The 1,019,656-nt window shown below is 38.3% G+C and overlaps 6 protein-coding genes and 1 long non-coding RNA gene across 13 annotated transcripts; 4 read left to right on the top strand and 3 right to left on the bottom strand.

Annotated features, from left to right (window-relative positions):
- Positions 1-28,227: 28,227 nt before the first annotated feature.
- Positions 28,228-62,937, top strand: GLI4 (GLI family zinc finger 4). Its single transcript, XM_031947311.1, has 4 exons — positions 28,228-28,363; positions 30,511-30,679; positions 53,251-53,364; positions 55,921-62,937. Exons 2-4 carry the CDS (start codon positions 30,553-30,555, stop codon positions 56,847-56,849), a joined length of 1,170 nt encoding a protein of 389 aa, XP_031803171.1. The 5' UTR covers positions 28,228-28,363; positions 30,511-30,552; the 3' UTR covers positions 56,850-62,937.
- A 40,939-nt stretch (positions 62,938-103,876) lies between these two features.
- Positions 103,877-107,657, top strand: LOC116420710. The gene is made up of 3 exons (XR_004231120.1): positions 103,877-104,209; positions 105,114-105,246; positions 106,455-107,657. It is a non-coding gene; the product is annotated as an uncharacterized LOC116420710 (long non-coding RNA).
- Positions 107,658-111,907: 4,250 nt separating this feature from the next.
- On the top strand, positions 111,908-133,071 carry LOC100913220 (zinc finger protein OZF). 2 transcript variants are annotated; one of them, XM_031947313.1, is made up of 3 exons: positions 111,908-112,012; positions 117,622-118,602; positions 131,995-133,071. In XM_031947313.1, the coding sequence occupies exons 2-3, from the start codon at positions 117,651-117,653 to the stop codon at positions 132,747-132,749; spliced, it is 1,707 nt and encodes a 568-aa protein (XP_031803173.1). In that variant the 5' UTR covers positions 111,908-112,012; positions 117,622-117,650; the 3' UTR covers positions 132,750-133,071. The 2 variants fall into 2 exon arrangements, with proteins under 2 accessions (XP_031803173.1, XP_031803172.1); XM_031947312.1 differs by lacking the exons at positions 111,908-112,012; positions 117,622-118,602 and adding an exon at positions 127,083-127,589 and having other exon boundaries at positions 131,650-133,071.
- A 1,414-nt stretch (positions 133,072-134,485) lies between these two features.
- Positions 134,486-213,850, bottom strand: TOP1MT (DNA topoisomerase I mitochondrial). 3 transcript variants are annotated; one of them, XM_012542004.2, is made up of 21 exons: positions 213,742-213,850; positions 212,035-212,142; positions 210,505-210,604; positions 209,498-209,571; positions 208,393-208,507; positions 204,763-204,818; positions 197,838-197,907; positions 177,782-179,049; positions 169,797-169,912; positions 167,467-167,588; positions 160,280-160,402; positions 159,126-159,313; positions 153,183-153,327; positions 149,913-150,056; positions 149,074-149,259; positions 141,251-141,319; positions 140,536-140,650; positions 138,467-138,594; positions 136,949-137,043; positions 135,274-135,423; positions 134,486-134,700 (listed from the first exon to the last, which is right to left on the bottom strand). In XM_012542004.2, the coding sequence occupies exons 2-21, from the start codon at positions 212,097-212,099 to the stop codon at positions 134,598-134,600; spliced, it is 3,432 nt and encodes a 1,143-aa protein (XP_012397458.1). In that variant the 5' UTR covers positions 212,100-212,142; positions 213,742-213,850; the 3' UTR covers positions 134,486-134,597. The 3 variants fall into 3 exon arrangements, with proteins under 3 accessions (XP_012397458.1, XP_012397459.1, XP_012397461.1); XM_012542005.3 differs by having other exon boundaries at positions 213,737-213,850; XM_012542007.2 differs by lacking the exons at positions 177,782-179,049; positions 197,838-197,907; positions 204,763-204,818; ... (3 more) ...; positions 212,035-212,142; positions 213,742-213,850 and adding an exon at positions 172,753-173,008.
- A 28,970-nt stretch (positions 213,851-242,820) lies between these two features.
- On the top strand, positions 242,821-291,508 carry RHPN1 (rhophilin Rho GTPase binding protein 1). Of its 2 annotated transcripts, none has more exons than XM_023496674.2 (15): positions 242,821-243,181; positions 261,416-261,531; positions 262,850-262,978; positions 265,657-265,732; positions 268,225-268,302; positions 271,122-271,246; positions 272,269-272,435; positions 272,528-272,715; positions 281,729-281,885; positions 282,225-282,344; positions 284,799-284,993; positions 286,101-286,177; positions 287,022-287,168; positions 288,825-288,983; positions 289,886-291,508. In XM_023496674.2, exons 1-15 carry the CDS (start codon positions 243,068-243,070, stop codon positions 290,066-290,068), a joined length of 2,031 nt encoding a protein of 676 aa, XP_023352442.2. In that variant the 5' UTR covers positions 242,821-243,067; the 3' UTR covers positions 290,069-291,508. The 2 variants fall into 2 exon arrangements, with proteins under 2 accessions (XP_023352442.2, XP_031803174.1); XM_031947314.1 differs by having other exon boundaries at positions 242,822-243,154.
- Positions 291,509-432,618: 141,110 nt separating this feature from the next.
- Positions 432,619-436,022, bottom strand: MAFA (MAF bZIP transcription factor A). Its single transcript, XM_031947315.1, has one exon. It carries the CDS (start codon positions 435,370-435,372, stop codon positions 434,305-434,307), a length of 1,068 nt encoding a protein of 355 aa, XP_031803175.1. The 5' UTR covers positions 435,373-436,022; the 3' UTR covers positions 432,619-434,304.
- A 27,875-nt stretch (positions 436,023-463,897) lies between these two features.
- ZC3H3 (zinc finger CCCH-type containing 3) lies at positions 463,898-952,328 on the bottom strand. Of its 3 annotated transcripts, none has more exons than XM_031947316.1 (13): positions 952,008-952,328; positions 948,837-950,160; positions 945,891-946,087; positions 730,261-730,414; positions 597,871-598,046; positions 564,292-564,379; positions 564,035-564,193; positions 562,683-562,752; positions 543,500-543,631; positions 497,976-498,160; positions 493,995-494,248; positions 488,871-489,004; positions 463,898-464,956 (listed from the first exon to the last, which is right to left on the bottom strand). In XM_031947316.1, the coding sequence occupies exons 1-13, from the start codon at positions 952,051-952,053 to the stop codon at positions 464,696-464,698; spliced, it is 3,180 nt and encodes a 1,059-aa protein (XP_031803176.1). In that variant the 5' UTR covers positions 952,054-952,328; the 3' UTR covers positions 463,898-464,695. The 3 variants fall into 3 exon arrangements, with proteins under 3 accessions (XP_031803176.1, XP_031803177.1, XP_031803178.1); XM_031947317.1 differs by lacking the exon at positions 952,008-952,328 and adding an exon at positions 950,869-951,413; XM_031947318.1 differs by lacking the exon at positions 488,871-489,004 and having other exon boundaries at positions 464,673-464,956.
- Between the last annotated feature and the right edge of the window lie 67,328 nt (positions 952,329-1,019,656).

Below are 1,019,656 nucleotides of genomic sequence, written 5' to 3' on the forward strand. Positions count from 1 at the left end.
CTCTTAGAGCTTTCCCGAAATATAGCTCCTGAGGAATGGCAGTGAACTTCCTGTCATGAGTGGAATTTTTGGTCACAGGGAGTATTCAGCATCCAACCAGTGAGCAGGCTTCCGCTCTTGGGCTCTCGGGTTCCCGAAGTTCACTCGAGGGTGGGTGAGGGTGGGATGCTGGCATGGGACTAAGGAATGAATGATTTCTCCAGCTGGGCCCCTCCCTCTACCAAGAAGGAAGAGAGGATCCTGGGCTGGTGGCCTAGGGTGGTATTGGGGTAGTCCCCTGATCCCTGTCTGGTTTCTGTGCAAAGTTCTTGTCAGACCCATTGGACTTTGTGATGTGGACGGAGCGGTGTTCTAGGTGTCCCTCGACCTGTGTAATAGTCTCTGACGCCAAATAAAATGTATGATTCTTGCACAAGTCACATTCTTTTCCGGGGGGAAGGTATGAAAGAGACACAGAGTGGCCATCTATGGCACCCGTCCATTCTTGAAGAATTGATCATGAAACCCGAAGGGCAGATGGTCTGATTAAGTCAAAACTACTTTATTTGGATTTTTTTTTTCAGAGCAAGAAAAGAGCAAATTATATATGACATTAAATCCCTCCCTTTCATGCATCTTACCCATGTGACCAAACACGTCACAACCACTCATTGCCCCCAGCAACCCTTTCAAACTTTTGTTGCAGATGAGTTGGTGTAATGAAATCACATGTATGGACAAAAACACAGCAGTCAAAACCCTCAGAAGACATGGGTTTGGTGGATGCTATTGAGGTCTAAGCAGAAACTAAAAGCAATTGAAAGGATGAACAGGAAAAGTTTTATTTATGATTCTGTCAACCAAATTGAACTGACCCCTGATATATGTTTGGCTGGAGTCTGAACAGAACAGGCCAGGGACAGAAGAGACAGGAATCAAGAATTTAATTTCAAAGTGAGGGAATAGGCTTGCAAGCAAGGAGGCATATTAAACACATGTATTGGAGCAATCCTCCCCCCCCTCCCCCCCAACCCGTTTTAGAATAGGTAGATCTCAATACTTAAGTTTAGTGGCTATACTGTGAACTGTGGCCCAGACAGTGAGGGCTAAGGTCGACAATATGACAAGTTTGATTTATAGCAGGACTTCATGACCACAACTTGTCTCCTGCTTGTTGAACCCTGGTTCAGAGATACAAAGTTTAGATGAGAAAAATATACTTTTGGTACTAGCAGTCTAATAGATGTGGAAGATAGTTCACTGAACCTGTAGTATGTTCATTCGTGTATAGATATACACATACACATATATAAACGAAGTGAGTCAGTTAACCTCATTTGGAATTTATTGTCTTCATCTGCAAAGTAAAAATCTGAGTGAGTTTGGGGTGAAGCTACAGATGTATGATTTTGTGATAAATATACCAAAATCTTTGATAAGCTCAATTAGCAGAGGAAAGTTAGGATTGAGAAGGGGGAATAAATCAAGGAAGACTTTGTTAAAGAAGTGGCAAATTGTCCTTTAACAGACAACTTTGAATGCAAGTCAATAAAGGGATGGAGGATATTTCCAGCAAAAGGAACCATAAAGGCAAAGACGTTGGAAAACACAGGGAATATTCTTGGGTTAGCAGAAAATCTGGTTTGGCTGAAGCCCAGTCTGTATCGAAGGAGGTAGTATGAATTAAGCCGGAAAAGGAAAGCAGTGCTAAGGTCTGGTGTTAGAAATAAAAACTTCAGACCCAACTTCTTGGAGTGAGTAGAGGAAGGCTTTATTATGTCTTTTGCAAGAAGGAAGCAATGATGTCCTTTTAAGAAAACATATGCATACACACAGAGTTTAGCTAGAACAAGCAGTTATATTCCATAATCTCACCCCACCTCTGCATCCTCTCCTCAGAATTTCCATTGAAGAATACCTTTCCAAAAATCTAATATTTCATGACACTCTCACTACATGCAGTCCTTGATGTGTTTCCATGTTCTCCTCTCCCGTTGCCATGTTATCATGTTCAAAAATGGTGGATGCCAAGGTCATATGGCACTCAGGAATTTTTTTTATTTGGCTGAGGCAATTGGGGATAAGTGACTTGCCCAGGGTCACACAGCTAAGCAGTGTTAAATGTCTGAGCCCAGATTTGAACTCAGGTCCTCCTGACTTCAGGGTTGGTGCTCTATCCACTGCACCAACTAGCTGCCCCGTACCTAGGTCTTTTACACTCAATCAGTACCTGCTGTTACTTCTATTAAAACATTCTTTAATTCTCTTCAGCCAGGATGTACTGACCCTAAAATTTATATCACATTTTTTTTTTCCACCATGGCAACAAAAGGGGAGGTTAGGAGACTGAAACTTTTCAAATGTGGAAATAAAACTTTATAATTTTACTTCTCACACTGGGATCCTTCAGTACCATGCTGTGAGACTTTAGGGAAACATTGTTTTTAGTAGTCACTTTAAATATATAAGGAAGAGAAAACTGACAGTGAGATTAGGATGATTTGGGAATGGAAAATAAGTGCAAAGCCAAGATGTGTTAAAACTTTGTTTCAAGAGTCTAGGAGGTAATGAGGGCTTGTACTAGGATGATTGTGGTAGGCATGATGGGCAGTGGGGGAATGTGAAAGAGAAATATGGACATAGAATCAATAGAACTTGGATTTGAGAGGTGAGGAAGAATCACAATTTCTTTGAACAACATCAAGAACACATAATGTCAAATTAACCTGATTTCTTTTTCCTTATTTTAGTAGATGATAAGATGATGGGAATGCCATAGACACAATTTCCCTGTATTACAGTAATGCATTTGATAAAATCTCCAAACTATCCCTATGGACATGGTAAATATGGGTCCTCCACATTAAATATATGCTAAGGTATTTGTTTATGTTGTGACTTCATTGCAAAGGTGAGTATAATGACCAAATATATGCTAGAAATACAGTTTAAGTTTAAGAATCAAGGAACCCAAGTCTATTTAGCAATCTCATTCTTATAGTACTACTTTGTTCCAGAAAAGACTCAGAAGTTAGTAGAGTTAACAAGAACTAAGCAATATCACAAAAATTAAGTCTCTTTATAAACAAGGAATGGCAGATTACTCATATATAAATTATCAGAAGCAGCTGTCTTTGTGTAATCAATTCAATGACTACTCAGATCAAAAGTTCTTAACATTTTCTAAACTATGAACCATTTTGGCAGCATAGTAAAAATTGTGCATCTCTTCCCAGAACAATGTGTTTAAATGCATAAAATATAATATACAGAATTATTTTTAAAAAAACAGTTTTATTAAAATAAAATTATCACTTTTCTTTAAAGTTCATGGAGGCCAGTTTAAAGATATCTGAATTAGTTCAAAGGTCTAATAGCATCAAATACAAAGAGAAACTTAAGATGAGAATATATTACAAGTTCAAACAGACCTCCAACTTCAAATGAACCACTGATAAAACAATGTAACCAAAATGGGGCATATATTGACTACAATTATTTTTATAATAGCTTTTTATTTTTCAAAATGCATGCAAAGATAATTTTCAACATTCATCCTTGCAAAACCTTGTGTTCCAAATTTTTCTCCTTCCCTCCATTCCTTTCCCCTCTTCTAGACAGCAAGTAATCCAATATAGGTTGAACATGTGCAATTCTTCTAACGTATTTCCATATTTATAGTGCTATATAAGAAAAATTTAATAAAAAAGAAAAAAGAGAAAGAAAAAACAAGCAAGCAAACAACCATAATAAAAATGTGAAAATACTGTTTTGATCCACATTCAGTCCCCGTAGTCCTGTCTCTGCATTCAGATGACTCTCTCCATCACAAGTTTATTGGAATTGATCTGAAACGCCTCATTGTTGGAAAAAGCCAAGTCCATCACAATTGTTTGGCATATAATCTTGTTGCTGTGTGCAATGTTCTCTTGGTTCTACTCACTTCACTTAGCATCAGTACATGTAAATCTCTTCAGGTCTTTCTGAAATCATCCTGCTGATTGTTTCTTATAGAACAATAACATTCCATAACCTATTCAGCCATTCCCGAACTGATGAGCATCCACTCATTTTCCAATTCACTGTCACCACAAAAAAGGCTGCCACAAATATTTTTGCCCATGTGGGTCCTTTTCCCTTTTTATGATCTTTTTGGGATACAGATCCAGGAGAGACATTGCTGGATCAAAGGGTATGCACAGTTTGATAGCCCTTTGGGCACAGTTCCAAATTGCTCTCCAGAATGATTGGATCAGTTCCCAACTCCATCAACAATATATTAATGTCGTTCTGTAAGAAATGACAAGCAGAATGAATACAGAGTGGACTGGTGAGACTTACATGAACTGATGCTGAGCGAAATGAGCAGAACCAGGAGATCATTATATACCTCAACAATGATACTGTATGAGGATGTATTCTGATAGAAGTAGATTTCTTCGACAAAGAGAAGATTTAACTCAGTGTCAATTGATCAAGGATGGACAGAAGCAGCTACACCCAAAGAAAGAACATTAGGAAATGAATGTAAATTGCTTGCATTTTTGTTTTTCCTCCTGGGTTATTTATACCTTCTAAATCCAATTCTCCTTGAGCAACAAAGAGAACTGTTCGGTTCTGCACACATATATTGTATCTAAGATATACTGTAACCTCTTTAACATGTATAGGACTGCTTGCCATCTGGGGGAGGGGGTGGAGGGCGGGAAGGGAAAAATCGGAACAGAAGTGAGTGCAAGGGATAATGTTGTAAAAAAAAATTACCCTAGCATGGGTTCTGGCAATAAAAAGTTATTAAAAAAATAATAAAATAAAAAAACAACAATATATTAATGTCCCAGTTTTTTCACATCCCCTCCAACATTATCTTTATCTTTTCCAGTTATCTTAGTCAGTCTGAGAGGTGTGATATGGTACTTCAGAGTTTTGACCATTATTATTGCAAAAATAAAAAATTTAATTGATAAAAATAGTCTCAATGAAAAGACCAAGAAAGTCTGGGAATTGGAAATTAAATGAGTTAAATTACTGCTCTCCTTGTCAACAGACTTTGTGTCCAAGATTAATATTGGAAATTAAATGAGTTAAATTACTGCTCTCCTTGTCAACAGACTTTGTGTCCAAGATTAATATAGTACTGTTTTTTTTAAATATACACTTACACATACACATGATACTGCAGAGAAAAATGATGAAACATTTTTAAAATAAACATCAAAAGGGAGTAGAAGAAAAAGCTATAGAAAAATCGGTTTTGAGACTCAGATGAATCACATCATCTTAATAACATAAGTGAAGTTAGCATGAAAACAATTAGTCATAAAATAGAACAGATTTGTCAACATTTTTGAGATTATTTTTTACAATCATTGATGACAGAGGACAGTAGTATGTTTGGATCCTAACAACTTGGGGCTTATTATGCTATCAGAAAAAAGCAGAGATGGTGGTTGCAAAGATAATCAGAAAGGAGCTATAGTAAACCAAATACACACTAAGAAAATCTGTACTGAAGATAATGCTACTGAAAACATTAGTGATTTGTTTTACTGAAATATCTTCAAATGTTAACTGAAGTTTACAGAGTCACAGAATTTCATGGTTTTTTGGTCATTCCTTTTTCTAACCAGTTACAAATCATTCCCTTAATAAGACATTCTAGAAATTAATAGAAATCAAGGCCTCATTGACTATATAAAGAAAATTCCATTCTTTTACCTTTTTGGAAAATCTGGACTTTCCCCAATGGTTAAGGGGTCAAAGAAATAACTTTCAAAAGAAAAACTGCAATTATTAATGACCATATCAAATATTCCAAATCACTATTAAGAAAAATCAAATATGCTAAGTGAAATGAGCAGGACCAGGAGATCATTATATACTTCAACAACAATACTAGATGATGACCAGTCCTGATGGATCAGGCCATCCTCAGCAACGAGATCAACCAAATCATTTCTAATGGAGCAGTAATGAACTGAACTAGCTATACCCAGAAAAAGAACTCTGGGAGATGACTAAAAACCATTACATTGAATTCCCAGTCCCTATATTTATGCACACCTGCATTTTTGATTTCCTTCACAAGCTAATTGTACAATAATTCAGAGTCTGATTCTTTTTGTACAGCAAAATAATGTTTTGGTCATGTATACTTATTGTGTATCTAAGTTATATTTTAATATATTTAACATCTACTGGTCATCCTGCCATTTAGGGGAGGGGGTGGGGGGGGTAAGAGGTGAAAAATTGGAACAAGAGGTTTGGCAATTGTTAATGCTGTAAAGTTACCCAAGTATATATCCTGTAAATTAAAGGCTATTAAATTAAAAAAAAAAAATCAAATAGGAACAACTCCAGGATTTCACCTCATGCCTAGAAAATTAGTAAAGATAACAAAAGATGTAAATAATTACTGTTAGAGGGACTATGGGAGTATAGATACAGTGATATGTAGCTAGTGGAGCAGAAGAATTCATTCAGTCATTCTGAATAGCAATTTAAAATTACCACAAAAAGTGATAGAAATGCTTGTACCTCTTTAACCTGTAGGTATCAGTGCTAGACATAAATCCCAAGGAAATCAAAAACAGAAAAAGAGTAACAAAAGTCAGAGCAAAGAACTGATGAGAAAAATAAATGTCAATCAATTGGGGGAAACAATTTACTAGTGAGATAAAATATTACTGCATTATGAGAAATGTTAAAATATTTTTTAAAACACATAGAAGCAATGAAAGACTTAAACTGATGCAGAATGAAATAAATGGAAATATAAAAACTATTTTCAGAATGAGCATATTCAGAATGTAAATGAATAAACAACAAAAGGCAACTGAATATTATATAATTATGATGATTGTGCTTGGCCATTAAAAAAAGCAATTTCCCTTCATTGAAGAGATAAACTATGATCATGCATTATTTTATGTATAAGATTGAATCAAGGAGATTGATAGAAATAAATAGGTCGATTTTGGCAAATGCTCTCCCTTTAAAATTTTTGTTATAAGGGATTTTTCTGAGGAGAGAGATAGGATTATATTCTGAAATGGAGCTGATGCAAAAACAAACGCAAAAAGCGTGAACAAAAATAAAAGTTAAATGAAATCAGAACAGCACTTTGTCTTTTATAGTCCTAAAGTGCTTTTTTAAAAAAAATAATCTTTCAAGAGGCTAAGCCACTGTCACTAAGCCACAATGATACTTTCATGCCTTGAGGATCCAGATCAAATGATTTTATTTCATCAAGGGTACCTAGTTATAACTTTACTATCTAATTATTGTCTTGTGGGAATAGGAAAAAGATCTCCCTTATAAAAACGGAAAAAATCATGACTCAGTATTACCACAAAAAAAGCAATTCAGAAGAAATGAGTACTTGCTAACCTAGGGACAGCTAAGTAACTCAGTGCATAGATTGCTAGCTCTGCTTTCAGGGAGACCTAAGTTCAAATCCTACCTCAGATATTAGCTATGTGACTCTGAGCAAGTTGCTTAACCCTGTTTACCTCAGTTTCCTCATCTATAAAATAAGCTGGGAAAGGAAATGGAAGAAATATAGATGTGTGTGTGTGTGTGTGTGTGTGTGTGTACACACACATATATATAGGTAAAATTTATAATAGGTACTGAAGCTGGACAATGATTTGACTGCAGAATTGAATGGAAAGAAGACAGTAGGCTGCCCCAGATGTTTCATGATTCTCAAGCTAATGCTGGGTGTAAAGACCCACCTTCTAATATTTAAAACTTTTGTTGATATCTTTTGTTTTTATGTAGCAGTTATTTTTGCATATAGCTTTCCTTCCCAACTGGTGAACTTTTCCTTGTGAAGAAAAAAAAGAAGAAGCAATTAAGTAAAACTAACCAATGTAGAGACTGCTAGGCAAGTCTACATCCATAATGCTTGTCCTCTCCAAAAAAAAAAAAAAAAAAAAAAAGGAAGGAAATTAATTTCTTCCTCTCTTCTTTAAGGTAAAGCTTTGTCATTATAAATTCATGGAATTCAGTACTTTTTTTTTATATTATTGTATTTATATATTTTGTGTCCCTGGTTTTGTTAACTCTATTCTTGACTAATTCATTTAAATCTTTCATTTCTCTTAATTCCTCATATGCATTATTTTTTAAGTTCCAATAATCACTATCTTCACATACCATGATTTGTTTAGCCATTTTCAGTTGATGGGTAACTCACTTCATTTCCAGTTTTGGTGCTCATGATATATGTGGGACCTTTCCTATTGTCTTTGCATTCATGGGGTTTGGGTATATATGCCTAACAGTGGTATGTTTGAAGAAATAGCCTTTTAATACAAGCATTCTACTTGCCATTCTGTGTGCTTACAAGTCCTAGAACATCACAGTCATTGAGGAAAGCTATAGGTGATCTAAAGAGCAGTAGAAATGGTAGTAAATATGTTGTAATTTATTTCTAATCATGGCCTACATACAGAATTGGTGTAAGTGATTTATAATCAAAGAAATATATGATTTAAAAAGGACATGAACTGATCATTTAGTGGAAATGAAGAATAATGAATGGAAAGCTCAAGTTTCTCCATTAGTCTGCCTTCCCTAGTTTTAAAACCAGGGTAAGGACTCTATTTCTCTGAATGAAGACAAGAATCCCCCATCATAAGAAAATTGAATCATTCAATAAGGATTTAAATAATACCAATTATTTGCAGGAACCATGTTAAGGTATACAAAGACAAAAATGAAATAAGCCCCACCTTAGAAGAGTTTGCATCAAGGAAAACAATAGGTATGAATAAAAGATATACAAAATACAAAGTGATTTCATGTGAAATATTTGGGCTTGATCTGTGGCAGAGTATTCTGAGCCTGTATTGTTCTGATAAGTCATAGCCAGATACACAGATCAGATACATAGTCAGACACAATTTACTGATATCATTTTGATCCTTTTCAAGAATGAAGGACAACTGAGAAAGAGAAAATACTATCAGCTGGGGACAGAGATAGGCATTAGGAAAGGTTTTATACAGCAAGTGTTTTGTGAACCAAGATTTAAAGACAATTAGGAATTCCAAGATTGAAAGGAAAAAATTTCATTTGTGATTGACAAGCAAAGTAATAAATACAATTGATCAAAGTAAGTTTGAAAATTACAAGCAGAGTATTTAGGTCTTGAAAAAAGGAAATGTCTAAACTGAATGCATTTACTTTTATATATCCATAGAGGTGACTTAATGTTTCTGTCTCTAGAAATTGGGAATACAAACAAGAAAGCAAAAATCATTAGTATCTATGATTAATTAAAACCAAATAGATGTTCTACTCATATCTCAGGAATCAAATTCATCTGCTTACATGTATCTATAAATTTCAGTCAGCTCTGTTTATCATTATCTCTGTATATACTGCTTCTTTGCATCGTGTAGAATCACTAAGTCTATTCATTCCCTCTGTTCTCTGTGTCTGTATGATAATTAGATTATTTGAAGTTTGGCTGAATAATCTTACCTCTGCTAACATGATCTCAGCTTGCTGTGATTTTTAATAATCTCAAGGTTCCTCTTAGCATATTGAATCAGGAAGACAAAGATCTTGCAGATACCATAGGAGTCAATTCCAGATCTATTTCCTATTAAATGTCCCTTCACCTCAGACACCTATTGAGCTTTATCATGTATTTTTACCTCTAAAATCTCCAAAATCATATTCACAATCTTCATTTTTATGAACTTATATAGTCTCTGATTTTCACATTACCTTTTATCCTTAATAGAACCCATTTTAGTCCCCAGTCCCATACAGCTTGTATGAAATAATGCAGTAGGTGGCATAATACACTATATAAAAACAGGCTAAAAGTCAATAAGTACTGATATAAGGCAAGTTGTTTAAGGATTTGAGATAAAATCTGGGCAAGAATCCATAGAATTATTACAATTCAAAGTTGAAAGAAACTTTAGAAATTCTCCATTATAATCCCTACCTGAAGAGGAATTTTTTCTACAATATTCCAACAACTGGCTATCCATCTTCTGCTTGAATACCTCTAGTAATTGAAGAATTAACCATCTCAGGAAAAAGATCATTTCATATTCATACAGCTCTAGTTAAAATTTTTTTCCAATATCAAATACAAATTTGTTTCTGTAACAACTACTTATTATTTCTACTCTTACTTTCTGGGGATGAGTAAGACAAATTTTTTTTTTCCTGTTTACATTGCAAAAATTTGAGGACAACTAGTTCATGTTTCCTAAGTCATCTATTTTCCAAGCTAAATGTCCCTTATTCTGCAATTCAAATCTCATATGGGTGTGATTTTTAATCTTCTAATGATCCTGGTCACTTTCCACTGGATGGAAACCCGTTTTTTATTATATTTACCAAAATGTTATGGCTACAACTAAGCCCAATACTTCAAATATGATCTGAGCACAGAAGACACACTTCTGTGTTTCTGGACACCATTTCATACTTTTGATTCATGCTGAACTCTCAGTCTACTAAAGTATTTGTAGAGTTTTTTGAACCCAAATGTAGAACTCTATATTTATCCCTGTTACATTTCAACCTATTTTTATTTTTGTCTTCTTTATCGATTAACCTGAGTTTTAATTTGCATTTTTCTTTTAGTGATTCTTTTCATATGTCTGTTGACAGTTCTTTTGAAAAGTGTCCCTATCCTTTGATCACTTATTGGTTAAAGATGATTCTTAGATACTTGAATCTATTCCCTGTATTACTTGTATTTCAAATATCAGACATATTTGATGCAAAGATTCTTTCCTAATCATGTTTCTCTTTTTATTTGTTATATTGATTTTATCTATAAAAACTTTTTTTCATTTTATATAATTAAAATTATCTTATTTTTTGCCTCTGCTATGTCTTGTTTCATTACAAATTTTCTCCCAACTCATTAATCTGAAAGGAACCCCTTTCTATTCTTCTCCATGATTTTTTTGGTATTTTTTTTGTAACGATTTGACCTTTTACATTAAAGTTTACTTATGGCTTATTTTAGTATATAGTATAAAGTGTTATGCTTAATTTGATTTCTGCCCAAGTGCTTTCATTTTTTTCCTAACTTCTTTTCAGATAGATGTCTTCCACAGAAGCTAGTAGTTTTGTGTTTATAAAACACTAAGATAATGTTTTTATTAAATGAGTCTTGCTTATGTAATTAATTCTTCTGATCTACTATTTAATTTTTGTTAATAGAACTTAGCCAGGATGATGAAGACTCCTAATAAGAACTAATTAACACCCACAATTTGTTTATTTAATTATTTTTACAGATATGGCTTGAGTAAAAAGGTTTTTTGTTGTTGTTCAATCGTTTCTAAGTGAAGGAGAGAATGCTGAGAATATGAATATGGTGAACTGGAACAGGGTTTGTGACACTGGGGATCACTCAAAGGATTTCTCCTATCTTTGTTTTAAAGCAACCCCACTTTCAAGATGTCATGTTTTAAAATCAAAGGAGCAACACAGTCCAATGACTATGACATTCATAAGTTTTTAGGGGAGCCACCTGCTAATGACTGCTGGATATCTAATTCTGACCAGCAGAATAAATCATGTCATGTGAGAGGATGATAATGAGAAGAGGAGACTGAGAGACAGTTACAGTCTCTTCTTTAATTCTGAACCTCTCTCTTTTTTAATTTCCAATACAGAATATATATAAAAGTTTTTTTTTAAGTACAGCAAGGTTATTAAAAGCATACATTTTTTCGCAAACATCTGCAAGTAAATTTATTTTATGACCTCCAGATAGATATCTGTGACTTTTCTGGGTTGCCCAGAGTAAGATAACAGTAAATACTGATTAGCAATTCCTTAACTTGTATAAACAAAACATTCCCTTAGCTTCTCTAGTATGCTATGATTCACAGCTGTGGGGGCTTCCCAGAATGGATCTGCCCTTTAAAGGTGCAGTCCCCTTGGACCTTTTTATAGGTAAGCAGAATCCTCAACAATAAGTGAACTTGGTGTAACAGATACTTTGTAGCACCTCCTTAGTTTTGCCACATTCTATGTTATAAGGAAAACTATTCTCTGGGGTGTTGGGGGAAGAAGAACAGTTAGTACTTTTGTTCTTGCTATATCTTCTAAATTAATATCTCTTTGTAGAAGCTAATTGATATGAATTTATGTTAATATTAATTAAATGGTATTAATATTAATCTTTTAATGATATTGGGACTTTGATCATTGGCAATTGATGTTAGGGAGAAACACACCAGAGCTTGAGACAGTAACAAGAAAGGAAACTCCATAGGACCCAGAAGGTAAAATGTAGCCAACTCTGTAGAACCTACCTCCCAATACCCATGGGAGTTAGGTTAAGGACACTCAACAGGGGTCCTCAAACTACGGCCTGCAGGCCAAATGCGGCAGCTGAGGACGATTATCCCCCTCACCCAGGGCTACGAAGTTTCTTTATTTAAAGGCCCACAAAGTTTTTGTTTTTACTATAGTCCCGCCCTCCAACAGTCTGAGGGACAGTGAACTGGTCTCCTATTTAACAAGTTTGAGGACCCCATGCCAGAGTTTATAAAGACTACAGAGAAGTTTACATTTTATCCTGAAGACAATAAGAAGCTATTAGATGAGAAGTGACATAGGGTTATATTCGAAGCTGTAGCTAAGCCAACCCTTATAATTTTATAAATAAACTGAAGTAGTAGGAAGTGAAATGACTTGCCTTATATAAGGATCGCACAGGAAGTAAATATTGGAGACGGGTTTTCAATCCAGTACTTCTAAATATGACCACAGCTATGTTTTAGGAGTAATCATTTGGATTATATAAGAGAAGGATTAGAAGCAGGAAGAAAAATTAGGGGGCAACTACAGAATCCTGACAAATGAAGAACTATATAGATAATCGTGAGGAAAGAAAAGGGGATAAATGTTAGATATGTGGAGGGAGAATGAGCAAGACTTGACAGCTGATGTGAATAGAGGGTGAGAGAAAATGAAGCATTGAGCATAATACAATGGTTCTTAAGATTTTTGGTCTCAGGACTCATTTATTATACTTTTTTTAAAAAGATCTTTTGTTTGCATTTTATTTGATATTTTCTATATTAGAAATTAAAACTAGTGAAATGTTTAAATGAATTAGTAAATATTTCAGCTTCTTAGTATTATGAAAATAATTTTGACTTTGTTGACTTCCTGAAAGATTCTCTGGGACCCTCAGGTCCTTGGATAATACAACACTTTGAGATTTGGAACTCTTAAGTGAAGCAGGTTGTGGTCCCTTTAAGAAACTGTATTTCCTTTTGATCTGTGATCTCTTTCAGATTCTCAGCTCCTCCTGGGGAAGGTATATTCCCTTAGATAAGTTATCTTTCCAGGATGCCAGGGCCTTTATTTAATTAGAAATCCCGGTCAAAAAGTACCCCTTTAAAGTGTTGTTAATTCCAATAGGAGATTCAGGCTGTCTCAGGTACCCCCCCCTCCCACCTGCTCTGACCTGCTTGGGCTGTCCCAGCCCCCAACAAGACACCTAATATAATAGCTTTCCTCAACCAAAGTCTTTGTAGATAGGCCTAGGTAGCACACTCACCTGCCAGGACTTTCTGTCCACTGAGAACTGCATTCTCGGTGCAAAACTCCACTTTCCAATAGATCTGCCACTATAGAAGTCAGTCTTTTGGTAAACTGACTTCTAACAATAAACTTTCATTTGGCAACTAATAATTTGGGAATGAATGAATTCTTTCACTCCTAAAATCAGCCCCCTATTTAAAGGGGATTCTTAACAACTCTTATAGCCACTAACCTCTAGACCACCAGGAATCTAGACCAAACTGCATCATAAAGTTATCAGTCTGGGTTCTTGGAGAGAGAGTAATACTCTCAACAGAAATAGGGATATTAGGAAGAGGGAGATGTGTAGAGGAAATATGAGTTCTGTTTTGAAAATATAAGTTTAAGATACTTTTTAAAATGCTGATTACCTCCAGAGAGAAATGATAAACTGAATGCAGATTGAATAACGTTGTTTTTTTACTTTATTTTTCTGGCTTTTTGATTTGGGGGATGGGGAGGCAGCGTGTCTATTAAGTGTTTGTATGACTTGACAGATATAACATGTTTGGGTTGTATTGTCCTCATTGTGTAGACAGGAAAACCAAGGCTTGCAGAGTGCAGGGGAAAGCCGGCTCAGTGAGCCCCGGCGCCTCGCAAAGTCACTTTTCCAGCTTCAGCTCGTTCCGACAGGAGACGGGCATTTATTAAGCACCTACTACGTTCCGGGTCCTGTCCTACAGCGCTACCAACACCCCTTTTTTACAGATGCAGACACCGAAGTCGCTGGAGACTTCCCCAATGAGACACCCTCACTAAGGCTCTAACGGCAAAACCGGGGCCAGGCCCGGCGCGCTGCCCGCCGCAGCGTCTCCAGTCTAAGCCTGGATGGAGCTCTGCTATCGCGAGGCCCAGCCCTCGGGCATTCCGAGGGACCCAGGGAGACGTGTTTCTCCGGGCACGCCCGAGGCCGGGGTGGCGCTGCCAGTCACCGGAAGTTCCGGGTTGCGGGGCTACCACAGAGAAAGGAGACCCTCGGGGACGGGCCGCCCAAGCCGCCTGGCTTCCACCAACCGCCTCGAGCTTTCCCGCCAGGCCGACTGCCGAGACGCGCTCCCGGCCTTCCCCGGAAATGCGTGCGGCCCGCCGCGGGCACTTCCGCTCCGGGCCCAGGCTCGGCGTCCGGCAGGCGCGCAGAATCTGACCCGGCGCCCCGGGGGTCCGCAGGGACGCCTCTGACGGGGGTGCGCCTCGTACGGCGCTGGCGTGGGTCTCTGAGGCAGCCTCGCTTTTGGCGACCCCAGCCGCGTGGCCTGGGCTTCCGCTCGGGCCTTCCTGCTGCGCCCTTCTGCGCGCCCGGGCCGGCTGGAGGCGTCCCGCCCTGGTGCGTCTCGCGCGGGTCCCCGCCTCGGACTCCCTGAGCTCCTCCGCAGGGCTGCCCGAAGTGGGGGCCGTGTCCCCCTGACCCGGCTTTTCGAGGGAAACCCTCCCCTGGTACTGAGCCAGCTCTCGCCCCTCCCCCCCCTTTTTTACTTCATATTAGGATTCATCTCCCCGGGGAAACACTAGTTGGCAGTGCAGAAGTGGCTCGTCTCCGCCCCCGTTCGGGACCGTCTGGGAGCCTTGGTTATCAGTCTGCCCTCCAAAGTCTGGTCTTTGGTACTCTTCGTCCTCCCATCGGCCCCCGTGAGGGCGGGGCTCGTGGCTCCAGCCTTTATGGATCTGCCCAATAAAAAGAACCGTTGCTTTGTTCAGAATGACCATGCATTTGTTTTTTTTATGGATGTTGTCTTGGATTGCTCTGAAAAAAAATTTTTTTTGCAAAGAAAATTATGTTTTTATGTAGCAGAGGCTTACTTGCATTCAAGAAAGCAAGTGCATTTATCAGTCATGATTTAGTACTACACGTTTCTAGGTTTTAAAAGTTATACACAGAGCTCTTGCTATGTCTTCCGTGCTGGGCTGAGAAAGATCCACGCCGATGTCTTAGATCCGCACCCCTGCACTTTAAGAAGTTGTGGACTTTTTTTTTTTTTTTTTTTTTTTTTTAATAAAGCTTTCTATTTTCAAAACATACGCACGGATAATTTGACATTGACCCTCTCATAGCCTTGTGTTTCAGATTTTCTCCTTCCCACAACCCCTCCCCTAGATGGCAAGCAATTTAATATAAGTTAAATATGTTTAAATATATTAGAGCTTTTTTTAAGAAGATGAGAACATGATATGATTATTTGGTTAGAGGCAGGTACAGTTGTTCATCAAGACAGCAGAAGCAACAATGAGCAGAAAGACAAAGTACTTCTTGAGGGGGGAAAGGAATATTTCAAAGGTCACTAACATTATTGGAGGATTAATAGAAGTGCAAAATAAGGAATCATTACCCCACAGATCTTTCACCTTTCTTCATCTCAGAGATGAAGATATCAGATGAGATGTTTTCTAAGACCAGAGGTCTTAGAAAGTACCATCTTGGTGATTATGGAGTAGCAGACTCCTGAGGATGAAGCCCAAGAGGTGTAGAGGAGGTGTAGAGAAGCTGATGGCAAAAAGAGCAGGTATGGACCTCTGAGCAGTCTCCAATCCCTGAGTCCTTAAGGCTTCCTGTTCTCATGAACAGGTGGGAACCTGAGGATGAAGAAAACCCAAGTCAAGAATGGAGTAGAAAAGATCATTTAGCAAAAGCTCAAATGCTGAATTATCTCTCAGCAATAAAAGACAAGAAAAGTTGGAGTCTCACTCCCCAGTAGGATGGGAGCAAGGAGTGTGTGGATGGGGTAGATGGTAGTATAGGAGTACTGGATTTAGAAGTAAAAGACTGGTTGATACTGCCTAACTGTAATCATGGGCAAGTCAATTTCTACAAACCTTAGTTCCTCATCTGTAAAATGGGTGTAATACTCAAAATATCTACTTCACAAAGTTGTTGTGGTGCTTAGAGTATATATTCAAAAACCTTAAAAGCTTATTAAACTCCTATAAACTCTGACTTTGGTTCACTTTTATCTAATGAGAATAAAGAGTTATTAATTTGCTATCTCCATTTTTGCAGGAGGGAGGTAATTCATAAGTGTGGATGAAAGTAATCTACATTTTGGATAGAAATAAAACCTCTAACTAGGCAATTTTACAATCTCTGAAGCAAATAAATTGAAAAGGAACTGAAATAGACTAAATCTAAGTAAAACAAAAAAGCAATTGCAAAATTAAGCTGAACATCCTGACAAAAACTCAAAAGACCTGGGTGCCTAATCCTGACTTTGCCCTAAATCACTGCACATCTGGGCTATTTATTTGTAGTGAATTTAGGATTATTATCTCTCAGTAAACTGGTACACTAAGGCAATCCTTTAATACTTCCCTAATTGATTCACTGTTACTCACCACAGGGCTACCTTTTCATCCATCTTTAAGCCTCTCATGTCACTCACTGCCTCAAATATCTTCCATTCTAGTCTATCCCCTTATCAGCTGCCAAAATATTCTTCCCAAAGCATAGATTTTGTCAAATCAGCCCCTTCTTAATTCAGAAAAAGTAAACAGAGTTGCAATGTTTGGGTGGCAGATAGAAGGCATAGCTTAGTGCTAGGAAATAGGACTGAGAAAGGAAGAGAACTAACAAGAAAATAAGTCTTTTCTACAGAGCAAATCCACCACAGAGCACAGTGTAAAGGGCAGGTAGATCCAGATTGGTACATTTGTTTAGTAGTATTACACAGCATAGGAGTAAGAGAGAAAGTAAGTGGGTAAAGGAATAGGACTTGTCTTCAGCAGCTTGGGAATTATAAGCAGCAGAAAGAGAAGAGTCTGAGCAAGCAATATAGTAACCATTGAGGACCGAGTCAAGGCAGAGTATCAGTGATTAGAGATAGGGCCATTGAGAAAGGAAGGATATTGGGCTTTTGGGGGCCATACTTGTCAGAGGCTGATATTGTCCAGATGTCCAGCAGACAGGAGCAGATCCTGGTGTGGCCTGGGAGAAATCATTCAGGAGTCAGATCATTAGGTCTATCCTAAGCTCACTACAAAAGGGCAATTCCTACCTAAAGCTTTTTCTTATCTTTCCAGTTAGTGCTCCTCCAACCCCAAAAAGAAAATAGGAAGAGAGAAATTAGAGAGGGACGGATGATAAAAGAACAATGGGGTACAGAGAAGTGAGGAATCAGAATCTCTTTTCATTCAGGGAAGAAGACAGGATGGCTTTTAGCAAGGTATTGCCGGTCATACAGGATGGGATTTTTGAAAGGTCCTATCAACAAATAGGATTTTATTGCTCTACATTCCATAGGTAGATATGCAGTTTTGAGTAGACTGAATTCTGAGCCATAACTTCTGTCATATCTGTATTTGGGGAGAAAAAGGTTCTGGGGACATAGGCCGGGTACCTATCAGTACTTATCCATGAATTCTTGACTGTTTTTATATGAGTAGACCAGCCACAATGTGATGATTTAAGCTAGCTGGCTTTGCAGATAAAGTACTGGGCATGTAATTAGGAAGATCTGAGTTCAAAGCCAGCCTCAGAAACTAGTTATGTCAGTCTGGGCAAATCACTTAAACTCTATTTCCTTAATGCACTGGAAAAGGAAATGGCAAATTACTCTTTGTTCCCCAAAGAAATCGTGAAGAGTCACATATGATTAAATTTTCTGGCTCCTCACTTCTCTGTACCTTTCAATCTGCAAATAGGTTGTTTTGCCTGCTGACTAAAGCCCCAAATTTCAAAATATAAAAGCTCTCCCAAACTTTTTCTAATCTCAAAATCTCTGAGTTAAAAATTATACTCAGTCAAACACATTAATGGGAATTTCTTAGAAAAATGGAGCATACAAAAAGTTATCAAACTGTGCATACCCTTTGATCCAGCTGTGTTACTACCGGGCTTATATCCCAAAAAGATTTTAAAGAAGGGAAAGGGATCCGTATGTGTAAGAATATTTGCGGCAGCCCTCTTTGTAGTGGCCAGAAACTGGAAACTGAGTAGATGCCCATCAATTGGAGAATGGCTGAATAAATTTTGTTCGTTTGTTTGTGCCTACAAACTGTTAAAAGTAATTACTAAAATGTGTTGATTTATGTAGTCATTTAACTTTAGTAGAAGGGGGAAAGCTACCCATTCACTGGGAAAAGCCCATACCAGAACTAGTGGCTAATGGCAAATATTAGAAGGAAGTCTTTAGCACAGTGTTCTAGAGATCACTCTTTGAACCTAAAACTACTTAATGCTTTTACCTATAGCAGATGAAGCATAGATCGTATTCAATTCAAATCAAATATATCTACTTATTTTGCAGATGAAAAACTGAGAAGAGTAGTTAACTTAGATGATAATCATTATCTAAAAGATCTTTACAGCCTAGAACATTAAATCAAATCTTACAAGATAAAATTTGGTAAAAATACAAGTCCTCTTTCTGTTTCCAGAAGTTACTTTAAGAGAAGTCCCCAGCTGCCATGTTGGCTTATCTTCAGTGGATAGATTCTATACAACTGCTTCTACTTCCTCATCTACCACAACAAGCAGACATCCAGCACTAACGGAGATCCAAAACTCATGTCATTACAACGGGCTGATCCACAAGAAGAAGGTGAATATCGAACCAGTTGATGATGGTAAGGGCATCATGGGGGTTGGTCAGAAGAGATTTGTTATATCCTATCTGAAGGAGAACCATTATGACAAAATACTTGGCCCATGTTGAACAGCATCAATCACATCATCCTCAAGAACAAATTCTACAAAGATCTCCATATGATTGCCTTCCATAGGTCAATGCCATCTCCTGGGCTAGAAGCTATTTGGGGGGAAGAAATGAAGAGGACCAAAGAACTGTCCCCTAGTTTTGACAAGTAAAGTAAAACTGCCTAATGTGTTTTAAAAATATACACTAAAGTCTTACATTTGAGCCAAAAAAATCTATTTCTCAAGTAAAGAATAAGGAAGGCACAATTAGATATCAGTTCTTATTTTTTTAAAAAAAAGTAGGTCTTTCTATAAATTCTCTTTTTCTGGTTATATTATATTCATCTTTTCTTCAATTCAAGCCTTGTCTTCATCCTACTTGACTTCAATATAGGAATTGACATCCCTTCAGATATCTTCCAGAACATGAGTCTACTTGACTTTCACAACTTTCAGCTTCATTCTACTTCAATGGAGGCATTGTGTCTTGATCAAGAGAGGTGATAATTATTCTGTACTTTGCACCAGTCGAACCATATATGGAATATGGTATTCAGTTCTGGGCACCACATTTTTAGGAAGAACACTGACAAATGAAACAAGACCAGGATGATGAAAGGAATGAAAATCTAGTCATATTAAAATTAGTTGAAAGAATAAAAAAAAGTTTATCCTGTAAAAAAGGAAGACTATAGTGGTAATTGTCATATATACTTAAAGAATTGTCTTGTAAAAGAGACAGTAGACTTCTTCTGTTGGGTCAACCAGGTTCTCAACACCTTCTAATACCAGAAAAACCCCAATCCTCCACATCCACATCCACAATCAACTATGGATGGTTATATCCTAGATATCACTATCACCAAGAATAATGTTATCTCTTAGATTCTGAACTTATAAATTCTCCATCTCTAATCAAAATCTCCTATCCTTTTTCCTCTAATTTATTCATTTTCATCTCAGTTTCCAATGCCTTCATCCCTCCCTGTTTTAATCTATTACATCTGTTAAGGCACAACTTTCCTTTTTTCACAATCTTAACCTTATAGTAGAGTGCCTGCATATAGTTAAGTGCCTAATAAATGCTTCTGTAGTAACTGACTAGATCCTGTCCTAAACTTTTGATTTCCTTGTTTCCTTGCACCAATCATAGCTTTTCAATATAAGTTGAATGGAAAGAGGTACCTTGAATAACTATGACTAAAGAATTCTTAAATAAACAAGGGAAAGAAGTGATCATGGAACATAAGATAGACAATTTTGATTATGTAAATTTGAAAAGGTTTTAAATGAACAAAACGAATGCAGCTAGAATTAGAAGAGAAATAATCAATTAGAGGAAAAATATCTTTGTAGCAAATATTCTGGATAAAGATCTGATATACATGGAATATAGTGAATTGATAAAACTATATGAGTCATTCTCCAATAGATAAATAGGTAAAAGATATAAAAAGATGTTTGGGTTTTTTCCCCAAAAGGACCATCTCTTTCTCTTTTTTTTTTTTTTTTTTTTTATTTAATAGTCTTTAATTTGCAGGATATATACATGGGTAACTTTACAGCATTAACAATTGCCAAACCTCTTGTTCCAATTTTTCACCTCTTACCCCCCCCACCCCCTCCCCTAAATGGCAGGATGACCATTAGATGTTAAATATATTAAAATATAACTTAGATACACAATAAGTATACATGACCAAAACATTATTTTGCTGTACAAAAAGAATCAGACTCTGAATTATTGTACAATTAGCTTGTGAAGGAAATCAAAAATGCAGGTGTGCATAAATATAGGGATTGTGAATTCAATGTAATGGTTTTTAGTCATCTCCCAGAGTTCTTTTTCTGGGTATAGCTAGTTCAGTTCATTACTGGCTCCATTAGAAATGATTTGGTTGATCTCGTTGCTGAGGATGGCCTGATCCATCAGGACTGGTCATCATCTAGTATTGTTGTTGAAGTATATAATGATCTCCTGAGGACCATCTCTTTCTCAGGGACAGGTAAAAATATGAAAATATGTAAAGATATTAAAGGGTTTTGGGAAATGGTATAGAGAAAAAAACAGCTCACTGAAGATGGCTTCTGTTTTCTAAGCAGGAGTCAAATATGTTGCCATCATAGACTGCATCGAGAGAAAGAGTATCTAAGAATAAGGAGATGAAAATCCCACTGTAGTACTCTACCCTAATCTGATCACATCTGAAATATTGTGTTCAATTTTAGGAAGGACATTGAGAAGTTGAGAGTGCTCAAAGGAAGGCAATGATGAAGAGCCTTCAATTCATGCCATGTGATGCTCATGTGGAAAGAACTTGAGATGTTCAACCTGGAGAAAATAAAAATTAAAAAATAGATTTCTTTGGTGCTTTTAAGATTTGCAAATCACTTTATAAATTCATTTGAGCTTCCCAACAACCCATGAGATAGGTTCTACACCTATTTTCCCTACTTGATGGAATGGTTTTGTAATTTGCCCCTGGGGACATGAAGCTGTCTCAAAGTATGTAAAAAGCTATAACCTGAAAAATTTGGACTTAATAAAACTACCTTGGGTTTCTCCTCCCTGGAGTTCTTAAACATAAGAAAATTGTTTTATGAAATTTTAGATCAAACAATGGTTAGACTAGATAGCATCAGAGATCCCTTCCAACTCTTGAAATTCTTATTCTATATTCTCTCTCTTGTCTTTCTCGTCTTCCATTCTTCTCTCCTTCCTCTCCATCTTCCTCATGTTATGAGGTTCAGTTGAAGGAACTTCAGATGTTTAGTATAAAGGAGAAAATAATGAGATAGTCCTACAATGTTCTAGGTTTTACAAAACTCTTTATATGCTTTAATTCATTTGAGCCTCACAACAACCCATAAGATACTGCAAATGTTTCTATCCTCATTTTACAGATGCCAATTTTAAGGTTCAGAATGCTTACATATAAGCAGGCTTGGATAGTCCCTTGATACACTCTTATAAACCTATGTAAGAAGATAGGACTCCTAATTGATTAAGGAAGGGGGTAGAGAGAGACAAGAGACAATACTAAGAGAGAAGTTAAGGAGAGGTCAAGGTAAAGAAGCAAATCACAGACTTTGAATAGCTAATGGAAGTCCTTGGAGCCATGGGCATCTAAGGAAATCTAATACCCCAATGTCTTTTAGTATCACAATCCTACAGACTGCTAAAACTAGACTTTTTCAGTGAGATCATTCTTTTTGGTTGATCATAGATCTCCTCTAATTCTTGAGTTGAAAGCCACTTTATTCTTGTTATCAACTTATCTGTGCGACTTTCCTTACAACTATTTTATGATTTGCTCAATATCTATGATTGTTTTGTGTAAAAAATGTTGGGAGGGAACTAAAATGGTTGAGATTAAGCTGTTACTTACCCTCCTGGCCTATGCTGGGACTAGTTCTCACTCTTAGCAAGCAAGGAAAATTACTTTTATTCTGAACTCTAAGAAAGCACCATATCTCTAAACTGCAACTATCTAATGTATAATAGAGAATTTTGTGTATATCTATTGGTATTGACCACCCTAAGGTATTGACTAATACTCTTGAAGATAGAAAAGCAAAAGAATGATTATCAGTCATGATTGTCCCACTGTTCTCCAAAATTATGGAAATCAAAGTCTTCCTTGGAGAAGTAAAATAGAGCATTTCAGATCATATCTATTTATGTACAGTCTCTTGAAAACCCTTTGCATATATTAGTTCAGTAATAAAAAGGATTGAAAATTTTTTTTGAAGAGATCTACATTATCAAAGAATATAAGATATTGCTACTGTTATAGATGAATATTGTGTTATCTAATAGGAATAGGAAATAATTTTGTTTTAATAATACACTGCTTGGGGCAGCGAGGTGGTACAGTGGTCCTCCTGAAATCAGGAGGACCTGAGTTCAAAACTGGTCCCAGACACTTAATACTTCCTAGCTGTGTGACCCTGGGCAAGTCACTTAACCCCAAATGCCTCAGCAAAAAAAAAAAAAAAAACCCACACATATATACATATATATTATTACATAACTAACAGTTGTTCCTGAAGAAACAAGGCTTTTCTTTTCTATGTCCAAAGACAGGTTTTGGACAATTTGGACAATGGACTATGATATAAAAGATAAAGATTAAAATTCCTTTGTGAAGAATACATGATGTACTTTGCTTATGTTTTATGTTACAGAGTTAAAGAAAGCTCTTTTATTTATCAAAAGCTAGGGAAATATAAGGGGAAAAAAACAGTTACAAGAGCATAAGACAACTGTTAAAAGCATCAGTGCTTCCAAGGGTCATGAATACCTTAGAGAATTTGCATGAAACTTTTGTTATTAAAGGAAGTAAAACTGAAAAACTGAAAATAATATAGATATTTTGTGACTGTAGTAATGATTTTAAAAGAACTATTGTATTTGGTAAGGGAAATATGGGGAGTTGTAACTTTTTCAGTGAAAAGTGAGTCACTAAGTGGCAGAAAACTCTCTCAGTTAAAATGCTGATTGATCCAGGAATTGGGTATAAGAATATAAGAATAATCTGAAATAGGAAAACTGAGAAGAATTAAAAGACCCAATAAAGGAAGCTTAAATGCTGCTCTGTTGAAGTGAGGCATTTAAAAGTCCTCAGCTGACCCCTGACTTCAGCTGAGTGATTCCTGATTGGCCAGAGAGAGAATCGACTTCATTAGCCAGAACTCCAGTGACCGCTATTGTCCTGCATCGCCACCTAGAGTTGGAGAGAGCTGACACTTGCATAAGCGCTTGCTCTCAGCTGCAACCTCCAGTTAAGAAAGGCTTTGCAGCAGCTTTAGAATTCTGGTGAGCTCACAACCTGAGCCGTGTTGCTGTGAACTTCATTCTTATTGAACAAAGCAATATCCAAGTGAAAGAATAAATGGCAACAGTTACATGATGAAGTGGAGAGAACACAAGCCCCGGAGTCATTTTCCAGGCATGCCTGACTCTTTTGTGATTCTTTTTGGGGTCAGGAAGATAAGAGTTCAATTCCAGCCTCAGACACTAATTAGCTATGTATCCCTGAATCAGTCATTTAACCCCTTTTTGCCTTAGACCCTCATTAGTAAAATGGGGACACACTGGAAAAGAAAATGGCAAACCTCCCGAGTATCTTTTCCTTCTTCCATGGGGTCACAGAGTTGGACATGACTGAACAAGAACAATGATGGTCTGTATGAGTCCAGAGATAACCAATTTGATATACTTGTAATTCTCTACTTTAAAAAAAATTACAATTTCCACTAAGAACTAACACTTTCTAAGCCTCCTTTAAAGGGCAATAGTTAATTGAAAGACCTTGTAAATGCTACATTTAAGGAGAACAGAGAAATTTTCCTAACTGAAAAGTAATGAAGATCAATAGTCAAATATTTAGTAGAAAAGCAGTTTTTATGTGGTAAAAATAGTTCTGAATGGATCCAAAACATTGAAGCCTGCAGTCCAGAGGTCCAATTTACCCCAAACCCATGAGTGATTTCCTTATAACTTCCTGTAAATGAGTGCCCAATTTTCATCATGGTGAAGTGAATTAGTAGGAAAATGTGATCCTGGTTTATGTTAGATATTTTTTTAAACTTATTTGATGAAATACATTAGTATCTATATGTAGACAATTCATCCTAAAGGAAAGACAAGAGGCAATATATACCAGCCAAGTCAAGCCATTGCCATTACTTTGACCATCATCTCTCCCCAGACCCCCGTTGCAGACAGCTCATGATCTAAGTCCAAAGCTCCTCAAACTACGGCCCTCGGGCTAGATGCGGCAGCTGAGGACGATTATCCCCCTCACCCAGAGCTATGAAGTTTCTTTATTTAAAGGCCCACAAAACAAAGTTTTTGTTTTTACTATAGTCTGGCCCTCCAACAGTCTGAGGGACAGTGAACTGGTCCCCTCTTTAAAAAGTTTGAGGACCTCTGAAATCAAAGGGCCTTTGGAATAGCAATGCCTAGTGTCTGCAACCCTCATCTTAAGAAACATTTCTTGTGAAGCTACAACCTGGGAATTGTTCCCGCAGCAATATCTAGTAGATAGTAATATCTATTGATCTATTGAAGACTCAGAAAAGTGACACTATCAGGTGATTTAACATTGGAAAGTGATATGATTGGCACAATGCACAATGCCATTTAAAAAAAGACATCATTTTCTGCTTTGCCACTGCATCTTAAGGATCATGGAACCTTTCTAAATGAAAACATAGATAAAATAGCAGAAAATTTCCAAATCTTTTGTCTTTATCATTAGAGTGAACATCTCGAGAGGAGGAACTGTTTTTTCTTTTTGCATTTCCAGTGCTTTGGACATAGTAAGTGCTTAATAAATGCTTCATTCTAAATGCTGGAGAATATGTGGAAAAAATGGGGATACTGTTGGTGAGTTATGAACTAATCCAATCATTCTGGAGAGCAATTTGAAATTATACCCAAAGGGCTATAAAACTGTGCATACTCTTTGACCCAGCAATACCACTACTAGGTCTGTACCTCACAGAGACCAAAGTAAACGGAAAAGAAATTATATTTACAAAAATAATAATAACAGCTCTTTTGTGTTGGCAAAGAAATAGATATTGAAGGGATGCTCATCATTTGGAGAATAGCTGAACAAGTTGTGATTATATGATTGTGATGGAATACTATTGTGCTGTAAGAAACAAGCAGGATGCCTTCAGAAAAACCTGAACTTACATGAACTGATGCAAAGTAAAATGAGTAGAACCAAAACATTGTACACAGTAATAGCATTATTGCACAATGATCATGTGAATGACTTAGCTGTTCTCAGCAATACAATGATCCAAGACAATTCCAAAGCACGAATGATGAAAAATGCTATCTACCTCCAGAGAAAGAACTGATGGTCTTTTTTTTTAAAATTATTATTATTATAGTAACTTTTTATTGACAGAATCCACCCCAGGGTAATTTTTTTACAACATTATCCCTTGCACTCACTTCTGTTCCGATTTTTCCCTCCCACCCTCCACCCCCTCCTCTAGATGGCAAGCAGTTCTATATATGTTGAATATGTCCTAGTATATCCTAGATACAATGTATGTGTGCAGATCCAAACAGTTTTCTTGTTGCACAGGGAGAATTGGATTCAGAAGGTAGAAATAACCCGGGAAGAAAAACAAAAATGCAAACAGTTTACATTCATTTCCCAGTGTTTTTTTCTTTGGGTGTAGCTGCTTCTGTCCATCATTGATCAACTGAAACTGAATTAGGTCTCTTTATCAAAGAAATCCACTTCCATCAGATTACATCTTCATACATTATCGTTGTTGACGTATATAATGATCTCTTGGTTCTGCTCATTTCACTCAGCATCAAGAACTGATGGTCTTGATGCAGATTTAAGCATACTTTTTTTTTTTTTTTAAACTTTATAATTCTGGGGAAAAGAAGGATGGGTCTGTATTTTCTTTCGCAGCATGGATTGCACATTTGTAATCTATATCCAATTGCCTGCCTTCTCAAGGAGGGGAAAAGTAAAGGAGAGAGAGAAAATCCAGAACTCAGTTTTTAAAAAATGAATGTTAAAAAAATTTTAACTTAGAAAAAAAATTAATCAGAAAAAAACAAACATTTGTTAATATTATCTGAAGGTGGTGATGCTTAAGATTGAAAAGTACCTTTATTGTGAGTGATGGTGCTGTACATAGAAAATTCATTGGTTGAGGTTAGAGTGGTGAATGATGAGTGAATAAAGTCTATTTTCCATATTCATGGAGTCTCACTTTGCCCTCCCCTTTTCTTTTCTCTTTTCCCCTTCTCTTTTCTTTTCCCTGCCTTCTCATCTTTGCTTTCTTTTGTACTTTTTTTTTTCTGTTTCTTTCTGCCCAGGGCTGTTCTGGTAAATATTTAACAACTGGCTGTCTAAGGAAAAAAATGTACACATGACACAGTTTTAAGCTTAATCTGTTATTAATATTTTCTCCATCACTTAAGTCTATAAATTCTCAAAATAATAAATCATACCCTCATTTGTAGCTTTTGCTGATTTCCAGGGTGTAAATTATGCACTCACAATCCAGCATGAACTGGTCCAACATATCTCTGCCTCTGCCCCATGTCTATATTCTGTCTTCTTTGTCTCCTACCTTCTCTTCTCTTTCCCTTTTTGTCTTTTTTCTCTTTCTTTTTATTTTCCTCTCATATCTCTCGATATTCTTCTCCCTTCTCTTGATTCCCTTTCCTTCCTCTCCCTTCTTTCCTTTCCTTGTCTCAGCCTTCCCCATCTCTCCTTTTCTCAGCTTTCCCCACTCCCCTCTCCTCCCTTACCACTTCCCTTCCTCTTTCCCTACCTTCCTTTCTCTTTCATTCAGTTCTCTTTCTCTCCCTTCCTTCCCTTCTTTCTTCCTCTTTCCTCTTTCTCATCACCCTCTCAATCCACCCTTCTCCCCTTTCTTTCATTTTTGTGCTTTTCACCCTCTCCCATCTCCTTTCTTATGTGAGTCTCTCCCCCTTTCTACCTCTGTCCCCACTTTCCCTTTCTTCCATTTTTCAACCTTCCAGTCGTCTTCTTACTCCTTCCCCCATCTCTCTTTCCTCCACTTCAATCCCTTCTCTCCCTTCTTCTACTCCTCTTTCTCTTCCCTATACCTTTACTCTCTCTTCTCCTTCACCTCTTCTCCCTTTCACGCTTTTCCCACCTCCTTTCTCCTCCTCTTCTCCTTTCCTCTCTTCTTCTCTTCTTTCTTTTCTTTGCCCTTCCTTCTTCTCTCTCTCCTTTTCTCCTCTCTCTCCTCTTCTCTTCCCCGCCCCCGCCTTCTTCCCTCTCTTCCCCTCTGCTCCTCTATCCTTTCCTCCTTTCTTTCCCCTCCTCCTCCTCTCCTCTCCCCATTTTCTTCCTTTTTCTCTCCTTTCCTCCTCTCCTCACTTTGCCCTCTCCTCTCCCCATCTCCTCCTGCCCTCATCAGCCGCCCAACGGAGACCTACTCCCGGAGTCAGCGCCAGGCCCACCTAAGCCGGTCCACCGAGGCGCGAGGCAAGGAGTCGTCCAAGCTTCCTAGAGCGTCCTAGAGGAAGCGCCGCGGGGGCGGGGCGTCCACGGGCTGGGGGCGGGGCTGGAGAACGGGGGACACTTCCTGTCCGGGGCCGCGGCTCAGAGTCCGGCAGGTGAGCGGCGGAGTCCCGGACGAGGGGACGGGGTAGGTGCGGCGCGCGAGCTGCCCCGGCTCGGCAGGGGCTCGGGCTCCTGGAGCTTTCGCAGTGGGGCCGGGTGGAGGGGTCGCCTTGGGGTCGTGGCTGGGGAGAAAAGGGCGGCCCCGCCTCGCCCGTCCTGTCCCGTCCTTCCCTTCTTAGGGTGGGGGTTGAGGGATCGCCGGGCGCGCGGGCTGAAATCCGCTGAGCCCCACCCCCGCGCGCACCCCCTGCCGGGACCCTGTTCGCGCGCCCGAGGTGGGGAGCGCTCGGAGCCGCCCTCCCGTCCCAGCCTCCTGCACGTCCGCCCCCTGCCCAGGCGGGCCAAATCCCCGTCCGTGCAGCGCCCCGGGGGCCACCGAGGGCTTCCCCCGCGAGCACCCCCAAAAGTAGGCTGAGCTGCTGTTGTGCCCCGTGTACCCAACGAGGGAACTGAGGCTCTGAGAGCAGAACGGACTTGCTGACAGCTCGTGCTTGGAGCCGGAATGCCAAGCCCAGGTCTCCTGACTCTGAGGCCAGTGCTTTTTTTCCACTGCTCCAAGCCAAGGCTGAAATGCTATTCTAAATTGGCCCTGCCTTGAGGATCCGTCTGCCAGACCCATTAATCCAGAGAAAACCGTGTGTGTGTGTGTGTGTGTGTGTAGGAAAAAACTGTACTGAAATTTCATATATTTTTACTTATTATCTTGCCACTTGCCGAACCACTGAATGTTCTGATATTATTTTGGCATTTTTATTTCTTTTTTGAGGTTCAGTGTAATTAACCAGATTGTGCAAGTAATTAACCAGATGACCGCTATCAATTTCTTAATTTGTAAAATGAGAGAGTTGAATTAAATCGGATGATCCGTAAAGTTTATTCCAGCTCTGCTGTTGCAGGATTCGAATGCTGAAAGCTTGATTCTGTGACTCGAGCTTTATTAATATATCAACACTTTCATCTTCAACAAACATTGTATCCATTGTGTGAAAAGCATTATGCTAGGTACTGAACAATATCTAAAATTTAGATGCAATACTTTTTGCCTTGGAGTTTAGAATGGCATTGTGACACACTAACAAAAGAATGTGTATGAGTGCTCAAAAGACAGTATCAGTGAATAGAGGAATCATCTTGGGAGTTAGGAAAACAAGGATTCAAGCACTGCCTCTGACACATTTTGGCTTTGTGGTTATTGACAAAGTTAAGTGTCCTATAAAAGTTTCTACAACTACAGGTTCTAAAACTTAATGATCTGCAAATGCGTTAGTGAAGCAAGTTTCCACAACCACACCTTTAGAAAAAGATGCATTGTTCAGTTATGTCCAATTGTTCCTGACCCCATTTGGGATTTTCTTGACAAAGGTACTGGAATACTTTGCCATTTCCATCTCCAGCTCATTTTACAGATGAGGAAACTGAGACACAGGGTTAAGAGACAGCCCCAGGTCACACATTGTAGGAAGTATCTGAGGTGAGCTTGTACTCAATTCTTCTTGACTCCAGGCCCAGAGAGAGAGCTCTGCTGTACCACCTAGCTAGCTAACACATGGAGAGGTATGAACCAAATGCTAGGCAAAGTAAAGAGGGAAAGGAATGAGTATTACCAACTTTGGGTGGAGAACAATTAGGGAAATGCTATTTAAATTGCACCTTCCTCTTAGTATTCTCATCTGTTGCCTTAGAGAAATGAACAGCAGCCTGTTTCAGATACCTTCCCCCCATACAATTTGCTGTGTAAATGAATGATTTAATCTCAGTTATAAAATGTAGATAGGTAATAACAATAGTACCTTAGAGTGAATGAAAAGTATTACATAAATGTTAAATTAGTAGCAATATGAATGATTCGGTGGGTGAACTATTGACCACTATCATGAAAACAGTTTTTTCTGGTCTGCCTTTGACTCATATTGACAGTGTTACACTGGAAAATTGATTTAACCTCTCAGTGCCCTGGGAAACTCTTTTTGACCATCAATTTCAGAGTAGTTGTCTGATCTAGTAGAGAGAGCTCCTTCCCTCAGAGTACTCTAAAGCAATAAAATCACAGATCTAGGGGGGTGAAATGAGTCCCTTAAGCCACTTTTTCCTTCTTGGGTAAGTTTCTGAACCTTGATGTGTTAGCCTTTCATAATGCCATCCTCATTCTGCCACAATTTTCATTTTTCCCAGGTCTCAGTTGTGCTACATCTTCAAGAAAGCTTCTTTAAGAAGATGGCAGACCTGGGGGGAGAACAGGAATCACCTCCTGTTCCATCCCCCATCAGTTTTTCATCACCTGGGATAACTCCTGGATCTCATCGCCACAAGGCACAGCTCCACCTCCATGATCATCAACATGGTACTCCCTTCAACTATATTCTTTCCTACTCAGATCACCTATATTGTACTTTCCTTCGTAGATCTACTTAATTACCATCCTTATGCATGTTACTAATTTTTCCTTTCAGTTCAGAAATTAGCTAGTGCTTAGCACATAGTAAGCCCTTTAAAATAAATGCTTTTTTATTCATTCAGAGTTCTCCTCAATTGTTCCTGATTAGCTGGATGAAATTCAACAATTATAGGGACAAATTGGTATATTTATGGAATTTGGTGCCAGCAAATCAAATCTAGGATGAAAATGGGCTGGATAGGCACAGAAAAAAAGAGATAATCTGGGGTCACTGTTGACCACAAGCTTAGTAAGAGTCTGCCCTGAAATGCCATTGTGAAAAAAAGCAGTGGAATGCTGGGGTGTGTTAGAAGCAAATTCCTTGGCAGAGCCAAGAAGAAGATGTGGATTTTTATCTCCCTCCTTCCTTAGTGGTGTAGTAAAAAGAAGACTGGACTAGAAATCAAAAGATCCCACTTGCATCTTTTATTCTCTGTATGTTCTCACACGTGTCCACCTCTCTTAGTATCAATTTTCTCCTCAGTGCAAAAAGAGAGAAACTTTAACTAGCTAATCATAAGGCACTTTGCAGCACTGATGTTCTTGGATTTCTGAATATAACACATACAAGACAGAAAGTCATCCTTCCATTAGACTGCATGCATTTACTTACATTCAAGATACTTCTCATTTTAGTTAACAAACTTCAAAAGGGATATGGAGGAAATTGATAGATATCCATAGAAGAGGTCAAAAATAGTTCTAGAAGGTGGAAAATATTTGTGTGTGTGTGTGTGTGTGTGTGTGTGTGTATACACACAATTACATATATAATTTTTATGCACTTTTCTTTGGCTTCATTGCTAAATATCCCACAAATGCTAATTGTTTCTGTATTTTGTCATTTATGTAAATTTGGTGGATGAAATCTCAGAATTTTAATTTTTTTAAACATTTCTCTTATTATTAGTGATTTCAAACAAGTTTTTTCACTTGATTTTAATAATTTGTAGTTCTTCTTTTGAAAACTTATTGTTCATATCTTTTGACCACTATCTATTGAGAAATGCCTCCTGTTCGTGTGTGTATGTGTGTGTATGTATGTATGTATTAATCAATCTCATTGTAGCTTAGTTATCAAATCTTAACAATTTCATGTAAAAATTTATTCCCAATCATAGTTTCCCTTCTTACATTGACTGTGTTGATATTGTTCATGCAAGAATTTTTCAGTTTTGTGATCGGTTTCCCAGTTTTTGATGAGGAATTCTTCCCATAGTTATAGTTGTTAAAGATAGCTTCAACCTTTTTCCTTCCAGGTTTTTATGTGACCTTTTATACTTGACATCACTTTCCATTTGGAATTTATGGTGCAAAATGCTTGTATTTTTTTACTTTAAAATTTAATTGCTATGTACAACCTGCCCGTAACAACCTGTTTATTTATTTATATATCACACATTCTCTCTCTCTCTCTCTCTCTCTCTCTGCACATATATATATATATATATATATATATATATATATATGTGTGTATGTATGTATTTGTGTATTTTTACTTTTAGATACTTTTAGTTAGGAATTCATAGCATTATGGTGAAGGTATTTTTATAATGTTCTGGTTCTTTATGATTTGATCTCTTTGTGGATTGCTTATATTCTTCATATGACCAAATTGTATATTCCTAATAATTAGAATCTTCCAAAGTCAAGAAATGTATTGGCAACCTTAGAGAAATAGTACTTTCACTTCCCTGGAAGTCTTCAAACAAATACTAGACAGCTTTTTGTTAGGGGCTTTTGTCAGTGGTAAAGAAAAAGCTTGTTCAGATGGAAGTAGATGACCTTTTAGGGTCTCTTCTAATTCTGAGATTTTGTGATTCATATTATATTGATATACCATCCTAACTATTTACAAGTTGTTGGATATTTACTTTGTTTCTGGTTTCTTTGGTTATAAGGCTATGTGTATAGTTTTGAACAGGTAGCTTTTTTCTCTACATCTTGAACTTTATGATAATATGATTTCCTAATTGCCAAATCTAATGTCCTTCTTTCAGTTCTCATGCTTCTTCATCTCTTTGTAGTGTTTGATGCTATTGATTTTTCTTTTCTGTCAAGGTTTTCCTGATACTCTGGTTTCCTCCTACATGTCTGATCACTCCTCAGTTTCCTTTGCTAGATCTTCATTTAGGTCGTTCCTAAACCTCTGTCTAGAGCCCTCTTCTTCTATACTATTTTTCTAAGTGATCTTATCAACTTTTATGTATTCCAGTTACTATCTTTATGAAGATGATTCTTAGATCAGTTTGTCTGGAGTTAGCCTCTCTTCTGACTTCTACTGTCATAATTCCCACTGCCTATGAGATATCTTGAACTGGTTGACCCATATACATTGTAAACTTTTAATATCTGAAACTGAGCTTGTTACTTTTATCCCCAAACCCTTACTTCTTCCAAACTTAACTATTATTATTATGGAGGTTACCACTATCTTCTCAGTCACTCAGGCTATTAATCTAGATATAATCCTTGACTCCTCACTATTATATATTCTATGTATCTAATCTATTGCCAAATCCTCTTGATACTACCCTCAGTCCTATTCTCCCCCTGTCACTGCCACCACCCTTGTGTAGGCCCTGCTGGTCAGTCTCCCTAGGTCAAGTCTTTTCCTACTATATCCATCGTCTACTCAGTTTTTTAAATTATATTTTGTTTCAATCAACAAAAATACATCTCACATTTCCATCCTAACTCCCCCAAGTGAGAACAACAGAAAAATTTCATTGCAGACATCTAGTCACTAAGGCAATTGATAAACATTTATTAAGTATATATTACATGCCAGGTACTGTGCTAAGGAAATTTAAAAAAAAAAAAAAAAAAAAAGATAATTTTGCCTTCAAAGAGCTCACACTCTTCTGGGGGAAACAATGTGCAAACAAATATATACAAAGCATGTGACGTACATGATAAAATACAAAGGAAAGGCTCTAGAATGAAGAGAGATTGGGGAAGTTTTTACTAGAAAGGAAAAGATTGGAATTTTGTTGGGATATAAAGGGAGCCAAGGAAATCAGTAGATGGAACTGAAGAGGAAGACCATTCTGGGCATGAGAGATAACTGGAGAAAAATGTATTGAGCCAAGAGATGGAGTGTCTTGTTTGTGGAGCAGTCAGGAGGCCAGTATTTTAGGATCAAAGAATATGAGTCCAGAGTAAGGGTTAGAAGACTGGAAAGATAGGAAGAGACTACTTTTTTTGAAAGGCTTTATTTGCCAAAAAGAGGAACCTTTTGTATTTGATCCTGGAGGCAATAGGGAGCCATCAAAGTATATTGAATAGGAGGTGACATGATTGGACCTATGAGTTACAAAAATCACTTTTGTGGCTAAATGAAGGATGAATTAAAGTGAGAAAAATGTTGAAGCAGGCTATTAGAATTGTCTGGACATGTGGTGATGAGGGCCTGAACCAATGTCAGAAGAAAGAAAGGAACATATTAGAAAGATGCAAAGGTGAAATTGACCAGCCTTATCAACAATTTGGATATGAGAGATAGTGAGGGGTTTGGGATGGTTCTTCAGTTGCAAGCCCTGGGGACTAGGAGGATAGTGTTTCCCTTTACAGTAAAAGGGAAAGAAGGTGGGGAGGAAGCTTATGGGAAGAAGGCAATAGGTTCCATTTTGGAAGTATTTAGGTTCCATTTTGGAAGTATTGAGTTTAAGATGTCTGATGGATATTCAGTTCAAGGTGTCTAGGAAGTATCTTTCAAAAGAGATGTTAGATTGGAGATTAGCAGAGAATTTTGGATAATTAGATTTGAGAATCATCAGCATGGAAATGGTAATTGAATACATGGTTGCTGATGAATTCACCAAATGAAGTAGTTTAGGAGAAGATTCTGAAATGGAACTCAGTCTGCCCACAATTACAGGGCATGACCTGAAAGAAGATCTCACAAAGGAGATAAAAAAAAAAAAAAACAGGTAGATAGAGAAAGAGGTCCTGAAAACCTAGAGAAAAGAGAGTATTAAGGAAGAGAGAGACTTTAACAGTTAAAAGCTGCAGATAGGTCAAAGAGAATGAGGATTGAAAAAAAGGCCACTGTGGCATTTAAGACATTAGTAACTATGAAGAGTTCAATCAAAACAAACTTGCACATTGGCCATGTTCAAAAATAATTTGTCTCGTTTTGCCTTCTAAGTCTTTCACCTCTGTCAGGACGTGAGTAGCATATTTCATCATCAATCCTCTGGAATTGTGTTTGGTAGTTACACCAATGAGAGTTCCTAATTCTTTTATAGTTGTTTGCTTTTACCATATTATTGTCGTTGTACAAAATATTCTCCTGCTTCTGTTCCCTTCACTCTATATATTAGTATGAAAGGATTTCCAGATTTCTCTGAAACCCTCTCCTTCAACGTTTCTTATAGCACAACAGTATTCCAACACATTTCTATTCCATAATTTCTTCATCCATTTCCCAGCTTATGGGTTACCTCTTTATATTTCTATTTTTTGCCACTTCAAAAATATTTTTGTGCATTCTAAGAGTCTGTTTTCTTTCTAGTCTTAGGACTAATCCTAATCTATCCTCTCTAATTCTTCTTCCCCTTCTTCTCTCTCCATTTCCCTATTGAGTGAAGGGTATTTTTGTACCCAACTCTGTGTGGTTTTGTGTGTGTTTCTTCCTTTGACTAGTTAAGATGATAGTGAAGTTCAAGTCTCAGTCACTCCTCCTCACTCTCTCTGTTTATGTAGATGTCTGTTTGTGCACTCTGATTGTATAAGATAATTTTCCCTAACCTCCTTTCCCTTCTCCCTCCCCCAGTGTATTCCTTTTCCTCCTTCCTTCTGTCTCTTCAGATCAAGACATAACAGAACCACTCCCAGATCTTGTCTACTTAAACTCCTTCTATGACTCCTGATGATATTAGAGTTCAAAGGAGACAAATATGTCTTCTCCCCATATTAAAATGTAAGTAGTTTATTCCTATTTAGTCCCTTATGTATTTATCTGTCTGTTTTCTTCACTCAGACACAGCACTTGAACCTCATATTTCCTCTATAGCTTTGTCTTTTTATCAGAAAATCTTGAAAATCATTTATTTCCTTAAAGGTCTGTTTTTTTCTCCTATAGCATTATATACTCAGTTTTGCTGGATAAGTCATTTTGGCATGCAAGTCTGTGTCTTTTGCCTTTTGAAATATTCCAAGATCTCTGTTATTTTATTGTAGTAGCTACTAAATCATATGTGATCTTGACTGTGACTCATTTCTTTTTGAGTGTTTGCAGTATTTTTTTTCCTTAGAAATTGGATTTGTGCTATGATATTCTTGGAAGTTTTCATTCTTTCCAGAGCCTACTTTGATTTCTGATTCTAAGAAACCTGGGCAGTTTTCTTTTAAGATTTTTTTCAAGTATCATGTGTAGGCTTTTTTGTTTTTGTCATGTCATGCAGATTGTCCAGTGAATCTTAAATTTTTTTCCAATCTGTTTTCCAGGTCAGGTTTTGTTTTTGCTTTTGTTTTCTACCTTCCATTTTCTTTATTACCAGTCTTTTGACTTTCTCTTTATATTTTTCTTGCCTTACAAAATCATTGACTTCTATTTGGTTTATTCTAATTTTTAGGAAGCTTGATATTTGGACAAAGTTTTATATGTCTTATGCCAAACTGTTAATTCATTTTCTAATGCTTCTTCCATAGCTTCTATTTCTTTTCATTTTTTTCCCCTCTGTTACTCTAATTCCATTATAAAAGTATTTTTCAACTTTTTTTTAAACTTCATCTCTTCCAGGAATTAGAATTCCTCAACTAGAGTTGAGTTTCTGTCTAAAATGTTTTCCTTTGAGGCTTTGTTTGAAGATGTTTTGGGGTCATTCTCTTCTAAGTATGTCTTGAGCTTCTCTGCCACTGTATTAAATCTTTACAATAGGATTCTTTGCTTGTTTGTATATTTTTTCAACTCATTTCCTGGCTTTGGACTTGATGTTGTCTGCCACATTTCTGGAGAAAAAATCTGGGCAAGATGTTTTCTTGGTGACTGAATATTGTTCTGGTCCAGAATCTCAAAGAAATGCTAAGGACCTGCAAACCTCCAGTGTTCCCAAAATGATCTTAATCCAGGACAAAATCTGATTGCTATTCTCCATGTCTGATCTTTGCAAATTTCTTACCTGGATTTGAGACTGAGTCACAGTAAACTGTTGCTAGACTCAGGTTCTGCCAGCCAACTAGAATTCTGTCAAAGTGATAGAATTTCAGGCTCCCCTTTGATCTGGAATTCCTGCCCTGCTTATTCCTCTCTAGTCTGGGCTAGGCAGGGAACTGAGACTCTTCTTTTTTCTAGAGATCTGCTGACGGAACACAATCCCTATACTCAGGTACCCTTCCCTACCTTGTACATGTGATGCAGAACTGATAGTAACAAAGCTTCCACTTGGCACCTATTTTCTTTTCTTTTCTTTTTATTATAGCTTTTTATTTACATATCTCTGGTTTATTAGTAGTAATTTAGAAGATATATGCATAGGTAATTTTTCAGCATTGACCCTTGCAAAATCATCTGTTCCAGCTTTTCCCCTCCTTCCCCCCACTCCTCTAGATGGCAGGTAGACCAATACATGTTAAATATGTTAAAGTATATGTTAAATACTATATATGTATGCATATCCATACAGTTATTTTGCTGCACAAGAAAAATCGGACTTAGAAATAAGGTAAAATTAACCTGAGAAGGAAATCAAAAATGCAAGCAGACAAAAACAGAGGGAGTGGAAATGCTATGTTGTGGTTTATAGAATTCTTTCCCTGGGTATAGCTGGTTCTCTTCATTATTGAACAAATGGAACTGATTTGGTTCATCTCATTGGTGAAGAGAGCCACTTCCATCAGAATTGATCATCATGTCTGATTCTTTTTGTACAGCAAAATAACGTTTTGGTCATGTATACTTATTGTGTATCTAATTTATATTTTAATGTATTTAACATCTACTGGTCATCCTGCCATCTAGGGGAGGGGGTGGAGGGTAAGAGGTGAAAAATTGAAACAAGAGGTTTGGCAATTGTTAATGCTGTAAAGTTACCAATGCATATAACCTGTAAATAAAAGGCTATTAAATAAATAAAAAAAATTAAAAAAAAGAATTGATCATCATATAGTATTGTTGTTGAAGTATATAATGATCTCCTGGTCCTGCTCATTTCACTCAGCATCAGTTCGTGTAAGTCTCTCCAGGCCTCTCTGAAATCATCCTGCTGATCATTTCTTGAAGAACAATAATATTCCATAACATTCATATACCACAATTTATTCAGCCATTCTCCCACTGATGGGCATCTACTCAGTTTCCATTTTCTTGCCACTACAAAGAGACCTGCCACAAACATGCACATACAGGTCCCTTTCCCTTCTTTAGTATCTCTTTGGGGTATAAACCCAGTAGTAACACTGCTGGGTCAAAGGATATGCACAGTTTGATAACTTTTTGGGCATAATTCCAGATTGCTCTCCACAATGGTTGGATTCATTCACAACTCCACCAACAATGTATCAGTGTCCCAGTTTTCCCGCATCCCCTCCAACAATCATTATTTTTTCCTGTCATCTTAGCCAATCTGACAGGTGTGTAGTGGTATCTCAGAGTTGTCTTAATTTGCATTTCTCTGATTAATAATGATTTGGAACACTCATATGAGTGGTAATAACTTATTCCACCAATAATGCATCGTCCCAATTGTCCCAATTCCCCTTCAATATTCAGCATTATCTTTTCCTATCATCATAGCCAGTCTGAGAAGTGTAGAGTGGTATCTCAGAGTTGTTTTAATTTTGGCACCTATTTTCATCTTAGTGCCTTGGTATGAATCTGGTAGTGACCTAGTATGCATTTAGGACCTCCTCTTACCCTAGTGCACCTAGCATCTTCCTAGGCACTAGTGTGCTCCTTGCCCTACCTGTTCCCAGTGTCTGAAGACTTCTTTGGCTCCTTCTGCTGATCTGTTTTAGAGAAATGATTTGTGACTTTTTTCCTAGATTTCTCCATCAGGATTTAATCTGATTTTTTAGCTCTGTTTGAAGGAATTTTATGAAGAGGAACTTGGCTATACTGCTTCCTACTACTCTGCCATCTTGGCTCTCCTCCATTGAGTTCAGATTAATTTTCCTAAAGGCTATTCTGATCATGTCACATGCTCCTAATTTAATAAATTCTTGTATTTTTCTATTGCCTCCAAGATAAAATATAAAATCCTGTTCAGTTTTCAAAGCTCTTCATAACCTATTGCCTTTCTACCTTTCCAGTCATCTTATGTTTTCCTCCTCCCTTCCACATACTCTGATATCCAGTGACACTGGCTTCTTTGCTGTATCTTTAATGAAATACTCCATGTCTTGACGTCCCCCATGCCTGATATTTTCTTCCTCCTCATCTCCAACTCTTTGAATTCCTGTCTTCTCAACTAAAGTCTAACCTTCAAGTAAACCTTTCAGTTAGTCAATCAACAAGCATTTTTCGTAATCACTATATTTAAGTCAGTGTCTTCTCTGAATCAAGCTTTTTGCTAAATACTGGGGATACAAAGAAAGGAAAAACACAGTCTCTGCTCTCAAGGAGTGCACAGTCTAATGTGGGAGATAATATTCAAACAATTATGTGTAAACAAGATATATGCAGTATAAATTGTAGATAATTAACAGAGAGAAAGCACTAGTATTGGGAGAGGTTTAAAAAAGCTGCTAAAAAGGAAGAACTTTAACTGAGACTTGAAGGAAGGAAACCAGAGAAGCCAAGAGAGTGAAGATGAAGAGGAAGAAAGTGCCTGGTCTAGGAGACAGTCACTGAAAATTCACACACAAAAAAAGTGTTTTTTTGTGCGAGGAATAGCAGAATCCAGTGTTACTATATCAGAATGATGTGGTGCAGCCCAACATTCATTGTAGTAATAGCCCTCAAGCTAGCTATTGGGAGTGATGTGGCACAGGCTTGGAGAATGTGTGTGAAGTAAAGGGAGGTGGGCCCAACATCTTTATTCCACTAAGCTATCCTTCAAGGATGTCTGGTTTGTCAACCAAAATTCTGGGCTGCTCTTTTTGCACCTGGACTCAAACACTGAGCACTTCTTAGTTTCATGAAAGAAGAAAAAGGTCATTGTTAAGTCTCCATTACCAAATTTCTCACTAATCATATGAACCCCAATCTCATGATGTCATTTTCCTTGCTCTGTTTTTTGTTCTTTACTCTCCCAACTTCACCTCAAACAGTTTTTCCCTATAAATTTATCTGTTTGCTTCTTGCTATCTCCCTTTCATGGAATTTAGCTTGCTTTAATTGGCATACAATTATAATAAAACTTTACCTTGATTTAGAAATTAGAAAGGTTCTAAATTCCTGTGGGATGCCTGTGATACTATCCCAGAACTCCAGTATATTTTAGGGATCCCTTGAACTCTAACAAGGAGTAGAAGACTGGAAAAGTTTGAAGGTTTTTGAACACCAGGCCATATTTTATATTTAATCCTGGAGGGAATAGGAAGACACTGGAGTTTGCTGAATATGGTATAGTGACATGGTCAGACTTATCTTTTGAGAAGAGCAACTTGGCAGCTTAGCAGAGAGGATGGTGTGGTGAAAAGTAGTGACAGACTTGAGACAGGAATACCCACTCAAAGACTGTGGCAGTAGTTCAAGTGTGAAATTCTGAGGGCCTGCACCAGAGTAGTAGCAGTATCAAAGGAAATAAGAAATTATATCAGGGATGTCAACAAATGACCTTTCACAAGAAGCCTTTCCTGTTGCCTACTGTAGGACTCAGTTACTATCAGCTCCCTGAGAAGCTCTGATGATTCAGAGTCTCTGAACTGCAGACTCCCCATTGGTATATGATTCCTGCCCTGGTTATTCCACAGTAGGCTTTAGCTTGGGATGGAAACTAGCAGGCAGGTCCTGCTCTCCTCCTGGGGTCAGAGCCACATGGCTACTATTTATTTCTATATTTGTTTCTCGATCACTACACAGCTAAGGTTTACAAGTGCTCCTCTCTGTCCCACTTAGATGCAGGTTGCCTTCTGAGTCCGTCCTAGATCTGTGTAGAGAGCAACAGAACTGCCAGACAATACTTATTCCCATGATATCCCAGTGTTTTCCTGCCCTGGTGCACAGCTACAGTTCCCTTTTGGTTCCATTAACACTAGAATATTCCCCATGGCTCACTTTTGTCCATACCCATTTCCCAGTGTCTGTAGACTTCTTCTGTTTGTTTCCCTTTGCTGACCCACACTGGAAAAGATGACTCACCATTTTTTTTCCTCAGATTAAACTAACAGGAATTACATCTGGTGGATTTTCTAAATGTTTGCGGAGGGGAATTTAATACAGATGGGCTGTACTTCTTCTGGCCATCTTAACTCTGCCTCCTTGTTAAACCCTAGAGGACAGATTTAGAAGTACTAGGCAGATATTATAAAGAAGCAAAATTTAGCTTGACTTAATGGAGAAATTCCTGACAATTAGTCTTGTCCACAAGTGAAATAAACTCCTTTAGGAAGTAATAAGAATTCTTCTCTGGTTCCTTAACAGGGATATTATAGAGCAGAGGATTATAGCCTAGGATTCACTGACCCCCAAGAGTCTATGACTTTGGGGGATCTCTAAACTTGAATGAAATAAAATATAGATCCTTTTTTTAATATACTTGTTTTCTTTTCTAACATATTTTATGCATTTTAAAACATTATTCAGAGAATACGTGCTGGGAGCAGAGGAACAGGATGTCCATAACATAGAACCCCTGTTGTGAGGAATTCCCTGTTTAGACAGTGGTTATACTGGGTGTCTTCTTAAGTCTATTTCACCTTGGAAAGTTCATGAAACAGAGATAAGTTTCCTCTCAGGATCACAATACATAATATGTAGTGAATTCATTCACTAGATAGATTTGCTGTGTCTTGGGCCCTATGTTCTATGCTAAGGATTATGTGAAGAGAATTGGATGCAGTCCTAATCTCATAAAACAGTATGAGAGGAGCTCTAGGAGTATGGGAATTTAGGGAAGAAAGGTTATATCTGCTGAGGATGAGGGACATTTCAGCAGATTATGGGTGGAAGACAGGGTTTAGCACTGGGGAGAAGGTAGTTCAGGAGTCTCTGGGTAGGGACAGCTAGGTGGTGCAGTGGGTGAGTACCAGGCCTGAAGTCAGGAGGACCTGAGTGTAAATCTGGCCTCAGACATTTAACACTTCCTAGCTGTGTGACCCTGGGCAAGTCACTTAACCCTGATTGCCTCAGCAAAAAAAAAAAAAAAAAGAGTCTCTGGGTGTAGAGAGATGGGAATCTTGCAGGTCTACTTTCTGCAGTCCCTGGATTCCGGTTGCCAGGACCTATGGCTTCCTGTGAGTAGCCTGACAGAGGAAGCCCTTGATTGAAGGGAGGTAGGAAGAGTTCTGCTTTTGCAGCTTGTTATATAGACTTGAAATGGTCACTTCACCTTTGAGCGGTTCCTTTTTCTTTTCTTTTTTTTTTTTTTATTTTTAGCCCTTGTCTTCTCACTTGGGTTGATGATGAGCAGATGAGGTTGATAAAACTCTGAAATGGGTCATAGACAAAGTTTGAAGATTTTCTTCCCTCAGAGATTCTCAAGTAGACAATGGCTAACCTTTCTGAAGCATCAGAAAAACCTTGTGCAAAAGCTAAAACCTGGGCCAGATGAATTTTCTAGCCAAACCCCACTATCTTCTGCAAACTGCCACTTAGTAAATATGGCCTTTTTGAAGTTCAAGGTTACCAGGGTTCCAGACCAGTGTCACAGTGTCCCCAAAGAATTTGGAAGGTTAATTTCTAAGTCAAGGCAAAGTTTTATTATAATTTTAATGCCACTTAAAGCAAGATAAATTTCAAGAGAAGAAGATAACAAAGAGCAGGGAGCAAACAGGTAAATTTATAGAGCAAAAAATAGAGAAGGGTAAATGATGACATGAGATTGAGAACAATATGATTTGGTGGGAAGCTTGGTAATAGGACCTAACAGCAATCCCCTTTCTTCTCTTAGGAAACTCCGAAGTGCTCATTGTTTGAGTCCAGGTGCAGGATAGCAGCCCAGACCTTTTGATGACAACTAGACATCCTTGAAGTAGCTTAGTGGAATAAAGATATCAGGCCCAGCTTCCTTTCTTTCACACACATTCTCCAAGGCAGTGCCACATCATTCCAAGAAGATACATTCCTAAGATGACTACGTCATTCCCAAGGCTGGGTAGTTTGGGGTTTCTTGCAAAGTATTGGGGTCTTTGCTGCTATTGAAGTTTCTACTTTGTCCCTGTTTGCAAATTCTATATCATCAGGCTTAATTTTTATCTCCCTTCCTCTTTCTCTTCAGTTTGTCTCACCTCCCCAAAACCTTTTTATTTCTTTTCTCCTTTTCTCTCTGCATATTGTGCTTATCTCAGGCTGGCACATAGCTCTAGCAGCTCCTCCCACCAGCACTTCTCACCACCACCCCCTGCATTCCAAATCATGAGAGATTTGTCTTTGAATGCACAAAGACTGAGTGGGTGCAATTTTCTGCCACATTTTTGGAGAATTTAATTCCATATTCTCTGTGTCTCTTGCCCCAGTGATGCAATTCCAATCTTAGAATATGAGAGCTGGAAGTAACCTTTGAGAGCATTTAATGATGCTAATTAAAAAAACACAAAACATTTCAGAGGTTCCTACATGCTTTCCACAAAATAATTCCATGAGATCAGAAGTATACATATCATCATTGTTTTGGGGGAAGGCTGTCTTTGAGAGATTATCGCCTCATGGCCTGGTGGTATCTAACCTAGGGTTCTACTGGAAGTCTCATTTCATCTCCAGTGATAGGACCTTGGCCTGCCTCTCTAATCCTGCCTCAGCTCCCTTCCCCTTGTGTGGTCACTTTAGGAGGCCAGGTTTAGAATTGAAAGGCATTGCAGAAACCATCTGGATCAAGGTTAAGAGACTTGCTAAAGTCTCTTACACACAGTAAGTGGCAAAACTGGGATTCAGTCCTCAGATTTTAAGTCCAGAGATCTTTCCACAGCAACTTAATAGTTCTCATGAAATCATGGTCTCATGGTTAATCACAATCTTCAAGTTGGAAGGAAATGTGTAGAGCTCATATAAACTGGTCACTGCCTGCTTGAGTGGCTCAAACAAGATCCTTATGAACCCCAAATCTTGAGTCTCAGGCCAGGACTCTTTCTATTGTTTGTCTTTAGACCCAGTAATAGAAGTCTAATAGCTAATTGTGGGTGAGCTCAACAAGAAAGGCAACATTCCAACCCTAGTCAGTCACCTTTGAAAAGAACTGAAGCCTCACTTATGACCCAGAACTTCTCCAGACACGCACCTTCAGGGTGTGAGAAAATAATTATGGCAATAGTTCAACACATTTGTCAGCTATCTATTTCTGATAGACCCCTTTGCCCGGCCCTAGTACTTGTAAAGTATAAAAATGATCCAAGGGAGGTTTCTTGGAGGTGGTAACATTTAAGTTGGCAACAGGCATTCTAGGGAGTTGAGGTTGAATCCTGACAGTACAGTGGGTACAGAGAGACCACATGTGAGGAGAGGATTGCAGAAGCCATCCAAAACTGAGGTTAAAGGGACTTGCTGAGGCCTCTTACACACAGCATGTGGCAAAACTGGGATTCAAATCCCGGTCCTTGGTCTTTTTAAGGCAACATAGTACTTTCCATGAAAATATGGTCTCATGGTTAATCACAGTCTTCAAGTTGGAAAGAAATATGTAGAGCTCCTAGGGTTTAGTCTTAGGTTTTAGAGCTGGAAGTTTCAGTGGAGATTATCTAGCCTCACCCCTTTGTTTTACAAATGAAATACATGTAGAAAGATTAAGCGACAATTCCAGAACCCTGTGGAGAATCAGGAGGACACAGTTTTCCAGCACTTCTGTGGGTCCTCTGAGGCAGGGCTGGAATCTTCAAGGAATTACTTCTTTTATCCTGGTCCTACACTATGGGATGAGGAAATGCTGTCAACATATTTACACACATGTGCATGTTATTTCCCTTGTATTTACTAATCCGGATCTTAATATTTCAGTGTTTACTAAGTCCATGCTTTCATCATCATGTCCTAGATGTACCACTAGTACAAATTCTTGTCCAGTCTTTCCTTAGATCTTTTCCTCCATAAAGGATCTATCTAATTAGTTACAGGCCTTCTCTGTTGTTTTTTAAAAAGTGTTTTTGCTCATTTCAGTACAATTATCCCTTGCTCTCTAGAAATGACTGGCCCATTTTTGTTCCTGACCATATGTGTCCTTGATGTTCTCTTTTTTGGCAAGTCTGGAACATAAGCCGTCTTTGGAAACACCACAGCCTCTTTGTACCCACACATTTGACTGTTGTTTTTTTTTCCCCATGTGTTTTTCCATTTTCATTTGGATAATTAGCAGTTTTTATCTGAGATTATATATTCCATGATTAATAGCTGTATAAGTATCAGTTGAAGAATGGGGATGTTTTTGTTCCATACCTGTGATTTCATCAGTGTAGGGAATTCCTCATCCAAAACTGTCCATTTATGCATATTAGAAAATTGTCTGAAATGAAATTTTTCAACGAGTTTCATAAAACTCTAAGAATTTAAATAACATTGAGTAGGTCTTCTATTGCTCCTGAAAGAATGCTTGCATTTTAAAACTGAGTGTTTATGACAGGAAGTAGCTCTGAGCTACTGAAAGTCCTGTGTCTGTTTCTCATGTGTGATCCAACTCCTTATTTTCACTCCTGGGGCCAAGGCCATTGCTAATCTATGTCAAATATAGCTATTTATAGAGTAATTCATTGGGGCTCCCCATCAGAGTGAATATTATAAGCTGGATTATATACATTCTCCACTTTGTCTTTCCTGTATGGAATGTCTCTTGATGACTGTGGAAGTCTTAAGAGTGTTCCAAGTCTCTGTGCAATTAGTATAGTAGGTTCAAATAGGAACATCTAGATGATATCTGCTTATATTTTCCACAGCACATCTTCCATTACAGTGACAAAGCACCTTTTTCAAACATATATTTCCCTTTTCTATGTCTCACTTGATTTTAATTCTAAACATATCATTGAACAAAGTTGTCTCTATGGTTGAATCTGTTGTGGAAACTTATTATTTTAATATATACATGAAAAATGTATCATTGGATACAGCCTTTAAAACTCTTTTGCTTTTTACAAATCAAATACTTTTTGTAAACAATAAACAATATAGAATGATCTTACAGTAGTCTTACAGTACACTTTTTAACAAGACCTGTTTAGTGTGACAGCGTAGTCTACTTTACAAAATTGTCTATAGAACACTACCTGTTGTCTTCTTAACTTTTCATCCAAGATTCATTTGAAATAGAAACTGTATTCAATACTTTTTGCTGCATTCTTTTAAAACCCCACTATTTGTGAAACATCTTGAAAAATCAATCCTTGAGTGCCTTTTAAACTCAAGAATCAAAAATATTACTTAAGCCATCTGTTTATCTAGTAATGAAGTAAGATTCATGTCCTATGGAGAAGCTTGGGTTCCCTGTACTTAATTAAATATCTATTATGTTCCATACACTCTGCTGGAGATACAAATGCAGTGAAGTGAAACAACTTATATTCTAATGAAGGAAAACAACATCTAAGAGGGATTTAGAAATGCATTTAGATTTAGAGAGGCATTCATTTGATTTCATAGTTTGATAATGGCTGGGGTGAAATGGGAAGACTTGATTCCAAGCAAGATAATGAGGAAGTTCATTTATCTGGACTGGGGAGGAAGGAGGTAAATTGGCTGAGTCCAGGTGTGTCTGGTAAGAAAGGATTGAGGCCAAAAAATGATACATTCTCTGAACATACCAAGAGTTTTAGAAAAAGGAAGCTTTTTACTTTATTGGGAAAAAATGAGTTAATTCAATTTGAGTCTTTTTCTTTTCAATTCAAAGCCCCTTGACATCATTTCTTCCTCTCTTTTACCTTTCTCAGTCTCTGACAAGAGTTGGTCATTTTCTTCTCCATGGTCAGCCCCTTTTCATGTGCACTTGGTCCCATTCCTTTATATCTTCTTCAGCAAATTGTATCTTCAGTCAAATCTTCAACTTCAATTAACTAATTCTTTTCTACTGCCTTTCTACATACCCAAGACTCTTCCTTACTTAAAAAATCGTCACTATACCTTAGCATCCCCATTAGCCATTGTCCTTAATTCACTTCCCTTTTGTGAGCCAAACTATGGAAAAATTATTTAAATTTACTTGCCTTCACTTTTTTTAAAAATTAAAACTTTTTATTTCCAAAACATATGTGTAGATAATTTTCAACATTTACCCTTGCAAACTTTTGTGTTCCAAACTTTTCCCTCCCTTCCCCCACTCTCTTCCAATCCAATCTTTCTAATCCAATTCTCGTTAAACTTGTGCAATTCTTCTATGTTTTTCTCTACAATTATGCTGCACAAGAAAAATCAGATCAAAAAGGAAAAAATGAGAAAGAAAACAAAATACAAGCAAACAATAACAAAAAAATTGAAAATACCATATTGTTATCCACACTCAGTCCCCACAGTCCTCTCTGAGTGCAGATGGCTCTCTCCATCACAAGACCATTGGAACTTTGTCTTTACTTTCTCTCCTCTTGTAAAATCTGTAGTCCTGCTTCCAACCTGACTCAATTGAAACTGCTCTCTCCAAAGTTATTAATGGTCTTTGCCATTATTACTAATGATCATTGACAAATCAGGCGATTTTTTCTTATTCCCAATCTTTCCCACATTACTGACCACCTTCTCCTCCTGGAAATTACCTGCTCTGGGTTTTCACAACTTTACTCTCTCCAGGTTTACATCCTACCTATCTGGCTGCTCCTTCTCAATCGCTTTTGCTGGTTTATCATCTGCTTCGCACTCCTTACTGTGGTTTTATCCTGGCTCCTCCACATGTCTTTCTATATACCTTTTTCTGGTAACTTCATCAGTTCCCAATGGTTAACTATTGCAAATATGTGCAGATCATCATAGATCTACATATCCAGCTCCAGTTGCATGTGACTTACTGATTCTTAGACGTTTCAAACTGGTTAAGCAGAGACATTTTAAACTTGACATGGCTAAAACTGAACTTTCCTCCTAAACTCCCCCTTTTCTGAACTTTCCTTTTTCTCTCCAAGCTACAAACCACTCTTAGAGAGTCTCAGATTTGAATTTCAGCATTATTCCTAACAACTCAAGTCTTTCATCCAGTCAGTTGCCAAATCTTACTATTTCTACTTTCATAACATATCCCACATCTCATATCCATCTCTTCCTCACAGTTAACAACCTTAATTTAAGCCCTAGTCTCTTTTGGCCTAGATTAATGCAACAATTTACTAATTGATTCCCCCTGCCCCAAGTCTCATCATTCCTATGCCCTGTTGCCAAAGTAATTCTCCTTAAGTGACTTCCCTATTCAGCAGTTCCAGTGACTTCCTATTTCCCCAGCATAAAATATAAATTCATCTATTTAGCTTTTAAAACCCTACAAAATCTGTTTGCAACTTATCTAACCTTGTTGAACATTACTCCTCCCTTAGACCAAATCAAACCAAACTGCTTTTTTCTGTTCATCAAATAGTATACCATATCTCCCATATTAGTGGCAACTTTCATGCCTGGAAAGCATACTCTCTCTTCCTTTAAGATGTAGGTCAGGTACTATTCCAGGAAACTGCTAGTGCCCTTTCTCCCAGATTACCTTGCATATAACTACATTGTGTATATTCATATTTATTCATCTTTATCTTTGTGTTGTACATATTTTTCTAAATAATTGTTATCTCCCTCATTAGAATATAAACTCCTTGACTATAGGGATTTTTTAATTCTTTGTACTAGTATTCCCAGTCCCTGGCATAATAGGTGTTTAATAAATGTTTGTTGATTGATGAAATCAGTAAACATTTAAGTGCCTAAGCCCTGGAGATACTAGAAAAATAAAATAGTCCCTGCTCTTAGGGGATAGTATGGAAGTATATAGTATATATACAGTATAATGGGAGAGGCAGCATGCAAATAACTACATACAAATAAGCTAAAAATCGGATAAATTCGAGATAAGAGGGAAAAAACCACTATTATTATTGAAGGGGTGGAGAAATAAGAATTTTAAAACTATAAACTGTATCCCTATATTTATGACATCCAGATGTGTGCCTGGGCTATATATATCTCTGCTATGTCTGCCCTTTAATGAATGTTCCTTAGTTAGAGGACTTCCTTGTGGTTGCCCCCTTTCTATGTCAGGCATATTCACTGCATAGGTACTTCCTTTTACTAGTGGGGTTGTAACTTATAATAGAGGATATCCAAGATGTGTATGAGGGAAATTTCTCTTGTAATTTTTCTTTTATGCTCTTTAAGTAATATCATTAAAATAAATTTTAAAAGCATATAGTCATTCCCTAACTTTAGAGACTTTTGTCTTATATAAGTTAGAGTTCTGTCCCAAATGGGAACAACTGCCCTTTGTCCCCTTATCCAGAAAATCTGAATAATAGCTTGTCTAAAGAACTGCTATTCTCTTATACAGAAGCATAAAATCATAGACCAAGTTGGAAGAGGCATTAGAAATCAGCATGGTGTAGTAGAAGGAAGGAGCACTGGATTTGAAATCAGAATTTGTGTTACAGCTCTGTTCCTCGCTATGTGACTTTAGGTCATTTCCCTGCCCTCTCTGGGTTTCATTTTCCTCAGTTGTAAAATGAGAAGGCTTGCACTCTGATTTCTTAAGGACCTTTTGACTCAGACTTTATTAATCCTGCCCACCTATTTGACCTATAAATTCCTTAGTCTTCACTGTTTAACAGTTTCAGGCTCAGAGTCTACAAGCTGTTTGTTTATTTTATGTCCTGCAACTTACCCACTGAAGTTTAATAGTTCAAAATGTCATGACTGGATCATTGTATCATGGTGTTTGCACCACTGGGTGCAGATTATTATCCTTTTACACATACTCATGAGTTGTTGGAGTAAAAAAAAAATAATCACATAATGACCAACATTTGGGGATGAGCTTCTCCTGACCCTTTTGACTGTTCCTACAACGTATAGTCTATTCTTGTTCTTATATGGAGCTTGAAACCCTGCTGGCTTGGAGGAAGTGATGGTAGACATCAGTTTGTCTGGAAAAGATTTGAGGGTTTCAGTGAACTGTAAGCCCAAAATGAAACCTGATATGTTAACCAAAAAAGTCAGTTTAATCTGTGTTTATTTAATCTCCAAAACAACATTTGGGGAAGTTTAATGCCCAAGAAAATATAAGGTATAAAAGTATATGTCTAGAAAAGTAATAGTCAAATAATACTTTGCCTTGATAAGAAACTTTCTGTAAAAGTGTATTCAAACCTGGATAGCACATTTTAGGGTGAATATTCAGCTAAGGTACATATAGAAGGAGGTAACTAGGATAGTGGGGGATGTCATATCACATATGTCAGCTAATTAAAGGAACTGTTTAGCATTAAAAAACCTGGGGGACTAGATAGATAGATAGATAGATAGATATAGCAGTTAATAAGTACTTACTATGTGTCAGGCACTGGACAGCATACAGGAATTGCAGATATAAAGAAGACAGTTTCTACCTTTAAGGACCTTGCATTCTAACTGAGAAAATAATGCCTAAAAGGGAGCTGAAAAGTTGGGGAAGAGGGAAGGGAGATACCTGCATGAGACAGAGATGGAAAAATCTGGAGAGTCAGAAGCCAGATTAGAAGTAAGCACAGCTAATTTCTTCAAATGCAGGTTCCTGTAAGGAACTCATCAGTTAAAGGAATGCATCATAGGAGGCCTCTTTTGAGAATGCAGAGATGGAAAAATTTGAGCCAATGTCAGGCTAGAGCCTGATAAGTGATAAGTTCTTTCAAGTATTTGAAAAGATATAGAAGAGGCATTGTATTTGTTCTGTTTGCCCCAAAAGACAGAAGTGGGAGCAATGAGTAAATTGTAGAGTGAGAGATTTTGACGCGATTTAAAAAAAAAAAAAAAAAAAAAAAAACTTAGAACTGTTTTCCAAAAGTAAAGTAAGCTCCCCAGAGAAATAATTCTCTCACCAGAGTTAGTTTGAATATTTTCTTTCTTTTCTATTGATGGCTATTGTTTTATTCCTTCTTCCACTTCCTTCCCTCCTCAAGTGAGCCAGCCATTCTTTGTAACAAAGATTAAAGAGAAAAAAAATCAATCTAGCAAAACCAATCAATACATCTACTGTGTCTGACAACATATCCAGTATACTGACATTCTAGAAAAATAACAATAATAGCTAATGTTTATTTAGCATTTTATCATTATAGTGTACTTTAAAGACATTATCTCAGTTGATTATTATAAAACCCCTGGGATAAAGTACAAGTATATGATTTGGACTTATACTGAAATTTAGACAGATTGAGTAACTTGTCAAATAATTTTGGGATTCTTAAATGTTTATAAGCTGGGCAAATGCACAGGAAATTCTGCAAAAGTTTAGACTTTAAAAAGTTATCATTCCAACATGTGTAGGAAGTTAATTATGAACAAGACTAAGAACAGTTCTCTAATGGATAAGTAGTCAAAGAATATGAATAATCTTCATAAGTATGTACACTGTAAATAACTATATGAAAAATTTTTCCATATAACTAACAAGTCCTTAGTACAGTGCCTAAAGCAGCACAAAATAGATACTTAATAAATGTTTCTTGACAGTTAGTTAACCAATAACAAGAAAAATGATCAAAATAACTCTTGAGATTTTTCTTTATACCCAACTAATTAGCAAATATGTTAAAAGATAGAAATAGTTAGTATTGGAGGGATTTTGTCACAAGAGACACTGTTATAATGTGGGCAGTGCTATGACTTGATCCAAACATTCTGGAAAGCAATTTGGAATTATTTTGGGGTAAGGGGGAACTTTAACCCAGAAATCCTATTACTATTATTAGTTTTAGTTCAGAAGTTCAGGGACTAGAACCAAGGTCATTGGCAGTAAGTGAGGTAAGATGTCTAGTCCAGTAAGTGGATCAAAAATTAATTGTGGACCAAAAATTAATTGTGGACTAGGATTAAAATTTTTAAATATTTATTTACAGCTTGGATATGACAAAAGCCCTACTCTTAGAAATTTAGAGTCTCATGAGGAAGACAAGTATATAAGTAACTGTCGTATAAGGAAGAATGAAATGAGTTCAATAGAGAGGTCAAAGTAAAGGACTTTGAAAAAATTAGAACTCATTTGTACCTCAGTGAAGAAGGGAGGCAAAAGGAGTAAAATCAACAAATGGATATAATGGGGTATGTCTATTCTATGGCTTGAGCCACAAAAGTAAGAGAAGGAAGATCAAGAATGAGGAATGCAGAATAGTCCAGTTTGGCTGGAATGCAGAATATGTGGAGAGTAAAATGAGATAAGGTCGAAGATAGGTTGGAGCCAGATGGTGGAAGGCCTTGATCAACAGGTTGTATATCCCTGGATTAGAAATTCCTAATCCTATTTAGGCCTAGGCAGCTGTGCCAAAGAGGGCTGTTCTTGGCAGAGTTGAAAATAGAGTTGCTCCCCTGAACTCTTCTGAAATTGCACCTCCCTCCATCTTCTTTTCTTAATTCATGTAGGGAAATCTCATTTTTGTTTAAGTGCAGCCAAATCCCCGAGCATATTCAGGGCTTTTTTGCTTCTTTGCTTTTTCACTATTTTCTTCAGCTGGAATGCCTTCTACCCAGTATGAATCAGTCAGTTGAGCATTGATCAAGCTTCTGTTGAGTGCTAGGTCCTGGAAATAAAAAATAATCCTGAAACAACCCTGGCCCTTAAACAGCTAATATTCTGTAATTTGTAATCTTATACGTGATATACATAAAATACTGTATGTGTCTGCTCTTATTTTTAAAAGATAGTATTAATACAGAGAACATGTTCTCTGTACTAAATGAGTAGTTCAGAAATAAGGTATATATTTACTGTTTGTCAGAGGGAGTTAACCTTCCTGGAGAATAAGAGATTTTAGCTGGACCTTGAAGGGTAAGTTTTACATAGGCTGAGTGGAGGGGGATGCTTCAAGATTCAGCTCAATATATATTGAGTATATATAAATGGAATGGAGGAAGAAGGGTCTTCCAGGCAAGGGGAATAACATAATCAAAGATCCCCAAGTGGGAATGATTGTGGTATATTTGGGAGTAAATGAACAGACTATTTTGACCATACTGATAGGCTCCTATAGTGGGAGATTTCAAAGGTCATTTTGTGGGAAATCTTGAATGCTAGTTTAAGTAATTTAGACTTTTTTTTTTCTGTAGGAATCTGGAAACTATTAAAAGTTTTTGAGCTGGGGGAGGTCATGCCTGGAACATTGTTTCCAGAAGATTTATCTGACAGCAAGAGCAGGATGGATTGGAAGGGGAGAAACTGGGTAGCGAGAATTTAAAGGAGACTTGAATTAATTCGGATGTAAGTGATGAGCATGTCATCATTTGCCATTTTTTTTCTTTCCAAAAATAGGATTTACAGTTTCCAAACCTGATGTAATTTCCTTGCTGCAGGAAGAGGAAGAACTATCTGGCTCTGATTTTCAAGGAATTCAAGAAACAGAGATCTCAAGAGATAACTACACAGGTAAGTGAGGATAACTTCCTAGGGACAAAGGGGAATAACAGCCTAGCTAATTAATGGGGTATTTGAAGTTTTCAGCTTAATTCAGTCTGTATTTCTGGAGTATATTTCTTTCTATATTTCCATATACTTATGAATCTCTGTTCTATGGGCTGCATGTCTTCCCAGCACATGGAGCATTGAAATAAGACTGAGGCAGGCAGATAGGCAATAAGCATTTATTATTAAATTAAATGCTATGTGGTAAACATTGTGCTAAATGCTGGGGACACAAATATAAACAGAAAGACTGTCTTTGTCCCCAAGGAGTTTACATTCTACTGAGGAAAGAGAACACAAAAAAGGGAACTGAAAAGGTGGAGTGGGATAGCAAAGATACCTATCTTCAAAGTGGAAGTCTAAGAAAATTAGAAGCACAACTGAGAAAGTAAAGAAGCATGGCTGCCTTGGGCCTATTTCCAAAATTTAGGCCCTATGTTGTTAATGGGAGGGCAAGGGAGCTAGTGTGATAGAGAGAAGTTCTAAGGTAAGTCCACAGGTGCTGAGGGAAGTTCCCCTGTGAGAGCATAATTGTCATGGTAATATAGTCTAAGAAATACAGCAGGGATGGGTCTGAGGCTGTGCCTTTTTTCTTCTTCCTTCTGTCTGGCCATCTCTTTCCTAAGCACAACCTTACCCATGATCAGAAAGAACTCTAAATTAGGTGTCTCAGATCATTTGAGTCCTAAATCCAGCTTGACTGCCACTCCATGATCTTGGCTAAATCCAGAATTTCTTTTGTCAAAAGGGTTTTGGACTCAATGATTTCTCATGTCCCCTTCCAGTTTCAACATTCCATAGTTTTGTCACATAATAAAATGTAAGGTCCTGAAGAGGAACACTGTTTTGTTTTGGTTTTGTCTTGGTAACTTCAGCACTAGAATGTAGTGCTTTGCACATGAGTAAAATGGGAATTGAATTTAATTGGATTAGCTTAGCTTCCCAAGTTCAACTATTCCTCCCCTAAATTCTTAGTCACTCCTGGGAATTTCAATCTGTTACATATGCTCCTCTTTGCCTCCCTGTAACTTGTGTTCGGTCTGCTCACCCTAAGATCTTCCTGTTCATGCCTTCTAGCCTATGCCACTAGTTAAAGTTCCCAACTATCTTAATGGGCAAGTAGAGGATTCTAGGATCCTAGAATCCTAAAGCCATAGGCTTTAGATTCCCTGACCCAGAGGTCGGTCATCTTCTAAGGTGTCTTTGCCTTTGGCCTTCTGCCTTTCACTTTTTGAACCTAACTAAATTTCTCTAACTATTAAATTTCATTTTGAGGCACTGAGCCTATCTGGTACCGGATCTAAACACTAATTTTTTGACACCCTGACATTCCCATTGTTGAATGCCCTTTTCTATTGCCCTTTTCCCTCTTTATCTTTTTGCCCATTTTCATATAATCCAGACTATAAGAGGATATTTTCTAGGGCTTGTTTTTTAAGATAAAGAGAACATGCAAATTCAAAAAATCTAAGAAAGTAGTATAGTAGTATACAGAAAAAAATTCCATAGAGATTCAGACTGAGCAATGTCTATGGACTTCATCCATAACTAAAGTGCTTAAGGATTAATGTGAGGTATCTTTAGGCTTGGAATTTGATACCTATTTTACCTCCAGATAAGAATGTTTTCTTCAAAACACATCTAAGCTAAATTTGAGATTCAGTCACCTAGGCTCTGTTGATCAAAGTCATTTGTGTATTTTTCCTATCCTATATTCATTCTTAGCTACTTGGGAAACCTCCTGATAACATGGTAGTCTTTTGGTATTTCACTCCGAGTATGGTTACCCTTGGTTAGCTTTATCTTGGTTCACTCCCAAACTATAAGGCCCAAACAAAAGAAATAAAAACAAGTAAATAAAGCAATTCTCAATTTAAAAAATTTTAAAAATTCAATAAGAAACATAGATCATTCCTAAAATTTACATTAGACACCCTATTCTTTATAAGGCATTCATTATTTTCTTTACTCAATTTGCCTTCCCTACCTGGTCATCCTCTTACAACTTTGGCTACCTATCAATTTTCCAATCCTATAGACCAGGGGTCCTCAAACTACAGCCTGCGGGCCAGATGCGGCAGCTGAGAACGATTGTCCTCCTCACCCAGGACTATGAAGTTTCTTTATTTAAAGGCCCACAAAACAAAGGTTTTGTTTTTACTATAGTCCAGCCCTCCAACAGTCTGAGGGACAGTGAACTGGCCCCCTATTTAAAAAGTTTGAGGACCCCTGCTATAGACTGATCAGGCTCTCTTCATCATACTCAGGAAAATTGTCAAAACCCAGGAGGACGAACACCAGCATCACAGGTTGATCACAGGTTGATATCAGCAAGTAAAAATTCTTGCCTATGCCCCTTTTCCCTTTTCTTCAATTAGTGAGGTCCTTTTGGAGAGCCATCAAAGCTTTGGGCATCTAGTAGAAATTAATTTTAAAGATGATTATCTTCCTTTTTTACCTGTTTCCTTTTTCCCAGCACAGGGAAAAGATGACATTTGGATTTTCATTTCCTCATTTCAGATTCTGAGTCTGAGATTGAATTGTTAACACCAAAGCAAGAAGTATCTGAAGAAGCAGAAGAACATGGAGGGATGTTGAAAAGTCTCCTCAGGAATGTTCCTCGAGGACCCAAATTCGCAGAACCCTGTGAACGAGAGGACAGTTTAGAAAGGCAAATGGGAAACTCTGCTGGGGGCAGAGAGAGGATATCCCTCTCCCAGAAGCGAGGTTCCTGGCATATGACAGTCCTTCACCAGGAGGCTCCCCCAGTAGAAGGGAGCCCAGGATGTAATGAATTTGGGGGAAGCTTTAGTCTAAGCTCAAGCTTTATGACACGTCAGGGAGGCTCCCTAGGAGGGAAACCCCATAAATGTGACACCTGTGGTAAATGCTTCAAATATAATTCATTACTTATTAAACACCAGAGAATTCACACTGGAGAGAAACCCTATGAATGCAGTGATTGTGGGAAATGTTTCAGAGGGTGGTCAGGCTTTATTCAACATCACAGAATTCACACTGGAGAGAAGCCTTATGAATGTAATGAATGTGGGAAAGCCTTCAGTCACAGTTCACATTTTACTCAACACCTGAGAATTCATAATGGAGAGAAGCCCTATAAATGTAATGAATGTGGGCAAGCTTTCAGCCAGAGCTCAAATCTCATTCGACACCAGAGACTTCACACTGGAGAGAAACCCTATGAGTGTAGTGAATGTGGGAAAGCTTTCATTTGGAGCTCAGTGCTCATTGAGCACCAGAGAATTCACACTGGGGAGAAACCCTATGAATGCAATGAGTGTGGGAAAGCCTTCAGAGGGAGGTCACACTTTTTTCGACACCTGAGAACTCACACTGGAGAAAAGCCTTTTGAATGCAATGAATGCGGGAAAGCCTTCGGTCAGAGCTCACAACTTATACAGCATCAGAGAATCCACTACAGAGAATAACCCCAGGAATATAATGTGTAATGAATGTGGGGAACGGATACCTTGATAGAGCAGAAAATCTACTTTGGGGCATGAGCCCATTAAAAAAAAAATTAAGATCCTAATGGAAAGAGTTCTTGTCTAATTCTCTTTGTGCAGCAACCTAGCCCAGCATCGCATGCAGTGAGGTAACTAATAAATACTTGGTGATTGGTGATAATAAATTTTTGTTCATAACTGTGTAAACTACTTCAGTGAGTGCTCCCCAACCTGTTTACTGAAGGGTCACAAGAAGAGGAAAAAAATAGGGGAGCATATTGTTAAGGTGAAAAATCAAAATTTGGGAAATAGGTGAGTGGCAGCCAATTCTGTGAAGATCTCAAAGATTAGAGAGCATTAGATGGAGATCACTGGATTTGGCTGAGAAGAGAAATAAGGAACAAGTAATTCAATTACTACCAGCATTTCTGAGCTCCCCCTTTGGGGGGATATTCAGAAGACAGGCTATGATATTTATGTCCTTGAGATTATCAGGGTGGAAGAGAATGAAAATCTTAGCGTCCTTGCCTCCCCTGCAGATAAAAGGGACCTTGAAGAGTGGAAAGAGCAGTTGTCTTCACTTCTCCTAAGTTCATAAAGCCCCTTGTATCCATTTCCTCCCTATCATTTCTTGCCCTTCCCTTTTTTACCCTTCCCATGTTTATTCCCTCATTGTCTTTCTACTTGCTGTGAGGGGCAGGGTTTGGTAGAACAAGATTCAAAATAGGGGGCCTAACTTATCTTTGTGTGGAACTCTGGTGGCCAAAGCAAAATCACTCCCTGCCTCTTAAAAGTACAAGTAAGGAACTAGGTTATAAAGTATCTTGATAGAGAACACATTGTAAGGGACACCACGGTATAAATAATAAATTATTTTTAAAGTTCATTCAAGGTAGGATTCCACTTATAGCTTTAATGAAGTAACTTGATAGTGCAAAAGACCTATTGAACGATAAAAGAGAATGGGAATTCTAGTAGTTACCTGGTTCAACCTTATAGCTTTCCTGATAAATGGTTATCTTCTTGTTGCTTGAATACTTCTGATGATAGGGTACTCACTAACTACATGGAGAGAAGTTTGGATCTGATTTTTAGGAGTCCAATTCTTAAAATGAGCTAGAATTTGTTTTTCTATAACACCTATTCAGTACATACACTGAAGTAATGTGAAGACATACTATGTTCTTCCTCAGTCTTCTCTAGTTCCTTCAACTAATGCTCATGAGCTAATCACTTTCATCCTGATTGTCTTGTAAATGTGGTCCAGTTAACCATGACATAAAAAGAAATCCTCATTTTAAAATTTCCTTCCCGAGAAAGGTGTTAAGAGAATTTATCTGATACTGTCTTTTGAAGCGAACACATTAGATCAGAGAATTCCCACACTGGATTATCCTCACAATAGCCATCTGATCCTGTGCCATATCTAATAGAACCTCCAAGGGATATGTGGTGGTAAGTCAGGGTTGTCCCTGATAGGGTTCTTAGAAGTTAATTCAGAGAACTCCAAAACATCTTGGCTCATCTTAGTTATCTGTTAAATGTGTCACCAAAGAGATCACACAATACTATTTTGAAACAGTTCTTAGGTTCAGCCTTACATCCCCTATCAGGAAATACCCAGCTACCATAGATTGTATGGCAAAACACTATTGGCTTACCTCTTAAATTTTAAGGGTTGTTTCTTTGTTTAATCTAGCATTAATGAATATAGCCCTCTTCACTCCACACCTACCATTCATTATTATAAGTTCTTAGAATATAAAGTGACCTCCTTCATTTCTCTAGAATTCCTTAGGATTTAGAAACCTTAGAGATGGGGAAGTCCAAGTAAATTTTACAAATAAAGAAACTGGGCATGGAGAGAAGGGACCAGTAAATCACACTGGGAGGAAATATCAGAGCCTATGTCATTTAAATAGGTTTTTTTATTCCTGAGATCTTGTGTCCAGAAATTTATTTATTTGGTACCCTATGGTTTTATACATGCTTCTTAGGTTAATATCTGTTGCTTTGCATATCATATTCTTGATAGCACATTTAGCCCACCAACACCCCCATCTCATTTTTACTTATTCTTGATTCAACAACTAGTTCATCTGATAAATTATATCTCATCAGTGAGAAAAGAGTATAAGGAATAGGAGCCCTTACCACTGCTACCACCACTACTCTTCCCCCCAGTTCTCCCTCTCAAAGTAATGTGCTTATTTTTAACAACTTTCTAAAGTTCAGGCTTTACCTACCTGATCCAATATTTGGGGCCAGAGGTGTGGGGCAAGAGAAAGGCACACAAGTGTGCATGTGCTCAGGAAAAATGGAATACTAGAGCTAGAAGAGATCTTATAGGGCACATAGTTCAAACCTTGGAGCATAGATTCTCTTAACAATAGTCCCAGCAGCTTTTAGACTATGTTTAAAATCCTCCAGTGATGGGTAACATAATAAAGTACAAAGGCAGCAAATTCCATTTTTAAACAATTCTAATTCCTTTCTGAATGTGACAAGATCACTGTATTTAATGTCCAGCAAACCGACTCAGTTGTGATCTCACCTCTTCAATTATTGAGAACTAGTATTAGCCTCCTCTCCACTCCCCCCCCACCAAAAAAAAAAATAATACTTCATCTTTGTTGCTTGGTCCCTCTGCCCCCAGGTATCATTCTAGGCCATAAGCTTTCCAAGGCATGAGTTAAAATATAAATTATAAGGCCCACTTTAAGCATTTACTATATGAAATGCCTTAAGTTCCCAAATTCTTCAGTAGATTAGTCATCCAATTCTAAAGATGAAAAATTTGCAGATGAGAAAACAGCTCAGAAAAGTTAAGTGACTTGACTAAAGTCATATAGGTAGTATCGACTATAGTCTATTATTAAGGCAATGCACTATGCTACCTCTATTTGTTAGGAAGTTCTTATATTGAATGAAAATCTGATGTCCTATGACTTCCTGCCTTTAATCCTATTCCTTCTTGGGTCAAGAGGAGCAAGTCTTACTTATCTCCCATGTAGACTCATAGACTCATTATAGGGAGATATCTCAGAAATCACCTTAGCCAAACCATACCCAAGCATAAATCCATTTAACAGGATGATCATTTAGTTGAAATATTTTCATTGAATCTCCCTTTAAGTCCTCTCTTGTTTGAGTTTAACATTACCATTTCTGTCACACTTCCTATTTAAATCTATACTGAATGCCCTTCTCCAGGTAGCAATATCCATTGGCAGGCTATAAACCACACAATAGAAAGGTCTATACCAATGTGGCTTCAGAGTAACAGTGGGATTATGGGTCATGTATTTAGAGCTAGAAGGGAATTAGAGATTATCTACTCTTTCAATAATAGATTTAGAGCTGGAAGGAAGAGGATATAAAGTCAACTCCTTCATTTTTCAGATAATGAAATTGAAGCCCTTGAAAGTCCAGTTAGCCAGTCTCCTCCAATCTCTGCCCCATGTTACAGGTGCCTAAAGTTGCATAACTAACGAGTAGCAAAAATGGGATTTGAATGAAAATCCTTTTTCTCCAAATTGGTCTTGGAGCAGCAACATGGTGCAGTGGATAGAGCACCAGCCCTAAAATCAAGAGGACCCAAATTCAAATTCAGCTTCAGTGACTTGACACTAACTGTGACCCTGGGCAAGTCACTTAATCCCAATTGCCTCAAAAAGAAAAAAACACCACAAAATGAATGGTCTTTCCACAATACCATGATATCTCTTGGGGGACAATTTAACAGGAGGGGTTTTGACAATGCCAGAAAGTTGGCAGTTCTTAAACTCTGCAAGGAAACCTTGTATATACAATCTTCTGGAGTCCCAGAATCACTTGATGCTGCACCTGAAAAGGCAGAATAACAAAAGCTCCCGTTTCCATGGTGTTTTACGGTTTACAGAACATGTTCTTCAAAATAGTTCTATAAAGTAGGCAATGTTGTCCATCCTCATTTTACAATTAATAGAGGTTAACTAAGTCCAAGTACTTTGGAAGTTGTAAGAGATGAGTATCTCAAATCAGTCTCATTGTTTCCAAAGACTATTAGAATTTTGTCACTGCATGATAATAGTCACAGAGGATAATCTCATACTGTGAGAGGGAGTTTCAGACTCCCTTGCCCCCTTCCCATTTTGATCTTTCAACTGACTTTTAGAATTTCCCTTCCATTGCTTCCTTCTTTCTTTTCTCTCTTATCCCTATGTTTATTTATGTTCATTCGTGTGTGCCTTTTACAAATTTTTATTAGACACTTGCTGCCAGGCTCTGATGTGGACACCATGGTTGCTAATGGGAGTAGGAAAAAAAAAAAAAAAAAAGAACATTTGTTTAAGAAAAACTGATAAAAATTAACTTGAAAAGAAACACAGTTTCTCAGATAAAATGTTGAGGAGAAACACAGACTATTCTGAAGATCTCTTCATTTCCCACCTGGCTGCATTCCTTTGGACTTCATCATTCTGTAGGAACCTCTTTATCCTGCCAGACCACATAAGTCCTGATATTCACAATTATCAGTATTCTTTTCGACTCAGATCCCTGAAATCAGAAGGCTGAGCAAAAGGCTCTTTCCAGTATATCTGTTTAAGGACAGTGCCCCATTCCTTCATTTCCTGGATGCTCTCTTTTGGACTTCATCCATGTTCCTGTATCAGGTATCTTTCTTCTACACCCCACCTCACTCTTTTCAGCTTCCTTTACTGTGTTGTCTTGCCCTATTAGTATGCAGCTCCTTGAAAACAGGGATTTTTCTTTTTCATATTTGTATCCCCAGCACTTTTAGTACTGTGACTGACCCATAGAAAGTGTTTAATATATGTGTATTGACCAAACAGAGAATTGCCCTTCAGAAGAATGTGCTGAAAGAGCCTATTTAAAGGGAGCACAATGATTAAGATGATGATAGCTGTAGACCATTGTGATCCATCAATTCAATTGCATGTGACTGTTTTAAAAGTCACAACTGAGAAATAGCCAATCAATAACTGTTTGGGGACTGACTATAAGAAAATTATGTAAGGATTATTGGGATAAACTTGACAGAAAGGTGAATCTTTTGAATTTTGCAATATAAATTAGAAAGAGTCCACGGGGTATGAGAAGATACTGATGTGACTCTTGGAATGTATATGGGAACAGGAGAAAAAGCTATAGACAAAAAGAGGTGGCCAACTGAGAGAATAGAAAAAGCTGAGCACAAGAGGAATTGAAGATAGACACAAAAAGTGAGAAGAGGAGCTATTTACAGAAGGCAGAAGAATATAGCAGACAAACAGGTGCTCAGCTGCCTGGTAGGCTCTGCAGCTGTTTCAAGTTCAGTATGGAGACCTGTCTGAGTTTATATTGTCTAGTGTTAACTATAAGGTTAAGTCTCTTAATTCTGCGAGAATAATTCTCTTAAATGATTTTTTGTTGACTTTTTTTCTCTCTCTGGTTTAAGAAAAAGAAATAGAAGAAGGGAGAGACAGGTTTTACATCTGCTTTGCTGTGAGAAAAGACATGGCTTTCCTGAGAGGTGATTGTACATAATCTTCTATTTTTTGGTGAAAAAATGGCTGGGGAAATATTCTTGCCCTTAATTGATACATACAGCTTGGTAAGGAGAAAATTATCAGAGCCCCAGAGCAAATATGAGAAGAGTTTTTAGTCACTGAGCATATTTTCTCAGCATCTTCCCAAGAATGGATGTGTGCTGAGTTTGTCACTATTTCAGTAGCCCAAGATTAATAGCCGAGAAGCAGTTTTGCCTAGCAGGTGGCTCATTATGCCAGTCATCTAGCCTTGTAAGGTGGCTCTGGCACATATTTCCCTACTCATGTGCTCCCCTGCTAGGTTTCTGTAAAGGTCTCCACATTAATACTGTGGGTATTGGTTAAAAAGTGTAGCCTTGGTTTATGGTTAAATTTATATTTTGATTATTCTTGCTCTCACTTTCTATTAAGTAAATATTATAATTATCTTGTCTTTTGTTGAGAAAAGATTATTATTCCTGTTTTTACCTTCTAATGAGTAAATGTTACACTTATTCTTGCTTTTGCTTTATTAAGTAAATGTTTCATGTTTAAGAGTTCATAGTTTCACTGTGACTGATTTTATGTAAATGGGTGGCTCACAGGTTGGGGCTCAGGAGCTACAATGGTGTGCAGGAGAAATGTATCTACTATTCTTTCACCCCACTTCACCCCATACAAACACAATAGGATTACCTCTAGAATCCTGAGAATTAGAGAGTTAAGAGTTGTTATCTCCTGGTTGTGACTATGGTCAGCCTTCATTTTTGGAGAAAACAAATAAATGAAACTTACTTGGAACAGGCAAGTTAGAAAAGTCTGGGATGAATCACCTAGATCTGAAAAAGAAAAGTGTCTATAGGACACACTAGTAAGGGGCATTAGCCATATATGCACGTGTATGGTATGTCCTTTGGGGGTAGAAGATAGACATTCAAAGGCAGGACTTTGTCATTTCATTGAGCAGGCAACACATGTACACATAACTGATGAAACAATAAGTGTCAAGAGATCACCTCTTATCCCTCAAGAAAGGCAGCACAAAATTTGGAACTTTGCCTAAAGAGCTATAAAACTGTGCATATCTTTTGATCAAGCAATAGCACTACGAGGTCTGTATTCCAAAGAAATTATAAAAGAGGGAAAAGGACTCACGTGTACAAAAATGTTTATAGCTGCTCCTTTTGTGGTGTCAAAGAACTGGAAATTGAGAGAATACCCATCAATGGCTGAACAAATTGTAGAATATATATGTAATGGAATACTGTTGTTCTATTACAAATGATGAGTAGGTGAATGTCATAACAAACCAACCCTGGACTTACATGAACTGATGCTTAGTGAACTGAGCAAAACCAAGAGAACATTGTTCATAGTAACAGCAACATTATGGGATGATCAACTTTGGTAAATTTAGCTCTCCTCTTAATACAGTAGTGATCTAAGACAGTCCCAAAAGACTCAGGATAGAAAATACTATCCACATCCAGAAAAAGAATTATAGAGTCTGAATGCAAATTGAAACACACTATTTTCACTTTTTTTGTTGTTGGTTTTTTCTTTCTCGTGATTTTACCCTTTTCTGATCCTTTTATCACAACATGACAATGTAGAAATATTTTGAATATGATTGTACATATATAATCTAGATCAGATTGCTTGTCATTTTGGGGAGGGGGAAGAAAGGGAGAAAAAATTGAAAAGAAAAAAGTAAACATTTTAAAAAGAAAAAAGAGAAATAGAAAGGAAGAGGAAATAAAGGAGAGAGAGAAGGGAGGGAGGGAGGGAGGAAGGAAGGAAGGAAAGAGAAAGGAAGGAAGGAAGGAAGGAAGGAAGGAAGGAAGGAAGGAAGGAAGGAAGGAAGGAAGGAAGGAAGGAAGAAAGGAAGAAAGGAAGAAAGGAAGAAAGGAAGAAAGGAAGAAAGGAAGAAAGAAAGGAAGAAAGAAAGGAAGAAAGAAAGAAAGAAAGAAAGAAAGAAAGAAAGAAAGAAAGAAAGAAAGAAAGAAAGAAAGAAAGAAAGAAAGAGAAAGAAAAGAAACTATAAGAATTTCCCCTGTTCTTTTTCTACGTTGTCCAGGGAGAACATCTATCCAAAAAGAACTTATCCCAGATGGACTGGAGTGTCAGGCTTTACAATTGGTAATCCAGAGAGTCATCATAATTATATCTTCCTCTTATTCTTTCACAGCAACAATTAAACATTTATTAAACATCTATTATGTCTAATCATAGGGGATACAAAAAGAGGCAAAAGTTGTCCTTGTCCTCAAGGAGCTTACAGTTTAATGGGGGAGACTACATGTAAACAATATATACAAAACAAGCTTTATACTAAATAAATAGGACATAAGTAACAGGGAAAGCACTAAAGAAAGGAAAAGTTTGTTACTTTATTACAGATGATTCTAAATTTATGTATATATCCATTTTATATAATGAGAGAAGTAATTGATATTGAGCTCCCCATTACTGGAAATCTGTATGGAAAGAGTATATAACTATTTCGAGGGAATATTGCATAAGGTATTCCTATAGTTATCAAGGGTTTGTTCTTCAGTGTATCAGTTCCAAAAACACTTCCAATTTTGTGATATTAGTTCTATTCCAATAAGAATCTAATTTCATTAAATACTATCTGTAGGCTAACCTCTAAATTGTCGAGTGTTACTAATCTGAAGTGATAAACTTCCATCAGTATTCCCTCCATCAATGAAATCACAGTTACAGATAAAAATTCTATTTGGATTCATACTTCCAATGTAAGATTGGTTAAAGGCCTAAACCCCCAGTTAGCTTATTCAATACAATGACTTTTTGAAGAGTCAATATGCTATAATAGACAAAATTCTGCCTTTGTCATTCTATGGCAAAATAGAAATTTCTCTGGTATTTAAAACCCTTTAAAATCTATCTCTGGCCTACATACAGGTTTTGTATTACTCCACTAACCCACACTTCATTTAAGACAAGCCAACATACTTGTTCGCAATACACCACATTCCATCTCCTGTTTTGGTTCCTTTATAGTTGCTATCCCCATGCTTTAAATTCTTTTCAGCTCAAACCATCTCCCTCCTCTTTTAATCTCCAGTTTCATTCAAAATCCAGCTCAGGTGCCATCTCCTCCAAACAGACTTTCCTAATCCCCTCCCCACCCCTTCCCTTGCCCAGTTGTTAGCATTCTTCTACCCTCCTCCCACCCCCAGAAATTACTTTGGATTTATTCATCTGGATACATGTGTCTCTTCAATGGATTCTAAACTTCTCAAGAGCAAGGACAGTTTCATGTTTCTCTTTGTTTCCCCAGTATCTAGCACAGTATCTTGTAATATATAGAAGGTGCTATTATATGCTTGTTGAATTGTTCTTGGGCAAGTCATTTGGCTTGTGTAAGTAATCATTTCTTCATTTGCAAAACATTTCCAAATACCTATAATATATACTTGATAGATGGTTTGGAGACTTAAATGAGACAACATATAAAGATGAAACAATATATAAAAATGAAAATATATAAATCTTAAAATGCTAGTATTATTATTGGGTCAGTTGGATCATATCTTCAGCAACTACATTCCTCCGGCTAGAAGTAGGGGTGATTTGCTCTGTACACACTATGTTCTTAAGACATGTTTGTTATTTTTGAATTTGAAATTCTTCACATTCTTAAGCTCTTTAAGAAAGGGTATTTACTCTATTGTCTGAGAGTAACCAAGAAGATTCAGAGACTGAAAACTATTGTATGAGGACATTTAAAAGATGGGTTTAGGAATGGGAGAGAAAAGGAGAAATAATACTGAACTTCGTGTATTTGAAGAACTGTCTGTATGGAAGAAGCACCAAAACTTGCTTGGGAGTAGATGAAAGGATAACGAGAGAAAACAAAGAGAAAACAATTATTGTTTGGCTTCTGTTTTCACTCTAAGGAAAATGACCTCTGTACTGGGAATAAGAAAACAAAATAGCCAATGTAGTGGATAAGTAAGGAGATACTAAGAGAGCACTTAGTTACCTTTGATGAGTTGACCCAAATTGTGAGTGTGTGTGTGTGTGTGTGTGTGTCCACTTGAGTGCGTGTGAATGTGTGTGGCTGAGCCTCTGTCCATATTTGAAAGATTGTGGACAGCAGGACAAGTACCTTAAGGTTGGGGAAGAGCAAATACCCTCGCTTTCAGAAAGGGAAGACTTCAATTCTTGGGAAAACTCTAGAACAGATCATTAAAGAGACAATTACTGAATATCACAAAAGGAAAAAGTGATTATAAAGAGTCAGCATGACTTCATCATTCATACAGTAAGAATTAAGTGCCTACTATGTGCCAGGCTAGGCACCTGGGATACAGATACAAAGAATGATAGTGATTGTCAGGAATTTATAGAGACAGCCAGGTGGCAGAGTGCTGGACTATCAAAGAGTCCCGAGTTAAAATCCAGACTCAGACATTTATATGATTCTAGCCAAGTCATTTAACCTGTGCCTCAATTTCCTTTTTTTTTTTTTTTTAATAAAATTGGGCTATTGATAGCATCTCCCTTACGGGGTGGTTGTGAGAATGAATTGAGAATATTTATAAAATGCTCTGCGAACCTTAAAATGTTCATATAAATGCTCACAGCTGGTTTTCTTGCTTAGTATTGTTGTGAGTATTTTTTTTGGTCTTTCTTTTTACATTCTAACTGGGGATACAAGAATATTTTATAGATGTGTCAGCAAAGGCTTCATGTAGAAAATGATGCTTGAGCTGTGTCTTAAAGAAAGGACATCAAACTGACAAATTAAGGGAATGTTGTAGTCATAATTTACCTAGATTTTAGCAAAGTGTTTGAGATAGCGCTATTCTTATGGGGAAAAAAGGAAGGCTGTGGATTAAAATGTTGGTCCGAGACTCGGGATCCCCAAAATATATTAAGGGCTACAGACTGATGTTGCAGGTATCCCAAAAATATTTGAAAGGTTAAATAATTTCTAAGTCAAAAGCAAAGTTTTATTATATTTGTAACACTAATTAAAGTGGAATTAAATTCCAAGAGAAGAAGATAGCAAAGTACAGGGAGCAAACAAATAAATTTATAGGGATTTGGGAAGTACAGAATAAAAAACAGAACAGGGTAAATAGCATCATGGGATTTCATTCTTTAGGGTCAACATGATTAGTTAAAAATTTGGTAATGGAGGGGGCGGCTAACAACATCCCCACTTCTCTTATGAAACTAAGAAGTGCTCATTGTTTCTGAGTCCGAGTACAAGAGAGCAGCCTAGACTTTTAGATGACAAACCAGGCATCCTTGAAGAATAACTTGATAGAATAAAGATATCAGACCCAACTCCTTTTCTTTCACACATATTCTCCAAAGTTATGCCCATCATTCCCATTGTACATGCCCAAGGTGAGATAGCTGAGGACTGAACTACCTCATTCCCAAGACCAGATGGCCTGGGGATCAAGATGCTAATACAATTAAATGGAACTGATTGCCTGGATAAATTTAAAGAATAACAATTAATGGTTCAATGTCAGCTAACCAGAAGGTATGTAGTAGAATGCCCCAAGGATCTGTGCTCAACACTGAACTAGTGAACATTTTTTTGTCAGTGACTTAGATAAAGGCATAGATGTCATGCTCATTAAATCTGCAAATGACTCAAAGCCAAGCAGGCTAGCTAACACACTGGGTGACAGAATCAAGATCCAGTATGATCTTGATAGGCAAGTGCAGAGATGACATCCATGTTGCCTGAGCCTGTGGCACTCTGCTACACTTGAATCTGAACCAGATTAAAATGTAATTAAGAAATATTTAATAAAATAAATAAAAATAGCATACAACACAGATAATGCTAATATGTACCTTTCTAAATAAAAATGGACCTTCAGGGATCATTATGTGTGAGCCTTAATGACCCTGTTTCGAGATGAGTTTGACACCACTGGGTTAGAAATTAGTTGGGCTGAAATTAATAAGATAAAAATTAGTAGGGATATATTTAAGTTTCAGACTTAGGTTTAAAAAAATCAGCTCTACAGGTAGGGTGAGAAAGCAGTTCACGTAAAAAAGACCGCAATGGATTTTAATGGAATGGACACTCATGAATCAACAATGTATGTGGTAGTCAGAAAAGCTATGTGCTCTTGAGCTGCATTAAGTAAGACAAGTAGAGAACCAAGCATTAGGAGGTGGATAGTTCCTCTGCTCTCTGCCCTCATCAGACCTTCTGTAGAATATTGTGTTCTTTTGTGAGCACCATACTTCTGGGCAATATGAGCAGTTAATAGTTTGTTATATGAGGTAAAGTTAAAAGAAATGGGAATGTTTATCCTGGATAAGACTCTCTTCATGGAACATGAAAGCATCTTTAAGAACTTGAAGGGATATGATTAAGAGTGATTAATTAAATTTGTTCTGTTTGTCTCCAGAAGACAAAAGCAGGGGCGATGGATAGAAATTGAAAAAAAGACAAAATGAGGTTTGAAGTCAGGAAAAAACTTAATAACTCTGCAATAAATCCAGTGTCTATTTTGTTTTTACATAGTTGTTTGCATGTTGCCTTCCCCAATTGGAATGTGAGCTCCTAGCAAGCACAATTCATCTTTTGCCTTTCTTTATATTCCTAACCCTTAGCACAGTTCCTAGCAAGTAGTAATAAAAAACAAAAAAGTAATAAATAATAAATAAATAAATAAATGTGTGGATGGATGAATAAATAAATAAAATAAGTAATAAAAAAGCTTAGTAAGTGTTTATTGACTGATTAACTAAACAATTAAAACTGTCTAAACGAGAAATTTATTGCTTCCTGAATAGTCACCCTCATTGAAAGTTTTCAAGGTGAGGACACATATTCATTTGTCAAGTATGTTATCATGGGAAATGTTGATGAGAGAAGACCAGATAATGTTCTAATGGGTATTCTTTTTGGACATGGGATGGGCTAATAGCAAGTCAACAAGTCATTTGATCTCTGTGAGCCTGAGTTTTCTTAGCTACAGAATGCTTGCTGAGGAACAAACATTGAACTCTATCATTGAAATTCTGTGTAATTCTGGGAAATTGCAAAAAGGGAGATTTTTAGCTCAATATCACCAAAAATTTCCTACCTTTTACAATTGTCTAAAAGTTGACTAGTCTACTTCACTGATTAAGTAGTAAATTCCACTGCATTGAAGATCTTCAAGTGAAAAATGAATATTTGTTGAGGATATTATAGAAGGAATTGATTGAACTAGATGGTTTCTGAGGTCCCTTTCATCTTAAATATGTTATCTTGTTCAGATATAGCTTACGTTAGGTTTAAGGTTTTTAATCTAAGTCTGAGCTTGGTGTTTGGGGGTTTGAGGTTTTCTTATATTTTGATAGCTGCATTTTAATATAATTGGTTACCTTTGTAATACTATGTATTTCATTTTTGTGCATTAAAATATTATTTTGAGAATAGTATGATAGACTTCATCAGACTGCCCAAGGAGTTTGTAATGCCAAAAAAAATGTTAAGAACTTCAAAGACTAGATAGATTCTTTCCAAACCTGAGATTCAAGGTTTTTCATAACATAATGACTATCTGTATTTGTATAGCATCCCTTGTAAGATTATAAGCTTCTTGAGAATGGTTTTTTTATCTTATCTAAATTTTCTATTTTTCTTAGTATACATTAGGTACTTTTTGCTGCTGTAATTTGATTAAAATATTAGGTGGAGGTGTGGCACACTGCCTATGATCAGGAGACATGGTCCCTGGCACTAAATTAACTGCACACCTTAGGCAAGTCTCTACTTGGGCTCGAGTTAATCTATAAAATGGAGTTGGTTTAGATTATTTCTCAAGTTCCTTCAACTTCTTAAGATTCTTTAATATTTTTGAAAGCCTTCTTTGTGCCAAGCCTGAGATTACAAGTCTTAAGAAAACTTATCTATATTTTTTCCTATGCCCTATTAAGTCTTGGTTTATTAGCTTCATGTTAGTTTTTCTTAGTTAAACATGAATGTAGATTTGTAACTGCTTTAGTCAGATTGGTCCCTCAACTTGCTTTTTGTTCTTTTTGTTAAATTCTGCTGCACTAATCCCAGTTGCTCTTGGATTGAAGGAACATGTATGTCTAGGTCATTCTTCCCTTTGAGAATGTTTCTGGGTACTGACATTCTGAACTCTAAATCCCAAGGTCTTCCTTATCTTGATGTGAGTTTCATTTAACCAGGTGTCTGCTGTGAATCCTGATAGATTGCCTTGGGAAGACAGAAATCCTGGAGCCAACTGAGGAATCGTGCCCCATTGTCCTTTCTATTAGCTGCTGGGCACTTGGGTTACATGTTTAAATTCAGCATCAAGAAGTTGCTGTTCTGATCTTCACTGGGGTCCTCCACCCTTTCAGTTCCTGTACATTCATTTCTTCATCCCAAAAGTCAGCTTTGACTATTGTCACTTACTTTCCTCATCAACATTTTTCCTCTGATCCTTTAATGACCTTTCATCTTCCCCATCATTCTCACTCTGGAGACTTAATTTACTACAAGTAACTAGGGGGCACCATTGTATAAAAATGCAGGTGACTTTTACTGGCTGCAGATATAAAATGGAACATTAGTATTTACTGCCCGCAGCCCAAATATAGAATGACTCAAGAAATTATCAAATCAAGAAGGCAGCCTTGATAAATACTAATAAAAACAATAACAGTTCTTCTTTAAACTGTGTTTTAAGATTTTCCAAGTTCTTTCCTCACAATAAACCTAAAATTGGTTATATCAGTTACCCCAGAGACAGGAAACATGATGTACTAGATAAGAGATGGTCCCAAAGGTAGGAAGATTTCTGAATTCAAATCTCTCCTTTGATACATATCAATTGTATCCTCTTGGGCAAGTGACAACTTCTCAGTGATTTTAGCAGCTCTCTAAAACTATTAAGTTACAGAGAAAATACCAACTTATACTGGAGAGAGGGAATTTCCTCACCCAGAAGTTCACTTCTGTAGCAGGTTCAGTTTAAGAGGCATAAGGGATGGAGCTCTGAGTCCAAAGTAAAGAGACCAGCTTCAGACCCTTATTTACTGCGGGACCCTGGACAAGACACTTAATGTCTGTCTGCCTCAGTTTCCTTAGTTGTAAAATGAGTATTACAATAGCACCTACTTCCCAAGGCAGTTATGAGGATCAAATGAAATAATATTTGTAAAGTGCTTTGTAAACTTTGAAGTGCTTCATTAACATTAATTATTATTATCGCTATAATTTCATGGATGCAGAAACTGAAGTTTGAGGGACTGTCTGCAGTCACCTAACTAGTAAATTTCAGAACCTGGATTATAACCAACCCCTTACTTCCAAATCTGATGCTTCTTTCCCCATTCCACACTGGTTGCCAGATGTAAGTTTGATCTAATTGTCTTAAATGGAACAATAATATTACAATAAGGACAGTATGAAAGTTTTTCATGCCTTCACTCTCACCCCTCCAATAATTCTTACATATTACAGCAATGCTAATTAAGCTCCTTTAGGGCACAGACTGATTCATTTTGGGTATTGTGTTTTCAGCTCCTAACACAGCCCTAGACACATAGTAGGTGCTTCTAAAAAGTGTTTGTTGAGGGGAAGCTAGGACCAGCCCTGAAGTCAGGAGGACCTGAATTCAAATCTGGCCTTAAATACTTAACACTTCTTGCTGTGTGATCCTGGGCAAGTCACTTAACCCCAATTGCTCAGGGGGGAAAAATGTATATACATACATTGTACATGGCAACAGTAAGATTACAGTACGATCAATTCTAGGCTAATTCTAAAGATCTTATGATGAAGAAAGCCATCTACATTCAGAAAGAGGACTGAAGGGGACTGAGTACGAATCATAATGTAGCATTTTCACTTCTTTTGTTGTTTGTTTTAATTTTATTTTCTGTTAGAATTTTGTTTTTTTCTCATTTTCCTTCCTTTTTGATCTGATTTTTTCTTGTGCAGCAAGATAACTGTATAAATATGTATGCCTATATTCAATTTACATATATTTTTTACCATGTTTAACATATATTGGATTACTTGCCATTTAAGGGAGGGGGTGAGGAGAATGGGGGAAATTTTTGGAGTATAAGGTTTTGCAAGAGTCAATGTTAGAAAAATTATCCTTGCATATGTTTCGAAAATAAAAAGCTTCAATTAAAAAAAAAAAAGTCAGATTTTAAAAAATGTTTGTTGATTGGTTACATATAAATTCTGGTCATGGAATTCTTCTGTTCAAAAATCTTCAGCGACTCCCTAGTGGAATAAAGTTTTATTTGCTTAGCAGAGATAAACTTAGAATCAGGTTGGTGACACAGTGGATAGACCTCTGCATTTGGAGTCAGGAAAATCTAAGTTCGAGTCCAACCTCAGATATTCATGATGTGTGGCATATGTCTGACTTTAAGGGAGCTGATCTGTCTCTGCTCCTCTGTGCCAGTTGTAGGAACACGGAATCTCCAAGACAATACTGAGATCCCAAAGAAAGAGGGACTGTGCCGGCTCTAGTATATAAGGAGATCCGTCAGGATTGGCTAGATTAATTAGGTTGTTTAGAGGGGCTTATTCACAAGACCCAATCCTTGGTAGCAGGAGGACAGAATGGCCAGGTGAGGGGTGATAGAGAAACAAAACAGAGAGGACATGTTGTCAGGATGGCCCAGAGCCATGTGCAAGCCAAATTTTCATGGGATAGTTGGAACTGTTTTTGTTGTTTTCATTTACTAATAGCTCCTGTTCCCACCCTGGCTACACCCCATCCTTTATGATCTGCTCATGCAAACCTTCTGATTAACTACCTTCCACAAAGTTCCCCGAGTGGTACAAGAGTGGTTTCATTAACATGGAGGAAGCAGAGGAGTCGTCTTTGTTAGTCGTCTACTATCTCATCCCTAGGATGGTGAAAGAAGAATCAATGACATTTAGTTTGGGATACAGGAACACTCCACATTCAGGGAAAACAGCAAGACTTTATATAATTGCATTGGGTTCATGTCTTCTATGATCACTTGTTCTGATTATAGAAATTTGCTATAAAAGGAAAAACCAAGGACATGATTATAACAGCATCAAAACTTTCAGGCCTATGTCTAAGGACACAGAATGACTTAATACATGCATTCCAGGATAAAGCATCCTAAATTCTGTTTCATTCCAAGTAAGTGTCACAGTTGATGATCTAGCATGCAGTAACAATTCTGCCTTACAGCAGACTCAGGAATAGCAGTTGGGAAGCATTTCTGTTCAAAAGGAAGTAATACAATTAGGAAATTCAGTCAATATAATCCTATCTCTGGGAATCCAAGGTTCCCCTCCCCCCAGATAATAAAGCTTTGCCTGTAATAATTCAGGACCTCTTTGTAGTTTGTGGCATTTCTCTTGAATGGCAGATTACTGACTTAATGATCCATCAGACAACTATATCTGAGTTCAGAACTTAGAGCAATATCAAAGTCCCAACACAAGCTAAAATATTTCAACATTTTAAAAAGCATTCAAGCCTTTACCTTCAAACCAGCTCTTCACTCTGTTAATGCAAACAGATTATTACCTTTTTTTCTGACCATTCTCCTCTCATTACCATTTGCCTAAACTTTATATATACATGTCCTTCAAGTGAACTTTGATTAAAGCTCCAGTAAAATCGCACATCTTGTTTCTTTCATGTTCTGATCTGACACTTCTCTTACTTTCTTCTACTTCCTTTTGCCAGCCATATCTCAAACAATCTTGTCTTCTCACACCTTACTTACTGATGAGTAAGTAATACTCATATTTTAGATCTGATCATTTTCTCCGTCTATCCCCTTTCATGGAATGTTCTCTTTCTTAACCTCAGTCTCCTGGCTTCCTTTTAAATCCCAATTAAAATTTCATCTTCTACAGGAAACCTCTATTTCCCTTCTTAATTCTAGTGTCTTCCCTCAGTTAAGCATTTCTTATTCATCCTCTATTTACCTTGTTTGTATGTATTTGTTTGTTTTTCCTCCATTAGATTGTGAGCTCCTTGAGGATGTAACTATTTTTCACCTCTTTTTGCATCCGTTGCACTTAGTATAGTGTGACCCAGAAGGCACTTGATAAATGCTAATTGTTGATTGATTGAAATGATTGAAATGGCATCTTTCAGAGTTTAGATTTTATCCTGGAGAAAGCACAGAAAGCAGGCTTTTAATCAAACTTGGGCTTTAGGAAGATTAATCTGGCAATGGCCATAATAAGCATTAATTAAGCATCTAATATATGTCATATATTACCTGTTTAAGTTATCAGACCAGAGCTCTGGCAAAATGATTTTTGGGATGATTGACTCAATTGATCCCTACCCTGACATTTTTATTGCTATCTTATTCTACTCATTTTTTTGATGGAGTTCTTATAGAAACAATCTAGTCACTATCTTTTTTTTTTTTTTATTTAATAGCCTTTAATTTACAGGATATATACATGGGTAACTTTACAGCATTAACAATTGCCAAACCTCTTGTTCCAATTTTTCACCTCTTACCCCCACCCCTCCCTAAATGGCAGGATGACCAGTAGATGTTAAATATATTAAAATATAACTTAGATACACAATAAGTATACATGACCAAAACATTATTTTGCTGTACAAAAAGAATCAGACTCTGAATTATTGTACAATTAGCTTGTGAAGGAAATCAAAGATGCAGGTGTGCATAAATATAGGGACTGGGAATTCAATGTAATGGTTTTTAGTCATCTCCCAGAGTTCTTTTTCTGGGTATAGTTAGTTCAGTTCATTACTGCTCCATTAGAAATGATTTGGTTGATCTTGTTGCTGAGGATGGCCTGATCCATCAGGACTAGTCATCACCTAGTATTGTTGTTGAAGTATATAATGATCTCCTGGTCCTGCTCATTTCACTCAGCATCAGTTCGTGTAAGTCTCTCCAGGCCTTTCTGAAATCATCCTGTTGGTCATTTCTTACAGAACAGTAATATTCCATAATTTTCATATACCACAATTTGTTCAGCCATTCTCCAACTGATGGACATCCATTCAGTTTCCAGTTTCTAGCCACTACAAAAAGGGCTGCCACAAACATTCGTGCACATACTGGTCCCTTTCCCTTGTTTATAATCTCTTTGGGATATAATCCCAGTAGTAACACTGCTGGATCAAAGGGTATGCACAGTTTGATAACTTTTTGAGCATAGTTCCAAACTACTCTCCAAAATGGTTGGATTCGTTCACAACTCCACCAACAATGAATCAATGTCCAGTTTTCCCACATCCCCTCCAACAATCATCATTATTTTTTCCTGTCATCTTAGCCAATCTGACAGGTGTGTAGTGGTATCTTAGAGTTGTCTTAATTTGCATTTCTCTGATTAATAATGACTTGGAGCATCTTTTCATATGACTAGAAATAGTTTCAATTTCTTCATCTGAGAATTGTCTGTTCATATCCTTTGACCATTTTTCAATTGGAGAATGGCTTGATTTTTTATAAATTAGAGTTAATTCTCTATATATTTTGGAAATGAGGCCTTTATCAGAACCTTTGTCTAGTCACTATCTTGATGTTCTTTTATATTTAATACTTGGTATACTCCCACACAAGTGGATAAAATGACGACTTTTTGTAATTGCATAAGAATATTGGCAATGTCTAGGTAATTTCTGCTCTTAGAGCATCACTTGTTTACTGAGTAGTTAAGATACTTATCTAGGGTTATATGTAGCCAGTTTATGTTAGAGGTAAGGCTTGAATCTATATCATCCTGAGTCCAAGGCCAGCTTTCTAGTCTCTTGTTCTATACTGCCTTTTCCTTCATGATTTTAATTTCTTCTTCTAGATCTCTGTATTTTGAAAGCTTTTCATTTTGTATAGTCTCGATATTACAAATATTCAACATGGTGACATCTATTAAAAAGTTGTTTTAAAATATCATGGCTTAATGTTGTCTAGGCATTATAGGGCAATAGTTTTGTTTGTAAGAATGTAATAATACTAGTACAATATACTTATTGAATTAAGGATAATTTGGAGTTTGATTCAAAGTGAGAAACTCAAATTGATATTGTCTCTATTTTGTAATTAATTTTATTCATATTTAATTTTATTCTGCATTTTGTAATACTACTTAAGACCCTTTATATCTCAGTTAAGAAATTTTTAAGTTCAGCCTTTCTCTCTGAGCTAAGTTGTCTCATAAATTACCTTAATTCAAAGAAATATATTATTTTTATATATTGTTTCTACACATCTTACTGTTAAAGCACAACTAAGGCAGACCTGCTGTTACTCATGAGCCATGCATTACCCTCATATACTTAAGGAAGATCTATGATCTCTATAAAAAGCCTTGCAAAATGAAGGTGTGTTCTAAGAAGTGAATGTTCTTGCAGGTGGACTTCATAAATTAATCAGCATTCCTTTAAGACATAGAGAGGTTGTTATTAGCCTCAAATTCCTGAGGGGCAGCCAGATTGTGCAGTGGATAGAACTCTGGGCCTGGAATCAGGAAAACCCAAATTCAAAATCTGTCCTCAAACACTTACTACCTATGTGATGCAGAGAAAGTTACCTTTTTTAAAAAATATTTTTATAGCTTTTAATTTACAAGTTATATGCATAGGTAATTTTTCAGCATTGACCCTTGCAAAACCTTCTGTTCCAACTTTTCCCCTCCTTCCCCCACTCCCTCCCTCAGATGGAGGCAGACACATACATATTAAATATGTTAATGTTAAATACAATATATGTATACATATCCATATAGTTATTTTGCTGCACAAGAAAAATCAGACTTAGAAATAAGGTAAAAATAACCTGAGAAGGAAATCAAAAATGCAAGCGGACAAAAACGGAGGGAGTGGAAATGCTATGTCGTGGTTCACACTCATTTCCCAGAGTTCTTTCGCTGTGTATAGCTGGTTCTATTCGTTATTGAACAAATGGAACTGATTTGGTTCATCTCATTGCTGAAGAGAGCCAGGTCCATCAGAATTGATTCTCATATAGTATTGTTGTTGAAGTATATAATGATCTCCTTGTTCTGCTCATTTCACTTAGCAGCAGTTCATGTAAGTCTCTCCAGGCCTTTCTGAAATTATCCTGCTGGTTGTTTCATATAAAACAATAATATCCCATAACATTCATATACCACAATTTACCCAACCATTCTCCAAGTGATGGGCATCCATTCAATTTCCAGTTTCTGGCCACTACAAACAGGGCTGCCACAAACATTCTTGCACATACAGGTCCCTTTCCCTTCTTTGAAATCTCTTTGGGATATAATCCCTGTAGTAACACTGCTATCAAAGTTTGATAGCACAGATATGCACAGTTTAATAACTAAAAAATATTTTTAATATACATTGTTTTATGAATCATATTGAGAGAGAAAAATCAGAGCAAAAGGAAAAAAACCATGGAAAATAATAAAAAAAAAAAAAGTGAACATAGCATGTGTTGATTTACACGCAGTCTCCATAGTTCTTTTTCCAGATGCAGATGGTATTTTCTGTCCAATGTCTATTGGGATTGCTTTGGATCATTGAACCACTGAAAAAAAACAAGTCTTTCATAGTTGGTCATTGCACGTTCTTGCTGTTATTTTGCACAATGTATTCCTGGTTCTGCTTGTTTCACTCAGTATCAGTTCTTGTAAATCTTTCCAGGCCTTTCTAAATAAGTTTGTTCATCATTTTTTATAGAACAATAATATTCTATTATCTTCATATACCACAACTTCTCCAGTCATTTCCAGTTGATGGGCACTCACTCATTTTTCAATTCTTTATTATCACAAAAAAAGCTACTATAAACATTTTTGCTCATGTGGGTCCTTTTCCCTCCTTTATGATTTCCCTGGCATACAAACCCAGTAATGGCACTGCTGAGTCAAACTTTTATAGCTCTTTGGATATAGTTCCGGATTGCTCTCCAGAAGTTATGATGAGGTTCGGCTCCCATCAACTCCCCATCAGGGAGCCAAATGATGCGATTCAGTGCAGGGCAGGGAGTTGTGGGAACCCCCTTCTGGTTGGCGCAGGTTCTTCATAAATGAATTTACAAACCTGAAGTTAAACTGGCAAAAGAAGTTTATTATTAAAGATCTAGGAGAGAAAACCTCTAGCAAAGAAGATTTCTAGCAGAGAAATCCTGACAGAGAAGTGAATAAGGTCTTGTTACAGAAATAGGTGAGAAAGGTAAAGAGGAAGTAACACTGAAAGAGAATGTCTTTTCAGTGGGCTGAGGGTTGCAGTTATGCTAAGGGGAGAGAGGTTCCTTGACATGATTAGGTCCTCTGCAAGGGACTGAGCTGAAGGAACCTTGTTTTATGGAACACTCTTGGTGGGGGCTGGGAGCAGTTTGAGCTGGAATCAGAATAGAGCATCTTGGAATTGAATGAGTGTCTCTGGATTAATCTCCAACTCAATAGAGTTGAATAGAAATCTCAATCTCCAGCTCAGACTAAAAAGACTATGAATGTGGGAAAATCTTCAATGTTCATTGCTCAACAAATGAACATAAGAGAATTTATTCCAGAAAAAAAGTCTGAAGAAAATAATGAATGTGGAAAAGCCTTCAGAGTATTTTCAGGCTTGTTTCAGCATCAAGGAATCTACACTAGGAAAAAATACCTTTTGAATGCCCTGAATATGGGGAAAGCCTTAATGGCAGCTAACATCTTATACTGGACAAGAATTCATGACAGAAAGTAGCTTGTTACAGTAATAGGACAGTATGGTTAAAATGAAAGAGCAGTGAACTGCATATCTGGAGATCTGGCTTTTAGTTCTGACTTTGCCTCCTGAATCATTTTGCAATCGTGAGTCATATAATCTCATTGATTCTGTTTCTTTACATATCAGTTGAAGGAGTTAGAACTGTTGCTAATGGAAATCCCTTCTAATTTTAAAAATCTATAGTCCTTTGGATAGAAGGAGCATTTATCCTTCTTTATCTCTATATCACTTTCCCAGTTCTGTAAAATCTTGCAAAGATCAAAGACGTGGCCTCTTCTTTCTGCAAGTGATTGGAAAGGCAATAAGTCTGTGCACTGAACAGAGAAACAAAGATCTGCAATATCTTCAAATTTTTTTCATTTATTCTAAGACTTGAAAAAGATCTAATAATGGGTTTATAAGTTAATAAGTTACAGTTTTATAAATAACTCATTGAGCATATTTCCAGGTTGCTTTGCAAAATGGTTGAATCAATTCATAGTTTTGCCAATAGTGTGTTAGTGTCTCAATTTTTCCACATCTCCAATATTTGTCATTTTCCTCTTCTATAATTTTAGCCAATCTGATAGGTATGAGATGGTACCACAAAGTTGTTTTAATATGGATTCCTTTAATCAATAATGATTTTGAATATTTTATATGACTATAGATTTGATTCCTTCTTTTTAACTTATTTCAAAATAGAAAAACAAATAACATAGAAAAAAATCAGAAAAAAAATCACCATGTATGCAGAAAAACATAAGAATTCAAAATATGAGACAATAAATTTCCATGTCAAGAAAGCTTATATACTATGCATTGTGTTCAGAGCTATCCATCTTTTTTTTTTCTTTGCTTCCTTGTAGATTTTCTTTTTTCTCTGCTGTGTACTTTTTACTTTATTCTCTTTTCCCTCTTCCCGACTCTCCCCAAGAAGGCTACAATTAAGCACAAATATATGCATTTATATATATATATATATACACATATACATATATGTCTATAATCATATACATATGCACATATATATTCATATGCATCTATGTAAGACCACATTGTGCTTGTTTTTCCTGTTTCTCTGAAAGTAGATATCATCTTTCATAAGTTTAAATTTTTCATATTTTTCTAAATTCACCAATTCATCATTTCCTACACCACAGCAATATTTCAATCCTATACTATCTAATTATATTAAATAGTCTAAAACAATATTGATTAATATGACTGCAATATAATGTGGTTTCTCTATTTTTCTTTTTTGATTGAATCTATTTTAGCTTTAACTTTGTGATCAATGATTACTAACTCTGATTTTTTTCTAATAAGTTCTACTGATTATTGTTATATTTATGTATATCTCTTATTTCCTATCCCTACTGCTTTACTTCTACCCACTACTTTGCCTTGCTATTACTTAACCTCCCCACCCTATGGATTCCTCCCTTATCCTCTTCCTTTACCTTTTCCCTCCCTCTTTATCCTATTCCTTATATGCTACACACCATATCCCATTCCTCTTAATCTATACACCCTTTTTTACCTCCCCACCTTTCCTATTCCCTGTCCCTCTCTTTCTTTATAAATTTAGAAGATTTTTGTTCCCTTCTGGATATATAGATAGATAGATAGATAGATATAGATATAGATATAGATATACATATCATTCCTTCTTTAACTCATCTCCAATGTGAGTAGGATTCCCAAACTACCAGTTCTCCTTCCCCATCTAATTCCTCTGTGTCAATTCTTGTTTTTCTTGTATTCTTGTATTTCATTCATATAACATAATTACTCTTTTTACCTTTTACCTTTACAGTTTTGATTTTTAGAATTGCATGATACTCAGCTCTACCTAAATCTTTCTTTTGAACTACCCAATTGCTAATGACAACCTTAGACATATAGTTTACATTTCCAAAAATAAAATGACATTATTGAATCCATTGAAATTAGTATTTGATGTTTACTTTATAGTTCTCTTGGATCTTATGTGTCAAATTTTCTATTAAGTTCAGGTTTTTTGTAACACAATCCTGAAAGTCTGGCAATATATTTTTTTTCTTTTAGCTTTATGGTTTTCTGGAAATGATATTTTTGGCTGCAACCCTAGTTTTTGCTCTATATCTGTGGCCTTTTAATGTAGCTGCTGCTATGTCTTGTGTGATTCTAATTGCAGCTCCACCATACTTGGATTCTTTTTTCTTATTGCTCATAAAGTTTTCTTCTTGATCTGGGGCTTTCAGAATTTGGCAATGGTGTTCCTGAAGGTTCTCTTCTTGATCTATTGTCCAATTTATTTTTTCTTTTTTTTTTTTATTGTCTCTTTTATTTTTTCATTCTTTATATTTTGTTTTTATTTTTTTGATTTCTTATAACTTTGCTGACTTCCCCTTGCCCAATTCTGGTTTTCAAGGAGTTATTTTCTTCCTTAAGATTCTGGAGCTCCCAATTTGGAACTATGCCCAAAAAGTTATCAAACTGTGCATACCCTTTGATCCAGCGGTGTTTCTACTGGGCTTATACCCCAAAGAGATACTAAAGAAGGGAAAGGGACCTGTATGTGCCAAAATGTTTGTGGCAGCCCTGTTTGCAGTAGCCAGAAGCTGGAAAATGAATGGATGCCCATCAATTGGAGAATGGTTGAGTAAATTGTGGTATATGAATGCTATGGAATATTATTGTTCTATAAGAATTGACCAGCAGGAGGAATACAGAGGATTGGCGAGATTTACATGAACTGATGCTGAGTGAAATGAGCAGAACCAGGAGATCATTATATACCTCAACAAATGGAAGTGGATTTCTTCAACAAAGAGAAAATCTAACTTAGTTTCTATTGATTCAAGGATGGACAGAAGCAGCTACACCCAAAGAAAGAACACTAGGAAATGAATGTAAACTGCTTGCACTTTTGTTGTTCTTCCTGGGTTATTTATACCTTCTAAATCCTATTCTCCCTGAGCAACAAGAGAACTGTTCGTTTCTGCACACATATATTGTATACAAGATCTACTGTAACCTATTTAACATGTATAGGACTGCTTGCCATCTGGGGTAGAGGGTGGAGGGAGGGAGGGGAAAAATCGGAACAGAAGTGAGTGCAAGGGATAATTTTGTAAAAAATTACCCTGGCATGGGTTCTGTCAATAAAAAAGTTATTAAAAAAAAAAAAGATTCTGGAGCTCCCTTTCTAGTTTTCTGACTTTCTTTTCATAATCTTGTTTTTCTTAGATTTTAAAAAAGTTTTTCCTGAATCTCGTTTCACTTTTAAAAGTCTATGAGTTCTTTTATGAATTCTTTTTGAGCAGGTGACCATTTAATATTACTCTTTGGGATAGGAGAGGTTCTTTTACTTCAGCATTGTCTTTTGAAGATGAACCCTGAACTTCTATTCCCATAGTAACTTTCTCCTTTGTCTGCTGACTTGAAAAAAAAAAAAAAAGGAGCTTGTTAGTGTAATTACCTCAATTTTCAGGAGTAGGGGGTGGGAGAGGAGGTGAGGAAATGGTGCCATTGGCCTCAGTTCTACCCACTGTCCAGGAACCTAAAGCCAAGAACTCCATCCTCCAGGGAGTAGAATGTCTCAGTCCCACTGCTTCTGCACTCACCAGCATGTGCTGGTTCCTTTTTGCCCAGAGTTGATTCTTGGCAGCACAAGTAGACTTGGCATTCCTTATTAGTTGAGGTTCCCTTAATCTTCCCTAACTTTTCACATGGTCTGGGAGGTCAAAATTCCTGTGGCCAGGGCTGAGGTTATCTGCCAACCCAGTTAGCCCCTGAGCTCCTTGCTTGCTATTTCAGCAGAATTTTCAGCCTGGCAGTGTTCACACTTCACAACCTCCATTCTGGTATCATTCTTTATGATCTCTAAATGTCCCAGGAAGATCACTGTTCTGACCAAACTCTTGTTTTTAACTGCTGTATATTAGCCGTGAGGCACAATTTTGTCTTGTTTGTGAGGGAAATCTGGAGAGCCTAGAATTTTCTGATCTATTTTACCATCTTACCATCTTCTTGATTCCTTCTTCCAAAAAACTGCCTGTTCATATCTATTGACCATTTATCAACTGAGGAATAACCTATATTCTTATAAATTTGGCTTAATTCTCTATTTGATATATGAGACCTTTATCTAAGAAACTATAAAAATTTTCCCTAAAATCTTCTTTCCTTCTAATCTTGGCTACATTTGGTTTTATTTGCACAAAACTTTTTAAACTTGAATAATAAAATTTTTGCATCCCACAATGCTGTATATCTTTTATTTTTCTCTTATCGTTTACATTTTTCTAAAGGTACTTTCATTACAAATCATTCCAACTAACTATGCTCAAAAAGTTGTCAAACTGTGCATACCCTTTGATCCAGCAGTGTTTCTACTGGGCTTATATCCCAAAGAGATCATAAAGAAGGGAAAGGCACCTATATGTGCACAAATGTTTGTGGCAGCCCTCTTTGTAGTGGACAGAAACTAGAAACTGAGTGGATGCCCATCAATTGGAAAATGGCTGAATAAATTGTGGTATATGAATATTATGGAATATTATTGTTCTGTAAGAAATAACCAACCGGATGATTTCAGAAAGGCCTGGAGAGACTTACACGAACTGATGCTGAATGAAACGAGCAGGCCCAGGAGATCATTATAAACTTCAACAACACTATATGATGACCAATTCTGATGGACCTGGCCATCCTCATCAATGAACCAAATCAGTTCCAATAGAGCAGTAATGAATTGAACCAGCTACACCCAGTGATAGAACTCAGGGAAATGAGTGTGAACCACTACATAGAATTCCCAATCCCTTTTTGTCCACCTGCATTTTTTATTTTTTTCACCAGTTAATTGTACACTATTTCTAAGTCCAGTTCTTTTTGTACAGCAAAATAACTATATGACATGTATACATACATTGTATTTAACATATACTTTAACATATTTAACATGTATTGGTCTACCTGCCATCTGGGGGAGGGGGTGGGAGGAAGCAGGGGAAAAATTGAAACAAAAGGTTTTGCCCCTGTCAATGCTGAAAAATTACCCATGCATATAACTTGTAAATAAAAAGCTATAATAAATAAATTTAAAAAAAAACAAATCATTCCAACTAGGTGGTTTTTTTTTTTTTTTTTTTTTTTTTTTTTTTTTACTATTTCTCAACTTATTTTGCTTTTGAACTACATATCAGCAATTTTTGTTCTTTTCTGTCCAAAGGTTACTCTCTTTGTACTAAAAAAAAAAAAAAAGAAATCTAAGTCAAATAGTTCTGTCTTCAGTCATCAATTGTTTGTCCAGCTACCAAAAAGCACTAGTTTTATCTATTCTTTCCTGTCTTCTATTATAGTTTTTAAAAACAAACTCTTTTGGTTCTCCTTAGCATTTATCATTACTCTCAGCTCATTTTGAATTTTGGTGTGCTTGGTCCCTTTATAAGATCATGCCATGTATTTTGTCCTCCACTACCTACACTTCCATCCTCTAGTCATGGGCTGCATTTTTTGTTTTTGTTTTTGTTTTTAATGTTAATGTAACATGAGCTAATATACTCAGGGTACTTTTAATAGAAGCATATTGTCTAGAGCAATGGAAGTAATAGTGCTTCTTGTTCAGACCCAATCTGGTATGTTGTATCCAATTAACTTATGTGTTATGTGGGATGTATGGGGTATTAAAGGACATCTCTAATGTGGGGGCTTGCTAAGCCCTATTTAGCACAGCTTACCCACTTTTGATTTCCCTCTTTCCCCCAATCTCACCTGTGGTTCCAAGAATCTGTAGCATGCACAGCAGCCACTCTCCAGGAAAACCATATCAGCAGAAGAGCTAAACCAGGCTGAGGGTAGCTGAGGAACCTCAAACCATTCTTGAGTTAGTGGGCATCTACCCACTAGAAGATATGGGCAGATAAGAATAATTTTTTTTAATGACCTTGAAGATGATTGAAGCAGGCACTGGGGAGTGTTTAAAACTTGGTCAAATACTGAAGAGACCAAGGTCATCCACTGCATCCCTGACCATTGCCAGTCTTCCTTTTATCTTCCACTGAACTTGGATGACTTTGGGGAAGAGGCTGATGACCGTGCAACTCGACTTCACTTAAATCTAATTTATGTGCAAGTCAAAATGTCACCCTGTAATGTTATTGTTCCTCTTGAAAAGGGATGGAAAACATCCATTGCATTGACTCTTGTATACAGCTATATTTCCCATCTCCTCCATTAGAATGTATGCTTCCTGATAGCAATCCTTGGCACAGTGCCTGTCACATGATAATGGTAGGGTACAGAGCCAACCCTCTAAAACATCGAGGTTCCAGGCTGTGTCACAAAGTGTCTCAAAAGAATTTGTAGGCTTAGATCATCTCCAAATCAAGAGACAAAGAGACAAAGATTTTATTATGCTTCCAACAGCAGCCTAGAGGGGTTTTAGCAACTGAGAAGAAGAAAGAGAAGAGCAAAGTTCCCCAGCAGATCCACAATTTACCAGGGCAAAGAAGCCATGAAGGAAGATGTCACTAGGATGTGGCCATGAAGGATAGATGTCACTATTGCTTCCATTGTTCTAGACAATATGCTTCTTTTTTTTTTTTTTTTTGGACAATATGCTTCTATTAAAAGTACCCTGAGTATATTAGCTCATGTTATATTAACATTAAAAACAAAAGTTCCTAATGAATCTTTGATATCATAAGGCAGGGTAAACTCGTTTAAAAAAAAAAAAGGTAGTTTATCATGGGATTACATTACAAGTAGGCTCTTTTGTAAGGGCAAAATAACCTAGTTGGTTGATATCATAACTTAGCTTTCTGATTGGATATGGTAACAGTAGACTTATGATGATGATTTTGTCAGTACATATAATTCAGCTAGAAATTCAACCAGGGATGGGACTGTAATACATGTCCACTTAAAAATAATAAAAGACCCAATTAAAATCAAGAGGTCAGTTATTCTCAGTGCTCCTTTCTGCTTGCCTCAGGAAGTTGCCTGGGCTATAAAATTCAGGCTTTCTCCAGATAAGGCCACTGCATATTATCAAGAGCTTGCTCAGACAGAGATTTGGGGGTCTTTCTCCACTCTTATCATTTCCCCTCTCAAACAAACAGGACCCAAAATGTTCTGGGGTATGAGGACTGAGATCTCTTGTTCTGAACCTGCTTCCTGCTGAGATTAGGCTTACATTTGTCCCTGACTCACAGATCCTGCCCAAGGAGGTTAGGTCCTTAGTGAATGGTAAGAACCTGGCTAATGCCAGATCCAGTGGGTGGTGGATCTTCACCTTGAGCAAAGGCTGACAAAACATCTGGAGAGACAGATCCTGAAGCCTAGAGAATACAAACCTAGGAAGGAACATGGGCCAAAAGGGAATAGGAGAAAGATCATTATAAATGGGGTGAGTATAGAAGTCAACAGACAGTAGTCAGGATTTCACATATACTCTCTATCCTGGTTGTATAGGAGGAGAGTTTTCCTTTTTCTTGTCAAAAGATTTTGGGAGATACCGTTTTGCATATTCTGCTAAGGCATTCCTGACTTCTCCAAAGTGAACTGCAAACTAAATGGTGTTCTGGGTCTACAAGGATATCACATGTTAGAAAAGGCCTCCCAGGAGCTCAAATGGGCTAAGCATATGTGGACTGCAGTCCAATTGGGAGATTTTTCATCATTTCTTGCGAGTTCTTGGGTACATCTTATTAAAGACTCCAAATTGGGCATGGTTAATGTTGGGCAGAAATTTTCAAAGTTTTCAAGGTTTTCAAAGTCTCAAAAGACTTATCCTGGTCAAGTCCCTGGTCTAAGGGGAGTGTGTCGGGGCCTTGAATAGAATCATAAAGAGGTTTTACAGTAACCCCCACAATATCCAGACCCTATAAAATCCAGCCCTGCCTAGAAACATATACAATTGTTTCTTTGTGGCTAATTTGGGAAGTAACAAGATAACCTGTTTCATCTCTGGAGTGTGTGAGCAGAGGGTGAGATTAATTCACGTCCCAGACACTTAACAGACTGATAGGCAATGATAGATAATCATACCTGATAACCCTTACAGCCTAGAAATTAAGAGCTTGTACAGTAGCAGCCAGAGAAGCCACCGGGGCTGGACTGCAGATAAGAATGTTATCTACGTACTAGGTTAGATGCTGTTGGTTTATTCCAAATCTCTTAAATCCTTTCCCAGTGCTTGGCCAAGTAAGTAGAGGCTGTCCCAGAAGTCCTGTGGTAGAACTGTCCATGTCAGCTGGTGGAGGTTGGGTCCTTTCAGAGCTGCCCACTCAAAAGCAAAAAGAAATTGTGAGTCTTTAAGAAACAGGGTAAGTCTTTATGGTGTAGTATGTAAAGAAAGACATCTTTAAAATCTAAGCTGGAAAACCACCGTGTATCTCCTGGAATCTGAATAAAAATGTCATAAGGTTAGGAACTATTGGATGAATAGTAACAATGGACTCATTAACAGTCAGGTTTTGCCAGATGTGAACTCTCCATTTGGCTCTTTAACCAGAAAGATGGGAGTGTTCAAGGAGACTGGCATAGAATCAGAAGTTTATACTTTAGAAATTTTTAATCAAGGCTTGTAATCCTTGCTAGCTTCAGCCTTTACTGGGTACTGGTGCCAGTGGGAACATATTAGGATCTGGGAGGCGGGCACATCATGGCTGGATCACGTGAGTAGCTCACCCTGAGATTCCCTGGACCCAGACAGAGAAGTCCACTTCTTCCCAGATTTCAGGTGGAATATAGGAGGACTTCAAGAAAAGTACAAAAAAAGTACAAATCCTGGAGATCTGAAGAGAGCTAGGTCTCCAATTTTGCCATCAGGTCATATCCCAATAAGGGAAGAGGGTAAGAAAAGAGTATTTAAACAACAGGTCCACAAACTGACAGGGTAGAGGGAAGGTCTCAAAACATTCCCTAAGTTTTTCATTAATCCCTACTATTCTATGAGATGCAGGGCCGATGGGGGAGTGTTGGGGTGAGACAGATTCCCTTGAGGACAGTTTCAAGATCAGTAGACTTGTTCATGGCATCAAAAGCACAAACCTCCATGGGTGGGGTCCCTCTGAGCCTGTTCTGTTCCCACCCCTCCATTCCCCCTCCCCCCCCCCCAATCAGGGGGCAGCACAGTCATTTCAGAGAGAAGACATCAGACTGAGGATAAACAGAACTTAGGCTGGAGCTATTGGGAAGTGAGTCTACCCCAGACCCAGTCTCTCCAATCATAGACCACTCAAATTAAAAAAGAAAGATGGCACGATTTTCCTTGGCTCCTTTAATAACTTCCTTAAGCTTCTTATAATTAATCTGCTTCTTAATTCCCTTCTTCATAGATCAGTGAGACAGGTCAACATGTGGCCCCTTCTTTCCCTGTCTCTGCTTCCCTCTTCATAATCCCACCTGGGGTCTGCAACTTGGACAACAATAGCTTCTGGGGGGTATCTTTTTGAGGAGGGGGACTCAACCATATCATCACCAAACTTCTGGGCTCAATTCCAAATGCTTCTTTTGTTCTCTATTGTGTGGCAGGAGGAAATATTAACATCTCCCCAGCTAAGATCAAATTGGAGGGAGATGGCTTTAAAACCTTCAGTAAACTTGGTGTAGTTGTAAGAGTAACAACCAAATTTTTCCTTAATTTGGGAAAGAACTGACATTGAAAAAGGGACATGTACCCTGAGTGTTTCACTCCAAGAATCTGCTACTTCTCTCAATTGGCAGAGTGTAGGAGAGGTGACTGAATCAGGGTCCTGAGATGGATGAAAAGGGGTTCTGCTTTTTGTATGGGAGGGCCTGAGAAAAGAAGAACAGGAGGTTGTAGAATCTGTCTCAGGGTACAAAGGTCTGAAAGACCCAGGAAAAAGGGACCTGGGGAGCTGGAGAAATATTGTTAGACATAAGAGTTTGGATTCTGATATCAGGGTGGTCTCAGGAGGTGTCCTCAGGCCTCCTAGTAGGAGCTACATAAAGGAATGGAGGGGGAAGTTTGTGGTCCTAAAGGTGAAGAGTAAAGAATCATCTAGGAGGTCAGTTTCAGTCTCTAACTTCAATTCCTATTAGCTAAATTTAATCATGAGCATCCTACGTTTCAAGCTAGGATCGTGAGATAAAGCCATGAAGGCTTGGATATATGGAACTTCAGTCCATTTGCCCTCTTGCAGCAGAACAGCTCAAGCTGTAAGATAGTATTATAGTTTAAAGATCCATTTCTCCTGATCCTCTAGGATGTATTGAGGGCAGGTGGTATTACAAAAGAAAATAAGCTTCTCCTTTGTGAGAGTTTGTAGACTGAATTTGTTTCTGTTAGAGGTCCAATGTGAAAAGAATTCATGAACCTGAAAAGTTTGAATGGCAAAAGGGAAGTTTATTGGCACTGAGAAGTCAGCTTTGCTAGGAAGGCAGACCTCTCAGTGGCAAAGTCCTGTTAGAGAAATAAAGGTTAACACTGAGAAGAGAATGTCTTCACAGCGGGCAAGAGTCCTGGTAGGCAGCTGTGCCAAGAGGAGAGGTCCCTTGGCAAAAGCATAATTCCTAAAAAAAAATTGTTATATCACTAACATGAAGCACCTGGTTTCTCAAAGGTTTCTCTATAAATTTACCTTTTTGCTCCAGGTTCTTTCTAACTTCTTTTGAAAGTTTGCCTGATTTAACTGGTATTACAATTTTAATAAATTTTGCTCCTTGACTTGGAGATGGGTCTGAGCCTACAAATTCTTTTGAGACATCTTTCCACACTGGTCTGGAATCCCAGCTTGAAGTCTTTCAGTTCTGTAAAATTTGTGCTTCAAATACCTAACTCATTGTTGTGATTAAATTATTTTATGAATCTTAAAACAACATACAAATATGAATTATCTTGTTCAAGTCAGCAAATATGTATTAAGCAATTAGAATGCATCATTTACTATGCTAGTCATCATGGTTTTAAAGACAAAAACTAATGGTTCTTGTCCTCCACAAAATTGCTTTCTGTTGGGGCGACAAGGGGTGTGTGTGAACATGGAAACAGAAAATCAAGAATGGCGGCAGGATGGTGTGCATCTGCATAGATTTCTGGAATTTGGGATTTTTTTGTTCTCCTGAGGTAAATCAATATCACTTTGTTTGGGCCTGAGGTGGAAGTAAAGAGAAGTCCCTCCCATCCCTGACCTCCAGTGATTGTCCAGTCACTCCCTGGTCATTTGGTCAATAAGCTGTTATTAGAGACTCTCTACAAGCTAAGCACTGGGCACACAATCCCCCTCCCCCCCAAAAAAAAATTACAGTTCCTGCCCTCCAGGAGCTCCCAGTCTAGTACTGTGGTCTAGCATAATGTTGGCATGTCAGGTGGGAGGGGAAGGTACCTGCCGCAGTGGGAGGGGCAAGGGAAAGACCTTTAGAGTAAGCAGACTGCATCAGTGACTCTAACTTCCATTCCATTCCTCCTTCCTCCCTGTTACTTTTCCTCTCTTTCCATCTTCCTCTCCAGTAACAGTAACAGACCTGAGCCTGACCAACCTGGAGGCCCAATCCCTTCGCAGTTCCTAGAACTTCCCCAGAAGCAGGAACTGCAGCATCACTATGGGCAACTCTGACCCCTCGGAGAGGGGAAATAAGGCACTCACAGGCACATAAGGAAGCTTGCTCCGTGTCTGCTACCTGCTCCAGTGCTGAGGCATGACTGGGCAGGACGCATGTGCAACCCTCTGTCCAGGTCCTCACCTTCCCCTTCCCATCCCTTTCTCCCTCTTCACTTGCTGCAGGTAGAGTTAATTCTGGTGTGGAGCCATAAATTCATCCTCATTCCTTCCCCTTTCTTCCCTTCATCCTTTTATCCCCTCCCCCAAAGGTCCTCCATGGAAACAGAAAAGCAAGAATGGCAGCAGGATGGTGTGCATCTGCATAGATTTCTGGAATTTGGGATTTTTTTTTGTTCTCCCGAGGTAAATCACCAGATTTGGAATAAGAAAACCTGGAATAAGATTTTGGTTCTAACCTTGTCCAACATATGTAATCCTGGGCATGTTACTTAACTTTCCTACGCCTCAATTTATTCATTTTAAATCAAGGGCACTGAACTGTATATATGACCTCCAAAGTGCCCCTGGTAGTTCCAAGACTGTGATAACTTTTCCCTGGTTTCCTCCGCTCACTTCCCTCCATTCCCTTTGTTCTCCTCCCTTCCATTATCTCCTTTTTTATATTTTAAAGTTTGTGGTTATTCTCTTTAGTTATTAGATCCATTTGTGGAAGCATTATTTAATGTGATCCTGGGCTAGATGAAATTCTCAGAATTCAACTCCTCTTAATTTCTTTCCATGCAAGAATAATTTTTTTAATATAGTTTCACTAAAAGGTGTCAAGTGAAAGGGAAATACACTTTAGGATCTCATTTTTCTTTTAGGTAGAAGTGATTTTAGGAATCAGAAGGGGAGGAAAGGAAGCAACTTGGTATTCAGTGGAAAGAATCTTGCTTCTAAAGTCAAAATGGTTTAGTTGTGCCCAATTCTTTGTGACCCCATGGACCACAGCACGCCAGTGCTGGCCATTGGATTTTCTAGGCACTGGAGTGCTTTACAGTATTCTCAAGGGAATGAGAAATGGAAGTTAAGTGTTGTGCTGAATTTGAACTCATCTTCCTGATGCAGACCCAGTACTCTATCCACTGAGCCACCAGCCACCTCCAGAATATCTGTATTTAAATTCCACCTTTGATGCTTCTTGTGTGTGACTGTGGGCAAATCACTTAACCAGTATAAGTCTCAGTTTCCTCATCTGTAAAGTGGAGAACCTGGTTTAGATGACTTGAGGCAGCAAGGTAATGCATTAATTAAGTTCTGTGCCTAGAGTCAGGACCTGATTTCAAATTCTGTCTCAGAGACATTTACTGTCTTGGGCAAGCCACATAGCAGAAAGAATTGGACAGCTGTAATAGAGTGTGAGTCCTGGAGTCAGGAAGACCTGATGCTTACAAGCTGTGTGACTCTGGGCAAGTTCACCCTGTTTGCTTCATTTTCTCACCTGTAAAATGAGCTGGAGAAGGAAATGGCAAACTATTGCAGTGTCTTTGCCAAGAAAACTCCAAATAGGGTCGTATAGATGTAGAGGGCCAGCAGTAAGTAACAACCTAGAGCTTCACAAGGGCTAATTTGTGAGTCTGGGCTTGTTCAAAGATGCAAGCTCACCACTCCCTCCATAACCAAGATTGAGAATAGGGTGTGTTGACCTATTACTGACTAATGGGATCAAGGAAGTGCTGCTGGCTCAAGGATGTAATTAACCTGGAAGCCACCTATGTGAACATGTAGACATAGGAAAACATGTTTGATATAAATTGGTGATAAATGGATGTAACAGGAACAAGGCATTACAAACTGGACAATTTGACTGTTACCATAAACAGATTGTACTGTTAGTTACTGTTTAATGTTAACGTCTAACTAGAATGTAACCATGGAATGTACACTAACTTAGAGATAACTGGTGTTATTTCAGTGCTAGCTTAAAGCTAGCATAAACCCTGGCTCTCAAAAAAATAAATGGACTTCTTTGTTAAAACATCCGCCTGTTCTGTATCATACTTTCTCCTCGATGAGACCCTTGAGCTACTCTCATGCAGAGTCAGACATGATAATAAAATAATAAAAATAACAATTAATTGAATTTAATAATAATAATTTTAAATATTATGGGGAGGTTAATTTATGGAATAAACCAAGCATTTCCATAACTGTACAATAAAAAAAAAAGATTGTATATGAAACTGCAAATCTGCCATGCACAACTTAATTTTTCTTCAAACATACACCAAAATTATTGTGCAAATTTATCTGTTTTCCCTCTCCTCCCCAGATGGCCACTATTAGATGCAAAAAGCTATATACCTGTAAAACTATTCTTTACATAATTCTATTTATTATTTCTTTTTCTGGATTCAGATAGCATCTTCACATATCCTATTTTAATTATTGGGTATTCACCACAAACAAAATAACTCAGCAACTCAAAGTCATTCCCAAAACAATATTGCTGTTACTGCACACAATGTTCTCTCAGTTCTGCTCATTTCATTTTACATAATTTCATACCATAATCACATGCCACAAACTGTTCAGTCATTCCCCATTTATTGGCATTCCCACAATTTCTAATTTTCTGTCTCCCACAAAGAGATCTGCCATAAATGTTTTAGGACAATAGGCTCCCCCTTTATTTTTTCCTAATCATTTTTGGAAATGGACTAAGTAATGGTATTGCTGGACAAAGGGAACAGATAATCCAATAACTCCTTAGATGTAATTCCATATTGCTCGGCAAAATGGTTGGATCATCAGTAGAATGATTTCAGAAAGACCTGGAAAGACTTACATGAATTGTAAATGAAATGAGAAGAATCAAAAGAACATTGTACACAGCAACAAGAAGATTATATGATGATTAAAAACCAATGGACATGGTCTTTTCCAATGATATATTTCACATTTTTTCCTATTTTTTGGTTTTGGTTTTGCTTTATCATATCTGATGTCAAATGAAGTGTCCATTTGTTCAATTCTATTTATTAAGGAATTATTTTCCTTGGAGACTTTTTATACCTCTTTCCCCAATTGGCCAATTTTGCTTTTAAAAACATCCTTTTGTATTTCCTTTTTTGCACCATTCCCAACTCTTTTCCTAATTTGTCTTCTATCTCTCTTACTTGATTATCAAAAGCTCTTTTGAACTCTTCATGGAATGAGCCTAATTTTTATTCTTCTTGGAGGCTATGGATGTAGGAGCTATGACTTTGTTATCATCTTCTGAATGTGGGTTTTGATCCTTCTTGTCACCATAATAACTTTCAGTGGTCAAAAATTTTTTCTGTTGTTTGCTAATTTTCCTAGCCTATTACTCAGTTTTTAATACTTTGTTAAAGTAGGCTCTGTTTCCAGGGTGAAGAATGCACTGTCCTAAGTTTCAGGGGTTTTGTGAAGCTGTTTTCAGCGATCCTTCCAGGAATCTGACCACAAGCACTCTTTTCTGTTAGAAGTATTCCTGCCCCACTGTAGTTTTAAGATCCAATGTGCTGAAGCAACTGAGCCTGCTTTGCTGACACTCCAGGCCTGGAATTGGGACTGGGGCTACACTGGCATGGACTGCACTTCCACCCTGTTGCCACAGACCCTTCTCCATTGACCTTCTGAGTCCTCCTGGTATTCCCAGGGCAGAGATGTCCAGAAGCCTTTACTACTACTGCTGATTCAGAGGTCCTGCTTCACTGATTCTGGGTCCAGCTAAGGCTGGGGCCAGGGCAAGTCGGGGTCAGGGTTGGAGTCAGATGTGGGGCAGGGGCTGGGGCTGGGGCTGTGCTGGTGCAGGCTGTATTGGGATTGCATGCTGGGCTCCCACCCTGGTTCCGCAAACCTTTTCCACTGATTTTCCAGTTCCTTGTGTTCCTGGGCTGAGAGATATGGAAGCCACCAGCACTGCCATTGATTCAGGGGTCAGTCCTGGATTGGGGCTGGGGCTAGGGCTGGATCCAGGGCTGCACCAGAGAGGTCTACACCACGACTTCATGCTGGGCACCACCCTGATGTCACAGAGCTTTCCTGCTGACCTACATTTTTTTTGGCTGGAAAATGTTGTAGTCCATCTTGCTGGGGTGTTCTGACTCTAAAATTTGTGTAGAGTCATTATTTAAAGGAATTTGGAGCAGTTTGGAGAGAGTTTGGCTGAGTTCCTGACTTTACTCTGCCATCTTCTCTCTGCCTCCCCCCGTCTCATTTCAACAATGAAGTGATTCAGGCCAATTCCAATAGAATGATGATGGAGAGAGCCATCTGCATCTAGGGAGAGGACTGTAGGAACTGAGTGTGGAACACAACATAGTATTTTCACCTTGTTTATTGTTTTGTTGTGTTTTTTTATCTGATTTTTCTTGTGTAGCATGAAGAATTGAACATGTTTAACAAATGGATTGGATTACTTGCTATCTGGAGGGAGAAAAATTCGGAACACAAGATTTTATAAGGGTGAATGTTGAAAACTATCCTTGCAGGTTTTTCAAAAATAAAAGGTTTATTATTAAACAAAAATGGTTGGATCATTTTACAATTCCACCAACAAAGAATTTGTAACACTATCCTGATTTTTCCACATGTCTCACATTTGTCACCTATCTCTTTTATCATTTTAGCCATCTGATAGGTGTAGTATGATATCTCAAGATTGTTTCAATATGCATTTCTCTAATCAATAATGATTTAAAGCATTTTTTATATGACCATAAACTGCTGATTTCTTTACTGCAAATCTGCCTGTTCTCATCTTTTGACCATTTATCAATTGGGGAATGACTTGTAGTCTTAGAGATTTGATAAAGTTCTTTAGATGTTTTAGATATGACAGCTTTATTAGATAAACTACATATTAAAATTCACAATTATCTGGTTTTCTTCTAATCTTGACTACATTTGTTTTATTTGTACAAAATCTTTCTAATTTAATGCAATCAAAATTATTTTACACCTAATTTTATTCTCTATCTCTTGGTTATTAACAAATTGTTTACATATCTGTAAGACTTATGAGTGATATGTTCCATATTCTTTCAATTTTCTTGTAAACTCTCTTTTTTATTATAGCTTTTTATTTACAAGATATATGCATGAGTAATTTTCCAGCATTGACCCTTGCAAAATCTTATGTTCCAATTTTCCCCCTCCGTCCCCCCATCCCCTTCCTAGATGGAAATCTCTCTTTTTTTTTTATTATCTAGATCATGTATCCATTTTGACCCCATCTTGGCAAATAGTTTGAGATATTGGTCCATGCCCAGTTCCTGTCATACTGCTTGTTCTGCAATTTTCCCCACAATTTCTACCAAATAATGAGTTCTCATCCCAAAATCTTGTATATTTGTCAAATGCAAGGTTGTTATGTTTATTTGCTGCTGTAAATTGTATGTCTACTCTATTCCATTGATCAGTCTCTTTAGTTCTTAGCCTGAACTAGATTATCTTGATAATTACTGCCCTATAATACAGTTTAAGATCTGGTACAACTAAACTTCTTTTCTTTATACCTTTTTCCATTATTTCCTTTGATTTTCTTTACTTTTTAATTTCTCCAAATGAATTTTGTCATCAGTCTCTCCAATTCAACAAAAAATAACTTTGTGGTAATTCAACTGAGATGGTGTTGAACACAAAAATTAGCCTGAGTAAAACAGTCATTTCTACCATGTTGCTCTGTCCACCTACACATAACCAATCTATTCCTCCAACTAGCCAAACCTGATTCCACTTATATAAAATGTTCTCCTCAATTTTGTTCATATAATTCCCAAGTTTGTCCTGGCAGGTGCACTTCCAAGTATTTTACATTACTTGGCATCATTTCAAATGGGATATTTAAAAAAAAAAACTGTCTCTTCTTGCAGAGGTCTGTCTGTGATACATAGAAATGCTGATGATCTATATGGATCTACATTATATTCTGCTATTTTGCCAAAATCACCAATTGTCTCAGCCTACTTCCCAATTTGGGATTTTCCAAGAATATCCTCATATCATTTGCATAAAGAGATAGTTTTGTCATTTTATTCCCTATTCTGATTTCTTCGATTTATTTTTCTTTTTTAGAGTTATTGCTAGGATTTCTTACAAAATATCATCATGTTCTACAAGAAAAAAAAAAATCAGACCAAAAGGAAAAAGAAGGAAAAAAACATGAGACATCAAAAACAAACAAAACAGTGAAAATACTATGTTTCAATCCATATTCAGTCTCCATCGTTCTCTCTCTAGATGTGATTGGAATTTTCTATCCCAGGTCTATTGAAATTGCCTTAAATCACCACATCGCTGAGAAGAACCAAATCCATCACAATTAATCATCACATAATTTTCTTGTTACAATATTCTCCTAGTTCTTCTCACTTCAGCATCAGTTCATGTAAGTCCCTCCAGATTTTCTGAAGTCATCCTCCTGATCATTTCTTATAGAACAATAATATCCCATAGCATTCATATACCATAATTAATTCAGCCATTCCCCAACTGAGGAGCATCCATTCCATTTCCATTTCCTTGTCACTGCTATGAACAATTTTATACTTGTGGCTGTGCTGGTACCTGTCTGCGTGGGACTGCATCCCAGACTCACATCCCCATTGCCACTGCTCTGCTGACCTTCCAAATCCTTCCTGGTGTCCCTGGATTGAGAGGTCCAGAAGCTTCCAGCACTGCCGTTGATTCAGAGGTCCTGATTCTGGGGTCCAATTGGGACTGGGGCTGGGTTGGAGCTGGCCAGGGCTGTGCTAGCATGGCCTGTACTGGGATTGTGCACTGGGCTCCCATCCTGGTTCCACAGACCTTCTCTGCTGACCTTCCAGGTCTTTGGTGTCTCTGGGCTGAGAGGTCTGGAAGCTACCAGTACTCTTGCTGATTCAGAGGTCCAGCTGGGGCTGGGGCTGGGGCTGTACATTAGACTCCCACCCTGATGTCACAGACCTTTTTGCTGACCTTTTATGTTGCCTTCAGCTGGAAAGTGTTCTACTTCATCTTCTGGGGTATTCTGATGCTCTGAAATTTGTTTAGCATCATTATTTAAAGGAATTTGCAAAAGTTTGGGGAAGAGATTGGGTGAATTTCTCCATCTAACAACATCTGTTTTCCAACATTTTTCTTTTCTTCTTTTGTGAACTTTGCCATTCTGATGGATATTAGATATAACATAATAATTGATTAATTTGTTTGTCTCTATTAGTGATCTAGAACATTTTTTCTATTTGTCTATTGTTAACTTACAGTTCTTCCTTAGAAAACTGAGTATTTATAACCTTCAACCATTTATCAATTGGGGAAAGGCTCTTATGCTTATAGATTTGGAACAATTGCTTGTACATCTTGAAAATGTATTCTTATCAGTGAAACTTGCTACAGATTTTTTTTTTCCCATTTAGGAGATAGAAAAGTTAAGAAAGCCCAGTGCTACTGAAGCCAGAGAGGGGAGAGTTTCAAGAAACTAGTTGTTGGATCATGGAAGTCAAGAAGCTTGAGAATGAAATAATTTTAGATTGGTAAGGAACCTGTTGGTTATATATAACTCTGAATAGATTTATTTGTTCAATAAGTTATTTAACTGAATACACAGTGCAAAACTCTGTATTATATGTTATAATGTTATAAAAGAACTACTATCCAAAAACTTATGACATTTCCCATCTAATTTATATTTTAATGTACTTAACATCTACTGGTCATCCTGCCATCTGGGGGAGGGGGTGGGGGGTAAGAGGTGAAAAAATGGAACAAGAGGTTTGGCAATTGTTAATGCTGTAAAGTTACCCATGTATATATATCCTGTAAATTAAAGGCTATTAAATAAAAATAAAAAAAAAAAAAGAAAATATAAATATACTCCTCTTATGCCTCTTATAGAGTAGATATGTCCCTGGATTCTCAAAGGCAATTTTACTGGAGTACAAACACTGGAAGTTTCTTCCAAGCTGGAACATAGCTCAATGTCTTGTCCAAAGACCAAATTTTTACAACTTTATAAAACTTGTATGTATATAAATACTTGTTTATATATATATATATATATGTAAATGTGTGTTATATGTGTGTTTGTATGCATATAAATTTGTATGTATATGTATAAAACTTGTATGAATTCTCCAACTGTAACAATTCTCAAAGTCTGTTCACTAACTTGTAAAGAAAGTGCCCATGTCTCTGTTCAACTCTGAGATGATTCAAACCAATTCCATTTGTTCAGTGATGAAGAGAGCCATCTACACCCAGAGAGAGAACATGGAAACAGAGTGTGGAATACAACATAGCATTGTCACTTTGTTATTTGCTTGCATTTTGTTTTCTTTTTTAGTTTTTTTCTTCCTTCTTGATCTGATTTTTCTTGTTCAACAAGATAACTGTGTAAATATGTATACATATATTGGATCTAACATATATTTCAACATATTTAACATGTATTGGACTACCTGCCAGCTAGGGGAGGGGATAGGGAGAAGGAGGGGAAAATTTGGAACAAAAGGTTTTGCAAGGGTCAATGTTGGAAAAATTACCCATGCATATGCTTTGTAAATAAAAAGCTTTAATAAAAGAAAAAAGAAAAAAAAGTGCCCATGTGAATCAAATTACAAACTAGAAATATTGATTATAGAAACAGTGTAAAAGGCACTGTGCTAGATCTTTGGTGGCCAAACATAAATTTGCAACACTTCCTGTCAGTGTGTCTTTATTTAAAAAAATAAAAAGGATTTTTAAATCCTTCTTGGAATGCTTTTCCCCACTCTTTTACATTTTACTGGACCCTGCTTGTCCTTCAGAGCAGAGGTTCTTAATCATTTTGGGGCATGTTATGGACTCCTATAACAATCTGGTAAAGCTTATGGAACCCATTCTCAGAATAATGTTTTTTGTAGAGGGAGGAGGAGGAGTGTGAATTCTAGTCCAGGCCAGAACTTCAGGGAACCCTGTATCAAGGAGAACATGCTCATTCATCACCTAAACACAGCTCTCCATGACCCTAAGGATTTGATGTATGTGCAGACCTCATGACTGAGAAAAACAAGAAATTGGCTAAAAGTATGTGTTCAGCCAGAAGGAACAAGGAACGTAACTTCCATAGCTGTGGAAAATGGAAAATCACTCTTGTGATTTTGCTCTATAAAAATCATGTCCCTCCAATAAATAAATAGATTACTCGCTTGCATCCTGCCTGACCCATGTCTTTCTTATCAGTGCACCACCAAGCCAGGGTTGGGTCTGCTGGGAAGACTGACAGTTTTTCAATATATAAAATAAGAGACAAAGGAAACAAGTTGCATGAAATATATTTGTCAAAATTTTTTTTTGAGTGTTCTCAGACAAATCATTTAACTTTTCTAGATCTCAATTTCCTCATCTCACTTCTGAAGCCTGAGAACTTCTATAATATGTGTAATTATATATTTTGGCTGTTTAAAATTTTATTGTATTGTTTGAATTTAGCCCTGCATAGCTTAGAAACCAGACTTATTTGTCGCTTAGGTACCAGATGTTTAGCTTAACCCAGGATATGGACACCTTAAACTTTCCAAGTGAGTTGTAGATTGCTGCAAGAAACGTAAGGGATTTTTTCCGAATGCGACCTCTGTGTTTTACTTGGAAACTGTAGCTGATGACCAATCGGTTGTATCTTTGTTCTTTTGTAATCTCCCTTTGATCCCAACCCAGAGAACAGGATGTACATTACAGCTGTCTAGTACAGTGATGTAGGTATAGCTTCAGGAAATCAGGATGAGCGTTACCAGCCTGACCCAATCCTCTAGTACATTGTTCAAAGTAAGTATCCCGAGCTTTCACGTCTTGGCACTAGCTACCAGGGGTAGGATTCGAAGGAAATTTACTCACCAACCCCAATATCAGGTTTGAGAATGTTGCCATTGAGAGGAGCAATTAAAAAAAAAAAAAAAAAAAAGATGATCTGAGGGAGTCAGTCCTAGTTCAGAATGGATTGTGTAACATGGGAGACCCTGGCCCAGGACTGCCCAGCACGGCGGGACCTCCTACAGAGGGTGCTGCGGTTTATCAATAAAGCGGAATTTAATTAGCTCAGAGGAAACTTGAGTTGTGCAAAATTAGAGCATCAGCTCCAAGTGTTCCTGAGAAGTGTATCCAGCCTGGGCGGAGCAGCCCCGTCAGACACATTCACCCGGCTGGGAGAATGACATCATTTTGGTGCTCTTCAAGAACGAGAGGGAGCTATAGAACCCTTGTTTGTAAGGGAGAATTTTTCCTTTTTATTTACTTGGCTCTTTTGTTTTATTCCCTTTACTGATAGATTCACGTAACAAATCAGGTTTTGCCTGTAAAGTAAGAGGGGGGACGTCGACTTCCCAGCTCTGCAGCTTTGGAACTCGGCGCAGGACAGCGCGCAGGATGGAACCCGCGTTGGAAGGGACCCAGGAGTCACCTGCCCTTTACAACACTCCCATGCAGCCTCCATTTGAAGGTGCACCTTCTATTTAATGGGAGCCCAGCACTTCTAAGCTACTCCGCTCTCTCTCTTACATAGTGCTGGGTCTACATGATGCACACGCGTAATGTCTGCTCTGAGACACGCCTACGGATGTGTGCGACTACAGGGAACATACAGCATACATGGGACGCACGCGCATAACGTGGGCGCTAAGACACATGTGTAACCACGTGTAGCATGCGTGTCACGTGTGGTCATGTAGGGGGTGTGCGTGTGATGGGCATGCACGGCTGCGCTCTAAGACATACAACCTCCATGTGACATACCTGTGCCCAGATCACACACATCTCGGATATATATATGTCCGGAGCCGCTAGGCGGCGCCATAGTGCTGAGAGTGCTGGCTTGGAATCGGGCAGACTGATCTTGAGTTAAATCTGGCCTCAGCCACTGTTCGCCTCGGTTTCCTCATCTGTCAAATGAGCTGAGAAAGAAATGGCGAATTACTACAGTGTCTTTGCCAAGAAGCCAAATAGTGTCATGAAGACCGGAAAGCTGACATGACCGAAAAACAAAACATATATGAATGTGAACATAAAATTATACAAATGAAATAAAAATGTACAAATATACAGACACACAAATGACAAGTAACAGCAAAGAACCAAAATGAACTTCTAAAACCGCGCGGGGAAGTACTGGATGAATTCCCGCCCCCTCCCCCCCCCCCCCCCCCCCCCCCCCCCCCCCCCCCCCCCAGCCTAGGGAATTGATTCTCAAATCTCTATCTCCTACCAAAAAGACCAGGGAGGATTTTTTTTTTAAGTGGGAAGGAATGTTCAGGGGGGAGAAGAGTTAGTTTTTGTTCAACTTTACTTGTTACATTCTTCCCAAGAAATCCGCCCCTTCCGGCAGGACCAGCCAGGCGCTTTGGCCCTCGGGGCCTTGGGGAGAGAGGCCAGGTCTCAGGCCCCGCCTGCGCGGTTTTCCGTGTCTCTCCTCCCGCCGCTGGGGGCGGGGCCTGTAGGGGGCAGAGCTGCCGGGCTGCCAGTAGCGCTTCCCTGGTTCGCGCTCCGCCCTCTAGGTGCTCCTGCCCTCCGGTAGGACCCTGGCCTGTGCCTCCAGGCCTGGGAAACCTGCCTCCGGTAACACTGGCTCAGGGCGTCAGGCCCCGGAAGGAGGCATGTTTGCCTTTCTCTGGCGTCTCCGCGCGGGGCACTGTGGGTGCCCACCTGTGCAGGTGGATGGGCTGATTGACAGTGAGGAATTTCCCATACCTAAGAAATCACAGATTCTGGAAGTCTGGGCGGCTTGCTTGAATTTGCAGGCAGTCCGAAACTCCTGGCTTTAGAAATAGACATTTAAAGCTAGAAGGAGCTGCCTTTTTTCCACATGTCTCCAGCCCTCTTTTTGCAAGTGAGGAAACTGAGGCACAGAGCATTGAAGTCCGTTGTCTCATATTATATAGTCACAAGAATTTGAACCCAAGGCTTTTGGCTCCAGTTCTCTTCTCTGCATCCCACTTTGCCTTTTAGATAAAAAAGAGAAGGGAAAGGGATTTAGCAAGTATATAGTGCCACTATATACTCAGTTCTTTGCAAACAATAATCTCACTTGGTCTTCTCATCAACCCTGGGAGATAGTGCCATTATTATATTAATTTTATGACTACAGGCCAAATAGAGAGTAGTAACCCTTGCTTTGCTTCCTCTGTGGTGGTTCTAAGAATCATTGGATGGTAGATACAAAACTGTCTGCAAAGGAATTATTTCAGTCATTCATCTAACGAATGTTAAATGGTCACGTTTTTATTAGTTGCCATCTATGTGACATGGCTTTATACATGGCAAAATGGAAACAATGCTTGATTGAGATCATAGTCTCATAGAAAGGATTTAAGAGCCATGTTAATTGTTTTGAAATATTTGAAGGACCATCCGTAATGGAGAGAAAACATCAGCTTAGTAAGTTTGATTCCAGGAAGAAGAATTAGGAGCAAGGAGTAAAAGTCATAGGGAGGCAGGAGAGGAAATCTTGGGATCTTGAGGCTATAAACTAATGAAGTACAAACTCCCGCAGTTCCCTTCTCGCTGGAAGGCTGGACCAGTTGGTCACAATTCATGAATTATCTGCTGAGGCTCTGAGGCAGGAGCATACACCTATGAATTTTTATTTATTAAATATCCATATTTGTAAATTAATTTTAATGCAAGTTGTTAAATAGAATAAATTTAATAGATTTTGATCTGTATTTTATCAGTAATGGGCCCTTTCTCCGTACTAATTCTTTCTACCTCCAAGGATTGAATGAAAGATTGTCCCCGTTTTTACTGGGTCTGGGTTGTTGGAGCTATTTCTGAGATTTGAGGTTGTTGGGAAGCATTTGAGGGCATTACTCTTAATCAGAATAATCCTTAGAATTTCCTCCTCACCATACTATCGTTTTCATTTTCTTTAGGTCCCCTTTGTGTCCAGCAACAGGAACATTCATCATATGAGATGGCAGCCACAGGGATAGGATATATGTCATCTCCTATTATACCTCTTCCCAGCTTTTCATCTGGGACACAGTCTGAACTTCAACACCACCAGGCTTTACTTCACCTCTATGATCATGATTAATCATAGATTCTCATAGATTCTATACTTAGGTATTTTGCTCATTCCCCTATTCCCAATGAGTCCTCATGACCTACCAATCTTTTAGTTTTCCTATTCCCAGCTGTAATCTCTGTCCCACTATTATAGTTTGGGGCTGACTATATGGGAGATCCCACCATGTAGAAAAGGAAATGTTCTTCACAAAGAGCCATTGTGACTTCATCAGGGACAGATCTTCTCTAGCTTTGTCAGTTCCTTTTGTAACATGGTTATTTGGCAAATAGATCAGAAGAATGCTCCAGATGTAGTTCAACCAGACGAGCTGAACAATTGACAGCTCTATCTTATTTTCATAGATAAGATGAAAAGATAGAAAATGATGTTTAGATAAGTTTGAAATGACTAAGCCTCCCTCCCCACCTCCAAATAGTTTGATGTCAGTCAATTTGGAAGGAGATCGCTAGAGGGATGCTCAAGATAAATTTAACAGGATTAAATAGAAAGTTTTAAAATTGAATTTAAGAAATAAATTTCACTGGCACAAAGTAGGGAAGAATATGACTAAAACTGAGGGAAGTTGACATACTGTGAGGTAAGAGGTTAGGAAAGTGAAAAGAATGGTTCTCTAGATGAGGAGAAATCCTTTTATAATTTAATAGGGTTTCAGAGGGCATAATGAGGGGAGGGAGGAAGTACCTGCTATGTACTAGGAACTGTGCTAAGTGCTATATAAGTATTATCTCCTTTGATGTTCAGAACAATACTGAGAGGTAGGCTGATATTATCCTCATTTGCTTCAGTTTAGGAAACTTAGGCTAGGACAGCTTAAGTGGCTAGGCCAGGATCACACAGCTAGTAAGTGTCTGAAGTCACATTTAAATTCATGTTTTCAGAAGAATTGGAATCCATATCCACATCCAGGAAGCCCTGGAGTGGAGGACTTTATCTGCTGTGCCATCTAGATGCAAGGGAAAGGAAGGACAGAGGAGAAAAATCAAAGTAGTCATTGGTGAAACTGGATTGGTGATAGAGAAAAAGTAGTAAAAAAGGCTTCTGCTCCAGAGCCTGAATCACTGGGGTTAGAGGGGCAAATGTGTGTGTGTGTATTTGTGTGTCTATTTGTATGTGTGTATGTCTGTGTGTCTATGTGTGTCTCTGTGTCTAATTGATGCTGTAGGTACACAGGGAGTAGCTGAAGGTGGAAAAGTAATCGATATTCTTCACTTCAGCCAACTCAGTCTCTTACACTAGTTCTTTGAAAAGTCAGAACTAGGCATTTTTTCTTCCCCTAGTCCAATGTGACTTCTGAGTACCTCCTACCTAAGCCCAGTCTGGAGGGTATAAAGGGATAGGGCTGGTGGATGGCTCTTAATCTTTAAAGTCTGGGGACAAAGAGTATGCTGAGAAACAGAGTAGGAGTGGACATTCTGGTGGCTTCAGAGAGACCCATGCCAGAAGTTCCCCACTTTAAGAAGGTCTGGGATTTTCCCCCATAGCTGTGCCTCAAAAACAGGAGGAAGAGCTGTAGCTCAGAACAGAATGTGGAGATTGGATGTGTTTGTAATAGTGTCGCACCTCTTTTTACCTCCTATCCACACATGTCATAGTAGGTCATCTGTTTGGCTGGAGGTAAGTAAGCTCCGGATTCCCAATATATGGCCTTTTCATGGAGCAAGTTCACTTCCTTTGACTGCGGGTCTGATCTCACCATTTTCTATCTGTTATCTATCTATCTATCTGTCTATCTATATCATCTCTCTCTTAGATTAGCCTATATAGCCCTAGTCTGGAGAGTTCTAGTCCCATATTATCTAGTCCAAATAACCTATTGGCTATTTCCAGTAAGATATTTCATAGTTAACTTAAATTCAAGATGACCAAAGAAGAATTCATCATTTTCTTGAAGCTCATCCCCCTTCCCCAATTTTCTTATTTCTGTGGAGGGCACCACTATCTTTTTAATCACCCAGATTTGAGAGTTATCCTTAGCACAAAGTTAGCCCATATTAAGTGCCTAATAAATGAATTTTTCATTCATCATTCTCAACTCCTCATTTCCCTTAACTTTCATGTTCAAATGTTTGGCAGTTCGTGTCAGTTGTGTATCCTATGTGTTCATTTTGCACTCCATTCTAGAATTCTTCCCAACAACTTCATTCATAATATTATAGAACTTAAGAGTGGTCTAGTCCAACCCAGTGAATCAATCAATAAACATATATTATATGCTTACTTGCAAAGCCCTGTTAGACAATGGAAGAGATAGAGAGTTTAGATAAAATACTATCACTTAACTCAAGGAATTTACAGAGTAGAAGGATAAGAGACCCTCACATAACTATGATATATATTGTTATGAGATTAGTGCTACACAGACACCCCCAAAAAGTGCTTTGTGAGGCCCATAAGGAAAGCCTGTTTTCAAGAAGGAATACTTTCTTGGAAAGGTACCATTTTAAAACTGGGCTTTCAAGGATGAGTAGGGATTCAGCCAGGGCAGAGAGATGAGAGAGGACATAATACCTAGAACTTTTCATTCTGGCTACATTATGGAGGGTGCAGAGGATAATAAAACAAGAATGGAAAAGCTTCAAATGTTCTTCAAATACCAGACAAAGGAATTTAAACTTTACTTAAGAGGCAGAAAGGAGTCACTAAAGGTTTTTAGTAGAAAAATTATATGATCATATCTATTTCTGTGAATGATTATTCTGGCAATGTAAGAGACAAAGAGGGAAAATGTGTGAGAGATAAGGACTTCCTTTAAAATGAGTTTCAATTTGATGATACTATTTCTGTCCTCCAGCAGTCTGATTCTATTTTGTTTCTCATTTCAGATTGTAAAAAACTTTTAATAAGAGGAAGCTATATCAAAGCAAGAAATTACTAAAGGAGGAAAGTCAAATGACACAATATGGAAAAAATTCCTAAGTGAAGCTTCCTAGGGACTGAAGTTTATAGAAATCTCTGAAATGCAGGACAGTTTATCAAGGCAGACAGAGGCCCTTCATAGATAACTTCTGGAGGAAAAATAAACCAAGAACTTAAAAACTATAAAAGAAGTTTCTGTCTGAGTTCAAATGTTGAACTTCAGGGAAGTCATAAAGGAAAGAGACCTCGCAAATGTCAAGCATGTGGGAAAAATTTTAAATATCAATCTGATATTATTAAACACTTGAGAATTCACCCTGGAGAGAAACCTTATGAATGTAAGCAATGTGGAAAATTCTTTAACCAAAGTTCAGATGTTATCAAATATCAGTGAATACATACTGGGAAAAACCCTATGAATGTAATGATTGTGGGAAAACTTTCATTCATAGTTCACATGTTACTGGACACCAAAGAATTCATAATGGAGAGAAGCCATTACATTTAATGTAATGAGTGTGGAAAAACCTTCAGTCGGAGCTCAAACCTTATTCAGCATCAGATAATTCATACTGGAGAAAAACCATATGAATGTAATCATTATGGCAGATCTTTTAATCAGTTTTCATTACTTATTGAACATGAGAGAATTCATACGGGACAGAAACCGTATCAGTGTAAGAAATGTGGAAAAACATTTAGTCATAGCTCAGATGTTACTAAACATCAGAGAATTCATACTGGAGAGAAGCCCTATGCATGTCATGAGTGTGGAAAAACCTTTAGTCATAGCTCAGGTGTTATTAATCACCAGAGAATTCATACAGGAGAAAAATCCTATGTATGCAATTAATGTGGAAAAGCCTTTAGAAGATGGTCAGGTTTTGTTCAACATCAGAGAACTCACTCTGGAGAAAAGCCTTAGAAATGCAGTGAATGTGGAAAAGCTTTTATTCGGAGCACACAGCTTAGCAAGCACTAGAGAATTCATACTAAAGAGCACATTCCAGAATAAACCAGTTAGTGTAATGAAAAAAGAAAAAGGAGAATCTGTGAGAGCAGAGAATTCAGTCTAAAGCATCTTTTCAAGAGTTTGTAAGATTTTGGAGATCAGGCATTTAACCTGCATTATGCAACTCCTAAGCCTTCATCTCATAAGATTTGCTAAATAAATGCTTATTGCTTCATTGTTTTGACAGCTTGTGCGGCTGTTTCACCCCCTACCTCACTCCCACTGTCAGATCTGAGGAATACTAAGAGAATTTGGGATGATGTAGGTGCCAGAGACAGAATATTTGAAGAGGAAGTAAGTGTTGAATGTCAGAGCGGGAGGTAAAGATGGATGAGAATTGAGTAAATTAGCATGGCATTTGTCCAGGAGAAAGACGGAAACATTTATTAAATACCTGCTAGTTGCCAGGCACTCTGTGCCATCCCATTTGATCCTCACAATAGTCCTGGGAGGGATAATAGTAGTAGTAGTATCCAGTATTATTTTACAGTTGAGGAACTCCAGGAAGAACACTAATTACCAAGGTACCACAGGACAATTTTTAATTAGTCTTCTATTTATCTATTGAATGCAGAGGTCTGTTCTCACTTCTCTGGGAGGCAATTTATGCTGTTAGCTTCTTAACACTATTGGAGGAAGACAGTCATGATAGCTTTAGATGTAACTAAAGGACAGAGACTGAAATCTCATTTTAATGGTGTTGTTGAGGTTAGGAACCGAATGTTGAGGTGTAGACCACATGTTGAGGTCTACATTTGGGGTACCTAAATGAAATTAGGGTTTAGTTAAGGTCTAGTGGCAGGTTTGGGGCACAGGGAGTCAAACAGAGTTCCCCTGCAACCCCCTTAGATTCGGCGCAAGGATAGGGCGGTATATGAGGTCTAGAAGCGGCGCAGATTCCCAATAAAAGCATTTATTGGCCCAGAGCGCTAGATTAATAAAAGAGGTTTATTATTGAGTTTAGAAGTAGGAGATAGGTGAAGGTAGAGATAAGGAGGGCACTGGACAGAGGGTCCTCACATGGCGACCATGTTTGGAATCTCTGCAAAGAGGGGTTCCCAGTGTGGTCCTTTTAAGTTGGAGACTTAGCTCGAGGGGCTTTGGAGTGTAGCCCCAAAGTTGGCTCAGATTCGGGTGGGGCTGGGACAGGTCGGGACCTTCTATTGGAATTCAAAGGGACCAGGATTTGTGAGTCAAAGGGTAATTTACATTAGCTAAGGGGGTTGGGAATCAAAGATTGGAATCTTTCCCGCATCAGTGTCACCTCAAATGCACAGAAGCACATTTTGGCGTAGTATAAAAAAAAGTTTCTGAACAATTATAATTTAGGCTTAGAGTTGTTATTGTCTGGAAATGGAATGATTGCCTATAGAAAGCAAGTTTCTAATCACTGTAGGATTTCTTCCCCTTCCCCCTCCCCCCCAGTAGTAAGCATTTCTCTATCTCCCATTAAGCCTTCCTCATAGAGAAAAAGAAGAGAAGCAAAACCTTTATAGAAAATGTACATCAGTCAAGCAAAATAAATTTTCGCATAACTATGTCCAAAAAATCACTGTTTTCAATAGGAAGTTAACCAGATACTTGTCAGAAATGTTATTATAGAAGCAATACCTCCTCAGATAAACAGAGGATCTTTCAGGTTCTTCCCATTCAGATTCTCTTATTTTAAAAAATCAGTGCTGGAGAAGAAGCAGGAAGAAGCTATCTACTTGGTTTTAGCAATGTCTTGTCTTCAGAGTTGGGCATGATTGAATATATCTTCTATCTGTGCAGCAAATTGTTTTTTCTTTATTGACAAATTTTTCTCACTTCTGTTTTCCCATCAATTTCTGAACACCTTTGCTCCTCCCTTACCCAATGAGCCACTCCTGTAACAAAGAATTTTTTAAAAGGAAAAACTATTAAGCAAACCTAACCAATATATTGGTTGGGTCTACCCATCATTCCATCCTTATAGTCTCCCATCTTTACAAATTGAGGAAAGATGTATTTCTTCATTTCTCCTCTGGGGCAAAACTTGGTCATTATACAGAATAAATTTTTTTTTTTTTTTGTCATTGTGTACATTGTTTTCTTGCTTTTACTTTTTTATGTATCAGTTCATACAAGTTTTCCCATGCCTTTCTGAATTCTTCATATTCATTTCTTATGATGCATTATGTTCCTTTCTCAGTGAATATCTACTTGTTTCCAATTCTTTGATTCCATAAAATGTGCAACTATGAATATTTTGTGTGAGGTATGTATGTATATATTTATGCATATAAGTGAAACATATTTATTTATGCATCTATAGTTACACACACACACTGAAACCTTTCTTAAACTTGTCTGGATCAGCAGTAAGATCTTTGTTCCAAAAGGTTTGGATGCTTTCATAACCTTTTTTGGTGCATAATTTCAAATTGCTTTCCAGGTTGTTTATACCAATTCATAGGCCTATCATCAGTGTCTTAATGTGCTTGTCTTTCCACAAACCTGCCAACAATGACTTTTCATTTTTTGACATCTTTGTAAATTAGCTGAGTTTGCTTTAGTGAAAAGTTCTGATTTGTTTTATTAGAGACTTAGCAACATATTCCTTATGGCTTGTAGCTCTTTTAAGAACTATCTTGTCATCTTTTTTTTGATCATTTATCCATTTAGGGAATGATTCTTGTTTGTACTATTTTGTCTTGAATGTTGGCTCTTGAGTGAATGGATTTAGCTGATTACCTGTGATTCTGATAGATTTCACCTATAAATGCCCATAGAGCAAGTTTTTTTTTTCTTTGCTATCTTCTTTGCAGCTGTTTCAACTAACATTTATTTATTAAGTGCCTACTATGTGCCAGACATTGTGCTTAGTGTTTGGGGAACAGAAAGAAAACAATTTCTGCTCTCAAGGAACTCATTTAATGGGGGGAGACTATATACAAATATTTTATATTTACATATGTATATAAATATATACACATTTATCTGTATCTATCAATACACACACACATATGTCTGATTATTTGGGAAATTAAAGGCAGAAATGAGGAGAGAACACTCCAGGCATGTAGAAAAAAAAGCTAATAAAAATGGTAAGGAAACTTTATTATGAGGAACTGCAAGAAGATGAATATTACTAGATCAAAATAGGGGAATAAGAGGGAAAAATAATAAAAAATAATAAAAAGGGAAAAAGAGGGGAATAAGGTGTAAGAAGACTGGAACAATAGAAAGGGGCCAGACTATGAAGGACTTTGGTTTTTTGTTTGTTTAATTGTTTGGTTTTGGCTAATATCATTGTGATCTATTTTTCCTTAGTAACAGGATTTGGTATATGAATTCATAGACAGCAACATCTCCAAAAATCTTGATGGAATAACAAAATCATGAAACTCCACATATCCTAAACTCACTTACACTTAGAATATTAGAGAAGTAAAATGTTCCCAGTCTCCAAAGCATTGATTTAAGAAGAACTTTGAAAGCTAAAGAGAGGGTTTTATGTTTGATGCAGTAGGTTAGGGGAAGCCAATGGAGTTTATTAAAGGGGAGGATGGAATGTGACATGATTGGATCTGGATTTCACAGCTAGTGGAGAATGGATGAGAAGGGGAAAAGAGGGAGCAAGGAAACCAAACAGCCGGCTTGTTCAGTTTCATTTTCCCAGACTGAATTAATCTCTACTTTATGTCATCATATTTTTAAGGCTCTTCAGTGTGCAATATTCACTTAATTCACACTTCCCCAGCTTTTTAAGGTTTATTAAAAAATCATTTGCTCATCACAACTGTCCGGTAGGTCATCTTAAGTCTTTAGGCCCGTTCTTTGAAACAGGATCTGGCTGAGTTGAAGGGACTGGCCGATGATAAATCTTGGCGCTACTGAAGGAGATTGCAATTGCAAGATCCAGCCCCGTGCCTTCTCACTTAACAGGTAAACAAGACAGAGACGGGGAACGATGAGCAAATAGAAAAAGTCTGCTAAAAGACTCACAACCCTCTAAAGGAAGAAGTGGAAAATTAGAAACATTTTTACTTTTAAGGAACTTTTAATGGAGGCGGGGCAGAATTCCCCACAAGCAGGGCGATGGGTAACAGAGCTGACAGTTTGGGGACAAGGGCGAAATCAGCAAAGAGGGAGGCAAGGGGACCAGGTAGTATTTAGGTGCCGGGGGCGGAGCCCGGGAGGTCGGAGTTCCCACTGATCCGGAGCAGCCCTCAGAGTTCCCTTCGCCTCTGCCCGCCTCAGTTTCCTCTTGTGTCGGACTGAAATCCGAGGCGAAGCCTGAATGAGCGCATGTCTGCATAGCCCCGTAGCATAGGATTCCTCCTTCCCCGTGCCTTTCCTCTTCCAGCGGACACAAAGCGCTAGCCCTCCCGAGCGCCTAGAGCGTCACCGGAAGTGCCGAGGGACACCATCGGACCAGAGGTCGGGGAGCACTTCCTGCCCGGAACGCGGCTCGGGCTGTGTGTGATGTGTGCACCGCTCGGGGCTGAGAACACGTAGGGAATCTGCGCGTGTCGCTCGGAGCTTCGGGTAAGCCCGCGCGGTGGCCACCGCCCCGGGCTCTGGGGGTCGCGCGCGCTGCTGCAGCTGCGTCAGCCAGAGACGGAGGGCGCTCTTCCCGGCTCGGGCCTCCGCCTGGCCGCCGTGCGCGTGCTCGTAGGGGAGGGGCTGGGGGGCGGAGCGGGTCTCGGCTCTGGGAGCGCGTTCGCGTCCCGGGAGGGCTGGCGGGGCAGTCTACGCGCGCTTGCGCATTACAGGCGGCATGGGCTGTCCCGCGCTGCGCGTGCGCGTGCGCGCCACGACGGAGTCCCAAGCTTTGTGTCTCCGGCGCAGACTGAGCGCTTGGTGCTCGGAAGGGGCCCGATGAAAGCGCGCCGCCCGACTGCTCTGTGTGTGCCACGGGGCGCCGGGAAGGGCTGCTTTGGCTAGGAACGCCCGGGAATAGCAAAAGTTAATGCTAGCTTCCGGACCGGCGACAGCTCCCGCCCGTGCCTGCAGTTACGCAAGCGCCTCGTGCAGTTTCCCAGGCCTCAAGGAGATAAAGGCCACGCCCCCGGCTGGCGTCCGGGGCTGCCCTCGTCATCTTCGTCATCCTGGAGGCTGCCGCCGCCTGATCCCCGGGCGGCCCGCAGCTTTCCTGTCTCGTGAGGGGCTGCACGATGATGTCTCCCCCGGCCCCTTCCGCCTCTCGGACTGGGATCCCAGGCTGCAGGAGGCGAAGACTCCGACCCGAAGTCTTGGCGGTTCTGGGACCTGGGCAGCGTCACGCAGAATCGCCCTCCCCCCTCCGAGGAGCGCTTTTGGAAGCATGAATAAAAGACATGGGATTGCAAAGGGAAGCAAGCTCGTGTGGCCATTAAAAACCCCTCATCCTGGGGCGGCCGAAGCGGGCCTGGGCTAGCCCCTCCTACCGCCAGGGCTCTAGCCCCGGGCTTAGGCCCTCACTGGGCAGCAGGGACATCAGAGAATTCACACTGGCCAGAAGCCCTTTGAGCGCACAGAATTTGGGAATGCCTTCAGATTGAGTTCTCATCCCATTCAACATCAGAAAATGCATACCATGGAGTTAACTTAAGGAAAGCGGAAAAAAAATCCCTGCGGGATGGAAATCACTTTAGGGCCAGACTCTCCCCAGACTGCCAGCTTCTGCAGAGTTGGGACTCTCCCATCTACCCCTGTAGCCCACCCCGCATCCACTACTCAGAGGCACTGGTCAGTTGAGGGGGAGGTAGCTGTTCTGTTATGTTTCTTTAATACTAATTGTATTAAAGCTTCTGCTCAGATCAGATGAAAACATCATGGAAGCCAGAGTTTGAAGAGAGCAATATTTGATAGTTCAAATGATGCAGAAATATCAAAAAGGATGAAAAGTACAGGCATCCCTGAAAGAAGGGATAAGGACCCAGAAAAATGTTATCAAAGATATTCAGCTATCATTTATCTTGGGATCAGTCAAATATTCTAGTGTTTTCTACGTCCAAGCCCTCAGACAGTTCCCACTTTTGTTTGACAGAGCAGAAGAATATGAAAATGGGAGTCGGAGGATCTGGGTTCAAACCCTGACTCTGGTTGGGCAAGTCACTCATCCTTTCTGGATCTGCTGCCTTATCTATAAAATGAATCTATTTCTCTATGCAGGCCCATCCTATTTGGCAGAAAGCTAAGACCCATTTTCTCTCTATTAATGTTTTAGTTATATTGAGAGCTCCCTGTCCTATTGTCTATGACTGTGATACAGAATCTGTCTTTTTTTACCCTGTACTTCCCATAAAGTACTGAGACTGAGTTTTCTTTTGTTATAAATCTATACTCAACAGAGTAACTTAACCCCAGGACATCAAACAGCAAACCATTCTTGAGCCTGTTCTGGAATCCTGTGGGACTGCTTTCCTAATTGTCGAATTTTGGAATATCTTAATGTGGCTTAAGGTTATTTTTAGGGCAGATTAGGAAATTGAGAGAATGCCATATTTCTCTCGAATTTCATCTCAAATTCCAGAAAGATGGGCTTCCAGCATTGTGATGACCGCGCTAGCACCCCAGACACCCCAGAATTATCCAGAGTCAGGATAAGCAAAAGTCCTTAGTCTTTATTCTTGGTCTTTAGGGGTAGACGTGAACAGGATGGAAATAGAATCTCTGCTATTGCCTTCTTCCTCGTCTATCGCAAAAAATGACTCTGGCTCATCTTATTCCATCCCCTAGTCCCTCCTACAGTCCTCTGTATACACCAATCATTGAGCCAGCACAGGATAGTGGGAAGGACCATTTTCCAAGCATATGCTTATAAAGTATTGTCCAATCAGTAATTAGCCCAGAAGTGCTTGAACCGACCTCAGTGCAACATTTCAGCCCTCTACAAAGCATCCTCAGAAGCAATCTGCTCTAGCTCCCTCATAGAGTCTGGGATACTGAAACCCAGAAGACACCAGTCAAGATTCAGAAGGGACTTCAGACACCATCTGGTATAACTCCTTGATTTTGTAGATTAGGAAACTAAAGCCTATGGAAGTTAAATGGCTTGTCCAAATTCTGGTAGTCAACTAGTATTTATTAAACCTCTCCTATATGTCACTGTCTTATGTGCTGGATATACAAAAAGACAGAAGGCAATGCCCACCCTGGTGGAGTTTACAATCTCAAGGGAAAGGCAATAAGCAAACATTTAATATTTGTCAAAAAACTAAATGCCAAATTCATGCCCTTTCTCAATTATCATTCTTAATCTTTCTGCAGCTTTTGGCACTGGTAGATCATTTTCTTTTATCTAGATTTTTAGAATACTATTCTTAGTTCTTGTCCTACCTATTAGACCACTCCTTCTCAGTCTTCTTTACTGTATCAAGCTTTCTGATCATGAGAGTACTACAATATTTTGCCTCTTTTCTATTTATATTTCACATGGTGATCTCATCTACCTCCTATGAATTTAATTATCACTGTGATGATGAGTCTCAAAACTAATTATTCTATGTTATCATCTCTGTTGACTTCTAGTCTCATATATTTAATTGCTTTACAACCATCTCACACTGGATGTCCAGTAGATCTCTTAAACTCAACATGTCCAGAATGGACAGAACATGTCCATTTCTTTCTCCTTAAATGCTTCTCTCTTATAAACTTCCCTGTTACTGGGTCAGCAACTGAAATCTTTGAGAAGGAGTAACCTGGAGATCTCTAAACATTAGCTACCAGAATTTTGATTGGATGGAAGATGTGGGTTGTATGCAACTCAAAGAAGAAATTTTGAGTGGTAGAGGTAGGGGGAGAACTTGGAAGAGGCAGTGGGAGGCAAAGAATTCCAATTCCTTTTCTCAGTCAGTGAGCTGAGGGGAATTAGGGTGCAAAGGATGTCCAGGGAAGCAATATCATCAGTCATTTAATGTTATTAAATGCCTACAATGTGCCAGGTACTGTACTAAGTTCTGAAGCTATAAAAAAGAAGCAAAAGACAGTCTGCTTCTCAGGGAACTCATAAACTAAAGAGTGAAATAAGTAAACTATATACAAACAAGTTAGAAATAAGTAGACAGCTATGTACAAACAAGCTATGTATGATAAATAGAAAAAAAATTAAAAGAGGAAAGGCATTGTAAAGAGAGATTGGGAAAGGCTTTTGTAAAAGATGAGATTCTAGTTGGGACTTAAAGGAAGCTAGAGAAACTATTAGTTGAAGATAAAGAGGGAGAGTGTTCCAAGCATGGAGGAATGACTAAAGAAAATGCCGGGAGCCAAGAGATGGAGTGTCTTGTTTTTGCAGTAGTCAAGAAGCCAGTGTCACTGAATCAGTGAATACATGAAGTGTGAGAAGACTGGAAAGATAAGAAAAGGCTAGATTATGAAAGGCTTTGAATGCTGGAATTTTGTATTTGAGTTTAGAGGTGATAGGGAGCCAGTAGAGTTTATTGCAGGTGGTGTGGAGGAGGAGAGTCAGGATTTTGTGGGCGTTTGGGTGATTTCTAGAAGATTAAAGGAATGAGGGAGGAAAAGATTTAAGATGAAAACATTTGTTACCAATGGAACAGACATTCCAAAGGACACATTGAAAGGGTTAAGTAAGAAGCATTTGGTTGGGACTTTTGGATGGCAAGGTTGAATAAAATGGGCAAAGGATTGTCTGCTTTTGGAGAAAGAACATGAGAAAGATGCATAAAGTACTGTTTAATTTGAGGAAGGAAAGATTGTTAGTTGTGTAATGCCTGAGAAAGTGAGGCAAAATAGAGATTAGAGAGTATTTAATAATTTATTTGAAAGGGAGAGATTTACTGGGACCAAATGGATCCATGGTTTGGTCCCAGGGCTGAATGAGACTATCGTCTCCAAGAATCCAGCAAACAATGTGAGTTCTCAATGACATACACACACATGGCTCAGACTCGGGGTAGACTGAGGCAGGGGCAGAGTCAGGGTGCTGAGAGCAGGACTCTGACAGGGTGGGGTGAGCTTCCGGAGAGGGGGATGACATAATAGAGGCAGGCACCTGGGAGATGGAGAGAGGCATCTTGATAAGACGGTACCTGATATTCTGATAGCTTGGGATGGGGAAGAGGCATTCTGATATTCTAAAATATGAGATTTTTTTTATCCTCATCTAATATTCTGATGATTAAGAGGGAGGTGAGGTTTTGTAGGATTGAGCAAAACAATTATAAACTGAGGCAGAACAATTAGGGAAACTGAGGCAGGACAATTTAGGGAAACTGAGTCAGGATAATTAGGGAAACTGAGCCAGGACAATAAAAGAGAACTGTGGCATAACAGTTGGAGCAGGAGCGGTGTTACACGTCAAAGAAGATTTTATGAAGGAGAGATAGCACCTGACTCATCTATTCTATTTTGATTTTTGCTAAGATCAGTTTAAGAGGATTTAATTTTAATTTAATTTCTTGACTTTGTCCCCAAATTCATAGTTCATTCTTTTTGGGGATATGGAGCTTTGTCTTCCCTGATTACAATGGATTCTACTTTAATAATAACATTATCTTCATTTGTATAGTGCCTTGCATGGTATAGTAGGAGGAATGTTATGCTTCAAATAAGGAGATATAGATTGTGTTCCAAATCTGGTGAATGGCCATGGGCAAGTCATTATATATTTTTAAATTTGTGTTATCTTTAGTTATTTTAACCATCATTTTTACTTTCAAAACTTTCCCTTCTCCTTCCTCTACCTAAGGGGCTGTTTATCCCTCATAACAATGAAAGGGGGAGGGAAAATCAGTGTAGCAAAAATAATTCACTTCATTGAGTCTGACAACATATTCCATATCCATAGTCCCTTCCTCAAAGAAAGGAGGGAGGGAGGGAAGGAGGGAGGTACATTTTTGTATCTTTGTTTCAACTCAGAAAAGCCACTTTTTTTGTTGTTGTTCTTTTTTTGTTCTTTCCTTTTACATTGTTTTATACATTTTATCTGGCTTATTTCACTAAGGTAAATTACTCTTTATGCTTTATACACAAAGTAGGAATAAGTATATGCATTCTGGCTACACAAAAAATCATTTTGTAAATATGAGTTATCTTCAATGTTGTATCCAGTGGCCTTTGCCAAGCCTATTTTTTTCTCTGCAGAAATCTCATGCCATTTGTGGTAATTTTTTTTTTTTTTTTTTTTTTTTTTTGCTTCTTTCTTTCAGATTGTACTGAGAAGAGTGGATTCCATACTATGACAATTCCTGAAAGAGAATCCTATCCAGTGATGACCAGATTCCTTAAAGATATCCCCCAAGGACTGGAATGTTATGAATCTTGCAGAAGTGAGGAGAGTAGAGAGATACAAAAAGATTCCTTGATTGAAACAGTTTTTGACAAGAAAGCTCCTAAGGGGGAGAAAGACTTCGATGTCATCTCAAATCCGGAAACATATCCACAAAGCACTGCAAGGCAACTTCATAAATGTAATATCTGTCATAAAAGCTTCAAATGTTATTCGGATGTTATTAAACATCAAAGATTTCATACTGTAGAAAAACCCTATGAATGTGGGGAATGTGGGAAAACCTTCAGCCAGAGTTCAGATGTTATTAAACATCATAGGATTCATTCTGGAGAGAAACCTTATGAATGTAGTGATTGTGGGAAAGCTTTTATTCACAGCTCACATGTAGTTAGACATCAGAGAATTCATAGTGGAGAGAAACCCTATAAATGCAATGACTGTGGCAAAGCCTTCAGCCAGGGTTCAAATCTTATACGTCATAAAAGAATTCATACTGGAGAGAAGCCTTATGAATGTAGTGAATGTGGCAAAGCTTTTAATCAATTTTCGTTACTTGTTGAACATGAGAGAATTCACACTGGAGAAAAACCATATGAATGTAAGGTATGTGGTAAAACATTCAGTCGATGTTCAGGTTTTATAACTCATCAGAGGATTCATACTGGTGAGAAACCTTATGAATGTAATGAATGTGGGAAAACTTTTGGTCGAAGTTCAGACATTATTAATCATCAGAGAATTCACACTGGAGAGAAGCCCTATGTATGTAAAGAATGCGGAAAAGCCTTCCGAGGTTGGTCAAGCTTTATTCAACATCAAAAAATTCATACAGGAGAAAAGCCCTATAAATGCAATGAATGTGGGAAAACATTTCTTCGGAGAACCCAGCTTACCAAACATCAGAGAATTCATACCAGAGATACCCCTCTTAATAACCCTCCCTATTTATTAAATAAGGAGGAAAGAGAGCTTTGTATAATAGATTATCCACTTTAGAGAAATCTTTGTATATTAAAAATTGCTAGCAAGCAGGTAATTCCTATTGCACTGTTTCTGTCGTAGCATCCCACATAAGTTGCTAGTATTTTTTCCCTGATGAAATGTTTGTACGTTAATTGTTTTGAAATGTGTGGCTGTTCCCCTTTACTTGGCACTCTTCTAAGAAGAACTTGGAGTTCTTGGATATGTAGAGAAGAAAAATTTTCAAGAAAGAGATGTTTTTTGGACGTTGTAAGGAGCATTACAAGAATTGAGAAGGATGAGAACTGGAAGAAGTTATTAAGCAATCAAGTAGTCTTAATTAGGCCTCTTTTATTTACCACAACTCAGGAACTCTGGAAAGCAAAACAAAGAAAAACAAGATGGGAGTGAAGCTAAGAATCCAATCTAAAACATTAGAATCTGAAAAATTCTCAGAGATTGCGTCCAATATCCTTATTTAACAGATGGGAGACTTCTCCCTTGTTCTCCTCTCCAGGAGCAGGTAAAGTTCCTTTGTGAAGAAGCTTATAGTGACCTGAATGTGCTTGATGAATCCAAGTGACCCAATTTGAGAGTTTGGGGATCTCAGGCACTACCTGACGATTCCTGTCTCATCCCAAGAAGTGGCAGCTTCCCAGTTCAGTGGACGTCCAAAGGCTGAGGAATCGGAGGGATAACAAGATTTCCTCTAGAAACACACAACAGAAGCAGACATGTGTTTGCCCCCATGACCCGAGAGGCAAATTCACAGGCAATGTTTCTGAAGTCCAATCTTTGTGGAAGGATGATCTACATTTTTCTAGCCAGTATGATCACAGAAACTAGGTTTTGAGATGAGGGAAGAATTATGGGTCATTTCCAGCTTTGGAGGTTGCCTCCTGAGTAGTTCAAGTTCAAGAGTTTAGTAATCTGACATTTTAGGGAAGGGGAGTTTCTGAATATTGTACTTCCTGTAGATAGAAAAGGATGAGCCATATAATAAAATTAAAAGATCAGTAACTAATCAGAAAACCATCATAAAGTAGAACTGAAAGCCTGGATTTTGCTTCCTATTATTACTGTGAATCATTAGGACAATAATAGTTGAGTGAAAGTGTGTTTTTACCTTCCACAGGGGAAATCTAAACAGATTGCGTCTACAAATATGAGGGGTATTGTGTAAGATGTGAGAAAACAGGGATTCCATTAGAATGTCAAGTTTATTAACTTTTAAGGGAAGCTAAGAAAAGTTATTATCTGTATACATTGTTGATGGCTTCTAAATTTTTGTACCACTTGCATTTTCTGTCAGATAAATACACTGTCTTTTACCCAGTATGAATTTTATTTCCTTTACTGCTTATGGAGACCTAGGGACCTTGTTGTTCACATCTGCAAAAACCCAGACTTAAAACATATTTGGAGATTTCCTAGAGTAATTCTGTGTGGAGATGATGAGGGTATTAATGAAGAGGTTAGGCAGGCTTGGATAGTGTTCCTCCAAAGGCTATGGTAAAAAGCTTTATTGTTAAAGAGACACCAAGAGTAATTCTCTTGGCAGCATATCATTCTCAAGAAAGAAGTGATCTGCAAAAAGCCATTTTTTGAAGACCTATTTTATGTATTCCTCTAAGGGAAGTTTCAAGGAAATGTGAAATCTTGCCTGGGATTGTGACTTCCCTCAAGAAAGCTTATCTTGCTCTGAGAGGATGCAAAACTATTTGTGTTTGTAGCTCAAAGGAGCTTTTTTTTGTGATTTTACATAATTTTACAAGGCTCACTCAGGTCATACAGAATTCATTCTCTTCAGGGACATGATGAATCAAAGAAAATACTACCATTCTCCCTGCCTTTGTGTTTGGAGGGTCCAAGCTATGAGTGAGTTAAAAGTATAGGGAAAGAAAGAACTTTAAAAGGCTGCTGAGCAATCAATCATTCTTTGTCTTTAAAGACAAATAATGAATCTTTATTTCCTTCTCTAGTGGAGAGGGAGCTTTATAGTTTTGTCAGGCCCAGGAACTATTTCAGTAGATTTTTGCCTATTCTTCTTTGTCACAAGGGAGATTTTAGTGGAAAAAGGGAGGTTGAAATGAGAGTGAATGAATAAAGCATTAAGTGCTTACAAAACACTGCTGAGAACTGTGGAGACAAAAGAATAGTTCCTGTTCTCAAGGAGCCCCTACTGTGATGGAAAAGACAATATGTGGAAGATTTAAGTTGAAAGTCTAATGGAAAAGGCCCTGGAGCCTTAGGGTGTACCCAGCAGGAATGACTGGAAATGACTTTATGGATTACATTTTTAAATAGGGGGAAGGGGAATGTCATCAAGACAATTGTCTAATCAATCTGAGCTTTTGGGGAGAAGAGGTTTTATAATCTTTAAAAAAATATTTCTATATTCTCTTCACTTCTGAATACAATTTCTCCCCTTCATTGAGTCATCCTATGTAACTAATCAGAAAAAAAAAAAGCATAAAATAGTTCCCAAATGAATAAGCATGTGAGATTGTACCCAAATCAATAATAAAGGAAATGCAAGTCAAAACAACAGTGAGGATTCTTACACTTAGCAAATTGGTGATGAGGTTAAAAGATGGGAATAATCGATGTCGATTGAACTATTATATAATTCAATCAATTGTAGAAAGCAGTTTGGAATTATGCTTAGAAAGTGACTAAAATGTTTATAACCTTTGAATTGGAGATCCCACTACTAAGTTAGTGACAGTCAACTAGCCTGTAGATAGCACCTCCTGTGTGCTGGGCACTATGCTAAGCACTTTATAAATGTTATCTCACTTGATCCTCCCAACCACCCTGAGTTGGCAACTGAATCTGAATTTTACAACTAAGGAAATTAAGGCAAACAACTGACTTTCCTGTGATCACATGGCTAGGAATGTCCAAACCTGCTTCCAGGTCCAACTCCGTTCACTCCATCACCAAATTAAAAAGGGCCTTAAAAGTCAGACAGAAGATGTTATATTTGATCCTAGAAACTAAAGGGAGCCACCAACATTAATTGAAAATGGGGATGTCACAGCAGTCATATTTCTTACTTTTGACAGTTGAAAGGAAGCTGGGAGACCAGTCAATAGATTTGCAGTTGTCCAGGCAGGAGGTGATGAGGGCCCACCTGGGTAGTAGTCAGAGAAGAGATGAAGCCCTGTGAGAAGGCTCAAAGGTATAACTGACTATATGTGAGAGAGCTCAAGGAATCAAGCATGACACTTAAGTTGCAAATGAGGTGACTGGGAGGATGATAGTGCCCTCAACAGTCACAGGAAAGTTAGGAACAGGGAAGAGTTGGGAGGGGGCCAGGGAATTGATTTCAGTTTGATGAGGTCAGAGAACTAATTGATGAAGTGGGAGATCCCCTCTGGTTGGAGGCATAGGTCCTATGTGAAAGAATTCACAAACCCAAAATCTGTGTGGCAAAAGGGATTTTTTGGCACTGAGAAGCCAGCTTGCTAGGAAGACAGACTCTTAGTGGGCAAGGAACATAGTAAAGGTGGATTACACTGAAAAGAGAATTTCTTTACCCATCACCATCGTCTGTTAGGATGTCTGAGAAGATTCGGGGTTCAGAGTTGTCTTATTAGTCTCCTGAGGCTTGGATACCACTTAACTTGGGGAGGGTGTTGTCTGTAAAGGTATGCTTTTCCCAGGGGAGAGCTTGAGACCCCCAATCACCCTTCTTTTATAGATTAAAAGGGACAGTTTCAGGGCCCCCAAAGGTTAAAGGGAACACAATTTACATCAAGTTTGGAGTACTTTAACTTAAAGATGTTTATGAAACAGTTCAAGATGCCCAGCAGACATATGGTGAGATTCAAGTGAAATACAGTAAAGGGGGAAGAGCCTTGTGGGACACAAGTTAATGTTCACACTTTGGAGGAAGTTCTAGCAAAGTAGATTGGGAAGGAGCAGTCAGAAGGAAAACAATGAGAGCAGTGACAAAAACCTGGAAATGGTAGGTCATATTCACAAAGTAGGTGAATATATGCATATATTGGCTTGCATGTCATCTAGAGGAGGGGTGGGGGGAAGGAAGGAAAATGGGAACACAAGGGTTTTCAAGGGTCAATGTTGAAAAATTATCCTTGCATGTTTTAAAGGTAAAAAAAACTTCAATAAAAAAGAAGTGAGTTATGGAGGCTGCAGAGAGGTAAGAAGAGAATCAAGAATGGCCATTTGATTTGGTGATTAAGTGACCATTAATAATTGTGGAGAGAACAGTTTCAGTTGAAGGATAAGGTGAGAGCCAGATAACAGAGTTTAAAAGAAAGGAAAGTAGTGGAAGTGTCCGTAGTATTCAGCCTTCTCAAGGAGGACGTGAAAAACAAAAAAGGATCCCATATACACCAAAATAATGACAGCCACAGGCTTACTTTGTTTCTAGTTCTTTGCTACTACAAAAAAAAAAAAAAAAAAAAAAAAATGCTGCTGTGACTATTTCTCTATGTGACCGTGCCAGATGGCCTCTCCTTTAGTGGATGGAGGATATAGCTTTTGATTAATTTTCAACAACTTTTTCCCATAGTAGATTAGTTGGTTCAAATTCCAGTATTTGTGCTTGGCCTGTAAAGGGATCAGCCTTAGGAAGAAGGGGAAGTTGATCCCTTTCTACCCCTTTGACCTTTTCTGTGATACTTTTGAGAATGCAAGAAAGCTGGAAGCAAATCTAAGCTCTGGGAGGTGGGAGATGAAGGTGTGGAAAGCTTTGCCTCCATTAATGACTTTCTTGGGACAAGCACCCATGAGTGTCATGGACATGATCATCCAAATCCCTTCAGAATTCCTGGTATCAGTATTGGAGAGGCAAGTCCATAAGCTATCAACCATGTGGCAGTTGTGGCAACGAAAACCTCACAATCCAAGTGGAGGAAGTGTCTCCTATGGAAAGAAGGGAGAGAATTTTGGACAGTTGTTGAGTTCCTGAGTCCTAGCCTCCTAGACGTGAGAAGAAATTTCCTGGTAATGCCGGCCTTGGAGGTGCCCCTCTGGTAACCCCAAGTGTGAGATTCTAGACTTGTAGAGAGAGAACCAAAGTCTCCAGGCAGTACCAGTTTCTCAGAGAAAAGAGGGTCATGTATGTGGCTGCACAGCTAAAGGGACCTGGCGCAGGGACGGCAGCTGGGGAAGGATTGCTCCCAACCCATCCCAAGTTTGTTTTCCTTGAGAGAAGTCCAAACCAGCTATGATTTGGTGGAGAATCAGGGGAAGGCTGGACTCGCCAGAATAAGATAGAACTGCTTTGCTTATGGCTTCCAGAGCACTTTTATATATTTTCTGCCTTGTTTATGGGCTCCAAAGGGTCCAGATCTTCTGTGAAATGGAATATGGCTGTCAGACCCCTCTCCCCCACAGCAGTCATAGTATATATGAACTGTTTTACTTGTTACACAGGAGGATACTTGATATGCACTGTCAGATATGTGAATGGAATTTGAGACAAACTATATTTGAGTAATAGGCAAAATTATATTTTGAAATTTTTCAGTGTAAAGATTTATATGGATTAAATAAAGAGCCAAAGAGAGGGACATTGGGGGGATTGGACCCAGAGCAAGGTTACAGAAATAACAAGGGTCGCACTACATCCTGGGACAAGTACAGAGGAGTCTGTTGCAGGTCTTCGGCCTCCAATAATTTTGCATCAAAAGCCATGCTTACAGAAATGATGTAAAGGAAAACTGAGCTTTCTCCCCCTGGGAGCCAGACTTTGTCCCAGAGTCTAGTTGTGTGATTTCGGGCACATCCTTTCCCTGACCTCAGTTTCCTTTTCTGTAAAATGTAAACAGTAATTGTGGCGTTTCCTGCCTCCTCCAAAGCGTCTCCCGTCCCTCGTCCTTCCCTCGGAACCCTGCGGGTCTCTTCTCCATCTCCTTCCCCTCCAAGGCTTTCGGCCAGGACGACCCGCCTTCTCGGTCCTCTCTCCTCGGCCATAGTTCTTTGTTCCTTCCCAAGGACCTCCCTCTCCGCCCCTCCCCTTTCTTCCCCAGGCTGAAACCTAACAAAAGAGCCTCCCGCCGTTCCTGGGAAGCCCCCGGAAGTGTTGAGGGGAGAAAGGGGGACCCTGGGCTTGGCGGGTCCCCCGAGGGGGGTGGGCCTGCTTCCGGCCGGGGGTTCGGCTCAGGCGCGGGGCCTGTGGATGCTCGGTCAGTGTGCGGCCCCTCGGGATCCGCGGCCCGGCCGGAGAGCCCCTGATCTGGTGTGGGGGAGCCCCTGCCCACGGCAGCCCGGTGCGTGTCCCCAGAGTCCGCCTCCGGCTGTGTCCCGGGGCCCTTTGAGGCGGGGAGCTGCCCGTCACGCAGCGGGGGAAGGGAGCCGGACAGAACGCTGGAGCCTCCTTCCCTCGGGAGACCAGGCGGCCCCGCCTCCCTCCTCACCTAGGAACCGGGAGCGGGGGGCCTCCCTCATCTGGGGTCGGGACAAGAGGCGGGCAGCGCCGGCCCGACCCGGAGGCAGGTGGCAGGGGCTTCCTTCGGCCCTGGGGACCGCCCCTCACCTGGCGGCGGGATGGGTGCAGCTCCGGGACCTTCCTGAACAGCGGCGGCCCGAGCTTGGGCATCCCAGCGATCTGGGGATGGGGCCCGAGAGATGCAGGGACCTCCTTCCTCGGGAGGGGCGGGGGCCGGTGGTGTCCGCGCCGGGGTAGGGGGAGGAGGGAGCCGAGGGACCGCCCCCTCGCCTGGCGGCGGGATGGATGGAGCTCCGGGACCTTCCTGAACAGCGGCGGCCCGAGCTTGGGCATCCCAGCGATCTGGGGATGGGGCCCGAGAGATGCAGGGACCTCCTTCCTCGGGAGGGGCGGGGGCCGGTGGTGTCCGCGCCGGGGCAGGGGCGGGGGGAGGAGGGAGCCGGGGGGCGCTGCCACGGACACACCTCCTCTCACCCGCAGACGCGGCAGAATTCGGGATGGTTCGGGCCCCTCACGGAGCTGCGGAGCGCGGGGTCCTCCCTCACCTGGGACGGCCTCACCTGGCGGGGAGCAAACCAGGGCTGGGCTCCCGAGTTAGAGTCGCCTCTGGGCCAGACCTGGGGGATGGTTTTCAGATCTCTCCCAGTTCCTTGTCCCAGGAAGTCCGGGTGTCCCGACAGCTTTCAAAAGCGGTCTAGAGGTAGTTTTCCCGGGCGCTCTGCCAGGCTGGGAGGAGAGGGACGCCCCGCGCCCCGGCGCGCAGCCTGAACTGGGCTTCCGTGGCGGCTTAGCTGGTAACAGATAACCTTGTAGTCCCTTCTGGTCGTGTCTCTGCCCCTAAATAGGGCGATGCTCGGGAAAGACCTGAGGCGGACTCACCAAAAAGGGACCACGGAGAGCTCTTTTCAGTTTTCTTTATTCCCAGGGCTGATTATTCAGCAGAGTAGAAACTTAGAATGTGTGTGGGGCATCTATTCCATTTACACCAAGAAGATACTTGTCATTGAGAAAGGGACTGTTAACTCCATTGGTCACCCTTTGATTTCCCAGGTCTCAATGCCCTTGACCACCACCACCTTCCTCTAGGTATAGTTTTCCATTGGAATATAAACTCAAGGACAGAGACCATCTCCATTAAATTATATGTGTGTGTATATCCAGGTGGGCTGTCCAGCCCAGGGGTTGCTGAAAAGAAAAATTGATTAGTCACAAGAAAAAAACAAGTGAAAACTGGAAGATTCTCTGTTAGGGAAGCCGGAAGGGCATTCCTCTTAAGTCCCTTCCAGCTTTGATTCTTTAAAATCTATTTATTCCTTTTGTATTTATTTTCAAGAGGGCTGAGTATCCTAGTTTGAGCTCCTTGGCTTCTTACTGCTAGGCCCAGAGTGGCCCCAAACTCCCCCAAAAAGCAAAGCAAATGAGTGCAGTACAAAATGTTTCCCTCTGTCTACTGTTGGTTAAGTAGAGAACTTACGAAGTTAACTAGTGTCTGCCTTTAAATGCTACCATCCCTATTTACATGTATTTGCAGTATCCGCTAGTCCAACAAACTGACTCCAAGCTATTTCCCTGTGAATCCCATTGTGTCTTGGTGATGAGATCTATGAAGTGCTGTGAAGACAGGTTTTAAGCCTTAAAGGTTTAATCACTGGAGAGAGAAATGGGTCTAAGGGCCATTTCCCAAAGACAAACCAACTGAGGGTCTTATTGGTATGGGAAAGACCAAAACCCCAAAAAAACCCAAGCCAGGTTTTGGTACACCTGGAATTCCCAGAGGGTCCCACGTGTGCAACTGGACTTAAGTGCCTGTCTATCTCTTAGCAGAACAGACTGATTCTAACTCCCAGGGATAGAGTTCAACTGTCCTTGAACCCTGAAATGTGGGAAAGGCCAGTGAGTGTTCTTCCTGTGCCCAAGCTGAAGGGAAGCTATTAATACAAAACCATTGAATCAATGCTGATAATTTCCTAAACGAGTTATGGTATCAGATTTGCGCTGGAAATTTCAACACTGGTGCTAAAATCTGATAGTTCAGCCAAGTATCTAGTTCTTAGGCTATATTGATTTCCTTTTTTCTTAAGCTTTTAACTCCATGAAATAGATGAGACTGTGTTCATATATGGGGTCTTTGGGGATGTTTCCAAGCTTCCTACCATAGGATTTCAAGCTAAAGGGATCTCCATGATCATTTGGTGCATCTCAAAGTTGTTCAGAATTGGGATTCAAACCATAGGATTTTTTTTTGGGGGGGGAACACTTCCTTGGAGCTTAAACTTCCATCATTATGTCCTTATGTTCTCCCTTTATCATTTTACCAGAACAATCTTTCTTTTTGTCTAGTCCTATCTGTGCACGGCAACAAGAAGTTTCCTTGGAGATGGCAGCGCTGCGTCCACCAAGCAAGTCACCTCCTGTTCCACCTGCCATCTCCTCCTCGCCTGGAGAACAATCAGGACCCCCAAACTGCCAGGCTCATCTTCACTTCCATCATCATCAACATGGTACTCACTAGTTTGTTAGAATGATAGTCAGTGTCCTCTCAGAATGAATGAAAAAGCATTTATGCTTGTTTTCTCTGTGTCAGACAATGTACTAAGATTGGAATACAAATCTAAATGCAGAGTCCCCGCCAGCAAAGATGGGAAACTAACACACTAAGGGAGTAGTGGCTAGGGAGGGGTACTTTGGTCCAGAAAGTTAGAGGGGTTACTGGGGGAAAGACTGACAGCTCCCTTTCAAGAGCCATGACAGTGACAAGATGTGTGAGGTTCTAAGAAGGTTTAATCACTGGCAGGGAGAAGTGCTGACCTTAGAGCCCTCTCCACAACAAGCCAACTAAGGGTCTCACTGGTTTGAAATGGAAGACAAAAAAATCAGACATGATTTCACAGGTCCAGCTTTCTACTTCTCTGCCATTGCTGGACTTTTCTCTGCCTCACTTCAGGTTGTGAAGGACTTGGAAGATGCTGATAGATTATCCCATAAAGATGAGGTTCTAAGTACAAACCATTGATCTTTCTCTAAAACGAGGGGTTGGCTAGATGATTTCTAAGATATTTGTTAAAAGTCTATATGCTCCCCTCAAAAGGAAGCTATTTAGTCTCTGAAGACTTTTTCAAGGCAGACAATTCCACTTTTTGACTGATGTTATCTTTAAGAAACTTAAGCTGAAATCTATTCCCTTTAGTCATGTCCACCTCCAATAACTCCCCATCAGTCCATCAGATATTTTAAGAACCAAGCTTGTATCATACTACATTCTTTTATACCCGTTCACTTCTAATTCTCCCTCAGGGCTACTCCAACCTGATTCTTCTTCTTCCTCCTTCTCCTCCTTCTCCTCTTTTTTTTCTCTCTCTCCTTCTCCCCTTCCTCTATCTTTCTCAAGTTTTTAAGGAGAGGCTGGATGGTTACTTATCAGGAATATTAGAGGGTCTTCTTATTTAGGTGGTGGCCTTTTTGGCCCCTCACAAATCTGAAGACCTTGCCACTTCTTCCCATGTAGCCCCTCCTCACAATTCTAATGGGACCAACATGAGAGATGCTAATTCCTCAGTGACCTTTGTTCTTTTGAGGTCTATTTAGTGAGTTGGGACCACCTTCCCTATAGTTTCACTGGTACCATCTATCATCTTTTCTCCTGTTTTTGCCTTGTTATCATCCTTGAAAATTTCTAGTCATGTTGACTTAGACTTCAGATTCCTCCAGTACCTTATTTCAGCCACATTCTTTGCTTGTTTTCACTGCCAAAGAGAGTAACTTTTGTTCTGGAAGCAGCTGAACAAAAATGGTTGATACTCAGAATAAGTCACTTGACCCAAATGTACTTTATGTCACTAAGAAAAGAAATGGTGGATGTGACTGTGGTCAGTGATATCTGAAAGTTATCAGACTACAGGCAATACCTCTCTGAAGAGAGATGGGAAAATGTTCTTCAGATTTTCAAAAAAAAGAGAAGAGTGAGAGAATTTGTAAATTATAGGTGAGTGAACTAGCTCAACGTTAATTCTTGGTAAAATTTTAAAAGGTATTATTTTGTGCCCATCTTAAAAAATGAAGAAAGAGAGGCAGCTAGTTGGTTTGGTGGATAGAGCACCAGTCCTGAAATCAGGAGGACTTGAGTTCAAATCTGGCCTCAGACACTTGACACTTCTTAGCTGCGTGACCCTGGGCAAGTCACTTAATCCCAATTGCCCCAGCCCCCCCCCCAAAAAAAAAGGTAGTTACAAGGAACAGGCTTGATTCCAACTAACTTTGAACTAGTGACTTGTTCATGTCACACTATTCCTTTTTTTGGATAGGATTACCAAATGGAAAACCAGAGGAATGCTGGTTGTTACTGTTATCTCATGTTAGGATAGGAAAAAAAAATATTTCCAAAGGCAAAAGCTCTCCCATGTTTCTAGGCTCTAAGCCTGAAATGATCTACCCGGACTGGGCTGTGGAAGAACTTCTTCCTCTCTTTGGCACTTCTATTTGGACTTCAGATCACCATACCTCCCACGAGGTGATAATCCCTTCCTAGACTTGGGGCAGATTCTCAGAGGCTTTTCTGTAGCTACTAGGCTTTCTGTCCAGGCCACTTCACTCCTTCTCATCCCCTAGATTATTTCTAAAAAGGGATCCTGTTAAAAAACAACAAAAACCAAACAACACGGTTCTCTGCTGGAACCCCTGGTTCTGTTCAAGGCTCAGCTCAAGTGCCTTCCACAGGAAACTTTCTGATTCCTCTGATTGTTAGCAATCCTGTCCCCAAATGGCTTGGTATTTGTAAGACCATAGATTTAGAGCAAGCAGGAACAATAAGTTATCTAGTCCAGCCCTCATTCTACAGCTGAAGAATTCAGCTTAGAAAGATTAGGCAACTTAAAAGTAGTAGCAGAAATCATTTACTTTCTATACATTTTGTATGTTATCTATGTACAGTTGTCTCCCTGTAGTAAAATATGGCTCTTTGAAATAGGAATTATTTCTTTGTTTTTTTTTCCTTAGTGTCTTCTACTAATTCCTGGCACACAGGTACTTACTTGAGTTGAATTAAATTGCTATTTAATGTTACATGATTGTAGTCAGTGTGTCCCCCAAAGTGTTAGCTCAGTCTTAACATTAAAAGCTTAAAACTGTACTTGTGGGACTTTCTGGGCAGTTTTATTCCTTCACATCTTACCTCGTGTGGTTCCTTCTGTATTTCTTTGAATGCTTTATAGTTGTAATTTCTCTCAGTACAAGTCTTATCAATTATATATGCCATATTTTCCCAAGCATTTCTCAAATCTCTGGACTTAGCAATTTTAATTTTTTGCTATTGCAGTCGTTTGAGGAATATTTTTGTACAGATAGGTCTTTTCTCCTCCCAGAAATGTCCTTAAAGTATTAAAGCGTACTAGTGGAGGTTGCAGGGTCAAAAAATCCAACATTATGAAAATGGTTGACCACCATTCCTTTTTAGTGATTCATGTGCATGTGAATGATAGTGCCAAAAGGAACATTGAAAATACTGCAAATGTTTCTAAAATCTATAAGCTCTGAGGATCATAAGGTTGTACTTTCTTCATTTTTGCTAACTGAAAGCAAGAGATACAGAAGAAATAAATCTGAATAGGGAATAGCTGGCTAAGAAAATGGTATTTGAGACTGAAATTTGGACATCTGGATCATGTCTTAAAACACAAAGATGCCAGATTCCTGGACAAGAATGAAGTACAACTAACAAAGGCTGACAAATATGGGTTTATTTAGTATCTTGTAAATAGAATTAAAAGAACTATAAATTTAAAAAAGAGAAAGGAGAATATCTGCTCCCCAAATTAGTAATAGAAAATAGCTACAAAAATGAATTAGAATTGCAACTGAGATACTCGGAAGTTGATAGAAATAAAACCAAGAAAATGAGTGAGTAAAAACCCTAGCCTCCAAGGTCTTTATTCACAGACACCCAAAGTTTAGGGGGGGGAAATAAAAGGAATTAGAAGTCTTAATTAAAGGAGGCAAAATTGACCCCGCAGATGATCACTGAAATTTGGGATAAGGTTCATGTTTGGATCGTGGCTCTGCACAGGATTATTTTACAAAACTAAATGGAATTGGTTGTTGGGGGTGGAAATGACTAGAACTCTGGAGGTTCTACCTCCAGATAAGATAACTTATTGTTCCTGTTGCTCTAAATCTATGGTCTAGTTTTACCCCATTAACCTAAAGTTGTGATAGAAAAACTGGCATGGTTTGGTATATAATCCAATTTTGGGAAAAGATTTTTGAAGATTTCGGAGGAAAGAGTGATGGAATCAAGAGAGCCAAGAAATCTGGTTACAAATTCAGATTCTTCTTTTTTTTTTAAATCAGTCTCTACTTTTATTTAATCAATCAGCTAAGTAAAAGGCAAAAAGATGGTGTTTTGCCATTGGGAGTTAATATTTTAATAGGAGAAAAACTTAGTAGTAATGCTGACACCTTTAGGGCTTTATATATTTTAAAACTTTTAACCTTCATGGTATCTTTTCTAATAGTGTTATTTTTACCTTCAGAAATTAGATGGCATATTTGTGTCTTGTTTTGTTTTAGGCTATGAGGTCAATGCTGAGAGGGAAAAATGGACCCCAAAGCAAGAGTTTCCCAAGGAAGTAGTATTTTATCACACAGAACTGCCATCTTCAGGATTCTTGGATGTCCTTCAGGGACCAGAATTGCAGGAATCTTGTAAGACTGAGGACAATTCAGAGAGGCAGAAAGATTCCTTGCCTAGGAAAACCCCCAGAGGGAAGGGAGACCATGAACAGAATATATCTGGAAAGAACTTCACTCAGAATTCAAATTTTGTTAAACAAAAGAGAAGTGCCAAAGAAACAAGGCCCCATAAATGTGAGCTGTGTGGGAAAAGCTTCAAATGCCATTCAGATGTTATTAAACACCAGAGAATTCATACTGGAGAAAAACCGTATGAATGTGAGGAATGTGGGAAGACCTTCAGCCAGAGCTCAGATGTTATCAAACATCATAGAATCCATTCTGGAGAGAAACCCTACGAATGTAGTGACTGTGGGAAGACTTTTATTCACAGCTCACATGTAGTTAGACATCAAAGAATTCATAATGGAGAGAAACCTTATGAATGTAAAGAATGTGGCAAAGCTTTCAGCCAGAGTTCTAACCTTATACGTCACCAGAGAATTCACACCGGAGAAAAACCTTATGAGTGTAACGAATGTGGAAAAACATTCAGTCAGAGCTCTGATGCTATTAAGCACCAGAGAATTCATACTGGAGAGAAACCTTATGAATGTAATGAATGTGGGAAAACTTTCATCCATAGCTCAAATGTTGTTAGACATCAAAGAATACATCATGGAGAGAATCCTTATGAATGTAGAGAATGTGGCAAAGCCTTCAGTCAGAGCTCCAATCTCATTCGGCATCAGAGAATTCACACAGGAGAAAGATCCTATGAATGTAATACATGTGGAAAAGCTTTCAATCAATCTGTGTTACTTACTGAACATCAGAGAACCCATACAGAAATGAAACCAAAAAAGCTTAAAAGATGTGAGAAAATGCTTAAGCTTAACTCGGATGTCACTGAACACCAGAGAATTCAGAGTGGAGAGAGGCCTTTTGAGTACAACAGTGAGAAAGTCTTTAGTCAGACTTCACATACTCCTCAGTAAAACTTGTCACATGAATATGTAAAAGAAAATTCTTAATTGGATTTTCTGCCTCTTAAAGCCTTCAAGACCTTCTCAAATTATAACGGCCTTAAGGACAGAGACGCTATTCAATTGGTTTTATGTTGGAAAAAAATCACCTGTGAAGAGGCAATTAATGAGTGCCAAATCAATTGATGAAATTGATAGCTGCATGCAGGTCTTCAGGCAAAAAGACTTACTCAGGATACTTACTCAGGATGGACTGAAGGGAAAAAGAATCAGTAGAGCATGTTTTCTTGGAAGCATGGGTAATTGAGAAATAATTACCAAATTTTAATTCTTCTGTTTGTACTTCTGTCATTTTCTTCTGGTTTTTTCATCTTTGGATGAAGTCAATTTCCCTAGTTTCAGTCACTCCCTAAATCTCACACCCAATCATCATATTAATTTAACCCCTTTGACATGATTCTGCTGAGAATCTTGCTTCTCACTCTCTAGAGGACATAAACTAAACTACTTTGATTATCTTGAAAGGCCTATGATTCTTGTAGTCCACCATAGTTATAGCTGTGATTCATTAATACATATTTGTTTTTGCTTCTGGGCCTTCATTTTTGCAATTTGGAACCACTTTTCTCCTCCTGTCTTATCCTACAAGGCGCAGCTGAAATCCCGTGTCTTCCAAAAAATTCTATTTCAGTACTTTGCAATCTTTAATGTTTCTATTTAGTGTCACTACCATGCATATTAGCATGAAAATATCTTCCTATTTGTGTACCTGTCTTGTCACCTATTGTTAAGACTGTAGGCTTGTTGAGGGGAGGGACCAGGTTTTATGCGTGTACTGTATCCCTTCTAAAGAACCTGGTTAAGAGCCAGTTGTTCAAGAAATATCTGCTGGTTAACTGTTTCATCAAGTATCTTGCCAGGTGAGCAATGTGGACACCATGGAGCTGAGTCTTCTGGGGCTAAGGCAACCCTGCAGGTGAGGAGACTGAGAACATGTTTTCTCATCTGGGCCCCACCTGAGATCTGAGCCCTGAAGGGGGTATAGAGCACCCAGGGGATAAATGGAATCCCAGCCTTAAGAGAATGGAGATGCGGGGTATGTCTTATTTAAGAAGCTGAAATGATGGAGACTCAAGTGTGCAGTCAGGCTCATCGTAAGCCTGGAAATGGAAGCAGCAGGAAATGGCCTTGCAGAGGCATGGACAAAATCAGCAACTTTCACTGCCTTCTACTGAAGGGAGTATTACAACAGAAAGCTCTAGACCGGGGATTAGGAGACCCAAGTTCTAGTCCCAGCTGACTCATTGATGCCAACTATTTATTTCCTTAGCAACAAAGCTGCCCATATTTCTGACTAAGGATAATTAAAATATGAAACCTCTTCTTGTAGACAAAAAAAAAAACAAAAAAACAAAAAAAAAACTAGCCCTCTGAAAACCTACTAAATTTTAGTAATTTTAGAAAACCTACTAAAATTTCTCCTGAGTAAAAAGGAAACTCACCTCCTTCACACATCATACCTATTCTTTTACCCCAACCCATACATATTATTTGGTTTTAGATTTTTCCCTTAATAAATTCAAGGGACAAAATGTACAATAGAGATGAACTGCTGTCATCAAACTTAATAGTATCCCAGAAGATAGAGTAGTCAAAAAGCTGATAACCTCAACACTCACATCAGAAAGGAAATCCCAGTTATATTTCTGACCAAGACCAAGACCTAGGAAGCAGTATCAGCACTCAGATTGCAGAACCAAATATATCTTTAGTAAAATACTTCATTGTACAAAATTCCTCCCAATGTTGTTTAATAATCGAAAACCTCAACGATTCAAAAATAGATACAGAAATACTAGTTTAGAACTCAAACTCTTCATCTGCCATATCGATTGCCCAGGCAAACTTCTCCCTCTGTGTTTTATTATAAATCTTCTCCACTGGCACTCCAAACTTCTTACACCTGTGGAAGAGTCCAACATATTGCATGATAAAAGTTACAAGAAAAAATGCTAAATGAATTTAAGAGTTAAATCATAACAAAAGGGGAAATGAAAAGAGAAAGGAAGAGGATGGGGAGATTAGAAAGATTCCATGGAGGTATGCTTTCCATTTGGTTTTAGAGAGGGAAGGAAACCATTCTGGTTGTAGGACAGATACTCAACAACTGATTAAGATTTTGCAAATACTTGTGTGAAGAGGAAAAATTGGGGATCAGAAGAGGAATATCAATGTGTGACATCATCCTGTGAACTGAAGGTCAGAATAAGCTAAGGGGTTGTGGGTAAAATAAGTACCACAAATAAGGATTTCGGTTATTTTTAAAAATCTACACTGGGAAAAAAAAAAAGGATCAAGCAAAGAAAGATCAAGATTATTGTTGGGAAGAAATGGGTCAAGATTGGATGACAAAAAGTTTCAGGAAAACAATCATTTGCTTCTGTCTTTTTCAACTAGCAGGTCCTCTCCCCACCCCCACCCCCACTTTTGGACACAACCCAAGACCCTTAAAAAGCAAACATTTAGCTCCTTATACCAGGCGATGCTGATCCTGGGGTCTAAGTAGTTGAGTTTGGATGTGCCCAGGGCGACCTGCTTGTTTTCCTCTTTGTCTGTGGCTTGGGTGCACAGCCTCATGAGCTGCTCTTCTAACTTGGCCAGCAGTTTTTTCTTCTTGTCTACATTACTAGGAGAAAAAAAGAATGAACTAAATTACCTTCTCATCTGAACATCTGATTGCTTCTAAGCAGCCCAACTCAATAAATGGGAACAGAAAAAGCAATGTCCCCTCTGATCTTCTGGAGGGGAAGCTGAAAGTGTTATGGCCAGCAGAGAGCTTGGCTGGTGCCCATCTGACAAGAAAAAAGGGACAGGAGACCCAAGTGTCCACCTGCAGAACAGAGGCCAAGGCACAGCTCTCCTATACCCAAGGAGCTTTCCAACATACTACAGGTAGAAAGAGTTGGGCTCCCTGCCTCAATCTTCTCAATAAAACAATGTTAACAGGAGATCTAAAGAAATTTCTTTTCCTTCTTAATTGCCAAACACTGATGAGATGAGGCAGGCATCTCTCAACCCAGTGGGAAGGCAACAGAACAAATGGGTTTTCTTTCTCTTCCTCCACATATGACTGGTAAATAATGAAACTCATCAAAGCTGGGAATCCAAACTTATTAGCCCAATATGGACTATGGAGCCCAAGACTACCCTAGCACACATGAGATATCTAGCACACATGTCTAAAATGTCCAGGGTGGACCTATGACTTTCCACAAAACAAGACTAAATCTTCCCCTTTCTCTATTGAAAGTAAAGAAACTACAGGTCAGGAATAAGACCTTAAGGAAAAAGGACTCTGTTCACCCCCTGATCCTATAATTCTCAATCATGGAGAGAAAAAAATCTTATTGAGATCTACACTGTCCCATTCTGGCAGGCAGCTGGCTAAGCCCCGACTATCTTAATTTTACCCAATGTGTTCCCATCTTTAAATTTTTTTAAATTTTGTCCACCCTAGTTGTCTGGATGTGTTAAAAAAAAAAATGTATAACCAGTAGAGCCTGGTTATAAAAAAATTATTCCTTTTCTCACCCATTATCACAAACTATTGGGGCTTCTGATATAAAGACATAATTTCAGTATCTATCTTGTAATTATTGTGTATCAGTTACATCCTCTTGCTATTTCTACCCCACAGTCTCTTGATTTCTCCCCAGTGTCGATGATTCTCTGCCTCTCTGCCTGACTCTGGGCAAGTTTTTCATGAAGGTCCTAAAACCATATGGAGGAAGATGCCATGCATGCCTTTATGGATTTTTCAGTCTATAAATCAAAAGTCTAGTGGAACCTCTCCCTGGAAGGTTCCTTTATAGAACTCCAGCTGACCCTCTTATTTTACAAAAAAGGACACAGACTTTAAAGGGGACGGCTAAAGTCCAGGTGTGTCCTCTGTCTTCAAAATCTGGTGCTCTTCCCATCAAACCACTACATGCCCCAAACTATCACCTGCTGGTCTTGGGTTAATTGTTAATTAGGATAACAAATATAAACTAGCTAAAACTTAACCATTTTTAATATATATCTGACTAAATTTGGTATCAATAGTCAGAAAACTATTCCAGGAAACATTTCAATTGCAACAGATAATCCATCAATTCTGATGAATGCTGGACCACAACGGCCCCTGTCAGATGCATCCGTGAAGACCTTACCTCTTGGACTTGACGCTCTTTCTCACTTTGGCATCAGCCTTGGCTCTCTTCAGCTCCTGCTTCGCCACGGCTAGCTGCTCCTTTTTAGCATCAATCTTCAAAAGAAGATTCCATTAGACAAGCCCTTCCTCAGAGAGTCTTTAGGGTTGGATGGTATCTCAAAGAGATCCCGGTCTAAGTGGAATGTCAACAGGAATCCCTTCTATGGGATTCCCCAGAGTCACTCAGCCTTCATTTCCAGAACCACCTTCTGCAGCAGCTCAAGATTTTCTTCATAAGGAATCAAAACCTGTGTCTCTGCTACCTCTCTCCTGTCCTTTCTCCATGACAGCTCTTTGAACAACTTATCAGTTCAGAGTGGGCTTTTACCCACTGCATTCAAGTCCTCTCTAGTGTGAAAATGATCACCTCCTTATGAGGGCACCCAGTGGAAAAACATCTATGCCAGATGTACCTTTCTCTACAAAGATGCCACTGACTATCTTGAATAAATCTAGAATCCTAAAACACTAAAAATGGAACTAGCAAATCTTAAAAATGAAGTGGGGTATTATACACTCAATTATAAACACATTATCATAAGATAAAAGCCTCACACTATCTGCTTTTAATAACCACTCAAGAGTATTTTACATTTATAAAGAAAATATTTCATCTGATTCTCTTCATTGGGCCAGTTACTAAGAGCTGAATTAGTTCCAATTTTAAAAAAGAAACTGAGTCAGAGAGGTTAAGTAATTTGCAATGTCACAATGCTAGAAAGAACCCTGATGTAGGATTCAGACTGAGCTCCCAAGTTTAGCCCTCTTCCCACTCCTTAATAGGAGTTTCTCCACTTAGAATTCACATTTACAAAGACAATGTGCTTAGTTGGGGAAAAAAAAAAAGGCAGGGATGGGCTGGGAAGGGAGGGAATCATGAAGCAGCAAAGAGAAGAAGGCACTGAGGCTGGGAGCCAACAACCTGGGTTGAAATCCCAGTTTGGCCACTCTCCCTTTGGTTCCCTGAGCGTCAGTTTCTTTGTTTGTAAAATGAGGGGGAATGGATTTGATGACCTCTAATCCCCTGGCATAATATGTCTAAATAGACTACTACTACTTCCAAAAAAGTATGCTTTGATTATAAATCAGACTCCAAAGCTCTAAGTCACATCATGATCAGGAATAAATGTCAGTTCACTTTCAAGAGATTAAACTTAGCTCAATGTACAAGAACCTGGACAAAGTCACCTCCCCTCAGTTACCTGAGGAAGCAGCTTGTCTTGAAAACAGGGTAACAACATAAGTAATGGATAAGAAAACTCAGAAAAAGAAACTTTCCTTGAAAAATAGCTTTATGACTTCTAGAAAACTGGCTTAGAGATGAGGGGAGGGATATCAGTTACTCCCCAGGGATTCTCTCTGTCTCTCTCTATATAGGGTCAAATCTCTAGAAGACAAATGGATGGATTGTATGGATCTATGACATTAAAAAAACTACCACATTCACAATAATTATTAGTAATATTTACTAATTTACCTTAGTCTGGAGATTTTGCATGGACTTCTCAAAAGTCTTAGGAGTTGCTCGCTGATGATTACATAAAATAGCTACTGCGCGGTTTGCTCGGTTGTAGGACAAAATTTTAGCTGCTACATTGTCTTCAGCTAGAAGATGGAGAAACACATTTGTAAGAGAACCAATATACAAGAACTAAATGTGAAGAAAGTGCTCGTGGTCACATATATTGCCACCCTTCTCACTCCAGCAATCTAATTGAGCACTTGAATTTTGATTCCTAGTTTGTTTTTTTTCCTTTTTTTTTTTTTTTTTAACTGAGGCAATTGTGTTAAGTGACTTGCCCAGGGTCACACAACCAGTAAGTGTTAAATTCAGCCTCAGCTGAATTTGAACTCAGGTCCTCCCGACTCTAGAACTGATGCTCTATACACTTAACTGTCTAGTTCTTAACCAAACTTTCATAATGATTCAGAGTCATTTGATTTTTCCCAAATGAAGGAATGAGCTCTAGCATTATGCTTCTGACAGGTAACCTCATTTCTCTGGGATTTCCTTATCTTTAAAGGAAGGTGGATAGACTGAGACAGATCCTGAAATTCTAAGAACTTATGAAAGAAAAAATGAAGTTAGAAGGTGCAGTGGATGAAGTACAGAGCTTGGAGTCAGGAAATCCCAAGTTCAAATTCGGCCTCAGACACTTACTATGTTATTATCCTGGACAAGTCACTCACCCCACCTGCCTCAGTTTCCTCATCTATAAAATAAGATGGAGACAGAAATGGGAAACCACTCCAATAGCTTTTTTCAAGAAAACCCCAAATGGGGTCATAAGAAATTGGAAGACCAAAAAATAAACAATAATAAATGAATGGGAAAAAATGGGTCACTTACATAAATATATGTAAGGGGTGGAGAATAGCTAACCTCAACCCTTTCTTTGGGATTGGATTCAGAAGTAGCCTCACCACAGGTCCCACATGGGAAGGTAGTATCTACATTGCTCACGAGTTCACCAACTTGGTGAGAAAACAACAGCGTCTCAGGTCCCAGACACCAGGCTTTTCATGGCCAGGACTACGTCCAGGACACGGAATTTTAACTCAATCAAGAGCATCTGAGTGCTGCAGAGGTAGGTTCTCTTCTAGGTATACATTAGTATCTCTCCCTGTCCCCATGCAAAAGAAATACAAGTATTTACTGACCTATGATTTTGGAATCAGAACCATTTATTTGTTTCATAAAAATACTTTGAACACCTTCTTTATTTAAAAAGAGATTATATAACCTAGGGATTATTTCCTTAAGTATCTGAGAGAAATCACTTGTAAATCTATCTAGACCCAGATCTGTTCCTACAGGAATTCTTTTGTGGTTTGCTTAATTTCTTCTTCAGAGATGGGAATAGTAAGTTTACAGTTTCCTTTTTTGTTTAACATTTTATATTTTTGCAATTTCTCATTTTATTATATTACTGTTTTTCTTTTAACCAAAGTAAGCTAAGTTACCACATTGCTTGTTTATAACAGCCCAATCTAGTTCACTAAGATTACACATTTTTCCAGATGTAATCCTTGACTCTTCACTTACTCTTGCTCACTACTTTGAATCAAGTGTCAATTACTGTTCTTTCTACCTTTGTAAGTAACATTCGTCTCTCCTCTGATATCACTCCAGTATGGCCTTCGTTATCTCATACCTGTTATGCTACATCAATAACCTTTTGATTGGGCTGTCTGCCTCAAGTTTCTCTCCCCCTCCAATTTATTCTCCTCTCAGCTATCAAAATCTTCCTTAAACATAAGTCCAACCATGTCACTTTCCTGTTTAAAAAATTTCAGGTTGTACATATTTAGCCTATATCAGATTTCTTTGCTGTCTTGGGGAAGGAAGAAGCAAAAGAGGGAGAGAGCAGTCATTCAAATGATTAACAGGCACTGATGGAAGAACCAACATCCAAGCCCAAGTCCTGCTAGTTCTGCCACACTGCCCGTGGCAATAGTTTAAAAAAAAAAAAAGGCTGATCAACAACATTGTTTTTTCTCTCTGAGTATTAAAAATTTAAACCACACCATGGTGGATCTTATTACCATTGGTCAGCACTTTCAGTTGTTCCTGCAGTGTGATGGATGCATTATAAGTCCTGAATACCTTGGCGGTCAATCCATCCATCAGGTCCTGAAGATGCTTGTTCAGGGTTGATGTCTAAAAACATAAAGGATTTTCAGGAATTCCATGATTGCTTACTGTCTGTTTTCAATTTCTAGCAAAGCAAGGCTTTAATAGGGAAAAAGAAGACGTGTAGAACACAAAAGAACTAAGAAAGCCTTCCTAATCTGGGCAAGCTGCATATAACTGATTGTATGTATGAAGATCTTCTACAAGTCCTTGCCAAGAATCAGCCTCCAACAACAGTCATAGGGAGAGAATTCAACCTAACTTGTCCCTTGACAGATTCATTTATTCTCCACCTCCTATTGACATATTATTACAGTATGGACATTTAAGATAAGATTTTTTGTATCATCCACCAAGATTTAACACAATAACAAAGAAACATTTGAATGATGAATCAATACATTATTTTTTGTCAAAAGACTTTTTAAAAAAGTTATATTTAACGGACATGAATGCAATAGTCACGTCAGCTTTGAAATGCTGTGTTCTATTTGCTGTTCTATAACCTTCAGTCTAACCAATGTTACACAAAAAGTATACTGCAGAAATCACAATGACATTTTATGCAATCAATTGGAAGTAGCAAAGTTAATAGAAACCATTAAAAAAAAAAAAAAAAAAACTCACAGTAAGTCTGTCAAACAGCTCATCCCCCGGGTCCTTATTCTCCATGAAAAGCTGCAAATTCTTAAATACCTGTAATGAAGGGAAAAACCCAAAGCATGCATGAATACTATGGAGAGTTTCAAAACAGATTCACAATGAAAGGACATGATGGCAGTTGGGAGAAGACGGGTGAGGCCCAGGAATCAAATTGGTGACCAAAAAGTACAACATTTATTTCAATAATTCAGGGATCAATGGCTTAGAAAGGTACATTAACTGCTGATTCTGATCACAATAATTCAAGGAAGCCTGAGAGGAGTGAATGAATTGTTATGGCAAAAATAATTCTAACTCCCGGTGTCTGACTGGTAATGAGTCTCTCACATTACCTTATCTAGATTGGTTCTTGGATGACAGCTACAGTGGTTGCTGCCAGGCCAATATCAAAAGACATTCCAACTCAGCAGGACCTGCTGGAACCTATGTTCTGCTAGCACAGTTTTCAAAAACCAAGGGTTACTGCCAAAGCACAGGGAAACAGAAAAAGTATTACATAGGCAAAAACTTGAAAGCCTTACATGGTTTAGTTAATATTTAATAAAGAAAAGGGAAGAAATTCACAACAGAAAGGAAGATTGTTGAAATGAACAGGTGCTGAGCATTGGATTTAGATTCTGTACCATGGTGTCAAATACAGGAATCATAGGATCCTTAGCAAGGATGAAATGTGCTTTAGCAAGTATGGATAAGAGTGTCCTTTTTTCAGAAACCTAAATCCAATCAAAAAAGGAAGGTGATGATTAGAAGGGGAAAAAGGAGAAGGGATGGGAGAACTCCTTATTTATGTCAAGTACCATGAAATACAGCTATAAAACAGGAAGAAGAAAATTCATAGGTAAAAATTCAAGAAAAGGGCAGTAATGGATTCCATGATCATCAGATTTCTATACAGAAATGCACAATAAAAAGGTAATAAACAAAATGAACTCTCTCACAAGGAGGTGAAAATGTGAACTGAGTAATACTTGATAGTACTTGGTCCTTTGACTAAAATACCAATTTGGAAGAGGATATGTCATAAAAAAAAAAAAAAAAAAAAGACACTGCCTATTAATATGTTATAATCACATGGGGAAATTTAAGAACTTGAGCACGCAAGCTTGGTAAAAAAAAACATTTGTTTGAAGATCAATGGAGGCAGAAATAATCTAATAGTTAATGCTTAGTAAGCACCTACTATATACAAGGCATCGTGTTAGGATATAAAAAAGAGGAAAAGCAATCCCTAAACTCAAGGAGGGTATAGGTTGTAATCTAATGAGGGAGACAATATGCAAATAAATACATATAAAGCAAACTTTAAACAAGATAAATAGGAATTCATAGCAGGAATGCACTGGAATTAAAGCGTAGGGGAAAGCTTCATGTAAAAGGCAGAATTTTAATTGAGACTTAAAGAAAGCCAGGAAGGTCAGTAGTTGAAACAGAAGAGGAAGAACATTCAGGGCATAAGGAATACCCAAAGAAAATGCTGGAGCCAAAAGATGGAATATCTTGTTTATGGAACAGCCAAGAGGTCAGTTTCCCTGATTCAAAGAATACCTATTGGGAAGTAAATTGTAGAAAGACTAGAAAAACAGAGAGGGGAATAGGTTATGAAGGGTTTTGAAAAAGAATATTTTGTATTTAATCCTAGAGATAACAGAGAGACCATTGGAATTTTAATGTATGTGTGTATGTGTGTGTGTGTGTGGGGGGGGAGCGTGCATGTGACATGACTAGCCCTGTGTTTTAGGAAAATCGAGGTAAGAGTGGGCAGAAACTTGAAGCAAGTTATTGCAATAATTCATGCATGAGGAGCTGAGGGCCTGCACCAGGATGATAGTCTAGAGTTAAACTGGTTTAACAAGGGAGCAAGATAGCAAGAAGAGAGAATGGCTAATGCAGAGGTGACAGCCATTGAATGAGAAGTCAAGAGTGGAGTTTTATAAGAGAGAGGAAATGCCAGTAGATTATGGTCAGATAAGGGGATTTCAGAATTCTTGAACATAGAGGTAGTACATTTGTAAGTGATAGTAAAAATAAGGGTATGAGCACTGTTGTGTGTGTATGTATCTGCAACATAATCAGATGGGGCAGACATGGCTAGAAAATAGTTGAAAAAGAGCAACCATTTTAAAGAATTTGAAAGCTCAGTGAATTATTGCAAACATCAGGGTAATGCAGCAAAGAAACAAATCAATGCATTTGAATCATGAAAAAAGAAAGAGAATCATGAAAGAGATTCATGAAAAGAGAACCATGAAAAAAAGAATCAATAGCTTGAAAAAAAGAAAACTCCTTAAAAACTTGTCTAAATGGAAAAGGAGGTACAAAAAGCTAACTGAAAAAAATAATTCCTAAAATATTAGAATTGAAAAAGTAGAAGCTGATAACTCTATGAGAATCAAAACTCAAAATCAAAAGAAGAAAAAAAATAGAAGAAAATATAAAATACCTCACTGGAAAAAACAATTTGCCTAGAAAATAAATCTAGGAGAGATAATTTAAGAATTACTGGTCTACCTATAAATCATCTTCTAAAAAAGAATCTGGACAGCATCTTTCAAGAAATTATCAAGGAAAACTGTTGTGATGTCTTAGAACCAAAGAATAAAATAGAAAAAAAAAAATAATCTACTGATCACCTCCTAAAAGAGCTCCAAGAATGAAAACTCCAAGGACTATCTAGCCAAATCCCAGAATTCTCAAATCAAGGAGAAAATATTGTAAGCAGCCTGAAAGAAAAAATTCAAATTATCAAGGAGCCATAGTCAGAATTACACAGGACTTAGCATTTTTTACAATAAAGGAACAGAGGGCCTGGAATAAGATATTCTGATTTACAACCAAGAATCAGTGACTCAGCAAAACTGAGCATACTCTGTTAGGGGAAAAAACAGATATTTGCTTTTGGTCTAAAATAGTGGTGGTCAAAAGAAGAACTAGACAACATCATGAAATACAAAATGGATAATTTTGATTATATTAAATGAAAAAGGTTTTGGACAAACAAAGCAAATGTAGCTAAGATTAGAAAGGAAACAAAACTGGAGAAAAATTTTTACACTCAAAAGATTCTGATAAATTGACTCAAATTTATAATAATACAAGACATTCCCCAACTGATAAATGGTTAACGGATATGAATAGATAAATTTCAAAGAAATTAAAGCCATTTCTAACCATATTTAAAAAATGCTCTAAATCACTATTGATTAGAGAAATGCAAATTAAGACAACTCTGAGGTACACTTCACACCTCTTAGATTCCAACCATTAAGACAACAGGAAAAGACAATGATAAATGTTGGCGGGGATGTGGGAAAACTGAGATACTAATACATTGTTGGTGGAACTATGAACGGATACAACCATTCTGGAGAGCAATTTGGAACTATGTTGAAAAAGTTATCAAAAGGGTACATACTCTTTGACCCAGCAGTGTGTCTACTGGCCTTATATCCCAAAGAGATCTTAAAGGAAGGAAAGGGACCTACATGTGCAAAAATATTTGTGGCAGCCCTCTTTGTAGTGGCAAGAAACTGGAAACTGAATGGATGCCTATCAGTTGGAGAATGGCTGAATAAATTGTGGTATATGAATGTTATGGAATATTATTGTTCTATAAGAAATGATCAGCAGGATGATTTCAGAGAGGCCTGGAGAGACTTACATGAACTGATGCTAAGTGATTTTCTATTTCTAAAAAAGTGAGCAGGACCAAGAGAACATTATACACAGCAACAACAAGATTATGTGATCAACTTGATGGAATTTTCTATACTGAGGTGATTCACCTCAATTCCAATAGACTGTGATGGAGAGAGCCATCTGCAACCAGAGAGAGGACTGTGTGGACTTAATGTGGATTCCAATATAGTATTTTCACCTTTTTGGTTGGTTGTTTGCTTGTTCTTTTTTCATTTTTTTCCTTTTTGATCTAATTTTTCTTCTGCAGTAAGATAAATGTGGGAATATGTTTAGAAGAATTGCACATGATAACCTATATTGGATTACTTGTTTTTTGAGGGAGGGGGGAGATGGAGGAGGGATAAAAATTTAAAACAGAAGATTTTGCAAAGGTGAATGTTGAAAACTATCTTTGCATATATTCTGAAAAAAAAAAGCTATTATAAAATTTTTTAAAGTAATAAAAATAAAGAGAAGTGGTCAGATGCTCATCCTTTTATTAGTAAGCATGCTGGCATTTTTAATAAAAGGATTAAATTATCTAGAAATTATGTCTCTTGAACATTTTTCATTGCCACAGTTATAAAGAACCATAAAGAGGTATTAGAACCTTACACACTAGATTCTTTTTTTTTTTTTTTTTTAATTTAATAGCCTTTAATTTACAGGATATATACATGGGTAACTTTACAGCATTAACAATTGCCAAACCTCTTGTTCCAATTTTTCACCTCTTACCCCCCCCACCCCCTCCCCTAAATGGCAGGATGACCAGTAGATGTTAAATATATTAAAATATAACTTTACACACTAGATTCTTAACAAAAAACTCCCCTATATATCTTGGGCCCGGAGAATTCTCCACAAGAAGAGTTCTTTGTTAGGACTGTGGCTGTGATCTGATTCTCCCTTTTACCAGTAATAAATTTTATCTGGCTAAGTTTATATGTTCTGTGTCTATCTGTTTTTAAAGTTGTAGCTCCCTAATTTTCACTTTCACTTACAGAGGGTTCACTATAACAGGCTACTTGAAACAGAATTTGAGTGCAAATGAAAGAAGATGTAAATTGAGTTTTCAGGATGCCAGCAGATATGTGAGGAGCTGCTTGAAGAAATTTGGGGTCCATTTTAGGCTCAAGAGTCTGGACATTTCAATCTTTTTTTTTTTTTAAAGGAGCTAATAAGTAGGTGTGGCCTATAATTTCTTATAGGTAGTTTCATTAAGAGCTCTGGTTTTAGAGGGCTCAATGAAAAGTGAGACAAAGTGAGGGTACCAACTCTTGTAAAAACTACAAATCTTGGGAACAAGTCAGAATTAAGTATAGTTAAAACTCTGTCCAAGTGGACTTTGAAAGAAGACCTTTTAAGGTTTTTTGGAAGAGGAATTAGGGTAAACTGATCATGGCACTGAAAAAACAAATTGCTCTGATCAAAGCATGAAGCATTCAGATAAGTAAAAAAGCATAGTTAAAAAGTTTTCCCAAGCGAGTAGTTTTTAAACTCAAGTTTGATTTCTGAATGTTTTAGTTTGTTTTGTCTTTATCTTTAGGATAAAATATAAAGTATAAAGATATTTATACATTTGCTAGGTGGGGAGAACTGAAAAAGCAGATAAGACTCTACTCGGTTATATTGTTTAAAAGGGGCCATTTTAAAGAATTTCTTTCTGTCTTTAATTGTAAGTTTATAGTTGTGAAGGTGGAATCAAAGAAAGGATTTCTCTCAGTTAAAAACACCAACTTTAATAAATGAAACTAATTAAATATCTAAATAAAAGCCACTTGATAAAAGGGTTTTTTTGGTTATTCCACTGTTATATGAATTCAATTGGATCCCAAAACGGATCCCAAAACTAAAGTTTGTAGACTATATTTAAATTAAATCTAGAGTTATTTTATTCCTCCCTATCTTTGCCCTGAATATAGCTGACATAAGAGCAATATGTTTTAAAATTGCAAAAATAGTCTGTTTGTTTTAAAATCTTTTAAGAATTTTCTGATCAGGCCTTTTCTTTTACAACCTTAAATGCAACCACTTTAGGATTTCAGTAATTTATTTAAATATATATATATATTACTTTTATAAAAGCTATTTTTATAAGTATATTAGTGAAAATAAGTAAAATTGATGAAAAATCTCATGATCTGTAAATTATTAAATGTTAACTCTCCAGATTCTGAAAAGCCTGCGATAAAATGAAAACCAGGAAAATTCATAGCTTGAAGGAAAGAGGGGTATCTTGTAAGCAGAAAAAAAGGCTGAGCTCTGAAGATGAAGAAAACATCTCATGTTTAAGATGAAGAAACAAAGAATCATGGCTTTTTGCTCAGAGCTGATTTAAGATCTTCAGAAAGAGCTTATCTGTTCCATCTACAGCAATACTTCACAAACTCATTATCAACTGAGTGTGGCCTCCTCAAGAACTGGCAGAAAGCCTCTATTCCCTTCTCTTGTCTAAAGTGCAGGAGTGCCTATTTCAGCTGAAGAATTTCAAAGCCAATATACAACTTGAGAAACTGGCAACCACTACCAAAAAACTAAGATCCATTGTTTGCAGTTTGAAATACCCTGAAACCCTTTAGTCAAGTATCAAGTTAGGTACATCAGAAAATGGAAAAGGGTCTGTGAGAAGGCCAATTCTGCATGTCCTTTTCTCAATCCTAGGAGCATGAAGCTTACTGGCTGTTGCACAGATGAGGCTGATGAAAACTTCAAGGGGAAGCATAAAGAAAGAGACTGGTTTGTGGAGAGAAACTGAGAATGTTGTTTGACAAATGGCCAACAAGAAGATTAAATGTGCACTGGTGGAGGAGACAATACAAAAGAAGAGTATTTTGTACAAATTCCAGAAAATGAAGTAATTCCTAAATGAGGAGAAGGATGCAAAACTATCATATCAAAAAAAATGAGGGATACTCAATTTAATAGGCTTGAGAAATAAAAATAAGTGGTTGATCAGATTCAAGAATTAAAGAAGATCATAGAGTTAGAGAAGTGCCAGAAACTAAATCTGGATTTGATTCAGGATGTGAAAGGAATGTTAAATTTAGAAGTGAATTTGTGTTGCAAAAGTAAATAGAAATCTTTCATATAAACATAACTAGTTGTCCTATCCCTGGAGTTATAGAACAGATTTTCAATGTGAAAGTGAACATCATTCTTGACTGCAACATCTCTGAGAATTTAAATATGGAGGTGTCCAGGGCAAAGGATCCAACAACAGTTGGAGATTAAGAGATTTTGCCCAAGTTCTTGGGACTCAGTCCTTCATTTGAGAAAGGTGGAGGTACTAAATAATACTGTTTTGTTGGCATCTGCAAAAGACCTAAAAAATCTCAAGACTTCTTTATGCTTAGGACTATACACAGTCCTTATTATCCCTATAAAATATTGCCAAGTCATTGTGACCAACTTAGAGGTAGGCATTTTCTTCAACTATGAACATGAGAGATCATTTTATCATATGAATGTTTTTTTATATTTTTCCTATCACTTCATTCTCAGAATCTCTCATGTTTTTCTTCTGTCTTTCTAATAAAGTTTTGACAAAGGATTGCTTTCTCACAATCTGCCCCCAATTGAGAGAGATCAAAAAATATATACCTATTGGCCAAATGAATTTCAGGTACTATATTACCCCAATTCCTGAGTATTCTGCTGTATGAAAATAATTGTCTTTACCTCTCCTTGCTCTAACCAATAACTTGTCCTATTTCATCTGGGTATGTTTTCTCGACTCCAGTTCAATATAAGCTATGTTATATCAGGAATTGTTCCATTTTTTCTTTTTTCTGTATACCTGGTGCCTACATTGTCACTGAGGTTTAATAAATGCTTGTTGAATTGTATTAAATGTTATTAGTTACTTATAGATACATAGGATGATAGGTATTAAGCTAGGAGGGTACTTGAAGTTAAGGAAATTCAATGTGCCCCATTTAGATTTAGAAAAATCTAAAAGAATAGTTAGAAATTAAGAACTTAAAAAGAAATTTTATGGAAAAAATAATATGTATGTAATTGATATCTCGATTCTTAAATAGAACTCTCAAAAAGTCTAATGGCTAAAAGCTACAATTTGAAAGAACAACATGATAAAACAAAATACTCACTGGCTTTTCAACAGGTACTTTGTTATAGTACCGGATGGAATCCTTTCCCAGAAAGTCAAATTCAACAATATGTTCTTGACCATCCAACTCACGGTGTAACTGTATGTGTTCCACACGAAGAGAACAGCAGCCAACAGTATCTGCCGTTTCTCCTTCTTCTTTCTCATTACCAGCTCTCAGGGCCAGCTAGCCATGGAAAAGAAAAGATGATGGAGATGGAATCATTAAAATACATCTTGTACCACTGTCAACAGGTTCCAATTTTAGACATAACTTTGGTCCAAGTATTAGCAACATTTGTCAAACTTGCTCTTCCTCTATTCTAATAGTTAAATAATAATAGTTAATACTTAACACAAAACTTTATGATTACAAAGAAATTCATCATAATATTGTCACCTTTGACCCTTACAACCACTAAAGAAGGTTAATTTAATTTAATTTTTTTTTAAATTGAAGTGTAAGATCTGGGAATCAGAAGACCTGAGTTTGAATTCTCCTACCCCTCATAAATACTGGCTATAGGGTCTTGGGTAATGTAATTATTTTAATTCACAGTTTCCTCATCTGGAAAGTAAGGATAATTATACTCATACTACTTTCTTTACAAAGTTATGGTAAGGAAAGTATATTTTAATCCTTCAAATACTGTAATAATGGGAAATGTTATTATTCTCACTTTGCTGATGGGAAAATAGCCTCAGAAATTTATATGAATTGTGTAAAGCTGTAAGATAAGTATAACTATTTAAGTCTAGTCAATTTCAGAATTTGGTGCTAATAATGAAAAATAAGCACTTTTGCCTAACAGTAAATTCTAAACACTATAAAAAACTTACTTTATCAATGAAATAAAGAGCTACAGCTCTTTGCCTTTTTTTCATTTCCCTTGATTTCCAGTCAAAACGGTACTGAAAACGGATTTTGTCTACTACCTCCTTTAGACGCCGAGCAACTTCATATTTCTGCCAGTCCTTCTCCCCCTGGATAAATAAAATAATAAAAATATTCTGTATTTTCCTTCAGTCTTTACTTCAGGTTATGCTTTGTGGTAGAAGAAGATAAGGTCGCCTCCAATCACATTAACTCTATAATTTTTGCATTAGATCAATGATTTTATTGGTATAGAGAACACCTGGTGAGGAAACTCCCTCTATCACTGTAGATGGGCATTTGCCCTGTTCCTCACAGTCTGAAAAAGTGGCCTACTGGAACCAAGAAAACCCGAGTTAAAATCTGACTTCAGACTTAATAGTTACATGACCCTGGGACAGTCACTTTAACCAGACCACCTCCTCTTGAAAAAAACGAAAGAAGCCTGGGCAGTTTTCAAAGGAAGAAAGCCAACATACTTCATCAACAGCCATATAAAAAAATACTTTAGATAACTAATAATTAAAAGAAACAAAAATTTAAGCAGTTCTGAAGTTCCATCTCATTTCCATCAGACTGATAAAATTAACAAAAAACAAAAACAAACAAACAAAAAGGATAATAAATAAATACTAGAGGAGCTATGGGAAAACTTTAATACACTATTGGTGGAGCTTGCGAATTGACTCACCCATTCTAGAAAGAAATTTAAAACTATTCCTCAAAAGTAACTAAACTGCATACCTTTTGGCTTAGTTATATTATGTTAAGGCTTCTATCTCAAAGAGACAGAGGAAAAGGACTCATATATACAAAAATTTTTAGAGTATCTCTGGATACTCTAACTGGACAAAATGGAAATGCCCATTAACTGGGAAATGGATGACCAATGTATGGCATATGAATGTAATGTAATATAACTATGTTATAAAAATCATGAAAGAAATAGTTTGAGTTAAACTTAGGAAGAAGTACGAACTGACGAACTGAAATGAGCAGAACAAGGAAAAAATTTATACAGTAATATTGCTGCAAAAACATCTTTGAAATCAATACATCAATTGAAATCAATATGACCAGCCATATAATTCCAGAGGACTCAGGATGAATTGTTTCCTGGTAGAGGGATAACAGACTAGGACACAAGAGATAATATATTTTTTAGGCATGGTAAATGAGATTATTTATTTTGCTTGACTATGCCTCTTTGTTACAAGTTTGGTTTTTCTTTTTCTTTTTTTCCTTTTCAATAGCAGAGATGGGAGGGAGAGAAAACTGGTATTTGTTTATTAACAAAAATAAAATTTAAAAATTTCTATAGTGAATGACTGTAATTCATCATGTCCCAGTCTCCCCTTAAAAAAACAAAAAGAAATAAACCAACCAAGAGATGACAGAAGTGTCAAGCAAGGATAAGAATTATGGCTTTTGTTTTTCAGGCATTTCTAATCTATATTAGTACACAATCTATCTCAGACACTGAAGTGGAGAAGGAAAGGCTCTTGCTGTAAGATGAGTCACTCTAAATTAGGTAAGCATTGCATTTAGGAACAAGGGATAGAAAAGGGTAGTTAAAAAGAGGCTGAGCTCATAGTTATTAACATGGAAGCAATTTTGGAAATATTATTAATAATTTGCTTTAGACCTAACAACCAATTTTGAGGACAATTTCTTGAGGTAATTTTATACTACACTATTAAGTCCTTGTAAACCATACAATCTAAAAACAGTAGGATGGACCTAAGGGTGCCGAATGGAAACTGAAATACCAAACTGTGAGACCAACAGATTTCAAGAATAGGAATACAGTGGAACTTAAAGATGAATTTTTAAATTCTGCTGCCCTCATGCAAATATGTGCCCAAGTCTTATTTTTACATTCCCCACTTCTGAAGTTTTATAACAATGTTCAACTCTGCAAGTCTTCCATAAATTCTCTAACAACTTGATATATGCATAAAAGTGGTGACATGCATGAACTACAGAATTAAAGCATTCATTCATGTCATTACTTAAGTATCACATGTCTGAAAAGATACCACTAATAATTCTCATATTCTCTGATGGGGAGGGACCATGGGGTAGGTATGACCAAAATAGTGTTGAACACTGAACCAAGAGACTGCAATTCAAAAATCTAGTTCACTTACCAACAAACTGTGTTAACTTCCCCATGCCTCCTTTTTCTCATCTATAAAATGGGGAAGAAGATACTGATACTTGTACAGCCAATCCCACATGGTTGTTGTGGGTAAAATATTATGTAAAGGTGATTTTTTAATTTTCTTTTTGAAAAATTTATTATTCATTGCCCTAAGATACCAAGTGATTTGTTGAAGGTCATACAGCATGCATATGTCAGAAGTGCAAATCCCAAGATCAAGTCATTATGCCACATTGTCTCAATACTATATTATCAAAAATATTTTAATAAATGATGATAAATGGCATCTGATATGAGTTACAAACTCAACTTTTTTTTGATGGGGAGCAGGACATTGGGCATAAATGAGGAATTTTAACTGACTGGAGGTCAAAGAATACTTATAAAGTGGCAGGTAATTTCAATGTGCTGCCAAAATTAGCCTCCTAAAACTTCAATGGATTTTCACCATCTCATTATTGAATTCATAATTTTGTTGGTCCTAATTGTGCTGGCTTCCCCAAGCATATCACAACCCTTCTAGGAATATGGTTGAGCTTGAGCCCCTGGAGCTGAAAAGTTCATCACCTAGCAGTCAACCTAGTGATAAGCATGCTGGAGAGGTTGGTTCTTAGATAAAATGTCTCCTGGTTATATTTCATTTTTTTTTTTGGGGGGGGGGCGAATTTGGAAAGGTTTAACCCATGCTATTTTCTTTTCTTTTTTTTTATTTATTTAATAGCCTTTTATTTACAGGTTATATGTATGAGTAACTTTACAGCATTAACAATTGCCAAACCTCTTGTTCCAATTTTTCACCTCTTACTCCCCCCACCCCCTCTCCCCTGGCTATATTTCAAAGAAAACTTAAACAAAAAATAGGAAAAAATTTTGAATCTGTTTACTCGGGCACAAGGTCTACTAGCCTAGTTCTATCCAAAACAGAAACATCTAGACAGGTACTTGTCCATCAAATGAATAGGTATAATTTCTTGTTTACTAGCCTCAGGCTATATCCTTGGATTCCTAAAAAGACTGGCTTATAAAAAGAAAAGCTACTTCAAAAATACCCTCAACATACTCACATACAAACCTTAAGCTTTGAACTGGGATTCAACATGATGTACTTAATGGAATTCTGGATATTCTCAGTCCAGGATGCCAGCCAAGTGACTGTGTTGTCAAAACGTACTTCTTTCCACTTGTGACCTGGAGGTGGCTCTGGTATTTTAGAATCCCTAAAAGGAAAAAGCCACATCAATCAGGTTAATTATTTTACAGGTTCTTTTTCTTTAAGTCATAAGAAAATAACTCTTCAAATCCCAAAGTATGTCATGTATTCCAGACTTTGATCATATTCTCTTTGGTATCATTTTCTAATTATTTCACATGTACTACTGATCTTGTCTATTTTATTTCTAAAGTCTCTAAACTTCTTAAGGATAGTGTTAAAATTTCTCATGGTTCTTGCAATGTCTAGCAATGTTAGTTCACAATAAATACTTGAACTGAATGCTGTCCTTTCCAAAAAGAGTTTACGTTGCCTCTGGAAAAAATATTTGATCCTTATTGTGCTACAGTAAAGCAACATCCAAATATATTCCACTAACTTTAAATTTACTCTATTTAAATAAAGTATGTCTAAAGTTTCCTTTTGCAATGATAAATGTTTAAAAGGAATTAGCTAACAAAATGATGTCAGTAATGTGAAGGGAAAGTTTAAACAGACAGTTATTGTTTAACTCTTCTTATCTAATTATAAGAGCTAGATTTCCACTCAGCAATACAGAAATATAGTAAAGCATTTAAAGTAATGTCAATAAAGAAAAATAAATGACTCGCTTTCCCAACAATATACTGAAAATAGTAAGGTTGCCTGGGAAAGTTGAGACAATAAGATGGAGGGTTACTTCACAGAAAAATATATATTTTTTTAAAATCCAAGTCATGCTAAAAGTTGTGCCTGACATGTCAAGTTTTGATAGCATTTTTAGACAATACTACATAAAATGATAAAAATCATAAGAGATAATTTCTTTAACATTTTTGGCATATGATATTTTAATATTTATGCATCTCCTTTGTCCTCTTCTAAATACTCAATATTTTCAAAGATCTAAGTCAAGAAGAGAACGACATAATTTCTCTGATCCTTACAATCTCTTCAATTATCAAAACAGAAATTATGCAGCTAAGATGAAATTTTGGTTGTTTCCCTCGTCTAGGAAAAGAGGTATCACACACAAAAGAAAGCATGAAACCACAACACACAGTTAGTGAGAATTGAGAGCAAAATTTATGGCCTACCCAGGGAAAATAATTGGCAGAACTGAAAAATATAAATCTATCATGGCAAGTCTCAATGAAGAAACAAAATAGAAGACAACTAATTGAGAATGGAAATACACAAAAGTGAAAGACAATCTGCAAGGAGAAGCAAAATATTTTATCTGATAAAGGCCTTATTTTTCAAACATAGAGAACCTAGTCAAACTTATAAATAAATAAGAGCCATTTCCCAATTGATAAATGATCAAAATATATGAAAAGTTCTCAAAGCTATGGGTATGGCTATCTATACTCATATGAAAAAATACTCAATTCACTATTGTTTGGAGAAATGCAAATTAAAACTGTTTTGAAGTACTACTGCATATCTATTAGATTAGCTAATAGTATAGCAAAGGAAAATGACAAATGCTAGATCCAAACATTCTATAGAACATTTTGGAACTATACCCAAAGGACTATACATATCTTATCTTGATCTAGCCTTATCACTACTAGGACTTTTCCCCAAAAAAAGATAAAAAACCAAAATAGGATATATACATATAAAAATTATTTATAGTGTCTCTGTTCTAGAGACAAAGAATTAAAAATTAAATTGTGGTATGTGATTTTTATGGAATACTATTGTACTTTAGGAAAGAATGAGCAATTTTTTGTAGTAACAAGAAATTGGAAATTGGGTGGATGCTTATCAATTGGGGAATGGCTGAATGAGCTGTAGCATATGAATGTTTTCATATTCAGTTACTATCTATAAGAAATGATGAGCAGGCTAATTTCAGAAAAGCCTGAAAACACATGAACTGAAGCTGAGTGAAGGGAATAGAACGAGAACATTGTACACAATAATCATAAAATTATGTGATGTGATGATCAACTATGATAGACTTAACTCTTCTCAGCAATGTGGTGATCCAAGACAATTCCAATAGACTTGGGATAGAAAATGCCATCCACATCCAAAGAGAGAACTATGGAGTTTGAATTTGGATTGAAGCACAGTATTTTCTCCTCTTTGTTTGCTTGCTTGCTTTTTCTTTCTTATGGTTTTTTCTCTTTTAGTCTGACTTTCCTTGCATAACATGACAGCTATGGAAATATATTTTAAAGGATTGTATATGTATAACCTATCCCAGATCGCTTGCTGTTTTGGGGATGAGGGAGGGAAGGGAAAGAGGGAGAAAAAATTTAGAACATAAAATCTGACAAAAATGAAAGCTGAAAACTATTTTTTACATGTATTTAGAAAAATAAAATATAGAAAAAAAGATGAGTAGGATGCTCTCAGTAAAACCTGGGAAGATGTCTATGAACTGAGGCAAAGAGAAATGTACTCTGTACAAAAAGCAATATTATAAGATGATCAGCTATAAATGGCATAACTATTCTCAGCAATATGATGATCCAAGACAATTGTGAAGAACTCATGATGAAAAATGCTATGCATACCTACAAAAAGAACTGATAGTGTCTGAATACATTTTGAAGTATACTTTTTTAAAACTTTTTTTTGAGGGTTTTTTTTTTCTTGGTCTATGTTTTCTTTCACAACATGACTATTATGAAAATGTTTTGCTTGGCTACCCATTTGTAACCCATATGAGATTGCTTGCATTCTTAATGGGGATGGGAGTCAGAGTGGGTAGGAAAAAAGAGAGAGAATCTGGAACACAAAGTTTTAAAAACAAATGTTCAAAATTGCTTTACATTATTGTTTACATATAACTGGAGGGAAATTAAAAGCTAAATCAAAAGAAAGAGAAAATAAATCCAATAAATAACATTAAAAGAAAATATGCTCAAACTAGGAGAAACACTGTACATAGTAACAGCAATACTGTAAGAAGATCAACTGTGAATGATTTAGCAATTTAAAACAATACAAAATGATTCAAGATAATTTTGAAGGATTTATGATGAAAAATGCTATCCACTTCCAGAGAAAGAACTGATGGAGACTGAAGGCAGTCTAAAAAATTAAACTCTATTTTTCTTGGGTTTGTGTGGAGTAAGGGAGTGGGGGAGAGAACTCTGTAGTTACTTTTTCTTTCTTTTCTTTTCTTTTTTTTTTTTTTTTTTTAAAGCAAACTGGTTAACATGGACTGCATGTTATGCATGCATGCATGCATAGTTTGCATGACTGCATTTGTATAACTTCTCTATCAAATTGTTTGCCTTCTTGAGAGGGGGAAAAGGAGAAAGGGAGGGAATCTGGAACTCAAAATTTCAAAAGGCTAATGTTAAAATTTGTTTTAATGTGTAATTAAAAAAAATCATACGTGTGTGTATACATACACACACATGTATATATGTAAACATGCTTTCCATATAAGTAAAATATACTGATCTCCAGGATTCTTTGAGACAATCTAAGGACTATAGTTCTCCTCAGAAGATCACAAGCTAAAAAACCTAAACGAAATAATTCAAGAGAACTGCCTAGAAATTCTGAAGACAGAAAACAAATTGCCAACTGGAAAAATCCATAAATCACCTGAAAAAAAATCAAGGCTATGAACAGCAAGACAGATAGTGCTTAAATAAAACAATTATATTGAGAAAATAAACTTTTCAAGTGACTAAGAGAAACCCCTTCAAATACACAAGACAAGAAATTCAAGTAACATGAAGACTACTGAGACTACTCCATACCCACAAGAAAACACAGGAGGAAATAAAACAATGTGTTTTGAAGAAAAAAATGGAGCTTTATATGCAGCCCAGCATTAACTACTTTACAATTCAAAGTTTAACCATAAATCAAAAAACACGGTTGTTAAATAATAAAGAGCTGTTTGGAACATACTTAATAAAGCACTGGGCAGGAAGACTCGAGTTCAAATCCAGATAACAGACAAAAAAAATAACAGTACCATGTTTACAGCAAAATGGGGGGAAAATTCTAATTTGAACAACAAAAAGAGTATTAGAGACAATGAAAAAAAATATAAACCTAACTCTCATAACTTTAAATGGGAATAGATTACACAATACAGTAAGAGAAAAAAGAATAGATAAGAAAACAAAAGTTGGTTGCTTACAAGAAACACATTTAAAAAAACAAAAACATAGAGTAAAACTGAAAATTGGAAATTTTTAAAAATCCATCAAGAAAATAAATTAAAAAAGCAGAAGCTGAAATCATGTTATATAAAAAACAAGAATATTCAAATAAATTATTCGCTCCTGAGTTTATTCATCTGCAAAATGAAGAGGTTGTAGTGAATTGCTTCTAAAGTCTTCTAATTTTAAATCTATGGTTTTAGGAAACAAATTTCTTTCTTTTACTGGCAAGCAAAAATAAGTTGAGGAACTGCTTTAACTTAAAATTTTAAGAGATTAGAAAGTACAATGACATGAAGGAAATTATTATTAAATAACTGTTAATATTGGGGAGATTTACCCTTTTCTGAAACTTTATTCTCTACCAGGCCAAAACATCTGAAAGACGGTGTTCATAATGAGACTGGATTAACTTTTTGCTTAATGTAGTTCAGATCCTACTCAGTGTTCTATTCAGGTTTGGGTGGGGATACAGTCTTTGATTACATTGCCCTAGACTGGGGGAAGGAGAGGAGATTTGGAAATAAAACTTAACCCCAATTGCCTCAGGGGAAAAAAAAAGATCTTTATTTACTAAATCAGAAATGCTAATCTTTTTTTTCATAATTATAACTTTTTATTGACAGAACCCATACCTGGGTAATTTTTTACAACATTATCCCTTGCATTCACTTCTATTTTGACTTTTCCCCTCCCTCCCTTCACCCCCTCCCCTAGATGACAAGCAGTCCTATAGATGTGTTAAAGATGTCATGGTATATCCTAGATACAATATATGTGTGCAGAACCGAACAGTTCTCTTATTGCACAGGAAGAATTGGATTCAGAAGGTAAAAATAACCTGGGAAGAAAAACAAAAATGCAAACAGTTTACATTCGTTTCCCAGTGTTCTTTCTTTAGGTGTAGCTGCTTCTGTTCATCATTGATCAACTGAAACTGAATTAGATCTCTTTGTCGAAGAAATCCATTTCCGTCAGAATATATGCTCATACAGTATCGTTGTTGAAGTATATAATGATCTCCTGGTTCTGCTCATTTCACTCAGCATCAGTTCATATAAGTCTCTCCAAGCCTCTCTGTGTTCATCCTGCTGGTCATTTCTTACAGAACAATAATATTCCATAACATTCATATACCACAATTTACCCAACCATTCTCCAATTGATGGGCATCCATTCATTTTCCAGTTTCTAGCCACTACAAACAGGGCTGCCACAAACATTCTTGCACATACAGGTCCCTTTCCCTTCTTTAGTATCTTTTTGGGGTATAAGCCCAGTAGAAAACATTTGCTGGATCAAAGGGTACACACAGTTTGATAACTTTTTGAGCATAGTTCCAAATTGTTCTCCAGAATGGCTGGATATATTCTCAATTCCACCAACAATGTATCAGTGTCCCTGTTTTCCCACATCCCCTCCAACATTCCACATTATCTTTCCCTGTCATTCTATCCAATCTGACAGGTGTGTAGTGGCATCTTAGAGTTGTCTTAATTTGCATCAAAAATGCTAATCTTAACTAAGATCAATTTAATTTCTAAGACTTAAATCTTATCAAGTACTCTTAACCTAAGGAAGTACTCCTTTGAGATTTCTACTCCCCTCCCCCATCTTTATCTCAAAACATGTTCTTTTTTGGTAATCTTAATAGTTAAGTTCTACTAAACCAAAAGTGTACCTGCTGCAGTTTATGATTACATCTTCTGGCATTATTCTTTTCTTCAACATCCCCATTTTAGGATGGTCCCCACGACCACGAAACAACCCAGGTGGCTCAGTCTTGAAATTGCCTATTTTCTCTCTGTGGCCATCTAATATACAGTAGCCAAATGCTTCCTGAAGTCTTTCTGCCTCTTCTTTTAGCTTCTGAGTTCATAAAACATCATATACATTAGCAACAAGCAGAAAAGGATAAATTTAAGTTTCTTAAATTGGATTAAGAGTTCACCTCTTAAATAGTCCAAAATGAAAATCTATATTTATACTTATTTTCCATAGAAAGGGTCTCAAGAAATCAAAAGTTTAAGGGAACTAATGTATAATTATTGGGGGATATAAAAACTAAGATAGAATCCTCCAATCATGTTAGGTTACTAATGACAACAGATTTTTTCAAACTAAATTTAATTAAGTTAAAAATGAAAAAAAAAAAAAAAAAAAGCCCAGTTTTTTTGTAACCTTTAACTATCAATGCAACTATTGTTAAAAAAAAACAAACAAACAAACAAACCTGCTTTACACCTCTATTTAAAACTATTTTTGTTTCTTGTAAGGAAAAGGGTTATCATTTCTTAGGGATTTCAATGAATTTCAAGCTAAAAAAAAAAAAAATGAAGTTATGGTAGATTTTTTTTTTAAAGGTTTGGAAGAATATTTACCTAAAACAAATGAAAAAAAATCAAAGCCATACTTTACAGTAGACCAAATTATATACCATATTAATATTACTTTTTGTTCATTTATAAAATTCATCAGAGGGAAATACCAACCATATTCCTTCCATTAAAGGTGGATTTAGTTTTATGCAGTATATATGTTTCTCCAAGTATGTAAATGAAGTATTTTAAACATTCTAGGAGAGTTTACTATTTAAAAGAATTTTATCCTATTATAAAATGACAGTCAATAAAATAATCATCTCCTGATTTCATCTTTAACATAAAGAACTTCATTTGCTTAAAGCATATCTGCATGAAATTATACTAGGAAATATTTAAAGTATCCAAAATATTTATGTCTCTGGTAAGCAACCTCCCATTAATGGTCTAGCTGAATTCTCCTAAGATGAATATTAATAAATGAACAACTCTGACATTTAGAATGAATTCTGACCTGTTTCTCCTCTTTGGGCAAAGCTTTTCTGGCTTCATTCTTATCAACAAAGTACTTGTGGATCTCCGTGAAGTCACACTTGTTCAGGTGCTTGATTATCTTTTTCTCTTCCACAGTCATTTCCTGCATCAAAAGCCAAAAATCAATACAAAATCTTGCTCATAAACTTCAAGCTCCATTATTTTATCATATGGGTGCATCAATAACTGATGCAGAGACTTTAGCAGACAGTATTCATCAAACTCATTTTTCTTGTAGCCAGCTTCTAGTGAAGAGGTCTTCCCAATAAGCTTAAAAAGAAACGAAGTCTAACCCCACGTATTACTGACACTTTTCCAGTTTGTTAGAACCTGCTAAAAAACTTGCACTCCAATGCCATGGAACAAATATATAACACAACGAATCATCAGAATACATCATCTCTTTTCTACAGCTAAAAGGGTCCAGTGAGCAGAACACAAAACTTGTTATTGAGAGAGATGAATTGATTTCCTTTTCTAAAAATTAATGGATCAGTATTCATGAGAAACAGACTAAAAGCAAAGGGCTTAACAGGTGACATCAAGGACTAATAATATATTATAAGTATTTACTAGTGATAACCCAGTACCTAAAAATATTAATGTCATCTACATTTCATAACAATGAATTTAGGTGAAAAAATCAAGGCTCCTTTTTTTTTTAGGAGTTTTCACTCTAGGACTCTTTGCCTAGTACTTTAAATATATCTCATAAGTAAGACAGCATAGTGTATTTGATGCCTACTGAAAAATTCAATTAAAAACTTTTAAATGAAAAAGCTTCCATATTAATTATAATCAAAGAAAAAGCAATTGTCAGTAGGTTTGCGTCAATGCACCCATGACAGATTATATATATTCATTTATAACTTAGGTCTTTGAACAAGAAAGGTCAATAAAAGACAGAAATGGGATCTGAACCTAAACCTTGCTGAGTTCCAACTTTAGCATTATACCCATTAGATCATGCTGACTCTTAAATTTACTGTTTAAAAAAATTAAAAAAAAAAAAAAGCTTTACTTATGTCTTCACAATAACTCTATAGGATATCTATAATAGGGACCTACACTTTCTCATCTTTCTTAAAGGAATAAAGAGACCCACATGTACAAAAATGTTTGTGGCAACCCTTTTTGTATTGGTAAAAAAAATGGAAACTGAGTGGATGCCCATTAAATTGAGAATGGCTGAATAAAATATTATTGTTCTATAAGAAATGATCAGCAGGATGATGAGAGGTTTGGAGAGACCTACATGAACTGATGCTGAGTGAAATGAGAAAAACAAGGAGATCATTATATATGGCAACAACAAGACTATACAATGATCAATCCTGATGGATGTGGCTCTTCAACAATGAGATGATTCAAACCAGTTCCATTGTTCAGTGATGAAGAGAATCAGCTACACCCAGAGAGAGGACAGTGGGAACAAAGTGTGGACCACAACATAGCATTTTCTTTTTTTTTTATTTTTTATTATAGCTTTTTATTTACAAGATATATGCATGGGTAATTTTTCAGCATTGACAATTGCAAGACTTTTGTTCCAACTTTTCCCCTCCTTCCCTCCACCCCTTCCCCCATCCCCAGATGGCAGGTTGACCAATACATGTTAAATATGTTAAAACATAAGTTAAATACTATTTATGTATGCATGTCCATACAGTTATTTTGCTGTACAAAAAGAATCGGACTTTGAAATAGTGCACAATTAACCTGTGAAGGAAATCAAAAATGCAAGCAGACAAAAACAGAGGGATTGGGAATTCTATGTAGTGGTTCATAGTCATCTCCCAGAGTTCTTTCACTGGGTGTAGCTGGTTCAATTTATTACTACTCTATTGGAACTGATTTGGTTCATCTCATTGTTGAAGAGAGCCACGTCCATCAGAATTGATCATCATATAGTATACAACATAGCATTTTCATGCTTTCTGTTGATGTTTGCTTGCATTGTTTTCCTTCTCAGGTTTTTTTTCTTTCTATATCCGATTTTTTTTTGGTGCTAACTGTTGGATTTAACATATATTTTGAAATAGTTAACATGTATTGAACTACCTGCCGTCTAGGGGAGGGGGTTTGGGGAAGGAGGGAAAAATTTGGGAACAGAAAGTTTTGTAAGGGTCAATGTTGAAAAATTACCCATGCACATATTTTGTAAATAAAAATTTTAATTTAAAAATAACCCATTTACACTGATCCAACCATCCTAGAGAACAATTTGGGACTATACCCAAAGGGCTATCAAATTGTGCATATCCTTTGATCCAGCAGTGTTTCTACTGGACTTATGTCCTAAAGAGATTATAAAGGAGTCAAAGAGGCCTATATGTGCAAAAATGTTTGTAGCAGCCCTTTTGAAGTGGTAAGAAACTAGAAACTGAGTGGAAGCCCATGAGTTTGGAGAATGGCTGAATAAATTGTGGTATATGAATGTTATTGTTCTGTAAGAAACGATCAGTAGGATGATTTCAGAGAGGTCTGGACTTACAGGAACTGAGACTAAATGGAGTGAGTAGAACCAAGAGAACACTGTACATAGTAACAACAAGATTATGTTATGATCAATTCTGATGGACTTGGCTCTTTTTAACAATGAGGTGATTCAGGCCAGTTCCAATGGTCTTATGATAGAGAGAGCCATCTGCACCCAAGAGAGAGACTGTGAAGGCTGAGTGTGGATCACAACATAGTATTTTCACCTTTTGTTATTGTTGTTTGCTTGCTTTTTTTCCCTCCCTCATTTTTTCTCTTTTGATCTGATTTTTTCTTGTGCAGCATGATAAATGTGGAAATAAGTTTAGAAGAATTGTACATGTTTAACCTACATTGGATTACTTAGTGTCTAGGGAAGGGGACAGGTGGAAAGGGAGGGAGAAAAATTTGGAACATAAGGCTTTGCAAGGGTAAATGTTGAAAACTATCTTTGCATCTATTTTGAAAAATAAAAAGCTATTAGTATAAAAAAGAAAAAAAAAAGAATTATTTTTCAAAATAGCTGTAACAATTTTCATATATGACAGTGCATTAATGTGTCAATTTTCCTACAGCTCTCTAATTCACAATTTTTTTTTTTGGCCAATTTCAATAATTTTAATATTTATTTTTCTAATTATTGTTTGGGGACACGTTTAATATGCTTGCTGGTAGCCTGTATTCTTCTATTGCAAACTGCCTGCACATATCTTTTGACCTTTTTTATGAATTGGGAAATGGCATTTATTCTTGTAAATTTGAAATATGAGTATCTTAGAAACCTTTTGTCAGAGAAACTTGCTGCAAAAGATTATTTCCCCCCCCAATTAGCTGTTTCACTTGTAATCTTGGTTGGATTGATTCTTTTTTTTTTAAATGCAAAAACGTTAGAATTTTTATATAATAAAAATTCTTCATTTTATTTTGATTCCCTTTATTCCTTTCTTGGCTGTGAATTTCTCCCCTATCCTCAGGGGTTCTGAAATACAGCTTCTTCCTTACTCCTCTAATTTATGATGTGACCTTTTTTATATTAAATCAAGTACTTGGAACTTATCTTTGTATGTAGTATGAGGTATTGGTCTACAATTAATTTCTGTTAAACTGCTTTCAGTTTTCAAAATTTTTTATTGAAATGAAAGCATACCCCAGTAGCTGGAGTCCTTTCTATATGATGCATAGAAAATCTTTTCCACTTTCTATTTTTAAACTATTACCATACTGTTTGTGATCAAGGCACTGTTGTGCCTTGTCTTATATTATTAAGATTTCATATTGCTAGTAACCCTTGCTTCCTTTTTATTTACTGACCTACTATTAAAAACTAAACATGTAGAAGGAGACAGAATATAAAAGAATTTATTTTCTTTGACTATGCATACTGATTAAAAGGATAGTTTTTTTTTTTCCAGTGGGGGGAAAAAAGTAAACACTTAACTAAACAATTTTTTTCTAAAAAAAAAAAAAGAAAAATTAGTGTTTGACTTCCCATAGATCTTCCATATTTATTGTTCTCATTTTTTTCAAGTTTGAGATAATTCTCAGGTATGATGTAGAAACCAAATTATTTTTATTTATATTTTTTATTAAGGTTTCGAATCATTTTTTGATATAGTCACTTACAATATGTAATTCTTTTGAAAACTGTTCAGTCACGTCCATTTTTGAAGCTTATAGTAAATATGTAAAGATGTCAATCTAAATCTATTTTCAGTCAAAGTGCTTCACAGTTTTTCCTGCAATTTTGTTTTCCCCTATCTCTTCATCTGAATAATTTATGTTTTGGGGTTTTTTTTAAAATCTAAATTACTATTTTTGCTTCTACTTTTTTGCTTATCTATCATATTCTACTAAACTATTTCCTACTTTTCACCAATACCAGTAGTTTTAATGTTTATTGCTTTAGAATATAGTTTGAGATGAGGGCAGCTAGGTGGCACAGTGGATAGAGCACCAGCCCTGAAGTCAGGAGGATCTTAGTTCAAATATGACCTCAGACACTTGACACTTTCTAGCTGTGTGACCCTCAGCAAGTCACTTAATCCCAATTGCCTCAAAAAAAAAGAAAAAAAAGAAAAGAAAAAGAAAAAGAATATAGTTTGAGGACTGGTAGTGCTATATTGTCCCTATTCATTCTTACTTTTTATCATTTTCTTTAGATGTCTTGACCTTCCTTTAAGAAGGCTTTTTCCTCCAAATGAATTTTGTCATTATTTTGTCTGCTTATATTAAGCATCTCCAATTGGTAGAACACTAAAGCTAAATCAATTTAGATTCTCTAAACTCTGACTTTGCAATCTTATGGTATAATAAAAGTCCAAAGCATTTGGACCTATGTCACTTTGGGAAAAGCACCAATTCTCAAGGGGGCTCATCTATAAAATGCTATTGTAATAAATGATTTGTTAAGGTTCCTTCTAGATTAAAAGTCTATGATCTTTGACTAAGAATGTAATTTTTTTTTGTTGTTTTCATCTGCACCTTGATTTCATCAATACTCAGTTTCCTTTCACCAACATTGATAAGCAACTCAATCTTGGAGTCATCTGGGGCACTGCTTCATTCCAGTCCTTCCTAATTTCAAGACCAGTCATCGATCTATCATACCTTATATAAAATATTTATAGCTATCTCATTCATAATAGTAAAAATCCCAAAATGGCCTATATATAGCCAAGTGTTGAATAAGCTATGATATAATTTCAACTTAATTCAAGAAATATTTATTAAACGCCTACTATGTGCAAGGCACTATACTAAAGAATATAAAAAGAGGCAAAAGATAATTCCTGCTCTTGAGACCTTACAATACAATAGGAGGAGACAATATACAAACACACACACACAGCAAGCTATATACAGAATAAAGAGGAAATAATTAGCAAAGGGAAATCACTAGAAGTAAGAGTACTTGGGGAAAACTTCTTAGAGTAAGTGGAATTTTAAGTGGGACTTAGAAGCCAGGGAGGTGAGTTGTTAATAGTAGAGAAGAGACTCTAGGGATAGGAATAATTAGAAAGAATACCCAGATTGGAGAAATGAATGACTTATTTGTGCAACTCCAAGGTCAGTTCACTAAATCAAAGAGTATGTATTGGGGAATAAGGTGTAAGAATATGGAAAGATAGAAGGGAGCTAGATTAAAAAGAGCTTTGAATTCCCAAAAGGAATGTTTTGTATTTGATCCTAGAAGCAATAGGAAGCCATTGGAATTTACTGAATATGGAAGTAACATGATCAAATTAGCATTTTAGAAAAATCACTTTAGTGACTTAATGGAGAATGGATTAGAATGGGAAGAGATTTGAATCAGAAAACGTACCAGTAGGCTAATGCAATAGTTTAGATGTAAGTTATAATGAGGGCCTACATCACAGTGGTAGCAGAATCAGAGAAGAGGACATTCGGGAAATATCACAAAAATGAAACTGACAGGCTGAGACAGAAAGATAGTGAAAACTCCAAGATAACTCCTTGGTTGTGGCCAGAGAAACTGAGATGATGGGGATGCTCTGGATAGCCGTGCAGACAGAGGATCTGGGGGAAGGACAGGAAGTTTTGTTTTGGACGTAATAAGTTCAAGATGTCTACTGAACATCCAGTTAAAAATGTCTGAACGACAGCTGGAGATGTGAGAAGACTATGGTCAGCAGAGAAAGGTAGAGTTGAGAATCATAAGCATAGAGATGATAATTAAATTCATCAGAGCTGATGAGATCACCAAGTGAAGCTGTATGTATAGAGAGAAAAGGCTCAAGACAGAATCTCAAGGTTCTAGGCCAGCAAAGGAAATAAAGGAGTAGCAGTCAGGAGGGAAGGAAAACCAAGAGAGAAAAGTGAACCAAAAATCTAGAGAGAAGAGAGAATCAAGAAGGAGAGGATGATTACTAGTGTCAAAGGCTGAAGAGAAGTCAAAGAGAATAAGGACTGAAAAAAGGTCACTGAATTTAACAGACAAGATATTATTAGTTAAACTTTAGATGTCAATATAATACAACATTAGCATGGTATTTTGTTTGATTTTTTGTGATCAATTTAAGGAGAGGGGAAAAAATTTAAGATATAAAGAAACAGGCGTTTAAAAACAGTAATTTTATGACTCTCAAATGACTACCTATATTTAACACTTTTAATTCAGTGTCCTTATAGTGAAAATAAATCATTGGGTTAGATGTAAAAGATATTTTAAGGTTGAAGTAGCTAAATAGAAATTTAATTTCATTTAAGATGACAATTTTTAAGAATACAAAGAAATATGCCAAGATATCCAAAATAATTCAAAGTGAAAAAAACTGGAGTGAGAAGAAGAAAAATAATAAAATCACAAAAACATTTAAATAATGTCAAAGGCCAAAGTTTGAGAAGGAACATAGAAGATGAATCTTATCATTCATCTATTGAAAGTATTTTAAACAGTTCTGATTATGATTCTTTTCAGTCATTTAATCTTTCTAGGACTAATATTCCCCAAGTGAAACAGGAGAAATGAACCAAATAACCTGTAAATTTCCTTACATCTAATGATCAAAGTTGGGTATAGCATATTAGAATTTGTTTCTGTTTTGGCTCTTTATGAGGTTATTTATAATGAAAATTTAATAAAAAAGGGGAAAGAGACAATTCAATTCAAGATTAAAAAAAAACAACAACAATTCATTCAATCACATATATATGTGCAAGATAAAATACCTTCCGCCAGTCATTGAAGAAGTTATTTTGAAAAACTTCTTTAGTTGTATATTCATGATCCAACATTTTCCCATAAAAGGTAGCAATCTCTTCAGTTGCTAAACTCAACTTCATAGCTTTTCCTGTGGAAATTAAAAGGCCAGGTTCACTTGGTGTGTATGCTGTTTATTCAATGGTCCTACTACTTCCAATGTTAATATCTTAACATTGCTCCTTGTCATTTGTGTTCGTTTTTTCCTTAGCACCAAGAGGTCTGTTTTGTGTATAAATTGAAGGGGAAGATGTGATGAAAATCTACAAAGATTATTTTTATTCTTCGAAATGCTTAGTCTTAACAAATATCAAATGTTCAATAAATGTTTAACTGACAAAACCATTAACCCTGATTTAGGAATATCTGAAATTTCAAAATTTACTGATTTTATTCGTTATTTTAACACAGCTAGATTTAACACTTCAGAATTGGAAAAATATGCACAGCTAAGGCCAACCAAAAGTTCTCTGAAAATGTGCGTACAACATGAAACAGTAGATGAGATAAAAGAAATAATACTTCTGAAATAATTGCATTTTTAGAAGTTTAAAAATACAAAAGATATTCCTAGTACTAAGAAATAACATGGCTCAATGGACAAGTAATGTTACTACTATGGGTAATGAACTCAAACCACTCAACATTTTGATGCTTTAGTTTCTTTCTCTTGAAAACAGGTGTTCTATTTTCTCTCAAAAGAAAATGTCAGTTTATTGAAGACAGAAACCATGTTTTATTCATTTTTTAAAAATCCATCGTTGTTGCTCATCATACTAAGCTTCTATACATGAAAAGCACTAAATAACTAACTGTTGAATCAACATTGCTGAGTTATCGATCAAAAAAGTATTTACTATCTGTGCTAAAAGAGGAAAGGGAAGAAACAACAATAATTACCTAAAATAATTTATAACTCACAATTAGCAATAAAAAATAAAAACCAAAGGCAGCTAGATAGCTCAATAGACAGAGCAACAGCTCTGAAATCAGGAGAATCTGAGTTCAATTTGACCCTAGACACTTAATACTTATTGGCTGTATGACCTTGGGCAAGTCACTTAATCCCCAAATGCCTCAAAAAACAAAATAAAGTATTTAAGATAAAAAGCAAACCTCTCCTCCACTCCCCACATTTGGTATTCAGTGAAGACAATAAAAGATTTCAGGACTTAAAGAAAGAAAAGCATAAGGACCTTATGCACCATAGAAGAGAAGTTTCCCTTAGATGCTTCAGCTTCAACAAAGTAGAGTAGATCAGATAAATGCAAACTGATCCTATCAGTGTGTATTTAGGGATGCCAGAAAGTAGAAAGAATGCTCATATAGAGGAATTAAAAGGAAGCATGAATCAGTCATTATTTGCTGGTGTGTAAGTTGGTTCAAATGTGTAAAAAGAGAATGACCTTCAGAACCAAAGAGATGATGGCGGAACCTAAAGATTTTCTGCATTTTCTCAACTTGTGACATCTTTGGAGGTTCACAGATATTTGTCATTTATACTTGTGTTGTGTACAGCTTCTAAGCACATACATACAGTATCCTCCATAATGGGAAGTATTTAATGATGAAAATGTAAAATGAGATCGGGCTAGTGATATTTATGTGAATGGCTCTTTCAAGCAGGAAGCTATCATCAACTTGGGTTTCCACAAATAAAACCAAATCCAGGTAGCCTATTTTTGTAAAATCAATATGTTTTGGAGTTATTTACAAAGAAAATCTGAGATATATAGGAGGGAGACAAATAAATACTAGGACCATTACTAATTTGATATCTTAATTGCTGATATTCAAATACACATGAATAGAGAATATTAACTTGAGAAATCCATTTTTCCCCATTTTGAAATCAGATGGTAATGAAAAAGATTAAGATTTTGTTCATATGGAACACAACCTGAAATAAACATTATCTGTTATGGCTAAGGAAACACAAAAACTAGACTTGGGGAGTCAGAAAGCCTGAGTTTCAGCATAGTCTTTGTAACCTAACTACTAGCTTTGTGTCTTGGAGAAAATGGCTTCACTTCTGTTTAGATTTTTCATCTGTAAAGAGAAGATAATGCTAAGTTATATTGTAACACTCCTGTTGGGATCTAATGGTTGACACACATGAAGTACTTTATAATAGTACTACATAAATATTGTTATTTTGGAAGAAAGGAAACATGCTAGAGAAGAACATTGAGCTTGGGAGTCAGAAGAATTGAGTCTGAGTTCAAGCTATTTACAAGATTATAAAGGATAGTATTTGAAACATTATATAAATGGAGGCTATTATTGTTCAGTATCTTACCATCATAATAGAAGTGAACTTCATCTGGAAGTGGTTCATATAAAGGTGCAAAGTATGGTCCTTTATGTTCTAATTGTTTCCATTTCACACCATCTTCACTTTTTTCCTCTTGCCACCTAAAGACAAATCACACAAATAAATTCACTCCTTCATGGAAAAATATCTTTGTAGTCAAAAGCATACAGCTTATCTCAGATTTCAACCTGGCGCATCTCCAAGTACGGAGAGCTAATTTTATATCTTTCTCTCAGTTTCATTATCTGTTAAATTAGAAAGTTGACATAATTAAAAGGAAGTTTGTACAGAAACAGTCATGGCTGCTTCATTTTTAAATGGTGAAAACTAGAAATAACGTATTGTCCACACATATGCAGAATTAGGGAATATTTAAACAAGTGGATTATCTATACGATCAACTACCATCCATTAAAAATGACAAATATGGGGCAGCTAGTTGGTGTTGTAGATGGAGCACCAGCCCTGAAATCAGAATGACCTAAATTCAAATCTGACCTCAGTCACTTTACACTTCCTGGTTGTGTTACCCTGGGTAACCTCAATTACCCTAGCTTCCCCCCCCCCCCCCGCCCAAAAGACAAATATACAGAATGAAAAGAAATAATAAAAGTATAACTCAAAGCATATCATGCATCATGAGCACTATTTAAATCTCATTTCTGTTTTGGTCAGAAACCCTGAAGGTCTTCCCCTCCCAACTTTATTCATTTATTTATTTAGAAATAATATATATATATTTTTTAACTAAGTGAAAGAGGTCATTCTTTGCCTCAATTGTTACCTGGCCTTAATCACAGATGGATGTGGCTTCAGACCAACTGAAGACCTTAATATAAAAAGGCCAAGGTCTCTCATCGCACCCATTGCTCCCACTAGACCCAGATGGCTCTGGAGGAGAAAGTAGAGCAGGTGATCTTGCACAGCACCCCCTCACTTAAATCCAATTCACTTGAATGTCATGATGTCACCTCCCTGATGTCATGGTCTTTTCAGTGTGAAGGGCAAACAGCAGCAGCAGCAGCAGCAACAACCACCACCACAACAGCAGCAGCAACAATCACTACTACCACCAATGAGGAGGACCACCTTGGCTAAATTGGTTCTGGTATAAGAAAATCCAATGAAATAATGCTGGTGATTAGGTATTTACTTTGAAATCACCACATTCAAAAACAAGAACATTTTTTACAAAACATTTTTCCATTCTGCTGCCATGTCCCACTCTACAACCAGATTTCCAAACCAAACTTCTTACCACTTCCCTCTACCTCTAGGCACAAAAGAACCATAATCCTATAAATTCTATCACAGCCTCTGGAAAGGTTATGTCAATCAACTGTCTTATTATTTCATTCACAAGCTTGGAGATGCTTCAAACCAAAATATCCCTCCTTGTCCCCGATTACCCATTACCCATGAGTTGTTCATTCATTTTAGTCACGTCCAACTCTTCATGATCCCATCTGGAATTTTCTTGGCCAATATGGAGCAGGCTTACCATTTTCTTCTCTAGCTCATTTTACATATGAGGAAACTGAGGCAGAGTTTGGTGACTTAGGTCATATAATTTAAGTGTTTGAGGCTGGATTTTAACTCAAGTCTTCCCGAGTTATCCACTGTGCCCTAGCTGCCCCTTATATAAGGAGCTTCACCATTAGCATGCAAACTTCTCAAAGGGAGGAACTGTGTTTGATTTATATTTCTATCTTCATACATACTTTTTCACTCACCTGCTTTCATCAAAAGCTAGAAAAAAGTCTATACTTACGACTGCTAAAACCCTGGGGTTGGCTCAAATTATATTTATCAAATCCTCCCCTCCCCCTAATATAAGAACCTAGAGTTAGCCAGAAAGGGTTTTCACTTTTATCTTAAGGCATTTAAAGAATAATTATTATGAAATTTAGAAAGATTCTCCTCCGTTTAGGTAAGTAATAGACAAGCTGACCTAGGATTTTTCTGAATTTTCATTGTGATCTAAAGGGCCTAAAGCTAATTTACAAATTCTTCATAATATTTATACCTTACTACAATACTTCAGAGGTATAAGTGACCTTTTTAATTAAAATGGCAAATGGATAGAGCAGAGAGACAGGATCTGAGTTCAAATCCAGTTCACTATAAGTCAGACATAATCGAACAGCATAAGTAACCTTAATTATGATTTAGTTAAACTCCATTTTACAAAGGACAATGAGGAGGAGGGAAAATGACTTGCCCAGAGTCATAACAAAACCCATAGATCCCACTTCTAGTGCTTTTATCATCATAACCACACTATCTCCTAAAGAACCTGCAAGGTCTCTCATACTTCTTGATTCTATGAATTCTCAAGAATCACTGGAATTATTATAAATATGAAAACTGTAAAGGACCCTATAGATCAATGAATCCAACTTACTCATTTGACAACTGAAACAATGAGAGCACAGAGCAATAAAGAACCTTAAGCAAGGTTATTAGGTTCCTTAAGAGCAGCATCAAAACAAGAAATCAAGTGTCTACTGAATCCTTAATAACTTTTACTACATTAAAGTAGGGGCAACTAGGTCGGATAGAGCATTGGGCTTGGAGTCAGGAAGATGACTTTCTGAGTTCAAATCTGATCTTAAACACTTCCGGCTATGTGACCCAAAGGAAAGTATCTTAACCTTGATTTGTCTCAGCTTCCTCATCTGTGAAATGAGCTGGGGAAGGAAATGCAAACTATACTTATATCTTTGCCTAGATAACCCCAAGTGGAGTTATGAAGAGTCAGATACAACAGAAAAATTACTCGGTAACAAATTTAATTATGTCCTGAGACTCACTGTCAAAGGTGCTGAGACTTGAGAGTGAGGTGGGTGGACATCCAGCAAACAGTCTCAAAATGAGAAAGAGTACTTTCTTCTGCCTCAAAGGGAAAAAAAGGAGCAGAAAAATCTCAATCAACACTTACCTAGACCCTGCAGATCCCTTTCTTCTCTGTGCTGTCACCAGCCAGAAGCACTGTCTTCTCCAGGTGTTCAGGAGGTGACTAGATTTGGTATCATACCACATGCCAGAGACTACTTTTTTAAGCCATAATCTGTTTCCAATATTAATCCTCATCCCAAAGAATCACAACAGAAACCATGTTTGTTTAACCAGAGACCAAGTGGAAAAATTAAGATACTTGCATAAGCTGGTTTGTTGACCTTTTACCCGGAAATAATCTGTATTTACATACACTTGTTATCCACTGTGCTTTTAGAATGCAGCATTCTGGGAAGTGTAGTTCTAAGCCTGAAAGTCACACAGCATATCTATATACCTACACAGCCACACCACAGTCCTTCCTGATTCTAACATTGTAGGTGCTCGGTTTTTCTGTATTAAGAGGTTTAGATTTAAAACTGACAGAGTCTCTAAAGGCCAATTACAATTCCTTAATAATAGATGAAGAGACTGAGATCAATCCAGGGTAAGTGACTTGTCTAATGACACACAAATAACAAATTTGACAAGGGAGACAGGATTTGAACTCAGGTCCTGATTCCAAAACCAGCGCTCTATTTTTATCTGTAGTCTCTCCTAATGTTATGTTCCATCTGATTCTTAAAAGAATATATCAAGTACTGATGCGAAAGGGGTATGATGCTACCTTGAAGAAGGCAGTATGTGTAATAGATCAGCATTAGAGTAGGAATGCTATAACCTGGTTCTCCCAGTTATTTCTATGATGTTGAATCAAGTTTCTTACTTACTCTGACCTCAGTTTCTTCACCTGTAAAATGTGACTGCTGCTTAGGTGTACCATTCCATGATTCCTTTTGGTACTAAAAGTCCATAATAGAAAGTACTTTTTACTACTTATTTAAAATGAGAACTGAAAGGTAGAGAAAGCTTACCTTGGCTGTGGCTAGGTTTCCTCATACACCCAGAAAAAAAATCAATTAAATGTGAAGTTGAAAGAGAAACCAATAAGGGCTGTGGATATTTGATACCAACTATCTGAAGATTTGATGCCTTTCCCTCTTTATGTTCATTTCTTAAAATACTAATAGAATTTAGATATTCAGAATTTAAATCATGAATCCATATGAACTGAAGAATTGTACAACTAAAAGGCACCTGAAATTACATAGTTCCCCTTGTTTTATAAAAAGTTTCAATTCTGCTTCAGTTATCTCTTAATTGTGCAATCATGGATAAATTTGAGTCTTTTTTTTTTTTTTAAACTTTAAAAAGGAACAAATATACTTACCCAACCAGCACAGGGCTACTTTGAAGAACACACTTTATAAACTTTAAAGAAATTAGCATTACGTAAAATATCTTGTAGGGCTGGATCATCTGGCTAACAAAATAGACTTTAAAGTCACTGTTCTAATTTATTCAATGAACAAGGACCACATTTAAAAGATATCTATCTAGAAGTTACTCATTCAGTTTATTCTTGGTTTATCCTGACACCTAGTGGCTCTAAAATACCAGTACACTGTCAACAAAACTTCAGAATTCATTTTCCCCCTCAGGCCTTTCTTGACAATTTTTGGCATTCACCATCATTTTTGAAAAGCATACACCAGAGCCAACTTTTAAAATCCAGGTAATGTATCTGATTCTGTGTCTATTGGTTAATTTGAGAAATTTTAACCATCAAATAATAGTTTGATTCCAAATTTCAAAGGATCTCGAAGATTTTTCTAGACTCTTTGCAACCCCATTTGGGATTTTCATAGCAAAGATACTTGTAAGGTTTATCACTTTCTTCTCCAGCTTATTTTACAAGTGAAGAAACTGAGGAAATAAAGTGAGTTGCCCAAGGTCACACAACCAACATCTAAAGTTTTTCTGACTCCAGGCCCAGCACTCTAAATTACTGTACCATCAAACTTCTTTAATTATATCTAGAAATATAGGTCTATATCTGACACAAATCTTTTTTTTTTTTTTTTTTTACAAAATTTTTTGCCCCTTGTATTTAGAAATCATTCCATATCAACAAGCAAACATACAACAATAACAAAGTATCTGACACAAATCTTATCCACTTCTGACATCCTATCATCTATTCCGCTACAATATGCTTCTTCTTTTGAGATATCCCCATTCTACTGGGATCAGTAATCAAATAAATACTATCCCTGCTTTTGGAAAGAACAGTGACAATCAGTTGCCCTATAGCTCAAAATTCCCCATACAAACTCTGTACCCCTTTTAGAATGTCAGCTTTCTGACAACAAAGATTGTCTCACATTATTTTGTGTCCTCGGGACCTGGCTAAAGAATAGGTGCTTAATGTTTTTTCATTCAATCACTCATTATTAAGTCATTTAAATGTTCTTTTTTATAGATAAGGAACCTACTCTCACCTACATCATCATTCCTTCCACTCTCAATTCTGCTTAGGCCTTTCTTGGCTACACTTTCTCCTTCCCTGTCTTATCTTACATCACTGAGATCTTTCCCAATTGTCTTGTCTCTTTCACTTGGTTCATTCTTGATTCCTCACTCTCACTCCCCCATAAGTCCAATTTATTGCCAATTCTTGTCATTTCTACATTTATACTTATTTCTCAAATAGATGCCCATAGCTCTACTCAACATAAAAAACACTTTAGTTCAGACCTCTCATCGCTTCTTGCCTACAATATTACAAAGGTCTTCTAATTTATCTCTTTCTTAAGTCTTTCCACATTTTAATCTACCATCTGCTCATTTGCCAACAGTACAGGTCTGGCCATGTTATACTGCCCTTCTCTCTTTCATCAATAAACTCTAGTGGGAAAGAGAACAAATATTTATTAAAGACCTATGATATGCCAGGTACTATGCTAAGTGTTTTACAAACATTATCTCATCTGATACTCTTAATAGCTTTGAAGAGTTATAGCTATTATCTTTATTTTGCATAAGAGGAAACTGAAACAGACAAAGGTGAAGTGACAAGTCCAGAATCATACCGTTGTCTCTAAGGCTGGATTTGAACTTGGGTCTTCCTAAATCCAGGTTCAATACTCTATCCATAGATGTTCACTATCTCCAAAATTAAATATAAAATCCTCTGGCTTTTAAAGCTCTTCCTAACTTGGCTCCTCCCTATCTTTCTAATATTCTACAGTAGGTTAACCTCCACACATTCTGAGAAAAATCTCCCACAACGCTGCCTCAGTGAAAGACCTCACCAAAGGGAAACAAGATAAACAGCTTCATTCTGTTATCTAGGTAGGGTTGGTTCAGTCCTGAGCTGAAGATTCCAACCCTATTGAATTAAAGAGACTCATTCAATTCTATTCAAATTCCAGCCCAAGCTGAAACCCAGCTTGTAGATAAAAAGAGCCAACTTGGAACAACTCCTTGCAGAGGACCTGACATGCTTGTGACCATGTTATGCCATGCTAGGCTATGCCAAGGAAACCTCTGCCCGCTGAGATTCTCTTCCAGCACTAACCTCTCTTTATCCTCACCTATTTCCCTACTGAGACTTTATGCCTCTCTGTCAGGATTTCTCTAAACTTTACTTCTCTGCCAGAACTCCTCCATTGAGGAATTCAGCCTTTTTATTCTTGCATAGTTTATTCTTGGCTGACTTCCCAATGCCAATAATAAACCTCTTTTATCAGTCTAGCCTTTTTGGGTCTGTAAATTCCTTTACAGAGAATCTCTGTGCTGCCAGAAGGGGGTTCCCCAAAACTCCCTACCCTTATGCTAAATCCCAAGGGGGTGTAGGGGAGCCAAACCTCTCCATTTGGTTCCCTGAATCTGCCAAACAGACCTCATCATTTAATTCCCTGACCACCAGGAACCCTAATCTCATTTTGGTTCCCTAAATCTAGACCTCATCATTTTACTCCCTGACAAAAGGGAACCCCCAAACCTAAACCTCATCAATTCTACATTCCAGCAACATGGCCTACTTGTAATTCCTTGAACACAACTCCATTTCTCCCCCCATTCCTTATGTTTCTTTAACCTGTAAGGCTCAGCTCAAATCCTATTTTCTGCAGTCTCCCTATTGCTGAGTTCCTATTTGTGACAATAAATGAAACCACTAGAAGGGTTGTAGTATTTGAATTTTTTTTTTTTTTTTTTTTTTTTTTTGCTGAGGCAATTGGGGTTAAGTGACTTGCCCAATGTATTTGAATTCTTAATGTACATTTTCACTGGGCTAGAATCAATCTCTTATTTAAGTATAATTTCTAATAGTATGAGTCAAAGTCTTCAGGGATTACATTTTTCATATTAATTGGGACTAACCATGTTACCTACCCTCTGAGATGACCTTTCATCTACTCTATACATATTTTGCATGAATCTAGGTATTTACATATCTGCTCCATTATAATGTAATCTCCTTCAGGGAGTGCTTTTGTTTTTCTTTGTATATGCCCCATTGCTTAGCTCAATTTCTGGGTCATAGTAAATACTTAATAAATGATTGTTGATTTAACTGACCATTTCTAGATGATCTCTAAAGTTCTGCCCAGCTCTAAATCCTATAATTCTTCAAATTTTCTAAAACTTCCACAAAATTTTTACTTACAATATGAAAATTTTAGATCTTTCTTAGAAACCAGATATTATATATCATTTTGTATATGTATAATAGACTTAATGATAACTCTTAGGCGATCAATATTCTAAAGTTTATGTTTAAAACTAGACTACATTCTGTTCTACATAGTATTAGTATTAAGTGATTTTGTTATATGCCCCATATAGCCAGCCACAGATAGTAATGGCCAGTCTATTCAATCAGGCTAGTAGAATAACCAAACACCCCAATTCTCAGCAAAGGTGAGAAATTATAAGTTACCTTTTTCCTTAAAGCATGCATTAATATGAACTTTCTAGAAAAAATTTACATTAGCTTTATGTAATGTTTTCTTCTAAAAGACTTAAAGCAGAAGTTAGCTATACTTTCATTTTCAAACACAAAAACAATGCACTTGTTTGAAATCTGTTCAAAGGAAAGGTCAGACCTACAGTCTAGTAAAACATACCATTTCCATTTGTTTTCTTCCTCCTGTCTTTTCTTTTTTCCTTTTTCATTTTCCTCCTTAGGGATTTTCTTCATTTCTTTATCTTTTTTCTTTTCCTTTTTCTTGGTACATTGTTCATTAACTAACAGCTTTTCCTTTTTCACTTTATCTTTTGCTCCACTTTTCTTTACCAGGAATTGATTTTTTGCTTCTTTCTTGTCTTTTAGATCTTTTTCTTGTATGGCTTCATTCTTTTCTCTTGATTTTTCCTGTCTTTTCTTTTTTTTCCCTCCTTCATGGCTGCTTCTAGGTTTTTCTTCCTGAGTCTGTCCACTTTCCTCTTTTTCAGTTTTTATCTCTCTTTTTTTCTCTCTTTGTCCTTCTTCCGTTAGGCCCCAATATTCTATCTTTCTTTCTTTTAACTTGTGCACACCTTCCTCTTCTTCCTTGCTTTTCTTCCTTTTCTTTTCTTTTTTATAAACCACTGTTTCTGATTTAGTTTTATTCTCTTGTAGCTTCCTCTCCTTTGCTTTCACGGTATCATCTTGTTTTTCAACTTCATTTTCTTCTTTAATTTTTTCAACCCTCAGTTCTTTTTCCCCTTTATTTTCATTATTTTGTATATGTTTCCCTTCAAATGACTTTTGTCCTTTGGGGGTTTTTAGTGTCTGATTTTTCTTTTCAGTGCCCATTTCCACAGGAACCATTTTGTTATCATCTTTTTTGCTCTCCAGCCATTTCTCATGATCTCCTCCCATTCTGCTGATACAATCATATTCTACTTTATCTGCATTTTCTTTTTTTTCAGATTCTTTTATATTCTCTTTTGTATTGTTGTTTTCCTTTTCAGCCTTTTCTTTCAAGACATCTTGAGTGTCACCATGGCTCCTCTCAATCATTTCAATTCTTCCTATCTTCTCTTTTGTTTTCTTGTGCTCACTACCACTCTCCTTTATTGACTTCCCTGCCTTTTGAGACTTCTCGGTATGTTTTTGTTTATGATGTTTTTCTTGTCTTTTCTTTGAGTCCTTTTCTTTAAGAACTTCCTGCTTATTTTTGCCAATTACATCTTTTGTCCGGTTGCTTACTACTGTTTTGTTGTTTGATTCTTCCATGGTGCTCCAATCTAGAATGCTTACATACTTCCTCATTCCCTTTTTTCCCCCAATGATGACTTTATTTAAGGGATCTTCTTTATTTGCTGAACGCTTCCCATCTTCACAGATTCCTTGATTTCCACAACAAGGAGCTTCTGGCTTGCTTTCATGAACTTCTTGTAGTTTTGTAATCTTACCCAAAGGGAGAGAACACAAAAAAAAAAAAAAAAAAAAAAATCAAAAGTAAAAGTTAGATAGCACTGGTATCATTTCATAAACTTAGACAATTGTAAGTGTTCAATTCAAATCTACACTCATTTATGAAGTACTTAATGTGGGCAACACACTGGACTTGATTCAAAGGGCAAAAAAGACAACACTTTTCCTCATGGAGCTTATAGCTCAGTTCATGTACTGTAAGTACATGAAAATGGTGCAAAACAAAATAGAATATAAGATCCAAAGAAGGGTACTATTTGAGAAAGGAAAGAATTTGAGTTATGCTTTAAAGCATTGGTAACTTTCCAGGGACAAGGAATCAAGAGTAAAGCACAAAGTTCTTTTGAAAGGTATGCTTATGTGCACGGTTCAGGTTAGAAATTAAGACTGGAAAAGCAGGACAGTAACAATTATATAGGATCTTAAAATACCAAAGTAAGTAATTTAAGTTTTATTCAGCAGGCAATAATGAGCCACTGAAGATTCTGAATATTAGCATTACATAACTGGACCTATACAGAAAAGAAATTAGTTTGGAACTAACATTAAGGATGATTTGCAGATGAAGGAATGCAATAGGAGAGAGGATGCAAGAAGATAAGATGATGTGCTGAGACTATTTTAACGCTTCAGGATGATAGGAAATTAGCTGTACTAAGTAAATGGGCAGTGAAATAAAGAAAAGGGGTGAGACAAGAGAAATATAAGAGAAATTCAACTACCAGAACTTGATAACTAACTGTACACAAGATGGGAAAGGAAGAAACAAAAGAATGATATAATCACAGAATCTGATCTGGAAGAAATTTCAATAGTCATCTACCAATCCAAACTCCTAAAAGAAGCCTTCCTACAATATACTCAAATGGTCATTCAGGGTTTGTTTGAAGACCTGCAGTGAAGTGGAACACATCACCTTTTCAGGCAGTCACTTCCTATATAACTCTAAATCTTAGATAAATCTCCCTGACATGAAACATAACTTTGTCTCTTAGAAATTTCTATACTTTGCTGCTAATTCTACCCTCTGGGACAAAGAGAATAAATGAAGTCCTTTTCCTACATTACAACCCTTCGAATACTGGAATATTCCTTCTCTACACAAAACATTCTTAATTCTTTCAGGTGATCTTCACTGGACATGAATTTAAGGTCCTTCACCATTCTCATCTTCCTTTGGATACCATTCAGCTTATCAATACTCTTCCTAAAACATGATTCACAGAACAAAACATAGCCCTTATATGTAGTCTGGCCAGGGCAGAGAAAAGACCACCAATTCTTTATTCTCAAAAGCTCTACCTCTGGAAATTCTGCATGGAAGGTGATTTTTTTCACTGTTGCCAAATAGGGGAAAGGAAATTAACATCTAGCTAAGGCAATACCTAGTAACTGGAAGGATGGGTTCTTGGTTATGCAATCAATCAATTTACAAGCAATTATTATATGTGATAAGAGCTGGTAAAAATAATACAATTGCCTATGATTTTACAAATATGATGATTTTTAAACTGAAGATAGAAGGATTAGAACAAACTACTATTAAAAATATGTCTGTCATACACAGAATAGCAAATACAATATAGGAGAGCATCATTAATTCAAGTAGAGATTACACAAGAAGAAAGACAACAATAAAATCCATTGCCTCATATACCACTATGCTAATATATCAAATATGCATAATAAGCAATGAGGAAAATAGGATCTCATAAAATATACAAGAGCTGTTGAGATATTGGAATATGCATCCAGAAAGTTAGCCCTCTTCAAAACAGAGGAGGGAAAAAGAGGTAGGACAGAACTACATTAAAAAGACATCCGGGAAAGTGGCAAGATGGATATTTTTTTTCCCTCCTCAAGCCTTCATCAACATTATATCCCCCCCCCCCCACAAACCCCAACTTTCCCATCAGTTAAAGATATTGCCTCCTGTTTTACTCAGAAAAGAGTCCTTAGTCTTTATTTTGGTCTTTAGGAGTAGGATTGAATTGGATGGATGCAGAATCTCCACGATCTCTCCTCTTCGTCTCCTGCTCAGAAGTGACCCTGGCTAGTCTTACTTGACCCCCTAGTCCCTCCTACAATTCTCTGTATACACCAATTATCAAGCCAGCACAGGATAATGGGAAGGGCCATTCCCCAAGCACATGTCCATAGAGTATTGTCCAATCAGTAATTAGCCTTAAGTGCTTGAATCAACCTCAGTGCATCTACTCAAGAGTTTCAGTCCTCTACAAAATCTAAATAACCCAATCTCAAAAAAAGAAACAAGACATAAATGAATTCCCAAAGAAAAAGAATACAATTTTCAGATGGATTTTCAAGTGAATTATATCAACCATTTAATAAACAAGTAACTCCCATCAAGGAAGAATATATCAGAAAAAAAAAAAAAAACCAATTAGAGTCTAATGGATATTATGGCAGGGGAGGCAGAGACATGATTGTGGGGAGTAGAAAAGACATTGCCTGAGCTCTCTTCAGCTCTCTACAGAATCAAAACTAGATAAAGCTTCTGAACAGATTTTGCAGTTACAGAACCCACAAACATTTGGAGAGTAATAACTTTTTCTAGCTTAAGATATCTTGGAAGGACTTCAGGAAAGATCTAGCTCAACTGGGCAGAGGACAATTTGGTCCAGCACAGGTGTGGAGCAGAGAGGCCCAACATGAGGAATCTAACTGAAGTACAACAGCTTTGGCTACTCTGTCTTGGTTCATAAGGCCATAGATCAACAGACCAGCTGTGAGAACTCTAACATAACTACAAAAGGCAAAATGTGAGCCCCTGAACCCCAGCATTAACAGGTTTGGACTTCGCCAGGCCCACCCCAGTGCAGTGGGAAACCCTGCAGCACCACTGGTCCCAGCAGAGTAAGTGAGAAGCCATTGTCCCCTTGCAGAGGAAGCTTGGGACAATCTCCCCTATGCCCTAGGAGCAGATCTCAACCTTTTAAATGAGCAAAAAAGCAAAAAGTGCTATGACCACAGAGAGCTACTATGGAAACAGGGAAAATGAGAACACAAACCCAGAAGAGGACAGAAAAAGTAAAATGCCTTCAGGTAAAACCTCAAAAGAGGCTATTAACTGGTCTCAAGTTCAAAAGGCTCTCTTGGAAAATTCAAAAAAGATCTTAAAAGAGAGAGAAAAAAATTGGAAAAAAGAAATGAGAGCTTTGCAGGAGAGTTATCAAAGTTTGGGGCAAAAAGCCAATAGTTTGGAAAAGGAAGCACAGAAATTCCCTGAAGAAAACAATTCCTTAAAAAATAAATTTGGCAAAATGGAAAAAGAAAACTTGTTAAAGACTAAATTTGACTAAATGGAAAAAAATATATACAGAAAACAACTCCTTTGTACTCCCAAAGTACAACTGTCCAAATGCAAAAAGAGGTTAAAAAAAGCTAACTAAAAACAGTAATTTGGGAAAGATTCTGGGAAGATTGTGAAGTATGTTGGTAAATTTCAAGCTCTCCAGATTTCTCCACAAATATAACAAATTTATGCCCCAGGGCAAACACAGACTGGTGAAAAATAAAGACTTGAAACAGAAGAGGAATGATTCTGATATAACCTGGCTGGCTGTGAAATGCAAACAGCTCCCGGCTAGCTGGGTATGGCTAGAGCCTTCAGCAAGAACCATAGAAACTTTCACCTCCTGGACTACTTGAGGAGTTGGGGGTCTGAGTCCTGGAAGACTGAGGAAACCTTGGCTTATGTGGAACACCAGGCCCAGCTGTGCTGCTGAGACACAACCCTAGAGAAGAAGGTACAAGCACATGGCAGTGTAGAAGCAGTGGGGCAGACACTGCTGGCTATGGGCACTTGCTAGAGGGAGGAGCTCTTGGTTTGGGGTTCCAGGTCAGAGAGGGAGAACTTAAGTTAAGCCAGAGGCGTCATCCCCCACCTACCTCAGGATTAGAGATGCTTACACTAATGATTTCTTATTAAAAAAAAAAAAAATGAACCAGCAAAGAATGAACCCAACTACAGAAACTTACTATGGGAACAGGGAAGACTTAGGGTCATCTTCAGAGGAGGACATGGAAGTATAAAAATCTTCTAGCCCAAAGAGTAACACAAATTGACTCCCTGCCCAGAGAGAATTTATAGAACTCAAAAAAGAATTTAAAAATCAAATGAAGGACACCGAGGAAAAACTAAAGAATAATAATAATAAAACCATCCAAAAAATCCAAGAAGATTATGGAAAAAAAGTTAAACTAGAAAAGTACAAAAATAACTCTTTGAAAATTAGAATTGGGCAAAGGGAAGCCAGTGAAGCTATGAGAGACCAAGAAATAACAAAACAGAATATAAAACATCTTATAAGAAAAATGACATATCTAGAGAACAGATCCAGAAGAGAAAAAATATATAAGAATAACTGGACTGCCTAAAAGCTGTGACCAAAAAAGGAATCTTGACATAATAATGCAAGAAATAACACAAGAAATTATCCTGAAGTAACAAAACATGAAGGGAGAGTAGATATAGAAAAACTCCACCAAATCACTATCTCAATGAGATTCTTTGTGGAAAATACATAGAAACATAATTGCCAAATTTTAAAACCCCTAGATCAAAGAGAAACTTTTACAAAGAACAACAACAAAAAAATTCAATTATATTGGAGTTGCAATTAGAATTGTACAGGACTTAGAAGCAGCCAGGATAATAGATCACAGATTCTAGAATCGTATTTACCAACAATCAAAAAAATTAGACCTGTGACAAAAATATCATATCCAACAAAATTATTTACATAATACTGAGTAAGAAAAAAATGGACATTCAATGAACTTGCAGATTTTCAGGCCTTTGTATCAACCAAACCTGAAATTAATAGAAAATTTAACATATAAGAGGCAATATCAAAGATCAATGTCAAGAAATTCAACACGGACAAATTATGTTTTTTTTTTTAAATATGGGAAATGTATGTCATATGTTAAAGATTGACATCTATAATATGACAGCGCAAAAGAAATACTGGGGAGGAATTAAAGTGAAAATATTAATTATGTTATACAAATGAGGTACAGAGGAAGAATACACACCGAAGCCATTAGAGGAGGAAGCTCATAGTTCTGAAAACCTATAAATTTGCAAAACTACATAGATATATCATGAAGGGTACAATACCTTTCAAAATGTATACAGAAACAAGGGGGAAGGGATGGGTATATGGGGAAGCAAAGGCTGAGGGAAGAAGGGGAATCCATGGGTAGGGAGATTAAGTAAAGCAAGTTAGAAGCAGAATTAAAGCAAAGGGTCAGCAGGAATAGGAAAGAAATGTGTGTGTATGTATGTGGGGGAGGGTGGAGTGGAATATGTGTGTATGTATGTATATGTTTATATCTACATATAAGGATATAGGTATAAGTTGGATTTTATTGTGCAAAAAAAATTAGGGGTGGAAAGGAGATTGTATTGGGAGAAGAAAGAGGAGATACAAAATAGGGTAAATTACAAAACATGAATTAGTACAAAAGACCTATTACAGTTGAGGGAAAAAAGGAAGGAAGATAGCATTGTTTGAACCTCAACCTTGTTGGATTTGGCTCAAAGAGGGAATGACATTCATAGTGTGTTTGATAGAAATTTGTCTCACCCTATAGGGAAGTAGTGGGGAAAGGGGAAAGAAAAGAGAGAGGCTAACAGAAAGGGGGGCAGAAATAGAAGGAGGAAAAGGGAAGGCAAATTGAGGGAGGTGTTAGAAGCAAAACAGTGGTAAGGAGGGAAAGAGAAAAAAGAGAAAGAAAAGAATAAATTGGGAAAAATAGGATGACAGGAAATTCAGAGTAGTACTTAAGTGTGAATGTGAATGAAATGAACTCTTCCATAAAACAGAAGCAGAAATCAGAATGGATTAAAAGCCAGAATCCTACAATGTTATTTATAAAAAACACATTTGAAACAGAAAAAGATATACAGAGTAAAAGTAAAAGGCTGGAGCAGAATATTTTATGCTTCAGCTAGAGCAAAAAAAAAAAAAAGTAGGGGCAGTGATCCTGATATCACATCAAGCAAATGTAAAAATAGATCTAATTAAAAGAGACAAGAATCTACATCTTATGAAAGGGTACCATATATAATGAAGTAATATCAACAGTGGTATAGCGCTCAAATTCCTAAAGAAGTGCAAGAAGTAGACAGCAAAATTATACTGGTGGGGGATCTCAACCTCTTTCTGTAAGAACTAAATAAATCTAATCTAATCACAAAATAAACATGAAAGGAGCTAATAGAATTTTAGAAAAGTTAGGTATGATAGGCCTTTGGAGAAATTTGAATGGGGATAATAGAAAGGAATGTATATTTTCCTAAGTGGTACATGGCACCTATATAAAAACTGGCCATATAATAGGGATTAATCACATACAGAAAGGCAAAAAATAGTAAATGCATCCTTTTTATATGAAGATGAAATAAAAATCATCTCTAATAAAGGACTATGGAAAAATAGACCAAAAACTAATTGGAATGAAATAATCTAATCCTAAAAAAGGTGCGAGTCCAACAAAAAAATCACAGAAACAATTTCATCCAAGAGAATGACAATAATGAGATAACACACCAAAATTTATGGGATGCAGTCAAAGGAATTCTTAGGGGAAATTTTATATCTTTAGATGCTTACATGAATACAGAGTATTATGAAATACAAATCAATAATTTTAATTACATTAAATTAAAAAAGTTTTGCACAAACAAAACCAATTCAGTCAAGATCAGAAGGAAAGCAGAAAGCTGGTGAAAATTTTTTACAACCATTGTTTCTGATAAAGGCCTCATTTCTAAAACATATAGAGAAATGATTCAAATTTATAAGAATACGAGTCATTCCCCAACTGATAAATGGTCAAAAGATATGGACAATTTTCAAAGAAATTAAAACCATTTCTAATCATATGAAAAAATACACTAAATCACTACTAGAGAAATACAAATTAAGACAACTCTGAGGCACCATTTCACATCTCTCAGATTGGGTAAGATGACAGTAAAGTTAATGATGAATGTTGGAGGGGAAGTGGGAAAATTGGGATACTAATACATTGTTGGTGGAATTGTTAATTGATCTGTTCTTTTTTGGAGACCAATTTGGAACTAGGCTCAAAGAACTATCAATCTATGCACATCCTTTGATCCAGCAATGTTTCTACTGGGTCTGTATCCCAAAGAGATCATAAAAGAGGGAAAAGGACCCACATGTGCAAAAAATACTTATAGCGGCTCTTTCTGTAGTGGCAAGAAACTGGGAACTGAGTAGATGCCCATCATTTGGAGAATGTTGAGTAACTTATGGTATATGAATATTATTGTTCTATAAGAAATGATCTACAGGATGATTTCAGAAAAATCTGGAGAGACATGAACTGATGCTGAGTGAAATGAGCACAACCAGGAGAACATTGTACATAGTAACAAGATTATATGATGATCAATTCTGATGCACGTGTCTCTTTTCAACAATGCACTGATTCAAAGCAATTTTAATGATTTGTGATGGAAAATGCCACCCATAATTGTGAATGAATCCAACCTTTCCTTTCTCAAGTTTTTTTCTCTTTTGAACTGATTTTTCCTAGAGCATGACAAATATAGAGCTATGTTTAGAAGAATTGCACATGTTTAACCTATATCAGATTGCTTGCTGTCTTGGAAAGGAAAGGGGAGGAGAAGAAAGGGAGAAAAATTTGGAACACAAGTTTTACAAATGTGAATGTTGAAAACTATCTTTGCATGTATTTGGAAAAATAAAATACTATTAAAATTTTTAAAAATAAAGAAAAAAAGTATTGCCAAGCTAAAAAAAAAAAAAAAAGACTGGATTCATTGGTCAATCTCTTATCACATATTTTTGTACATATTTCTAAATACTCATGTGTACATATGTATATATGTGTAGTGTGTAGCCAAACCAGAGGAGAGGGGGAATCTCTCCTAATTATCTCCATTACAAAGAGAATAATAAATATGTCAGTTTGACTGGAACATAGAACTTGTGAAGGTCAGTAATGTGTAGTCAATGTGGAAAGATAAGCTGAAACCATAAATATATCTTTACACGTCATGTATATGTGTGTATATGTGTACATGTTCCTTGAGTAAAGGAATTATTTCATTTCTGTATAATCAGCAGGGTACATTATACATTATAGACTCTCACTCTCTCTTTTTTTTATATGCTGAAGCAATTGGGATCAAGTGATTGCCCAGGGTCACACAGCTTAGACATGTTAAGTGTCTGAGGCCACATTTGAACTCAGGTCCTCCTGACTTCAGGGCTGATGCTCTCTCCACTGCGTCACTTAGCTGCCCCACATCGTAGACTCTTAAAAAAATGCCTGTTGATGAGTGGATGCCCATCAACTGGAGAATGGCTGAATAAATTGTGGTTTATGAACATCATGGAATATTACTGTTCTGTAAGAAATGACCAGAGGGATGATTTCAGAAAGGCCTGGAGAGACTTACACAAACTGATGCTGAGTGAAATGAGCAGGACCAGGAGATCAATGTATATTTCAACAACAATACTATATGATGATCAATTCTGATGGACCTGGCCATCTTCAACAATGAGATGAACCAAATTAGTTCCAATAGAGCAGTAATGAATTGAACCAGCTACACCCAGTGAAAGACTCTGGGAGATGACTATGAACCACTACATAGAATTCCCAATCCCTCTATTTTTGTCCACCTGCACTTTTGATTTCCTTCACAGGCTAATTATACACTATTTCAAAGTCCGATTCTTTTTGTACAGCAAAATAACTGTTTGGACATGTATACATATATTGTATTTAACTTATACTTTAACATATTTAACATGTATTAGTCTACCTGCCATCGGGGGAGAGAGTGGGGGGAAAGGAGGGGAAAAGTTGGAACAAAAGGTTTTGCAATTGTCGATGTTGAAAAAATACCCATACATATATCTTGTAAATAAAAAGTTATAATATAATTTTGAAAATTCCTGTTGAGTCAAAAAAAATACTGTTGCAAATATATATATGTATATGTGTGTGTACATATATTTACATATATTAACCAAAGAACAAAGTCTAAATATACTAAAAAATATTCAAAATGGTTAATATACAATTTGTATCAGGGTGCAAGAATGTTTCAACTATGAGAATACTTGAAATATAATAAATTATACAAATAACCAAAAAAATAATTCCGGTTATTTTAGCAGTTATAGAAAAAGACTAATAAAAGACTGCATTTACTTGTATTAAAATTATGAAAAAGGACAGGAACAAAAAGATTTTTTAAAAAATAAAAATACAAAGTATAAATCTAAAATACAAGAGCTAGCATTACTTGTAAATAATAATATTAGCTTCCCCAATAAGTGACTGCTATATCCTTTTTTTTTTTAATTGAGGTAATGTTAGAAACACTAGCTATAGTAATTTTTTTTTTAAGTTAGTAAGTCAAAGGGAAGAAAAATTATTCCTCTTTATAGAAAATAAGATGGTTTACTGAAAGAATACTAGATAACCAATTAAACACTTGTCCACTGTAAGCAATGACTATTTTATAACCACTTAGTCAGCAGAGATGACATTTGTCTTGTCCATCTTGTGACAACCCATTCTTATACATTATTTCTGGCCCTCCTGAAGAATCAAAATTAAGACATCCAACAGAGATATTTTGTATTTTACCAAGCTTCTTTTGCATGGTTTGAGAAAACTCTCTAAAAGCAAGTCCCTGGGAAAAGAAGGCATTTTAGGAGAAGATGATCTCCTGTCCACTTCAATAACATTTCCTCAGTGGCTTTTCTTGCAGATTGTATTCTATTAAAATTCCCAAATCTTTTCTAGCACAACTATTGTCTAGCTGTTCTTTCCCCATCTTGTACTTGTAAAGCTTTTTTTTTTTTTATACCAAAGTGTATCTATCTGGAATTTGATCTTGTAAGACCCAGCCCAATGCTCTAGTCTGATAAGATCTTTTTGGACCCTGTTTTTTTGTTGTTTTTTTTTCAAATCATTCATTGTTAGCTATCCTCTTCCAATTCTATATCATTTGCAAATCTGATGCCCATAACACCTTTACCTTTATGCAAGTCACTGATAAAAATAGCACATAGCCTGCACAGATGTCCATAGTAGTCCACTGGAGACATTCTGCCAAGCTGACATGAAACCACTGATTATTTTCCTATCTAATCAGTTCTGAATCTGTCTAAATGTATTAACTGCCAGTTCTTAACATCTTCTCCACAAGAACAGTATGAGACACTTGACAAAAGCTTTGTTAAAATAAATCTACATACAGGCAGGTTCATGATGGCAATTTTAAGGGTATTAAAGGACTGATTTTCAAGGTGTTTGAAAATAGGATACCAAGTATCAGCAAAAATGTCACACATATTGTTACAACCCCCCTCCCCAAAAGATCAATGAAACTTTTTATCCATATACCTATTTCTTCAGTTCATCAAAATGTTATAGAGGACAATCTATAAACATATAAAAAATTTCCTTGATTAAAGCAAGAGAAAGAAACATGTCTATGACTAAGTGGTTTGCTACAGCAGTCATTTTTGCAGCTGTACAAATGATTAAATCAAGCCCACTGGGTCTACTGTCTATTGATTATAAGAAAGCATTTCATTTGGTAAAAATAATTAATAATAAAATGTAAATAGCACTTTTATATTTTCAAAGAATTTTATATGTATTATTTCATCTGATTTTCCTAACAATCCTATAATACAGACACATTACCCCTATTTTTATTTATTTTTATTTTTAATACATATTGCTTTAGTTATCATGTTGGGTATCCCTATTTTTACATGGAAGGAAAGCAAGACAGAGAGTTTAAGGGATTCGTTTGGTCATACAGCTTAGTTGATATCTGAGAAAGCATCCAAATACAGGTTTTACAGATTCCAAATCCACTGTTATAACCCCATGAGACAGAACACAGAGAGATATATACTTGTCAAAGGTCTTTGCCACTGTCATAGGGAAGATAGCCAGAATACAGTTCAAATGGAATTAAGATGGTTTGGATCTCCAAATTTTCTTGTTTGTAGGTCACACTATATCAATCCCTGGAATACTGCACAGCCTTCTAAATGATATCCACAATCATTCAAAAGAGTTTGGCTTAAGTATCCACACAGAAAAAAACAATTATGATGTGAAATTGGATGAACAGTTCATTGTAACAAACCTTCACTAAATGAAATCTGCACAGATGCTATGGACAGGAAGTCAACTCATCTAGAGCTAAATAAAAAGGAGAGCTCAGGATGAAATGAATGTGGGAAATTATGCAGTGCTATTAATGTCTCCAAGTTTCTCTCAAATTAAAATCCACTTTTTTATACTATGTTGTATTCCACACTCTGTTCCCATGGTTCTCTCTGTGGGTATAGATGGCTTTCTTTGTCACTGCACAAGTGGAACTGGTTTGAATCATCTCACTGTTGAAGAGAGCCATATCCATCAGAACTGATCTTCTTATAGTCTTCTTGTTGCTATTCCTTAAGCAATAATATATGATAAAGACTACAATCTCTAAAACTATCAAGACAAGTCACCAAATCTTTATTAAGTGTTGACACCATGCCAGGCACTGTGCTAAGTGCTTGGATATCAAGAAAGACCAAAATAGTGTTGCTTGTTGTCATGGAGCTCGCAATCTAATGGGGGGGACAACAAACAACTATGTACAAAACAACATATGCAGGATAAGCTTGCAGGTAATTTCAGAGAAAAAGCACTAAAATTAGGGAACGACTATTTGTAGAAAGTAGGATTTTAATTGAGATTTGAAGGAATCTTGGGAAGCTAGGACAGAAATTTCAGGCATGGAGACAGCCCCTGAAAATGCCCAGAGTCAGGAGATGAAATGTATAGTTCAAGGAATAACAAAGAAGTTCATGTCAGTGCATTGTAGAATCTGTGAAGGGATTACTGTCCAGTCATCTCAGTTGTATCCAACTCTTCATGACCTCATTTTGAGGTTTTCTGGGAATAGATACTAAAGTATCTTTTTTCCATTTCCAGCTCATTTTACACATAGGAAAGCTGGTACAAATAGGATCAAGTTGACGTACCCAAGATCACACAACTAACAAGTGTCTGAGGTTGGATTTAAACCCCAAAAGACGAGTCTTTCTAACTCCAACACTAGCATTCTATCCATTGAAATATGAGAAGGAAAGGGGAGAAAGGTCTAAAAGACTGGAAAGAAGGAGGTGGCCAGATTATGAAGAGTTTTAAATGCCAAAAGATTTTATATAATGTTCCTGGAGGTAACAAAATAAAATTATAGGTTCCTACAGACAAAAGAGAAATGCAAGAAAGACAAGTAGATTTCACCATATTAACAATAAAAAACACAATGCTTTTTGTTTGTACCACACATAATGTTTGTACCAAAAAGCTCAATACAGACAATTCAAGAGTTCTGATAAAGGCTTCCTTTCTAAAATGTATAAAGAATTGACTCAAATTTATAAGAATTCAATATATTCTCTAATTGATAAATGGCCAAAGGATATGAACAATTTTCAGATGACCAAATGATTACATCTGTCGTCATAGTGGTGCTCTAAATCACTATTAATTAGAGCAATGCAAATTAAGACAACTCTGAGGTACCACTATCCTCCTCTCAGATTGGCTAAATGACAGGAAAAGATAATGAGTAACGAGGGGATGTGGGAAAACTGGGACACTAATAAATTGTTGGTGGAATTGTGAAATGATCCAATCATTCTGGAAAGCAATGAGGGGGAAGGAAAAAAGTTAGAATACAAGGTTTTGCAAGGATGAATGTTGAAAATTATCCATACATATGTTTTGAAAATAAAAAACTAATAAATACATACACACACACACATACATATATAAAGAAACTATTAAAAAAACACAATTAAAAACCACTCATAAAATATACCACTGAAATGGGATATGATCAGAAAACAGACTATTTCTCCCAAATAAACTACCTACTCCAATATCTTAAAAGATAAACTCATGATAGTATGAAACACACACAGAAGGAATACCTATATTCATCCCCACTTTTTTTATCCTCATTTTAAAAATTAATTAATTGCAATTAATTGCCATGCTTAATAAAGCTTAATTAATTGCCAATGCTTAATAAATTAAATTCCATAAGATCTTTCAAATACATTTTTACTCACTCAGGATCATCTCTTACAACAACTATCACAACAACCAAACTTACTTGATTCTTTCAGTCTAGCTACTCTTTCATCTTCCACATGGCTGCTTACCATTAGGTTCTCCCTGTCTCAGACTATACTGTATTTAAGAACTGTTTCTATTTTTATTCTCTTCACATTACATTTAATTATATTGTCTTCATATTTATTCTGTATATATTTACATATGTAGTTGAGTCTCCCCATTATAATGCAAGCATCTTTCAAATGGAGATTATTTTATTCAATGTTTTTATGTCCCCTAGCACAATCTTACATAGCAAACGATATTTTTGATTGAGATGAACTCAAAACTATTAGGGGTAGAATTCATGATCTCAAACAAGATACTAATAAAAATAAACATGATTAAAGGAGATAAATAGAAAAACTGCATTATATTTAAAGATACCATAGATAACATATTAATACACACATATTTACACACATACACCAAATGACAGAATTTTAAGTACTTAGAGGAAAAAGTTGATAGATTTACAGGGAAAAATAGAAAATAAAACTATAATAATTGAGAATTTACATCCATCTCTTTCAGACCTAGAAACATTTAACAAAAAGGAGAAGAAAGAAGATAAGGATCTAAATAGAACTTTATAAAAGTTAGAAATACTTGCTCCTTTGTGATTATTGAATTTAAGTATAAGGAAAAATACATAATTCTTAGCTATGTGCAGCAACTTTATCAAAAATGGGCATGTATTAGAGCAAAAAAAAAAAAAAAAAAAACCTTCCAAGAAAGAGAAGCAAAAGTCAAAAAAAAAAAAAAAAAAATGTACTGACCACAATGCAATAGAATTATATTCAATAAAGGACCTTTAAAAGAAAGGAATAACTGGAAGTTAATTCTAAATAATTGGTAGATTAAAGAACAGATCAAAGAAACAATAGATAATTTCATCAAGAAAAATGACAGCAATGAAATAATATACCCAAACGTTTGGGATGCACCCAGATTAATATTAAAGGGAAATTTTTTAAATCTAAAAAGGTTTCTTAATAAAAGAATGGATCAATGAAAATGGGCATTTAACTAAAAAACAAACAAAAAAGCAACAACAAAAACCTCAACTATCACCAAAACAGAACTCAAAATTAAAGACAACATCGATGAAACTGAGAAGAAATCTACCACTTAATTTCTAAATAAAACTAGTGATCTGGTTTTTTTTCTGTAACAGCTAATCTGATTTCTGAAAAAGAAAAATGAAAATAAATTCCCAGCCTCAAAAGCAAAAAAAAAAATTCAAACAAATAAAATTTTCTGAAACTATTTTGCCCAAATTCATTTTGCCAACAAAATTAATAACTTTTATTTAATAAATGCTCATAAAAAACCTAATTTAACAAAATGAGAAAAAGAATTTAAATAATTAAATTTCAGACTAAAAAAGTGCAAATAAAAAAATAAATTCCCTCTTCCAGAACCGAATGATTTCACAAATAAATTCCAAGAAAAAAAAATTAATTTGAATTGTATAAACTACAAAAACAGAAAAGAGATCCTGCCAATTTTTTTCAGTGATACAAATAATTGTAATAACCTAACTTGGGGGATAGAAATCAGAGAAAAAAAACAACTCTCCAGTATCCTGAATATATACTGACACAAAAGTTTTAATTCAAATATTAGCACAGATAAAAACAACTACTATACATATGACTAGGTCTAGATTTATACCAGGAATTCATATAAGGAAAACTATAAAATTAGATAATTTTTAAAAACAATTTCAAAAACCAGAAGATCATAGTAGATGCAGGAAAATTTTTGGAGGAAATGCAATGTCTATATTTTGCTTAAAAGTATATGGGAGGGGGAGGGGAAAGGACAAGGGAAGCTAAGTGGAGCAGTGGATAGAGCACCAGCCCTGAAGGTAAGAGGACCCAAGTTCAAAATTGGTCTCAGACACTTAACACTTCCTAGCTGTGTGACCCTGGGCAAGTCACTTAACCCCAATTGCCTCAGCTTTAAAAAAAAAAAAAAAAAAAGAAAGAAAAAAAAAAAAGGAGGGGCAGCTAGGTGGTACAGTAGATAGAGCACCAGCCCTGAAGTCAGGAGGACCCAAGTTCAAATATGGTTTAATCCATTTAATCCTTCTTAGTTGTGCAATGATGGACAAGTCACTTAACCCCAATTATATATATATATATATAAAATGAAGAACTTTTAGAAGCCTTTTCAGTAAGAAATACGAAAAGAATGTCCATTATAACCACTATTATATGCTATGTATTAGAAATGAAAAATGAGAAATAAGAAAAAAAGAAATAAAGATAAGCAAAGAAGCAATAAAATTGTCAAACTTTGTAGACTACATAGAGAACCTAAAGAATTAATGAAAACTTAATAGAAATAATAATTTTAGCAATTAGCACGATATTAAAACCTACACAAATTATTTGCTTTTTACATTTTATCAACAAAACTTAACAAGATGAGAGGCAAAGAAACATTTCACTTAAAACAACTATATTTGGTAATCTGCTTATCAAGACTGACACAGAAACGAAACAAATATAACCACAAAATACTCCACAAAAACAGAGATCCACCTTAATAACTGAATACTAATTATTCATAGCTAAACAATACAACTAACTTCATTTATTTATTCAGAACCAAATTAATTTAATTACCAAAGGATTAAAGGTAGGAAAAATAATAATTCATCTGAAGTAATAAAAAGATCTAGAATCTCAAGGGAAATAATGAAAAGAAATGAGAAAGATAGTGGACCAAGTAGGTATCAAACATAATACTAAAACCAGTTATCATCACATCATTACTTGGTACTAGTTAAAAAATGGAAAAGTTGATCAGTGTAACAGATTAGGTATACAAGATATAGAATAAACAAAGTAACAGTAACTGACAAACAACAAGATCCCAACTACTAGGGAAAGGATTCAATAAAACTGTTAGGAAAACTGCAAAGCAGTATGACACAAATTAGGTTTAGACCAACATCTTATACCACAAGAAACTCAAATGGATACTGGGAAGAAAAGGCAATACTATAGTCAAATCAGAATAGCAGGGGTGATAAAGCTTTCCAAACTATCACTATGAGAAGACTCATTTACCAAAAACAGATAAATCACATGTTAAAAAAAAAAAAAAAAAGACAGTTTTGTTTACATAACAAAAAGTTTCTGCACAAACAAAATCAATGCTGATAAACTTAGAAGAGAAACAAGTTAATGCAGGAAAAAAAATCTTTACAGTAAATTTCTCTGGTAAAGATTTGCTATCCAAATGATATAGAGAATTCATTTAAATATATATAAACAATGACTATTGCCTAAAAGACAAACGGTCAAAGGACAAGAAAAAGTAGATCTCAAAAGAAGATGCATATTATTAATAATTTAAGAAATAACATTCCGGGGGGGGGGGGGGCAGCTAGATGACATAGTGCTTAGAACACTGGCTCTAGAGTCAGGAAAGACCTGAATTTAAATCTGATCTCAGATTTTTTTTTTTTTTGCTGAGGGTTTAAGTAACTTGCCCAGGGTCACACAGCTAGGTACACTTCCTAGCTGTGTCTGAGGCCAGATTTGAACTTGGTTCCTACTGACTTTAGGGCTAATGCTCTATCCACTGCGCCACCTAACTGCCCCAATGAACATTTTTACTAGTTTTATGATCTTGGACAATTAACCCCAATCATCTCACAAAAACAAAACAAAAAGAAACAATATTCCAATTCATTAATAACCAAAATGCAAATGAATACAACTCTGAGGTTCCACTACATACCTATCAGATAGGCAAAAGATAAAAAAAAAAGGAAAAATTACAATTGGTGTAGGGTTTATGGGAGAAAAGGCACATTAATAGGCTTGTTGGTAGATTTGTGACATATTTTAGCCATTGTAGAGGCCAAAGATCACTAAATTAAATGTATTCTTTGACTCAGTGAGAGTACTACCTGGCTTATACCCCCTAAAAAAATCAAAGGACAAAGATACATGTTACAAAAATATTTAAAACAACATATTTTGCTCTAGCAAGGAACTGAAAAAATAAAGGGGTTTTAATCAATTGAGGAATGATAGAAAAAAAGATATATGAAAGTAATAGAATATTATTGTGACATAAGAAATTATTAAAGTGATAGATCCAGAGAATACTGGAAGACTTGTATGGACTGATGCACTGATTGTTAAACAAGCAGAACTAAAAGAACAATTTATACAATGTCTATACCAGGGGTCCTCAAACAATGATCCACAGGCCAGATTCAGCAGCTAAGGACGTTTATCCCCCTCACCCAGGGCTATGAAGTTTTTTTATTTAAAGGCCCACAAAACAAAGTTTTTGTTTTTACTATAGTATGGCCCACCAATAGTCTGAGGGACAGTGAACTAGCCCCTTATTTAAAGTTTGAGGACCCCTGGCCTACACTATTGTAAAAGAAAAAAGCAATTTTAAAAGATTTTAAAATAGAAATAAATGCAATGACTAATCACATCTTCTGAGAATCAATGATTAAATAAGCTATTTGCTTCCTAAAAGAGAGGTTATGGATATGAAATACAGAATGATACACATTTTCACACATAGAAAAATGTACAAATCTGTTCTGCTTTAATAAGCTTATTTAACACAAAGGACCCAAAGGAGGGTGTTTTTTTTTTAAATTGGAAGAAATTGGAGGAAGGAGACAGGAATGAGTGATACTGTTCTTTAAGGACAGAAATAATATTCTATGAAGTATAGAAGAAAAAATTATGTTAAAAATGCTAACAAAGAGGAGAATGACAGCTCCAAATCTGGAACCACAGGCAGCTTGTCAATATCAGTTGTCCAGGAAACTATTAAAGTTCTCACTTTCAGAAAATAATGAGTAAAGAGGGAATACTGCAACAACCAGACCTATGTGATAGTCATATTTCTGCCTTAACAAAATGACTTTCTATCTTTGATTAACGTACGGAGTTTTAGAAAAGAAGTGTAACAGGGTTTGAAGAATATTTGTCTATCCTCTTAAGTTTTCAGTGAAAATGAAGTGTTTTTAAATGCAATGTAAAAACAAAGAAGAAAACGGCTATCAATGAACAAAGAAAAATCTGACCTTATTGAAAACTGAAGGATAGAAGAATGTCACACAGAGAAATGAAAGAAGGATCACTGACTATTTGAAGCCTAAGTAACAGATGAGACTATTTCAGAACAGGAATGAACCAACTCCATTGAAGATGAAGTAGTTGCACATGCTCCAGGAATGATATGTATCCAAAGGTGTCCTTAGGTGAGTAATTTGGCAGTAATGTAGGAAGTTCCTGGCTTCTCTGATTACTTTCAATTCTATGAGCTTGTGAATCGAAGATTTTAAGCTATTAAAAGATATTAAAGCTTAAAATTCCATTAAAGCTTTTGGCTACCCTATCTAAACCATTTCCCAAAAATATATTACTAAACAAATAACAAGTTATATTATCTTCTAAGAATTAAAGTTATGTCTGATAGATTGTAAGTTGTAAAAAAAAAATCTATAATTTAAAAATACTTACTTTGTCACCTTTTTTCTTCGACAGCTTCTCGTTATTTCCAGGCTTCACCTCCAGAGTTATCTGTTCTGACCTAGAATACAAATTTTATAAATTTCTATTTAACTCTACCCACAGGAATACACTGAATTTTATTGACAGGCAAAACTGGCTACCACATAAAAAAGGGAGGGGGGAGAATAAGGGGAACAAAGATATAAAAACTCAGAAAAGGGTTCCCTCCTTACCTATGTGTAGAGAAGAGCTATATTTACTTACCAAAAGCCTCTTTTATCAACTAAATGCCAGGTGCCTGATAGTGGAGTAAGAGGAAGAAGTCCTAAAGGAAGTACTTGCTCAGATAGCATCAGGAGATATTCTCACCTTTCTATCCTGAACGATTAGATAGGAGGAAAGATTCAACACTGGGAGTGAAGAGAAAAGCTAGTTGTTGCCCTGTAAATAACCAGCTTGTGAAGCTCTGCCCCTTAATCTCAAGCACAAGGTTGAAAAGATCACATTAAGAGAATTAGTCTTCCTAAAGAAGACAAATCAGAAGATTCAAGAAAATCCAAAGTGAAAAAGGAAGACTGAAAGAATGCCAAAATTGTATGAGAGCAGCAATCCTCTTCCAACCCCAACCCACAGCATCCCAACAAACTATGAACTTCTACTCAAAGGATTCCAAGGATAACTCACTATATGTGGACAGAAATAAGAGACATATATAAAGGGATATAAAACTCTGCATATTCTTTGACCCAGCAAACCACTAGGTTTGCATTATGAAGAGAACAAAAAAAGGAAAAGGACCTGTATGTACAAAAATATTTATAGTAACTTTTTTGTGATGCAAAAAACTGGAAATCAAGGAAATGCCCATCAAGTGGGGAATGGCTGACCAAGATATGGTTTATGATTGTGATGGAATACTACTGTATAAGAGAAGATAAATACAGTGCTTTCAGAAAAACCTGTTAAGACTTACATGAGCTAATGAAGTAAGTGACAATCATTTTCAGCAAAATAATGATCCAAGACAATTCTGAAGAATATATGATGAAAAATGCTTTCCACCTCTATTGAAAGAACAGGAGTCTGACTGAAGATAGAAGCATACTTTTTTTTTTAACTTTGATTCTTGAAGGATTTTGGTTTATGTTCTCTTTTGCAACATGGCTAATATAAAAATGTTTTGCAGGACTGAAATCCAAATAACATATCAAATTGCTTGTCTTAAGGAAGGAGAGGGAAAAAGAAGGAAAGAATATGAAACCCCAACATTTTTAAAATGGTAAAAAACATTGGTGTATCTGTAATTGAAAAATGAATGTCAAAAATGTTTTTAAAAAGAAAAGTATTTGGTTAGAATGGACTAAAGAAAGGATAATAGTTTAGATATCTCTACTCGAGTCTATTCCTCATTCAGCAGTCACTCATTTTCCTAAAATGGGTCAACTGTGTCAATCTTCCCCCACTCAATAAATTCCAAAGAGATCACATAAAAGAGGGGAAAGAATCCACATGTTGAAAATTTGCAGCAACTTTTTTTTGTTGTGTCAAGGAATTGGAAATTGAATGGATGCCCATCAATTGGGAAATGGCTGAATAAACTATGCCATATGATTATAACAATGTAATTGTTCTACAAGACATGATGAACAAGCTGATTTCAGTAAAGCCTACAAAGACTTATATGAATTGATGCTGAGTGAAGTGAGCAGAACTAGGAGAACATTGTACACAGTATTAGCAAGAGTATGTGGTTATCAACTATGATAGATTTAGCTCTTTTCAGCAATACAGTGAACCAACATAATTCCAATAGATTTGGAATGAAAAATGCTATCTGTATCGAGAGAAATATGGATATTGAATGCACATCGAAGAATACTATTTTCACCTTTTTTTTGGTTTGTTTTTTCTTTCTCATGGTTTTTTGTTGTTGTTGTTCTGATTTTTCTTTCACAACATAACTCCTATGAAAATATTTACAATGATTGTACTTGTATAACCTATATCAGATTGTTTGATGTCTTAGGGAGAAAAAAATCGAACTCAAAATCTTAACAAAATGAATGCTAAAAACTATCTTACATGTAATTGGGGAAATAAGACACTACTGAGAAAAAAAAAAAAGAATGAAGCCAATTTTTCCTTGATGTCAATACTTATTCAATAAACCTTTACTAAACTCCTACTATATGCCAAACACTATAAATGAAAGGATGCAAGAAAGAAAAAAGGTAGCCCATGTTCTCAAGGAGTTCACATCTGAAAGAGGAGTCAACAGTTATGTACAAACTACATACAGGATAACTTGGAAATAATCAAGAGTAAGGGAAATTAAATTATGGAGATTAGAGAAAGGCTTCCTAAAGAAGGTGAGGTTTTAGTTGGATCTAGAAAGAAGCTAAGAGACAGAGATGAGGAAAGAGAATTCCAAGTATTGGGCCCAGCCACAGAAAATCTTGAGATGGAGTGTAATATTCAAGGAATGGCAAGGAGACCAGTGTTACTGGATCTAAAAACATATAAGGGATGTAAGACAACTGGAAAGAGGGAGGGTGGAAGACTAAGAAGGACTTTGAATGCTAAAGGATTTATATTTGATCCTACAGGTAACAGGGAACCACCAGGACTTACTAAAAAGAAGTCACATAGTCAGGTCTACTCTTTTGACGTAAGGAAAAACTTCCTAACAGTGAGAACTATACAAAAGTGGGACAGGTTACCTCAGAGGATAATGAGTTCTATCTCATTGGAAGTCTTAAAACAAAAACAATTAACAATTTTGTCAAAGAGAGGATCCATGATAGATATAGGTTGGACTATATGGTTTTTAAGATTCTATGATACAAATATTTTCATGTTAAAACAGGGAAGATGGCTCTAAAAAACTTGAGAATCATAGAAAATTATCCTTACTCTGCTTATAAAATGAAACTGATGAGAAAAATAAGAGTACCCCAAGAAGGGAAAAAATCCTCTTGACTCATTCCAAACTTGCAGAAAATAATGGAGAGACTCTGAATGAAGGGTTTCTGTTAAAGAAACCCTCCTATAACAAAGAGTAACTTACTTTGTTCAGTGAATTATACTAAACAGTTTCTATCATCATTATTCAACTGGAACTGCTTCTCCAAAACTATAAACAATTTCTTAATTGTCAAATCTAATGGCCTTTTATCAATTAATGATTAAGAAAACATATATGTAAAACACTGGGGTACTAATAGAAAAACAAAGCAGTCTGTCTTCTCTAGGAGTTGCCATTCTAACTTCGGGTCTCTGAATTTGATGTTATTTTAAAAGTAATTTATTGACTAAGATTTCAATTTTCCCACTAATCTTCCATATTCCATTTTATACATTTATAAATTTATAAATCTTCATCAAACTGCCCAGGGGTCTATGAGACAAAAAAGATTAAGAATGCCTGTGACGGGGAAGATGGCACACATAGGAGGTTTCTATTACAAGTCAGATGGAAAAAACATCTAATAGTTTTTAGCTAGCAACAAAGATATTAATGCCTGTAAAGTCCCCAATAAAACTACATCTATTTCAGATGTTGGGTCATTTGGCAGCCTAAGTATCTTCTTTCGTGATCTTTTGCAACTGGCACTAAGGTACTAAGGAAACTGGGGCTGCCTCAAACTGCAGATAGTGGCTATCACATCTTCACAAGGTCTGCATCCCTGTACAGTGATTGCAGGGCCCAGGCTAGAAGCTAGCAAGGCCAGAGGTCTGGAGAGAGTATGTACAGCTATTCCCAGATCTGTGGGCTCACAGTCCTGGGCTGTCTCCCCCAGGTTCTGAGAGAAGGTGGGAGAGGCAAGGCAGTGGCAATGATTTGATCTGGCCGATCTTGTTGCCTTCCATCTCTCTTTCTCTAGAGCTCTGTTGGCTTACCTGACCAGTCAATGCCAAGTTGTCAGCAATGATACTGGTGGTGGCAGTCTGGTAGGTCTCTTTTTTCACCAAGGTTATTTCCTTCTCAACTGGCTAGAGAGACTAGGCTTATAGCAGACCTGGTGATCTGAGAGGAGATGCTCTATCTCAATCTTTCTCCTTATTTGAGCTTTCTGGAGTATAAGATACCTTTTATTTCTAATTTTTTTTTTAAACTGAGTATCCTCATCTTTCCATTGGTATTACCAATTGGTAAATATTGGTTAATTGTTATTCCTTCTGAATTTTGTTTTCTTCTCAGTAAAACAGGGATTCTGTGCACTACCTATCTTACAAAATTATTTTGTTGTTATGAAGAAAATCGTTACAAATCTTAAAGTGCTGCAAATACATAGGCTATGGTAGTGACTAATGGCATAAAGATGCTCATCAAATTTAATCCTAGTTAGTTCTCTATAAGATTAATTTTTAAATTTTTGATAAAGATGCACTGGCTCCAGCAGACAAGTTTTATAACCCACCAGAAGGGCAGTGTCCAATGCGAGCAACTCCACTATCTTTAGATAATCGCCAGGTGATGTGGAGAAATCCAGAAAGTGGTGAATGGAAGGGACCAGATAGGTTAACTGCTTAGTTCCAAGAGCTCTTGCTGCTAATCTTTTGCCTTCGTCAGCTTCGGCTTCTCTTCTTCCAAAGGTCTCCAGCCAGCACCAAGGTGAAAGTTGGAATAAATCTGTCTTACCTCCAAGAGAGGGGTTCTGGCTCTCAATCTCCCAGAGTGCCTCTGTGTCTGTCCCAGAGTGCCCTTTGACCCTGGGAGCTTCTTGCTTATATGCGCTCTCTAAAGGTGTGAACACAAGCATTGTTTCTATCAGTTCCACTTAGTACCTTGTTTCAATTTCTGGCCCATAACATCTCCTTGTAAGATCAGATCAATCAAAGTGAACCATGCTAAATTAGATAATTATTGTATCTATTAATTCTAATGACTTAACAGCTTGTAAGGATTCTAACAACAAAGCATGCCTGAGGCACCAGAAAAATTACATCATTCATTCTACCTGTAATTCATAGTTCTCTATGGCACTTTAAAGTTCAAGAAGTACCTTCTCATAAATTCAACAAGAAAAAGATGCAGATCAGGGATTCATGCTAAAAAAAAAATTTTTTTTTAAATGACTTTAACTTTGGAGAATGGATCCTGATGGAAATTAAAAAGAAAAAGATAATGAAAAGATGATCCAGCTCTGAGGTAAAAAAGAAGAGAGCTATAAAATGAAAGCACATTGTTTCAGTTATAAACCATTGGTAGCATTGGGAAAAAGATGCTAAAACAGGAAAAAGCAACTGGGGGGAAAATTTTTGCAGCAAGTTCTCTGAAGCAGCAAATTTTTATAAGTCTGGCATTTAAAGACCCTTAGGGAGATAATCTGAATACATAAAAAACAATAGAAGAACTGCAATATGTTTAATTTATATTGGATTATGTGCTGTCTAGGGGAGAGAGGTGGGGGGAAAGAAGGGAGAAAAATTTACAACACAAGGTTTTGCAAGGGTCAATGATGAAAACTATATTTGTACATATTTTTAAAAATGTTTTAAAACTTATTTTAAAACAAAACCAAAAAAAATCTATAAAAACAAGAGCCATTCCCCAAAAGATAAATAGTCAAAATATCTGGATAATGCTCAAAGGACAAAATTCAAGCTATCAAAAATTATATGAAAAAGTGTTCTAAATTACTATTACTAACAGGCAAATTAAAACCACTCTGAGGTTCTACCTCAAAAGCATCAGATTAGCAAAGATGAAAAAAAGAAAAATGGCAATTATTGGAAAGAATATAGAAGGAAGACAACCACACTGATCAGTTTTGGTGGAGTTGCAAATTAGTTCAGCCATTCTAGAAAACAATTTGAAACTAAACTCAAAAAGTTACTAAATAGTATATATCCTGTTAGCCAGAAATATCATTACTATACTTATCCCCCCCCTAAAAAAGAGATCAAAGACAAAGGACAATAATCTGTATATACAAAAATATTTTATACCAGTACTTTTTGATGTAGCAAAGAATTTTAAAATATTATAACAAAGAACTAGATTAGAGTCCATTAATTAGGGTTGCCTAAACAAATCACAGTAAATGACTGTAATGGAATATTTTTTAAGCCCTAGGAAATTATGCCAGGTAATTTAAGAGAATCCTGGACAGATGTATGAACTGTATGCAGGGAGAGAATAATTTATACAATGAATAGAAAATACTGTCAAGGAAAACAACTTTGAAAGATTTAAGGACCAAACACAATACTAGAAGAACGATATTGAATTTTGTTGCCCTCCACCCCTACTGACAGAAATGCAAATGGACAAGAAGTACAGAATAAAACACAGATTTTCAGACACAGTCAATTTGTGGTAATCATAGAGAGAGCTACGGAAGCAAGAACCTGAAAGAGGTGGGAAAGAATGGGTTCAGTGGTGCTATTGGGGGATCAGACTTTAAATAGAGAGTTGGGATTTTTTTTCTTCTCTTGCTAGAGGAGAGAGAAAAGGAAAAAAAAAACAACAAAGTACTGAGAAGTGAAAGAGGGGAACAAAAGTGGCATATATCAGATCATTTCAATCATTTTGATGAAGTACATTATGCTCCCAAATAGGGACATAAGGAGTGAAGTGAAAGGAGAGAAGAAAAGTGAGGCAGAAAGCTGATAAAAATTACTCTATACTGAAACACATACTGTTTATGCTCAATCCTACCCCCACAGAGAATAAACTATATAGCCTCTCACTATGATAAACACTTGATGACTAATGAAGCAGAGAAGATTTTTTTTTTTTTTACAGTATCCTCTTGCTGTTCTCTTAGCCTTGTGTGTTCAAATATTCTTTTCCTATGAAAACCCAGGACTAGTTTAAAGGGATTTAGCCACATTTTTACAAAATGAGGCCTGGGGTCCAAAACGAGTTAAAATGAAAAATATAATTATAATTCATCACTTAATGCTGAAGAATGCTCAAATATCTCACCTCAAAGGGAATGTTTGTTCCATCGGTGTAGTTTTGAATATTACAGATTCATTATCCTGAAAGAAAATGGTATTAATGTCATTAATATCTATTATTATTATCATTACATATTCTTATCCAATTAATTAAATCTTTTGATTTTATAGCCTTTCACACTACTGAAAGGGCTATGACAGGCAAATTCTATTTTGTTACATTTGCTTCAAGTCTCACACAAAAACTGCTGCATTCTCTCTAAAATCTTGCCTCAAAAATAAAGCAATAACATGTCTGATACTGTACTTAAAACCAAGTATCCTATAATGACTAAAATATGAAAAAGCTATTGAGTAGGATTATTATAGCTGTCAAGAACACCAAGTGGGAATACTAATATATTCATTCTAAACAATTACAGTCCTGACTATGATAGTTTCTTGGTTAAATACTATTAATACTATATATTAGACCATTCTGTCTATACCAGTGCCATCCTTGATATTCATTGTTTGTTAAGCTGAACTTAACTAAAAGAAAATATACTAGGAAATCCACCAACGTCAAATAAGTCATGTGGAGGGCTATAGCTTCTACCCAAGGTTCTCCTACAAGGTTTGGAGACTCAGGCAAAGAACAGTTAGTAGGATGGGCATTTCTAGAAGCAATGATCTTATAAATAAGGGGAAATTCCAATATTCTAAATACACAGATTAAGTCATCATATGAAGACTAATGATAGTCTAACTTTTGCTTTGGCTTAGTCTAAAGTTTAAGGCTAAATAAAACTAGTCAATTGAATTACTCATTTTCTCCATGGTCCTGATTCTAGACTACTAGCAAATAAATATGTATATTTGAACTGACACATAAAATAAAAAGCAGAAACATTTACTACATTTATTATTCAATCCAAAACATGAATTGCTAACTCAGCTTTCTTATTTCTACACCATTCTATGTATCTTTAATGTACATGAGTACTATGCAGAGCAATTTTAAGTAATTATTTAATGTTTATACTTTTGAGTTGCAAATTCAAGCTCCCAGTGAATTCAAAGTTCCTGAAACCAGTGCTATTCTTGGTCTATGCAATTATCTTTTAATTCTACACCTTCCTTATGACAAATAATCATCCAGTCCTTTCTATAAACCTTAAAATGAGTTTTTTCCCCTCCAGTTTCTCATCCCAAAATGAAGCCCTTGTGACTCCTTAGTTTTGTATATTTAATCTTACTATCATGCTGTATATTTTAAATTACACCTAAAGTGAATAAAGTAGATTGGCAACTGAAAAAAAAAAAATAACACACTCACTGTTCCTGTTATCTCTCACTTCATACATAACCAGCACACAACTTTTTTTTAGTCATCTATGTTGATGTTTTTAATGCAGGTTTTCTCATGCTGCAGGCTCCTCACACTCACTGTGCAAATTTTCATTGCTTCTTGGGAATTTTGTTTCTTGTGAAATCCTGGTGTTCCATGAATCGATGGCATTTATACTCAGCAAGTATATATGGTTATTTTTTAAATAAAATTTGAGCTTCTGCAGCAGTAAGCAACCTACAATTGCTGAAAACACACTTTCCCAAGAATGATCTAGAGCAATTGCCTCCTCTTATTCAAATTTGGAGCCAATTCACCATCTACTTGTACAAGATACCTATAAATTGATACATGTGCTCAATAGGTTATCCATACAGCTTCAGGTCATAAGTTTAGCCAAATTAGACACCTATTTTATCCTTCACTTCATCTTTTCAGCATGCATTATATCATAAACCAATCTCTTTTCTATAACTATGATTCTCAATGAGTAGCTCCTATAATTCAGTACAATCAGCATAATGTTATATGCAACCAAGACTATTTGGAGAAACATTAACAGGGAATCCCTTGTCTACTTATTTGACTTTGTACAGCTCATCTTCCAAGACAATGATGAACACCCCAATAAGCAAGTTTTATACCTCAACAGATGTTGATACAAAGGTATACAATTACATTGATCACAGAGAATCATATAATTTTAACAGATGCATGGAAATTACCTCATCCAAAACAATCTTTGAGGCTTTTTCATTTTTCTCTATTAAATGCTTTTTCATTCATTAAAAAGATACCAGGAACTTGTGATCTTAGTTGATCTTAGTCAACTCTGTAACTCAAAAAATATAATTTATTATAGAAAATTGTCTATGAAAGACTTCTCTTCTTCATCAGAATCTTAAATCATCAATTTATACATTCTTAAAGATTTCAGGAGCAGTTAGGTGGAGCAGTGGATAGAGTACCAGGCCTGAAGTAAGGAAGATCTGAGTTCAAATCTAGTCTCAGACACTTAACACTTCCTAGCTGTGTGACCCTGAGCAAGTCACTTAACCCCAATTGCCTCAGCAAAAAATAAATAAATGAAAATTTATGAAACTATTTCATAGTGAAAATAGGCAAAAGAGTTAGCATCTAGATTAATTTACTAAATAACAGTACATCTTTTTTATTTCTTAAGATTCTTCTCTCTTTTTGGATATCTTATTCAATGGACAATGAAAAACCTGCATGTCACAATCTAAATCACATTCATTTTTTATCCCTATATGTAAAACATTTTGGCACTTCCAATAACCCTACTAGAGTGAACTTGAAAAGCAGTTCAAGGATATTATACACACTTGACAGAACTTTGCCTGGGATTAAAATGAACAAGAAAAAAAAAATTCTATTATTGAATCCTATGCCAGCTTCATTTTCATAGATTTGATAGGGCAAGGAATACCTCTCCCCCTTCCACAGTAGATTCTGGTACTTGACCAGATACATACACAACAATCATCGTGCAAACAGTTAACCTGTTTACATAGGAAAGAGTTGAATTACAGTTCATAACAATATGTTTTGTAAATGAAATAATAGTCAAAATAACAATGAACAGGGAACTTTTTGAGTAAAATACAAATAGATTTATTTTTTACACAAATTAGGCAGAAACAGAAAGAAACATCCAACATTAGAAGGATGAGCTAAAATTAAAAAAAAAAAAAAGCAGTTGTGTACTCTTGCCATTAGAAAGCAGAAGAGTCAAAGTCATGCCATGACTACATAAATCATAATTTAGCAGAGGTGTAAAAGCTGCTTGTAGTCTTTAACCTTGACTCACTCAGACACATGCACTTGAGAAAGGAAGACTGCTAGGAAAGAGAAGTATTCTAGATTATGGTGGATTGAATTTATTGCACCACTCTTTATCCAAGCAAAAGAAGTGAAGAAAAATGTACTGTAAATCTCTATCCTTCATGCACAAACCTTCAAGACTTAAAAGATTTGTACCTGAAAACTTACAAAGACCACCTCCTTACTCTCTAGCCCTATGGTAATTTGATAACTAAAAGGTTTTCTATGGGATCATCCAACCCACCTTGCTTATACAGAACAAATTTGAAGAATGCTATGTTCAATACTTTCTCCTTTCTGGGGACAAAGAAGTAACTGATAACTCATTTCCAGACCAGTCCAACCTCTCTAGCCTAAAAGAAATATTTTTAAAGTATTCATATATGGCAATAAAAATTTTCTGGCTGAAGATCTTTTAATATCTTAGAAAAAAATTGACAATAAGAGCTATGTGGTTGGTCCAAGTAATTGGAGACTTACCTTCCTGACAGGGACCTTGCCAACCACAAAAGAAGGGGTCTGCCAAAATCCCTCATTTGCAATGTCTTGACCAGTACTCTTTTCTTCAAGTACTTCTTTCTGGTTCAGAGAATTTCTGAGCAAAACAAAACAGAATAGAAAGTATGGGGTAATCCTGAAAAGATGCTGGTATCTAAACAGAAAGACCAAGAAGCAAGGGAAGCTCTTGTTAGTGGGAAGGATGAGCTCACAGCAAAGTCAACGAAGGAACTCCATGATATGGCCCACTTTAAGATTCTCAATTTCAAAGATTGGGAGAATTAGAGTAATTATATAAATACAATGTTGTCTTCAACTATTTACTTTTCTTTACCCCCACATCTACATACTTAACTGCCAAAACTTACTGGTCCTTCCTCCACATGTCTCACATTTGTCACCCTCCTCTTTTCACACAGCTAATTCAGGCATTTATCATCTCTGGATCAAATAATTTCAATAGTATTCTAACTGGTCTTCCTGACTTAAGTCACTCACACTCCAATACAACCTCCATGTAGGGATCAAACTCTTCTCAATAAATGCTAGTGGCTCCCTATTGACCTAGAATCAAATAGTTTACATTTATCATATCATTTTAAAATATCTACCTTTCATAAAAGTTATATAAGTAATTATTAACATGGTAGTACATGTCCATAAATACACACATATTAAGGATGCAGGCTCAAAAAATTTTTAATGATGCAGACATATGATTTTAAAAAGTTCAATGATTACTAGTCTGTGGAAAGTGCTTTTAACTAGAAGGAATTTGGATTTTAGTTCTATTTTTCTGATATCATCAGGCAGTCCTGAAGAGCTAATATATTTCACTGATCCAGTTTCAAAAACCAGACATTCTGCTTAAAAATTAATTATATGAGCTCAGGATTAGGAATAAGAAAAAAGTGAAATTAATATCTTCTCTAAAAATGACAGGAAAGATAGAAGAGAAAGACCCATGCTCCTTTGTGAGAACGTAAAAGAGTTAAAATATATAGTTAAATATAATATTCTAAGCTTTGTATTTATTTGGTTTTTAAAAAAAGGAATACTGTTTATAACAAAATAAAAGAAAAATTACCTAGTAATGGCATGTTCTTGTATTGGCTTCTCTCTGGACCTAGAGTATTTCTTTCCTTCTTTCAACAAGTATTGCTATAATTTACAAGATTATAAAAAAGAAAATGATTTTATTTACTACAGCTTCTTACAATATTTTACAATCTGAATCACAATAAACAACTATGCTAATGCTCTAAGACTTAAAAGAATCCTATAATTAAGAGTTCAAGCACCTCAGAATTACAGAATGTTAACAATGGTCAGAAATGTTTATCTAGTTCAATTCCACAGATGAAGTAACAAGTCTAGAACAATGTTCTAGACTTTTTTACATATACCCAAGGGCAGAAATAGGACTACAATAATGTCTCAACTCCTAGTCCAGAGCTCACTTTGCTAACCTATATCTTTAACCTCAATGAAAACAGCTCACATTCTATAGTACTTTAAATTTTACAAAAGCTTTCTTCGTAAAAGCCCTGCTAAGTACAAGTGATAACATTCCCATTTTTACAGATAAAGAAACTGAAGCTCAGAGTGGTTTTTATCTCACCTGGGGTTATATAACTAGGAGGATTTCAAAGCTGTGATTTGAACCCTAATCTCCTGATTCCAAGTTCACTGCTCTTTCTTATTAGAATGACTATTTATAGGAAAGTAATTTGTTACTTAAATAAAAAAAAAAATCTAACTAGGCAATAGTGTGTAATAGGAGGCAGCTTCAAACAACTAACTAAAAATAAGTTCCTTCTAGTTTAAGTATTAAAATCACCTAAATGCAATCTTAAAAATTTTAATTCATTTTATAAAGAACACAAAATTCCCTGTAGGAAGAGAAGCTAATTTCCAAATTCCAAATTATATTTGTTTTTAAAATAAATATGAAAATCTAGCAAAATACAAATATACATCTACGGGAGGACTGATGGGCAAAAAATATCATAATATTAGGAATAATGCAATACCTAGAAATTGTGAACCTTCAAGTTAAAATGAAATGTTACTATAAAATTAAAAGATTCATACCTGGTCCTCTCCCCATAGTTCCTGATTCTCTGTGTTAGGCTCCTTCATTCTTGGTTTTTTTGGGTTCTCTAGCTCCATCTCCTGAGGATTCCCTCTTTTTCTATAAAGAAAAATTAAATGTGATCTGAAAGGAAGAAACTGCAGATACAATGCTAAAATGGTTCCCTTGGCTGGAAGCCACACACACATACTTACGGGGAAAGGGATAATTATTTTTTCCTATTTTGTTCTCACTTAATTACTATGATTAATATTAGATTCTAGAAATTACCATGCACTGATACATATAACAGAAAGTCTATAAAGTTTCCTAACTTTTAAATCTATTGTTATATATAACAAGGATGAAATCAATTATATCAATGACTACAATCATCTTAAATATCTTAAACTGATCATGTGTAAAACTTAAACCAAAATTTCTCTCCTCCCCCAAACCATCCCCTCTTCCTAATTTCATTACAGTTGAGGGTGTCATCACTCTCCCAGTCATCTAGGATCAAAATTTCCTTTCTCTCTCACCCATCTTCAATCTGTTATCAAGTTTTTAACCTTCATATAGCTCTCTTACATGCCTCATGCCCTTCTCCGACACGGCTACCATCTTAGTGCAGGCCTACATCACCTGGACTATAGCAAAAGTCTGCTAGTCTACCAAAAGTCTCTTTTCACATACCTTCTATTTGGCTGTCAAAGTGATTTTCCTAAAATTCATGTCAACCATACCTCCCACTCACTCCCTACCTCAACAGACTCCAATGGCTTCCCATTACCTCTAGGATCAAATACAAAATCCTATGTGGCATTCAAAGTCCCTTTATAATCTGTCACCCCGACCTTTCCACCTTACTTATGTCCACTCACTCTGTAAACCAATGACAATGCCCTCCTTGCTGTTCCTTAAGCAAGACACTCCATCTCCCAACTCTGAACGTTTTCACTGGCTGTCTCCCGTGACTGGAATTCCCTCCCTCCTAGCTTTCAATCTCAAATAAAATTCCACTGTCTAGAAGCAGTCTTTTTAAACTCACTTAATGCAAGTGCGTTCATTCTAATGTTTATCTACAATTTATTAACATGTGTATGTGTATAAAAATTTGTTTGTCACAACTATCTTTTGGCCCTTCTTCGCCTATCCCCAGCATCTATTCATTCATTTACTTATTCATTCTCCCATTTGAGCTTTACAACAATCCTGTTAGGTAAGTACTACGGATATCATTATCCCTATTTTATAAATAAGGAAACTAAAGCTCAGAAATTGAAAAGACATATTTATGGTTAAAGAGTATGTTTCAGAGCCAGGATTCTTCCTTACTCCAAGTCTAGCACTTACTCTAACATCTAAATCACATAATCATTTCCTAAAGACAAAAATTGTCATTTCTTTCATTTTTTTTTATCCCCAACACCCAGTTCAACATCTTTCATAGTAGATATCCTTCACATTTACTGAAATGTAATAAAAACCAAAACAATTTACATAACTAGGCTGTTTGCTTAAAAAAAAAATACACCAAAAACTAATACCTTATGCAAAAATCCTTGTGATTTACTGAAGCCTCTTTCAAATCGGGGTTTTTATAGTCTTCCATGATTTTTACAACTTGTTTCTTCTTTACCCTTAATTATTCACAACTGTAAAAAATTGATTATATGATATGAAATTATATTCTTATATGAAATTCAACTCATGACTAGCTCAAACTGTTTCAAAGTTCATTCCTTGTAAAAACACAGTGCAGCTCATGTTGTCTAAATGGAGTAGCTAATTTGACAAGACATTAAGAATCCATCAACAGAAAACCTACCAAGATAACAGGAAAGGAATTAACCTTAACTATCTCCCTAAATTACTAATGGCCTAATGCTCCATTCCTCCTGAATTTTTGGTCCTGATAATTTGTTAATTTCATTTTTACCTCATTCCCATTACCATATAATTACTGTTTCTTTAAAAAAAAAAAAAAAAAAAAGGACTAGTTTCAAGAACAAATCACTAAGTATTCTCCAAAGATTTATAGGTTGGCACCACCAGATGATTCACTACTGTGAGTAAGTGAATTTTATTTCAGATGTAGACTCTAGAAAAAAAAATCCATTTGCTAGAGCTCCTTTAATGAAATACTTGTCTTAACTTCAGCTGAGAGGAGAATAAAGGTTTTCAGTGATGAAGCCATGGCTCTATCAATACTAGATAAAAGTGAGAGAATATCCCAAACAAACTTTTAGTCTAGGGAAGCAAGGGAGAGGTCACTAATAGCATGTTTTCAAGGAAGTGGCCAGAAAAACTGGAGTCAGGGAAAAGCAAAAGGTCAGAGAGTCCCTTTTAAGGCAGGTATTGTGGATTGGCACTAAGTGGGGAAAGGCCCAAAACGACATAATTTCCGAGTATTCCATGAAAAAGGAAGCAAAAACAACTGATGCAGCACCACAGAGAAATTTGATGGCTGAACCAGAGGTTTAAAGAGTCAATAAATAAATTGGGAGAGAAAAAGGCTGAGTTAGGGCAACAACAACAACAACAACAACAACAACAGAAAAGAAAAAAAAAAAAAAAAAGAAGTTCAAGCCTAAAAGCAAATCTTTGGGGGAAAAAATGGGAGCAGAAAAAAAGACATTCTGAAGCAATGAGATGATCAGTTAGCTGCAAAGGCCAGACCGTCAGAAAAAGATGAACAAGTGAGAGAATAGGAAAGGGGAGCTGAAGCAGAAGGTGGGTGAGAGGTGCGGGGGAAGGGAGAGGCGAGAGAGGGAAAACAAAGCGGGATATTATAGGGAGGATGGGACAACAGGGAGCTGGGAAGGGAGAGAATCAAGGGAAGGAGGTAGGCACGGAGAAAGGGAAAGAGGACGGGAGAAGAGAAAGAAGGGAAGAGCAAGGGGGAAACACGTGGGGGAGACGGGGGGAGGGGAGAAGCGCATGAAGAAAGAAGGGCCATTAGAGGGGGATACAGGTGAGAAGGTGGGTGAGTTAGGAGGCTACAAGACAAAGTTCAGAGGCGGGAGAACGGGGAGGGAAAGGGCGGACCAGAAGCGGCAGAGCTAAGGAGGAGAGCACGGAGGAACGGGAGAGAGAAGGGCATGGTAAGACACCATGCAAAAAGGGGCCAGGCCCGGTCCGGAAGGGAGGCCGGGGGCTCCGGCGAGGGAGCGGAGCGTCAGGGCCGCACACGTCACGCTCTCCCTCTCCCTCCCGCCTCTTCCCCTGCAGGCTGGCGAGGAGCTGTACCTCACCCGGTCCGCCGCGGCCCAGGTCTGAAGTGAGGAAAGCGGCGTCCTGGGTCACTCACAACCTACGACTGAAAGGACGACAATGGCGACGACAACGATCCCGCCTCGTCCCTTCGGAAAGCGGTCCGCCAGGCGTCCGCGGGACTGCCCGCTGAGCATGCGCCTGGAGCTGCTTCCGGCCGGGCCGGGCCTTCCGGAAAGCCACGTGCACGGCCACGTGGTCCCTTTGTAGGCCCCGGGGCGGGCTGCCCGAGGGGCGATGGGGGTGGGGCTGGGAGAGGGAGTATTGGCGGTGTCGGGCTCTCCGGGAGAGTCCTGGGCGAGCTGCCGGGCAGGGGTCTGCAGGGTGTCTCTGCTGCTGGGCTTGGGGGCAGGGAGCTTGGATTTAAAGTCTGCCTCTGCGCCTCCCTGGCTGCGCCCACCGGCCGCGTCAGCTTCTTCGTCCGTGAAACGGGGGATGGGGTGGGAAAGGATTCGCCGGTCCCTTCCTGCGCTAAATCTCTGCCCATATTTGGCCTGGAGAAGGAAAGAATAACTCTCACCCCCGCCCCCATTAAATATAACAGCTGTATTGAAGTATTTGAAATTCCGTTAAGGCCCCAGTGAACTTTGGGTGGGAAACACCATTAGTATCCAGAAAAAGAACTATGGAGGTTGAATGTTATCGCATGCTATGTTCACTTCATTTTTCTGGTTTTTTCCTCTCATGATTTTTCCCTTTTGTTCTGGTTTTTCTCTCCCAATATGTTCATTAAAAAGTCTGTTAAACAAGTTAATATAGATGTATAACCCCCCTCCCCCCCAAAAAAAGAGGAAAAAAAAGTCTGTTAAACAAGTTAATATAGATGTATAACCCCCTCCCCCCAAAAAAAGAGGAAAAAAGTCTGTCAAACAAGTTAATATAGATGTATAACCCCTCCCCCCCAAAAAAAGAGGAAAAAAAAGTCTGTTAAACAAGTTAATATAGATGTATAACCCCCTCCCCCCCAAAAAAAGAGGAAAAAAAAGTCTGTTAAACAAGTTAATATAGATGTATAACCCCCCCCCCCAAAAAAAGGAAAAAAAAGTCTGTTAAACAAGTTAATATAGATGTATAACCCCCCCCCCCAAAAAAGAGGAAAAAAAAAGAAAGTGTCAAACAAGTTTATAGATGTATAACCCCCCCCCAAAAAAGAGGAAAAAAAAGTCTGTTAAACAAGTTAATATAGATGTATAACCCTCCCCCAAAAAAGAGGAAAAAAAAAGAAAGTGTCAAACAAGTTTATAGATGTATAACCCCCCCCCAAAAAAAGAGGGAAATAAAGTCTGTTAAACAAGTTAATATAGATGTATAACCCCCCCTCCCCCCCAAAAAAGAGGAAAAAAAAAGTCTGTTAAACAAGTTAATATAGATGTATAACCCTCCTCCCCCCCAAAAAGAGGAAAAAAAAGAAAGTGTTAAACAAGTTAATATAGATGTATAACCCCCCTCCCCCCAAAAAAAGAGGAAAAAAAAAGAGTGTTAAACAAGTTAATATAGATGTATAACCCCCCTCCCCCCAAAAAAAGGAAAAAAAAGAAAGTCTGTTAAACAAGTTAATATAGATGTATAACCCTCCCTCCCCCCCAAAAAAAAGAGGAAAAAAAAAGAAAAGTCTGTTAAACAAGTTAATATAGATGTATAACCAAAAAAAAAAAAAAAAAAAAAAAAAAAAGAAAGAAAGAAAGTCTGTTAAGGAAAAGGTTCAGATTTGGTCTGTTTGGCTTCAAAGGACAGTAGAAAGAACAAAAGAAAAAGGCAGGTTTAGTTTTGCTAAATGTAAAGCAAGAGAATGGTCCTTACCTTGGGAAATGGTGCATTTCCTTTCTCTGGAGATTCCGCGATGAAGACGGAATGATTCTCTGTTGACTATGTTTTAGGGAAACTTTAGTCAACTACAGATTGGACTAAATGGGTGCTGAGAGGTACCTTCTGGGACTCCATTGTTTGGGGAAGTGGGGGATTTGAAAGGAAGGTGGAGGCTCAAGTAAATAGGCTAAATGTAGGGGTGAATAATAATAATAATAAGTAACATTGACATAATGCTTTTATCCTCATAACAATCCTGAGAGGTAGATATTATTACTCCTACTTTACAAATGAGGAAGTAGACAGACAGAGGTGCCCAGGTCATATAGTTAGTATTTGCGACCACATTTCAACTCACGTTTTCCTGATTCCAGGTCCCAACATCCCCAAATCCCAAAGATTCTGGAATCTCTCTACTCTGCCCTATTCAGACATATCTGGAATAATGGGGTACTTTGTTTAATTCTGGTTACTCTGTGTTAAGAACACTATAGATAATAAGCTGGTGGAATTTAGGGAGGGAAAGAGAAAAAGATAGGAGGTGGAAGAAAAAGAGAGGGAGAGACAGACACACAGAGAGACTAGCAGCAGCTGTTTCATATCTCCACCCAGGGTACTCTATGGCTGAGAAGGCATGGTTGACCCTGTTCCTTCTGTCTCTTTTATGTTTCTTCTTTCCTCATTTTAGGTGCATGAATATAAAAAATAAAACAGGTGAAGTCACTGGCTTGTGAGCTTTGAAAAGTCAAAAGATCCATTAAAGAGATTGAATAGCTGGAGCTCAAAAGTAGGGTCTACCAAAGCTTCAGCAGTCAAGCAGGTCTGAAGAGTGTTGTTTGACCAAGCCCAGCCGTGACTGACCAGGGCACAGAGACTCTGTCCTACAAGCAAGAGGGTAACTCATCCATCAGATATGCCATATTCCCTTCTTTTCCTCCACCTTAGTTTCCTGGACTCATCCCAATCTCCCACCTCTTTGAGAGGGACTGCTAGTGCCTTCCCTCTGAAATTACCTTGCATCTACATGCTTATAAGTACAATTTTTATTTTATATGTTGTCTCCCCCATTAAAATGAGAATTCCTTGAAGGCAAGGTCTTTGTTCTTACCTTTCTTTAGATCCCCAGTATTTAACACCTGCCTGGCACATTGTAAATGCGTATTGACTGACATAGTGGATGGTTAATAAACACCCAGAGTAGCTAGGTGGCACAGTGGAGAGAGTGCCAGGCTTGGAATCAGAAAGACTTGTCTTCCTCAATTGAAATCTAGTCTCAGATACTTACGAGCTGGGCAAGTCCCTTAAACCTCTTTGCCTTAATTCTTCTGTCAAATGAATTGGAGAAGGAAACGACAAACCATTCCAGTATCTTTGCCAAAAAAACAAACAAAAAACCAAAAAACAAATGTGATTCCAAATGGGGTCACAAAGAGACATTACTGAAACAACTTAACAAGAACAAAATATAAATACTTGCTTACTGATTAATGAACTCTTCTCCCTATTCTTACCTTTTTTTAAAATTAATATCTTGTTCCGGATTATCATTATTTTTGGGTGTCACCTTTCTGCTGAAGTTCTGTGAAATGATTCATCATAGGATAAAAAGAATCCCATGGCTTGAACTGTGTGTTTACCATTCAAGTGACAACTAAGCCAAGGATGGAGAAAGCTTAACAAAAGGCAAGCTAGTAGAGGATAAATTTTTCAGATATAATAATACACAGAGATCATCTACTACATTGTTGCTTATCTTTATTGGTAGAAACAATACCTATCCTAAAATATATGAGCTATTTTGAGCTATATCATAGCATCGTATTCATGATGATAATGATAACTCACATTTAGGTAGAATTTAAGCATTTTAAATATATTATCTAATTTGATCCTCACAGCAATCTGTGAAGCAGGTATTATTATCCTTATTTTAAAGATGTAGAAACATAGGCTCAGAGTGTAAGAGATTTACAAAGATGAGGGAAAGACACTGATAATAAATGTCTAGATGTTTTATCTAAATTTTGTTTTTTGCTTAGTGTCCATGAGTCACTGAACATAAAGGACTTATTGGATATTTACATTGAGTTCCACTATATATAATTTGAATGTCCTCCACAGCCCATCCCATTATTCTACAGGTAGTAGGTACTTACCAGTTTCTGTATCCTCAAGTAGCTCACAGTCTCCTTGGGGAGTTGATAAACTTGAAAAATGACCAGTACTAGAGGTAGCCTGTAAATCAATGACCAATGAGAAATGGTCATAGTAGATGCCAAAAAGTCCAATATAAGGGGAAGGGGAGGTAGGTAGTATGGTCAGGGAGAGCTTCCTGAATCAAATCTGACCTGAAGTGAGCTTTGAAATATGATTAGATATGTAAAGGCAGAGAGCACTGCAGTGAGGGGGTCATCCTAGCTGAAGCATTGTTTTTTGGGGAAGCATGGGGTAAATAAACCTAGAAAAGCAGTTTAAAATTGGATTGTGGAGGCTATTCATCTCTTTAGGCCTCTGCTTCTTCACTTGCCAAATGAGGGTTTGGAACTTAAAGTGGTATAGTGGAAAGAGTGCTGGATTTGTGGACAGAAGCTTTCAGTTTAGATCCTAACTTGGACTTTTACTACCTGACTGGGCAAATCCCTTAACTTGGGGCTTAATTTCCTCAATTATTAAAAGGTCATGATTAGATAACCTTTAAGATTTCTTCCATCTACGACTTTATAACTAAATGATGTGTATGTAAGATCTTTTCTAGCTCCCATCTCCAGAATCCTATTATTTCTCCAAGTTCTGGGCTCTGTATTTGAGATAATTAAACGAGTCATCCCCTTGCCTCCCTACCCCAGGGCCCATAAATCACTTGCTGTTTTTGTGACTAATGGTCAGAGAAAAGCCTTTTTATCTTTAGCTGGGCCCCACACTCTGTGCTGGGTATGTGCACAGCACAGCCTGTGCATAAAGACAGGCGTTTAATCTCCGATTTTCCTTGCGTCTGCTCGAGCCCCGCATCGATGTCGAAGTCATTTCCTTCAGAGCGCCTCGGGAGCGGTAAGCAAAAACACACACCCACGAAGGTGGCATCTATCATGTGCTACTTAAAAAGCACCATTGTCAGCAGCTGAGACACTAGCACATGGCTCAGTTGTGCTGAGATTAAAAATTAGTCATACGTGGAAAATAGAAACGGGTTTTAGTGGAAGAGAAGGTTTTGCCATCCCTGAATAATGGTCCTTCCTTGGCTTGGTAAATAAATGATATCTATTTGCTGGTGATGGGATATGTCTAAGTAGCACTCGGATTTGGAGCAATAACCCTTATTGTGGCTGACAGTTTGACCAGGCAGGTGTGGAAAAATAAAAGCCCCTGGAAACACTGACAGAGGGAATCTGGTCCTAGTTGAGAAAAGATGGCCTGGAGGGATGGGGCTTTGTGTGAATCCCAATGGGAACCTTGTGATCACTCCAATTCTTTTTTATAACCCAGTAAGGCAGCAGCATGGCAGAATGAATGGACTTGGATTCAGATGCCATCTTAGATACTTTCTAGCTGCTTGATTCCTTGCTCAGCCCCAGCTTCCTCATCTGCAAAATGGGGGTAATAGTGACACTGACCTCCTCAGGATGTCACAAGGATCAGCTGAGATGGATAATGCATGTAAAAGCTTCACAAATCTTAGCCTATATACATATCAGCTGATAGTATTTAGAGAGCACTTCTCCCTTCTCTATTAACTTCTGATCCAAAAGTAGAATCAGCTGCTCCAGGAGAAGGCCGGTTTCTTCCCTCTCATGAGAGACCTTCAAACAAATGCTAAGGGACCATTAGGTTTCAAGTCAGGGTGCTTCTCCAGGCCTGAGTCAGACCAGATGGATCTTTTCACCTCTGAGAGTCCAGGATCTTAGTTTGCCATGGAACAGAGAAAATCCTGGCTTCTGGATAAGGAAGCCCATTGTGGAGCACAGTTCCAGGCATTGTTCTTGAATATGGGCCCAGTGATAGGCTCTGCCTGTTGTTCCAAGACCAGCCCTGCCAAGCTCAAAGACCTGAAGGCCGGCCACCAGGAGATCAATTCCCCTGGCCCACAACATTGGTTCACAGATATCCCCAGCTGATATCAAGAGCACCTAGGAGGACCTTCTCAGCATCAGTGGAAGGGCTATGTGGTCTTTATTGTGTTTGTTGTCGGCACGGAGATTGGAGTCAGAGGCAGTGGGCAGTGTGGTACCCTGGAAGGGATGCTGGCTCTGGAGGACCCAGGTCACCTCTGATCTTACCTAAGTGACCTGGGACAAGCCATTTAACCTCATGGGCCTCTATTTCTTTATCTGTAAAATGAGGAGGGACTCAAAGGCCCCCAGGATCTTTTCTAGCTCCAGATCCGAAGGGCAGTGATCCAAATCTGGATCCTGACTCTGCTATTTACTTGAATGACCTTAGGCAAGTTGCTTAATTAGCCTCAACTTTCTCATTTGTTTAGTGTACCAATATCCTCTATCTCTTTCTAATATCCTTAAATAATAATAAATAAAGCCACTGCTAACCTTGGTTACTTAAGTGACTTTAGGCAAGTCAATTAACCTCAGCAGCAATTAACCCAGGCACAGAACCCCAATCCAGAAGACCTTAGTTCCTGTTTCTGCCCTTTCCTCTGTGTAACCTTGGGAAAAATGATTAACCTCTCTGAGAATCAGTTTCCTCATCTGCCAAATGAGGGCATTGACCTGGGTCATATCTTCCAGTTCTAACATGCAGTGATTCAGACCTAGGCCAGCATCTGTCTCTTATTGACTCCAACATCCCTCTCTCCATTTCTATCACTTTTCATTAATCTGGGCTACCACCTACCTACTGCTATTGCTAGATGTTCACATATACACGTATTTAATAGTGTTATACACCTATGTATGGGGCAGTGAGGTGGGGTACTAGATAGTGAGCTGAGCCTGAAGTTAGAAAGACCCATTTTCCCAAGTTCAAATGTGATCTCATATATGTCTTAGCTGTGTGACCCTGGGCAAGTCATTTAACCTTGTATGCCTCAGTTTCCCCATGGAGTAAAATGAGCTGGAGAAAGAAAAGGCAAACTACCCATGGCTTTGCCAAATGACCTAATGGGGATGAGGACTTGGACACAACTGATGAATGTCTGAGCAGCAACGACACATAGGGAGACATGTATGTTATATATGTTGTTCAGTATACCCTCTACATCCACCCTCTCCAGGAATGCTCCCGGCTGTCTTCCATCACTTAACCAGGATTGATGATGTAGTCTTTCAGCAAAAGCTAGGCAGATCTTTTACTAAGGTGCCTTCCAAATGATGAATAGCTTTCTTACAGACGCAAAATTGTTGATTGTCTTTACAAACAATTCATTTTTCACATCTCATTGAAACTACCAGCCTTTCTTTTCTGGGCAGTTTCCACTGATGATGCATCTACACTTATTACCACCATTGATGAAAGTTTCCTTTAAGTCTTATGGTGTCTGTAACTTCATTCATCACGGTCAGACAGCTCCACCACTGCAGTAGATTATGGTTTTTCTTCCTGCTTTGTAGTTGGTTTTTTTCTTATTTTTAATCTGTGCGAAGCTATAGAATTTTGAAACCCAGTCACAAAACCCCAAGTCAGAATCAGATTTGTACAGACTCTGGGGTCAAACAGAACTGCCTATCAAATTTCCTAGCCCGGCCAATTAAGTCATTGACATATGGCTCCCTTCGCAGCTCCCCATTGCTTAAGAAAGCAGTGTCAGTGGATGGTGTCCTTAAAGTCACCTGACAATTCAAAGAATCCTTTGCACTAAAGGGGGTCAGGAGACATTGATTTTAGGTCAGAATCTGCCACTTTCTTATTTGTGATCTTTGTGACACAAATGTGACCCATTTCTCTGTGGGACCTAGTTTCCTTCTCTGTTAAATAAAGGGATTAAAAAATGTCCTGGAGCATAAATATATATCTATATATGTATACCTAACAATGGACTGAATATGCAGAGGTAAGAGTAAGGAGTGGAGGATGGCACCAGGGTTTTGAGGTTGGGTGACTAGTGATGCCCTCTGTACAATGGAGCACCAGCATCCTCCTCAACCCACTCCAGCCAAAATCTCTTCCTCAGTGTCCACTCATGTCTCTTTCTCTGGGAACCAGAGCTCTGAGAGTTAAACTTTTGCCTTATGGTGCTCAAAACTATATCTCTAATGTATTTCTGGTACATTTCCAATTTCCCTCTTCCCCTAGCTCCCAGTTCCCCTTTCTGCCTTGTCTTTTCCCATGGGAATGTAAGCTCCTTGAGAGTAGACTGCCTTGTTTGAATTTGCATTAGCATTTAGAACACAGCGCCTAGCAAATAGCAAGCACTTAATGTTAGTTTTTCATTCATTCCATTCATACCTTCTTCCTCATAGTAGAAAGATGGTATTTGTGGGAAGAGAAGGAATAAACATTTATAGAATGTCTTCTATGCTAAGTTCTATGCTAAGCTTTTTTTATGATCCTCACAACAACATATAATATAACATTATGCCCTGTTGTTATTCTTATTTTACAATCGAAAAAAGAGAGGCAAACAGAGTTAAAGTGATTTGGTCAAGGTCATATAGCTATCAAGTATCTGGGGCTGGATTTGAACTCGTTTTCCAAACTCTAATGCTCTACCCATGGTTCTACCAGACACCTAACTGCTGCCCCTGTTAACCTTAAAGTCCTGAATAACAGGAATGTAACCCGTTATTTGAAACTCATTTGCATAAGACTGTCTCCTTTGGGGAAAGGGACCCACATGTGCAAAAAATTGTTCAAAATATTACTTTGGTTTATTTCAGTATGTTGCATACTTTGTATTAAAATGTTGTTTTACTGTGTATACCCTTTGACCCAGCAGTGTTTCTACTGGGTTTATATCCCAAAGAGATCTTAAAGGAGGGAAAGGGACCAGTATGTGCAAGAATGTTTGTGGCAGACCTGTTTGTAGTGGCCAGAAACTGGAAACTGAATGGATGCCCATCAATTGGAGAATGGTTGGGTAAATTGTGGTTTATGAATGTTATGGAATTTATTGTTCTGTAAGAAATGACCAGCAGGATGATTTTAGAGAGGCTTGGAGAGACTTACATGAACTGATGTTAAGTGAAGTGAGCAGAACCAGGACATCATTGTACATGGCAACAAGATTATATGGATGATCAATTCTGATATTCCAGGCTCTTTTCAACAATGAGATGATTCAGGTCAGTTCCAATGGTCTTGAGATGAAGAGAGCTGTCTACACCAAGAGAGAGACTGTGGGAACTGAGTGTGGTTCACAACATAGCATTTTCATTCTTTTTATTGTTGTTTGCTTGCATTTTATTTTCTCACTTTTTTCTCCTTTTTGATCTGATTTTTCTTGTGCAGCAAGATAATTGTATAAATATGTATGCCTATATTGGATTTAATATATATTTCTACCACATTTATCATATATTGGAGTACTTGCCATCTAGGGGAGAGGGTGGGGGAAAGGGAGAAAATTGGGACACAAGGTTTTGCAAGGCTTAATGTTGAAAAATTATCCATGCATATGTTTTGAAAATAAAAACCTTTAATAACAAAAAAAGTACTGAAACTACAAAAATTAAAAAATATATATATATTGTCTCCTTTGGTGGAGATTGACTGTTCAGGATTCCCCTGCCCCAACTCTAGCTTATTAAGAGCAAATGGTTTTAAAACAGAGAGCAGCTGCAGTGGATTGAGTGCTGGGCCAGGAGCTTAAATCTAACCTCAGAACCGTGCTAGCTGTGTGACCCTGAACAAGTCACCTAATCCTATTCGCTTCAGGCTCATCTGTAAAATGAGCTGGAAGAAGAAATGACAAATTCAATATCTTTGCCAAGAAAATCCCAAATGAGATCACATAGAGTCAGACATGAATGAAAATGATCAAACAGTAAAGGATTTCATTAATGGAAAGGTTTCCTCAACCAATGAGAACAAAAGTCCTTCTATGACAATGGGCAGAAGACTTTTTGCTTTCGTTCAAATCACAAGATCCACTCACTTTCTTTTTTGTTACAGGTGTCCTTGATGTTTTACATAAATACTCCTCCCATGCAAGCTGTTATTGGTGCAAACTTTGTGTCCTAGACTCTCTTCTGCCACAAAAGACCTGGATATAAGTTAGAGGCTTCTCACTCTCTGGCTTATTGACCCTACCCAAATGGAACCTGGAAGCCTCAGTAACAGGCAATCGATCAATTCAAAATAATTTATTAGGTGCCTACCACATGCCAGGAACTGTGCTGGAAATTTATTTTTTTATTGAAATTTTTTATTTTCAAAACATATGCAAGGATAGATATTTCAACATTGACCCTTGAAAAACCTTGTGTTCTAAATTTTTCCCCCCTTTTCCTCTCTTCCTCCCCTAGATGGCATGTAATCCAATATATGTTAAACATGGTAAAAATATATATTAAATCCAATACAGGCATACATATTTATACAATTATCTTGCTGCACAAGAAAAATCAGATCAAAACATTTTTAAAATGAGAAAAAATAAAATTCAATCAAACCACAACAAAAAGAGTGAAAATACAATGTTGTGATTCACACTCAGTTGCCACAGTCTTCTCTCTGGGTGAAGATGGCTGTCTTCATCTCAAGAACATTGAACCCGATCTGAATCACCTCATTGGAAAGAACCACGTCCATCAGAATTGATCATAGTCTTACTGCTGCTGTGAATAATGATCTGCTGGTTCTGCTCATTTCACTTAGCATCAGTTTATGTAAGTCTCTCCAAGCCTCTCTAAAATCCTGATTATTTCTTACAGAACAACAATATTCTAAACACTCATATACCATAACTTATTCAGCCTCTCCAACTGATGGGCAACCATTTAGTTTCCAGTTTCTTGCCACTACAAAGAGGGCTGACACAAGCATGTTTGCACATTTGGGCCCCTTTCCCTCCTTTAAGATCTCTAAGATCTCTATAATGTAGGATCTATACAAAATAAATGCAAACAAATTTTGAGATGAGGGACACTCCTCCAGTGCAGGATGCCAGAATCCCTTACTAGCAGATTTTCAAGGCTCCAATCGTGGAGCATTTTTAGCTACTAGTTAATGGATACAGAATTTACATCCAAGCATCTAGGAAGTCAGATGTATTTTCCCATTTCCCATGACCACTGTCCCCAATAGTTCTGCTTCTGCAGCTTTCTTCCTTTGCTGGCTCTTGCAGATCTGCCATTCTTTAATAGATAGAGCCCATTACTTTCCCAAAGGATTAACTTTCTAGCAGCTGGCCCCTACCAAGCATCCAGTCCACCTTAGTTGTCAGTAAAATATGTCTAGAGCTATTATACACAGCTCCAGGCAGAATGCATCCATTCTCATGGAATCTCCTTTTGTACCTGGGGTCCCTTAGCCTATGCCCTCCTACTCCAAGGATCTCTCAAAATATTTTGGAAATTCTCTGTGTAGTAGAAATCACTGATTCCAAATTTAATCCGGTTTATAATGAATCAGTCCTGTCTGCCTCCTCTCTCCCAGTGCTGGGTAATGAGTAAACCTCCTCTAGCTGCATCTTAGAATTGGGAGGAGGAACACCTGTGCTGTTTCCCTGCTTGTCTTTTTCTTCCTTTCCTTCCTTTGGGCCATCTGGGCTGTGTTTTTAAAATTGCCCAGAGGATGCTTTGAGAAAGATCTGTAAAAGGGCTAGAAAGGAGTGGAAGCAGCTGTTTTTAGTAAGGTATGCCACTTTTCTGAGGGAGAGGGAGATTTCTTAGTCTCTGCTACATAGTCTAGGAGGTACCCAAATCATTATTATATATGACAGTACAGCAGATAAATTCAAAGCTCTTTGTGAAATAAATCCAAACACGGCTTGATATTCAGTCCCTTGTTCTTGTCCCCTGTCCATTAGGCTATGACCTCCTTGAGAGCAAGGAGTATGTTTTGCCTTTCTTCACATTCCCAGAACTTATTATGGTTGTTATTCAGTCATCTGAGTCTGTCTGACTCTTTGTGACTTGCTTTGGGATTTTCTCAGCAAAGAAAATTTGTTTTACAATAGTAGAGTAGTTTGTCATGTTCTTCTCCAGCTTATTTTATATATGAGGAAAGTAAGACAAGCAGGGATAAATGGCTTGTCCAGGGATATACAGCTAGAGTCTAGGCCAGATTTAAAACCACAAAGATGAGTTTCCTGACTCTGGGCTCTGGCATTCTGTCCATTGAGCTACCTAAAGCATGCTTGTTGACTCGACTGACTGAGCCACACTCCTCTGGGCAAACTCCTCAGTGCTTTAATATTCCCAAAGGTCTATGGTCTTATCAACTTAATACTCACAATGTGATTGGCAGTTGGATTTGCCTTTTTTCTCCCCTGTAACTGGAGCTATATGTGTCCCATCAGAAACAGCATCTCTTAATTCAAAGCAATTTTAAAAGATTTGTGATGAAAAGAGCCTCCCGTATGAGAACTATGGAGACTGTGGATCAAAGAACAGTATTTTCACTTCATTGTTGTTATTTGTTTGCTGAGGCTTTTTTTCTTGTACTTTTTTTCTTTCACCTTTTGATTTGTTTTTTTCTTGAATAGTATGATGAATATGGGAATATGTTTATTAGAAGAATTCCACATTTAACCTATATTGAATTGCTTGCTATCTATGGGAGGAGATGAGGGGCAGGCAGGGAGACAAATTTGGAACACAAGGTTTTGCAAAAGTGAGTGCTGAAAACTGTCTTTGCATGTATTTGGAAAAATAAAAAACTACTAAATAAAAAAAAGAAACAGCACCTCTCATTGAGGATTAAAGTTGGATGTCTACACTCCTCTGTTCACATTGCTCTTTCCTTTCTCCTGTCTTTCCCTGGAGCAACTAAATCAGATTATTTTTTAATGGTCCTGAAGAGGCAGCTTGGTATAATGGATAGAAAGCTGACCTTGGAAACCAGATGACCTGGATTTAAGTCAGGTTTCTGTCACATTCTGGCTAAGCAACCCAGAGCAAATCACCTCATTTCTCAGTGGCCCAGGCAATTCTCTAAGGCCTAAGTTGAAGAAAAGGTGCTAATTGGCATTGGTAGAGAGAGTTCTTGACCCAGGGACCTAGACTAATAAAATCACAGGTTTTTTTTCTTTCTTTAAATTACCCAAAAGGAGAGGTAGGCAAGGAAGAAGGAAATGACAATTTTTGTAAACCTTTGGGTCATGAAGTAAAAAATCAAGAAACCTGCATTCTGAGTAATACTAACCAGGTGAGCATGGACAAATCACTTACCTCTTGTGGCCTCAGTTTCCTTATGTGTAAAATGGGATAATAATATTTATACTACATTAACTCCCTCACAAGGATGTAATGAGGAAAGCACTTTATGAACCACAAAACCTTATAGAAATAGGACATTACTTTAAAATAAATTTTATTTTTTCAAGATCAAATGTCCCATAATCTGAATTCCTAGAACAGTGTTTAGAGAATATGGGTGTTAAAAGGTAGGCTTAATTCAAGAATCTCCTTTGCCTCATTATACATGTTTACAAGAGGCTTTAGTTTCTTGCTTTCTCACTGGAGGTGGGGATGGGTGAGAATGTGGAAAAATAAAATAAAAATAAATTTAAGGTGGCGGGCTTTGGTAGCAACAAGTATTTGGAATTGTTAAAGTTCTATCCAGTTTCCCAGATTTCATGACAGTTGGTCTCTTTCTCACATTCAGTTCTAAGCCCATCCCTTTATACAGCCACAGTATTTGTCCAAGATAACAATAGCATCAACAATGAGAATAATGATTAATTATTAATAACTATAATAATTATTGATAAATATAACAAAAATCTATCTTTGTAATTTATATACATGCCTGTTGTTTGTCCAGCAGCAATGTTTGGCGCAATTGAAGACCTTTGCCTTAACTTTGAAGGCATGGGTAACACTAATTCCTTTATCAAAACAGTCCTCCTCCCAACACAGACACACAGACTCACACACGCACTATCCCCACTGTTGTTCAGTTTTGCCTGACTTTGTGACCCCATTTTGGGGTTTTCTTGGCAAAAATATTGGAGTAACTTCTCATTTCCTTCTCCAGCTCATTTTATAGATGAGGAAGCTAAGGTAGAATTAAGTGACTTGCTCAGACCTGTATGTGCCAAAATGTTTGTGGCAGCCCTGTTTGTAGTGGCTAGAAGCTGGAAACTGAGTGGCTGCCCATCAATTGGAGAATGGTTGGGTAAATTGTGGTATATGAATGTTATGGAATATTATTGTTCTGTAAGAAATGACCAGCAAGATGAATACAGAGAACCTTGGAGAGAATTACATGAACTGATGCTAAATGAAATGAGCAGAACCAAGAGATCATTATATACGTCAACAACGATACTGTATGAAGATGCAATTTGATGGAAGCGGATTTCTTTGACAAAGAGACCTAATTCAGTTTCAATTGATCAATGATGGACAGAAGCAGCTACACCCAAAGAAAAAAAAACACTGGGAAATGAATGTAAACTGTTTGCATTTTTGTTTTTCTTCCCGGGTTACTTCTACCTTCTGAATCCAATTCTCCCTGTGCAACAAGAAAACTGTTTGGATCTGCACACATACATTGTATCTAGGATATACTAGGACATATTCAACATATATAGGACTGCTTGCCATCTAGGGGAGGGGGTGGAGGGTGGGAGGGAAAAATCGGAACAGAAGTGAGTGCAAGGGATAATGTTGTAAAAAAAAATTACCCAGGCATGGATTCTGTCAATAAAAAGTTACTATAATTTAAAAAAAAAGTGACTTGCCCAGGGTCACACAGCTAAGAAATATAAGGCCAGATTTTAACTCATATCTTGCTGATTCTGGTCCTGGTGCTCTATCCACTGCACCACTTCGATGCACTAGCTATTCCAATTCCTCCTTTACTCAGCTGCCTAAAGCTTAGTTATGATCATGTCTTCCCCTGCTCAGTGAACTCCACTGGCTCTCTATTACCTCTACAATCAAATACAAAGTCCTCTGTTTAGCATTTAAAACCTCTCATGATGTGTCTCCCTACCTTTCCATTATCTTAAAAAAACTTTACTACTATATTCTCTATAATATGAGCTAAATTATTCTAGTTGTAGTTTGCTCATTTTTCTTTCTAGTTTTTTTGCACTAGCTGTCCCTCATGCCAGGAATGACCTTTCACTATTGTTTCTTAGTATTCCTGGCTTCCTTCAAGACCCAGCTCAAAGCCCATCTTTTGTGGAGGTCTTTCCTAACCCCCAGCTGTTTTTGTCTTCTTCTCTCAGATTTTCTTCCATCTATTACTCTGTTTCTGTCTTGTGTGCATCTATTTATCAATGCATTGTCTCCCTATTAGAATGCAAACTCCTTATGACTGTACATATATAACTTATATATTTATTGCTATCTTGGGGAGGGGGTGACAGAGAAACAATTGGAACTCAAAATCTTATAAAAGTGAATGTTGAAAACTCTCTTTACGTGTAATTGGAAAAAATAAAATACCATTAAGTGGTGGGGAAAGAATGTTAACTCCTTGAGGGCAGGGACTGTTCTTGCCTTTCTTTGTAACCCTGGAGCCTGACATATAAAAAGGGCTTGATCAATACTAGCTGGATAATTTGCTGAGGATTCATAGTACATCTCCTACCATTTTTATCCCAGATATATATTGTTCTATTTGCTTCAGTCACAAACATTGCAATCTGCCAAGCAAAGACTGGATAACTGGCATTTTAAAGAATTGACATTGAGTGTAAGTAGAAGGTAGTCTCAGAAGGCAGACTGGGAGACTGCAGTCCTTTCTATAGAAAAGCTTTCTGCAGAAGGTGGTGTTGTATCTGAGTCTTAAGGGAAGTCAGGAGGGAGAGTAGAAGAAGAAGGGCAGTTTAGGCGTGGGAGATACAGTCAGTGAAAAAGTTACCATCTCTGTTATATGCTTAAATATCTAAATTAATTAAATAAATAAATATGGGGTTTCCTTGGGCATTTGAGGTCAGAGCATATTAGAACTCAGCTGGATCAGACAAGGAAGTCTGCTATTAGAAAGCCAGGTGGAGTTCACAAAAGAAACGAATTCAGAGCGATGGGGAGAAAGTTGTGAACTAAACGTGAGAGCAAAACTAGTGGGTGGGATGTGGGAAGACAGCGTCAGTACAGGGTGGAGGGAGCACGGAAAGGGGTGATTGTCTTCCCCTTGGAATCAGGCTCAGACTGGATTCTTTTTAGGCAAGGCCACGCCCCCACTCCCCTCTGTCAGCCGCATCCCCATCTGTGGGCCCCAGTGGGGCAGCCCAAACGAGAGGCGCTTTGTGGGAACAGAGGACAAGTCATCACTTTTCATTAAGTCATTATGTCTGAATCAAAGCACCTCAAATTCCTCAGCAGCATCTCAGGAAACGGGCGGTCTCTAAAGTCTGGCCGTGGCCTTTGTCTTTCCCTACAGCGTTCCCTCCCAACATAAAGGGGTCATTTTGGGGCTTTATGATGAAACTATAGATCCCTGGAGCAGAAAAGGCTTATGAAAGCCCCCCAGGCCCAGCCTCTTGCTTTTTGGAGGAGGAGAAGGAAGTTCATGGACAGAGCTGGAGCTAGGAATTCTTTCACCCTGTACCATATTCGGCAGTGTGTGTGTGTGTGTGTGTGTGTGTGTGTGTGTGTGTGTGTGTGTTCTGGGGGAAAAGGTATTGTGTATATCTGGGAAAGAGAGTGGTCTGCTCCAGGGCAGTTACCCATAGGAAAGCCTATATACCAAGGAGTCCATTCTGTTCACCATTCCCCCTCTCCCCTACATGAGATATAGCTGATGGTTCCAGCTCTAGCTCATAGGAGACCCACAGATTTAGAGCTAAAAGTGACTTCAGAAGTCATTTAGTCCAGGAGGTAAATGGTGAAGCTATGGGGGAGGATGAACCTCAGGAAAGTGGTAGGGTGAGGAATCCAGGAGGGATTTGCTTGGTCTTTTGCACTAAGTGACACCAGTAATGGTGAACAGGGAATAACAGGGAATTTATATCCAGGGATAAGTGTGGAGATGATAAGAGAGCACCATGTTGCGCCTGAAAACAAGTGACTTTGACCAGATGTACCATAAACTCAGGTACTAATAGAATTGACATATGTTATTACTACTGAGTCAAAAGCAACAATCATTGAAATGCTGTGGAACGTGAGAGGGAACCACAAGCTGGGAGAAGTCAAATAAAGGCAAAAAAATGATTTTCTTTTCAAAGGAAGAGAGTCCAATCTGCCAAATATGGGCCAGGAAGCATGTTAGATTTCTGGGAGAATTTTATTTTTTTATTAAATAGCTTTTTATTTACAGGTTATAAGCATGGTAATTTTACAGCAGTGACAACTGCCAAACCTTTTGTTCCAATTTTTCCCCTCCTTCCCCCCACCCCTCCCCTAGATGGCAGGATGACCAGTAGATGTTAAACATATTAAAGTATAAATTAGATACACAATAAGTATACATGACCAAAACGTTATTTTGCTGTACAAAAAGAATCAGACTCTGAAATATTGTACAATTAGCCTGTGAAGGAAATAAAAAATGCAGGTGGGCGAAAATATAGGGATTGGGAGTTCAATGTAATGGTTCTTAGTCATTTCCCAGAGTTCTTTCACTGGGCGTAGCTGGTTCAGTTCATTACTGCTCCATTGGAACTGATTTGATTCATCTCATTGCTGAAGAGGGCCAGGTCCATCAGAATTGATCATTATATAGTATTGTTGTTGAAGTATATAATGATCTCCTGGTCCTGCTCATTTCACTCAGCATCAGTTCGTGTAAGTCTCTCCAGGCCTTTCTGAAATCCTCCTGTTGGTCATTTCTTATCTGGGAGAATTTTAGAATGAACCATTAAAGAGATGACTGGCAAACATCTAGCAAGAGAAGCAGTGTTTACAACGAGCTTGGCTTTATCCGGAATAGGTCAAGCTGAACTAATCTCTTTTCCTTTTTGGACAAGGATTTTAAAATAGTAGGTGAAGGAAACACTGTCAATATAGTTTATCCTGATTTTAGCAAAACTTTAGGTAAAATATAAAGAAGATGGATTAGGTAGTAGTATAGATTCTGAATTGGTTGGATGGCTGAACTTAAAAAGTAGTTTATGCTGGACAGACTTATATAAAATGCAAAATAAAATGGATAGAACCAGGAAAACATTATGCACAATAACAGAAATAGTGAGATGATCAACTATGACTGATTTAGTTCCTCTTAGCAATATAATGATCCAAGACAGTTCCAAAGAACTCGCGATGGAAAATGTTATCCCCAGTCAGAGAAAGAATTGATAGAGTCCAAATACAGATTGAACCATATCATTTTCACTTTTTTGTGTGTGATTTTTTCTTTAGTAAATTGTAACTTTTTATGTTTATTCTTTCAATGCTTTCAAACAAAGAATTGTTTATTCTTTTACAATATGACTAATTTGGAAATAGGTTTTATATGATTGTATATATATATATATATATATATATATATATATATATATAACCTGTATTGAATCACTCACTTAGGGAGGGGGGATGAAAAGTGGGAAGGAAAAAATTTGGAACTCAAAATTTTATAAAAGATGAATGTTTAAAATTGTCTATACATGTAATTGAAAAAAATACTATAAAAAAGTAGTTCATGGTTGTTTAATAATTCAATGTTAATGTAGCAAGAGGTCTCCAGTGAAAGGCCCCAGAGATGTGTACTGTTGACATTTTTATCAATGATTTGGATAGAGACACAGATTTCTCATTCAACAAATTAACTGAGGATATAGTTTTGAGAGGGATAGCTAACACATAGTGGTTGACACATAGTAAGTATTTAATAAATGCCTTTGTATTGTTGACTATTAGATAACTGAACTTAAAACCCCAAAAGATCCTAGCAGGGTAGATAGAACACAGGGCTGAATCTAATAAGATGGAATTCAGTAGAGATAAATGTAGAATTTTACATTTGGGTTTAGAAAATCAATTTCATAAGTACAAATTGGAGAAGCCATGAATAAGTAGCAGTTTGTCTGAAAAAAGATCTGGGTATTTTAGTGGGTTGTAAACTTATATGAATCAGCAGTGTGATGATATAGCCAACTGAGCTATCATGATCTGGACTGCATTTAAAGGGATGTATCTTCTAGGAATGAGGACTCAATAATCCCACTATAACTCTATCATGTACTAGTCAGTTCTTTGGTCAATTCTGGATGCTACAGTTTAAAAGAGGAATTGATAATCTGGAGAGCATTCCAAAGAGGCACAATTAGGACAACAAAGGACCTCCAGCTCATGTCATATGAGGATTTGTTGAAGAATTGAGGATGTTTATATTGGAGAAGAGAAGACTCAAGAGACACACAGAAGTTGTCTTCAAGATTTGGAAGAGCTATCTCACAGAAAGGAAATTGATTGGCTTTTTTGGCCCCAAAGGATAGATGGGCAATAGGTGGAAATGGCAAAGAAGCAAAATTAAGCTCCCTGGCAGACAAAAACTATCTAATAATGAAAAGTATGCAAGACAAGATTGGGTCAAGAGGTGATGGTTTCTTCTTCCTTGAAGGTCTTCAAACAGGGACTGGATAATCACTTGTGAAGTTTGTTATAATCAAGCTTCTTTTCAAGATCCAATATCTAATTGGATATCCCTTTTTAATTCCCAGATACTGTGATTCTGTGGAATTGTGGGAGAAAAACTAAATGTCAGAGTAAGGGATTCCTACAAACACACACACACACACACACACACACCCCCAATATACTTGGCCAAAGCCCCTAGTGTTGTGCTCTAGCTCTACCTACAGAGGCCAAGTATTCACCCAAGTCATACAGTTAACAAGGAGCAGAACTACTATTCAAGTTAAAGTCTTATCCTAACAGCAACAAAAACAACACTAATAGCAGACATTTGCACAGTGTTTTAATGTTATTGTTGTTTTAATTAACAAGCATTTATTTTCTTTCTTTCCTGTGGTTCCCTCCCTATTGAGATAGAAGAAATAAAAGGAAAACTCATGTAACAAATACTTATTGTCAAGTAAAGCAAATTTCCCCATTGGTCATGAACAAAGACGTATGTCTCATTCTTACATAACACTTTTCCTACAACAGTGCTGGGGGTAGAGAGTACAAGTAATATATGCTTCTTTTTGCAGATGAGCAAATAAACTTTCCCAAGATCACGCAGCTAGTAAATATTTAATCTTGGATTTGTACCCATTTCTCCTGACTGGAACTCCTTGAGACCAGGAACCATTTGTTTTTTGGTTTTGCCTTTCTTTGTTTCCCCAGCATTTAGCACAATGCCTGGAACATTTGTAGTAAGCACTTAATGCTTGTTGACTTGATTCCAAATCCAGTGCTCTAACACATGCTATTTCATTTCTTTTCTTTATTCTTCTGTCCCTCTACCCTCCTTTTATTCATTGCTTCTTTCCTCTTTCCTTTCACAGACATCTATTAAGCATCTCTGAGTTGCAAAGTGATGCATTTGACATGAGAGATATATTCAAAGTGAGAATATTAAATAATAGTTGGAGGAATCCAAGAAGTCTTAATAGAGGAGATAACGGCAAGTAAATACGTTTTGTTGACAGTAACAAATTTTTCAAAACATTGTTTTTGTTTATTTGAAGAGTTTAAAATTGTTCAAAATATTACTTTGGTTTATTTCGGTATATGTCGCATACTTTTTATTAAGATGTTGTTTTATTGTGCCTTTGATCCAGCAGTGTTTCTACTGGGCTTATCTCCCAAAGAGATCTTAAAGGAGGGAAAGGGACCTACATGTGCAAGAATGTTTGTGGCAGCCCTCTTTGTAGTGGCTAGGAAACTGAATGGATGCCCATCAATTGGAGAATGGCTGAATAAGTTAAGGAATATGAATGTTATGGAATATTATTGTTCTATAAGAAACGATCAGCAGGATGATTCCAGAGGCTAGGAGAGACTTACATGAACTGATGCTAAGTGAAATGAGCAGAACCAGCAGATCATTATTCATAGCAGCAATAAGACTATACAATGATCAATTCTGATGAATGTGGTTCTTTCCAATGAGGTGATTCAGACCAGGTCCAATGACTTTGTGATGAAGAGAGCCATCTATACCCAGAGAGAGAACTGTGGGAACTGACTGTGATTTTTTCTCCTTTTTGATTTGATTTTTCTTGTGCAGCAAGATAATCATATAAATATTATGCATACAATGATTGGATTTAACACATATTTTTACTATCTATAACATATTGGATAACTTGCTATCTAGAGGAGGGGGTGGGGGAAAAGTGGGAAATTGGAAAGGGGGAATTGCACAAAGTTTTGCAAGGATTAATGTTGAAAAATTATTAATGCATATGTTTTGAAAATAAAAAAACTTTAAGAATAAAAAAAATGTTGTTTTAGTTTGGTTGATTTTGTACTCTCCACAGCCAAAATGTTATTCATTCATGAAGGAAAATAAGAATTTTGAAAAATATTGATCAGGTTAGACTGTGAGTCCACAGTCAATAAGCATTTATTAAATGCTTACTGTGTGCTATAGTGTAAAGGAATCAAAAGTCAAAAATAGTCCCCGTCCTCAAAGAACTCACACTAATGGGTGAGATACCATGAGAGGAATTAATTTCTCTAGCACTTGCTGTGTGTCAGGCACATATACAAAGTGTATCCAGGCACTCTGTAGGGGACAGCTTGTGCATCAGGTTGGAAAAAGGCATGTCAAATTTGAGGATAAGCTACAAGTCTAGAGTGAAGCACAGAATTTGAGAGTTGGAATGGGTCTTAGCATCTAATTTATGCTCCCTACGGCATACTGGACAACTCTCCCCTTGAAGACTTAGAAGGTGGGGAAACACTATCTCTGGGAGCAGCCTCTTCTACTTTGGGTTACCTTTAATTTGAGGCTGTGATAGGTGAGTTTTCTCTTTGATTTGTTTGGAGCCAGATCTTCATGGCTGCCTTCTTCATGCTGTCCTCCCATTGGAGTATCAGGAAAACTGTTTTCTGTCTTACATGCCTAATTTGTGTTTCCACTTAGCATGGTGCAGGGCACATAGTAAGAGCTTAATAAAGGGCAGCTAGGTGGTATAGTGGATAGAACACCACATCTGGAGTCAGGAGGACTTATGTTCAAATCTGGCCTTAGAGAGCTGTGTGACCCTGGGCAAATCCCTTAAATTTGTTTAACTCAGTTTCCTCATCTGAAAATTGATCTAGAAAAGGAAATGGCAAAAAAACTCTAGATCTTTGCCAAGAAAAGTCCAAATGGGATTGTGAAGAGTCAGAGTGACTCGGATGACTGAGTAACAATAACGTGCCAAGCACAATGATAAATGTTGAGAATGTGAAGAAAGGCAAAAGATAATCTGCTTTTAAGGATATTACAACCTAATGGATGGGGAAGAAGGGCCAAGGACTGGATATCATGCTATATCTGGATTTGTCTCACAAAAGGACTGGACAAAACTGAAACAACTAAACAAGAAGAGTTTAAGGAATTTTTTAATCTCAATTTATCATCTAGTTACAATCTATCTAGTAACAATCTAATTGTTAGGAACTTTTTCTTTTCTAACATCAAGTATAAATTGGTCTCTTTTTAGTGTTCATCCATTGCCCCTAATTTGATCCGTTGGGGCCAAATAAAACTCTAATCCTTTCTCACATGACAAGCCTTAGAATACTTGAAGAAAGTTATATACTTCTCCAAAAAATAATGTGGCTAGAGAACTGGTCTTAAAAACCTCATCACTAGCATGTAGGTTTTTAGATTTAGAAGTTTCTTAAGATGCAAGTAAATACTTTTTTTTCTCAAACCATTGTTTTTCTTTATTTGAAGATCTTAAAAGTTGTTCAAAATATTCTCATGTTGCATGCTTGGTATTAAGATGTTATTTTAGTTTGGTTGATTTTGTACTCTCCACAGTCAAAATTTCATTACAAATTAAGCAAAGAAATTTTTTGCATACTATCATCATTGTTAGAAGTAAATCCATATTACAAAAATGATTTGACATTTTTTTTTCTTGTCAGTTTAGGTGTACTTGGTAGTGAAAAGTCAGCCACATTATTATCAGCATTTTTACCTCTTCTGTCTAATTTTAGCCATTTATCCATAACTGAAAAAAATTTTATTTTAAAATATAAATATTGCTAATAATTTCTCACACAAGTACTAGCTTTAGTTTATGAAATTACATTTATGCTTAATTAAAAATTGATGTTCACATATAACACATATAGTGGTAATGGTGGAGAAATATTATTAAAAGTCTTTACTTGCTACAATTAAATTTACATTTCTGCAAAAGAAGGAGATAGCAGTTTTTAAAACCAAACATTCTAACACAATACAATCCAAAGATATACTAATTTGAAATTTACATGTTAAAGAATGATAGTAGGAAAATACTTCAAAGTCTTTATTTTCTTTAATTAAACTATTATGTTTCTTAAGAGCAGAAAACTTTGTATGTATAGTAAAAACTGCAATTCATAGCATACAGTAGTCTCTGATCTGAGACAAGGTGTTTCTGGAGGTGTCCATTGGTATTGTGTGACATGATAATATGCATAATGCATAATGTACATGTTGTATGTTCAGAACCACTTCATGAAGTGAAGTGCTCCATGTATGGGGATTAAAATTATCCCACCTACAATAAAAGAGACTTAGGCAGAATTCTGAGCCAAAGGCACTTATTAAAGGGTCCATGGTCATTTCTAATGAAGTGGACCTCAGATCTTCCTCACAATCTGGGATGCCTCCTCCTTCCAGGACCCTATTTTTATAGGACTCTATGTGTCCAGTCATTCTGGAACAGCTCTCTCAAATACAGAATAATGACACTGAATAAGCAAATTAATATGTTGGCTGGGTCACAAATTGAGTGACTTAAGGAATATAAGATGAACAGGCTTCTCCTTAGATTAGGCATCAGGAAATGGTACAAACCATCAGTGACTTAAGTGTTTATAAACTCCTAATGGACAAGTGATTGATCCAAAAGTACAAAAATTTTTTGGGGGGGACTTTCCATGTAATTGTCATTTTTGCCTGGACTTAATCAACAAGGCAAAACAGAGTGGAGGGCCTTTAGTTGACTTCCTATAGCTAAGCAAGTGAATTTATAATCTGCAGCTCACAGTTTTGGAGCCTTATAAATAGAACTTTGATATGATTCTAATAAATTGGTTAAATCTGATTGGAATAGAGTAGGGGTTCAAATGAATTATTTCTCACAAATGCAACAAGGGCAAATACTACCAGAAAAATCTCAGATTCATTATGCATTTGATTTTGAATTAATTTTTGGTCATTGCATGTTCAGAAACCTTTTATTGCTGTCAATTTTTTTAAATTATAGCTTTTTATTTACAAGATATATGCAGAGGTAATTTTTCAGCATTGACAGTTGCAAATCCTTTTGTTCCAACTTTTTCCCTCCTTCCCCCCCACCCTCTCCCCCAGATGGCAGGTAGTCCCATACATGTTAAATATGTTAATGTATAAGTTAAATACAATATATGTATACATGCCCAAAACAGTTATTTTGCTGTACAAAAAGAGTTGGACTTTAAAATAGTGTACAATTAGCCTGACAAAATTAGCAGACAAAAATAGAGGGATTGGAAATTCTATATAGTGGTTCATAGTCATCTCCCAGAGTTCTTTCCCTGGGCATACCTGGTTCAGTTCATTACTGCTCTATTGGAACTGATTTGGTTCATCTCATTGTTAAAGAAGGCCAGGTCCATCAGAAATGAGCATCATATAGTATTGTTGTTGACGTATATAATGATCTCCTGGTCCTGCTCATTTCACTCAGCATCAGTTCATGTAAGTCTTTCCAGGCTTTTCTGAAATCATCCTGGTGATCATTTCTTACAGAACAATAATATTCCATAATATTCATATACCACAATTTATTCAGCCATTCTCCAACTGATAGGTATCCACTCAGTTTCCAGTTTCTGGCCACTGCAAAGAGGGCTGCCATAAACATTCGTGCACATACAGGTCCCTTTCCCTTCTTTAAAATCTCTTTGGGATATAAGCCCAGTAGTAACACTGCTGGGTCAAAGGGAATTATTGCTGTCAAATTTTTCAGGATCCCCACATTCAGTTACCTATTATTACCCACAGTTTTTTTGTAGCTTCTTATTTTATTTTATTAATAATTTATTTATTTATTTGCAAAGCATATGCATGCGTAATTTTTCCAACATTGACATTACCCACAATTTTAAAAAGCTTTGCTCTATAGTACTAAAATCTGTAGCTAAGTTCTCCTAGTAGTTTCTGCAACTCTTTCCCTCTCCAGTAGATGGCAATCATTACCCTCTCCAGAGGACTGGTTCCTTAGTCATCATAAAGCTGTTTCCCAGCAGTCCTTATAAAACAATGACTGAAGATTTGTATTCTTGGTCATATATGTCTATTGCTCAGAACACAATTGTGGATCAGAATTTCCCTATTCTTTTGAAGCTATGGGTCCCATAGTCAACACCTTCCTAATCTAGTTCTCTGAGGGTGCTAGAGGAATGTTCCTTTTTTTTTTTTTTTTTTTTTGCACAGTTCAAACATATTTCTTTTTCCCAACTTCATTTAAACTTAGGTGAATCACCATCCACGCTATCTCCTTCATGACTGACTGCATCAGTACTTTCTGAAGTGTTTTGTTTTTTAAAAAGACTTCTTTCTTCTTAATTGTCTTTTCTTCTTACCTCTTTTACCAAAGTAGCTGGGCCACATTTCAAAATACTTTATGGCAAATTTGAGAAAAATCTTCAAAAGTGGAAAAGTAGAGTCAGCTGCTTCTGGGAGAGAAGATAAGGGGATGGTTTTGTAGTTTCTACTATACAGCCATGGGTGTGTGTGTGTGTGTAGGCATTTATAACATTTACACATATAATTATAATACATAGTAATACTTTATAATGCATTCAACAGACAAAATGCTATGTGAGACAAATGCTCACATGGCACAGTAGCCAATCCCCTGCACAGACTGTGCCATCCTCTTCTGGATATGTTGTAGCTCTATATCTCAATATATCTATGATTTCATCACTCCCTTAAGTGGTGCACATCACAACATATACATACTTTGCATTCCAATACTATTCTCATTTATGTCATTTCTAAAACATATTGCCTCAGTTTTTTCCTCTGTATATGGGTTTAATAGTACCTCCCTTGTATATTTCACAGGGATATTGTAAGACTCAAATGAAACAATGGAGATGAAAGCACTACATATAGTTTTTTATTTAATTTCTTATTGTCAAAGGAATTCTGAATACAACTGAATACAACATTTTAAAAAAAGACATTGGAAACCTGGAAAGCATCCAGACAAGGGCCATACCAGACATATTCCCTTCTAAAATTCAGTACTAAGAACTGAACATAATATTCCATATGGCCTGAGCAGATCACAAGATATGTCATCCATAAGGAAACCTCCACATTGCTTCAAACTTACAAGAGACAGCATTCACGCAGATAGGGATGTAGAAGAGGATTCTTGTTTAGACTGGCCTAGATTGTCTCAGAGTTTCTTTCATGGTCTTACCTTCAAGGAGTTGCAATCTAATGGGAGAGAGAGCAAACTAATATATACAAAGTGAGTTACATACAAAATAAATAGGAAATAATTAAAAGAGATAAGGTACTGAAATTGGGAGAGGTTGAGGTGTGATTCCCTGAAAAAGTGGGATTTTTAGATGGGACTTCAACTAAGGTCTGAGGTTCCATGGTTCTATGAAATTGGAACCATCTCCTTACATAACTCCTTCTAACTTTTATAACTCCTTTCCAGCTCTTAGATTCTATGATTCAGGCAGGATGAGTTTCCATAGTTCCTCTCATAATAGTTCACACTTTTTTTTCTTGGAGATTATAAAGGTCTCTCAATATACTTTAAAATATATTTTATTGATATCATTTGTCTCATGTCACTACTTCCCTTTCCCTTCCTCTCCCTGAGAGACATTTCAAATAAGAAACTTTTTTTTTTTTTTTTTTTGCTGAAGCATTTGGGGTTGTGACTTGCCCAGGGTCACACAGCTAGGAAGTATTAAGTGTCTGAGATCAGATTTGAACACAGGTCCTCCTGACTTCAGGGCTGGTGCTCTATCCACTTCGACATCTAGCTGCCCCTCAACATTTTTAAAGAAAAAAAAATGAAGAGGGAAAAAATTGTCAAAACCAATCAATAAATAGAAAAAGGTTGAAAATATATGCAGTGTTCCGCATCCATGGACCTCCCACTTTTGCAAATGGGCCAATGTCTTCTCACAGCTTGATGATTTTGCTAGTACTAAATTTTGTAATATTCGCTTTTATGGCTTTTCTTTCCATTTACATTGTTGTCATTGTGTATATTCAACTCAAATAAACATTTATTAAGCACCTACTTTGTGACAAGCACTATAATAAGTACTAGGGGTACAAAAAAGAAAAATAACAGTTCCTGCCCTCAAAGAGCTTATAATTTCATGGGGAAGACAACACAAAGAGAATGTTTGAAAGGAAGTAGGCGTGTGTGTGTGTGTGTGTGTGTGTGTGTAGTACGGGAGTGTATGTGCACCACGTGTTGGTTTTTTTTTTTTTTTTTTTGAGGGCAGGAGGCTCTGCTTATTTCACTATGAATCAATTGATACTTTCCATGAATTTTTCTTCATGCTTCATTTTTCATTCATATTGGTAATTTCTTTCAGTTCAATAATATTGTATTACATTCGCATACCACTAATTGCTTAGCCATCCCCAATTGATGGGTATCTACTATATTTCCAATTCTTTGGTTTCATTAAAAAAAATGGTGCTAAAGCTGTGTTGGTGTATATGAAAATTTTTTTCTTATCATTGAGTTCCTTACAGTATATGTATACCAAATAGTTGTATCCCTGGTCAATATCCAGGTTGTATCCCTGAACATTTTATTTGCATCATTCCAAATTGAATAGCTATTTCTATAGCCCTTTAGGATTTAGAAAGCACATTCCACACAAGGAAGGCTATAGAGGCAGGGTTGGGGGTGGTGGTGGTGAAGAAGGAGCAGTATTATTACCTACATTTTTTATTATTTTTAAAAACATTTTAATTATAGCTTTTTATATACAAAACATATGCATGGGTAATTTTTCAATAGTGACCCTTGCAAACACTTGTTTCAACTTTTCCCCTCCTTCTCCCCACCCTCTCTCCTAGATTGCAGGTAGTCCCATACATGTTAAATAGATTAAAGCATATGTTAAATACAATATATGCGTACATATTTATACAGTTACCTTGTTGCACAAGAAAGATCGGATTTAGAAAGAAGATTAAAAATAATCTGCGAAGAAAAAACACAAAGCAAAAAAAAAAAAAAAAACCTGAGGGAAAAAAAACAAGCAAACAATAATAGAAAGAGTGGCAGTGTTATGTTGTGGTCCATACTCATTTCCCAGTGTTCTTTCTCTGATTACTCTCATTTTTTACGTAGAACACCAAAGCTTCTTTAGGGAAAGGATTCACAGACCTTGTAAATGTCAGCGCTCAAACTTGCACATAGGTCTTTATATATCGGGGGAATGGCTTCCGTAAGCTACCCCGCAAAGCGAGGTGATTAGGAAAGGCAAACTACCAAGTGGTGCAAAGAGCATTAATAAGAACTAGATGACCTGAGTTCAAGTCCATTATCTGCCTCTTATTTCCTCCGATGTAAAATCAGAGTGCAGGACTACGGAGATCTCAAGGGTTCCTTTCTCTGCAAAATTCTGTGGTCCCATCATAAGATGATACAAAGTAATTGCAAAGACTGAGGAATTGCATTAGTTACTTTTCTCCCAAAGCGGGGGAGGAGGGGCTCGGGGCAACGCTGGGCCACCCAACTCAGTTGCAGCCCGGCTCTCAGACTTTGTGAAAGGGGCGGTATGGGGGAGAGGAAGGGGGAGGGAGAGCAGAGCGACCTGGGCGGCGCAGGCGCGCATCGCTCTCAGCCCCCAGGAGGCTCCTCCCGGCTCACAGCGTTCTAATTCCCACGGTTGCCAGGGGAGACAGAATTCCCCCGGGACTCTAAGGGGCAGACCTGCAGAGACCGCTCCGCCCCCATGGAAACTGCCTCCTCCCACTCCCATTGGCTCGAGCCACTTCCATCCGAGCCATTGCCGCTGGCGATTGGATGAGGTCGCATTCTGCCCGCCCCCCCAGAGCTCTTTCCAGCGGTCACCTCCGAATCGTGCCCCCCCATACTCCGCCCCAGCTCCCTCTCCGCCTAGAGGGAATCAAGTGGGAGTGGAGGGGCGGGAAGCAGGCGGGAGTCTCTGGAGGGGGAGGGAAGGAGGAGGGACCGCGCCGCCCGCACTGCCCGGCCCTGTGGGCTCCGGAGCTGCCCCCGGACTGTGCACTTGCTTGCACTTGGCCGCGGCTCCTGGAGGGGGGCTGCAGGTTGTGCTCCGCGGACCCAGGCTGCTGGATGTCCGAGCCGCGTGGGCCGAGATGATCCTCGAGGAGAGTCCGGACGGCGAGGGAGGCGGCGATGGTGGCCTCTTGGGGCAGCCGGCCGACAGGGATAGCGTCCGAAAGGTGAGGCGGGCGTCCGGAGCTCCGCAGGTAACCGCTCTGAGGAAGCGAAGTGCAAGTGCAGGATTGCTACGCCTCTCCTCAACCTCGGTGGAGAAGGGAGGGGCGGCCCAGGGAACTGGAAGGGGCCAGGGTCCCCGGCTTTACATCCCCTCCCTCCTCCTGTACACACCCGGGCTGGGACGGAGAGGGGGCACCAGAAGGAAAGGTGTGATCGCCAGTGACAGGCCTGATAGAACCAACACCTGTTGCTTGAGACCTGTTGGCTGGGTGAAGAGATGGAGGAAAAGGAGGTAGAGCTGGGTGTCCTCTAAAGCCTGAGGACAGACCTATTAGGGACGCTTCTTCCAGCCCCTTGTCTCCCCCTCCAGCCCCAAGTCAATTATAAAATGCCTCAGAATTGCAACCCCCACCCAATCTCTCCCACCCACCCAAATGCATCTTTACCCTGTCCTACTTCCAGGATTATTTGAGAATCTCCAGGGGGTGTTGGGACCACCAAGTCCCTAGCCCCAGGTCAAGGCTGTGAGGGTGTTACTGACTAGTTTTCAAAGGAAGCCTCCAAGTGTTTAGGGTTTAGTAGGAGATCAAAGAATCCCTCCAGGGGGAGCTGGTCAGGATCCTAGAATAACCAATCCAGCCAGAAGGTACCTTATAATTTAGAGGGACAGAGCTGGAGATGCTTTAGAACTGGGGAATGTGTTTGGGATGGATGGGAGCCTGGCTGGTTTGGAAACAGCCTTGAAAACCATTTAGCCCATTGCTTAACAGATGAGAAAACTGAGGCTCAAAGAAAAAAGAAAAATTGGATCATGTTCACACACTTCTAAAGCTGACTGGGACTTAGAACTCCTAGTTCCATTAAATTATGAGAGAACTTTTGTGGGAACTTTGGTACTTGTTAATGTGTTAGGACCAGAAATTTCTCTATTGTCTGGCACTGCTACCAAATATATTGCGGCTGGGAAGTATTCTGGGACTGCTCTATCCTGAAGTCATAACTTTTTGACCTTTCCCACAGGATGCTTGGGACATAGTTGTTATGATGATGGTTGTCCTGAATTACTATTTAAAGCTATATTTTTTAACTTTTGAAAAATTTCCTTGTTCTCATCCCTCTCTCTGGCTTCCCATAACCAATCAATTATCTTATCTTGTGGATTCCACTTTCCCTAAATCTCTCACATTTCCCCCACCATTCCTGTTCCCACTCTCTTAGAGGCCTTCATTGCTACCATTGCTTGGACCATCTCTCCCATGTCCTCCTTCCAATGCATCCTGTTCCCACTCTCTTAGAGGCCTTCATTGCTACCATTGCTTAGACCATCTCTCCCATATCCTCCTTCCAATGCATCCTTCATACTGTTGCCACAATACAATTCCTAATTAATCTCACTTCCAGAAGAATGGCATTCAAAGCCCTAGATAATCTGGCAACTCCTTAATTCCTAGCCTTATTTCTGATGAGTCTTGCAAAGGAGGTTGCTCCAGCTGAAACAGACAACTATTTTCCCCTTAAACATGCCAAACTCTCTCTTACTGCCACATCTTTGCTCATAATGGGCTGGTTTTGTTAAATCCTTTCCTTTCTTTTAAAGCTCAGTTCAAAAAGCATTTCCTCCAGGAAGTCTTTTCCTGATTTTCTTTACAGGTGATAATGAACTTTCCCTTCTAACTTCACACATCCCATTGTGTGCTCCTCTTTTATGTATTTATGTACGATATTAGTGTCTTACTAGACTGTGAGCTCCATGAGAACTGGGACCTATTTTATCTAAATTTTCTGACATTTCTATAGCAGTTTAAGATTCACAAAATATTTTCCTGTTCTGAAAAGAAAGTAGTTATGAGTGTTATCTCCATTTTATAGACAAGGAACTTTGTCTATAAAAGTCAAGAAGCATGAAGTGCTTTGCCCAAGTTCATACAGCTCGTCAGTTCATGAGAATTTATTAAGTCCTTACTATGTGAAGTCACTGTGTAAGCATAGGGGATACAAACTCACACTTGAGGAAAGTGATTGTAGAATTTTAAATCTCCAAGCATGAATTCACTGATTGATCATTTATTTAGCAGATATTTGGTCAGTCATTTACTGTGTACAAAGCACTCTGCTAGGCTCTGGAAGAGGTAGTATGACTTAGTAAAAAAATTAGGAATTAGGGCAAAAAGTAGTTTTGAATCTCATCCTAGATATTTGCTATCTGTAGTCTAAGCAAGTTAATTTCTCAGACATTCATAGTTTTCATCAACAGTCTTTTTCCAGTTTGAAGAACAAACAAGAAGTTTCCTCAATGAGGATATATATATATATATATATATAAATATAAATAATATGATATTAAACTCCACAACTATATATATATATATGATATTAAAATCCACAAATATATATAAAACTAAATTCCACAACAACATAGGGAAATTTCAAGTGAGATAACAAAGTGAGTTCCTTCAAGGAACTTATGTGCAGTTCTGTTTGAGGGAAATGGCACATATGTGTCTAGGTGTATAAAATGTATACAAAGGTAATACAGGTATGTGTATGTGTGTGTAATTTTGGAGGGGGGGTTTGGGGAAGGAGTCATTAGTAGTTTGGTGGATCTGGAAGAGGTTGCTGTAGAAGGTGGCATTTGAACTTGAGCTGACATTTGAAGGAGGCTAAGAATTCTAAGAGGCAGAGCTGAGGATCTGGAGCCTACTGGGGATGGAGAGTTTATATGAGGTGTGACCCTAAGAAAGCCTATTCAACTGACTTGTAGAGTGGATGAAGGAGGAGTAATGAGAACACAATGAGACTGGAAAGGTAGACTGGAAACAGATGGGGAATTATAGATTCTTATAATGCTTGCAGTGTGATTAAATAGATGGACAGTAGCTGTTTGTCGATTTGACTTTTAAGTTTTCAGGGGTTGTTTTAAGCCTAAGAGCATAGGAAAAGTTGCAGATAGCTTTTCTGTATTGATGTTTTGGGTTGGTCCCAGCCTTTGATTTATTGGAATAAGAAAGATTTAGCCCTAGTATCAGGGGAATGAGTTCTAGTCCTAACTCTACCATTAATTTGCCACATTAATGATCTTGATTTTCTCTTTTTTTTCCCAGGATCTTTATTTTCAGCTAGCAAAAATACTTTTCATTACCACCCTATGATATAAATAAAGCATATATTTGTGTTGTGCTTTTTACAGACAAGGAAGCTGAGGTTCAGAGAGGAGAAGGGCCATTCCTAGAGCATTCTAAGTCCAGATCACCCTTTTGGCACTGTTCCTTTTAAAATGGCTTTAAAGAGAAGAGCAAGCAGCTGAGAGCTCTGAGTGTTCCCAGGAGCTCAGTAGAGCCATCTCCAGTTTCTACTCCCAGACTGGCTGGGGGCCCTGGGTATTGTTTGAATCAGGGGCTGCTAACTTGGATGGGCCACCTGCAGCACTGTTCTGAGGGGATCTTGTAACACAGGGAAGCTATTTTCCCCATCTCTAGTGACAGGGCATAAATTCTCTTCCCAGATGCCATACTTTGTTAATCTTCTCAAGATTCATTGAGTCAGAGAATGTTGGCACAGGAAAGCCTTTGGAGACAGAAAAGCATTTGACCAGTACTTGGCCAAAGGGTAATGGGGAATAATAACCATAATATTACCTCCAAATTCTATAGTATTTCATAGTTGACACTAATTACCTTTTAGCAATCTAGTGAGAGATAGGTGGGACAAATAGTGTTTCTGAGAAGGCATTGACATGCTTCTGATCACCCAGCTAATAAATGCTGGATAAATCTAGGACGAGTATCCTGCTTCTCAATGAGAAGGTACTAGATTGCATATGGATTAAAAAGTGCTTGATTTGATGTCAGAGGCCCTATATTCAAATCCTTTGCCTCTAACACTAACTACATAGTCAGGAAGTCTCTTAAGCTCTCTGGGAGGTTCCTTATCTGCATTGGATGAGATGGCCATTGATACTCTTTGTAGTTACAAATCTATGATCCCATGGCATAAGGCTGAGGGCTGGGTGCTTTGGGCCAAATGAGCAATATAGACAATTGAGTGTTGAAAAAAAATTCAAAGGAAACAGGTGATTGAAGACTTCCTTGGAAAGGAAAGATGTTAGCTCGGTATAGAATTTATTTTGTAGGCACTGAGGAGCCATAGGAAGCTTATAAGCTGGGAGGGGTACTGACAATCTGGTATTTCATGAGTATTGCTTGTATAGAGCACTGGAGTGAATAAATATGAATGAGGCATTTATTTAGTGCTTACTGTATATGAGGCACTGTGTAATCTTTGCTCTCAGGGGGCTCAGTCTAATAGGGAAGACAAGAGTGAGAAGATTTAAACTACAGATCAAATGGAAAAGTTAGAGTGTAGGGGGAAAGCAGATATTTAGGCCTCTTCTTTAATTGTCATTTCCACTGAGAAAATATCAGTTTCTGAACCATTTGACAGCACCAGGAACTTGGGTGACAAGAACTTTCTTTTGGGGATCTTTAGTAGCTGTGACTGTAGCATCCACAGGAGCAGTTGCTAGGCTATTGGCAGCATCTCCCAGTTGCTTTTCAGGGCATTGGGTAGGCAGGCTTTTGGGTTCAGGGTCTTGGACTGCCTCCATCAGGATCTCCATGGTGGTCACAGTGGCTGCCCATGCTCCCTCCTGTCTCCCTCTGGCTGCCTTTTAGCTTCAGCTGGGTCCATGCTGATGCCATCTCAACACAGGAGTTGCTTTGGATGATGGCAGTGGAGCTGGTGGTCCTGAATGACTTCTAGGGTTTTTAACAAATGTCTCTTCTCAGATCCTCAGTTTCCTTATCTGTAAAAAAAGAGGGAATGGGCTCCTCTAGCTCTGTGCTTCTGTGATCCTGTGATCTAGTGACTTTGGAGCCAACCAGCTTCCCCTTGAACCCAAATTCCTTGCTTTCTGGCCCGGGGACCTGTTTCTTCTGCCACATCCCAATCTTTAGTGTTCTGAGGATGGAACTAAATTGAACTCCTATGATTTTTAATGAGAATAATAATAGCTTTCATTCTAGTATATTTTAAGTCTTTTAAGATGTATTACCCACAGCAATCCAGTAAAGTAGGTGGTACTGGTATTACCTCCATTAGAAAGATAGACTCCAGATTCCTGGATTGGAGAACTGATTCTGACCATTTACTACTGGACCTCTGTTACTGTTTCTGAGAAATGGAGATAAGGATATTTGCATGAATTTTTACTCTCTGGGATAGTTATGAAGAAAGTGCTTTAAAGCCTTCAAGGGCTAATAAATTTTATCTCCCTCCTAAGATGGCTGGAGATTTTCCTGGGGCAGGGCCCTGCCTTTTTTCCCTTTCCTCTAAAGTTCCCAGTACTGAAGAACCTAGGATAGGGTTGGAGTTGGGGGCTAAGATGGAGAGATCAATTTAAAAAAAAAAAAGACTTTGCTGGATTGAACTACCCAGCAAATGTCACTAAGAATTAATAGCTTGACTAAGTAAGAAGTGACCCACAGAATGCTTACCTCAGAGCAACATTTTTTTTTATCACAGGAAAATTAGAATTCCCCTCTCCTCCCCCCCTAACACATAACTGATATAAAATGGAAATAAATGCATGAACTGGGGTGGGGAGAGCAGGATTGGTATGAGGTAGAAAAAGAGGGTAGAGACAAAGCATTTCCATACCAAAGTTTCCACAGCTGTCAAATGATGACATTAGGTTAGGCTAAGTATTTTGTCCTTTAAAAAACAAAAACAAAACAGTTTTATTTTCAGCTACAGATTCTCTCCCTCCTACTTCTTTCTCCTCATTAAGAAAGTAGGAAAAACAAAATCTGTTAACAAATACGAATAGTCAAGCAAAATAAATTTCCACATTATTACTCATGTTCAAAAAATGTGCCTTAATCTGCACTTCTTCATCTGGCCAGATGGGTGGAATTGTGTGGTTGGTCATTGTGTTGATTAGAGTTCCTAAGTCTTTCCAAGTTGTTTGTCTAGCATAATTATTATTTTAGAAATTGTTCTTTGGGTTCTGCACACTTCTTTTTGAATTTGTTCTTATAAGTTTTTCTAGATTTCTCTGAAACCACCCTCTTCTTCATTTCTTTTTTTTTTTTTTTAATTTTTTTATTTAATAGCTTTTTATTTACAGGATATATACATGGGTAACTTTACAGGATTAACAATTGCCAAACCTCTTGTTCCAATTTTTCACCTCTTACCCCCCCCCTCCCCTAGATGGCAGGATGACCAGTAGATGTTAAATATATTAAAATATAACTTAGATACACAATAAGTATACATGACCAAAACATTATTTTGCTGTACAAAAAGAATCAGACTCTGAATTATTGTACAATTAGCTTGTGAAGGAAATAAAAAATGTATGTGTGCATAAATATAGGGATTGGGAATTCAATGTAATGGTTTTTAGTCATCTCCCAGAGTTCTTTTTCTGGGCATAGCTAGTTCAGTTCATTACTGCTCCATTAGAAATGATTTGGTTGATCTCGTTGCTGAGGATGGCCTGATCCATCAGAACTGGTCATCATCTAGTATTGTTGTTGAAGTATATAATGATCTCCTGGTCCTTCTCATTTCACTCAGCATCAGTTCGTGTAAGTCTCTCCAGGCCTTTCTGAAATCATCCTGTTGGTCATTTCTTACAGAACAGTAATATTCCATAATTTTCATATACCACAATTTATTCAGCCATTCTCCAACTGATGGACATCCATTCAGTTTCCAGTTTCTAGCCACTACAAAAAGGGCTGCCACAAACATTCGTGCACATACAGGTCCCTTTCCCTTCTTTATAATCTCTTTGGGATATAAGCCCAGTAGTAACACTGCTGGATCAAAGGGTATGCACAGTTTGATAACTTTTTGAGCATAGTTCCAAACTACTCTCCAAAATGGTTGGATTCGTTCACAACTCCACCAACAATGCATCAATGTCCCAGTTTTCCCGCATCCCCTCCAACAATCATCATTATTTTTTCCTGTCATCTTAGCCAATCTGACAGGTGTGTAGTGGTATCTTAGAGTTGTGTTAATTTGCATTTCTCTGATTAATAATGACTTGGAGCATCTTTTTCATATGACTAGAAACAGTTTCAATTTCTTCATCTGAGAATTGTCTGTTCATATCCTTTGACCATTTTTCAATTGGAGAATGGCTTGATTTTTTATAAATTAGAGTTAATTCTCTATATATTTTGAAATGAGGCCTTTATCAGAACCTTTGACTGTAAAAATATTTTCCCAGTTTATTGCTTCCTTCTAATCTTGTCTGCATTAGTTTTGTTTGTGCAAAAACTTTTCAGTTTGGTATAATCGAAATTTTCTATTTTGTGATCAGTAATGATCTCTAGTTCTGCTTTTGGTCATAAAGACCTTCCCTTCCACAGGTCTGAGAGGTAAACTATCCTATGTTCCTCTAATTTATTAATAATTTCATTCTTTATGCCTAGGTCATGAATCCATTTTGACCTTATCTTGGTGTACGGCGTTAGTATGGATCAATGCCTAGTTTCTGCCATATTAGTTTCCAATTTTCCCAGCAATTTTTATCAAACAGTAAGTTCTTATCCCAAAAGCTGGGATCTTTGGGTTTGTCAAAGACTAGGTTGCTATATTTGTTGACTGTTTTATCCCTTGAAGCTAATCTATTCCACTGATCAACTAATCTATTCCTTAGCCAATACCAAATAGTTTTGGTAACTGCTGCTCTATAATATAATTTTAGATCTGGTACAGCTAAGCCACCATCATTTGATTTTTTTTCATTAATTCCCTTGAAATTCTTGACCTTTTGTTTTTCCATATGAACTTTGTTGTTATTTTTCTAGGTCATTAAAATAGTTTTTGGGGAGTCTGATTGGTATAGCTAAATAAATAGATTAGTTTAGGTAATATTGTCATCTTTATTATATTTGCTCACCCTATCCAAGAGCATTTAATATTTTTCCAATTGGTTAGATCAGACTTAATTTGTGTGAAAAGTGGTCTGTAATTTTGCTCATAAAGTTTCTGATTTTCCCTTGGCAGATAGATTCCTAAATATTTTATATTATCAGTAGTTACTTTAAATGGAATTTCTCTTTGTAACTCTGACTGTTGGATTTTGTTAGTGTTATATAAGAATGCTGATGACTTATGTGGGTTTATTTTATAACCAGCAACTTTGCTAAAGTTGTGGATTATTTCTAATAACTTTTTAGCAGAATCTCTGGGGTTCTCTAAGTATACCATCCTGTCATCGGCAAATAGTGATAATTTGGCTTCCTCATTGCCTATTCTTATTCCTTTAATCTCTTTCTCAGCTCTTATTGCTATAGCTAGCGTTTCTAATACAATATTAAATAGTAACGGTGATAGTGGGCAACCTTGTTTCACTCCATCTTCTTCATTTCTTACATCACAGTTGTATTATGTTGCATTTATATTCTATAACTTGATCTATTCCCCAATAGATTAGCATTCCTTCAGTTTCCAATTTTTCCATCCCAAAACGCTGCTATGAATATTTTTGTATCTCATGGACCCTTTTGGCACTTCTTTTAAGTCTATGAACTCCTTAGAATAATATTTTTATATAACTAAAGGGAATGCTTAAATTTAAATTACAAGCTATTGAAAAAATGCATTTTTTTCTCAATCAAGCTCCCTCTCCTCCCCACAAATCTAGGCCAGGAATTAAGATCTCTGGAGTCTCTGTTAGCTCTAAAATTTTTAAATTATGTAATTGTCATAAGAAATTGGGAATGTTTAGTTTAGAAAAGATGGATGACTTCACATGTATAATATCGAATTATCATATTGCTTGACTTCTTAAGGAGGGAGGGAAAGATGGAGGGAGCGAGTTTAGAACTCAAACATTTTTTAAAAGGTTGTTAAAATTATTTATATGTAATTAGAAATTACTTAACAAAATAAATTAAAAAAAAAAAAGGAAAAAGTGGACAACAAGAAAGCTGTCTTCAAATATTTGAAGGGCAAAATGTGGGAGAGATTAGATTTGTTCTGCTTGGCCCCAAAGGGCAGAACTAGAGGCATAAATTGTAAGCTGTGCAGAGGCATATTTTGACTTGAAGGAAAAATTTTGATATTAATTAGAACTAAAGAAAAGAGAAATGGACAGCACTGGGAAGTAGTGAGTTCTTCCTTACCAGAGGTCTTTAAGCAGAGGCTAAATGAATCCTTGTTGGGGCTATTCAACCATTCCCTTTACAACGGGGAGGAAGGAGATGGACTAGGTGATCCCTGAAGTGCCTTCCAGTTGAGATATATGGATAGGTGACCAAGTGTAAGGAGGAATGAGGAGAGGGCCCAACTTCAATAGTTGCAACAGCTTCAGAACCTTGGGAGATAAAGCTGCCAAATTATGGTGAGTCTAGGTGATGAAAATCCTTGAATGATGACTTATAGGAAATTAGGCTGAGGAATCCTGATGCTACTGTGAGAGTAAATGTTCTGTAATACACACATGCTCACTATCACCTTTGACTACACCAGGGGGTATTAGTTCCTAAAGGAATAGGAATCTTCTGTAAAACACCCCTAACTGAAAAAATAGAATACTAAATGATAAGTTAAAAAACCCTAACAAAATAAATAGTAATCTAGCTTTTGTTGGAATACCTCCAATAATGGTAAGTTCACTACTTAACAGGGTAATTTGGTTTAGCAGCTGGTTCCATTATTGGGCAGCTCCTTCCTGTCCCAGTCAGCAAACCCCACCCAATTAACCAATAAAGCATGGCAGCTGAGCAGGGGAAACTTGACAATGCTTTTGTACATTGAGGCTGAGTTCAAACTTTCCAGCCAATGCAAACACTCAATGAAATCTTAGGGTTTAAAAAACCTGGGTCTTAATTTCCTCATCTGTAAAACAAGGGAGTTGGATTAGATTATTTTTGAGGTCCCTTCCAGCTGTTAGACCTGTGACTGTGAAACAGATCTGCTGCCATTGGAACCCAGACCTCCCCTTCCCAGGAACTTGTTTTTCTGCTACACCCTGTCCTGTGTTCAGTGTTCTGAAACAGGAACTAAGATGAACTCCTAGGGTTTTAATGAATAATAGTAGTTTAATGAATAATAGTAGTTTGGTGATTCTTTAAACCCTATAAAATATTTACCCCATAATCAATTATGTAAGTGGGTGATGCTAGTATTATCTCCATTGGACAGATGTGAAAGCTGAGGCTTGCAAACTTAAAGGATTTTTTCTGATTGCTTAAGGTCACTTTTTATTTGAATCTTTTATTTATACCTCTTTCCCAGGGAACATCATATTTGGAGCCAGAGTAAGTGGCTTAGAACCCAAGCTTTTCTTACTATCTGTAAGTGTGGATGAGTTTTTCCTGGATGACCCTTCAATTCTTCATCTATAAAAAGTTTTTTTTTTTAATTTTAATGGGAGGAGTTAGGTACCCATAGAAATGGATTAATTGACCTCTCAGGTTGTTTCAGTTTTACTGAATAGAGTTATCCTTTCCTAAGGAGAGGTATTGAATGGACCCAAGCAGTCCTCAAAAACCTTAGAAGGCAGCTAGAACCAGATTAAAAGATAAATGAGAGATTTTTAAAAAATAAAAATACAATACAATGTAGATAATGTTAATTGTTTTTTAAATCAGTGTTACTAGCTGATTTCTGTCAAACTTCTGCTCTGTTCTCATATGATTTACTGCACCTTCAGGAACCCTCTTCTCATCTCTTTGGCCAGGTTCTTCTTACTTCAGTCTGAGCTTACCTGAATTCAGAGTTAGCAAGGATCAGAATGGATTTGAACCCCAGGACACCTGATTTCAAGTCTGTCACTCTTGTCTTTCACACAACTGCTGCCTCGGATAATAACTCATACTTCTAGAGTACTTCGGGGTTTACCTATTGTTCTCCTTACTGTGAGAGATTGAAAAAAAAAAGACCCTTTGAAGTGGAGGATGCCTAGATTAGAGAAACTAGGTCAAGGCATGATTATCTTGCCCAGTGAAAAGTCAGAGAGAGAGGCACAGGGGTTTAATCTGACAGGGCTATAAGTCTGGATCTCCCTCCTCCCCAGGCATTCCCTAAGTCTTTAAAAACATCCTCCCAGAGAGAGATCCTTCTGCTTTACACTTCTGTTCAGCCTCCTCTTCATTCCACTTCTAAAGGGCAGCCTTCTTTTTCTGCCATTTTCTACCTGTCTCTCCCCTGCTTGGGATAGGGGAAGGAGGGAATCCCTGACTCTTTAGGCAAAGTCTGTATTCAGCTTGGCATTCAAGGCCCTCTGCAGTCAGATCCCCTTCCACAGTCAGCTCCCCTTCTACCAAAATAAACCATGTTGCTTCCCCTTGAATCTCTCCCGCAGCCTGATTCCGGTTGTTTTCCCACCACACCCTCTCCCCTACTCCCCTCTTTCTGTAGTTGGATAATCCCTTGGTCACAAAGCCAGAAATCCCGGCTCCCTTTCTTTGCTTTGCCATTTACTGTTTCTGTCACCTAGACAAAGACATTTCCTTCCTGTTTGCCCCTAATTAAAATGGTAATAGTAATTTCTTGCCATACCTGTTTTACAGGGGTTCTTGTGAGGACCTGGTATGGAAATAAAGTTCACTCCAAATTCTGAAATTAAAATTTGACCAAATGCTTTCCTCTTAACAGCCTAACACCCTTATGAGTCAGAAAGCCCCAAAATAATTATTCCCATTTTGCAGGTAAAGAAACTGAGGCTGAAATAGGTGAGAAGACTTTCTCAAGATTTCACAGCTAGGACATTTTAGAGCAGGAATTAGAATTAATGGAGCCCAGGGATTGTGATCCACAAAGGTTTTGTGGAAGAGGTTGGTGTTTGAGTTGGACCTTTAGGGATAGTATTATTTAAATAGAAGGAGGGTTAGAGAGAGTATCCTTTGGTGGCAGGATGCTTTATATATGTGTGTGTGTGTGTGTGTGTGTGTGTGTGTGTGTGTATGTTAACTTAGCAGCTTGCCAGTATATCTTTATGGGTGGAGGTGGATCAGGAGAGATCTTCAGTATTTGAGCTTTGAAAGAACTAGGAGCTTAGAGTGATGAGGAGAAGGGGGTGGGGGATAGTCTGTGCAAAGGCATGAGATGGGGGGCTGCAACGTTCTAGGTAAGAAACAGCCCCTAGACCAATATAGCTGTAGCCCAAAGTGCACTAATGCATGAAGAGCAATAACATGTAATTAGCTTGGAAAGATAGACTTGAAACAGATGGTGAAAGTCTCTAATTGCCAAAGGATGTTTGTTTTAACATAGATGCAGTTTTTGAGCAGGGAAGTGACATGGTTCAGATGGAAAAATGTGGAAATAGAAACAATTTGGCAACTGATTAGATAGGTGATGACAAGGAAAGAGCAGAATGTTACTGTGGAATAAAGATACAAAGTAGTCTCATCCAGATGAAAATCTGGAAGATCTGTTTAGCAATGCATGGAGCTGCAGAAACAGATTGGGTCCAAGACTCTTGGTAGCCAAGGATATTGGCTATTAGTTTCTACACAGGAAAAATATTATTGGGAAGAAGTTGAAAATAAGAAAAACAGGATGTAGAGATTGGGACATCTAATGTCTTATTGGTGGAGGGGATCAGGTGACACTGAGGGAAGTTGAGGCTTAAATTCACCAAATGGTGAATAAAAGGCTAAATGGAGTTTTAAAAAAATGTAACAGGAATTGAAAATGATACCCAGGATGTGAGCCTGAGTTATTAAAAAGGTGGTGATACCTTGATAAAATTAAAGAAATTGGGAAGAGCTTACTTACAATTAGGGGACATTATAATAGATGGTGATCCAGCAAAACAGACTGAGGTTTAGCAGTCAGACAGGGACTAAGGGAACCAAGAGAGTGCAGTGTCATGGAAACCCAGGGAACAAAGAGTACCCAAAAAGAGAGTGTGGGGAAATGTTTCACAGAGGTAAAAAAGGATAAAGATCGAGTGAAGTGCATTGGATTTGGTAACTAAGAGATTACTCATAACTTGGAGGAAATTTTTGTTGATGAGGTTGGAACACAGATTGTGAGGGGTGGAGACATGAGTGAAAAGTTAGTGAAGGCAGAGTATAGACAGCTTTTCCTAAGAGTTTGGACATGAAAAGAAAATGATGACTTGATAGGATAGGCTTAAGGAACAGTTTTTTTCAGTATGGGAAGTCCTGGGCATATTTATAGGTATTCTTTCAAACTTCAGCCCAAATCCCACTTTTTTACAGGAAGTCATTTTCTTAAAATTTGTGCCTTCCATTTGTTGGTTTGTGAGTAATTATATTTGTTTCCCTAATAGTATTTGTTTCCCCCATTAGATTGTGAATTCCTTGAGGGCTGACTTTTTTTTTTTTTTTTTTTTTGCCTTTCTTTGTTCTCTAGCACTTAACAGAGTGCTTGATACATAGCAGATGTTTAATAAATGTTTATTAACTGGCAGGGAAGGCCTTAGGTACCCCATTTTGTTCCTGACTTCACAGCTTCAGACTGTAGCAAGGGAGCCAGGAACCTGGAATTCTAATCTTTGCCCTTTGGATCTACTGTGGACAGCTTGCTTTGGACAACTTGCTTTCCCTTTTTCTAATCAAAATGAGTCATTTTATTTCCTGTGATCCTCTCTGTTTCTTGATTATGAACTCTTCCTCTATCCCTGCATCCAATAGGTAATTTCTTCCTTGCATGTATTTGTTTATGATGACGTTGTTTTACCCCCTTTAGAGTTATGTTTGAGAGTAATCCCTCCCTTAACTTACCCTTTTTTTTATTACACTTTCTCTCTTCTCCCATTTTCATGCTGTTTCCCTTTTAGTGAAATGTATTTCCATACCTAACTCCCTCACTTCCTCCCTCCTTTTCTGCCCCCCCCTCCTCTCTCCCGATGTCTTTCTCTCTGTCTCTCTCTCTCTCCTTTACTTGACTAGTTTTGATGAGACTTGTTTATAGAGACTTTTACTTGCTCATCTCAATTTTGGGATATAATTTTTTCTTTCTCTTTGTTCCCCCTAGTACATTCCTTCCCTCAGCCTTCTTTCCATCCTTCTTTTAAGATTATCAAAACATAACAGAATCAGTCCTAGGAGCTTTGTCTTATTACACTCCCTCTATGACTTCTGAAAGAGTTCTGAGGGCTTGATACAAGTTTAGAAATAAACAGCAGTTGTATGACTGACCCCAGAAGCAAAGCAAAGTTGAGGTCTAAGTTCCAGCCTATAGCCTATAGCTTCAGGGTTCAGACTTGGCTATATAACTATAGCCTATAGACTGCAGCCTATAGCTTCAGGATTCAGACTTGGCTATAGGCTGGAACTTAGACCTCAACTTTGCTTTGTTTCTGGGGTCAGTCATACAACTGCTGTTTATTTCTAAACTTGTATCAAGGCTTATTTATGTTTTCCTTTTCATGTCTCTCTTCAATCCTCTAGTTTTAAGAAATCTGGGAATTTTTATTTGTAAGATTTTTTGAAATATGTGAAGAACTTTTTATGGTAATTTTTTGGTAGTCCAATAATTACATTATTTCTCTTCAATCTGTTTTGCAGATGAGTTGTTTTTGCTATGAAATGCCCTATATTTTCTTTTCTTTTTTAGTTTTTTAATTTTATTTTAATTTTTTGTTGCATGATATCATTAGTTTTTATGTAGTCCATTCTAATTTTCAGGAATTTTCTTGCTTGGGGAAAATTTTTGTACATCTTTTTCTAAGCTGTTGAGTCCCTTTCTAATTATTTCTTCATAACCTTCTTGTTTCTTTATCATTTTTTCCTGTAGAACATTCATTTCTTTATTAAAAAAATTTAACTCATTAAAAAAACACCTTTTACTTCTTCTCTCCTAGAAATTCTAGTTAAACTTATGTCCAGGCTATGTTTTCCTTTGAGGTTTTCTTTGTAGATGCTTGGGAGTTAGTCTTTTTTTCATGTATTATATTTTGATTATCTCTGCACCATAATAGCTTTTTATGATGGAATTTTTTTTTTTTGTCTGCTTATTTTTCCAAGCCTATTTCCTGACTTTAAATTTTATGTTAGAGCCAGCCTCTGCATACTTCTGGAGAGGATGTCTGAGCTGGATTTGCTGTTCCTTTCCGAAGATCATTGAATGCTGTGTTATTCCAGAATCCTGGGGACAGCTCAAGAGGGAGAATACTTACGCGTTCCTTACCTGGGTTTGGCTATGAGCAAGAGGCTTGTAGTCTTGCCACGTTTAGAATTCCCCGTAGACTGCTGTTGGACTCAGTCACTAGCTGATTGGAGAGCTCTGCTGGTTCACAGTGACTGAACTGCAGGTTTCCCTTTAGTTTGAGATCTCTTTGTTGTTTATTTTGCTTCAGGGTTCAGACTTGGCTATAGGCTGGTACTTAGACCTCAACTTTGCTTTGCTTCTGGGGTCAGTCATACAACTGCTGTTTATTTCTAAACTTTTTTCTTGCTTGGTACATAGCCTGTGGCCTGCAACACCCTGAAAAGCCACCCCAAGCTTGCCCAAGATCTGTGTCCCGGAACTGGGTAGTAAGTAATTGAATTGCCAGTTGGCACCTGCTCCTATGCCCTTCAGAAGGTCAAGCCTGTCTTTAATGGATCTGAGGCCTCATCTTCTCTTTCAACCGAGCCTCCCCTTCTGCTAGAATGGTCTATATGTGGTTGTATCTGATTCCCATCCCCTTTGTCCAAAGACTTCCCTGTCTGTCTCCTTATGCCTTCTTGGGCTGGAAAATGACTTGTGACTTTTTTTCTTGGATTTCCTGATCAGGATATAGTCATCTTGACTACAGATTTAGTGTTCTACCAGCTTTGCTACCAACTTTCCCTAGAATCTACCCCCAATCTTTTAACATTCTCTAGGTACCAGTGTGGGACTCCATTGTCCATTTCAATGTTTCATTCTTGACACCTGACCAGCCTACATCCTTTTCTAAATATACATCTCCTAGAGAATGTCATTTACTCCTGTAATTGCACTGGCTATATATTGTAGCTTTGTCATTGGAAAAAAAAGAAAGAAACAGAGAGAGGAAAGAAGAGAAGAAAGAAAGAAAGGATAGAGAGTGGAAAGAAGGAAAGAAGGAAGGGAAAAAGGGAGGAAAGAAGGAAAAAAGGAAGGAGTGAAAGAAGGAAGAAATGGAAGAAGGAGGGAGAGCATATAGTGTGCACTCTCTGTGCTAAGCACTTTACAAATCTTTATCTCATTTGATCTACCATATATATTACTTTATCTTCTGCATCAGTTATGCTTATGGTGTTCTACAAAACCTGGCCATATAACATAAGAAAAATATTGTTGTTAAAATGATGGATTTTTTGTGTTAGGGTAAAGTATAGGATCATTGAAAACCCTACATCATTTACCAGACATAATCCAGATAGCCACATCTTCTTATTTTATCTGTAGTACCTATCTTAGGCATCTTTTCTAACAGACTAACTCAGTAGATTGCTTGCTTACCTGCACAACATTGTTTGGACAGAAGAGATTCTCTTTGTTCTTATTCTTCCTTGCATGTATTTGTTTATGATGACACTGTTTTACCCCATTTAGAGTTATGTTTGAGAGTAATCCCTCCCTTAACCTACCTTTTCTTTTATTACACCTTCTCTCTTCTCCCATTTTCATGCTGTTTCCCTGTTTAGTGTATTTGATTTGTTCTTGGTCTCAGAGTGCAGAATTAGGAGTAGTTAGTGGGAGATTCAGAGAGACCGACTTCAATTTGACATGAGTGCAGAGCAGAGTGGTTCCTGGGGAAGTATTGGACTTTCCTACATTGGAGTCCTCCAACAGAGGAGGGTGATCATTTATTGGAAATGTCATAATAAGGCAGAGATTGAACTATGAGGCTTCCACGGTCTCTTCCAGCTCTTAAATTCTAAGATTCTGTGCGAGGAGATTTGTATAATAGGGAGCAGTTCGGAATGATGGCAGAGTCCTTTTTATTTTCTGAAATGTGTTCCAGGACAGTTTTGGCCTTTAGATATCACAGGGACAGTGACAGTTCTGTGAGCTTGTCCCTGGTGATGTAGGACATAGAGGAAAGGGTCCTGTTTTTGCGGAATGGACAGAGTAAGGACTCCCTAAGGAGAGAGATGAAGGGAACAAAATGAAGTTCTTATGAGCAAGCTTCTTGTGGAGGCTAGAAGGAGACACAGGTAGAGGAGACCCGAGGTCCAGCTGGACAAGCCACCTGTCCTATTGTGAACCCTCTCCAATTACTTTTTTATTTTTATTTTTTTATTTAATAGCCTTTTATTTACAGGTTATATGCATGGGTAACTTTATAGCATTAACAATTGCCAAACCTCTTGTTCCAATTTTTCACCTCTTACCCCCCACCCCCTCCCCCAGATGGCAGGATGACCAGTAGATGTTAAATATATTAAAATATAAATTAGATACACAATAAGTATACATGACCAAACCGTTATTTTGCTGTACAAAAAGAACCAGACTCTGAAATATTGTACAATTAGCTTGTGAAGGAAATAAAAAATGCAGGTGGGCATAAATATAGGGATTGGGAGTTCAATGTAATGGTTTTTAGTCATCACCCAGAGTTCTTTCTCTGGGCGTAGCTGGTTCAGTTCATTACTGCTCCATTGGAAATGATTTGGTTGATCTGGTTGCTGAGGATGGCCAGGTCGATCAGAACTGGTCATCATATAATATTGTTATTGAAGTATATAATGATCTCCTGGTCCTGCTCATTTCACTCAGCATCAGTTCGTGTAAGTCTCTCCAGGACTTTCTGAAATCATCCTGTTGGTCATTTCTTACAGAATAATAATATTCCATAATATTCATATACCACAATTTATTCAGCCATTCTCCAACTGATGGACATCCATTCAATTTCCAGTTTCTAGCCACTACAAAAAGGCCTGCCACAAACATTCTTGCACATACAGGTCCCTTTCCCTTCTTTAGGATCTCTTTGGGATATAAGCCCAGTAGTAACACTGCTGGATCAAAGGGTATGCACAGTTTGATAACTTTTTGAGCATAGTTCCAAACTACTCTCCAGAATGGTTGGATTCGTTCACAACTCCACCAACAGTGCATCAATGTCCCAGTTTTCCCGCATCCCCTCCAACAATCATCATTATTTTTTCCTGTCATCTTAGCCAATCTGACAGGTGTGTAGTGGTATCTTAAAGTTGTCTTAATTTGCATTTCTTTGATTAATAATGACTTGGAGAATCTTTTCATATGACTAGAAATAGTTTCACTTTCTTCATCTGAGAATTGTCTGTTCATATCCTTTGACCATTTTTCAATTGGAGAATGGCTCTTCAATTACTTTCACACAGGGCTGCAACCCCTTGGTCCAGACTCAGAGGAGCCGCTTACAGAACCACCGGGCCAGGATCAACCAGCAGATCAACAAGGAAATGAGGATGCGCACGGGGGCAGAGAACCTATTCAAGTGAGTGCCCTGGACTAGCCCTGGGAAACTCATGGTGGAAATCAGTTCTAACCCACTTCCCTGTGTGGGCCATGAGTCTCCCCCCAGGCTTGGAGGCCTTCTAACGGCAGAAGCTGTCTCCTCTCCTTTCCCCCTGCCAATTCAGGGGTTCTCTGAGGGTTGGGTCTGGGTCTCCTTACCATTTGGAGTATTTCCTAAGGCCAGGGTCTTTGTCCTTCCCCTCTCATCCTGAAGGCACTGGTTGTCTCCTACCAATTCTAAGGGTTACTTGAAAGCAAGATCTGTGTCCTTTATTCCATTTGGGGGCTCTGTCATTCCCTTTTGGGCATTTTAACCGACTTTTCTATAGGCATAGGTTCCCTGAGGGCAGGGCTTTATTATATTTCAGAGTCTTATCTGGGACAGGGGCCAAGGTGAGAGAAAGAGTAAACATGGGGACCAGGAAACAATTTCTGGCTTCCTAGTCTAACTCTTGCACCCATCAGCTCCTCCTTTCTCTTTCACTCAGGACCTCTTCCTTCTCCACAAGAGCACCTCCCCTCAGGCTCCCAGTGTGTGGGTCCAGGTGTCCTTCCTCTCCCTCATGTTCCCGGCTCACGCTGTGCTCATTTTAGCTCCCACAGTGCTTTGGCTAAGCCCCAGTCACCGCAGGACATTTGGAGGATGGTGTAAATCCTAATTGGGATTATTTTGTCCTAGGGCAGCTCCCTCCTTGCCCATCCCTGCCCAGGCCTTCACGGAGTGTGCCTCCCTTGATCCTTCAGACCCACTCCATCCAGGAATACAGTGTCTCAGTGCATGTTGACTCTTGGCCCATCAAGGAAGATCTGAGAGCTGGGTTAAGATTTATGGGTTCACAGGTCACAGAATTAGAGAAGAAAGAGAACTTTGAGATCATCTAGTCCAAGTCTGGGAAATAAGTTCCCAGAAAGATTAAGTGTATGAGTACTAAGTAACAGGGCCAAGGTATGAATCCAAGTAAAATGGGTGTGACGATCACATCTTCCTTTCAGGGTTGTTGTGAGGATCAAATTAAATGATATTGATAAAACACTTAGTGCCTGGGCATAGTAGGTATTTAATAAATACGTATTTCCTCCCTCAGAAAAACATATGGCAGAGCTCTGCCTTCTTGACTTTGGGCCCAGTTAGTCTTCTCCAATTTGAATCTTGGGAAACTTTCCCCATCTGTGAAATGGGGCTAATAATTATACTTGTTTCCCCCTCCCCCACCTCTTTCAACAGACTGTCTTGAAAGAACCACTTTAGACTCCCTAAATTAAGACATCTTTAAAAAACATTGTGTTTCTTTCCCCAGAGCTACTACCAACCATCGGGTCAAGGAGACGGTCGCCCTGGAACTGAGCTATGTGAATTCTAACCTGCAGCTGCTGAAAGAGGAGCTGGAGGAACTGAACAGTAGTGTGGATGTGTACCAGAACGAGAGGTGCCCCTGGTGGGAGGGGAGGGGGCCCCAGCTTGTGACCCCCCCCAACAGGCTTCTTATTTTTAAGAAGGGGAAACTGAGGTCCCAAGATCTGTGTCTCATCAGTGTCAGAGCAGGGCTAACAAACATTTACATTTCTGTGGCACTTTGATGGTCTACAAGGACTTTATATTTAACTTACAGTGTAGAGATGACTAGCTCCATGTTGCAGATGAGAGTACCAGGCACTGGGAAAGGCCACACAACTGATAAGCAGCAGGGCCAGAATCTCAACCCGTGTTTTCCTGCCAGAAAGCCAGGGTTCTTTCTTCTTTCTCTACTCCTTCTCTGTGATTTCATCAGCTCTCATGGCTGTCGTTATCATCTCTGCTCAGATGATTCCTGGTCTTTATATCCAGATCTGAGACTCTCTGAGCCCTGCAATCTCCCATTACCAAAACAACCCCAAACAACATTTTCCACCATCTGTTCTATAGGCATCTCACACCTAACAGGTCCAATGCAAAACGCCTTCTCTTTCTCTTGGTCTTTCAGTCCCTTAGATTTGCAATCTTGAAGTCATCCTCAGCCCTTCACTTTCCCTCATAAGTATCCAATTAATTGTCAATGATAGTTGTATTGCACAATATCACAATATCTCTTGAATCTGTTATTTTTCCTTCAACTCATTTAACCTAGTCCAGGCTCTTTTTGCCTCTGTACTGTTGAAGTAATCTCCCACATGGTGTCTCCAGGCTCTTCCTCTTCCAGTCCAGCTTCCAAACAGCTGCCAAATTGATATTTGTAAAACACAGATCTCATTTTGCTCAATAAAATCTGTGGTTTTCTGTTATCTCTAGATCAAACACTCACTTCTTAGTTGATTATTTAAAGGCCTTCACAGCCCAACTCTAAACAGCCCTCAAAGTTTTTTATGTACTGTTCCCCTTCTCAAATTCTATAATCCAGCTAAGTGTGCTTTCCTACTTTTCTCCACGAGTAAAAATTCCACCTCCTGTCCACTTGCTTGCACAAGCTGTCCCTCAGACCTATATAATGCCCTCTTTCATCATCTACCTTTCAGAGTCCATAGTCCATTCAGAGCTCAGCTTAAATGCTATTTCCTAATTCCTCTCCTGATTGCTTCCTACTAATAGCCCGTCTTCCTTGAAATCACGAAGTATTTTTTATGTACATACTTATATATATACTTCTTTTCCCTAAAATGTAAGTTTTTGAGGGCAGAGCTTATTTCTTTTTCCCTCCTCTGTATCTACATTGGCACATGGCAGGTATAATTGATTCTTATTTTGTACTACCCCACAGTTATCCCTATTCAGGGTCTCCATGACCCTTTCTTTCAGAGACTACTTTCCTTGCCCTCCCACCCACAAAAGGGTCTTAATTCACTCTCATCTAGAAATGAAAGCTCTTATTATCTGAGAAGTCAAGCCAAGCTTTGGGTGAAAAAGACCAGTAATCAAGGGGTCAAAGTTAGAAGGGGCCATAGACATCCTCTAATACCATCCTTCCATCTTACAGAGGAGGATAATGAAGATTCACAGAAGGAAGTGACTTGTCCACGTTTATACACAGCTGAAAACTAGCAGAGCCAAAATTCAAATCCTGGTCTCCTGGACCCAATCAGTGTTTTTCACACCATATCACCAAGTGTTTTACTTCAGCACCCTAGCTTACTAGCTGCAGACCTTGGGCAAGTTAATCCCTTCCTTCTTACTAAACCTCAGTTTCTCCATCTGGAAGATGGTGACAATGGTATTTGCTTTTCTTCCTGTACAAGGTTATCATGGGGGAAATGCTCTAAGGTTTATAAAGTGTTATAGAAATGTGAATGGTTATTATAACTGCCTTTCCTTACCCGATTCCTAATGCCTCATTTTAAATGAGGGTTCCCTGAATTTAGGTTATGGGGGAAGCTCTGGTTCATCAGATCTCAGAATTAGAAGGGATTTAAGAAGTTGTTGGAATGAAAGAATATAGGAAAAAGCATTTATCAGGCACTGTGCTAAGCACTGGAGATATAAGCATAGAACAAAGTAGTTTCTGCCTGCAAAGGGCATATTTTGTTTTTTATTTTTATCTTTATCTTTCTTTTTATTTATTTTTTATTTTTAATATTATTTAGTTTATTTACTTTTGAATATTTTTTATTTTTCCTTTTTTTAACAAGCTACTTTCTAATAGGGTGGACAACACACTTAGAAGAATGGGAAGGGAGTGAGGCATTTTATTCTAGGAAGTCCTGAAAGCTGTGAATAGAACAGGAGGCCAATCCATTGGCGCATCTTTTCTAGAGGATATGGTAGTATTGATTTGAATATAGCTCTTCAGGCCTATAGGAGGGTCCATCTGGGCTTATGTGAGGCAGCAGAGCAGATAAAATCGTCTGGAAGCATGGTCTCTGAGGGTGGGTACTGGAGTTTGCTCCTCTTAAGCACGGTCTCTGGAGATCTGGTTTGAAGGGTAGAGGAGCAGGACCAAAAATGGGAAGGGAGGAAACAAGCATTTATTAAATACCTACTGTGTACTTACCTAATGTAAATGCCTTACAAATATTATCTGGCCTTGGTGAAAAGCATGGGTCCAGTCCCCTTCCTTCTTTAGGCTAGCTGCTAGCCTGAAGTGAGTGAGGGGGATCCCTGGAGGAACCTCAGAACTCAGAGTCCCTTTTGTTTCAGCGAAGGCATCAGTGTCCCCATGATCCCACTGGGGCTGAAGGAGACCAAAGACTTGGATCTGGCCACACCCCTGAGGGTAAGTCCTTGCCCCAATCAGAGAGAAGCCCTTAGTTTGAATGGAAAATGACATTTTCCCAAAGGCAGCATACAGTCTGGTGATCTGAATTCCAGTTTCCACTCTGACATCTCTTAGCTGCCTAACCAGGGGCAAGGCATTTCTCCTGCCTCAGTTTCTTCATCTGTAAAATGGGGATAATACTCATGCTGCTGTTTTGTTTCAAAGAAAGTGTTTTATAAGTTTTAAAGGAACATAGAAATATGAGCAGTTGCTATTTGTATAATATGGCCTCTACTTGATAACTGCTAATTCCTCATCTTAGCGTTCTTAGCGTTCTGGGTCCTCCACAGTTTGTCTTTACCTAATCTTCCCTATTTTGTCTTCTAGTTACCTGCTCTTAATCTCTCTATTCTATCAGCCAGATGGGGTATCTATCCCCTGGACATAGCTTGACTTTTTTTTTTTTTACATTTAAATCTTTGTTACCTTCGTTTTCTAAGGTTGAAATGCTCTTCCTTCATCTCTGCTTTTTGAAATTCTATCCATCTTTTTAGACCCAGTATGGCAGCCATCTTTCCAAGAAAACCTGATTCTTGCCCCACTTCCCAAAGATAAGAATGATCTCTTCTTCTATGAGTCCTCACAAACCTAAGAGAGACTTTATCTTTCACTCAAAAAAAGAGGGAGATGCACAAATTTAGAGACTTTTCCACTCCAAATATCCATACAGACTATTTTTGCTCAACTTGTGATAGGGCCTTCCGAGCTTGCAATAGAATGATCAGAAAGTTGGACACGCTCTACAGTGACCCTGACATAGTGATGCCATTTTGGTTCTTCTCTAGAAAGAAAGACATCTGGGTATGGATGCTAAGATCCAAATCTGGGCTTAAGGCTTCACTGATCCTTTGACATCTCCCTGGGGCTCTCACAACTGATCCCTGGAACCTGCCTTTAACTCTTGGGCAACTTCACCTTTTACACTAAAATTCTCTGATTCATAAACTCCTAGCTAAAGGGTCCAAGCTTCCTGAGCTTTCTTGATTCCTAAGATCTCCAGATTTGTTGCCCCCAATCCTTGCTGTCTTGCCTTGTCCAGTCTCACCTATCACATTGTCCACATTCCTGTTCCTCATTTGGTATAATGGATTAAAAATAAAACCCCAAATTTAACAAAAACAGTCGGGAAGTGGGGCAAGAATCAAATCCTTCAGTGCCCGAAAGTCCCTAAAGGATGCCTTTATATGTGGGGCACTTTATTTGTGGGGCAAGAATCAAATACTGAAATCATTCTGCTGAACTTAGGGTAAAAATCATTCTCTGGGCATTTCAAAAAGCATTTTGGTGAGATTAAAAACAAAAACCACTCACCAGAAAGTTGAAAACAGCAGTCAGGGAGCTCCTTAGGGTATCATGGACTCCTGATCAAAATCTAAAAACTATCTTTTATTCTTTTTTGCCCTTCAGCTCGGTCCCAGATCAGGCCACCCTGGGCACATTTGCCTAAATTGCCTCAGGTCCACACTCACTGACTTCCTTACTTCCGAGGGCCAGCTGATAATTATAGGAGTCTAAGGTTTAGCTCCCATCTCCCTAGTTCTACCTGGATGACAGCAGACTTTCTCTACCAGGGCTGACATTGTCAGATGTTGTTTCCTAGTCCATTTTCTTCCTTTCCAGCAATAGCAATAATAACGGCAGCTCCTATTTGTGCACTTAAAAATTCCATAAAATTTGTTCCTCCAACAGCTCAGTAAGTAAGGTTGATGCCGTGATTGTGATTCCTTGTGACCCCTTTTTGCCTGAGAAGTTTTTATGGGACTCTGGATATATATAGGCATCTAAAATATGTATACAAATCAATCATTTACTGATAATAAATCATAATTTCATGACCCACATGACTCACAGTTTAAGAAGCTTTGATCTAATTATTCCTTGAAAACCTTAGTGAGTTCCTTTTGATGGCAGACCATTCTACTTTTGGATAACTAATTTTTTAAAGTATTTTCTGTGTACTAAACCTAAATCTATACCTTTCATTCATTGTTCCTGTTTCTATTCTCTGTAGTCAATTCAAATCCCTCTTCTCTGTGATAGCCTTTCAAACCATAGGAATGTAGATTTAAAAGCTAGAAAAGTGTTAGATACCGATGAGTCTGTTTTTATATATGAAGAAACTGAGGTCAGAAGTTAGGCGACTTATTCAGGATTGAACAACTATTTAGTGTCTGAGGGGAAATTGAAACTCAGGTCTTCCTGCAAGTCTATTGCTCTATTCATGCTGCCATTTTTGAGTCAAATACTTGAATTCAGCTGCTGTGCCCCTGCTAAGTTTTCATTCTCCAGGATAAGCATCCCTAGTCCCATTAGCTGATCCTGTTATGGTGTGCCTTCAGTCCCTTTCATCATTCTGACTGCCTTCCTTTGGCCTCTTCCCTGTGTATCCATGGACTTCCTAGAATGGGACGTTTAGAAGTAAATCCATCCTTCTCCCTTTCTTTCCTTAGGAAATGATTTCAGAACACTATGGCGAGGACAGCACCTCCTATGAAGTGGAGATCAAAAAGCTCATGGACCTGAGGCAGGTATGTGGCAGGTTGGCCAGTTCTTGGCGGACTAGCATGGATAGAACATGAGCTTTATGCATACCTGTGAGGGTGAGGGGCTTGGGGAAAGAACCCAAGGGGAAGTGGGGATGGCTGGAAGGAGTTGACTTGGAATCTGAAATATAGTTATCCCTGCTCCATTGCAGGGGTTAGGGGATTGGTGCCCTTGTGAACTAGAAAATCTGTGTAAATGTTTTTGGCCTTCTCTTTGTACTAGAGAAGAAGTTTAAAGTTTTCCTTTTTTCTTTTACATAGTATTTACAGTTCCTTTTTCTAAAATTTGAGTTAAGTATTTGGTCATAGGCTTTGTCATCTGCTGATCTTTATGGATTTTCCAAAACTCCTCCCCACATCCTAAAATTTCATTTCTTATGTCATCCTATAATTTATTGAAACCAGAATAGGGAAAGTAATGATGTGGAAGGGATAACTGTACCTGCCTTCCAATCTTGGCTTTGCCACTTATTGGCTGATTAGCTTGGGCAGCTCACCTTGCCTCTATTTTTTTTTTTTTTTTGCTGAGAAAATTGGGGTTAAGTGACTTGCCCCAACACAACTAGGGAGTGTTAAGGGTCTGAGGCCAGATTTGAACTCGGGTCCTCCCTGATTTTAGGGTTGGTGCTCTATCCACTGCACCACCTAGCCATTGATCACATTTTCCTGTGATCCTGGGCAAGTCTCTTAATTCCAGATGCCTCAAAAAAAAAAAAAAAAAAAAAAAAAAAGGAAGAAGGCAGATCTGGCCATCAGATGGAACTTGGAGATGAGAGGGGAGTGGGTGAGTAAGAGCTGTTCCCAGAGGACTATTTCCTGCTGGTTTATCGTTCCCTCTCTCCTTCCTGACATAATATTAGGCAAGAAGTGACATTCCAAGCTCTTCATTGTACCGATGGGTAAATAGAGGGCTTGAAGGGAGAGATGATTTTCCCAGTCTCAGAACAAGTGAGTGTCAGAGGCACAGTTAGAACTAACTTACTCTCAGTCCAGGTCTTTTTCCACTACTTGATGTTAGCTAGAGAGAAGAGGTGAGTAGAATGAGGAACTCCAGGATTTGGGAAATATCCAGGCCTTGAATCCAGCCTCAGATATTTATTAGTTGTGTGACATGGGTCAAGTCCCATAAGTTTCTGCTTACCTCAGTTTCCCCAACTGTAAATTAGGGATAATAATAGCACCTACTTCCCAGGGCTATTTTGAGGATCAAATAAGAGAAAGTCAAATAAGATCCTAGTCAGTCCTGGCTTCTTTCCTCCTAACATTTCCCACTTCCTGTCAATTGTAAAGCACTTAGTATTGTGCCTAGCATATAATAAATACTCTATAAATGTTAATTGTTTTTGTTATTGTTATTATTATCATCATCTCCCTGTCAGTGTGGAGACTCCCTGGGGACAAATAAGGGCTACGTGTTCTTCTCTAGGGATTTCTTGGTGTGGTTGTTTTAGAATAATGAGGTCCATGTTCTAATCTCTGCCATTGCCTCAGTTCCCTCAGTTTCCTAGTCTTAAATTGGGACCATAACTCTGGCTCTGAAGAGTTCTTGTGAGTTGCTGTGAAACTTAGGGGATAGAATAAATAGGAAATAATAGGTGATAGGAAAAATTAGGTGATAGAATAAATAGGAAAGGACCCTGAAAATAACAAAACATGAAAAACACATGCAGGCTTGTTGTTGCATAAATGAAAAACCTATTCCTTGCCAAATGAGATTAGGTACTAATGTTTATCAGTCTGTAACAGGATTGTCCCCTTCTCGGAATAACCCATGTTTTGATAGATAATCTTTGGTCTGGTTTTTAAACAATGGAAAGCATGATTAATTTGAAGTCAGTTTTACAGGAGAGTTCTACATTTGAGCTAGTGATGAATATTGTCCATTGACTTCAGTGAATATGATCAGATCCTAGTCCACCCTGATCTCTTTTTTCCTAACTTTTCCCTCTTACTGTCAACAGCATCCTCATTCTCCTGTTCATCCATAATTTCATCTTCAACTTCTCACTCTTTCACAACCCCACCACCATATCCAGTCCCTTTCCAAGTCCAATCAATTGTGTTTCCCACTGTCTTGTCCCCTTCTCTCCTCAGACACTTCTCCATCCTAGTTCAGGCTCTCAACACCTTACTGGACTATCAGGGTGAGCTGCTAGTTGATCTCTGTGCCTCAGGTATCTTCCCATTCCAGTCCACTCTCTGAGCTGCCAAAGTGACCTTCCTAAAGCTCAGGTCTGACCAGGTCACACACCACCCCAATTCAGTCAACTCCTTTTGCCTCCAGGATCAAAGGATCAAATATGAAATCCTGTGTTCGACTTTTAAAGCCTTCCATTAGCTGGCCCCTTCTAATTTTTCCAGTCTTTTTATGCTTTATCCTTCCTTCTTTTTTATGATCCAGTGATGCTGGATTTTATCTCCCGACTTATTCCATGCCTAGACTCTTCCTTCTCCTTACCTTCACTGCTTTCCATATCTAAAACATTCTCCTTCCTTACTTCCTCTCCTGTCTTCCCTGACTTCCTTGAGTCTTAGTTAAAAATCTCACTTTTTGCAAGAGCCTTTCCTGATCCCCCTTAATACTAGTGCCTTCCTTCTGAGATTATCTCCAATTGATCTTACCTATCTAACTTCTTTGTGGATAATTATTTACATGTTGCCTCCATAAGACATGTAAGCTTTATTAGGGCAGAGACTGGTTTCACTTTTATTTTTTTGCTCAATACTTAGTCCCATTTTCTGTCACTTAGTAAGCACTGAATAAATGTTTGTTGAATTAACTGTCTTGCTTCTCTCTACTACAGGCCATTCGAACTCCTAGCAGAAACGAGGCCGGTTTGGAGCTCCTCATGGAATACTATAACCAGCTCTATTTCCTGGACATTCGCTTCTTTTCTCCCAGTAGAAACCTTGGGGTCTTTTTCCACTGGTGAGAGAAGGATGGGCTAGTGTTTTCTTCCTCAGAGATTTAGAAAATGATTTGGGACACAGGCCATGGCCGCTGCCCTTAATTCTGTTGTGCAAGTCTGAAAAACCTTCCTAAATGTAACCATGGTCCCCTTTACCCTCTTCCTGACATCTGGCCACATGGGCAATTACCATCTTAGGTGGAAAGCAATGCTCAGACCTGTGGAATAGGCCACCTTGCCATGCAATGATGAGCAGCTCCCCCGCCCCTTTTTTAGAGGCAGTCAGAGGTAAGTGACTTGCCCAGGACCTCACAGCTTAGATGTGTCTCGAGTCCTCTTGATTCCAGGGCCAGGGTTTTATCTCTGCCAGCTGACCCTTCAGTTCCATGTCACTAGAGTCATTTGATCAGAGATTTGGCAGTAAAAAATAGTTGTGTTGGGGTTGTTGCTGTAGAGAGCTGTTCACATGGGATTTGGGTAGATTTGTTCCAAAGTGGAATGGGTGGAGGGTATGTTCTGCATCTGTTGAGGAAATGAAAAAATCGTGGGTCGGGGGGAAGCTTGAAGTAAAATATTTCATAGAATCACAGAATTATAGGGCTTTAGACTCACAGAACATTCATGTCTTAGAAGGATTCTGAGAATTTAGACTCATTGAACCTTGAATTATAGAATCTTAAACTATTGAAATCCCAGAATGGAAAGAAACCTCACAGGGCATCTGTTTTTCTTCTCCCCCTGGAGCAGTGATCCCTTCTAAAGCATCTCCTAGAGATGGATGAGAAAATCACTTATCTTTTCTTCTATGTGAATCTTATCTTCCCAACCAGACTAGGGCCCTCTGAGGGCAGGGATTATGCTTTATCTCCTTCCTCCTGCCTTCTTCATCCACTGTGTACTCTGGTTTGGTCTGGTCCACATGGTTGGACCTGATGGAAGCATAAAGGGATGGCTGAACTAGTGGTTCTGTGAATGGGGCATATGCATTGAGTGGAAAACTTCCCAGATGGGCTCAGACTTCCATTTTTCTTTCTTTCTGCAGGTATGACTCCCTCACTGGAGTCCCCTCCCACCAGAGGACCCTGGCCTTTGAGAAGGGGAGTGTCCTTTTTAACATTGGTGCCCTTTATACCCAGATTGGGGCCCGGCAGGACCGGGGCACCAGGAAGGGCATTGATTGTGCCATTGAGGCCTTTCAGCGAGCAGCAGGTATGTCTCCTGACCCTTGTTTCCCTGTGGGGAATCGAGAAGGAATTTTGTGGAACTGAGAAGGGACTGGACGATGTTCTCTGATCCCACAGGTGCCTTTAACTACCTGAAGGAAAACTTCTCTAATGCTCCGAGCTTGGACATGAGTATAGCCTCTCTCTCCATGCTGGTTCGGCTCATGACTGCCCAGGTCCAGGAGTGCGTCTTTGAGCAGCTTACCCTGTCTGGGACCCCTCGAGAACCTCTCTCCCAGATGAGACTTGCCCAGGAAGCAGCCAGGGTATGTCCTTCACTTGAGGCTGAATCTAAATTTGGATCCCAGCATGGCCACTTCTTTTTTTTTTCTTCTTCTCAACAGTATTTTATTTTTCCAAACATTTGTGCAGATAGTTTTAGTATTCATTTCTGTAAGATTTTGTGTTCCAAATTTTTCTTCCTCTCTCCCCTATCTATCCCCTACCTTAGACAGTAAGCAATCCAATATAGGTTAAACATGTACAATTCTAAATATATTTCCATATTTGTCATGTTAGCACTGCCTTTTCTTTTTTTCTCAACAGTATTTTATTTTTCTAAATATTTGTAAAGATAGTTTTCAGCATTTATTTCTGTAAGATTTTGTATTCCAAATTTTTCTCCCTCTCTTCCCCCTGTCTTCCCCCTACTCTAGATGGCAAGCAATCGAATATAGGTTAGACAAGTACAATTCTAAACATATTTCCATATTTGTCATGTTAGCACTGCCTTTTCTCTTTTTCTCAACAGTATTTTATTTTCCCAAACATTTGTGAAGATAGTTTTTTTAACATTCATTTCTGTAAGATTTTATGTTCCAATTTTTTTCTTCCTATCTCCTTCTATCTTCCCCTTATCCTAGAGAGCAAGCAATCCATTTTAAGTTAAACAGGTACAGTTCTTCTAAGCATATTAACATATTTGTTATGTTATCACTGCCATTTCTTTTTTTCTCAACAGTATTTTATTTTTCCAAATATTTGTAAAGATAGTTTTCAGCATTTATTTCTGTAAGATTTTGTTCCAAATTTTCTCTCTCTTCTCCCTATCTTCCCCCTCCTCTAAACAGCAAGCATTCCAATATAGGTTAAACATGTACAGTTCTTCTAAGCATATTTCCATATTTGTCCTGTTAACACTGCCATTTCTTATCCATTTGGACAAGTTCATTCTCTACTATAATCCTCAATTTCCTCGTCTGTAAAGTGAAATTGAGTGTTGGAAGGAAGGTTACATTTCTGAGAGTCAGAACTAAGGAAGAAGTGTATTTTAGGCCTGGAGGAAATTGTGCATTGATGCATAAGAGCAAGAGATGGAATGGCAAGTGTGGGAACAGTTAGTGAGCATTTATTAAGTACCTACTACATGCTAGACACTATATTAGCTAAGTCCAGGAGATACCAAAAAAAAAAAAAAAAAAAAAAGACAAAACACAGCTGCTGCCCTCAGAAGCTCCTAGTCTAAAAGAGGAATACTTATAATCAAACAAGCCATAGATAAGTTAAATTAGAGATAATCAATGGAACAAGGTCCTAGAATTCAGGGAGATTGGGAAAGCCTTCTGACCTGTGGGATTCTAGCTGGGACTTAAAGGAAGCATGAGGAGCCAGAATATTTCAGGCATGGGGAAGAGTCAGTGAGCATGCCCAGAGTCAAGACATGGAGCATTCTGTGCAAGGAAAAGTCAGGAGATCAGTGTTACTGAGTCACAGATTATGTGGTTCATATAAGGAGTAAAAAAAAAAAAAAAAAAAAGCTAGGAGGAGGCTGGGGAATGAAGAGCTTTGAATGCCAAAAAGAAGGTTTTGTGTTTGATCCTGGAGGTGATAGGGAGCCCCCAGAGGTTACTGAGTAGGAGAAATAAAAACTTACTTTAAAACGATCCCTTTGGGAGCTGAATGGAGGATAGATTGGAGTAGGGAAATTGTGGCTATTGCAGTGGCTTAGGTATGAAATGATGAGCACCTGCACCAGCGGGCTGGCAGTGCCACAGGAAGAATGGGGCACAGCTGGGAGATATCATGAAGGTACCTTTGATAAGACTTGGCAACAGATTGAATATTGGAGTAGAGTAAGAGAGAGAGAAAAACTGAAAAAGACATCCAAGTTATGAGGCTGGGGGACCTGAAGGATGGTGGTGTCCTTGACAATTATAGGAAATTTTGGAGGGAAGCAGAATTTGGTGGGAAAAGATAATGAGATCAGTTTGGGCATATTGAATTTAAAATGCCCATGGGACATCCAATTTGAGATGTCTAACTAGCAGCAGATTTGAGTCTGGAGGCTAAGAGCTCTCTGAGAATCATTAGCATAGAAATGACAATTGAAAACCTTGGGAACAAATGAGATCACTAAGTGAAACGCTGTAGGAGGAGGAGAGAAGAGAGTCCAGGACTCAGCCCTGGGGGATCCCCAGGTGGGTGCTTGAAGATACGGCAAAGGAGATTGAAAAGGAACAGTCAGATGGGTAGGAAGACAGCCAGGAAACCTAGAAAGAAGCAAAATTGAGATAGAGGAAGCTATCAAGGAGAATGGGTTGATCAATAGAATTCAATACTGAAGAGGTAAGAAGGTATGGGGACTGAGAGAAGGTCATCGGACTTGGGAATTCATTTTGTCAGTAATTTGAGTAGAACATAAAAGTCAATTAAAAAAAAAGGTGATGTGAGATAATGCTGGGAAGGTCAGTGGGAGCCTGATTGTGGAGGACCTTAAAGACCACAGTGAGGAATAATTTAATTCTAGAGATAGTCAGGAGACATTTAAGGTTTTTCAGCAGGAACATGGAGTCAGAATTGTGCCTTAGGAAGATTCTTCTGACAAGTATGTCGTAGACAGACTGAGGACTGTAGATAGGGAAGCCAGTTGGGGAGCTGTTATGGTAGTTTGGAAAAGCGATGAGGAGGACCTGATGGTGTCTCAATGAAAGGGAGACAAAGGAATGGATGTGAGAGAGATTATGGAGGTAACATCCATTAGACTCAGCAACTCATCGAATGGGAGACGGAACGCAGGTAGGGGTGGAGGAAGAAAGACTCAAAGATGATTGATATTAGGAACTTGGGTGATTGGGAGGGTGGTTGTATCCTGGTCACAAATAAGGAGGTTTGGAGGAAGGGCAACTTTAATGGGAAAAATGGGGATTTGTATTTTGGGACATGGAGTAGAGATGTCCAGGAGGAAATTGATGATATGCAATTGGAGTTGAAAATAGAAATAGGATAGGCTATATAGATTTGGAAACCATTTGTAGAAATAATAATGGAGCTCATGGAAATTGATGAAATCTCCAAGGAGGAAGAGAATAGAGAGAGAAGAGTGTACAGGGATACATTTTTGTATCCCTTTTTTGTACATATAAATTTAGGAGTAATGAACCAGCAAAGGAGACTGGGAAGAAGCCATCAGGCAAGTGGGAGAAGAACCAGGAGAAAAGGGTGTTCTGGGAGCCAAGAGAAGAAAGGTGGTCAGCAGTGTCAAATGTTACAAAGAGGTCAAGATGGATGAGAATCCAAAAAAAAAAAAAAAGCCCACCCGATTTAGTAATAAACAGATTAAGAGTAAGCTTGGGAAGTACTTCTTTAGTTAAGTGCTAACACTGGAAGTTGGATTGCAAAGGATTAAGAAGTGAGGGGAAAGTGAGGACATCGAGGAACAAATATAGATGATTCTAAATATTTGCCAGTAAAAAGGAAGAGAGAAATAGAAAGATAACTTGAGTGGGTGGGCTGGTGGAGGGTGGATTTTCTGAGGATAGAGGACACCTTGAGTATATTTGTTGACCTAAGGGAAGGAGCCAATACAAATTCACAAAGAAGGTGAAAGGGAATGGTTGGAGGGACAAGTTCTTGGAAGACACAGGAGGGGATGGGATAAAAAGCACAAATAGAAAGAACACCTTTTTGTCAGAGATTAGAGAGGGAAAAATGCCTGAAGGTACAGAGGGATTTTGAGTTGTAAAATAGGAAAGTTGAGGAAGCTCACAACAGATGGCCTTGATTTTCTCAGTAGACATGGTGGCAATCATCTGTAGTGAGAGAATCAGAGAGTTGTAAAACTGAGAAAAAGGTTTAGAATAGCCAGTGTGGGGAATGTGATCTAATGTCACTCGGGCAAAGCCAATGTCCTACTGTTCTTACTGTAATTTTATTATCTAGAAGACATTCTTAGTCTTAAATCTGTTTGCTAATTGTTCCTCCTGGACCCTGATCATCACCACTGCCATTATTATTGATCAAGACCCACCCCAACTAATGAACCAATTTTCAAGTTGTTCTTCCCAATCATGAGTTATGCATTACATTACAAGTTACAGGTGTTACGGTGTCAAACATGGCTAAACTGCTCCCAGTATTCTTAATGGAAGAAGCAGATTAAAATGTAATTAACAAGATAAATAAAAATGTAGAATTTAGATAATCTTAAAATTAACATGTGGTTTCTAAACATCCTAGAGGGATTTTTATTTAAGTTTAGCAGTCCTATTTCTATTTGAATTTGACCCCACCGAGGTAGGTTACAGCTATCCTCTGATAAGTGAATTCTCAGATTGTCTCTGTATGGATACCCTTCTGGCCCTGGTGTTTTCTTAATTTATGGTTCCTGTCCTCATTAGGGACTATTGGCAAATCAAGATTATCTGAAGGATTTTTAATTTTGTCAGCATAGGGAGCTCTTTTCTTGGGAATCTCTGCATTAAATCAAATTACAATTGTTGACTCAATAAGTCAAGTCTACAAAGTTGTTTGAGGTCACAAAGCCAGTAAGTTTCAAACCTGAGATTTGAATCCAGGTCTTTCCTGACCCCCAAGCACAGTATTCTACTTGTTCTGTTTCTTGGTGAATCAAAGGGAATTTAATCTAAGCCATTGGCTTTGAGTACAAAAAGGGCACAAAAGTGCAAAAAAAATACAATCTTCCCAAGAGTTAACCTCAGTCTTGGTATGTCAACAGACCCTAATACGGACAATTAAATAATTATGAATGGAGAATCATATGGTGTTAAGAGTAATTGCCCTTGGAGTCAGGAGGCTCTGGGACCCTCAAGAATGGAGAGATGTGTTGCAATCTGCTCTGTATTCACTGTTCAGAGTGAATCATCCCTGGAAGTCTTTAGCAAAGGCTCCATGACTACTTGTTGCAGTGTAGGGATTATTATTTAGCTAGGGATTGGACTAGATGGCCTCTGAGAAGCTTTGCTACTCTCTTGTAGGGGCTTATGTGACCTGGGTTCACATTCTACTGTGCTGTTACTTAATCCCCATGTGATGCTAGTTAAGTCAATTTTTTTGACTGTAAGATGAAAGGGCTTGAACTAGTTCATAGGTTTAAAGATTTAGGGCTAGAAAGGGTGTTAGAGATTATCCAGCCTAACTATCTCATTTTATAGATGGGAAAATATGGAGGCTTAGAGAACTGATTTGTTTACTGTGGTCATACAGGAGAGAATTGGGATTTGAAGCCAGGTTATCTCACTCCAACCAAAGTAATCTTTTTCAATGTGTGATACTGCCTTTGACTTTGAAAGTCCCTGTTTTAAAATTAAAACTTTTTATTTACAAAGCATATGCATGGGTAATTTTCCAACATTGAACCTTGCAAACCTTTTATTCTAAATTTTCCCCTCCTTCCCCCTACTTCCTCCCCTAGCTGGCAGGTAGTCCAGTACATGTTAAATATATTAAAATATATGTTAAATCCAATATATGTATATATATTTATACAATTATCTTGCTGTACAAGAAAAATCAGATCAAGAAGGAAGAAAAAAACTTAGAAAGAAAACAAAATACAAGCAAACAACAAAAGAGAGAGTGAGAATGCTGTGTTGTAGACAACACAGCATTGTGGTCCACACTCGATCCCTACGGTCCTCTCTCTGGGTGTAGATGGCTCTCTTCATCACTGAACAATTGGAACTGGCCTCAATTATCTCATCATATAGTATTGTTGTTGAAGTATATAATTATCTCCTGGTCCTGCTCTTTTTACTCAGCATCAGTTCATGTAAGTCTCTCCAGGCCTTTCTGAAATCATCCTGCTGGTCATTTCTTACAGAGCAATAATATTCCATAACATTCATATACCACAATTTATTTAGCCATTCTCCAGCTGATGGACATCCATTCAGTTTCCAGTTTCTGGCCACTACAAAAAGGGCTGCCACAAACATTCATGCACATACAGGTCCCTTTCCCTTCTTTAAGATCTCTTTCGGATATAAGCCCAGTAGTAACACTTCTGGGTCAAAGAGTATGCACAGTTTGATAACTTTTTGGAGCATAGTTCCAAATTGCTCTCCAGAATGGTTGGATTCGTTCACAACTCCACCAACAATATATCAGTGTCCCAGTTTTTCCGCATCCCCTCCAACATTCAGCATTATCTTTTCCTGTCATCTTAGCCATTCTGAGAGCTGTGTAGTAGTATCTCAGAGTTTCTTAATTTGCATTTCTCTGATCAATAGTGATTTGGAGCACCTTTTAATATGACTATAAATAGTTTCATTTTCTTCATCTGAGAATTGTCTGTTCATATCCTTTGACCATTTATCAATTGGAGAATGGCTTGATTTCTTATAAATTTGAGTTAATTCTCTATATATTTTAGAAATGAGGCCTTTATCAGAACCTTTGAATGTAAAAATGTTTTCCCAGTTTATTGCTTCCCTTCTAATCTTGTCTATCTTACTTTTGTTTGTACAAACACTTTTTAACTTAATATAATCAAAATTATCTATTTTGTGATCAGTAATGAGCTCTAGTTCTTTTCTGATCACAAATTCCTTCCTCCTCATAGGTCTGAGAAGTAAACTATCATATGTTCTTCTACTTTGCTTATAATATCATCCTTTATGTATAAATCATGAACCCATTTTGACCTTATCTTAGTATATGGTGTTAAGTGGGTCAATGCCTACTTTCTGTCATAGTAGTTTCCAATTTTTCCAGCAGTTTTTGTCAAAGAGTGAATTCTTTTCCCAAAAGCTGAGGTCTTTGGGTTTGTTAAATACTAGATTGTTATAGTCATTGACTATTTTGGCCTGTGAACCCAACCTATTCCACTGATCAACTAGTCTATTTCTTAGCCAATAGCAAATGGTTTTGATGACCGCTGCTTTATAATATAGCTTTAGATCAGGTACAGCTAGGCCACCTTCATTTGCTTTTCTTTTCATTAATTCCCTTTAAAGTCTTAACTTATTCTTCCAGATGAATTTTGTTGTTATTTTTTTCTAGGTCATTACAATAGTTTCTTGGGAGTCTGATTGGTATAGCACTAAATAAATAGATTCATTTAGGGAGTATTGTCATCTTTATTATATTTGCTCAACTTGATATTTTCCAGTTGTTTAGATCTGACTTTATTTGTGTGGACAGTGTTTGTAGTTTTGCTCATATAGTTCCTGACCTTCTCCTGGCAGATAGATTCCCAAATATTTTATCCTTTTGACAGTTATTTTAAATAGAATTTCTCTTTGTATCTCTTGCTGTTGGATTTTGTTAGTGATGTATAAAAATGCTGATGATTTATGTGGATTTATTTTGTATCTTGCAATTTTGCTAAAGTTGTGGATTATTTCTAATATTTTTTTAGTTGATTCTCGAGGGTTCTCTAAGTATACCATCATTTTATCTGCAAAGAGCGATAATTTGGTTTCCTTATTACCTACTCTAATTCCCTTATTAGTTCCTTTTAACTGTAACAGTGGTGCCTTAATGGGTGTTGTCCATTCATAGATATGTCTTTATTTATATCTAGTCAGCAGTCTTAGTTTTAAATACAGACCTGGGGGATTAACTTCTAATTATTTCAAGAAGACTATCCAGGGTGAGGGCTCATTGAGGGTTTCAGGAGACTTGAATGATGGGAAGAGATGATGACTAGTATCCCAATAATAGCTTGTATTCATATAGCTCTTTAATGTTTACAAAGTACTTTGCAAAATATTATCTCATTTTGTCCTCATTACAACTCTGTGGAGTTGACACTATTATTTTCTTCATTTTTGAAGATGAGAAACTGAGGTAAAGAAAGATTTGCCCTCTTTCTAAAGAAAGACTTGCTCAGAGTTATCTGACTCCAGGTCCAACACTATGTTCATTGTGCTATCTCCAAACTTGAGCAGATGACGGAAAGACTCATGGTGTAGTTAGCCCTTTGGAGTGGGATGAGATCAGGAAAGACCTTTTCCCCTCATCCCATATAACTTGTGCTTTCCATCCTTTTGCAGAAATGATGATGGTCAGGAATGGGCCAAGAAATAGCTATAATATAGGGGGCTTTTCACAGCCAGGTTTCTACATCATAACTGTTTCTCACTCCATCTTTCTCATCCTGTCTTTTTATCCATCTGTATCTTTACCTCATTCTCTGTTTCCATGTCTTCTTGTCTCTCCATTGCACAAAAACATAGTTGTAGTTTTTCATAGCTCTGGTTTCTTTGCCTCCACAGCTGAACCCTAGGATTGAGATCAGGATTGTGAGTGTGTGTGTGTGTGTGTGTGTGTGCATGTATGTGCACATGCCTCTAGCTTGTGAGGATTTCAGGCTTTTATTCTCATTACAGGAAAGGCCTTTGGATAGAGAAGGAGGAATAGATGTTAGAAGTTAGAGACAGAAAAGTATAGATGGCAGATGGAAGAAGTGGAGGGATGAAGGAAGGAGCAGGTATTGTAAATGGCGGGTGGGATAGAGAAATGGGTGAGAGGATAGTCAGGATGATAGATCCAAGGAGACAGGAAGAAATGGAGAATAAGACAGGAGCAAAGATTCAGAAGGTGGTGGATAGAGAGTGGAAGAACGTCGAGGAAAGTTTACAGCTATGGAAGAGCCTGGGCTATATGGAAGAAGAGAAAGAGAGTGTGAAGGGATGGAAGTGATGGGAGTAAATGAAAAGGAAGAGGCAGAAAAGACAGAAGAGTAGATGGAGCAGAGGAAAAAAAAGAGAAGAAATGATGGAGCAATGGAAGAGGAAGTGGGTAAATTTAGAGAGAGGAGAGTGGAGAAGGTGAAGGGATTCAGGAGGGCATGGGCAGGTGAAGGGAGAAGATTGAAGGGTATAACTAGAGTAGAAGGAGCTGATGGGAGAGAAAGGTGAAGAGAGAGGTGGGGATGAAGGTATGTCAGCAGGAGTTGAATGGGGATGGGGAGGAGAAGGAGGGGGCAGGCCCCGGAGGAAGCCCAGGGCAGTGAGAGGGCTGGAGGCTGGGAGGTGCAGGGACTGCGGGTGGTTCCACGTGCTTTGGTGGGCCACACTCAAGCTACCGCTCTGGCAGGTGGAGGACGTGTACTCCCTCGTGTACCAGACCATGGTTCAGCCTCCCGTCAGAGACTACGTGCCCTTCTCCTGGACCACCATGGTGAATGTCAAGGCCAAACACTTCCGAGGCCTGTCCCACTACTATGCTGCCATTGCCCTCTGTGATGGGCCCGGTGAGTAAGCGCTTGCCCCATCTGGCCCCTTCCCTTCCCTTCCCACACTGCTCCCAGGCCCACAGGGTGAGCTGGCTGGCCTGGACACCTGACACTTGTCCCTTTGCCTTTGTTGCCCCTTGGCACTTGCCAAGTGCCCCTTGCTTGGGGCTGAATGTGGGCACTAACGCCGCCCTGCAGCCCCCCTGCGGCCCCTCGGCCCAGCCCCAGAGTAAACAGGGAGAGCTTCTTGGAGGAGGTGACTCTGAATCAGAGGAGACTCATGTTCCTGACTTTTGGGCAGAGTGATGTTCAAGTCACTGATGGCACAACCATCTTTCCCTGTTCTTCTCTTGGCAGTTGTAGCAGACTCTGAGATTCCCAAATACGAGAAAGCTTTTCTCCAGTTCCACGTCACAGTGCCAGAGGGTCCTCCGCTGCCCGTTCTCCTTCAGGACTCAGAGGAGCGGAGAAAGCTCGGTAAAGGATCCAGCAGCGGGGAGGAAAGGGTCCCAGGGGCCCCAGCCTGGGGTGGCCGGGGATGCTCCATCTGTCTTCCCAGTCCCCTTTCCTAAGTGTGCATAAGCAGGCATGTCATAGAGCCTGGTTCTCTCTATCTGAAGAGAGAAGGAAGCTTTTTATAACTCACAGACTCTCAGGGTGCAAATCTCAAAAGTGGGAAAATTCTAAGGACATAGCGTGGTGACAGTCCCACCTGGCCCAGTTATGGTGGGAGAGGGGGGTTGTCAAAGGCTCTGGGTTTAAGTGCTGACTTGGACCCTTACTGGATGTGTAACTTTGGGCAAACGAATCAGGGGTTTGGATTAGATAATCTCTAGTCATTACAGCTAGGTGGCTCAGTGGATAGAATGCTGGGCTTGGACTCAGGGGGACGACTTCATTTCTGGCCTCTGACACTTAGTGGCTGGACAGAGGTTTACAGTTTACTCAACTATAAAATGGGAATAATACCATTTACCTCCCAGTGTGGTTGTGAGAATTAAATGAAATAATATTTGTAATAAATAATATCATAAAGTCTAGCATATCATTAGCATGGTTTATTATTATTATTATCCTTTTTAGCTCAAAATATTATCACCCTAACACTAGTTCCTCCTGACTGGCTCTTGCAGACCTGGATATCTGGATCCTGTCTTTGGTTCTTCTCCCCAGTCCAGTTAGATCCTTCACCCAGCTCAACCTCCAAGACACTGAAAGTGTTATCTGGCTGTTTCTGAGGGAGTAATATGACCCTGACTCACCGAGTGGATAGTTCTTGTCCGGGCCCCTTTCTCACCAGCCCTCTCCTTCCTAGAAATTTTCCAGCCTGAACTCGGCAATCTTTACTCAATCCCTACTTTGTGCATAGACTCAGCTCAGCCCTAGCCCTTTGCTCACAAGGTCACCACTCCCCAGCTCGAGTCCTCCTTTGCCTAATTAATGCCATTGTTGACCCAGCAGAGATTAGAGCCGGCTGCCTGGCCCAGCTGGGTAGAAGCCTCCCACACAGGGGAAGATTTCCCTCCTCCCCTCAGTCACTGCCCTCCCATATATGCACAAGGCAGGATATGTGATCAATGCAGAGATTTGAGGAGAAGGAAAGTGATCCTGACAAAGGGAGGGATCTAGAGGGGCTTCCCTGAGGATGGGGGGCTAGAGCTGGGCTTTGAAGAGATGGGAATTGGAGAAGGGGAAGAGAGACGCCATTCACACCTGGAATTAGCATTGGCTGGAGAAGAAGGAACTGAGACAAATTAGATCGAGTGACTTGTCCAGGCACACAGTAGTCAGTGGCAGAGGCCAGATTTGAACTCGGAGAGGAGTTTCCTGACTCCAGACCTGCCGCTCCATCTGTTGTGTATTAGAGCTGTCCAAATGCTGAATAGGTTGTTTTAGAAGGTAGTGAGTTTCCCGATTCCTAGAGATCTTCAAGAAACTGGATGACTAACTGGAATGTTTTAATAGTAGGCTCTTGCTCAGGTACAAATGGACAAGAGACCCTTTGTAGTCACTTCTAATTCAGATATTCTGTGATCTGGAAAATGAACGGGTTGGATAGATCTCTTAGGCGTTCCAGTTCAGAGAATATATGGCTTGAATGATGAAAAAAGTCCTCGACTTAGATTTTAGAGGCCTAGGTTTGAAATCTGCCTTAAATACTTACCTCTAAGAACCTCAATTTCTTCAACTGTAGAATAGGGATATTAATACCAAACCATTTACCTCAAAGGGCAAGCACTTTGTAATCCTTAAAGTGCCATAGAAATGGGAGCTATTATCATTTCATTAGAGTCTCATAATTGCCTTAAAAATAAGCAGGGGTAATTTTTTTTGCATTACAATTATCCTGGCATGTATCATATCTCCCCTATGAAAGAACAAATGAATAAACATTTATTAAGTGCTTATAACAATAATAAATAATGATGATAGCAGTTAGCATTTATGTAGCACTTTGAGGTTAGCAGTGTGTTTTTACAAATAGCTCTTTTTGTCCTCACAAAAACCTGGAGAGTAGGTGCCCATTTTATCCCCATTTTGCATATGGGGAAACTGAGGCAGACAGTGGGGAAGTATTTTGCTCAGAGTCACACAGCTAGGAAGTGTCTGGGACTGGATTAAGCCCAGTGGATCCACTGAGCCACCTAGCTGCCTACTTCATGCCAGCCCTTATTCAAAGAACTGGGGAAACTAACCAGATTCCAAGTCCCATGAAGACAGGCTTATGGCTTATTTATATTTCCCATCTCCCTAGTTCTGAGCAAAGTGCTCTGTAAACAGTAGGCGCTTAATTAAAAATTTTGAATCGACTTTGATTAGCAAACTCAGGTTTCATTTTGCTCGTTCTGTGGCGGGGTGAGAGCCCCCAACCTTCAGTAATTCTGTAGCTTGAGGGGGTTGGTTTTTTCTAACTCCTCTGGGCCTCCCCAGCGAAGGCGCACCTGCGGAAGGCCATGATGAATCATGAAGAAGCCCTGCGTCTCCACGCGGTCTGCCGCATCCTCCGGAAGATGGACCTGCTTCAGGAGGTCGTGTCCCTGGCTCACAGACGCTCCCTGGCCAAGTACTCGGAGATTGACCATGAGGATGACTTCTTTGAGACTGCCGAAGCCCCTGAGGTCCACCGTGAGTGGGGAGTCTGGGTGGGAGCTCCCTTGGATGATGGGTGGTGGGGGAAAGGGGAGAACGGTACCTGGACGGAGGGAGTGACCAAGGAGGAGAGAGGCAGTGACCGCCTTGTTGACCATTTCCCTCCTAGTACAGATAAGGAGAGTGACTTGTTAATTATTCATCTTTGTCTTGTGATTTGAAGTTGGGAACCTGGGTGCAGCTACTTACCTCTGTAATTATGAGTTGGGTCTCTTAAAACAAGGAGCTTAGACTGGGGATTGTCCAAAGTCCTTTCTAGCTCCGAATCTTGGATTCTTTTCACATTTTTCTTGATGCCTGATCCTCACAGTATAGAGGATGAGCAGAGGAGAAAAGGTCCAACAAGGGTAAGGAACCACTTGCTAATATCACAGTAATCCCAGAGCCTAGACAGCCTCATTTTCAGGAGGTTTGCTCTTCACTTTCACCTTATTTTCACATGGAAGCAAAATAGAATTGCAGAGTATTTTTGCGTGTCCTGTATTAGCTCATTTACAACAGAGAATGCCATATTTTGTGATTTTTTTTAGAATATAGACTATTATTAGCTTATAAAATATTTAGCCCTAGAGGGACTATAGATCTACTTTATAGATGGGGAAACTGAGGTCCAGAAAAAGCAGGATTTTAATTGGTCCGTTAATTCTCTATTTAGTTGGGTAGAGTACTCAACAAGAGTCTCCCGTTTCTTTCTGTTTGTTAATTGGGGAATGGGATGCTTTTCTTCCCATTGGGTGTATGGGTTTTAATTGGAGAAAAGAGAATCAGTGTGACCTAGAGAATCCAGGAGATGAGTAAAAGTAGATGATAGGCTAAAGAAAAGCCTTTTTCCTATTTCCTCTGGAGTGGTATTTCTGTCTGTGTATTTCTTGGGGGGAGATTGTTGGTTAAGTGACAGATGGTGTGAAAAATCTTGGGGGCGAGGCCAGAAGGGAGTGTTTAATCTGTGAAGACTTCCTGTGGGAGGTAAAAAAAAAATGTGTTTCTCTTTATGTCACTTGAGAGGAAAATGATGGATTAGGCCAGTCCTGGCTTTTCTCTTCCATCGTCAGTCTGACTTATGTTTGATTTTTATATTTTCAGCCAAGACTCACCAGAAGCCAGAGATAAAGACGCCCAACTTCTCCCAGGTGAAGGTGACGGACATCTTCCATCGCTTGGTACGTCCTCAAGGCTCTCGTGGGCACCTGTACTTTTTGGCCAGAGAACCCAAATCCATTCCTTTCTTAGAAATAATAACTAATGTTTATATGATGCTTATAAATGTGCCTGAGCTCTTCACAAATATGATCTCACTGAATCCTCACAGCATTCTTAGAGGTGGATGCCATTATCTCCATTTTGCAGAAGCAGGGCAGAAATAAATGGAATGAGTTTATCTGGATCACACACACAGCTAGTAATGTCTGAGACTGAATTTGAACTCAGGCCCAGTGCTCTATCCACTGTACCAACCAACTAGCTGCCCTTTTTTCCTGGTGGTCTTGCTGCTACTAGAAGTGGATGGAACTTTCTCCCTGTTTCATATCCCGAGGGGCACAGAGGGCACAGAACAAGCTGATGGCCAATTCTAGAATCCAAGACTCTCCCTCCAGTACATTTCCATCCTTTTCTCTCTGACAATGGGGTTAAAAAGCCCTTCAACATTTCTAAACCCTTTCTTTCTCCATCTATGCTCTCGTTTCCCCTTTAACCCTGTCTCTGAAGAGAGTAACCCTGTTTTATTCCATCAAAATAATTTTTATAAAAGAAAATTAGGAAACTGAAGCCCAGGAAAAGGAAGGAGGTCACATGGTAAGTCACAGCTTCTGGGGAGATGAGAAAGGGGCAGGATTTGAGGTAGTAAGGAACAATCTAAGCCAGGATTTCTAACTTTGAGTCTCCTGGGGCTCCTGTACAATATGCTGCTGTTGAATGCAAGGAATTCAACCCCAACAAAGCCTTGGTTGAGTGATGGGGGAGCAGATGCACATGGCTGAGCCTCAGGCTGCTGTCTCCCAATAGGGGCCCCTGTCCGTGTTCTCTGCCAAGAACCAGTGGCGACTGAAGGGGCCCATACTCCTGACTCGAGGTGAAGGTGGCTTCGGATTCACTCTCAGGGGAGATTCTCCTGTTCTCATTGCAGCTGTAATCCCTGGGGGCCGGGCTGAGGTAAGTGAACCCCAAATTTCCAGGGGTCTGGCCCTGGTCTCAAAAAACCCCAGGGCTTAGAGGGAGATGGGAAGGGAAGGTACTTCAGGGCTGTTCAGTCAGAGACCAAAGGGGTAAATATCCTGCCCTCTGGGGCTGTACTCCGAGAGACCCTTGAGGGATGATGGGGAAAATATGGCACCTGCCCTCAGGGTCTTGGCAGGAACATTGACGCCAGTGGCAACCTGTCCAGCTCAGCATCCCTTTATACACAGAGATACTGGAATGTGCTGAGGAGGCTTCCTGGAGAAGACCAATTTGGAGCCAGGTCTGGCAGAAGGAGAGGGGGCAGGGAGTCTCTGACTTCTCAGGCCATTCCTAGCTAGAGGAAAGTGTCTGTATCATCCACCTGTCTGTATTATCCACCTGCCTTCTACTGATTATATATCCTCAGGATTTTCCTGTTGGATTGTCCAACCTGGAGCCTGAATTTTTACCCGTGTCCTGGCTCTTCACCTCCCCCAAGTATGTTTGTCTGACCTCAGCCCTGATCTGGACCTGGCCCAGAGGAGGAGAGAGGCTCTAGGATCACGTAGTGAAAGCCGGAGGGGACTTTTTAGAGGACCATTATTCCAGCCCTCTCATTTTACAGAAGAGACCCATGGAGAGGAGGGGCTGCCTGGTGGTCACACAGAGAGCATGAGACAGAGGCAGGCTCGGAACCCGGGCTTTCACTGTTTTTCATTACTGATCTGGAGCCATACCTCCTCCAGGAAGCCTTGACTGACCTCCTTCGTGTACAGTGATTTCTCCATCCTCCTAACCTGTAACCTCATTTTTAACAAATTAGAGCGGCTTTTGTGTAGATGGAAAGGAATGGATGAACGAGCCTTTATTTACTTTTGGTGGAGAGACAATCAGAGTTGCTCACTTACCCAGGGACTAAATATCTGAAGCTAGATTTAAACTCAGGTTCTCCTGAGGCCCTGTACCACCTAGCTGTTGTGTGCAGGTTTAGCTTGGGTTTAACTGTTCAAGAAAAGGGCCTTGTGGCTAATACAGAAATATTTTACATGATTTGATAGGTATAATGGGTATTATTGCCTTCTCATTGGATAGGGGACAACAAAGGGAGAGAATTTGGAATTGAAAATTAAATTAAATTTCTAAAAAGGGAAGGACCATAGATTTCATCTGATGGAAAGATCCGATGTTAAGCTTAATGAACCTAGCCAGAAAGTCTCAGTTGGTGTCCTGGCTCTGACTTCTTCTGAGAGTGTTGTGGGAGAAAGTGCTTTGTAAACCTGTAAGTATTGTAGACCTAGGAGTTATTCATGGTAGTCTATTGAAGGTTGATGTGGCGAGTCAGTGGGAGAGAGCTGGAGTTAGTCCCCAGGTCTCTTGACTCCCAAGCCAGAGCTTTTTCTGTCCCGCCACAGGGAATCTGAAGGGCTGAGGCTGTGGCCAGTCACTGCCTGGCCAGCAGAGCCAGGGCCACATGCCACGTTTGGATCTGCTGTTCCCAAGTAGACTGAGATGTTCCAGCCCCACATAGGCTGGTGCTCTGTCTGAGCTTGGGAAACATCACTGCCCTTTTGCAGAGCGCTCCCCCAGAAGCCAGCCCCCTCAGGCCAGGGCTTACTTTCCTAGCTCACCCCCTTGGCCCACTCTCTGCAGGCAGCTGGACTGAAGGAAGGGGATTACATTGTCTCCGTGAATGGGGAGCCCTGCAAATGGGGGAAGCACTCGGAGGTGGTGGCCCTGCTGACGGGTGTGGGAGAGGAAGGTGTGGCCCTCCAGGTGGTCACACCCCAGCGGGAGGAGCCGCTTGGTCTGGTAATTATAACCCCAGGAAGGGAAGGGGGTTGGGGGACCCAGAAGTCAGCGAGTTCTGCTCTGTGAGGGGAGCTGTAGCCAGTGACACTTTCTAGCAATCAGAGGTAGAGGAGAGCCTCGGGACCTCTCGGTTCTGACCCCTCCCCTTATTTAACGGGAGTAAACTGAGTTCCAGAGGGAAGATGGGATTTTGTTTCTCCTTTTTTGTGGCTAGGTATTCAGAGTTAGGTGACTTGCCCAGAGTCACCCAGCTAATAAATGTCTGAGGGTGGTTTGAACTCGGATCTTTGTGACTCTAGAGTGTTTGCTCTATCCACTGAGTCACCTAGCTTCCCCAGGGATGCTTTCTTTAATAACAGAATCACAAGTCAGCCTGTACCCAAACACTTTACTCCATCCATACCCACAAGTAGCCTTTGTTTGGTGGAGAACTCACTGTGTCCCAAAGTAGCCCATTCTGGTTTGGGATAAGCTCTAGTTGTTGGAAGTTGTCAAATTAAATCAAGCCAAAAACCGTCTCTATAATTTTCACCCATTGCTCCTGGTTTTGACTTCTTCAATTAAACAGAATTCTTAAATGGAAGACAAAAAATTTACCCAGAACTATTCTTTTTTTAAGCCCATTAACTTTTTTATTTATTATTTAGCATTTTCTAATAATTCTGGGTAAATTTTTTTTGTCTTAAGGATTATCTGTTGGTTTTAGATGATCAATATGGGTATCTTCTGCTATTTGGGTTTTTTTTAATTTTTAAAATGGTTTCTTTTGAAAAATTATCTTTTCTAGATCCTTATCTCTGCACATAAAGATTTGAGTGTGAGCTTGGGGATGATAGGTGGGAGATGGAGATGATAATGGGGATGACTGTCTCACATCCATTCCATTCTCTGTCTGTGAGCAGGTGGAGAAGAAGGCAACCAGCTTGTCCTCAGTTGGGCTCTTACGCAGTGACAAGGAAAATGGTGGACAAGCTACCCTACCTGGGCCCCTCCTTGGCTGGAACAAGAAGGCTAAGCGGGGTCAGGGCCTGAGGTGGCTCCAGCCTTTCTCCCCATCAGCAGACAACACACCGGCTTCCCGCTGAGCACCTGCCCTGGGACATCTCCCTTGGCCCTCCCTAAGGGGCTGGTGACCAGAGGCCAGAAGTATCCCCTTTCCTGGCTTGGGAATGTCAGAGAGACAGCTAACTTCTGGCTAGAAATGGGAATGGGGCCTGAGGATTTATTTCCCTAATAAGGCTCAGGCAGCCCCTATAGAACCTCAGGGCTGTTGGTGAATGACCCAGGCTTCTTTTCCAGCTCCATCCCCCCCTAGGGGTGTTGGATATGGGAAGAGGTCCCAGAATCTCTTCCTCTAAATCTTGTAAACTTTAAAGCACTAGAGAAATGAGCCCTGTTCTTACTATTCTCCTGAGACTTGGTGATATAGTAGAGCTAAAACTCGCACTTGTAGCCAACAGACTGGGACTCACATCCTGGCTATGGCACTTGAGTAAGTCATTTCCTCTGTTCAGCCTCAGTGTCCTTAAGTGCTATAGAAATGGAAAGGGCTGATCCCATTGGCCTGGATTAGTGAAAGCTCTTATTTCTGTAGCATGTTAGAATATATAAAGCACTTTCCTGATAAGGGAGTCCTAGAATTATTTTCTGTTTCTACAAAGAACAAAAACTGGGGTCAAGAAAGAAGTTACTTGATCAGTTATCTATTCAGTAACAAAAACTGAGACTTAAAAACTTTGGTCTTTAATTCCAAGTTCAGGGTCTGTGCTTCTGCCCTGAGATGCTCATCTCTGGGATGAGACAAGCCACAGTTGTGGGGACTGCTCCCCCCCCCCCCAAGCTGCCATCCTCCTAAGGAGGAGTAGGATTCCTCCTCCTCCTCCTCCTCCTCCCACAGGTTCAGCCTCACAGACCCTACCAAGATAAGAGATGGCAGGTCCCTTGTCCTTCTGGGTGTTTATTGAAGACCCAAAGGAAGGGTTTTTAGTGAACCTGGAGTTCTGTTCTACAGTTTTGCAGGAGAGGAAACAGATCCAAGACAGGTGACATGATGAATCAGAGGTGGATGTAGAAGTGGGACCCAGGTCTCCTGGTGTTCTGCAACTACTTACATTAACAGAAAATTGTGCCCAGTAAACTAGAAGAAGGGCAGGACAGTGAGATGGGCCCTGATTCTGGGCGAGTCAGCTCTCTTGGCTTCAGTTTCCCTCTTTGAGAAATGAGATTAGAATTCTTCATTTCTGAGGACCCAAGGAGTCTTGAGTTCTCAGGGGTAGAGTCTTCTCCCCTCAATCCATACTCTGCTCTGTCCTGCAAAACTTAGGTCAGGTATCTCCTCTAAGAAGCCTTCCATAATCACCCGTTTGAAGTGACATTCCCTCCTCAGATTTCAGTCCTTGACCTGGTCTCCATTACATGTCATTGTCTCACTCTTATTTCTGTAGCAGCAGTGTCCTTTCAGCTGAACTCCTGGAAGGCAGAGACCTGAGTAGTAGGCACTTAATAAATGTTTGAGTCAAATGGAATTTTTCTCTGTGGTTGTGGGGGAGGGCAGGATTGTGATTCTTTTCATCTTTTTTTTTAATTAAAATTTTTTTCTCAATGGTATTTTATTTTTTCAAATACATGTAAAGACAGTTTTACACAGTAATATTTGTAAGATTTTTGTATTCCAAATTTTTTTTTTTCCTCTCTTACCTCCCTCTCCCCAAGACAGCAAGCAATTCAATATAGGTTTTACATAGATAATCCTTTTAAACATATTTCCATATTTGCCATGTTATACAAGAAAAATCAGACCAAAAGGTAAAAAACTGTAAGAAAAAGCAAACGAACCAACAAACAAACAAAAGTGAAAATGGTGTGCTTCAAGCCATTTTCAGTCTTCATAGTTCTCTCTCTGGGTGTGGATGGCATTTTCCATCCCAGTCTATTGGAATTGTCTTGGACAGGATTCTTCTTCTTAATGTCCAATAAGACAGGCCTGAATAGGATGAGAAGTGAGAAAAGATATAAGACACAGCTCAGAGAATCCAGGGACAAATCGGGGTGGAGGGAGACAGGGAAAGCTGGTCCTTATCCCTGGGCCCACCTCAGAGGAGGAGCTTGGGACATCAATCTTTTCCTCCAGGTTTTCTGCACATCTCAAAGCACCTAAATTTATTAAGTAGGGATAATGTAGAAGAGATTCCATTTCAAGTATGGTTTGGAGTAGAAGGTCTTTGAGGCGCCTTCCACTAGTGTCTAAGATTCTGTGACTCTCAGCAGAGAGGGCTGGGTACCAGCCATCTCTGAATGCAGCCATTTTCAAGTTAGCTACTTGGTTCAAGTTCATGTCTGAGTTAGGGGAAGATGGAATAGGAAGCTCTAAGAAGAATCCCTCTGGCCCGCTATGACGTCTTTCTCTTCCAACTCCAAATCCAAATTTTCCTATCTTTCTCCCATTCCCAGTAAATTCTGGGTTGTTATTGGCAAGAATGGTCCTTATATTTTAAGTTGGGATTGTCCAGATATTAGAAAAATGTTCTGAGATAAAATAAAAATGAAATTTGAGATCCTGATTTTCTCAGGTAATATATTATTCCCTTTGATGTAGAATGTTAAAGATTTCTCAAAGGAAGAATTAAAAACTAAAGTATGTGAAAAATTAATTCAAACATAATCAATAAGAGATAAAACTTAAAACAACTTTGAGGTTTTAATTTATATACAATAAATTGGCAAAGATGACAAAAGGTGAAAATGTTCATGTTGAAGGAGTTGTGGAAAGAGGCACACTATTGAGAGAATTGTGAACTTGTCAGCATTCTGAACAGCAATTTGGAATTATACTAAAGCAACTAAAATGGCTATATTTTTTAACCTAGAGATCTCACTGCTAGTCATATATCTTAAGGAAATATATAATTAAATTTGATATACATCAAAATATTTGTAGCAACTCATTTTGTAAAGTAAGGAATTGGCCAAAGCAGATAGTCACAAATTGGGAGAAGTTTAAATTAATTGTAATGGGCAAATGGGAATATAGCAGCTCTAAGAAATGATGGCTGTGATTACATCAGAGAAGCATCCAGTGTCTTATTTGAACTGATGGAAAGGTGAAGCAAACAGAACCAAGAAAACACTATGTGAAATGATTCCAACAATGCAAGTGGAAACGTGACCAAAAAGTCATAATGACCAAGCCTGGCCCCAGTGAGGTAAAGAAGAATGAACCTCCATCCCTTCTGTGCAGAAGTGAGAGAGCATGGGTATGAAACACTGCATATGAGGGTGGACTCGATTTATGTGTTGATAGTGAACACTTTTTCCTCTTTTTATGGATGCTTTCTGGAAAGGGAGGGAGGAATATTTTTGGAAATATTAATAAAAATTGTGTAAAAAATACTATTGGTATCTTAAAATTTACAAAGAATCTTCCTGAAAAACAATTTTGAATTGTAGGAGAGCAAGTATTTTCATCCTTGTTTAACAATTAAATACACTTAGGCTTAACAAAGTAAGGGTATAACCAAGTTCTCATAGCTAGTAAATACTTAAGGCAAGCATTTTCAATTGCTTTTCAATTAAATTAAACATTTATTGTACTTCTATTTTGTATATTGTGCTTTGCTATAGAAATACAAAGACTAAATTATCTCTTTACTGAGGAAGTTTACAAATGAATATATGGGTAGTTACAAGAGTTTCATTGAGTTTTTAAATTCCCAATGGGTAGGGAATGGGAAGAAAAAAATCAATTTTTGTTCAATAAAAATATAATTTAATATTTTTTAAAGTAACCTTGTTTCTCCTGATCTTATTGGGAATGATTCTAGTTTATTCTCATTACATATGATGCTTGCTGATGGGTTTTACATAGATGTTACTGATCATTTTAAGGAAAATTCCATTTATTCTTTTACTCTAGTGTTTTTAATAGGAATGGATGTTTAATTTTGTCGAATGCTTTTTCTGCAACTGTTGAGATAATTATATGACTTGTTAGTTTGGTTATTGATATATGCTAATAGATTTCCTAATATTGAACCAGCCCTGCATTCCTGGTATAACTTCTTCTTGATCATGGTGTATTATCCTGGTGATAACTTGCAATAATCTCTTTGCTAATATTTTATTTAAGATTTTTCATCAGTATTCATTAGGGAAATTGTCTATAATTTTCTTTCTCTGTTTTGACCCTACCTAGTTTAGGTATTACCATCATATGTGTTATTTATCTTTATATTCATAAAGGGAATTTGGTAGGACTCCTTCTTTCCCTATTTTTTCAAAAAGTTTGCATAGTATTAAAATCTATTGTTCTTTAAGTATTTGATAGATTTCGCATGTCAATTCATTTTACCCTGGAGATTTTTTTCTTAGGGGATTGATTATAGCTTTTTCAATTTCTTTTTTTAAAAATGTTACTATTTAAGTAATTTATTTCCTCTTTTGTCAATCTGGGCAGTCTATTTTTGTAAGCATTCATTTCACTTACATTATCAGATTTATTGGCCAAGATACACTTGGGCAAAAAAGCTCCTAATTATTGCTCTAATTTTCTCTTCCATTGGTGGAAATTTGACCTTTTAAATTTTTGATACTAACAATTTTATTTTTTTCTTTCCTTTTTCTAATCAAATTAACTAAAGTGTTATTTTGCTGTTATTTTTTTCATAAAACCAACTTTTAGTTTTGTTAATTAGTTCAACAGTTTTCTTACTTTCAGTTTTATTAATCTCCCCTTTTATTTTCAGAATTTCAAATTTTATATTTAATTGGGGGTTTTAAGTTTGTTCCTTTTCTTGTTTTTTTTTTTTTAAGTTGCATGGCCAATTCATTTATCTTCTCTGTCTCTATTTTATGCAAATAAGCATCTAGAAATATGAAATTTCTCCTAAGAACTGCTTTGACTGTGTCCCACAAATTTTGGTATGTTGTCTCATTATACAATTTAATATTTTGAATCAATTGTCTCAATATACAATTTAATATTTTGAATCAATTTTCATTAAAAATACAATTTAATTTTTCAAAAATAGATTATTAAGTGGGAAAATAAGTATAATTCTTTGGTTTCAAAGATGAAGAAAGTGAGTTCCAGAATGGAAAAGTCATTTGCCTGAGATCCCATGGTATCCCATTCCACTGTAGTATTTTCCTTTTCCATCTCTCTCTCTCTCTTTCTCTCTCTCTCAAAGTAACAGGAGCGAAATGACTTATCCAAAGTCACACAACTAGTAAATGTCTAATTTCTAAGGCTGCATTTGAACTCAGGTCCTCCTGTATCCAGGGCTGCTGCTCTATCAGCTGCTCCATCACGTTTCCATCTCTTCTTTAGTGGTCAGGGCGTCCCCCCTTCTTTTCACTGAGGAGCAAAAAGAGAAAAACAGGATAACTGGGAGAAGCTCCTGGAACCCACCAGAGGATGATCAAATCAATGTAATCACAGCATTCTGCTCTTGCCCAGGGCTGAAAGCAGTCCCTTTGAGAGAAAAGGACTTGTTTAGCAAGAGAAGGCTCCTTGGAAGAGGGGAAAGGGAGAAAGAGAAGGAATGGAGCCTTTGTGATTAGGGTTCTTAGAGAAGAAAAACTCAAGCTGAATTCAGAGTCCTTAGGGCAGGGGCAGAGAGAGGTCTTGGTCTCCACCCAAGCTTATATTGACCCTCTGCAGCCTCCTCCCACATTCCCTTTGAACCTTTTGCTCCCAGAATGGGAAGTCTTGAAACTTTTGTCCCTTATATTGAAAAATGAGGAGGGTCAGGTGGTAGGTCCTGTCCTAAAAATGTGTGTGCCCAAAGAGCAATTCACTCTACAATTATGAGATGAATGATAATAGCTAGCATTCAGACAGTGCTTTAAGGTGGTTTTTAAAAATTTATTTTATCTTTAAGTTCTGAAATTAAACAAGCATTTCTAGAATATAGTATAATAAAAAAGATGATTGCACATGAAACTACAAATTTACATATAGCTTGCTATTCCTTTTAAATACACAACAAAGTTATTGTGTAAATTTCTCATTTCTTTTTTATTCCCTCCTCTTCCACAAATATGATTTCATTTTATTTTGACAGCGTCTTGAGAGGTTGGTACTATTATCTGAAGTTAGGTGACTCCCCTAGGGTCATACAGCTAGAAAGAGTATGAGGCTGCATCTGTTCACCAGCAAGGGATACCATGTGCAACTCAGGCAGCCTAGTAGTTACTGAGAGGAACCCAGCCTGTCTGCAGTCAGAACGCTGGAAGTTACTGAGAGAGAAGCTCCCGCTGACCCTGGATGCAAGCAGCAGGCAGTGAGTGCCACAGGTCCCACAGCTTCCAGGACATCTTTCCCTCAGTCACCACAAATTTCCTTCAACTTCTGGTGACCCAGGCTGGGTTCAGGCAGGATAAAGAGAGAGAGAGAAAGGTACAGCTGGACTAGCAGCTTTTCTTGCCAAACAACTTCAATGGACTGCATTAATGTCAGATCTGAATATCCACAATTCCTCTATTTTTCTTCCTCCTCTCTTGACAACTGCTTGACCTGGTTTGGTCTCTCCTAAAGAATAATAATTAGCTTAGGTTTTAAATTTGCAGAGAGCTTGACATAATGTCATCTCATTTACTCCTCAAGTAGATGCTATTGTTATTTCCATTTTACACTTGGGGAAACTGAGGCAGCAAACGGTTATGAGATTTGGCCAGGATCACACAGCTGTTGTCTGATAGAATGTCTTCCTGACTTTGACTCGAGCACTCTCAGCTTGTGTACCACCTGAGCACCCAGTCCTTGCTCCCATGGTCACTCTCATAGTTTCCATCCCAGGGACTGGCTTTCCTTCTGCCTAGTACTGTGAAAGAGATGAACCTTGGGAAGAAAAAAGGCTTGTTGGGTTAGAGCCCTGGCTGGGAAATAAGCTCAACCAATTAGTCAGTTACTCTATCATTTCTGTTTTCAAATCCCTAGTAATTGGCAGGCAGGTTTGGCTCCTTGCTCACACAGATCCAGAAAAACTATCTGGGACACGGGAAATATGTTATCTTGCTAAAAGGCTTCTTGGAAATGCTAGAGCTGAATGACTCTTCCTTTCTACCTGCTAAGATTCTTATGTTTCCTTTCCACTCCCATCCTATTACGGGTGAACTACTTTCTAAATAAAGATAAAAGCCACATTGGGAGAGAAAGAGACAGAAGAAAGAACTTCCTTTTTGCTCTGAGGAGGTAAGCTCTGACCTAGATTTGGTATTAGGGAAAGGCAGTTAGGTATAGTATACCCAGGATCATTGGTTTGAATTTTGGCTCTGCTGCTAATTTGATGTACAATCTTTAGCAAGTATTTATTATCTATGGATTTGAGTTTTTACTTTTTAAAAAGGAGGGCTGAACTCCTTGATCTCAAAAGATCTCATTTGAGTCTTTTTTTTTCAATAACGCTCCCCCCCCCCACCTTTTCCTCCTCTCTCCACTTCTCTTCCCCATTGAAAAAGGAAGGAAAATAAAACCCTTGTAACAAATATGTGTAAATGAAATAATTCCTGCATTGGCCATGTCTATGTATATGAAAGTCACAATTTGAACCCTGGGTCCATTAGTTTTCTATCTGTTTACCGGCAACAGGTTTCACTGTAAGTCCAACAGAATCAGGGTTGGTCACTGTGTTGCTCAGAGTTTCTAGTCTTTCTCAGTTTGTTTTTACAATACTGTTGCTATTATATAAATTGTTTTTCTGGTTCTGCTCATTTTGCTCTGTTTCAGTTCAAAGACTTCTCAGGTTTCTCTGAATCTATCCCTTTCTTCATTTTTTATAGCATGGTGCCATTCTATCATATTCACATCCTATAATTTTTGTCTCATCCAGTTCCTAAATTTTGTCTGTATGTCCTGACATGTAGGAGTTTATTTCACCTCTCTCTAAGACTTATCAATTTCTTAATTATAGTCTTCTTAAAGCTACTTTGGTGAAGAGAATTTCCTCATAGAAAGTTCCTTACACCAATGAAATCACAGATTCCATATCTCTCCCAAGTGGAGATAATAATTTCTTCAGTATCTGCCCCACAGGATCACGGCAATGTTTAGATGATGAAAGTTTTTTTGGTTTTGGTTTTGTTTTTTTGCAAATCTTAAATCATATTAGAAATACAAGCTCATTACTTTATAACATTTTATGTTCTAAGATTGAGGCAACATGGTCCAATACACAAAATGCTGTTGATTGAGGTCAGAAGAATTGGATTCAAATTCTACCTTTGTTAGTGGCTATTGGGTGTCTTTGGACAAATTAATTTACCTGTCTAGGCCTCATTTTCCCTGCCTGTAAAATGGGTTTCTTTCTAGTGATAGTGTCACCACTCTGGTTCAGACCTTCATCACCTCTCCTCTGGGCAATTGTAGTAGCCTCCTCATTGGTCTCTCTGCCTCCACTGTGTTGCCAATATCACCCACCTCCCAACCCCCTGCTATTCAATAAACTCTTATGGCTTCTTCAAATACAAATACTTCTTTTTGTCATTAAAGCCGTTCACAAACTGGCCTCTTACTCCTAGGAGTATTGGGAGTTTGTGAGATGTGCAAATCTCCTAAAATGGAGATATCCATGAGTTTGATGCTAAATGTTTGGATGTTTGCTTTGGCTCTATTTCTGAAGTAAATATTCCTTTGTATAGAGCCAACCCGACTATTGAATGGTTAAAAAGAATCAAGATACTTGGACTTCTAAAACCAGGAGGAAAAACAATCATCAGAAGGGGCTTGAGTCAATGGTTAAGATAAAAAAATCTCTCCCTCAAATTTCTAAAGAGTAAATCCTTGGGGCACGGGCTGTGTTAATAAATGTTTAACAACCAACTGGGGGGGGGGAATGGCTTTACAACACACTTTTTACATTTAAGCTACATTATTAATCTACAATTTTTTTAAACCATGTTCCTAAATCTGAACAATCAGGATGGGTGGAAGGAGGGAGAGAATTTGGAACTGAAAAATAACTAAAATTAAAAAAAAACTTTCAATGTATTTGAGTGGCCCTTCCAAAAATCAGGATAATCAATGATACAATAAATAAAACCCTGATTTGTAATATCTGCAGGTTTCTGAGATGTAAATAATTGTCCTGAAAATTTAACAATCAGCTTTCTAGAGGCTGATTGAGCCAGCTCCAGTATACCAGTTGTCTGAGGAGAGCCTATGTACAAACAGTGGAGCCAGAGAATCACTCTTATATGGCCTCTTACCCTTGATTCACTTCTTAGAATATCACAATGCTTTCTTGCTCTTACTGGACTGTTAACAATCCATCTTCTGACTGTATCTTTTTATTGCTTATTTCCCATGCATGGAATGAATGTTCTCCCTTCTCACCTTCTTTTCCTTTATCTCCCTAGTTTCCTTAAAAAATTTAATTCATGTACAATAATTCAGAGTCTGATTCTTTTTGTACAGCAAAATAATGTTTTGGTCATGTATACTTATTGTGTATCTAAGTTATATTTTAATATATTTAACATCTACTGGTCATCCTGCCATTTAGGGGAGGGGGTGGGGGGGTAAGAGGTGAAAAATTGGAACAAGAGGTTTGGCAATTGTTAATGCTGTAAAGTTACCCATGTATATATCCTGTAAATAAAAGGCTATTAAATAAAAAAAAATTAATTCAAACCTTAATTTTTTCAAGAGGCCTCTCTTCGATTCTTGCCAACTGCTTAATAGCCTTCCCTCTTAGAATGCCTTCCATTTTCATTGCATATATCTTACAGTTGTTTGCTGCTGTCTTCCCTGTTAGACTTGAAGCCAGATTCTGTATTTTTGTTACTATTTATTTAGCAGATTGTCCAGAATGTAATAAGCAGCTTTTTGACTGACTGGATTAGATTATTCCAAGATCCCTTCTGAACCCAAAGTCCTTTTCATCCCTCACATTCTATGTCCTGTTTTTTTGCAAGGCTCTAGATTTAAAAGTTAGGGCTCCCAGTGTACAACCCCCTCCTCCAATTGTGGTATAGCTGAGAAGAGGATGGATAGATGAGGGAAGAGAAGTCATCCATGTGCAGGGTGGGACAGAAGATGGAGAATGAAGGACCGCATCTTTATGGGGGGCAAGGACACCAGTCAATTGGAGTTGGGGATTTGATGATTTGGAGACAGCTGCTGTTGTTCCACACATAGCCACCAGAGGACAGCAGGTGCACATCCAAGTAGCAGGAGAGCTCATGGTCCGGAGGAGGACCTAGCTGGACTCTGGGCAGAGCCAAGACAGAAGGACCTGAGATTACAGGGACTTCTGTCAAGCTCTCTTTTTGTCCCCTCATCTTTGTCCCTATTACTCTCTATGCCTCAGCTTGCATATCCATCCATTCATCCATCTCTCTTTGTCTCTGTCTCTGTCTCTCTGTCTCTGTCTCTCTCTCTCTCCGTCTCTGTCTCTCTGTGTGTCTCTCTGTCTCTCTCTCTCTGTCTCTCTCTCTCTGTCTCTCTCTCTCTGTCTCTCTCTCTCTCTCTCACTCCGTCTCTCTCTGTCTCTGTCTCTCTCTTTTCCTGGCTCTATTTCTCCCAATCTCCCCTCTTTCTCTGTCTCCATGTCTCCGTGTCTCTCTCTCTCCTTCTTCTGTCCCTCCTACTTCTCTCAGGCTCTCCCTAATTTTTTTCCTCTGTCTCCCTTAGTCCCTTCTGATCTCTTACTACTTCTTTTTATCTGTCTCTATCCCTTCTTACCTCTCTCTGTTTCTCTTTCTCTAGACCTCTCTTAATTTCTGACTCTGTCATTCTGTCTCTTTCCCTCTTAATCAATCTCCTGTATCTCTAGGTCTTTTATTCTATTTGTGACTCTCTCCCTCCAGACATCTCTCTTGGCTTTAATATTCTATTTTCTAAGGTCTCTATCTCTCAGAGCTCTCCCTTCCTCTTTCTCCATTCTTTTTGTTTCCTTTTTCATTCTTTCTTTTTCTTTGGATCTCTATATGCTTCTTGTAGATATAAGATTTAGAAAAGGAAGCTTAGAGATCCTCTCTTATTTTGCTGATCTAACTCCTTCATTTTGTTAGTTTGAAACTGTAGGTGACTTGTCCAGGGACACTCAGTTAATAAATAGAACCAGTATTACCCAATGTCTCCATTTTTTTTTGACCTGTATCTTCCTCTTGATACAATGAAAACAACAAACCCTGAGGATTCAGGATTTCTGGCATCTAACCTGAGCTCCATCACCAACTCACTTTCTGGGTTTCAATATCTTAAAGTAGGAAGAAAATAAAGGACTAAAATTGGGGCGGGGGGTTGGGCTAGATTTCTGAAGTCCTTTTTAAGCACTAAATCTTAGATTCCTGCTTTTGTTTCCATATTTCTTCCTTTTTCTTTTTATCTCTTTCTTGCTTCTGTCATTTTCTTCTTTTAATCATTCTTTCTGTCTCTGTCCCCCTCACCTCTTTGGTTCCTGGAGGAAGGAGGCAGGTGTATGGTAGAGTGGAATCCTGCCTCTAATACTAACTTTGTGACCCTCAGCAAGTTCTTCAGCCTCAATTTCCTCATCTGTAAAATCTGAATAATAATAGCATCTACCTTAGAGGTATGTTGACAAGAGTTAGCTGAGAGGGCTACTGGGATCCCTTCCAACTCTGAGATTCTCTGAGAGGGATGTTAACAATGGTGATGATGATGTACAAAAATAACAATAGGTATAACACATTTGTTTTATTTAAAGTGATTTAAAGTTTGAAAAGCAGTTTACACTCACTATTACATGGCCAATAGTGGTGATATTAGCATGTTAGTGGTTCTCTTCCAGACTCATCTTTCTTTACTAGTCCATGGTTGTGAGGGTCAGATAAGATAACATATGTAAAGTACTTAGCAAGCCTCAAACATACCAGTTCTTCTTCTTCTTCTTCTTCTTCTTCTTCTTCTTCTTCTTCTTCTTCTTCTTCTTCTTCTTCTTCTTCTTCTTCTTCTTCTTCTTCTTCTTCTTCTTTCTTCTTCTTTTCTTCCTTCTTCTTTCTTCCTTCTTTCTTTCTTTCTTTCTTTCTTTCTTTCTTTCTTTCTTTCTTTCTTTCTTTCTTTCTTTCTTTCTTTCTTTTTTCTTTCTTTCTTTTTCTTTTTCTTCTTCTTCTTCTTCTTCTTCTTCTTCTTCTTCTTCTTATTATTATTATTATTATTATTATTAACAAAGAACTCCTTGTTTCTGGGGCTCCGGGAATGAAGGACTGAGGTGATGCTCCTGCTTCTCTCCTCTCTTGATGTGTCATCCTGCGGCAGGTATTATTTTACTCTGGACTTTCTGTTTCCCTTCTATAGTAGGGGAATACTCCTCTCTGCCTGCCCTCTGCCCAAAGCGCTTTGAGAACTCTGAATAAAATGGATTAAAGTGGAATCTCAAAGGATGGACTAACTCTCCCAAGTCCAATTCTGGTTAATTTACAGAAAGGGAAACTGAGGACCAGAAATGGGACTATCACAAAGAAATTCAGGATCAGAGCCAAACTAGAATTTGGGTTTCCTGCTCCATTGCCTGGAGTTCCACCCTCTGCATAAGCCTTCTTTTTAACTAGAATTCCAGTTTACTAGATTTCTCATCCTGTGGTCTTTCAAAGCTCTGCCCTGAGCCCTTGTGTTGCTGGGGGGCGGGTTCCCCCCAAAGGTGATGGACCGGAAACCTGGAGAAATGAGATGAAGGCGCTGAAGGGGGAGGGGTGGAGTCTAGGTGAGGGGAGAGACAAGGAAATGTCCCCTTGCAGCCACCCCCGAGTGTTCTGGGGATATACACAGACACGCGATGACTATCTGACAAGAGGCTAGACTCCCCCCCTTCCCAGGAGAATCCTCAGCTCAGCAAAACCGCCAAGGTCAGCCCTCCCCTTCTCCCACCTCCCCGGGGTGCATTAATTTGATTAATAAACACGCGTGTCAGGGAGGTAATTACTCGCTAATTGGGGATGACAAGGTTGGCAGGGCCTGTCCCCTGGAGGAAACATCAACTCTCCCCCTGCCTACGCCCCCCACCTCTAGTGCCTCCAGAATCTCTTGGGCTGTAGGGATCAGTCTGAAGTGGAGAAGAGAGAGCCCTGGGCTGGGAGGGAAGAGACTTGGGTTCAAGTCTTAGCTGCTCCCTCAACTTGCTGTGTGCCTTTTAGCAGATGACTTCCTCTCTCTGAGCCTGCTTCCCCTGTAAAATGAGGGGGTTGAACAAGATGTCTTCCAGCTCAGACATTTTATATTCCATATTTTAAGTTGGACAGAGCTCTGGACTTGGAGTTAGGAAGATCTGAATTCAAATCCTTTATTAAACACTTTCTAGCTGTGTGCAGACAATGGGAAAGTCAATTAATCTGTTTGCCTCAGTTTCTTCAACTGTAAAATAGGAATAATAATGACCCTTACCTCAGATAGTTGTTAAGAAATAATATATATAAAGTGCTTTGTAATCCTTGAAGCACTATATGAATACTTACTGCTTATTACTAGCTGTGGGATTGTAACTGTCACCTCCCACCTCTGAATCTCTGATTTTCTGTTTCCCATCTGTAAAATGAGGCAATAATACTTTCAGAGGGTATTTTGGGGAAAGCAATTTATAAACATGGAAATGCCATAGAAATGGGATGATATTGATGTTGGTACTCATTCTAGCTTTGACGTTTTCTGTTCTAAATTCTAAGGTCCCCAGAAGAGCTAACTTCTGACCCCATTGCCTGTTAATCATCTTGAGTGAGTCACTTCATTTTTTGAGACATGCTTCCTCATTAGTAAAACAGAGAAAAGAATTGCTGTGAGAAAGTGCTTTATAAGCATGAAAATATTAGAAAAAGTAAATAGGAATGACCAATAAGGAGACAGTAATGGTGTGGAGAGGTCCCCCTCAGCTCTACTATACGTATTGCTGGAATAAATGAGGTTTAGCAGGTTCCTCTTTTCAATTTCCTTCTTCCTTTCTCTTCCTCAACCCCAGACTAGCCCGGCTTGGGTCAAGAGTTAAAGACTATTATAGGAAGTAACAAGTCATATAACATTAGGAGCCTGAGGTTTTCCTTTGATCTCTCCTGGTCTCTGAAAAAGGCTTCATTCAGATCAATTCACCTTCTGTCCCCATTCCTTGTTGGGATAGGGAGGAGGGGACAGAGATGGACCTTGATAAAGGATGGAGTGGGCATGTAAGGACAAGGAGAATGGGATGCTAAGCACCTGCCAGAAGGAGGCTTCACTTCTGCATCCCCTACTTCCCTGTGCTTGACTTCTTCTGGCTTAGACTGGGGCTGGGGGACACTTTGATACCGTCACAGGCAGGTAGAGAAGAAGTGGTGATTCCAGGTCTTGCTTTGAATCTATCTTCCAGGTCTTACTGAATCTATCTTCTACCATGGACTAGTAAGGAAGGATGAGTCTGGAGGGGAGCCCCCATGATGCTAACAAATATTGGCTGTGCAATAGTGAGTTTAAACTACTTTTCAAACTTTAAATCACTGTGCACAAGTATGTTATACTTATTGTTACTTTTGTCCATCATCATCACCATTGATATCATCCCTCACAGAGAATCTCAGAGTTGGAAGGGACCCCAGTAGCCCTCTCAGCCAACTCTTATCAAATAAGGAACCCCCAGGATGCCATCTCTGACAGGTGGTCATTCAGCCTCAGCTTGGAGACCTCAGATGAGGGGGGGCCAATTACTTCCAGAGCTAGCTCACTTTTGGGGGGGCATAGCTCTAATTGTTAGCACTTCTTTTGTGACAGCCACTTCAAACCTGCTTCTTTGCAACTTCTCATTTCACCTGTGTGGGCCAAGCAGAATAAATCCCTCATTTCTATGACAAATTCTCAGATTTAGAGCTGGGAAGGACTTAGAGGTCACTGAGTCTAACCCCTTCATTTTATGGATGAGGAAGCAGACACAGAATGTTAAGCAATTTACCCCGGATCACACAGCATGGAAGGAGTTAAGCTCCCGTCTTTGTGACTAGGACTGGAAGGAGAAAACAAGAAAGAGAGTGCTGGGGAAAGAATTGAGTCAGCCAGGCTAGCAGATGCAAAGCTGGGAATTAGACTGTGGAGGCAAAGCTGCCTCTTTTAGGGAGGGGATGGAGGAGGCTTGGGGGTGGAAGAGGCTATTCCCCATCTAGGAGATTAATATTGTATTATTGATGATGGAACTCTTAGATTGTAAACAGAGGCTAAGAGTTGTGGCTAGAGGGAGCTATAGACAAGCTTGTCTGGAAAGGATGGACCTGAGTGTTGTCAATCAGAGAGGGCTTCCTGGGGAGGTCATGCTAATTAGTTAAAATCCCAGTCTTGGGAAGGAATGACAGTTGTCATCATGAACTTCTTCCTCCCTTCTTCAGTACAAATATCCCCATGTGACTCAGGTGACAGCCCCTAGACCCCAAGTTAGAGGGAAAGCTGGAGGGGATTCTGCCCTTTTCTGGGTGACAGAAGCTGGGGCCTGAATCCTTGAATGTCTTTGTCTCCTAAGATCAAGAAATAAGTAGGTATCATCAATGTCAATTTGGCAGGAAGATCCAAGGATCTGCGCTTGACTGTGTGCTATTGGACATTTTTATCAATGACTCAGATTGGATTGGCAGATGAAACAAAACAGGGAGGAATAAATAGCTAGCTAATACGATGGATGATAAAGGTCAGGGTTCAAAAAAATCTCAATGGACCAAATCTGACAAGATAAAATATAATAGGGATAAATGTAAAGACTCATACTTCAGCCACACAAGTACAAAATAAAAGAGATGGTTAGACAGTGGTTTGTGTCAAAAAAAAAATTGAGGGCTTTAGCAGACCACAAGCCAATAATGTCATAGGGAAGAGAAAAAAAAGCTACTGTGATCCTGAGTTATATTATAAGAAACATTTGTTCAGTCATTTCTGACTCTTCATGACTCCTTTTGGGGGTTTTCTTGGCAGAAATACTGGAGTGGTTGCTGTTACCTTCTCTGGCTCATTTTATAGATGAGGAAACTGAGACAGAGTTGAATCACATGTCCAGAGTTTCAGAGTGAGTAAGTGTCTGGGGCTGGATTTGAACTTTTCTTATTTCCAGGCCTGGTTTTCTATCCATTGTGCCACCTAATTGCCTATTAAAAACTTTTATTGTTAAATTTATTATTTTATTATAATTATATCATATTCTTTTTATATTATATATAATAATTTTATATTTATCATACATAATAATAAAGTTATTATTATTATTAAATAAATAAATTAAACCTACCTATTAAAAAACTTCTAGGAATAAACAATCTCTCTGGCTTGACTTGAATGTAGGTCTATTCCCTCTAAAACCACTTCCTTTTCTATTTTACCACAGTGAAGTAGTAAGAATAGTCTATATTGCCAGAGAGAGATTGAACAGCCCTTGATATAATGTATTATTAGTCATCAGTGAATGTAGAAGAATATGGGCTCCATGAAGATGAAGGAACTATGCTTTCTTCAAACTTTCTATCTCTGCCTGAACCCCCAAAATGCTACTGCACAACGACTTTATAAACTCTTGTTGAATTGAATTGAATCCTAAAGTTCCTTTGACTTCTGCCATTCCATAATAATGCTGTGTTTCTTTAATTTTTTAGAATTGGCAAACAACACAGTATAAACTTTACTATCCCCATTTTTAACAGGTAAAGAAATTGAGGTTCAAAAGGTAAAATAGCCTGCCCAAGCCCCCTAGCTGGTAAGTGTCAGAACTGGCACTTTCACCCACTTCTTCTGATTTGAGGTTCAAATTCCTTTTCTCCAAGATGCTGCAGAGAGACCCTCCAGCTCTGCCATTCTGGGTTTCATGGGCTCTGACAGCGTGTGATTCTCCAGGTGAATGAGCTCACCGGTTCCCAACTTCCTCACAAAAGTTAGAAGAAGGAGTGGGCTCTGAGCCCTGAGACGGAGGGGGGCTAAGGAGAGGAGGGAGTCCTGGTCAATAGGGACCCAAGGAGACACCTGGGAAATGCTCCAATCCAGGACACAGGGAGGGAGAGAGGGAACGGACAGAGGAAAAATTCCACTGACTTTACATTTTAAGTGAGGGAGCAATTTATTGCCATGTTATATTTGGGGAAAATGAGGTCCAGAAAGGGGAGGGGTTTGCTCCGTATTCTTACGGGGAAGTCAAGAGCAAGAACTAGGGCGGAGGGCTGCTGCCTCCCGGCCTCTTCCTGATGACCTCAGGTCTCTACTTTGTGAACCCCGTCTCCCGGGAGAGCTGTAGCCTCCTTGTCCCATCCATCCATCAACTGACCCTTGTGGCGTCTGTCTCCCGGACCCCCTCCTGTCTCAGCATCTGAGATGCTCCATCCCTTCCATCCTCCTTGGCCCATCCCCGCCCAGGACTGGGATGAGATGATGCGGCTGATTCAGCAGCACTAAGATCAGGTGTCCTGGGGCCCTGGGCAGCTTCAGAAGGATCCAGCGGAGACACATACCTGAATATCGATCCCCTTGGGTGCCGGCTGCCGAGTAAGCCCCTGGAGTTACAGATGGCAAAGAGCCTCATTGGGGAGGGACCCTGGAGGCCACCCGAGGCCTCCCTGCCCCTGGCAGCACTCTTTCCAGTGGGCTTTTTGCTTGAAGATTTCCAGGGAGGAGGGAGAGCCCAAGACCCCTGCATCGGATGTATCCCAAACTCCAGAGTTTTGTACAACTCTGCCAGGAAATGTTGCTCACACCAAGTCTGAATCTGACTCTTGACAATTTCAGATCATTGCTCCCACTTCTGTGCTTTGAAGACAAATGATGATGATGATGATGATGATGATGATGATGAAGATAACAGCAATTGATATTGTGCTATAAAGTTTGCAAATAATCTAGCATAATAGCTGGCATTCCTATGGTGCTTTGGGGTTTACAAATCACTTCACAAATATCATCTCCTTTTATCTCCATAACAACCTGGGCAGCACATGTTATTATTACCTTTATCTAACTGAGGCAGTCAGAGTTTAGGAGATTTTCCAAGGGTCACACAACTAGTAAGGATTAGAGCTCAGGACTTCCTGAGTCCACACCCGGTGCTCCATCACTTTATACCATGACTTGTCTGCTCCTCATTAGCCCGTTAGGTAAATAATACAGGTTTTATTCACTACTTTTTACAGCTTACATAGAGGGAGGTTAAATGACACATGCAAGGTCACACACTCTGGAAGTCCTGGAAACAGAATTTTAACCCAAGGCTCCTTTTGGAGCTGGTCCAGCTCTGGTCGTATGATGGAAGGGAACCATCACGTCCCCCCAAGTCTGCTCTTCCCCAGGCTAACATGCTTTGTCCTTTCAACTAGCCAGGGGCAGCTTCTGCTCCGGGGCCTTCAGCATCCTGGATTCTCTCTTCTTGTCATGTCCTGCAACCCATGTGGCCCCCAAGACTGACCCCCCATCCTCCAGCTCTTTTCTCTCAGTCCTTCCCTCGGTCTTGCTTCAGACGAAGGCAGACCTCCTCCAAAGGCCAACGTCGCCCATGGCATGGGCTCCCTCCAGGTGTTGTAACTTGTTTTGCCCCGGACTTTGGTGATTCGGGAGGAGAGGGCTGGGCTGGTGGCTTTGGGCAGTTCTGCTCGCCCAAATCCAATTTATGATGAGTCAAGACATCACCCTTGTGATGTCATCAGTCCTTTTTGAGAATGAAGAATGCACAAATCCAAGATTAAATAATGCCCCAAATGTGGCCCAGGCAAGACACAAGAAATGACATCTCCTTGGTCCTGGACACCAAGCTCCTCTTCTTGCAATCACAGACTGCAGTAACTCCTTTGGTGGCTAGTGAACAAGTTTAATCTACATTGAACTTGCAGGCCCCTAACACCCCCAGATCTTTTTCACAAGGTGATAGGGTCAAATCCTGCCTCTCTAATCCTGTATTAGGGAAGCTGACTTTTGGGGGGCAGTTGGATGGTGCAATGGTTGGAGTGCTAGACCTCATGTTAGGAAGACTCATCTCTCTTGTTTGTACATAGTTGTTTGTATGTGGTCTCCCTTGTCAGGACGGTGAGCACCTTCACAACAGCGACTATCTTTTGCCTTTTTTTGTATCCTAGGTGTCTGGCGCAGAGTAGGCACTTAATTAAGCTTTGATTGAGCACAAACTCCCTGTGTAGCACGATGTTAACAAAAAAAAAGAAGCTATTAGTTGGGTCAAATCCAGAATGAGGGAGATGAGAATCTCATTGTCCTGGTCGGAACCCACAACAATTGGGGGGTTCAGTGTATCTAGCATAGGAACTGGAGTCAGGAAAACATGAGTCTGAATCCTTGCTCAGACACTAGCTCTCTGACCCTCTTTCTCAACTTCAGACTTTCCATTTGTAAGATGGATAATAATAGTCTCTTCCCAGCATTGTTGTGAGGTTGTCTCATTTGATCCTCACAAGAGCCCTGGGAGATGGGTGCTGTTATTATCCTCATTTTACAGATGAGGAAACTGAGGCAAACAGATTACCCAAATTTTGCCCAATATCTGAAGTTAGATTTGAATTCAGGTCCTCATGATTTCAGGTCCAGAACTCTAACGTATGACCTTGGAGGTATCTTCTTAGGACGCTGATTCCCAAATTATGGTTCTAATATAACTATCAGCAAAAATGGATGACTCTCAATCTTTGTAAAGCTAACCTAATTTCCTCCTGGCTCTTCCTTGGTCTGGTCTGAAGTCTCATGTCGTTCAATATTTCCAAACTCAGACTAAGAACTCACTTCCAGAGTACATCTTCTTCCTCAAAGGCACTTTTCCATTTTTAGCACCCTGATAGGTCCGTGCTCTTGGACCCTCCCAGCTTCTGACTTCTTAGATTTTGCCTATTGATTCATTAAAAAAAAAAAACATGCATCCAACCAACCCAAGCTTTACTCATCCAGATCTGCATCCACAGCAGTCAGGACTCCCTCCATTCCTGACCAATGATCATGTTCCCCCAACACACACCTATGTGACTCCTACTTTGATAGCTATGATATCTCTTTATCTTGACTTAGGGAGACATTATAAAATGCACAAACTTCAGGAACATGTAAGTAATAGCCTATGCATTTCCTGAAGACCTCAAAAATTATCTTTTTTTTTTTGGAGGCAATCGGAGCCAAAGGACTTGCCTGGGATCACCCACAAATGTTATGTGTCTGAGGCTGGACATGAACTTGGGTCCTCCTGACCACAGAGTTGGTACTCTGTCCACTGTGCCATCTAACTGTCCTCAACAATCTCTCCATTAATGGCAGTGGTGTTTGGGAGATCATAATCATAATGATGGGGACGATAATGATAATCTTAGTTTTGGTGACGGTGATGGTATAGCCAAAGGAAGAGTGATGATTGTGAGGGCTTGATTGCTACCTATTCCAAAAATTCTGCTCTGATCCCTGAGCTGAAAGTAATCTCTTCCTTCCTGAATTTCTTAAAAACACTCTTTCCAGACACCTCACTTGACCTACATCACATTCTGCCTGGTGTCATACTTAATATATTTCTGCTTTTAGACTGTAAGTTCTTTGAGGGTAGGAACTGGGTCATTTTTCATCTATGTATTCCTAGCACTGAGCACGGAATCTCAAATATAATAGACACTTTAAAAATATCTGTTGAATTGAATGATTGAATGATGGGCCATTGGTAGGGATGACAATAATCACCAACATTTTATAATTGATTAAATTGCATTTTGTTTTCTTTCTCGGTCTTTTTTTCTTCCTTCTTGATCTGATTTTTTTTTGTCCAGCAAGATAACTGTATAAATATGGATACATATATTGGATTTAACATGTATTTTAACATATTTAACATGTATTGGACTACTTGCCAGCTAGGGAAGGGGGTGAGGGGAAGGAGGGGAAAATTTGGAACAAAAGATTTTGCCAGGGTCAATTTTGGAAAAATTACCCATGTATATGCTTTGTAAATAAAAAGCTTTAATAAAAAATAATAACAACAATTAGCATTAGAATTTATAAAGCATCTTACCTTATGAGCATTTAGAAAGGGAAATAGAGACCACTGGGAATCAGCATGAGTTTTCCCTAACAAGTCATTCCATACTAGTATTAATTTTTTTTGATAGTACTGCTACATCCAAGGAATGACAAGGAAATGGACCTTTGAATCCTCGGAGCTGGAGGAGATCTCAGGAAGTGCGCCTGTTCAGAAATCCCCCACTTATATATTCTGACAAGTAGAGATCATTTCCGCTGGATAAGTTCTAATAGTGACAGAGGTCTTTAAGGATACCTGGATTTCATTGAGGTGAACATGGTGTCTCAAAATATTGGAACAGTTGTTAGAATAAAAAGGTAGATTCGGAACTGGTTAAAGCACCAAATGCTGAATGGCGATTCAATGGACCAATATCAGTACGGTAGCGAAGTCCCTAATGAAGTTCTGTAGGGCTCTGTCCTTTGTTCTCTAAGGTTAATGTTTTCATCAATGATTCAAATCAAAGAAATGAATGATTTTCATACTTTCCTGTGACATAAAGCTAGACAAGATAGCTAATATGTCAGAAGATAGATTGATACATCAGTGACCTCTGTTCTCATTGATAAGGATACTCTTTCCAGTGGGATAGATTACAGTACATTCATGTTTTCTCATCTTTGGACTTCTGCTCATGGTCTCCCATAAATCCTCCAGAATACCTGGGGCAGGAGGGTAGTTTTCTCTAAGTCTCAATACTCTATGACCATTAGTGAGGGATCAAGGCTGTACATCTCAGCCCTGCACTCCTACAATATGACCAACCCACTTCCTTTTCTGATTATACATCTCTCTGATATCTTTTTACACAGCTTCTTGTGTGCAGTTCATCACTGATATATGCTGAAGCCTATTTACACCCACCATACATCTCTCTATTGCCCTTTAAGTGACCTGCAATTTTGATTCTTCAGAGATTATGGTGCTTCTTGATTCATAGCCTTGATATACCATTGCTAGATGAATATTGGTGTTAGAAAGAAGGGTTTTTGTTTTCAAGGAGAAGACATTGAGAGCACTGTATGATCTCCAAAATGCAAACCACCTCCCTTTCTTCCTCTTCCTCTTTCTACATTGTCTTCCATACTATCTGTCCTAGATTTATGTAATCAATCTATCATCAAGCATTTTAAAATCATCTACTATGTTCCAGGTACTGTGTTAAACACTGGGGATAAAAGACAAAAATAAAATAATTCCTGCTCTCAGGAAGCTTATATTCTAATTGGGGAAATAATATTTACATATATAGGTGCATATATGCTATATGCAAATAAAATTCAAAGTAACTTGGAGGGCAGTTGCTTAAAATAATTGGTGTCCCTTTTGTGTAGTGTTAGGCTGAACACCTCTGAGTGATTGTAAATCTCATCAGGATCCTCTACAAAAAACAATAGACATCCAAAAAGAACTCTTTAGGGTAGAAAGAATAGAGCAATTCTAATAAGATGAAATTTAATAGGAATAAGGGCAAAGATGTGACGGGGTTTTTTTTGTTTTGTTTTTTTGGAAAAAAATTAGTTGTTAGGGAGAGACAGATCTATTTAACAATTTGTGTGAAAAAGATCTGAGGAGCTTAGTGGATTCCAAATTCCATATGAAAAAAGAGTGCCATAGTAGCCCTAAAATCTTAAGATCTTAGGTTATATTAAGAGAAATATATATCCATAAGGAAAAAGTTACACTGTCCTCTGTCTAGTTCAGACACATCTGAGAGTATTGTGTCGAAATTAAAGTACCACATTTTAGGGATGAACACGTGTGTCCACAAAAGAGCAACTCGGTTGAGGAAAGTCTGGAAACGGTGCCATATGAGTCTGAAGTATAAGAAAATCATAGATTTAGGTCTGGGAGGGAGCTCAGAAGCCTTTTGAGTCTTCAAGCTTCAGATCTACAAAATAAATCCTCATTTTACAGCTGAGGAAACTGAGTCTGGGATTACTTAGACTAGAGAAAAGAAGATTTTTGCCTGGATAGAATCACTGGCTTCTCAAATTTGCCAGGCTATCCTGGGGCAGAAGGAGCTGATTTGCATTAATCTTTAGCAGGGAGTGAGGGAGCAGAACCAGGACTTTTTCGGGGGAGGGGAGGGGTTGGGAGTGGGAAGGGGGTCAGTTCAAAGCCTAGTTCTTATACTCCTTGTGTGAACTTCAGTAAGTCACTTCGATTTCCTCATTTGGAAAATAAGGGTGGGTTGAATGGAGAGGGATGGGAATCGTTTTCTAGTGTTAGATCCTATGATTGTGTGAGAAATCACAAAGGCAGTTTTAGGCTCAATATAAGAAAAAAACACCTCCTAAAAACTGGAGCTGTCCAAAAGTGGAATGGATTGCCTTTGGAGGAGGGAGATGGGTTCTTCCATCACTGGCAATCTTTAAGCAGAAAGCGTTGGAATTTTAGGAGAGGGTGTTGGAGAGATGATTTTAATTCAGGTATAGATGAGGTTTGAGACTTCTAAGGTCTCTTCTAGTTGTAAGATTCTAGGATTCTGTGTGTTTGTTGTGTGTGTGTTCCTGCGCATGCACACATGCACGGGCAGAACTCAGGGGGCTCTGGGAAACAATATTTCATGTGTCCAAGTGTTCATGTCCCCTGAGCGCGAGGTCAGAGTTGAGATCAGCACAGAATTCTTTTTGCTTTGCCAACAGAAACCTACGGGGCTGGGAGGGAGGAGGCAAAATCCATTTCAGCTTCGGTCAGCAGGAGCCAGAGCCCGAGCCTGCTTAGGAGTTGGAGCCAGCACGGGAGAGAGCCAGGGAGCCGGGAGGGTGAGGGGGAGAGGGAGGGAGATTAATGCAGCTGGAGGGGAGGCCACTCGGGAACCAGGGGACGAGGGAGGGGGTGAGGGAAACAGAGACTGATTTGGAGAGACAGGGGAGAACCAGAGAGAGACAGGGAGATCTGGGGAGATAGAGACTTAAACACAGAGGGAGATGGAGAAAGAGCAAAAGACAGGGATGAGACAGAGAAAAGAGACAGAGGTAGAGGCAAAGCCAAACATCTAGCTAGAAAGAAGGAGAGACAGAGAAATAGAAGGAGGCAGAAGCAGATAGAGGTAGATGTAGGTGCAGAGGTACAGAGGTATAGAGAGAGATATGTAGAGATAGATGGAGAGATGCAAGAGAGACAGAGAGAAGCAAAAGCCTTAGGACGGAGAGAGAAATACAAAGAGGAAGATATAACAGAAACAGGAAGAGGTAAAGATGTAGACAGAAGAGGTAAAGAAAAAGATGGAAACAGAGAAATATATATAGAGAGAGACAAAGATAAGATCTACAAGACAAGGAAAGGCAGATTTATAGACAAAGTAAGGCAAAGATATAGACAGAGAGAGAGAAGAGGAGATTTAGTTAGAAGAGAGACAGGGAAGAGAGGAACAAAGATAAAAGACAGGCAGAGAGAGAAGCAGAGATTGGAAGAAATGGAGATGTAGAAAGAGATAGAGAGAGGCGGATATGGACAAAGAGATAGACCATGGCAGAGATTTAGATAGAGAGGTGAAGATAAAGATGCACAGTAAGAAAGAGTTATAGACCCATAGAAAAGCACAGGTATTGACACAGAGGGATAGAGGTAGCGATATAGCTAGAGGATATGAGAGGAAGAGAGAAAATAATGATGAAGACAGGGAGGGAATCAGAAAGATACAGACATAGACACAGAGAGATTGGGGGGGGGGGGAGGGGGCAGATATAGACCAAGACAATAATAAAGACAGAACTAGAGATACAAAGAACATCAAAGATAAAGACAGAAAGATGTACAGACACGTGCTGTTCAGATTAGGAAGAGATAAAAAGACATGAAAAGATCAAGAGAAATACAGAACGTGATATGGAGAAAAGGGAGGGGGAGCCAAGGAGAGGGGAAGAGAGATGGAGAGAGGGAGGAAGAGAAAAAAGAGAGAGACAGTCAGAGACACATACACACACACAGTCAGAGACAGACAGAAAGAGAGACAGAGGAGGGAGACAGAGACAGAGAGAGGGAGAAGGGAGAGAGAGAGAGAGAGATAGAGAGAGGGAGAAGGAGGGAGAGAGACAGAAAGAGAAACAGATACTTTAAGTCCAAGAGAGACAAATTGAAGAGATAAGTATAGAGACAGAGATGTAGAAAGATATACAGATGGTGGGGAAGAGAGCCAAGCTGAGTCCTGCTTCAGGGTTCTTCAGATTATGGTGGGGAGAAGGGAGTTTATTGATCACTCTGAGTCACATGTTTTTGAAACCAGGATAAGTTAAATCTTCCTGAGTTTCTTGTTACCTCCCGGGGAGTCCCAGCTCTGATAACCCAGTGTTCCTCCAATCCCCAGCTTCTTAAAACTGTGAGTCACCATCCCATAGGGGTTTGTATACTTGAATGTGTGAGTTGTGAAATTATCTATTTATTATTACTACATGTATTAATTATCAGTACATTTGCTATCAGTAAAATCAATTTGATTTGTATGCCTGTTTTACATACCCATATACTCAAGATTGCATAAAAATTTCTCGGGTGAAAAGCGTTCTCCAGGAGAAAAAGTTTTAGCAGCCCTGATCTAGTCCCCTTTGAGGGGACAGATAGAGAAATAGTTTTCTGTTCTCCAAAAATCAATTCCCCCACCTCAGTTCCCAAGGAACAAATGTTTCCTTGGTGGTGACCTGTTTCCTGCCATCCCTCATGCTTTATCCGGAGTTGGGGTTGCAGAAAAATAAGACCCTGAGGCTTTCCTTTCCTAGGAAGGGTGTGGAGACCCCGATAGAGGTTCTTTGAAGAAATAGGGGAACAGCCATTCAGTTTAAGCCCAAAAGCCATTGGACTGTTTGTTGACTTTCTCACTGGGGGACTGGCTGAGTTGAGTTAGTGTGGAGGGGCAGGTAGAACATTGTTCTTTCCAAACATTTCAGAGTACCATGCACACCCTCCCATGTGTCCGTCTCAATAACCTGCTGGTAAGAGGGGGTAGAACCAAAACCCCCATTTTACAAATGAGGAGATTAAGGTCCAGGGAGATAAAAAATCACTTATCCAAGGTCACAAAGGCAGTTAGTGGTGAATCAGGTCACACTCCATACTACATGGATATGGAGTCTCAAAAGATCAAGAATGATGCTGTAGAAAGTCTAGTGATCTCAACAAGGGAGGAAGACACCCTGGAGTGAAATAGTCTGGGGTCCTGTCCTCCATCAGAGGACCTGGGTTCCATTCTCAGTTCTCAACGGGCACAGTAGTGTGGGTTTGTAGTCCTTGGTGCTGGGAAGCTGAGGCTGGTGGGTCTAGAGTTCTGAGCCTGACTAAAGCTAAATCTGATCAGATTATCTCCATAAAGTTCAGAGCCAATAGGATAGTTCCTAGGATTAGAAAGCCCAGGCTGCCTAAGGAAAAGTGAATTAGTTCAGGTTGGAAAGATGGAGCAGGTCAATCACTATTGGAGTTGCCCTTTATACTTCCAGACTGGCTAAATAGAAAGACCTAGTCTTAAAAACAACAATAATCAGGCACCTCATTTTTGCTACTGCCTTTGAATAAATTCCTCAAATCTACAGTATCTGCCTGCCATTTTGTAAAAAAAAAAAAAAAAAAATAGACCCTTCCAATGGTGACATTCCATGGCTCTAGGATAAGGCCATCTGGAATCCCACCTCCTCCAGGAAGCTTTCCTTGATTAAAGGGAGGGGCAGTATTGTCTAGTGGATAGCATGTTGGATCAGGGAGACAGAAAACCTGTGTTTGAATCTTCTATCAAACGTTTACAAGCTGTCACTCATAGATCCAGGTTAGAACCTCAGATTCCTAATCTGTAGAGTGAGGATAATATTATTTATGTTTTGTAATTATATTATATATTATACTACCTACATTATATTTTGTAAAGAAAACCTTAAGGTGCTATGTATAGTTTTATTTTCCTCTCTGATTTTCCTTCACCTCCATCACAACATTCCTAACACAAAACTAGGTACATGTGAGGAGATCAATGAAGCTGGGATCAATTGGTCTTCCTTACTATCCTTTCCCTTTTGTGGAAATTCAGGGAAATGAGAGAAGAGTGGGTTTGGGTTCTGATTCTGCCGCGAGAACTCAATCATTCCTTCATTCATCAGAAACTTATCAAGTCTAACCAGCTCGCAGAGGCCCTCATTAGGCTCTGGGGATACACAATGGTAAATAAAACATGCCCTTTGCCCCCACTAGCCCTTGTGGAATTCCCAGTCCAGTTGGGGGATAAATAAGGGGCAAAGATAACTCTAAGTGAGTCAGAAAGTTAGAAAATTAAGCGTTACATGGAATCCCAGGAGAAGAATTGTAACCGACAGGCAGGTTTCCTGGAGGAAATGTCAGAAGAAGTGGTCTTCAAAACGGGCTGTTTGAGAAGGTCCATGAAGGTTCCAAAAGAAACAACTGGAAAACCAAGACCAGACCAGCTGTTTGGGCCTCTGAGGCTCTCCTCTGAAAAGCACTCCCCCTCCCCGTCTCCCATCCCTGTGTCTGTTACAGGATGGTCAACCTCAAGCACTCCTCCCTGGGCAGACTGGGGCAGGGGTCATTTCTCCTCTACTGTCTCCTCCAACAGCGACAGGCCCCCCCAGATGCCCCCTGGCCAGGGCTCCTCCCCTCTGCCTGCCCGAGGTAGGCTTGGTCCCCTGGGAGCAGGGACACCTGAAGAAGAAGAAGGAGGAGGAGGAGGAGGAGGAGAGAGAGAGAGAGAGAGAGAGAGAGAGAGAGAGAGAGAGACAGAGACAGAGAGACAGAGAAGAGGAGGAAGAGGAGAAGAAGAAGAAGGAGGAGGAAGAGAAGGAAGAGGAAGAGGAGGAGGAGAAAGAGGAGGAGGAGGAGAGAGAGAGAAGAAGAAGAAGAAGAAGAAGAAGAAGAAGAAGAAGAAGAAAAGAAAGAAGAAGAAGAAGAAGAAGAAGAAGAAGAGAGAGAGAGTGTGTGTATGTGTGTGTGCAAGCCCATGTGCACAATTTGACAAAGCCCAGCAGTGGATCTTGAATCAGCCCTGGCTTGGGAGGGCTGTTATATTTCCTTAGGACTGAGCTGCTCGCTGGCAGCCCAAACTCTCCTTACGAGCATCCTTCTGCATCAAGGAGGCTCCTGCTGACCCAGGAGGAGCCACAGGGAAGATAGTCCAGAAGGACCGGCGTCTTCACAGCATCTGGAAAGGGAGAAAACAGCAATAAAAGCAAGGCAGCCGGCGTCAGTGACCCCTGCTGCTGCCAGTGGGCTTGGGGCTGCGGTAGTCTTGCACAGAACTGCCCAGGTCTGCAACCTGCTTCCTAGGCTCCCTCTGGCACTGAACAAAAGTGAAAATAAATCACTGGACAGTTTGGAAGCAAATGAAGGTCATTCACCACCAGGAAACCAGGGACTAGCTGGGCATCTTGCTGAATGCCCTGCCAACATTTCCTTCTCTCCACCAGGGACAACTCCCTTCCACCCCTGGGGACTGATCTCCAGAGGCTATGTCCCTCTCCCTGCATCAGAGAATATCTAAATTTACCCGCCAGATTTCAGAAAATACTTTTGCATAATTGGTGGACTGACTATTAACTGACTAACCTTCAGATCTTTTTCAGCCAGGATAGCCATTAACATGAAATATAGAGACAAAATCTGCTTAGAAGGAGACTTTCAAATCACTGTATTACAAAGTGTTAAACCAAGATTTTAAAAAATAATGAAGCATATTAAATCACAATGCTAAAACTAAAAATAGAACTTTCAAATGACAGCAAAAAGGGTTTTTGTAGTGTTAATGAATAGGGGGATAGTGAGCTAGAGAAGCTACCAGTCCCACACTTGAAATGAGCCTCCCCCTCATCTCTGATTATTGAGAAATCCTCCTCCTTCCAATTGAGACCCAGTCAGCTAAAAGTGGATTTGTTGTTGTTGTTCAACAGTATCCAATTTTCTGTGACCCCATTTGGGATTTTCTTAGCAAATACATTGAAGCGGTTTGCTATTTCCTTCTCCAGCTCATTTTATAGATGTGGAAACTGAGGCAAACAACATTAGTGACTTGCCCAGGTTCACAGGGATAGGAAGAGTCTGAAGTAAAATTAAACTCAAGTCTTCTTCATTCCAGGTCTGATGCTGCATCCACTTTGCCACCTAGCTTTCCTAGAAAGTGAGCAGTCCGTCTTCAAATATCCCAGGAGAACTTTACCCATTACTCCCTTATTTTATGCTATATTTTTTCATGAATGTCACATCTCTCCCCTTCCCCATTAGAGTCTAAGCTTTGTGAGACCCCATGTCATTATTCATGTCCAGAGCCCAGGACCGAGGTCCTCACCACCCTAGGACCTTTCCTAAGACCCCTTCCAGGTTTAAATTCTATGATCTGGATTACAATTTTTAGTCCCTCCAATTAGGCTTCATGTTCACATTGCTTTGAGCCTCAGTTCTTCATCTGTAAAATAGGGATCACAATAGGTAAAGTGCTAGGTAAAAGTCAGCTGTCATTATCGCTGATACAAAAGATGACGATGAGAACTGGACCCATGGTTTAACTGGTGTAAAGTCATCCCAAGGGAGGAAGCTACACAAGCTATGTGTGTATAATAGAGATAATATATTATTTTATATTTTATAATTATTAATATATTCTAATACAGTGGCTTTCTAACTAAATCCAGTGGAGTGCAGCAGAAGGAAGCAGGAGTGTTTAATGATGGAATGACAAAGGATGGGAATCATGAAGGTTTGTGACTCCGGGTGGAAAAGCAGGAAAACAAAAGGTGGTTTAGATGGTTTACCTTCAAGAAATGGAGGACAGTCATTTGGAGTGGCAGGTGCCCAGAGCTGGATGGCCTTGTGTGTAGGAATCTATGTATTGTATTCACAACGTGTGTCCAATAATGTAAGGCCCCGAGCTTTCACCTTCTTGGGGGTGTCCTCATGCTATTTTCCTCTTGGCCAAGTTTTCTCTACTGAGCCTGCTCTTCTTTCCAGCTCAACTTCTAAATGCTACGTTTTCCTTCCATAATTCTCTCCTATGCTTAAAAGGGTCACACTCCTTGAAGATGCTTCTGGTCACTTAGTTCTAGCTGTTTTCTCTCCCTCTCTCTCCCTCTCCTTCCTCTCTCCTGCTCCCTCTCTCCCTCCCTACTTGTCTCCTTCCCTCCCTCCTTCCCTCTCCCTCTCCCTCTCTTTCTTCCCCCTCTTCCTTTCCCTCTCCCTCTCCCCCCTCTCTCTTTCTCTCTCCCTCTCTCCTTTTCTCTCTCTGTCTCTTTTTCTCTTTCTTTCTCTCTTTCTCCCTCTCCTCTCTCTTTCTCTGTCTCTCTGTATCTCATTCTCTTTCTTTCTCTCTCTCTCTCTCCTTTTTCCTCTGTCTCTCCATTTCTCCCTCTCCCTTCCTTCCCTCTCTGTCTCTCTCTATCTTTGTCTCTCCCTGTCTCTTTTTGTCTGTCTGTCTCTCCTCTCTCCCTTTTTCTTCTCTCTCTCTCCTCTTCTTCTTTCTCTTCTCTCTTCTCTTCCTTTCTCTCCTCCTCTTTCTCTCTCTCTTCTTTCTCTCTCTCCCCCCCATCCTTCCCTTTCTCCCTCCTTTCCCCTTGTCTACAATCGGAAGGACATTAACCACCTGGAAACCACCCAGAGCAGGTAACTAGGATGGAGTAGGACCTTGAGATCCTGCCCAGATAAGGACTGCTTGAAGGAATCAAAAACGCTTAGTCTAAAGAAGACCAGACCTGTAAGGCATGTAATAGCTATGTTCATGTATCTGAAGGGCTACCATGTGCTTAGTCTTGTTTTGCTTGAGTCCATGGGATAGAACTAGGAAAAATGAATGTAAGTTGCTAAGAGGAAGGTTTAGTCTTGATACAAGTATAACCTACAGTCCAGTGCCCTCATACCAGATTCATATGCATTGAGTTCAAACTTAGAAATGACCCCCAAAGATCACTCAGTCTTTGACATATTGTGCACCTACCGTTGAGAAATCTCGATGTGGGTAACTGAATTCCCAGTAATCATATAGGCGTTCAAAAGTAACAAATGCATTTATTAGATACAGGTTAGTTGTTATTTCACTCCAAAAATAATGGAAAAAAACCCAAAGGACTTGCTGGAATCCATAAACAAAACAAGGAAATATAGAAAAGAATTCATAAAAGCCCAGAAATATCATTACAATTTTCTTTCTTTTTGTTGAGTCCCCCTTTCCCACAAGGTCCTCACTTTTACCTTCAGAATTCTCTGCTTTCTCACTAATCAATTTCTTGTGGTAAAAATTTCTCCCAGAGGTTTTCTTTCCTGATAGGTTATTCTCTTGTGGAGATCACTATTTCAGGAAGGGCCCCAGATATGCTTCACCTCTTTCCTATCTTGACTCTCTCTCTAGAGAAGTTTAAAGATTTCTCCCTTTTATCACCAGTCACCTTAGCCCTTTGTGGGTATCCTTCCTCCCCACACTTGGCTGTTCAAATCTCTTTTATGTATTGCTTTCTCTCATCATAATGTAAACTTCTTGAGTGGAAGAACTGTCTTACTCGCTTGAATTTGTATCCCCCACATTTAGCACAGTGTTTAGTACATGATATATGTTCTCTCTCTATCATATTCAAAGTCAACACCACTTTCCATTTGGCTCCACCAAGGGAAATACATTTGGGGTCTCTAATCTCTAATGGGTCTTTCATTTATTCCGCAGAGATCCTTTGAGGGCTTGGAACCCCTAGAAGGGAAACACATTTGACGATACTAATCTGGCCACGTCTTTCCATTGGATCTGTACTATTAAATAGTACTTTAATAAAGGAATGAAAAATTCAGGTTTTATGTTCCTTCATACAATAGATTTTAGTCCCTTGCCATCCAGCTCTAGCAACCATATGGGAAGGTGCAATTCTGTTCTCTCTCCAAGAGGTAGAATACCCAGGAAATCTCTTTTTCTCATGAAAAGGCCCCAAATCATACTGCCAGGAAATCCTTCCTCCCCTGTCTAGGAGGTTAAGGGTCAGGAATTAGGGGGGAGGGCTTTTTGGTGAGGGCTAACTCCTCTACTAAATCTATCATGATTCCAATGGTGATTGATGACTTTCTCCCAGAAATTATTGTGCATTTACTTTGTATGTACTGTAATTTGCTTATTTCAGTCAACTCACACATATTTATTAGGTGTTCACTAAATGCTGGGGTATGCTGACAAATGTTTAATAGTCACTGGAGGGGAGAGGGGAAGAATGTATGTATGACATGCTTTTAAGTTTAATCTTCATTGTTATCTTTTTCTCCATCACATTAAATCTACAAATCAAAAAAAAAAAAAAAACAATAAACCACACCCTGATTTATATCATTTGCCGATTTCTGAGTTGTAAATGCTTACATTGAAAATTTAAGAATAAGCATTTCTTTTTCAAGCTGGCTCTGTTGTACCTTTACTGTGTATATCAGGTACCCCACTAACTAATGGGAGCTGATGCAGAGGTGATTTGAAATGCTAAATTGAGGGAAAGGGAGCTAGAAGCAGACAGCCTCAATTTTTCCAGTGACGAATCAAGCAAGATTTTCTTCTGAGAGAAAGGGAAGACAGAACAGAGTATATTTGAGAATACAAGGTTTGGACCAGCCCTAGTTGGGTGTAGGGGTATTTACCCAAGAAGACTTACAGCATTTAGGGCAAGAATGAGATTAGAAACTCAGCCCAAAGATGGCAGGAAAAGATAGTGATGAATGTTGGAGGGGATGCGGGAAAACTGGGACAGTGATGCATTGTTGGTGGAGTTGTGAATGAATCTAACCATTCTGGAGAGCAATTTGGAATTATGCCCAAAAAGTTATCAAATTGTGATCCAGCAGTGTTACTATTGGGCTTATATCCCAAAGAGATCATAAAGAAGGGAAAGGGATCTGTATGCGCACGAATGTTTGTGGCAGCCCTCTTTGTAGTGTCCAGAAACTGGAAACTGAATGAATGCCCATCAGTTGGAGAATGGCTGAATAAATTGTGGTATATGAATATTATGGAATATTTATTGTTCTGTAAGAAATGACCAGCAGGATGATTTCAGAAAGGCCTGGAGAGACTTACATGAACTGATGCTGAGTGAAATGAGCAGGACCAGAAGATCATTATATACTTCAACAACAATACTATATGATGATCAATTCTGATGGACGTGGTTCTCTTCAACAATGAGATGATTCAAATCAGTTCCACTTGTTCAGTGATGAAGAGAACCATATACACCCAGAGAGAGAATTGTGGGAACTGAGTGTGGACCACAACATAGCACTTTCACTCTTTCTGTTATTGTTTGAATTTTATTTTCTTTCTCAGTTTTTTTCCTTCTTGATCCTATTTTTCTCGTGCAGCAAGGTAACTGTTGGACTTAACATATATTTTAACATATTTAACATATATTGGACTACCTGCCATCTAGGGGAGGGGATGGGGGAAGGAGAGGAAAATTTGGAACAGAAAGTTTTGCAAGGATCAATGTTGGAGAATTGCCCATGTATGTGTTTTGTAAATAAAAAGCTTTAATAAAATAAAAAAAAAAGAAACTCAGCCCAGCTGTGAGATATCTGAGTTTCTGGAGCAGCACATGATGAGGAATAGAGGTGGATAGTGGAAGTCACCCAGAGTGAGACTCTGAAGGAAAGAAGCATTTATCAAGGATCTACTATGTGCCAGGCATTGTAACACACTATTTACACATTGTGTAAATATAATCTCACTGGAGTCTCGCTACCATCCAAGAAGGAGGCACTCTTATTATCCCCTTTTTACATTTAAGGAAATTGAAGCAGGCAAGGGTTAAGTAAGTGATTTACTTAAAGTCACAAGCCAGTAATGTTTGAATCTGGATTCAAACTCCAGGCTCAGAACTCTGTGTACTGTGTCACCTCACTACCTAAAGGCCTAAAATGGTGCCAGGAATTCAAAATTTAAGGAAAAATTAAACAAAGGATTGAGATTCTGAAGTGGGGAGAGGTCTGTGCAAAGGCAATAGACTGGAAATGTGGGGAATAGAGTCACTGGAGATTTCAGGGAGGAATGGGAATAGGGTTAAGAGGGGTAAGTCCTAGAGGAGATGGAAGGGCAGGAAGGGAGGGAGGAAATAAACATTTATGTTGCACTTAGCATGTGCCAGAAACTCTACTAAGTGCTCTTTTACAAGTATGATCTCACTCGATGCTTACAACAACCCTTGGAAATAGGGGCTATTTTTCATCCCCTTTTTACATTTGAGGAAACTGAGGTAGGCACAGGGTAAGTGATTTGCTCGGAGGCACACAGCTAGTAAATGTCTGAAGCTGAATTTGAACTCACGGCTTCCTGACACCAGATATAGTGCCCAACCAGTTGACTTTGTAGGAAATTATGATCGGACAGAAGAAATCCAAAATCATGGACTCTGGAGATGGAAATTATGGGTGATGATGACGATCTGAGGGTGAAGTGAAGATGCTGATCATGGAGGTTAATAACCTGGGAAGTGAGGGCATTTAAAGGGATATTCTGTCTAAATTGAAGGTATCAAGTATAAGGGTAAGATTGAAGTAGGGATGAAAACTATGATCCATGTAGTTAGTGAATACTTTGAGAAAGAAAGAATGATGACCTAAAGATCATTATTGCCACTAGGCTGCTAGGTGGTGTAGTAGATAGAACACTGACTTATAGTCATGAGGATATGAGTTCAAATCCAGCTGTGTGATCCTGGATAAGTCATTTAATTGCTGCCTGCCTTAGTTTCCTCATCTATAAAATGGGGATAATAATAGCACTTACCTCTCAGGATTGTTGTGAGGATTAAAATGAATTTTGCTTTGCAGACTTTAGAATGCTATTTAAATCTTAGTTGTCATTATAATCTGGAAGCTAGATAGAATAAACCTCAGAGGAGAGATAGCTGATTAGAGATGGTCGGGGAGGGGGGACTTGGAAGTAAATGTGAGGAGAATAGTGGGTTGGAGGGAGATACAAACTCATACCAGAGACAGATAGAAAGGGTGGCCAGGTATGGAGAGTCTTCAGGGAACTGTGCCTGAAAGGAGAGGCAAGGACTGAGGGAGGATGAAGTCTAATAGTGCAGATTCTTAAAAACAGAACGAGTATCCCCAAGAACACAGTGGAATGGGAGGTTACTGTTGAAAGAACAGTGATTCCCCCCTCATTTGTTAAGTACCTTCTAGGTACAGGACTCTGTGCTGGTGGACAGAGGAAAAACAAAATATAGATAAGTTGCAATCTATTCCTCTCTTTATGGGGCTCAAAGACTGGCCTGGGAATAAGGCATCTATCCACTCAGACAAGACTAATACAAAATATTATACAATAAGTGGCAAGCAAATAGCATCCTCTGAGACACTTGCAGGGGCAAGATCATTAACCGATGGGGAGGATCTCTGAAGTAACCATTCTGCCTTTCTGGATTCCTTTACCCCAGGTATATATCATCCCTGACTGGCCTCAGCTTTCTGTTGGTGTGAGAGCTGGCAGTATGATCCAAGCAGGAGGAAGAGAAACCCACCCCTAATCCCTCATCTGCCCCATCTCCCTGGGGGCCTGAGGATGACACTTCTGCTACTGATTGAGTGCACCCGAGTCCCAGATCAGAGTGAGGGGAGATGGAGGAGTCCCAGTCTGGCTACATTAGAAACAAGCTCTCAAGCCGGGCTTGGAAGATCCTGTGGGCTCACCATCATCATCTTGTTGTGAACAAGGATAGGTATTGCATAAGCTGGGGGGCAATGAAGGTAAAGGAGAGATCCAGGGAAAATGCTCTAGGAATATTGAGGAGGAATGAAAGGACTTTGGAGTCAAGGGAGGGTTAACAACCAGGTAAGATCCTTAAGAACAGGAGGGAAGAAGGATTTCTGGAAGGTCAATCTATGTAAAAGCAAAAAGGTTGATGAAGGTTGGACAGACTTGTACATGGATGCACACACAAGATATTTCTGTCCTGTTTGTACGAAGAGAGACTGCCTGCAGACAAGGCAGGTTTTGATAAAATCTCTGCTGCCCAACCTGGACTATCCATCTAAGAGAGTTTCCCAGAAGGGAGGATGCAGGGCAACTAAAGAGGTGTATCATTAAGTGATGATCTCTGTACCTAAGGTGACTTCTGCTCGAAGGTCTTGCACTTGCAGTCATTGTAGGATGGGTGAGAAAAGATCTGTGTATGTGTATCTCTGTCTCTGGGGAGAAGTCAGTGTGTATGAGGGCTGGTACTGCAGAAGGAAGGAACTTACCAGAGCCCCCAAGGTTCCAACTACATGGGCAGGGATCTCTGAATCATTTGTTCCTGGACAAAAGATGATTGGAAAGAAACTTTTCTGGGAGGAGCAGAGCCCCAAAGTATGGCTAACCTCATCCCAGAGGGAGGGAAAGAACCAAAGGGTGAATACAGTTAGGAAGGGATTTCGCCCCTTCCCTCGGAAAGCCCTATATCTGAAGGAGGAGTCCCTATAGACTGAAGGAATCCAGGAAAATCAATGTTCAGAGTTGGGGTGAGGGATAATCAGGGAAGACCTTCTGAGGGAGGATCTGTAGAAACTGGGGAACAGTGTGAATGAAGAATAAGAAAGGAGGACTTCATAAGTGTAGCCCCCTGAGAGACAGACAAGGTCTGTAAGATTGATGAAATCCCAGGATCTGTCATAGTGGGAGAGAGCACAGGGAGTTATTGCTGGCTTCCATCCCCGGGAAAATTTTAGAATCAGATTCTTAGGCTGGTAGAATTTGTTCTCCTGCTTCCAAGACTGGAGATCCCTGAGGTATCTATCTCCACTTCCCATCTCTTTGTGACAGAACATCTGTCTCTGTCCTTGTCTCTGTGTCTGCCTTTGAAGTTCCCTCTCTCTGTTTTTCTCTTGTATCTCTGAAGTTGATTCTTGTCTTGCTTCTTTCTTTTCTACCTTAAGTCTCTCTCTTTCCTTCTCAATTTTTGTAATTCTGCCTCAGCATCTTTCTGTTTCTCTGTCTGTTCCCTCTGTTCTTTTGAACGATGTTTCCAACCTTCACCTTTTGCCAACTCTCACAATCTAGGAGGGACTTTCCCACATCTAACCTGCATCCTTCTTGCTGTAGCCCAAGTGTTAAGGGAGATAGATGAGGTCAGTGGCTCCATCTGGCCTCCAACCAATTGTTAGGTAGAGATTTGGGGACCCCTGAAGCCTGAATGTATGTCATCCAGGGTAAGGAAATCAGAGATTCTGCTTGGGCTAGTAGATCTTTCCTGGGAGGTTAGAAAGGGTCCAGCTAAGGGTCGCAGGATAAGGTAGGGCACTTATCTCTCTGGACCTGAGCCTTCCCCCCAGTCTTCCATGAATAATTCAATGTTTACCTTCTCCCAGGCCCAGGCCCAGCCTGGGCAGAGCTGGAGTGGGGAGAGGGGGGAGGATATGATTGACAGGTCGAACCCATCTCCCCCAGGCCCAGGCCGGGGCCCCTCCCCAGCAGCCCCCAGACGACAGATGAGCCAGACGTGCATTAAGGGAGGAGTGAGTTATCGAGCTGTCAGGGGGAGCGTTTTAAGACAGAATTATAGGGGAGAAGAAAAAGATTTTTACCAAATTAATGAAAAATCAATGGGGCCTCAGGACTCCATTAACGCTCGTAATGCACTGGTCACAGGCGGGGCCGGCACAATCCGATATCGGCTGTTAAATACCATGGCCAGCTCAGGTCCAGCCGGGCCCGGCCAGGGCCATTCATCACTCCACTGTGCTTACCTTTGAGAGTGACAGCGAGAATGTAGCCGGGCCAGCTACTGGTCCAGCTCCTATTTCTTGCCTGGCCTGGCCCTGAGCTTCTCCCAGCCAGGTCTGGAGCTCAGAGGGACTTCCTCAGAAAAATGAAGAGATTTCCTCACAATCAAACTATGTCCCTAAGACTGAGTTATTCCCCCAACCCACCTGGAAATAATGAAGAGAAAGCATGAAAAACCCGTGGAGAGAGGAAGCTGACCCCAGGGGTGGATTCATGAGTTGGGTGACAAATGTGGGTGATGGTGAAGTTCTGTGTCCAGTGCCTTGAATATGCTTGTCACCTCCTCCTCTTAGACTTTCCTTCAAGATTCAGCTCAGGGGCCGCCTACACTTGATCCCCTGAATTATTGACATCCTCTTCTTCTGCAGATGATCAGATATTTGCTTGTCTTTTTACATGTTGCATCCTCTCAATAGTGAGTGTAATCTCTTTGAGGACAGACGATGTTCTTTATTTTGAAGCCACGAGATAGGCTGTTGTGGAAAAAGTGCTTTGCAGACTTTAAAGTGTAATAGAAATACATACTCTTGGGTTGATGATGTGGGAATCAGATATAGTCAAAAATCTAGTACTGAAAGGGACTTTCAGGCCATTAACTCTAACATCCCTCATTTTACAGATGGGGAAACTGAGGCTCAAGTAGAGAAAGTGACTCATCTAAGGTAGTAAGTGGCCAGGTCTTCTGATGCCAAATTCAGTGCTATTTCTCTCCGCATAGTGGCAGGAAGGAGGGAGAATGGATAGACGGGGGAAGTTGGAGACATTCTGGTTTTGAGTTAATGGGACACAATACTACCGGTATCCATGACTTTGTCTTTTTTCTTTACCTTTCCCCCATGCCAGATTTTAAGGAACATTGGAGAAGGGAAAGTCATTTAATCCAACCCTTCAATTTATACATAAGGAAATTGAGGTCCTGAGTCTATCAAGATTTGTCCAAGGTCAATAATAACTTATACAAGGTCCTATCTAGGTTATCAATGACAGAGCCTAATTTGACTTTGGGTACTATGGTTCCAAGGCTAACAGTCTTTCCAGTGTTCCACACTAGAGATTAAAGAATCAATTTATCAGCCAATTTGACTTTGAGTACTGTGGTTCCAAGGCTAACACTCTAGTGTTTCACACTTAGAGGTCAAGGAACTAATTTATTAGCCAATTTGATTTTGGGTACTATGGTTCCAAGGTTAACACTCTTTCCAGTGCTCCATGCTAGAGGTTAAGGTATCAATTAATTAGCTGACGGATTTTCCAAGTCTGGAAACTGAAATCCCCAGAAAGACCAGTGGACTCACCGTCTACCTTGCAGACCACTGTTTCTGTCTCTTTTTCCTCCTCTGTGTGTCCCAGGGCTCCATTCTGGACTCTCTGCTCTCCACTCTCTCCCTTCTCCCCCTTGGCCATCTCTATGCAGGGAACTCTCAAATTGCTTTCACTGACCTCCAGACCTCCAGATGTTTCTTATTGCAGCTGGACATAGCCAAACCTCCTGCTGACTTTGCTTGCCCCTAGTTGGCCAGCTTTGGGGCTTAGTTGTAAGAGGAAAATGATTTTTCATTTTTACCCATTCCCCGGTAGAATGCAATTAACACTGTGATGTAGTGGAATGAGTTCTGGATCTGGATTCAAATACTTTTTCAAATTCAAATACAAATACTGGATTCTGAAGTCTGGTACCAGGTGAAACTACTTGCTTTTCTAGGGCCTCATCTATAAAGTGAGGGGTCAGGCTAGATGATTTCTGAAGTTCCTTTTAGCTCTAAATCTCTGATCTTAAAGGTAGATAATTATATTTCACATTTGTCTTTTCATTCCTAGCACTGGGTATAGGGCCTTACAGAGTAGTTTATATTTTTTCTATAGGTAATAGAGAGCCACTGAAGTTGATTGAGTAGGGTAGTTACATGTTTAGATCAGTCCCTTAGGAAAATTGGGCAGTAATGTGTAGAATAAAGTGGTGAGAGGTTTGAGGGAGGGAGACTAGTTAAAGATGTTATCTCAATAATCCAAGTGAGAGATGAAGGAATCCTAAACTAAGGTGGGATTGTTGTGATTGAAGAGGACTGAAGAGCCCGATGTGAGAGATATTGTGGAGACTGGCAACTGACTGGATATGTGGAATGATGGAGAGGGAGGCTTTCGGGATGATGCTGAGGCAATGAATCTGGGGTACTGGAAGGTTTATGCTTCCCTTGACAGAAATAAAGATATTTAGAAGAAGGGAGGATTGGTGGAGGAAAGATAATGAGTTTAGTTTTGGATATGTCTATGAGAAATCAAGGAGCTTGGGATCTTGCCAGGCTCTGCTATGTGGCTGCTGGGGAATGATTACCCCTACTTCCTATTCCTTTCCCTGTTCCCCACAGAGTTCCTTTAGTCCTTTCCACTCACTCAGGGTAGGTAGAGGCAGGAGGCTGCAGTAGAAAGAACATTATATTTGGAAGTAGAATCCTGCTTTGTTGCTGTGTGGCTTTAGGCAAGACCATTCCTAAGTAGCTAAGTGGTATAGGTAGAGTACTGGGATTGGAGTCGAATTTGAATCCAGCCTCAGATATTTATTAGCTGTTATGACTCAGGGAAAGTCATTAATCTCTAATCTGCCTAATTTTGAACTGTAAAATAGGGATTAGGTAGTTTTTAATTTCATAATAGCATCTACCTCTCAAGGGTGTTGTGAAAATCAAATGAGATATTTATAAAGCACTTAATCCAGTTCCTGGCATATAGTAGGTGCTTAATAAATGCTTGTTTCCTTCCTTCTTTCCCCCTCTCTAAGCTATAATTTTCTTCTCTAAAAATAAGGGCACTGGACAAGATGATCTCTATGGTTTATTCTAGCTCTAAATAGTATGATGTTTTAGTCCTTTTTATTAGGAAGAACTGGCTCCCAGCCCTTAAGAAGGGTTTCTTTACAAGGGCTATTTCCATTTTTTTTTCTAGGAGATTAGGGCACTCCCTTCTCTGCCTCTCAGCTTTCCCAACCTTACTCCTAGGTGCCCCTGCCAAGACCAGGCCTCTTTCCATTTACCAGATTGGATTTTCATGCTATCTTTCCATCCAGAGCCCATTGCACATTAGTGTCTCTGGGAGACTAGATTGATTTTTCATTAATTTGGCAAAAATCTTTTTCTTCCCCTCCCCCTATAATTCTGTCTTCAAGAGCTGTTGTTCCCTAAGCCCCAGTTTCTTAAGAATGAAACCATAGGGAAAGCCATCAGTCAGTTACCTTGTTAAGAGAGATTGGCCTGATTGTTCCCACTCAGGAAACTCTGACTTCTCTCAGTACCCCTTCCCAGAGCTGATTTGGTGAGTCTTAAGATTCTGAAAGTCTAATCATTTATGTTTCAAACATTCAAAGATTCTAAGATTTCAAGATTCTTTAATTCTGAGATTTTTAATATTCTATGATTATAAGTTTTCCTCCTAAACCCCTAACCTCACTAAAAATTATTTGTATTTTAAGCTTAGCAGTTAATAAGCCCAGGAGTCAAACTTGTTTCCATAAATTTCTATCAATCTTCCTCTTACTTCATTAGAAATATCCAGAAACATACCCCCAAAACAGATCTGTTGTCTCTCAGAGGCTCCTATGATGTCATTCTTGTGTTCCTGAAGGAAGATTGCTATCTCCTTTTGCTTTCACCTATTGGCAAATTTAGTTTTAGGAGAAATAAGTTGCCATGGAATAGGCAACCAAGATTATAGAGGTTGAAAGAAAGGATAGAAAGTTTTCATGGAATTGGGGAAGTAGGGGAGGAGACTAGGAAGGAAAGAAATACTGAGGATACTGAGTGAGAGAATGGGGTTTAGGCCAGGACAATAGCTGGACAGGGTAAAAGATGATCTTATATTCATGTTCTTTATAGTATAGATGTACAATGGGAAGAAGTCTTGGCAGAGTGCTGTGCAAGGTTGTATTTTTAAATTTTATTTTCAGATATGAATCCTCTTCATCCCATCTTCCCACCTTCTCCACTGAGCATGAAAAACAAAACCTCTTTTATAAACATGTACCACAAAGCAAAGAAATCCCTATATTTAATTGTGGAAATATATAGAGAAGAATTGCACACGATTAACGTATATTGGATTACTTGCCATCTAAAGTAGAGGATAGGGGGAAGGAAGGGAGAAAAAAGTTTGGAACACAAGTTTTTACAAGGGTGAATGTTGAAAACTATCTATGTATGTGTTTTGAAAATAAAAAGCTTTACAAGTATATAAAAAAAGAAAAACAGGGTCAGCTAGATGACACAGTGGATAGAGTGCCAGCCCTGAAATCAGGAGGACCTCAGTTCAAATCTGGCCTCAGACACTTAATATTTCCTAGCTGTGTGACCCTGGGCAAGTCACTTAACCCCAATTGTCTCAGCAAAAATAAATAAATAAGTAAATAAATGGAAAGTAATATCTGTTGTCAGTTTTCCCTTTAAACTTAAATAAATAAATAAACATCAACTTTCCAAAGTTAAAAAAAAAAGAAATCCCCATATTTGCCATTCTATCTCCTCCCTCCCAACACCATTCCTCAAATATGTCTCAGTCTATATTCTGAGTTCACTTCTATATCGGGAGGTGGGTATATCTTAAGTCCTCTGTAATTATGACAATGAATTATATTGATCAGAGTTCCAAAGTTTTTCAAAATTGTTTGACTTTACAATATTGTCTGTGTACATAAATTGTTCTCCTAGTTTTCCTCACCTTACTCTGCATCAGTTCATACAAGTCTTCCTATATTTCTCTGAAACCATTCCTTTCATCATTTCTTATAATACAAGTGTTTCCCCATCACATATATATACTGTAAGCTATTCAGTCATTCTCCAATTGATGGGCATCCCCTCAGTTTCCAATTCTTGCAAAATTTTTATTAACAGGTTTCATGTGGTTCAAGCAGATGAGATGATTCTTATCTCTTCCAAATCTCTGATCCCATGATTCTAAGATTCTGTGACTAGAACTGAAACTAGTCCTACATAAGCACGTTAGAGGTGCTCATCTAAGAGAACATTTCTGTCCTTTTTTTATTAAAGCTTTTTATTGACAAAACATACGCATGGGTAATTTTTCAACATCAATCCTTGCAAAACCTTGTATTCTAAATTTTCCCTTCCTTCCCCCCACTCTCTCCCCTAGATGGCAAGTAGTCCAATACATGATAAATATGTTAAAATATATGTTAAATCTAATATATGTATACATATTTATACAGCTACCTTGCTATACAAGAAAAATCAAATCAAAAAGGAGAAAAAAATGAGAAAGAAAACAACATAAAGAGTGAAAAATAAATGCTATGTTGGACATAATTCTTTTGGGGGGAAGTTGCACCCTAAGTGAACAGTGTCCTCCTGTCCTTCACCAGCTCTTGCCACTATGTGGTACAACCATTAGCACCCACCCATCCATTCACTTCTCTGGCATGAGATTACCTTGGTGGTCCTCTTAAAAAGCTTTCTTCTGCTTCAACTTTAACTAAGGATGGTACCCATTGTCTTAATCCCTCACTCCTCTATTGAGATAAAACTAGAAGCTGGACTGACTCTGCTCCTGCAGTCTTCCACCTAGCTTGGTTTGACTTTTTGGATACAAATAAAACAAATCTAATCCCCAATCCACATGACAATCCTTTAATCACTGAAGATAACTATTATTCTGATTCTATTCCTTAGTAGCAATAAGGCTCTGGCTAAGTCACCTCTAGCTGAGAAACAAGGCAATGTAGCTACAGTAGGATAGCATCTCTCCAGGCTACTCCCCAAACTGGTGCTTGATTTTAAAGGATCCATCCCCAGGGATCATCTCCTCTGTAACTCTAGGTCTGTATTCCTAATTCTGTACCCCACGAGTCCCTGTCAGTGGTTTTCTCATCAATAATTATTCAATAGATATAACTAGCTCTCAGCAATAGCTAAGGTAGCATAGTAAAAACAGCAGCTACAAAATATTCTCCACTCTTCCACAAATACATAGTATCAGTTCTGTGGGTAGACATACATAAGAATAAACTGGAAGTGAAACACATTATGAGGAAGACATGAAATCCAGGCAATTCAGAAGATTTGGATTTAAATCATATTCAGTTTAAAAATAATTCAATTGAATAAACATTTATTAATCACCTATTATATACTAGGTGCTGTGCCAAGTATCCAACTGTTTCCATCTTAGTTGAAAATAATCCTATTTATGGCTTTTCTAAAGTTCTTGTATCTTAAATCCTATGATGTTACGATTCTAAGATTCTGTGACTCCAAGAATTGATGGCTCTCACATCCTAGTTCCTGGCTGGCAATCCTAGGCTGACTTTCTGGAATGAGTCCTGTGTCTTGTGTGATCAGAGTTTATATTTATGAATAATCTCCCCCTTCCCCAAGAGAAGATATTGAAGGAAAACTAAATCAACTGGAAACAATAAATTATTTTATTCAAGGTCACACATTAAAATGCGTTATTTATAGGGTCAGAACCCAAGGCTTCCAATTCTTAAACTTGAACTTCTTTTTTTCTGTTTCTTTCCCTAGCAGGCTGGGGGTACAGCTAGGCTAATGCCTGCTTGCCCCTCCATATTTGTGGTTAGATGGATCAAATCCCAATTCATTAGTCCAGGGAAGGGAAAGGAGAGGCCTCCCATTCTGCGGTTTCCTGGCCAGGCTCGGCCTGCCCCGGAGGCTACCAAGCAGGTCTGAAGGAATCGGTTTCCAATAATTAATCAATTTGGATGGGCTGGCCAGACTGTGAATCACTCCTGGGGTATGGCCAGGCAGGATGAGTGTGGGGAGTGAAGGGGAGGGGAAGGAAGGAGAGAGCTAGGCAGGATGAGGACTGGGTCCAGCTAGGATGGGGGAGTCAGGCCAGCTAGACTGACCTATGTAGGAGCTCCTTGATTCAGAGTAAGCTAGAGTCACTAATTTAGCATCAGAAGGCAAAATTTGGAGACCTCAATGATCCTTTCTCACCTCTTTTCATTCCCAGTTCTTTAGTCTTTTTATTTTTTCTTTGAATGTTCCTCTTTTTATCTTTCCTTATATCTCTCACTTCTATTTATTTATGCCTCTTTCTAACTTTCAGTCACTAACAATAAATGCCTCTCAGACTCCAGATCTGAAAGGGGAACAAAAGCTGTCCTCCTAACTCTTACCCCATCATATCTCCACTCTTTTCCTCTGTCCTGAGACTTCAAAAAAGTGTGTGTTTTCCTCATCATGTATCTCACTAATTGAGTAAATTAGTCCTGTACTTCAAGCCCTGGACTCACACCACCCACGGAGAGGAACAGATCTGAGAGCCTTGCCCTCTGGGAGTTCTGGGATGGGGACAATACTTGCTTTGAGGATGCAGAAGAGAATACTGGCCAGGAAAGACTCACAGATTAGATGGTGCAGTTGGGAAGGCTATGAAAGTTCAGGGAAGGGAGGCTGAAGTAAAAAGTGGGAGATAACTAAACCTTGAAAGACAGAAAGGAAAATTCCCTATTCACTTTCCTTTTGCTCTTTTCCTGGCTAAATAAAGGTTTTATTTCTCCTTCTTTTTAATTTATTTTCTCATTCCTACCTCTCAAAAAAGTACCTACCACATTTGCATATCTGTCTTCTATCTGCATCTGAGCCTTCCTTTCATTTAGGTGGTTCATGAAATCTCTGATTTAAGAGAGATTTAATCTCTCTGTTTGTGTCTTGATCTCTCTAACTTTGTCTCTCAGTGTTTGTGTCTATGTCTCTGTCTGCCTCTGTGTTTGTGTCTCTCTGTATGTTTGTGTCTCTATCTCTCTGTCTCTGTTTCTATCTCTGTATCTCTGTCTCTCTCTTTATGCCTTCTTTCTTATCTCCAAACACCTTCCTTTGACTAGGGAGGAATTTAAATCTTAGGATTTCAAGGGCTTGAGGTAGTAGCTAAACAAAGAATGTCAGGGAGGGAACTTTAAAACTCTTTTCCTCAAACTTCTGTTGTTGCTAGTCCTTTATTTTGAAAAGGACTAATGACATCACTGGGAAAATGTCTTCACTTGCAAGTAAACTGGATTTTAAGTGAGGCAGGGCTGCACAAAGTCTTTGATGGTCTCACTTTCTCTTCCAGATTCATTGAAGTTTAGTGACAAGACAAAAGCCCAACCCATGTTTGAGCAGGGATGCAATGGATGACCTTGGAGTCTATGATACCTGAACATCCATCTTCAAGGCTATTGGAACAAATTGTTTTCATATGCCCATCCTTCCAGGAGGAAGTCTTTTCATGAGTGAGGTAGACCCCCAAACTCACTGATGGGTTTGAGGGCTATTGGTTACCCCATCTGCTGAGATAGTGTGAGCATTGCCCATGCTACATGTGCCATAAGTAAGCCATAAGTGAGAGTTGGGTGAAAAGTGGACACTAAAGGTAGATGAACAGCCCTGAAAAGGGTATGGCAGGTCCCCTCACACACCAAAGCTGCTAGTTCTCCTTCAAAACTCCATACACCTCTTCATGCTCACTTTGGCAGCAATATAATAAAAGTATTATGATCCAGAGATTTGCATGGTACAACAATGTACAATGATGACAGGGAATTCATGGAGTGTTCCATATTTTTCACGCTTTTACTGGACCATGGAATTGCAGGGGAGTAAGAATCACAGAAGAGTAGGTAGTCCTGTCAAAGGGATTGTAAATGCCATTAATTGTACTTCACATTTGACTGGCACTTTTATACTTTTCTCAGTGCTTTTCAACCCATTTTCTTTCTGATTTTGCCAAGCTCATAAATAATTAGCATTTATACATCAATTTAAAGTTGTAAAATGTTTTATTTATATTACTTTAATCATCTTATTCAGACAAATATTATCCTATCTTATTTTTACAATGTCCCTGGGATTTCACTATCTCCCATTTTATAAAGTGGAAAATTGAGGTGAACAGAGATTAAGTGACCTGGCTAGGATCACACAGCTAGAAACTTTATGAGGCAAGATATGAATTCAGATCTTCTTGATCCAACTCCAGAGTTCTAACTTAGTGCAGAAATTACTACTACCATTTTAGAGATTGAAAAAAAATAGGCCCAGGGAGGAAATTGATTTGTCAATTGTCACATAGTGACCAGTCAGTGATAGGGTCAAGAATAGAGCCCAACTGTTTTAGATTCCCATCCCAGAGATCACTTCACTAAATTGCTCCATGGGGAAGATGTAATAGCATCAATTAATAAAATGGAATAGGCAGCTGTGTCAGCAAAATAATTAAATAGAGGGAGATGGCATATCAGTGTACGAGAATTAGTATAACCAGATTTTAGTCCTGATTTTGTCACTGACTTTTTCTGTCAGTGACCTTGGTCAAGACAATGACCCCCACTATCTGGAAATATTCTTTTCTGTAGGATGAATGAGAATCTTGAATGGGATGATGATCTCTGAGGTCTCTTCCAGCCTCAAATCCAGGATTCTGTGACACTATGATTCTTTTCTGATTGGTAGGTCAGGGAAATGCCATGGTAGTCATAGATTTCAGTAGGATCTTTGACAAAGTCTCACGGTGAACAAGACAGAAGAAATTGGAAAGATAAAGGTACAATTAGGAAGATTCTAAACTTACTAAATAATCAAACCCAAAGATTAGTGTTGAAGGGATGGATATAAACCCAGGGGGTAGGTCTTTAGTGAAGAACCCCAGGGACCTGTTTTTGAACCTGTGTTGTTCAGTTGCTTAAATGATGGTATAAATGGTTTATCAAATTGACCGATAATGTGAAACTAGAAAGATGATTTGTTATTTATCAATATTGTATGGTAGGACCTCAAAAAATCCAAACAGGTTAGAAAAATTATTTTAATTTGATGAGAATAAATTTGACAGGGAGAAATTGAATTAAAAAATCAGCAGCATAACTACAAGAGAGAGGATTTAGGGATATGCAATAGTTTGTGTAAAAAAAAACAAAAGGTTTGTGAAGATTTAGCAGACTGCAAGTCAATTGTTTGATATGAGAGTACTTAAATGTGATACTTTGTATTAGGAGAAACATAGTATTAAGGATTATGAAGCCAGTGAGAAAGTATTGAGCTTAGAGTCAGGGAAACTTAAGAGTCAAATCCTGCTTCTGACAACTATTAGCTGTGTAGCTCTAAATAAGTCACTTAACCTCTACCAATATAGTTTTAACCTCAGGCATTTCCCTGTGACAATCTGCTAAATCACAGATAGTAGTCATTTGCTTGGGGCAGCTAGGTATCCTAGTGAAAAGAGTGCAGTCTTCCTGTGTTCAATTCTGGCTTCGGACACTTGCTAACTGTGTGAGCTTGGGCAAGTCACTTTTCCCTGTTTGCCTCAGTTTTCTCATCTGTAAAATGAGTTATAGAAGGAAATGATGAACCACTCCAGTATCTTTGCCAAGAAATCCCCAAATGGGCTCACGAAGAGTTCTGAAATGACTCAACAACAATAACACAAGGAAGCTAAGCTTTGTTCTACTTGGTTACAGAGGGCAGAACCAGAAACAGTGGGTAGTTGTAAGGAGACAGATATAAGTTATGAGAAAATAGTATGTAATAAATGGAGACTCAATATAAAGAAAATCTATGTAATAATTAGAGTAGAATGGACATTACTGAAAATCTTCAAGTAAAAGTAATCACTCATCATATAATATAATGCCCACTGGGAATATTATAGAGCAGACTACTCTATCTGCATGGTATGATCAGCAAAGTGTATCTATAATTGTAAACAATCTGCATGTGGAATTAACAAAGAAACTGGTCAGATCAACAAAGATATTCAGTAATGCTACACCTAATAATGGAAAGGATTGGATTTTTACTGGAAAGAACACTCAATTTTGGAGGCAAGATCCCTGAATTCTATTCCTTACTTACCACTACTATGACTTTGGACAAGTCCCTTCTTAATATTCTACTTTCCTTGTTTGTAAAAATAAAGTCCCTTTTTATCTTCAGTCCTATAATTCCATGTGTCCAAAAAAAAAAAAAAGAAAAGAAAAAGAAAAAGAAAAGATAAAGATAAAGAGAATAAAGGAAGTGACCAGTGAGTGAAGTTGCAGAATGCTGGATCCATTGCCCTGTGTTGGGCATGGGTGAGGAGTTTCTGAAATAATCCCCTACTAGCTAGTTGAGACTGAGTGGCATAGTGGATAGAATGCATGACTTAAGAGTTAGAAAAACTTGAATTTAAATCTGGCCTTAGACACTTACTAGCTGTGTCACCCTGAGCAGAGGATCAGTTTCCTCATCTGTAAAATGAATTGGAGAAGGAAATGGAAAACCACTCCAGTATCTTTGCCAAGAAAACTCTAAATGGGGTCACAAAGAGTTGGACAAGACTGAAAAGACGAAGCACCTAGCTAGTTGAGAGCTACCTATACCACAGTGGGAGAGAAGTCTTCCTGATCCTTCAAGATTCTGCCTTGGAGGTACCTTCCTCCAGACCTGAAGGGAAATAGGCCTGTGGCTGGCCAGCACTCGCATTTTTGAGTCCCTTTGCCTGAACTGGCCCCCTCTCTCGGTCCCCTAATAGTCATCACTACAATCAATTATCTTAGCTCACATCCTGAACCGGATGAGTGCCGGATCTGCTGAGCCATGTTCCTTCCCAGGTCCCCAGCTCTTAGATCTAGCCCTGCCCCTCTATCAATACCTCATCATCCGCCTCCTTCCATATCTTGAGAGTCCTCCGGGATTCTGCCTTGCTTTCCCCAGCACAGGAGGACCTGAAATAAGGTCACCAAATACTCCCTCTTCTCTCCCTATCAGGTCTGGGGAGATAAAATGGAGCTGGCTTATTATCAATTCAGGACAAAATCAGTTTCTGAGAATCTCTTAGTTTATCATATATTCAAAGAGCTAAAATAATAAGAATGACCCAATAGTTGCAATATTAGAGCTGAAAGAGATCTTCAAACATAAAATGTCTGAATTGGAAGAAGCCTTAGAACAAAGAGTATAGGATGTCAAGACTGGAATTTAAAAAAAAACACTTTTTCATATCAATCTTTCATCATTTTCATATTTCCAACCCTGTAATTTTTTTGCATGTAACAATAATTTTAAAGCAACTTTCTATAATATTTTGTTTTTCCAAATACATCTAAAAATTATTTTCAACGTTCATTTTTGTAAGGCTTTGTGTTCCAACTTTTTCTCCCTCTCTCCCCCTTCTTCAAGACAGCAAGCAATCTGATATAGGTTAAATATGTGTAATTATTACAAATATATTTCCATGTTTCTCGCAGTATGCAAGAAAACCCTACCCAAAAGGAAAAAAGAAAACGTGAGAAAGAAAAAGCAAATGAATAAACAACAAAAAGTTAAAATACTATGCTTCAATCTACATTCAGTTTTCATAGCTCTCTCTCTCTCTAGATGCAGATGGCATTTTCCATCCCTAGTCTATTAGAATTGTCTTGGATCACTGTATTGCTGAGAAGAGCCAAGTCCATCATGGTTGACCATCACATAGCCTTGCTGTAACTGTATACTGTATACTCTTGTCCCACCCCACAATGTCACAATCCTGTAGATACTTTAAATATTAAGATCTCCACTTTGCATATGAAGAAACTTGAGGTTCTGACAAATTGATTGACTTGCCTATGTTTATACATTTAATAAATGCTGGAGACAGGATTTCAATCTAGATTTTTCTTGACTAGAAGTGCAGTATTCCTACAAAGGGATCCTAGAAGGTCAGAGCTATTAGGAAAAAATAGGACATTAGGACAATGTCTTGAAGTTATTTCAAAATCACCTCATCTTACCAATAAGGAAGGCCAGGCCATACCAGGGAAAAAGTCTTGTATACTGTCCCTCAGATAATAAATATGATTAGAATCCAGCTCTTTGTACTTCGAATCTACTGCTCTTGCACTGTCCCACGCTGCCTTTCTATGACTCCAGGTCCTGTGCTCTTTTTACTATACTATAACTGAATTTGAATCTAGGGTTCTTGATCCCTAGTTCAATGCAGCTACATTGAATCTGAGATGCTAAGCAGCCCATCCAAATGAAAATAATCTTGTGTGCATATATTTTTTCTGTGTGTATGCACATGCACACATACAATATACACTCCTAGAAATTCTCACAAAGCAACTTAAAAATCAGTGCTAAATACCAGTGAATTCTAAATTATGCAGGCTAATTAGGTGGGAAGGGTGATGTGGAGAATATAAAACTCATGGATAAAAAAGAATTCATTGGATTTGGGTTCAACTATTTATTTTAGTTTAAGCAAACATTTACTAAGTTACTGGTGTATACAAAGGCTAGATTCTAGGGCTACAAAGACAAAAATGAAAACTAGTGCCTGTCTTAAGGACCTCATGTTCTAGTAGGGAAAATGAGTCTTTTTTTTTTTTAAACTAATTTTAGTGGTGAGAAAATTTACCCTTCTCATTAGATTCAGCTGAGGATGCTCTAAGTGAGACTCATTGTCTAAGCCCATTGTCATGTGTGATGGAAGGAAGAAGTCTCCTCTTGAGTATGTATGACTCCAGCTCCTTAAACTGTGGTACATCACTCCAAATGAAGTCTCGTAACTGGATGTGGAGGTTACAACATTATGATTTATTACAAGCAAGTGTTTGATTTGCATACTTATCTTTATATACCTATCTACCCAGAGTCACATAAAAATTTCTGGGGCAAAAAGGTAGAAAGTGGGAAAAGTTTAAGAACTTCTGTGTATAATTGCCATCATTGGCACTTTCATAAGCACCAAAATGATCCTTGACTATCATCACCATCACCATCTCTATCATGCTCACCTCTACTATCATTAACACCATCATCTTTACCAGGGACTCCCTTTGGGGTCAGGTGGAGAAATGAATCCTTTATCTGTCTATAGATTCTCAGCCCCAGCCCAGTGGCATTGGGACACATAGAGGAAAGAGATTTGGAGGAGAGTGGGCAAATCTGTAGAATGGAAAAAGGAAGAGAAAGCTATTTTTTGTGACATTTGCCCAAAGGTCACAGAACCAGTAAATGTTAAGTGTTGGAGGCCAAAATCTAGAAGCCCCTCTGCCTACCTCAGTCTCCTACTGCCCTCTGTTTCCCCTTTCTGAATCTCTCTCCTCCCTTAGGTTCTGGGTCCCTAAGGAAGAATTTTTGGGGAAAAGATAGAGATTTCTCTATCTTTGGCTCCTACTGAATATAAGGGATCCTTTTTATTGTTGTTGAGCCATTTCATTCATGTCCAACTCTACATGACCCCATTTTGGGGTTTTTCTGGCAAAGGTACTGAAGTAATTTGCCATTTCCTTCTCCAGGTCATTTTACAGATGAGGAAACTGAGGCAAGCAGGGTAAAATAACTTGCCCAGTTGACACTGAGCATAGCTAGTGAGTGTCTGAGACTGGATTTGAACTCAGATGTTACTGACTTTGGGGCTGGTACTCTATCCCCTACAGCTCCTAATTGCCCATAAGGGACCCTAAGTCACAGAATCTCAGACTTTTATAGATCTCTAAGGTGATCTGGTTAAGCTCCTTAGCTGACAAGAATTATATCATAATATGCTCCTTCAATGGGGATTTTGCATCTCCTTGAAGACAGGAAGCTCATTTTCTCCCAGTGCAACCATTTCACTTTGGGACAGCTTTAATCGTAGGGAAGCTTTTCAATTACACGAAACCAAAAGCTAACTTTCTGCAACCCTCCCCCTTTCTGCAACTCTGCCCTCCAGAACCAAGAATACATTTATTCTCTCTTCCATGTTTCAGCCTTTCAGATCCTTGAAGATAATTACCTTAAGTCTTGTCTAAACTTTACAACCCCAGCTGATCCTTGTAGGAATAGTAGTTTCTGGTCCTTTTCCGATAGTGGTCCCTGGCTGCTGGGTAAACTTCAGTGGGTTAGGGTCTTTCCTTCCTGAAATGTAATGCCCAGAATGGAATAGATGTGGGGGGACAGTGTTCACCAGCCTCATTCTGAACACTATCTTTCATTGATGCAGCTTAAGCACCTCTCTCCCTCTTTCTCAGAGGTGTGGGGCTATGGGTATGCTACACTGTATATCCCATCAGACTTGGCTAAAGTGTTCCTTAGTTTTGCTGAACTGTTTTGTTCTTTCTCTCTGTCTATTTTCTTCTTTGTTATGAGGGATAGCTCTCTGGGGAAGGAATAGGGGAGGGATATATTTAGAAATGAAGGTGATGCAAAAAATATCAATAAACATTTTTTAAAAATTATTGCATAGTCAAGCAAAACACATTCTGGCATTGGTCATGTTCAAAAAGGTATATGTCTCATTCTGCACCCTGAGTCCATCACCTCTTTGTCAGGAGGTAGGTAAAATGTTCTGGAATTAGAGCTTGGAGGAGGCAGCAAGAACATAAATTAGATTTTTGTTCATTGAAGCCGCTGAACATGGCACAGTGGGTAGAATGTTGGATCTAAGTTCAAATTCAGCTTTCAACACTCAATAGCTGCATAATTCAGAGCAAGTCACTTAACCCCACTCCAATGCCTCAATTTCCTCAATTATTATAGCACCTACCTCCCAGAGAACACCTCCTTACCTGATAGCATAATAGAATAGCATCTAGTCCCCAGGGTTGTTGTGAGGATCAAATGAGATAAAATTTGTAAAGTGTTTTAGAAAGTGCCTGGTACATTGTAGGTTTTAACAAATGCACAATTTCCTGTTCTTCCCCATCTTGGAAAAAACAACTTTTTAAAAGAGGAAAAACCAAAATTTTCACAATCAAAAAGAAGAGAATTCATAGTAAATACATAGAAAATAAAGAAAATTATTAGAAAAAATTTAACAGTGCAGCTTAAGGTCAAATGAGCTTCTATGTCATGGTATTGATTTGGACTAGGCTTATAAGACACTTTAATAGCAACGTTGTCTAGGTTTCCATTTGTATTTGTATGGTTGATTTTTTGAAATAGGACTCACATTCATTCCTATTCATTTTCATGTTATTAGATTCAGATTTGTCTTTTTAATTCCCAGTACCTCGCACATTGCTTAATAGTAGGTTCTTAATAAAAGCTTGCTGATTAATTGATTCCCTTATTCTAACATATAGATAATTTTTAGAATCCTGAATCTATCTTCCAAATATTGGAGGACAGATTAGTTAGACTGGTGACAAAGAATAAATACTGGATTGAAGATATGAATTTGAGTCCCAACTGTGATACTCCTTGTATGACCTTGTATGACCTTGTGTGACTTAATCTCTCCAGGTCTCAGTTTCCTCCTTGGCAAAATAAGTTTAGAATGTGTGACCTCTTCTTTTCTCACTTGAAATTGTGCATTTTTATCCCTCTAAGCTTCATATTATTTATAAGTCTGATAAATAATGCCATATATGCCTTCATTCAAATTGTTGATAAAAATGTTCAACAGCTCAGGTTCAAGGGCAGATCCATGGGGTATTCCACTAGACACCTCCCTCCAGGTTCATATAATTCCATAATGATTCATTGGGTTCTGTAATTCAACCAGGTCTGAATTCACTTAATAATACTTAATCTAGACCACATCTCTCCAAGTTATAGGACCATAGAATTTAGAACTGGCATTCATCTAATTTAATCAAATTTTACAATTTACAAATCTAATTTAACAAAGGAGAAAATTGAGACCCAGAAAGGTTAACCCACCCATCGTCACCCTGCTACCCACTAGCAGCAGCAGCATTTATAGAGAGCACTTCAGGTTGTGCCAAGAATTTTACAATAACCATGAGAGGTAGGTGTTATTGTTATACCCATTTTATGGATGAGGAAATGAAGCTTAAGCGGCTTGTCTAGGGTCTCACAGTTAACATAAACTGAGACACTCAGAGGTTGGGTAATTTGCCTAGGACCACAGAGTTAGGAAGTACCCGAGGCTGAACAGAACTCAGTTCTTGAAGATTCCAGCTTCAGCACTGGCCAGGGTTTTACCCACTGAGCTGTCCAGCTGCCTCTGACTACCAAGTCCGTGTCAGTCCTACTCCAACCACACGGCTACACTTGGACAACCACATGCATATCAGGATAGAATTTGTCAAATGCTTTGCTGAAATACAAGTATATTATGTCTATGGCATGCTACCGATCTTCCCACATAATAACCCTATCCGAAAAGAAAATGAGATTAGTAAGCCATGACATTTTTTGTGAAATCATGCAGACTCTTAGCAATCACCACTTCCCTTCTCACAAATGCAGCCCAAGCCCAGATGGGATGGGAAGGGGGGAAAGTGAAAATGGAGGGGTTGGCCCTGGATCTAGTAGAGAAGGCCTGGCTGCAAATTGATTTTTTGTGAAAACGAAACAAAGCAAAAACAACAACAACAAAAAAAAAAACTTGGGGGTTCTAGCGGACTTCAAAGTCAACGTGAATCAACAAAGTGATCTTGGACTATGTTGAAAAAGAGTCTTAGTATTTGGAATGATGGAAGGAGCAGCTCCACTTGGTTCTGTCCCAATAGGGCCACACCTGGATACTACATTTTAGAGGGACATTGACAAGCTGAGGAGAGTGTCCAGAGGAGGAATACCAAGGCATTGAGAGGATTTAGGACTGGGTGAAAGAGATAGGGAAATTTAACCTAAAGAAGGTGTGTGTGTGTGTGTGTGTGTGTGTGTGTGTGTGTGTGTGAGAGAGAGAGAGAGAGAGAGAGAGAGAGAGAGAGAGAGGAGAGAACAGAGAGAGAGAACAAAGAAAGAGTCAGAGACAGAGAGACAGAGAGAGAGAGAGAGAAATAGAGAGAAAGAGAGATGGAAATAAAGAGAGGGAGAGGAAGAGGAAGAAGGAAAGGGAGAGGTAGAGGAAGGGAAACAGGGAGATGGAGACAGATTCACAGATAGACAAAGACAAACAGAGAGATAGATAGAGAGAGAGAGAGAGAGACAGACAGAAATAGAAAAAAAGACAGACACATAGAGAAAAAGACAGAGAGACAGAGACAGAGAGAGGCAGAAAGACAAAAATGTTTGAATGGACAACAAAGGTTGGGGGAATCCAGAGGACCTTTCAGCACTAAGACACTTTAATTCTTTGAAATCCCAAAACATTGTACATTTCCCTAATATACCAGTCTAGCAACCCTATGAGAAAAAAAATCATTCTACTGAACACATGCATTCTGCATGCACCCATACTGGCTCATAGGACTGAGAACTTCTCTTTCCAAGCATAGACTAAATCATGAGGTTGCTGAGGGGCAAATGGGAAGGATTTAATCTTGAGTCAAATTCTGTCCCTTTTTCTTTCCCTCTGCTTGATTGCACTCATCTTTACCTGTCTCTTCCTTGGTTATCTCTCTCTTTTTCTAGATACAATCTCACTCTCCCCTTCTTTCTTTGCCTCTCTAATCTCTCCTTGTAGAGATCCTCTCTCCTTATTTCAGTCTCTCTCTGATCTCTCAGTCTGTGTCTCTGTCTTGTGTCCTGTGTTTCTTGTTCTCTTTTCGTGTTTCTTTCTCTATATGTCTTTCTTGTCTTCTCTCCTCTAGGTCAGGCCCATGGGATGGCAGACTTGGCTCTAAGGCCTGGAGACTTATCCCTTCTTGGAACTAGCCAGTAGGACTCTCCCTAAAAGAGGAAACAATCAATTATCCTAGGAGGCCTGGTCTCCAAATGACAGAACCAGCAATTTTATGGGTTTTGGAAAATCCTGCCTGGGATCGATGAGGAAAGAGAGCTACCCTCTCAATCCTTGGCCCAGCTAGGAGCCCAGACCAGGAAAGCTCCATCACTGTCTCATCATCTACAGAGCTCTAGACTCTGGGCAAGTTGCAGAGCCACGTCATGTCCCTTTGCTCCTCCTCCTCCTCCTCCTCCTCCTCCTCCATTTCCTCTTCTTCTTCCTCCTCCTCTTCTTCCACTTCCTCCTCTTCCTCCTTCAGAAAGTTTTCCTTAAATAAACCCACTCAATTAGAAACAATCCTTTGATCAGCAACCTATCCACTCTTAGTCTGCCTAGGACAACTGCCTCCCTACTAAGAATCACAAACTCAGAATCATAGGCACCTCAGAGGTCACTAGTCCAGCCTCCACCCAGGACATGAATCCTCCAGAGTTACCCTGACACGAGGCTGTTCAGATTCTGATTGAATACCTATCACTAGCTCATTACCTATCAAGGCAGTTCATTTCTTTGTGGGATAGTTCTGATTATTAGGATGCTCTTTATAAATACTCAAAACCTTTTGGAATGAAGTAGAAACAGTCTAATTGCTCTTTAGCTAGGAGAAAGTATCATCTCCTTGTGGTCTTATTTCTTTGACAATATCTGTCAGGTTGTTTCTCAGGGTGTGTGATTGCATCTGTGTATGTGTGTGTGTGTGTGTGTGTGTGAGAGAGAGAGAGAGAGAGAGACAGACAGAAACAGAGACATGGATGGTTCTGGGGTTGTATGTTTATGTATGCACATGTTAGTATGGGGATCTATATACCTTATGTATAAGCTCACATATATGTTCACATTGAGGCATATATTCTAGGGGACCTCAGGTGCTCCCTAGGTCAAGCAGAGCTGTGCTGTGATCCATTCCCCAGCTTGAGTGACCAGGACTTTTTTTTAAGAGAGGTTGGGAGGAAACCATATCTGAGGCTGGGATCTGTCTAACAGCCATTGCTGTCTTCCTTCCTTTCCTAGGGATTTGCTTCACATAGGAAGGGGAAAATGGCAATTAAGAGAAAGATGGATATACAGAGGATCAAAGATTTCCACAGTTGGTGTGAGGACTTGAGCTATTAATTTAGCCCCATCCACTGGCTAATAGAGACTGGGGTGGGGGGAGAGAGACCAAGTGAGACAGAAACAGAGACAGAGACAGACAGAGAGAAAAACAGAGAATGAGGGAGAGGGACAGAGACAGAGACAGAGACAGACAGAGAGACAGAGACAGAGAGAAAAAGGAAGAGGAGGAAAGGAGGAGGTCTGAGAAGAAGCCTAGGAGCCAGAGGCAGGAGGATTGATTTCTGAGTTGGGGTGTGGGGCAGTTTGTGTTTCTAATGGTCCCTAAAGCCCTGTGATCCACAGTGCTGAGCTCAGCACCTAGGTGGGGGAAGGAAGAAAGAGAGCCAGGACTGAGTAACAAACCAGCCTCTCCACAGGGGCAAAGGCAGTGTGGTCTATTGGGAAGAGCCTTGGATTTGGAGTCAAAGCACCTACTTTGTTCCTTTCTACCTATATAACTTTGCAGAAATCATTTCTCTTCTCTGTACCTCAGTTTCCACATCTGTAAAATGGGGGATCAGATTATATCAAGAGTTCTTAACTTGAGGTTCATATATTCCCCTCTAAGAGGAAGATGGATAGATTTCAGGGAGCTTATGAACATGGATGGGAAAATTTTAGATCTTTATTTCCACTAACCTTCAATAATTCTGTGTGTTTTATTTTATGCATAAAAACATTAATTAAGTTTCCCCAGACCACTTAAGGAGACTATGACACAAAAATTGTTGAGAGAGCTGAGTTAGAAGATTTCAAGTTTTCAAACCTGTGTTCCTCCCATCAGGATTCCCTGTGGGCTGAAGTCACATCTTGTCCGGACCTCGAACAATCCAGGCAAATCTCTCCCTAGCAGAAAGCAGGAACTAGAATTCTGGGCCAGATAGCTCTGAGCAGCCCTGATATACCTCATCCTTGGGGAATGCTCCTCTTAGACACTTCCATGAAACAATAATGGGGAAAAGCCTGAGCTAGGAAAGTGGAGGTAGAAGAAGAAAATGGCTTGGATTCAAAATCAGTTAGCCCAAGTTTTCTAATTGTACTTTTCTGCCCTTAATTTACTATGTAACCTTGTACAAAATATTTCCCTTTTTTGAACCTTAATTTTCTCTCTGTCATATGAAGAGGTTGGACATTCTAAAGTCCCTTCTAAGTCTAAGGATCTATGATTCCATCTTCTTCATTTTCCTTCCCCCTTTCCTCCAATTATAAAACTATCACAGTCAATCAGAGTCATAATTCACCCTGACTTCCCTCAGTTCCCAATTCATATCTCTCCCCATCCCTAATCCCATCCCCATGCCCTAACTACCATTAAACTGTCTTAGGCAACTTTTAAAGGCTGGGGAAGCTAGCCGGGCTGAATTTGAATTCTCCCTCCTAGGCTGGGTAGAGGAGAAGTTGCTCTCGGATTAGTCATTAAAACTGACATTACATGAGAAATTTCTGTAGCCACCTCACCCCAAGAACTGGGGGTGAGGGTGAGAATATGAGAAATCTAAAATCTTAATTTATACAGTTGTTTTCCTTTAGAATCCCAGAATTCTCAGTTGAAAGATCTCTGGAATTTGAGAATTATTCACTTTTATCCTCTATTAGAAACTAGTATAGTAGATAGAGCTCCAGGACTAAAGTCAGGAAGATTCCTCTTCCTGAGTTCAAATTTGACCTCAGACATCTACTAGCTGTGTGATCCTGGGCAAGTCAATTAATCCTGTTTGCCTCAATTTCCTCATCTGTAAAAAGAGCTGGAAAAGAAAATGGCAAACCATTATAGAATCTGTACCAAGAGAACCCCAAATGAGGTCATGAAGAGTCATAAACAACTGAACAACAACAAAATCATCCCCTATTGGATTATAAACTTGTTGAGGACAGGGATTTTTTTCATCTTTCCTATGTCTGTCCAGCCTCTAGCATAGTTCCTTGCACTTAATAATTATTAGGACCTTAGATTCTCAGTAATACCAATAACTGTCACTTGAGGGTTTTACAGATTGATTTACAGACATTCCCTCCTTGATGCTTCACTTGTGGTCATTACCTCAAAGCCCTGAGATTTCATTGGTGTGGGAAATATTGCTACCAGTTTGCTGATTTGCACGCCATCTATAATTTATGTAGAGTCTTAGAGAGCTTCCTGAGATTCCGAGGGGTTAAACGATTTGCCCCTTAGTCTCACGGCTTGTAAGTACCAGATCGGGGATTTGAACCTCGCTGTCTTTTGGTCTCCAGGTTACCAGCCCTCAATCTGCTACTTGTCTGAATTGCCTTCCCCAGGAAGGAGTCGATGTATTATTAACCTCATCAGGCAGCCGGAGATCAGAGACATTCAGTGGCTTGCCTAATCACACAGTAAGTCAGTGTTAGATTCAAGACTTGAATCCAGATTTTCTGATTCCCATGAGCTGCCTCTCCCTTTTACCCACTCTCAGAGACCTAGAATCATGAAATGTCAAAAGTTGGAAGGGGCCGGATCCATGATTTTCTCCAGCAAATTTCTTCCAGAATTGGAGGAAGAGAGGATGGGAGGTACCCTGAGCTGGAGCTGAGGTTTGTCCTTCCTCCCCAACTCCATCCTTTTCCTGTGAGGATGAGAGGAAAGGAAGGAAGAGGAAGAGGAGAGAGAAGGCACCACAGAGGGGAAGGGGAGGAGGGAGAGGAGGAGAGTGCTCCTATTTCCCCTCCACCAGCCTCTCTCTGGGGCTTCCTTCCAAGTGATTTCAGAGACAGCTCATTAATCAAGAGGAAGGTCCTGAGGTCTTAGAGATGTGAACCATCATTTCCTGATCCTCAGGATGAGTGGGTGAGGATGGGGAGACCTGAGGAGAGGGATGGAATAGGAGCAGCTCAAAACTGGCTAGGCATTTAGAATTAGAGATTTAGAGCTGGAAAGAACCTGGTTCAGTCACCTTATTTGATAGGTGAGGAAACTGTGGTTCAGAAGGGGAAGGGGCTTGACCAAGGTCGTACAGGGAGTAAGTTATAGGTCCAGAACTCAAAACAAGGTCTGCCAACTTTTTTTTTTTTTCTCTTGAGACTGGATCTCCCTCTCCCCTGTAATACAACAAACACATCCTGATCCCATTTCCAATCATCATGGAAGCTTTGACTCACCTGGGAGATTTCACCCTCCCCTTCCTGGTACACCCCAACCCCTATCCCCAGGGGATATTGTACCATATTGGTGCTGCCCTGGGTGTGAAATTCAGTTGGCTTAGTCCATTGCAACTCAAACAATTCACCAGTGTCAGCCTTACCAGTAACTGGTGACCCACACTCTTGTAAGCCTATCTTGGGTTCTTTCACCAATACTACCTAGGAAAAGCTAATTACCAGCAGAATATCACGGTTAGTAACTCTGGGCTGGTGCAGATTGATATTATAGACCTCACTTCAGGGCAACCATGAACGCAAGGTTATATCACTCACTCTGTTTCTCCCCAGCGCTCTAGACATAGGATCAGAACTTTAGAACAATTTCCTCATTTACAGATGAGGAAACTGAGACATAGAAGTTAAACTTACTCAGAATGATGCAGATGGTAATGTCTGAGGTACAATTTGAACTCTGATCTTTCTGACTCCAAGTCCAGTGTTCTCTATACTAAACCTTGATAGCTATCAGTCCATAACCAGGTACAGATGCTCTTCCAGGACAAAGGCTTATATTATTATTATTATTACTTAATAGTATCTTATTTTCTCCAATTACATCTAAAAATAGTCTTCAACATTCATTTTTGTAAGATTTTAAATTCCAATTTCTCCTTCCCTTATCAAACAATCTGATTTAGATTATACATGTACAACCATTTTAAACATATTTCCATATTAATCATGTTATGAAAAAAAATCAGAACAAAAGGGAAAAATTGGATGAAATTCTATAATGGGGGTGAGGTTCCCATGGCCTAGGAGTCGTCAGTAATAGTCCCCTTTTGAATCTGATTCCCAAAGACCTGCCCTAGTACACAGTTGTTGTTTGTCCTAGTAAATGATTAATGAATGTTTTTTGACTGACTAACTGCCTACTCTCACCCGGATACCCTTGCTCCTTTGGCTCTCAAATCTCGCAGGACCGCGAAGATTTGAGGCTCACTCTGGCTGCAGTTTGAACCCCAAATCCATCTCTGGAGGGCAGCACAGAGAACTCCACAGAGTCAGGAGGGGATCAGAGGCTCAGATGCAAACAGAGGCAGAGGGATTGCAACACAGATGCAGAGAAACATACAGGGAGCCAGCGGAAAACAGAGTCGGGCATGCAGAGACAGACAGATAAAAAGGAAGAGATAAAGAGGTAGATTAATGGGGAGAAAAAAAAAAAAAAAAAAAAAAAGCAGAGAAAGTGTGAGAGAGATGGGGACCAAAACGTCGAGGAGACAGAGAGATGAGAGCAGACTCGCTCAAGGTCTATAACCCTAAGTCTTGACCGAGGAGGGGGCGCTGGGAGACTTGGGACGGGCTCCCTCCCCCCTCCAGCCCAGCGTCTTTGCTCGGTCTCTCCGGACACCCGCAAGCCTGCCGGCAGCCGCTAGAAGGCGATCGGACACCAGCCAACGATGTGACATGGGCCGAGCGCTTGGCCGGCCAGTAAGAAGGGGGGGAGGAGGGAGAGGAGGGAGGGAGGAGAGGCCGGCCGGGCTTGGGGATGAAGGAGGGGAGGGATGCTGTGGGCCTCCTCATCAGTCCCAAGGCTGTCGATGGGCCTGATTAAGATGCCACACTTGAGTTAGAGCCTCCCAGAGACGGATGAGCCATTGATCAGCCTGTCAGAGGGCGGAGGATCTGGCGCGGGCAGGGGCTGGGGCAGGGGGAGAAGGACGTGGGGGTGGGGGACCACTCAGGGACGTCGGGACCTTTCTCCCGACTCGCAGCTAGGAGATTCAAGCTCCCATGCCTCCGGGTCCCACCATGAGCTTTGAATGACTCCTCAGAGAGGAGGAGGTAGGAATTTTACCATCAAGAAGTCCCTAGTCAAGGAGCTAAGCAGAGCCCCCCATCTGTTGGTCTTGGGGGCACCAGAGGGGCGCAGGCAGGCACCCCTCCCTCTTCCTCTTCGCCCTTCTCTTCCCTTCTCCTTGTCCAGGAAGCATAGGGATTGTGAGAGCTGCCCCTGACCTTAGAGAGGGGGAAGTCCAATTTACATTTAAGGACACTGAGGCACAGAATTCTCTTGCCTACCCCACTGGGACCTAGGTACCTGCCTAGAGTTTTGATTCCTCCATATACTCCCACCCAGAGGAGGCAGGGGCAGTTTAGAGAGGGAGGCCAGGTGGAGTTTGGAAGATGGAGGAGTTTGGAGGCCCCCAAACCACTCTGCAGGCATGGCTTAGGCCCAGGAGGTGACTGAAGCAGTCCAGATTTGGATAGTACCTCAGGAAAAATGGGGAAATCCAGGGGGAAGCCCATGTGAAACCCAGGGATGGAGGTATCCGAACCCAGGAGAGACCAAGAACCCCGGTCCTGAACGATGAGGACTTGAGCATCTGGCAGTGACAGAGGGGTTCCCTCCCAAGGCAACTGGGGATGTAAGGGGACTCCAGGCACCCCTGCCCACAGGTAACACTTAGTAGGCACTGGCCCGGGCCAGATCTGGTTTCTCTCTTGGGCCAAGCAGAGGCTCCATGGCCCTTCTCTGGCATCAGACCAGTGATGGCAGTAATAGAGACCTTTGGGAAGGTCATCTGATCACTGTTTCTGGTCCCCAAAGTTTGGGCAACCTTCATGTCCTCTCTGAGCCTCAGCTTCTCAAGGTATACAGTGAAGAACTGCGACAAGTGCATAGATTAAGAACTAGGAGGGAACTTGGCTCTGATCTAATCCTTTTATTGTACAGCTGAAGAAACTGAGGCAGAGAGAGGGGGAGAGAGAAAGAGACAGAGATAGAGAGACAGAAAGAGAAACACAGAGACAAAGATAAAAAGAGAAACAAAGAGATAGAAAGAGGCAGAGACAGAAAGAGACAGAGACACAGTGATAGAGAAAGAGAAAGAGGCAAAGAAAAAGAAACAGGCAGACAGAGAGATAGAGACAGAGATAGAGAAAGAGAGACAAAAATAGAAAGACAGAGACAGAGACAAAGATAGAGACATACAGAGACAGAGAGAAACAAGACAGAGATAGAAAGAGGCAGATAGAGATAGACACACACACACACACACACACACACACACACACACACAAAGAAAGAGAGAGAGAGAGAGAGAGAGAGAGAGAGAGAGAGAGAGTCAGAGACAGAGAGAGAAAAATAAGTGATTTGTCCAAAATCTCATAGGTAGTAAGTAGTAGAATTGAGATTGTAACCCAGATGCTTTGACTATAAAATTCAACACTCTTTGTAGTGTATCACAATATCTAAGATCATTTCCTCTTCTAAACCTATAATTCGATGATTCAATATTCCTCATAACCCTTCTCCAGGACCTTCAGGGCAACCTCAGGCCATCATTGGGAGATTCCAATCTCCCCGTTGGTTCTCAAACCTACCACTATCAGTTCCAAAATGCCTGGGGGGCGTTGTAAGATGAGGTCTATGGCTTCAAACTCCATCCGGAGGTTGGGATGAGGGGATGACTTGCAACAGCAATAGTGGATAATGTGTTGGCTTCTGGAACACTGTGATTTGACATGAAACCCTGGGAGCCCAGTTCAGAACCCGCTCAACCCTTCCCAGACCCTGCTCTGGAACCTTTTTCAACAAACACAACAGACAGATTCCACAGACTTGCAGCCTCAGGTTTTATTCTAGTCAGCCCTCCCTCTTCTTTCAATGGTTAGAAAATGGGGTTCAAAGATAATATGGAAGGAATGAGGAGAATCCATACTTCTGTGTTGTGTCAAAGCTCGGACTTCATATAACATCGGTTTGGGGTTCCCAAAATGTGCCACCAGTGGTTAAGGACAGGAGGGTTCCTGAGTTGTACATAGGAGAAACTTGGGGAAACTGTCACCCCAAGTTATGACCAGTAGGTCCAAGGGAGTTGGGCAGACTACCGGGTATGCATGGTGTCTTGAACAACTTGATCTATCATCTGATAGGGGTGTGATAGGAGGGGGACCTCAAATATGACCCAAAGTGCCCTGTGTTATGGCCAATGAGATATAGATAGACAAAGATAGTGATGGGGAGAGAGTTCTACCTTGGCTTATATGCTCTGAATTCCATGGTGATTGTTCTGGAACCCTGAGTAAGCCTTCAAAGGCCCTTTGCCTGTACCTAGTACAGTACCAGTTACAAAGGTGTGCTTAATAAATGGTTACTGGATCAATAAATCAAGCAACAAACATTTATTAGGTACCTATTGTGTACCAAGAACCATATTAGGCTTTGAGGCTGTAAAGACAGAAATGAAACAAAATGAAACAGCTGGATCTCACCCTGACTCCTTTAGCCAATATTCACAATTCAAGACCTTGAATTTGAAGACCTAGTCTTCCCTTGATCCCTAAACTGTTTTCACTTTCAGAACATTCTTATGGCCATTAAGGAAACAGGCTGAGCCCCTAAGAAGATTCCTGGACTGGGAGAGCTGGGTTTGAGTCCTGGTTCCACCATGTATGAGCCTGGGAAAATCTTTTAGTTTCTCTGCCTCAGTTTTCACTTCTGCCTCTTGGGAATTATGATCTCTGCCCTGGCTTCCTCATGGGGTATTTATGATATTCCCTCCCACAGGAAGGTCAAATGAGGTTAATGGGAAAGAGCTCAGTAAATGACTGAACTATCTTTGTGACTCTAAGCAAGATACAATCTTTGGGTGCCCAGAAAACTCTCTAGAGCTAAATGACAGGAGTTATCGATCTGCTTCAGGGGAGGAAATTTCCACACTGGGAAGTTCCCACACAAATGAAATCATAGCTCTGGGCCCCCTCCCCACCCCCAAAAATAGTTAAAATGAACTGCAAAGCTATCTATGATCTGGAAAGTCCTTCGTAAACTATTAAGCCCATTGAGAAATGTTAAATTGTTTGTGAGGTTAAAGCTCCTCTAATCACATTTCTATGGTCAAATAACAGATCTCCTCTAACTATTATCACCATCACCAACAGGCAGGCACTGTGCCTCCTATCTACCAGTCTGCTTTGGGAGGTTGACTGGAGGAGGAAGAAAGGAAGAGAAGAAAGAGGAGGAAGAGCAGAAGGAGGAGGAGGAGGAAGAAGAGGAAGAAAAGGAGGAGGAGACCTGGATGAAAGATTGTATTTCCATTCTAATAGGGAGATCAGACTCATTTCTCTCTCTCTCTCTCTCTCTCTCTCTCTCTCTCTCTCTCTCTCTCTCATATATATGAATAAAAACCCAGTGCCCATAAAAAAGCATCATCCCTAACAAAAGGCTAGTCTCCACTTGAAGATATCTAGCGATGAAGGAACTCACTGTTTGCATAGTTTCTTACTGGCAACTCTTCCTTTACACCCAATCTAATGATGGTTTTCTGTAATCCTTCCACCCCCAACACACACACACACACACACACACACACACACACACTACACCCTCTGGTGTCAAATGGAACATCCTTCTTCCACATGATTGCCTTTCAAAGAAGGCTTGAAGAAAGCTATCATGTTACCTGTAGGTCCTCACCAAGCATCGTGCGTTCTGGATTTAGGACCAGAAAAATGTGGACTCATCCCCTACTGCTGAGTCCTAGTCATGTGACCATGGGCAAGTCATCCAATTCTTCTGTGCCTCAGTTTCCTGACTAGTCTATTAGGAAAATTATATCTTTGTCAACTTAAAGTAATATAAAAATGTTAGTCATTAGTGCTCTCAAGTGTGTGTAGTGATGAGAACTGTGACAAAAAAGAGGATTGAATTTTTGGTGAGAGGATCTGGGATTGAATCTTGGCCCCTTGCTCCATCAGATTGTAAGCTCCTTGAGGGCAGGGACTGTCTCTTTTTGTTTCCCTAAGATTTATCACAGTGCAGGCACATAGGAGGTGTTTAAATATTTGTTTGATTGATAGTTGTAGGACCTTGGGCAAGTCATTTCTATAAAGTTCACAGAATGAAATCAGAAGGAACCTTACTTAGAAGCCATGTGTAAACTAAAATCCCTTCTAAATAACATGCTCTATAAATGGTCATCCAGCTTTTGTGCAAAGACCCATAAAATGGGAGAGAATCTATTGCTTCCTACCTTCCCAGACATCCCTTTCCAGATTTGGATAATTACAGTTAGGAGGTTTTTCTTTAAATCTACCCTAAACCTGTCTCTCTGTAGCTTTCACAACTTCTTTCTAGTTCTGCTATTTAGGAGCTCCGCAAAGCAAATTTACCTTCCTTCCATCTGAAAGCCATTCAGTTTTTCCCATTAGAGATCCAAGAAGCCATGGCATGTATCCCCACCACACCTCCAGAAACAGACCAGCTAAACCAGGTTGAGAGTAACTGACCCGCCATCACTCTGTCAGTGAATGAAGGAATGTCTACCCCATATGTGTAAGCTTTTCCTATAGGAATGGGCGGATGAGAACAGTTTATTCCAAGGGCCCTGAAGGCACTGAAGAAGTGCTTAGAACTTGGTCAGCCATCAAGGATATCAAGATCATCCATCTAGGGACATTACTGGTCACCCCGACTTTTGTCTTACCACAAGACTTAAATGATTCTGGAAGAGAGAGTCTGATGACTTTGTGTAGCTCTGTCTCACTTAAATCTAATTCACCCTGTGTTGTCATTGGTCCTCATTGAGAATGAAAGACAAAATAACAATAATTTAATTCTTTGAAGATAGCCTGGTGGCCCAGCTAAGTGTCACAGTAGATATAGACCATTGGTCCTGAAGTGAGGAAGACCCAAGTTCAAATTACCCTTCACACACCTTCTGTGTGATCTTGAGCAAGATAGGAAACTGAGACAGATCACTTAATTTATAAAATTTAATATAGTGCCTAGCTCTCAGGGCTTCGATAAGAACCAAATGAGAACAATAAATAATAACATAATAACAATAATAAATAACAGTACCTAACTTGCAGAGTTGTGGTGAGAACTAAATGAGACATTTATAACCCTTTGCAAGTATACAATATTGTTATTATTAGTTTTCATGGATTACTGTAAGACTTCTCTGCTCCTTCACCTGATATTCATATACCATGACCTTAGGAGCTTTTAGTATTGTGGCTGTCTTCCTCTGGACATTTTCCAGTTTATCATCATTCTTCCTAAAACCTGCCATCCCAAACAAAATGCATTATTCCAGATGTGGTCCGATCAGGGAAGAATACAAGAAGACTAGATCTTTGCTGTCCTGGAAATTATACCTCTCTTAAAAATGAATCAATTTTTTCTTGGCTGTCATATTTAATTGTTAACGCAAATGGAATCTGTGGTCTACTGAAAGCCCTAGATTTTTTTCAATTTTTATATAAATATCCATATATATGCACATATATATATACAGTATTTAGTATGTGCATACATGTATATGTATAGAGTATTCTAAGGTTAACAAAGGTCTGCAATATGTAAACTCATTTAATTTACTCCTCACTATAACCCTGTGTAGTAGGTGTTATTATTATTCTTATTTTACAGAGGCACAGAAAAGTTAGATGAACTACTTAAGATCACACAGCTGATAAGTGTCTGAATCCTGGAACAAACTCAAGTCTATCCTATCTCCAAATCCTACCCTCTATTCCCTGTGTGTATAGTCCTAGCTGCCTATGACTAGTAATACTTCCCTAACTTGTGTCTATATTTATTTTTTTTAACTTAAATATAAGACTTTACATAGAATGACCCTAAAATTTCACTAAGATTTTTGGGGAACTCTGTAGTTATTCCTATTAAATCTTATCTTGCCCAACCATTCTGGAAAACAATGTGGAACTATCTCAAAAGTCACTAAATTTGGGTTTGTCTTTGAGGCAGTCTTTGTCCTTCAAAGAAATTAGAGAAAAGGATCCATAAGGGCAGCAGATTTAATAACACCATTTTTGTTGTTGTCGCAGCAAAGATCTGGAAACAAAGTGAGGGTTCATCAAGAGGAGAATGGCTGAACAAATTGTGTCGCAGGAATATAATGGGGATATGATTCTACCCTAGGAAAAGATGAAAAGAATGGAAACCTGGGAAGGTCTGTATGAAATGTCACATCCTACAATTTGTATAATCATTACGACATTGAAAAGAAAAACACCTTGGAAAGATTTAAAGGTTCTGATTGACATGCTGACCAATGATAATTCCAACAGGTGATGGTGAATTGTAGGTGATGAAAGAGACATAAAGGAGGAGAGAATGGAAGGAAGGATAAAAAGGGATATGGACAAGCAAGGCAGAATTGGCAAACCAGATTAATGCAGTAGATATTTTTTAAAAAACACACACACAATAAGCTGTATGTAATAGAGATTCATGATTTCCTATACATAGAAACCTTAATCTGTACCAAATTTTTGGGACATGCTGAGTTTGTGTGTGTGTGTGTGTGTGTGTGTGTGTATGTGTGTACAGTTTTTAATCTACTTTATTTGACCCAACAATCTCTTTGGATCCTGACTCTGTCATCCACTACATTAGCTGCCCCTCCTACTTTGTTGCCACTTGCAAATCGATAAAATATTTCTTCTATTCCTTTTTCGAAGTTGTTGATTTTAAAAAAATATGTCAAATGACATAGGACCAAGCACTGAGCCTTGGGGCATTGTACCAATGGCTACTGTTTGAGTCTGACCATTAAACCAATCCTGAATGTAGCAAATAGACTTATCTTCCAGCTTGATGTCTGGTCCAAAATAACATGGGAGTCTTTATCAAGCTAGTGATCTCTGAACCTCTATTTCTTCTTCTGTAAAAGAAGGCCCTGGATTTGTCGTTGATGTCCAATCATTCAGTCATGAGGGACTCTACATGACCCCATGGACAAAGTCAGGACAAAAATATTGGAGTGGTCTGGCATTTCCTTCTCAGAATGTCCCCATTTTACAGATGAGGAACTAAAGCAAATAGGTACTACGTGTCACACAGCTATTAAGTGTCTGAGGCCAGATTTGAACTCAGACTTTCCTACCTTCAGCCTGGGACTCTACTGCACTACCTAGCTGCCCCTAGGAGCTGAACTCAATGATCCCTGAAGTTTCTTCCATCTTATGATTCTTATGGCCCAGGGGACATCACAGTCACTGTCTCAGCAGAGTTGTGGGGAACTACTCCGGGGGTACCCACTCCCCCCCCATCAGAAGAGCATCAAGGTCAAGAAGCCGGGGGCTCAGGCTCCTCCTCTTTGGAACAGAATGGAACTCTCTTCCTTCCCTGGCACATGGTCAAGTGCCCTGGGGAGGTGGGGCGTGCTGGTGAGTTCCCAGAATGTGAGGAAGGGGCATCTGGGATGTCCAGAATCGGCAGGAAGCTCCCTATGAGTCCGGCAGAGAGGGATTTGACCCCAAATCTCTTACCCCCCACTCAGGGCAGCCCCCTGCATAAAGGAGATGTGTGTAGGGGTGGGCACGGGGCCTGCACTGGCGAAGGAGGGAGAGCCAAGCCAGGGCAAGAGGTGGAGTAGGAGGAGTGGGGTGGGGCTGGGCTGAGGCTGGGGGGAAGGGGAGCGGGGCAGCCGGGCTGGGGTGAGGTCACTTTCCAATCACGGCTCAGGCTACATTATTCATGGCTACAAGAGAACAGCAGATAATCCAACCTCAAAGCTCTAGTTCCCCAGGCAGCTCTGACTAGGGACTGTGGTTTGGGGGAGACTGTGGGGAGAGAGGGGAGACATCTTTCCCAAAACCTTTCTTTGTGGGGGGGGGGAAGGTAACCTGGAGCCACTGCTGGGGGTGGGGGAGAGCGAGGCTGACAGGGGCTACTAATGTCTTGATTCTCAGAGCTGGCAAGGGACATTATTGAGTCTAATTCCTTTATTGGATAGAAAAAGGAATGAAAGAGGAAGTGCTTATTCCAGATCGCACAGTGAGGCTGGGGCTCAGCAGCTGGACTTCCTGACTATGAGGTTTTGGGGTATTTTTCTGGGGATCCTGTTTCCACTTTGGATTCATCCACTTTCATAGAATCTACAAGTCCTATTGCTAAGCAAATAGGAACACCCCAACATTTACCTTTCATTTGCAGACTTTCAGGAGTTCAATCCCCTCTCCAAGTAGCTCATCCCAGATGTAGATAGCTTGGGCTGTTAGGGAGTCATTTTTAAAATTCAAAGTCTGCCTCTCTGTCTTCCTGCAAACCCCGTTGTTCCTAGAAGTAGAATAAGTCTTATCCCTTTTTCCCTGACAGCCAATTATGTCCCTCCTCTCTCTGCAGCCTGGAGTGGTAGAAAGAGAATAGGAAATCAGAAGAGCTTTGGGTTTGATTCTCACTTCTCTTTTCCTTCCTAGCTATATGACTTTAGGTTAGTCACTCAATACCTCTGAGCTTCAGAGGTAAAGTGAGGATGAGGGCGAGAGTGAGAAGGCTGAAAAGCACAAAAAAGAATCTGGCTTGGAATCAGGAAAACCTGGATTCCAATCTAGGGAAAGCCACTTAATCCGGTTTGCCTCAGTTTCCCTATCTGTTAAATGAGCTGGGGGAAAAAGTGAACCATTTTTATATCTTTGCTCACAAAATGAGATCATGAAGAGTCAGAAATGATCGAACAACAACAAACCTCTCCTCCCCCACATAAATATATGAATAAATAATACTGTTGTAAGAGTCAAATGAGAGAACATATTGTAAAATTGAAAGTCCCATCCAGATGTCACCTAGTATTGTCTGAATCACTAGATGTTTTATGTCTCCCCTTTTCTGGGAAGCCCTCCTTGACTAGCCCAGGCCTTCTCTAAACTCTTAAGTTCAGCCCCAAATCCTGCATTTGCTGTTTTCTGGCTGAATTTGTTCCCCAGAGTCAGGGAGCCCCTCAATGGTTTCTTCCTCTGTAGATTTGCTAGCCTTCTGTATCAGAGCTCCAGACAAAGGTTTGAGTCTCAATGGATTTTAATAACACTTATTAACAGCCTACCATGAAGAAAGGTTTGTAATTAGCTCTGAGGGAATTCCAAGGTGAAAAACAGTGGAATCTCTGCCTGCCCTCAAGGAAGGGCCTTTTCCCAGGGAACCTTCCCAGCTATCTCCAGCAGAAAGTGATCTCTCCCTCCTCCTGCTTTAAGAGGGTAAGTGACTTGTCCAGAGTTACAGAGATTGTATTTGGCAAAGGCAATACTTAGAGGGAAGACTTTCTGAATCTGAGGCTCTCTCTCCATTCCCTGGACCATTGTACTTCCCTTGTTTTAATACAAAGAAGTAGTAAGGAATAGACTTAGCTACATCTTCATCACTGGAAGTCTTCAAGCATAGACTTCCCTCTTAAGTCTGAGATGTGGATTTTGGCCCATAACTTTCCTTGTGATTCTGGGGGGGGGCATTTTTCCTCTTTTGTTACTAGTTGGACTCTGGTCTCTTGGGGCCCTCCTAGTTTTGGATTCTGGGTTCTAGGAACCTTTGGTTCTGATTGGACACAAAGTAGGAGGGAAGAAGCTGGGACTGGGGAGGGAATGAGCATGGTCAAAGGAGAAGATGAAAGGATACTTGTATAATATTTATTGTGCTTCTGGATGGCATCGATACATAAGATCTAAGGCCTGGATCTCTCATCAGAGAGGTGGGGAAGTTCCATGACTTCATCCCTAAAAACTTAACGAGTGAGACATTGACCCAGTGCCTGCCTTTCCTTAAGGAGATAATGACTGAATGGATGAAAAAGCATTTCTTAAGTGCCAGGAGGAATTGGGATCTGCATCTGTGGGGAGACCATCCATGTGGGGAAATCACAGATCTTTTGAGGACTGAAGAAGGATCACGTAATCTCAAAGCTAAAAGGGACATCAGAAATCACATCTAGCTCAACTGACCTGTAATTCCACACTGCAACATATCTTAACAGTGGTCAGTCAGTCAATCAATAAGGATTTATTAAGTACTTTCTATGCATAAAACTTTTCTTGGTGATTTTCAGTGATGGGAAACTTACCACCCACTACTACTGTGAGACAATTCTGATTGTTATTTCCTTATATTGATCTGGAATCTGTCTCCTTGTTATTCTGTGGGTTAGTGGGAGGAGGGGGTGAAGGGCGGCTTAAGGCCAAGCTTTTGTTTGAAAATAACAAAAATGTCCAGTGATAGCCACTCATTGTTTTCTGAGGTAAACAATCTTCATGGGAGACAGAAAAAAACACAGAGAGGGAAGGAGTGAGAGAGGAAGGTGGAGACAGAAAGACAAAGACAGAGAGAAATAGAGACTCAGAGAGAAGGAAAGAGAGGAAGAGACAGACAGTCAGGGAGACAGAGTAACACAGACACAGAGAGAGGATAGAAAGAAACAGAGACAGAAAGGGAAGAAGAGGGGGAGAGAGAGAGACAGAGAAAGGAAAGAGAGGGACACACACAGAGACATAGATAGACAGGGATAGAGAGAAGGAGAGGAAGAGAGAGAGAAAGAGAGAGAGAGAGAGAGAGAGAGATATGAAAGGGAGAACTGGAGAGAAAATCAGAGATGAGAACAGAAAAGCAGTGACTGAAAAAGAGACACATAGAGGGGGTGCATGCAGAGACAGAACACAAGTGTGATAAGAGAGGGAAAAAAAAAAAACCCAAGACTCAGAGAGAAATAGAGGGAATGAGATGCAGACAGAGATAGAACTGGAGACAGAGATGGGGAGGGGAAGCATGGAGAGAGGGAGACAGAACTGGTAGGGGAGACTGAGAAAGATGGAGAGGGTCAGAGAAATAGACCAGACGTGGGGGAATAGGTGGAGGCTCCATGGAGAAGCGTAGGAGAGACGCCTCTTACAAGGAAATGGGAGAGTCCCTGAGGCTCAGAGCCAGGAAGCAGAAGGCCGAAGTAGAGGCTGATAGTCTGGAGAAAGGGCAGAAGAAGCCAGGACAGGTAGAAGTGGGGAGGACTTGGGGGAAGGGGAGGAGAGTGTGAGACAGTTTGAGGAAGGGGGAAGTAGAAGCAGATCTAGGGGCATTTGGACCGGAGTGTAGTCCAGGGATGGGGCAGTCTGGGGAAGACAAGGGGAGCAGAGGAATTCGGGGAGGGAGAGGCAAGATTCAGATTTCAGGTCAGAGCTGGAAAAGCCTTTTCCTAATGGCTCCTAATAGAGTTGCTGGGAGGGAGCCCTCTGCGGATTCCAGGGCTCTTGGGATGGAATGGGCTGCCACTCTCCGGAACTTCCTCCAGCATGTGCTCCGGGTCCTGTCCCTGTGGAGTGGACTCAATTATTTAGGATCTTCCGGAGCCGGTGGGGTCTGTCTCCCCCTTCCCGGAAACCCTTTTGTCCCCTCGAGAGCAATTGTGGAGAGGGAGGAAGTTCTCTGACTCCTACTCATTTTTTTCCTTCCCAGCAATCCCACAGTCACCGCAGAGTTCCTCACCGACTGTCTGGGGTGGAAGATTCGGACCTCGGAGAACACGAGTTCAGCAGGACCCCGACGCTGGTCAGCCTACTTCTATCTGAAAACCCAAGTGAGGGGGAACTTCGCCAGTCTTCCCTTCTCACCTTTGTGGACAAAAGCAAACACTTGGATGATTAGAACATTTTCCCTTGCAAATAGTCCAGATCTGCCTCTCTGCCTCTTTCACACATTTCTCCAACTTGCCGATGTCCTTCCTAAAACATAGTACCCAGAACCAGACACAATCTGGCGGATGTGGACTGATAACAGGACTATCCATCCCCTTGCTCTGGATGTGATGCTTTTCTTATTGAAGTCTAAGATCAAAGATGCCCAGCTCCAATCACATCACTGTCCTCCTCAAATATCTTCCATTTCTCCTTATTGCCTCCAGGGTAGGGAATATGTGCCCCATAGGCCATATAAAGCCCTCCATATATCATTTGGTCTGGCCCTGCCAAGGCAACCGCAGGTGATGATGAACTAAAAACTAGGTACAGCAATCTCCCACTGTTTGAATTCTGTAAGTTGATAATTTTGTATGGCCCCAAAATGATGTTATAAATAGCCAAATGGCCCTTGACAGGAAAATAGAAAGTTCCCCACTTCTGCTCCAGGGGAAAGTTTGAACCATCCAACCTGGAATTCAAGGACCTTTGGGAAAAGAATGAACAAGAATCTGTCCCTTGCTAACTGCGTGACCCTGGACAATTCGCTTCACTTCTGTCTCAGTTTCCTCAACTGTAAAATGAGAATAATAATAATAGTAGTAGTTGCGAGGATTGAATGAAATAAGACTTGTAAAACATTTAGCATGGAATCTGGCACAGGGTATGAGCTTAATAAATGCATATTCTCTTTCCTGCCCCATGGATCAGAAAGCAAATTTCAGGTCAATAGAAGGAAAAACTTACTAACCACTAGAAAGTTCTTTAAAAAAGGAAAGTCAGTGTGGGGTACAGGGAAGAGACTATAATTCAAGCCTGAAATTCTGATCATTTACAAGCTGTGTGAATCAAGGCATGTCATATGGCCTTTCCATGCTTCAGTTTTTATTTTTTGAAAATGGAGATTATGCTGCCTAACCCAGAACTATTGTTTTTTAAAAACCTTATGCATTACCTAAGGGTGAGATAACAGCATGGATTATTTTAAGAGGCAGTAAGTTTCCCAATATTGGAGGTCCCCCTGAATGACCTCTTGCTGGGGACAAGCTGGGAATGTGGTTCCTGCTTGTCTTCAGAGTGGACTGTGAGTACTTAGGTACATTACAACTCTGATTCCATACAGAAGAGGAAACAGCATTCTGGTACCCAGCTTTATTCAGTAAAGGGAAAGAAAATTGAAAAGAGGCTCTTCTGACCCCCAAGATGCTGCCTTGCCTCTAGAACACTCGGACTCTACCTGGTTCTGTTGTGGATAAAAACTTTTTTTTTAAATAAAGAACTTTTACAAGAACTAAGGGAAAGAAGGTAAGACCTAGAAAGTGTTAAAGTTTACAAACCATATTCCTTATATTAGCCCCTTGAGGTAGGTTAGCATTTCTATTTATTCTTTTATGTGAATTTACTTGTTTTATATAAATTTATGTTCTGTCCTTCCCAAATGAATAACAATAAAACAAATAAATACATGGATACATACATAAAATCCTTATCATAAACATGTCTGTCAAAATAAATTCTTACATTGCCTATGTCTGAAAATGTATGTTTCCTCACATTTATCACTTCTTTGTCAGGAGGTGAATTACATATTTTATCTTCAGTTTCCCAGATTCCTGATTTATCATTGCAGTTATTGAATTTGTTTTTCTCATTTTACTCACTTTGTTCTGCACCAGTATGTAGAAATCTTCCAAGTTTTTTCTGAAACCTTTTGTTTTGTAATTTCTTATAGCACAGTAAAATTCCATTACATTCATATACCACATTTTGTCTAGCCATTCCCTGATAGGACATTCCTTTATTTTTCAATGTGAGGCTGGCCACTGCTAAGGGAAAAAAAAACTGATATAAATGTTTTCAAAGAAATAGGTCCTTACTCTCTTTTTAAAAAATTCTTTGATGTATAGACCAACTAGCAGCATATCTGGGGCAAAGGTTTGCAGAATTTGATAATTTGGGGGAAACCAAATTGTTTTCCAGAATGACTGAATAATTCCCAGCTACACCAATAGGGGACTAGGTTTAATATCTCTACTTAATAGGGGAGGTAGTTGAAACTCTCACTCAGGGGAACACATATATCTCAGAGCCCAAGTCCAAGTCCAGTCCTCTTTCTAATACATTGTGTTGGATTATTGTTGTTGTTGAAGTTAATCCTTCATTCTCAAAGGGGACCGATGACATCATGAGGGTGATGTCTGGACTTGCTGTGAATTGGATTTAAGTGGGGCAGGGCCATGCAAAGTCATCAGCCTCAGTTTCTCCTCCAAAGTCATCAGAGTCCAAAAACAAAAAAGTTTTGACTTGTTCTGTATTGGAAAGTCTCCTGGGAAAGATTTAAAGATCCCATCCTAAAACAAAGCATCTTGAAAGATTCAGGACAAGTGCCTTCCCCTTTCTGATTCTTAGTTTAGTTATGAGCTTATAGACTCTCTCATTTCAAAAGGAAGGGGAACTTAGAGGGCATTTATCAGAATCACAGAATCCTAGAGCTGAAAGGTCACCCAGTCCTAGCATCACTGACCGGTGGGCACCCACCTCTATCTGAAAACCTCCAGGGAAGGGAAAACCCTCCACCTCTTCTACTAGCCCCCTCCTCTTGAATATCTCTAATTGTTAGGAATTTTTTCCTAACACCAATCCCAAATTTGGCTCTTTGCAACTTCTGCCCATTGCTTCTAATTCTGCTCTTCAGAGTCAAACAGAATGAGTCATCCTTTCCATGTGACAGCTTTCAAATACGCTAAGACAGCTCTCATGTCTCTCCCTAAGGCTTCCTTTCTTCACGTCATCTCTCCATTTACATATGCTGAGATTGAGAACCAAAGAGGGGGAGGAGTTTACCCAGAGTTACACAGTTAGAAAAAGAGCAGAGCTGGGAGCATACCTGAGCCATAACTAAGGTAGGGCAACTGGAGCTTTTTCCGAAGATGCTGAAATTTACATGGCATTGATCAAATTATTTCAGGTTATCCTTTTCCCCTACCTTTCTGATGCCTCAGCTTCCTTGGCTTCCTTCAAGACCCAGTCAAATTCTACCCTATGCAGCACTTTCCTAGTGACTTCCTTCCTCTCCCATTCACCCCATTGTTGCCTCCCTCTTTCAGGTTACCTTCCATATAATCTATATATGGAGCAGATTATCTAGTTTTTGTCTCTCGTGCGATGGGAGACCTCCTGAGAAAGTACTTGCTACTTTGTGTAGTTCTTAATGCTTAGGATTTATTTTTCTTACATTAATTCATCAGAGTACGACTCAAAATCCTTTGTTCTTTCCACTGTAAAATGTGGGGAAAGAAATAAATGATATCTAAATCTTTGTAATTGTTTAATGACAATAAGAAAATATTTCTATAGCTGATGTAGGTTAGTTGTCATGTCTGATTTCTAGAGACCCTGTGGACCATATCACGTTAATATTTTTCACGGAATTTTCTTGGCAAGGATATTGGAGTAACTTGACATTTTCTCCACAGAAATTCAGTGACTTGTCCAGTGTCACACAGTGAGTAAAGTGGCTGAGGCTGGATTTGAATTCAGATCTTCCTGGTTCTCTATGCTCTAAACCATTCAATCTGGGACACTACCAATAGGTGGTGACTCAAGTTGAGTAAACTTTATCTGCCTCAAATTCCTATCTGAAAAATGAGGTTAATAACTGTATCTCTTTCCCAGGATTATTGAAAGGAGAACATGAGATATTTTTAAAGCACTTTGTAAACTTTAAAGCTAGTATTATATTATTATTATGTATATAACAGTTTTATGTTATATCATAATATGTTATTATACTTGTTAGATATTGTTATTATCATTATAATAGCTTTACAAAGTGCTTTTCTTATAACTCTGTGATGTGGGTGGCAACAGGATTATGAACATCCCCATTTAGTAGATTCTCAAGTGGTTTTGGTCCACATATGTAAGTAGACCCATCCAGTAAAATGACTTTCATTGACAACTAGAAGAGCTGAGATTTCAATCCAGGTTTTCTGTTTCTAGATCTAGCATTCATTCTGTTACTCTGATTTTCTTTCCAGTTAAGTTAAACCCTATCCCTTATTCTTCTAGCAGAGAAAAGTAGATTTCAAACTTTCTAAAGCATGGAGCTCTTTCAAAATAGAAAGGGCTACCTTGGGAAGTAGGATGCTTTCCTCCTCTCTGGAAGTCTCCAAGCTGGATAGCCATTCATTCATTCATTATTTATTTATCAAGCACTTACTATGTTCCAGGTACTGTCTTGAGCCTGTTAAAGGTTGCTAAGTGGAACAGTAGAAAGAATGTTGTTTTTAGGACTGGGAAGACTTGAATTCAAATCCTACCTCAAGCACTTAACTAGCAACATGATCCTGATCAAGTTACTTAGAAAAATGAGGAATAATTACAGCATTTATTTCTCAAAGCTGTTGATTAAATGAATTAATATTTGTTAAGCATTTAGCACAGTACTTGACCTATTTCAGGTACATAATAAATGTTTCTTTCTTTCCTTCCTTCCTCGTGAAAATCAAAACACTATAGATGCTAGCTATTTTGTTGTAGAGAATACGCCCAGATTATGAGATAATGGGTTGGACTGGAAATCCTTTCCCTCAGCTCCCCTCCAGTTAGAAGGCTCTAGCTATGATAGGGAAAGACCCTGGAAGGCTAGTTCTGGCCTTTGCACACACTGGTTATCCTGGCTACATACAGCCTGGTCCCAGGACTTCCATTGCCCAGCTGGCCCCCTTCTCAAGCTTTTTTCCTTTTCCCTAGCTGTCTGTCCCTTTTTCCTAGCTTCAAACCTCGGTGGTCCTGACCCAGGGCCCTCATGTTCTGGGATGTGTCCAAACAGGGAGAAATCTTCCCAGATTGGTATTGCTTGCTCCACCCCAAGCTGTGTCTGCCTTTCAGAATTCACATCCTCCAGGAAGACCGCCCCTGTAACTCCTAATTTCACCCTTAGGGACTCTGAATATTGAATACCTGCTCTCTCTAAGATGATGGTTAATGGGTATTTCTCTGAGTCCCAATTCAGCTTCCTCTGTTCCTCCCAGGGAATCCCCTTCATCACTGGCGTCTGAGCTTTCCAGCGGACACCCCCTTTCCCAGCCCCTCCCCTGCTCAGGGCCAGGGGGCATTTCTCTTCCCTGTGCAGGTGAGCCCGGGGCTGACATTGTCCCTGCTCAGACCAAGCTGTTCACGGTTTCTGAGGGTTGATGCCCACCTGTGTCTGACCTCGTCTCTGTGACCCATCCCACTGGCTTTGTGTGACTGTGTGTGTGATACCTGGAGCACATGCTCTCGCACCTGGGGATCGTGTGCAGGCGTTGGGGGCGGACTGATGCTGTGTGCTTGCATGTGTGTGTACAGTTCAGGACCATTACCCTCCTCCCTAAAGAAGAAAGAAGTAAAATAAATGGGAAAAAAGGAAAGGAAGGAAGATTTCTCAAAAGAAAAGAAAGCTCCGACCTTACAGCAGACATATTCACAGCTGTAGCCTGAATCTTCGCACCTCGTCTTCCACCTCCCTCCCCCCGCCCAGGAAAGCCCCCGGCAGGTGGGGGTGGGGAGCCTGCCACAGTAACTGGGAGCTGAGTAGGGTGTCACCTCCCTTGCCAGCCCCCACCCCTACACACACACACACACACACACACACACACACACACACACACAAGCTCCCCCAGGCCTCTGGCTCCAGCTCAGGCAAGCAGATGTGGTGGGCTTGGGTGGGGAAAGCAGGGAGTGGGGCGAGATCTCCCCATGGGGGGTCGAGAGAGGGAAAGGTGTGGAGCCAGGAGTGCAGGGCTCCATCCTCAGGCTCTGGTGCCATCTGACAGGAGTGGGAGACGCCAAGCTGCCTCCCCCACCCCCACCTGCCAGAGCCTGCCTGACATCTGCCGGGTCTAGTCCTGGCCTGTCTGAATTCACTCTGGTCCCCTCTCCGATCCCCTCCCCCCAGTTCTTTTTCTCTCCCCCATCCCCTACTTCCTTATGCTCTAAAGACACAGACGACCTTGATAGATTCACAGACTGAGAAAATTGGAGATCTCAAATGTCAGAGGTTAATCCCCTCATTTTACAGTTGGGGAAACTGAGTCCTAGAGAAGCTGAGTGACAAACCCAAGAGGACACAGTGAGTTAGTGGTAAAGACAGGATTCTGGATATAAACCCCACAAATTTAGACATATAAGGAAACAGAGATTAAGACCCTTATTTTATAGGAGAGGCAATTGAGACATAAGAGATAGGAAGAATTTACCCCAAATCACAGTCTGCTGAAGAGCCAAGAAGAGAATTTATGATCCCCATATCCAAATAAAGACTCTTTCTGCTAATCTACCAATCAGGCCAGATATATAGGGAAAGTTCCTAGCAGTCAGACCAAGTAGTGAAGTAACCAGACTATCCAGGTAACTGCCCAGGGACCTCTGCTGCTCTGCTTACAGCTCAGGCTGGGAGCAGTGGAAGGGTAGTGTGGAGATGACAGGGGCTATCTCTGCTCCCCACCCACTTCTGAGTACCAACAATCCCAGACAGACTTCTTGCCTTGGCCCCAAAATGTACTTTAATGATAATTGTAACAAAAATATGGTGCTTTCTATGTACATAATAGGTATATGTATTATACATAATGTTATATGATATTTACATGTATATATAATATGTTTTAAGGTTTTCATGTTTTGTGTCTCCCATGTTTGTAACCTTGTAGGTCCAAAAACATTTCCCATTCCCCAGCCCCGTCACCATTCCTTATTCCCAGCCCCTTCAACGCTCCTCCCCTAAAGTCCCAACTAAATGCTACCATCCCTTCCATTATGCCCCCTGAAATGCCTATTCCTTAAGCAATAAGCTTTCTTCCATGCTAAGTCCTTTCCTCTCCCTGTTTGTCCATCTACTAGCGAACACTTAAAGCTGGACTTCCCCTGATGATGGCCACCCTGTCCAGTACTGGCTGCACTTTCACTCACTCCCCTTGGCTCACTGGTCAGAGAGGGGGAGTGGAATAGTCTTTGTTCCCTATTGCTAATTTCAAGGTTTCCCCTATCTCCATCACTCAATAATCTCTTTTCCTTTGAGGTCCACACTATTCAGATGCATCTCCCAATCAAAATTCTGGTAGTTATTGTCTACAGACTTCCAAGTCACTCCTCTTCCTTCCTCCATGAGTTCAGTGCCTGGATCACCATTTTTATTTTATTTTATTTTTTTTATTTAATAGCCTTTAATTTACAGGATATATACATGGGTAACTTTACAGCATTAACAATTGCCAAACCTCTTGTTCCAATTTTTCACCTTACCCCCCCACCCCCTCCCCTAGATGGCAGGATGACCAGTAGATGTTAAATATATTAAAATATAAATTAGATACACAATAAGTATACATGACCAAAACGTTATTTTGCTGTACAAAAAGAATCAGACTCTGAAATATTGTACAATTAGCTTGTGAAGGAAATCAAAAATGCAGGTGTGCATAAATATAGGGATTGGGAATTCAATGTAATGGTTTTTAGTCATCTCCCAGAGTTCTTTTTCTGGGTATAGCTAGTTCAGTTCATTACTGCTCCATTAGAAATGATTTGGTTGATCTCGTTGCTGAGGATGGCCTGATCCATCAGAACTGGTCATCATCTAGTATTGTTGTTGAAGTATATAATGATCTCCTGGTCCTGCTCATTTCACTCAGCATCAGTTCGTGTAAGTCTCTCCAGGCCTTTCTGAAATCATCCTGTTGGTCATTTCTTACAGAACAGTAATATTCCATAATTTTCATATACCACAATTTATTCAGCCATTCTCCAACTGATGGACATCCATTCAGTTTCCAGTTTCTAGCCACTACAAAAAGGGCTGCCACAAACATTCGTGCACATACAGGTCCCTTTCCCTTCTTTATAATCTCTTTGGGATATAATCCCAGTAGTAACACTGCTGGATCAAAGGGTATGCACAGTTTGATAACTTTTTGAGCATAGTTCCAAACTACTCTCCAAAATGGTTGGATTCGTTCACAACTCCACCAACAATGAATCAATGTCCCAGTTTTCCCACATCCCCTCCAACAATCATCATTATTTTTTCCTGTCATCCTAGCCAATCTGACAGGTGTGTAGTGGTATCTTAGAGTTGTCTTAATTTGCATTTCTCTGATTAATAATGACTTGGAGCATCTTTTCATATGACTAGAAATAGTTTCAATTTCTTCATCTGAGAATTGTCTGTTCATATCCTTTGACCATTTTTCAATTGGAGAATGGCTTGATTTTTTATAAATTAGAGTTAATTCTCTATATATTTTGGAAATGAGGCCTTTATCAGAACCTTTGACTGTAAAAATATTTTCCCAGTTTATTGCTTCCCTTCTATGGATCACCATTTTTATCTTCTCCCTAGCTCCTTACCTCATATTAAGAGACTTCAACATACATTTCCTTCAAACAGCTTAACGACTATGTTACTCAATCTACTAATTTCCCAAGACTTACTCCTTCACAGAACCTCACTGTATTTTTCCATTTTTCCAAGGCTTTTCCTTTGGCCTTTCATTACCAAAGCCTACTCCTCATCCTCACCACAACCTCTAGTTCCTGTCTCCCAGGTTATTACTCCTGTACTAGTCACTCCTCCATCTTTCCCTCATCTTGGCCCTTTGGAGAACCAGTTTATTCCTCTACTGTCCCCTTCTATTGAGTCTACTTCAGTATCTCCTAAATCCTCTCCCTTATCATATCATGAATTGTGCCCTGCCAAGTCTCAGCTTTATGCCACTTCCACCATCAGCCATCTTCACTCCTATTCATGTGCTGCTGAATCTAGGTGAAGGAAAATCATGCAATCAATCTGACAGGGTGTACTACAAGTTTGTATTTCTCAACCTCAACTGGATCTTTACTGCTCCTAGGCAATCCTTCGATGCCTCCTTATCAATCCACTCTCCCAATTCTCCAAATGGATCTTCCTAACCTTTTTGTCCGTCCTTCTTCATGGCTTCCCTTCCTCTAATTCTCTCAGTTGAGAAACTTACTTCATATTTTACAGACAAAATGGAGACCATTCACCATGAACTCTTTCTTCTCTCCTTTTCCTCATCTCATATTACTCAAGTTTCTTTGGCCACTTTCACCTTCATCTCTGTTGAAATAGCCTTACTCTTTACTAATCCCTTTGCCTGCTCAAATGGTCCCATTCCATCTCTTATCCTCTAAACCAATCATTCCCTTTGCAATCCCACTTCCTTCAATCTTATCTTCCATCTCTCTATGTCCACCATCTCTTTCCTTCCTACCTAAATGTCAATATCTCCCCTATCCTCAAAAAAAATTTTTTTTTGTACTTCCCATCCCTATTAACTATCATCCAACATCTCCTCTGCCCTTTGCTGCCAAATCTGTGAAAAGGTCATGGATGCCTTCACTTTCTCTCATCTCACTCTCTTCTTAATCCCTTTTAATCCACCTTCTGACCTCATCATTCCACCAGAACTGTTCTCTCCACAGTTACTGATGATGTTTAATTACAAATCCAAAAGCCTTTTTCTCAATCATCCTTCTTTTTACCTCCTCTTCAGTCTATGACTTTGTTGAGCATCGTTTTCTTAACATTCTCTTCTCTCTAGGTTTTCAGGACACCAGTCTCTCCTGGTTCTTCTACATAGGTGATCTTTTCTCAATTCCTTCTGCTGATTCCTCTTCCAGGTCATAATTTCAGGGTTCTCTTCTGGGTCCTCTTCTCTTCTCCCTCTATACTACTTCATCTGGTGATCTCATGAGTTGCCATGGATTTAATCACCATCTCTATTCTGATGATTCTGAAATCTACCTGTCTACCCTAAGCTCTCTTCTGACCTTAAATATCACATGTATAATTACTTTTCAGGCATCTCAGACTGATTGTCCAATAAATGGCTTAAACTCAACATGGCATTATCTTTTCCCCCTAAACTCTCCCCTTGCCTAATTTCCCTATTACTCTCTAGGACAACACCATCCCTCCCAATCCCTCAGACTCAAAATCTAGGTATTATTCTCTACTGCTCAGCATCTCCCTTCCTACTCCCATATCCAATATGTTGCCAAGGTCTGTCAACTTCATCTTTGAAACATCTTTCAAATATGTCTCTTTCTCTCCTCTGTTATCACCCGTTAGGCTATAAGTCCCTTGAGGACAGGGACTATCTTTTACCTCTTTCTGTATCCCCAGCACTGTGCCTAGAACATAGTAGATGTTTTGTAAATGTTTATTAACTGATTGATTAGCATTAACTCTTTCCTGTCTCTCAACTCACATAAATAAAATAGTTTTGGGGACAGCTAAATGGCACACTGAATAGAGCATCAACCCCAAAGCCAGGAAAACCTGAGTTCAAATTCGGCTTCAGATTACTTAACACTGGGCAAATCACTTATCCCAATTAACTTGAAAAAAACCCCAAACCTCCCAAAATAAAATTGAGCAAAATATAAGCCCCTTGAGGGCAAATACTGTTTCACTTCTGCATTAATATCTCAAGCAAAGCGCCTGGCACATGGAAGACACTACATGTATATTTGTGTTCATTAATTATTGATTGATTAATTACCCTAGTCCTGATGATTCTACTTCCACAACATGCCTTGCATCCTTTCCCTCTGGTTTTTCCCATGGTCACTACTAGTTTGGACTAATGCAGTAGCCTCCTAACAAGCCTTCTAACCTTCATCTTCTGCCTCCTTGATCCATGCTGATGTCAGAATAATCTTTCTTATGTATAGATATGAAGAAAGAGACAAAGAAAGAGACACTAGACAGACAGACAAGTTACTTTGGATTAGATGTAATTGGTTACAGATTTCTTCTAGCAGGCTCTTCAACATTTCAGGGTTTGATGCAACACAACACATTTGGAGAACCTAATCATCCTCAGAGAATCTTTCCTTCAAATTGGACTCTATTCTGGACCTCTTCCTTCAATGATGTTATATACCTTTGAACATTTTTTTCTATACCTTGCCTGCCACTTATGATCAAACAGCCTTGAAATAAAGTTAACTTCATTGTCATATCTTACAAGGTATCTTGAATAATTTTAACATGAGTTTGGAAGTTACCTTGTTGGAAGAAAGACATTATTTTGAGCTATTGAAACAGATGCTTTTTAAAATCAACAACACATAATATATTCTTATAAATTCTCTGTATATATTCTTATATATAGTTCTTACATTCTTTTTCCCCCCCTGAGGCAATTGGGGTTAAGTGACTTACCCAGGGTCACACAGCTAGGAAGTATTAAATGTCTGAGGTCAAATTTGAACTCAGATCCTCCTGACTTCAGGGCTGATGCGTTAGTCACTGCGCCACCTAGCTGCCCCTAGTTCTTACATTCTCTACATCTTTCAATCAAATGAATGATACTAATGATGTGATCAATTGATGACTACCTCTTGCAAAAGTCTAACTGTTCCCAATTAATACACTCATTAAGAATGTCCTTAATATACATACAGGTGATTCTCATAAAAATCATATATGGATAGGAAAACAGGCATATGGGTTTTCAGTAAGATGACCAAATATTTCATAAATGGCCATTTTGGTATTAAAATAGGAGATCTTTTTTCACACTTCTCCTTCAGACAAGTTGGGAATAAATCCCTCAATATCCCTTTGTGTCACTTCTATCACAGATCACCTCTTACGTACATTTTGGTTTAATCCCGATAGTTTTCCCATCTTTGTGTTCTTATGTGTCTGTTCTGTTACATCAATAAGCATACATGGAACTGAATATAGAATCCAAGTGTGGAAATTCTATTATCCTTGTTGATAAACCAAAGTTTGTTATAAAGAACTTTGCCTATATTTTCTATTTTTCTTTTTTGTTGTTCTTCCTCCTTTTTCATCCTTAAATGCCCTCAGAATGACTTTGGTTATTTGGATTTCTTGGCACACTTATTTTAAAATGGGCCTTAAACATCCAAAAAGAAACAATTAAAATATCATGAATCTGCAGTCAGAATCACACAAGATTTAGCAGCTTCTACATTAAAGGATTGGAGGACTTGTATTGTGATATTCTGAAGGGCAAAGAAACTAGGATTACAACCAAGAATCATCTACCCTTCAGAGGGGGAAATGGACATTTAGTGAAACAGTATTTTCAAGCATTCCTGATGAAAAGACTAGAACTAAATAGAAAATCTGACTTTCAAATACAAAATAAAGAGAATCATTAAAAGATAAATAGGAAAAGGAAATCATAAGGGATTCAATAAGGCTAAACTCTTTACATTCTTACATGGAAAGATGGTACTTGCAAGCTCTTAAGGACTGTTAGAATTCTTACAAGGTGCTAAGTCAGTGGAATTGATAGAAACAATGGTTCTTTAGCAGGATGCTTAACAGTTTTCTAGATGTACTTAGTACTTATTAGAGTTCACACCTTTAAGAGAACATATATAAGCTAGGAACCTCAACCAGGATGCACTCAGGGAGATTCAGAACCAGGATTCAGTCGAGGAGATTCGCAAGTCAGGCAGAACAAAGAAAGAGAAGTAGTGGTAGGCTGTTCTGTGGAGAACACTGAAACCAAGATCCAGAAGGTCTCCAGAAAACTAGCCGAGCCCCAAGTGAAAGAGATAAGATTTTGGAAGAGACAGTAAAGGATTTGAACAGCTAGCTGCATTTGGGGTGATTATTACTTTGAACTGTAACAAAGACTGCTCCCAGAAACCCCCCAAGAAACCTGCTCCCAGAGAACTTAATATTTTAGAGGAGAACATTACAAAGGACTGTCATTATTAGGAAGTTAGAAGGAGTATATAGACAGAGGGCAGGGGCAAATCCAAGATGGCAGAGAGTAGACAGGTCTTTGCATGAGCTCTTCCTGGCTTTCCTCAAATCAACACGAGAACAAGCCTCTGAATGGGTTTTGAAATAACAGAATCTATAAATATTTGAAGTGTAATAAATTTCCAGCAGAAGATATTTTGGAAGAACTTCACGGAAGGTCTGTCTCAGTCAGTGTGTGTATATGGGGGTGTTGCAATCCAGCAGACACAGCACAGTGTAGGGAGACCCAAGGTGAAGAGGTTTCCACTTATTGGGGGACTCTAGTGAGAGGCTCTTACCCATAGCCACATTATAGCAGCTTTGGCTACTATGTTCTAGTTCAGAAGACAGTGGATCAACAGACTAGTTGTGAGCCCTCCAACCACTACAGAAGACAAATAGTGAGCCCCTGAGCAACACAAGTGGGACTTGGCCAGGTGCAACCAGCACAAGAAGGAAGTTGGCAGCACCAGCCCCAGGCCAATGGGAAGCCACTGTCACCTTTAGGGGAAGCTAGGGACAATCTCCTCTTTGCCCCAGGAGCAGACAACCTTTAAAAATGAGCAAAAAAGCAATAAGATCTCTGATCACAGATAGCTTTTATGAAGACAGAGAAGAACAGATCTCAAACCCTGAGGACACTAAAGGTAAAACTAGATGAAGTCTCAAAGAAGACCAACTTATAAGTTGGTCTCCATCTCACAAGGCTCTCTTGGAAGAATTCAAAAGGGATCTTTAAAAAGAGTTAGAAGAAATATAGGGAAAGAAAACAAGAGCTCTGGAAAAGGAAACACAGAAATTGTCTGAAGAAAATCACTCCTTAAAAATAGTTTTGATGAAATGGAAAAAGAAAATAACTCCTTGAAAAACAGAATTTGTGAAATGGAAGAAAACAATGAACAAAGCAACTCATTTAAAAGTTCAGTTGGCCAAATGCAAACGGAGGTTAAAAAAACTAAGTGAAAAAAATAATTTATTAAAAATTAGAATTGAACAAATGGAAGTGAATGACTCAATGAGACATCAAGAATCAATCAAACAAAACTAAAAACTGAAAAATAAAAGAAAATGTAAAATACCTCATCAGGAAGAAAGAAGGCACAGTTGACTATGTTGGGATGAAATCCAAAAATTTTAAATTAAGGGAAGAGAAAGAGAAATGCACTGGGAAAGGGGGGAGGGGGAGAGGTAATGGGGGTAAATTATCTCATATAAAAGAAGCACAAAAAAGCTTTCAGAGTGGAAGGGAATATGGAAGGGAAATAGACAATGCTTAAATCTTACTTTCATCAGAATTGTCTCAAAATGGGGATAACATACACTCAGGTAAAAAGCATCTATCTTACACTACAAGGAAGTAGGAATGGAAGAAGATAAGAGAATGAAGTGGGTGATGATGAAAATGAGGTGGATTGAGGGAGGTGGTCATCCCAGAAAAAGCATTTTGAGGACAAGATGAAAGGAGAAAGAGAGAAGGATTAACAGGGAAAATAAAATAGAGAAGTAATCATAATTGTGGGGAAAAATTTTACAGCCTTTCTCTAATAAAGGCCTCATTTCTCAACTATATAATGAACTGAATCATATTTATAAGAACACAAGTCATTCCCCAATTGGTAATGGCCAAAAGATATAAAAAAACAATTTTCAGTCAAAGAAACCAAAGCTATATCTAGTTATTTGAAAGCATGTTCAAAATCTTTAATAATTGTTGTTTGTGTTCAATCATTTTTAGTTGTATCTAACTCTTTATGATCCCATTTGGAGTTTTCTTAGCAAAGATACTGGAGTAGTCTTGTTATTTACTTCTCCAGTTCATTTTACAGATGAGAAACTGAAGCAAATAGGGTTAAGTGACTTGCCAAGGGTCACAAAACTAATAAATATCTGAAGTCAGATGTAAACTCAGTATGATGAATCTTCCTGATTCTAAGCCTGGCACTCTCCACTTTGTAACCTTAGCTGTCTTCAGTTCACTGATTAGAAAAAATGCAAATTAAAACAAATTTGAGGTACTACCTATCAGATTGGCTGATATGACAGAAAAGGAAAATGTTAAATGTTGAAGGGGATGTGGGAAAATTGGGACACTAAAGCACTGTTGGAAGAGTTGTGAACTGGTCCAACCATTTTGGAGAACAATGTAGAACTATGTCCAAAGGGTTAAAAACTGTGCATACCTTTTGATCCAGCAGTGCCGTTAGGTTTGTATCCTAGAGATTGTTTTAAAAGGAGAAAAGACCTATATGTTCAAAAATATTTGTAGCAGCTTTTTTATGATGACAATGAATTGGAAATTGAGGGGATGCCCATTAATTGGGGAATGGATGAACAAGTCGTGATATATGATTATGATGGATTACTATTGTGTTATAAGAAATAATGAGGAGGACGCTTTCAGATAAACTCTGGAAATACTTACATGAATTGATTCAGAGGGAAGTGAACAGAACCAGAAGAATATTGTACATAGTAACAATGATATCATAAAATAATCAGATATGAATGACTTAGCTATTCTCAGTGACACAAAAATTTCAGACAACTCCAAAGGACTTGTGATGAAAAATTCTATTCACTTCAAAGAAAGAACTGATTAAATCTGAATGAAAATAGCATACTATTTTTAAACTTTATTTTTCTTGTTGTGTTTTTGTCTGTGTTTTCTTTCATAACAGAACTAATATGGAAATATGTTTTGCATGACTGCACATGTATAACCTATATAAAATTGCTTGCTTTCTCAAGGAGAAGAGAGGAGGGAAAGGAAAGGAATTTGGAACTCAAAATTAAAAAAAAAAACAAATGTTAAAATTGTTTTAACATGGAAAAAATGTATGAAGATAAAAATAGACCTTATCTCCCACTATTTCTCTCTCTCTTATGAGATGATAGCTGCACAGATCTTCCATGAGCTATCTTCCCATGATTTCACAAACACTGTTATATTCTAAATTGGTGCTACTTTTGGTGGTCTATCTCCTGGCTTGGCAAATAAGTCAAACATTTTCTGACCAAAAATTTTAAAGCCATTTTTAAGCTCTTTTGCTCTCCTAATTAGCAATTGGCTTACATCAGTTAAGCTTTGGTATGAAATTATTATGGTATATATCTATAGCCTTTCTTTTATCAATTGCTCATACTTCATTATTAATAGCATCGTGGAAAAGGTCAAGATTTAGTTGTTTCAATAAAGGTGTCATATCTAGTTCTCATTTTATTCTTTCTTCTAGTTTATTACTAATTTTATTTTTTATCATAACAAATCAGTGATTTCAATATACACAGATAGCTAGTTCAAGAACAACTTCCACATCAGTAAAGAGCCATCTTCAGTCTGTTAAAATGTAATCAATTTTATTTTTTGTGTTATGATTTGGAGCTTTTCATATTGATGCTTACTGATTATTTTCTTTAAGAAAATATTTATGATATAGATGTGTGAGGTTTTCATGTAGTCTAACAGTCTTTGGCCTCTCTCATTCCCATTTCTGATAAATGGTTTCCAATATATTTCTTGACATCCTCATGTACTCCCACCTTTTCACTGAGTCACTGAGTATTAGGATGTATGCTGATTTAATTTGGAGGGCCCTATCAAGTTCTTCATAGAATTTCTCTCCCCTTTCATCCTCTATAGTAGGTGGTGGTAGATAAGTTTCAATTATGTTCATGGCAGACTTTTGGCAAATATTTGTCATGAACATTTCAATTTAAGATAATGAAATATCCCATAAAATGATATCATTTATTTTCTTTGGGAGTAAAGTAAAACAAATGATGCCAATTCTTTTATTTGCTCCATAAAAAAGAACTACCTTCCATTTAGCTGTAATTTCCTTCTTTTTTTCTGGCTTCATTTGAACTGAGGCTATCACATGGATATTGAAACAATTCAGGTTTTCTAATACCATATCTCTTCATTGGTCATTGGACAAGGGTCTCTCAATAGACAAGTCAAAAAAAGTTTTTAAATAGTTTAAAACTGTGATTATCAGCACTCCTTATAGTCTCTTCCATCATTCCGCCAACATTGCAGGAGCAAAATGGCACTATGAAAGTCTGGATTTGGATTTTTTTTTTCATGGATTGTTATGACCAAAGAATTTATCCTCAGTAAGCTGGTCTACTGGGGCAGAGCCTCTCCAGATTTGGGTAGCTAGAGGCTGAGAAAATAGTTTCTCAGCTTGTTACTACAAGTAACTACTGTTACTACTACTTTATACTTGTTACTATATCCCAAAATTATTATAAAGCCTTTTTAGTGTAACAGAACCTGCCAGAGAGTGAACCTTGCTGCCTTTGCCTTTGAAAGCCAAAGATCAATTTGATAGGACAATCAGAGTAGAGCTGCAAAGAGGAGAAAACTAAGAGCTGACCAGCTCTGTCTTCTTTCTGCCTTTTTTATTTTTACTCACTCCACCCTAGCCATAGTCCTATCTCTACTTTGAACCTCCTTTTCCCCTCTAGCCAAGGTCTACCTCACTTTAAATCCAATTCACTTGCAAGTTAAGACATCACTCTCCTGATATTATTAGTCCTCTTGGAGAATGAAGGGTGAACAATAACAATCTCCCCAATATAGCTCAAAACAAACAAAAAACCCCCATAAAAAATAAATGAAGCTTTTCATGACCCTGCAATCTATTATAGCCTCAGCCCTTTCTGAACTTTAGGACATGAGACACTTCTCATAGACCTGTTCTATGCTTTTGAGGAGCAGCTAGTTGAGGTAGTGAAGAGAATGCAATGTAAAGTCAGGAAGACTGAGTTCAAATTCAGTCTCAGACATTTACTAACTATGGACCCTGGGCAAGTCATTTAATCCTGTCTGCCTCAGTTTCCTTATTTGTAAAATGAGCTCAAGAAGAAAACAGCAAACCACTTCTGTATCTTTGCCAAGAAAATCCCAAATAGAGTCACAAACAGTCAGACTTGACTGAACAAAGAATTCATACTTTTGTAGTCATTCTCTGTCACTTGCTTTTTATTTGTTTTCTACATGTATTTTTTAAAAATGTAAGTAAATTTAACTTAAACCTTTTAACCAACTACTCCCTTCTTCTTCATCAAATTTGCTTCTCTTTGTGCTTTCAAAGCTCCATTCTTTATTTTCATTTTATAATATTTTATTTTTCCAATTATATGTAAAGATAGTTTTCAACATTAATTTTTGTAAGATTTTGAATTTCAAGTTATTTTTTCTCCCTTCCTGCCTTACCTCCTTCCTCTCCAAGACAGCAAGCAATCTGATATAGATTATACATGTACAATCATTTTAAACATATTTCCATATTGGTTATGTTTTGAAAAAAATCAAAGCAAAAAAGAAAAGCCACAAGATGAAAATAGTTGCTTCAATTGGCATTCAGTTTCCATAATTCTCTCTGGATGCAGATGACATTTTCCATTCTAAGTTTATTGGAATTGTCTTGGATCACTATATTGCTGAAAAGAGCCAAATCCATCACATTTAATCATCACATAATCTTCTTGTTACTGTGTACATTGTTCTATTGGTTCTGCTTCCTTCACTCAGCATCAGTTCATGTGAATCTTTCCAGGCTTTTCTAAAATCATTCTGCTGATCGTTTTTTATAGAATAATAATATTCCATAACATTCACATACCATAACTTATTCAACCATTCCCCAACTGATGGATATCACTCAATTTTCAATACTTTGCCACTACAAAAGGGGCTGCTACAAAAATTTTCGCACATGTGGGTCCTTTTCCCTTTTTTATGATCTCTTTAGGATACAGACCCAGTAAAGACACTGCTGGATCAAAGGGCATGTCCATTTTTATAGCCCTTTGGGCATAGTTCTAAACTACTCTCCAGAATGGCTGAAACAGTTCACAAAGAATTTATTTTCTTTTTTCAATTAATTAATTAATTAATTGAAGCTTTTTATTTTCAAAACACATACATGGATAATTTTTCAACATTGACCCTTGCAAGACCTTGTGTTCCACATTTTCCCTCCTTCCCTCCACTTTCTCCCCTAGTTGGCAAGTAATCCTATACATGTTAAACATGTTAAAATATATATTAACTCCAATATATGTATTTTTATATATACAATTATCTTGCTGCACAAGTAAAGTCAGATCAAAAAGAAAAAAAAATTGAGAAAGAAAACAAAATGCAAGCAAACAACAACAAAGTGAAAGTGCTGTCACACAGACTTTCAATCTTGAGAGCCTGTTATATATCCATGTCTTTATTTGTGCTGTCTCCCACATCTGGAATATTCTCCCTTCTCTACCTAATAACTTTCCTATTTTCCTTCAAGTCTCAGCTCAAAGCTTTCGACAGGAGCTTTTCTATGTCTCCCCAGATGCTAATGCTTTTCCTTCTAAGATTATCTTCCATCTGTTCTTTATATATCTTGTTCATCCCTAGTTATTTCTATCTTTGCCATCCCCTATTGGACTGTGAGCTCCTTGAGGGTATGGACTATTTTTGCCTTTTTTGTATCGCCAGCACTTGGCACAGTGCCTGGCACATGGTAAGCATTTAATATGTGCTTGTTGACTGACATTGAATGGCTGGGCTGCTTTAGGTAACGGGATCTGACCTTTCCTTTTTCGAGACTCTTTGGAATCTGCTTTTCCAAAATTTCAGATGTACGCTGGACTCTTTCCGGCTTCCCTTTCCTTTCCTATCACAAAGTCTAGGGTGAAGGAGTAACTCTATCTTATTTCCCAGGCTCCCATCATTTCCAACCCAGCAGCCAGTTCTTCCTTGTCAGTGAGAATCAGATTCAGAACAGTTCATTACCATAATCAACTTCACTGACATAAAGCTTTAAAGTGTGCTAAGTGTGCAGCATCTATTATCCCAGCTGAGCTTCATGATGATATTTTGAGGTAGATATTTCAGTTATTATTATCTCCTTTTTACAGAAGAAAAAAATAGAGGCTAAGGGAACAGAGATAAATAAAATATCCATGTAACAGGTATTAGAAGCAGAAGCAGAATATAGATCTTCCTGATCCCACATCCAGACTTTGACCTAATATGTTGCTTCTCAGCAAGTTGTCGGGAAGCCACTTTGCAAACTCCTAAAAGCTCCAAATAATGGCTAGCATTTATATAGCTTTGCAAAGCAATTTATATATGTCAGATGAGAAAATTGAGACCTAGAAAGACTGTGACTTCTCCAGAATCACATAGTTAATATCTAAAGCAAGATTTGAACCCAAGTTTTCCTGAGTTGCTAATAGAGAAATGGAAATGATTTTGAGAGGCTTGTGCCATGGTAATCATTGGGTTTTTTTCCCAATGAACTCCCTGATGACAGATGCTGGATTTTATTTCCCCTGAGCACATTACAGGCTCTAAAATAATGTTTTTTTCACTGAATTGGTAAAGACCAGAAGGAGAAAGGAACAAAGACACGGAGAGAGACAGAGATGGAAATAGTGAGTAGGAAGACAAAATGTTCTCCACATCACCTTCTCCTGTGTCTCATCCCAAGTTGTGCAACCACAACTTAGTGCTCTTAAGACAAACATACTAACCTCTAGCAGCAGGATACTTGAGCTACTGTGGTATGATAGGGAGGCAATGTGATGCTACAGTAAAAGATTTACCTTAGTCTGAATCCTAATCCTTTGATATTCTATTTGTGTGATGGAGGTCACTTCCTTCTATGAGCCTCAGTTTCCTTTTCTGTTAAATGGAGATATTGGGTTCAGTGATCACTGGTGTGAAGCCTTCTAGCTCTATCACCCATTGAAATAAAGTTCCTTGAGTGTGGGAACATTTTTCAGCTTCTGGGGAAGGAGAAAAAAGATTTTTCTGCAGGTAGGAGTAGGTGAGAAAAGGTAGCGTTTGTAGGCAAGTATGTAGGAGAATTCACGTGCCCTGATCAATTCTGCAAAATTTCCTTAAAGTATCTGTATTGAATAATCCCCAGGTTTGGAGGAAGGAGTGGATGTTCTAGTTCCACAGCGTCAGGAAGATCAGAGACAAGAGGAGTAGGTCAAAATGTTTTGGAACATCCCTTTCCAGTAAAGACTTCACTGACTCATAGAGAGAGGCAGAGAGGATCACATAATTATCCCTATACCCAGCTGAAGTCCCTCTTGAGCACCATTGCCATCTCAAAGAAGACGTCCAATAGGCAGCTTCAATTGAACATGTCTAAAATAGAACTCATTACTTTTTCCTTCAAAGCTACTCCTCTTCCAAACTTTGTTATTTCTGACAAGGATATTACTATTCTTCCTGATAGCCCACTTCAAAACTTCAGTCACACTCAACTTCTTACTCTTCCTTACTCCCTGTATACAATCAGTTGCTAAATTTTGTCATCTCTGACTCCATAATATCTCTTGCACCTGTCCCCTTTTTTCCACTCACAAGGTCCTCACCTCTGGCCTAGATTAGTGCTGCATCTTCCTAATTGGTCCCTGGGCCTTAAGTCTCTCCTCATTCCAACCCATTCTCCACACAACTGCCAAAGTGATTTGGGTCATGGCACTCCTCTGATGATAAACTCTCCTGGTTCCCAAGGTTCAAATACAAATACTTCTGTTTTGCATGAATCTGTCAATCAGGCTTTTAATCAATCAGGCACTGATCAATAAGCAGTTTTTGAGCACTTGCTAGGCTCTGGATTAGGTACTGACAATCCAAAAACAAAAAAGGAAATAGTCTTTATCCTCAAGGAGCTTACATTCTACTGGGGAAGACAACAGGCACATGTATAAATATAAAATCAATTAAAAAAAAACCGAGAGATAGAGCTTCCAGATCCAGACTCAAGAAGTTCAGAATTCAAATCTGTCCTCAGATATTTACTAATTGTGTGATCTTGGGCAAGTCATTTAACTCTGTTTGCCTCAGTGTCCTTATCAGTAAAATGGGAACTGTGGAGAAGGAAATGGCAAGCCACTCCAGTATCTTTGCCAAGAAAACCTTATGAATACAGAAGGAATGTGAGCTCCTTGGGGGCAAGAACTAGCTATGTGAGAAGAAAAGGGGGTTCCCTTATTAGACAAGGAAGGATTGGAAGACTGGAGACTTGGCCAACAGCAGGAGCTCAAAGAATTACTCTGGTCACATTTTGCTTAAAGGGTATATTACGCATTTTATAAAGGAGAATGGTAACCTGGAAAGGATCCTGATTGGTAGAAATCTAGAAGTAAGAAATAGGGCTAACTAAACCCCGTTAAAAGGTTTGACCTGGCTTCTGTAGGTATGTCCCCATCCTGTGAAATTGGGGTATATCCATTCTTATAAGAATGTAGAATAAATCTTTCCTGCATTCAAAACAAAACAAAACAAAAATTTTATGGACAAAGTCCAATGGGTTTGCATAGAGACAACTGAATGACTGAACAACAGCAAAGTTTTGGGGGCGATCAGAAAAGGCTTTGTGTGCTAGATGTTTTTTGAGCTGTGTCCTGAAGGATTCTGAGAAGGAGAGATGAGCAGGGAGTAATTATAAGTGTTAATCATGGCCAGGACAAAGGCAGGGAGGTGGAAGATGAAGTGCCATGTACAGCTGGACCATAGAGTGTAGGCCAGGCTTTCCCTTCATGATGCTTCAGTTCAGCCAGACTTTCCTCCTTGCTGTTCCTCATTCACAATATTCTACTTTGCATCTCTTGCTTTGAACAAATTATCTCCATTTCATTTCATTTTCTTTCTCTTCATCTCTGCCTGTAAGAATCTCTAATTTCCTTCCAATCTCAGCTCAAACACCGCATCTCGTCTATTAAACCTTAACTGATGACTCCAGCTGTGAGCATCCCCCAAATTACTTTGTACTTATTGATATTTTCTTAGGTGTATGCATATTATATTTCTCCATAGCATATAACCTTCTTGGAGACGGATAGGAATGTCTAGGGAATCACCTAAATTAGTGCCTGCTGTGTGGTGGACTCTTAAATGCTTGCTGACTGACTGATGGATTTCTCCCAACCCTCATAATTAAGGCAATTGAGGTTTAGAGATAGGAAGGGATCTTTGCCAGCTCTCACAGCAAGGCAGAGCTGGGCCTAGATCCTGACATTCCCAACTCCCAGTCCAAGATATTTGAATTATAGTCGGCAGATGTGGCCTTGGTGTTTGTACCCCGACCTCAGTGTTAAGCCTGATACAGGTGAAAATGAGGAAGTCCCTTCACAGAACCTTCCCCCCCCCTCCACACACACATATCATCATCATCATCATCAACAACAACTCCCTTTTCTTATTTTGTATTCCTCTTCTCTCCTCTTTCATGATCTCCTTCTTTTCTCTTCTTCCAACTTTTTGTCTCCTCCCTCTTCTTACCCTCCTCCTTTTTCCTCCAGCCCCTTTCTCCTCTTTTCCTCCTTTACCTCTTTCTTCCTCTTTTTTTCCTTTCCCTTTCTTCTCCATCCCCTGAGGAGTTAGGATTTGGTCAGACTCTCCTTCCATTCTTTGCTCTCTGGGTAACATCATTCTCTCCCCACTCCCCCATCAGCCCCATAGCACATTGTTAAAGATAAGGCTCATGGAAGGCAGCTCTCCAAACCTCTCTGGCATTGTACAGTCAAAATATTCCCAGATTTGGAGATGTATGGTTCTTGTCCCTTCAGAGACCTTCATCTGAGTTCCTGAGTCCCCCTATCATAAGCACAAGGCTCTCTTCCCCTATTGTCCCTAATCTCTGATACCCCATACTCCTTCTTTCCTTCCTCTTGGGAGACAGTGGCTATGAAGGATTTAATAGTCACGACATAGGCTAGAAGCCAAAAAACTTGGGTTCTAGTCATTGGCTCTGATAAATCATAGTTGGGTCTCCATGGTCAGTCATTTTTCTCTTAACCTCTGTTTCCTTTTCTGTGAAATGAAGGGCATTAGATAAAGTGCTTTCAAAAGTCTCTCCTAGCTCTAAAGGAATCACAAAAAAATCTAAGCTGGAAGGATTCTTAGAGATTATTCAGTCTAAAACCTTCATATTATGGAGAAGGGATAAGAGGCTCAGAATGGAGAAGGGACTAACTTCAAAATCCAGCAAAATTATGGTAAATTTGGAACTTTATTCACCGTCCACTTTTCTGTGACACTGAGCCATTCTAAGGGTATAACTATGACAGGCAAATTTCTTCTCTCTGAGCCTCAGTTTCTCCCTCTGCAAAATGAAGAAATGGGCACCATGACTTCCAAGGTTTCTGGTGTCACTCTTGGTCTGAGTTTCCTTGGTCCTTAGGCAGACTTGGCTCAGAAAAATCATCTTTGTCCTCTCTGGCCTTCTCTCACTGTTGCAGTCTCCCCATCCATCTTTGGCTCTGTCCACCTTTCCCTCCCTGTAACCAGACACAGGGATGAATCTGTAACTTGAGACGGCTGTGTTAGGAGAGGCTGGTGCTGGGAACTTCCCATAAGAGAGCAAGTCCTGGCCTGACCCAGGCTGAGCAGGGGGTTATATCCTCTGGCTGGGCAGCAGGAACAGGCCCCATAGGGAGGGGAACTGCCTTCGAGTTCCTGGAATCTCTCTGTCTCAGTATCTCTGACTCAGCCTACAACTGGGCTGCTCAAACACTCTCCTCAATGTACAAAGGAGGGCTTGTGGAAGGGAGAGAGGACCTCAGACAGGACAATCCAGCAGTCCTGCTGTCCCGATGGCCAAAGGGCCAAAGCTGCAGGCCTCTCCTCTCCTTGTCCAGCTCTCCCCACTAGCCACAAACCCTGCCCTCCAATGGCAGCGCCCAAATAAAGCTTGGGGACACAGAGACATTAACTTGATGTGTGACTTTGGGTAGGTCCCTTCCTCTCTGAGACACTCATTTGTAAAATGATTGGGCAAAAATGATAGATAGTCTTACTCTTCCAACTCTGATATCCTATTATTAGAAAGTAACAGACAAATTGAAGAAACGAGAGGGAGAAAAGCAATCTTAGAGAGTGAGAAACAAGACAAAAGAGAAATGTGGAGGGTGGTGGGGCTGTGGGAGGAGACAGATATTCAGACAGAGGTGGAGAACAGACAGATAAAAACAGAGACAGAAACAGAAAGAGAAAGACAGAGAGACACAGAGGAACAGAAAGGCAGGGACAGAGATAAAGAGAGAGACAGAGACACAGAGAAAAAGACAGAGAAGAGAAACAGAGAGAGAGTCAGAGAGAGAGAGAAGAGAGAGACAGAGACAAAGGGACACAGAGACACAGAGAGACAGTAACAGAGAGAGAAAGAGACACAGAGACAGTGACACATAAAGACAGAGAGATTGTGAGAGAAAAAGAGACAGAGATGCAGAGAGAGGTAGACATATAGAGACAGAGAGAGTGATACACAGAGAGATAAAGACAGAGAATGACAGAAAGAGATGGAGAAAAAGACAATGACAGAGAAATAGATAGAGACAGAGAGAAAAAAGAGAGAAAGAGACAAAGACAGACAGAAAGAGAAAGAGAGATAGAGGAGAGAAACAGAGAGACAAAGACAGACAGAGGCAAACAGAGACAGAGAGATAGAAAGAGGAGAGAGAGAGACAAAAAGAGAAAACAGAGATAAAGGAGAGAAACAGAGAGACAGAGAGAAAGAGAAAGAGACAAAGAGAGACAAAGAGAGAGATAGAGAGAGATGAGAGACAGAGACAGAGAGACAGACAAAGAGAAAGACAGAGATAGAGGAGAGAGACAGACAAAGAGAAAGACAGAGATAGAGGAGAGAAACAGACAGAGAGAGAGACAGAGAGACAGAGACAGAGTCAAAGTGGAGAGAAACAGACAGAGACAGAGAAAGAGACGGAGAGAGAGACTGAGACAGAGACAGAAAGACAGATACAGAGAGATTGAGAGAGGAGAGAAACAGAGAGAGACAGAGACAGAGACAGAGCGCAAGCAAGAAAGAGTGAAAGTGAATGACTGAGGAGGAGAGGAGGAGGAGGCAGCCTCTGATGAGCGTTCATATTGCCCTTCACCCTCCTCCAGTCCCAATAAAGGCACTAATTAGCATCCTGACCACTCAATTAATTAGACTGCGCACTTAATTATGACAAACTACATTAGCTGGGCTGCCGGCCTCCTTCCGGCAGCTCTCAGAGCCACTGACTCCATTAGACACGGGGTTTATTGAGCAGAAAAGACATATGAGGAGATTAAAGTCATCAGCGGAGGCCGCGCCACGCACTCCCACCCTTCGCCCGGGCGCTGCAGGCCTGGGAGCAGGAGGGGGAGGGGGGCGGCAGGCTGGGCCTTCCCCCCTTCCCCCCCTCCCCAGTCCCAAGGCATTCAGAACGCAGGGAGGCGCTGCGGCCCCGTGCTACCTGCCGCCTCCCATCTCTCCGTCTCTTCCTGGGTCCCTGTGTCCTCCTGTCATCCTGCTGGGGGTAGGATGGTGCAGAAGGCGGCCCTGGCAGGTCTAAGCGGCAGGTGTCGGCCGCGTGGCTCGAGGAAGCTTTGGAGCAGAAGAAGCTGTTCCTGGTCAGAGTGGTTGTTAGAAAAAGCCGGGGATGTCTCCGCCGCTCCCCACTCCTGGCAGGTCCAGTCACGGTGGCCGGAATATTTAAGGCCCAGGAAGGGCTGTTACTTGTGGCCGCAAATGATCAGAATAGCCGCACCTTGGGCCCCTTCCGGCATCTGGGGGTTAGGAGCCTCTGGTGGCTCTGAGGCAATGATTGTATTGACTGAGTCCCGAAAGAGACAGGTCTCTGAGCAGGTGTATCTCTCTGTGTTGACCGGCAGAGAGGCACACGGGGACAGTGACGTGCCTAAGTGTCCGTGTTTTCCCTTCTCTTGTTGCCGGGAATCTTCTGGTAGCGTTTGGGCTCCACATGGCAGAGGTGCATTTCAGTTAGGACCAATGCTGAGGTCTTTCAGAGAGCACTGGCCGTATTTGTGATACCTCTGCCCCCCCCCCCAGTAATACAATAGTATTATTTACTATTGTATAACTAGCTATACTATACCATATACTATATAGAGTGTATATATTATAGCATATTGTACATACTAATATATATAGCATATATAGTGTAAATGCAATAGCATATTATATATACTGATTTATAGTATATAGCATATATACTATATACAGTGTATATAATATAGCACATAGTATATACTAATATATATAGTATATATACTATATAGTGTATATATTATAGTATAGTATAGCATACTATGTTATAGCATATAGTACATATTAATATATAGTACATATAGTGTATATGCTATAGCATATATTATATACTAATATAGATAGTATATAGTATATATACTATATATAGTGTATGTGTTATAGCATATAGTATATACTAATATATACAGTATATACAATGTATACATATACCATATAGCATATATGCTATAGTATATACCTATATATATATATACATATACACATATATACATATTATATATATCTAGTATATATACTTACTATGGTATAGCTAGCATTTATATAGCATCTACCATGTACCGGGCACAATTACTAAGCACTTTACAAAAATTATAAATATTAAATAAATGCATTCAGAGCACAGCCTTGTCCCTATCTATCATCCTAATTTAGGTCCATATCACCTCTTGCCTGAACTACTGAAGTTGTCTTCTAAAACTCCCTTCCCATTGTAATACATCCTCCTTTCTGTTACCAAAGTGGTTTTCCTAAAGCACAAGACTGACCATATTACTCTCCTGAGAAATAAAATCCTATTATCTCCAGTATAGAATAGTTAAGTATTCTGTTTGGCATTTAAAGCCAAGCAAAGTTCCTTTTCTACAACCTAGCAGTTAGGTGGTTAAAGCACTGGGCTTAGAATCAGGAAGACCCATCTTCCTGAGTTTAAATCAGGCTCCAAACATTTAGTAGCTATGGGACTGGGAAAGTCACTTAACTCTATTTGCCTCGGTTTCTTCATCTGGAAAACGAAGTGGAGAAGGAAATGGCAAACCAGTCCAGTGTCTCTGCCAAGAAAATCCTGAATGGGGTCATGGAGAGTTGGACATGACTGAACAACTATTCTTATATCATAATCCCCTTTAAGTGTGCTACAATCCAACAACACTCATGACCTTCCATCAGCCATATCTGCTTTTGTGCTGGCTGACCCCCAGACATGATGTGCTCTCTCTCTTCTTATCTAGAACTCTTAGCTTTCTTGACTTCTTTCAAAACTCAGCTGAAAATTCATGTTCTTCAGGAGGCCTTTCCCTGTCCCCTATCTTCCATTTACTTCATCTACTCTTGAGTCTATCTAGTTATGTACATCTTATCTCCTGTATTAGCAGGATTGTGCTGGAGTCAACTCAAAGGGAATGTGTGGATTATTAAATGCAGTACAAACATTTACACCTCAGAAATCCATCATCGCTACAAATCAGGACGTGATTTATTGTTTTGTTGATTACCTAGACTTAAGAAAGTAATTATATACAGTATTAATATAATACAGTATTACAGTAATAATAAAAGAAAGTATTAATATACAGACTAAACTTAAAAGTGCATCATGAAGCCAAGTTTTACACATTGACTGTCGCATTGCTGCCCATTAAAATCTATTCCCCATGAGGGTAGGTGAAAAGAGGGGAAGATCATTTTTGCTTTTCTTTGTACCCCCAGCATTTAGCACAGTGTCTGCTACATAGAACATACAAAATTTTGTTGACTGGGATCAGACATGAGTAGCCTTTGTAAGAGGGAAATTAAGAGAGGTGCTTGGGGAGTGGGCAGTTACTCTGACATGCCCATTTGGGAAGAAGTTCAAAGCAGGGTCATTGGGACTGCACTAGGGAACTACTTGCTAATATATATATATATATATATATATATATACACACTATTATATTAATCTAAACCAACAAATTTTACCACAAGAGCCATCCCTGGCCAAGAAGAGTCAATACTAATGAAATGCTTTGTCAGGCTGCTTGTGTAGACTTAAAAGAACAACTGAAAACAAAGTAGAAAGAATGGATAAAGGAATTGTGATACATGAAGGCAATGGCATACTAATATATCATTAGAAATGAAAAATTAAGAAAAGTATGGGAAGACTTCCATGAACTAATCCTAAATGAATTGAACAGAATCAGGAAAAATTAATATACTCAATGATGATAGCAATATAAATAGAAAGAACAGCAGCAACAAAACAAAACAAAATCCCTAATGTTGTAAAATTATAATGAACAAGTTTGGCCTTGGAGAGGACATGAGAAAACAAACCTCCCTCTCTTCTACGTAGAGAAAGAGAATAATGGGTTTAAGGTATTACATATATACACTCAGAATGGGTGAATACGTTGGTTAGTTTTGCTGGATTATTTTTCTTTCCTTTCTTGAATAATATTTATTATAAAGTATAGCTTGATAAGTAGGGAAGGGGCAAGGATATATTCAGAAATGAAAATAGTGTAAAGTGAGATTGCTCTCTGGAAAGAGAGAAAGGGAGAGATACAGAGAGCTAGAACAAATAATATTAATCCAATTAAAAAATAAAAAGGACTACTTACTAAGGCCTTCCTTACCTGGAGGTTTGATGACCATGCTTGATGTTATAGTGTGAGAAAAAGAATAGGTTGAAGAACAATAAAAGATATATTGAGCCATTAGGGTAGCAAAAAGCCATTGGAAAGTAAGCTAAAGTGTTTCTACTGGGCTTATACCCCAAAGAGATACTAAAGAAGGGAAAGGGACCTGTATGTGCCAAAATGTTTGTGGCAGCCCTGTTTGTAGTGGCTAGAAGCTGGAAAATGAATGGATGCCCATCAATTGGAGAATGGTTGGTTAAATTGTGGTATATGAATGTTATGGAATATTATTGTTCTGTAAGAAACGACCAGCAGGATGAATACAGAGAGGACTGGTGAGACTTACATGAACTGATGCTGAGTGAAATGAGCAGAACCAGGAGATCATTATATACCTCAACAACGATACTGTATGAGGATATATTCTGATGGAAGTGGATTTCTTCAACAAAGAGAAGATCTAACGCAGTTTCAATTGATCAAGGATGGACAGAAGCAGCTACACCCAAAGAAAGAACACTAGGAAATAAATGGAAACTGCTTGCATTTTTGTTCTTCTTCCCAGGTAATTTATACCTTCTAAATCCAATTCTCCCTGAGCAACAAGAGAACTGTTCGGTTCTGCACACATATATTGTATCTAAGATCTACTGTAACCTATTTAACATGTATAGGACTGCTTGCCATCTGGGGGAGGGGGTGGAGGGAGGGAGGGGGAAAATCGGAACAGAAGTGAGTGCAAGGGATAATGTTGTAAAAAATTACCCTGGCATGGGTTCTGTCAATAAAAAGTTATTTTAAAAAAACGGAAAGTAAGCTAAAAATGGCATTCAGCTGAGTGATACAGTAGGTACCACTGGATCTAGAGTCAGGAAGATCTGAGTTCAAATTTAGCTTCAGATACATACTAAATGTGTGACTGAGCAAATCATTTCTGTTTGCCTCAAGTTTCTCAACTATAAACATTGAAGGGTTGTTATAAGGATCAAAGGAGAAAATATATGCAACTCATGTATGTGTCAAATATTATTTGTTATGTCAAAGAATGGATCCCAATTTGGGTATAGATTAGACTAGATTGCCTCTGAGGTCTTTTACAACTCAGAAATTCTGAGATTCTGATTCGTTTGTGAGAGCCTTAGTTCTCCTGAGTTCTATTAGCAAGTTATCTGGGAATTGGGCCCACTAATGACAGAAAAAAAAAGATTAAAGTCCTGGGGATTTGACAAAGACAGTTCCCTTGATTATATATGAGAAAGTATGTGCCAAAGGTCAGGGCCTGATTGATTTTTAGGGACATTAGGAAATTATTTGTACCATAGTAGTAAATAGGCAATATCTAAAGCAAGATCTTCTCAGAGCCAGTCATTAGAGCTAAAGAGAGTCACTTGGGAAAATGGTCAAAGGGTAGGAAACCATAGAAGGATGGAAACAAGCATTTATTAATCACTTATTATGTGCCAAGCACTAACTAAATACTTTGCTAATATTATCTCTAATAATATTTCAAATATTATCAGGTAGGTATATTATTATCCCCACTTTATAGTTGAACTAAGGACAAACAGAGCTTAAGTGACTTGCCTAGAATCACATAACCAGAAAGTGTGTGGGGCTTGATTTAAGCTCAGTTTTTTCTGACTCCAGGTCCAGTGCTCCATCCATTGTGTTGCCTAACTGCCTTCTCTCTCTTCCTCATATATAACATTCCCATTTCCTTGTCTTTGTACTGGCAAGACTTGTTCCTCTATTTCTTTTTAGTTATAGTATTTTATTTTTTCCAAATACACATATACTCAACATTCGTTTTTGTAAAACTTTGTGTTTTTTCCAAAAATTTCTCCCTCTCTCCTTTACCTCCCTGCTTCCCCAAGACAACAAGCTAATATAGGTTTAATATATGCAATTCTTTTAAACTTGTTTCTTCATTTATCATCTTGTAGAAGAAAAATCAGATCAAAAGGGGGAAAAACTACAAGAAAGAGAAAAAAACAGCAAACAATGACAAAAGGTCAAAATACTATGCTTTGATCTACATTCAATATCTATGGTTCTCTTTCTGGATATAGATGGTATTTTCCATCTCGAGCCTTTTAGAATTACCCTGAATTACCTCATTGTTGAAAAGAGCCAAGTCCATCACAATTGATTATCCCATAATCTTGTTACTATGTACAATGTTCTCTTGGTTCTGTTCATTTCACTTAACACCAGTTCATGTAAGTCTCTCCAGGCTTTTCTGAAATCAGCCTGCTCATCATTTCTTAAAGAACAGTAATATTCCATTACATTCATATTACCATTCTTCAACTGATGGGCATCTGGCATCCCCTCAGTTTCCAGTTCCTTGCCACTACAAACAGGGCTGACACAAACACTTTTGCAATGTGGATCCTTTCCCCTCTTTTAAGATCTCTTTGGGATATAACCCCAGTAGAAACACTGCTGGATCAAAGGGTATGCACAGTTTCATAGCTCTTTGGGCTTAGTTCCATATTATTCTTCAGAATGGCTAAATAGTCCACAGCTCCACCAACAATGTATTAATGTCTCAATTTCCCACATCCTCTTCAACATTTATCATTATCTTTCCCTGTCATTTAGCCAATTTAAGAGGCATGAAGAATTACCTCCATTTCACAAAATCTTTCTCTTTTTTCAAGATGCAGTAGAAGCATACCTGCATGAAGCCTGTTCTGATCCCCTCAGTTGCTAGTATCCTCCCTCTCAAACTATCCCATAATTATTCTTTTTATACTTATATTGTATATACACATCTTTGTATTTGCTAATTCCTCTTTAGAATGTAAGCTCCTTGAGATCTAGGGTTGTTTCATTTATTGTATTGTTCCTAGCACAATGCCTGGCACGTAGTAGGTGTTTAATATTAATCAATTGATTCCTTTAATGCAAGCATAAATCAGATTACTAAGCAGTACAGAAAATACAGCACTTAATTTGAAGTCATAAAGATCTGAGTTCAAATGAGAAAGTCACTTTACCTCGCTCTGCTTCAGTTTCCTCATCTATAAAATGGCACAATAATAGTACCTCCTAGGATTGTTGTCAGGATCAAATGGGATAATACTTGTAAAATGCTTTGCAAACTTTAAAGTGCTATAAAATGCTATTATTATTATTATTCAGCCTAGGTTCTTTGGGCAACAGTCTACATGACAGTCATTTGTCATCATGTTTAAGCTACAGTGGTTCGGGTGTCACTATGCCTGTCCCTACTGTCAGGATTTCTAAACTCATCCAGGCAAAACTTCAGACCTTTCCATATAGCATCAGGAATCATAAAAAAGCTAATTTGAGGAGCTCACAACAGGTGTGAGCTTTGAGGAAGAACTGTACAGGATACATTGTTTACAAGGGTTAGAAACTGTTGGGTAGAAAGATCTTTTTAAAAAATTAATTTATATTCATATCATTTTATATCACCAAAATTGTATCTTCCTTCCTCCTATTCCCTCTTTATAAAAAATAATCATTATAAAAATATTGGTAAACAAAAAAAAGAAAGAAAAAAATCAGCAAAATTCATCACAATGGTAGCCTTTATTATAGTACTTTAGGTTTGCAAGTTGCTATATATATATTCTCATTTGTTTCTCACAACAACCCTGAAAGGTTGGTGGTCTTATTATCCTCATTTATAGACTAGATTTATAGATATATCCTCATATATAGGAAACTCTGGCAAAGAGAGGTTGTTAAGTTAAGTCCAGGTTCACACAGCTAATAAGTGGCTAAGGAAGTATCTGAACTCAGATCTTCTTGACTTACATCCAATATTATTGTACTATGCCTTCTAGACTCTAAACATCTGAAATAATGCACAATGCACTACATATGTAGGTAGATCTTCCACCTTAGCAGAGAAGAAAGATGAAGATGCCTTTTCATATCTCTTCTTTGGGACCAATCTTAGCCTTTGTAATTTTGCAACATTCACTTGCATAATTCCAAATTGATTTCCAAGATGATTGTATTGATTTACAATGCCTACCTTCCCACAAACATTCACTAATTGTGGTTCTTGCCTTTTATCATATTTGACAATTTGCAAGATGTGAGATGAAAACTCGGGGTTGTTTTGATTTGTATTTCTCTTATGATTAGTAATTTACATGTATATGTAAATATACATGTAAATTACTATCTATCTATCTATATCTATATATACATTGTATATGTATACAGAGAGAGAAACCGAGAGACAGAGAGTCCATTTTGGATAATTTTGCAACTGATTTACTGTCTGGGTCCAGAGTATAGTCAATTATGGCTCACTGTCACCTTGGAAGGAGTATCTATTGAAGGACCCCAGGGATCTGTGTTTTTTAACTTTTTTTTAATCATTTACTTAAAATCATATATAACATATTTGACAATTTGTATATAACACAAAGGTAAGAGTAAAAAAGGAAACATGCTAGATGACAGAATAGCCAAAAATGATTCTGATAGGCCAAATATTTTAAAAATATTTTTGTTAAATATTTCCAAATTACGTTTAATATTTTTAAAAATTCATTTAACAATTTGAAACTCCAAATTTTTTCCCTTCCTCTTATCCCTTGAGAAGGCAAGCAATATGATATCTATTAAATATGTGGATTTATACAAAACATATTTCCATTATTAACCATGTTGCAAAAGAAAACCCACTCCAAAATGAGAAAAATAAAGTGAAAATAGTATGCTTCAATCTGTACTCATGGTTCCTCAGTTCCCTCTCTGGAAGCAGATAGCATTTTTCACCATAGGTCCTTCAGCACTGTCTTGGATCATAGTCTTGATCAGAGTAACTAAGTCTTTCACAGTTTATCATTGTTATAATGTTGTTGTAAATATGTACAATGTTCTCCTTGTTCTGCTTCTTTCACTTTGTATAAGTTCATGTAAGACTTCCCAGGCTTTCCTTACCAGGTCAAATCTAGTAAGATGATATTTAATAGGAACAAATGTAAAATCTAACCTTTGGATTTAAAAAATAACATAGTGGGTCATATAAAAAAATCTATGGGTTTTATTGGGTTATAAGCTCAAGATCTTTGCATATTTCTTCAAACCTTCTACACCATCCTACCCATCCACTCACCAGAGGACCTCGCCTCCTGCTTTGTTGGAAAAATAAGAAGTTATCTCTTTTCTTCCCTCTGCTCCTTAACTCTATATCTTCAACCTCTTCTTTGTAATCCCTTCAATGCCATGTAGTAGTGGTTAGCACTACTGTTAGGAAAAGTGACCCAGCTACACGAGTGAGGTGGGAAGACGTCATTAGCTATCTTATTTAAGGTGGAAGGATGATGCAGGTGAATACTCATGCCATTGGTTGATATTTTGGTGCCTTTATAGATTAAAAAGCAATCTATAAACTATAGATAGTGGCTACATAAAAGCAAGTTTCACCCCCAGGCAAGCTTCTGGGGCTTAGGAAGGTCATGGTTACATTGTCTCAATTTCCTAAGAAGTTTTCTGCTACTTTTCCTGTTTGTTTTTTTTCCCTAGTAGGAAGTCCACAGCATAAGCAGTGTATCTATCTATGTGTTCTCAGGTTATCTTGTGTCCTGAGGGAGCTCTTGGTCCCTTCCCCCAGTGGCAGGGATTTTAGTATCTCTGTAAGGAACATCAAAGGCAATTCTGAAATTGCTCTGTATGGATCCCTAAGCGGGATTTTTCTGAGACTCTGTACAGTATGTATTGGGATCCATTGCTGAGCTTTAAAAATGTTTTTTTTTTTTCCCAGAAGAATCAGACAAGTTAGTCAATGCTGAAAGCAATTTACTCTGCATATGCCTTTAGGTACATGATTATTTGAATATTTGCATATTATTTGTCTCCCTTGTTAGAATGTGAGTTCCATGAACATCAGGATGATGTTTTCACCTTTTAAAAAAAATCTTGTATCTAGCAAAGTGCAGCTCACAGCAGATCCTTAATAAAAGATTTGTTGATTTACTGATTGATAAATCCAATCCTCTCATTTTACAACAAACTGAAGTTGAGAAAGGTTAAGTAACTTAGCCAGAATCACACAGCTAGTAAATGTCTGAAGAAAATTTGAACCCAGATCTTAACTGAAGATATCTAAAGACACACAGTTGGGGAATACAGGAAGGATATTAGGACATAATTCATCTCCCAGATAGGGATGGCAGATGACACTGAATGGGGAAGGCAGTTTGCTCATTTTCCTGGGCCCCTTCAATATTTCATCCAGATCCAAGAACTCTAAAGTGGGTCAGGAGAATGAAAGAGAAAATACCCACAACTGTCATCAAAGACCCCCAGGCACGGTAAACTTGGGGCCTCAGAAATGAGAGGGAGTCCCAGATCATCTTCAGAGAAGTGACTCTCAATTCTTGGTGCCATGTTACATCAAGCTTTTACAGATTTAATGGATCATTCTATGCACCAGGACAGTCAAGGGAGGCTGAAGAGAGTCAGATGTTTTAGAGGCAGGCATGGGTTCCCTGGGCAGGTGAGTGGCTTTCCACTTCTGTCATAGACAAGGAAACACCAGTTATCTAAGATACTGAAATCTTCCAAGGTGACACACTCCAGGCACAGAAGACTTCAACTATGAGAGTTTCTTTAAAAAAGAGGAAAATTATGAAAAATGGGAGGAGAGAGCATGGCTAGGACAGAAGGAAGAAAAAAATGCATTTATTAAGCATCTATTATGGGTCATACACTGCGTGAAGAACTTTACAAATACCTCAGTTTTTTCTCATAGAAACTCTGTGGTGTAGTTGTTATTATCCCTATTTTAAAGCTGAAGAAATGGAGTCAGAGAGCTGTTAAGTGACTTGCTCAGAATTTGAACTCACATCTTTCTAACTCCAAGCCCAGAGCTTTATTTTACTCCTAGCTTTCCTTGATAGAGATAGATTTAGCCTGGGCCCAGAAAGATTATTCTGGAAAGAAGGAGGAGGAAGATCAGGAGAAGGAAAAGGAGGAGAAGGAAAAGGAGGAAAAGAAGAAAGAGAAGAGAAGAAGGAGAAGAAGAAGAAGGGGAAGGAGAAGAAGAGGAGGAGAAGGAGGAGGAAGAGGGGAGAGAAGATGGGAGGAGGGAGGAGAAAGGACAAAGACAAGGAGAAGAAAAAGGAGGAGAAGGAGAAAGAGGAGGAGGAGGAGGCAGTAACTGGAGTTTTCAATAAGAAGAAAAGTTCATCCAAGTCTGACATTCATCAGAGATTTTAGGAACAGGGATTTCAAAAGATTCTCAGAAAGTATAGGTAGGTTTCTATAGCCTAAAATGCCCCATAGAAAGCTCAAGTGCGATGGGGCTCTCCTAAGAACAAAACTTTGATGACACAAACAGAAACAAATCCAAAAAGAAAGAAAAAGAGGAGCTGTCTGCAACATCTGAATTCATAGGAACTTTATTGACCAACTTAGATCTTAAAACAATATGTACAAAATGCAGAAGGAAGCCTGGATAACCAAAAAGTAATGCAAAGGAGTTTCATAATCCTTTAAGAATGGGATATTATATTCTAAACTTCAAAAAGGAGCAGCAGCTGGCATGAATGTGAAGAACTACAAAAAGGACTTTTTTCTGCCAGAAACAATTTTATTTAAATTATCATTCAATATCAAAGCTCCTTCTACAGTGGAGCTTTTAAAAAACTAATTGGGAGCAAGAAAAAGACCAAAGAAAGGACAGAACCATTATGCAAGATGGAAAAAAAAGATGAGAGTAATGAATGAGAGAGAAGACAAAATTACTCAACTCATGCTTTACTTCAGTTTTAGTTATCAAGAAGAAATAGTTTCTGAGTGAGGGGATGCTCTTAGGGCTTAGCTGCCATCAAGAAGTTCAATTAACTGGGTGATTTAACAAAAAAAGGATATTGACAGAAATGATGATGGCCGAGTTCCTATTGGTAGCCTCGAAAATTATGGAGCTTGGGAATGGTGCTATAGGACTGAAGGCAGGAAAACAATGTTCCAATTTTCCAAAAAGAGAAAAAAATAAATTCTTCACTCTATAGGTTAGTTCACTATATAGTTAGACTGGCCAATTGGACTTGAATTTCTGGCAAAATTCTAGAACAGATTTCTGAAGGGATGATTTGTGAGCATATAAAAAGGGAAGGAGTGATCATAAAGAGCCAGCATGTTTTTATCAAGAACAAGTCATCCCAGATCAACCTCATTTCCTTTTTAGCTGGGTTACCAAACTGGAGAACAGGGGCATGAAAAGGCTATCTTAGTAGCCTTCATTTTTCTAGCTCTTAAAGGTTACAAAGTAAATATTTTTCCCATGGCACCCTTGTTGTTTAGATAGTATCAGTAGTATTATTTCCATTTTATAGATAAGGAAACTGAGACTTACTGAGGTTAAGTAACTTGTATACGATTACACAACTGTTTAGTGGTAGAGCCAAGCCATGAGACTGAATCATTCTATTACTTCATACTGCGTAGCTGGATTTCACACCTATCCCTGATCTATGGTAGAGCCTTCCCCACTTATCTTGGTCTAATCAGGCACAGGTGGACACACTATGCATGGAATCCAACATCATGGGGTCATTTTGGTCCTCTTTGAGCATGAAGGACAAACAGCAACTTCATGCCTAGATTTCAAACAAAATAAAGTATTCCATTATATTCTTGAGGACAAGAAGGTGGGCTGTGAATTAGATGAGAAAGAGCATTGATAGCTAAATTGAGTCAGGAAGACCTGAGTTCAAATCTAGCCTCATATATTTTGTAACGATATGATTCTGGGCAAGCCACTAAACCTACCTGCCTTGGTTCCCTCATCTGTAAAATGAGGATGACATTGGACCCTAATTCTTAAGTTTGTTGTGAGGATCAAATGAGGTTCTGTGTAGAGTATTTTGTAAACTTTAAAGTACCATTTAAGTATTATTTGTTATTAATTGTCATGATGTATACTTTAACATATTTAACATGTATTGGACTACCTGCTATCTAGGGGAGGAGGTAAGGGAAAAGAGGGGGAAAGTTGAAACGCAAGGTTTTGCAAGGGTCAGTGTTGAATAATTACCTATGCATATGTTTCGTAAATAAAAAGCTATAGTAAAAATTGTTATGATGATGACGATTTAAGGTTTGCAAAGCATCGATAAGAGATCTCATTTGATTTTCAGAACTCAATAAGTTGGTGTTATTAGATCCATTTACAGATGAAGAAACTAAGACACAGAGATTAATTTACTTGCCTAGGATCATATAACTAGTAAGTATCTGAGGCAGAATTGGAATTCAAGTCTTCCTGTCTCTTAGTCTCTTAGCCTTGTATTCACTATGTCATCTAGCTGTCCCCTAGATAATTGTACAGATAGGTAGATTTGGAAGTAGTACAATTACTAGATCTCTTGTATAGTGCTTGATATCTCCCCAGAGGGACTTCTACAGTACAGTCTCAATGGGATGTGTCCTTAGCATTGTGTCATTCAAGATTTTCATCAGTGACTTAGATTAAGGCATTGGCAGATGACAGGCTGCTGGTAGACAGAGCTAACATAGTATAAGATAGTGTCAAGACTTAATAAAAAGGTGGTGTATATCATGAGGATGAAGACAGTTTCTGGTTTGCGGCAGGTGCTAGTTGATTGAATCACAGTTTTAAAAAAAGGTAATAATGATTTAAAAGGGTCAATCTTGAGGTTTGGGTTTTTCCTTACTCTCCTATTGCTGCTGCCCACTGAGTCCATCAGAAGTCATGCTCAGTTATCTAAATATACCCAAAGGTTTAAAACAAAGTTTATAAGGAATGTACAAGAGGAGGAAAATAAACCATAAAAGTAATAGGGAATTCCCTAGTGAATTGGTCAGAAGACTGGAAAACCTCATGCTATGCTCCTCTTGATTCTGATCATAAACAACTTAATGGACTTTAAATTGATGATGGGCAGGGGTGTTATATATCCCCTATATCCTACAGGTGCAACATAGGAAGATCATTGAAAACGATTCTCAAGAGATCAAATCTAAGAAGAGAGGTGGAGACAAAATCGATGATCTCAAGAAGTCTAAAATATGCAGGGATGAAATTAATAAATAAGGTGAGTTTAGTATCCTAAGCTAGATGTCAAAATGATAGACTTCTAGGTTGGAATCAGAAAGACTCATCTTCCTAAATTCAAATCTGGCCTCAGACATTTATCACCTTGTGACCCTGGGCAAGTCACTTAATCCAATTTGTTTCAGTTTCCTTAACTGTAAAATGATATGGAAAAAGAAATGGCAAAGCACTTTGGGTATCTCTGCCAAGAAAACCCTAAATGGAGTCACAAAAAGTTGGACAAGACTGAAACAATTCACCAATAAACGGGGTGAGTCACCTAAATCTGTTTGCCTCCATTTCCTTGATTATAAAATGGGGATAATAATTAAACTTTCTTCAGAGGATAATTTTTATAAAAGCCCTTAATGTAGTGCCTACCAGATAGTAGGTGCTATATAAATGCCAGCTATTATTACTATTGTGTATTTTACTGGTATCTGATTCCCTGTCTAAACTATGAGTCCCACGAGAGCAGGGACCATGCTTTAGTTAAATTTTATATCTGTATATCAATCAGTATAGAGAGTCCTGCTGATTCTTGAGAAGGTTGCCAAGGAGGGTGATGCTTTGAGTGTCCAAAGGCTGATTTCCATGCCAGTGCATGTACCAAGGGCTTGTGATTCCCTGGGATGACAAAACAATCATGGAATCTCAGAATTATAGAAAGAACAGCAGAAGGCATTTATTTCAATTCATCCCTCAGCAGGAATCCCTCCTAACAACATCTGCTGCTTACAATCGTACCCACCTCTTCCCTTGCTTTTAAATCCTTGACTACACTTTTACATCCCATTGAAAGTTACTGTTCTAACCCTTTGGGGGTAGCAGCACAGCCCCCTTCAGAATTCTGGTTCTGTTTCCAATCCAGCCCTACAGTCATCATCTTGAGAAGAAATAAATGTAAAAAAAGGGCTAATCATCTCAACCATCAATCAATTACCACTAACAGGACAGGTAAGCTAACCTAGCTAAAGAACCAAAAGGCAGCATGTCAGACCTGGATGCTACTTTGATCCCCAGCTGCTTTTTATACCCAAATGGAGACAGTTCAGAATCCTAAAGTCAAGAACCTTCAAAATAACAACATTTCCAGCTCTGTGTCTATAGTCATTGTCCCGGAAAGCAACTCCTGTGGAGATGTAGCCTGGCAACTGCCTCTGCAGGTGCTACAGCAATGGCCCCAGCTCTTGAAGACCCCCCAAATGAAAGTCCTTGCCACCAAAGTGCTTGGCACTGTCAAATGGTTCACCATCAGAAACTAATATGATTTTATCAGTGGAAATAGTATTTTTAAAAGGCATTACCATCTGCTTTGCTGCCACACCCAACACACCGTTGGACCCTTCCATCTGACAGCTGAAACATTCTCCATAGAATGTGAGTTCATTGAAAATATTGTCTTGTGTTTGTTTTTTATTTGCCCCCTCAGTACTTAGTACTATGCTTAATACATAATAATAATAATGTATATTAATATTAATTAATTATATGTATTACACACATATAATTATATGTATATATACATTGTATATATGTATACAATATACACACATATGTATATATAATAATATGCACATATTATTGTATAATATGTAATATGTACATATATTGTATAATAATATGTATACATATATGTACATATAACAACACATATACATGTATACATATGTATACTATATATACATTATGTGTATATATGATAATATGTATTAATATTAATAATACAATAATTATAATAAATGCTTTATTAATTCATTATCGAACTCCCAAGTTATATGCATTGGTGCCTCCACTTATCACTCACTCATATCTCAAATCCAGGTTTCTAACCCCAAAACATGACTGAAGCTACTCTCTCTAAGGATCATCAGCCCTAGGGTTATGATTCTGAAAAGAACAGGTTACTGACCGGCTCAGTTTGCAACAGCTAGCTAACTAGCGTTTACAAAACACTTAACACAGGTTATCTCATTTGATTCTCACAACTCATTGAAATTGTTGCTATTATTATCATCATTGTATACATGAGGAAACTGAGGCTGAAAAGGAGGCAGGGTGAAGTGACTTATCCAAAGCCACACAAGTAGTTAGTGACTGAGGCAAGATTTTAACTCAAGCCTTCCTGATCCAGTTCTAGTACTCTAATATTGCCTGACCTTGGTGTCTATAAATGTCTGACAGCATTCCACTGGGTACAAAAAACAGAGGGCAAACTGTGCCTTTTTTCCTTGACCTTTAAGTGAATCCTCATAAATAGAGCCTAATAAAAACTGATGCAGCCAATTGATCATGAAGTGTCGGTATCCTCTCCCAGATCTTACCATCCTTCCCAATGACATCTCCTGGTGTCTCTATTTCTGCAGAGTGACTTATTCAGAGAATAAGGGAAGAAAATTTACTGTCAGTTCTTATATTCAAATCAGATGTATCAGGCATAGAGACAAGGCCTTGAGGCAACCTAGCACTCCTATCATTCTTCACACCAACCATAAAAACCTGGACCACCTTCAGATGGATGGACCATCCAATGTCAGATCTACTTTGGTGCTATTCTTTAAACAATATGCTTTTACTATTTCCTAGATCTATGATAAAGTGAGAGAGCAAGTTTTTTGCAGGGTTGAGGTGGGGGGGGGAATTCAAACAGATACTGGATAACTATTTGTTGAAAATTCAATTTAACAAATGTTTTAACTACCTAGGCAAGTGGCATGGAGGATACTAAGATGAAACATAGAGGTGATTTTCCTAAGGGAGGGTCTGACTTTATCACTCTCCTACTCAGTAAACTAAAGGTAGCCTTTGAGATCAAAAAGAAGTTTCTGCTTTTAAAGCCCTTTACAACTTTGCTCCAATATACCTTTCCAGTTTATTATATCTTACTCCCTTTCTAAAATCTGCAGAACAGTCCACCTGACGTTTTAGCTTTTCCTCATCTATGGCCCTCCATTTCCTATTTCCATCCTCAACGCCTCTATATATCCTTTCCACTATCCTGAATCTTGGAATCTCTTGTTACCCTCAAAACTTTGCTCAGGTTGGAATGCTTTCAGAAAAACCTGAAAAGACTCACATGAACTGATGCAGAATGAAGTGAGCAGAACCAGGAAAATATTGTACACAGTAACAGTAATATATTATTACTGTTACTGTGTACAATGTACACAGTACATTGTATCTTGATAATGTATCATGATCAGTTGTGAATGACTTAGCTACTATCAGCAATGCAATATTTTTGACAATGCTATTTGCTTCCAGAAAAAGAATTGGTGGAGTCTGAATGCAGGTTGAACCATACTAGTTTTTACTTTATTTTTTCATGGTTTTTTTGTCTATGTTTTCTTTCATAATATGACTAATATAGAACTATATTTTATATAACTGCATATATATATATACCTATAACTGATTGCTTTCTCAATGATGAGAGGGAGGAAGGAAGGGAGACAGGCAGAAAATTTGGAACTCAAGATTTTTTAGAAAAATGAACATTAAAATTATTTTTACATGTAACTGAAAAAAATAAAATATTTAAAATTTTTAAAAGAAGAGGATACTGCCACTTTATGATCAATTGGCTGCATCATGTTAAAAGGTTTGTCAGATTTAACTTAATGCCAAACTAAAAACAGAACAAAACAAAAAACAACTCTGTTCAAGCACCAACTTTAAAAGGAAGCATTTGTTGAGCCCCTCAATTGCTAGTGCCTCCCTTACCAAGTTAATTTCTATTTATTTTGCAAATACTTGCAAATGCACATCTCTCTTGAGAATGTAACCTCTTTCCTCTTGAAGACTGTTTAATTTTTAATAATTCTCAGTGTTTAGATCAGTGCCTGTCACATAGTAGACACCTAATAAATGCTTGTTGATTGATTGAGCTAGAATTTGTAATGGAAAATAATACTGGGGGGGGGGTAACCTGATATACATTCTAGATTTAAGCAGAGCAGATTTTGATAGGTTCAAAAACTTGATAGATAGTATCTCATGGAATACAATTCTACAGAAGGTATGGATAACATTCAAGAATAAAATTCTGGAGAATTTAGAAACAATTCTTTAAAAAATAATTACATGTAAAAAATTTTATTTTATTTTATGGCTATACATGTGCATTCCCTTTTTAATACATTTCTTTACGATTTATATTAGGAGAGAAAAATCAGAACAAAGGGGAAAAGCCATGACAGAAAAAAATAGAAGAAAAATTTTTAAAAATGAACATAACATGTATTGATTTACATTCAGTCTCTATAATTCTCTCTCTGGATGTATATGGCATTTTCTATCCAAAGTTTATTGGGATTGCTTTTGATCACTGAACTGCTAAGTAGAACCATGTCTCATAGTTGATCATCACACAACTTTGTTGTTACTGTGTACAATGTATTCCTAGTTCTACTTGTTTTACTCAGCAGCAGTTTATGTAAATCTTTCCAGGACTTTTAAAAATCAGCTTGTTCATCATTTTTATAGAATAATAATATTCCATTACTTTCATATACCATAACTTATTCATCTATTCCCCAATTGATGGGTATCTATTCATTTTCCAATTCTTTGCTACCACAAAAAGAGCTACTACAAATATTTTTGCACATGTAGGTTCCTTTTCCCTCCTTTATGATTTCCTTGGGATATAAGCCCACTAGGGGATATAAGCCCACTTGGGATATAAGCCCATTATCTTTTCCTATCATTTTAGGCAATTTGAGAGGTATGAAGTGGTACCTGAGAGTTGTTTTAATTTGAATTTTTCTAATCAATAGTGATTTAGAGCATTTTTTCATATGACTATAGATGTCTTAAATTTCATCATCTGAAAATTGTCTGTTCATATCCTTTCATCATTTATCAATTGGAGAATGAGTTGTTATTCTTATGAATTTAAGACAGTTCTTTATATGTTTTAGAAATGAGGCTTTTTTTAGAAACAAATTTTTCCCAGCTTTGTACTTCCCTTTTAATCTTGATTATGTTGGTTGTACTTCTGCAAAACCCTTTTAATTTAAAGTAATCAAAGTTGTCTGTTTTGCATTTCATAATGTTCTCTATTTTTCTTTGGTCGTAAGCTTCTCCTTTCTCCAAAGATCTGATAGGCAAACTAACCCTTGCTCTCCTAATTTGCTTATGATATCACTGTTTATATTCAAATCATACCCATTGTAAAAACAATTTTTTACCTTTTTTTTTAAACTTTGAGTTCCAAATTCTCTCTTTCCTCCCTTCTTTCCTTCCTTCTTGAGAAGACAAGCAATTTGATATAGATTGTACTTAGATAATCATTCAAAACATATTTCCAAATTGATGTTCTGGTTCTACTCACTTCACTTTGCATCAGTTCATTTAAGTCTTTCCAACTTTCCCCCCAAATCATCCTTATAGCACAATAGAATTGCATCACAATCCTATATCCCCAACTTATTCAGTCATCCCCTAACTCATGAGTATCCCCTCAATTCTTTGCCACCACAAAGAGAGCTGCTATTAATATTGTGTGTGTGTGTGTGTATGTGTGTGTGTGTGTGTGTGTGGTTACGTCCTTTTCCTTTTTTAAAAAAAAAATCTCTTTGGGATACAAATATAGAGGTGATATTGCTGGATCAAAGGTTATATGCAATTTTATAGTTCTTAGGGCTTAATTGTAAGTTGCTCTCCAGGATTGTTAGATCAGTCCACACAAGAGAAACAATTCTAATGAGGAAGAAGGGTGGAACCCTGTCTAAGGAAATGGATGTAGCTCTATAGGAGATTCTTAAAGCAATTTAGTTTTTTTGTTTTGTTCGTCTGTTTTTGATTTAGACATGTAGAGAATATGGAAACAAAGAAAGGTAATGGGGGAATGAATACAAAAGCATAGCATGATCTTATGTTCAGAATGAACTGAGGCTTGCAAAGAAAGATAATTATAACCAAAAAGATTTATTAAAGCTATATTAGTATTGTTCTGTAAGAAATGACCAACAGGATGATTTCAGAAAGGCCTGGAGAGACTTAAATGAACTGATGCTAAGTGAAATGAGCAAAACCAGGAGATCATTATACATGGCAACAAGAGTATAAGATGATCAATTCTGATGGACGTGGCTCTTTTCAACAATGAGATGATTCAAACCAGTTCAGTTATGACAGAGCCACCTACACCCAGAGAGAGAACCATGGGAACAGAGTGTGAACCACAACATGGCATTTTCAATCTTTTTGTTGATGTTCACTTGCATTTTGTTTTGCTTCACTTTTTCTCTTGGACAGCATGATAATTGTGTAAATATGTATGCATATATTGGAACATATATTTCTACCATGTTTGACATATATTGGACTACTTGTCATCTAGGGAAGGGCATGGGGAAAAGGGGGGAAAATTGGAACCCGCTTTTTCAAGGGCTAATGTTGAAGAATTGTCCATGTATATGTTTTGAAAACTAAAAAGTTTTAATAAAAAAATTAAAAAGCTATATTGGGGTTGGATAGGGAAAGAAGCATTCAAGAAAGTATAGGATTGCTGTTTGGGTGGATCATTTAATCCACTTCAAAATGTCCAATAGACTGCTGTTGATAGTGGGGTTGGAGTTCAAGAGGTAGATGGAGGCTGACAGAGAGATCTGTGCATCACCTGCATAGAGAAGATAAACCTGAGGGAGTTGATAAAGTCATCATGTAAAAAGGTAGAAAGAGAAGGGGAGAGGCCAGGACAGAGAATGTAATTAGGAATTATCATAATTCATCTCAGAATCACAGAAATATAGCTGTCACCTAAAAACACTGCTGAGCACATCTTTTATTTTTTGTCCTCAGTTCACTTTTAGATATTCTTCCTTCTATCTCCTCTTGGCAACATCTCTTACCTTACCCACCTCTTCCCCGGCCCCCAGGTGACTCTTTTCTTAAAGATTTCTCTGTCTGACTGATAAGCTATGGCTCCATTCCAAATCCAGCCTTTTTATTTGGGAGATTTTCACTTAACTTTTGATGTCCTCTCAAATACCCTTTCTCCCAAGTCGTCCATCTCCTGTTCTCTTGTGATATGCACCTTTACTTCACCTCAGCCACACGCAGGGATGATCCTACCTTTGATTTTATGGTTACCCATAAGTATCACTTTCATTCTCCAGAATTCTGAAATTCCTCTATCAGACCTTAACCTTCTGTCCTTCCAGATTTCCCTGTGCTTTCTTCCTCCTAAACAGGAATTTACTGGAACCAGCTCACCCCAGCTGAGATAGTCAATTGTGAAATTTTCAATGTGACAGTAATAGCAATATTGTAATGATGATTGACTGTGAAAGACTTAGCTACTCCAATCAAGACAATGATCCAAGACAATTCCAAAGGACTCAAGATGAAAAATGCTATCCATCTCCAGATAGAGAATTGAGGAACTCTGATTGCAAATTGAAGTATACTTTTTCCACTTTATTTTTCTTGCAACATGGCTTATGTATGTCACAGGTAGAATTGATACCATATTGTATGTCTTCTTATTGGGTGGGGGGATGAAGAAAGGAATAAAATTTGGAACTCAAAAATTTTTTTAAATGAATGCTAATCAAGCAATCAATAAATTAGTTGATTTTTAAAAAGATAAATTGAATTGTAGATAAAACTGGAAGCCAAAAAAAATTTTTAAGGGAGAACATGTATGTTTCAGAAGTTGACAATCCTTACAAATCAAGGCTTGATTGATTTTACTGTTGTGTTAATTGTTTAGGCTTTAGAAAGTGATGAAGAAAATATTAATAATATAAAATAAATTTAAAAGTGTTTCTAGGGGCCTTTTCAAACCTCATTCTTAACTAATCCCACTCTGATCATTTTCTTCTTTAGCTCCAGGGCTGTTGAACAATGCTAGAGGCAGTCTGATTGTGAGGTCTGAGTCTCCACAGGACCTTTATTGCTACAGAATGAACCCTCTTTCTTTTTGCTGATTGATTAACTCTCTGCCCACAACAACTGATCAAAACTTCTCTTCTCAAGCCTTCCACATCATCCCTCTCCTTTCTCCATCAGGCAAAGAAAAACCTTGCCTCATGTTTCACTTTAAATGAATAAATGAATGAATGAAGACAGTTTGCAGTGGAGAACTCCCTCTCCTCCTTAGTTCCAAACTTAAAATCATTTCAGAATCACCCCCCATTCTCTCTACTTCTATCTCAGAGAATGAGACAGAAAACGCCACGCTGGTACCACTGGCTCTGGTCTCATCCATGACCATACATCTATTTTGTTCCCTAATTTTTTATTTCTTCTCTATTGGCTCCTTTCCTGCTGCCTTCAAACACGCCCAGTTCTTTCTCATTCTTAAACAAACAAAAATCCCTTGATTCGACCATACATATAACATATTCATATTATAGAGAATGCAAATCCAAACTTGGGGCCAGGAAGACTTGAATGTGAGGACTGTTCCCAGCTACTGACCGGATGAGTGACACTTAACCTCTGTCAACCTCAGTTTCCTCAATTCATAAATGGAAATAATAATAGCACCTATTTCATAGGATTGTTGTAAGGATGAGAGAATATAGTTCAAATGTTTTGCAAATCTTAAAGTGCTATAGAAACGGTAGTTGCTCTTATTATTATTAGTCCTGCATTTCTCCTCCCTTTTATAGTCAAATTCCTAGAAATAGCTGCCAATATTCATAGCCTCTGAATCCTTAACCTTCACTCAGTTCTCACTACCTTTGAACTAGGCTTCTGTCTTCATTGTTAAATCCAATGGCCTTTCCTTGGCCCTCTTCCATCTTGACTTCCATGTTGCATTTGACACAGTTAAGGACAATTAAGTGTTCTCCTGGATACTCTCTCCTTCTTGGGTTTTGGTGAGTCTATCCTGTTTCTCTTTCTACATGTTCATCCAAGCCTTTCCATTCTCTCTGGTAGAATCATCATCCTGTATATGTCCCTTAGGCCTAGCTATACACCATAGCTAGTTCTGTGATGGGCTCTCCTTACTTCCCTGCCGCCCCTCCTCTCTCTCTCTCTCTCTCTCTCCTCCTTCTTTCCATTCCTTCCCCCTCCTCTTCCCTATTCTCTCCCTCTCCTTCCCATCTCCTCTTCTTCCTACTATTTTTCCTTTCCTTCTTCCTCTTTCTCTTCCTCTTCCCCCTCCTCCTCTTCTTTTCTTTCTGTCTCACTCCTTCTTCCTTTCTTTGTCTCTATCATGCAGCTGCTGGCTGAAGACCTTCAAAGAGGAGGTGCTCCTCCCCTTAAAGTCCATCCCATTTTTGTACACTTTGAATTGTTGAAAAATTTTTCATGACATCTAGCCTAAATTGGTTTCTTTGTAGCATTTAAGTGTTGCTCCTCTAGGGTCACATAGAACCAGTTTAATCCCTCTTTCACATGACAACCTCTCCCCCTCCAATGTGGTGGTAAATATTTAACAATCAGCCTTCAAACCAAAAAAGTCAGTTTAATTTAGGTTTTCTTCATTGCAATAAACAATAAATGGAGCCTGGTTTGTAGCAGGTAAGATTTCCAAAACACAGCCATTTACACTGATAATATAACAATTTGCTTTCAGAGCAGGTAGGAACAGGCTTGAACACTGCCCTCTGAGTCTATACATCCTCCAAAGTGATTCTAACTGCCCTATTTTTTGTGCTCCCCTCTGTCAACTAATCCCTAGCCTTTGTTCTTTGCTTTCAAGACACTGCCTTCAATGAATCTTACCTTCTCCGTGAAGTTTTCCCCTGGTCTTCTTGATGACTTCTTCCTCAAATATCTTATAGCACTTTACTTGAACCTTGCCTTTGTATTTGTCTTCTTTCTATTTGTGTATGTGAGTGCATTTGTGTGTGTGTGTGTGTGTGTGTGTATGAGAGAGAAAGAGAGAGAGAGAGAGAGAGAGAGAGAGAGAGAGAGAGAGAGAAGAGAGAGAAAGTAGAGAAAGAAGGAAAGATAAGAAGAGAGAGAGAGAGAAGGAGAAAGAAAGAAGAAAGAGAGAGAAATTCTCTTACTGGAACCAGATAGACTCAAGTTGAGTATAGCAAGGACAGTTTTGAGAAGTCTAATGGGATAACCAAGGTTTAGGGCATACCCTGTGGCTAAAGTCAAGATCACAGGAAAATTCATAAGAGTACTTCAGTGGAGAACCGTCAATGAAATCACCTTCTATTCTGCTTTATCCAGGGAAATATGTTTTTATGCTAAACATTTTTTGTTCAGGATCATACTAGTAAGTATCTGAGGCTGGATTTGAATTCATGTTCTCCTGACTCCAGGACTATTGCTCTGCCCCAAAGCTTCTTAAATTGTGGGTCAAACAGAACTGAATGTGGAGGTGGTGAAAAATTTGGCAACAGTCAAAGATATCAAATATTCCACCAAGACTGAATCTTTTTTTTTTTTTTAATTTAATAGCCTTTTATTTACAGGATTTATACATGGGTAACTTTACAGCATTAACAATTGCCAAACCTCTTGTTCCAATTTTTCACCTCTTACCCCGCCCCCTCCCCTAGATGGCAGGATGACCAGTAGATGTTAAAGATATTAAAATATAAATTAGATACACAATAAGTATACATGACCAAAACGTTATTTTGCTGTACAAAAAGAATCAGACTCTGAAATATTGTACAATTAGCTTGTGAAGGAAATCAAAAATGCAGGTGTGCATAAATATAGGGATTGGGAATTCAATGTAATGGTTTTTAGTCATCTCCCAGAGTTCTTTTTCTGGGTATAGCTAGTTCAGTTCATTACTGCTCCATTAGAAATGATTTGGTTGATCTCGTTGCTGAGGATGGCCTGATCCATCAGAACTGGTCATCATCTAGTATTGTTGTTGAAGTATATAATGATCTCCTGGTTCCTGCTCATTTCACTCAGCATCAGTTCGTGTAAGTCTCTCCAGGCCTTTCTGAAATCATCCTGTTGGTCATTTCTTACAGAACAGTAATATTCCATAATTTTCATATACCACAATTTATTCAGCCATTCTCCAACTGATGGACATCCATTCAGTTTCCAGTTTCTAGCCACTACAAAAAGGGCTGCCACAAACATTCGTGCACATACAGGTCCCTTTCCCTTCTTTATAATCTCTTTGGGATATAATCCCAGTAGTAACACTGCTGGATCAAAGGGTATGCACAGTTTGATAACTTTTTGAGCATAGTTCCAAACTACTCTCCAAAATGTTTGGACCCGTTCACAACTCCACCAACAATGCATCAATGTCCCAGTTTTCCCGCATCCCCTCCAACAATCATCATTATTTTTTCCTGTCATCTTAGCCAATCTGACAGGTGTGTAGTGGTATCTTAGAGTTGCAAGACTGAATCTTTTATGTAAACTAAATAAGCATATCCATCTTCATTAACATGCAATTTTTTCTTAAGAAATTTGTTTTTAACAAATGATAAAATTGTATACCAAAGAATTGTTCTAAAATAAATTTCTTTATCATTTATTAACAGCAAATGTTTGATTTGTATGCCTTTTTTATATAGCTATATAAATGGGGTAGAGTAAAATTTTCTTGGGTGAAAAGGAGTTGCAACTAAAAAGAGTTTAAAAAGCATTACCCTATCCAATGTGCTGCCTAGCTGTGCATGAAATAAAATGTTTTGTGTGGGGGCAGGAACCAACTCTAAATCATGGCTCCATGAGGCTTTCAGGATGAAGGAGAGTAGCGGGAACATTTGGGCAGATCCCTGTACAGTAGGAGGTGGGCAGAAACATCACTCCTAATACTTCATCTCATAATTCTGAGATTGATACTGAACCCTGGCAACTGATAATCTACAGGATGCTAAATTTGGAGACCTGAGTTCAAATCCTGTATCAGACACTTACTATGTGACTCTGGACAGGTCACTTAAGCCAATCCCTTTAGCCTCAGGTTCTTAATTTATAAAATATGGAGAATAACATTACCTAATTCCCAGGGTTGCTATGAGAATCAAATGACATGATATATGTAAAACCTTTTTAAAGCAAAAAAATAAATATTGGTTATTATTCTGGAAGGAGCAAATGACATAGACAAAGATCCATCTCATTTGGAGAGATGGACCCCTTGGGTCCAGCAAAAGAGTAAATGGATCATCAGTGTGCAGTGGGGTTAATCAAAAAAACCTTCTTGGAGAGGGTGAATTTTGGGCAAGGTTAGTAAGAAGAGAGAAGACAGAAAGAGAGAAAGGTAAGAACCGTCTGTGAAAAAGAAATAGGAATGAACAGTCACTTTGATTAAAGGAGCCTAGTTCGGCCCAAACATGTTGAAGATTTTGAATGCTAGGACCAAAAACTGAACTTTAAATACAGTAGGGAGTCATGGTAAGTACTTCAGCATAGTGTGGAAGGGGAGGGGCAAGTGGGGAATCCAGATCTCCATAAGGAATATGTCATATTTAACCTACGTCAGATTACTTGCTGTTTTAGGGATGGGGGAAGTAAGAGAGGGAGAGAGGGAGAAAAATTTGGAACAAAAGGCTTACAAAAATGAATGTGGAAAACTATGTTTACATGTATTTGGAAAGATAAAATATTACTGAATTTTTTTTTAAAGGGAGTATGTCAGATCTAGTCCACAATGGAACACAAAGTCTTGAAAAAGAGAGGAGTGACATTGATGTATACAAGCAGAAGCTATAAAGAGAATTAATGCAGAAGGTAGAAGGCCCTCTTAAATCTTCTCCAAATCTAAAATCTCATCGATCTCAAATGTTGTAATTTCAGTATGCTGTGTTTCTAAGATTCCAACTCCAATATTCTATTATGCTAACATTCCCAAGGCTGCAATCCTGAGATTCTGATCCCAATGTTCGTCCCAATAGAATGTAAGTTCTTTGAAGGCAATTAATTTTTCTTTGTTTATTCATCAACTAAACCAGCGCCTGGAATTTAGTAGACATTTGATAAATGATTGATGATTTTATTGACTTCGATAATTCTAAAATTTGGTTATTCTGCAATTTTAATATCTATCCACAGGCCATGATAAAAGGTATACTGTGTGTCTGAGAGACAGAAGAAGGGGTACAGAGCAAGGGGTAGGGGATAGAATGGTCCTGGGGGAGGACTGCGTAGAGCAAAATGGGGATTCAGCTTGGGGCCACTGAAGGAATCTGGTTTTGTTGAGGTTAGAGGTTTGTGGTCAAGGCAGTGCTGGAAGTCAGAAACAATTACTCAATCTCTGCATCATAATTACAGCAAATGGTCCATTAAAGGGAAATTATCATCAATATGATATTAGCCGACAGTGGGAAATGAAGAAGGAAAAGTGCTTATTCTCCTATTGTCCCCTTAATGGAGACATCTTTGAGACAGAGGGGTCTCTGGAGTTGTCAATCCCACCCCCTGCCCCCAGCCCTTCCCCCACCAGCAGAGCCTGAGACTGAGTGGGAATGGCCAGATCAGAGTATTCCCGATTCTGCCAGTGTTTGTCCTAGAGCCTCCTGCCTCCCTTTCTTGGGGCTCACTTCCTAATCCTAGAGACTGTCAGTAGTTCACTGTGGGCGAATCGCTTTCCCTTTCTTTTCCATGTTTGTCCCTAAAATGAGGGTGGATGGGGATTATATTTGATGATCTCTAAAAATTCTGTCCAGTGATTCTAAGTAGCACTGATCGAGGATACTAGTCACCTTTCTCCCACCCCAAATTCTGCTGCTTCTTCAGCTTGTGACTTCACAGTTTTTTCCTTGTCCCATAAACCAAAGAACCGCAGAAGCTTAGAGATCCGTTAATCTGACTACCATTGAACAGGAATCACCTTTAAATCATCCCAAACAAGACTCCCAGATATGGGGTTTTCATTGCTTGATGAGCTGATACATTTCTCTTTTGGCCAGCTCATATTTTAGGGAGTTTTTCCTTAAATTATGCCAAAATCTGTCTCCCTGTATGTTAATTTCTTCTAGTTATGCTCTTCCATAGTCCAAGTGGAATAAAATTAACCCCTCTTCTAGTGATAGTTTTTCAAATATTGCAAGATCGGTTATCATCTCTCCCCCTTCCTGACCCTCACTTCCCGCCCCAGTCTTCTCTTCAGTCTTCTTTCTGGACTAAACATCTGAGTTCCTTTGATCCTTAAATGCTATGACTTACTATCTCCTCTTTGTCCTGATTTTTCTACATTGGGCAAACTACTTCATCTCAGTCTACCTCAATTTCTGCAGCTGCAAAATAGGGATAATAATAGCGCCTAAATTGCAGGTGTTTTTTGACTTCCAATGCCCCTTGTCCCAGTTGCCTTACTCTGGATGTACGACAGCTTGTTTATATTTTTTCTTAAAATGAAGACCCCAAACTGAATAGAATGCTTGAGATGATCTTCCTTGTTTATGTAGACTGCTATTTGTTCCCCCAATTATATGAAATAAGTTTCTCCCATTCCTCCCCTTTCTTTTTTTAGTGTATCCTTTCCTCTCTCCCTTTCCTTTATTCTTTCTTTTTACTCATCCAAACATAATAAAAATCACTTCCAGTCTCTCCATCTTAATTGACTTTTTTGTGACTCCCTCTAATATTACAATTTTCAGGATACACTTGTATCACTCCCTTACACTTCATCTGTATAAAATCTTTTCCAATTGCTCACTTGTATTTTCCTTTTTGTATTTCTCTTTGCGCTATACTACACTCCAAAATTTCTACTCATCTCTTGCCTTTTCATCAGTGATTTTTTTATATTCATTATTTTATTAATGGTTCATTTCCCCCTTTTTGGATTATATTCAGTTTTTCTGCATTGGGCAAGCTACTTAATCTCTGTTTACCTCAGCTTCCTAACTGTAAAATAGGGATAATAATGGCACCTATGTTGCAGGGGTTTTTTGAGATTTAAATGACATATTTATAACATATTTTGCACAGTGCGAGGTACATAATAGACACTTAATAAATTCTCATCTCCTTCCTTTCTCCCCTTGCTAAATTCTACTCCTCTATTTTAGAATTCTGCCTCATACATTCTCCCTTCCAGATAAGCTGGATATTCTCCATTCTATACAAACTGGGCGCTCTGAGACACTTCCTTTCCCTAGACATGGGGGCTCAGTGCTGAAGGACAGAGCATATTGCTTTAGGATGAAAATGCAGTCACTTGAAGGCACCAAGGGAGAATGGAGCAAGGAAGAAATTTGTCAAAGAGGACTAGATTCTTAGCCAGAAAAAACTTCCTACTCAATAAACCTGGGGGCAGCAAAAAGCCTCATTCCCTTTTTGCTAAGAGGTCAGGGTCCCCCAGGACTAAATCTATCTGTGAGTGCCAGTCCAGAGTTAAGAGTTCTTTGGGGGAAAAGCCCCCTATTCCAAGCACATCAGCATAGGGATTGTTATAACTCTTGTATTCCCAGCAAGTAACTATATATAGTAGCTAGGTGATAAATGGAGATGGCAACTAAGACCAGGCTTTAAAGGAAAAGAAAGACTTTAGAAGGTAAATAAATAGAGGAAACTGCCTCTAGAGTGAGAGCTAGATGGGTGTAGTTATGAGATTTCACTGAGGCAGAAGAAGGCAGGCTATAGAGAGCAGTAGTCTAAATAGGCTAGATTCCAGAGAGCAGAAAAAGGGTATGGTGAAAAGAGTAATGAAATTAGAGTCAAAAGATTCCACTTTTGCTATAGTGTGATATTGGGCAAGTTATTGTTCCATCTAACTTCATTTTTCTTTTTTATTCTTTTTTTAAAAATGGCTTTTTATTTTTCAAAATACATGCAAAATAGTTTTCAACATTCACTCTTGCAAAACCTTGTGTTCCAAATTTTTCTCCCTCCCTCCTCCTCCCCTTCCCTGGACAGCAAGTAATCCAATGCAGGTTAAACATGTGCAATTTTTCTAAACATGTTTCTACATTTCTCATGCTATGCCAAAAAAATCAGATCAAAAGGGAAAAAATGAGAAAGAAAACAAAAGTGGTTTCATTCTTCCACTCCATAAAATGGAGGTGGGGTGGAATAAATCATCCCCAAGGTCTCTTCCATCCCTAAATCCTCTGATTAAGCATTAGACTACTCTTTAAAAGATGAACCTTTTAAATTCCAAAATTAATAGTCTCTCTAGGAATAGAAAGGATTCAAGGAGATGGAGGGTTGGAGCATGCAGCCATATATAGGTCTCACCTCCCTCTTGACTCAGTGAGAAGCCCCTTCCCCTCCTCTCTCTTCCTTTCTTTTTCCTCTTTGGAACAGAGTATCCAGTGGAAAGAAGATCTGGATCTAAGTAATAGGGAAATCCTAGTTATTCTTAGAAACTGTGATCCTGGAGCTCTTGGAGAAGAGAGAGTAGAAGAACAGCCTTCTAATCAGGAAGGATCACAGAAATTCTGTGGTCTAATTCTCTTATTTTGCAGAGAAAAATGAGCGAGGGTGTAAGGGAGAGTCTTGACTCAGATCCTCACAGAGTCATAAGCAGAGCACTGTGGGAAGGAGAGGGGGGAAACCCAGTACGGGGTGTCAGATGTTGGCCATGCTTCTCACAGAAGCTGGCTCCACTCTTGGACTACTTCAGCTTCTTACAACGGAAGGACCCTTTGCCCCTTGTGGTCTCTCCCTCTAATTGACTGATTCCTTCCGGAATCTGCAGTTAAAGAAGATATCTCTTGGCTTTCTCACTATGCCTCCAAGTGTTTAACTCCCTTTTATATATTGTCTTCCCACTAAAATGCAAGCTTCTTGAGGGCAAGAACTTTCTTTCAGTTGTGTTTTTATTCTCAGTACTTGGTACAGTATCAAGCACATGATGATAACTAAGTAAATTTTTCTGTCCCAATATAATTAATAAAAATATGTATTAAAAATAAATAAACTAAAACCAAAAAAGTACAAATGCTGTTGACTGTGGATATGCTGTGTGACTGGACAAGTCACTTGTTCTCCCTGAATCTTGTCAGATTTAGATTTAATATTCACAGTATAAAGGTGTGCAAAGCATATTACATTTGAGCCTCACTACAACCTGGGAGGTAGGAGCTATTATTATCACTATTTTATAGATTCTGACATTGATTAGGTGACTTGCCCAGGATTAACCAGTTAGGGAGTGAGTTGTATATGAACTCACATGTTCTTAATCCCAGATCCAAGGTTTTTATCCACTGCACCAGCTAGCTGTCTTTAAAAAAAAATCAAGTAGACAAGAATAGAATGGTTGAGATTTGACCATAGGACAGTTTGTATGAAAAAGCCATAGGAATTCTAGCAGCCATCTTTAAGATCATCTACCAAGGGCTCTTAACCTAGCATCTATAAACTTATTTTTTAATTGAACAATTAGGTTTTTAATAAGTTTTTTATTTTCAAAATATATACATAGACAACTTTCAACACTGAATAATTATTTCAATATAATTCTTTTCCTTTGTAATACTAGGTATTTATTTGCTAAATTTAAAAATATTCTTCTGGAAGTGGGGGGGGGGGAATTGATTTCACCAGAATGCCGACAGGCTTTATCATACAAAAAGGCTTTAGATACATGCTACAAAAGCTCCCTCTCTAGTCCAGCTCCCTTATTTGAAAGATGAGGAAATGGGGCTAGGAGAGAGGAAATTCCTTTCCAAGGTCTTACTGGTAGTAAATGCATCAAAGGATTCAGTCTATCCTTGGTAGTGTGTTGTGCAGCAGACACTAGGCCATCCAACTGGGATTTCATTTCTCAGAAACTAGCACCTGGGCAAGAGCAATATTTCAACCTGGGGAGGAGATGGAAATCCTGGGGGAAGTCAGGAAGTAGAGAGAACCCAAGGGATTGGGGACAAAGGATCATGCAAGAGTGAGGTGGAAGGGGAGAGGGGGAATGAAGGGCTGAAGAAACTTAGAGCCCAAAGAATCTTGAGCTGTTGAGAAGAAATGGAAGTTTGAAGCAGGCTGTTTGCCATGAGAAGGGAAGACTATAGAATATCAGAGATTACAAACAAGGCTTAAATGGCAGCCAGGGGCTGTAGGAGGCAAGGCTCACACCTGTTTAGAATTTGCATTGTTCTCCTCAATTTTTAGGTAGAAACCTGGATAAAGGGGAGCTTAATTTTTGGACAAGATTGGGAATGAGGAGGGATTCATTTGGAGAGGGATAGCTAATATTTCTCATATTTATTTTATTGTCCTTTGCAACTAAATACTCTTGCTGATTCTATGCCAAGATTTCCCAAGTTTTTTTTAAAATTGTGCTATAATTTTCACTTTCTTGTTTTTTTTCTCGTAGTTTTTCTCTTTTATTCTGAAATTTATTTCATAACGTGACTTCTACAACATGGAAGGATATGTATTTTGTACATGTATTGTACATGTATGGTTGTACATGTATAACCTATATGATTGCTTGCTGTCTTGGGGAGGGAGGGAGAGAAATTCAGGACTCAAAATCTTACAAAAATGAATGTTGAAAACTATCTTTACATGTAATTGGAAAAAATAAAATACTATTATTAAGTAGAAAAAAATTATTCCAATAATCAGACATGGATTGACTTCAGAGTCCCAATTTCACATGAGGATAGGGATTATAGTCATGAATGAGGTGCATTTATTTCCAAAATACATTACCTTCAATCCAGTAATAGGCAAAAACAGCAGGAATGTGAATCTTCTCCAAGATCACTGTAATTTCCACTATACTGTGCTAAGTGAATGGATAAACATGTTTAGAACTGGAAGATTTTTTTTTAGTGGCCATCAACTCCAGTTATTGCACTTTGTAGATGAAGAAACTAAAACCAAAAGAAGTTGTGACATGCTTAAGCTAAGAAGTATTTGAGGCAGGATTGGAACTTTGCACCCTATTCATTGCACTACCTAAATGCCCTTTCCAGAGTCAATGGGCTGCCCCCAGAACCAGAATCCCAGGAAACTGGGTCATGCTGGCTTCTTCTTCCCTAGGGAAATACCTACAGCAGCTTTACTGTAGAGGGCATCTTTACTCATTTTTTCTTTCCAGGCCTTCGATATGTCTCAGTTCTGTCCTCTCTGGCTCCCTACTTCCCTTTTTCATCCTGGCCTTAGACAACAAGGTAATCCATCCTCAAAGAGGTAATGGATTCACGACACAGAATGAGACATACATTTTTGGACATGAACGATATGGAAATATTTTCCTTGACAATCAACCGATAATATAGTAAATTTAATAATGATATATATCAACACCTTAGCAATAAATTCATTTATTAATAATAATAGCTTGCGTTATTATATTAGTAACATTAATATATGATAGAATAACATTAATAACAATAGCTAATCCTTTAAGTCTTGGGAAGTGCTTTATATATGTTGATTCATTTAATGCTCACAAAAATCCTAGGAGATAGGTACTCTTATCATTTTTATTATAAATAATTTTATTATTATTTATTTTTATTATCCTCATTTTATATTAAGAAACAACCATTAGGAAACTAAGGCCCAGAGAGTTAAGTGACTATGTATGTTACCTAACTTTTGTTTGCCCTAGGTAGTTTTCTCATCTGCAAAATGGACATAATATTTACCTCCCAAAATTGTGTGACAAAGAAATTTTTGCAAAGCACTTAGCACAGCGTTTGGCACATAGTAAGTGTTACATAAATGTGGGCTGTTTTTATCATTGTTATTTTTATTTTTATCATTGTTATTATTGTTGTTGTTATTAGCCCCATCTTTGCTCCTCCCTGATCTACAATATTCATCTTCTTTGGAGGAGGGAGAAAAAGGAGTAACCAGGGTCTTGGGAGCAGTTCACCCCTGAAGAGATCCATCTGGAAGAGCTAGGGGCTCTTTGAGATGTTAAATGGCCCTCTTGCCTCAGAAACTTAGGCTCTCAGACCTGGGAGGACCTAACAGATCATGTATTCCCATCTCCTGCCAGAATCAGAAGCCTTTCTGCAGTCTCCAGGCGGGGAACCATCTAGTTTTGACTCTGCTACTAGCTTTGGGTCACTGGGGGAAAACATATTTAACCTCTCTGGGGTTCAGTTTCCTTATCAGTAAAATGTAGAGGTCAAGTCATAACCAAAATGTCAGAAATGGAAAGAAATTTAGAAACCATGGAATCCAAGCCTCACATTTTACAAGTGGGGAAACAGAGGCCCAGAGAAAGGTCCGATGCTCTTAGCACTCCATCATATCAAAGTTACCTCCAGTTCTGAAATCTGAAATCTCCATTACTGGCAGTCTCACTACCATCCCCTTCTGATTATCAGGAGGCTTTTCCTTTTAGTGAAATTTGCCTTTCCAGATTTCCTCCCGTTGCTCCTTCTTCAGCCCTGAAATTTCAGGCAGAATAAGGGTAATTTCCCTGCCTCTTCAGCTTAGGTGAAATGGCAACAGTGTGCCCCCAGGGCCTGCTGTGAGGTTCTGTAGCTCAGAAAATGGCAGGGTCCAGCTTAGCCCAGAATGGGGTAGCAGGAAGGGCTATGGGCCAGGCGCTGCTGCTGGGGAAGAGGCTATTCCTGGAGTCCTGGTGGCTGTTTTAGGGGAGTCTGGGGCTTCATAGAGCACCAGGAAGGGCCACGGGAATGTCTGGGAGGGGACCAGCCCTGACCTGGGCCTTGCCCTCCCCACCCCCACCCCTCTTCCAGGAATTGATCTGGCTGGATGCCTGCAGTCAGATAGCAGCAGCTGCTGACGGAGCCCAAATAGTACATAAGGGAGAGCTCCTGCCCAGGCCCTGTGTCCCACAAGGTGAGACTGGGGAAGGTAGGGCTGGAAAGCCCCTTTGGGATGAGGATGGTTCAGCTCCTTCATCCCCATCATCGGGGAAAGAGAGAGGACAGAGTGGGGAAGGAACCCCTGGAGAATCAGGGCAGAGGGCAGGAAAGCTTCAGAGAGATCAGGAGCCTGGGGGGCACCAGAAAGAGTTCCATAATATCTTCCATAAAGTGTCATTAGTAGGCTAGATTGTGAGTATTTGGTAAAAAAAAAAAAAGTGAGCGTGGAGGTATGGAAAGGAGTGAGAAGCAAGGGGAATAGTAGAGATGTTTTCAGCGCTGGCAGGAGTTCCTGTTCCTTTCTCTGAATCCTGAGCCTTTAACTCTGGGCCTTGCTTAACAAACGTTTGCTGAATTCAGTTGATATAGCTAATTTGGATTTCAGCAGAGCCAGTGACAAAGTGTCCAGTGCTGTCCTTGGGGACAAAGTGGGGAGATAGATGTGCGATAGACCTTGGGACAGTTGGGTGGATTTGGAACTGATTAAATAATAATAGTTGCTCACACACTTAGAGTGGTGTACCCACAACAAGCCTGTAGGGTAGAATGTACACGGACCAGAACCAAGGAAAAATCATCCATGGAGTGGGAAGTCAGTCAGTCAGTCGGTAAATATTTATTAAGCGCCTACAATGTGTCAGGGATTATGCTGTGTTGAAAGGCAAACAATAAGCAAAGGGGGGGGGGGGGAAGTCTCTAGTGCAGGGCTCCAAGGATCTGTCCTTGGTTCTGCACTGCTCTGCAATTTATCCACCACCCGAATGCAGGTAGAGGTAACATATTTATCTGATTTACAGATAGCCATGAAAACAGTAGGAAGTGATGATATGTCGAATGACAAGATCAGAATCCCCCCAAATCACTCCAACTCTGGAAGTCCTACTCGGTCCCCTCAGCCTCTCCTTCCGATTGGCTGGCTCCTCCCAGAACCTGCATTTAAGGTCAGCCATGTCTTCATTCCTCTCCAGGTTGTACTTCAGATTTTTGATCCATCTCCCATTAGATTGTAAACTCCTTGAGGATAGGTACTGTCTTTGTGTTTGTATTCCTAGCCTGCCCCATAGTAAGCCCTTAAGAAATATTTGTTGACTGAACAAATGCAGAATAAAGCTTGAGTTTGCCCTGCTTGGTTCTGGATGGCAGAATTAGGAGCAATAGAGTTGATGAGGTCGGGTGATGAGGGCAAGGAGTGGTAGGGAAGAGTTTCAGAAAGGCAGAGTTGGGCTCCATCCAAAGAAAAACTTTCTAATGATCAGAGCTATCCAACCATGGAATGGGCCATTTTAGTAGTATCTTTCCCAAAACTGGAAGTGTTCAGACAAAGCAGGATGACCGTTCTTTGGGAATATCATAGATATTTTGCTCAGGTATAGGCTGGATCAAATGTCCTGTGAGGGCTCTTCTAACTACAGACTTTTAGAGTTATTTCCCAGGGCAAGGACAACTAGAATGTATACCTACATTCTCCTATACACACTGACAGGGTCATCTCTTGTCTTGGGGCTTGAAATGTGATGGGCACCCATGGCTACATTAGACTCACTCCCAGAACTGGAGATAGGCTTGTGTACCTACAAGAAGACCACCAGCAGAGGTTTTAGGCTTGGCCCGGGCTATCCCAAACTGAACAAAAAGGAGTAAAATGAATCCAAGGACAGGTGGATGGGTGAAGGAGCCAAGGTACTATAAGATATAAGAAACTGGGGAAATAGTACCCAGGAATGCAGAATGGAGCTAAATGTTAAGGGGACAGCTTAGACCTAAGAGGATGGCCAGGGCATCAAGGATGAGAGAATAGGATACTGCTCTTTAGGCCACATGACAGAAAGGAAAGGGAAGAAAGAATGGATCCCAGGCAAGCCCCATGTCCTGAAGCTCCCCTTCAGAATTCTTGGATGTCTGAGGTCCCCAGGAGTGGGCTCCCTATCTTAGGCAAGACTTAAGGGTTTAGTCAGAAGATACCCCCGTGACTTCCCACCCCAACAACTGAATCCTTAGACTAGAAATTGGCAGCAGCTTAGAATTTGAGACATCAGTTGCTTCTTGTCCATATATTCATGTAATACGTGAGCAGTGTACCGGCCTCTGGTTGTGATGGAGACAGAGGGTGGGGGGAGTGTGTGGTTTTCTTCCTATATCACCTACTCAATCTGTTCCAATACGGCAACAACACTTTCATCCTCACACCCCCAGTATCTGTTCTACTCCATCCCCAAACACACTGAGAAACACCAAAAGGAAAAAAAAAAAACTACTGGGTTTCCTGTCCCTCTTCTAGAACCATAAAATCGCACAGTTCAGTCCTGCATTCAATAGAAAGAAACCCATCCCAAGAATCCCCACCCAGATCCAACCTCTAAAATATTCCCCCCTTAGCTCCAATCCTGTTCTATAAACACATCCCACACAGACATCCTGCCAAAACATACCACACAGACCTTATAGAATTCCCACATTATATCTTCTTAGACACATACTCCCACTCTGTTCCAACGTAGTTTCCCTCAGTCACCCAAATAGTCCCCAAGGGAAAAGCATGCATGCACACATACACATATGTAGACCATATCAAATTCCTCGAACAGGAAGGCAAATTAGAAGAAAACACATACAACGTAGACATACACGGTGATGGAACTGTGAAGCTGTCCAACTGCTCTGGAAAATAATTTGGAATTACAGTAGAAAAGTTACTAATTTTTATCTTTGAGCCAGCATTGCTAATATTGGGCACACACCCAAAGGGTAACAGAGGAAACAGTATATATACCAAAATATTCATAGCAGCCTTTTTTGTGGTTGCCCCCTCAAAAAAAAGGAAATTATGCCCAATGATTGAGGAATGAATATAAGGGAACAAAAGGGTAGGTGCATTGCACACTGGTTTGAGTGCTGGATCTGGAAAAAGAGCTGAGTTTAAATCTGATTTGACATTTACTAGCTGTGTGACCCTGATCTCTGTTTATCTCAATTTCCTTATCTATAAAATTGTATATATATATATATATATATATATATATATATATATATATATATATATATATATTACAGCACCTATCTCTCAGATTTGCTGTAACAAATGATATAACAATGGCAAAATGCTTTGCATTGTACCAGGTATGTAATAAGCATTACACAAATGTTCACTATTATTTTAATGGAATGTTAATGTATTATAAGAAATGGCAAAAATCAGATATTCAGAGAAACTAGGGAAGATTTGTTTGAATTGATGCAAGATTCAGATCAATAACCAAGCAGGGCTCCAGAGGACCAAGCTTGGAATAGATCTGGTTAGATACAGTCAATATGGTGCTTGTTTTAATTGTACTTTATGGTTTCAAAGGAAGTGTTTTGTGTGGAGGTGGCTCTTGGGAAGTAATATTGATTTTTAAAAGTCAGTAAGACATGAAAAAAAAAGATCCAAAGAGAACTCCAGAGACATAAGCACACACATCTCGTGCCCCAAGCCCACTAGGACAGGCCTCTACTCTCTCCCAGCTCCAGGGGAGGTTATAGTGACTTTATAAGAGATTTTAAGAAACTTTATTTGAGTCAAAGAACCACGCTTCAAATCCCAGCATTGCTACTTCCTAGGTATATGACTTTGTACAAGTCCTTTCCCTTCCTCAGGACTAAATTTTCTCATCTGTAAAATGATGGGGTGGCCTGCAATTTCTCTAAGATCTCTTCCAGCTCCAAGCATTATCCTTTGAAGCTGTATATGAGTTTTACTGGAATTCTTTCCTTCCCTTCTTCAGCACTCCTTCAGTCCAGCATGGTTGAACTTGCTTGAGTACTGAGGGTAATTTATCTGTCTTTTGATTTCCCGGCTGGGGATTCTCTACACTGTGGCTTCTACTGCACTTAAATTCTTCCTTCATTAGGGTGGATAACTAATTTCCCAGTGTGCCAGTGATTCCCAAAGTTTACCCCTACCCTAGCTGACTCACTTTGGGATGGTACTTTGAGAATCTAGGATCCTAGCTGGCCATAGACACGTACAGAAATATTCAGCCTGGCTCTGATTAGTCCCATCTTATCCACCACTACCAACACACACACACACACACACACACACACAACCTAAGGATCTCAGCCCCTTGGCTATGCTCAATATTGGGACTCTCAAGGGAATGTGGACACAGTAGGAAGGCAGATAGTAAGATGAGGAGCTACCCAAGGAGAGGGGAAAGATTGAGTCTGGAAGCTTATAGCCAAAAGGAGTTTGTAAGTGCTCCTAAGCAATACCTAAGGGCTTCGAGCCATATGTAGATGATCAGAAATCAGCAAGGTGCTCTCTTCAAGTTTTTCCTTTTAAGCTGACTTGCCTTCATCTGTGAGGGGGGTAGGAGGTAGGAAACTCCGTTTACTCATCTGTTAAATGTGGAGTTTGGTCTATATTATTTAATATCCATTCCAGGTTTAAGTTCTGAGAACCTTGGCTATCAACTCTGTAATGGAGAGAATTTAAACTCCAAAAAAAGCACACTTGGATCTTAATGGCTCGGTTTTCTTATTTGTACTAGGGGAGAAATAATATCTACTCTACTTAGCTCACAGGGCTACTAGGAGGACCAAATGTAATCTATAAATCATTGTAGAAATGCCAGCTATTAGTATTATCTATTAAGAAATAGAGTTGGATATCATTTGGCATGAGGGTAGGTGGGTACAGACAGTGCTTACTGGGAAGTACCATCAGATTGAGAACCAGAAGGAGATGGAGAGCTCATCTAGTCTAACACCTTTATTAGTAACATGAATAAATATCACTAATTTTAATTTGTATAGAGGTATCAAAGAGAGAGAGAACTGGACAAAGAAGGCTTGAACTTAGAGCCTGCCTCTTATCCTTCCAAGATATCTGACCATCAACGAGCACGTAATTAATCTTTCGGAACTGAGGGCAGCTCTCTAAGAACATGAAGTTCCAAAGGGTTCTTGGCATCCTAAAGTCATAATAACTGGCATTTATATTGTCTTTTGAGGTTTCCAGAGTGCTTTATGCCCTTTCTTTTTGTTTTGCCGATCCTCATTTTGCAGATGAAGGAGTTCACTGAAGCCGATAGGTGAGATATTTTGCCCACGGTCAGCCAAGTAGAAGGGATGAAAGCCAGGGCTCTTGGCTCTAAACCTGTGCTCTTTCCATCACATGACATGGGTCACCAGATGGTGATTTCCTCTTTGCTCCAGGTTTAAAACTCATGGACTCAGGAGACCTGAATTCAAATCCTCATTTTGGCATTTGGCAATGACCCTGATTCAGGGCTTCTTAGGGCCTGTATCCTAAGAAGCATTCCTTTTTCTCTTTTGTACTTTATAGGAGTGGTGCTTGGAAAACACCTCAGGAACCTTAAAAACACAGAAATGGAAAAATTTCCCTCCTCAGAGCTGTCATCTAGAACAAAAAGGGAAGGACCAGCTCTCCCTTCTATTCTGATTTACATTTTTCTTTTGCCCTCATTATCAGGTTCATTCCAAAGCCAATGGCCTAGGATAAGATTTCAGATTATCCAGGTTTCTCACTGGGTAAAGAGGCTGAGGGAGAAAATGGGTAAGAGACAACTAGATTCGGATTTCTTATTTCAGATGACATCCTTGATGAGATGGTAAAAAGTCATCCCTCCATTACTTCTATCATCTCAGCGCTCAATTAGCTGCAGAGCAGAAGAATGAACCCTCCTTCCCCTTCTACCAATTAAAATGCTAGGACAGGTGCCCACTTCATTCTCGATTTGATGGGGAAGGAATCTGGAGACTGTGGAAAAAGAAGCTTCCCAAACCCCAGGTCTGTCAGATCTATACACCTCCCTCAGGAAAAGGCAATGACCCCAGGTAAGAAAGGACTCACCTCCAGATCCAGTTCCATCTGAGATCTTCCTTTGTTCCCAAACAAGTTGCTGTATGATAATAGGCAAATTGCTTAATTTCTCAAAGTTTCAGTTTCCTCATCTGTAAAACCATGTTAATAAATACTAATCGAAAAATATAGCTTGAAAGTTTGCTACAGATATTTTCCACATTTTATAGACAAGGAAACTGAGGCTCAAAGTCTCTCTGGGCTGAGTAAACCTTAAAAGTTTTACATAAATGTGACAATTCTTTTCTTCCTTTCTGAAGGGGAAAAACTGGAGCTGGAGGATAAAATGATCTGGAGGAATAAGATTTGAATCACATCCCACTGTGTCGGTGAGTTTGCAGGAAAAAGGGCTGTGTCAGCCATGGACCCTCCACTACAAAGAAAATAAATACTTCTAAAGTTGTGATAATAGTCCCTACACCAGGTCCCTTTCTTTCCTTCAAGAAAACAAGAGGAGTAGCTCACTGAGCCGCAGCCTCCCACCCCCAACATCTTTTCCAGTTATTCTGACGCAAGTCCCCCATTTTCCAGCCTAGCCAAGGCTGATCCTTCCAATTTTTCTGCAGAAAGAAAACGCTGCCTTCGACTCCTGCTTCAGAGCAGCTGTGCCAGCAGAAATCACGGTGTCTGATGTTTTCTGCTTCTAGTTCTGGGCTCCGGGCTGCTGGAGCGGTTGGGGGGAGAGGCAAGCTTCGCACCAGCAAAGGCTGAGACTAAGAAATCAGACAAATAGAGATCCTCTGGGCTGCCTCACTACTAGCTCTTGCTTCAGAACTGGTGTCTTTGAACTAGTCATTCTACAACAAAAAGGGTTTAAATTCTGGGGAGGGAATAGCCTTCCTAGCCCTCCTTATCTCTGTCTTGCTTCTTTCTCACCATTGCACCGATCCCAAAGTCTACTTTCCAACCCTACCCCCATCCCCTAGCTCTGGCAAATTCCCCTTTGGTCCCCTCAGTCTTCTGCTGCTGCAGGGAGGGACTAACACTCTCTGATCATGTGTCAGAGTCCTCTGGACTGCAGCCGATGATAGCCACGTTTAGGATTGGAAAAAAAAAATTTCCCCCATCACCCCCAACTAAGGATGAAAAAAACTAATGTTGAAGCATCTTTAAATCAATTCACAAAATCCTATTGAGTACCTAGTACATATAAAGGGGCTGGGATGAGCACGGAATAGCAGGGTCAATGAGGCAGAAGATATCAGGAAGCAGAAAGGAAAGGCCTTTTTTTTGTTTGTTTGTTTTCCCCTCTGGGTCCCTCTGGTTTTAAAAATACATAATAAGCAAAATAACATTTTTTTAAGTCACATTTCCAAAGTCACAATTCAGAGCACAAAGGGAAGTCACCGACCCGAAATTTTGGCTTTCTTCTGTGAAAGATTGAATGGAATGGGGGACCAAGTCGATCAAGAGGTAAATACCCCGAAGGAGGGAATCCCTCACATCCAGAGGTCCCAGAAAGTGCCCATCATTCTAATCGTTGGGGCTGGACTCCAAGTGCTCCAGCTACATAGCCCCAGTACAGAAACAGAACACACAAGGAAGATAAAACACCACCTTAGATCCCCATCACTTTATACAAAGGGGCCCGTTTGAACTAGCCCGGGAATGGCGCCTCCCACTGTGTCCTAGTCTCATTGGGGCCCAACATTCCCTCCTTTAGTCACCGTACCACCCCCCCCCCCTTTCCGGTCGGAGATCCTCAGTGTCCTCACCTGGGCCTCGGGAAAACCCGGACCGAATTTGGACACTTTCCATAGGGAAGGCGGTTCCCACACAAGCTATAGTTTCATCGGAAGAAGCGGGAGACAGACCGATTCCAATTACCCATCTAATTACTGTTTGATTTTTGACTTCGTTTTAAGACTGGGAAAAACAAAAACAAACAAAAAGCGCACCTCCTCCCGCCTGCAAACTCCCGACAGCCATCCATGCAAAGCGACCAAAAGGCAGCGGGGCTGACCCGGCGTGGGCTGGGCAGCCCGGACCGCTTGTCTTCTCACCAAAGCTGGCCACCCCGGCCCTGCCCGGCCCCGCCCCTCCTCAGGGCCTCTTGCCCAGGTCATGACTACGTCTCTTTCTCGCTGGGTTTCTCTCAGTGACCTTGGACCCTTCCGGGCCTCCGCGACTCCCCCCACTTCCCTTCCATCTTCCACACCCTTTCCCCCAAGCTAGACCCAGAAACAAGACTCAGACTCGGTTCCCTGCCCCCCAAACAGATCAACGGAGGCGACAGCGGCGCTTCCATCTCAACAGGTTTATTCGTTTTTCTCTTTCCTCAGTTTTCGTAGCAAATGGAAAAATAAAATAAAGAAAAGGAAAGGAAAAAATCAGCCCCACGCTTGGGGAGGAGGGGTCACTCCCCGGGCCTTAGAAGCTGGATGAAGCCGAGGGACTCGAATTAAAGGACAAAAGGGCCAGGGGCCCGGCCAGACCTGGAGGCAGCCAGGAACCGGGGATATCTTGGGCCAGACCCTTCAGGCTGGGACCATCTTCTCTTGCACTCGGCCCCCTGGCCCTTCCCACCTCACCTCCCAAAGGCCATCACGCTTTAAAACAACAACAACAAAAACAAAATAAAAATAAACAAAAAACGCAAACGAAACACAAAGCAGTTTAAATTAAAAGGTACAAAAAAAAAAAAAAATTTCCTCGCGGCCTGGGCCTCATTTCCTTCACGGCTTGTCAATTCTGGGTTTGCTAGAAACCCTGTGCGTTCTCTACTTTCACTCCTCTTCCAGGGCAAAAAAAGGATTCGTTTCCCAGGGAATAATAAATACAATCTGGTGCATAGAGAAATTACAGCCCGCGGCCTAAGTCCGCCTGCTCCGGCCACCGCCGCAGGCCGCCAGCTGGAGTGTGTCTCCATTCCACCTGCACGGGCTTCCTTTGCCCCCCCCCCCCCCCCCTCGACCCCCCCCTACCCCCCCAGAATAGCAGTAATAGTAGTAGTATGATTAAACAGCATAGATACTTTCTCTTGGTTTAAATCTCTAAAAAACAAAACAAAACAAAACAAAACAAAAAAACGCCAATAGCTGTGGGCGGGCAGCCGGCAGCTCTGGGACCCGCGTGGGGGACCGGCTGGCAGGGTAGCCGCCCTAAGACGAGCGGCCTAGAGGGAGGGCCAGCAGGCATCCCGCGGTTCGGGGGCAGACGGCAGGCAGCTGCTCACTCAGTGGTCTCGCACATGCTGGGACAGAAACTTTGGGGTTAAGACTCAGAGCTTGGGGAGGATACTTTTTTCCCCTCCAGTTTTTGTTTTTAAAATCATCAAGCAAAACAGAAGAAATAGGAGAAAGAAGGAGAGAGAGCGAAATTGAATTTAATTGGGGGGGAAAGAGACGAAGGAACGGAGAAAAAACAAGTAGAAGAAAAAAGGACAGGCGGAGAGAGAGAGGTTTAAAAAGTAGACACCGAGATAAACAAGGGGAAGAAAGAGAGAGAAAGGAAGAGCGATAGAGATAGTGACAAAAACAGAGAGAGACAGAGGCAGAGAGACCAGAGACAGAGGCAGACGGAGAGAAACAGCCGGAGAAAGAGCAAGAGCAAAGGACGAGAGCTGAGCCCTCCAAACCTAAATTCTACATATGTACAAGTGGCCTCCTTTAAATAAGTTAAATCTGGCTCAAGTTTCCTGTTTAAAATAACCATTCTCCATCATCATAGCAATAAGATTAATAATAATAATAATAATGATAGTAGTAGCAATAATAACGAACATTATCCCCGTGGTCAGCACCATCTTAGCCGAAGGGACCGGAGGGAACAGAGTCCGAGCAGGCAAAGTCCCCTTCCTCCCATACTTTCAGCTCCGAGCCTGGAGGGAATCCTGGACCGGACTCGGGGGAAGAGGGGCACTCTCCTGGGGCAGCTAAGCAGGGTGCCCGCCGGCCCTGGAGTTGGAGACTGCAGTTAACCGCCCGGGGCGAGGAGCCTGGGGACGCTCAGGCCTCCGGAACCTGTGCCCTGGCCCGTCCCTTTAAGACTTTTCTGTGCGCAGAGTTGGGTTCGGGAGATTGGGACAGAATTAAAAGGATGCAAACCCTAAAGACGCCAAAGTGCTGGAGAGGGAAACGCGCCTCAGGCCCGAGCAAGGAGCCCCCCGAGTCCATACATGGCCCGCATGCAGGGAGGCCCGGCAGGGTGGAAGGTGACAAGGGAGCAGCAGTTCAGAGCCGCCAGGAGAGCCGCTGGGGCTAGTGCTTTACCAAGTCTTAAGAAAAGTTTAGCGGAGGCGACCTTAGCAGGACTGCTTCTTCCCTCGTTACCTCCGCCGCCCTCGATCTCTCCCAGTCCAGCCCTAGGTTAAGACTCCGGAGTGTGAAGTAGCCCCCAGAGTTCGGGGGCTGTCGCCATTCTACCCCGCCTCCCCAAGGAAATCCCCTTCCTAGGTGACTTCTGGAAATTTACAAAGTTCACAGCGCCTCTGGCCCGGGCCGGGGCTCAGGGCCCCGATTTTCGGGCAGAACCGGCAACGCCTTGACCGAGGCCGAAGGAGGGCACGGAGGGCGCTGGTTAGAGAGGAGAGGGGCCGAATCCGCGCTTCGGCCGCTCTTCGGCTCACTCCCCGAGGCCTACCCCGAGCCCCAGCCGCGGCCCGGACAAGGGGCAAAGCTCACAGGAAGTAATCGGCCGCCCCTTTGGCTGCCCCGGGGGCGGCCTGGGGCGGGGAGGGCTCTCTGGGGAAGCCTGCGTTGGCGCTGCCAGCTCCCGCGGCCGCTGCCCCGGGGCCCCCGGCTCCGGCCCCTGCCCCGGGGCCTCCTCGGCCCGCCAGCTTCTCGTATTTCTCCCGGTACAGGTCCCGCTCTTTGGCCAGCCGGCCCACCTCCAGCTTCAGCTGCTCCACCTGGCTCTGCAGCTGGCACTTCTCGCTCTCCAGGATGTGCCGCTGCTGCACCCGCTTGTAGCGGCAGGACTGCGCGTAGCCACGGTTCTTCAGGGTCCGCCGCTTCTGTTTCAGGCGGATCACCTCCTCCTTGCTGAAGCCCCGCAGCTGTCGGTTCAGCTCGCGCACAGACATGGACACCAGCTGGTCGTCGGAGAAGCGCTCCTCCAGGCGCACGTGGTGGCCGTGGCTGTGGCCCGCGCCGTGGTGGTGGTGGTGGCCCGGGTGGTGGTGATGGTGGTGGGCCGCGTGGTGGCCGCCGTGGTGGTGGCCCGGCCCCAGCTCCTCCCCGGCGCCGCCGCCGCCGCCCGGAAAACCCTGAGCCCGGAAGGTCTCGTAGGCTGAGGCCGAGTGGTGGCCGCCGTGGTGGCCGCTGCCGATGAGCGCCTCCACCGCGTCCTCCGGGGTCAGGTTGAGCGCCTCGGGGTTGAGGTGATGCTGGTAGCCGCTCATCCAGTACAGGTCCTCCAGCTGGGGCTTGCCAGTCACAGCCCCGACAGTCGTGGGGCCCCCGCTCGGCGGCCCCGGGGGCCCCCCTGTGGGTGCTCCTCCTCCGCCGCCGCCGCCGCCGCCGGTGCCCGGGCTTGGGGCACAGAAGCTGGGCGAAGAAGGGACCGAGGAGCAGGGGGTGCTGAGAGGCGTGGAGGAGAGCGAACCGGGGGGAAGCCGGTGGCAGAAGCGCTCCGCTTCGGGGGGCTCCTTCTTTACTTCGAACTTCATCAGGTCGAAGTCGTTCACGTATTCGATGGCCAGGGGACTGCTGGGCAGCTCGCCGCCCATCGCCAGCTCCGAGGCCATCTCAGGAAGGCCCTGCCCCGGCCCGCCCCCCGCGCCCTGACAGCTCAAGGGCGGCGGGGAGGAGGATGTCACCCCCGACGGGGCGGGCAGGCTGGGGTCAAGGGCGAGGACTGGGGGTGGGGACGATGGGGGGGGGGCCTCTGGCCCTCCCCCCCCCCCACTACTCTAGTTAAGTCGGGGGTCTGGGCACGCCCCCACCTCCTGCAGGCTTCCCCCGAGGGGGCGCGAGGTGTATAAGTCCCGGACTTGCCTGCGGTGGGTAGCTGAGGTTAGGGCGGCGGCGGCGGCGGCGGCGAGAGGGGGAGCAGAGCGGAACACTTTCCCGCGAGGGAGGAGGGGGAGGCAGAAAAGTTTGGCGGAGAGAACTCACTGAAGTGCTGGGAGGCCCCCACTTGCCTCGCCTTCGCCAGGAAACTCTTAGGCGGTCCTGGGCGCTCCTGCTTCTAGTGCGTCTTCGCGGAGAAAGTCACCGGGTCCCGGCACGCTGGGGGCTCCCCGGAGCGAGAGCCCTCCCGCGGCCCCAGCGCCGTTCCGTCCCCGCTCGATTGCGAGCGCTGTTCTTTTGCTCTCGCAGAGACTGCTGCCGCCGCCGCGGCTCCCACCTCCTCCTCTTCCCACGGTTTCCTTAGCCGCGCTGCGCGGCCCGGCCCGGCCCGCCCCAGCGCCCCCCCCCCCCCCCCCCCTCAACAAGATTGAAACGCTGAAGACAGCACTCAGCCCTTTTATAGAGCGCAGTGCCCAAGCCCGCCTCCTCGGGCGTGGGTAACAGCCCCCAGGCCAATCGGAACCCCAGCCCGTCCGACCTCATTTGCCTATCCCCATGGCAACCCGGGAGCCCAGCTGTCAATCTCCTGCGGGAAACAGCTGTGGGTAAGCGGAAGGGAAGAAAAGCTGGGAGCGGGAGAGAGGGGCACGGCCCCCTAGTGGCAGATGCCTGGGATTGCACTCCGAGGGAGGGAGGGAGGGAGGTTCCAGAGTGGGATGTGCGGCGGGACTGCTGGAGTCCAGGGCCAGTCCCCTCCGGGGGCGCCTGGGGCTAGCCAGAGGTCCTCCAGTTCTTCCCTGCATTTTCAGCCGGACCAGTGGGGTGAGCGAGCTCCCCTGGGTCTGAATGCCAATTCCGCCGGTTCTCTCTGTGCAGGAATCAGCTTCTCGGAGCCTCGGACCCCTCGGGGTCCAGCGGGCCCCGGGGCGACGCTCCTTGACTGGCCGCGGCCCAGTTCCCAGCGCTTCTGGGAGCAGGAGCCTGGGAGTTAGGCCTGGGAGGAATCTCGGAGACCGCTGTCCAATTCGCCTTCTCGTTTCACAGACGGGGAAACGGAGGCTCAGAAGGAGGCGCTCACGCGCGCGCAGCTTGTCAGCGGCGGGAGCGGCTCTGGCTGTTCCGATTCGGGACGTCGCCCGTCCCCACCGCTCTCTCTCCGTGGGTGACAGCACCGCCCCCTCCCAAACCGCGGGCCAGCGCGCAGGGAGGGGCCCCGCGGGCCGGGGAGGGGCCCCGCGGGCCGGGGAGGGGCCCCGCGGGCCCGGGAGCATCCGACGGCTTCGGCGGAGGCTGGCCCAGAAAGGCGGGATGACGGGCTGGAGAGGCGGCGGGCCGGCGGAGCCGCAGCCCTTAGAGATGGGGATGAGTTTGGGAAGAGCCGCCGACAGAAGCAGTCGCTGCAGATGTGGGAGTGAAACGGGGAAAGACCTTCTCTTCCCACTGTAGTGTTTGCTGGTGGGGAGTCCGGATGGAGCTGTCCAGCTCCAGGAGCGGAACTGTGGGTCGGATGGTAAAAAACTGTGAGAGAGGGGTTTGGGAAACGGATAAGGTAGGGGAACATCAGAGGGCTGAGGAAATGGGTCCCCAGTGCCGTTCCGCGTCTCTCTTCTGCACCGTCAGACTCCCCAGAGCTTTCTCTGCAGCCAACTATTGCAAACCTTTCTGATTCCCCGTGCCGTGGCTATCAGTGACTTACGGCTTCAGTGTGAGTTCCTTCAGGCCTCCTCCGTTCATTCTTTTCTCTTTTTATGTATTTTGTATTTTAAGCAATTAAAGCAAATTCCTTATTTTAAGCAATAAACAATATTCAAAATACTGAGGGTTTTTTAAAAAAAAATTTGAGAGTGGGACTCTCTGCCTTACCCAAGGCTAGAAGTATTGATCAGTACAGAAGCTTGGGCCTGTTCTGTTTTTCTAACTTCCTCCTCAGGCATCCTGGTAGCTCTCTGCTCCCAGGGCTCACCCATATTGGTACTGTTCTTTGTATAGTCACTCAGATAGCTTTCACCTCACTGTAGCTAAGAACCCCTCAGCTAGCCTCAGCCTCCCTGCCAACAAGAACCATAGGTGTACACCCACAAGCCAGATGTCTTAAAAAATAAGTTTTATTGATTCTTCAAAGCATATCTATTTATCTACCTACCTATCTATATACTTACATACCTCGATGACCATCTATTTCACAGTCATTTCTAAACACCTCTCCCAATCCCTGTTGAACAATTAAGTAAAAACACTATAGTAGGTACAGAGACAAGAACTATACATGATAATGTATACAAGGTAGTCCTCCACTTCTCTGCCATGAGGAAGCATGTTTAATTGTCTTTTTTCCTGATCCCTGATCAATCAATAAAAATTTATTAATAATTTATAATATACCAGACATTGTGCTAAGCATTGGAGATACAAAGATAAAGTAAAAACAATCCCAACATTCATAGAACTTATATTCTAATGGGAAAGACTTATAAGACACATGAAGTAGGTGGAAGGTAACCTGAGAGAGGAAACTGGAGGGACTGAAAAAGATAGCCTGTAGAAGGTTGCATTTGAGATGAATCTTGAAGGAAGTTGGAGCTTCTGAGAAGTGGGAGTGAATAGAGACCAAGGTAGAAGTAGGGAGCAAACAGCTCAAAGGCATGCAGATAAGAGACAAGGTGTTATATACAATGACCAGTAAGTAGGTTAGTACTTAGGCTGGATTTTAAGTGTTTGTAGAGGGAGTAATTGTGATAAGAAGTTTGTGTAAGTAAAGACAGAAAACAGCCAGATGATGAAAAAGGCTTAAGTGGGAGGAGAAATGAACTCTCTTTGAAACATGTTGAATTTATAATGTCTTCCTTTTTGTGACATTTCGGTTTACACAGTTGTAATTATTGTGTATGGGGGGGGGGGGTTTACTTTACATCCATTTATACAAATATCTCCATGTTTCTCTGAACTTTTTCTTTTTTACCATGAAAACTTTTTTTTTTTTTACTACATCCACAATTTTTTTCATGTTTTGCAACTTTTCTTTCTATTTTCTTTTTGGTGCTACCACAAGGAATGTTGCTACTAATATTTTGCTATGTGTTGAGTTCTTGTTTCTGTCTTTCACTTGCTCACAAAGAGCATGAACTGTTGATTCATTTGTTTTTGTGTAATTATTCCAAATTGACATCCAAATTTTTGGACCAATCCACAGATTGATCAACATTGTATTAATATGTCTACCTTCCTATAGCTCCTCCGACACTGACTATTCTCTTTAGGGGCCATTTTTGCCAATGTCAGAGTAAAACATCACATATGAAATTTTGATTTGCATTTCTCTAGCTCTTTGAGGTCAGGAGCTGTTTCAGTTCATCTTTGCAACACAGCTTCTACCTATCACAGTCCCTGGGATATAAATACATGATACAGGTAGTCAAATGCACATTCATAATTTGCACATCTGTTCTGCAGGCATCTCCAACTTAACATATTCAAAGGGTAACATATCCAGAACAGAACCCACCTTTCCTCAAACCCTTTTCCCTGACTTCCCTATTTCTGTTGAAAGGACAACCATCATTCTACTCATTCAAGTTCAAAGCCTCAAGAATCATTCTTAACTTTTCTTTACTTTACAGGACAGTATTCTGGGCGTGGAGGAGAGTTAATGGAAAGATACTGGGAACTGGAAGATAGAGTGTTATATATGAGGAGAAAATAGGCCAGTGTACCTGGAACCTAGAGTGTATGGGATGCTGTAGTTAAAAGATAAGAAGACTGAAAAGGAAAAGAGGGATGTAGCTGTAAAAAAAAACTTTAAATGCCAAAGAAAGGGTTTTGTACTGATCTTGAAAGAAAGAGGAACTCACTAGAGTTTATTGACTTTTCTGTGGTCAGACCTACACTTTAGGAAGATGATTTTGGCTGTTGGAAGTGGAGACTCACAAACTAATGGGGATGGGTGAGAGGAGGGGGATGAAGTGAGTTGTACAAAGATAGAGACTGAGTTAATGGAAGATATTTGTATGAAGACCATCCTAGTGCTTTCCTTTTTCACCAAATTCATTTTAGTAGTGTGATCTACAATGGAATTGGTTTGTTGAAGATAACAAAGTGAGCCTTGAAGAGAACAGAAAAGATATGGAACAGCTACTGAGAAGAAGTAGGCCATCAACTGGAGAGGGATATGAGGTCTGAGAAATAGCATTGAGGGATCAGCCAAGGTTACATCGTGTAAATATGTAGTGGAACTGATTGGCGTGGTAATATGACTTCCTCTAGCAAAGCTCAGTGGCCAGGAATAGGAGAGATTCGGCAGTCAAGTTTTTGCCTGGAGTTAGGGAATGGAGAGGAAGAAATATGTGAAGGTCAAGAAAGCTGAAGGATTTTAGGGCAACTGGGTTCTAGGCAGAGTAAGAAACACGTCTTTGTTCAATTTAATTCACCAATTCCCTAGGTTATCAATTTTCAAACATTTTAGTCTCAGGACTCTTTTACATTTTTGAAAATTGAGACTTTCCCCAAGAGCTTCTGTTTATGTGGGTCATATCCATCAATACTTATCACATTTGAAATGAAAACATTTTAGGATTATTATCAAAATTGTGTTTACCTCAAGGACCGCCTCTGCCCTGAAAAGATCTTAAGGGCTCCTGGGACCACACATCGAGGACTGCAGCCATAGATTTTCCTCAGCAGGTCAGGTTTCAGGTGTACCCCAGGAAGTGATCATTCAGAGTCACTTAATTGCAGCATTGGAAGGAATTTTGAGGTCATTTAGTCCAGCCTCTAACAGAAGCAGGAATCTTTGTTTCATCCCAGCACTTAGCACAGTTCCTGACACATAGTAGGTGCTTAATATTTGTTGACTGTCCGTAGATTTCCAATAATCAGGAATTCACCAGCTCCTGAGGCAACCCATTCCACTTTTAGATAGTTCTAATTCTTAGACTGCTTTTCCTTATAATTTAGTGAAATCTGTCTCCTTTTAACACCCATTAGTCTTAATGCTGCCCTTTGGGACCAAGCAAAACAAGCCTAATTCTTCTTCAAATACTGGAAGATAGCTCTCATCTCTCCCCTAAGTCCTTTCTTTTCCACAATAAACATCATCTGTTTCTTCAACTAATTATAACTCTGCTATTTATTGTCTGCCCTGTGTGAGAATGAGCAAATGCCTTGACCTTTCAATCCTCAGTTCCTCTATGTGTAAAATGAGGGTTGGACTAGATAGTCTAGGGAGTTCTGTGTAGCTCTAAAACGATATTCTTCTACTCTTGTCTCTTGTTTTCTACCCATCTTGGTGATGTTCTCTGAACACAGCACAGCCTGACAGTGTCCTTCCTGCCCAGAAATAAACATGGAATTTGAGAAGGGGTCTGGCTAGGGCAGAGGTAGGGGAGACCACATCCCCTTGTTCTGCTCACTACAATAATGTAGCCCCAAGATTCATTTTTTTGGATGTCACATCACATTGCTTACTCACACAACCTTATAGCCCTTTAAAATCCCCACATCCTCTTTCACAAAAATTGTTCTATGACTAAATCTACCAGATTCTGGATTCGTCCCACTGAATTTTTTTTCTTCTTCAAATTGGTGGCTAGGTGATGCAGTGGTCAAAGCTCTGGGCCTGTACTTAGAAGAATCTAAGTTCAAATCCAAACTTTCAAGCTGTGGAATCCTGAGCAAATCACTTAATCTTTGCCTCAGTTTTTTTATCTATAAAATAAGACCAATAATAGACCAATCTCACACAGTTGTTGAGGATTAAATGAATTAATATTTACGAAGCACTTTGTAAATCTTAAAACACTATAAAAATGCTAGCTAATATTTCAAAATGTACCCTTTTATATTAATCTTCACATTTTATCTTATTGGCATCAAACAATAGAATATGCTGGATTTGGAAACAGAAAATCTGAGTCTAAATTCCAGCTCTGCCAATTAATTACTTACTGTGTGAAAAAGGGAAAGTCTTAGTTTCCACATCTGAAAAACAGAAATAATATTATTTGTCATACTTATCTCACAGAGCTGCTATGAGACTCAAAGGAGATAATATATGCAAAGGACTTTGTAGATCATAAATCAATAATATAAATGAGAATTATTATCAGATTCAGCTCATCATTCCAATGTATTGAAACCCTGGACACCAAAATATTTTAATATTTTCAATAAAGTTCCTTAATTTGCATTTTTATTAATTCCCTTGAAATTCTTGACTTTTGTTCTTCCAGATGAACTTTGTTATTATTTTTTTCTTGTTCCGTAAAGTAATTTCTTAGCAGTTTGATTGGTATAACCCTGAATAACTAGATTAATTTAGGTAGAATTGTCATTTTTGTTATATTAGCTCGGCCTACCCATGAGCACCTGATATTCTTCCAGGTGTTTAGATCTGTCTTTTTTTATGTGGAAAGTGTTTTGTAATTGTGTTCACATAGTTCCTGACTTTTGATAAAGTTCCAGAGAAAATACTGGAATTATTAATACTTAATACAATTTTTATGGTGAAAAAGAAAGAAATTTGTTTTTTTTCTTTACAAGGTACTGAAGGATATTGCTTCAGTTGTACAAAGGAAAAATGAATTTGAAGAAGAAGACCTCTCTCCCAAATTTTGGGGAGCAGTTTTGGGAGTATCAGTTTTCTTATCTGTAAAATGAGACCAGATACATCTTTAAATCCAGGACTCTGGGGTGATTTTTCTGGGTCTCAATTCTATCATCCAGTATACTAACTAGAGTCTTGATTTTTTTGGTCATTCTTTGATAACATGCCAACTAATCCTTCAAGTTGTTAAAAATATCACATAAAAAAGATGTGCTTTTTACCAGACCTTCTGACATTGAATAATTAATCAATACACTTCTGAGTTGTTAGTTCTAAATCCAGCCAGCTACATTACCATTGGTTTACATTTCCCATCTTGGCCACGAGGATCCCATCTCACCAAGCATTTGCTAAGCATTTATTAAGTAGCAGACTGTACTAAGCACTAGGAATAAAAATACAAGTAAAAAAAAAAAAGACAGTTCCTGCCCTCGAGGAACTTATTTTCAAATTAAGAAAGATGGAGAAATAACTACAAAGAGACATGGTGGCAAAGTTCCAAGAATGAAGGATGGATGACTGGTCTCATGAAAGATTTAGTCAAATGCAATGTTTAAATCCAGGCAAAATACCTTTCGTTGGGGGGGAAAAAACCTGTCCAGACTGAATTAAAAGTAAAGCTTGAATTTAAAAAAAAAAAAAAAACCCTGAGTATCTGAATACAGAATGAAGCATACTTTTTATAATCTTTTATTATTATTATTATTATAGCTTTTTATTTACAAGATATATGCATAGCTAATTTTTCAGCACTGACCCTTGGGAAACTTTCTGTTCCAATTTTTCCCCTCCTTCCCCCAACCCCTCCCCCAGATGCCAGGTTGAGCAATACATGTTAAATAAATTAAAGTATAAGTTAAATACAATATATGTATACATGTCCATACAGTTATTTTGCTGTACAAAAAGAATCAGACTCTGAAATAGTGTACAATTAACCTGTGAAGAAAATTAAAAAATGCAGGCGGACAAAAATAGGGGGTTGGGGAATTCTATGTAGTGGTTCATAGTCATCTCCCAGAGTTCTTTCGCAGGGTGTAGTTGGTTCTCTTCTTTATTAAACAAATGGAACTGATTTGGCTCATCTTATTGTTGAAGAGAGCCGCGTCCATCAGAACTGATCATCCTATAGTATTGTTGTTGAAGTATATAATGCTCTCCTGGTCCTGCTCATTTCACTCAGCATCAGTTCATGCAAGTCTCCACAGGCTTTTCTGAAATCATTCTGCTGGTCATATGAAGTATACTTTTAAAAAACTTTTTATTTTCAAAACATATGCAAGAATAATTTTTCAATATTGATTCTTGCAAAACCTTGTGTTCCAATTCCCGCCTCCCCCGTTCTCCCCATTCCCTCCCCTTGGTGACAAGTAATCAAATATATGTTAAACATGGTAAAAGATATGTTAAATCCAATATATGCATACATATTTATACAATTATCATACTGCACAAGAAAAATCAAATCAAAAAGGAGAAAAATAAGAAAGAAAATAAACTGCAAGCCTACAGCAACATAAAGAGTGAAAATGCTATGTTGTGATCCATATTCAGTTCCCACAGTCCTCTCTGGGTATAGATGGCTCTATGACTCTCTTTATCACAAGATCATTAAAATTGGCCTGGATCTTCTCATTGTTGAAGAGAGCCAAGTCCATCAGAATCGATCATCGTATAATTTTCTTGTTGCTGTGTACGATGATCTCTTGGTTCATGTCAGTCTCTCCAAGCCTCTCTCTATTCGTCCTGATGATCATTTCTTACAGAACAATAATATTCCATAACATTCATATGCCACAATTTATTCAGCCATTCTCCAGTTGATGAGCATCCATTCCAGTTTCTGGCCACTACAAACAGGGCTGCCACAAACATTTTGGCACATATGGGTCCCTTTCCCTCTTTTAAGATCTCCTTGGGGTATAAGCCCAATAGTAGCACTGCTGGATCAAAGGGTATGCAAAGTTTGATAACTTTTGGGGCATAGTTCCAAACTACTCTCCAGAATGGTTGGATTCGTTCACAACTCCATCAACAATGCATCAATGTCCCAGTTTTCCCGCATCCCCTCCAACATTTGTCATTATCTTTTCCTGTCATTTTAGCCAATCTGAGAGGTGTGTAGTGGTATCTCAGAGTTGTCTTAATTTGCATTTCTCCGATCAATAGTGATTTAGAGCATGTTTTCATATGACTAGAAACGGTTTTAGTTTCTTCATCTGAAAATTGTCTATTTATATCCTTTGACTATCATTTGGAGAATGGCTGAAGCATACTTTAAAAAAAAAACAAACTTTTTTCTTGTTTTTTTTTTTTTTGAGGGGAGATATATGTTTTTTTTCACATAACTTTTATGGAAATGTTTTGCATAATTTCACATATACCTTCTCAATGGGAGGAGAGTGGGAAGAAAGAGAGAAAATCTGGAACTTAAAGGTTTTTTTTTCTGTTTTTTATTATAGCTTTTTATTTACAAGATATATGCATAAGTAATTTTTCAGCAACTTTTTCAACTTTTCCTCTCCTTCCCCCCCCCCCACCCCCTTCCCTAGATGTCAGGCAGACCCATATATGTTAAAGTATATGTTAAATACAATATATGTATACATATCCATACAGTTATTTTGCTGCACAAAAAAAATCAGACTTAGACATAAGGTAAAAATAACCTGAGAAGGAAATAAAAAATACAAGCGGGCAAAAACAGAGGGAGTGGAAATGTTATGTGGAATTTAAAGTTTTAAAAACAAATATAAAAATTTGTTTTCCATGTAACTGAGAAAATAACAACTGGGGAAAATAAAAAATATTAAAACAACAACAATAAAAAAGAAAGAAAAAAATCCTGAACAAAAAAAAAATTGGTTTAATTTGGTATGATTTATTCTTAACAAATCCATGAAAGCACACAGTGATTGCATCTCCATTAGATGCTCACAAAAGTTTCAATGTAGAACTTTGCTATGATTTGTGGGCTGAAAGTTTGAAGAATTTACTATTTTAAGAATGGAGAAATTTGCTCACTTTTAAGTTTGACTGCCTCTTTCTTATTCTGCTGAGGCAGTTAGGAAGCACAGTGTATTGAACATTGGCCTGGAGACAGGAAGACTTGAGTTTGAATACAGTTTGATACTTATTAGCAGCGTGGCCCTGGGCAAGTCACTTAATCTTTGTTTACCTCAGTTTCCTTACCTGTAAAATGGGGATAGTAACAGCACCTATCTCCCAGAGTTGTTTTGAGGCTCAAATGAGATATTTGCAAAGCTCTTAAAACAGTGTCTGGCACAGAATGAAAGCCTAATAAATGCTTGTTTTCTTCCCCTTCCTTTGTTTGCTACCCTATCTTCAAGGTCATTGACCATTACTTGTGTCCACTACTTCTTTCAGGACTATAAAAGTTGTTTGCCGGAGTCTGAGGATCTGAACTCATTGATCACACCCAAGCAGATGCTCTCTTACTGTTTCCTCATTTACTGTGTTGCACCTACCTTCCTCTAACCCTTTTAAATCTATTTTGCCCACTCTCCAAGCTATTTACCTTGATAGAGAAAGTGAATCAATGAATGGAGAAATAGCTTCAAGACCCAAAGAAAATAAATCATAATGGAAACTGAGGGGCTGATTCTTTGGGTCAGGGAGCCAGCTACGCAAATTATTTGTAAGATGGATCCAAAGCAAAGCAAGAAGTATAAATGTGTGTGTAAGTGGAATCCAGACACAGAATTTGTTTCCATGCTCATTTCTTTACTCTCATGTTAAAACTCCTTTGGGCTCTTGGAGGATGTGGAGGTTGTAATCCTAAAGAATCCCTAACTAGGTTTCCACCAGGAGACTCAAATGAGCTACCTTATAGCACTCAATATTTTCAGGGAGCCTTGGGAAGAGTGATCTTTATTTGGCCAAAATTCCCCTAGCTTGTGAAAGAGTGAGTCAAATCAAAACTCAGTTTAAGACCTCTGAAACGTCAACACCATCTGCAGGTGACTGGACCAAATCTGAGTTAACCTTGAGACTTAGAAACTTTTATTTGTTGCACATTTTTAATTGAAGCCTCTTTTGCTAGAATTTACCTTTTCCCTCCTAAAATGCAAATTAATAAAAAAATTCATTTTAATTTAGGGGGTCCTAATCTATGAAAGGCATGTTGGTCCAGGGAAAGGCTTAGAAGGCCTGAAGTTTTATCAGAGATAGAGATTGGCAAGGAAGAAGGTGATCAGTTCTAGGATTTCGTTGGGACTATATCTTTCATTATATATCATATTTTGGGATCTAAACTGAGCAGGAAACAGTTTAGTACATAGCCCTGTCCAATCTAATTCACTAGTTCCATAGATTTTCCCAGTCGGCAATGGATTGGGTGTCCCTCAGAGACTGGTCTCTCAGAGTAACTTCATTAGTCTCTCATTAAGTGCATGACATGAGACCTTGGACAAGTGGTCAAGTACCTTTGCTGAGTCTCATTTCCCTCTTCTATGTAAAAAGATTAGATTCTGAAGATCCCTTCTAACTGAGTGACTTTTTTTGGAAGCCAAAAAATCTAGTGACATCCTTAGGCTGCATTAAGAGAAACTGTACAGGATGAGAACACTTAACCTGAAGAATAAAAGTGAAGGAACATATAATATTTGTCCTAAAATATTTGAAGGATTGTCAGGTAGAAGGGAGATTATCCTTTTTGTTTGATCTCAGAGGGCAGAATTGACCTCCTGGTTTAATGAGAAAATTAAGTTCATCCCACTTTCTCTTTTCTTACCCCATATGTCAAAATATGGAAGAATCACAAATTTTTATAGTTAGAAGGGACCTTAATGGCAATTTTAGCTCATTGAGTTGATGATTCCACTTTGAGACAGCTCTAATTGTTAGGTGCTCCTTTCTCTCTCCATCTCTCTCCTCCCCCCCCCCTCTGTCTTTCTCTCTTCCAAAATCTACCCTTCGTTCTCTATCAGTATCTCTGTCTCTATCTGTCTATTTCTCCCCCTTCCTCTTTTCTCATATGCATATGATTCCCAAATTTATTCTCTTGGCCCTAACTACTCTTCTCCACTTTAGTATCAAGGCAGTAGCTGCCTGCTGGAATAATCTGTCTTTGGAATACAAACCCAGTGGAAACACCGCTACATCAAAGGGTATGAACAGTTTGATAGCCCTTTGGGCATAGTTCTAAATTGTTCTCCAGAATGGTTGTCCATTAGCACTTCAAATTCAACCTATCCAAAATAGAAATCCCCAACTCTCTCTAAACCTATATCTTCTCTACAACTTCCAGATTCATCTTCAGGATCTTGCCATCCTTCTAGCTTCCCAGGTTTCAATCCTTGAAGTCATCCTTTATTTTTTCTCTCACACCTTCACTTCCAATAGCCAACCTGTCACCAAGTCTAATTCATTCTTTCTCCATAATATGTCACATCCATTCCCTTTTCTCCATTCAACACAGACCCTATCTAGGTCTTGTTACCTCTCATTACTCGAATTATTATAATAGCCTGTTTTATTGACTTCTTTGTTTCTGGTCTTTCTCTTTTTGATTTATCCTCTGAATAGATGCCATGTTAGAGACATAAATACAAGTATAAAAACAGTCCTTGCTCTCAAGGAGCTTACATTCTTTTTATTTTAAATTATTTTTAATGAGCAAAAGTTAATTTTCTCTTTTCATGGCTTTCCTCTCAAGAAAAATAAAATCCTTTTAAAGAAATATGCATATATGATTGTAGAAAAGCCTGGAAAGACTAACATGAACTGATGCTGAGTGAAGTGAGCAGAATCAGGAGCAGAAAGTGAGCAGAATTACTGTACACAGTAATAGCAAGATTATGTGATGGACAACTGTGATGGACTTGACTCTTCTCATTAATGCAGTGATTCAAGACAATTCCAATAGATTTGGGATGGAAAATGACATCTGCATCCAGAGAAAAGACTATGGGGACTGAATATGGATAACACATTATTTTTATCTTTTTGTTTGCTTTTTCTTATGTTTTTTCCCTTTTGTGCTGATTTTTCTTGCACAACATGAAAAAATATGGAAATATGTTTGAAAAGGATTGAACATATTTAACCTATATCAGGTTGCTTGCTGTCTTGGGGAGAGGGAGGTAAGAGAGGGAAGTAGAAAATTTTGAAACATAAAGTCTCACAAAAATGAATGTTGAAAATATCTTTACATATATTTAGAAAAGTAAAATACGATTGAGAAAAAAAATAAAGAAATATGCATAGTCAAAGAAAACAAATTCCCATATTGACCACATCCAAAAATGTGATTTGTTCTTCATATTTAGTCTCTGTCAGGAGGTGGATATCCTTTATCAGGAACCCCCTTGGTATCATATCTGTTAATAGCATTGATTGTTGTTCTGGTGGCTTTCAGAGTTATTTGTTTTTATGGTATTGTTGTCCCCCTGTAAATTATTCTCCTAGTTCTATTCACTACCTTCTGCATCAGTTCATACAAATCTTTCCAGGTTTCACTGAAACTGCCCCTTTTGTAATTTTTTTTTTTTTTTTTTTGCTGAGGCAATTAGGGATAAGTGACTTGCCCAGGATCACACATCTAGGAAGTGTCAAAGTGTCTGAGACCAGATTTGAACTCAGGTCCTTCTGAATCCAGGGCTGGTGCTCTATCCACTGCTCCATCTAGCTTCCCCCGCTTTTGTCATTTCTTACTGCTTAATGGTACTCTGTTACATTCATATATTACAGTATGTTCAGTTACTTTACACTTAATAGAAGAAGACAATAGATATAGAGAAGCTAGAGTTGGAAAGCATCAATCAACTGAGAGTAGAATGCTTATAGGGGTACAATTTAGAACAAGATAGCAAGTAGAATGATGGATGGCCTGGTTCTGGGGGGAAAGCTATATTTATAGCTATACCCCCCCTCACTCTCCTCGCTCTCTCTTTCTCTCTCTCTCTCTGTCTCTGTCTGTCTGTCTCCCCCACCCTGTCTGTCTGTCTGTCTGTCTGTCTCTGTCTATCTTTCTGTCTGTCTATCTCTCTCCTCCCCCTCTGGTCTATCTATGTCTTTTCTCAGTCTCTGTCTCTGTCTGTCTCTCTCTCTGTCTCTCTGTCTTTCTCTGTCTCTGGTCTATCTATGTCTCTTTCTCAGTCTCTGTCTCTGTGTGTCTCTGTGTCTCTCTGTTTCTGTCTGTGTCTCTGTGTCTCTCTGTGTGTCTCTGTATCTCTCTCTGTCTCTCCTTTTCTCTCTCCCCCATCATAAATCACAAAGTGCCCCGTCTGGCATTTGTAACACTCCCCAGTACAGCTCCAACTTCTCTACCCAGACTTATTTCATGACTCTACAACATGAACTCCCAGTTCCAGTCAAATGAAACTCCTCATTCTCCCCCAGACTCGGTGTGCTACTTCCTGTCTGAGCCCTCACCCAGACTGTGTCCCTCGTGCGGGAATGTTCCCTTTCCCTATCGCTGCTTCTCAGAAACCTTATCTTTATTCATGTCTAACCTCAGGTGCTCTGTTCTCCACGAAGCCTGGCTCTGACACGTACAACCTTATCATCCCTACTCTTCTCTCCCTCCTCAAATTACTTTTTATACTTACCCCTGCTTTCCCCTCCAACTCCCCATTTGATCCCCACCATATTACATAAGCTCCTGGAGGGCAGGGGCTGTTTTATTTGGGAGTTAATATCCCATCCCAATACCTGCAAATGGAACTTAGGGCTCTCCTAGCGATGGTGTAAAAGGAGAGCTGACTAAATATTTTTCATAATTTCTAAAACTGTATAGTTCTGTGCCTTTAGAACCTTTTCCTCAAGTCTTGAGGTACACCCACCATTCCCAGTCCAATCCATAGTTCCTACACCCGGTCTCTGCTTACAAGCCCATCAACCTCTCCTGAACCAGGCCAGGCTAGAAGTCTACAGCATCCCCTGCATATTTCTCCTGACCTGGGTCGATGTTCAGGGAGGAAACAAGTCCACAAGCACTATTAAGCACCTACCACGTGCCATTCCAGGTAGTGAACTAATAAGCCCCGGGGATACAAATACAAGAAAAAAAAAAAAAAAGAAAAGAAAAGACAATCTTTGCCCTGAAGGATTCTCCCATTGAGGGAGACAATGCATAAAAAGGAGCTGAAAAGAAGGAGGAGGGAAAGTTTTCCCTGGGGGAATAATGGGGAAAATCTGGATCTTCTCCAAAAATGGAAGTTCCAGGAAGACCACCAAGAGAAGAGAGCAGAAGGGAAGGGCACCTGAGTCATGGTGTCACAGTCCAGAGAATGGCAAAGCAGAGGCTGGGATTTGGGATGAATCATCGGAGCAGATGGCCTCCAGATGGACAGCTTCAAGTTCTCCACGGACTGCAAGTTACCCCTTGTCATAATCTTATTAACCCTTACCTGGCAGACATCCTATTTCCCAAACTCTAATATTCAGTCCACCCCTAACCAATCCCCAACAATCCTAGGGGTATGAAAAAATCCGCAAAAACAAAACAAACAAAACGCAGCATTTTAAACTCTCTTCCCGTTGTGTGCCCCAATTGAAACAGCTGCCCATGGACCTCTGCTTCTGTCCTTCTACTCCCACCCCCTTCAAAATTTTTCTTTACTAAAATTAATTGTTCATTTCTCCTTCCACCTTCTATTCCTATCCTTACCATCCCTGGGAATGCTCAGTGAGTTTTATTGAGTGGAATATCTTAAATTTCTAGCTATTTTAGCAGTTCTTCTCTGGATCCAAAATTCCCTCAATCTCATTTATTTCACATGTGGGTCCCAAACTAAATAAATACAATGCTGCAAAACTTCAGTCAGCCAAAACCCATTTATTCCATGGAGCACATTCACAGCAATCATTGTTTCCCGGACCACCAGACACCCCGTTGTTCTTTAATTAAATATCGGATAATTCAAATGTGCTCCATTCAGAGCTTGCTTTTCTCATCCCTTGTGTTTCAGATTAATGAAGTTGAACTGAAATCTCCTCAAGACCTGAGCAGTGCTGACTCTAGACCCCCATGATCCTTAGGTCTTTCTATCTAACTAGTGGAAGACCATGTGACCCTGGTTCTCCCACCCCACCTCAAACCTGTCATTAAGATCATATTGAAAGTATCGATATCAAAGGGCCTTTGGGGATGTTTAAGTTTCTAAATCATCACCTCTTGGGAATATTTCCTTCTGGTGGGTTCCCCAAGTTTGAGAAACATTGAGGGAAGATCAGTTCCTGGTTCCCATATGCCTACAACCTGACTTTTTGGTGTTCAAAGCAAAGAATATTTATTAAGATGTCAGTATTCTGACATCTCAAAAATGTAACACCACATGGCAGGTGCAGGGGACTTATTCATTGTCAGCAACATACCATACTCATTCCCATGGTATGATCCTGGCTTTTCTTCTGGGCTGGAATGACCTTGCCCTATTCCACCCTCTTTTCCCAATTCTACCCAGCCTTCAAAGCCCTCTTCTTCCCCAAAGCCCTTCTTAACAACTCTATTCTCTCTTCCTTCTGCACTTATAATCTTGATTACACAATTTAGTACTTAATTATACACACCATTTGTACTCTTCCTTAATTGTTTCATGCAGTTGAGTCTTATCTTTCCAACTAGATCATTAGTTTCTAAATTAGGGTTGCTGAGGGTCTTACCAGGTAATAACAAGAAGACTTCCTGGTGGGAGACAATAGGAATTTAGGTAGGGATGACCAGTCACCACTTCAGGCCTGGTCTCATGAGAAGGAGGATAAGAGTGGAATCCGAGGGGAAAGAGGAAGAGGAGGGAGAAGACATGGAAGTCACCGTAGATTAAGAGGGCCATTTCTGGACTGGCTAGGCCTAAATTTCAGTGACCACCTAGTTCAGTTCTCTTTTAAATCTCAAGGCCACAAAGTCTCATCCTGTTAGAGATGGAGAGTATGATACAATGGGAAGCATATTGGACTTGAAGTCTGAAGTAATCCCTGTCCCGTGGGAGTTTGAGGAATGGTGAGCAAATCACCCCTTTCTTTGAGTCTTTCTTTGTGTCTTTCTCTTTAAAATGAAACCCTCCCTTCTCTCTTCTAATAAAATCATTTGCTTAGTCTTGCCAGTTCTTGCTTCAACTTCCCTAGTATCTACCCTATTCTCTCTAATCAAACAGTCACTACCTTCTTGTCACCCCTCCTTTGAAATATTAAAATAGTTTTCTATTTGGTTTCCGTATTTCCTGTCCCTTTCCTCACTAATCCAGCTTTTTTTAAAAGATTTTTTTATTAAAGTTTTTAAATTTTATATATATATATATATATATATATATAAGTTTTGACATTCACCCTCTACAAAACCTTGTGTTCTAGTTTTTTCCCTCCCTTCCCCAGTCAGCAAGTGATCCAAAATATGTTAAGCACGTGCAATTCCTCTCTCTATATTTCCACTATTATCATGCTGCACAAGAAAAATAAGATCAAAAAGGAAAAAAAGAGAAAGAAAACAACAAAAAGAGTGAAAATACTATGTTGTGGTTCACATTCAGTTCCCGCTGTCCTCTCTCTTCAACAATCCATCTTCCAAACTAATATTCCTAAGAAAAGAATCTGATCATATTATTCCAAGCTCCAAAGCTTTGGTTGTACCCTATGTTTTAGTTTTTTAAAAAAATCTTCAGCCTGGCATTTAAAGCCTTCTATAATCTGGCTCTCACCTACTTTCAGTCTTATTTCCTATTAATCCTCTTCATGAATGAATGAATGAACAAATGAATGAATGAATGAAAGGGTATTTATTAAGCGCTTAATATGGGGATACCACACAAAAGAAGGGGGTGGGGAAGGGTTGTAGTGACCAAGGAGAGTCACTGTGGTTGGTCATGGTTCCAGTCCTGGAGGGGAGGTTGAAAGGATGCTGAGCAAGAATGAAGTACATTCTTGCTGAGGTTTTTCTGAAATAGTCTGAGAGAGGCCATCATCAGTGAGCTGAGGGTAGGGATAAGGGGAAGAAGTCAGGGCAGCAGTTCTGGACATGGAAAGATTAAAATCTCCAGGACATGTCCTTGCCACTCCGGTCAAAGTGGACTCTGCCCAGTTATCCCTACACACCCTAAGCCTTTGTACCTCCTAGTGGAAATGTGTTCCCTGCTCCCCTCTGCTTCTGAGAATTTCTGTTTTCCTTCAAACTCAGGGGCCAGCTCCCTCAGGATTCCTTTTCCAATCCTCCTACTTGTTACTCTTACTGATCTTCGGCCCTTTTGTAATTATTCAGTGTAAGCCATTTAACTTCTGTTTGCCTTAATCATCTGCAGAAAGAAGGAAAAGGAAAACCCCTTCAGTGTCTTTGCCAAGAAAACACCACGGACAGTATGGTCCATGGATTGGGAATCTAGAGAAATGGCCCAAAGAAAGCAGAAGACCCTTCCATACAGGGTGATCTGGAGCCCATCCTTCTCCTTCTCTGGGTCCTTTGGTACCTTTCTTCTCAGTGCAGACCCAGGGAAGGGTTTTTTGTTTGTCTGTTTGTTTGTTTTCTGAGCATGTGAAATGTGAACAGAGGAGAAAAAGGAAAAAAGAAGTGTCCATGGGAATAGAAGGGAGGAGGAAAGGGAGAGAAGTAAAGGAAGGAAGGGAGAGGAGCAAAGGAAGGAAGGGAGAGGAGCAAAGGAAGGAAGGGAGAGTTCTATTGGTTTAGGGACGGCTGCTCTGGGATCCTAACTTTAGAGATGGCTTTAGATATCATCAAGTTCAGCCTCCTCACTTTATAATTTGTATGAAGAGGGGGCATTTTGGGAGACCCCGTGCCTTGCCCAAGTCAGATGTCATCAGCTTAAGCCGTTTCTGAAAGGTTGTTCTGTGCTGCTCAATGTATAGTTTCATGAGAAATTTGCCTTTCCCCCCAGAATAAAGCCCTAGAAGATAATCTGCCTGGACAGCCCCGAGCAGGGCTTGGTAAGACTCTTAATAACAATGCTTTCACACCGTGAGGATGTTTTCCTTAGAAATGGTGCGTTGAGCCATGTGGCCGGCCCCGCATGGCATTGCCCCCTTTCCGGATCCAGGGCTGACCCAGAACGTGACTGCCTAGAACGCCTTAGTTTACCAATCGGGTCTCCCCAAAAAACTCACAGTGAGGAAGACCTGGTTTTGAATCCCTGCGGCCCAGAGAGCTCCATAAATGACTGGCCCACAGCTTTCCCGTGGCCGAGAAGGCGGGGGCCCCTCCTGGAGCATGGGTTTGTCCTTTGGGGAAAGGCTAACCATTCCTCGTGTGGATATAATGGAATATTATTGTGCCATAAAAATAATGAACACAAAGATTTCGGAGAAACTGGGGGAGACTTTTATGAACTGGAGAGGAGCAAAGAACATTTTACACAATGACCACAATGAGATAAGGACAATAACAGAGAAAGATTTCCGAACTCTGGCCAATGTGGCAACTAATGATGATTTCGGGTTACTGATAGTGAAATCCGCCCCTCAGCAGAAGAAGCAGATGACAGATAAGCCCAGAACGAGGCACGTGTTTTCAGACGAGGCCAATGCATTCATTTGTTTGGTTGGGCAGTACTTATTTCTTACTAGGGAGGCCACTGATGAGGTCGGAGCCATGGCAAGGAACAGTGATGTAAAAGCAAAAAAGAAAAAACCCACCGACACATTCAAAACAAAATCCTTCTGAAATCTCTTTACAACTTTTAAAATAAGGGACTCTCCAGGACTGGCCGTCCAGGATTCTGTTTAAGGGAAACAAAAATGCCAGGTGAGTGAGGCAAGGCCAACTTTACAGGCTAGAAAGAGCTCCCAAACATCTCTTAAAAACACATTAGGGTTATAAGGTAAGGTACATGATTTATAAATAAGCAAATTAGGACATGGAATAGTTCACCTGTCAGAGCTGTGAGTGAGGAAAGAATACAGGATGAAATAAGATTTTTAGAGAGGATTATGAATGTAAAATAGATAACTTTGATTATATAAAATGAAAATGTTTTTGTACAAACAAAACCAATGAAACCAAAATTCTAGGAAAGGAGAAAACTGGGAAAATAATTTTTCATTAGCTCTCTGTTAAACACGTTATTTCTCAAAAAAAAAAAAGTAAGAGAACTAAATCAAATTTATAAGAATACAAGTCATTCCCCAATTGATAGATGGTCAAAGGATATGAACGGGTAGCTTTCAAAGAAATCAAAGCTATCTATAGTCTAAAGAAAAATTGTTCTAAATCACTATTAACTAGACATATGCAAATTAAAACAATTAACTCTGAGGTACTACCTCACACCTCTGAGACCAGCTACTATGACAAAAAAAGGAAAATGATAAATATTATAGAGTAGATGAGAAAACTGGGATACTAGTGCATTATTGATAGAGTTGTGAACTAATCCAACCATTCTGGGGAGCAATTTGGAACTATGTCCAAGAGGCTATAAAAATGTACATACTCTTTGATCCAGCAATACCACCGGTGGGTCTATATCCCAGAGAGATTTTTAAAAGGTGAGGGGAGGGGAAGAGAAGGCCCTACTTATACAAAAATACTTATAACAGCTGTTTTTGTGGAGGCAAAGAATTGAAAATTCAGAGAATACCCATCAAGAGAGGAATGGCTGAACAAGTTGTAGTATATGATTATGATGGAATAATGTGTTATAAGAAATGAAAAATAGGCTAATTTAGAAAAACTTGGAAAGAATTACATGAACTGATGCAAAATGTAGTGAGCAAAATTAGGAGAATGTTGTACACAGTTAAAAGCTTTATGATGACAAACTGTGAATGATTTAGCAATATAATAATCCAAGAAAATCCCAAAGGACTCATGACGAAACATGCAATCCATCTCTTTCTCCAGTATCAGAATTAATATTATCAGAATAGATTTACTCTCTCTCTCTCCCTTTTTTCTTCCTCCCTCCTTCCTTCCCTTTCCTTCTTTCCTTCCTTCCTTTCTCCTTTCCTGCCTTCCTTCCTTCCCTTTCCTTCTTTCTTTCTTTCTTTCTTTCTTTCTTTCTTTCTTTCTTTCTTTCTTTCTTTCTTTCTTTCTTTCTTTCTTTCTTTCTTTCTTTCTTTCTTTCTTTTTCTTTCTTTGTTTCTTTCTTTCCTTCCTTCCTTCCTTCTTTTCTTCCTTGATTCTCTCTTTTTCTTTTTTTCATCTTCTTAAATAAAATGACTGATATGGAAATGTTTTACATGATTGTACATGTACAACATATCAAATTGCTTACCATTTCGGGGGGGGGGAAGGGAGAGAGAGAGGTAGAATTTAAAACTCAAAACTTTGTTATTTTTATAATTTTTTATTATAGCTTTTTATTTATAAGATATATGCATGGGTAAATTTTCAGCATGGACAATTGCAAAACCTTCTGCTCCAAATTTTCCCCTCCTGTCCCCCACCCCCCCCAGATGGCAGGTAGACCAATACATGTTAAATATGTTAAAGCATATATTAAATACAATATATGTATACATGTCCATACAGTTATTTTGCTGCACAAGAAGAATCCGACTTTGAAATAGTGTACAATTAACCTGTGAAGGAAATCAAAAATGCAGGCAGACAAAAATAGAGAGATTGGGAATTCTATGTAGTGGTTCATATTCATTTCCCTGAAACTCAAAACTTTAAAGAAAATGTTAAAAATTGTTTTTAACATGTAATTGAGGAACAACAAAATATCATTAAATATAAAAAAGGAAAAAGAAAAAAATCTGGGATCACAGATTTTAGATTTAAAAGGCCAACTAGTGGTCAATTAGTCCAACCTATACCTGAAAGGAATTCTGTTTTGCAGGTAAGGATAATTTTTTCTTTAAATGTATCAAAATCATTTTTGAGACTTATTTGGCTCAAAAATTGATAGAGCTTGCTGCAGATATAGGCCATGAGTAATCTGTCTTCTCCCTCAGGCTTCTGACCAGTAAGCCGGTATGACTAACACAGATACAGGGCAACTGCACTCAGCTGAATCAATGTTCTCCCTGGAATAGGCTTTCCCTGCTATGGCTTAGGAAATTATCCAATCGCCGTGTGATGGGACTATAAGTATCTCATTTTGTTCTAATCTTGAACCTGAGCTTGTAGACTGGTCTGCATCAGACTCTGTCTGTAACACATCCCCACCATAATATAGCCAATACACTGACACACCCCTAACACTCTATACTAAGATAAGGCAGAAATGGGTTCATGATTTAGACAAGAAGGTTGATACTATAAGCAAATGAAAAGAACAAAGGATAGTCTACCTCTGAGATCTGTGGAGAAAGTAGGAATCTGTGCCCAAAAAAGAACTAGAGTATACTATGGAATGCAAAATAAATAATTTTGATTTTATTAAGTAAAAAGTTTTTGTACACACTAGACACCTCTCAGATTGGCTAGAATGACAGGAAAAGATAATGACAAATGTTGGAGGGGATGTGGGAAAACTGGGACACTGATACATTATTGGTGGAACTGTGAACAGCTCCAACCATTCTGGAGAGTGATTTGGAACTATGCTCAAACTGTGCATACCCTTTGATCCAGCAGTGTTTCCAAGATAAATGTCCTCAGTTCCTATTATCATTTTATGGTTATCAGCTTTAGTCTTTTCAACATCCTTCTAGTCTTCTGCCTTCCAGCCTATTGACATTCTTTTTAAAATGCGATGCCCCAAACTTCACATAAAACTATAAATATACTATTACACATAGGGCAGGATGTAGCAAGACCTCCACCTCATTAGGGACATTCAAGACATAATTAAGGCACCCTAGGATTACACTGAAAAGTAGTTTGATCAACTCTCCACACCTTTTGACCCAGTAGTGTTTCTACTGGGCTTGTATCCCAAAGAGATCTTGAGGGAAAGGGACTCACATGTACAAAAATGTTTGTGGCAGCCTTCTTTGTAGTGGCCAGAAACTGGAAATTGAGTGGATGCCCATCAGTTGGAGAATGGCTGAATAGATTATGGTATATGAATATTATGGAATATTACTGTTCTGTAAGAAACGACCAGCAGAATGATTTCAGAAAGGCCTGCAGAGACTTACCTGAACTGGTGCTAAGTGAAATGAGCAGGGCCAGGAGATCATTAGATACAGCAACAGCAAGATTATATCATCATCAATTCTGATGGACGTGGCTCTTTCCAACAATGAGATGATTGAGGCTAGTTCCAATGGTCTTGTGATGAAGAGAGCCAGAGAGAGCACTGTGGGAACTAAGTGTGGATCACAACATAGTATTTTCACTTTTTTTTTACTTGCATGCATTTTGTTTTCGTTCTCATTTTCCCCCCTGTTGAACTGATTTCTTATGCAGCATGATAATTGTGGAAATATGTATAGAAGAATTGCACATGTTTAATATATATTGAATTACTTGCCATCCAGGGGAGGGAGGGTGAGGGGAAGAGAGGGAAAAAATTTGGAACACCAGGTTATGCAAGGGTGAATCTATGATTCACTCTAAAATTTAAAAGATTTCGGATTAATTTGCTGGCTCCATATGACAAAGATTGATTTATATGGAGCCCATAATCTCTGAAAACTGTTTTTGTTCTTCTTCAAACTTCCATCTAGGCACTTGGTTTTCTTTCTTTTAAAAATTTTATTATTTTTTGATTCATTAAAATTTTTTTTGAGTCCCAAATTCTCTCCCTTCTACTCACCTCTGCCTAACCCACTGAGAAGGCAAAAAATGTGCTAACAATTACACATGGCACTTGATTTTCTAAAATTCACTTTTAAGACTTTACATTTACCCCTTAGTCTATATTATGTTGTATTAAAACTGATGAGAGTCATTTCAATCTCAGTAATATTGTTCTTGTTCAGTTGTTTTTGACCATGTCCAATTCTTTGTGACCCCATCTGGGGTTTTCTTGGCAAAGATACTGGAGGAGTTTGCCATTTCCTTCTCCAGATCGTTCTACAGATGAGGAGACTGAGGCAGACAAGGTCAAGTGACTTGCCCAAGTTCACAGCTAGTGTCTGAGGCTAGATTGGGATTCGGAAGCTGAGTCTTCCTGACTCTAGGCCTGGTGCTTTCTCCACTGCACCACCTAGCTGTCCTAATAATATTGACCAGTAGTAACTGAAAATTTGATGTTTTCATTCTAACAAAAAAGTTGGAAACTCCCCCCCCCCCGAACCAAGGACAGATTATTAGAGCCCCCTCTATTATTCAAATAAGGCTAGCAAATTATTAATTAACAACTACCAATTAACTATTAATTATTCTTTAGGTCTAGACAATCCATCCATGTTATCCTACAGCCCACATCTCCATCTTTCCCAAAACTTCGTCCAACGGTCTGCTGAAATCAGATCATGAAGTGATTGATTATGAGATTGTTTTATAGAAACAAGTCCAAGGAAGGAGACTTTTCTAAGGCAACAAAGCCAATTGGTGGCAGTCAGAATTAGAGAATTGGTGGCAAGGATCTCGTTGCACTATCTGGGGGCCTGATGTCTAGGGGTTCCCTTTAGGGTGGCAGTGATTTTGGATCACAGTTAGAGGTGGAAGAGACCACCCCATCTTTTTTCTTTTACACCTTTTCCTTCTACAAGGGAGGAACCAGAGTCACAGAGAAACCGATTCTCCCCAATGTCAGTGGCAGGGTGCCCAGCTGTATCCAGCTTTCCCGCATCAGGATTCCCGTTTGCTATCAGAGGTTCATTGGAAATCATTTCAGCCCAAATCTGTTTTTGTGAATGAAGAAGATGCATTTTAGCTTAATTATATGACTTGACTAAGGCCATGTAGCTAAGGAGTCAGTGGTTAACTCTCTCCTGACTAAGCCAGTGCTGCCATCAGCCCCACAAGAGTCTCCTGAGGATGAGGTCTTCCTTCACCTTCCATCAGCAGGACGGCTGCTCAGAGACAGATGGGGTACACTGGGCAGCACTGCGGGGGGTCCGGCCCAGCAAGTGCCTCACTTCCCAGAGGATTTCCAGCCCCAAATACCCTAGGGTCTAAGTCCACAGGGTCAGAACTTAATAAGAGGGAAATTTCCTTGGAAGGACTGAATGTTTTAAGTGGAAGAAATGGGTAGAGGGAAGGCAGGACGGGTGCAAGAAAGGAGGGAAGGAGGTAGGGAAGGGAGAAAAGGGTGTGTGTGTGTTGGGGCAATATGGAGGAGCAGGAAGGGAAGGATTAGGGAGGGGAGAAGGAAAATATGAAGAAAAAAGAAGTGTGTGTACCTATGTATTCTGGTGGGAGTTTTCCTCTAAGTGGGAGAGATTGCCCCTTTCAGCTAAAATTTAGAGCCACTAAATTGGAGGGGACAAAGCATTAACTTCTGCCTAGCCACACAAACCCCTCCTTGTGCAAAATTTTTGAGAGATTTCAACTTGCTTTAGTAGATTCCTCTTCTTTCCCCCTGCCCCACCTCTTAGGGCCCGAGAGCTCTCTCCTGCAGGAATCCTTCCTGGGCTGGTATGGACATATGGGGCAGGACCACTCACACTGGGACACCGGGGCACCTACAAGAACAAGGAGTGACAGTCCCAGCAGGCACCCCTGCCAGCCTGGCTGGTCCAATTTCAAGGCAGTCCTTGGGTTTGCATCCCTGAAACTATAGCTCATGAATGTAGAAAACAACTCGGGCAATATCCTTGCCACTGGTCTTTAATTTCTCCTGGATGGGTCTGCTGTGGTCTGCGCTGCGCTGTACTCTGCTAGATAAAAAGACTCTACGAAGTGCTTTGCTTTGCTCTGCATTAGTTGGGGTTTGCTTCTATGTTCCTTCTTTTAGAAGAGGCAGAAAAACTCCTGCCCCAGACCTAGGATAAAGCCCCACCTGTTTTGTTTCCTCAGTTTGATCCCTGAAGTCCCTTATCCCAAAAAGGAGTTTCTGAGCTCTTAGCAACAAGCACATTACAAGAAGAATATGATCCCATTTTTCAGTCATGTCTAACTCTTCATAAGCTTCTTTGGAGTTTCCTTTTTTTTATTAAAGCTTTTTATTTTCACAACATATGCATGGGTAATTTTTCAACCTTGACCTTTGCAAAACCTGGTGTTCCAATTTCCCCCCTTCTTCCCACCCCATCCCCTAGATGGAAAATAATTCAATATATGTTAAACATGGTAAAAATATGTTAAATCCTATATGTGTATGCATATTTATACAATTATTGTGCTGCACAAGAAAAATCAGATCAAAAAGGAAAAAAATGAGAAAGAAAACAAAATGCAAGCAAACAACAATAAAGAGTGAGAATGCTATGTTGTGATCCGAGTCCCCACAGTGTCTCTGGGTGTGGATGGCTCCCTCCATCACAAGACCACTGGAACTGAATCATCTCATTGTAGAACAGAGCCATGTCCATCAGAATTGATCTTTGGAGTTTTCTTGACAGATACCAGAGGGGTTGGCCATTTCCTGCCCCAGGGCAAACAGGGTGAAGTGACTGCCGATGTCCTAGGCCAGATTTGGCCGGGGAGATGTCTTCCTCCAGGCGCGCTGCTCGGTCCACTGGGCCAGCCGGAGGCTCTTTGGTCATCTCTTTGAATCCTCCCTCTGAAAAGGGAGGAGCTGGGTCAGCCACCTCCCACTAGCTTAAGGTAAACTTCAATATTCCCCAAGTCTGTATCTTCGAAGGTGGTGCTGCAAAATGATTTATCTGATCCAACAGATTTGGAGGTTTGGGGGTTCCCAGTATTTGTTTCCTGAGAGGGAAGCCGTAGCTGGAGGGTAATCTCTGTGACCTGCTTGTTCTGCTGCCAACTTCTCCTAAGCAGATATATCAGATCTGAAAAGGGCTTTGCCCTGAATCTTTATAGGACTTTTGTCTGGGTTAATTCATCATGCAAATAAATCATAAATATGATTATGTTTTTAACAATATATTGGATTACTTGCATGTAGGAGAGGGGGCGGGGAAGGCAGGGAAAAATCTGGAACACAAGATTTTGCAAGGATCAATGTTGAACAATTATCCATAATTATTCGAAAATAAAAATATTTAATAAATAGAAAAAATATGATTATGTGTTAGCAGGCCCTGTTGGAAGTCTTAAAGAAAGCTGGTGATCCTAAGGGGTGGGCAGGAGGAGAATGCTCCTGGGGACAGACTGGTATGAAGATGGAGGCAGAAATCCAAGGTTGGAGAGCAGTGGCGTCAGACAGAAATGGGGCTTGAAACTGGATCCTGGCAGGTCCGATTGCCCTGGAAGATCACATTAACATTACCAGTTTTATTCTATTTGGGTGTTTCCCAATTATATTTTAACCTGGTTTGATTGGACTGTTTGACATCTGACAACTCTTGTGTACTTAAAATTCCAAAGTAATTAGACTATGACAATAGTCACTGATATTTCTTGAGTGATGGAGGAAGGGGCAAGGTCTGAGCTTTCAGATTATTAATAGATTTCTGGAGAATGTGTTGTATAAAGGAGTGCAATTAAAAAACTTTTATTGTCCAATGAAGGGCTATGAGGGCTTGAGTTAGGGTTATAGGCATGTGAGTAGTAGAAGTGGCGGAATCCACAAGTCTTGGAGTACAAAGGAAAAGTGTGCAAAGAATGGGATAAGATTCAGATATTTTGAACTTGTATCTGGTTGAGGCAAGATCCAAAAGGGTTGTGAGTTACTGAATTGGTCATTTTAGATGCCTAAAATGATTTAGATGAGGCAGACCCTCAGGACATTGGAGCCCCCAGTTAGTTACTCTCCATTTATAGGGCAAACTGACTTCCTTTAGATTCAGGGCACAAGCAAAGTTCTCGAGGGTCCGTGTAGCCTTTTGAGTCGGGAAGACCTCGGGGATTCTCTGGGTAGTCTAGACCATTCATTTTATAGGTGGGGAAACACGTCTCAAGCAGGAGCCACACTAGTGATGAGCGGGAGGCAATGCCTTTTCCTCCACGTGACGATTCGGCCCCTTAGACAAGGGCTCCTCAGTCACCCTGCTGGCTGTTCCTGGAGGAGGGACTGGGGACATTAGGCATGGAGGACGAGTACAGGGAGAGCTGCTCCTGGGAAGGGCCACTTGTGTCCTGGCACTGGTGAGGGGGCTCCTCATACCACCCAGGCCCAGGTTCTGGGATTCCTGCCCATTCTCCTGAGATGACTCCTTGGAGGGGGCTGGGGTAGGATTCCCCAGGAGATCTCTGGCTCCTGGAATCAGGCTCTGGCAGGGAGCTGACGTCCAATGTGCCCCCAGAGGCAGCTGGGCCAGGGGCCCTGCCAGCCTCTCCCCACCAACGTCTTCATGGCCAAGGGTTTAGGAGGGAGCTGGTGTTCTATGTGGGAGACTACACTTCTTTCCACCTCCTCCAAGGAGTCTTTCTGGGGGGAAGGTGTGGATCTCTGAAGGGATTGTGGCCCTTCTTCCATCCCCAGTGACATTTAACTTTGGGACTAAACCTACAAATTCTCTTCTCCCAAGTCTGGTCATGGTCAGAGTCCACAGGGAGGGAGAAGAGTCAGCAGCCCCAGAAGCTGATGGTCCCTGGGCCATGTTCACAGAGAAGTGGGGTCATAGTGAGAGGGAGCCTGGGTGGCCTGTATTCCGCCCGGCTGCTGGCCCAGAGCAGCTCTTGTGGCAGAAAAGGCTTGTCTGCATAGGCCTGACTGTGTGCCCTTCTTGACTCTCCCTAAACACGGAGTTGGCGCGTGCTGCCCCTGCCCCTCTGGCGTGTGGGCTCTTGCGAGCTTCAGAGGCCCCGGGGCCGCCCCAACATGCTGAGATCTGAGGCCAGCAGGTAAGACACAGGAACTTTTATTGCTGAACATAAAATGCCAAAAAGAGGCCAGGGCGGCCGGGCCAGCAGTGGGCCCACAGGGGTGATGGGCAGGGGCGAGACACACCGGGGCCCCCTCTCTGGGGGCTGTCCTCAGTGAAGCCACTGGGAGGGGATCAGGGTGTCTTGGCTACCGCTTTCAGAGCCACAAAGCAGATCACGTTCCCACATGCACAAGCAGGTGAGGGCGAGGAAGGGGGTCAGAGAAAAGGCGGGGGGGGGGGGGGAAGAGCTGGGAACTTAAGGAGAGGAGAAATGTTGGGCCCCGAGCCCCTGAGAGGGGAAAGGGACACTCCATGTTGCTGCTGCGTGCGTAACCCAGGGCTGCTGGTCTTGTGGCGGGAGTCAGGGGAAGGAGCCCCTGCACCTTCTCTGCGGCTACGTGATCTGATACACTAGGAAAGCGTCCCTTCTCCAGAAAGCTCCATGTCCACCTTCTCCTTATCCTGCACCAAGTGTGAGGAAGGCCCGTCTTGAGCACTCCGCCTATAAGGAACTGGGTCCCCAAACTCTATTCACAGCTGATGGGCTGGAGAGAACTGGGGCTCTGGGGATGGGGGAGGAGCCTCGGAACGGGGGGAGGAGGAGGTATGCTGTGGCCTTGATTCCTGCTTCAGGGGCATGGCTATGCTGACCTGTGCCCTGAGACCCGGCTTGGGGTAGGGAAGGGGAGGAGGATAACGTATGGTGAAGAAAAAGTATGGTGAGAAAGGGAAGTGGGAGAAGAGCAGGCCCTGGTTACTCTTTAAATAAGAAAAGGCTAAAAGTCAAGGGGGGAAAAGGCCCGCCAACTCCTTGAAGGGATCGGGGAGATGGTGGCTCGGCGAGCGCTGGCAGGGCGAGGGCCCCGGCCCCGGCCCCGACCTCTCTTTTGGCAGTGGCAGCGGTTTCGACAAGCCTTTGGGGCCTTGAGGTAGGCGCCATTCTGGGGCCGGGCTGCTGGGCTTCCTGAGGGGCGCTGCCGTCTTGTGGGCCGGGCCCTGGGCAACTCAGAGTCGAGGCTTGATCTGCAGCGGCTTCCCTGAAGGAAGAAGGCAAGAGAGGAGAAGGTCTGGGTGAGCACAGGGGTAGATTCTTGCAGGTTCTCCGGATGTCCCCACTCAGTCCCTCCAGCCTTGCCTGCCAGCTCCCAGTCCAGCCATTCCCTAACATCCCTTTTCAAGCTGCCAGACCCACTTAACTACCCACACGTTCTCCACTGGAAGTCCTCTCCATTTCCACTATGGCTCTGGATGGACGGGACTTCCTGTATTTTGTGAAAAGTATCATATACAACTATTTCTTGTTGGCTACTGCTACTACCCTAGAATATAGGCTCTTGGGGGGAGGGAAGAGGGGGTGGGGATCACGTCCCCTCCCTCAGACCAGAGGCATCACAAGTACCACATACCCATCACCAGGACAGCAACAGTAGAATGGAAGCACTGTGAAGGATCTATCTAACTGCAATTAAAGAACTGGAAGAAACTTTCAGAAGTCCTGTATCTCTACACCATTCTGAGCAAAGAAATGCTCTATCTTGTCTGGAGAGTTTTTAGATGGTCGGTATTTGGCAACTTGGTCCTAGTAATCATCATGATCTTGATGTCTAACCTAAATTCTTGGTCTTATCATTTGCCCCAACTATTGGGAGAATCTCCATGTTCAAAGGTTCTAAAAGGAGAAAGAGCTGTGAAATGCTGAGACACTGGAAGGGGTATCTGAAAGATCATGGAAAATGGGAGACATTGTAAGACTGAAGAAGGAAAAACATGGTCCAGATTAAAGAAAAAAAAAAAAAAAAAAAAAAGAAACCCAAACACAACTGGGTAGAAGATGACAATGGAATGTGCAGTAGGCCGGAAAGTTTGACCCTTAGTTCTGGGCCAAATTCCAAACTTATTATTTCTAAACTTATTATTTATATTATTACTAATAATTTCTTATTATTTAAAATTCTAAATATATTATAAAAAAGATGGTGAGTGAGCATTTAGAAAAGGAAACAATTATCACAAAGAAGCATCATGGCTTTAGTAAGAACCAGTTATCCTTTCCTTTTTGAGAAGGTTACTAGGCAGAGCAGGGAAAAGTTTGGGGACACAGATAGGTCCACACAGATTGTGGACTGAGATTTGTGCAAAGCATCTGATAAAGTATTTCGTGACAATATTGTGCAGAAGATGTAGGATAGAGTACAACTGGGCAGATTTGGAATGGGTTGGATGGCTGGACTCCAATGCCAATCATTCAGAGCCCAATGCCAGCTACAGAGGTGGTCTCTGCCCTGGGGGTTTGTGGCTAGTCCTGTTTTCCTAATTCACACTGGATTGTAGAACTGCAGCTTTGGAGCCAAGAGGTTCCTTGCAGTCAATTACTTCTCCTCATTTTAGATGAGGAAACCAAAAAAGGCTGTGACTTTTTTTTTTGTAAATGACTTGGGCAAAGACATGATCCTCATCAAATCTATAAATGTTAATAACATGGGGAGAAGGGTCAGCTAGTGACAATCAGGAGGCAAAAAGATCATGAAAGTTTAGCACAAAAAAAGCCTAGAACACTGGGCAGAATCAAAGCAGATTACATTTATTTTCCACTAAATTTTAAGTCTTACACTTGGGTTAAAAAAAATTATCTTCATAAATACAGGATGAGATAGGCAGCTGTTTTGAAAAAGACTTGGGGGTTTTAGTATATGTAAGCTCAAAAATGAGTTACACAGCAGGGTAAAAAACCTAACAAGATCATAGGCTTTGATTGAGGAAGGACAGACACATGAATACATTATTGGGGAATCTATGGACAGATCTATTCACTTGGAAAAGCTGAGAAAACTGGTTAAAATGGCCATATCTTTTAGGACAAAAATTCTACTATTAGGTCAGAGATCAAACACAGAAAAAGAGGTTCCATATTAAATCAAAATATTCATAACAGAAGTGGAATTAAAAACCTGAAAACAAACTAAATGCCCATCGACTGGAAAATTGGATGTAACTGAATATTGTTGTATTCTGAGAACTGATGATTATGAAGAATTAAGAAAAGCAAATAAGTGAGGTTGAGTAAAAATAAATGGGCCCAGAAAAACAATTTATGCAATGGCTCCAATGGTGTAAATGGGAAGAATGTAATGATATGTGATGAGGCTCACCAAGATCAGATCTGGAGAAGAGTTGAGAAAATGTACTTTCCTCTCCTTTTTGCTGAGGTGGGGTGACTGTGGGTATGTGGATCATTGCATATGTTACCAGATTCAGTCAGTGTGTTGGCTGGCTTTGCTGAACTGATTTCTTTCTTCTTTACTTTTTGTTACAAAGCATGGTTTGCTAGGTGGAGGTAAGGAGGGAGGGAAGATATACTTGGAAATGGAAGTGATATAAAAACAAAGAAGTTTAAATTTCTTAAGCATTAAAAAAAAAAAAGCATAATTTCCAAGATGAAGATGAGTTCCACCACTATACTCTGCTCAGTTATAGCACTGTGGCAATTCTGATCCCTGTAAGTTAGGAAAGTCATTAAGGAAAACCTAGAATAAGGAAGCCCAGCTCATAGGAGGTTTTCCTAAAAGACAATGGAAACAGGATAGATTAAGACTTGTTCTGTGTGGTTCCAGGATTCTGAATTAGGAACAATGAGTAGAAATGGCAGAGAAATAGCATCCCAAAGTAGAAGGGCTGCCACTGGAGAAGTGTCTGACTCTCACTGGAAATCTTTAGGCAAAGGCCAGATAACATTTGTTAGGTGTGTCATAGAAGGAATTCTTTTGCTGGGGAGGCCTGTTGTTTGCACTGAACTAAGCTGCCATTGAGAGATCTTTTAGCTCTGAAATCCTGTGACTGTACATACAGTCTGCTGGGAATGGAAGATCTAGAGGAGGTTAACTGGGATAGGAAGAAGAGTGGAAATTATTATATGAGGGCTGGTTGAAGGAACTGGTATATTTAACTTGGAGGAGTAAAGACTCAGGGAATAAGAGAAAGGACAGCACATGATAGATTCTCTTTAATCATTTAAAGGAACTGTCATATGGAAGAGGAATTAGACTCGTTCTACTTGGCCCTAGAAGGCAAAACTAGAACAACTAGAGAAAGTTGCAGGAAAGTACATTTCACCTTGCTAGATGAAAAAACATTCAAATAATTAGAATGGATCCCAAAGTAGATTTCCCTGTCACCGAACATCCTATAAGCAGCAGTTAAGGTACGGTTTGTTGGAGGTCCTTTCTGAGGTCCCTGATGGCTAAGATTCTAGGAGGGAAGTGGGTTTCCGGGCCATCTTTTTCCTAGGAGAGCAGGCCCCTTCCCCACCCTCTGTAATGCTTGCTCCCTTGCTCGGCATCCTTGGAATCCTGTGGATGACGCTCTCCTCCCTGCCCCTCTGCCTGCTGGGATCGTGTTACCCTGTTCCCAAGCTGGCCTGGCCTGGGACTTCCAGCTGTACATTCTTGTCCTCCACCCCCACCCCCCCCCCCCCCCCCCAGCTGAAGTCGGGGAGATCAGGGGTGTGGCTGTAAACAAGCCCTGGTCCAGGTCAGGCTCCAGAAGCAGAGGGAAGGGAGGGCAGCAAACAGGCAGGGCGGTCCCTACGCTGGCTCTCTGGGGCACTGCGGGGCTGCAACTTGATGGGAGAAGATGCTCCAACACACAAAGCAGTGCTGACAACCTACTGTCCTCTCCTGTGGGCTCCAGGAGCCCCTCATTCAGTCATTCAACGAGTTGCTCAATGAAACAGCCCCAGAGTGCTAGATGAAATTAGAGCTTGGAGGAGATGGCCGGGGGAGGATCAGACGGGGCTCTGGCCTGTGAAGCTCCCCACTGTAGCTGTACTCCAAACTCGAAATACCTCCCCCCCAGCCTGGGGCAGGTTTGCACCTCAGGCCTAGAATGCTCCCCCCTCCTCTTTTTAAGGATTTGCAGTTTTCTTCAAGGCTCCTACTATCTAAATTCCTTATTATTTTCCCTTTTTCACTCTGGGATTGACTTTTTTGCTTTTCTGCACACATGTTGTATTCACTAGTGGAATATAAGCTATCTTCAAACAAAAATGACTTCATTTTTGTCTGTCTCCAGCATAGAGCACAGGTAATTTAATCAATGCTTGTCAGACTGGACTGGAGAGGCAAGCAACAATTTTGACAAATTACTCTGGTGAGGTCAGGGGTCAGGTCAAGTCCTAATCTCTTCCTCCAGACACTAGTTCATAAATGCTGGCCAAAAAAAAAGGGTGGTAATGGAGCTTTTTGAGGAAACAGAAATTCAGAAATGCAAGAGACCAGGCAGAGTCCATTCTGCCTTCCTTGACCCTCTAAGCTCTTGGTAGATGACTCTCTCTGTCTCTCCCAACACTGGTTTGGGCTGGGTTTCTAGGGGATCATGGCTCTCTGTCAAGTTTTCTTGTCCTTTTCCTTCTCCTTCCTTCTTTTAGACAGAGATCACATTTTTCAAAAGGGCTTTTTCTAGTAATTAAGGGAAAGAGTGTGAACTATATTAATATACATACACAGGAGAGAGCTGTTACCCATCCTGGCATCTTCTCTAAAGAGCTCTCCAGAAGCAGGACCCCCATAATAGGATGCAGCTGGCTCCTCTCAAACCAATCCTACCTTCCTACCTCCTTCCAGCCCAAACCACTGACACTAGTGGGCTGTCTGCCCCTTCAGGTCTCCCCCAATCCTCTGAAATCCAGCTCTGGAGCAGCAACAGCTACTTCCATTTCTGTAGGGCTTTAGTGCTCACAAGATGTTTCTCTCATTACAACTTAACAGGACTGGAAGGAGGAGGATCATTCTCCCCTAAGGCCGGGAGAGGTGGCTGCTCATCCCTCAACAACTGTGGCTCTGGTGACGATCCTCGGCATCCTTAGGCAAGCCCCTCCACAGCAGCATGGCTGGCCCCTCCAACTCCAGGTGGCCTGGGAGGTCTGTGGCAAAGTCTTCAAACGTTTGGGGTCTTCTCTACGCCATAAAGAGGCATTTTAGTGCATTCACAGACACCATCACAACCGGTAACAGAAAGGCTCAACTTCCTCGAGCCCATGGGGAAGACAATGTAATAAGGCCAGGGAGGAGAGGGAGAGAAGACTGGAAAATGGCTGAGCTGGGTTGGGAAATATTTCTCAAGAAGAGATGAAAACAGAACCACTTTTGTAAAGAGGAAAGGGGGAATGTGAGGGGGAAACTCGGGGATGGCTGTTGAAATCCTGGAGGACAGCAAATCTTTGACTCCCACCTTACTTCAGAAATTCATTAGCTTCTCCAAACCACTAAAACAGCCCCCTGATACATCAGGACCCTTTTCTAAATCCTTCATTTTGCAGATAAACAGGCCCAGAGAGGTTACATAACTTAACAATATCACACAGCTACTGAGTGTCAGGGCTAAGCCTCGAAGCTCTGTTGCCAAATTTAAAGCTCTTTCCTACTGCATCAGCCTGCCATGCTCAATCACAATTCCTGGAGCTGGTTTTCTAGTTCACTCCCCATCCAGGTTGTCTTTCTCTGAATCTACTCATTTTGTTAGTGCCCTTTTTAAAAACGTGACACTTAAAACTTGACAGGACACTCTGGGTCCATCTGATCACAGCTGAGTCAATAGGAGTTATATCCTGGATACTACCTTTATGAATACACTCTAAGGGAGCATCTTAAGGCTGACAGGGAAATAAGACACTTTTTCATGTTTTACCTCCCAAAACAGATTACAGATTCTTGAGGACAGAGACCATGTCTTATATTCTCAGAGCTACTATGAGAGGCAGCATAGTGTAACAGAGTGAGAACTGGCCTCAGAGTCAGGAAGATTTGGTTTTAAGTATACCCCCCGCCCCCTCTATTCCTTCCCTCCTCAACAGATTCTTCTTTCTCTGTGTGTCTCTCTGTGTCTGTCTTTGTGTCTGTCTCTGATGAGCAAGACACTTAGGTCTCTCATTCCCCCAGGAAATTCTCAGACTATGTAAAGACTTTCTTGCTAGAAAGAGATTCATCATCAGTTCTTTATACTGGTATCACAGATACAGACCCAAAGAAAACAGAACAAAACAAAACAATACCAAACAAGACCATGTTAGTGAAATGCTTTCTAAGTCCAAAAAGAGATAGAAATATCAGCTATTGTTATTATAAAGACCAGGCTATTAGCCTGGCATTCAAAGACCTTACAAATGGGTCCCAATTTCCTTTTCTAGCCTTGGCTTTAAACTTCTTATTCCCATAGACTCCAGCTTCTAGCCTTTCTACAACTAACCAAGGACCATGTACATCTCATGCTCACCCTTCCACTGTGCACCTGCTCTTCACTAGGTTTAGAACATCTCTACTGCCAGCTCCTTAATTCCTTTATACCTGCCCCATAAAGCACGACTCCACTACTGCTTCTTGTCTAGGAAGCCTTCCCTGATCCCCCCTGGCAGATGTTATCTTTCCTTTTTTCGACTTCTTTGCGTCTTATCTAAGAAGAAAATGGACCTGTAGGAGCAGAGGGGAATTTTGTCTTGTTTCAAGAGGGTGCAGTATGAAGAATGTCAAGGAGAGGAGAAAGAGAGGAAGGATCACTGAACACAAGGGAGTGTTTTTTCTTTGTCTTTTCCTTTTCTTTTTTGTGTGAGAGGCAATTGGGGTTAAGTGACTGGCCCAGGGTCACACAGCCAGGAAATGTTTGTTTAGCATCTGAGGCTGGATTTGAGCTTAGGTCTTCCTGACTCCAGGGCTGCTGTTCTATCCAATGTGCCATCTATCTGCCCCCTGTTTTTTCTTTTAAAAGCAGGCACAGAAAATTCTTCTTGTAGAGGAGACTCTGAAGAGGAAGCTCTTGATTGCTTGCCAAGATAATATGTTGTAGCAATACCCATACTGTCAGGTGAGAAGGGTTAGAAGGGACAAGTAATGGCATTTGGTGACTTCTTGCTGAGGAACTGAGGAAGCTCTTGTTCACAAGAAAACCTCATTAGGGTGATGGTCTTTCCAGGGCATGTACAGAAAATGTTCTAAGTCTTGTCACTCCAGATTAGTAGTGCTTAGTAAAGGCCATTCAATTGGATATATATATATACATACATATATATATATATATATATATATATATATATGTATATATATATATATTACTGTAAAAGAGAATCTAAAAAGCATTCTACTTATTACAAAGATGTGGGCAAGAAACTTGAGACTTTAAGAGGTTCATTAAGGGTTATCATTAGTGACTATTGAAGACAAGAGCTCCAGAGGAGAAAGTCAGATTTGAGAAAAGAATGGCTGGTTAAGAAGGTAGTGTCTAAGAATGGAATTTGGAATTTGGGACAATGGTTTAAGATATAGGCAGGAATTAATACACTCTGGTACTGGCTAAGAAACATACAATACACAACAATAAATAACTATAGTAATCTAGTATATGAGAAAAAGAAGCAATACCGTGATTTGAGTATAATACAAATTACCTGATTAGAAAGAAGAAAAAGATGAAGAGTTAAGGAAATAGATCATAAACCTAGCAGAGAAACATGACAGGAGAGTGAGGGGGGACTTGAATTATTCAGAAATCTCCGGTTTCTTTCTGCCCAAAGCAGAGACCAGCTAGCTAAATTCCCAGAAAAAAAACTGTCCTTGTTCTCTCTACTTCTTCTCTCAAAAATTTCGTTAAGAACTTTTACTCTGGCTTCCAATCTCATCATGTAATTGAAACTTCAAAGTTACCAATGATCTTTTAAATGTCAAAATCCCATGGCCTTTTCTCAATCTTCATCTTTCTTGACCTCAGTGTGGCATTTGTCAGTGCTGCTCAAACTCATTTTCCTGGATACTTTCTCCAATCTGGATTTTCGTGATATAGTTATCTACATCTTTGAACACTCCTTAGTCTTGTTTGCTGGAACATAATTTGTGATTTATCCCTTAACTGTGGATGTAATCCCAAGCTCTGTCTTGGGTCTTTTCTCTTTATATTCACTCTCTTGACAATCTTATCAACTATCATGAATTTAGTTACTATCTTCACAGTGGCCTCTACAGTTTCTTTTAGCTTCAAATCTATGGTCCTATATATCTCAGATCTACTTATCTATTCAGTGCTTTTCTTTCTGCTGAGCCCCAGGATTTTACCTCATCAACTGCCTATTGAATATTTCAAACTGGATGCCCTGTAGACATCATAAACTCAACATGTCCAAAAGAAATTTTGTTATTCTGCGACCCCCTCCCCAACAAACTAACCTCCTCCTAATTTTTGCCATTTTTGTTGATGTCATCATCATTCTTATGGTCACCCAGTTTAGCAATTCTGGAGTTATGCTTAATTCTTGATTCTCTCTTATTTTTCCTTTTCCCATATCTAGTCAGTTTCTATGTTTTATTCAATTAAATCCTATACTTTAATTTTGAATTCCTTGTCAAATCTTGCCAAAACCAGTCCTGGTTTAGTCTCACCAACAACATTTCCTACTTCTACTTATGAGCTGCTGAAGAAAAGTAAAGTAATAGTGTTGATTGGGACCACAATAAATTTATGCTATCTAATCTCAATTAGAACCATGCTTCTCTGTAAGAAAATTAAGTCCTTTTATTTTTTATTGATTGACTCCTCCTACCCAACCTTCTCATCTTTTTAGCATGAAACCTTGCTTCCCATTTTACTCAGAAAAACAGGGACATCTGTCATAAAATCTATTTTCTTTTCTATTTCACATCTCAAAACCCCTCTATCACCTCCTCTACCCCTTTCTTGCCTCTTTTGCTTAAACCTTTAGGCAAGAAGTGGCCTTTCTTGCCAATGCCAACCTTTCTGACTTGCATTTTAATCCCATCTGAGAGCTTGTTCCCTTGATTATTCCCTCTTCACCCTTTTTGTCAATCTCTCCTATCCTTGGCACCTACAAACATTGTTAGATCTCTCTCATCTTTAAAAAAACTTTCACCTAACTCCTTCAATCCTCTATGCTATCAACCTATTTCTCTGTTCCCTTTAATAGCAAACTTTTAGAAAGGATCACCTATATACTAAATAACCCAACTTACAGAACTATTTACAAAAAAAGCTTAATTTCACCTAGAGAGAGGATCAAATTTGTGTTTGGCTTCAGAGAGCTAGGATCAATGAACAGAAGCACAAATAGATAAATTTAAGATTGAGATGAGGTCAACTTCATTACCATTTGAAATGTAAAATGAGATGGTAGAGGATTCCTTGGAAGTCTTCAAGAAAAGCTGGAATGATGTGTCAGGAACACCTGAGCAGAGAGATTTTGCTTCAGGTCTATTTTGGACCTTTGGGTGGCTACAGTAGCTGCTTTTTATTCAGAATTCCCATGAGTTTTTCCAAGGACACCAATGGGTTGATAACTGACAATCTTTTCTCAATCTACATTCTTTTGACATTTTTGTCACTTTTAATGCTCATGACCACTCCCTGCCTTCTCTCAGCTTTCTCTCCTAGGTCTTCCCTCTTATCACTCCTATTAGTACTTATTAAGTGCTGCTTTGTACAAAATAATGTACTAAGGGAATGGGGATATAAATAGAAGAGTAAGACAGTTTCTGCTGTCAAGAAGTTCGCATTCTAAGAGAGGAGGCATCTGAGTTTCAGCTACAAGTCAGAAGGAAAGGTTCTATGGTTCTTATAGCAGCAAATCAAGTGATATTTCTTCTCTGATGTCACGTTCACTTACAGAATCACATCAGTTTCTGATGTTGAGTCACCTGACAGTGCCAAGGTCTTTGGTGACAAGAAATTTCATTTTTGGGTCTTCAGAATATGTTGCTACAGCACTGGCAAAAGCAGTTGCCAGGCTACATCTCCACAGGGGATGCTTCTCAGGATGATGGCTGCAAACACTGGGATGGAGAACTGCTATTTCAAAGGCTCTTGGGTGCAGGGTCCTGGGCTGTCTCTGTCAGGACAGGAGGGGGGTAGGGCGGGGGTGCCGCCTTCTGTACTTCCCTCATTGTGCCCTGCTGCTGTAACTAGGCTGGCTTGGCTGCTTTGGGGCTGGTAGTTGGTGGGCACCTAGTGGGGATGGCTGGCAGCAAGGTTGGTGCTCTAAGGGAGGCCTGATGCTGCTTCTCCTAGGGCACTCTTCTCAGGTTCCTTTGCCTGGTCACCAATCATATCCTACTCCATTACTCTGAGTGTCCCCCCAAATCTTGTTGTTCACTTCATCAATTCCCACTGGCTCAACTATCATCTTTATGTAGATAACTCTGAGATCTACTTCTCCAGCCTTAATCTCTCTTCAGAACTCCGGACCTTCATTCTTAACTGATTACTGGGAATTTGAATTGACGGGCATCTCAAATTTAATTCAAGTAGAGTACATTATCTTTCCCTCCAAATCCATTTTTTATCCCTGAACTGAGCATTTCTGTGAAGGCCACACCATTGTTTCAATTACTCAGGTTTCCACTTGGGTTTATCTTTATCTAATCAGTTCCCAATCTTGTTTCTACCGCCACAATATCTTTCACATCCACTTCTTGTCTTTAATCCTACAGCTACCATTCTGGCTCAGCTCCTCTCACCGCCTACCTGGATTATTACAAGAACTTTCTAACGAATTTTCCTGTCTCCAACTGATCTCTTCTTCAATCCAGCCAACACATAACTCTTAAAATGATTTTCCTAAAGTGAGGGAAAATTACGTGAGTGAGCATATCATCCCTGTGTTCAATAAACTTTAGTGGGTCCAGGTCAAAACTAATTCTTCTGTTTGCCATTTAAAAGCCCCTCAAAAATTTGGTTTCCTAGTTACCTTTCCAAGTTTATGACAAATCACTCCTATTCCTGCATTTTATGGTTCAGCCATATAAATAAAATTTTGTAATTTGTCAGACACATCTCCCCTCCCAACCTTTTCCTTCCCAATGTCCCCATCTTAAAATGGCTACTTTTCTCCAAAGCTCAGTCCAAAAGTCACTTTCTATATGAAAGCTGTTCTGATCCTTCCACTAGTATGGAAAATTACCAAAATTACCTTAACATATTTTGTATATGTACATACACACATCTCTCTCTACCTATCAATCTACACATACAAATGTACAGATATACATATCTATACATGTGCATGCACACACACATTTATATGTACATATCTCCTCTGACAGAATGTAAGCTTCCTGAGGTCAAGGACTCTAATTTTTATTTTGATATTCCCAGTGTCTAGCAGAATGTCAGGCATATAGGAGATAATATAATAAATACTTGCTGACTAAAGTATTCTTGGGATCTATGCTTGGCCCTGAGCTGTTTATTCTTTTTGTCAGTTTTTGGATAAAAGCTTAAATAGCATGTTTATCAAATTTGCATGTGGCATAAAATTGGGAGGAATAACTACTATAATGGGTGACAGTTACCACTCAAAATGATCTTCCATGGCTGGAATTTTAAGTATATCTAGTAAAATCAGAAATTCTTTGGGCAGAAGGACTCTTTCATTTGGCTTTATATCCCCACACAATTTGTTGTTGCTGTTTAAGTTGTTTTTTAGTCACGGCTAACTCTTTGTGACTCCATTTGGGATTTTCTTGGCAGAGATAGTGGAGTAATTTGCCCTTTCTTTCTCCAGCACATTTTACAGATGATGAGGAGACTAAAGCAAATGGAATGAAGTGACTTGCCCACGGTCACACAGCTATCAAGTGTCCCAGGCCTAATTTGAATTCAGGAAGAGGAGTCTTTCTGACTTCAGACTGGATACTATCACTGTGCCATCTAGTAAATCACATGAAAGGCGCTTAAAGATGTTTGTTGAACAGAACTGGATTCAAATGTGTAAGTCTTAATCAGGGTTCAAAAAATTGAGTTCCTAAATTTGACTTGGTAAAAATGTGAGTTATATATCAGTTCAAGGGAGAAAGATCTGGGTTTTGGGGTATATTGTAAGATGGATGAGTCAACAATATGCTTTGGCAGCCAAGAAAATGAATGTAGTCTTCACTTAGATCTAGTAGCAGGACTAGAGAAGGCAGTACTGCTATGCTTTTCACAAGACCACATTTTATTTTTTTAATCTAGAAACATATTATCTTAAATAAAATATAAACATATAACTCACAGGAATAATTTCTAGAAGTTGCAGAAACTTAGAATTATAACTGAGAGCAAGATTTCAAAGTAAGACAGCAACAAAGTGATACAGACATCACATTTTAGTGATGATAAACCAGAGAATAGTGTCCAAAGGAAAGCTGAGATGGTGAAGGGCCTTGAGTTCATGCTAAATGATTGGCTGAAAGACAGGTGGATATTTATCCTCAAGAGAAGACTTGGGGGACATGATACATAACTTCAAATTTTTGAAGGACTATCATGTCAAAGGAGGACCCTGCTTGGTCCCAAAGGGAAGAATCAGAAGAGGCAAATATAGGCTTACTCTAAGTAACAACTTCCCTTGCTTAGAGCTGTGAGTATAATGACCTTCTTTGGGAAGTCTCATTGAAGGCCAGATAGTCACTGTAGCTCATAGAGGGGATTCTTGTACAGGTTTTGGTCTGGCCTTGGGGTGGCCTCTAAGATTCCCTTTAACCCAGAGATTTTATATTATGTTGGATTAACATTTACAAACATTCATACGCTACTATCAGGTTATAAATTCCCTGGCTGGGACATTGCAGAATTCTTTTGTTCACAAAATAGGCACTTACACCTTTTCACTGAATTGCTGACTCCTCCTGGTCCTTCTCCACAGCCCAGGGTTGGTTTTCCCTCTGTTATTTGCATGCATGTAAGTGTGCACCAGGAATGATGTAGTTTTGTATATCTATTTTATTTATCTGTCTCCCCTACATCATACCCAGCCAGGCACAAGAACCCAGGAAATATGGAAGTAAAGCAAGGTGGAAATCAGGGAACTGTTCTTCCCCACAGCAGAAGCACATGCGTGTGTGTCTCTCTGTGTGTAAATGGGGATCTGGGGAAAAGACAAAAGGTTTGCAGGGCGATCAGGCTGAGATTAGAGAGAGGATATAGAGGAATCAGCTTTGAAATCCAGGTCTTCCATCCCTCAGACCTGGGTAGTAAGAGCCAAAGCAATCCAAGGATTATCTCTTCTCACTCCCTCATTTTACAGACAAGTAAATTGAGATTTAGAGGTGTAAAGTGAGTGGCACGCAGCTATAAAGCCGCAGGTCACAGCATGTAGACCTGGGTCCTTGGATGCCTTCTTTCTACTACATCACAGATCCCACCAAAAGGAATTTTCTGGAACTAGGGAGTGGAGTAGGAGCAGAGGCCTATAGTAGTCAACTGTGACGTTGTCCAGGTTCTGCAGTTTATCCATCCCTGGGTTTTAGTTTTGGGTATAATCTGTTCTGGTGGGGGAGGAGAAAGCTCCTGGAAATTAACCGGCAATTAATGAATCACTGTCAACTAAGTCTCATCTGTCCCAGGAAAGTAAAGTAAAGGAGGATTCCAGGACAAAGTCAAAGCACAGAGTTTGGGTGGGAGTGATAAATATCAACGTGTGCACACATACACAAAGTCACATCTGGGAACACAGTTGCCAGACGAGGCACGGTGACGCCAGACTGTTTCTAGATGTTTTCAAAATCAAGTTTCCTACCCAGGAGGTAAGTTCAATTCCTAAAGGAAGTGTTAGTTTAGGGAAAAGGATGGAGATTGTGGAGAGGAGGCCGCCAAAATGTGTGCACGCGTGCTCTGCTGTGGTTGGAAACTGTTCAGAGGACGGGAGTTGGGGAGAAGGCGTGATCCTTGCATATGCCTCCTCTTGCTGCCAACATCTGAAGGTCCCCGACTACTTGGGCAGATGCATTTAAAAAGCTTAGAATAATGCGGGGCAGGAATAACAAATCATTTATAACTTAATAGTGCTTTAAGGTTTTGTAAGGCATTTTATGTGTATTATCTCATTTGATGCTCACAACAACCTTGGGAAGTAGGGACTATTTGTTTCCTCACTTTATGGATGAGGAAACTGAGGCAAGCAAAGGTTAAGGGACCAGCTCAGGATCACAGAACTGAAAGTAGCTGAGGTGGGATCTGAACTCGGATCTTCCTGACTCCAAGTCTGGGACAATACTGAACCACTGAGATGTTTAGAATTCAAAGGCCTTTGTAACCTACCCATCTGGGCCACCTTCCCCCCACCCTTAGCCCTTCATCTCTGCCCTCCATGCCTTCTTCCCCATGGACATGGGCATCTCCTCTGGCTGCCTGTCTGTCTGGAATGCTTGCCCTCCAAAGTTCTACTTCCTGGTTCCCCTGGATTTCCTCAAGTCCCATTTAAAATTTCACACTCTATAGGAAGGTCTTTGCCAATCCTCTTACTTCCAGTGCTTTCCCTTTGGTGATTACTTCTTTTTTCTGGTATATTTTCTGGTATATAGCCTATCTGCTGTTTACATGTTATTACCCCCAATTAGATCACGAGTTCCTCTAGGGCAGGGATTATCTTTTACCTTTCTAAGTGTCTTCAGCACACAGAACAGTATATGGCACATAGCAGGTAATTAAGTGCCTGCTATATGCTATTAGTGTTTACTGACTGGCTGACTGACCTGCTGCCCAGGTAGTTTCAGGTCTGACACTAAATGTGGTGACAAGGTATATGACAGAGATTTCAAAGCATGTAGTTTGTCATTCAAAGCCCTTGATAACCTAGACTTATTTTCCCTCCTTCCCCACACATGTTCGATTTTCAGGCAAAATCAGTTCTCCAATTATCCCTCAAACAAGCTCTTTGAACTGGCATGTAGTATCTATAAAGAAAAACACTGGATTTGGATTCCAAAGACTGGGGTTCACATCTAACATCTGCCACTTACTAGCCCTGTGCTATTGGACAAATCACCTCCTCTGAGAAGGCAGACAGTTCTTTCATTTATAAAATGAGAGGTTAGTCCTCTAGATTTAGTTTTTGTTAACTATAAAATCCTCTGATTCTAGTTCCCACCTTTCAGCTCTTCCCATGAGGTTCCCTCTTCCTGTAATCTCTGACCGCCTCTAACTTCTTCCTATCCCATTTCTCCCTCTTCATGCCATTCAAGACCTAGAATTCTGAATTCCTTCTTTCCCCCTCATGTGGAAGGAATCTCTATTTTCTGCTCTCACAGTACAATGTACTTTTTATTCAATGACAGAGCTTAAAAAGTGACAATTAACGAATCAGTCAACCAAGTCTCATCTGCCCCAGGAACCTGTCCTTGGTCTTGTTCTGTTCAATATTTTTATCACTTAAAAGCACGGATAGCATGCTTTTCAAATGGGAGATAGCTATTCCCCTTCAAGCTTTATGAGTTAATACATTGGATAACATGGTATTTAAAAAAAAAAAAAGATTTCCACAGTTTAGAACAACCAATTGAATAACTCTCAATAGTTTGTGAAGTGAATGTAAAGTCTTAGCTTTGGGCACACAGAATCACAAAATTTGAGAGTGGCCAACCCAAACAAGACATGAATTCTCAGGAGGAGCCAAGAAGTCAATTCCATCAAAGATGCTTGACATAAGGAAAGGCTTTATAAGCATTAGAGCTATCCAAAAAGTATGTCAGGGGATACAGGGGATCCATGTTACTGGAAATCTTCCTACAGAGCTTAGATAACAACTTGCTTGATGTTGTAGAAGAGGCTCAGATACAGGTTAGACTAGATGAAGTGTTTTCTAATGATGTGATTTCATGAATCACCCTTAAGAGTATTGTGTTCATTTTGAGAAGCTATATCCTAAGAGAAACGTGGACAAGATGTATCAAAAGGAAGGTATTTCAGATAGTGAGGGAATTGTAAACCAGAGAATAAAATGGTTGGTTGAAGAAAGGCTACTAAACTTGGAAAAGAAAAAAACCTTAGAAAATGTTATAGGTAGGAGAGTAATTAAGCTTGTTTTATTTGGTCAAAGATTAAAACTAGTAACAATAACTTGCATTTAAGGTCTGCAAAGTACTTTATACATATCAGTTCACTGGATCTCACAACAAGCCTATGACACAGGGCTACTATTATTCTTATTTTTACAGGAGAGGAAACTGAGACACAGAGAAGTTGTCTCACTCAGGGTCAAGCTGATAGAAGTATTTAAGCCTGGATCTGAACCCAGATCTTCTGGACTTTAAGTACCTTGCTCTATTTACTGTGTCACCTAGTTGCCCGCAATGCCAAAGTTAAGTTGCAAAGGCCAAGCTGTTCCTGCAGTGGGAGTCTCTAAGAGGATCTTCCCAGAGATCGTCACAGAGATCGGATTCCCAAAACTGAACTTTATCCCAACTCTGAGAATCTGTGACTTTATAAAGAAAGTCTGAAGCAGCAATGGCTGAGTGAGAGCCAGGATGGAGGGTAGTGGCGACTACAACCAAATATGGATGTGGATCTCAAAGACGATCACTACCCAGGGACACGAACTCCAAGTACTCCTGGACTGGCAAGCTAGGCGAGCTTAACCTTTCCTCTATTAACATAGCCTAAAATCTGCCTTATTTTTTTTTGGCAAGCCACTTAGACTAATGCATAGGGATACCTAAAGACAATCTTCCAAAAGCACTCAGTGGCTGTCTGAATGAGTTAGTTGCTCTTTTGCTCAAGTGGCTCTCGTGGCTTCCTGACACCTCCTCCATCTGTCACAGCTGACCCTTCACACAGCTTACATTCTATAATCTATAGATAAACTGGCCGATTTGCTAAACTCCAGAGATCTCCAGGCTATTGTGCAAACCACCAAATCTAACATGCTCTCCCTTCTCCACAGACTCTCAGAATTCAGCCATTCTGGTCTCCTCATTATTCTCCATGCTCTGGATGCCCTCCCCTTCCCCTCCCCCCCACTTCCATCTCTTCGAATTCCTGGCTTCCTTATAGATGCAGTTCACATGCCACCTTCTCCAGGAGGCCCTTCCTGGTTACCCCCGGCTGCTAAGAGACAATTCTCACCAATGTTACTTTCTATCAGCTCTGGACTTATTTTGTATGTTCTGATTATTTCATAAAACAAATGTAGGCTCCTAAAGAGCAGGGACTGTTTTTGCTTTGTGTGTGTGTGTGTGTGTATGGGGGGGGGGGGGAGAGACAGAAGAGGCACATAGTAAGCATTTAAGAAATTTTTTTTGATTGATGCATATATTAATGCCTCAGTTTCTAATCTATAAAATGAAGATAACACTTGCTCTTGTCTGTTCCACAGCTGTTGTTTCAAAGAAGATAATGTACAAAAGTGTCTCGAAAACTTTAAAGTGCCATATGAGCAAGCTATTTAATTACACTTCTCCCTGTACTTGTAACAGTTGATTTTCTTTACTTCCTCTATCCTGGCTATGTACATTTTATTTTTTTTTCTTTTTGGGGATGAAGGGGCCTAGAATACTGGGCAAAATTTAATAAAATGTAATTTAGTATGAAAAAGGTAAAATCATACTTAAAGATCCATGTCACAATTATAAAGTTAGGGAGGGAATGGTGACTGAAGTTTGTCTGAAAAAGATCTAGGAGTTTTAGGTGTCTACAAGCTCCATGTGAGTTAGGGGCTAAGTATAGTAATTGCCCAAATAAGCTAGAAGCAGAGTTTCTTTGAATGCATCTGTTCACTGTGAGCTTGCCTACCTGACATTGTTCTCATCACTCTTAATGCCTTTAGTTACCTGTGCTGGCTTTCATCTACTGTAAATGCTTTTTTAAAATCTGGGCTTATCAGAGTACTCAGCATGCAGCCACACGAGCTACTTTTGTTTGGCACAGGAATCATTTATCACTGCATTAGCAGAATTTTATTCTCAAGTGCTTTTGTTCCCTTATGAGCTGACTTTCTTTTTTGCATCTCAAGTCATAGGATCATCTTGATATTTTTTTCAAACTTTCTGAAATTTAAAATATACTGTATATCTCAGATCACACCAAATGTTACTTTTATAGTTACAAACAGCAGGATAACATAATCACTTTCTCCCAATGTTTCTGTCCTTTCTAATTCATCACCTTGGTGAACACATTAAAGTACAGAAGAGCAGTGTTCTTGGATGATTCCTCTGCCTTTTGAAAGATTAATGTTCTGAGTACCTCTTCCCTGCCAAACTACCCAGTCTTCTAAATATTTTTCTTGTCTTCTGAGGGCCGAGGATATCAAGACATTCCCATTCCCTTTCTCTTTTAGTATAGCTAAAAATCACATGAACTTTTGGGACATCCACCTCATGCTGTTAACTGATGAACTTTTAGTCCAATAAAATCCCCAGATTTTAGCTGTTCTATTATTCAGCTATTCAAATTCATGTTTAAGTGGCAGCAATTCATGAAAAGCAGAACTTTTGGATGGAATATTGGACTTGAGGTCAGGAAGAGCCAAATTCAATCTTGTCTCTAATACTATCTGTAAAGTACTTAATCACTCTGGATCATGATTTCTGGCTTCTGACCTCTTCATCCCCTTGAAACTGTCCTCTCCAAAGTTACCAGAGATTTCTTAACTGCAAAACTGGTAGCCACATTTTAACCCTCATCCATCTTGGCCTCTGCAGCAAGTGAAAGCTTACTACTACTCCTTCCAGTTCCTCTCACCCAGGTCCTGGGTGACTCTGCTCTCCCTTGTGTCTCTGTTCCTTCTCTTTTGCTGGCTTCATCCATGTGTCTCCACAAAACTTTGACATAATAAGCCCTTTTCTTTCTCTCTTCTCTTCTCTTCTCTTCTCTTCTCTTCTCTTCTCTTCTCTTCTCTTCTCTTCTCTTCTCTTCTCTTCTCTTCTCTTCTCTTCTCTTCTTCTCTTCTGTTCCCGCCCCCCCCCCCCCCCCCAAACACTCTTTGCTTCAGGACTTCTCTATTACTATTGATACCACCACTATCTTTTTGGCGCTCATTTGCCCCATATATCCAAATGACTGCCAAATCTTGTCATTTCTTTCTATACACCTCTTGCAGGCATCTCCCCTTCTCTCCATTTACACAGTCACCTAGCTCAGATCCTCAATTGGACTATTACAATAGCTTTCTAATAACGTTATCTCTGCCTCAAATCTTTCTTCACTCATCTTTCAGTTGCCAAAGTGATTTTCCTGAAGTATAGGGATGACCACATAAGCTTTGCTCAATAAAATTCAATGGCTCCCTGTTACCCAGGATCAAATATCAAGTCTTTTGGCATTTAAAGCTCTTTACAACCTGGTTGCATTCTTATATTCTTTTCCTGTATATGACTATACCCCTTACTCAGAGATACAACAATTAAGGGTCAAAGAAGACAGGAAAGAAAATCCAAGTTACTTTCGCTTCTTTTTATCTGTTATTTGGCTATTTTCCCCATTGCACTGTGGTTTTAAAAAGTGAAGGGTTGGTCTGACAATGATATTCCATCACTCCAGTGCAGAGCTGACTAAAACACCTATTCCTTCCCTATTACATGTAGATGGAAGGTGTGATAGTCATCTCTGGTGAATCAGCCTCAAGATCAACCCCAGTAGAGATTCTCCTTCCCTTTACCTGCAAAATCAACCCCAAAATCACTGAATGAAGTAAGCATGATAGAAATGGTCATATTTGTAGCTCTGTCAAGAATTTCTTTTATTCTCCTACTATTCTGAAACTTATCTTGGAACCTTAGGGGCAGGAGGAGAGCTATAATAAAATATTTCTTCTTCCCAGCTTTCCCAATAACTCCTTGTTAGCCAGCAGTCCCATTTCTCAGCTTCTATGTGAGATCTCAGAATTCAGACTGGCCCCAAATGAGGTTATAAAAGTCACAAATAACTGCCTGTGCCTTTTCCTTCATCTAGAAGGCTCTTTTTTTTGTTGTTGTTCTGAACTGTGAGGGAAATCCCAGGCAGAAAAGAAAAGAGATCAGTAATAACTATGAAGAAATGCTGTAGAAATGACTTAATATATGAAGTTATGCTCCCTAACAGTCTCAGTTCTGTCCCAGAAAAGGACCTAGAGATCCTTAGCTCTCTTGTTTAAAGCAAAACCAAATTTCTCTGCCCCTTCAATAATGATTTATATTTCTACAGTGCTTTAAGGTTTATAAATTGCTTTTTCTATACTACTTCACAATTCTCACAAGACTCCTAGGAATCAAGAAGTGCAAAAATTATGATCCCCATTTTATTGATAAGTAACCTGATTTGCTCAAGGTCAGATAGCACTAAGTGATACAGAGAAGATTCAGGCCTGGTCTTCTGACCGTACTCATTAGTATGAAGACAGAAGACTCTTTCCACTGTATTAGGCTGCCTTCTATTCTCCAGAGGTCAGCTGAGATAAACTCTGGGCTAGGAAATGGTAGGAAAAGGAGCCAAACATCAAAGTTCACAGGAGTTCTTGGAGCATGGTTAGAGTCTTCTTCCTATGGTTCCTCCAGCTGGGGCACAATGATCCAGCTTGGGGCCAATCTCATTTACACTGCAACTAGCACTTCTGAAATGGTTTCCACTTTGCAATGAAGCTTGGTTCCTTTGTCTGTGGTTCTGAAATCATTTTAGGCTTGGTCCCTTCTTGACTGGGGGTACCCATTCCCTGTGGAACCAGTCTAGTCATCTCCAATCAGTCGTCTTCTGGCAGTCAGCAACAAATTACCCATTTTCCAGCTATCAATTAATTTCTCCCTTTCTATCATATGGAAGATAAAAATTGCCATTCTGGGGCAAATGAATGGAATCTATGAATCCTGTTTTAAAGCTTATACTCACTGCAATTAGCAATACTGAAATGACTGATAGGTTCTAGGCTCAATGGTTCTACCAGTTTGCCCTAGCTTAGATGCTAAACTCTTCTTCCTTAGGTTCTGGACCCTAGTCAGTAAAAATTTACAATAGAAAAATAATTTATCTTTATATTAACACCCTAAATAATTTCCACCAAAAGAGCCTCTAAACTCAAGTTAATTGATTCTTAGACCACACACAATTTATGAGTGGTCTGAAGCACTGATCTGGAGTAACAGGACTGGGGTTTGTCTCTTAGTACCTGTGCTACCTTGAACAAATTCTTTCTTTTTTGTGGGCAATGGTTTCCTTCCCTACAGTTCATATTTGAGAATTCTAACAATTAGAGCTAGAAAGGACTTTACAGAAAATCTAGTCCAACCTTTTCTCATAGAAACTGAGGGTCAAGGCGAATCAATGACTTGTTCAAGATCCTACAGTCTCTTGGAGTCCTTCCAGTTCCAAATCCTATCATCTGGTTTCCGAGCTTGCGGCAAGAAAGAAACTGAAAAGTGCAAGGGGAAAGGCTGCTCAAGGAAGGCACACAGAAAATAAAAACTAGACAATGGACAGAGAGGAGACAGAAAATCTAACAGAAACAGACATAAGAGATCACTGAAAACCACAGCTTGGAGCCATCCATAATAGAATTAATAGTCTCAAGGACTTCAATAGTTTCTGAGGGCCTCACTATATTAGGAGAAGAAAAATTTGGTATTCTTAGTAATCATCTTGGGTAACTAAGAAAAAATTAAGTTAATTCAAACCTGTGGTTTCCATCATTAGTAATAGACTAAATCAAATTTATGCTTAACCAATATACTTCAGTTATCAATAGTGTAGTCAAAGGAACACTTGTCTGAAAATGTGGAGTGAGTGTCACAGTGGAAAATCATGGCCAGATAAAACGGCTATCAGTAACTTACAAACACTAAGGGTGTGTGTATGAAAGGGAAAAAGTTTTGAGTTTGAGTTTAAGAGAAGGGTTGGGAAAGAATAATGGCACAGGACCTGAAGGGTGCTATCTGGGTAGGACCAATAGAGACCAAAGTGTTTTCTTCTTGATGGCAGGACCAAATGTGGGGTGCAGGCTGGAAAGATGTACAGGGACAAAGAAAGAAAGGTGTGTGTGTGTGTGTGTGTGTGTGTGTGTGTGTGTGTGTGTATGTGCGGGGGATGGGAAGAGGTCCTGTTTCATTAGCAATTATCCAAATTATCTAAAATAAGAAGATAAAAAATGAAGAAGCTCTTTATTGCAAATGTAGTTTACAGAGTCAGGAGAGCTCAGAATTCAAAGGAAACTCACATCATTTAATCTAACTTGTGCCTGAAGAGGAATTCTGGACAAGCTATCAACTAGCTTCTCCTTGGAGACCTTTAATGATGTCTGTTTGGTGATGTTAAATTTTTTCTGTTGAAATGATGGGGTAACTACCATTCCCAAGATAGTCAGCCCATCTTCTTTCAGAAAAGCTCTCTTTTTCTTATATCAAGTCCAAATGTACTCCTCCACAACTTACTCCTCTTGCTTCTAGAAGCTCTAAATAAAGGAAATGAGCCCCTCCTGCCAACCAAAGGTTCAGAGGCCTTCTACTACCTAATACCTTTTGTCCCTCCAAATACTTCTTGTTGAAGTCAGAGAATGCTTCCCACCTAAAAGACAGTCAGTTTCTCCCTCCCAGAATCAGAAACTCATCTATCTGTCAGAGAAATGAATACCCAGTAATCACTGTCATCCAGCACTAGAAAAAAGCAGTAAATAGGACAGTGCTCTATAGAAATGCCTGTTAGGAGGAAATCCTTTTCACCTTTATCAGATAAATCACCATTAATATCACAGATGATATGTTCTACACTCACACTTTTCATTTTTCTCTGTTCCAACTTGGACCTCAGAATTTCAGAGTTGAAAGGCCCTGGAGAGGTTATCTAATTGAGTTAATAAACAAGAACTCCCTCAATGATATACCCACAACCTTGGTAAGACTAGTATATAGGACAACAGCCCATATACTAGGAGTTTTTTATTTATTGGATTCCTCATAATAGCCCTTTGCACTCTGCTAAGAGGCGCCAATGAGAATAGGAAGGATCCTTGGGAACCATCAAATATAATTTCTTCATTCTAGAGATGGGGAACTGAGGCCTACACAATATTTGCCTGAGGTCACAATGAGAGTCAGGGACAATGAGAACAAGGCTCTATTTTCTGTTTCTCTAAATTCAGGGCATTTTTTTCAGCATACACAGCTGCCTCTCTGACAACACCAGACCTTTCATGAAGTCATGACCTTTTATGGGGGTCCAGGCAGAAGACAAAAGGGGCGAATTTTGTTTTCTTCATCCAAATCCCAGAACACTTCATGGTTATGATGATGCTTATTTAAGTTATCTGAAGAGTTGGAAGGTCACTAGGGACAGAGACAGTGACCACAAGATGTCTATTCCATCACTGGGCAAGTATTATTGGGCTGGCTTTAAGTGTGAGTTGGATATAGGAAGACTGGCCATTCTATTGGTGGAGGGGATCAGGGCATATGTTCTCCAGCAACCTTGACTTGGCTGGTTGCTATGAGGGTAGAGTAATTTTCAAGAATTCTACAAGTTCACCTACTTTAGGTAAAAATTGGAAGGGTAGTTCTTATAGATTTTAACATTTTTTAAATTTAAAATTAAAAAGTTAAAAATTTTAAAGCTTAAAAAAAATTACTTCTATTACGTATGGGAATGGAGTATGACTAAAGTCTTGATGATGTGATTTTGTGACTTCCCCTTCCTTATTCTGGGACCCTTCTCTTTAGCCCCTAATCAATGTATATCTAGCTCATGGAGCTAACCCTGAGATTCCTGTGTCCTAGACCCAAGCTTAGAGTAATAGATACTTTCTATCCAGGGTATAGAAGATGGTACAGTAGAAAAGAGAGGAGGCTGCATGCCCCTGATGATACCTCTCTGTGTCTCTTTTGAATTCTTCTTTACTCTTCCTTCATATTTTCCCTTTATTTCCCTAAAACCAATTTCTTTTTCTTGTAAGGGTCAGGGGACAAGGAAAATGGGACGTCATGCTGATCTCATGGGGAAGTCATGCTGATCTCATGGGGAAGATGAGAGTGGGGAAAAAGACAAAGAAACAAGATAATTCTTGAACTAATGATCTCTACCTGGTAGAGTCACTGAGTATTTTTGAAGGCTATGCCTCTATTATTCAAGGAAAGGGATGCTGCAGATAATTCAAACCAGCACATGATCTATTCCAAAATCATTCCCATGGGATTCTGGAGTGCAACCCAGGGCAACATTTTTTTTTTTTTTTTTTTAAAGCAGCAGATTTACCCTCCTAATACTGCGTGGCTCAGGCTGGGGTTCCATTGAGTCTGCCTCCCTCAGGCCCACTTGGGCTGGGTGGCGAGAGTGCGCGGAACGGAGGCGGGGAGGCAACTTGGGCTCAAATGTTCGCCATGGATAACCTGCGAAGCAGATAACTGAGAGTCAACGGCCTCCTTGGCCCGTCCGCCTTTCGAGGCCCACGGGCCAGCTGGCTCCTGCTCCAGTCTGCTGGGGCACTCACCGCGCCCCTTCCGGCTCTCTGCACCTCATTCTGCCCCACCCACAGTGACATAGATCCCTGTGACAGCATCTCACCTATGGGGTGACTTACTGCAAAGGCTTCCCTTTATCCCCTGTGGTCAAAAAGGCTCCCTCCCAAAACCTTCTGAGCTGTTCATCCACCTAGTGCACTGGAAGCCATCTCTGGAGAGAAGCCCTACCTTCTTCCTGAATCTCTGTTAGCATGGAAACTAGACCATACCGAGTCCCAAGGCACAGTGTGGTTGGTAATGGTCAAATTTTAGGCATCCTGAAGGAAATCTTTTGGGACAATCTCATTATTACACACATTTCCCAAGAACACTGCCTCTCCTATACCCCCACCTTCTTATGTTTTCTCTGGTCTTGGATCATGGGTTATTGGATTTTCCCCATTAAAAAGAAGAAAGTACCCTGGGAGCCAAATGATCAAGACTTGACTATCTCCTCTTGGCTTCTTATTGAGGATGAGGGCACCTGAAGAGGGCCATGAGGGATTCAAGTAAAGGCCTCTGGGTTTGTGTGGACACTCCTTAGGGTAGGAGATAGATGAGATAGCAAGTAGTCCAATAGAGAGAAGCCTGACCTTTGTAGGCAGGTCCCGTGGGACTCAGTTTCCCCATTTACCAGATCTCAGTGTTCTTTTATCTTCCTAAGATGAGAGCTCAAAGTCCTCCATGGTACTATAACTCATGGTTCACACAATTTTGGAGCTGAAGTGGACTGCAGAAACCATTTAGTTTAACCCCTTCAGGTAAGAAGAGGAAACTGATGTCCATAAAGGGCAAGTAATTCATCTGAGGTCCCATAGATGTCTAAATCTAGTGCTCTTTTTACTGTATTGCACTGCTGAGGCTCTGATTACAGCAGCTCTGTCCCCCTCTCTCTAAAGGGAATGGGGGGACAACCAGAAGGTAGGGTATCTCGAGATCCACACCCCATCTCTCCTGCAGAGAAATAAAGAGACAGAGAAAGAGCTTGAGAGACAGAAGGGGGGGAAGAAGGAGAAGGTTAGGGAGAAGAAGAGGGAGAAGGAGAGAGAGGAAGGAGAGAGAGAAAAAGAGAGAGAGAGCAAGAGAGAGACAGAGACACACAGAGAGACAGAGGGAGAATGAAAGGATTTAACACTGGATGAAGCCTCAGAGATCATCTGGCTGAACTTCTTCATTTTACATGAGGAAATTGAAGCCCAAAGAGGCGACAGGATACACCCAAGGTCAGATGGGACAAGCGGCAAAAGCAGGGTTTTAACCCAAGCCTGCTGGCTTTCAATGCTGTGTTCTTACTCTTGTACTGCACTGCCAAGGCTTTCATGACAGTGGTTTCCTTCCTTCCTCCTGGGAAAAGATCCTTGGGAAGGAGTCCCCTTCATATTCATACCAAGAGTGCCCCCCTACATACAAACAAGGGTTTAAACACTGTGAAGGGAAGAAAGAGGTCCCTGAAGGCAAGGGCTGGGCACCTTTTAGAATTAAGACTTGGGGGCTCCAGCCTCATCTGGACAGAGGTACCTCGGGGTAATGGCCCTTGGGTCCCACGAACAGACAGCACTGACTCCTTGGCAGGCCAAAAAGTGCTCTAGGATCATAGGCTTTATTGTTGGAAGAGGCTTTAGAGAAAATCAAGTCTAACCTTTTCATTTTACACAGTGGGAAACTGAGGCTCAGAAAGTGAAAGTAATCTGGCCATGGTTATAAGTGAATACTTGACAGGTTTTCCGACCTTCAATTCTCTGGGCTGGGGACAGGGGGAAGAGGAGAGGGGTGTGGTGAAATGGAGGACAAGAAAATGAGTGGCAGAACCTCCAAAAAGTTTGTTCTCCAGAAGCAGAGGCTGTAAACAAACTAGAGGCAGCCGCCCCTCTGCCTGAATTTGCCAAAGCGAGTGTTTGAGCGTGCTCAGCGGAGCTGTTAAAAAAGGCTGTAGCGAGCATCTTCCATTAACGTTACGACCGTGAAATATGACAATAAAATGATAGCCGTATGGTCGCAAATTTGCAGCCCGCCGAGTTGCTCGGGGTTTATCGTCACTCAAACGTGCAGAGAGCTGTAAAATGTTTACAGAAAGGGTCGTTTGCGGCCATAAAATCCTCCTTTCTCTCCTAAACAAGGCTGAGTGGAGCCATTTACCAAGCCCCAAATGTTCATCGGGGGAGAGGGAAACATCTGTTCTCTCCAGGAGTTTTCAGTGATCTTCTCGAACAAATTAACTAAAATGGGTGCTTTCTAATTAAATTAGCCCTCGCCTGGAATGGCTGGCGTTGGTGCGGCTGGGTACGATTAGCGCATGGAGCACATGGGCGGCTTAATGGGAAGGTGAAATATGGAAACACTTGGTACCTGCTGTGCATGGCCCACCCATGCCCCTGCTGCCTGGTCTGGGGACCCATGCAAAGAGGGAGAATACCCAAGCCCTTCTAATCATTCTAGCGCCCTTTCACTCATGATGGAAGTCCTGCTTTCCTCCCAACCTGCTGCCTATAATCAGTCATACCAATCCAGGCCTCTCAGCGGCCATCAGAGAAGACGCCCGTCTCTTGCTCAGCTCTACTATTCAGGTGAATGAATGCACATACATCCTGGGCATACCCAGGATGAGACATACGATGCCTGCAGATACACCCACATACACGGTCATATCCAAAGTCCACTCTGATGTGTTTCAGCCCCCCAGGCTTGAAACAGTCTCCTCTCTCCTCAATCTCCATCTTAAAGTTAGGTCCCTGCCATCCTTCAAGGCCCTACCCAGGTGCCACATCTTCCATGAAGCCTTTCCTTATCTCCCAGGTGGATATGAGCGCTCCCTCCTCGACTTGTTCGTGGCACTGTGCCTGGACCCCCTTTGCCCCTACCTTGTATTATACTTACTTGCACACATGTCATATCCTCCCTATAAGTCTGTACACTCCTGCAGGGCAGTGGCTGGGTCATTCTTCATCTTTCATAGGATTTAGGCCTGCATAGGACCTCAGAAATCATCTAGTCCAACCTCCTCCTTTTACAGATGACTGTGGATCACTGCACACCAGGACTGCAGCAGCAGTGGTGCTGGGGCTCTGGGACCCCACATTCACCTTCCCCTACCTCGGGCTGGCCACAGGACAACGCACAAACCACACAGCAGGCACCTGACCGATAGGTGCTGACTCTAGGGGAGAAGCCCGGCAGGGCCATAAGGCTGGGAATCCCGGGGCATTCTGGCAGGCCCAGGCCAGGGGGTGGGCAGGCTGAGTAGCATCGGAGGTCCTGCAACGCCGACTTGTGGCTCCTTGAGAACAGCCTTCCCCAGCCCTGGGACACCCAGCCAGCCTTCTGGGGCCCTCCATGGACCCAGGCCTGGGTACACATGTCCTGCTACCCAGCTCTACTGCCCTCCAGAGGGCTTAGTCTGAAGCCAGGCCTGAAGTCTCTGGGTATCAGCACAAGGTCCCTGGCCTTCCTCCCGACCCGCACAGCTATCCAATCCAAACCCTAGAAACGAGGACCCGCCTTCTCCGGGGGAGACACAGCCCCTGCCCTCATGGAGCCCCTATCTAGCAGGTGTTTTCCTTTGTGGCTCTCCCTTTGTGTATCCTGCCTTGTCCTGCTGCTGCTCAGCTACTCGGTTGTGCCCAGCTCTTCGCAACTGTGGATCACTGCACACCAGAACTGCCCAGGGGTTTCTTTTGGCAAAAATACTGAGTCCCCGTGTCTTTCCCCAGTGGGTTGACACAAAGAGGGGTCACATGGCTACTAAGCACCTGAGGCTCCAGCTCTGGCCACCCAGCTGCCTGCAGCTCTGAACTATAGTTCATATTTAAATGTCTTCTCCCTTTACTCTAAGCTCCTTGAGGGCAGAGCCTTTACCATATTAATTTTTGCTTCTCTTTCACAGTTTGGTATAAGGCCTGACACACAGCAAGTGTTACTAACTGTTGAATGTCTGAATGAATGATCAAAAGGACTTTCTAACAGTTAGGTATCTTTCTTTACTTCCTTCTCCCAACAGTTCTACCTTAGGCAGAGATTACTTACCTAATAACCTGGCTTTTCCAGCCTTTTCAACCTCCCCACCTATTCCGAACCATTTTCCACACAAAGGACTAAGAGAGAGTCTGCTTAACTGAATGAAGAAGTACCTGGTCTTCTATTTTCAATTCTGAGAAAAAGAAGCCAAAGATCCCATGGATCACAGGGAATGGGTGTGTGTGTGTGTCCAATATCTTCCCCCTTGTAAGGACTCACAGGACAGTTTCTTTCCCTCTTCCTCCACCCTTGAGATCCCTAAGAACAGGACTAAAAGACCTGGAATAGAGGAAGTAATTTACATTAGGCAGGTAGGTCCTGCAAAGTATGAGAGGGAAGATATTGTCCCTACCTTTGCTTGGCCTAAAGGGAAAACACAGACCTTCCCTGCCACCAGGGAGCTCATGCTCTGAGGAGACAATACTTATTTTGAGGGCGTTCCTAATCAGAAGCATTCTCCTTCCTTTGAATACCTAAAGTCCTGTGATAATTCCTGTCTATGACTCACATCACAGCCTATCTTATGCTATAATTATGTCAGTTATCTCTCCCAGTACTAGACTGTAAGCTCCATGAGGACAGGACCATGACTTGTCTAAACTTCCTGTCTTGATAAACATTAGGCACAGTATTCAATTCTTGGAGTTGAAATCTTAGCCCCATACTCCAGCTCTCTCACTCACCACATCCCTGCTTGTGGATACAAGGCAGGGGAATATCCCCCAGTCTTCAGTTAGGCAAACTCTTTCTTAAAGACTTAGGAGAAGGATGGAAGTTGTGTTGAGGATAAAGTCAGAAAGGGGAGATGGAGGAAGGAGGGACACTATAGCTCAGGGAGGAGGAAATTCATGGGTACCCCCAGTCCTACCCGTCTCCTCTTTGGCTGGGCTCTTCCTACGTGTTCGGGAAGCCGAGTGGCCCCGAGGGCTAGACGAAGATTGCAAAGAGATGTAGGAGGGTAGCTTGGAGAGGTTCCTGGAACCTGGTGCCTCCATGTTCCCTTCCTGTGGCTCCTCAGCATCTGAGGATGCTGAAGAGGAAGATGCTGATGCTGATGACAGGAAAGAAGAGGAGGAGGAGCTGGAGGCGTTCTTGGTCTGTGATTTCGGAGATGTGTACTTCCTGTGAGGGAAAAAAGTGCAGTCAGCATGAGGGCAGGCCTGGGAAGGAGGGGAGCCAAGAGAAAGTGAGTGGGATATCCACATTGTTCCTTCCCCTCTTCTGTACAACCCCCTAACCACCTGCTGGCTGCTAATCCCTTCTTTTCTTGCCTTTTAAATGGATCTGGGAAATCTCCTCATCCTTTTTCTTTCAAAATTTGGAAGGACCCATAATCCAACACCTCTCATTTTATAGAGACAAGGTCCCAAAGTCAATAAGTGACAGAGTTAGGAATTGAATCAGATCTTCTTGATATGATAATTCTGTATGTCCTACTTGTTGTTCACTTGTGTCTGACTCTTTGTGGTCCCATTTGGTTTGATTTCCTTAATCTAGTTTTTTTTAATTTAAGAAGAATTTTCATGAAGACTAAAATCTTTGTGATATGTTGTGGATGAAAAACTCATTAGTCCAGTGGTCAACATAGTTGACAAACCTTTCTGTTTTGCTAGGAAATGGCAGACATACAGTTCCATCATCAAGCCCATTTCTGTAAGCCTTTATAGTTTACAAGACCCTGCTAGAGCTTTTGCTTTTGATGGCATAGTCTTTGAAGCTAGGCTCCCTCATCTATTGGAGGAGGATTTTAGTGGAGGTGCTCAATACATACCTATTAAGTAAACTGAATGAAGAAAATGGCAACTGAGCTAGAATTTGAAGGATAAACAGATGGGGAGAAGACCCTGTAGGCTAGCAGAGGAATGTGGACATTGGTTTGAAGATGAGAAAGCCCAATGCACCTTTGGGAAATGAAAAGAGATTCATTTTGCCTGGAGACAAAATAGGTCTAATGGAACAATAGGTCTTAAAGTTGGAATGATATTCTAGTTTAGTACCAGACTCCTGAGGACTTGAAATAACAGAATAGCAAAGTAGGTTTCACATCCTTGTAATTTGAGGTCATGACTATAAACACCTTCTACCACATACATGATTCAGACACATTTCCTTCCTCTAAATATATTTACTCATCTATATAAGGTGAGAGCAATAGTTACCTTGCCCCCTTTCCAAGGCTGTCGTAAAAATGGATGTGAAAATACTTTGGCAATTATAGTATGGAATATACATGTGAAGACAGTAAAAGTGCTAGTTGTCATGGTGAGTGGTAGTAGTGGTATTGGTGGTGGGGATAGACCTTATCTAAAAAAGGCCTGAAAAATAAAATTCAAATGCATTAGTCTATTATTTCACTGTTTTTGCTTTGGCCTGTAATAACAGGTCTGATTTGGAAACTGGAAAGTACTAGATTTTGGAACCAATTCCCCTCCCTATTAAATGTGCCAGGCCAAAGCAAAAACAGTAGTAAACGCTAGGGATAGAGGCAGTGAGGGCTCAAGAGTGAATGGCATAATTTTTGTGACTGGGCATTCACCAATAAGGTCTCTTGGAGGAACAGTGCATAATATAATGAAAAGAGTCTTGGACCGGCTTTGTCTTAGTTATAGCTTCCTCTTCTTATCAAATGTGAACAGCCATCCTTGCCCTCTGCTTCCCTGGTAGTAGTAGTATCTAAAATGTCATCTATATATGAGGCAGTGTGGGAAAGTGGACACATGACTAATCTCGGAGAGTCCAGCTCAAGTCTGAGTTTCAGTTCAAGGTCACTTGTCCTCTCTGAACTTCAGGCTCCTGAATGACAAACTGGGGATACTGTTTATACTATTTCAGCTCTTCCAGTGGATGTAAGGCAGGCATATTGTAGTTCTTAATGAGTATTACTATTATTATTTCTTCCATGTGGAGTCAGTACTGCTAAGGAAGGAGAAAGTGGAGGGGGTCCATCTCTAGCTGGAAGGGACCTGACAGGCCAATATTTTCAAGGAAAACTGAGGTCCAGAGAGGTAAAGTGACTTGCTCAAGTCAATACAAGTAGTAAGTGACAAAGCTAAATCTGAGCCCAAGTCTTTGGATTCCTAATCTGGCCCCTTTCCACTGGTTCCAGGTTCTTCAAGTCCATTACCTGTAAGTGAAGGCTCAAAAGGGCTCTTAAGGACAGGGAATGGCAAGGAAGGTAATCTCAGGGACAAAGGAGGAAAGCAGCAGCTACAGGGAGAAAGCCAGGGAAACTCCCTTGGACTGCTTGGAATACCCTGCCCCAGATACTTCCTCCCTTGATTACTAGGCTAGAGTTCAGGCCAAAGCCAAGTCCTCACATCTGGATTGCTCTCTTTTATATATACAAGGCTCAGAAAATGTTTTGGGAATGGGATGTAGGTCAAAGTAGTTCCTGTCAGTCTAATCATAGGGAAAAGGCTAGGGCAGGTCTCCAAAGGTCAGAGAATCAGAGAATTATTAGAAATAAGTTAGTCTAACATACAAATTTAAAAATGGAGATTTGAGGCCCAATGTGGGGAAAAATTTACCCAGTGTGGAACCCTGTATATATCTGATTTTTCTGATTTATCAGTTTTGCTAATTCCCCCGGGGGACCTCCTTCTTCCTCTCTTTATTCACCTTCCCTCTCATTTCTTTTAAAAATTCTGTTATAAGGGATGCTCTCTAGAAAAAGGAAGAGAGGATTACAGGGGAAAATTCAGGTGACACAAAAGATTTTGTATAAAAATATATATTTCAGGTTCATATAATAATAGCAGTATACTATTGACTAGAATTTGTATAGTGCTTTGTTTGCAAAGCACCATACATATGACCTCATCTAGTAAATGTTGAAATTGGAATTTGGACCCTGACAGGTTGTTTTTGTTTAGTTTGATTTAAATTTTTTTTTTTTTTTAACCATTTTCTAACTGAGAGGTGTCAAATTCAGGTTCCCAAACTAAGGGCTGAACCAGATTAAAATATAATTGGGAAATGTTTGACAAATAAAATAAAAGTGCTATTGTTGTTCAGTCATTCAGTTGTGTCTGACTCTGTGACCCTGTGGACCATATTATCCATTGGGTTTTCTTAGCAAAGATATAGGAGTGGTTGGTCATTTCCTTCTCCAGTGGATTAAAGCAAACAGATCATGTGACTTGCCCAGGGCCACACAGCTATTATGATAGAGCTGAACTCAGGTCATACTGACTCCAGGTCCAGAGCTCTTATTAAACTACTTAGCTGCATCTTGGAGTGTTCAGATAAATAAATGTACAGTGCAAATAGATGATGCTCACTTGTGGTTTTCTAAGTCAGACTGCAGCTTTCAGGGATCCATTCCTGTTTCAGTTGGACCACTGCTTTAGCCTACCCTTAGTCTAGGAAATCCTCTAAATATCCAGAGGATGAATAATATCTTCGACTAATGTAATACTGAGCTCTGCCAGGAAGTTCTTCCAGATGTCCAACCCAGGGTATGTGATTTTGCTAATGACTTACTAAGTGATTCTATCTGTCTCATAAAAATGAGGGGATTGTACTAGATAATATTTCAATTTCCGAAGTGACTTTAAACTTTACTAATTTTTTAAAAACAAAAATCCTGTATGCAGGGAATGTACAGATTATTCTCTTACTTTTACAGCTGAGACTGTGTTTCAGAGGAAATATCTTACTTAGGGTCTTATTACAAGAAAAGTGACAGATCCAAGATGCCCTTAAAAGCTCCTGGTTTTCAGTATTCAGACCTATGAGCTACAATCCCCCAAGAAGATCTGGGTCCTAATTCTTCTACTTGTAGAAGGGGCTGGTCATGGGGCTTAAGTAGGGGGAGTGGGTTGAATCCCTGCTTTCCTTACTTCCTTACCTGGGGCAGGCACTCCGCAATCTCCTCCACTTGGTGGGTGAGTCACTGTTCTCAGGGGCCTGTGGAGGAGCAGATCGCCTATTGTGGCGCTTCCTGGGCCGGTGGAGCAGCTGGCACTGCAGGCCTCTGGGGCAACTCCCTTTCCGGGAGAAGTCTGGGCACAGGAGCATATGCTTTTTCTTGCACTGTGGAAAAAGACAGCAGAGACTGAGTTAGGGCAATGAGGGAGGCAAAGTGGTGAGAAAAGACAATGATGAGGAAGCAGGAGGAAGTGGCCAGAGATAGAGTTCATATGTTTGAAGTACTCATAGACAAAGACTTATTAGCTCTTGATCCTACCTGTCTCTTCCATTTGCCCCATTCTTCTCAGCATTCAGATACTTCCCCTGGGAAAAGTCACTCTCATCTCCCTGGGTTATTATTAGACTTTCTTCCTCAGACCTTCAGACCACACAAAATTCTTTTCGGTGCTTAATGTATTTTTCACATAATATTTAATATTTTTATAGTTTATCTGTGCATCTTAACCCCCTAACAGATTGTGAACTCCACATGGGTAAGGACCATGTGTTAATTAAACTTTGTAACTTCCTCTGTGCCCTATACATACTAGGTAGATCCTAGTAAATGTTTATTGAATTAATGAATCTCCATTCTAGAACTGTAAGCTCCACAAGGGGCTAGTCTAGGTCTCACTTTGCTTAGTCCCCACTGGTCAGCATAAGTATTAAGTGACTTCCTTATGTAGTCACTTAATACATGTCTGTGGAAGGAAAAAGTCTCTCCACTTGATAATGTACTCCATGAAGGCAAGAAGCCTTACCTAAAAACAAACAAACAAAAAACCCCCCCAAAAATCTAATAAAACTTTATCTAAGTTTTGTGGCTATCCCATCATCTGATATGGGATTCTCTCTAGAGAAATATCTGTTGAATGAATGATTGAGCTTTTAAGATCCTCCATTCTTGGGGAACATTAGAGTATTCTGCCCCAAGGCTCGGCTCCATTATGAGGAAGGCAGCAGGACAGAACTGTGGTCTACAATGCTCAGGAAACATTTTCTAGCAGAGGTGGAGAAGAAAGATGGGTAAGGATTTATCAGGACAAGATGCCTAATATTTGTCCAAGGCTTCTCCTCTCCTTTCCACCTTTCACCAGGTCGTACCAAATTCTGGCCTGTGGCCCTCTTTGTTAGAGACCCTGAGGAAACCCAGCAAAGGCAGCATGAGGAAACCAAGCACTGAGAAGGTGGCAAGAGAATTGTCCAAATCCATGTTCTCTGATGGCAAAGCCACGGCGCCTCAACTGGAGTCTGAATCCACAGCTCCCTCCTGCTGGGTGTGCCAGCTCCAGACTACTGGCATCCTTTCTCCCTTCAGCCACCACGGTGTTCCTCTTAACCCGCAGTCAAACCTGCCAGCTTCCTCCTCAGTTCCCTGCAGTGGCTTCCCACCACCTCCAGGATCAAGCACAGAATGCCCCTCCGACCTTTCTGGTCTTTCCCAGTTTGGCCCAGTGATCCCGGTCTCTGGGCGCACTCCTGGCTCCAAGCCTGGGTTGCCCCATACCTGGAATGCCCTCCTTCCTTACTTCCATTCCCAGTTTCCATTAAGTCCCCGCTGAGATCCCCCTTCTTGAGGAGGCCATTCCTAAGGCTCCATTCCCTCAGTTGTCTCCCCCACTTGATGGCGAGCTCCTTAAGGGCAGAGGCCATCTCTTGTCTCTTTTATTATTTCCCCCCTTTAACACAATGCTTGCCACCAGGGAGGTGGCTGACTTAGTCCATTTCTTCATTCTGTGTTCATCTATCTCTGGAGTGGAGATGCACATATATATTCACACACAACTCTATGCGGGATAAAATGCCACACACGTAACTGGGAAGGAGACGTGTCAGGCCCTTCCTGGGCTCAGGCCTGGGTGCTGCTCACGCTCTCCAGCAGAAGCTACCAGTGTTAAGGGTGAGAATTGGGCAGGGAAAGGAAGCAAAGGGTAAGACCTGTGCTTTCTGGCTCAGTGGGTAGAGCTGTCCTTGGCACTCCCCGCTGTGTCTGGGGATTCCCAGCTCTGGGGGATGAAAAGGGATGGCCCTGGCTGGGCCTGGGGGCTGCCCTGGCCTCCACTATGTCAATCATCAGGCTCTGAGAGGGAAGCTTTCCCAGTTCCCTTGTTCGCTCCCTGCCTCCCTTCAGCCAGCACAGAACATAGCCAGTTATGAGCTGCTAATCCCTCCTATCAGTCCTGGGGATAACCTCACTTTCTCCTGACCCTATTGCTTTTTCCTCACAAGATTCAATGGCTGGTGAAGAGGTGAGAAGAGGTCCCTTGGTCTCTGCCATTTCTTTGGGCCTCAGGTTACTCATCTGCAAAATGAGGAAACTAGAATGGATATTTTTAAAGATCCCTTCCAGTTTAAATCTTATGACCTCTGTAGGACTCAATTTTCTTATCTGTAAAGTAAATGAATTAGACTTAATGGTTTTTAGGGTCTTTTCTAGAGTCCTGTTGGATTCTAGAATCCTGAATCCTAGAAATCTGAGAAAATTTTCATGGGGATGTTCTATACTAGGGCTGGATTTAATCTGCTCTCCCAGTTGTCCTGGAAAACCTTGTGACAATCACCTGGATCTCTGGTCACTTGGGAATGCCCATATCTGCAGGAAGGAAGGGAAAAGTGTTGGTTCCCAGCTTTCTCCTTTTTCCAGTCAGCAGGGAGGCCCAACAGGAGGGACCAGAGAAGGGGGAGGGAGGGGCAGGTCGGCTGAGGCCGGGGGCACTATTGGATTGAGTGGTTAGGGTTGAGCCAAGGCCTGGCTCACCCGAAACCATCCACCTGTCATAGGGTAGCTAATTATACCCAGGCTGGGCTCCATGCCAACTGGCAGGTGGCTCCCAAAAAAGGAGGAGAAACCATGTCAGCCCCTAGAGCTCAGGGAAAGCAGAAAACAAGACTTGGTCTAGAGTGGAGCCAACCCCTCCCCAGGTTACTTCAGCCCTCTTACGGGCGTGCCCTGCCAGACCTCAGGGAGCTATTTGTACAGCTTGCACTCAGAAGGACCCTTGCATGGAACAAGCAAAAAAGGTCTCTAGGCCCTGGAATGAAAGTGTAGCACCAAAACTTTGGGTCCAGAGTGCTGAAGCTCAATTAGATTACAGAAAATCATAGAGGGGAGTCTTATGAGGTCATGAGTAAGCCAGGGAGAAGTGACTTGCCCAAGCTGTGAAGCATCGTGAGCACCAGGGTTAGGATGGGAATCCCCACCTTTTCCTGCTATACTACAGTGCTAAAAAGAGCAACTTCTTTTTGGGTCAGAGGCCCATCCTGTCTTTTTATTTTTAACCCCAACGTCAGTGAATGGCAGCGCTCTCTGTCCTCTCCTTATCTCTGCCAGATGAAGTTTTCCTTTTACTTCACAACTTCTCTTCCCCGATTTTACCAGCTGGAGTAATTTTTTTTCTTCTCAATTTTCTTGTAACTCTTTGCCCCTTCCCAGTCTTCTCTGCACTCCCATCTCTGTGTATTGCTGTATTACCCCTGTTAGATTATAACAGCTCCTTGGTGGCAGGGCAAGTCTTGCTTTGTCCTTTTTGTTTCTGGAATCTATTCCTACAGCCCCTGCCCATAAATACTAGGTATTTTAAGGAAGATTGGGTTGAATCAAACTGAATTGAACTGCATGGTATACTGCAAAGAACACTAGACAGGAATAAAACCCAAGTTGGAATTTTTTCTTTGCTGCATAGAGCTTAGGTAAGTCATTGCCTCTTGATAGGTTTCAATTCCCTCATCTGTGAAATGACAATGAATGAGAAGGAAATTCTAAGATATTCATGGCTCTTAAAGTTTAGGATTCCATGGAATGACCCAACAAGAACCAAGTCAGGCACCAAGATATAATAATAGAAGTAGAAGACAGGGAAGGGGAGGTGACTGGGAATTAAGTGCAGCTAATTAGAAAATATAAGGTACAAAGCAAGCTAAGGGGCCAGAAAGCTGGAGAATTTGTGCCCCATGGGCACCAAGAAGACTTAGAAATTAGCAATAGAGAAAACCCTGGGTCAACATTAAGACCCTCTGGATCTGGCCAAGCAGAAGCCATAGTTTTGGGAACTTGAAATAGTTAGGAAGGCCAATAGCCCAGGGAAAGTTTCTTCACACATTTGTTTAATCAGCCTTGAGACCACACCACCATTTCTGGGAAGCCTTCCATGTATTTCTAAAGTCTTTAGTGTTTATACTGCACAGTCAAGTCAAGAGATGTTGTTCTCATGATTGTTGTCCATGTTTATGTTTTGTCTGCCAGAGTGGATTAGTTCTTCTGGTTTTCCAGCTAGCACTTAGCACTACTAGGTCTGACTAAGTACACTGTATACAACTGTGGGTACTAAGTCTTGTGTGGGGACTAGGGTTTGGGTGATCTAACTTTTACGGAAGACACAATGAATATAAGTTTTATAAAAATGCCAAGAGAAAAGATGTAGCCTTCTTTTCCTATCCCCCCAACCCTTGCTATCACCCTTCCTAGAAAAAGCCAATGCATCTCTTCTGTCTGGCTCATGGGTCATGGGTTCTATCTCTTAGAAAACCATTTTGTCCTTCTCAACCCAGTTTGTCAGTTCTCCAAATTCTTACTTCCAAACTGGTTGGCTCTAGTATATTAATAGAGAAATCATCTTCCAGAACACCATCTTTTCTTCTTACAGTATCACAGTCATGTTACACAGACAGAAGACTAGCTTTCATCTCCTGGGAGGGTAAGGAACTTTGGGTAATTGGGATCATAGGCAATAGTATCCCCTATTCCTAAGAACTCTTGCATTCCTCATTGCTCAAGGAACAGTTTTGGAAACTATTCCTAGGTTTAGCTGATACTTAGATGAGTGCAGGATTTTACAGTCTTTGTCTCTCCATTACAATAAATCTCATTCTCCTAGGGTTCACATTCAATTTAGATGACAAGTGTAGGAGGTTTTACAAAGTTTTTGGCCTTCCTTATAATTCTAATTTCTAAAGGGCTTTAGTATTTACAAAATACTGGGGCAGCGAGGTGGTGCAGTGGATAGAGCATCAGCCCTGAAGTCAGGAGGACCTGAATTCAAATATGGCCTCAGAAACTTAACACTTTCTGGCTGTGTGACCCTGGGCAAGTCACTTAACCCCAATTGCATGGGGGGGGGGGAAAGATTTACCAAATACTTTTTACACAATAGCTCTATAGGCTATGTAATAGAAGTATTACTCTATTGAATTCTACAAACATCTCAAATACTTTTTATATGGAGCAGAACATTGGATTCTGGGAAGGATATACAGTTTATTATTATTTTTTTAAAGTATGTGTATATGGGAACTAGAATGTAAGTTAAGTGCATAGGACAGGGAGCTGTTGTAGTGATAACAATGGTTTTTACATTTGAGTCTAAATTCAAGTCTGACATGCACTAACTGTATAATAATCTCAGCTGTTTTTGAGAGTCACTTAAGGAAACTGAAGCTCAGAGATGGAAAATGTCCTGCCTTGGACAATATGGTTAATACTTGTTAGAACAAGGAATCAAACTATTTGGCCATGCCATGTTGCCTCTCTTTAACATCACAACAGCAGTATGAAGAAGGGAGGGAGGGAGTTATTATTCCTACATGGCTAATGAAAAAACTGAGGCCCAAGCGTGGAGTCCATGACTCCTAGTTAGGCACACAATAAGAGTTTTCAAAATGGTCAGGCGAGGTCAAGAATGAGGACAAAGGAAGGACTGACCTCTACCTTACTGCTACTCGCCTTCCAATACTGCAAAATCTCGGCTCGTGATTAGCTATGATCCTCTCTCTTTCTGATTTGAGCAGTTCAAAGAAAATAGTGAATTTTTTCTCTCTCTCCTTTAAAAATACTAATAATTTCTATTTTTTTTTAAAAAAAGGCTTTAACAAACGGCTTTCCCTATAATAGCCCTGTAGTTTAAGTATTATTATTATAATTCTATTTTTAGACAAGAGAAAACTGAGGCTCTGAGAAGTTACCTGACTTGCCTGGGAATCTAGGTACAAGATAAAGAACATTTATTAACTGTCTGCTGTGTACAGAGACTTACATTAGAAGATGGGGAAGACACAAAGTTTAGATAAGGTCCCTGCTCTCAAGGAGCTCACAGTCTTACAGGGAGTCAAGCAATTATAAAGCTACTCATTCTTGGAGTCAGAATTGTGAAACTCGGCACTCTTTCCACTACACCCCACTGAACCTAAGTAATACTAGGTTCTGCATTGTCTATGTTTGAACCCAAATTCATGGTCTTGTTCCTCAAATGTGCCCTGCCCCATCTGTTGTTTACTTATAGTAACGGTACCATCAGTTTCCCAGTCACACACTATTAAAATATGGATGTTTCAAGCCTTCCCCTAACCCTTCCACTGCTGCCACCTTGCTTCAGTTCTTCATCGCCTCTGGTCTGTACTAATGCAACAGCCTGACTTGGTCTCATATCTCCCACTTCAATCCCTACAAATGCTATTGTGCTCATCTTCCTTCCCTGCTCCAAAGATTCCCATGCTGCAATGTATCAAATAAAGTACAAATTCTGTACAAAATCTGACTTGAAAGCTCTTTACAAACTTGACTTCTTACTGTCACAGCCTTCCCGTGGGTCCAATCTCCCAGATCCTCAAGGGGATGACCTTCCTCAAATGACAGGCTCTATATGGAGGCAGGTACCTTTTCCCCAAGAATTCCTGAGGGTGAGCTTGTCTCATCCTCCCTATCTCTTCATGACACTTGTTACTTTCTGGGAGTGAATGCTGAACTTACTGCTGCCTATCTTCCTTAGGGAACAAGGTCAAGGAAGTCCTAGGGCCTAGGAGTCCTAAGGGTCAACCCCAATTCTGCCCCTTGTAGCAGAGGTAGGGAGTGTTCTCTCCATCAGAGACCAGTGTTCCACTTTTGAAGGAGCCAGCTCCTCTCACAGTGTCTCCCAGACTGAATTGTCAGAGGCTTCTCTTTCCTCCCCGCCAAATGTTAGGTTCTAGAGAAAGTCAGTGTATCTCTTCTCTCTTTTTTTTTTTTTTTTATTTAATAGCCTTTTATTTACAGGATATATACATAGGTAACTTTACAGCATTAACAATTGCCAAACCTCTTGTTCCAATTTTTCACCTCTTACCCCCCCACCCCCTCCCCTAAATGTCAGGATGACCAGTAGATGTTAAAATATATTAAAATATAACTTAGATAGTGTATCTCTTCTCAATCAGAACTATCCCAAGACAGGTGGCTGGAGATCACAGGATCACAGTAGTTAGAGCAGACCCAGCTGAAACTCAGCAGATATTCTGATGCCCAAGGCCCAGTGTAGTCAGAGGTGCTTAATGCATGTAAACCCAGCCAGTATGGATTTTATTTTATTTTTTTTTTAAAGAAAGAATTCACTTACTAATCAGTTTGTTGACTGAGGATATCTGCTTCACATTATAGAAGAAACAAATTAAGCAGCTAATATAGCGCCCGGAAAACATCTGTTATACAAAGCCAAAATTAAAGAGAAACAAAATTAAGCTCCCTTTGTGGCTGGTTTTCATACAGCTGCACCGGACTATAAAAGAGCTATCAAAGGAAGTGCCATCCCCATCCATCAGTGAAGTGTGCATGGTGGAGCTCGCCAGACCCAGCCCACCAATGGGAACTGTTTTGGAGAAGAAAATCCAGAAACTCACAGAAGTTACAGCTCAAACTCAACTCTCAAACTGGTGAGAGTGCTAGAGGCTGCACCAATAAACCTATCAAAATGGCAAGGCTACTTAAGGATAGCGTCTCCATTATTAAATGAGAGAGCAGACAGATGCTTTACCCAGCAAGCTCTGGGACAGAAACCTATGTGGGCACAGTGGGTTCTTAGCTGCTCTCAGGAAAATGTGTTATCAGGTGAAATGATGTAAATAGGGAAGTTAGAACAACAAAACTAAGTTACACATATAAAAAAAAAATAAATGACCAATTGAAAGCAGAATATCACAACTTCATTTGTGACTGTGAAGGAGTTTAGCTTGAAGCATTAATAACAATAATATTAGGAGATTTCCCATTTCTACAGGGCTTTAAGAATTACAAAGTGCTTTCTTTAACAACTACCATTATTTTTCCATTTAACAAGGAAGGAGACTGAAGCTTCGAAATGTTAAGCAGTCTGGGGCAACTAAGTGGCACAGTAGTTAGAGCACCATCCCTGGGAGGACCTGAGTTCAAATCTGCCTCAGACACTTAACACTTCCTGGCTGTGTGACCCTGGGCAAGTCACTTAACCCCAACTGCCTCAGCAAAAACCAAAAACGAAATGTTAAGCAATCTGTCTAAAGTTATACAGCTGGTAAACATTAAGAGTGAGAATTCAAACCCAAGTCTCCAAAGCCAATGATTTCATTAGGGATTGAACCTAGTAGTTGCTGGACTAGTAAATATGTATGGGGAAGGAAAATGGAAGATGCTCAGACCCATTCTCGGTTTTCATTCGGATAACTAATAAATAGCATTCGAATGAATAACAAATTCTCCTACTCTCACCTCTGCCTGGCAGCAGGGATGATGGTAATTTTTATAACAGTCCCACCTCAGATCTTATAGACTACAATATTAGAAATATTTTAAACATACAAAAAATTAGAGTTTCTACCCACAGAAGCAAAACATACCTCTCTATAACAGCCTTCACAAGTTTTAGTTTTATCTTTTGGAATCACAAATGGGACTTTGCTTTTCCAGATGGTAGTCCTTCTGATATCTGAATACTATGATCATACCTTACTTCTCTTGTCCACTGTTCTCTCCTCATCCCATCAGTTTTTTTCTCCAAGTTAAACATTCCTAGTTACTTCAAATAATCCTCTAAGACAAGATTTTAAAATCCTATCTAAATTCTGGTTAGTTTTTTTGGAATGCTCCATTCTATCACTTGAACTATCAACTTTGCTTACTTGAAACACTAGGTTTCTTTTAAAGCAGCCTATGATTACCTTAGTTTTTTTGTTTTTTGGTGATAATGTTAACTATTGACTCAGATTGAGTTTGCAGTTCAGTGAAACTCAATCCCCCCTCCCCCCACACGTACCATGGTATAGAACCTTTTATACCATATGCCACAATAAATTTCAAATAGCTAAGTAATCTATATATACATATATCATGCCATAAAAATTATGATATGGCATCTATATTATATCCATATATCAAGGATGTCATATCATCTACAACCATGATTGGGGGAAGTATTCATTGACTACACAAGAGATAGAGCAGATTAATCATAACACTAAACAGAAAATTTTGATTAAACACAACTTAAAAGTTTATACATAAATAAAATCAATGTATCTAGAGTAAGCAGAAAAGATATGAAATGGGGAATAAAAATTTCTTTGCCTCAACCATCTCTGATAAAAAAAAAGTTTGATAGAAATCTAGTACAACATAGAAGAGATAAGTAGTCAAAAGTATCCAAGCAAAGAACAATGCCATGCCATGTCTCTCTCTTCCATTCTGAACTCATGTAGTTGATTTATTTATCCAAGTCACTGGTAAAATATTGAACAGAACATACCTCTAAAGCAAGTTTGGTGAACATCACCACAAACTCCCTTTTGGGTTGACACAGATTTTTTTTTTTTTGAGTATTGTTATTCAAATGTTGATGACTATCCAGGTCATGGTTTTCAATGATTCTTTCCACATGGATGTGATGGTAGCCCAAATACTTTGCTATTATTAAGATGCATTCTGTTCTGTCAGACTGGATAGATTGACAGAGAAAGATAATGCGGAATGTTGGAGGGGATGTGGGAAAACAGGGACACTAACACATTGTTGGTGGAATTGTGAATACATCCAGCCATTCTGGAGAGCAATCTGGAATTATCCCCCAAAAGTTATCAAACTGTGCATACCCTTTGATCCAGCAGTGTTTCTACTGGGCTTATATCCCAAAGAGATCATAAAGAAGGGAAAGGGATCTGTATGTACACGAATGTTTGTGGCAGGTCTCTTTGTAATGGCAAGAAACTGGAAACTGAGTGGATGCCCATCAGTTGGAGAATGGCTGAATAAATTGTGGTATATGAATGTTATGGAATATTATTGTTCTGTAAGAAATGACCAACAGGATAATTTCAGAAAGGCCTGGAGAGACTTTACACGAACTGATGCTGAGTGAAACGAGTAGGGCCAGGAGATCATTATATATTTCAACAACAATACTATATGATGACCAATTCTGATGGACCTGGCCATCCTCAGCAATGAGATCAACCAAATCAGTTCAAATGGAGCAGTAATGAACTGAACCAGCTACACCCAGTGAAAGAACTCTGGGAGATGACTAAAAACCATTACATTGAATTCCCAATCCCTATATTTATGCCCACCTGCATTTTGGATTTCCTTCACAGGCTAATTGTACAATATTTCAGAGTCTGATTCTTTTTGTATAGCAAAATAATGGTTTGGTCATGTATACTTATTGTGTATCTAATTTATATTTTAATATATTTAACATCTACTGGTCATCCTGCTATCTGGGGGAGGGAGTAGGGGGAAAGAGGGGAAAAAATTGGAACAAGAGGTTTGGCAATTGTCAATGCTGTAAAGTTACCCATACATATAACTTGTAAATAAAAGGCTATTAAAATTAAAAAAAAAAAAGATGCATTCTGTTTACATCATTCCCTTAATCTGACCATAGAGTAGATAATTGCTGAGGTCTCTTTTGATTCAGAAATTCTCTGATTATGAGATGAAATTGGCTTGTTATGTGGCTTGTTACTAGCTTCATTTTGTGGCTAGCCTGAACAAAACCACTTCAGGAAGGTAAATTTGCTTTTTATCATTGTGTCTGATCTGTAAAGTATCATGGGTCTATTGGTTCTTTGGATTTCATTTATTGGCTTTAAAATTACCACCATATCCCTCCACCTATTTAGCTCAATGCAGATAATTGAGAGTTAAGTAGACACAACTTGAGTCCCTGCTTTTTAGTTGATGTCCCAGAAATGTGAATGTCACACCTCAAAAAGATATCATAAAGCAATACAACAGTTCCTGGTTAGGACTCTGAGTAAACCTGCTACTGCTACAGATCCAGAACTTATCAAATTCCTCTTGTTTATCTTGGGAGCTGTGTCCTAGAAATCTGTTGCCCATTGCCTCTCAGAATTTTTCAGGGGACACCTGCCCTTTTTGTATCCTGTTATAATCATTGCCACCAGACGTTCAGATCAAGGGTCTTCAAATCCATCACCTGCCCCGGGGCTAATTGGGGTTACATGATTTCAACAATAGGATGGTATGGTGCAGAGAACACCAAACTTGGGATCAGAAGACTTGATTCTATTTCCACCTTGGATAAAACACTCAACTTTTGAACTGCAGTTGCTTTATGTGTAAAAAGAACGATGATTCTTGTACTATTTACATTACAGGGTATTTATATTATAGAAACAGAACCAATTATTAAAAGACAAAGAGTTAAAAGATCAGAAATAATACCATATCGAGGTGCTAAGTTCCAGTGCTGAAGAAGTTATCTGTCCAGTGATGAATGATTGTTATGCTTCTCAAGTCAGTGAATCAAAATACTTTTTAAATACCAGGCACTGTGCTAAGTGCTGGTGATACAAAGACAGGCAAAAGACAAGTCTCTGTCTTTGAGGAGCTCCCATCTAATTGAAGGAGATCATTTGTGGAGCTGGGTCAAGTGCTGGGCTGAAGGGCTCAGCTATGTGACTCTGGGTAAGTCATTCGTTCTCTGTTTGCCACTATTTCTGCATCTGTAAAATGGGGAAATGACAACACCTATCTTCTAACATTACGGTGAAGATCAAGGAGAGGATAAAGCCCTTAGCATAGTGCCCATCACACACTAAATGCTATATAAATGTTAGTTGCTATTATACCAATGTGGTGCCAGTTTCAGAGGAAAGAAAGGAAGATATTCATATGTTATGAATGTAAAGTCAAGAGACCTTGGGCACAAATGAGATACGGAGGTGAGATAGGGTGAAAAATTGAGGATGACAGCCAGATTGTGAGCCTGAAGGACTAGGAAGATGACTCTTGGAAGTAACAGAGAAGTTGGGAAGGGAAGAGGGTTTCAGGGAAAAGATAATGAGTTCAGAGTGTGAAACTGGAGGAGAAGAGAGAAGTTAGGAATGGACAAACAGATTTTAGAATCATTCGCATAAAGATGATGGTGGTCCATAAATTGGTTCTGATCTAGTTTTCTTGGATCATTTTATGTGGCCTGGTCTGATGCCTCATTACCCATTCCCTGGGGTCCTTTCTAGAAACACAGTGGGGAACAGAGCTAGGCACCTAGGATATGTGTAAGCCTCCAGAATGCAGATTATCACACATGTATCCCAAGGGATCTAATGATTCCTTCTCTCTTGGTCTCCTTACTTTCTATTACCAGTATTCTGAAGAACTTCAAGGCTCTACTGATTTTTGGGGTTTAGTCCAGTGGTCACTTATAATTCGTATCCCATCTTCATATCTGATATTTCAGTGAGCCTGAGGCTCTGCTCCTTTGAATTAAACAAGGATATTTTAGACTGCTACATTTATAATCCAACCTTCATAGATCAATTAACTTTGTCACCAACTGGATCCTCAGAGTCCACAGATACCCTGTTTATTCACCGGTAGCATAAGGAAGGCAAAGTATGGGTCTTGCCTACCAAAGCGAAAAGAATAAGAAGTGACCTTTTATTTCCTACCTGAAACATCACCACCACCAGCACCCTTCCTCTTTTAGGAACCATATTTGTTAAGCAATCCCCTGAACTTGAGTTTTCCTTGGACCAGGCTAGAACAAAGCAAGCATAGAAATGTTAGCAACCATCTTTGCTGAGGAAGTGAAAGATGCTCCTTAACTCTCAGTTCTTTTCTCCTCTCCTCTGTCTGGCCCAGCTCAGTACTGAGCCCCAAACTCCAGCTGACCTCTTTACAATTCCTTGGGATACATGTGGGGTTAACCTGCATTCTGGGGGCTTATGACAAATCCTAGGTTCCTGGCTCCATTCCCCATGGTGTTTCTAGACAGAACCTCAGGGGCTGGGGTGGGAGAAGGAAGAGCAAGGGGAAGCTGGTTCAGGTACCTGTGATGAAGGCTTAGTGAGTAAGTGACAGGGCATAAGGCATGGAACACAGTAAGGCCTTGAGTTGGGCATAAGAGTCAGAACAGGGGTTCTTGAGGTCAACTATGATGGATATTTCCTTTTCTATCTCATCTATCCTGGTCTCTTCATCCTTGCCCATGGGTTGGGTTGTTTCCTACCCCCAACCCCCCCCCCCCCCCCCCCCCCCAAAGCATCCTAATTAATCTGCTGTTTCCAGTTTTACTCATCTTAAAATGCCATATTCTGAAAGTACAGCTGTGGAAAGGCAGTATAACACAATTGAAAGAGCACTGTTTCCTTTGTAGTCAGGAAACTTAGATTAGAATCTGAATACATATAACATCTAAATTATTTTGAAATAAAATCTTTTGAGGATTATAGCACCTAGAACTGAAAAGTACCTTAGAAATACTTTATTCAAATTCTCTAATTTTACAGAGAAGAAAGGGAATCATAAAATGATTTGCACAAAGTCCCTGAATAAAGCAGCAAAACAAGAATTTGAAATCAGGGCCTTTGATGCCAAATCTAGTGTTGCTTCTGTCATAACATGCTAACTTTTCATGGAAGGTGAGCAAAGTTTTGAAGGAAAGACCTTTGGATTTTTTTCTCAGAACTCTCAGACTGCCCCATTATGTTCAGAATATGAGTACACAAGGTTGTTAAAGCAGTCTGAGAAGCAGAATGTCCTCTACAAACAGCATATCTTTTTTTTTTTTTTCAAACAGCAAATCTTAAGAATAAAAATGCCAAGATCTAAATTGTGTGCTTTAGACCAAAGGTGGTAAACATATAACCCACAACAATCCTGAATACAGTTTGAACTACGTTAAAAGGTAGTTCCTATCTAATATTACTATGATGATGCATTAATAACCATCCATACACTTAAAAAGATAAATATGCTATATATATAATATATAAACACATGTGTGGTTTTCTAAGTCAAGTGGCCTGCAAGGACTCATATATATGGTTTAGTGGCCTCATTTCTACTTGAGATTGATATCACCACTTTAAATTATGCAAGGTACTTCCTTTTAAATATCCCCAAACCAGATTTTTCTCATTCTCTCTTTTTTAACCATATTTTTTTTTTTTTTTTAAAAAAAACGAGATAACAAACTCTGTCTCTTTGTTCTTACAGCCCTAACTTTCCACTCACCGTGTGGCCACAGATCATTCTCCTTCCTTTCCTAAAGAATACATTGTCTTCCTTGACACTCCAACTCTTGCACTGATTCTTAATGATTTCAATTTACATTTTGATCCCCTAAAATAACCTTGTTTCCTAAATCATCTACCTCATCACCTGTAATCAGCACTTTCATTCTACAGGGCAGACTAATTTCATCATTACCCATAAGAATTTAACTAGCATGAATGAGAACTCTAAAATTCCTCTATTTGAGCATGCTCTCTTTATCCTTTCATCTCTCTGAGTGTTCCCCCTCCTAGACCTACTTTTTATTCTCATCAAACCTCCAGTTCTCCTAGTTCTTTCTGACCACCTAGGGATCACCCCATGGTCTCTTTCTGCTTTTTTTTCCTTTCTAAATAGGTATGATATTCAATTTTACATCATTTTCTGCCCTTGGATCACTTGCTTCTTTGTCCTACTGTGCTCACTGGCCTTACTATTCCTTAAGCAAGAAACTCCATCTTCCAATTCCAAACATTATCAGTGGCTGCTCTATGCATGGAATTCTCTTCTTATTCTCTGTCCTAAGCTTCCTTCAAATTCTAACTAAAATCCTACCTTCTACAAGAAGTTTTTTTCCCCCTTCGCTTAGTATTAGTTTCTTCTATTGATTATCTGTAATTTATCCTGCATCTATCTTGAATGTCCAAGTTTGCATATTGATTCCCTCATTAGACTTTAAGCATTTTGGGAGCAGGGGGCTCTTTCTGCTGTTAATTTGTACCCCTAGTGCTAAGTACAGTGCGCAAGTGTAGTGGATGCTTAATAAATGCTTTATTGACTGACAAAAATTAATTTGAATTTGAGTCTGAAGGAATCTCATCAATGATTGAATCCAACTCTCACATAAAAGGAATCTATCCTTAAGAAACCCAAGTGACCATTCGGCTTCTGCTTAGAGACCTCTAACAAAGAGGACCCTCTCACCTCTAGCCCCTTATGCCACTCAATAAATTCTAGTGGTTCCCTGTTACCATTAGGATAAAATACAAAGTGTACTAAGGGGCATTTAAAGCCCTTTATGTCCTGATCCCTCCTGCTTTCCTAGTTTTCTCACACTTCTAGCTATACTGCCTTACTTGTTGCTCCCAGCACATTACACGACTTCATCTACTGACCTGAGTCTCTTCACGCTCTGTCTCTCCATATCTTACCCTGTGCCTTCTGACGTCTTCCAAGACTCAGCTCCAATCCCACCTTCTGTGTGGAATTCCTGATTCTGCTCATTGTTAGTGTCTTTTAGTATTTTCTTCCAATTACAATGTAAATATTTCGTATGTATATACTGATTTGTAAGTTGTCTACCCCATTAGGTTGGGAGCTTCTGGAGGGGAAAGGCCATATTTTTCCTTTCTTTATATTTTCAGTGCTTAACATAGTGCCTGACACATAACAATGAAGAAATGCCTGTCCCTGCTCACTCATTTTTGAGACAACCCATTACCTTTCTAAATTTTTATCTTTAAAAGAAAATGTTACTTTTAATGAAAATATCAGGCCAGAGAACTACAAATCTCATCAAAATGATTATTTCTGGCCATACAGCCAGCCTTGTCAGTTATTCTCTCACCAAGATGCCATTTTGCCCAGTTCAAATAGAGTTGACACCTAACAAGGCAAACAGCCTTGACAGATTTTCTTATATAGCAAAGCAGCTACAGCACTTGTCTTTCCCCTTTAAGTTTTCCCCCTAGAACCAAAGGCCCCCAGGGAAGGGAAACACTTCAGAGAAGCTTTGCTTCTCTAAAGCTTTAGATGGCACTAAAGGGCACTAGCAGCAATTCGGACTAGATTAAGCTAATCAAGTCTGGCATCACTAAATCCTTATGTCAGCAGATTGCTCTTGCTGATGGTGTCTTAAAAATATGTAAACACACCTTTTCTGACTCCTTGTTGTTTTAATATATTAACACATTTCCCCTTCTTCAGCTTTAGCCTCCCATTTCCTATACCTCCTATGTTTTTCTTTTTAAATTCAATTTACCCTGAATTTTCTTCCTCCCAATTTCCCCTCCTCCATCCAATGAGAAAGCAAGAAAATAAAACCCTTTACAAATATGTGTAATCAAACAAAACAATTTCTGCATTAGCCAAAAATGCCTCAATGTACAATGTGCACCTCTCTGTCATATTTCATCATGAGTCCTCTGGAATTGTGGTTGGTTCCATTATACTGATTAGAGTTTGTTTTTTTTTTTTTTTTAAACTAAAGCTTTTTATTTTTAAAACATATGCATGGATAATTTTCAACATTCATCCCTGCAAAATCTTGTGTTCCAAATTTTTTTCTCTCCCTTTCCTCATCCCCTGCCCTAGATGGCAAGTAATCCAATATATGTTAAACATGTGCAATTCTTCTATACGTATTTCCATAAATATTGTATTACACAAGAAATATCAGATAAAAAACAAAACAAAACAAAATGCAAACAACCACAAAAAGAGTGAAAAATACTATGATGTGATTCACATTCAGCTCCCACAGTCCCCTTTCTGGGTGTAGATGACTCTTTTCATCATAAGACCTTTGAAACTGGCCTGGATCATCTCATTGTTGAGAAGAGCCATGTCCAGCTGATTAGAGTTTTTAAGTCCTTCGAAGTTATTTATTGTATAAATTATTCTGATCCTTCTCACTTTATTTTGTATCAGTTCATAGAAGTTTTTCTGGGTTTTTCTAAAAGCACATACTTTTGTCATTTCTTACTGACTCTAACCCTAAATTTTATCCATATACACGTGTGCGCACATGCGCGCACACACACACACACACACAGCTGTTTGAGTTATGGTTCCAAATTGCTTTCAGAATAGATGGTTGTGAGGTGAGGATCTTTGAGTTGTTTTAATGTGAATTTCCCTTATTATTAGAGATTTCAATCTATAAGTAAACATTTATTAAGTGCATACAGGCACTGTATTAAGCACTGGGGGCAACAAAAGGCAGACATGTTTATAATCATTAGGAAGCTTATCTTGTTATTAAGTCTTAACCTATTTTCCACTTCTACCCATCGCTCCTGAGCTTACCCTTTTGGGTCAAGTTGAACAAGTCTAATCCTTCCTCCACAGCCTTCAAATTTTTGAACACAGCTATATTAAGATTCAATCCAAGGGTCAGTTAGGTGGCACAAATAGATAGAGCACCAGCCCTGAAGTCAGGAGGACCTGAGTTCAAAATTAACTTCCAGACACTTAACACTTCCTAGTTGTGTGACCCTGGGCAAGTCACTTAAGCCCAATTGCCTCAGGGGAAAAAATATATCAATCCAGTGCTCTGTCAAGATTCTTTTGAATCCTGACTTGGTTACCCATTGTGTTAGTTATGCCCTTTGCTTTGTGGTGCAAAATGATGAGCATGCTCATTGACAAAAATGTAAACAGCCCAGGGTCCAACACATAGATCTCTAGGGTCTTCTACTGAAAACCTGCCACATTGACACTGAAACATTAATAATAACTGAGTCCAGTCAGTCTGTCAACTAGTTTTCAATCTATCTGGTTGAATTATCATTTAATCCCTATCTTCTCCATGAGAATCACACAAAAAACTTCTTTAAAATCTTTTCTAAAAATCTGGTCAAATTATTCCTATAGGTTTAGTCGCCTAAAAAGATAATGAGATTAGTTAGGCATGAAGCTGGCTCTATGTAATCACTGTTTCCCTTTCAAGATATTCACCAATCATCTCTTTAATTCCTGGCACATCATACATGCTTAATAACGTCTTGCTGATTTAATCTGTTCGAGAATCTTCCAAGGAACTGAAGCTAAGTTTACTAGCCTCTATGATAAATATTTCTTTTAATCCTCACAACAAACATAAGAGAGGGGCTATTATCATCTCCATTTCACAGAAAAGAAAGCTGAGGCAAACTGATTAGATAATACGTCAAGGGTCATATAATCAGTTAATGCCTGAGACTTTGAACTCAGGTTTTCCTGACTCTTAAGTTCAGTGCTCTTTATTTCACAACCAGCTCTTACAGTCTACATATTGTTTTCTACCCTTTAAAAAAAAATCTCTCCTATTTTCCAAAGTCTTTCAAATATTGGTGGTAATGGCCCAGCAATTGCATATGCCAGTGCATTCTGCATCATATTTTATCTGGGCCAGATTTGAATTCATCAAGGGCACAAGATGCTCTCTTACTTTGTCTTATTTACCTTGGGTCATTTCCAGTGTAAGGTCTTTCTCCTTGGCAGAGAAAATAGAAACAAAGTGTTGAGCAGCTCCACCTTCTCTCTTTTGCCAGTGATCATTATTTCAAACACCCTAAGCTAAAGTCCTGGCCTATTGTAAGTCTCCTTTTTCTCCAAATAGAGTTAAAAAAAAAAAAATCCAGCTTTCCTCAGAAGTATCAATTTTTATACTACCGTTTTATACAAGTATGCAACCTTGTTTTCATCCTCTTGTTTCCTGTCAGAGGTCTTAAAAGTTTTAACAGGTGAAGAGGAGGCAATGCTCAGTTTCCTTATCTGTAAAGTGAGGGGGAATGGTTGATATGAATCATTTCAAATCTCATGATTGTGCAGGCTCTAGATAAGGGAAATGAAAAGCTTTTATTTTTGATTTTTAATGTTAATGTGTTTTTCATAATGATTAAATGTTTGATTATTTATTGGGCCTATCTTCACAAAGAGTATGCTGACCTTGTATCCATCATCAGATCCATGACACCAGACTCCGCAGGGCCACTTTTTGTTTTCTTCTGTTTTCCTGGTCAGTCTCAGCTCATTCTGAATGTCAGCTTTTCTGACACTAATTTTTAAGGTCATACTTTTCTATTATGTTCATTATTATTCTATTATGACCTGGTCTTGATTTTTGTCTTCTGTATATTTCTTTAAAAAAAAAAATTAAGCTACAATTGTATAAATATTTATGCATATATTGAATTTAACATATATTTCTACCATGTTTAACATACATTGCACTACTTGCCATCTAAGGGAGGGCGTGGGAGAAGGGGGGGGGGAAATTGGAACATAGGGTTTTGCAAGCGCTAATGTTAAAGAATTGTCCACATATATGTTCTGAAAAATAAAAGGCTTAAAATCTAAGATAGTTGGTGTGTATAACTAGTACTGGTGTACATTAGTTTGTCTTTTCAAGACAACTCTTTTTTTCCCCTCACTGGATTGTTTTTCTTTGTTTCTATCAGGTTTCTTTCTTGAGTTTCTCTTCTCCCTTATATTCAAATTTCTAAACACAGTCCTAATTCTACAAATCAAATCTCATTTCTTCTTCTTTGCTTTAGATTTGCAGAAAAGATTTCATTCTCCTTGGTTAAGGCCAAATCTCCTACTTATGTCCCTGTATCTCAACCCCTTTCTCCAATGCCTCCTTCTCTGATACCTAAAAATATGTGCAGAGTTCTTCATCCTTAAAAAAACGTTCACTTGATCCTCCTATTCCCTCAAGCCATTATCTTATAATTTCTGTTCCTTTTCACAAATTTCTATTAAAAAATCATCTATATTTGTCACCGCTATTTTCTCACATTACACTCACTACTACCAGCTCCTTACAATCTGGCTTCTGACTCTCTTTTCTCCCAAATGCTCTTTTTGATACTGTTGACTGTACTCTCCATCCTGCATGCTATATGGCAGGGCTCTCTTCTGATTTGTCTGAGCACACTTTCTTAAGACTTCTTCAGTCGTTCATGTACCACTTTTTCTCTGTGAATGCACTCTGTACTTGTTCTTCTTTTTCCCATAAACTCTTTGGGTGATCTCATAAGTTCTCATGGTTCATCTCTCTGCAGGTATCTCCCAAACTATGTACACTGCTTTTATCTTTCCTCAATTCCAACCCTACATCACTGATTGTTTGATGAACATCCAAAAGAATGAACATAAATATGTAGCTCAAACTCAACATTTCCAAAATGGAATGGGTTGTTTTACTCTAAAACTATTTATTTGTTACAGGCCCAAACATTCTTTATTCAACCAATTCCCAAAACAGAAGTCTTCACCTGTACTCCCTTCTTCACTCTCCATATCTAATTGGTTATTAAGTCATGTTCATTCTAACTCCACAATATTTCTCATACAAGAACTTCTTATACAATACAGTCTTCTTATCGCCATCATTCCTCTATATGATCTATTCTCCACCTAGCTACCCGATCCATAAAACATTGGTCTGTTTATGTTTTTTTCTCCTTAAGTAGCTTTATGTGGCTATCTGGGTAAGCTGTTTAATCACTCTATGTCTCACTTTCTTCATTCAGGAAAAGAGATGGACTCAGGAGCCTTCAGAGTAACTCAAAATTTACAATCTATGATCCTTTTGCTTCTAGGATATGACGCAAATACATCTAAAGAACTTCTCAATTGGGCTCCAAGAGACCTTGCTATGGAGTCCCCATGTTCCAGACAATCTTCCCAACTTGGTGCCCTCTTCCTGGTCATGCTTTTCTATCCTACTTCTGCTTCTTGTGATCCCTTGCTTCCACCAAAAATCAGCTCAAATGTTCCCTCCTACTAGAGGCTTTTCTTTATTCTCACAGTGGTCAGTGATTTTGAATTTATTTTGTGTTTTCTTCTCTGTATGCATGTTATTTATTACATGCTCCTTGACAGTAGGGACTGATTTTGTTTTTGTAATACCAGTGCCTATGAAAACGGTTTTTGGCATGACTAGGTGTTTAATAAATTCATGTTCAACTGACATCAGATTTTCATGGGTTGTGTTGTTATGAGACCTCCCATTTTGGGATAGCCACTCTATTGGGGTGATAGCAATGTTTATAAGAGAGGGACCAAGGTTACCAGTTGAGATTGGGCTCTCAGAAAGGACAGCATTCACCCTAGTCACTAAGCTAGCCAGTAACACAGCCAGTTCTACAACCCAAATCTTAACATCTTAGCTAATTAACTAATTTTCCCCTTCTTCCTCTCAGTTAACTAGTTCAATGAAAATTCTCCCTCCTTTCCTCTCAATTTGCTTTTTTAAAGTCCATTTTTTGTGTATCCTTTAAAAAAAACCACCTATTCCCTATTCCCTCTTCTAAACAGTTTCTGTTACTACTTTGTAGATTTGTCCTCTGGTATCCCCCCTCCCCTATCTATTGTAACTTAGTCTTAGAAATACCACTTTCTAGAGGAAGCTGGAGGAGAGAAGCACTGCTCCCCAGTAAGAATTTTCTTCTGCTTCTAACTAGGCAGTTCATTACTTTCCTCCTCTCCATGATCCTTACTTTTCTTTGCGTAGAAGCTCTGATTGCCATTTTCCTGAAACAGGGTGCTGTCCAGAAATACTGTAGTCCCTCAGAGGGAGGTCTCTTTAAACCCTAAAACAGTGCAGATTCTACCCAATGTAATGTTTGTTTCTCCCATTTGAGAATACCTTTCTCCCCATGTGAAAGTGTTTCCCACTTATTTTCTATTTCTAAATGCACTTTGCTTTTCCATTGCACTAAACTACTTCAAACAAGGACTAAAGGGAAGGAATTAGAGGGACAGAATTTAACTTTTTAGAAGAAAAAATTCTCAATAATCAGAACCATTCAAAAGCAGGGTAAGCTATTGAATTCCCAATCCCTATATTTATGCCCACCTGCATTTTTGATTTCCTTCACAAGCTAATTGCACAATATTTCAGTCTGATTCTTTTTGTACAGCAAAATAACGTTTTGGTCATGTATATTTATTGTGTATCTAATTTATATTTTAATATATTTAACATCTACTGGTCATCCTGCCATCTGGGGGAGGAGGTGGGGGTTAAGAGGTGAAAAATTGGAACAAGAGGCTTGGCAATTGTTAATGCTGTAAAGTTATCCATGCATATAACCTATAAATAAAAGGCTATTAAATTAAAAAAAAATAAAATAAATGGGGAGAAAACAAATAAAGCCAAAAAAAAAAAAAAAAAAAAAAAGCAGGATAAGCTACCTCTATAAATAGTGGAAGAGCCTCATTATTGGAGGTCTTGAAGCAGAGACTGGATTGATCCACTTGTGGAGGGAATTCCTGTTTTGGTATGAATTAAAAAACTAGATTAACTTCTAAGGTTCTTTCCATCTCTGGGATTCTAAGAATTATGCAATGGAAAGGCAATAAGAATTTAGATAGTCTGTTTATAAGAAAACTTACATGAGATCAATTTAATGTTTCTAGAACTCATTTGATGATGGGGAAAGATAGTGAATGTGCAAATATGTACATTATGCAAATTCCTGGATTTGAGCTGAAAGGGACTTTAAGTGATAATCTAAAGACTGTCACAGGGAAGAATAATTAAAACTTATGCATAGTTTCAAAGGGACAGGATTAGGATCGATTTGGGGCAAGTTACAGGGAGATATAAGGCCCAAATAAGGAAGAATTTCCTAAAAATAGTCTAGCTTAAGGAAATAATACATTTCCCACCAGTAGAGATAATCAACCAAAGGAAGAAAGACCAATTGTTGTTGATGCTGTAGACTCTTATGGTCTTTTACTTGAGCTCAAAGGATTCCACACACAACACAGTAGGTGCTAATCCTAAGGCCTGATGATTGATCTGTGATAGAATGAAGGTTAGGTAAGATCAGGCACAAGGATAAAGAATAATTCTGTGACAGGATTCCCTAATGGGCTAGTCCATCAGCAGAGCTGTATTTTGCTGTAGCACATGTTCTGATAGAAGAAGGACTGGATTTATGACAAAGGGATTAACCCATGACTTCTCTTGGGGGCTCTTCACACCCCCAACACCAGGCTACCTTTCCATGGGATCCCAAGGAGAGGGGGAACCAATGGCTGCTGCTCTAAACAGATATCAAGGAAATCATACATCTCTGACTGAGCACAAAAAATAGAATGTCAGGTATTCCAATTTCCATCAATTTAATATTTCTGTTGGGTCCTGGCAGTTTTTTTAAATTAAAAGTCCTTGAAGATGCACTGCTCTACTTTTATCTTCATCTTTCTAGTGCACAGTACAATGTCTTGCACAAAGTAATAATAGCATTTGTACAGTATAACACTTTAGGTTTTGCGAAATACTTTGCAATATTTTTTTCATTTTATCTGTGCCAGGGCACTGTGAGGTAGGTGTTATTAACATCCCCATTTTACAGTTGAGGAAACTGAGATAGGCAGATGTTAAGTAATTTGCTGAGCATTGCAAAGTTAAAGTATTTAAGGGCTGATCTGAACTCAGCTTTTCCTGACTTGAGGCCCACTGCTCATCCTCTGAGCAATTCTTCTGCCTCACAGTATGTAAGTCTCTGCTAACTTATTACTACCATATCTCCTTCAGTCCACACAGGACTGAAAAATAATAATGGATTTCCCTTTAGCCTCTCTGACTAGGCACACCAAAGGCAGAAGGACCTGACTTCAATAGGGGTGAGCAGAGGAGTTAAAAGTGAAGGTAGGGGATGTTCCTGTTACCTACCAGATCTCAGTCCACATGAAGTAGCTTTTACCTCATATCCTGGGAGACTCGTAAAATATGTTAGTCAATCAGCATTTATTAAGCATCTATTATGTGCACAGCAAAAAAGGTCCAAAGACAAAAATGTCCCTATTCTCAAAATGATTCCACAGAAGAGGTGAAGTCAACAAGTGTCAAAGAAGACTACAGGATTTAGATTTTGAACTGACTCTAGAGGTCATTTAATCCAAGTTCCTCATTTTACAGAAGAAATTGGGGCCTAGAATTGATCTGTGTTTAAGTGCCTACTACGGGCCAGATGCTATGCTAGGAGACAAAAATAAAAAGAAACAGTCTCCACCCTCAAGGAGTTTACAATCAATATGGTTTGTAAAAGTAAGATGATTTGTTCAAAGTGCCTCAGCAGTAAGTAGCAAAGAAAAGATCCAAATCTTTTCCCTCCAAATACTTTCTTCACTGTATCACAATGTACATTGTCTTCCCATCTCACCAGAACCTGGAGACAATTCTAGAAAACCAGTTATATCACTTTAAAGGATTTGTGTAATACTTTAAGATTTGTAAAGCATTTTATAAATATGACATTTTATCAAGTACTCATGATATTATGCTACGTTCTCTGGATATAAAAGGAAAATTAACGATCTGAGTCCCGCTTCTTGAACATTTTTTGGCATGTCCCAAATATGCACAGTGTGATATTACAGTCTGGTATGAAGGCAAGACAAAATGTTAGCCTCCTGGCCGACACCCCAGCTGGTTTCTTTTCTAATTTGTTGCTGGTAGTTTTTGATCTAGTGTGGCAAGTCTCAGTGTGACATCCTTGGACTACAACTAGGTCAGGGCTGCTGAAGACAGCAACTCTCTGAGTCTCAGTTTCCCCGATTTAAAAAGGGGATGACAATTCCAGACTTACTCACCTTTAAAGGTTGCTGAGCTGACAGATAAGAAAGAACTAGGAAAAAGTACAAGTATTATATGACCATTGTAGCTTGTAATGACATGATCTAGTATGTGGGTACCTGGAGAGGGAGCACTCATTTTGAAAAGGTGATCTTTTCTTCAGCTCAGAAATTCTTGGCTTCTGAATATTTGCTTCACTGAAGCCTTAGAAGGGAGGGTTGGAGAAAAGAAGACTCTTACCCTCACTTCTCCTCATTCATTATTAATGACCACACAAGATGGACATTCCTGCTGGGTAGAACAATGAGGAGAATTTTCATTAAAAACTCATCACCTTTATCTAGGGGCACCAGGGAGGGGTCCCCTCTGGCCAAGGCCCACTGGTTGGCCAAAGGTTGGGTTTTGTCTTCCCCAAAGTCCTGGAAGAAATTCTAAAAAGTACTTAAGATGAGCCCCTGGCAACACTACATGATAAATTATAAATCATAATGGATTTCGCTTATAGGGTTATAATAAAATCAGGGAAGGAATCTCTTCACTGGAGCACAGTGTGGGGGAGGGCACCAAAGTGGACACTGGAACCAGGCATTTAAGCCTATATGGCCAACAAGGGATTGGGGAGGGGAATAGACCAGTTCATCTACCCCAGCAGAGACCGCTAAGCTGCCTTCCCCTGGTACTGAAGGCAGATGGTGGGTCGGCAGCTTGGACATAGAAACACTGAATGATCTGAGATTTACTCCTATCCTAAATTATTCACCAGAAAAGGGACCACGCATCTTTAACAAGCCATCGCTTTATGAAGCAAGGTTAACAATTTCACTTGATTCAGTAGAATATTATAAACTCTCTGGGGCCCATTTGAAGACTTCTACTTCAGGCAAAAGCCATGGACTCAGCACTTTTTATATTATTTAGAGAATAAAATTAACCCTCGAAGGCCCAGGCTGCTACTTCTCCTCCCAAGTTAAATATGGCCTGCTCAGCAATTTCCTCCCATATATAATTACAAGCTGCTATCCATCATGTGTAAGAGAATGCTTTTTTGACACGCTGAAAGTGACGCAGTAAGCACTTCTACTAATAGAATAAATATTTTAAATATCTCTTTTATATTTTCATCCAAATTGGAATATTTTAAAATAATTGTCCACAGCTCCTTGGTCTCTCTCTCTCTCAGTAAACACCAGCTACTTTACTTGGTTTGGGGCCAAACAACTCCCTAAACCAAATCCCTGCCTCCCAGACATGGGATTGGCTAATCCTACCCCTCATCTTCCATCTATCTATCCCTACATCCCTAGGCCTGGTGAACAGGATATTAATTTAGGAGGATTTTATCCTACTCAAGAACTTTCATAGGCTCCCTACCAAAGTGAATAAACACTTCTCAATATGGCTTTCAAAATTCTTACAATCAAACATCATCTTCTTTATCTCCCTCCATTCCAACTTCTCTCCAGATTAACTACTATTTCAAATTCAAGACACCCTCGGCTAAAGTCAATCAGTCAACAAACATTTGTTACATATGTATTATATTCCAGATACTCTTCTAAGTACTAGGGATACAAAAAAAAAAACAAAAACAAAACAAAAACCAGGGGTAGCTAGGTGGTGCAGTGGATAGAGCACCAGCCCTGAAGTCAGGAGGACCTAAGTTAAAATCTAGCCTCACTTAATATCTCCTGGCTATGTGAACCTGGGCAAGTCACTTAACCCCAACTGCCTCAGCAAGACAAACAAACAAAATCTAGTCCTGCTCTCAAGGGATTTATTGTCAAGTGGGAGAAGCAATATGCAAATAAGCAAATCGGAATTGTGCAGGATAAACTGATGATAACTTCAGAGGGAAGGTCCTAAGATTAAGGATGACTAAAAAAGACTTCTAGCAGGAGATAGGACTTTTTCAGGAACTTGAAATAAGTTAAGGAAGCTGGGAGGTGAAGATAAGGAAGGAGAGAGTTCCATGTATGGGAGACAGTCAGTGAAAATGCCCAGAATCCTGAGATGGATTGTCATCTGTAAGGAACAATCAGGAGGCCAGTGTTACTGGAGTGTAGAGGATGTGGGAGGGAATAAGGTACTATAAGAAGACTTTGAAAGGTAGGAAGGGGCCAGGTTATAAAGGGCTTTTAAAGCCAAGCAGAGGATTTTAGATTTTTACCCTAAAAGTTTATTTAAGAGGAAGAAGAGTGAGGTAACATGATCAGATCTGTCTTTTTAGATTACTCTGATAGCTGAATGGAAGAGGAAGAGAGATCTGAGGCAAAGAGAGCAACCAGAAGACTATTCTAATAGTCTGGGAGTGAAACTGTGAAAGCCTGAGCCAGGCTAATGATTGTGTCAGAAGAAGGGAGTAAACAAAAAGTTTTATGAAGGTAAAATGAACAGGTTTTGGCAACAGAGTAGAGTAAGAAGGACATATAGTTGTGAGTCTAAATGAATGCAAGGATACCCATCCTTGACAATGATAGGGAAATGATAAAGAGGGGAGGGCTTTAGGAGAAAAATGAGTTCAGTTTTGGACATATCTTATAGGGCATATCCAGTATGAGAAATCTGATAGGTAGTGAGAAATGAGAAACTGGAGGTCAGGATTGAAAACCAGCTATGAGCTGAGAAGGGCATTTCAGAGTTCGTGAACATAGAATTGTACAGCTGTGGTTGGTGTGCCTGAGGTGGGGGAGCAGGTCTTGGGAAGTGACTGGGAAGTTAAGGGAAGCTTCTCCATGCCCTTAGGCTAAGCGTGACATAAATAACTACATGGTGATAATGCTAACTTAGATTCAGAGGGAGCTTTAAATATTTGCATAGCACTTTACATACAGCTTCTTTTGAGCCTCTTAACAAACTTGTGAGGCAGATACTACATTTCTATTTTACACATGAAATAACTGAGGCTCAGTGAGAGAAGGTGACTTTCCTAAGGTGGCCCAGCCAGTGTTAGAGGATGTGAACCCGACCTTCTTGATTCTAAATCTAGTACTGTACTTCACTGCCTTTCACAACTAATAGTATTATGTGACTATGTATTTAGAGATCTATATGCATGTGTGTACAGTGTGTGCCAAAAATCTTAGAGAAGTTTTAAGCCAGCTTAAAAAATTTTTGACATGCAAGCACATGCACACTGCCCCCCCCCCCCCCTACATTTTAAGCCAGTTTAAAAACTGCATTCTGACTTTTGGCATGGTCTGTACACATCCCCAGCTCCACATACATTTAAGTCACTAAAGTTAAAAAGGACATTAAGACTGGGCATGTTGTATGTGTATATTGGCTTTATACATGCATGCATGTGACAAGTCTGGTACAGTGATGAGGGAGATGACCCTGAGTCCTAAGCTGGACTTGCTTTTTGACTTAAACATTTCTACTCTGTGAACCCAGGTGTAAGTCATTTAACTTCTCAGCGCTTTAGACAACTCTCCAGAACTGTGTGAGAGCAGAAGAGGAAGTGCCGATCTATACTGATAAAAGAAGTTCTTCCCTTGGATCTCTCATCATCAATGAAATGAAAAAAGGTCTTAGTCCCATCTTCATTTATGTATATGTGAATCCATTCAGAGATTTCAATGGGTTGTGATTTCATTAGTATTAGCATTCCTTTGATTAATATAAGAGTCTAACCCCCTTCCATAACTTAGCAGAAGATTTTGGAAAATTGCTGTGGCTGAAAAATTCATAAACCTAAGGCCAAGCTGGTGATGAATTTCTGAATTTAGTTAAACTGTTTCTTAGATAAGAGGAATTTTGCAATAAGTTTGTGACTAGATTTATTTCCAAATTTTTTGTGAGAATGCATTCTTAGTGGTTTTAGTAGGCTCAGCGTCCCTTCAGTGCACTGGTTAAATATATATATACATACATACAAACACATATTTTCATTATTCACTAATTACTTCACAAGTATTACTTCTCTGAAAGCAGTAATCATTTCTACTCCTTTGTCTTCTCCAAAAAGCTGAGAACGCATGACTAGCAACTATGGTTGATTAATGCGTGGATGGTTGAATTTTATTTCCCTAGCTCATCATCTCATCTGACTTGGCTCTTCTCTTGAAGACAGGAGAAGGAAGTGAGGAGAGGGAATTCCCTTGGACCGAATACACAGGACTGTTTGGGGCCAGTCTCTTACTAGGCCTGTGGTTAAGTCCATAGAGTCCCACAGTTCAAAGAGATCTCAAAAATAATGTAATCCAATTTATACCTGAACAAGAATCCTCTTTATTTTTATAACAAGTCATGACTACCTAGCATTCACCAAAAGTCCAACAGTGAGGGAGAACCTGCTTTCCATTGAGGGCATTTCACTTTTGGAAAATTACAATTATTAGGAAGTTTCCCCTTATATTAAGCTTATAATAGCCTCTTTGCAGCTTCTAACCTTGCTCTTAGTATGGCCTCCTGGGATCAAACAGAACAAATTTAGTCCTTTTACATGTAGCTTTTCAAATACTTGAAGACAGTTACCTTGAGCTTCCTTTCCTGTGTCTTGTTTTCTCCAGGAGAAAAATCCCTAGATCTTTTCACTGATTTTTATATGACATTGACAGTATCATATAACATATAACACTACAGTCCTTCACCATTTTCGATGTCCCCCTTTGAACATTTGACAGCCTATTAATGGCTTTCTTAAAATGTAAGTTCCCAGAACTAAACATAATATTCTTGATGCAGTCTAACCAGGGCAGAGTACAGTAAGTAATATTATCATCTCCTTAGTCCTGGAAGCTATGTCTCTTACAATTTGGGTAAAGAATACATTATCCTTCTTGCCTGTCATATCACATTATTGACACATAACTGAGCTTGTAGCTTACTAAAATTCCCAGGTCATTTTATGAGGAGTTTCTGTCAAGCCATGCTTTGACAATCTTGTTTTTGTGAAGCTTATTTTTGATTCCAAATCTAAGACCCTATTGAAATTCAATTTCTTAGATTCAATCCAGTGTCCAACCCTGAAGTTGGAAGTATCTTTAGGGTTACTGACTTATGCATGTGCTACCTGCCCCTCCCAGTTTTGTATCATCATGAAATTTGATAAGCATGTCATGTAAGCCTTTATCTAAGCCACTTGTAAAAAGGCTAACTAGCATCAGGTCAGAGATCTCTGGGACCCTATACTGGAATACTTCTTCCAATCATTAATGACTATTCTTTGGGTCCATCCATTCAATCAGGTCTGAGTGCTATTATCTCTTCATATCTGAATGAAGAGATTTTATATAATCATCTATCCATGAGAATAATATGAATTTACCTAGATTTTACCAAAGAATGTGAAAAACTATAGTAAAACACTGTACTGATCTAATAGTCTAGGAGGCAGTATGGTAGAGTGAAGAGACTATTTCAGGTCTCTGGTGCTCTAAGGTTCAAATTCCATCTCTGATGCTTGCTCTATGTGATTGTGGGCAAGTTCATTTTCTCATAACATGAGGGAATTGGATTATTCAACCTCTGAGATCCCTTTCCAGCTTCAGAGCTATGATTCTAGTAAACATGCCAAAAAAGAAAATTTAGTCTAGGTTTGCTCTTGATGAAGTTGGTTTTCTGTGATGACAATTTCTTTTTCCAAATGTTCACTAACTATCCCAGCTCATTTTACAATGATAAATTGAAGTCGAGCTCACTGGTCTATGCCTTTTCACCCTCTTCCAATTTTTCTTCTCATTATCATTATTTCTCTCTGTATCAACCTTGAGAGTTTTCCATCACTGTAGATTTTAGTCCATAGAAACCTACCAAACCATTTATTGAGTCTTTTGAAATCTTTTCTCAAATTTATAGCTCATATAAAACTGTGCTAAGCTCTCCTTTCCTCTCTATCACAAATTCTCAAATGGAAGTCATTTCTACACCCCACTCACAAAAATTTTCCACTCTATATCCTTTAATTATGTAATGTTACTCTATCATTTCTTTTATATATCCTTTTTTCTTCTGAATAAAATATATTCTTTCTGAGTCAAACTCCAGTCATGGGTCTCATCACACTTTCGAGGTATTTACAAGTCCAAATTTGTCTGCTTATACGAAAGCCAAAGGTTTGTTGTTGGCTCCCTTCTTGAATTTTGGGGTGTCTACAATGAGGAGCTAATTTTCCTTTTGTTGTTAATATTGTTGTTCAGTCATGTCTGACTCTTGATAACCTCATTTGGGGTTTTCTTGGCAACGATAATGGAGTGGTTTGCCATTTCCTTCTTCAGCTCATTTTACAGATGAGTAAACTGAGGCAAACAGAATTAAAAGATGTGTCCAAGGTCACTCTGCTAGTGGGTCCGAGGTCAGATGTAAACTCAGGTCTTCCTGATTCCAGATTTGGTGTTCTATGTGTCATGCTACCTAGATGCCTGCTATTCTACCTTTCCATTCTTTAAGGTATCTAACTTGGTAAATATAAATGTAGTTTTCTCCTTCCTTTGCTCCCTTTTCAGTTTAAAGTCTTTCTGACTGGGAAGGAAAGACTCTATGAAAATACATGTCTGCCAGTCATCAGTCTACTCTTATCAGTGGACGGGAATTGTTCTTATATTTTAAGTCAAGATCCAGAAATTTAAATTTCATTTTCAGACACTATCTCCTTACCTAGAACATGCTTTTTTTCCCATTGAAAGTCCTTAATTTCAATAGCAGCAATGATGAAGGTATTACCTCTCCTCCAAAGGTCCTAGTTTTCTTGCCCAAGACTTTGAAATGTTTAATAATGTTATTAGGTTCTTTCTTGCAGATTTTTTTGGCTCCTATGAATCAAAGTTGGTAATAGTAATTCATTTTAATAAAGGTCAAGAAACTATCACATTCTGGATATATGCTTTGGGAAGACAATACATCTCTATTACTGTTATCAAATCAACAAATAACTATTTCAGTACTCCTCAATAGAAAGTTGCCAGCTACACTCCTCATCTCTTCTTCATTTGACCTTCCTTTCCATGGATCTGGAATTCAGCCAGGCTACCTGTGTGCTGTCTGTAAGCCATGCTGAAAAGAAAGGGATTGGGAAACCGTTCTGAGGCAACTTCTGAAGGTCCAAATAAATCAAATGTCTTTCCTAGCTTCAACTGGCACACCAACTCCCAACCCTAGCTGCAAATAAACCCTGACAACAGCACTAGCACACCGTATTTGTGCATTCACCAGCCTATATAAAAACTGTGGACTGAGTTGTATGCATATAGACACATACTTTCTCATTTCATTTGCTGGTCCCTGTTCCTTTCTGGGTCAATTACTGTATGAAAAGCCATATGACCCCATATCCACTCAACCCACATAGAGTAGGAGTAACAATCCAGGCCTAAAATAGGTTGGTGCCCACCTGAACAGAGAGATGTTGATGTAGTAGTATTGACAAGAGCTGGTTACTGATTGGATATGTGGTTATGAGGAGTCAAGAACTCTTGAGGTTGTGAATTTGGGTTTACTGGATAAAAGGTGGCGTCTTGAGCAGAAATGGAATTGTTAGAAAGAAGGGAAAGCTTTTTTACTTGGTTGGAGAATAAGTGAATTATCTGCTTCCAAATGTATGGAGTACCATATAAATCCTAAAAATTCCTACACTTTGGCTTCTGAGAAACATCTTTCTAGCTGGCTACCAGCCACAAATAAATTTACAGAAATAAAGTCTCAGGATGGAAATAATTTTAGAACTTATCTAGTCCAATCCTGAAACTGCAATCAGGATACCTGATGAACAGCTATATATTCTCTATAAGTAGTTTTACTTTCAGATAATTTAATTGGTAACAGATTTTTCCTTCTTTGTGCATCTCTGTAAATTTAACCCACTGTTTTCTGAAGACAGAAAAAGGTAGATCTCCTAACATATCAGCATTTAAGACAGCTAAAGGCAGTTATGTTCTTCTCATAGCCTTATATAGTCCAATCATGAATCTTTTTCTAAAAGAAAATTTTATTTTTTAACATTAATTTTTTTAAAAAATTGACTCAATTTTCTCTATTTTTGATCTCTCCCTCACCTACTGAGAAAGAAAGCAATAGGATATCAATTATATATATGAAATCATGCAGAACCTATTTCAATATTAGCTACTTTAAATGTGGGGAAAAAAGAAAGAAAAATAAAGAAAGTGAAAAAAGCATGCTTTAATCTGCAATAAGATTGCATCCCTCTGGAGGTCATCATGAATCCTTTGAACCTAATTGTGAATTTTTCATATATATATAATTATGTTACCTTGTTTCATCAGTTGATTTGAGTGATAGTTATATTAAAAGGACTTAAAAGTCCCACTTGATACATTTTGGCTGTGTAATAATCTGAGGAAGTCATTTAAGCTCTCAGTACTCTAGGCATCTCTTTCAGACTCTTAAGTCAGTAAGGTGTCAAATTGTATTGGCACTGGAAGCTTTCTTATCTATGCATTTATACCAATGAAATCACAAGTCCAGTTGTTATCCCTTATCCCTAGATTCAATCTTGTGTTCCAAACTTTTGAACTCTCTGAATGGTAGCCAAGATACTTGCTATTCTTAATAGTTCTGATTTTCACAGATCAGCTCAACAATCCCTTTTCTCAATACTTTTAGTACTCAGAGATAATAAGTTTGTCCAGGTTTGGTTAAACTCATTGAGGGTATTTAGGTATTTCTCACTTATTTGTAATTTTAACCCACTGATAATCACTTTTGTGCAATCCTTATTATTTGAAATTCATTTTCTTTGGTATAGGAAATCTTCCCCTAGTCATCAGTTATCACTGTCCCACCCAGAGCAATGGGTCTATCCTTTGATCACCTTCTTTGCCATGTAGTTGCTTTTATTATCAGTCCCATCTCAATCGAACTAGTCTTGTAGGTTATGCTATTCCTTTTATTGATCCTCAGTTATTTGTCCTTGATTCCATCTCTTATCTAAGTCTGTATTTGCCAAGGAATTTCCTCTGCAATCAGACTGATGTTTTTAAATATTTAGGAAAGTAATTTCAAAAGGGATGATATAACAACAAATTTTGATGACATAATTATACAGATCATTACATTTAAAGAAAAAAAAAAGAGAGAAATATCTAAAAAAGGCAATCTGATTCCAGAAGGAATTCCTTGGCAAATACAGACTTAGATGAGATAGAACCCTAAACCCATGGGATTCTATCTGCTCTAATGCTGAACTCTCTTTTTAGGATACATATCAGACTATATCTGATATTCTTGTTCTTATTTTTTCAATAAGAAAGAATGGTAAAATAAAAGAGTCTGGAATCAGAGGAATGTGTTTGAATCCAAGCTTCGGTACCTATATAACCTTCCAGCTTACTGATTTAACTTTGGGCAAATCATTTAACTTGATTGGGCCTAAATTTCTTCATCATGAAGGGGCTAGAATAAATGGCTCATGAGATGACCTTACAGAACTAAAAATAATCCTGTTCCCTCTTCACTGCATCAAGCAATCCTTCTTGGTTAGAAAAGCAAAATGTTGTCTTCTCCCTCAATTCCCCCAACCCAGTTTTCTTCTACCATTCCTATACTTCCACAAATCCAAAGGCTTTCATGAATGTGGTACTCTTCCTTTTCCATGTGCACCCTTAAAGCTTTCTTGGCATTTTAACCTAATCCATTACTCTTGAACCAGATATACTACCCTATTGTCTTATTACAATCTCAGTGACACCAAATAATTTCTTTTCCTTCTTGAATTAAATCCTTTGGTTGAGGTTATGGCCCCTACATCTTCTTATTCAAATTATTTATTTTACAGAGCTTTCCCTTCCTCCATGAAATCTTCTATTTTTTTAAGCTCATTGGTCTTTCTTGTCTTTTTTCTTGTAATTCTCAGAATCACTGATGTTGGAATCATCTAATCCAAGATTTGAAGTCATAGAATTCTAGAGTTTGAAAGGACCTTAGAATTCATCTAATTCAATCTTCTCATTTTACAACTGAGGAAATTGAGGTCCAAGACAGACAAAGTGATCTGCTCACAATCATGTGACTCTATTCTGTCCAGTATACTTTTCTAACTCATCAGTGTTGGTGAGACATCTCTTTCCAGTCAGTCTGTAAGATTTCTGAGGTTTGTTACCTCAACAGAGAGTACTTGTCAGCCCAGAGCCAAACAGTAAAAGCTTAATAAAGTCTCAAGTTATTTGGGACTGACTGACACATGTTGCTGTACCAGAATATTCTAGATGAAAGTGATGGGACTTTCACCTGGGTCAGTCAAACATGAAAAAAGGTACCAAGTACTGTCCTCTGCCTGAGCTGCAAACCTGAAGGGCAGAGATAAGATTTAGTAGCCCCAAGTCCCCGGCATAGTCAATATATGTTAAACCAGATGTTTGGGGAATGTGGGTGAAAATATCAAGATTTACATCATGAACAGGGCTGTTCACAGAGGAGCTACTCCTTCTAAGCAGCCATGATATCTGGCTGAGAAGAAAGAGAGGGAATTCACTTAGTAGGGGATAAGGTATTCAGTGCTCACTTTACAGTATGTTGGGAATTAAGATGGGGAGAAAGAAAAAAAGGGGAGGGGGGACATTAAATTGCTTTGTATTTGTTGTATCCCTCTATATAAAAGTCAAATTGCTTTGTATTTGTTGTATCCCTCTATATAAAAGTCAAACAGGATGCTTAATTAAGAAGGGGAAGGAGTCTGGTTTATTCAGCTGTCGGGAATTTCTTATAACAATAGTCCTTCATGGATGACAGGTGAGCATGGCAGGGCTGGCAGGAAAAGCAGCAGAACACAGTAATTATAGGCATAAACAACACTGTGAAGGAGCAAATCACAATCAACACATGGGCCCTGCCTGCCTGAGTGTAAGAGGTATGTCTAGACCAGAGCTCAATTCCCTAATGTCCAACCCCTTAAATTCCACCCAAATAATGCCCGAGAGCTTTTCACTGTGGAGGGTAGTTAGAAGTTCAGGTGCCATTATTTCAAGTCCTGCTTGGGGCTTTAATGCTCCTAAGCAGTACTTCCTATGGGCAAGCAGCTAGGACTAACAAGATGGCAAACTGGCTAACTATCCCAAATGGATTCTCAGAGATTGTGTGAAGGGAGTAAGGAGCCTCTACTGTGCCTGTGGTTCTGTTTACTGTCAAACAGAACGTTGGAGATCATTTACAAACAGAAAATATCGTGGCGCTCTGGGTTGAGACATGGGGTAAGAGCTGGCAGTCAGGAATGAGGGCTGGGATGAGGGGGATTGAAACTATGGCTTAGGACTGAAGGATAAGAGTTGAATCTAAAGTTAAGTTTTAGAGCTGAGACTACAGTTGGGGTAAGGGCTAAGGGTCTACATCCTGGGATTCAGGCAATGGACCTAGAGTAATGGGCCACTGTGGTCTAAAAATGAAGCTTACCTTGGGAGATCAGAAGGAAACTACACATAACTCCTAATTTTTCCTTATTCTGTGGTATCCCAAGATTTCCTTGCATCAAGGAACAGATACTATCCAAATAATATTGACTAGTACTTATTGAACCAAGTTAATCATCTAGTTTATTAGGTTAATGCTCATTTTGGTGGGTACTCATCAGAAGCAAAATCACAGAATCTAAGATCTGTGGGATCTTGAATGTGCATTTAATCCTAAGATTCTTATATTGGAGTGAACTTGAAAAAAGTATTTGATAATTTATTTTAATATAGTCAATTTTCTTTGCAATCTTACATTTTAAAAAAATTTTTCTGAGAAGGGTATCTGTGAAATAAAAAAGAACCTTGATGTAATCCATACTTATTCATCTAACTAGGTAAATCATGCAGTGCTGGGTTTAAAAGTCAGGGTGACTTGACAAGCCTCAAGACACTTACTAGCTAAACCTGAACAAGTGTTTAACTTCTGTCTGCCTCAGGGATACTCAAAGATGGGAATAATGAGAGTAATGGGAATTATTGAGGATAATTTACCTTACAAGGTTGTTATAAGGTTCAAACAAGATAATTTGTAAAGCACTTATTAAAATAGTACCTATCACATAGCAGGTGCTTAATAAACATTTGTTCCCTCTCATTCATTTCTGGACACAATCACTATCTAGCTTATTTGTATCTTATCTTGTGTCCCTGAACTCTCCAGCACTTCAGGTATGGGCTAAATCCGAGGTCAGAGAACTTACTGTGTGTCTTATTTTTGAACATGATATCTCTCTTAATGCAGTTTAGGGTGGCACAAATTTTTTTTTTTTTGGCTGCCATGTTGATTAATAACAGGATTTCTTAACCTTTTTTGTGTTACGAAACATTCACAGTTTGGTGAATTCTATGGAACCCCTCACAGAATGTTTTAAAATACATAAGATAAAATACACAAAAGAAATCAGTTATATTCAAATAGGAGATGTAATCCCAACCCCCCATCCAAGTTCATTGACACCCCATCCCAAGACCCAAAATTTATGGCTAAAAGTCCCATGGAATCCACTTAAGCTGAAAGTGCTGTTACCTAAGTGAGACTTCTTCCATTCCATTGGTGAAGCTGATATTTTAATGTACATAGAACCCAACTTTCATCCTTAGTAAATTGCATCTTGATTCAAACAATAGTTCTAGCCTGTCAAGATCATTTGAGAGCCAAACTCTTGTTATTCAAAGTTATCTGCAAACTGAATAACCAATGCCAATCTAAGTCCTCATCTATTTGACTTATAACAATGTTGAATAGTACAAGGCCAAAGACAAATCCCTGAGTTCCAAGCTGACAATGACTTATTAACCACTTCCTCATTGGATCTGATCTATCAACCAGGTTGAAATTCACCTTGCTGAATTATAATTATACATTTTATTCCAAAGCTTGGTATGAACAACTTTCAAATGCTTTGCTGAAAATCTATTCTACTGTCTACAACATTCCTTTGACTTACCCATCTAGTTACTATCTCAAAAAAGCAAATGAAGGTTGTCTGACATGACTTGTTCTTAAAGTTAGCAATCACTGTTTTTATTTCAAAATGCCCTTTATAATCTGTTTTAGGATTTTCCCAAGAATACAAACCAAGTTTATTGGTCTAGGATTTGTAGAGACTGCTCTCCTCCTTTTTATGAAAATAGGGTGAACATTTGCTTTTCTCTGGTGTTGTGACACCTTTTCACTTTCAAAAATCACCTGCAGCAAATTACCAACTACACCCACTAGCTTTCAGTACACTTATGTTGTAGTTGGCAAAGATCTGAAAACTTTGGCTTTCTGAGGGCTACTAGATGCTGTCTGGCTGTACCCTCCACTGATCCTGAGTTTCAGTTCTCTGCCAACTACATTCTCCTATCTTCTTCACCCAAACATTATTTTCTTTGGGAAAGAAAAGAACTTTGGCCTTTTCATTAACCCCACACCTCAGGCAACAATACTACCTAGTGCTGTGATCCTTCACCACCTTTGTTTTTCATGGCCATTTTCTCATTGGTGGGGAAAAACCATAAACACCTCCATTTAAGGAAAGGAAACAGCACAGACATCTCCACATTTCCCATCTGGTTGCACTCCTTTTAGATCTCCATGACTCCTCCACCATGTTTGCTGCCTGATGTTTTAGTTTCCTGTTGTATTCTCCCATTTGTCTGTAAGCGTCTAGCGGTTAAGGACTATCTGCCTTTTTCACATTTGTACACAAAGAGTTTGGCAAAGTATTTGGTACATAAAAAGTGCTAAAAATGCTTACTGACTACTATGTGACTAGCTGACTTGAACTCAAGGATGTCCTGAGTTGGAAGGATCCTGAGAGATCATCTATTTAACAGATGAAAAAAAAACCCTCAGAATTCCTTTAAGTGATTCCTTTTGGACTTGTATTCCTGACTCAATTCTTACAGAACTGACCTGCTTTTTTATATTCATCATTTGCTACATCTTTTAGATATCTCTTAAATATGAGGTTTTTGCTAAGTTTCCTGTGTATCAGCTTTAGTTCCTTTAGGCTATTCCCCCTTTTTCCCTTATTGCTACATTTTTATTCATGTCTTCAAATACAATTCTAGAGAACTTCTAATCCTTCTTGGATTGACTTGCCCTGCAAAATATTAGGCCATTAGATCTTACTTATCTTTTATCTGTACTCTGGTCTCTTCAAATCTATAACATACATGTCAGACTAATTCTTGGCTTTACTGTACCAGATCTAAAATTATATTATAGAGCAGCAGTTACCAAAACCATTTGGTATTGGCTAAGGAATAGATTAGTTGATCAGTGGAATAGGTTAGGTTCAAGGGACAAAACAGTCAACAACTATATCAACTTAGTCTTTGACAAACCCAAAGACGCCAGCTTTTGGGATAAGAACTTACTGTTTGACAAAAATTGCTGGGAAAATTGGAAACTAATATGGCAGAAACTAGGCATTGATCCACACTTAACACCGTACACCAAGATAAGGTCAAAATGGGTTCATGACCTAGGCATAAAGAATGAAATTATTAATAAATTAGAGGAACACAGGATAGTTTCCCTCTCAGACCTGTGGAAGGGGAAGGATTTTATGACCAAAGAAGAACTAGAGATCCTTACTGATCACAAAATAGAAAATTTTGACTATACCAAAATGAAAAGTTTTTGTACAAACAAAACTAATGCAGACAAGATTAGAAGGGAAGCAATAAACTGGGAAAATATTTTTACAGTTATAGGTTCTGATAAAGGCCTCATTTCCAAAATATATAGAGAATTAACTCTAATTTATAAAAAATCAAGCCATTCTCCAATTGAAAAATGGTCAAAGGATATGAACAGACAATTCTCAGATGAAGAAATTGAAACTATTTCTAGTCATATGAAAAGATGCTCCAAGTCATTATTAATCAGAGAAATGCAAATTAAGACAACTCTAAGATACCACTACACACCTGTCAGATTGGCTAAGATGACAGGAAAAAATAGATGATTGTTGGAGGGGATGCGGGAAAACTGGGACATTGATGCATTGTTGGTGGAGTTGTGAACGAATCCAACCATTTTGGAGAGTAGTTTGGAACTATGCTCAAAAAGTTATCAAACTGTGCATACCCTTTGATCCAGCAGTGTTACTACTGGGATTATATCCCAAAGAGATTATAAAGAAGGGAAAGGGACCTGTATGTGCACGAATGTTTGTGGCAGCCCTTTTTGTAGTGGCTAGAAACTGGAAACTGAATGGATGTCCATCAGTTGGAGAATGGCTGAATAAATTGTGGTATATGAATATTATGGAATATTATTGTTCTGTAAGAAATGACCAACAGGATGATTTCAGAAAGGCCTGGAGAGACTTACACGAACTGATGCTGAGTGAAATGAGAAGGACCAGGAGATCATTATATATTGCAACAAAAATACTATATGATGACCAGTTCTGATGGACCTGGCCATCCTCAGCAACGAGATCAACCAAATCATTTCCAATGGAGCAGTAATGAACTGAACCAGCTATGCCCAGAAAAAGAACTCTGGGAGATGACTAAAAACCATTACATTGAATTCCCAATCCCTATATTTATGCCCACCTGCATTTTTGATTTCCTTCACAAGCTAATTGTACAATATTTCAGAGTCTGATTCTTTTTGTATAGCAAAATAACGGTTTGGTCATGTATACTTATTGTGTATCTAATTTATATTTTAATATATTTAACATCTACTGGTCATCCTGCCATCTAGGGGTGGTGTGTGGGGGGGGTAAGAGGTAAAAAATTGGAACAAGAGGTTTGGCAATTGTTAATGCTGTAAAGTTACCCATGCATATATCCTGTAAATAAAAGGCTATTAAAAAAAAAAAAAAAGAAAAGAAAAATTGGAACAAGAAGTTTGGCAATTGTTAATGCTGTAAAGTTACCCATGCAAATAACCTGTAAATAAAAGGCTATTAAATTAAAAAAAAAATTCTTGGCTTTATTTTTCTCTATCATGAATTCTTTGATAGAGTGGTTCATTTGCCCCCAAAATGCTGTTGTTTCTACTTAGGTAACCAGTTTCTTCTTGCTGATCTGATTTAGGTCCAGAAAAACCGATGGGTCCTTTTATTTTACATTTCTCTTGATTATAGAACAATAATCAAATTAATATTACCATTGCTATTGGAAAGGCCAAGACAATTTACTACCTTATGAGCTCCATCATGATCCCTGGAACTGTTTGGTTCCCTTCCTGGCCATCACTCCCCAGATATGCTGTATCCTTTTAGTAGAATGTTACATTCCTTAAGAACAAAGACACTTTAATATTTGCATCCTCAGTACTCGGCACAATGCCTGGCACACAGTCGTCACTTAAATGCTTCTATGTTTTATCAGTAAACCAGGTGACAAATTTAAGAGTTACAGCTGTTTTGGGGTAAAAGAAGTCTAGTACAGCAGAAGGAATGTTGTAATCTCCTATCAATATAGTAGCATACTTCTGTGCAAAACTTGTGGTATTTCCCAAACTTTTCATCTCATTCTTTCTTCTATGCAAGTTAATCTGTAGTACACTTCTAAAAAATATTACTTCTACCTCTGTTCCTCACCAGATGTTTTCATAATTTGTTTTTTCCCTAGGTTCCTAAATGTTGTCATTTACCTTAAAACAAATATACTCATCCCCCTGAATTTTTTAATTAAAATATAATAAGTGACATTTACAAATCACTTTAAAAGTTTTTAAAGCACTTAACATCTAACATTTATACAGTGTGCTTTATATATATATATATATATATATATATATAAATTACATTTGCATGCATTTTATATTTACATATAATTTATACTTAAGATTTGTTAATTACATATATTAATGAATTTAATTCTTACAACAATCTTGTGAATAGGTGCTGTTAGTGGTCTCATTTTACAGATGAAGCAAAGAAGTGAAGTGACTTGACCAGGTTTAAACAATTAATATGTCCAAGTTATTTACTTAGCATTCAAACTCAAATCATCCTGACACCGTGCCCTGTACACACAGAGTACATACAGGACACGGTATCAGGATGATCTGAATTTGAACTAGCTTTGCCATCTAGTTGCCATTTTATTTGATCCTCATACCAGCCTTTTGAGAACAGATATTATTATCCCAACTTTACATTTCAATCACAAGTCTCATTTCAGCAAGTCTAAGTGATAACAATGAAGTTAAATCTGTCCTTCCATGAGGATACTTACTTCATTCTATTTCTTATGTATACTTTCTGCATTTATAAGTCTCTATCTAAAGCTATGAATTTTATTACTGGTTTCATTTTTAGATAGTTTCTTCTATGAATTAGTGGTCTCCTTTTCTGCTAACCTTCCTCCTATTTTGTACTGCCATTCTTTATGATACCAGGACCATCAGATCTACATGGGCAATTTTCTTTCTCTCTCTCTTTATAGTTTAAAGCTTTCTTTATAAGAGTTGGAACAAAAATGTTTTTACTGGCCCTTGTTAAATGCACTCCATCACCTACCATAAAAGTCACTCATTTTCATATTTTGAGCCATGGTCTAGAAATCATTCTCAGAAACATTCTTAATTAGTTGTTTATCTCCCAGATCTACCTATTTCTTTTGAAGTTCCAAAATTCAATAACTAGTAGTGACGAAATTACTACATATGTCTCCAAGGCTTTTAGTTTTGGTTTAGTATACTTTTCAAATTCCTTTTACAGGTATCATTTGGTCCTGCATGAATCACTAGATGTAGGTTTGAGAAGTTTCTGGAGGTTATCCATCATACCCTACGAAGACAGCAGATCTCTCTTTTGTATATTACAAACTGACAAAGAGCTACTTCAGGACCCCTTATTTGGGAATTACTCATCATTCCTCCTTCTCTCTTCTGATGGAAGAATGTACTGTCTGTCACCTGAAAGAGCCTATGGATTTAAAACATCTTTCCTTTTAGGGCAAGAAGCTGCTTTCTTCAGTGATGGTTCATCGCACTGTGCTTCTAAGGTAATACCCCTATACCTACTACAGAGTTTTTAATGTTTGGGTGCTCCATTCCCCTCTTTTCTCTCTACCACATTTCTTTATACTGCAATCTTCTGGCACGAGAGAGGATTTTCCTTTACTGCTTTATAAGCTTTTTCTTCTTTGTTTCCAATTTAGAGCATTTCTTTTCTTTTAAAGAAAAATTAATTCTCCTGAATAACATATTCTATATTTCACTTTCCCTTCAAGACTAGAGTTCAACCTGCATTTTACACACACAGAAGTATTAGATGATACTAGTTTATGGTTTAAAAAACCATAAACATCACAAACTTGTTATAATCCTGGCAAAAAAGTTCCTTGTCCTCCATACTGGCTAACTGGACTGGATAATCTCAGGGCTACCTACAGCAGTGAGTCCTCTTACTGTGAAAATGAGATAGCGCTGGGTATGAAGAGTGAAATCCACTCAGCTCTGTTCATATTGTCACTGGTCTTTCTCCACCACCAGACACTCTGGCCCCACTTGATCAGAGGAGCAAGCTTTAATTTATTTAGTAGATAGAAGCAGACAAAGCACAAGCAGACAAGACTGAAGGGCATGAAAAAAATTCAATTATTTAATGAAATCTATTCATCTTGTTTCACTCTGCTGAGACTCTCTGGAACCTTCCTTCCACTTTCCTGGATGCTAAATTAAAGGGTGAAGCTTAATTTATTTAGCAAACAGAATTCAACACAAGACTAAATTCAGGGATCTCCTAATTATCCACATACTTTACTTCCTCCTTCTGGTAAGCTCTCTGAGAGCAGGGACTGTTTCTTTTTGACTCTGTATGGACAGTAGCTAGCACAGAATAGGCACTAAATGCTTCTTGATAGGTTGATTGTTTTCACCTACTCTCTATCTGTATGCTTGGTTCTAATACTGAAGCTCACACCTTTTTACCCTCCCCCCCCAGCCTTCCCATGGAATCTCTCTTAAGCACAGGATTCTTAGCTAGTCTATCCTTAGACTGTAGGATTAGTGGGTACATATCATGGTAATGATAAGGACACTGAATATGGCCTCAAAAGGCCTAGATTTGAATGCAAGCTTTACCACATACTTGGTATGGGATCTTGGATGAGTTATTCTATTTCTTCATCTATTAAATGAGAGGTTTGGACTCAATGTTATCTAAAGATCCATCCAGTTCTAAATTCCTATCCTAAAAGACTACTTAAAACTGGAAAGTAACAGAATTCATTAAAAATAGCACTGGGTTTGAAGTCAGAGATTCTGAGGCCATATCATGGCTCTGTTAATTCCCTCTCTATGTGACCTTCACTTTTCTGGATCCTATTTTCTCAACAACAAAGTGGGATGATGATAGTTGCATTAGTTATCTCATAGAATTATTATCGCAAAGAAAGTATTCTGTAAAGTTTGAAGTATTTTATAAGTGTGAGTTATTTGTAACATTTTTTGATTCTGTGCAGCATAGACAGTAAACTAATATAGGAGACACCTTATGAATTGAAAACTTTCTGGAAGAGTCAGGCTCTGAAGAAGGCTGTTGTAAAGGCCCTGACCCTCGGGAGCAAAATATTCTCCGCAGAGAGGTGTTCTCAAAAGAATATGGTAGGGATTCAGTAGTCTCAGAATTGACAGCTTCTCAGGAGAGAGTAGTTCATTCAGGAAGCCTGTGATTATTACTGCCTGGAGCAGAGTGCCTAGACTAATATAGGGATGATGGGAGTTCTAGGACAGATATATTCCAGCTCAGTAGGAGGAAAACTACCGAGTGATTGTCAGAGCTACCACACAATAGAACAGGTTACAGTTGACAGGAAGGAGGTAATGAGTTGCCCACAACTATGAATGTTGGAAAGCCATTTCTCAGGGATGCTATAAAAGGAAAAGAAACTGGAATGGAGGGAAGGGAAGAGAAGAGATAAACATTTATATAGCACCTTCTATGTGCCAGGCACTATGCTAAATACTTTTACAAATCTCTCCTTTGATCTTCACAACAACACTGTGTAGGAGGTGCTATTATTCTCATTTTACAGCTAGGAAACTAAAGCAGAGAGTAGTTAAGTGGCTTGGATAAGAGGCACATAGCTAGGCAGTATCTGAAGTTACATTTGAACTCGGGTCTTTCTGTCTCCAGGCCCAAAACTATCCATTGTGCCAATTAGATTCCTTGGGGGAAGAGGGAAGAACAACTTAGAAGTCCCCTTGAAGCCTTTTCCAGTTCTGGGCTTGAGTAAGAATATGAAGGTGTAGGACTGGGATGGTCACTAAGGTCATTTATCCAACTTGTAAAAATTCTGTCCTTCATAATCACAAACTGTCAGAGCTTGAAGACACAAAACCACTGTGTTCAATCTCTTCATTTGAGAGAGAACTGGAGACTTGAATTTCTCAGGCTCTAAAATCACCTAGGGTGCTCATTGTGGCTCAATTCAACTTAACATTTATTATGCAGAGCCTATGTTTAGCAATGATAGGGAGACAAACAAGAAACATGACATAGTCCCTGCCCTCAAGAAGCAGACAGCATTGTAATGTATCAGTAACATACACAAATAAATATGATATAAAAAAAAATGAGACAGAAGTCCAGGAGAACCTGACACAGTGCTATTGTATGTGGAAATGGGGTGTGTGTGTATGGGGTGTTATTCTTAGGTAATGTGTGCACGTGGGTAGAGAATTTATATTCACTGGTTCCCCTTCATACTCACATATTTCTAAATAACAAAATAATAACATATTCTAAATAACTAACTTTAAAACTTTTCCTTCTTTTTCTGGGCCATGAGTAACACAAATAGAACTAAAAATGCCAACACAAGCTTCAGTCTGAAATGATTTTGTGAAGCATAAAGCAAGGTACACTGTTTTCAACCCAAAGACTCACTCTTCAGGAGGTCATAGTCCAAGGGAAATTCCTTAATGACTGAGAGAGACCAGTATGCAAGAGAGAGCACAGCACAGCATAATGTGTCACACTGGATGTTAAGCGGGTTACCTTTTCTCCCATGGGGCAGTAGCCTTTGAGGAAGTCCACGCAGACCTCTGCCTTCTTTGACACATACACGTGGCTATATGGGCAGTTGCTATTATTGCAGATCCCCTTTAGGAAGTAGGAACACACAGGCATCTGTAAAAAGAGAGAGCAGACTGAATGACAGGTTAGTGGGAGCTCTTTACACTCATACACAGACAACAAAGCAAGGCAAACCAGAGACCTATACACAATTACAGATACATCCATAAAAGGAGACAGAGGGCACATTCAGAATGTCACAGACAAAAAAAGGCACACACTACTACTTTCAGAGATATACATTTAGAGAGACATTTGCTTGAATAGAAATATATGTGTGGAAAGACATACACACATACATACAAACAAACATACACGCATTGTGGTGGAGACAAGAAAGAAAGACACAGTCTCTACTCTGGTCTAGACTCATTTGGAATAATGTTCAGGTCTTGGTGACATATTTTAGGAAAAATGTTGACAAGCGGAAGTACGTTTAGAACAAGTGACCAGGATGAAGCTAGAGGACTAGAGAGTAAGCCACACATGGATGAATTAAGTGAATTAAAGCCTAGAGAAGTAAAGATTTATGGGAGACTTTATTATTATCTTCAAGATAAACCTTCAAGAAGACCCATTCTGTTGGCTCTGGAGGGTAGAAATAGAAATCATGGCTGGAAAATGATGGGGGATAGTGATGAGGAAAGTGGGTAGATTCTAGCTCAACATGAGTAAGCAAGAACAACCTTAAAAAAAAGAGGGGGCAAAATCTGGATAGACAACAAGAAAGAATTAGGCATTCAAAGAGAAACAAATTAAGCAAAGGCAGGAGTGTGTGTGTTTCTGTAGATTAGCACTCAATCAACAAGCATTTATTAATTGCTTATTGTATGGCAAGTACTGGGACAAAGAAAAGCCAAAGAAGTCTTAGTTCTTTTTTCTGATTCAGTTACCAACTTGCTCCATGACAAGGTGAACACTTCTTCTACCACTCTGGGCCTTCGGTTTCCTCAACTGTAGAACTGGAAGGCTGGATACATACTAAAATCCCTCCTGGTATCAACTTACATAGTCTAAGTTCTCTTTCAATTCTTAAGTTTTAGGTATTAAAGTCTTTCCTATCTGACATTCTACTATGTTAAGGTTTAAAGCCCCTTTTAGTCCATACATCATAATTTTAAGGTACAATGTTCAAAACCACTAGATGGCGCAATGGACTTGGTGACAAGAGAAATCTGAGTTCAAATTCTGACTCAAAACACTGTGTGACTAGTCAAGTGATTATTCTGTAAAATGAGAATAATAGAAGTATTTATCTCACAGGACTGTTGTGAGGATTGAATGAGATAAGCTATGTAAAGAATTCTGTAAACCTTAAAGTGTTATATAAATATTTTTGTTTAGTTGTTTTTCAATTGCGTCTAACTCTGAGTCTGGGGTTTTCCTGGCAAAGATACAGGGTTAAATGATTTGCTCAGGTTCACACAGTTGGTGTCTGTGGGCAGATTTGAACTCAGAAAGCTGAGTCTTGCTGACTCCAGGCCCAGTGCTTTATCCACTGCACCACCAACTGTTCCATATAACTGCTAGTTAATATTATTATTATAATTCCAGCTCTATCCATCTATGTTTTAAGATTCTGTTTGGCTCTAAGATTCATTAAGCTCAAAGAAAAAGGAAAAGATAAATCTAGAGAGATAGGATAGAGACAATTTAGAGGGACCTAGAAATATAGGCAGAGGAATTTAGACTTGCAAATGCAATGAGAAAACACTGAAAAATATTTAGCAATGGATATGGATAGTGTGGTAGCATCGTTTGTTTTAGGAAGAAGGCTCTGGAAAAATGTGTATTAGAAAGGAATAGACTGGCAGTCCAGAAGTGGGTTAGGACACTATTGTAATAATCTAAATATATAAGGTGGTGACTAAGGGAGTAAAAGGGACAAAACGGATACATGAAAAGATAATTCTGAAGGAAGATCATTGATGCTAGTGTGTGATTAGTTACAGAGGAGAAAGAAAAGAGTCAATCATGACTGTGAGAATCCTAGCTTGAGAGAATAAGATATTGATAGAAATGCTATAGCTCAGGGGTCCTCAAACTTTTTAAATAGGGGCCCAGTTCACTGTTCCTCAGACTGTTGGAGGGCCAGACTATAGTAAAAACAAAAACTTTGTTTTGTGGGCCTTTAAATAAAGAAACTTCATAGCCCTGAGGGAGGGGGATAAATGTCCTCAGCTGCTGCATCTGGCCCGAGGGCCACAGTTTGAGGACCCCTGCTATAGCTCATCAGGGGAGCCAAGGAGAGGGATCCAGGAGGTGACAGCAAAAGTCATGGGAATGAATCTCTTAGGCAGAACACATAGAAATAGAAAAGAATAAAACAGTCATGTCTTGGGGGAGGTCAGTAGTTAGAGAATAGGTAGAAGATTCATTCTAAAACTAAGTGGCATGAAATAATTGAAATCTGAGGAGAGAGGACATTTTTTGAACCCTTCCAATGTTAAATGGACTACTGAGAAACTCGGGATATTGCAGTCTGGCCCTGCCTGCATCTGCTGTATTATTTTATTGGGGCAATCGTCCATTCAACAACAACAATAACAAAATTCTATTAAGCAGAGTCCTATGCTCATCATGAGAAATACAAAAATGATAAAACAGATTTTGCTCTCAAGAAGCTTACAAAATAAAGGCATGTATAGAAACAATTATAATACAACAGACAGATCCAGGAAAAATGTAAGCAGAAATGTGAGGGGGGAAAGATAATGTAAATGGGAGGGGGGGGGGAGAGGACAACAGAGAAAGCTTTATGAAAGTGACATCTGTCTTGAGCTCTGAAGGAAGGGAGATTTTAAGAAATGCAAGTAGGGAGTCAATTAAATATATTGGATGGTGCGAGCAAAGTCATGAAGATAAGGGTGAATATAATAAGAATGGGCCACAAAAGGTTACCCAGTTTATCTGGAATATATAGTTCATGAAAAAATTGACATCATATAAAGATGAAATGGACTGCGGCAGACCTAGTATACCAGATTATTAGAGGCAAGAAAAGCTGGGAAGGCTGAGAGTAAAGATGAAGAATAGTGTTTGGGGGTTAGGGGTTTTTACTATAAGAAGCTCTGATGTTCAAATAGTTAGGGGGGTGGAAGAGGCTATTTCCAGATGTTGGCACTAAGTAAAGAAAAAAAAAAGGAAAGAACTTATCTATCATCATCATGGATTTACTGGACATCACCCACTCTCCCCTTTATCCAGCTAATTAAAGAAAAATTACTAGCTTGCTATGAGATTTCCTATATTTCACTCAAATTATCATCAGTGGCAACACACTAATTTAAAAACCTGACTAGTCAGTCAGTTATAAATGGCATGACTTTGGCTTGCTGCTTGAGTGGCTGCTCACTGGGGCACAAAGATGCTGATTTGCCCTTACATTTGTTATTAGGAGGAAGAAGAAGACTTCACCAATTGGCATCTAAAAGAAGAACTCAGTTCCTTGGCATTGCCGGATACAGTCATGGTCTCCAAGGACCTCCTTATCACAGTACAGCACAAGACTTTCCAGCCTGATCTTGGTTTTCAGATATGGCTTCACTTGACTAGGTGACTGGCAAGTTGGAGCTATTGAGGGTAAAAAAGGAAGGGAATGAACCAAAGAGAGCTGTGAAAGAGACAGTGACAGTGTATGAAAGAAAAAGAGGGGATAACAAAAGAAGAGAAAACAAAAAGAGTGTTTGAGGGAAAACTAAGTGATACCTGGATGAAGAGAGATAAAAAGAAGACATGAAAGAGCAAGGGAGACAGTAAGGCAGCAAGAAAATGAGAAATAGAAATGAGAGCAGAGCATGAGACAGAAAGCAAAGAGCAAGATCTACAGAATGAGTGAAAGAGCAAGCAAGACAATGAAAAGAGGTGTGAGAGAGCGTGCAATCAAATGAGGAGTGTGAAAATAAAAAAAACAAGGGCATGAGTAACAGTGTGAGACAGCCAGTAAATGAGATGGGATTCAGAGGATAAGGGAGCGAGTGAACCAGAGGGGTCAAAAGGGAAGTCAGTAAGAGCCCAATGCAGACAGGAAGACAGTTCAGGGTCAAGAAGATAAGTGAAACTGAGGAGGAGTTAGCAGGAACATGAGACAAGCAGCCAGCAGAAGAGATGGGGAAAGAGGAGAAAAGTGAGAGTAAGACAAGAGAGAAGGGGTGTGTGAGTGTGTGTGTCTGTGTGTGTGTGTGTGGGGGGGGGTAGTGGTGGAGAGAACGAGGCAGTAGAGAATAAAACAGTATCAGAGACATGTACACAGATGGGGAAAAAAAAGCAGGGGGAGAAAAGGAGGGAAGCACAAAGAAACAAAGGGTGATTTAAAATACAAGAGTTTATTTTTAATTGTCTCTTAACTGCAGCCATTGAGAGAGAGGGGCCGGGAGTTGGGGGCTTCCATGGTGGGGTTGGTAGTGGTATGACCATAAACAATTCCCTTAATGTAGTTTTTGATATAGAGCCCAAATTAGCTCTAATAAAAAGGGATAATAAAGGCAACTCTTATACCAAACTAAACTCCTCCTAGCTGTCAAGCCGGGGCCATTATCAAGAGGAAACTGCATTCTCATTTCAATTAACCTTGTTTGCACCCCACCACGTCCACACAAATAACAATAACATTAATTCAGGGCACTGGTGCGGGGCGGCCATATTAGACAGCTTGGAATATGCAGAGGCTCGGGAGCCTCAAGCTAATGAACCCGAAACTCGACGTGAATTTCCAAATTGCTCACAACAGAGTTTCCGAGCTCTATTAGGGAGAAAAATGCTGATTCTTTTCAAGTTCCTCAAGGGGAAAAGCTGTTGCGGCAGCAGTGGCAGCGGCAGGAGCACCAGCATGCCTCTGCCCAAGCCCTAGTCTCATGCCAATTTGCCCTGCGAGTTCATCCATTCACACCGACCATCCTCCCAGCCCCAAACCATCACAGCAGCAGGCACGGCTCCTCCAAGTTTGTTCTCAAATATTAATGTCTAACTCTAGTTACTTCTAAGTGACTCTGATGGTGGGAGGAGTCACCAGGTACCCTGTAAGTGTTAATATGGGGCAGGAAGAGTCCATCGACTATCAATTACTTTTAAGTACATGGGAGTCAGGGAGCTTGGATCTGAATTCCAACTGTTCTATGTACTAACTTTGTAACTGTGGGCAAGTCATGCCAACATTCTTGGGCTTCAATTTTCTGCTCTAGAAAATTAATAAGTTGTATAAGGGGATAACTCTTAACTCTAAGTTCTATAATTCTTGGTATCTTAGGGTATGATGGTTTTAAATAGTGGGCCAGCATCTGACTTTAGTAGAGCAATAAATACTACATTCTCAATGAGCATGATGGCTCCTTTTTAGCTCTCCTTTTTCAGAGAGGTTCAGTGAGAATGTACATCTCTCTATACTCTCTCTCAGGCCTATCAAAAGGATGCATCTTTTTCTGGTGTATTCTTTTAATCTCTCTACTCAGTCTAGCACTGATTCTATCATGAATTTTTCTCATATGTATCAAAATCTAGCCTCTTCCTTGACATGGATGAGATTGTAAGATCCATGAAGAAAGGGACTGGTCCTAAAACTGCCTTGCTTTTATTGGTAGACCATTTACTGATCTAGATAGTGTGAGGTTGGTTTTGGAGTAGAGGGAACACACTGTCTTTCTAGCCTCCTGCTTACTTCAGCCAAAGAGAGATCCAGCTAGGAGATAGGCCAGGAAATCACGCTGGTCTGGATAGAAATAACTGGACTCCAAAGATTATAGATGTAGCACTAAAAGGGAATTTTCCTAGGTACATCAGGATCAAACACATGACTAAACAATTTGTGACTGGTAACAACTGATAGGTGGCAACTCATGAGATTTTAAATATTAGAAATCTCAAACAGGCTGGGAAGTCTGATATTAGGTTAAGAGAGAAGTTAAAGAGTCCATGAGAACAAAGCTGAGGGCCTTAAAAGGAATGTAGACTCACAGTGAGTGAATAATGTGAAATGGCAGTCAACAAAGTGAAACAACTCTTAGGTCACCTTAAGAATGGTATAGTGTAACAAAGAATTGGAAACAGAGTCGATGTCCATAGATTGGGGAATGGCTTAAATTGTGGCACATGAATGTAACGTTATTAGAAAACCCCACAAATATTAACACAGAGAGGCAAGGAAAGACTTACATGAACTAATAATTCTATCAAACTTTTCTCACCTATCCTCAAATTTCCCATGGCTCCCTTATCATTCCCTACTCTTTTTGTTCTCATTTGAGAACTTTGTCTCATATTTTACAGAAAATACTGAGGCCACTTGCCATGAGCTCTTTCTTTTTCCTTCTTCCTCATCTCCTATTACTGATGTTTTCTTTCACTATTTCTTCTGTGGCTCCCTAATCCTTACTAAGGCAAATCATTTGACCTGCTCTAGTGCCGTCATTCCTTCCTGTCTCCTCTAATTTAATTGACTGCTCTATCATCTCCATTCTATCACTTGTTTTCAGTTTTTCCCTGTCTACTGGCTCATTCCCCACTGTCTACAAACATGCCCCGTGTCGCCACCATTTTGGAAAAAACACCTCCCTTGATCCTTCCAAAGGTGCTTTTATCTTATATCTTCTACTCTCTTGGTGGAGAAATTCTTGAAAAGGTTATCTATAAGAAGTGCTTCTACTTTCTCTCCCTCACTTCTTTAACCTTTACAATCTAGTTTCTAATCTGCTTTCTACAAAGTTATCAATGGTTTCTATATGCAAATGCGATGACTTTTTCTCAACTCCCTTATAGACTTTGGGACTGATCATTCTTTTTTTTTTTTTTTTTTAAAGACTGTTTTCAGGTTCTCGCTTCTAGTTCTTGTCTTTTTTGCTCCATCTCCATTTCCTTTGTTGGAGTCTCCTTCAGATCACATCTAATTGCATGTGTCCCACAGTGTTTTGTCCTGCTATCTTTTCTTCTCCATTTGGTGAGCTCATCAGCTTCCATGGATTTAACACTATCTTTGTGCTGATGATGATCAAATCTACCTAACCTAAACTCTCTGCTAACTTCCAATCTTGCACTTCCAACTGCTTTTCAGATATCTCAAGTTCAGTACATCTTAAACTTCGCATGCCCAAAATCAAATTCATCATCTTTCCCCTAAACTCTCTTCCTAATTTTCCCTTATTACTGAGAGCAATTCCATTCTCTCAGTCACACAGGCTTATAACCTAAGAATTATCCTTGATTCTTCATGCCTATGCTGCCAAGGCTTGTTGATTTCATCTTTGTGACATCTTTCAAATAATATCTTTCTCCTTTCTTACAATTCTACCACACTAATACAGGCCCTCATCATCTCATACTCAGATGACTACAATAATCTGTTGATAGAACTGCTTGCCAGAAGTCTCTCCCCACTCCAATTCATCCTCCATGTAGCTACAAAGTGATTTTATTAAAGCATAAGTCTAATCATATCACGCCTCTTCCTCATTCAATAAACTTTAGTGGCTCCCTATCATCTCCAGGATCAAATGCAAAATCTTCTCTTTGGTATTCAAAGACCTGCATAACTTCGCCCTCTCCTACTTTTCCAGTCTTTTTCTACCTTATTCATTCCCATGTACTCCTCACTTTACCAATACTGACCTCCTTGCTCTTCCACAAACAAGTCACTCCATGTCTTGGCTCTGGAAATTTTCTCTGGCTGTTTCTCATGTCTGGAATGATCTCCCAACTGATCTTTGCCTACTGCCTTCCTTGGTTTCCTTCAAGTTTCAACTAAAATCCCATCTTCTCCAAGATAGCTTTCCAAATACTTTTTAATTCTAGTGTCTTCCTCCTATTAATTATTTTCTATTTATTCTACATATAATTTATTTGTAAGCATTTGTTGGCTCGTTGTTTGGTTGTCATTAGATTGTCAGATCTTTGAGGGCAAAACCAACTTTTGCCTCTTTTTGGATCCCCAGGGCCTAGAGTAGTACCTGGCATACAAAAGGTGATTAATAAAAAGTTCACTGATTGAATGATATAAAGTGAAGAAACAGAACCAAGAAAACTATATAAAAAATGAATAAGTCAATGAAAATGAGAAGCACCACAAAAGAAACTATGAATATTGTGAAATACAAAAATGGGACTGAGAAGAGATTTGAAAATAAATTTTCCCTGCTTTCTGATTACTTTTTTTTTTTTTGCATAAGTGGGATTCTAACAAATAAAATAATATTTGCAATATTTGTAATACTTAGCAGAGTCTCTGGCACATAGTAGGTGCATATAAAAACTTATTCCCTTTTCTGCTTTTAACATTGCACATATTTGCATTTTTTATATACTAATTTTTGCTGATTTTTTTCCTCTTTTTTTTTCTCTAAAAACAATTTTTTTTTTGTTATATTGGTTGACTCTTTGGGGGATGGGATACAGAGGAAAATGCAGGCAATGATATAAAAATAAATGTTCTCAATAAAAAAAAAAAATTTAAAGCATGGTATTAAGCAATGCCACTATTAGGTCTGTATCCCAAAGAAATCATAAAAGAGGGAAAAGGACCCACATGTGAAAAAATATTTGTAGTAGCTCTTTGTGGTAGCAAAGAAATGGAAATTGAGTAGGTGCCACCATAGAGGTGATTGTTGTTTGTTCTTTGTTCTCAAAGAGCCCTGACATCAGGGAGGGGATGCCATTGAAATGGACAAAGGACTGGCCTCTCCTTCCCTCCCTCAGTCTTAGGTTAAAGGGCCTCAGGCTTGCAGAGAAATGTCCGCTCAGGTAGATTAAAGAAGATGTTTTGCACTTCAAAGTGACTGCTCAACATTGAAGGGTATCTGTTCGATAAACCTGACCTATAAACTATGTTAAACATCTGCCATTGTATCTTTTGTCCTGTAAAGTCAAGTCACTGTTTAATGTCAAAATGTGCCAGCAAGGGTGAACAAGAATGCTTATAAGGCTGACCCTACTTCAGTTCGGCATAGAACCATGCCAGAATCCTACTGGAGGACCGTCCGGGCCATGTAGCCCATCTAGGCCGGTAAGAATAAATTATTTCTAAATCATGAATTACTATGGCCGTCTTGAATTTTATTGCCTAGGCTATTTCCCTTGGAGGTCCCACCGAGATAAGGCTTTGGCTCGATCTGACAGCCAGTCCCTCTCCCTGGAGGGCAAAAGAGATTATGGATCCTAGGGGGTGGCCACCCAAAGACCTTCCTTGGCCTTTAGTATTCAGTAATCTCTTTTCTGTGGACCAGGAGAGTGAGACCCAAATTTTGAATTCGGTCCAAAACTGGCATAAAGCATTCTAAAAGCCAGTTCTGGTTAATAAGATTTTGAGGGGTCCCTGCAGTTGCCTAACTATCCTGCAGCCATTTGTCTGGTCTGTGAGTATTCCTGTATCTGTAGCAAGAGGGCCTAGCTGGACATGACGTTGATGGATACCCTTGCTGACCCTGCATGGGATGCCACTGTAAGGATCCTGAACTAGTTCTGTTTGTGTGAAACTAGTCTGTCTATTCTGTTGGTTGTGGTCTATGTTCTGTGTGTTCTGTGTGATTTGTCTGTCTGTTTCGTTGGTTGAAGAACAATGTTGCAATGGTGCTTAGTATAAAATTGTGATTTCTAACTTTTAATCTGTTGCACTAATTCATAAGCAAAAGCAACAGGATTTTAAAAACAAAAATGTAAAAGGTGAAAATGGAGCTGTGTGTGTGTCTGTGTGCTTTGTATTTTGTTCTGTGTTAAAAGTTAGCAAGCTTGTAAGAGATAAGAATTCAGCCTCTGTGTTGCAGGCTTAGAAAATATCAAGAAGTTTGAAAAATCCTTCTCTCTCCCTCTGTCTCTGGCTGACTGTAGCAGTCTTGTGGGGGAAAAGGGAGAAAAGGAAGAGAAGGGAAGAAATAAAAAAAGAAATAAATTTTTAAAATAGATTGAAAGGGATTTGAAAGTTTGGAAAGTTAAAAAAAAATATATATATATATAGAAGAATGGTGTGCTAATATTTAAAGAAAAGAAGTTTGAATGGAATATCTAGGCATTTTCTGTGAAGGCAGAGAAAAGCACTAATCAGGCTTGGAAGTTTACAGAAGCCCCTTTGGATTCTGGAAGGGAAAAAGGGAATTCAAGGTAAAACAAACTTCTCTCTGGGGGTGGAGGTCCTGGAAAAAGTCCCTATTCTGTTTGCTGATTTAAGAGCTTTGTTAAGTTTTAAGAATAATGATTAAGGAATTTGGGAATTGGTTGTTTGAAAACTTGCTTGTGATTTTAAATTTTTTAACTAATTTGTAAGTGAATGGAACTGGCTAAGTTTTTCCCAGAAGGAATTTGATTAAGAATTTTGGGATGGTTCTGAAAAAAATGTGAGAAATGATTTTGCTATAGCCTTTGCATGCTAGATTTGTTTATTCCGAGTATAAGATTTTGGAATTTGTTTGAATATTGATAACTAGGAAAAAAGAAAAAAAAAGAGAACAATAGAATTCCAATTTAGCCTGGGCTCAGTCATGGAAGCTCTGCCTGGAGATGCTAATTACTGTCAGACAACACTCAGGCAGAATAAGAAAAAAGCATTTGCAAGAGCCCTGTATTAGTTTGGTTCAGAGTTTGTTACCTTCTGAAATATATTGAGTTATTTGTTAACATAAGTTATACTTTAAATCCAGCTCTACCGGACATGTGTGGTTTTTGGGATTTTGGGCTATTCACTATAGTATGAATCTTACATATTTTTGAAGGAAAAGGAAAGAGGAATGCAGGTGATTTAGGAAGGACTGATTTGTAGGGGCAATTAGAGGTTTGCATGGTTTTAGGAAGGTGAAAGAAAGACTTTTGGGAGAAGGTGAAGAGGTGGGGGAACATTGGGGAAACGTGTATTTTTTTCAAAATACCTGAAAGAATGGGAACTCCTAGCTTCTATTCACTTGCCTTAGGCATTTCTGCCCCACCCCATCTCACTGGTTCAGATCGAATTTGGATGCTTTAGCTTTAGAATCCCTTATTTTGTTAAAATTGCCCTGGCAGACTCAGTTTTTGGGATTTCTTTTCTTTCTTTCTTTTATTTTTTTATAAAAGTTTTAGAAATCAGACACTTATCTTGGGACTGGCAATCTCTCTGATCTGTTTTTCTTCAGTCCTGTAACCCCAGTTCATTAATTAGTACCTTAGCATTTCAAAGGACCTTGTTTGATATCAGGCATCTAGAAGTTTGGGGTTTGCTTGCCTTGATGGTCTAACTGTGCATAATCTGCTTAAAAAAAAAAAAAAAAAAAAAAAAAAAGATCCTTTCTGCAGCCCTGTTTCTCTGGACGGGGACAGGTGGAGCTACTACAGCCTCATCCTTCTCCCCTGGAGAGATCTGCCCCTCTGATGGGTCTGAGCTCTTGGGACCTGCTGCTCTGTAAGCAGAGACTGAGTTAAATGCACAAATGACCACAGATCTAACTCACAGTGAACTGTCCATCTCAAACTAGATTCTCTGGCTGAGATGGTGGCCCAACTGCAGACTGACATGCTTGTAACAGGGAGCCTTGTACTGCTATTAACTCCGGGGTTATCAGGAAAAGACTTGTCCTTGCATTTTACTAGTTTTATTTAATGTTGGGCCACAGTTCTCTTTAATTGTCCTGACTCAGTTTCCCTAATTGGTTCTGCCTTGGTTTCCCTAAATTGTTCCGTCTCAAGTTTCCTTAACTGTTCTGCCTGATCCCCCCAGTTGCAAACCCCTCTTCTGGTTCATTAAGGACTGAAGGCCACTTGCTCTAAGGTTATAAAATGTTAATGTGAGACTCAAGGGGGAGTCCAGACTTCCTGGCTCCTATCAGAATGTCCAGTATCTCCCACCATGCTGTCAGAATCAGATCCATAATCTGTTCCCACTCTCTATGTTCTGACCCTGCCCCTACCTTGGTTTACCCCTATGGTTGCACCATGTGTGTGTATACATGTCATTGAGAACTCACATTCACCACTGGATACTTTGAGATGAGAGTTCCGTCCAGTCAATCAAACTCTTCCATTGATAGAATGTTGGGAGCTCTCTGATCTCTGTCTTGTCTCAGTTTCTCCAGTCTTACATTTGCCTTGTTAGCTCTCAGGTTAATGCAGACATTAGGACCCTAGAGGATCTCCTTACTATCTAGGAAAGTCAGTGGGCTCCCTGGCAGAAGTTGTATTACAGAACTGCCGTGGGTTAGATCCGCTGTTCATGACGCAAGGGGTCTGTGCATGGCACTGGGGGCATCATGTTGCTTCTATGCAAAATTGGTTGGGTGTCATTAGGGAATCTCTTGCTTCCCTGTGTAAGTGGTTAGATGACCGGGAGGCCAGTCATGAGGCTTCAATCAGTCACTCTATGACTGGCTAACCACCCTCCTCAGGAGTTACAGGCCCAGTCCTCTTGTTCCTTCTCCTCCTCCTAATAGCTCTCTGTATAAGAAAGTGCCTCATCTCTTACGTTCAGGATGGCATACAGACCCTGGAACTTTTCACTCTTAAAATGGTGTGTTCCCGGTTGGCCTCAGATGAGTCACAACTATGAGCATAAAAAGGGGGGAGTGAAATGGACAAAGGAATAAATTATTTCTAAATCATGAATTACTATGGCCATCTTGAATTTTATTGCCTGGGCTATTTCACCATGACTTTCAAGTGAATTGTATTTAAGTGAGGGAGGGCTGGGCAAGGGCACCTCCTCACTTTCTCCTCAAGATTGTGGAATGGCTAAATAAGTTATAGTATATAAAAGTAATGGAATATTATTGTTCAATAAAAAATGATGAAAAAGCTGATTTTAGACAGGTCAGGAAAGATTTACATGAACTGATGCTGAATGAAATAAGCAGAATCAAGAACATACTGTACACAGCAACAGCAAGATTGTGAGATGATCAACTATGACAGACTTAGTTCTTCTCAGCAGTTCAGTGATCCAAAGCAGTCCCAATAAACGTGGGATGGAAAACGCCATCCACATCCAGAGAGAGAACTATGGAGACTGAATGTAAATCAACACATGCTTTGTTCACTTTTTCTTTCCTTCTGTTTTTTTTTTCTCTTGTGTCTTTTCTGATTTTTCTCTCTCAACATGATTCACCTAGCAATATGTAAAAAATGAAGGTATATGTATACCCTGCCCCCTGCCAAAATATGTTGTTTTACATGCAACAGGAGAAAATAAAAACAAATTTTTTTTTAATAGAATGGTAAATTGTTAGAATTGGAAGGTTCCTTTGAAATCATCTGGTCTAATTCAAGAGCTAGCATGACACATAACAGTCAGTTGAACTTAAAGAGAACTTTCATTCTAGTTAGTAATAATAATAGTTGCTATTTATGTTGTACTTACCATTGTTCTATGTCTTCTTTAGACCACATTTGAAGTACTGTTCAGTTCTGGGTATCACATTTTAATCAGTCACCAAGCACTTGTTAAGTACTTACTATATGTTAAGCACTGGGATTTTTTATTTTTTTTAAAAAGGCAAAAAGATGGCTCCTGCTCTAGGGAGATAATGTGCAAATAACAATATACAAAGAGGATAGATACTGTGTAAATGGGAGGTAATTTCAGAGGGAGAGCACTAGCACTGTAGGAACTAGGAGTGGCCTCTTGTAGAAGGAAGAATTTGAGTTAAGTTTCTGTGGAAGTTAGGAGGTAATGGTGAAGAGGGAGAACATTTTAGATATGTGGGAACAGCCAAGGGAAAGAGTGGGTAAATAGACTGACATGTATGAGGAATAGCAAATAGGGTAGTGTAGCTGGAACACAGAATACAAAAAGGAAAGGAAAGTGTGAGACAATTGGAAAGGTAAAAAAGGGCCAGAATGTAAAGGGCTATACAAGCCAAACAGGATTTCTGATTTAATTCTGGAGGTAACAGGGAGCCATTGGAGTTTACTGAGAATAGAGGGGACATGGTTAGACCTACAAGTGAGAAAAATCCCTTTGACAGCTGAGTGGAAGACAAACTGGAATGGAGAGAGACTCAAGGCAAGCAGAAGGCTATTGCAATGATTCAGTAGTTAGTAGGTAGGTAAGTGGAGGGTAGCTGCTGTTTGAGTAGAGAAAAGAGGGTTTGTTATGAAAGTAGAAAACATATAAACTGAGGGATATACAAAGTAGCTGCTCAAGACAGTGACACAATTACAGATTAAGCCATATAAGGTTCATTTGATAAAATCAGAGACAGTGTAGAAAAGAGGAGATTTAAGGGAAATATCAATGGCAGCAGCATTTATATTGTGCTTTAAAGTTTGGCAGGTGCCTTACAAATATGTCATTTCATCTTTACAACAACACTAGGAGATAGGTGGGATTATTCCTGTTTTATAGTTGAGGAAACTGAGGCAGACAAGAATTAAGTGACTTGCCCAAAATAGACAGCTATCCATGTCTGAGTCTGAATTGGAGCTCAGAGCTTTCTGTCTGGGGGCAACTAGACGGCACAGTAGATAGAGTACCCGCTGTGGACCTGAGTTCAAATGTAACCTCCAACACGTAACATGTACTAGCTGTGTGACTTAACCCCAATTGTCTTGTCAAAAAACAAAACAAAACAAAAAATTTCCTAACTCCAGACCCAGCTCTCTATCCAACAGCTGCCACTAACCATCTTTTATTTGAATAAGTATTTTTTTTTACATATCACATGATAGCTATCTTTAGGTTTCTGAAGGACTATTATGTTTAAGAGGGATTAGATTTGTTCTACTTGGCCTCAAAAGACTTAGTGGGTGAAAGTTGCATAAATGCAGATTTAAGCTTGATATAAGCAAACACTTCTTGACAATTAAGAGGGGTCTCAAAGGTGGAATGGGCTGACTTTGGAGGCAGTAATCTCTCCCTCATTACAGTTACTCAAGCTGAGGCTGAATTACGACTTATGAGGCTTGTTATAGGGCAGGTTCTTGCTCAGAAAGAACTCTTTTAGCTCTAAAATTCTATAATTCTATTCTCGTTAATTACCATGAATGTAATGAATAACTTTCAGGCAAATTGAACATGGGGCCACATTTGAAGTGAGGTAAAGAAAACAAGGGCCAGGAAACCCTCTAATTTGTCCTGGCCAAACTAATTGTGCTGGATATTAGTTATACTAGAGGAGTCTTCTGTCATTCTTCCTTCTGTTGTCAGAGTCTATCAATTTCCCCTGCTGCAAAATTTCTTGTGCCTACTCCCTCTGCTCCACTCATAATGCAGTTATCCTCCATCAGGACCTCATTACATCTTACGTAGCTTATTGCAAGATCTCTAAAGTGGTTTACTGGACACACTTTACCCACTTCCTAATCCTACCCTCACACAGTTACCAAGATTATCGTTCAAATTTCAGAGAGCTGGTATTATAATTTCCCTGCTCAAAAATTGTTTATGGCTCCCCACAGTATATAAGGTAAAAGAAATTCTTTTGCCTAGTGTTTCAGGCTCACCTTAAGCTGGCTCTAAAACTACTTCTTCATCTTTACTTTACTCTTTATCTCCACAAGATATTCTTGTTCCAGCTAAACAAGATACTTTCCAAATTCATCTTGCCTTCTCCAGCTTCCATGCATCTGTGCACACTTATATCCTGTAACTTACTCTGTAAGTTATTCAGTGCTCCTTTTCCTTCCAGATCCAGATCTTAGCAAAAATGATTCTTTTTCCCTCGAGTTTTCTTACTTAGATATTTTGAGTGAGGCTCTCCGTTGCCTTATCACATTTCCATCTTGTATTATATTTCACATTTCAATTTGTGCACATGTTGAATCCTTCTATTAGAATGAAGGCAAATCATAGTTCTTTTCATTTTATTTTTTAAAATACTCATTGAAGCAGCTAGATGGCTCAGTGGATAGAGCATTGATTCTAGAGTTAGGAAGACTTGAGTTCAAATTCAATCTCAGATACTTAATAGCAATGTGACCCTGGGCAAGTCATTTAGTCCCAATTGCCTTGCCAAAAAAAAACACAAAAAAACAAAAAAAAAATTCATTGCCACACAAAAGGTTGTACATATAATATGTGAATTCCTTTAAGTTTATTCAATTAAAACTCTCCAGTGTATTTAACATCATGGTGGCTGCTGTGTATTGTCCTCTAGGTCAGGAGTATAGCATCTGGTTCACTATCTTACTTCTTGCTTTTTATATTAAAGGACTTGAACATCTGTGTTGACTCTCAAACTCCTCAACCTTCCAATTCCTAAATCCTTTTAACTATCATGATCTAATTCTTCACATTAACTCAGTCACCCATAAGAATACTCACACTCTGAATCTCACCATTATTTACAACTGTTTCAATTCTTTAATCAAAAAAATCTTACATTGCTCTAGTTGACCATAACTTCCTTTCATTCCATTTTTCACTCTGTGTATCTCTCCTCCTAACTCATTCTTTTCCCTCAGCACTTTTTCAAGTCTTTCTGCTTCTTCATTTTTCATCCTCCCAATTTTACCTCGAGAGTTAAACTAATTAAACTATACACTGTCATCAACTCTCGAGACTTTTGCCCCAGTGTCCCACCACATCTTAATCCTTGCCAAACCTTAGCCCTGGATCACTTCCATCATATGCCTCTTCTGCTCACATGTTAATGAACAGAGGTGGAGGAAGTCACACAAGTGTGCTGACAGTACATACTATAAATTCATGGTATCTAGCTTCAACTGAGTCCCCAGTACCAGGTAATCTTTATTTCTAATTAGTTCCCTATCTTTCATTCCCCATAAAAGCTGTTAAAAGTTTCTCTTCCCTTCTCCCTTGCCCCTTCCTTTTCTCTGTCAGCTGAAGATCTCAACTCATGAGAAAACTGAAGAAATTTTCTCCCTCTTTTTCCTTTCTTTTTATATCAAAACCTCTGGACATCAGTCACTATCTTCTCCGCTATTTTCTCAGTCTCTCATAAGGTAAGCCCTTCACGCCAACCTTTATATGAATGTTCTTCATCCTGGTCCCTCCCAACTAGAGCAGGGCAAAATGTAGGGAAGGATATCTTGTCTTCTTGACCTCACACAGCCTAACAGTAGAATTTGGGAAGAGGCTGTTTGATCAGGGAAGACAGAGCAAAATGTCAGGGAGACAGGGTGGAAAAGTCCAATTCACTAGGCCTACCCACTATTCTTGGTGGTCCTCCCTGTTCTGAGCCACAGCAGGAGGGAGATGAATAAGAAGGGGGTTCTGTGAAATATAAGAAGGTTGTGGGTAAAGATTAGTGCCTGCTGCCCTCACTCTGGCTTCTGGAGCTAGTCTCATTCCCTAATTTTCATGCCTCTCAACTTCTATATTTCTCTCCTCTCCTCATTTTGAGGAGTCCTGGTGAAAGTCATGTAATCAAGGACTTGAAGGAAGATAAGAGATCATACAGTCCAGTATTCTGACTTTACAAATGAGAAAAGTGAGACTGAAAGGAGACTTGACCAGAATTACACAAGTAATAAATAATAAAAGACTTAGGGATTCCAATTCCAAGTCTTTTAATGATAGATCCAATGTTCATTCCACTGCTCTTGGAGGAAAATGTACATTTCTGTAGTGAGAATAAATTTGTTGTTCTGACATAAATGACTCCATTTCCTTTTAAACCTCCTTTTTATGACAAAACAGCATTGTCATGTAATAGGATTGTTTTTATGTAATAGGAGAGGACTTGAGTGGTTCAGTTTGGCAATGACGTGTACATTTCTCAAATTGGTAAACTGCTAATGACTGCTGTGATTCAAATTTGATAAATAGCCACTAATGCTGAGTATGTCCTCTAGATTTAGTAAATAACTGCTAATGACATGTACCCCCCAAACCGGAGATACCTTCAAATACTTGCTAATGATATTAACAAGTTGATAGTTTATTCCTGGTAGGAATTATAATAGATTTACATATATATATATGTAATTATAACATTATATAAAGCGAAGCTCTGCATGCCTTTGATTAATAAGGTCTGACTGCTAGCACTGAAAAGTTTTATGTCTAATGTTTCTCTTGTATTATTTAATTTACGTAATAATAAATCTTGCTTTTGCATAATTGTACATCAGGTGCAAAGGTCAAAACGTGACTAAGCCAACCTCAAGAGGACTAGAAAATTCCTTTAATTAGGCACTCTCATATTTTTCATTAAATACTTTAAAATCTTGCTAGGACTAGTAGGTACTTCCTGAATGGTCAAATCAGAGTCAAGGAATATCAAAGTCTGAAGGAATCTCAAAGAATTTAAGTCCAATTTGAATTGAATAGGAAAGCTCTCTTTCTATAAAATCTTGGAGCTGAGAATGAGTGAAGAAAAGAATCTACCTCTAGTGATGAAAATTTCTCCAGGAGCACAATCCCAATCTGGAATAATTGAGATTATATATTTAAAAAATGTTTTTAGAAGCTCTGATTACTAGTAAGCTTTTTCTAATAGTTAAGTTATAATCTGCCCTTCAGCAAAGTATGTCTATTACTCCTAGTTTTGCCCTTTGGAGTCAGAATGAGTCATTTCTCTTCTATGTGAAAACTCTTCAAATACTTCAAAACATATCTTTTGTTCCCTCTGGCCCCTAAGCCATTTCCAGGCTTGACATTATCAGTTCTTTCAAATAATCCTCATATGATATGATTTCTAGTCCTTTCATCATCCAGGACTGGTCACTCTTCTCTGGATTTTCTGAATAATGTCAATATCTTTCCCAAAATGTAACACTCCAAACAAAACAATGTTTCACATTCTATCTGACTAGAGCAAAGGATAGTGGGAACAGCATCTCCCTTGATCTAGACAATTTTCTTTTTTTTCCCTCTTGATCTGGACATTATGTTTCTATTCACAAAGTCCAAGATGACATGAGCTTCTCAGAGGTATTTTTGGTTTTAGGGTGAGCCCTCCAGCCCTCTAACTTACTGTGCTTAGAGTGGGCTTGCCAACCACAAGGTCCGTTCCTGGAAGCTCCTTCTTGTTGATGCAAGCCCTCCTCTCCTGCACACAGCAGAAGGTAGCTCAGACTCACAGTGCGGTGACAGGCACTCATGGCAGTACCTCTCACAAAGGTGTAGGTGTGATTACACTCAGAAGCCTGATCCTCAAAATATCAGAGTGATTCTGAATGTCTATAGATGACCTTCATCTAAAATACCCAATTCCTGTTTATGTGAATGCCAGCGCTTGAGTAAAGTTCATTAAGCCATACAGACCTTCTCTTTGGAAACATGGTGAGAAAATGGGCAGGTCCCATCTGTCTTCTTGCATGTGCCCCGTAAAAACCTGTTGGAAATGAAGACAGAGACAGAGTTCTTTAAGACTCAGAAGTGCTATCATTTGAGTCTACTATGCCTCCAAGCTGCCCCAGCCCACCCAACCCTCCGAGGCAGTGGTGGTAGGGAGTCCCACACTGGGGCTAACTATGTTGAATGTAAAGATCATGTCAAAGTAGATTAGCATAGAGATAATCAATACAGGATCCCTGCCATTTTCCTTCATTTACTTCTTGAAGCCTAGGAAGAGCTGCCACTTCCAAGAAAAGTGTTCAGCAGCAGTGGTGGCATTTCGATGAGAAATACTATTGGTTGAGTATTATGAAGCAATTATAAACACTATGTTTATATGTTCTATGCCTGCAAACTGGTCTGAATTCCTACCTATTTTTCTCCTAGCTGTAGAGGCCAACCTGTTTTTTCTCTTGGCATTCCTTCTATAGCTCTCCCTGGCCTAGATGCATCCACTCCCATTTTTCAAGTCCAATTCAATCACATCGACATCTATGGCTTCTGTACCACCTCTCATATCTCTTCTCTCCCATAAGACCTGATTATTTACATATTATAATAAGAGCTGATTCTAATCAGTTGTGTATTATTCTCTAATTATTTTATGTGTGAGAGGTTAATTTCTCTAGTCTTCTCTAACAGGGCCTGGATTACCACTTCCTCCTTTTATTTCCACTATAAAGTACCCAAATACAGGGATGGACTCACAGTAAACTCCATTAAGATATGAATTGAGGGACTAAAAGATCTTATGTCAAGAGCCAAAATAAACCTAGTGTTAGCTGGCTTTACAATATGGGAGGTAAAGAAAGCTATTCTTATAGCCCCTAACTTATATGAGAACCAAGAGATCACTTTTACAAAGTGAATATGATCAGAATTTCTCCTAAGGGAAAAAAAGAAATCTCCTTTGGAGTTCAGTTTGTCTTGAGAAGATATGGATCGAGATATAGCATGTTTACATGAGTAAGATGTTTTGCAGCCCAGTTAATGGGCCAGGAGATGGAGGTTTTCCCTACAGCTCTTGTCCCCAGAGGCCATTGATGTACACACACACACACACACACACACACACACACACACACATAGGGAAGGTCTCTGGCCTGGTAGTGAGGAGGCCGAGGTTCTAACGCTAGCTGTGTGACCTTAGGCAGGTCCCTTCCCCTCTACTGACCTCAATTTTTCTACCTGCAAAACAAAGGAATTGGAATGGATTATTAAGGTTGATTTCAGATATATATCCTATGATTCTATGCTTACAGAAGGCTTGGGGCAAGTACCTGGTACACACAGCCACCTTCTCAGGGTCATGAATATAGGGGCAATGCTGGCCCCGGTTGCATTTTCCAAAGCGATTATAGTACATGCAGTAGTCCCGCTTCTTCTCCTTCTTCTGCCGGGCTTGGCGGATAATAGCCAGACTTCGCTGGATGGCTCGGCTGCAGAGAATAAGGAGGGGAGAGAGCACCAAAAGGCAGTGAGCTGTGAAGAACCCTTTCTTAGACCTCTCTCCCCCCTCCCCAGCCCCTCCACACACCTGGCAATCGAGCGACTCGTACTTCCTCGACCCAGGCTAGCACTGCCCGGGGAGTAACAGGGGCTGCTGGTGGCTCCATCTGACCTTCCTGTGTGAAGACAACGAATGGAAATTTTCTCATTTCAAGTCCTATATACAAGATCCCTGCCCCAGAGTGCGGGGCAGGTCCATGCTGATGATGATTAGACCGAGAGAGAAACAGGACATTAATGAGAAGACTGAGGACAGGCAGAGGGCATGACTGGCTCATGGTCACCAAGCAAGGCCCTGTGAAGAGCCAACAGCGTGGTCCGCTGGCCCCAAAGCTAGTCTTCTTCCCACCACATAGGGCTTTTCTTTGCTGTGTGACTTGGGAGACTGAAGGGCTTTGTAATCTTCCTCGAGGTTTCTCTGTCCCTACGTGTGAGTGAAGAGCCCTGGTGATCAGACAGAGGAGGGGGCGTGTGCCCTGGGAGCAAGGCTGGCTGGGGGAGGTGGTCTGTATCTCCAGGCTCCAGGTGGCATAAGCATAGCACAGTCACTCACCTGCCAGCCCAACTGTGTTACCAAGTGAGTGAGTGGAATTTGATAGCATGTCAATGAGTTCTACCTTCCATGGAGCTGTCACTTGGGCTGCTGCAGATGCCATGGCTCCATCTGTTCCAGGGGCTGAGAATAGCACTAGTGTGACTGGAAGCACATGGCTGCCTCCTGGAACCCCTCCAAAGCTTGACCACAGGGCTGAGGTGGACACTGGACAGGCTGGAAAGCTCCCATCCTAGAACCTGTGCCAATGTCATTGACTGAAATGGGGTCTCTCCTAGTCTTTTCATAATGGAAGATTAGCTGTTGATTTAACTCAGTCAATTTGAGTAGGCTACAATCCTCGATTAAAACTGAATACAGTTAGTGCCATGTATGGGCAAGTGGAGGGAGGTTCAGGTTTGGGGGTTGGGGGCTTATTTCATTTTCTTTTTAAAAAATTCTCTTTCTGGTCTCACTGTGGGAGTTTTGACAAGAACAGTGAGGCACCTTTTCAAATGCTTTTCAGTGTTAAAAAATGCACATAAACTAACTGACATAAAAAGAGGTAATAAAACCCCAACCTGGAGAGGTGCTAAGAAGTTAAACTGATTCAATAGTGAACCTAGAGAGCAGAAGGTGGTTAGCATTTTCTAGAACTTTCACTTCCTGGGGAACTTACCAAAAAAAACCCCATCCATCCTCACTTTACAACACAAATCTTCCCTGTGTCACCAAATGAATAAATCAAACTCAACATGCTCAGTGAGACAGAGTTGGGGGTGGGAAGCTGTGAGAGAGCTCACTTTGTGCTGATTCTCAGACAGGGTGGAGAGTCTTGGGCTTAACTCAGAACTTGTGGCAATGTCAGCACCCCAAACCCTGAGGGCATAGCAGGAAGAGTACTGTATTTAGAGCAAGGAGACTTAGTTTGAATTGCAGCTTTTAAGTTCAATACTAGCACAATTACTCTGGGTAATTTGCTATGTAAACCTCAATTTTCTCAGCTATGAAGTATAGAGATAATAGTCTTACTTGTATTATAAGCCTTATGAGGAATGTTGTGAAGAGGAGCACTGTAAACATTAAAATACTTCAGAAATATATACTATTATAATAATTATTCTCATATACAGGGAAGGGAGAAGGCTATTTTGACCCATTTCTTCTTCTCTGCACTTGTCTCTAAGTAAATCAGAAGGCAAAGATGTGGGGTTGGCTCACAATCCTGAGTTCTGAAAAGAATGAGATTACCTTCAAACACTCTTAACTCAAACACTTTCAGGACACATCCAGTTTCTGTGCAAAACCTTCTAGTAATAGGAAATCTACTCACTCGAGGCAGGCCCCTCCACTTTTGGGAAGTTTGTATTTCCATTAAACAAAAGTGGACTCTGCAACTTCTATTAATAGCTCCTAGTTAAAAACTAGCACAAGCAATTTTAGGTTAATTTGAAAGAAGCACTGCGTCCAGAATCAGAAAGGCAACAAGTGGTTTCGTACCCTTCCCTCTCCAGATCTTATGCTGTAGTATGCTGACAAGTATTCAGAATAATAAAGGATCTTGAGATCATGTACAGAAGAATCAGTTGAAAATATGAGACAATAAGTCTTGAAAGAAGAATGAGGGAGGTAGCAAGCTGGAGGTAGAAGAATCAACCAGTGAGAGCTGTTTGTAAGTATTTGACTTAATTAGGAACAATGAAAATGATTCACAATAGGAAACTAAGGAAAAAGCATCCTGACAATTAGAACTGATCAAAAATAGAATGAGCTGGCTAACATCAGGAAATAAGAGTCCTTCTTCAATGGACACTGTCAGAGACTGAAAGACCACTTGTTGGAGGTGTACATTGGGATTTTCCATGTTGCAGTTTTGATATGTTGTGGATAGGCATAAGAAATGAAATGGGAACTTTTGGGGGGGAGTTTTGTGAAAACCACAGACAATATGTGGTCAGCAAATGACAAAGAAAAAGTTTAAAAATTCATAAATGCATAAATCATGTCTTAATTCACATTTTTACACTAAGGTACTGTAAATATCTCATAAAAGATAAAGGAAAAAATTCAGATTACTTCTCTATGTAAAAGGAAGGCCAAAAAATTTATAGTGCTTTATCCCTAATCCCTTCAACGTAGGATGGACTACTCTAGTTGGATTTTCACTTCACCTCCCTTTGCTTTTTGGTATCAGATTATTTGTTTTAGGAGACTATAAAATGAACTGGTATAATATATAATAATTATATTGTCGCTCTTCCTAAAAAGTGATTTTCTGATGATCCTTTTCATTTTCAATACTAACATTCTAGTTAATTCAGGCCCTCATTGTCTTTGTTGTTTGTCCTTCCTTCTTGGAAGAGCAAAATGACATCAGGGAGGTAATGCCATGATATGCAAGTGAATTGGATTTCAGTGAGGGAGGGCTGTGCAAGGTCACCTGCCTCACTTTTCCCTCCAGAGCATCTGGGTCCAGTGGCCAGATAAAGATCAGGACAACCAGAAGTGGCCCTCAATGCAATGGGAGATCTCGGCCTTTTTAAGATAAGCTCTTCAACAGGTCTCAGTTTGACTAAGGTTGCACCTGTCCAGTAAATAAGACTAGGAAGCAATTGAGGCATAGAATCTCCTCTCTTTTACCTAGTCCAACTGAAAGAATTTATAGATTGACTCAAGAAAAAGCCTAAAGTTAAAAACTTCAAGTGATTTAGTGGTTAAATTAAGCCATTTCAAAAACATGGGGGAAAAAATCTTCAAATACAAAGAAAATGAAATTAGAGTAACACAATTCTGGACCCACCAGAAAATACTGGAGGGAATGGAATGAATGTGCTCTCACGAGCAATGAAATTCAGGATGCAGCAAGGGTGACCTATCTTGAAAATATGAACTTTAACTATAAGTGAAAAAAGATGTGCAATAAGAGGCATTTGAAATATTCTTAGAAAAAATCAGACTTGAAGAGATTATTTGATTCTCCAATGTTCCAGATAATAGAAAAAGTAAACGAATGCAACATACTCAAGGACAGCAACAGCATAACTAACAGCAAAGAAATTTGTAAGTACCACCAATGGAGGTAACAGTGAAGAGACAAATATGGGGAATTATGGACAGACCTAATGACACCCCATGTACAGGTGAAATAGATAACTGATTAGGAAAATGAAGGTTTAAAAGAGCTTCAGGCAAATTTTGCCTCAGGAGGCTTACCCCTAATGCTCAATAATAAATAAAAGGATTTATTAAACACTTATTATGTACAAGACATAGTTTAGGGGATGCAAAGAAAGGTAAAAGACAGTCTCTGCCTTTAAGGAGCTCAGGTTCTAATGGGGGAGACAATATCTAATTATATCCATACAATATATGGATGGTGTCTCAGAGGAAAGAACTAGGAAAGACTTCTTGCAGATAGTGAAATTTTAGCTGAGATGTGAAGGCAGCTAAATCAAGAAGTAGAAGCGAGGAGCAAGAGCATTCCAAACATGGGGAACAGTCTAGGAAAATGCACAGTGTCATAAGATGGATTGTCTTAGTTAAGGAATGACTATGAGGGTAGACTCTTGCTCTTGGGACTTTCGTCCTAGTAGATTTTGATGGATACTATTATGTGGTCTTTTTTGCCCTGGGATGAAAGAGCTGGGTGATACAGTAGAGAACTGGTCTAGAATCAGAAGATCTGAGTTCAAGTCTTAACTTAGACAGTTACATACACCTATATGACCCTAGGCAAATTGCTCAACCTTACTCTGTCTCAGTTTCCTCAAAGGAAATATAAAGGAAAAATAATATCTATCTCTCAGGGTTACTATGAGGATTAAATGAGATAATACCAGTAAAGTGCTTAGTTCAGAGTTTGGCATATAATAGGTGCTTGACAAATGTTTATTTCCTTTCTTCCTTCTTTCTAGGAATGCTAAGAAAAGCAGTCCAAGGGGCTGTCAAACACACTTAAAGGTTTAAGGTAAGTAACAAGAGAAGGGTTAATTCAGAATTTCTTTCCAGGGGACAGAAGCCTTTGTTTCTCTTCTTGGAACGTGTATTTTTTTTAGGCCAGAAATGGCACTTCATCTGTAAGAAGGCCATGCATGGCCCATGGAGAGGTGGTCAGCTCTTTTTTTTTTTTTTTTTTTTTTTTTTTAAATTTTTATTTAATAGCCTTTTATTTACAGGATATATGCATGGGTAACTTTACAGCATTAACAATTGCCAAACCTCTTGTTCCAATTTTTTACCTCTTACCCCCCCCCACCCCCTCCCCTAGATGGCAGGATGACCAGTAGATGTTAAATATATTAAAATATAAATTAGATACACAATAAGTATACATGGGTGGTCAGCTCTTAATACACCTAGATGGGATGCTGCTACTCTCTCCTTATCCTCTAATTCAGCAGTTGCCAGCTTCATCAAGGGTGAAGGTTGGCACCTACCTCAGCTGAGCCCAAACATGTCTCTCTGAGAGACTACAAACTGTCATGTCCATTAAATGCATGATTACAGCAAGGATTAATAATAGGACCCTGGCCCAACTCCCTGGCTTGCAATCCGTCCTAGCAGCCAGAGCCCCAAGACCAGAAGCCCTGCTGTCAGCTCAGAAAAGCAAGATGAGCAAAAGTAGGATCATGAGATTTAGAATGAAAAGGGCCTTAGAAATCATGTCATTCAATTCTCTAACTGGAAAGCTAAGGAAGTTAGTGCAGACACATTAGGTGACTTGGCCAGGCATAAAGGAAAAAGGTTCTGTGGCCCCCATATCCTCACTCTAGATTCTCCTCAAATTTCTAGCAGGCTCCCTTTATGGTGGTTGAGTCCTTGAGGCCTAGACATAACCATTTGTGTAAAGAAAAACTGAATGGATCTAGTATGGAGAAATAGAATGATATGTGGGGGGAGGGGAATTACTTCATGTATATCACTAGTGACAGGGAAGCTGGTGGGTGGGGAAACATCAATTTTATTCTTGAAAGAATCTGAAGCAGGCTTGCTCCAAAGAAAAGCTTTGTTCCAGACATGTTTTTGGGATATATATTCTAATCTCTATTTGACTAAAAATCTCTTCTACGACATGACCCATAAGTAATCATTCAGCCTTTGACTAAATACTCCCAATGATGGGAAACTCACAATACCTCTACAAATGAGATCTTTCTTCAAAAAAAAAAAAAAAAAAGTAATTAGCACAATACCTGGCATGTAGTAGGGTTCTGTATAAATCCTTATTACCTTCCCTTCCACCTCTGGTGAAACACTTTCCTTCTCTGTCCTCCAACCAGTGCCTTCCCCAAGATTACCTCTTATTTCCACTGGATGGATCTTATTAGTACATAGTTGTTTACAAGTTGTCTCTTTTTATACTGTTAGAAAGCAACAGCTATATGTTTGACTTTCTTTGTATTCCCCAAGGCACTAGAGAGAGCTCCAAAGTTGAAAATGATTTGTCTATGCAATTGCTGTCCACCACTCCTAGTTTTGTCCTTCAGGTCTAAGTAGGAGCCTGGTTCCACTTCAGATACTTAAAAAGATAAAGATCAATTACCCCTAAGATAACAATTTCCTGTCTTTAAACAGAGGCCTTGAGACCACTTTTCAGGTTTGCTATACAGGGGATTCCTGCTCAAGTGTAGCACCACACAAAATGCTAGGCAGACAAAAGCATATAACAATTCACAGTTTATATAGAACTATGGGGTTTTACAATACATTACATCCATATTTCTCTTTATCCTGAGAAGCAGGTAGTGAAAATATCTCTTTTACAGAAGAAACTGAAGTTCAAGGAGGCTGAACTGCTTTCTTGGGCTCCATCATCTCTAGGGACTCATTGTTTTGCAAAATGAAAAATCTGCTTAGAAACACATTCCTCTCAACACTGGCAGGAAAGTGACAGGAGGTCCTCCCATCTAAAGAGAGCACTCTGGGGATTTTCTCCTTATTGCATCCCAAACTTGTTTTCAGTTTCTTTTTATGTTTTGTTTCCCCCATTAGCATGTGAAATATGCCTTGAAGGCAGGGATTGTCTGAAATCTTTATCCTCCCTACCTCCTTCCCCTGCCCCTCAACCTTTCAGTACATAGCTGTACTTAATAAATACTAAGTCCTGGTTAGAGTTATACAGCTAATAAGTGTCAAGGGAAAGATGAGAACCCAGGTCACAAATGAAATTAACCTTTTCTTTATACCCCACTGCCTCAATGTAAGCAAAGCCCTCAGTACAAGTTCTGCTCAGGACTCATACAGGAGAACTTTCATGTTCTCCTGTCTTCCTCAGGGTATCCAAGGAAGAGCCACCTTTGACTCTGTCCAGTAACAGATTTCTCCTCTTGTTAACCTACAAAGCAGGCAAGACTGGGGATAAGGCAATAAAGTAGCGTCCCAAACACAAAGCCAGAATGATTAGCTGAGGCAGGGAGGGGAGGAGCAGTAGCTAACCTCTATCTCTGGTCATTTTGGTGACATGCTCTATTGGAGGAAGGCCAACAGAAAAGGGAGGATCCCATCTACTGTTCTCAACTAATAGGATAATCAACCCTAGATTGTCTAGTTTATAGAGGAGAAAACTAAGACTCAGAGAGGGAAGATGAAAGCCCAAAGTCACCCAGGTTACAAATAGCAGAGCTAGGATTTTAAATCTATGTCCTCCAAATCCAGATCGGGTACTCTTGTTAAGTATTTCTCCCCAGTCCCAAATATGGCTTTGCTACATTTACAAACTTATCCTTGTCTCCTAGCTTCCAGGTCTTGCCATTCCTGGTCATCTGACTTGATGTACTACATACACAAGGTCAGCTGTGGATCACATGCCATGAAGCTTGTCAACATTTCCTGGCAAATCCTTTTTGGTGTGGTCCCCATTCCTGGCCTCCTTTCATACTTTTTTTTTGCTGAACCAAAGTTTCACACAGGGGCCAGAGAAAGAAATTTATTTCTTTAATTATTATTCATTTAATTGGGTTCTGACGATCAGCGGGAATTAGCGAGCGCCTGGGCTGGGGACAATCTATTTTCCTTATAGTTAGATTAAACAAGAGCTTTAGCTCCTTTGAGACACCAGGAGGAGGGAGAATAGTAAGGATCAAAGCAACACTTGGCCAAAGCCACTGCCCTCACTCAGGTCCTCTGGGAAGAGGAACACCATTCAGGCAGGGAGTCAGTGGACTCCTTTCCTGTGTTCCACATGCAGAAATCAGGAGAGATAGGCCTCATGAGGAGTCCCACATCACAACCAAGACTTCTAGCCCAGCCTGCTTTAGGTCCAAGATCTTCTCCATTGATCATCTACACCTCTTCAGCCTTGGTCTTACTCTTCCTTTTCACTCTGTAGCATCTTGAGGATTTGATAAGAATGTAGCAAATCAATGAAATGTTCTGATTGGCCTAATTTTGAAGTACTCCAACCCTCCAGAATATTAGACTCTCAGAGACAGAAGTCTCCTACCCTTGTTCCACTATATTTATCATATAATGCTGCATTTTGAATATTACTTTCCAATTAAGGTAGTAAGCTCCATGAAGGTAATGACTACATAAGAGGAATAGTACCTGCATTGACAGTGAATTCACCATTTTTCAAGGCAATCTTATGCCACTTAAGTAGTTAGGTGGTGCAATGGATAAAGGCCTGGGCTTAGAATAAGAAAGACCTGAGTTCAAATCCAGAGTAAGGTATTTACTAGCTGTGTGACCCTGGGACCAATGAGTTGGCAGTGCTGCAAGGTCAAAGAAGGTTTTTTTCCAAGATTGGGGAGACATAGATATGTTTGCAGGAAGTGGGGGATGAGCCAGGAGACAGGGAGGGACTGAAAACATGTGATAAGAGTGGAGATGACAGAGGAGGTAATCACTTAGAGGAGATAGGAAGGGACAGGAGTTAGCCTTGGTAAGTTGGTCAAGTAAGACAGGAATGAAATACAGGAGGAGCAGAAGATATAGGAGAAATGGAAGAAGAGAGAAGTGGGAGTTCACAGACAATGGTCTAAATTTTTCTGTAAAATATGAGGCAAGTTTCTAAGCTGAGAGAGTGTAGGAAGGAGTCATGGAAGTTTGAAGAGGGATAAAAAGGCCACTGTGGAGAAGGGGATATTAGGTTGATATGTGGGTATAGTACTGTCTAGCAGCAGAGAGGGCTCAATAAAATTTAAAGTGATACAGAAATGAAGTATTCCATCAATAATAATAAATACCAATAATCACTTATAATGATAATAGGATCATATATTTAAAGCTGTAAGGGTCCATCTAGTTCACCCCCTTCATTTTACATATGAGGAAACTGATATCCAGAGATTTTTCCAAGATCACACAAACAGTAAGTAGCAGAGCTGGGAATGGATGTCAGGTCCCCTGATTTCAAATGTACTTTATTTTCTACTGTGCCAGAATGCTTCCACTAAGGTACCAAAGGTGTTTAAGCAGGAATGCAGAAGAATCTATTGCAGCAAAGTGCAAGCTCTCACAGTTCTTACCAAACTGGAAAGATTTCAAAAACAGTCCTAGTTGGTGGAGTGCATCTCTGGTTCAAGGATTAGCCTAGATAAGGTGTAAAGAGACTTTACACTAGACTAAAGTGTGGGGAAGTCAACATCTTGACCTATAATAGTGAAATAATAAGATTTTTAAAGCAATGAAATAAATAAAATAAAAAGCCAATATACAACCTAAGATACTTTCCCTATGACTCTACCTAATCAGAACACAGAAACCAACATAGCTTTCCAGGCTCTATAGCTTCATTCAACAAATATATATTATAAACCTAATATATACTAGGCACTAAAGATTGGGGGTAGGTATAAAGAAGAAGCTATTTAATTTAGCTAATTATAAAATCGAGTTTAAACTTTGTAAGGTGATAAGATATTAACATGGATAGCTATAATATACAGTATGACATGCAAGTTCATTAGAAAGTTACAAAATAGTCATTTTCATGGCGAAGTGGTATGGTGAGAGAGGAATCTTTTAAATCATACAGTATAAGAAAGTAAGTGATAGGAAGATATTCTTCAGAGTCATGAAGACTCATTTGTCCTTAGGGACACAGCAGGATATGTGGAAATGCTAAAAAAATAGGACTCCAAGGAGAAAACAAAAGAAAGTCTTCCTTCAAAGATGCCTTCTGAGTTGGACTTTAAAAATAATTTTTAATAAGGGGAAAAAAAGGACATTTAGGAAATGACATGACCAAAGACATGGAGGCACTTAGCTAATAGCTGGCCTCTCATAGACCCAGCCATCATTTTGTTATGGATCCCAAATTTGGAGGCTTACTCCACTGCACCAAGTACCTAAGCTCTGGTTCTTAAAATTACGAGCTAAACACCCTTTCCCTCATAAAAAACTTGGAACAAGGCTCCATCCAAATGGACGCTCTGGAGATTCCCTTCACTTGGGAAGATCTGAATTCTATACAAGTTGATATTGTGAGGATGGAAATACAAGTTCCCTCCTTTGCTTATGAAGAAGCAACTCAACCTGGAGAAAGAGAGGCATAATGGCTCTAGTCTCTGGAAGTGAAGGCCAATGCCAGGGCTGCAGGGTGCTGGGAGACGACGGATTGTTCACACTGGCTCAGTGACGTCACCTGCTTGGCTGCACTGCTGAGCACTTTGTCATCTGTGCAAATGTGGAAACCGAATTTCTGCAGAGCTCAGCAGTTCTAAAATGAGTGGGGAACCAGGAGGATTGGAAAGCCAGGGAGGGAGCCAAAGGGCTGAAGGCTCCAAATGTATTCTCTCCCAGTAAGATGTGTGACAGCCATGTTCATGCTTTATTTTCCCTCCTCGAGACTGAGTTTCCACTGGATTTGATGTGGAGGAGGGTACTGGGGAAGAATGCAAACCTTGCAGTGGAACTGCCAGAGACAGGAAGAAAATCAAGCTAGGGACAATCAGATATTGGGTCCAGGTGCCCATGTCCTAATCAAAAACCAAAAGGACAAATGGGCAACTGGAGACGTGACTGATGAGTGATCTCTTGCAGTCAAGAGTACTCGCTGGAAGACTTCTCAAACAATAGTAACTTTTTTTTTTTTAACAATAGTAACTTCTATTCATAATTCTCCTTGCCAGGATCTTCAGGACAATGAGAAAGTTTCTTTGAAAAACTGCAGAAGGAAAAACATTCTGATTTTCATGAAAAGGAAGAGAATAGTCTATAAAATATGGTCCAATGAATCTAACAAAATTCTAGAAAGCATTATTCAAATCAAGTCTCTAGTGCATACATCTTTGGACACTGCCAATGTGGGGAATTTGTGTTGCTTGATTATGCATATTTGTTATAAGATTGATTCCCCTTCCCCAAATAGGTAAGAAGAGGCAGAAAGGAGAAAATGATGTTTGTTAATTGAAAAAAAAAATTTTTTAAGCATTCTCTAATGCAGTGCAAGAGAGATGTTATTTTTAAGCTAAGATCTTTTAAGCTGGTCTTAGTTTGTCTAAGGCAACACCCATTCAGTCCACAATGAAGGCTAGATCCATAATGAAGCAAAGAATGGACTCTTTTACCTAGTCAAAAAAAAAAAAAAAAAAAAAAATTTAATCTAGGAGGGGAAGATCCTCAAGGTTTCTGCCCAATCAGAAACTTCTATTTATATTTACTCTGAACCAAGACAGCTCAAACAACAACCAAGTGAGATTTGGACTGGGAACTATTGTTGGCCAATCAATGAGGCATGTTCCTTAAGAAATCTAGCTTGTAAATCCTAAGATAAGTTGTGAGGTTTCAGTGATCAAAATGTATATTCCTTCGAGCAGTGCACCTGCAAATAAGAATATGATACTCTATATGTGGACAGAGAAAAAGGAAGGAGAGAAACAAGCTGTGAAGATCGCGTATTTTAAAATCAGCAGGAGTCCGGAGTTCAGGTTAGGGGAAAATCATCAGTCTTTATTCTCAGTGAAGAAGGATCGAAGGTGGAAGAGAATCGGCGATAGCAATGTGTGCAGCTGAGTCAAGAAGCTAGCTAGACCAACAGCCACACGACCAGCAGCCAGGAGAATGGACCCAGGCCCAATCTCTCCCAGCTTCTCTTCCTGTTCCTCTCTCTGCCTCCACCCACCAAAATCGTCATTTCCTGTACAACACATCAGGACTTGCACAGAGAGTGGGCAGGGACCATTCTTTATCCAATCATGTATATTAATAGAGTATAGCCCAATTACTATTTAGCCTCATGTACTTGGGACCTAAGTGTATCAACTCAAACTTCAGCCCATTACAACAAGCAAAGAGGGAGGAAGGAAATAATGGAATAAGAGAGGAAGGAAAAGGGGAAGAAGATAGATTACTGGACTTGGGAGTCAGAAAGACCTAAATTCAAATTCTACCTCAGATATTAGCTGTGTGATCCTTGATAAGTTACTTAACCTGAGTGGCTCAGTTTCCTTTTTTTTTTTTTTTTTTTTTTTTTTTTAAATTTAAATGGAGATAATAATAGCAATTACTTTTTGGAGTTGTTGTGAGCATCACATAAGAAACACAAATCTTAAAACTCTCTATAAAGGCTGTTATTATTATTAATCCCAGAAATTAGAACTAGGTTTAATGGGTAGAAATTGAAAATAGGAAGATTTAGGCAAATTGTAAGGACAAATTTCCTAACAATTGGGACTACACACAAATGAAGTGCATTGCCTTGGGAGATAGTAGTTCCCTCTTATTGGAGACCTTCAAGTAAAGGCTGTCTAGTTGATGTTCTGTTTTAGAAGGGATTCCTTTTTAGATATGAGTTGATATTCTGAAATTCTGTGAACTGGGGATTTTTAGCCAGGAGAAGAGTCCTTTGGGACTGACCGGGATCAGTATATTATTAAAAACAACTCAGTCATTCATGTTGTTCACTGTACATCACAGCTGTTACTGTGTACAATTTTCTGCTGGTTCTGCTCAATTCACTTTGCATCATTTCATTCTATGTCTTTCCAGGTTTTCATAAAGCATCTGCTTGCCATTTTTTACAGCATAATAATGTTTCATTACAATCATATATAACAACTTGTTCAGTCACTAACCATGAACAGACATCCCCTCAATTTCCAATTCTCGGCCATCATAAAAAGAAATGTTATAAATATTTATGTATTAACAAGTCCTTTTCCCCTTTAAAAAGAAAATTTCTTTGGGCATGCAGCCAGAAATAGAAAGAGAAATTCTGTTTAAATTAGCTGTAAACAATATAAAATACTTGATAATCTATCCACAAAAGACAAACTCAAGAACTATATGAACATAATTACAAAACATTCTTCATATAAATAAAGTTAAATCTAAACAAATGGAAGAAACAATTGCATGTGGGTAGACTGAGTTAATTATAATAAAAATGACAATTTTACCTAAATTAATTTACCTATTCAGTGCCATATCTATAAACTACCAAAAATTATTTTATAGTTAGAAAAAAATAGTAACACAATTCACATGGAATAACAAAAGGTCAAGAATATGAAGGGAAGTAATTTTAAAAATGCAAAGGAAGGTGGCTCAGCTGTACCAGATCTAAAACTATATTATAAAGCAGCAAGCAATCATCCAAACTACTTGGTACTAGCTAAGAAATAGAGTGGTGGATCAGTGGAATAAGTTAGGTACACAAGACACAGTAATCAATTACTATAGTAATCTAGAGTTTGATAAACCCAAGGACTACAGCTTCTGGGATAAGAAATCACTATTTTACACAAAACTGCTGGGAAAACTGGAAAAGAGTATGGCAGAAATTAAGCACTGACCAACATCTCACATGCTATACCAAGACAAATTCAAAGGGGTATATGATTTAGACATAAAGGGTGATACTATAAACAAATTAGAAGATCAAAGAATAACTTTCCTGTCAGATCTACGGAGAAGAAGAATTTATGACTAAACAGGAGATAGAGAACATTATGAAATGCAAAATGGATAATTTTGACTACATTAAAAAGGTTTTGCACAAAACCAACACAATCAAGATTAGAAGGAAAACAAAGTGGGGAAACAATTTTTATAACAAGTATTTCTGACAAAGGACTTATTTCTAAAATATATAGAGAGAACTGATTCAAATTTATAAAATACAAGTCATTCCTCAATTGATAAATGGTCAAAGGTATTAGTAGACAATTTTGAGATGTATCTATAGCCATATGAAAAAATGAATCATTGATTTAAACTAAAACAACTCTGAGATAGCACTTTACACCTATCAGTTTAGCTGATATAAAAGAAAAGGAAAATGATAAATGTTTGAGAGGATGTGGGAAAACTGGCTATTTTTAAATTTAAAATTAAAAAATTAAAAATTTTTAAAAATAAAATTAAAACTTTTTAATTAAAAACATTAAATACTGTTTGTGGAATTGTGAATTGAACCAAGTATTCGAGAGAACAGTTTGAAACTATGCATGAAGGACTATTAAAACTGTGCATACCCTTTGATTCAACAATACCACTACTAGATCTGTATCCCAAAGAGATTTTCACATTATTTAATGGTATTTTTTTTTCCAATTACATGTAAAGATAGTTTCCACATTCACTTATAAGATTAGGAGTTCCAATTTTTTTCTCTCCTCCTCTCCCGTCCCCAAAATAGCAAGCAATCTGATATAGGTTATCCATGTACAGTCATACTAAACATATTTCTACAAGTCACATTTGTAAAAGAAAAACCAGAACAAAAGAGAAAAAGAAAAGAAAGAAGAAAACAATAACAACAACAAAACCACGTTGTATTTCTCTAATCAATAATGAATTTGAGAATTTTTTCATGAGCATAAATAGCTTTGATTTTTTTGTCTAAAAATTGCCTGTTCATAATCTTTGACCATTTGTCAGTTGGGGAATGGCTTGTACTCTGTTTTGTTTTGGTTTTTTTGCTGAGGCAATTGGGGTTAAGTGACTTGCCAGGGTCACACAGCTAGGAAGTGTTAAGTATCTGAGGCCAGATTTGAACTCAGGTCCTCCTGATTTCAGGGCTGGTACTCTATCCACTAAGTCACCAAGCTGCCCCATGGCTTGTACTCTTATAAATCTGATTCAATTCTTTATATATTTGAGAAATGAGGTCTTTATCAGAGACTTGTTTTAAAAAAAATTTCCTCAGTTTTCTCAAATACCATTGTTTCTCTTTTTTAGTAGTATTTTATTTTCCAATTACATGTCAACCCAATTTTTAACATTCATAAAAAAAAATTGGAGTTCCAAATTTTCTACCTCACTTCTCCTTAAAAAGGTTGAGTTGTAAATAGACTATATATATGCAATCATGTAAAACATTATTTCCATTTTACTCATGTTGTGAAAGAAGGGATAGACCAAAAGGAAAAAAAAATCATAAAAAAGACAAAGAAGATGAAAACAGTATATTTCAATCTGCATTCAGCCTTCATCAGTTCTTTCTTTGGATGTGAATAGCATTTTCCATTATGAGTCTTTTGGAATTGCCATGTATAAGCACCAATTTTTTTTTTTCCCAAGGGGAAACCTTTTCTGATCTTGTCAATTGCTCCCTTACTAATTTTCTTGTTTTAAACTAGTATTTATTTTCTTTATTTTTATTTTGTATGTATTATATTTATAAATGTACTTTTCTACTTCCCAAATACAATATAAACTTAAGAGTAGTAATTGTTTCATGCTTTGTTATTTGGATCCCCAGTGCCTAGCACATAGTAGGCACAAAATATATGATCTTTGATTCATATCTCCATTAAACCATATTGGCTCAAGGTTACAGTTCTACTGCAGGAAAAGCATCAACAACCACTAAATATTTAATAATCACCTACTGTATGCTAGGCATTGAGCTAAGCACTGGAAATAAGAAGCAACATAAAAGGCTTTCCAAGGAATCCATCCAGAGGGGATTCTTATATACACAGGGTTAAAATAGATGGCCTCTGAGGTCACTTCTAATTTTTATATTATTGTGATTCTAGGAATTCTCCTGCATATAATTACAATTTCAACTCCCTGAGATACAATATATCCTGTCTCAAGTTCCTGCTACAGAACCCAATTCCTCCTTATGTAACCAATTGTGGCAAGAGAATTATCTACTAGGTTCCCTTCACATAGGGTGGCCTAGTTTTTTTCTAAAAGAAAGGATCACCATTCTGGTGATTGAGAATTGACTGGTTTAAGGGACTAGAGGTCAAACTGCTGACACAAGTTCCCAATGACATAAGGCACACAAAGCACAGCCCTAAGTAGCTAGCTTCCCTTCAGCTTGACTGATGTCTTGCTGACTTACAAGTCACCATGCCTTTCAAAGCAAATGCATTTCAGTATGGGAAGGGGCTGTGGTCTCCCTAGTACCATGTCCTCCTTGAACATCTCTTGCAGGCTTCTGTTAGGTAACTTCTTTTTGTTAAATCTGAGGCCATCTATGAGTGTCCCATTTCATTCTAATCCCAAACTTGAACCACTGGACCAGAATGAATCAGTATTCCTAACCTCAGGCCCCTTCTCATTCCTGCCCTTGCACAGGAATACAAACTGACTCCCCCATCCCAAACACTTCATTCTTCTAGTATAGAATCTACTGTCCTTCTCAAATGGTCAAGGGTCACTCTAGGACAAAGGCTAGCCTGGCTGTTTTTATTTCTTTGATAGCAGAAATACCAACCTGGAGAGGACAAAGTACAAAAAAAGTGACTTTCCATTTATCTTTCTGCTTTCCCATACTAAACCCTGATCTTCATTCTCACCTAATGTCTTGAGCCCTTAATTCTCTCTTAGGCTATCACCTCTTAATCTAATTATTTTATCCCTTTTTCCTTATCTTGAAGACCTTTTGGGGAGCTAGGTCAGCTCTATATGGTTTTCTCTTCTTCAGTCTTTGGCCCTCTTATTTTATCACTAATTGCATTCAGCCAAGCCTCACCTCTGAATCACCCCCACCATCTTTGCATTACCTACTATTGAACAAAATTGAATAAAAAAGTCTTGCAATCATTCTGGGTCTGATACAAATTTTTATTACATAATCTCAACTGGGCCCTCACTGCTGCTAGCAATTCTCTTTTCCTCATCAACTCATTATCCTCCTCTCCACAGCAGCTCTTCTAAACCTTTTTATCTCTCCTCAAACCTATTAGGGCTGCCCTTTTCAACAACTGTCTTCAAGTGAGAACCTTACCTCATTTTACTGGGAAAAAAAAAGTCCATTTGGCCAGGTTTCCTTCTTCTCTCCTTTACATTTCCTATCACATAGATGCTTTCTGTCACTATCTCTTTTACCCTCTACTTCCAATCCAATTCCATCCCCCCTCTTCCAACATACTCTGACATTATCACTTTCTCACTTATCTCCAATTTTTCCTGATCTACTGGCTTCTTCCTTATTGCCTACAAATATGCTTATGTCTCTCTTATTCTTAAAAACCCTATTTTGATCTTTCCATCCACACCAATATTTCTTCTGTCCTAATATCTCTTTTGCCCTTTGTGGCTAAACTATGTAAAAAGGCTACCTTTAATAAGTGCCTCCAGTGCAGAGTCAAGATGGTGGAGAGTAGACAGTCTGAGTTCTTTCTGACTTCCCTCAGAATCCCAGATCAAGCCTTTGAACAGGTTTTGGAATGAGAGAATCCACAAATAGAGTGATACAAATTTCCAGCAGAAGATATCTGGGAAGGACTTTAGGAAAAGTCTGTCTCAATCAAGCAGGGGTGTGTGTGAGAAAGAGGGGGATGCAGCCCAGAGCAGCAGGGAGGCCAGGGGAGGAGAGCCCCATCCCCAGTCAATGTGGGTAATCTAGTGGGAGGCTCTTAAGCAAAATACAGACACATTCACTACTCTGTCCTGTGGATCAACAGATTAGCTAATGCAATTACAGAAAGCAAATAGTGAGGCCCTGAATCACAGTATAACAAGTGGGACTTGGCCATGCCTGCCCAACTTGGGGAGGGAGCCAGCTGTACCACCCAGCCCCAGGGTAGCATTAAAACCCCTATTGCCTGAAGAGGAAGCTTGGGACAATCTTCCCCTTGCCCTAGCAGCAGATAACCTTTAAAATGAGCAAAAAAGCAATAAGATTTCTGACCACAGATAGCTATTTTGGAGACAGGGATGAAGAGACTTGAAATCCTGAGGACACTAAAGGCAAAACATTTCCAGATGATGCCTCAAAGGAAGCTATAAACTGGTCTCCAACTCAAAAGGCTCTCTTGGAAGAATTAAAAACAAGGAAGGAAACAAACTTCTGAAGAAAATAAATCCTTAAAAAAATACAACTGGTGAAATAGAAAAAAAAAACACACTGAAGAAAACCTCTTAGTGGAAAAAAATAAGCACCTCCACCTCCACTTTCTCTCCTCTCACTCTTTTCTTAGCCCTTTATAATCTGTATTCTGATCTTATCATTCCATCAAAACTTCTTTCTCTAAAATTACAGATGATCTCCCAAATTAATAAATCCAATGTTGCCTTTTCTCAATCCTTCTTCTCCTTGTCCTTTCAGTGGTCTTTGGTACTAAGAAATGACCCTCTCCTCACTATTCTCTTCGTTCTAGGTTTCAGAGCTTTATTATTAGCTACGTAACTTTTTTTTTTTTTTTAGTCTCTATTTGTCTGAGTTTCCTCAACTGTAAAATGAGGATCAGAATAGCACATACTATGCAAAGTAGTCAAATGAGATATTTGTAAAAGCATATAAAAGGGGCTATGTAAATGCTCATTCCTCTCCCTTCTTCAGGACACCATTCACTCCTGATTCTCCTTCTACCAATTTGACCCCTCCCCTCAGTCTCCTTTGTTATATTCTCCCATAGATCATACAATAGATGTCCTTCAGGGGTCTGTCCTGGACCCTCTCCTCTTTTCTCTATTATTTTGCTTGATGATTTCATAAGCTCCCATGAATTTAATTATCCTCTCTAGACTGATGATTCTCAGATTTATTTACCCAACCTTAATCTCTCTGCTGACATCCAGTCTTGCAAGTGCCTTTCAGATATCTCTAATTGATTGTCCAGTAGGTATCTTAAATTTAATATGACCAAAACCAGAGTCATTATCTTTTTTCTTAAATCTTTCATAATCCTAAACTTCCCTATTACTTTAAAGAGCAATACCTTCTTTCTAGTTAGTCAGGCTCACAACATTCCTCCACTCTCTTCTCAGTCCCCATTTCTAATTTGATGTCAAGTTCTGCTGATTTCACTTTTACAACTACTTCAGTGTCTTTGTCAAGTCAACTCTTAATGGGGTCACAAAGAACTGGGCAGAACTAAAATGACTGAGCCACCAGCACTAGCATCAATACCACCAATCTGTCCTTATTCCCATCCATTTTCTATTCAGCCACTAAAGTAATTTTCCTAAAGCCTTACCCTGTCCCTGCTATCCCTAAAGTCCAGTGCTTCCCTTATCACTTCCAGGACTAAGCAGAAAATCCTCTTTCGTACCCAAAGTTCTTCATAATCTATCCCATCTTATTTTTCCAGTCTTCTTATATTCTACTCTTGACCCCAGAATATAATCTACAATCTACTGACACTGACCACCTTGCTGTTACACAAAATACTTCATCTCTCCATTCCAAGCATATTCTCTGGCTATCCCCCATGGCTAGCCTGCTTTCCCTCTCCTCTGCTTTTGGCTTTTATGGCAGCTATCAACTCTCAGTTAAATTCCCACTCTATACAGCAAACTTTCCCCAATCCCCTTTAAAGAGCCTTCTTTCTTGTAATTATTTGTTATTTATATAGCTTGTTTGTACATATGTATGATTTCCCCTTAAGGGCGAGGAGTATCTTTTTGTTTCCTTTGTATCCCCAGCACTTAACTCAATGTCTAGCATACAGCAAGCACTTCATAAAAACTTACTGACAGACAAAAATTCCTGAAGCCCAGTTTGCCACTGTGATAGGAGGAAGAAGGGAAGAGATGTCTTTTTTCACAAAAGAGTCAGCTGCAGTAGACAGAACACCAGATTTGAAGTAAGAAGACTGGATTCTATTCCCACTTCTACTCTTCTGGTTTTGCTCTATCCTTCCTATCACTACTGCCAGAATAATCTTTCTGCCTCTGTCATTCCTTGGCTCAACAATCTTTAGTGGCTTCCTACTGTATCCTAGATAGAATTCAAGTTCTTTGTTCATGGTCCTCCATAATCTAGGACTACCCTATGTCACCTCATATTAAGTGGAAGACCAACTGAACAATACCCTGATCCTAGCTCACCTGTTGTAGTCATGGGCCCCGCGTGCTCTTCCTCCATGTCCTCATTGCTCACAGTAGAGTCCAGATAAGAGCCATGAGCCCAGGACTCTTTATGTCTCTCTAGGAACACTATCTCAGGAGAGCTCCCCCATCTCCTGCTCTCTCCTTTACATTCTCTCCCCAAAAGATCCATGGATACAGTTGACACCTCTACTAGTTCAGAAATCAAGAACCCATCAGCAATGCTGCTGCTCCTGAATGAACTCCTATGGCCGGATTCATTTGGAATTTTCTGGACCAAAATGACTATCTCTGTCACTCATCTCTCTATTCTGTCATCCACAATACAAAGCTCAAAGTTCCTCAAAGCAGATATTGTTTCTGTTTTAGTATTTTGTATCCCTAGCATTTAGCACAATGCTTCAAACATACTAAAAACTTAATAAATGCCTTTTCTCTGGCCTCCACACCTTTGCTCAGGTACTTTCTATATCTGGGATGTTTTCTTTCTCTCATTTGACCTATTCAGTTCCTATTTATCCTTTAAAAGATAACTGAAATACTGTCTCTTCCAAGAAGATCTCATTGATCTCCTCAATTTATCATAATCTTCATCCTCAGATGTCATGAAGCACTTTATTTTGCATCTCCTGAATGTCCTTATCATATAATATTGTGTCCTTCTTTACCATAAACTCTTTAAAGACAGAGAAATCATGTCTTAATTATACTTTGCATTTCCTTTGGTAGTACTTTGAATATAATTAGTTAATAATTAATACTTAATAAATATTTGTTGCATTTATATTAGCTGTGTCAGCCTTGGCAATTCAGTCAAACTGAGAGTCAAAGTTTCTTTGCCTAATAGTATGTATGATAGTATTTAAACTAGCAACCTCAGAGGACTACTAGAAGAAAAGCATTTATAAACATTAAAGTGCTATAGAGTTATTCTTATTAATAATCACTGTCAAACAGCAGTAGGCTGGTAGAAAGCACTAGAGGCAACAAGAAAAAAGGGAAAAGCATTTATTAAGCACCCACTACGTGTCAGGTATTCTATTAAACACTTTACAAAAACTACCTTGTTGGTTTTGAGACGATAAAACCAGTACTTGGATTCCAGTCCTGATATTGGGTCAAGTCCCTGTCTCTGGTTAGGCCTCAAGTCTTCTGTATACAAAATGAGGGGATTCTACTAGACAACTTTAGATGTCCCTTTTCAGCCTTCAATATCTGGTCCTGTGACTCTAAATTTCATGTGTCACAATCTGTATGACTGTGAGCAGATCGTTTCAGTTGCCTCTGCCTCAGTTTTTCACCTGTAGGCAGGTAGACTAGAAAGCCTTTTATAGCTCTAAATTCCAGGAGCTTGTATTTTTGTGTTCAATACTGGTACAGCTCAACCCCAGGACAGATATCCTGCTCCTGGGACACCTATCTCTTCAGTTCTTTGGGACTTCTAAGAACTCACTAGGACATAAGCACAGATTTTCTACTCTATTCAGATGAGGGCTAAAAAGAAGTTGGCGAGATGGATGGGGAGATTTCCTCCTTCTCACACATCCTAGAAAGTTCATGTTCATGACCCAGAAACTTGCAGTTTCAAGTCTGGTCTAGAACAGGCAAGGATGATGCCCCAGGGAGTTGGTAGGAATAAAATGCTCCAAACAATACAAAATTTTCTGGGGAGAAAAAGATGGAGATGTTAAAAAGACTTCCTGATGCCTCTGTGGTTGGCATTTGGGAAAAGTCCAGAATCAGAACACAAGGAATGTGGCCCCAGGTCAGCCCTCTTAGGTGAGCAAAAAGCAACTAATTCAGGCCTCAGCACACCTTCAATCCTGCTGCATTCCCAATGACCAGAACTGTAAGCACCACAAGGCTTTAATAGATTGGGGTCAAGGCTGTTTTCTGGACAATGTCAAACCTTAATTTGGTTTCTGCTGCCTTCAATCTTCTACAAAGTTGTTCTTCTCTTTTTGAATTTATTAAAAAGTAGGGGGGGAAAACCTTCACATTCTTCTTGTGTTTTAAAGTTTACAAAGCCTTTTTCTCACTGTAACCCTTTGAAGTAGGTAATTTCATCATTCCCATTTTATGGATGAGGACTTGGAGGGTCAGGGAGGGAAAGTAACTTTCTTTTTGTCTACATCTTTCCATCATTTAAAAAAAACTAAGATGTCAAGAATTTCTTGGGTTTCCTCAAGGGGCCTAATATTTTGTTTCCCTATATTCTCTCTCTAACCCTCTTGAACATGAACATATATGCTTTTTGAGAGCAAGGACTGTTTTCCCTTTTGTCTTTGAAACCCAAGGGCCAAACATAATGCCTTGAACGTAACAGGTACATACTAAATGCTTGTTGAACTAAATTAAGAAATATGAGATGAAATTATATGGAAGTAGATTTTAATTTATCTTAAGTAAGAACTTCCTAATAATAAGAATTTTTGTCAAAAAAAAAAAAAAGTGCAATGTGCTACCTTATAGAGAAATTAGTTCCTTGCACTTCCAGGTATTCAAGCAGAGGTCAGAAGGTCATATGCCAGGGATGTTGCAGGCAGGATTCATTATTTGGCTGGAGGTCATGTAGGCAGGATTTAATATTTGGTTGGGGGTTAGGCTGAGTAAGAGTTGCACACTGATACAAGTGAGTGCACCTTTGAGTGTTAGCTGGACACAGCTTATGAAAAACACTTAGAATGAGGCAGTTAGGTGGTACAGTGGATAAAGCACCAGACCTGAAGTCAGGAAGACCTGAGTTCAAATCTAACCTCAGACACTTAGCATCGAGCTGGGTGACCCTGGGCAAGCCACTTAATCTCAACTGCCTCAGCAAGGGGGGGAAAAAAAAGAAGTTAGAAAAACACTTAGAATTTCAGAATTAAGAGGGACCTGCACAAGTCCAAACCAGTTCTGAACAGACAGGACTCCCTTTCACGTCACTGACAAGTGATTGATCATTTGGCTTCTACTTGAAGGTCTCCAGTGACAAGAAGCTCCTTGCTTCTCAAGACAGCCAGGTCCACTTTTGGACAGTTTGGCCTGTGAGGAAGTTTCCCCTCCTATCCATTCTGAATTCTCTGTATCACTCTTTCCCTGCTCCCATCCCCCCGGGTAAGGCAGAGTAATGAGGAGACAGCCTGTGGATGGGAGGTGGTTCTAGCAGCTGCAGCACGACTCAGGCTTTCCTTCCCACTTAGGGAAACAGATGACTTGCTTGATCACTCTTGGCAGGCCCATGATTGGCTGCTGATGCTATGCCCTCACCCACCTTTTCAACCCCTACTCACTGCAGACTGCCTGATTTGGGGGAAGGGAGTGCTAGGATACTGAGGGGAAAAGGAAGGACAATCTCCAGTCTGACTCAGAAAAGGGAAGCTTAGTAGTGACCTGAGAGGCCAGAGAGGTCAGGACCAGAAATCCCAGGTACATGGAACACACTTTCCTAGCTAAGAATGATTCTTCTTTCTTCATATTTTCTATATCTAGCACTTTGACTTATGCTTTGCTCTTATATCTTATATTCTATTATCACTCATAACAGAATGTACAACCCTCAAGAAAAAGTGGCAGGACAGGGTAACAGAAAGAACCTGGATTTGGATCGAGTACCAGTTCTGCTGTTCACTGCCTGTCTAAAGTAACTTTCCTTCTGAAGCTTCAACTTTTCTGCTTTGTAAAAATGATGGCTGACTATATGAGCTCTCTGGTTCCTTTAAACTCTAAATCTGATGATACTTGTTTTGGGATTTTGTTTATTTTTAGCACCAAGCCCTAGAGTTAAGTGCTAAAAAACTGGAGAACTGTTTGGATCACATTTAGAGAATGTAATCACTGAATGTGGAATGGGAATTCTAGGCTACGGCAAACTAAGTCAACTCCCACAGACTACTTGGGAAATGGAGAAGTTTATTTCATATTTCTGCATGAAATTCTAGAAAACTTCTTTTAGAGAGAGGAAATGATTTGTCTTCTAAAGTATTAGAATCAAGATTTAAACTTGGACCTGATTCCAAACGCAGTGCTCTTTTCTCTTACCTTGGGATCCTCTCCTTGCTGTTTGCCTAGGCTGAGAAATAGGAAACTATATCTAGGAAGACAAGTTCTACCAGCTAATAGGTGACTTTTAAATAGGAATGAAGTGATTGAGCTATCACAAAGTTATAAACAAGCAGAACCTCCAGAAAAAGGATTCTACCTGAATCCTTTTGGATTCTTCTCTTCTGAAGAAACTTCTTTCCCCTCATAAAGAACTTTGTTAAAGAGAGAAAAAGCACTAAAGTATTTCCAACTATGTGGCTGTGGATAAATCACTTCCCTATTTTCGGTCTCCATTTTATTCCTCTGTAAAATGGGGTTAATGTTATTTGCATTAGCCACCTTGTTATACTGTTGTGGGGAAAATGCTTTGTTAAGTTTTTAATATACTAGAAAAATAGAAATTTTATGTGAGCTATTCTTCAATTTTAAAAAATAACATTTACCAGAAAAATTCTGTGAGGGTTCAAAAACTTTGAGGATGAAGCTAAAGAGTAAATATTAAAGTCTCAGAACAGAAAAAAAAAAAGACTATTAAGCTAACATTATGCAAAATAAGGCAAAGCACTCTTCATGAAATACTTAAGAGAATCCCTTGGTGAGAGAGCACTTTCTTCCTCTTTACTGCCTCTGGGCATGTTCAGACAGAACTGTTCTTGTTACAGCATGATAGTAATCTCATTTTACAATCTTTTAGTATTATCATACTTGCTCCTTAGAATACCTCTGTGAGGACAAGAGGGCAGACAATAAGCCCTGCTCTACTGAGGAGGAAAAAGACCAGAGGAAATGAAATGACTTGCCTAAAGTTCCTGAGGTAGTAAAATCACAGGGTCTGCCAAAAGGGGTGGCCTCCTACCTTCATCAAGAGCTCCTAATACTACCCAATATAGAAAAATGGCCTTGCATCCTCAAGTGATATCAGAGTAGCTCCCATTTTTTCCTAGCAGATTGGAGCACACTGTCAGTGCACTTCGCAACCACTCTTGTTCTCCTGGGCAGTGCATGGGCTGCAAAGAAGGGCTAGATTTGCCTTTATCACAGAGTCTCATTCACTCCCTTTGCTAACTAAAGTACTGCTACAACAGGGCCTGAAGAACTAGCTTTGCCTCAAAAGAAACTCATTCCAAGGGAAAATGGCTCCAAGATGCAAAATCACAATACTCATCGCTGCTTATTGTAATTCTGTCCCAGCTTCCTTTGTGAGCCTGGCCTTGGGGAGCCTTATAAAGACATGTCATTATAATGAGGGGAATAATTAAAGGGACACCTTCAAGCACTTGTTTTTAATTTTCATTTCATTGTTTTTAATTTCCAGGCCATCTCAGTAGTGGCAGGGGAAAAGATAGGCCTGGCAGCAATCTCATTTTGGCATGTTAAGTTCAGAGGGCAGCCAAAGGCTCTGGATCTTAGGGCTATGTCCTCATGGAATATCCTAAAGATGGGTTCAGTTGGGGTCTAAAGCCAATTAATAACATCCCTTTAATAAGGGATGGGCTGATCCAATGGGGATAGTGACCTCTATCTGCTTCAGACAAAGCAGAGATTCATGAATCCCATTCTTAGAATTAGGAGAGCCCTTATAAATCAGTTTTTTGGTCCTCTCATTTTATAGATGACGAAACTATAGTCTAGATATATAAGATGATCTATGATTCAAGAACCCAATTTTCTTTACTCCCAGGTCCATCAGGATTTTTCCTACCATCTCAGCAGTCACCATAACTGTTCTCCCTTTAATGAGTGAATAAATTTATGGGCTCTGATGGTTACTAGTGTTCTCAAATGTTGTCTACAGCCCCTCAAACCCACTGGGTTCAGCTTGGCATTGGATTTCACCTTTATAACACCTCACATTATTTGCCCTCTTCTCTGATGTTGCTGCCTCCCTAACATAGGAATACCTCATGCCAGGACCAATGTAAGTCTTCTGTTGATGTAAGCCTTACATCTCTCTTCATTCCAATCTATCCTTCACTTAGTTGGCAAAGTGTAGGGTAGGTATGGCCATTTCACTCTTCCCTATCCCCACCTTCCCAACATCAATTCAATAAATTCCAGTGGCTCCCTATTACCTGTAGAATCAAATATAAAATCCTTCTCTTGGCTTTGAAAACCTTTTTGACTCTCTTGTCTTCCCAGATTTCTTACACCTTCCTTCCTTCCATAAACTATGAGGTACAATGGCACTGGGCTGCTTTTTCTAACCTGACCCTTCATCTCCTACTAAGCATTCTGAAAGTCCATCTTTCATATGGACATTCATCTGCATCTAAAACTCTTCCCTCCCCTCCTCCTTATCTCAAATGTACTAGTTTCCTTCCTAGCTTACATACCAACCTTCTGCTTTCCTTTCTTGGTTCTTTTAACTGTGTTTTTCCTCTGCAGTTTTCTTCAATTTATCATGTATACAGCTTATTTACATAGTTAGCTATGTGTCCCTCCCATTGAACTCCTTGAGAGAAGGGACTATTTTTTTTTTTTTTTTGCCTTTTATCTCCAATGCTTAGCACAGTAGCTGACACATAATAAATGGTTAATAAAAGTTGATTGACACTTCTATTCCTAGAATGTATTCTTAGCTTCCTCTTCTCTACCTTTTGAAATCCTTTATTTTCTTCTAGATTTTTCTCAAACATTTTTTCTTCTTCATGAACCATCCATGAGGTTTTTCCTGGTTCCTCAGTGGGTAGCACCACTCCTTCCTATTCTTGCCCCTGTATATAATAGGCACTTAAATAAAGGCTTATGGATTTGATGGCTATCAACTATTTAATCTATTATCCACATAGTCTTGGGCTGCCTCTTGGAGCTTTTCAAGAGGTAAAAGAGTGTTTCTCTCGATAATCATTCTTTCCTCCAATAGCCTACAAAAGAGTAGTATCTCCATTTTTAGATAAATTCTGACCACATCTACATGATATTCATCTCCTTTCTCTTTATGCCATATTCACCAAAACCCTAATCTCAGTCCTTATCAATTTAATCTCTTCCTATCTATGAGCTCATTCTCTGCTGCCCACAGAAATAACCAGTTCTTCCTCTAGGCTTTAAAAAAGAAAACATTTTTTTATGTTCCTTTTCCTTTATTCTTACCTACTTGGTAACTTCTTCTGACCTCAAGTGACTAAAATTGCTACTTTAAAAGATATTAATGATCTTTCAAATCAGCAATCCAAAGCCCTTTGATCAATCTCATCCTTCTTGATGTGACTATAGCACTTCATATAGCTGACTTCTTCTTTTCTTTCCTCTTTCATTTTTTGTTATCTTCTTGTTATCTATTGGTTTTCCTCCTCTTGGAATGATTCATCTTAGTCCTTTTTCTTAGTCATTATTCATATCCTGTGTCCCTTAACTTGGGGAATATCTCAAGGAACAACATGAGACCATTAACTTTCTCTCACTACACTATCTTTATGACTACTTCAGTTGACTTCATTAGTTCCCATGAGTTCAATAACTGATCTAATCACAGATCTAATTACCTCCACCTAGTTACTACCCTGGACTACACGTGATCAAATACTTAGCCAGTGGCACAGTGGAGAAATCAGGAGAACAGAATTAGAGAATTAGAATCAGAAGGATATAAATTCAGATTATGCTTCAGATACTTAGCTATGTGATGCTGAACAGATCACGCCACCTCTCTCAGTCTAAGTTTCCTGATCTGTAAAAGGGGGATGATAATAGTTTCTACCTCATAGGGTTGTTATAAAGAACAAAAGAAATAACAAATGTAAAGTACGTTGCAGACCTTAAAGTACTAAATAAATGACAGCTATTATTAGACCTCTCTACTGAGATTGTTATCTCAAATTCAACAAGTTCAAAACAGAATTCTCTTTCCCTCCCCCTCCCCCAAATACCCCTCCTTCTATACTTCCTTATTTCTAAGGGCAATACCCTACTTCTGGCCAATCAGTTTTATGAACTTGGAATCAATTTCAATTCATTGCTACTCCTTCATCATACATATCCAATCAGTTGCTAGTTCTTGAGTTTTCTTCAGGAACATCTCTGGCTTCAGGATCTTTTACTCTATTCACACTATCACCTTAGTTCAATTCCTCATCAGCTCTCACTAGACTACTGCAATGGCCTCCTAATGCATCTTCTTGCCTCTAGTTTATCCTCTTTCCAATCCATCTTGTACATATCTATCAGAGTGATCTTCCTAAAGCATAGATATAACTATGTAATTTTTCTGCTCAAGAAACTCCACTGTTTCCTATTATTTCTCTGTCTCTCTCTCTCTTGTGTTAAATGAACACCAGGATAGTTTTGCTTTGTTTTGGTATTTTGTTATCACTTTACAAAATGAAGGCATGTGGCAGGCCATTAAAAAAATTTGTTAATTGCTGATGAAGAAATTTGGGGCAAAGGCCATCTTCCAGGTTTTCTTCCATACCCAACTCTTCTCTAGCTTAGGCCTCCTATTCTCTTCCTGTCTTGAACTCCTTCCTTGTCTTCCATTCCCCTTTTTCTGTCCTTCATCCCCCCCAAAGAGTTCCTCCTTTTTCCATGCTGTCCCTTTCTTCCTAACCACTTCAGATTTAGACTCTGTTAATTATTCCTAAACTTCCTGCACTGAAACCAGAAGCAGAGACTTTGAAAGCCCTCAGTAGCCACCTAGTGAAAACTATACATAAAAGGAATCTGCACTGTTATGTATTAGACAAGCTCCACGAAGTTAGTAATCAGCACCATTGTCCCCATCACATATAAATATATTGAGGCTGAAAGAGGGCAAGTGATCAGGCACATACCTAATGAATGCGAGAGGAGAGACTTGATGCCAGATTATCAGAGGACAGACTTGATGCCAGATTATCTGACACAGCCATAGGCTGTCTATGACTCTAAGACACCGTGGAACACTGTCACCTTGAGCTTGAGAGCAGGAAAAAATCCTGGAGTCAGGAGTTGGGACAAAGGATATTCTGTTTTCCTGCTCTTTAGCATGAGCCTCAAGACACTTAAATGAAAAATAATGAAACCTAACTAGTCCTACAAGTTTTGCCCTTTGGAATCTCAGATCTGAGCATAAATACAAGGCAAGTCTACATGACAGACGTAAGAATACATAATGAAATCTATACAACTAAAGTGAGGACATAACAATTCAGGAGTTGTAAGAAGACTTCCAGAGAAAACGGAGTTTTGAGCCAGTAACAGAAATCCTGTGATTGCTTTCCCTAGTGTGTCTATATGGAGAAAAGGAACTCTATTTTCTTTATTCTTGCTTCTGGAATTACAACTAATTCTTTAAACCAGAGTAGAGTCCTACAAGGGCAAAGGGAAAGCCAAGATAGCAGGGCCCAATAACCCCTCTCAGACTGATAATGTACTGCCTTGTTCATCCCTGTCTGATAGCAAATGGTCCACTGTCAGGATAAGTTATAAAACACATATGAGATGGATATTAGAGAGATTATCTGTTTTTTAAAGGATCAAGTTGGCTCCTGACTGAAAGGGATTGGCTTGGTGGAAAACTATTGTTCCAATGAGAGATTATCAGTAACAAATCAAAAGGACACAGGGAGATACAGCAAACAGGTAAAACAATCAGAGGGATGAGGGATAAGAATGTTTTATGGAAATAGGTTCCTGATGATCATCAGGGATAAGTCCACAAATCTATGTAAATATTTTTACATCAAGATTCAGGGAGAGAAAAACCACACATGTACATAGACCCACACACTCCTGCCTCCCAACACACACACACACACACACACACACACACACACACACACACACACACTCTCCTTTTGAGAAAATGGGAGAAGAGATTCAATCCTAAATCTCAAATTTTATTTAGAGAAGCTTATCTTTAATTGCAGTTCCACAGCAAAGTGGAGAGAGTGCTGCCCACTGAGTTTACATTTGGCCTCAGACCCACTACTGGGTGACCGTGAATATATCTCTTAATTCTGTTTGCTCAGTTTCCTCATATGTAAAATGAGCTGAAGAAGGAAATGGCAAACCCCCAAAAATCATAAATGGAGTGGGAGAGCCAGATATGACTGAGATGCCTCAACAACATCATCTCTAACCCTCTATCTGGAGGAAAACCTCCAGTCATTTTGGGCAAAAAGTGTCTTATAGAAGGGAGGGGGAGAGAGAGAATCCACATTTATTTCTTTTATGTATATAGTATTGTGGTTGCAACATTTTTTGGATAAAGCCAGGTGAGGCAAGCAGAGAGATTTGAATTGCATAGATAAGTAAAGTGAGAAAGGATGTGCCTAACAACTACATTGTTCCCATTTCTAAAGAGTTGAGGTTTGAAAACTGAGAGAAGCAGTCCATGTGTTATTATTCCCATATTATAAAGGAGTAAATTGAGGATTAGAGAGAGGAAGATACTTGCCTAAAATCACATGGCTAATTATGGGCAAAACCCTGCAAGTCTACTTGGTCTTTCCACTGTCTCATGTATTAAAATTAAGTCTCCTGACTTGTATCACATATCAGACAGTATAATAAAAAATGTGATAAGGGCAAAGAAGAGATCCAGTCAAAGTGCTCTGGGAAAATTGAAGAAGTATTTAAGAGAATATTTTTAAATGGTAAAAAAAAAAATCATGGAAGTCTTCATGAAGGAAAGAATGAAGAGAAATATTTCAATAAAAAGAGATAAAAATCTTTGAATAAAATTCTAGGTTTGGAACTGAATTCTTTTGGAGGGAAAACATGACACTGGAAATATATTCCAGGTATGAAGATGGTATAGTACTCAAAAGATAGCAGGATGAGGAACAGCAAGTAGGAGAAAAATCTATAAATTGGCTGGAATGTAGAATGTGTGAAGAGGAATAATGTGAGATAAAGCTGAAAATGCAAGTTGAAGCCAGATTGTTGATGGCCCTTAAATGCCCTGCAGGTGAAGGAGTTTGTTCTTTATCCTAGATGGAAGATAGAGCCAAAGAAGATTTTTGCACAGGGGAGTGACATGGCTAGATTTCTACACAAAGACAATTATTTCAGCAATGTGGTAAAAGCTGGAAGCAGGGAGACCAATTAGGAGACTGTTACAATAGAACAAAAGAGAGGTAATAAGGGCTTAAAGTAGGACAGTGGCATTCTAAAATAAGAAAAGAATAACAGATTTAAGAAATACTATTATTGAGATCAATGATTTTAGCAGTGAGAAAATAGTAAGACAGAGAAGAGCAAAAGATGTTTTCGAGATTTTTGAGTTTAGGAGGATGATGGTACCATCAAACAAAAACAAGATTAAGTTGGGAAGAAGTACAGGTTTTGGGAACAGAATAAGAGTTCAATTTTGGGCAGGTAGGACTTGAAGTATTGGGGAGACAATTGTTTGGAACTGTCTTACCAGTGACTTAGGAATGTGGACCTAGAGATCAGAGGTGGAAATACAGAGCTGGAAATTATCTATAAGGAGATGATATTTGAGTGGGAAACATAGGTGGTGAGGTGGCCAAAACTGACATACAAGAGCATTTAAAGCATGAAGATTTAAGGGAAGATTTTGTTGTAGAAAAGGAAGTAATGGAGAAGTAACAGTAATGAAAAAGAAACCCCAAACATCCATTCATAAAATATTTTTTAAAAAATGGTTCAGGTGTAAGATCAAGAAAAGGTATATGGGGGAGATGATCTGATGTTAGGAACTAGCAAAATGAGAATAGGGATTTAAAGGTAGAACCCAGTGCTCTATTAAAATGGTGAGAATTGTAAAGGGTGGGAAGTGATACCAAAACCTAAGTAAAAGACTGGGAGAATAAGGCAGGAATCAAAGCACTAGAGATCATGATAAGGGCCAAAGAACAGATTAAGGAAAAATGAGGCATTCAGAGAAACAGAGAAGTAAGGAGATTCCATTAGAGAGGGAAATTTCAGAATAGGGGAACTAAAGTGGTCTGATAAAGATGAGGTCTAAGGTGTATGATTCTTGCAGATAGGAGGCTGAAGAAGAGAGAATAAAGAAATCACTAAAATTAAGGAGACAGTTGAGTTGAAAGGTTAATACTGTCAAGTGCACAGATGAAGCAGAGAGCTCAGATTTGTTTTACTTGACACCAGGAGGAAGAAATAGAAGCAATAGATGCAAGTTGCACAGAGTAAGATATTAATTTCATATGAACAAAAGCTTCCTAATGATTTGAGCTTTCCAATGGGGGAATGGATGACCTTGGAAGAGGTCTTCAAGTAAAGATCAAATGACTAATTATCAAGTATGTTGTAGAAGGGATTCCTGCTCAGGCATAAGCTAGATCAGGGATTCATAACTTGGGGAGTTTGCAAACTGGTTTAAAAAACTATTTTGAGGACTGTCTTTCAGCATGATTTGTTTCTTTTCCAATCTTATATATTTTATTTTATGCTTTTAAAAACATTTGTCTGAGAAGGAATCCACGGGCTATAACACCAGACTGGAAAGGGGTGTATGACACACAAAAAGTTAAGAATTGCTGAGCTAGAGAATTTGAGGGCCCTTACAATTCAAACTTCCAACTCGAAAACCAATGTTCTTTCCATTACACTTCCCTCACCACATTTTCATTGTAGATACTATTGTTTGCCTCAGAAGAGTTTGTGGCCTGGGCTAGTAGTATCTGTGCTGAACAGGCCATGCACTTTTCTGAGATACACACACATCCTCTCCAGGTTCCTGTCTCTTGCTATGGTTCCCTGTGGTGCTAGGGAAGTATGTTGGCAGTTGGGCCTTTGCAATCTGGCACACACCTTAGAATCTTGCTCTTCTTGATGGACAAGAAAGAGGGGAAATTGGACTGAGACTGAAATATTTTTCTAGTTAATTTGTACAATAACCGAGTCCAAAGAATTTCCTTCTCTTCATCCTGCTTCCCTGTGCAGCTGGAGCTAGAGGTGCGGGTGAGATGCCGATTTTAGACACAGTTAGTGAGGCATTGCCAACATGATTATGGAGGGAGCAGCAGGCCCCAGGTGTTCACTAACCCCTATCTTGTTTATCATACCTGCCTCATTTCTTTTGTCCAAAAGGAAAACACACACACACACACACATATATGCACACAGACACACGTGTGCACCCCTCTTAGAAAATGAAAGGAAGCTCAGCAAAGTGATAAAGGCCGTCATACAGCTCCCTCGGGGTTGTATTCTTCCTTCCTGTCTCCACTCAGGTTTTTCCCTTGGGATGTCAAGATAATTGAAATTTCCTCACCCACTGGGGCCCTCTGTTTTGAGGCAAGTCTTCCTTCTTTGCTCCAAGATCCTCAATCTGTCTTGTTTTTGATGGCTCTTGAGATTTTCTTTTATATATATTTAATAAGAAAATTAGTTCCCTGTGATGGGCTCAGAGCCTTTGGGGAAGCTCATTTGGAGTGCCTCCTTTGGCATTTCATCCCTTTGCTCAGAGATGTAGAATGTCTAAGGCTCATTGGAGCCTGATTATCCTAGGACTGAGGATTCCGTCTTTTGGTTGGTGAAGAATTAAAAAAAGAAAAATAACTGGAAGGAGTAGGTAGGCTGCCTGACACTGGGAATGCTTGTTAAATGTTCTCTATGCTGAATTACATGCCCAAGTCTCAAAAGGACAGTGACAGCAATAGGAAAGAACCCAGGGAGCCAGGAATTGGGAAAGTTTAGTTACTTGACTTCCACTACATTTGTCCTCTAGTACTTAGAATAACCATAGGATCACAGAATTGGAAATGAAAGGCATCTCAGAGATCATCTAGTTCAGTTCTTTCACTTTATAGATGAGGAAGCTGAGGTACAGAGAGGGAGACTAACTTCCTTAAAGATATAAACCTAGCTTCAAGGCTCTGAAGTCCTTGCTATTCCCATTACATCCCACCTGTCTCCCCATCTTTTCATCAATATAACCAAGCTTTCATTAAATGCCCTGGTCACCTCCTCGTAGAAGCTGCTTGTTGCTCCCATCATTAGGCCTGCCTGAAGTCTTGGAAAGCTTGTTAGCAGACACCCTGTACATGACGCCTCCGATGCAACGGTAACCTTTGCTCTTCCACGTTGGTGGACTTGTCTGAGTTTTCCCACTCAGGGCTGAGTGTCGCATTCGATTCAGTCTACAAAAACAAGGAGACACTATGTCACATCAAGAGCTGGTGAAACATTATCAGATGTTTCTCCGATACATATAAGGGAAGACAGGTTAAACTGCAGACCATCATAGAGAGATATCTGGGCCAAATAGGAGAAAATGTAGCTAACCGACCAAGTTCACTGACACATGGGATAAAAAACAGAATTTTTAATGGCGACTTCTGGAGGACTCTGTGCCTCCATAGCTTTCATAGCAACAGTGAAAAGAACAGCAATTCACATGTCTATGAGACTGAGATTTGCTTCATAACCTGTGAAATAGACTGTATTTATTCCCTTTTTTATAGATTTGAAAATCAAAGCTCAGAGAAGGAAAATGACTTGTATATGGTCATGGGAATGAGCTAAGATTCAGTAGCATCTCAGTGTTACTTGTATCAGAGAGGTAGTCAGGGATATTTGGGTTAGTGTCACAAAATAACAAGGTCTGTGGTATCAAACTAGGCAGGCCCCAGGCCAAAGAATCTTCTTTTCTCCCTCTCTCTTTAATTAAGAAGATCTGTTAAATTGCCCTGAAAAAGACGAAAATGTCATAAAACTAAGCAAAGATGGGGTATTACAACTCCATAGTGGCTAGAAAGGGAGTGGAAGAAATAAGTGTTAAGTACCTACATCAGGCACTGTGCTAAGTGCTATACAAATATCTCATTTGATTCTCCCAACTCTGAAAGCTAAGTGTTACTACTATCTCCATTTTACAATTGAGGAAATGCAAAGAGAAGCTATGTGATTTTGTAGTAAATGTCTCAGGTCAAAATTAAACTTGGGTCTTCCTGACTCCGGGCCCTGTACTCTATCTACTGCCCCCTTGATGCTTTGATTTCTAGATGGTATAGTGTTTGGAAGTCCAAAAAAAAAAAAAAAAAAAAAAAGACATTTAGAGAGTAATGTTTCTTTTCTTTTTTTTTTTTGTTTTTTTTTAAATTTTTTTTATTTAATAGCCTTTTATTTACAGGATATATACATAGGTAACTTTACAGCATTAACAATTGCCAAACCTCTTGTTCCAATTTTTCACCTCTTACCCTCCCACCCCCTCCCCTAAATGTCAGGATGACCAGTAGATGGAGTAATGTTTATTTTCAATGGTTCAAATGCAGTTCACAGTATCTTTTTAGAATCAAAGACTAGTGATGGGATATTTGTAAAGGAGAACATGTCTATGTTTTCCCTCCTGCCTCTCTACTTGACCTCTGTTGTTTTTTTCGCCTGTCCAAAGTTGAAGAGAAAATGAACAGTCCTCTAAAGAAAGGAGCAAAGAATATATAGATAAGGTTAAAAGAGGTTATTTTTATGAAGATGAAGGAATAACATTCCAGTGGTGAAATTTCAGACATCAACAAACTGGCAACAGTTATATAATTTGGAAGCAAAGGTCTTGCTTCTGACTTAAATTTCTATCTGCTACGAGCAATATTGAGTCCTGGGAAGCTTTGTCCCTGAAAGGGACAAAGATCCTATGGGCGTTTTCTGAGTAGAGAATGGCCTTGTACCTGAGAAAATGGGACAGGGCTTCAGAAAGAGAAAACTATGGGCAAAAGGCTTTCCAGGCCAAGCTCATCTCTATGCTCTAACCTAGATCACAATGCGTATAGGTAATTAGGGTGAACCTCGAGACTAGCTGACTGTCTTTCTTCTTTGTTTCCCCAATGTCTAATGGTACCTGATTGTTGGCAAATATTTTTGCCTAAAGACCCATAGTGTCTTTATGAAGAAAAGTTCTGTATGAGCAAAAATGGCACTTACTTTTCATCCAAGTCCTTTTCTAGAAGCAGCTCTGTCAGCTGGAAAAGACCTCACTTTGGAAGTGCTGGGCTATCTGGATCATCCTTGAAAGGGACCCTTGCATTAGTTCCTACATGATACATGTACTTCTGATCTACAAATACTGGACTTTCCTGAGGTGTGCCTATGGCTACTTCTTTCTGCTCTCTTACTCTTCTCTCCCTTCTTTAAATGCTCTGCTGGATTCTCAGGACGGACCTCAGTGAACTAAATTAACAGCAACATTAACCTTCCTCTCCTGGGACCAGCTCCACCGCTATTATTCTTTTATATCATTATTCTATTGTTGCCATAAAATTATCATCTCATTGTCCTTTGGATTTCAAGAGAAAGCTACTGACTGAGTATTATATGTTGAATCTACTTGCTCTCTTTTCTAAATGAATCTACTCTCTTTTCATAATCTTTAATTTATGTTTTCTTCACTCTCCTCCCTTTACTTTCTGTCCTTTCCTTTTGTTCTATTTCTTTTCTTCCCTCTAACAACTTTTTTGTTTCACTCTTTCTGTATTCTATTCTCTTATGCTACTTTCTTTCTTCCATTATTTCTTTTCTTCCACTATTTTCTCCCCTCCTTATCTAGCTTAGTGATTTTCCCTCTGCCTATTCTTTGCTAAGGTTATAGGATCTTTCTTTTTGGAGGGATTTAATCTGTTCAGTTTTGGAAGTCTCAACCTCAAGACCTTCACTGTGAACACAAGCTCACATGCTTTGATGGCCCTTTATCTAGGAGGCACTTGCCCTGCTTCACACTCTACCCTGTTTATTTTTTGCCATCTAACCTACCACTGTCTTTTCTTTTTTCCTCTTTGCAAACGTCCCTAATCCTGTCCCTCAGGCTTTCATCTGCTTCTCCTGGAGACCTACTCAAATCAGTACTGCCATTTTTATTAGAAAAGTCATATTAATTAATTCCCCTATAATTTAATTCACTATCCCTGTGATCCCAAACCAAAACACCCCTCCCTAGCTACAATCTCTCTTAGGACTTGTCACTCTATATATCTGTGTGGTTGTCACATACACACTTGGCCCAAGATGAAGTCAGGTTGGGTGAGCTTTGGCTTGTCAGAAATAAGGTATTGGGTTGAGTGTGGAGTTCTCAGAGGTAGGTCAGGACATGCTCATGGGACCAGAGAGTATAGGAGAAACATATTATTAGCAAAGCTCTGCAGATAGGCAAGACAAGAGGAAGAGTGGAAGAACAAGAGTAGCAAAGTGGATAGCCTTGGGCCCCACAGTGTAAGGGACAGTCTGAAGAAGATGCCTCAAAAAGGTGAAGGATAACTCCAAAGTGCTCATAACTCCTCAGTGAATAGAATTTTTCAAGCCCTTTTGGACACTGTCATTGTTTCAGGCCTGCCCTCCTCTACTGTAGATATTTGGATCTCTAGCCTTCTTGGGGATCTGCTGCAGTTATATATTCTCCACTATGTAAATCAAAATGGCTTCTGCTTTTGTTCTAACACTGTCACTTTCTTGACTGCTTTAATCCCTATCGATTAACAAAAAAGTAGAGCATATTGTTTAATTTTAATTGTATGATAGTAACACTTTCCAGTAAACTACCTCTTTCTTTATTTTTCTTCTTTTTTAAAGCTTTTTATTTTCAAAACATATGCACGGATAATCTTTCACATTGACTTTTGCACAGCCTTGTGTTCCAAATTTTTCCCTCCTTCCCAGCCCATACCCTCTCCTAGATGGCAAGCAATCGGATATGTTATACATGTTAAAATATGTGTTAATACAATATATATAAAATCAGATCAGAAAAGGAAAGAAAATGAATAAGAAAGCAAAATGCAAGTGAATAACAACAAAAAAAGTGAAAATGCTATGTTGTGGTTCATACTCAGTTCTCACAGTCCTCTCTCTGGGTGCAAATGGCTCTCTTCATCACAAGATTGTTGGAACTGGCCTGAATCATCTCACTGTTGGAAAGCAAACTACCTCTTTCAAAGAGCAATGAGATGGTGCAGTGGAATGGAATAGCTGGGCCTGGAGTTAAGATGACTCATCTGGCCTGAGACAATGCATCTGCGTGATGTTGGGTAAATCACTTAATCCTGTTTGTCTTAGTTTCCTCATTTGTCAAATGAGCTAAAGATGGAAATGGCAAACCATTCTAGGATCTACCAAGAAAATCCCAAATAGGGTCATAGAACCAGACACAACCGAAAGGGATCCACAACAGCAACCTTTTTAAAACTACCAAAGCCTAAGGAATGAATATTATTGATTTAAAAAAAAAAAAAAAACTCCTATTTTTAAAGTTGGCCAGGAACAAACACATAGCTAATAAGTGTCAGAAACAAGATTTGAACTTGATAGCTTCATTCCAAGACACAGTATTCTTTCTCTATCCATTTCCCATCCAGCTTCACTCCTTTGGACTTATCTATCATGTCCCAGGATCCTCTTCATTCTGGCAAGATCACTTCAGCCCTGGAACTCATACCTCCTAAGTCCCCTCTGCTTGTGGAGTTCCTGCTACTGATCTAGGGAGTTCTAGCCCAGGTCAGCCCCCTTTGTATTTCTCACATGGCTGCTTTCCTCTAGTCTTTTCCATCATGCCTAGTGCCTGGGACTTTCCCTTTTTTGGCATGTGTGTGTGTGTGTGTGTGTGTGTGCGCGCGCGCGCACACACGCGTGCAAGTTGCCTTTTCCTATTTAGACTTTTTGAGGAGAGGAACTGTCTTTTTATTTTATATTTGTATTCCCAGTGTTTAACACAGTGCCTGGCACATAGTAGGTGCGGTGTTTAGAGTGAGGAAAGATTGCCAAGGCATCAGGTGAATAGGAAAGGCCTTATCTGAAGGAGGCAAGAATTGAGCTAAGCTTAGACAGATAGGATTTAGATAAGCAGAAAGTATGGAGATGGGGCTTCCCTGGTCATTTCAGGCCATAGGAATCTTATTGCTTACAGTTCTTGCCATTACAGAACACATATGACAACAAACAGAATTGTTACATATAAGTAATTATACAAGGTAAAGTATAATGAGGACAAAGGAAAGATTCAGATGATATACTCTGGTAAATCTGAGAGAAGATTTTTTATCTGGAGGAAAGTTTCATGGAGGAAGTGACAGAAGCTAATTTTTCAAAAGTATGGAAAAATTTCAATTGGCAGAGATATGGGAAAAGCATATTCTAGGCATAAGGATGGGAATGCATAAATGAATTCAGGGAAGATAGGGCAAGATCTGGGAACAGTTAACAGTGCAGTCCTATGAATATTAGAATAAATGAAGAAAAGTGGAAGGAAATAAGGCTGGAAAGGTAGGTTGGGACCAGAGGGACCTTGAATGCTAAGGATTATTTATTTAATCCTAGAGGTATTAGATAACAATATTGGCTAAAATTTTCAGGTCTGTGACTAACAGAATAACAATTTACATGTAAACAGGGTTTTATGGTTTATGTAATACTGTCCTATTATTCAATTCTCTTGCCATCTCAATGAGGTAGGAAGGGGACAACTATTGTTGATATTTCATGAAGAAAATAAAGCTTAAGTGGGGAAGTGACTTTCTCAAAATCACATTGTTAGCAAGGAAAGGAGCTAAAATTGAAACCCAGGCTATTTGACTTCTATGTCAGTATAATAACAAATAATATCCTGTATTACACAGTGCTTTAAGGTGATTTGCAAATTAAAATGATTTGCACATACTACCTCACTTGATCTCACAGCCCTCTGGAGTATGTACTTAGGAATCAAGTCACTTGCCCAGAGTCAGAGACACTTGGCTAAGTGGCTTAGGCAGTATTTGAATTCAGATTTTCCAGAATCCAAGTCTAGCATTCTAATCATTGTGCTACCTACCTATCCACCTATATTTTCATTATTGAGAGGGAAATGAAGGAAAAGAAGAAGGAAAAGGGATGCTGATAAAATACTAGATTTAATGGATCAGTATTTTTTTAAAGGTTAAAGGAAGGTCCCATGGAGATAATCTAATTCAATCCTCTTATTTGGTAAAGGAAAAAACATTTGGGTATGTTTATAGTGAGTACTTGCTTTAAAGTTCTTTGCCATGTCCAAGGAGGAACAATCCATAATCCATCTGTATCTCAGGCCAACTTGCCTGAGGGACTCTCCTCTTTTGATATGACCCTTTAAAGAAGGGGTAGTGAGTGATATTACCACTGAATCAAAAATCAACAGCTCTTATTTTAGATGGGAGAGGGAAAAGATTGTATAGAAGCACCTTTACCATATCAGACCCACTCAGGAACAGTTATCTTCCACATTTAGTACTAATTCCATTGGGAATGTATTTATGCAAATTAAAGCTCTAATTCTATATTAGTTCCTACTATGCTTATAATGCTATTATTGCAAAGAATATCAACAGGACAGTGCTGAAAAATCTATGTAAATTAAAGCCTGGTAGTCAGTCTATCAGCAGAATGCAATCCCTGTACGAATTACCTTTAAATGAAGATGTGTCTGAAAGAGAGAATAAAAGCATGTAATTGTTATATTTATTGGTAGCAAGACAGGCAGACTCACTTAACTTGCTGTTGTCCCTGCCTATCAACTCAGCTGCCCAACTCCCCAGAAGCTGCTGAGTATGTTGAAATTCTGCAGTGTGAGAGGTAACTTCAGGACAGGATGTTCTGCATAGTCTAGTCCCTGCTAGTTCCTTTCCTTCAGCTGGTGTTCAGCTTAGACTAAGGTCAAGATATCCAATGAGAGAAGAGCTCAAGGGGTTGGGTATGGGTATTTCAGGACTAGGAAGTAACAAGGAACTGATTCAATTGATACAAAAATAACAGCTATTCCCTAATAGATCAATGAACTTGGGCAAATGAATTAAAATTTTCAAAAGAAGAAATCTTAAGCTAATAACAACTATACCTTAAAGATGCTCTGACTTTCTAATAATCAGAGAAATGCAAATTAAAACACCTCAGAAGATAGAACTTCTAAGGTGCTTTAATCACATCAAATTGGCAAAAGTGACCCCTCCACACACACCTTTAGGGGTTATTTTTAATGACAATTGTTGGAAAAGTTCAGGAAAATAGGAACTAATGACGAAGCTGTTAATTGGGCTAGTTAGTCTGGAAAGCAATTGAGAACCATGCCCCCAAAAGATATTAAATTGTGCATACTATTTGACTTAGAGATATACTATTATTGAGCAGCTATCTCAGAGATCAAAAAAAGAGCACGGACTTGCATGTCTAAAAATATTTATAACAGCTTGTTTTGTTATGGAAAAGAACTGGAAACTAAGAGAATGGCCCACCTATTGGGGAATGTTAAACAAATTATGGTATATGAATTAAAATTATTCTGCTACCATGTATCAAGATAAGATCAAAAGAGATATATGATTTAGACACAAAAGATTATCATAAGTAAATTAAGGGAACATAGGAAAATGTACCTATCAGATCTATGGATAAGGGAAGAGTTTGTGACCAAAGAAGAGATAGAGAGGATCACACAATATAAAAAGGATAACTTTGATTACATGAAATTAAAAAGTTTTAATACAAATAGAACGAGTACGGGCAAAATTAGAAGGAAAACAAGAAATTGGGGGTAAAAAATTTTTGCAGCAATTTTTTCTGATAAAGGCCTTAATACCCAAATATTTAGGAAATTAGGCTGAATTTATAAATATAACAGCTATTCCCCAATTAAAAGATCAAAGGATATGAGCAGGCGATTTTCAACTTAACAGAGACATGAAAAAATGCTCTAAATCACTACAGGTTAAAGAAATACATATTAAAACAACTCCAAGATACTATCTCACATGTATCAGGATTGACTAACACGAAATTTTGCTAAGGAAAATGACAAATGCTGGAGGAAGATATGGAAAAACAGGGATATTAATGGAGTATTGGTAGAGCTGCAAAACTAGTCCAAAAATTCTGGAGAACAGTTTCTAACTATGCCCAAAGAGCTATAAAAATTTTTCTGCTGTTTAACTCAACAATATTATTGTCTCTGTATCCCAAAGAGATTTTAAAAAGAGGGTAGGGGTAGAAAAGAGGACCTATATATACAAAAATATTCATAGCAGCCCCTTTTATGGAGATGCCCATCAATTGGGGAATGGCTAAACAAGCTGTGGTACAGGATTATAATATAATACTATTGTAGTTTAAAAATGACAAGCGAGATGAGTTTAGAAAAACCTGGGAACTCTTAAATGAGCCGATGCAAAATGAAGAGAGCAGAACCAGGAGAATATTGTATACAGTAACGGCAATGCTATAATGATCAGCTGTGAAATACTTAGCTAGCTAATCTGACCAAGACAATGATAGGAGAGCATTCCAAAAATCCCAAGATGAAAAATGTTATTCATCTTCAGAGAGAGAACTGATGATCTCTTAATGAAAAATTAAACTTAATTTTTCTTCTTTTTGAAGTGCATGTGTGCATATTTTCTTTTGCAACATGACTAATACTGAAGTATGTTTTGCATGATTTTAACGTCTAATCAATATCAAATTGCTTGCCTTCTAAAGAAAGGGACAGGGGCAGGAGGGAAGGAGAGAATTTGGAGCTCAAAAATTTTAAAAAGGAATATTTAAAAATTTATATAATTAAAAATATTTATTGAAATGAAAATATGTTGGGGAAAAATTACTGTGCCACAAGAAATGACAAAAAGGACACACTTTCTGAGAAACTTGTGAAGATTTATATGAACTGAAAAGTGCAAAATGAGAAGAAGGTAAAACAATATAATAATATTACAAAGAAAAACAACTTTGAAAGCTTTAAGAATCTTTTCTGCTGGGGCAGCTAGGTGGTACAGTGGATAGAACACCAGCCCTGAAGTCAGGAGGACCTGAGTTTAAGTTTGGTCAGACACTTAACACTTCATAGCTGTATCACTTAACCAAAATTGCCTGGAAAAAAAAAAAGAATCTTTTCTGCCACTCATAATCATCTCTAAAGAAACCTACTATTTCTTTGATTCTAGACTTGTAGGACTTTTTTTCGAAAGATGGGAATATCAGCAATCAGGTAATTGTCCACTAAGCCAGACCAAACTAAACTTGACTAATAATGAAAGCAATGGCTCTCTGGGACAAAGCCAGCACTATATGATACTTTTGTATTGCTGTAATCTCCATTTGAATCTAAGGTATTATAAATACACTGGAAAGGGGAAGATAAAGACAACCAAGTGTTAAAAGAATCAAGAAGAATGCAATAGTATTGAACACTGAATCCAGGACAAACTGTTTCAGAATACTAGGTGAACTTAAAGCAGGAAGTATGATCAGTGAGAAGTATATCAGTGAGCTACAGTTAATCAGTAAAGGCTTCCTGGAGAAGAGGAGAAGGAGGGTACAGACACAGTGAAAGATTTGAATGGATAACAGTTCACATAAGAAAGATCTGGGAGATTTTCTGACCAAATAATTCAATGAGCAGTAATGAGATGATAGTCAAAAGAGTTAATGTTAATTTTGGTTAAGTCAGTGGAAATTGTGTCCAGCCAATCAACAAGTATTTATTAAGTTCCTATTATATGTCAAATACTACATTATAGATAATACAAGCAGAAAAGAGCCCTTAACCTCAAAAAAGTATACATTCTTACAGGAGAAACAATATATATTAAAAGACAGATTTGTAAGGTTCTTGAGAGAATGTGGTATTTTTTTTCCCCCTTTGTATCTACAGCTTTGGCAGTACACTGTCTGGTAGTAGAAGATGCTGGGGGGCCTAAGTGTAAGCAATGGTGCTTAATCTTAAGTATGAAAGACCTGGGTCTAAATCTATCCTTAAAACACTTACTATACTGAGCAAGTTACTTAAACTGTTTCCTCTACTGTAAAATGGGGATAATAAAAGCACCTGCCTTGCAGGTTGTTGTACAAAGCAAATGAGATAACATCAGCACAGAGATGAAAACTGAACGTATGGGAGCTAATAAAATCACCAAGAGAAAAGAGAAGGAGGTCCAAAAAAGAGTTTGGTACGCCCATAGTTAGGAGGAACAATATGAAGAACCAGCAAAGAATACAAAGAAGGCATGGTTAGACAGATATGAGAACAAGAAGACAGCAGTATCACCAAAAATTAAAGAAAGAATATCCAGGTAAATGAGCAGATGTTGTCAAATGCTATAGAGAGGTTGAGGAGGACCAGGATTTAGAAAGGCCCATTAGACTTGACTATTAATAAATCACTGGAAAATTTGGAGAAGACAGTTTCAACTGAGTGATATTATCAGGAAACAGGAGTATACAGTGAAAAGCAACAGCGAGGAGAGGACTTAGAATCATCACCAATTGTGGGTGGTGTTCTCAAGGAGTTTATCTAGAAAGGATAGGACTAGGTGAGTTTTGTTCGTTTTTAAAGAATGAAGGAGATATGAGTATGTTCATAGTAGAAAGGGAAGGAGAAAAAAATAGAGATTGAAGGTAAGCAAGAAAATAATATTGGCAACTTGCTGAAGAAGTTAAGATGGGACTGGATCAAAAATAACTTGTGGAGAGATCTGCCTTTACCAAAGAGAGGGGACTATTTTGTCGAAGACTAAATTGAAGGAGAAGATGGTAGAATAAGATGTGAAATGGAGTGGGGAGGAAAAGGAAACTTAATGAGTGGCTTCAATTGCTTGGTGAAGTATGAGATGACTTCCTAAGTTGAGACCAGGAAGGAGTGGGTACTGTGAAGGGCTTGAGGTTTGAAACAGCCATTGTGGAAAATGGGATAGTGAGTCAATTAGGAAGGAATAGAATGTTTGCCTAGTTGCCATAAGAGCCCAACTGAGATTAGATAAAACTGATGAAGAATACAATGGCTCAAAGATTCCAGAGAACTAATGATGAAACATATTATCCACCATGTGACAGAAAAGTGATAGATTTATAGTGCAGCATAAGACATATATGTCAATTATATACCGATTATACTGAATATATGTATATAAACAGAGAATTTGTTTTACATGATTATGAGTATTTCTTCTTTTTTCTTTTTTGATAGGGTAAAGGAAGTAGGGAGAGAAAACAGATTTCTGTCAATTAAAAAAAGAAAGAAGTTCTACAAATGTAGATAGAATACTACATGCATTTTCATTTAGGTCACTATATTATTAGCTTCACTAATTGTTTTACTTTGTTATAAGAAACCTTTCATAGAATTTGGAAATGTCTGAAATGCAAAACCAAAACAAGACAGAGACAGAAAGAGACAAAGAGAGAAATTGAAATTGGATAGCCTAACTTTTTTTGGGGGGAGGGGGAGAGTAAAGGGGAATAAAGGGGAAGAGATGATGGAAGTAATAAGGAATAGTTCTTACAGTCTGGCAAAGAAAAATCTGCAATAAGACAAAGTTGCAAAGGAATCAAGGGTGAAAGATAATGTAAAGTTGAATTGTAATGTAAAATTTCATGCTGGTAGGAAAGGGAAGAGAGTCTACTCAGTGTAGGAGTAGTGGTCTGGGAAAGAATTGAGGGATGGAGGGAATGGAGGTCATAATGAGTATTAAAAATAAGGTTAAGGGGTTATAAGATACAGAGATGGAATGATAAAAGATAATTATCAAGAAATTGAATTTGGGAGTTAATGAATATAGAAGTAGAATAGTTATCAATGATGGAAAAGTCAAACATGTAACTTGCTGTGTGTGCTGTGGAAGGAGATTGGAAGAATATGTTTATAAGGACTGAATAGACTGAGAAAATGAGAAATCAGGATATTTGAGGAAGTGACATCTCTATATATTTAAGTCTTCTAATATGAGATCAAGAATTGGGGAGAAGAAAAAGACTATTAGCCAGGTACTAAACTCATTGAGAATCGATTGAGAATGTTCAGTAGGTTAATAGTTACTTGGATCTGGATTGGGTAATAAATTTCTATATCATAAATATCAGAGGAGAAGAAGTTGCTTAGTGAAGGTGGTTCAAGGATTTGGAAGTATCAATGAGGAATATGGGACCAATAAGTTACTGGGTATGATAGAAAGCATAGCAAGAATTGGAAAAGGAGGAAGGCAAAGGGATGTTGTAAAGAGGGAGCAATGTCTCAAGAGGGTTTTGTGAAAAATGGATTAGTGAGGAGTGAGGCAGGAGAATAAATAGGAGACTATGGTAATTGTCTATAGGCAAAAAGTGATGAGGGACTTAATCAGGAAGGCAGCTGTATTAATTTAGATATATGAGAGATCTGTGGATAAAGAAATGACAAAGTGGCAACTGAACAAATATATAGAGTGAACAAGTAAGGAATTGAAGATAATATAGTTACTAATGTACTAGAGGATACTAGAAAGCATCAATAGTAACAATAAAGTTTAGAAAAGGTATAGTACTTGTTACTGCATCTGTTAATGAATTATTTTCAGTAATTTGAGTTTGAGACACCTGCTGTTTGAAGTGTCCAAGAGGCAAATGGTGAAAGATGCAGCAGATAGGGAGAATTATACATAAAAGTACAATTCAAAAACAACTAGTTAGGAGGACTATGTAGCAGACTATGAGAACCTGTGTGGACCTATATGGACCTGGTCTTTGACAAGTAAGATTGTTGGGCTATAGTTGACAGAAGCAATGTCTACCTTATTGAACAATATTCCTTACAGGGGACAGTAGCAAGAAAAGCATGTGTGGAGCAAAAAGAAGTATGATTTGAGGAAATGGTCCATCCTCAATAGAGAAAACTTAAATATAAGAAATGGAAACAGATGAATAAAGTGACCAAGGGAAAGAAACCTGAAGCCTGAAAGTTAAGATCAGAATTCTTTAAGTCACAAAGGCAAAGACGAAAAAGACAAAAACTCAGTCATGAATAAGGCTCAAAGGGAGATGACAGAATGATCCCAGTACAGAGCAGAACTTTTGGTTCTGAAAGAATACAACCATGGAACTAATAAAGGGGAAATCTTATATATATATATATATATATATATATATATATATATATATATATATAAAAACTAGATTCAGATAGAATATCTGGGCTTAAATCCCAATTCTCATATACTACACTACCTAAATGATTTTGGAAAAGTCACTTATTCTCTGTGGTCCTCAAATTCTTCATTCATCAAAAGAAGGGAGCTGAATTAATGATTTCAGCAGTGCTTACAATTCTGAATTCCATCGTCCCATAAGGAATGACCATACACAGGTGGGAAAGAGAATGGTCAAACCAGAAGCTCTGGGTCCCACTATCTACTGGTACATTTAAGGATGAAGCTCCCTAACTCACCTAACACAACTTAAAAGTGGTGCTTCATTCTACGGAGGGAATATTAAATGCTATCTCTTTCAAATCATTTCTGTTTTCCCCAGCTCTCTCAGACCTGGTAGCTAAGCCACTCAGAGTTCAGACACAGCTGTTTTTGTCCACGTCATAGAACCTGCCTGTCCCTGAAGTGGTTCTGATTCCCTTGAAGGTGTTCAGTGTGGGGAGAAAAGGGAGGATCTGCTGCCCTATCATGGGACAGTACATCTGTCTTCTCTATTTGTCTGCAATGGCAGCTTTGGGATGGGGAGAGGAGAAGTACCTACAGGTCATCAGACACCTGCACTTCAGGCTTAACTGAAGCTGGGAGCCCCCTGGTCTGCAATCTGGGGCAGAGTACTTCATTAAAGAGGCCCAAAGTGGTCACCAGCACCATCTGCCCTCCTGGCTTACTCAGCCTCTGCTCAGGTTGCCCAGAATGCTGAACTCAGCTCCACCTGCTATAGATGCCATTATTTACAAACTGTCATAAAGGTAGCACTGCCAGGCCCAGTGGAAACCCCAGGCCATCAAGCTGAAGGTTGCAATCACTGCAGCTTTTACATCTAAGCTTGCATGCCACCCACTGCCACTCTGCTCAAAGAGCAGCTTCCCCCTTTGAGCCTGTTTGAGGACCTTTCAAGGTCCTGCTACAGCCGGGACTTTGGACACTTACAGTATTCTGTCCCCTCCTTCCCCCACCCCCCACCTCCCATCTTCCCAATGCATTCTGTTGAAGCAAACTGTTCCTCTCAGCCTTGATTTCTCTATCTGGAAGGTGGGGATAATTCTTGCCAGCTAGCAACCTCCATGGGATCATTTCAGAGATAACGTCTGCAAAGTGCATAGAGCTGCTCCCAGGAACAAAAGCTGCTCTGTCAGTACAAAATATGACTACTTACAATGTAATCAAAAGCAGTATGAGCAAATGTTGCCGAAAGTACTTAACCTACTTTTCCTTAATTAAAATTCAGGTATACAAACACAAATCTTGGAAAGAACAAGCTCCATCCAGAGGGCTTCCCAGGAGCCTGAAGTCAACTACCCACAAAAGAGTAAGGGATGCAAAGAGATATAAATGACCGGGGCTCCCTTAGTGACCTGGATGCACTAGATGGTTGTAAGGTCTTTGAGTTCTATGATTCAGGAACTGAAAGTCTTCTTACTTCAATACCTGAAATCATTTTATTCAGCCTATGTACTTTGATAAGGCTGCCCTGTAAAAGGCAGAGTGCAGAAATGGAAATAGACTGCTGTATGTATGCTTTGGTCCCTAAGGGAGAGGCTGTGGTTCAGTAATATCCCTTTTGTGGAAAAACTATGCCATCAGGGACATTCTCAAACTTCTAGCCTGCACTCCTGTTTTACTGCTCCCTTGTGTTTAAGACACTTAAAAAACACAATCCATATCAATAGATGCAGAAAAAGCATTTGATAAAATCCAACATCCATTCCTACTAAAAAACACTTGAGAATATAGGAATAAATGGACTTTTCCTTAAAATAATCAGTAGCATCTATTTAAAACCACCAGTAAGCATCATATATAATGGGGATAAACTGCAACCATTCTCAATAAGATCAGGAGTGAGACAAGGTTGCCCACTATCACCATTACTATTCAATATTGTATTAGAAATGCTAGCTTCAGCAATAAGAGTCAAGAAAGAGATTAAAGGAATTAGAGTAGCTAATGAGGAAACCAAATTATCACTCTTTGCTGATGATATGATGATATACTTAGAGAACTCCAGAGATTCTACTAAAAAGCTATTAGAAATAATCACACCCCACATAAATCATCAGCATTCTTACATATCACTAACAAAAATCCAAAGTTAGAGATACAAAGAGAAATTCCATTTAAAGTAACTACCAATAGTATAAAATATTTGGGAATCTATCTGCCGAGGCAAAGTCAAAAATTATATGAGCAAAATTACAAAACACTTTCCACATAAATAAAGTCAGATCTAACCAGTGGAAAAATAACAAATGCTCTTGGATAGGATGAGCAAATATAATAAAGATGATAATACTACCTAAACTAATCTATTTATTTTAATGACCTAGAAAAAATAACAACAAAGTTCATATGGAAAAACAAAAGGTCAAGAATTTCAAGGGAATTAAAAAAAAAAAATCAAGTGAATGTGGCCTCGCTATACCAGATCTAAAATTATATTACAAAGCAGCAGTTACTAAAACCATTTGGTATTGGATAAGAAGATTAGTTGATCAGTGGAATAGGTTAGGTTCAAAGGACAAAACAGTGAATAATTTTTAATAATCTAGTGTTTGACAAACCCAAAGACCCCAGTTTTTGGGATAAGAACTCACTGTTTGACAAAAATTTCCCAGAGATTAGTGGGCACAAACCAGAATCTGTTTTAGCTAGGAGAGGTCAGATCGCACTGCAACCATCTCCAAAGATGGTCTGGCTGGCTTTCCACAAAATATAATTTGACTGTATCTTATGTTTCCTATGTTGCTGGGTCATTAGATGAAGGCTTAGAAAGCTCTGAACTAAACAAAGATTTTGTCATTAGCAATAGGCAATGTGGTGTAATAAAAAGTGCTGAACTTAATTTAGAAGACAGATTCTGAATCCTGGTTCTGACATATATTAGCTGCATGACCACAGACAAGTAACTTCATCTAAGATACTGTTGCTTGTAAGATGGAATAATGGTGATGTTGGGAGGAAAGAATTTTGTAAATTTAAAGTGAGTTATCATTCTTATCGAGAACTATCATTATTGTTGTTCGTTCCCATGGTGGTCTGGAGGCAGGGTATGGAACAATGTTATTCACAAGGAAGGAGAATCAAATATCACTGATAGGGGTAGAGAGAGGAAGAAGGCAGGACTAAAGAAAGAAATGCAAGTTAAGTGCCTGAGGCTAGGTTAAGATCCTACTTCTAAGCTATTACAGAGTTCAAAAGAGGAGTCAAATGCAAATTATAATAACTTGCTTCCCCATCATTTTGGAAGCAAATTTGTTTAGAAAACCCATAGAAGTGAGAACATAAAGTGATTTAGAAAAAGCCACCTCTCTAAGATACTCAGCTCTGTCTCCTCAAAATGCATTTGTAACTGATGACTAACTTGGTTAATTTAGTAGACCAACAATTAGTGAACTGTGTGCTTACCGCTTGACACCTGACAACTAGCATGCTCTCAGATACAGCATTACATGCTCCAACTAGGGGAAATGGAGCTTGACTGGGAACTTTCTCTCCTTACTACACATGGCTCCCACCCGGTGGTGAACAGCAAAGTCAGCCTGCTGAAACTTGGAGTTCGCATAAGATGCCAAGCTTAGGGCTTTGTAGCTGTGCTGCTCTGAAGGACAGAACTCCTTGTTCAGTCCACTCCAGCTGTCAGGTCAAGTGGTGGCCCTCACTTCGTTCCAATACCCATGCAGTTTATATTATGACAAGAAGGAGAAAACACTGGAAAGGGTTTCAAAAACAACAGCCAGCTAGAAACGATGTTCAAGGGCTTTTGCAGGGTCTCTGGCTAAATACAGAAGAATCTGGCACCACTTTTTTCAGCTCTCATATGATTTTCTCTTATATACAACATATTCTAGTTAACCTGAGGTATACTCAATCCTTCCCCAAACACCAGGTACTCTGCTGTTTCCGAATTTGTTAGCTTTTATTTCTTCTGCCTCCAATAGTTTCCCTTTCCCCTCTTCATTTGTTAAATTTCTAATTAGACAATTCAAATATTACTACCTCTAGAATGCTCTTCCTTGTTCTCTGTCACTAATGACCTTCTATCTCAGATGTCACAAGGCACTTTCTTTTGCATCTTTCTTGTCACACATATCTGTGTCTTATCTAACAAAACTGTGTTTATCTCTCTTGTTGCACAGTACCATGCTTTGCCCCCAGAGACATTATTAAATCTAGGGTGATTACTATTGAATAAATGAGTAAGACAATAGGGCCAACAAGAAGCAATTATCTTAGCACCTTCTGTACCTTTCTGCCTGGGGGTGCTGAGCTGAACTGCAGCGTGGCTTATCCCACCACAAGCCCCCAAATCTTGGAGTCTTTTGGCCCCAGTACAGTATGGTTGACCTTTTTTCTCAGTGTGTCAGATGCTGGGACGAGTGGGGAAAACATTGAGAACTTCATGTAATGCATACTGGCCTGCCTAAAGCATTTGGTACTCTCAACAGGCCTAGTTTTTGGCAGGGAAATTGAGGTGGCAACACAGCAAAGCTCATTAAGAGGTGGGCAAAGTGGGAACTAGAGAGGTGGCACATAATGAAGCTAAAATGAGATGATTTAGGGGAGGGAGCAAGGGAAGAAGACTAAATTCTGAACCCAGAAACTCAAGTCAGGGCTGATCCATTTACATGGGGTGGCAGAGGGTTTAGAGTGAGGACCAGGGTAGGTGATTGATAATGCTCTATTATCTCTGAATTAGGACTGAGACCAGTGATAGCTTCTTTGACATTAACACTGGGAGCTCCATGAACATACATTCCTCTTTTAGTCCAGAGGATTGTTAAACAAAAATGGGTTGTGCAAGGAACAGCAGGATGTCCAGTATTATTAAATCTCAGAGTATATGGGGAGTTGAGCAAGGAATTAGAAGACCTAGTGGGAGTGGGGCACAAATTAAAAAAGGTTCTGAATGACAAAAAGGATTTCATATTTAATACTGGTGATAGGGAGTTACTGGGAATTTACTGAATGGAGGGGGGTAGGAGTGACATGATCAGACCTGAGTTTAAGATCACTTTGATAGCTGACTGATGCAGGAACTAGGATGGCGAAAGATCTGAGGCAAGGAGACTACACAGTAGGCTCTTGCAAAAGTCTGGGTATGACGAGATGAGGCCCTGCACCAGCATGTTGCAGTGTCAGAAGTGAAAAGATGTAGACAAGAGATGTTACATAGGTAGAATCAATAAGCTTGGAAAACAGACTGGAAATTGTGAGAGGAGGGGTGAGAAAGAGTGAGTGACAGAAAAGTTCTGGAATGATTGTGGTACCCTCCCTTGACAGTAACAGGAAAATTATGAAGGGAGGGTTTGAGAGAGGAAAGCAAATTAGTTCAGTTTAGGCTTTTTTTAGTTTAAAAGATATATTGAACATCTAGTTGGAGATGTGAGATTAGAGGTCAGCAGAAATGATATGGCTGGATATGTAATTTGAAAATCATCAGCATAGAGATGATAATTTAATTTGTGAGAATTGATGAGATCACCAAGTGAATACCCAGCGAAAGAACGCTGGGAAATGAGAATGAACCACTATCTAGAATTCCCAATCCCTCTATTTTTGTCCACCTGCATTTTTGATTTCCTTCACAGGTTAATTGTACAATATTTCAAAGTCCGATTCTTTTTGTACAGCAAAATAAATGTATGGACATGTATACATATGTTGTATTTAACATATCCTTTAACATGTATTAGTCAACCTGCCATCTGGGGAAGGTGGTGGGGGGAAGTAGGGGAAAAGTTGGAACAGAAGGTTTTGCAATTGTCAATGCTGAAAATTATCCATGCATATATCCTGTAAATAAAAAGCTATAATAATAATAAAAAAAAGATTACCAAGTGAAATAGTAAAAGTACAAAGGAAAAGAGAAGCAAGCTTAAGACTGAGCTCAAGACAACCATAGTGAGCAGGTCTGATCTGTATGAAGAAAAGAAAAAAGGAGACTAAGAAAGAGGATGCCACATAGGTAGGAGGAAAACCAGGAGAGACTAGTGTCAGAAAAACCTAGAGAAGATATCAAGGAGAAGAGAGGGATTGACAGTATCTAAGGCAGCAGAGAGGTCAAAAAGAATGAGAACTGAAAAAAGACTTTAAGATTTAGCTATTAAGATATTACTGGTAACTTTGGAGAGAGCAGTTTGGTAAAAAGATGAGATTGGTAGCCAGGGGTACACAGAGTTAAGAGAATAAGAGGAAAAGTAGTGGCCATCAGTTATAGACAATCTTAGTAAGGACCTTAGTAAGAGAGGAGAAAAATGATGCGTAGTAATGTATATGTAAAATGATAATAGTTTGGATAAACAGATCAAGTGAAGTTTTGTGGGGGATGGAGAAAACATGGGAATGTTGTAGGCAGTTAAGAAGCAGTAAGAAATGACTGAAGATAAAGGAGTAAGGATGATAGAAAGATTTCTGCTGGAGAACAGGAGATGGAATGGTATCACTTGTGCATATAGAGGGGTTTGTCCTGGCAAGTAAGTGAACCACCTCTTCTTGTGAGAAAAAAGTAAAGGTGTAGATAATGGTAGAAGGCAATTAAGAGATGTAAGTTGAGGGAAATGGAAGCAGAGAAAGTTCTTAGCAAAAAGCCTTTAATTTTTTCAGTCAAATATGAAGTGAGGTTCTCAACTGAGGGGGCAGGAATAGGGAGAGTTATGGGAGGGTTTGAGGAATGATGAAAATATGAAAAAGTCACTGTGATGAGTAGAATTGTGAGTCAATTAAGGAAGTGTTAAGATGATTGCTTTGCTCAGTGAAGGTTCAGTTGAGAAAACGTAGCATAAATTTGTGGTAGATCTAATCAAGAAGGTGTTTCGTTTTTTCTAGCACTGTTTAGCAAGAGTGGGAGCAAAGTTAGAAAATGGTGGGAATCACCCAGGGCTGAAGCTTAGCAGGTCAAGAGAGGTGATCTAAGAGGAAACAAGATTGAAGACAACTGTGTTGAACTGGAATGATTCCTAAGGAGCCAAGACAGGGAATGAAAGAGAATGTAATCTTTGTGGGTTTGATGGCCTGTGAAATAATAAGTAGTTTGAAGGATTGGAGATTACCATGAAGATAAAGACAACAGTTTTTGGAGTGGCAAGGCAAGAGAATTACGATAGATTGTGATCATATCAGAGAATTTCAGAATGCACAAACATGGACACTGTGTATACATTTGTGGGCAATGGCAAGACCAAGAATATGAATCTCTTTCTATGTGTAGCTGAGTTCTGGTAGAAGTGGTTATGGGAAATGAGCAATTTGAGGAACGGGGAGCTAAGGATATCTAAGGAAATTATCAATATTTTATGTTGAAGTGAAGGAAGAGTTGGAGTGGAAGAAAGATTGAGAGTCGGGCAGTAATGTTACTGAGAAAAAAAGAGGCATGATCAGGACATCAGTACAACTGGGTAGTAGATATGAATTGAGTAACCCTCAAATGAGGAGAGATTACCGAGTGATGGAGGTAGAAAAACAGATCAGAAGTTACAATGGGGAACAAGGAGTATTTGAAATCTCCCTGCACAAGAACTGGAAAGGATGGACAGAGAGGCGATGTCATCAAGAGAAGTCAGTTCTCCATGAGAGAGCCAGAAGATGAAAGTAATGAGAGCAGAACAAACTTACAGTGAAGCATACTTGTTATCTACAGAATGTCTGTTCTAGAGAGCATAGGCATAGTATTCCACCACAGCAAAGATCATGGGGGTAGGTAGCTTGATAGTTTGACATTTGGTGGGGATTGGAATGGTGCTGAAGGGATTGGGAATGGCAATAGGCAGAAGAAGAAGTAGATTTTTGTAATGATACCTGGAGGTTCAGGATCACTGGGATGACTAGGATATGACTAGTTGGAATTTTGCTAATCATTATTGAAAGTATTCAGGGTGGTATATTAACATCACTAGGGGTTCAACCTCACAATAATAGTGACTCAGGGATTTAGGCAACTCAATTGAAGGAATCATAGGAAAAGCTGAGGAGATGGTGTATTCTGTGATACAGTAACAATAGCCTCTTAGCCGTTCCTCACACAAGACATGCATTCTAGGACTTTTCACAAGTTGTCCCCCATTCATGGAATGCTCTCCCTCCTGACTTTCATACTCCTCTGGATTTCTTTAAGTCTCACTTAAAATTCCACTTTCTACAATAAGCCTTTCCTGGTCTCCTTAATGCTAATTATCTTCCTTCTAAGATGATCTCCATTTTGTCCTGTACATCTTGTTTGTTTTTTGCATTTTATCTCCCCCAGTAGAATGTGAACTCTTTGAGGTGACAATGAATATTTGTTTTTGTTTTTTGGGGGGTAATATGCAATGATCACACAGTATCTGGCACATAATAGACAATTAATACTTATTAAATTGAATTGTTTTGTCTCCCCAGTAAGACTATGGTTTCCTAGGGATATTTCTCTGGCTCTCTGCTGATAACTTCTACATAATTTGTATTTGTCTGATAAATAGGGAATACACACACACACACACACAGACACACACACACGTCAACTCCCAATATAAATGAATAAGTTTTCAGCGGTCCTCAGTTGAATTTCTGCTTTGCTACTTACAATCTTCTTGCTTCTGGCAAGTAACTTTGTCTGAGCCTCATTTTCTTCTTTATAATGTCTTAGGTCCCTTCTAGGCCATAATATATTAGTCTTTGGTCAGCCCACTATGTTCAAAGAAGTTTAGAGATGTAAATGTCTTTGCTACAAGAACTTAGGGAACACTTCTTATTATAGCCAGACCACACCACCACAGAAGTACAGATGCCAGTAGTATAGACTAAGTACATGGCTCGGGGGAAAGGGTGCCGTATGATTCAAAGGTAAAAAGATTTAGCTGTTCATATTAAGGCTCTCTGAAGGAGTGAAAACATGCTTTTCCCTTGTAGAAGAGGGGAATGAGGAAAGGCCTTAGAAGCCGGCATATATCTTACAATATATCTAAGACTTGAAATGACATAGAATGTAAATGTAGCTAGATTGTTGTGAATGAAGGATAAAGACCAAGAGCCATTGCCAGAAACACAGTGAATGGAAAGCTTGTAACATATCCAGTCCAGACTTTTCCAAGTTAAAGTAACACAGAAGACAGTTCAATAAATATATTCCAAAGGTCCCATTGACTTTACTTTCCCCACATGTAAATTCTATTTGGGCAGGGCCTCATTTCTCAACCAGTATGAAGGCCAGTGTACTGCCAGCTCTGCTATCCAGTCCCAGTGGTCATGTTTGGCTTGATTCTTTCCTTCCATTGATGCCAAATGACATTCGACTTCCCAGCTAAGAGTTCGGCAGGAGGGTCAGCCTAGTGCCATGGGGGAGGTAGGGAGGGTGCGGAAGAGAAGGACACAGCCGGAGGAGGGCAGCGAGCCTCTCCAAACAGCTTGTATGTAGCTTTTCATTCCTGCCGGTGTCACAGCACTCCACTAAATTGTTACCCTAATGGAAAGGACGGCCTTTGGAAATGAACTGTATTGAGAAGAGAGGATAAAATTAATGAGATAATAGCAGGGCCAAGGACCCGAAGAATACGCCTGCCCTCAACACGAGGGGCTTGTAATTCCTTTTCTACAACACAAGCCCTCAGATCTAAAGACTTCTCCCATCCGTCCGGCAGGCCCGCTCCGCCAGGAAATTTCATTAACGCTGGAAAATAGGAAAGGTATTAAGCGTGGATAATGAAGGCCAGAGAGTGAACAGTGCCTTAAGATAGTCTTCTTTCTCGCCTTTGTAATGGGAGGCATGAACTTTCCCTTCAAATCCATTTCTAATCCATTTGAAATACTACAGCAAATTATCTTCCCTTCAGCCCGAAAGCGGCCAGCCAATTTACTCCGAATAGAAGTGACAATGCAACAGAATTTATCGCCATAACCTTGACTACACAAGGGTGAGGGCTGCCTCTTCCCCTCACCCCCTGGAGTGGGGGGAAAGTAGGGAGGAAAGAAGATAAAATTTTAAATGAAAATGAGTGGTTACGGGGAGAAAGAGACACACTATAAATATGTTTCAAGAAAGAAAAAACACAAGACAGACACAGACACACACAGACACACACACACACACACACACACACACACACACACACTCTCTCTCTCTCCCCCCTCCCCCACTCTCTCTCTCTCCTCCACCCCTCTCTCCCTAAATACCTAGAAACTATAAGTTGCCAAGTACGGAGACCTGTGGGTCTAATATAGAGTACAATGCAAAGCCATGAAAGTTGACAGAAAATACTATTTAGTACAATAAACCAAAAGAAAAAAAAAAACTATACCACAAAATAATAATTTTAAATGAGTTGAATTTTGCCCACCATACATATTACCCTACCTGTGGGCAACAGGACAACTATCCTCTTTCTGGTTCATTCATTGGGACCCAATATGTCCCCATATAGCAGAAGGTGCCTAATGAATGAAAAGGGCTGGATGTCTATAGGGCTTCATGTTACACTCTGTAGCCTGTATCTTGAAAATGGTGTGAAGTAGTACCATTCCCTCTCCCTCCCCTGAAATGAAGAAATTCATAGAGATAAAAGTTTCTATCTCCAAGTAGGATAATGAAGGGTACTTCTCCAAATAAATTCCTGTATTGGTCTTCCCGATCTACAATATATTCAAATGTAGCTAATAGGTTCATTTGAGTAAACGAGATTATGGCTATTACATGTGAATGTCTCAGATCCATAAGTGGCACAAAATGCTGCCGTTTCCATTTCCTCAAACATGTCCGAGTTTTCTCTATTTTCCAAAGAGAAGAATTTCACTCCTTCCCCTTAATTTCCCACTTCTAGAATTCTGCATCTCTCCTGAGAGCTGCTTTCTCTCACCATCTTCCCAATGACATACAATCAAAGGCTACTTCTAGCTTCATTTATAGCATCTCATAATTAAAAGAAACTTAGAAGCTTTTTGACACACTCTCCAAGTCCTTTTACAAGATCTCCAAAAAGAGATAATCCAGTTCCTAGTTTCAATAACAAGAGTAACAAGGATCTCTTGAAGCTGGTCCATATTACTTTTGGATAGATTGAATGGAATCTTCCTTATGCTGAACTGATAATCTCCTTATCTGAAACTTTACCCCAATGCTTCTGGTTTTGTCTTGTGGAGTCAAGTACAGAAAGACTTATCATGCATCCCCATGAGAATACAACTACCATGTTGAACAAAGTCTTTCCTAAACATCCCCAACAAAGCCCTAACTCCTGCCATACAGTAATCTTGACTAATACCATTTGACAATATTGGTCTCTTACATTATCTGAAGCTGGAGTCAGGAAACTCAAGTTCAAATCCTGCCTTAGATATTTACTAGCTATGTGATCCTGAGCAAGTCACTTCACCTCAATATGCTTATCTATAAAATGGGAATAAGAATACTATCTACCTCCCAGGATTGTTGTGATGATAAAATTAAGATAATATCTGTAAAATTGCTTTGTAAACCTTAAAGTATTATATAAACCACCCTTCTATGGACATATTTTATCTTATCAGTGTCTTACCTAAAATATGGTATCTAGAAATGAACACACTAATTGGATAAAATCTGATCTTGGCTGAGGAAGGCAGGTTGATTATATTGCCTCTTCTGGATTCTATTCAAGGAAACAGAGGAATAACTCCTGGCTGCTCAATCATTTGTAGGGATAGCTCCTCTTTATTCCCTTCTCCCCTCCTCACCTCCCTCCCTGCCCCAGCTAATGGCAGTATCTTCAGCAATAATATTCAGACTACTACATAAATCCTTTTACATCTAAACATTCTTTAGGATTCTGAGCATGGATGCTTACTATATGAATTAGTGAAAATTCTTTGCAAGATTGCATAAATGATAAGGAAAATGGCATGTGAACTTCAGTGTGGAATAAACAGGGGGCTGACCTTCATTGTGACTAAGAGGAAGATTCCCTAAATTGTACTAGCAAGATGACCAATTTTGAGTCATCAATAGAGGTATGGGAATCAAAAAAGACAGGTCTATTTTGTCAATCAAAAATCAATCAATCAACAAAAATGTACTCAAGTGCCCACGGGTGTGTGTGTGTGTGTGTGTGTGTGAACTTATATTAAGAGTAACTAATGATCATTGTAATAAAGGACAGCAAACACACACATTAGAAACTGTTCTCCACCCCTTGTGTTGTATCTTGTCTATTGACACCTTTGGTCTTCTGTGTTTACTCAAAGATCAAGAAGAAAAGATCACAAATCAAAGTTATGACATTAATAAAGAAAGGAGCTGTAGATATTCTGGAGACAAATAATAATCTTATTTTACATAGAAGGCAATATATTTATAGAACTTACCATTCCCCCCAAAGTGAAAAGGATAGAGTATACAAATACCTTCTAAGATATTTTATAGATGGCAAACCCAGATAATTAAGGAAAACTAGAGAGAAATTAGGGTCAGTCCTAATTTTAAGATTGACATCCATAAAAATCACAGAGTAACTTTTAGAACTGGAAAAGGTTCTTTAAGATTACATAATCACAAATTTTTAGAACTGAAAGAGAACTTAATAGATAACCCAGCCCAAATACTGTCATTTGACACATAATAGACAAATGATTCATATAGATTTTACACACACACACACACACACACACACACACCCCTACCACATCACATCACATCAAACAAAACAAAAAAACAAGGACCATTCATTCTATGGAATTGATTTTGCTTTTGGAGTCATACAACATTTTTTTCCCCACACGTCACATTGCCATCTGTATTGAACTTCTTACATTACAGGTAGAAAACCAAGAACTAACAGTCTAATTCATTGCTCTTTTCACTGTCAGACTGTTTCTAGAGATCAGCTTAAGCCTCCTGCTAAATCATTTGAGTCACAGCAGTTTGAGCCTCCTACACTTAAAATATAGTTGAAATGTGGTTAGTATGAGGTAGCACATGATCTAACTTATGTATCCTCAGCCAAAGCTCTGTTCACCAAGTAATTACAAATAGTAAGAGGAATTGTCAAACAGAGGGGTAACAAAAAATATTCAACTCACTGTTAGTAATCACATAGATAATGCAGCTAAGCAACTCTTCACTTGACCCAATTATCTGTCCAAACCAATTAAAGTTCAGACTATCACACAGAGTGGCAGAAAAGTTTCTATTACTGGTGATCTAAACTAACCATTTACTGAACACGGAGGTCACTCAAGAGAATTTCCTATGTGCAGTTTTTTGGTGTCTTGATCCTTGCTAGTCTACTGTATGAGTTTGTGTATCTCACAGAGCCTAGCTAGGAGTAGCCCAAGAGTTCTCAGACAGTGGAGAGTTCTGGGGTATGGACTTTGTAGTCTTTGTTATATCTTTGTATATAACTGTATAAACAGGCATAAGATGAGATAAGAAGTAGTCTCTGCGAAAATGACCTAGAGGTTTTAGTGCAATTGTAAACTCAACATGAGTCCACAGCACAATACAGATGATGTTTTCCCCCTAAACCAGATCTCAGACTACATGAAAGTTAACTTCGTAATAAAAGTAAAATTAGGTAGATTACTCAGGGTCACTGCCTTATCAAAGTGGAAGGACTTGCAATAGCTCAATGAAATTATGAGCTATGTCACACAAAGTTATCTCAGGTCACAGTCAAGAGTCGGGACAAAAAAAAAATCCACTGGAGAAGAAAACAGCAACATTCCAAGTATCTCTGCCAAGAACGCCCCATGGATAGTTTTAAAATTATGAAAGATATGACACAAGAAGATGAGCCCCTCAGATTGGAAGACATCCAGCAGTTTACAGGGAAGAGCGGAGGGCAACTACGAGTAGTTCCAAAAAAAAGGAAGCAGATGGGTCAACACCAAAAGGAAACTCATTGCAAATGTGGTTTTTCAATGTGGTAATAATGATCAATACTGCATAGGAACTTGGAATGTAAGATCTATGAACCAAGGTAAACTGGATGTGGTTAAACAGGAGATGGAAGATTAAACATCAACATTTTTGGGTATAAGTGTAGAAAGGAACGGGTGAATTTAATTCAAGTAATCATTATGTATACTTCTGTGGGCAAGAATCCCTTAGAAAACAAGGTGTATAAGCAGCCAAGTGAAAAAGATAATAAAATACCAGCCCTGGAGACAGGAGGACTTGAGTTCAAATCCAGCTTCAGACACTTGACACTTTATAGCTGTGTGACCCTGGGTAAGTCATTTATTTCTGATTCGTGGGGGAAAAAAAAGATAAAGGAAGATAAGAGGGGGAAGAGGAAAAGGAGGAAGGAAGAAGAAGAAATGGAGAAGTCTTCATAATCAATAAAAAGGAAAAATGGTACTGGGTTATAATCTCAAAAATAACAGAATGATATGTTTAAATCCAAGGGAAACTCTTCAACATCATAGTAATACAAGTCTCTAACTACCAATGCTAAAGAGGCTAATGCTGCTCAGTTCTATGAAGATCAACAACACCAAAAAGAGATGTCACATTCATAATGGGAATGAAATGCTAAAATAGGAAATCAAAATATAATTGGAATAAGAAGCAAGTCTGGCTTTAAAGTACCAAATGAAGCAAGGCAGAGACTAACAGAATTTTGCTAAGATAATTCATATCTTAATATGCCATAACAAACACTCTTTCAACAATCTAAAAGAATCCTCTTCACATGAAACATTACCTGATGGTCAATATAGAAATTTGGTTGATTATATACTTTTACAGACCAAGGTAGATAAGTTCTATATAGTAAGGTAAAACAAGACCTGGGGCTTACTGTAGCTCAGCTTCTCATTGTAAAATTCAAATTTAAATTGAAGAAAATAGGGAAAACCATCAGACCGTATAGGTATGACCTAAATAACAAACCTTATGAATATGAAATGGAAGTGAAAAATAATTTTAAGGGATTAGATCTGGTAGATAAGAGTGCTTGAGAAACTATGGACAGAGGTGTGCAATATTGTACAGAAAACGGCAACAAAAAGCATCTCAAACAAAGAATAAGAAAGCAAAATGCCAGTTCAATGAGGTTTTACAAGTAGCTGGGGAAAAAAGGAAAGGGTGAGGAGAAAAGAGTAAGATATACTGAATTGAATATAGAATCCCACAGAATTATTAAATAAACAATGTGAAGAAATAAAAGAAAATAATAGAATGGGAAAGACAAGAGACCTCTTCAAGAAAATTGGACATACACAAGAGAATGTTTCAAAGATACACACAATAAAAGACAAAAATGGTAGAACTTAACAGAAATAGAAGAAATTAAAAAGAGGTGGCAAGAACATACAGAAGAACTATGTAAAAAAGTACTTAACATCACTAATAACCACAATGGTGTGTCTTAGAGAATGAAATCAAATGGGCCTTAGGAAGCAATGGTAACAATAAAGCTAGTAGAGGTGATGGAATTCTAGCTGAGCTACTTAATCTTAAAAGGTGATGCTATAAAAGTGCTTCCCTCAATATGCCAACAATTTTGAAAAATACTACAGTGGCCACTGGATTGGAAAAGATCAGTTTACATTCCAATTCTAAAAAAGGGCAACAATGCCAAAGAATATTTGAATTATTGGACGACTGTGTTCATTTCTTATGTCAACAAGGTTATGCTTAAGATTCTGCAAACTAGACTTCATGTGAACTGAAAATTATCACAATTTTCTGATTGGTTTTTCAAAATTTGTTTTCAAAGAGGCAAAGGAACTAGATTCCAAACTGCCAATATTCATTGGATTACAGAAAAAGCAAAGGAGTCCCAGAAAATTTTTTTTTCCTTTTTTCTTTCTTTCTTTTTCTTTTTTTGGCTTTTACTTCATTGACTACATTAGAGTCTTTGACTCTGTGGACCACAAAATATGGCAAATATTTCAAATGATGATAATACCAGATCATCTTTCTTGTCTCCTGAGGAACCTGTATATAGGCCAAGAAGCAACAGTTAGAATCAAACATGGAACTACTGAATGGTTTAAAATTGGATCTCTTTATCCCTTTTCTCCTATTCTCTCATCATCCAAGTATTCAATTAAATAAATTGTGCTTGCTACATATTTAGTACCACACTGACAACTATGAAAGAGAAGTATAATAGTCTCTCCTCTCAAAGTTTTTTTTTTTTTTAATACTATGGTAAGATCCCATATAGAATATCATATCTAACTCTGGATGCCACATTTAAAAAGCTGTAATTTATTGAGGATGGAGATTGGTTGGAGGAATTAGGGGTAATTAACCTGGAAAGAGAAAGTTTAAAGGAGACATGATCACTATTTTCAAATGGTGATAGTAATACATCTGGAGCTGGAAAGGCACTCAGAAGTCCCTGAGTCCAATTCCTCTTATTTTCAGGAAAAGGATGCTGAGAGCCAGAAAAGCTAAATGACTTGCCGTACGTCACACAGCCAGTAAGTGTAAGAGATCAAGGGTCAGGGCTGTGTTTGAATGTTGATTTTTTGGAGGCTCTAAGTTCAGCACAATGACCTACTGCTTCAAGGACTGCCATGGAAATTTGTACTACATAGTTCCAGAGGTAAAATTATTACCAACAGGTATAAATTACAAGGCACTATAGAAGAAAAAACTTTCTTGACAATTCTTTATTTACTGAGTTCCCTATTATTTCATTAGAAGTGTTCACACATAGGTCAAAGTTCTTTTAACTCTAAGAATCTTTTACTCTAAGAGATCTTTATAAGATGCAATTCAGGACAGTGGAGAAGGGTCCAAAGGATCAAAAATTGCTAAAAACCTCAGAAAGGCAACAAGGAAAACAATATCACATTTGAGGGCTGAATAAGCAACTAATTCAAGAGGTCCAGAAATATCCCTAAGAGCTGTAACACATTCTCTATACCTATCTACCTCTAACAGTTGCAGGCTCAGAACTTCATCCCTCTAACTTAAACTTTTGCTATGATTAAAAATGCAGGAGGACTATGAAATTTATATTTTCAGCAGGCTAAATGATGGGAAAGCAAGTCTGAATAAAGAACAAGAGGAGGATTTCAAAAAGTATTATCCATACCTGGGAGCTTCCAACACCAATATGAGGAACTAGTGAGTCATTGGATAGCATCTGCACCCAGCCTAGCTCCCAGGAGGCTCCTCAGGGCCAGGAGGAAATTTGGTGAGGAAAGAGGTTTTCTTCCATTTCCTCTTTTCAGGGCTTTACAATCTGGACTGGGCTTAATGGATCTGGTAAACTTGTTTATTTTGGAAAGAACTTAATAGCTAATGCCTCCACAATGCATCTTTGTGATGGGAACGCACAGGCGTGTGGACAGGGACACACACACACACATACACACACACACACACACACACACCTTACAGACACACAGGTTAAGTCTACTCAGCAGTTGCCAATAGAATAAACTCTCAGTTCAGCAAAAGCATTTCCTCTGGTAGCCATTTGACTAATGGTTTTTTCTCCTTAAGCCCACTGTGCATATCCCTCTCCCTTTCCTTCTCCCTCCTGTGTTTACCAAGCACTTATCCCTCAGGCCTGCTGCCTGGCTTGAAGTTGGGATCTCTAAGGCTCTAGGAAACAGAGCTCTTATGGGAAAGGTACAGCTTGCCCCAAGGAGGAAGTCTGGACATTCATTTCTCTCTTTTTCAGTCTTATCTCTTTGTCTCTGTCTCTTTCTGTCTCTCTTCCTATCTCCCTCCCTTCTTCTCTGTGTCTCTTTCTCCCCCCCCCCACTTGTCTCTGTCTTTCTGAATATGTCTCCCACATGACCCAATGCAATAATTATAAAGCACTTAAACTTACAAAATGTCAATAATTATTTTTTTTTGAGGGGAAGATTTTATTATTATCATCAGTACTGCACAACCACTTCTGCATACATAATAGTAATAGAAGTAATTAGTGTTATTATTGTTATATAACACAATATCCTTTTCTCAGTTCTTATCCCTCTTTATCTCTCTATAGCCTTTAGCAATGGTCACCCCCTTCACCTTTATACTCTATTTTCTCTTCGTTTTCAGGACTCTTCTCTCCTATGCTGCCTCCTATATTAATGTTCCTTCTCAGTCTCCCTTTTAGAGTCTTTATCTAAGACATGACCTTTAACCACATGTGTCCCAGAGGGGCCTATCCTGAGTCTATTTCCCTTTTCCCTCTATACTACTTTACTTGGTGATCTCATCAGCTCCCATGGTTTCAATTACTATTGCTATGATGATGATTCTTAAATGTACTTATTCAGTCCTAATCTCTGCTAAGCTTTAACCTTGCATCTCCAACTGCCTAGTGAACATTTTGAATTGGATGTCTCAAACTGAAGTCATTGTTTCCCCCCCAAACTACGCCCTTTCCAAACTTCCCTATTATAGTCCAGAATACTGCCATGCTCCCAGTCCCCTAGCCTTGCGTCTTGGCTTTTACTCTTGGTTCTTCGCCACCTCTTATTTTCCCAGTCTGCTGCCAAGCCTGTTGATTCCACCTTTGTGACGGCTTTAGGATGTGCTCCTTTCTCTCCTCTGACACTGTTACCACTCTGGTATATGCCTTAACCAGCTTGACCCTTCACTGCTCCACACAGACTGCTAGCTGGTCTGCCTGTCACAAGTCCTCTTCACTCTATGTCCATGCCCCACTTAGCTATCAGAGTCAGTTTCCTAAGGCACAGACCTGACTGGATCACTTCTATACTCAAATAACTCCCATGGTTCCTTATTATTTCTAGGGGTCAATATAAATCTTATGTTTGGTGTTCAAGCCCTTCACAGCCCAGCACTCCCTCAGATCTTTCCAGGACTTTTACACATTATACTTCACCCACTCCCCCCTTACCCCAAAGGACTCTAACTCAGTGACACTGGCCTCCTTGCAGCTCTTCCTCCAGATACTCTCATCTCGGAGCATTTTCACTGGCTGTTCTCCGTGTTTGAAAGCTTTCCTTCTTCCTCTCCACCTCCTGGCTTCCTTCAAATTCTACTTTCTCTAGGAAGCCTTTCCTAAACTCCATAAATTCTGATTATTTTAAAGTTTACTCTGAATATATAGCACTGCTTTATAAAACTGTTCGCATGCTGTCTCCTCAGATTGGACAGTGAGTTCCTCAAGGGCAGAAAGTACCTTTTGTCACTCTTTGCATCCCCAGTGTCTAGCACATAAGTAGATGCTTGATCAATGTTTACTGACTGACTTTAACGGAGAACTTTAAGCTCTGCAAAGAACTTAATCTATAATACACTTCACTGCTCCATGACAACAATCCCAGGAGGTAGAACTGAGGCTTAGAGAGGTTAAGTTTCCTGCTCAGAGTCACTGAGAGGGCAAGTGACTGAGGCAGCAAGAGGAATTCAGCTCTTCCTCCACTGGACAGACACATAGCTGACTGATAGCTACAAAGAGCTATTCATTCTGAAATAATTTTTAATATCAATGGACAATTGATTTAGACGGAGAAGGGACCCTTGAAGGCCATTTGTCCAATAAACCATTGTATAGATAAGGAAACTGAGGCCCAGAGATATTCCACAATTTCATCAAAGTCATGTAGTTAGTAGTAAGCAGCAAAGCCAGAACTTGATTACTAGATTGTCTTTCTCTGGCCAATACTAAGCCAGGCCAGCCCCAAGCTACTGGGTGGGAGAAGGGGGATTGAGGGTGTATGGCAGCACTTCTTCCTTATTAACATTTCACATCACCTGCAACAACTTTGCTAGGGGTAATTTCAGCTTATCACCTGAATGCTCATCTGAGCTTTGAGTTCAGCAATCCAGTTCTATCATTTAAAAGTTAAGTGGTTGGAATGACAAAGGGAATACATTTGTTCTGGTTGAGCCCAGAAAGCAAGGGACCAGTATTTCAGAACGTGATATACAAAAAAATGACAAGTCAGATTTCATGTAAAGGTAAAGGTAAGGAAGAACCAAATTAAAATTCATGTTCTATCTATAAGGTATCTTTGAGAAGTAGGGAATTCCCAAATCCTGGAGAGATTTGAACAGAAGCTGAATAGCTTATCTGGAATGGGGGTAGGGAAGGAAATTGGATCTAAGAAGATCACAAATCCTTCTCAACTCCAAAAATATCTTCTCAGACCAAAAAGAGCTTCCTAGTTTTGCTGTTCATTAGCTGTGTGGACTTGGACAAGTTCTTACCCAACTCTGGACTTCAATTTTCTAATATATAATTGAGAATTATACTAGATGACCTTCAAGATCCCTTTCAGTGCCTAAATCTGATTTTGTTCCCCCATACTCTCTTGGTAATCTCATTTACTACACTCATGGGTCTAAAGGTCATCTACTACCCTCTCTTTTTTCAATTCATTCTTCAACACAACTGCCAAAAGAATATTCTTAAAGCCTGTTGTCACCTCGTGTTCCAGAAGCTTGAGTGGCTCTCCATTGTTTCTAGGATAAAATACTAACTCCTCTGTGGACATTTAAAACCCTTCATAACCGGTTCCAAAAGACCTTTTCAGACTTATTACAATATTGATCACTTTCATGAATTCTATGATCCAACCAAACTGACATATTTGCTGTTTGCATTTACAAAGACAATCCATTTCTTGCTGGCATGCCTTTCTCATAAAGTTGTACCCTATTCCTGGAATACATGTTTTCTTACCTCATCTCTTAGAATCCTACGCTTCAAAGCTTAGTTCAAATGTCGTCTAAGTCACTTAATACCTTGGGGTTTCAGTTTTCTCATCTACAAAATTAGGGGAGTCAATTAGATGACTTCTAAACCTCTTCCAGTTGTAAATCTATGAATTATACTTTTACAATTTGACCTGTTAGTGCTTCTTATGATTTGTTGGGAATTATTTTATGTTTACTTTGTGTATATTCTATAGCTACTTCGATGTATACATGTTGTTTCCTCTAACAGAATATAAGCTTTTTGAGGGCAGGGACAATTTAAATTTTGTTTATGCTTAAATATTTTTAAAAAATACCTTTTGTTTTTACATGATCTCTGTTACCTAACATATTCTGCTTTCTCTCCTCTCATCCCTTGTAACAAAAAAGAAAAAAAAAGTTCAGCCAACTTATAAACACATTAAAACAGATTAGATGGAAATAAAGAGATTCCAGGGGACCCCTGTACTACTAAGTGATGAAGCAGTTTCTTTACTCATTATTCAATTTTGAACTGCAGTTCCAAGATGGAAAGAAAGCCTTACCATCTCAAGGGAGCAGGGGCCCTATCAGGGCAAGGAACAGTATAGAGAATAAGAAAGCAATGACCAGACTTCTTTCCTGGATCACACTTTAAAAGCAAAAATTTACAGATTCTCAACAAAGTGTAAAAGCAGCAAAAACTCATTAAAAAACAAAAGCTAAGGCCAACATTTCACCTCACCCCTCAACACCAAGGATGTGCAGAGTTAAGTCCAAAGTGAAGAAATAGGCTGGAAAAATGGGCAACAGCAATAACAACAAAAACAAGCAAAACAAACCTGTCTATAAAAAGCTGCCATGATAGCAGAGAAATTCAATATATAGAAAACAATCTCAGAAAACAATGACTTTATAACATCTACAAGCAAAGCTTTGAAGAAAAAAGAATTCAGATTGGGCACAAACGCACAAGAATTATAAGATGAGCTAACGAAAGAGGAAAAAGTGCAAAACAGATTATTTTAAAAATCAAATAAGAGCAGTAGAGGAAAGACTGGGAAATGAAGTAAGAGCAATACACAAAAAAGCATAAAATGAGAATCAAAGTTTGATAAAGAAATACAAAAATACTGAAGAAGATAACTCTCATTTTTAATTAGAGTTGGTTAAGAGAAAGTCAACGACTCCATGAAATAACCAGAAAAAATAAAACAAAGTTGAAAGACTGAAAAAATTAGTTTATTTGAAGTATCACATCAGAAAAACAATTAACCTATAAAACAGATTGAGAAGAGATCACTTAAGAATTATACATGAAAGTTATTATTTTAAAAAATATCGTAGACATCATTTTTCAAGAAATTATAAAAGAAAATTCCTTGGATCTCTTAGTACTAGAAGGCAAAGAAAAAATGAAAGAACCCAGTGATATTTCCTGAAAAATCCCAAAATGAAAACTCTTATCACAGCCAAATTTCAGACTTCCCAGGGTCAAGGAGAAAATACTCCAAACAGCTAGAAAGAAACTATTCAAATAAACAAAGCCACAGTTAGAATCACCTAAGGTAGCAGCTTCACTATAAAGGAGTAGAGAACTTGGAATATGATGTTACAAAGGCAAAGAATCTAAGATTACAACCAAGAAGAACCTATCCAGCAAAGTAAAACCCTTCAGGGATTAGGGTGGGGAATGGACATTTAATGAAATAGAAGACTTTCAAGCATTCCTTATGAAAAGGAAAGAGCTTAATTGAAAATATGACATTTAAACCCAAAACTCAAGAATAAAAAAGGCAAAAAGAGGAAGAATGGGGAAAACTATCTCATATCAATGAGGAGGAGTGCAAGGAAGAATTTTTACAATGGAATAGACACGGAGGGTCAGGCAATACCTTAAACTTGCTCTCATTGCAACTGATTCAAAAGGGGAGGGAGATAAAATATATAGACACATAAATACGTAAACATATGTGGGTATAAATTTACACACACACACACACACACACACACACACACACACACACACACACACACAAATTGGATATAGAAATCCATTTTACCCAACAGGAAAATAGGAGAAGGGCCTAAAAGGAAGAAGTGTAATCAAAGGAAAGGTAGATTAAGGGAGGAAGTGGTCAGAAGCAAAAGACTTGAGGACAGAACAGGATTAAAAAAGAGAGAAAGAATATAAATAGAAAAAATAGGATAGAGAAAAATACAATTACCAATTATTAGTCATAAATGTGAAAATGAATGTAAATGGGATGAACTCAGTCATAAAATAGAAGATTATATTGTTATGATCAGTGTATATATAGTTTCCTGATTCCACTTCATTTTGCATCAATTCATTATTCTTTTCATGCGTCTCTGTATTCATTCTCTGTATTCATTATATTCCATTACATTCACTCACTGGTACTTCTTATATATTTATCCATTCTTCAATGAATCTGTTTTGCTTCTGGTTAGTATATTTTTTAAAATTACTACTACAGAAAATACTATAGATATTTTCATGTATATGATGGGACATGTCTTTTTATTACTAACCTCCTTGAGTTAGATGCAATGAAACATATGGTTTAAAGGATATGAACATTTGCATAATTCCAAGTTGTTTGCAAGAATGGTTGGACAAAGTCACAGATCCCCAAAATTTTATTTAGTATTTTTGTCTTTCTATAACCACTCAAACATTGAAACTCATCTTTTGTCATCATTGTTTTTGCTGAGAGATAATGATAACACTGAAAGATAATGTAGAAAGAGATTATAGATATAGAAGCTAAAAGTGGCTTCAGAGATTATCTAGTATAAAGTAGTTTTCAAACATTTTGGTCTCAGAACTCCCTTGCACAATTAAAATTTGGAGACTCCTCTCCAAAGAGTTTTTGTTTATGTGGTTTATATCCACCAATATTTACCATGATAGAAATTAAAATATCTCAGTATTATTATTAATATAGTTTTGATCTTGAGGACCCCCCACGAAAGGGTCTTAGATCAACACTTTGAGATCTAGTACAATCCTCTCAAGTAGACATTATGAAACCTGAAAGTCTTAAATGAACTTATGCAAAGTGAAGGGATCGAAACCAGGGGAAAATTGTACATAATAACAAGCAATATGGTAAGGATGATTAACTGTGAAAGACTGATCAAGACAGCTTCTGTGATTCAAGACAATTCTAAAGTACTCACAATGAAAATGTTATCAATTTCCAGAAAGAGAACTGATGAATTCTGAGTGGGTAGTTTTCCCCATTTTTTCTTAGTATATATGTGTTTCCTTTTGCAACATGGCTAATATGGAAATATGCTTTGCATGATTTCATATGTAAAATCAATATCATACTGGGGAAAAGACCAGGGGAAGGAAGAGAATTTAGGACTCTAAATTTTAAAAAATAAATGTTAAAAAATGTTTACATGTAAATGGAAAAAATTTAACAAAATGAAGAGTATGTATTTTAAAAACTCTAGGGCTTTCCCTCTGCTAATTATTTCTCATTTATCCTGTATACCTTGCATTATATGTATTTGTTTATAAGCTGTCTTCTCCATCAGACCATAAGAGCAGATACTGTCATTTGCCTCTTTTTTGTAGTTATTAGCACAAGGCACAGAATGGATTTTACTGATTGATTTCACAAACAGGGAATAGATCCATAATGAAGAAAAGATTTGGGATTATAGAGTTTAAAACAGGAAGGAACTTTCTGAATCATTTAAACTCAAATCTCACTTTGTAAATGAAGAAATAGGCTCAGAGAGGTTAATTGATTTGTATAAATAACTCAAAGAGCATAGATTTAAACTTAGTTCCTCTCAATTCTAAAACTGATTCTTCTTCCCTATCACACACACATCAACAAACAAATAAAATAAATCAGTGAAAAGAGGTGGAATTTAAACCTAGATCTCTATTATTGATCACAAAACAGAAAATTTTAATTATATCAAATTAAAAAGCCTTGGTACAAACAAAACTAATGCAAACAACATTAGAAGGAAAGCAACAAACTGGGAAAACATTTTCACAGTTAAAGGTTCTGATAAAGGCCTCATTTCCAAAATATATAGAGAATTGACGCTAATTTATAAGAAATCAAGCCATTCTCCAGTTGATAAATGGTCAAAGAATATGAACAGACAATGATGAAACTGAAACTATTTCCACTCATATGAAAGCATTCCAAATCACTATTGATCAGAGAAATGCAAATTAAGACAACTCTGAGATACCACTACACACCTGTCAGTATGGCTAAGATGACAGGAAAAAATAATGACAAATGTTGGAGGGGATGCGGGAAAACTGGGACAGGGATGCATTGTTGGTGGAATTGTGAATGGATCCAACCATTCTGGAGAGCAATTTGGAATTATGCCCAAAAAGTTATCAAACTGTGCATACCCTTTGATCCAGCAGTGCTAATATTGGGCTTATACCCCAAAGAGATGTTAAAGAAGGGAAAGGAACCTGTAGGTGCCAAAATGTTTGTGGCAGCCCTGTTTGTAGTGGCTAGAAACTAGAAAATGAATGGCTGCTCATCAATTGGAGAATGGTTGGGTAAATTGTGGTATATGAATGCTATGGAATATTATTGTTCTGTAAGAAACGACCAGCAGGATGAATACAGAGAGGATTGGAGAGACTTACATAAACTGATGCTAAGTGAAATGAGCAGGACCAGGAGATCATTATATACTTCAACAACGATATGAGGATGTATTCTGATGGAAGTGGATTTCTTCGACAAAGAGAAGATCTAATTCAGTTCCAATTGATCAAGGATGGATAGAAGCAGCTACACCCAAAGAAAGAACACCGGGAAAGTGCAAACTGTTTGCATTTTTGTTTTTCTTCCCGAGTTACTTTTACCTTCTGAATCCAATTCTTCCTGTGCAACAAGAGAACTGTTCGGTTCTGCACACATATATCGTATCTAGGATATACTGTGACATATTTAACATGTATAGGACTGCTTGCCATCTGGGGAGGGGTGTAGGGAGGGAAGGGAAAAGTTGGAACAGAAGTGAGTGCAAGGGATAATGGTGTAAAAAATTACCCAAGCATGGGCTCTGTCAATAAAAAGTTATAATTATTTTTAAAAAATAAATAAATAAACCTAGATCTCTGGAATCTGCACCAATGTTCTTTGTCATGTTGCTTATTTTATATGACTGTGCTGGGAAAACAGAAATGCCATGAGTCTAAGTTATAAGACTTTTGTTAAATCTCTATAAAACAAGGATTACCAAGAAATTATACCTTTTTAATGTGAATAAAAGGAGGCAGGCCTGGCATGTAGATAGGGTGAGGGAAAAGTGATGGGCAACTTCTTAATATGCCGTAAAGATATTTTCAAAAATTAGAAAATAAAAAGATATAACTCAGAAGCCATATAAAATGGAAAGGAAGCCATGTATGGGGGACCAAGGCAGGTGGCAGTTACCTTATCGTTAACTTCCTCTTTGACTCTGGATAAAATTACTTTTTTTAGGAATCAAGTTTCTTCATCTGTGAAATGAAGCAATGGGTATCTATTTTTTCAGGCTCTGGTGTTCTATGTTCTATAATCCCCTCAAGTTCATATTCTAACATAATATCCCAACTCAGAAACACTATGACTAACTTTGAGTTCTTTTACTAGTACATAGTTAAATTAGGATTTAACTAGACTTCACTGCTCCTAATCCAGGACTCTTTTCACTGTATCAGACAGAAGAATTCCAGGGAAAACTCGAGATATCCTCTGGAGACCATTATAAAATATGATCTGAGGGGCAAATAGGCAACATGTAGGAGAACAAATTGTAGCAGTTCATTCACAAAAAAAAAAAAGATTTTCCACACAAAGGTTCCCTTACATAGGAACTCCCCAGGTGCATAACGTGTTTCTTTATAGATCATTAAGTCCTTGACAGTGGAGGTGGAATGGGGTGGTGAGGGTTGAGGGAGGATAGCAGATCAAAGAAAGAGAAGCTTAAGGAAGAGTCCTTGGACCAAAGCCCAGAAAGAAAGCCAAGGGGAAGCCCAGGAAAAACCTCAATGCCAGTACACTTTACCTGTCCCCTTTCCCCCTCTAGTCTGTTCCTCTGTCAAGGGAGGAAGCTGGTTCTCCTGGCTCCTTTGGGCTAGCAACAGAATGCATTAAAGCAGAAGGTGCCAAGCTTAATCAGAAGCCTTTCCAGCTCACCCCACCTGCTCTGGGCAGTCTTTTTTCTGGGATTGCTAATTCATTTTGAGTGTGAACAAAGAAGTAAAATCACAAAATTTCAGAGGTGCAAGAAAATCATGTAGTCCAAACCACCGAAAGGAATCACAGCCTCTCTAACTAGTGGTCAACTATACTTCACCTGAGGACCTCTCTTTACCTCCTAAGAAAGTACATTCTGTTTTGGGACAATTCTAGCTGTTGGGAGATCCCGATTTTCCTCTGTGATGACCATTTACTGTTTCTAGTCCTCGACCTCTATGCTCAAGCAACACACCTAAGCAAGCTCTCTTCCACATGACAGCTCTTCAGATTTTTGAAGACAGCAATCATGACACTTCCTCCTTTTCACTAGGCTAAACATTCTCATTTCTTTCAAATAATACTCCTAGGGTATACCCTAGTATAGTGTATAGGGTTCTAGTGTTTTCAACACCATCTCTTAAGTATCACTCTCTAATTCACCTATCCAATCAGTTGCCAAATTTTGTTTTTGCTTTCATAAAATCTCTTGCATCCATCCCCTTTTCTCCATTCATATAGACACCATCCTAGCTACTTCAGGTCCTAATTACCTCTTAGACCATGGGTCTTTTTGCTTCAAGTCTCTCCCCACTCTTAGTCATCTTCCACATATCTGCCCAAACAATTTTTCCTAAAGCTGCAGTATGACTATAAACTCCAGTGGTTCTCTATTACCTCTTCCCTTTAGCATTTAAAGCCCTTTACCATCTGGTCCCAATCTTACTGACACAAAAAGTACTCTCCCTTCACAAATTCTATGACCTAGCCACAGTCGCATTTCATATATGATATTTCAACCCTCAACTCTACAGCTCTCAAACACTATCTACCAAACTGCACAAGGGTTACAATTTGCATCAATTGGACAGGGTTCCCAAGGTGACACAATCATGAATTCCAGAAGAATTAAAGTAATATTGAGCTTGCTTTTCCAACAAAGGGCATGGATACAGAAAGTGGATATGGACAATAGTGAAGCATATGGCCCAGAGGGCACTGATACCAGTGGCCAGAGAGAAGTGGCTCCTTACACAGGCATCTCACATGAAAAGTCTCTGTGCCCCACTTGAAGTTGGGCTCATTAAAATTATGTCAATATGTCAGCTAAAATGCAGGCATTTTAGAGGGAAGGCAAAATACATTCACAAGCCCAGACAAAAACATGCTTGAGCTGGGGCTGGTTTATAATATGGTCACTTCGGTGAAGCTTCCTTTCCTTCTTCCACAGGGGATACAAAACCCTGAATAGACAGATTTGCAGAGACTTTCACCTGAGGCTGTCTGTCTGTGTAAGATCACTTATTGGTCAATAATAGCCAAAGCCTACAAGGGAATTTAATGGCTTCAACAGCAAAGCAAATTGAAACGCGCAAATAACCTCTAATGTCCCGTGACATGCTCAACCTCCTGACTAGGAAATTTCCTTTCTTTCCTTATTTTCCTTGAGCTCAGATGCAAGATGGCTCCTATGGTGGGATTCTAGGATTGAGCTAATATTGCCATTTAAGGCCAAACGCAGGCCTATCATGTAGATGAGGCTGAAGGTTAGAAAAATTTACAGTAATGCCCCAAACCACCTCAAGGAGCAAAACCTAAACCTCTCTTCAATTTATAGTCATATTAAACCCCGGGGAAGATTCCTGCTGCTTTCCTGTCAAAATTCTTAATTTCTTTCTAAAGGGGATTAGCAGCGGGGCTTTCACACTCCTTTTCCTTCTCCTTACTAAGCAGAGATTAGGGCCAGGTATGATAGCAGGAAAGGGAGGAAGAGATGAGAGAAAATTCACCAAGAATTCACAACATAAAAGTTGGAAAGGACCTCAGGAGTCCAACCCATAATGAACAGAAATTTCCCCAAGCCATCAGCTTTTGTTTGGAAATCTCCAGTGAAGGCAACTACCTCCCTCCTCTCTTACTTTGGAATGTTCAGAGAAACAAAAGACTGGAAGGCATCTCAGGTCACTAAATCCAACCTGCACTCGAAGAAACACCTTCCATAACATTCCTAACAAGTTTCATTTGAAGTCAATGATGGGAAGAAAAAATGGCTTCTTTCCACCAGTGGGGATCTTTACTGGGGGAGGATATTTAAGAGGAATGGAGATGTGGCTTCTTTATTATACTAAAGGGAATCAGTGGGAAGGAGGGGGGATAAAACACACAAAAAAATTCTTTTCTTTAGAATATACATGTTATTTCTTGCCCTTCTTCTCAAAGTTTTTTTTTGTTTTGAAATTACTTAATGATAACAATAACCCCAATTCCCATTTCTTTAGCACATTAGCAGGCGCCCTTCCTCACACATCACTGAGAGGTAAGTTATTTAAATGTTATTCTTATTTTTCTTTTTTTTGCAAATTAATAAATGTAAGTTCAGAGAATTAAAATGACTCACTCAAGACTTCTAAATCCAAGAGCCATGATCCTTCTACTAATATCACAACTACCTCTTAGTTAGTTAGTTAAAATAAGCCATTCATCTGGTTGTAGGACAGGAATAAGCATGATCTTCCCTAAAGACACTGTTGTTCCTTCACCTCCATGGATTGGGGAGAAGGATATCATGGTTTCTAGGAACCTAACTGGTAGCTACAAAATGAAAATAGTACCCATTAGCCACAGATACATATACCTTCAGCAGTATGTTTAGACTGAGCTGTCCACAGGAAAGAACAAAAGGACCAGAACTGGTTGTCTTAAACAGAGTCAGGAGGAAGTCAAATTGAGGGTTCCCTGTAGGTCACTTTTTACAACTTATAATCTGTACTCTACATGCTCAGATTTCCACTTTGCTGAGTTTTAATAGAAAAATTTTTATTTGTTTTTTAAAATACACTGCTGTGTTGAGATAGTTGCACACAGGTTCATCAGATCTTGTAACCCATCTGGAGTTAGTCAACCATATAACATTACATAAACAGTTCCTAAAAAGCTCAGGACTGCTATCTTTCTTGATCTCCAGGATCCAGGCCCAGGATGACAGTTGTGATATCTTTTCACTGTCATCTCCCAGGGCAGATTCTGCCTAAATGTGGTAAAGTCAAAGGGGAATGCTTCAACCATTAGTAACCTGAGCTGAGATGTTTGGGACTGGATGACTTTTAGTATTTTGTTTGATTGGAGAATCAAAACACATAGTCTGTAAACCAAAAGAAAGGAGCAGAGAAGAATCTTAAAAAGAGATCATCTAGCTCAGTTCTCATTCTACAAAGAGGAAGAAATGAAGGCCCAGAGAGGAAGTGAATTCCCCAGTGACCACACTATTAAGTAGTAGAACTGTGGGATTCAAACCTGGAACCTTTTGCCTCAAACACCTAGCCCTTTTTCCTACTTCATACTTAGGTAGTTGCCTGTAATTTGGATGACAACTTCACATGCTCTCGGGCAGAATCCAAGCTTCTTGAAAGAAGTAGTGAAGTGGTATTTTGTTTTTGTATTCCAGTGCTCAATAGGGTTTTGTAGACCAGGCTATTTGCTGAAACAGACATCTGAGTACACTGTGAGGCTTTACACTAGCTACTGAAAGATACAAATGGCAAAGAGCTGTGGCCTAATCTCAGGTACCACAGCCTCATAAAGGCTAAGATTCACACCTAGATAACCAAAATAATACAATGTGCTAGGAACTAGGCTAAGGTCCTGGGATACAAAGAAAGGCAAAAGGCAGGAAAATGGCCTCAAGGCGCTTATGTGTTATTAAGAATAAATCAAAGGTCATGGCCAGAGGAGCAGGGGAGGAAGGATAGTGAAAGCTTCTAGTGGAAGGCAGTCCTGAAACTAAGCTTTGGAGAAAGCAGGATTTAATCCTCCTAAAACGCTACCAGATGGAGATACCTAGATTATTATACCCATTTTCATGAGGAGAGGTGAGGAAGAGCAAGCTAGAGTGACTTAGCCCAGGTACTATTTGATTCCCAACCTAGTCCTCCTTCATTAACCCAAGAAGGGGAACTGGATTAAAATGAAAGTTTCCTCACTTGATCCAGCCCAGATTAGAGGTGGCAGAGCAGAACTCCCAGTGCAACCCTTTTCCCTTCTTGGCTAAAATTAGGTGTTAGGGTACAACAGAGGTCTGGTTTGCAGACTCTGCTTCAGATTTACAGATTTTTGGCTTCATTCAGCAGCTCTGACAGTGACTCGCTTCTCAATCTCTGTCCTGTATTCTATACTGGACCACCACATGCCAATTACAAATTATCCCTGATATTTCTGCTTCCTCATATGTCAAATGAACAGAAGACCAGGTGAACTTTTAAAGCCCTTTCTAGCACTTGATTTGTGACGCAAAGTGATTGGTTCTGTCCAGTGACTGGGACAAACAAGCAAATAAGCCCAGTGCCTTTTATTTTCAGTGACATTTTATTCAGTCACAGGATCCTAAGGTTTAGAACTGAAAAGGAATTTACAAAGCATGAGAATCCAAATTCCTTCCCTGAAAACAAACAAAAAACAAAACAAAAACAAAAAGTGGAGGCAGAGGGAGGTTGTAACTTTTCCAGGGACAAAGAATGAAGTTCTGAGGAAGAATTTCAACCCAGGTTCTTCTGACTCCAATAATTAACCCTCTCATCTTATAGACAGAAATTGAGCATTGAGAGATTAAGTGTCTTGCCCAGTGTCACACAGGGAGCAGAACCAGATATTCTAATGGACTGAAAAGGCAATGATGGGTGCAAACTGAAGGTCTACTCAAAACTGCACATTTAGGGATGTGAAGCAATAACACATCTTCTTTGTTACTCTTTATTTTTTTCTCTGCAAAAAACCCATCCAATCTGATTGACAATAACCTGCTAAAAGGCATCCTGTTTCCTTACTTGACTGCTCCTTATCTTTCTTTCATAATTTTCAAACTTGTAGGCTATTAGTTTGCTAGCTAAGCCTCCAAATTTTTAATATATATAACCTTCCTGAACCATTTCTAATTTGCTAGACTTCCTTTTGAGGTTACCCTGTCAACTATACTATAAACTCTTTTGTAACTTTAAGAGAATCTCTTTGAATGAATATGATTCTCCCACACTTCAGCAGGATTATTATTTTCCTCATAAATCTTCTCTTCTTCAGTCTAAAAATTCTCAGTTCCTTCAACTGATTTTTGTATAGCATGGTTTCACATTCTCTCACCTCCAGTCTCATAGCTCTCCTCTAGAAATTCTAAGCTCAGTTTGTTAAGGTCCTTTCTAAAGATGGGATCCAGAACAGCCCCAGACTACCCTTCCTTTTAGCTCTTAAAAGCTGCTTGCATAAAAAATGTGGTTGACATGTGCAAAAATGTTTGTAGCAGCTTTTTCTTTTTCTTTTTTTTTTTTTTTTTTTGCAGTGACAAGAAACTGGAAACTGAGTGGATGCCCATAATGGAGAATGGCTGAATGAGCTATGGTACATGAATGTTATGGAATATTATTGTTCTGTAAGAAACAACCAGTAGGATGATTTCAGAGAGGCCTGGAGAGACTTACATGAACTGATGAACTGATGCTGAGTTAAGTGAGTAGAATCAGTAGATCATTGTACACAGCAACATCAATATTATATGACAATCAATTCTGATGGACATGGTTATTTTCAACAAGATGATCCAGGCCAGTTCCAATGGTCTTGTGATGAAGAGAGCCATCCATACCCAGAGAGAGGACTGTGGGAACTAAATGTGGATTACAGCATAACATTTTCACTCTTTTTGTTGGTTTTCTTACTCGTTTTCTTTCCTTTTTGATCTGATTTTTCTTATGCAGCCAGATAATTGTTCAAATGTGTTTACATATATTGGATTTAAAATATATTTTAACATGTATAACATATATTGGATTGCTTGCCATCTAGGTAGAGAGTGGAAGGAGAGGAAAATTTGGAACATAAGGCTATGCAAGGATCAATGTTGAAAAATTATCCGTCCATATGTTTTTCTTAATTATTATAACTTTTTATTGACAGAACATATGCCTGGGTAATTTTTTACATTATCCCTTACACTCACTTCTGTTCCAACTTTTCCCTTCCCTCCCTCCACCCCCTCCCCTAAGTGGCAGGTAGTCTTATACATGTTAAATATGTTATAGTATATCCTAGATACAATATATGTGTGCAGAACCATATAGTTCTCTTGTTGCACAAGAAGAATTGGATCCAGAAGGTAAAAATAACCTGGGGAAAAAACAAAAATGCACTCATTTCCCAGTGTTCCTTCTCTGGGACTGTACACTTCTCTGAGTGTAGGCGATTCTGTACATCATTGATCTATTTGTCCATATGTTTTGAAAATAAAAAGCTTGAATAAAAAACAAAACAAAACAAAAAAATGTGGTTGATAGAAAGTTTTGGATTATTAAGATTTATTTTTGTTACATTTACACAGGTATCCTGAAGTACTGGATGGGACTCCTTAGATGACAAAGTTATTATGAATTCCTTTACATGAATTTATTTTATTTTTTAGTTTGTTATCATTTACTATAGATGGAAACATATCCTGTTGGTCAGTGGACAGTCACTCAACAAACATTTATTAAGAGCCATTATATGTGAGAAATTAAGTACTGGGTATATAAAGGCAAAAAGCAGCTATAGCTCTTACAGTCTAATGTGGGACAAGAATAGAAGTATCAGATAAATATAAGAGACTGGGATGAGGTATATGTAAATGAAACATGGACAAGCCATCTGTTCTAGTGGCCCTTTGAGAAATCAGTTACCATAAAGGATTCACCAGAATTCACCAGAACACAAACAGTGGTGGCCTCTGCCCTCACCTAGGTCCCTCTGTGAACCTTAATGTTTCATCTTTACTCTACCACCTGTTGTATACAGGTCTTCCCCTGCCAACCATCTTCCTGGCAGGTTTCAGCCCCCCTGGCTGCAGAACCTGCCAGCAATAACCAGTTCTTAGGCTTGGTTCAGCTTTGCCAGTTGAGTTCCACTTCACTCTGTAGAAAGCTATTTCTACTACTAATATACGTTTCCTCATTGCCTTCAAAGTCAGTATCTGGTAGATTTAAGTCTTGGCTTCCTGGGATTGCAACCATACCAAAGAACCAAACCACCCCGTCCTTTGGTTTAAGTACATTGTCCACAGACAAGGTTGGGGTGTACATTGCACAAGAACTTTAGGCCATTGGTTCACCCTAAACTTTGGAAGCTTGGCTTTGCAAATATTTGTATGCCAAGTAAAGGTGAACTAACTCTTCAACAGTATTAAATTCTAATTCTCCCTATACATGGATCAGGAGCTTAATTCAGGTAAGATGAATTAGTGTGTTGCACTGTAGCTTTGTACTGCTGCTTTGGCTTTGTTAGCACAAGGTCATGTGGTTAATCCACAATTCATGCAAACTGTTGGAAGTTGATTTAACCAAATTTTTATGCACTTTGCATGTTACAAGTCTCCAATCCCACAAGTTTTCTAATGGCCACAAAATGGCACATCACTAAGTGGTAGAATTTTGTACTTTGTTTGGGAAGACAGATTTTGGTATGTAGTTAATTCTATCCTACACTCATTGAGCCCTCCATTCATTAAACAAAAACGCCTTTCAGCCATTTTATTTTCTCAGTCACACAAACAGCATCCAGGGCATCTTCCCTTTGTACCCCTATCTCTAGTAAATATCAAAAAGCAGGGTCCAGAATAAAAAAAGGTTACAATGCAAAGCCTACAACTCATAACTTGGTTTTAATACCACTAGTTTGGACAAGTTAAAATAATTTCTTTAAGGCTAATTTTCCTTATCTATAAAATGGAAATGAATACCAATTAAAGCCCTGCCTACTTTATACAGTTGCTCTGAGAAAAGTATTTTATAAATCTTAAAGCACTAGAAGAATGAATTATTATATTGTTTTGCATGCCACAGAGCTGTATATAATTATCTCTGAGAATCATTTGTTTTTTTTGCTAATTTGTTTTTATTATTATGATTATTGACATTTTCTTTCAATTAAGAAAATGTAAAACAATACCTCTTCTGCCACTTATATCACTATTATGTGAAATAAGTGTAAAAGAGGTAAGAGATTGTTATATAATAGGAAGAGCACTGGTTTTGCTATCAGAAAATAAGGGTCAAATCCCAATATGATCTTCAGTATGGTACTTCCTCTCTAAAAGGCTCAATACGCTCATATATAATTAGAAAGGATTGGACTATATAAAGGATCATTCCAAGGAAGTGTTAGCATGCAATGTTGTTGTTGTTTTTAAATTAAAGTTTTTTTACTTACAAAACATATGCATAGGTAATTTTTTTTAACACTGACCCTTGCAAAACTTCCTGTTTCAAATTTTTCCCTCCTTCCCCCCACCCTCTCTCTTCTAGATGACAGGTAGTCCAATATATGTTAAAGTATATGTTAAATCCAATACATGTATACATATTTATACAGTTATCTTGCTGCAAAGAAAAAATAGGATCTAGAAAGAAAAAAAAGACCTGACAAGAAAAACAAAATACAAGCAAACAACAACAAAAAACGAGTGAAAATGCTATGTTGTGATCCACATGCAGAATCCACAGTCCTCCCTCTGGGTGTAGATGGCTCTCTTCATTACAAAATCATTGTAACTAGTCCGAATCATCTCACTGTTTAAGAGAGCCATGTCCATCAGAATTGATCATTGTATAATCTTGTTGTTGCTGTGTATAATTATCTCCTGGTTCTGCTCATTTCAATATTTTAAGGTTTCTTGCATTTTTCATCAACTGTAATGTCTCTTTCTGCTTTAACTCTCTCTGGGATTCTCTGAATTCCTCTCATTCCTCAAAAGGGAGATAGTTCTTTGAAACACAGTGTGGTTGGGCTCTAACTTCTCATTTTTGCTCCAAAATAATGCCTCACTTCCTTCTTCCACATCCCATTCTCTAGCAAAGTGTTGCAGCACCTGAGCCAGGTGTGACTAGATGTCTCAAAAAAGGAGACCTTAAGGAGCAGGGAAAGACCTAAGATAAAAAAAAGTCCTTCTAAAAAAGAAATATTTAAGATATGGTAAATTACAATCTAAGCAACTATGACTGAAAAGAAAATCAGGGGGTTTGGTGAGCAATGTCAAAGGGGTTGTTTGTGTAAGGAAAGGAAAGGTATGTTGTATTTACTTTTAAGTCACTTGGATATACTGGCATGACAACATGTGCCATTGGATGGATGAAATTTTCCCAGTACAGAGAAATGACAATTGGTGAGAGATGGAATGAGATGGGAAAAAATGGTCTTTCTACTGAACTAAAGCAGGTGCTGCAGGCCTTTGAGGTTTAAACTTTCAATCTCTCTAAAAACTGGGGAACCCTTCTTTCATGAAACATCCTGAGAGTTGTACATTGAAAGTCAGAAGATTTGGGTCTAAGTCCCAGCTACTTATTATTTAATTCACCTTTATGTACAAAGTACTGTGTGAGGTAGAACCTGAGAATATAAAGACAAAAATGAAACACTGCTTGTCCTCAAGAAACTTACATTCTACTTGAAAGAAGAAGGGTGAATAAGCATATAAATAAATAAGTAAAAATGTGTCAAATGTGACTCTGGACTAAGTCTCTTCTTTTCCTTGAACCTGTTTCCTTTTTTGTAAAGTGTTCTGTAAAGTTTGACTAGATGACATCCAAGGAACTGTCATGCACTGAAATCCGGATTGTGAGAAACTGGGCAAGTAACTTTAGTTCCTTGAGCCCTTGCATCTCATCTGTGAAAGGGGGTATTAAAACACTTATACTATATACTTCCTGGATAGTAGCCCACTCACAGGCTTGATGTGGAAAAGTGTTCTGTAAATCTTGATGCACTCTATAAATAGTGGCCTTCTCTCTGGCCTTCCTCACGGAAATGGAGGAAAGTTGGAAACAGCAACTGGGGGACAGAGCAAGGCCAAAGTAAGCCACATTACCACCGAGAGAGCTCTGCATGGAAAATCTAAGACCAGTGGACTACAGCCAGAAAGGCCCAGAGATTCAAAAAGGCTGAGAAGGAGATAAAAGGGAGAAGCCCCCAGAAAGGTTCCAATACTTAATAGGAGCTGTTGTAAGGTCTGTAAATAAATAACCTGACAAGAAGAAAGGGAGCTTCAACAGCAGGGGTCAACCAGGGATATGATAGAAAGGCCTCCATGTCTGACGGCCAAGTGAATAGTAAGTCTAAATGACCATCTTCATCCCTATGAAACAACTGCAAAGAAATTTTGGGGAAGTGGAGCACAATCTCCCTGAAGCTCCCAGCCACCTCCCCAGGACTGCAGCTGTCAGCAGAAGAACTGATGCATCCAGAAGGGGAGGCTGGCTTCATGCAGGCGCTTCCCAAGTAGGTCAAGTTTGGAGCCTCCAAACCGTGACAATGTCCCTTTAAACTGCTTAAGTGGAGATTTAGAATGGAAACGCTGACAGATTGCTACCACACAGACTTCCTGGGGAAGCAGGGAAGGAGGAGAGAGCGCCAGTCACCCTTCCAGGGGGCTGCACACATTAATGAGTTTTCTAACCTCACCCACCTTCACCTTGCCCTTTAATAGTGTCGGCAGCACTGTATTTCAGACAGGTAAGATGGTAGTCTCATGGACACATTTTCCCTTTTATATCTTCCAGTAGGCATTTGACAAATGTTCAACGAATTGTTTCTGTGGATGTTCAGGCCTTGTGAAGAACCATATGGAGTTTATCATATTTTACACTTGGATGGTACTTTAGTTTCACAGAATCTCAGAGTTGGAAGGGGCCTCAAAGATCTAGTTCAAACTTTTCCTGAACAAAGGTGCCCACTACAACATCTATACTCAAAGACCTCTGTGAAATAAGGGGGTCCGGGTCCATTTTACCTTTGTATAGCTCTAAATGATAGGAAGATTTTGTTTTTAGCAAGCCTAAATCTATTCTACAACTCCCATCCATTGCTTCTCTCTCTTCTCTGTAGGGGATGATAAGTCTAATCCGTTTTTCACTTGACAATCCTTTGGATATATGGACTGCTTTCATGTCCCGAGTCTTTTCTTTTCTGGGCTAACTATCCCAAGTTTCTTCAACCAATCCTCTGAAGACATGGTCTTTATTCTCTTCACCTTCAGTTCATCTTCTGTATGCATTGTTAATGTTGTTTCTAAAATGTGGCACCAAGAAATGAATACTATGGTTCTTTAAGGCAGACTAAGATGATAGCCTTTTTGACTGCCGTGTCACACTTCTGGCTCACATGGAGCTTATCATTTTATAAAACCCAGGTATTTTTCATAGATGATGTGTAGTCACATATACTTTCTTTATTTTAATTTTAAATTTTAAATGAGTAAATTTAGTCTCTTTTCTAGAGCACTGAGATCTTTTTGAATTCTGATGACCGTTCAAAGCTTGTGAGTTACTCTAGACAGCTTCCTATCACCTACAAACCAGACAAATCCCTATATACCCTGTTCTTTAATCTAAGTCATTGATTAGAATGTTAAACAAACAGCCAAGAGCCCAAGACTCTAAAATCCTGGGCTAGAAAAATGCATTAGAGTCATTCATAACAATCTAAGTTCACCCCACTATATGATCATCTAAATATGATATCTATAATTTACCTATTTACTAACTATTTAGCCAACCCACATCTATCCATTTCCTTTTGGAAATGACCAAGAAAGTTTTTCAAATGCTTTCTAAAGCACTTTATAACTTAGAAGTGCTTTCACAATTACTTTCTGATTAGAACTTCTTTAAATCTGAGTGCAGAATAGACAGCTGAAATTGTTATGCCCATCTGATAGATGGAAAAACTGCAGTTTGAAAGGGTTAAGTCGTACAATTAATAAGTGTTGAAGCCAAGACTAGAACATAGAGGTCCTTTGATCCCCATACTATTGCTAATTCAATACAAATATTAAGCACCTTCTCTATGCACAGTCCTGTGGCTTGGCAGCACCAGATTCAAAGAGAGACATGATCTAGAGGCCTGTTCTCAAACAGTTCACAATCTAATAAGCAAACAGCTAGGATACAAAGGAGAATGTGATAAAGACATAGTATGAATGAAATTACCTTTACTGGGGAGAGAGGAGAGAAAATAGCCCTCTACTCCCTTTTGTAGTTAAACTGCATGTAAAGACTATCTACAATAGGAACTTTTTCTTCTAACTCTCTAATCTGGCTTCTGTTTCATACTAATCAGTGAAAACTCCTCTGCCCAAAGTTGCTAATGATCTCAATTATCAAATCCAGTGGCCTTTTTCTCAACCCTAACTCTGAAGTCCATAACAAATGTTCAACTCCCTCTGATGCTAGTACTAAGCACTTTGGAACTAACTCTTTCCCGCAGGTCTGTACTTAGAAAGATGAATTTCTATAGCTCTAGGAAATAGAGTTCCCAGATTGCCCCCAAGGGACAGGCCTGGGAATTTTCTCTATGTCTGTTGCTCTTGATTTTTTTTTAAATTTTTTTTTTTTTTTGCTTGTAAATTCATTAAAAAAAAAAAACACACACACACATTTCCTTATGGGAAGGAAAAATAAAGCCATGAGAGAAAAAAAAATTAGAAAGAAAAAAAAAAAAAAGGTGAACACAGCACATGTTGATATATATTCACTTTCTCTATTTCTTTCTCTGAAAGCTGATAGTATTTTCCAAACAAAGCTTATTGGGATTGCCTTTGATCATTGAATAGCTAAGGAGAATCAAGTCTTTTATAATTGATCATTGTAGTCTTGCTATTGCTGTGTGCAATATATTCCTGGTTCTGCTTCTTTTCTGCTCTGTGCATCAGTTACTGCAAATCTTTCCAGGCCTTTCTAAAATAAGCTTTCTAAAATTTAAAATTTCATTATTTTCTATAGAACAATAATATTCTTTTTCTATCATATACCATAATTTTTTTTCAGCTATTCCCCAATTGATGGGCATCTATTCATTTTCCAATTCTTTGCTATAACAAAAAAGAGCTACAACAAACATTTTTGCACATGTGAGTTCTTTTCTCTCTTTTATGATTTCCTTGGGATACAGCCCCAGTAGTGGCATGTTGCTCCTAATTAGAAAACACTTTAACTTACTAAATGTCAGTAATTTGGGAGAGTCCTAACTAGTATTGTCATCTCAAGGTTAAAATGCTAAACTGATCTCTTGTGTATATGTAATAAGACAAAATAAAAAGCAGCTGTTATTATGATTCCTATTAAAATCCAATGTTCCTCTGAAATCTCTATAACCTTGACACAGTCAACTTTCTTTTTTCCCTTTGATCCTCTCATGTTTAGGTTTTCAGGATATACTTCGTCTTGGTTTTCTTTCATATATTTGACTACTACTCAGTTTCCTTGAAGAATCTTTATCCAGGTCATATGGCACTTTTATTGGGAGGGGAGGGGTGTCACATAGGGGTCTGTCTTAGGCTCCTTCCAATCTCATCAACTACCATAGATTCAATTATCTTCTTTGTATCGAAGATTCTTGGAATTACTTATTAAGTCCTAAAATCTGCTCAGCTACCTATTGGAGATATCCAAATGGATGTTCCATGTTAAATTCAACATGTTCTAAACTAAACTCATTATCTTTCTCCTCAATCCTCTTTTCCCAGAGTACACTACTCTCCCAGTTACTCAGACTCACAACCTATGTGCCAATTTCAACTCGTCACTTCCTCTCAGCTCCCTCTCTTCCTTGCTCAATCCAATGTATTGTCAAGGTCTATCATTTCTACCTTTCTATGATATCTCTCTCTCTCTCTCTCTCTCTCTCTCTCTCTCTCTCTCTCTCTCTCTCTCTCTCTCACACACACACACACACACACACACACACACACACACACACCATTCCTTACCATATCTTACACATACATGTTCCATCCCACCTACCTTTCATACAGATACCACCCAGGTACAGGCCCTTATCACTTTGTGTCTGTACTATTGAAAGACACTCTTGATTAGTTTCTCTTTCCATTCCAGTCCATTTTTTACTTAGTTATCAAAATGATACTTTCAAAATACAATTTCTACCTCTTATTCAATATACTTCAGTGGTTCCAAGTTACCTCTTAAGATCAAATATAAAATGATCTGGCTTCCATAGTCATGCACAACCTTGTCCCTTCCTCCTTTCTACTCTATAGTCTCCATTCACTTTATAATCCAATGACTCTGGCCTTGCTTCTGTTCCACAACCAAGACATTCATCTCCTGACTGAATGTTTTTGCTGGCTGTCCATTATCTCTAGACTGATGTCCCTCCTCTTCTGCCCCTCCTGGCTTCTCTGCCTGCCTTCAAGCCTAAGCTAAAATCCTCTTCTGCAAGAACGCTATGCTGATTCTGCTTCCTGCTGGGACACTCCCTTTAAGATACTCCCTGGGTAGCTCCAGGTTATCCAGTCCCTATCTTCTTTGTACTTATCTGCTTGCCTGTTGTTTCCTCCATTAGACTGTTACTCCTTGAAAGCAGAGACTGCCTTTTTCCCATCTTTGTATCCCCAGCATCAAGCATGATGCCTGGCATAATAAATATTGGTTGCCTGATTAATTTTTTAGTTCAGAGATTCTGCTTTATTTCACAGGTCAAGAGGTTGGATCTAGATGATCCATAAAATCTTTATCCATTAAAAAAAAATCTTATTCAGATCAGTCCAACCTAGACAAACAAATGGACCTGAGGTCTGAATCTCTCAACTCTGGTTTCCCACCGGGCAAGCCCATCTCTTTGTCATTCCCCAAACGGAGGCTTCCAATGTTGAAAATCCCTCCTCACAAGAGGCTATTCTTCCAATAGTTGTCACACTGATTTTTCCTTGTTTGGCATTCGTCTCTCCCGCTCTGACAAGGCCACTACTCTGGTGCAGGACTTCCTTCCCTCACACCTAGACTACTGTAGTTAGCTGCCTAGTGGATCTGCCTGCTCCAAGTCTCTTCCCACTTCATTCCAAGGGGCAAAATGATGTCCCCTAAAGTTCAAGTCTAACCCTATTTGATAAACTTTGGAGGCTCCCTCTCATGTTCAAGATAAAACACAAAAACTTCAAAGCCCTTCATAACTTATCCTTCTCTTGCCTTTCCAGTCTTCTTCAATCCAGTGACACTGGCCTCCTTGCTGTTACACAAATTAGACACTTGACTGTCCCCCAGGCCTGAAACACTTCCTCCTCACCTCCACTGATTTCATTCTCTGACTTTCTTCAGGTCCAAACCAAAGTCTAATCTTCTACAGGAAGACTTTCCCAACTCCTCTGAATTCTAGTGATTTCCCTCTTTTATTATTTCCTATTTATTGTGTGTGTATGCCTGTGTGCGTGTGTCCATCCCCTTATTGTCTTCTCCTTTTGACTGAGAACTCCTTAAAGACAGCAATCTTTTGGTATCCCTTGTGCTATGCATGGTGACTGGCACAGAGTAGTTACTAATAAATTCTGACTGTTTATCTGACTGATTTACTTAAATTTTCTCAGTCTAAATCTTAATGGCTGAGATGAACAACATTTTATCTGCAACCTTAACTGCAGCACGTTTTAACCAGTTTCAATTACAAAGCCAAATCACAACCTCTCTGAAACTGCCTATATCAAACCTCAAGATTTATAAATGTTTCATCCAATTAAACTAATTTAAGGCCCCCCTATGCACAAAGCACAAGTTACTAGGGATTACTAGTAAAACTTTGTATATGAGGAATTCATTATAGAAGGGATACAAAAATTACCAAAAGAAAGAAGCATAATAAAATAATTTGAGGCAGATGAGAATAACAAAGCTATATCCTAACCCTGCACAGCTCTCCAGGAGGCTGATGGTAAGTGTATATACACGTATATATTCACATACACATGTGCACACATATGTGCACACATATTGTTATATGAGATAATAACATAACGGGTGATGAAAGGTACATAAGGAGGTAGTGAAAGCACAATCTTAATGAAAAGCAGTAGTGTTAAGATAAAGCTAAAAAAGTTACATTTTACTGCTTCTTCAATAGCAAGGTAAGGAATTTTATTCAAAACTTTAATTATTAGGCAACAAGAAGCCACTGATAGGTTGTAAGTAGAGAAGAGTGACAAGATTTATTTATGAATATTAATCTGGCAATAGTAAAAAGGATAGACTAAAAGAGGAGTGTGGAAAGAGGGAAGCCTGTTGGAATGTTGTAGCAGTTTTTATGATTGGTAATAGGAGCTTCCATTTAGAGAGGCAGCAGAAAAAAAAAGAGAGAGCAATCCTGGAGAGAGAATAAAAAGGATTTGCAAACTGAAAGAATGTAGCCCCTTTACTTACCATCCTGGGTACCTTATCATCCACCTCACGCATCAACATGGATGGATGGTGACTAAGTCATAGGGTGACTAAGGTCCAGCAAATATTGCCTAGAGAGGACAACAATACTCCAAGATTGTGGTCATTAAAATTAATCTATCTGCTACTATCCCAATGACAGTGAACTCTCTCTATCCTTTATTTTACAAGTGTTCCATTTCCATGACCAAAACTATGATGTTTCTCTGTCTAACCAAACCACCTATCAGTATATTTCTTCTCACCCATTTCAAATTTATTCTTTTCCCTCATTGTGATCTCCATTCCTTACATGCCTCAATATCTTCTCAGGCCATCATCCTTTCTTACTTCACTTACCTTACTTCTCATTTCTGAATTTTGACCCAGTCTCTATCAATTCAATTTCACACTGTCCTCTACTCTCAAATCCCTAGGACTCTATCCTACTGTTCCTTACTCCTTGCAAATTTCAGCCCTGGATTATTCCCAGTATCCCCGCTCCTTACTGTTATGATAAATCTGCTAAGTGGGAGTATACTACAAATTGATGTTTTTCTCCCACTTCAATTGGGTTCTTCTGGCTCAAGCCAATCCTTTTATTCCTCCCTAAGTGATTCCCTCCATGATACAATAAATAACTTAGCTCTTCTCCAGAGGGAGCTAGATGACTTAAAGGTTAGAGCACAGGACCTGGAGTCAGGAAGATCTATTATGTATTAGCTGTATGACTCTGGATAAGCCACTTAGTTTGTCTGCCTCAATTTCCTCAACTATAATGTAGGGATAACAATAGCACCTGCTTCCAGGATTGTTGTTGATTGTCAAATGAAATATTTGTAAAGCACTTTGCCCAGTGCCTGACATCTAGCACTTAATAAGTCTGTTTGCCCCTTCTTCTACAACTCACTTTCTAAACTGAGGACCTTATTTCTAACTTTACTGAGAAAACCTAGGCCTTTAAGCTGCAATTTCCCTCTCATGCCTCCTTCTCTTTTTGACATCATCCCTCACTCTCTCCTCTTTTATTCTACTCTTTGATACCACAGAAAAGGAGGAGAGAGTGAGAAATAATGTCAAGAAGTTTTGAGATGAAGAGGAAAGAAGAGGAAGCTCAATGAGAATGGCTTCTTGCCATGACCAAGGTCTCTCGATTTGCCCACCTCTTTTCCATCTCTGACAGCAGACTGCTTCCTTCGATCATGTCCCTCTAAATTCTCCTTATCTTTTTGGTTTCTTCTCTGATTCCCTAAAATCTGCCCAAGGCTCTGCTACACTTAAGAAACCTTTACTGAGCCCTATCATCTCTTCCGCTATCATCTTTTATTATTCTTTTAAGTAAATTCCTGGAAAAAAGCTATCTATGCTCATTGCTTCTAATTCCTCCCTCATTTTTGAACTATGTATTGTTAGAATCCTAGTGTTAAATCAATGGAATTGATAGAAACAGTGTTTATATGCTTGGGTTTACACCTTTGGGAGAATTCACACATTAGAGCTCATACATTTAAGAGAGTTTATACATTGGCTCACACATTGGAGTTCACAAGTCAGGAGATATCCAAGTTTACACCTCCCACAATCCCACTCTCTCAGAGGAGTCGTCAACCTTTGAGTTTATACCTCTAAAAGAGCATAAAAAGGAGCTGAATCAGTGGAGTCACTGACAGTTAAGGAGATTGAGAAGCTAATCTGCAGTTGGGCAGAACCAGGATTCAGAGAGAGCTGGAGGCTGAAACTAGCAACAAGAGCTCTGGAACCAAAGAAAGCTAACTGGGCTATTTTGGAAGAGACAATAAAAGAGTTAAACTTTTATTAGCTAGCTGCATTTGAGGTGATTATTGATCTGAACTGAAAGTAAGGCTGCCTCCAGAAAACCTCCCCAAGAAACCTGCTCCCAATGAACCATCATATTATACAAAAGAAGAGAACACCACAATGTATAATATGGTTTCCAATCTCACCTTCAACTGAAATAGTCTAACTGCTCGATAAGGTGGTTTTCTCAGGCTTTATTTTTCTTGAATTACATGTTTCACTTGAGAATACTGACAACAGTGTCCTCTTGGAAACTCTCTTCTTCAGGGCCTCCACTTTCTCCTGATCTTTTCTGACCGACCTGGCTCTTCCTCTTCTCAGTTCCCCCACTGGATCATTACCTATCCCATGTCCCCTAATAATGGGCCCTTTCATCCCTTTACAATCTCTCTTTTGGTAACTTCATCAGTGGTGACCCACAGATTTCATTATCATCTCTAACACCCTGTGAGAATTTGTGCCCATGTTAGAATGAGGGAAGTCAGAATGAAGAACAGGGTGAATACAATTCAAGAGGCATTTACAAATGACTACCACATGCAAGTAACTCACTGGGGATACCAAGGCAAAGTCGAAAAACAGTCTGATATCCTGATATATATTCTGAAATATATTCCTAGAATTAGGAAGCTTAGCATCTGGGGTAAATATGCTTGAGGTAGGAAGAGATTCTAAGTTTTCTATCTGTGAATGTCATGATATGTACTTTATATAACAGTACTTAATTTGATGCTCACAACTACCTGTGTGATAAGTGGTGCAAATACTATCCTCATTTTTCAGATGAGGAAATAGGTTTTGAGAGATGAAGTAAATTTCCTATGGTGGTATAGCTAAGTTAAATAATTGAATTGGGTCTTGAACCCAGATTCTTTGCCTCCCAATACAGTGGTTTTATTTTTTTTTTAATCACACACACTCTGGCTCCCCATAACTCCCCCATATTGATGTTAGTTCTGTCTTTTAAGGTCAAGTAGAGCAAGTCTAATCCCATTCCTTTGAGAACCTAAGGAAGATTTGAGAACCTTGATCTTCAATTGGGGGTCAGGGGAAAAGAGAAGGAAAAGAGAATAGTCCAGATGGCTACAACAGGGTTCCTGTAGCATTCATTTCCTCACTGCTTGTGACTTCTTCATGACAACCTTTGGGAGTGGAAATGTCAAGCAAGAGGAAAGGGAAATCCCACAGAAATAGCATAGGAAGAAAAGGCAATGGGCCCTGAAGAGAGTTCTGAGGACTTCATTACCTGTGGGATGCCTATCCAAGCTGAATGCTTACAAGTTAGGCTGCCCTTTTTCTCTGCTGTAATGAATAAAAATGATTCAATGACCCCTATCACCAACACACTGTATTGGTGGGCAATACTAATTGCAATGCCTCCATTACAAATGCTATTGCTCCATTATTAAGGGGTCGGGACTATTTTATGTGCTCACATCTATTCAACTGGTATTTCGATCAATGGATACATTACAAGCTTTCCCTTTAAGAGCCTAATAAACAACAAGATGGAAAGTAAAATTCTCCATAAAATGACACTTTAAAAATCTATTTCACTGAAGCTATTGGTGTTTCATCCAGCTGGCTGCAAAAACTGGGAATTACTTGTCTTTTAATGGCTATCCCTCACAATACTAAGTCTAGAGTCCAGTGACTTAGGAGCTCTGGGCATTAAGTTAAATTCCAACTACAGAAATCATAGAACCCTAAAACTGGAAGAAGTCTTACAATTCACAAGAACCAGTGGTTCCTAACGTTTTCTTAGTATAAGTCCTCTTTTTTAAAGTATAACAAAAATTGAGAATCTTTATATGAAAATGGTATCAAGCAGTATGGTATTGTGGAAAAGAATGCTGAATGTAGAGGTAGATGATCCAAATTTAAATCCCACTTTTCTCTTTTGCTACCTGTGGGCCTTGGTCAGTCTTCTTGATTCTCTAGGCCTAAGTTTCTCATCTGTAAAAGCAGAAGAGCCTAAGTATTCTCTAAATTCTTTTCAAAATCTAAATCTATGATCTTGTGATACTTTTATTTTTTGGCTATTTACAATTACAATCATTACAATATTAAGAAAATATCGAATGGATTCAACAATTCTGTTTAATGATTTCTGTTTAATCATACTCATTGGAGTCTGAGAACCCAAAGATTGGGAATCACTGATTTAGACTGGTACTGGATTCATCTGTACTCACTTATTTTACCTACCTATTCAATTTGTATTTATTAAATATCCACTCTGAAATAGAGCTGAGAAACTCAATTTTTGTGTTTGAAACCAAAGAGAAAAAAGTCCTGTCCACAGCCTTAATGAAGTTTACAATTTAGTTGAAGAGATAACTCAGGGACATACATAATCAGAAAGGGAAGTAGGATAAGATATGTACTTACGGGATAGCATGAGCTATATACTATGAAAGTTAATAACAACTAGCACTTTATATAATGTTTTAAGATTTGCAGTGTTTATAAATACTACTTTATTTTATTTAATCATCACACAAAACCTGGGAGAGAAATGCTATTATCATTCCAAATGCTCCCAGAGTCACTGGGGTTCTGTCACTGGGGTTCCAGCCACTGTGCCATATGCACCTAGCTGCCTATGGGAGAAAAGAGAGACTGCTAGCAGGGAGCAAAGAGGCCAGGAAAAGGCATTAGGATGGAGCTATCCTTTGAACTGAAACATAAAGGATAGTAAAATTTCAATGATAAGAGCCTAAAGCAGAGAAAAGGGAGACAAAGAGAATTCCAGACAAAGGGAAAGAAAGGGGCAAAGTAACAATATGGCTTTCGAGGTTCGTTGTGCTCCGTGGGGCAATGAGGTCCGAGTATACTCATGCTTCTAGGAAACTCCCAGGATGGCCATGCATAGATCGGGGTAGATTGTAGAGGTTGAATGGTCTCCAGACAAAGGTCTATTATCCACTAGGCCAGGGTCAACTCTGGGAAATCAGTTTGTTCTCATGTTGACACTGATCAAAGGACCAATACCCAGAGAATCTCAAGAATCCCAGAACCTTATAGCTAAAGGGGAGCCCAGAGGACAACTTTCAATTAATTTTCCTCCGGTTTGTTTTTCAGTCTTCTAACTATTCTAGTTGTCCTCTTCTGGTCATACAGGTTTTTCAATGTCACTTCTAAAATATAATGCCCACAGCTGAACAAGCACTTCAACTGTGACCAAGAAGGGCAGAGTGATGTCTTCCTCAGTTTGGGCTCTACTTTTATTAATTAATATAGTATAAGGCTGCATTAACTTTTTTGGTCTCCATATCATACTGTTGCACTTGACAAATACTAAGTGTTATAAACGTGTCTTTGTTTTGCTAATATTCAGAAATGAAAACAAAGCAAAAGCAAATTTTTTTTAAAATAAAAATGATATTTAAAAGTATGGTAGAGGACAGATTTCTGGGTATTCCTTGTTTGTCAAGAGTAACCCATTAAAGAACAACTGGGTGGGGGTGGGAATGTCTAATTGGTCTATGCAAGTCTATTCAACTGTACTATCATCCTCTAGTGAGCCCATGTCTTCTCATCTTATTCACAAGTATACTGTGCTAGATATTCCTTAGCAATCATTCTTTGCTTTTAATCACGTTGGTATTATGTTCCCTTTTCATGCTATGGAGGGAGAATCATGAAAATATCTTGTGTGCATGTATATATGAACATATGCATCTATGTATATATATCTGCACATACAAAATTTACACACATACATAATGTAATGTGTATTAAGTGTCTATTATATTCCAGACACTTTTAAAAACTTCTTGACAAATTCAAGCAAACAAGACTGTTCTTATTCTCAAGAAGCTTATATTCCAAGAGGGGAAGACAACATACAAAAGGAAACTGGAAAACTGAGGAGATAGGTGAAGTCCAGAGAGTTTGATGAGCTGGAAGTTGAGTGAGCATGGCTGGGATCCTTCACAGAATGATAAGGGGTGGCAGCTGGAGAGCAGAAAGGAGCTAACACAGGTGTTAGACAGGAGGAACGGCATGTGTGAGACCTTCTCCCAAGGCAATGTGGCAACAGAAAGCAAATTACACATCAAATAAGGCCAGGAAGTTATGATGGTCTCAAGGGTTTGAGAAGAGGAAACTTGAGGAGAAAATTCCAGATCATGTGCCATTCCCATATTCCATAAGGTGTACTGCTGTTTCTTGTTGCTGTTGTTTTCCTACCTTTTTCTTCTTAATCAACAGTAAAGTCATTTTGAAAACTCTACCTTATATAGGGGAAGGAGCTGAGAAGGCTGGTGCTGGCCTTTGGCAAATGACAGAGAAAGAAAACAAGATTCACTGGAACACAGCTTAGCGATTGCTGCCAATTCCTTTCATTTTGTCACATACAGACATGAAGTTCATGTAACAAAAAAATTAAGTGATTAGATGCAGGTGATATCAATCTGAGAAGGTTTTCTAAAAGAAGGGAATTTTTAGCAAGGTAAAAAAAAAATGCTTGGAGATGATTCTAAAGTAAAATGCCTCACTAGTCTCAGTGTTGGAAGTTTGGAAATGCTCAGTCACACATGTATTCTGATTTCTATGCCTGTGTCTTTGTTGCTTGGAATGTTCAGGTACATTCACTCAGTCACACACTCTAGACACCTCCTGGGTACTCCTTGCCTTAACAATTAAATAACCTTCTTCAGACTTCTCCAAGAACACTAACAATGACCTGTCTCCCCCTGCTGGAGTGTGACTAAGAATAACATTTACTTCATTTAACAAACAACTTCACCTAATCATGGCCAACTCCTTAAAATAAAGACTCTCTCTGTACTAGTCAATCCTAGCCAGAGACGAAAGCACCCTGCTTGGAAGTTTCTGCCCAGTTTTAATAGGACAGCCCTAAAATCTTGAACCATAGTTTAACAAGGTTTCTTTAAGAGCATTCACAAATCAAATCCCAATCATCAGGACTTAGTGGAATGTTATGTATCAGAAGTATTGGCAGCATTGTTTGCAAATCTATGTAAAAGCACAGGAGAAAAAGTGAAAACTTCCAATATAGAAAGCTCAAAAAAAAAAAATGCCCAAATATGTGGCCCGTCCCAAGTTTAGCTTAAAAATAATCCAAGTATGGAAGGTAAAGAAAACAGTGGGAAGAAAAATGAATAAAACTTACAGAGCAATGAAAGAGCACTGGATAGTGAGTCAGAGAAGCTAGATTCAAATGCTGACTTTTGCTTATTGCTACTTATTGCTTGTGTCAGCCCAGCTTTCCTCTCTATGAGACTCAGTTTTCTCTTCTTTATAGAGAAGGATAAATGATGTATGAATTGGGGAAAGTGAGACTGAAGATTATTACAGTAATCCAGGTGAGAGGTGAGGACTGAATTAGGTTGGTGGCCACATAAATAGAAAGAAGAAAGCAAATATAGAACGTGGAGATGGAGCTACCAAGACACTGGAAATATGAAGTGACAGAGGCAGTGTGGGGCATGGACTTTAATATTAGGAGGATGAGTGCCTTCATCAAAATACAAATGTTTTGAAGAAGGGAAGTTTGGGAGGGAGTTCTGTTTGAACATGCTGAGTTTGAAATGTCTATGGGATACTGAGGTAGAAGTGTGTAACAGGCATTTGGTAGAATAAGACTCAAGCTTAAAAGAAAGATATGGGATTGTTCATATAGATCTGAGTGGAGTTAATAGTTAAATCTCCAGGCGTTGATAAGAGTTCCAAATCCAAAGTACAGAAAAAGAACAGAAGGTCCAGAACATACACTTAGGAAATACCCACTTAAAAGGTATGATATGAATGATGACTCAGCAAGGAAACTGAGAAACAGCAGTCAGACAGAAGGAGAAACAATAGAGAACACTACCAAAAATACCAGAGTGTAAAAATAATTAGGAGAAGATAAATAAAGGGCAGGAAGAATGGCTGTGGGGGCAGTCTCTGGAGGAGTTGGGAATCTAAGAGATGGCCTTGGCAAGGATAAGGATCTCCTTTGTACCACGGTAGCAAAATGGAGAAGAGAATGGAAGGAGTTTTGAGATGTGGAGAAGGGGATCAGGAGCACTCAGGAATAGTTTGCTTTCTCGTGAAGTATGAGGTGAAAACCTTAGATGAGAGAAGAGGGTAAAAATGGTGTAAGAAGTGAAAAGAGAAGAGAAAATTCACCTGAATCAAGAGACATTCTCTATATTAAGGGTTTCAAACTCAAACAGAAATGGATTTCCACACACAGCATATTACTTTAGAAAACCACAAATTAAAAATATAATACAACATAGATAACGTTAATTTGATTTTTGCTGAACATTTCCTAATTTTAATTTTAATCTGGTTCAGGTCAGGAATCTGCATCCTCATGGTTCTGTAAACTAAACAAACTTTGGTCTATATCACAACTGACAACTGGTCCTTCTTGACTTTGAAGATGTCAGTGAAGGAGAATCCATTATATTCTAAGGTAGACCACTTCCTTTATGAAGAGTTCTAAGGAAGATTTTTCTTTTGTCTACTTTAAATTTACTTCTTTACAGCTTTCACCTATTGCTAGTTTACTCTTTGGGAATAAGCAGAATACACATAATCTCTCTTAAATGTAAGCAGTATTTGAATGTTTGAAAAAATTTCTTTCCCACAGCCTCACTTTTCTTCAGGACAAATACATCTATTTCTTTTAGTCATTATATTTTAAGACCCTTTACCATCCCGGTTCCTCTATTCTGGATGGTCTATATATGCCTTTTCCATGGGTTTCCTAAAATGTGGCATCATGCCTAAATATAAGTCCAGATGTGGTCTAATCAGAGCCAAGTAAAGTAAAACTATCATCTTTCTAGCCCTGCAATTGGTGGTCCTCTTCATAAGTTCTCATTAGCTTTTTTAGTTGCTGTATTATAATACTGAGCAGGCTGACAACTAAAACTTCAGATTTTTTTTTTTCCCCCCAGAATGGTTACCTGGCCATTCCTCTGCCATCTTTTACTTATAAAGTTGTTTTTCTTTTTAAACTTGAGCATAAATTTAGTGTTTCTACTTACAGTTTCATTTAAATCTTGATCCTATAATTACATATTTAACTCTTAAATTGTCCTATACTATCAAATTCATTTCCTTCTTACCCTCTTTCCACTCATGGTTTTTCTAAATAGAACAATGCAGAAATATTATCATCTGATTCTTTTGCCCTTATTTCTATACTGTCTAACAAAGCTAGAAAAAAATCTTATAACCATGCTAACTGAGTCCACTGTAAGTTTATGTTATATAATCTCTGTTGGGCTCACACTGCAGCCATTCTCTTACTTTCCCTAAATAAATCTCTATTTGACTCTACATGGTAGCTATTCTAGATTTTCTCTTCTCTTTTCAAATTTCCCATACCACTTCTTGCTCTGTCTTTTCAGCTAAGGTCCTTACTTCCTATTTTGCTAAGAATGTAGAGAAAGTTCTTCATGTATTCCTCCTCATCTCCTCTACATCTCAAAACCCCTTGATATAAATTGGGTTATAGAACCTTTGAGATCCCTTCTGAGCCCGTGTCTGTGACAAGCTATAGTGCCCTCCAAAAGAGAGTAACCAGATGGTAAAAATACTGGAAACTGGAGTAAACTGTGATATACAAGAACTGGGTGAAGGAACTTAAGGTATTTTTTTTCTGAAGAAAGGAAGATATTGGGGAACAAAGTAACATTTTTAATTATACGAAGGACTATAATGTGATAGAGAGATCAGATTTGTCCTGGAGGAAAATCCAAATAGCATCTGATATAAAAGTTTGCACATTGGCAGATTTAGGTTTAATGTAAGAAAAACTTCCTAACAATGAGGTGTCTGACCAAAAATGGAATGGGTAACTTCAGAAAGTACTGGATTCTTCCTCGGTGGAGCATGTCAAACTAAGGCAAGATGACCACTGTTGAGAAACCTATTCTGATTCAGGTTCAGTTTAGAATTAGGTAGTCATTGAAGTCCCTTCCAATTTTTTTTTTTTTTTTTGATATTGTGGTCTCATGGTTACAGATTTTTCAGTGGGGTTTGGCTCTTTGTGACTATATTTAGGATTTTCTTGGCAAAGATACTGAAGTGGTTTGCCATTTCCTAATCCAGCTCATTTTACAGATGAGGAAATTGAGGCAAACAGTGTTAAATGATTTGTCCGGAATTGAGTGTTTGAGGCCAGATTTGAACTAAGGAAGATGAATTTTCCTGACTTTCAGGTCTGGCACATTCTCCTGACTACAGCACCTACAACCAAATATGGAGCAGCTGGATTCAAATCCAGCCCCAGACACACCCTGTGACCCTGGGCAAGTCACTTAGTCCTGTTTGTCTTAGTTTCCTCACCTGCAAAATGAGTTGCCAACAAAACCCCAAATGGGGTCACGAGAGTCAGGCAGCTAGGTGACGCAGTGGATAGCATGCCAGGCCTAAAATCAGGAAGATTTTAGGGTTAGCTGGGTGACCTTGGGCAATATACTTAACTCTTGTTTGCCTCAGTTTTCCATCAGTAAAACAAACTGGAGAAGGAAATAGTAAACCACTCCAGTATCTCTGTCAAGAAAACGTCAAAGGGAGTCATGAAGAGTTGGACGTGACTGATAACTGAACACAAAAATTATTAAATGATATAAGGTCCCTTCCATTTATGACATTTTATGAGTATCTGATCTAAAACAACAACAACAACAACAACACTAAGCTAGTATATGATTAAGTGTAAAAATAAATGATGTGGCAGTAAGTGCTTTGGGAAGTCAAAAGAGGAAGAGATGGATGTGTGTTCTGTGGTAGGTAAGACCTCATGGTGGAGGGAGGACTTGAGCTGGGTTTTGAATGATGAGAATGATGCAAACAGGAAGTCAAGATAGGAAAGATATTCTAGGTTGCAGGACCAACATAGGCAAATGCAGAGTTCTGGGAGTAAGTCACATGTGTGCAAAACCTAAGGAGACTAGCCTAATTGGAAGAGAGGGTTCATGCTTCGTAGGATGGAAGACAAAGTAAGTATGTCACTTGGGCTAGATGGCAGAGTCCCAGGCTGTGTAGACTGGACTTCAACTTGCCCTTTTAAGAGAGTCAGGGAAATGACATAAGGAACAGGCTGTAGTAGAAAGATTCGTCTAGTAGGGAAGTACATCTAGCATACAAATTATTCCATTTCATTGCTGCTATTAAAAGTTAGTCAGGAACCACCACAATTCCTTTTGTTCCTTTATTAAAGCCCAAAGCTTATTTTAGTTCCAGAATAATTATTCTGTAAGAATACTGCCAATAAAATGGTTTAATCATGTATCATATTGCCCAGGACCCTGGGGAGAGAGGTAGGAGGGGAAAGAAAAAATAGCTCACACTCACACTTAAGTTCATAGATTACAAATCCAATGAAATAGCCGATGGGAAACATAGTTGGCAAGGTAACTCTACACCCTATCTCAAGTCCTCTCCTTAAAATCTATGATATATTCATTTCCAAGCCAAGTGGTAGTAATTTTTGGATCACATAATCCTAGATATGGAATGGAGTTGAAAGATCAACCAGTCCAATATTTCTCATTCCTTTACACACAACATCCTTGACAGGGCTACATTTAACTTCTGCTTTAAAATCTTTGGTAGAACTCAAAAATTATTAAAAAATGAGTATTAAAAATGTTTTTAACATGTAATGAAGAAAAAAAAAATAAAATCATTAAAAAAAATAAAGTATTTAAAGAGCCTGGCCTTAAGTAAGAATCACTTCTATAACATCTAAAACTGATAGTCTATGCTTGAATACCTTCTCCACTGATGAGTTATGAGTCAAAAACCTATTAAGAAAGAAGCTTATTGCACTCTTGCACATGTCTAATTATTAGAAAGTTCTTCATCATATCAAATCAAAAATCTACCTCCTTGTAACACCTCCTACCAATTTTGTGCATGATCCCTTGTTCTTTTCTCTGGCTCCACAGAAAACAAATCTGTTCTGTATTTCCTATGGCATAATTTTAGATATAAGAAGGCAGCAATCTTCTATTCTTCAAATTCATAACATCTGTACCTGACCTAACAAATGATAAAAGGAAGGACCTATCATAATAAATTGTGGACTTTCAAACATAAATTCATACATTTAGTGTGCTCCTTTACTTTTTGATACTGTGTTATATGAGATATTTGGGAGGTTCTTTTGAATTGGTTTTGTATTAACTCATAAATTTGTTCATCATGATAAATACTCAACTCTTCAACAGCTGGCTTTAAATAATCAAGTAGTGTAATTCCCTTGTGCTATCTATAGATAACTGAAAATTGACCATGGATCAGGAACTCATTAGATCAACAAAAATCTTTATTCTCCTCTAGCACTTAGAAAGTGCTGGGCACCCAGTAGGGCCATGATAAATTTTAGGAAGTAGAGCTATTAGTGGCAATAGGACCTTAAAAATTTCCATAACCTGATGTTAAACAATTCACTAGGTGGTCGACAGGGCACCAGCACTGATGGCAAAGCACCCACCCCTGAATTATAAGCATCTGTTTTTAGTACATTCTACTATATATCCTATCACTCTCTGATAACAGTGTCCACTTCAGAAAATCTTGGCCACTTCCAAACTCCTTCCCCAAAAAGCTTTGAGCAGCTCAACAAGAAGAAGGAAGTCTTCATCATGTAGGTTTACAACAATTCACTGGCTTCATGCTGAATGAGCCTTATGACAACAGAAATAAGATGCAGAAGCATTTCAGCCACAGTTTAATTGACTTGCAACAAGGTGTCACTAGTTCCCTCTGCTTCTCTGCCAGGACATCAACCTACCTACATATAGCCCTACTAGTGAAATATTCATCATTTGCTACAATTATAATGAAAATAACAACTGCTCAAAGTATTTGTTTCGCAATAGCATGATGTGGTGGGGGTATATATTGTACCCATTTTTTTTCAATAACAAAACTGAGGTGCAAGGAGATAAAAGTGACCTGACCAAGATGTCCTCTTAGTATCTCACTGGCTATGTACATATGGATGAATGGTTGGATGGATGGCTTTGTCAGCCTGCTCATTCCTGGAGGAGCTATGATACAAGTCCTATGTGGTTAAAAAAAAAAAAAAAAAAAAAAAAAAAAAAAAAAAAAGATAGAAAGCAGCCAAGGAAAAAATGAAGTACATTACTAAGAGAACAGAGCCAGGTCTTCTCTCCCATTTCAGATGGGAATCAATAGAAAACCGGTGAAAAGTGATGAAGTCTGACCCTGGGAGGCCAGGATCTTCAGACATGGAGATGGGTGTGGGGGAGAGAATATCCAAGCAGGCCTCCCTGGGGGAGGCCAGAAAGCCAAGTCAGGTCTGGAGGGCTGGATGTGGGAGGCAGGGAGGAGGGGCAGGTGAAAGCAAAGATGAACAGGGGGCTGGAGGATAGTGGCAGGAGGGAATGGGGGACAGCGAGATGGCTATAATTTATATTCTCCTGCCTATACTTTATGGCTTTCTTAATTCGGCTCCTGCTACTATTAATGTAGTTAATGTTGAGATTATATCTATTTTCTGGCGTCAGGCAGTGATTTATTCTGGCCATTTTTCCGGTGCAGGCTCCCACGCTGTTAAATCAAGCGACTTGCCAATTAAGTGCTGACTTGGGAAGTGGATGCAATCTTAACAGATATCTAACCGCAAATTAAACTGGGGGCTTCTTACACTTGGAAGTAGGTGGGGCCAGACAACGGAACCTTGCTGACTTAGAAAAAATAAGGGAAAGAAAAAAGCCACAACTTTGTTTTAATTTCACTGGTTTCTAGAGAGGTGGAGATTTGAATTTGGACCTTTGGGAGTCTGAACTTAAGTCATAGGCTCTTAGGGACAACTCCAAGAGTCCACAGGAAGCCATCCCCCAGCTACACTTATCAGAGCATGTCAGCAATCATTTCAGAATAGATCCTTGAAGCAGATAATGGCCCTAAGGTCTCTCTCAACTTTCCCCAAAACGGAAGATGGGCAGAATGACAAAAGTAAAGATAAACATCAGTGTAGGGATAGATCAGCTTATATCCAATAACACACTCAGTTTTAAGAAGAGGAGGCATGTAAGAGGCAAGAAAATGCTCTCAGCTAGTCTCACTACTCCAAGCATAATAAACAGCTCACAGACTCTGGTATGGCCAATCTTTTCCACCCAGAAATCCTGCCATTCAACTGATAATTTAAAGCAATAAACCAGCATGTGTGGAAAAAAAAAAAAACCCACAAAAAAACTATATAGAGTACGGATGAGAAGAAAATGACCTCCTTACTTGGGAGTTCTCTTTTTAAGACAAATTTAAAATGCCCTTTTTTAAACATCCTGATAACTTCTTTAAGCTGCTCACTATCAGATGTTCTAAGATAGTAGGGAGATTTATACATGGGATTGGTGGGTGCTGGCTCTGGCCACAGGTATTAGGAATATAATTGAAAGTATGTTCCTATACTAAAAAAAATCAGTCTCTACTTTCTTGGAGCTTGTGACTTAAAACATATAACTACCTAGACAGTCACAGATAGGATAGACTCACTAACAGCAGCACAAGAAACATTAATCCATGGTATGAATGGGTTATAAAAGCATTTTTACCATATTCCGTTGAGAGAAAAAGGGAATGAACTGATGAGGAAGGAAGAATGTAAGAGTATTATGTCAAGACAGGACACTGTTAGAAAAAAATTACCACTCATCAATGTAAGAGGGTTTCTAAAGAAAGCTTTTAGGGATCGACATGAATGAAAGACAAGAAATGAGCTACATTACAATAGCCAGGAGCAGTAAGGGACTCCAATGCTTGGAAAAGGAGAAAGAACTTCCTGGACACCTGGAGGCAGCATGGCTGAGGCAAGGTCAACAAGGCCTGCCAAACAACAAACCAGATACATCAAAGACAGGATTTCAGATGGGAAAAGAATAGAATCTGTCATGGACATCCGGAGTAAAGACAGTTAGACTTTATTCACAGGAGGAAGGGGAACCAGCTACTCTGAGGTCCTATGGAAATGATGAGAGAAGCTGAGATTCCTTTTACCCTGTCACCTTAAGTGACCAATTAAATGGAACCTACAAGTCCCAGAATAACGACTGGTAGGAGCCAGAAACTATATCATGATCTAATGTTCAAAGGACTAGGGGAAAAACAGTCTACTGCTGCCTTCCTTTTTCCCCACTATGCTGCTCTCTATCCTTTCTCTACACTGGAAAAAATGAAGAATAGAATCAAAATCTCCATGGACACCAATCTGTCATAGAAAGTTCTGAGTCAGGCCATACTTTGCGCCCCATGTGAGGATGGGAAGGGAAAGGGAACCAGTCTTCTATCAAGGCCAGGTAAGGTTTGAGACATATCTGTCCCCCTCTGCAAACCTGATGAATGGCCACATTCCCCTACTTAATGAGAACTTTCAACATTTCCAGAGCTAAAAGCAGAGGAGCTGTGTGACTGTGACTTGCGGGTCGCCTTTAATGCAGGATCAACCTTCTTTGGCCCCTAAGAATTGATATGTCCGGCCATTAGAAGTGAATCACATTCTGAGGTAAGATGAGGCTGGCAAGTCTGAAATATGCATGTAATTAAATATTATATTGATTACTTGAACAATACTTTACTACTACCTTTGAAACCTGGGTAAAAGTGGTATTTAAAATGGTGTTTAATTGTCTAAGCCAACTAGGTACCTCTAGATGACAAGGAAGTTTTATTTCTTTCTGTCAGGCGGGTGGTGTTTTCAGCTGCTTCTACAGTCTTGTTTCCAGGAAAGTCTGGTTTCTCTGGGATGACAAAACCAGGTACTTAGAGAGTATGTAAGAATGATTAATAGTTGATAATAATGATGAGGATGATGGAATAATCACATGACTCCAAAATGCTAAAATATTTTCCCAATAGATATTATTTTATTACAAACCAAGATCCTATGTATCAAGCCCCTTCCAACATTTACCTTCAGTCACAGTTGTCTTTTTTTTCTAAGTGTTTTTTTGCAGATCAATGAAAGAAAAATGCACCCTAGATTTGTAAAAACACAAAAACAATAAAAACATCCCACCCTGTAATTGATAAATACTTTTTTCCTCAATTAACACTTTTGGTGTCACTGCCCATATGTCGGGGCCAAAATCCAGGATAAGTTGCCTGGAAGCTCTTTTGCTCTGTTAATGTCTTATGGGAGTTAACAACTTTCTTTTTCTCCTCGCACATAGCTCATCCCATCTTCACCAAACAAGAAAGAAATGTGAGCACTTTATGTAGGACTAGTGCAGGCCAAGAAGCTGCAGCACAGCCCTGTCCATTGTCAGATAACAGGAATGGAGCCCCAATAAGTTTCTAATATAAAAAAGAGCCATTTTAATTTCAAGCTCCATTAGTTACATGGGCTAAAAATCAATGTTTGCCATGTACAGAGCCAAACTGGCAGGGAAATTTCCATTGTAAGACCTAAAAAGATATCACAAACCATCAGAGAGATATAAAAAAATTAAAGTCATAACAAGATGCAGTGTGCCCTCTTCCCAAACTATTTTTTACTAAATAAAACACAGCAAGAAAAAAAAAAAAAAAAAACAGCAATCAGATTTGCAACTCTGCTCTCTCTCCCTATAAACAGCGAACAAGAGACCTAATGCTGCCAGTACACCAATCTGCCCACTGACCAAACTTAGACACACCAAGTTGGTAATTTCTGGCTAGGGCCAGGAGTAAAGTTCTCACAGAAATACATAATTGCTCATCTAATCTTATCAAATCATTGTCAAATATTTTAGAAGCAGAGTTCTAGTACCAAGAGATGCACCTACTTCATCCTAAACCTCTTCCATCCCACAATAAAACTGCAGATCCAGCCTCATGTGAGAACAAAGCTATTTCTGATTAGTTTCTGATGGGTCACTAAAAGGTCTTCATTAAATATTTTTCAAGGAAAAAAAAATCCCTCATCACTGTGGCATTAAAAATATTAATTAAAGATGTGCTCTAATGGTGTGGAGACGACCACAAGATGTGACGGCTCATAGAAGTAAAACAAAAACACAGGTAGGTCCTACCAAACTGAGGGAGTTTTAAGTATTGGCCCAGCAACAGAAGTTATATATGGTAAAATTTAAGGGCTCATTACCAAAAGGATAAAGGAAATATCCTTCAAATAATAACAAGGGGAAAAAATCTTGACAAAGACCACAGGGGAGAAAAAGGACAATTCTGATTAGATAAAACTGCAAAGCTTTTACACAAACATAATCAATGTAATTAGAAGGGAAGGAGTTAACTGGGGGAAATATTTGCAGCAAATTTCTTTGACAAGATCTAGTATCCAAGATATGGTCAATCAATTGGTCCATAAATATTTATGAAGTGCCTACTATGTGTCAGGTACTATGCCAAGTAATGGAAAAGACAAAGGCAAAGGCAATCCTACTTTTGAGAGGCTCACAATCTAATGGGGAAGGCAATATGCAAAGAAAATATGTAGAAACAAGCCATACACAGGATAAATTGGAGATAATCACCAGAGGGAAGGCACTAAAATTAAGGGTAACTAGAAAAGGTCTTTTATAGGTGGGACTTAAAGGAAGCCAGACAAACCAAGAGGCAGAAATGAGGAAGGAGAGCACAGACCTTCACTGTTGCAAAGTAGTCCTTTCACATCTCCCTAATTAACTCCCTATGCCACTCACAGCAGCTCTTCTAAACCTTTTCATTCTTCTTCAAACCTTAAACTATTTACACTCTCAGGTGAGAATGTCTCTTATTTTACTGAATTCATAAAGGACTCCCTCTTCTCCCTTCCTTCCTCCCCATTCCACATCATCTAGAGGCTTTCTGCTATTATTTTCCTCCTTTACTCCTGTACCACAGAAAGAGGTGCCCCTTCTTTTTGCCAAGGTAAACTTCTCTACATGCCTAAGTGATCCGACTTTGTCCCCTCTTTTCCAGTATATTGCTCCCTTTTAATTATCCTCACTATTTTTGATTTCTCTTTGTGTACTGGCTGCTTTCTTACTGCCTACAAACATACCCATATTTCCCTCATGCTTAAAAACCATTTATCTGTTCCACCCATGTGTTAATAGGTACCATACTATATCTCTCCTCCCGTCTGTGGTTAAAATTAGGGGTCACCTAAAATAGAGTTTTGCACTTCCTCTTCTCTCATTCCCTTTTTAATTCTCTACAGGCTGAATTCAGACCTCATAATTTAACTGAAACTGCTCTCTCCAAACTTATCAATGATCTCCTAATTGCCAAATCCAATGACCTTTTCTTAGTCAATCCACATTCTTCTTGATCTCTCAGTAACTTTGACACTGTCCATCAGCCTCTTCTCTTTGATACTCTCTCTAGGTTTTCCTTCTCTCTATTGGTTCTTTTACCTAAGTGACCAATCCTTTTCAATCTCCTGTGCTAGAGCTTTGTACAGATCACTCTCACTAATCAGGATATCCCACAGGACTCTGTCCTGGACCCCATTCTCTTCTCCCTTTATATTATTTCACTTGGTAATTTCACAAGCTTTCATGAATTCAATTATCACCTCTATTTTAATGAGTCTAATGAGTTAATGAGAACAGGTAAATACCTGTTCAGTTCTAACCCTCTCTGCTGAGGCTCAGTTTCACATCTCCAACTGCCTACTAGAAACCTTGAACCAGATGTCCCAAAGGCAGTAAACTCAAAATAACCAATCCTAATTTTTTTCCCCAAACCATTTCCTGTCCAAAACTTCCCTATTATTGTCATGGGTAACTCAAATCTCCCATTTACCCTGGCTTGAAACTTAGGTATCATTCTTAATTCTTCACTTCTTCTCTCACCATTACCCCAGTCTGATCTTTTGCCAAGACTTACAAATGGTGTCTTGATAACAGTTCTCAAACATGAGGCAGCTAGGTGGCACAGAGGGAACATTGCCAGGCCTGGAGTCAGGAAGACCTGAGTTCAAATGTAGCCTCAGATACTTACTAGATTTTGTAATCCAGGGCAAGGCATTTAACCTCTATTTACCTAAAATTCCTCATCTGTAAATGGAGATAATAATACCATCAAGGTTACTATGAGGATCAAATGAGGTAATAACTGTAAAGTATTTGCAAAGTGGCTGGCACAGAGACAGTACTATATAAATGTTCTTTGCTGTTGTGCGATTGAAATATATACATATATCATACACAAAGATATATAATACATAAATATGTACATATACCATACACACAGATATACCTATAATACACACACACACACACACACACACACACACACACTTTATGCACAAACATATATTTATAAAGCTATATCTATATATCCTCTTCTTTCCTCTGGCACTGCCATCCCAGTGTGGGCTCTTTCCTCCTTATGCCTGAACCACTGCAGAAGACTGCAGGATGGCCTCAAGTCTCTCCACAACAGCCTGTCTTCCACTGTATGGCGTTCAAAGCCTGTTAATTCTATCTCGGTAACCTCTCTCTGACACTGCCGCCGTTCTGGTGCAGGCCTTCCTTACCTCACACCTAGACTACTGAAAGAGCCGGCTGGGGGTCTCCCTCCTCTGATCCAGCCTCCTCTGCCTGATAAAGTCCAGGGGCTTTCTGTCAGCATTAAGATCCAATACAAAATGCTCTGAGATCTTCCAATCCTTCATGACCCATCCCCTCCTACTTGTCTTCAGAGCCCTTACTCCCCAGCATGACCTCTCTGATAAAGGCAGCTAGGTAACGCTGTGCATGGAGAGCCAGCCAGGCCAGATTCATCTTTCAGATTCAAATCTGGTTTCAGGCATTAATTAGCTGTGGGGTCTTGGGCAAGTCACTTGACTTGCCTCAGTGTTCTCATTTGTAAAATGAGTAGGAAATGGTGAATCAGCCCAGTATCTTTGCCAAGCATACCCCCAAAGGAGTCAGAGACTGAAAAAAAGTGACTAAACAGCAAAGCATGCCTTGATTCAGGCTCACTGGCCTCCTTGTTATTACACAAACAAAATCATTCCATCTTGAAGCTCTTAGGCACTTTCCTTATCTCTCCATCAGGCCTGAAATGCCTTCCCTGGTTTCTTTAAAATCCCAATTAAAATTCCATCTTCTAAAGGAAGCTTTTCCTTTTTAATTCTACTGCCCTCTCTCTTTTGATTCTTTCTTTTCCTATGCATAGCATATCTGTGTATGCTTGTAATCTTCCCATTAAACTGTGAGCTCCTTGAGGATGCAGGATCTTCTTTTTACTCTTGTCTTACTTTCTACCTAAACTTAACACTGTGCCTGTCATAGAACAAGCATTTAATTGATTAATTGACTTGGGAGATCAAGAAAGGCTTTATTCAGAAGATGGTACTTGAGATGTGGTCTTAGAAGGGGAGAGAGATTCTATCAGGTGGAGGTTAAGAAAGAATCCTGATTCCAAGTATGTGGAAGAGAGTAAAAGGGTTGTCACTTGATTGGGAAAGCCTGAACTTACCTGGAATCAGGAGCAAGCATTAAATGATTTCCCTTCTTCTCTAGTTGCATTCTCCATGGTAGTCATTAGTACTATTAAAATGAACACCAAAGTAGCCACTATGTATAAAGGCCAGTGACAAGCTAAGGACTGGGGAAATTACACAATAAGATAATAGGAGGGCAATTGCCTTCATGCAGCTTAGAATCAAATAAAAAAAGACTAGCACAGTTATAATATATAATATTACATGGTCTATCAAGAGAAGAACAAGCAAAGTGCTTGGTAAGGTCTGGGAGAAGGGAGGAAGGAATAGTTATAGACAAGGAAATAGGGACAATTCAATTCAAAGACAAGGTAGCATTTGTGTTAAGCTTTAAAGAATGAGTAAAAAGTTCAGCATATGAAGAGAAGAAGGGATGACATATTATCCACAAAGAATGCTAGCAAAGGCTTGGAAGGTAGGAGGGTGTATTTAAGAGCACGATTTCAAGCAATTTGGCTAAAACAATGTAAATGGAGGAGGGTAAATTGGGATGCTGCTGGAAAAGAAGAAAGGTGTAATGTTATAATAATACTATGCCAGTTTATCTCTTTCTCTGTTAAACACAGTACATAAAGTACATAGACTTTAGTGCCCTAAAGTCTATGAAGAACACAGTCTTGCCACAGATCCTATCAGACATCTCCTGTCATCATGGAACCAGATAGCTTTGGAGGAGAGAATGAGCTGCCCAGACCTTCTTCATTTAAATCCAATTCACTTATAAGTCATGGCATGACCTTCCTGGTGATGAGAAATTTGAGAATGAAGGACAAATAGCAGCAATCGGACAGTTTTTAATGCCATTTTAAAGCTTCATTTATAGACCTTAACTAGATACTCAGCTGAGATCCAGTCCAGTCCAGGAGACCTAGGATTTGAACCACATCCTCCTAATCAGAGTACCGGTGCCCTTCCTGAGCACACCTACCCCTATTTAGATGTGCTCCCTGCCATGCTCACCTTTCACTTGTGATTGTATGACATAAAGGCAGAAAATGATGATGATAAATAGCAGCTGTATGTGCAAGCGCACGTGTGCACACACACACACACACACACACACACACACACAAATTTAAGATTCATAAAGCATTGTGTATTTGGTTCTCCCAGTAACTTTTGAAGGAAGGGGTTATTATTATGATTATTTTACATATGGAGAATCTAAGGCTGAGAAAAGTTAAGTGACTTGCAGAATGTCATATAGCCAGTAAATAATTAGGTTAAGTTTCAAACTCAGCTCTTCTTGACTCCGAATCCAATACTTTATGACATCACCAAAGTACCCCTTATTATTTTGTACTTGTATACTTTTTTTTTTTTCTAACATGTTACATTTCTCCTATTAGACCACAAACTTCTTGGAGGCAGAAACTGTTCTGTTTGTATTTATATCTGCCAAAGTTTAGCTAATAATAAATGTATGTGGAATTTAATTGTTTAATCTATTTATTAAGAAGAAATTTGCTTGCTCCTATTTTTCTTTAGCTTACCTATATTTCAAAGTGTTTTCCTATTAATCTCAACCCATGCATTACTCAATGGATTGCTCTAAACACTTTAATAATAGCATTTTAGAGCATCCACTTGGTTTTTAGAATGGAATACCAAGAATCCCAGATTTCAGAAACATATAACATACAGATTCACTAAATTGCAGAGTGTTTAAAGGAAGGACTGAATCCTTTAACATAACAGCAAAATATCATGAGATGCAGAGTTGAAAAAGATCTAAAGAGTTCAATTTCCTCACTTAAATATAAGGAAACAGATCTAGAAAGGACAAATGACTTGACAGAATGGATATAACTCTTAATTTGGAAGTCATTTCAAAGCAGGCTGGAGTTATTTGTTTGAGATATGCAAGTCTTTATTTTTATTATAGTTTTTTGGCAAGGCAATTGGGGTTAAATGACTTATCTAGGGGCAACACAGCTAATAAGTGTTGAGTGTCTGAGGCTGGATTTGAACTTAGGTCCTCCTTACTTTAGGGCTGATACTCTATCCACTGCACTAACTAGCTGCTTCCTCTTCTATCTAGCTGCCCCAGATCTTTCTTGATTTGGCCAAATGCCTACAAATTCAGTGCTCTTTCCAGGTAACTACATTGCCAATTGTGAAAATATTATATTCCGCAAATACACTGTGGGTTTCATTCTGACTGGGAACCATATCTTATTTTTTTTTTTTTTGAATTTCCTATAGTACCCACAATAATGTTATGTACCTCAAAGGTGCTTAACAAATGTTGGTTATAGTAAATTATATTCCTTGCCTGAATCTTAAAAGAAAGATAATGGTTTTGATTAGGTGATCAAGAACGGAAGTTAGGAGGTAAGCATGCTCTGGACCTGATAACCCCTGGAAGATAGGCTGACTTGAGGTACGGGGTAGGGTCATAATGCTGTGGATAAGTGGGCATTCTGCAACCAAATCCATGCCACAGAACCTTGGAATGGAATAGTAGTTCATTTAGTTCATTAAAGTTTTTGGTGGATGAATGACTATTAGTACATTTGGAGGAAGATCAACTCATCAGTCAATAATCATATTGAGGGCCTATCCTATACAGAACACTTTCCTAGGGTTATAGGAAATTCAAAGATCTGGAAGACATTAAGCATCTCTCCCTTAATGAACCTGACATTCTGGCTAGGGAAGTGACATATATGAAACAATGACTATATAATTAAAGACTAAAATAGACAGTGCCAAAGCTAAATGCAAGTACATTTGAGAAAATGAAAAGGGAATTGCTGGCTAGAGAGATTAGGGAGGATTTGTCGGGAGCTAAGATTGGGCAGGAGCTGCTCCTTTACATAGATTAGTGAGAAAATTAAGGTCTTGGTTTCCTTCACAAGCCTATTCAGTAAGTTAGTCATATTTAGAATTCTAAGGGATATTTACAGGGTCTTAAATCCAACTGGTATGAGGAGGAATAGCATTTATAGCATCTCTGGACAGAGATATATCACTGTCACTGGACAGTGGCCTAATTAGGTTGAAGATCTCCAGGGTAAGGTAACTTAACTACCTCTTCAATGTAGTTCATTTCAGTTTTGGATAATTTTTAATTGTTTTTTTTTTTTTTTTTAAAGCTTTTTCTTATGTTGAACTTAAATCTGCTTTTCTTTCTGTAACATTCTCTTATTGTTCCTAGGGATAAGGTGAACAACTATAATCTCTCTATAGAACAGCAGATAAGTGAATACAACAATTATATTCTTTCTTCTCCATGTTTTCTGGTTGCCCTTCTTAGGATATATTCTGAATTATCTATTTCCACTCCTGTATATACCATGACAAGAGGTTGGCAGAAGTCTTTTGAACCAATCCTTAGGCCTCCTACAAAGTGGCCTACTGGGAACAAAAATTGTTTCAGACCTGATACATCACTTGACTCCCTGGAAACTCATAGAAGGGACTTTAATCCACATTCTTCCAATCTAAGCATCCTCAGTATTCAGGAAGAATCTACACATTTCAACCTCAGTACTACATTACTCTGCAGAAAGGAACTGAGCTTGCTCAAGGATAAGGAAAGATTTTCAAAGGAAGGAAGAAAACTTCTAAACTCACCCATCTTTGGGGGGAAAAGGAGGTTTAAGGAAGAGACTACTTACTATGTAAGTAGTGGTTATTAGAGAAGGGAAGGGCATGTAGTACAATGGAGGATACTCTGGAGTTATTTTCCGCAATGATACCAGAATATCTTGTTGCAAAGACATCTTGGTAGAGATCATACTGAATGCTTATGGCAATAACTCTTAAAGCCTGCTTCAGATGGCTCACAATTACGTTTGGTGCAGGAGAGGCGTGATTCAGTTTGCTGTGACTCTCCTGAAAGGAGCATCTTATTCTGGCAAGGAGCTCTTTTATTCTGTTTCTGTGTTGTCCTCAATAGTTATATTATATCCCCTCTACTTCTCTTCCTGAACCCTCCAGGGAAGGGAATAAACATTCATATAGAATGTACGATATTTATACAAAGCTTGCTGTATGCGACGCACTGTGCTGTGAGGTAGGTGTTGTTATGCATACTTTAAAGTTGAGATGTAGTGATTTACCCAGTCATACAATTTATAAGTGTATGGGACTAGATTTGACCTCGGGTCTTTCTGATTTTAGAACCCACTCTTAAAGAGCAAGAAAAACAATAGGGGTTGGAAGTTTTGGAGGGCTTCACACAACACAATTTCCATCTTTATACAAATACCTTCCAGTCTTTTCCCAATCCTTCTTGTTTCCCTTGGATATAATGCCAATAACAGCATCCCAATATTCCTCCTACAACGTGGCAAGCCAAACTGGACACAATCTTACAGATGGAGTGTGAATGGAGCAAAAGACTGTTGAATGTTTTTTGATGTGGGTCTTAGGACATTATAGGCTACTGTTTACCTATTCCTGTTTTTTATTCCATCCTCATAATGCCTCTTCTTTTCATCACAGTCCCTAAAAATCTTAGAACTAGAAGATAAGTTACAGAACATTTCATTCTATGCATACAGGCCAAGATGGGGAGGGGTGGAAAGAGAGGGAAAGACAGAAAGAGCAAAGTGGTGAAGGAGGAAAAGAGGAATGGTCAAAGGGAGTGTCAAATTGTGGGGAGGGAGGGAGAGGGGAAGAGACAGAGAGGGAGGGGGGGAAAGAGAAAGAGAGAGAGAGAGAGAGAGAGAGAGAGAGAGAGAGAGAGAGAGAGAGAGAGAGAGAGAGAGAGAGAGAGAGAGAGAAAGAGAAAGAAAATGAATGAATATATAATCATACCAATACCTGGGTTCATGAAGAGCTGGAAGATAAGGGAGTTGGGGGGCTCAGGGATGCACTGTTTAACCAGCTGTCTACCAAGTTTGATGTCACTACTGCTGAGGAATTGAAAGACCTACATACCTCAAACAAATAAATAAATAACTCCAGCTTGCTTTGAAGTGACTTCCAAATTAAGAGTTGCATCCATGCTGTCAAGCCCCTGCTAGCAGTGTCTGCAGCACCTTCCGTGCAAAAACGTATCTCAGCCCATTTATTAGAATGATGAAAGCAAAGGGATCTAAAAATTGCACTCCTTCCTTAATGAGCAGCCGAAGGGATCGGTAAGCATAATTTCAGAGGCTAGTAATATTTTATATAATCGCCGAGTGGTTTAAATTGAAAACCCCCAACTGAATCAATATTTACTGCATTGAGACAAAATGAATAGTAATAAGTCACTAAGCTCCCTGTCCTGTTTCATAAAATAAAAAATTATAAAAATGAGCACAGGCGCAAAGAGGCTATCACATTAACTTTTACAGCACTTGGGGAGCCGTAACCGACTATTCTCATAAAATAAAATTTTAAAAAACCTGCCGGAGGAAGCCTTGGTTGAGGATTGCCAACAAGAAAACCAAATAGGAAGCAGTGCTATAAATGAATAATGGGGTCTCTCCCCCTTACTAGCTCCCCCCCCTACCTTTAGCTACTCAGCCAGTTGTCATCCCTTTCTCCTACCTCACCCCGTGATTTGGGTAGCATGGGGATAAGAGTTTTGAGCCTGGACAGAAGGCCTCTGGACCTTGCTCTTTTGCTCCCTACCCTCACTATCTGCCTCTACCTGTTTTGGGCATCATGGCACTGAAGTAGAGAGAAGACTGATCTATGAGGCAGTTAAAGTTCGGCTCAGAGCTCCAATCCAGAAGAAAACTCCAAGGTCAGCTGAAGGAAGCTACCTTTTGGCCAGATCAGATCAAATCAAGAGTTTCAGGAAAAGTGAGGAAAGACTAGGAATCACACATGTGCATGTGTGTGTCTGTGTCAGAGGGATAACAACTTCCAAACCCATTTCAAAGTATACCTGCAGGTCAAGCAAAATTTCCAAACAAAGTCAATTTAATGCTCCAGAGTTTCTCTGAAAAAGAGTTCCCATGTGACTCCACATTACTAGGCTTGACCTGGTAGCCAGCTAACATGGAGATAAGGAATTTATGTTCTTCCCAAGGAATTCCTCTCCTTGTCAGCAAGCTAATATGCACGTTACTTTCACCTGGATATTCCTTTTCTGACTGTCTTGTAAACCCTAATTTTAGGATCTCCTAGAAGAGTATAATTTCTTATATTTTATACTCTATTCTTGAACACAAGAAAACTGGTAGTGGAAGAAGGCACACCCTTTAGGATCATTCTTATTGAGAGTCCAAATTGTTTGGCTTCACTCCAGAGGGCAGAACTAGATATCATGAATAGGCAAAAGTGAAAGAGAGGAGGTGACTAGAGCCCTGAACTGGGAGTCAGGAAGACCTTTTTATCCTGCCTGCTACACATAACTGCTGTGTGATCTTGGGCAAGCAATGCACTTCTTTCTGCCTCACTTTCTTCTTGTGTAAAATAAGAATAATTACAATCACCTCATGGGGTTATGAGAAATAAATGGGATAATGTATGAAAAGCACTTTAAAAATTAAATAGCTTTTTAATCTTAAGAAGAATTTTCTGGTAATTAGAATTGCCCATATTAGATTAGAAAGTGTTGGGAAGAAACCTATGTCACTCTGAGAGCCTTCATCTTTATGAAGTGTAATGGAAATGCTGACATAAAATAGAGCCCGCTGCTTGACAGAGGAAAAAGACATTTTGGATGAAATGTGCATCTTTTCCCCATTTTCATAAACTTGAATGAAAGGACTGCAGGCAGAGAATGTTATGAGGTGTATTATGTACAGAAACAAAGGCAGGTACACGTTATACAAAAAAACTATCATATTATAGTTTAATATTTATGCAAATATATAATATTAATATTATAATCTAATAGTTATATGATTGAGTTAAATGTTTTAAAGTGCACATAAGCCTGAGAAACTACTGCATGAAACTAATATTCCTGTTTCATCAAGTGGAATTAATTTTGGGATCTGGGAGCAGGAAAAGGAAAGCAAGATGTGTAGAAATACTTTTTAGAAATCAGATACAAAATACCTCCCAAAACAAAACAGACTGAAACTGAAAGTCAGTCAATTCACTTGTCCCAATCAGTGACACTGCTGGTACTAAAATAATTCTTTTTATAAAAAGAATATCAAATATTGGAAATCATAAGACATGTAAGAAATAGCAATCTGGATGGCAATGAAGGGGAAATTTATCATAGGAGAATAAAAGAAGTGATAATTCTGCAGTTATTTGCCCAAATCACAATGATGTATCCACCTTTATGTGCTTTATTTAAGGTAGGTATTGACAAGCAATGTGGTTTAATATAAAGACCCCTGGATTAGCAGGTAGAAGTTTGAATTATTTTAAATTCATAAGTAAGGAATAATCATCTGACCTCCCAGGGCTTTGCTTGGTGAAATGAAATATGAAATATATTTCATATTGGTGAAATATATATGGAATAGATATATTATATTAAAATTAACTCTGGAACTTATGCCTTATCTTCTATTACAATAATATGGACAGGGAATGTGTATTATCTAAACTTTGTAAATTTCCAATTCTTAACACAGTGTTTTGTCCACACAATAGGCACTTCAGAAATGTTTGCTAAGTGAATGACTAGAATAAGGAAAATAATTTTCATGTTTAAATTTCTAGATTTGAACCTAGAAGATCCATCTTGAAATCTTGTCTCTGTCACTACCTATATATAACCACAGTCATGTAACTTAGATCACTTTATCCTTCTGAGTTTCAGTGTCTTCAACCCTAAAATAAGGATAATCATGGTTATATTAACTGCTCTTTCCAGGATATAACTATCGAAATGTCAGTTAAGTAAACCAAGAGTTAATTCAGTCAAGAAACTTTGTGGGGTTTGAAATGAAATGAAAAAACCTATAAAGGCTGGTTCCATTTAGTTTTAAGGATTTACATTTACATGCTGATGCTATATTTGTGTATATTATTGTGAGTTCTGCTTATACAACTTTCACTTCATATAACTCTTCTCATGTTTCTTTGAATTCCTCATGTTATTTCTTAAGATAAAATAATAATCCATTAAATTTCATATGCCATAGTAATTTTTTAGCTATTTTCTCAAATTTGTGATTGTGTAGGTAAGTGGGAATTTGGATAACAATGACTTAAAAAGTCCCTTCTAATATAAGAATTATGATTCTGTGAGTTTCTCTTTAATAACTTTTTTCTTGAAATTATGTAAGGACAACGTTTTCCTCTTTCTCATTTATGAACCCTCTTGTTCTCATTTCAATTTTCAGAGATTCCTCTGCACTTAATGTGAATAGAAACACCTTCCCAAAAATACCAAGTGGAGACTGCTTAGGCTTGCTGGGTGTGGCTGGAACCTCAGTAGGAACCAGAGACTTTCACCTCCCAGATTGCTTGCAGGGGTCCTCAAACTTTTAAAATAGGGGGCCAGTTCACTGTCCCTCAGACTGTTGGAGGGCCAATCTATAGTAAAAACAAAAACTTTGTTTTGTGGGCCTTTAAATAAAGAAACTTCATAGTCCTGGGTGAGGGCTCAGCTGCTGAATCTGGCCCACGGGCCGTAATTTGAGGATCCCTGGAGTCCGGGTTTGAGTCCAGGAAGACCAAGTGAACCTCTGCTGATTGGGAACACCAGGCCCAGTGGTGCTGCTGAGATAGGCCTTGGGCAGGAAGGGGCCATCACCTGGGTGAGTACAGAAGCAGTGGGGCTGGGCCTGCTGGCTGCGGGCACTTGCAGGAGGGGGCAGTTCTTGGTTTGAAGTTCCTGGTCAGAGGGAAGAACCAAAGGGAAGCATGACACCATCTCCCTACCACCCCACGATTACAGGTATTTACGTTAATACCTCTTATTTGTGAAAAAAAAAAAAAAAATGAATCCACAAAGAACAAAGAATCTCACCATAGAAACCTATTATGGGAATAGGAAAGACCAGAGTTCATCTTCAGAGGACAGTAAAGTAAAAAAAGCTTCCTTTACCCCAAAGAGTAATGTGAAATGGATCCCTGTCCAGAAAGAATTTGTAGAACTCAAAAAAAGAATTTAAAAATCAAATTAGAGACATTGAAGAATAAATAAATATATAAAAGCCATCCAAAAAAACCCAAGAGGATTATTAAAAAAAAAAAAAAAAAAAAGTTAACCAACTAGAAAAGGAGACAGAATCTCAAAGATGAAAATAATTCCTTGAAAATTAGAATCAAGCAAGGGGAAACCAATCAAGCTATAAGAAACCAAGAAATAACAAAACATTATAAAAAATGAGAAAATAGAACAGAATGTTATATATGAAAAATGACAGATCTGGAGAAGAGATCAAGAAGAGAAAAATATTAAGAATAATTGGACTGCCTGAAAGTTGTGACCAAAAAGAAAACTTTGATACAATAATGCAGGAAATAATCCAAGAAAATTGTCCTGAAGTGATAGAACATGAGAGGAAAGTAGAAATAGGAAAAAAAAAATCTATCTACCTCAAAGAGATCCTTTGTGAAAAACACACACGAATATTATTGCCAAATTTTAAAATCTCCACAAAGAGAAAATTTTGCAAGAAATAAGAAGAAAATAATTCAAATAGCTGGAGTTACAATTAGAATTGTATAAGATTTAGTAGCAACTACAATAGAAGACCACAAGTCCTGGAATCATCTGTTGACAATCAAAAGATCTAGGCCTATGGCTAAAAATATCATAGCCAGCAAAATTATACATAATTTTGAATGAGAAAAAAAAATGGACATTCAGAGAAATTGCAGATTTTCAGGATTTTCAGGACAAACCTGAACTTAAAAGAAAATTTAACATATCAAACATCAATTTCAAGGAATTCAATATGGACAAACTGTTTAAACACGGACAAACTTTTATTTATTTATTTTTTTTAACATGGGAAATGTATACTATTCACATCAACAAGAGGGTAGCTTAAAAGAAAAATTGGTAGAGTTAAGGTAAAAATAGTAATCCATGAAATACAAAGGAAGTACAAGGGAAGAATAGACAGAGGCAGTAAAAGGGGGAGGGGAAAGCTCCTAGTTCGAAAAACCTATTCACATTGGGAATGGGTTTAATAGGCAACACTACATATATACTGTTAAGGGTACAGCACCTTCCAAAATCTATAAAGGAATAAGAGGGAAAGGATGGGTAGATGGGGAAGCAGAGGGTAAGGGAAGAAGACAAGGGAGGGATCCTTGGGTGGGGGGGGGGGGGGAGGTTAAATAATAATTGACAGGCCAAGATATGGAGAATAATTAAAGCAAAAAATCAGCAAAGATAGAAAAAATATAGGAGTCCATGTATATATATATGTGTGTATCTACATATAAATACATAAATATATCTTTTCTTAATTATGGCTTGCTTGAAAGTGGTTGGGGGATGAAAGTTGGGAAAAAGAATAAAGTAAATAAAGTACACAACAGAGAACAAAAGAATAATTTACAAGGAAGAAAAAATGGACATTCATGAATATAATTACTACTACTACTACTACCACTACCACTACTACTACTACTACTACTACTACTACTAAAATACACATACACATTCTTGATCTGGCAATTTGTTGTTATTTATTTTGAATCCTCTCTGATGTTCTGCTGGGTACATGACAATGTTCTTTTCTTTTGTTTTTCTTACTCTCTTTTTTCAAATAAAATGAATTTTAAAAAAAGAACTTCTATTACAATAGTTCAGTGAGATTTAGTACAAGATCATTTTATAATAAAGAAAAAGAATCACTGAAATTGATTAAACAAATAAAAAGAGCAAAATCTTTATAATAATTGCTCTAGGAGTGCCCACAGAAATGCCTACTAAATTTTGCTACAAAAAATTCCTGAAATCAAAATATAAAGAATAATAATAATAAAAAAAAAGGATAAAGAAGTGTTAGATGTCTTCAGATAGGCAGCTCTAACACCTGTGCCAGGTTCACTAACCTTGTCCTCTTTTCCCTCACCCAGAGTGAACAGCTGTGACCTTTCAGACCTGCCAGTGGCCATCTGGATGCCACATCTTCACCTGAGTACAGGGCAGGTCCAGGACACAGATGCTACCTTGGTCATCACAGGCTGGGGGACCCTCCTCAGTGGCCCAGCAGGAGGCTGGCCAAAGGCCAGACACAGATGTTACCACCATGCAGGATGGTCCCAAGGCAATACTCTTCACTGGGATCACTTGCGAAGTTGGCAATTAGCCAAATAAACATTAAGAACATGGTGCCAAGCTCTGAGTTTGTTCACTAGGGTTATTTTAACAGTCTCAAAAAACCTGCCTAAACTAAGCTCTTAGATTCCCATACATAGACACAACAGAAGAGAAGCAGAGTCAGGAAAAATTGGCCAACAGTGATGCAAAACACATTATTTATGGGGGCAATTGAATTAGATGATGCCTAACTCCTCTAGTTCCAAAAAATATATACATTCTCATCAAAATTAACATTAAAATACATGATTCTCAAACTCTCCCTACTTTGTGCTCTCCAAATCTTTCCTGATTCCTTACTGTTTACATTACTTATACTCACTCCATTTTTTATCTCTCTAATGCACAATGACCGCTACAGGCAGCATTCTAAGACATAAACAGTTGTAGATATTAATTGAAAGGAAGAGTTTTCTTATCAACAATTACACATACCAATGAAATAACAGGCCAAGACCAAAACACAAGATTAGTATCTTGTATGGTTTGGCCCCATATTCTGATATGCTGAGATCTTTTGGGGTACTTCCTGTCTTATAATATATGAAAAATCCCTCTCAACTTTACATTATTAATAAATTCATAAAATAACCAATTCTCCATTGTTGGAATCCTTACAAAGTGTTAAGTCATTAGAATTGATAGAGACAATAATTATCTAATTTAGCATGGTTCAGTATGATTGATCTGATCCTACAAGGAGATGTTATGGGCTAGAACTTGAAATAAGGTACTAAGTGGAATTGATGGAAGCAATGCTTGTGTGCTTGGGTTTGCACCTTTAAGAGTTTACACACTAGAGGTCACACATTAGAGCTCACACACTGGAGTTCACAAATACCAGAGATATACAACAAAGTTAACTTTGTAACATTGTCAATTCACACCTCTCATAATCCCACTCTTGGAGGAGAAGTCAACCTTTTACACCAATCATAAATAGAGCTTTAGTAAGGAATCATTTCGGAAGATTGCCACAAGAGTAGGAGTTGAGCTAGAAGCAGAAGCTGTTAGAAGAAGCAAAAGATTAGCAACAGAGCTCTCGGAAGCAAAGAAAGCTCAAGTGAGTTCAGTTAAGGAGATTGACAAGCTAAAAGACTAGTTGAAACTGCAAGAGCTCTTAGAAATAAAGAGAGAGATAGGACTTAAAGCTAACCGGGCCCAAGGAGAGAGACAAGACTTGGAAGGAGAGAGACAAGACTTGGAAGGAGAAAATAAACGTTTGGATTTTAACACCTGGCTACATTTGGAGTGATTATTATTTGGACCGGAAACTAAGGCTGTCTCCAGAAAACCTCCCCAAGAAACCTGCTCCCAGAGAGAACAATCATATTTTAAAAAAGAAGAGAACACCACACTCCATAATAGACTGTGAGTTCCTTGAGGGCAGACATAATAATCTATTTTTCTTTGTGCCACAATCATCACTCCCACCACACTTCCAGTGTTCAGCATAAATAGATGTACATGTGTATATAAACACCTATGTAAATATAGTCCGTTCATATGTCTATGTATGCATATATACACACTGTTTAATAAATGTTTATTAAAGTTGATACTTAACTGAGTTTCTGGGTCCGAATCTCCTTAATTCTCATTTGCACTACAATAGTGGTATCAACTTTAGGATTATCTTTTTGTGGGTAGGGTTTATTTTTGTAAATTACTCCATACTGAATCCCAGTCCAGTATTTTGTGAAGAGAGAAAAAAAGATATAGTCAGGACTCTAAGCTCAGGATGTGGCACGTCTTCCCAGAAAAAATTCCTCAAAGGCTGAAACAATGAGTTAGATCACACTTAGACAAAGGTATAGGCCCCCATATGACACAGTAGACTGGGGAATGGCCTTAAAAGTGCAGAATCTTTCCATCTGGGACAAAGAATTCTCCCTTCATGTGTGCATATTAATGGAACAAGGAGAATGTCAAACTGTCCTTAGAATCCTAAAGGAAAAACAAGGATTGGAGAGAGAAGAACAAACCCTCTTTGGGAGAAGATAATGATGGGTTCCATCCATATCATCATAAAAACAGGGAAGAGCGGGCTACTGTTTGTTCTTCTCTTTTGAAGACATTCACAGGATGACGAACTGACTGATTTAAGTGAAGCAGAGTTGCACAAAGTTATCTACCGCACTCTATCTTGCAGAGTCCTCTAAGTCCAGGGGCAAGACAGAAGAGAAGGTGACAGGACATGCAGAGGATGACCTCGGCATCTATGATGTCTGACCCATCTCTGAACGCTCCCTAGAGCCTGCCTCAGTCACATGCTAAAGGAAAGGGATAGAACCCTAACCCATAATTTCACTGTATAGGAAATTCTCTGGTAAGGAATTCCTTTTACCCAAGTAGGTCACCATAATCACTGAGAGCAACCAGGAGTACTGCGGAAGTGAAATGAATTTCCCTGACTTACAGGCAGCTGATCCGAGTCAGAAGTAGAACCTGAACTCATATCTTCCTGAATTTGAGACCAGTCTCTATGTAGCACACACCATGTTGACTCTTATTTACCAGTTTGTTTATGTTTCTTTTTTCACTCATCTATGACCATTTTCTATTCCCCACAGGATAATATAAACTCCTAGAGGACAAGCTCTACCTTGCTTTTTTAAAAAAATATTTAATCCCAACAACTCAAATATAATAAATAATAATAGTTTGACTGACTGACCATAATGATTTAACATGCAAGGGCCAAAGACAATGAAATTAAATTCACCCCAAAGAACTATACTAGACAAGAATCAAAAAAGGAATAACTTACCAAAGGTGAACCCGACCACCAGCTAAAGACTAGTTATAGCAATTTAGGAAAACCAGCTGTAACTACAATACTTCTAGATGGTGCTTACTAAATATTAAACAAATTAATTACAACTGCCTCAAAAATAGTTAAATTTACTCTGAACAAATGAGCAAGTGTTACCAAGTTCTTTCTGGGCTGACAGATTCTGTCAGGAGGCTTGATGCACCCTGGGGTGTTGATAATGTCTTGCCACTGGGAAAAGTAATTAGTCTTTTCTTATTGTTTCATATATCTAGCCAGAACATAATCGAACACATCTGAATAGGAAGCTACTTTGTAAAGAAATGTTTCCTTGATAGGGAAATCAAATATAAGTAGAATCCTTACAGAATATTTTTTGTGGATTCTCAAGTTCAGGGTACACTATGACCAAGAACCCAGTCTGCCACAATATCTTCCTTTTAAGGGCTATTTGATCAGGTAACCCAGCCAGCCTCCCTTCCCCCGGTGAGGTTATAGAAAGACTTGGCTAGATGTAAAATAAAAGACTGTCCAGGAAAAAAAGCAAAGAGGGGTAGTGAAAAGAAAGGGAGGAAGGAGGGGAGAAGAGAGAGAGAGGGAAAAGATTTGGAAAGGAATAGGGGGAAGAGGGGTGGAAATAGTAGGAGGAACAAAAAGAAAGCCTATGTCTAAAAATACAGATACTTCCAAAGAATAAAACACTTTAGATTCTAGACTGCCTATATTCACTGCCATTCCCTAGTCATGGCAAGGAGTTTGTTTACTCCTTATTCCTCACCGCCACTTTGGGATCCTGGCCATACTTCCATCACTCAGTAATCACAGCTACTTTGAGGGTCACTCAAATCCATATTTATCATCCTTTTAAGAATCTGGTAGCTATTGTTTATGCATCTTTAGGATACTCCTCTATTCCTTAATGACTTCAGTGCTTGACTCACAATCTTTCTTTCTCTCTTCAGCCCTTGCTCTCCTATCTGGAAACTCCAAATACATACTATACTCTTTAAAATACTCTAATCTCCCAATTTCTTAAATTAATCTTGTCCTTCCAAAGCCTGGCATTGGATTACCCCAAATACTGTCTTCACTCCTCTTCATGTGCTACTGAACCAAGCTGAAAAAAGTACAAAATCAGGCCGACTGAATCCACTACATATTTATGCTACATAATCTTAATTAGGTCCTCACTGCTGCTAAATAATCCTTTGACACTTCCTTTATAAACTCACTATCCCACTCTCCACAGCAGCTTTTCCAATGCCCTCAAACCTCCCATGTCTCCTCCTTTCTCTATACTCTCAACTGAGAACTCTTCCTTATATTTTTCTTTTTTTAAAATAGCTTTTCATTCTCAAAATACATGCAAAGATAGTTTTCAACATTTACTCTTGCAAAACCTTGTGTTCTAAATTTTTTCTCCCTGCCTTCTCCCCATGCCTCCCTTAGACAGCAAGTAATTCAATATATGTTATACAGTTGCAATTATTTTATACATATTTGCACAATTATCATTCTGCTCAAGAAAAATCAGATCAAAAAGGGAAAAAAAGAAAAAGAAAACAAAAAGCAAACAAGCAAACAATAACAAAAAAGGTAAAAATACTATGTAGTGATCCACATTCAGTCCCCATTGTCCTCTTTCTGAATGCAGATGGCTCTCTTCATTCCAAGTCTATTGGAATTAGACTGAATCATCTAATTGTTGAAAAGAGCCACGTCCATCACAATTGATCATCTTGGCCTTGTATTTCACAGAAAAATGTGAGTTCCCTTTTTTGCTAGTTCCATATCTCACAGCAATCAAATGCCTTCTGTAACTATCTTCTCCTTCATCCCCATTTTTCATGAAGAGATAGCTCTACCCCTTGCCAAGAGAAATCCTTCTACAAACACAAATGATCCAAATCTATCCTGTCTTCTCCAACAGATTGCCCTCCTCTATCATCCTACTCTCTCACTAATCTTCAGTCTCTCCCTGACTACTGAATGTTTCTCTATAGCCTAAAAGTCGCTTCTTCCCTCTTAAACACCCCTCTCCCGCACCCCCCCTCGCAATTTGGATCAGTTTATCCCTGCTGTTTTTCCATATCTCTCTTCCCTTTTGTAGCTAATCTCCATGAAAAAGCCATCTAAAATAGCTCCAACTTTCTTTCCTCTCATTCTCTTCTTACCTCTTTAGAATCTAGTTTCTGAATTTATCATTTGTCTGAAACAGATTAATCTTTTAAAAATTACTGATAATTTCTTAATCTGATCATTATTAATCTAATAGTTTTCCCCTCAATCTTCTACCCTTCTTTACCTCTTCAGGAAAGGGAACAAGCATATATAAAGCATTATATGCCAAATATTATGTTGAGTGCTTTACAAATGTCACCTCATATGATCCTCACAAAAACTCTGCACAGTGGGTGTTATTATTATCTCTATTTTATAGTTGAAGAACCTAAGCTAAAGAAAATTTAAGTGATTATTCCAGAGTCATACACAACTAGTAAGTATGTAAGGCTGCATTCGGACACAGGTCTTTCTAATTTCAAATCTACTGTTCTATACACTGAATCACCTTTCTAGCTTTGACACAATCACCTTTTTCTTTTTTCCTTTTTTTTTTTTAAATTTAATAGCCTTTGATCACAATCACCTTTTTCATACTAATACTGTTTTCTGTTTAGGTTTTTATGATACTGCTCTCTCCCTACTTATCTGACCATTCCTCCTTTGTCTCTTTTGCTGAATCTTCATCCAGGTCCCTGTTCTTAAACATGAGGGTCCCCCCAAGGTTCTGTTCCTGGCCCTCTTTTCATCTCTCTTTGTACTATATCACTTGGTGATCTCATCAGTTCCTAGGACTTTAATCATTCTCTTTATGCAGATGACTATTCATCTAGCTATAATCTCTCTGTTGACTTCTATTCTCTCAACTATCTTTTAAACATCTTCAACAAGATGTCACATAGATATGCTGAATTTAACATGTTCAAAATTGAATTCATTATTTTTCCCCCATATCGTCCCTCTTCCTATCTATCTAAGGAAGGTATCACCATTCTCCCAGTCACCCTGGCTCACAACCTAGATGCCAACCTCAACTCCTCACTCTCTTACCCCTCCCCATATCAGCTGTCAAGTGCTGTCATTTTGACATTCATAATATTTCTCATATATTTCCTCTTCTCTAACATTACAACCACCCTTGTGTAAGCCCTCAATCTTTCATAAGAACCTACTGACTCCTTGACTCAAATCTCTCTCCCCACTGCAAGTCATCTTCTACTCACAATTATCAAATTACTCTTCCCAAAATGAAGGTCTTATCATACCATATCATTCACTTTTCCTGTTCAAAAAAAATCTAGATGCTCCCTACTATTTTCAGGATCAAATCAAAAATCCTTTGTTCGCTTTTCAAAACCCTTTATAACCTATTCCTTTCCTACCTTTCCAATTCCCTTATATCTTGCCCTCCCATGTATTCTGGGACCCAGAGATATTGCTCTCCCTGTTGTTCTTTGCAGAAAGCACTTTGTCCCTAGAATCTGAGCATTTTCACCTGCTATGCCTCATTCCTGGAACACTCAAGTTTTAGCTAAAGTCCCACTTTCTGCAAGAAATTTTTCTTCATCCTCATTAATCTTGTTACCTTCCCTCAGAGATTACACCCAGTTTATCCTCAGTCAGTCAACAAACATCTGTTAATCACTTATTATGTTCTAGGCAGTATGCTAAGTGTTGGGGATACATATAAGGGCCAAAATAATAACAACAACAACCCACTCCAGTTCCTGCATTCAAGTTCATAATATAATGGGGAAAACAACATATAAAGTAACTATGTATAAACAGTATTATGTAATTAAATAAAATTTTATAAAAAGAAGGATTTTATATGAGATTGGAAAGAGGCCCAGGTAGCCAGGACCTAGAGAGGAGGAGGGAGAACACTGTAGACATGGGAGGATGGCCAGCGTATACAACAGTGTATTAGCACATTGCCTGACACAAAGCATAGGCTTGATAAATGCTGGATGACTGACTACCCAATGGCAACCACATAGTGTAATTGATAAAATGTTAGGCATGGAGTCAGGAAGACCCAAGTTCAAATACAGCCTCAGACACTTACCAAGCTGTGTGACCCAAGGCAAGTCATTTAACTTTTGTCTGCAACAGTTTCTTCTCCTTTAAAATGAGAATCATAATAAAACAGCACCTATTTGTTGTAAGGCTCAAATGAGATAATGATACGTAGAAGTTACAAAATAAATGCTTATTGATTGACTGACTAAATAGCTTAGCACAAAGTCTGACACATATTAGGCACTTAATAAATGCTTATTCTTTTACTTCAACGAGCCTACTCTTCCCCTGACCCTGGCCAATGGAAAACAGGCTTGCATTTTTCAGTCAGACACCTGAACAAGGAGCCAAGCCAGAGCTAGCCAGGTAAACATGATCAGTCTCACTCAGACATGGGAGTAAAAGGACATCATATCAAAAATTTTCTAGGTTTTCTGAAACTAAGTCTAGCACTTCTGCAGATTAAATTTTGGGGGAAACTTTGAGTTCCTACTTATAAATCAGGTGACAGAGAGAATATGTCTCATTTCTTGCTACCTCCAATTCTCTACCTTTGTATGGCAACTGGGTTACTGAAGAACGTGCCTTAGTGACTCCTACTAGGCAACATCACCTCAGTCCATGAAGAAACTACTGTGCCCAACTATACAAAGCACCAACTAAATGTCTATGGACAAAGAGGGAGAGGGCTGGGATTAACTTGATACAAAGGAGTTGTATAGTGCACTAAAACTGTTCCTTATTTTCAGAAAGATTTTCCTTGTTCCTCTTTTTATATTTTGTTTGTAAAGTAACTATGAGAAGACATTCCTACCTCCAAGTGATACTGAAAGCTTAAGTTGTGCAGATATGAAACCTAAAGTATATTGTATACTTCCTACAACCAAGGGAAACTGAGAGAATCAAATGGAGCGATGAAGATTTCGTGAGGAGTCCAGGAAAACTACAAAATCATGAGTCTAAGACACTAGACATTTGATGGTTCTTTCAAGAGAAATAGGAAATTTTAAAAGAGTAGAAGAACAAGGGGGAACAGATAATGAATTTAGCATTAAACATGTTAAGTTTAAAACATCACTTTTCATAGCATTTTAAAGTTTGCAAAGCATATTTCTCATAACACTGTGAGATTGATCATGTTCACATTTTAGGAAAAAAGAAACTGAGTTTCAGAAGTATATTGCACCAGATTGCACTGTGAACAAATGGCAGACCTAAATTAATCAGGAGGTGGTCTAATGTTCCCCAGTCTGTGGCATTTTGGAGACAGGATAGAAGGAAGCTCTGTTAGCCCACTGGAAGCTTGAATATGTAGTTAAAGATTCAAAAGTTCTGTCTGGGTGATCCAATAGCATCTATGTCTTAACTGTTGATCAACTGATCATCTGGACTGTGAAAAACAAACAGTTATGTTCCCATAGCAGAGGAAAACCAGAAGCCTGGAATCAAAAGTAGTCCAGAGTAGGGGAGCAGGAGAGCTCCTAAAACTAGCTGAAATGAAGTAAAACTGGACAGAACTAGTTGTCTAGCTTAGCTAGTATGTGCATGCTTAATTGATTCATAAATATTAATTTCTCCTCCCTAGGAGGAAATGGGAGAGAGACTTGGCAGCTTTGACAAGGGATAAAAGGTTATGCTCTTGCTTTGGTAAGGTGTGTAAGAGAGCTCATTTTGAGTTTTCATATCTGCTTCTTGTAGGAATGTATTAAAAGTTTAAATTGCTTTATTCATCGTGAGGTTGTTCATTTAGTGCACCCTTATTTGGGGTTTAGAATTTTGTTTCCAACAGGCTCTTGGATGTTAAAAAAAAAATAAATAAATAAACAAACTAGCAGTCCTAATCCAAAGCAGTTGGTTTTGAGCAGCTTAGATTCCTTTCTCAACCAACAGGCTCAAAACTAGAAGCAGCAGAAGCATACAAAAAGACTAGAAGTTTTTCTAGAATGAAAGAGTACCTGGACAAAATCAAAAGAATTTGAAAATCCTATTTCTTATACTTAATAGTTATTTGATCATTCAAGCCTTTTACCCTTTACCAAACTTTAAATTGCTATGGAAATGGAACTTATTAATCTACATGGAAATGAAGAAGATATGAAAGAGTGAATAAAAAAAAAATGAATGACTACATAGGAGCAAAGTTTTAGAGAACAGCTTCACTCTTCCACAAAAACCTAGAAAACACATTAGACTCAGACCTGATTTGGAAAAAAAAATTTTTTTTTTAAATCATGAGTCATTTTTCTAGCCCAGTCTGGCACCGGGAGATAGACAAGGGGGAGTCTTCAAACACTAGGGATGGAGGTCAATCCAGGAGTATCCATTAGACTATTCCATGCAGCAACTGAAAGAACAGGGCTTTAGTGCAGGGCAAGAAGAGGTCCCAGACGCACACAAAAGGATCCAAAATTATGCAGGGTAAAGGAACAGATGATACCAGAGGGCAGATCTTTTGCTCACTATGCAATTCCAGGTCACATAACCATAGTGAACTTAGGGGTGGCATTCTAGGATGGCGTGGTCACGAGGCCATATATTGAACAAAAAAGCAAGTTTAGAAGCTGTGTGGCTCTGATCTCAAAAGCAAAGTGGAATTGGGATCTTAGTTCCAACACAGTTTAAAGCCTGTAAATGAACAAATACACCAGGAAACCCAAACCAAAGGGAGATTTCTAGAGATTTCTAGCTGGCTGATAATGGCGAAGTCATGCAGCAATTTGCTGGCACTCCAAAGAGAAGCAAGTCTATGGGAGTACTACTGAATGCTTTCAAGTCCCCAGCCTAAGTATTCTCTCATATCTTAGAAAAACATAACACTCAATACTCTAAGAAACAGTAGCAGGACCTTGAAGGCCATATCTCTGAGTAATTCTGGAGGGAATATCTGGACCAGAGTCCAACCCTAGAATAAAGTTCAAAGTCAGGAAGTAGGATATAAGAATGTGCAAATAAAAGTCTCCATCATAAGAAGGTACAATTGTGACAAGAATACTTAAAATACAAGCTCAGAAAAGAAGGGCTATAAACCACCTCTGAGTAAAGCTTCAAAAAAAAAAAAAAAAAAAAAAAAAAAAAAAAACACAGCTTGGCTGCTAGTCCAAATAGAATTCTTGAAAGAGAAGAAGCAAGAATTTTTTAAATGTTTTAAAATATTTTTTTTACCAATGAGAGCAGTAGAGGAAAACAAAATGAGAGCTATGTAAGAAGGAATTTGAAAAACCCACCAACAACAACTTGGAACAAATATCTACAACTACATATCTAACAAACTTCCTGAAAATCACAATTAACAAAATAGAAATCTAATAATTCTAAAAGATAACAAAAATATTAAAACAAAGTCAAAAGACCAAAGAATAAAGAAAAGAAAAAGAAAGAAAAATAATACCAGCTGTCTCATGGCAAAAACAAACCAAGAGAAAAATATTCAAGATTCATTGGACTACCTGAAAGTATGGCATTTTATTTCAAAAAATCATAAAAGAAAATTGCCCAAATCTCTTTGAACCAGAGGGCAAAATAAAAATAGAAGGAATGTATCTGTCACTTCTTGAAATTCCAAAATGAAAACCCCCAGAAACATTATAGCCCAAATCCAAAGGTACTGAGTCAAAGAATGAATGACTACAACAGCCTGATTGAAAAGATCTCAGTCTCCAGTGGACTACTTTCAGGAAAAGACTAGCTTCTCTACATCAATGACTGGTAAGAGGATGCTAATCAAGGGTAAGCAATTTCTATCAGACAGATAGGAAGACAGGAAGCTCCACACAGGGCAGATCTCATTTTCCTCACTTGTCTTGCCCTCATCTCCCTCTCCCTTCAGCACTATAAACCTCCAAAGCATCAGCAAATTCTGCCTTCATCTTATTCACTAAGTAGCTTCAAAGTCCAGACTCATAACTCTTTAACACTAAAAGTCTCTAAAACAATTCCTCCATTCCTAAATGAGCACTTTACTGCAGCCTTGCTGACCAACACCCATCATCTCTTCCATTTTCTCAATTCATCATGCTCTGTGCTCTGAACAGTGCCCATAAACAATTACCTGGCACAGTCTCACTTCCAGGCTCCAACAGGTAAAAGTCAAAGCGGGAAGGGAACAGCATGGAGCTGGCCATTAAAAACATGCCTTCTGTCTTGAAGAAGAACCCCCCTAAGAAAGCCCTGTATTATGCACGTGCGCGCACGAGCACACACACACACATACACACTCACTCACTCTCTCTTTCTCTCTCTCTCACACACTCCAAGCTCCAGGTCGAGAAAGGATGCCAAAAGTCATCCAGTCCAATCTCCTCCTCCATTTTATAGATGAGAAAACTGAGGGATACATAGGTATTAAGAACTGGAAGCATAATTTGAATCCAAGGGTGCCCTGATGTTAAAGCCAGTCACTCCATCATACTGCCTCTTAGGCTTTGAGCTTTTGCTCATCAGTTATAAACTGATGCATAGCTCTAAGTCCAGAGAAAAATGGAATACTTGTTTTGTAGAGAAAGAGCTCATTAGCTGAAAATAAAGCTTTTCTTTTATAACCTCCTAGCTTTCTCTGGGTCCCCATGTTTCACTTCTCCTAAACTTATTTTCCATCTTTACCAGAAGTTGATCAATCTCTCCTTTCATCAGCAATCTTCCAGGCAATATTACCTCTATACCAATCTTCCCTTTCTTCCATTCCAAATCTCTACCTTATAGCTACCAGTTCACCATCTCCACTGCCTTTGAATCACCTGTCTCATTTCACTGATATTCACAAGACTTGCCAAAGCCCAACACTAATTTACCCCCACTATTCTGGGCTCCTGTTTTTACACTGCTGGATGCAGCTGGTGGAAAAATCACACAATTGAGCAGATTGAATCCACAATACGTTAAAGAAGTCTATCCATAATTTTGCCCTTATTACAAAAGCTAATTTTTCTAGAGGTAGCTGGAGGCTCAATGTATGGAACACTGGGCCCAGGTTAAAGTTTAGAATTGATTTGAAATTCAGCCTTGACACTGCATGTGACTGTTGGCAAATCATTTTAACCTTAGTTTGCCTCAGTTTCCTTGATTATGAAACAGGAAAAATAATAGTGCCTATCTCTCAGGATTGTTGTTGGGATCAAATGAGGTACTATTTGTAAAAGTGCTTGTCAAGTGTGTTATATAGGTAATGTAAATGCTGATTCCCTTCCCTTATACATATTTTAAAAATATATGGAATTTTATCTCAAAATCATGCATTTCTATTTTGTTTCTTTTTCCATTACCAGGAAAAGATTGTATTGGGTTATACAAACAAGCCTCAGTTTTTCAATCTCCTCTCAGGAAAATACAGTAACCTGTTATCTCTTTCTTAAAATCTTGTTTGCAGGTAAAGTATCTTGGTACCTGGTGAGTAAATGCATAAGAAAATTCAATCAATAACTATGGACACTGAGAACCTTAAGGAAATTAAATAGTTCTTAAAAGGAACTAGCAATGTAAGGTCTGGATCTCATGAGCATATTAACTTGTCTTGAATTCCAGGAACCTACCTTGATTTTCTCACATGAGAACATTAGGTCCAAGAAGTCCCTAAGTAGTGCAATATAGTAGAAAGGATTTGGAATCAAGATATACAAGTTTTAAATCTAGGTCTAATTAACTAGATGAGCTTTAGCAACTGATTTAGCCTTTCTATATCATTTATTGGCAATAAGTGTAAGGTGGTACTGAAAGTCCTATTTCACAAGATTGCTTTAAATATGTTTTCTCACAACAACATAGAAATATAGTATTAATATTAATATAATAGTTCAAGACCAAGATATATGTTCTATTGTACAAAGGGAAGGGTACAGGAAATGTTAATGGGTGATGATCCCATAGAATCATGGAGCTTCACAGAACAAATGAGAGTGACGACTTGGAAATTAGTCCATTCAACTCAAATGGAAAAACCATCATTATTAAGCTAAAATGATCCCATATACAGGAGAGTAGAAAAGAAAGCAGAGAAACAGCACTCTGAACTAGAGTCAAAGAGGTCTTTATAATTTTTTTTTTCAATTTTAAAAGCTTTAGAATAGGGGTGGAGAACCTTTTTTTTTTTTTTTGCCAGCGAGCCATACAAAATTAACAATTTACAGTTCGAACTCAAGCATTGAAAAGTTGGAAAGTTTCAACTCATCATCACCTGTGGTTGCCTTATCAAATAATTTTTCAGGTTTTATATGGCCTGTGCCTGACATTCCCTACCCCGCCTAGAATAACTAGAACAGAACACAACAATATAAAGGAGCTCAACCACAGCACAAGTCAGCTAGGTCCCTCAGAGCTCTCATGATATAGACTCACGCCATCACTATGTGTCAATAATCCTAACTAGACAACTACCAATACATCCTATTCTTTCTTTCCTCTATGTCTGGTAAGTCTTCTTCTCCTTGTTCTCAAGTTAGTAAATTTCTACTTCCCAACTTAAATGCTATATGGCAGGAAGTGTTCTTAGTGTCCCAGTAATACTTTTTTCCCTTAGAAGTCAACGATATTTATTTTGTACTTTTTGTTCGCTCATCATGTATTAATGTATATTATAGCTATTTGTACATATACCCTATCCCCCTACTAGACGATAAGCTCTATTAAAGCAGGAACTTTTTTCAGTTAAAGACTACAGCTTTGTCCAGTGTTTTATATATAATAGGCACTTAATGATTGAGGAATTTGGTTATTTAACCCTATCTTTCCTACAGTACTCAGCACAGGACTGTGTAGAATGGAACGGCATTTATTAAGTCACTATGTCTAACACAAGGAATATAAATCCAGTCCCACTCCTGAAGCAATTAACAATATAATGGGAAGAAACAACACATCTAACAGAGTGGGGGCCAAGAAAAGGTGTTCTGATATGCAGTCATAGGATTGGTAGGCAGAGCCATAGGGCAGGCAAGTTTAATACTCTTTCAAGAGTCAATGGCTGTTGGTTACTGTTCCCAGAGCAAGAAGTGAAAAAAGAAGTAGAGGAGGAATAAGGAATAAGGAAGGTAGGAAGACAGCTGCAATGGGGCGGATGGCAAGGTGTCCAAAGTGCTGGCCTGACTGAGAGGTGAAGCACACTCTGGGACCAGATACAACTAGTGATAGTTTGCATTCAGGGCACTTTAGGCCCAGAGCAAAGTTTTAACCACGAACAGATTTACTCTCCAAGGAAGGAATCCTAGTTCTAGAGGTTACTGAGGTGTGGGGAAGCAGAAAGACAGAAGCAACATCAGGGCAATGTGCAGATGGTAAGAATGGATGGGAGATGATGCATACATGGTCTGGTTCTAGCTAGGGAGTTAGGTAAGTTTGCATTCTCTCATTCATGCACCAATCAAAATATCTCAGGCCCAAGATATAATTCCCAAACTGCTTAAACTGTGCTTATATCATCTTCACAGAAGGAATGAATGCACATTAGATATAAAATGGATGGAAACCAGCAAAGAGGGCATAAACTCATGTGCTGGATTGTGGGGAATGTTTGCTGTAGGAAGTCAACAGGAGACCAAGAGGATTGATAAAGCGGGATAAAAAGAGGAACATTATGAATACACATCTCTCGAGAACCCATGGGATCCAGAATAAGTTTCCTCCTTCATCTCCTTAAGGTGCTTTTCTCACATGAGCTGTATGAAGTAGTACTAGAAGTAGTTACTATCCCTATCTAAAAGAAAAAATGGATTCTCAAAGAAATAAAATAACTTGCCTAGAGCAGTTTACACATTACTGTTTGTTCAAGACGGATACCAACATGAAAGAAACAAAGGTTATTTTCCCTCATTTATTCTCTTTCTCTGTCTCTCTCCTTCACACACACACAGGGATACAAGCAGACACACAGAAATAATATACTTACTACATTTCCAATAATTCATTTATCACACTGTTAAAGAAAGAAAGACTTCATACCTCAGCCAAATATACCTTATAGAATTCAAGGCAGTCTGCAGTCAGGTCTATACAGAAAGGGAATGATTCAAGATTAATACAATAGCCTGTCAACTAAATAACCCATAATTACATCCCCAGGTTGGAAACTGACAGTTTTATTTTTAATAGAATCAATTCCAACCCTACTACTCCATTAACCAAAATTAAAAAAAGAAGATTCCATTATTGTTAAGCATTTTCATATGCATTTAAAGCTGGTGGTTAACCTCTAAGTCCCACTTTTATTTTGTTTTCATTACTTTTTCAAAAGCAAAGCAAGATCACTCTGGCCCAAATCCTGAAAGGATGGAATTTTCCCACTATGCATGGAATCTGTTCTAGGGATACCACCATAATCTAGAACAAACTGGAGCAATGAAGAGGTTTAAATGTTTTTGGTTTTTTTTGATGGAAAAAACTATATGTAGTATGAAAGCAGAGTCTTAGAGCCAGGTATGGGACACTGAGGTACAACCACCACTGAATGCTTTATTTTTATCACTTTCTCTGAGATGTAGTAACCAAATCATTCAATATAATTAGGTTCTAGAAGCTCTCTATCTTCCCAGGAAAAGCAACAGCAAAGCAGTCTGATTAGTTAACTCAAGAGTATAAAGTCATGGGTACAATGACAATACAATTAGGTAAAAAATAATGCTGGAATGCACGGATTGAGCACTAATTCTAGACAGGGACCTAATTTGAACAAGAGGATAATCACTAACCTTGACTTAGGAATATTCCTGAACCTTGTCAAAGATTGACCTTCTAACTCGTACTACACAGTGAACTCCAAACCTAACCATAAATCCCTTGTAGTGAGACCAAAGATGAATTGAAAAGCACATTTTAATTTACTCCCTAAAAATAAGTGAGTTTCTGGAAAAAGCTCATCAGATCATTTAAAATGAGACCACACTTCAAGTATATCTCAACTACAGTGTCATGGGTTTAAAAGATAATCATATAGCTTATATTTGATGAAGAGAAGAAAATGACTGCAACTATAACTAATATTAAACTACTATGTCTAATGGACATGAAAATCAATGTTTTCTACCTCTGCTATATGAATTAGAATGCTGCTGAATTAACCTGAAGAGTGGACTTTATAAACAATTAGGTAAATGAATTAGTGCAACTTGATCATAATTAAAGTTAATGGTTACTTATACAGGTTGTGCTTACATAACCTTTAAATAACTAGATTTTATTCCGTTCAATAAAAGAAGTAACTTCTAAAAAAAAAAAAAAGATAATCATATAATATGGAAATGTTTTGCCTAATTGCACATATCAAACTGCTTAGTGTCTCAGAGAAGGAGGTAAGAAAGAGAGGGAAAAAGAGAAAATTTGGAACTCAAATTTTTAAATTTGTTTTTACACACAATTGGGAAAAAATATGAATATTATTTTTTTAAAAGATAGTTATATACTATTCTAAGAAAATATAATCAATGAACATCGGGATTTAACAGTAAAAATTGATGGAAGAAAACATTCACTTTGCAAGAGGATTTACCACAGGGTGTTATACCCAACTTATAAAATCATAAAATCTAAAAGTTGGAAGAGGCTTCAGATGAAATAGATAGACTATAAAGACCGTCTACCTTTTGCTGTATTCTGTGCCAGAATTCTTTCTATAGAAAGCTTTATACAGAATAACATCCATAAAAAAACCTATTATATTAAAAGAGAACATAGCCTCTATTCTGCCCTGCCTTATCTTAGACAAGAGTTTGGGGACTGTAAGTTTGACAATGTTTGGAAAAGTGAAACCCTTTCACCCACCCCAAAAAGACTTTGGAAGGATAAACTGAATAGTAGTAAGGGAAAAGGTTCTATACATATTAAAGACTAATACTGAGCTCTGTCCCCAAAAGCCTGCAGTACAGTTAGTCTTTAGCTGGAATTGTACCCAAACTGGATTATGGGAAACCCAGTGTCAGTCCTCTCCCCAAACAATAAAGAGCTCTGCACCAAGAACCTATCTCATTAAAGAGATTACAAAGCACTTCCTACAGGGGAAAGAAATGGAATCGGAAGCTGAGTTTTCCTCTGGCAGTAATGTTTTCAATCCTAGCAGATGAATTCCTCTTTAATGAGATGTCACTTTGTAGAATAGTTTCAGAACCCTTCAAAACCACCTTCCTAAACCTCGTCAAACCATGTAGAGATTACTTAAGATTTACCGCACAGACACTAAAATAAAATAAAATAAAACATAACCCAGTGATTCGCAGAATCCATGACAGGACCATTTTTAACCCAGATGGAAAAGACTCCCCTATTTATCTGCTTAAGCACAGAACCTTCTGTTTATTTCGTACTTTAATGTCAAATGAATTTGGAAAAGAAAAAAAAGTGACAGCCAGTTTAGAGATATAAATCACATTTCAGCTTCTCTTTAGATTAATGAAACTGCTGGAAACTAGAGAAGGGGCTAGGCAAATCTACAAATCTTGGGACAATATAGAATCGAAATCCTCACTGAACATCAACTTCAACTGACTGGACTTTGAAGCTCTACCAGGAAACTGCAGGCCTGGCCCTCAGAATTTTAACCGACACTGTAAGCAGAAAATAAATATGATAGCAGCAGACACCACAAATTCAGAGGAGCTTTCTGTACCCTCACCCCCATTACAAAAGGAGACAGGGTCATTGAGACACTTAGTCAGTGTGCAGTTCTTAAAAGATTATAGCTACCCAGTTGTAGAGAACAACCCCCTTAGTTCACAGTACCCTTTGATTCCAACAGAACTAATAGCAAAGAATTAAGTGTTATTTGGTCTGTCATGGGGAGGAGGTGGGGTAGACATGATTGATCCTCATATGACAATTGGTGCTATATAAGGAGGAAGAATTTGAACTACAGAATTTCAAAGTTGGAAGTGACTTTATAGGGCACTTAGTTTAAGCATATTAAATGTATAAAACCCCTATATAATATTTCCAAGCTTTTGTTTCAAAACAGTCTATTCATTACATAAATGTCTTGTAACAGTACTCAATTCTCTGCTTACCTGCTTTTTATCAGCTTATGAAAAACAGCACAGGAGATGGGAGAAGGGAAGGGGAGGATGTGACTGGAGTAGGGGAGAAGGGTAGCATTGTGTTGAGCAGAATTTTAACATCAAGGGCCAAATGGAGACAAACAAAGAAAGAAGTAACACCTCCTTTTAACCTCCCAACACCATAGCCAACCTCCTAAGAGACCTAGAATATATCTCTACATGGGTGTGCTCTTATAAACAGTATAATTCCTTCACTCTCCCCCATCCTTGCCCTTTAGATTAATGTTTAATATTATTTATTTGATTTTTAGAGTTAATTTATGGAGCACTGGTCATCAAGAGTTTATCAAAAAGGGGAAGGTTATCTAATATATTTAACATGTATTGGTCATCCTGTCATCTAGGGGAGAGGGTGGGGGGAAGGAGGAGAAAAACTGGAACAAAAGGTTTGGCAACTGTCAATGCTGTAAAATTACCCATGCATATAACTTGTAAATAAAAAGCTATTAAAATTTAAAAAGGGGGGGGGGGAGAGTTTACCTTCTATGTGCCATGTATTGGAGATGTAAATATGAAAAATTAAATAATTCTTATCATTAAGGCACATACATTCTAACAAGAAAGACCACAATTACAAAAGTATAAAATTTAGACATAAAAAGAATAACTAAAATAAATAAAAGATAATTAGGTAATAGTTGAGGGGATCATACCTTCTGTATGAAGGTGATAATTGAAGGAAAAGGATAATATGAGGAAATGAAAAAGAGTACATGGTAGGCATGGGAGATGACTAGGGCAAAGCAGAGAAATGGAGTGTATTGTGAAAGGACAAAAACAAAAAAAAGTCTGGATGAATTGCATAATGTAGGAAGGAGACAAATGTCTAATAAGATTCGAAAGATAGATGGACCTAGTTTGTGAAGAGCTTATGTTATATACAATTATTATATAAGATAACAATTACATTTTATCCTAAAGGCAGTAGGGAGATAATAGATTAAGTAGCACAATGAAATGATCAAATCGAGACCTAAGGGAAATCAGTCCAGAAGCTATATAAATGATGTTCTAGAGAGGGGAGAAATTTGAGGCAGGAACAACTTAGGGTAGAAGTGATGAAGGCCTGCCTTAAAGTAGTTGGCTATGAGAATAGAGGGAAAGAGGATGATAGGATATGAAATATATTATGGAATTAAAGCAAAAAGATTTTACAACTGATTATATGGGGTCAAGGGGAGAGTCAAGAGTTAAGAATGACAAATAAATTATGAACATGAGTGACGAGGAGGATGAGAGCATCTTCAATAAATATGTCGGTTTGGGGAAGAAGCTATCCCTAAGACTTTCATTTTGAAAATACCTGATGACTAGGTGGGTGGTGACATGGCAGCTGGTGACATGGGACTGACACTCATGAATGAGATTGGGACTATTTGTATAAATTCCATCTGCGCTGGAATAATCATGAAACCCAGAAGAACTAATGAAGTCAAGGATGAGGGGAAGAAGACAGACTCATTACAGGGCCTTAGGGAACACCAACCATGAAAAAGGCATGATATGAATGATGATACAGCAAAGAAAACAAGAGATCAGGCATGTGGGAAGACAAGCAGGAGAAAACAATGTCACAAAAATCCAGAGAAGACAAAAGGTGTTCAACAGTGTCAAATGCAACAAAGAGGTCAAGAAAAATGAAGACTGCCAAATCTGATGGTTTTCTCAATCAAGAGCTCCCTGGTAACTTAAGAGAAAAATACTGAATTATGATGTCTAAAGCATCATACATCATATGCTTCAGAAATACAAAGGATTTAGAAGAAAAACAAGAGGAAATTAAGGAAATGAGCTTTTTGTGAGGCAAAAAGATATTTTTAAAATAAAAATATATTGATATCTTTTGTTGGTATGGCTCAAAGTCAGACCTGAGTTCAAATTCTGCCTCAGATGCTACTTCTGTGACCTTGGGCAAGTTATTTAACCATTGTCTATCTTGATCTCTTCATCTATAAAATGGGGATGGTAATAGTTATCATGTGGATCAATTGATAACAAATGCAAAGTGTTTTGTAAACATAATGCTATATAAATGCTAGTTATATTAAGCTACATTACCTATCTTTTCCCTGTATTCATTTCTTTAACCTCTTGGAAAGAGCCAAAATTTATAATAAAGAATTAAAAAGAGGGGAAAAAAAGTTCAGCAAAACTAATCAATGTTTAAAAAGTCTAAGACTATATGCCATGTAGTATGTAGAAAGGTTACTTTTGACAAAGACAAGGGAAAAGAGAAAAGAGTAGGGATTAGATGAGAAGATAAAAAGGGGGAGCCTCACAAAGAACAGTTCAATTTTCTCTGTAAAGTAAGAGGACTTAAGTCTTCATCTGACACAGGTGGTCTGGGAAGGGGAAAACCTAAAGAGAGATATAAAAGTTTGAAATATAGTAGCTTCTGCAGGGAGTGAGATAAGGAATTACTTGGAAAGAAATAAAAGGATTACATTGCAGCAGTGAGGGCCCAGTTGAAGTTAGTAAAATGAATCCACAATGTATCTAGATTGCATGTACTTCTTTAATCTCTGTTCAGCAGTATGTGAGTAAGATTGCAGGAGGCATATGGTTATAATAACCCACAACAAGAGTTTAGTAAGGAATGAGTATTGTTAGATAAAGGTGCAAGGGATGTGAGATTTGATGACAGAATGTAGTTAAATTGATTAAGAATAGGGAGAATAAGATATTGTAAAGGACAAAAGAATTATTATAGATGGGGTAAATAGCCTAAGAAAATACTGAAATGTGGAAGTTTGGAGTGGGAATTGCCATAGGAGGACAAAGAATAGATTAAGAAGGGAAAGGAATAAGAAGAGATGAAATAATAGGAGATTACAATCAGAGGAATTTTAGAGTTCTTGAGTAAGAATGTGAAATATTTTGGGTCATAATTAGACCTCATGTAGCTGAAGTGAAGGAGAAGATGATGGGATTTAAAGACCTAAAAGAATTGGGAAGTTAAGGGAATTTAAAGGAGCACTGAAAGGGATGTCTAAGGGTAAGAGGTGGAGAAGAAAGGAGGATGATAAACAAAGTGCTGAACTACTTTAGAAAGGAGAGAGACTGACTTAGGGAATGGTATACAATAGCCATAGTGACTTGAATAATTGAAAAATTGTGTTACTTCAAATAAGAAGAGGTTGCTAAATCATAAAAATGAAAGTAGCATCTGGAAATGGAAAAGAAGTACAAGAATATTTCAACTCTCCCAAGAAGAACAATGACCATCATTTGGGAGTATCCATGAAGGTATAACTGAGTGTTGGTAAGATGTGACAAAAACATGCTGTTATCTATGGCAAAGAATGTCTCAGAGAAGATAAGGGGAGAAATGAAAGAAGAGGTCCAAGAAAAAGAAAAGATTATTTACTATGGAAGAAGAATTCAAGAGGGCACAGTAGAATGGGTGGACAGAGTTGGAATAGAGCATGGTTTGAAAAAGTTAAAAGTTAAGAAGAATAGGGAAGAAAGAACAGGAGTTGGAATTCTGGAAATAATTTTTTTGGGGGGCTTTCAGGTAACCAGTGACAAGAGTAACGCAGAAATAGGGAGAGAAAAGATTGGTGTGAAATTTGGCTAGCAAATTAATGCTTTAGAAATGTCTTTAAAAGCATTAACAAAGACCACACTCTCCAATAATGGGGAGATAAACAGCTGAGAACAGGTTAGAAATTTCAGGAAGGATAAATTTTTTATCAGTAAAGGGATCACAGATCATATATTAAAGAGGATTCTCAGAGATCATCTACTGTAGTACTACTCATTTTACAGAAGAGGAAACTGATCTTCAAGAAGACTGAGTTACTTAAGATGATATAAATAGTATACAGAAGAGCTATGACTTACAATGCTATATGTAATAGTAGCAATTCACATTTCTAAAGCTCTTTAAAGATTAAAAAAATGTTTTCTCCACAACAACCTTGAAAGTAAGTAAGGAAAATATTATCCCCATTTAACAGATGAGGAAAAAGAAACAGGTGGGAAGTGACTTAGCAAAGCTCATTTGGCTAAGATTTGAGTCAGAATCCTTAGTCAGAATCTCTTGACACAAGGCTGATCTTTTTTTTCACCATACTGCCCCCCCCCCCCCCCCCAAAAAAAAAAACAAAGCTTTCAACACCAAGGTCTTCATTTCACACTGATGTTTGGAAACATCTTGGAGGTATGTTTTTCTCAAAGTGTCTTATCACCAAAGAAGCCAGTGGTATTGGTACTGATGTAGTGAATCTGAGGTCAGAATACATGGGCTCAAATTCTGATTCTGACACTACATGAATGACACTAGATAATCCATTTTTCTTCTCTACAATTTATTTTTCCTATTTCTAAAGATTTAAAATAGATTAGGAGTTAGATTACCTTTAATGGGGTCTTCTAGTTCTAAATCCTATATCCTTGGTTCAGAATGGCTCACCATTCTCTGAGAACTATCAAAAGTCATACAAAGATAAAGAAAAAAAGATAGAAAGAAAAATGGGAGATTACAATAGTAAAGAAGAAAAAGAGACAGAACATGGAGGGGAAAGGGAAAACAGACAATATAAATCAATCTATCATAAGTCAACAAGCATTTATTAAGTGCTTAAAACATTATATATAATGGGGAGAAGCTATAAGCATTCCCAGTAAGCTCAGAGGTGAAAACAAGGATGCCCATTATCAACACTTTTATTCAATATTAGATTATTAATTACAATTAATAATTACAAACATTAATAAACTTAGCTCTTCTCAGCAAATCAGTGATCCAAGGCATTTCCAATAAACTTTGGATGGAAAATGCCATCTGCATTCAGAGAGAACTATGGAGACTGAATGCAAATTGAAGAATATTGTTTTTATCTTTTTTTCTTTTGTTTTTTCCCCCTTTTTTTTCTCCTTTGTTCTAATTTTTCTTTCCCCCAACATGACTCATAGAAATATGTAAAAAAAGGAATGTACATATATAACCTAAAAAAAAAAAATTAAATTAAAAAAATTATTAAGTGCATACTAGGTTGCCAGACAGGAGCAAAAACTCAATTTCTACCCTTCAAAATGCCCACATTATGAGACGGAAGGCAAAATGCAAATTAATTATGGACATAGAAGATACATACAGAGCAAATGTAAAGTTATCTCAAAGTGAAGAAAGATCTCCAAAAGAAGGTAGGATTGGAGCCAAGTCTTGAAGGAAGCCAGAACAAACTTAGCAGTGATAATGGAGCATAAGCTGGGGCCTTCATCAACAGAGGCAGCTGAAATCAGCAAGCAAGTTGGGTTAATAAATGACAGTGTAATTCTTTTGGAAAAGTCTCAGGATTTTCAAGTCTAGGCATGTTCCTTCACAAACTAAAGCTTATCTAACAGGCTGGAGCTTACCGAACCTCTATAACAGCTAAAAGTTGATCTACTGAATATTTTAGAATGGCTTATTGGCAACCTGGTAAAGTAAAAGGATAGGAACAAATGACAGTCTGAAAGACTGTTTGCAAACTAACAAAAAGCTTGCTAGTCATTTGTGATAAAATTCCCTAGACTCTAATGAATTCTTCATCCTTAAAAATCTCTGGATATAAGCAACTGCACCTTATTTATTTATTTATTTATTTATTTATTTTTTTAATTGAAGCTCTTTCTTTTCCTTCTTTCCTCTTCCTTCCTTTCTTCCCCTCTCTTCCTTCCTTCCCTTCTTCCCCCCCTCCCTTCCTTCCTTCCCTTCTTCCCCTCTCTTCCTTCCTTCCTTCCCCTCTCTTCCTTCCTTCCCTTCTTCCCCTCTCTTCCTTCCTTCCCTTCTTCCCCTCTCTTCCTTCCTTCCTTCCTTCCTTCTTCCCCTCTCTTCCTTCCTTCCTTCCCTTCTTCCCCTCTCTTCCTTCCTTCCTTCCCTTCTTCCCCTCTCTTCCTTCCTTCTCTCCCTCCCTCCCTTCCTTTCTTCCTGGCTGAGGCAATTGGGGTTAAGTGACTTGCCATGGTGTCACACAGCTAGGAAGAGTTAAGTGTGTGAGACCAGATTTGAACTCAAGTCCTCAGACTTCAGGGCTGCCACACCTAGCTGTTCCTGAAGCTTTTTATTTTCAAAACATATACAAGAATTATTTTTCAACATTGACCCTTGCAAAACCTTTTGTTCCAATTTCCCCACCCCTCCCTAGACAGCAAGTAATCCAATATATATTAAACATGGTAAAAATATATGTAAATTGAATATAGGCACACATATTTATACAATTATCTGGCTACACAAGAAAAATCAGATCAAAAAGGAAGAAAAATGAGAAAGAAAATAAAATTTAAGCAAACAACAACAAAAGAAGTGAAAATACTATGTTGTGATCCACACTCAGCCCCCACAGTCTCTCTCTGGGTGTAGATGGCTCTTTTTATCAGAAGACTATTGGAACTGGTCTGAATCATCTCATTATTGAAGAGAGCCATATCCATCAGAGTTGATCATTGTATAATACTATTGTTGCTGTGTACAATGATCTCCTGGTTCTGCTTACTTCACTTAGCATGCATCAGGTCATGTAAGTATTTCCAGGCCTCTCTGTAATCATCCTGCTGATCATTTCTTATAAGAACATTAATATTCCATAACATTCATATACCATAATTTATTCAGCCATTCTCCAATGGATGGATATCCATTCAATTTCCAGTTTCTTGCCAATACAAAAAGGGATGCCACAAATATTCTTGAACATACAGGTCCCTTTCCTTCCTTTAAGATCTCTTTGGGATATAAGCCCAGTAGAAACACTGCTGGGTCAAAGCATGTGCACAACAACTGCTAACTTTCTTGCAAAATGATAATCCATAAATTTTTTTTTTTTTATTTAATAGCCTTTAATTTACAGGATATATACATGGGTAACTTTACAGCATTAACAATTGCCAAACCTCTTGTTCCAATTTTCACCTCTTACCTTCCCACCCTCCCTAGATGGCAGGATGACCAGTAGATGTTAAATATATTAAAATATAACTTAGATACACAAATAGTATACATACCAAAACATTATTTTGCTGTACAAAAAGAATCAGACTCTGAATTATTGTACAATTACTTGTGAAGGAAATCAAAGATGCAGGTGATGCATAAATATAGGGACTGGGAATTCAATGTAATGGTTTTTAGTCATCTCCCAGAGTTCTTTTTCTGGGTATAGTTAGTTCAGTTCATTACTGCTCCATTAGAAATGATTTGGTTGATCTTGTTGCTGAGGATGGCCTGATCCATCAGGACTAGTCATCATCTAGTATTGTTGTTGAAGTATATAATGATCTCCTGGTCCTGCTCATTTCACTCAGCATCAGTTCAGTGTAAGTCTCTCAGGCCTTTCTGAAATCATCCTGTTGGTCATTTCTTACAGAACAGTAATATTCCATAATTTTCATATACCACAATTTATTCAGCCATTCTCCAACTGATGGACATCCATTCAGTTTCCAGTTTCTAGCCACTACAAAAGGCCTGCCACAAACATTCGTGCACATACAGGTCCCTTTCCTTCTTTATAATCTCTTTGGGATATAATCCCAGTAGTAACACTGTGGATCAAAGGGTATGCACAGTTTGATAACTTTTTGAGCATAGTTCAAACTACTCTCCAAAATGGTTGGATTAGTTCACAACTCCACCAACAATGAATCAATGTCCCAGGTTTTCCCATCCCTCAACAATCATCATTATTTTTCCTGTCATCTTAGCCAATCTGACAGGTGTGTAGTAGTATCTTAGAGTTGTCTTAATTTGCATTTCTCTGATTAATAATGACTTGGAGCATCTTTTCATATGACTAGAAATAGTTTCAATTTCTTCATCTGAGAATTGTCTGTTCATATCCTTTGACCATTTTCAATTGGAGAATGAGCTGATTTTTTATAAATTAGAGTTAATTCTCTATATATTTTGGAAATGAGTCATTTATCAGAACCTTTGACTGTAAAATATTTTCCCAGTTTATTGCTTCCCTTCTAATCTTGTCTGCATTAGTTTTGTTTTGTACAAAAACTTTTCAGTTTAGTATAATCGAAATTTTCTATTTTCTGATCAGTAATGATCTCTAGTTCTGCTTTGGTCATAAAAACCTTCCCCTTCCACGGTCAAGAGGTAAACTATCCTATGTTCCTCTAATTTATTAATAATTTCATTCGTTATGCCTAGGTCTGAACCCATTTTGACCTTATCTTGGTATCTGGCGTTAAGTATGGATCAATGCCTAGTTTCTGCTCATATTAGTTTCCAATTTTCCCAGCAATTTTTATCAAACAGTAAGTTCTTATCCAAAGCTGGGATCTTTGGGTTTTCAAAGACTAGGTTGCTATATTTGTTGACTGTTTTATCCATGAACCTAATCTATTCCACTGATCAACTAATCTATTCCTTAGCCAATACCAAATAGTTTTGGTAACTGCTGCTCTATAGTATAGGTTTAGATCTGGTACAGCTAAGCCACCATCATTTGATTTTTTTCATTAATTCCTTGAAATTCTTGACCTTTTTGTTTTCCATATGAACTTTGTTGTTATTTTTCTAGGTCATTAAAATAGTTTTTTGGAAGTCTGATTGGTATAGCGCTAAATAAATAGATTAGTTTAGGTAATTGTCATCTTCTATTATATTTGCTCACCCTATCCAAGAGCATTTAATATTTTTCAATTGGTTAGATCAGACTTAATTTGTGTGAAAAGTGGTCTGTAATTTTGCTCATAAAGTTTCTGATTTTCCCTTGGCAGATGATTACTAAATATTTTATATTATCATAGTTACTTTAAATGGAATTTCTCTTTTGTAACTCTGACTGTTGGATTTGTTAGTGATTATAAGAATGCTGATGACTTATGTGGTTTATTTTATAACCAGCAACTTTGCTAAAGTTGTGGATTATTTCTAATAACTTTTTAGCAGAATCTCTGGGGTTCTCTAAGTATACCATCATGTCATCGGCAAAGAGTGATAATTTGGCTTCCTCATTGCCTATTCTTATTCCTTTAATCTCTTTCTCAGCTCTTATTGCTATAGCTAGCGTTTCTAATACAATATTAAATAATGCGGTGATAGTGGCAACCTTGTTTCACTCCAGATCTTATGTGGGAATGGTTTGCAGTTTGTCTCCATTACATATGATGCTTACTGATGGTTTTAAATAGATGCTGCTGATTATTTTAAGGAAAAGTCCATTTATTCCTATACTCTCAAGTGTTTTTAATAGGAATGGATGTTGGATTTTATCAAATGCTTTTTCTGCATCTAGATAATCCATAAATTAACAACTTGTATCAGTCTTTCAAAGTAGAAAGCCCCTTCACTCCCCCTACTTCTCCAAGTCTATCAATTACAATCAAGGGTTTCTGACTACATCAGCTAAAGGAATTTCCCAACTGTGGTGGTCTTTGTTATAAGACATCCAGCTGGCAAAGGCTGGGTGGGTCATCTACAGAGCTGAATTTTGTGATGCCATCGATGGCTAGTTGCAAAAAAAAAAAAAAAAAAAAAAATGTAGGGGGGTGTATCCTGAGACCAACGGCACTAATATACGGCAGGGTCTATTGAGATGATTGCAATGCTTACTGCACCAAATCTCAGAGCCTAGTTTCCTTAGGAATTTGGTTGTCTGCATATGTCCAAGTCATGCGTTGACAACCTAAGTGAAGAATTGTTCTAATGAAGTGAATGGCCATACCCATTATTTAATCTAGATGTTGCAGGGGAGCCTCTTCTCTTTCCCTTAGAACCTCAGAGTAAGAGAAGGCTTTAGTCATATTAGTCTGTCACAAACTTAGCAGGAAGCTTGTTTTACATTATCCCCATCTAGAAGTTACCCAAAATTTGTCAAGGATCTCACTATATGCTAAAGCAGTATGCTGACCTTTTGGATCATTTTGATCGAGAGGTTTTTTCCTAATCTTCAGATTGCTGTTACACTTAAGATACCTTCACAGCAAAAGGGAGACGTAGAGAAAGAATACATTATTGATTGGTCTTGTACTAGAAGCAGCAGTTTCTTGACTTGGAGGATAATAAGAAAGTTTATGTTAACTATATTTAAGGGTAAAAAGAGGAGCAAAGAAAAAGGTGACTGTTTTGAGGGTTGGGGAGAGGTTAGGAAAATTATCATGGAAATAAAGAAAAGCATGCTATTTTGTTTCTGTCTTCATTAAAGAGAACAAACTTCAAATCTGAAAAAAGAGAACAAAAGTGGCTAACAGAGCCTAAATTTCATTTAAATAAGCAAGAATATGTTAAGAAAATACTCAACGAATTTAAATAACCAAACCTAGGTCAACTATATACAAAGTACTAAAAGAACAAACTATCAGAAGTAGTTGCTGAATAATTGTAGGAGATCCCTGAGGAATCAGAAAGAATGGAAGTGTTACTACTACCTAACTGAAGACAAATAAGTCCCAATTTTAAAAGGAGAAAGAAAGTATATACTTCAAACTATATTAGATTGGTAGGTCAAGGTAGGAGGAAGCAAATATATTAAAAAAAAAAAAAGTTTCTGTGAGCATCTCAAAGAAAGTACTAATCACATACAAGGAAAATGCATAACAAAAATAAAATAGATAATTATAATGATATAAAGTGAAACTTTTACACACAAAAAATCAACACACTGAGACTAAAAAGGAAAGTGGTTGATTAAGGCAAGTAATCTTTACACCAAATCAGGTGTTAGCACAAGTATATGTACTTCTGCTATGTATATATGTATATGTGTGTAGACACACACACACACATACACACACACACATTTATAAATAAAAAGAAAAAAGGCCAATCCCCAACAGATACCAATTATCCCCAATGGATACTGGTTTAAAAAATATGAATAAAGAATACTCAAAAGAATAATTGTACATTATTAAGCAGATAAATGATTATTCCACAAATCACTAGCAACAACAACCAAAACAAAACAAAACAAAACACAAATTAAAATAACTCTCAGGTTTCACTTAACATTGAACAAACTGGAAAAGATGACAGAAGATGGGAAAAGCAAATTGCTGGAGGGGTTGTGGAAAGAAAGGCATACAATTATGTCTGTGTGCTGTGGAATGGTCCAACAAAAAGTAAAGGAATGACTATAATATCCATACTCAATTATATTATAGCATTTACCCCAAAGTGGTCAATGATAAAATGAAAGATCCCACATACAAAGTAAATAACTATAAATTAAGGAATGCCTAAAAAATGTGATTCATTAATCCACTGAATTTATACATTAATATATTGTAATGTAATGAAAAACAATAAATATGAATTCTATAAAGAAGTATAATGTTAACTGGAGAGAACAATAACAAAGAAACTGATTTCTGTGAAATTATAATGACCTAACTTAGACCCAAATAAGAAATATGAAAGGGACACTTTCTCACTTTGAAGAAATAGAGATTATGAGTTAGACATGATATACTGGTTAATTTTCAAACTGTGTTTTGGTTGCTTTTTTCATCTTTTTCTTTAACAAGGGATAGCTTTATAGGAGGGGGAAAGAAAAGTAAAATATTAAGAAATGAATTATTTAAAAACAAAAGAAAATAATAAGAATAAATTTTGTTTTCAATAACAAAGCTCTAGAGCACTAGCCCTCAAGTCAGGAGGACTTGAATTCAAATCTCTTCAAGGAGCAGAATAGTAAGAAGCACAATAACTACACCCTCCACAATAATACTTACCACAAAAAAAAATGTAAAAAACATATGAGACCAAATCCTGATGGAGAAATCCAAGAAATTCAGGGAGTCATTTTTCTAGCTTAGGTCAGTATAGTGAAGAATCCAGCCAGGAGCATGGGATGATATGGAACATTCTAGGACTCTAGAAGAGTCCTAGTCTCATACTAGGGTACTGGGATGGGAACAGAGACCCAGTTTTGGGAGCCACTACAGATCCAGGCTAAGTTGAAGAGGGCACCTGCAGCCAGGGGTGTCATTTGAGGATGAGAATGGTTGCTGGCCTTAGGCAGTATAACTACCCAGAGTGTAGCAAGTCCAGAAACAAGCAGTAGCAATGTAGTTTGGCCCGCAAAGAAAAGAACATGGTCTTAGTTCCCAGGTGCTAGGCAAGTCTCTGAAATCTACAGACAAATAAGCAAACCAGGAATTCCAAACTAAAGGGAAGCTTATATAATTTTATCATGCTGAACTAGCAGTTTCCCAGCTGGTTGAGAATGACTGAATATAGTAGTAGTCCATTACTGCTTGGGCTCAAAACCAGGGGCATATTTAAGAAAGACAAAAAAACAAATAAAAAATGAGGCTATTTGCTAATAGATTCCTCTTTCCCCCTTTTCTGCATGTGTTAACATTCACATATCTTCTGTCACTATTCCCTCCTTTACCTTTGCTTCATACAAGCCCTATCTACTTCTTGCCATGGCTAATCCATCTACATGCTACAAAATCCCATTCCATTCTGTGTCTTCTTCCAACAGATTCTCCTCTATCGCCCCCACTGTTTCACTCATCTTTGATCTTTGTCTTTGGTTTCTTTTGTGTTGCCTACAAAAATGCTTTTATCTCCCTCATCCTCAAGAAAGCCCCTACTTGATAATGCTATCCCTAATGACTATTATTGCTACCTTTTGTGGCTAAACTCCTTGAGAAGAACTAAAAGTTATATACCCTCCAATAAAAGTTACTTCCACCTTCTTCTTAATCCCATATAATCCTGCCTTCTTCACCTCATGATTCTTCCAAAACTGCTTTCTCCAAAATTAGTAATGATATTGTAATAGACAAATCCAACGGTTTTCTTTCAGTCCTTTTCTTGACCTATCTGCAGCCTATGATATTACTAATCACCTCCTTTCTTTTCTAGGTTTTCAGAATACTACTCTCTCCTGTTCTCCTACCTATCTGACCATGTCTTCTTAGTCTCCTTTGCTGAATCCTTATTTCATTGACACACATTAACTGTGGGTATGCTCTGGTCTTTTCATCAGGAATGCTTCGAAGTCCTCTATTTAGTAAGTATCCATTTTTTCCCTGAAGGATATATTTGATTTTTGCTAGGTAGGTTATTCTTGCTTGTAATCCTAGCTCCTTTAGCTTCTGGAATATCATATTTCAAATCTTTTACCCCTTTAATGTGGAAGTCTCTAAATCAGATGTGATCCTAACTGGGATTCCACAGTATTTAAATTGTTTCTTTCTGGTTATGTGAAAAGTTTTCTTTTTGATGATGAAACTCTGGAATTTGGCTATCACTTTTCTCAAACTTTTCACTTTGGAATCTCCATCAGGAAATGATCAATGGATTCCTTTGATTTTAATTTGATCCTCGAATCTGTAAGATGTCAATGCAGTTTTCTTGGAAAATTTCTTGAAATATAATGTCTATATATAATAATATATATATAATGTCTATATATAATAATATATATAATGTTAATTATATATATAATTTATATATATATTACAATATATATATAATGTCTATATATAATAATATAAATAATGTTAATTATAGCTTGAAGATAAATAATTCTTTTTATCTCTTCTTGATCTGTTGTCCAGGTCAGTTGTTTTTCTATTGAAATATTGCACATTTTTTTCCCCCTACTTTTTCTATTCTTTCAACTTGTTTTATTATTCCTTAATTTCCCATGAAGTTATTAGATTCCACTTGCCTTACTTTAAGGAATTTTTTTTTTTTAGTGAAATTTTGTATCTCTTTTTCTATCAAGCAATTAAATTTTGTTTTGTTTTGTTTATTAAGAAGCTCTTTTCTTGAGTGAATTTGTGTGCCTCTTTTACTATGTAGCTAATTCTGTTTTTTAAGGTGTTATTTTCTTCAGTATTTTTTTGCCTCTTTTTCCAAGCTGTTAATTCTCTTCATAATTTTTCTTCTACTACTATTTTCTCTTTCTTTAACTCTTCTGGAATTCTTATTGGGTTTGGGTTCAATTAGCATTTTTCTTTAAAGACTTTATTTATAGCTAGTTTTCACATCATGGTCTTCTTCTGGGTTTACATTTTGGTCTTTAATGTCCTACCAAGTAGCCTTTGATGGCCATATTCCTTTTTGTTATTATTTGCTCATTTTTCCAGCTGAAATGATTAACATTAAACTGTCATCATTTTTCTTATTGTTCCTATTTGCAGCTAATTAGTTTTGGTCCTTTAAAATTTTTGAAGTTACAGATATTTTTCTCTAATAGGTTAATTTTAGAAACCCAGTTCTTTTTGTAATCACTGATTCATTCTAGCTGTAAGGAATTAGCTGATCTTAGGGAATGCAAGGAAACATAAGTCAGGCCTAATATTTTTACACCACCAAGAATATGTCTACCTTGCTGTCCAAAAAGTCTAAGCTATTATCAGTAAATTTGCAGAGAATTCAAACAATGAGCATTCCTTAGTTATATGGAAAGAAGAATGGTCTTGTTGCTAGTGTCCATTACCAAACTTATCAATCACACTGTTCCCTGTACCTCAGCTCTACAACTAATCATATTATTCCTTATACCTCAGCAATGCCATGTTATTACCTATCCTATTCTGATCTTTGTTCTGTATTCCCCAAAATCAATAAAAGAAAACTATCCCTCTTATTTAAGGTCTTAAGTGACAGAGAGCTAAAATCCTATTCACTGGTAGATTCATATTTTACAATAAATTGTTCATGTTTGGTGTCTCAATTTGCCTTATTTCAAATGTTATACAGCTTATTTCTTGACTTGGAACTTGATTTTAAAATTAGGTTCTGCTCAACTGGGGATGGGTAGGCACTATCCCAATCTTCAGGCTTTTTCATGTTGTTATTTTCAGAGCTAGTTCTGGAGAGTCCATAAGTTTTTTGGTGCTTCCGAGATGGTGTGATCTGGGGAGAAGTATCACCACAACTTTTCTGGTCTATACTCTGGTCTTTACCCAGGAAGAACTCTTGGTCCACTACAGCCACAAGCACTAGTACTCTTTGCCTTGGCACTGTGACCAGGGGCCCTGCTCCCTTGTTACTGATCCCTGCACTTCTCTTGGTCCTGAAGCTGTGACCCAGAACTGTATATGGGTAACAGATTTGCCAATCAGTGCCAGCACAGAATTCCCTATAATCTCTTTATGATCAGTTGTCCAGCCCCCTTACCATTTCTGGGCTAAGGACTGCTCAAAATACTGGGTAGCTGTTCCCACTCCCAGTTGGGCTCTGGACAGAACACCAGCATTAACAAACATCTGCTGACTCCCTAAATTCTCTTAGGCAGGAAAAGTATCTCATAATGTCTTTTTTTTTTTTTGGTTCTGCCTACTCTAAAATTTAATTGAAGGAATAATTTTAAGGTTATTTGGAGGGGAGTACTGAGTATTTAGCTGAGCTGCCTTTCATCTACCATCTTTAATCTTTAATAACTGATCCTTTCTAGTCTTTTTATACCTTACTTCCCAGACTGTACTCTTCAATCTAGTGACAATGGCCTTCTTGTTCCTTAAATTAAGAAACTCTTGGTATTTTCTCTGGTTGTCCCCATGCCTGAAATATTCTCTCTCATCTCTACCTCTTAGCTTCTCTAGCTTCCTCCCTGTCCCAACTAAAGTTTAATCTTCTACAGGAAGCCTTTCCCAACCCAGCTTAATTCTAGTTCTTTCCTTCTTTAAATTATTTACCATTTATTGTGTACATAACTTGACCATATATTTCCTTTTGCTTGTTGCCTCTCCCATTAGACTGAACTCTGAAGACGGGCTGTCTTTTGCCTCTTTTTGTAAAGACAGTGACTACCATATAGTAATTGTTTAATAAATGTTTATAAAGATTCATCCTTTTGCCTTTGAAAGGAGAGAACTAAGACTAATAAATGGAAATTGTAGGGATGTAGATTTGGTACAATAAAGTAAAATATTATTTTACAAATAAAGCTGTCCCAAAATGCAATAGGTTGCCTATGGAAATGACCTGCTCTTTTCATAGCACCTTCTCATCAGCAGAGATATTCAAGTGAAGTTTAGATGATATCTTGGCCAAGGTTATGTTAAAGAAGATTCCGATTTAAGTATGCTTGGGTTAAATGACCCTTAAGGTTGCTTCCAATGGAAAAATTCAATTATCATGTGAAATGCCCAACTTAGACCTAGACTACTGAGTGGTATATTGCACAAAAGTATCTTTAATTCTCAACAATTATACTTCTTTGGGCTGCAAGACAGAAGAGAAAATTTTAAAATATTAGTATCACAAAACATTTTGCTATGTTTGAAGTGACAATATTAGTGCTAAATAATATCAATAAGTATTTACTATGTAATACAACCCAACTAAAGCTATTCTACAGCAGGGGGACAATTGATTCTACCGTGATTTCGACACTAACCCCCTTGCCTTCTTTCCTTTAAACTCAGAATGACCCTGGTAAATCCTGTCTGTAGGCCCTTCAGCTTCTAAATAGTCAAGTCTACTTTATAACCTGTCCTTCAGGCTAAAGAATTCATTGTGTGTGACATGGTCTTACCCTAGCATTAGTGCTTCAATACTCAAGTTCCTCTAATGTGACAAGTGAGTAATACAATGTAGTGTGATGATCCTATTTCTAAAAAACACAAAAAAGGCTGTCACCCCTAGGAGGAAGGGAAGAAAAACAAGAAAAGAAGGGACAATTGAGGGATGTCTTCTACTTTCTTGTCTCTTCTTCCTGTTGAGGTAAAACAAATATTCTCCTGATAAAGCCCCTAGCAAAATCTTAAGGTTTTATCCAGAAGAGAACATAGGTTTTAAGTCAATGGCAAGTCACACAAATGAAGCCAGTCTATCTCAGAGACATTTGCTGACAAGCTGCCATGGGAAACTAGATGCTACCTCTCAGCTGGCTTCACCAAGCCATTTGTTTGACTAAATATGGAACTGTGTTGACTGGTAAATAGAAAATAATGTGCTCTAATTGATTCACTTCCAGCTGATCCTCTTCACTGATATTTCTGGAGTCATTGTCTTTAATGCAGATGCAGTATCATTTCCCTCTATTCATACACTGTCCAGACAAACATTAGTAATGGGATTTAAGTATTCTTATCACTCCAAATCTGAACACTATCTGCATAAGCGGTGGATTTAATGTCACCTTCTGTTTGCAACACATTATCCCAAAACATACCATTTAGGCTGAAAATGAGCTTGTACTGGAATTAGGTAAAACTACATTCAAAGGATCTAAAGAATCATAAATTGAATTCTCAACTTCTCTTGGGAAGACAGGCTACAAACTAGCTCCTAATGCATTCCATATTAACAAAGGCCCAGAAGCCTTGCCAAGTCTTAAGAGAACAGGCTTAAGCAGTTTTCTAACTAACCGAGATATTCAAGGGATTCCTGTAGAAATGTGGATGGTTTTTTCCCCCCTCTGTTAGTAAACTGCTCTGGTATTTGTCCTAATAAATCTCCTAAATTTTTTCTCCTCAAAAGAGCTAAGACAAAAGTTTCTCCCTAGCTACTGGGCTAAAAGGGCTTAGGGCTATCCAGGTCTGATCAAAGGTCATATATAGTATTCTATTAACTATTTTGTTCCCTTAGCCAATGTTAGCAATGGCAATCTTACCAGAGCATCCTTGTCAATAGATGCAGGGTTTTCCCATCACCAAAAATGAGCTAAGTAGTTCTGTACTTTTCTAGCCTATTTAAGAGTATTGAAAACAACAAATATTAAGCAGATAATGCAAAGCCTGTGCAGGGTAAAAAGAGATATAAAGATGAAAAATAAAACTAACAGAGCTGACAATCTAAGAAGTGGTAAAGCATAAAAAGAATAAAAAGTATGATATAATGTAAAATATCAAATAAAAGATCCAAAATGCTTTAGGAAAAAACTGAGAATGTAATATTCACTTTCAGCTTTTGTGTGTGTGTATGTGTGGATGCGCGCACGCTTATGTGTGTTCATAAGCATGTATATGCTAGGGGGGGTAGCAAAGGGAATGAGGGAAGGCATGGAAGAAGTAAAAAACAATTTTAACAGGCAGAGATGAGGAAAAAGTGTCTTCTAAAAAGGATGATGATCTATGAGTATGTCAAGAGAGAAACTAGCAACATGGGAAAAGGAAATAGCACAGATGTGTATATGTGGGTATTTGTGTGCATATGCATGAATGTGTGTGCATATGCGCTCTCTTCCCTCCTTTCTTCCCCCTCCCTTCCCCTTCCCTCCCCCGCTGCTCCCACTCTTTCTCCCCTCCTTCTTTTCCCTTTCCCTCTCCTCTCCCTCTCCCTTCTCCCCTTCTCTCATTTTCAACTAAATTCCAGATTATCAATGGTGCTAATGACTTTGAGGTTTAGGTTTCTCTTTCTCCAAAGTTTCCTCCCCTCTCCCTCCAACCTCATTACAACTTAAGGACTCAAAGGAGAGGGTTCATCTTGTGTTCTGAAGGGAAAGGATCAGAATTATCTTCTTACATAGAGTTAAAAAGACTGACATGCATATTCACAAGCTGGTTGTGTAACAATGTGTTTTTCTTACTCCTGTTCTGGTAGTTTGAAAAACTTCCCATAAACCATGCAAAATCTCAGTATCATTGCAGACAGGAATGCAAAACTGACATCTTAAGAGTCCCTAAAGTAGAGAATGAACCAATCAAAGACAATCTGACAAGAGAGAAGATTAAAGATGTTACTCCCCCTTTCTTTGGTTGGGGGAGAGAAGAGGATGGATTTCATATAAAATCAATCCATTCCTTTGTCTTAGCCTTTCCATTATAGGACTATGCCTGAAGAAATCCTTACCCTCCCCCCTTTTTTAAAAAAAAGCTTCTCCAACTTGGCTTTGTAGATTAATGAGAAGAATAAGTCCTATACTCACTCTGCTTTAGGGAGCTTTAGCTTATAAAGAAAAACTAATGAAAAGATTCATAATCATTTCAGTTGGATAAATAAGGCATCTGAGAAAGGACTGCTCATCTGACAAGAATTGCATGGAAAATTAGAAAAAAGGTTTGCACCAAAATCTTACACCATATATTCCCCCCAAAAGGTCTAAATGGATAGGCAACAGAAGCCTTAACATAAAAGATCACTTTAAAAAAAAAAAAAAAAAAAAAAAAAAAAAAAAAGAAGAGAAGTGATATCTTTAAGATCATGAAGAAAGCTTATAATCAAAGGATAAAAGAAATAAAAAAGTAGATGATTTTATGAAATAAGAGCCTTTGCATAGCAAAAGAGCAAAGTAGAAAAGAAATTAATAATTAAAATTAATAAATGTCTGACAAAACTTTGAAAATCAAGATTATACATATTTGAAACAAATATATTTTGACCAAGATCCACTGCTGAATAAATAAGTGGTCAAAGAATATATGCAGTTTTCAAAAGAAAAACAATGCAAAATGCAAACATATAAAATTGCTACAAATTAAATACCAAATATAAATATCCACACACATACTAAAACAATGCTGACATTTTACCTCCCACCCAGAAAACTGGCAAGCATTATAAAAGACAGAATGTTGAAAGAGCTATGGGGGAAAGATAAACGCACTATTAAACTGCTGGTGGAACAGAACTCATTCTAGGTAATAATAATGATAATAATAATAATTTACATATAAACTTTATGGCTAAAAGCCCTTTATGTGATTTATCCAATTTAACAAATGATTAGTTTAACTGAATAAACTGAAAATAAAAACTGAAAAATATGCCCATTGTGGGCATGATACATATTTGAGAAAGAATATAGTTTCTGCCCTGAAGAAGCCCACAGCCTTAAAAAAAAAAAAAAAAAAAAAAATTAACACAAGCATATAAATAACAATAATAAAATTCAGAATATTATTAAGAATATAGGAGAGGAATAATGATAACAATAATTAATATTTATGTACCAAACACTGTACCAGGGAACTTCACAAATATTACCTCACTGATCTTCACAACAACCCTGTGAATTAGATGCAATAGTAGTTATCCCCATTTTATAGATGAGGAAATTGAGGCAAACATAGATTAAGTAACTTGCGCTGAGTCATACAGTTAGTTATCTTAGGCCAAATTTTAACTCAAGTCTTTCTGACTCAGGCCCAGCACAACATACTACTTTTAGCTATTATAACAAACAATATACAAGCTATTACATTCTGTCTCTTATTCTTTTCTTCATTACACATTAATTACATATGACTGTAACCAAAATGAACATTTTAGTATAAGAAGAATAACAGAAAAGAGAGGTATAGATGAAACTGTGAACTTCTATTATTTTCAGTTGTTTTTTAAGTATATGATAGAATGAATCATGGTCTGCTTATCCATCTCCTTTTGAACTTCCAAGTATTTTTTAAATGTTTCAGATTTTTAAAAAAAATTTTGCCATCACTATCATTCACTATCTTCCTATACTCTCCCAGTAAGTACCCCCTTTCCTGTCCAATGAAGTTATTAATAATTTGAATAAAGATGGCGTACATCAAATTTTCAGATGATGCAAGGGTAACATGAATGGCTAACATACTAGACAGTGCTATCATGAGTTCAAAAGATCTTGATAAGTTAAAACACTGGGCCAAATCAACAAGATGAAATTTAACAATTAGAAAAGCAAACTCATACTTGGGTTCAAAAATTAATTTATTATGTGCAAGGATGTTTAAACAACAACTCACCTGAAAAAAAAAATTCTGGGAGTTTTAGAAGATTAAAAGTTCTATGAGTCAACAGTGTGACATGGTAGCCAAAAAAAACTAGTCAAAACTGAAGCTGCATAGTATTCCGGACCTCATCTGGAATATTTTGTTCAGTTGTGGGAGTCAAATTTTAGGAAAAACATTAAAATCAATTGGAATACCAAATAGCTAAGCAGAGTATTCCAAATTATGATTAGGTAAAAAATTTAATCTAGAGTACATAAAACTTGTAAGAGACGTAATAAGAATTTTCAAGTATTTTAAGGTCTGTCAAAGAAGAGAGATTAAGACTTTTTCTACTTGATCCCAGTGGGGAGAAAAACAATGAGTAGAAGCTTCAAAAAGGTGGTTTAGGCTTAAAATAAGGAAAATTTATTAATAAGCAAAGTTGTCTCAAAGCAAAATGGGTTGTCTCTCAAGGAAGATAATGAGTTTCTACTAGCAGCTAAGTAGAACAATGGATACAGCATGAACCTGAAATCAGGAAGACCTGAGTTCAAATTCAACCTCACCCACTAACTAGGTAGCTGGGTAACCCTGGGGTAGTCATATACTAGTTTACCTCAGTTTCCTCAACTGTAAAGGGGAATAATAATATCTGTCCTACAAGGTTAGAGATGATAATTATAAAGGACTTAGGACAATCCCTGGCATATACTAAGTATTCCATAAATGCTTATTCCTTTCCTCCCTTTACCAAGTGGGCCTAAAAACAGAGATTGCTATAAAGAAGAATCTTCTTCAGATACAGTTTCCTATTTCCAACTCTTGACATTTTATTTTGTTTTTCTTCTCAATCCTTCCCTAGAAGGAAGGTATTACATTTGGAAAGTTGCCAGTCTCAGAAGGGCATAAGTAAATCAAGTTTGGTGTTAAATTCAGTTGGACCATAACAAATAGGGCTTCTCATTTTAATTAGAGCAGGTTTTCAAGGTCATCTACTATGTAGCATTTGTTGAAATGCTTGAATTCTGGCATGTTTCAAAGTAATGTAACAACATTCTTTTTCAAGTATTTTATAATATAGCCTGATCAACAACTCAAATTCACTTTTTCCTCACTATCAAACTCATTTAAAGAGGTATAGAGATGTATTGCATATGACATGATGCTCATATTTATGAGATTCAGATAACTGCAACCTGTTGGAGGAAATACTGAACAATACTTAGAAATCATTTAATAAACTTTCTGTTCAACGCCTAACTTTTTAGAGGAGTAAACTTAAGTTTTATAAGGGAAAGTAGATTAGTTAAGGTCATACTGCCATTTAAGAGTAAAGTTAATAATCACTTTTCCTGGCTCCCGGTCTAGTGTTCATTCTATAACACTACACTGTCTCTTAATCTCATAATAAATCCAAACTCAATTAAGGATCATACTAAGCTTTCTCTTGGCCTCTCACTCCATATGAAGGACAGAACAAAGTCCTCCTCCTTTAATCTTGGGGATGAATTTACTACAATGTACTCAGAAATTACATAGAAATGAAAATTGCATTCAAGTCACTTAAAGAAAGCAATATGTTTAGAGAAAATTAATAATTCTAGCTTTACTGTTTTTTTTTTAATCAGAAGCATTTTATACTTAAATTCTTTCTTAGGGATCGCTTCGAAACATCCATTTTCAAAGTGGATTCAAAGTGACTCAAAATGAAGAATTCAGAAAACCATGAAAAGACTCATGAACTGATACAGAAGATCACAGTAAACAGAGTCAAAAAAGTATTGAAATATATCAGAAATCTGATCAGTTCAATGAAAAAATCTTGACTCCAGAGGTCTGACAGCAAAACTTATCTCCCTCCTCTTTGCAGAGCTGTGGAGAAGGCATGTTGCCAGATGTGACCAACATGTTGATTTTTTTTTTTAAATATAGTTTTGCTCAACTAGAACTCATTTTTTTTCTTTTAAGTAATGGACAGTTAGGGACAGATAATTGAAAGCAACAGTGATGATTTTTAGAGGACATAGATAAAACATTTAGTAATTTGGGTTTTGTTGTTGTCTTAAAATTCATACAACAAAACTTCCTATTATTGGCAACTTTCAAGTGAAGCCTAGATAACTACTTGTCAGGTATGTTGTAGAAAGGATATCTATTCAAAGAGAGGTTGAACTAGAAGACCACTGAAATCCTTTCAAACTCTGATATTTTATGCTTGCATAACTTACTTCCACAGTCTCAGTCATATTAAAATTAAGTATGCTAGCTCACAACAAGAATATGAAAATACAATCCTACTCTATCCATTGGCTGAGGTGAGAGGTCCACAAATATATTCACAATGCAAATATTTTCGAGCTTTTTGGGAAGTATTGATCAGCTTTGTTCATTTTTTTCCTCTTTTATATCTTTTTCAGTCTTAAAAATACTATTTGCTAGTTCTCTGAAAGGGAAAGTGAAAGGGAAAGTATATTGCCATATTACTATGGCAATATAAAAAATGCAAAATATATCAATGTAAATTTAATTTTTAAAAAAAAATACATGCTATCAACTTGATTGCAATAGGAAACATTAACTAGGAAGTATGTGAAAGTTTGAGTGTATAAGACACATATAAGCTATTCTATCAGATGTAACTCCCTTAAATTAAATCTAAAGGTGTTTGTAGTCAAACTGCTGACCTTACCTGTTCTCTAAGTATATTATAAAAGGACCACTCAATATACAAGATGAAAAGGTGTAGTGTGGTTCCCATAAGAGACAGTACTTCCTAAACTTGACTCCATTATAGGAAGCCTGTCTTCCTGGAAGGACACTGTTCTAACCACAAGGACTACCAGCATGATTTTCACCTTGAAACCAAACTAGAAATTGGGTTGAGGCTACAATTAGGTGACCAGGGAGGAAAATTACAAGAGAAGTGATTCCAAGGCATGTGGCCTCATTAGTGGGATCAATAGCGGAAGAAGATATGAAAGGAGGAAAAACACACCCGCCACCAGGAGTAGGCAGAGTATCCATTTCTAGGCTCTGTCCTTTGGATCAGATCAAAGCAGCTCTATATGACTACACATACATGGAGTCCTCTCTAACTGGTTCTGACAGTCTATCAATGAAGCCCAGTGATGCCTGGCTGCCACACCAACGACAGAGACACAGAAAAAGGGGTGCAGTCAGGCCCAGGCAAGCCCAACCCCATAGCACCAATCCCCAGGCTTTCCCAGAGAGAAGGTAGGGAAAATAAAAAGTGAAGAATGGGAAGGAATGAAAAGCACTAGTGGCTACTCTGATCTTTGGGACAATATATCAAGATTATCCTAAAGGCAAATCAGTTTCAGGTGCTAACAGACATGACACCCAAAGAAAAGCATGTTGCATGTGGGGCTGTTCTAGGGCTTTAGGCAAAATATTACAGAAAAAAGGATATGTAAGCAGGCAAGGGACTTGCCATGGGGCCCTGAAACACCACCCGAGATAAGGGGGAGGAATGAGAATAAGAATCAATAAATCTTAACCTCATTCACAATGATCTGGAGCTCTTATTAAGTAAATTAATTTAAGTTAATTTAACTCGATCATGACTCCCGATCACAGTGATTTAGTGAGGGGGAAATTGCATTAGGAAAGGCCATGCTCACTAGATAGAAGAACGGAAGAAAATTAGATCCACTTAGCAATGTGAATTAATATGGAAATAGCAGGTGTAAATTTAACCTTATCGAGAGAGTGAAAATTATCTTCATAAATTTGTAGAAATAGCCCCCAAGTTGCTTATAAATCTACTTAAAACAAAAATATTACAAAAAGTGCAGTAAAATTAATTTAAAATATACTTCTAGCTATTGCCTCCAGAAAAGTCAGCAGCAGGGTGAAGTTTAATACAATCCCACAGCAAAGAGATTAGCCCTAAGAACCAATGACCTCCTTTGAGACTCATCACTTATAGACTATCCTTTACTAGCATTAGACAAGCAATTTGGGAAGCCTTCTACCCATACCTTTCTACCCCTATTCAAACCCTAAGTACCCACTTTGGATTCTTTCACTCAGGAGCTCTGCTGACAAGTCATGTTCTAGGACCATTTAAATCTCAGTGTAAATACTACTGATGGCAGGATGAGTAATGGTCAGGGAAAGAAAAGTTGCCCCATCTACCTATAACATTAGAACTACCTACTTGTGGTCAACTACTTTGAAGCCTAAAGTGGACATCCTGACTTCACAGGTTCAAATGACCACAGTCAAATCTTTAGGGAAAAGATACCCGAAGGATTCTTTAAACCAAGGATTCCAAACATGCGAGCCATGATCTTCACTCTTACCAAATATTTTGATAATTATATTTCAATAGAACTGATTTCCTTTGTAATCTTATGTATTTTAATCTCTGTACTTAAAACCATTCATCTGAGAAAGGGCCCATGAGTTTCACCAGACTGCCCAAGAAGTTCTCAATGCAAAATGTTTCTGAAAACCCTTGCTTTACAGGGGACTAGGGACCCAGGGTTTGGACAAATCAAGCTACAATCAACCTAACTGCCACAGAGGTAAATGTTCTATTATTCCAGGTCTAAATTTAGCAATGGCCCAAAGTAGACATTATCCAGGTTACTGAATGGAACAGGATACAAATGTAATCAAAATTATTAGAATAATAACTTTCCAGGTTGGATGTGAATTATCAAAGGACAAGGGGAAATCCATATATACTGCATACCAAATATACTACACATAAATTTCATTCAAGCTAATAGCACAATTGAGGAAGAAAGTGAATTTGTTTTGTTCATATCTCATATTCCTTCCCCATATAGCAAACACACAAGATCATGATGGTGGTGACCGCTAATTCTACAATCAGGAATTATCACTTCTTTTCCCCACCACTTTCCATTAATAAGAGAAGATCTCTCACCCAGCAGACCTTCAAAGAAACTCAAGAGATCTAGGCTCTGCCTAGAACTAAAGCTATAGTAAAACCTGCAGGTGTGGAAGCAGCATCCTCAAAGAAATCTATTTGCTGCCCTGTTATGATATAGAAAAAAGGAAGTCTCTATTTCAGGAAGAAATTCTCAATGAATTGTCTAAGAAAAATCAAGGGTTGGCATTCTCCTCGAGACCTAGACAAGACCCTTAAGAGTTAATGAGACTAACCTGCCTCCTACCTATAAATGAGAGAGAGAGAGAGAGAAGAGAGAGAGAGAGAAGAGAGAGAGAGAAGAGAGAGAGAGAGAGGAGAGAGAGAGAGAAGAGAGAGAGAGAGAGAAGAGAGAGAGAAGAGAGAGAGAGAGAGAGAGAGAGAGAAGAGAGAGAGAAGAGAGAGAGAGAAGAGAGAGAGAGAAGAGAGAGAGAGGAGAGAGAGAGAGGAGAGAGAGAGGAGAGAGAGAGAGGAGAGAGAAAGAGGAGAGAGAGGAGAGAGAGGGAGAGAGAGAGAGAGGAGAGGGGGAGAGGAGAGGGAGAGAGAGGGAGAGAGGGAGAGAGAGAGAGAGGAGAGAGAGAGAGAGAGAGAGAGAGAGAGAGAGAGAGAGAGAGAGAAAGAATGAGAATAATTTTGGAAAGTAAAGTGTGAGAAAGGGCCTTCTATTCTTTTACTACAATCCTCAGCTGCTAAGATTTAGTCAGGCAGGTGCACATTCAGTTTGCCTCATTTTCTTTTAGCAACAATTAAAGGGATTTGTTCTCTATTTTAAGTATTTCCAAATAGTACCACAGTGAAGATTTAAAGAGTAAACAGACCCAGAAAGCAATAGAGAAATGGCTGGGATGGCAGAGGGGTGGTGGGATGGAGAAGAGAAACCTGATTATATTTCATTTAAATATCGATATTAAATGATCATAGAGATAATCGGTCATATGGACTTCAAGAAATGATGCCTATGCCCAAGTTTCTTCAATTTTTCTCTGTGATGTGATCTTTGAAGAGAACGAGTCGGGAAAGGGTAAGTAAGGAGAAAAGATAGAAATACCAAAGAAAAACTTTAATTCTTATGATTTCATCAGGGACTATTTTATAGGGCAGGGGTCCTCAAACTTTTTAAATAGGGGGCCAGTTCACTGTCCCTCAGACTGTTGGAGGGCCGGACTATAGTAAAAACAAAAACTTTGTTTTGTGGACCTTTAAATAAAGAAACTTCATAGCCCTGGGTAAGGGGGATAATCGTCCTCAGCTGCTGCATCTAGCCCATGGGCTGTAGTTTGAGGACCCCTGCCATAGGGGATAAAGTTCTTTTCTCCCTTCTTATCCTTGATCAGCTATAGGGAATTGTCACTCTTGATTAGTGCCAGCACCCCCAACCCACTAGTCTTCTAACAGGATTACTAATGAGAGTCTTTTTTTAAAGTATATTTAGTGTAGAAACTGCTAAATAAACAGAAAAATGAAGCAATTCTCTAGCTAATGAACTGTAAAGTTTAAAAAGTTCCCCATATGGTCTGCTCAGAGTCAAAATATTTTTGGCACCTGGGGCCCAGTTTTCCCTCTTCCCTAGAGATGACCAGGATAGCACTTTGTTGTGATTCTCAAGAAAAATGAGTGAATAAAAACATCAGTTTGGTACTCAGTTCTCTTACCTGGATGCTGCAAGCCGCCTGGCTCTCCATGTTGAACTGGGAATGTTGAAAGGTGGAACACTGAATGGAGATGGAAAATTCTTCTTCACTATCCTATAACGGGTCTTAATCACTTTGTTGGATGGAGAAGTCCGTAAGGCATGTAAGCTTGTTGCTGGAGAAAAAAGCAGACAGGCCAGGCCAATGTCAAAAAAAAAAAGGGGGGGGAGGAGAGGAATTCCAGAGGAAAATGCACAGAGGAGTCCCATCTGACAATCATTTCAATCAATCAGCAAATATTTAAGCATTTACTAAGTACTAGGCACTATGCTCTGGGAATAAAAATAAAAAGCAAAAACAGTCCCTGCCTTCAGGAAGCTTACATTCTAATGGACATGGATATACACAAATACATATAAAGTACATATACATATAACCTCAAAGTTTAAGGTACTAATATAATTTGGGAAAATGAGAAAGGACTGTTAAAAAACTGGCTTTTGAGCTAAAGTTTGAAGAAAATCAGGGATTCCTGAAAGAAAAGCACACTAAACATGGGAATCAGTCACTACAAAGGCACAGAGATGGAAGATGGAGCATCCTTTGTAAGTAAGGGCAATTGGGACAGGTTAGGAAGCTAAGTACCATAGTGGATAGAAAACTAATCTTGGAATTAGGAAGATCAGAATTAGAATTTGACCCTAACACTTTATGCCCATGTGTATCTACAGAAGTCATTTAATCTTTCTGTGCCTCCTTATCTGTTATCTCTTCTAGCTTTAAATATATGATCCTATGCCTGAATCATAGCAAGCATGTGAAAATTAAGAATGGAAAGATAGGAAGAGGACAGGTTGTGAAGAGATGTAAGTTACAAACAGAGGAGTCTATAATTTGATCTTAGAGGTATTAGGGAGTTAAAGGTGTTTATGAAGTGGAAGGGGAATGGGAAGTAGAAAGGAAAAGGGGAAGATGATAACAGTCAACTCATGCTTTAGGAAAATCATTTTCAGAACTGTGTAAATTATGTATTGGAGACATAATAAAGGTAGAAAAATTAGGAAGATATTAAGAGGTGATAAGGGTTGAACTCAGGGTGTTGGTCTCCTGAATGAGTAGATGGAATGGAATATAAAGAGAGATGCTGTGGGGATAGAAATGATAAGATTAGGCAATGGACTGGTATCTCACAATGGATAGTGATGTTGATAATAATAAAGAAGTTAGAATTGTTAAGGTGAGGAGGAAGATAATGTTTTGGATACACTGAGTTTGAGATATGTGAAGAGTAAATGAATGAATTAAGTATTTAATAAGTGCTTACCATGTGCCAAGCACTGTCATAATAGTTAGACACAAATGCAAAAGCAAAAAGCATCCCTGACCACCAGGAGCCTATATTTTAATGGGAGAGATAATAAGTAAGGGGGAATGGTAGACAGGAAGGGGTATTCTAGCTTGGAAAGTTACAGGGATAGTGAGTGAAACCACAAGAAAATACATTTAAGGGATTTTAGAGACAATACCAACACTGATTTGACTATGGTTCCAAAACTCAAGAGGTTGAGAAAGAGGACAGCACAAGAGGAGATGGTTAGCTGAAACTAGCTACATTTAATAGTGGTCCACAAGAGGCACTAATCAATCAAAACAGTAGGGCCCCAGGGCTCCTAGAAATGAAAGAGATATAACCTCCAGAGCATGGTCTCTGGCCCAGGTAGAACATATAAATGTACACTATGAGTCAGGTACTGCGCTAAGTGTTTCACAAATAATATTCCATTTGATATACATGACAACCTAAGAGAGAGATAATATTTTCCCTCTTTTAGAACTGAAGAAACTGAGGCCAGCAGAGGTTAAGTGATTTTTTCAGGATCACAAAGTTACTAAAAGTTTGAGGCCAGATCTGAATTTGATATGGAACTATCCCTTGGAAGAAAGTCTAAAAGTGGATATATAAATCTGAAAGTTATTTGAATAGACTGGATAATTGAAATCATAGAAGTCAATGAGATCATCAACTAAAAGATTAAAGAGAAAAAACAGAAGAGAGCCCAAAAGTACTTGGGGAAAACACCCTCAGTTAGTATTGTATGATAAGGATCAAAGGAGACTTGATTGGAATCCAGATCAGGGTAATAATTACTGCAAAAAAGTGAGCACCAATCAAATCTAACAAAAAGAAGCTCAATCAGAATAAATGTAAGTTTTATATGTAAGCACACAAAAAATTAATTCTACAAATATAAAGTGGGGAAGCCATGAAAAGATGGTAACCAAAAAATTAGAGCAATCATCAGGAAGGGCTTAACTCAGAGGAATCGGAAGGTGATAATCCCACTGTTCTTTAACTTTGTCAAATCTTATCTTCATATTAGATTTCTTTTGGGGCATCTGGTTATAGAAGGACACTGATAAACTAGAGTATCTGCCAAAGAACAACTAATACAGTGAATGGCCAGGTGTCTAAGTGAAGATCAGTTCTGAGCACATTTAGTCTGAAGAAAAAAAGATTTAACCTAGGAGAGAGAGGAAGAAGGAAAGAAGGGAGAAAAATATGGAACACAAGGTTTTGCAAGGCTGAATGTTAAAAACGATCTTTGCAAGTATTTTGGAAAAATAAAAAGCATTATTAAAAAAAAGAAAGAAAAGAAAAAAAGACTTGAAGGGGCAAGACTGTTAATGTTCACTTACATGATGGACTAATATGTGAAGGAGAATTTAGACTTTTTCTGTTTGGCCCCCGAAGACATAACAGCAATGAGTGGAAGTTGCAAAGAATCGATTTTAAGTTTGAAATAAGGATAAACTTCCTAACAATGAGAACTGTCCAAAAGTCGGATGGTCTTGGTTAAAGAGGTGAAAGATTCTGACTCCTTGAGGGTCTTCAAGCAGAAACTAAACGATCACTTGTCTAGTATGTTTTTGCAGGAAATCTTTCATATATGAGCTGAACTAGACTGTGGATAAAACCATAAAAACTATGCTGCCTATGTTCACTGGAAGTTATCTAATTTCAGCTGAGTCCTTAAGGTGACAAGGCTGTCCCATCTCAACCTTCACCATGGATTTCCTGTTCCACTAACTACAGTGTCTATGGCAAATGTACTCCTCTCCTCAGGCCTCCTACAGAACTTTTTCTACCTCTTCCTCACCTGAGAACCTTGCCTCAGGCTTCACTGAACAAAACTAAGGCTATTCTCTGAAAGCTGCCTCTTCTCTTTCCTTCTTCATCTCTCTTAAGTTCTGATGAAGAGATGGTCCTCTCCTTGCCAAGGCCAACTTTTTCTCCCTACTCTCATTCCTTTCTACTAATCTTTGGACTAAGGTCCACGTTTCTAACTTCCAAATTCTGTGATTCTTTGAAGACTATGGATCGAGAAAAAGGCCCTGATTTGGCAATGAAGGGAGCATAACTTTGGACAGAAAATTTTCAATTGAATGAAAAACTAGAAAGACTGAAGAGCCTTTACAAGAAAGCAGGAAGTAGAACCATTCATTACAGAAGCAGATTTTTTTTCTAGGAATTGAGCTAAAAAGGGGAGAAAATATATAGGATAAGAACTAGCAATGATAGGAGGACCTAGTGAACATATTTAGGGATAGAGGGAGATTTGAGAGCAATTGTAGACAGTCAATAAACATTTAATTAAGTGTCTATTATATGTAGGACACTGTTCTAAATTCTGAAAACACAAAAAAGTCAAAAGACAGCCTCTGCTCTTGAGAAGGTCATAGTCTAAGAAAACAATGGATAAAGGGAGACTAAAGATTAGTAGAAAGGAATAAGAGTAGGGACAAAAAGTTGGCCTTGGCAAGGGGAGGACCCATCTCTTCATCAGAACTTAAGAGAGATGAAAAAGGGAAGAGAAGAGGCAGCTTAGTTTTGTTCAGTGAAGCCTGAGGCAAGGTTCTCAGGTGAGGAAGAGAGAAAAAGTTCTGTAGGAGGCCTGAGGAGAGGAGTACATTTGCCACAGACACTGTAGTTGGTGGAACAGGAAATCCATGGTGAAGGTTGAGATCGGACTGCCTTGTCACCTTAAGGGCTCAGCTGAAATTAGATAGCTTCCAGTGAACATAGGCAGCATAGTTTTTATGGTTTTATCCAGCTCCATTTATCAGCATGTGAGAAGAGTGACACAGGTATGATCAGCAATAGGAATAAATGGAACAAGGGATTCAAGAGTTAAGATCATGTAAGAGGAGAACTTGCTAACTAAAGGAAAAAGATTGGGGAAGAAAGAGAGAGTATGGCCAGAGCAAGAGCGATTGCCTGGAAAGGTACTGGGGGAGGGGATGAGACTGTGTTTGGAGGAACAGCAAGGAAGAAAAACAGTGTTGGAATTGTAAGGTGTATATATAGAGATGGAACAGTGAGATAAAATAATTTTTCATTTCTTGAAACAAGTGTAAGACACCCCTGTCAGTAGCTTAGGTGGAGTGAAGGGTTAAGTAATAATACTTAAGTACAATGGCAAGTTAAAATACTAAGAAAAACTTAAACATATAAAGTATGAATACAGGATTTGGGGCAGAGGGAGACTCAGTCAAGCACTGAATTATGGAGAAAGAAAGGAGAAGGTCCTGGCTTTCAGTTTCCTTCCCAAGTCAGTGGACAAGATTTTTCTGCTGCCAGGAAAAGGTATCTCCCCTTCAACCACTGAATCAGAAGACTGGAGACTATATAATATCATTATAATAATAATGGAAAAGGTAGATTTGGCCAGAGGATGATTCCTCCAATTCTTTTTTATTTAATACTCACTGATCTTTTGAGGTGCTGTCCTAGAAGAAAGCAAGTTTGAACATAGTTTTGGCCTGATAACAACTGGATGGCAATGGATAGGTAGAAATGCTAAATCTTGCTTTTAGCCAATTATTAAATAAGAATTTTAAAGTCAAAGTAATTCCATCCTCTCCCAAGATAAGATAAAGAAGTTTAGGATCTATCCAAAGGCTGACAGAATTCAAGTTAATTATGTACTATCAGAGCTGTAAGGTTCCTTAGAATAAAGAACAGGCTAGGAAAGCTAGAAAAAACTAGAGATTATCTAATACAATCCAATAGGAGAGAAAAATGAGACTCAAGAGAAGGAGAGGGATATGCCTGAGGTCAAAGAACTAGCATCAATTCCTGAGATTGCTGAACCTGATCTCCCAGGTAGGTGTGCTAGTGTTGGGTAGAGACTATCTGATAGTTGGGGAGATAGAGAGAAACTTCATGGGAAAAGGGAGTATCTTTCTTTCAGGGGGAAAGGATCAAAGCCCAGTTATTCATTTAATCATTTTGACTTTCATAATATTTTGCAGGGTGATCTACACAACTGCATTTTTTCCCTTGCTTTACATTTCATGCAATTAACAGGGATCAGATTTGCCTGGGTAGTCCTCCACTTGATAGCCTGCAATTTCTCCATAGCTTCAAGGAACGTATCTAATTGCCTGACTTTCATAATATACAGCTATAACTACCCAGATAATTAAAGCTAACACTGCACGCAGAAACTCAAGTGCCGAGCGAGCTTCCAATAACCAATTTAAAAACCAAACGTTCCTGTTGGAAGCCCTAAGATTCAAATGATTATGTAAGACTCAGGGGGAGAGCCCAGCTCTGCCAACAAGATTTCACCTCTACCCAAACAGTAGAGGATCATAATCACCAGCACCAATGGCAGCTGCTACAATGTGGACTTGAGTCCTATACAAACAGACTCAGATAAAAGAAAAAGGACCATAGGGACACAGGCTATCATGACAGCAGGTGGTGTTAGGATGGGCTCCCTGCCTTGGATCCGCTTTTTTTTGCCATCACAACATTATGTTTTGGTAGTGTCTCACATTCTGGCTAGGGAGTTACAAGTGGAGAAATATGGTAGCTCTCTGGAGCTGAAAATGAATGAGGCTCTTATGGGCACCAACACCTCAGAAATTCTATCACCTCAGTCAATATGGTGATCTTCCCAAAAAACCATAGAATGCCAAAGCCAGAACTGACCCTAATTAACATTTAGCCTAGCCAACTCAATAAGAGAGATGAGGAAACTTTAAAAATTCAATCTGACCAAATTCACATAGAAAACTAGTGGCAGAGTCTGCTCTAATAGGTCTCCTAACTTCCTGCCCATGATTTCTCCTTTCTCAAGGCAATATTTAACATATATATTGACCTCATGCAAATACTTTATTGGGTAGTACATGATATGACCACTTACTGGGGATACTGAAATGATGTAATCATTACATAAAAGATTCAATTAGATAAACCTCTTAAGAGTCCTTCCAAGCTTAGGCTTTGATGACTTATTCTGGAATTAGATATAAGCAGGATATCCCCCTTTAGGACCACTGTGGTCCTACTTCTACATAAAGCCAATCACTACCAAACAAATATAATAATAATCATATTAAGTCCTCTGTTTACAATCAACTCTTGAGATATGTACTATAAATATTATTATTTCCATTTTACATATTAAGAAACAGTCTGAAAAAATGGAACTAATATGCCTAGGAAATTGTAGAGTCATCACTTTTGAATCCAGATCTTTTGACTAAGTGGAATTATTTAAAAAACTACACTATTTTAATCTCCAAAATAACATCTGATATTATTACTGTTAATAATAATCACAATCACAATTATAATGCCTTACATTTATATAGTGTTTTAAGGTTTGCAAAGCATTAAACATGTTTTAACACATCCGACCCTCACAACAACCCTGTTAGGTAGGTATAATCATTATCTTCATTTTACATGGTTATATAATTATGAAGTGTCTGTGGTTAATTCTAAGTGTAGTACTCTGGAATTTAATCTTATTTGACTTAGATCAAATCTGAACCTGGGTCTTCCTGATTCCAAGTCCAAAAGAGTTTAGACTCTGCACCATGTCTCTCAATAGGATCAAAATACACAATGGCCATCATGATGGGAATAGTTTAAGGTGAGTAATGAATCATAGGAGGTTCCTTTGCATATACAAATGGGAAGGAAGTGGAGGAAAATCATTTCTTTAATCAAGGAGGGAAAAGCTGAATTTTCGTTCCACCAAAAAGACTTCCTTCTACTCTATAGGCAGGGAAGCCTTCTCATTCTTCCTTTTTATTATCAGATTAATTTTATCTAAATTCTTTACAATTGCCTTTAATATGTTCCACAACTCACACTTGAGAACATGACCTCAGTAAGCTAGGTCCAGAAAGCCTAAGAAACTTGCCTGGTCTCCCAAGGAAGACAGGACAAGGACTGGAACCTACAGCTAAAGGAGCTATAATCTTTGGCTTCTTCTAGAATGCATGAGAATATAACTAAAATAAAATCTTAGCTTGAAGTCACAGACTCATATGATGTTAGAGCTAGAAAAGTCCTTAGAGATCATCCAGGTAAGGAGTTTCTAATCTGAAGTCCTTGAACCCTAGGCATAGATTTTACATGTTATATGTATATGTATGTAATATCAATAACATATATTTAAATTAAACACATTATGTATATATGTTATCACTGCAGGTGGGGAGAAAGTATCTGAACTTAGATGGGAAAAACAAATCTTTATTTTCATTATTCACCAATTTAAATTTAGCAATTCCTTCAATTATTTAAAAAGATTATTGTGAGTAGTTGATAGGAACAACCAGACTACCAAAGGGGTCATGACACAACAAAAGTTAAGAATCTATGACATGTTTTTAAACATGAAGACACTGAGGCCCAAAGAAGATAGCACAGTCCCACAGAAAGAACATTAATTAATTAATTAGTTCTCTCCTTGATCCTTAGTACTTGTAGGATTTTGTCTTAGGTTTTAAATTTCCTCATCTGTAAAATGAGACAACTGGGCTGGATGAAATCTAAAATTGCTGACATTTCAAAATCTAAGATCGATAAATCCATGCTTTTTCACTGGCCATCCCCCATGTTTGGAAAACTCTTCTTCCTCACCTCAACCTTTTAGTTTTCTTCATTTCCTTCAAGATCCAGCATTATCTCCACCTTCTGCAAGAATCTTTCCCACTCTTTATCCTACCACTCTCAAATCTTCCACTACCTTCCCGTTGATTTTACTCCCCATTTACACAATATACATTTTATATGTACTCTGCATGTTGTTTCCCTGTTTAGGGTAAGTTCTCTGACAGTAAGAATTATATTTTTGCCTTTCTTTGCATCTCAGGCACTTATCACAATAGCATATAGTAAGCACTTAATAAATGTTTGTTCAGTAATTTTTGATTGTCACTTGATAAAAAAATGCAAAGGATTAAGCAGAGGCCCTCACCTTGTTGGCATTGCACTAAGGAATTTAATACCAAATCCCCTCTTCTCTCCATTTCTTCATCTCATATCGCTCAGATACCTTCTGCCATTACCTTCCCCTTTTATTTCAACTCACACAAAGAGATGGCCCTACTCTTAATACTAAGGCAAAACCCACCACAAGCACAAGCAATATCATTTTAATCTATATCCTGCAGCAAACTGCTCTCTCTGGCATCCCCATTCTTACTTACCTTCAATTGCTTCCTGTATAATAGTTCTATCCAGCTGCCTAAAAAAAATGCCCACTGTCTCTCCATCCTCAAAACAACCATCACTTGATTTTTCTATCTCCACTATCATTCTTTATTCTTTCTAACTTTTGTGGCTAAATGATTTGAGAAGGTAGTCTACAAAGAGTTTCTCCACTTCCTCTCTTCTCACTCTCTTCTAACTCCCTACAATCCATGTTCTGATTTCATCACTCTACCCAAACTGCTCTCTCTAAAGTTAACAATTATCTCCTATTTGCCAAATCCAATGATCTTTTTCTCAATCTTCATTCTCCTTAACCTCTATGCAGCACCTGGTTATATCACTGTGATATTCTCTTCTAGGTTTAGGGACAGTGTTGCAAACTTTCAGGTAGTGGGGAATAGTGGGTACCACTGACCAAGAAGTTTTCAGAATGTGAGAGGTTAAGGAAGGTTAAGATTCCACAGAACAATAAAGTGATCAAATAGAGCCTTGAGCAAACAAGGAATTGGGGAAATAGGAAGGCACAGACGGATTTAGAAAATCAGAAAGTATCTTGTGGTTTTGAGAAAACCACAAATTTGAGATAATAGCAGATCTAGCCCAAACTAGTTGGGGGTCAATGATGTGATTTGACCAAATCACTATTATGTCTGTTTAATAGGCTAATTGAATATTAAATACCACAACTCCTAGAAGTAGTTTTCCACCATTTTTGAACAAGGGATATATGATGAAGGAAGAGAAATAGGCTTATACCTATTTAGAGGGAAAAATATAGTGAGCATATCAGAAAGATTGTAACCCAGAAACGAATAGACAAACCTGCTCTCTGAAGACCTCGAGGGGCTGTGCCAAATTAAGTATAAAACTTTTCTTGTTTCTGAGCTCATTGCTCCCTCTTTCCCAAGAGTAGCAGGTTCCACTTCTGGCCAGAAATGTTAAGAAGATCCCTTAAGATTCTTCTTTAATAAATTTTCCTCGATATCTGATTTTCAGTGTCAAGAGTGTATTTCTAACACCTGGTTCTCTGTCAGCCAATCTGATCACTCTTCATCTGCTTTTGCTAGCTCTTCATTCAGGTTAATAATACCAGTTAATTGTGGACATCTGACAGGACTCTGTCCTGAACCCGCTTCACTTCTTCCTCTATCCCATTTCACCTGGTGATCTCATCAGCTCTTAGTCTTAAATTAATGTTGATAATTCTCAAATTTTACACATTCTGCCCTAGATGCTTGGCTGACCTTTAGCTTGCTTCTCCAATTGCCTTTTAGATATCTTAAACTAGATGTTCTACATAAATCTTAAAATCAACATGTATAAAACCGAAGTCATTATCTTTCCCCCTCCCAATTTCCTTATTCCTGTCAAGGACCCCTATGTCCTCCTAGGCCTGTAACTAAAGAGTCATCCCAGGGCTCCTCCCCATTTCATGTCCCCATATCTAGCCTATTGCCAAGGTCTGTCAACTTCACCTTTATGGCACCTCTCAAATTTGAGCCTTTGCCCTCAGAGACTGTCACTACCCTGGGGAAGCCATCATCACCTCCTGCCTGGAGTACTGTAAGAAACCACGGGGTGGTCTGTATGCCTCAAGTCTTTCTTCATTAGAATCCATCTTCCATTCAGCCACCAGTGATTTTCCTAAAGCACAGGTCCAATTATGGTCACTCCCATATTCAACTATTTCCTTATTACCTCCAGGATCAAACAACAAAATCTTTTGTCAATACTCAGTCGTTCATAATTGATGAGGCACCCCAATGTTTTCAGTTTCCTTAAACCTTATTCCTACACATGCACTCTTCCATCCAGTGACACTGGCCTTCTGGCTGTTTCTGAACAAGATACCTCATCTCTCAGCTCCAGGCATTTTTGCTGGTTATTCCCTCCCACTCCCCATTCCCACCTCCTGCCATTTCTGGTTTCCTTCAAATCCTAGCTGAATTCCTCTATAAGCAGCTTTCCTCGATCCTACTTCTACTGCCTTCCCTCTGTTACTTGTTTGCATGTTTTCTCCCCCCATTAGATTGTGAGCTCCTTGAGGACAAGGAGTGTCTTTTGCCTTTCTTTGGATCTCCATCACTTTAGTACAGTGCCCAACATGTAGTAGATGCTTAACAAAAGACTAGTGACTGACTTTTTCCATTCAGTTATTCTACATTTATCTGACTGTACTGTCTAACCTATATCTCTCCATCTTGTTCACCATTTCTGCCTTGGCCAGAAATCCTGAGTGTCTTCCCCTCCCACATTTATTTATTTATTTAGATTTTCTTCTTGGACTAGATAAAAGAGGAGATTCTTTGCCTCAACTCCAACCAGACTCAATCACTGATTGGGCATTTGCCTCAGTCAAACTGAGACCTATTGAAGGCTCTAGCTTAAAAAGGCCAAGGTCTCCCACTGCATCCAGGGCCACCTCCGGTTGCCCTGATCTATCTCTGACCACTGGACACAGATGGCTCTGAAGGGGAAAGTGGGGCAGGGGACTTTATCTCCCTCACTTAAATCCAGTTCACTTGCATCATGGCATCACCTCCTTGATGTCATAGTCTTCACTGAGAATGAAGGACAATCAAAAACAACAACCATAAATAAAGTATGAGACTTAATAAAATTCTTGCAAAAGTCTTTATGATATTACATCTACACCATTTATTCTGGTCTGCAAATTTTCAATCCTTTTTTTAAAAATATGGTTACTAGATTGGCATGACCTATTTTTCATGAAATCAAATTGAATATTTGTGAGTAACCCTTTTTTTCTACATGTTTATAGGAACATAAATTTGGAGCTGAAGAAGCCTTAAAGATCATCACGTTCAATTCTCTCATTTTAAAATTGAGGAAACAGAGGTTTGGAGAAGTTAAGTGACTTGCATCAAAAGGACAAATAAAGACAGATCTTGACTACAAAGTCCAATGCTTTTTTTTCCTTGTTTCTATTCAATCGTTTAGTCAAGTCCAACTTTTGATGACCCCATGGACCATGCACATCAATAAGGTCTAGGGGATTTTCTTGGCAAAGATAGTGTGGTTTGCCCTTTCTTTCTCGGTGGAATAACACAGCAGAGTGATATTAGATGACTTACCCAGCGTCACATAGCTAATAAGTGTATGAAGTTGGATTTGAAATTGGGTCTTCCAGATTCTAAGCCCAGTACTCTATCCAATAAGCTAACTAGCTGTCTCCAAGGCAAATACAACTTAAGTGACTTACCCAGGGTCACAGAGCTAATAAGATATACTTATATATCTCATGTCACATTTGAACTCAGGTTCTCTTAACTCCAATATTCTAGTCACTACATTATCTTTTCTCTAAGAGGGTCAAGAAGCTGCTGCCAGATGTTAAAGTCAAGTTCATGGCCATAGTTTGAACATTTATTTCCCCTTTAGGGAAAATATTGAATTGAATATCCTTTATTCTAGTGATACTTCTTCCATTCTCTGAAATATTTCAGAAACAGTATTTCACTGAAAGAAGTCCAATAATCACAGTTAAATAATTTTTTCAGCACACTAGAATATAGTTCATCTAAATCAAATAACTAGAATTCACCAAGGTAGTTTAATGTCCTTTTATTTTCTTCCAATTAATTTTTAGTTTCAATTTTCAAAAAGACATTGCCCACTAGGAGAAAATAATAACATAGATAAAATAACTATAATAGAAGGGAAAATATTATGAGTGCCTCAAATGATACACAGTGCTATGGAACATCCAAAGAAAAGATAATTTTTGGCTAAACGAGATAGTGCCAAAGTTTCCTGGAGAATGTGACATTTGGGCTGCCCTAAAATAGTTTGGATTTGGATAAATACTGGTGAAAGAAAAAAAAAAAAAAAAGCAACTCACAAAAACAACAGCCCCAGAAAACAAAAACATAGAAGAAAAGAATTAATCATCAAAGGGTTAGTTACACAACTTGACTGAAGCAAAGAGTATATAAAGAGAGTAATATGAGACTAGGCTAGAAATTTGGCCTAGAGGCAAATCAAAGAGAGTCTGGAATACTAGGCAAAGTAATTTGGAATTTATCCTCTAGATAAGAAGAAAGTATTAAAAACTTTTGAGCATAAACTGAGCTGATCTTCAGAAAGATGATTGGTAATGTGTGTGGAAGAGGTTGAACAGGAAGAAAGACCTGCTGGCAAATCACAGAAACAGGACAATCCAGAAGTAATGACGATCTGAATTAGGATAAGAGCAATTGAAGTATACATGAAGCTACAGAAGCAAGAGACACAAGTTAGATAAGAACAGAACTTTAGTGCCTAATTGTCTCGAGAGGCAAAGGGGAAAAAAATTAAAGTCAAAGATGATTCCACAATTTCGTGTTTGATGAAAAGATTTAGGGGAAAAAAAGCAAATTTGTGGGGGAACTCTTTATTCACCAGTTATGTAACTCCATTAAGGGCTGCCTGCACTTTCCTTAGCAACATTAGGTAAGGTAAGATTCCCTGCTCTAAGTGAGCCTCCATGTCTCTATTTGGCAAAGCTATGCTCTTTCATAAACGAGTGTTTCAGATATAAAAAATGTACTTTGATGAAAAGGGCTATGATTCAGAAAAAGATGATATATGTTGGAGGGGATATGAGAAAACTGGGACACTAATACATTGTTGGTGGAGTTGTGCACTGATCCAACCATTCTGGAGAGCAATTTAGAACTATGTCCAAAGGGCTATAAAACTGTGCATACCCTTTGAGCCAACAGTGCTTCTACTGGGCTTATATTCCAAAGAGATCTTAAAGGAGGGAAAGGGACCCACATGTAAAAAAATGTTTGTGGCAGCCCTTTTTAAAGTGGTAACAAACTGGAAACTGAGTGGAGGCTCATCAATTGGAGAATGGCTGAATTATGGAGTATGAATGTGACGGAATATTATTGTTCTGTAAGGAATGACCAGCAGGATGATTTCAGAGAGGTTTGGAGAGACCTACGTGAACTGATGCTAAGTGAAATAAGTAGAACCAAGGAAACAGCAAGATTATGTGATGATCAATACTGAAAGGCATGGGTCTTTTCAACAATGAGGTAATTCAGGCCATTTCTAATAGATTTGTGATAGAGAGAGCCATCGGAACTGAGTGTGGATCACCACAAAGTATTTTCACTCTTTTTGTTTTCTCATTTTTTTCCCTTTTTGATCTGATTTTTCTTGTGCAACATGATAAATATGGAAATATGTATAGAAAAATACATGTTTAACATATATTGGATTACATGCTGTCTAGGGAAGGGAGGGAGAAAAAATTTGGAACACGAGGTCTAAGGATAAATGTTGAAAACTATCTTTGCATTTTTGAGATTTTGAAATTTTTTGAAATTAAAAAGCTATTACAAAAAAGAAAGAAAGAAACAAAGGCTATCGTTAAGGGAAATTTATACCATTCAATTCATTCTTTCCTGAACCTACTTTTAACAAAAGCAAGATTTTGACCCCTCACACTCCATAAGATACTCTGAGGGTGGCTTTTTAATCCAAAGCCTCTTCAGAGTCTAGGCAGTGTATGGAGTCTGTGGTTTCCTTTAGCTATACTTTAATTTGTGGTTTGGAAACCCTTCCCTTGATAAGAGGTCTGAGAGACACACCTCACAGAAATAGGGCCAGGATATGCCAGGCTAGATCAAAGGATCAAGTAAGGAGTCAGGGCCTATTTTGTCCATCTGTTTTATCACTTACTAATCTCTCTTACATACACAGAGCTCTGCACATATTAGGAGTTTTTGTCAAATCCCAACCCTGGATTACTCTCACCAGTAGTCCTTTTTTTTGCTCCTACTGAAGAGCTATCAAATGGAGCTGAAATCACAAAATCATGCTGACAAGGTTTTACCACATGTTTATTTTAGCTCCTCACCAGCACTCCCATCATCCTGAAATATTGGTACCTTTGCCCCCTAACTAGAAGATGAAACCCAAAGCTCCCCCTAAAAACCTCCAATTATGGAGAGTGTCCAAGACAATCATCTCTTCTTTCTTACCCAGCTCCCTATCAATCCCCCAGAAACCTCATGACCAGGTGCTTCATTATCCTAAAATCCATCCTAAAATCTTGAAAGGAGGAGCCCTAACCCTAACCCTAATAATTATTTCTTCATTTCTCATCTAATTCTACTTCTTTGGACTTTTCCATCCTGCCCTGGGGGACAGATATCTTCCTTCCTTTTCATCTTATGTGTGTGATAAGCTTAAATTGTAAGCTCCTTGAAGGCAAAGACTATTTTTCTCTTTCATATTAGATCCCTATCTCTTAGCAAAAAGGAGGGATTTAATGTTTATCGATAGACTAATTTCAACTCAGCCTTCTCTACAGCAAAAGAATACTATTTTCCTACCTAATGGATTTTCTTTATTCTACTCACCAGAGCAGCTGTTAACCCACCTCTTCTTTTCTCAAGCATTAAATGCTTTGTGCTCTTACCTTCTTGATCATTATCGTCTAACACTTCTCCCATTAAATATGCTTTCCTCTCCCCCTTTTTATGACTATGATCTGTTTTGGTTTGTCTTCTATTTTTCTTACTATTCCTTCTAAGTCTTTTTTGCTAGCTGTCCATTACCTGTAACTACTCAGTCTAACTTTCATTCAGGGTGGCACGAAGTTTTGCCCTTCTTCTCCATCTATACTATCTCACTTGGTGATCTCATTAATGCCCATTGATTCGATTATTATATTTATGCAGATGACTTTCAGATCTACTTACAGAGCCCTTACCTCTCTCTTGACCTCCAACTGCTGATGGAACATCTTAAACTGTTATGTCTTTCAGACATCAAATTTAACATGTCTAAAACTGAATCCATTATCTTTTCCCAAATCTTCCCTTCTTATTAATTTTCCTATTAATGTACCTACATCCTTGTAGGCACAAAGCTTAACATTTAAATGTGTACACCTCACTCTCAACTTCCCCCTTCCCAATAAATATCCAATCAGTTGCCAAGTTCTGTTTCCCATATATGCCCCATTTCTTCCTATGACACTGCCACCATCCTGGTGACAACTCTCATTGTTAGCTGTCTGGTTGTTTTCTCTGACTCAAGTCTGCATCCACTCTACACTATCTTCTTCTCAACTGTCAATCTGATCTTCCTAAAGTGCAAATCTGATTATGTTACTCTCCCTATTCGATAAACTCTAGCTGTTCTCTATCTCTTCCAGAATCAAATATAAAATATTATTTGGCTTTTAAAGTCATTCACAATCTGCCTTGCCATTCCTCATACATATATGATATTCTATTTCCCATATTTTCAATGGCTTTTCCTCATGCATGGAATTCTCATCCTCTTGGTTTCATTCAAATCTTAGCTAAAATCTCACCTTCTAAAAGGTTGTTTTTCCCGATCCCTTTAATCTTAGCAATTTCTCTCTGCTAATTATTTCCAATTTAACCACACTTACACATACATATATATGTACAGCTTGCTTGTATATAGTTGTTTGCTTGTTGTCTCCCCATTAGACTGTGATACCCTTGAAAACAGACTGTCTTTTGCCTTTCTTTGCATGCCCAGATAGATGCAGGTACAAATAAAGTACTTTTGTGAGGCTGAAAGAATAAATGGCAATAATGATTTACTTGAGGGATGAAGGAAGATCTCCTAGAGGAAGTGACTGAAGAGATCTTTAAAGAATAGTGAGGCAAGGATGGAGGAAGAGGGAATAAAATGAACAAAGGCAAGTAAGCAAGAAGGTTCTGTGGCAGAAAAGTATGGATTATATATAGAGGACAGTAAATAGTCCAGTCTGGCTTGAGAATGTAAATTCTCAATAATTAATGGATAGGTTTTCAGAAAATGGGGGAAAAAACGGTTCTGGAGAAAGTACATCTTCAGGAAGGTCCCCAACTTCTCACTACTAAGATGGACCTCCTAGAGAGAGAGAGAGAGAGAGAGAGAGAGAGTGAAGAGACAAGTGCCAAGCACTCAGTAAGCTGAGAGAAGAAGATCTATTTGCTGAAGAAATTCCAGGGTCCTTCTTGGTTTCATTCCAACTATCAGGTCCTGTGTATCAATCAAAAGCCTTCCCATTTCTACATTTGCTTGCTCAATCAAAAAGCACCTACTATGTATCAGACATTATGCCAAGGACTGAAAACACAAAGAAAATGAAACAGCCTCTGACCTTAGCTCCTTCCACCAAATGAGAAGGCAGAGTCACAGGAAACATGCACCCAGAGCTACTGTTGCTGTCAGTATCTCTGTTTCCCAAACACAGATAAGCTGGAGCCAAGAAATTCTCCTATAACTAGAGGGTGTTCTCAGACAAGGGTGTTTCTCTCCTGCTGCCCCGCACACTTCAGAGGCCCTAGCGTCAGCCCCATTCTGTAGGGAACATGGATCTGAAAGCAGCTCCATTTTCCATTACTCCTTGCTAGCTGAGGGGTTTTGTGTAGATAATCATGTTATTTAGATAGGATGTTGGTTTAATTCCCTTCATTACAGGCTCCCAGGGTTGTAATTTTTTTTCTCCGCATGATGTATTCCCTGTGGCACATTTCACTCAAATCAAACACTTTACGCTTTTATTACAAACAATACCCCAGCGTCCCCCGTTATCAGCCCCACACACACAGCTACGCTTCTCTCCGAGATCCAGAGGTCAGTTCTAATGACTAATCGATCTCATTAGCTTTCCTAATTAAAAACTTTACTACCGCAATGGAAGACAAACTACAAAAAAAGTGCTTGCATCATATTTGAATAGGATATGAGGCCCATTTATCAGGCAGGGCTCACAGCTCCTGCACAGAGTGCTGCTCCTCACAGTGCTGAGCCGGTGTTTTTCCTCCGAGCCTGGCTCCCCCGTGCACCATCTACTATCCACCACACCCAGGGCACCAGAAGAAGGGGGCTGGGGAGTGGGGAGGAGAAGAGGACCAGAAGAGAAAAGGGAGGATGAGAACCTGTAGGGCAAATAAGCAGTCTCAGCTCAATCCAGATGCTGTTACCTAGAATCAGTCCCACAAGGCTCTCTCCAAAGGGAGCCAAGGTGTGGCTCAACTTTTCAAGAAAGGGCCTTAGTAAGTGTTTGAGACAATTATGAGCTGTTACATAGGGCATAATCAAGATGGGTCACTAAGTGCAATGGAATATTTCAGTGACAATTCCAATATTTCTTCCTCACAATCCAGAGGGCACTGCCCTTATTAAGTTGATGCTCTTACCTTTTGACTCCTGCCCCATCAAGTATCTAATTATAAGTTACTTACAGAAGAGACCTTAAAAATCATTCATTCATTCAACAAATACATAATTAAGCAAATATGTTTGTTAGGTGCTGAGGCTTCAGAGACAAATATAAGTCTCTGCCCTCAAAAGGCTCATATTCATTGGGGGGAGGGGGGGAACAACACATGCACATATAAGTAATTTCAGGAGGAAAAAAAGCTACACAGAAGAACTGGTAGCTAGGAATTTTAAGAGGTAGTTTTAAGAAAGAACATGGGGGAGCTATGAGGGAGAATGTCACATCCAGGGAATAGAAAATACAGCAAACTTATGAGAATGCAAAGCATGTAAAAGAGAGTCATATGTAATGATTCTGGAAAAGTAGGCTGGTACAAGACTGAAGTTCCAAATCAATTATCTTCTAATCAAATTCCTTCATTTTATATAAGAGAAAATTCAGGCCAAAAAGTGAAGAATTTTTTTTTTTTAAACATAGGAAATCAATAGTAGAGCAAAAATGTGAACCCAAGTCTCTAGATTGCCACTATAGTTGTATTATTCCATTAATTTATGATGCCTCTCAATCCAAAGGAACTATGTAAACTTTATTCACCTCTACCAAAGTGGCAAACAGAAAACCAATTGTGGAATTAGATGGTGGGGGAAATTCAATTAATAAATATTCATTTAGTGCTTATGTGTCAGACATATGATACAGGATAGAAATATACAAAAGAACCAGAAACAGTTCTTGTCCTCAAGGAGCTTACAATCTAATGAAAGAGACAACATACATAAAACAGAACATACAAAATAGATAGATGGAGGGTAACCTCAGAGTGGTAGCACTAGCAGACAGAAAGTAAACACTTACTTCTTTGTACACTTTACTCCTCTCTCCTGACCACAAAATAGGATAAAACCAGACAGATGATTAGAGATAAAGATCAGATTTGTGCTCCTTCCCCCCTTAGGCTGAGAGAAAATCATCAAAACTCAGAGCTAGAAAAGCCCTTGGAGACTATTTTGTCAAAGCTATACTAGGCTAGGAATACTTTATATAATACCCTGATATGACCTAGCCTTGGCCAACAGATCTTCAATGAAGGAAAAAGTTACTCCCTACCTTTCAAGTAAACTCATGTTACTGGTGGACATGATCAGTCTGCTAATCAGCAGAGAGTTCTTCCTGTTTATGAACTAACATCAACTTCCCCTTCCCACAACCTTTACCCTCTTCTTTAATCTCTGTCCCCTGAAGCCAAGAACAAATCTAATTCCTTTGCAATAGAATAGAATAACTGTGACCTTTCTTCTCTAGGTTAAATATCCCTAGTTTCTAGATATAATCCTTGTATCCAATCGTCTCCAGAAGCTCTGGGGGAGAGAGAATTGACAGGAAATACTCATTTTTGGAGTGGTTTTGGGGAAAGGTCTGTTAGTCCCTCTTCCTTTATTCCACCATTTCCCAGTCTCATCAGTTTTTGAAAGTACTCATTTTTACAGATCTTTAAAGCAAAATGTATGGGAAGAAAATAAGCTAAATTAATTTAACCATTAATTAATTAATTAATTAATGGTTTAATTAATAATAAAAATAGAATAATAGTAAGAAGAATAAGAAGAAGAATGAATTAATAAGAATTAATAAGAAGAAAGATTAAAATAAGCACTGGCAACTTATAATAGCAAAGGCACTGGGGTTGATTACAAGTGAGAAAAGCAGATCTGGCATTGAGGAAGATGTTTCATGAAGTTCAGATTACGAAAACCAGGTGAAGCTTTTTAGGGGAAAAAATGTCTATCCCTCTTCAAAATGGAGAATCTGGGACTGGGATATGGAATGGATTTGGAAAATGATTCATCTTGGCTCCAGAAGAAAGCATTAAAGCATTTATTCTGTCAGGAAGGAGCCAAGAGCTGAAGAAAAGCTACTGAAGAAGCATTTTTGTTCAAAAAAAATTAATTTGTTCCATTTGTATAACACTTTAGTTCCTAAAGCATTTTCATGGCTAAAAATAATGTTTTGAGACTATCACACAAGTTCTGGAAAGAAAGTCAAACAGAGATTATTAATCCCTAATTTATAGCTGAAGAAATTGAGGTTGAGATTCATGATGAAAGCAGTGTAAAAAAGAGAAAATAATTCTGGAATTAAGAGTAAAAGGAGTTAGATTTAAATCTCAGCCCTGCTACTTAATGAGAGATCTTTGGTAAAGTGCTTTCTCTTTTTAGGTCCTTACTTTACTAACCCACAAAATGAAGAAAAGAATTAGATGATTACTTTTCAGGTCTCTTACATAGAATCTATGATTCTATGATTTCATCAAATTTAGTGAATGTCAGAGGTGACACTTAAATGAGTCTCCTAACTCCAATTTCAGTGCTGCTCCTACTACTTCATGTTTCATTCACAAATAAGTCAATCAGAGAAAAAAGAAGTTCTGTCTATCTTGTCTCTTTCTTTCCAACAAGAGAATCTGCAGTACAGATAGAGCAGTGATCACTTATAAGCACAATGGAAGATGAGCAATAAATAGTCTACATTTTAAAAAAGAACAATTCTGTCAAATAGCTGTTTAAGTGGCCATCAAATGATATGAGAAGAGGAAGGAAAGAGATGGAGTTGATGTAATGTCTTCCAGACATTATGACAGGATAGGGGCAGGTACCTTATATATCTTTTCAGGATTTTTCTAAATCAGTAGTCTCACATCAGTTTTCATGATATACAATTTTGTGATCATCGGCATCTAATACTTTCATAAATATTTTTCTCTTCCTTCTAGGATGTAACCCAAGAATCGTTCCCTGCAGCCACCCCTTACCAAGTAAAAACAATCAGCATTTAATGAACATTTGTTCAAATATTTGAATCATCACTTACATTTATATAGCACTTCAGAGTTAATTAGCTTTTGAATCCACTCACAGCTGATCTTTAAAACATGCTCAAATCAGACATGGGGTACCACAAGCATCACACTCACTATTACAAATGAAGAAACCAAACTTCCAAGATGTTTGCCCAGAGTTACAGTTGTTTAGAGGAGGGGTAGGGGTGGAAACTCAGGTCTACCGCTTTTGTCTGTTGCTCTTCATACTACAAATGCTGCCCAGAAAAAGAAGAGATGCTGGAAATAATTTTATCTTATTCAAGGTACTTTCACTTACTTTCTGCTGTGCGCTGCTTTCAGGGTCACAACTCTACATACTATGTCACGTAAAACCAGACAATTCAGATTTTACAAATCAATGAGATATCCTGAAAGGCAAAACTCTATTGACTGAGCTTTTCGTTAAGAATACAGATGTGCACGTAGTAATGAATATGGCAGATAAGAACTCTCAAATGTCAGAAGGTTAAAATCTTGGAAAAAAAAAAAACTAAACAATTTCCACAAGGAATGATGATGTCATTGATAAGGAGGAGGAAGAGAAGGAAAAGAAGAAGAGAGAGGGGGAAAAGAAGAGAAGGAGGGGGAGGAAAAGGAGGAGAAGCAATAGCTAACTATCTTAGCTCCTTGAAAGCAGGAACTCCTTTTATTTTTTCTTCATATCTCCAAAACTTAAACAAGTGTCTGGCACTTAGTAAGCACTTAATATTTTTTAATTGATTGCCTGATTGACTGATCAAACACTTAAGATTTGTGAAGTATTTTGTATCTTATCAACTCATCTGAAACTTGGATTAATAATGTCTACATGTGCAGATCTCCACTCCCTATTCCCAAATAGTGAAAATTGGGTTTCAGCAAAAAATCAGAATTTTCACAATAGGCTCCAAAATTGTAGGCAACACTATAGTTCAAGCTTCTGTGTTTCTGCTGGAATGGAACCTTCTTCCAATGATGCATACCCCAACCTGTTCCTTCTCTTAGTCACAGAAATTCAGTAATTTCTGTGGCTCAAAATTAATTCCTTGCTTAAAGCAAGAATAGGTTCTGAGAGCCCATGAAGCTTCTGCACATCATGAAGTTGTATTAGAGAAGGATTTTCATTAGAGAGACTGGTCAAAAATAAGAGAGGAAAACAAAAAATTGGGTGCTACACATGTCCCTGCCAATGTGTAAAAGGTCTTTTTCTAACAAAACAAAGATGAGAGAAACTTTCATTCCTGTGATTTGCATGTACAAAAATTCTACAGCAAGCTAGGCACTAAGAGCAGAGTATGGTCACTGTGCAGACAACAGAAAGCTGCCATGGCATGTAGAGCCATGGCAGCATGACTAAGTGAGGCCTTTCCTAGCTCTAATTTTTTTTATGATTCAACCTTCTGCTTATATTGCCTAATCTGCTTTTTATCAACAGCTGCCCTGACACATTCTTCAATACTTCCAAACTGTCTATACCCTTTCACTTGCTAAAGACAGCTTGAAAAAGCAGTTTTATAACTCAGCCTTTTTAGAATCTATATTGATTTCTTCTCTTCTCATTTATAAAATATCTTCTCTTCCCTGGTCAATCATTTCCCACCTGGCATTTGTCCTCCATCAAAACTGCCCTCTCTCCTTTCAATTCTGATTTTCTCCCCCATCCACAAACAGAAAAGTCCAAGGATCTTGTTAGGCCTAGTCTGGGTTCTTCTCAATAGCCATTCAATGTCCTAACTAGATCCAGAAGAGTTGTTCAGGTCTAGCTGGCACCCTTGTTGTCCAGAGAAGAACATTAAAGAAAAGGCCCTATGTCAGTAGTACTCAATGGGCAGCTATATAAACACCTGGAAGCCTGACCTAAGTAGTAGGGAGGGGCCCAGGGATAGTTTGACTTCATCATATATTTCTGAATAATTAATAACATGATCAGAACAAAAGGATGATAGTAGATCTTCAGTTTTAGAACCTGCTTTTTTGCCTTTCTTTAATTGTATATATAAAAAGCTGTTACCCAAGAAAGGAAATTGGAGGGCCTGAGTCAAATCCTATTTCTGGCACTTAATTCCTTAAACATCCCCAAGCCTCATTTTCCTTAGCTGTAAAAATCACGGGGTTAGACTAGATGACACAAGAGATAATCTAAGTAGCCTAGCCCTTTTACCTTTATTAAATCTCATTCAAAGGATCATACTAGAAAGAACCTTAAAAAGTCATCTAGTTCAAGCCCCTGAGTAGTTTGTCATTTCCTATTCTAGATCATTTTACATATGTGGAAACTGGGACAAACAGAGTTAGGTGACCTTCTCACAGTCAGATGGTTAGTAAGTATCTGAGCCCAAATCTGACCTCAGGAAGTGAGTCTTCCTAACTCTAGGCCTGGTATTTTTATTCGTGGTACCACCTAGCCTGCCTCTTTCTGACATATAAATGTTTAACAAAAGCTTTAATGAGAGTTTGTTGATTGAATAGACCACCAAAGGGAAAAAACTCACCTAAAACAACCTCCTAGTAGCGCAGAAGGGCAGGGGGGATGGAGGGAAGAGAAGAAAGGATGAGAGCATTTGTTAAATACCTAATCTGTGCCAGCCAAAGCTAAATATTTTATAAATAATATCTTACTTGATCACCACACTCTGGAAGGTAGGTGTTATCATTTATTCTCATTTTTTTTCAACTGAGAAAGACAGAAGTTAAATGACTTGCCCAGGTTCACACTGCTAGTAAATGTCTAAGGCTGACTCTGAATTCACATCTTCCCAACTTCAGATCCACTGCTCTAGAGTAGAAACTATACCACCTAATGAAAGAGTTAAAGGGGAAATATAGACAAGTATTCTAGGAAATTTTGAGGAAGGAGATAATACTTTGAACTAGCAAGATCAGAAAAAACTTTGTGGCTTTCCTTGCTATATGGAGAGCAACGTATTGGGTATAGAACAGATTTTTTGGGTCATGAACTCCATTCAGTCTGGTGAAACTTGTAGACACCCTTCTCAGAATAATATTTCAAATGCATAAAACACAGTATATAGAATTACAAAGGAAACCAATTATATCGAAATAGTCTCACACACACACACACACACACACACACACACACACACACACATCCAAGTTAAGAATCCTGGACTAGAAGAAAGATATAAAGTGCTAGACTTTGAGTTTGGATTTAAGATTTAAGATTCAAATCTCTGCCTCAGAGACTTCCTAGCTAAGAGACCTGGGTAAAATTGCTTAATTCTCTCCTTTAGTTTCCTTATCTATAGCACTATGGTAATTTTTTTTTTTTCCATATCACAATTATCCCTTTCTACCTTTTGGTCCAAATCAACACTATCATTCCTGGCATGTCAATAACTACCATATAGTTCTACTCAACATCTTTTGACTTCCCAGATCAAAAGATCACTCCTTGGCCATGAATGTCCTTGTATATTTTTTCTTCTTATCACAATATAAGTTCTTTGAAGGCAAGAACTTGCTTTTTCATATTTGAATTCCCCAGAGTGCCTACTACATGGTATTTAATAAATGCTTATCATTCATTCAATCATCCATCTATCTATCCCTTTGCCTATGGAGCCTTATTATATTGTGTTTATTAATAAATATCACCTGAAGGAATGGCTTTTTTTTCGTCATTTTGATATTGTTCCTTATGAAAAGCCTTCTTGTGAGCAAGAGCACTGCTCTATGGCCCAGCTGAGGCAATCAGAAGGTTCAAATTAAGCACAAATAGTTCCTACCTCTCAGATCACACTCTTAGTATTACAAAGGTCCAGTGAATTAAACCTACATGGACTCTAAGACTAGCAACTGCTCCCCTGGTGACTGACTACTAAAATAATAAACATTGACTAAGAGTGTCCTTTTCATCCAGCCCTCTACTAGGATGGAGGAGGTTCAGGGAAAATGTGAGATAGGTGGTTTTCTATTTTCAAAAAGCAGGTGGAGAGCTGAGCTTACAACACTACCAATTCAAGAATAGTGTGGTGCAATAGAAAGAACAATAGATTTAGAATAAGGGTCCCTGAGTTTGAAGCCTGAATCTGCCACTTAGCATAACTTTTATGGACTTTGCTAATTTCCATAGACTAATTTCCTCAACCATGATGAGGGTATTAATTTGGAAAACTAAGATTCTTCCCTTAAATCTATTTTATGATCCTATATTTATTAGCCCAAGATATTTTGTTTTGCTTTGTTTTGCCAGTGGCATGGGACATAATGGTGTCTTGCATATGGTAAAGGAATGGAGAAGGTAATAAGCCTATTATGTACCAGACACTGTGATAAGCTTCTCACTAATATCATCACATTTGATTCTCTGAGAAGCAGGAACTATCATTATTCCCATTTTACAGTTGAAGAAACAGAGATGAGCAGCTACTAAGCAAGGCAGGATTTGAATTCAGGTCTTCCTGACTTCAAGCCCAGTACTCTATATGCTGTACCACTTCGCTGGTTCATCATAGATGGTCAATAAATATGTCCTGAATTGAACTCAATAGCCAACATAAAGTGCAAACAAAAGACTTTTAGACAATGCACAGATTCTCCACTCAAGTCCTGTAAAAGACCAAAAGTAATGTAAGTGGCAGCATTGACAGTTGGTTTTATAAGTAGCTCAAGTGAGGTTATTTGTGGAGCACTAGCATTTTGTTCCAATCTGAGTACTTTAAACCTGACTCCTACTGTACAACATCCATTCTCTAATAATTGGAACTCTTTCACCTGTGACTCAAATGTGAACATTATTAATACTCACTCACATTCTAGATTTTCCAGTTGTGGGAAGAAACCACTTGCCCCGTTTTATTCTAGTAATATCTCCTACTCTTTTTCTGCATTATACCTCACAGTTGCCTCTTGAAAGAAAAATTTCTAGTAAACCACTATCTTGCCTCCAGACTAATTATTACCACTCTGCCAGACAATTCTGCAAAACAACTTCCAGTTGGTGGTCATCTTGCCCAGTCAATATTTAGTATTGATGATGAGGTTCTTCAAATGATGTGTTATTCTCATATGACAGTGTATTAAGTTCAGTGAAATGCACAGAACTATGAGAGATAAGACCTAACCTACCTATATTGGAAAAACAAAGATGATAAAAATGTATACTGAACATTCTACAACACACAGTTTGGGTCAGCCTGTTAAGTTATTCCATCAATATGTATAGCTTAGACAGGCATTGCAAATGAACAATAAGCTGAACCAGGAACTGAATTGAAGATGGGCCTGGATTGCATTTGGGAAATTAAGTAATGCTTTCAGTGATCCCAAAATGCTCATTGCTACAAAAACTCATCTTCTTAACATGAATATTCTCCTGGTGTTTCACCTAGCTACTAATCATGAAATGCCATAACTTCAGAAGAATTAAAATGACAAATAATACAAAGAGGAATGGAAAGACATGAGTTGGATAGATTTTAGTAATGACAATTTGAATGTGAGTAGTAGAAGAAAAAGGCATTATATCACATTGTGTGACCTTAAAAGCATAATCATCATCAACACAAAAACTAACATTTATATAGCATTTACCATGTGCCAGGGATTATCTGCTAAGTATTTTATTATCTCATTTTAGCCTTCTAAACAATATCTGAAAAGTAAGATGCTATTAGTAAGCCCATTTTAAAGATGAGGGAGCTGAGGCAAATAGAAGTCAAGTAACTTGCCTTAACACTATTAATAAAATGTCACAGGCTAAATCTGAACTCAGGTCTTCCAGACTTCAGACTATCTATTAGCTTTACTTAGTTGACCAAATAGCAATAATGAAATGGACAGTTTGCGTGGCTACATTGGTACTCTTATGCTACCATTTAGGAAAAAATCAGCTTTTGACTAAACTTATGTTTTACTAATATAAGGAACTCTCTATGAGAAAAACATAACCTACTAGGATATGGGATAATGGGAAGTCTGGGACCTGCTCTGATAGTGGGTCTGAACCACTGAGAGGTTAAATGACTTGCTCAGGGTCACACAGCTCAGCATAAGTCAGAGGCAGGAACCTTTGAGACTTTCTCAATAATTACATCTACCATTTATTTCTTTCAGCATGCTGGAATATGGGCGACTGGAGCAAGTTGACCTGCATTCATATACTCTTCATTACTTACCAAACTTGACTACCAATTTACTATTGGTTATTTTTATTCTACTCTTTTCATATTTCCCTTGGCAGAGCAAAATAGAATCAAAGTATAGCCAGGTCCAGATTAGTGAGAATAATGAATCCCCTGAAGAAGTCACATTATTCAAATATGCACTCTATTTGGCTGGAGTCAATTACCATTATCTTACATAATTATAACTTCAAATATTACGAACTGAAATACTTGCAATGACTTTGGGGGTTCATTATTGCACTATTCAGGATATACCTCTAAAAGTTGAACGGTTCTACTTCTGTCATTAGCTACCTTGAAAGGCTCTATCCTTCTCTTATACCTAATAAAATTTAGAATACAAATTTTTGTTAATTTTAGCTTTCCTTAATGAATGTAAACTGTTTTCATTTTTGTTTTTCTTCCTGGGTTATTTCTACCTTCTGAATCCAATTCTCCCTGTGCAACAAGAGAACTGCTCGCTTCTTCACAAATATATTGTATCTAGGATATACTGTGACATATTTAACATATATAGGACTGCTTGCCATCTAGGGGAGGAGGTGGAGGGAGAAAGGGGGAAAATCGGAACAGAAGTGAGTGCAAGGGATAAAATTGTAAAAAATTACCCTGGCATGGGTTCTGTCAATAAAAAGTTATTATAAAAAAAAAAAAAATGTTGGCTTTCCTTCACAGTCTCATATCACTGTGTCTTAGCATTGTTGACATATCTTATGGGGTTCTGTAATTCTGTAATATATGATTTAACAAGTGGGCACACAAATCATCCTTGATGATGTCTACAGCAGGAGAAACGATCACCATTCAAGGCAGCCCAATCTATTTTTAAACAGCATGTATTATTAGAAAGTCTTTACTAACATCAATCCTAACTTGACTTTTTGTTCCCATCTTCTATAGATATTTTAAATAAAATTTAAAAAATTTTTTAGAAACTAATTAAAGTTGATCAGGTTCCTGTGCATCCACACCAATCTGTCCAGACAAATTTTCTTCCTCATTGGAACTGCTTCCCCTTGTGTTTTTGGAATTTCATTCTTAAGCATCTTCCATTCCTTCCAGACTGACTTTTCTTGATGCATTTCCATACATGGAATCTTCCCTTTTTTCCCCCTATAAATCCAATGAAATTCACATTTCCCAAATCTAGAGTTCATGTCAGACTATATGCATCCTACCATAACATCTAGGATGAAGAGGTCACTTCTTGTTAAGGTTCCAAACATTTCCCCTCCATCAACCAGTTTCTTCTGTTAGTAAGAAGCAAATCCAGAATAGGATTTTTCTGAAGAAGGAAGCCTGGAACCTTGAGGTAGAAATTATAGCAGCAGAGGAGGAAAGGGAAGGCACTCCAGGTTCCAAGTGAAACATGAAAAAGTTTACAGAATGATAGCCTTGAGTCTCTTTATTTTGTAAGAAAGGGAAACTGGATCTTAAGTTCAGTTGAATAATTATTAATTAATTATTATTAATATTATTATTAAGTTGAATAATGAATGTTGAATAATAAAAGTTGAATAATGAATATTAAGTTGAATAATTTGGCCAGGGTCATAGAGTGAATCAGTGGCAAAACTAGGGCAAAATACTGGATTTCCTGCCTTCCAAAACAGTGTTCTCAATTAGACTAAACTGCCTCTCACTAACTCATTCTTAAGTTTCCCTATGTATATAATTGAAAACAATCATGATTTACTAACATTGGAAGGAGATTGGGAAGTGTTGAGAGGAAAAGAAGATGAGGAAAAAAATGAATAAATTTGTCTTAGGAAGACAAAATCAGATGAAATGTCTGTCATCATTATTGTCTTTCACAACAAGAAAACTGAAATTTCAATGGCAGAATCCTGGAGTCTCTAGTACCTGCTGCAGATCCCCAGAGTAGACAGAATTGGTCATCAGAACCCAGTTTCCAGTAAGCTGAAAAAAATATTTTTTCTTCAGGAGGGGGCAAATACCCCAGTTGGATACTCAACACTGAGCTCATTACCTATAAGAGTGCAGTTTCTCCAACAACACATAAATTGAATAAGAGACTATTTGCACAGGGACTAAAGCAAGGCAGGATTGTTATTTATGCTGATTTGGGCATAATATATGAAGGGTCCTGCAGAGCAAGGTGTGCATGCCACTTTGGGGGCTAATTCGAGATTATGTCAAGCGGCATCTGCTGCCAGTAAATGCTGAATCGTGCTCTTGGGAAAATGGCAACAACAATTTAAACAGAATGTACAGGCATACATTTCCAAGAAGCTTTTAATGTTGCTAATGCTACTTTTGAATTTAAAAAAACAAAATAAAACAAGCCTGTGACTTATATTTGAGATATTTGCAAAGCACATGGCTTTGGTAAGGTTGCAGTGCCCACTACTGAAGCCTGGCAAAGAAGAAGTCAGTAACATTTTCTATAGGTTGTTTTCTTTTAACAGAATTTTAGGAATAGTTGTCCAGTGTAAAGCTCCCCAGTATTGACTCTCCCAAATATTAAATTGTTCTTTTTGTAGAAATTTCCACCCTATTCGTAGAATTTGGGGATCTAATATCTTAGAATCCTAAACTTAGACAGATAAGAGAATTTAGAGACCATACAGTCCTAAAGAAAAGAGTAGAGCAGGGTTTTGCTTTTAAGGATTTGAAAAAACCATGGGATGGATACACACAAGAATCACTTAAAGGACCAGAGTGTTTAAGTTAGAGAAGAAAGGACTCAGGGAAAAGGGGAAAGCACATAATAATTGTTTTGTTATGCTTGGCCTAGAGGGCAGGATAAGAAGTAAAGAATAGATATAAGGACAATATATTTAAGCCTAATATTTAAAACAAATAAGTAAACAAATGAAATCTTCCAAAAAATTTGAACTATCCCCAAGTTGAAAGGAATGCCTAGGTGTTAAAACACACACACACACACACACACACCCCCAACCAACCAACAGATTCACATCACCAAAGAACTTCAAGAAAAAGCTTGTAATAACTTGTAGGGGACTGCAAACATCATTACCACCTACCATAATATGCATGTAACCTGATTTTGCTCATCTTTTTTATTTTGCTGCATCATCACCATCACCACCATCAGTGGTAAAAAGGTGAGAACAAGATGAGTAATAATGATAACAACTGACTTTTAGAGAGGAACCTTTAAAATTTGAAAAATAGGATAGTGAGATCTTATTCATGTTCAAGTAAAGCACCTGTATATTTTCCATGTCATGGACCGCTGTGAAAGGCAAAATCTAAGGACTCTTTGCCAAAATATTGTGGGTTTTTTTTTTTCATTTGTAATTGGAAGAAATGCAAAATTTCAATTAGATGTCAGAGGAAATACAACATCATTTTCCCCCATTCATGTTCAGAGACTACTTGAAATCAACACATGAAGTCATTGAGCCCAACATAAGAACTAGATGGTCTCTGAAGTCTCTCTCTTCCAACTCTTAGATTATATGTTTTTTGTGAGATGCGTTGTAACTTCCTAAAACTTAAAGGCATTTCTAAAAACATTCTTGTTTCAGATTGGGAAGCAACAGATTTTAGTGGAAACATAAATTAGGTTTCCTTAATTATTTGTTCCAAGAAATTTCAGAATCCCATAGCTAAATGAACTCTTAGAAGGTTCCCTAAAAAAATTTCTCACCCATTGCAGGAATCCCCTTGCACAAAATCATTTAGAACAAAATTTTCCATAGTAGCCAAAATCTAACTCTCTAAGAGTTTGCTTCTCCAGAATAAATCACCATCATTTTGCTATGCTGGCTTGAACTATCTGCCTCTCCAATTGTTACTTGCAAAATTAATCCCTGACAGCAAAATTCCATTGATCCTATTCCACACCTCTGGCTATTCTTTTCACAGGCCTTTTCAGACTATACAAGATAGGACAAGATCACTACAATTTCCCCATACAACACACATTTGTGCAAAGGCTCCAACTGAATTCAGTTAAAAAAAAATTTATTAAATGACTGCATGTTTCTAAATAGTAACCCTCATGAGAGAAGGGATATTTTATTTAAAATTTTTATTTCCCCCAGAAGCTATTACGTATGTATTTTGCTGAATTATTAGATTTATGATTCTGGATTTGACAACATTAGGGAAATGAAGAAAACATATAGCCCCTGATCTTAGGAAACTTTAGGAAATATTGGGGATATATGATATATACAAATAAGTTTAATATGAAAGTAAAATATAATAGAAACAAAGAATCCAGACAAAGCTATAATGTAATGTAATGTAATGTAATGTAATTAATGTAATGTAATGTAATGTAATGTAATGAAGAAAAGATCACGGGGTAGGATGGGAAGGTAGAATGTTCCTAGAAAGGGTAATGTTAACGAAAGAAAATTCAACAGAATAAAAAGTGGAATAGGTGTTATCATAGGCACAGGAGAACACTAGCACAGAAACAGGCAAAAGAGTTAAATTTACTTAGAGCAGAGGTGTCAAAGAGACAACATGGCCACAAAGTGACACAAAAGTTCCAAGTGTTACCTAATCATATAAAAATATAACTGAGATATATTTTAAAAAAATAAATAAAAAACTGTACAGTACAGCTAATTCAATATGTGATATTTTAAAAGTCAATTTGTGATCTGCAAGGATCTGTTTTTATTTGTGTTTGACGCTATTACCTAGAATATAGAGTGACAGAATAGGAGAACTAATAGCCAAAAAAGTAAATTAGAACTAGATTAGAGAGGCCATAAATGATGGGGGGGGGGGAAGGGAGGAATAGTGTTTTCTTATGAACAAACAGGGAGTCACTTGAAGTTCTATGAACGGAAAGAGCCCTGGTCAGATTAGTGCATTATAAAGATTAGAAAGATTCTGACCACATGTTTTCAGGACCAAGGAAGACAATGAAGATGATAAGACCAGTTAGGTGAGAACTAATAAAGCTGAAGTTTTGAAGAATACACTATAATCAAGGATCAATTTGAATTAATTCTGTATAATGGCCTTAGGCCACCATTCCCTCTCACACAGTTTGTAGGGCAATTACCTTTAAGGACTCCCAACAGAATGGAATCATTCTCATACTTTCAGCCTATATAAACAGCTAGATCAAAGATTTCCAGATGGGATTTTGCCTTTAGGATAAAACTAATCTCATCAAGTTGGGGACAGTAAGGTTTACTGCTTCAACTCATGGGGCTCTACATTTGGGATGAAGTCCAAAAGCCTAGCAAAGTATCATCCAAGGCTATCTATGCAAGTATTCCATTTTTGCTCTGGTCCCAATTCTGCTTATTCTCCATAGCAATCATCAAGTCTTACTGATCTGAGACATCTCTCATATTCTATGGCCTAAATATAGTGTTTTACAATCAATCAATCAATCAATATTTATTAAGCATATTCTATATGACAGACTTTGTGCTTAGCATTGGGAAATACAAAAGAACTAGTAAAACTTCCCAAATGGTTGACAGTAACTAAAATCGGAAGTAGTCTACTGTTGTTCAGGTTCAAACCCAAATAAGGAACTTGCAGAGATCAGATCAAGGGGCAGCAATCAGACTTTGCCCTGAATCAAACCACTTTGGAAGTACACAAATATTTCAGTTCTTCAGCCTAAGCTGTCCCTGACACAATGAAATACTACAACACAAAGCATGATATCAAGTCAGATGTCAGGAAATAGACCAGAAGAATGGGCAAACAAAAAAAAAAGAATCCCATCATTTAAAAAAGCTATTTAGGGTATCTAAGATATAACCCAGAAGAAGAGAATTACTTTGAAACATCTACAAGCAAATTAAAGAAAAATTTGAAAACAAGTTTAACTAGAATTTCTGGAAAGAATGGAGAGTTATTTTTATTTCAAATAGTTTAAAATATTTTTATCAATGAAATAAGTGTCAGATGAAAAAATCTGGGGAAAAAATGAGATTTGTGGAATAAAGAACTGAAAAGGAAATTCGCAACTTGAATCAAAAGGTATAAAATCTTGCCCAAGCAAATCAATGAAAAGATAAAAGGACCAAATAGAAGCTAATGACTCCATGAGAATATGTGCTAGAATCCTAGTGTTAACTCACTAGAATTGATATAAACAATGTTTTTACCTTTGAGAGTTCACACATTGGCTCACACATGGGGAGATTCACAAGTCAGTGTTCAGTGTGAGATTCACAAAGTTTACACCTCTCATAATCCCACTCTTTCAGAGGAGGAGTCAACCGTTGGGTTCACACCTTTAAGAGATCATATATCAGAAGCTCCTGGAGTCAGAAGTAAGTCAAGTTGCTGGGGATTCTGAAGAGGAGAGGCTGAGGCTGGCAGAGGCAGAAGCAAAGGACTAGCAACAAGAGCTCTCGGAACCAAGGAAAACTAACCGGGCTATTTTGGAAGAGACAATAAAAGATTGGATTTTAACTCCAATTGTATTTTAACTGGCTGTATTTGAGGTGATTATTACTTGGAACTGAAACTAAGGCTGCTTCCGAACACCTCCCCAAGAAACCTGCTCCCAGAGAACAATTATATTTTACAAAAGAAGAGAACACCACAAATATGAAATATTAGAATAAAGTCAAAAGACTGGAAAAAAGTAATAGAAAATAATAGGTATCTGAAAGTGAAAACAATTGACCTGGAAAACAGATCAAGCGAAAACATTTAAGAAACATTGATCTGCACATTTTGACCAAAAAACCCTCAAAAGTTTCATCATCTTCAAGAAATCAGAAAACTGCCTAGATCTCTTAGAAACATTAGATTTGAGGGCACATGATTAGTAAATGCCTTTAGAATGGAAATTGTCTTTTTCTCTTTTTTGTTATCCATGATTTAGCCTACCATATAAGAAGTGTTTAATAACTTACTGATTATTTGATCAACTGGAGAATAGCTGAAAAACTTTGTTATATATGATGGAATATAACTGTATTGCAAGAATTCAGAGGGTTGATTTCTATACACTGTTCAAGGGAATAGAATTAGGAGAACAATTTATACATAACAATATGTTAAAGAAAAGAAGTAAAAGAACTGAGGACTAATCAGTATCAAGTCAGTAAGGAACAACTTCAATTCCAGAGACCTAATGATGACACCACAGGGTTATCTTGGAGATATTGTCAGTCGAATTCCAAACCATCACAATAAAAGCAAATATCACAACAAAATAAGTCACACAAATTTTGTGGTTTCCTAGTGCATAAATAAATAAAATTTACGTTTCTACTAAACTGTAGTCTATTAAGTATTATATAGTTTTGTACATACCTTATTTTCAAAATGTTTTATTGCTAAAAATGCTATTATCTAAACTTTTAGATTATCATCATAATCTTTTTCCTGGTAGAAGGTCTTGCCTTAATATTGCTGATTTGGGTGGTGATTGCTAAAGGTTACAGTGACTAGAATCTTCTTAAAATAGGAAAACAATGAAATCTGACATATCAATTGACCCTTCCTTTCATTTGAACATCTAGAGGCCATTGTAGGGTAATTAATTGGCCAAATTTTAATATTGTTGTGTCTTAGGGAATAAGGAGGCCCAAAAAGAGGGAGAGACAGGGGAATGGATGGTCAGTAGAGTAGGTAGAATATATACATTTATTGATTAAATTTTCCTCTTTATATGGGCCCTATTCGAGGTGCCTCAAAACTATTACAATAGTAACATCAAAGATCACTGATCACCATAATAGATATGATATCGGAAATATTGCTAAAAGTACCAAAATGTGACAAAGTCGTGATGTGAGCAGATGCTTTTTTGGGAAAAAAATGACATTGAAAGAAAACCTCGCTTGAGGCAAGGTTGCCACAAACCTTTAATTTATTTAAAAACAAAACAAAACAAAACAAAACCCAAATCCATAATTATCTGAGAAACTCAATAAAAATTAAGTGCACTGGTGTCCACCTCCTGATAGAGGACACATAGAGAATAGAATAAGATACATTAAGATACACACACATACAGTGTGTCTGTCTCTGTGTGTGTTTGTGTGTCTGTCTGTCTCTCTCTCTCTCGCTCTCATATGGAATGTGAAAATTTGCTTTACTAGATTATTTATGTTTTTAATAGGAGCTTTGTCTTCCTCAATTAAGGAAGGGGAAGAGGTAGATTTTTGGTGACTCTTATCCTTCTTAGGACCAAAGGTCTAGGGCATTTCTTTCTGTAAACCCCTGTATTGCATTGAACCCCCTTCCTATCCATACCCACACAAGTTTTTGCTGTGCTTAGGAGCAGAGAAGAAACTCTCCCTAGTGTATTTGTTCAACACAGCCAGTGAAATCTGCTCTTTACACACACACACACACACACACACACACACACACACACACACACACACACACACCCCTACCTTCTGCTTCATAGAGTTGACTATATAAAATTCTCGTGGACCTGACTCAGGGGCTTTCACTGTGATTCATATTGAAACTACTGATTTTCCTTTGTCTGATTCTATTTGAGTTGGCTCCCTGACTGAGGAGAGAATATTTGGGGAACTAAAGATACAACTGAAGGGGGCACTGAATACTTCCTTCTGTTTCCAATCAAGTTTCTTTGGATTCAATCTATCTGTTCCTGAGTACCTACTGCTCTGCACTCAGTTCCACTGAACTAGACAGGTTTTATCAGGGATACAAGAAAAATTTCAGAACTTGACAACTAGAAATTTATAGTATCAAGAGAAAGACAATATGGAGACCTGCAACTGAATCTCAGAGAAGCCAAGCGAAAAATCTGTGGTCAAACAGATCTTAAATAACTGGACCAGAATTTCATGCCTTCAGAACCAGAATCTAGTACTCTTTACACTGTACCACATAAGTAGTCAGTCAAAAACTATTCATTAAGCAGTCATGTGACAAGAACCTGTCATGTGCCAAGAAAAATGAGAGGAAATAAGACTTAAAGAAAAGCAAGTATGATACAAAGTAAAATGTGAGAGTATAAAGGAAAAATTAAACAACATGCAATGAGAAATTTCCAAAGACAGCCCATCTTCTATGAAAACAGGTAGGAGAATTATTGATCAGAAATTCCTAATTACAAAGAAACGATTTTGGAACCTTAGAATAATTTTATTTGGAAAATATTTATCATGGTATTCATATGGAAAAGATGAAAAACCTTGGGCTAGACAATAGTAACTGGATTTAGAAACATTTAAATAGCCAAACCCAAAAAATATACCCGATATAGCTACATTATCCTGAATGGTGATCTCCAGTAGAGTGTCCAGGAATCACTTGGTCTTGCACTGTTTAATACTGACACAGATAAAGGTATGGATACCATGCACATAAAATTTGCCATATTCAGGATTCATAAAGATCCTAATTGAATATTGGACCAAAGAAAATAAAATGAAATTGAAGTAGGATAGGGTAGAGTCTTTACTTTTGAATTTAAAAGAATCAACTTTGTGAATACAAGTTGAGAATAATTTCTTAGAAAAAAAAAAAAAAAAAGATCAGTTTATTGTATATATCTCTTTCTTTGTATATTTACCTGACCAGGAAAATGGATTTTTCAGGAAGACTGAAGTTATTTATTTTTTGCATTTTTGTAATTGTACACCCAGAGATAAGTACACTGTCTGGCATATAGCAGGCACTAAATAAATGCTTGTTGTTGACTGATATGCAAAAAAGAGCATAACATGACAACTTTCAAAAATGCAGTAAAAGAAGCAGAATGTCCCAGACTAGGAAAGCAACAGGCATGTTCTACTATGTCTTGGCCAGATCACAACTGGAGTCATCATGTTTGGATGTGAGCACCACAATTTAGAAAAGCTATTTAGAAAAGAGAGATCATCTAGAGGAGAAACACCAGGATAGTGAAGGATCTTGTGCTTATCCCTTCTGAGGATTAGCAAAAAGAAATGGGGATGATTAGCTTTGAGATAAGAGGAGATATGATAGTTGTATTCAAATATATGAAGGTCTGTTACATTGAAGATCAATTAATTAGACTTATTTTGCTTGTGCCCAGGGAGTAGAATTTACAGGGAGGCCAATTTAGAATAGATTTAAGGGAAAATGACCTATTAATGAGAACACTCCAATAGTAGAATGGCTTACCTGGGGAGGAAGAACAAATATTGTAAATGTCACGTCCTAGGGGATACCATAATTTCCACATCCACTCTTCTTGAAGAGTCAAGAAAGTCTTTCTGGGACAGAGACTCTACAATTCTGGAGTAGCCTGGGTTAGGAACAGCTACTAAATGGGCAATATGGTATAGTGGAAAAAGCACTAAATGTGGAGTTAAGCAACTTGGGTTTGATTTCTGGCTCTACTACTTACTGACTATAAAACTTACTCTCCTCTATTTCCTCATCTGTAAAACAGAGATAATATCTGTGCTAAGTATCTCAAAGGGTTATTATGAAAAATAAACTGCATGTGAAATGATATATGTGAAATACTTTATAACCACAAACTGTCTTGTAAACATAAGCTGCTATTTTATATTTGTTGTAGCAAAGGACTTGTCTGCAATCCAACTAGAACACAAAAGTGCCACCCAACACAGAAACACCAGGGAAGGACAATAAGGAGGCAGCAAAATGTTGTGGAAAGATCATTAAACCTAGAACCAGATCAAGATTTAAATCTCTGCCACTTAACAGCTTCATGACTGCAATTTACTTTTCCTGTTTGGTTAAGCCATATGCCTTCTAATATCTTTCTTTTTCATTCAAAAATCCTATTATCAAAAATTCTATATTCTCATTTGAAAGAAGTGGGCTATTTGTCTACATCAAGCACTGGACAAATAATAGCCCCATCTTTTTCATAATGGGTAAGTACAAGATGGACTGACAGGAAAAAACCTTAGACTGGGCTTAAAGAAGCAAGAAGTGCCAGACAACATTCAATGTACAGACACATGCTGCTTCATTCAGCTCAGCGGTACATCTCATGATCCAGTGGAGATTGCTGTTTCTTTAGCCCATTGGGTACCAACCTTCCAGAAGAAACCTAATTATGAAAGCACTCACCCTGATGCAGGTCACTGGGCAACAGTAAAGTAGGCTCCTACAGGCCTCTCACAAAAAGTAGAATATTCTCTGGCCTAGGACAATGCCAAGCTATAACATGGCAGCACCTATTGTTGCTACTATTATAAATTGAGACGGTCTTGAACAATGGAAACAACACTGGGTCTAGGTTTTAGTTCTAGCTTCAACATTGATCCTATCTAGGAAAGCAAAGTAACTTAACCTGCTCTGTGACTCGGTTTCTTCTGCTGCAAAAGGAGATAATAAAATTTCTACCACCTAACTCATAGAGTTGTGGTATAGCTCAAATGAGATGAAACATTTTAAAAAATATAATTTTAAACAATTGTGGCTGGGTCCCAATTTTAATAATTAACTTGTAATGTATTTAGTTAAGCTCCCTTCCCCTCTCTTGCCTTCAGTTTATCAATCTTTAAAATGAATAGAATGGACCCTAAAGTTTTCCCTAATTCTAACAATTTGCTCAATTCAATTCAATAGTCATTAAGCAGATACTGATCATGAAGCAATGGGAATAAAAAGATGAAAAGGAAGAGAAGCAAAAAGGAGAGGGAGGAGAGGGAGGAGAGGACAGAGGAGGGCAGGGAAGCATACTTTCAGTTGAAAAGATCAGGAAGACTCCCTAGAGGAGATGACACCTGAGTCCTTTCTATGAAAATGCAAGCTATTATAATTATCATCTGTTAGCATGATGAGGGCTGACAATGATGATAGAGGCCATTACATTTATATAATGATCCCAGCAGGCTGCATACTAACTTTAAAAACCACATATTCATACTATCTGTTTTATTGCATTTTTATTTATTTTGTTAAATATTTCCCAATTACATTTTAATCTGATTCAGGCAGAACTTGCAAGTTTGTGTACCTGCCCCAGCATGTGTTTGACATCTCTGATCTAAAGCACTCTTTTAAGGAGTTTCTCTTATATATAAGGATTTGAAAATCTTCAATACATAAAATTACAGAATCTCAACTGGAAGGGCTCTCTAATAGCAGCACTAACAACCCCCAACTCCCAACACTTCAGCAGAGCCATAAGCCTGACCCCAAGGAGATGTGTGACAGATCAGGAGGAGAGCCAAAAGACATTTAAATCTCAGTTACATTAACCAATCAGGAGCTTGTCTCCCACACTGACACATCTACTCTTATCCCCCAATTTTCCCTGTACTTTACCTCTTTCTGTATAGGCTTTCAACTTTCTCCTTTTTGAGTCTTATGGTAGTTATGATATAAGCTAATTACTACAGCTACAGATAGAGGTAAAGACAGGTACCTCAAGGAAAATGTCCACCCTCTTCACCTCACCTCAGATCAGTTCAAAATTATAAGTAGAGCTCCTCAGAGGAAGGATTCTGCTCTTGGAAGCAACTAATAAAAACCTCATCTTTCCCCCTTTTATTTTGAGTATTCCATAGTCATAAAGTGAATCATGAAGTCTGAGCAGGTCTAGATGAAATGTGATTGGCATAAAAGAAAAGGTATATTATACCTACATACATAACACACATTCCCCCCCAAATATATTACATTATCTTTTGTCCCCCCCCCCAAACCCAACCTTCTTTCAAACTTTTCTAATGTCAAAAGCACTACCATTACTGCCTATCGTGTTTAATTCCTTATTTTCCCTTACTGCCATGCCACATGCACATATCCAATCAATTGTCAAATCTTGTCCTACCTCTATAGCTTTGATATTCATCTCCTTTTCATTCTTCACATTGCTGTATTTTACCATATTTCACCTGGACTATTAACTCAGCTTCAGAACTGATCTCCCTGCCTCCATTATTTTCTTTCTCCAATCTATCCTTCCTATAGCTGATAAATAGATCTTCCTAAAGCCAGGCCCGACCATGGTCCTCCTGACTCAAAAGGCTTTCTGTTAACTCTACAATCAAATACTATTTAATCTTTATCTCACACTTTTAAGATTTCTAATTTCTGGTAAGTTTTGCAACATAAATAACTACTAGTAAAACAAAACATTTATATAATTTATAAATATGTATATGCTAATTTTTTTGTTTAGCAAAAAAGATGCCCCAATAAAAGTTTAGAGACCACTGTTCTAAAAGTCAACTAATCTTAGTCCAAAGCATTAATATCCTACCATAACCACATCACTGACTCATGGTCAACCAGTTTCCAGTTTATGTATGGTGACAAGAAATTTACTATTCCTGCAACACTCTGCTCTCCTTTATGACAAATTTAGTTTCCCCTGGACTTAAAAAATCAACAGATGACCTTACCATTCTATTCAAAGCCAGGTGTATGCTGGTAAATGTTAAACAACTGGAAGGGGGAGAGAGGATTAAGTGAGTGTGTGCATGACATGCTTTTAAATTTAATCTGCATTATTAACATTTTCTCTATCACTGGATTTCTTAAGTTAAACATTAAATAAAAAACCAAGCCCTGATTTGTAACTTTGCAATTTCTGGGGAGTAAATGCTCACACTAAAAATTTAACAATGGGCTTACGCTTGTCTCAAACTGTCATCTTACATCTTCTTCTCTTTCACAGCCAAATGCTGGAGAAAGCTGTCTACACTCATTATATCCAATTTCCCCCCTTAATCCCTTCTAAAACCTTTGCAATCTAGCTTCTGAATTGATCAAATTGCTCTCTACAATAATTTCTATTTGCTAAATCTGATAGCCTTTGCTCACTGCTGACTTTGAGCTACATTCAATAACTTTTTATATTTTTTAAAATTAAATTATTTTCAATGATCAACTAACTAACATTTATTAAACCTATTATATGCTCTGCATTGGGATTACAAAAGCAATCCCCGCCACGCCCACTCCCCTAAACCTCTCTTTTTGCTCTCTAGAGTTCGGAGTCTAATGATGAAGCATTTCTTCTCCTAGCTTTTACCCCAGAAAAACAAACAAAAAAATCTTTGTAACAAAACGCACAGTTAAATAAAACAACCCCCTCTGCTAGCCACATCCTAAAATATGTCTTGGTTTTGCATATCTAGTCTATCCATCACTCCTCTGCCAGAAGGTAGGCAGCATTCATCATCATCATATAAAGTGTTAACCAGAAAGTGGACAATACATATTAAGATTTCCCCTTATTTTCCCTAAATTCAAAAAGAGTGTGAAAAGTCTGGAGGACGTGAATGCAAACTCACCCCTATGCCTTACTACTTGTCTGACCCGAGGCAAGTCACACATCTTTTGTACATTCAACACTCTTGACTAGCCCTCTTCCTTAAATTTTCTCTCCTCTCTGTTTTCAGTCAGGTTGTTTTCTCTTAGTCCTCCTCTACCTGTCTTTCAACTCCTTCGCAGGCTCATCATCTCATATAGAATATGACCTGTATTTAGTTGTTTCTTGGATTTTTGTTCTAGGCTCCCTTTCCTTCTCTTTCTACACTTTTAGTGATTTAATCAGTTCCCTAATCTTTTTTATCTAGCCCACTTTTCCTGAGTTAGGGTCCTACATTTCCAACTGTACGTTCCACAAGCATACATATGCCCAACATATCCAAAACAGAACCCATTCTTTTTCCCTCTACACTTCTCAAATTTTTCCTTTGTTTTTTTCTTACTCTACTTTTTCTGCTAAGAGTACCACAATCCTTCTAATAATTCAGATTTATATCCTCAATTCTTTCCTCTCCCTCAGAACTCATATCCAATTGGTTTCTAAGTCTTGATTCTAATTGCAGAATCACATCTACCTCCTCTCTATTCACAAAGTCACTACCCTACTTTAGGCCTTGACAGCTTTTTTCTGGACTACTGCAATGTCTTCCTACTACTTCTCCTTGCCTCTGGTCTTTTTCCTCTCTAATTCTCCTCCACAAAACTAATAAAGTGATATTGCTTAAACACAAATGTGACCACTGTCATGCCCATTCATGAAGCTTCAGTGGTTTCTCTGACTACAGTCAACCTTTCTAGACTTATTGTACATTTTTCCCCTTCATATGACCTATATTCCAGACCAATTGATTTCCTTGTTCTCTGCATATGCAATATACATCTCATTTCTCATTCTATCCCATACATCTGTACTGTTCCCATAAATGTACCTCACAGAATCTCAGGTGGCATTCTCTACATAAGAGCATTTTGCATCTCTGGGTCTCTAGCGCTCTTCTTTCTTGCTTTCCAAATTGACTTTTTATTTATGCCATATACATTTTTTATCTTCTTATCTGTTCACATGTTGTTCTTCCTTAAGGGCAGAGACTTTCATTTTTGTCTTCTTATCAAAAGGACTTAGACCACATGCCTGCACACAGTAGTATTTAATAATTATTTGTTAAATGACTGTTTGCATAGGCTCTACTCATTTAGAATATTCTACTTATGTTAAGCTGAAATCTTACTTTTTAAAAATTTCCTCTAATAGTCCTAAATTTTTTTGAGTCCAAGCAAATCAAGTCTATTCCCTCTTCTAGACAACAGCCTTCAAACACTTGTAAATTTAAATATTCTCATCTGTAAATGTAAATCCTTAAGTCCTTCTGCTCCCAACTAACTCAATTCCAAACCTGTCCCTTTCACCTCTACCAGAGAAATATGGAAGAAAAAAAAAAAAAAAAAAAAAAGGTCGGGGAGGGCCTGACATAAATTGGGGGTGGGGAGGATATGAAATGGTGGAACAAGGAGGGAAAGTGATGGTACAGGACTTGGTCTCTATCTCACCTAAACTGGAAGTGTGTTGGCCATTAATGAGACTGACCCCATTACTTTGGGTCACAGAAGCTCTGACCTGCTCTATTTCCATACAAAATGGACCAATTCTGATGGCAGCCTTATGACCTCCCAACTCCTGGGACTAACCTCCCTGGACTATGTGAAGATACTAGCTCAGCTTTAGCTCTACTATATCTCAGAGTTCCCAACTCAAACAATCCATAAGCCTCAGCCTACCCCCCCACCCCCCATAGAAGGGATTATAGGCATTTATCACTACAGTTTTAAAAGTCAATTCCCCACACCCCATGGTTTAGGGTAGAAGAGAGGCTTCTCCCAGCTTGTTATTAAAGAAAAAGAACACCAGTTTCTCATAGTCCAATGAATGGAATGAGTAGAATCTATATTTGTACAGCATAAATCCACTGTGTCCTGTCAATTTCTATGTGACCTCAAGACCTGTGACCAAATAAATCACAATGTTTCAGACCTTAATTTCTTCATATATGAACAGACACCACTGATGTACAGAACAGCAATAGCATCACATGAAGCCTTACTTCAATGTGACCTGGCCTCATGGGAAATGGACAATCAGTTTGGAAGCAATGCTTAACTTCTCGCCTCTGCATCAGAACTTCAATATATCCAAGAAGAGGAAGTACGGGGCTACAATTTCACCAGGTGACCATGTCCCTGGCAGCACATCTCTCCGACTAGATTACATTCATTTTGTCAGGAATGATCAGTCAACATGATGGTTTTTTTGTCTACACATTCAGGCAAGAGATGTCTTCCTACTAGATAAAGCAGAAATGACCTTCAATTCCGTCTAGTCCAATCCTCTTATAAGAGGAGTTCAAATTTCAATACAATTCAATTCACTGAACTCAATGAAATTGGATGGGTGAGTTATCCTTTTTGTTACAGGTAGAAAAACTGAAGATAAAGCTCTAAAATGACTTGACTACATGAATGCCTCAAAGAAGAAACCACAATTTTTGTGTATTTAGGGCTACTGCTCCCAGAGGGTACCACAATTTACCACTTGCCAATGGGCAATTACATGGTGACCCAGTAGAGATTAACTGCTCTAGCAGTGGAAAAGAATACTGGGAAAGCATCTTTTTCAATGCACTCTTTGTCACCTATTATCATTTCCATCAGGGGCTACACTACCACTGACTATTTAGCCATTTTAGGTGAAGGTTTCCTTTCTGTTTAATCTCTCCATCTGTTTAATCTCTACAGCCTCTTCCACAATCTACATCACCCAGATGCCTGGGGCCTACCTGCATCAGCAGTACAGCACACTGCCAGGAGTCTCTTGTCAGATCACATTTATCTGCCTCAGGCAACCTGCCTTAAGTTTTCCTGTTAGCATTTCCACTAAGTGCCCACTGGAAGCAGTCTCAGTATTCCCACATGTCAACTGCAGATCATCTTTTGGGTTTACAGGTAACCTTTAACACATTATTTCATAGAATCCTATTAAAAGAAACCTAAAGGTCATTTAGTCAGATAAACTGCACAGTGGATAAATTACTTCAAAAGCAGCTCTGACAAATAGTAGCCAGCCTTGCTTTACTATACCACTACCCCTTAAGCACTCACTACCTCACAAGGAAGTCTAACTCAAACAACCAGTATGGTAACAAACTTTCCACTCAAACTTCACAGTCAACAAGAAAATCAATAAGTATTTATTAAGGGCTTACAATGTATTTTGCCATGCTCTATGCTAAGCACTACAAATAAAAATATAAGCAGGGTGAAGGGCAGATGCCCTCAAAGAGTTTATATTCCAAAGGCAATAGAAAACATGGGCAGGGCAGCCCTACGGGAAGTAGAATGCACACAAGGCAATGGTAGAGAAAATCCTGTGGAAATAAAGCACCAGGACAGACAGGAGAGAAATTAATTCATGGTTGGTCTGGGCTTTTCCCTAATAAGCCATTAGAGGGAGAAACCACAAAGTCAAGAGGGAATTTCTAGTATAAGAAGTAGGCCAAGGGTAGAATGAATCTCCAAGGTGGAAAGAGTTCTATGGCATCAGAAAATCCTGTAAAAAAGAGTCAGTAGTATAGCCTAAGAAGGAAAAAAAGATTTTGCTTGTGCCTCTATAATATATTCATATTTCTTTCTCATTCTCCCTATCTCCTCTCTAGGCTATATAAAGTCCATGAGGACAGGGATCAGATTTTATATAAATGTATAGATAGCTTTCTCCCCCACTCCCACCCAGGCCCAGTATAAGGCTCCACCAGTAACAAGCACTTACTACATGTTTATTATCATTATTTCCTTGCTAGAAAAGAATAATTTAGAACTGAAAGGGACCTTATAGAGAGCCACCTCATCTAATATTCTCATTTTACAGAAAAGAAAAATAAGAACTAGAGAGAAAAACTTTACTCAAGATCACATAGCTGGTTAGCTGCAGAATAAAGACTCAAACCCAATTCTAATTATTATACCATGCTTCCTTATAATAAGCCAAAATCTACCTTCCTATAATTTTGCTCCATACAATGACATATTCAATATAAGAAGCTCTTCTTAAGAAGTTTTTTTGGCCCTGAAGAAATTTACTTTAGCTTTACAAATCCAATTTTAGTCATCAGTATTTCCTTTTCTTTGGTAAAATCAACTTTTACCAGACTTAAGAAAAATTTATCTAGGTTATCTTTCTTGGTTCCTGACACAGTAGTCTACAGAGTAAGCATTATTCTCTACTGCTGTTCTACACAGAAACATAGTATTTAAAATGCTAGAAAGTCAATTTAGTTCCTATACTTTTATCTTACACACAAATTAATTGAATTTCAGAGACTCAGGATAAAAGTATACTTCCCATAGATTTAGTCAATCTAGAAACCTTTTCTAGGCTAATCTTTGACTGTATAATAGTTTGCGGAAGACACTGAGGCTCAGAAAGTGGTAACCCAAATATGATATAATGTGACATGCTAGTCTTCAATTTCCTTATCAAAAAAATGAAATCACTGGACTAATGATTTATCCTAGATCACAGATTACAGATTTGGACCTAGAAGGAATCTCAAATGTATTCCAGTCTAACTTCTAAGTTTACAAAGGAGAGGTTAGGTGACTTCCTTAATCACAAAGATGGCAGAGCCTGAATCAATACTTAGATATGATTCCAAATTTAATGCTCTAATTTCCACTGTGCCTTGCTGCTTCATAAAGTCTCTAATAAGATCCTACCAACTCAGACCTGTTTTCTATTATAAGCTCAACCTATTCCCATCTACATAATACTTTTTCCATGCAAACAACTATCTTCAGTATCACTGAGGACTTAATCTTACATGGGTTAGATAGACAGACCCATCTCCCCACTGTCAGCTGTTGTTACATTTCCCCAACATACTTTTTCCCCTAAAAAATGTCCCAGGATTTGAAAGTCTCTAAAACTGATGTCATAGACCCAACGCAGTGTCTTTCTGGGTACCTAACCATTCTTGGATCAAACCAAAACTTCTGTGGCCAAGGCTCTCAGCCAATTTTTGGAAGGAAGAGGGCAGAGTCAGAGGAGCAAGCTGGGAGGGATGGAGGGAGGGGGAGAGACAGAGAATTTGTAAAGTACTTGCTATATGCTAGGCACTATGTTAAGCCGTCACAGTGCTTTGTACAGTGAATTGTTCAAATACAAAAAGCCACCTCCAAAAAACTATTCTAATAGGAGGATAGAATGCACATTAAAGGCAATACAACAAACATTTATCAAGTACCTTTTATATTCCAGATATTAAACTAAGCACTGAGAAAAGAAATGTACAAAAAAGGAATGCATGCAGGGGAACTCTCAAGAAAAGTCTAATGGGAGAGACGCTTCAGATAAACAGAGTACTCTCAGAGGGAAGGCACTACAATTGAAAGAAACTGGGAAAGGCTCCTTGCAGAAAGTGGGATTTTAACTGAGACTTGAAGAAGTCAGAGGATTAGGAGACAACTGAGGAAGGAGAGCATGGACCATATAGGGAACAGCCATCCTTGTGGAAAGAGGCAGAGGACTTTAACACCCCATGATGAGGGTGATGATGAATTAGTGATAACTACTATTTCCCTTTCCCCTGAGTTATCATCTTTAAAAGTCCACATAGTCTGAAGAGAGAACTTTTGTCTTAACTTATAAATATTGTGATGTATGATGTGAGCACAGAACCTAAAGTAAGGAGGAAAGGAGGTTCATATTCCACCACTGAAGTTGGCTAATAATTTGACCATAGGGGCAAGTCATTTGGCCTTTTTGACCTTTTTTTTTTTCATCATTAAAATAGGGATAATAGTACCTGCATTAAGTAACCTCTTAGAGGTATTGTAACAAATAAGTTTATGTATATAAAATATTTTGCAAAGCTCAAGATACTTTTAAAGGTAGTGTGCTATAATATAGTAGACAGAGTGCTATAGGACTTGGAATCAAGAGTATTCAAGTTCAGATTCTACCTTCTAGATTTTAAGAACTGTATGATAATAGACAAGAAACTTATTAGACCTCAATTTCCTCATCTTAAAAATGCAGATAATGTAATATTTGTAATATCAACCTCACAGGGATACTCTGAGGATCCAATGGAATACTGTCCAGAAAGCACCAACAGTTAATGTCCTATATATGTCAGCTGTTATTACAACACAATTGAAAGAACCTTAGATTTAGATTCAGAGGACCAGGGTTCAAACTTCAGTTCTGCTTCTAATTACTTTTGTGACTAGTAACTTTTTAGGGTTTCAGGTTCTCTCCTCTATAAAGGAGGAGATCAGACAGTGGTTAAGGTCCCCTCCAGTTTCCAATGCTACCAGAAACTAAAAAAGAGTCTAATACATAATAAGTACTTAATAAATAATTACAGTCTGATATTCACAAGGATGAAATGGGAAGAAGACTAAAGGTTATCCCACACTCTCAGTCATCAAGTGAAAATCAGGTCTTATTCCCAATCTCCAAGAAAAATTAATTCCTTCCTCCTCAAAAATTTTCCCAGCATTTTCTCCATGTCCCTCCTTTGTATTCATCACATTCTACCTCTCATTGAAATTAGCTGTATAGATCTCCTATTAACTTTATTAAGATCATAATTCTGAAATCAGAGTATGTGGTATATGTACTTTTCTTTATGTCCTTATTCCTACACATGGTCTTAAAACATAGTGTGCACTCTTGCGCTCTCTCTCTCTCTCTGTTTAATTGAATCAAAAATCTCAAGAATCACTAAGATTGTTTAGTTCAGAGTTAGAAAAGATAAGCTAGTCTATGAGGATATTCTCTAGCTATTACTATTCTCTTTGAGAAATAGGGAAGAGAGCTTTTTCACCAAGAAAACAGGACTAAATTCAAAAGTAACTAGTTAAAAACACAGACTTGGGAAAAAACCAATAAGGATAACAATATATTTCCCATAGCTTAACACTCAGAAACCAATCTTGCATACGTGTACCAATGTCACACTCTGCATATCCTAGTCTAGACTGACTAACACCCGAATCACCAAGGTAAGAGCTCAGGGATATTTATCTATTCAACAAATTCAGAATTTCCTAATTTATGACAACAACAGACATTTTAACTTTCCTTTTATCGCTCCCATCACTGAGGATCTACAGTCTCCCTCCCAATAGCATCAGGCCTGCCCAAGTGGAGTCCCAGTTATAATGGAGCACAGTGCTTATCTGTGACCACCACCAGAGTGAGAGTGAGAGTGTGTGTGTGTGTGTGTGTGTATGTATGTGTGCGCGTGCATGCATGTGACTCTCCTCAGCAGCAAGAAAGATCCTGAGGTAGTCACAGTTTACACGCAGAACAAGCAATTCCCAGCTAAAGACTCAGTTAAAGAGAGTGAATGGGTCTCCAAAGTTTTGGTCTTGTTCAAACACAACCCTTATTATTATAACAAAGGTGTTTCCCCCCCTCCCCTGCCCTCCCCTGCCCTCCCCTTCTCCAGTGAATGATTATTAATGTGTTTCCAGGAGCTCAGTCCATTTCTCTAAATGAGACCAGTGATGGCAGCTGAGGCAGAAGGCGGTTTGATAAATCCCCCAATTCGCTCACGGCGGGAGCTGCCAGGGTGCTCGTTCTAACAAGCTTCAGATGTAAGATGACTGGAATAACAAAGTATGAATTTTTATGAGTCTAATAAATCACTCCACTTTTCCTGCTCTTGATCGTTTTCAGCACTTCAAATGCTAGAAAAACTCTGCCTATAATCAAACGGGTTCAGGGTTCTCCTGTTCCAAATCTGGCCATGGGGGAGGGAGAAACTTTCCTCTTAGAAGAGAAACAAACACCTTGTGCCTTGGTCCCAAAGAACTCAGTCCTCTCCACCTAAAATAAAATGCTATCCAATAGGAAGGACTCTCTGAAAGAGGGGCCATTCGCCTTGGCTTTTCGGTAAACTGAAAACTAAATGGTTTCTTCCAGCTCTTCCCTCCTCTAACTGGCCATTAAAAAGACCCTATTCAGGCTACCGCATCAGCAGAAAAAACTTAACTGAAACTTTCACATGAGTAGAAGGAAACTTTGCAGTCACATCACAGGCCACCAGGCAGGTAAATTCCGTTCGTTTTTCCTTTCAGAATAAAAATGAGAAGTTGGCATTTGGGAGGATTGGCTGAAGAAACACCGCAAGTTTACCCTGGAGGATTAAAAGATTTGGTGAAGGAAGGAGCCACAAAACCAGATTACCATTGTGAAGTATTTAAATTGTTGCCATGTAGAAGAAGAATGGCCCCAATGGGAAGAATTAGGAGCAATGGATACAGATGAAGAATCAAATGTTGGTTTCGTATATGGAAAAATATCCAATCAGCATTGCATAAAAGTTAAATGGACAGCCTTAAAAAGCCATAGGCTTCTCAATGAACATCTTGAAGGAGAGATTCAACATCCTCTGGCTGGAGATGTTGTAGGAGGAATTCTGATTCAGGTAAGGAACCACTGAGGTACCTGTCAACTCACATTCTCTGCAAATGGGACATGGGCCTAGCATCTGGCAGCTCATAGAGAAGAAACATTGTGATACATATGTTACAGATGAAATACCAGTTTCAGCTAGACCAGAAACTAGAATAATATACCCCTTCAGGGCAGAAGAAATGAAGCAGCTTCTTACATGACAATAGTCCTTCATGAAGCCCAAGTTACATCCCTCCATCTCTGCCTCTCAAAGATACCAGAAAAGTCAGATCTGCTCAGGAAAGCACAGGATAGCCAAGTCACTGCCCGTGTGATGTGATATGAATTTTTCCCTTTGCTCTCCAAATCACAACAAAGTTGTTGCAACTGAGTTGAGTCCCCAGCCTGGTATATTTCCCCCCTCCTGCTGAAGCTGTAATCCATCTGATGTGTTTCCCTAAAGACCGCTTTTCATTTGCTTCTGCGGCACAGCACTGAATCAGGTGGGGAATTCATCTTTGACAAACATTTACCGATTATCAAATCACAACTGCAGCCCCAGACAGGGGCAATAAGTCACTTTAAGCAGCCGTCCATATTGCAGGCTGAGGAGTTTGGGCAGCTCCGTGATGACAAATAACTGCTGTCAAAATCTCCTGTTCCCCTGCACTTGGAATCCTTGTTCTCTGTTGTTCCACACTACCTGGTGTTTAATGACAACACTGTCAGACTAAGACGAAGCCGCTGCCGCTGTGGACTGTCAGAGACCTATTAGAGGAAAGATTGAGACCCTACTCTTCTTAAACTCACTCAAGCAACACAACCCGCTAGTTTTTATAATTATGGTACGAGAGTCATCGATCGCACACTGACATCTAACCTATCTGTATGAAATGGGAGTAGTTTGCTAGGTGACAGTTGCTATAGATTATTGTAGGGGGTGTTTTCCCCCTTTTACCCAACACTCTGCAAAATCTCAAACCCAAAGAAGGGCTTTAGACGCAGCAAGTTCTGCCAGCCCCAAAGCCTCTGTCTAAGCCCCATCTACAAGCAATATGAAATTGTCCCAGTACTTGAAAAGTAGAAAGAGTTTCAGGGGGTGTCTGTAAAGAACAACAGAGACAAAGTCATTTTCTACTGTGGTGCTGTGGTGTCCAGATTTTCAGTGTGCACACATGCAGAATAGAACACATATGGAGCTCTATGTACAAAGGCTTCAGGAAACCAAAAAAGGAAGGGAAGGGGGGGGGGGGGGGAGGAGGAAGGGGAGAGAATAATTTAGTTAGGGTAAAATATACATCGAAAAGTTACAATATAAAGCAGAACCACAGAACTTTAGAGTTGCAAGAGGTCTTCTCAGAGGTCATCATCTAACCCAATTCATATTTAAAAAGAAAACTCCCCTTCTAAAATCCCTGACAACGCTCTTTCCAGTCCCTCCCCCCCTCCCCCCACCCCAGGTTAGAAGCCTTGCCTTTTCACTCTCATTCACCTCCTATCCAATCAGTTGCCAAGTCTTATTTTTGAATGTTTTTCTTATTTTTGTGCTTATTTAACACTTCTCATATCTATTTCTTTCTCACTATTTACATAAGTAAATAGTTTGGACTCAACTCAATTGCAACAACTTTGCTGTGATTTGGAGAGCAAAGGGAAAAATCCATATCCCATCACAAGGGCAGTGACTTGGCTGTCCTGTGCCTTCCTGAGTAGATCTGACTTTTCTGGTATCTTTAAGAGGCAGAGATGGAGGGATGTAATCTGGGCTTCATGAAGGTCATGTAAGAAGCTGTTTCAATTCTTCTGCCTTGAAGGGATATTCGAACTATTTACTTATGTAAATAGTGAGAAAGAAATAGATATAAGTGTTAAATAAGCATAAAAATAAGACCAGCTAACTGGTCTTGCTACTTCAATATATCCTCCATATAGCTGCTAAAGTTTCCATGCAACCAAATACAATATTCATTTAACTCCAGTGGCTCCCTTCTACTTCAAGAATCCAATGTAAACTCCCCAGAGTGGCACTTAAAATCCCTCACAACCTGGTTTCACTCTACCTTTCCAGCTTCATTATACATTAGTATTTCCCTTGCCATATTCCATGGTCCAGTCAAATTAACCTCTCACACCTATCACTTCATCGATCCTTTTATGTCTTTGTACCACCTCACTGTAGTGTTTGAAGAGCAATCTTTTACTTCCTTCAAGAATCAGCTCAAGCACCACCTGCTACATGAAGCCTTTTCTCCAGCTGCTAAAGTGCCCTCCCTTCCTAAAATACTTTGTAATTATTTTGCATCTACATATTTCAAGTTATATAGTAAATAATATTTCCTCTAATAGAAGCTAATTTCTTAGACAGCAAGGATTATTTCATTTCTATTTTTGTATCTCCAGCACCTAGCATAGTAGCTGGCAATTAATAAATGTCATAAGTGCATAATAAATAGTTTTTAACTGATGATTGACTATGAGCCATTCATTACTGAAAAAATTCATTCCACCCCAATTGTTAAGAAAATTTTCTTATATTAAAACAAAATCTGCCTCTTTGCAACTTCCCCCTAGTTCTGTCCTCTGAAGAAAATGGAGTAAATCTAATTCTTTCCTTCCCATTTCATCCCAAAAAATACTTGAATACAGTCATCATGTCTCATTACCTATGTCCTCCCTTCCTCAGGCTATTAAATACTCAGCTCTCCCCATCTAAAAACCATTCTTCTTATGGCCTAGTTTGAAACCCAAGTTCCCTTTGCCCTTCTTTCAGTTATTCTCCTTTTGTTAGGCTCTAGTCTTATCAATGTCTTTCAAACTATACCAAGTGTCAAATGAGGAGTACTCAATACAAGTACAACAGGTAGTCAGACACTGCTCTGCAATTCATTCCAAAAATACTGAGATTTCCCCTTCTGTTTGTAGCTTTTTTTGGAAGGCTTAAGACTTCCACAGAAAAAGCAAATGGCCATTTATGCAAAAAGCAATAAACCTGCCATTTTAGTAAAGATTTACATCCTTACTATACACAAGGAAAGTTATTTTGGAGGAAGATAGGCAAAGGAGATTGGACTAAACAGTTTCATGGGTACATTCCAGCTTTCAATCTATGATCACATAACTATCAGTCATCCAGAGGAAAAGGACTACAACCAGATCTCTGGAAGGAGTAGGAAGCAAGGCCTTGAGTGCAATGAACTTCATTTAGCCCCAGCAAGAAGAAGAAGATCAAAAATCAAAGCAAGAAGTGCTCTCTTGTCATAGAACCCTGATCAAGCCAGACCACAGATTCATTCAAAGGCACACAAACATGCTTAATAAAAGTCATTAAAAATAGATTTTAAAGGTATTTTGATCACAAGGAGTGAGCAACTTAGAATCACTGAAAACAATAAAATTTTTCTAATACAATCCAGTTCTATTTCCTACCCCTATTTATTGCTTTTCTGTGTACTCAGGGACCAATTCACTGGAAATAAAATTATCAAAGAATTTTTTAACCACTTACATTTTTTAAAAATAATTTTATTTCTGATTTGATAAATTTATTTCTAAGATAGGGCTATAAAAGAACTAGGCTGATTTAGTCCAGAAAAGAGAGAGGTAAGTGGTGACCTAATTACTATCTTCACTAAGTTGAAAGGTTTTCATTAGAAAGATGCTGAGTGATTATTCAAGAATGGGCTTAAATCAAAGCCAGAAAGATTTTGGTCAGGCATAAGAAAAAATATCTCGACTATGAACAGAGAGAAAACTCTGACACTGCCATGAAAGTATAAAATACCTACTGCTACCTCTCAGAGGTGGCCTGGAATGACTCTCATAGCGGGGAAGGGAAATAAGGCAATATGTCTACCATACCACATCAAAGAAAAGGGCACACTCTTCAATAAATATACCCTATCATTCCCAATAAAAGCAGTATCAACAGCAGTGCTACCATGAAAGCAGTGTACTGAGATACTATTTTTTTTTAAGTAGCAAGAAGATGCAAGTTTCTTTTTTTTAAATTAGTACTTTTTGGCAGTATTATACAGTTCACAGCTGTATAATACAGCAAAATAAATTCCCACAATGATCATTCCCAAAAATGCATGCATCTTTATGCATTTTTAAAATGGGGAGAGGGGGAGTTGAATGGCCTTGTTTCATCTTCATTCTTTTAGACTCATACTTTATCATTTCACTGATCAGAGTTGCAATGTCTTACAGTTGTTTTTCTTTATAATGTTACCATCTCAAAAATTCCCCTTATTCTATTTACTATGCTCTCATAAGTTCATAGGAACCTTTCCCCCATTTTCCTTTGTAATGTCCCATGTCAGCATTTTTATGGGACAAAAATATTCAATATATTCACATATCACAGTTTAGCCAATCCCAAACAAGAGGATTCCAATTGTTAGTTATCATGCAAACTTCTGCTGTACGCTGAGACAGACAGAAACAAAGCCAGAGACAGCAACATTTTCCATCTTCTTTCAATTTCTTTAGGTTAAATGTCTAATAATTGTATATCTGAATCAAAGGGATATGCATAGTTTAGTAACTTTGGACACAGAGCTCCAAACTGCTTTCAAAAATCTATGGACCAAAAGATATATCCTCCAATAATGAACAAGAATGAACTAGTGAGCCGGTTTTCTCAGTCCCTTTAACACTTATCAATTTCCTCTTTTGTTACTTTTGTCAATCAGATAGGTGTGAAGTAAAATCTCAAAGGTTTTTTTTTTTTTTTGGCCGTTTCTCTTAGTGATTTAGAATATTTTTTCATATTGTTTTTGAAAGACTTTAGTTCTTTTAAAAACTGTTGATATTCTTTGTTATCCATTTATAATCTGAGCATAGTTGTTATTCTTTAGTTACTTGTTACATGAATTCTTCCTTATATCCATTGAGATGAAAGATAATTTTTCCCTGATCTTATTTATATGACTTTTAGTATGTATCTTATGTATCCATTTGGAACATATCTTGGTGTAGGGTCTGGAGTACTAGTGTAAATCCAATTTCTGATAAACTGTTGTCTGTTTTTTTTTTTTTTTTTTGCAAAATAATGAGTCCTGGCGGACTTTCAATGCCAAGATGGCAGAATGAAAAGGAACACCCTGAATAAAGCTCTCCAAAACTACCCTCCAAATAACTAAAAAAACACCTTAGAATTGATGCAGAAATAGGGAAGCAGCTTATCAGCCTAACAGGAAAGGTCTGTCTTACTGGGGTGGGAGGCAACTGAAATCCAAGAGCAACAGCAGCAGCAACAGCAGCAGCAACAGCAGCAGCAACAGCAGCAGCAACAGCAGCAGCAACAGCAGCAGCAACAGCAACCAAATTGAAGTAAGGATCCAACTCTAAAGCAATCAATCCACCAGCCCTCCTGCAAGCCCATAACCCCCTCCAGGGGTCCTCAAATTTTTAAAATAGGGGGCCAGTTCACTGTCCCTCAGACTGTTGGAGGGTCGGACTATAGTAAAAAACAAAAACTTTGTTTTGTGGGCCTTTAAATGAAGAAAGGTCATAGCCCTGGGTGAGGGGGATAATCGTCCTCAGCTGCCACATCTGGCCCTCAGGCCGAAGTTTGAGGCCCCCTGCCATACACAAATAAGCAATCTGTGGAAGATCCTACTCTTAGCTACCCCAGCACAAACCACTAGTTAGGCCTTGACACTCATTGCTGAACACCTTGTTCCTGGGGCCTAAAAACAAAGAGAGACTATTTTCATAGGGACCCAGCAGCAAGGCCCCAACCCTCAGGCAGATCAACAACAAAATTATTCCTCCAGGGCCAGGCACAGCAAACCAGTAGCAAGACCCCACTCCTGCAATTTCCAGAGGCTTAAACCCCATACACAGGGAAGGGCAAAAGGGAGCTCCCTCTCCCATTCTTCCTCCCCTCCCCCCCCCTCCACCCATTAAAAGCCAGAGAGAAAGCCTACTCCCAAGAGAAAGCAAGTTGCTGGGCCCTAAAAGACAATGAAAACTAGCAGCAAGACCCAGAGTCCTAGTATAAAATGTTTGGGACAATGCAGGACCAAGGCTCAACTTGCACATAAAAACACCAAGTCATTAAAAAAAGGCAGAATAAAAAAAATGAGCAAAAAACAAAAATAAAAGAACTTGACTATAAAAGTTATTATGGTGATAGGAAGGATCAAGATAAACTTAGAAGACAACAACGTCAGACTAGCTACCACAAAAAGCCTCAAATAAAAGTCTCAAACAAAAAAAAGAATTCCCCAATGAGGTAAGAACATATTTTTAAAAGAAAATTAGAAAAGGAGAAGAAAAATTGGGCAAGAAAATTAAAGTAATGCGAGAGAATCATGAAAAAAGAATTACTAGAATGAGAAAAAGACACACAAAAATTTACCCTATACAGAAATAAAAGTGGTTAACGAAAACAGAAGAGAGATGGAGGATTGATAAAAGGGAAGGTATATGGGGAAGACCGTGTTCAAAAGTAAAACACTTGTGAGATGAGGTGTAAGAGATGAGGGGGATAAACAAGCAAAAAAAATTAGAATAGAAGGAAATACAACTGTTATAACTAAATAAATATGAATGAGATGAACTTATCCATAAAACAGAAGCAGAAAGTGGAATGGATTAAAAAAATCACAATCCTACAATATGTTTACAAGAAACACAACTGAAGCAGACAGGTAATACACAAGGAAAAGGTAAGAGGCTGAGGAAGAATCTGTTATGCTTTGGCTGAAGCAGATAGCAGCAGAGTTAGCAATCATTATCTTGGACAAAGCAAAAGCAAAAAAAAAAAAAATCTAATTAGGAGAGGTAAAGAAGGAAACTATATCTTTCTGAAAAATACCATAAACAATGAAGTCATAACAATATGCACCAAAAATTTGGTACATAACAATATATGCACCAAATGGTATAGAACCTAAATATCTGAAAAAGAAGTTAAATGAGTTACAGAAGGAAATAGATAATGAAACTACTAGAGGAGACTTCAACTTTCCCCTTTCAGAAGCAGATAAATCTAACCACAAAATAAAAAAGAAAGAGGTAAGAAGGTGAATAAAATCCTGCAAAAGTCAGCTATAATAAATTTCTGGAGAAAATTAAATTGGAATGGGAAAGAATGTATACCTTTTTCTCAGCAGTATATAGCACCTACACAACTGACCATGTATTAGGACAGAAAAGCCTCACAACCAAATGCAGAAAAGCAGAAATGGTAAATTGCATCTTTGTCAGATCAGAATGCAATGAAAAATATATTTAATGATGGATAATGGAAAGATACTAAAAATTAATTGGAAATTAAACAAGCTAAATCTAAAAAATAAGTGGGTCAAAGAACAAATCAAAAAAACAATCAATAATTTCATTAAAGAAAACGACAATGAGACAGCTTACCAAAATTTATGGGATTCAGCCAAAGTGGTACTTAAAGGAAAACATCTCTCTTAATTTTTTTTATATCAATAAAATAGAGAAAAGACAGACCAACAAATTAATTATGCAACTAAAAAAGAAGGAATTAAAAATCCCCAATTAAACAACAAATTGGAAATCCTGCAAATCAAAGGAGATTAATAAAACTGAAGGGGGGAAAAAAACAACATTGAACTAGTAAATAAAATTAGAAACTGGTTATACGAAAAAGAAAAGAAGAAAATGAAATTATTAGTATCAAAAATGAAAGGAGTGAATTCACTACCAATGAAAAAGGAAATTAAGACAATTGTTAAGAGCTATTTTGCTCAATTTATGCCAATCAATTTGAATGGATGAATATCTACAAAAATATAAATTATCAGATCAAAAGAAGAAATAAAATACTTAAAATAGTTCAATTTTAGAAAAAGAAGAACTTCCTAACATTTAAAGAATAATTAATCCCAATATTATACAAACTATTTGGAAAAATAGCAAAGAAGGCATTCCTATCAAATTTCTCTTATAACACAAATATGGTGTTGAAACCAAAACTAGGAAGATATAAAAGAAAGAAAATTATAGACCAATTTCCCTAATGAATATTGATGCAGAAACTTTAAATTAAATACCAGCAAAGAAATTACACCAAAATATCAAAATGATCATATACTATGACCAGGTGGAATTTATACCAAGAACACACAGGCCTGGTTCAATATCAGGAAAACTATTAGCATAATTGATCATATCAAGAATATAACTAACAGAATTATATTATTACCTTAAAAATGCAGAAAAGTGTCTGAAAAATACAGCATCTATTTCTATTAAAAATACTAGAGAGCATAGAAATTAATGGAATTTACCTCAAAATGATAAGTAATATTTATCTAAAACCATTAGGAAGCATTATCTGTAACAGGGATAAACTAGAAGCTGCCATATACAGTAATCTGGGCAATAATAAGCATTGTCATTTCTATTATTTAATACTATACTAAAAATGTTAATTATAACAAGAAGAAGAAATTAAAGCAATCAGAATAGGAATGAGGAAAATGAATGAGGAAATAAAACTATCACTCTTTTCAGATGGTATGATGTCATACTTAGAAAATCCTAAAGAATCAACTAAAAAAGTACTCGATATTATTAATAATTTTTAGCATAAAGTTGCAAGATATAAAATAAATCCACATAAATCATCAGCATTTCTGTTTTACTCACAAAGTCCAGCAACAAGAGACAGAGAAATTCCATCTAAAAATAACCGTAGACAACATAAAACACATGGGAGTCTGCCTACCAAGACAAATCCAGGAACTATATGAACACATTTATAAAACACTTCTCTCACAAATCAAGTCTAATCTAAACAATAGGAAAAATCATTAATTGTTCATGGGTGGGCCAAGCTAATATGATAAAAACAGCAATTCTGCCTAAATTGATCTACTTGTACAATGCCATACAAATCAAATTGCCAAAAAATTATTTTATAGAGCTGGAAAAAAATTTTAAAATTCATTTGGGTGGGGGTAGGATTCTGGGAAGATGGTGGAATAGGTTGGCAAATTTCAAGCTTTCCAGATTTCTCCCATAAACATAAAAAAATCTGCACCTCAGGACAAACATAAATGGTGAAAATTCAAAAGACTTGGAGAAGAATATAGTACAACCTGGAGAAGAAAGACCCCTGACAAGAGATTAATCATTGTGAAGTGCAAACTCCTCTGGCTAGTTTTACACTAACATCAAGTGGACCCCTGGAAAAAGCTGAGTGTAGCTGAAGCCTCTTTAGGAACCAGCACACCCACAAGTGCAGAGGCAGCAGGGTAGGGACAATGCTGGTTTCAGATACTTGCTGGAGGGTGGAACTCATGGCTTGGGATTCCTGGTCAGAGAAAAGAGCTCAAGTGAAGGGAGGCACCATCCCCCACCCCACAATTAAAGGTACTTAACACTAATACCTCTTACTTAAAAAAAAAAAAAAAAAAAAAAAAAAAAAGAACTAGCAAAGAAGAGAGAATCCAACCACTGAAACATATTATGGGAACAGGGAAGACCAGAATTTATCTTCAAAGGAAGTTAAAAAACAAAAACAAAAAAGAATAATGTGAAATGGATCTCTGCCCAGGGAGAATTTACAGAAGGATTTAAAAAAAAGAGTTTAAAAATCAAATGAGAGACCAAAATAAATAAAAATCATCCAGAAAAAATTTAAAAATATAGTGAAAAAAAAATTTAATCAACTAAAAAGGAGATACAGTCTCAAAGTCTGAAAATTAGCATTGAGCAAGGGGAAGCCAGTAAAGTTATGAGACCAACAAATAACAAGACAGATTCTAAAGAATGAAAAAATAGAACAGAATGTGAAACCTTTTATAAGAAAAACGACAGATCTGGAGAACAGATCAAGAAAATATAAGAATAATTGGACTGCCTGAAATTTGTGAGCAAAAAAAGAACCTTGACACAATAATGTAAGAAATCATCCAAGAAAACTGTCCTAGAGCGATAGAATAGGAAAGGAAAGCAGAAATAGAAAAAAACCTACTGATTATTACCTCACAGAGATTCTTTGTGGAAAACATAAAGGAATATTATTGCCAAATTTCAAAATCCCCAGATTAAAGAAAAAATTTTCTAAGAAGAAAAAAAATTAAAATTTCCTGGAGCTACAATTAGAATTGTACAGACTTTTCAGTAGCCATAATAGAAGTCTGAAGATCCTAGAATCATATCTACTGACAACCAAAGGAAGTAGGCTCCTGCAACCAAAAACATGCTTAGAAAAATTATCTATAATATTATATGAGAAAAAAATGGACATTCAATGAACTTTAAAGATTTTCAGGACTATCAGCCAAACCTGAACTTAATAGAAAATTTAATATATGAGTCAATATCAAAGATCAATTTCAATAAATTTAATATGCACAAATTGTGGGGTTTGGTTTTTTTTTTTTAAAAAAACATGGGCAATGTATATCATATGTTTAAGATTGACATCAACAATAGGGTAACTCAAAAGGGGCAGGGTTATGGGTCAGAACTTTGAACTTGAAAAAAAGAATTCTTACAAGGTACTAAGACGTGGAATTGATAGCGACAATAATTATCTAATTTAGCATTGGTTCAGTATGATTGATTTAATCCTACAAGGAGATCTTATGAGCCCGAACTGGAAACTAAGGTTCTAAGTGGAAATGAGGAGACAATGGTTAAATCTAGGTTAGCATTGATTTAATTCCACAACAAATAATGGTTTATTAGTGATATAATGATTGGTTTGTACTCAGTGTGGGGCATATAAGCTAGGAGTCTCAGCCAGGGAGATTCAGAGACATTTGGAGAGAAGGCAAAGGACTGGAGGCAAGAGCTTCAGCTCTCAGAACCAAGGGGAGAAATTCAATTTGATCTTCGATCTTCCTGGTGGCTGGCCTGGACTCCTGAACTTCTTTCACTAAGACCAAGGCCAGACTGAAAGGTTCTCCAGAAAGCTGCCTAGCCCCAGGAAAGGAGACAAGATTTTGAAAGAGATAATAAAGGATTTGGACTTTAACACCTGGCTATTCTCCTTGGTGATAACTGAACTGAAACCCCAAGAAAACCTCAACAGAGAACATTACATTTTAGAGAGAACATTAAGGTAAAAATAGTAATTGTGTTATAAAAATGAGGTGCAAAAAAACAGATACAGAGGTATTGGGGAAGTAGGGGGAAACATAGTTCTGAAAATCTACTCACATCAGGAATGGGTTAAGTAGGCAAGTCTACATATATACCATGAAGGGAATAGTACCCTCCAAAATCTATAAAGAGATAAGGAATGGGCAGACAGGGAAACAAAGGATGAGGGGAAAAAACAAGGGAAGGATCTATGGGTGGGAGGGAGGTTAAACAAAAGCAAGGCAAGTTAAGGGGCAGAATTAAAGCAAAGAATCAGCAGAGATATAAAAATGTATGTGTATGGGTGTGTGTGTGTGTACTATGTTTACATAAATATATAATTTCTTAACTATAGCCTATTTGGGGATGGAGGTGGGGATAAAAAGGGGAAAAAAAGATATGCAGCAGAGAACAAAAGAACAATTTACAAGGAAGTAAAGAAAAGATGAATGCTCATGAACATAATTTCTTCTACTACTAATATATACTTTTTTGAACTGGTAATTTGTTGTTATATGATTGTGTTTTCTTTTGTGCTGTTTTTATTTTATTTTGTATTTTCATTTTTTCTTTTTTTTAAGTAAAATATATATTTTTTAAAAAGATAAAAAAATTCATCTGGAAGAACAAATGTTCAAGAATATCAAGGGAATCAATCAGAAAAAATATAAAAGAAAGTGGTCTAGTCATACAAGATATCAAAATGCATTATAAAGCAATAATTATCAAAACAACTTGCTACTAAGAAACAGAGTGGTTGATCGATGGAATAGATTAGATATAAATGACCATTATAGTAATGATCATAGTAATCTAGTATATTAAAATCCAAGCTTTTGGAACAAAACTTAATTTTTTAATTGCTATACACATGGGTTTTGTGTATTTTTATATGGATTTTAATTTTTTATGTAGATTTTTATGTTTATGTGCTTCCTTATGGTAAATCATACTGCTGGGAAAACAGTATGGCAGATAATAGATATAGATAGATCAACATCTCACACCATATACTAAGATAAGGTCAAAATGGGTACATAATTTACACATAAAAGATGATACCATAAGCAAATTAAGAGAGCATGGAATAGTTTATCTGTCAGATTTACGGACAAGGGAAAAAATTAGGACCAAATAAGACACAGAGCATCACAAAATGTAAAACAATTTTGATTATATAAAATTTAAAAGTTTTTGCACAAACAAAACCAATGCAACTAACATTATAAGGAAAGTGGAAAATTTAGGGAGAGGGAATTTTTACAAGTATCTCTGATAAAGGTCTTATTTCTTAAATGCCCAGAGAACTGAGTCAAATTTATAAAAGTACAAATAATTTCCCAATTGATAAATAGTTAAAGTATATGAACAGGCAATTTTCAGTCAAAGCTATCTATATCACACACACACACGCCTTACATCACTACTGGTCAGAGAAAAGCAAATCAAAATAAGTACCAGACCACAGGTACTAGATCACACCTAACAGAGTGTTTAATATGACAAAAAAGAAAAATGTTGGATATTGAAGGGCATGTGGGAAAACCAGAACACTAACACACCGTTGGTGCAGTTGTAAACTGATTTAACCATTCTTAGAATCTAATTGGAACTATGTCAATAGGGCTATAAAACTGTCCCAAAAAGGGAGAACGGACCTATTTGTACAAAAATAATTCTAAACAGCACTTTTTGTGGTAGCTTAGAATTGGAAATCAAAAGGATGCCCATCAACTGGGGAAAAGCTAAACAAACTGCGGTATGTGATTATAATGGAATATTATTATACTGTAAGAAATGACAAGCAGGATGATTTCAGAAAAATCTGGAAAGACATATGAACTGATGAGTAGTTACATGAACATAACCAGGAAAATGGAATGGAAAGACAGGAAATGCATCTTATTTTTGAAAGGGAAAGAGATCACTAAATGCATCATATCATCCTCCTATCCTGAGGAGGAAGCCATAAATAGAAAAAGATGCAAATATTGATAGAGATGAAACAATACAAGAAAAATGTCACTGATTGTAGAATGAAGAAATTTGGCTTTAAGTTTAATTTATATGGTTGTGTGACCATGGAGAAGACATATACCTCACCAATCTTCAGCTTCCTCATCTGTAAAATATAGATGAAAATAATATTATTTTACCATCTCACAGGAAAAAAAAAGATAGTTCTTTCCCAAGGAACTATGGTCTTAAGGTTCAGTGAGTACATGATAGTATGCTCATCTGCTTTCATATGTTGTATACCTAATTTGTTCCACTGATCAATATTTTTAACCAGTATAAAATCATTTCAATAATTATTGCTTTGTAGTATGAGAATCTAGTACAGATCTTCTTCCATCCCATGTTTTTTTTCATTTTCCTTAAGATTCCAGAACTTATGTTTTTCTATTTTAACTTCATTATTCTTCTATTTTTTATAACACATTCTCTTTATAACTGATGCAGCACTAAATAAGTAAATACTATAATTATTATTATATTGGTTCTATCTACCCATAAGCAATTAATATTTCTTCAAATATTTATGTCTGTCATAGAAATCTACAAAAGGTTTGTTTTTTTTAAATAGTTGGATTTGTATAATTCCCAGATGAATTTTGGAAGATGGACTTCCCTGTCTCAAAAAACACAACTTCTATAATTATCTTGGATGGAATTTTTTCCCCTAGCACTTCCCTCTGGGTTTTGTTGAATATATGTAAGAAATTTGATAATTTAAGGTGGATTTATTTTCTATCATGTAACTTTGTTAAAGTTAGAAATTATTTTAATTCATTTTAGTTGACTACAGAGATCCCTAAATGCATCATATCCTTAAAAATCTTATTTTTATATCCTCTTTACTCATGATTATTCTTTCATTTTTTTCTTGTCTTATTGGCATATAGATAGCATGTCTAACATTTTGATAAAAAAGGTAATTTAAAAAAAAGAGCATAGTTGCTTTATGCTGGATCTTACTAGAAAAACTCTTACTTTTCTGTGTGTGTGTGTATATATATACACACACATATATATATGTATATGTATATGTGTATGTGTATGTATGTATGTGTATGTGTATATATATATATATATATATATATATATATATATATATATCACCTGTGGCTCCAAGAACATATAAAGGTTGCTTTTAGAATAAGCTAAATACAATTTATAGTATTAGAAACTGGTGTTAGATTTTAATAAAAGCCTTTTTAACATCTTGCTATACACATGGGTTTTGTTATTAATATTTTTAATATGGATTATTATGTTTATGTGCTTCCTTATGGTAAATCACCCATGCATTTCAGGTATAAAACCAACCTGGTCATGGTACTGAATCTGGGATATCTCTTAAGCCATGTACTCTAACTGTACCATCCATCCCCATATGTTTTGTCTTCTCGCCATTAGAATTAATCTCATTGAAGTCATGGACTGTCTTGCTTTTGATTTGTGGACTATGAAATTAGCCTAGTGCAGAGAGCATAGGAATAAATGGACTTTTCCTTACAGTCAATATCATCTATTTAAAACCATCAGAAAGCATCATATGTAATGAGAAAAAAACTGGAATCATTCCCAATAAGATCAGGGGTGAAACAAGGTTGCTCACTATCACCATTAATATTCAATATTGTATTAGAAATATTAGCTTTGGCAATAAGAGAATAAAAAGAGATTAAAGGAATTAGAGTAGGTAATGAGGAAATCAAATTATCTCTTTGCAGATGATATGATGGTATACTTAGAGAACCCTAGAGAATCAACTAAAAAGCTATTAGAAATAATCCACAACTTTAGCAAAGTTGCAGGATACAAAATAAATTCACATAAATCATCAGCATTTTTATATGTCACTAATAAAATCAAACAGCAAGAGATGCTAAGAGAAATTCCATTTAAAATAACTGTTGATAGTATAAAATATTTGGGAATCTATCTGCCAAACGAAGGTCAGCAACTATGAGCAGAACTACAAAACACTTTCCACACAAATAAACTAAACACTTTCCACACAAATAAAGTCAGATCTAAACAATTGGAAAAATATCAACTGCCCTTGGATAAGTCGAGTGAATATAATAAAGATGGCAATGCTCCCTAAACTAATCTATTTATTTAGTGCTGCACCAATCAGACTCCCAAAAACTATTTTACTGATCTAGAAAAAATGACAACAAAATTCATCTGGAAGAACAAAAGGTCAAGAATTTCAAAGGAACAAATGAAAAAGAAAATCAAATGAAGATGGCCTAGTTGTACCAGATCTAAAACTGTATTATAAAGCAGCAGTCACCAAAACCATTTGGTATCAGCTAAGAAATAAAGAACTTGATCAGTGGAACAGGTTAGGGCCACAGAACAAAATAGCCAATGACTATAACAATCTAGTATTTGAAAAACCCAAAGGCCCCAGCTTTTGGGATAAGAATTCACTATTTGACAAAAACTACTGGGAAAATTGGAAACTAATATGGCAGAAATTAGGCACACCTAACACCATACACCAAAATTAGGTTGAAATGGGTTTATGATCTAGACATAAAGAATGACATTATAAACAAATTAGAAGAACATAGGATAGTTTACCTCTCATTTTTGGATAGGAGGAAGGAAATTATGACCAGAGAAAAACTAGAGATCATTAGTTTTTGCACAAACAAAACCAATGCAGACAAGATTAGAAGGGAACCAATAAACTGGGAAAACATTTTTACATTTAAAGATTCTGATAAAGGCCTCATTTCTAAAATATATAGAGAATTGACTCAAATTTATAAGAATTCAAGCCATTCTCCAATTGATAAATGGTCAAAGGATATGAACAGATGATTTTCAGATGAATTTGAAACTATTTCTAGTCATATGAAAAGGTGCTCCAAATCACTATTCATCAGAGAAATGCAGATTAAGACAACTCTGAGATACCACTACATACCTGTCAGATTGGCTAAGATGACAGGAAAAAATAACAAATGTTGGAGGGGATGTGAGAAAACTGGGACACTGATACATTGTTGGTGGAATTGTGAATGGATTCAACCATTCTGGAGAGCAGTTTAGAACTATGCTCAACAGAGCTAGGAGATCATTATATACTTCAACAACAACACTATATGATGACCAATTCTGATGGACCTGGCCATCCTCAGCAATGAGATGAACCAAATCAGTTCCAATGGAGCAGTAACGAACTCAACCAGCTACGCCCAGTGAAACTCTGAACTCTGGGAGATGACTAAAAACCATTACATTGAATTCCCAATCCCTATATTTTTGCCTGCCTGCATTTTGGATTTCCTTCACAAGCTAATTGTATAATATTTCAGAGTCCGATTCTTTTTGTACAGCAAAATAATGGTTTGGTCATTTATACTTATTGTGTATCTAATTTATACTTTAATATACTTAACATCTACTGGTCATCCTTCCATCTGAGGGAAGGGGTGGGGGGAAGAAGGGGAAAAATTGGAACAAGAGGTTTGGCAATTGTCAATGCTGTAAAGTTACCCATACATATAACTTGTAAATAAAATGATATTAAAATTAAAAAAAAAAAAAACAACAACTATGCTCAAAAAGTTATCAAACTGTGTATACCCCTTGATCTAGCAGTGTTTCTGCTGGGATTATATTCCAAAGAGATCTTAAAGGAGCGCAAGGAACCCACATGTGCAAAAATGTTTGTGGCAGCCCTCTTTATAGTGGCAAGAAACTGGAAATTGAATGGATGCCCATGAGCTGGGAATAGCTGAATAAATTATGGTATATGAATATTATGGAATATTATTGTTCTGTAAGAAATGACCAGCAGGATGATTTCAGAGAGGCCTGGAAAGATGAACTAATGCTAAGTGAAATGAGCAGAACCAGGAGATCATTGTACACGGCAACAGCAAGACTATATATGCTGTTCAACTCTGATGGACGTGGTTCTCTTCAACAATGAGAGGATTCAAACCAGTTCTACTTGTTCAGTGATGAAGACAGCCATCTACACCCAGAGAGAGAACCATGGGAACAGCGTGGAACACAATATAACATTCTCACTCTCTCTGTTGTTCTTTGCTTGCATTTTTTTTTCTCAGTTTTTCCTTTTCCTTCCTTTTTGATCTGATTTTTCCTGTGCAAGATAACTCTATAAATATTTATACATATATTGGATTTAACATGTATTTCAATGTATTTAACATGTATTGGACTACCTGCCAATTAGGGGAAGGGGTGAGGGGAAGGAGGGAAAAATTTGGAACAAAAGATTTTGCAAGGGTCAATGTTGGAAAAATTACTTTGTAATTAAAATAAATAAATTTTAAAAAAGGGGGGGAGGGGGAATTAGCCCAATGCCTAGCACATAGTAAGTACTTAAATGTTTTATCTAGCAATCAACTTATATTCTAAACTTTCATCTGTACCAGTCTGTGCAAAAGAATGCTTTCAGTTTTTCTATATGAGGATATCCTACTTCTCAAATGTTTCCAAGATACTTAAAGGAAAGAAAGTATTATCTCAGACTCTGGCCTTCTACTGCAGCTATTTGAATATGCTTATATATACCTTCATGCAATAGTGAGCTCCTTAAATAGAGGAAATTTTTGTCATTTATATTTATCTAATTTGTAGTTAACATTCTTATAATTCTAAAGTTTACAAAACATTTCCATAATAACAGGGAGATATCCCTATTATTTCATTTTATCAATAAAAGACATTAAGTGTTTTCCCACAATTTCCGAGCTAGTAGTAAAAGCAAGTTAGAGTGACAGCATAGATACACACACACACTTTCTCTCTCTCTCTCTCTCTCTCTCTCTCTTTCTCTCTCTCTCTCTCTCTGATGTAGAGTGAGTTCTTGTCTGGTATCAGTTGAATCAGATGGCCTCTTAGGTTCTTTCCACCTGAAATTCTGTGATTATCATTTCATTATCAGAAACCAGAATAAATGAGGGAGAAATGGGAGATGAAGTTTAAGAGGACTGAGATATAAAAAGGAAATCAGTAATTTAAAGTTAATGGCCTCAATATTAATAAGAGACAAAGTCCTTAGCTGAGAGGGTTATGGAAAGAAAAGGCTTAAGGAATCAAAACAGCCACTGTAGGGAGTACCACAGAGAATTCATGACAAAGTAATGGAAGAACTGCCACGCTACATGCAGGGAGGGCAAATCCTGCTGAAAAATGAAAAAACAATTTAGAGGCTAAAACTAAAAGCAGGAAGTGAAAGATGCAGCATAAAAACTTTTATTCCCATTATGAGAAAAAAATTTCCTAACCATGGGTCTTCAAACTACAGAGTCTTTGCACTAAATACTATTGTGATGTGTGAGAAGTTCCTTGGATCTTGGGTCAAGTGTAGATTTTCTTAATGGGGTGAAAGTACTACTATGTTCAAAGGAATAAATACAGGCAAATACTTAAGAAAGTATTTACTTAAAAATCCCAAATGGGATTAAATAGCAAATCTATGTCCCCAATCAAGAGAATTTGCATCCAGCTCCTTTCCCATGGAACTAAAATCTTAAAATTCAAAGGGATCTTAAAGGATGATCTATTCCAAACTATAATTGAACAGGAATTCCATCCACCCACCATTCAGTGCTCACCAGAAGACCTCTTGGGATGGGGATTTAATCTCATTCCTTGTTGGAACATTTATAATTGTTAGTAAATTCTGTCTTATTGTGAGATAACATTTGCCTATCTTGAACTTCTACTCACTGAGGTTCTAGTTCTTTGTAATGTATAGGGTCAGGCAGAATAAGTCTTATCCTTCCTCCATATGAAAGAACTTTAAAGTATTTGAAAACAGGTCTCATGGCCACTTTGCTGTCCATTTTCACAAAATTATGGAATGTCAGAGGTAGAAGGCTCTTCATTTGTTACCTATTCCCACACATGTCAGAATTAATTTCACAAGCCTTGCTATCATGCCTCCTCAATTTGAGGTAAGCATAGCCTAGTAAGGAAAACCTCTTTTTTTTTTTTTTTTTTTTTTTAAACTCCTCACATATCATGATCTCCAGTCACCTCTAGATGCTCAGTAAACTTTAAAACCCCATACAAAATAAGTTTCTATTAGTGACCTTCTTCTACTGCTACTTCTCCGTTAAGATTCTGAAGAGTGGTACCTAACCTGAACACATATTCAAAACACTGACCACAGAAGTGGACAGCACCTATTCCCGAAGGAAGGGTTAATCTTAGACCAAATGCCACTTCATTAAAGAGAATCTAAATTTTCAAACTTCTATCCCAGGCAATCCGGAGGCCCAACTCCACTGAGCTTCAGGCCACTCTTAATCAATCAATTGCTGGGAGAGTCTCTGCTTTGTCAAACCAGACTCTCCTCTGCGGAGTCAGAGAAGCATTTAGGACAAGGATATTCCCAAAGGCTGGAAGCCTTAATTTGATTTTAAATGCCTCCTTAACCTTGTCTCCTCCGGTTTAACTCAGGTTCTACGGTGATCATTTCAAATTCGTTCAATTTGACTTACAGAGGACAAAGGCCAAATGAAATTTTGGTTTGGCAGAATAGGCAGAATACCTAGGAATGAATATATATCCCAAAATGAAACTATTTCTTTATTCACTTTCAGGCTTAGAGAAAGAAATAGCAAAACTAGCTATATATGAAAACTCAAATGTGCTTTATAAAACACAACTAAAAAGATCTCAAAGCAGAAAGGGAAACAAAAAAGAATAGCTATAATGTGTTAGCTAATATTTATAATGTGCTTGACTGTTCATAAAGTTAGAATGTTCTATTTCATTTAAGCCTCACTTCAGCCCTCTCTATATCTAGGGGACTACAAACCACAGGATTTATTCCATTTACCCATTGATCAGGTCCCAGTTATAGCTTTCTACCTCTTGCTCAGATTACAATTATTAAATCAGTATCACCTCAGTTATGGAAAAGGTGATGTCAACCAGCTATGGTATTGCACCAATCATAATCCCTATGGCTGGGTTAGACCAAAAGTCACTTCCTTAGCCCATGTGGTGTACTCCTTCAACAAAACTAAAATCCCTGAGAGCATGTACTAGCTAACTTTTTTTTTTTGTATTTGTAGTCTAAGTATGTAAAAATGCAGTGCTTGACACATAGTAGGCACTTAATAAATATTTAGAGGGAAAGAGGTTGATTGTGGAAGAAAGATTATGAGTGTTTAAGATGTGTTTGAAATGTCTTCAAGATACAAAATAAGTTTCTATTAGCCCCCTTCTTTTATTGCTACTTTTAATTAATACTATTAAGTAGGGAATACCAATATAAGACTGTAGTATAGGAAACAGAGAGAGGAAGAAGGGGAGGGGGTGAAATCCAGAGGAGAAAAAGCACCAAGCTTTGATTAAGCAAATCAATCATTAAGTATTTTTTTAAAGTATCTACAATGTGTCAGGACATATGATAGGTAGGAGATTATATGTTCATGTTAATTACCCTGAATATAAGTATGAGCAGAATCAACCAAAATAAATATAAAAGGGAAGGGATTTCCTCCCACCTCATCTGAAGGAATGAAAGAAATCTAGGAACATAATAATTCACGAGGTGCTGCACTGATATGTTAAAACTGAATATAAAGATATCTGTACCCCTTGATCGCTTTATGAGATAAAAATTTTCTGAATCAAGAAGGTAACAATTGTCTGAGAAGACAAATTGGCTATGCAACTAGAGTGATTTAAATAGCTAAGTCCTGGACAAATTTAAGAGCTAATAGTTGGAAACAATGGAAGCCAAGAATTGAATGGAGGAGACTACTGAAGTGTGGTGGAAATTGCTCCTTTCCACCAATATCAGACAGATAATTAGATTGAAAGATATTTGAAAGAAAGCTATTACACCTACAAGACACAATATATCCCTAAAGGTCAAGTACAAAGTATTTGTACAATATACAAGTAAAAGAGACAAGAAAACAGAAAATTTAGCAGAGGAATGGAGACTAAGGAGAGAATAAAGTGTTTGGAATGCAAAACTAAGACTCTACAAAAATGTAACAGACTTCCAGACCCCTTTATGTCAGGAGTTGGGCAATGCCTGGCCATCATTTTTCTTACATGTGTGTCTCATCACCATATATATTTTCTCTAAGTTTTAAACCACTGCTCTCATGAATTATGCACATATATGTGAGGGCAACTAGATGACAACACAGTGAATAGTTTTCAGGCCTACAGTCAAGACGACTCAATGAGCGCAAATCTGGCTTTACTAGTTGTGTGACCTTAGGCAAGTCATATAACTCTATTTGCCTCAGTTCCTCAGTTGCAAAATGAACAGGAGAAGAAAATGGCAAACCCCTCTAATATCTGTGCTAACCTCAAATGGGGTTGCAAAGAGCTGAACATAACTGAAGCAACTGAACAACAACAAATATGAGAAAATGTGTAACAGGGCTTATGGAAGAAAGTTTTTAGCTATTTTTTTTCTAGGCCATCTTAGTTAAAAAAAAACGGAAACAGTACAAAATAGATAGATATAGACATTCCTCAAAATGAGGCAGACCTGGGTTCCAGTCCCATACGATAACTATATAAACCTGAAAAAGTCATCTAACCTATCAGTGCTCTGGATCAGAGTTGTCAAACATATAATCCACAGGTTGCATATGGCCTACAACAATCCTGAGTGTGAACTGAACCTGAATAAAATATAATCTGGAAATATTTAATAAATAAAAATACAACAAGACAGATACTAATATATTTTAAATTTAAGTCGATGTGTCCTACAGGGATCCTTATGTACCATTAATGGCCCCCATTTCTATTTATTTGATAGCACTGCTCTATTTTACTCTCTTATATTACAAATCATGGAGAAGATACTGCTTTGCATTGGCAGAGGAAGTTTCTTCAACAGGTTATTCCCTAGACTAATAAAGCATTGGTGATGCTATGACTTGAAAATGAATTGGGTTACTCTTTGAGAATAAAAATAAGTAGTAGAAGCTGCCCTACTGGGTACCAAAATGGCCAGTTCCAGTTGTACAATGCAGTTTGTTCTCTCCCTCCTTTCTTCCATCTGTATATAAAAGCCAATCTATTCACTAACATTTATTAGGAACATCCTATACACCAGGCAATGTTTAAGTACTAGGGAAATAAATAAAGGCCAAAAAAATCCCAAAACAAAAACCAGTCCCTATTTTCAGAGAACTCATAGTTAGACGGAAGAGACAACAAGCAAACAATTACCTACAAAAATAAGGATTAACTTGGAGTAATCTTGGAAGGAAGAAACTAATATTAAGGACTGGGAAAGACTTTTTGGAAAAAATGGAACTCTTTAGTTGAGGTGTAACAGAAGCCAAGGAAACCAGGAAGCAGAGACGATAAGGGGAGAAATTTCTACAACTTGTGAAGATGTCCAGTGATGTCTCACTGGATTTGCTGTTTGTGAGGAACAACAAGGAAGCCACTATCACTGTATTACAAAGTCCACAGAAGAGGAGTAAGATGCAAGAAGATTAGAAAGGTAAGAAGCAGCCAGTTTATTAAAAGGCTTTAGAAATTAAAGAGAAGATCTTATCTTTCATCTTGGAGGTAATAAGAAGCCATGGTCTTCATTGTACCACCTAACACTTAGAAAATATGTGATGGTGAGGCATACATGTAAGAAACATGAGCTACTCAAAAGAATGATCACATTCTTGATCTTGTCATCAATCACAAGTAATCCACCTCCAAGTTCAAGAAATCTGATCATAATCTTTTATTATTACATTTTTCTCTGTGCCTTACTACCTTGAACACATTTTTTTTACCATAATCTTTAATCCATTTAGTTCTTAATACTTTTCCAAATTATCTTTAGCTATACTCCTCAGCTAAAGATCTTGCCTTATACTTCACTTTAAAAAATGGAGATCATTCCCTAAGAGTTTCAAATTCTTCTCTTTATCTCACATTTCCCTGATGTTACCCTATGCTATATTGTTCTTCACTCCAGTTTCTGATTAAGAGATGGTCTTTCTCCTTAGCAAGGACCATTCCTCTTTAAAGAGATTGACACCATCTCCTTAAATCTTCTCCAGCAGACTGTCCCCATTATTATTTCTCCTCCTAATACTCAATCTTTCTCTATCTTTTTTTTACTACTATCTTAATCTTCTTCCAAAAAATGTTCCCAATTCTTCTCTTATCCTTCAACCAAAAAAAATTAAAACCTATCATCCTCCCCATCATCATATCTCTCCTCCCCTTCTCATCAAAACTCCTGAAAAAGCATTCAAAAATTTCAATTCAACTAAAATTGCCTTTCAAATATAAACCTCTATCAGATTGCTTGCTATCTTGAGAAGAAGGAAGGCAATGAAGGGAGGGAGAAAAAAACTGGAATTCAAAATCTTATAAAAATAAATGTTGAAAATTATCTTTACATATAATTGAAAAAAAATTGCCTTCTCAAAGTTACCAATTATCTCTGCATTGGCTTTTTCTCAATTATCCTTTTGTACCTCTCTCCAGCATCTAGAACTGTTGATGAACACTCTCTTCTTAGATATTTTTCTCCTCTAAGGGTTTTTATTACACTGCTTTTTTTCTTGTTTCTACTCCAAAAAGCTTTACCACTCCTCACTCTCCTTCACTGGATTTTCTTCTATGAGTATGAATAACACTAAAAGATTCTGACCTGGGTCGTCTTCTCTTTTCACTTAATACTCTATCATTCAGTGATCTTATCAATTCCTTTATATTCAATGATCATCTCCACACAGATAATACCCAGAACTCAAAAACAGAACTTCAAGTTTCATCTTTAGATCTTCCTATTCTTTGAATCACTATTCTTCTAGTCATCCACATCCACAGCATTAGTGATATCCTTAACTACTTATTCTCATTCTGCTATATATCTAATTCATTGTCAAATTATGTTGTTTTTCTTTATATCTCTAGTGTCTCTTTTGTATGTGTTCCCTTCTCTCCTTTCACGATGTCACTATCAGAATTCAAGTCCTCATCATCTCCCACCAACTCCGATAAGAAATTAATAGTCTCCTAATAGTTCTTCCTGACAGGAATTTTTTTTCATCCCAAACCCTGCCAAAGTGATTTTCCTAAAGCACTGGTCTGAATATTGAGCCTTTATCTTTTTCCTTTTGGAATACTTCAACCTAAGATTCCCTCTTCTTTATAGGAATTACCACACAGATTTGTTTAATACTGACTGTGAGTTCTTAGCACTCTATCGTTCATTAGGATTCCTTGCTGCATTTTGTCCTTGGCCTACAAGATGTGAATTTTAATTATGACATTCTTGGGGGTTTTCAATTTGGGGTTTCTTTCAGGAGCTAATCGATAAATTCTTTCTATTTTCATCTTACCTTCTGGTTCTAATAGAGTTTCTAGAGGAGTTTTCTTTTATGATTTCTAGAAAAATGATAGTCCAATGATCCTTACATTTTCTCTCCTCATTCTGTTTTCCAGGTCAGGTGTGGGTTTTGTGTTAAATAAGTACTTTGTGTGTTATTACAATTTTTCATTCTTTTGAATTTGTTCCAATATTCTTTATTGTCTCATTGAATCAGGAGTCTACTAATAGGGTAAAAAATCTTTCCATCTTCTGTTCTAAAGGATTTATTTACCTTCTAATTTTTCCTCAAAAACTAAATTAATTTTTAAGTTTATTTTTGAGATCTCATTTCCATTTGCCCCCTGAACTCCTTATTATGGCCAACCACCTTTTTTCTGAAAATTTTACTTGCATTTGTTGTGCAATCTCTCTCCTCTTCTGAATTTATCTCTTGGTATGCTCTTAACCCACAATTTTTGATTCTTGCATTTGGAGGTTTATCTTGTATACTCATATCCAGATTCAGTTCATGAAACAAGACTTTGTTCTAGAGCCAGGAATTCAGTTCATGGAAAAGGACTTTGGTCTAGGGCAAGGCTCAACTGTCTCCTACTCTCTTGGATGAGGAAGATAGGCTCTATTTGGTTTTGCCTTCTCTATAGTCTGGATGCCACTGCACCTGAAGTTCAAGAAAAAGTGGCTGGGATTAGGCACTTTTCTAAATTTCAATCCCTAATTTCTGTCTCACTTTCCTGATGCCTCAATATAGATGTGACTTCAGCCATCTCTGGCTTTTTAATAATAGCAGCTCCTAAAATTCATATAGCACCATAAGTACTATTTCTATACCCATTTTACAGATATGGAAACTGAGACAGACAGGGGCTATATTATACAATTATCAGAGTTACACCCTATAAAATGTATAAGGCAGGATTTTGACTCAGGTTTTCCTAATTCCAGGTTCAACCCTATATAATTATATTAAACTGGCACATTTAACCTAAACAAAGAGTATGAGATAACTAAGAGAGCAATTCTACACTGAAACAACTGGGGATTGAGGTTAAATGATTTACTCATAGTTAGAAAGTTAATAAAGTGCTAGAACTGTTAGTAGAACCTTGATCTCTTAAGGTTTGTTTTATTAAGCTGCATTAAGAGGAATCTGATATCCTAAGTGAGGTAGATAACAATCCAACTGTGCTTTCCCCTTGTCAGTCTCAAGTACTGTTCAACTATGCATACCATATTTGAAGAAGGACACTGAACTCATCAAAAGAGGTCAACTAGGATGTTGAACAGACTCAAAATTATGGCACATTAGTTTCTGTATAAGGAACTAGATATTTATCTGGAAAACACTGGAATATGATTACTGTCTTTAAGTATTTGAATCAATGACACATAAGAAAAAGATGAGAACTATTCTGTTTGAATTAGGAACAATTTAGGGAAATTACAGAAAGGCAGATTTTACACTTCCCATGTGCTAAGCACTGTGCTAAACTCTGGAGACACAAAGACAAAAGCTCTCTCTACTTTCAATAAGTTCACAATAAATAAAACAATATACAAAAACTATGTACAAACTAGATATATAGAGAGTAAATCAGAGATAATCTAGAAGGAAGATATTAGCATTAAAAGGAATCTGAAAAAGTTTCTGGCAAAATGTAGGAACCTAATTAGCTGAGACTTGAAGGAAGCCATAGAAGCTAATACGTGAAAATGAGGAGAGAAATCATTTCAGGCATGGGGTTCAGTAAATGTAGTTTCAATGGCAACTCTTAGGCAAGCCACATACAAGATTCTTATTTAGTTACAGAATACAAAACATTTAAGGTCTTCCCAGATTTAAGATTTTTTTTTTTGTCAATCTTTCAACTATGGCTTTTATTGTATTTACTCTATATATGTTCATTTAGTTATAATGTTATGTGGCCTCTTTTGCAAGTCTTTCTTCTAATGAAGTGTAAATGATAAAAAAAGGACACAGAATGGAAAGTAAAACAAAACAAAACAAAAAAACAAGTATGCATTTGGAGCCTTTGATGACTGGGGAGAAAGTACAAAATAGGTGGGACTTCCTAAACAATCTGTGATTATTAGTCTTACCTAAGGAAAATGCTGAAAAGTAAATTGCTGGAAATGAAACAGAGGAAAGGAGTAGCACAACTTCTACAGCCTTCTAGAGATTCCCCAGAATCCCAAACTTGGTAGCTTCTTGCCATAACTGCACTTTCAACAAATTAGACAAAAAGAGAATAATAAGGAGGTATACAACATGCATCTATTATGCTTTACCTAAACAATGAATCTCTGACTATGACACAAATATTCAATGAACACCTCCTGAATTAAACTAAGCATATGCCCTAGATAATGAATTTTGTATCTTATTTCTCCATTTCTTAGAACTAAAGCTTGGATGGGAAATCTCCAGGCTTTTGCTAGTTAAGCTACTTTTAAAGAAAGTTAATACTGAAAGATAATTAGTTCTTTAGGAGAAGACAACTAAGAGGAAACACCATTCATCTGTTTTCCATTATCCTTCTCTTTCAATTATAACAAATCATTATTATATTATGACATATTTTTAATAGTCTTGATACACATAAGACCTAGGTCCTGCTTCAACATACACTAGTTTTTTGATCTTTGCCAATGCGGCTCAATCTTTTAGCTGGGCCAGCTAATTCTCTAAAACATTCAGATAAAGGCCAGATTAAAATAAGATGAGAGAGAGAGAGAATGAATATGAGAATATTTGATGATGGATAAGGAGGATACACAGACCAGATGAAAAAAATGTTAAGATACATATATACAAAGGAGTTTGACGATGGTGTTTAATAAAGATATGAACTCTGGGGCAGCTAGGTGGCCCAGTGGATAGAACACCAGCCCTGAAGTCAGGAGGACCTGAATTCAAATCTGGTCTCAGACACTTAATTCTTCCTAGCTATGTGACCCTGAGCAAGTCACTTAACCCCACTTGCTCCAGTAATTAATTAATTAATTAAGGCATGAACTCAAAATTAAAGGATCCTTAACTTCAAGGGGAGAAAAATGTCTGAAGCAGAATGTTGCTTAGAACCTCTACTAAAAAGAAAAAACTAGAAATATGAATTCAGGTGAGGAGCAATTAGCATTATGCCATCCAATGTCCCTTATTCATGAAAGAAGAAACCAAGAAGTCAGAAGGAAACAAACAGTAAAGTGATTATTTCCAATTCATGGTAAACCCAAAACACAAAAATTAGATCTTTACACTAGAATAAAAAAGTGCTTAGTATTTAAAATAAAGCCTCCACTTTCCAATCCAATAACTGTTCATATCTTCTGCTGAGAGTGTCCTTTCTGATAGGCTGTGACTCCCTCCCATCCCTGAGTTGGGAACCGCCAGCCATTTCAAGACTCAGCTTTCAATAAACACCTAATTTTCTAAACCATGAGTGACAGGGGAGCAGTCTGTTTCCCTTGTAGCTTGCACAGGATTTACCAAATGATGCTGGGGTGAGAAGGAGGGAGGGAAATACAGAACGCTCACTTATCCTTCCTTCTGCATTTGACAAGCAATTCTCCACAGCAGAGGTAATATTTGATAAATTCTCATTTTCCCTTCCAGCCTGTCAGGTTATCTTGGTATTGACAGCCCTGTAGGGGGTTTTAAGTAGGCAAAAGGAAGGGTTACCTGTTCTCCTTCACTATTACACCAAGTAAAGATTTTTTAATAGTGCACACACCCTTTTCTTTTCTGGGAAGAGACCACTGGCTTATTCAGCATTTGAAAAATGAAAGCACCACCACACCAGCTTGTTAAAAATGTCTGACTCTCAAACAAAAGGCAGGTAGGAGGTTAGACTCTAGCTGCAGAGTCACAAAAAGAGTAGAAGACAAAATCTATGAGGTCAGTCTCCTCAAAGTTCCAGGCATCCTGGCAAGTACTCCAAGGTGTAATCCAAGTAATGATTACAAGACCAGCGAGTCTTCTGGATTCCTCCATCAAGCCACAATGAACTCTTTCTGTTAGAATTCTTTCAGATACAGAGGAGAAAACCCTATCAGAAATCAGTAAGAGTTCATTAAATCAAGGTAGGGGCAGGAATGTGTACTTAAATATATATAACTAAATTTTAATAGCTTTAAAGGAAGCCAAAGACTTTAGCAGCTACTTCTATAATGGTAGCCAAGGTCAAAGGCTCCTGAGATCTTTAGCCCCATAGACCCTTGCAGACTACCTTGAATTTGAATAAACTTGAAAAATCTTTTCTCTATAATATGAGCAAACTCTTTTGTAAAACAATTTGTAATTATGAAAGAAAAGTTACTAAATCACACACACACATACACATATACACACACTTAATCTGGTAATCTAATTATTAGAAATATAACTCAGAGAGTACAATGACAGAAAGAACCCATATGAATCAAAATATTCCTAACAATACTCTTTGCAGTAGCAAAGAATCAGAAATAAGGTGGCCATTTATTGAGTAATGGTTGAACAAACTATGGTTTATAAATGAAACAGAATGTTATTTTGCCATCAGAAACGATAAATGTAAGAGATTCTAATAATCACAGGAAGACCTGTGTGAAATGATCCAGAGGCAAAACAATCAGAATCAACAAAATTATATCTACAATGTTTACAAAAAATAAATGAAAGCAACACTAAAAACAGACAACAGAATCTAGATCAAATTCAATAATCAATATTGGTTTCAGATAGCTAATGTTAGAATAGACTTCTTTTTGTTTCTGTAGGAAAAAAAATGGTAGAAAATGGGTAGATATTACTACATAATATTAACTTTATTAGCTACTTGATTTTGTTTAGTTGACTGGTTGATTATTTTTCTCCTCAATGAAAAGTGTTGATCTACTGCATATGCAGAATGACATAGACATTTGTGGATATAGTCACATGATAAGTTGTAAGAATGTTCTTTTTCTTTGGTTTTCTATTTTAAATTGGGGGGAAAAGAGAAAAATAAATGTTTGTTAAATTTTTAGAATTAAACTTAATTTATAAATGAATAAATGAACAAATAAGACATGGCATACAGCATTAATGATAAGAGGTTGGGATACATAAAACGCTCCAGTAAAACTATCCTCACTTTATCTATTAACAGACTTTACAGTGACCAAACTAATCTTCACAGTCTTCAGCCAGCATAACAGACTAGTTGGCTCCAACATCACATCCTTTAAGATTAGTGGAGTATGGTGTTCTCTTTGTATAATATAGGATGGTTCTCTATGGGAGCAGGTTTCTTGGGGAGGTTTTCTGGAGGCAGCCTTAGTTTCAGTTGAAAGTAATAATTACCTCAAATACAGCTAGCTGATAAAATCCAAACGTTTATTTTCTCCTGTTTCTGAATCTTCTTGCTGGGGCCCGGGAGCTTTCTTAGAGGCCTATCTCTCTTTGGTTCCAAGAGCTCTTGCCCCTAATCTTTTGCCTCTGCCAGCTTCGGCTTCTCTTCTTCCAAATATCTCCAGCCAGCACCAAGGTGAAAGTTGGAATGAATCTGACTCCACCTCCGAGAGTGGGCTTGTGGGCTTCCTCCCAGAGTGCTCTTTGGCCCTAAGAGCTTCTTGCTTATATAAGCTCTCTAAAGATGTGAACACAAGCATTGTTTCTATCAGTTCCACTTAGTACCTTGTTTCAAGTTCTGGCCCATAACATCTCCTTGTAAGATCAGATCAATCATATTGGACCATGCTAAATTAGATAATTATTGTCTCTATCAACTCTAATGAGTTAACACTTTGTAAGGATTTCAACAGTGGAGGATTTCTTTCTTTTGTAAAATAACTGTGATAGATATATTTTGTTTTTCATCAACACCATATGCATATCCTCACCCTTCCAGAAAGCCATCCCTTTTAATAATAAAAAAGGGTAGGTAAAAAAATTTCAGTCAAAGCAACATTTCAAAAAAGTTGAAGATAATGTCCAAGATTCCACATTAATGATCCCCCAACTCTGCAAAGCAGGATCAGTATCTTCTTATATCTTTTCTTTGGGAATTCTGTGATTATTGTAATTTCATAGCATCCAGCTTCTCCATTTTTGCTGTTGCTCCTTCCCTTTACAGTTGTAATTCATCATATTCAATGTTTCTTTATTCAGTAATATCACATTACATTCATGTACCAAAATCTATTTCACCATTCCCCAAATGACAGACATCTACTTTGTTTCCAGTCTTTGCTACTACAAGAAAAAAGTATCACTATAAATATTTTGGTGTATACATGGCCTTTCTTTTTGTCACTCCCTCTGAGGTATATACCTAAGCAATGGAATCTCTGGATCAAAAGAGCATTATTTTAGTCACTTTCTTCACATAATTCCAAATTACTATTGCAGAATAGTCATACCAATTCATAATTTCCCAACAGTACATTAGTACGCCCATCTTTCCACAATCCAAGGAAAGTTGTCTCTGAAACAAAATAAAGGACCAATACAAAACCTGCTTCATCTCTCAAATGAATGTATTTAACAAATGACTTTGAGAGATATATTTCACTGCTACTCTTCAAGTATCTCAAAGACTATGCCAAATCAGCTCCATTCAGTGTGGTTCTTTTAATATTACTTCACAGGCCAATGAAGATGAATTTGTTGTTCTTTCCTGGATTTTCTAATTCAGTCACATATTCCAAAAGACAAATGAGGATATAAGGATAATCAAAAAACTCCATTTCATTACCCAAAGGTCCAAGAACCCAGCTTGACTTGGAACTGTAGAATAAGTAAATGAAGATCTCCCTAAGAATATGGAGTTCAACTAGGGATACCTTGAGATGAGAACTATGACTGGTTTCCCTAGTCATTATATATATATATATATCTATATATCTATATCTATAGATATAAATATAAATATATAACTCTGGAATGAGGGTCAGTACAGGTTTAAGTGTATCTGCCAAAGAGGAAATCTCGATGCAGTTGCAGGTTACCATCTCAATAAGGAGAGTCAACTCCCTTAAGCAGGTAAGAAACTAAAGCCACAAAGCTGCTAAAATACTCATAATTCTCCCTCCAACAGAGTCAAATACATTCAACTCAAACAAACATGCATTTATTAAGAACCTTCTTTATGCAAAGCACTATATTAGACACTGGATCCTTCAACATTATTTAAGCACTGCCTAGCATTATTACACGATATCAAATACTAGAAATGTCCTTAGTGATTCAGGCCAAACTCTTTATTTTACAGATAAAGAAACTAAGATCCAGAGAAATTAAATGATTCGCTAAATGTTATATAGCTTAAAAAAAAAATGATAGGGTACAATTAAGAATCAAAGGCTTTTAACTCCAAACTGAGAGAAGCCACAGAAAAACAAAAGATGTTCTGAGAGGATAATAGGGAAACACAAAGCAAGTCTATCAACATTAACATTATCCCTCATTCTCTCTTAATTCTAAGGGGACCTTTCTCTTTGACAAAACCGACCTCATTTACATTTATCTTTGATTCTATCTCCTCCAAAAGATTGTTCCTCATCCCTTCCTCTCTCTAACTTTCAATCTCTTCCTATTAACTTGTTTCTTCCCTACTGCCTATAAACTCACTCAACTCAAACCTATCCTGAAAAAATCCTCACTAACACCTCTCATCTCATTGTTCATTCAATTATTTCAGTGTATCCAACTTTTCATGATCCCATTTGAGGCTTTCTTGACAAAGATGGGTGGTTTACCATTTCCTTCTCTGGCTCTTCTTTAGAGATGAGGAAACTGAGGCAAACAATTAAGTGACTTGCTCAGAGTTACATAGCTAGTCAGTGTCTGAGGCTAGATTGAACTCAAGAAGATGATGAGTCTTCCTGATTGATCTCTCCGCTTCAATTTTGCTTTACATGTGATCCTCCACACAGCAGCCAAAGTGATTTCCTTAAGCAAAGTACTGACTTAGTTGTCCCTCTCCTCAATACATTCTATTGATTTCCTACTCTCTTTATGATCAAACAATATTTAGTTTTTAAAGTCCTTCAAAATCTACCCCCAAACTATATACTCTGTGATCCAGTCAAACTACCCTTCTTTATTCCTCAAAAACAATACTCCATCAACTATCCCTACTTTTACACTGGCTATTTTTCCTAGGAATAATCCATTTCTTCCTCACTTCTGGGTAACAGAATCCCACAACTCCATAATAAAAGGACCAGAATTTAAGATTACCTCAAAGAACCTAGCAAACATTTGCATAAATTAATCTCTAACGAAGAACCAACTTCTAGTATTAAAAATGCTTTTCAAGCACCATCTTTCTCATGAAACTGATGCTTTAAATTGCTATTGCCCTCTCTCACTATCTACTCTGTATTTAAGATGAAAGACAGGGAGCTGTAGTGGGAATATGGTATTAAATTTGAAGTCACAGGGTCTGGGTTAGAATCCTCATATTAATGATATGATTTAGGGCAAATCATTTAACCTACTTGTTGTCTATAACCCATAGTTACAAAAATAGAGGGCTGGAATAGATGACTCCTAATGTCCCTTCCTTTCTAGTTTTTTAAAACCCTTTGATCATATGAAATATCTTGTATTTAATCTGCATATAATTGTAAATGTCTTCCTTGAAAGAATGTCAGCTCCTTGAAATGCAGAAGTATCTCATTTTTTTGTCTTTCCATCCCCAGAACCTAGAACAGTGCCTAGAATTATGTAGATGCTTAATTAGTAAATGTTTGATTGATAAATTGATTAGAATGCTTTGTTCCCTTAAAAAAAAAATTACTTAAATATTATCTTCTATATGAAGCCTTTCCTGATTCCCTCACCTCCAGTGCCATTACCCTCCAAAAACTACTTTTCTTTAGTATACACACATATATTTATGCATATGCTATCACCAAATATAGAACATAAGCTCCTTTTAAGGGAAAAATTTGTTCATTTATGACTTCATATCCTCAGTGTCCAGCAGAGTGCCTTTTTATGTGGTAGGCATTTCAATGTTTGTTGACTTATACCATGTTTTTCTGGGAATTCTTTCTTTTATAATTATCAGATCTTTAAAACAAAAATAAAAACATTCAACAACAAAAATCAAACACATACATAATATAGGGAATAAATGTTTGAGAATTTGGAGTAACAATAAGGATAAAAACTCCTTTGGGGGGGCTGTTAATGTATTTAATTATTCTTTGTTAAATTCTTAGGTAATTACTTAAAGATTATTATTCCTATTTTTCCCTCTCTTTCTCTTTTCTCTATACTTGTAAATGTTTATACAGTTCTGCTTCTGCTGATTATTCTTATTCTTTACTTCATACATTCATATGCATCATAAATATCAAGAGGTTCTCATGTGTCCTGGTTTGGCGAATTTTTTTTTTTTCTAAACACAAGTTGGGGATGGGGGGAGTGCAAAGGAGAAGTGGGAAAGACTAAAGTCACAGATATAATTCCATGGAAGCTGACAAATTTGACTGAAGGTAAGGGGACTGTCAGGAAGAAATTGGGCCACCAGATCAAATCACTGAGAACTCTAAGAGTCAAGCACAGCAAAGCATGCACTGGGGGGGAAGGAAGGGGGGGGGGGGGGGATTTGACTGAGCAGCCAGAGAAAACTCCTTCCAAATTCTCAGACCTCCCTGCTCATCCCTGAATGCCAAGGTCACAAAAATAGCCTTCCAAGAATCAAACCTTCCTTCCAAGAGTAAGTTGATGACATCCCCCCAAAAGAATGGGTATTCTTAACCTTCAATCTTCAAGAGATCTGAAACACTGTCTAAAAGCTTTTCTTAAACTATTAAACTCTTATCCTTTGACCTAGTAATGCTGTTAATAAGTGTATACCTCGATGAGATTAGACAAAAATAGAAAAGGACCTATCTGCACAAAAATATTTATACTAGTTCTCTTTGTGATAGTAAAGAATTGTAAACTGGGGGGGTGTTTATCAATTAGAGGCAGATAGGTAGAACAGTGCATAGCGTGCTCGAAATGGAATCAGAAAGACTTGAGTTCAAATCCAATCCCCAGACACTTCCTAGCTGTGTCAATTTACAGTCAAGTCACTTCATTTCTATTTGCTTTAATTTTCTCAAATTATCTGTAAAATAGATAACAGCACCACCCTCCCAGAGTTATAAAGATCAAATAAAATAATAATGATAGAGTACTTAGCACATTAATGATACCCATTAGTGTGACATAAATGTTAGCAATCATTATCATCATCATCATGAGAATTGCTGAAGAAGTTGTAAATGTAATGGAATATAGTAGTGTAAGAAATTAAGGGAACAATTTCAGAAAATCTGGAAAGACTTGTATGAACTGACACAAAATAAAATTAATAGAACTAGGAGAATACTTTATGTTGTTGTTCAGTTGTGTCTAATTCTTCAAGATCCTATTTGGGTTTTTCTTTACAAAGATCCTGGAGTGATTTGTCATTTCCTTCTCCAGTTTATTTTACAGATGAGGAAACTGAGTCAAAAGAGTTAAGTGACTTGCCCAGGGTCACATAGTTAGTAAATGATTGGGATTACATTTGAACTCAGGAAGATAAGTTTTTCTGACTTTAGATCTTTTCACTACACTACCTAGCTTCCCAATAACCATGAATAGTTTATACAGTAACATTATAAAAACAATTAACTCTAAAAGATAAGGGAACTCTCAATGACTAACCACAATTCCAAAGTACTCATGAGGAAACATATCATCTACCTCCAGATAGAGAAGTAATAGACTGAGTACAGACCTAAGCACATTTTATTTTCTTTGCTTTTTTTGTCCTTTTATTCCTTCTTTTTTCCTGGACATGAATTAACGTACGAATTTGTTTTGCATGACTGTGTTGCATATGCATACACACACATATATATACATAACAAATATTATATATATATAAATATTTGCAATGGCCTTTTGTTTATCACCCCTTCTCAAATAATTGGGGAGAGGTAAAGAGAAAGCAGAGAAAAAATTTGGAATTTTTTTTTTAATGATTTTTTAAAAAATTCCTTTCTTCTTTCTTTCCTCCTTCTTCTACTTATCCTGCCAAGATTTCTTTTCTTAAATTAACTCTGCAATATACAAAACCCAGGCACCTTTTCTACCCTGCCTTGAAAAAATCTTTAGCATCTCCACACTGCCCTTGTGACAAAGCTTAGACACATCAGACTACCATTCAAGGTTCTCCACAATCTATTTCCAAAATAATTTTCCAGTCTTAACTAACATTACTTCTCTCCAGTACTGTTTCTTGGATTTCAGAACCAAAAAGGACTTTAAGATCCAATCCAACTATTTATTTTTATAAATGAGAAAGCTGAAGTCTAGAAAGGGTTTAAAAAAAAAAAAAAACTTACCAAAAGTCCTATTAATAAGTAACTAAGTCTAGATTTGAATCTAAGTTTTCTGACTCCAAATCCAATGTTATCCATTATTGTAGTCATGATAAGAAATGAGAATAATCAATCATTGTTCCAGTCCTGAACAGACCAAAAATATTACTGTTTCTGTTCATCTGGTCTCCATCTCCTCCCTTCCTAGAATGTCTTCCTTCTTCCCTTTCCTTGTCTAACTCAAACCTTCCTTCAAGTTCTAGATTCAAATGCCATTGCCATAATAACAAATCTCCTATGACCAAAGCAGCCCCAAGTACTTCATCTGAACCCTTAGAGCATTTACTACCTATGTCAGTCATTTACACAGAGCAAGCAATTATTATGCATCTAATATGTGTCAGGCACTGTTTTAAGCATTTTACAAATATTATTTCATTTGAAACAACTCTATGATGAAGGTGCTATTATCTCCACTTCACTTTTGAAGAAACTGATACTGAAGTTAAGTGATGTGCCCAAAGTCACATTCAGTATATGTATGTGTGTATACACACACACACACACACACACACACACACACTAATTAAGTATATGAGGGACCAAAAGTTCATAGCATTTGTGAAGAAATATGAGAAATCATCTAGTCTAACCCTCTCCCATTTACAGAAGGATCCTTCTAGTTTTATAAATCTGTGCTTCTATAATTTGTATCCACCACAGCACCTTTTAAGTTCCCTATTCAGAATGGAAACAAACATTAGGAATACAAAGAAATAAATAGTCCTTACTCTTTTTAAAAAATACAGATGGGAAGACAAGGATTTATAAAATTATACATAATATATAAAATTTATGTAATAAATATTAAGTGATTTGGGAAGAAAGACATTAGCAATTGAGAAATCAGGAAAGGCTTCATATAGAAGGTGATGTCTGAGTTGTAATTGGAAACAAGAGAGGGAGGTAAAGGTGAGGAGGAAGTGTATCTCAGGCTTGGGGAATGGGATATCAATTATGAAAAATATAGAGGTCAGTTTGAAAAACTGTAAGAGAGGAAGCAATGAGGCTGAAAAGTTGAGTACAAGTGATAAAGAGTTTTAAAATTTAAACAGATGCTATTTACATTTGACCTTAAAGACAAGAATGGAGAAACTAGAATCTATTGAGCAGGTATATAACATGACTTAAAATCATTTTGGCAGCAATATGAGAGAAGACAGAGACTGAGACAGGAAGACCAATTATAATTACAAGCCATTACAACCATCTAGGCCAAAAGTGATGAAGACTTGAACTAAGTGATAGTCATGTGACCAGAAAAAAGACAAATGAAAGAGATGTTATGGCAATAGAAATGACAATTTAATAGAGATATAAGGTAAAGGAAAATGGCAAGTCAATGATAAAGCTAAAATTATCATGTAGTGAAACTAGAAGAATCATGATACCTTTGAAAGAAATAACGAAATCTGGAAGAGGAGTAGGTGGGTTCTTATTTGGACATACTGAATGTGGAATGTCTAAAAGGCGATTGATGATGTGGGAAGCTAATGTAAGAGACATATATCAAAAGAAGGGAGAGAAGAAGGGAAGGAGAGGGAGAGGAAAAAAGGGAGAGAGAGAGAAGGGGGAAAGGAGGGGTGAAAGAGGGAGAGAAGAAAAGCGGGAGAGTGAGAATAGAGAGGGACACAAAGGGCAAAACCTTGGGAAAATCCCATTGAAAGAGGGGGAATGATGTGGCATTCAATTCAATAAACATTGGAACTAAGCAAAGATGATTAATGACTTTAGCAAAGTTGCCGACTACAAAATAAATTCTCAAAAATCAACTGCATTTCTATATAATAATAAAAAAAATCCAAAAGACAATAATATAGGCAAATAACTACAGAATGTATAAAGGATCTGGGAGTTAATCTTGGAAAACATTTTTTAAAATAGCTGTATCTAGATTCAATTACAAAAATGATCCTTAAGGAAATAAAATAAAGAACAACAAATATATGGAGATCCAAATATGCAGTGCTCATGTCTAGGCTGTGTCAATAAAATAAAAATGATATTACTATCAAATAATCCTTTTAATAAAATGGAAAATGTAAACTAATTAGGAAAGGACTTCCTTTTTTACAAAAATTTCCAGGAAAAAAAAAAAGTAGCATGGCTTTTAGACCAATACACAGACTAACATATATTCCTCAATATATTCTAAATGTTATCTTAACATTAACAGTCACACCATAAAAAATGCCTAAAAAAATATACCAGATGTATGGGCAGGAGATAAATTCTTAAACAAACAAGGGGTGGTATCAGTATCAGAGGAGAGAAGGAAGTACATTCAAGAGATGCTGCAAAGGTGAAATCAATAAACCTTGGAAATAAATAACAAATATAGGATTAACAGATAATAAGGAATCAAGAATAATACTTAGATTGTGAGCTGAGGTAACTGAAAGGATGGTGGTACCCTACATTGTATTAGAGAAATTAGAAAAAGGGAAGAATAAGGGGAGGGGGAGTAATAAGTTCAGTTTTTAAACATACTGTGTTTAAAATGGTTAGAAGCAAAGGCTAGAAGTAAAATAGGGCTGATGTTTGGAAAAAGGCAATAGTAGCAAAAGGAATAAAGGATCCAGAGGTAAAGTAAAGAGTTGAATGGATGAAAGTGATGGAAATTAGGAAGAAAATTAAATGCAGTCAGAGCAGTAAAAATAGCTTAAGAATATTGAGAGGTGGAAGACCTAGAAGTCATGATGAGGGAGCCACAGGAAGTTATGGTCAGACTGAAAAATGTCAAAGTTTATAATAAAGGTGTATCATTTGTAGTTAATGGCAAGATCCAGGGTGTGATCATCACCTTATGTAGCTGAGTTGAAATATAGGAACACGCCATGGGATCTGAGGAGACTGAACAATTAAAAGATTAGAAAATGTCAGCAAGAATGCTTAAGTCTGCTAGTATAAGGGCAGGAGTTGGGAGAAACGAAAAAGTCAATCAGGTACTAAACTTGAGAGAAAATAAAGGAGGAATTAATGTGGAGAAGAGGGACAGAATTTGGGAATGGAATGAACAACAACTGTCCAAAACTATATAGAATGGGAAATTTTAATAGAAAAAATGAACTTCATAAGAGTAGATGAAGTACCTTTAAGTGAAGGAAATAAAAGGAGAACCTGAAATAGAGAGCAAAGACCATTCACAGTTTCCCTAATAGGATCACTGTTTTGCAGAATGCAAGTTATTGGTAGAGAAGAGGCCAGGAATTCAGTGTCCTCTAAGAGAATTTAAATTTCATTGAGAGCAAATAAGATGGAAGAAGCATGAGGGGCAAAATCCAGGATGAAGTTAAGGATGTTCATTACAGAACAAGAATTCCAAGAAACAATGAAAAGGATGGGCAGAGTTGAAGTGGGACATGAGAAGAAAAGGATAAGGATAGGGATAAGATAATAATGAGGGAAGGGCTGGCTTGTTCCTAATTGCCTGGAGCCTAAATAATACAGAGATAGGGAAGGTAACCAGTGGTGGGGGTTTGTTAACAATACAGGCAGTAGTGGCAACAGAGTAATTATAATGTTCATGGATTTGAATGGGATATTGTCAGAGAAGGGCACTCAGCATGATGGGGCAGGCATCAATGATATTATACACAGAATAACAAATGCTCTATAGAGCAGAGCTCCAGTGGAAAGTCAATAAAACCCACAAGGGTCTCTTTTAGGGATTTCTGGTTTAGGAGAACTGGAGATCAAGAACTGCTTGTCAAATAACTATGGTAACCTCTTTTCCCTTGCAAGGTTCCAGTGTCCTCATCTAGGAGGCGAGACAACCTCCTGCACCTTTAAAGAGAAAAATCATCTAATGAGATACGTTTAGTTCCTTGAGACCCTTGAAACTTGAGATACCATTTCTGATGAGGCTCTCTTTGGATTTTTCTGTTGAACAGTAGGCATGATGATGTGGAAAATTCCCTGTAAAGCACAGCACCCCTCTCTATGAATCAGTAAACCTGGATAAAAAGCTCACCCTTCAAGTATGAGGGACTGCTGGCACATCCTTTCACCTATTTTCTTCATCTGCAAAATAAGCATAATAATACCTATATTATCTCCTAACAGGGATCACCCTGTTAGTGAAGAAAAGCTATGTAAATCTAAAAAGACTATACTATCAGGTATTAATGCTATTATCATCACCTCCCAATCTTCTACCTTTCCTTCTACTTGTAAATTCTATGATCTCAAATCCTGAAAAGCATCCCCTTTCACCCAAAGAAGCCCTCAGTACTTAAGAACTCCTTGGAGGAGGGGAGCACCTGCAGCTCTCCAAAGTACTTTTTTGCAGACTGCAGAAATGGACTGGCTCAAGTCATCAATGCTAATTTAGTTTGAGTGGACACAGAACAAAGGAGAATCCCCTGCTTTGGAGGCATGAGGGGGCACAAATCACCACTGAGTAAGTGACTGTGAAATTCTTATAAGGAGCCTGCTCCCTGTACACCACTCGTAACTTAAGACAGTCCCAGCCACTGTAATCAAAGAATATTGCTAAAGTGACAAATGTCTTGGGGTCAGGAAGAGACTAGGCATTAAAAGAAAATCAGCAGGTCATTTGAGACCACAAAAGACTATAAGGCATTCAAGAAAACCTTATTACAACTGAAAGGGCTTTGAAGTGACAACAGGCAAACACACGTTTTTTGTTTTTTTGTTTTTTTTCCTTTTTAACCCTAGTGTCATCTGATTGCAAGCCCAGAGAGCTGAAATGGACCTTTAAGGAGAGGTCAGGGTATCTGAGACCCAAGGTGGCTACTTTGCTGCTGCTCTTCCTCAGACTACCCCAGTCTGTTCTGACCACCCTTCAACCTTCTGGTTTCGGGAAAATAGCTTTGACTTGCCTCTTTACAGGCCCTTCTTCTTTAACCATAAATGTATTTCATTTAGTATTTTTCCCCCAGTGGTGACCAAGAGGAGTTAATTATATGAGTGAGAATTATTGTTAATGTTGTTCAATTGTGTCTGACTTTTTGTGAACCTTTTTGGGACTTGCTTGGAGAGTGGTTTGCTATTCCCTTCTCTCACTCATTTGACAGATGAGGAAAATGAGGCAAACAGGATTAAGTGATTTGCCCAAAGGTCACACAAGTAGTAAGTGTCTGAGATCAGATTTGAACTTATATTCCTGACTCCAGAACTGGAACTCTATCCACCGAACCACCTAGCTGCATGATGATGATGATAGCAGCAGCTACCATTTTTATATTGGGATTTAAGTTTTACAAAGTGTTCTATAAGTATTATCTCATTTAATCCTTACAACAAGAATTTGTAAGGTTTGTAATCCTTACAAACAAAAGCAGGTGCTATTATTCCCATTTTACAGATAAGGAAACAGACAGACAAAGGGGCACATAGCTAATGCCTACTTAAGGTTGGATTTGAAATCAAGCTTTTCTCTCAGTCTAGTATTCTATCCACTATTTCTCTGAGCTGCCTCCAAAAAAGTGCTTTCAACTAACATTTCCCTCCTTAAAATTAGAAAAAAAGGGCTCAGAATACAGAGAAGGAACATTTTCAAATCTAATTCCCAATCTGAAGAATAATTGTATTTTCTCTTCTTAGGCCAGATTTTGCAATGAAGGATTGGTCATGACAATAAAATGCCCTCATAAATAAACTAAACTCCAAAATTAAAGAGGAAACAGTCACCAAAAAAAAAATTACTAGGCCTACCCTATTCCCAAAATCCAGACCCTGAAATTGACAGAAGTATAAAAAGGAAAAGGAGACTATGGCTATTTCCCTAATAGATATATTTTCTTGAATGATCCATTTCACAGGCTCTAGTAAAATGTTAGAAACAATTCACCTATTAAAAGTAAAAGAAGCTTAGCAAAAACTTCACACTCCTAAACTTCACTACTACAAGATTCACCAGAAGCCACTAGTTGTCTTAGAGAAGTTAGAAATTAGGAGAGTATGACAGCTGTCTTCAAATTGGGAGGAGGCGGAAGAAGATGATGGTTCATCACAAAGACTAAAAATTGGATTTGTGCTTGGTCCCAGACAGCAAAAGCAGGACTTTGAATTAAGCTCTAAAAATGGAAGAATTTCCTGACAATTAGAGGAGCATGAAAATTGAATGGGCTGTTAGAGTAAGTCTCTGGGCTCAAGGTAGGATTTGGGTCCTGAAGTTCCTTCTGGAACAGAGATTCTATTTCAACATCTATTTCCCATTCTGTATGTGTAGATATCTCCATAGGAGAGAGCTATTATGTTCAGGGCCCTGAATTTTGTTTCTCTTTACTCTCTTTCTTCTTGATCTCAAAAAGTTCCATGGGTTCAATTATCATCTCTATGAAGAAGATTCTCAAACCTATATATCAAGCCTTCATATCTCTCTCTGAGGTCCTGATCCATTGAGCACTGTTTGCTGGACATCTTCCCTGGATATACTGCAGTCATTTAAAATTCAATGTCTAAAACAAGGCCATCCTTCTAGTGTCTCAGGTGCATAATTTTGGAATTATCTTTGACTCTCCCCCACCTAATCAGATGTCAAATCTTCCCATTTTTACCTTCACAACATTTCTCACAACTGATCCTTTCTTTTCACTCACACATTTACCACCTTAATTTAGGCCCTCATCACATCTCAACTAAGATTATTTTTTATTTTTTATTTTTTTTTTATTTTTAAAGCTTTCTTTTTTTTTTTTTTTTTTTTTTAATTTAATAGCCTTTCATTTACAGGATATATACATGGGTAACTTTACAGCATTAACAATTGCCAAACCTCTTGTTCCAATTTTTCACCTCTTACCCCCCCCCACCCCCTCCCTAAATGGCAGGATGACCAGTAGATGTTAAATATATTAAAATATAACTTAGATACACAATAAGTATACATGACCAAAACATTATTTTGCTGTACAAAAAGAATCAGACTCTGAATTATTGTACAATTAGCTTGTGAAGGAAATCAAAGATGCAGGTGTGCATAAATATAGGGACTGGGAATTCAATGTAATGGTTTTTAGTCATCTCCCAGAGTTCTTTTTCTGGGTATATCAACTAAGATTATTGCAAACACCTCCTAATTGACCTTCCTGCCTCAAGTCTCTTACCATTCTAGTCCACCCTCCACACTCCTGCCAAAAATACTTTTTCCTTAAGTATATTTATGGACATATCACTCGCCCACTCAGCCACTTCCAGAGGCTTCCTAAATACCTCTAGGATGAAACAGAAACTCCTCTGTTTAGCTTTAAAGTCCTATATAATCTGTTCCCAACCTGTCTTTCTAGTTTCAGTATTACTCTCCATCTGGCTCTTTGAAATCCAGATAAGCGCGTCACTGTTGCTAACACTTGGCTCTCCATCTCCTGTATTCATCCTTCATATCTATGTACAGATGTGGTGACTGATTTATTCAACCTTACCACACTTAAGGTAAAAGAGAAGATAGATAACGCAATTAATCAATGCTCTCATAGTTCTTAGAATAAGAGCAAAAAGACTTCCAAAGTGGAAATGATATTGGACAAGAATCATGTTCAGAAAGGCTGAGGAAATCTGGCCAAGAATCATTTATAAATCATCAAATGAACTGATATGGTATGGATTCAAGAGGATGGAGCAAGTCTGGCATTCAAACATACCCCTGAGCAATAAAGTTGAACCTGAACTGTGACTGGAAAAAGAGAAAGAAGAATCTTCAACTCTATAGGTACCTCAGAAGACCTGGGCCAAAGTAGTCCTGAGAAATGGTTAGTTCTTTACCAAGCTACCCTTCCTAGTGCCTATCAATTGACAAGACTATATATAATATAATCTCACTGTTTTATTACCTAAACATTTTCTTATTGTATTTTATCTCAACCACAAAAGAGACTAAGGGTGAACAAAAGACAGATAAAAATGACAAGCTAGGCAGAGAGATCATTCTCTGCTTAAAGGTAAGAAATTTTCCTAACTAGTGGAAGAAAGCAATTTTGACTGTGCTCATCAACTTTTTATCAAAATTAAACTCCCTAGTGGAGGGCTCATGTGGATATCTGAAGTGATTATACTGCCCCCTCTGCTTAAACTAAGTTAAGGACTGTAATGGGATATTATGCTTGGAATGCATTCCACCCTTATCTCCCTCATTGAGTCTCTCTTTTTAGACACATCTCAGGCACCACCTTTTTCCTGAAACCTTTCCTGATCTACCAACTGTTAGTGTTTTCTAGGTCTTAACTTTATAAGCATGTTCATATAATATAAACTTATTAACTTTACATTTATGCTATGTATATGTGTATGCACTTGTCTCCATATTAGTAATACAATTCAAGTCATCGGGATTTGAAGTAGGGATTTTTTCATTCCCTCAGTATTCCATTAGTTGACAAAGTTTATCAACTCTACCTCCAAGGCTGAAGGCAACTACATGTGGATGAAGTACTGAGCCTGGAATCAGGAAATCTAACCTAAGTTCAAATCCAGCCTCAGACACTAGCTTTGTGACACTGAGCAAGTCACTTAGCCTTTGTTTGGGCTCAGCTTCCTCAAATATAAAATGATGATAGCAATAGCACCTACTTTGAAGAGTTTTTGTGAGGATCAAATGAGATAATTTTTATAAAATATCTAGCACATAGTAGATACTATATAAATGCCTATTCCCTTTTCTTTCTACAGCATTTCTTATATCTGTCTTTTTTTCATTCATATGCTGTTCCCCTAGACCACTACAACCCATCACCCAGATACCAAAATGAAAATTTTAAAGAATAGATCTGATTGTGTCACTCCCATGCTCAAAAAGCTTCAATTGGTCTTTACTATCTTTAGTATAGAATACTAAATACTCTGTTTGGCATTTAAAGCTTGGTCTTCACAATCTGGTTTCAATTTCTAGATAATCCCCCTTACTCATTCTATACTCCAAGCAAATTGGTGTATTATACGTTCCCTATACAAAACATTCTGTGTGGCACGTCTATGTCTTTGTATAGGTTGCTTTCCTCCTCTTCTAATCTCTGGTTTTATAATAGTGCTTTCCTTCTGCCACTTTTTAAATCATAGCTTCCTTTTTAAAGGCTCAGTTCAAGTGCTAGGACATTTTCCTTACTGTCTCCAATTGACCTCACACAAATAAATTCTTTTGCATTTATTTTATGCAATTTGTATTTACATTTCTTTGTAAATGTGCTGCTTCTATCATTGTCTCTCAATAAAATATAAACATCTTAGGGGTCAGTACTATTTTGTTTCTGTCTTTGTACTCCAAGGACAGATCTGGAACAGATAGGTGCTTAATCAATGTTTGCTGAACTGCATTTCTCTTCCAGCTCTAAATTACATGTGAATTTATAAAATAGCTTTCCATCATCCATTGCTACTTTTGTTTCCAGGTGGTCTGATGGACATGAGCATTTCAAACAACAAAGACCAGACGCAGTAAGAGAATCTTATGTGAATAAAGTAGTAAATGACTAGATATTTTAAGGATGGATGATGAACTCCATAGCATAACACAATAGAATAGGGCTCAATGTCCGAATGACGGCCAGAACTGCACTACTTCTAAGAACTGTCTGTAGATTTCACTTAGGGAAAAAGGCCCCATTAGCAAGCTGGTTTAATTAAAAAGTGCACCCAGGGGAGAAACCAAAGATAATGCAGAGGGGGAGGCATGTTTCATGGAAAGTTCTCAATTCAGGTCACAGCTTTAAGAATGAATTTTAAAGGCACACAGAGGGAAAGTGAGAACAGCACAAACAAAACTAAACCTAGCAACATGTCAAGCTGTTTGGACATGGTTTCTAATCTAAAATAAGGAGGCTGCTTAGTTACTCTACTACAATTTCACCTGTTCCCAGCCAAGCTTCCAAATCAGAGAAGGGAGGGGAAGGGAAAAGAGGGAATTCTTGCATTGCTACTTAATGGTTTTCTGGGGGTAATTCTTGTCTCCCCAACTAGCAAAGTGCAGAAAATATCCCTTTCAGTAATGTTTATTAAATGAAGAAATGAACGAACAAAGGAAAAAATGTATAACCTCAGTGCAGTGGCTGTCTTCCATTACTCACAGAGAATGCACATTGGAAGCAAGCAATAAAGATTTGAAATATATGAGATTTACTATTCTTTTTAATTTTAGGGTGAAAGGATGCTTTAGGTGGTAAAAGAGATGGAGGAGAAATATAAAATTCTTATCGAATTCTCCTAGCCATTCGGAAATAGAAAAATGGAAATATCTCATTTTGGAAATGGCATAAGGCACTGACATTTAGTCAGTCACTCACTACAGTAATCAGGGAAGCAGCTGAAAGAATGGGAGGGAGTGGGTATGCTATGCAGTAAACAGGACAGTAGGAAACAAATATACTTTTACTATTTGAATGAGGGATTTATATGAAGCTTGGGGCAAAATTAAAAAGTGAGCTTTGGGAAGAGAAACTGACTTCTGAAGAAAATTAACTCAGTTACTCCTAAATCAAGGACAAAGGAAGAGGAGGTCATTTCCCCTCAGAACTTCTCCAGACAACATAGTGAGGATGAGAGAAAAAAGGAACCTGGAGAGAATTAGGTGCTGCTTGCTATAACATCACTTCTCCTCACACTCTGATGAGGACAATGTGAAAACGTGGTACATAAGTATATAGCCTATTAACTGCACTGGCTTAACTATTTATTAAGCCTTGACCCAGATGACCCTTACATGATTCTCTTGCACATGCCTGAATGTTGACCAACACACCTAATTCCAAGTCGTCCTTGCCTGAGCGCACAGCTCATCACTGGGAACTGCTCTTTTGTGCAGAGCAGTGACATACAAGGGAACACAGATATGATAATACTTCACACTCTGGGAGTTCCAAAGGCATGTGCTCACTTTGTAATCCCCACAAAGTGCTTCCCCAAACAGCTGCAGCTCTCCTTAATTAGTCTCCATAGACAATGGGCATTAATGATTTCAGATGGATGCCCAATTGGTTACATGGGGATTTCTTCTCTTCCCTTAACCTGCCTCAACCCAAACACAGAGACATGTGGTATGAGGTAACGAAGAGACCTCAATTGGCTGTCTGAGTCTTATCATTGATACTAACTAAAAAGCAGAAATAAAGTCAGTTTTACACTACAGTCAGATTTTTAGTCAAAGAGTTGGAAGGAATCCTAGAGATCATTTAATCCAAACAGTAACTGAAATGAACATTAAAAATGGTCATCTTGCCTGATCATTGGCTTGAAAACTCCCAGTAATAGGGAGAGTGAAGAAAAGAAGATGGGGTTAAAATATTTAATATTTTCCAGAAGCTGTCTATATTCCAATCAGTTTTAATGATTAGGAAACATCTTCTATGGAGCAGAAACTTATTTATTTGTAATTTTATTCATTGCTTTCTAAGGCCAAGCCAAAGACATGCTGAAAGTTCTCTGCATATCTCTGAAGACAAGTGAACTTCACATTTTCTTTAAATCATCATCAAACTAAACATAATAACTTCTCTCAATGAATGTTCATATGCCATAGTTTCACTTTCCCTCCCCATCTTGGTTGCCCCACCATTACATATATTAATGTTTTCCCCAAAATACAGCATGAGATCTAAAATTACTATTCTTGAAATGGGCACTTCATAGCAAAATGCACTGGAATGATCACTTTAGTGATAATACGTTGGAAAATAATTAATGCAGACAAATTTATCAATGACTGATAGTCATCACTTCACATTAACCCATATAATGAACTTGCAAACAAAAACTTTTTTTTCACATCGAACTCCTTTCAAGTGACATTCCCTCTACCCAATATATATAATTTTTTGAACCAAATACAAGACTTTCTATATACCCATATTAAATTTCATTTTATTAGTTTATTATTTTACACTGTCAAGAACATTTTGGATATGAATTTTGGACACCTGAAAATTCTACAATCACACCATCATCATCCAAAAATGTCGAACAAACAATTCTCTGTTGTTTAAACTTCATCCAATGTGGGAAAACTGGGACACTGATGCATTGTTGGTGGAGTTGTGAACAAATCCAACCATTCTGGAGAGCAATCTGGAATCATGCCCAAAAAGTTATCAAACTGTGCATACCCTTTGACTCAGCAGTGTTACTACTGGGCTTATACCCCAAAGAGATACTAAAGAAGGGAAAGGGACCTGTATGTGCCAAAATGTTTGTGGCAGCCCTGTTTGTAGTGGCCAGAAACTGGAAAATGAATGGATGCCCATCAATTGGAGAATGGTTGGGTAAATTGTGGTATATGAATGTTATGGAATATTATTGTTCTGTAAGAAATGACCAGCAGGATGAATACAGAAAGGCTTGGAGAGACTTACATGAACTGATTCTAAGTGAAATGAGCAGAACCCGGAGATCATTATATACTTCAACAACGATACTGTATGAAGATGTATTCTGATGAAAGTAGATTTCTTTGACAAAGAGACCTAACTCAGTTTCAACTGATCAATGATGGACAGAAGCAGCTACACCCAAAGAAAAAACATTGGGAAATGAATGTAAACTGTTTGCACTTTTATTTTTCTTTCCAAGTTATTTTTATCTTCTGAATCCAATTCACCCAATGCAATAAGAGAACTGTTTGGTTCTGCACACATATATTGTATCTAGGAAATACTGCGACACATTCAACATATATAGGACTGCTTGCCATCTAAAGGAGTGGGTGGAAGGAGAGAAGGGAAAAATCGGAACAGAAGTGAGTGCAAGGGATAATGTTGTAAAAAAATTACCCTGGCATGGGTTCTGTCAATAAAAAGTTATTATAATTAAAAAAAAAAAAACAACTTCATCCAAAACTGTCATCTAAAACTTCATGAAAAACACTGAACAAATATGGTCAAAGAAAGGATTATTGAGGGATTTCTCTGAGAATTCTCCAAGGTAAAATAAATAGTCACTCTTTAGGTTTCCTTGAATGATCAATTCCTCATTGTACTCAAGCACATTATTATCCACTATACACTGTTACATAAAGATCTCCACAAATTTTTGTAAAAACTTTGTAAATCACTTGCTGAAATCCAAACACATTATGACTCTGAACTTGACAAGTTCTATTCACTTGGTAACCTTCCTCCCCCCCAAAAAAGGAAATAAGGTTAATTTTGCAAGGCTTGCTCTCAATGAACCATTGCTAGCTTGTAGTTCATCAATTAGCATTTGTTAAATGCATACTATGCGCCAGGCACTATGTTAAGTCTCTGCCCTCAGGGAGCTCAAAATTTAATGGGAAGAAACACCAAGTAAATAAATATGTACAAATGAGCTATACAAAGGATAAATAGAAAGTGATTTAGAGAGGGCAGACACTCAAATTAAAGAGGGATCAGAAAAGGTTTGAAGGAAGCCATTGAGGAGACAGACAACATTGAGGTATGGCTGGAATAAATACATGAGCTGAGAGGTGTACTCTATTGTTCCAGGAACAGCAAGAAGACCAGTGTCATCAGATCAAAGAATGGGAGGAGACTACAAGAACTAAGAAGATTTTGAGAGGTTATGAAAGACTTCGAACAACAGAGGATTTTGTCTTTGACTATGAAATGGAAAGCCACTGGAGTTTGAGTAAGAAGGGTAACAGATTTGTCAGATCAGTACTCTGAGCAGAATGAAGGACAGAAGGGAATGAGATGAGGCTGAGTGAGGAAAACCCACCAGCAGGCTATTGCAGTAGTTTAAATGTGAAGTGATAAAAGCTGGCTCCAGGGGGGTAGCAGTATTAAAGGTCAGAAGAAAGGAGTTGCAAAGATGAAATCAACAGATCTTAGCAAGAGATTGGATATGGAAGGTGAGATATAATAAGGAATCAAATATGACAACTAGGTTGCAACTCTGGCGGGGAGAGGGGGAATAAAGGTGCCTTAGACAGTAATAGGGAAGTTTGAAAGGAGGGAAGATTTAGAGAGGGGAAATGAATTCTGTTTTAGTCATCCTGATTTTAAGATGTCTATTAGACATATAGGTCATGATATCTGAAAGGCATTTGAAGATGAAAATCTGGAGGTCAACGGAAAGATTAGGACAAGAGAAATAGACATGAGAATCATCAACATATAGATAACTTTAAATCCATGAAAACTGATGAGATTACTAACTGAAATAGTAAAGAGAAATAAGAGAAAAGGGCCCAGGACAAAGATTTATGATAAACCCAGGCCAGCAAGCATGACCTGGATGAAGATACAGCAAAGGAGACTGAGACATGATCAGATGAGCAGGCAGAGAACCAGGAGAGAACCCTGAGGAGAAAAGTGCAAGGGAAGAGAGCATCAAGGAGAAGGGAGCAATCAACAGTGTCAGAAGTTGCAGAGAAGTAAAGCAGAATAAGAATAAAGATGGAGAAAAGGTCATTAAAAAACTGTTGGTGAAGTTGTGAACTAATTCAATCAATATGGAGAACAATTTGGAACTATGCCCAAAATAACCACTATTAAGTTTGTATCTAAAAAAGGTCATTTAAAAAGGGAGAAGTTCCTTTATGTGCAAAAATATTTCAAGCTCTTTTTGTAATGGCAAAGATTTGGAACTTGAAGGAATGTTTATCAATTGGGGAATGGTGGAACAAGTAATATGAAAGTAATATAATATTATTTTATTATAAGAAATGATGAGCAGGTGGATTTCAAAAAAACCTGGAAATTTTTGTAAACTGTATATAAGGTGAAAGGAACAGAACCAGGAGAATACCATACATAATAACAACAACACTGTGCGATGATCAACTATGTATTCTCTCAGCAATACAATGATCCAAGACAACTCCAAAAGATTCAAGGGAGAAAAATGATATACATATCTGGATAAAGAACTGATGAAGTTGGAATGCCGATCAAAACATACTATTTTTCACTTTATTTTTTTTTGCCTGGTTTCTTCTTCCTTTTGCTCTGTTCTTTCACAACATGACTAATATAGAAACATACTTTACATGATTGCACATATACAATCTATATCAAGTTGCTTACTATTTTAGGGAGGGATACAGGAAGGAGGAGAAAAAATTTTGGAACTCAATTTTTTCAAAATAAATAAATGTTGAAAATTGTTTTTACATGTAATTAGAAAAAATAAAATACTATTAGAAAAGGTCATTAAATTTGTCAATTAATAACTTTGGAGAAAACAGTTTTCATGGAATATTAAGGTCCAAATTAATATTATAAGGAATTAAAGAGAGTAAGAAAAAGGAAATAAGAGAGTAAGAAATAAGAGAGTAATAATAATTTGAGATCCCAGGCATGGCATAGAAGCATATAATTGGCAGAATGATGAGACTAGGATTCAAGAGAAGAATACAGCCTAGAATTAAGTTGGTTCACAAAGTGGTCAAGATAGGGAAAAGACAAGAAAGTAACTAATAAAGTGGAAATGGCGTGGGAGAAAATTGAAGGTCATAGTTCAGACAAAGTTTTTTTAGGGAAAGGCAGAGAAAAGTGAAAAGCCAGTAAATGATGACTGGATATGTGGATTTCAGAATTCTTGGAGGTAAGAACAAGAGTATAAACGTCTTTGCATAGGGTTAAAATGGGATGGAGGAGTAGCTCATGAGAGGTGAATTGTTTGAGGAACTAAGTGGTTAGGGTATTTGAGAAATGGTCAAAATGCATGTTGAAGTCTGACAGAGGGCGGGAGTTGGAGAGGAGAGAAAAATTATTAGTCAAGTACTAAACTCATTAAGGAAGGAAGGGGGGAAGTAAGCTGGAGGTCTGGAAACAATAGCTACCAGGATTTTGATTGGATGGTATATATGAATAACATCAACTTTAAAAAAAAAGAGATGATATAAAGAGAGAACCTGGAAATGGAGAAAAAGATCAAGGAGAATTCAACCAGTAAGGCAAGGAAAATGAGTAAAGGTAAATCCAATGCTGGAAAGAGTGGCCAGAGAGGTTGTGTCATCAGCAGTTGGTAAGACAGAAGAAACAGAAGAGAAAAAAAATTTAGGATGAAGAGTATTGTTGCCTATGAGTGAATGTCTGAGGTTTGGTTGAAATTTAGAAGTAGGAAGATTAAAAAAGATGAGAATAAGGAATCATGGAAAGGGAAGCAGTAAGAAATAAGGTTTGGATAACGACCTATAGAGGCTATAGAGGGTTCAGAATCACCGGAATGTCTACAGTATGCTCAAGTATGAGGCAGTTTAACACTGAAGGGAAGGTAGATACTTCACCTCTCACAGGAAGATGGAAATCATGATAGAGCAATGTAAAATATGAAATTGCAGCTACAGGATCAGATAGATCGTCTTGCATATCACCTGTAACTCTTCACTCAAAAATTTGGAGATGAGGCAACAAAATCCTGTTCTGCAACAACTTTTTTTCTTCCCCTTCCCTCAAGAAACAGATCCAAAAGAAGATGGAAGGCCCAAGGTCAAAAGGAAGGTTGTTCCTTTTTACAGAGGTTCCCCATATCCTTGTTGGGAAATCAGGCAGGCAGCATAAGGTAAAAGTTGCCTTCTGGTGACACAGATGGAAATCCTTTCTTTGGGGCAGATGGAAGATACCTGGTCCAGCCCTTTATGCCTTCCTTCAGGCAGGAGACAAAAGCCACAAGGTTCAAAAACAGAAACATTTGTCTCCATTTCTCATCTGAGGAAGCAGGAAATCAGGCAGCGGAAGGAAGGTGTAGACTCCCCGTGCAGGTAGAAGTGGCTCTGAGGCACATGGAAAACTCCTCAAGGTATACACTATGCTCAACAAGAGATAGGCGATGCAAAGCACACTATAGGAAACATTTGGCTCCTCTTCTCCCCTGTGGAAACTGAAAATCAGGCTTGATTAATTTGCTCAGAGTCACACAGTGATAACTGTTTGAGAGCAGTTCTTTCTGACTCCAGGACTAGCTTTATCCACCAGGAGCCTCATAATGAGTTCAGAAAGTTATCATTTCCCAAAAGCATTTTGCTTTGGGTGGTATCATCCCAGGGCATCAGGCAATAGCTACCTTTGACTAAAAAAGGAAATGGTGGAGAGAGAGAATGGTGCAATCAAGGCAAGTCCCAAGGAACAGAGCTAGCTGAGAGAATGCACAATAACTATATCACATCTCCAGTTTTGTGACACTTATCCCATTATTGAAGATTCCTCTCCAATTCACAGTATCATTCATTTGAAGCATGAAAGGACCGTAGCATTTGCCCTGTTCAATCCCAGTTCCCATTTTGTAGAGAAGAGAAACTGAGTCTCAAGAGAGGTTGAATGATCTGCCCAAGGAATTCCCTCAAATCACTTATTCTAACCCCCTAAAGTTGCACAAATAGCCAGAAAGCAAGAAAAATGGTACATGATAAGAGTCTGAATAACTCCAAAATTAACTTTTAAGATCCTTTTCAACTATGAAATTAGTAATAATATTAATACCAGCTGATGCTGATGTACTTACTGCTTTAAGGTTTAAAAAGCACTTAGTATATATTCTCATTTGATTCTCACAACAACCCTGTGAGATAAGAATTTTGAATATTATTCACATTGCTTAGGTAATCCTATCTACAAAGTATCCTCACATGTAATTCATGTAGTACCCAGAAGACAACTAAATAACAGGTGACTTGAGTTTGCCATTCAATGTTGAGACTGTATAATCTTTTGTGTTTTTACACAAAAGATGTTGTTTTCAATTCTTGGTCACCCATTTCTATTCTATGGTACATATTAAAATAAATGTAAATAATTAAAACATTAAATACTTAAAGTTTCAGAGAAGGGCAGATAAATACCAGCTAAGGAGATTTAAGAAGGCTTCATGAAAAATTAATATTTGAGCTGGGCTTTGGAAGTTCAAGAATGATCTTAACAGGAAACAATTTAGGAATAAGAAAATATTCCTTATAGTCAGAAATGATGTTAGGTACAAAGAGGGCAAGTATAGGGTAAGTTCATCCTTTTGGGATGGGGTATTTAGGATTTGATGAGAAGTACAAAAAATGATTGAAAAAGTAAATTGGAGCCTGATTGTGGCAAGCCAGGAATGCCATACTGAAGACTTTTTATTTTTTATTAAAGGTCAAAGATCAACTATTTCTGCATACTCATTTTATTGATGAGGAAATTAAAACCCCAAGAAGAAAACTGGCCTAATAATAATTACATAAGCAGAGGGTGTTCCCCAGACTTTGGACTCCAAATCTTCTATTCTTTCAATCACATCACATGTCTTCCATGAGAATATGAAAACAGATTAAGAGAGAATGATGTGGACATTAATAGACACAGGAAAGTCAAGAGGAAAAGCAGGTTTAGAGAGAAGGATGAATTTGATTTTAGACAGGTTAAAATTAAGATGTACTAGGAGACATCTAAATATCTTGTAGACATCTGGAGATGGAAGTTGGGTTCTTGGGAAAAATATCAAAATTCTAGGCCACAGCAGGAATTATAAACAAAGTAGTGCTCTCTCAGTCATGTTAAATTCTGGGTATAGTCTAAGATTTAACTTAACTGAATTCTTGGATACCTGCTACCTTGGCCATCTCAAGACTTACTTGCTCTTCTAATATAGCTTAAATTCTAGTTTCTAAGCCTCCAATAATTTCAGTATCCTTATTAGCCCTAATTCTATGCGGCTCCTGTCTTGATTGCTACTGGGCTTAGCAAACATGTGACTACTCAAACAGCTGCTGCCTATATATTACATAGAAACACAGATCCTACTTCTTCTTATAAGGTTGAAAAAAATCTAACTTCCCTCTTAGAAAAGTCTAGATTTTGCCCCCATTCCCAAATAATAACCAGGACAGAATCAGAGGGAGACAAGGAAAAAAGGAACCACGAACAACGAAATTTTACTTTAATTTTCCAAGCATGATTATGGTTCAGTCTTATTATTTATGTAGCACCATTAATTCACACAAGCCTTGACAAAAATTCTTGCCAAATATTAGTCCAGGAATAAGATATAGGAAAGAATTAGTGAATGCTTTTGTTCTAAGAAATGTTTGCTGAACTAAGTATCATTTTCATTCCACAGACTCCACTACATACCTAAGTCATCTCTCAAATTTATGCCGTCAGTAGCAAAGAAGATTCAATCTGAGAATGTGCATGAGGCTGTACAATCCATCCCACTTTTAGTAAAAGAACTCAAAGATCAATTGCAGTGAAAAAAAGTCCAGTTCAATGCTTTGTTTAAAAAAGGATGGCATGGTATCAGTTTCAGATAAGACAGCACTATAGGAAGAAAACCAAAAGGATTAATTTCTGATTCAAACATATTTCCAAACCATCTCTCCTTAGTACAAGGTGTACCAGTATCCCAAATGTCTCTTTCTTGTTCCAGGACTAATGCAATAGCCTAACAGATCTTTTTCCTTCTCCTTTTCTCTCACAGATGTGGCTTTCCCACAACTCTCTTTCCTATGCAAATATATAGTCATGTCTGCTCTCAATTGAGAATTCTGAATTAGTATTTCCCTACTGTCTATGGAATAAATTTCAAACTCCTGTGCCTGACTTCAAGATGTCCCTTCCTCCCATCACTCCCCAATCTAAAAAGTATCTATTAAGCACCTATTTCTACATAAGGCTCTGTGCTTGGAACATAAAGTCAAAATAGAAAACAGTTCCTGTCCATAAGGAGCTTACATTCTGCTGGGAGGGAATGAAAGGTGAAAATATAACATACAAATAGATAACTACAGGCATGGTAATTTAAAAGGGAAGAAATGAGCACTTTTAATTAAAGTGTAAGAAGCAGTACCCAAGCTGGGTCTGGGATTCTAAGAAGCCAAAAGGAAGAAAGGGATATTCCAGGAATAGGAGATAGCCTATACAAAGACATGAAAGCAAAAGATGGAATCCTGAATTTAGGAGAAAAGCAGACAAACAGCAAGAAGGCTGAGTGCTAAAATGATATGCCTCTGAGTATGTGGTATTATTATCCCCATATTACAGTGGAAGAAGCAGAGACAAATAAGTTAAGTGACTTGTATAAGATCTCACAATTAATAAATGTTTAAAGCCAAATCTGAATTCAGATACTTACTGAATACGAGCTAGTCTGTGTATGATCACTGGTTTCCTTGCCAACTTTGTGATTTTGTGAATTTAGGACAAGTAGGTTTTATTGGCTGCTTGAGTGAATCACTTATCCTAATGATTTACTGAAGTACATTCCAGAGTCTTGATCCTCTGGTGGCCAGCCTAGTGGACTACAAAAGAATTCTATTTTATAAGAGAAAGAATTACATCATAGAATAAAGTGACTTTTTTCAGGAACTTAGAACTAAGCAAAAGCAGAATTAATAATTTATTTTATTTATTTATTTTTGCTAAAACAACTGGGGTTAAGTGACTTGCCCAGGGTCATACAGCTAGGAAGTGTTAAGTGTCTGAGGCTAAATTTGAACTAAGATTCTTCTAACTTCAGGGCTAGTATTCTGTCCAGAGCTACCCAAGAATAAATAATTTTAAGAGGACCTTTGCTGGGATGACAGTCAGGATCTTGATTCCCTACCTCATCATACAAAATTACTAACAAAGTCTGCCACTGTTAAAAATATATAGCCTCCAGCATAGAGGCCCACATTCTAGTGCTGGGATCCCTCTAGAAAAATCAGAACATTTCAGAAGTAGGAAGAAGAGGGGAAAAAAAGGAAGTTCTCAGAGTCAGCCTACAGTAGTTTCTGACTCTCCCAGTATCCAAGAAGGGTTTTTGGACAATCCAAGAGCCTGGCTCCTGAATGACACAAATGTTATGCATTCTCCTTGGAAGTGGTTCTAGCAGACAACCCTCCTGTCTTCTAGGAGTCCCTGACATGCATGGTTCTCCCTGATTTCACTCTGGCCATTGCCCATGGGAACAGCTGCTGCCTGGCACCAGAATCCAGAGCTGATCCTCCCGTGCTTCACAGCTTGTTTGGAGGGGCAAATGTGGTAATGTTAAAAATTACACATCAATGATGATCTTCCAGGTCACCCTAGGTGGCTGACCAGGCCCCAATTGCATATCATGTTCTCTCTTCCCCAAGTGGCTGCTCTACTCTCTCCACAACATAAGCTTTCACAGAAGAAGCCTGTGGCTCTGTGGGGACTAGCCTGTATCCCATGACTCTTAGGGAGATATGGGTGAAGTGTCAACAATGTTCATGTATAGCTCCTTCAATGAGACAGTCTAAGGAGATTCTTATAATGATTTCACCCAAATCTAATGTATTGCTCTTATTCATTTAAAAATTCCAAAATAACATACTTATATAAATTTAGCAATTATTAAAACACATGATTAGTTATTCATTCCCACAAGTGAGCTATAATAATTAGCAACAACCTAGGAATCCGTTTCCTTCTTATTGATTGACCTCACTTCTATCTGCTAAGCTTTCACCTTATCATCCTGTTCTGCTTATTTTTCCTAGGTCTAACAAGTGAACTAGTATTGATCTCTTTTGATTTTAAGGATTCAAAGAATTCTTAAGTTAATTACAAGAGATCTTAGGGATCACCTGGTCAAAACTCCATATGGTCTCTTTACGTGACATTTTTAGACATGAGGAGCTCTCTGTGGAACAAGATAGTCTAACCTATTAAGTGATTCCAACTATTATGAAACTGGGACAAAACAAAGTAAGTTCCTGTTAAGTCTCAGAAAAACTGAAGATAAGAGCCATACCATACAGATACTAAGTTTTGAAACTGGTGCAGCATGGCTTATTAGAACTTGAGAAATGCTCCAGAATGATCTAACATGAGCTATTAAAGCCAAAGTATGTTATTTGAGGCACATAATCCTTAGATTTCACAACTGAATGTAGAGATTGCTAATTTATGATTTATTATCTATAAATGTATCATTTATATGTCTACTTTATATACCTACACACCAGAGTCACATAAAAATTTCTTGGGCAAAGGTGTTGCAAATGAATAAAATTAAAGAAAGCCTGCTCTACTGATGCTGAGTGAAATGAGCAGGACCAGGAGATCATTATATACTTCAACGACAATACTATATGATGACCAGTTCTGATGGACCAGGCCATCCTCAGCAACGAGATCAACCAAATCATTTCTAATGGAGCAGTAATGAACTGAACCAGCTATGCCCAGAAAAAGAACTCTGGGAGATGACTAAAAACCATTACATTCAATTCCCAATCCCTATATTTATGCCCACCTGCATTTTTGATTTCCTTCACAAGCTAATTGTACAATATTTCAGAGTCTGATTCTTTTTGTACAGCAAAATAACGTTTTGGTCATGTATACTAATTTATATTTTAATATATTTAACATCTACTGGTCATCCTGCCATCTAGGGGAGGGGGTGGGGGGGTAAGAGGTGAAAAATTGGAACAAGAGGTTTGGCAATTGTTAATGCTGTAAAGTTACCCATGCATATATCCTGTAAATAAAAGGCTATTAAATAAAAAAAAATTTAAAAAAAAGAAAGCCTGTTCTAGGAAAATCTCTAAAGTAGAGTCCAATCCACCACATGTCCCTCTGGCTCATCTCCAAACTGCTCCGCTGTAGCCTTTGCTTCTGACCTAAAAACCAAGCTCCTACCCTAGGACCCTGGGATTCAGAATGCTGAACATTCAACCATCTCCACTCAGCTTAGACAAAGCGGGCCATTTTCTGGTCATCTCCATGGCACACCACCACATTCATCTATCTTCCACCTCTCATCACAACCCTTTCTGTAAGACACCCAAACCAATTGCTTTTTGACTCCAATTAACACTCTCTTCCTATTTCCCTATCCAAAATACTATTATTTTCTTACATATGCTGTTCTCTTGAAATAGAAGCTGTAAGTAAGAGGACTGGCTAACTTGTGTGCATTTATACTTGGCACAGAGCCAAGCATATAATACATGCTTTTTTTTTTTTTTCCCTTTTCATCATTTATCCATCCATCCATTCATTCACATTTATACTTGATAGTATTCTATCCTGGGATAAAAATTCAAAATTACCCAGATTGCTTAGCAGGACTGATTTTTGATTTAACAGAAGGGCCTGGAATAACTCATTATATTAAAAACAGTAAACATCTTGTTTTGTTTTGTTTTCTTTTTTTTTTTTTTTTTGGTATTGAAAACTAACACAACATGATAGCAATGAGCATACATCTAACAATATCACTGAAAGAGAATAAGTAATATCCAGAATAAAATATTATTTATACTTATCTAAGTTCCCCTCAAGTTATTTGTCCAAATGAGTCTCTCTGACTTGAACAAAAAGAAATGTCATGATGTATCATGCTATATTCAATAGACTGAAATAAATGATCTTTGTGGTTCCTTCGAAGTCAAAGACTCTGACTCTACTAATGAATACTTATTTTATGGTTTTATTACTAGTAATGAACATAATCATCCCTCTTTTAACTCATAGTTGTTAGAAAGTGGCTACTACAAAGAATAACTTCGCATCCAGCCAAATCTGTCTGTATATACCTTCATGAAGAATACATAAAGTGTGCCTAGATACCAATCAGTAACATATATATTAAATACATTCTAAATTCTCATTTGAAGATCTGGTTATAAATCACAAATTTCAAGATACCAAAGGAGTCTTTCAAAATATAACTTTTACTTATTCCTTAACATTTGAAAGCTAGAGAGCACAATAGATAGGGCATAGGGCTAGGAGTTGGGAAGATCTCAAGTCTAACTTGGATTCAGACACTTACTAGGCTTTGTGACCCTGAACAAGTCAAGTCAATTGACCTCATCTTCCTTAATTTCTTCAATGGAGGAAAAGAGCATAATAACAGCAAGGATCACACAGGGCTACTGTGAAGAAAGTAAAACTTGTAAAGCATTTAGCACACGATGCTTGGCATATAGTAGGTACTTAATAAATTATCTCTTTTTTTCCCTCACTTCCTTCCAGAGGAATTGGGTCTCCCAGGTGTGGTGTTCTCTTCTTTAAAATATAATAGTTCTCTGTGGGAGCAGATTTCTTAGGGAAGTTTTCGGAGGCAGCCTTAGTTTCCCTTCAAAGTAATAATCACTTCAAACGCAGCCAAGAGTTAAAATCCAGTCCCTTATTGTGTCCTTCAAAGTCTTGAGCTTCAGCCCCTAGCTCCCTCAGAATGTCTCCAGCCAGCACAAAGGTGGAATATGGAATGACTCTGTCTCCGCCTCCGAGAGTGGGTTTCTGTCTCAGGCCCTGAGAGCGTCTTGCTTATATGCTGTGCACTGAGTACACACCAATCATTATATCACTGGGAAACCATTATTTGTTGTAGGAACAAATCAATTCTAAAGTAGATTTATACATTGTCTCCTCAATTCCACTTAGTGCCCTGTTTCAAGTTCTGGCCCATAACATCTCCTTGTAGGATCAGATCAATCATACTGAACCATGCTAAATTACATAATTATTGTCTTTATCAATTCTAATGACTTAACACTTTGTAAGGATTCCAACACCCAGGAATTGGTCTACTGGTTTCTGTTATGATCAACTGCATCTCTACCTGTTGTCCTATTACTCCCTTTTGTCAAAATGGAACTTAAGAACACACACAACTTTTTCCTCTCCCTGAATCAATCTCTAGTCTGCACAATCCAATGTTCAGTCTCTGACAGTGACACCAACAGATATCTGTGGGAAAGCACAGTGATTGTCTTTGATCTTAACCTCAAAGCTTAGAAGAATCCCCAAAACAGCACATACATGAGAATTTCCTCATTCAAAGGGATTTCCAGAGGGTGTTCAATTCCAGAGTATTGACCTGAATTAAAAAGTTGTCCTGTGTGTTCCACTTTGCAGATTAATGGAGATAACTTAGCAAAAAAAAAAAAAAAAAAGAGATCCACCATGAATTCTTCTAAGACTTCAAGATTATTGACATGGCTGGTGCCACGGGCTTCCCTTACCACTAAATTAAAAGATGATCTCAAAAAAAAAAAAAAAAAAAAAACTGTCCAAAATTCAGTGTAAGGCAGAAGAAGTTCCTAACTTCTTGTGTGTTCTAGACCCTTCTGTCAGTTTAAGCCTATGGACACCTTTCTCTAGAATAATATTTTTAAATACATAAAATAAAATAAATAGAGCTACAAAAGAAACCAGTTATATTGAAATATTTATCAAAATATTTTAAAACAAGATTTTAAGAACATCTAATAGAAAGATACTAAGAGGGAAAGGAAAAATAGGATTCTGGATTTCTAGATCAGAATGCAGGAATACGAATCTTAATTCGATCTTCTGTCACTTGCAATAGGATTCCCTACTTACTCTAATCAGTACTTAAGCACTTATTATATACAGATATCCCTTGGCATTAGCAGGGGTTAAGGGTACAATATCACATATGAAAACCTTCAATAATTCTAGTCTCTGCCTCCAAGCTTATGTTTTTAATAATACTGATATTTATTTAATACAAAAAAACAAGTAAAACAACATACTAAAAATATTGCCATTTCTAAGCAAGAGCAATTAGTATCATACATTATGCAGTCTTCCCAAATTAGTAACTAAGACACTCTGCAGAATCTTTCTAGCCACAGGTATAGCTACAGCAATCTGTAAAGCTTGCTTTTTCTATGAAAAAATGCAACTTACAAAGATCACTAGAAGAGAAAAATCACATGACTGAAAATGAATGGTAAAGAGATAAAAGTTCCCAAAGACAGTGTTTTTAGTTCTTTAAATCTAAAGATTTAAATCTTTAATGAAATTTGACTGTATATGTATGTATGCTTATGGTAATAAATTATAAAATACATTAACTATATAGAGTATTGATATATTCATGATTTACTAAAAATTTTTAATTCTCTTTAAATATCTTCAAAAATTCTCATTTAGTTTTCTATGGCCAACCCACAAATAACGAAAACCTCAAATGTGAAACCTGAGAATGTCAAAGGATTACTGTATAAATCTTATCCTGGAGAGACAGATACATGACAAATAGGAATTATTCTGAAAATATTTGCTTTCCCCAATCTCAATGGGGAAGAAAAATTAAGGCATATGAAACAGATTATGGACTAGTTTATACTATTCTTTATGCTACTTGGAAGAGGGATAGGTTCTACTTTCCAATAACAAAGTTGAAGCTGGTTACCTAACCCCAGCTGTTAAACTAGTATGGGAAACTTAGAGTGAGTCATCTTAGCACAGTGGGGAAGTACTAGATTTGAATTCAAGTTACAGTTCTACCACTTTACAACTCTGTGACCTCTCTGGTCATTTATCTCTCCAAGCCTTATGTTTCCTCATATATAAAACAAGAGACCTGAACTGGATGATTTCTAAGTTCTTCCAGCAACAAATTCTATGAGTCATCCCATAGAGATACCAATAACTCCATTGATAATAGGATTTAAGACAGAGAAAAGTCCAAGTGAGTCCTTAACCCTCCTCTCCTCAGGGACTCCCTTATTGGATCCCTTCCAGTACTCTCCTGCCTTCTCAATAACCAATCATTCATTTTATTTGTAACAAGTATAAAGCTTAACAGTGTTTCAAATCCATCCAAATGCATATTGAAATAGAAAAGCCTGAGTCTTCAAAGGATACCTTACTTAATGAGGACAGGTTATTATTCTCCTCTCTAGATATGACTACAATTATTCAGGGGATATCTCAGGTACAGGAAGCCATAAACTCCAACATCAGATCCAGAGCACCTAGTCTGGCTGTGTCTGCCTCATTTGATAACTCAATGCATCCTCTCACCTCACCTCCCAAGTAAGTTGGTCCAATAGTTTTTCACCAGAGATGTGAAGTATAATGGCAGGAATTCAAAGGTATTAGAGCTTACAAAGGGAACAGAACAAGGCTGTAAATTAGGAAAGAGAGAGCAGAGAACTCTTCTAGACAAAAATAGTAAGAGACACAAATGAGAGAGCAATGTTCTATCTATCTGAAGACCAGGAATACTTCTAAATTTTGTAGCCTATAATAATTTATAACCATATAAAACAATTGTCTGTGTGTGAGATGACAAGTGGAAGAAGACAATGAGTTTCAATGAAACCATGTAAATTCACAAACTGTACTGCTAATAATATGTCAAAGTATCCTTATGAGTAGGAAAGACTGGGACATTTAAACATGGACAGACCTCAAGTGCTCCCACATTTGTAGCAATTTCAGACACCGAAAGTCTGTCTAGCTAAAAGTCCAAGTGTCGGACAAGATTTAATACTGAAGATCAGATTAGTTAGAGAAATGAATCTGAAAAAATGGCAAGGCTCACAGGAACATAAATATAAGAATTAGAAAGGACTTTTGTGGTTATTTAGTGATCCTCACTCATGTTTGACTCTCCATAACCTCATCTGGAGTTTTCTTTGCAAAGATACTGTTTTGCCATTTTCTTCTTCAGTTCATTTCACAGATGAGGAAACTGAGGCAAACAAAGTTAAATTACTTGCCCAGAGTCACACTCCTAGTGTCTTAAGCCACTACATCTGTCTTAAGCCAGATCTGAACTCAAGAAGATGACTTCCAAGCTCAGCAATCTATCCACTACAACATCCAGCCACAACAGGCTACTGAATTCAAGCACCCAAGAAGGTGTACATTCAAGTCTTTTTAATTTTTTAAACTAACTATTCACTCTAAATTTAACAGCTATCAACAAAATGTCCATATATTAAAATGATAGAAATCAAAACTGCCATGAAATTGTTAATCTCCCATGAAGAATTTTTTTGTTATGTTTTTAAAGAATATATCAATCAAGTCCTCATTTTATAATAATCACAGGATCAGAAAATTAGAACTGGAAAGAGATTTAAGAGACTAACAAATCCAATTACCTCATTATATATGAAATAAGTGAAGCAAAGAGGTTAAGGGTCTTACACAGGGTCAACCCAATTAAAAAACATGAGGCCAAATTTCAAATCTTTTTGATTTCAAGTTCAGCAATCTAGTCACTGAGGCAGGAAGGTTAATTTGTCCTGCCTCTTAAATAAGCAAGCCCCTATCTAAAGTTAGCTCCACCTAAAATGAAAAAATTGAAAATGAAAATGCTGCTTTGATTTTCACTTTAAATTTATTCAGTTTATTCTGTGGTTAAATTTTTTAAAGCTCAAGTAAGCTTGCTCCCTAAAATTAAAGGAAGGGCAGAAGGCAGCCTGCAAAGCTGATGTCGTACTTCACAGATGTTGGAAAGAACTTCTGTCTTGAACTGTCCCTCAGGGAGAGTTATCCTCAGTGCATAGTAGCCCTTATTAATGTTAAATTCTCTTATCAGCCTACTCTACATTCAGCTAGTGTTATAAAATGGGAATCACATATGTCTTCATCTTCAATCTATGATTTACCACAACCAACAAACCTAGCATGAGCAATACAGAAAAAATTTTTATTACCACCATGATATGGAAAAAAAATACCAATGTTACTAAAGGGTTCCAGGACATGGATGCTCATCACTTTGACCTATAAGTACCCATCTTCCATGAATGGTATAGAAAACCTCTGGCTTTGGCTTGAGAAATAGGCAGGTGAGCACATCAGGAAAAGTAAGTTAATGTGTTGACACCAAAGACTTGATAGGTCACATTCACAGACATCACCAAAACTTCAGACAATGTGATAAACTCCGTCAGGATACATGACAGAAAAAGTCAAGGCCTCCATAGCTTCAAAATTAGTCAAAACTGAAACTTGGGTAAGATGGGTAAACCTAGAGAATACTTGGGAGAGTAATCAAAACAGTAAGGGCTTCAAAAGTTCATGCTTTATGAGGATCAGTTAATTGAACGGAACATCTTTAGCCTATAGCAGGTTTGCTTTCATTAGAGTTCTTCAAGCAATATCTGGATGTCTATGTCTAGTATGGGAGCGAGGGTGGGAGTTCACACAAGAATGGGAGAGAAGCACAGCACAAAGAGAATCCTTGTTCAATTGCAGGTTGTATTTATTTAATGTAAGCACTGGACTTAATTTCATAAGTCCTTAAATCCAAGAATAAAGAGAAAGGCCTTTTTGTAAAAACTAATCAACTTGTATCAGTTCATCTTCACTAGAGGGGAGAAATCCCAAATTCACAGCAAGCTTCTCTTCATAAAATACAAAGTACAAGTTTCTTCAGAAATAACCATATTTATGTTAATTTAGAAGTAAAACCCATAAGATTATCAGATAAGAACAATTACCAGACAACTTACCAGTAAAGCAGCAAACCCCTAAGAAACAGGAATTCTGCTCTGTACTGGCAACAGAGCCAGAGTATTGCCGGCACTACTGAGCTCTCTTCTACGCTCAGCCAGTAGACACTTCTTAAATGCTTACTATATGCCAGTCTCTAATGGTTTCTATCCACAGAAGTAATTCATCTATACAATTTGAAGAAACTGGAAGGCGAATAGCACAGAAAGGTCTACAGATAGAGCAGTAAAAGTGTTGATGCTTTCTCTTCTCCTTTACCCAAAAGAACCTTTCAGAACTCTGTGCCATGTTTAATTTCTGAGTAGAACTTCTAATTCAGGTCCATCAGACACTTATCTCAGATATCAATACTTTTTATTTAAAGTGTTTGTTCCATGTGTTGAGACACTTGTTATTTAATAGCTATCTTAGATAAGTGGCTGAATCTCATTTTCCTCATCTGTAAAAAGGGGGTCATTAGAGTTTCTGTGAGGGGGAATGTAAAGCATTCTGAAATATAATGTATGCAAAGCATTATAAAAGCATGAATGCAATCTAAACATTGTTTCATAAAGATTATATCTTTTTATTTTGAAACAAGTCCTAGAAATCAAATTGAAAAATTTAGTAAATAAAATATTTCTTCCAATTTTGAAGGGTTGCCCTACCTTTCTGGGTCTGAGAAAGCAATCTAGTAGTTGGAGAGTCTATATTGAACTAGTTGAGGGCTTTTAAAAATTCTCAAGTCTTTTCCCACTAACCTCACCATGATATTAATGTAATTTAAAATAAGAAGTTTTAATTCTCTTCCTTTTAAAGATTAAATCCAATGGAAATTTCCCTGTCTGTTGTTCTACGTCTGGGTCAAGGGGCATTTGACTTAATTCTGTGGATCTTCTACAAAAGACACAGAGATGGACCAACTGCAATTAAAGAAAAGGTCTCTTTTCCTTAAGTCCCTAATCACTGACCAGTTCTCCTCCTGACTTGTATTCTCTGCATTATTTGTTTTTTTTTTTTAATATTAAGACAAGGTTTCATAGACAAGACTCATCCTCTCTTTATCTGATGATAAGCCTGTTATCACTGATACATAATAACCCTTGTATAAGTATTTATAGAACCCTTCTATAAAATACTTATACCCAGGCAATTTCCAGAGGACTCATTACTACTCCATAATCACAGAAAGAGGAAAGCAAACTTTACAAGCTACTAGATTTATCTCTACTTTGCCATACACAGGTGCAAATTACTGACCGATTCAGAACCTATAAAAGCAGTCAAAAAGCAAAACTCCAACTCTTAGCCTTAGACCTACCTCTAGCTAGTTGTGGCAGCTTAGCCCTCTATCAGGCCTGTGACCTGGAAGGCAGAACATCTGTAGTTCTGAGATGCAGATACAAGAAATTCACTGAATTAATTCCTCACAAACCACTTGCTGCAATTTACAGAATTAGAAGACTTAAGTGCTGCCAAAGGCCTTAAAGACGATCTAGTTCAATTCTCTCAAGTTACCCAAGAGAAAACATAAACAAAGAGGTTTGATGAATTGCTAAAGATCACAGTGAATAAGTAGCAGATGAGGACTGCAATCCAGCACATCTGGCTCTAAACTCAGTACTATTTCCTCTATTATATATAATATAGATGCAGATAGGGAAGGTCTTCCAGATCCCCAAAACTATCAGGCAAAATTAAAAACTAGGCCAGAACCAAGCAACCAAATTGCTTTGATGATCAATTACAATCACCCACAGAATTCTCACTATAATGACAACAGGTGTGGGAAGGTCCAGAAAAGAAATGTAATTTTATAGTGTCTCGGGCAACAACAGTAATTATTATTTCCATAGTGCTTTAATATTTTCTCACACAAATTCTCCAAAGTAATATTCCCATTTTATAGAAAGGACAACTGAGAGTCATAGAGGTAGCAAAGTCATAAAAATCAGTGTCAGAAGCAATATTTGAATTAAGAATATATGAATTCAGTCTCATCTTACTAAGTAATCATTCCACTATACAAAGTCACAGATTCTCTCAGAATTAGCAATGGCACCTGTGTATCTATCCTTACTACCACCATTTTAAGGAGCAAAGAGTGTAGTTGTACTTAGAATTTCATTTTGGAACCATTTCATCAATCACCTTTACCTAGATTTAGGGGTATTAGGTAGCATCTACAAACTCAGAATGCCAAAAATAACCTCTCTCAGCAAACATAAGCATTCCAAACAATTTACTTCTCATATCTTAGATGTAAATCATTAAGAAAGTAGTGAGACCCTTATGTCTAGGGTGGAAGAATATAAAGAAGCATGTTCGGCAGGAAAGACTCCTCTTCTGCTAAACACCAGACAACAGTCTGCTGAGTTCTTCTCATGAGTTAACATACATACTCTGGTGGGACTGCTGTAGTATTGTTGCTGCTGTATTGCTCTCTGGCCTCCGAGTATCAGGTTCTCCCAATTATCCTGGTCAAGACCTGGAATAAAGTTCTGCTTAATAATAACTAGCATCATTTGGCACTATGAGATCTGTAAAACACTATGCATTACTTATTTTATTTGATCCTAACAACAACCATGTGAGGTAAGCATTATTATTATTCCTGTTTTACAGATGAGGAAAAATAAGGCATATAGAAGTTAAGTGACTTCCTGAAGGTCACCTAGCTTGCTGCAAAGTGTCTAAAGCTGTATTTGAACTCAGGTCTTCCTGACTATATGGCCAGCACTCTATCCATTGTGACACCTAGCTGCTACTTAATGTCCAAGAGGACATTTTTAGAGGAAGATGAATCAACTAGAGACTATTTAGAGGAAAACCTTTGGGATCATGATATCTGGGAATCCAATGAAAAAATTATGAATATTTGGAATCATAGATAAAGAGTTGGATGGGACCTTAATAATCAGAGAATTGGATTCCCATATTATACAGATGACCAAACTGAGAGTCCAAGAGTTTGAGTGATCTGTCTAAAGGCAGCATGTGTGCAGTCCATGATGGAACTAAGAGTTGAACCCAGATAATCTGAATCCAGAGGTCTTTGCACTGACAGTCTGGCTTTTAACCTGACAGCTGTCTTCAAGTGTTCTGAGGGCTGTGTGGAAGGGGAATTAAAACTTGTTCTGCTGGGGTCCAAATGGCACAACTTGCAGCAATGGGGTTAAGTTGCAAAGAGACAAATTTTTATGCTTAAGGTTAGGAAAAAACAGTAAAAGTTAGGAAAAAGATGAGAAGAGAGCTGCCTCAGAAGTACTAGGGGTTCCCTCCAGCTCCCACTGGAAGTATGCAAACATAGGTCAGCTGAAGTTGTCTGTCAACAAGTATTTATTAAGCATCTACGATGTGTCAGGCTCTGGTGTCAGGCACAGGGGACACAAAAAATTGCAAAAGGCAGTCCCTGCTCAGGAAGACTCACCATGTAATGGGGGAGACAATATGCAACCAACCATATACAACAAACATCTTGTATACAGGATAAAATGCAGACATTAGAGGACCAACAAAAGTTACTTGCAGAAGACAGGACTTTAGTTGAGCGTGAAGGAAGAGAAGTCCAAAAGTTAGAGAGAGTTCTGGATGACAGCCTGAGAAAAATCAGAAAAATAAAGTAACATCTGAGAGCAACCCAGCAAGACCAGTGAAACTAAAGGTACCAGCAGGGGAAAAAGGCCTAAGAAGACTGAAAATGTAGGAGGGGCCAAGTTGTAGATGGATCAAGGGATCTGAACACTAAAGAAAGGATTTTACATTTGATACTGAAGGACAGGGAGTTACTGAAACTTACTGAGAGATAAAAGGACATGTCACATGGTCAGATCTGAACTTTTAAGTAAAACCAATTTGGCATCTGAGTGGAGGAGGGATGGAATAAGGGGAGCATATTATAGAAGAGATTCTTTATCCAGGTATAGGCTTGAGTAGTGGGCTAACTTTCAGATTCTATTCTTTTCTTACTTTTAACCTGGGTAGATTGCCTCTGCAAGCTATAGATGAAAAACTAAAGTTGGCCTGCATTAGCATTAGAAAGCTCCCCCAGTCCAGTACTAACCTCTTCATAGCTGCTATTCACTGCTCTGCTTCTTAACTACTCAATTCAAACCTGTAACCAGGAGTGAATTTTCATGCCTCAGACGCCAAACCTTCAATTAATTCTTAAACACAAAAACCACCAGCTCACTCAGCATAGGATACTAGAACAGGCTTCTGGGACACTATGGTGTCCCAGAAATTCATTTGGTACACCCAATTGTTCACCCTTGACAACAATAAGCATACTGGGGATCGAGAAATCAGGAATTACAATCATAAAAAAGCATACTAGACAAATCAAATCTGGCAATGGCCCTTTAACTCATTAGCCACAAGCAGGAATACTAATGTTTCTTTGCCTTCCTATTAAAAATAATCTTATCAGAGAAAAAAGATGAATAATAACTAATTAATTAGCAGACCTACTATGCATCTGTATTATCAAATACAAAGTGGAATAGTTTTCAAAATTGTTTTTATATAACACTATCTATCATGCTTTGCTTGGGCCACAATTAAAGCACCAATATTGGATTAGAGATCATTAAAAGAACACAACTCATTCTCAGAGACTTGAAGTCTCCTGCTGGATGGTGCTAATTGAAGGTGGCAAAGATGCTCCCTCACTGCCGATATTCAAAAGCCACCAACTACTTGGCTTGGGTCTTGATTGACTGAAAGGCCACAATTCATGAGCATCCCAGGCCCCTTCACAGATCAATCAATCAACCATGTGGTAGTCTACAATAGAAAAGCATAAAGAAGGCATAAAGAAGAAGGCCACAACTAGTATAGATGAAGATAGTACTTATACCAACACATCAAAGTATTGAAGAAATTTAAAACTTTACGCTTAGAATTAAAAATAAAAATCAACAACTGTAGGAAGAAAGGGATATGGCTAAAATCAATTATATGAAGAAAAATCTGGAAGCTTTAGTGTGTTCCAAGATCAAAGTTTATCAATCTAATCAAATACTATACAAATATTTCACATTTACAGGTTAATGCTCCAAAAATCTTTTTTTTATCTAATTTTAACTTTTTTGTTAAATATTTTAAGTTCCAAACTGTTCCCTTCCTTCCCCCTTCCAGAAGACCAGCATTTGACAATGAGATAGATACATAGACCGATATATATATATATATATATATATATAGAGAGAGAGAGAGAGAGAGAGAAAGTGACTAATAGTTGCAATTTCTGGGGGAGAGGAAGAAGTAAGAAAAAAAATTAACATGAAAAATTTATTGTATATTTGAAAGGAATACCAAATTGTTTATAATAGATTTGCAGTCATTTTTTATTTTCTTTATAGCTGATTTGAGTATTTATAATATACAGCTATTCTTCAAATAATATTGCTATTATTATATACAATGATCTTTTGCTTATGTTCATTTCATTTTTTATTTCATGCTAATCTTTCTAAGTTTTTCTAACATCAATGAGGTCATCATTTCTTATAACACAATAGTATTCCATCACAAACATCCATGACTTGTTTAGTCATTCCCCAATTGATGAACATCTCCTTGATTTCCAATTCTTTGCTGCCATAAAGAGAACTGATTTTACTTATATATGTGTAAAATACACATATATATATATATACCTATACAATCTATGTTTATATCTAAGAACATATAGGTTCTTTTCTTTTTTCCTTCATCATCTTAAAAACAGGGTGGTATTGCTGGGTCAAAGGGTATTTTTAAAATATACAATCCCATCAACAGAATATTAATGTCTCTTATTTTCCATATTCTCTCCAACACTTGTTATTTTTCCCTTCTTTAACCAAGCTGAGGGGTGTCAAATTAGTTTTAATATGCACTTCTCTAATCAATGATTTATAACATTTTTTCAGATGACGATGGATAATTTTGATTTCTTCGCCAAAAAAATTGACTTTTCATATCCTTTGACCATTTTTCCTTTTTTGCTGAGGTAATTAGGGTTAAGTGACTTTCTCAGGGTCACACAACTAAGAAGTATTAAGTTTCTGAGGCCAGATTTGAACTCAAGTCCTCCTGACTTCAGGGCTGGTGCTCTATCCACTACATCAACTAGCTATCTTGACCATTTTTCAATCAAAGAATAATTGATATTCTTATAAACTTGACAAAGTTCTTTATATTTTTGTGATAGAAGACTCTTATCCAAAAGATGGTCTACGAAAAATTTTCCCTCATTTATTTTTTAATCTTGGCTACCTTATCTACATATCTTCATTTACATCTCACAAAGCTTTTTTTGTTTAATGTTTGCTCAAATTCTTCTCCTACTCATAAATCTGATGGGTGGTATGTTCCGTGTTCTTCTAATTTACTTATGATATCTCCCTTAATATTAAGTCATGTATCCATTTTCATCTTAACATAGTAAACAGTCTAAGATATTGGTCTCTACCTAATTTCAGTCAAATTACATTCCAGTGTTCCAAATAATTTTTTTAAATAGTGAATTTTTATCATTCTTATCTCAAAAGCTTAAATCTTTATATTGTCCAACAAAGGTTTACTATCATCATTGACTACTATATACTGTTTGTCTACTTTGTTCTGATCCATCTTTCTATTTCTTGGCCAGTACCAGACAGTTTTGATAATTACTGCCTTATAACATATCATTTAAGATCTGGTACTGCTGAAGCTCCTTCCTTTACATTTATTTTTCATTAATTCTTTTGATAGTCTTGATATTTTGTTTTTCCTAATGAATTATTATTAAATTTTTCTAGCTTAATAAGACAATTTTTGGCAATTTACTTAGAATGGAATTGACAAATGGATTAGTTTACACAGAATTGTCATTTTTATTGTATTGGCTCCACCTACCCATGAATAATTACTATTTTTCCAGATAGGTAAATCTGATTTTACTTGCATAAAAAACACTTTATTTTCATGTGGTTTCTAGGTTTGTCTTCACAGATATACTGTCAGCTATTTTATGTTGTCTATGGTTAATTTAAATGGGAAATCTCTTATAATCTCTCTCTCTCTTTTTTTAATTTTGGTGATATGTAGAAATATTGATGATTTATGTGGGTTTTAATTTCAAACTTGCTACTTTTGTAAAATTGCTATTTCAACTAGCTTTTTAATTGAATATCTGGACTTTTCCAAGCACATCATAATATCACCTTTGAAAAGAAATAGTTTTATTACTTCATCACCTGTTCTGAATTCCTTCTAGTATTTTTTCTTCTTTTATTAATACTGTTAGTATTTCTAATACAATACTGAATGGGAGAGAAAAATTATCAGGAAACACTAACTGGCATAAGGGCTGCCTAGCCCTTTTTAGGGTTATTTCCCACCATTAATGTCCACCTGTCATCCAACTGTCATTTGTAGCTGTAACAAGATACAGCATGTACAGCAGCCATAACCCACAGTAAACTGTTTTAGCAGAAAATTTAAACCAGGCTGGGGGGGTAACTAAGAGACCTCCATAAATTAGGGGAGTATCTATCCCAAAGAAGTGAAGACTTCTTCCAGCAGAATGAGCAAATTTAAAAAAAAAATTTTTTTTTGAATGGCCATGCAGCTGTTGTGGAGCACTTAAGGGCTTGGTAAGACATCAAAGATGCCAAGATTATCCACTGTATCTTGAACCATTCCAGTTGTCTTGACTTTTGTCCTGCCACTGGACTAGGATGATTCTGGAAAAGAGAATGAGGCTGATGACTTTGCGCAATGCTGCCTCACTTAAATCCAATTTATGTGAGAGTCACAAGGCATAACCTACACTATTTTGCCATTTTTACCTATGGCAACAGGCACCTAATGAGGCAACAAATATAGATACAATGGGAGCTATAGTCACAACCCTACACACAAACAGCTCACATTATAGGGTCGTTATCTCACTGGACTAAAGCAGCAATGTGATTTGGCAGTCCCTTGAGTGTATGAGCAGCCTTTTTTAAGCACCATACTTGGAGAACCAAAATACAATTGGCAAGAGAAAAGGAGTGGACAGTTTTCAGAGATTCACATTTCCTCATCTGGGCCAGAACACTCAAAAACATCAAGTTTGGTTTGATGCAAATGATGGGGAAATTCAGAAGCTGTTAACAAAAAACAAAAATTCCACAGGATTTATTAGCAGGAGAATTCTTCTGTCTTTAGGAATGCAGCACTTAATTCTACATCCACCTGTCCCCCCAAAAAAAAGTGCAAGCAGAACTTAAAGAGATGCATGATTCTTGACTCAGTAAGACAGATGAAATTCAGTTTTACACTAATAGTTATAACCCAAACACTTTTATGATACCCTGAAGATAATCTAAAAAACTTATGGTTCATACCAACTATTCAGTGCTGATGGAGCCACAATGATTCATGATAAGGACATGATACTGGAGGAATGAGGGAAACATTTCCATAGTATTCTCAACAGATCATCAATCAATGCTAAAGTCAGTGTTCAATCACCTCAGAAGTCAATCCCTCTCCAGTTGAATTTACAAGTACTTAAGAAGAGGTTTTGAATACCATATAATTCCTCTTGTGTGGCAAAGTACCTGATGCTGATTCTATTCCAACTGACTTTTAAAAGATAGGGAAAACACTTCTTAAGTGAAAGTTGACTGAAATTTCCCAGATTATTGGCAAGCAGAGGTATCCCCCAAGAGTTCATCCCTCTTCAAGAACAAAGGACAACAACAAACCAAAACAATGCAATGCTGAATAATATTGGTGATAATGGGCAGCCTTACTTCACTCCTAATTTTACTGGGAAGGTTTCTTGCTTATCTCCATTACAAATAATGATTGCTTACTTAGTTTTAGATAGATGCTTCTTATTATTTTAAAGAAAGATTTACTTAAACCTATGCTTTTAAGTTTAGGAATGTCTTATATTTTGTCAAAAGCTAATGATTTTTAAAAAAAGCTAATGATACAATCATATTATTTTTGTTACTTTTGTATAATTAACATAATCAATTATATTAATATTTTCCTTATATCAAACCATCCCTACATTCCTGGCATAAATTCCACTTGGCCTCAATGTATAATCTTTGTGATATGTTCTTGTAGTGGATTTTTGCATCTACATTCATTAGTGAAACTGGTCTAGAATTTTCTCTTCCTAGTTTAGATATTAGTACCATCCATATTGGTTTTATTAAAAAGAATTTGATTGAACTTCTGCTTTGCCTATTAGTCTAACTAGTTTATGTAATGTTGTTATTAGCAGATCTTTAAATCTTTGGTTCATTTGTAAAGCCATTTGATTCTGAGGCTTTTTTCTTAGGAAGTTCATTTACGGGCTGTTCAACTTCTTTGTCTAAAATAGGTTTACTTAAGAAACTCTAGTTCTTCTGTTAACATAATTTATATTTTTCTAAATATTTTTCCATTTTCCTAAAATTGTTAAATATTCTGATTCATGTTATTAGGCAAAATAGTTCCTATTAATTGCTCTAATTTCATCTTCATTAGTGATATATTCATCCATTCATTTTCTTTAATCTTAGTGGGGGGTTTTCCTTCTATTTTTAATCATATTAACCAATGGATGGTCTATTTAATTTTTTTCATAAAAACAGCTCCTAGTTTCAATGGTTTTCTTACATTCAATTATATTAATCTCACCTTAAATTTTTAGGTTCTACAATTTGGGTGTTAAATTGAGGATTTTAAATTCGTTCTTCCTCTAGTTTTTTTTTTTTTTTTTTTTTTTTTTTTAATGAATACCTAATTTCTCGGTCTCCTCTTTCTTATTTTACTGATATAAGCATTTAGAGATATAAATGTTCCTTTGATTACTGCTTTGCTGCATTCCATAGGTTTTGCCATGCTGTCTCAATATTATCATTCTCTTTAATAAAATTACTTATTATTTCTATGACATAGCCTACTCATTCTTTAAGAATAGATTATTTAGTCTTCAATTTTAATGTGTTTCCATGATTATAATTTTATTGTATTATAATCTTTTTTTAAATTTTATTTTATTTTTTTAAAGATATTTATTTTCAAAACATATGCATGGATAATTTTTCAACATTGACCCTTGCATAACCTTATGTTTCAGATCTTCCCCTCCTTTCCCCCATGCCCTCCCCTAGATGGCAAGCAATCCAATATATGTTATACATGTTAAAACATATATTAAATCCAATATGTGTAAACATTTTTATATAATTATCTTGTTACACAAAAAAAGTCAGATCAAAAATGAAAGTAAATGAGTAAGAAAACAAAATGCAAGTGAACAACAAAAGAGTGAGAATATTATATTATGATCCCCACTCAGTTCCCACAGTCCTCTCTCTGGGGGAGGTGACTCGCTTCATCACAAGATCATTGGAAATGGCATCAATCATCTCATTGTTGGAAAAAATCATGTTCATCAGAATTGACCAACATATAATACTGATGCTATCATGTATAATGATCTCCTGGTTCTGCTCATTTTTTTTTTTTTGGGGGGGGGGGGAGCGGAGGAGGAAATAGGGATCCTGAAACTGTCCTCCTTGCTTTTTGGGTTGAACTCAAACTCCCCTCTGACAGAGATCCACCCTTCCAGGCATTTAAGGGATTTCATTAAGATTGGCCCAGGACCTCTCCCTACTTAGCTGGAACTTAAGTGGTCTCATTCAGCTGGAAATCTAGGCCTGGGGGCAGTGGCAACATTGAAGGAATCTCATTCAATTGAAACCTCAATCTCAGATTTCCTATAAGAAACACAATAACTTGCTAAGGCCTGAAGCAGGACCACACCTTGTCAAGGACTTTCTCCTTTGCATAGCTGCCTTCCAGGACTCCTGTCTGCTGTGAAAACATTCTCTTCTTAGTGATAACCCCTTTTTATTTCTCTGCCAGGACTCTATTTCCAAACCAGGACTTTGCCACTGAGAAAGTTTGTCTTCCTAGCAAAGCTGACTTCTCAGTGCCAATAAAACCTCCCTTTTTTGCTATTTCGGGTTCATGAATTCTTTCACATGGGACCTGTGTTGACCAAAAGGGGAATTCCCACAACTCTATCGCATCAATTTCACTTAGCATCAGTTCATGCAAGTAGGACTCTCTAAAATCATTAATGTATTATAATCTTAGAAGGAACATTTAACATTTTTGCTTTTCTGCATTTAACTATAAAGTTTTATATGGTCAATTTTTGTAAAGCTATCATGTAACCATTGAGGAAAAGATTTGATTATTTCTACCACTCAACTTCAATTTGAGGAAATTATTTGTGGTAGATTTTGTAAGAGCCAGGTAATTTCCTACCTTATTCCACTATCTTCCCAACTAAGAATGTTAAAACTTAGACATGCACCAAAACCTTGGCAATACCCAGTTCTATACCTGAGAGTATAGAATGTTTACCCTTTAAAAAGTGCTTTCACAAATTGACATCCCTGTGAAGTAGACAACCTGAGCATATTAGCAATTGAAAGATGAGGAAATTGATGCTCCAAATGGTTAAATGATTTGCCCAAAATCATGGAATTAATAAGTAGCAGAGCTGGGACTCATAGAATCAGAGAACTGGGAATTTGAAAAGGACCTTAGCAGTCATATAATTTAACCTTTTCAAAGGTACCCTCACTATAATGTACCTGACAAGTGATTACTCAGCTTCTATTTGAAATTCCTCAATGAGTTCTCCATCATTTCCAAAAATAGTGCATTTCACTTCTAGACACTTCAATGGTTGGGAAGTTTTTCTTGACATTGAACCTAAATTTGCCTCTAACAACTTCTGGTTCTGCCCTCTATGGCCAAAAAGAACAAATCTAATCTGTTTCATATTACAGTCTCTCAATTACTTGAATATAACTATCACATGCACCTGAACTCTCTCTTCTTCAAGCCAAGCATGCTTAATTACTTCAACTGATCTTCATACAATATGGCCTCAAAACCAGTAACTATACTAATTTGTCTCCTTAAAATATGATGTACTACTTAAATTGTTGTTCCCAAAACAAACTACTTAAAAAGGCAGATTATGGGGGGGAGGGGAGGGAGGGGAGGAGGGGAGACTATCCATACCATATTACTTGGAAGTTAGACCTCTCTTAATGCAGTCCAAGACTGCATTAGATCTTTTTCAAAAGGGACCTGGGCGATGTAGGAAGCTGACACATCATGGTATTGATTTATATTGAACTTGCTGTCCACTAAAATCCTCATACAGATCTTTGTCAGAACACCTGCTATCTATCCATCCTACCTCATTTTATATTTTGTTAATTTTCTGTACTCAAATGTAAGGCTTTACATTTATCCTTACTGACTTTGGTCTTATTAGATTCTGCCCAATGCTAAGCTGTCAAGATTTTTTTTTTGGATCCTGATTTTATAACCCAATATTTTAGCTATTCCTTCCCAATTAAGCCAATAAAAAATAAAGCCCTCAATTCAGAGCTTCATTGCAAAGTCATTGATAAAAATGTTAACTGGAAGATGAGCAAGCACATATCCCTGAGATATGGCACTAGTAGCTTTCTACTCCAATGAAAATAAGCAATTAAAACTTATCTTTGAGCATAGCCATCCAATCAATTCTAAATGTATTAACATCTTGTTCACATCTCTCCATCTTTTTCATGAGAAGAGTATGAGATAAGACTAGAACTAAATGGAAAATTTGACCTACTACAGGAATCAGAGAAACATAAGGTAAACAAGAAAGACTAATTACAAGGGATTTGCTTGAAGAGACCAATTTGGATGCAAGGGAAATTAAAAGATGTAAGGCTAGGTAATAGAAAATAATAATGAGTGATATATAATTCTTCAAAAATAATATTAAGATTGAGAAACCTTAGGGCAGTAAAGGGAAGTTAAGGATTATCATAAGCTTTTCAAGAATCTAGGTTAAAGATATCCAAAGGAGGGAGGGAAGGAGGGAGGGAAGGAAGAAAGAAAGGAGGGAGGAAAAGCAGGAAGGTGAGAAGGGAGGGATTGTTCTGCCTCAGTTCCCCTGGTTGCAACCCACCCTCCATCCCCACCCCTGACCTTTAGGACTGTATAAACTTAGGGCTGGCTACCCTAAAGTTATAAACTGTAAATGTTTAATCTCAGATGAAGATCTTCTATTTTAGACATCATGGCTCCAGACCTTCCCAACTTATCAGAATGTCCAGTGCTCATTGTTTCCCCCCTTCTGTCTTTGTTCTCCCTTATTACTAAAGTCCTATAAAGAATCTCTGGAAGCTCACATTAGATACTGGATACTTTGAGATGTGAATATGAACCAGTCAATTAATTAAGCTCTCCAATAAATAAAATATCAAAACTCTCTAATCTCTATCTTGCCTTAGTTTCTTCAGCATTACATTGAAAGAAGGGAGGAAGGGGTTAGTATTAGTATGTTCTTGGTGAAGCAAGCCACTCTGGATCTTTGTTGAACATCTAAATGGTGATTACAATTGACAGGGGTGTGAAACTTGTGTTCCCTTTTGATTTGTAAAATTAACACTAACACTTTGATCTGTAAAGAAGGGAGATTTGAGTCTCAGGCTCTTCTGGGAAACATATCTCCCCAGAAAAGTTAAGTAGGATCATCATCCAATTGGGCCATTTCTAAACCATATCACCTCCATTGATAGATCTCCATTCAAATTCAGGCTGAAAAAGCCTTCAAAGCAATTTCATTTGGGAAATCCTAGTCTGATCAGCTCAAACTGCCCCAGACCCTTTCCCCTCAAGATCTGCTCACATAATCTGCTCAATAATTTACTCATTTCTTTGCAGAAGGTCAAAAGTAGCATGCTCTGCCTCTTTGGTATAGCTACCAGGACCCAGACCACTGAGAAAATTCTCTTCTCAGTGCCATCCTCCATTTCCCTAATAGGACTTTGCCACTGAAGAAGTCAGTTTTTCTAGCAAAGCTGACTTCTCATCCAACAATAAACTTCCATTTTTGCCACCTAAAACTCTTCAGGTTCATGAATTCTTTCATGAAGGACCTGTGCTGACCAAAAGAAGATTTCCACAACTCTCTGACTGCCACTAGAATCCCATCACAATCATCTCTTTATAATAGAATTTTACCAGAAATCAAAGTCATTAGCCTGGAGTTTGCATACTCTTATTTCTTCTTTTTTCTGAAAATCAGAATATTTACCCTATTCCAATTTTATGGTTCATTCTCATTTGCTATTGTCTATCATATATCACTGACAATGGATGACTTAGCAATAAAATACAATAAATTCTTTTGATATGTGAAGATATTTATCAATTTATCAACAGCAATCAGGGGCTTTCTACTCCCTCTTTATTTATTTTGGGTAGGAAAAATTAATAGGAAAACAAGTCAGAATTACTTAATTCTATCAACAAGAATGCAACTGCTTCTTTAATTCTCCTTTTTCTTCATATAACCAAAACACTTTTTGATTATTTCTTAATTTCCTTTTATTGTCTCAACATATTTTGTCAATCCTACTAACATTTTTATCTTCTGTTATCTAGTCTTGCTTATTTAAACCTAAATTGATGATGAATTTCCCTGCATCCAAATTAGTCTCTTCAGGCAAATCCCACCCCCCACTCCCCCCAGCTCTCTAGAATTGTTTCCCTTTGTATCTTTGAAATTCCATTCTTAAGCTTTTCCCATTCTTCTTTCTGGATGAGTTCTCTGCAGCATTTTAGTGCAAAAGATGATTTCCATACTTCCTCCATTTTTTCCTCTGAATCTTTTGAAATCTACTAGTCCTAAATCTAGGGTGTATGTTTGTTATGCCTCAGTTCTCTTTAACTGTTCTGACTCGGTTTCCCTAAACTAGTTTCCTTTGTCTCAGTTTCCTTAACTGTTCTGTCAAATCCCCTTAGTCGTAAAAACCCACTCTGGTCCATTAAGACTGGGAACCGTTTACTCTAAGGTTATAAATTGCTAGCACAATAAACAAGAGAGCAAAACTCCTGTCCTCAAGAATTTACAATATCCCTCTAAAATATTCCAAGATACCTCACTGACATCTTTATCTCTGGGTATTCAGACATCCTGTCTCTGGGCTTTTAGGAGTTATGGTCTCCCCCCAACCTGACAGAAGCCTTCCCTCCTTTTTTGGGGGTCTTTGTCTCTAGGGTTATTTAAAGAAGGGGGCCGCTCTTATTCTTTGCTTCATTCTTTGAGATGACAGCCCTGGGACCAACATGGATTCCTTGGTCCCACTATATCTTTATCTCTATCTGACTGGATAATTTGAGACAAGAGTCCTGTTCAGTCAATTATACTCTCCAATTAATAAACTATTGAAAACTCTCTAATCTCTCTCCTGCCTCAGTTTCTCCGGCATTACAGTTAGTGACCATGTCCCTATTTCCTTTTCTTCTCTATCACAAATTCTAGAAAGAAATGATTACTTATGCCATAGAGTTCCGAAAATTCCCATTGTAGGAACTAGTTCCTCTCTTATTTAGAACTATTATCCAGAATAGAATCTTTCCTCCATGGGTCTTTCATTCATTTTTAGTTTTACATTCAAAGACCTATGCTCCTTTTATTGATGTCTTCTGATTTGGAGAACTTTAATATAACACATTCTGCACAATTTTAATGAAAATTCATCTTTGACTACTTAGCTATTAAGGAATCTTATATATCTGTGCATTATTTTATTCTTTGATACAAGGGATTTTCCCTCTATATAACAGCATCTCTTCTTATTCTATCTTCATTGATTTTGTTCCTCCATAGCCTTTTAAATTTGATGTAATCATCCAGTGCTCTTTCTGGAATACCATGCAGCCTCTACAAACAGATTGGTTTATAAGCAATATCTGTCTAGCATGGAGCTCCTAATGCTTTGAAAACCAAAGCTTCATCTTCCTTACACTTTGGGAGACTTACTCATCTTAGAGATGAAAATATTAAGGCCCAGAAGAAACGGTTTGCACAAGGTCATAAATGAGATTTAATCCTAAAGCAACCCAAAAAAGTCAGTCAAAAGTATTAAACTATGTCCAATTGAGTTCTCACTCATAATCTAAAACAGTTGGATAAATGACTTCTACAATCCCTTCCAGTTCTAAATCCATAATCCAATGGGCTTAGGGGTATTGACCCCATTCAAAGCAATTGGGGCTGGAAACAATGACTTTTCCCTCAAATATGTCCCCTTCCCTAGGCCTATTGGAGTTACCTATGGAATTACACATCAAAGAAGAGAAGGATCTGCCTTCAAAGGCTGTGACATTCTAAATTGCTCATCAGTTTGAGGTACATCCTTTCCATCCTCTTTGCATTCAGAGACATTGTCTGCTACAGTTCTTTTGCTAACCCACCCATACCTTCCTATTCAGTGTGACTTCTCATCTTGCAGCAAATCCTATTAGGGTTTTTACCCAGTATGCTGGATACCTCCATCTTTTCTGTCAATTAAAACAAATCTCTTCCTTGAACTTAAGAACATGGGATCATAGATTTAAAACTAGAATAGATCTCAATAATCACTATTCCAACCTCTTCATTTTACACAGGAAACTGTGGCTAGAAACAGGTATACTCTAAAGCAATTCTTTTAGCTGTCTAAAGAGACTCAGTCTTCCTCCAGTCCCCCTACCAGGGATAGGGAGGATCAGGCCAGTTTTTTTTTTGTTGTTGTTGTTGTTGTTTGGTTTTTAAAGAAGGATGTCTGGCTACTTTATTCCCAACCAACTCTAGCTTCTTTGCAAGCTCAGAAGTATAACACAAAATTATAGCTGAAATAGTCTTCTCTAAAGGTCCCAAGTGAGCAAGGGGCAAAGTTCAGAAAGAAAAGGTGTAAGATATTATTCACTGATGCTCTAGTTATTAAAAACAAATTTTAAAGTATAAAAGACATCAAACATGCAACAAGATAGACCCTAGCACACCTTAATATCGTCAAAAAGTAGAAATGGATGAATGATACCAGCAATTTAAGAGTCTGTCGCTATGTGAAACCTTTTACGAGACTTCAGTGTATTTGAACATTATATCCACATTTCAGGTAGGCTGCTGCTGACGTAGTGGACAGGAAGTGTATTCATTCAAAAGGTGACTCCTCTAATAGTCCATTCTTCATTTATATTGTCCTTCTCAAGGCAAAACACACTTATTCCTTTCCCAGAGCCCTTTTTGAAATTTAATTTTCTGTTTATAGGTTGGTGTATGGAAAAGTGATCCTTTACTACATACCACCCATTGGGACCTGATTCAGCAAAGAAGGCTCTTATTCACTATAGGTTGGGAAGGAATCTCAAATGACTCACTTTCCACAGACTTAAAAACTTTCCAAAGCATAAAAGTGACGCTTAAAAAATAAATTTCCTGAGCCACCTATGAGACATTTATGTTATTTATCCACAGTTCTTGAATATACAGATAGCCTCACAAAAATCATTAATGCAAGTAACTCCCCTCTCATCAAATTCCCTTCTCCCCTCCCCCGCAAAAAAATCTGTTTCATCAAAAGTTCAATTCCAGTACTTGAATAATGAGGTTAAACATTTCAAATGTAGCTTGCCTAGATCTATTCAATTCACTATGCTGGGCTTAACTTTCTGAAGCCCTGGTTCTCAGGTTAGCAGTTAACTGACTAAACAAATTTCAATCTGAGAGAAAGGCAGGTTTCAAAAAGAACACTGGTGCACATTGCAGCCTTCCCAAGTTCCCTAGCAAGTTGTTTCGTTTTGCTCCTAATTGATTTTACCAACAGCAGCTTTTCTCTGACCTTTCCCTTCTATAATCACAAACCTAATGGCTAACTGGGAAGTATGTGCACATTACACCCCCTAGAGGACATTTCCCTTACTGGTGGAGGCCCATGGATGGGTTCACAATTAAAGGGGAGCCAAAGCAGAAAGCTGGCTTCAGCTCAGCTCAGTACGGAGGAGCCAGGCACCGACCTCCCCTGTTTAAACGGCACCATTTAATCACTTCACTGCTGAAGCAGAGAGGGCAATTAGGGGGAAAGCTGCCAAAGTCCCATCACTGGCTGGCCTATAGATGTTTTCGGTTCTGAATAAATTTTAAAGAGAAAAACACAACAGCAGCCAAGGAATTAATTTAGATGGAGAAGACACCCTGGGAGAATGACAACAAACAAGGTTAGATCTGCCAAGGAAGCAAGCAATGGTGCACAAAGCCTCTGGGGAATGCTGTGACATTACTGTTTAGGGCTGCCAGCCCCAAGACCCTATTATCTCCCCTGCTAACTGAGCTCTGTAGGGCTGGGCAACCGATGACCTCTTGGGTACAGTGCTGATTCTATCTGAGGTGAGAGGTGGGGCTAGCTACAGCATCTTCAGATCTAAAATTGTCAGCAAAACCCACAAAAGGCAGGTATGTGGTCCATTTAGCTATCAGGTTTGTGAAAAGCATTTAAAGAGTAATCTCCATGCTCAGGACATTAGTTGTGCCACAAGCATGACTTGCCAAGTGATTCATATCATTTTCCTGGTAAAAACCAGAAAGGAACTGAAAGCACCTTGGAATAAGAGTTAGGAGCTCTGGGTTCTAGAGTTAAGTTTTGCCTCTAAATCAGGGGTCAGTAAACAATAGCCAATGGATCAAATCCATCTATTATCTCTTTTTGTATGGCCTACACACTAAGAATGTTTTTTACATTTTTAAATGGTTGAAAAAATCAAAAGAATCATATTTCATGACATAAAATAATATGAAATTCAAATTTCACTGTCCATAAATAAAGTTCTGCTGCAAAAAGGCACATCCATTCATTTACATATTGTCTAAGACTGCTTTTGTGCTACAATGGCAGAGTTAAGTAGTTGTGACAGACCATATTCAGCTCTCATGGCTTTTCACTGCTGCTCAGCACATTACAAATCATAGTGATGCAGTTATAACTCAATAGCATTTGGAGCACCCCTTATCACTATACTGCAACATTTTATTTACTTATTACTAGTTGCATACACATAATGTCAAAACAAGAAGAGGGGAGAAAAGTTACAATTTTTTGAGCTCAAGGCCAAAACAAGCTTAAAGCTTTTCTGATTGAGAACTGTGCTCATCCACGGCTATCAAGCACTGAATGACTTTGGAAGTTAGCTTTTGCTGCAGACTTGATAATACTTATTAATGAAATCAACCTAAAATTACAAAGCAAAAGTACACATATGTGAGAAGCTTATACTGCGGGAAAGCCAACTACTGATATCATAATCACAAGTAACATCAAGGTACTTTCTACATTTTTCATGCTATCAAAAACTAAAATAAGAAGCAAGTTCTTCATTCCCATACAAATTTTCAGCAGATACATTTTCCAAGCTCAAACTACAGTTCTGACATCTTTTTTTTTTTTTCATATCTTAAAGTGCAAAAGAAATTTCCATATTTAAATTCATTTAACTGTGTAATTGTGGACCTTCCACATTCACATTCACATGTGCATGTAAAAGTGATTAATGTTTATGTAATGATAGGCTAAAAAAGAAATTATCAAGAGAAGAATCCAATAGAATTCTATAAATGTTTATCAAGTGATAAATATGTTCAATTAAAATCATATGTTCATAGACATATCAGAATTTGGCACTATGATTTGTATGAAAAAGCATTTTCAGAGACGAAAATACATGGAAGATGGTAACAGATTAGAATTAACAGATGAATATTTACAAGTGATTTTGGTAATAAAAAACATTAATTCTGAATCCCAAGAGAAATGTTATATCCCCCCCCAAAAAGAGAGAATTCTCTTATTAGTAGACCTATATTGCCCCTCCAAAAAAACTGTACTCTGTTAAAAACTGTACTCTGCTATTATTATTATAGCTATCAATTTTGAATTCTACCAATAAAAAATGTGGAAATGTTTGCTTTCTTATTATAAGTGTAAAGGGCTGAAACTCTTGAGTTAATGTACTGAGGTCACACAACTAAGCACTTAAGGCTAATTACCGATTGGACAATACTCTATAAGCATATGCTTGGAAAATGGCCCTTCCCACTATTTTGTGCTGGTTCGATAATTGGTGTATACAGAGAATTGTAGGAGGAACTAGCCAGAGTCACTTTTGGATGGGAAATGAAGCGGAGAGGTCCTGGAGACTCTGCATCCATCCAATTCACTTCTACCCCTAAAGACCAAGAATAAAGATCAAGGACTTGTGCTTATGCTGACTCCAGCTGATTCTAAGGTATCCAGGGTGCTAACTCAGTCTTCACAGATAAGTATCTACCTAGTATTGTCAATTTTTTCTTTTGGCATACAAAGCCTAAAATATTTACTATCTGGCTTTTTACAGGAAAATTTTGCAGATCCCTGTTCAAAATCTAGGTTTTATCTTGGGGCAAGTTCCTTCACTTCTTGGCCTCAAGAGTTCTTCCTCTATAAAATAAGAACTTCTAAATCCATTATTGGATCTTAATAAAGTCACAGATCTGGGAGGAAAAAAAACCCCAAAACTATGGTATACTTGGAAAGACCAGGAAGATTTAATAGGGAAAAGGTGTACAAGTATGCACGTGCACACTCATGCATACACATACACATACACAGGTTTCTCCTTTATACACACCATCCAGAATTTTCTAAATATCTTCTGAGAACATGTATGGATACACTGAAGATCTATCTAATATAATGACCACTCAATTCATGCTATGACAGAATTTTATACCTTTGGCTGCTCAAAATCAAAAGGGTTATGAGTGATGATGTCCCCAGAACCATCAAACCAAAAAAGATATCGACATTGGGAACATCATCATCCAACTTCACAAGAAGGAAGGATCAAAATAGTGAGATTTTTCACAAGAGAAGATTGTGAATTCCAATTTCACTCAGCTGTGATCCCAATTTATAATATGGGAAAATGAGGGGGATTGGGATAAATGAACATGATTGCTGCTTTCATTCATATGAAGAGCTATTATATTGAAGAGAGTTAAATTTGTTAACATTGTTTGGTTTGAGAAAGGGAAATTTTGGTTCAAGATAATGATAAAATTTCTTAAAAACAAGAGATGTCCAATAGTGGACCAGAGTAATTCCAAAAGTAGTGAGTTCCCTTCACTGGTGGTTTTCCAAGCAAAGGGCTATATAACCATATAATCAGATATGTTATTGAAGGAATTCCCATTCAAGTACAGTTTGGACTTGGCAACTTCTAAGATCCCTTCCAATTTTGTAGGACTGTGAATAAATGAAATACTATACATAAGTGGACTGTTTCCATATCTTAAATGAAGAAGTTCAAGATAACCACCATATGGACAACATTGGATATGCTTAAGACTGAGGGACCCTTCAAGTTAATGACTTTATAATAGCAAAAGCACTGTAACAGACAGCAACTAAATCCAATAATAAAAGCACTTCAATCTTCTCTTTAACCATTTTGGTTCAAAGATTCTTAGTGCTGTTTCTGATTTATTCAGACCCTTCAAAAGCACCCTAAATCCCCAAAAGGGAGCTACCCTCTTAATTATTGACATTTTCTCAGTCAGTAGAACTGACTTAGTTGAATTAGAAGCCAAGTGAATGAAGTATTTAGACCTCAAAAAATACCAACATGAAGAAAGTGAAATTTGAGAACCAAACACAAATAGAACACAATAAATCTGCATCAAATAAGGAGAATATCAGTTTTGGTCTTTGGGAATTTATAGGGTTTTCAGGAAATTTCAGTCTTGAACAGAAAAGAGTTCCAACTATTGGAAGAATGAAGCAATAAATGACACCCCCGCCCCGGAAAAAAAAGCCCTCAAACTAGAAGATTTAGCTCAGTCTCCAATTTGTTGGGATTATACAAGTCACATACTTAGGAATTAAGCTCCTATTCCAAATAATTCATTTTACAAATAAGGAAACCAAGGCCAAGGGAGGTTGAGTAATTTGTTATAAATAAGGAAACCAAGGCAAGATCTGAACCCAGTTTCTCTGATTCCAGAGTCAGTGCTTTTCCCACTGTACAACGTAATAACATTTATTCATTAATTCTTTCAATGAACATTTATTAAAATTCGATTATGTATAATTGCTAAGGGGAAAGCAAAAATAAATAAATACCCTTCAAGGAAGCACAAAATACATATAAACAATCTAAAGTAAATCAGACTATGGGAAAGTATATAAGGAGTACAAAGGAATATGAGATGAGATGAGAATGATAAGAGATTTCATATATAAGGTAGCATTTTAGCTGAGCATAGAAGGATAGACAAGATTGAGGGTAAAAGGGAGGGGAACATTGAGCAACAGGAGGACCACTCCAGATCAAGATGAAGTATTTTCCTTGGAGTATTCCAAATCATTAAAACCCATAGGGAGCTTGTAGTCAACATAATAGCTACAACATGATACACTGTAGAACTGAACTTGGGGGGGAGGGAAGGGGTCAAGAGAACCTGGGTTAAAACTTTGACACTATTACTTATAATTTGCACAACTTGGTAGAAGTTAATTCCCTTTTTGGGCCCCAAGTTCTTCATCTATAAAAAAGGGAGTTAAACAATATCATTGCTAAAGTCTCTCACAACTTTAAAATTCTTTGATTCTGAACTGAACGCAGAAAAACCCAGTGTTTTTATAAGCTTCAGACTCCTATGCCTCCTTTTTTTTTTTATTCTTCATATTTTACATTTACAGAAGTCTCTCCAATCCAAAGAAGTAGCCTTGGAAGCTGTCAATCCTTGGTTGGTTAGCACTGCAGTGTCAAACTCAAATAGAAATGGGAGCCACTAAACCATATATAAGGATCTGAAGGCTATATAATGACTTAGAAAACCATATTTTAACATTATATTTTGTTGTATTTTTATTTATTTTGTTAAATATTTCCTAATTACAATTCAATCCAGTTTAGGCAGCATTCAGTTTGGGCCAGATTTGACAACTAATGTTTGGAGGATTAACAAAATTTTCAGAAACTCCTGGTTTCTAAAAGACAGAAAAAACTGTGGCAGGCAAGGAAATCTCTCCAGAAGACTTATATGAACTGATGCTGAGTAAAGTAAGCAGAACCAGGAGAATCTACAAGCAAGATTGTGTGATGATCAACTTATGACAGACTTAACTCTTCTCAGTAATACAGTGATCCAAAATAATTCCAATAGATTTTGGGGGGAAAATGCCATCCACATTCAGAGAAAAAACTATGGAGACTGGATGCAGATCAAAGCATACTGCTTTAAAGTGGGTTTTTTTTCCCTTTGATTTTGCCTTTTCTTTCTTGGGATTTTTTCCTTTAGTTCTGACCTTTACAGAATGATACACTTATTTTTTATGTTTAAAATGATTGTACATCTGTAACCTGTCTTGGGTAGGGGGAAGGAAAGGGAGGGAGAAAAAATTTAGAACTCAAAATTTTACAAAAATAAATGTTTAATCTATCTTTACATGTACTTGGGGAAAAAATGACTATTAACATGTAGTTATAAAAAATTACTATTAAGTGGAAAATAATAATAATAATAAAAAGAAAAAATCTCTCTAGAAAGGCTCCTCAAGAGATAAAGAAATTCATTTTCAATGACCTAAGTAAATACACTGCACTATTCCTGAGAAGGAAGGAGGGCACAACATTAAACCACTCATTCCAGAGTTTTTGTTTTCCTTTCCAACAAGTTATCTTGATTCTTAGGGAATAAGAAGAAACAAAATGTGGTCATGGGAAAGGGGGAATGCTGAGTTCCCCCAATCACTTGAAACTGAGATTGAACTAGATCTCTCCAAAAAATGTAGGGAGAGGAAAATTGAGAGGAGGCACCAAAACAAAGGGTATTTTAAAAGATCATAAATCAAATGACTCAACAGTCACATTCTTACATCCAGTTTATTCCTATGAATAATGAACAATGAATAATCTTTCAAAATTAATCTAGATACATACACAGTTCAAAACCTGGGATGTTCTAATGGCAGTAATGATATAAGGGAGAAATATCAATCCCTAAAAGGACTAAAAATCCCTAAAAATCCACTACCACAATAAAAAGGAGTCTGGCTATTAAGTCTTATCTTTAAATTCAATGTTCCCCTTTACCAATAACAGTAAAAAACAGAAGCAAACATATATTATAGATAGATAGATACACATACTACTGGATACTGTTTAATTTATTTATTTTGTAAATTCCATCAATTCTATGCATTTGGACAAAATTTTAAAATTGGAAAGACACATGTGTGAACCCTAAGAAAGACTCTCAGGCAGCCGTACACAAGCCAGGCCAGGGACTGGATGCCTTGCATTCTTCCCATGCCAACCCAGATACTTCCAGGCCAGTTTTAAACAGGCATAGGTTCTCTCAAGCCAAAGACCATAAAGACAGTCCCCAGTGAACCAGAATAAACATGTGGCTATGGTTCCCATTTCAAACCTCTACATCTTTTCTCATCCTCTTTTTCCTTCTTCCCATTTCCCCTCTCTTAAACCAGATTCCCTTGGCCAACACTTTGGCCCCATAGACCAAAATGAAGAGTTTGAGAAGCAAATTTAAAACAGTATATGGTTACTCTGGGAGCCCAGAAAAGGAGTTATATCCTGCTCATTGCTGGCATATCCCCACACACAAACCTCCCAAACAATTAATTGTTTTTCATCCTTCTAGTTAGAAGCAGCTGCTGTTATATATGAATGTGTAAAATAAGGAAAGGGAAAGGAAATCCTGAGAAATGCAGAAAGTCAGAGCAAACCAAAATGCCTTTTTCTTTACTTATGTGTCTTACCCAAAAATTCTGAGATTTTTAAGGAGATTTTCAACCAAAAATAATTAAGTTCTATGGCCCTTTGCCTTCCAAATTCTATAAACACCATCTCCCTTTCCCCAACATGGTCACCAAAGGTATTGCAAAAGACTTTAAGTGAAGTGGGTTTAAATAGCTATTATTGGAGTTCCCAGTTCACTGAACAAGGAAAAGCAATCCTCTCATCTCTATTGTTTTGGGGTTTTTTGGTGGGGTTTGTTTGTTGCAGGTTTTTTTGTTTTTGGTTTTTTGGGTTTTTTTTAGTATTTAAAAGACAATTTCTTCTTGTTTTATCCTCTTAAGAATGAAGATGAGAATGTAGTTCATCCATTTTTACTAAAATAATAACCATGAAAGCTGCAAGTTAAAATAAGGGGAAGTAAAAACTACTTCTTAGTACTCTACCTTGCCTTTCAATTACATTGCCCAAATAGGACAGAATGAATAATCAAATCACATTTCTAATAATTTTTATTCCTGTCCTGTTAATTACAGCTTTCCCTTCTTTATTTTATGAGGCTCTTTCATCCAAGGGGCTAGGGCTGAAGTTCTCATGCATCCCTCAAAGTAAAACAAGCTGGGGTGGATACAATTCTTCAAAACATGCCACAGAGCAATTTCACTGCATCTTGGGCTGCCAAAGTTCTCTTCATTAAGCTATGAGGTAATTGATGCAATGGAGAGTGCCAGTCCTGGAGTCAAGAAGATACATGTTCATGAGTTCAAATCTGCCCTCAATTATTTATTAACTGTGTGAACCTGGATAAGTTATTTAACCCTGCCTCAATTTTCTCATGTGTAAAATGAACTAAAGAAGAAAATGGTAAACCACTCCAGTATCTTTGCCAAGAAAACCCTAAATAGGGTCATGAAGGGGGGGGGGGGAGGGGCTTCTCTCATATAAGAGAGAAGGGAAGATGACTCTTAATCAGAAAGTTTGTTTATTGTTTAATGGTAGTCATGAAAAAATCACTACCCAGGATAATATGTTCCTCCCAGTTAACATTATGTTCCTGTCACATCTAACACTATGCTAAGCATCTCTTCTCCTTTCAGGTGGTCCAACAAAAGCCAACTCATTCCCATTCCACAACATAATCCAGGTCAACTCAGTAAATTCACTCCTCAGTTCCCACCCCTGGACCCAAAACTGCTTTCAGTCTTAAGAGCTGAGGTATACACAGTATTTCGTTCACTGAAATGGCTTCTAAGGGATGAGTAGATATAGACTGATCTTAACTAGCACCCTCCCACAATATAAAAGCCCAGGTTCTGAAGTCTTAAAGAAGAGATTTCTTTCCACTGGGGGTAGCATGAAGCACATTCTAACTTTAGGTGAACAAGATTTTCATGGATAAGTGCAATCACATTCTCTTCTACCTTTTTGTACTTGCAGCATATTTCCAGGGATATATTCTGAATACTAGGCATGTACATTTCAAACAGTGCAGATACCCTCGGTACACACTTTCTAAGGACAATTCTATTACTGGGAAATTAAGACTCTAAATTTGAAGGCAGTTACTGTTTCTTTTGAATCTTAACATAAATATTTCTTGAGCACCTGCCCAATAGAAGGCACAATGCTAAAGGAAAAGGGAGAGTCGAAGGGCAATAGGAAAAAAAATAAATCAAATTACAATGTAAACCACACTACACTAATGGATGGAAAGACCCAGATTTAAAACCTGACTGCCAGTGCCATAATCTTGGTTCATTTCTCCTCTATGAACCTCAATTTCCTCATCTGTGAAGACCGCATATTTTAAAATCAGCCGGAGTCAGGAATTCAGGTTAGGGGAAAATCATCAATCTTTATTCTCAGTGAAGAAAGTTCGGAGGTGGAAGGGAATCGGCGATACCAATGTATACAGCTGAGTCAAGAAGCTAGCTAGACCAGCAGCCACAAGACCAGCAGGTAGGAGTATGGAACCCAGGCTCAATCTCTCCCCGCCTCTCTTCCTGTCTCTCTGCCTCCACCGACCAAAATCGTCATTTCCTATACAACACATCAGGACTTGCACAGAGAGTGGGCGGGGTCATTCTTTATCCAATCATGTATATTAATAGAGTATAGTCCAATTACTATTTAGCCTCATGTGCTTGGGACCTCAGTGCATCAACTCAAGCCTCAGCCCATTATACTCATCTATAAAATTGAGAGAAAGGGAAGATTATCTCTAAGGACTCTTCCAGACCTAATCTATGAGATGAACTATGAAGCTTATCATTCTTCTATTCTTCTTCACAGCATGATTCCACAGATGGACTCACAGAGGAAGCCTAAGATGTCAACCCAAAACTCTTCCCAATCTTCATAAAATGTTTTGGACACTTTTTCCTCTCATCCAAATCCAATCTACCCTTCTATTCCCAGATCAACCACCTCCCAAAGGCTTACCCTGCCACTCAAATCCATGCTAAGAGAAGACTGGATAGAAGAGACATAAACATGATATGAATTTCAGATACTTAAAGTGCTACCATGTAAAAGGAAGATGTGCTCCACTTTGTTCTAAAAGCAGAACTATGGACAATAAAAGAAGTTGGAGAGAGGCCCGGGGGTGACAAACCTCAGAGATGAGGCTCTGATTTTTTGTTTGGTTGGTTTCTATGTATTTTACTGTCCATGTTTTCTTAGAAGTAGGCAAGAATGAAAACAAAGGATCTCTGGGCCAGCTCAAGTTGTTGGCTGTTCTTAAAACACCTTGCTCCATATAAGAAAAAATTTCAGCCTTTAGAAATACACAAAACTAGTTGCAAGGGGCCAAGCCTAGCTTCCATTTGCCCTAAAGAACTTAGCCCTATGCAGGGAGTCTCCTACTTCTGACTATTATAGCAACCGCATTTGTAGGGTACGTCCTTCCCTGAAGCCAAATATCATTCTGAGGCACTACCATAATTACTAATCTGCAATCAGCTATCCCCTACATCAGGCACCACCCTGCCTTCACTTTCTGGGAAGGGCTCATACTTAGCCTACTCAGGTGAGACCCTGAAACAGGTTCTTGAGCTTTCTATCTCCAGCTGGATGAATGTCCCCCGAGGGAAAACTGTAAGGGACAGGATTAATCCACTTATCCCATAGTAACCACTTTTAACCCAAAGCAACTTTCATCTCTGGCTGAGAACAAACCTCCTTTTGACTTCAGAGCTCCCATGAGCTCTTATACTTATTATAATGTGGCTTTTATCATAGCCTTGCTGCTCCCCTTCGGGAGAGGTTACTGCCGCTTTCCTCTCTTATACTCTGCCACTTCACCTTCCTGTTTTCTCCTCATCCTTTTATTGTACTGCCATAATTGCAAATTTCTGTAAGGAATGTTTTCTCTTTGAGTTCTACATGAATAGTCATTTCTCTTGTAATAAATCTGATCTTTGCAGAAGTCTTGTCACACTGTGATTGTTTACTGACATACCTGTTTTCTAAGTACAAAAGAATGGCACCTTCCATTCCACAAGGAACATTCTCACATCTGCACATAACTTTTATATCTCAATGACTCTGAATTTCTGACGATGATCATATGAGCCTTATTTTGTACCCCACTATCTAATCTCTTATTCCCATGTCTTTCAAAGCCTCTCATTTCAGAGTTTCAAACTTAACTCCAACCAGTCTTTTCCGCTGTGCCCTCTGAAATGCTGCTCTATTAGTAATAAAGTTTTCTTTCTCTTAAATCATTTTTTTTCCTCACTCTTTCCCATCTACTAGCTATTACTGAAACCTGATCTCCCTCTGATGGCACAACCTCCCAAGCTACTCTTTCCAATACTAGCTGATCATTCACTTATTCTTCTCAACTCACAGTCAAGGTATGAAGTTTATGCAAAAAGTTTTCCTGGCAAAACTATTGGAGTAGTTACCATTTCCTTCTCCAGCTTATTTTTCAGATGAAAAACTGGGATAAACAATGACTTCCTCTGGATCACACAATTGGTAAGTTACCTGAGGCCAGATTTGAACTTCAGCCCTCCTGACTGCAGGGTCAGTACAATCTCTGCTGAGCCACCTATCTATCCGCATTAACAATTACAGGCAGCTAGGCCTCAGCATTGGATCACTCCCGTCATTTGTCCCCTTGACTCCTATATACAGGCTGCTGACCAAAGGTGGAGAAAATCACAAAATTGTTCTGAATAGATCCACTACACAATTTATATTCACACAACCTCAACTGGCCCCTCCTTGTTGCTAGGCAATCCTACTATCCTACTATAATCCTACTACTGGCCTAATGAATTCATTGTCCCACTTTTCACAGCAGTTCTAGGAAATTTTTTCAACTCTCCTCAAACCATCCACAGCTCCCCCTCTTCCCACTCTCTCAGCACTCATTATTTACAGGAAAAAAGAATTGAAGATGAACTCCCTCTTTTCTCTTCTTCATCTCCTATCACTCAGATGAGTGCCATCTCATGGCTTTTGCCATTTTCTCCTCCTTTACCTCAAACTAACCCCTACTTGTTCAAGCAATCCTATTCCATCTAGTCTCCTCCCCCTGACTGCCCCACTTTTGTCATGTCCACTACTTATTTTCAACTTTTCCCTGTATACTGGCTCATTTCCTACTGCCTACAAACACACACACACCTTGCTCCCCAATCATGAGAAAAAAAACTCACCTGATCCTTCCATCTCCACTATCATCCTATATCCTCCTAACCTATGTAGCTAAACTCAAAAAGGCTCATCTACAATAAGTGCTTCCACTTCCTTTCTTTTCATTCTCCTCTAAAGCCCTTATAATCTGACTTTTGTCCTTATCATTCCACCAAAACTGCTGTCTCCAAGGTTTTAAATCATCTTTTAGTTACCAAATTCAATGGCTTTTTCTCAATCCTCATTCTCCTTGACTCCTTACAGTCTTTGATACTTATTGTTGCCCACTCCTTCCTCCTTGTTACTCTCTTCTCATGGTTTTCAGGATCTCTCTCTGTCTGTCTCTCTTCTCTCCTGATTCTCCTCCTATCTACCTAACTGTTCTTCTAGATCATGCCTTCTAACTGTAGTTATCTCTCAGATTCTGTTCCGAGTCCTATTTTCTTGTCCCTCTATACCTGGTGACATCATCACCTCTCATATACTTAATTATTCTCTTTGCTGATGATTCTACCTAACCTCTCTGCCAACATCAAATCTTACATCTCTCCTTTTTGCCTTTTAAACATCTCCAATGGATGCCCCATGAACATCTTAGATTCATTATGTCCAAAATGAAAATCATTATCTTTCCCTCAGCTCTTCTCTCTTCCTCCCTTATCTTTTAATTGTAGAGGAAAACGGCCCCTTCTAGCCCCTTAGGCTTACACTCTAAAAGTCATCATTGATTGTTCACTATTCTCATCCCCTCATGTAATGTTTTCTGTTGAGGTTTTCTTGCTCTGGGAACAGTCTTTGTCTCAATTCAATAATCACCACAAGTGCAGCCGGGGTTAAAGTCCAAATCCTTTATTGTCTCCTTCAAAGTCTTGTCTCCTTTCCTGGGGCCCGGTTAGCTTTCTTAGAGACCTATCTCTCTCCCTGGTTCTGGGAGCTTGAGCTCCTGCCTCCTTCTCTGGCTTCTGAATCTCCTGGACTCCAAAGGTTTCTGCTTCAGTCTCCAGCCACCACAAAGATAAAAGACGGAATGAATCTGTCTCAGCCTCTGAGAGCTTCTAGTGCTTGTCCTTTCTGGCTTTGAGAGCTTCTAGCTTATATGCCCCACACTGAGTATACACCAATCATTATATCCCTAGGAAACCATTATTTATTGTAGGATTAAATCAATGCTAAACGAGATTTAACCATTGTCTCCTCAATTCCATTTAGTACCTTGTTTCAAGTTCTGGACCATAATATCTCCTTGGAGGATTAAATCAATCATACTGAACCATGCTAAAGTAGATAACTATTGTCTCTATCAATTCCACTGACTTAGCACCTTGTAAGAATCCTTTGTTTCAAGTTCAGAGTTCTGGCCCATAACACCCTAATATCCAATCTGTTGCCACGACCTGTTGATTTCATACTGCCCTATTTTCTCTTCTGACTCTGCCAACACTCTAGTGCAGGCCATAATACCTCAAGTCTAGACCATTACAATGGCCTACTGGCAAGTCTGCCTGCTTCAAATATCTCCCTACTCCAATCTATCCTCCTTTCAGTCACCAAAATAATTTTCCTAAAGCATAGGTCAGATCACATTGCCACCCTTCTCAATAAATTCCAGTGGTTTTCTATGGTCTCTAGGATGAAATAAAAAATCTTTAATTTGTTGTTCTAACACAAGTACCTCTCCTTTCACAGTATGGTATTATGTGGAAAGAGCACAAAGTTAGATTCTTTGTGTGCTTTGAGGCAAATCATATTCTTTCTTGATGCCCATTTCTTTCTTTGTATCATAATGGGACTAGACCAGATGATTAAACTGAAGCAGAGATAAGTAGGTAGCATTAATCTTCAAATCTTACGAATAGTCCACTTTACACAATCCAAGAAAAGTGTAGAAAGTATGACACGTCAGAAGGTGATATGATATTTTAACAGGAATAGTAGAAGAAATAGTAAATAAAGCAAAAAATCATTAGACATCTATCGTGTCAGATATATGGGGATATAAAAATAAAAATAATCATTGCAAGAAAGATAATAAATATATACAAAATAAATACAATATAGTTTATGTAGAGAGTATACTAAAAGTGAAGAAATAAAGGGTTCATATAGGTGTTACCAGAGCTAAATCTTGAAGGCAGGCAGAGGTGGGAAAAAAAAAAAAAAAGAGTATTCCAAGTATTGGAGACAGCTAGTATAAAGTCAGACAGGAGAAGGGGTATCTTCTGTAAGGAACCCTAGCAAGAAGGCCAGTTTGGCTAAACAGCAGAATACAAGAAGAATCACATATAGACTGAGAAGTTATGTTAAGGCTGAGGTATAAAGGACTTTAAAACTCGTTTAAACCAGGGAGATGGAAAGTCTACAGGTATTACATACTACATGGGTTCTGAGTATTTTTTTTAATATAATGACCATTTGTGCTGATTTTTTTCTGTTGTCTAAAAAATAATACATAACATATAACATGGTTTTCTGGGAGGGCTAGGGAAGTAATATTTGAAATAACTATGATGATAAAAGAAACAAAAGATCAGTTAAAACAATTTTTTAAAAAATCAAATGAGAGTTTATATTTGATCCTAAAGACAACAAATATGTAGTATTTCTGGAATATACTGAGTAAAGGAGTGACGCAGGTCAGCCTATGCTTAAGAAAAATCAAGTTGGCAGCTGTGAAGAGGAAAGATTGACATGAGAAGATAATTTGAGTCAGGGAAGTAGTTAGAAAGCCAAAGTAATAAACCAGGTAAGAGGTGATGAGGGCTTCAACTAAAATGGTAGCTAGGTAAATGATGATCAAGTTACAAGTGTAAGAGATATACTAGAAATAGAAATAACAAGATTTGATACCTAACTGGATACATGAGGTAAGGAAAAACAAGTTGTAAGCTTCAGAGAATTGAAGGATGATAATGTTCTCAAAAGAAAAAGGGAAAATCAAAAGGGAGACAGGTTTGGGGTGAAAGAATCAGTTCTGTTTTAGACATGTTGAGTTTTAGATGTCTTTAAGATGTGCAGTTTGGAATGTCCAATAGCAGCCTGATAATATGAGACTGGATCACAGGAGGCAAGACTGGTGTCTGATCTGTGGATAAGTGAGTAATCTCCAGAGATGATAATTATACCCATAGGAGAAAATGAAATCAGCAATTAGAGAAGGTAGAGAGAGGACCCACTTTAAACCAGAAAACAAATTTATAATGGACCCAATAACTTTCTCCAGCTCCATTCAGCAGCACAACAGTAGGAATAAAAGAAACAAATGGTGGGCGAAATTCAAGATTAGGGTTTGGCAGGCATGAACAGTAGGAGGCAAGATTTTCAAGTCAGGAAACCTGGGTTCAAGTGCCAGTTCTGAAACTTACTAGCTATGCGAAACTGACAAAATCATTAATCATCTCTCTGCTCAGGTTTCTGATCCATATAACAGAGATATCTGTTCTACATGGCTCAAGGTTAGCCACAGGTTCAAGTATTTTTGTAAACCTTAAAGTACTATAAAAATATTAGTAGTTATTAAATCGGTGAGAGAACACATTCTTTTTGATCCTTCTCCATATAACATTATAAAAATTAATCACAGACTAGCCATAGACTGTAGTTTCCATCTTAATTATGTTCCTCCTCTGGGATACTCAAGAGATAAAAACCCAGTTCATCTGAGCCACATGCTCTAGGGAAGGAAGCAGATGTCCTTTCCCAGGCACCAATCTCGGCCCATGCCCCTGTCTGAATAGCACAGAATGTTCTTCTCTGGGGGAAAGTTAATTCCAGTAAAGAATACCTTTCCCAAACAAGTAGAGAGGTAAGCTATATAGCACATGAACCAGTTCTGAGGTGCTGAATGACTTAAAACATCATTCTCCTCCCTGTCCTGCCTTCCCCTTTACCCCAGATAGGCTCCACCTGTCAGTGTGTGGAGCATGAGAAAATACCACGGAAAGAGCAGAATGCCAAGGCTCAGAGTCCACCTCAACTAAATGTAATTAAGGAAGAAACTGCTAATGGCTCCTCACTTGCTTATAGGGATTATGTCAGAGCTCAAATTGTATTCTGAAGGAATGAAGTTACCACATTCCCAGATTCCTAAAGTATATGCTCTGTGCATCAGGAATTTTCTAATAAGGTTTCTTTTGACAAGACATGACAACTGAGACCTTCATATCCTTAAGATTCACACATCTAGAAAACCAGACTGACTGGAGCAGGATCAGTGAGGGCAATCAGGACAAAGAAGAGACTGAAGATCATGCCATTTGAAGACTGGCTAAAAAAAAAAATGTAATATGTTTAGCCTCTAACCTCAGAGGACAGAACTAGAACCAAAGGATAAAAGTTGTTTGGGAAAGAAGTCTCAATGTAAGAAAGAATTCCCTACCAATTAATGTCCAAATGTCCAAATACTGGTAATATTTGCCCATCAGCAAGTGTCTTCAAGGAGCTAGGTAGTTATTTTAGAAGAATTCCTCTTCAGATATAGATCCACTAAATAATCACAAATCTCTCTCAACTCTCAAATTATGAAATGCTGTGATTCACTGATATCAACTTCTTCATCCCCTTTAATTGATGCCTTCTCCATTAGGAGGAGGAAAAGGAGGAGAAGGAAGAAGAGGAAGATGACGAGGAGGAGACTACCTAAAATCCTAAAAAAACCTAAGGATGACAAAATCATTTTCAACTAAGAGAATTATAGAAAGTATCATGGAAGAGGTCATAGATGACCTAGACATAGAAGAAAGAAGAGAAAATCTGAAGGAAGTGCATTTAAGGTATAAATAAACCCATAAACTTCAAATAATCAGAAGCAAGAAAAGGCAAAACAGAATGTCTTTGTCTTTCTTTAGGGAAGTTAATAGTGGACTTTACCAGCACCATGGAGAGTGAAGTGAAATGAAGCTGAAGAAAAATAGGTTGGAGCAAGTTTACAAAGAATATGAAATGCCAAGTTAATAAATTTTATTTTACCCTATAAACGAGATTTTTGAACAGGGAAGTAAAAGAGAATCATAAATTTATGGTTAAAAAGGTCTTTGGAAGTCTTCTAATCTAAGAATTTGAGTTCCAGCAGAAAGAAATAACTTACCCAAAGTCACAAAGGTAGTAAGTAACTGCAGATCAAAAGCTGGTTTGAACCCAAGTCCACTCAAAATCTGGCATTCTTTCTCCACACCACATTACCAAATAAATTCATCAAAAATAAAACAAAAAAAAAACAAAAACAACAAAAAAAAAACAAGCTGCATCTTCCAAGATAAGCTCATCACTTATTAATCTCATCACTATGTTACTATGTTGCTAACTCAAGTTTGGATAACTACTTCCCTCAGTTTTCTCTCTCCTCTTGAGGGTTGGAGGATGAAGTAAAGAACATCTCCCAAAGTTCCTTTATAGAGGGCACAAACTGTACTTTCAGCTTATTCTACTTTCCATCTGCAGCTCTCCCTGGTTAACAAGAAGCTCCCATTCAAGTACCCACAGGTGTTTCCCTCTCCTTTCTTTTCCCAGCTTCTTTTTATGTGTTGTCTTATGTCTTTACCTTGTAAGCCCCTAGAGGGCTCACAATTTTGTAGAAGACTCAGCATTTTTTTTTAAACTTTCTTTTTTAATTGTATCCCTATCACTTAGCACATTATTTGACACATTGCAGGCACTCAATAAGTAATTACTAAATTGAACTAATCATGGGCAAGTCATTTAACTTCCTCAATTGTAAAATGAGGATAATAGCAGCACCCCCCTCCCAGGGTTGTCTTGAGCAAAGAAAGTAATGTTTTTAAAGCTGTTAGCACATATCATGAGTGCTATATAAATGCTTATTGCCTTCTTCCTTCCTTCCTAGTACAATAACAGTACTTGATTCAAACTAGGAGGTATTATTTGTGGGATTGAATTAAACTGAGAAAAAGCAAGTTTTGTGAGGATTAAAAAAATTTAATTTGGGGAACTTTTGAGTTTGAACTGACAACAGGAAATCCAGATAAAGAAGTCCAGCAGAGTGCTGAAAATATAAGTGTGAGGTTCAGCAGAGAGTCTGGAACCAGATAGATTGAGGGGTTTTCTACATAAAAATTATAACTAAAACACTGGAGTGAATAAGATAGTCATGGGAAACAGCAGGGGAAGAGAGGAAAGTTGAGGACAGAGTACTAAGTAGTGGCTACAGTTAGAAAATAAGCAAAAAATGAACCAATGAAGAAAAAATGAGAAGCACTCAGACGAACCAAGAGGAAGTAGTGTCAAAGAAACCATGAGAGAAAAGAACTTGTAAAGGAGAACATAAGCTCCTAGACATTTGGAACAGTTTTTCATTTTGTGCCCCATGCCTAACACTAAGTCATGCATACACTTAATAAATGTTTTATTTCACATTATAAAATGTAAGTTTCAAGTGGGCAAGAATTGCTTCTTTAAGTCTTTATATCCCCAATGTCTAGCAGAGTACCTAAAACATAGCACACAATAGGTATTTAATTAATACCTATTGATTGATTATTGGAGTTTGTCCTAAACAGATATGGAAATATACTTCCTCCCTTCTTTTAAGAAGTGGGGGATTATGAGTATAAAAACACTATAATTTTTCTATAATATGGGACTTGGTGGTGTATTGGTTAGTTTTGCTTAAGTGATGGTTTTTTTTTTTTTCTTACTTTATTCCTTATTATAAGGGATGGCTTTTTGAGAAAGGGAGAGAAAGGAATATAGTGGAAATGGTTATGTAAAAACAAAAATATCAACAAAAATTAGAAAATAAGAAATTGCAGGATTATATTGGGGAAAAAGGATGGTCTTGTGTAAACAATTCTCATGGGATTTAGTATAAAAACAGCATAAAGCCAATAGTCAGATTAGATTGGCTACTTTATCAGTAAGGGATTCCTATCATGTATATATTTTCCACCTCTTCTCCAAAAATCCCTCCTCATCATGTGGTCCACCCTCAAGCAACAAGGCATTTAGAAATGAGAGATTTTAGAAAGACAGCCATGAACAATACTTCAAGAACTATCTCAAGCCTCAATTTATTTCTTTGTGAAACAAGACAACTGGACTAAAAGATCTCTTAAGTCATGTATAGCTCTAAAACTCTATGACCTAGAAAAAGTAAAATGAGCTTTCGGGATAAATCATTGAAACTGAGAAAATAGAGCAACCACTCTGCTACACCCTAACTTCAGTTTTGCAAATCCAGTAGTTCACTGATGCTTCTATGGAATGACAATCAGAGATGCAATTTAATTTCAGTACATACTGAATCATACCAACCAGGACAAGGAGAATGCTGATGTGTCTGTGTTATGCTCAGATGTACAAAGTACTACATGACCCTCACTCAACACTGAAATATTAACTCCTAACTTGAATCTTTCTCCACTTAGTTAAACTAACAGTTAATTTGCCTGCAATTATAATTTCCTGCATGGCACAGATATGATCACGGACTACGAACTGCCTTGTGAAATATTTTATTACTATATACAATAACATGAATTAACATATGTTAAGTGCTTTGCAAACCTCAAAATGCCATAGGAATGTTAGTTATTATTTTTTATACTAACAATTACAAAAACAAATTCAATACAATAAATACACATTCAATGGAACCCCTAATGGATACATGGCTACCTTATGATCCACCTAAGGTGGATTTTTTAAAAATGAATATGACTCAGTCCCCATCTTCAAATAGCTTCCAGTAGACTATGACAATTATCAGGACTTCATATTAGCTCACATTATTCCTTAACTCCTATATTATAATAGTGACACCCCACTCATTTGGCAACCTCAATTATTAGTAACATAGTCAAGAGTCAAAAAGGAAGAAAAAAAGTCTCCAGCAAAATAACTGTCACAAAGCCCATGCACTAAGTCATATAATTTACTCAAGACTGTCAGTACAACCTAATTCAACCTTTACACACAGCAATTTCTCAAATAATATTTGGTTAATAATGTATTTCTGCCCACTGCTAAGTACATACCCCAAGGAGTTTGATGACAAAAAGGACCCCATATACACAAAATAACTAATACTCAACTCAGTTGTCTTTCCTCTCTGACTAGAAAGCTGAAGAGTGAAGGAATAAACTTCTCCCTTTAGAGAATTTTACAATCTGAAATTTCCAGGTAATTCTCTACTTTCCATCAGTAGAGTTCTGCTTGGTTTCAACTCCACAGAATATCATGCTCCAAAACCAAGTACTCCTAGGGCCATCTCCTCCTGTTCAAATTTCAGCTTCTTTTTGTATTTAATCTACCACTCCTTTTCCTCTTCATAGAATACAAGCTCCTTGAGAACAAAGACTGTTTTGTTTTGTCTTCAATTTTTATCTCCAATACTTAGCACTGTACTTGGCACACAGTAGGGGTTAATAAATGCACATACTTTAATTTACTACTAAAAATCACTAATCACCATTTAAGCCTTCAGCAAGAAGTAATCTTTTTGCTGGTAGAGGATTCAGCCTTGATTGTTAATGGCTACTGACCAATCAAGATGATAATTGCTGAAAAGTGGGGTGGCCAGAATAATTTCCTTTTTTTTTTCTTTTTATTTAATAGCCTTTTATTTACAGGTTATATGCATGGGTAACTTTACTGCGTTAACAATTGCCAAAGCTCTTGTTCCAATTTTTCACCTCCTACCCCCCACCCCCTCCACTAGATGGCAGGATGACCAGTAGATGTTAAATACATTAAAATATAAATTAGATACACAATAAGTATACATGACCAAAACATTATTTTGCTGTATAAAAAGAATCAGATTCTGAAATATTGTACAATTAGCTTGTGAAGGAAATCAAAAATGCAGGTGGGCATAAATATAGGGATTGGGAATTCAATGTAATGGTTTTTAGTCATCACCCAGAGTTCTTTCTCTGGGCGTAGCTGGTAGTTCATTACTGCTCCATTAGAAATGATTTGGTTGATCTCGTTGCTGAGGATGGCCTGATCCATCAGAACTGGTCATCATCTAGTATTGTTGTTGAAGTATATAATGATCTCCTGGTCCTGCTCATTTCACTCAGCATCAGTTCGTGTAAGTCTCTCCAGGCCTTTCTGAAATCATCCTGTTGGTCATTTCTTACAGAACAGTAATATTCCATAATATTCATATACCACAATTTATTCAGCCATTCTCCAACTGATGGGCATCCATTCAGTTTCCAGTTTCTATCCACTACAAAAAGGGCTGCCACAAACATTCGTGCACATACAGGTCCCTTTCCCTTCTTTATAATCTCTTTGGGATATAAGCGCAGTAGTAACACTGTTGGATCAAAGGGTATGCACAGTTTGATAACTTTTTGAACATAGTTCCAAACTACTCTCCAAAATTGTTGGATTCGTTCACAATTCCACCAACAATGCATCAATGTCCCAGTTTTCCCACATCCCCTCCAACAATCATCATTATTTTTTCCTGTCATCTTAGCCAATCTGACAGGTGTGTAGTGGTATCTTAGAGTTGTCTTAATTTGCATTTCTCTGATTAATAATGACTTGGAGCATCTTTTCATATGACTAGAAATAGTTTCAATTTCTTCATCTGAGAATTGTCTGTTCATATCCTTTGACCATTTTTCAATTGGAGAATGGCTTGATTTTTTATAAATTAGAGTTAATTCTCTATATATTTTGGAAATGAGGCCTTTATCAGAACCAGAATAATTTCTTACAAAAAAAAAAAAAAAAGACAATTAAGTCTGCCACATCTATCAACTCATATCGCAGTTATTAAATGGCCTGATTTCAATATTGTTGCGTCTCAAAGAAGAGGAAAAGTCAAAGTAGGAGAAAGACAAGAAATAACCAATTAGTAGAACAATTAGAACACATACAGCATTTACAGATTAAGTTCACCCTCATAACAATTACAACAGTAACATCAAAGATCACTGAAAGTCTGAAATATTCCAACAATTACCAAAATGTGATAAGAGATACAATGTGAATACATACTGTTGGAAAAATGGTGCCAACAGATTTTCTAGACACAGGGCTGCCACAAACCTTCAATTTGTTAAACAAACAAATAAACAAACAAAAAAAACCACACACAGTATCTGCAAAATCTAATAAAGTGAAGCACAATGAACTAGATATGCCTGTAAACTAATGTAATTTAAAATAAGCAAAATCAGGAAAATAATATACACAATAATCACAGCAATATAAATACTGTAGTAAAAGCAAAACAACAGAAAATGAATGCTATGAAATTATAATTCCCAGCCTGGTTCCAAAGAAGAGATATGAAAAAGAAGGCATCTTCCCCAGCTCCTTTGCAGATATGAGTGACAATACTTGCAAACTTTTTCAAAATATCAGTTTTGCCACCTTTTTTTTATTCTTTGTTCAAAAGAAGGGAAGACTACAATAGGAAACAAAGTGACATGAAAATAAAATTTATCAATTAAAATGTATTTTTAAAACACTTAAGAGCAGAGAAATATGAAAAAAAAAAAGTACCCTTCCTATATCTAATTATGGTTCTTACCCTCCTCCACTTCACATTATAACCACAACTCTTTCTCAATATAACTTCACATAGCACTTGAGTTTATAGCTACCATGTATCTTCACATAAATTCTCATTTGATCTTCACAACTGCCCTGTGAGATTGTAAAATGAATAGTAATTCTTGTGCTGCCAAACAAGGAAACTGAGGCTCAGAAAAGCTAAATGATTTATGCTAGCTCACAAAGATATTAACTGGCAAATCTCAGACTCAAAATTAAATCAAACTCCAAGTCTTTTAGTACAAGGTCAAAGGTATACTAATTTACCTCACTTTTAATTACAAAGCTACAAACTTCTTGTACCATCATCCAAAAACTAATATTGAAACAAAATCTTCTTAGTTACTGTTCCTACAATTCCTGATAGGACTACTTTAATATAAAGTATCATTTCATGCTAGATACCTCTACTATCATCCGCCTACTATGACATTCACCAATTCCCTGGGAACCTAAAGCTTTGGGATTCCTACAGTTTTGACAAGTGACTAGGCCAAGGTCTGTCACCATCTCCCACTTGACCTTGTTACTAGAAAACTTTGAAAGCATCTTTATCACTATTTGATGGAGAGAAAAACTCCTCACCCGGCATTTTTCACTCAGCTGCCAAAGCAAATCAAGATCTTCAGGCCATGTGTCAAGTGTTGATTGCAGCTCTCTCTGGGCCCCTCTAACAGCAGGAGAGACAAGACTCCCAGATTCATCTTCCAAGGGGCCCGACAAGCAAATGCCTCTGAATCAGGCTCTATGGTTCCAAGTATGATTTATAGGACATGAAAAGAAAGAAGGCCCTTTGAAGAGCAAGAGGGGAATGAGAATTCTGAGAGGCTTCAGGTGTCACCAAAGAGATCTCAAATATTTCAAATTTTATTAAAGTAGTTTACTCAAGTTAATCCTGTGTTAAGAGGCAGCATACTATAATAGAAAATACTATTCAAATCCATTATTTGCTAGCCATGTATCCTTAGACAAGTCATTTACTCTAAGACTCAGTTTCCTCATTTGTAAAGCAAAAAAAGGAAGTGATTAGACTATATGATCCCTATACTATTTTCCAATATTAACTCAAAAGAGCCAATGTACCCAAACACATAATGAGGTCCCCATCCCAGCAAAACTACAGGTCAACACAAATAAACAAATAAGCACAAAGAGGCTGGGGAATCAAGTTTTTAGAAATAGATACATCTCCAACTGTGATGAATTTCTTTTAAGTATAAAAATACCTAGGATACATAAAGTCCCACAGAGCTAACATAACATACATCCTAGATAAAGCCATCCAGGATTCCTGAGATGGCAAACTTCAATTTAACAAATATTCAAAGAGAAGTGGCTAATCAATGACTATGGGTCAATTCTTAAGTCTTCCATCATGACCAATATATTCTGATTTTTTTTCCCCAAAAATAGAATGGGTGGGTACTGCACCACTCAAATCACCTAACGGGTTACCCCTTTGTAATAATAAAGCACACAATTTTGCTGCATACTTGGCTGGATACACATGGGACAGTCTACAGCAAGAGAAATGAGTTCTTCTATGAGAGAAATTACATGATTTCTCTTAGGGAATGGTTTTCCCACCTCATTTTCCCCTCCATCCAAATCTTTTCCCTACATTCTTCATGGTGCAGCTCCTTTAGGAAACCTTGCCCATCCACTTGAATGCATAGTAAGCATCCTTCCTCACAAATACATCATTTACTGACTACTGAAAGGCTATTCACAAGCATCATAAAAAGTAAAAATAGAGATTAATAGGGCAATACTTGAGCAAATTATGGTATGTAACCGAAATTTAAGAAAGACTTTAAGAAACTGACTCAGAGAACCCAGGATAGCTAATATGAATTGATGCAGAGTAAAGTGAGCAGGACCATAAGCACAATTTATTATAAAGATTCTATCACATAAAGAAAAATAAGTATGAAAGATTTAAAAATTATTATTAATGAAATAAATGATTACAACTCTGAAAGATTAGCAATAAATCATGCTTCCCACTTCTTTGCCAAGAGGTGCTAGACTAGAGTACAGCTTCTTAAACCATTGTTCACAACCTCATGTGGGGTCTCATAACAACATAGGTGTTGCAAAATTATGATTATCACTAAATTTTTAACTTGTAAACCTTTATACCCAGAGTTGTGTAAAAATTTCTCAGGGGAAAAGGGATCACGAGTGGAAAAAGTTTTAAGAAGCCTGGACTAGAGGTACAGAAAAAAACCCTACATTTTCAGGTATGGTGAATTTGTTCATTTATTTCACTTGAATATAATCAGCTGCTACAAAGGAGGACTGCATGGATAGCAACATGAAGAAAAGACAATCAATGAAAAACTTTAAATACAGAAAAGCAAAAGGTATTTCAGAAAGGAAAAGAAATAAGCAAGAACATCTTTTGTACTATTATGCTAAACATAACACAAAACTTTAAAAAATTATACATAACAAAAACCCAGACTCCTAGAAAATGTTTTAATAATTTTTATTAAAACATTTATGTCTATTTATGTTTATTAGTTCATACAAAAAAAATTGAGAACTAGATAACTAATCTAATTATTCTGGAAAGCAATTTGGGAATATGCGTCCAAAGTTACTAAACTGCAAAGCCAGGCAGATACTCCAAAAAGATTAGAGTGGGAAAGGACATATATGTATAAAAATGTTCTAGTAAAGTTTTTTTGTCGAAGCAAAAACCTGCAAAGTGCCTATTAACTACAGAATGGCTGGGGGAAAATGTGTGGAAGTAATGGAATGCTATTATCAGAGAAACCTGAAAAATCTTGCATAGACTTTAACAGAGTGAGTGAGCAAAAACAGGGGACTAACTTATACAATTACCACAATAATGTACCCTAATATCTTTTTTTTTAAATGATGAAATTAAGGAGTGAGAGTCCTCTCCATATATTGAGAGAAAGGGAAAGGGAGAAGTGGAATGGTGCAAATTATCTTACATTAAAAAAAAGAGGCAAGAAAAACCTTTTATAGCTTTTTTATATTGAAGGGGAGAGGAGGAGGAGATGGTGAGTGAGTAAACTTTACTCTCCTCAGAATTGGCTCAAAGAGGAAATAACATACTTATTATGGGTATAAAATCTATCTAACTGCAGGAAAATAGGAGGGTGATCAAAGAGAGGGTATATGAGGAGAAGGAGTGGTCAGTAGCAAAACACTTTTGAGGAGGGACAGGGTGAAAAAAGAGAGAATAAATGGAGAAGGAGGAGAAATACAGTGAGCAATAGTAATTGTAAAAAGAATTTTGAAGCTTCTTTCTCTGATAAGATCTCATTTCTCAAACAGAGAAGGAACTAAGTCAAATTTACTTTAAAAAAGTGTTGATACCTAAGAGGATGAGTGAGAAATTAGATCAGGAGAATGTAGTTATAATTACTATTAGTTCTAGTATGCATATAGATAGATAGATAGTTTTACTGCGTCAGCAAATAGTTGCAGGAGGCCATAGGATCCTATGATATTTGGCCCTTTTTGGAACTGTATATAACATATATATATATATATATATATATATATATATATATATATATATAGCCATTATAGGTGGCTATATATCCCTATTGTACCTACAATATGTAGCCAAATAATAAACCAATATTAAAGTGCTCTACGTGCCTTCGAGTGATGACTAAGTCTTGTAGTTCTTAGTTATGAGAATGTAATGAATAGGGGGGTTAGGGAAGTAGGAGGGATGAGATGATTGTAATTTGTTGGGATTAATGTATTAGGGTTTATTGAGTTATTTTATCATATTTTGGAGTTGTTAGTAGATGGTAATATGGTAAGGCTGGATGCATAAATAATTAGCATATAGAAAAATAGATTTAGTAAGGCTGAAAGGGCTATTGCTGTGGCTATTATAATGTTGCCATTGGCAATTAGTTCTTGTAGGATGAGTCATTTGGGTATAAAACCGGTGAGAGGCGGCAGACCTCCTAGGGAGAGGAGTGTAAGGAGGATGATGATGGTTGTTGGTGTTGATTTATTTCATAGGCATGAATACTAAAAGAGAGAGAAGGAGAGAGGGAGGGAGGAAGGGAGGAAGGAAATAAATGATCTATATATATATATATATATATATATATATATATACACAAAAAATATTCATAGCAGTTTTCTTATCAGGTCAAAAAAATGGAAATTGGGGAATGGCTCAATAAAATGTGATAGGTGTTTGTGAAATATTGTTTTATGGGAAATAATAAGCAGGATGTTCTCAGAAAAAAAAATGTCCTCCCATGAACTCAAGGAAAGTGAAGTGTATATACTCTGCGATGACCAGCTGTAAGTGACTTTGCTATTCTCAGCAGTACAATGATCCACAACTCCTTTTATGATGAAAAATCCTATCCATGTTCAGAGAAGGAACTGATTGTGTCTGAAAACAGATTGAAGTATTCTCTCTCTCCCCCTCTCCCTCTCTCTCCCCCTTTCCCTCTCTTTCCCCCTCCCCCTCTCCCTCTCTCTCCCCCTCTCCCTCTCCCTCTCTCTCCCCCTCTCTCTCTCCCTCTCTCTTTCCCTCTTCCCTCCCTCCCTTCCACTTTATTTATCTTGAGGGTTTTCACTTTCATTAGGGTGGGATATCTATGTTTTCTTTCACCACATGACTTATGTAAATATTGTGCATAGATTCACATGGTTTCTTTCTTTTCTTTTTCTTTCTTTCTTTTTTTTTTTTTTGCTAAGGCAATTGGTATTACTTGATAAGGGTCACACAGCTAGGAAGTGTTAAGTATCTGAGACCAGATTTGAATTCAAATCCTCCTAGCTTCATGGCTGGTGCTCTATGCAGTGAGACACCTAGCTGCCCCCTTTACATGGTTTTTTAATTATGGGTAGGTATAAAGGAGAGAACCTAGAACTCAAAATTTTTTAAAATATGTAAAAAAAGTTTTTGTTGTAAATGTGACTGGGAAAAATATTAAAGAAATCAAGCCAAAAAAAACTTCAAAAAAAAAAAAAAAAGAATTCAAAGCTCTGATGAAGGCAATGACTAATAATCACTTCAGAAAACTGATGATGAATTATGCTTCCCACCTGCTGGCAAAGAGGCAATGGACTATAGATGTACCATTGTGAGGCACACATTTCTAAACATGGTCACTGTGTTGATTTGTTTTGCTTGACTATACTTATTGATTAAAAGGATCTATGAGATGGAAGTGGTAAGTAGCAATATTGATAAAAAAAAGAGAAATAAAATAGAACCAATGAAATTAAAAATATACAAAAGAAAACAGCAGGAATTCATATGTCACAAACAAGCAAGAAAATTTTGCTACTATCAAGTTCAATTTAATATATACTTTAAAACCTGTAAGTAACAGATAGTTTTGTTAATTATATTTTAAACATTCATTTTTGGTGATGTTTAAATGAATAAAAAAAATAATTAAAAAAGAGAGAGCTCAACCTATAGTAGAGAGAAAAGCTTAACCCAATTACAGCTCCAAAATAAGCCTTGTATCTTCAAGGGAGTGACAATTACTCAGGAAGAGAAGCAATAAATGGTAGGCCAGGCTGACCCTAGATTCAAACCAGAGAAGATAACCACTAAGTTATTAAGTGCTATTATTATTCTCATTTTACAAATGGGGAAACGGGGTATGAAGTTAACTGACTTACCTATGGTCTCACAACCAGTAGTCCCAAGAAAGATTTGATCTTAAGTCTTCCTGACCCCAAGTTCAGAATTCCACCAAGCCTACAGTAATCCCAGCTATATCACTGAACAAGCCCTCTTCATTCTGTATTTGCTTTCTCTCAAACTCCTTTCTTGATTACTTTTGGCCTCTTCTGAGGATACTCTGAAGGGGATCTTCCGGACCACCCATCTTCCCCCTATTGCACACAAGGGGAGCTGGAGTACTCATTGATTTCTGCTGCAACTTTAAGCAGCACCCCCACCCCTTTATCACCATCACTCAGTCATCACTCCTTCCATCCAAACCGGATCACGTGGATGATTGCTGTTCACCAATTCCCAGGTACTCTTACTTTTCTGAGCAAATAATCTCCCTCTCTAGCTTTAAAATGCAGTTCAAATACTACCTTCTACTTGAAGCCTTTCCTGATCCTTCTACAACTATTTAATGCCCTTCCTCCCAAACCACCTTATAATTACTGCTCTATATTTTCTTCCCATATTCTGTATATATTTATGTACTTCTTGTATTTTTCACTAGGATATAAGTTCTTTGTGAATAAAGATTTGTTCATTCACTGACTTTTCATTCCCTCCAGTAGCAAAAACAGTGTGACACAAAGCAGACTTAAAATTCTCGTTGACTTTTCAGCTTTATCATGTATAAAATGAAATGATAATAGATGTACAACCCATTTCACAGAGGTGCTATGTGGGAAATGTTTTGTAAACCTTAAAGTGTCATAAAAATATGAATTATTATTACCAGTTATTTAAATACTTTGTCAACTATCACTATGTAATGCTATTACTGATTTAACTAGTGCAAGGAAAGTTCTTTGTAATCCGGGTAGGACTACAGAAATATATGCTATTATCATCATGTGTGTATATAAAATTCATCTCCTCCCACTAATCTGGAAATTCCTAGGTTAAAAATTATATCTTTCATTTGAAAGTTCCTTCTACCAAGCCCTAATTCATTGTTCTGCCACAGTAGGTGGCTTAATAAAATACTTACAGAATAATAGAATAACTGACCTTGAACTCATTAGCATCATGTCACTTGTTTAGTCTGTCTTATGCTATGCCATTTCTCCAGAAAGCCTCTTCTGCAATAGGAATTACTCTAAATAAGACTCCTTCCCATTAGCCACATTCTAAAAACCCATTTGACCAGCCTTTAGCCCCTTCTAATAAACAGCTATAAATAACACCTGGAAAAGAGCCTTGAGTCAATAGTAAAGAATCTATTGATAGGATCTGGACTAAGAATTTTAAAACACACACACACACACACACATATACTTGACAGCCATGGAGTTGGTTTTTGCTTTGGTCTTGAAAGGCCACCTTATCCATTAAGTACCCTAGCAGCTCTGCTTTCATGAATATTTTAAACAAAGAAAAAAGCACAGCAAGAAGAAGAAGCCTAGAGAGTCAAAGCCTAAAAAAGACTGGTAGAAGAAGGGAAAGATTTCTACCCAAAGGCACTTACTTAACACAAAAAATCCCACCAATTCACTGAGGGAGAAATCCCTAGATTCTCTAGATGCTGCCTATAAGTCCCTCCATCTCCCGAAACACAGTGTTGGTTGCCCTAGCCCAAAGATAATTTCCCACTCAGTAAACATTTATTAAATGCCCTCTATGTGCCAGACACACTGCTAAATGCTGGATTTTTTTTTTTTTTTTAAGGCAAAAACCAGTCCATGATCTCAAATACAGTGGTCTGTGAGGAAGCTTAACTCCTTGATGCTCAACTGAGGGAGAGCCACGCGCCTCTAAGACCTCTCAAAGAAAGTGTCTTCGAGCCCCCAGTGATGCAAAGCTCACAAATGTACAAGCCAGGCAAGGCAGCAGTTGATTTACAGACTCCTTGCCTGTTGCAAATACGGATTTGACATCTTGGTTTCCTGCTGCTACTCCTCATTACATTTTATTACCCAAGCTTTGCTTGTTTACGTTGCCCTGCGGCATTCAGGAGGGGTCTCCGGGGCTTCCCATGCAAAGGCCTCCAAAAGAGAAGCTTTCAGTGCCTCTCAGCAGGGGCTCACTTTCACAAGTTAACACAAACAGCAGGGAAAGGCAGCTGGCAGAGCAGAGGGCCCTAGGAAGTCAAAGGAAGGCCTGAAGGAGAAAGCAACAACTGACTTATAAGGAGGGGCTCTACCCAATTCAGAGGAGAGGAAACCAAATCAGACCAAGGATGGCAAAAGATAAGGTTTGGGCGATCTCCTTTCTCTGAGGACACGTTTACTGCTATCCCAAGCCTACAGCTTGTCCATCCAGTGCTCTCTACAGCTGGACAGTAGAAGTCGCAGGTAATCGTCAATCAGGCCAGACATTTAGAGTCCAGCACAATATTAATATCAGTGTGAAGATTCTTGGGGCAAATATGTAAGAGTTCCGGATGCTACAATTCAGTCAATCTTTCTCTAACTGGATCTCTGAGAAGTCTGGTTTGTCTTATCCTATAAACTACTCCCTAAGCATCCACAGAACTTCAAAGACCATTATCTCCTGGTCCTAGGCTCAATATTTCCACCATTTCCTAGTTCCTCCCAATGAACATGCATTTATTAAGCACCTATTATGAATGGAGGAACAAAAATGCTTACAATAGGGCATAGTCACACTATCAATTAAACAAATACAAAAATTTAAAAGCTCTAATCTCATCATTATCAATACTCTAAACAATGCGGATCACAATCCCACCACACTTGCCCATCCTATATAACTCTTGGTCTTGTCATATTTCTTGTCATCATGATGGTACCAGGCACAAAATACAAAGTAATAGCTAGGTGACAGATTGGAGAGAGCACTGGCTTGGAGTCAAGACTCATCTTTCTGAGTTCAAATCTGGGCTCACACATTAGCTGTTGTGACTCTGATCAAGCACTTAACCATGTTTCCTCATATATGAAATGAGTTAGGAAATGAAAAGGAATCAGTAAATCATTCTAGTTTCTTTGCCAGGAAAACCCCAAATTTTCCCACAACATAAGTATAAGAGAAGCGGTTATGTGAAATCAGCCTGGAAAGATAAGTTAGAGCCAGACTAACTTTAAGTGCCGAAAGAGTCTGTACTCTGTTGGAGGGAATGAACAGGCAGAATAGGGAAACCAAGGACCCAAAAAATTAAGTAACTTAACATGCACGCAAATTATATACAAATAAGCTATAGTAAGCATTAAGAGGCAGAATCTGAATCCAGATCTTCTTGTCTTCCAAGTCCAACACTTCATTTATCATGTCACACTGCTTCTCAAATGAGAGTTGTATGGAGCACAGAGGTAAAAAGACCAAGTCACTATAACAAATCGTGCAGGCAAAAAGTGATGAAGACCTAAACTAAAGTGAGGGTTTTGATTGCAGAGATGGAAAAGGATCATGAAAAAAGTTGGCCCTATTCTCCAAACTGCTTCTGAAATTACAGGAATTTATTAAATATTTGCTAACCAAATAAATTACTTGATGCTGCTGGCTTATTCTTCTTTGCTGTTCTTCCTTTTCTGAAAAACATTATTTCCAATCAGTCTCCAGAAAGAAAATTTAAAAATTCCAAGTAATTACTGATTAGGACAATTCAGTCACCCAGAATACTTTGTAAAGACCTCATCTATAGAAGAACCTGATAGAAATATTCCCACGCATCTGTCACTGCTTACAAGATCAAACACTTCTCCAGACCATGCCCAGCAGCTTCAGTCCATCCCAAGCTGACAGATCAGTTAGACTGGCCTTTCTTCCCAAAAGGAGATCAGCACGCTGAGAAAAGCAAAAGAATTGCAAGTAGGAAGCCTTCAAGGTAATATATCATCAATAAAGAGCTTTGGTTTCAACAATTCATCATAATAGCTAAATTCACTTTTGGGGGAGGGGGTTAGGACTGGGGAGGAGTGATAGAAATGGATTAAGAGAAAAAAAAATTATAAATGATGACATGATTTCCAGAACTCAATTTCTAAAGAAGACTTTCCTCTAAGCTATCTCATATTTAAATCTCTGTATGGAGATCTAGATATGCGCATGCGCACATACATGTGCACACACTCTCTGCAGACAGGCAAGCACAGTCAGAGATAAAGATGGAGAGTCCTATGCCTCCCCAGCCTATCGTGACACAGATTTTCATCACCATTAAGTCACAGATTCAGAACCTTTTGTTTTTGTTTTTAAAACTGGTAATTTTCTTTTTCAAAGAACTCTTGGCTAAATAGTCCAAGTTCTAAAACAAACCCAGAATCTGGGCCCTTTCTTTTGCCCACCATACAGTTCATCTGTATGAAGAAAGAACACCTGTATTTTATCGAAAAAGTTCTTTTCTGGGAGCACTAGGCACAGGGAAGTGAACAAGCAAGTTTTCCAAAGGAGACCAAGGATGTTGTGCCTTGGGGCCCTGTCCATCATAACTCATTCACATGCCTTCAGACAGTCAGTCAACAACATTTCCTGCATGCCTGCTGTTCAAGAAGCCCTACATAGCTGGGGGCAGAGGGAGGGAAGAGGAAGAGGGAAGACAGGAGACACGACTCCCATGAAAAAAGATACAATCCCTGCCATCAAGCTTAAAATAGAGAACAGGAGATCCAGGGCACATAAGACTTATTAAGCAAACAACATTACAAAAGCAAATTAAACTGATCTAAATGAAGCTACAAGAAATTAGACTACAGAGGTAAGATTGGTATCTGAAATCCCCCTCAGGGGTCTAAAGAAGCAGAGCCAGGGGCACCTGTTTCTTTGCCAGAACAAGCTGAGGCTGTGTTAAAAAAAAAAAAAAAAAAAACGATAAACAAGAGGATCAAGTTCAAGACACTTTTCAACAAAGCCTACCCATCAGGGGTGAAGCACAGGTGACAGCATGCCATGCGTGTCCCAGCAGAGGCTGGGAGGAAAGTGGTGACAGAAAGGAGCATGACTGGGCCTCAGGGCAAAGAAAGAAAAAAGAAACAGTAGCAAGGGGGAGGGAGAAATTCCAGATACCACCCCTTAAAAAAAGTTCTGACATCATTGTAGGGAAAGATAATCATAGATTTGGAGCAGGAAGGGCCCAAAGAAGTCATGTACTCCCAACGTCTTCACTTTATGTACAAAGAAACTGAGGCTCTGAGAGGTAAAGTAATCACCCAAGGACACCCAGCATAAGTGGCAGTATGGATTGGAACTCAAGTCCTCTTACACTAAAGTCAATACTTCCCTCTGTACCTTGGACAGTATGAACTCTTACTCTACTTTCTTTCCTTTTCCTCCAACCACAAGCTCTGGGTATCAGCCAGAAGTGAATTCTAAGACACTAGCTTTCTTGGCATTCTCAGGCTAAACTGTGGCCCTTCTTGGCCCTTTTTTAGGGTGTGGATAAGTTCTCATTTCCTTTTGATATGCCTGGAAAAGGAAGATTTCAAATAAGACTCTCAAAAGAACTATTTGGATCTTAGAATACTTGAAAAGTCTTTCTCTTGGAGGTGGTTATGATCAGTGGAAATGAGAGTGGATGCTGAAAAGAGGTCTGTCATTTCTAAGTTGGAAGCTCAAGGAAGCCCCACCCTCTTCCATCTGCTCATCTCACACACCACAAGAACATTTTGTATCCACCATTTTGGGGTCTTGCGGAAGTCAGGCAGCTGATGGTTTGGGATTTTCCCCCCACTTCACACCTGCTGCCTTTGGCCTGGAATAATCAAGCTTGTGTTTAAAAAAAAAAAAAAAAAAAAAAAAAAACAAACTAAACCACAGAATATAGTCTCCACACTCTACTACTCCAATCACATTCCCCTTCACAAATAGAGCTTTATACAATAAGAGCTGAGAAAGAGATTAAAGGAATAAGAATAGGCAAAGAGGAAACCAAATTATCACTCTTTGCCGACGATATGATGGTATACTTAGAGAACCCCAGAGATTCTACTAAAAAGTTATTAGAAATAATCCACAACTTTAGCAAAGTTGCTGGTTATAAAATAAACCCACATAAATCATCAGCATTCTTATATATCACTAACAAAATCCAACAGTCAGAGTTACAAAGAGAAATTCCATTTAAAGTAACTACTGATAATATAAAATATTTAGGAATCTATCTGCCAAGGGAAAATCAGAAACTTTATGAGCAAAATTACAGACCACTTTTCACACAAATTAAGTCTGATCTAACCAATTGGAAAAATATTAAATGCTCTTGGATAGGGCGAGCAAATATAATAAAGATGACAATATTACCTAAACTAATCTATTTATTTAGCGCTATACCAATCAGACTCCCAAAAAACTATTTTAATGACCTAGAAAAAATAACAACAAAGTTCATATGGAAAAACAAAAGGTCAAGAATTTCAAGGGAATTAATGAAAAAAATCAAATGAAGGTGGCTTACTGTACCAGATCTAAAATTATATTAGAGCAGCAGTTACCAAAACCATTTGTATTGGCTAAGGAATAGATTAGTTGATCAGTGGAATAGGTTAGGTTCAAGGGATAAACAATCAACAACATATAGCAACCTAGTCTTTGAAAACCCAAAGACCCCAGCTTTTGGGATAAGAACTTACTGTTTGATAAAAATTGCTGGGAAAATTGAAACTAATATGGCAGAAACTAGACATTGATCCATACTTAACACTCGATACACAAGATAAGGTCAAAATGGGTTCATGACCTAGACATAAAGAATGAAATTATTAATAAATGAGAGGAACACAGGATAGTTTACCTCTCAGACCTGTGGAAGGGGAAGGACTTTTATGACCAAAGAAGAACTAGAGATCATTACTGATCACAAAATAGAAAATTTTGATTACACCAAAGTGAAAAGTTTTTATACAAACAAATATAATTCAGACAAGATTAGAAGGGAAGCAATAAACCGGGAAAATATTTTTACAGTCAAAGGTTCTGATAAAGGCCTCATTTCCAAAATATATAGAGAATTAACTCTAATTTATAAAAAATCAAGCCATTCTCCAATTGAAAAATGGTCAAAGGATATGAACAGACAATTCTCAGATGAAGAAATTGAAACTATTTCTAGTCAAATGAAAAGATGCTCCAAGTCATTATTAATCAGAGAAATGCAAATTAAGACAACTCTGAGATACCACTACACACCTGTCAGATTGGCTAAGATGACAGGAAAAAATAATGATGATTGTTGAGGGGATGTGGGAAAATCGACATTGATGCATTGTTGGTGGAGTTGTGAACGAATCCAACCATTCTGGAGAGTAGTTTGGAACTATGCTCAAAAAGTTATCAAACTGTACATACCCTTTGATCCAGCAGTGTTACTACTGCGCTTATATCCCAAAGAGATACTAAAGAAGGGAAAGGGACCTGTATGTGCATGAATGTTTGTGGCAGCCCTCTTTGTAGTGGCTAGAAACTGGAAACTGAGTGGGAGAATGGTATATGAATATTATGGAATATTATTGTTCTGTAAGAAATGACCAACAGGATGATTTCAGAAAGGCCTGGAGAGACTTACACGAACTGATGCTGAGTGAAACGAGCAGGACCAGGAGATCATTATATACTTCAACAACAATACTATATGATGACCAGTTCTGATGGACCTGGCCATCCCTCAGTAACGAGATCAACCAAATATTTCCAATGGAGCAGTAATGAATTGAACTAGCTACACCCAGAGAAAGAACTCTGATGATGACTAAAAACCACTACATTGAATTCTAATCCTATATTTATGCCTACCTGCATTTTTGATTTCTTCATGTTTAATTGTACAATATTTTAGAGTCTGATTCTTTTTGAACAGCAAAATAACGGGTTGCTCATGTATACTTATTGTGTATCTAATTAATATTTTAATATATTTAACATCTACTGGTCATCCTGCCATCTGGGGGAGGGGGTGGGGGGTAAGAGGTGAAAAATTGGAACAAAAGGTTTGGCAATTGTTAATGCTGTAAAGTTACCCATACATATAACCTGTAAATAAAAGGCTATTAAATTAAAAAACAAAAAACAAATAGAGCCTTATAAAGTTTGTTTTAGGAAGATATGCTGGTGTGAAAAGACACTTGAAACAAGATGAATAAAAGGACTATTACAGTAGTTTAAGTGCAGTGTGATGAGAGCCTGAGCTACGGTGGTGATGGCAGTGTCAGAAGAGAAAGTGAGTATACAAGAAATACTGAGAAGGTAGGATCAACAAGATTGATAGGAAATTGATATGGAAGTGAGGAGTCAAAAATGAGATCTTGGTTGTATTACCTTAAGAAGGTGAAATCAATGTCAGCGATGCTACAGCCATGATGAAATGGTTAGAACTCAGGAACTAAGGCCTACTTAGGGAAAGGAGGAAAGGGGGCACACAGTAGTCCTAGACTATTCAAGTTTTAGAGTTCAATTTTAATGGATTCCAGGAATCAAGAGAAAAGATAAACACCGTTTAATATGCACCCCAGATTTGGAGAGAACAGATTTCAAGAGGCTTCCCAAAAAAGCCATAGGTATAATTTTTCAGTTTAAAAATTCTACAGGGAAAGTTAAACCATGAAGGACTGAAAGCTATCAAGAATGAAATTCCAATAACCATGAAATACATAAACTATGTAGACATTAACCTACCAAATCACAGTAAAAGACTTATATAAATACAGCTAGAAAATACTCTTTACAGAAATAAAGACAAATAATTGGAGAGATACTTGGCCATGCCAAAATACTAAAATGACAACACTACCCAAATTAATTTAGATATTTGATACTATATAAGTCAAATTATTAAGGAGATACTTTATTTTTTTTTTTATTTAATAGCCTTTTATTTACAAGATATATGCATGGGTAACTTTACAGCATTAACAATTGCCAAACCTCTTGTTCCAATTTTTCACCTCTTACCCCCCACCCCCTCCCCCAGATGGCAGGATGACCAGTAGATGTTAAGTACATTAAAATATAAATTAGATACACAATAAGTATACATGACCAAAACGTTATTTTGCTGTTCAAAAAGAATCAGACTCTGAAATATTGTACAATTAGCTTGTGAAGGAAATCAAAAATGCATGTGGGCATAAATATAGGGATTGGGAATTCAATGTAATGGTTTTTAGTCATCTCCCAGAGTTCTTTCTCTGGGCGTAGCTGGTTCAGTTCATTACTGCTCCATTGGAAATGATTTGGTTGATCTCGTTGCTGAGGACGGCCAGGTCCATCAGAACTGGTCATCATATAGTATTGTTGTTGAAGTATATAATGATCTGGTCCTGCTCGTTTCACTCAGCATCAGTTCGTGTAAGTCAAGGAGATACTTTATAAAGCTAGATAAAATCATAACAAAATTAATTTGGAAAAACAAAAGATCTGGAATCTAAAGGAAAATAATAAGGAAAAATTACAGAGGAAGAGGTCAAGGCCTTAGCAAATATCAAATTATATTACAAAGCAGTCATCATCAAAACTATTTGATATTTGGTTTGTTGTTTTTATTTTAAATAGGAAAGCAGACTACAGACTAGATAAACAAGAAACAGAAGTTAGAACATGATACACTCAGGAACATATATTGAGGAAAGAATTCTTTTGACAAGAACTGCTTGGAAACTGAGGAGCAAGGTGAAAATTAACCTTTATTTTATACCACATGTGATAGATAGAAAGAATGAAATGGAATTTATTATATATATGCCAGACACATGCTAAGTGACTGAGATACAAATAAGACAGTCCCTGTCTTTAAAGAGCTGACATTCTCATGGTGAAGACCATATATATAAGCAGTAGTGGCATGGAGAAGTGTTTTGGTGAAGGAAATCTGAGGAAATGGTGTCTGGACTCACATGATAAGTGAATGGCACATCTTTTCTAGGAAGGGTAGTATTGATTCCAGGATTGAATCCATGAAATGATGATGAAAGATTTCTTTTTCCCTAAGGCCACTTCTATACTCTCTACCATCTTCACAAAGCAAGTTCACCCATTAAAAATGTTCCACCCAATCCAGATAAAGGCAGCTCTTGTGTACAAGTCCCAGGTCTTTCTCCTTCCTTTCTCAATGAGTTCAGCACTTATGAGTTTAACCCTTTCAGGCTATCTTCCACTCCTGCCCAGTTTCTGCCCTTTACTGGAGGACTTCAACATTCATAAAAATGTTCCTTCACATTTCCCAACTCCCATGACCTACTTCTTCACTGCATCTCATCGCACTCAATCGCATACAGGGATGGTTACACTGAATCTCACCATTACCAGCAAGTGATTCACATTCTTAATTTTAAAAAACAAACTCTTGACATTCTTCTAACAGATCATAATCTCCCAAGCATACTTTCTCTCCCTAGGCCTAACCCCTCCTACACCTATTTTTAGCTCTCATCCAGACATCTATTCCCTCCACTCCATACTACTTTCCCAGGCCATTATTCCATTGCTGGATCTACTTTTCTCCCTTTCTAATCTTGACCGTCTCGTGCTCTGTCATTCTTCACTCTTGAATTTCATTATAATATTCTTTCTGCTGCTACTCCTACCTATTTAACCAATCATTCTCAACACTCTTGTGCTGACTCATCACCCATATCACTCCTCGTAAATCTGGACAATCTTCAAGATTTTGTCCTGGCCCCTCATCTCTCCTACGTCTCTCCTTTCGCTCAATGACCTTTTCAGCTCCCAAGGGTTTCATTATTATCATTATTACTTCTATCCAGAAGATTCTCAGATCCCAGTAACAATGCTATCCATTGGTACAATGCTTAACTCTTACATCATTGATTGTCAAAATTGCTCATTTCAAAACTGATTTTCAATACCATAAATCAACACAGCCAGAACAGAACTCATATTTTTCCCCAACATCCACTCATCTTCTAAACTTTCCTACTGTGTTAAAGGTATTATCATCCTTCCAGTCTACCAGATTCACATCCTTAGCATTATCTTTTACTCCTTATTGTCCATCTTTCCATCTATGCTATCAGTTGCCAAATCTTGTCTTTTTTACCTGTAAATCCACCCTCCTTCTGAATTTCCCTGTTACTAATAAGAACTCTACAATCCTTCCAGGTACTCAAGTTTGAAGTCTTAAAGCTCTTCTTGACTCTTCCTCAGTCACTCAGTCAACAAAAGTATTTATTAAGCATCTACTATTTATCAGGTACTATGCTAAGCACTAGAAATTCAAAGAAAGGCAAAAGACAGTTCCTGCTCTCAAGGAGATCACAGTCTAATAAGAAAGGTAATTAGCAAACAATCATGTACAAATAAACTAGAGATAATAGACAGAGTGAATGCATTAGAATTAAGGAGTATTAAGAAAGGCTTTCTATAAAAAGTGGAATTTTTGTTGGACTTCAAGGAAGTCAGGAGGGAGAAAATTTTCTTCATCTAAATGTTGCCAATTTTACCTTCAACACATCTCTCACACCCATCTCTTCTCAACTTACAAGATCACCCTGCTTGTTCAAGCTTCATCACTTCTCACCTAGACTATTACAATAATCTAACTGATTTCCCTGCCTCAAGTCTCTTCCTCTCTAATCTATACTCCACACAGTTGACAGAATGATTTTCATTTTCCTAAGGCACATGTCACTTCTACTGGAAGATCATAGTGGAGTGCACTTGCTTCCGTGCACTCCAATTTAAAATTGTTAATCAATGGCTTGAATAAAGGCATAGATGATGTGAAAAATTCCCTAGTGCCCAACTTTATTTAAGCTCATAGAGAACTCAGCCCCTCCAATTTCTTGACTGGAAGTGGGAAGAGAAATCTTGAGAGATACCTATGTTAAACAGTGCAGAAAGTGAGCAATCACAATACTACCACCACACCATGAGCCATTTGCCCATGATATTACATTCCAAGAACTAGACATGAGAGTAGATGATAGGATGACCCTGAGGAAGCAGAGAGCTAGGGCTACTTTGCATTCAGAAGCCATGAGCCAGAGCAGGTGCAAAGCCCTGGCAAGTATGTCTTCAGAAAAAAAGAATGGAGGAGGGGAAAAATCAGACCAACAAAAGCCAGGGATAGTAGCTAATATAGAATCAGAAGCAGAAATGCAGTGATGGTATCAGTACTGGACTCTAGGACCAAGATGTATCTAAGATATATCCCAGGCTTGTTGATCTTACCAGATCCAAAACAATGATTCTACTTCCCCTTGCCTTTCCTCCCTGTTTTTTTTTTAATGCTTATTTTATACTTGTTCATCTAATTTTTAAAAGTCCAAATTAAGAAAAGTCCCTTTCATTACCGGGCTGCATGTGTTTCATTTACACAAAAGCAGTTAAAAGGAGGCTATGGTCAAAGAAAAAAAAAAGGTGGGGAAAGGGAGAAAGGTGGGGAAAAGAGACTGGGAGAGAGTTAAAAAGGAAGTGGGGAAAAAAGGGAAAGACTTGCAGAAAATACAGAGCCTATGAAAGACAGCTAACACAATGGATGACAAAGTCAATATCCAAAAAGCTCTCAATTGAATCTTATTGGACAAAATTTAGTACAGATAAAATATAAATTGGGCTCAAAAACTCAATTTCACTAAAATTACAAAAGACAAGAACCATAGCTAGACAATAGTTCACATAAACGAAGATCTGAAGTTATAATGAACCACAAGCTCAGTATTGTGATGTGGCAGCCAAAAAGAATCTAACATGATCCTAGCCTAAGGGACCTAATATTTAGGACTAGGGAAGTGAGAATCCTGTTATATTCTTCCCTGGTCAGATCACATGTCAAGTGTTATTCTTGCTGAAATGTGCTTCCTATAACTGAACAAATGTCAAGAGTTTCCAGAGGAAGACAACCTCAATTGTGAAGAGCCATGCCATATGAACTTCATGAATGAAGAATGAATGTAAATCAAAACATGCTGTTCATGGTTTTTTCTTTTTCTTCTCTTCTTTTTTCTCTCATGGTTTTTTCCTTTTGTTCTGATTTTTCTCTCCCAACATGATTCATAAAAAAAATATGTATTTTAAAAAATTATGTACATGTATAACCAGAAAAAAAAAAGAAAAAAATTGTTCATTGGGTGAATGAAATAAATGCCAATAAAAATTTCGAAGAATGAATAAAGGACATGATATCTCTCTTCAATTATCTGATAAAACTTACTGTGCTTGGATATGGAAAAAAGCCGTAGAGTTTAGGCTTGATGTAAACAAAAACTTCCTAACAACCAATAAGTCAAAAGTGAAATGGGCTGTTCTAAGATACAGGGATCTTCAAACAAAGAATAGTTAGTCTTTTGTTGGGGATGAAAGAATCATGGATTTAAGCCAAAAAATTACTTAGAGGTTCTCAATAAATCAACTCTCTCATCAACAGATGAAAAAATTGAGACTTAAAAAAGTAATGATTACCCCAAGTCTGGATCTAATAAACAGAGGTGCCAGGATTCAAATCAATGTTTCCAATACATTGTGACTACAATATATAAAAGGCTGAGATTTTAAACAGATCTTCTGGCTTCAAATCTAGCATTATTTCCAATAAACCACAGCACCTCAAGCTTGATCTAGCACAGGAGATACCATATGTAAGTGCATATAGATATTCCTTTCACAAGTGTGTATGTCTACATTGTATGTGTATATTATGTGAGTATAAATATATAAGTGGATATGCATATGCATATCTAGTCAACAAGTTTGTATGCCTACCACTGTACCTTGACTCCAACATAGTAAGATGCCATTCTGGTCCTCTTTGAGAACGAAGGACAATAAACTAACCAATCTAGTTTACTGAGTGATCTCATCAGATTTAGATTTAATTACCATCTCTACACTAATGATTTTCAAATACTCTACCTTTCCTGTTCCAATCTCACTGATGACCTTTAATCATATACCTCCAACTGCCTTTCAGACATTTTAAACTGGATGTCCACTAGACATCTTAAATTCAGTAATTTAAATTTGTAACTGAAGAGTTACAAAGCCCTAAATTCAAGTGCTTTTTATTGGTTTATTGGCTATAGGCCATGTTATTTAACCTTGCCCAGAATCAGATTCTGATTTTTATAAAATGGAGATAATAACAATAGCATCTAACAAGACTGTTGTGAAGATCAAAAGAACTAACATTTGTAAAGCAATTTTGCAAACTATAAAGCACTATATAAATGCTGCTTTCATCATCATCATCATCATCATCAGCCTCATCATTATCCTTTTCCACAACCCCCTTACAACACTCTTAGAAAAATCTTTCAATCTCCGCTGAGGAAGATATGACCCTCAATTGAAAAGTCTCCAGTTAAAGCAGTCATGCTAAACAGCCCAGTCCTACACATTAGTTATACCTTTTAAGAGAATAAATTTTTTAATAGTCAGACTATAGAAGAGAAAGTGATTTCCTACAACCCCAAACTATAATCCACAACATGAATCCTACCTTTTTCCATCTCTCTTTGCCCATATTTCCTACATATCTGAAATGTCATTTTAGCATCTTTGCCTTTTGAAATTCTATCCCTCCTTCAAAATTGAGCTTAAATGCTAACTATATCCTTCTTGAAATCTTACATGAATCTTCCAAATGTTGGGGCAGAAAAAGTATTGATCCCCAGACACAGGAAGCTCTGGTTCCTGACTGATACTTATTCATGATTTGACTGTAAACAAGTCATTCAGTCTCCTCATTTATAAAATGGAGATGGCAACAGCTGTAAGACCTATTGTATTTTTATGTATTATGTTAAACATTCCCCAATTATATATCTACTTCTGGCCATGAGGGCAATACTCAGGTGACTACCACCATTGACTATACCACTCAAGTCTTTAGTGAATGAGTGTGTATGTGTGTGTGTGTGTGCCCACGCACATGCACATGTGTGTATTAGTGTATTATTGCAATACAAGAGCTGTCTACTTACTGTTAGTCCTTGATCAGTCCTCACTTTTCAATCATATATTCCAATTGCAATTATTTCTATTGACCTCTGGGGCAGCCATAATTGTGGTGTAAAGAGCACATCTTAGGCATTTAATCATATACTAATTTGATCCTAGTTATTTGTGTACACTTTGTATATCCTACTAGATTATAAACTCCCTGAGGGCAGAAATCATATCGTATTTATTTTTGTAACTCATGGCATAGTCTTGAACTCTGACGACCCTGGCACTATGCAAGAAGGAGAGATCAATAAAGAACTCAGATGCCTGAATCCCAAAGTAATCCTTTCAGTGCTGAAGAAGAGACTAGGTGACCAGAGGACAGTGAGAAATTAAGGTAACTGTCAGAATTAGCCAGAGGAAGGATGGGAAATGATAGCTCCAAGTATCCTCAGGGATAGGAAAAGATTTTCCAATCATTTTATTGCTAATCTCCTAGAGCTAAGCTTGCCAAGTAACCTGCACCTGAAACCAAAAGCTCCAGACTCTATTTCAAGCTGCTGGGACACTGAAGCTGAGCTGGAAGGGGAATCACAACATCTTTCAACCCTCAGTTTCCTACTCTCTAAAACAGGGAGAATATGATCCCAGAACACAGAGAAGGCTGGCTAAAGTAGTCACCCTATCTGCTAACTATTACAGGGTGGCCTATTTTAAAGCAAGTCCCACTTAGTGCAATGTGGCCTTAAATGGAGTCCATTTGCAGTGGGCCACCTGGTGTTTTTCTGTTTCTCTTGGGTGATGGAATAGAGAGTAGACTCATTAAGTTCACAGATGACATCAAGCTGGTGACTATAAATCAGCAAGGTAGCAAGCATGACACTGGGATATATTAAAAAGGAATTGAATATGCTCACTTCAAGAAAGCCCTGCTAATTGTGCTTATGGATAGCCTGAGAACATATCAGTGCCAGCCATGGGGGAGGGAGCAGACAGGGTAAGAGTGGTGGGAGTAGCAGCAGGCCTCCAGTGGTGAGGCTCACAGGAATAATTAAATATTCTTCCGTATGCCACCATGGCCACCCAGTGCAGCTCTTGGATCACAATTCAATGTCTAATTCACAAATACGGACAAGGTCTCACAGCAATCTGTCCAGTTACCCTGGACATAATTACCTAGCGCAACCACTTTGACATGAAATTAGCTGCCCGTATGACATCTGTATTAGCCATATAAACATAAAAGATGATTGTACCAAACTTGAGTTATGGTTTTAAAGAGACAGAGTCCCTGTAACTAATATATTTTAAAATTAGTAACCAGCTACAATATGGACTGCTACATCCTGTCCCACATTCAGAGACAAAAACTACACAGCACAAAGACTCAATTTTTCTGGACTCTTTCTTTTAACACATTCAAGAATTTCTTAAATGATATGTGCCTACTATGTGCCAAGTACTATAACAGAGCTACTAGGAAAAACTTAAATAAGACATAATTTCATTTCTCATAGAACTTACAATGTAGTAGGAAGTTATGATATAAATACATATATATCTATATAAATATAAAATAACTGAACAAGTATATAAGAGTGAACAAAATGTGTTATCAGTAAGATCCTGGGTTGGAGAACAGGGAGAAGGATTTTACCAACTGAAAGGGACTTAGAGAAGTTTTCATAAAGGCAGAAACATTTTAGTAGAGGATGGATCCCACTACTCAACAGATCAGAGAACAAAATGAGCAAAAGGTATGGAAATGAGATGAGGGTCATGTACTGCATGAGTACAGCACTGAATCTTAAAGTAAACAAACAGACTTTGTAGCATGAGTAGATGAGAAAAGCAAGATGACATATTGTGGAGTCACAGATTCGAGGTCAAGGAATTTGAATTTTATTCAACAGGTAATGACAGATATTGAAAGGCTTTAAGTGGGAAATGACAAAAGTAGACTTAGTCATAAAGAACTAAGTAAATGTACCAGTATGTGAAGGACAAATTAAGAAGGGGAAGAAAGCAGAGGCAAGAAAAACTGTTAGGAAACTAATCTAGTAGTTCAGGTGGGTAGTAATCGTGTCCTATAGCAAAGTGGTAGCAATGGAAATAGAGAGGAGGAGCAGACATGAGAGATGTTGCACAAATAGAACTGAGAGCATGTGGTAAATGGTTATATACAAGGGATGAAGAATCAAATAAAACCTTAAGGCTTCAAATACTGGAAACTACGTAAATGGCTCAGTCACTGATGAAAGACAAAATCAGAAGGAAGAGCAATTTGTTCTAGAGAGGAAAGGAAGGCAGAGATATTAAATATATCCATGGCTCAGCTAGTAGCCTGAATCCTGAGCTCCAACCAGTCCCTCACCATGCTTCCAAAGCCAAGCCATTAACTACCTGCCAGAGCTTCAAATTCTTCCTATTAAAAAAAAAAAGGGGGGGGGGGTGGCGGCTACACATTTTGTTTCATGGAGCTCTCTAACAGTCTAATGAAACCTTGGACCTCCTCTCAGAATGCCTGTTGCCTACATTCATAACTTTAAGGAAATCTAAATTTTAATTAAAGGTTAGCGAAAGTAAAGATGTAATTTGTTTTGTTTCCCTGAAATCTATCCCTGGACCCCTTAGGTCTTATCCAGCTCTGATTCTAAATCCCTGCCCCAACTTGCCATCAGTTAACCCATATATACTAAAAAAATAAAAGCTGATCTCCCCCTCCTCAAAATAGGAAGATGCCTAATATTAGGCCAAAAATTCCTTTGAAAATTCACATGCTGTAAAATGTTCTTTGCCAACAGATGTGACATGCTAATGACCAACTCATATTTAATCTTGGATTTATCATAAAGAATATATAAGCAGGGCCCTACCTTCTCTAACACATTTTGTTTCAGGAGGCAGAACATCACCACCCACAGATCTGCTGTTCAGGGAGTGATAGAGACCATTAGAAAAACCACACAAGCAAACATTCTGCCACGTGAGTACCCACTCACACGACAACTTGCGTGGAATAATTAATTAGTACAGCCACTATAAGACGTAAAATCTGAGGCTTCTGAGTTGCTTGATAATTTATGCAAGATTAAAGTATCGCTGTGGTTGCCTTTTTCAGTGCCTAATTCAGCATTTTCTTTTTTCCTTATGAAAGCAGGACTTGAGATTTAACTGCTCTAATGCCCTTTTACGGTGTTTGGTATAGTAAAATCTAACAGCCCAACTGCATAACAGCCAAGGAATGATGGATCACAGAGACCTGAAGGCAGGAGGACAGCAAAGCATCCCAGTTCAGCTTTAGCTACTCTTATCAATTCCGCATTTCATAAATAACAAGAGCCCACAATGTCATCAAAAGAAGAACAAACAAGTTATTTCAGTTTAGATTTCAAAGGATTTAGAGCTAGAAGAGATCTAAGAAAACCCTTTATTTTACAGCCTAAGAGACTAAAGTGCTTACAGTGATATAGGAAGAAAGTAATGGAATTACTCAGAGAACTCTAATTTGCAGATGACCAAGAAATTCACTCTCCCTCTCCAAGGCTCATCCAACCTCTATTAAAAGAAATCCTGTGAAGGGAAACCTACTCTTAGAAAGTTCTAATTGTTAGAAAATTCTTCCTTTCACCAATAAATCTGCCTCCATTGTTTCTAATTGTGTTCAATGAAGCAAAAAATAAGTCAAATCTTATTAAACAGGAAAGCCCTTCAAATACTTGATAATTATCATGTCTCCTCTCTGTCTTTTTTCCTCCAAACTGAACACCCCCTTCAAACAACACTCAATTTAACAGGGTTTCAGAAGGTACTTTAACTTCTTAGTCACCGATTCTCTGAATACTCTCCAGCTTATCAACATCTTTGCTAAATGGAACTTCCCAAAACATAATACTCTGGGATCTGGAGTGACCTGAATACGGTGAATACTATCATCTCTCATGTCCTAGACACTATGCCTCTCAATGGAGCTAAAAAGTTTTCACTGTTTTTTTTTTTAGCTGCCATATTGTACTACTGAGTCAAATTAAACTTGTGGACCACTAAGACCCCCAGGTCTTTTTTCAGACAAATTAGTGTCTATCTATGCCTCTTCCTCCTCTTGTATTTATAAAACCAACTTTTGTTTTTGTTTCTAAAATGTAAGACTTAACATTCATTTCTATTAAACTTCAAATAGATCTAGTCCAATATTCTAACCTGTTGAGACCTCTTGTGGTCAAACTTTGTCATCCAACATGGTAACTATCTTTCCCAGATTTGTGTCATTTGCTAATGACAAATAGCAGAGCTAGGATTTAAATCCAAATGTAATACCTTTTACATTATACCACCCACTTAATAAAAGTGGGCTTTTTATTCAAGTATCTGGGCTGAAGTACTATTCAAAGGGTTTAATTAAATATCACAAACATTTGTTAAACATCTATGAAGTATATAGAACTGTCCTAGGTACTATATAATACAGAGTGTAGAGGGCCGGAACTCTGGAGCTTGAAACAAGTTGTTAACTCAGTGTAACTGATGAGATGATGGTTCTCTAGTTCACATATATACTTAGTACTTAGCATGGTGATGTAATGGTTCTCTAGTTCACACATTCAGTATGATGTAATTGTACTAAGGTATATAAGGGCTGAAAAGGACTAGAAATGAGACATTATATCTTTGACCATCCTCCTGGTGGCTCTCCTGCCTTCTGCACTCCACTGAGAATAAGGGCATTCCGAAAGTCTTCCAGAAAGCTAGTCCCAACATTACACAAAGCTTAATTTTATGGCATAGTCCTTGCCTTCACAGAGTTTATAATATGTATATGTATATATAACATACAATATACTATTCATAATTATAGTACAAAATAATAAATATTGAGTGTATTAGAAAAATACAAAATACAGTATTTTGTGAAGTACAAAGACAGGGAGACATTACTTACTGGAAAGCTCCCAATAAATTTTCCTGAAAAATGGATTCAATTGAATTGAACTATAAAGGACAAATTAAGAATTCAACAAGAAGAAATTGAGAAAAGGACATATCAAGAAGAGGGAACAGAGTCAACAGGAATGCTGCAGCACTAGAAAGCAGGGATAAGAAATAGTTTAATATGGCCAGAGGATGGAGTAAACTGAAAGGGGTGATGGAGATAAGTAAGACTGGAAAAGTAGGATGGTGCTATATTGTGAAGAATCTTAAATATGAGAGGAAAGAATTTGTACTTTGCTGGGTAGGCAACAAGGAAAAGAAGAGTAACAGGATCAGATCTATGTATAAGGAAAATAAGTTTATAAAGGATGGTTAAAAGCAAGTGGGTGAGTAGGTGAGGGTGAGGAGTATCTTATATCCTTAAGATACAGGAGACAAAGGTATTTACTGTCCTAATGAAACTGAAAATCTACTATCAACAATAGATGAAAAACAAATGTAGTCAAAGCAGATCCAGACATAAGGTTAATCTCTAGCTCCTATCCTTCAAAGAATGCAATGACTGTAGATGAAGTGAGAGGCCAAGGTTCTCATACCAGCACCATCTTTGATTCTCTTTGTGACTTTGGTAAGTCACTTCCCATTTATTATCTAGAGACAATTTATTGTTTCCAAGACCGGAGTGGGGGGTGAGGCGGGGTGAAGGGGTGGGGGTTTTGGAAATATGTTTGCTAATTAGCCTACAATAGTACCTGTGACAGAATTATTATTTCTAAAAAGGTCTTTTCTCACAAAAATAACTAGCAGGTGTTGATGGCAGCGTGTAAAAAGTCAACATAAAATTCCTGTAGCACAATCCAGAGATGAGTTGCATAAGTGAGCTAAGTTTTTTTTCCCAATGGCACCAAGCTCAGTAAATAATACTTTTCTAGATTCAGCCTCCTATTTTCACGGATTTCAGTTTCTCTGGATATTGGGGCCACTAGATAGACTAAGTGTATTTCATGGATATTAGACTCTTAAAATGGTGTTCCTGAGGCAGCCAAAGAGTTAAATCAAACCAAGCTTATCTCAGACCTTTAAAAGAATTGGAAGGATGGAAAAAGAAGCTTTAGGAAGCAGGAAAGAAGGGGGAAAGGAAAAAAGGATTCTATCAGATTTCAGAAGACAACTGGAAACAAAATTTATAGCACTTCTATTCTAAGTGAGAGACAGAAAATGGTAAATACATTCCAGTAAATGTTTTAATGTTTCTCTCTAGGAAAAAAGAGGATATGCAACTGAAAATGAAAAATTCTTTAAATTCTAAATGAAATCAAACACAAATTCCCAGCAGTAAAAAAGTAGGGCCACTGCTGACAGAAAACTAGACATATCTAATGGAATCAGACAACAGCACCTTCTCAATTCGTTGTAACATGCAACACTCAATGGAATACTGACTAGGCATTCTAAACAGAGGACGACAGGACCTCTTAGTGACACTTTTCCCCATCTTTAGAAGGGTGATAACTGATTACACCCCTCCCCTGCTCATAAACTTTCACTGGCTCCCAACTGCCTATAGAGCATGAGTTCTGGAACACACACACACACACACACACACACACACACACACACACAAAATCAATCAATCCCTTGTCTTTTATTTCTCTAAATGCTAGTTCCTTTATGAAGATTTCCAAGGGATAACAAGCATCTCAGAAAACATACAATACAGGTCCTTCATAAATAATCTTGTAATCCTTTAACTCATCAGGCCTGATCCCATTAAGTATTATCTTTTCATGCATATCTTCCAACATTAAAAGATTTAATAGCATTTTTGCATATTCCTAAAATCCTAGTTCTGGAGCCAGTACACAACCCCTTCCCACCTAACATCTAGTATACTTAGAAGCCTTCAGAAGATTTATATGGTTAAGTTCCATCTAAATTTACTCTTTTATGGGGTAGGGGGAAGAGTTAATTAGAGTATATGTTCAACTCTTAACGTGGATTATTTGTAGTTTAAAAGTTAACTCCTCGTACAACTAATGAGCCATTATCAGTAATCTCGAAAAGGAAAGAGAGGTGACAAGAACAGAAAAGCAAATGTCCACATTTTCAGAGGAAAGTGGATGCAATCTCTAAATCATGGGATAATAGAAAGGAAAAATGTTTTTCTTATATCAAAAAAGGGAAGAAGGAGAATATAAACTAAGTCAGAGAGACTCTTATCTTTAGAGAAACAGTTGTGAATATTCAGAAATAAAAGCATAATCAATTAGAACAAGTATGAGATTGCCCTTTCCCCCCAACAAAGTCAGTAAATTAGTAACTTGGAAAGGCTTATCAAATAAGAGTTTTTCTAAATCTCAACAAAGCATTAGAAATTCCCTCATACTATTATTTTGAGGGGGAAATGAAAAGGAGAGAGTTAAGTAATAGTACAGGAAGAAGGATTTAGAATTGAATGAATGACTGGAAAAAAAAGGGTAGTCTTTAGTGGCTCTGCTGATGGGGGAAGGAGCTTGTGTGGAGAACCTTATGATCTGTCTTTACCCTCATTCAGTTAACAAATTTACTAAACACAGGAGCACCAGCCCTGAAGTCAGGAGGATCCAAGTTCAAATCTGTCTCAGACACTTAACACTCCCTGTGACCCAGGGCAAGTCACTTAACCCCAAATGCCTCAGGGGGAAAAAAATAACTAAACACTTGGATCTAGACACAGATCCTGTGCTTACTGAATTTACAGATGACCCAAAGCTGAAAGGAAAGGAGGGCTAAAATAGAGAATAAGAGTTAGTGAATCCAAAAAGATACCAAAAGATGAAAAGAATGGTCAAATATAACACAACAAAATCTAACAGATATGAATATGATAATGTCTCACCCTTGAGTTAAAAAAAAAAAAAAAAAAAAAGTTTGCAAGTACACAATGGGAAAGGTCTATTGAAATCACTCAGTTCAACAAACTTTTATTACCAAAGCACTGTACTAGGCACTGGTGATACAAAGACCACTAGATAATATGGTGAAAAGAGGACTAAGTAGGGTCAGAAGATCTGGGTTCAAAATCTCACTGTGACCATAACTATTTATGTGACTTCAGACAAGTAATAAAACTTCTCTGGGTCTCTAGTTCCTCAATTAAAGGATTGAACAAGATGCTTTTGAATCAGTCCCTAAGAGATCCAGATCTAGGAGTGGTAGAACCAAGATGTTAGAGCAGCAGGAAGAAATACAGCCTTACTCACCACCACAACTACTCCACAAGGAACTAGAAAACATTAGGAAGCAAGTCTTGGTCAAGAAATTCAAGAAAAAAACCCCACAACATATCACTTTTCTAGCACAGGTCATCATAAGACAAAAAGAGAAGTTGACTAACACTGGGGTTAGGGGACAGCTAGAAGCATGTCATGTACAGCACTGCAAAATAGTAACTGAAAGAGGATCTGGGTAGAACTGGGTGGAGGGGGAAGGGGAGTGTCAAATCTACATAAAGTTAACCAACTTTGTGCAAAAAGAAAAAACAGTTGCCAACTCTGGGTCTCATACTAGAATACATCAACATACATACTCTCAGATGCCCTAATAACTCAATTCTCCAACTTAATCATCTCCTATGGAGTTACTTGCCACCCACAAAAGTACCATCTCCATTCTAGAATTCTGCAATTTCCTTATATAATCACAATCAATTTCCAGCTTTCCACCTTACCTTACTACATCCTGCTCTTTATCTACCCTATCACCCCCATCTTGACCCTTTGGCGAAGCAAGTTTAACTCTATACCATCCTCTTGTCTTGCATCCCAAGCCCCCTTTATCGTACTACTAACTGAGCACTGCCAAACTACAGCCTTGGATTGTTCCCACCACCCTCTGCCTTCACTCCCACATATGTGTGGCTGAACAATGGTAGAGAAAAACCACACAACCCTACAGACGGATTGTACTATAAATTTATGTTAAACAAGTTAAACAGAGCCCTTACTGCCTCCAGGCAATCCTTCTGCACTTCCCCTAACAAATTCCCTTATCAAACTCCACAGGGGTTCTTCCAAGCCTCCCAGGGCTGCACCTCCTCCCCCCCTCCCCATCCTCTCAGCTTAACCCCCAACAATCTGGCTTCTGACTTGTTCTCCCCAAAGTTACCAATGATCTCTTAATTGCCAAATCCATTTGTCTTTTCTCAATCCTCATTTTTCTTGACTCTGCAGCCTTTGGCATTGCTGATCACCCTCTCCTCCATGATTCTCTCTTTTCTCCAGGTTTTTAGGCCATCACTCTCTACTCCCTAAGTATTCATTACTATATCCTCCTCTAGATCACATCCTCTTAGCTATAGTGTCTTGGGCCCTTTTCTCTTCCTTCTCTGCACTAACTTCACTGTGTTTAATTATCACATCTATGCTGATGACTCTCAAATCTATCTCTCCTATCCCAATCAATCTCCTTGCTGACCTTCAGTTCCACATTCCAACTGCCTTTCAGGCACTTCGAAGTGGATAAACATCAACCTGTCTCTCCTCCAAACAAGGTCCTCCCTCCCAATCCCCCAGGGTTACCCCCTCACTGCGCTAGCTCTCTCTCTCTCTCAAGCTCTCAATTTCAACTCTCCAACATCTCTTTTCTCTTCTAACACTGCCCCCACCTGGTGCAAGCCCCAATTACCTCGGGCTGCTCCAGCTGCTGAGTGTGATGGCCTACTTCCAGTCTCTCTCCAATCCAATAAGTCTTCCACCCAGCTACCAAAAGTGATTTTCCTCAAGCACTGCTCAGACTAAGCTACTATATTCCTGTGCTCCCCATCACCTCAAGGACCAAATACAAAATCTACTACTTAGCAATGGTTCCCCCAACCTCTTCCATGCCCTTTCCAAGATTCTGACACCTTACTCCCCACCACATGGGCTTGGATCCAGTGACACTGGTCTGCCGGCTTTTCCAAGGACACAACATTCTATTCTATGTCTCAGCTCTGGGCATTTTCTCTGACTGACCCCCATGTCTGGAATGCTCTCCCTCCTCATCCCTGCCTCCTAGTTTCATGGGCTTCTTTTAAATCCCACTTAAAAATCCTACTTGTCTACAATTTCTCTAAAATTCTAGTTTTTCCTTCTTTTAATAATTTCCTTTTAATCCTTTCTAACACACATAGTATGTTTGCACATATTTATTTGTCTGTTGTTTCCTCCATTAGACTGTGAATTTCTTGAGGGAAAGGGTTGTCTTTTGCCTCTCTTTATGGTCTCAGGGTTTTAGCACAGTGCCTGGCACACAGCAGATGCTTAATAAATGTTTGACTGACATGTCTTATGTTCTAGCCAAACTGGCCTATTTAACATTCTCCATACATGACATTCCTCCCCTGTACCTGGAATGTTCTCTCTTCATCTCCATCCCTAGCTCTCCATTCAAGACCCAGCCCAAGAGCCATGTCCTACACAAAGTCTTTCCTGTTTCCTCCAGTTGATAGTGTCCCTCCACTCAAAATTACATTTTTAAAAATATATTTTGTATTTAATTGTGTATATGTTGTTTTCTTCAATTGGAAGGTGAGCTCCTTGCGGAAAGGGACTGTTTCTTTCATGGTTTATGACCCTAAAGCTTCATATTATCAATGAAAACTCAGAGGATATAAAATGATGAAGTAGTAAGTTAACATTTCCTATTCCTGGGGCAAAAGACACATAACTTTTCTTTTTTTCAAGTGCCAAGAGCCCAACATAGTACATACATAGCATCTAAGAGACATTTAATAAATGTTTAGTGAATTGAACTGAATTGAGCATTCACTTGGCTCAATGTCAGGCCTGGGGCTTTCAGTGTCATTCAGCCTGATACTGGAGCCCCTCACTGGGGCCAGGGCAAGGAAGAGCCAATCCAATTCAGATGCTTTCCAGCTGTGTGACCCTGGGTATGTTAACCCTATGTGCCTCAGTTTCCTCCTTTGTAAAATGAGCTGAAGGAAATGGCAAACCAGTCCAGTGTCTCTACCAAGAAAACCCCAGATGGGGTCACAGAGAGGAGGACCCAAATGAAACAGCTAAACAACAATTCTGAAGCCCCTGCTCACTTGTATGAAAAGGATCTAGGGTTTCAGTAGAAACTCAATATTAGTTAAAAGTGCAATGTAGCTAAAGCCTACTCCTTGGAGGAGAACAACTGCTTGGGGAGGGAAGAGATCTGATTCCAGCTCTGGCAACAGTGTATATGTCAAGTAAATCAATTTACCTCCATATACTCAGCTATAAACTGAGACTAAGTAAGATATTTCATACAAGCAATCTATAAACATCCTGAGTGCAGCCTGAACCAGATTAAAATGTAATCAAGAAATATTTAACAAAATTAAAAAAATTTTAATAAAATACAGATAATATTAATGTGTAGTTTTTTCTAAAGTCAATATGTGACCCAACGGGATCCAAGTGTGATTTATGTTTCTATTAGAATTCAACACCAGAGGACTAGTGATCTCCTTAATTCCTTCCAGTTCAAAAATCCTGAGGTGCTATAATCCCTAAGTGATTATGGAAAGAGTTCAACTCTATTCCTACAACACACCCAAATTTCACATGGGGTACCTGACCTCAAACTTCCAAGCAGGGGAAAAGATGGTTAAAAAGAAAAATCACTGGGAAGAACAAGAACTTTAAAAATTCATCTAACAAATACTAAAACCTCTCTTACCAAGATTTCCCCAAACTATTGATGAGGCAGGAAAAGAGGCGGGAAAGAATCAAAGTCAACATATAAAAGATCCATGACTTCCTCTACATCTCTCAGCCCTATCACAGGGTCATGAGAAAATATATAATTAGTCTGACAGGATTAGCCCTTTACTGAACAACCACACTGGCTATTACCCAGTACCCTGCTTCTGGTGAGGTGTTTGCAAATTGAGGTGGTGATGATTTTCCCCCTGATCTGTCCAGGTAGTTTTCAGCTGGTAATTTCCAAGGTCAGCAGTAATATATACAATGCCTCCCTTATGGCTTTGGAAGGATAGATACCTCCCTAAGCATCTCACTTTCTACCAGGGAAGTATGGGGCACCTAGGAGGAGAAAAAAAGGGTAGCTAGCTATCAGAGTCACGGTAAACCAAGGTAAAAGACCACACCAAAATATTGGATTCCAAGCCCATCCAGAACTGTTTAGTTTATGTCCACGAATAAAGCCAAGGGCTAATGAGCAATCTCATGAAATCTGTAGCTAATAGAAGAGCAAAGTTTTCATAATGAAGAGACTACATTTAGGAAAAGAAGGTTCACACAAACGGAACAAGGAAGATGAATGAAACAGACAACTGGAATGAGACTTGGATTCTGGACCTAGCTATACCACCTAAAACAAATCAGTGGTGGAAACCACTGGAAAATAATAACAATGATCCTTTTCCTGCCTCTCCCACTGGAATTTACCAACTCTTTATTACTTACTAAGCCTCTTGAAAAAGTTGTCTATACTTCAAGCCTTCACTTAGCTCCTCATTAACTGCAATCTCTTCTTACCCCTCATAAACAAGTTTCCAAAACACCACAGCTAAAAACTGCTTTCAAAAGTCTCTAATGGCCTCTCAGTCACAAATCCATTATTGTACTTTTTTCCCCCAGGCCTTAAGTTCCTTGACTTCTGCATTTACTGTTAAAAATGCCCTCCCACTCTCCTCCTTGGCTTTCTCAGAGGCAGCATACTTTCCAGGTTCTCCTCTTACTTCTCTAATTGGATCTACTCAGTTCTATTTGCTGACTTCCATATTCTTTTTCTTTTCCTTCTGACTTCACTTGAATATTTGAAGAGTCTGTCCTTGCTCCTCTCCTCTTCAATCTCTACATTCTCTTCCTTAGTAATCTCATTCACTTCCAAAGCTTCAATTACTACCTCTATGTGAATGCCTTTCCAATCCTGACACATCACATCTGCAGAAATTATAACACAAACTAATACATAAAAGGTATAAGCCAACTGACTAATGAAAGTGATATTAGATCCAGAATTTTAAATGACCCTAAAGAAGCCATTAAATTTTTTAAAAATAAAAACAGGAAGGCCTGTAAATCAAGTGTTTCCCTTTTGTTCTGATTTTTCTTGTACAATACAACAAATGTGGAAATATGTTTAAAAGGACTGGACATATTTAACCTATATCAGACTGCTTGCTGTTTGGGGGAGGAAGGAAGAACATAAAGTCTTACAAAAATGAACCTCGAAAATTATATCTATATTTGGAAAAATAAATAAATGAATAAATGCCGGGAGACAGGGGGGAAAAGTGATGCTGCTTGCTATCTTGTTCTTTCCATATCAGTAACATTTTGGTGAATAAACTATCATATCCAGAAGGAGAAGGGCACCAAGAAAAATTAGATTTATGGTTTAAAGAGACCTAGATGGCATTCTCCCCACCACCCCACCATTATTCCTCCAATCACCAAAGCTTCTGTCTACTATATCAGGGCTAGGTTCAATAAACATCCTCAACAACCTAAGTTTCATCTTTCTTTGAGAGGGCTTTCTCATAAATCCCCAAAAGGTGGATAAGCCATTAGATCCCAGCATCATGGTTATTAGAGTACTCTCTTCGGCAATTTCCAGAATTGATGACTGGCTGTCCTTCCTGCCATTCTTCACTGCCAAAGCCCAAGCAACCAAAGTGGTATCTCCCTGCTGAGATCATCTTTGAGGCAATTCTGTGTAATAAAGGGAGCACTAGACCAGAAGTCAAGAGACTTAGTTCTCACACTAACTCTACTACTTTAAGTCTTGCTCATTCTGTCTCTTCAGTAAAATTAAGTAGGATCATCTTGAAAAGAAAAGAGATAGACTCAAGATGCAAATAAAACATATATTTTCTGACAGAGCTAATGTAGAAATTTGCATATTTGTTACAAAGGCTTGTTTTTCCATTTTTCTCCCCAAAAGGAAAGGAAAGGAAGGAGAGACTTTAAAAATGAAGAAAGGAGGAAAAGAGGATGGAGAGAGGGATATAAGAAGGAAAGATGGAGTAAAGGACAAAGAGAGAGGGAAAGAAAGGAAGAAGAGAAAGGTACAAAGAGATAGACTCTGCCTCTCTTTTCTTTTAAAGAAAGAAAACGGAAGACCAGAAGAAAAAAAAAAAAAAAAGGCAACAGAAAAGCTTTAGAAACTACAGGAAGAATGCATATACTTTAAAAAGAAAAGCAAGCAATGTAACAAAGATCTGCAATAGCTGATACAATTCTCTTTTTTCCTGAATTATAGGTATAGAAATGTCAATTTTGTCTGGTGTCTGTTAAGTTTTAAATAAAAACAAATTTATATTAAAAAAAAAAAAAGATAAGGAGGTCTCTATGGGCCATTCTATCGCTATCATTCTAATAGTACCTACTTTTGATGCTGAAAGGCAAAAACTCAATTCAAATCAAATGAGCACACACTGACAAAGTCCAGGGTATATGCAAAACACTATCCCGACCCTCACTAACAATAAAAAAATGGAGAACAAAATGGATGCCAATGACATTAAAAAATGACAAAACAAGAAGCATGACATAGTAACACAGTAAAAGAGAAACAGAATCAAGACCCAATCAAGAGCACTGAGTTCAAGTCCAGTATCTGACACATAGGAATATGTGACCTTAGACAAGTCACTTAATTTCTTGGTGCCCAGTGCACATTCACAAATTGTATAGCTGTTACTAATCTGCATGGACAGTGGATGCATTTGCCTCCACACTGATGAAAACACAAATTCAGAGACAAAAAAAGGAAAAAGAAGTCATAAATATGAGGGATTCAGAGAGATATGTGAAGACTTACATGAACTAAAACAGCACAAAGAAAACAGAATTGTGAATTCAATATACACAACTACAATATAAATGAAACCAAAATCAAAAGGTAGCTGATTCAATGTCAATGCATTCATATAACTTAATTCCAAAGAAATGATAATGAAAGTTACTTCCCAGAGGTGGAAGAACTAACTACAGGAGAGCACTGCTGCATTTGCTGTCAGCATAGGTATATTGGTAACAACCTGGATGACACGCTTTTTACAATTGCAAGAGATCGTGTCATCTAACCAGTTCCCTCATTTTATAGAAGAGGAAACCGAGTCACACCTATGGCAAGTGACTTGACCAAATTCACAAAGCTCAAGAAGGAATGAGGAATGAGCTAGGCCTTCAGACTCTATACATCTACTGCTATGTAAACAATTGTTGTTCAGATAATCAGGACTGATTCACTTTCAAGTCTTTGTGATCCCATTTGTGACTTTTTGGGCAGAGATACTGATATGGTTTGTCATTCCCTTCTCCAGCTCATTTTACAGAAAAGGTCATTGAGGCAAACAATAATTTGCTCAGGGTCTGAGGTCAAATTTGAACGCAGGAAGATGAAACTTCCTGACTCCAGGCCTAGCCCGCTACCTAGTTGCCCTATATGCAATTCTGTTGCCCTATACTCAAAGCTGTCCAACAAAACAAGTGAGTCAAATCATGATTCACAGCATGATTTTCAAGATGTAAATGCTCACTGAAAATTTAACAATGAACTCTTACCAATCTGAACCCTAGCTGTCAGATACAGTTGTATCCTTTTGTTTTACTTAAATGCTTTTCTTTATATTAAAAGACCTAACAGGGAGGAACAGGAGAAGTAGCAAGGCAGGTAAAATGGAAAGCGGTGGTGGTGGCTGACATTATTAAAAACAAACAAAAAAACAGAAGACACCAAAATTTTTATGAAAAAAATACTAAGTTGTTCTGTATTGGAAGAATAAAAACTTTAGGTGAGACATCTCAGGGAAGATCCCATCAAACAGAATTCACTAAACGCGCACATACTAATAACAAAGGTACACAATACACATCAGACCATCAGGATATAAAGGATAAAAATACCATCCAAAACACCAAAAGGAAGCCTGAAATCCAGAGTTAGAATTACAAGCTCTAATATCACTCACATGTCCTCCAAGGCTGAATTCAATAGATAATCAACTTCACTCTAAGATTAAGAAATCATTCCCTTCCCTCCAGTTCCCAAAGCCTGAGGTGATGGGCTCAGAGTTTCCTATTTTCCCAGCCCTAACTTTAGTCTATAGAAATGCAGATAGATTTTCCCCTGCCCTAGGGCACATACTTATTCACCCTACAACATCAGAGAGCAGAGATCCTGGTTACAGACCCTCTGGTCATCCTCCTAGCTCCAAGACCACCAAAACGACATCATAGGTTTGGGGTCAAGGTACAGTGTGTCCGACTGTAGTTGATCAGACCAATATAAACTCAGATACAATACAGGTTCTACCACAGGTCAGGCCACAGACCACAAATAGTCCATATGAACATTGGGAATGGACACGTCACGTTTCTTCTGAGCTACTGTAATTCTGCTTTGCTCATAGAGCAAAAGTTTTTGTACATGTTTTGACCAAGAGAGAGGATCCCCACCTGCTGCAGAAAGCAGGCCAGGATTAGGTTGGGTGAACCAGACAATTTTTAGAGTATTATTTCCTCACACCAGAAGGTGAGCAATGTGGTCCTAAAAAAGGCTGCTCAGACTCAGAGTATTGCTTCAGTCTGGTGAGAAGCTCCTGAGGCCTGGGCTGCCTGTGAGCAGAGTTGTGATGACAGCTCCCACTGTACCTGCTGCTTCACTACCTATAGCCACAGGACGCTGAGGTAGATAAAAATGGTAAAATGATATGAGTGGTGTCTTTTGACTCACACATAAACCGGAATCAAATGAGGCAGAATTGCTCAAAGTCAACAACCTCATTCTCTGAGTCACTGAAGTCCAGTGGCAAGACAAAAGTCAATACAATTGGCTACAGAGCAGGAGGCAGACCTCTCCCAAGTCTCTGCTCTAAGCCCTCCAGAGCACCTGGCTTCAGCTGCCTCCAAGGCCACTGGGACAAACTATTTTTTTCTGACCTTGGGGGAGGAGGGTAGAGAGGCTTCACATGCTTGAAATAGACATCCCCCAACTGGCCCACAGGTCTGAAATCTGTTGGTTACCCTCAAACTGATTTAGCCTGTCTGCCAAAACGATTTACTGGGGTGCATATCAAACAGTTTCTTGGAGCTACAGGTTGAAAGTGGGGTGGCAGATGGACACCAAAGAGGGAAAACTCTAAAAAGAGCACAGCAGCCTTCATACCGGTCTTCCCTGAATGATTGTACATGCAGTGGTTAGAGAGACTTAATAAGCAGTCCTGGCAACTGATTTTAGCATTTAAAAACAGCTTTTATAATGTTTGGAACCTAAAGGTACTATTACTTGCATTCTAGTTAGATGACAAAACACAAGAGTTAAAAGGAACCCAAGAAGCCATCTAATTCAACCTAGAACTAAATAAGAATAACCTCTACAAAGGGAGAACAAGCAGTGTGAATGTATCCTCCCCAGCTAGACTGTAAGTTTAAAGCAGAGAGGTGTAATGGCAATAAAATCAGATTTGAAGTCTGAGGACCTGGGTTCCTCAGTGTTAGCTTTTTCATTGTTGAATTTGGTGAATTTGGGCAAGGCACTTACCCAATCAAGAACTCAGTTTCTTTTCCTATAAAGTGGGAGAACTAGGTCTGACGACCTTACAAACCTCTTCTAATTCTAAAGACTATGATCCATGGCTAATACAAGAATTTGTTTTGCTGGACTAGACATCTTTATAACTGCTTGTTTTTTCTTCCTTTCTCAATGCAAGGAGGGATGAAGATAAATGAAGAATTCTAAATTAAAATAAAACTCAATTAAAATAAATAAATCCAATGATATTTGAGTAAAGGGATCATCTCATATTTTGTTTCTGTATTCCTCCCTGCCAGTACCATGCTCTACACACTAAGTGAGTATAATCACACCAGACCCTACCAAGGATGATTTGGCTGGAAAGATTTGTTCTGATGCCGATGACAGAGGGGCACTGGGATGGCCTAGCCTTGTGCTAGGTCCCACAGATCTCAAAGACTTGCCTCTGTCATGGGCCAGAGGTTTCCTTTTCCATCCCTCTCCCAGTCTATTTCAGGATTATCCTGAAAGGTGCCTGCATGATTAAAAAATCTTTGCACTTCCCTCCCCCACTTGAAAATATCAAAGGTCAAAGTCAATGATAGGGATGTCCTGAATCACTAAAGCCAAATAGCTTTCCTATTAGGCTATGACATATTTGCCAAGCCTGTTTGCTACTAATAGACTATTAGTATCCAGTTTAGGGGGCAGGAATGTGACTGAAAAAGCTGGCAGGAGCCTAAGCCAGTAAGATTTCAGGACCAGAGCCAGCCTCAGGAAGCATGTGACCGAGACAGCCCAGATGCCTGGCACAGAAGGGGCTGTACCAGGGAAGCCAGCAAAGTGCCCAAGGTAGAAGAATCCAGAGGGAGAAAAAGCCAAAAGACATGTTCAGAAAGAGGAGGGAGGAGGACAAGGTAAGAGTGAGCTTCACAAGAGGGATCTTATGAGAAGGAAGAGCAGGCATAGTTCCATGGCTCCATATCCCTAAAGCAAAAGTCAAAGACCACAGGCTACAAGAGTGGGAACTGAAAGAAAAATATATTCCAAGCCTCTTATTTTACAGTTAAAGAAACTGAGGTCAAGAAAAGGTTGTTATCTTCTCAAGGTCACATAACTAAGAGTTAGGTAAAACAGAATTCAAACTCAAACCGAGGGCCATTATTTCAAAATTCATTGTCTTCTCCACTAGGACCATGCTGAGGAGCTCTGGGACACTATCCAGAACAGCAGATGGGAAGATTACTGGACAATTATGAACAGACATGGGGAACCTGCAGCCCTAGTAGACACATCCCCCATAATACTATGAAGTATTATTATCCCCATCTTACATATAGGGAAACCAAAGCTCAGAGAAGTGAAGATTGCAAAAGTTCTATGCTTTCACCATCCTTAAGTAAACTGCAAAGTATTTAGGTATCTTTCTCTATTCTGTATTTTCAACTAAATATGCTCACAGATACCAGACAATACGATAATGCTAAGTGTCAATATTTTGAATTTCACTTCAGTATGGAAACTGGAGAGCAAAAGAGAACTGTGGCACATTGGAAGTAACACTGGATAGTGAATCAGAAGATCAGAAGACCATTCCATAGTGGTCAGCTAAGAGCATCTTATTTTAAAACTTTAACTCTCCGTATCTGTTTCCTCCCCTATAAAACAGAAATGATAATACTACCTACCACACTGGTATATCATAAAGCACTGCAAAAATGTTAAATATCGTCCATTACCATCATCACTGTTAAAAGGAATTCCTGCCCAAGAAATGCACTCTCTGTAGAGCTAGCAAGAACCAAACTTATGGAACCACGGGGCACTGCTAGAAAGCTCTGTTCAAATGCTCTCTAGGTCAGATCGGGAGGCGATGAAGGGCCCTGCAGCTAAGCTAAACATTAGTTTTCAAAATGCTTAGAAAAGAGCATCCCTGCAGCAGCACTCCCTCCTCTGGCATGCCAGGGCCTCTGGCGCAGGGACATCGCTGCCTGAGCACCTGCAACCCGACACCATCGCTTATGAGGGCTCTGAAGAACTGACCAAGAGGCCAAATCTGTGAACTTCACCCACAGTGCCTGGGAGAGTAAGGTTAGCCTCCGCCCAGAGCTGCGCTCCCACAAGAGACCCAAAGCCCCGCTGGAGAGCACAGGACCAAGCACAGAAGAGAAGGGGCAGGGTGCTTTCCACTGCAATGCCCTGCCTCTCAAGGACAGACAACTCTGACAGAGCAGGACAAACTCCTCATGAGGCCTTTTCCCCTCTGAATGGTTCCTGCATGGAAGGGGGGGCGGGCAGGGAAGCAACCTATCACTCATCAGTGGCCTCTCCACCCCTCCAAAGCTGTCACTGTTTTGGGGGCAGAGGGGAGGAGGGGGAAGAAAGATTAAGCTTTTTTTTTTTTGAAAGAGCTTCTCAAATAGCTAATAAGATTTTCCCTCATTACCACTGGATAGCAATGAGGGTCTTTTGCTTGCTAGGTCAGGATGGGGCTTCAGTTCTTTCCCAGTTATCTGGAATGGGAAAGCTGGCCCTCTTGACCTCAGCTATAAGGAAGCCAAACTAGGTATCCAAAAGGGAACCAGGTCCTAAGGTTCCTGTATTCGAATACCCTAGAAAAAATGCAAAGACCAAAACCAGAATTTTTTTCCTCTAAGGACCCAGTGATTAGAATCCCCACCTTATACCAAACCCTGGCATCTTAGAAAACACTAAGAACATCCCTGAACGAATAATAATCTTAATGTTTTATCATGCAATTAACATATGGAGTTGGGGGGGGGGAGGGAGAGGGGCCCCCCCCTTTTCCACAGAGGGCAGTCATGGGGCTCTCAGAAGGACCAACCTGTTCATAAGACACTCTCCCACTCCTCAATAGCTCTCTTGGAATCACAAAATCACAAGAGTTAGAGGGGACCACAAAGAATATCAAACTCAACCTGTACCTGAACAAGAATCTCTCTTTTACAATATCCTTAACAAATGGTTGTCCAGCTTTCACTTGAAAAGTTCCAGTGCCAAGAAACTAAGTACTATTGTTGCAAGTACCACTCTTCCCCTTTTGGACAACCATTTGGAAGTTTTTCCATTTTCCAAGGCAAAATCTCCTTAAATTCTACTCACTAGTCCTAACTTTGTCCTCTGGAGTCAAATCAATCAAAACTAAATCTTATTCCACCAGACAACTTGAAGACAACTATTATGTCTCCCATTAGGTTTTTTCCTTGTTAGACAATCCTAATGATCTTTTTACCATCTTAATCACAATTTTCTCCATAGACTACATGCCCTCCTAATACCTATGCTACAGTCATTTGTGCCTTAGGGCAAAAGGTCTAACCTCTCTAGATCTCAGCCTTATCTATAAAATGAAAGTGTTAGATTAGATATACCCAGGTCCCTTTCAGCTCTAGGTCTATATATAATCAATCCCTCTATAAGTTCCCTCTTTCAGCCTTACACCTCACAGTCTGAACCTTATAAGTCAAGGCTTGCCTAGACTGACAAGGGCTCAATCCTGCCTGGAATACCCCATACCAAAACTCAAATGACCCCAGCAGGAAATAAAAGCAGTAGAACACGGCAACCTGACCCAAAGATTGATGCCCCAGAACTCACAACTCCCTCAGACCAGCCGGATGCATCTAGCACAAATTCAACCATCGGTCCTATTGTGACCGATCAGCACGGCTGCCTCTGTTGGGTGTACTGTAAACACTGCATGCTATTATTACTAATTGCCATAATTACATGGGTGGTAAATTGGAAACTATTTCTGAGGTCTATAAAAAGCTTTTTGTCTCTTCTGCTGAAATGCCTCCTCCAGTGTCTATCAAATGTGGACAGATCAATCAGAGGTGATTTGGGGAGGTCAACTGCTCAGCAGTAATTCTCTATATTCCTTTTAGGTTTAACATTATACCAATGTCCCATACCCAGAAACCAAGACAAAGTTCCTGGTGGATTCTGCTCCAGGTTTCCTTCGGCCTCTTTCATGCTAACTAACTATGGAGAACTGAGGAGGAAAAAACAATCCTCTTGAAGGAGAGGACATCAAAGATAGGAAGGGGCCCACTGCAAGTGACTTTTATCTCTCTAGAGAAGCTATTCACCTAGAAAAGGCTAAACAGAGGGGAATGAGCAGGTGACTAGCTGATTGCTAAAGTCTCTTCCAGTTCTAAATCCTCGGAACTAAGAGAGTCAAAGTGGCCTGGCCGGCCAGCTCTCCCACCTTAGGTTCCGGCAAAGATGTAGGCAGACTGGAGATCTCTGCAGGTCTAGAGAGCTCAGAGAGCAGGCTGCAAGCATGAAGCAGGGAGAGAGGGACAAGAAAGAAGACAAAGCCAGAGGAAGTCTCTGGCTGAAGTAGAGTCTTAGTAACATTCTGTAATCCCCACAGGCTAACACAGCCAGCACGGCTGCTGAACAATGCAGTTTTGAATTCAATTAAAGCGATTATCTGTTGTGCCAAATAAATTGTGTACAGCATATATCCTGCAGCACTTTACACCTTCAGGCTCATTATTTTCTAACTGTTTCCTCCTGTTTATGCGCTTTCAAATTAAATTGCTGATAATATGCGCCAAAATAAAAAATGAGCGCACCTTGTCCGAAGAAAATTGATTCTCCCTTTTCCTGAACCAGGCGATTGCCACGTTTTATATACTCGGTTCCTGGTGATCATTAGTAATTCAATTTTCTTTTTATTAGCCCCCTTATCTGCTGAGCAATATAGTGGCAGAGCTGACCTCTTTCGCACGGGTAAATGTTTAAAATCTTTTCCCTGATTAATTTTGCCAGTTAAGAAAAAGAGGAGAAATGGGCCAGCTCTTAGCCATCACAATGAATAAAGCTTAATGTTGATTGTGATGGAATTTCTAATGCCAGGGAAATTGATTGAACGCAGCAATTATGCTGCAATAGTAACTCAAGGGAAATAGGCTCACTTTCTCCCGGCCACAGCCTTTTGGTTATTTAAAACAATCCAATTTGCAAGGATAATTATATATTAGTGTTTTATCTGCCACTTGAAATGAACAGGGGAGTTTTGATACTGGCCGAGCATTAGCAGGTTATTGCTGCAAATTACTTGATATCTGCTTTCTTTCACATAAAGAGGAAATTAGGCAATCCATTACCCAGAAAAGGTGGCTGGGCCCAGATAAGAGAGGCAAGAGTGCCCTCTGCTGGCCCAGGAGTGCAAAAGCTTATGGTGGGGGAACAAAAAAGGAGGGGGACCCTCTACTACCATGTCAAGGCCATGGCCCCCTCCAGTCAACAAATATTTATTAAAGGCTTACTATATGCCCGGCACTGTACTTGGCACGAGGGACACAAAATCTAAAGAGCAAAAATATGGTCCCGAGTCTCAAGAAGGTCAAAATCTGGTATGGGATGAAACCAGTACTAATCCCTATCATAATATAAACTTGCTTGTGCCTATGAGAGGTCAAAGAGAAATCAATAAGGTTTCTGAATGGCTGGTATCACATCAAAACAGGGCAGGTGGGGAAGACTTCATGAAAGATGCGGCACTTGGGCTAGGTCTTGAACTAAAAGGATTTTATGGGGCAGAAATGGGAAGACGACTCTTACTGATCAAATGAGGAGGCAAAAAAGGTTAGCCTAAGATCAGGAAAGTATCCTTGGAAAGTAATATGAATGAAGGGAGTATGAACCTGAAAAGGCAGTCTGGAATCAGATGGTAATTTCCCTGAATGCCAAACTGAAATTTATATTTTATCTATCACCAACAGTTAGCTGCAGAAGGTCTCTGAGAAAAAAAAAAAAAAAAAAAAAAAAAAAAAAAAAAAAAAAAGGTTTGCTCATGGTCAGACCCATGAACCAAGAAGATGACTGAGATGGAGCACAGAGACAGACAGTATACACACATCCCTACCTCCCTCACTCCCTTAACTATCAGTTTCTGGAACCTCAAGAGTTAGTGCCCATCTAGCAAGAAGGAAAATATCATTCTAAGACCAATTGCTGATGGGTAAAAATTGGAATTCAAAATGTAAAGAAGCACTGATGCCCTCTGTCCCTATCTCCTCCTTCACCTTGTATCACAAATGAAGGGGGTAGCCATCCTTGTCAAGGATATTTGTCACTGTTGTTCAGTTGTTTTCAGTCAGACATGACAATCTCCTGCTCATTTTAAATGACCTAAGTAACTGGCCCAGGGCACCCAGCTAGTGGACTGTCTAACCCCAAATCTGAACTCAGGAAGTTGAGTCTCTCCAGGCCTGGCATTCATCCCCTGCGCCACCCAGCTCATAATCAAGTGATCCCTCTACGTCTTGTCCTCTCCAGCCCACTCCCTGCCACTATCATTCCTACACTTATCTCCAATCTTTCTACTGGCTACTGCACTACTGTCTACAAATAGGTCTCCTTCATCCTCAAAAAACTCTTCTGAACCACTCATCCACCCTTAGTAGCTCTCATGTCCTACCTCCCTTTTGTGGCTAAATTCCCCGAGAGAGAAGGCTTTCCATTTTCTCTTCCTTACTCTCTGCAGTCTGGCTTTTAAACACCACTCATTTAAAACTGCTCTCTCCAAAGTTACAAATGATCTCTTAATTAATTGACAAGATCTAATAGCCTTTTCTCAAGCTTTATCCTTCTTGTCTTCTCTGGAGCATGTGATCAACTTCCTTCCCTGGAAGTTGATCTCTCTCCTGGACCTCCTCTCCAGTCTCTTTTGCTGTATCTTTGTCATTATGGAGAGCCCAACTATGGAAGTCACACAGAGGTCAAAGAGAGAGCAAAAAGGTGTCTGAGTAGAGAGAAATCACCTATAAACAGGGAAACTAGGAAGGCTTCAGGAAGATCTAGCACTTGAGCTAAGCTTTGAATTAAGAGGATTTTAAGAGGCAGAAATGTGAAGATAGATCATTTCAGGCAAAGGAGAACAGCCTGAGAAATGAAGAGGCAAAAAGGGTTAGGATAAAATCAAGAAAGTGTCCCTGGAAAGTATTATTTTCTCTCTCAATACTATTTCACTCAGTGCTGTCATCAATTACTCATGGATCCAATTATCATCTCTATACTGATGATTCGAAATCTACTTAGCTAGTTCTAATCTCTCCACATACCTCCAAGTGCACATCTCCAGCTGTCACTGGACATCTCAAACTGGAAGTCCCATAGACATCTTAATTTCAGTCTATCTAAAAATGTATTCATTATATTTCTCCCCACCTCCCTCTTCCTAACTTCCCTATTATTTTCAGGGGAGGATACAACCATCTAGCCAGTCACCTCAGCTCCCCAACCTAGATGTCAGCCTCTATTCCTTACCCTCTCATACAACCCATGTTGCCAAGACCTTTTGTTTTTACCTTTGTACTGTACTTCCCATATACCCCTTTCTCTCCTCTGACATTGCCACCACCCAATTATTACAAAAGGACACTTGTAATTATTTAGATTATTACAAAGGACACTAGTTGATCTCCTTATCATAATTTTCTCCTCACTTCAGTCCATCCTCTACTCAGCTATCAAAGTGATTTTCCTAAAGACAGGTCTAACCATGTAGTTATATACACAATAAACTCTAGAAGTTCTCTATCATTTTCTGTTTGCCATTCGAAGCCCTTTATAACTTATCCCCTACTTATTTCCTAGTCTTATTACACCTTACACCTTTATCGCATATTCTGCAATCTAGTGACATTACCTGGCACATGTAGGCACTTAATGTTTACTGACTGACTGGCAGAAAGCTTTTGGACAAAGTAATAAATGGTGTTGCGATGCAAAAGTCCAGTGCTCAAAAGCCCTCATCTCTGTCAGAATCTTTATCTACTTGCAAAAGGTTCAGCTCAAGGACTACCTCCTCTACAAAACTTTCCCCATCCCTTCAATTATTTTTCTCTCTGTTATCAAATTACCATGAATTATAGTTCTCTGACAGTTTATATCCCTTGCCCCCAAAATATAAGTTCTTTGAAGGGAGTTTTTGTTGCTGAATATCCACTGCCTGTCACAATGCCCTGTAAATAATAGATACTCATTAAATGTTTGTTGAAATGAATATAAGATGAAACATAGAGATTACCAACATACTGGATGACAACAAGATCCAAACATATCATAACTGGCTAAAACTATGGACAAATTCAATAAGATAAAAAATTTATAAAGATAAAATGAAGTCTTGTGCTTAAATTGAAAAAAAAAAATTATCTGCACCACAACAAGGAGTGGCATTGGAGGAACACAGAAGAATGGCAATGGAACAAGCATTGACTAAACAAGTGCCAGGCATTGTGCTACGTGCTTCACAAATATTTTCTTATTTGAGCTAGATGACAGCTCATGTGAAAAAGACTTGGTTTAGTGAGCGGCTAAGTGAACTACAAGTTCAATATACATCAATAGTGAAACCTATAGAAGCAAAACCAAACACATAACAGAACAAAAGTATCCAAACTGAAGGTTATGACAATCCTACTGTACTCTGCTCTGCTTAAACCACATCTAAAATATTGTGCTCCCTTCAGAGTACCACATTTAGGAAATATACTGACTGACAAAAAGAGCTACTAAAGTCTATGTCACATGAAGATGGCCTAAAGAAACTAGAGTTGTTTAGCATGGAGAAGAGAAAACTTAGGTTGATATGATAGCTGTCTTCAAGTATCTGAAGTGGTACAAACAAAAACAAAAACCAACAATAACTTCTTAACAATTAGTTCTCCAAAAAGCAGTAAGTTCCCCATCACTAGAGGTTTTCAATTGGAAGCTAGATAATAACTTCTCAGTAATGTTATAAAGGATGATTCCTCTCCAGGTAGGAATTAGAACAAATGACTTCCAAGCTCCCTTTCAATTCTGAGACCCTATAAAAGTCTATAAATATATACACAAACACCTCAAAGAAAATATTACTTCCTGACCTAAAGACAAAAGTAACTTATTTGCAGAGAAGAGACCCTAGAACAATTCCTCCTAGGAGTAAGTTCTTGCGATTCTAAGAGTTATTCCTAGGCTTGCTGGAGCTAAGACACTATGGCTGTTGATCTGACTCTTTTCCACTATAGTGAATGGCCAACAAAAAGGAAAATGTGGATGAAATCTAACTAAAAACAACCAGCCAGGGATCAGATGTTTAAGGCTGATATCTCTCCAAAATCATAGGTTCTCTAGTGAAATACTCTTTCCTGGAAGGGTCAAACTGTGCCTTTAAGAGTCAGCCTATCTCTGCTCAAAAACTCGTTTGAAGAAAGTCATTTCCTACTGAATTATAACAAATAGGGCAAAAAGGAACTGAATGGGCAGCCCAGAAATTTCTGACTGTCCAATTAACTTTGAAATCTTATTACTCTTCCAAATAGCCCTTCATTTTCTCCTCCTCTGTTCCAAGTTCCTGAGGAAGCCCTTTTGATCTATGCCAAACTCTCTATTTGTGTCCTCTCCAAGGTAACTATCAATCTTTTAACTGCTAAATCCAATAACTTTTCAGTCTTCATCCTGCTTGACTTCTACTGTTGACCTAGCTGTTGACTAGCACTAGGCTTCCAGACACTTTTCTCTTTCAGCTTCATGGTGCTTTTTCTCTTAATTCTCCCTCCTATCTATCTAACTACTTTTTTTCAAGTTTCCTTTCCTACTGGTTCATCATCTACCTTGCCCCCTAATCAGAAGTATAGCCCAATGTTGTCTTCTCTTCTCTAAATTCTTTCTCGGTGATCTCTTAAAGCCTCAAGGGTTCAATTACCATCTCTGCAGATAACTTTAAAATCTATAAATTCAGCTCTCAGCTCTCTTCTGAGCTAAGCCTTGCTTCACCAACTAACTACTGGATACCTTTACCTGAAAGTCCCATTAACATTTCAAACTCAACACATCCAAAGCACCTAACCACCTAAAATTGACCCAGCACCCAATTTGCCTATTTCTCTTGAGGGCACCACCATCCTTGCAATTACTAGGTCCACAACCTCAGAGACATCTTCTAATTCTCCCTTCTCCCTCACTGACTTGTCCAGAGTCCATAATCAAGAAGTGTCTAAGACAGAATTTGAAACCATGATCTTTCCCACTACAAGTCCAATGCTCCAATTCACTATTCACACTGATGGGAGTGAACCCTGAAACTAGATTCAGGGTCTCAGACTCCGATACTTCCCCAGTCAAGCCTTTTCTAAGTTAAGTGGCTTCATTCCATTGGAGATCTTGGTAAAATCACCCCCCATTGATCTTTTGGGGGTAAGCCCAATCCTCTTCAGGAAACTCCAGATTCTGGGAAAAAGGCTTCAAAATGATTTTATTCAGTGGGAGATCTGGGCCTGCTATTCCTATTGAGTGGCTTGACTCTTTTCAACTGGAAATCTAGGCCTCAGGGCATTGACAATATTGAAGGAATCTCATTCAATGGAAGCCCTAGCCCCAGACTGCCAATAAAAAAGACAACTCTGAACCCCAAATATTTGCAGAAGTATGAAGTAGGATTAAGAGAGGCCAAGGGACCTCTCTTCTTGGCACAGCTGCCTGCAAGGACTCTTGCCCACTGTGAAGATATCCTCTTCTCAGTGATAACCTTTTGTTATTTTTCTGACAGGACCTTGCCACTGAGGAGTCTGTCTTCCTAGTTAAGCTGGCTTCTCAGTGCCAATGTCTTTTGCCATTCGGACTTTTCGGTTGTAGAATTCTTTCACATTGGACCTGCATATCCGACCAGAGGGGATTCTCACACCTCAATTCTCTACCACTAGACCCACATCAACACTGCCTCATAGAAGAAGTCACAGAACATAATGGAAAAGCAAGAAGCTAAAAGAACTGGGTTCCAGTCCTTCTGCTGCCCTTTACAAGTTGAGTAATTTCAGGAAAATCATCCCACCTCTCTAGCTTTGCTTTTCTTATGAGTAAAATGAAAGGACTTGGAATAAAAAAGATCACAGCCACAAAGGAAATCAGTTTCCATCAAGATCCAATCATCTTGGTTTTTCTGAGGACACTGAGGAACAGAGAGGCTAATGGCCCTATACCAGGTCACTCAGCTTTAAGTATCAGAGGCAGTATCTGAGTGCCAATTTCCAACTCCAAGTGCAGCTTTTGGCTAGCTTGCCATGCTGCAGAAGTAGTCTCTTTCCCTTTGAACATTCAGAGGTTCTAATTTAGGAGGGGAAGTAGCAGATTCCAGAAATTCACTGGGAAAGCACTGGAAGAGATGATCCCCCTGCTTTTTTCCCAAAGGACACTAAAAAGAGTGTCACTGGATCTACTCCAAAGGAGTGACTCAAGCTGACCTCAAAGGCCCCAGCTACCTCTAGTTTAACTTGGGCCCCAAAGTTGGCTCTGTTATGTTCACAGCCGCAACTTCCCACCAAATGTGAATAACATCCAGGAGCCAAATTGAATTCTTCATCAGTCCAGACAGATGAGAGGGAACCTTAATTCTTCTTTTAAGCCAGCCAGACACACTGCTCTACTAATTCTCTCCTATGACCTGGCCCAAAGTGGACCATCATTCTGTACAGCGTCTATTTCTGATGCACAAAGCCAACAGGTCAATTAAATTCAATACATAAAACCTATTATGTTCAGAAGGCTACACCAGGTAGCAACAAAAATTAAGTTGAGATGGCCCATTATCCCTATGTTCATTGGACTTACAGTTCAGAAGGAGTATATGATCTAGACAGCTAACAAAAATACAAGATTAATGCATCGAACTGTGAGGATCCAAAGGGACAAACATCAAAGGTTGTGGGGGACCCAGAGAAAAGACTCTTCCTGGCACCTGAGCTGAATTCCCTCCATATAGGTAGGAATCCCCAGAGAGGAAACAGTGGAACAAAGAATAGTGTTAGCAAAAACACAATAGTTAAGAGAATTCAAGAGATATTAAGGGAAGGAAAACAAAGAAAAATAAGCATTCGTATAGTCCCTACCATGTGCCAAGCACTGTGCTAAGCACTTTACAAATATTCTCATTTGGTCTAAGACACAGAAAACAATTCAATTTGGCTTGAGCATGCAATACATAGAGGCAGATAGGTATAGCAGTGGACAGAGGAATGCATTACGGAGTTAAGAAGACCTGAGTTCAAATTCTATCTCACTTAATAGCAGTCTTAACAAATCACTTAACTTTTTAGCCTCAGTTTCTTCATCTGTAATATGATGTCTCTTAAAGTCTCTTCCTACTATATCTATGAACCTATATGAGATAAATCTAGAAAAATAATATGATGTCAGAATGGGAATGCCTTTGAATGCTAGATAAGAAACTTCATTTTGTAGGGAACGAGGAACCAATGATGATTTTTAAATAGAAGTAATATAACAAAAACTACACATAAAAAAGATTAACCTCATATAAGTATGAAGTATTAATTACAGGAGAAAAAAGCAGAAGCAAGACAATTTATTACAAGAATATTTCAATAATCTGGACAGGTTATAATGTCTTGGGGTAATAGCAGTGAGAACAGGGAAGAAGAATCAATGGATACAAAAGATGTTTCAGAGACCAGTGCTTGATAATTAATGGTTATATGAGAGGAAGAGTAAAAGCCACAAGATTTCAAATAGAGATTACTGAGTGAATTAGAGGACCACTAGAAAATATTATAAAGTGACAACTCACAGGGTTAGGAGAAAGGATTTTAGGGGACAACTTGGTGGGGCAGAGGTCAGAGTGCTGGGCCTGGAATTAGGAAAATTTGAGTTTAAGCTCAGTCAAAGACACTTATTAGCTGTGTAAATCTAAGAAAGTCGTTAAATCTCTTATGCCCCAGTATGTTCTTCTGTAAAATGGGGATGAGAGCACCTGCCTCCCCAGCTTGTTGGGAGGATCAAATGAGATATCTGTAAAGCATTTAGCACACTGTCCGATATATGGTAAGCACTATTTAAATACTGGTGATGATGATGATGATGATGAGATACAGAGATCTGTAGTAACTCCCTAAACCAGCCTTCCATTGAAAAACTGTTCCTTGACAGTCATCTCAGATACAGAAGGTAAGGCCACATGCACGCAGTTCCCTTCTTTTCCCTATGCCAGTTTTTGCCTACAGAGACTCCTATATAAACAAGCACCCCAAGCACTTGAGACCTTCCTGCCATAAACATCTGGAAAAACTTTCCATGTCAACTTTCAAGAAGTTATAATGTGCACCAACTGTGCTTCTCTCTTTGTTTCAGGCTTCCATAGAGCAGGAGAGAATGACTGTTCTCCTGAAGCTGCAAAGCACCTGGACCCCGGCAGCCCTGCTCTTTCACTGACCTAGTTCATAAGATAGGGAGAAGAGCACCCTTCCCTTGCTCCTACAAATAGTTCACATTTCTGGAGCACTTCACAACTCACCAAGTGTTCTCATCAGACCGAATATTATCATCCCACTTTCACAAAGCTGACATCCCAAGAGACAAAGAGTCCTGGCCACAGCTCACATCAGAACCGCTCCCCTCCAGCCCTGCGACCTGCTGGGGGCGCTTCCGAGGAGCCGCTTGTCTGCTTTCCTCCACATTCTGGTCCAGTTCATGCAGCGAGGCCACATCTCCATCTAGCTTCACAGCTCTCCCTGATCATTTCTCCCCCTTAACCCAGGCTACAGGGCAGGAGCAAATGAGGAAGCGCTTTCTGCCCACTAGATAAGGAACCACTTCAGTTCTGCAAATCTTGAAGCCCTCGAGGTGGATGCCTGATGAGCTTACTGGACAATCAGCCTCTGTCTAAGAGGGGCTTGGGAATAACAGAAGCTCTGTGAGGACAGGGTCCATGTCTAATCTATCTTTGGTATCTTCCCTCCATAGACACGCTTAACACAAAGCTTCATACACAAGTGGTACTTAATCAATGTTCATAGTTGAAGAGCTAGTGCCCCACTAATAATACCAGCTCCCTTCAATAGCTGTGCCTTGCATCAAATCTCAAGGATTACTAAGTATCTCATGGAAGAAGAACAGGAGGCTCAGAAGGGTTATGTGGCTCGGCCAGGTCAAACAGCTCAGAAGTGATGGGCAAAGATCTTCTAAGTCCACGGGCTCCTCCCACTACACCACTCTAGTCACTAACCAACTATTCAGGAAACAGTTACCTACTGGGGACAATCATGGGGACTGCCTGAACATGCTAGAAATACAATGTCCTTCCACTTGAAGAAGAGGTACAGCTCACATTGCTACAGGCTTGAAGGTTTCCCAAGCCTCTTCTCTCTCTAGACTCTCACAACAGCCCTCTATGGCAGCTACAATACCACTGGTATCCCCACCTTACAGACAAGGCAAGCCCCACCAAGACACCTAGCTCGGACAGCCCAGGGGGGCCCGATACCAAAAGGCCTGGGGCACCCAGTCACAGCCAGTGCTAAGAGCCGCTGGAGCTGACTGTCTACACTTCTGGTTAATAGGAGAATTGGGAAGCAGTTTTCCTCAGGCTCTCAACAGTGATTCCAAGGGAAACTGACCTTAATCACCCTTTGGAGAGCAATGAAGGACTAGGACTCAGAGAAGAATTCTTTCCATTTTAACAGCCAAGTTAGAGCTTGGAGTGTTATCATTGGATCAAATAAATCTGATAGATGAGGAAGTTTCTTATTGGAATGTAAACCAAGATCTCAACTCTCTGGGCTCTAGCCCAGCCATATCAAATAGCTCGGAATAGCCCAGGCCCAGGAGAGAGAAAACCGGGGAAGGGGGATGCAGGGAGGGACAGAGAGACAGAATACAGGGAAAACACACAGATGCAAAAAGCACTACCCATTGGTAGCATACTGCCAGGAAGAAAGTATGATGTAGTAGAAAACGCACTAGACTTAGAAGTCAAAAGACCTGGATTCAAATTTGGACTCTTAAAACTTATAGTTTTTCTAGCTATAAGCAAGGGACTTCTCATTCCATGAGCCTCAGTTTACCCAACTGTAAATGCTAAAAATAACTGGACTCCCTCTTTCACTGGGCTGGTATAAGAAAAGCAAAATGCAAACACTAACTACTTATAGACTGTTTTCTGGAAGCAACTTTCTTTCTGGCTTACAGCCTCTAATTTCAAGTTCTGTTTCTCTTATAAAGGATCTAATCAACAGTTTGGGAAAGTTAAAGAGGACACAGCCTAACTCAGTAATAGTCTCTTCCTCGTGCCCACTATTTCCTAGAATCAACACTTAAAGATACATCCCCCAAAACACCGAAGATCACAAGATTTTAGGCCTAGAAGATTAAACTGACCTACAAATAAGTGAAAAACTTGCCAACAAAACTTAAGCAAATAGTATATAGAAGAGTCAGATCTTCTCATTTCAAATCAAGTATTTTTGTCACAGTACCACAAATCTGATAGATAGTACTAGCACTCTCCAAATGTCCTGATCCTCAATCCAACCTGCTTGCTGGAGGATTTTTTGGCCAGACAAGAAATCTGTTATTCACACATACCAGATCACTCCCTTACATGTACATAAGGACACGGATGAGAGTCACAAAACAAACAAGCACAAATGGGTTGAAATATATACATGAGATCACACATCTACTGGAGTACAAGAGTAGGGAAATAAATTCAAACAGATACACACAAACACACACACCCCTCTCACTTTAACCAAGAAATTCTATTCTAATTACAAATACTTCCCAATATCATGACCACAGGCAATAGGAAGGGTTCTAGAAAACCCTTAACTTAAATAATGAAATGTCCAGGAAAAGATAAGCTCCTTGAATTGTAAGGATTACTTGAAAGTTTTGCTCTTATCTCTGGCCCGTAGCAGTGTCTAACAAACAGAATGTGATTAATGTTTGCTGAATTAAAAGATTTTGACCACTTTGTAGCTGAGGAATCAGATTTCAAGGAACAAAAATTAAACAACAAAATTAAGTGGTTCACAGACTCTTGCAAAAATCACTCCAAACAAGGCACCCCATCATTAACATAACTCATGGTGGGTTCAAGCCTTCTAATTTAACACAACCCTAAACAGAAAGTGGTGATGGCCTGACCAAAGCCAAACACATTATATTTCCTCACTCATTCTGAAGCTTCATTTGGAGACATTTCAAAGCACACACTGTTCATCATCACAATGATCACTGAAGTCCCCTCCCATCTAAAAAAGACAGCATGGCATAGAGAGTGAAAAGAAACTGGCCTCAAATTCTATGTTACTTACTAATTGTGTGAACTTGAGCAACAAAAACAATTCCCCCCCCCCCCCTTTCCTGTTCCTCCTCACCTCTTCTTCCTTTGCCCCAGGGAAGACACCACCCCAGTCCTAAAGAACCCAATAGGTTTCACTAATCACATGGTCAGAATGAGATAAGTGTCAACAATTATATTCCTTCAGAACAAATGGAAGACCAACATGTCTTACCAAATGGGAATGGTAAGGGGGAAAAATGCCTATTTATTTAGTACCTATGTGTGAGACACTATACTAAGCATTTTGTAAATCTATTTCATTTGACTGTCACAACAATCCTAGAAAGTAGGTGCTACTATTGTGTCCATTTTACAACTAAGAAAACTTAAGGTGAAGTTAACTTGCCCATATCACAAGCAGTAGGCATCTGAGGCCACATTTGAATTCAGGGCTTCCTGACTCCAGATTCAGTGTTCTACCTCCTGGGCCACCCTGCCAATGCCGACTAATGCCCTGCCTCAAAGTCCTACAGTGGCCCAGCCCCATCATCACTTTGGTGCCACCAGGACCCTCTAAGGGTATAATCTTCTCCATCCATCACACAGCTAGACTTTGATGTACCATCTCTACCAATTAGAGAGTGGGCTCTTTAAGAGCAGGAACTCTCTTGCCTTCTCTTTATGGAATCTCAGCATTTAGCATGTAAAAATTGCATTTTCATTCATCTTACTGTTTTGCTTTAGAACTGTGTGAAGTAGGTAGCAAAATTTACTATTATATCCACCTTATTGAGGCTCTGAGAAGCAAAGTAACTTGTCCCCAGACCCAAAGGTAGTAAATGCACAAAGGCAATATTTAATCCAGGGCATCTTGATTTTAAATCCATACTTCCCACTGAGCCCACTGCATTTTAGTCACTATTCAATAAAATAAGGGCTTGGACTCTATCACGGTGGAGACCTTATCCACTTGTCTATCTCTAGCCAAACCTGGCTGCCTTCAAGTCTAATCTGCTAATAAAATTCACCTCATCATGGACTCTTTAACAATCAAGAGAAGAACCAGCAACAAGGCAGAAAGGTAAAACCCTCCCCGCCCCCCCCCCAAAAAAAACCCACTGCAAATTAGATCTCAGTCATCTAGCTACAATGAACACCAACATCTATTTAAATGCCTTTTATACAGGTCCTACATCTCAAACTTCTACCTTGGGTCAATTAAAGCTCAGTCCTGTTGATGAAGAAAAATGCTCCAAGATTATAATGGACACTCACCATCCCAAGGCTCAGATTTCATAGTTAACCAAACATAATACAAACGGTTCTTCCACTTAGAAAGCCTTGCAGGCTTCCAGTTCCCACTGTCATTATCCCAGCCAGTTCTACAACCCCATAGTCAGTAGCCCAAGGCTTTCATGGGGAGTTCAGTTCCTGGTTAAAACCCCTATCAAGCTAATGACTGGTCAGTCCAGATGTGATAAGATGCTGCTCCTCAGAGTCAATCTGACATTTCTTTGAAAAACAATCCATCCTGTCATTGGAAGGCACAATCTGCCCATAAATTCCAGGCTATTTGAGAGAGAGTCAATAGTAGATAGAGCACTACCTTGGGCAGTCAAATAAATCCTTGATCTTCCCCAACAGAGTCTGGCGGGACTGCCTAGGCAATCATCTCCCTCACAGAAAAAGGGCCATTGCCAATGTCAGCTGAGCTGTACTTTTAGAAGCTTGGGTTTCTTTCTGACCACCCAAATAGAATTATATGACTCATAGCCCCAGAAACACATTTCTCCAAATTTCATCATCAGTTCTACTGCATCTCACACCATGGAAAACCTAGCTTTTCTCAAACACTAGCCCAGAAAATAGCACAAATAATGAGATTAAGTAGTAGTCTTCACAATTTTTTTTTTTAAATCTCTCATACAGAAGATAGCAGCCAATTTTCCATCACAAATGGAAATAGAATAAGAAGAAATCAACTTTGCACACAGGACTAAAGTTGATGCCAAGAATCAGATATTTGAAGAGTTATGGAAAGGAAAGCCATTTATTAAATGCTTAACAAGTTCCAGACACTGGGCTAAATGCTTTATAAATGTAATCTCATTTGATCTTCACAACAATCCTGAAAGGTAAGTGTTATTTTACAGTTGAAGAAAACAAAGCAGACAGGATAGGTGTCTTACCCAAGGTCAAAACAAGTAGTTGGTGTGTGAGGCTAGATTTGAACTCAGGTCTTCCTGACCCCAAGTCCAGTGTCCTGTGCACTGTCCCACACAGCTGGGAGGTAGGGCAGACTCACTGCAGATAAGGGAGTTATCACTCTGTACAGAAAGCTCTAACAGAGGCCACAATGTTCTGAGAGAATTGTGGACAGTTACTATAAAAGTCTTCCACTCAAATCCTACTCCAATGTCTTGTCATGATGTGAAAATCAGTCTGAATTCATTGTGAACAGAGGGTTTGATCTGAAAGGAGGAATCTGGTCTCAGACTTTACTGGTTGTATGACCTAGATTAAGCACTTAACTTCTCCCAGTCTCGGCGTTCTCATCTAAAAAATGGGAATAACAGCACCAACTTCACAGGGTCTGGGGACGAATCACTTTGCTTCTCAGAACCTCAGTAAGGCGGATATAATAGTAAACTTCATTTGTTCATTGAACAAATGAGATAATAAACATAAAGCACTCTGCAACACTTAAAAGTGCTAGATATAAGCTACTTTTACTATTACTTCTGTTCTCAAAGGCTACGTCAGCTAAGCAGAACCCCTACCAAGCACAAGTCCTACCAAACTGGAACTATATACATCTACCATCAAAGTATCTGCTCAGCTAAATTTGGAAAAATTCATCAACCAGGTTGTTGTGGGAAAAGCTCTGAACATAGGAGCCAGGAGAGACTTAGATTTGAATCCTGCTTGCCTTTAGTGGTTGTATGATAGTGGATAAGTCAATTAACCTCTCAGATTCAATTTGCTTATCAGTAAAAGGGAAATTAATAATGCCTATATTACTTATCTCACAAGACTAGTAGGCTCAAATAGGATAATGTATTTAAACTGCTTTGCAAACCTTAAAAGTGTTATATAAGTGTTAGCTACTACTATTATTATTAGCTGTAGGGTATTTAATTTTTAGCCATAGAAATTTTCAAAAACAATCTACCTGCTAAGTTACAATGGGTTTTTAACTGCTATCAAAGGAAGAAATACCCACATCAATGAAACAGATCACTGCAGGATTAAAATAATGGTATATTAGAGAAATTCCAAAGACACAGTATAACTAGATTTCAGCACAGCAGTCAACAAAGTCTCTTTATATATGCTCATGGACAAGATAAAAAGGTGATCTCAGTGCTAGTACAGTTAAGTAGATGTGAATCTAGCTAAATAATCATATCCAATGAGCACTCATTGATTAGTCTCAAGCTAGAGAACTATGTTCCAAAAGCTCTGTCCTCAATTTTGTGCTATTCATCCTTTTTAATCAAGGACTTGGGTAAAAGCAGAGAAGGAATGGTTTCCAAATTTTAGGGTAAAGGAAGCTTGGAGAATTGGAGAGATAATTTATGAGATAAAAGAATCAATGTTCAAAAAGATCCTAAAAGAATGGAATGAAGAGCTAAATCTAATAAAGATAAATATAAAAAACTATAGCACTTGGATTTAAAAAATCTGTTGTATATGAGCAAATCAATCAGTCAGCAAGCATTCATCTGTGCGAGGCACTATGCTTGGTGCTTGGGACAGGAGACAAAAGTGAAACCGATTTTGACCCTTGAAAAGTAGTAACAATCTAGCTGGCCAGGAGAGAGACACAGACAGAGAGAATCCAAAATAGATACCAAATGATTTGAAAAGGACCTAGAAAGCTGAGAAGATCAGTAAAGAAGTCATGTAGAAGTCATGACCTTTGAGCTAAGGCTTAAAAATTAGGGATGATAAAAGACAAAAATGAAAAAGAAGTGAATTCCAAGTCTGGGGAACAGCAAGTGGAAAGCAACTGGAAAGCAACTGGAAACAGATGACAAAGGATCCCACAGGAAGAATGGTAAGGAACTCAGTCTGTCTAAACCATTATGTGCATGAAAAGGAGCAATATCTAATAATTCTGGAAAGACAGAAGGGACCAAGTTGTGACGGGCTTTAAACAAAGTTCATATTTTCAAAGTGAGGGTCTGATCATGTTATTCCTTAATCAGTAGCTCCAGAGGCTCCCTATAACCTTCTGAATCAAATTATCACTATCTAAGATTTAAATCCAACATGTCCAAAACAGACCTCATTATTTTCCCCTATAAAACTGCCTCTCTTCTGAACTTCCCTAGTTCTCTCAAGAGTACCACTGTTTCTAGGCACCCAGTTTTACAACCATGGAGTCATCTTTGACTCCTCACTCCCAGCCCATGTTCTGTTTCTGTCCCCACAATGTTTCTTGCTCTGTGTAATCCCATAACCACCTTCCTAGTTTAAATGTTCATCATCTCTTGCTTTGACTTAATCTTATATCTGTTTCTGCAGGGCCTCTGCTTCTGCAAAGGCCATCATTAGCATAGTAATCAAAATATTTTCCCTAAAATTGTTAAGTCTGATCATTTCATTTCCCTACTAAATAAATTACTCCCTGTTACAGCTAGGATCAAGTCAAATGAATAAACATTTATTAAGCATCTACCAGGCACTATAGCAAATATACTGGACAAATCAGAGACAAATCTCAGAGGAAAGGCATTAGCATTAAGGAGTACCAGGAATGATTTCTTGCAGGTAGGAAGCTGGAGAAGCTAGAGAGAGAACATTCCAGAAAAGTAGTACAGCCAATGACCATATACTGAGTTTGGAGAGGGAATGCTGTATCCCAAAAAGATCAAAGATAAAAAGGAATCTACATGTACACAAGTATTTTTAGCAACTTTTTTTAATATGGAAAAGAATTGGAAATGGAATGCAAGTCAATCAACTGAGCAATATGTGAGCAAGCTGTGGTATGTGATTATAATAGAATGCTATTATGCTGGAAGACCTAGAAGAACTGACTGTAGAGTAAGCAGTAAGTAGAGTAAAAGTAAGCAAGACCAGATCACTGTACACATTAATAGCAATATCATAATGATGATCAATTGTGAACAACTTAGCTACCCTGATTAATACAATGATCCAAGACAATCCTTGAGGACATGATAAAAATGTGATCACCTTCAGAAAGGGAAAAATGATGAACTGTGAGAACAAACTGAAATACAAAAAACTTTTTCACTTTACTTTTCTTGCTAACTGACATACTGCTTGCCTTATCAATAAGTGAAGAAGGGACTAGAGGGAGAGAATTTGGAACTAAATTTTTTTCTAAAAGAATGTTAGCAATAAATAATGATTTAAAAAGTACACAAAGGAGCAATCTTAAAACAGAACCTTGGAATATGAGTGTTTTTAAGAACAAAGTGTTCTCAAAAGAATTGCATACCATTAACAATCACATGAAAGATTGCTCCAAAACACTAATAAGAGGAATGAAAACCATAAAAACCCGATGCTTTTTCTCAACCACCTGGCAGAAGACAAAAGACAGGAATGAAATAATACTCTGTTGGTAGAGTTCTGAATTGGTCTAATCATTCTGGAAATCAATTTGGAATTACATTTTGAAAAATTACTAAAATAATTACACCCTTTGATATAAAAATTGCACTGCTAGGCATATACCTCACAGAAAGGGTAAGTCAGAAAAAATATCCATAACAACAATTTTTTGGTAGCAAAAAGTAAGAAAACAAAATAGATGTTTATCAAGTGAGAAATGGCTAAACAAAATGTATCACATGAAATTAATTGAGAACTCTTCTGCTGCAAGAAACAATGAAAACAAATAATTCAGAGAAGTATGGGGGAAACTGTATGAACTGATGCAAAGTAAAGTAAGGAAAAGAAAAAGATATTTATGATATGACATACATTTCTTTTAATATAATTTGTCACTGTACAGTGGTGCTGGTCTAAATTAAAACTCGGCCCCTGAATCAAATTGTCAAAGAGGAATGATAAAAATATAGTGCAAGTGACTAAAAAGTCTCTTCCCTTTGAATTAGAGATTTTGTTTCTAGGACTTATTCCCTAAGGAAATCACTAACAAATTCTAACAAATTCTGCATATACTTCAAAAAATTTATAGCAGCACTCTATCAATTGAGGAATGGCTAAATAAATTGTGATATAGGAATATAATGGAATATCACTGAGCTATAAAGAAACAATTTGTATAATGAACACAGAAGCATGGAAAAAACTACATGAAATGATAGTAAAATAAACAGAATCAAGAAAACAATATAGGAAGCGACTACAATAAAGTAAATGGAAGGAACACTACCACACACACACACACACACACACACACACACACACACAAAATCAAAAAAGTGAACATAATCCAATAAAAGCAGAAAAAGCTTCTGATAAAGTACAACACTCATTCCTATTGAACACATTTGAAATTATATGTATAAATGTATTTTTCCTTAAATTGATAAGAACCATTTACCTAAAACGATCAGCAAACATTATCTGTAATGAGGATTAACTAAGAAGCTTTAGCAATAAGATCAGGAGGGAAGAAAAAAGGTCATCATTACAATATTAGAAATTTTTTATTGGAAATCCTAGCAATAACAATAAGAGAAGGGGAAAAAAATAGAAGAAATCAGAATGGGCAAAGAAGCAATAAAATTATCTCTTTTTTGCAGATGATATGATGATATACTTGGAAAATTTTAAATACTTAACCAAAAAATTAGTTGAAATAATTAATCATTTTAGCAGAGAAGCAGGATATAAAATAAACCCACATAAATCATCAGCATTCCTGTATGTCACCAACAAAATTCTGCAAGAAGAGATATTAAAGAGAAATTCCATTTAAAAACAAGTGTACACACTATAAAATACTTGGAAGTACACCTGCCAAAACAAACTCAAGAACTATATGAACAAAATTATAAAAAAATTTACATGCAAATAAAATCAGATTTAAATAACTGAACAAATATTAATAGTTCAGGAGTTGACAGAGCCAACAGAATAAAAATGACAATTTTATCTACACTAATTTATTCAATGCCATCCCAATTGTCAAAAATGTGCTTTACTGAGTTACAAAAAATAACAAAATTCATTTGGAAGAACAAAAGGTCAAGAATATCAAAGGAACTAATGAAAGAAAAAAAATGTAAAGAAAGGAGGAATAGCAGTACCAGACCTTAAATTATATTATAAAGCAATAATTATCAAAACTGGTACTGGCTGAGAATAAAAAAGTGAATCAGTGGAACAGAACAGACATAGTATACACAGAAGTAAATGAATATAGAAATATTGTGTTAGACAAGTATAAAGGCTTAAGTTTGAGAGATAAGCATTCATCATTTGGTAAAATTTGTTTGGAAAATTGGAAAGCGTTCTGACAAAAACTGGGCATAGAACAGTATCTTGAACTATTGGTTAAGTAGTCATACTTAGCTCAGCACAGAACTAAAATTCTTTTTAATTTTGTGTTTATCAAGAGTAGTGTTGCTTTCTTTCTCTTACCTTCCTTAGCAGGTAAAGTACCCCGGGGTGGTTGTAGCCGGCACAGCCGGTGCTTGGTAATCTGCACAAGCCCTTTGTTAGGAGTCCTCTTCAGAATAGGACTGATTTTCCCCCGAACGCTATGTTTCCGACGGAGGCTATAATGGTTCTTTGGCGTATTGGATGGTGAAGGACAGTTCTTCTTATCACCAGGAAGGCTATAGAGATCAAATGTGGAAAGCTCACAAGAGGTTCAAAATAACAGTATTCAGATGACCTGACCTTTCCCAACAGCCATTCCCAAAGAATTTCACAGAAAAACAAAAATGAAATTGGGAAACTGAAAACCATTCCACTGAATTACATTTAAGGAGACTCAGTTCCCTGACTGATGTCTTGGGCTCCATCTTCCTGTCAGAAATCATAGTTTCCTAAGTCTTAGAACTAGAAGGAACTTTAGAGATGAAATAATCCATGCTTCTCATTCTTCAGATGAGAAAACTGAGACCCAAAAATGAGAAATGATCTACCCAATGTCACACAGGTGCACTACACCACAACAGAGTCATAAAGATTGTGTGTTTTGGCTAAGAACTATACTAGATCACCTATGGGATCCCTTCATATTCCAAGTCACAAAGATTTTGAAATGTATTTCAATTAATATATTTTCTTTGTCCTTCCCATTACCAACTCTGTTTCACTAACCATTATCATCTTTATCTATGAAATGAGGAATCTGATCAATAATATGGATTTATCTCAAAATGCAATACAGGGTTAAGATAGTCTCTGTAGAAAACAAAAGAAAATGATAATGTAAAAAAGGTTTTCTCACAGCATGATTTCCAGTTGCCTCTCCCACAGACTATAAGTTCTCTAATTCAATGACCCCAACCCTATAAACTTAACTTCATCATTTCATCCTGCTGAGTTTCAGTTTCCTCATATATAAAATGGGGATAATATTGTTTATACTATTTACCTCATAAGGGATAAAAGAACAAGTGTTCCCTTCATTTCCTCATTACCTAGACCCAGACTCTAGACCAACAGTACAACAATAGACCAGAAAACCCAAAGATGTAGACAGGAATAACTCTAGCCAAATCTACAGATAAAATCCTCCAAAACTCACAAGTTTTAACACTATATAAATGGAGACAGTAAAGTAAACAAAATGCTAAATTTGGAATCAGAAGCACATTCAAATGCTGTTGCCGCTATTATTGCATGACCTCAAACAAGTACAACTGAAAAAGAGCACTGGCTCCAGAGCCAAAAGCTCTGGGTTCAGATATTACCTCTGATCATTTTCCCCATGTGACACTTGACCTCCCTAGCCCTGTTTCACCTTCTGTGAAATGAAAGACTTCGACAAACTGAATTCTAAGGTCCCTTCAAGTTCTGCTCCTAAGACTTGTGTCCCCATCTCCCCATCTATAAAAACCAGAGCTGAACTAAAAAAAGGTCTTTAAAGGTCCCTACCAGCCACTTACACACTTATAATTACTATTACATTACTAAGACCTCATTATGTCGACAAGTTTCCAGACTCTAAACTGTTAAGTTCCAAAAGTATATGGTAATATGCTTGCTTTTAAGACTACTTTGCTTAATGGTTTTCAGAAATCATGGTTTATAGTTTGGTTGTGTCTTTTAAAATAAGATTTCTAGGACACAAGAGATTTTTTAAAGGGTTTTCTGGTCTCCTGGAGGTCCTGAAAAAGGGTTTCACCATAATAGCTAATTATTTAACAAAGCAGGGTATTTGCTCTCTCTAACATCTGACAGACTGTTCTGGGCACCAAGGTACGAGAAGAAAGCAACCCAGATAATTTAAAGGCATATATGGATGGATGGATAACACAAAGTGCTGCAGAGGAGTAAGAAGGCATGGGGGAGGGAAAGGGAATAAACATTTTATTAAGTACCTACTATATACCAGGAACACTAAGTACTTTACAAAAATTGTCCCTTGAACCTCATGACAGTCTAGTAAGAGAGGTGAATATGGGTTCAAATCTTTGTTCTGCCAATGTTTGAAACAACCTGATAGATAGATTTCTCACTTTTAACTACAGACAGGAATAACAAAAGGGAGGCAGAAAGTCTCACTGGTAAAAACATTGAATATGGTATCCAAAGGCCTCTCGAATCAGTTCCCTTTTCTCTACTCACAAGGCCACAATACTTTGGTCCTCATCCTTTCTTACTTACTATTGTAACAGCTTCGTCACTGGTCTCCCAGCCTTCATGCTCCCCCTCCACAATTAGTTCTTCACACAACTATCAAATGAATGTACCAAAAGCATAGACCAGACCATTTCTTTTCCTGCTCAACAAGCTTCAATGAGTATTACCTCTGGAAGAAAATACAAATATTCATGCTGCTCTGAAAAGCCCTTCACAATCTGACTCTGCACTGTCTTACCCGACAGATTTCACACTGTACTCATTTGTACACTATTATCCCTGAACTGTATCCTATCTATGACATTTATCTCTGGATCACCTTTGCTCAAGCCCTCAGACATAAAATGCTTTCCTTCTACTTCTTAGAACCCTGGTTTCCTTTACAGTTTCACTTATATACTACCTCCCACAAAAGGCTTTTCCTAATACCACTAATTGTCAGTGTTCACCCCACTTCAACATTACTTTTTATTTACTTTATACAGATTTCGTATTTATTTATTTGAATACATTTTCCTCCCAGGCAAATGTAGGTTCCTTAAGGGTAAGGACGATTTCATTTTTGTCTTTGCATTTATTATAAGCACAGTCTCTATTATAGTAGGCACTTGATAAATGTTCATTGTATTGAGCTGATTAGCATTAACAGCTGATGCTTATTAGCTGTGTTACTTTAGGAAAGTCTTTCACCTTGCTGAGTCTGAACTAACTCACCAATAAAATGGGTATCAAACTCTAAAGCTACGGAAAATTTTTTTTAAATTGATTTACCTTGTACTGCCCCTCCTTCGAATGATCTTGGTTCGGCTCTTTACTTTGTAAGGAGAGAGGGGTGCTTCACCATAAGCGGTCTTTAATCCACTAACTCCCACTCCTGTTCTACTTAGCATGGGAGATCTTGAGTCTCCTGAGCAGGGATGGGAGGGCCTCTCTCTGTTGGCAGGATCAGACTGCCAAAATAAAGAGGAGGAAGAGGAAGATGACGCGCTAGAAGCTTTCCATTTGTACTTGCTGGTTGAGGTTCCAGGCTTGGATGTCACTGAGGTCTTCTTTGACTTGGCATCTAGGTCAGTCCTGAGCTGTGACTTTCCAGTTCTTTCAAACGGACCAAAGGATACCTTTCGAGTGGTCTCAGGCATTGTTCTTGGACTGGAATATCTTCTTACGGCCCTGGGGTTCTTCACTGAAGTGTTAACCCATCTATAGTTGTTTCTCCGATATTTATTAGTCCTGCAAGGCACCAGCAAAGAGCTTTCTCTGATTTGTTTAGGGGAGTGACTGTGTTTCCTTGTAACAGTGACAGACCCCCCTACCCCTGCAGGGCTGCTTGGATGACTAAGGAGAGAGTCTTTGTCTGACCCAGCGTGCTGTAAACCTAAGCTGGATGGAACAGAGGATCCTGCTTTCCTCCCAACACTTGAGCCACTATGAGGAGGCAGGACAGAAGAAGACCGGGACTTTAATACAATGGCACTTTCACTAACAGTCCTTCGGGGTTCATGAGAGCCCCCAGAAGTAGTGCCCATAGACCTCACAACCCGGGGCTTTCCAGGCTCTTTGAGACAGACCAAAAGGGGGTCATCCTTACTACTACTATCATCAAGTTTTATCGACCGAGAACCCTGCAACTTCCCCCCTGGGGGATCTCCCTCACCTTCCTGGGGCCTTTGATCACTCCTATGACTTCCTTCATTATCATCAATTGAACACCGATACGCATCCGAGTCAACAGCTGAATCAGACTTTGGTGGTGATTTAATTTTGATTACCATGTTCTGATCTGGGTTGAGCTGAACCTGCCTCTCAAGGACATACTGCTGAGAAGATGGGTCCTGACTGTCCTCTGAACTGAAGGAAGGATGAGCTACACTAGTGCTTCCATTATCCCCAGGCTGGTCCATGGATCCAGAAGGTCGATTGACAAGGGAGTATTTTTTCCGCCACGAGGGCCCATGATGTGGTGGGAAACCCCTCCGAGCAGGACGAGGATATCGGGTACTGAAAGCCCTGCCACTGCTGTATACGGACTGATGCCACTGGGTATTCGATGAGGCTGGAGAATTGCCATGAATGTTTTTGTAGTCATCTATGAGACCTGGAAAAGCAAAGCATTAATTCTGGTTTAGCAGTCAGTTCTATCAATTCACACCTCAGCTTTGGCTAAAAGATATATGGGAACTTCTTGAAAATTCACACCAACCATCCTCCATTCAGTCAGCATAAATGAATCTTTTCCTCAACTAATAAAATTTAAAATGCAGGTGTCTGGCTATTTATCTTGGTAGTACCCAGACTTTCTCTTACAACTAATCTGTCAATCCACTGGATCCATAATTTCTTTACTGATAAAATGTAATAATTCCCAAGCTATTTAACTCATAGGGTTGTGCAACTCAAATGGCATAATGAATATAAAATATTTTGCAATCCTTAAAGTACTATGGAAATAGTAATTACTATTTCTAAAGGGAAAAATCAAATAAAGAAGATTAAATGCCTCTACTTCATCTTATGCAGTTATGTTCCTATCATCATTACATTTATAGTTTGCTTACATATACATACTACTATATGAGGTGAAAGGTCCACATCTTATCCAAACTCTGCAAACCCTCCCAGCATAGACATGGCATATAGCTATTCACTGAATAATTCACCAAAAGCTTTTAAGTGCCTACGTACAAAACTAAAGGGAGGAAGATTGTGAGAAAAAATAACCCGCATTTATGTAGTACAGTAAGGTTTCCACAGCACTTTCCCCATAACAATCTTTTGAGTTAGGTAATCAAAGTATTAGTTATACCTTAAGAAGCTGTGATTTTTGGAGGAAGTAACGAATTCTTCCCTTCACACATCACAATTCCCCCTCCTCACTTAAGTCTTCTTCAAGAGTTATTAGGATCACCGTTTTATCAACCCGAGGCCAATACGCAGATAAGAATCTCCAAACTTAGACAGATGTCCTCACACAAGCAGAGTATACAGTCTCATCATTAATTTTTAGCGTTTGGATGGCTCTTCAACAATTTATTCAGCCTTAAGGAATTCAGTGTCATTTGTGGGAGGAGGCTTTAATGAAGGAGAAAATGCTATTCCCAAATGCAAACGACAAAACTGAGGCTCGAAAAATAAGCTGCTCAAAGTCACAACCAATTAAATGTCAAGGCTGGGGTTTAACCCCAGGCTTCTGGCTCCTGGCGCTCGTTGCTAATGCCCACCACGTAAGGAACTTGAGAGAGTACTAAGTGAGCCTATACCCTCAGAGGCTGACACACATGGAGATTATTCAAGGCTCTTCTTCCAACCACCCAAGACTTTTATTGTTAATTTATTATTGACCTCTAAAAAACAAAGCAAGTTACAAAATCGTTCTTCGGTCTCTGCTTATCAGGGGAAGAGAGACAGGAAAACGCGCCCGACACAAGCGTCCCTAGTCCCGCAACTCGTGGATCTCGCACATTTTTACGGACCTTCCCACCGGGGCCCCGAGTAGGCTTTCGCCCACCGCTCCCCTTCAGGGAGACCACGACGGGCGGTACGTATGCAAGCTGGGGTTTGCTTAGCCAAGGGGGTTAAGCACGGGTGCCCGGGCGCGCTTGTGCGTCTCTGTGCGTGTGTCTGTGCGCTTGGGACCCCCTTCTACAATGCCAGACCAACAGAAACCAGAAAGGGAGGCCTCTCTCCGCGCCCCCCCCACCCCGTTACCAGGCAACAGTGAAGGTGGGTCTGTCTGTGTGGCGTGCGTGGGTAGGAGTGGAGACCCCTGGGAAGGCAAGCCCGCCCCGCACCCCGCGGAAGCTGCTCCCTCCCCACAAAATGGGGACGGGCAAGGGCGGCAGGAGTGGGCTTTGAGGAGGTGATGGGGACAGGGCCCCCGGGAAGGAGGGGGAGTCGGGATAAAAAAAGGGAGGCAGAGACCCCGCCCGGGTGGCCATAGGTTACCCTGCAAGAGGCGAATCTGCCGCCGCAGCTGCTCCTTCTCCTCCATCTCCCGCGGTCGCGGCGGCGGCGGTGGGGGCGGCGGCAGCAGCAGAAGTAGCAGGGGCAGCGGCGAAGGCGCCGGTCCAGGGCCCAGCCCCCGCTACGTCATCGCCCCGCGACCGTTTCCCGTCCGGCGCGAGCTATCCAATCGGAGCCCTAGATGGAAGTAGGAGGAAGAGACTGGGAGTGGGCGGGGCGAAGTGGGGAGGGACGAGAGAAAGAAGCCGAAGAGAGGACGTTGCGCGGTCGGGGAGGGGCGTTGGCCGAAGGTGGTGCTCGGTCGCCTTGGCAACAGGTACTGAGCGCAGCTCATCCAGAAGAGAGCTCAGGGAGTTTGCGCAGGCGCACAGTAGGGGAATCGGGCCTTTGGTTGCCGGGAGAGGGGATGCTCTCCAACGGTTAGTCCAGCCTGGGGCGTGTTGCCATGGGAACCCGGGACCGTGAGACTGGAGAACCGCCGGCCTCGCTACGCCTGGCGGGTCCAGAATCTTGCTCGCCCGCTCGAGACGTGAAAGGGGTGGGCGCCCCCTCGAGGCCAAGATTGGCGCGTCCCCGCGTAGGGGAAAGAACCCCGGTCCGGGCGGACTAACCGAGCGCCGGACCCCCCAAGCTCCTCCCGGACGGTGTGACCTCAGTCTAGGCTTCTCGGGGCTTCCATTTCCTCTTCTGCACCTAAGTTTGTTCCCGCTTTGACGTCACGTGACGTGCGTGGAGGGGCAGCCCCGCATCTAGAACGTAGAGCCACTGAGTGGCAACCAAAGAAAGATGAATTTGGCAATATGACAAAGGATTTTACAGAGCGGGGAACAGAAACAGGAAAAAACTATTAGTTATTACTACCTTCCGACGGAATGCTGGCAAAGAACAGACAGATGCAGGATGCGTTTCCAAGCTGGAATTCAAAGGACCGATAACCTATTGGGTCTGAGAAGTAAAGGAGAAAGAAAAGTCACTCTCTGAGACATCCAGAAATGTGTGGGCCTTCAGTGGCAAAATGGACAGCCGCCAGCTTAGACCAGCAAGACATAGTTGGACCTCAGACGCATCCTAGCTATGGGACCCTTGGCAAGTCGCTTAGTCCTGTTTGCCTCAGTTTCCTTATCTGTAAAATGAGCTGGAGGAGGAAATGGCAAAACGATTCCAGGATCTCTGCCAAGAACAACCTGAGAGGGATTAGAGAGTCAAGGTGTGGCTGAAAGAAATGAACAACAATGCAGAGACAGAGCTTACAACCCATCCAAATCTGCCCGTTCTGTACAACTCTTGTCCACAACCTTCTATAAATTTTCTGTAAGGAGGCTTTGGACCATACTGGAGATCTTCAATAAGAATGAAATAGGTGCTATTGTTAGATCCACTTTGCAGTTAAAGAAACTAAAAACTTAAGAGAGTTGATATGACTTGTCTAGGGCCATATACCCTTTTTGTCTCTGAAGCAGAATTCACATCCAAGTCTTCCTAACTCCCAAGTTCAATGTCATAATAACTATGCCATATCATCAATCTAAAAAGAAAAAAATAATCCGGTATTAAACCATTGCAGTCACCTCCCGATTTGTCTCCTTGAGTGTCTACCCTTCTCCAATCTATATTCCACACACCTGCCACAATGATATTCCTGAAACACAGATTTCGAGATATCACTCCTCTCCTTACTCCACTAGCTCCCCAGTGTCTCAAGGATCAAATACACACTCTAGCATTTAATGCTTTTCCTAATCTAGCACCAATGTACTTTTTCTGACTCATTTTTCCCTACCATATGTTCTATTCCAAGCAAAATTGTCTACTTTTTGAGCCCTACACATAATATAATATCTCCCACTGGCCTTTTTAATTCCTTTTCCTGGGATGTACTCCCTCCTTACCTCTATTTTTTGTAATCTTAGTCTTCTTCAAAATTCAATTCAAGCAATATCTCTTGTGAGGCCTTTTTGATCTCCTCTATGCTCACGGGTCCCCTGCAATAGTAATGGGTTCAGTTCAACATTGAATTTAAGATGTGGGGGCAGCTAGGTGGTGGGTAGATAAGAGCACCAGCCCCGAAGTCAGGAGGACATGGGTTCAAATATAGTCTCAAACATTTAACATTTCCTAGCTGTGTGATCCTGGGCAAGTCATTTAACCTCAATTGCCTCAGGGGGTAAAAAAATTTAAGATATGTATGGGATATCTAGTTTGCAATGTCTAGGAGGGAATTAGAGATGCAAATGCAAAAGTTGGGAAAGAAGTTAGGGATGATAAACAGGTCTAAGAATTATCAATATAGAGATTATAACTTAATCTATGGGAGCTGATGCGATCAACATGTGAAATAGTATAGAGATAAGCAAGAAGAGGGCCTAGGACAGATCCCTGGAGTTTCTCTCCTTTAGGGAGCATGACCTAGATAAAGATCCAGCAAAAGAGATTGAGGGGTTGTCAGAAAGATAGGAGGAAAACTAGGAGAGAGTAGGGTTCCAGAACTCTTAAGAGAGCTTCCAGGAGAAGAAAGTGAGCAGCCGAGAGGTCAAGAAGAGGGACTGAGAAAAGGCCATTCAATGTGATATCATAAAGAAGGGCAAAGAACACATGTACAAAAATGTAGCAGCTTTTTTTCTGTTAACAAAGAATTGAAAAATGAATAGATGCCCATCAATTGGGGAATGGCTAAATAAGTTGTGTTATATGGAGGTAATAGAATATTATTGTTCTACAAAAAATGATGAGTGAACTGATTTTAAAAAGGTCTGAAAATATTTTGCTGAACAAAGCAAGTAGAATTAGGAATACATTGTACATAGATACAGCAAGATTGTGTAATAATCAACTATGAAAGACTTGGTTCTCCTCATTGTTTCAGTGATCCTAGGGACTCACAATAAACTTTGGATAGAAAATGTCATCTGCATCCCAAAAAGAACTATGGAGATTGAATATAAATCAACACATACTATGTTCACTTCTTTTTTCTGTTTTTTTTTCCCCCTCTCATGGTTTTTCCCTTTTGTTCTGATTTTTCTTTCCTAACATGATTCATAAAGAAATGTGTATTTTACAAAGTTAATATATGTGTATAACCAGAAATAAAAACAATTTTTTAAAAAGCTATTGAGCAAACTGAAAATAGCCTAAAAGAAAAGAAAATAAAACCTTAAAAACTAGACCAGGCTAAATGGTAAAAGAAGTACAAAAAGCCAGTGAAGGGAAGAAGCCAAAGGGAAAGAGGCTCAAAATTCACCAAAAGGGGGGAAAATCTCATCAAAAAGTAGGATTGGTTAAATGTAAAAGGAGGCTGACTGAATCTGACTGAAAAAATAATTCTATAAAAATTAGAATTCAGCAAATGAAAGCTAATGAGAAATTAAGAAAACAAAGAAAACCAAAATGGGGGAGGGGAGAAAGAAGACCATGTGAAATATCTAGTGAAAAAACAATTCATCTGGAGAATTGATCCAGGAGAGATAATTTAGATATTGGACTATCTCAAAACCAAGATTTTAAAAAAGAAGCTAAATATAATTCAAGAAATTATCAAGGAAAACTGTCCTGATATTCTAGAACCAGAGGGTAAAATATAAATTGAAAGAATCTACCATTCAACTCCTGAAAGAGATCTCAAAATGAAAATTTTCAGGAATATTATAACCAAATTCCAGAGCTCCCAAAGGAGATAATATTTCAAGCATCTAGAAACAATTCCAGTATCAGGGAGCCACAGTCAGGATAACACAAGATTTAGCAGCTTCTACATTAAAGCATCAGAAGTCATAGAATACGACATTCTAGAGAGCAAAGGAACTAGGATTACAACCAAGAATTATCTACCCAGAAAAATCAAATACAATCCTTCAGAAGAAATGGACATTCAGTGAAATAGAATATTGAATGCCTAAAAAGTATTTATAATGAAAAGAGTTGAATAGAAAATTTGACCTTCAAATACAAGACTTGAGAAAAGCATAAAAAGGTAAACAGGAAAGGGAGAAATCATAAGGGACTTAATAAAATTAAACTAATTCCTACATGGACAAATGTATGATACTTGTAACTTAAAAGAACTTTATCATTATTGGAATGGTTGGAGGATATGCATGTGGGCAGAGGGTACAAATCTGAGTTAAATGTGAAGATATCTAGAAAATTAAAATTGGGGGTGAGAAAAGAATGTACAGGAAGTGGGGGAAAAGGAGAGGTAGAGTTGATTGGATTCACATGGAAGAGACCTAAAGGATATTTTACAATGGAGGAAAAGGGGGAATTGATAAAGGGATATGAATGAGCCTTGCTGTCCTGAGAAATGGCTTGGGGAGGGAGTAACATGAACATTCAGCTTGGTATAGAGATCTGTCTTACCCTTCAGGAAGCTCAATAATAGAAAATATAGTCAATTAATGAGTGAAGGGTAGAGGGATTTTAGGTCAGAGGATGAAGTACACAATTTGGAGTCACAAGGAAGAGGTAGAATTGAAATAACAGATTGCGCTCAGATAAGGAATTTTCAGTTTCATGTACATGGAAATGATGCATCAGTGGAACATAATAAGATCAAAGGTATGACCATCTCTGTGTGTCATGGAGAATGAGTTAATGAACTATGAGATTAGGATATTTGAGGAAATATTTCTGTATCTTAGTCCCTTAAATACAGGATATTCCAAAAGTTTTAATGCAATTTGAAGTTATTAAAGCTTCCAAGATACTATTAAAGATATTGGGAGGGAGGTGCATGTGAAGACCAAGTTAGCACCCTGGATACCTTAGAATTAGCCAGAGTTGGGATAAGCAAAAGCCCTTGATCTTTATTCTTGGTCTTTTGGGCTAGCAGTCAGGGGAATGGAATCTCTACACCTTCTTTTTCTCTCCACAGCCAAAAAGTAACTCTCGCTTCTCTTACTCCATCCTCTAATCTCACTTACAGTTCTCTGTCTATATCAACAGATCGAGCTGGCACAGAATAGTGGGGCCATTTTCCAAGCATATGCTAATAGAGTATTGTCCAGTAAGTAATTAGCCTTAAGTGCTTGGTTGTCCATACCTCAGTGCATGAACTCAAGAGTTTCAGCCCTTTACAGGTGCAGATAGGTGATAAGAGCACTGGCCCTGGAGTGAGGAGAACCTGAATTCAAATCCAGCCTCAGACACTCGAAACTTAATAGTTGTATGACCTTAAGCAAGTCACTTAATCCTTATCATCTCACAAAAAGAAAAAAAAAAGATATATATGGGACATATATTTTGAAGCTATTAAAATTTCAAACTACACTAAGACTTTTGGAATCTCCTGTTTGGGTCAGAAATTGGGGAGAAGAAAAAGACTATGTAAGCAGTGAAGGAGAAGAGTATCCTGGAAGTCATTAACTAAAAGCTGTCAGAATTTTTGATTGGATGGTAAATACTGAGTGAATTTCTTGGGAGAAGAGGTTCATGAGTGATGGTAGTAGAGGGAGAGCTTGGAAGTGGCAGTGGGAAAAGAAAGTATCCCAACTCTCCCACCTTGATTAGTATATCAGAGCAAATGAAGGAAAGTACCAAACCATCCTGGAAAGAACGGCAGATAGCCATGTTTCAATGAGAACCAAATAATAGAAGATGTAGGAATTTAAGAAAAAAACATGTTTTATTAGTACAGAGCATTCCAAAAAGTGAAATGATTGGGTAACATTAAATGGAAGGTTGGAAGATGAGGGATTTAAGAGAAAAGACAATAAGGGAACTAGGAGTAGAGGACAGAGAAGAGGATTTGAAAATGACAATTTGAGAGCTCAGGGATTGGGAGGATATGTGAAAATTTTATCACTGGGAATGAGTTCAGATTGCTCATCAACATTCCTAGAAGTTTGGTCAAAGGGTGGAGTCTTCCTGGGATTTTAGTTCAAGCAAAGAGACTTAAGATGGGTAACTGATTGAATGGCATTTCTTTCTTTTCCTACAAGTAGAAAGAGGCCAAGCAAGAAGACCATCAGGCAATCAACTTGAAGATGTTAGAAGCAGTGGTGATAAAAAAAAAAAAAAAGAGATACTACATAAAATATCTTGAGAAAAATGTTCAAAGGGGGGTAAAGAAGTTAATCCAGATTGGCAATGCTAAGGTAAGCACAAGGTTAAGTTTTAAAAGATCCTGAAGAAACTAGAAAGTTAGATAATAAAATTTAACAAAAATTAAGATATGTAGAAAATGAACACGAAAATAACGAAAGAAATGACCAATTCAAAATCTATGATTTAAAAAAACCTGAAAAAGCCCATAGATGTAATAAGCATTAAACTTATTGCCAAGGAAACATAACTACACACAATGCATAGAAGATGGAAATACAGGATCAAAGATCATTAAATTATCTGAACAATTGCAAAGGATACAAGCCAAAGTGATAGACCTAGAAAATAGATCAAAAAACAGAAATCAGAAAACACTTAGAGAAGAAAAATTTTAAGACATGACCAAAAAAATAACAGTAGAAATAATCTGCAAAATGGCTACAAGGAAAAACCTAAGATTCAACAACTCCAGAAATGCTATAGTCAAATTCTAATATTATATCAACAAAAATACTAAGAGGAACAATGCTGCAAAACAGGCACACTAATACGCTGGTGTATATTAATGGTATTGTGAACTAGTCTAAGCATTTTGGAACCCAATTTGGAAGAAGGTCCCAAAGTCATTAACACTTACCTTTTAAGTCTATATCTCAATGTAATCAAAAAGACAAAGTACCAATATGTACAAAAATATTCATAGCTTTTCTTTTTGTTATAGCAAAGAACTGGACATTAATAGGGTACCTATCAAGTGGGGGATGGCCTGAACAAATTATGGTCTACACATGTATTGGAATATTATTAAACTATAAGAAATAATAGGTTGCAAAAAATACAAAAGAAATAGACTGCTTTCTGAGAAACCCGTAAAGACTTGTGTTAGGTGAGCAGATCAAGGAAGAGAATTCCTTACACATTCTTGAATTTCCAGAGATAGTGTCCCCAAAATGAAGGATGCTAAGGACTTCATCTAGAAGAATCATGGAGAGAACGCAGCATGCATTAAGTTTCTGTGCTGATTCCAGTTGCCAATTCAAGTCGTTGGTAGGAGACTTTTTCAATTGGCTGTGTGGTCAGAATTATTGTCTTAAAGGCCTGAGTCAGCTTTAACAGCAGTCTTGGGAAGTAAAGTGACTTCACTCACACTGTCTAATGAGAGACCTCAGCTCCTTCTCGTTTCTCCCCACTGAGTCCACATCACCCCCATCCACACAATAAAGGGCCTCCTCAGCCTTTTCATTCCTCCTTGTATATTTTAAGTAGAGAAAGTGAAGTCTTCGATCTTAAATCAGAAATGCAAATTACAGCAAACCAAGAGTTGGAATCTAGATTACATTGTCTAGATGTGACAATGTGTTCCAAAGAGCGAGGAACAAGGGCCTGCCTCCTTGCCACTCCAGCCCAGTGGAAGGTTTCCTTTGGACATGAACTTGGTGGAAGCAGCAGTATGTAGGAACTGAGCAAAGATGAGAGGCTCACCAAAGACCAAGGTGGTATAAAATGTATCATACAATGAAGGTTTAGGGGAAAACGTTTGTTCTTGTTATTTCCTTGAAATAAATATCCCTGTATAAAAACCAGTTGATATTAAATAATAAAATTGGTTTTGCAAAGTAGGGAGAGTGTAAGGGTCCAAGAGGAACCTCGCATAGTATTAGGAGGAAGGAAAGAGGCTTTGATGTTTGAAGCACCCCAATGTGATTGCTGCAGCCAGCATGGACCGCCCAGTGAGCCAAAGCTCTGGTCACATTGAGGATCCATCATCAACGGGAGACGTCTCCTTCCCTTATTGGCTGTGCGTGTGACCTCATAGATTCCATATAAGCAATGGGGACCAGGAAGTAGGTAGAGTTCAACAGGAGTCAGGGGAGGCCAGTAAGTGTGCAAGAGGATTGTAGGATGTGAACACATGGAATAGTCTTATTCTTGCAAGCTGCTGTGTCTGGGTGCTCTGTTAGATATGAGAACCACTGCGCATAGAGGGAGGGGCCAGAAATCTCTGAAGGCCTGAGATTGGATAAGACTGGCAATCAGTAACCTCTGGGTGGGAGGTTACAGGAGAGCACAGCCTATAAGCAATTGAGCCAATATAAAAGAAACCTATCACAAACCTGTGAAAGCCCATGAGGGGCAAAATTTAGCGGGCGTGGCCCTGAGAGAATGAAGTCAGAGTATATATGTTTTAATATAATACAACTTTGTAAATACAAACAACTTTGGAAATTTTTTAAGAATTATAATAATAACCAACCATGATTCAAAGTTACTGATGAGGAAACTTGCTTATCTTCCCCTAATAGATAGGTAATCCATTAATGATGCCAAATAAAACATTTTTCAAATATGGCCAATGTGGGAATTTGTTTCATTCAACTATGCCTGTTTGTTACAGGACAGCCTGATGGGGTACAGTGATGAACCTGGAAACCTGAAATAATATATGACCTCAGACACTATCTGTGTGACTCTGGGAAAATCATTTAACCTCTGTTTGCCTGAATTTCCTCAACTATAAAGTGGGGGAAATAATAGCAGCAACATTCAGAGTTGTTATAAGATAAAATAATATCTGTAAAGTGTTATGCAACGTTTAAATGCTATAAAAATACTAGCTATTATATTTTTAATTTTTCCTCCAAATTTGTAGGAAAGAAAGGGACTAGGAATATAGTAGCCAAAAAAGGGGGGCCATCAAGTATTTTTCTAATACACAAAAGAGAAGATCCAGAAAGAATCACAGATAAGCCAAATGGCTTTCTTTTGGGGGGGGGGGGGGGAGGATTGAAAAAAATGGAGGTGAAGATTGTGTGCCAGATACTGTTAGGATTCTTACAAGGTACTAAGACAGTGGAATTGATAGAGACAATAATTATCTAATTTAGCATGGTTCAGTATGATTGATCTGATCCTACAAGGAGATGTTATGGGCCAGAACTTGAAACAGGGTACTAAGTGGAAGTGAGGAGAAACGGTTAAACCTAGTTTAGAATTAACTTAATCCTACAACAAATAATGGTTTCCTAGTGATATAATGATTGGTGTATACTCAGTGTGGAGCATATAAAGAGGAACTGTCAGGGCCAGAAAGACAAGCCTACCAAAGGACAAGCCCACTAGAACAGAAGCCCACTAGAAGCTCTGAGCCTCAGCCAGGATTCAGTTGAGGAGATTCACAAGCCAGAGAAGGCAGTTTAAGCTCTTGAAACCAAGAAGAGAGATAGGCCTCTATTAAAGCTAACCAGGCCCCAGGAAAAGAGACAAGACTTTGAAGGAGAAAATAAAGGATTTGGACTTTAACTCCTGGCTGCATTTGGGGTGATTACTCTGAACTAAAACTAAGGCTGCCCCCAGAAGCCCCCCAAGAAACCTGCTCCCAGAGAAGATTATATTTTTTTTTCATAATTATAACTTTTTATTGACAGAACCCATGCCTGGGTAATTTTTTACAACATTATCCCTTGCACTCAGAGAAGATTATATTTTAAAGAAGAATATTTGCATTTTGGCGCCCCACATTGGGCGTAAGAATTACCTTTTAAGAATCCTAACAAGATACTGTGCTAACTTCTTTACAATTAAAGTTACATGTTAGATTTATTATACATTTTATAAGAAACAAGCTGTACATAACAGGTCCACATAACAAATTCACATTTTCATGTACAATCCTCTTTTATGTTCTACTACATGAGTGTGTGTGTAAATGGAAATTTTATTTCATGTTTATTAAGTTGAGAATTTTTTAAAAACTACAAGCTTCCAAAAAATTTTAAGGATCACAATGAATTTTTTAAGGAAATTAGAAAATGGAGAAAACAGTATTTGGAATAAAATATTTATAAAATTAAGCAGTATGAGATATGAGCCAAGAATTATCTACCTAATAAAATGACAATTGACACTGAAATCTCATTTAAGTTTCATAGTAACACTGTGACATAGATAACACAGATATTAATTATCCCTTAGGTTTCAAAAATCAATTCTATAAGTAGGAAATAGAGGTGAAAGAGTTTTTTAGTTAGTTTTTTTTAATCTGGTAGTTGCTCTTTTTGTGATGGCAAAGAATCAGATATTGAGGGCATGTCCAAAAGTTAGAGAATGACTGAACAAATTGTGATATGACTGTGATGGGATACTATTGTGGTATAAAAAATGAGCAGGATATCTTCAGAAAAACCTGGAAAGACATGTATGAACTGACACAAAGTGAAAGAAGCAAAATTAGGAAAATACCGTACATAATAATAGCAATACTGTACAATAATCAACTATGAAAGACTTGGCCATATTTAGCAGTACAAAGGTCCAAAACAATTCCAAAGGACTCATAATGAAAAACACTATCTACCTTCTAAGAAAAAACTGATGAAGGCTGACTGCAAATGGAAGCTTGAGTATCTTTTACTTTTGTTGTTGGTAGTGATGATGGTGGTTTTGTTTCAGGGATGAGTGTTTTCTTTCACATGACTAAATGGAAATATGTTTTGCATGACTGAAGATATATAACCTATATGAAATTGCTTGCTATCTTAAGGTGAGGAAAGGAAAGGGAGAAAGAAAGAATGTGGAATTCAAAAATTTAAAAACCAAATGTTAAAAATTGTTTTTACATGTAATAGAAAAAATATATATTTTTAAAATGAAGAAAATCTGGTAGCTTTAGTGGACTGCAATCTAACAAGTGGATTGAATGTGTTAAAAAGTTGTAGAGTACAATAAGAAAATTCTAACATCAAGAATTAGAGATTTAGGTGATGGTACTATATGCTTCCTTGGCACCTCTGTAGTGCTGTGTTCAGCTCATTGGATCACATTTTAAGAAACATATGCATAAGCTGAAGGGTGTCCAGTGGAGAGTTGCCTGGATGAAGGGCTTTCAGTCTAGGCCTTTAGTGTGACAGGTCATTTGGGTCTTGGGTGCTCAGGGTACTCTCAGTCCTGCTTATTCCCTGGCTTTCTGCTATAATGAGAGCAAGTATTTATCATGGGTTGAACGAGTTAACCTAGCTGAGGTGACATAGTTTGAACACCAGATGGCACTCAACTATTTAAAAATAATTAACCCTCATTCCCCCCCTACCTTCTCATCTGTTTTAGCTAGCCCACAGCTTCACTAGAAACAGGTCTAGAGATATGATTTGGACTAAGCCCCCCAAATTACCAAAAACAGGAAGCCCCTCTCAGTTCTATTGTTCTCTACCTTTCCAGTGTTTTAGATTCTTATTTCCCCATTCATAAGATTTAACTTTTTTTTTCCTTAATGACTATTTCCTAAAGGGCTTAGAAAAGCCAGGTCACATGAGAATCAGCTGTACAACTTGGGGATATTTAACCTGGAGAAGAGAAAACTTAATAACTTCCTCCATATAACAAGTATTTGAAGGGCTATCAAGTGGAATGATTTTACCTGCCTTGCTTAGATCTGGAGGACAGGGCTAGAAACAGTGAACAGAAATTGCAACAACATATAATGTTAATGGAAGAAAAAAATTAGTCATCTAATAGTGGAATTAGGTAGTGAATTCCCTTTCACTTCAGTTCTTCAAGTAAGTCTATTAGACAAATTGTCTAATATGTTGTGGAGGAAATTTCGGATAAGATAGGAATTGGCTTTAAACTCTGTTTCTGTCATTTCCAACTTTTTCTAAATAACTCTACTTATATATGACACTGGCATCTCAAACCCAGTATGCTCAAAATAATTCACCATCTTCCTCTGAAACATCTCCCTCCCAACTTCTCTCTCGGTTTTTAATATCCTCCCTGTCACCTAGGTTCTAGTCATCTGACAATTTTCTTTCTCTAATACATATCATATATCCAGTTACTTTCCTAATCCTGATAATTCTGCTTCTGTGATATCATTTTTGTCCTTCTTACCTCCCACTGCAACCATCCTGGTTTAGGCTCTCGTAACACCTGATGGCTTAACTTTTGCCTGTCTCCATTCCATCCCCTTGCCAATTGATCTTCCACACTGCCAAGTTATCTTCCTAATGCCCTCAATTTTTAAATTTATGTGGCCAGCACTGTTTTATCACAAGAAGGGAACTTCCACCGAGGGAGACTGTGTCTAATTTGGGAGATAACCACCAGGCACAAGATTGCCCCAATATCCCCAGGACAGAGAGAACAGTGGAAATTATGTTGCAGTAAGTGTATTTTGGAGGAGAATGTTGTGAGATAGGATAAAGAAATGCTATCTGATCATTGTCCTACCTTACCTCCCTCCCTTTTCTGACCTTGCAATTTGGAGTTCCAAGGGATAGGCCTTTTTGATCTAGAGAGACAGTCGTAACAACCAGCACCAGTCCGAAGATAAAGAAAGCCACCAAAGAGAAGTCAGGAAAAGTTGATGAAATTTCCAGTTATTGAGACTCTGGTTGAACTAGTTAACTCTAGAGAAGCTGATTTTCATTTTAGTTCATAAGTGAGCCAAAGTAGAAGCCCTTCACCATCTTTCCTACTTTCCCTTTTAAGTCTATGAGTCTAAGACAATGTATATTTTATATTCCTTTCCACGGACTGTGGGTGTATACATTTAGAATTTCTTCCTCATTTCTGAAGATCTAGAAGCAGTGATCCTCAAAGTATAGTCCAAAGAATTGTTGGGGCCTCTGAAACCCTTTCAGAGGGTCTACAAATTCAAAATCATTTTTTATTTCTAATATAGTAAATAGCTATAAATATAACCCATGTGAACAAAAACTCTTTGAACAGATTCTCGATAGTTTTTTTTTTAACAACATGAAGATACTGAGAACAAAAGTTTGAGAACCACTGATCTAGAGAATTGGGAAAAACAGGAAAATAGCTGATAGTAAATGTCTGTATACATGGGTTTCTGTTTCAGTTTATTCCAACTACAGTCTTCTAGATGATCACAGCATGCTAAGTCTTTAGAATCCATATATGTATAAAAAGTGATTTGACAAAATGGAATTCAGTATACGTTTGAGACTTAAGAATAAATAGCAGCTTTCATAATTTCAAATTTTGTGCAATATTTCATCCCATCTCATTATATTTAGATATAGCCAGGAAGGGTTGAATTGATTTAATACTACCAGTGTGTCATGAACATAGCAGTAAGGGAACCTAGATGTTGTTGCCCAGGGGTGTGCAAACTGAACATTTTTCAGGGACCATCAGATACACTGTAGCCCCTTAGAAAAGGGTTTTCTTTCAGGAATGTCATACAGAAATGTAATAAAATATTACTGGGCTGGAAGAAATGATAAATACACAGAAACATGGACTGATGCTAGGTGACGAATGCAAGAATCAACATAACTATCAATTACAACAATATAAATGGAAACAACAAATTGAAAGCGAATTCTCTAAAACTATAATGTAACTTGCACCCAAAAAAGAGAAATGAGAAAACAATTCTCTTTGGAACAGAAGTAGCAGGGTAAGAGTATGAAGCAATGCCAAACTTTTGATGTGCTAATTTGTTTTGCTGAACTATTTTTCCTTTTTTGCTATAAGGAATGTTTCCACTAAGAGAAGAAAAAGGATATATATTGGGAAATTTTAGATATAATGTAAAAATGAAAGCTTTCAATAAAATTTATGAAAAGCAAGTAAGGGAGGGAGGAAGGAAAGAAAAAGAGTCATTTCTAAGTTCTGGCCTGGTGATTCAAGTTGAGTAATTCAGATAATGACCCCAATTAAACTCAGGAAATAAATGGCAGAGTGATAGATTCTTTCCATAGACTTAAGGAAAATGACATTCAAAGCCTTCAACCAAATGGTTTCTGGCAATGGACAGTTTCTCTTTTTTAAAAAAAATTATTTGGTTTAATTAAAGGATCTCCAACATATTTTCAAGCTCTAAATCCCACTATCGTGCCTCTTCTCTATTTAAACACCTTCAGCAAAAGATAATGCTCAGTTACTGCTGGAAAAATGAACTTTTGATAAAAATAGAACATTTACAAAGGTATTTACATATATATGTATATATACATGCATCTATAGTAATTTTTTAAAGTTCAGTCTTACAGATAATCAAAACTATCCAAATGTAAAAATTTAAGATGATAATCTGTACACCTGGTCAAAAAATAACTAATCATGACAAAACATACATTTCTGATGGAATTGCAATTTGGTAGAATCCTTTTGAAGAGAAATCTGCCTTCATAATAGTAATCACAAAAATCATACATTGACTCAAAGGTTATTTCATTAATAATATGCCATAAGAGTATTATCATAAACAAAAAATAATTATGCACATATAAACATGTGAATATTGTTTTTTAATTGCAAAGAACTGGAAACAACCAAAATGTCTAATAGTAGTTGAATAAATAAATAAACTATGATATGTCAATGAAATGTAATAGTACAAAGCCATTACAAATTGTATATATGAAGAATATAAAGAAATTTGTAAGTTTATGGGAAGAATATAGAACTAAAAAATATACCCTAACTGAAAACCTACTATGTAAGGGGAAATAATTATAGAGATGAATGAAATAAAAGGGAAGAAAACATAAAGATCATAATTAAGAATCTATTATGCATATTGTACATAAAAATGTGTTGTGCGTAAATTGTTGATGCATGGTTATCTGATTTTTATCATTGCTTAAAATTAAATGTATATTTTAAAAATTTAATATCTTATCAGCATATTAAATAAAACATAACTTCCCTATCTAAGCATTCAAGGTCTTCTGCAATCTAACTTCAACCTACTCTTCCCATTCACTTCAACAAACAGTTAGCTCCTACTTTTATGGACTTATCTCATATTTCTCCCTTTCTTGGACTATATATTCCAGACAAACTGGATTACTCTCTATTTCTTATTCTCATCTTTCCAGTTCCAGTTTCAGTGTCTTTTTTCATGCCATTCTCCATACCTGACATAGACTTCCATACCTACCTTCACTTCTATTGGCTAAAGTCTCTTCTTTCAAGGTCTGCTTCTTCCATAAAGTTTTCACCTCCAAATTTCTCCAACATAAAGTGACCTCTCTCTACTCAAGTTTCTCCAAGCTTTTTGCTTGGTCTTCTCTTTTGCCTTTATTTCATTTTCTCACCTTCTATGATTCGTTGTATCCAGCTTTTGTTCCACTACTCACTGAAAGCAGGATGGCTCTGGCTATAGTTCTTTTCACATAACAAGAACTTAAGGTAAGCTGAACTGAGTAAAAAGTATTTAGGTATTTAGGTCCCTAGTTTAGCACAGTCAGGATTAGTAAAAGTTCAAGCAAGTTTTCCCCAGAAAGCTTCTACCCCTGAATTTACAAGGGTCATAGACTTTTTCTGAAGGATAAAACAGAACATGTAGATTTGGCCTACTATAAATTCATTTTGTTCAGCTTTAATCAAGTCTTCAACAGTAATAAAAACAGAAACTTTCATGTACAAAATGCTTTATTAGAAAATGTATAGCAATTTTCCAGAGCAACTACTACTGAGATTCTCAAGTTTTCAGCCTCATTCATCTTACTACATCCCTCAGATCCAAGCCATTCATCTACAGCTTATCTACCTTTTATTTCACTTAATATCTTTGTCTCTATATGATTCTTCTCTTTTCCCCCATGACAATAGGATCATAGATTTAGAACTGGGAGGGATTTCATTTACCATTTAATCCAACCTCCTTCATTTTACAAATGAGAAAAACAAGACCTAGAAAAGTTAGGATCCAAAGTCACACGGAAAGTAAAATGAATATCCTTTCTTTAAAGTCAAACCCTCTTTTCCAATTATGTAATTAATTCTATTTCCTTTGAATTTTATTCCTCACTTTTTCTTTTCCCCATTGTGGATACCTTTTTGTAATTTACTTTCCCCTTCAAGGGCATTCTTGATTTTTAATTTTCACCTAGATTAAAGATCACAAGACAGCTGGTGGCTCAATGGATAGAATACTAGATCTAGAATGAGGAGGATCTTGCTTTCAAATTCAGCCTCAGATGCTTCTTACTTGTATGACCCTGAATAAATCACTTAACGGGTCTGTCTCAATTTTCTTGCTGTAAAAAAAAAGTTATAAATGTTAACTATATATTATCATCATCATCTATGGAGAAAGAGATTTTTTTTTCAAGTCCCTAACTACTTAGATATGGACAGAAGTCCCACAATCCTCTAACAGGCACTACTCAAACTATTTTCTCAGACTAACAATTACTGTCAAATTGATAAATATAATGACCTTTGAGACTCTGGGGTATAAGATAGGATGCTATTGACCAAACACTTCTTCAAATTCTACTTGTAATTTTCTTCCTACCACTTCAACTAATACTTCTGCCTTCTTCCTTTAACTAATTTAATTTTATCCTACTAGCTTGTCTAGTTTATTCCCAAGGCACAATCTTCAACTCTTTTCTTCCTTCTGTACACTGATTTCCTTAATCAGCTCAGGTATTTACTCTCAGTGCCTACATCTATGTTGATGACTAAAAGGTGTTCAACACTAAGTACTCCCTCAAACCCTAACAACATTTAATGTATAAGATTCATTTCCACTTAGGTGTTCCATCATCAGCTGGAATTCAACATATCCAAAAACAAAACTCATGAACTTTCCTGTCAGAACTGACCCAGTTGGAGGCAGAGATGAGATGGTAGAGTAAAAGCAGAGACTCATCGGAGCACTCCCAAATTCCCTACCAAACAATGTTAAAATTACATCTAAAAGTGAATTCCAGAGAAACTGACCCAACAAAAGGAAAGGGTAAAATAATTTTCTAATCCAAAACAACTGGAAAGGTCTTTCTAACTGGGGTGAGAGTGGAACATAATTCAGCAAAGGCTGTGACCGCACAAGCCAGCAGCAGACCTTGTCTTGGCAAACTAGCAGCAAACCTGATTTTATTGTGGTAGCTTCTGGAACTCTCAGCCCATAGATGATAAGGGAGTCAGACAACTGGTTATAAGGAGATTATAGGGAACTCTGCTGGAACTGGGTGTAGGATTCTTTTGCATTGCCCTTACTAAGGATTTAGCATGCTAGACCAGGCTGCAGTCCTAGGGCAAGAAGGAGCACCAACACACAAGAGCTCAAAGCCCCAGGGGAATAGATACTCTAGTCACAGTTTCAAGATGGATAAAAGGGCTTGATTCAAACCACAAGACAAGAGAACAAAGACAGCATCTATCTTTAAATTATACTACCTTTGAAAAACTGAAAACTTACTTTAAAAACTGCAAAGATAAGCACAAAAAAGTTGTCACTCAACACCAGAAGCAAAGTCCAACTTTTACATAAAATTGGAGGTCAAGAAATAGTCTGGGAAAAAATGAGCAAGCAACAACAATAACCAAAAAAAAAACAAAACCCTAACCATAAAAAGTAACTATGGTGAGAGGGAAAATCAAAATACAAACCGAGATGTGTACAACAATGTCAAAACATCTACATATAAGGCCTCAAAGAAAAAAAGATCTGAAACCTAAAAAAGATTTACTGAAAGAACTCAAAAAGGATTTTAAAAATCAGATAAAAGAAATATGATTGATGCAATAAAAACCATGAAAATAGTCAACAGCTTGGTAAAGGAACCACAAAAAAGATGTAAAAATTTCACTGAAGAAAACAAGTCCTTAAAAATTACATTTGGCCAATTGGAAAGGAGGTACAAAAACTCATTTAAAAAATTAATGCCCTAAAAATGGGAATTGGGCAAGTGAATGACACCATAAGGCATCAAGAATCAGTAAAACACAACAAAAGATTAAAAAAAAATAGAAGAAAAATGTGAAATATCTAATCAGAAAAAAAACTGACCTGCAAAGTGAATTGAAAAGAGATGATTTAAGGATTAATGGACAACCTGGAAGATGATCAGAAAAAGAGCTTAGACAACATATTTCTTTTTTTTTTAATTATAACTTTTTGTTGACAGTACATATGCATGGGTAATTTTTTTTTACAACATTATCCCTTGCACTCAATTCTGTTTCGACTTTTCCCTTCCCTCCCTCCACTCCGTCCCCAGATGACAGGCAGTCTTATACATGTTAAATATGTTATAGTATATCCTAGATACAATATATGTGTGCAGAACCGAATGGTTCTCTTGTTGCACAGGAAGAATTGGATTCAGAAGGTAAAAATAATGTGGGAAGAAAAACAAAAATGCAAACAGTTCACATTCATTTCCCAGTGTTCCTTCTCTGGGTGTAGTTGATTCTGTCCATCACTGATCAATTGAAACTAACTTAGATCTTCTCTTTGTCGAACATATCCACTTCCATCAGAATACATTCTCATATAGTATTGTTGTTGAGGTATATAATGATCTCCTGGTTCTGCTCATTTCATTTAGCATCAGTTCATGTAAGTCTTTTCAAGCCTCTCTGTATTCATTCTTCTGGTCATTTCTTACAGAACAATAATATTCCATAACATTCACATACCACAATTTACCCAACCATTCTCCAATTGATGGGCATCCATTCATTTTCCAGTTTCTAGCCACCACAAAAAGGGCTGCCACAAACATTTTGGCATAAACAGGTCCCTTTCCCTTCTCTAATATCTCTTTGGGATATAAGCCCAGTAGTAACATTGCTGGATCAAAGGGTATGCACAGTTTGATAACTTTTTGGGCATAATTCCAGATTGCTCTCCAGAATGGTTGGATGCACCAACAATGCATCAGTGTCCCAGTTTTCCTGCATCCCCTCCAACATTCATTATTATTTTTTCCTGTCATCTTAGCCAATCTGACAGGTGTGCAGTGATATCTCAGAGTTATCTTAATTTGCATTTCTCTGATCAATAGTGATTTGGAACACTTTCATATGAGTAGAAATAGTTTCAATTTCATCATCTGAAAATTGTCTGTTCATATCCTTTGACCATTTATCAACTGGAGAATGGCTTGATTTCTTATAAATTAGAGTCAATTTTCTATATATTTTGGAAATGAGGTCTTTATCAGAACCTTTAACTGTAAAGATGTTTTCCCAGTTTGTTGCTTCCCTTCTAATCTTATTTGCATTAGTTTTGCTTGCGTAAAGGATTTTTAAATTGATATAATCTAAATTTTCTATTTTGTGATCAATAATAATCTCTAGTTCTTCTTTGATCACAAATTCCTTCCTCCTCCACAAGTCTGAGAGGTAAACTATCCTATGTTCCTCTCATTTATTTGTAATCTCATTCTTTATGCCTAAATCATGGACCCATTTTGATCTTATCTTGGTGTACAGTGTTAAGTGTGAGTCCATGACTAATTTCTGCCATACTAATTTCCAGTTTTCCCACTAGTTTTTGTCAAATAATGAATTCTTATACCAAAAGTTGGCATCTTTGAGTTTGTCAAACACTAGATTGCTATAGTTATTGATTGTTTTGTCCTGTGAACCTAACCTGTTCCACTGATCAACTAATTTATTTCTTAGCCAATACCAAATGGTTTTGGTGATTTCTGCTTTATAATATAGTTTTAGATCAGCTACAGCTAGGCCACCTTCATTTGATTTTTTTTCATTAATTCCCTTGAGATTCTCGATTTTTTGTTTTTCCATATGAATTTTGTTGTTATTTTTTCTAGATCATTAAAATAGTTTCTTGAGAGTCTGATTGGTATAGCACTAAATAAATAGATTAGTTTAGCGAGTATTGTCATCTTTATTATATTCGCTCGGCCTATCCAAGAGCACTTAATATTTTTCCAATTATTTAAATCTGACTTTATTTGTGTGGAAAGTGTTTTGTAATTTTGCTCATATAATTCCTGATTTTCCTTTGGTAGATAGATTCCCAAATATTTTAGGCTATCGACAGTAATTTTGAATGGAATTTCTCTTTGTATCTCTTGCTATTGGATTTTGTTGGTAATGTATAAAAATGCTCTCTCTCTCTCTCTCTCTCTCTCTCTCTCTCTCTCTCTCTCTCTCTTTCTGTGTGTGTGTCTCTCTCTCTGTTTCTCTCTCTTTCCCACACACTCACACATACACACACATGCACACACAACTTAATCCTTCTTGAGAGTTTTTATTTCCATAGGGTGGAAGATAGATTTTTTTTTTCACAACTTGAATTTAATGGAAATGTTTTGCATAACTTCACAAGTGGTTTCTTTTTTTTTTTTTAATTATTTTCTATTTCTTTTATTTTATTTTTTGCTGAGGCAATTGGGGTTAAGTGACTTGCCCAGAGTCACACAGCTAGAAAGTGTTAAGTGTCTGAGACCAAATTTGAACTCAGGTCCTCCTGATTTTAGGACTAGTGCTCTATTCACTATGCCACCTAGCTGACCCCACAAGTGGTTTCTTAATAGTGGATGGAGAATCTAGACTCAAAAATTTTGAAAACATTTTGAAAAAAAACTTTTTTGGTTTTGAATGTAACTGGAGAAAAATATTAAATAAAAAAATAAATCACAAAAGAAAAAAACATGCATCAAAACATTTTCACTTTTTTTTTCTTTTTCTTTTCATGGTTTTTCTTTTTTTCCTGATTTTTCTTTCACAACATGACTAATATAGAAATATATTTAAAATGATTGTACATGTATAATCTATATCAGATTTCTGTCTTGGGGTGGGGGAAGTGAGAGAGGGAGAAAAATTTGGATCTCAAAATCTTACAAAAATTAATGTTGAAATCTAGCTTTACATGGATTTGGAAAGAATACTATATATAAAAAGAAAAAGCAATGATAAAACAAAACTATCACTCTTTGCAAATAATATGATAATATATTTGAAGATTCCCAGAGAATATTTTTTTAAAAACACAATTGAAATAATTAACTTTAGCAAAGTTTCAGGATATATATAAAAGAAAGCCACATAAATCACTAGCATTTCTATAAATTACCAGTAAAGTATAAAAACAAAAGAAAGAAATTTCATTTAAAATAACAATAGACAATGTAAAATACTTGGGAGTCTACATAATAAGACAAACTCAAGAACTATATGAATATAATTACATAACACTTTTTACACAAAAAGTCAGTTCTAAACAATTGTAAAAATATTAATTACTCATGGATAGCAGAGTCGATATAATAAAATGACAGTTCTACCTAAATTAACTTATTTAGAGCCAGGCCAATGACATTACCAAAAATTATTTTATAGAGCTAGATAAAATAACAAAATTCATCTGGAAAAATAAAAAGATCAAGAATATCAAGAAAATTAATGATGCCATGTCATACAAGTGAATTGGATTTAAGAGAGGGAGGGTTGGGTAAGGTCACCTGCCTCAGGAGAAAGTGTATGAGTCTGGATTCGAACTGGTGTCCTCTGACTGCAGGGATGGTATTCTAACCACTGTGTCATCTAACTTCCCCCATTTTGATTATATTAAATTGAAAAGTTTAGCACAAAATCCATGCTTATTGGTTGGTTGGTTGGTTGGTGGTTGTCCTTCGATCCTGAAGAAAATCAAAATGACATCACTGTGTTAGTCAAGATACAATGCGTCCAACTGTGGCTGATAGACCAATATGAGCCGGAAATGCTCCACCCCAGGTCGGGCACAAATACTCCATGTGAACATTTTGGTGGATTCCCAAAATCTGTGCTCATGGAGCACTGTACCTTCTCTGAGGAGGGCACCCCATGCTGGGGGTGTCCTGGTCCTGTGTCACACAATTGCAAAGGTCTTAAGAGAAGTTTGAGAGGGTGGGAGCGCTTGCGCTGTGTGAGTTCTCCGTAAAATAATAGTCTTCTTACCAAGTGAATATTTGCCATTCTAACGATGTATCCAGCCCAACAGTTGCGCTTCTCTGCAGTACAGCTGGGGAATACTCGGCTGTTTAGTTCCAGAAAAGAGCTCAGTGTCGGGACTTCCTGTTCTTCAGAATCTTAAGAAGCCATTCAGTTTCCTGGCATGACCCTGGCAGCCTGTCCAGGTTACATAGGTGTACAACTAGGATAATAGCACAGAGGCTGTATAGCCTTCATTTTGCAGTTAGTCTAAAACCTCTTCTCCCCCACATTTTACTTTGGAGCCTCCCAAATGCTGGACCAGCTTTGGCAATCCTTGTACCAAACTCATTATCAGCGTGTATATCCCTAGGAAGTATCTTGCCAAGGTAGGTGAATTTACCCATTTAAAACTTCTCCATTTGCTAGAATTGATGGTTCCACATATAGGGAGTGTGGTGCTGGCTGTCGGAGCACCTGTGTTTTCTTGGTGTTAATTGTTACGTCAAAATTAGCACAAACAGCTGAAAATTGATCAATACTTGTTGAGTCTCAGCTTCCAAGGCTTCATTGAGTGCTGGTCACTGAAAACAAAAAAAAAAATCTTGTACCCACACTTCCTCCCCTTCAGTCTGGCTTGTAGCCATGTAGAAGGGTCTACATTAATGTGGAAGCCCCAGTTAGTTGTCATTTAAGACATTTGCCAACAGGGCTAAAACCATCATACTAAAAAAGTATGGGAGCAAGCATATAATCTTGTTTCACCCCATTGGTGACTAGAAAAGCTCAAGAGCAGCATCCATTATCTAGAATCTAGCCAGCATGTTATTGTGAAATTGATATGCAATACTGATGAACTTTTCCAGGCAAACCCTTGTGACCAATAGTACTAAAAAATGTAGTCAAAATGAGAAGGAAACAGAAAACTGGGAGAGGGGATATAGCAAATTTCTCTGATATACGTCTTATTTCTTAAATATATAGAGAACTGAGTCAAATTTATAAGAATACAAGTCATTCCCCAATTGGTAAATGGTCAAAGGATATAAACAGATAATTTTCAGATGAAGAAATCAGAGCTATCTATAGTTATATAAAAATGCCCTTTATCCCTATTGATTAGAGAAATGCAAATTAAAACAACTTTGAAGTACTGGCTCACACATATCAGGTTGACTAATATGATGACAATGACAAGTGTTAGAGGGAATGTAAGAAAATTGGGACATGAATACATTGTTGGAGGCATTGTGAACTGATTCTGAACCATTGCAGAGAGCAGTTTGGAAGTGTTCCCAAAAGGGCAATCAAACTGTACCTACACTTTGATCCAGCAATAGCACTATTAGTTCTGTATACCAAAGAGATTTTGTTTTGTGAAAAAGAACCTTTATGTATAAGAATATAATTGCCCTTTTTATGGTGGCAAAGTACTGGGATGCTCATCAGTTGGGGAAAGACCAAGTAACTTGTGATATGTGATTGCATTGGAATACTATTGGCTATGAGAAATGATGAACAAAGTGCCTTCAGAAAAACCCGGAAAGACTTACCATTAATTGATACAAAATGAAGTGAACAGAACCAAGAAAACATTATATATATATATATATATATATATATATATATATATATATATATATATATGTATGTATGTATATAGTAAGAGCAAAGTACAATGATCAACTATGAAAGATTTAGTTCCTCTCAGCAATACAATGATCCAAAGCAATTCCAAAAACCTCTCAGGGAAAAAAATGCTATCCACATCCAGGAAAATAATTGATGGAGTCTGAATGAACATCAAAGCTTAATGTTTTTTTTTCTTTTTTGGTCTTTGTTTTCTTTCACAATATGATGAATTTAGAAATGTTTTACATGATTTCACATGTATGACCTTTATCAAATTGCTTGCTTTCTCAGGAGGGAGGAAGAAGAAGGAAGGAAGAGAACTGAGAACTCAAAAGAAATTTAAGATATTAAAATTTATTTTTACTATTATATACCTTTTAGATTGACTAGTAGGTCAGAAAAGGAAAATGACAAATGTTGGAGGGAATGTGGGAAAAATAAGACATTGATGCGTTTTTGGTAGAGTTGTGAATTGATTCAACCATTCTGTAGAACAATTTGGAACTATGCCAAAGGGGCTATACAACCACGCATAATGCCCTTTGATCTAGCAATATCACTACTAGGTCTGTATCCCAAAAGAGATTTTTTGTTGTTGTTATTTTGGGTTTTTCATTTTTTTGTAAAGCTTTTTATTCTCAAAATACATGCATAGATAGTTTTTAACATTCACCCTTGCAAATTTTTTTTTCTCTTTCCCCCACCCCTTCCTCTAGATGACAAGTGATTCAATATATGCTAAACATATGCAATTCTTTTATACATATTTTCACAATTATCTTGCTGCACAAGAAAAATTAGACTAAACAGGGGAAAAATGAGAAAGAAAACAAAATGCAAGGAAACAACAGAAAAAGTGAAACAAAAAACTATATTGTGATCCATATCAAGTCTCCACAGTCCTCTTTCTGGGTGAATATGGCTCTGTGCATCATAAGATCATTGGAACTGGACAAGCCTTGCCTCTTTCATTCCCAACTGTGAATTCTTTTGCAAAGCCTACGGAGCAGCCAGGGGACCCCATTGCTGTCAGGGGATCTCTTAACCCTCATTTCTCACACCTCATCAAGACATAGAGTTGTTTCTTTTTCTTTTTTTTTAACCTCTTAAGAATCTGGCCTAGTGTAAAAACTACTCCAGGTATTTTCATCCAATTAGTTGACTGAAAGCAAATAAGCCAAGATCTCTATCTCTTCTCTCTCCAGCCCTCTCCAGCTCTTCCCACTACTTTTCATAATAACAGAATTTCAAAACCTTTAAGGTGTTTGAAACTGTCAGGCTAAGTCCTTTAAAATTAATAAACATTCCAGTTAAGAATGCTGGAGCCTGGAAAAGAGCCTAGAGCTTAGTCAGATAGGGAGGGAGGAATATGCCTTCTTAGTTCCCCTAAGGTGAGTCTTAACAAATTTTCTTCAAAGTTAGGTTTCAAAAGCATTTTCCAGCCTAAAATTAAAAAAAAAAAAACAAATAATGGAGAAAGAAGGTATCATGTTGCCAAAGGACATTGATTGGTAACCTCCAATTTAGAACTTTAGAACTGAAAGGAACCTAGAAACCCCCTGCTGGAAAAGAAAAATAAGGAAGGAAGGAAGGAAGGAAGGAAGGAAGAAGGAAGGAAGGAAGAAAGGAGGGAGGGAAGCAAGGAAGGAGGGAAGGAAGCAAGGAAGGAAGGAAGAAAGGAAGGAAGGAAGAAAGGAAGGAAGGAAGAAGGAAGGAAGAAAGAAGGAAGGAAGGAAGGATGGAAGGAAGGAAGGAAGGAAGGAGGGAGGGAAGGAAGGAGGGAGGGAAGGAGAAAGGGAGGGAAGGAAGGAAGGAAGGAAGAAAGGAAAGAAGGAAGGAAAAGAAAGATATGAAAAAAAATCACATGAATCGCAAGTTACCCCTCTTTGGCAAGAGCCAAAATAATCAAATTATAATTGAGTTTTATATGTGTAACAGTAAACTGGTCAATGAGGGCCCAGCCCTAGAGCCATTTGATGAGTCAGCTTCTAAAAGTTCCTGATGACCCAGAATGGAGGGATTTAGGTCTTCACTTCCTAGCTTGATGACTTTGGGCAAGTCACTTCATTTCTATTTTTCTCAGTTTCCTCAACAGTAAAATGGGGATAATTAGAACATCTACCTCTCAGGTTTGTTGTAAGGATAAAATAAAATAGTATTTGTAGAATGTTTAGCATATAGTGCATGTAATAGGCACTATATAAATGCTAGCTATTATTATTTTAGAGGCAACTCAATGATACAGTGGTGCAATTGGACCCGGGGACAGGAAGACCTGAATTCAAATCCAGTCTCAATCACTTACCAATACCTGTCTCACAGGGGTGCAGTGAGGATCAAATGAGATAATATTTGTAAAGGGCTCAGCACAGTGCCTGGCACAAAACAGGTGTCCCATAAGTGCTTATTCCTTTCCCCCTCCCTTCCAGTTCAGAGAACATACAGATATTCAATAACTGTTTCCCATTTGCTTAAGGCAATGAAGAAAAGCCTTTTGATTGGCTCCAGAACTGACACCGAGTGTATGTTAAACAGTACTAATGGGGCAAATCAATCTCTCTCTCCCTGTGTTCAGGTGAGTAGGACTCTTCACTGTGAGCCTCTGAGTAGGGAAAGGACCCAGTGTCCTTGTTTTTATGTGAAGGAAAAATCTATAACTTTATGAACTTCTAAAAATAGAAAAGAGCCAAAGGTCAGGGATTGGAGTCAAAATTTACCAACAGTCAAAGCCCAAGGCTCTCACAATCTGTTTTACTCATCCCACAGGTGGATTGATACCAAGCAAGAGTTAGAACTTGCTAAAGTAAATATGTAGCAACTTCTTTAAATTTGAACCCACTCTCATCTTGGACTAAAGTAGTAGAGGAAAGAATGTGCTCCTGGTGTTGGAAAAATAAATACTTTATAACCTTGTCTTTTTCTGTATCTTCTTCATAAATATTCCTTTATAAAAGCTAATGGATGCTAATAGATTAAGTGATAGTGAGACACTAATCATCGTAAATATTAACTGGCACTGAGTGATTAATATTAAAAAGAACATACTGGGTATAGGGGCTCAAAATGACACCATTAGAACTACTCAATGCCCTTAGTAGTATCCCTAAAATCCTGAAAACAACTGTAGCCACCCCATGGGGACTGAACTTTTCACTTGGATTGGGAATTGGAATATTTTGATATGCAGTGCTAAATTTGATGCTAACTAGAGCTAATAGTCCTAGAGAGGAGTCTTATAAAGACCCAATAAGAGTGAGATCCAAGATGAGAAACTAATCTAAGATTAGAGATACAAACTCTAAATGTTCACTTTGGGGACAAGAATAATAAAGACATAAAATATAAAGACTATTTCATTATTTCTAGGATCAGAAAATTATTGAGTAGAAAAGAATTGAGAGTTAAGATGTTAAGGTAAAAGATTCCAAAAGGACCAGTCTTCTCAGATTCTCCTAAACAACAAACAATTCTAGAAATACCAAAAAGAAAAATTGTTCCTCTCAAATCCACAAAGGATGATTTAAATTTACCCAAATGAAAATGAGCACAATAAAAGGGTATTGATAAAATAAGTATTATAGAGCAAATGAAGTAACCATAGCATCAGAAGCAACACAGAGAAAGGAGAAATTCAGACTACCCTGAGGAAATGTTAAATAATTAAATTACCTGTTAAAGGATAGGAAAAAAATGAATTAGAAAATTTAAACAAGAAAATCTGAAAGAGAAATAATGTGTTGAATTTTTTAGTCTTAGGTGAGGAAAACAATAGGATTAGTTAGAGAAGAGGAAGGGATGGAAGATAAAGTTTGTATTCCAAAAGAGGTCACCTTTTAAAAAATTATTTATATTTTAATTGAATTGGTAGTAACATTTAAGGATTTAAGGAAACCCAAACATAGAGATGTAACTATCTTCAAAATTAATTTTCCTTGTTTCAAAAAGACACTGCAGGGGAGCTTCATGGGAAGGACTATGATCCTAAGGGAACTATCTTGAGAGAACAGAAAACAAGAAGATCTAGCTTTGAAGACTAGGTCTGAAGTGGACTTGATCTTGGGCAAGTTATTTAATTACCTTGAGCTTGATATTCCTCTTTTGTAAAATGGGGCCATAATATTAGCTTTGTCAATTTCATAAGACATTTTTAGGCCCAAATGATACAATCATAAAATGCTTTATAAGCCTAAAGTCATTATATTAATGTAATCTATTGTTATTTGGAGAATACAACAACAATTCATAACCCCTTGGTGAAGGGAAGTTTACCAAATAATGAAACCAACTTGATGTTGCTCTAGGATATTACGAAACATTATGTTTCATAATACCCTCCTCTTGTGCAGATATTTCCCTGTCTCTGAAGATTAAACTTTCAGCAGGTTTTAATTATGCAAAATATTGAAGGGGGATGTTGAAATACTTGCACTAGAACCAAAATCAGAAATATTACATAAAATTTCAAAGTTAAAAGAAATTCCAGAGGTTATCTAGTCCCACAAATACTTGAATAAGGTCAAGATGGTGGAGTGAAGCCTGGAATCTGTTTCCTTGGAAAAACACATGAAACTAAGCTTCTGACCAGAGTTTGGAAACAACAGAGCCTACAAAGAGATAGAATGAAAGAATTTTTCAGTTCAAGATAAATCAGCATTATTTAAAATGGGGAAAAGCTAGAAGCATTCCCAGGAAGATCAGAGATGAAACAAGGATGCCCATTATCACCATTGTTATTCAATATTGTACTAGAAATGTTGGGTCTAGCAATAAGAAAAGAAAAAGAAATAGGAGGAATTGGAACAGACAATGAGGAAACAAAAATCACTCTTTGCAGATGATATGATGGTATACTTAAAGAACCCTAGAGAATTAACCCAAAACTACTTGAAATAATTAACAACTTTAACAAAAATGCAGAATATAAAATAAACCCATATAAATCATCAGCATTTCTACATATTACCAATAAACCCCAGCAGCAAGGGATAGAGAAATTTCATTTAAAATAATTGTGGATAAAATGAAAGATTTGGGTGTCTGTCTGCCAAAGCAAACCCAGGAACTATATGAACACAATTACAAAACACTTTTCATGAAAATAAAATCAGATCTAAACAATTGTAAAAAAAAATATCAATTGTTCATGGGTAGGCTGACCTTATATAATAAAAAAATTCTATCTAAATTAGTTTAGTTATTCAGTGCCATACAAATCAAACTACCAAAAATTTATTGAGCTAGAAAAAAATACCAACAAAATTCATGTGGAAAAAGAAATGGTCAAGAATATCAACAGGATAAATGAGAAAAAATGCAAAGGGTTATGGCCTAGCAGTACCAAACCTAAAACTCTATTATAAAGCAGCAGTCATCAAAATCATCTGGTACTGGCTAAGGAATAGAGTGATGGATCAGTGGAATCCATTAGATACACAAGACACAATAGTCAATGACTATTAGTGATCTAGTGTTTGATAAGTCCAAAAACTCCAGCTTCTGGGATAAGAACTCATTATTTGACAAAAATTGCTGGGAACACTGGAAAATAGTATATCATAAACTCAGCATAGACCTACATCTAACACCCCATACCAAAATAAGATCAAGATGGGCACATGAGTTAAGCATAAAATATGATACTGTAAGCAAATTAGAAGAGCAAGGGATACGTTACCTTTCAGATGTTTGGAAAAGGGAGGAGTTTATGACCAAACAAGAAATAGGGAACATTACAAAATGCAAAAGGGATAATTTTGATTACATCAAATTAAAAAGTTTTGTGCAAACAAAACTAAATACAGCTAAGAGTAAAAGAGAAACAAAAAGCTGAGAAACAATTTTTATAGCCAGTTTTTCTGATTCAGGCCTCATTTCTAAAATATATAGAGAACTGGGCCAAATTTATAAGAATACAAGTCATTCCCTAATTGATAAATGGTCAAAGGATATGAACAGACAATTTTCAGAAGAAATTTAATCCATGTATAGTCACATGGGAAAATGTTCTCACTATTGATTAGAGAAATGCAAATTAAAACAATTCTGAAGGACCACCTCACATTTATCAGATTGGCTAAGATGACAGAAAAAGATAATGGTAAATGTTGGAAGGGATGTGGGAAAACTGGAAAACAAATGCAGTTAGTTTAAGTTGTGAACTGATCCAACCATTCTGGAGAACAGTTTAGAACCATGCCCAAAGGGCTATCAAATTGTGCATACCCTTTGACCCAGCAGTGCTATTACTGGGTCTGTATCCCAAGGAAATCATAAAGGAGGGAAAAGGACCCACATGGGCAAAAATGTTTGTAGCAGTTCTTTTTGTGGTAGCAAAGAATTGGAAAATGAGTGGATGTCCATCAATTGGGGAATAATTGAAAATTAGTATATGAATATAACAGAATGTTATTGTTCTATAAAAGATGATGAACAGAATGATTTTAGAAAATCCTGGAAAGATTTACATATACTAATGCTGAGTGAAGCAAGGAGAACCAGGAAAACATTGTACATAGCAACAAGAAGATTGTGTGCTGACCAACTATGATAGATTTATTTCTTCTCAGCAATTCAGTGATCCGAGAAAATCAAATTTTGGATGGAAAATGCCATCCACATCCAGAGAGAGAACCGTGGAGCCTGAATGTGGATCAATGCATATTTTTAAAATCATTTTTCTTTGTTCTATTTTTTTCTTGTGATTTTTCCTTTTGTTTTGATTTTTCTGTCACCAGAAATTTTCCTCCATATAGGATGTACAGGTTTCTACTCAATTTGGGCAGGAGGAAATTGTGCCAGCTATCATGGTTGTAAGTATTCATAAGATGGTCATCTGCTCCTATTAGACAAAGCATTAGTCTGAAGACACAAAAATATTTGGGGGAACTTTCCATGTAGTTGTCACCTCTGCCACATTGGGCTTGGTCACTATCACAAGACAAAACAAGAGGAGAGGGCCTTTAACTAACTTCTTATAGTCAAACTTGTGAACTTAGAACCAGCAGTTTACAGCTCTGGGGTCTTTATATACAGAACTTTGATATGATTCTATCGAATCGATTAATATGAATGGAATAGAGTGGGGGTGCAGAACGAATTACTTCTCTCAATGATTATTTAGGCCAACCCTTAGCCAAAGAAGAATCTCCATCACTTGGGGTCATTCAGCGATGGCTTGGAGAGCTTCTTTAAAGGGGAGGACAGCTGCTTTCGGAGGCAGCCCTGCCCCTTTCTGAAAAGCTCTGTCATAAGGAGTAAAGAAGGAAATGACTAACCACTGAAGTATCTTTTTCCTAAATAACCCAAATGGGTCACAAAGAGTCAAACAAGACTGACCCACAAATCATAAGGAGATTTTTCCTGACTTCACCCTAAATTTTCCCCTTTGCAACTTCTACCCATTGTTCTTAGTTCTGCTTTTTGGAACCAAACGATAAATTTCATCTCTTTCCCATGACTTCTGTCTTTCAAATACTTCAACATAATTATCATATCATGCTGAATCTCTTTCTTCAGGCTAAATTTCCCCAGTTCCTTGAAATCAATCACAATCACCTTTGAGACAATCTCAGTGGGAATTTAGCCTTCCCATTCTGTGGTATTACCATAAATTAGGAAGTTAAGTTTCCTCAGACTATTTTGATGATATGTCTTTAGGCAAGTCTGGGACCTGGTCAGCCATCTGCTCCCTGACCCTCCCTATTCAGTTCACACCTTAACCACTCCCAAGACTATGTTTCCTCCCATAAAAAATCTGCTTATGATGAAAATTTTTGCTAAATTCTTTCTCTCCCTCACAGTGCCTTCCCTCTAGCTAACTCTTCTTAGTCTGCCAGACAATGGCTTTCTCCTACCTCATGGGGGAATTTGTCTTTAACCTATCCCCCAGATAAATCTACCTTTTGCCAAAGAGAATGGCCATTGTGAGCTCTTCCCATGACCAAATCCCAATTTTTGGTGCCTATCATTTGGTGACAAACCCCACACCATAGATCACATCAGTGAGAACCAGGTCTGGAATGGGACATGGGTCGATTTTCTGATGTTTTTGGCAACTTCCTTCACTACCATTATCATCAATTTTCACACAGCAAAAATTTAATTTCCCACAAACTTTACCTTCTTCATCTAACAAGTAGTTTAATACCAATTTATGTTGGAGTACTGCTTCTCTAGTCTGAGTGGTCCTTTCTGCTAACAAATCCAGTGCCTTTATCATCTGGTTAGTAATTATTTAGACCATGGCCTGGAGTCTATTTATACAGCATACAGATTGGGGTTCTGTGGGCCATCTATCACCCCAACCATTTGTGTCCTCAGTAATTAGAGCAGGTAACTTCACAAATAAAGATGATTATCAGGAAAGTCAGCAACAGCAGAAATGCTGAAAGAAACAGACACATGCATCTAGCAGAGATAGATTACCAGGGCAAATACTCACTTACCTACTTATAGGATATAATGACCACATATTTTTAGATAGGTATATACTTGAATTGTGCTCATAGCTTCTACCGAACACTTGCCCTGATTATAGGATTTGCTATATGAAAGGAAAAAGCAGGAACATGATTATAATAGCATCAAAAATGGTCCTTCAGGCCTCAGCCTGATATTACATACATGACAGGATAAAGCATCCTTATCTAATTTTATGCAATAACAATTCCACCTCATAACCAGACTCAGGAATAATCAGATGGGTTCTTATTCAAAGAAACACCACTGGGAAATTGAGTCAGAAGATCCCATCTTCAGCGGAGGCCAAGGTTGTCCTCCCAGCTCTTGCCCAGATGCTAACCTCCACCTGTAACAATTCAGGATCACATTCCTCTGAGTAGCTTGTGGCAAATTCCTTTCAGATGGTGGATTACTGACTTGATGATCCATCAGACAATCATACCTGAATTCAAAACTCCAAATAATATCAGCTACAGTCCCAAGAGATTTTATCTCAAATAACAAGTATCATTATATCAAAGCTTCAGGTGAATTTAGCTCTGAAAGATCATATATCCTAAATAAGTATTGACTATAATCTTACATTGATAACAATAAGAGTTCATGTTCAAAGGGTCAAAGACATAGACTGCTGTTCTCAGAATCTCCCTAAACAATGGGAACAGTTTTAAAATGGCAAAATACAACCAATTAAAACTCACATAGTATATAGAATACACTATCCTAATTTTACATTCAAGAACCCTATTAGAATTAACATTAATAATTTCTTCATCCTAAAAAACGTTAAATTAACTTCCTCCAATTCAGGAGTCTCTATAAACTTTTCTGGAAATATAAATAACTGTGGAATGCACAACTCGTGAAAATGCCAGAAATCAGACTAGCTGTTCTGGTTCTCACAGAGACCATGAAAAATGAGAGAAAGAAAGACAAACAGACACCAGTGCTTTTCCAAAGTGAAGTCATAACAAGAATAAAGAAGAGCTCATTATCATCATTAATTGCACCCTTAAATGCTTTCTAACCACAATGTTGCTAAGGAAACACAAATGAAAACAAAAAGTAGATAAATCAGTCAATGTATGAAGGACATGAGAAAACTGGATTCAAAGAGAAACTTTAGCATTCTCACAAACTGTCTCTTTTCCTTTCTGGGCAGGTGGCTCATCATTCCTGCATATTCTATTCTCACAACATCTCAATATTCCCGAAATTTCCTGGCCTCTGCCGGCCAATGAGCAGACTGGAATGGGGGTTTATGTCAGATCAGAATGACACGAATTACTGCAAACAGTGCAGATTGAGCAGGCCAGGATGCCTGGAAATGTATAGCTTGGAAATAGCAAGCTATGTACAGACTAGGCAGGTGATTGCATGACCAAGGCAGGTGTGATTACCTGGGAGGTCATAAATAACAGGTACAACACCAATATTGTTAAAATTCCTATATGCACAGTTAATCTCTCATCACACCAAAACTTTCCTAATTGCAAAGTTAATTTTAGACTCTATAAATTATCTTCCATTTTTGAGATTCCTCCACAGGTCCTTTCACCCTGGTGTTCTCAGCCTCCAGACTGCAGCCGCAGTCACCTGTAACATCTGGTAAGATCCTTCCCATTCTGCTTCTTCCAGGACTTCGTAAGGACCCACTCTCCAGGAACTGCAAACTTTAAAAGTGTTGTTTGGGTCAACAATCTTTGTTCCTTTAGGGCTAAAGGGAGTGTGGGACAGTAGTGACCGCAAAAACAGAGACTCTCAGAGTAAGAAAAAGCAAAAAGGAGCTTATTACAAACTTGCAAGAAAGGGCATCTCCTATCTGATAAGACGTTTGTCAGTAAAAGGACTGCAGAGTACAAATGGCAAAGCACAAGATTAAATAGACCTAAAGCTTCCCTCCCCTTTGACCTTTTCTCCCATTGTTTGGGGGAGTCCAGACTATACCTTAACCCCAGAAATAATAAATTATTAATTTAAATTTCCTGAGAGAACTGCTACCCAAGCAGATATCCTCTGATGAAAGAATTCAAAGCCATCATCATCTTTAAAAAAAAAAAAAAAAAAAAAAAGAGTACTTCAATGCTAATTAAGAGGTGGTGGGAAACAGAAGGGGAATGTTCATCCAAGACAATTGAACACTTGCAACTTTTTAGCTATAGCTCAACTTGTTACTGCTAAAGTCTCAAATTATAACTAGGGATAGCTTAAGGCTACATTTCCTTGAGAGGGTCTTCACTCAGTTTAATCTTCATAAAGGGATGAGGACAATGCCAGTATATGATTCCTTAAAAACATATCTTTTGTTTCAAAAGAAAGCTTCTCTTTCTCCTCCCAAATAAAATAAACCAATTTCATAAGGGGAAAGTCCCAGATCACTTCTAGGGACAATTCTTTAACAAAGCAACGTTTAAAAGCAACAATTTAGTCTCTATCATCAATTTAGTGATCCATTTCTTAAGAATCTGATTCATTCTTTCCACTTTCCTCATAAGGGCAGATGCCCAGATGTATACAATTACCACTCAATTTGCAATCCTTCCCCATTTTTATTTTTATAAAACTTTAGAAGTAAAATATGTTACTTTATCAGAATCAATAATCTCTACTAATCCATATTTAGGTACAATTTGTTCCAGTGTTATTCCACTAACTCCTCTTAATGGAGCAGAGCCCAGGCAGTTTCCCCACTGGTGTTATTCCATTAAAACCTAACTTAAATAGCTTAGAGTCAGGCTTCTTCCCTCCAGAAGGACACCTCAAAACTTTTTTATTTATTTATTTATCTTTAGATATGTTATACACTTTTCAGATTCAATTTGTTCTGAAATTACATATATCACTATACACCACATTTTCTTGCTTTTACTTCCTTATTAAAGGGAGAAAGCAAGACAAACCTTAAGAATCAGAATATAGGTAATATCTAAATAACTTTGAACCAGATTTCACAAGATGTATACCATGTATACTATGGGCTGACAAAATGTTTAAACACACCTCATACCATTTTTATAAATTACCCAATGTGCAGTTTAGTAAGCAATATAGTAACTTAAATATATTTCATCTAATTAGGAGATTAACACATGACCTCTTTTGGTAAGTTACCAGAGAACCAAACATTTTTTAACTTAAAATCAAATCAAATAAATTTCTAGTAACAATATTTCAATATCAATGTATGCATATTTCTAAAATCTTATACCAGAATAAACAAGTTTACAATTTTAACACACACTAGTTAATAGTGATTATCTCATACAATTTCAGAATTAGAATTCCAATTCAAACATACACACAAGCCCAAAATTTAAGGTGGCAGAAAACTGTCCTTTCAAGTTCATCCATAGGGCTTTAAGAACTTTTCGGACTTTCGGGCCCTGGGAGAGAAGGTTGGAGAAATTTGGACCCAGGTATTGGTTGCAGTTGGACCCAGTTGCAGGTCTCTGGCCCAGAAATGGGGAGGAGAAGGAAGGGAGCAAGGAGCATGCTGAAGATGTTGGGGCACCAGTGCAAACCCCAGAAGAATACAGACCAGCCAAAGACATCAGCTTAATCAAGACAGATTCCATAAGTCTCTCCTTCAGAGAAGCCTGGAAAATGCAAGCAGAGTGATTTTTTTTTCCTTTTCTAGTTTTTCTGTAAGCCTCAGGTTCATGCCCTGAGAAGGCTTTTAGTCATGTAAATTAGATCTTAAAAATATAATAGACCAACTCAATTTAACTGACTGAGAAATTGTGTTAAGCAACATAAAACTTAATCTCAAAAATCCCAGAATCTGCTAAAATGTTTTAGTAGTTCTGTAACTTTAACTATTTCTGCAGAATCAAATTGGCCAGTTCTAGATCTACATAAATATGTCAAGGTTTTTTTTTTCTTTTCCTTTCTTTTCTTTTTTTTAAGGTAGTGGCTAAAGATTTTCCCTATCTCAGAACTAGTCCTTCCTTTCTCTAGCTAAAAACTATGTATATAAGTCCAGTTAGGTACAAAACAAACATTTTAAGATCCCAAATAGTCATATCTTTTCCTTTGAAATTCAGATGACTCAGAGAAATATAGAAGATAAACACAGACTAGCCCCACACACATACACTACAAACAAACACAAACTGCTTTCAATCAAGCTCCCACTTTTGATCCAACCTTGGAATGGATGGGAAGAAGGTAGTTCTGGAGCCTAAGCCTTAGGAATTGCCAGAAGCCGGGTATTTGCAGGCTTCTTTGAATTTATACCCAGCCTTCAGAGGACCAACAGTTCCTCCAAGTGAGCATGACACCTGCCTAACCAAACCACAGCATTTTTCTATACATTTTGGTACTTCATCCCAGTTCTTCCTATAGGGCCCTAGATTATAAAGGGCAAAATACTCAAGTCTCAGTATAATTGATTTAAAACAAGGTGTTAACTAAGTGGAATTGATAAGACAATGATTATCTAGTTTAGCATGGTGATGAATCAGTTTATGACTGATTTAATCTTATCATAAATAATGGTTCCCTAGTGATATGATTGGTTTATACTCAGCATACTGTATATAAATAAACTCAGCCAGAGACGAACTGAGAAGGCTCGGAGACAGACTCAGAAGGGGACTGGAACAGACTGAAGGAAGACAGTAGCTGGAGACTGGAGCACAAGCTCTCCGACTGAGAGAGACTTCAAGACAGAGACCATCGTGGTGGTCCTCCTGCCTCCCCTCACAGAAACCAAGACACATTCCAGAGGAATGTATTAAACATGTATTGGTCAACCTGCCATCTGGGAGAGAGGGTGGGGGGAAGGAAGAGAAAAATTAGAACAAAAGGTTTTGCAATTATCAGTGCTGAAAAATTACCCATACATATATCTTGTAAATAAGAAATTATAATAAAAAGAAAAGAAAACTAAAGATTTAGTCACACGGAGCAACCTGATTTCAAGCTTAATTTGATGTTGTTAGGAATAATACTGTATTCTGAATTCTATAGTGCTACCTAACATAAACAATACAAAAGTATTTTATTTGTACCTGTGTATCTATGTATGTGTGTGAATTATACAAAAATTTTAACTAATTATTCATAAGCTTTATTAATTTTATGATGCTTGTGATTATCAGAGATTAATGATTTACAAGGTTGATACAGAGCATTATGAGATTATTTCATGGAAATATATGTTTATTCATTGAATAAAATTTTGGTTATACTAAAAAGAGAGAGAGAGAGACAGAGAAAGAGAGAGAGAGAGAGAGAGAGAGAAAGCTGGCCCAGGCCCCAAGCAAGGAAACTAGACTGTGAAGGAGATAATAAAGAATTTGGACTTTATCCCTGGCTATTCTCATGTGATTACTCTGCTGAAACAAAGGCTGGTCCAGAGACCTCCAGAAAACCAACCAGAATACTACACGAGATAGGTTTGTAGAGCGAGCTATCTTAGATTATTCCTTTCCCAGAGTTCACAGTATATTAACCTCTTTTGATGGAGAACTCACACAAACTTACCAAAGGAAAATGGGAGAATTCTTACCAACTCGAATCACTTAGAATTTTCTAAGGAAAATAGGAGCCTTAAATTCTCCCAATTCCAATCCTGGTCACCCAAGCGGCTCACCAGTTCTTTGCAAAGAGAAAGTCCTCTTACAGACTTGAACCGCTTAGAGTCTCTCCCCACCCTTCACCAGTTACTTGCCCTACCTGGGTTGTGCTCATACCTGACTGATTTCAAACTTTTCTCAGCTGGCTTATCTCAAGCTGAAGTAATCCTCTGTCTTCCCTAGCCCACTTCCATTTTTGCTAAATAGAGGATGGATTGGAGCAAGGAGAGATTTGAAGTAGGCAGACCCACCATCAGGATAATTAAATATCTAGGCATGAGATCTTGAGGGTCTTCACCAGAATAGTGATTGTTTCAGAGGAAAGAGGGGATGAATTTGAGAACTGTTGCAGAGGTTAATTTAACAGGCCTTGGAAACAGCTTGAAAATAGTGGATGAGAGAGTGAACAATCTAAGATGAATCCTAGATAATAAGTTTGAGTGATGGAAAGATGTAGATGTCCTTTATAGTAGTGAGGAAAGGTGTGTGTGTGTATGTGTGTGTCTGTCTGTGTTTGAGAAAGAGACAGAGAGAGATAGAGAGACCAAGAGACACAGAGACAGAGATAGAGAGTAGGAGATAGAGATACTTAATTGTTCTGTGGAATCTTTACCTTCCTTAACCTCTCACATTCTGAAAACCTCTTGGTTAGTGGTACCCACTATCCCGTACTGCCTCAAAAGATACAGAAACATATAGAGAGACTGAGAGATCAAGAGACAGAGAGACAGAAACACAAAGAGAGAGACAGAGAGAGAGAGACCAAGAAAAGGAGAGAAACAGAGACAGAGAAAGAGAAGGCTTAGGGAAAGATAATGAATTCTGTTTTGAACATGTTGAGTTTCAGATGTCTCCTAGATATCCAGTTTGAGATGTTTGAAAGGCAGTTGGAGGTCAGTAGAGATATTGGGGCAGGACAAATGTTGCAAGATTCCAAAAGTGAGGCAGTATTGTCAACCACTACAACTTCTAATTCTTTCTTAGGTTGCTTTGTGTCCAATGGCATGACCATTTTATAGATGAACTGAATAAGGGTGATAGTATCATCTATATATCAAACACTAGTAAAGTATAATGATTATTCTTATTTTTAAGACAAAAATAAATTTTAAAAGATCAAATATTTTCTTCTTGAACCCCATCTGATTGTTTTATGACCTTCTGCTATATCGTAGCCCTTGGAGACCACTATCACATGGGATTATAAACAACAGTATACTTTTCTTTATGTGATACCTTCTTGGAGCATTTTTGAAAATAAAATTCTGATAAATTGAAGTACATATGAAATCTACTGGAGTAGCTTGTTATTTAAAGGAATCAAATGACAATGTCTCGCAAGATGCAGTCATTTTGGTGGTGTGGTGGAGAGGGCACTGCAGCCTTAGACATTTAATAGATATTTGATCCTGGTTAATTTCACTTCTGTTTGCCTCAATTCCCTCAACCATAAAATCGGGATAATAGCAGCCTTTGCATCTCAGGGTTGTAAGGATTAAATGAAATAATATTTGAAAACAAACAAACCACTTAGCACAATGCCTGGCACATAGTAGGCACTATATAAATGTTAATTCCCTTCTATCTCTTTTTCAAATTTAATTTTTGGGAACAGCAACTTAGGTTTTTTTTCCTATTAGTTTTGCTTAAAATAGGGTCATCCTGTGAATCCTCTAATCTGTCTATATAAAATAAAATGAATAAGATGAGTTCTAAAAGTGCCACTCCCTTTGTGCCAAGGAATAGATTTTAAGCCAATAATAATAATAATGATAATCATTGTTAGAAATACTCTCTGGACATGAAAATCAGATTTTGAGGAAAACTTATTAAAGAAGAATCTTAAGGAATCCTCTTAACATTTCTTGCCAGAAGAAGGCTCTACGGGAACAGGGCACAGAAGTGGGAAAAACTTTATACTTGTTAATTTGGCACAGCTCCTCCCTTCAGAAAATCAATTAGTCTGTTCCCTTCTGGGTTACAATCTTTCTGATACACCTACTACATATTTCCCCTAAATATATATTAAACATGTTCCCTCTCCCTCATCACACATCCCATGTTCAAAAATGGTGGAAATCTCCTAAGGGGTGTGTTGTTTAATATTCAATTAGCCTATTAAACGGGTATTTGGTCAAGTCAGGTCACTGTCCTCAATTAGTTTGGGCTGGATCCCCATTGTCTTAAATTTGTGGTTTTCTCAAAAAAAAAAAGACTCTTTCTGATTTTCTGAATCCATCTGTGCCTTCCTATCTTCCTAGTTCCTTGTTTGCTCAAGGCTTTTATTGATCACTTAATTGTTCTGTGGAATCTTAACCGTTCTTAACCTTTCACATTCTGAAAACCTCTTGGTTTATAGAACCCACTATCCTACACTACCTCAAAGCTTTCAACATTCTATGGAAACCCAACTAACTTTTCAGTATTTCACACAATTATCATAATAATATAATCTGTATATTCTCATACATATCCTCATTGGAACAGTGATTTGAATTTAAATATGAGTATGTCCCAAGTGCATTTTTGCTAAAGCCCAAACCAGACTTTCAAATAGTAAACATTCTCAGCTGCAGAGAGATCTTTTTAAGACCCCACTGCTGGTTCAATTAATTCCAACAAATGTTTATCTAAGCAGTCTTATGAGTAATTGACTAATGGGTACTTACTTAAATTGTATTGAGAGCAGATTAGCAAGGCTTTTTTTTTTTTTAAAACAAAAGCTATGGCAACCCTTTCATTCTACATTGAACATTTGATAAGTGAGGGCACTGTAATTCTGTAATAGGTAATTGCTGTTACCTAAATTCTGTTGGGGGAAAAAGAAAGAAAAGAAACCAAAGCATGCAACATTCATGGATATTTCTTTCAGTTGGTGCTATGCTAAATATCTGGAGTAAAAACATAGCCATCCTGGCTGCCCAAACAGTGGGTCCCATGGAATAAAAGAGTACTCTCAAAGTAATGACCATTAATTATGTGTTTTATGTGGGTAATTAATGTGATAGATGAAAGAATGATGTAGGATTGGGGTGTAATTATCTACTTAACTAACTTTAAAAGGGATGGATTATAAGAGAATTAATCAGGGGTCCTCAAACTATGGCCACGGGCCAGATGCATCCAGCTGAGGATGTTTCTGCGGCCCACCAGGTTATGGCAAAATTAGACCAGAAGCAACGTTGGACCTAAACTCGCATTAGCAACGCACACTTCCAGCACTGGGCTGAGGTGGTGGAGACAGAGTGTGAGGCGATACTGAGGTGAGGCGAGTTCCCAGGCCAGGGTGTGTGGTATGGAGAAGGGAGAGAGATGCAGAAGATGGAGAACTGATGACCTGTGGCCTTGTACAGTAACGGCAGCCACCACAACAGACAGACAGGCACAGGGGATGTACAGTGCATGCTGTGCATGTCACGGCCGCTGAAGGGGGAATTCACTGCAGCAGTGAAGGTTGGAAGCAGGAGCTCAAAGAGTGGGAGAGTGTGGGAAACGGAGGCATAACAGCACAGAGGCAGCTTGGAGGAAGTTGGGCATTGCAGTCTGTATGTCTCTGTGTGGGCAAAGTTATTGCTGGTATATTGTTTTTGTAGTGCTGTATATATATATATATATATATATATATATATATAGGCATTTTTCTAATAGCAATTTGGAATCCCTAGGAAATAATGATGTAAAGAAAAAGAAAAATTGACTCGGAGTGTAGGATATTTAAAGAACAGTAGACTTATGATTACTTTTTCATGCAGTACAAGGAAAGAGCTGTATGTCTGATATACCAGAATATAGTGTCTGTGTTCAAAGAATATAATTTGCGTGGACACTATGAAACTCAACATAAAAATAAGTATGAGTGTTTGGTTGGAGAAGTGAGAAAAGATAAAATATTAAAACTGAAAAATACATTGATAACTCAGCAAAATACTTTTGTGAAGCAGAAGCAGCTAAATATTTCATGACTGTGAGCAAGTTTTCAAGTTGTTAAGCTAATAGCATGCACTGGCAGACCATTTGTGGAGGGAGAATTTGTTAAAGAATGCCTTCTTTCTGTTGCCAAAGAGATATGTCCAGAGAAGGCCGATTTATTTAGTACAGTGAGTCTTTTAGGACCGACAATTACATGGAGGATTGAAGAAATGGGAGACAATCTGCATCAGCATTTGCAAAACTCCATAAAAAAAATTTCTTATTTTAACTTGGCACTCAAAGAAAGCAATGCTGTTCGTGATTCTGCACAACTTCTAATTTTTATTCGTGGGACGAATGATTATTTTGAAGTCATAGAAGAGCTTGCTGCACTGCAAAGCATCAAAGGAACTGCTACAGGAGAGGAAGTCTATGAAAAGGTTTGCCAAACTATGAATGGTTTGGAGCTGAACTGGGCTAAACTAGCCAGCATGACAACTGATGGTGCTTCTAGCATGGTGAGGTCTAAGAAAGGAGTAATTGCTTGCATTAACCAAGAGATGTACAAACATAACCATTCTCATTCAATAGCCATACACTGCCTCATCCACCAACAAGTGCTATATAGTAAATCACTGAGCTAAATATTGAGTATGAAGATGTTCTATATCACACAGAAGTCCATTGGCTGAGTTGAGGAGAGTTTTGAAACGTTTCTATGACTTACTTCCACAGATTACAACTTTTCTGCTTTCAAAAAACAAAGAAGTAGTACCAGAGCTCAATGACACAGAATGGAAATGGCACCTTGCCTTTCTGACAGATGTAACAGAGCTACTCAACAATTTCAATATGCAACTTTAAGGAAAGGGGAAGCTCATCTGGGATATGCAATCGTATGTCAAAACATTTGAAGTAAAATTAGGCCTCCTTATCAAACAAGTAAAGGACAAAAGCTTCTGCCATCTCCCCACAACTCAAAATCTGTTAGTGGAAAAACCACTGATTGCATTCCCAAACAAAACATGTATAGATTCACTGGAAAATTTGCAAAAGGAGTTCCAATTTAGATTTAAAGAGCTTCATCTCCATGAACAGGACATACAGCTTTTCCGTAATCCATTTTCTATTGGCATTGAAAATGTGGATACAATTTACCAAATGGAACTGGCTGAACTGCAGAATTGTGACTCTCTGAAAGGCACATAGAAATTATGAAGGCTGCTTGACTTAAGTGTATCTCTCCCCTCTGAGACATATCCTCATCTCAGGTACCATGCACTCAAAATGGCAACCATCTTTGGCAGAACTTATGTCTGTGAACAGACTTTTTCTAGAATGAAACATTTGAAATCTCCAACTAGATCAAGATTAATGGTTGCACACTTGCATCACTTGTTATGACTAGCAGTGACAAATATGGAACCAGACAATGACTATCTCATTAGCCAAAAAGCAGGCCTATAGTTCCCATTGAAATACTGGTAAGTTTGTTGATTTAACTTTACTTCATTTTAAATATTGTATTTGTTCCCATTTTATTTCTTCACTTCAAAATAAGATATATGCAGCGTGCATAGGAATTTGTTCATAGTTTTGGTTTTTACTATAGTCCGTATCTACAACAGTCTGAGGGACAGTGAACTGGCTCCCTATTTAAAAAGTTTGAGGACCCCTGAATTAAATGTACAGAGACTACAACACAGATAAAGGATATTTATCCTTTGAGGGCAGGTTAAGATTCTATACTTTTTATTATACTTATTTGGTATTAGAAAGATAGCCTTTAAAAAAAAGAAGAAGAAAAAGAAAGAAAGATAGTCTTCCCAAGGCAAGGCTCAGATCCTGCACTCTGGCTATATCATTCCTTAGCAGATTATCTTCTGGACTTCTTTTCTCAGAAAATCCCCAGAAATCTCTTCATCTAGGAATCTCCCTTTAGCTGGGGAAATTTGTGCCCCTGGGGCCCTCTCCTTCTGATAAGATGGTAACAGGTAAAAAAAACTAAAAAAAACTTCCCTAAACTAAAATGTATTGCTATAAAGTTAGGGCACACACATTTTGATTTGCACTAGGTCTAGGGTACCCTTAGTGTGTCACACTTAGGTACACTTGGTGTGTCACCCCAGGAGAGCAATGGTCAAGAAATTTCAGTCTGTCTTCTGAGCTACAGGCTTTATATTACAGGAATCTCAGTTCCTCAGTGATTTGTCCCAGTCTCTGACTTCACATGTTTCTTTTCTTTGCCAGAGCCATTTCTCCACCATAATTGATGATGATGATGTTAACTTACATTTGTGTACTACAGATCCAACCACATCACCCTTCTGCTCAATAAAATCCAATGGCTTTCCAATATTTACAGAATCATATACAAAATGCTCTGTTTGGTATATAGAGCCCTTCCTAATTTATCCCCTTTCTAACTTTCTCCTTTTCTTCTACATTGTTTTCTGATCTGTACTCTTTGATGGCTCAGGACATTTGCTCTGACTGTCTTCCATGATTGGAATGTCCTCCTTCCTTGTCTTCCCATCTTGGCTTCTCTGGTTTCAAATCCCAGTGTTCTCCCATTTTATGATACACGTTCCATCAGATGTAGTATCCCAAAAACATGAGTTGAATGTGTGTAAATCAGATCTACTTTTCTACATCACTACACAAGTAACTTTAACAAAGTAATGTTTGATTTCCTAGGTATAAAATATATATATTTATAGATATAATATAGACATATATAATATAACATAATATAGATATAACATATAGATATATATTTATATGTCTTGCCTAACTTTACCAAAAGTGTTAAGGATTGTTCCACTATAGCTGCAGTTCATTGGTTGACATTGTTCTGACTATAATTCATACCACCCAATACATTTTCACAATATTGTGTCATTCATCAGCATTAAAGCCCATCTCATTGAGGTGAGGCTGATATTCCTCCATGATGGTAGCTGCCCTTCTTGATTCTTTTATTTATTAAGTACTGTTATGCTATAACAGTAATTAATAATTTTTTAAAAAAGTAATAATTTAATGATTTATTGCCTTTTATTTCAAAATCCCAAGTTAATAAATGAATAATATTGGTGACTTAATTTCTCTAATCCAATAAAGTTCACATAGGATAATAACAGATACACTAATTCGATAATAATTAATTTTCAAATCATTCATTCTGTGTTCAACAAATATTTTCTGATTACCCACTATGTACACTATGTATCCTATTTAGTTACCACATTGTTGGTGCCTTCCTCCTAGTTTGGAAACTGCAGCATTTATAATTTGGGTTGTGGACATGTGAATAAAAGCATTTGGTATGCAATTTAGAATATATAAGACAGTGGCATTTAATTAATTTTAACAGCAAAATAAAATGGAGAGTAGATTTAATTTATCATTTGTAGATATGACTTAATGAAATATTCAAAAAAAGTTGAGATAATGTGCACATTTAATTTTGTTTTTAATTTTATAACTAATAAATTGTATTTATTGTTTTGATTTTTAACTGTCTCTTGTACATCACTTATATGACATTTAAAATATAGAGAGTAAGTTACAAATGTACAATGCACATTCATTAACAGGTTATGTAATAACTCAGGTTCATGAAATGTAAAAAAATATATTGAGAAGTAAAAACTTTAAATTAATATACGTACAGCTGGGCTACTTAATGCAAAGTCAATCTGTATTTTAGCTATAAAGCAGGGACAGTTTAAGAACTTAAGATGAATATCAGAAAAAGCTAAGTTCAATTTAAATGCAGTAGTGTATCTGTTTTGTTACATCTCATAACTTACTTTGATGCTGTTTTTCTTCCACTTGAAGACTGTACTAGGGTGATCAAAGAATTATTGTAATTGAATGATGTCACTGAGTCTCAGTTTCTTAAAAAATAATCATAAAGATATACACTTTGTGAAATCATGTTTTAAAGATTTGTTTGATACTGTTTCTGTAGGTATAAGATAATAAGGATTGGCTGCCTTACCTGTAGAAAAAGACAAAGAAAAACGATGTTTTGTAATTGTTTTCATATAGCTCTTGGGTTTGTCTTGGCAGGTAGACTCCCAAATATTTTATATTATCTATAATTATTTTAAATGGAATTTCTTTTTCTATCTCTTGCTACAGGGCTTAATTGGTAACATAGAAATGCCGATGACTTATGTAAGTTTATTTTATATCCTGCAATTTTGCTAAAGTTGTTATTTCAAGTAACTTTTTAGTTGATTCTCTAGGATTCTTCAAATATACTATCATATCATCTTAAAGAATGATAGTTTTATTTTCTCATTACCTACTCTAATTCCTTCAATTTCTTTTTCTTCTCTTATTGCTAAAACTAACATTTCTAGGACAATATTAAATAATAGTGGTAATAATGGCATTCTTGTTTCACTCCTAATCTTATTGGAAATGCTTCTAGCTTATCCTCATTACATATAATGCTTGTTTATGATTTTAGATAGATTTTTTTTATCATTTTAAGGAAGCTCAATTTTTTTTCTTGCGCTCTGTACTTTTCTTTTAATTGTTCTTTTATGTAATAATTTTTATAAATATTGATCCATTTCACTTTGATTATCAGATTTCTTGGCATACAATTGGACAAAATAGCTCCTAATTATTGCTTTAACTTAATCTTCAGTGGTGGTAAGTTTACCCTTTTCATTTTTGATACTGGTAATTTGGTTTTCTTATTTTCTTTTTTCTAATCAAATTAACCAAATGTTTATCCACTTTGTTGCTTTTTTTTTCATAAAATCAACTCAGTTTTATTAGTGCAATAATTTTCTTACTTTGAATTTTATTAATCTCTCCTCTGATTTTTAGAATTTCTAATTTGGTATTTAATTGGAGGGTTTTAACTTGTTCTTTTTCTGGCTCTTTTAATTGCATGCCCACTTCATTGATCATTTCTTTCTCTATCTTATTCATATAAGCCTCTAGAGATATAAAATTTCTCCTAAGAACTACTTTGGCTACATCTAATAAGCCTTGGTATATTATCTCATGTCATTTTCTTTGATGAAATAATTTATTGTTTCTATGATTTGTTGTTTGACCCATTCATTAGGATTCATTAGGATTAGATTATTTAGTCTCCAAATGATTTTTAATCCATTTTCCCATGACTCTTTATTACACATGATTTTTATTGCACCATGATCTGAAAATGATGCATTTAATATTTCTTCCTTTCTGCATTTGGTTGTGAGGTTTTTATCTCCTAATATATGGTCAATATTTGCATAGGTATGATGTACCACTGAGAAAAAGTATATTTCTTTCTATTCCCACTAATATCTAATTTTTCTAAAATTCTATTCACCTCTTTAACTTCTCTCTTGTTTATTTTGGGATTAAATTTATTTAGTTGTGATACAGGAAGGTTGAAATCCCAGACTAGTATAGTTTTGCTTTCTATTTCTTTTTGCAACTCATTTAATTTCTCCTCTAAGAATTTGGATGCTATACCACTTGTTGCATATATGTTTAGTATTGATATTACTTCATTATCTATAGTACTCTTTAGGAAGATATAGTTTCCTTTCTTTGTAAATTAGATCTATTTTGCTTTTTATTGAACTTAGATCAGGATTGTTACCCCTGCTTTTTGAGTTTTTTTTTTAATTTCCACTGAAGCATACTATATTCTTCTCCAGCCTTTTACCTTTGCTCTGTGTATATCTCTCTGCTTCAGATATGTTTCTTGTAAACAACATATTATAGAATTCTAGCTTTTAATCCATTCTGCTATCTGCTTCAATTTTATAAGAGAGTTCATCTTATTCAAATTCACAGTTAAGATTACTAATTCTGTATTTTCCTCCATTCTATTTTTCCCCATTTATACTGTCTCTCTCCTTTTACACTTTCCCTCCTCACCAGTATTTTGCTTCTTGCCTCCCTGAATCTTTTCTCCCTTCTATCAGTTCCTCCCTCTTCTTTCTTCTTTTCCCTTCTACTTCTGCCCTTCCATTTATCAGCCTTCTTTCTTCCTTTTTTTTTTCCTTTTTCCCTCCTACTTCCCAATAGGGTAAAATAAAATTTTATTCCCAACTAGGTGTGTATGTTATTCCCTTTCAGCCAAATCTGATAGATTAAAGTTCAAACAATGTTCATTTCCCTCCTTTCCCTTCATTATAATAGGTGTTTTGTTGTCTCTTCACATGATGCAATTTTCTCCATTTTAGCTCCCCTTTCCATGTCTTCCAACACAATCTTTTCATCCCTTAATTTCTTTTTTGTGTTATCACATTAATGATAATTTGTGTCCACACCCTCTGTCTATATATACCCCTCCTGAATGCCCTGACAATGAAACAGTTCTCAAAAGATACAAATATCATCTTCACATGTAGAGATATAAACACAGTTTAACTTTAAAAAACATAATTTTTTCCTTTCCTGTTTACCTTTATATGCTTCTCTTGGAAGATCAAATTTTCTGTTCAGCTCTGATCTTTTCATCAAAAATCATTGAAAATCCCCTAATTCATTAACTATTCATCTTTTCTCCTGAAGGATTATGCTCAGTTTTATTAGGTAATTGATTCTTGATTCTAGTCCAAGTTCCTTTGTCTTCCATAATATTATAATTCAGGCCTTCCAGTCTTTTAAAGTAGAAGCCATTATGTTTTGGGAAATCTTGATTGTGGCTCCTAAATATTTGAATTGTTTTTTTTTTTTTCCTGGCTGCTTGCAGTATTTTCTCCTTGATCTGATAATTCTGGAATTTAGCCACAATATTCCTTGGAGTTTTCATTTGGAGGTCTCTTTCAGGAGGTAATTGGTGGATTTTTTCAATGACTATTATATTTTCTGGTTCTAGGATATCACTTTTCCTAGATAATTTCTTGAAAGATGTTATCCAAGTTCTTTTATTTCAGTGTGACTTTTAAGTAGTCCAATAATTCTTAGATAATCTCTCCTGGATCTGTTTTCCAGATCAGTTGTTTTTCCAATAGAATATTTTATGTTTTCTTCTATTTCTTCATTTTTTAAAATTTTATTTGACTGATTCTTAATGTCTCATTGAGTCATTTGCTTCCACTTGTCCAATTCTAATTTTTAATGAATTATTTTCTTTGGTTAGCTTTTTTACCTCCTTTCCCTTTGGTCAGTTGTACTTTTAAAGCAGTTATTTTCTTCATTATTTATTTTTTTCCATTTCGTTGAATCTATTTTTGAAGGAATTGTTTTCTTCAGTCAATTTCTGTGCTTCCTTTTCCAAGCTGTTGGCCCTAAGCTTTAATAATTCTTCATCATAGCTCTCATTTCCTTTCCCTATTTTTCTTTTATCTCTCTTACTTGATTTAAGAAATCCTTTCAGAGCTCTACCAAAAGAATCTTTTGAGCATAAGAGCAATTCATATCCCTCTTTAAGGCTTCATATATAGGCACTTTGCCCTTGCTGTCCCCTTGTGGATTTGTATTCTGATCTTTCCTGTCACCAGAGTATTTTCCTATGGTCAAGGCTCTTTTTGCTTTTTTTACTCATTTTAAAAAGGTGAATGCTGCTCCTAGGACATAGAGAAAATAGTTCCAAGTTTCTTTTGCATGGGGGAAAGGAGTCATTCACTGACTTTCAATGCTGGGACCAGCACTGAACCTTCTGTGCTTGGGTTATAAATCTCACAGATGGCATGCTGAGCCATTGGTCCTCTGAACCAGTACAGAGGGACCAACACTGCAATACTTTAACAGTCTCTCTGTCTGTGGGACTGCATTCTCCTCCTGCCCAAGTGAGACAGACCTTACAATGAAAAATAGTTTCACTCTGAATGTTTGTGAGTTCTGTCACTCCAAAACCCACTGAAGCTTGATCTAATATTCATTCTGAAGGAAATTGGATAGAACTCAGGCAATGTCCTGACTTCTATCTACCATTTGGGCTCAATCTCAAAAGGGCAGAATTACAATGTATCATCTAGAACGGATGTTAATCCTTTCCCCAACATTTTAAACAAGTGACCATTCAGTCTTTGCTTGAAGATCTCCAGTGAGGAAATAGCCCAATACATCTCCTAAGAAGCCTCTCCTATTGCAGCCCAAGATCATATGGACTGTTTTGTGATTTGTTGCTTTCCAAAACATACTCTTGGTGTATATTGAGCTTTCAGTCCACTAACATCCCCAAATGTTTTTCAAGTGAATTACCTTCTAGCTTCAGCTTCCCCATCAGGTACTTATCAAATTGATTCTTGGAAATCAAGGGCAATATCTTACATTTGTCCCTCTTAAATTCATCTTTCTAGATTCTGTCAATTAACAAGCATTTATTAAGTGCTAACTGTGTACTAGGCATTGCCACTAAACTGCTACAACTACAAAGAAAGACAAAAGACAGTCCCAGTATTCCAAGAGCTCACCACAAGATCTTTGTGTAATCTACCACCCCATATATCTGCTATTTCCCCATCCCATCCCCAGTTTTCTGTCAAGTGCTAACAAGACACAGAGGCCCTTTAATCAAGTTATCAATCAAAATTTTTTAAACATCAAAAGTCAAGCCCAAATCCCTAGTGCTTTCCACTGGAGATGCTTTCAACAAGTAATTTTTGGGTCCAGCAATGAGTCTATTTTTTTGTTACAGGCACAACCTGCTAGTGGCTGCTGGGAATCTAATTCTGACCAGCAGAACAGATCCCTTCATGTAAGAGGATGATAATGATACAAGTAGACTGGGAGGTAGTTGCATTCTCTGACCTCTCTCCACTTCCCTCTTGCCTCCATCTTATTTCATTCCCAATTTACAAGCAACATCTATGTCAGTAAATGCTGATTTGTAATTCCTTCAAATACATTATGATTCACAGCTGTGGGGACTTTTGGAAAATGGATCTGTCCCTTCACATTTAGGCACAGTCCTTAACACTTTTTAATTCTCCTAACTGTTCTCTTGCTAACATCTAATGGGGAAGCTAAGTGGTGCAATAGGGTGGCAGATCTGGAATCTGGAAGATTCAACCTCTTGAGTTAATTTCTGGTCTCGGACACTTACAAACTGGGTGACCCTGGGTAAATCATTTAACGCTGTTTGCCTCACTTTCTTCATCTATAAAATGAGCTGGAGGGGAAAAAATGGCAAACCACCACAGTATTATATTTTTTGCCAAGAAAACACCAAATGTGGTCAGGAAGAGGCAGACCTGACTGACTTAATGACTTAACAACAACAAATAACAACTAGAATACACCATTTCATCTGGTCCATACAAAACACAGGCGAGTGCTCATCACAACAGCACTAACACATGTTCGTTCAATGACTGACAGAATGCTTTCCTCAATGTCTAGGTGAAGTATCCCTACATCATTTTCAGATCTAGTAGTCTAGTGATGTTGTTCAAAAAGAAAATGAAGCAAATCTGGCATGACCTGTTCTTTGTGTAGCCACATCAGTTCTTTGTGTTTATCACTTGCTTTGTTAGATATTCACTAACTATCCCTTTAATAATATGCCCTAGTGATGAGGTCAAGGGTACCAAAGAAGAGGTTAGGCAGGAATGGGAGAGGTCTCCTTGTTCTCCAAGGCGTGAGTTCACAGTGAAGGAATTTCACTAAACTCAAAGGTTGTGGTAAAAAGCTTTTATTGTTAAGGAAAACACCAAGAGACACTTCCTTGGTGGGCAATATCATTCTCAAGAGAGAAATGATCTGCAAAGAGACATTTTCTGAAAATCTATTTTATATATGAGTCTAAGAATAACATCCTGTCAGACTTCTTCCAAGTGCTTATGCAAGATCATATGGATTTGTATATTGAAGACGACATTTTCTAAAGACTCATTTTATGCATGAGTCTAAGAGAATCCTGTCTTCAGAGGATGCAAGACCATCTGGGTTTGTATAACTTTTTGTTGATGAGTTTACATAACTTTACAGGGCTCTCTCAGGTTAGAGTTTTACTCTCATCATCTCCCCCCCTCAAGCAATAAGCACATATTCTTTTGGGAAAAGAGTTGAAGGTTTCAGGTCTTCTGGAGCTACTTCCTGCTGAAAAATGGCCATAGAGCTGACCCTAATGGGGAGTTGTGGTTGGAGGAGAGAAATGAGATCTGAAAACAGCAGCTGCAGCATCCAGTGGATGAGGAGTTTGCCCATCAGTTGTCTCATGATTCCCGGGTCACAAGAGAAGCTGGAAGTTTGCAGCTCGAAGCCTAGAGGAAACAAATCTCATGAGCAATCTGAAAATGCAGGGGCCAAATATGAGCAGAAGGATAATAATCAGAAGGGGAGTTAGTATAGGGGCCAGTAGGGACTATATCCAGGAATTCCACTCAGAGGAGGACTAAGGAGAGGTGAGAAACTGCTCATGGACATCTTGTGTCCAGGCAGCTTTCTGTAATATTCTCTTAGTGTATAGCTCAACTTTCCTTGAGTTGTTGAGTACATGCAGCAAGAGGTGTTGACCAGAGCACAGACACCTCCGTTAGAGGCAAGAAGATAATCTAAGGCCATGTGATTATCCAGAACCATATTGGTTAAAGAGTCAAGAAATTCCTGGGTCTCCCTCAGAAAATGCACCCTTTCATTGACAAACTGGTGGATTGTGGCCGTTAGGTTGGAGAAACCGCTTTCATGTTCTAAGTACCCAACCCAGGGAATTAGCCTCCCAGCCCCTTTCAAGTACCACAGAACGTTTTCCCAAAATCCCCACTTATGTCTCCTCAGAGGGGTGGGGGCTGTGTCTGGGGCAGTGGTGTAGACAGTGAAAGGGGTAATCAAGTAGCCCAGGGTGCAAGACCCTAGTGTTTGAAAGGAGTCAGGCACCAGGTGGAGAGAATTACAGGTCAGGGAGGGTCCCAGTCAGAGGCATTCCTCCTAACAGGCCCCTTAGGAATACTGGAAGGGGATGGGGAAACTCCTTTGCAGAGGAAAGCACAGATAGTATCTGAGGTCAGATTCTGAAGCAGTCTCTGAGTTGCTTGGCCCGTGAATGAGTATAGTCACAAAGCTTTCTATCAATTAGAATAAGGGCCTTGGCTACTCCTGGGGCTACCTGAGAAATGAAGGCCGGCCTTTATCATTCTGTAAAGAGCTGGGCAAGCCAAAACTTGGCCTGATCTCGTTCAATAAGCACTTAGATACAGTCCTGAAAGGAAAAGCTTCCACCCAGTTAGTGAATGTGTCAGCAAACACCAGGAGCAGATTAAAACCCTTACAAGAGGGTGTATGCCGAAGTCTAGTTGCCAATCCTCCCTGGGATACAGGCCTCTCCTCTGGACTGGCTTTAGGAGCGGGGCAGGATTAACAGCTCCCTTAGGATTCCCCCTGGGCACAGACTGGGCAAGCCTGGTAGACCTGACTGATCGTTTCTCCCAGCTTGTGGCCCGTGAAAAGGCGCTTCACCAGGGAATGAAGAGCATTTCTCCCCAGGTGTGTGGCCTGGTGCAGACCAGAGATCTCTGGGGTTAAACATTGGCTTGAGGGTGTTTGAAACCAGCCAGAAGGAGAAAGGCTGTACCCCCTTTCTTCTGCAAGGGCTTGTTCTTGTGAGCTATAGGAAGGGGTAAAAGACTCAGGCAGCTGGGAGATTAAAAGTGCCATCAGTGGCAAAAGGGTCACTTTAGCAGCTGAATCTGCCAGCCTGGTTCCCTTAGCTTGAGGTGAATCTCCCTTCTGGGGGCCTTTACAGAATATGACCGAGACCTCTCTAGGTTCATGGACAGCTTGCAATAGATGCAGAATTTCTCCAGCATGTTTAATGGGAGAGTTCTTTGCTGCAACAAGCCCCTTTCTCTCAAATTGGCTAAGATGACAGGAAAATATAATCATAAATGTTGAAGGGAATATGGGAAAACTGGGAGGTGTGAACTGATCCAATAATTCTGGAGAGTAATTTGACCATAAATTACTGTACATGCCCTTTGATCCATCAGTGTCTCTACTGGGTCTGTACCTCAAAAAAATCATAAAAAAGGGAAAAGGACCCACACGTGCAAAAACATTTGTAGCAGTGCTTTTTCGAATGGCAAGAAACTGAAAATTGAGTGTATACTCATCAATTGGGGAATGGCTGAATAAGTTATGGCATATGAATATAATGGAATATTATTGTTCTATAAGAAATGATGAGCTGGCTGATTTCAGAAAAGCCTGGAAAGACTTACATAAACTGATGCTGAATGAAGTGAGCAGAATCAAGAGAACATTGTTCACAGCAACAACAAGATTATGTGATGATCAACTGTGATGGATTTGGCTTTTTTAAATAATGAGGTAATTCAAGGCAATTCCAATAGATTTGTATCAATTAGGGGATGGCTTTTATTCTTACAAATTTGAGTCAGTTCTCTCTATATTTTAGAAATGAGGCCCTTATCAGAAATACTGGATGTAAATTTTTTCCTCCAGCTTTCTGCTTTCCTTCTAATCTTGGCTGTATTGAGTTGTGTTTGTACAAACCTTTTTCAATTTAATATAATCAAAATTTTCCATTTCATAATGTTCTCTAGGTTTTCTTTGGCCATAAATTCCTCCCTTTCCCACAAATCTGAGAGGTAGACTACCCATTATTCTCCTAATTTGCTTATAGTATCAACCTTTTTGTCTAAATCATGAACCAAATAGGTCAAAATATGACCTTATCTTGGTATAGAGGGTTAAGTGTTGGTCAGTGCCTAGTTACTGCCTTACTATTTTCCAGTTTTCCCAGCAATTTTTGTCAAATAGTGTTTATCCCAGAAGCTGGAATCTTTGGGTTTATCAAATACTAGACTACTGTAGTCATTCCACTCATCCACTACTCTATTTTTTAGCTAATACCAAATGGTTTTGCTGATCACTGCTTTATAATAGACCTTGTTCTCCAAGGTGCAAGTTTGCAGCAAAGGAATTTCGCTAAACTCAAGGCTGTGGTAAAAAGCTTTTATTATTAAAGAGGTACCAAGAGAAAGACTTCCTTGGTGGGCAATATCATTCTCAAGAGAGAAGTGATCTGCAAAGAAACATTTTCTGAAGACCCATTTTAAACATGAGTCTAAGAATTAACATCCTGTCAGACTTCCTCCAAGCACTTATGCAGGACCATTTGGGTTTGTATATTAAAAGAGACATTTTCTGAAGACTCATTTTATGTACAAGTCTAAGAGAATTCTGTCTCCAGAGGATGCAGGACTGTAATGTTCTCTCTAAAATGTAGTGTTCTCTATTGAGGTTTCCTTGGGGTCTCTGGAGGCAGCCTTCATTTCAGTTCAGTAATCACCACATGAGTAGCTAGGGGTTAAAGTCCAAATCCTTTATTGTCTCTTTCTTGATCTCAGTAGTAACCTTTCCCTGAGTACAAACCGTACCTAGTTCTTTATTCTGTCCTTCTTATGGAACGCTGAGCACTCTGGGCACTTTTTCCCACCCCAGCTCAAGGAGAAGGTAAACCTTCTGTATCTCCTCTAGAACCTGGGTCAGGGTTCTACATCAAATAGTGGTTTCAAAAGCACCAAACTGATTGACTGTTGGATTTTTAAGGGAAAATAGAAGGTTGTACTGGGAAGGCAATCGAATAGCCTAGAGGAGGCAGGCTGTATAGGTAGCATATACTTTGGGGTTGGGGAAGGGATAGGAGAAGGAAGAAAAAAACAGAGAGGAATGTGGTAAAAGAAATAACCTCTGCTTATAGCCTTGCATAGTCCATGGAAGCTGGGGCAGAGAAGACATCTCTAACAAGATCTGGGAGAGAAACCATAGGAGTGGGAGGCAGGAGAGCTCCATCATTCATTTGTTATGTGAAATCTTAGGTGAATTTCTTGTAGCGTCCTAGATTCGTCTATAAATTAAAAGAGTTGATAGGATGATAGATTTTGAACTCAAAGGTTCTATTCAATTGTTTTAGCCATGGCTGACTCTTCATGACCCCATTTGGGATTTTCTTTTTTTTTGGGGGGGGGACTTTCTTGACAAAGATACTGCAATGGTTTGCCATTTTCTTCTTCAGTTTATTTGACAGATGAGGAAACTGAGGCAAACAATGATAAATGGCTTGCCTAGAATCACATAAGTAAATGTCTGAAGCCAGATTTGAACTCAGGAAGAAGTCTTGTCCAAGAAGAGAAGGAGGCTGGAGATCATGTGTATCAGGATCAATTAAAGGAACTGGAGGGAAGGGACCAATTGGATGCCTTGAAATATTTGAATGGATTTCATATGGAAATGTTTAAAATGTTTAAAAAAACAAAATGCTTAGCAGACCTTAAAGTGCTGTATGAATAATAGTTGTTATTATCATCATCATTGTTAAGGAGTTCCTTTTTTGCTATGTCATTCTTCAAGGGAAAACCAGATGACTTTTTGTTGGGAAGATTACAGAGAGGGGTCCTTATTCAGATATTAGGTTAGAACTCAGGCTTTTTGAAGTGCCCTCCAAACAAGAAAATTTTGCCACTATCCCTGACTTGGGGACTCCCAGTGATAGGGTTCTAGTGATTGAGTTGTGGAAATCCCCTTTTGGTTGGAGGTGCAAGTTCTTCGTAAAAGAATTTCACAAACCCAAAGAATTTTAGGTGGCAAAAATGGAAGTATATTGTTGGATGAGAAGTCAGCTTTGCTAGAAAAACTGACTTCTCTAGTGGCAAAGTCCTATTAGGGAAATGGAGGCTGGCACTGAGAAGAGAATGTCTTCTCAGCAGGCAGGGTTCTTGTAGTTATATCAAAGAGGCAGAGCGTGCTACTTTTGACCTTATGCAAATAAGTGAGTTTAGAAATATCCTTTGATAGGGAATCTTGAGGCTCCAGTTTCAGGTTGAAAAGAAAGCCAAAGTCCCCAGGCCTAGATCTCCAACTGAATGGAAATCACTTTTTGAAAGCTTCTGGAATTTGGAATTTTCTGAAAAGGGTCTGCATCAATGGGGTGATTTGCCTTAGAAAAGGCCAGCCTGAGAAACACAAGACTCCATGGAGCCTGGGAGACTCTGACCTCTCAGATCAAAAGGAGACACAATTTCAGAGTGATAATTTTATAGATTAAAGGGAACACAATTTCCCACTCTTGTCACCAGTGTGTCTTCTAGCTATCTCTAATGTTCTCCTTTTCTTCAGAAGGAATCTCAGATCTCCAAAAGCTTAGGTACTGACTGAATAAACAAAATCTTATGACCTTAGCTTAAAGTGAGTGATCTGACATCCCAATACTCCTAACAGGTGAGCTCAAACAAGCAAAATGCCTTCAGATGGATTGGGTTCTTGCAAGCTGAAGAGATTTGATCACACCCTAAGGGTCATTTACAGAATATTAGCAGCTGAGAACAGGAGCTTGATGAATTCAAAAGCTGAGTAGTTTCTATTTCATTTTAGCGGGACAGTATCTCAAAAAAAATCTCTCTGAAACAAGGTTCAGCCCTTTGGGATGAAAAGAAATCTGCACCACTTCAAAAGCACACCGTAATTAGCAGATAGGACGAAATTGCCAAGATAAGTTTCACAGAGAGCAAAGTAGATAAGGAGAGGGGCATCAGAAGGGAAGCCCACTTTAGGGGAAAAAAGTACCTGGGAAAGAATCAGCTAGGTGCCTATAGTCTGCACAACCTCTCCTGGAGCATTAAAAAGTGAATCAGAGATAGAGGCTGACATTTCCCTTCCCCATTCTTTTCAGTTCTTCTTCTTATATGTGCCAAGAGATCAGAAGTCATTGGTACAATAGTGAGATTCCCCAGCACAGTCTATTCTGAGAAGAGCTGGGTAGCCTTACTAGTTTCCCCAACTCTGACTTTGACCTTAGAGTTTCCCAAGATTACACCATTCCGTGTTCCTTCTCCAGCTCTGTTCCCTTTTCTAGCAGTATGGCTGGATTCCCTTTCCCCCAAACAGGAAGAAGGTGGTGAATTTAGTTTTGGTCTCTTCCTCAGAACTTGTCTCTTGGGGGCAGACAGAATTGCCCTGCTTGCATCTCCCAGGCAGTAACATTCAAGGAGGCAATGCTGCTTGAATCCAGTCTGCTGGCCTAGAGATCAAAGTATTTAAGATCAGGACCCTAAAACAGAGTTCAAGATAAAACTGCTCCAATACTAGGGCTAGGGCACAGACATTTTGATTTACATGAGTTCTGGAGTATCCTAAGCATGTCATTCATTTAGTCCCCTCAAGAGAGCAATGATCAAGAAATTTCATATATTACAGGAATCTCAGTTCCTCAAGGATTTGTCCCAGTCTCTGACTTCACATGTTTCTTTTCCTTGCCAGAGCCATTAAGTTCCCTTTCTCCAATAACAGCTTGCCCCTTGCTTATCTTCTCATCATTTTTTCTTTATCATCTGGCTCCTTCCCAGCTCTCTATAAACATATTGAGATTTTTTTCCTCCTTTGAAAATCTTCATTTGATTCTGAACTTTTAAGCCAAAGGTTCTTTTCAGGCGTTCAGTGAAATTGGAAATAGGAAAAGAAATACACTTTTATTTTCAATTATATTTGGTTTCCTTTGTATTCTAAGATATTTTGCTTTATATATTTAAAAACATTATTCTAAAAGGGAGTTCTAAAGCTTTATTAGTCTGCCAGCAATATCTGATGCCAAAAAGGCTAGCAACTTTTGTCTTTGAAATTTTCTCCTTTATAAACTGGGAGATAGCAGAGTAAATAGAGACTTGCACCCAAAATTAGGAATTACTGAGCTCAAATTATAGCTCAGATACTTCTGACTTCACTTCTGCCTTCCTCAGTTTCTTTATCCATCAAATGGGGATAATGGGAATATCTACCACCCAGAGTTGTTGTGAGGATCAAATGAGAAAGTAATTTTAAAGACTTTAGCACAAAAAAAAAATATTTGTGGAAGCCCTTTTCATAGTGGCTAGAAACTGGCAATTGAATTGGAGAATGGTTGAATAAATTGTGGGTATGAATGTTGTGTAATATTATTGCTCTGTCAGAAATGACCAACAGGATGATTTCAGAAAGGCCTGGAGAGACTTACACGAACTGATGCTGAGTGAAACGAGCAGGACCAGGAGATCATTATATACTTCAACAACAATACTATATGATGACCAATTCTGATGGACCTGGCCATCCTCAGCAACGAGATCAACCAAATCATTTCCAATGGAGCAGTAATGAACTGAACCAGCTACGCCCAGAGAAAGAACTCTGGGTGATGACTAAAAACCATTACATTGAACTCCCAATCCCTATATTTATGCCCACCTGCATTTTTTATTTCCTTCACAAGCTAATTGTACAGTATTTCAGAGTCTGATTCTTTTTGTACAGCATTTTCAGAATTTAAGGCCAAAACTTTACATTTGTAACTGTTAAATGTTATCTTTCTAGAGTCCATCAGTCAAGAAGCATTTCCTAAGTGCTTATTGTGTAGTATTCTCTAATGCATACAAGTTATTCCCATCTATCAAGACCTTTGTGGAACCCACCGCTCCCATGTTGGCTATCTGGCACATGTTAAGCCCAAAATCTGGCACTTTCCACTAGAGATGCTTTCTCCAAGTACTCTTTGGCTCCATCACTGACTGAGTCTACTTCTTAATCCCCATAATTACCTTCTTGCTAGCATCTACGAGGGCAGCTAAGCCGTGGAAGCACCGGGCTTGGGGTCAGAAGACTCCTTTCTGGCCGCAGACGCTAGCTGTGTGATTCCGGGCAAGTTGTCTAACCCTCCTCTGTAAAAGTGAGGTAGAGAAGCAAATGGGGAAGCACTCCAGTACTTGTTGCCAAGAAAACTCCAGATGTGGCCTTGAAGAGTCAGACACGACTGAAACAACTGGATGACAACAAATTAGAATAGATCATTCTAGCTGGTCCATTAAAAACCTAGGAGAGATTCTGTCAAATGAATTGTGCTTGGCCCAGTAGTATGCACTAGCACTTGCTGGTTAATTGACTGACTGACTGCTTTCCTCTACCTGCTTCTCTGATCTACCAGCCCTGGTAACCTGACTCAGCTGAGTGTGGCACAACCTGTTCTTCATGTAGCCATGCTGGCTCTTTGCACTTGTTGGTTCTTTTTCTAAATATTCACGAACCATCCCTTGAATAATTTGTTCTAGGAATTTTCCAGATAGCAGGTAACGGAGGCAGTACTCAAATTTAAGTCTTCTAACTCCTTCCAACCCAAGTGTGACCTCCTGGTGAGATCCATATGATGGAATGACTTTTGTTTTTACTAAAATTGAAAGTTGTGACATTGTCATATATAGAAAATGTCATACATATAAAAATTTTAAAATAAAATATAAAATGTCATATATATAAAATTCAGAAAATCTAAAATTGGAAAGAGTCTGGCAAGGAAGCATCCCCTAAGAAAGAAGAGAGTAAAAAGGAGCTCCTGGAGAACATGGGGAATAGATGAAGTATATGCTTGGGCTGGAAAAGATATGAAATGTTCACTGGACTCAGAAAGGCCTAATTCTACAGATGACCTGAGAACTAATGCCCATTTGACCTTCCTTTTAGCCTGAAGTCTGAATACCAATGCTTATCACAGCACCTGGTATGTAACTGATACTGCTATATGTAACAAAGGCTTTGCGACTGACTGACTCTTATTACAAGAAAAACTTTGAAAAGGAAAAACTCACATTATCTCAGAGTTAGAGGGGCTGTGAGAACAACTAACCCAGGAGATTATCCAAGCTAAAGAAGCAAGCCTTGTCATGATGTAAAGGGACTCCTAGCTGCAATAGATGTGAGGTTCCTGCCAACTCTAAGATTCTCTGATTGTGATACATTCTTTGACAAATTCTCTCTCTTCTTCCCACAACTTTCTAAGACACAAGACCGTGTGTCCTGTTTTAATGCCTTCTCTCTGCTCCCAGTATCCTCACTCCAGTTCTGTGTGGTGAATTCTTTCTTTTTTGCTGAGGCAATTGGGGTTAAGTGACTTTCCTAGGGTCACACATCTAGGAAGTCTTAAGTGTCTGAAGTCAGATTTGAATTCAGGTCCTCCTGTCTTCAGGACTGGTGTTCTATCCACTGTGTCACCTCGCTGCCCCTGAACTCATATTGAAAGTCCAACTTCAATATCTTTTCCATAGTTTGTTTATCTAGATATCAATCTTCACCTGGCTACAGGCATTATCTTGTCCTTTATTTCATCCTTCTCATGGAACCCTAAGCATTATAGTCCACCACCTGGATTTCTACTTTCCCTACCCCAGTACAAGAAGAGGGCAAGCCTTCCATATCTCCCCCAGAATCTGGCATAGGGTTCCACATCAAGCAGTGGGTTTGCTAGGCACCAAATCAGTGTTTGTTACCCTCTTTAGGGAAGAACACAAGGCTGTCTTTGGAGGACAGAAGGTAGTTTAGTCTGGCTAGGCTCTAGAGGAAGCAGAATAAAATAACAGCAGGAGGAAATTCAACTTTGAATCAGTTGCTGACAAGACTGGAAAGCCTCAGTTGTGCTTCTATTCATACCATCTGCAGGGAGTGTCTCACTTTTATTTCTCAGAGCACAGGGTACCTAGCACAAACCTTTATGTGCAGCAGGTGTTCAAGAAATAAGCAATGAGTGACAGATTCTCTCTCCTTGCCATTTCCCTATTTGGCCAAATGTAGGAGTCAGTGGGTAGGAGTGAGGGAGGAGAAACAAGAAGAAAGGGAGGAGACACAGCTCTGGGAATGGTTGGTTTGACTGCCCTCCACTTGACTGCCCTGGACTTTCCCAAAAACTGGAAGTCAGGCTGGGAGGGATGGACCGAAGCCAGAAAACAGCAGCTCTCACATTTACAATCTGATTTCCTCCTTTCCTGGAAATGGTGTAAGAATAAAAGGGCATAATGAGGGCAAAACCCAGATGCTTTCAGTTTTGGTTGAGCAGCTCTCTTTGAAACACAGTTCATTCTATAAGTTGGGAGAAACGCCTGCTCCACCTCATCCTCACACGGCCATCCACAGATAAAGATTGCCAAGGTAAGCTGGGGCAGAAGCAAAGAGGAAGGGGGATGGGGTTGAAAGGAAAGACACTTTAGGGAAAAAACCAGGCGAAAAATCAGCTTGGTATTTTGTAACCAGCACAATTCTCCCGGAACATTAAAAAGTGATCCAGAAAGTCTGTATAGAAGAATTATACACGTTTATCATATGTTGGATGACTTGCCGTCCGGAGGGGTAGTGGGGAGAGAGGCGGAAGAGAGGGGAAAATTTAGAACACAAGATTTTGTAAGGGTGAATGTTGAAAATTAACCATGTATATATTTTGAAAATAATTTTTTTAAACACTTTAATTAATTATTTTTTTAAATGGGCCAGAGTCAGGGGCTGACTCTCATTTCCCCATTCCTTCTGGTTCCTCTTCTTAGATGTGCTGAGAGAGGAGGGAAAGCCGGACAGGTGTGCAGGTGGGATTCCCTAGCATAGTCTATTCTGAGAGAAGTTAGGCAGGCTTACGAGGCTCTCAACTCTCTGACCTTGACCCTAGGATTTTAAAGAACAGTTTCCTAAGATTACATCATGCCCTGTTCCTTCTCCAGCCCTGTTACCTTTTACTAGCAGTATGGCTGGATTCCCTTTCCCCAAAACAGGAAGAAGATGGTGGTAAAGTTTAACCATGGCCTCTTCCTCAAAACTTTCTTGGGAAGCCCTGCACTTTACCATCCAGGCAGAAAGACAAGGGGCCCTCTGCCGAGCCCAGTCTGCTGGCCTAGAATCCAGTATTCAAGAATTAGGCCCCTCCAACGAGTCCAAATTGAAACCTCCCTTTATAAAATGTTTGGTAAGCTCAGTTAGAAAAAAAATGAAAATAAAAAGTTAAAAGTTTTAAAGAATTTTAATAATAAAAAGAAGGTTAAAACGCATTTTGATTTGTACTATTTTTTTTTTTTTGTACTATTTTAAAATACCTTAAGTGTTATATTTATCCCAATGAGAATGATCAAAAATTTCAGTCTCTTTTCTGAACCTTATAGTACAGGAATCATTTCCCAAGGATTTTCCCGTCTTTGATTTCTTTTTTTTTTTACTTGCCAGTATTTCAGTTCCCCTTTTTTTTTTTCCAGAAGAGCTTGTCCTTGTTTATCCTCACATTTTCATTTTTCTCCTTATCAGCTTCCCTTCCCAATCTAAAAGCAAATATTCAGGTTTTCTATTCCCTTTAAAAACCCCTTGACCCTAAGTATTTCCCAAAGGTTCTTTACTTGACATCTATAGGTAGGTTTCAGGGAGTCAGTGAAATTGGAAAGGGGGAAAAATTATATCTTTATTTTCAATTATATTTGATTTCTTTCGTGATCTTAGGTATCTTATTTTTGATTTAAAACATTATTCAGAAAAAAACTTAAACCCAAAAGGGTTTTAATTTAACCTTTTTAGTCCAAAGGTGTCCATGACAAAGATTAAAATTTTGCTTTGAACTTCCTCCTCAAAGTCAAGTGGATAGTAAGAGAATGTATTTCCCAATTAGATGTTTCAAATCAGATGTAGATATTTAAAGTTTATGTATTATCTTCCATTTCACCTTCTGTAATTTTTCTAAAATATAATGTTATCTGGGAGTAGGTTTTTAAGGGGCTTCGGAGGCAGCCTGTTCAATTCATGTATCCCAAATGGCAGCAGGAGTTAAAAGTCAAACCTTATTGTTTCCTTTAAATTTTGTCTCCCTTGGGAAGTTAGCTTTCCTTAAGTCATATCTCTCTCCTTGGTTCCAAGAGCTCCTGTTGCCAGTTCTTTGCCTCTGCCAAGCTTCAACCTACAGCCAGCACAAGGTGGAAGGATGGAATGAATCTTCTCCACCTCCGAGTGTGGGCTGTGTTGGCCCTGAAACTTCTTGCTTATATGCTGTACACTTGGAGTAATACCAAATCATTATTTGTTGTAGGATTAAATCACTGTTCTCAATTCATAGACCTGGTTCAAGTTCTGGCCCATAACATCTCTTTGTAGGATCAGATCAATCAATACTGAACCATGCTAAATTAGATAATTATTGTTTCTATCAACTAATTTCTTAGTACCTTGTAATTTTAACATTCTCCACTTTTACTTGATTTAAAACATAAGGTGGTCATGACTCCCTTGACTCTCAAGGATTAGAACCCCAAAAGGAGGTGGAATTCCACTTTCCTTGACTGCTCACAAAAGGGTGAATGAATAAAAGAGGATCATGCCTCCTGTTCTCCAGGAAGGAGATGAAAACACCAAAGGAAATAAATCAATCAAATTGCATTTCTGAAGGGCTCACTTGAAACAGGTATCATAAATCCATCATATGGGAGGTGTTAACACATTATATAATTACAAAGTCTAGCAATATAACACAAGCTAGTAGTAAGTAACAAAATAAAGAATCAATATTAGAATTATACATGTCCATAAGTCCTAGAAATAGTCTAAGGAAATCTATTGTCCATTTTCATGTTCAGGAATCAATAATTCCTGTAAGTTTTGAAGCCTGCAATAGTCTCATCAAAATTTTCATCATTTTCAATGATTCCTGCTGGTTTTCAAGTCTTGTAACAGTCTTATCTTCTGTTAGGAATCAATGGGATTCCTCAAATTTGTTTAATTTCTCCTTTATTTCCAGAATTTTTCTTTTTGTCTTTCTTGATGGACAAGGCGACGTGGCTTGTTGGCACCCATCTGGATTCCTTCTCCATCTGTAGAATACAAGAAACCTCTTTTCCAAGCAGTTAACCTATCTGGTCCCTTCCATTCACCCTTTCTGATATCTCCCATCACCTGGCAATTGTCTAAAGATAGTAGAGCCTTTCAACTACAGCCCTTCCAGTGGGTTTATAAAACCTGTCTGCTGGAGCCAGTGCATCTTTTCAAAAATTTAAAATTAATGGTATAGAGACTAAAATTTAGGTCTAGTTATCCATGGCTCCCTTCTTTTGTTTTTGGGAGCATTTTAATGTTCTGTTTCTTCTCTATTATTGCCTGACCTTGAGGGATTAAAAGGTATGCCAGTGGTGTGTAAAATTTATACTTGCACAAAAGTGTGCAAAATTTTAGAAGTATAAGGCCATTCTCTTCTCCTTGGTTCCAAAGACCTCCTGTTGTTGTCCTTTGCCTCTGCCAGCTTCAAACCAAAGGCCAGCACAAAGGTGGGAGATGAAGAATCTGTCTCCGCTCTGAGTGTGGCTTGTGTGTCTGACCCTGAGAGCTTTTGCTTATATACTGTATTCTAGTACATACCAATCATTATATCACTGAAACCATTATTTTTATAGGATTAAATTCCATGTTCTTCAATTCCACTGAGACCTTTTTCAAGTTCTGCCCATAAATCTCCCTTGTAGGATCAGATCAATCATACTAACCTCATAAATTAGATAATTATTGTTTCTATCAATTTAACTGTCTTAGTACTGTAAGAATCCTCAACCTTCCTCAGGTTCTTCCTGTCGAGGATAATAAACACCTACCTTCCAGAACTATTTTGAGTATCAAATTAGGACAATAGTTTTTAAAGACCTTAGTGCAGACACATAGTAAGCATAATTAGCTACTCCTCAATCCCTTGCAGTGCAATGGAAATCTGGAAGAGAACTACAGAATGGAGGAGAATAGTGACTGAAGATGAGAAGAAAGTCAGCAGAGTTAGAAAAAGTTAAAATGAATGTTGGTAACCATAAAGAAGGATTTCAAGGGTAGGGCAAATGCCAGATTACAAGGGGTTGAGAAGTGGAAGATGAAGAAATGAAAAGAACTACAGAAAGCCTTTTCTGATTTGGCTAAGGAAGAAGACTCACATTTTATTTGCTGCCCTCCATGCCTGGAATGTTTTCCCTTTCTCATCTCCCCATCTTGCTCCCTTCAGGTTTCAAAGTCCCAGATAAAATAATTTTCCTGGAAGATTTCAAATTCTTTCCTTCTAACCTTCCCTTATTGGATTACTTCTAATTTTATCATAAACATATATGTATATATATAGGATATGCATATCTTATCTACATGATACATTGTATATATAATTATATATTATATAATATATCTATATACATACATAAACAGTTCATAATAATCTCTCCCATTAGATTGTGAACTTCAGGACAAGGGCTATCTTTTTTCTTCTTTTGGGATGCCTAGAACTTAGACATTGTTGGACATATATTTATGACAAATGTTTTGATTGACATCTGTCTGATGCTTACGCAAGCATTAAACTGACTACTCCCTCCCTTTAGGGAGAAAAAGAAGAGTCAGAGAGTGGTGTCTTTTTCTTTAAAATAATAAGTGGTTCTCCGGAGAAAACAGGTTTCTTGGGAGGTTTTCTGAAGGCAGCCAATTTCAAGTACAAAGTAATACCCAAAATGCATCCAGATGCTAAAAGTTCAGATCTTTATTGTCTCCAATAAAGCCTGGTTAGTTTTCCTTGAGGCTATCTTCTGCTTGGTTCCAAGAGCTTTGCAGCCAGTTCCCTACCTCTGCTCCCTTCAGCCTCCAGCCAGAACAAAGATGGAATGAATTCTTGCCTCAGAGAGGGTTTGTGGGCTTCCTCCCAGAGTGCTTCTCCAACCCTGGGTGTCAATCAAAGCTAAGAGCTCTTTTATATATGATCTCCCAAAGGTTAACTCCTCCTTCTGGAGGCAGGGATTAAGAGGTGTGAATTTGGATTCCTACCTAAACCTGAAATCTCCCAAATGTGTGAACCAATGAGTACTTAAATACTTCTTGCTTATTGAGTTTCTTCAAAGGGGAACACAAGATTATTTCTATCAGTTTATTAGTATCTTGTTTAGATTCTGGCCAAAATATCTCCTTGAAATCAAATCAATCATATGAACCATGCTAAATTAGATTTATTGTCACTATCTACTCTAATGACTTAACAGTTTGTAAAGATTCCAACAAGGACTTAACTGCTTCTGTCCCGCTTTCCCTTGTTCTTCCCAAGAACCATGCCATCTACATTTGAGTGCTGTCAAACATCCAAAGAGCTGGAGCAAAATGGGGAGCTGATCCCCGTGGAAAGCCCTCAAGAGCTCCAGCCACTTCAGTCCCTACTACCTGGTAGGAAGAACCAAGAGCTTCTGGTTTGGGAGTCCACAGATGTGGCTAATTTGGATCTCAAAGACATTCCTGGATCCCAGCTCCCAGAAAGCAACCCCTAGGAAGTGAGAGAATGATCAGTGCTAGGAGGGTGAGAGAGGAGTTATAAGGCTTTATCTTAAGCTTTAAAGTATAATAAAATTTATTTATACTATGAAGGAAATGGGCCCATCAGACTTGGCCAGAATACACACTTTTGCTGGACTGTCATGGCTCAGTGTAGTTCTGTTCACTAATGTCCAGCCATCCCAAGCAGAAGTTGTGATGAATTGGGGAGGCACTGTAGAGCCATGGAACCAGCCAGAGACTTGGGTTTGGGCCCCAGTTCTTCCATTTAAAAAGTTTTGACTGGGGATAATCACTTATCTGCTCTGAGCAGATCTGGAAAAAATGAGAAAAAAGTATTTTCTACCAGGTGGTAGGTAGAAAAGCACTTTGTAATCTTAAAGTGTTATAGAACTGCAAGTTATTGTGATTGGGGAAGTATAGATAAGGTTGGAGTCCCCAGAGGCTTTACCTTGTTCCATGTGGACTCTTCCCAGGTTTACTGCTCTTGTTAGCTAAGGATTGGCTTCTCTCCTTCCAGAAATCCAGAATGGACCATTCCACTTTAATGATGAAGTAGATGGGAAGGTGTCTGGCAGTTGGAGGGGTGACTGCCTCTGTGCAGGGTGGCAGGATTTTGGACAACTTCAAACAGAACCAGATCTGGAGGTAAGACTTCATGGTGCCCCTTCACAACCGGGTTTACAAAAGAAGGTGAGAAGATAAACAAGATAAGGACTGAGAGCTCTGGGACTTCTCCTTTTGAAGGATGAGGGAAGGTGGGAGGAGGAGGGAGTAGCAAGGGAAAGGTACCTGGACAACCAAGAGAAATAGAGTAAGTTTTCCTTTTAGGATTAATTAATTAATATCAACATCACAAATGTGCTATATTTAAGAAACATGGATAAGACCTGCTGTAACCCATGGGAATTACATACAATAGAGGGGATGAGAATAAATTTAAAACCAAAATTCAATATTACTAAGAGTACAAGAAAAGGTGAAAAAATAAGTTCCAGGAAGAAGATTATTCCAACAGGATGACATCTCGAAATGTTTACAAGGAAGGGCATTTGAATTTAGCTTTAAAATGATGATTAGGAATTTAATGATAAACAGAGTAAGGAAAGATTTTTTGGAATAGGGACCATAAAAACATAAAAAGCATTTAAGGTGCAGTGTTTTTTTTTAATTATTTGTATCTTTTATTTTTACACCACTTCCATACCTAAATGGCTCTCCCCAGCTAACAATCCATTCTTTCTGACAAAGAACATAAAATAAAGGGAGAATATGGGTCAGCAAAACAAGCCAACATGGCTACTGAGTTTGATTGTATATATAATA

This window comes from Sarcophilus harrisii, chromosome 1 (genome assembly GCF_902635505.1).
Source record: "Sarcophilus harrisii chromosome 1, mSarHar1.11, whole genome shotgun sequence".
In the NCBI taxonomy this organism is placed as follows: domain Eukaryota; kingdom Metazoa; phylum Chordata; class Mammalia; order Dasyuromorphia; family Dasyuridae; genus Sarcophilus; species Sarcophilus harrisii.

Coding starts and splice junctions, on each gene's coding strand:
- RHPN1 (XM_023496674.2), top strand. CDS start 243,068: ATGATCCTCGAGGAGAGTCCGGACGGCGAGGGAGGCGGCGATGGTGGC. Junction 282,345..284,798: donor AGAGGAGCGGAGAAAGCTCG/GTAAAGGATCCA, acceptor GGGCCTCCCCAG/CGAAGGCGCACCTGCGGAAG. Junction 288,984..289,885: donor GGGAGGAGCCGCTTGGTCTG/GTAATTATAACC, acceptor GTCTGTGAGCAG/GTGGAGAAGAAGGCAACCAG.
- GLI4 (XM_031947311.1), top strand. CDS start 30,553: ATGGCAGACCTGGGGGGAGAACAGGAATCACCTCCTGTTCCATCCCCC. Junction 30,680..53,250: donor CCTCCATGATCATCAACATG/GTACTCCCTTCA, acceptor TTCCAAAAATAG/GATTTACAGTTTCCAAACCT. Junction 53,365..55,920: donor CTCAAGAGATAACTACACAG/GTAAGTGAGGAT, acceptor TCCTCATTTCAG/ATTCTGAGTCTGAGATTGAA.
- ZC3H3 (XM_031947316.1), bottom strand. CDS start 952,053: ATGGAGGAGAAGGAGCAGCTGCGGCGGCAGATTCGCCTCTTGCAGG. Junction 946,088..948,836: donor CGAAGGAGGGGCAGTACAAG/GTAAATCAATTT, acceptor TGATCTCTATAG/CCTTCCTGGTGATAAGAAGA. Junction 494,249..497,975: donor TTGCGGAGTGCCTGCCCCAG/GTAAGGAAGTAA, acceptor TTTCCCTCACAG/GAAGTACACATCTCCGAAAT.
- LOC100913220 (XM_031947313.1), top strand. CDS start 117,651: ATGACAATTCCTGAAAGAGAATCCTATCCAGTGATGACCAGATTCCTT. Junction 118,603..131,994: donor GAGAACCCAGCTTACCAAAC/ATCAGAGAATTC, acceptor ATGTTATTAAAC/ACCAGAGAATTCATACTGGA.
- TOP1MT (XM_012542004.2), bottom strand. CDS start 212,099: ATGGAAGACTATAAAAACCCCGATTTGAAAGAGGCTTCAGTAAATCAC. Junction 153,328..159,125: donor GTAATCATAAACTGCAGCAG/GTACACTTTTGG, acceptor TTTTCCTTTTAG/GGATTCTAAAATACCAGAGC. Junction 141,320..149,073: donor AAGTACCTGTTGAAAAGCCA/GTGAGTATTTTG, acceptor CCTTCATTACAG/GTATTTAAGAATTTGCAGCT.
- MAFA (XM_031947315.1), bottom strand. CDS start 435,372: ATGGCCTCGGAGCTGGCGATGGGCGGCGAGCTGCCCAGCAGTCCCCTG.